Source organism: Odocoileus virginianus, chromosome 18 (genome assembly GCF_023699985.2).
Source record: "Odocoileus virginianus isolate 20LAN1187 ecotype Illinois chromosome 18, Ovbor_1.2, whole genome shotgun sequence".
Taxonomy (NCBI): domain Eukaryota; kingdom Metazoa; phylum Chordata; class Mammalia; order Artiodactyla; family Cervidae; genus Odocoileus; species Odocoileus virginianus.
In genome coordinates, this window is record NC_069691.1 from 42,505,210 (window position 1) to 43,658,642 (window position 1,153,433).

The 1,153,433-nt window shown below is 37.4% G+C and overlaps 1 protein-coding gene, 4 long non-coding RNA genes and 3 pseudogenes across 8 annotated transcripts; 3 read left to right on the forward strand and 5 right to left on the reverse strand.

Annotated features, from left to right (window-relative positions):
- Positions 1–179,756: 179,756 nt before the first annotated feature.
- Positions 179,757–185,305, reverse strand: LOC110147116 (uncharacterized). 3 transcript variants are annotated; one of them, XR_011492823.1, is made up of 4 exons: positions 184,733–185,303; positions 184,275–184,601; positions 181,670–183,576; positions 179,757–179,943 (listed from the first exon to the last, which is right to left on the reverse strand). It is a non-coding gene; the product is annotated as an uncharacterized lncRNA (long non-coding RNA). The 3 variants fall into 3 exon arrangements; XR_002316748.2 differs by having other exon boundaries at positions 181,670–181,802; positions 183,076–184,601; positions 184,733–185,297; XR_011492822.1 differs by having other exon boundaries at positions 181,670–184,601; positions 184,733–185,305.
- A 29,677-nt stretch (positions 185,306–214,982) lies between these two features.
- On the reverse strand, positions 214,983–776,904 carry LOC139039436 (uncharacterized). Of its 2 annotated transcripts, none has more exons than XR_011492700.1 (6): positions 776,750–776,904; positions 653,521–653,616; positions 651,467–651,562; positions 643,834–644,024; positions 278,611–278,717; positions 214,983–217,072 (listed from the first exon to the last, which is right to left on the reverse strand). It is a non-coding gene; the product is annotated as an uncharacterized lncRNA (long non-coding RNA). The 2 variants fall into 2 exon arrangements; XR_011492699.1 differs by having other exon boundaries at positions 651,467–651,589.
- LOC110149705 (abl interactor 1 pseudogene) lies at positions 441,127–442,084 on the reverse strand (annotated as a pseudogene).
- On the reverse strand, positions 462,902–464,367 carry LOC139039435 (SIN3-HDAC complex-associated factor pseudogene; annotated as a pseudogene).
- Positions 776,905–780,504: 3,600 nt separating the features above from the next.
- On the reverse strand, positions 780,505–883,351 carry LOC139039439 (uncharacterized). Its single transcript, XR_011492701.1, has 3 exons — positions 883,239–883,351; positions 873,881–875,277; positions 780,505–781,460 (listed from the first exon to the last, which is right to left on the reverse strand). It is a non-coding gene; the product is annotated as an uncharacterized lncRNA (long non-coding RNA).
- Positions 816,738–818,121, forward strand: LOC139039437 (small integral membrane protein 15-like). Its single transcript, XM_070480175.1, has one exon. It carries the CDS (start codon positions 816,758–816,760, stop codon positions 816,980–816,982), a length of 225 nt encoding a protein of 74 aa, XP_070336276.1. The 5' UTR covers positions 816,738–816,757; the 3' UTR covers positions 816,983–818,121.
- Positions 842,099–842,787, forward strand: LOC139039438 (transcription initiation factor TFIID subunit 11-like; annotated as a pseudogene).
- A 136,395-nt stretch (positions 883,352–1,019,746) lies between the features above and the next one.
- On the forward strand, positions 1,019,747–1,020,228 carry LOC139039440 (uncharacterized). Its single transcript, XR_011492702.1, has 3 exons — positions 1,019,747–1,019,827; positions 1,019,932–1,019,973; positions 1,020,084–1,020,228. It is a non-coding gene; the product is annotated as an uncharacterized lncRNA (long non-coding RNA).
- The last annotated feature ends 133,205 nt before the right edge of the window (positions 1,020,229–1,153,433 follow it).

Consider the following 1,153,433-nt stretch of genomic DNA (forward strand, 5'->3'; position numbering starts at 1 on the left):
AAGATGAAGTAGAAATTACTTCCCAGGCTGAAAGATCTTAGACCCTCTTGAAGTAAAACAAAATAAGATAAACCATATACATGTGCACACACACAAACACACACAAACATACATATTTTCTTCAGTATAACTGAAAAAAATGTGTATGACATTGCATATTTTATTTAACATCTCCAAGTCTGTGTGTTCTCAGCTATATTATGAAGGTAATAATAATAATAATAGCAGTCTGGATCATTATGGGGTACTTATCAGTCACTAGCTATTATTACTTAGCAACCATTGAATAAGAAGGGAAGCAATGAAACAGTAATGCAGTGTTTGAAGAAGATAAAGGTGATAGTTTAGAAAATACATTTATTTCATTTATTTCCAGTTATCAAGTTCCTCAACTGTAACTGAATCACATATGAATCATTGATCATGGGACTCATTTCACAGGAAGTTTTTCAAGGGTAGAAACACTGTATATTAGAGAGAAACTAGACTTAGACATTCTAAAAATGTCTTCAAATCTAAGATCATTCATTTATTTGTGTGGCTTCCCAAGTGGTACAGAGGTAAAAATCTGTCTGCCAATGTAGGAGACGCAAGAGACACAGGTTTGATCTCTCAGTTGGGAAGATTCCCTAGAGTAGGAAATGGCAACATATTCCAGTATTCTTACCTTGAAAATCCCATGGACAAAGGAACCTGGTGGGCTACAGCTCATAGGGTCACAAAAAGTTGGGACATAACTGAAGAAGCAAGCTAGCATAAAATATTTAATATATTTGAACTTTATAAAATGGTTATATTAATGATACCTTCTTGAAAGAGATATAAGAAAAAATGAGCTAAAGGATTAAATAGCCATATATATTAAAACAACATTATATCTTTTAATTTCATCCTCTTTCTCTCCCTTAAAAAGTTACAGTAGAAAATGTTATACCATAGACTGTTTCTATTAGTACCATAAAGAACATAAACTACTGGAAGTAGGGTAAACCCTGGATGGCATACAATATTAGATATCCTTTCTCTCTCTCTCTCTCTCTCTCACACACACACACACACACACACACACACACTCTATTTAAAAATACAGGTTAATAAACAGAAGGAGAATTGAAAAGTCAGCTCAGCAGCAAATACACCCACCAGATCATCTTTCAAGAAACTGATTTTGAATGCATTTTCCTGATATACAATAGAATATTATTCAACCATGAAAAAGGATATTCTGCCATTTGCAACAACTCTGATGAATCTTGAAGGCATTGTGTGAAGTGAAATATCTCAAAGAAGACAAATGGCTTATTATTTCATCTGTGGAATCCAAAACTGTCAAGCTCATAGTAAAAGAAAGTAGAATTATGCTTGCTGGGGGACTAGGAGTGGGAAATGGGGCAATACTGACTAAAAGGTACAAACTTGCACTTATGAAATGAATAAATTCTGGGAGCAACCAATTATCAAGTTCCCCAATTATAGAATCACTTATGAATCACAGGGAATGGGAGTCTTTTTACCAAGAAGCTTTTTAAGGATATAAGCATTTTATATTAGAAATAAATGGATAGTCAGGAATGTCTTCAAGTCTAAGATCTATTATTTATTAAGTGGTTCTGTACCAACTCTTAATCTGAACAATACATTGCACAGTAGTATTTTGAACTAAAATACAGTGTTATAACTATAGCTAACAATTTGTTGCTGGTGGTTTAGTCGCTAAGTTGTGCCCAACTCTTGTGTCTCCATGGACTATAGCCCAACAGGCTCCTCTGTCCATGGGATTTCCCAGGCAATATTGCCTTGAAAAAAAAGAGAAAAGAACCTACCTGGCCCATAATTCAACCAATGTGAACATTTAATCTGATGTCCAATGAATATTAATGCAGACTGAAATTATTCTTAAAGAATTTAGTAGACCTCACTAGAGAAAACTGTTTTCCCTTATTCAAGCAGAAAAGAAGAGAAAAATATCTGCATCAGGTTTTCAGTTCAGTTCAGTTCAGTCACTCAGTCATGTCCGACTCTTTGAAACCCCATGAACCGCAACACGCCAGGCCTCCCTGTCCATTACCAACTCCTGGAGTTCACCCAAATTCATGTCCATCGAGTTGGTGATGCCATCCAACCATCTCATCCTCTGTCATCCCCTTCTCCTCCTGCCCTCAATCTTTCCCAGCATCAGGGTCTTTTCAAATGAGTCAGATTTTTGCATCAGGTGGCCTAAGTACTGGAGTTTCAGCTTCAACATCAGTCCTTCCAATGAACACCCAGGACTGATCTGCTTTAGGATGGACTGGTTGGATCTCCTTGCAGTCCAAGGGACTCTCAAGAGTCTTCCTCTACACCACAGTTCAAAAGCATCAATTCTTCAGTGCTCAGCTGTCTTTATAAAAAATTTTGGTTCTTTTAATATTTGGCAACATTTCTAAACATTACTTTCCTGAATTCTGCCCTTAGTATAGGAGGTTTCTGGGAGGGAGATAGTAAACAATATAGAAAATATTATTTTACATGAGATCTTTGTTCACTTCTGTCTCTGGCACTATTCAATATTGTTTTCAAGAAAAGCGAAGTTTGTCATGCTCTACACAGGACATAGAAAATTATTCTTAAAAAGCTATTAGATGATGACTTAGAATATTTAATTAAAGTCATTTATTGTTTATGGTAACAACACTTCATAATTCAGGATTAACTTTTCACAAAAAATATCAAATTAACTGGGGTGAAAGATGAAGGGTTATCATATAATAAGCAATTCCTGAATATTACAGTCAAAAAGGTGCTGAAAGTTATTGCATGTACTTCAAAATAAAGCTTTGTGTCTTTAAGACTCAATGTCTTGTCCAGGTGTGATGTTAGGCTCAGTACTACACATAACTAAACCTTTAATTTTTACTTTATTTTATTTTAGTTTATTTATTTCCATTTATTGTTTATTAAATATTATGTTGTTATTTATCACACAATTAGTTCAATCCAAATTCTTAGTCTCTTAACTCATTAGACTGTATGTTCCTTAAGAAACACACTCTGGGGACATCCTTGGTGGTCCAATGGCTAAGACTCTATTCTCCAAATGCATGGGCCTGGGTTTGATCCCTGATCAAGGAACTAGATCCCACATGCCCCAACTGAAACAGCCAAATAAATTTAAAAAAATACTTTATAAAAGGAAACACACACTGCCTTACACAGCATTGAGTTAACCCTCTGTGTTTAGTGAATGAGTGAACCAACCAATGCATAGGAAGTGACTACTTTTTGAATTCTGAGGATTAAGAAATTCATTTCTAAGCATGTCAGGAAATGATGAACACATGTGGAGGATAGGAACATGTGTATGATAAGAAACAAGGAAGAGACAGACACTGAAACTAAACATGTAGTGCTCTGGTAGCAAAAGAATGCATGTTAATTAATTAGTGGATGTTTTCACATGTGAAATCCTGAATTAGACACTAGATTTTGCCTTCAGGTTTCACACACACATACACACATAGTGTCAGTCATTTAGTCGTGTCTCACTGTTTGTGACCCCCATGGACTGTCGCCCACCCAACACCTCTGTCCATGGAATTCTCCAGGCAAGAATACTGGAGAGGGTTGCCATTTCAGTGTATCTTCCTGACCCAGGGATTGAACCTTGATCTCCTGCATTGTGGGCAGATTCTTTACTATCTGAGCCACCAGGGAAACCTTATATACACACATACACACACACACACACACACACATATATGGTAGTTGAAACTGAGGCATGTTCTATTATATTAAGAATCAACCTTCAGATCAAGTACAGAATAGATCTTGATTCATGCATTAACCTAATTTTTTAAATTTAATAATACTGTGACATGTAGGTAAGTTCCCTGGGATCAAATGTTAGAAAAGAGAAAGATTTATAGCAAAAATTTATAACTGATTCACCAGCATATTTCTCTTCATTAGGTTCCATATTATGAAGGATTATGGCACTCTTTAGCACTGACTTAATAATAAATAATTTATTTCCCCATGTATTTCAGTGTAAAATTCATGTGTTTACCTGGCAGTCCCATGTGCCATTAGCTCCATGTGACCTTTGCCATCACAGCCAGTGGAGGTAATTTCTGCTCACATATTTCAGCTCTTAAGTCAGTCATAGCAGGTTTTCTATTGCTAAGCATACTCAATGTATATCCTATGTCTTACAGGCTTCTTGTGAGAGCAGATACTAGTGTACCAGCTCCCCACCCCACTCCATTAGTGGCCTCCAAGTAGCCTAAGAATGCATGAACTCACATTGGGTTGGGGGGAAGCACTGACTCATAGATTTATAGACAGAACAAGGGCATATTTGTAAAAAAGAATCCAGAAATAGGCTTTAAAAGGGATATTGCAACACTGGCACTTCTAAATCCTAAGGCATAGGATTGTGAATAAATGGAATACATGTATAACATATCTTCAAAAGATGATATTTTATGTAATGTACAAAATGATTAATTAACATAGTTATAGGGTATAGATGAAAGTTGTTAGGAAAGTAAATCCTAAGAGTTCCCATCATGAGTAATTTTTTAATTTATTTTATTGTGTATCTATGAGATGGATATTCACTAAACTCACTGTGATAATCATTTCATGATGTATGTGTGTGTTAGTCACTTAGTTCTGACTTTTTTGTAACCCTGTGGATTATAGCCCACCAGGCTCCCCTGTCCATGGAATTCTCCAGGCAAGAATACTGGAGAGGGTAGCCATTTCCTTCTCCAGGGAATGTTCCTGACCCAGAGATCAAACCTGGGTCTCCTGCACTGCCGGCAGATTCTTTACCATCTGATCCACAAATCAAATAATGATGCTACACACCCTAAACTTACACAGTGCTGTGTGTCAATCACATCTCAATAAAACTGGGAAAAAAGATGACATCTTCTGAATTTGATTATATTTTAGAAATTAATGCCACATTTTTTTTCTACTATATCGCACATGGAGTTCCTCAAAAATCCTTCATTTCATTCACCTACTGAAAGTAAGGCAATGACCATTTATTTGGGTGAAAAATAAGGTTATGATGCCTGTGATGAAACCACTGTAATGTACCCTTTAATGTAACACTAGATAGTATTCAGACTATGATGCAGTCTTTAAGAAATCATAACCAGGCATTTCTGGTTATATTTCCAGGGAGAAATATCAACAATCTCAGTTATGCAAATAATACCATTCTAATTGCAGAAAGTGAAGAAGAACTAAAGAGCCTCTTGATGAAGGTGAAAAATAAGAAAGATAAAGCTGGCTTAAAACTCAACATTCAAAAAACTAAGACTATGACATCCAGTTACATCATTTCATGGCAATTAGATGGGGGGAAAGTGGAAACAGTGACAGATTTTATTTTCTTCACCTTCAAAATCATTGCAGATGGTGACTGTAGCCATTTAATTAAAAGGCACTTGCTCCTTGGAAGAAAAACTATGACAAACCTAGATAATGTATTAGCAAGTAAGAGACATCACTTTGCCTACAAAGGTCTGTATAGTCAAAGATATAGTTTTACCAGTAGTCATGTCCAGATGTGAGAGTTAGACCATAAAGAAGACTGAGTGCCAAAGAACTGTTGCCTTTGAATTGTGATGCTGGAGAAGACTCTTGACAGTCATTTGGACAGCAAGGAGATCAAACCAGTCAATCTTAAAGAAAATCAACTTTGAATATTCATTGGAAGGACTGATGCTGAAGTGACAGTACTTGGGCACTTGATGTGGAGAGCCAAAGCATTGGAAATAATGTTGATGCTAAGAAAGATGGAGGGCAGGGAGAGAAACGGTCAACAGAGGATGAGAGGGTTGGAAAACCTCACCAATGCAACGGACATGAGTTTGAGCAAACTCTGGGAGATAGTGAAGGACAAGGAAGCCTGGCATGCTGCAGTCCATTGGGTAGCAAAGAGTCAGACATGACTTAGTGACTGAACAATAAAACAACAAAGCAAGCATTCAGTTAGCTATGAAATGATAATCTATATCCACCACATTTTTATATTAAAATTCTTATTTTAAAACAAGAATGCTATTTTAGTTTTTAAGGCTGATCCCCAAGCTAAGTATTTATGAGTATAAATTACATCATTATACCTCAACCCTATTTTAATATCTAGTTGTAGCACATTGGTGTAAATGTGGGATTTAGGAACCAAAAAACACATGTTAGATGTGTTACTACTTTTATTCAATCTGTTCTAAGTAAATAGAATACATTGCATGTGATAAAGGGGTTTATGCTCATAAAAAAAAAAAAGTGAAAGAAAGAAAGTTCTCTCAACCCCACAGCCTCCTTTTGCTAATATAACTACAACATAAGTTCCAACGGAATGGTCTTACTCTGTAATGGATTCTTCTAATATTCTTCTAAAGTAGAAACTGAACATTGGATCAAGGATGAAAACTGACTTTTCCTAGAGAAAGTAAAATGTAGTAGATATTATTTATGGTTTTTCCAGTATGTCTGCTAAGTCACTTCAGTCTTGTCCAACTCTTTGCGACCCTATGGACCGTAACCCATCAGGTTCCTCTGTTCATTGGATTCTCCAAACAAGAATACTGAAGTGGGTAGCCATGCCCTCCTCCAGGGGATCTTCCCAAACCAGGGAATGAACCCACATTTCTTATATCTCCTTGCATTGGCAAACAGGCTATTTACCACTACCACAAACAGAAGCCCTTTTCCAGAAGAGATTTCATGAAAATGAAGGTTATATTGGGTAATACAAAGGATGAGACCAGTAGCCTAGAATTCTATCAAAGTAAGATCCGTGGTTTTGTGGATAACACAATGCCAGCTCAACCCAACTGTCTCAATGCCCTGGAGCAAAACACTTGAACACTCTGCGCCTTTGTTTATTCATCTTCATAATTAAGAGTTGGGTGAGTTGGCCTTTTAGTGCCCTTCCAGATCTAACCTTCTATGCTGGCCTTTTATCACAATATAAACACCTATTTTCACTCTCCCTTCTCTTTGGCATTTATGATGTAGCAGAACATTTTCTTCTTAAACAATGTGTCACCAGGTATGTTAGAGAAAGAGATGGTTCATCATCACAGAAGAAAATGAACTCCATACTGAAAGCAGCTCTTTTAACCCTTTCCTATTTGCCCCTTTCTGTATTTCTTCTCCTCTCTGACCTGAAAAGAACCTGATTATAGGAGTGAGATGACTAAGCAACTGAAACTGACCCCCGACATGCTCTCCTGAATGCACATCATGCCGAACCTGTTGCTCCTTTTTCTAGATTAGAATGAAGAATTGAGCAGCTAAAAAATGACTATGGGAGAAGGCAAAGGTGGGATGTTTTGAGAGAATACCATTGAAACATGTATATTACCATATGTGAAATAGATCACCAGTCCAAGTTTGATGCATGAAACAGGGCACTCAAAGCCAGTGCACTGGGACAACCCAGAGGGATGGGATGGGGAGGGAGGTGGGAGGAGGGTTCAGGATGGGGAACACATGTACACCCATGGCTGATTCATGTCAGTGTATGGCAAAAACCATCACAATACTGAAAAGTAATTAGCCTCCAAGTAAAATAAGTTAATTTAAAAAATGACTAGCTCTCTACCTGAAAAAGCCCCTTAGCAATCCTGCAGACCAATTAAACAGGCAAGATAACACTGAAGAGACAGTCCTTCTGTATTCAGTGCAGAATGATACAGAAAATAACCTTCTGCTTCAGTGACCCACTGAGACAGTTCCTCCCTCATTTTCTTTTCTTTAAAAACCTGTCCCTTAAAAAACTGGAAATAAAACTATTAGTGAGACCCAGCAATCCCACTACTGGGCATACATCCTCAGAAAACCACAATTCAAAAAGCACATGTAGCCCAGTGTTCATTGCAGCACTATTTGCAATAACCAGGCTATGGAAGCAACCTAGATGTCCATTGACAGATGAGTAGATAAAGAAGTAGTGGCACATGTTTATAATGGAACATTACTAGGCCCATAAAAAGAAACAAATTTGAGTCAGTTGAACTGAGGAAGATGAACCTGGAGCCTGTTTTACAGAGTGAAGTAAGTCAGAAAGAGAAAACCAAATATTGTATAGTAACCCATGTATATGTAATCTAGAAAAAAAATGTTATTAATGAACCTACTTGCAGTGCGGGACTAGAGACACAGACATAGAGGATGGAGCTGTGGACATGGCAGGGGAATGAGAGAGTGGGGAAAACTGAGAGAGTAGCACCTAAATATATACACTGCCATGTGTAAAACAGATAACTAGTGGGAAGTTGCGATATAAAACAAGGAGCTCAGCCTGGTGCGCCGTGACAACATAGAGGGTAAGACGGGAAGGGGTAGTGGTGGTGGTGAGGAGGAGGCGCAAGAGGGAAAGGATACATGTATACTCATAGCTGACTTGGGGCTCTCCTGGTGACTCAGCAGTGAAGAATCTGCCTGGAAGTCAGTGGACCACCTGCAGTGTAGGAAACGCACGTTCAGTTCCTGAGTGGGGAAGATCTGCTGGAGAAGGAAACAGCAAGTCACTCCAGTATTCTTGCCTGGTGGGCTGAAGTTCATGGGGAGGCGAAGAGTTGGAAATGACTTAGCGACTAAACCACAACAACAACATGGTTGATTCACACCACTGTACACCAGAAACCAACACAGCACTGTAAAGCAATGATCCTCCAATTTAAAAAAAATTAAAAAGACTGTCACAGCTGAGAAGAAACTTTTGAGTTGGATTCTGGACACAAGTTCACCTTCTCTGCAGATTGCCAACTTTTCTGATTAAAGCACCTCTTTTTCTACTGGCACTTGCCTCTTGAATTACTGGCTTATGAGTGACAATTGGCCAAACCTGGATACAGTTCCAATACTAGCATATTTCTGCCTAGAGAGACTCATATTTCTGCCTAAAGAAAGAAAGAAAGAAACAAAGTTCTGCTACTGAACTATCTTCCAATTTATTAATTAAATACCTGTTTTAGCAACGATATAATCAGATCCTATTCTTTTTCTCCAGTAGCTTTTTTTTTGTAAGTGCCTTAAGTCACACCATAATGAATTAATAATGGCCATTTATAGAATCTTTTTGATCAAAGTCAAAACTACTGTTGACTCATCCAGTGGCTCACAAGTCACAGGAAGCAAAACAGGAAGTAAACGGAGGACACACCTTTGCCTCTGGGTCCTGACTCTAGCCAGTAGAAGAAAGTTGTATTTTCTTTCTTTGCAAGGTTGATATACTGGGTAAAAGAAAAGCTCTTTGACAGACAGCCTCTCTCCCTGTTTATCCTAGCTATGTAAATAGAGAGAAGCTGTGAAAGTGAGGTTAGAAATAAAGTCCAAATCTATCCTTCTTTCTGCTTCTCAAGCACAATTGCTCCCCTGGTGGGAGCTACTTAGGTTTTCTTTTCCAGACTCCCATTCCCCTAAGAAAATGTGCACATGATCCAACCCAGGAAATATTACTATTATGGAAACAAATGTGGTAAGCGGTATTTCTAGAATGATTCAGGGAGAAGTTGCAAAGATATTAAAATCATCTTTCTCACTGTGATTGTTGTGATGTTAGCAGCCTTTTCCCTCAAGCTGTTGAAAATGTAAACAGGAAAGTATTCATTACACCCAGGCAAGGAACTGGCCTTCAGTATAGAAAAGTAATGAACTCAGGACATGCTCCAAGCAAGGGTATTTTGTAGCTTTGGCAGCACAAGAATTTGACTTGCTTTTTGAGAGCAAACAAAGTTAGTTAGAGGCTTGCTTTCTTTGTCTATTTTTATGATATAGGCACAAGTGATTTCACCCAAAGGATGAATTTTCACTGTGTAGCAAAAACACTGTTTTTTCAAGGATGTATGTCTCTCAAAAAACATTGATTTCATTTGAAAAAATACGGAAGATCACAACTAAAAGTGAAAAAGCTGTGGTTTTAATAAAATTTTAATAAAGCTATAATTGATACCTATGGGCCAGATGTGTTTTAATGATGAAAGGATGATTAACTCTGTTTGATAAACTTCATAAAAATTGCAAAGTTTGGGCATTGTTGGTAGGCTTTAGGAATTTAATAGACATGGCTGTCTTTTCAATTAAGTTTCTATGCATGTAAATGATTTAATCTTCATGTTAGGATAAAAATTAAGAGATATGAACATCATCATCAATATCCTAGAAGCAGGTCTTTATTGTCTAGATATCATATCACAGGTTAAGTCTCTAGCTGATTTTTAGTTTATCTTCCAAAGATAAAATGACCTTTAAAATTACTTACTATTAAAAAAGAAAGAAGAAAAAGGTGACACTGCAAACAAGTTGATGCCAGCAATGAGGAAAATACATTAGTATAAATCAGAAATGAAAAGAACCCTTTACCGGAAAAAGTTCAAATCAGGGAAGGGCTACACATTCCCCAGGGCTTCAGTGAGAACTTGACAAAATAATTAGCTTGGCAAAGTCACAGAAACAGCATCACATATTGAAATCAAGCACTTGACTAATTTAATTTCAAAATTGACCTTTTTACCTTCAGGCAAAGGAATGACTTGTTTTCTTAGGAGAGTAGAAAGCCTGAGGCTACCAGGCAAAATTCAGCCCCAAATCCCCTTATTGTCTCTGCCAACTGCATTCCATGCCTTTCTTCCTGTAACCTCTTGTCATTTTCACTGCACAGAGAATTCCACTACAGTCTCACTCGTCTCCAATGCTGCTTCACTGAAATCCTCATTTCTCATCAATGGGCTACTGCCAAGCCCACTACATAAGCTCTCCGTATCGTGATCTGTTGATTTTATTGGGGGAGAATGGATACATGGATATGTATGGCTGAGTCCCTTTGCTGTCCACCGAAACCATCACAACATTGTTAATTGTCTATACTCTAATACAAAAGAAAAAAGTTTTTCTAAAATATTAAGTATTTAAATGTATAAAAGGCATCATCCAAAGAGCCAATATCCACCAAAATCCACTCTGAATGTTTTATCACATTTCTTTAGGAAAAAAAAAATATTTTTTAATGTTTACATGGCCACTGATATGTACTTTTCTAGTCTTTTCTCACTTAAGTTTTCCTATATTTGCCATAGTCATCTCAGTCTTATGTCTAATGGTTTCTATGTGATATTAATAGTAATATTGTATGACTTTAGAAGAGGTCTATTATCCTATTAAAAATATACTACCTAAGGCACCCACTTTAAAACTGTTGACTATGTAGGTTGTTTTCAGTCTTTCTCTTTTGTAAGTAACATTGAATGATTTTTTTTAATTTATTAATTTTTAATTGAAGGATAATTGCTTTATAGAATTTTGTTGTTTTCTGTCAGACATTTTTGTATTGTGACAGTATGAACTTTCACATACAGAAGATACAAGCTTCTCTCACCATGTCAGACATGTCCAAGTTTAAAAAAGTATTTATAAATACATATGTGAGATTATATGTTATTTTTACAAATTTTATTTCTAATTAATTAAACTAAGTAGCATATCTCAAGGTTATTCATCACATATTCCACTTTTTTAATTATTTTTATTTTTTCCACTTAATTAGAATTAAAGTACCAACTATTTTGCTTTATAAAGTGATCTGTTTCAAAGCTGTCAGTCTTTTTTATTAAAGTATAGCTGACATACAATGTTGTGTTAACCTCTGCTGTACAACAAAGTGATACAATTATACATATATACATTATTTTTAATATTGCTTTCCATTTAACTTATCAAAGGATATTGAATATAGCTCCCCATACTATACAGTAGGACCTTGTTTTTTATCCATTTTATGTAGAAAAGCTTATATCTACTAACCCCAACCTCCCACTCCATCCTTTCCTAATGTCCTCCCCCCTTGGCAACCACCAGTCTGGCCTCTTTGTCAGAGACTGTGTTTCATAGATAGGTTCATCTGTGTCATATTCACATTCCACATGGAAGTCACATTATATGGTACTTGTGTTTCTCTTTCTGACTCACTTCACCTAGTATGATAATCTCTAGTTGGATAAAGCTATTAATCTTCATGTAAATATGCCCTTAGTATCCATTTTGGATTTTCATTTTGTTCAACAATATTTCCAGTTACCCCTTCTCTACTATGAATCTTCTCATATCAGAAAAAAAAGGATGAAAATAGAAAATTATTTTTATTCTCAGGCTCATAAAACAATGATATGTTCATAACCCTTTACATATTCTTATTCATAAGCTAATAAGGTGAATCCCATGTTGCTAGAAAGATGCTTGTAGCCATTTCAGTAAGAGGTAGGCTGTGATTCAGATCTTGTAGTAGAAAAAGCATCACATCTCCCAGGCAACAACAGACTGACCTTCTGTCGTATCACTTTCTATCATCTACTTCCAGTTAGTCTTCAAATTTCTAACTAAATGCCAGCTTTCATGGCAATTAGAATGTTCTAGTTATTTTATAATGAGACAAACATATATGCATCTTTTAGAACATTTAAAAATTGAACCTACAATTATTTATTTATAGGTAGTTCTTCCCAACAGGCCATGAACTAAGGAGGAATTTCTATTTTTTTCTCTCTGATATTATGCCTGGTACAAAATGGGTGCACAATGAATATTAAATGGATAGCATAACTACCTAATTAATTAAATGACATCCAAGTGGAGAGGGAAATATAGAGGGACAGGTGTAGACAGGAAATACATAATTATTGGTTTTATGTCGTGTCATGAAAGGACTAACCAATCATGAAACTTACAGGCACCAAAGAAAGAGATTTTGTACTATATCACTCAATCACCTCTTCAGACAGGAAGAGAGACAGGGTTTCAAACTACCTATGCATTTACCTAAGCCTCTGATGTCTTGTGTGAGTTATTATCTTCATAATAGTTCTGCTGCTCTCAGCAGCATCATAGCTCTGTGTAGGCCTTGCCCTCTTTGGGGCCATGCTCACTTTCAAATTTCTTCTATTTTTACTATGATGATCATGCCAAAACAGAGCCATGATCTTGGGTGGAATACTATTCCATTTCCTATGAAAAGATCCATAGATGCCTCATGTACCACCTGACCTCTCATAACCTCTCCCATGAATAGTGGGCTACCGTTAGATCAGCCTGTCCTGAAGAGGATCAGGGTAACTGAATGATATGGATGCTTTTACAAGAAAATACAGAAAAGGCAGATTAAATTAAGGGATACAAGAGACAATTTTTTTAAAATATTGCAATATTAAGCAAATTGAAAGAAAAATGCTCTTCGTGGGAGAAGCCTATTAAGTCCTAAAAAGATCAAATGGCAGAATTTCAGTGAAGGGGAATTCCCTAAAGAACTGGGTACATAAATTGTCATTCATAAGATGATTCTGACACTCACATAGTAACATTGAACTTGAAAATCTGAAGAAATCATGCCCTATATGTAAAGAGCCTGTCATTAATCAATTAACTGTGATCTAGGAAGATTAGACAAAAATGTTTCCTTAGATAAGACAGAGCTTTCTGAGCATTTTTAATCATTGAGCATTTTTAATCATTGCATCTTTTACTGATCATATATTCATTAATCATAATATGATAGGAACTAAAAATTTATAGAATTCAAATGATCAGCAAAATTATAAGAGTGACCACTGCAAATGGATATTACTTGTTTATATCACCTGCACAGCCATTTTCAAAAGGAAAACAAGGATTTAACGTAAGGCATTTAGCCATGTTTGAGTTCAAACTTAGTCTCATTGTTCCAATTTTTAAACAGCATGGTAGAAGAAACAACATGATTTACCTGATTTCCTCCTGGATTTTACACAAAATCAATAAAGAAAATTAGTGACCGAAAAGCAGCACCCTCAACGAAACTGGTATTTCCAGAAGACTCAATCTAATAATAAACAATGAAGGACTGACAAATTTAATGAAGATAAAAAGAAACTGATGATTATTTTGGAAAGTCAGGATTCCCAAAGGAATAGTCAGTACCATGGGACAAACCAACAATGCCTTGTTTTTGACTATGGGACCCAAGGCCAGGGCTGTAGCGAAGACTCCAAGAGGCCCCATTCAGCATGTCTGGGGAAGCAGTTAAGATGGAGCTGAACTGAACTAGAAAAAACACAGACCATTTTTGCAGAAAGGAAACTATGTGTGACCTTTTCAGTTTACTAGGAGACAAAAAATAAAAAACAAAACAAAACAAAACCAATAAATAGATCATTAGGTAAAATTCTGCAACTACAGAACCTTCCTCAAATAGGTGGTTGGGAAAAATCCCACTACTTCTCAAGATGAGGAATACTACATAATGGAAACATTAATAGATCTATTCAAACATGCTACCTGTATAATAGAATAAGAAGACAGGAAAGAAAAAAGGGGGAAAAATGAAATTAATATAGGAATGTTGAAATATGTTGCCAATGAGAAATGAAAAATTATAATCAAATGTGTGTGTTGTGCTCAATCCCATCCAACTCTTTGCAACCCCATAGACTGTAGCCCATCAGGCTCCTCTGTCCATAGGATTTCCCAGGCAAGAATACTGGAGTGGGTAGCCATTTCCTCCTCCAGGGGATCTTCCTGAGCCAGGGATCCAATCTGCATCTCCTGCATCAACAGGTGGGTTCTTTACCACTAAGCCACCTGGGAAGTCCCAAACAAATGTGTGTGTATATATAGATGTGTGTGCTCAGTAGCTCAGTCATGTTCTGACTCTTTGTGACCCCTTGAACTGTAGCCTGCCAGGCTCCTCTGTCCACGAGATTCTCCAGGCAAGAATACTGGAGTGAGTTGCCAGTTCCTTCTCCAGGGGACCTTCCTGACCCAGGGATTGAACCCAGTGTTTCCTGCATTGACAGGCGGATTCTTTATCCACACAGAGCCTCCACAGAAACCCCAAAGTCATAGTACTGAGCTTTTATAGTCACTTTAGCTCTCATGTCTCCAATGTTCCCATCTATAATCTGTCTCTTAACAAGCATAAATATGTAGAAGTGTTGCCTGTCTCTTAACAAGCCTAAAAATATAGAAATGTTGTCAATCATAAGGATAGTAGGAAGAAGTTGTCATTTTACTTCAACTTAAATGAAAGACAAACTAGCTCAATTTAGATCACAAGCATATTTCTGACCTTTTATATGTCTTTCTACCAGAAAGGGTAGAGAGAATGGTCACTGTTACTAACATAAATAAAAAAGTCATAAAACTAAACTACCATTTCAAAACACCTCTCCATGGGTATGACTATTAAATTTTGATTTAAATACCAATAAAAGTATAGCAGTAAACTCAATGGCTTAGCAAACTTAAAATAGAGTACTTCTTTGCATCTTTTCTAGTGTTGAACATACAAAGTAACCTGTGCAGTGAAACAGTCTAGAATAACCAAAGCAATGTTCACCTATTTTTCCTGGTATTTCTCTACGTATTTTAATTAAGAATTTCCATATATATTTTAGCAAAAAATTTGTGTTATTTTAAACAGGATACGCCCTCTTTCCCTACACCCATTCCCCAAATCTGTTTATTTTAAAATATAAAGGAATTATATAAATAGTAAAAAGTACATACAAAGAAAAATAATTCTCCCTACCTACTCAGGACTAAAGGTCATTTGACAGATATTACCCATATCACCAAAATAACATACAAAGTTCCATACACTGTTCAAGAATATGCATATGTAGTATATATCTGTGTGTATGCAGTGTGTTTCTTCACATATCTTTTTCCCTCAAATGAGAATATCTCTCACACACTATTATTTAATTGGCTTTATGTTCACTCAAGTTCAACTTGCACTTCCCCTTCAAATGGTACTCTCAGTTCTGCTTCATTGTTTTCGATAGTTGAAGGCTATTCCGTTTTATAGTTGCTATAATAATATACGTAGCTTTTATTTTCATGAGCAATGCTGACAGGCATTCAGCATGTTTTAAGGAAGACTTCTATTGCCAGCCTGAAATAATATCTTGTGCATATATTTTTGCCATCATATGCTAGTGTATGGGGATCATTTGTAGAGCTGATGTGATAATTTACAGTTTTCATTTTGTTTTATATAGCATGTTGTAGTGAAAAATGAAAGAGATCTGCAATATTCAGGATGAGGTTCTCATTGCTGAAGTAGACAGTTAATGGAACTGTGCTAACAATCTTTATATCTTCTATGGCGATATATAGTCTTACCTCCTAGGTAGCTATTATAATGAAAATAGCAGCTATTTGACATCTAAGTTTTATTTGATTTTGGAAAGTCCTTTGATTAAAGAATGTTTAACTCAATGTTAAGTAAGAATATGATCCTATTAAATTGTATTTAAGTTTGATTTCCTCTCTCAAGAAATCAAAACATGAAGCAAATGGTATCCTCCATACATCCTTGATTACAATTTCCAAGAGGGCAAGTATAGTAATAATTGTCACATTATTTCATGTAACACTGTGAGTGGTAGGCTCAGTAATCCTTTTTTTCAGTAATTCTTTCCCAAGTTAAAAACAGTACATTATCTTTTCAAAGAGATCTTAATGTAAGAAATAGAAAAATAACAGGTTTTATAAAAATGAGCATTCACTGTACATTTTTTAACTACTATGCTTTGCACATATTTAACTAGTAGAGAATACATGGCCTGAAAACTATGTATGAATTTCTGGTTTCCTCTTTTAAGATTCAGAAAAATAATATTAAGTTTAATTAGCAATGAAACATCTTACTATATCGTAACTTTATCATGTTTTCTAAGTTTGGGGGCACGATCTGTGCTTAGGTATAAATCAATGGCCCAGAGGAATGCAAGTAGAAGAGTTCATGACAAATTAAATAATAGTAATAACATTAATCTTACAGTAATTGTTTCAAACATCATTTTTAAAAGTTGTATCTGTAATATGTGTTTAAGTACAAAGAAAGATAGATCTTTCAATGGCATGTACAAAGTAATTAATTGCCTGAGTAAGCAAAACTCCATTCTTAATGCTTTTGAAAATTAAACAAGTAAAAGATGAGTGTTATTATTTAAAAGTGAGCCATTTTTAATAAGAATTTTACATGAAGGTTGGGTGATGGACTCAGTAAAATTCTTGGATGTATTATATCTAGTATGCCAAGAGATTAACTGAGTTATTGCCATCTGTTGAAGAAAAAAGGCGAAAAATCTTGGAGTATGACAAATAAAAACTAGATACTATAAGACATTCAAGAATATTTGTGCCATCATCTGGTGTCACTGACAACAGTGGGACAGCCTGTTTCAGAACAACTCTTACCTAAGACTCAACCAGAAAAATTTGAAAAAATTAAAATATGAGAAAAAATAACAACAAGAACTGTTTGAAGAAGCTGGAAGGCTCCAAGGCAGTCAAGGAATTGGAGGGCTAGATCGCAGAAATAAGAGAGACCCAAAGAAGAGAATCTAACATTTGATGTAGCTTTTGCTCTTGAGAAACTGACAAACTGTGAGGTTGGAAAGAAAGTGGAAGTTTAAAAATTAAGACTATAAACAGAGCTTTAGATTCAGGAAAGTATTTTGATTTCAGGGTCCACTGAGGAAAAGAACTGCTGGTAAAGATTCCAGGTTGTCAGCTGAAACTTAAGGGTGCTAAAATCCCAGGTATTTAAGGAAACTTAACATAGAAGAAGGAAATGACAACCCACTCCAGTATTCTTGCCTGGAGAATCCCATGGACAGAGGAGCCTGGTGGGCTACAGTCCATGGGGTCGCAAAGAGTCAGACGCGACTGAGTGACTTAACTAACTTAACATAGACCAACCCCTCAAACAATGGTAGAAAAATCACTGTCAGCTTCCAAATGTACAATTGAAAATAGTCCTTAAAGATGGGCACCAGACAAAAATATATTTAGACAAAATTGAGAGAATTCCTTATCCATAAGCCACTCTAATGGCAGAATGTGAAGAACTAAAGAACCTCTTGATGAGCGTGAAGCAGTAGAATGAAAAAGCCAGCTTAAAACTAAATATATATATATATATATATATATATATACACACACACACACACACACACATATACAACTAATATCATGGTACGTGGCCTCATCACTTCATGGCAAATAGAAGGGGTAAAGGTGGAAGCAGTGACAGATTTCCTCTTCTCAGGCTCTAAAATTACTGCAGATGGTGACTGCAGCTGTGAAATCAGAAGATGACTGCTTCTTGGCAGGAAAGCAGTGACAGACCTAGGCATTGTGTTGACAAGGAAAGATCACTCTGCCAACTAAGGTCCATATAGTCAATCTACAGTTTTCCCAGTGGTCAGGTACGGTTGTGAGAACTGGACCATAAAGAAGGCAAAGCACCAAAGAATTGATGCCTTTGAACTGTGGTGCTGGAGAAGACTCCTGAGAGTCCCTTGGACAGCAAGGAGATCCAATCAGTCCATCCTAAAGGAAATCAACCCTGAATACTCATTGGAAGGACTGATACTGAAGCTGAAGCTCCAGTATTTTGGTCATCTGATGCCAACAGCTGACTCACTGGAAAAGTCCCTGATGCTGCGAAGGACAGAGGACAGAAGAAGAAGGCCTCAAAGGATAAGATTGCTGATGGCATCATCAATGTCATGGACATAAACTTGGGCAAAATTAGGGAGATGGTGAGGGACAGGAGGCCTGGCGTGCTAAAGTCCATGGGGTTGCAAAGAGTTGGATCTGAATGGGTGACTGAACAACAACAATAACAAAGCTAACAAGCATTTTTAGGCAGAACGAAAACAATCCAAGATGGAAACATGGTGTTTGTTATATGAGGAATGACGATCAAAGGAAAGAGTAAATACTTGAAGAATCTAAATGAATAGTGAATTCACACACTAACTAATAACATGTATTTCTGAAAATATTGATATATAGCAGTATTAACTTAAATGACAAGACATACTAAATAAATGTGAAATGTTCATAAATTCATAAAGTATTAAATTTGATAGACTTTAGTTGTTGATGCATGTTGTAATTTCTATAATACTAACTAAAATTCTAAAGGAATGGATAATGAAAAATAGAGAAAAAAATAATCAATATAGTTTAAGGAAGTGAAAATAATACAGTAGAAATAGCACAAACCTTAAATCAAAGTGGCAAATTTAAACTTGATTTTTTTAGTAATTACATTAAGTGTAAATGGCTTAAAAACAAAATGTTGCCTAAAATTAAACAAAATAATTTAATTAGATTCCTTGCAATCTACTCTTACAAATATAAAGGAAAAGGGGAATTAAAATTCAGTGAAAACTATAACAAAGAGAATGCAAAGGGATATTACTATGCAAAAAAGAAAAAGAAAATCACAAGAAGAGAATATAAGGAATACTGAGAGGTAAGAAAATGGGAGAAGATAATAAACTATGCGATGTGGATCAGAAAAGAGGAGACTACATATAAAAGGAAATAAAATAAACCAATTTTCCTATTTACATTTATAGATATTCTTTGCAAATATCTGGTAGTATCGACTTTAAAGTTTTCATTTGACTTGCATTTAGAAGTAATAGAAGCAAGTCTCCTAGAGAGATGAAACAGATATCCCTCCATTCCAAAAAAGTATTTCTTTTTTAATATGGTGCATAACATTCTGTAACATTCAAGGTATTAGAGTAAAGCTCTATAGCATGCCCCAACATTTTGAGAGACAGTTCAAATTATCTGCTCGGAAAGGACAATGCATCTCTCTATTCTTGGATTTACTCTAATGTCCCACTTTTTTTAGCTTCATCAGTCATCTGGTACATGAAGAAATGTGAATTCCACATTTAGAATAAAGGATAAACGTCTTCTAGTTACTACTTACACTGACTAGGTGCAAAAGACCTTGAAAAGATCAATTTAGGATTCCACTTTTTTAACTGGCCTAAACAGTCTGGGACATAGTGAATTAGAGTAAGAGAGAGAATAAGATCTGAGGAAGCAAACAGGTAGTTAATGTAGTATCCTGCTGTATTAAGGATGGTCTTAGATTCCAAATATCTAAATTCATAGAATTTCAGAAATAGGAAGGACTTAGTACTCATCCATGGTAACTCAGTTTAGTTACCTGTCAAGCGGTTTATTTAATGCTTACTTTTTCATTATCTTTTTTATGATTTGGAAACTGAAAATGAGAATATACCTATTGATCCTCAGATATCTGTATGAAATAAAATATTCTAAGTAAAATATCATAGGAATGCATAGACAGTTCAGTAGAATCACAGTGAATCTGGTGATTAAATTTAATGGGATGAAAGGAGTCAGAAAACTTACAAAGAAGTCAGCTTGACTGAATTTTATAAATTAGCAGATATGACCAGTTGAGAATAAAGTAAAGGGAATTCAGTTAAGAGTGAATGTCATGAGGAAGGGGTGTGAAAATGAGAGGTATCAGAGAGGTGAAAAGACACACAGGATCCTTGGCATGTTACCTTAGGCAATTTAGATACTTCATGGTCCCACAGACAATCCAGAGCATCTGAATTATTAACATGGGGAATGAAGTACATGATTACCTTTGTATTTTATCCAAATGAATATGGGGAAAAGATTTAGGGTGAATTTGAAAAGTTTGAGATTTCAGGAAAGGAGACCAATTAGGAGATTAAGGACTATCAAAATAATCCAAAATGATATATTTAGGGGATAAAGTATATTGGGAATGAGAAGACTGGAGATGGAGAAGATACATACTTGAGACTGTACAAAGAAATCTTAAACATCATTAGGATGTATTTTAAATAAAAAATATTATCAAGTGAGATATATTTTTGATTAAATCAGTGATCTCCAGGTTTCGTATATCTTTAAGTGTGAAGTCAGTCTCTTTCAAACCTGATCATCTGTTTCTTAGAAATACTGTAAGATGCATCATTATCTGGGTTAGTGAACAAATTTGTGCTTTAAATCTCATCTGTCATTAAGCAAATTATTTCCATCATGGGATACCTACTATACTAGTAAGGAAAAAAAAAAGAAATAGATTAAAGTTGAGATAAATATTATCATCATTCTCATTTGACATATAATCCTAGAATAATATGTATATGTATAAAAGTTATGTGTGTGTGTGTTTGCGTGTGTGCACTTTCAGGTATTACATTTTTGTTAACATGAAAACTGAATCAAATTTCAGCAAATGTGGAAAAATACTGGGAAGCTATTTTTACACCAATAGCAAACATTCAACATTAGACTAAAGAGATGATTAACAGAAAACATGATAAAACAAGCTTTAATCTATAGAATACTGTGAAAACTGAAACCCCTACCAACTCCCAAGCCTTTTAAATGTATCTTGTGTTAAATTCTCATAGTCAGTAGCAAGAGGGAGTGGGTGATGGTGTGTTTTATGTCTATTGTACTGGTGTAATTATTAAAAGTATCCTTTTACAGTTTCTCAAGTGACTGATTTGGATAATAAATCACATGTTCATCCCAATTTTAGACTTCTCTGACTTGTCCTGTATTTTATCAGTTCATAATATTTATGTCCTGACTCTCTCTTGTCTCTGCTTTATATGTCAAAATTAGCAATACCTTATGACTTACTTTATATCAGCAGAAGTAGTGTGTGGGCAGCAGAAGGCTCAGGTAGCTTTTTAAAAGAGGGAAGGCATATTATGTCACTTTCATTTATGCACAGACACCTTCTGCATCTTAGAGGAGAAGAAAATCTGCTGAGTAATCAACCTCCAGAAGGGAGCACAATAAAAGACAGTAACATAAAAAATCATTCTTTGTCAAATTAACACTGGCTGAATATTTAATAACATATAGTTATCCCAATTCACTTTGAGAGAGGATAGATTTTATTTGTGAAATGAAATTAACAGGCAATTTAAAACTTAAAGATTTATGTATAATTAGGTTTTGACAGTGAAAGTCACTCAGTTGTATCTAATTCTTTGCAACCCCATGGACTTAATCCATGGAATTCTCTAGGTCAGAATACTGGAGTGGGTAGTCTTTCCTTTCTTCAGGGGATCTTCTGACCCCAGGGATCAAACCCAGGTCTCCCACATTGCAGGTGGATTCTTTACCAGCTAAGCCACAAAGGAAGCCCAATTAGGGTTTGAATATATGCAAAAATGTATTGCTTTATAATGAAATCAGTTTCTTAAAAAGAGAAATGTGAATATCCCTTGATCATCTCTCATGGAATGCTAAGCACATTAACAGTGAAAGAAAGTTCCAGAGCCGAGTTTTCAAGGGCCTTTCAACATAAATTGTATTATTTGTCAAGTCTTTTCACAACTGTTCTTTAAAACACTTTCCACTGTGATTGAAACATATAGGATTTTCTGAAGGGTTTATTAATTTTAGGTTAGAAACTATGTCAATATATTTACTGCAAAAATCTTACTGCAGAGTATTGGCTCAATAGAAGTTTGCAGGATGATTAAACCAAAGAACAAATTTTAGTAACACAAGAATGTGTAGAATGGTAGTGTTAGAAACTAAGATGGTACAATGATTTTCTTATACAAATCATTACCAATTGTGATATAATACAACAGAAAATAAATTTAATGAAATATACACAGCCAAATGAACTGGGTATTACTTATATGTACAGTTAAAAGGCATCATGTACATATTGAGGAAAAGAAAAAACAATTTGAGAGCAAATTCAATGCACTGAATGTTTTGCTAAAGACTAGGGGCTCAACATTTCTCTAAAGTAGTCATACTCTACCAGCAGCTGCTTGGCCAAAGTTTTTTCAAAACTAAATATTTGATGTCTGCTAAGGTATAACTCTCACATCCATACATGACCACTGGAAAAACCATAACCTTGACAAGATGGACCTTTTTTGACAAAGTAATGTCTCTGCTTTTTAATACACTATCTAGGTTGGTCATAACTTTTCTTCCAAGGAGCAAGCATCTTTTAATTTCATGGCTGCAATCACTATCTGCAGTGATTTTGGAGCCCAAAACAATAAAGTCTGAGCACCAAAAAATTGATGCTTTTGAACTGTGGTGTTGGAGAAGACTCTTAGGAGTCCCTTGGACGGCAAGGAGATCCAACCAGTCCATCCTAAAGGAGATCAGTCCTGGGTGTTTATTGGAAACACTGATGCTGAAGCTAAACTCCAATCAATAGTTTGGCCACCTCATGCAAAGAGTTGACTCATTGGAAAAGACTATGATGCTGGGAGGGATTGGGGGAGGGAGGAGAAGGGGATGACAGAGGATGAGATGGCTGGATGGTATCACTGACTAGATGGGCATGAGTTTGGGTGAACTCCGGGAGTTGGTGATGGACAGAGAGGCCTGACATGCTGCGATTCATGGGGTCACAGAGAGTCGGACTAGACTGAGTGACTGAACTGAACCGAACTGACCTGAAGGTATAACTCACTCTTACCGTCTGATCTTGTAGACTAAAAGCACTGCAAGACACTTCTGAGTCACTTTGAAATTTCTCAAAATACTTCCCCAGGTGAGCAACAAATACTGAAAGCTTATTTTTTCTATGGAGACTGAAGAAAAAAATTTCTAAGTGAAGTATTTGTTTAAAGTTAAGTAGCAACTGGACAGTGTGGTAATGTTCTGACTTCTGAGGTCTGGGGTACTTTTTGTAGGTAAAACACTACGTACTTTTGGAGATGCAGTCAATGATAGACCCTGAAAAATGATTCAAATGTAAGTAAAGCTCATATAAATATTGTAATTAAGATTACATTGATGATGCAATACATTTGGGTGCTTATTAACTCCATCTATATAAATGAATATTTACCTTTAAATTATTAAATTAATCTAGGAAAGTATGTGAAACAATAACTTCCCCATGTACAAACTGGATTTAGAAAAGGCAGAGGAACCAGAGATCAAATTGCCAAATACACTGGATCATAGAAAAAGCAAGGGAATTCCACTCAAAAAAAAATCTGCTTCTGCTTCATTGACTATGCTAAAGCCTTTAACTGTGTGCCTCATAACAAATTGTGGAATATTCTTAATGAGATGTGAATAACATACCACATTACCTATCTCCTGAGAAAATTTTATGCAGGACAAGAAGCAACAGTTAGAACTGGACATGGAAAAATGGACTGGCTCAAAATTGTGAAAGGAGTATGTCAAGGCTGTATATTGTCATCCTGCTTATTTAACTTATATACAGATTACATCAAGTGAAATGCCAGGCCAGATGAATCACAAGCTGGAATCAATTGCTGGGAGAAATATCAACAACCTTTTTTGCAGAGATGATACCACTTTAATGGCAGGAAGTCAAGAGGAACAAAAGAGCCTTTGATGAGGGTGAAAGAGAAGAGTGAAAAGCTGGCTTAAAACTCAACATTCAAAAAAAGAAAAAAAAAGAAGATCATAACATACGGTCCTATCACTTCATGGCAAATAGATGGAGAAAATGTGGAAACTGTTAGATTTCATTTTCTTGGGCTCCAAAATCAATATAGATGGTGGCTGCAGGCACAAAATGAAAAGATGCTTGCTCCTTGGAAGAAAAGCTAAGACAAACCTAGACAGTGTATTAAAAAGCAGAGACATCACTTTGCCAACAAAATTCCATATAGTCAAAGCTATGGTTTTTCCAGTAGTCATGTATGGATGTGAGAATTGGACCTTAAAGAAGGCTGAGCACTGAAAAATTTGTTTTTGAGCTGTGCTGCTGGAGAAAACTCTTGAGAGTCCCTTGGATAGCAAGGAGAGCAAAACAGTCAATCCTAGAGGAAATCAACTCTGAGTATTCATTGGAAGAACTAGTGCTTATTCTCCAATACTTTGGTCACCTGATGTAAAGAGCTGACTCAGTGGAAAGGACCCTGATGATGGGAAAGATGGAGGGCAAGAGGAGAAGGGCAGAGGATAAGATGATTGGATGGCATCACTGACTCCGTGGATGGTAACAAAGGATGAGACAGTTGGTTGAACAAACTTGGGAAGATAGTACAGGGCAAGAAAGCCAGGTGTGCTGCAGTTTATGGGGTAACAAAGAGTCGGACATGACTTAGAGACTGAACAACAACAACAAAGGTAAGGTAGTCTGAAAAAACAAAAGCCCAATCTTTTAAAATCTATAGTTATTCTTCCTTTGTCAAGTGAATCACCCTTCTGATCCTGATAGAATGCATATATTTTAAAAAAAATCCAAAGAGAAACTTCAGTGTTAGCCTTTGACTCGTGCATGACTGAAGTATCAGACCATGGTAGGTACAAATACACAAAGAATATTCAATTCTGTGGTAAATGCATCCATAAAATTAGAGGGGTCGATTCTGTGATATGAATGCTCAGTTGTGTCCTCTTCTTTGTGACCCCATGGACTGTAGCCCACCAGGCTCCTCTGTCCATGGGATTATTCCAGGCAAGAATACTGGAGTGGACTGCCATTTCCTCCTCCAGGGGATCTTCCCAACCCAGGGATCAAACCTGTGGCTCCTGCATCTCCTGCATTGGCAGGCAGATTCCTTATCACTGAGCCACCAGGTAAGCCCCTGTGATTCGAGACAACAGTCAAAAGCAGTGATTCTTAGCTGTGAGTAAATTTTACTCATAGGGATATTTGACAATGTCTGGGCAAAAAGAGTCAATCCAATGTCAAGACAGTGGATAGGGCATGCAAAGAGCATCTAGATCATGTGAGAAGAGGACGGGGTGCCGCTAAATATTCTACAGTGCACAAGAACACCCCCACAACAAAGGTTTATCCAGGCCAAAGGGACAACTATGTTGAGGTTTAAAAACTCCGGGGACTTCCCCGGCAGTCCAGTGGTTAAGACACTATTATGACACTAGTTAGGGAACTACAAATCCCACATGCTTTGTGGTATGGCAAAAACACAGTCAGACAAATTTTTAAAAAGCAAAGTAAAACTCTGGTCAGGTAAGAGTTCTAAGAATCAATGGCTACTAAAATAAATGAGAATACGCAAGCAACTGGGTCCCCAAAACATTATGTAATATTAAACTTTCATGAGGGTCATGCAGGAAAAATAGTAAAATGAAAATCATGCTAAACTATTACTGAAGTAATTTTCAGTAGAGCACAATATGCCTATCATAGGAAGCACGTGATAAAATTCTTACAGTTACTGAAGGGAAATATTTTTCTCTTCCTTAAGCAATTTATTTCATTTTATTTGAGAGTTATTTCCCCTTTAATTTTAACTTGACAAAACTAAGAAAAGCTTATAGTATCATATAATAGAGTCTCAATGACCACTTTAAATGAATTAATGTCTCTGCTTATGTCCTCTATATTATTCTCTTTTCACTTCAGCACTCTCACCCCATTTCCCCTTTCATATTACTTTTTACATAAGCTAGAGGAATCAATTGTATCTAGACATAGGATAAATAATACAATTCAAAGAGTTCTTAGTAATGGAATCCTAAATTAATCAACTCAACATTTAACACAAATTTGAAACTGTTATGAAATTATTAAGGTCTAGAGAATTGTGTGGCTCAGATGGTAAAGAATCTGCCTGCAATGAAGGAGACCCATGTTCGATCCCTGGGTCAGGAAGATCCTGTAGAGTTAGGAATGGCTACCCACTCGAGTGTTCTTGCCTGGAGAATTCCATGGACAAAGGAGCCTGGTGGGTTACAGTCCATAGTGTTGTAAAGAGTCAGACACGCCTGAGCAACTAACACACAAAGAACTGTAATACATTTATTATTGATCAAAAAACACTGCTAATTTGCAATAATGTCAAAGTGCTAATTGTTCAATGTTAGTAACAGAAAAAAAAAAAAACAGAAGGGAGAAATTGATTAGAAAATTTATATGGAACATGTAAAGACTGAAGAGAGATTGAGAAAATCCTACTTCAAATTTATGATTTTCACATAGATGAAGCCAAATAAGTATGTCCTCTCTTTTGACACTAACAGCTAAAATGTTACTAGTATTACACGTTAGGAGGTAATCTGAAATCCCTAAGTTATTTTTAAAGATAAAAATAAAAATAACTGTTTGCAATGGCAACCCACTCCAGTACTCTTGCCTGGGAAATCGCATGGATGGAGAAGCCTGGTGGGCTGCAGTCCATGGGGTCGCGAAGAGTCGGACACGATTGAGGGACTTCACTTTCACTTTTCACTTTCATGCATTGAAGGAAATGGCAACCCACTCCAGTGTTCTAGCCTGGAGAATCTCAGGGATGGCGGAGCCTGGTGGGGTCTATGGGGTTGCAGAGTCAGACACGAGTGAAGCGACTTAGCAGCGGCAGCACCATATATTAAAGTACACATGAGTATGTCCCATTTATTAGAACCACCAACTTGAAAGAGAGGGATAGATATAGATAGATGGATAAATGAGAGAAGTATCTATATTACTATTGGTGGTTCTAATGTATGGAAATTTTAATTAAAAAATTAAAAATACAGTGTAGAAATATTGTTCAAGGTGGGACTTACTTATCGGATCTGCCTTTCTATGAGAACTCCTCCTGCTTCTAGTTAGGAAGGGAAGGAAAAGGAAGAAAAGGAATTAATGCCTCCAATAATTTACTTAAGAACCTGATGAAAAGGTGAGGGGCAGAAGTTTCTAGAAATCTCAGGCAGCCTCACCCTGTCCCCAGCTGACTGGAGCACTGGAACAGCGAGACTGGTTTTCAGATGCTCACTAGAGCTGTGAGCCTGCCTTTAAATCACAACTTCCATTTTCCTTTTGCAAAAAATGCTTGAGAGGGAGAAACCTAACCTGAACCTGATCGCAGTGGATCAGAAAAGTACAATGCAACCCTTCCAGTCCTGTGGCCACAGAAGAGCATACACATAGGTAGATGGGAGGGATATCGATACCAATAGGTTATCCAGCACTCTGATCATTAATACAATAAAAGAGTAGAGATTATTGCTTCTCAAGCTGGTAAGGTCCCCCACGTCCACTTAGAACATAGAGCAACTACTGTTTAAGTGGATCTCAGCTTCCATCTCTCAGGTCTGCTGTGACAAAGGAAAAAGAACATTTACCTTTTACTAGGCTTGGCTCAAGCTCAGATCCTGGATTACAAACGTTCAAAGCACACAGAAATTTAAAACATTCTCCACAAATTTCAAAGATAATGATGCATTAGAAAAATAAAACAACACTCCTTTTCCATCTGTCTGTAATGTAATCGTTTCTAAAATATTTTATTTTGGGGGGGTTGTTTAACCAGATATCATAACCTACAGGACAAAACCAAGAATTCACTGTTGCTGCCAGAAGTACTGTTTTGGATCTGCAAGTCCCAAGTAAACAAGGTATCAATCTGTTTCCTTGTGAGAGTTACTACCCTAGTCTTGTGTCAATGACCCTGGAATATTCCTTCTAGTTAGATCTCAGTCTCATTGTTGGTTTTTTTTCCAATTATTTTTATTAGTTGGAGGCTAATTACTTTACAATATTGTAGTGGTTTTTGCCATACATTGACATGAATCAGCCATGGATTTACATGTGTTCCCCATCCCAATCCCCCCTCCCACCTCCTTCCCCATTCCATCCCTCTGGGTCATCCCAGTGCACCAGCCCTGAGCACTTGTCTCATGCATCCAGCCTGGACTGGCGATCGATCTGTTTCACACTTGATAATATACATGTTTCAATGCTGTTCTCTCAGATCATCCCACCCTCACCTTCTCCCATAGAGTCCAAAAGTCTGTTCTATACATCTGCGTCTCTTTTTCTGTCTTGCATATAGGGTTATCGTTACCCTCTTTCTAAATTCCATATACATGTGTTAGTATACTGTATTGGTGTTTATCTTTCTGGCTTACTTCGCTCTGCATAATGGGCTCCAGTTTTATCCATCTCATTAGAACTGATTCAAATATATTCTTTTTAATGGCTGAGTAATATTCCATTGTGTATATGTACCACAGCTTTCTTATCCATTAGATCTCAGTCTCATTGTTTAATGCTAGTGTATCTAAATGCCTTTCTATTGATCTTTTTGGGAACCAAATGTTTTATCCCTGAGCTGGAGTGTTCCTGAGATCAGGTATCTTTTGATTCTTTCAAATTTTTCACACTTTGCTCCAATTTCTTTGAAACCCTGAAGTTTGCCAGTTACTTGGAGTATTACTGACTGCCTTTACAAGACTGGGTTATCATCCTCAAATGGGTGATGTTGATTTCTGATCTAGAATTCTGACAGAGTATAAGAATGGAAATGTGCAGGCTGACCTGAGCTATAAGGCTCAGTTCGAAGGGGAAATAGAGGCCACTTCCCATGGGAAGAGGGCTCAGGAAGAAAGAGCTTGTGCACATAGTCAGTAGATGAGGGTGTGTGTGAAAAAAGAGATGGATTTGGGAGGTAGAATGTTGAAGAATTACCTGAGTTAGTAGGAGCCAGAGAAGAGACTCTTGTGAAACATGTTTCAGTAAACCCCAGGGAGAGAAAGATACATTCGTAGGGCATACCTGGTTAGGGCCCTTTGCATGATATTAATTGTTGTTTAATATCATGTAAAATCCCCATGCTTTGAAGAAAATCTAGAGGATTCTGTAGAATGGAAACAGATTTGCAAGTATGCTGACCTGCTGCTGTGTATTTTATCTCTAATGCCTGCATGTAACTCAGGGTTTTGCTTTGATCCTATCTGTAGCCTGACCAGTCATATCCAGATGATCACATTTTTTCTCTAGCTCATCCTATAGTATCTCAAATTCCAGTTATAGCATATGACTAGAAACATATTTTAACAGAATTAAAATGCAGCTTTTTCTGATTTATTTTAGTATTCTTTTCAATTATCCTAAAGGCAAAATAAATAAATCAAAGGCAAATAAGTAGATTTCACAAGTACCTGATCCAAAAGTGAAGATAAAAACATGGCATCCCTTTGTTATGATTAGAGTAGAAAATACATGTAATAGACTGATTGGAGACTCTCAAACTACCAAGTAGTAAAATGTTGATCAATTTAAGAAATAAAATTTCTTTAAAAAATCCCTTTAAAAAGCTTAAACAAATAAATCAGTAGAATATAACCTTATTACTTGTTTACCTGCTTGTACTGTAAAATGATACTTCCTAGCAGCAGTTTTTTAATACCTATTTTTTACAGTTCTGCTTATTCTTTGAATTCTGTATATTTGAAGCTCATTGTGTTCTTAATCATACTCATTACAGTCACCTCTCCAGCTTGTTTGCTACTTCTTGCTATTTCAAATTTCTTCTTTGAATTTAAATATTTAATATTCAGATCCATTCCTGGACAGTTAAAAAAAAACTCCTTGGTTCTGGTTTTCTCTCTTTCCAGGAGTTCTTAATTCAATGCTAAAGCAGTGCTTTACTAATCTTCTTTATTTTCCTTGTGGGAGTTAAGGCACACTTCTCTGTGAAGAACTGCTTTAAATATACAGTTTGAAAGAGATTTTTATCTTCCTGTCTTTGACCCTTTCACTCAGAAAGATGCTGTTTTGAAGATTTTTTTTTTTCCTCACCATCAGATGATGTGCATCAACAGTACTGTTTAATTTATCTGTGTTCACAAAAATAGACAATCATTTGATGTGGGTCTGCCTTTTTGAGGTAAATAATTTAGGAGTTAGATTTTCAGGTAAATTCTCAGGTATAGACAAAATTACCTGAGAGTTTCCGCCATAGCTACTCCCTCTCAGATTAGAGAAGGCTGATACAATGTCTTGTCTCTGTTTCTGCTCTGCAAATAGGTTCATCAGTACCATCTTTTTAGGTTTTTTATATATATAATATATATATAAAATATATATAATATATATTATAATATATAATATATTATTTATATATATATAATATAATATTATAATAGAGGGTGGGAGGTTGGAGAGAGTAACATGGAGACATACATTACCACATGTAAAACAGCCAATGGGAATTAGCCATGTGACTCAGGGAACTCACCAGGGCTCTGAAACAACCTAGAGGGGTGGGATGGGGAGGGAGGTGGGAGGGGTGTTCAAATGGGAGGGGACATGGGTAAACCTATGGTTGATTCATGTTGTGACTAGCTGATTCATGTAGTAGAAACCAACACAATACTGTGAAGCAATTATCCTTCAGTTAAAAATAATTTTTTTAAAATGTTGATACAATGAAGTGCTATAGAGAATTATACATACTGGAAATACTAAGGTCTTAATGCTGCTTCTTCCAAGGGGAAAAAAAAAGTGAAGGTCAAGATACTTAGAAGACAAAAATAGCATTAATAAAAAATATACTTTGACTTTCCTACCAGCTGAAACTTCATGTATCCAGTAGATGTCAGAGCAATTGTAAAAAGGGAATTAGAGAAAAACATTCTCAAAGATTGTAACATCTTTAGGCCCAACAAACATGAACTGTAATAGAAGCAATGTGTTACTAAGATATAGATATAGCATTCAAATGCCATATTTAATCTTAATATACAATCTGTTTGCCTATCATAAAACACATACGGTTCATGAATCAGGTAACTGAGAAAAATGATAATGACGTATTTGCTCCAAGATGAAGGAAGTGTTACACATCGTGAAAGATACAGTGTTTGACAGATAATTCTGTTATTAAAATGAGAAAACAAGACCCTTCATCTTGCCCTGGAGAGAAATGTGGTCACAGCACTCTCCCGTTCCTCTTTACTTGCTGATTTGATGAAGGAACTCCTTGAATCTCCCTGACAACTTGGAATTTCTTGATTACTCTGGACTCTTATTAAGACATATCCAAACTCAGTCTACTTTACCACACCAAACCCTTAATGATTGGAATTGAATATGCGTCCATAACCTATAAGGTGTGTGTGCGGGGGATGGTCACTGGGTAGGGAAGAGACACAGGGTGGGGGAACATGAATACAGTAATACAGAAAGAGAATTGCTAGCTCAAAGCCTCCTGTATCAGTTGCAAGAAGTTATTGGTAGACCATCATGACTTTGCAAAGCTTTATCCTCCAGTTGGGTTGCCAGGGTCAAAGAAACACAGTACCTTTTGGAGCGAGAACAAGAGATTTTACAATACCTTTTAAATTTCTATGAATAGAATTCCAAATTATAATATATAATTTTAATTGATTTATTTTCAAGTACGTTTTTAATAACCCATTGCAGATGAAAGTATGGGTTCACCACAACCAACAAATTTGTTGACATTGTGAGCCTAGAAATTAGAAGGCAACTTTCTTTCTAACTTTTCATAATAAGAGGATCATCTTAAACACTGAATTGGATTTTATGAAGAAAGGGAATTTTCAACTTTAAGTCTTTTACATGAAATATTCTATCACTTAAACTTCTTAATGTAATTTTCTGCTGAAGAATGATGGCTAGATAAGATATTCATCAAAAACAATCTAGACACTTAAGTAGCATATTGAACTAAAAAATGACTAGAGACAGTTATCCCACATATTACAAGATTAAAAACATATATTTTAAGAATGTTCACCTTTTATTTTAAATATATTTGTATATATTACACATCCATATATATTTACATATATTCAATGCATGTACATACACACATATACAATCTGAATTGATTTCACTATATGCAATCATTTTTTTTTGCAATTATTTGACTAAAGAATCAATTACCAGCTATTCCTAAGTACTGTTTGAAAATTTATACAACTTTATATTTTAAAGTTTAAATATGAATCCTTACAGAAAAATCCATTGAATTCTTTAAATCTTTGGAATATTTTCATGACCTTCACCAGAACTAAACATGATAAATTATGACCAACCAAACAGCCAGGTCAGAACTAAATAAGGTACCTTAATTATTGCTGGATGTCTTCAATTTCCAAGACTAAATATCATCCTAAATTTCCATGTTTTAGATGTGTCTACAATTTTTAAATGTCAGCAGAATTATTTGAGTTTCTGATTAAAATTAAAGTACTTGCTACCAGTTACATAGGAACAGTAAATGGTACTAAAAGCAGAAGGAAAGTGCATATTACTGAACACTATACTTCAGTAGATCGGAGAAGGAAATAACAGCCCACTCTAGTATTCCTGCCTGGGAAGTCCCATAGACAGAGGAGATTGGTGGGCTATAATAGGATCGCAGAAGAGTCGGACTCGACTGAGCAACTAAACAACAGTATTTCAATAGGCTGTGCTTAGTTGCTCAGTTGTGTCCAAATCTTTGCAACTCCATGCACTGTAGCCCGCCAGGATTCCCTGTCCATGGAGTTTCTCCAAGCAAGAATACTGGAGTGGGTTGCCATGCCCTCCTCCAGGGGATCTTTCCAACCCAGGAATCAAATCCAGGTTCCCTGCATTGCAGGAGGATTCTTTATCATCTGAGCCAACAAATATTTCAATAGAAAAGTACAAATGAAAGTCAGCCTCCCACTGAAGGCCAAATCTTCAATAGATTAGCTTCCCAAGCTCACATTGACTCGTCATGTTTACTTAAAGATGAGTAAATAGACCAACACATATTGAATATAGCTGACTGATTTGTATTTTATTGAAATGGAAAAATAGAATTATGATTAATAATGTTAACAGCTATCTTTTTACTGGATACAGGAGTTAGCCAAATACAAACTTCATACTTTTCATAAACATGGAGCTCACTGAGTAAAAAAAGCAGGGAAACATTACATAATAGAAAATTATAAGACACACTGGAGAAGGTAGTTCATTTTAAAAAAGGACATTAGGTTACTGAGGTGATAATCCTGAACCTCTGAACTCATTATAATGGAAAGTTGTTTTCAATCTCTCCCACAGGAAATACTTTCATATTATGGTCAGGATACATAAAACTCTACTGGATGATTTTATAAATGATTGCTATTGGCTGTTATCAGGATTGCCTTATTATCTATAAAATTCCTAAATCCAAAATATCAAAAAATTGTTTTCACTTTTTTAGTATAATGGGAAGTTACTTTAGAAATAAATGTAAGGAATCATGTTACAATTTCTGTTTAAGTTAATATAGTAAAATAAAATGATAAACAATATTGATAAGATGAAAAGTTAACAAAAAATACCATATCAAATATTTCACTTCAAGAATTTACACTCACAAACACACCTTGCATAATTGACTAGGTGTTCATGGTTTCCATAACTCATGAATGCGGGAATTTTAGTTAAAGTGATGCAAAAAAAAAAAGATTAAGTAGAAATCGCATCATTTCCAGTGATCTTTTGGACAAACCAAAGCAACTGACTGAACTTTTGCCTTTTTTTTCAATCTGTGGTCTGCAGGGTCAGAATTTATACATCTTAAGACAAATATTTTTTGAACTGTGGTGTTGGAGAAGACTCTTGAGAGTTTCTTGGACTGCAAGGAGATCCAACCAGTCCTTCCTAAAGGAGATCAATCCTGGGTGTTCATTGGAAGGACTGATGCTGAGCTGAAACTCCAATACTTTGGCCACCTCATGTGATGAGTTGACTCATTGGAAAAGACCCTGATGCTGGGAGGGATTGGGGGCAGGAGGAGAAGGGCACGACAGAGGATGAGATGGCTGGATGGCATCACCGACTCGATGGACATGAGTCTGAATAAACTCAGGGAGTTGGTGATGGACAGGGAGGCCTGGCATGCTGTGATTCATGGGGTCGCATAGAGTTGGACACGACTGAGTGATGGAACTGAACTGAAGACAAATATTTATTTTTTTCATCTTGTCATCTTTGCCATTTTGGTTTTGGAGAAATAAGCCAAAGATGTCTTTTGTCATGAAGGTCTGTTTGATCTGAGGGGAATGCACTTATCAGGTTTATTTTGTAGTTGTTGCTATTTTTATTTATTTTTTATTTTATAAATTTATTTATTTTAATTGGAGGTTAATTACTTTACAGTATTGTAGTGGTTTTGCCATACATTCACATGAATCAGCCATGGGTGTAGATGCGTTCCCCATCCTGAACCCTCCTCCTACCTCCATCCCCACTCCAGCCCTCCAGGTCATCCCAGTGCACCAGCCCCGAGCACCCTGTCTCATGCATTGAACCTGGACTGATGATTCATTTCACATATAATAATATACATGTTTCAACGTCATTCTCCCAAATCATTCCACCCTCACCCTCTCCCATGGAGTCAAGACTGTTCTATACATCTGTGTCTCTTTTGCTGTCTCACATATAGGGTCATCATTACCATCTTTCTAAATTCCACATATATGCATTAGTATACTATGTTGGTGTTTTTCTTTCTGACTTACTTACTCTGTATAATAGGCTCCAGTTTCACCAACCTCATTAGAACTGATTCAAATGTATTCTTTTCAATGGCTGAGTAATATTCCATTGTGTATATGTACCACAGCTTTCTTATCCATTCATTTGCTGATGGACATCTAGGTTGCTTCCATGTCCTGGCTATTATAAACAGGGCTGTGATGAACACTGGGGGACATGTGTCTCTGTCTATTCTGGTTTCCTCAGTGTGTATGCCCAGCAGTGGGGTTGCTGGGTCATATGGCAGTTCTATTTCCAGTTTTTAAGGAATCTCCACACTGTTCTCCATAGTGGCTGTATTAGTTTGCATTTCCACCAACAGTATAAGAGGGTTCCCTTTTCTCCACACCCTCTCCAGCATTTATTGCTTGTAGACTTTCGGATAGCAGCCATTCTGACTGGCATGTAATGGTATCTCATTGTGGTTTTGATTTGCATTTCTCTGATAATGAGTGATATTGAGCAGCTTTTCATATGTTTGTTAGCCATCTGTATGTCTTCTTTGGAGAAATGTCTGTTTAGTTCTTTGGCCCATTTTTTGATTGGGTCATTTATTTTTCTGGAACTGAGCTGCAGGAGTTGCTTCTATATTTTTTAGAGTAATTATTTGTTAGTTGCTTCATTTGCTATTATTTTCTCCCATTCTGAAGGCTGTCGTTTCACCTTGTTTATTGTTTCCTTTGTTGCGCAAAAGCTTTTAAGTTTTATTAGGTCTCATTTATTTTTGCTTTTATTTCCAATATTCTGGGAGATGGATCAGAGAGGCTCCTGCTGTGATTTACGCCAGAGAGTGTTTTGCCTGTGTTTTCCTCTAGGAGTTTTCTAGGTCTTACATTTCTGGTCTTACATTTAGATCTTTAATCCATTTTGAGTTTATTTTTGCGTACGGTGTTAGAAAGTGTTCTAGTTTCATTCTTTTACAAGTGGTTGACCAGTTTTCCCAGCACCACTTGTTAAACAGATTGTATATTCTTGCCTCCTTTGTTGAAGATAACGTGTCCATAGGCCTGTGGATTTATCTCTGGGCTTTCTATTTTGTTCCATTGATTTATATTTCTGTCTTTGTACCAGTACCATACTGTCTTGATGACTGTGGCTTTGTAGTATAGTCTGAAGTCAGGCAGGTTGATTCCTCCAGTTCCATTCTTCTTTCTCAAGATTGCTTTAGCTATTCGAGGTTTTTTTGTATTTCCATACAAATTGTGAAATTATTTTTTCTAGATCTGTGAAAAATACCATTGGTAGCTTGATAGGGATTGCATTGAATCTATAGATTGCTTTGGACAGTATACTCATTTTCACTATATTGATTTTTCTGATCCATGAACACGGTATATTTCTCCATCTATTTGTGTCCTCTTTGATTTCTTTCACGAGTGTTTTATAGTTTTCTATATATATGTCTTTTGTTTCTTTAGGTAGATATACTCCTAAGTATTTTATTTTGTTGCAGTGGTGAATGGAATTGTTTCCTTAATTTCTCTTTCTGTTTTCTCATTGTTAGTGTATAGGAATGCAAGGGACTTCTGTGTGTTTATTTTATATCCTGCAACTTTACTATATTCATTGATTAGCTCTAGTAATTTTCTGGTAGAGTCTTTAGGGTTTCCTATGTAGTGGATCATGTCTTCTGCAAACAGTGAGAGTTTTAATCTTATTTTCCAATCTGGATTCCTTTTATTTCTTTTTCTGTTCTGATTGCTGTGGCCAAAACTTCCAAAACTATGCTGAATAATAGTGGTGAGAGTGGGCACCCTTGTCTTGTTCCTGACTTTAGGGGAAATGCTTTAATTTTTCACTTTTGAGGATAATGTTTGCTGTGGGTTTGTCATATATAGCTTTTATTATGTTGAAGTTTGTTATTTATATTCCTGCTTTCTGGAGGGTTTTTATCATAAGTGGATGTTGAATTTAGTCAAAGACTTTCTCTGCATCTATTGAGATAATCATATGGCTTTTATTTTTCAATTTGTTAATGAGGTGTATTACATTGATCGATTTGTGGATATTGAAAGAATCCTTGCATCCCTGGATAAAGCCCACTTGGTCATGATGTATGATCTTTTTAATATGTTGTTGGATTCTGTTTGCTAGGATTTTGTTAAGGATTTTTGCATCTATGTTCATCAGTGATACTGGCCTGTAGTTTTCTTTTTTTGTGACGTTTTGTCAGGTTTTGGTATTAGGGTGATGGTGGCCTCATAGAATGAGTTCGGAAGTTTACCGTCCTCTGAAATTTTCTGGAAGACTTTGAGTATAATAGTTGTTAGCTCGTCTCTAAATTTTTGGTAGAATTCAGCCATGAAGCCGTCTGGTCCTGGGCTTTTGTTTGCTGGAAGATTTCTGATTACAGTTTCAATTTCCGTGCTTGTGATAGGTCTGTTAAGATTTTCTATTTCTTTCTGATTCAGTTTTGGAAAGTTGTACTTTTCTAAGAATTTGTCCATTTCTTTAAAGTTGTCCATTTTATTTCCATATAGTTGCTGATAGTAGTCTCTTATGATCCTTTGTATTTCTATGTTGTCTGTTGGGATTTCTCCATTTTGTGGTTTGATTCTTCTCCCTTTGTTTCTTAATGCGTCTGGATAATGGTTTGTCAATTTTATTTATCTTCTCAAAGAACCAGCCTTTGGCTTTGTTGATTTTAGCTATGGTCTCTTTTGTTCCTTTTGCATTTATTTCTGGCCTAATTTTTAAGATTTCTTTCCTTCTACTAACCTTGGGGTTCTTCATTTCTTCCTTTTCTAGTTGCTTTAGGTGTAGAGTTAAGTTATTTATTTGACTTTTTTCTTGTTTCTTGAGGTAAGCCTGCATTGTTATGAACTTTCCCCTTAGCACTGCTTTTATAGTGTCCCATAGGTTTTGGGTTGTGTTTTCCTTTTCATTCATTTCTATGCATATTTTGATTTATTTTTTTATTTCCTCTGTGATTTGTTAGTCATTCAGCAGTGTGTTGTTCAGCCTCCATATGTTGGACTTTTTAATAGTTTTTCTCCTGCAATTGACATCTAATCTTACTGCATTATGGTCAGAAAAGATGCTTGGAATGACTTCAATTTTTTTGAATTTACCAAGGCTAGACTTATGGCCCAGGATGTCATCTATCCTGGAGAAGGTTCCATGTGCACTTGATAAAAAGTGAAATTCATTGTTTTGGGGTGAAATCTCCTATGGATATCAATTAGGTCTAACTGGTCTATAGTATCATTTAAAGTTTGTGTTTCTTTGTTTATTTTCTGTTTAGTTGATCTATCCATTTGTGTGAGTGGGGTTAATATTCTTCAGAGAGGACTTCCTTCTAGTCAAGCAATTAAAGTGTAAGCTTCAGGAATCCTCCAAAAACCTTTCATTCATTCTACCTTTTGCTTTGTTCCCTGATAAAGAAAACCACAATTTCTATTATACCTAATCATTCCTCAGTCATCTCTTGTTTGTTATTGTCTTTTATATAATAAGTTTGATGAGTCTTAGTATCCTGGAATATAAAATATGTACTAATTTTCTCCCATGATTGATGTTGTTCAGTCACTAACTGGGGTCTGACTGTTTGCAACCCCATGGACTGCAGCACATCAGGCTTCCCTGTCCTTCACTATCTCCTGGAGTTTGCTCAAACTCATGTCCATTGTGTCCATGATGTCATCCAACCATCTCATCCTCTGTTGCTCCCTTCTCCTGCCCTCAATCTTTCCCAGCATCAGGGTCTTTTCCAGTGATTCGGCTCTTTGCATCAGGTGGCCGAAGTATTGGAACTTCAGGACCAGTCCTTCTAATGAATATTTAGAGTTGATCTCCCATTATTATATTTAATAACTATCTTCTGTCAAATGTCTTTCCTATTTCTTAACAACAGTTTGAGTAGGTCTTGCAACTTGTGGGTCAGTTATAACTACTAAAACTAGCAAACTTTAACCATCATTTTCAAGGGAAATTTAAAGTTGTCCTCTCCCTCAGTACAGGCTTAACATGTAGGGTAAGGGTTTGGGATCAGGTGCTAGGGCATGTTCTCTTTATATATTATATATTACCTCACCTGGGTCTTCTAGGCTCTAGAGAGATTCCACTATTGAATGGAGAGGAGGAAGAAAACAGAGAAAATGGTCTTTTAACAAACTGGGTGGAGAAGTTGTAAATTTGTTTTTGGTTTGTCTTATTGTATTTTGGCTTGTACTTCTCTAAGACAGTGTTCCTAGCCATGGAAGCCATAGTTAGGAAAGATATATTGTAGGTGTTCAAGTACTGGCTGTCCTTTGTATGTGTGTGTGTGTGTGTGTGTGTGTGTGTGTGTGTGTGTGTGTGTGTGTGTGTATAATTTTTTCACAGTGCCTTGAAAGACCTCCTCACTGCACAACTCTCTGCCATGAGAAGTTTATCTTAAAATCAGTCTCTTAAATCCCATCCCATAAATTATGATTGATAGTTCATCATGCAACATTTACTGCTGAAATCCTCTATGGAATGATTACTTATTTAATTGGACTATAATTTCTTTACCATGTTGTATTAGTTTCTGCTGTACAATGAAGTGAGTCAGCCATATGCAGGCATATATTCTCTCCCTCATGGACCTCCCTCCCCACCATCCCACCCCTCTAGGTCATCAGAGAGCATGGAGATGAGCTTACTGTGCTATATAGTGAGTTCCAGCTGGCTATCTATTTTACATATGGTAGTATATATACCTTCCATGATGAACAGTCCTACAAGAATTTGTACAAATTCTTGATAAGGCTACTTCAGGCTATTACACTGCCTAATCCAAACTTTTTCTCAACCTACCTCTCTCCAATTATCCTACATTTTTTCAGGTTACACAAAAAAATTATGAGCATATATAATGTCTGATTAGATGCTCAATCCAGGAAAAAAATGCCAACTCACTCCTCTTTCAGAGTCTCCCTCCATTAAGTTTTTGTGAGTATTTCCTCTCACTTGGCTTTTAGGATGGGATCTCATCCTTTGTTTCCCTGGAGAACCATTCACAAGATGAACATTAAATTATCTCTCAATCTATCTCCACCTTCAATGCATACAGAAAGGAGATGTGTAGGGTAGTCAAGTTGAAGTAGACACCTGCAAAATCCTGAAGTTAATTTGGTGCTTTCTTTAAAATCTGAGGATATTTCCCCCTTATTGGGACTCAGTCACAATTTCAGGACACTAGGAAAAATTTGTATAAATAAATATCCCTCAATTACATTATTCTCCAAAACCATTGGTTCAAAATGTATTCCTACAATTGATATTGGAATTTCTGTCTACTGGATTTTCCAACTGTCACAATTACTAGATTGCTTCTTGGTATATGGCTTTACTTGAATCACTGTCAGTTTAAGTATCAATATCCAACTTAAAATGTTGCCCCTTATCATAGAAAACAATTGTATATGATTCAAACTAATATTTAAGATAAATAAAATGGCCAAATAAAAACAAAGAGAAAAAATTATATTGATGTAGTAGGTAAATCTAGTAGGTTTCCCTGATAGTTCAGTTGGAAAAGAATCCACCTGCAATGCAGAAGACCCCAATTCGATTCCTGGGTTGGGAAGACACACTGGATATAAGGGAAAGGCTTCCCACTCCAGTATTCTAGCCTAGAGAATTTCATGGACTGTATAGCCCACAGGGTCACTTGACATGACTGAGAAACTTTGAATTTCACTTTCTTTCTTTTCAGGTAAATTCTATGTGTATTAAATCATTTGTGGTTAAACCATGTTTGGCTACCAAACCATGTCTTTTGTCCTTCATATGAAATCCTTTGCTTACTTTTTTCCCCTTATTTTAAGAAAAATACACTTTATATCTATTATAACCAAACACACACACACACACACACACACACACACACACACATAAAACACACACGTGACTACTGTATCAATCCTTTGTAAATTCAGAAAGACATTAGTAAATGAACTAACTTATCTACAAAATGGAAACAGACAGACAGATGTAGAAAACAAACTTATGGTTCCCACAGGGTAAGTGGCAGGGAGATAAATTGAGAAGCTGGTATTGACATATACACACTACTATATATAAAACAAATAGCTAATAAGGACCTACTGTATAGCACAGGGAACTCTATTGAATACTTTGTACTGACACATATGGGAAAAGAATATAAAGAAGAGTGGATATACATATATGTATAGCTGATTCACTTTGTTGTACACTTGAAACTAACACAACATTGTAAGTCAACTATACTCCAATATAATTTTTAAAAATAAAAGTAGGAAATTCAGAAAGGCTATAAATTAAGGGCTCAAGATGTGTGAGGAAACAGGTCTGCTTTGTCTTTGGTTTTGTGGAGCCCATTCATCATCCATATTCACGTCTCAATTTTATTCCTATACCCTTTCCTCATATCCTTACCCATCCAGCCAGATATGCAGAACTATTATTGCCAAAATACACTTGACAACCCAGGAATTTTGAATGTATATATTTTTAGATCCCAGAACATGTAAAGTCTATTTTACCTTATCCAAAATAATTCTGACCTTTGGATTAACTACTCCTTAAATCTTAACTGCTCTCAGATTCATGCTTTTAGCTTAATAGATTATCTTTTTTCCATGTCAAACCTATTTCTAATAAAAGTAGCTTTAATGTCCAAATTCCTTTCTGAAATATCAGAAATGAGTTTTTCCAGAGTGGAATGTGTACCCCCAGAGTATTGCCAAATGCACTAAGGTAGCATATATAATTCAAGTGAATGTATACTGATTGCTTTTACAGTATCTTTCTTTGCTATTTTGTATTGTCCATTTATCATTCAAGACTCTGAGCTCTGTGCTACAAAAATGTACTGGAGTTGATTCATGTAAGAAAAGATTTTACCAAAAATCACTGGGAATGTCATTGAATTATTAGAATTTTGAGGAAATCATCTCAGGAAAAAAAAAATTACAGGGATACAGGTAGGCTTTTTGTTTGTTTTTTAGTCACCACGTACACTAGTCAGCCAAAATTACCAACAAAGACATCCCAGAAAATGAATGTATTGCTAGGATTTAGTTTCTGCTGCTGCAGCTGCTAAACCACTTACTACAGTATACACCCCTCCCCCCAATTCCATTCCAACTCCTATTGTGAGCAGCTTTGCTACTGATGACCCAAGAAACTGGCTGTGACTGATGTCACTGATTCAAACAAAGTAAGTTCTCCTATAAAGAATGAGCTCCAGATTAGAAGTCCAATCAGCAAGAGGCTTGAGGGCTGAGTAAGTACATCCAATTTCTATGGCACAAGGTAACTTCTGTCTACCAAGACTCACTCAGAAGAATTCCCTCAAAATAGGAAGGGAATATACATAATGGATAGGGCTTCCCAGGTGACTCAGTGGTAAAGAATCCACCTGTCAATGTGGGAGGGGTGGCTTCAAAACCTGGGTCAGGAAGATCCCTTGGAGAAGGAAATGGCAACCAACTCCAGTATTCTTGGGTGGAAAGTCCCATGGACAGAGGAGCTTGGTGGGCTGCAGTCCAGGGGTTCACAAGAGTTGGACACAATCCAGTGACTAAACAACAGCAACAACAATGCATATAATCACAAATAGTATTTATGCACATTACCAGTTACAGAAGATTTTGGAAACACACAAAGGTGTCAAACAGGTGGGGGCTGGTTACCAGCTTTACTCCTAAAAGGGTTCTTGGACATCTGACTATATTTAGATTTTAACTTATTACATCCTAACACCTCTTATCCCAAATACCAAATGGGGACAGTCTCCCAGATGACCCTCATCCAAACAGTTGCCAGAAGTGCTAATATGCCCTATACTTTCCCAGGTAGTGAATCAGCTATAGTCAGTCTCCTGAGCTGTGTATGGAAATCCATCCTACATCAAATGTGTGAAATGCATGGAAACCAGAGAAAGAGGGAGGAGAGTATTTTTATCCTACAGGCAGTCTATCCTAAAAAGAAATGTAAATAATTTTATGTTCACAGACCTTGTTTCAAATATAATTGATAAGATCAGTATAACTGCTTCTAATAAGGTGAGATGAAGAGAAGGACCATAAACCTAACTCTAACATTTTTCTCTGAAAGCAGATAACCCCTCCCAAAATTAGGAGGACAAGAGGATAGCATTCTTAATACTGACCAAATTTGGTTCTCTAAACCCATCAGGCCTAACAATTCAGGATATTTTTAGCCTTGAAGTTATCCCCTTGGAAGAAGAAAGCAAAGATATTTAATGTAAGCATTCTCTCATTTTCATGAGACTACCCCCAAAAGTCAACCACAAGTTCTTCACGCATCTTCCAGAAACCATTGTTGAGCAGAAGAACTTTTGCTCTAGAAGGCTCTGATCTATTATATCAATTCAATTAACTTTAAGGCCAAGCTGCCCCATGGGCTGGAGCTTCATTTTCTCTTCTATTACTCACTTCAGATTATGCCCAGCCAAATCATCCCATACAGCTCTCCAGATACTATGTAATGACAAAAATCAGCAATATAACATGATAGAGTTTATTCAATAAACTCCCCTTTTCTATTATCAAATATCAAGGGAGACACTGAAGTACAACCATAATTAGCCTTTTCCTTGTAAGATAAAACCAATATAAATAAGTGGTATTCCTCTCCAACCAACTTTCTTAATTCTAATCAATCTTGGCCTTTGGATCTCAGTTAGATACTTGGGTAGAATAAAGCTTAGTCAGTAGTTTGGCTGGGTTTTTTGTTGTCTTAAGATTTTTGAAATTAATTCAGAATCCTTAATACGTTCTCAATTTAAATAGGTCAAAACACTGATAATGCATTTAGGATTATTAGAGTTCACAAGATATCAATATACAAGAAATGTCCATGTCTGACAACATTTAACCTAGGAAAAAGTAGTGCTTTCATTTTTAATACATAGTATACTCTAGACTTGCATTGCTTATTCTTATCAAAAGTTAAAGATAAAACCATTGGAATCAGAAGTTTCTAGGGGAGAAAAGGGAGTAGTGAAAACTTTAGAGAAAAAAAAATTTTTTTTTCTTGCATTCAGCCTAAGATTTTAGTCTAGTACCATCATAAATAAAAATCCGTGAACCTAAACACTATTCTGAGAAATCACCACTTATCAAGTGATTGATTATGGAGCCCAAATTACCATATCCGAAGGAAATTCTGTCTTTGCTTCCTGTTTTCTTCCATAGAGCTTAATATATGACCTACTCCTGCCTTCTCACAAAAGTTGAGAAAACTGCAGTGATGAGTCTTATCAACTGCTTAGGGTCCAATCTTCCCCATGAAACATACTTAAAATCTTTTCACTCATCTTCTTCCTTTGAACCCATTTCTGGACATTCCAATTCTCCATGAAATGTAGGCTTTCTCTGAAGCCATTTCCTCTATCTAATGAGCAATTTTGTGTGTCTGTTTTTAATGTTAGCTTAGGGCTTGCCAGGTAGTGCTAGTAGTAAGGAACACACATGCCAATGCAGGAGACTCAAGAAATGCAGGTTTGATCTCTGAATAGGGAAGATCCCCTGGAGAAGGACATGGCAACCCACTCCAGTATTCTTGCCTGGAGAATCTCACAGACAGAAGAGTCTGGCAGGCTATGGTCCATAGGGTTGCAAAGAGTTGCACATAACTGAAGCAACTTAGCACAGTACAGCTACCATCTGCCTCTCGTCTTTAAATATTTTAAAACTCAAAGTATCTTTGGTATAATTTTCTCATTGTGCTCACACTTCCTTCTGGTGGATAATTACCCATCACAGAATCCTGAGCTATTGTAGTAAATAAATAAATGTAATAAATATAATGTAATCAAAGCTTCTATTACAAATTTTGAAGATGGTTTCCTTTGGTTTCTGGTGAGGATGAACACCTCTACTGTGTGCTTCAAGTTTCCCTAAAATTTTCAGTTTTCCCAGAAATCAGAAATGGTTGCTAACTTCAATGGCAGCAGAAACATTTTGCTGTCCAAAATGTATAGTTCTCCAGGGTCCCATATAATTTTTTTAACCCTTCTATCCATATCCCTTTCTAGGAAACTCAGTTGAGTTTGTTAATTATATAAACTTCTTAATTCACTCTTGTTTTCTCCTAAGTGAAGGGCTTGTACTGCACTTATTGGGTCTGAATGCTTGCTTCTACTTTTCCTTTTATTTACAATCTAGATTTTTCCCTAGTATACTTCTCTAAAAGTCAGAGAGTATAGAGTTTACCAAAATTAGCCATTTTTTCCAATGCATTAAACTCCTCTATCCCATCAAGGAAACAACAAATCCAGGATCACAGACAGACCTGGATTTAATGTGTCAGTATTATCTCTGGAGCCTTTGTAGAGTTCCTCACTGGGCCAGCACTTCCCCTCAACCATTCTAATACCATTTGGTTTCTAGTCCTGGTCTCTTTGTACCATCATCACCTCCCACAATAACTTTTATTTTGAAACCCAGTTAATAATGTTGTCCTGTGTGCGTGTGTGCTCAATCATTTCTCCTGCATCTCCAGCACTGCAGGTGTATTCTGTCTAAAATATGTCTCTGCATGTCACATAGCTTTCAAATTTTTCAAGGGTGAATTTCCAAACTGTGCATAGTAGCAAAAAAAAAAAAAAATCAAAATTTAAAAAGAGATCTGCAATTCTATTTTCCTTTTCTGAGTTTTCTGAGTCTTTTAAATTTGAAACCATGATCAGAAAACCTATCACGTGCTAGTTGGATGAGTGGGTGATCATTGACTTTAAGACAAATGGCTTCTATATACTTCCCTTAAGGTATCCCATATTCTCTAGGTCTCACATAGAGTTTGAAATAATATAAAGATGAAGAAAATCCACAAATGCCTACTGCTAGAAAATTATAGCTAAATCTATTATACACTCTTAATCTATACTTGTTGGCCTGCAATACAAGTGGGGAAGCACAATTCAACATGCATAATAATTAGGGATTAAAAACCAACTCCTTGTAGACTAATTCAGTGCTACTCCTAGGTAGTCCAATGACCACAGTCAAGGCTCAAACAGCATAGTTAGGTACCAAGGGCTGGAAACATCATAACCAGTTAAAAAAGAATCACGTGATGATAGAGAATAGCCACAAAGTGGCTTTATCTTGCCAAGTAAAGGTTTGAGCTTACTAATGTTTCCTTCACTAATGGCTTCACTTTGATCTATATACACAACTCTTATTTGCTCTGGTTACTAAATGTAAGTCTCTATTTCTTATTGTTTTCCAGTCAGAACACCATTTGTGGTGAATAATTGATCATACACTTTCAGCAATTGATGCTGTTTATACTAATGGAGGAAATGCACGCACACACACACACACACACACACACACAATAAAGCATCATAAAAGGTAAACATATTGGTTTCAGTATGAATAAACTTGAATTGAACAAAAATTAAATATATGATTGCAATTGGTTTTCATAATATTGTCTCTATTCTTCTTGGGTGGGTGTCTCATCACATTACCTGAAAGAGATAATTATCCCTCCATCTAAAGTGATGAGAGCATAATCTAAAGAGCTTGTGGCTTACTCCCACCATGTTTTAGTAATCAATAACACAGACAGACCTCAATCCCAACTAGATGAGTTTATCACATGGACACAGGGAAGGGAGGGCAATTTCCTCCATCTTGTGCTCAGCCTTGACTGATAGAAAATGAGCTTAGGACAGGCAGACATGGATAAGGCCTTTTTCTTTGGAAAAAAAATAAAAGAAATGTGTGAATGTGTAGGTCAGAGGAATGTGTGACTGCGTAGGCCAGAAGTGTACATTCACAGATGACAAGGGAATGGTTTGTGTATTTGATTTCTTCCAAAGCAATGACAGAAAAGACTGGCCTTCACTTCCTTTGGTATTTCATACATGCTGCTTAAAATAAAACTCAGGAGTGTGACAACCTCAAAATCATCAGGGAAGGGAACTCCAAGCTACTGTCCCTCGATGAAAGAAACTAATGGGCTGGTGAAGACCAAGAGAGTCAATTCTGGTATGAGCAAAAAACGGAAGCCAAACAGGGAAAGCATGACAAAAGAAGCTGCTGCTTGTGGTTCTGCCATTCTCCATCCCCATTTTGGCAGCAGCCACAAGCATGCAGCCCATATGACCCTTGGTACACTCTGCTAGTACTGAGCTATCAAGCCAGACTCTACTTCAAGGAAATAAAATCAAAATGAACAGCCTAGTGGCCACCTAAGGGACAGATGCAAGGGCTGGCCTTTGTCTATCCCATCTGAGAGTGTCCTCAGAGCTGATGTTGCTTTCCAGGTGTCATTTGCCAAAAGTGTTGAAGGCACAAGAACTGATCCCTGGAGACAAGTAACAACATTAAAGATGAGCACGAGACAGGATGTAACGAGAAATCTGAAGTAAATTCAGAAAAGGGATACAAATGACTCAAAAAAGTGGCCTTATTGAATATATTCTGTGATCAGAATGTAGAGACTAGTGTATTATACTAGTTGTAATTTCGAGTGGGATAGTCTCCCAATAAATTGTTGTCTGAATGATTGATGTTTGGATCCATGCAAGGATGGCTGAGTACATGGAGGCAACAGAAATGGTCTACATTTAACTAATATTTACATATTATAAACTTATTCTTGTTTATCTTTTGTCCATATTTCTGTTTTTAATGCATATTTCTATAATAGAACAATAAGACCCTCTTCTATTTCTTTTAGAATAATCAATCAGTATGGTGGTATATACATATATATATATTTATACACACATATAATATTTATATATTAATACATAAATTATTTAAGTTGTGATTTTATACTGCTGGTTTTCTAAGTAATAGTTTAAGTAATGAAAATATGCAATTGAATACCTATCATTACCAAGATATAAGTAGCAACTATAAATAGGACTTTATTAAATCTTAATAATGATCTATACTGTATGTATTGGACATATGTCACAGATGAGAAACTGAAGTTCAGAACGACAAGGAAAAACAAAGAAAAAAGCAAACAACCAAGATCACGCACGAAGTAGCTCTATACCAGTTTAAAAGTAGCTCTATCAGAAATTTAAAACCAGATCTGTATTTTTTTTGGTCAGGATATTTTATACACTATCTCCATGTAGAAAATAATAACTAAGAAACTTATGAACAAAAGATACAGTATTGGTATTAATTGACATTCCTTGAAGTTTGAAGCAAATATTTTTTATTATATTATATTTTCATGCCAGTTTTACACATTCAAGATTTATAGATTAAATAAAATTAGAAAAACACTTGGAATAAAAATACAAATAAATTTAGGAAGTTTAAATATCTTGTGTAACAAGTAAAGGAAACCACCTGATTGTGAAAAATAAACAAATAGTATTTATTCTGAGGATTCTATGATTATTTTTCATACTCAGTTCATTATTTTAGATTAAAATCTATAGATATCCAAACTCATAACTGAGAAAGCTGAAGCCCAGAGAATATAAATCAAGAGGCAAAGATGATGACATTCAAACTCAGAACACTTTCAAGCCACAGTCTTTTAATGTAAATACTGAACCTGCTCCAAGTGTTAAGTAACATGATTTTTATAATGTATTAATGACAATTTAAAGTGAACTTGATGTTGCTCCTAAATATAAAAAACATTAACCAACACCAAAGTGTCACAAGATTATGTCCTGTAATTTTAAAATAGATTAAATCCTATTTTCAAATGGAAACCTTGACATTTCTTTTCACTTTGACCATATCATCATCTACTTGATGATGCAGATTTTGTTTTACAACTATGTCAACATATTTTACAAGACATTATTTATTCCCAAATAGTTTGAGTGTACTTGCTCCCAAAGTATGTGATACAAGCCAGGGGGAAAGGACAGGCTAGTAACATCCACCATGAATGAGTCAGGTTCTATATTTGAACCTGTTTATCCTCATTTGAACCCAATGTTGCTAATCTTTTAAATTATATTTAACTAAGAAGTATTTTGGAGAAGGCAATGGCACCCCACTCCAGGACTCTTGCCTGGAAAATCCCATGGATGGAGGAGCCTGGTAGGCTGCAGTCCATGGGGTCACTAAGAGTAGGACAGGACTGAGCAACTTCACTTTCACTTTCATGCATTGGAGAAGAAAATGGCAATCTGCTCCAGTGTTCTTGCCTGGAGAATCCCAGGGATGGGGGAGCCTGGTGGGCTGATGTCTATGGGGTCGCACAGAGTCGGACACACCTGAAGTGACTTAGCAGCAGCAGCAGCAAGAAGTATTTACAACTGATAGAGAAGTTATACATCTACTGGTACACATCACAGCTTTATAAAGTGATCCACTACACACACATACACACACTGTATTGTAAAGTATCACAAGTTCTCTTTCTGTCACCAGTCTCTGCCTAACCAATTCTCCATAACACCCAAAGGGCCAGACGGATTTTGGAGCTGTGAAACCTGATGGTGCTATAGACATTCCATGTCAAGAGTTAGCAAGAGGAAGATAAAAACTTCAATTATACCAATTCCCATGCTCTGAAAAGGAAATCATATCAATGTTTCCACTTGTTTCTATGCCCATTTTGACAAGCAATCTTTGCAAAAACAACAAAAATCCTTTATGCCCATCTTAATAAATAATATTTGTTAAAAATAATCATTTCAAAATAATCTGTGAGGAAATACTAGAAATATATATTGTCAGGGGCTCATCTACAAAATTTTTATAAATGATTTCCTTTCTATAAAAGTTTGATATTGCCCTTTTCTCTGCTACTGGATGGCTTCACAAATATAGTAAATCTTTCGAGTCACTGTTAGCTAGGTTGCTACTGGTCTTCATTATATTATTCCAAGGCTCTACAGAGATCTGACTAAAAAAATGTATGGTAATACATTGTATCTTATGAATCTTATAAATTATCAAATTGAACTAAATCTGCATGTTTGCATGTCTCCTACATACTTTCTAGATTTTAAGTTCCTTAAAAGCAGGAGATATTTCTTATTTGATTTATTTCATAACACTTAACCCAGTTCTTGTTACACAGAACTTATTCAAATAGAGCTTATTGACCTAAACTACACAGAATTCTTCAGTGAGAAAATAACTTTGTCGTAGAAATAATGAACCAATTTTCTTTTAAACTACTTTGATGCTTTAATATTCCCTCAGGAGGCTGATTTACAGATGAGGACTAATTCTGACTACATAGAGGACAGATGCTGACACACACCCCCTAATGGAGGTCAGTCCTTTGACTTTCCCCAAATAGAACTCAATTTCTTTCTTGCCAAGGGGAGCTATTCCACTTATCATCAGAACTGTGGGAAATCCAGAAGGTGGTAATAATTTTACAAAGTATCAACTTTAAATTTAAGCATACATGGAAAGTATCAGAGTCTTATTTGAGAAGCTTACTTATAATCACTAAGACATTTTTTCTGGGATAGATACAGAGATATAAAGAGAGTCTTTGGATAGAAGGCCTCTATATATGCTTTCATATATTAGAAATATTTTCCTCCAGAAGGGGAATTATTGTACAGACATGAGGCCTTGTTAGACAGAATGTGTTAGTGTTTTAACAATAAATAACTCAAGATCGGTCAAGTAGTTAAGATTTAATAAGTTAATAAATGATCTACTAGATCCACACCAGTCTAAATTCTAGATAAATATTAAAAATGGTGAATGATTTAAATACTGTCACATATCATAATTGGTAGTTTTCTATGCAGGAGACATAGGAGAAACAGGTTCAATCCCTGGGTCAGGAAGATACCCTGGAGGAGGAAATGGCGACCTACTCCAGTATTCTTGCCTGTAGAATCCCATGGACAGAGGAGCCTGGTGGGCTATAGCTTACAGGGTGGCAAGGAGTCAGACATAGCTGAAGTGACTTAGTACATGCACAGCATATACAATAATGTAAGAGTAGAATGTCCATTTTGATGGAGAAGGCAAGAATTTAAGAAAGGTCAATTATATATTCAAATTCTCTTATCCTATTTTTGAACAAATAATTGTCAGAGAGTTATGTTTCTCAATAATGCTTCTTTGCATTTGGTTACTTCCTGTGAATTTTTTTTAAATGAGTACTTGATTTCCAGTATTATTTCATAAATGAGGCAGTTCATAGAATCAGCTCTGCATAGAGAAATATAGCAAACCAAGAAAATCTGGAAGTGTTTACTCTGTGTTTTCAAAGGCTTCTTCCTAAACACTTAATTCACCTTGGATCAGATAACTGGGCAAATTTATGGTAAAGGTTCATTTAGTCACCAAATATTTATCAAATACTTTTCTATTTAGGAAGCTCCATCCTAGAATCTGGGGATAAAAACATTAACAAGCCCAGGACTGACCTAACCATTATGGAGTCTAAATTGCAGTGAGGGTGGGAGATAAATCTAGAAATTAGATTGATGATCCATGAGTGTAATTTCTAGTGATGATAAATTCTATGGAAAAAGGGTCAGTGAGATAGGGAAGAGTAACAAGTTTTACACAAGATAATTAGCAAAGGCCTATGTAAGGAGATAACATCTGAAGGGAGCGGAAGCTTATGAAACTCCTAGTGGCTAGAGAACTATGAGAACAATTGTGACAATAGAAACCAAAATAGCAGAGATGTAGTGACAAGAACTGGCTGGCAGCCTTAAGAATAGCAAGAAAGTCAAGCCAATGAGCAGAAAGGAGATAATTAGGACCTGAGGTCGTCAAGATAGTCAGTCAGGTTTTGGATCATGAAAATTCCCCCAGATTATGGTAAAGGTCTTAGAGTTCAAACAGGGAAATAGAGCGATCAGATTTCCTTTGATGATCTCTTTGTCTAGATGGAATGTGGGTTAAGCACAGAATGGATGTCAGAGTGGTAGCTGGGAAATTAATCAGGAGGATATTAGAGTTTTATGGGAAACTGATGATGATTTGAAGTAGGCCTAGAGCAGTCATATTTGAGAAATATTTTACAGGTAGAGAAGTATAAACTATTGATGAATTGGATGTGAGTTGGGGAAGAAAGAAAAAATGGAGGATGATGCTATGAGACATCTAAGTATAGATGCTTAAAGAGCAGCTAATAGCGGTTTGGAACTCAGTTAGGAAGCTTAAAGACCCCAAATCTAAAATTTGGCTGTATGTGTTATTTTTAAAATCCCATGCCTTGATGAAATTATCGAGTGAATGATGTAGATAGAGAGGAAGAGGGCAGAGAGATGTTCCTAAGAATATCCCAAATATTTTGAACAAGAAAGTCCAGAAAAAGAGATTAAGAAAGAGTAGCCATGAAATAAGATGAAACTATGAAGCTCTATGGGAATTCAAAACCAAAAGAAAAGAGTTAAGAGGCACAGAGTGCTAAGCAGGCAAAAAAAAAAAAAAAAAAAATAGAGAGAGATTGACTTTTGTAGGTGTCAAGAGGGAGATTTTTCATGACATTGGTCAAAATAATTTCAGTGGTCAAAATTATAGCCTATTAGTTTAAGTTAAAGAAAGAACTGTGAAATGATGGAAGTAGATACATTTGGTATAGACATTACTTTTTTTTAAATTGGAATATAATTGCTTTGGGGCTTCCCAGGTGGCACAGTGGTAACAAATCCACCTGCCAATTCAAGGGATGCAAAAGACACAGGTTCAGTCCCTGGGTCAGGAAGATACCCGGAAGAGGAAATGGCAACCCACTCCAGTATTCTTGCCTGGAAAGTTCCATGGATGGAGGAGCCTGGTGAGTTTCAGTGCTGGGGGTTGCAAAGAGTCAGACATGACTGAGTGACAGAACACACACACACAAATTGCTTTATGATGCTGTGCTAGTTTCTGCTGTAAACAACATGGATCAGCTATGCATATGCAAATATCCCCTTCCTATTGGAGACCTCCCCCCACCGCCCATCCCACAAGTTTGTTCTCTTGCCCTTCAAATACCCATCTTGCCCTTCAAATACCCTTCAAATGCCCATCTGTACCATTTGTCTAGATTCCATGTATATATGTTAATGTATGATATTTGTTTTTCTCTTTCTGACTTACTTTACTCTGTATGATAGACTCTAGGTCCAAACCATCTTTTAAAATTTATCAGAGAATTGAGAAGTAGTGAGAGGAGAACTTGATGGCAAAATAATTTTTAGCTTTATTGTGGGAGATGTAATACATTTTTATCATGATGGTAATTAATCAAAAGAGAGAAAATACTTGCTATATACACCACTACAGAGGCAAAGTCCCAAGAGAAAGAAGAGAGGCTGGAATCTAGTGCACAGATAAGGAGGTCAGGCTGCAATAGGAACAGAAATTGATACTTCACTGTAGAATTTCAGAATTCATTTACAAAACCCTGAAGGAGGAGATAATGGTAAGGAAGTGAGATGTTTCAAAATCAAGGTTTCTGACGGCATTATTTGTGAGAAGTGAATTAAAGCTATAAAAGAAAGTAATTAAATGAAAGGAAGAGTTTTTGAATACCAAGTGATGAAGGTCAACGGACAAAGATATGGAAAATCTTTGTTATCAGAACTACCACAATGATATCAGGAAGAGGAAGACAGTTTATGAAGGGTTAAAATGTTCACAAAATAGCCCTGTAACTGTGAGGTCAATAAAGACTGCAACAAAGATGGGCAGTGAATTCAGAAACATAATGCATACATTTCAGATAGGGTATTTGAGAGAGAAACTATGATGTATGGCTTAGAACCCACAGTAAGGAGCAAAGCAGAAGCCTCTGAACACCACTGAATGAAAGCCTAGGGGCAAAAACTCACACACTTTGAGAAGACTACAACCAATCAAATCCCGTAAGGAAAACACATTTATAACCCTTTTTTAAATCAGAAAAAGTTAAATAAATTACAAATCAGAATGACTTCATCTTGAACTCTTAAATTTCGAAGTTGTATTACTGCTATGCATGTAAAAAACATTTGTTGGGAGTCAATTTCCTGACCCTCAACCATGTAAAACTGCTGATCTGCTTTTTCTGAGCAGCCTTGAAAGATGAATGTGTGACACCTATTCATGAGATGCTGCAAGCTCTATTTCTCAATTTCATAACATTTTCTAAGATTCCTAAGATTTTCTGTTAAGTCCTAATCTGTGGTATATGTGAGGAGACCTATCAGTTATGCTATCAACATTACACTGACTTGTTGGAAGAATGAAAATGCATTCTAAATTTCTAAGCTGACATGAATGTTTAAATACAGTTAATGTGGATGTCAGAAAGATGAACTTGATCTGCTCTCTGAAAAGGCAAAAGCTGATTAGAAAAAGAAAATCCATATAACGTAAATCAAAAAACAATCCAAACTCTGTGGGCTTTGAGATAACTATAAATGAAGTCCCCAAAGGCCTTGATATAACCAGAAATCAAAAACAAGACATAGAGAACAGTGAACTATCACACACACACACACACACACACACACACACACACACAATCTTTTAGTCTCCTCTATAATCTTTTGATTTCGGTCAAGCATCCAGATTGCCTTTCCTTAGACTAGGAATAAGTTTGATCTTCTAAAGTATTAGATGTGTAGCTCAAGAAAAAGTAAAAGTTATACCCTGGGGCTCAAAAATAAGCTTGTACAGCTAAGGAACTTAAAAGAATTCAATATCAGTTCTAATTAGGCCCCTGCAGGCTGTTGAATTCTGACTTCTGAACAACATTGCCATAATAGTGAATATGTTCTAGTTCCTAGAATTAAGAGATAATAAAAAATGGCAATAGGACACTTATTTCACTCAAAATTCTCTCTGCTGAGTAAGGAAGATAATATATAGATAAATAAAAATGGGCTTCTGTGAGTGAATTTTGCTTGAATCACTATTTCATTTGCCATTTTCTATACAAAGTATTGATAGAAAGAATTACTGAATGGTTTCATGATGATTTTATTTTTATTACATTAAAAATTTAAAATTAGATTGCAAATAAAGCAAGGGGAAAAGGAGAGATATAAGTACAAGATATCAAGCTGGTCCCTACAAGCTGGTGTTTAATTCATTTGAGGATATACATGATTTTGCAAGTGGGTTTCCTATTAAATATTTGATTTTATTCAAAGTAATACACTGAAAGTAGTTTTCTGCCATGCATTTCAAAGTACAGCTAGAATCCTTGGAAATTTACAAACTTAGTTAAAAGAAAAAAAACTGAAATAATATGAATTGAAGTCAAAGAACATGTGATTCAAAGCATGAGAGGAATGCTACATCGGCCCACCACTAGAATTTAGATTTGACATGACTTGTCATGGAAATGTTCAATACTTTATCAGCCTAAAATGTATGAAAGAAACCACTAGAGTAGGCAACACTTTCAACAATGAAGTGATTACTTTAACCTTGATTACCATAATTTTCGTACCTGATATTAGAAGAACTTATGAAATGCTTCTCTCTTCCTAACTTAAAATAATTATTCTGCTTAGGCAAACAACTTAGAATTTTAGAATTTTGCATGTCTTATCTAAATAACATATTCATGCTTCTCATGGGAATTTTTATCTGTTTGCTTCCAAAGTCTTGGTTTCTAGCAGTTTTGAATGTTATAGATGGTTTATTTACTTTCCTTTTTGATTTTAGTTTTAAATTTTAATTTTTTAAATTTTATTTGTATTTACTTGATTAACAAAATTTTAAAGGAAGAAAAAACAACACAGGCCATGCTGTAGAGTGAAATCATTCATTCGCAAATCAGCCCCCATCTAACCTATTCCTATCCCCTGTCCATTGGCAGCTATTTCATTAATTTTTAAATATTTCATAATTTATATATGCAAACATGTATAAACAAACCTAACTGCTATGGTGTGAACACTTCCACCAACATCACAACTCAGATCAAGCAACCAGCATAACATTGTAAATGGAATTAAAACGAGTTAAGCAGTTGTATACCATGCACCATACTACAGAAAAAAACATAGACAACATAGATACTATAGAAAAACACAAATAACTTTAAGAGCATAGATTACAGGAAATGGTAGAGTAATAATTAGGTATTCATGAATTGAGTAATTACTTTTGCTTAAAACATGATTTAAATCTAAGTTCATGTAATTTAATTATTAAAAATGAACTGGTCAGGGAGAAGGAGAGGAAAAATAAAAGTAAAAATGACTTGGTTTATGAACTACCTCACAAAATTCCTGAAAGTGTAAAACTGACTTTTGTGAGCTGGTATAATGGCCATAGCCATTGGTAATGAAACTATTGCCAGAATATATGATCATTTCAAATTTTGATAGATATTGTAGACAAAGAATATCACCTGCCATATCATGGCCATATGTTTCAGCCATCAAGCCATCAGCCACTGCAGCTGCCCACTGTGCGCCCGAGGGGATTCAGGATGCTGAAAAACAAGATGCTGGCTCTAGATAGCTAAAGTGCATATTGAAGGAAGGATTTCAATGAGCCCAGATTCTTGCATCTTCCCATACAAACAAACAAACAAAAAAAAGCTAAATGAATTAACATGAGATATTTAACTACCTGTTTTTTGTTTGTTAGTTTGTTTCTTTGGGGTTTTATTTTGCTTGTTGTTGTTGCTGTTTTTGGCAAAAATTCCTACATGTCCTGGCTCCTCCCTTACTTTTTGGACTAAGTCCTAAGAACATCCACCAAATAAAACATAATTCTCAACTTTTAAATTGTGCGCTTTTTTCAGTCAGCACTACTGACAAATTGTCTCAAAAAGTTTACTGTTACTTTACTAATCCATAGACATGTGAATATTTACTAGTCATTTATGTTTCTACTTCTGAAATATCAGATGATACCCTTTAATTTTTTTTCTTAAGAACTGCTTTATTTTCACATGAAATGTATGTCACATAAATGCTCTGTCTTTTAAATCAATGTGTGAAGAATTGTTTGGTAATAAGATACAATCTGTCCACATTCACCTTTAAGGCTTCATGGTTTCATGCCAGGTGTGAAACCCATCTACTAGATTCCACAATCATTCTTTGCTATATAATTTTACATTTAGTAATCTATTGTATTGACATTGACATGTTTGTACTATGAAAATGGATATAATTTTACTTTCTTAAGTGATCGTTTTTGTATTTTTTCCCTTATTTTCTACATCTAGACTGTGACCAGAAACTACCTTCTGATAAGAAAGTTAGTCTCTCTCTCCATGTAGTGTATCCAACCCATGGTTGGAGTCAAACCATGGGTTTCTTACATGATTACAGGAATGTTTCAAATGAAAAATCCCCAGTGCTCAGGTGCTATTAAACTTCTGCTTGTGTCGTCTTCTCAGATGGCCCATTGGCCAAAATCAAGATGCATAACAAAGACTAGAATCATGTAAAAAACCTCCAAAGAGCTTGGCTATTGGAAGCTATGATTCATTTGATACCATTAAAGCAACATTCTAGTCTACCGTTCTTCATAGTTCATATTATAACAGCAAAGAATACAGAGGAAGTAAAAACTACTTAGCTATCCTTCTGAGTGTTTCTTTCTATATGTGAAAATAATTTCATTACTAGTTATTAGTGTCAATTCATTGTATAAATACTATCTTTTGCATACAATACAATTTAACATTTGCCTGATTTGAGGGAAATTCTGTCATCTATAATTGTAGGGAAGGCTGGAGCTATGCTCAAATATTTTATACCAAGTGAGTTTCCACAGTTATTCACTACAGCACCCGTTTGAAGATCTCAGTGAACATTAAGATTCAAACCATAATAGTATATAGGTCAAAATATAATTATCTATTAAAATTAGTCCAAGTCTTTAGATCTAAAAGTGAATAGCTAACACATTTCACAGATTTTGTCATGCATAAAAATAACTCAAATGCTTCTATAGTGTTTGCAGAGACATTGCAAGGAACAATTGATAAAGACAAGAAGAACAGAAACAACCATGTGGTTTTTCATACATTCAACAGCATTTGGAATCATGAGACTGAACTTAGCCCCTACCGACTATGTGTGTTAAGACACCTGCTCTACGACTAAACAGGAGTTAATGATTTGTGACATTTAATGGTTCAAAGTGAATCATAGAGCTAAATCAAACTGTGGCAAGAATTGCTGTACTCTCGAGGCTCCAGGGAAAAACGCTTTCTTCTTCCAGATTCTAGCAGCTGCCAACTTTCTTTGGCTTATACCCACATCACTACAATATATGGTTCATATTGCCTTCTCTTCTATCATCAAATCTTCCACCACTTCCCTCTTATAAAAACTTCTGACTACATTTAGGACTCATTCAAATAGTATAATCCCTCATTTCAAACCTTTAACTTAATTACATCTGACAAGTTTCTATTGTAACATCAAGTAATATGCACAGGGTGTGGGCATTAGAACATGCATTGATTTGGGAACCTTACTTAGCTTACTCTATAATCATGTCAAAATGCAAATGTTGCACAGATCACAAACATGCCCAAACAGCCCCCTACATTGGATAATACAAATGACTGCTGCCTCTTACCAGTTAGAGCTTCACCATCACATTTATCTTCCCTCCTTCTAGATAAGATTTATCAAGTTACCCAGTCATAAAATAAATCAAACTTCCCAATAGAATTCAATCCAACACAACATTCACTTCTTTAAACTCTCTCCAGAATTAACAAACAAAAGCCAAAATCCTGGAATAAGACTTTTATATCACTCTCTGGCATATCCATGATTCCCATGCTGTGGATTCTCCTTCACAGAAGTAAGCAACAAATAGAAAACATATTTAACTACTATTGAGTTCCTGGTGGTCTCTGGCTGGTGGGTTTTGATGTGTAAAAAGTTACAAAGTATCAGAACATATCTGAAATCCATATAATTAAAAATATTATCATTAGAATACTCCACACATTTTTTAAATGCTACAACACAGCAAGAAAACATTAGGGAAGCAACCTAATGTAAATATTGAGAAAGAACCTACACTTACCAAGGGGGAAAAAAAAAAACTGTAATGATTAAAATAATATGAAGAGAGACTTGACTTCATTAGCAAATAAGAAAATATGTTAATAAATTAAGACCACAAAACAAATTTCAAATTCCCTAGCACTTGACTCAAGGAATTAATGAAGTATGACCTAATCAAATTTTTTTGTTGTTCTTCCTCTTTTTATTTATTTTTTTCCATTTATTTTTATTAGTTGGAGGCTAATTACTTTATAATTTTGTAGTGGTTTTTGCCATACATTGACATGAATCAGCCACGGATTTACATGTGTTCCCCATCCCGATCCTCCCTCCCGCCTCCCTCCCCATCCCATCCCTCTGGGTCTTCCCAGTGCACCGGCCCTGAACACTTGTCTCATGCATCCAACCTGGGCTGGTGATCTGTTTCACCCTTGATAGTATACTTGTTTCAATGCTGTTCTCTCAGAACATCCCACCCTTGCCTTCTCCCACAGAGTCTAAAAGTCTGTTCTGTACATCTGTGTCTCTTTTTCTGATTTTTAAATTTATATAAATTAAAAGAAACTCACATTGCTAGTGTGAACATAAATTGGTCAATCACATCACATCACATTAAAATTATCTTGTAAAGTTGGATAGCAATGTTCCTGATAAAAATTTTAAAATGAAAAAATAAAATCTCAAAAGTCCACTGGGATAGAAACATTTTTTGTAAATTTCAGTCTTTCCATTCTACAGGATAATACTGTAGTGAAAATGAATGAACAATAGCTACAATATGGATGGATATGAGTGAAGAAAAAATAATGAACAGGAAACTAGGTATATGTACAAAACTCAAAACAGAAAAATTAACAATACAGTATTTTGAAGGCCTTATATGCATAGTAACTATAGATAAAATTTCAGAAAACAGCAGAGCATATGACCACATTTTTATAAACTCCAAATAGCAAAATAAGCATGTGATATTTTTAATTACTCTTGTATGTGACAAAAGTACATCTACAGAAAAGAAGGAAGGGAATTATAAACAAAACTTATAGTAAGGAGGAACACACTGATCTTTGTAATGGCCTTCACTATATTCTATTCTGTGGTGGGGGTAGGGCAGGCTTACCTCATTATGTTGTGCTGTACACATGTGTATATATATGTATGTATATGCATACACAATAGACAGTTATATAGATTAATGTTATACATTTTAAAATAAATACGAATTTTAAAAAAACTGTTTAAATATAATACTAAGTATATACAATGGAATATTACTCAGACATAAAAAGGAACACATTTAAGTGAGTTCTAATAAGGTGGATGAACCTAGAACCTATTATACAGAGTGAAGTAAGTCAGAAAGAGAAGGATAAATATTGTATTCTAATGTATATATACGGAATCTAGCAAAATGATACTGAAGAATTTACTTACAGGGCAGCAATGGAGAAACAGACATAGAGAATAGACTTATGGACATGGGGAGAGGGGAGGAGAGGGTGAGATGTACAGAAAGAGTAACATGGAAGCTTACTTTACCATATGTAAAATAGACAGCCAATGGGAATTTGCTGTGTGGCTCAGGAAACTCAAACAGGGGCTCTGTATCAGCCTGGAGGGGTGGGATGGGGAGGGAGATGGGAGGGAGGTTCAAATGGGAGGGGACATATGTATACCTATGGCTGATTTATGTTGAGGTTTGATAGAAAACAGCAAAACTCTGTAAAGCAATTATCCTTCAATAATAAAATAAATTTTAAAAAATACTAATTTGGAGCCAGACTTCTCCTTGGCTAATATTCTAAGCAATAGCAGTAGTGAGAACCATTCTGTAACTAATTCTTTCCTCTTCAAAATTTAAAATCACTGACATTAATTCAGTAATGCTTTTTCCTGATCCCGGTGTTTCTACTTGCAGAGGTCTCTCTGAATTTTCCCTGTAGGCAGATTCACTTGCAAAAGTGCCACATCATTTGTCTAGCTGCTCTTAAATTTGCTTTAGCCTGCCTAGTCTCCTTGACCTATTTGATTGAGGAATTGTGTCCTCGAACATAAGCAATGTGACTAAGATTATCTGCCAGATATTCTAACCCTCAGGCCTGTGAATTATTTTACTCTTATGGAAACTGTTTTATTTCCTGGCTCACAACATTTACCTTTAGATATTTTATTTTTTCTTTCCCACATTGCCAAGGGTCCTTGTGTTTTAGCATGGGTATTTTTTAAATGGAGAAAGACACTATGGCCCTTGCCCTCTCCCCACGTCCTCTGCCTGCCTTTTACCTGTGAGAAAAGTTTAGCCAAAGTTTAATTGAAGAAGTGAAAAAATGCAGAAACAAAGAAAAACAACCAAAGGAGACCAAATAATTATAATTTAGTCATTGGCAGAATCAAGGACGTTTAGTTCCTTCTCAAAGGCTATAGATAATATTCTGAGCCACATTTTGTGAGCTGTCTTACAGATACTGAGATCCCTACCAGGTGGAAGGTGTTAGCTACGTGACCTTTGTTTAGTCACTAAGGCATGTTCAGCTCTTTTGTGACCCCATGGACTGTAGCCCGCCAGGCTTCTCTCTGTCCATAGGACTTTTCAGGCAAGAATACTGGAGTGGGTTGCCATTTCCTTCTCCAAGGAATCTTCCTGACCCAGGGATCAAACCCATGTCTCCTGCATTGGCAGGCAGATGATATAAGCTGCCATAATTCCAAGAACTGACCACAAAGAAATGGAAACAAACCAAACACAGAACTGAAGATTAACTGTACTTGAAACAATCAAAATGATGCTGGTCAGACCACTGATGACCAATTTTAAGCGACTGTCAGAGCTGACTATACTGGGTCTGTCTGTAGCCCCCTGCCTCAGCCTGTAGAAGTCCTAGCTCACCGACTGTCAGTGGGGGGAGTCAGCCTTTGGACAGGGGTACCCACCCAGGAGTACCAAGGGAGTACCTCCTTGGATGCCAGCATCCCAAATAAAGCAAACTCTCCTTTCCACCAACCTGGTCTCTTCACTGGCTTTTGAGTGGTGAGCAGCCAGATCCCGCTTTTTGGTTACATTTTAATCCTTAAAAAAACAGTCTTCTGTTCTGATGGGTATCTTCTACTTGAGTTTTATCTCTCTGATAACACATGACCCCTTGTGATGTGACTTCAGGTTATTAAAAAACAATCAAAATTGATGCATGTTATCAGCATGTAATGACACTCTGCTTAATTCAGGCAAAAACCATTTTCATTTCAATGTGAACATCTCCTTAAATGAAGAATATTACTGACCTTATTTTTAAAGTTACTAAGATTTAAATGAAGTTACTGTACTGGACCAATACAACTGACCATGAATGTACATATTAAATACTTTTTCAATATATTGAGAGGTTTCCACAGAAATTGCATCTTTCAAATACGAAACATACATTGCCTGAGGGTAAGAGTAAATTAGAAAAAATCAAAATAGTGGCCTTCATTTAAATTATCCTCCTGGCCCATAACAGCTGATGTATGTCTATTAAAATAATGATTTTCCAACTTTCATAATAAAAAGACCTCTTAACCTTATCATTATTTGTTTGACAATTGAATCATTTTAGTGAGAAGAAAATGAACAGCCTTAATAAGCTTAATGGGATGCTGTATTAATCAGAAGTAATTATAACACCCAATTCAGAATCTTCCATTTCAAAAGGTCTTACAGAGACATATAAAGAGGAAAACAAGCAGAGAAAAATATAAAAGCAAAGAAACTGAAGAGGAAATGGCAAAAAAAAGTAATATTCTTGCAGTTTTGCCTTTCTCCAAACTTTAGACTTTAGAGATTTGTTGTATTTTGCTCTGACACAGTGCTATTCAAATTAAAGAGATAAGCAAAAAAAAAAAAAAAAAAAAGGAAATGAAATGGACCGAGTATTTAGAAAAAATTAAAACAAAGTCACGCATGATTCTGAGAATTTTCAGGTAATCAACAGAAATCAAGACCCAACATATAGGAGTACAGCATGAAGGGAAACCATACACTATAATGTTCCTCCAGTAAAAAAAAAAGAAAAAGCAAAAACTACCCTACCAGATCAGTCTTACAATGCTCTTCCTTCCAAACTACTTCAGCTGTTTCATGGTTCTGTTTTGTATTTTCGTTTATCAACTATCTATTCTTTTGTAGAGAATTAAATGATATCTTTAAGAAATGGTATTCCCTTCTGTCCCATAATTGACTATGAAGAAAACATGTGAGTAAAATAAAAAAAAATATTTTACATATCTCTGCAATTTAAAAGTAAGTAACACCAAATGAAGCTGTGTTAGCTTGTCATTTTTGGACACTCTTTTCTCCCTCTAAACATTATCCCAGGGTAATTTGATTCATTATACAAGGGCAATTATATCTGCATATTGATGAAACTCAAATCTTTTTCTTACTTCTCTCTTATCATACCTCTCAGACCCAGGTATCAGAGTAGCTATTGTAATTTTTCACAAGGACATTTAACAGGTATTTTGATTTTAAATCTGTCCAAAATTAAACTAGTCAGTTTTCTCCATATACCTGATATTCCTGATGATGAACTTAGCGTTTGGAAAGGCCAGTCTGGATCCTGCTGACTCCATTAACCAGGGTCATCTGCTAGCCATGCTGTTCAGAGACTGCTCCTAGCCGAAGAGATCTTCTGAGTTCACCCCACTCCTGGACTCAGCCTGCGGAGATACAGAGGCCAGACTCTCTCACTCCAGCCCAGGACAACTCTAAATGCGCAACTGTTACTCTAACTCATGTCTTGACGTTGCACTGCAGCCTAATTTCGCGCTGTGCTTCATTGCCTTCTTTCTGTTACCCCACAGGTGTTGTTAAATCTCCAGAGCACTCCCTAATTATGTTCCTGAATATTCCTTGCCATCTCAGAGCCAGTTCGTGTGAAAGCCAGTCCACAATCCAACTACAATTCAGGTGTAGACAATTAACTCCAATTCAGTTTCATCACACACATATGTTACCTTTTCCCTCTCACCTGGATCTCTACCTTGCCTTGCTTCCCCACCCCTCTGCAATCAATGCGCGTTTCCTCAGAAAAAAAGGACCTTGTGTACACCTGAAACTAATGCAATATTATAAATCAGCTATACTTCTATAAGGAGAAGGCAGTGGCACCCCACTCCAGTACTCTTGCCTGGAAAATCCATGGATGGAGGAGCCTGGTGGGCTGCAGTCCATGGGGTCGCTAAGAGTAGGACGACTGAGCGACTTCACTTTCACTTTCACTTTCATGCATTGGAGAAGGAAATGGCAACCCACTCCAGTGTTCTTGCCTGGAGAATCCCAGGGATGGGGGAGCCTGGTGGGCTGCCGTCTATGGGGTTGCACAGAGTCGGACACGACTGACGTGTCAATAGTTAGACCTAGTTAGAAAGTACAGCGACAAGATGTGAATCCCATATTGACAACTCTTTGAAGTAGCTTTTACTATTGTCATTTTAGAAACATAGCCTGGTATAGAAAGGTAAATAAGATGTGCATTAATTTGTTCCGTTAGATGCGAATCCCATATCTGACAGCCTCATGAGTCAAGGTCCTTATAAATTATCCTATATTATTTATGTTTCTATATCACTTTATAAAAGAGCCAAATAAATTTATATTATCTGTAACAGGGCAGTGAATTGAACCAAGGGGATGAGGGTCTGTGGTGGAAGGAGAAAATTCAGAATAGCCTTAAATTTTTATTGAGGACTAGATTTTGAAAAGCCATGTGAGAGGATGGATATTGTCTTACATGCAGGGGGAAGCTGTAACCCACTGCAATGTTGTGAAGTAATTAGCCCCCAACTAATAAAAATAAAAAAAAAAAAAAAAAAAAAGACTTTACTTTCCCATGCAGGGAATATGGGTTTGAGCTGCATAGATGATTTGAACTAAATGCCTCACAGTTAAAAAGCCAAAATATAAAACAGAGGCAATATTGTAACAAACTTAATAAAGACTTAAAAATGATCCATATTAAAAAAAATCTTAAAAAAAGTACAAAGATTAGATCTAAAGCCAGTTCAGTTCTCAACAAACTATCCAGCATAAATTCAATAATAGAAGTATCTTCAGTTCATCATCATCATCTCCCAGCACTGACATTCCCAACTCAGAAAGGCTCACACTTCTTGATTGCTAGATTCTTATCATCTGTTTAATCTCAGCTCAGGTTATATGGCACTTCGCTGGGAACACTTTCTTGGCACACAGGGTAATTATACGTAGTATGTGGTCACATTTTTTACATTATAGTTTCCTTATATCAATATTTACATTTTCTCATTAAATAATCTTAATTAGATAATAAACCACATTTTTTTTTTTGCTTTGTATATAAAAGCCTAGCATAGTACCTGCTACAAAGATGACACTGGATACATATGTCAGTGACTCCCTAAGACAATACATTATTTTATTCCATGTACATTTTCCTTTTAAAGGCCTTTCAGAATTAGAATCCAATAACATTTTGAATATTTTGATATGAACATCAGTTAATGATATAATGTCTTAGCAGGAAATGATACAAAAATAGCAACATTCACAATATGTAACAAATGCTATTCATTATAAAATCACAATGCTAGTTTTTAAACTGAAAATAAAATGCAAATTGAAGAATCACAGGTACAAAGAACACGTATCAGTTGAGTTAGATAAGTAGAGAAATCCTTTCCAATCCAGATCACTACTGTGACCGTGGTTCTCTGCTGGGGGTGGTGGAGGCTGCCCAGCTAGGGGACACTTTACAATGTCTGGAGCTATTTTTGATTCTCATAACTTTAGGGGGAGCAGGTGCTACTGGCAATCTAGAGGAAGAGGCCAGGGATACTGCTTAAGGAACAGTCTATGATGTGCAGGACAGCTCCTTACCTGGCTCAAAATACCAATAGTATTAAACTAAATAACTGCACAAGTGTAAAGAAGACAGCATTTTAAGAAAGACCAGATACATATTTAAAATGTACAGAGTATGTTTTAAAGTGACAGACTTTAGAATGAGATATTTTTAGAAACAAGAATGATGACCCTTTTTCAACGTGTTTGGAATAAAGGACGATGTGTACCTTGATTAAGGACATTGCTTACGGATTTTGGAAAAGGTCTCCTGACAGGTAATTTTAAAATGAAATTAAATGTAAAAGTTAATGTGTATGCATGTATTTCAAAGAAAAAAAGAAGAGATCAGATAAAGTTATTAAATTATAACAGCTGACAAGGTGAGTAAATGTGGTCATGTTACATATTACACATTACTATCCTCACAAGATGCACTCCTGTGAACCATCTCTTATCCAGGCTTAGACTTAAAGATTAAGTCAGACTGTTGCCACTACATCATCTCAGAGAAAGTCCTCCAAAGTAATACAACTGCATGACACTTTTCCCAATTATAAAAGAAATTTTAAAATATACAGAGGTGGGCTAATTTTAGTTTTTAGAAAACTCTAATAAAAATGGCTATCACCAAATTGAACCAATGCCTGTGTAGGTGGACAGCTGACATGAAATCCTATATTAGGTAGCAGAAGCACTGATTCAGGAGTGGAATGTTATCACCATTCATCCTAATGAATAATTCACATAAAGCTCTTCTCTAATTCTTGACAGCTAACATGGCTTAGCTAGGTCCAAATGAAATGGAGAGTTAATGAAAGGGTAGAGCTGTTATAACTGAGCTAAACAAGAATTTCACTATCAAAGCTAAGTTGAAATGTGAAGAAATCAGGAGAAATAAACACACACACACACACACACACACACACACATATATATATATATATATATAACCATGAACTTCCAGATGTTCAAGCTGGATTTAGAAAAGACAGAGGAACCAGATATTAAATTGCTAACATCTGTCAGATCATTGAAAAAGCAAGAGAGTTCCAGAAAAATATCTACTTCTGCTTTATTGACTATGCCAAAGCCTTTGACTGTGTGGATCAAAACAAACAGTGGAAAATTCTTAGAGATGGGAATACCAGATCACGTGACCTGCCTTCTGAGAAATCTGTATGCAGGTCAGGAAGCAACAGTTAGAACTAGACTCTTTGCAACCTCATAGACTGCAGCACACCAGGCTTCCCTGTCCACTATCTCCTGGAGTTTGCTCAAATTCATTTTCACTGAGTCAGTGATGCCATTCAACCATCTCATTCTCTGTTGCCCCCTTCTTTTCTTGCCCTCAATCTTTCTCAGCATCAGCATCTTTTCCAACGAGTCGGCTGTTCGTATCAGGTGGCCAAAGTGTTGGAGGTTCAGCTTAAGCCTCAGTCGCTCCAATGAATATTCAGGACGATTTTCTTTAGGATGGACTGGTTGGATCTCCTTGCAGTCCAAGGGACTCTCAGGTGTCTTCTCCAACACCACAGTTCAAAAACATCAATTCTTCAGCACTAAACCATCTGTATGGTCCAACTCTCACATCTGTACATGACTACTGGAGAAACCATAGCTTTGACTAAATGGACCTTTGTCAGCAAAGTGATATCTGTTTTTCAAAATGCTATCTTGGTTAGTCATAGCTTTTCCTCCAAAGAGCAAGCATCTTTTAATTTCATGGCTGCAGTCACCATCCACAGTGATTTTAGAGTCCAAGAAAAGAAAATCTGTCACTGTTGCCCCATCTATTTGCCATCAAGTGATAGGACCGCATGCCATGATCTTTGTTTTTTTGAATGTTGAGCTTTAAGCCAGCTTTTTCACTCTCCTCTTTCACCTTCACCAAGAGGCTCTTTAGCTTCTCTTCACTTTCTGCCATTAGGGTGGTGTCTTTTGTATATCTGAGGTTATTGGTATTTCTCCTGGCAGTCGTGATTCCAGCTTGTGATTCATCCAACCTGGCATTTCCCATGATGTGTTCTGCATAGAATTTAAATAAGCTGGTGACAATGTACAGCTTTTACATACTTCTTTCCCAATTTTGAACCAGTCCATTGTTCCATGTCTGGTTCTAATTGTTGTTTCTTGACCTGGATACAGATTTCTCAGAAGGCAGGTAGGGTGTTCTGGTATTCCCATCTCTTTAAGAATTTTCCATGGTTTGTTGTGAACCATATAGTCAAAGGCTTTAGTATAGTCCAAAAGGCTATAAATATCCACAAGTAGATATTTTCTGGAATTCTCTTGCTTTTCCTATGATCCTATGGATGTTGTCAATTTGATCTCTGGTTCTGTGTCTTTTCTAAATCCAGCTTGTACATTTAAAAATTCTCAGTTCATGTACTGATGAAGCCTAGATTGAAGGATTTTTCCATTTTACTTTAGAAGGATTCAACCGAGAAAGTGATTGACTTTAAGGCAGCAATCAAAATCAAAGTGTTGTGGAACCTCTGTCCCATGAACATTTTCAGAGTCTCCTGATCTAGTGTTGCTGTTGTATGTTCTTCCCACCATAATTTTCTCCCTCAGTTGGCTGTCGCTTTTCAGACTACACACACCACCACACTCCCTAGATACCACCACCACTGTTGGAAAACTTTGTTCCTTTTCACTAGATCCTATAGCTCTTGAAAGACACCAATATTTTTGCCAAGTACCATTACTGTTTCTCCTCAGTTCAGCTCACTCATTTGCTGCCTCTGTCAAGCACTTTCCTGATATAGTCTTGCTTGTCCTTAGCTTCCACCAATGACTCCTTGTAAATTCTTCAGTCCTGTGGCTCTGCTGTGTACTGTAGTGAAGCGTTGCAATAGGTCTGTCTCACCCAACCACTGTTTTGATTTTGTTTTACTTCCCGTTAGGGAGTAACATAATAGAACTCCCTGGTATCCAAAATAAGTGAAACTACATTTCCTCTATTTTCAAATAAATCCTTCCAATCCTAGCTGCTTCTCAAGACACAGACAAAGGTTCATTGGAAGTTAAATAAGAGCAAATCACTGTTAAATCTTAAGAGGTGATGTAATTTACATAATAGCATATAGCATTTGCAAAGGCAAAGCATACTTCTGTTGCCCTCCCATGAAGGACTATTTGCCATAAAGGCATAAAAGCATAAAGGCAGGACCTTTCTGCAGAATTTTTCTTTCCTGTGTCTTCAGAAATTAATCACTCCAGTCTTACGGTTTTAGTAAAATACCATTCTTGCTTTTTAAAAAAACATTGCAGAAGCTGGTGCAGAGAAAGAAAATAGGATATTACCTTGACTCTGAAATTTTCAATATTCAAAACCAAAAACCATGATAAACTTACCTTCTGAGCTCCATCAGGTGACAGAGTCCTGTTTTCTTACCAGTCCCAGGAAAGAAGCAGAACTGGAAAAATCCTATCTAGCCTTAGTTATTTTGATATCTATCATTCTAACTCTGTACTAATACATATTGTCAGCGGGATGAATAAAACAGACAACTAGGCTTTGGAGATTTTACACACCAGTTTGGGGGTTACCAGGATTTAGGCAGGATCTCAATGGTAGATTGTTTTCATATCTTCAATTGTCCTAGTATTAGCAAAAATTCTTATGTCTCCTTTAGAAGCAGAGCTTGATCACTGGGTCAGGTTTATAGCAGGCCTCTTCCTTTAGGAAGCATTTTCTTCAGTTTTTTAAGGGCATTTTTTTCCAAGTTCAAAGTCAATTTCTAAGATCTACTGAAGTTGGAATCTTTCTTGACATTACTAAGGAAATCAGTCCTGAATATTCATTGGAAGGGCTGATGCTGAAGCTGAAGTTCCAATACTTTGGCCACCTGAAGTGAAGAACTGACTAATTAGAAAAGACCCTAATGCTGGAAAAGTTTGAAGGCAGGAGGAGAAGGGGATGACAGAGGATGAGATGGTTGGATGGCATCACCAACTCAACGGACATGAGTTTGAGCAAGCTTCAGGAATTGGTGATGGACAGGGAGGCCTGACGTGCTGCAGTCCATGGGGTCGCAAAGAATTGGACATGACTGAGCGACTGAGCTGGGTTGAACTGATGCCCTCTAAACTAAAGATGACTGTTCTAGTGCTGTTTATGTGCACCTATTTATATAATAGAAAAAAAAAAAAGCCTGAGAAAAATTCAATTCAGAACTTTTCAAACTAGATTAGAAGATAGAATTCTCCAGAGTGACTATAATCTCTTTAGCAAGCCAGTTTGGAAAGATCATGGACTGTTAGCCACTCAGTTGTGTCCAATTCTTTGTGATCCCATGGACTGTAACACTGCCAGTCTCCTCTGTCTATATAATTCTCCAAGCAAGAATACTAGAATGGGTAGCCATTCCCTTCTCCAGGGGATCCTCCCGAAATAGGGATCAAACCCCGGGTCTCCTGCATTGCAGGCAGATTCTTTACCATCTGAACCACCTGAGAAGCTCCTAGAAAGATCATAGAAGCCCTGAAATGTCCATTCAATTGAGATACATAACAGAGAACTATAATTGGGGTGAGATTAACTATATATTCCAATAGAAAAACTAAGCTGCAGAATATCATATACTGTTTTTAGCAATCTAGAGAAACCTCTACAACCTACAACTTATACATTTTTTAAAAACACTTAATTGGCTCATTTCACATCAGGAAGTCAGTATTTGTTGAATTATTAAGAGAAGATAACATACAATGATACAGGTCAAGTTTTTGTATAACGTGTCTTTACAATGCAAAGTTTACTGCAATGTGTATACTTTCAAGGTACACATTAATGAACTACAATGCTTTGCAATCTTAAAAATAATAAAAATCAAGAAACTGGTAGTTTCATATGACAAATACCTTTTAAAAGACTGCTAAAAATTCTCATATTTCATTTCACTCTCTTCTTTATTAACCTTTATTCAAATGTTAAAGTATGGTATGAGAAATAGACCTTAATTGGAACACCCTAACCTTTCTGAAGAATTACACTAATCATATTCTCTTATTGTCCAATTAAGTAAATCATCTTTTCTGATAGTAGTATAATGACATTATCACCTCTTTAAGACCCCAGGAGCAAAATCCACAACTGAAAAACTTCCTCTAAACCAAGCAATATCAGCCTAAGCTCCAGTATATCTATCCCAGTACCTCTCTAATATTCTGCAAATAACCTTGAATTTGAGATATTAAGCACATTAAAAGCTGTTACTTTAAATCAAATTGAGAATATTTACTTGATGTTCATGTGTAACTTTGAGATGGCCTATATTTCATGTGCATGTATCCATTTAAAATTTTTGATAGAGTTCTTAACTTTTATCAAATTATCAAAGCAGTAAAGTAATACAAAATGCTTAAGAATAATTTCCTCAATCATTTCAAGACTGAGGCACTACAATGCTCACTTTGATCAAACATCAGCTGAGGTATTGAAACATGATAAAACTCAGGACATAAAAAATTTCAAGAAGCATCAGGTTTACTCAACATAGCATTGATAATAGCTGTGTAGCAATGAGTTCATGACTCCTGGAGACAGTTTCTGGCATTCCAGCCCCTCTGTACTCAGGATAATAATGGTCATGGGACATGAGACTGAATGAGGATGGATCACCTCAGCTCAGAAGAGCCATAAGATCAGGGGCTCCTCAGGAAGATATAACCAGCTTCTATTCTCTGCCGAAGCTCTATTAAAGCCACCCTGCTTACTCAACACTTGACACATAACACCTACAATAAGGCAAGTCTGCCTAACTCACTATCTGGCCCTTAGCCAGATTCTCATTTATCTTGAAATCCATGTATTCTCATAAACTGTGAGAGAGAGTTGCAAGCAGAATTCACCAACTTTTTGACCCATTTGCCAGGAGGAGATGGAAAAAGATCTTGAAAGGCTCACATTGCCTTGTTTGCAATAAACTCTAGCATTGTCTTCAAACTAAGGAGATTACTCACCTTACCAAGGAGGAAGGACCACTTTTGCATTCTTAGAGATATCACAGGTTCTAGAGATTGAGTATGTTCAGGTGCATAAACCCAGATAACCTTGCCTCCTTAGAGAGTTCCTTTCAGTTTCAAAAACCATCACAAGGAACAAACTACTAGATTTGTTTCTTAGTACAGCATTCATTTTACCACAAATAAAAGCTTGAGCTCTCACATTGCTACCTTGGGATAGTGTCTAGTCACGGTCAAAACAACCACTATCAGTTATTGGAGCCTCTTTGTCAGAATCTGGTGGCACAGTTCTAAAATCCCACTTTCCTATTCCATTTTCCTGTGGGATCATATTCACAACAAGCTGTGAACAAATGGAAACAGGTGGGGTTTCCCACTATGCAGACTCCAAGGTAGAGATTTGGGTAGAGTGAGTTTGCTGGAGTGGGCTCTCAAGGAGAAATGGGAAAAAAAATGATGGGGAAGAGAGAGAAAATAGACTGTAGTGATGTCATACAAGGCTTCTTCCATTCCCACAAGAAGCTATGAAGCCAGAATGGCCCATAGAGATGTCCCACACTGAGTTATGGGGTCAGTTAGTACACTCTCACAATAACCAGTCACAGATTTCAGACTACCTCTGGGAAGCGGGCATGGCCCAAGAAAGGTGGCTCACTTATACTGAAGACAATTCCCAGAGAACTGGTAGATGGGGCAGCATTGTGATCTCAATGTTGGTGCCTCCTTAAACTTCATTTGGTTGAAATCCTAACCCCTAAAAGTGGTATAATTAAGAGGTAGGGCTTTTGGGAAGTGGTTTGGTTATAAGGGTGAGGTCCTCATAATTGGGATCAGTGCCCTTAAGAAAGGGGTCCAATCAGTTCAGTTCAGTCACTCAGTCGTGTCCGACTCTTTGCGACCCCATGAATCACAGCACGCCAGGCCTCCCTGTCCATCACCAACTCCTGGAGTTTACTCAGACTCATGTCCATTGAGTCAGTGATGCCATCCAGTCATCTCATTCTCTGTCGTCCCCTTCTCCTCCTCCCCCAATCCCTCCCAGCATCAGGGTATTTTCCAATGAGTCAAGTCTTTGCATGAGGTGGCCAAAGTACTGGAGTTTCAGCTTCAGCATCAGTCCTTCCAATGAACACCCAGGACTGATCTCCTTTAGGATGGACTGGTTGGATCTCCTTGCAGTCCAAGGGACTCTCAAGAGTCTTCAACACCACAGTTCAAAAGCATCAATTCCTTGGCGCTCAGCTTTCCTCACAGTCCAACTCTCACATACATACATGACCACTGGAGAAACTATAGCCTTGACTAGACGGATCTTTGTTGGCAAAGTAATGTCTCTGCTTTTTAATATGCTATCTAAGGTGGTCATAACTTTCCTTCCAAGGAGTAAGCATCTTTTAATTTCATGGCTGCAATCACCATCACATAGAGCTAGCTTATCCCTTCTACCCTGTGAGGACATAGTCTCGTCTATGAACCTAAAAGTGAGCTCTCACTAGCCACCACACTGAATGTTCTGGTCCCATGACCTTGAAAGCCCCAGCCTGGAGAACTGTAAGAAGTAAAGATCTGTTTTTAGACTTATGCTAATTTTGTTACATTAATAGCAAGACTTATGCTAATTTTGTTATATTAATAGCAGCCCTGAAAGACTGAGAATTCACTCTGCAGAATTCTAACCACCAGTGGAATAATTCCTTCAGTTCTGATGAGGTGCAACACATATGAAAATGATTAGATTAAACTGAATGGTAAGGAAAGTTGTCTGTGATCATAGGTTTACTTGTTCAGTTATTTGATGCTTGACAAAATCAGATCTAAGGGTCCCTTTATTTCTCTATGGTTAGAAGAAACTATTTACTCAAGAAAATTAAGAAGTTCTTTAAACTTGTACAGTGCTGTATGTCCATTATATTTCAACAAAACTGGAAGAAAAAATACAAAAAAAATAAAAAAAATGTAACAAGTCATTCAGCTAGTAAGAAGGTGAACTAGCATATATGTGAAAAATAAATGAAAACAAATAAAAATAAAATGACTATTAAGAGCCTAGTTAGAGAGTAGATATTCATGCTTCAGGCATTATGAAATCTGAGGGCACAGCTAACTAACAGTTAAATTACATCACATTTATAAATATTCAAGTGTACCGTTTCCACTTTTTTCCTACTATTCCTCTACCCCAGGGCAAGTGGGAGGGATGAGGGCAGTGAGTAGCTGAGGGAAGCTTCAGGGAGGGTCCTAGGAGGGGAAGAGACACAGCAGAAGGGGAGGAGCAATTCTGAATTTGAACTATGGCAGGCATAGGTGACAGAGAGTGCACGAATGATGGAAGGGAAGGGGTTAGGTTTGGACACGCCCACGAGGTGCAGGAGGTTAGTGTCAGCTCATCAACTTCATACCTACAAGGCCAGTATGATACTGGATGAGAAAGGTATCAGAGAGAATTCAAATGGACATTTGTTCTGAATTTCTTGCTATAACTTTAAAAAAAAAATAAAGTTTATTTTCTAGAACAATTTTAGATTCATAGGAAGAGAGTGAAAATAATGAAGGGAATTCCTCTATACCCCACATCTATTTTCCCCTATTATCATCATCTTACATTACTCAGGTAGCTTTGTTACAATGAATCAATCAATACTGAAGCATTATTATATAATTATATACATTATAGTCTATTATTATTCAGATTGTCTTTGATTGGCCTAATATGTTCTTTCTCTTCACAAATCCCAAGTAAAGTACCACTTTCCACTGAGTTGTCCCTTAGGCTCGTCTCCACTGTCTCAGTTTCTATGCATTTCTTGTCTTTGACAACCTTGACAGTTTTGAGGAGTACAGATATTTTGAAGATGTCTCTCTACTGATATTTTTCTGTTGTTATTCTCATTATTAGAATGGGGTTCTGGGATTTGGGGAGAAAGACCACAGAGGAAAAGTACCATTCTCATCACATCATATCAAGAATAAATAATAACATGACTTCTCACTCTTGATATTAGCCTTGATCATGGATCTGAGGTAGTGCTTTTCAAATCTCTTTGTGATAAAGCAACCCTTCCCCCATGCCGCCTTCTACACCGTGTTCTTTGGAAGTCACTGCAAAGCCCACACTTACAGCGTGGCAGCAATACTCAACCTCTTCATGGGCAGAGTGTCTATGTAAATTATCTTTAATTCTTCTGCATGGCAATGTTATCTCTTTTCTACATTTATTCATATATTCATTCATTTACTTATTTATTTATATCAGCACGGACTCACAGGTAAATATTTTATACTTTTGGTTACAACCTAGTACTTCTTTATTCTTTTGTGTTGCTCAAATTATTACTGCTTTGGCCATTGGGAGCGCTCCCTGTTGGTTCCTGTTCCATTGGCATATGCTTCTTACTGTGTTTTTGCTTTGTTTTGAGCACATCCTTATTTTCTGGACTAAATGATTCTGCAAGTTTATCTCATATACTTCTTGCCTCAGTCCTAGAATCAGCCGTGTATCCAAGGAACTCCAAAGCATTTGACTGGAAAATGCTATCAGAAACCAAAATTTAGATGCTAGGTATGTTCATAGCAACTGAACTGTCATCTGTTAGGTCACTTCAGGTGACAGAACAAATATATATGTATGTATCCTAAATTGGGTACATATGTAAATATAACCATCAGTATTGTATCTTCACCTAAACTTGAGTTCTATGAGATCTCTAAGTCTAATCCATTGCCACATGGATCATTTCAGCTTCCTTTGTTTGTTTATCTCCAAAACCTCACTTCGAAAGTTAGAAAAATGGTACTTTGTTGTTGTTCAGTAATCCAGTCATGTCTGACTGTTTGCAACCCCATGGACTGTTGCATGCCAGGCCTCTGTTTCCCTTACCATCTCCAGAAGTCTGCCCAGGTTCATGTCCATTGCATTAGTGATGCCATCCAGCCACCTCATCCTCTGATGTCCTCTTCTCTTCTGCCCTCAGTCTTTCCCAGAACCAGGAACTTTTCAAATGAGTAAGCTCTTTGCATCAGATTACCAAAATACTGGAACTTCAGCTTCAGCATCAGTACTTCTGGCAAGTATTCAGGGTTGATTTCCTTTAGGATTGACTGGTTTGATCTCCTTGCTGTCCAAGGGACTCTCAGGAGTCTTCCAGCTCCATATTTCAAAGGCATCAATTCTTGAGTGTTCCATCTTCTTTACTGACAAGCTCTCACAATGGAAAATGACACTGGGAAGACTATGGCCTTGACTATACAGACCTTTGCCAGCAGAGTAATGTCTCTTATTTTCAACACTCCATCTAGTTTTTTCATAGCTTTCCTGCCAAGAAGCAAACACCTTCTGATTTCATGGCTGCAGTCACAATCTGAAGTGATTTTTTCAGCCCAAGAAGAGCCCAAATAGGTCACTATTTCGACCTTTTCCCCCTCTATTTGCAATAAGGTCATGGGGCCAAATTCAGATTTAAATCTAAGAAAGTAGGGAAAACCACTAGACCATTCAGGTATAACCTAAATCAAATCTCTTATGATTATACACTGGAAGGGATTAGACCTGATAGAGTGCCTGAAGAACTATGGACAGAGGTTTGTGACATTGTACAGCAGGCAGTGATCAAGACCATCCCCAAGAAAAAGAAATGCAAAAAGGCAAAATGGTTGTCTGAGGAGGATGTACAAAGAGCTGAGAAAAGAAGAAAAGCTAAACCCAAAGGAGGAAAGGAAAGATATATCCATCTGAATGCAGAGTTCCAAAGAACAGCAAGGAGAGCTGTTCTCAGCAATCAATGCAAAGAAACAGAGAAAAACAATAGAATGGGAAAGACTAGAGATCTCTTTAAGAAAATTAGAGATACCAAAGAAACATTTCATGCAAAGATGGGCTCGATAAAGGACAAAAATGGTATGGACCTAACAGAAGAAGAATATATTAAGAAGAGGTGGCAACAATACACAGAAGAACTGTACAATAAAGATCTTCATGATGCAGATAACCATGATGGTGTGATCACCAATCTAGAGCCAGACATCCTGGAATGTGATGTCAAGTGGGCCGTAGGAAGCATCACTACAAACAAGATAGTGGAGGTGATGGAATTCCAGTTGAGCTATATCAAATCCTAAAAGCTGATGCTGTGAAAGGGTTACACTCAATATGCCAGCAAATTTGAAAAACTCAACAGTGACCACAGGACTGGAAAAGGTCAGTTTTCAATCCAATCTCAAAGAAAGGCAATGCCAAAGAATGTTCAACCTACTGCACAATTGCACTCATCCCACACACTAGCAAAGTAATGCTCAAAACCCTCCAAGTCAGGCTTCAACAGTATGTGAACCATGAACTTTCAGATGTTCAAGCTGGATTTAGAAAAGGTGGAAGCACCAGAGATCAAATTGCCAACATCCATTGGATCATAGGAAAAGCAAGAGAGTGCCAGAAAAACATCTACCTCTGCTTTATTGATTATGCCAAAGCCTTTGACTGTGTGGATCACAACAAATGGTGGAAAATTCTTAAAGAGATGGGAATACAAGAAGACCTGACCCGCATCCTGAGCAATCTGTATGGAGGTCAAGAAGCAAAAGTTAGAACTGGACATGGAACAACAGACTGGTTCCACATTGGGTAAGTCATCAAGGCTGTATATTGTCACCCTGCTTATTTAACTTACATGCAGAGTATATCATGGGAAATGCCAGGCTGGATGAAGCACAAGCTGGAATCAATATTGTGGGGAGAAATATCAATAACCTCAGATATTCAGATGACACCACCCTTATCGCAGGAAGTGAAGAAGAACTAAAGAGCCTCCTGATGAAAGTAAAAGAGGAGATTGAAAAAGTTGGCTTAAAACTCAACACTTGAAAAACAAAGATCATGGTATCTGGACCCATCACTGCATGGCAAATAGATGGGGAAACACTGGAAACAGTGACAAACTAGTTTTTTGGACTCCAAAATCACTGCAGATGGTGACTGCAACCATGAAATTAAAAGACACTTGCTCCTTGGAAGAAAAGCTATGATGAACCTAGAGAGCATATTAATAAGCAAAGACATTACTTTGTCAAAAAAGGTAGTAGTCATGTATGGGTGTGAGAGTTAGACTATAAAAAAAGCTGAGCACCAAAGAACTGATGCTTTTGAACTGTGGTGTTGGAGAAGAATGTTGAGACACTCCCTTGGACTGAAAGGATATCAAACCAGTTGATCCTAAATGAAATCAGTCCTGAATATTCATTGGAAGGACTGATGGTGAAGCTGAAGCTACAATACTTTGGCCACCTGATGTGAATAGCTGACTCATTTGAAAAGATCCTGATGCTGGGAAAGATTGAAGACAGGAGGAGAAAGAGACAACAGAGGATGACATGGTTGGATGGCATCACTGACTTGATGAACATGAGTTTGAGTAATTCTGGGTGTTGGTGATGGAAAGGGAAGCCTGGTATGCTGCAGTCCATGGGGTCACAGAGTCAGACATGCCTGAGTGACTGAACTGAACTGAATGGGACCAGATGCCGTGATCTAGTTTTGTTTTGCTTTGTCTTTTTTTTTTTTTTTTAATATTTAGTTTTTAGCTGGCTCTTTCACTTTCCTCCTTCACCCTCATCAAGAGGCTCTTTAGTTCCTCTTCACTTTCTGCCATTAGAGTGGTATCATCCACATCTGAGTTTGTTGATGTTTCTCCCACCTATCTTGATTCTAGCTTGTAACTCATCCAGTTGGCATTTCTCATGATGTGCTCAGCATATAGATTAAACAAACAGGGCGACAGCGGACAGTGCTGTCATATTCCTCTCTCAATCTTGAACCAATTAGTTGTTCCATACAGGGTTCTAACTTTTGCTTCTTGATCCCCATACAAGTTTCTCAGGAGACAGGTAAGATGGTCCGATGTTCCCATCTCTTTAAGAGCTTTCCACAGTTTATATGATCCACACAGTCAAAGGCTTTGGCATAGGTAATGAAACAGAGGTAGGAGATTTTTTTTCTGGAATTCCTTGCTTTCTCTATGACCTGGTGAATGTTGGCAATTTGATCTCTGGTTCCTCTTCCTTCTCTGAATCTAGCTTGAATATCTGGAAGTTCTTGTATATTGCTGAAGTCTAGCATGCAAGATTTTAAGCATGACCTTACTAGGATGGAAGATGCATGCAATTTTCCAATGATTAGAACATTCTTTAGTACCACTCTTCTTGGGAATCAGGATGAAGATTGACCTTTTCTAGTCCTGTGGTCACTGCTGGGTCTTCCAGATTTGCTGACATGTTGAATCAACACCTTGATGGCATCATGCTCTAGGGCTGTGAATAATGCTACTGGAATTCCTTTGCATCCACTAGCTTTATTAACTGCAGTGCTACCTGAGTCCCACTTGACTTCATTCTCCAGAAGGTCTGGCTCTGGGTGGCTGACCATATCATCACAGTCATCCAGTTTATTCGGATCTTTTCTATACAGTTCTTTCATATATTCTTTCTATCTCTTCTTGTCTCTTCAGCGTCTACTAGGTCTCTGCTGTTTATGTCCTTTATCGTGCCGATCTTTGGCACACTGTTTATGTATTAGCTCAATGCTAGTATGCATGTATAGCAGGGTCAGAGTTGCTATTTGTTACATTAAATTTTTTTTTCACTAACTAGAGTATAGTTTATGTTCACTTTCTTGTTCTTCAGACTCAATTCACTTTCAAATTTTAAGATCAATACCTTTATCATATTTTTAACTGTACATGAAATAGGTACAATTTCACATATTTGTAATACAGTTAGATTGTTCTGCCTTATGTACTACATTCTGTGATTCCCATAAGCTTCTAAATTATTTTTATAACAGTTTCATGCAATAAGGTTTACTCTTTGTGTTCCAAGTTCAATAGGTTTAGACAAACTAATAGAGTCCTGTATCTGAAATTATATCATAGAGAGTAGTTATTATCACCCCCAAAACTGCCCTCTGCTTCACCTATTCAACCTTTGACTTCCCCTTTGTCAACCACTGATATTTTTACTGTCTCTATAGTTGTATCTTTCCAGGATGTCATACATTGGAATCATTCATTATCAAGCCTATTCAAGCTGATTTATTACACTTAGCATTATGCAATTACAATTCATTTATATAGTTTCATCATTCACTATTTTAAAAAATTCTAATATATTATTGAACACAATATGCTTATTAATACACTTTTTGAAAGATATATTGATGCTTTTTTCTTTGAGTGATTTTGAATAAAGCTGTTATAAACATTCATGTATATATTTTTGTGTGTGTATAATCAATCAGTTATATATATAACTGTGTGTATATATTTCAATCAGTTGGGCATATATTGCTAGTTAGGAACATGATTGCTTTATTGTATTATAAGTGAACATTTAGCTTTATAAGTAACTGCCACACTGTCTTCCAAAGAAGCTGTAGCAATTTGCATTCCCACCAGTATTGTAGGAGCATTCCTAGTGCTCTACAACATATCACAAAAACTGACATTGCTATACATGTACTTTTAAATGTTAGTCTATCTAACGTGTATTGGTAACTCATTTTAATTTTATATTTGCTAATTATCAAAAATGCTTAATATATTTTCATACATTTATTTGTCATCTATATATCTTCTTTGGTGAGATGCCTGTCAGATCTTTTTCCTCTTTTTTTTTTTCTTAAATCAGGTGGCTTCTTATTTTTTTAAGATTCATTTGAATATTTTGTATTTTCCTACACTACTATGCAATTTTAACTTTGAATTCTGTGGAAAGCATGCTATGACAAATTTTAATTTCCAGAGAAACTAAGTTGCTGAGAATTTCATTAAGCTAAAAACTATATTTAGAGTTTTCTCTTACTAGAGAGGTCACAAGAAGAAAAATGATTAAACTCCTAAAAACAGAATTATTTTAACTTACAATCATGCTATCTGCACTATAGAAGCTGGCAAAACAAAGGAGCACCTTAACTTAATGACCGAAACAGTTCCCACCCATTGTGTGGAAATGTAAGTGACATAAATGGCATTAAATATTTCAGTTCACAGCATCACCTCTTCCTCCTTTTTCTCCATATATTTCTCCCTAAGCCTCATTATCTTTTCACATAATTAATAAAACATATAATTGCAATTGTAACATTTTAACAAGTCTTCCTTATTCTTTCTGAGGTGTCTTATGCCTGGTTTCCCACTTTCTGTTTCATTATGGTAGCATTTTTCCTCATTATATCAGTAGGCATAGCAGAGACTTAAATTCTAAGGAAATTTTTTGATTACCATAGATCCCCAGAGGCTTCCTTGGTTTGATTTTATGAATAAGCATTCTAGTCAGAATTACCAATAAACATCAACTGCAGCTTAGAATAGAGGTCAAGCTGGCAAGACACAGAAAACTTAGAAATATTTCTAATGAGCCTAAATAGTATTTTAGGAGATGTGTAAAAGAAACTGAATTTCTTATACAATTGGATTTCAAGACTAGTTGTTATTTTTACAAAGACCTTCTGGTGGACTTATGATTGAAAATGTATACTTGGAATTAAGCCAAAATTAAATTCCACCTGTTAATTATGCAAAATTTTGTTTAGTAAGTTTGAGACTCTCATACAGAAAAAGTGACAGAGTATTAGTTTATCAAGAGGTAATGGATATAGTCCAAAAGTGTTTCAATTTATCATTAAGTTATGGCTCAGTTGGTAACGAATCTGCCTATAATGTAAGAGACTGCTTGCAATGCAAGAGACCTGGGTTCAATTCTTTGGTCAGAAAGATCCCCTGGAGCAGGAAATGGCAACCCACTCTAGTATTTTTCTCTGGGAAATCCCATGAACAGAGGAGCCTGGCAGGCTACGGGCTACATGGAGTCACAAAGAGTTGGACATGACTGAGTGACTAAACCACCACCAAAGTAAGAACAACCGTAATATTAAATGAATATAAGTACACTACTTAATTAGAATATAATTTAATATTTTGAGACTTATGGATAAATCAAATGATTTTGAAAAATAAATTTCAAAAATCACTACATGAAACAGTCTATTTAGTTTAATTCAGTATTTAGTTGTATATAGCTTATTATTCTTACAATGACAAACTAGAGAATAAGTACACATGATTTATGAAAACATTTCATTGAATCAGAGATTTACTCAACATTAAAAATTGCTAAGAGATTGAGTACTGATTTAACTTTTAAAATATGTTAATACATAAAACATTATTTTGGAGAAACATAAAATTATTGAATGCATTTTGTTATATTAGATATTGAAAAACACTTATGATTGTATGATACTACAAAGTACAATTAAAATATAAAATAGGCTTCTCCTTCCAAGGACAAAAATTTTTTCTATTCTTCCACTAATACAACTAAAAACCCGTGCCTAATATATAGAATATTCATAAGTGGATTCTAAAATGTGAAGAGAAGAAGACCTTGGAACCCAAGGAACAACAAAGTGGTGAATTCTCCAGGTCTTCTTTTGCCTTCATGTATCTCAGACATTAGACTGAAAAAGATAGTAACCTGGAACCAACAAATGGCACAGTCTAAAAAACCCTAACAAATACTCCTCTTTCTAGCAAAAGGATCAGGTAAAAGGCTGTGCAGTTTTAGGACGAAAAAGTTTTAGACAGTTACTGGTGGATTTTAATGAAACACTAAAGAAAATCTGTGGTTTCAACCCATCCATGTCAGCAAAGGCTTAGCAAGACTTCCACAATTGCCAGATTTTCTCTGGGTATCATAATCTCAAACTTCCCCATTAAGGTGGTCAGAGAAGGCTAAGGAGAGAGTCAGAATATAGAGTTGGTCAGTTGCTAATAAGCCCTCTCCCATTTGTGGTGTTCATGAAGACAGCATGGGGAGCCTGAACATCCAGCCCCAACTGGCAGGAATGGGGCCATAAATGATGCATATGAATGTAAAATATAAAACAACAAAAACTTTAGAAAAAGAACCATAGGAGAGATTCTTTGGGATCTCAGACTATGCAAATCCTTCCTAGACTTGACAACAAAAGCACAATCTATTAAATGAAAAAATATAAATTCTGCTTTATCAAAATTAAAAACTTTAGCTCTGAAATATGCTCTATCAAAGACAGAAGAGAAGCTAAACACTGGGAGACAACAGTTTTAAACTGCATGTCTGAAACAGAATTTCTCTCTAGAATACATATATAATTCTTCAAACTCAACAACAAAAATATAAATAAATAAAAAATAAAAACAAAACAGTCCAATTAGAAAATTGGCATAAGATATTTCAAGAAGAAGACATCCAGGTGTCAAATAATCAAAAGATGTCCAAAAGCATTTGCCGCTAGGGAAATGTGAATTAAAATGGAAATAAAATATCAGTATACATCTATCAGAATGACTAAAAACTTAAAACAGGGACAAAACAAAATTCTGGCAATGATACAGAGAAAGTGGATTACTTATGCTCTGCAGGTAGAAATGTTAAATGGTGCAGATACTCTGGATAAGAGCAGAGTCTTAAAAAACTGAATGAGTGCTTATCAAGTGACTCAGTAATTGTACTCTTGGACATTTATTTTAAATTAAGAAATTATTCTCACAGAATCTTGTACATGAATGTCTGTGGTAGCTTTATTTGCAGTAACCCCAAACTGGAAACCCTCTTGTCTACAGCAAAGAGTAAATGCTTAAACAAACTGTAATATAGTCATAACACGGAATACTACTCAATAAGATGAACCAGCTCTTGGTTCACACAACAACTGGACAGACACTCTAGAGAACTATGTTTAAGACAAAAGCCGATCTCCAAAGATTACATACTATAGGGTTCAATTTATATAGCATTTCTGAGATGACAAAATTAAAGAGTGAAGAATAAATTCATGATTGACAGGGTTTAAGAATTTAGAAGGGGTGGTCCAGTTTCCAATAGCATATTAGGAGCCTGAATTCACCTCTTCCCACTCACATACTGAATCTGTAGCTACATATGGACCAGACTTTCTCTGAAAAACTGGCTGACTCTAATGCACCAGGTGAAGAGGGAAGCCCACAAGAGAGCAGGCAGGTGAAGCCAAGACACAACCTAGTCATAAACCCCACCCCTCATGTAGTGACCCACAGTTGGGAGGGAACTCAAAACCCAGTGCCTGTCTCTGAGGAGCCAAGGGATTGAGCTGCACATCGGGCACCCCAACCTTTAAGGCCTGCACCTGATAGATGGACCCTGAAAAATCTAGATTTGGAAAGCAATGGGGCTGGCAGTCATCACACCCATGTAAGCTTTTATGGAACCTGAGAAATGGATCTTAAAGGGCTCAGGCATGGACTCACCCATCCCAGGGTTCAGCAAACAGGCAGCAGATAATAGAGGTGTTCTATAGAGTTTTCCTCATGCTTTCCCTCTGCCTTGCTCCAGCCTGCCAGTACCAGTTATTTTATTTTAATTCCAGGTGTTTGAGTTTTAGTTTTATTCTCTTTTTCCTGGTGAGGGCCATCTTTGTGCTTTCATGCTACCTCCCTAGAGACAATTAGCATCTCCTAGGTTAGAGCTCTTACATGTGCCTGGTATCCCATATTTTTTACGTCTGATGCCCCAATATTTGAGGCTGCTATCCAGGAGTCACACCTTGATTGTCAGACTCTAGAGACCCACACTATGTTGTCTGGTAACTTTTAGCTATTTTGGGCTTTCCTGGTGATTTAGACGGTAAAGAATATGTTGGCAAATACAGAAGATCCCTGGGAGGGGAAAATCCTCTGGAGGAGGAAATGGCAACCCATTCCAGTATTCTTGCCTGAAGAATTCCGTGGTCAGAGGATCCTGGTGGGTTATAGTCTATGGGGTCCCGAAGAGTTGGACACAACTGAACATGTAATACTTTCACTTTCAGCAATAGGCTAAATTAATTCAATTTAGTAGCTGGGGGCAGGTTACACAGAGTTACTAAGGTTACAGAGGTTACTAAGTTACAGAGTTACTAAGGTTACTAAGGTTACAGAGTTACTAAGTCTTAAACATCTATTTTTATGAAAGTGTCTCTCAACTATAAAGTGGACATTAACACATGGTTTTAATTGCATTTTCATCATTTAATTAATTGATAAAACACCTCAATGTGGAACAAGAAAGAAATATATATGACACAAAATTTAATTACAAAAAAAGTTAGCATTTTTACTATACCTGTGGCTTCATTCTGCATATAAGTTTAATAAGCAGGATGACAATATACAGCCTTGACATACTCCTTTTCCTATTTGGAACCAGTCTGTTGTTCTATATCCAGTTCTAATTGTTGCTTCCTGACCTGCATATAGGGTTTCTCAAGAGGCAGGTCAGGTGGTCTGGTATTCCCATTTCTTTCAGAATTTCCAGGGTTTATTGTGATCCACACAGTCAAAGGCTTTGGCACAGTCAATAAAGCAGAAATAAATGCTTTTCTGGAACTCTCTTGCTTTTTCGATGATCCAGCAGATGTTGGCAATTTGATCTCTGGTTCTTCTGCCTTTTCTAAAACCAGCTTAAACATCTGGAAGTTCATGGTTCACGTATTGCTGAAGCCTGGCTTGGAGAATTTTAAGCATTACTTTACTAGCATGTGAGATGAATGTAATTGTGCGGTAGTTTGAGCATTCTTTGGGATTGCCTTTCTTTGGGATTGGAATGAAAACTGACCTTTCCTGGTCCATATGCAGAGTACATCATGAGAAACGCTGGGCTGGAAGAAGCACAAGCTGGAGTCAAGATTTCTGGGAGAAATGTCAATAACATCTGATATGCAGATGACACCACCTTTATGGCAGAAAGTTAAGAGGAACTAAAAAGTCTCTTGATGAAAGTGAAAGAGGAAAGTGAAACAGTTGGCTTAAAGCTCAACATTCAGAAAACTAAGATCATGGTATCTGGTCCTATCACTTCAAGGGAAATAGATGGAGAAACAGTGAAAACAGTGTCAGACTTTATTTTTGGGGCTCCAAGATGACTTGGATGGCGATTGCAGCCATGAAATCAAAAGACGCTTACTCCTTGGAAGGAAAATTATGACCAACCTAGATAGCATATTAAAAAGCAGAGACATTACTTTGCCAACAAAGGTTCGTCTAGTCAAGGCTATGGTTTTTCCAGTGGTCACGTATGAATATGAGAGTTGGATGGTGAAGATAGCTGAGTGCCAAGGAATTGATGCTTTTCAACTGTGGTGTTGGAGAAGACTCTTGAGAGTCCCTTGGACTGCAAGGAGATCCAACCAGTCCATCCTAAAGGAGATCAGTCCTGGGTGTTCACTGGAAGGACTGATGCTGAAACTGAAACTCCAATACTTTGGCTACCTCATGCCAAGAGTTGACTCATTGGAAAAAACCCAGATTCTGGGAAGGATTGGGGCAGGAGAAGAAGGGGACAACAGAGGATGAGATGGTTGGATGGCATCACTGACTCGATGGACATGAGTTTGAGTAATCTCCGGGAGTTGGTGATGGACAGGGAGGCCTGGAGTGCTGCGATTCATGGGGTCACAAAGAGTTGGACACGACTCAGCGACTGAACTGAACTGAACTGACTGACTGATGGCTTCATTCACAGATAAAGAACTTGCATCTGTGATTTTATGAATACATGATGGACTATTTTTTTTTCTTTTAATAAGCAGAGAGATGTTCATGGAAAGAAAATTCTTTCATTATTTCATAGAAGTCAGAAGGAAGTAACTACTGCGAAGGAGGAGAGAAGGCTATCTTTCATCTGCTTCACAGTACAGGGGCTTTTAATCTCTGTCTCGTGTGATATGTTTACCAGAATGATGAATCAATAGGAGGGTGATTACTATTCTTCCAATTCATTTGAACTAATCTTGTGAGCTGACTATGAAGTAAAGAAACAATTGAGTGAAATCAGATAGTCTTGTGAGCAGAAGTTTCAGGATTATCCAAAGCAGAACCTATAGACATATAGATCCTAAACTGAACAAACAAAAACCAAACAAAAAAAAAAAAAAAAAACAGGGCCCCTCATACTCTCAGAAACACACATACTTAAAATTATGATCCTTTTTAACTGTGATGTAAAATATCAGAAATGAGTGGATTCAAAACTGTAATGGAGAATCCCTGTAGACACATCAAAAATTAATCTGATCATCCTTTTGCCTATTGTGATTTTTTAATTGGAATTGATCAAACTTGGAAAAATGAAATTAGAGTGCTGAATTTCAAAACATCATTGGCAGGCATGTTGTTAGACTGAAATATCATCCAAATTAAATAACCATATTTTTTCTAAAAACGACCCAGCAATCCCACTTCTGGGCATACACACCAAGGAAACCAGATCTGAAAGAGACACGTGCACCCCAATGTTCATCACAGCACTGTTTATAATAGCCAGGACATGGAAGCAACCCAGATGCCCATCAGCAGACGAATGGATGAGGAAGCTGTGGTACATATATACCATGGAATATTACTCAGCCATTAAAAAGAATTCATTTGAATCAGTTCTAATGAGATGGATGAAACTGGAGCCCATTATACAGAGTGAAGTAAGCCAGAAAGATAAAGACCATTACAGTATACTAACACATATATATGGACTTTAGAAAGATGGTAATGATAACCCTATATGCAAAACAGAAAAAGAGACTCAGATGTATAGAACAGACTTGTGGACTCTGGGAGAAGGCGAGGGTGGGATGTTTCAAGAGAACAGCATTGAAACATGTATATTATCTAGGGTGAAACAGATCACCAGCCCAGGTTGGGTACATGAGACAAGTGCTCGGGCCTGGTGCACTGGGAAGATCCAGAGGGAGCGGGTGGAGAGGGAGGTGGGAGGGGGGACTGGGATGGGGAATACATGTAAATCCATGGCTAATTCATTTCAATGTATGACAAAAACTACTGTAATGATGTAAAGTAATTAGCCTCCAACTAATAAAAATAAATGGAAAAAAAAATTAAAAAAAATAAAAAAATAAAAACAATAGGATTTTACAACCTGTGCACCATTGTACCATTTAAAAAATCAGTTTCCAATACAGTATACTAATGTGTATATATGGAATTTAGAAAGATGGTAACGATAACCCTATATGCAAAACAGAAAAAGAGACACAGATGTACAGAACAGAAGTTTGGACTCTGTGGGAGAAGGCGAGGGTGGGATGTTTCAAGAGAACAGCATCGAAACATGTATATTACCTAGGGTGAAACAGATCACCAGCCCAGGCTGGATGCATGAGACAAGTGATCGGGCCTGGTGCACTGGGAAGACCCAGAGGAATCGGGTGGAGAGGGAGGTGGGAGAGGGGATCGGGATGGGGAATACATGTAAATCCATGGCTGATTCTTGTTAATGTATGACAAAAACCACTACAATATTGTAAAGTAATTAGCCTCCAACTAATAAAAATAAATGGAAAAAAAAATAATAGAAATCAGTTTCCCTTTATCTTTTTTGATTCCTTTAAATAGCATGTCCTTGTTCTCTCCAACTGGCCTATCAAGTAGAACAGTCTACACTTCTGTTTTTTTTCCCCCTAGAATTCCATATATTATTTTAAAATTTTTAATTTAAATAAATTTTAATAACTGCACACAACTCATCCTTATATTTAAAACATAATATTTATGATTTAAAATATTATATTTTATATAAATCCCCTATGGGCAACGACAGAGGATGACATGGCTGTATGGCATTACCGACTCAATGGACATGAGTTTGAGCAAGCTCTAGGAGTTGGTGATGGACAGGGAAGCCTGACGTGCTGCAGTCCCTGGGGTCACAAAGAGTTGGACACAAATGTGCAACTGAACTGAACTGAAAATATAATATTATATTTAAAATATATATACATAAATATGTATATGTTATATATATATAACATATACATTCATGTATAATAAAGGTAACAGAATTATTTTTTTTTTAATTTTTACAGTGTTGTGCTGGTCTCTGCATACAACAAGGCAAATCAGCCATAGTACATGTATATTCCCTCCCTCCCCAGCCTTCCCCCACTCTGCCCACCCCATCCCTCCAGGTCACCACAGAGCACCATATCAGGCTCCCAGTGCTACAGAGCAACTTCTCACCAGCCAGCCATCTTATGTTGGCTCGTGGATATATGTCGATGCTACTTCCTTCACGTGTCCCACTGTCTCCTCCCCCCACTGTTCACAAGTCCATTCTCTACTTCTGTGTCTCCACTCCTTCCCTGCAAATAGGTTCACTAATACCATTCTTCTGGATGCAGTTTCTAAGTCTGTCCTCCAAGGTCCCAAATACCCAACTGTATTTTCTAAGTTGAAATCACAGAAATGGCATCTGGAAATCTGAATTGTAAAATATATACCTCCCAGGTTAATAGCAACAGTAACATTACAGATCAAAGGCTCCATTTTCAATAGAAGACAGCTCTGTTCCCCGCTACTCTGCTTATGGAAAGAAGAAATGGAAGGGGGGATGCATATCACTGGGCTCAACTCTCCAGTCTCCATGGAAACTCTTTTTTATACCCCTTTAAGTGGAAATAATAAGTGTGTGGTAATGGTGTTTTTCCTTTTCCTGAGAACACATCTCTTTTATTCTTTTCTTCGAGGATTTCGTTTAGAAAAAAAAAAAAAAACAGACCATAGACAAAAATACCCTGTAGACATATGGTGAGAGTTCTGGGTGTATCTGAGCGTGAGTACTCATGAACATGCAGACAGCAGTGTATAGATCAGAATTTGCTAAATAGTGACTTTGGTTATATTTCTCTTAAGTTACCTGGGTATTTAGCTGTATCTTTAACTTAATTTCACCTCCAAAGTGAAACTTTGAAGTACTTCAAAGTCTTATGCACATATGAATAAGATTTGTAGACATGCATACAGACATTCCCATTCAAAAACCTGTCTCCTTCTAGACATCGTGTGTGAGTAGGGTTTCAGATACTACCATTAATAGAAACGTCAACCTTTGGTCTCCAAAAAATCTATCCAACACCCAAATCCACTTCCTGTCAAAGATACACTCATACACAGCTCTACAACCCTCAGACACACGGACCTATGCTCTCCGAGATTTCAGGCAATGCTATCCACTCCCTATGATAAGCTCAAAATTCAAATCCCCAGATACCTTCTCCGGGTGGTGCCCTCTGTTAACCTTTTCCATCCCCAATTGGCCAAATTCTCCTCAACCTTTATGAAGCCCACACATTCCCACACAGACACAGAGACTTACTATATCCTGTGGGGATGAAAAGTATGGAGAATAAAAATTATTAGGGGGAAAGGATATGTACTCATTTCCCCTCATAAGTCAACAGCAGAATCCACAAGTACCCAAGCATGTATGTATAGATAGTTTCTCATCATAGTTACTCCTCAATAATGCTAGCTACTCCTGCACTCTATTATGCTTCTATATGCCAAGTGCAATCGTGGTACAAATCAAAAACTGGAAATCTAAGATAAGATGATCATAACCCACAACCCATAAGTGAAAATATAACATGGCAGAATCTAGCAAGCTATGAACTGGGCAGTTGATTATGGACATAATTCCACATTCTGTCAGCACCATCTTCTGTCCTCATGCTGCCTCAAAGACTAGTCGTATATTGGTATGCCTTCACCCCTCCGTATCAGTACCCGTTTCAGCTGCCTCTCTGTTGGCTATTAACTTACTTCCTTCTAGGAGGAAAGACATTACTGTTAACCTTCTAGAATATATGCATTTTGAATGACAACACTTTGGAATATGGCGGTATTAGAAGGAAGTAAAACCAGACAACTTCTCAGGCAAGGCACTTAGCTCAGCCACTTTATTTTTTTTGTTTTTATGATAATAAAATAAAACACACTATTTTAATGATATTTAACTGTACACTTCAGTGGCACTAAATACATCCGCATTGATGTGCAACTCTCACCATCATCCAGCTTCCAATTTTTTTGTTTTCCTAAACTGAAACCCTGTCCACATTAAATACTAGGTCTCCCTCTTCCCTCTCTCCCAACCCCCACTCCTCTACTCTTGGCCCCTGGCATTTACCAGTGTACTTTCTGACCCTATGAATTTGACTAATCTAGGTACCCCCTGTGAATTTCACTAAACTAGGTACCCTAGGTACCTTATATAAGTGAAATCAAACAGTATTTGCTTGCACTTACTATATATTGGAATGCCTTTTTAGGTTAACTTAATATATGTCCCACAAACAGACTGCACTGTCCCCGCCCATCCCCCACCACTGTGCTATACAGTAGGTTTTCATTAGTTATCTATTTCATTCATAGTAGCATTATATGTTAATCTCAGTCTCACAATTTATTTTCTCCCTTCCCCCACTGGTGTCCATTCATTTGTTCTCTATGTCTGTGTATCTATTTCTGATTTGCAAATAGGTTTACCTGTACTATTTTTTCTATATTCTACATATATGCATTGATATACAATATTTATTTTTGATAGTATTTCCCTCTAAGCATGAATGTGTTGTCTTGTGTATCTGTCCCCTAACTTCACACCCCAAATGCCAAAAGAATGTTTGTGAGATTATGAATATATACACCTATGAAACTTTGCATGGTCTGGTGCATACACAGGCTACCGTTAAAGCAACTTCTATCAGGTATGTAATGAACTCAAACACCAGTACAGGATGCTGGTTGTGATCAAACAGATAAAGACATGTCAGTTATATTAAGACTGTGACTTGCAAATGATGGGAGATTCAACCCAAAGTGACCCATATCAAATAAAATTTATTAATTCAAATAACTGAGATTTATATCGGTGTTCCACCTTACTGTTTAACATATTCTGATGAAGGTAATTAGGAATTAGCTTTGTTCCATTTTTCATTCCTCTTACCACTTGGCTTTATTCTAGGATTCTATGGATCATTTTTTTATAGTGATAGGCTCACATTCTAACAAATTCACTTTAGCCAAAAGATAAAAAACCTCTCTTTTAAAAGACCTAGCCAAATTCCAAGTAGATCTTACTATCATCAAGTCAAATGTTCATTCCTGAACCCAATTTCTAGAGACAGAGAAAATAATTATTTGTCACATCAAGTCCATGGTCTGTCTATTCCTGGAATTTGGAAGTGAAGTCAATCCTATTTCGAACTCATGAATTAAAATGGAAAGATGAGCTGGGAGACACAAAAGAAGTTGCATACTACTTACCAGGGAAAGAGTAGCTGAGAGCGAAATAGACAAGTTAATAGTATACCTGCAGGCGCAAAAACTGGCATTCATACTACCACTGGCCAACATCTATCCATCCATGGCAGACATTTTTCTTAATCTTGGACCTATTCCTATTGCAGTCTCAATCTGTCTCAAATTCCCTTCAACTTACTCTCCAGCAGTTCATCAGAGCAAATTACACTACACCTTTTGTTATGTTGCACATGATAATATCCTTGATGACTGTGGATAAATCCTTGAATATGTGTTGATAACATTATTAATCATTCACTTGCAAATGTATGTCAGTACTTCTTGAATCTACTTATATATTTGACTTCTCCACCTCTCATGATAATTACCTTCATGTCTGTATTTCTAAAGAGCTTCCCTGTGGCTCAGAGGGTAAAGCATCTGCTTGTAGTGTGGGAGACCTGGGTTCGATCCCTGGGTCAGGAAGATCCCCTGGAGAAGGAAATGGCAACCCACTCTAGTAACTTGCCTGGAAAATCCCATGGACAGAGGAGACTGGGAGGCTGCAGTGCATGGGGTCTCAAAGAGTCGGACATGAATGAGTGACTTCACTTTTTACTTTCTCTATTTGTAAAGGCATATCAAACAGTTCAATCTATTGCCTTTTACTACTGCCTTCACATCTTCAATTCAGGTTTGAATTTTTCTGTTAAAGATTAGAAACATTCAGATGTTAAAGAGCCAAGTATCAGTAAGATACAGAGAAAAACTGGAAACAATCTGATCTCCAATGATATGTGACTAAATGACAACAAAAAAACCCACAAGGTGTTGATGTGTATTTTGCTGAGCATATAACAGAAGAAAAGTTCATCTCATGTGATAGAAAAATGATTTGTGGACAATATTTGAGTTGTTGCAGAATTCTTAAAACTGAATAAATACTTGCATTATCATGTACACCAGTATAATTTAGTTCCCTGATTTTAACATGTAAAATGGCTATTAGTGATATAACCAAAAAGAAGCAGACTCATGGACATAGAGAAAATACTAGTAGTTACCAGTGGGGAAAGGAGAGGATTATTACTTTTATATGCAATTATTGCATATAAGATAGGTTCAAGGATGTATTGTACAACATGGGAATACAGTCAATATTTTGTGATAACTGTAAGTTGAAAGGAACCTTTTAAAAATGTGAAAAGTAATCAAAATTATTTGAAATGGAAAAAAGTTCACAAAAATAACTTAAAAAGAAAAAAAAAGACTCAAAAAATATAATTCACTGATTTAGAAGAATGTATTTGTGAATTAAAATGTTTACACTTTATTCCAACTTCAACACCTGAAGATATAACAAGTAAAACATCCTAATTGCCCTAAATTTACACAAACTGCTTTATTAGAGTACATTCCAACTAAAATGCAAATCAAAAAGTTCTGATATGAATAACATAATTAATTAAATGATTCCATTTACAAGTTTCATATTTTTTTCAAATACAGAAATATAGATATAAGAGGTTACCCAGTTCTTAAGTTTCTGTCTTGGGTTCTCTGTGTATGTATTTATATATACTCTGCATGTGTAAATATATGTGTGTATATGTATATGTATATACATATATATGCATATATAGACATATATATATACATATACATATAAATGTCAACCCATGCAAGTATTCTTGCCTGAGAAACAGCATGGACAGAGGAGCCTGGCAGGCTACAGTTCCTGAGATTGCAAAGATTCAGACATGAATGAGCAACTAACACCTTCATTGTCATATACATATATATGCATTGTATATATACACAGCATGCAAGAGAAAAACTTAAGAGCTAAATTTCCTATTTAAGTCTATAAGTGACATATGAAAATGGTAATTCTGTTGTAAAGGTGACAAGAATTGTTTCATGGTAATATTTGGCATTATAATAATACTAGTCACAGCTATGAATATACTGTAAATCTCTAATAAAGTATTGTGACTTGTCTTTGAAGGTTATAGATAGTTTATTTCCATATACCTTTAAATTGGACCTTGTTAAACAGGTTATCTAATTAATTGACTATGCTTCAGTACATATATGATCATATGCCTCTACAATATCACTTGTTTTTCAAAAGCACCTATCATTTCCAAGGTCATGACCCACATTTTTGCTATGACAGGGAGAGTAAAGAGTTAATATAGAAAACAGTATTCCTTGAGGCAAGTAGCAATTATTATTTTTAATCATTTTTTCCTAAAGTAGTAAATATTCAAATAACAAATATATGAAGGGTTTGAATTCTATATACAAAAACCAGCTTTTTTCTGACACTCTCAGACAGAATCAATAGCTCTAACATTTGCATTCCTAATATAGCAAATCAGTTCAGTTTAGTCACTCAGTCCTCTCCAAATTTTTCTGACCCCATGGACTGCAGCACGCCAGGCCTCCCTGTCCATCACCAGCTCCAAGAATTTACTCAGACTCATGTTCATTGAATCAGTGATCCTGTCCAACCATCTCATCCTCTGTCGTCCCCTACTCCTCCCACCTTCAACCTTTCCCAGCATCAGAGTCTTTTCCAATGAGTCAGTTCTTCACATCAGGTAGCCAAAGTATTGGAACTTCAGCTTCAGCATCAGTCCTTCTAATGAATATTCAGGACTGATTTTCTTTAGGATTGACTGGTTTGATCTCCTCGCAGTCCAAAGGACTCTCAAGAGTCTTCTCCAACACCACAGTTCAAAAGCATCAATTCTTCGGTGCTCAGCTATCCTTACGGTCCAACTCTCCCATCCATACATGACTACTGGAAAAACCATAGCTTTGACTAGATGGACGTTTCTCGGCAAAATAATGTCTCTGGTTTTTAATATGCTGTCTAGGTTGGTCATAACTTTCCTTCCAAGGAGTAAGTGTCTTTTAATTTCATGGCTGAAAGCACCATCTTCAGTGATTTTGGAGTTCCCAAGAATAATGTCTGTCACTGTTTCCATTGTTTAACCATCTATTTGCATGAAGTGATGGGACTGGAGGCCATGATCTTAGTTTTCTGAATGTTGAGTTTTAAGCCAACTTTTTCACTCTCCTCTTTCACTGTCATCAACAGGCTCTTTAGTTCTTCTTCACTTTCTGGCATAAGGGGGTATCATTTGCACCTCTGAGGTTATTGTTATTTCTCCTGGCAATCTTGATTCCAGCTTGTGCTTCATCCAGCCCAGCATTTCTCATGATGTAATCTGCATGCAAGTTATATAAGCAAGGTGACCATATACCACCTTGATGTACTCCTTTCCCGATTTGGAACCAGTCTGTTTATTTCCAGTTCTAACTGTTGCTTCTTGATCTGCATACAGATTTCTCAAGAGGCAGTCAGATGGTCTGGTATTCCCATCTTTTTAAGAATTTACCACAGTATGCTGTGATCCACATAGTCAAAGGCTTTGGCGTAGTCAATAAAACAGAAGTAGATATTTTTCTGGCACTCTCTTACTTTTTCGATGATCCAGCAGATGTTGGCAATTTGATCTCGGGTTCCTCTGCCTTTTTTAATACAGATTGAACATCTGTAAGTTCACAGTTCACGTACTGTTGAAGCCTGGCTTAAAGGATTTTGAGGATTACTTTTTACTATATGTATATGTGTGTGTGTGTGTGTGTATACATATATATATATAGCAAATATATGACATTAAACAGGTCATGTAGCAAATATACATATTTATGTGTGTATTCACCCAATATTGGGAGAATTTTACGGTTCAGACACATTTTATTTTTTCTTCTTCTGTAGTCTCAGCACCATTCAGCATAAAATAGGTGTCAAATAACATTTGTTAAAGAATAATATAAAACAAAACAGAAAGGTAGGGTATTTTACACACATTTGACAATAAATAGGGTGGTGAACAATAAACACTGTAAATCAAACTGACCATTGAAAATCAGAAGTATCCCCTCAAAATTCTCAATTTTGGTATATGACATCATTATCTTAGTTCTCCAGGCATAAAATTTTAGCATTAGCTTTCACCATGTCATTCTCTTTCAGTCAGTCAGTTTAGTCGCTCCGTCATGTCCAACTCTTTGTGACTGCATGTATTGTAGCCTACCAGGCTTCTCTGTCCATAGAATTTTCCAGGCATGAGTACTGGAGTGGGTTGCCATTTCCTTCTCCAGTCATTCTCTTTACCCAGTCCCAATATAGCACTAAACTCTTTTGTATTTTCTTTTATGATATTTGTTAAATTTGGCCTTTCTAAACTCCTGATCTTATTTTCTAACTCCTTAACTCAGTATCAATTCTACCAGATTAGCCTGGCTTCAGTAGCCACACCATCCTTATTAAATACTTAATCAACCAATCATTTTGTATATGCATAGTTCAGTTAAGTTCAGTCACTCAGTTGTGTCCAACTCTTCCCAACCCCATGGACCACAGCATGCCAGGCCTCCCTGTCCATCACCGACACCTGGAGTCTGCTCAACTCATCTCCATTGAGTCGGTGATGCCATCAAACCATCTCATCCTCTGTCGTCCCCTTCTCCTCCTGCCTTCAATCCTTCCCAGCATCAGGGTCTTTTCAAATGAGTCAGCTCTTCACATCAGGTGGCCAAAGTATTGGAATTATAGCTTCAGCATCAGTCCTTCCAATGAACACTCAGGACTGACCTTCTTTAGGATGGACTGGTTTGGATCTCCTTGCAGTCCAAGGGATCTCAAGAGTCTTCTCCAACACCACAGTTCAAAAGCATCAGTTCTTCGGCGCTCAGCTTTCTTTATAGTCCAACTCTCACATCCATGCATGACTACTAGAAAAACTACAACCTTGACCAGACGGATCTTTGTTGGCAAAGTAATGTCTTTGCTTTTAAATATGCTATCTAGGTTGGTCATAACTTTCCTTCCAAGGAGTAAGCATCTTTTAATTTCATGGCTGCAATTACCATTTGCAGTGATTTTGGAGCCCCCAAAAACATAAAGTCTGTCATGTTTCCACTGTTTCCCCATTTATTTGCCATGAAGTGATGGGTCCAGATAGTGATACGATGACCTTAGTTTTCTGAATGTTGAGCTTTAAGCCAACTTTTTCACTCTCCTCTTTCACTTTCATCAAGAGACTCTTTAGTTCTTCACTTTCTGCCATAAGGGTGGTGTCATCTGCATATCTGAGGTTACTGATATTTTCCCCAGCAATCTTGATTCTAGCTAGTGCTTCATCCAGCCCAGCCTTTCTCATGATGTTCTCTGCATATAAGTTAAATAAGCAGGGTGACAATACACAACCTTGACATACTCCTTTTCCTGATTTGGAATCAGTGTGTTGTTCCATGACCAGTTCTAACTGTTGCTTCCTGACCTGTATACAGCTTTCTCAGGAGGCAGGTCAGGTGGTCTGGTATTCCCATCTCTTTCAAAATTTTTCACAGTTTATTGTGATTCACATAGTCAAAGGCTTTGGCACAGTCAATAAAGCAGAAATAGATGTTTTTCTGGAACTCTCTTGCTTTTTCAATGATCCAGCAAATGTTGGCAATTTGATCTCTGGTTCCTCTGCCTTTTCTAAAACCAGCTTGAACATCTGGAAGTTCACGGTTCACATATTGCTAAAGCCTGGGTTTGGAGAATTTTGAGCATTATTTTACAAGCATGTGAGATGAGTGCAATTTTGTGGTATTTTGTGCATTCTTTGCATATTTATTTATAAAATATGAACAGGTGCTAATTAAGTATAATAGCATTCCAAATAAAGGTAATTAGTAACAGTAAGAGAATTTTTAAAAATTAAAGTTCTTTCTGTATGCTAGTGAACTGAAATATATATCTTATAGGAATGAATCTTATTTTAAAAGACAACTGATTTAAAGGATTGACTTCTTGTTTTTCATTTCTATTGGTCTCCTACACATCCTGCACTAAATATCTTAATATATTACTTTCTGATGCTAATTTCATGGACAAAAATGTATAATGTTTAAGCTTAGATTCCTCTGTGTGGCCATTTAAACATCTCTATAGGTCCTTCTTTGCTAATCCAAGCTTATTTCTTGCTGCATACTCCTCAGAAACAAATATTAATTCCTCTATGTTATCCAAATAATACCACTTTTTATTATTTTCTTTCTCATGAGGTGTATGCATTATCTCCACACTGCTTTTACCTGTAACGTTTCTCTTGCCTGTATGACAGTGCTTACACCAGCATTACCCCCATCCCTGTATCATGCTCACATTTGATCCATGTTGACCCATGGATTGATGCTCATTGAAGGTTTTCTCAAGTATGATGATGCAATTCAACTGCTCTTTTAAAATAAGGTGACCTTAGGGATGTACCCCTTCACAGAATAAGTTCTTGATTCTTTTACATAAATATATCCACCAGAGGCAAACACTTCCCTAGCACTATACAATACACACACACACACACACACACACACACACACACAGAATTTAACTTATAAGCATCAGAGAGTGGTAGTATCTGAGTGGGTTTATTTTTGTTATAATTAGATCTTAAATCAATAAAACAATGCACAGTAGATTCACCATAAATGCCTATTGTTTAGTTTAATAATTAAATTACCTAGGATATACTCCTGTTTCCAGCTTCATTATAACTGTAGCAGGGTCTTAAATAGCACCAGAAACTAGTATAAGTGTTCCCACTATATATAAGTGCCAGTGGAATTTTCCATTGTGGAATAATCTAAATCACTGCATATCTGACCATTTTTATGCAGATAAATGTAGTTGTAAGGAAACATTTTGATGCTTTTGGGGGCTCTAGCCTTTCTGGAATACTCTTAATTGTGTTTTGTTACCTGAAGGAAACCCATTACTCATTTTTGTGGTCAAATAGACTTAACCAAAATCTTCTTCTAAATGTCATTTACAGTTAGCAAAGGCCTGATCTCTCTGGTATCAAAACACACTAATCCTCTTCTGGAGTTTAATGAATAATTTTATGGCAAGTTAAAACAGATGGGTAAAAAGCAGAGCAAACAGATTTCTCTGGCTAATAATTACATGCAAAAAGGTAAACTTTTCTTCATTTTCCTGAATTCTCTTCTTACAGAGACTATCATGCCAGTTGGCATGACATTCCAGTTTTATTTTAAAGGAGTGGTGTTGTTGGCGAATGTAATTATTAGCACACCTGCTTTCAAATATATAAAAAGAAATTTCTAAATTATTTTTTTTAATAATCCCTTTTGTTATTTTCACCAACAGATCTATTTAAGTGCTAACATGTAAGAGCTATCCCTGCTATTCTAGCACTTTTGGTGAATTTTCCAGGATCTTTGCCTCCTACCAATGCTCTTATGCACACTTGCCCAACACAGACATCCTTCTAGGAGCTACTCTGAATTGTAGCTCACCTTGTAGCTGCCTTGATTTCCACCTTCACTTAGCCTCTCTGGTTGAAATTATCACTGGCTTCCAGTTGGAATCTCAGACTTGACCTTTTTACTGGACATTATAATTTTTGGTCATAAAATGACTTACTTAATTTAAAAATTTTTGGCCAATGTCATGAAATTATGATCTTCTTGAATCTTTGCTCACAAAGAGATCCTCAGGTACCTGTTCAAGATGGGAGTTGGGACTTTAATCCAGAGAGTTTTGCATTCAGTAAACTAAACTTAGTAACAATAATGTGTTTCATTTGGCTTTCTATCATTCTTTTCTTCATTTTAAAACTTCCTTTCCTGTATTATAAACAAACATGCAGTATATTCTATGTTTAATAGTTCTCAAGTTTTAGTCAATGACATTATAGTCTATTAGTCCTCAAACCATAGCTTGGATCACTTTCAAGGTGTTAATGAGGTTATGTTTATTTTCATTACTGTAATAACACAATATTCTTTATTTTTACTCTCGTTCTTTCCCAACTGTTTCCCAACAAATTCATTTCCCAACAATTTTTTCAAGGCTAGATGACTTATCATATCACAACAGACAATGCACAAGCAGAAACAATAATGCAAGAAAACTGAAGACATATCAAATGGTGCCAAACATTCTGTTTACTAATTTTCTGATTTGGAAAACATATGTTGTAGAAATGTTTTTTTCCTGGCAAAATATAATAAGGTTATCATGCCATTTAAAATAAAGTATTACAGATATCTATGTTTTCTAGTGTTCCAGTTTTAATTTTGACTACAGCAGATAGACATACACATATAAACAACAACTCTTGGTTTTCTAGATAATTTTTAAAATTGTAAAAATATTCTTAGAACAAAATTTGGGCCCTGTTATTCTTGTCCACAAACAATCTAAAGTGCACCCCAACTGGATAAGTACATCTAATAAGTAATATTTATTTCTTGCAATGGAAATAACAAAGGCAAGAGTTTTTAAGTTCTCAAAACTGACTGGTATTCAGGTGACAGTAGAACCTAGAAATCTTAATTCTAACTGAGCTCTTCGCCCCTACAAATTACAATGGATTATTCTAGAGTATACATTATAGTTTATTAAAGAGAAACATGAAAAATTAGGCTAATTATATAATCATGGAAAATTCCATTGGCAAACAAGTGATAAAGAAGAGCTAGAATCAATAAATTGTCTTCAGTGTCATCTGTGTGAGGACATGAAGTCAGTATATAAGAGCACGCCCAATTCTTTAAGAAATAAATAGCTAGAGATTCAAGCAGTCTAGGACTACATAGTTTTCCACAAGTAAGTCTCTTCTATTTTGCCCCAATACACTGTTGTTGGTTTTTTTCTTTTTCTTTTTCCTGAATATTCTCTTTTAGAAGGGGTCTGCTAACTCAGGTGTAACTCATGTTTTCTTGCAAGTTATTTATCCATAACATAACAAAATTACTATTCTGAATTCAATTAAGCAAATTTCATTTATTTTATTTCTGTGTCAGGTACTGGACAATGCAGGAAATAAATCAACTTCTGAATTGGTTAGTCTGAAATTCCTGATAGTCTCATCCTGAAACTCAGCTCCTGAAAGGGGAGAAACCTAGGCCAGTATAACCTGCCACTCTTACAAATGACATTATTAGGCTAGGAAGAGCCTCTTGCAAACCTAAGATAAAATTTCTAGATGTGTAACGTCTGGATTTCTTGTGTAAGCCAAGCTATTTAGAAAGAAAATGCCTGAATCCTGGAGAATGGCAGGGAGCATATTTATTTAAAATTATAGCAGTTGTAGAAAGAAATAAAGAAAATATCCTGTCTTTGTCTTTTCATAAAAAAAGAAAACTGTCATTTTGTCTCTTAGTTCTCATGTAAATAATGCACTAGACATTCTGTGAGAGTCTGCCTGCGTCATTTATTTTTTTTTTAGAAAATCTCAGATATGAAGCAAGAGTAGACCACATTATTGTAAAGTTTTTAAATTAAAGCTTAACTAAAAATAGCTCAGTTGGTAAAGAATCTCCCTGCAATACAGGAAACCCTGGTTCCATTCCTGGCTCAGGAAGATCCCCTGGAGAAGGGCTAGGCTGCCCACTCCAGCATCCTTGGGCTCCCCTTGTGACTCAGCTGGCAAAGAATCTGCCTGCAATGCAGGAGACCTGGGTTCGATTCCTGGGTTGGGAAGATTCCCTGAAGAATGGAGGCTGCCCACTCCAGTGTTCTGTCCTGGAGGAATCCATGCACTACAGTCCGTGGGGTCACAAAGAGTCAGACACGACTGAGCAACTTTCACTTTCAGAAAAATACATACATATATATATATATATATATACATATATATATATATATATATATGTATATATGTATATAACATTGCTGACATTAAATATGATTAATATGGAAGGGAAAATGAAAGCAGTCATAGGAGTTGTTTGGAAAACCAAGCAGAGTCTGAAATTTTGCTGAAAATTGAAAATTGAACTATTTTTAAAGAATTGTAGTTCTGGAAGGACTTCATCAAGCCAAGAGCTTGATGCTTTGGATTGAATATATATTTTAGAGTTAGACTGTCTTAAGTGAAACTCATGTTTACAGTTGGACAACCAATTTATTATTACTTATTCTGGCTATTTTTCTTCCTTCCTTTCTTCCTCAATCCACCTCTCTTTTATTGGTACACTGGAATTTCAGAATTTAATTAAAATAATTTTTTTTCTAAATACTTTCATTACTGGTTCATGCAAAGCTCCTTTCCCTTTTTCTTGTTGCCTTTCCACATTACTTCCTTCCACTGTTTTTCTAATATGTAATGTTACACTATTCAACTCTTCTTACAATAATCTTGGTTTGTTAAAATCAAAATACTAACATCTACCTTACTGAAATGCTATGAATACTGCAATAGCTAAGTAGAAATTTGCTTCCTGCCTTGATGTGAATTGGCTGATGTGATGGCAACAAGTGTCAGAGTTGGCAGAGTTGGGTGGCCTGAAAGTGATTACAGTCCACTAAGCCACCTTGGCCATGGGTCACTGGGTGCTCATTGATCAAGCCCTAATAGCCTATTTAGTCCCTTCCAAGTCAATTGCAAAACACCTACCTTTGAAAAATAGGAGGCCAAGATAAAATCTGGGCTGAAAATTTATACTATTAGCCCAGCTAGACATCTGTTTCCCATTAGTCACTGACATGCATGATATAGATATTTGCTTGGTATCATTCTCTAAATTATCACAAAATCCAACTTATATGGTTCCTGTTACTCTCACTACAGCTACACATACTATCTGTGTGTATAAAGGGAAAATTGCCATGGAGATACAAAGAATAGTGTATAATTTGCGATGTGAATTGATCATAGGCAAATAAACCTTTTGATCAGTTCTTTGTTGCTTAAAAATATCTAAATATAGCTTTTCTTCATGTTTAATTTTCTGAGAAGTCTAATATATTAACCTCAGAATTTATGAGCATACAGGTTGCAAGTGAATGTGACTAACACTTTCCATCCTGTTTCCTGGCTGTGGCTCTGAATGCTGGTGTATAAGCATCATTACCAGGCTCTCCAGGTGCCAGCATCATGTCTCTTTCCCACTCTCTATGGCAGCAGCAAGCTATGTGAGCAATGAAGCTGAGAACAGCCATTCACATCCTCAAGAACCATGGAAATCCGAACAGGATGGGATACCTTACCTGAGCACAAATGCCCTCATCCCCCCTCCTATTTGCTTATTTTTCAATTCTTATATGTAATTAAGAATGAAATTTGAAATGTAAAGACACATGATAAATGTTTGAGTATATATTCACTTAGAAATTATTTATCAACATCTATTAATTAGAGAACTCGTTGAAAAAACTTTTTTGTTTAAATCCATTAGGATTAAAGTGACAAACTGATAATATCATTTCCTGCCATTTTATTTTGCTACTGTCCTTTAAAACAAGTCCTTGAGATACATTAATTCAATTCCAAAAAACGTGCTCTAAGTCATCTGAACATCTTTTGCCAAGAATTGATTCTAATAGTCATCCCTTTTGTAAGCATATATGTTACTTTTCATACATTAAAAAAAAAACCAGACAATACATGATTAAATGTATAATTACCCTGCATTTCCTTATTGTTTTTCATTTGAATTTTGTATCCCCATTTCTAAAAAGAACATATGTTTTGTAATGTCCACCTATTCAACATTATACTAACATTTCAATTAGGTTAAAGAGTAAAGTGAAACAAAATAAATAAAAAGAAAGGCATACCATTTGAAAAGGAAGCTATAAGCCTACTTTTATACACAAAGATATGATTCAGTATTTAGCAAATCCTAAGAAATTCACATTTGAGCAGATATATGCACATGTACACACAGAATTTCTAGACCAAATAAGTGAGAGGATCAAGGTTGAAGGAAAAAATTAACATACAAAGAAGAAATAAAAAAATACTTTGATGAAAATTCAAAATCACATTACAGTAAAAATTACTTAAGAATAAATTTAACAAGAGGAGTAAAAGACATACATTAAAAACTACAAAATATTGCAGAGAGAACTTGAAGATGATTTAAATTAATGGAGAGATTTATTTTTTCATGCTCTCAAAACTTTATTAGGTGGAGTTTGGGCAAAGGAGAAAACCTCTGAAATAGTCAACCACTTGGTTCAGGACGATCCAAATAAAGGAGGCTTTGCTTGGAGACACGCTGTCACCAAGATGAAAGCATGTCTTTGATTTCTTTTAAGGGAGCTTACTGGCTGAATATCCCTGAACACAAATTCAGATTATTTTTAAAATGGTCAGCCAGAGGAGAGAGTGGAAGACTAAGCTTTATCATGCTAACAATTCTTGCCAACTGCTCACTACATTCAAGTTTTCTAAAAACCACAGCAGGCCTTTTTGTTGTTGTTGTTGCTGTTATTGAAACTGACAAGCCAAATCAAAAATGTATATGGTTTAAAACATCAGTGTGATATCACTACTCATCTATTCATAAGGGCCAATATCAAGAACATTGACAATGTCAAGTGCTGGTAAGGATGTGTAGCACTCTCATTCATTGCTGGTGGAAATGGAAGATGATAAAGCTACTTTGGTAGAGATTTTGGTGGTTTCTTGCAAAACTAAATATATCCTTACCATATGATGTAGCAAATGTACTTGGTATTTACTCAAAGGAACTGAAAATGTATGTCCATACGAACTCTGTACACAGCTGTCCCTAGTAGCTTTTTTCATTATTGACAACATTTGGAAGTGACCAAGATGTCCTTTAGTTGATGAATGGATAAACTGTGAATACAACCAGACAATGGATTACTATATAGCATGACACTACCACGTGTAAACTAGATAGCTAGTGGAAACCTGCTGTGTAACACAAGGAGCTCAGCTTGGGGCTCTGGTGATGATCAGAGGAATGGGATGAGGGGGATGGAGGGCATATAATTATACATACAGCTGATTCATTTTGTTGTGCAACAGAAACTACCAAAAAACTGTAAAGGAATTGTACCCTCCCAAAAAAAAGAGTCAGAAAAAAAATCAAAAGAAATGAGCTATCAGGCCATGAAATGACATGGAGGAACCTTAAACAAGTATTACTAACTGAAAGGAGAGAGTCTGAAAAGACTACATAGTGTATGATCCCAAATCCATGGCATTCTGGAAAAAGCAAAATTATAGAGACAATTTAAAGGTCAGAGGTTTCCAGGGGTTAGTGGGGAGGGAGAAATGAACAGGCAGAGCACAAGGGATTTTGAGGGCACTGATACTACTCTGTATGAAACGAAAATGGCAGATACATTTGGCTAAACAACAGGATATAAATAGCACAAGTGAATCCCACTTTGGACTCTGGATTCCAGGTGATATTTATGTGTCAATATAGGTTGTCAATTACAACACATGTTCCACTTTGGTGGGGACTTCGATAATGTCTATAAGTGTATGGGAGCAGGAGCTACACCAGAAAACTCTGTACTTTCTGCTCAGATTTATTGTAATCGAAAACTGCTCTAAAAATAAAATCTAATAAAAATTATTAGAAAGGCAAAGGACCTGTAACAGCCAAAATAATTTTGGGACAAACACACAAATACCATGTTATTTCCAAACTTAATAGCATAAAAATAATTACATAAATCAATAAAACAGACTTAGTATATTTCAGTTCAGTTGCATTTAACAAAGGCAGCAATGTAAATCAATGGGAAAGGATGTCTTTACAATAAATGGAACTGAGATAATTAAATATACATACACAGTAAATGAAATCAGAGCATACATAAACATTAACTCAAAATGGATCACACAACCTAATTGTAAGAGTGAAAACTATGGAATTTTTAGCAGAAAACATAAAAAAAATCTTTTGACCCTGGATAAGGCAGCATCTTTGACATGATTCAAAAACAAAAAAAGAAAAAAAGCCCAATCCATAAAAAAAAATTGGAACCATTTAAAAAAATATTAAGTGCTCTTCAAAAGAAACATTCATAAAAAAGAGAAGACAAGCCAAATATTAGTATAAATATTCTCAGATAATATACTGGATAAAGAGCAATATATAGATTATATGAAGAGCAGCTACAACTCAATAATAAATAGACAATTCAATTTAAAAGAGGCTAAGTAATTGAATAGATATTTCACTTGTCAATTAAAAAATAAAAATATTCCTAACATTCCTAATCATTAGAAAAATGATAATTGAGCCACAATGAGATATTAGAATGGCTATAATGAAATGACAGATAACACCAAGTGTCAGCAAAAATGTGGTGAAAACAGAAAACCTCACAGATTGCTTTGGAAATGTAAACAGTACTTTCATTTTGGAAATAACTTTGGCAGCTTCTTTAAAAGCGAAATATAAACTTACCCTAGGAGTTAGCAATTCCACTTTTAACTATCTACCAAAGAAACGTGGCAACCTATGTTCACACAATGATGTATTCATGAATTTTCATAGCATAATGTCTTCATTATAACTACAAGCTGAAAACACTCCAGTTACTAATGGAGATGAGAACATATTTTACATACATACAATGGAATGCTACTCAGCACTATAAATGAATGAAATATTGATGCACACTACTGCATGGGTGTTAAGTGAAAGTATCTACACTCAATATATTGGATTGGCCAAGACATTCACTCAGGGTTTTCTACAATACCTCAGGGAAAAACCCAAATGAAACTTTTGGCCCATTCCAGTACATGGAATATCCAGTAACTGCAAATCCATGAGACAGGCATCAGATCTGCAATTGTTTATGCCTGGGAATGGGAAAGAAAACCATCTGTAAATGGGTACAAGTGAACTTTTGAGAGTAAAGGAAAAGTTCTGGAACTTTCTATGGTGACAGAAATTTCTAAAGTTTTCTACAGTGATAGTTGCACAACTAATACATTTACTAAAAATAACTGTCACACATTTCCAATAGATAAATTTAATGGCTAATACATTATATCTCAAAAAAGTTGCTAAATATCAAAGTTTGAAGTACAAATAAATTTAAGAACCTATAAAACAAAGAGTAAGATGAGTGTGGATTTTTAAAAAATAGCATCTGTGAAAAATACTTAAAACATGAGATAAACAAATGCTAAGTATTCTTAATGCACATAAAGTCTACAAAGCATATATGACAGCTGAAACATAAATCATGTGCAGAGATAACAGCAAAATAGAGTCACCTTAGAACTCCAAGGAGGCAGCAAACTTTCAAACTTTGCTTCCTTTTACCAAACCCTCCTCTCCATTTCTCTTCTAAGAAAACATGAAGTTAGTCAGCTACATTTATCAAATCTCCTTATACATGAGACCTTACTCTAAATACCTAAGAGCAAACTATAAAGAGGCCATTCTCTAAAATGTTTACATTCATGTTTCATTTATTGTCAACAGAAATAATAAATAGATGTATAAAGATTATTTCAGGTCTTAATGCTGTGAAAATAAAAACAAGACATTATGGAAAACACTGGATGCGTTGCTTTTTAACATGTGGGCATGAAAGACCTCAGTGAAAGGAAATATTAGAATTGATGATGAATGGACAAAGATGTGGTACATATGTACAATGGAATATTAGTCAAAAATGAATGAAATAATTTTATTTGTAGCAACATAGATGTACCTAGAGATTGTCATACTGTATTAAGCAAGTCAGACATAGAAAGGCAAATATCATATGATATAGCCTGTATGTGGAATAAAAAAGATGGTACCAATAAATTTATTTACAGACAGAAATAGAGTCAGAGTCGTAGAAAACAGACTTATGGCTACCACAGGGTAAAGCGGGGGGAGGGGGGGGCAATAAAATTGAGAGATTGGAATTAACATATACACAGTACTATATGTAAAATAGGTAACTAATAATAACCTATTATATAGCACAGGGAACTCTACTCAACACTATAATGATAGACATGAGAAAAGAATCTAAAAAACAGTGGATCTATGTATAGCAAAACTGATTCACTTCGCTCTATACCTGAAACTAATACAATATTGTAAATCAACTATATTCCAATAAAAATTAATTTTAAAATAATTGAGGGACAGCCTTAAAAGAGGGGGTGAGCTTCCCTGGTGGTTCAGCAGTAATGAATTCCCTTGCTCATGCAGGAAAGGTGAGTTTGATCCCTGGGTTGGGAAGATGCTCAAGAGAAGGAAATGGCTACCCACTCCAGTATTGTTGCCTGGGAAATCCTATGGACAGAGGAATGTGGCAGGCTACAGTCTCAAAGGGTTGGACAAAACTTAGCAACTAAACAACAACAACAACTTAAAAGAAGGAAAAGACTTTCAAATAGAAGAAAACTGAATGCAAAGTTTCTTAGAAAAGGCTAAATTTAGTGTGTTTTGAGTATCTCTGAGGTGAGTGAATGAGGGGGAGAATGAAGCAGGATGATTAGGGACCAGCAAATGAAGAGCAGCACTCCATTCATAAGGAGGGAGATGGTGAGACAGGCTTTATTCTGATTTCTATTAGGAAATCAAAGAAAATTATCAGAATATTGAAGGACCTTTTGACTCCATGAATTCTTCTCTTCTTTAACTGAGATGTCATTATGTAAACTCATTTCAGTTTAGCTCAGTTGTTCAGTCATGTACGACTCTTTGCGATCCCAGAGACTGCAGCACACCAGGCTTCCCCGGCTATCACCAACTCCTGAAACTTGCTCCAGTTCATGTCCATCGAGCTGGTGATGTCATCCAACCTCATCCTCTGTCGTCCCCTTCTTCTCCTGCCTTCAGCCTTTCCCAGCATCAGGGTCTTTTCCAATGAGTCAGTTCTTCGCATCAAGTGGCCTAAGTATTGGATCTTCAGCTTCAGCATCAGTCCTTCCAGTGAATATTTAGGATTGATTTCCTTTAGGATGGACTGGTTTGATTTCCTTGCAGTCCAAGGGACTCTCAAGAGTCTTCTCCAACACCACACTTCAAAAGCATCAATTCTTCAGTGCTCAGCTTTCTTTATGGTCCGACTCACATTTATACATGACTACTGGAAAAAACCATGCTATGTAAACTAAGATCAGGAAAAAATATTTAATGTTCTGTTTAGTTCCCATAGTCATCAGTAGCGTTGACTGGAAAAATTTAGGCTTTTGGATGTTGGCTTTGTGATGCAACATATATAAAGATAAATAAAATATAAATATTCAGGATAGATATATGTGCAAGATATATATGTATACATAAGGTGAGTGTGTGTGTGTGTGTTCAGTCATTCCATTGTGTCTCACTCTTTGCAACCCTGAGGACTGTAGTCCACCAGGCTCTCTGTCCATGGGATTTCTCAAACAAGAATACTGGAATGGGTGGACATTTCCTATTTCAATATATAAAACATATATATATATATATATATATATATATTCATGCCATGTATATGCAAGATATATAGATAGATAGATATCACTTTTTACACAGAGGATAGTCCTTTTTATAGATAGAAATACAGATTCTGGATCAGGTCAAATAAGATTCGTGACAAACCAGTTTCTACTTACTTTCTAGCTAATTGTTGCCCTATCTGTTTCTTGTACTTTATACTGCACTAATAATGGATTTAAACTAATTTCTAGTATGCACACACCATTCTATTATGGACTTATATGGCCTTTATCTTCTCATGGTGAATGTTACACAGACTGGCTCTCCCACCTTCTGCTGCTTTAAGCATCCTTTTGTTGTCGTTCAGCCACTAAGGTGTGTCCGACTCTGCGACACCATGGACTACAGCATGACAGCTGTCTAGGTTTGTCATAGCTTTTCTTCCAAGGAACAAACGTCTTTTAATTTCACGGCTCCAGTACAGTTTACTTTTTTGAGCATCCACTTTATCACAGTTTTTAGGAAATCATGATTATAAGTGTTTTCTGAGATGTATAAAAGCAACACCCCTTTTAACTTAATCAATAAGCATTTCCATCAAGTTCAATATTTGAAGCAAATTATTCATAGAATATTATCCATGGAATGAAATCATTATTTTTTTTCTAAAAACTTCAATATTTTCATCATTTGGGCTTAATGTTGCATGGTGCATTAAGAGCTAAAATTGTGATGCCACAATTACATAAGCAATAAATTTACACACACATGTGGATACATTATTTTATATGATTTGTGGCTTTGCTTTTTATCTCACCAAGTACTTTGATTTTTCTATGCTTATGAATTTGAATGCTGAGTCAAATTCCTAACACATTAAATGAGAACTATTTAATACAAGAATTAGAAAATCTGTATTTCTCACACAAAGCATCTGCTTCAAAACTTGCTTTTGATAATGGACTATAGTTATGTCCTAGACCATAACATCAGATAAAAATAGTCCTGAAATACCTGAGATTCAAAACAGACTGAAAGCAAAGTTGTTCTATTCAAAACCTACTGATATTTCCCATTTTAATAAGACCTATGATATATTTTTTTAATGTAAAAGGTTGAAAGAAATAGGATTTAAGTGATAAACAGAAATGTATCTGTTTCATGTTCCTAAAAACCTGGTTATTCTTAAAAGTATGTCATTGATTAATCAATATTTATTGTTTCAGAGTGATATATTTTATAAATCCAGAAAAATATGACTTCATCAAACAAAGCAACAATTTGAATGGACATTTGAGAAGCAAGTTCATTTAATTTATTATCCTTTTCTCCTTGACCTGTTGGAAACACAGGTCTAATATTAACTGTGAGAATCAGGACTAGCTCTTGGAAGTAAAACCTACTGAAGTGTGGATTGGGTTTCCTGAAGTTTTAAACTCACAGACATGTTCACACTGAGATTCTAGCAATCCCTCCATGCAGCTGAGAGTTCCTCTACATAGTACTGATTTCTGTGGAGTTGATGGGTCATTACTTCTGGAAGCTGTGATTCTCAGTATTCGCCTGTGGTTCTTTCCAAGTTGGAGGCAGCCGTTTGCTTCATGACTTCACTTCTCTTCTGAATCCAAAAGATGCTCATCATTCATTTTGTTCAGCTTCCTACTTCTTATTAGGACAGAGTGGAATTTCTAAGGTTCTTTCATGCCAGACCAGAAACTGGAAATCCCTTTGCCTGATTTTGAGTTTTAAATAGTTTACTAAAAATGTTCAAGATGGTGCCCCATTTACCCATTGTCATCTATTTTGTTGAGTTTCTTCTGAGATGTTTTAATTCTGCCTGTTTATGTATTCAACATTTGCCTCTTGCATCGTTTTGTGTTTTAAGCACATTCTGTCTCTCTCTCTCTCTCTCTCTCACACACACACACACACACACACACACACACACACAATTCTCTTTATCTCTCTCTAAATACTTGAGGAAAAATATATATTGTTTAATTTTCAGTCAAGGAAGAAACTATATAGAATGAAGATATTTTCTATTATGTTTTCAAAGAATATACTTAAACTGTAACTTATTTGAGGATGCTATTTAGTGAATATGCTCCATCAATATGATAAAGTAATCAGGAAAGAAGAGAAAGACTCCAGAAGCGATAATGCAACATGTACTGCAGCCTGATTAAACATCCATATTACAACTATGGAGTCATCAAAGCAAAATAGGGAAGAAGCAAACAGGAAAACAAGGAATCGGTAAATTATCTAGCACATTTCTCCGTGTGGAAAATTACATTGAGAAACATTGTTAGACAAAGAAGGAAACTAGAGACAAAAAAAAAAAAAAAAAGAAAAATGGGCACTAATGAAATACATAAAAACTAAAATCTAGAATCAAAAGCAAGTATAATCATTAGAAACATTTTTCTTTTAGAAGTGATCAAAATTTGGGATGGACATGTTCACACTGCTATATTTAAAATGGATAGCCAGTAAGGACCTACTATATAGCACATGGAACTCTGCTCAATGTTATGTGGCAGCCTGGCTGGGATGGGAGTCTGGAGGAGAATGGCATCTGCCTGCAATGCGGGAGACCCGGGTTTGATCCCTGGGTCTAGAAGATCCCCTGGAGAAGGAAATGGCAACCCACTCCAGTACTCTTGACTGGAAAATTCCATGGACGAAGGAGCCTGGTAGGCTACAGCCCATGGGGTCGCAAAGAGTCGGACATGACTGAGCAACTTCATTAAGTATACGTATGGCTGAATCCCTTCTCTGTTCTCCTGAAATTATCACAACATTGTTTGTTAATCAACATTGTTTGCTATACCCGAATACAAAAAGTTTTTTCTTTTTTTTAAATTTAACAAATTATTATATTTACTTATAAGAGTCATGATGTCATATTGGGAAGATAAAAGTGGGAAAAGAGAAGGGCAAAGAAATGTAAGAAAAATAGGTTTAAGGAAGTTAAAATTCTTAACTACTGTAAGATAAATGAAAAATATAATGTCTAAAACTGGGAACGAAATTTTCAGTATATGCACTTAAAATGTGGAGAAAACTATAAAAAATAATAGCTATTATTATAAAGATTGCCTCTGGGAAGCAGGGTAGAAGGGACACTCTTAGAAGCTTGCTCAATTTAGTTTAGCCTCCTTGCAGTAGTACCATATAAAATTTAAGTATATATGTGTAAATTAAAATAATAATTAAAAATACTTCTCAGATAGCCAGGTAAGGAATCTCTCATTCAGAATAGATAGTGGCATACCTCTCCTGTTGAAACTTGATATCATAACTTCTCCATTCCAATCATCATTTTTACTTTTATTTGGATTTCTGAAACTAGATTAGTCTTGGGCTTTCACCCCCTGCTTCCTTGATTTTGGGCAGACAATGAGTGTGTCTGTGTAAGTAAAAACAATACAATTCATGGTTATACATTTTGCTAAGTGTTTGTGTTCATATAACTGACCAATATATATAATCGATGCATATAAACAAAGAGTCATTCCTTTTCTTTATCAAGAGTAACTAGACATTTGATTGTAAATATATCTTAATTGATTATATATTACTTCACTTACAGATGGCTTTTGTCCCTTATAAAATCTTTTCAGAGTGCTTAACAACTTTATTCATATCTGTAGGTATGCCTCACAAATATGCTCAAATATTAAAATTTCTAGAAGTATAATTATTAGTCAAGGACATGAATTTTTAAATTAAATTTTAAATGACTTTTATAACTTATTGTAACAATCCATTTCAAATCAACAAAGGCAGATTAGGCAAGTTGGTTGCCTCTTTCCACATACTCTTGCTGTTACTACAAAACATGTAAACATAAGCCCATTTGAGTGTTGAAAATAGCATCTAATTTATTTTATATTTTCTTAATGATGAGTGAAGCTGAGATCCATTTAATATATTGAAGAGCTATCCTTATTTCTATGAACATTGATTTATATCACTTATCAGGTTGTATGAGTTCCACTAATTTCAATGCCAGCCTCACTGTATAACAAAGTAGCTTGTATAATGTTTGTTTTTTTCCTTGTAGTTCCATTCCATTCATTTATGTTCATTTTGATCTTGATGCCTATTTTTGTTCCACTTCCACCCAGCTTTAATCTATGTTTTTTTGTGCTATATTGTCTAGTGGGGCAAATTTCCTTTCATTTTTCCTCTTTGTTGTCATTGCATGGAAGTGCTTCAGGAAATCATTAATATTGTGATTAAACTTATTATTCAAACTTAGGTTATTCAGTATATTGTATAAGCAGAGATTTTCCTCTATACTTTATTGAGTTGCCTGTATTAGTACATTACTACCTGCATATCTCAGGAACAGTAAAGAGAAGTTGGGAAAAATCTAACAATAACTTTATAACTGAACAAACATAAATATCTCAGATCAGCTATCAAACCAGCAGTTAGAGCCCTGCTGTCCAGTTTAAAGCAGACAAACCTGACTTTAAATTCTAATTGGACCATTTAATAACTCAGCATCAAAGGGGAAATGGTATCATTTCTTAGGATTCAAGTTTTCTTGCCTATAAAAGGGAGATAAAATATGTTGCTCAAAAAGCATGGTATATATATGAAGATAGTATCAAATACAGATAAAGAACTGATATTTGAAGATAGACATCTTAGGTCAACTTCTGGTTCTAGCTTCCATTACTCTGAGCTTATATAAGCCACTAGGTCAAAATCTTGTCTGCAACAACTTTTAACTCTGTGATCAAGGTAAAGAGTGTGTTCTCTAGTAACTTAATGTCCTCACTTATAAATGTGCAAATAACTAAAAAATACTTAGATTAGGGCATAAAGCTAAGTATTCAATAAATAACTCTATTCTGACTTGACACTCTTTTGACATTTATGTTTGTTTTTCTTAAACAGACAAAAAATCAACAAGTTAACAAAGGATTTGCCCTGTTGTGATATTTACCTGTGAGTCCATAGGAAAACACTTCCTGCTCCTAATACCTGGAAGAAAAGCGCATCTGTGACCTATAGTTTGTCTGATCCTATGTGAGAAAATCCGACAGCAGAGCTCCTCTTATTATGAACCTTAGGACTTCAAGTGAAACTCACTTATTGCATTTTCTTTCTTATATAGAGGAATGAAAATGAGCATGGTATTAAAAATAAATAGATAGATAGAGATAGTACTTTCCTCTGCCTCTTTCCAAAGTCATTTAAAGAGAATTATGTGTGTATTTGTGTGTATGTAACTGGGGAACAAAAAGCATATTGACTGATCCCCTACATTTGGCCAGATTTACAGAATTGGTATGTTATAAAAGATTAGAAAAGAATGATAATGTGAGTCGGTTTCCAATCTGTTTTCATATCGGCTGACTCTGAAAGCAGGCAATAAGAAATGCACAGTTACAAGCAGCAGGCAGCCTGTTTGTGCCTGCTTGCCATTTCCTCCCTTGTCTCTGATGCTGCTGTTGCTAAGTCGCTTCAGTCGTGTCTGACTCTGTGCAGTCCCATAGACGGCAGCCCACCAGGCTCCCCATCCCTGGGATTCTCCAGGCAAGAACACTGGGGTGGGTTGCCATTTCCTTCTCCACTGCATGAAAGTGAAAAGTGAAAGTGAAGTCAGTCATGTTCGACTCTTAGCGACCCCATGGACTGCAGCCCACCAGGCCCCTCTGTCCATGGACTTTCCAGACAAGAGTATTGGAGTGGGGTGCCATTGCCTTCTCCATGTCTCTCATGAAGACATGCCAAATGCAGCTCTGTCCACAGCTCAGCTCCATTAAGTCAGAAAATCTGTGGACTTGCACCACATACAAATTACTCACACAATAACTGGAAACAAACCTTCTACCAGGCCACGTACACCAAACTTAATGTCCAGGTTATATGCCTTGAATGTCTTGTTTTGCCTGCACAGGGTTCTTCTCTCCCTATCTGCATTCATGGCACAGTGACAAGAAGTTTCTTCTTCCTATTCACCTCGAGGTTTTCTGTGGTCAGGCCTGACCACAGCTCAACAACCTCAGGCTCAGGGTTTCCATCCCAGCACAGTTAGGCCATGTATTACTTCACAGCAAGAATCCAAATCAAATAAGGATGGACAAAGTCTGTCGTGTAGGTGACTCCTATACTTTCTTTTGAACACTGAGAGAGGAAAAGAAGAAAACATTGCTAAATGTGCCTCCTAGAGCTTTTCAGAGGGCTGACCTCCAAACCTGACCCATCTGAAATGAAACATCCATTACCTCTACTCTAAATGTTTCTGAACCCTATGTGACAGAACCGGGAGCTTTGTGAGAATTGATTTTTGCCATAGTGCTTACACCCGCGTACCTACTTGCTTATTATTTTGAACTCACTTGAGGTTTGAATCAATCAATCGGGATAACTGAATAGTTGAACAAAGAACTTATATACACAGTTAAAGCAAACCTATTCTTTTTCTTTTACCTTGCTAATGACTTGTCAATAAAATGTCCACATTAAATCTGATATTCATTTTGGGATTTCAGAAATTTTATACTTTAAAATATTGTACACAGATATATTACTAATAGCCTATCATCAAAGTCCAAAGGCTTCCTCATAGATCACTTGGTAAAGAATCTGCCTGCAAAGGAGGAGACCCGGGTTCGATCCCTGGGTTGGGAAGATCCCCTGGAGAAGGAAATGGCAACCCACTCCAGTATCCTTGCCTGGAAAATCCCATGAACAGAGAAGCCTGGCAGGCTACGGTCCATGGAGTCACAAGAGTTGAACATGATTGAGCAACTAAACCACCACCAAAGTCCAAAAGAAAAACTATCATCAGATGAACCAAAATACCCACCCTAAACTTAGAATAAATTATGGCCTACAAGTGTTATCACAAGCTCACCTTATGATCTGAACACACACACACACACACACACACACACACATATAGATATATAGGACAGATATGAAGGGCTATAAAAAAACACACAACATATTTGGAAAGAAATAGAAAAGTTAAAATCCTGGGAAATAATGTGAATATAGCATTTAAAATCTTAAGAAAAACACAGTTGAAGTGGAATATGAAAGACGTGAAATTTGTAAAAGGATGTTAAAATGCCTTATGGAAATCAAAGTCCAGGATTCAGACAGCTAGGCCTGAGAAATGACTCCAAATCTAACGAAAGCTTGCTTTCTATCACCTGACTCCTTCCCTAAGTACATTTCTACTTCAGTCCTTTCTCCTTCACCTGATTTACTTTTCCAGAAAACATGGTCAAAGAAATAGTCACTGATAGCTTTAAATTATCCCAGCTATAAAAACAGAAACCAAGAGAAAAAATAATTGGTTAAATTTGAGTCTGAAACATGCCCACCCCACCAATCCATATGTGAATGAATTGGAAGTAAAGGAAGAAGAAGAAAAAAAAAAAAAACAGGAGTCAGAACAGTAAATGATTCATGAAAGACAAAAACAGACATACCCCTTTTCATTATTATGAACCTCTTATTGCCATGACAACCTTGTCTCTTCTTCTACTATCCTCCAGGCTACCAGTGACCCATAACCCCAAAACCTATCTTGTGTATTTTAAAAGACAAAAAAAAAAAAAGTATGACTGAATCTGTGCATTGTGTTTGATCCTACTTGTGGAATATAAGTTTCTTCTTCAGAAGTCTCCTTTTATTCAGGCAGAGTGTCTTGGAAGATATCAAAAGGTCACTGGCATTGTTTTAGGTCTTAAATCAGTGACTCATGGCACAAAGGTCAATGTTATCTTTTAAACAAAACATGGCAGACTTTCTAGATTTCATGTTGAGTTCCTACCTACTGAGATCCTCATTCAAATACACTAGAAAGGGAACCATAGCAAAGATTTCTTCCTATATAAACCCTTATGTACATTTACAGAGTCCCGTCTGGTGGCTTCACCACTGCTCTGAATATCTTCTTCATGGAAGACCCAGAATTGTCCTTTCCTTCAGAAAATCCCTTCACATACATATGCATCTTTAAAACAGGAAGGTGATTGTTTTCCAGGTTTGCAGACATATCATTCAGTGTATAGCTGGAGCATATAAGCAACATTTAGGTGGAAGAGTTCAACACTCGTCAGGAGGGTCAGAAGATATTTTTAAAGCACTGACCAATGAAGAATCAGAAGGTAATCTAGTTGGGTAGGTTGGTGTTTATCAAGATCAAATCTATTTATTCTCCAGTAATCATGTTTACATAAATAAAAATAGTACTTTAGCACTTCCATTAGGAATCCATGAAGAATTAATAGAATGTCAAATCTCTAGAAAATTGAAGACTATTTAGATAGGGTATACAAGCCAAAAACCTCTCAGAAGTGACCAATGCTATCCATCCATGTAAATTCAGTAAGACTAGTTATTAGGTCTGTTCTGGCTCATCACTACAACCCCAGTACTTAGTGTATTCTCTGGGAAATGGTAGATATTTAATAAAATGTATAGATAAGCAAACACAAGAAATAAGACAGTTAAAAGTAATGAAGGAGAGAGTGACATTGAAGAATCCATTCATTATAACTGAAACTTTACTTATAATTACAGTTCCTAGACGAAGCTTGTGAAGGAAGTTTCCTGAGCCTGAAAGCAGAAGCAAATATGACTTACTTGACAAAGCAAATGTATTTTTTTTTTTTTGCAATTTTCTGAGGCTCACAGTGTAACACAGAGAACATTCTAGTGTGGGATCTCAGCAACTATCTTTTGGCTCCCCCTAGGGTATGAACTAGGGATGAAATACTGAGGTCTTGAGTTCTGAAGTACAAAATAAAATGTATGAACATAGTAGTGTTGCAAAGAGTTGGAGACACTATAGCAACTTAACATTCACACACACACACACACACACACACACTGTGATAGTTGAGGCATAAATGAGTTATTAATAAATTAGTGCTGCTGTAATGATTAAGGGTATTTCATGATGTTATAAAGGCAGTGTTATACATCATAGCCTGAAATTCTCTACACAGGGAGATTACTAAGCCTGACTCAGCTGGGAATGTTACTTGCTCTCTCTCAACCACATAGTAGATGAGGATGAAGACTCAGAGACAAAAGAAGCATCTTTGTAAGAATCAGGATTAAAAACAAAGGAGCAGTATAGAGACAGTGAATTAATTAAGTGCCACTAGAACTATTTATATCTAATTCTAACAAAATAGTATTTACCAAAACTAAGTAACTGAATTACTTCTAGTTTCTGAGGACCCACCTACAACTTCCCAGGTAGCACTAGTGGTGAAGAACCTGCTTGCCAACGCAGCAGGTGTAAGAGACGTGGGTTCGATCCTTGGGTTGGGAAGATCCCCTGGAGGAGGGCATGGTGACCTACTCCACTATTCTTGCCTGGAAAATCCCAAGCCTGGCAGCCTAAGGCCCGCAGGGTGGCAAGGACCGGGCATGGCGGAAATGACTTAGCACACATACTAAGTCAATATACATTATGTTGTTTGCTAAGTTAATTCACTTATATTTTATCAGTTCACCTTCACAACAACTCTGCTGGCCAAGTGTTGATACCTACAATAGCATAATGCAGTATGTTTCAACCCATACGTGCTTCTGCATTACAAAATAATGGTTGAGGGTTTTGAACCCGGATTTCTTATTTCAGAGTCATTGCTTTCTTCCCTATGTGTTGTGGAGATTTATAGTTGGAGCTTTGACAATTCAGTGCCCTCTTTAAGGATAACCATCTTTTTACAAATAGCTCTGTAAATGGGTCTTTGAAAGTGAAACTGAAAAGTGAAAGTGGAGTCACACAATCGTGTCCAACTCTTTGTGACCCCATGGACTGTAGCCTACCAGGCTCCTCTGTCCATGGGATTTTCCAGGCAAGAGTGCTGGAGTGGGTTGCCATTTCCTTCTCCAGGGTATCTTCCCAACCCAGGGATTGAACCCGGGTCTTCTGCATTGCAGGAAGACACTTTACCATCTTAGCCACCAGGGAAGTCTTTAGGCACTGTCAAAGCTCATTTAGTCAAAGATTTTGTATTTTGCCTTGTTTATGTTGCAAATATATATAATTTAACAGTTCAAAGATCATATGCAAAAGACAAAGAAAACAAACTAATCGCTGATTTAATTTGCATGGCCTCTAGGTAATGTCTTTTTTAAATTTTGTATTATAGTAGCTACATAATATTTACAAATTGTTCTTTCCAGAGATACTTACTGTTACTTTAGTTTCCATAGGGAGTTAATTTTTAATTTAAAAGATATGAAATACCATCTGGTCTGCTTCTAAGGGAGAGAGTTAAATACTATATAAAAACACCTATAAGATTCACAGTGATTTACAGAGATGGTGTATCTATCTTGAATTCTGAGCTTCCAACTCCTTTTCCTTCTCAAACTGTTGCTAATTGAAACTTGGGACTTTACTTAAAGCCTGACTATACTCCATCTCCAAATTCTAGCCCACGTGAATTAAGTTTGCTAGCAAATTCCTGGCCAAAGTGATTTAGTTAGGGCTGGAAATGTGACTTTCCCAAGTGCAACAGGGGTTTGCCAGGTGGCACTAGTGGTAAAGAACCCTCCTGTTTAGGAGAGTTAAGAGACACAGGTTTGATCCCTGGATTGGGAAGATGCCCTGGAGGAGGAAACGGCAATCAACTCCAATATTCTTGCCTGGAAAATCCCAAGGACAGAGGGGCCAGGTGAGTTATGGTCCATAAGGTTGCAAAAAAATCAGATGTGACCAAAGTGACTTAGCATACATGTAACTAAGAACAATAGGAGTGAATATCTGGGCTTTTTGTAGGAATTATAAATCTATAAGGCTTGTCTTATTTATGTGAGCTGTCCATTATTTGCAAGCAAAAGCATCTGAGCTGATTTAGAAATTGGTACAGGGAAATAAGGATTGAGTGTAACAGATCCTGCATATTTGAATTAATTGAACAAGGAGATAGAACAAAAAAATTGTAAGGACTCTTCCTTCCTTTTCTCAACAATGGAAGCTGACTATCTTTATGCATTAGTAAAACAGCTGTGAATCTGTGATCATTGTCCACTGGAACTCAGGAGTTGTGTCTACTGAACTTGCAGAATAAGAAGTGAAGCAGGAAAAATGTTGCAAGATCTGAATGTGTCGGCTAATACCACGGCCTTATCTAAGGTCTTGAAAAATGCAAGCCTTTTCTGAAGTCAGCTCATCTCAAAGCAAAAAAATAAAAAACAAATAAATAAAACTTTGCGAAAAGTAACTCATTTGGCCTGGGGGTTGAAATAAAGAATGACCAAAATTCTGATCTGGAGCTTCATTGGTTTGGAAAAAGCAAATTCTACACATCTAACAAAAGTTACGGCAAAGCTGTGTTACATAGATTCTGATAGGTAGAAGACTTGGCAGATAATAAGATAAGAGCCTCAGGGAAGCCTGACACTACCTCATACCTACAAACTCACAGCCTTATATAAACCAAAAAAAAAAAAAAAAAAAACAAGAGAGAGAGAGAAAGAAAGGAAAAAGAAGCAAGGAGAGTAGAAAAGAGGAAAGAATAAGAAGAGAAAGAAAATTATTTGGGGGAATGTATATACTGAATACATGAACTGTGAACTTCCAGATGTTTAAGCTGGCTTTAGAAAAGGCAGAGGAACCAGAGATCAAATTGCCAATATCCGCTGGATCATTGAAAAAGCAAGAGAGTTCCAGAAAAACATCTATTTCTGCTTTATTGACTATGCCAAAGCCTTTGACTGAATGGATCACAATAAACTGTGGAAAATTCTGAAAGAGATGGGAATACCAGATCACCTGACCCACCTCTTGAGAAACCTATACGCAGGTCAGGAAGCAACAGTTAGAACTGGACATGGAACAACAGACTGGTTCCAAATAGGAAAAGGAGTACATCAAGGCTGTATATTTCACACTGCTTATTTAACTTATATGCAGAGTACATCATGAGAAATGCTGGGCTGGATGAAGCACAAGCTGGAATCAAGATTGCCGGGAGAAACATCAATAACCTCAGATATGCAGATGACACTACCCTTATGGCAGAAAGTGAAGAGGAACTAAAAAGCCTCTTGATGAAAGTGAAAGAGGAGAGTGAAAAAGTTGGCTTAAAGTGCAACATTCAGAAAACTAAGATCATGGCATCTGGTCCCATCACTTCATGGGAAAGAGATGGGGAGACACGGAAACAGGGTCAGACTTTATTTTTTGGAGCTCCAAAATCACTGCAGATGGTGATTGCAGTCATGAAATTAAAAGATGCTTACTCCTTGGAAGGAAAGTTATGATCAAACTAGATAGCATATTAAAAACCAGAGACATCACTTTGCAACAAAGGTCTGTCTAGTCAAGGCTATGGTTTTTCCAGTGGTCATGTATGGATGTGAGTGTTGGACTGTGAAGAAAGCTGAGTGCCAAAAAATCGATGCTTTTGAACTGTGGTGTTGGAAAAAACTCTTGAGAGTCCCTTGGACCACAAGGAGATCCAACCAGTCTATCCTAAAGAAGATCAGTCCTGGGTGTTCATTGGAAGGACTGATGCTGAAGCTGAAACTCCAATACTTTGGCCACCTCATGTGAAGAGTTGACTCATTGGAAAAGACCCTGATGCTGGGAGGGATTGGGGGCAGGAGGAAAAGGGGACAACAGAGGTTGAGATGGCTGGATGGCATCACCAACTCGATGGACATGAGTTTGAGTAATCTCCGGGAGTTTATGATGGGCAGGGAGGCCTGGCGTGCTGCGATTCATGGGCTTGCAAAGAGTTGGCCATGACTGAGCGACTGAACTGAACTGATATACTGAAGGCAGGGATAATTTTAGTGGTATCTTATCACCCAATGAGGAATTAAGAATTAAAATAATTGAATTAAGAGAGATGGAGGATTAAAGTGCAGGTACAGGTTGGGTTTTGAGACTGAGGTTGCTTATTTGCTTACAAAGTTCACAGGCCTGAATCCAGGTTCATTTGTTATAACTGAGTGACTTCTTTCTAGCTTTAGTTTTTAGAACATATAAGTGTCTTAAATTGAACAGCTGTGAAGCTTATTAAAGTTTTAAGGGTGTGATTTTGAAAGTGTTAGTCACTCAGTCGTGTACGACTTTTCGCAGCCCCATGGACTGTAGCCTGCCAAATCCTCTGTCCATGGAATTATCCAGGAAGAATACTGCAGTGGGCAGCCATTCTCTTCTCCAGGGGATCCTCCTGACCCAACGTTTAAACCCAAGTCTCTGGCATTGCAGGCAGATTCTTTACTTTTATGAGTCATCAAAGAAGTCCTGGTTTTGAAAAGGAGGCTCCATTTCTGGCAAATAAATACCTATGATTATTCACCTTCTCAAGAGATGCTCACACACCGGAATTTCCACCAAAAGGAAGAGGGTGGTTAGGGTAGGGTAGTCCATAATAGGTGTGGTCTCTCTTCAATGCACCTCCCAGACACAATCATGAAGGAGGATACATACGGAGAGATTCCTAGGACAAATTAAATCTCTGCAGCTAGGAAACTGTCTCCACAGCAGGTAAGAGATAATCTGTTATTCCTAATAAACATGACATTAGGAGGTCCATTGGAGAAGGAAATGGCAACCCACTCCAGGACTCTTGCCTGGAAAATCCCATGGACAGAGGAGTTCATGGGGACGCAAAGAGTCGGACATGACTGAGCAACTTCACTTTCCAGGAGGTCCATGAATGAGAAATTTGAGTATTTCTATCCTCTTATTTCAAATGGAGTTATCTTTTGATAACTGCAGTTATTTTTCTTCAATCTGTGACTACTAAACGTGCCCAATGCTTCTAGGCTGCATATTTGCTCAGTCACCTCAGTTGTGTCTGACTCTTTGCAACCCCATGGACTGTAACCCTCAGGCTCCTCTGTCCATGGGGTCCTCCAGGCAAGAATACTGGAGTGGGTTGCCATTTCCTCCTGCAGGGGATCTTCCTGACCCAGGGATCGAACCCATTTTTCAAGTCTCCTGCATTGGCATGAGGTTTCTTTACTTCTAGTGCCACTGGGAAGCCCATCTTGACTAAATATAAAATTCCAAAGACTATATAACATAAAATAATTTTCAGGTTCTTAAACTGTGGTTTTTTTCTCTGTGTTAAAGCCATTATCAAAGTAATATAAAAGATTTTCTTTGATTATCTGTGCTTTATAAAATATAAAAAGGTGAAAATCTATACTTTACTTGGCATTTATTTTTCCAGGGAATTATTACTCAATATATATTCTGAGGACCACTAATATACGATCCATTCTTTAAAGATGAGAGTTCATTTATCAAAGAAATTTGAGTACCTTTGCATATACTTCATTATTTTTGTGGAGTATGACTATACTAAGTAACCTATTAAATAGTATGAGATATAATTTTTTTAAAAATTGTCAAATTTTAATAAGCCATAAATGCTTGAAATTTTCATTAATCTTTTTGACCTTTGCATTACCTGAAAACATTTTTTTTTTAATTTCCAGATTATAGACTATAGACTCAGAGGTGTAGATGTAGATGGGAAATGAAAAAGGATTTCTAATTCCAGGTTCTCATAAAAATTCCCATTTTTAAAAATACAAGTGTTATAAGAAGATAAATATAACAAATTATCTAATTCAAAATATAAGATGATAATAAAACAGTTAAAAATTAAAATGCCTCACAAATTAAAATTGTAAAAATGCAAATTAAATATATGAATGATGTAATCTAACATAAATTAATAAATTACAACTAATTACTAATGTTTATTTCATTTAGACTTTTGAAACATTTATATATTGCATTGACCAAAAAATTCCTTTGTGTTAAAAGTAGAAATAAAGACACATTTTTCATTTTCACTAAGAAAATGAAACAATATATTCATTTTGTTTCTGACATTGAACAACATATTCACCATTTTGTTCCACTACCTTCTGCTATTTTTCAGGCAATTTTGTGATTCGATCTTTCCAAAACATTTTATCTTCTTGAGGAAAGAACAGTTCCCAGTGCATCTTACAGTCATCCAGAGAACTTTTTTTTTCTTCCATTAAGAGAATTTTGTAAAGACCAAAATAAATGAAAATCTGAAGGTGCAGTGTCTGATGAATATAGTGCATGAATCAGAACTACCAAGACAATCTGTAATAGTTTTTGCCTGATCATCAAAGAAACATGTGGTCTTGCATTATCCCGATGGAAGATTATGTGTTTTCTCGTGATTAATTCTAGACACTTTTCATCAAGTGCTGCTGTTAGTTGGTCTAATTGGGAGCGGCACTTGTTAGAATTAACTGTTTGGTTTTCCAGAAGTGGCTTGTAATAGAGGACTCCCAATCTCACCATATATACAGCATCCCTTGTAGCTCAGTTGGTAAATAATCTGCATGCAATGCAGGAGACCTGGATTCAATTCCTGGGTCAGGAAGAGCCCCTAGAGAAGGAGATGGTAACCCACTTCAGTATTCTTGCCTGGAGAATCCCATGGGCAGAGGAGTCTGGAGGGCCATAGTCCATGGGGCCGCAAGAGTTAGACACGACTTAGCGACTAAACCACCACCACCATACAGCATCACCTTCTTTGGATTAAGACCTGTCTTTGCTGTGGCCAGTGATGATTCATTTTCGCTGGCCCCATGGGCTCCTCTCTTCCTCATTATTGTACAGTATCCAGTCTTCATCACCCATAATTATATGTTTTTAAAAGAGAACACTTTCATCATGTTTAAGTAGAGAATTTCAGGTGGAAATACAGCCAAGGTTTATTTTTCACTCATCTTATGTGGAACCCAAACATCAAACCAGTTAACATAATCAAACTGGTACAAATGATCTTCATGCTTGATTTGGATATTTTGAGTATGCTGGCTATTCCCATGCTGTATAATGTTGATAGTTTTCAGTGGATGTCTCCGTTTGATCGCTAGCAACTTCAGTTGGCCTACCTGACTGGAGCATCTTCCAGTGAGAAATCTCCAGCATGAAATTTAACAAACCACTTCTGACACATTGGATCAGTCATAGCACCTTCTCCAAACACTACATAAATTTTTTTTTTTTTTTTTTGCATTTTAGTTGTGCTTTTACCTTTCTTGAAATAATAAAGAATAAAATGCTTAAATGGTGATTTTTTCCCTCCATCCTTCATATTAAAATGGCTGTCCCGCAATTCACCAATTTATAAGATTTTTAAAATGCATGGTAATATGACAGCTGTCACAGTACAATCTATCAAAACTGTTTTCTTTTATTTATGCTTAATTGGAGGATAATTGCTTGATAATATTGTGTTGGTTTCTGCCATATATGAAGACGAATCAGCCATAGGTATATGTACGTCCCCTCCTGCCTTGCACCGCATCCCACTCCTCTCGGTTGTCAGAGAGCCCCCTGTGTCATACCGCAGATTCCTGTGGGTTATCTCTTTTCCTGTGGCACTGTGTATGTCTCAGTAATACTCTCTCAATTCATCCCACCCTCTCCCGTATGAAGCTAAAGGCAACTAAGCATCACTAAAGCCATCGTACATAAAAACTCAACGAACTTAGAGTAAAAAGACTACATTTATCTCCAAATGTAAATACTGAAACACTTCTTACTTTTTAATATTTTGTAGTAAACTACGAAATCTACTATATCAAACAACTAGGATCATAGGGAAAGGCAATGCTTCACAATAAAATTATTACTTTCCTATGTAAGCTATTGTGGCATTAAGGAAGACATTTTAAAGCAGGAATTTGGTAGAAGATATTTACTTTGGGAAAGTCTTGTCTTTTGTAATCCCTAATTTCACATATTTAGGAATCATTAAGTAGCAATATAAAGATACTTAACCACAGAGACACCAGTGGTTATCACTATAAAGTTCTAACTATGAAAAATCTTGGCTTGAAGAGCTGAAAGTGATCTTCTTAAATGCATGTACATTCTTATATATGTAAACACATGTATAAGCTGATCCATGATTAACATAGAACCACAGTGACCATGGTAGATAATCATTCATAATACAAATCTAAATTAGGTCCCAAAGATAAACCTAGGCAAAGAAATTTTTATGCCAGACTTTGCTGAATCTGATCTTATCTGGTTATCATCTGAAAACACCTCTCGTTGTTTTTCTATTTATATTGAGTACTTGTGACTGAAATTAAATAATATTAAGATAATTTATTATAAAAGGTTAGCATGTACTGGAAAACATTCAAAAAATTATGTAACTTAGTATTCCTAGCACTAAATGAGTATAGAGAAAGCTAGAAAATAAAAATGAATATTTTATACTGAAAAAATGGGAGATTTGGGGTACTATGTGAACTAATGTCTATTATGAGGTCAAATATCAAATGTGGAGAATAAGAAACTTGTATAAACATAAAAAGAAGCAAAAATAGCAAGCTAGAGAATCTCAGGATAAATAGTAGAATACTATTAATTGACTAGTGTGTGAACTTTGCATATGGCGAGGAGCTGATGAAATTTTGATTTCAAGAAAGTACAGAAGGTATAACACTCTAATACAAAGCCAGTTTGCTGAGACCAAAATTGTTGACCCCTGATTTCTCCATGAGTGCAATTATGTGGTAGTTTGAGCATTCTTTGGCATTGCCTTTCTTAGGGATTGGAATGAAAACTGACCTTTTCCAGTCCTGTGGCCACTGCTGAGTTTTCCAAATTCACTGGCATATTGAGTGCAGCACTTTCACAGCATCATCTTTCAGGATTTGAAATAGCTCAACTGGAATTCCATCACCTCCACTAGCTTTGTTCGTAGTGATTCTTTCTAAGGCCCACTTGACTTTACATTCCAGGATGTCTGGCTCTAGGTGAGTGATCACACCATTGTGATTATCTGGGTCTTGAAGATCTTTTTTGTACAGTTCTTCTGTGTATTCTTGCCACCTCTTCTTAATATCTTCTGCTTCTGTTAGGTCCTTACCATTTCTGTCCTTTATCAAACCCATCTTTGCATCAAATGTTCCCTTGATATCTAATTTTCTTGAAGAGGTCTCTAGTCTTTCCCATTCTGTTGTTTTCCTCTATTTCTTTGCATTGATCACTGAGGAATGCTTTCTTATCTCTTCTGGCTATTTTTTGGAACTCTGCATTCAAATGGGAATATCTTTCCTTTTCTCCTTTGCTTTTCGCTTCTCTTCTTTTCACAGCTATTTGTAAGGCCTCCTCAGACAACCCTTTTGCCTTTTTGCATTTCTTTTCCTTGGGGATGGTCTTGATCCCTGTCTCCTGTACAATGTCACGAACCTCCATCCATATTTCATCAAGCTCTCTGTCTATCAGATCTAGTCCCTTAAATCTATTTCTCACTTCCACTGTATAGTCATAAAGGATTTGATTTAGGTTATACCTGAATGGTCTAGTGGTTATCCCTACTCTCTTCAGTTTAAGTCTGAATTTGGCAATAAGGAGTTCATGATCTGAGCCACAGTCAGCTCCTGGTCTTGTTTTTGCTGACTGTATAGAGCTTCTCCATCTTTGGCTGCAAAGAATATAATCAATCTGATTTTGGTGTTGACCATCTGGTGATGCCCATGTATAGAGTCTTCTCTGTTTGTTATGACCAGTGCGTTCTCTTGGCAGAACTCTATTAGCCTTTGCCCTGCTTCATTCCATACTCCAAGGTCAAATTTGCCTGTTACTCCAGGTGTTTCTTGACTTAAAGGTCCGTCTAGTAAAGGCTATGGTTTTTCAAGTGGTCATGTATGGATGTGAGAGTTGGACTGTAAAGAAAGTTGAGCACTGAAAAACTGATGCTTTTGAACTGTGGTGTTGGAGAAGACTCTTGAGAGTCCCTTGGACTGCAAGGAGATCCAACCAGTCTATCCTAAAGGAGATCAGTCCTGAATATTCATTGGAAGGACTGATGCTGAAGCTAAAACTCCAGTACTCTGGCCACCTCATGTGAAGTGTTGACTCATTGGAAAAGACCCTGATGCTTGGAGGGATTGGGGGCAGGAGGAGAAGGGGATGACAGAGGTTGAGATGGCTGGATGGCATCACTGACTCGATGGGCATGAGTTTGAGTAAACTTTGGGAGTTGGTGATGGACAGGGAGGCCTGGCATGCTGCAATTCATGGGGTCGCAAAGAGTTGGACACGACTGAGTGACTGAACTGAACTGACTGATTTCTCCATGCATGGTGTGCATGCTAAGTTGCTTCAGTTGTGTCCAACTCTTTGTGACCCTATGGACTGTGTAAACTCATCAGGCTCCTCTGTCCATGAGCTTGTCCAGGCAAGAATACTGGAGTGGGTTGCCATCCCCTTCTCCAGGGGATCTTCCCAAGGCAGGAATCGAACTTGCGTTTCTTATGCCTCTTGCATTGGCAAGTGAGTTCTTTACCACTAGCACCATCTAGGAAGTATTCCAAATAAATTAGATTCAGATCTGCCTCTAGACTTTCATTCCTTCCCTATGTAAAATCATATTGCCTCAGAAGTAATTTCTTTTTAAAAACTAAGACTGGTATTAGAGATAGATGCTTATTTTATTTCTATTGGCTGTTTCCTGGATCAAATGCACCACAAGCCTATTAGTCCCTGGCAATTAGAAGGGTCATGCCTCTCAGTAGGACTGAGGAAAATAGAAAGTTAATTGGAAAAGTCTTTTATAATATCTCTTCTGACTTCTTCACTCCAATTAATACTCCTTTGCATTAGTTGCCCAGAGTATTTCTCATATTAACCTTCCTTGTGTGAAAATACCAAACTGAGCAAAGTATCAGAGCATTCAAGTCCTGAGCCATCAATATACAAATACCTGTTATCTTGTACAGTGCTTCTTCTTATTGCAAATAGTGCACTTCAGATTCTGTATCAGTCACTCTCAATGAATCTTATAGAGCTTTGGGATAAAATAATTTTGCTGAGAAGAGGAAGTGACTCCTTCTCATAGACACTATTAGTTAATATCCTGGACACCTCTTGTCCCCTGCCTCTTGTTTATCAAAACCCACTTTTTACCTTGGTCATTGCTGTATCAACCACCTTCACACAACCAGAAGAGGCCTGCGTCTGTTGCAGTTGGTTCACATAACTCTGCTGTCTGCTGCCTTACTTTCCCAATTCAGCAGAACAGAATGCCACGGGAATGCACCCTAAACTCACACAGGAAAGAGGAGGGGAAGAAAGGAGGCAAGCGGGCTCTTCCTCACATTAATAACAGGAGAGCCACCTTTCAGTTCCTCACACACATCATTTGAATGATCTTCTCTCTGGGTCCCTAAAAGATCCTCACAAGAATGGCACTGCTGTCCACAATCACAACCTTTGAAAACGTATCCTTAAACTGTCTTTTCCTCTTTCCTTGTTTAATCATTCCCAGCCCTTCTCTTTCAGTTGAGATTACTTTCCAAAATAAGTGTACTTGTATTTAAGCTTGTGTCATATTCTGCTTTCTCAAGAGAAGCTAAGACGGTTAGTATCCTGGGGGACAGGGTGAGGCAATTAAGTGAACAGTTCCACTTATAAAATGTTAGCTGGACAGGATTTCTTTTCCTCTGAGGATCTACCTGTTTCAAAAATATTGCAGGACACTCCCAGCAATGTAACAAAATTAAAAAAGCAGGATGGTTGCCTCTGGCTATTAGTAACTCCAAGTTAGTAATTTTTAGTTACTTTTTTAACTCAATGCTTACAGAAAAGGCATCATGAGGCAGGGTAGAAGCTCAGACACATGCAGAAACAGTCTGAGGAGGCAGGGTATGGATTAAGTTACTGAGTCGTTGGATTCCTCACCATTTCATTAATATATCCTTGATAATACTTTGTCTTGCTCTTTGTATAACATTTTTACAAAAGAACCAAAATAAAACCACAAACAGTTATAAAGACATCTGTGCACAGACAGCACTCCATCTGTTGTGAATAAAAAGGAAAAAAAGAAAAAGAAAATCAAGCACATGGACAGCTCACTTCAAAAGTAAGCATCTTGCTTGAAGAAAACTGTATTTGCCAGAAAGCAAGCACCTTTGTGTCCTTATTGACTTAAGATCTCCCATGAAATATATTTACTAGACAGAAAATTTGACTACAAGACATGGCCATCAACTTGTTGTCCAGCTTAACAATGTGAAATGGATATACTAGCTGGCTAATGAACAGTTCAAGGTATTAACCTAGTGGCTAACTCTACAAGGTTCATTGGTGTAGCTAGACATTTCTGCTGACTCCACTGGAGGGTAAAACATGGTTTAGAAATAATTCAGCTAGTCAAGAATGATAAAAAATAATAATAATTTAAAAAATAGTATAAAACCTATAAAAGTGGTCTATGGTATGACAAGATTTATTGGCCTAACTATACTGTGGTATCACTGGTCTCCTCTGAGATAAGCATTCTTAATATTGACTTCTGAGTGCTTCTGGGTCCTGTCATTCACTGTGGTGCAGTTCATCCTTCTGGTCTCTGGGCATAATACACTGATTCCCATTGTTCCTCGATGTTCAGTCGCTAACTCTTTGCCACCCCACGCCAGGCTTCCCTGTCCATGACCAACTCCCAGAGTTTGCTCAAACTCATATGTATTGAATTGGTGATGCCATCCAACCATCTCATCCTCTGTCGTCCCCTTCTCCACCTGTTTTCAATCTTTCCCAGCATCAGAGTCTTTTCCAATGAGTCGGTTCTTTGCATCAGCTGGTCAAAATATTGGAGCTTCAGCTTCAGCATCAGTCCTTCCAATGTATACTCAGGACTGATTTCCTTTAGGATTGACTGGTTTGATCTCCTTGCAGTCCAAAGGACTCTCAAGATTCTTCTCCAACATCACAGTTCAAAAGCATCAATTCTTCATTGCTCAGCTTTCTTTATGGTCCAATTCACATCTGTACATGACTACTGGAAAAACCATAGCTTTGACTAAATGGACCATTGTCAGCAAAGTGATAACTCTGCTTTTTAATATGCTGTCTAGGTTAGTCATAGCTTTTCCTCCAAAGAGCCAGCATCTTTTAATTTTGTGGCTGCAGTCACCACCCACAGTGATTTTGGAGCCCAAGAAAATTAAGTCTGTCACTGTTTCCATTGTTTCTCCCATCTATTTGCCATGAAGTGATGAGACCAAATGCCATGGCCTTTGTTTTCTGAATGTTGAGTTTTAATCCAGGTTTTTCACTCTCCTCTTTCACTTTCATCAAGAGGATCTTTTGTGCCTCTTTACTTTCTGTCATAAGGGTTGTGTCATCTGGATGTTTTGTAAAGGAAAATAATTATAATGCGCAAGGGGAATCTTTCAGATTATTCTGATACAAGTGCTAGTAAATATATTCAAGATGGGAAAACAATAATTCACAAGATAAGCAAGTTTTCTCATAAAGATTCATATTTATATCATGTGTTACCTCTTATTCTCAGAGAAAGGAAAGTCCTTCCATTGCACATTGAAAACTAATGGAGAGCATCCATATGATATAACTGGTATGATACTGATCATGACACGTGATTAAAGATGAATTTGTGTTTAACAGGAGAAGGAAAGTGAAGGTATCTTTTGTTTTCATAAGTATTTATACTTGACAGAAAAGTGCTTGATTTAAAAATATGTTCATCCATGTATTTATGATATATGTGTGTTATATAATTATATAGTGTACAAGAGTAGAATGAAAGAATCAATATATTTGCTTCTTGATCTTTATACCCACATCTTTGATATTTATACACCATTGATTTCAAGGACAATAGAACAATGAGTAATGTAAATAGCAGTGACTTCAAATAGTTTTTTCTAAAAATACCAATCAACAGCAATGACTTCCATTTGATGATGTGACTCCAAGAAGTACATTAATATTTCTTTCCAATGTTAGTAAAAGTGTGGGCCAATTTAAATGTTAAGAGATTTATTTCTACAAGTACAATGTTCTCCAGCTTTTCAATATAGTTACTATGTAATCATAGAAAATTGGACAGGTCATAAACTGGATACATAAGTTATAGTACAATATTCAGTGTGATAGTATGCAGCTGTTATAAGAATAAATCTGAGTTATACCTTCAAGTCATTCAGGGAAAGATATTCAACATCAAATGCAGGCAGATTTAGGAAGGTAGCTGGAGATACATGACATCATGAAAATTTGATATTCACATGTCAGTGCTAAAAGTTTCATAAATCTTTACCCCTTTCTGAAATGTGAAAAATTTCAACAGAAATATAGAAGCCCAGATATTCAAACTGTCCCCTTTTAGATGACTGTCTACTGCCTTAGATGTGTACAATCATTATTATTATTATCATTGTTACAATTATTGTAATTATTATGATACTTATTCTTTCTCTGAATTCTTCCCTCTGTTACTCTCATGAAACAACATGGCATCATGAACACCAACATTTTTTTTCACCCTTCAAATTTTTAAAATGAATTTGTGGCAAAAACAAAATTGCTTACAGAAGCAGTTTTTTGGGAAGTACTCATCCTCATCAAGTTGCAACCCCAAAGATCTATGGTGCTTTCCCATGTGACACCATGAGTGATCAAATGACAACTGTAGTCAACCCAGTCTATTCGCTATTTTACTGAAACTCATCCTGTCTGTTACAAAGCCACTGGTTTTTTTTTGTTGTTGTTGTTGTTGTTTTTCTGATAAACTAAGTCTACATAATCCCAGTCCTTTCTATGTGGGCAACTTAAAAACTTACAATGAGATTTAGAGAAAAACACTTCTCTAAGATGGATGTTGAGGTCTACAATCAAAAACCATTAAAGTTCCCCGCAGGCTTATAGAGGATGAAGGCAATTTGGATATGGTCCTAATACTTTTGCCCGAGTAGCTTTCAGCAAAATGATTCTACTGTTGTCTCTCAAGGGAATGAGAAAGGGAGAATGAAACAGGAAAACAAACATCTATGTGCACACACACACACAATTTGATGTTTCTCCTAGTAAACTATGAATTATATCCTCCTGGGAGCATTTCTCAAGGGTATGACTCATAACTGCTAAGAGAAAACACTTCTCTGACAATAATTACTCAAGAAGTATGTATATAAAGGAAATTATGGTAGAGGTACATAATTTCATTACTATAAGAGAAGCCCTCTTTGTGTTTTTGGTATGGGGATCCATGAGAAGTCAAGCAAGATATTTTTAAATTTTTTAACATTTATATCTGTCCAACTAGATTTTTAAACATATTTTAACTCTTACCTTCTTATAAAAAGCAAAAGTAAGTCAAGGAAATGTTGCTCAGAACAGGACATCTTGTTTTTTTTAAAGGCTTGATGTAGATTACATAACTTCAAGCTTTTTTAATTTCTTAGTTTGTTTTACTGAATGGCTAAATCAAAAGCATCAGTCTCTTGGTGTCTGTACCATATAATCAAACATTAGCATTTTTACTAATGGAGCTAAATGAACTGTGATGCTGGTCATCGCATGAGCTCTCTCTTATGCAAACAGATCTTTGGCCAATCTCAGCAGGTCTCACATCTTTCCAGCTGGGACCAGATCCCCTGCAGATTAATTGGTAAACTACAAGAAATCTATTTTGATCCCCAGCAATGCTTCGGGTGAATGAACTCTCTATCAAAATAGCTCTCTGCCTTCCTCAGCATTGGCAAGGAACATACAGGGTACGGAGTGATAGTAAAGAGTAATTTCTTCACATATATAAAAACTTAGGAAATATCCACCAATGTAAGTTTTGATTTGACTATAAGAAGGTCAAAAACTTAATGTAAAAAAATAAAAAATATTACAGTTGAAATAACTTTTGCTGTGAGTTTAAAACATTACCATCAACATGATTTCTTAGATATGTATGTACCTGCAGACAGGTGGTGTCTTTCCTTAGAAGATCTACATGTAGTCAAATGTCTCCTTCTTCTGTGTTTTCTTCGCAAACTTCTGATGTAGCAATTACCTATTTTGGAAAGAGTGTTTGCAAATCACTTTTAGTTCCTGGAAATATAATAAAAATACAGAGTAATTTTAGACCTAGGAATAATAATAGGAATTCAGATTAAAGAAATCATTATAAGAAATTGCACTGTTCCTTAAACTGTTCCTTATACTGTTCCTTAAAAGTTTTTGCACAACAAAGGAAACTATAAGCAAGGTGAAAAGATAGCCTTGAGAATGGGAGAAAATAATAGCAAATGAAGAAATAGACAAAGGATTAATCTCAAAAATATACAAGCAACTCCTGAAGCTCAATTCCAGAAAAATAAATGACCCAATCAAAAATTGGGCCAAAGATCTAAACAGACATTTCTCCAAAGAAGACATACAGATGGCTAACAAACACATGAAAAGATGCTCAACATCACTCATTAACAGAGAAATGCAAATCAAAACCTCAACGAGGTACCATTACACGCCAGTCAGAATGGCTGCTATCCAAAAGTCTACAAGCATTAAATGCTGGAGAGGGTGTGGAGAAAAGGGAACCCTCTTACACTGTTGGTGGGAATGCAAACTAGTACAGCCGCTATGGAGAAGAGTGTGGAGATTCCCTAAAAAACTGGAAATAGAACTGCCATATGACCTAGCAATCCCACTCCTGGGCATACACACCAGGGAAACCAGATCTGAAAGAGACACGGGCACCTCAATGTTCATCGCAGCACTGTTTATAATAGCCAGGACATGGAAGCAACCTAGATGCCCATCAGCAGACGAATGGATAAGGAAGTTGTGGTACATATACACCATGGAATATTACATATACACTATGGAATATTACTCAGCCATTAAAAAGAATTCATTTGAATCAGTTCTAATGAGATGGATGAAACTGGAGCCCATTATACAGAGTGAAGTAAGCCAGAAAGATAGAGACCAATACAGTATACTAATGCATATATATGGAATTTAAAAAGATATAAACGATAACCCTATATGTGAAACAGAAAAAGAGACACAGATGGACAGAACAGACTTTTGGACTCTGTGGGAGAAGGCGAGGGTGGGATGTTCAGAGAGAACAGCATTGAAACAAGTATACTATCAAGGGTGAAACAGACCACCAGCCCAGGTTGGATGCATGAGACAAGTACTCAGGGCTGGTGCACTGGGAAGACCCAGAGGGACGGGATGGGGAGGGAGATGGGAGGGGGGATAGGGATGGGAAACACATGTAAATCCATGGCTGATTCATGTCAATGTATGGCAAAAACCACTACAATATTATAAAGTAATTAGCCTCCAACTAATAAAAATAAATGGAAAAAAATTTAAAAATAAAATGAAATGAGGATAAAAAAAAAGAAATTTCACTGTTCTTTATTTTATTCATCCTATTAAATAATCCACAAAAATGATTTCACAATATCTTGATAAAATGCAATGGCTGCTAATAGGTAATTTAAGTATTTGAAGATTTATTCATTTTCATTCAAGAGATTGATATATGAGCACATTTTTTCAAAATAGATGAAAAATATTCCATATATAATTTGTTATATTAGAGGTTGAATGTTGGAATATAACTTTGTCTCAGGCTTTTATTATTCTGGATTTTCACAAAATAAAAATGTCACATTCTTGAAGAAAGCAGAAAGGGCTTTCTAAGCAATGATTGATGTCGAATGGCCTATTGGGAAGAATGATTAGGACATAGTATTATTTCCCAAAAGCAAAATAAAACCTCATCAGAGTTCCTGAAAAATAACATCAAAATTCAGTTACAATTACTTGACTGTTCTGTTGCTTGCTTGTTTCTGAATTTTTACCTCATATTGAACATTATTATAGTTATTCTTGTTGTGTATATTATATGATAACATTAAATATGTAAATTTGTAAAATTAATATCTCAGTTAATCTATAAACTTTCCTAATTCACAAATCATAATCTTAAATTCATCACTTCACAATTAAAGTCCATTTTTATTTGGCTTTTGTGTTTTTGTCTTTACCATAACTAAAATCACTAAATTATAGATGGATAAATGGATATAATTCTAGTTGATAAAAAAATTAAGTACTTTGGGGATAAGTAAAAGCCATCACTACTAGTAAGAGTATGCTCAAATAATATGTGGTTTGATAAATGACAAGCAAAATTTAATTTTGTTTGTTGTTTTTATTTATGCCATTTTAGGATTAAGTAATTTATTTTGATTTGATTTTTAAAAATCAAGGTTAACAAATTACAAATTGTTTTGATTGATTTACAATCTTTTAAGTATTTGAGACTTGGCAATGGATTTTGTCACCAAAGAATATCACAGTCAAATGTGATCTACACAATCTATTTAAAAATAATTTGCTTATAATATAACTTGGGTTCAATTACATCAAACATCTTTCCTTTATATTAAGTACAAATAGTTCTTCCTTAACTGGGGTTATTATAAATGCAGCAAAAGCACTAGACAGTAAGTACTAATAATGCATACTAGAGTGAACTATGTAGGATTTGTTGAAATTAAGGATATTCATCCATCAGAACCAGATAATATACTATTTAAATAAAGAGTTGTTCTGCGATTCATCTTAAACCTGTTCTTACAATCAAGATTTCAAAATTAATGACCAAAGGAAATATTTCTGTTCTGATGAAATTCTTTTTTTCACCTCATTTACCATTATCTTATGACATGATTCTGAAGCATTTATTGGTATGTCCAGACATGACCACTTTATTGATGTACTAGTTGTAACAACTAAAACTGGTCAAAACTCAGATTTCATATATTTATTTTTGTTATCAATTCTAACTTTTATCATTGTTACAGTTCTTTTTGCTCCTGTCAAAATCCATGTAAGTGCTGTAGCCTCAAACACCAGAGTTCTCCAAACACACTTAGGAAATATATGGTCTTTTAAAGTACTGTAAAGTGTGGTTAATACTTCTCTAGGGAACTGTCTTATAAAGTTCCTAGCTCTTAGAGCATGATCTTTAGGTGATATGATTTTTGGACAAATTATTTTTTAGACTTCATTGGATTATAAACTACATATAAGCAGCTAAATATGCTTGGGATTTTTGTTTGTTCTTTTATTTTTGGGGTATATGAGGACATCAAAGTGTGATGGACATGTATATATTGGACACAAAATATATTTTTCAATGACGGAATTTAGAATTTGTTCTGTTTATAAACTGAATTTAGCTGTAAATATGCCCCCTGCTCCGCTGCATAAATAAATGTTTCCTGGCTTATTTACTCAATGCTGTTTGACTGTTAAAGTCTATTATCTTCACAATATCTGGGTTGCTCACTCTATAATGTGAATGATCTCTTAGTCCTCAATGCTTCCCGTATGTTCTCTAAATCATCAAAAGTATATTCAGTTTTATAAAGAATATCGATAGGCTTCCCTGACAGCTCAATTGGTAAAGAATCCGCCTGCAATGCAGGAGACCCTGGTTCAATTCCTGGGTTGGGAAAATCCCCTGGAGAAGGGCTAGGCTACTCCCACCAACATTCTTGGACTTCCCTTCTGACTCAGCTGGTGAAGAATCCTCCTGCAATGTGGGAGACCTGGGTCGATCCCTCTGTTGGGAAGATCTCCTGGAGAAGGGAAAGGCTACCCACTCCAGTATTCTGGTCTGGAGAATTCCATGGACTGGATAGCGCATGGGGTTGCAAAGAGTCGGACACGACTGAGCGACTTTCACTTTCAAAGTATATAGATAAATAAAGCTGCTGCTGCTAAGTCGCTTCAGTCGTATCCGACTCTGTGCCACCCCACAGACGGCAGCCCACCAGGGTCCTCTGTCTCTGGGATTCTCCACCTCTAAATTGACTTCTAACCTAATTGGTTAAGTAAAATTACAAATTAAGTCATGAAAATCAGTATTTTAGTAAATTAGGTGCAGTAGCATTTTAGTAAAGTAAGAGATGTGTGGGTTGGCATAGATGCATCCATTTTCACAGAGCACCCCAGGCTTCAGGGAAGCTTATATTTGCAGAAAATGATGGAAAAGAGCATTTGCTGAGCAGTACAGAGCAGTTGCTGTGTACAAGGTTCCAAAAATGGCATCTTTGACTCAGTCTCTAGAATTCTGGTCTTAAATACTGGCAACTGTATGTTGCTCTTATTTTTACAGATTTTATACCTATATTATGAAATACTGTTTACCTCCATTCTCTAAACCCATTCCTCAGTAATAAGACAAATGTGAAAGAATATTTCAGCATGGTTATTTTATCAACACATCCCTTTGAAAAGGGTAATGGATCCACAACTTAATCAGTCTGATAATTAAGTTTTCTTAGTGAATAACATCATATTAAGTGTAATATGTCATCAGCCTACATTATGTACCATAGATGCACTGAAAAATGAAAACTCTATATAAACATGAGTATTACTACAATCATTACTTAAATAATGTGTTTAAAAATTTTAAAAAGTGGCATATCTGATTTGGTCTTAAGGGCTAATAGAGAAGTTTTGTATAAACCATGTTATTTGTGGAGCAAAAAAGAAGAAATGAAATAGAATGGTAACCTAGACAGTACTGACCAGATGCTAAAAGCAGATGGAAAATTTAAAGTGAAGTATTAAAAGAGGAGGGTTATAATGCTACAGCTGGTGATTAAAATATCTTGGTATCTAATCAGGCAACAACATCTGGCCCACTGCTATTCAGAGGTTTTCAAACAGTAAGAACCACAAAATAATTTAATAATCAAAATTTAATTTGTAAAGCTAGCTGATGACTGTAAACTCAGAAGACCATGTACAGTCTCTACCAACTTTTCAAAGTAAGACAAAGAAAATGTTAAAACTTGCCTTTTGATAATTAAACTCTATATGTTTTAAAACTGAAGTTGGATAAAAGTTTAATCAAACAGAGCTGGGACCATTAAAAAGGCAATAAACAAATGATTGCATAAATATCAAAAAAATTTTGAGCTCCTTTGTACATATTCCAGGACAAAATAAGCAAAGACAAAATGGCACTGGAGGAACTGACAACACACAGTAGTAAAAAATATTCATATTTAATTGTAAAAGGTTTAAAAAGAAGTTATGTGGGCCATAGTTTCTTCTAACTTCATTTTCATTTCTAATTTATTTTCCATTTGAATAAAAAATATAAAGAAAAATGGAGTTAATTAATGACTGAGTGATATTTAACATGAGGGAGTTCAACATGTAAATATTTTTATTCTGGAAAGTCAAAACTGTTTCACTAATTAATATTTTATCCTTAACTAACAGAAAATAATATACTATAAATTATGGTACTTCTCTTCAGAAATCTTGCTATAGCTCTCAATGAATTCAAAGCTTCTAACCAAATAATTATCATGTAGAAACCTTTTTTCTGCTTGGTCCCAGCCTAACTATCTAAACTCATCAACCACAGGTCCTCCCATGGATGGTAAATTTTGCATGCATTAAATTAGTTTTAACTGTATAAGAATAACATCATTTTCCACTTCTTCATTCTACTATTCATAATGCCTATGCTGTTTTTTTTAATATTACCATATCTGAGATATCTGTTATCTGATCACATAGAAAAATAACTCTGAAAAAAATAGTGAAAGTTCACAATTATCTTACTTTTCAAAATTTTTGTTTAAATATAAAACTAAAACCTGATTTTGCCAGAGAGAGTATTTTAGAAGGCTGTGGGGGCTGAATTTCTTACATATATTTCAATGAAATGTAGCCAACAATACAGTAAGTCACTCACTTTGAAAAATAATCATTATTTCTCCTCCATCAAAAATTTGCCTGACTTAGTAACTGACTTATTTGATAGTCAGTTCTACATCCCTATCAGATGATGAAAGAGAAACATATCACTGATTTCCAAAGATGATAGTGATAAAATTTATTGCAATGTTTTGGACACTAAAAGTGATTTCAAGCTATTTTTAAAAATAAAACTTTAGTCTCTCTGCCTATCTACCTGCTTAGTCATTTCAGTTATGTTCAATTCTTTGTGACCCAATGGAACATAGCCTGCCAGGCTCCTCTGTCCATGGGATTCTCCAGGCGTGGGTTGCCATGCCCTCCTCCAGGGGATCTGCCATAAGAACCCACATCTTATGTCTCTGGCACTGAAAGGCAGATTCTTTACCACCACTTGGGAAGCCCAGCCTCTATGTCTACATTAATCTAAATAATGTTAGAATATTTCAAGAGTGATCAGAATTATCTCTGTTCCAAGGTAAACCATTCAATATCACGGTAATTCAAGCCTATGCCCTGACCAGTAACGCTGAAGAAGCTGAAGTTGAACAGTTCTATGAAGACCTACAATACCTTCTAGAACTAACAACCAAAAAAGATGTCCTTTCCATTGTAGGGGATTGGCATGCGAAAGTCCCAAGTCAAGAAACATCTGGAGTAACAGGTAAATTTGACCTTGGAGTACAGAATGAAGCAGAGCAGAGAGTTCTGCTAACAGAAAGCACTGGTCATAGCAAATACCCTCTTCCAACAACACAAGAGAAGACTCTACACATGGACATCAACAGATGGTCAACACCAAAATCAGATTGATTATATTCTTTGCAGCCAAAGATGGAGAAGCTCTATAAAGTCAGCAAAAACAAAACAGGGACCTGACTGTGGCTCGGATCATGAACTTTTTATTGCCAAATTCAGACTGAAATTGAAGAAAGTGGAGAAAACCACTAGACCATTCAGGTATGATCTAAATCAAATCCCTTATGACTATAAAGTGGAAGTGAGAAATAGATTTAAGGGACTAGATCTGATAGACAGAGTGCCTGATGAACTATGGATGGAGGTTCATGACATTGTACAGGAGACAGGAATCAAGATCATCTCAAAGGAAAAGAAATGCAAAAAAGCAAAATGGCTGTCTGAGGAGGCCTTACAAATAGCTGGGAAAGACGGGAAGTGAAAAACAAAGGAGAAAAGGAAAGATATACCCATTTGAATGCAGAGTTCCAAATAGCAAGGAGAGGTAAGAAAGCCTTCCTCAGTGATCAGTGCAAAGAAATAGAGGAAAACAATAGAATGGGAAAGACTAGAGATCTCTTCAACAAAATTAGAGATACCAAGGGAACATTTAATGCAAAGATGGGTTTGATAAAGGACAGAAATGATAGGGACCTAACAGAAGCAGAAGATATTAAGAAGAGGTGGCAAGAATACACAGAACTGTACAAAAAAGATCTTCATGACCCAGATAATCATGATGGTGTGATCACTCACTTAGAGCCAGACATCCTGGAATGTGAAGTCAAGTGGGCCTTAGGAGGCATCATTATGAACAAAGCTAGCGGAGGTGATGGAATTCCAGTTGAGCTATTTCAAATCCTGAAAGATGATGCTGTAAAAGTGCTGCATTCAATATGCCAGCAAATTTGGAAAACTCAGCAGTGGCCACAGGACTGGAAAAGGTCAGTTTTCATCCCAATCCCTAAGAAAGGCAATGCTAAAGAATGCTCAAACTACCACACAATTGCACTCATCTCACATGCTAGTAAAGTAATGTTCAAAATTCTCCAAGCCAGGCTTCAGCAATATGTGAGCCGTGAACTTCCAGATGTTCAAGCTGGTTTTAGAAAAGGCAGAGGAACCAGAGATCAAATTGCCAACTTCTGCTGGATCATCAAAGAAACAAGAGAGTTCAAAAAAAAAAAAATCTACTTATGCTTTATTGACTATGCCAAAGCCTTTGACTGAATGGATCACAATAAACTGTGGGAAATTCTGAAAGAGATGGGAATACCAGACCACCTGACCTGCCTCTTGAGAAACCTGTATGCAGGTCAGGAAGCAACAATTAGAATTGGACATGGAACAACAGACTGGAAAAGGAGTACATCAAGGTTGTGTATTGTCACCCTGCTTATTTAACTTATATACAGAGTACATCATGATAAACGCTGGACTGGAGGAAGCACAGCTGGAATCAAGACTGCCGGGAGAAATATCAATAACCTCAGATATGCAGATGACACCAACTTTTTGGCAGAAAGTGAAGAAGAACTAAAGAGCCTCTTGATGAAAGTGAAAGAAGAGAGTGAAAAAGTTGGCTTAAAGCTCAACATTCAGAAAATTAATATCATGGCATCCAGTCCCATCACTTCATGGCAGATAGATGGGGAAACAGTGGAAACACTGGCTAATTTTATTTTTCTGGGCTCCAGAATTACTGCAGATGGTGACTGTAGCCATGAAATTAAAACTCTTACTACTTGGAAGGAAAGTTATGACCAACCTAGATAGCATGTTAAAAAGCAGAGACATTACTTTGTCAACAAAGGTCTATCTGTCAAGGCTATGGTTTTTCCAGTGGTCATGTATGAATGTGAGAGTTGGACTATAAAGAAAGCTGAGCACCAAAGAATTGATGCTTTTGAACTGTGGTGTTGGAGAAGACTCTTGAGAGTCCCTTAGACTGCAAGGACATCCATCCAGTCCATCTTAAAGGAGACCAGTCCTGGGTGTTCATTGGAAGAACTGATGTTAAAGCTGAAACTCCAATACTTTGGCCACCTGATGCAAAGAGCTGACTCATTTGAAAAGACCCTAATGCTGGGAAAGATTGAGGGCAGGAGGAGAAAGGGAGAACAGAGGTTGAAATTGTTGGGTGGCATCATCAACTCGAGGACATGAGTTTGGGTTGACTCTGGGAGTTGGTGATGGGCAGGGAGGCCTGGCATGCTGTGGTTCATGGAGTCACAAAGAGTCGGACACGACTGAGTGACTGAACTGAACTGATTTCCACAGTGCTGCTAGATAGTTGCTATTTTACCATAATACATGTAGGTGTTATTTGCCCTTATGTGTCTCAGAAAATAAGAAAAGAAAAATAAAGTTTGCAGATATGGATGATGTAAATTAAAACTGATGAAGAAATGACAAGTCAAAGGAAAAAAATCAGAAAGACTATAACACTAATGAAAACTTCTCTGAGTGTCATAATGATCTATGTCCAAGAAACTTAAAACTGGAGTCTCGAGATGTAATCATACTTCAAAGAAAAGATGTCTGTTCTGTAAAAGCAGTATTTAATTTTGACAATGGAATCAAAACTTAAATGATCCACACATAGTCCACTGGGAATCTTATTTTCTTGAAAACAAATAAAAATTTTTTCCATATACCAACTGGAGGAATATTGCAGTATTTTTGTTATATGACTACTGGTATGACATTATTAACTTTTAAAGCACAGTGGTAGGGCAGTCTAAACAGCAACCTTTTTTCCTGATTGTAGTCTCTACTCACCCACCCTCAGCTCCCCAAACACACATAGTGATGCTCAAACAGCCTTCCTACTATCATTAAAGAAGCTAGTGTGGAAAAGTGAATGAGGCAGGGACAATGTGTATCTCCATAGAAAGCATCAAAACACTTCCTCTTTAATAGTAATAGACACAGACGTAAACCACAGGGTTCCTTGCAACCAAGTTGCCTATGATGAGGAGATGCAGCTCACAATGAGTAATGAGAAGCAGAAATTGTAAAAAGTAGAGAGAAACTATTCAAAGTTCGAGTGTTCTTGATGTCCAGGAGCACTTGCATCCTTACCTGAAGCTGGGTTCAATAGCTTTTTGAATTTTATGAATTAATTCATTTTCCTCATAAGTTAAATGTGTTTGAGTGAAATTCCTGTCTCTCATGTTCAGGGTAATTCTGATCCTACTACTGATAATCTGTTCTCTGTCAAGAAGGAGAAACAGAGACTTATCTTTTAATATGGAATACCCCAAAAAATAAAAGGAAAAAAATTAAACAAAAATTTTCAAGACACTGGATATCAGGCTACTCACTAAAATATTGGGGGGGTGGTGGTTAATGATGTGATAACTCAGATTGACTCCAGAAAACTGTCTAGAGAGCGATTCCAGGCCAAGGCAAACAGGCAGACCCTGTGAATTGCAGAGACAGATCAGAGGCTGAGGACCACAGGTGTTTAGAGTTTACAGGAACTCCGGAATACCAGAGGAAACTCTGAAATCATGTAGAAGTTTCCCCCTGGTTTATTCTGAGTACTGATCAATACACAAATAGTATAAGGAAACTATACGAGGCCTAGGAAGTAGCAGCTGAAGGGGATCAGAATGAAAAATCATCAGAGCCCACACAGGGAAGACAGCCATGCTTTATCCCACAAGCTCAGGAGGAAAACTTCATCTGCAAGAGTAGTCCATAATGGAGAGAAACTAACACCCAGTCTAAAGACTATGGTAACCCCACTTACATGGTTTAAAAATCAGCATCCAAAAGATAAGATTGCTTTCAAGTAACATAACCTCAGAATAAATCTGAAGAGTATTAATCACAACTTAGAAATACCCGGCATTCAAGAAGAGAAACATCCCAATGACTAGTTTTTTAAACAAATAAAATATGACATAAACAGCAATTTAAAAAAAAAAGCACAGCAAAACAAAAATAATGACAAAATACAAACCTACTGAAAATGAAACAAAAGAGAGAAGGTATAAATTACTAGTACCAGAAATGACAGAGGACTTATCACTGTTGATTCTGCACACACTAAAAGGATAATAAAGGAATATTATGAATGATTCTATCTCCAAAAATTTAATAACATAGACAACATGGACCAGTTTCTTTAAAGACACACCTACCAAAGTTTATACAGGTAGAATAAATTATATATTATTTATTTATATGAAATAAATTGAATTAATAAGCTTTTAAAACAGAAAGTACCAGTGCTTACTGGCAAATTCTAATGAATATTTAAGGAAGAAATTAATATGATACAATCTTTTCCAGAAAATAGAGGCAGAGGGAATACTTCCTAACTCACTGTATGAGTAAACATTACCTTAATACCCAAACCAAACAGAGACATCACAAGAGGGAAAAACTACAGACATATTTTTATGAATACAAATGTATATATCCTTAATAAAATAACAGCAAACAAACTCCAATAATGTATAACAAATTCTAAGCCACAGTCAACTGAGATGTATTCCAGGTATGTAAGATTGATTCAACATTCAAAAATTAATTTATCTTATCCATCATCAGCAGTTTAAGGAAGAAAAGTTACATGAACATATGTGTAAATGAAAAAAAAAAAAAGCATTTGAGAAGAGCATATGCCTGTTAGTAATAAAAACTCTAGCGAACAGGGAACAGAAGAGAAATTTCTCAACTTTACAAGGACATCCATAAAGCACATAACAGCTAGCATCACATTTAACATGAGAAACTAGATGGTTTCCCAATAAAATCAGGAGAAAGGTAAGGATGTGTACTTTTAAACATAATGTTCAACATTGTACTAGAAGTCTTAGGTAATGCATAAGAGATATACAGACTGGGAAGGAAGAAATAAAATGGTCTTTGTGCCCAGATGACACTACTGTCTATAGAAAATACTAAGGAGTCAACAACAGAAAAAAAAAAAAAATCCTGAAGTCAATAAGCAATTACATCAAGGTTGCTTACTTAACTTATATGCAGAGTATATCATGGGAAATGCTGGGCTGGATGAAGGACAAGCTGGAATCAAGATTGTAAGGAGAAATATCCATAATCTCTGATATGCAGGTGACACTACCCTTATGGCAGAAAGTGAAGAGGAACTAAAGAGCCTCTTGATGAAAGTGAAAGAGGAGAGTGAAAAAGTTGACTTAAAGCTCAACATTCAGAAAACGAAGATCATGGCATCCGGTCCCATCACTTCATGGGAAATAGATGGGAAAACAATAGAAACAGTGACAGACCATTGTCTTGAGCTCTAAAATCACTGTAGATGGTGACTACAGCTATGAAATTAAAAGACACTAGCTTCTTGGAGGAAAAACTATGATCAACCTAGATGGTATATTACAAAGCAGAGACAGTACTTTGCCAACAAAGGTCAATCTAGACAAAGCTATGGTTTTTCCAGTAATCATGTATGGATGTGAGAGTTGGACTATAGAGAAAGCTGAGTGTCAAATAATTGCTGCTTTTGTACTGTGGTGTTGGAGGAGATATTAGGAAGAGGTGGCAAGAATACAAAGAAGAACTGTACAAAAAAGATCTTCATGACCCAGATAATCATGATGGTGTGATCACTCACCTAGAGCCAGACATCCTGGAATGTGAAGTCAAGTGGGCCTTAGGAAGCATCACTATGAACAAAGCTAGTGGAGGTGATGGAATTCCAGTTGAGCTATTTCAAATCCCTAAGGATGACACGGTGAAAGTGCTGGACTCAATACGCCAGCAAATCTGGAAAACTTAGCAGTGGCCACAGGACTGGAAAAGGTCCTTTTTCATTCCAATCCCTAAGAAAGGCAATCCAAAAGAATGCTCAAACTACCACACAATTGCAGTCATCTCACATGCTAGTAAAGTAATGCTTAAAATTCTCCAAGCCAGGCTTCAGCAATATGTAAACTAAAAACTTCCAGATGTTAAAGCTGGTTTTAGAAAAGGCAGAGGAACCAGAGATCAAATTGCCAACTTCTGCTGGATCATCAAAAAAGCAGGAAAGTTCCTGAAAAAAACATGTATTTCTGCTTTATTGACTATGGAAAAGCCTTTGACTGTGTGGATCACAACAAACTGTGGAAAATTCTGAAAGAGATGGGAATACCAGACCACCTGACCTGCCTCTTGAGAAACCTGTATGCAGGTCAGGAACAACAGTTAGAACTGGACATGGAACAACAGACTGGTTCCAAATAGGAAAAGGAGTACCTCAAGGCTGTATATTGTCACCTTGCTTATTTAAATTATATGCAGAGAACATCATGAGAAATGCTGGGCTGGAGGAAGCACAAGCTGGAATCAAGACTGCCGGGAGAAATAACAATAACCTCAGATATGCAGATGACACCACCCTTATGGCAGAAAGTGAAGAGAACTAAAAAGCCTTTCATCATTTGATGAAAGTGAAAGAGGAGAGTGAAAAAGTTGGCTTAAAGTGCAACATTCAGAAAACTAAGATCATGGCATCTGGTTCCATCACTTCATGGCAGATAGATGGGGAAACAGTGGAAACAGTGTGAGACATTATTTTTCTGGGCTCCAAAATCACTGCAGATGGTGATTGTAGCCATGAAATTAAATGACGCTTGCTCCTTGGAAGGGAAGTTATGACCAACCTAGATAGCATATTAAAAAGCAGAGACATTACTTTGCCAACAAAGGTCCATCTAGTCAAGGCTATGGTTTTTCCAGTGGTCATGTATGGATGTGAGAGTTGGACTTGAAGAAAGCTGAGCACCAAAGAATTGATGCTTTTGAACTGTGGTGTTGGAGAAGATCTTGAGAGTCATTTGGACTGCAAGTAGGTTCGACCAGTTCACCTTAAAAGGGATCAGTCCTGGGTGTTCATTGGAAGGACTGATGTTGAAGCTGAAACTCCAATACTTTGGCCACTTTATGCGAAGAGTTGACTCACTGGAAAAGACCCTGATGCTGGGAGGGATTGGGGGAGGAGGAAAAGGGGATGACAGAGGATGAGATGGCTGGTTGGCATCACCAACTCAATGGACATGAGTTTGAGTAAACTCCAGGAGTTGGTGATGGACAGGGAGGCCTGGCGTGCTGAGATTCATGGGGTTGCAAAAGAGTCAGACACGACTGAGCGAGTGAACTGAACTGAACTATTGAAGAAGAATCTTTAGAGTCTGTTGAACTGCAAGGAGATCAAACCAGTCAATCCTAAAGAAAATCAGTCCTGAATATTCATTGGAAGGACTGATGCTGAAGCTAATGCTTCAATACTTCGGCTACCTCATGAGAAGAACTGACTCATTGGACAAGACACTGCTGCTCGGAAAGACTGGAAGCAGGAGCAGAAGAGGATGACAGAGGATGAGATGATTGGATTGCATCACCAACTCAATGGAATGAATTTGAGCAAGCTCTGGGATTTGATGCTGGACAAGGAAGCCTGGTGTGCTGAAGTCCATGACGTCAAAAATTGTCGGACATGACTTAGCAACTGAACTGATAGCAAGGTTGTGGGATGTGAGATTAATAGACAAAAGTCAATTGCTTTTTTTATATAGCAACAAGGAAAGTTGTGGTACATATATACAATGGAATATTACTCAGCCATTAAAAAGAATACATTTGAGTCTGTTCTAATGAGGTGGATGAAACTGGAGCCTATTATACAGAGTGAAGGAAGTCAGAAAGAAAAACACCAATACAGTATGTTAATGCATATATATGGAATTTAGAAAGATGGTAATGATGACCCTATGTGCAAGATAGCAAAAGAGACACAGATGTATAGAACAGTCTTTTGGACTCTGTGGGAGAAGGTGAGAGTGGGATGATTTGAGAAAATAGCATTGAATGATGTACATTATCATATGTGAAAAAGATCGCCAGTCCAGGTTCAATGCATGGGACAGGGTGCTCAGGGCTGGTGCACTGGGATGACCCAGAGGGATGGGATGGGGAGGGTGTTGGGAGGGGGGTTCAGGATGGGGGACACATGTATACCTATGGCTGATTCATGTCAATGTATGGCAAAAACCACCACAATATTGTAAAGTAATTAGCCTCCAATTAAAATAAATTAAATTTTAAAAAATAAAATAAAATAATAATATACAGTCTTCATACTATGTGCTGCAGTATATATATATATATATATGAATATAAGTTGTTGTTGTTCAGTAGCTAAATTGTGTCCAACTCTTTGTGAACCCATGAACTGTAGCCAGCTAGCCAACTCTGTCCATGGGATTTCCCAGGCAAGATTGATGGATTTGCTTGCCATTTCCTGTTCCAGGGTATATTCTGGATCAGGAATTAAACCATATAAATACCAGGGAATGCTAGATCAACTACAAATTAACATTCAATATGTTTGTCCAACCAGGATTCCTATTCTCTTTCATTGGCTGTCCTATTTCATTAGGCATCCATATTAATGTGTGTGTGTGTGTGTGTGTGTATAGCAGGAGATTTTATATATATATATATATATATATATTATACATATTTTATAAATATACATGCATCTATATAGAAATAGATATTTGTTTTTTTTAATTATAAAATAGATCACAATAGTAGGTTGCTCTCCTCTCTCGACTATGACTAGTTTTTTTTCTAAATAGTCTTCTTTTTCAGAACCATTCTGAACTTTATAATTAGATTATCCACCAATGGAACCATATTAAGTTTAAATCTATTTCTTAGAGTAGTGAAATACTTTTTACTGAATCTTTCTAGCCAAAATTTAGGTATGACAGTCCATATTTACATGATTTACAATTAGGACTCGAAGTTACATGCTTTATACCACAGATCTCACTGTTTTTTTTTTCCCTTATAAAAACATATTTTTTCTGTTTAGTAAAAATGAAATTTAGTCCTTAGTAATAATAATATATTGCTTTGCTTATCTCCCCATTGATCATGTGAAAATTTTGCTAATAAAATTTATTATTATCATATTATATTCAATATTTTACAGAGAGACTAATGAATATTAATAAATAGAACTCATTTGTTACTCATGTGCCATTATCCCAACTGCTAAGGCTGCAAATTTGACTTCTTTTGCAAAGGTAAATGCTTTTGGAATATGGAATGACAAGTATTGAAAGATTATCATCTCTATTCAAAGCTTAAACTGCAGCCCTTAAAATATTATCTGGATTTTTATGATTGCTCTTTTGTTATCTTTCCTGTCTTCTTCATAGCCTTTCATTAGACCAGCACCAGAGGTGATCTCTACTGATTAAAAATTATGACACCATTTTCATAATAGAGACTCATTTCAACTCTACAACTAGAAGAATTTGAATGAATAGAAAAATTCTCAGTAAAAATCATATCATCAAAGAAGAATGCTTTACAAATGTGACAGTCAAACCACAAACAAAGGAATTTTGAAAAGGTTCATATTCTGACCACAGCTTTGAAATTTAATTATCTATTATGTAAAAATGCTGTTTTCAGATTTCTTCATGTCCTGAAGACCTTGGCTTATACACTTTTTCATTCACAAATGAGACAAAATTATCTCCCATTTTCTCTTAAACCCCTAGGACTGCATCCTCAAATGTAAGATAAATGAGAAAGACTGATAATCCATGCAAATCCTAGTTTTACTCAGCTATAGGTATGAAAGGCTTGATGCCAAAGTCAGGATCAGATCTGTCTCTTTGTTGACCAATGAAAAGCAAGTTTGTATGAATACTAGAAGAGCCATTCTCCTTAATTAAATTATGAATAATCTTGAACTTTCTAAACTTTACAACCAGTGTATAGAGTAATTGTCTGTGACCGCATGCAGGTGAAGCTGTAGCCTTCATTCCTTTGATATCACATGTCCAGCTGTGTGTAGATAATCATGTACAGAGACATTCTTAGCAGTATTATTGCCTTAGAAGGCAAACTTGGTGATGCTACTTTTGAGAGGTTCAGTAGTCTCATGTGAATACACAGGGTCAGGTACTAGATTGCCTGGGGTAACAATTTGATGTTACTTTGTGACTTTGAAAATTATGCATATTCTATTCTCATAAGACACCCCACTTGAAAAAAATAAGGGTAGTTTTAACATAAAATTATAGGATCTTTGTGAAAATTAAATGAGTAGCTATAGGGTAAGATGTTGACAATTGTGACTGACTCATAGCAGGTGCTTAATATAGGAGTTGTGTTTTAAAAATAAGTACCGTAATTATTTGATAATCTTTTGACAGTTGAGTAGAACCTAACTCCCTAACACTTGAGTGTAGCCAGAGTCAGTGACTTGCTTCCAGTGAGTGGTTTTGTAGAAATAACAAATCCTGATTTCTTAGGTTAGGTCATGAGACACTGTTGTTTTCATCTCTGTCTTTTTGGATCACTTGCTCTGAGGGGAAGTCAGCTGCTGTTTTAAGAGGACAATAAGACAACTGCACAGCAGGACTCAAATGATTAGGATCTAAAGCTTCATGTAGGTACCCATTAGGGACCTGAGGCATGCCGTCAATATTCTGATTGGAGGGAGCTATGCACATACCCAGTCAAGCTGTTTTTAAATTCTCGGTTGATCGAAAATGTGAGACCATGAAAGTTTACTTTTTTAAGCAACCAGGTGTTGGAGTCAACTGGCTATGTAGCAATAGATAATTAATACAATGCCTTAGCTACTACTGGTATTATTTCCCTGCTAACATTTCTCAGTTTAGGCCCAGAGAACTACTGTTTAGCAACTGGTTCATACTTATGTGTACAAAGGAAACCCAGATGGCTTAATCAGTGGATTCTACCAAATTCTGAATAAGAATTAACATCAATTCATCACAAACTATTCAAAAAACTCTTTGTGTGAGACCGTTACTATTCTGATACCAGAAAACAAGGTATCACAAGGGTAAAACTAAACAAAACTATAGACCAACACTCCTTAAGAAAAGACTAGAAATTATAAAAAAAAAAAAACCAAAAAAATAAATTAAACAAAACAGAAAATGAGAAAGTTAAACCTAAAGAAGTATAAAAAATGATTATGTAACCTTACCAAGTTATGATTATCTCAGGAAAAAAAGGTTGTGTTAAGATTTCCAAATCATAGATGTAATAAAAGAATAACAAAACATTATATTATGATAAAATAAAGCACATAAAAAACACATAATCATCTCAAAAGATAAAGAAATAACACTAGAGAAAAATAACATCCTTTGAAAATAGTCATGCTAAAAAATTAGGAATGGAAAAGAACTTCCTCAACCTGATAACAAGCATCTACAAAAACAAATAAAAAAAGAAAAAACAACTAATACGTTACTTAATGTGTAACAAGATTTAGGAGATAAACATGAAGACTTTCTTGCCATTTCAGTTCAACATTGTACTGAATGTTGTAGGGAAGGAATCAGGAAAAAACAAGAAATAAAAAGCATTAAGATAAAAGGAAAATTTGAAAATATCTCTTTTCATTGAGGATAATATCTTGCCTAGAGAAAAATGCAAAGGATACACAGACACACACACACACACACACACACACACAAACCCCTACTAATTCTAATGAACAAGTTCTACAACACTGCAATATACAAGATCAACACATAAAAATCAATGATATTTATACACACTCAGTATAATAACATGAAAATGAAGGTAAACTGATTCCACTTAAAATAGCACCTAAAGTAAAACAGAACAATTATGAAATTTAACCCAAAAAGTGCATGGTTTTTACTATGTAAACCACAAGACACTGTAGCAATATGTTAATGGAAATCTAAATAAATGATTAAACTGTCTGTGTTTATGGCTCAGATACTTTAATACTGTTAAGACTGCAACCTTTCAAAATGTATCTATAGAATTCATGTGATCCCTATTAAAATCCTTGGTTTTATTTTGCAGCAACTGACAAGCTGATGCTGAAATTGATCTAGAAATGTAGGTGCACCAGAGTAGCCAAAAAAGAACTTAAATAAGAACACATTTGGATGACTCACACTTTACTATACCAAAATTATTTAGATATAAAACTTAGTTGCAATTTACTGTAATCAAGATTACATGATCCTAACATAGGGAAAGACTTTTGTAGAATTCAGAATCCTAGCTGAATCACTAACTGTATTATCAAGTGATATTAAGCATGGAGGGCAAGACAATGCCATGATAGAAAGAATATTAATTTCAGCAATATAATCCTACCTCAAGAAACAAGAAAATGATCAAATAGACAACCTAACTTTACACCTAAAACAACTGGAATAAAGAACAACAACAACAAAAACAAAAATAAAGTTAGCAGAAGGAAAGAAATCATAAAGATCAGAGCAGAAATAACTGAAAAAGAAATGAAAAAAACAAGAGCAAACATTAATAAAACTAAAAGCTGGTTCTTTGAAAAGATAAGTAAAATTGACGAACCTTCAGCCAAACTCATCAAGAAAAAAAGAAGAATCAAACAAAATTAAAAATGAAAAAGGAGAGGTTACAACAGACAATGCAGAAATACAAAGGATCATAAGAGACTATTATGAGTAGCTATATGACAATAAAATGGACAACCTAGAAAAAATGGACACATTCTTAGAAAAGTTCAATCTTGCAAGACTGAACCAGGAAGAAATAGAAATTATGAATGACCCAACTACAAACAGTGAAATCAAAACTGTGATTAAAAAAATCTCCATTTTAAAAAAAAAGTTTCACAGCTGAATTTTAGAAGAGCTAATGCCTATCATTCTAAAGCTCTTTCAAAAAACTGCAAAGGAAGGAACACTCCCAAACTCATTCTGGGAGGCGACATCATTCTGATTCCAAAACTAGACAAAGACAAGGGAGAGAAGGAGCCTCAGGAGGGAGGGGATATATGTATATAAGTACGGCTGTATAAACAGATATGTAGAACTATGGCTGATTCGTGTTGTTATGTTGGCATAAAGCAATGTATCAGTGAAAAGATCAAAAAACAAAAAAACTAGATTTTAAAAATGGTGTTTGAGGAAATTGGATAAAAATGATCAAAAGGTACAAACTTCCAGTTATAAGATAAATAAGTATGTGGGATGAAATGTAAAATATGCTTATATAATTAACACTGTTTACATTATATATGAAAATTGTTGAGAGAGTAAATCTCAAGAGTTCTTATCACAAGGAAATTCTTTATCTTTTTAAAATTTTGTATCTATATGAGATGATGACTATTCACTAAACTTATTGTGGTAATGATTATATGATGTATATAAGCTAAATCATTATGCTGCATGCTTTAAACTATTGCACACTTAAGTAAACTATATCTCAGTAAACTGGGAGAAAAAAATGCTGTTTCCTTACTAGATACCTACATGATAAAGAATGAAATTGGACCCTAACCTCATACCATAGACAAATGAATCAAAAACCTAAATGTAGGTGATAAAACTATACCACTCTTAGAACAAAACATGAGTTAATATTTGCGATATTTCATTGGAAAATGTCTTAGCTATGACACCAAAACACAAATGATAAAAGAAATAGAAAATATTGTACTTTGTGAAAAATAAAAATATTTTCACTTGAAAAGATATTATTAAGAAAGTGCAAAGTTAACAAAGGAATAAGATAAAATATTTGCAAATATTATGTTTAGAAAAACACATATCAAGAATATTTAAACAACACTTAGAACTCAAAAGTACAGAGAATTTTTTAATGTAAACACAGTACATAATTTTTAAAGTGAACAAAGTATGGGTATACATTTATTTAGACAAAATATATAAAATGAAAATAGGTACATTAAAAGATGCTCAACATCATAATTCATTACAGAATTGCAAATCAAAATGACCATGGGATGTCACTTTTTATGCAGTAAGATGGTTATTTTTTAAATAAAATAAAATAAAATATTTTGTAGAGTGAAAGTGCTAGTCACTCAGTCATGTTCAACTCTTTGTGACCCCATGGACTGTAGCCTGCCAGGGTTCTCCATCTATGGGATTCTCCAGATGAGAATACTAGAGTGGATTGCCATTTCCCTCTCCAGGAGATCTTTCCCACCCAGGGATCAAACCCCCATCTCCTGCCTTGCAAGCAGACTTTTTACCATCTGAGCTACCAGGAAAGCCCTTTGGTGAGTATCCAGAGTAATTTAAATTCTCAGAAATAGCCAATCAGTCTATAAAATGGTACAACTACTCTGGGAAATAATTTGGCCGGTCCTCAAAATATTAAATGCAGAATTTCCATGTGACTCAGCAATAACACTTGTAGGTATCTACCCAAGAGAAATGAAAGAAAAATAGTGACACAAAAAGTTGCATGCAAATGACCATTCATAATAGATAGTAAACAAAAGAAATGACCCTCAATTGATTAAAGGATAAACAAAATGCATTTGTTCTTATAAAGAAATATTATTTAGCGACAAAAAAGAAAGACACACTACTGCTGCTGCTGTTAAGTCACTTCAGTTGTGTCCAACTCTGTGTGATCCCATAGACAGCAGCCCACCAGGCTCCCCCGTCCCTGGGATTCTCCAGGCAAGAACACTGGAGTGGGTTGCCATTTCCTTCTCCAGTGTGTGAAAGTGAAAAGTGAAAGTGAAGTCGCTCAGTCGTGTCCGACTCTTAGCGACCCCATGGACTGCAGCCCACCAGGCTCCTCCATCCATGGGATTTTCCAGACAAGAGTACTGGAGTGGGGTGCCATTGCCTTCTCCTGTTACATGTTACAGCATAGCTAAACCTTGAAAACTTAATGCAATGTGAAAGAAGTCAGTCACAAAAGCTATATATTGTATGACTCAATTTATATTAAATATTCAGACTAGACAAAAACATAGAAAAGAAATAAAGGTGTTAGTTATCCGGGACTGGAGGAAAGGCAAAATACAGGGTAAATGTACATGGATATGAGGTTCCTTTTTGGAGTGATGTAATTAGATGGACAGGGAGGCCTGGCATGCTGCGGTTCATGGGGTCGCAAAGAGTCAGACACGACTGAGCGACTGAACTGAACTGAACTGACTGAATTAGATAACAGCGATTATTTCACAAATTTGTAAATATACTTAAAAAACACTGAGATTTACTTGTTAAATGTTTGAATTTTATGGTATCTGAGTTATATCTTAATAAGTTGTTATTTCAAGGAAAAAAATATGGACCCCAGCAGGTAATGCCCTAAAAGCTATTTGTGTATCTATGTAGATACACATACATACATCTCAGTTCCTGTACTAAAATTGTTCACTTACTTGTCTAATTTAAAGACAGTTTTCATACTCATTCATACAGTCACATAGTTCTGTTATGGAGCTGTAAATAGGGTACTTGTGAGAGTGGCAGAAAGGCTGAAGAGATGGTTTGCAGACTTGGTATTTTGTAAGTTAATTTTTACTGGAATATTACAATGCTGTGTTAGTTTCTACTGTACAGCAAAATGGATCACACATGTTCTCTTTTTGGAGGATTTCTTTCCCATTTAGGTCACCACAGAGCACTGGGTAGGGTCTCCTGAGTAGATCCTCATTAGTTATCTACCTTATACACAGTATCAACAGTATATAGATATGTCAATCCCAATCTCCCAATTCATCCAGCCCCCATAAATTCGGTATTAAAGAATGAGTTATTGCTAGTTAAAAGAAGAAATGGAGCAGTGGTATCAGGGGAGCATAGAATGGGCATGAGAAATGAATAAGTTGGCAAAGAGGTAGAGAAAATTATAAAGAAAGTAAGAATTCTATCCTGAGAAATGAGAAGAAAATTTAATAAAGTATTCAGATGGAATGGGATAACCCAGAGTTGCTTATTTAAAAAAAAAAATTATACTTGAAGTATGATAACCACTAAAAACAAAAGCAATAAAGCAAACAACAAAACTATAGGAATTACCATTAGAGATAGAGAAAAAAAAAGGACTGCTTATAAATCCTGCCTTTATATTTATGCCTTCTTCCAATGACTTGTAGTTAGTGTTGACTTTTCTTAATGTTGATTTATTGATTTCTGTCTCAGGTTTCCCAACTCCAGGCACAAATGCAGAACAAATAACTCAAATAAATAATTCACAATAAATTTATTCAAATGGTACTACTGAGAGTCTATTAAAATTATTTTAGAAATCCCTGGTTTAGAAATCTGCTCACATTATCCTCTCCCCAAACAAAGTTATTTCTATATAACTGAGTATAACGGTTAAATTCCATTAAACAATAATTGCTCATCTGATTAAAATGGCATTTAAATTGTCTTTTCTTTACCATAAATTTATGTAGCAATATCTGACATCATTTCTACAGTTTAAAGAGGAACATTTAAACAGAGTATAAATAGTCAGTAAAGATGAAAATAAATCATTATAACATCTGAATATGTCTTAAAGAGAATTTATGTCTGCTTCTGAATTGTTATTCCACTTCAAATTTTGTTCACTCATAATATTCAGAAAATGTGTTTCAGTTTTTTGATGGTGACATGCTATAATTTACAAAATTATTAAATTGTGTATTTAGAGAGGAAATGAATAGGGGCTGGTTAAAGTGTTTTTAGGATAATTGTCAAATTATATTTCTAAAATATTTTCAATTCTCTGCTTATTCTGTCACTTGTTTATGATATAATGCTAATTGGCCCAAAGGAAATTCTTTTCAAAGTTTGCTGATATTTTTATAAATTTATTTTAAGAAATGTTTCACACTTTTAATCTATTTTATATTAAGCAAGCTTTTTGTTTGTTAAGTTCTCTCATCCTTCAGATCACTGCCAATACAATTTAATTGAATTTAGAAGTTAAAATACATTATTTAAAAGCATGTTAAATAATGTTTTTTAGAAGATTTTTTTAAGAAATAAGCAGGAATAAAATCTTCAAATTACAAATAATTTCTTAAGTACTATACGTATGCTGATAAAACACATTTAAAACACTAAAATTCAGGGACATAACCTCCCATCCAGTGAAAATATTTCCTTCAAACATGAAGGTAAATAAAGATAATCTCAAGAAAACAAAGTTGAGAAAACTTGTTGTGAGCAAATTGAACTACAAGAAATACCAAAAGCAACTCATTAGATTGAGAACAACTAATTCTGGATTGGAGTTCAGAGTGCAAGAAGAAAGGAACACCTCAAGAATGGACAAGTGAATACATATAAAAGACAATAGAAAGTATTAAGCAATCATATTAATAATAACAATATCTGAGAGGTTTCTAGCATGCTCAGAACTAAAATATATGACAACAGGAGAAAATCACTAAAAAGGTAAAGCAATTTAAATTGTTGCACGTTTCTTGAATTATTTGTTATGAGATAAAATAGTAAGTCAAATGTTATTAAATTTTGAAATAATAAGAAAAATTATTCAAGAGTGGTAGAAAAATAATACAATATTTGTCTAATCCAAAAGACTAGGGCAAAGAAGGAATCAGGAATGAAGACCAGATATGACAAATAGAAAACAAATGGTGAGATGGTAGGCTTCAAATGAACTATATCAATAATAAACATTAAATATTAATGGACTGAATGTTCTAATTTAAAAAATGAAGATAGGAAAAGAGAGAAAGGGAGAAAGAAGGAAACCTATTAATATGCTTTTTATGAGAAACAAGTTTAAAACAATAAGTTGAAAGTGAAAAAAAATGAAAAAAACTAACCCAAGGGAAGGTAGTGAAGTTAATACTAAATAAATTTTAAAGCATGGCCAAAATTTGATCAGGCCTCAGTTGTCTTAACGATTAAACACAAATTCAAAAATGACAAAGAAAGTAAAATGGTGAAAAAGTGTGTGTGTGTGTGTATAAAAGAAACTGGATTGTAACCTCATTTGTATCACTTTTTTTAGATTCTACATATAAGGAATGTCATATGACACTTCTCTAACTTACTCCACTCAGTATGACAATCTCTAGGCCCATCCATGTTGCTACAAATAGCATTATTTCTTTTCTTTCTTTTTTTTTTTTTAATGGCAAAACAGAAAGAAACTCACAGACCTAGAGAACGAACTTATGGTTGATAAGGGGAAAGAATCAGGGGAAGGGATAGTTAGGGAGTTTGGGATTGATATGTACACACTGCTATATTTAAAATGGATATCCAACAACGATCTATTGTAGAGTACATGAGACTGCTTAAGGTTATGTGGCAGCTGGGATGGGAAAAGAGTTTGGGGGAGCATGGATATATGCATATGTACAGCTGAGTCCTGCTCACCTGAAACCATCACAACATTATTAATCAGCTGTACCCCAATACAAAATAAAAAGTTTTTTAAAAAAAGAAACAGGAGTGTCTCTATTGATGTCACATAGGGAGATTAGGGCAACAAGCATTATGAATGATAAGGCAGAATATTTTACAATAATAAAATAGTCAACAGGTTAATATGACTCAAATTTGGAAGTACATAATGTAGCTTTAAGTTATATAAAGTAAAATTAACAGAGATAAAGACAGAAAAGCACAAAATAAAAATCACATTTAGAGATTTTAATATGCTTCTTGTTTGGGAGAGAGAGAATTTAAAATACTTTAACAACATTGTTAAGCAAATTGGTTTATTTCATATGTATAGAATGTCATACACATAACTGTAAAATGTATTCTTAAGTATAATTCAAAGACACATGTATACTAATGTTCACTGAAGCACTATTTACAATAGCCAGGCCATGGAAGAAGCCTAATTGTCCACTGACTGATGAATGGATAAAGACGTGTGGTACACATATACAATGGAATGCTTCTCAGCCATAAAAATGGATTTAAATCAGTTGAACTGAGGTGGATGAACCTAGAGTTCATTATACAGACTGAAGAAAGTCAGAAATAGAAAAATAAATATAATATATTCACACATATATATGGAATCTAGAAAAATGGTACTGATGAACCTATTTTCAGGGCAGGAATAGAGACACAGACATAGAGAATGGATTTATGGACAAAGTGGGGGAAAAACTGTATATGACCTACAATGGCACAGTAATGACAACACCATAGCAATAATACTATTCATCCATAGTACAGGTCAATGGAACATAATTTAGTCTGGAAGAGCTTATCTTTCCTATAAATCATGCTGGAGCAACTGGATACACACTTGGGAAAAAATAAATGAATCTTTAATCTTACCTTATACCATACAGAGATAACACATACATAACACATAAGGGAATTAATTTAGTACCTTCAATGATAGAATGTCTGCTCATAAAAAGAAATTATCCTTAAAGTGGACAGGTGATTCACAAAAAGACAGATGATATTCTGGGTACATATACCTGAAAATGATTTCTATCCATAGTATGTGAATTATGCTAGACATTGACAAAAACGACAAAGAACAAAATTTTAAATGGAGCAAGATTTTATAAAAGCACTCTACTCATGAGAGTATATAATTAATCAATAAGCATGAGAGAAGAGATTCAATACAATTAATCATCAGGGAAAGAAAGAGTAAACTACAGTGAGATTGTAGAACACACCCATTAGAATGATTAAAATTAAGACTGATAATATGATGTATTGACAAAAAAGCAGTGCCACTAGAATCTTCATATATTTTTAAAATTTTTATACAATACAGAATACAATAGGTCTTCATTGGTTATCTATCTTATATATAGTAGTGTGTGTATGTTAATTCCAAACTCCTGTTTGATCTCTCCCTGCCCACATTTACCTTTTGATAACCATAATTTTATTTTTGATATCTTTAAGTCCATTTCTGTTTTGTAAATAGGTTCATTCATATCATCTTTGAAATTAGATTCCACATATGAGTGATCATTCCTGAGCATACGTCTGACTACATCTGGAGAAAACTATAATTAGAAAAGATACACGCTCCCTAATGATCACTGTAGCACTATTCACAGAAGCCAAGACAAGGAAGACACCTAAATGTCCATCAACAGAGGAATGGATAACGATGCTGCACAGTCATGCAACAGACTATTACCCAACCATAAAGGAAGAAAATAAAACCATATGCAGAAACATGGATGATGCAACAGATTATCATACCAAGTGAAGTAAGTCAGACAGAGAAAGAAACTTCACATGTTGTTGAAGGGATTACTAACTGAAAAAAAATATTCTTAGCAGTACTTACTGAAACTAAATGCATATATCCCCTAAACCCATACCACTCCCGTGAAAAATTAGTGCAAAACTACAACAAAAGATAGTTTCACAAATATTTATAGCAAATTTATTCACATTAAAAAATAATGGAAAAAACGCAAAGTACCAGTAAGGGATAGACAACAATATTTATAATGACCTACACAGGAATTAAATGAAAGATCAGTCTTTCAAAATATAATATTGGTGAATCCCAGAAGTATCATGTTTAGTAAGAGGAAATCAGAAAATAATACATAGCATATTCATACTCTTACTTGAATTTCAACCACAGCCAAACTAATAAATAACAATAAAAGCCAGGATGGTAATTATAGTAATTACTTCTGCAGTTTACTGATAGTATAAAGGAATCTTCTGGGATAGAGGAATTATTATCTTTCATACTTTAGTCCAAAACAAACAATAATGCAAAATAAAATAGATGACTTATCTATAGATCAATATTAGAAAGTCTGTCAACATTAAGATCTAAAAGCAAATCAAATACATAATTTTCAATGTAATCAAAACAATTTCTTATACTAGAAAAAATAAAGGGCCTTGTCCACCATGACTCTAAGGCAGCTGTCTCCAACCTTTTTGACACCTGGAACCAGTTTCACGGAAGACGATTTTTCCGTGGACCAGGGCATGGGAGGGGATGATGGTTTTGCTTTTTGCCTGCCACACACCACCTGCTGTGTGGCCCAGTTCCTAACAGACCACTCAGATGTACAATGGTTGAGTGCAGGGGGAGCCCCTGCTCTAAGGTATCTAGAAATACTTTTTTTTAAAAAGGCCTCTAGGTTTTCTGGAAAAAAATACAGAACATTATTAAAAGACAAAACAAAAACATAAAGGAGGCTAATGAATAAGTAGATGTCACATGTTTACGGGTGGCAAATACAATACCTAGAAGATAATAAGGACTTCCCTGATGGCTCAGAGGGTAAAGTGTCTGCCTGCAATGAAGGAGACCCAGGTTTGATCCCTTTGTCAGGAAGATCCCCTGGAGAAGGAAATGACAACCCACTTCAGTATTTTTGCCTGGAAAATCCCATGGACGGATGAGCCTGGTAGGCTGTAGTCCATGGGGTCGCAAAGAGTCGGACAAAAGTGAGCAACTTAAAATTGATAACTTGCTTTCTTAAATAATATAGACACAAGTATAAACAGAAAATAATGCCATAAGGCAAATGAGTAAGAAATGCTGAGCATTTGAAATATATATTTAAAAGACAAAATCACTATAAAATATTAAGGAATCAGCCCAAGGACATGAATTATAATTACAAAGAGAAAGCCTACGTAGTCAATACATACGATTTTTTTTTTCATTTTCTGTAGTCATATGTGAAAGCAAAAATACAGTGAAATAACATTTCACACATAAGATCAGCTAATGATACTCTTAGAATATACAATGCTGATTAAGATATGAAAAACAAGAAATGTGCACTCATTTGGATAATGATTTTGATAATCAACAAATTTGGAAATGACCTGTTTCAAAAAAGAAACCATAGAGACTTACCCATAGGAAATGTCATTTGTGTTGGGCCTGGATATCAGATTTTGAAGAGTCAGGGGAATGATGAGAGAGAGTTTCACAAAGAGATTTTTAGAAAACTGTCAAAATATTGTAGGAATGAGTACTCCTGCACCAGGTATTTTTTGGGTGTTGACTCCTACTTTGTGGAGTGTCTTAAGTGGAGGATATGATATACATTACAATTAATTTTATAACCTTGGTTATATGAATTCCCCTTATCACAAAACAAGTGAAACAGTGATATCTAAGGTCTTTTGTAGAGACAGCACATGCTATCCAAATCTCATCTCTCTGCAATACTGTTTGAACAGAGATGTTGGTTTTTATTTTTCTACATATACAATTTCAGTGTTCTATATTAATATTGGACCACAATGCAAAAAAACAACTTTAATAACCACTTCATATTTATAATGCCAAAAGGAAGACTTTTCCTAACATCTCCCAGGCAGGTGATTGAATGGCTGGAATGAGATATATGATATTCTGATTTTCATCCCTATGTTTATTACCAAAAAAAAAAAAAAAAAAAAACCAACCCCCCGAAAAACCAAATAACACCAGTGAGCACTAAAAAGTGAAATGAAACAATGCATCCAATGTTTTACATCTCTGTCCTACATGGATTTGACCATATTAATAAAAATGTAGGTGTAGGTAGAAGGTGCTGAAGAGGAAACATCATAAGTTTCTTTGGTTATGGCTTGATTAACCAAGGAAGACTTTCTTGGTTAAGGCTTGCAGAATAATCCTGTGTATTGGGTGAGGCTAAAAATTCCAGTTAACATGGAAATTTTGAAAAACATTTGACTGAAATGATGCCAAACAAATGTGGTCAAGTATTTTTACTTCAATGATTTCAACCCACAACTTTCACAGTGCTACCAGGTCCAGGCAACATTTTTCTCCTTATTGTCCACACCACACTCCAGAGTGCTGTACTTTAGTTCTCAAACATGTCATTTTGTTTGAGATATTTTTTCTTCCATAAGCTATATTGTATCTGTAATTATTTCACTAGTTTGACTTCCCCATAAAGTTACCACTTATCCTTCAAGATACACTACCACCTTCAAGATATAAGTCAAGCTAATTTTATTCAACAAAGGGTATTAATAACCAGAGTAGTTAGTCAAGAAAAAGAAAGAAAAGGCATCCAAATTGGAAAGAAATAAACCTATCTCTGTGTGTGGATGACATGACTTCACATAGAGAAAATTCTGAAGACTACACCAACATTGTTAATGGTGGTGGTGGTGGTTTAGTTGCTAAGTGGTGTTCAACTCTTGTGACCCCGTGGACCATAGCTCACCAGGCTCCTCTGTCCATGGGATTTCCCAGGTAAGAATACTAAAGTGGGTTGCCATTTCCTTCTCCAGGGTATCTTCCCAATCCAGGGTTCAAATCTGCCTCTTCTGCATTGCAGGTGGTCTCTTGCATTGCAGGAAATTCTTTACCACTAAGTCACTAGGGAAGCCTTACAATGTTAATACTAATAAACAAATTCACTGAAGTTGCAGGGTACAATCAATATGCAAAAATATACTGTTTTTAGATACTAACAAATTATCAAAAAGAGAATCTAAGAAAAAATTCCATTTACAAATGCATTAGAAATAATAAAATTCCTATGAATAAGTTTAAGAAAGTGACAACCTGCTACACTGAAAACTATAAGAAGCTGATGACAGAAATTGAGGAAGACACAAATAAATGTAGAGATAGTCCATGCTCATGGATTACAAGAATTTGTATTGTTAAAATGTTTAGTATATCCAAAGCAATCTACAGATTCAATTCGATCTCTTATCAAAAACCCATTGACCTTTTTCAGAGGGAAAAATAAAAAAGCAAATTTTGCATGGAATCATAAAAGATCCCAAATACCAAAGCAATCTTGAGAACGAATAATAAAGCTGCAGGCATCATGCTAATTTAAAACTGTATTATAAAGCAATAGTAACCAAAACAGCATGGCACTGATACAAAAGCAGATGCATAAAAACATGAAACAGAATGGAGAACTCCCAAATAAACCCATGCAAATATGGTACAAATATGGCCAATTGATTTACAACAAAGTAGATAAGAATATATTGGCGACGGAAATGGCAACCCACTCCAGTGTTTTTGCCTGGAGAATCCCAGGGACGGGGGTCCTGGTGGGCTGCTGTCTGTGGGGTTGCACAGAGTTGGACACGACTGAAGTGACTTAGCAGCAGCAGCAGCAGCAAAGAATATACAATGAGGAAAAGACAGTCTCTTCAATATATACTGTGTTGGGAAAATTGGACAACCACATGTAAAAGAATGAAATTAGACTACTACCTTACACCATGCACAAACTGAATCAAAATGGATTAAACGCTTGCTCCCATGTTAGTGCATCAGCTCAGTTCAGTTCAGTCGCTCAGTCGTGTCTGACTCTTTGTGACCCCATGGACTGCAGCATGTCAGGCCTCCCTGTCCTTCACCAACTCCTGGAGTTTACTCAAACTCATGTCCATTGAGTCGGTGATACCATCCAACAATCTCATCCTCTGTTGTCCCCTTCTCTTCCCGCCTTCAATATTTCCCAGCAGCAGGGTCTTTTCCAACGAGTCTATTCTTCGCACTAGGTGGCCAAAAGTATTGGAGTTTCAGCGTCAACATTAGTCCTTCCAATGAATATTCAGGACTGTACATATATTTGTAATTGCTATATCTTTTTCTTGGATAGATCCCATTATGTAATGTCCTTCCTTATCTCTTGTAGCAGTCTTTATTTTATAAAGTCTATTTTATATGACATGAATATCACTACTCCCACTCTCTAGTGATTTCTATTTGCATGGGATATTTTCTTCCAGCCCTCACTTTCAGTCTGTTTGTGTCCCTAGGCCTTAAGTGGGTCTCAACTAGACAGTATATATAGGGATCTTGCTTTTGTATCCATTCAATCAGTCTGTGTCTTTTGGTTGGAGCACTTAATCCATTTATTTTAAGGTAATCCTTAATATATACGATCCTATTAGTATTGCTATTAATGATTTGGGTTTATTTTCGTAGGTCTTTTCTTTCTCTTGTATTTCCTGTCTAGACAAGCTCCTTTAGCATGTGTTGGAGAGCTAGTTTTGAGGTGGTAAATCCTCTTAACTTTTGCTTATCTGTAAACTTTTGATTTCTCAATCAAGTCTGATTAAGATCCTTACTGGGTAATATTGGTTGTAGGTTTTTTCCTTTCATCACTTTAAGTATATCCTGCCACTCCCTTCTCACCTGTAAAGTTTCTAGTGGGAAAAAAAAAAAATTGCAGAGGGAGGAAAAATCCCAAACTCATACCATAGTGAGGCTATCATCACTATGGTACCAAAACCAGACAAAGATGCCACAAAAAAAAGAAAATTACAGGTCAATATCACTGAGAACATAGATGCAAAAATACGCAACAAAGTTTTAGCAAACTGAATCCAATAACACATTAAGGAATCAAATACCATGATCAAGTGGGGTTTATCCCAGGGATGCAAGAATTCTTCAATATATGCAAATCAATCAATTTGATACACCATATTAACAAACTGAAAGATTAAAAGCCATATGATCATCTCATAAGATGCAGAGAAAGCTTTTGATAAAATTTAGTATCTGATCTATGATAAAAACTCCCCAGAAAACTGGCATAAAAGGAACCTACCTCAACATAACAAAGGCCATATATAACAAACCCACAGCAAGAATTATTCTCAACGGTTGAAAACTGAAAGCATTTCCTCTAAAGTCAGTAACAAGAAAAGGGTGCCAACTCAAAGCACTATTATTCAACATAGTTTCAGAAGTCCTAGCCACAGCAATCAGAGAAAAAGTTAAAAAATCAGAGAAAATGAAAAGGAATTCAGATTGGAAAAGATAGTAAAACACTGTTTCCAGAATACATACTATACATATTAATAGAAAACCCTAAAAATGCCACCAAAAAGCTAGAGCTAATAAAAAAAATTTGCAAAACCGTAGGATATAACAATTAATACACAGAAATCCCTTTCATTCTCATACACTAACATGGAAAAATCAGAAAGATAAATTTTAAGGAAACAATCCCATTTGCCATTGCAAAAAAAAAGAATAAAATACCTAGGAATGTTGCTGTTGTTTAGTCAGTAACTCATGTCTAACCCTTGAGACCCCATAGACTTTAGGCTGCCAGGTTCCTCTGTCTATGGGATTTCCCATCAAGAATACTAGAGTGTGTTTCCATTTCCTTCTCCAGAGGATCTTCACAATCCAGGGATAGAACCCATGTCTCCTGCATTAGCAGGTGGATTCTTTACTGCTGAGCCACCGGAGAAGCCCCCAAACCTAGGAATAAATCTACTTAAAGAGACAAAAGGCACATATGCAGAAAACTATAACATACTGATGAAAGAAATCAAAGGTAACACAAATAAATGGAGAAATATACCATGTTCTTAGACTGGAGGAAGCAATATTGTCAAAATGACTATACTACCCAAAGCAATCTATGGATTGAAAGCAATCTCTAAAAGAAATCTTAAAAATTAGGGCAGAAATAAATGCAAAAGAAACTAAAGAGACCATAGCAAAAATCAACAAAGCTAAAAGCTGTTTTTTTGAAAAAAATAAACAAAATTGACAAACCATTAGCAAGACTCATTAAGAAACAAAGGGAGAAGAACCAAATTAACAAAATTAGAAACGAAAATGGAGAGATTACAACAGACAACACTGAAATACAAAGAATCATAAGAGACTACTACCAGCAGCTCTATGCCAATAAAATGGACAACTTGGAAGAAATGGACAAGTTCTTAGAGAAGTATAACTTTCCAAAACTGAACCAGGAAGAAATAGAAGATCTTAACAAACCCATCACAAGCAAGGAAATCGAAACTGTAATCAGAAATATTCCAGCAAACAAAAGCCCAGGACCAGATGGCTTCACAGCTGAATTCTACCAAAAATTTAGAGAAGAGCTAACACCTATCTTACTCAAACTCTTCCAGAAAATTGCAGAAGAAGGTAAACTTCCAAACTCATTCTATGAGGCCACCATCACCCTAATTCCAAAACCAGACAAAGATGCCACAAAAAAAGAGAACTACAGGCCAATATCACTGATGAACATAGACGCAAAAATCCTTAACAAAATTCTAGCAAACAGAATCCAACAACATATTAAAAAAGTCATACACCATGACCAAGTGGGCTTTATCCCAGGAATGCAAGGATTCTTTAATATCCGCAAATCAATCAATGTAATACACTACATTAACAAATTGAAAGATAAAAACCATATGATTATCTCAATAGATGCAGAAAAAGCCTTTGACAAAATTCAACATCCATTTATGATTAAAACTCTCCAGAAAGCAGGAATAGAAGGAACATACCTCAACATAATAAAAGCTATATATGACAAACCCATAGCAAGCATCACCCTCAATGGTGAAAAATTGAAAGTATTTCCCCTGAAATCAGGAACAAAACAAGGGTGCCCACTCTCACCACTACTATTCAACATAGTTTTGGAAGTGTTGGCCACAGCAATCAGGGCAGAAAAAGAAGTAAAAGGAATCCAGATAGGAAAAGAAGAAGTGAAACTCTCTCTGTTTGCAGATGACATGATCCTCTACATAGAAAACCCTAAAGACTCTACCAGAAAATTACTAGAGCTAATCAATGAATACAGTAAAGTTGCAGGATATAAAATTAACGCACAGAAATCTCTTGCATTCCTATACACTAACAATGAGAAAACAGAAAGAGAAATTAAGGAAACGATATCATTCACCATTGCAACAAAAAGAATAAAATACTTAGGAGTATATCTACCTAAAGAAACAAAAGACCTATACATAGAAAACTATAAAACACTGATGAAAGAAATCAAAGAGGACACAAACAGATGGAGAAATATACCGTGTTCATGGATTGGAAGAATCAATATTGTCAAAATGGCTATACTACCCAAAGCAATCTATAGATTCAATGCAATCCCTATCAAGCTACCAACAGTATTTTTCACAGAACTAGAACAAATAATCTCACAATTTGTATGGAAATACAAGAAACCTCGAATAGCCAAAGTAACCTTGAGAAAGAAGAATGGAACTGGAGGAATCAATCTGCCTGACTTCAGACTATACTACAAAGCCACAGTCATCAAGACAGTATGGTACTGGCACAAAGACAGAAGTATAGATCAATGGAACAGAATAGAAAGCCCAGAGATAAATCCACGAACCTATGGTCACCTTATCTTCGACAAAGGAGGCAAGGATATACAATGGAAAAAAGACAACCTCTTTAACAAGTGGTGCTGGGAAAACTGGTCAACCACCTGTAAAAGAATGAAACTAGAACACTTTCTAACACCATACACAAAAATAAACTCAAAATGGATTAAAGATCTAAATGTAAGACCAGAAACTAGAAAACTCCTAGAGGAGAACATAGGCAAAACACTCTCCGACATAAATCACAGCAGGATCCTCTATGACCCACATCCCAGAATTTTAGAAACAAAAGCAAAAATAAACAAATGGGACCTAATGAAACTTAAAAGCTTTTGTACAACAAAGGAAACTCTAAGCAAGGTGAAAAGACAGCCCTCAGATTGGGAGAAAATAATAGCAAATGAAGCAACAGACAAAGGATTAGTTTCAAAAATATACAAGCAACTCCTCCAGCTCAACTCCAGAAAAATAAATGACCCAATCAAAAAATGGGCCAAAGAACTAAACAGACATTTCTCCAAGGAAGACATACGGATGGCTAAAAAACACATGAAAAGATGCTCAACATCACTCATTATCAGAGAAATGCAAATCAAAACCACAATGAGGTACCATTACACACCAGTCAGGATGGCTGCTATCCAAAAGTCTACAAGCAATAAATGCTGGAGAGGGTGTGGAGAAAAGGGAACCCTCTCACACTGTTGGTGGGAATGCAAACTAGTACAGCCGCTATGGAAAACAGTGTGGAGATTTCTTAAAAAACTGGAAATAGAACTGCCATATGACCCAGCAATACCACTTCTAGGCATATACACCAAGGAAACCAGATCTGAAAGAGACACGTGCACCCCAATGTTCATCGCAGCACTGTTTATAATTGCCAGGACATGGAAGCAACCTAGATGCCCATCAGCAGATGAATGGATGAGGAAGCTGTGGTACATATACACCATGGAATATTACTCGGCCGTTAAAAAGAATTCATTTGAATCAGTTCTAATGAGATGGGGGAATCTGGAGCCCATTATACAGAGCGAAGTAAGCCAGAAAGATAAAGACCATTACAATATACTAACACATATATATGGAATTTAGAAAGATGGTAATGATAACCCTATATGCAAAAAAAGAAAAAGAGACTCAGATGTATAGAACAGACTTGTGGACTCTATGGGAGATCCCGGGGGTGGGATGTTTCAAGAGAACAGCATCGAAACATGTATATCTAGGGTGAAACAGATCACCAGCCCAGGTTGGATGCATGAGACAAGTGCTCAGGCCTGGTGCACTGGGAGGACCCAGAGGGATGGGGTGGAGAGGGAGGTGGGAGGGGGGACCGGGATGGGGAATACATGTAAATCCATGGCTAATTCAATGTATGACAAAAACCACTGCAATGCTGTAAAGTAATTAACCTCCAACTAATAAAAATAAATGGAAAAAAAAGAAAAAAAAAAAAAGAAGATATGGTACATACAAAATACAATGGAATATTACTCAGACATAAAAAAAAAAAAAAAGAAAGCAATTTCTATCAAATTACCAATGGTATTTTTCACAGAATTAGAACAAACAATTTCACAATTTGTATGGAAACTCAAAAGATCCCAAATAACTAAATCAATCTTGAGAAAGAAAAACAGATCTGGAAGAATTAACCTCACTGATAACAAATTATTCTACTAAGCTACAGTCATCAAGACAGTAAGTACTGGCATAAAAACAGAAGTATAGATCAACGGAACAAGATAGAAAGCCCAAGGATAAACCCAGGCTCCTAAGGGCACCTTATTTTGACAAAGGAGCAAAGAATTTACAATATACACCACTCTTCAAAGTGGTGCTGGGAAAACTGGACAGCTAATGGGCCTCCCTTATAGCTCAGTTGGGAAAGAATCTGCTTGTGATGCAGGAGACCCCAGTTTGATTCCTGGGTCAGGAAGAGCCCCTGGAGAAGGAAATGGCAACACACTCCAGTATTCTTGCCTGGAGAACCTCATGGACAGAGGACTCTGGCAGGCTACAGACCATGGGGTCACAAGAGTCGGACATGACTTATCGACTAAACCATCACCACCATGTATAAAATAATGAAATCAGAGCACTTTCTAACACCATACACAAAAATAAACTCAAAATGGATTAAAGACTTAAATGTAAGACCAGAAACTATAAAGCTCTTAGAGGAAAACATAGGCAGCATACTCTGTGACACAAACTGCAGCTAGATTCTCTCTGATCCACTGCCTAGGTTAATGCAATTAAAAACAAAAATAAACAAATGAGATCTAGTTAAACTTAAAGGTTTTTGTATAAGAAAGTAAACTATAAACAAGATGAAAAGATAACCCTCAGAATGGGAGAAAATAACTGCAAATGAAGCAACTGACAAAGGGTTAATCTTCAAAATATATAAGCAGCTCATAAATTCAATATCAAAGAACCCAATCAAAACATCGAAGACTTATCTGAAAGAGACACGTGTACCCCAATGTTCATCGTGGCACTGTTTATAATAGCCAGGACATGGAAGCAACCTAGATGCCCATCAGCAGACGAATGGATAAGGAAGCTGTGGTACATATACACATGGAATATTACTCAGCCATTAAAAAGAATTCATTGGAATCAGTTCTAATGAGATTGATGAAACTGGAGCCCATAATACAGAGTGAAGTAAGCCAGAAAGATAAAGACCAATACAGTATACTGACACATATATATGGAATTTTAAAAGATGGTAATGATAACCCTATATACAAAACAGAAAAAGAGACACAGATGGACAGAACAGACTTTTGGACTCTGTGGGAGAAGGCGAGGGTGGGATGTTCTGAGAGAATAGCACTGTAACAAGTATACTATCAAGGGTGAAACAGATCACCAGCCCAGGTTGGATGCATGAGACAAGTGCTCAGGGCTGGTGCACTGGGAAGACCCAGAGGGATGGGATGGAGAGGGAAACGGGAGGGGGGATCAGAATGGGGAACACATGTAACTCCATGGCTGATTCATGTCAATGTATGGCAAAAACCACTACAATATTGTAAAGTAATTAGCCTCCAACTAATTAAAATAAATGGAAAAAAAAATAGAAGACTTAAACAGATATTTCTCCAAAGAAAACATACAGATGGCCAATAAACACATGAAAAAGATTTTCAGCATCATTCATTATTTGAGAAATGTCTGAGGTATCACCTCATACTAGTCAGAAGGGCCATCATAAAAATGTATGCAAGCAATATATGCTGGAGAGGATTTGGAGGAAAGGGAATCCTCCTGCACTGTTGGTGGGAGTGTAAACTGTTACAGTCATTATGAAAAACAGTTTGGATTCCTTAAAATCTAGGAATAAATATATCATATGATCCAGCAATCCCACTACTTGGCACATACCCTGAGAAAACCACAAAGACACATGTACCTCAATGTCCATTGCAGTAAAATTTACAATAGCCAGGACATGGGAGCAACCTAGATGTCCATGGACAAATGAAGGAAATGGAATACTGGGGCTTCCTCAATGGTACAGCAAGTATAGAATCTTCCTGCGATGCAGGAGACAGAGGTTCAATCCCTGGGTCGGGAAGATCCCCTGGAGAAGGAAATGGCAATCCACCCCAGTATTCTTGCCTGAAAAATTCCATGGACAGAGGAGCCTGGCAGGATAGAGTTCATGGGGTTGACTCAGCCATTAAAATGAACAAATTTCAGTCAGTTGCAGTGAGGTGGATGAACCTAGAGCCTCTTATACAGAATGAAGTAAGTCAGAAAGAGAAAAACAAGTATTGCATATTAGCACATATATATGCAATCTAGAGAAATGCTATTGACGAACCTAGTAGAGAACAGACTTGTGGATACAGCTGGGGAAGGTGAGGGTAGGATGAACTGAGAAAAGTAGCATTGACATATATACACTATCATCTGTAAAACAGTTAGTAGGAAGTCACTATATAACACAGGAATCCCAGCGTGGTGCTCTGTGATGGCCTATAGGAGGGGGATGACTGGAGGGGAGGGAGGGAAGGGAGACTTATATAATTATGTCTGATTTTCATTGTTGCACAGCAGAAACCAACACAAATTTGCATAGCAACTTTCCACCAATTAAAAGTTTAGAAGAAAAAAAAAACCTCAATGAGACATCATCTCATGTCTCTTAGAAATGTTATTATCAAAAAGACAATGAACAGCAAGTGTTGACCAAGATACAGAGAAAAGAACCCTTGTATATTTGTGGTAGGAATATGAATTGTTGCAGCCACTATGGAAAGCAATATGGAGGTTCCTAAAAACTAAAATGGAATGACTATACATTCCTGTTTCTGGGTATTATTCAAAAAAATATTAAAATACCAACTCATGAAGATCCATGCACCCTGACATTTATTACAGCATTGTTTACAACAGGCAAGATATGGAAGCAACCTAAGTGCCTACTGAGAGATAAATAGATAAAGAAGACGTGAAACACACACACAGGAATAATATTCAGACAAAAGAATAGAATCTTCCTATTTGCAATATTATGGATAGGTTCTGAGGGTATTATATGCTAAGTGAAATCAATCAGACAAAGAAAAACACCATGTGATCTCACATATATTTAGAGTCTTAAAACGCAAAACAAATGAACACACAAAACAAAGAAGATATAGACAGAGAACAGATTGCCTGGTGGTTGCCAGAGGTGGGTGAAATGGGTGAAGAAGGTTCATACACACAAATTTCTGTCTGTAGAAAAAATGATACAACTTACTGTTTTCTTTCTAGAAAAGTTTACCTACACTTCTTCAGATATCCATCTATTTGCTCCCACAGCACTATGTGCAAATAATTTTTATGCCATTTATCATACTATAAAATAAATATTTATGAATATTTTCATGTCTCCTGTTAGGCAGAGAGTTGATTAATGTAAATGCACAGTACCATATAGTAATTTTTGTGCATGTGATTTTTTTTTTACTTCACAACTATTTTGAAAAAAACGTAAAAAGTACTGTGTGGTTGATGGTATGGGTAATCAGTGAACAGAATTATTAATTGTGTAGTGACAAATTTAGACAGGGTACTGACTTAAATTTAAAAGATAATGTAAGATCAGTTTTAGGATTGTTATAAAGAGTGATAAAGTAGTACAGACTTAAAAACATACATTTATATAAGACAAGTTTTCTGTTATTTGAAGTAATCACCCAGAATGTACCACATCAGACTATTGATTTCATACAAGGACATTATATATGTACATATATATATATATATATATGAATGTTAGTATTAGTATGATTATGACTATATGGGTATATGTAAATTATGAAGAAATATTGAATCAAAGCACATGGAGATGAGCCAGAAATTAGACTCACCCAGTTCAAATCAATTTCTGACCACAATGATCTTATCTATGGATGGTATATGGTTAACACCAGAACATTCAGAACAAATTAAGAAAACAATGTATGGATTTTTTATTATAAAAATGCTAAGAAATGGTTTGGTCCATAACAGTATTTTGGATACTTTCTACCTTCAATGTTTCTCTACTCCAGACCCTTGTTGGTGTTTCCACTGGATTAAATATTTGTGGCTGAGAGCAATTATAGGACAACTTCACTTTCTTCTTTTCCTTAGAATCAGCATATTTCTCTTGCACCATTATTTCCAAAGTTGACTTACTTAAACAACATTACTGTCTAAGCAATTTTGTCTTGAACCTTTCTGTAGTTTAGGTAAATTTAATTATTTTCCTAAAATCAATTATTTGTATTTCTCTCCCAAACACAGTGAGAAAGACCTCCTGTGTATTTCATTTATCTTTCTGTAAATTAGGCTCTACTGTAGTTGAGGTTTGCTTTAGTCATGTTTGATAGTATGATCAAGTCACCTCATATGCAGGCACATATAATTTTATTTTATGGGTGATTTGTTACAAATTCAATAACATTTACATGAATGTTTTGTATAGGTATAGTCCCCCAGATCATTACCTATCAACTGCCCAGAAGAAATACATCTAGGCTGCCATGCACTGCTACATTTATTTTTTCATGGAAATCAATAAATCCCTCTATGGGATTCTGGATTACAGTTGCATATATTTTGGCAATAAATGTTTGGGTAGTAGAATCACCCAAAGAGCTAAATAGTTTCTGACTCAATCAGCTTCTAGATTGCTTATCTGGTTGTTCATTGATTTTGAGTCATTTTTCCTACTGCCAAAACAAAAGTATACAAAGGTAATAGTTATTCTGATAATGCTCCCTAGACAGATATACTCTTGTGTCAATGATTTATGAAAATCATATATGTTTGAGAGATGTAACTGCCTTTTCCTTCTTTTATAGGTTTTCATATGGAGGAACCTAAGTGTACCATACATATTTCAAATGACACTAAATTTTCTACCCTTTTTCTATCCTAAATACATAAAACCCATGTATTTAGGAAAATACCTTACTAAAAGCTATATAAATATCACCACATGTTTCCCTTTTGGCACAGAAGATAAAGGGGAAAGTGACTTGTAGATCATATGCGGTATCTAATATATTGACATTAATTGGATGCATAGGATGCATTAATAAGTGCATAATAATTTAAGGAATGTTAAATGTTTAGTGTCTCAATGTTACATAATAACTTTATTAGTCAAAGCAAAGCATGTAAATAAGTATAATCATAAAAACAGACATATGTGTATGTATTTTTAAAGAACTAATTCTAACATCCTCTAACCCATGCAGCAATGTTATCATGGTTAACCCTGAGCATATTTCAAGGTATTGCCAGTAAGGAGAGCAGAAATAGAAGTCTATGAAACAGTATTTTTCCCCCAAACTGAACAACAGTTACTTTTCTATGGTCAAATATTCCTTGTGAAGATGGGTAAAATGTTAATTATTTACTACACAAAATCACTGCAGATGGTGACTATAGCCATGAAATTAAAAGACGCTTACTCCTTGGAAGAAAAGCTATGACCAACCTAGACAGCATATTAAAAAGCAGAGACATTATGTTGCCAACAAATGTCCATCTAGGCAAGGCTATGGTTTTTCCAGTAGTCATGTACGGATGTGAGAGTTGGACTATAAAGAAAGCTGAGCACCGAAGAATTGATGCTTTGGAACTGTGGTGTTGGAGAAGATTCTTGAGAGTCCCTTGGACTACAAGGAGATCCAACCAGTCAATCCTAAAGGAAATTAGTCCTGGGTGTTCACTGGAAGGACTGATGTTGAAGCTGAAACTCCAAAACTTTGGCTACCTGATGCGAAGAACTGACTCATTTGAAAAGACCTTGTTGCTGGGAAAGATTGAGGGCAGGAAGAGAAGGGGACAACAGAGGATGAGATGGTTGGAGGCATCACCTACTCAATGCACATGAGTCTGAGTAAACTCCAGGATTTGGTGATGGACAGGGAAGCCTGGTGTACTGCAGTACATGGGGTCGTAAGGAGTTGGACATGACTGAGCGACTGAACTGAACTGATACAGTATCTATGGTAACTTCATATACTGTTTATTGGGAGTAATCTAGCATGAGAAAAGGCTTCCCAGGTGGTGCTAATGGTAAAGAACCCACCTGCCAATGTGGGAGGCGTAAAGAGATGTGGATTCTATCCCTCAGTTAGAGGAAAGGCATAAAGCGACAGATCTGCAGATCTCCTGCTATACTCTCCCATTTGCTTTAATGTTTTTTCCTGGGATGATTTTCCACCTTTCGTTTTACCCTTCTGTACTATTCAATATTGATTTGAATCTAATAGGCAGAATTGGACATATTCAGAAATCAAAACTATTTTTTTTAATTAGAGGTGATTAACATTCATTTGTTTTAAACATCACCAATGAAGCTCTTGAACTTCAAGGGAGAATGTTACCCTATTGGTCTCCGTTTTTTAAATCCATAAAGATGCTCTTAAAACATGATGAAAAGTCAATACATGGCTTAAAACTCTGGTGATCTCCTATTAGATAAAAAGTAAAACACTCCCCATGGCCAAGCCAGCCCCTAACACATTTTCCTTTCCTCTCCTCCTCATGCCTGCACTGCAGCTACATCTCCCTCTTATTATTGAGGTCTATTTCCATAAAAATGATTTTCCTAAAACCAACAATACAACTTTTTCCCCTATGTTGTTCCAGTATCCTATATTTAGCTGTCAAGATATGTATCACAGTATGTAACTGTTTTTGAGATTCCTTGAATGACTACAGAATTCTAATAAAACAAAAGATCCATAATGGTAAACAGTGACACTTAACAGTCAATAACATAGTTTAGGATGAAAGAACATGCCATAATTTTACAATATTGATAACTGGCCAAATCCATTATACCATCAAAAACTATAGAAATTTTCCTATATTAAAAAGAGGTACAATAAAGACAAATATCTTTAACTTGTCATTGTAAATAAATCATAAACTGAGCCTAATTTTTCACAGTTTTGTACTTCTGGTCTTTTTGCCTCATGTACTGGAGGTTCTGATTCCATTAAAACTGAGAGAAAATTTAAGACTTATTCAATTTCATTTTGACACCAATGAATAAAAAGAGACCATCAAGGAGGGCTTCTCAAAACTACTAAGGATCTGACCTTTGATTATATAAAAAAGAGTTTCACTTTCATCTCAAGGTCTCCAAGTCTTGACAGGAATTTTCTCTACCTGTCACTTATCTTTCTCTCCTAAGTAAATTAAGTTATTGCCATGACTGCTGAGGACTGTCATCTCTTCTTCTATATAAGCATACATCAGATCAAGATTTCTTTAAAAAAACTGGTTTTGTTTGACCTTCCAGGCAGGCAACATACTTGAAGACGTCCTTGTGAGCCGGGGCACAGCATTCTCCTCACTAGTGGGTTCACATAAAATACCAATGGTGGCTCTCTTGCTTTATATAAAAATATATTTTACTAATAAATTTTTAAGTTTTATGAACTACTTTCAAGAGTGTGAATATAGGTAAACTTACATGTTTTCATGTTAAAATATTATCTTTTATCTGACCATTTATAATGAATCATGACACTTATTCAACACTGAAAAATATTTCTGAAAATAAAATAGAAATCAAGTGAAATCGAAGGAAAGTTTTTCATTTGTGTCAACTACACACACACACTCATGAGTTGTTTATATTAATGTCTATATAATAAAAAGTATAATTATATATAATATACAACTATGCATACTCCTTAGTAATCTAAAATATATCTATATATACACATTTTATATCCATATATGTTTGTATGTGTGTATATACATATATACACAATCAACTTTCTGTTAAAAATATTTAGAAGTATACTAAAGAAAGAGTTAAGAAAAAAGTAACATATCAATTGCTTGTCTGAGAGTGCGTAATGATGGAAAGGAGAGAAAGGAAGAATGAGGGTGGGAGGCCAGCACATATCTGAGTAGGGAAGGGGCCACCAAGGACAGAGGAAGTGATTGAAAATACACCTGGAACACAAAATATGTGTTTCCTCCGTTCATAATTCTACTTCAGGCTACATATTTATGAAAGCACCATGAAGACTTGTTAGCTACATCAAACTGCATTCACTCATCTTCAAAGTTATGTCTAACCTATTAGAAGGTCTAATGCATTAGCAACTGGTGATTTTATACTCTAATTATCACTGACTCATCTTTTTTTGTCCCTTTCCTGCTGCTAAATTATCTCAAAAAGCATAAAGTGGCCCTCTTGGTGACTTACAGAAAAAAGAACCACAGAGAACCCAGGAGCTGAAGGAGATAACGCCCTGCAACATAATCACTCATCTGCACTTTCTTTTCCAATATTTTCTCTGGAGGGTCAGACCCTCTTTCCACTTCAGGAGTGAAACCTTCCAGGAGGAAACTACACACGGGGCTTCACTAAACTGTCTATGTACCTCTGGTCACTAAAGAAATTATCCAAATACCAAGCCATCCTTGTCTCTGGAAGATTTAGTCAGTCATTCATTCAATGAACATCTAATTAAAAGTGTAAAACAAGGGACTTCCCTGGTGGTCCAGTGGCTAAGATTCCTCACTCCCAATGCAGGGGGCCCAGGTACGATCCCTGGTCAGAAAACGAGATCCCACATGCCACAACTAGGAGTTCTCAAGGCACAACCAAAGATCCCATGCCACAGTTAAGACCCAGGGCAACCGAACGGATATATTTTTTTAAAGTGTGTAAAACATTATTGTCAATAATTTTGGGACTAAAAAGATGAATGAGATTAGCCCCTACCCTTATAGGGCAAAACTGAATTTTTGTTAGATGGTGTATTAATATTCTTTCCAGTCTCCGTATACTTAGCTATGTGACTAAGCATTTCCTGATGTGTCAAGAGGTATCAAACACCTAAAAGTATGTATTTTTAATGAACTTTAGTATTATCTTTATGAATTTATCTTGAGGAAAGAATCAGGCATATGTGCATAGGTTTAACCACAAAAATACTCATTGAAGTATCATAAATCTCCTGGCCAGCAATCTATAACTGGTTAATAACAGTTAACTTATTTGTTCATTTGCCAGAAAATGAACATTATTTTTGTCTGTATAACAGTATGCATTAGTCTCTCTTCAGAGGCACATAACATGGTAGGTACCTTCTTCAAGATCACACAGCTGAGAGATACACGGCAGGATTGTGGTCCAGATACCTATGTGGTTGCCCAGTGAGCTGTTAGCTCAGTTCACACAAAGCTGCCTCTTACCTTCTGAACTGGAGCTCAGCCTCAGCTAAGGCCACCTGCTTATTTTATTAGCAAGGCAGTCTTTCTGAGAACTGTATCTAACTGTCCCCTTACCTTTGTTCTTGATCACAATAGCCAATTTATTTCCTTCATTGCATTTACCTGAGTGATTTTCTTCTTTAAATCAGTTTTAACAGCTTTATAGGGATGTACCAGAAAATTACTGGGAGAGTGTAATTCAATATTTTTAAGTAAATTTGCAGAATTGGACAGTCATTACCATGAAACAGTTTTAAAATGTTAATCCCATAAAATTCCACTGAGCCCATTTGCAACCAATCCCAGCTCACATCCCCAGCTCCAGGAAACCAACTATCTCTATAAACTTGTTTTTTTCTAGATGGTTCATGTTAATAGAGTCATACATCAGTCATCCCAAAAAACAGTATTAGGACAAATAACAAAACTGCCATTTTGGAAATATACTATATACAGTACATGATGCCAAGTGTTTTGGGTACATATGTGATATGTTTTACAACAACTGATTGTATCTAACATTATCCCCATTTTACAAAAGTACACATTGAAGTCTGGAGAAGTAAGACAATCACGTGAGGTCTAATATCTCATGAAAGCATTTGAATTTTTATTCAGGTGTGACTGATTCCAAAGCTCTTGGCCTGAACACTGGGCTTGTGTTCTCTTCTGAACCTTTATGAGTTCAAGATGGTGACCTCAGTTGGACTAAGGCAGGGTAGCCTCTTTAGAGATGAGGATCTTAGGTTGAGTGGTCAGATTGCCATTCTTGACCCTGTATCCAAAATATGCAAAAATAAAACGTGTTACTAAGGAAATACATTTTAGAGCAAGTGGGTTAATGGAAGAACTCTTAACAAATTTGGTCCTTTCTCAACCTGGTTACTCTGGCATCTCTAACATTTAAAAGGGCTGGTTCCTGCAGAGCTCAATAACAGAGAATTTTCTTGTTGAGAGATATCCCTTATTCTGACTGCATACTCACCTATCTAAAAAATGTCTCGGCCCTAATTTCAAATTCTTGGGCCTGAAAAGATGAGGGATACCCTGTGGACTTCTAACCTTGAGAGGGCATGGCTGTTCTCTTCCCATTCGGGACATTATTTTTTTAAGCTTTGTGTTTTGAATTGGAGCATGGCCGATTAACAGTGTTGTGACAGTTTCAGGTGGACAGCAAAGGGACACAGCCATACATATCCACATATCCACTGCCCCCTGCAAAGCCCCCTCCCATCCAGGCTGCCACATAACATCGAGCAGAGTTCCCTGTGCTATGCAGTAGGTCCTTGTTGGTTATCCATTTTAAACATAGCCTGTGTACATGTCCATCCCAAATTCCCTAACTATCCCTTCCCTCCATCCTTCCCCCCCATGATAACCATAAGTTTGTTCTCTGAAATCTGTTTCTGTACTGTATCATTTCTTTTTAGATTCTTGGGGATATTATTGCTCCCTTGCCAAGGAAGGCAATATGTCTTTCTTCCTGGACCCAGGCAACTGGGAAATATTAAACCCAAGCCCTTCTGTTCCCGGTTACACAGAGGGCTCTCTGCTATCTGAGGGCTACTGCAATGGGACACCGCAAGTCGGGATCCTTCAGCCTTTGCAAGCCTGAGGGCTCAGGGGTCTGAAACTCACGGCTGCCTTTCCTGCACTCGGGTTCTGGTTCTATTCTGGTCTCTGGGCCTCCAATAATTTGTGTGCATAGAGTAGTCACACCTCCAAGTGACAAATCTCTAAGAAGTTCTCAAAGAGTCCTTTAAAGAGGCAAAATGAGATTTTTTTTTTTCCTTTCATGGGGTATTCAAGATTGCTTCAGAGGAAAGTACTCACAGAAAAGACAAAAGACTGTCAAGGCTGCTAACTTCTGTTCTTGGTAACTGTTGTTCACAGCCCTTGGACTGTGAGAGCTGGGAAAAAAGCTCATGCATTTTCATATGGAATTAGAGTTCCACATGGTAATCAGTTACTCAACGAAGAGAACTCTCCACTCAGTGACACAGCTGAAATTCCCAGGGAACCTCCTTTAATTTTGAGTGTCTAAGAAATACCTGGGCTTCCCTGGTGTCTCAGACAGTAAAGAATCTGCCTGCAGTGCAGGAAACCTGGGTCTAACCCCTGGGTCGGGAAGATCCCCTGGAGGAGGACAAGGCAACCCACTCCAGTGCTCCTGCCTGAAGAATTCCATGGACAGAGGAGCCTGGCAGGCTACAGTCCACAGACCACGAAGAGTCAGACACATCTGAGCAACTGACACTTTCACTTCACAGGGAACACTCGGACCAAACATTCTTAGAAATAATTACCTTGAGCAGCTATAAATATATTGGTCATGAATTCCACATTTATCCTGCATATGGGAATGTCCATAAGGAAGCCAGTGTCTCTCCTTTACCAGGAATGTCTGAACAGGGACCATTAGCATCAGTGGCAGGAGCCACAGTCTGGGCTGAAATCAGATTTCTAGATGGACTTAGATGTCCCACCTAGGAAGCACTTACTAATTGTCCAGCAAGGTGGGCGTCTCCCAGGCACTGGTTTAGCACCTGGGCTTCTCTTGGCTTCTCTACAGCTGCTTCTTCGAGGCTTCACATTACTCATTCACTACCATTTAATTTCCTATGCCTGTATCATCTGAGGAGAGAGAGAACATGTCTTTTACTTTCATTTTTCCTTCCCCAGAAATGTTCAATCCCCAGATTGAACAGAAGTGCTCTTTCCTTCCTGCTACCAAGACATGAGAGGCCAATCCTGGTCCACTCTGCACACTAGACTCACAGGAGGTTGTGTGACCATCACCCTCTGTTTCAGTGTGTGTTTACAGCTCAGCTCCGCCCTGACCCAGAAGCCTACTTCTCCTCCAGCGGTCTCTGCTCCTTCTCTCTCCTAAAATCACTGCTTGCCACATTTTCCCTTCTTTCTGCTTTGTCCTCTCTTTCTCCTCTGACCATTAGTCATCTTAATTATTTCTGTTATTGTTCCCTTAAAAGACACTGATTCCTGGGTATCTGTACATGAATGTTACTATTTTAAATCCTTGTTAATTTGACACCTCTTTCTCCTCTTTAAGAACCTAGCAGCCCTGGGCTAATGAGAGTAGAAACAAATGGGGAAAAAGTCGCAACATACACCTAAAAGAAATTCTTAGGTTAAATTTCAGATAGGTAATCCTTAGCTTCCAGTACTATGACTGAAACATGGGTGAGAACATGTTATATACTATGTATCATAAAGCCTAAGTAGCAAGTTTTCCTGTTTTATTGCACCTTCTACCTTCTTTTTTTTTTTTGCTAGAAAATTATTTAGTACTTAACCTAACCAGACACTGGTCCCAAACCCTCTAGCCATTCTGTGGATAAACCAAGGCCCTGCTAAAATACTGTTCTGAGAGCAAGAGGGCTACACACTCCACTCGTGGGGTTACCCTGTGTTTATTACAGCAGATAAACAGATCAATCTGTAGAGTCTATGTGACACTCAGATCAATCTGTAGAGTCTATCTTTCCAGAGTTCCATTTGTAAATCACAGCCATACCCCCTGGCTCCCATATAATCTATTGGCTTCTGCATTCCCTTTGTCAAAAGTTGCACTATCTTTCTCTCCATAGCTGATTTTAAAAATATCTCCTGCTTATTAGCACTTTTGCACTCATGGTACTAATGAAAATTAAGAAATAATAAGATTCAGCTTCAAGATAACCTTGATGTATCCTGGAAATATTTTTCCCCCTTAGGTAAAATTGGACAATCCTTAGTAATTCACATAAAAACTCCAATATCTGAGGATGCCAGAGAAACCCAAGCTGAGACTTTTACTTGGCCTCTCAAATATGGGAGCATCACTGTTGGAATGACAGAGTTTGCTGAGTCCAGTTCAAAATGAGACCATTGGTCCTCAAGCTCTTACCATGTTTCCCCTAGAAAGCCACCTGCCTTCCTCCTTCCCCTACACCTCTGTCTGAATCTGACAGGTGGATTCTGAGAGTGGTGCCAGCCATTGGAAGCAAGTCTTCTTTCTCCCTTTAAGCTTTGGTGTCAAAAGCAGCTGAGGATGTGTTGTGGGGAGAACAAGTTTCCACCTATGCTCTTTGCTCGATGTCATCCTTTTCCACATGGGTATCACGGGTATCACGTTGGGGTTGATGATGGACAGTGCCCACAGGTAAGCAGGGGGCAGGCAAGTGTCCCCCAGAACACCAAGAATTCTTCCTGCCTCTAACTCATCTGTGTATTCTTTAGCATCTGGACTTGCATATCATACATCTTTAGGCAACTGCTCCCTTTAATGGTTGGACAGAGGAAAGGTAAGGGATTACAGGAGATAAGAAGAATCATCTCCACAACAGTAGTGTTTTTGATCAGGCTATCTCCAGCAGATAACATGGGTGTCATCTTGTGGTCAGGTTAGCTAAGAAGAAAAAAGCAGAAAACAAGTGAATCTTTATGTCTGTACACCGCCCCCTGCCCCCCACACACACAACACAGATACTGAATATTTATACAATCTTGAGACAAAACTGAGTGACTTCACTTTCTTTTCTTTTTCTTTTTTAGGCACCATGATGGAGACTTCCATGTGTAGACTTAATTTCTGGTGAAAGCCTGGTAGGAGGCACGGGAGAGAAATGTTTCCTTCTTTTCTTCTAACCTTCTTTATTCCCAGACACTACTGCTAGGGGACTCACCAGCAGAGCACAGAGCCTTATTGACCAGACATGCTTCAGACTAGGTTGAGAACAGAAGGGTTTCTCCCTGAGAGCAGCCAGTGCCTGTGGAACTCTTACACGGGCTCTATTCTGTGCCCCTCCCAATACTCTCAAGTACCATCTGGCAGTTATTTCTGCCTCTGACAGTTAACCTCTCAGTCTTTTCTGCTTTCAGCTAAAACCTCTGGCTCCCAAAGCTTCATTCACTGCCCCAGTGTGGCTTATCCTATTCTTCACACCCCTCACCCAGCAGAGTGTCTTAAGACATTTTTGTTCCCTTTGAGAAAATGGCCTCATGCTCTTAATATGACATAAAACCAGAAGAAATCTATCTATCCACCTACTTATCTATAATTTATTTTCCACAATGCATAATTTCAGGTTTCATCATAATGGTTACCACTAAAGAGAACTTCTACTGATATCCATGTTTGCTTTAGTCCAGTCTTTTAAAAGTTGAAGGGAATCCTATCTTCCTGTTTGGCAATAACTTTCTGGGCTGCATTCCTTCCTTCTTCAGGGTTAGATGATTTCTCATTCTACCCTCCACTTCCTGAATCATTCCAGGTGAGAAAGAAACCAACATAGAAGGCAGAAGCCATTGGTCAGGTAGACAGAAAATTTATGCCATAATTACCTCATGAATATTGTGGTGAGCCTGAGGCTCCTAGAGATGAGTCATTTGGTTCTTTGCAGGATCTGTTTCCTCAGGCATAACTGGTCTCCTCTAGAAGAAAAATGGTAACTTTAGCCTTTCTCCACTCAGTGACTCGAGTTTTCTATACCCCCTTCCTCCTCATAGAAAGCTTATCTCAATCAGCCCAATCTCTGTCCAAGTAGGGATACCCCAAAACTCACCTCTGCACCAGCAAGCAGCTTCTCTGATAGTCTCAATTTCCAGATGCTTGTCAATTCAAAAGTATTTCATTGCAGTTGGTTTTCTAAGGCAGGGCGTACTGATCCTGCAGGTGCATGGTCTGTCCATGGTGCTCAGATGTGACTGAGTACAATCCACTTGTAAACCTCTAAGACATCATGGGTACTCCTTTACTCTCGTTGACTGTTGGGGTAGGAATGTTGCCCAGGTCTGGAGCTTTCTTTACCTCGTCAGTTACTCCCCAGAATTCTGCAGTCTCATATAAAGTTTACCTAAACCAACTGTCTCTCAGCAGTAGTTTATTTTTCTCAAAGGAAATGCCCTAACATACCCACTTTATATCACACTCTTTGAACTATACCTCTATTTGGACATGCATGAATATTTGGTTTGGGGAAAAGTTATCCTCCTAGTCAAAAATACCCTAAATCACTATGTCCTCCTGCACATCACCTTCAGGAAACAACTCTTTAGCCACTGAGATGGCTTCCTTATATATTTACATATTTTGTCTTGCTTTCATCTTAAAAAAGAGATATGTATATAGTTTTTTTTTTTTTTGATGTGAAACAGCAATCATTTTTATTAAGTTTATAAGTTTTGGGGTAGGAAATTTGGACAGGATGCAGCAAGGATGACCTGTATCTGCCCTGTGATGACTAGAGCCTAAGGCTGGCTGAAATAGCTGGATTTGGCTCAGCTGGGTTTTGGTTTTTTTTTTTACACTTTTTTTTTAAAATTTTTTTTTTCCATTTATTTTTATTAGTTGGAGGCTAATTACTTTACATCATTACAGTAGTTTTTGTCATACATTGAAATGAATTAGCCATGGATTTACATGTATTCCCCATCCCAGTCCCCCCTCCCACCTCCCTCTCCACCCGATCCCTCTGGGTCTTCCCAGCGCACCAGGCCTGAGCACTTGTCTCATGTATCCAACCTGGGCTGGTGATCTGTTTCACCCTAGATAATATACATGTTTCAATGCTGTTCACTTGAAACATCCCACCCTCGCCTTCTCCCAGAGTCCACAAGTCTGTTCTATAGTTTTAAGTAGCATGTGAAAAATTTTAGTGGCTTCATATGTCATGTTTTCATATATCATAATATTCTCAATTTCAATTAATTTGAATGAAAATACTTTAATATGAAAAACATAACACTTATGTCACATGTTCTTTTCCCTCTCACTGTAATCTTTTGCTCCATTCTTACAAGTTAGATCATGCAATGAGACTTTGAAGATTTTAGTAGCCCTTGAAACATATTTACCCACTACCCTTCCAAAACTGTATTAATTGTTTCCCCTACAACCAAAAGTACAAAGGTATGATTATGACCTTTGTGCAGTGCAGTCAGGAAAAACCTTAATAAGGATCCTGAGGTATGATTGAGAAAAATTAGGTCTCAAATTCCCAGTCTAAGTTTCAAAAATTCTCTAAAGCATGACAGGTGATCATTTAACCAAATTCTTCCTTGAACTGTATATATGCCAATTTCCCCTGTTCATTTATTTTACATTATTAACAATTCTCAAACTCATATCTAAATGACAGTTTGAAAATACAATCCTCTTTTTCTCCCTCATATCCTACCCTTGATCTAAAGAAGAAACCAAAACTTGAAAAACAGTTTTTCAACAGTAAAACAATTTTCTCTTTCAGAAACCACTGGGCAATTTTACAACTATATGTCAAAATACATTTGAAAACAATTAAATTTCTAAAAGCAAATATGTATTATTTTTCAGTATGTGCGTGTGTGTGTGTGTGTGTATCCCATGTTTACAATATGTGAAGATTCAAACATATGTAGACAGTGTCTGAGATGATGTTGCAGAAAGCCAACCTTCTTGACATCTTTCAATGAAGTACTTTCTGACCTCTAGAGTAGAGGAGATTGACCAGATTAAGTCTGGCTCAATAGCAAAGCCTCTATATCACAAGGCTAAATTAATTTTAATACATTTATCAACGTCTTAGCCTTCTAAATCTATCAGCCAGCCATGTTCGCATTTTAGAAACTGCAGTCTTAAGAAAACAGAGTGAAACTTTCAAAAGTGATGTTTCACTTAAACTTTAAAGTCGTATGTGCAAATGCAACACTGCTTTCATTCCCTAGCGATGAACAGACATACAAGATTTAGGAGAAATAGGAGTAAAAATAGAGAAGGAGAAAATAGACTTTATCATTTCGCAATTAAAAATGGATTGATGTAAAGTAATTGCACCAGGAAAAGTAATGGACTAAGTTATGGTGTTTTCTACTTACATGATTAATGTGTGTGTACACACACACACACACACACACACATGTGCATACATATATGTATACAGATACATATATATTTAGACACATAGATACATATATACATATACATAAAAACATGTATCTAAAATTCCTCCAAGTGAAACCGTTTGTTCAGATGCAACAGTATGAAATACTAGAGATAAATGTCTAGACAGACACATCAGTGCCCATGCTGAATGGAATGAGGACTAAAACTATGGAGATAAAACCCTTTAACTTTTACAAACTGAATTTCAAAGATGAGAGAAGGGTTGAAACCTAATTGGTTATATTCAATTCTCTGCTTCTGAATATTGATCTTGTCATTTGAACTTGCTTCACTCCTATTTATGGGAAATACGGTAAATAAGAATAAACTTCCCTTTTAAATTTAATTTACAAATTTTGAAATTCATTATAATTTAGCAAGGACATCATTTTGGAGGAAACTGCAGTAAGTCAGAGAGAGCAAATTTTATGTTAATGAATTTTCTAGTAAGTGAATTCAAGTCACTCATGGAATAAGGGCCATATATGTAAACATAAACAGAGAAGGAAAAAATAAAGAATCAAGGAGAAAAAAGAAAATTGATTTTTTTTCTTTAGATTATTTTCATCATAGAATAAGGTAATGTGCCCAGGATTTTTAATTTCATATAATTATAAAACAAAGTATCTTCCTGCTTCTTATCAACTACTTCTTTGCATAAAGGCTTTATAAAATGCACATTACTGTCAGTATCTTCTTCCTTTTTTCAAAACACTAATAAGTCTTTGAAGTTACCTAGGTTCATCTCATGTATGATTTCTCTGGATATCTCCAGAAGTATTTACAGGCTCTGTATAATTCATCAGTTTCTCACATCACTCATATCTATTTTCTATTATTTTGTTATTACCATTCTCTTCCTTGCACAAAATAGAAATAACTAAATTACTTTTAGAACTTTGTTTTTTTTATCTTTCAAGAAAGAAGGACTTACCAACTTATTGGGCAAGGTAATGATTATAATTTTTCTCTTCAATTGAAACTTACTTTTTAAATTAAAATAAATAAATAAAGGAGATAGAAAGTAAACAAACCACTTGGGTAAATGGTAATTCAGACTTAATAATCAGTAACAACAATTGATTGGTCAGGATTGTACCTGGTCACTACTAGAGAGATCAAACTGAGTGTATTGTACTTATCTCCACAGGGGCAGGATGGATCCCCAAATTGGTTTAGATGTTGAGATTGTTGATGCCACACATGTATCAAGAGGCTAATAACATATTTTCTTCTAAGTATTTCCGAATATGGTTTGAGAGAGAAGGAAGGGCTGACTGACTTAGAGTGTTATGGTGATTGGGGGTATAAAGGCTGAAGTTTCTGGGGTGAGGTTGAGCATTCTGAACTTCTCACTGCAGTCAGGGGAGGGAACACTTAGTTTTTCTTATCAGATTGTCCAGATAGAGAGGAAGGAGAAGGATGAAGCTTGAAAGTTGTCAGCATTTAAACGTAAAAAAAGGAATCAGAATCTTTATCTAAAGTGACTTCTGGAATGGAAAAAAAAAAACACACTATAGAAACTTATGAACAAATTAAGCAAATTAGCTTTGGGTTCAATACTTGCATGTGATTACATCTTGCCTCTTAAATGTTTCATAATTTTCTTTTTTCCATAGTTAAAATATGGATGGATGTTAAGGTGGATGTTAAGATATGGATGTTAAGATGGTTAAACTGCTCTGGCATCTCTACCGTATTAACTATCAGGGCTTATTAACTCATCTAGTTGATTAGACAGTTATCTTTTTACTCACTTATCACTCTGTGATCAATGAGAATAAAATATGCAGAGGAAAAACTTAGCTGAAATATATGTGCAATAGTAAAATATAAATTATATCTACTTAAAAATGGCTCCCCTTATTCTAGATAATAATTCTGTAAAACTCAGAGGTTATATGAATCAATGATTTAACAAGAATTAGTTAATTCAAAGTGCTGGGGAACTTTCCTTGCAGTCCAGTGACTAAGACACAACACTGCTACTGCAGGCCTGGGTTTGCCCTCTGGCTGGGGAGTTAAGATCCCATGTGCAGCTCAGCGCTTCCACATGGGGCTTCCCTGGTGGGTCAGATGGTAAAGCGTCTGCCAGCAATGCAGGAGACTGGGGTTCTATCCCGGGGTCGGAAATGGAAACTCACTCTGGTCCTCTCGCCTGGAAAATCCCACGGACAGAGGAGCCTGGTAGGCTACAGTACATGAGGTCCCAAAGAGCTGGACTGAGCAGTTTCACTTTCACTTTTACTTTCATGCAGCTCAGCACAGTCACAAAATAAAAATAAATAAAAGTAAACTTTTAAAGATTTATTTTGTAAAGTGCTGGGAGAATCAGAATTTAAAAGAGGAAAAAACCTTGGATTCTTACCCCATAACAACACATACAGTGATTTCAGATTTAATGCGAATACAATAAGTTTTTAAAACTCCTAAACTGAGAAGATTCAGCTAACATCCACAGAAAATATGACTCTCTATGTTAGAAATCAGCATACTGGAAGACTGACAGACTCAACAACATAAAAACAGTTCTTGTGATGCTAGCAGCACTGGTAATAACAATAACAAGAGTAGTAATGCCTCTGAGACAATCATAATTAAAAGAACACATTGGAAAAATATGTACAACCAACATCTTATGTATAGAACTTAAATATTTTAATAAGAAGCCTTCAGTGGCTAATTAGACAAAGAAATATTATAAAGAGATAATTTTAAATGAAGAAAACAAAAACAGAAGATGTGATCTTCACACAGAAAATACACATGAAAAGAGAAAGAAAGAAAGGGAAAGAACTCTGGGATAGCCATTTTTAACTAAGATTAGAGAATAATTATATAATACTCTATCCAGATCTGTATAAGGCAAGATGGACACTCAGAGGTGTTGCTATTAGAAGCACAGGGGCTCCAATTAAGATGTCAAGCTAAAAGGATGCAGAGCTGACCTCCTCCCACAAACATAGCAGAAATACATCTATATGTGGTAAAAATTAAAAAAAAAAAAAAGCTACTGAATGCTGGCAGAAGATCTCAGATATCCAAAACTGCAGAAGGATCCATGTATCGGTGGGAAATTCTTAAAGAAATGGGAATACAAGACCACCTAACCTGCCTCCTGAGAAATGTGTATGCCAGTCAAGAAGCAACAGTTAGAACCAAACATGGAACAACAGACTGGTTATAATTGTGAAAGGAGTACATCAAGGCTGTATATTGTCACATTGTTTTTTTAACTTATATGCAAAGTACATCATGCAAAATGTTGGGTTGGATGAAGCACCAGCTACAATCAAGATTCCTAGGAGAAATATCAATAACCTCAGTTATGTAGATGATACCACCCTTGGGCAGAAAGCAAAGAGGAACTAAAGAGCTTCTTGAAAGTGAAAAAGGAGAGTGAAAAAGTTAGCTTGAAACTCAGTGTTCAAAAACTAAGATCATGGCATCTGGTCCCATCATTTCACAGCAAATAGATGGGGAAACAATGGAAACCATGACAGACTTTATTTTTTTGGTCTCCAAAATCACTGCAGATGGTGACTGTAGCCATGAAATTAAAAGACACATGCTCCTTGGAAGAAAAGCTATGACCAAACTAGATAGCATATTAAAAAGCAGAGACAAAACCTTGCCAACAAAGGTCCATCTAGTCAAAGTTATGGTTTTTCCAATAGTCATGTGAGGATGTGAAAATTGGACTATACAGAAAGTTGAGTGCCAAAGAATTGATGCTTTTGAACTGTGGTGTTGGAGAAGACTCTTGAGACTCCCTTGGATTGCACAGAGATCCAACCAGTCCATCCTAAAGGAAATCAGTCCTGAATGCTCATTGGATGGACTGATGCTGAAGCTGAACCTCCAATACTTTTGGCCACTTGATACAAAGAACAGACTCATTAGAAAAGACCCTGATGCTGGGAAAGATTGAAGGCTGGAGGAGAAGAGGACAACAGAGGATGAGATGGGCGGATGGCATCACCAACTCAATGGACATTAGGTTTGAGTAAGCTCTGGGAGTTTGTGATGGACAGGGAAGCCTGGTGTGCTGCAGTCTATGGGGTCACAAAGAGTTGGACATGACTCAATAACTTAGCAGAACTGAACTCCATGTAACTGGGTAGAACAAAAGAGAGAAATGTTAGGGGATCAGAACCATATGTATATCCCGGAGGGGGAGCTGTGGAAGAGGAAAAGTTGCCACACCTTGGAAAGCCCCTTAACCCACAGGAAGAGCAGCTCAGGCTGAAAGTGAGCTTCAGAGTCTCAAGAGGAGAGTGTAGAAGCCAGTTTGCAGCAGGCAGAAGAGAGAGACCAGCGCAGACGGCCCGTGCCACCGTCCTGCACTCCCCGGCCTGAGACACCGTCAGCTGGTGCACTCAGGGTCAGGGTGCTGGAACCCAGGCTTCGGAGGACAGACCCAGGCAGAGAACTGTGGCTGGATGCATGAAGAAAGCCTGAAGGGGCTGGAGTGGAATGGAGGCAACCAGGAGTGCAGACTAGGTCAGTTCCACCATGGGATCGAAGGGTCATTATTAAAGAGTATAGGAAGGAAGGGGTGGGGCCCACCAAACAGCCTCTCTGAGCGCGCTCGGCCAGTGCAGCGCTGTCTCTAAGAGCCCAGGGTGGGGCGCAAATGCGGGGGTTGGGGGGAGTGGGGGTGTGCCCACATGCTGCGGCAGGGCTGAAGTCAGATGTGATTTAGGAAGCAGGGCTGAAATCTGAGCCCTCTCCACATGGCTGTAGGAACTGTGGACTTACGCCACTGCTGCCGGCTTTGCAAACTCAGTGCCTGCAGGACACCAAGGTGGACCACAGGTGTCCTGTGGTGGGGACACGCCCAGCCTTAGCAGCTGCGGATTTGGTGGATGTGTGTACACGGAGGCTGGGTGGGGCCCCTCTGCTTTCATTGCAATGAGGATACAGTCATAGAGAATCTTTGGGATGCAGCAAAAGCAGTTAGTTCCTAGAGTGAAGTTCATGGTGATACAGGTCTCCCTTAAAAAAAAAGAAAAAGAAAAGTCTCAAATAAACAACCTAAGCTACCAACTAAAAGAATTAGAAGAAGAAAAACAAAACCTAAAGTCAGAGAAAGGAAAGAAATAATAAAGATCAGAGGAAATAAATAAGGTAGAGGTTGAACAACAATAGACAAAATCTGTTGATTTTGTTAAACCAGTATCTGGTTCTTTGAAAGGATAAATAAAATTGACAAACTGCTGGCTAGGCTCACCAAGAAGAAAAGAGAGACGATTTAAATAAAATAAGAAATAATAATTGATACTACAGAAATAGGCAAAAGGCCCTTGGAGAGTTCTATGAACAATTAGATGTCAAAAAATCTGACAACCTAGAATAAATGGACACGTTTCCAGGAAGCTATAGCCCACCAACACTGAATCGTGAAGAAATAGATAATTTGAACAGATCAATTACTAGAAGTGAAATAAAATCTGTAATAAAGTTCCAACAAACAGAAGTCCAGGGCCAGATGGCTCCACAGGTGAATTCCACTGAACATAGAGAGAAGAACATAAACCAACCTTTCTAAAAAACTCATCCAAAAAATTGAAGAGGAAGGAACATTCCCAAAGACATTCTATAAAGCTACTATCACCCTGGTACCAAAACCAAAGACACTACTAAAAAAGAAAATTACAGGTAGAAGACCTAAATAGACATTTCTCCAAAGAAGAACATACAGATGGCCAACAGGCACACAAAAAGATGTCCAGCATCACTAATTATTACAGAAATGCAAATCAAAACTACAATGAGATGTCACCTCACATCAGCCAGAATGGCTATCATCAAAAAATCCACAAACAATATTAAATTACCCAGGTCTTTTGTCACAGAACTAAAGTTTATATTGAATCACAAAAGACAGCATTGCCAAAGCAATTCTGAGGAAAAAGTTGGAAAACCACATGAAAATCAATGCAATTTAAAGACAGCCTATTTCCATACACAAAAATTAACTCAAAATTGTTTAAAGATTTAAATATAAGACACACCATAAAACCTCTAGAAGAGAACATAAATCATACTAATGATTTCTGACACAAATCATACCAATGTTTCCTTAGGTCAGGTCCCAAGACAATAGAAATAAAATAAAAATAAGCAAATAAACCTAATCAAATGTACAAGGTTTTGTATGGCAAAGGAAACCATAAACAATATGAAAAGATAACCAATGGACTGGGAGAAAATAATTGCAAATGATACAACAAACTAGGATTTAATTAGTTCCTTGTGTCTGACTCTTTTGTAACCCCATAGACTGCCAGGCTCTTTTGTCCATGGAATTCTCCAGGCAAGAATACTAGAGTGGGTAGACATTCCCTTCTCCAGGGGATTTTTCCCAACCCAGGGACTGAACCTGGGTCTCCTTCATTGCAGGTGGATTCTTCACTGTCTGAGCCACCAGGGAAACCCACAAAATGTATATAAATAGCCCATGCAACTAAATAATAATAATAATAATAATAATAATAATAATAATTTAAATGGGAAAAACAGCCACTTAACCAAAGAAGACATACAGATGGACAATAAGCATATGAGAAGATGTTCATCATCACTAATTAATAGAGAAATGTAAATCCAAACTGTTATGAAGTAGCACCTCATACAGAATGGCCATCACTAAAAAATCTACAAATAATAAATGATAGATAGGGTGTGGAGAGAATGGAACCCTCCTACACTGCTGGTGGAAACATAAATTAGCACAGCCACTACAGAAAACAGTATAGAGGTTGCTTAACACACTAAAAGCAGAGTTATTATATGACCCAGCACTTCCACTCCTGGGCATACATCAAAACAAAACTATAATCTGAAAATATACACGTACCCCTATGTTCACAGCAGCACTGTTCACAATACCCAGGATACAGAAACAGCCTAAAGGTCCACGGCAGATAAATGTCAATGATAAGTGGATAACGAAGTGATGTGTGTGTGTGTGTGTGTGTGTGTGTGTTTACACACATAAATACACACACACAGTGGAATACTACACAGCCACAAAAACAAGAATCAAATAATGCCACTTGCAGCAACATGGATAGACACAGACATTATAATATTAAGTGAAATAATTTAAAAAGAGAAAGGTATATTTTTGAGATTAATCCTTTGTCTGTTGCTTCGTTTGCTGTTATTTTCTCCCATTCTGAGGGCTGTCTTTTCACCTTGCTTATAATTTCCTTTGTTGTGCAAAAGCTTTTAAGTTTAATTAGGTCCCATTTGTCTATTTTTGCTTTTATTTCCAATATTCTGGGAGGTGGGTCATAGAGGATCCTGCTGTGATTTATGTTGGAGAGTGTTTTGCCTATGTTCTCCTTAGGAGTTTGATAGTTTCTGGTCTTACATTTAGATCTTTAATCCATTTTTGAGTTTATTTTTGTGTATGGTGTTAGAAAGTGTTCTAGTTTCATTCTTTTACAAGTGGTTGACCAGTTTTCCCAGCACCACTTGTTAAAGAGGTTGTCTTTTTTCCATTGTATATCCTTGCCTCCTTTGTCTAAGATAAAGTGTCCATAGGTTTGTGGATTTATCTCAGGGTTTCTATTCTGTTCCAAAATATACAAGCAACTCCTGCAGCTAAATTCCAGAAAAATAAATGACCCAATCAAAAAATGGGCCAAAGAACTAAACAGACATTTCTCCAAAGAAGACATACAGATGGCTAACAAACACATGAAAAGATGCTCAACATCACTCATTATCAGAGAAATGCAAATCAAAACCTCAATGAGGTACCATTACATGCCAGTCAGGATGGCTGCTATCCAAAAGTCTACAAGCAATAAATGCTGGAGAGGGTGTGGAGAAAAGGGAACCCTCTTGCACTGTTGGTGGGAATGCGAACTAGTACAGCCGCTATGGAAAACAGTGTGGAGATTCCTTAAAAAACTGGAAATAGAACTGCCATATGACCCAGCAATCCCACTTCTGGGCATACACACCAAGGAAACCAGATCTGAGAGAGACACGTGCACCCCAATGTTCATCATAGCACTGTTTATAATAGCCAGGACATGGAAGCAACCTAGATGCCCATCAGCAGACGAATGGATAAGGAAGCTGTGGTACATATATATACCATGGAATATTACTCAGCCATTAAAAAGAATTCATTTGAATCAGTTCTAATGAGATGGATGAAACTGGAGCCCAATATACAGAGTGAAGTAAGCCAGAAAGATAAAGACCATTACAGTATACTAACACATATATATGGAATTTAGAAAGATGGTAATGATAACCCTATATGCAAAACAGAAAAAGAGATACAGATATACAGAACAGACTTTTGGACTCTATGGGAGAAGGCGAGGGTGGGATGTTTCAAGAGAACAGTATCAAAACATGTATATTATCTAGGGTGAAACAGAACACCCACTCAGGTTGGATGCATGAGACAAGTGCTCGGGCCTGGTGCACTGGGAAGAGCCAGAGGAATCGGATGGAGAGGGAGGTGGGAGGGGAGACCGGGATGGGGAACACATGTAACTCCATGGCTAATTCATGTCAATGTATGACAAAAGCCACTACAATATTGTAAAGTAATTAGCCTCCAACTAATAAAGATAAATGGAAAAAAAAAGAAAAACACTCATATAATACAAAAAAAAAAAAAAAATAAAAAAATAAAAAGAGAAAGGTAAATACCATATGATATTACTTTTATGTGGAATCTAATATATGATACAAATAAACTTACCCATGAAACAGAGACAGACTCATAGACATAGAAAACAGCATTACGGTTGCCAAACAGGAGGTGGGTTGGGAAAGAGATGGAATGGAAGTTTGGGATTAGCAGATGCAAACTACTATATATAGCATGGATGCACAAAAAGGTATAGTATAGGGAACAGTTTTCAGTATCCTGTGATAAATTGTAAAGGAAAAGAAAATTAAAAAGTGCATATATGTATAAATGAATCACTTTGTTACATAGCAGAAACTAATGGAACATTGTAAATCAACTATACCTCAATAAATGCATATTTTTTAAAAAAAGAAAAAGCTTATACATGCATCTACATATTCATAGCAGCACTGTTTACAATTGCCAAGATATGGACGCAACCTAAGTGTCCATCAACAGATGAATGGATAAAGAAGGTGTGAAATGCATGTATATAATGAAATACTACTTAGCCAAAAAGGAATGATTTTGCTGACATAGATGGACTTGGAGGGCATTATGCTAAGTGAAATAAGTCAGATCAATATTTATATGTGGAATCTAAAAAATGCAATAAATTAGTGAATATAACACAAAAGAAGCAGATTCACAGATATAGAGAACAAACTAGTGGTTACCAGTGGACAGAGGGGAAGAGGAGGGGCAATACAGGGGTAGGTGATTAAGAGTTATAAACTATTATGCTATAAAATAAATACAGGGATATAATGTACAACACAGGGAATATGGCAAGTATTTTACAATGACTACAAATCTACCATCACCTTTAAAAAGTGTGAATCATAGCAGTGTACATCTATATACTACTATATATATACATATATATATAATACTGCACATCAATAATATTTCAATTTTGAAAGATCCCTGCTTTCACTGAAAACAAAACAAACAAAAAGAAAGCATGAATACGGATACTTGGATGAGTAATTTATCAAAGCTACAACAGAGTCTCAAAATATACGCTCATTATCTTAGTAACTGAATTTCTGGTATATCTTATGGTTAAATAAGACACAAATCTAGAAGAAAATAACTTTATGGATGAATACTCAAGTTATTTATATAATATTTTATTATTAAAAATTACAGAACATCCAGTCTTTGATAACAGTCAAAAAGCTTTTTTAAAATTCTGTATCCACTGTATGATACACAATGCCTGTGTTAAAATATAGTACCTTTAAAACAGCAGGAAAATACACGAAAATTCTTGATCAGATATATTGTAAAGCAAAGCAAACATCTGAACATTAAAGATAATCACCAGAATGTAAGCTCCACAAGGGATGAAGGGTTTTGTTATTCATACTGTCACTGTAGATTACTGCTATATCCCAACCACGTAAACTAGAGCCTGGTAACAAAGCTGGAATTCAACAAATTTATTTAATTAATGAGAAAGATGTCTTATATTCCTTTCACATAGAGAAAGAGACTAAAATATTAACTATAATTATGAATATTGATGAGATTATGGACATTTCTGTTCTCCACATAACATGTCAAGAACTTTTAAATTTGACTTGTGAATATAAAATCACTTTCAAAAATACTGATTTCATTACAAAATCTATACAACCATATTTTGTTTTAAAAATAAAATAATTAAAATTTTGCCATATAATTTCAGTTATTCTTATCACTTTAAACTATTGCTTTTAAATCAGATTTGTGGGCATATATTGTCAAGTGTTAGGCATAGATCATGCCATTTTACCTTTCAGTACATTTATTACTCTTCAGTTAGCAGCTGTCCTTGTGTCTGTATTGTATTCATAACCATCCGTGTTAATGGACGTTGAACACTTCTTTGAATGAATTATTATTAACTAATCTTCTTTGTTGAGTGTGATGGTTAAGTTTCTGCGTCAGTTCCAATGAACCATGAGGTGCCCAGATACTTAGTCAAATATTATCATGGATGTTTCTGTGAGGGTTTTCTCCAGATGAGATTAATGTTTAAATTGGTAGACTCAGTAAAGGAGATCACCCTGTCTAATGCTGGTAAGCCTCATTCAATCAGCTGAAACCTGATTAGAACAAAAAGGCCGACCTTCTCCAGAATAAAAGAATTTCCAGCCTGAACGCCTTCGAACTGGCACACAGGCTCTTCCTGGATCTCAAACCTACTGGCCTCTGAACTAGAACCACACCACTGGCTAACCAAGCTCTCAGGCTTGCATGCACAATACACACATACACACACGTTTCAAGATCTATAGCCAGCAAAAACATCATTCATGATGACGGAGAGCTTAGATAACCTCATTCGTGCCTGCTCAGCCGCTTCAGTTGTGTCTGACTCTTTGCTACCCTATGGACTATAGCCCGCCAGGCTCCTCTGTCCATGAGATTCTACAGTCAAAACTACTGGAGTGGACTGCCATGCCTTCCTTGAAGGGATCCAACCCAGGGATCAAACCAGTGTTCAGTTCAGTTCAGTCACTCAGTTGTGTCTGACTCTTTGTGACACCCTAGCCTGCAGTATGCCAGGCTTCACTGTCCATTACCAACTCCCAGAGCCTGCTCAAACTCATGTCCATCGAGTCGGTGATGTCATCCAACCATCTCACTCTCTGTCATCCCCTTCTCCTCCCACCTTTGATCTTTCCCAGTGTCAGAGTCTTTTCCAATAAGTCAGTTCTTCAAATCAGGTGGCCAAAGTACTGGAGTTTCAGTTTCACCATCAGTCCTTCCAATGAACATTCAGGACTGATTTCCTTTAGGGTGGACTGGTTGGATCTCCTTGCTGTCTGAGGGACTCTCAATAGTCTTCTCCAACACCACAGTTCAAAAGCATCAATTCTTCAGCGCTCAGCTTTCCTTATGGCCCAACTCTCACATCCATACATGACTACTGGAAAACCATAGCTTTGACTAGAAAGACCTTTGCTGGCAAAGTAATGTCTCTTCTTTTTAATATGCTGTCTAGGTTGGTCATAGCTTTTCTTCCAAGGAACAGGGGTCTTAATTTCATGGCTGCAGTCACCATCTTCAATGATTTTGGAGCCCAAGAAAAATGTGTCTACTGCATTATAGGTGGATTCTTCACCCACTGAGTCACCTGGGAAGCCCAAGATAACCTCAAACTTCAATCCCTGGGTTGGGAAGATCCCCTGGAGGAGGACATAGCAACCCACTCCAGTAGTCTTGCCAGGAGAATCCCCATGGATAGAGGAGCCTGGCGGGCTACAGTCCGTGAGTTGTAAAGGGTCGGACATGACTGAGCTACTAAGCACAGCTCAGCACAAGGTAAGAAATGGAGCTCTTTTCACCATGATGCTGACCTTAAAAGAAAGTCTAACGGAGTTCTTGAAAGAGAGGCAAACAATGAAAGGAACAATCTTAGGATACCAGGAAAAATATAACTTGGTAAACATAATATGAAAAATGGAATAGGCATGCCTCTTACTCTTGAGCTTTTAAAATTTTGTTTTATGGTTGAAACAAAAGATATAATGCTTTCTGATGTGATTTTTCTATACAAAGAGAGAATATTTAAGACAATTAGCTTATAAATAGGGAGAACAAAGGAACACAAAGAGAAGTAAGATTTCTACTTGTCCCTCAACACTTGTAGACTGTGTTAAGCTACATATATGTAACATAATACCTAGAGAAAACAACAAAAATGCTACACATAGATATATGCTCAAAGACACTATAGATAAATCAAGTAAGAGTTCTCAATTTGATAAAGAAATATGCAAGAAAGAACAAAGAAATAACTGAGAAATAACAGAAAAAAAGAAAATGGCATGCTTAAGCCCTAAAATATCTATATTTGTTATAATATGTCTAGATTCACAAAAAGAGAGATTAGCAAAGTGGAATTAAAAAACATGACCCAATTATATTCTGTCTATAATAAACTCACTTCAAATATAACAATACAAGCAGGCTGAAAGAAAAAAGTAGAAAATACTTACAATGCAAATATCAATCAAAAAAACCAAAAGTGTCTCTATGAGTATAAAATAAATGTGATTTAAAACCAAAGAACATCACCAGAGATGGAGAAGGATATTATACAGTGATTGAAAAGAGCCATTCCACCAATAGTACACATAATCCTAAATGTGCATATGTCAAACAATACCCTAAAAATCACTGAAAAATAAAAAAGACAATCTCTAAAATATGTGGAAATTAAAAAAGCACACTTCTAAATAATCCAGCTATCAAAGAGGAAGTCTCAGGAAAACAAAAATTTCATTGAACTATATGAAAATGAATATAAAACATATCAACATTTGTGAGATATAGCTATTTTAGAAACAAGAGTGATATTTTTATGTATTTACACACATTATGAAAGAGGAAATAATTCAAATCTTGAGCTCCCATGGTGATTATCAACCAAGAAGAGTAAAATAAACCCCAATACTGAATGGGTTGCCATTTTCTACTCCATATATCTTCCTGCCCCAGGGATCAAACCCACATCTTCTGCGTCTCCTGCATTGACAGGCAGATTCTTTACTACTGAGCCACCAGGGAAGCCCATATAGTTTATAAGTGTTAATTAAGTGTTCAGTAGAATTATTCAGTGAGAATATTGGTATTGGGAATTTATTGAGAGTGAGTTTTCATGATTGCAGATTAAATGTCTTTGTTAGTTGTAGAGCTATTCAGACTATCTGTTTTATATTAGGTAAGTTGTGAAAGCCTTTGTTTTTGAGGAAGTGGCTCATTTCATCTAGTTTATAATATGTGTGTAGAGGTATTGGTAGCATTTCTTTGTCATCCTTTTAGTATCTTCGGGGTCCTTTATAGTGATAATCCTCTATTTAATTGTTGATATTGGTAATTTTAGTAATTTGAATCTTTTTTTCTTTGTCATTCTTGCTAGAGATTTATCTATTTTATTGATCTCTTCAAAGTACCAGCTGTTTTGCTGATTTTTCTTTATTGCTGTTATTTTAAATATTATTGATTTATATTCTTATGTTTAGTACTTTTTTTTTTTTTTTTTTTTTTTTGCTTTCAGAATTAGGAACTATATCAGTTTCCTATTGCTACTAAATAAATCACCACAAACTCATTACCATAGTAAAACACCATGTTTCTTTTAGTTTTGGAAGTCAAAATCCAGAATCAGCCTCACTGAGCTAAAGTCTTGGCAAGAAATGGTTCCTTTGGAGACTGAGAAGAGACACTGTTTCTTTAACTTCTTCAACTTCTAGAAGTCACCTTGAACATTGCTTGGCTCATGCTCCCTGCCTTTTGCTGTTTTTGGTCACATTTCTGACTTCTACTCATTCTGATTCTTCTGCCTCCCTAAGAACACTGTGGTAACACCTAAATAATCCAGCACTGGCTTCCCAGATGGCACAGTGCTAGAGAATCTGCCTGCCAATGCAGGAGACACCAAGTTTGATCCCTGGGTTGGGAAGATTCCTTGGAGTAGGAAATGGCAACTCACTCCAGTATTCTTGCCTGGAAAATTCTATGGACAGAGGAGCCTGGCAGGCTACAGTCCATAGGGTCAAAAAGAGTAGGATACAACTGAATTACTGCCCTCAGATTGTTACCACGCCAAATAATCCAGGATACTCTTCCCGTTTCAAGATTCTGAACCTAGTCACATCTGCAAATTCCTTTTTGCCCTATCAAGTAACATAATCATAGATTCTTAGAATTAGGACATGGAGCCATTATTTAGCCTATCCAAGATATGGATGTTGTGCTTGGGGGAGAGGGAGGGTTTGAGATAAATATTTGAGAGTTATTAACTTGGTCTGAGAGTTGATATTCTACATGCAAATAAAATCAACAGACTTGAACTTTAAAGAAAACAGGAGGAGGAAAAGGGCATTGGAGAGACTAAAATTAGTAGGAAGATGAGGAGGTGGAGTAATGGAAACATCAAAGTGGAGCCTGAAGCCTGATACCATTCAAGTGAATTTTCTGAAATTAGTTGATCAACTTTGCCAGGCAGTGAGAGATTAAGAGAAAGCTGATTAAATCTTACTGAATTTAGCCTAAAAAGTGCTATTTCAAAGCACAGTTTTAAGGATGGGAATCAGACAACTTGTTGACAAACAATAAGTTATAAAGTGGAGAATGTGAATTCTAACATGATCTTGAACTATAGTGGACGACTGGCTTCCCGTGGTTAAGAACCTGCCTTCCAATACAGGAGATGTAGCAGACCCAGGTTGGATCCCTGAGTGGGGGAGAAGGAAATGGCTACCTACTCCAGGAATCTTGCCTGAAGAATCCCATGGACAGAGGAGCCTGGTGGGGTACAGCCCATGGGATCACACAGAGTCGGACACAACTGAAGCAACTTAGCAGGCATGCACACAGCTCTTTTAGTTGTTTGTTGTATAATTGGTGGTAACTTCTCTGAATCTCACATTTATCACATTTAAACAGAAATAATGATACCTGTCTTGCAGGGTTGTTATGGTATTTAAAGGTGATAATAATTATGAAAGTGTTCAGTACATTTTCATCAAATGGAGTCTTGTCACTAGAAGAACACAATTATAGATTCAAAAAAAAAGTTTCCACCTTTATCTCTGAAATGGAAAATTACAGATGGCAGATTCAGAGACAGGACTGTTTTACCAAATATGGAAAACATTAACAGAGGGAATGACACAGGAGAGTACATCATGAAGATAAGTTCAGCAGAAAATCTGGTGTGGGTTTGTGGTAGATATCATCGAAGCCATGCATTTTCTATACAGAGGTCAAGATGTTGAGTATGGTTATGATACCTATTGGGAGAACTTACTAACTAGAAGTCCTAGTAAAACATTCTCCTGCTTCGATCTTAAGAAGAGTGAAACTGGAAGAATCAACCTGCCTGACTTCAGGCTCTACTACAAAGCCACAGTCATCAAGACAGTATGGTACTGGCACAAAGACAGAAATATAGATCAATGGAACAGAATAGAAAGCCCAGAGATAAATCCACGTACCTACGGACACATTATCTGTGACAAAGGAGGCAAGAAAATAAAATGGAAAAAAGACAACCTCTTTAACAAGTGGTGCTGGGAAAACTGGTCAACCACTTGTAAAAGAATGAAACTAGAACACTTTCTAACACCATACACAAAAATAAACTCAAAATGGATTAAAGATCTAAATGTAAGACCAGAAACTATAAAACTCCTAGAGAGCATAGGCAAAACACTCTCTGACATAAATCACAGCAAGATCCTCTATGATCCACCTCCCAGAATATTGGAAATAAAAGCAAAAATAAACAAATGGGACCTAATGAAACTTAAAAGCTTTTGCACAACAAAGGAAACTATATGCAAGCTGAAAAGACAGCCTTCAGAATGGGAGAAAATAATAGTAAATGAAGAAACAGACAAAGGATTAATCTCAAAATTATACAACCAACTCCTGCAACTCAATTCCAGAAAAATAAATGACCCAATCAAAAAATGGGCCAAAGAACTAAACAGACATTTCTCCAAAAAAGACATACAAATGGCTAACAAACACATGAAAAGATGCTCAACATCACTTATTATCAGAGAAATGCAAATCAAAACCACAATGAGGTACCATTACACGCCAGTCAGAATGGCTGCTATCCAAAAGTCTACAAGCAATAAATGCTGGAGAGGGTGTGGAGAAAAGGGAACCCTCTTACACTGTTGGTGGGAATGCAACCTAGTACAGCCGCTATGGAGAACTGTGTGGAGATTCCTTAAAAAAGTGGAAATAGAGCTGCCATATGACCCAGCAATCCCACTCCTGTGCATACACACCAAGGAAACCAGATCTGAAAGAGACACGTGCACCTCAATGTTCATCACAGCACTGTTTATAATAGCCAGGACATAGAAGCAATCTGCCCATCAGCAGATGAATGGATAAGGAAGCTGTGGTACATATACACCATGGATTATTACTCAGCCATTGAAAAGAATTCATTTGAATCAGTTCTAATGAGATGAATGAAACTGGAGCCCATTATACACAGTGAAGTAAGCCAGAAAGATAAAGACCATTACAGTATACTAACACATATATATGGAATTTAGAAACATGGTAACGATAACCCTATATGCAAAATAGAAAAAGAGACACAGATGTACAGAACAGACTTTTGGACTCTGTGGGAGAAGGTGAGGGTGGGATGTTCTGAGAGAACAGCACTGAAACAAGTATACTATCAAGGGTGAAACAGATCACCAGCCCAGGTTGGATGCATGAGACAAGTGCTCAGGGCTGGTGCACTGGGAAGACCCGGAGGGATGGGGTGGAGAGGGAGGCAGGAGGGGGATCACGATGGGGAACACATGTAAATCTGTGGCTGATTCACGTCAATGTATGGCAAAAACCACTACAATATCGTAAAGTAATTAGCCTCCAACTAATAAAAATAAATGGATAAAATTAAGAAAAAAAGAACAAAAAAAAAAAAAAACCATTCTCCTGCTTCTAGAAGAACTGAAAGATGGACTGATGGTTTCTGTGATTTTTTTTTTTTTTTTTTTTTTTTTTTTTGGTTTCTGTGATTTTTAACTGAAGAAAAAAATCTGAGGATGGGATCTGGAATCCTGGCACTAACTATGAATGTTAAGATTTATGAAAATAATGATTATCCTTGAACTTTAAGTTAAAGGGTCCACATGGATGGCATGTGTAGATTGAGATGGCAAAGAAAGTAAACAGATGGTAAATAGACATGGCAGTGTAGACTGGATGTAAAAGGAAAGAAAGCCAGATATATCACAGAAGGGTCACATTTATCAAAGGCCTACCCTGTGCTGAACACTCTGGTAGTGTTCAGTTCAGTTCAGTCACTCAGTCATGTCTGACTCTTTGCAACATCACAGACTGCAGCATGCCAGGCTTCCCTGTCCATCACCAACTCCTGGAGTTTACTAAAACTCATGTCCATTGAGTCCAGGATGCCATCCAACCATCTCACCCTCTGTCGTTCCCTTCCTCTCCCACCTTCAATTTTTTCCAGCATCAGGGTCTTTTCAAAAGTCAGTTCTTTGCATCCGGAGGCCAAAGTACTGGAGTTTCAGCTTCAGCATCAGTCCTTCCAATGAATATTCAGGCCCGATTTCCTTTAGGATGGACTAATTGGATGTCCCTGTTGTCCAAGGGACCCTGAAGAGTCTTCTCCAACACCATTCTGGTGTTGGAGCATCAATGCAAATCAGTGTTGGAGCAACCGTGCAAAATCATCAATTCTTCAGGGTTCAGCCTTCTTTATACTCCAATTTTCACATTCATACATGACTACTGGAAAAACCACAGCTTTGACTAGATGGGCCTTTATTGGCAAAGTAATGTCTTTGCTTTTTAATATGCTATGTAAGTTGGTCGTAACTTTTCTTCCAAGGAACAAGCATCTTTTAATTTTGTGGCTCCAGTCACCCTCTGCAGTGATTTTGGAGCCCCCCAAAATAGTCTGTCACTGTTTCCATTGTTTCCCCATCTATTTGTAATGAAGCAGTGGGGCCAGATGCCATGACCTTAATTTTTGGAACGATAAGTTTTAAGCCAAATTTTTCACTCTCTTCTTTCACTTTCATCAATAGGCTCCTTAGTTCTTCTTTGCTTTCTGCCATAAGGGTGGTGTCATCTGCATATCTGAGGTTATTTATATTTCTCCCAGCAATACTGATTCCAGCCTGTGCTTCATCCAGCCCAGCATTTTTCATGATGTACTCTGCATATAAGTTAAATAAGCAGGGTGACAATATACAGCCTTGACGTACTCCTTTCCCCATTTGGAACCAGTCTGTTGTTCCACAGCCAGTTCTGACTGTTGCTTCCTGACCTGTATACAGATTTCTCAGGAGGCAGGTTAGGTGGTCGGGCCTTCCCACCTGTTTAAGAATTTTCCATAGCTTGTTGTGATCCACACAGTCAAAGGCTTTGGCATAGTCAATATAGCAGATTAGATGCTTTTCTCTAGAATTCTCTTGCTTTTTTGACGATCCAGCAGATGTTGGCATTTTTTTCTCTGGTTCCTCTGCCTTTTCTAAATCCAGCTTGAGTATCTGGAAGTTCACAGTTCACGTGCTATTGAAGCCTGGCTTGGAGAATTTTTAGCATTACTTTACTAGTGTGTGAGATGAGTGCTATTGTGCAGTAGTTTGAGCATTCTTTGGCATTGCCTTTCTTAGGGATTGGAATGAAAATGGACCTTTTCCAGTCTTGTGGCCACTGCTGAGTTTTCCAAATTTGCTGGCATATTGAGTGCAGCACTTTCACAGCATCATCTTTCAGGATTTGAAATAGCTCAGCTGGAATTCCATCACCTCCACTATCTTTGTTCATAGTGAGGCTTCCTAAGGCCCACTTGACTTTGCATTTCAGGATGCCTGCCTCTAGATGAGTGATCACACCATTGTGATTATCTGGCTCATCTTTTTTGTATAGTTCTTCTCTGTATTCTTGCCACCTCTTCTTGATATCTTATTCTTTTCTTAGGTCCATACCATTTCTGTCCTTTATTGTGCCCATCTTTGCATGAAATGTTCTTGTGATATCTCTAATTTTCTGAAGAGATCTCTACTCTTTCTCATTCTATTGTTTTTCTCTGTTTCTTTGCATTGATTGTTGAGGAAGGCTTTCTTTTCTCTGCTTGCTATTCTTTGGAACTCTGCATTCAAATGGGTATATCTTTTCTTTTCTTCTTTTCCTTTTGCTTCTCTTCTTTTCACAGCTATTTGTAAGATCTCCTCAGACAAGCATTTTGCCTTTTTGTATTTCTTTTTCTTGGGAATGATCTTGATCACTGCCTCCTGTACAATGTCACGAACCTCCATCCATAGTTTTTCAGGCACTCTGTCTTTCAGATTTAATCCCTTGAATCTACTTGTCACTTCAACTGTATAATCATAAGGGATTTGATTTAGGTCATACCTGAATGGTCTAGTGGTTTTCCCTACTTTCTTCAATTTAAGTCTGAATTTGGCAACAAGGAGTTCATGATCTGAGCCACAGTCAGTTCCCGGTCTTGTTTTTGCTGGCTGTATAGAGCTTCTCCATCTTTGGCTGCAAAGAATATAATCAATCTGATTTCATTGTCGACCATCTGGTGATATCCACGTGTACAGTCTTTTCTTGTGTTGTTGGAAAAGGGTGTTTGCTATGACCAGTGTGTTCTCTTGGCAAAACTCTATTAGCCTTTGCCCTGCTTCATTCTGTACTCCAAGGCCAAATTTGCCTGTTACTCCAGATGTTTCTTGGCTTCCTACTTTTGTATTCCAGTCCCCTATAATGAAAAGGACATCTTTTTTGGGTGTTAGTTCTAGAAGGTATTGTAGGTCTTCATAGAACTGTTCAACTTCAGCTTCTTCAGCATTACTGGTCAGGGCACAGACTTGGTTTACTGTGACATTGAATGGTTTGCCCTGGAAATGAATGGAGATCATTCTATCATTTTTGAGATTCCATTCAAGTACTGCATTTCAGACTATTTTGTTGACTATGAGGGCTACTCCATTTCTCCTAAGGGATTCTTGCCCACAGTAGTAGATATGATGGTCATCTGATTAAATTCACACATTCCAATCCATTTTATTTCAATGATTCCTAAAATGTCGAGGTTCACTCTTGCCATCTCCTGTTTGACCACTTCCAACTTGCTTGATTCATGGACCTAACATTCCAGATTCCTAGGCAATATTGCTCTTTACAGCATCGGACTTTACTTCTATCACCAGTCACACCCACAACTTTACTTCCATCACTAGTCACATCCAAAAATTGATTTTGCTTTAGCTCCACCTCTTCATTCTTTCTGCAGTTAGTTCCACTGATCTCCAGTAGCATATTGGGCACCTACCGACCTGGGGAGTTCATCTTTCAGTGTCCTATCTTTTTGCCTTTTCATACCATTCATGGGGTTCTCCAAGCAAGAATACTGAAGTAGTTTCCCATTCCCTTCTCCTGTGGACCACGTTTTGTCAGAACTTTCCACCATGACCTGTCTGTCTTGGGTGGCCCTGACATGGCTCATAGTTTTATTGAGTTAGACAAAGTTGTGGTCCATGTAATCAAATTGGTTAGTTTTCAGTCTGTCTGCCCTCTGATGGAGAAGGATAAGAGTCTTATGGAAGCTTCCTGATAGGAGAGACTGACTGAGGGGGAAACTGGGTTTTGTTCTGATGGGCGGGGCTGTGCTCAGTAAATCTTTAATCCAATTTTCTATTGAAGGGCAGGGCTGTGTTCTCTGTTATTTGACCTGAGGCCAAACTATGGTGGAGGTAATGAAGATAACAGGGACCTCCTTTAGAAGGTCCAATGCAGGCACTGCCTCACTCAGTGCCCCCGACCTTGCAGTAGGGCACCTACCACCCACACCTCTGCCAGAGACTCCTGGACACTCACAGGCAAGTCTGGATCAGTCTCTTTGAGGTCACTGCTCCTTTCTCCTGGGTCCTGGTGCACAACGTTCTGTTTGTGCCCTCCAAGAGTCTATTTCCCCCGTCCTGTGTAAATTCTGGCAGCTCTATGGTGGGGTTAGTGGTGACCTCCTCCAAGAGGGCTTATGCCATACCCATGTCTGCTGCACCCATACCCATGTCTGCTGCCCCTTGCGGCAGGCCACTGCTGACCCGCACCTCCACAGGAGACACTCAACACAGTTCTATCTCAGTCTCTGTGGGGTCTCTGGGTCCTGGTATGCACAAGGTTTGTTTGAGCCCTCTGAGTGTCTGCTAGTTTTAGGAATATATAATTTAATTATCAAAAATTTCTTTGAATTATACAGTATTACTCCCATTTATTGCACATAGTGTTATGGGGTGAAGAAATACACCCAAAGCCACAGGCTAAATGGAATAACCAAAATTTATGTGGCCTGAATACATTCCATGTTTCCACTCACATTTTCAATCAAGTGCTGAAACCATATAGACAATCAGAGCTGTAAACAAAGGAGAATTTTCTTTGATTGAGGGCCTTGGGATTTCATAAAAAACTGTAAAAAGACTAGAGGTGAAAATGTGGGTTTTCATTCCCTAAAGTCAGATATTATCTCAGTTATCCAAGAGATATTTGGCCTTTGTATGATAATTATTTTTAATTGCTTTATTTATGATTAAGTATGGTTAGGGGAGCTTCCCTGGTAGTTTAGCAATGCAGAAGACAAGTGCTTGATCCCTGGGTCAGGAAAATCTCCTGGAAGAGGAAATGGCAACACACTCCAGTATTCTTGCCTGGAGAATGCCACGGACTGAGAAGCCTGATGGGTTAGAGAGTCAGACATGGCTGAAGCAACTAAGCACGCTTGCATGTGCAGTAAGTACTGAGTTAGAAGAGCATGTTTCCCAGAATTTCTGTGAGTCAACAGCAATGCCGTTAAGTTAGTAGTTAGGAATGCTATCTTCTTTAATCTTTGCATATGCTTTCAATGAAACACAGACTGATTGTGATTTTACATCAAAACCAATTTTAAAGGATTATGTGATATATATTTCTTTATTTATCAACAAGGCAATTCATTAGCAAATGTGTAAAGCTACTTTTCCAGAGAAACGAGCTATGAGGTTAGCTTGGGAAGATAAGATATAAGAAATCATCTCACAGGGCTGCAGGGAACAGTTAAAAATCAAAGTAACCAGATAGGCAAAATCAAATGAAAACCAGGTGCATGCCAGAAGAGATCTTAAAAGATCATAAACACCAAAGACTCTCATAGAGAAAGAACTGGATTTGGAAAAAGAGATCAGAGACACAGCAAGTAAGCAGGAAGTACAAAGCCTTGAGCAATGCCTCTCAAACCTGGCCTCACATTAAAGTAACCTGGAATGTTTTCAAAAGCAGCCAATGCTTAGGCCTCACCCAGAAATATTTAAATCTGAGTATCTGCTGGGGAGGGCTTAGAGGGCACATTTAAAAAATCTCCCTAGGTGATACTAATGTGCAGGTAGGGTGACAAATCACTGGGAAGAGCAAGTGCAGAGTTTTCATGGGCAGTTATCTGGAAAAGACAGTACCATCATATGCCTGATGACTTCTTAGTTGATGTGCTAGCAGTAAAAATCTGAGATCACTGGACACCTTTCAAAGTATTTGGCAAGGTGCAGTCTTTGACTTTAATACTCATGTTAATGAACCTACAGATTTTTTACTTTCAAAGTTAATCGACCTCTATTATTTATGTGTAGAAAATTGCTCTACTTAATGAATCAAAAAGAACGTAATTGTACAGATAACCCTGAATGTAATCAATTTTAATTCTTACTATTAAGTTTTCTGTCGTCTACTATCACTGTTCTTTTTTTCAGTTATAAAATATTTAAGTGTGAGTAATAATAGAAATACAATGAAACCCTCTATAGCCACAATCATTTTTAAGAATTAAGAACATTACTAACACAAGTGAAGATTCCTTTGTACCCTGTCTCAGTCTCTTTCACAAAATACTAAAATTAAAATCATTAGTGTGTGTTGAGTGTTTTTTCCCATGTTTTAAATTTTCCCTATCCACGTAACATTGTTTTTTAATCCAGTGCTGTTAGTATTCACAACTCCAGCATATTCAGTGTGTAAACACTGCATCAAGTACTTATAACATGATTATTATTCATTCTCCCACTGAAAGTATTTAGGTTGTTTCCAGTTGTATTTTTTTAAGCAGGCTTAATAAAGTAGAATACACATATAATCTAGCTTTTAAAAGTGTGCAGTTTTTATTTAGTTTATTCTTACAGCTATAAAATCATCACTACTATATAATTTTAGGGCATTTTCATCACCCAAACCATAATTTAGTAGAAGTCACATCAAGTGTTTTCATTCTTAAGTACCTAGGAACTACTAGGCTGTGTTTCTGTGAACTTGTCTATTCTGGACATTTCATATAAATGAAATCATTTCTTTCATTTAGTATAATGAAAAAAATTATAACTAATTTCTTTCATTCAGTATAATGTTTTCAAGGTTTATCCATGTCTCAGCATGTGCCAATACTTAATTTTATTCTTTTTGATCATCAATTAATATTCCATTCTGCAGCTATGCCACATTTAGTTTATGAACATTTGGCTTCTTCCCACCTTTCCAACTATTTTGAATAATGCTGCTATAAACATTCATAGACAAAATTTTTGTGGAACATGCGCTTTCAGTTCCCTTAGGTAGTACCTAGCAATGGGAATCCTGAGTCAATTGGTAACTCTATGCTTATTATCATGAGGAAAAGCAAAATCGTTTTTCAAAGCATTTCACTTAACATCACCAGCAATATATGGATGGCTATTCTGTTTCCTCAGCATCCTTAACAACATTTATTATTAACTCTCAATTTTATTTAGCCTTCCAAGAGGGGATAAAGTGGTATCTCATTTTTGTTTTGATTTTCACTTCCATAATGATTACTGATGTTGAATAATCTTTATGTGCCTATTGGCCATTTGTGCCCCTTCTTTAGAGAAATAACTATTCATATAGTTTGTCTAGTCTTTGATGGCTTATTTGTCATTTTAGATAGAAAAAGCTAGACATTGGAGATACAATATATGGCTGACCCTTGAACAACATGGGTTTGAACTACATTGGTCAACTTATACACAAAATTTTTTCAGTAAATACTACTAAAATATCACATGATCAACTGTTGGTTGAATTTGTGGATGTAGAAATGAAGGTTCAGAGAACTGTATATGATGTAATGCTCAGATTTCATTGTTCAAGGGTCAACTGTACATACTGCAGAAGACTCATATTCACAGTGTATAACATTCTTACCAACCTATATATATATCAAGTGCTTCAGTAGAGAGCTATAGCTAACTCAAACTATTCAGCTGATAGCTAAATAGAGAAAAAAATGCCAACTACTACAACAGATACTTAGTAAAGGTGAAAATTCTAATTCTTAATAAACTAAGAAAAAATAATCAAATATATTCCTCAAAGGAAAATAAAAATTAGAGCCGCAATGAGACACCAATACACAGTGAGGTACTAATACACATTCATGAGAATGGCTAACAAAAAGGTGTAAAATACCTAAAGTTTTTAAAATTTTCTGTTGAAACACAGTTGATCTACAATGTTTCATGTGCACAGCAAACTAATTTGGTTTATATGTAGATATACAAAACTATAACTGATATATGCATATTTTTTCAGATTCCTTTCCATTATAGATTATCACTAGATGTTGAATATAATCCCCTGTGTTTTACCTAGTATATTTGAAGATGAAGTTTGAACTCTCTTGTACTGCCACTGCAACCATTTTGGAAAATTGGCATATTTCCAAAATGGAATGCCTAATGATCTAAGCATTCCACTCAAGTAAATATATGCCCAATAGAAATAGGGGCAAATTTCTCCTCCGAAAATATAAGTTTTCACAGTAGAATTATTAGAAATATCCAAGAACTGTAAATAACCCAAGAATGTCCATCAACAGTAAATTAAATGTGGCATATTTGTCCAACAATATACTACTCAGAAATTAAATAAATTTCAACTTCACACAGAAATACTGACAAATCTCACAAATTTTCAGCAGAAAGAGCCAGAAACAAAACAATACATTCTTCATAAACATATATTATAGGTTGACATAGTTTCAAAAGTCATACTAGTAATTATCTTGCAAGGTGTTGGAGATATGGCTGTGTTTACTTTCTAAAAATCCACTAAGCTGGGCTTTTCTGATTTGATTTGTGCATTTTATGTAGGTATATATGCATATGTGCATGTATATATACATATATTTTACTTTGTAAAATATTTGCCCCCTCTTACTTTTTAATAATTTTTCTTCAAATGCATCCTCTCTATCCTATTTTAAAATATAAATATTCTGAAGACATGATCCTTCCCCTTCTGCTCTTCAATATTGAAATTAGAGCCAAGAATGACTACTAGGGAGTTATTTTGGTGTAAAAGGCATAACCAGATATGGTTCAAGACCAAGGGAGGTAGCAGGGGACTTTTAAAGGAAAACAATCATGAAAGAAAACAAAATTACACTAAAATACAATGAAATCAGTAAAGGATAAAGGAAGAAACTAAATCAAAACAAAGTGTCTCCACTACAAAACCCCTAATGAATTAACACAAATTGCATTGAACACACAATAAACTCAGGCATGGGTGAATGCCTATAAACTTCTACAATATTCAGAAGCTCTGTGTAAATAGTTGATATGGAAGAAATTTTCATCAGGTTCACTCATGATTCTTGGGTATGTTTCATAAAATGCACTTACTGTTAAAGGTTTACTAACTGAAAAGAATACTAATGGAGTCAGGAACAAACACATCAAGGTTCCATCTTTGGGACTCTGTGGGCGAAGGCGAGGGTGGGATGTTCTGAGAGAATAGCACTGAAACAAGTATACTATCAAGGGTGAAACAGATCACCAGCCCAGGTTGGATGCATGAGACAAGTGCTCAGGGCTGGTGCACTGGGAAGACCCAGAGGGATGGGATGGGGAGGGAGGTGGGAGGAGGGATCGGGATGGGGAACACATGTAAATCCATGGCTGATTCATGTCAATGTGTGGCAAAAAACACTACAATATTGTAAAGCAATTAGCCTCCAACTAATAAAAATAAATGAAAAAAAAAAGAAAATAACATAAGTCAAAAAAATAAAAAGTTTTTTTGAGAATATATGTGACTCTAAGCATCAAAACGGTATCTGTGTTAAAGTGTTACTGTATTATACGTGAAGTTCTTCCTAACCATTTGTGATTACAGAGATTATATATTTCAGTTAAGTTCAGTCACTCAGTCATGTCTGATTCTTTGTGACCCCATGGACTGCAGTGTGCCAGGCTTCCCTGTCCATCACCAACTCCTGGAACTTGCTCAAACTCATATCCATCGAGTCAGTGATATCATCTAACCATCTCATCCTCTGTCATCCCCTTCTCCTCCTGCCTTCAATCTTTCCCAGCATTAAGGTCTTTTCCAATGAGTCAGTCCTTTGCATCAGGTAGCCAAAGTATTGGAGCTCCAGCTTCAGCCTCAGTGCTTCCAATGAATATTCACGACTGACTTCCTTTAGGATTGACTGGTTGGATCTCCTTGCAGTCTAAGGGACTCTCAAGGATTATATATTTAGATATTGGCTACCATAAAGCAAGGAGAATGTACCACTAAAGTGGCTCTTTCAACAATGATCTATTTTATCATGCACTTACATATCTATCCTACAAAACAGGACAGTAGAATTAAGGCTAACAGACAGAGGAAGATTGCATAGGAGACACATCCCAATCATCTTTTATTGCTGAACTCTGCTCTGTCTGATTTGATTTTTAGCAAAGAATGTTTTGTAGTCTCAATGATGCACTTAGATGTTTGAAGCAAATGACATTAGTTACACTACTTAAAACTGCAATGCAACCTCAGAACAGTGTTATTTCAAGAGCCATCTTTTTTTATATACAAATGCACAAAGGTTCATCAGATTCCTTCACCTCTCTCATCATTTTGCTTTTTGTTTTGTTAAGGAAGCCATGTGTCATAATCACCAGAATGGCCATGGAGGTTTCACATATTGCAGATAATGAGGCAATTATGAAATTCATTTAGGGTTTCTGAAAAGGGTAAACAACAATATATTTACAAAACACCAGATGGCAAATGGATATCATGTTTATTTTATATTTTCAAGCTAAAATCTTCTGTGTAATATGCATTCCACTCATCAAGGTGGTTTTGGAAAAAAAAAAATCACAGTACACTTGTTTTTAAAGGTACCTCTGTCAGATTTTGTAGAAATTTTTTTTTTTTTTTTTTTACTTTACAAAATCTGAAAGAGACACATGCACCCCAATGTTCATTGCAGCACTGTTTATAATAGCCAGGACATGGAAGCAACCCAGATGCCCATCAGCAGACGAATGGATGAGGAAGCTGTGGTACTTATACACCATGGAATATTACTCAGCCATTAAAAAGAATTCATTTGAATCAGTTCTAATGAGATGGATGAAACTGGAGCCCATTATACAGAGCGAAGTAAGCCAGAAAGATAAAGACCATTACAGTATACTAACACATATATATGGACTTTAGAAAGATGGTAACGATAACCCTATATGCAAAACAGAAAAAGAGACTCAGATGTATGGAACAGACTTGTGGACTTGAACACATTCATATAGTCACCATTTGGATCAATAAATAGTTCATTATACACAGGGAAAAAAAAAAAAAAAAAAATAAAGGTACCTCTGCAATTTCTGAAAAAGCATGTAGCCTTATCTTTAGAATACATCAAAGATATTTAAGCAAATATATGTAAGCTGTAATATGTAATATTATTTGGTAATAATATATTCAACAGATATTTTAGCAAATCTTTCATATGTACCTACTGGCACATTTAGTCTCCAATTATGGGTACTATTGTTTTTCATAGTAAGGATCAGGAATAAATATACTTGTAAGGTCACTCTGTGCTCAACAAAGGGCTTGGTTCTTGTTCCACCAGAGACATTTCATTATGTCTCCTAGGTCCATGGTCTCTGATATTTTTGACACCAGAAACTGGTTTCACAGAAGGCAAGTTTTCCATGAACCAGAGGCGAGGGGATAGTTTTGGAATGATTCAAGCACATTACATTTATTGCTCACTTTATTTCTATTATTATTATTACATCAGCTCCAACCGAGATCATCAGGCATTAGATCCTGGAGGCTGGGGACCCAGTGTCTTCCTAGGCTGGGCTTTTCAAAAATTGTTTAAGAATAGCCTTAACAAATGTTGCTGGGATAATGGAATATCCACATGCAGAAGAATGAAGCTGGACCCCTACTTGACACAATACAATACAATTTTGCCTCCAAATGGATAACAGATGCAAACATAGGAGTTAAATCTATAAAACTCTCTAAAGAAACTGAAAAGAAAACTCATAGAATGAAAGAAAATATTTTCAATAAACTAACAAGGGACTTTTATCCAGAATACATAAAGAAATCTTAAAACTCAATGATAAAAGATAAATAACTCCCTTTAAAATGATCAAAAGATCTGAATAAACATTTTTAAAGAATATATACGAATGGGCAACAGGAATATGAAACTATGTTCATCATCATTAAATATTAGCTGAATTAACCACAAGAGGGAAGGGATATATACATGTATATCCCACATATGTGGGATATGTGTGTGTGTGTATATATGGTTAATATATGTGTTGTATATATGGTAAATATATATGTGGTTAATATATAGGTCTTCAATATATATGTGTGGTTTACATACATATATGCATGCATACACACACACACACACACATATATATATGTGTGTGTGTGTGTGTGTGTGTGTGTGTGTGTGTGTATACCTTCCCTCTTTTGGTTAACTACTGCTGCTGTTGCTAAGTCGCTTCAGTTGTGTCCGACTCTGTGAGACCACATAGAAGGCAGCCCACCAGGCTCCCCCATCCCTGGGATTCTCCAGGTGGGAACACTGGAGTGGGTTGCCATTTCCTTCTCCAATGCATGAAAGTGAAAAGTGAAAGTGAAGTTGCTTAGTCATGTCCGACTGTTAGCGACCCCATGGACTGCAGCCCACCTGGCTCCTCCATCCATGGGATTTTCCAGGCAAGAGTACTGGAGTGGGGTGCCATTGCCTTCTTCGTGGTTAACTACTACATATATATAAAACTATACACACACACACACACACACACACACACACACACACACACACACATATATTTAAAGATAACACAACATTGGAAAAAATTATCCTCCAATTAAAAACATAAATTAATTTTAAAAAAGAAACTGAGGAACCACTTCACACTAATTCAGTTCAGTTGCTCAGTTGGGTCCAACTCTTTGTGAACCCATGGACTGCAGCACACCAGGCTTCCCCATCCATCACAAACTCCCGGAGCCTACTCAAACTCGTATCCTTCGAGTCAGTGATGCCATCCAACCATCTCATCCTCTGTCATCCCCTTCTCCTGCCTTCAATCTTTCCCAGCATTAGGGTCTTTTCCAATGAGTCAGTTCTTCGCATCAGGTAGCCAAATGGAGCTTTAGCCTCAGCATCAGTCCTTCTGATGAATATTCAGGGTTGATTTCCTTTAGGATGGACTGGTTTGATCTCCTTGCAGTCCAAGGGACTCACAAGAGTCTTCTCCAACAAGACAGCTCGAAATCACCAATTCTTTGGCAGTCAGCTTTCTTTATGATCCAACTCTCACCTCCATACATGGCTACTGGAAAAACCATAGATACTGGTCCATAGTGGTCCATCTTTGACTAGATGGACCTTTGTTGGCAAAGTAACGTCTCTGATTTTTAGGATGGCTATAATTAAAAAGATAAAACAATGAATGTGCTATTGTAAAATGGTACAGCTAAATTAGAAAACTTTAGCAGTTGATCAAAATGCTAAACATAGGGATACAGTACCATCAAGGAGTGTACTTAGAAAACTGAAACACAGGTGTATACATATTCGTACATGAATGTCATAGCAACATTAGTCAGAATAACCAAAAACTGAAAACACTTATAAATGGCCATTGAGGGAAGAATGAAAAACAAAATATGGTATAGTCATAAAATGGGAAGTTAAAGATGAGTAAGGTTCTGACACAACATAGATGAACCTCAAAAAGATTATGTCAAATTAAAGAAGTGAGTCACAAAATCACAAATCATTCAATACATGTTAAAAGCTCAAAACCAACAAATTCATAGAGACTGAAAATGAATTAGTGGTCTTGAAGTGCCGGGGCAATGAGGGAAGGGGAAGTGACTGCTAATGGATATGGTGTTACTTTTGGGGGTGATAAAAATATTCTTAGATAGAGGTGTAGTGATGGCTGCACAACTCTGTTAATATACTAAAAGCCACTGACGTGCAGATTATAGAATAATTTTATAAAATGTGAATTATATCTTCAGAAAAACTGTTATTGGGCTTTCCAGGTGGTGCTAGTGCAAAGAACCTGCCTGCCAATGCAGGAGACAAAAGAGACACAGATTTGATCCCTGGGTCTGGAAGATCCCCTGGAGGAGGGCATGGCAACCCACTCTATACTATTCTTGCCTGAAGAATCCCATGGATAGAGGATCTTGTCAGGCTATAGTCCATGGAGTTGCAAAGAGTTGGACACAACTGAAGCAACAGCAAGTGTGCACACAAAGCTGTTATTAAGCAACAACAAAAAAGTCAGATTTATCAGTACCATCTTTCTAGATTCCATATATATGTGTTAATAGAAAATACATGTTTTTCTCTTTCTGCCTTATTTCCCTCTGTGTAATAGACTGTAGGTTCATCCACTTCATTAGGACTAACTCAAATGTGTTCCTTTTGATGGCTGAGTAATATTCCATTATATATAAAGAAGTGAGGGAGGGATGTATGGAGAGAGTAACATGGAAACATACATTATCATATGTAAAAAAAGATAGCCGATGGCAATTTGCTATATGACTCAGGGAAATCAAACCAGGGCTTGGTAACAACCTAGAGGGATGGGACGTGGAGGGAGGGGGAGGGATGTTCAAGTGGGATGGTACATGAGTAAACCTATAGCTAGTTCATGTTGAAGTTTGGTAGAAACCAACATAATACTGTAAAGCAATTATCCTTCAATTAAAAATAAATTTAAAAAAAAATCCAGAAATCAGTCTATATACTTCCATTGAATGGGTACACTAGAATATATTAAATTAAAAACAAGTGTATATAATAAGCAACAGTCACTCTAAAGGAGAAAAAAATGATATGATTACACATACATACTATTTTTTAATACAGGCATAAACCAAAGTTTTAATTTAAAAATAATGGTTACCTAGAGCAGAGAAAAGAACCAGTCTTGGGAGGACAGAGAAAGAAACTGACACTTCTAAATGTAATTTGTTTTGTAGATTTGACTTCAGAATCTTGTCAATGTCTTACATAGTTATCCAACAAAACTGAATTAAAAACAGCAGTCCCTAAATATAAACAAATGAACCTGTGTATTAAATTAAAGGCATAACCAGATAGAGTTACTCAATCATGTCAGCCTAAGAGTTTAAGATGCAGCTCCTAGGCGGTGTCAATGGTAAAGCACCCATCTGCCCATGCAGGAGGCCCAGGGGACCTGGGTTCGATCCCTGGGTTGGGAAGATCCCCTGGAGGAGGGTATGGCAACCCACTCTGGTATTCATGCTGGGGAATCCATGGACAGAGGAACCTGGTGAGCTCCAGTCCATGGGGTCACAAAGAGTCAGACATGACTGAAGTGACTTAGCACACGTGCACAATTTCATTATACCTCCCTAGGATATGTTTTAAGGATAAAAAATAATAAAAGAAAAAATAATAAAAGAAAAATATTCAACTCTTTATGGTAATTCTTTTGTTGGTGGTAATGGTGTTATTTTTACACTGGCACTGCTCTATTGTTTTCTGAGATAAATAATTACACTGAGTTCATTGAAAACTGGAATTTTTGGAGTTAAAATAAAGGAAAACACAGATAATACGATTATGGAGGTTAAATGAAATCTCTGTAGTTCTGAGTAGAGGTACTAATGTACTCGTGGTATATTTTATCAAACTAAAATTCTGCCTCTATTCCCTGGTGGCTCAGTGGTAAAGTATATACATGCAATGTAGGAGACCTGGGTTTGCACCCCCAGGTTGGGAAGATCCTTTGCAGAAGGAAATGGCAACTCACTCCAGTATTCCTGCCTGGAGAATTCCATGGACAGAGGAGCCTGGCAGGCTACAGTACATGGGATTGCCAAGTGTCAGACATGACTGAGCAACTAACACAGACACAGAATTCACCAACTAGAAAATTGCCAAGTTCCCATTGTTAAACTATTTTCAGTTGATCTCAAACTTCACTCTGACCAGATTATCTGGGTGACCAGTACATCGTCCACTGGTATTCAACAATGGTGATCATCCAAATATATACTGATATTCCTCTACACATGAGACAAAAAAATTAAATAAATATCAAATGCATCTGTAACTGCAGTTTCCTGCTTATTATGCTTATTGGTGAAGCAATGGTGTTACATGCAAGAGATGTAGAGGACTTCCTCTTGTTCCTACTTTTTAAAGACTGTTTACACTTGAGATGCCATTGCTTAGATGGCACTATTTCCCAGAAATGATAGCAAAAATACACTTAAGCTCAGTAGCCAATCATTGGCTTCCCTGATTTATCATTAAAAGAATATAAAAAAAATGTTTTTGTTCTATCTTACTTTGATTGCTTGAAATATTTAAAGAGATTTGATTTCTAAATAATCAATTCACAATTATTCACTCATGAGCTTGAATTCATTACTCTTTCATGTAAAAAGCAACAAAACATATTTTGCATAAAAACATTCTTAAAATGAGTTGATCTTCAGAGGTATTTCCGTAAGAGATGACAATTCTGAAAGAAATGTCAAAGAATTTCACTTTTTTTTTTGTTATTTTTAACTTGCTCTAAAATGAATTTGTTTGCAATTTAGAGATAATGCAAACTTTAAAGAGAATAATCGTAAGGAAGAAAACACTGTGTATTTAGCAATATTATGGCAAAAATGTAACTTGCTAATGTATATATGATTATATTTTATGCAGAAAAACCAAACATGCAGAAATTGATCAAGCATGCAGTTTATTTACTGAAGACTCTTCTTAAAGATTATTTGAATTTATTCATATGCAAGTGTTTTCTTAGATCCTAAAAAAAAAAAAAAAAACTGAATTTAAGTCTGGTTAATTTCTTTCTGTTGTTCAGTAGCTAAGTTGTGTCCAACTCTTTGTGATCCTATGGAAAACAGCACACCAGGTTCCTCTGTTCTCCAATGTCTCTCAGAGTTTGCTTAACTTCATGTCCATTGAGTAGGTGATGCTGTCTATTATCTAGTTGGTTAATTTCTAGTATATGGCATAAACCTGTTTATAATTAATTATTTAATCAAATTCAAGTATAAAAATCACATGTAAAGTGTAACTTTTCAACCATGCAACAGTGGGGAATTACAGACTTTTATTAATACATACTTTATCAAGAAACAATTAGCTTGAAAATACAGAAACATTGCCTTATAAACATTAGTAAGGCAGTTAACTACTGATTTAGTTTAGTGCAAGGTTTAAAGAAATTATTTTTTTTTGCAGTCTCTAAAACATAAATCTCTTGCTTTATCATTATTAATATAAAATATGGCTATACTTTTAATGTCTTAAAAATTTAAGTTTATGGTATAATGAGACATAACCTCTATTATTACATAAAGAAAATCTAGCTTCATGAAATATCATACATTTTATAGGATAATTATTTGCAATTCTCTATTTTGTCTACATAATTTCCCTATTTTATAGTTTTCAATCTGCAAATGTAAATTTTACTTACTATAACATCAAATGTGCTAGCATATTGTTTTCAATATTTTTTAATCACAGACATGCCTCATCTTGGTGGGGAGTGAAGTCTTCTCTGGAGGTAACAGCTCTTTTTCCCTCTATATCTTTGAACATTCTTAATTAAGAACAATTTGGAAGAAAAAAAGAGAGGTCAAAGTAGAGAACCAAAGAGAATAAATAAAACAGAAGAGAAGAAAGAGGAGGAAAGACAATTCTAATGACTAAGAATAAGAGCAGCCTCCTGTTTGTACGTGAAAGTTGATGAGTGATTAGGATTATGTGTGATTGGGATTATGTGTATTACCTCAAATGCAACACATAATTTCACTCAGTCCTAATGGCAACCACGTAATATAGGTGTTGCTCTTCCAATTTTATAAAGAGAAAGATAAGGATTAGAGGGTTTGAAGTATTTCTCTGAGTTAAAAGAGAGATTCATCTGTTTTCATGATATTTTATAAATATTTTGAGGCTTATACTATTTCCAATCTCCCCTTATGGTAGATGGTCTGATTATTTGGGGTGGGTGTTGAAGGGAATTTAGATTCTAAAATTAGTAAGTATAAAAATCACATGCACAAAAAAAAGTCAGCAATAATTTAATAACCTAGTACTTTCAGCAAGATAATCTTGACAGATAGAACCCTTTCTGTCATATCAACAGCATTAAAATAGGGATGGTGCCTTTTAGGAAATCTGCAACTTACATTAAAGATGTGATACTGATAAAAAACTGGTATGTCTACATGCTCTAAAATGTTTTCATGTGTACATCAAACTAAAAGGAAATAGAAAATTTTCCTAAACAATCTGAATAAAGTAGAATCACATATTATTGATGATTAAGATGGCAATTATTATGTCACCTTGGATTGATTTCCTTACTCTTTATTTGAAAAAAAGAAGGTTCAAAATGTATACCTCTTGGGCACATGAAAAGATGCTCAATATTGCAAATTATTAAAGAAAGGCAAATCAAAACTACAGTGAGATACCACCTCACAACAGTAAGAATGGCCATCATCAAGAAGTCAACAAAAGATATAGTGCAGAGGATGTGGCGAAGAGGAAATCCTACTACACTTTTGCAGGAAATATAAAATTTAGGAAGTCACTGTAGAAAACAGTATGGACATTATTTTAGAAACTAAAAATAGAGCTATCATATGACCCAACAGTCCCATTCCTGGGCACTTATCTAGAGAAAGCCATAATTTGAAAAGATGCATGCACCCCAGAGTTCACTGCAGCACTACTTACAGCAGCCAAGGCATGAAAGCAGCCCGGATCCCCACGGGCAGAAGAATGGATGGAGACGGTACATATACAAAATGAAATATTAGCCATTGAAAAGAATGAAATAATTTCATTTGCAGCAACATGGATAGACTTGGATATTATCATACTAAATGAAGTAAATCACAGAGAGAGACGAATACCATATGATATCGCTTATATCTGGAATCTAAAAAAAAATGAAACAAATGAACTTACTTCAAAAAGAGGAACAGACTCACAGATATAGAAACCAGATTTTTGGTTACCAAAGGGGAAAGTTCAGATGAGGGATACACTGGGAGCTTGGATCTGACATATATACACTGCTAGATTTAAAACAGATACGCATAAGGACCTACTGAATAGCACAGGGAAATCTATTTAATATTTTGTAATAACCTAGATGAAAAAATAATCTTAAAAAGGATAGATACATGTAAAAGTATAAATGAATCACTGTGTTGTACACCTGAAACTAAGATAACACTGTTAATCAACCAACTATACTCCAATAGAATTTTAAAAAATGTATACTTCTGGGAATATGGTGTTTAAAAACATACCTATTAAATGCATTGGATATCAGACATCATTAAATTCATATGGGTATCTTCAGATGGCCCCAAATACATAGCATATAGCATAAACCTATGCTAAAAATACGTAGTTTTGGTCTCTAGTATTTCCTCCTTTCTCCACTGAAACAAAATTATGGACACTGTCAGGAAATCATCATTTTCCATATTAACTATCTTCAGGCAATACTGCACATAAATGTTTTAACAAACAGACCTGTGACTCCTTTTAGTTTTCCAGCTAAATTGGGGAAACCAGGTGGTAAAGGATGTGGCAATTAAAAAAGCAAACCTCCTTCTGTGAACTGCTTCCTTTCAGGGGAATGTTCCCTCTCTGAGAATGTTTTTCCCTTATATTTAAATAGTGTGAGGGTGACATTTTGTAGCTCATTAATCACAGGTGACTATTTGCCAGTTTCCCCACAGGATGTCATTGAGGCTCTGTTTACATATAAAAAGCCTTAGTCTAAATCCATGCAAGTGATCAGAAGCAGGGCAAGAGGGTGTCAGCAGGTCTCCAGGGTTTTTTGTTTTTGCTTTAAAACTTAAATACCTTCGCATTCAAGTAGCAATAATGTTCCCAACACCTCACTCTTGATTAAAAATGTATATTCCCTGGGGCTCATGGTCAAGATTTTAGATCCTTCCATTTTCCCTTAGGCATTAGAGTCAACTTGAGAGACTCTTCCTGGAGAGTTCAAAGACATCATGCTGGAGGTCCTGTTTAAAGGAAAATAGTAAAAAGCATTTTGACACATTCATACAGTTCTTTCTCTGTTTCATCAGTCAGAAGATTTTTCTCCATAGCTTTCTTTTTCCAGAATCTTCTCTCACTTCAATGTACACTGTTATCTATCCAGTGTGAATATTATCATAGGAGGTGGCTCAGTGGTAACGAATCTGCCTGCCAATGCATCCTGCATTGACACAGGCTCAATCGCTGGGTAGGGAAAATGGCAATCCACTCCAGTACTCTTACCTGGAAAACCCCACGGACTGAGCAGCCTGGTGGGCTACGGTCCATAGCAGCTTCAAAGAGCTGGACACAACTTAGTGACTGAAAAATAACATATTATAGGTTAGGTGCTTTATGTTTCTTCCACATGATTTATATTACCTGTGCTGGATCTGGGGCTCGACCTCATAGAATGTTACAGTCTAGAGAAATATTTTATAGTTTTAAGGGAACATATTTACTTTCAGATTTAAAAAATGAGGCTAAGGAAAGTTAGGAATGATGTGTATGACTCAAGAGTACAAATATCAGCTACTATACTTCTTCCTAGATCACTGAGGTGAAAACCTTCCTAGGCTACTGCTGTGGTTCCTAGTTTTGCCACATTAACTAGTCATCTTGGATCCTCAAATTCAAGTTGCAAAGTATATTCTGGTCTGCATAAAGGTCCCCATGAGCACCTGGTTTACATGCCTACCATGAACAGAGAAGCTTAGTCTTAACATCTCTCAAAGCAGAGACATAAATGTTCTGAAATTTCTTTGGCTCCATAAAGGGTAGAGATGGAACTCTACCAAACTACCTAGAACCTGTGGCTCTTAACCCTGGAAGTAATCACAGAATTGAGACAAGCAAAAATCATAGCCATGTTCTGCACCCAAAGCAGTTTTATTCTATGCTAGTTCTACGCCTGGTCAGGGGCTGTAATATGACAAGTTCCTCAAGGTCTTGTCTGTCTCAGCAATTCTACATCTCTTCCAAATCATTTCTATTATAAATGGTTTAGAAAATGAAACTAAGAAGGTGTCTAAGATATATGGTGAATATATTCATGAGGTGGACAATACCACTATTAATGATAATAAATATTTATGAAAGCAGCTATGTGTCACTGTTCTAAATGCTTCTCATATATTGCTATTATTCAGTCACTAAGTCATGTCTGACTCTTTGCGACCCTCTGCACACAGCACGTAGGACTTCCCTTTCCCTCATTATCTACTGGAGTTTGCCCAAGTTCATGTCTCATGTATTAGTTACTTTAATAATTAAGATACCTATGAATTTTGCCTATTATCTTTTTTAATACTCCAAACAATCCCAGAATTATACCCACTATAAGATGAGAGGAGTCAACTTTTAAGGGCACACAGCTAGTATGTAACATGTTGATTTCCCACTATTGGTCTCTCTGACCCCAGCCTCTTTACCATCATCATTCGTGGTTGCTGTGGTTTGGTGGCTAAGTTGTCTTCAATTCTTTGTGATCCCATGAACTGCAGGACATCAGGCTTCCCCATCCTTCACTATCTCCTGGAGTGTGTTCAAATTCGTGCCCATTGAGTCAGTGATACTATCTAAAAATCACACCCTCTTATCACCTTCTCCTTTTGCTTTCAGTCTTTTCCAGCATCCAGGTCTTTTCCAAAGAGTTGGATCTTTGCATCAGGTGGTCAATATACTGGAGCTTCAGCTTCAGCATCAGTCCTTACAATGAATATTGATGGTTGATTTCCTTTAGGGTTGACAGGTTCTCCTTATAGTCCAAGAGACTCTCAAGTGTTTTCTCCAGCACCACAGCTCAAAAGCACCAATTCTTCAGTGCTCAGCCTCCTTTACGATCCAACTCTCATATCCATACATAATTATTAGAAAAAAACCATAGCTTTGACTATACCAATCTTTGTTGGCAAAGTAATGTCTCTGTTTTTTAATTCAATATGTTGTATAGGTTTGTTATTGCTTTCCTTCCAGTGAGCAAGTGTCTTTTAATATTATGGCAGGAGTCAGCATCCACATTGATTTTGGGGACCAAGAAAATAAAATCTGCCTGTTTCCTCTTTTTCTCCTTCAATTTTCCATAAATTGATGAGACCAGATGCCATGATCTTAATTTTTTGAATGTTGAGCTTTAAGCCAGCTTTTTCACTCTCCTTCTTCACCCTCATCAAGAGGCTCTTTAGTTCCTTTTTGGTTTCTGTCATTAGAGTGTTATAATCTGCATATCTGAGGTTGCTGAAATTTCTCCCAGCAATCTTGATTCCAGCTTGTGAGTCAACCAGTCCAGCATTTTGCATGATGTACCCTGCATAGGAGTTAAATAAGCAGGGTGACAATATACAGCCTTGATGAAATTCTTTCTCAAATTTGAGCCAGTCAGTTCTTCCATGTAAGGTTCTAACTGTTGCTTTTGACCAGCCCACAGGTGTCTCAGGAGACAAGTAAGGTGGTCTAGTATTCCTATCTCTCTAAGAATATTCCCTAGTTTGTTGTAATCCACACAAAGGCTTTGAAGTAGACACTTTTTCTGGAATCCACTTGCTTTCACTATGATCCAATGAATGTTGGCAATTTGATTTCTGGTTTCTCTGCCTTTTTAAACCCAGCTTGTACGTGTAGAAGTTATCAGTTCACATACTGTTGAAGCCTAGCTTGAAGTATTTTGAATACAACCTTACTAGCATGTGAAATGAACACAACTGTCTGATAATTTGAACATTCTTTGGCACTGTCTTTAGGAGTGGAATGAAAACGGACCTTTTCCAGTCTTGTGGCCATGGCTGAGTTTTCCAAATATGCTGACATATTGAGTGCAGTACTTTAACATCATTTGCCCTCATTCACAAAATTTACTGAACACATACTTGTTAAGCATCTGCTCTCCTAATGAGGGAATGAAACACCTGTTGCAAGGGCCTCAGTAGCTTCTAGATATATGTAAATTATCCTTCTAAGGGTACATGGGTTGAGTCAAATACTTTAGTTACCCTGATAAAATTAGAAGAGACAAACAGGTATTGGACATGAGAGGAATGCCCCCGAAAAGAGCTAGTAACCACCAAATGAAATGACTGAATTACATTAAGAGACATCCATATTTAAATATATGTGGAATATTGCAATTTGCATACATGTTCAGTCACTCTTTCATGCCCTACTCTTTGCAACACCATGGATTGCAACCCATCTGGCTCCTCTGTTCATGGAATTTTCCAGGCAAGAATACTGGGGTGGGTTGCCACTTCCTATCTTTATATGGGATCTTTATATTGTAATTTAACCTATGGTAAAACACATTTCACAGTCAAAAAGAGTATTTTATTATTGGATTTTGCTGGACCTTTTCTTTAAAGTAGAGTAAAATGAACAGTAAATGTTAGAATCTAATTACAAAATGGTGTCTTTTTCCAGAAGGAACAAAGGAATTTGCAGGGAGTAATTTCCTATGATTGGCTATAATAAAAGGCAGGGAGGATAATTAGAACACTATGTGACTTCAGGACGATATATATCTGGAGAATACCATTTTATATCAAAAATATATTATGTTTTTCATCCATCATTATAAGGCACATGCTATATAATATTTTTATATTTAGAATAGCAAATGCAATCTCTTCATTAATTTATTTTTAATCATATGTTTGACAAGGTAGAATAAGTACTTTGAAACTGATATTAAAAAAGCATACTGACTTTTAGCTGGCATTTGTCTATATATTTAATGTTTACATTTTGCCCATTAGAGATGTGCATAAAATCAACCTGAGAAGAGGAAAATTAACAATTAGGCAGTCTTTACATAACACAGTGAGAATTCTATTAACATAAATTAAAGTCCGAATTATATACTGACCTAGAATTTTTGGCATTAATTTTATATATTCACTCATTCAACATATTTTTATGGGCGATCTCCAATGATCAGGCATTTTATTAAGGTGAGCAGAGACAGGTACCTATCCACAGAGTGTCCAGCCTATACAAATATAAAACATTAGACTAATTTTCTTTCCTTAACAATATATATGCTTGTCTGTGTATGCATATGTAAGTATTAGTACTTTTAATTTGTTTTATGTTTGTAGTGGATGTTTTAAGCTGAAACTGCAATCAAACCTTGGTTGACAGAGAACTATTCTTTCTTCACCTCTAGTGCAGTGTGCATTTGCATAAGTTGATGTATAAAGGGTTTTAGTTTCCTAACTAAGGTAAAATAGAAGACAGTTCCAAATACCTTGAGCTAGAGTATAAGGTGAGAGATGAGCCTGGACAGATACAGATGAGAAATATCTTGAATAACCATATGAAAGCAAGTAAACCATGGTGAGGACTGCAAGGAGATCCAACCAGTCCATCCTAAAGGAGATCAGTCCTGGGTGTCCATTGGAAGGACTGATGTTGAAGCTAAAACCCCAATACTTTGGCCACCTGATGCAAAGAGCTGACTCATTGGAAAAGACCCTGATGCTGGGAAAGATTGAGGGCAGGAGGAGAAGGGGATGACAGAGGATGAGATGGTTGGATGGCATCACCAACTCAATGGACATGAGTTTGGGTAGGTTCCAGGAGTTGGTGGTGGACAGAGAGGCCTGGCATGCTGCAGTTCATGGGGTCGCAAAGAGTCGGACATGACTGAGTGACTTAACTGAACTGAACTCAACCCTTGGTGAACAGGTGAGACTTGATCTGAAAGCAATAGTGAACTACCTGGATTTTTAATGGGGGATTTTCTCTATTAGAGTTGAATTTTTAGAAAGACTATACTGCAGATTAAGCATACAATAGAAAAAAAAAAGTCTTTGAGACATGGAAAGGCAGCTTTAGAAAAATCTTTTGAGGCAATGGGGAAACCCAAATATTTACAACACCTAGTAATAGACATCTTTGGATACACAACCTTATATTCAAAAAATGCTAAACTACTTAATATATCTCTACTTTCTAATGGTTTACAACAGCATACTCAATGAATTAATTTTTGTTATTATAGAAAAAAATGTTCATATAAGCACATTTTCCTGGTTTTGTAGATGGTCTTATAGGTCATCTTAGAATTGCTCAACTTCAGTTTCTTCAGCAGTAGAGATTGGGGCATAGACTTGGATTACTGTGATACTGAATGGTTTGCCTTGGAAACAGAGACCATCCTGTCATTTTGAGACTGCACCCAAGTACTGCATTTTGGACTCTGTTGTTGACTATGAGGGCTATTCCAATTCTTGAAAGGAACTGTTGCCAACAGTAGTAGATATAATAGTCATCCAAATTAAACTCGCCCATTCCAGTCCAGTTTAGTTCACTGATTCCTAAAATATCAGTGTTAACTCTGGCCATTTGCCATCTCCTGCTTGACCACTTCCAATTTACCTTGCTTCATGGACCTAACATTTCATGTTCCTATGCAATACTGTTCTTTACAGCATCGGACTTTACTTTCATCACCAGTCACATCCACAGCTGGGTGTTGTTTTCGCTTTGGCTCTGTCTCTTCATTCTTCCTGGAGTTTCTTCTCCAGTAGTGTATTCGGCACCTACTGACCTAGGGAATTCATCTTTAGGTGTCATATATTTTGCCTTTTCATACTGTTCATGGGGTTCTCAAGGTAAGAATCCTGAAGTGGTTTGCCATTCCCTTTTTCAGTGAACCACATGTTGTCAGAAGAGTTTTGCCAAGAGAACTCACTGGTCATAGCAAACACCCTCTTCCAACAACAAAAGAGATGACTCAACACATGGACATTAACAGATGGTCAATTCCAAAATCAGATTGATTATATTCCTTGTAGCCTAATATGGAGAAGTTCTACACAGTCAGCAAAACAAAAAAAAAAAAAGACTGGGTGCTGACTGTAGCTCAGATCAAGAAGTCCTTATTGCAAAATCCAGACTTAAATTGAAGAAAGTATGGAAAACCACTAGACCATTTGGGTATGACCTAAGTCAAATCCATTATGATTATATAGTAGAAGTGACAAACAAATTCAAATGATTAGAGCTGACAAAGTGTCTAAAGAACTATGGATGGAGGTTCATGATATGGTACAAGAGGCAGTGATCAAGACCATCTGCAAGAAAAATAAATACAAAAAGGCAAAATTACTGTCTGAGGAAGCTTTACAAATACCTGAGAAAAGAAGATAGGCCAAAGGCAAAGGAGAAAAGGAAAGATATGCCTATCTGAATGCAGAGTTCCAAAGAATAGCAAGGAGAGATAAGAAAGCTTTCCACAATGGTCAATGCAAATAAAAAGGGAAAACAATTGAATGGGAAGAACTAGAGATCTCTTTAAGAAAATTAGAGATACCAAGGGAACATTTCATGCAAAGATGGGCACAATAAAGGACAGAAATGGGATGGACCTAATAGAAGTAGAAGATACTAAGAAAAGGTGGCAAGAACATACAGAAGAACTATACAAAAAAGATCTTCATGGCCCACATAACCACGATGGTGTGATCACTCACCTAGAGCCAGACATCCAGGAGTCTGAGGTGTGCTTTAGGAAGCATCACAATGAACAAAGCTAGTGGAGGTGATGGAATTCCAGTTGAGCTATTTCAAGTCCTAAAAGATGATGCTGTGAAAGTACTGCACTCAATATGCTAGCAAATTTGGAAAACACAGCAGTGGCCACAGGACTGGAAAAGGTCAGTTTTCATTCCAATCTCAAAGAAAGGCAATGCCAAACAAAGTTCAAACTACCACACAATTGCACTCATCTCACGTGCTAGTAAAGTAATGCTCAAAATTCTCCAAGCCTGGCTACAATACTACATGAATCTAGAACTTCCAGATGTTCAAGGTGGATTTAGAAAAGGCATATGAACCAGAGATCAAATTGCCAACATCCATTGGATCACAGAAGAAGCAAGAGAATTCCAGAAAAACATCTATTTCTCCTTTATTGACTATGCCAAAGCCTTTGACTGTGTGGATCACAGAAAACTGTGGAAAATTCTTCAAGAAATGGGAATGCCCAACCACCTGACCTGCCTCCTGAGAAATCTGTATGCAGGTCAAGAAGCAACAGTTAGAACTGGACACGGAACAACGGACTGGTTCCAAATGGGGAAAGGAGTACGTCAAGGCTGTATATTGTCACCCTGCTCATTTAACTTATATGCAGAGTACATCATAATAAACAGTGGGCTGAAGGAAGCACAAACTGGAATCAAGATGGCTGGGAGAAATATCAATAACCTCAGATATGCAGATGACACCACCCTTATGGCAGAGTGTGAAGAGGAACTAAAGAGCTTCTTGATGAAATTGAAAGAGTAGAGTGAAAAAGTTGGCTTAAAACTCAACATTCAAAAAACTAATATCACGACATCCGGTCCCATCACTTCATGGCAAATAGATGGGGAAGAAAGGAAACAGTGAGGTTTGATATTTTCTTGGACTCCAAAATCACTGCAGATGGTGACTGCAGCCATGAAATTAAAAATTGTTTGCTCTTTGGAAGAAAAGTTATGACCAATCTAGACAGCATATTTAAAAGCAGGGACATTACTTTGCCAACAAAGTTCTGTCTAGTCAAAGCTACGATTTTTCCAGTTGTCATGTATGGATGTGAGAGTTGGACCATAAAGAAAGCTGAATGCCAAAGAATTGATGCTTTTGAACCGTGGTGCTGGAGAAGACATTTGAGAGTCCCCCAGACTGCAAGGAGATAAAAATCAGGCCTGAATATTCATTGGAAGGACTGATGATAAAGCTGAAGCTCCAATACTTTATCCACCTGATGCAAAGAACTGACTCATCGAAAAGACCCTGATGCTGGGAAAGATTGAAGGCAGCAGGAGAAGGGAATGACAGAAGATGAGATGGTTGGATGGCATCACTGAATCAATGGACGTCAGTTTGAGTAATCTCTGGCTGTGGGTGATGGACAGGGAGGCCTGTCATGCTGCAGTCCATGGGGTCACAAAGAGTTGGACATGACTGAGCGACTGAACTGAAGTGATGGTTTTGTAGGTTCTTTAATGGCTGGGTTCTTTTTACTATTAGATAGAGACATTGATTCAGAGATCTGCATACTTATAACACCATCATTGCTTGATTACTTTCAAATGGTTTTTTCAACTAAGATTTACTTTGTTGTAACTGCAACATCTTAGAGTAGATTCTTACGTTTGAGGTATACCTGATTATCAGTAGAGTTGGAGTGATATTGAAATAACATTTTTTGCAACCAGATCATTGATTGGATATTATCCCATTTGTTCAAGCCACACTACTTCACAACAGATAAAACAGAATGCCAAGCAACATTTTTAATAGTTTACTTTTTCATATCAAATATATTATTATTAAAACTGCACCCCCAGTCTTCTGAAGGTTCACTCTATTAATTAACATTTAGATAAGAGTGTCACTTATGCTGGAACGATTATGAGCTATATCTTAAAATGAATTAATAACATGGTTTTCGTTTTCCTTGTTTAAGCATCATAAAAGTTCTGCTACTTCTATCTGATTATACAAAAGAGCACAATGACCTACATTTAAAGAACTTTCTCTGTTCTAAGGATTGCAGCCTTCAATGATACAATTCAGCAAGTTCTACATGACACTTTATAAGATATGTCACAGCCAATATATCATACTGAAGATTTTTCATGGTTATTATTAAATCGCCTAAAACCATTGACTCATGCTGTCCTTGATGCAATAAACTTCTTGTTCCTTAAAAATTCGCTACATGTGCGCAGTAAAACAGAATTATGCTTGCAACTTACATTTCAATCTTTAAGACAGAAAAGCATTTTTCCTACAAGTTCAGTGCATCTGTTTATTATTCAACTCCTCTCTTCCAAAGCTCAAAAAAAAAAAAAGAAAAGAAAAGAAAAGAAAACCAGTAGGTAAAAATGTAAAGTTGATCATTTTCTCTAACTTGTCTATAAAAATTTTTAGTCATAGTATAAATATGTGCTATTATTTTCATAGGAAATGAATTGGAAGGAAACAAACCTTGGGGTAACTCAGCAAAGCTTGGAGTAACCTAACCCCAAAACAAACTAAAAAAAAAAAAAAATCTTGCCTGTCCTAAATATTTAATTACTGCCCATGAGAAATACTTCTGAGGAAACAAGAAATGGACAAAGCATGAGGTAGAGTTACTTGTTTTGCTAGTGGCCTTAAGAAGAGACTAGTCCTATAGATTTGAATATCAGAAAAAGAGAGAGCTTATTTTTCAAGCAGTAGCAGTCACATCTTCTAATCCCTAAATTCATTTTTAACACATATGTGTTAGGTATCTAAAATATTGGTCATCTATTAGTTTATCCAAATTGTTTCGACCTTATGGCTTCTCCATGCAACCCAGAGTTTTAAATATCCCTTAACAAGGATCCTCACATGTGTAGAAATGGCAAAATTCGATTTTTCCTATCTGTTTCCAATTCTGGCTCTGACATTATGTAATAGAGCCTACTTAAACTTTGAGCCTTAGATTTCTCAGGTATGTGAAAATGGTTTTTGCTGAATAATATTAGATAGCATCAGGAAAATATGTATGAGCATAAAGTATATGGATCTAATAACAATTACACTGTCAACAATTCACCTTCCCACTGATTTCTAGTGTACAATAAACAAAATGAATCACTGCTTAATTTTACAACCCTGGAGCTCCACTGATTCTTCCTAATGAGTTTTAAAAAATATTTAACAAGTTGATTGATAATGTGAATGAATATTACAAGGGAATGACGTTATATTTAAAAATAAAAAGTTTTCACCATCGCAAATGAAGACTAATCAAAAATGGAAATAAGTCATTCTTGCAAGTGTGATCTAACTATGCAACTATCATCTGATTTACAAAACAACTTGATTTGTCACAATACAAAGATAAAAACTAAAATTGATCAGTGCCATCTTTACCTGCAAATTGACTAAATACTTGCACTTCCATTAACTCACTTAATCTTAACAAGAAATATTTGAATATCAATTATTACTTCTACTGTAAAACAAGATGAAAGGTTAGGAAGATTTAGCAGTTTGAGGAATAAACACATTTTAATTAATACAAATGGAACAATAATCATGATATATTTGAATCTGAAAGCCCATGTACTCTCACAAGTTTATGCTCCTATTCAAAAATAGCAGAGATATGAAAACATACAGTCTATTACAAATATACTAGATAAAAGCTATAACCCTCTTTTTTGAGTAAGAATACCAAGTGAATATGAAAGTCATCACTACAGCCCAAAATACAGTAGTCTTAAAAAGTAAGTAGGACATATTCATTTCACATCCTTTTTTTATTATTCAGGTATCATTAATTTGGAGAAGGAAATGGCAACCTATTACAGCCTTCTTGCCTGGAGAATCTCACAGACAGAGGAACCTGGTGGGCTACAGTCTATGAGGTCGTAAGAGTCAGGCACGACTAAGTGACTAACTCACACAGAATATCATTAATTAGAAACTATGTGAACGCTTCACTTCTAAAAATTTTCACATGAGATACAGTGTTAATTCAAACATCATTGGTTCCAAACCAACCCTTCAACTGCAATAACTATAACCTTAACAAAGTAAATAAGGCAATTCTTTTGCTTTCAATCATTAGCCAGAAGGCTGCTCCCCATGATTATGATTTAAGGCAGAAGGGTAACACACCAGGTGAGTCTCCTGCTCATCCTGGCTTTCTGCATGAAGCTACTTTCTGGATCACAGATAAGGACTGCAAAGCACAAGCAGAACTCAGTGAATGCACTGAGTTGAGGAGGGTGGAGTTAAGATACTGCTACTAAAGCAACAGCCCACACAGCAACGAAGACCTCGCACAACCAAAAATAATAGAAACAAGAGAGAGAAAGAAGAAGAAGGAAAAAAACGGAAGGAGGGAGGAAGAAAAGAAGGAAGGGAAGGGGAGAAAGGAAGAATCCAGGGGAAAAGGACAAATGTACATGCAAAGACAATGATGGAAATAATTCATGGATTCTTATAAGTAAAGATAAAGGCCAGATGACAATGACAACACTTTAAAGTGCTGAGTAAAGATTTTCTTCTAGAGAGACTGCTGGGTATGGCTTCTGTCTAAAGGGTTGTTTTATAACCAAAGAGTAAAAGCCCGCAAATTTTTTAATCAAGTTATATGAGCTTGTGCTAAAAGGGACAAGGCAAAACGAAGCCATAAAAACAAAAAGAAGCAGTTGAACCCATGAACTATCATAGGGAGGAAATAGGCTGAACACCACCTATTTGCAAACATAAATATTTTTGTATAGGTGAGGGAGAATGACTCAACTCACAGGTAAAAACAAAATCTCAGAGGGGAGAATAAAAAGCCATGGAGAGTCATTTCCCAGAATTAGGAGTAAATTGTGTTTAGGGAATCAAGCAGCTCACAGCCAGCACTCAGCTGGGTTTCAGAATGTCCAGGACCCATGACTACTGTAGGTCTCCCTTTTCCTCCTTGTTATGTCTATTGCAATTATCTCAAGCCTGTCTCTCTACTACATGCTGAATACAAGGAACAAATAATTTGCCTTGTTAGTTCACAGATTTTCAGATTGAGAAAAAAAAAAAAATCAATGGATCTGCAACTGATGTACCACTATCAACAAAGCTCATTCACATATAGTCCTGATGCAATGATAAGATGCTGGACCTCAACCTGAGCCTGATGATCTGAGTGATGTCTTAGAACAAGTTAGAAAGACAATGAAGCTTCCATTTGGCTTTCTCTTTTGGGATGCTTGCCTTTTGGAACCCCGATGCCATGGGTTAAGAAGCCTAGGCCACATGGAGAGGTCATGCCGAGAGGTCATGCTGAGGTCATACTAAGGGATGATATACAGTATCAATTGCTAGAGAAATCAGCAAACAAAGTTTGAGGTGATTTAAATTCAAGCCTTTGGGAAACCAGGTAATGCTGATTAAAGCAATGACAAGGTATTCCCACTAAGCTCTTTCAAACAGAAAACTGATGAGGACAAAATTCTTGTGGTTTTCGACCGCTAATCTTGGAGATGATTTATTTCACTAATAGCATATTGTTATGCATATAAGCATACTAAACATTCTCAAGTTGATATCACATTCATAAAATAAATATCTTAATATAAAATATAAGCAATATATATTTTGTAAAAAATATAAATTATGTAAAATGTAAAATGTTTTACATATATATAAATGTGTATAAACATGGACAGGACTTAAAAAGGTATTTCTAAATAAAATGGTCATTTGCTGAAGAAAATATACATATGTAAATATACATATTATAAATTAATATGTAATATAATGAATTAGCTATGAAACAGAATGAGTAAAATATAAAACTACTAAGTGGAAGAATGTCTATCAAATTTAGCAGAATAGTTTGCCTTTGAGCATAAAGTGAGGAAGATGGGAAAGGAACTTTAAATTTCTCTAATGTGCTACTTAACATCTATAAAAATTATGGGAAGAAAAAGGAAGTACATGGACTTTTAGTAATGAGATTGAGAGTTTTCATTTCAGGATCTTTCCTGTTTTTTTAACAGATAAATATTTATGAAAAAAACTCAAAACCAGGAAAAAGAGCAGAATTCACATGGCTAATCAGCCCTGGGATCATCTCAGAAGGCACAGAAAAGACACAAGAACATGAAGAACTACGTGTTCCAAAAGATGAAAACAGAGGTAGTAATGATGAAGAAATAAAGTGTATCAGGTGATTACCTCGAGGCAATAAACATACATGATGATGTCAACTTAAAAAAAAAAACACTGCTCGTGTCTCAGATGAAATTGATTTTAATTATATCCTTAGAGTATAACTTTCCTATTTAAAGCCCACTCCAAACCTATTTGGAAAAGAAAATCCAAAAAGAAAGCAGGAATTTTATAAAAAACAAAAGTTATAGCATAACTTAAACTGTATGTGTGTGTGTGTGTGTCTGTGTGCATGCTCAGTCGTGTCCAACCCTTTGCAATCCCATGGACTGTAGCTCACCAGGCTCCTCTGTCATGGGATTATCCTGGCAAAAATACTAGACTGGGTTGTGGTTTCATCTTTCAGGGGATCTTCCCAACCCAAGGATTAAACCTGCATCTTCTCTGTTTCCTCCATTGAAAAGTGGATTTTTTTTACCACTGAGCCACCTGGGAAGCCCCAAGTTAAATTATAGACAGCTGCGTAAATTGTCAATACTCTTCTGTACAATGCCACCAAAAAAAAAAAACAAAAGGTTAAAGGTAATTTGAAAATAAAATTGAAAGAATAAAGAGTCTGCTATGTATGGAATTTTTCTGCTTTATATTCACACTGGATAGTATCTAAAAAGAATTCTAAGGGGGCATTACTCTACATGCACACCTGCATTGCTAAAATTGCTCAAGCGCTATGTCTGGTGGCAATTTGACTGCAACATCAGGTGGTTTATTTTTTACTGCATTTGGTGTTCTAAATGCTCTCAGTGACACAGAATGTGCTGTGTGAGCCATTCCATGCAGAAACTATGCAATATGAATATTTAAAACTTAACTACTTTTTTGCAGCCACTGGGTCTTACACAGAATTACCGCTTTGTTATGGTGAATGCAGATGTTTGTAAATTCATATTCTGAATAAATGATTCCCTTATTTTTTCAATTTAGCAAACATCCACCAAGCACAGCTGGTACAAAGAGAACTGAGATAATCAAAGGAAAATTGAATATAATGATTATCACAGCAAAGTTTCTAAACCCACTGCCCAATAAAAATAGTAGATATATATATACTCACACTAACAATTATCAAAAGATACATAATGAAAATAACCACAAGAAACTAACTTCTCTATCCATTCATATCATTTCTGGATTCATGCATAAATTATTAATTAATCAAGTATTAATTACATTGTAAATATTACAGTATTTATATTACTTACATTATACATTACTTACATTGTAAATAAAATTGTAATGACTATAATATTCACTAAAACACACTTAAATTATAATAAAGTGTTTTTGGATTTCGTTTGATAAAATATTGAATGTGATAGATTAAGGAAATCTCTGGGTTGGAAATACACTTTACTATTATTACAAGTTTATATCTCATTGTTGAGAAATTCAAAACTTTATTGAGGTTGATAATTATTCAGCATCCTCAAGATAGAAACAATTTATGAGCTATAATGATAACTCATTATTTTGCCTCTGAAACTACTTTTGATAAATTTATATGATAGAAACAGCACAAATCCTAGAGATTATGTAATAAAAATTATGGAGGTATGAGAGAACAAGATGGCACAGGGGTAGGTGGACATGGAGTATATCTCTATCCACAGATACATCAAGAATACACCTTCAGACAGAAGTGCATGCAGAACACCAGCTTAGAGTGGACAGGGATACCACCAGTGGAAAAGAATATATAGACCCACACAGAACTCCATACGATGAAGGAACTAGAGGGAAAACAGGAGTGTTAGTAGAACTAGACCTGCCCTCAGTGGGTGGGGAAACTGAAGCATGGTCTGATCCCATATCGGGGCAACTGTCTGAGTCAGAGGAGAAACATTTAAGGCTGAGAGTGATACAGCTGACCTGTGGCAGCCTAAATGGAATGAGAATCAGAAAGTCCTTGCCGCAGCCATACATATCCAAACAGTGCAGTGGCTAGGATGGAGTTTAGGCATTGTGGCGCAATCCCCAGGCCAGGGCTGCTGTTGACTGTGGACAGACAGCTTGAGGGGATATGAGGGAGGAGATTATGGTAGGAAATACCTGTGGAGAAAAGCCGGTCAGCCTTGAAAGGAAGGCGATACTGCTGAGTCATGTGTAGGGGGTGGAGCCATCACCAGTTCAGTTCAGTTGTTCAGTTGATCGTATCTGACTCTTTGCAACCCCATGAATCGCAGCACTCCAGGCCTCCCTGTCCATCACCAACTCCCAGAGTTTACTCAAACTCATGTCCATTGAGTCGGTGATGCCATCCAGCCATCTCATCCTCTGTCGTCCCCTTCTCCTCCTGCCCCCAATCCCTCCCAGCATCAGGGTCTTTTCCAATGAGTCACCTCTTCACATGAAGTGGCCAAAGTATTGGAGTTTCAGCTTCAGCATCAGTCCTTCCAATGAACACCCAAGACTGATCTCCTTGAGGATGGACTGGTTGGATCTCCTTGCAGTCCAAGGGACTCTCAAGAGTCTTCTCCAACACCACAGTTCAAAAGCATCAATTTTTCGGCACTCAGCTTTCTTCACAGTCCAACTCTCACATCCATACATGACCACTGGAAAAACCATAGCCTTGACCAGGCAGACCTTTGTTGGCAAAGTAATGTCTCTGCTTTTTAACATGCTATCTAGGTTGGTCAGAACCTTCCTTTCAAGGAGTAAGCGTCTTTTAATTTCATGGCTGCAGTCACCATCTGCAGTGATTTTAGAGCCCAAAATAATAAAGTCTGACACTGTTTCTACTGTCCCCCCATCTATTTCCCATGAGGTGATGGGACCAGATGCCATGATCTTAGTTTTCTGAATGTTAAGCTTTAATTCAACTTTTTCACTCTCCTCTTTCATTTTCATCAAGAGGCTTTTCAGTTCCTCTTCACTTTCTGCCATAAGGGTGGTGTCATCTGTATATCTGAGGTTATTGATATTTCTCCCGGCAATCTTGATTCCAGCTTGTGCTTTCTCCAGCCCAGCGTTTCTCATGATGTACTCTGCATATAAGTTAAATAAGCAGGGTGACTATGTACAGCCTTGACGTACTCCTTTTCCTATTTGGAACCAGTCTGTTGTTCCATGTCCAGTTCTAACTGTTGCTTCCTGACTAGCATACAGGTTTCTCAAGAGGCAGGTCAGGTGGTCTGGTATTCCCATCTCCTTCAGAATTTTCCACAGTTTATTGTGATCCACACAGTTGACGGCTTTGGTGTAGTCAAGAAAGCAGAAATAGATGTTTTTCTGGAACTCTCTTGCTTTTTCCATGATCCAGTAGATACTGGCAACTTGAACTCTGGGTCCTCTGCCTTTTCTAAAACCAGCTTGAACATCTGGAAGTTCTCAGTTCACGTATTGCTGAAGCCTGGCTTGGAGAATTTTGAGCATTACTTTACTAGCGTGAGAGATGAGTGCTATTGTGTGATAGTTTGAGCATTCTTTGGGATTGCCTTTCTTAGGGAATGAAAACTGACCTTTTTCGCAGCACTCTATAATAGCCAGGACATGGAAGCAACATAGATGCCCATCAGCAGATGAATGGATAAAGAAGCTGTGGTACATATACATCATGGAATATTACTCAGCCATTAAAAAGAATTCATTTGAATTAGTTCTAATGAGATAGATGAAACTGGAGCCCATCATACAGAGTGAAGTAAGCCAGAAAGATAAAGGCCAATACAGTATACTAAAGCATATACATGGAATTTAGAAAGATGGTAATGATAACCCTATATGCAAAACAGAAAGAGAGACACAGATGTACAGAACAGACTTTTGAACTCTATGGGAGAAGGCGAGGGTGGGATGTTTCGAGAGAACAGCATCGAAACATGTATATTATCTAGGGTGAGTCAGATCACCAGCCTAGGCTGCCGTGAGACAAGTGCTCGGGCCTGGTGCACTGGGAAGACCCAGAGGAATCGGGTGGAGAGGGAGGTGGGAGGGGGGATCGGGATGGGGAATACATGCAAATCCATGGCTGATTTATGTCAGTGTATGACAAAAACCACTACAATACTGTAAAGTAACTAGCCTCCAACTAATAAAAATAAATGGGAAAAAAAAAGAAAAGAAAACTGACCTTTTCCAGTCCTGTGGCCACTGCTAAGTTTTCCAAATTTGCTGGCATATTGAGTGCAGCACTTTCACATCATCATCTTTCAGGATTTGAAATAGCTCAACTGGAATTCCATCACATCCACTAGCTTTGTTCGTAGTGAGGCTTCCTAAGGCCCACTTGACTTCACATTCCAGGATGTCTGGCTCTAGGTGAGTGATCACACCATTGTGATTATCTGGCTCATGAAGATCTTTTTTGTACAGTCCTTCTGTGTATTCTTGCCACCTCTTCTTAATATCTTCTGCTTCTGTTAGGTCCATATCATTTCTGTCCTTTATCGAACCCATCTTTGCCTGAAATGTTCCCTTGATATCTCTAATTTTCTTGAAGAGATCTCTAGTCTTTCCCATTCTGTTGTTTTCCTCTATTTCTTTGCATTGATCACTGAGGAAGGCTTTTTTATCTCTCCTGGCTATTCTTTGAACTCTGCATTCAAATGGGAATATCTTTCCTTTTCTCCTTTGCTTTTTGCTTCTCTTCTTTTCACAGATATTTGTCAGGCCTCCTGAGACAACCATGTTGCCTTTTTGCATTTCTTTTCCATGGGGATGGTCTTGATCCCTGTCTCCTGTACAGTGTCATGAACCTCCATCCATAGTTCATCAGGCTTTCTGCCTATCAGATTCAGACTTAAACTGAAGAAAGTAGGGGAAACCACTAGACCCTTCAGGTATGGCCTAAGTCAAATCCCTTATGACTATACAGTGAAGCCATCACCAGGTGCTCACAAATCTCACCCTATCAACCTTAGGAAGGCAAAAACCAAAAGGAAGAAAGAATTCAACCCTGAAACCTGGGAAAAGGAAACCTCAAACACAGTAAGGTTAAAAAAAAAAAATGAAAAGGCAGAGAAATACTACACAAATGAAAGAAACTAGAAACACAGAAGCCCAAATAAATGAAGAGGAAATAGGCAAACTACCTGAAAAAGAATTCAGAATAATGATAGTAAAGATGATCAAAAACCTTGAAAACAAAATGGAGAAAATGCAAGAATCAATTAACAAAGACCTAGAAAAATTAAAGAATAAACATGCAGTGACAAACAACACAGTTACTAAAATGAAAAATACTCTAGAAGGAATCAATAGAAGAATATCGAAAGCATATGAATCACCAAGCTGGAAGGTAAAATGGTGGAAATAACTTCTGAGGAGTGGAATAATGTGAAAGGAGTGAAAAGAACTGAGGATAGTCTCAGACACCTCTGGGACAATATCAAACACACCAACATTCAAATTATAGAGATCCCGGAAGAAGAAGAGAAAAAGAAAAGGTATGAGGAAATTTTTGAAAAGATTATCATTGAAAATTTTCCCAACATAGAAAAGGAAATAGTCAATCATGTCCAAGAGGCACAAACAGTCCCATACAGGATAAACCCAAGGAGAAACACACCAAGACACATACTAATCAAACTACCAAAGACTAAACACAAAGAAAGAATATTAAAAAAAAAAAAAAAGCAAGGGAGAAGCAACAAGTAACCTACAAGGGAAAACACATATGCTTAACAGCTGAAAACTCTGAAGGCCAGAAGGGAATGGCAGGATATATTCAGAGTACTGAAAGGGAAAAATCTACAACCAAGATTACAGTACCCAGCAAGGATCTCATTCAAAATTGCTGTAGAAATAAAAAGCTTTTCAGACAAGCAAAAGTTAAGAGAATTCAGTACCACCAAACCAGCTTTACAATAAATGTTAAATGGATTATATAGTCAAGAAATACAAAGAAGAAAAAAATCTATAAAATAAACCCAAACAATTAAGAAGATGGCAATAGATACATATATATCAATAATTACTTTAAATGTAAATGGATTAAATGCTCCAACCAAAAGACACAGACTGGCTGAATGGATACAAAAACAAGATCCAGATACATGCTGTCTACAAGAAACTCACTACTTCAAACATAAAGAAACATACAGACTGAAACTGAGAGGATGGAAAAATACATTCCATGCAAATGGGAAGCAAAATAAAGCTGGAGTAACAATTCTCATATCAGACAAAATAGACTTTAAATAAAGAAGATCACAAGAACTAAGGAAGGACACTATATAATGATCAAAGGATCAATCCAAGAGGAAGACATAACAATTGTAAATATCTATGTACCCAACATAGGAGCACCTCAGTACATAAGACAAATACTAACAGACATAAAATGAGAAATTGACAGTAACACAATAATAGTAGGAGACTTTAACACCCCACTCACACTAGTGGACACATCATCAAAACAGAAAATTAATAAGGAAACACAAGTCTTAAATAATACATTATATGAGATGGATCTCATTGATATCTTGAGGACATTCCATCCAAATGCAGAAGAATACACCTTCTTCTCAAGGGCACCAGAAACATTCTCCAGGCTAGACCACACTTGGATCACAAATCAAACATCAGTAAATTTAAGAAAGTTGACATTGTATCAAGCATCTTCTCTGACCACAATGCTATGAGACTAGATATCAATTACAAGAAAAAAGTATAAGAAACACAAACACATGGAGATTAAACAACACCTTTCTAAATAACCAACAGGATACTGAAGAAGTAAAAAGGGAAATAAAAAAATTCCTAGAAGCAAATGACAATAAAAACATAACAACTCAAAATGTATGGGAGGCAGCAAAGCACTCCTAAGAGGGAAATTTATAGCAATACAATCCTACCTCAAAAAACAAGAAAAACATCTAATAGACAACCTAACTTTACACCTAAAACAGCTGGAGAAAGAAGAACAAAAAATGCCCCAAAAATAGAAGAAGGAAAAAAATCATAAAGATGTGAGCAGAAATAAGTGAAAAGGAAATGAAAGAAACAACAGTAAAGATTAATGAAACTAAAAGCTGGTTCTTTGAGAAGATAAACAAAACTGACAACCATTTAGCCAGACTTTCCAAGGAAAAAAGAGAAGAATCAAATCAACAAAATTAGAAATGAAAAAAGGAGAGGTTACAACAGACTATGAAGAAATACAAAGGATTATAAGAGATTATTATGAACAACTATATGGCAATATAACGGATAACCTGGAAGAAATGGACAGATTCTTAGAAAAGAATTTTCCAGTACTGAACCAGAAAGAAATAGAAATTATGAACAATCCAATTACAAGCACTGAAATTGAAACTGTGATCAAACACTCCCAAGAAACAGAAGCCCAGGACCAAATGGCTTCACAGGAGAATTCTATCAAACATTTAGAGAAGAACTAATGCCTATTCTAAAACTCTTTCAAATAATTACAGTGGAAGGAACACTTCCAAATTCCTTTTACTAGGCCACCATCATCCTGATATGAAAACCAAACAAAGGCAATACAAAAAAAGAAAACTACAGGCCAATGTCACTGATGAACATAGATGCAAAATCCTCAACAAAATTTTAGCAAACAGAATTCAGCAACACATCAAAAAGCTCATACACCATGATCAAGTTGGGTTTATTCCAGAAATGCAAGGATTCTTCAATATATTCAAATCAATCAATGTGATACATCATATTCACAAATTGAAAAGTTGAAAACCATATGATAATCTCAATAGAAGCAGAAAAAGGTTTTAAGAAATTCAGCACTCATTTAGGATTAAAACTGTTCAAAAAACTGGGCATAGAAGGAACCTACCTCAACACAGTAAAGGCCATATATGCCAAGTCTATGGCAAACATTATGGTCAATGGTGAAAAATTGAAAGCATTCCCCCTATGATCAGGAACAAGACAAGCGTGTTCACTTTCACCACTATTATCCAATGTAGTTCTGGAAGTCCTAGCTATAGCAATCAGAGAAGAAAAAGAAATAAAAAGAATCCAGATTGGAAAAGAAGAAGTAAAGCTCTCACTGTTTGCAGATGACATGATACTGCACTTAGAAAACCCTAAAGATAGTATCAGAAAATTACTAGAGCTAAGCAGTGAATTTTAGCAAAGTTGCAGGATACAAAAATCAATACACAGAAATCACTTGCATTTCTATATACCAACTATTAAAAATCAGAAAGAGAAATTAAGGAATCAATCCCATTCACCATTGTAACAAAAAAATTAAATATCTAGGAATAAACTTACCTAAAGAGACAAAAGAACTGTACACAGAAAATTATAAGACACTGATGAAAGAAATCAAAGATGACATAAACAGATGGTGAGTTATTCCATATTCCTGCATAGGAAGAATCAAAATTGTGAAAGTGATTATACTACCAAGTGCAATCTACAGATTCAATGTGATCCCTATCAAATTACCAAACATATTTTTCACAGAACTAAAACAAAAAATTTCACAATTTATATGGAAACATAAAAGACCCCGAATAGCCAAAGAGGTCTTGAGAAAGAAGTATGGAGCTGGAGGAATCAACCTTCCTGACTTCAGATTATACTATAAAGCTACAGTCATCCAGACGCAAAAAAAAACCACAGAAATACAGACCAATGGAACAAGACAGAAAGCCCAGAAATAAACCCATGCACCTATGGGTACCTTATTTTTGACAAAGGAGGCAAGAATATACAATGGGGCAAAGACAGCTTTTTCAATAAATGATGCTGGGGAAACTGGACAGCTACATGTAAAATAATGAATTTAGAACACTTCCTAACACCATACACAAAGATAAACTCAAAATGGATTAAAGACCTAAATGTAAGACCAGAAACCATAAAACTCTTGGAGGAAAGCATAGGCAGAACACTCGATGACATAAATCAAAGCAAGATTCCCTATGACCCACCTCCTAGAGTAATGGAAATAAAAACAAAGGTAAACAAGTGGGACCTGATTAAACTTAAAAGTTTTTGCATAGCAAAGGAAACTATAAGCATGGTGAAAAGACAACCCTCAGAATGGGAGAAAATAATAGCAAATGAAACAACTGACAAAGGATTAATTTCAAAAGTATATAAGCAGCTCATACAACTCAATGCTAGAAAAACAATCTAATCAAAAAGTGGGGAAAAGACCTAAACAGACACTTCGTCAAAGAAGACATACAGATGGCTAACAAACACATGAAAAGATGCTCAACATCACTCATTATTAGAGAAATGCAAATCAAGACCACAATGAGATATCACCTCACACCGGTCAGAATGGCCATCCTCAAAAAGTCTACAAAAAATAAAAGGTTGAGACGGTGTGAAGAAAAAATGCTCTCGCGCTGTTGGTGGGAATGTAAATTGATACAGCCACTATGGAAGATGGTATGGAGATTCCTAAACACTAGGGGAAAAAAAAACCACCATATGACCCAGAAATCCCACTCCTAGGCATATACCCTGAGGAAACCAAAATTGAAAAAGACACATGTATCCCATTGTTCATTGCAGCACTATTTACAATAGCTAGAACATGGGAGCAACCTAGATGTCCATCTACAGATGAACGGATAAAGAATTAGTGGTACATATATACAATGTAATATTACTCACCCATAAAAGGGAATGCATTTGAGTCAGTTCTGATGAGGTATATTAACCTAGAATCTATTATACAGGATGAAGTAAGTCAGAAAGAGAAAGATAAATATTGCATCCTACCACACATATATGGAATCTAGAAAAATGGTACTAAAGAATTTGCTTATAGGGCAACAGTGGAGAAACAGACATAAAGAATAGACTTATGGACATGGGGAGAAGGGAGGAGAGGGTTAGATGTATGAAAAGAGTAATATGGAAACTTACATTACCATATGTAAAATAGACAGCCAAGGGGAATTTGCTGTGTGGCTCAGGAAACTCAAACAGGGCTCTGTATCAACCTAGAGGGGTGGGATGGGGAGGGAGATGGGAGATAGGTTCAAAAGGGATGTGATATATATATACCTATGGATGATTCATGTTGAAATTTGACAGAAACTTCTATAAAGAAATTATCCTCTGTAAAGCAATTATCCAATTATCTTTCAATAAAAAAATTATGGAGGTATAAATTATCTTACATACATCTTTATTTGCATGTCTTTTCCCATTACTTTATCATTAAAAATTATACAGACCTATATCAGAACTACATTTTTAGAACTTCCATGTTCTTCCTTGATGTCATCTAAAATATTAAAGTAAAATTCACGTCAGAAAACTTAAGAGGAAAATTAAATCACTTGACTGTATCTTGTGACCAGGCTCTTTTATATCTTTCCTCTTATTTCAAAATCGCCTTCCATAATTTTTAGCTGTATTTTGGATAATAATCACCTTTCACCTGTCTAGTTACTTCAGCATACTAACTTCCCAGGTCAGTTACTTCCTTATAAAAATAATTACATCTTGTATTTATTTTCCTTGCTTCAGTGGAGTTTGAATGAACCTCATATTAACCCTTCTATCAGAATGATTTGTGAGTTTATCTTTTGCCAAATAACCTTATTTTCCTCATTTTATGTAATACATAACCATAATAGAAAATATTGGAAATCCCATTGCATTGCCCAGCCATACGAAACCATCCCTGTGCATACAGTTCTGTACATATGGTGCCAGTTTTTTCATACGTGGATGCATGCATTTAATTTTCTACTTTGTTGTGTTTTAAATGAGGTCTACATAATGCCCAAGATAATAATCTTCATTTAAACATAAAATTGGTTATAGTAGCTAAGATACAGTCTTTGTAAAAAATGAGAAAAAGATAGAAATGTCTAAAATTATTAGTAACCTTCTAAACAGAGAAAATACACAATCTTTCTACATAGAGTTGCATCAAAGAGTGTAATAAATATTTTCATTGCTAAACAATATGGATACAAAACATATATATGTATGCATAATACTATACAATATGTATAACAATATGTATAATACTATATAATATGTATATATGTATAACATACATGTATAACATATATGTTATACACACATATATATGTACATATACAATAAGATATATAAAATATCATACTGAGTCACCAAAGTCATTTTTTTATTTCTATTTGCTTTCCTTTTATTATTTTTTAATGGTGAAGATTAATAAATTAGGTATCAGCCAACACTACTGGTCACCTAAAAATTCTGACATATCCCTCTCATTATCACTCATCAAAGTTCCTTTCTGAAATACATTTAAAAATCAGTATGTGCATAATTAGACCTTAACTAATGATACAAGAATGAAGGTATACGGAACACCTGAAAATCTGTTATAAAATAAATTGTCTTTTTTCTGATTTTCCCCCAAATATCCCCCTCCTCCAAATGCAGGTAAGAACTCTAGCTGGGTTCTTATTTGTAACGGTAAGTGGCATTCTGGTGGCCATGTGGCTACACAGCATGAGGTAACGATCATGAACCATGATAAAAAAACCGACAGGTGCAAAATGAGAAAAGTTTGCGCACAAAACCCTCAGCTTTATGAGGGTTTCAAGTTTACCCATCATCCATCCCAGAACCTTGATCTGCTTGCTGTAGCTCAAAACAAAGAAGGGAGTCCACCTGTTCTGCCCGAAGCAATAATTAAGATCAAACAAAACATGTTTTGCAACAGTAAGACATGACAAGTACTAGAGAAAAAAGCTTTTTCAGCCATGGCATTAGAAGACACTTTCTCAAAAAAAAAAAAAAGTCCAGGTTATTATCAAGTAAAGCCCAGTGGTAATAACCCAGCAGCAAATCAGATTAAAGAAAAGCAGGTATCAGCGGATGGTAGAACAATATTTGCATTTCCACAGAATAAATAATTTTAAACATTCAGGTCAAATGAAGGGATGGAGATCTAAGAAATCTTTTGAGATATTTCCTGTGGCCATTACATCTTCTCAGTTTCCATGGCACTTTCTAAGCTTTAGAAGAAGAATGTTGTGAAGCTGTAACTATCAACATCAGACAGGTTAGCTAGTTTTAATGGGCTAATAACTTATCAAACATGATATATATACACATTTATAAAATATCTACAAAGACCTGGCATGCTATGGATGAGACAGTTCCTTGTAAAAAGAGCAATAATTAAGCTGCATTCTTTCCGCATAAGTTTAGAAAGCTGACGCAGTGACTGGAGTGCAGAGTGAATGACTTCATTCCACCTTTCCTGCTGAGTGAAAGTGTGTTTAAAATGACTGACCCATGTCCTCTCCTTGACAAATCTTGTTCATCTTGGGGCTAGAGAAACACGGATGGCAATATTTTGCAGCTGTGAGACATAGCAAACTGCCACAGAAAGACATCAATCTCAAAACCCAATCGTTTTTACAGATTCTAAACAACTCTGCTAATTGGGCCTAAAAAATAAAAGATGCCTGTGCACACAGATAAAGACCATGAAAAATAACAGCATAATCAAGTCTAAGTAGAACCGAAAACTTGATGACTTCAAACTCCAACATTTAAAAATAAATCCCCAATGAAAAGTCATCACCACACTCTTCCACTTTTCTGGAAAACAGAAATCATAAAATGTCTGTACAAGTCAAAGATACCCATTATCTATTCACATTAAGTATAAGAGTAAATTAACTCTTCTTAAAATGTTAGGTAATTTGAATTTTAATAATAAATGTAATTTTAAAGTATAGAAAACAAAATAATTTGTCCACAATTCCATATATGCATGTATGATTGATATTCTGAGTATTTGAGGCTTGTTTCTTTTCAATATTTTTATACTAATATGAGTTAAAATACAAAGTATAAAGCACCCATTAGAGTTCCTGGGATATCCTAAGGGCTCTCTAAGAATTTAAGTAAGAATGTTCATTAAAAATGAAATTTATTTACAGTTAAAATCATGAGGTACATGGAATGTTGTGGCATGCACTTTATTAAAATCTTATCTTGTTATAATCATTTTTAAGAAAAAATAAAGGACTATGTATAACACGAACACAAACAAAAAGGTTGAGAATAAAAAACTCAGTGTTATTCTAAGATTTTTTTTTAATCCCACTTAAGAGACATAAACTATTTTCTTCTATACCGTTCCACATATATTCCTTATATACCCTACATTCATATTCATATGTTTTGTACATGAATGTGCATATCATATTTAAGCAGAAAAAATTATGTATATTATAATCATTTATTTTTAAAAACCAATGTTTTGGAAAACTTTCCAGGTTTTATTATATATATATATATATATATATATATATATATATATATATATATATAAATTATCTATCTATCTATATATAAATATAGATGACCTTCCCAGGTGGTGCTATTGGTAAAGAATCCACCTGCCGGTGCAGGAGATGCAATTCAAGCTTGATCCCTGAGTCAGGAAGATCCTATGGAGAAGGAAATGATAACCTACTTCAGTACTCTTGCCTAGAAAATCCCATGCACAGAGGATCTAGTAGTCTACAGTCCACAGAATCACAGAAAATTGGACACAACTGAGCACACACACACAAATATATACATATATATATATATATATATATATATATATATAGTGAAGTACAAACAAAAGAAAAATTCTTACTCTGAGAAAAGGTATCTTTAAAATAAAACTAAATATATTAATAACTTTACTTACAGGCCAAATCCTGAATTATCCACCCCTGAATAATCACATTCAGTTCACTACTTCTAACCAGCTGGGGGAACTACACAATACAGTGAGAAAGAGAATTAAAAGTATGAAGGCTGGAACACAAAGATTAAAGCTGTCATTATTACAAGATGATACCATAGCATACATGAAAATCTAAAATGCTCTAGAAAAAACACATGAATATTGATTAACAAATCTAGCAAAATTCTTGGATACAAGGTAAATGTATAAAAATGAACTTAATCCTCTATGTAGCTGACATACTTTCTTTTAAGGACAAGACAGTAAATATTTTAAACCCTTTGTGGACCACACAGTCCATCAGAAGTACTCAATTCTGTCACTGTGGCATTCTTTGGGTGTGGGCTTCACACACTACTCCATAGCTCTGAGATTGCCACAGGCCTCTTCTGTGCTGAATCTATGGTACTACTGTGTACTGTGTTCCATTTGCATGTCTCAGCTGTTTCCTCTCCCGATCTTTATTTTATTTCAATCAATATTGTCTCATAATATAATTCAATCTACAACATACTTTCAGATATCCATTAATATTTCTAGCCAAGAGATAGTACTTTCCCATTTGCTGGTAATAATTTAGTGGGTTTTTATTCCCCTTGGCTACACATACATTTACTTCAATAGATGTCAGGGACTCAAAGCACGTGGGATTCAACTATCATTGTGAAACCATTAGTCTGGCCCATCAATTACTCACTAAGGAAAACACTTATGTTTATTTTCAGCAACGAGAAATATGGTAAGAGAGCCTCATTATCGGAGGCTGAAACAGCAAAGAACAAATCCACTTGACATCAGGCTCCTTTCTGATTTTAGAAGCATATTTTGAGAAACTGATCTAATAATTCCTACATTGAATAACAATATCAACCCAGTTTTCAATGCTAGAGTCTGCTTGTTCTTGAGACTGCTGAAACACTCATAGGAAACTGACTGCAGAAAGTACAGTCAGGTAACATTTTATTTGCAATACTTTGTGACACTGACACCCTAGCTCTTTTAGATGTGTCTATCTCAGTGCCACAGTCATCTCAGAGAAGAATCGAGGTCATACAGAGCAGGTTCTCCCTAACTTCTATCTTTATGTACTTTTTGACTTGAGAAAATATCAGCAAAAAGCATGATAAGCCTGCTAGTAAACTCAAAAGTTCCATCTTACTTAAAAGAATGACATTGAAACAGTGACAGAAATCCACTCTATTAATAGGAAACATGGAAAATTTTGGTTACCATCAAGGCATACATGGTCCAATAAACTATTAACAACTATATTAGCAGTGACAATCCACCCCGCATGTTGAATATGGAGATTTTATAATTTTTCCACATAAAACATAAGACTAAATGCTTAAATTTCCAGTCACAGCTAAACTAGGATGTACTGAGAGGGCTTCGTCTGACCCTCTAGTCTCAGCAGCACCCTTCTCCACATGGCTGAACCCACCTGATCTAAACTGTAGATTCAACGTCTCTAAATTTCTAGGTTAATCCTCAACTGAGAGAAAAGATGAAAAAGGCTGTGACCTATCATTCTGCAACATTTCCTTTTCATACTCAGAACACTCTGCAGAAAGAATATTCTTCTTAATTCTTAAAATATAGTTTCTATTAGATACCTTCATCTTGTTAAAATTGGTCCTAGTGCTAAAGTCAGTATTCTAGCTACTTTGATGGTCCTCAATCAGCCTGTATCTAGGACTTTGTCTTCCTCTTGACAATCTGATCTGCAAAGAGGCCTCCTGGGAAATGGAAGCCTTTGCTGACAGATCTCTCCAAAGACCTTGCTATGTTCTGGGTCAGCTCTTCAAGACTTTAAAATTTGCCCTCTCTTCCCTAATAAAAAGTGTCTAATGGTTTTAGAAAAGGCAGAGGAACCAGAGATCAAATTGCCAACATCCGCTGATCATCGAAAAAGCAAGAGAGTTCCAGAAAAACATCTATTTCTGCTTTCTTGACCATGGCAAAGCCTTTGACTGTGTGGATTACAATAAACTGAAAAATTCTGAAAGAGACTGGACTACCAGACCACCTGACCTGCCTCTTGAGAAACCTGTATGCAGGTCAGGAAGCAACAGTTAGAACTGGACATGGAACAACAGACTGGTTCCAAATAGGAAAAGGAGTACATCGAGGCTGTATATTGTCACCCTGCTTATTTAACTTATATGCAGAGTACATCATGAGAAACGCTGGGCTGGAAGTAGCACAAGCTGGAATCAAGATTGCCGGGATAAAAATCAATAACCTCAGATATGCAGATGACACCACCCTTATGGCTGAAAGTGAAGAGGAACTAAAGAGCCTCTTGATAAAAGTGAAAGAGGAGAGTGAAAAAGTTGGGTTAAAATTCAACATTCAGATCATGGCATCTGGTCCCATCACTTCATGGCAAATAGATGGGGAAACAGTGGAAGCAGTGTCAGACTTTATTTTTTTGGGGCTCCAAAATTACTGCAGATGGTGATTGCAGCCATGAAATTAAAAGACACTTACTCCTTGGAAGGAAAGTTATGACCAACCTAGACAGTATATTAAAAACCAGAGACATTACTTTGCCAACAAAGGTCCATCTAGTCAAGGCTATGGTTTTTCCAGTGGTCATATATGGATGTGAGAGTTGGACTGTGAAGAAAGCTGAGTGCTGAAAAATTGATGCTTTTGAACTGTGGTGTTGGAGAAGACTCTTGAGAGTCCCTTGGACTGCAAGGAGATCCAACCAGTCCATCCTAAAGGAGATCAGTCCTGGGTGTTCATTGGAAGGACTGACGCTGAAGCTGAAACTCCAATACTTTGGCCACCTCATGTGAAGAGTTGACTCACTGGAAAAGACCCTGATGCCGGGAGGGATTGGGGGCAGGAGGAGAAGGGGGAGACAGAGGATGAGATGGTTGGATGGCATCACCGACTCGATGGACATGAGTTTGAGTAAACTTCGGGAGTTGGTGATGGACAGGGAGGCCTGGCGTGCTGCAATTCATGGAGTCGCAAAGAGTTCGACGTGACTGAACTGAACTGAACTGAATGTTAGTCCTGGCTTCAAAGTAGGCATTATATAATGGTGTCTTCGCATAATAAATATCTTAGCCTAGATAAGTAAATAACATCCTGGAAACATCCTTTTCATGATGATATGAAACACTTCATATAAATAATGTTAACAAAATCATTTGTATCAATAAGAATGAATTCTTACTAAGCACACTCTACTTATACAATCCAAAGCTCACACTCTGATATTTACCCAAAGGGGCTGAAAATATATCAGCAAAAATACCTATATACAGATGTTTATATAGCAGCTTTATTCATAACTGCCCAAACTTGGAAGCAACCCAGACGTTCTTCACTGGGTGAATGGATAAATAAGCTGTGATAAATCTGGATAATAAAATATTCAACAGTAAAAACAACTGAACTATCAAACAATGAAAGGACAGGGAAGAACCTTAAATGCATATCACTAAGTGAAGGAAGCCAATCTGAATACGCTATATGCAATATGATTCCAACTCTATGGCATTCTAGAACAGGCAAAACTATGGAGACAGGGAAAATGTCAGTATTTGCCAGGGGTTAGTTGCCACCTCTGGGGTCGCGCAGAGTCGGACATGACTGAAGCGATTCGGCGGCAGTAGCAGCAGTTGGAAGAGAAGGGGTAGTGATAAATGGACAGAACACAGGATTTTTAGAGCAGTGAAAATGTTCCATGTAATAGAGACATGTCATAATAAATGGGATCAAATCCATAGAATGCACAACACCAAGAATGAACCCTAATGGAAACCACTGACTTTGTATGATAATGATGTGTCAGTGTAAATTCAGTGTAGATGTTGATGATGAGGGATGCTCTGCATGTGAGGGCAGAGAGTATATGGGAAATCATAACTTCTGCTCAATTTTGCTGTAATCTTAAAACTTGTCTGAAGTGTGTAAAAAAAGAAAACACTCTATGTCATAATCCACCCATTTTCCTGACATGAAAAATCATACATCATTTATAAATTCTCTTTTCCATCCCACTAGAATGTAATATTACCCTGATGCTAAATATAATAGTTTTAGTAACTATCATTTGAGAGAAGGCCATTTTATATGATCAGAACCTAATTATTAATAATATAATCAAATTTCTATATGTGAAGGTGTCTAGTAACTCAATAATAATAACACTACATTTCTAACTTCAGATACTACAAAGGTTATGTTTTATTGAATAAAAGATTATCTCCTTGTCTGTCAGACATTTGCATGTCAATTGATAACTTCAAGATACCTTAAAATATTTATAAATTAATCATCACTCCCTTTTAGCCTTACTAATATTATTGACTGTTACATCTTAAACCCTTTTTACTAAATGACAATTAAAGCTTGTTATTTCCTATTTGAATAATAGAGAATTCTTAAATTTCTAGCATGTAGAAAAATAAGATTGTTTTAAATTATGATCTCCTAAGCATAATGGGGTTTTCTGAGTGTGGCACAAAATTTATTTAGCTTTTAGAGAAGCAGTTTTTAAATTAAGAGATACGGTGATAATGAAGATCATTATTATAAAGTTTAAGTATTGATTTAATTAAGCATAAATTTATCAAGTTAATTATTTTATTTAGTTATGTAATACTTATTAGATATGTTAACCATATCATATAATTATGTTATTAACTTAATTAGTATATAATTATTATGATCACCACTAAACTTCAGAAGAAGTAGCCAGAGATAAGTACACTGTTCAAGAAATAATAGGTCAAAAGTAACTGTAGATACAATAGACAGTATGTTTGTAGAGCCTGGAAGCCCTGGTAAGAGCTTTCCTATGTTAAGAGCAGCCTGTATGAGCCTGTACTAATCAGTGACAGCTTAGACTTAACATTACCAATTAAGACTATGGCTAGAAACCTTGTAAATGTTAAAGAATATTCACCAGAAATTAAATGGAACCTATCCTTTGAACTAGGAGATCACCAAGTGTGTCTGCCTTGATTAGGAAAAAACTCTACCACCTCACACTTCCAGTGATTTTATTCATCTTTATAATATAGATCTAAAGTGTACTTTACAACTGCAATTATTTTCTTCATTTTAACCCATTAATTCCCACTCATGTGTTGTATTAATACCACCTTTAGGTTATGTCTTTGCTGGTTTTAGATGCTGGATTTAATTATGTTTTAACTTATTCTCAATTGTTCTTTATAATAACAACAACAAAAAAAAAAACATTTATAGCTTTGAAGATTTATCCAAATAAAGATTTACTCACATTTCATATATTTAATTTAACGGGTTTTTTTTTTGTTTTTTTTTTTTTTTACTTTTCCTAAATTTCTTCTAGTGGTACTTTTTATTCTATTTATGACCACAAAATTATTGAGGAAAAAACATTTAAATTAAAGCTTAAAGTGTTTGGGTTATTCTTTTTCTTGGCTTCTCTATGTCTTATTTTTTCAATTTTTAACTGGTATAAAATTGCTTTACAATGTTTTGTTAGTTTCTGCCATATGACGACACGAGTCAGTCATAATTATATATATATCCTTTGCCTCCTGAGCCTCCCCCCACCCCACCCCTTTAAGTCCTCACAGAGCACCAGGTTGGGATCCTTGTGTTATTTAGCAACTTCCCACTCTCTAGTATACACATGAGAGTGTATATTTGTCAGTGCTACTCTCTCGATCTGTCCCATCCTCACCGTCCACCACTGTGTCTACAAGTCCATTCTCTACTAGGTTCCTCAGTATCATTATTCTAGATTCCACATATATGCACTGATCCATGATACTTGCTTTTCTCTTTCTGTCCAAAGAAGAGCTAACACCTATCCTGTTCACAGTTTGTGTGGAAACACAAAAGACCCTGAAGAGCCAAAGCAATCTTGAAAAAAATGGAGCTGTGGGAGTCAATATCCCTGACTTCAAATTATACTACAAAACTACAGTCATCAAGACAGTATGGTACTGGCACAAAAACAGGAATATAGACCAATGGAACAAGACAGAAAGCCCAGAGACAAATCCACACAGCTATGGGCACCTTTTCCAGTAGTCATGTATGGATGTGAGAGCTGGACCATAAAGAAAGCTGAGTACTGAAGAAATCGAAGCTTTTGAAATGTGGTGTTGGAGAAGACTCTTCAGAGTCTCTTGGACTGCAAGGAGATCCAACCAGTATATCCTAAAGGAAATCAGGACTGAATATTCATTGGAAGGACTGATGCTGAAGCTGAAACTCCAATACTTTGGCCACCTGATGAGAAGAACTGACTCACTGGAAAAGACCCTGATGCTGGGAGGGACTGGGGGCAGGAGGAGATGGGGACAACAGGGGATGAGATGGCTGGATGGCATCACTGACTCGATGGACATGATTCTGAGCAAACTCCAGGAGTTGGTGATGGACAGGGAAGACTGGCATGCTGCAGTCTGTGGGGCTGCAAAGAGTTGGACATGACTGAGCAACTGAACTGACTGATGGGCACCTTATCTTTGACAAAGGAGGCAAGAATATGCAATAGTGAAAAGACAGTGGTACTGGGAAACTGGACAGCTACATATAAAGGAATGAAATTAGAACACTTCCTAATGCCATTCACAAAAATTCATTCAAAATGGATTAAAAACTTACATGTAAGGCCAGAAAACATAGGCAATACATTCTTTGACACAGATCATAGCAAAATTCTGACCCACTTCCTAGATTTATGGAAATAAACAGGAAAATAAACAAATGGGACTTAATTAAACTTAAAAGCTTTTGCACAGCAAAGGAACCTGTGTGAACAAGATGAAAAGACAAAGCTCAGGATGAGAGAAAATAATTACCAATGAAGCAACTGACAAAGGGTTAGGTTAATCTCCAAAATATAAAAGCAGCTCATACAGCTCAATAATCAGAAAAACAAACAGCCCAGTCAACAAATGAGCAGACATTTCTCTAAAGAAGACATACAGATGGTCAATAAACATATGAAAGGACACTCAATATTACTCATTATTAGAGAAATGCAAATAAAAACTAGAATAAGGTATCACCTCACACCAGTCAGAATGGCCATCATCAAAAATCTATGTCTTATTAAAGTTTAATTGTATTATGTTCAGAGAATGCATACAATTGTACCTTTTAGAATCAATTAAGGTTTTATTTAAAATGTAAGATATTAATTTTCTAGGTATTCTGGGTACATCTGAAAACAAGTATCCTGTAGTTCGTTGACTAGGTCACCATAAGAATACAGTGTGATGGTGAATAGTTTATGCCAATCGTTCCCAATATAACTTTATGGATTAATTACTGCTTCAATGAAAGGCTTCCCAAGGCTGTTCAGCAAAAACTTCAACTAGCATATATATTCAATGAACTTATAACTTATATAACTTCAACTAGCATATAACTCAACAAGTATATAATGGACTTCCCCAGTGGCTCAGAGGTAAATATCTGCCTACAATGCAGGAGACACAGGAGATGCTGGTTTGAACTCTGGGTCAGAAACATCCCCTGGAGGAGGAAATGGCAACCCACTCGAGTATTCTTGCCTGGAAAATCCCATGGACAGAGGAGCCTGGTGAGCTACAGTCCATGGGGTTGAAAAGAGTAGGCACAACTGAGCACATACACATACAAACAGAGCATATATATTAGGAGATAAAGGGGGCTAATTGTTATTAGGTCAAATACTCATCTTTCACTGGGGTATACCATGACAATGACTTTCTAGTAGTAAAAGATATCATTGAAGAATAGAATATGAATCTCAGTTATAATCATAAGGCAGTTCTTAAGATATTACATCACATTTAGTATTTGCATGTGTCTTTAGTTGTAGGAAATAAAATCTAGCAGCTCACTTGGCAATACTGTTAAAAAATTAAGAACCCTGGAGTGATCTGTATGGCCCATCTCCAGGAATAACCCTAGTCATTTGTACTCACATTTCTTACCAATATGTGCACTCATCAATGATATATCTTTAACATGCATTCTATTATGGGACTGAGAAGAAATCAAGATAATTTGGTAAATAGTTACTAACCTGCCCCACCTCTTCCCTAAGGAGTTGGTTTATGATGTTCTCACTTCAACACTTCAAAACTCTTACTGCCTTGTAATTCTGGAAGTTTCAGATCAACAGAGACACACAATTCAAAATTATAGACCCAGGGCTCAGTTCTTTACTGTGTTATTGTTATGCTTCATTTGCAGCTTTTTCTTCACAAATTTCCCACCGAAAAAATGACAACAAACTCATCAAAATCTCATAACATGCATGGCTTTCCCATTCATTAACCCCCCTAACTAAATATAAATGACTGTACCTAAGGTACACATAAGGTGGGCATCAGAAAAATTACACCCAGGAACAAACAGAAAGCAGTGAGAATGTGTTTTTCTCCACTGAAATGAAAAAAACATGCCAATGATAACACAGGTAAAAACTATCATTATTGCTGAAATAAAATATTAAGCTGCTTCTTTCTTTGGTCACTTACCATGGTAAAGAAAATGGTCTACAAGTTAAAAATAAGATGACCAAGTAGGAACACTTGTGAGGAGAGGGTAGAAAGTTAATCACTATTTTTTTTTTCATTCTTTCTTTCCATTCTTCCTTCTCTCATTTTTTCTTCCTCTATTCTTCCTTTATTTAATTATTTTAATAAGTTGTTACATTAAAAACTAATGAATGGCTATAACTTGTAAGAAAGTTTAACACAGATTTGTTATTGTATTCTGGACAACAGCAATAAGCAGGCAGATATGTTCTATAGTTTGATCTTTGGCAATCTACTAGAAAAACATAAACTTAAAAATTACATTATAGTGGATAAATATAGTAAACAAAAACTCTTCATGCTAAAATCTAACTACAGAGAAAAGACATGGTTCAGTGGGAATTATAAGTAAATGCATGGCACTTTATTCAAGAAGACAGAGGCCTGCTAGGTTATTTGGCCATGTTACTGAAAAATAAAATTCCCTGAACAGTTTCCTCTGTATGGCTTGTATCTAAACCACAGATGATGTCATGAAGGAGACTTAAATAAACCAGAGAGAGGAGAGGAGAGAAGAAAAGAGAGAAACAAAGCAATGATAAGACGCCAACCCAGAGAAAGGGAAATGCACCAAAGCTGCAGACTCAAGATCAAATTCTCGTTTTACTACTTATTTGCAATGCGATTGTATGTGTGATCACCATCCTAAACCATAGTTTTTATTGATTTATTTAAATAAAATATAGATAATATCTTTCTCTCAGGGTTGTTTTTAAAAACAGATAAAATACTAATCTATGTTAAGCACCTTGCAGCATGCAGTAAAGAACAGTTGATTCATTTTTTAAAGAGAAAATAGAGAAAGAGCAGTTTCTGTGTAAAAACACACAGAGTGGTCTCCGATGTAGTAAAGAGGAAAACCAGAGAAGTGTTATGACCTCGGAAACTGAAGAGCATAATTCCAACGAATAGAAAATCATTGGGGCAGTGGGGGCGGGGGGTCATGATCTTCTCATCTGCTAGAGGGCTTTTAATGCCTGTCCTAGAACCTCTGTGTCTCTCAACTTAGCATATATTTCTTTTTCTTCCAGTTATTCTCCCATTAATTCATTCATCCATTCAGTATATTCATCAAGCACTCACTATATGATCTCATCTCTCATTGAATCAGAGAAGGTAGGAAGAGATGCATATCCCTCTCTTTCTCAAAGCGTAGCTTCTGGAATAGGCACACAGAATTCCCCACGTACATTAAACTTACTGCCTGCCAGATGTCACACAGAATATTTAGGGGACTAAGGAATTAACTTCTGTTTTGTTAAAGCCTTTATCCATCTTGGGGTGATCTGTAAAATCAGGTAACACTAATGATCAATGCAACAAACAATTTGTAAAAGTAAAATAAAAATGCCTACCAGACAATTAAGCTGTTTGAGCATCTTTATCTATCCAAAGAATGTCTTTCAAGATACCAGAAAAAAAAATGCATACTTATTAGCTGTTTCACCATTTACAATCACGGAAAATGAAAATAAACAATAACAGGAGGCCAACATAATAAATTAAGGAAAACCTATTAAAGGTAACAGTTTGCAGTACTAAATAAGCATTTCTAACAATACTGGAGAATTCAAGCCAATATGAATAAGAACTACCGTGAAGCAAACTGTTCAGCTAAAAGAAGACTGGAAGCAGAGATACAATCATGTTCCAAATTTGAAGTGTCCTCTTTAAGAAAAAAATGGACATGAATTTGTGCAAACTCCAGGAGATGGTGAAGGACAGGGAAGCTGGCGTGCTGCAGTAAATAGGGTCACAAAGAAATGGACATGACTGAATAGTAACAACAATATGCAGACGAGGGACAGGTCATTTTCTATATTATTTCACAGGATAAATCCTGAAACTGTGGATGGAATTACAAGCAAATATCCAACAGGTGAAACAGAAAGAATTATCTTTCAAACAATGAGTCTGGAAATGCTTCATCCAAAGCAAATTAATCAATACTAAGGGGATCAGAGAGTTGCTCCTTCTGTTGGTTCTAATACTCTTCCTGAGATTCTAAAATCTTGTGAAATGTATGAACAAGAGCTGAGAAACTCCTAATCTGAAAACAGCCTAAGATTTGTTTGTTATGAGGCACAATTCATAAAAGACCGTAAACTATTTAACTTAAAAAAGGAGGTAGAATCATAGTCTTCTTTCCTCCTCTTAGATGAAGGATCACAGAGCATCATGTTTGTTGTTTGTTAGTTTTTTAAGATTTTCTTAAAATGTAAACCATTTTTAATGTCTTTACTGGATTTGTTATAGCATTGTTTCTATTTTATATTTTGCTTTTTGGCTGTGAGGCATGTGGGATCTTAGCTCCCAACCAGAGATGGCACCCACATCCTCTAGACTGGAAGGCAAAGTCTTAACCACTGGACTACCTGGGAAGTCCCTAGAGCATGACATTCAAGAAGGACATTTTTCAGGGATATGCTTCTTTGAGGAGAAAGGAGTTGGAAGGCACAGATGTTAATGGGGTATAAGACAGAATCTGTGAATGTTTGCAGTGAGAAGCAACAGAAAAACGCTGAGTTCCCCCTTCCTTCTCCTTTCCCCTTTTGCCTCCCCTTCCCTCTATCCTTCCCCTTCTTTCTTTCTTTCTAGATAACAGAGATCTTGAATTTACAAATGTAACCTGACTCTTCCATGTGCTCAACTATATTTGTGGTCTCACATTTCTTGAGACACATAAATCAGAAAACTTCAGAACTTAATATCTGTCTGTCATAAGACATATCTTTCATTGCCACATTATCAGTTGCATTTATAATGCTTAGTAAGACTTGTAAGTTTTTTGTCAATGCCTTAGCAATAAAAACAAAAGCAATCACTCCCAGGTCATTGAATAGCATTCCTTTTCCCTGTGACATTTCCCAGTTTAAAAGTTCTACTATCCATAAAATCTCATGATTCACATTTTTGAATGTGTAGTTGACACATAAGGAACTTGAAATATTTAAGTGAAAATTTGTTTGACTACAATCTATATTGCTAATCTTTTTCTTCTGTAACTTAACCCATACTCATTTACTGACAATTTAAGCTTTGAATCATGTGACTTATAAAACGTAACTTAGGTTACATTTTCCCTTTGAGGCTATGGGTTCTAAGTAAGAAACTAATTTATTTTTACTTTGACTAATAGAGGGTCACTGACATTTGTGAAGATTGTTCTCTTCAATAAGTATTATGGTGAAAAAGACTGGAACAGAAAGCAAAGAACATATGTCTAACTGGCTTTATCAGTAGACTCAATTTTGAGACATGTTTTTACTGTATTACATAATATAATTAGGCAATTAGATAAGAGGGCTTCCCTGGTGGCTCAGTGGTAAAGAATCCGCCTGCCAATACAGGAGACACAGATTTGATCCCTGGGTTTGGAAGATCACTGGGAATTCCATGGACAGAGGACCCTGGTGGGCTACAGTTAATGGATGTCAAAAGAGTTGAATACAGCTCAGTGACTAAACAACAATTAGGTCAGAGTCTCCTTTGGGGGTCAAGACAGAAAACTTGATTCTTAAAAGAAAGAGTTATGTGAATAAACTGCTGCCTTCCCATTTCACACCATTGAACAACACAAACAGAAAACATATTTATGTGAGAGAAATAAAAATCACACTAAATAATGCAGATAAGAATAATTTCTCTCACAGGTTTTTCTGTTGGATATCCATTATGTTTTAATCTCCATGGTATCTTTCTTTCAGGTATCCATATATCACTTCTCTCCTCGGACAATCCATACATCATGAAAGTGAAAGCTGCACAATCGTGAGATCCCATGGACTGTAGCCTACCTGGCCCCTCTGTCCATGGAATACTCCAGGCAAGAGAGGTGGAGTGGGTTGCCATTTACTTCTCCAGGGGATCTTCCCCACTGGGTGATTGAACCCAGGTCTCCTGCATTGCAGGCAGACTCTTTACCAACTGAGCCCCTAGGAAAGCCCTACAGAAGAAAGTGTTAGTTGCTCAGTCATGTCCAACTCATTGCGATCCCATGGGCTGTAGCTTCTCTGGCTCTTCTCTCCATGGGATTTTCCCGGCAAGTATTCTGGAGTGGGTTGCCATTCCCTTCTCCAGAGGATTTTTCTGACCCAGGGACTGAACCTGAGTCTCATGCATTGCAGGCTGATTCTATACCATCTGAGCCATAGAAGATATTATACATCATGAAAAGAAATCAAATTATATCTATTAGTAATTTTTTCCACTGGGCAACTGCATATATACGCATGAAGGTTTTAACAGGATACAATTGATTACAAAGATTACTTTTAAAAAGTGAACATATAAACAAAATTCTCCAATTCTTTTGCCTTATTTCACACTTTTCCCCACTTCTCTATATGCTACCATTACCATGACTCCTTCACAATCAGATCTCTCTGTGACACACACACCACTTTGTTGTTGCAGTTATTTTCTTCAGAGCAGTAACATTATCTATTTGGAGACAGACTTGAAAGGAAAAGACCACAGATAATCAAAATCTTTGCTTAGGAAAAGTGTTTGCTTAGTATAACAACTCACAATATCATTACTGATAACTGCTGCTTTCAGTTTAAAATAGCACTCATTGAAGTGGGTTTTTGCTTCCTGCTGTCATAAAAAAACTTCAAAGATATCTCTAATAGACACCGATGAGGTGAGGTTTCAAAGAGCAGCTTTCAAGTAGAACTTATACCAAGCTGAAGGTCTATATATTTTAGGATTTAATGATGACTCAAACACCTTGTAAATAATAAATAGGACTATGTTTTCAAAATAATAGATTTTTGTATACAACTAACTAAATTAAAAAGTTCCCAAGTTTAATTTTTCTTTGTCGGAACTGGAGTCAATAATTCACTATTAAGATTACTACTTTGACCAATGTTTATTAAGGCAAAGTTAATTAAATTGATAGGTTAGAAGACATATATATATATATATATATATATATATACACATACATACATACATACACACATATTCTAATTGAAGCAGAAGATATTAAGAAGAGGTGGCAAGAATATACAGAAGAACTGTACAAAAAATCTTCACAAACCAGATAATCACAATGGTGTGATCACTCACCTAGAGCCAGAAATCCTTGAATGTGAAGTCAAGTGGGCCTTAGAAAGCATCACTATGAACAAAGCTAGTGGAGGTGATGGAATTCCAGTTGAGCTATTTCAAATCCTGAAAGATGATGCTGTGAGAGTGCTGCACTCAGTATGTCAGCAAATTTGGAAAACTCAGCAGTGGGCACAGGACTGGAAAAGGTCAGTTTTCATTCCATTCCCAAAGAAAGGCAATCCCAAAGAATGCTCAAACTGCTGCAAACTTGCACTCATCTCACACGCTAGTAAAGTAACGCTCAAAATTCTCCAAGCCAGGCTTCAGCAATACGTGAACCATGAACTTACAGATGTTCAATCTGGCTTTAGAAAAGGTAGAGGAACCAGAAATCAAATTGCCAACATCTGCTGGATCCTTGAAAAAGCAAGAGAGTTCCAGAAAAACATCTATTTCTGTTTTCTTGACTATGCCAAAGCCTTTGACTGTGTGGATCACAATAAACTCTGGAAAATTCTGAAAGAGATGGGAATACCAGCCCACCTGACCTGCCTCTTGAGAAACCTATATGCAGGTCAGGAAGCAACAGTCAGAACTGGCTGTGGAACAACAGACTGGTTCCAAATGGGGAAAGGAGTACGTCAAGGCTGTATATTGTCACCCTGCTTATTTAACTTACATGCAGAGTACATCATGAGAAATGCTGGGCTGGATGAAGCACAAGCTGGAATCAAGATTGCTGGGAGAAACATCAATAACCTCAAATATGCAGATGACACCACCCTTATGGCAGAAAGTGAAGAGAAACTAAAAAGCCTCTTGATAAAAGTGAAAGAGGAGAGTGAAAAAGTTGGCTTAAAGCTCAACATTCAGAAAACTAAGATCATGGCATCTGGTCCCATCACTTCATGGCAAACAGATGGGGAAAGAGTGGAAACAGTGTCAGCCTTTATTTTTGGGGGCTCCAAAATCACTGCAGATGGTGACTGCTCCATGAAATTAAGAGATGCTTACTCCTTGGGAGGAAAGTTATGACCAACCTAGATAGCATATTAAAAAGCAGAGACATTACTTTGCCAACAAAGGTCCATCCAAGTCAAGGCTATGGTTTTTCCAGTGGTCATGTATGGATGTGAGAGTTGGACTGTGAAGAAAGCTGAGTGCCGAAGAATTGATGCTTTTGAACTGTGGTGTTGGAGAAGACTCTTGAGAGTCCCTTGGACTGCAAGGAGATCCAACCAGTCCATCCTAAAGGAGATCAGTCCTAGGTGTTCATTGGAAGGACTGATGCTGAAGCTGAAACTCCAATACTTTGGCCACCTCATGTGAAGAGTTGACTCATTGGAAAAAACCCTGATGCTGGGAGGGACTGGGGGTAGGAGGAGAAGGGGACAATAGAGGGTGAGATAGCTGGACGGCATCACCGACTCCATGGACAAGAGTTTGAGTAAACTCCAGGAGTTGGTGATGGATAGGGAGGCCTGGAGTGCTGCGATTCATGGGGTTGCAAAGAGTCGGACATGACTGAGTGACTAAACTGACTGACTGAACTGATACATATTGCAGTAAAAAATATTAAAGAGAGGAAACCTTAAACTAGAAAAAAATATATTGAATATGAACATTATTTGGTCATAAAATTATGGCTGTATCCTACAATGCATGTTCATTGACTAATGTAAGGGTGGATTTTAAAGAAAACTTAAAACATGCCATGGAAAAGCTCAGTTAAAATAGTTAAGGAAGATAAAATAATATATTCTAAGGAAGCAGGCAATGTATATTTTTAATATACATTTAATATTTGCAAGGCATCATATTTTGTATTGTAGGGGTAGAAAATTACTGTTTTTTTTTTTATTCTTTGTCCTGTGTTTCAGTTTGTTTCATTTGTTTTTCTTTACAATCCTCATAAACACCAAGAGGATAAAAATTAAATATTCATATTGAGTATTAAAGACTCAATTTTCTACCCTAAGACTATATATTTCTGAAGCCAGAAATAAATTGGTTATTTGGCTATATATATTTGGTTATTTTGTTAAATAATTGGTTAAATAAATTGGTTATTTTCATTGGTTTATAGAATCCAATGAAAAAAGAAAAACCTATCTAATTACATGCCTTTAAGTTTTAATATTGGATTTTGCTTATTTTTCAATTGAATCAAAACATTTCTAAAATTCTAATTTTAGTTCTTTTACTTTTCAGCTCTAGAATTCCTATTTAGGTACTTTATATGTGTGTATATTTATATTTCTCCTCACAAACATTTATATTTAGTTCATGCATTGCTTTCTTAGTTTCCTTTTCCTTTTTAAGAATACTAGATCCAGTTGATTTAAAGGTTTTGTCTACAAATCCAAACACTGGGCTTCCTCAATGATGTTTTCAATCATTTACTTTTTCCTTTGGTGGGTCATATTTTTCTGTTTTCTGAGGATATGTATTCACATAGCCAAATTGTGTGAGTATTGTATTCATACAATAAGTATTCAATGATAGGGCTACTATTTGCTTTGTATTTTTTGCTTTGGTTTTATAAGAAGATGGTAGCTAAATTAACAAGAAAAAAAAAAGACTAAAAATGCAGAGACAAGATTTCAATTCACAAGTTGATGTTAAACAGATATGAGCTGGAAAATATTTAAGGGCTAATACAAACTCATATATTCAGAATTTTTAAATATTAACTAGTCTTAGAATTTCCAGGATTGACACTTCAGAACAATTTAGAATCCATCACTAATTAGCTAAAAGAGCAAAGCCAGCTTTCACTTTTGTATGTACAAAAGATCATCCATCCTGGTGTAGTTTCAAGTGGGGAAGGTGAATATTAGGCATTATATCACCAACTTGTCACAAAGATCATTGTGGGTTCTTTGTGAGGCTCTTATGAAAGAAAGTAACTACTGAACGTGATCTTCATGGAATTTCTAGATCACTGATCACCACTCAAATCAGGAAGAGGACTCTCACTCTGTAATCCTTTCCTTTTCCCCTTATGTTGTCACATTTTGAAAGTCAATAGTTTCAGTTATGTTGGCATATACATAGTCATATAATCCCACTTTTTCCCCAATGATGTGATGTAAAAATGGGTGTCTATTATTGTAACCATTCTCAATCTTCCAAGAAAGTCAGTGTTTGTGCAAAATTAATTACAAATCAGTCTTGTAGAAAATATGATGGCATGATATACTTTGGAGGGTCTCTTCAAATCAAAGTTCTTTTATTAAGCCAGTTATTGAGAGATACCACACTGAGTCAGTAGATGAATATTCTTGGCTCTGTGTTGTATGAATGGCAAAAAGTCCAATGAAATCCTTCCAGTACATTTCGATAGACATGCCTTCTTTTTAGCCCATTTACATTCAGCAGTTTTCATTGTAGGTATTACTGAAATTTTAGATGTCCTAATTTTTTACTGTGTAGAGCAATTCTAGGTATGGATATATACAAAGCTTGCATGTCAGGACCCTGCTTATTAAATGTCAATAGTTAACACCCACCTCATGTTATGCCCCAACTCTGCCCATTCACTGAGAACATGCAGATGTCCCCAGTACATTTTCAGTTCTGCTTTCACATGAAAACTACTGGTGGGTTAACATTAAATACTTAATGTTTACCATATTCTCTCTTTCTTCCCCCCTACTCCTCTCCCCTTCCTTCCTCCTTCTTGCTTTTCCTCTCTCTCCCTCTCTCTCTCTCTGTGCCCCATCCCTCTCTCCACATTTCTTCTTTACAATTTATTTATCTACTCTATGCATATATACCATGGCATTAAATCTTTACAGTTGAGCATCAATTGTTAAATATATCTTGAAAGACATAAATTGTAAGAATTTACCAGATGGTCGACACTTGAACTGAAAAATTCCTGTTCCACTGTTTTTAAGGAGTCAACAAATATTTGGAATATATCATTATACTACATGCAACATAAAACTGTCCCTATTAATTTTGTCTGTTTGAAAAGTGGCCAAATTCTTTGTAGTTGGTGATTCGATGGCCAAAATTCCTCATGGTTATTAGTTGTATTAACCTCTGTTTAGAAATTTATAAACCGAAATTAATGCCTATATACATACTAACAATGGCTTACATACTGTGTATACGTGTGTGCCAAATAATATTTTGAGAGTGAAAGTCCCTCAGTCAAGTCCAAGTCTTTGCAATCCCCATAGATTATAGCCTGCCAGGCTCCTCTGCCCATGAAATCCTCCAGGCCAGAATACTGGAGTGGGTAGCTGTTTCCTCATCCAGGGGATCTTCCCAACCCATGGATCGAACCCAGGTTTTCAGTATTGCTGGCAGATTCTTTACCATTTGAGCCACAAAAGCATTGTAAGTAATATTAATATATTTGTATCAGTTAGATATTGTTTCATGACACATCATCTTAATCTCAGTGGTCAGCTGGGTGGTTCTTCTCTGGGGTCTGTTTGATCTCAGTCCTTCTTAATTAGGATTCTGCACTCAGCTGTCTGTTCAGCTGTAGCTGATGTAGGATTGTCTGACTACAGTTGGCTGGCTGTTCATTTGAGCAATTTGTGGCTGGTCGGCTGTTCATTTGGGCAATTGTAATGACTGGGCCAAGTTTCTTACAATGTTCATTAGACTAGCGTAGGCTATTTCATAGAATAGCTAGACTCCAGACTAAATATTAAAAATTAAAAACTAAGATCATTGCATCAGTGTTAATAATAGCCAGGACATGGAAGCAACCTAGATATCCATCAGCAGATGAATGGATAAGAAAGCTGTGGTACATATACATAATGGAATATTATTCAGCCATTAAAAAGAATGCATTTGAATCAGTTCTAATGAGGTGGATGAAACTGGAGCCTATTATACAGAGTGAAGTAAGTCAGAAAAAAAAAAAAAACCACCAATACAGTTTACTAATGCACATATATGGAATTTAGAAAGATGGTAATGATGACCCTCTATGCGAGACAGCAAAAGAGATACAGATGTATAGAACAGACTTTTGGACTCTGTAGGAGAAGGCGAGGGTGGATGATTTGAGAGAATAGCATTGAAACATGTATATTATCATATGTGAAACAGATTGCCAGTCCAGGTTTAATGCATGAGACAGGGTGCTCAGGACCAGTAATGACCCTGCGGGATGGGATGGGGAGGGAAGTGGGAAGGGGGTTCAGGATGGGGGACACATGTACACCCATGGCTGATTCATGTCAATGTATGGAGAAAACCACTACAATATTGTAAAGTAATTAGCCTCCAATTAAAATAAGTAAATGTTTTTTTAAAAGACTGAATAAAATCTCAAAAAAAAAAAAAATAAAAACAACTAAGATCATGGCAACCAGCCCCATTATTGCACGGCAAATAGAAGGGGAAAAGGTGGAAATAGTAACAGATTCCATCTTCTCAGGCTTCAAAATCACTGTGGACAATGACTACAGCCCTGAATTAAGAAGACAATTTATTCTTGGCAAGAAAGCAATGACAAACTGAGACAAGGTGTTGAAAAGCAGAGACATTACTCTGCCGACAAAGGTCCTTATTCAAGGCTATGGTCTTCCCAGTGGTCATGCACGGTTGTGAGAGTTGAGCCGTAAAGAAAGCAGAATGCCAAAGAATTGATACCTTCAAACCTCAATTGTAGTACTGAAGAAGACTCCTGAAATTCCCCTGGACAGCAAGGAGATCAAGCCAGTCAATCTGAAGGGAGATCAACTCTGAATACTCACTGGAAGTATTGATGCTGAAGCTAAAGCTCCGGTATTTTGGTCATCTGATGCAAAGAGACAACTCATTTGAAAAGTCCTTGATGCTGGGAAAGATTGAGGGCAAAAGGAGAAGAGGGTGTCAGAGGATGAGATGGTTGGGTGGCATCACTGATGCAATGAACATGAACTTGGGAAAACTTCAGGAGATGGTGAGAGACAGGTAGGCCTGGTGTGCTGCAGTCCATGGGGTTGCAAAGAGTTGGACACTCCTGGGCAGCTGAACAACAAGACTCCAGAAGATGTGTTAAAGCAAGCAAGTGTTTCTGAAGAATAAGTTTAGAACTGGAACACCATCAAAGTGGGTAATAAAGCCAGCTCATATTTAAGAGCTGGAAAAATAGGTGCAGAGTAGAGTGTTAGTCACTCATTTGTGTCTGACTCTTTACGAACCCATGGAGTATAGCCCACCAGGCACCTCTGTCCATGGAATTCTCCAGGTAAGAATACTGGAGTGGGTAGCCATTTCCTTCTCCAGGGGATCCTCCCAATCTAGGGATTGAACTCTGGTCTTCAGCATTGCGGACAGATATCTTTACCATCTGAGCCACCAAGGGAGCCTGGAAAAATAGAGCCTGCCTCTTAATGGGAGAAAATACAGTACAATAAATGGATACAGAGTTGGATTAAAAAAAACACAATGCAACTCTTTTAAAATCAATATGCCACAATATAGCTGTCCTTATGAGTATTTGGAAAGTGTTACAGTAAACATTTGACATTTTCTAGGAGGTATATGAGCACTTTGCCAATCTCTAAATTGGTAAGCATCAGAACAGCATATTTAAAAAAAAAAAAAGCTTCAAATGACTTTCATACTGTAACATGTCATTTCTAATATACACAGTTCATAGAAAATAGTTATTTTTTATCATTCCATGCCTAAATTTATCACAAATGTACATGTAACACTAAGACAAAGTGATTCATAAGGGCTAGTAATATTATATTGGCATCAGATCTCTTCCACATCTTGAAGTAAGTTTCAAGGCCATCTGGGATATGATAAAGAATTTCTCCAGCACTAGTGATCACCATCTTTGGGCCAAGTTATTAATTGGCATATCCAGTAAGAATGAAACTGAACAGGATATATCTTTATATATACATTTGAATATATTTTTATATATCCTAGACAAAGGTGACCATGATGAATGGTGGGCAGAGGGGCATGATGTGGGGGGGTCTTCTTTACTTTAAGCCAACTAGGAAAGGTTTCAAGAAATCTTATTGAAAATATCTGTTACCTGGAGTTGTGCAAGAAAGAAACAGTCTAGATGGAGAAAAGAGAGAGGTGAGGAAACTAAACATCCCACTATGAACTTCTACACCTAAAATAAAGCTGAACTAGGATAGGAGAGGAGCCTTAACTGAAAAGCAGCTTGATCTTGGACTTCTAGCTTCTAGAACTGTGAGAAAGTAAATTTCTGTGATTTAAGGCATCATGTCTGTGATATTTAGTTATGGCAGACTGAGTAGGCTACCACAGGTTCCTCTTGGGGGTTAAAATCCATAAAGAATGAAAATTGATTTTTATACTATAAGGATAATTGTAAGTATGATATACTCTATGTTAGCTGAGTCTCCTTTCTAAGTAAACTACTTCTACAGAAAAGATTAGTCATGCAAATGACTTAATAACTCAGGTGAAAATGAGAGAAGTGGCATAGCAAGAGACAGAGACAGACAGAGAGAGAGGGAGGTGTAGACTTAAGCTGTTGAGTAGCTCCATGGACGTTTGTGCACTGTATATGAATGATAAATATGAAAATATTGATGTGCTGATATATGTTTATCCAACTAAGGGAATCCTGTTTCTTTGTCTTCTACATAATTACACATGATTTAAAGTCTGAATTTTCTTGACTATTAAACTACATGGCTTAGAATATATTTCAATATTTTACATGATATGACATGATAACCAAATTAAACTGGTGATTCTCTATCTGGCTGCACATATTACTTGCCAGTTTATGCAGTTGAAATTTCCAGGAGTACTAAAATATAGTCTGGTATATCTGGAAAATTATAGAAAGGACTTTAAATTCCATTGCAAAATATGATGAGTACACCCATGGCTGATTCATGTGAATGTATGGCAAAAAGCACCATAACATTGTAAAGTAATTAGCCTCCAATTAAAATAAATTTTAAAAAATGAAAAAGGAAAAAAATAAAGTTAGCAGCAATACTTGATAGTTTATTATTTCCATCATTATGTATATCACAAATATTTACCAGCTATAGAAATCACCTGGCCAAACTATACTTACATATATTACATTTTATTATTATTTCCAAATAACTAAAAATCACTTTAACATTTATTAGATATGTATATAAATAGAGGCTATGTGAAATAGTAATAAAATTCATAATTCCTTTATGTCAAATTTAGCATCATATAATTATCTGTATATTTACAATTTATATTCTGCATACCATATAACAACTCAAGTTGAGTAAAATTCTAATGAAATTTTAAACATATGGCAAACCCTTTAATATATATTTGATTGTTATGATATTCTTATAGTATTATCATAACATATTCTTATGATATGGGAATCATTCACATATTCTTGTGATCCATTCTTGTGGATCAATCAGACTGACTGCACAATTTGTCACATCGTCTAACAGTAACTATGCAACTTATCACCAGTCTAGAGTACTGAGATTTACCTATCATTGCCAATAGTATAGTGTGCCCCAAGTTAATGATGTGAATGATATATATATATATATATATATATATATATAGCTTTACACCCTCTCGAATTTACAATTAATTTCATCTCTAAATAAATTTCTGAATCACTACTTTCTCCTAAAGTCCTAATGGCTCTCTCCTGAATCACTCACCTGCCCTACTCTCAAAACTAGCATTACACATTATGATAAAACTAAATATTCCATTGATTCCATTAACAGGAAGGATTTTATTTTATTGGACACAAAAGATACTTAGGGAAACACACTTTTTAATATGGGAAAATACAAAATCATATATTTATAACTTCTATCACATTGAGTAGTTGATTCAGTATAAGAAGCACCACAAACTCTTAGAACTGAATAATAGTAATCAGGTTTTTCACTTGAAAAGTAATAAAATTAAAGATACTACATTATTAAAAGTTTAACTTACTATGTTATAAAATATTACTTTGTCCCTGATTTGAATGGTTCTAAGATAAGGATGACTAATTTTACATTTTAAAATATGTTATTTCTGGGATATATATATATATATATGTATAGAAAGAAATTTGATACTGAAAATACTAATCCAATATTATTATTTTCCCCAATATGTATATAATAAAATGGACCTCAGAGAATGTATCCATTCCTAATTTTAGTAGACTGAAACAGCAACACGAAATCTGTGTGTGGGAGGATGTTCAGCATAAGCGTAGGTTAAACTCTAATTAAGCTATGACACACAAATTGTGGCTACCTTTCAAAATCTCACTATAACCATCCTATTCCACATCACCATGATTTCTTGCTTGAATTATTGCAAAGCTTCCTGCTTATACTTCTCATTTCTGCTCTTTCCCTCAATAAATTCCATTCTGAAACCATATTTATCCTTTAAAAACAAAAAGCTATCTGTATGTCTTCTTTGGAGAAATGTCTGTTTAGTTCCTTGGCCCACTTTTTGATTGGGCCTTTTATTTTTCTGGAATTGAGCTGCAGGAGTTGCTTATATATTTTTGAGATTAATTCTTTGTCCGTTGCTTCATTTGCTATTATTTTCTCCCATTCTGAAGGCTGTCTTTTCATTTTGCTTATAGCTTCCTTTGTTGTGCAGAAGCTTTTAATTTTAAGTAGGTCCCATTTGTATATTTTTGCTTTTATTTCCAATATTCTGGGGGGTGGGTCATGGAGGATCCTGCTGTGGTTTATGTTGGAGAGCGTTTTGCCTATGTTTTCCTCTAGGAGTTTTATAGTTTCTGGTGTTACATTTAGATCCTTAATCCATTTTGAGTTTATTTTTGTCTATGGTGTTAGAAAATGTTCTAGTTTCACTCTTTTACTAGTACTTGATCAGTTTTTCCCAGCACCACTTGTTAAAGAGATTGTCTTTTCTCCATTGTATATTCTTGCCTCCTTTGTTGAAGATAAGGTGTCCATAGGTGCGTGGATTTATCTCTGGGCTTTTGATTTTGTTCCATTGATCTATAGTTATGTCTTTGTGCCAGTACCACACCGTCTTGATGACTGTGGCTTTGTAGTAGAGCCTGAAGTCGGACAGGTTGATTCCTCCAGTTCCATTCTTCTTTCTCAAGATTGCTTTGGCTATTTGAGGTTTTTTGTATTTCAATACAAATTGTGAATTTGTTCTAATTCTCTGAAAAATACCATTGGTAGCTTGATAGAGATTGCATTGAATCTATAGATTGCTTTGGATTGTATACTCATTTTCACTATATTGATTCTTCCAATCCATGAGCACGGTATATTTCTCCATCTATTTTTATGTCTTCTTTGATTTGTTTCATCAGTGTTCTACAGTTTTCTAGATATAGGTCTTTTGTTTCTTTAGGTAGATTTATTCCTAAGTATTTTATTCTTTTTGTTGCAATGGTGAATGGAATTTTTCCTTAATTTCTCTGTTTTCTCATTGTTAGTGTATAGGAATGCAAGGGATTTCTCTGTGTTAATTTTATATCCTGCAACTTTACTATATTCACTGATTAACTCTAGTAATCTTCTGGTGTAGTCTTTAGGGTTTTCTATCATGTCATCTGCAAACAGTGAGAGTTTTACTTCTTCTTTTCCAATATGGATTCCTTTTATTTCTTTTTCCACTCTGTTTGCTGTGGCCAAAGCTTCCAAAACTATATTGAATAGTAGTGGTGAGAGTGGGCACACTTGTCTTGTTCCTGATTTTAGGGGAAATGCTTTCAATTTTTCACCGCTGAGGATAATGTTTGCTGAGGGTTTGTCATATATAGCTTTTATTATGTTGAGGTATGGTCCTTCTATTCCTGTTTTCTGGAGGATTTTTATCATAAACGGATGCTGAATTTTGTCAAAGACTTTCTCTGCATCTATTGAGATAATCATTTGGTTTTTATTTTTCAATTTGTTAATGTGGTGATTGATTTGTGGATATTGAAGAATCCTTGCATCCCCGGGATAAAGCCCACTTGGTCATGATGTATGATCTTTTTAATATGTTTTTGGATTCTGTTTGCTAGAATTTTGTTAAGGATTTTTGCATCTATGTTCATCAGTGATATTGGCCTACAGCTTTCTTTTTTTGTGGCATCTTTTTCAGGTTTGTTATTAAGGTGATGGTGGCCTCATAGAATGAGTTTGGAAGTTTACCTTTCTCTGCAATTTTCTGGAAGAGTTTGAGTAGGATAGGTGTTAGTTCTTCTCTAAACACATGAAAAGATACCCAACATCACTCATTATCAGAGAAATGCAAATCAAAACCACAATGAGGTGCCATTACATGCCAGTCAGAATGGCTGCTATCCAAAAGTCTACAAGCATTAAAAGCTGGAGAGGGTGTGGAGAAAAGGGAACCCTCTTACACTGTTGGTGGGAATGCAAACTAGCACAGCCGCTATGGAGAACAGTGTGGAGATTCCTTAAAAAACTGGAAATAGAACTGCCATATGACCCAGCAATCCCACTTCTGGGCATACACACTGAGGAAACCAGAATTGAAAGAGACACTTGTACCCCAATATTCATCGCAGCACTGTTTATAATAGCCAGGACATGGAAGCGACCTAGATGCCCATCAGCAGACGAATGGATAAGAAAGCTGTGCAATGGAATATTACTCAGCCATTAAAAAGAATACATTTGAATCAGTTCTAGTGAGGTGGATGAAACTGGAGCCTATTATACAGAGTGAAGTAAGCCAGAAAGAAAAACACCAATACAGTATACTAATGCATATATATGGAATTTAGAAAGATGTTAATGATAACCCTGTGTGCAAGATAGCAAGAGAGACACAGATGTATTGAACAGTCTTTTGGACTCTGTGGGAGAGGGTGAGGGTGGGATGATATGGGAGAATGGCATTGGAACATGTAAATTATCATAGGTGAAACGAATTACCAGTCCAGGTTCGATGCATGAGACAGGATGCTCGGGGCTGGTGCACTGGGATGACCCAGAGGGATGGGATGGGGAGGGTGTTGGGAGGGGGGCTCAGGATAGGGAACACATGTACACCCATGGCAGATTTAAGTCAATGTATGGTAAAACCAATACAATGTTGTAAAGTAAAATAAATAAATAATTTAAATTAAAATAAAAGAAAAATGAAAAAAAATTAAAAACAAAAAGCTAATCATTGAACTCTATTCTTCAAAATAGTCTAATGAACATACTACTACAGTCATGTTATTCCTGGTAATCTTAACTACTTGACTTTCTGAGAGCTAGAAATAAAGCCAGACAAACAGTTTTACTAAAAAGTTCTTTGAAACAATCAGAATCTATTAAGGATATTAAGGGTTCTAGAACAAGATCTGAGAGAAAAAAGGAATTCAAAGGAATGATATTAATATTTGAAGTCACTCTATGAGGTCACATGTATAATCCAAAAATGACATAACACACTCTAAAACAAATGAAAGCTTATGGAAGATTCATGTGCCCACATGGATAAAATTAGATTTCAAAACCCACCAATAAGTAGTAGCCTAGGTAAAACTCCCAGCTTCCAAGTTGGAGACTGGATGAAGATATCATAGGAACAAGAATAACCTGAAAAATTTCAGGCCCTCAAATGGCCCAAAGAAACTCCCTAATATTACTGTGACAAGATAATATCATTGTTACTAGCACAGTTTCTACTCACTAGGGGGAAAAAACTGCTGACCAGAGATCAAATTATTCAGATTTTTACACTTCTTCTAAATTGTTTTATGTACAATCTCTGCCACTCATACAAAAATAACTAGTCATAAAGGGGAAAAAGACAATTGTGAACAAACTTGAACAGAAAGTAAAGATACTAAAAATAGACATGGAAGCTATCTAGGTAATGGAGTTATATAACACATATACCAAAGAAAATCCTCTTCTATTAAGTATTTTTCAAGCACTAAAATACAACTAAAAAATTCTTTAAAGATAAAAGAATTCAGCAAATTGGAATTTTTAATAAGCAGCTTGGAAATTATAGAAAAATATAATAAGTGAAATTAAGAAGTCTATTGATGGTTTCAACAGAAAATTTTACACATGTGAAGTAACAACTGTATTATAGACTATAAAACACACAAAGAGGGGAAAAAAAGCATTCAGAATTTAAAATATCTAAGAAAATATAGGAGCTGCTATGAAGGCATAGCATGTGCATAACTAAGTCTGAAAGACAAAATTTGTAGAAATAACATCTAAAATGATGATGAGGAATCCATAAAGAATAACACTTACAAAAAGACACACAACATTGCCAAGCAATTAAACACCAAATTCGTAGAAAATTTGTAAAGAAATGCATTTTTTAAAACAATCAAAATTAAATCTTTTCACATAGCATAACAATGCAAACCTCTCAGGAATGAAATAGGATCTTCAAAGTTGAAAACTAGAATTCTACACCTAGCAAACATCTCCCTCAAAATAAAAAGTAAAGCAAAGACATTATCAGAGAAACAAAAGAAAAATTTGTGAGATCAACATTAAAAGAAATATCAAAATCCGTCTTTTAGGATAAAGGAAAAGAGTATCTGGAGCTTCAGAAAGAAAGAACAAAAGATGACGAATATCTGGTTAAACCTAAATCCACATAACTATAATTATGTGATAAAAATTTACCATATAAAACAATAATGCTATGAATACATAGCTTAAAATTGCTATGACTTTTTAAAAAAATTATGACTATTGACTAAACACTGATAATTATGCTGGTAAAATACTATAAAATTTGCAATTGGGGAAAGTGGATTTAAGTGTTGTAAGAACCATAAGTTGTACAGGGAGTGATGAAAGTACTAATTTGCATTCAATACTAGGAATTAAACCATCAATGACAAAATTTATAGAAAATTCACTAAAACAGTATTAAGTAATGTATAATTATTGTTAATAGATGGTAATAATTCAAAAATAACACCAATCAAATCAAAAGTAAGAAGAAAAATAAAACAGTAACTTAGAACAGGCTGAAAAAAGAGAAGCAAAAAATAACATCATAGGCTAAAAATAAATATACTAGGAGACTTTTCACTTATCTGCCCCTGCCCCACAAGTATAGAGCCTCTGTTGAAATCTGAAGGGTGAAAAGAACTAAGGGAATCCTTAGCAGAAGTCAAGTTACTGATTTATCACTAGGTAGCAATTCCCCTATGTTGGGGAGAGACAAGAGAGCTTAGATACACCATGTCCAAATGAACAAGGCCCACTGTGTCCAAGGTGCATTAATCCTGGAGAAGGTTCAAAGGCAGGGTGAGAAACCAGAAACAACAGTGGCATGTTCTTAAATCATAAACCTGCTAAAGGAAGTCTGTGATTTTGTCTTCAGATAGTTTTAAGATCATGATAAACTGATAAAAACAAAGCAAAAGGAAAGTCTTCCCCAGTGAAAAGACATTTGATAGCCTCAAATCACCACCCCAGTCTACTAATAACCTGGAAGAAAACACAGACTCAAAGTCCTTTGTGGGGAATAAAACATATTTCCTTCAGTCTTCAGTGTATGTGTATGTGTGTGTGTGTTTGGTTTGGGGTTTTATTTGTTTGCTTTTACACATAATGGCAACAGTTCAATCAAAATATAATACATGGGTCAAGTGAGAATATATTACCCACTGACGAGAACCAAAAAACAAACACAACCTAAAAATGGTTCAAATGCTTGAAAGATTAATTATGAGACTTAAAGTAGGTCTAATAAATTGGATAAACAATCTTGTAAGAAAAGTGGAAAATATGTTTAAGAGATGGAAAATTTAAGCCAGAAGAAATTATTTTAAAAAATCAGAATAAAAGAAATGAAAAATGAGATGACAGAAGAAATATTTTAATCAATTTCTCAGTAGACTATACTCACCAGAGGAAAGAATTAGTATGCTAAAGACAAGTCAAGAGAAAACTTCCAAACTAAAATACAAATTAGGAAAAGAACAGCAAGAGGGAAAAGAGCATATAAAGTTGTGAAATATTACCAGATATTTCAACATATGTGTATCTGGAGTCTACAAGGAGTTCAGTTCAGTCTCTCAGTCGTGTTGGACTCTTTGTGATCCCATGGACTGCAGCATGCCAGGCTTCCCTGTGGAATAAAATAAACGGTTGGAGACATAACAGTAAATAACTTTTCAAAAGCAAGGAAAAACATTAATCTACAGGTCCACAAAACTTAGCCAAAATTAAAAACCTTTAGCATTACCCATAAAATTCATGGGCCTAAGACATTTAAATCCAATTACTCACTTCCTGACCTATTCAGCATTGTATCAGTATTATTATTTTTCTATATAATTAATATTCATATAATAATTACAGTAAATATTAAATAATATATGGTTTTATATAGTCATAATCATACCAGTCTTATAGTCAGTATTCTTTTACAGTCAATAATAATATTTATATCATGAAATAATATAAATTTAGATTTACCACATATTTGCCTTCTGTGTCTTACATTTCTTCTTAAAACTGGATAACATTTGAAATACTATTTTTTCATCCTTAAACACAGCTTTAAGTATTTTCTTTGATTCTGTATTGCTTTTGACAACCTCACAGCACTTTTTCTTGCTTCTTTGTTTATTTTCTGCTAGCATCATTATTAGATCATTATTTTTGAAGGGTATCACTGTTGAGTAGAGAATTTTAGGTTGGCATCTTGAAGTTATTTCAAGTAGAAACATTAGGTTCTAATAGTAAGTGTTGCTATAGTTATTAACAATATTTATTGCACCTGAATTTTTGCCTGAATTTACTTACTGGCCTATTTGGAGTTTAGGTTTCTCACAAGGCACTTTTCAATCCTCTTCCTTAGTATGTATGCATTCTCCTTAGTATGTATGCATTCATTTTTGTGTGTACTCAAAAATACATAAACTACACCATCCCAACAATTTTAAATGTAAAATACAATTCTATTACCCATATGTACAAAGTTGTGTAACAGATGTCTAGAATATTTTAATCATGCTAAATTGAAACTCCATACCCATTGAATAGCAACTCTTCTTTTTCTCCTTACTCCTTACCCTAACTTTCTACTTTCAGTCTATAAGAGTTTGACTACTTTAGATACATCATATAAGTGTAATCGTACAATATGTGTCTTTTTGTGCATGGCTTTTGTGGGCTTCCCTAGGAGAAAAGGCAGAGGAACCAGAAATCAAATTGCCAACATCCATTGGATCATCAAAAAGCAAGAGAATACTAGAAAAACATCTACTTCTGCTTTATTCAATATGCCAACGCCATTGACTGTGTAGATCACAACAAACAGTGGAAAATTCTTCAAGAGATGGGAATACCAGACTACCTGACCTGCCTCCTGAGAAATGCAGGTAAAGAAGCAACAGTTAGAACTGGACATGGAACAACAGACGGGTTCCAAATTAGGAAGGGAGTACGCCAAGGCTGTATATTATCACCCTGCTTATTTCACTTATAAGCGGAGTACGTCATGTGAAATACCAGGATGGATGAAGCACAAACTGGGATCAAGATTTCCAGAAGAAATATCAATAACCTCAGATATGCAGATGACACCACCCTAATGGCAGAAAGTGAAGAAGAACTAAAGAACCTCTTGATGAAAGTGAAAGAGGAGAGTGAAAAAGCAGGATTAAAACTCAACATTCAAAAAATGATCATGGCATCCAGTCTCATCACTTCATGGCAAACAGATGGGAAAGCAATGGAAACAGTGACGGACTTTATTTATTTATTCATTTATTTATTGGCTCCAAAATCACTGCAGATAGTGACTGCTGCCATGAAATTAAAAGATGCTTGCTCCTTGGGAGAAAAGCTACGACCAACCTAGATAGCATATTAAAAAGCAGAGATGTTACATTACTTTGCTAACAAAGGTACATCTAGTCAAAGCTATGGTTTTTCCCATAGTCAAGTATGGATATGAGAGTTAGATGATAAAGAAAGCTAAAAGCACAGAAGAACTGATGCTTTTGAACTGTGGTGCTGGAGAAGACTCTTGAGAGTCCCTTGGACAGCAAGGAGATCCAACCAGTCCATCCTAAAGGAAATCAGTCCTGAACATTCACTGGAAGTATTGATGCTGAAGCTGAAACTCCAATATCCTGATCACCTGATGTGAAGAACTGACTCATTGAAAAAGACCCTGATGCTGGGAAAGATTGAAGGCAGGAGAAGAAGCTGTCAACAGAGGATGAGATGGTCAGTTGGCACCATTGACTCAATGGACATGAGTTTGAGCAAACTCCAGGAGTTGGTGATGGATAGTGAGGCCTGGCATGCAGCAGTCCATGGGGTCACAAATGGTCAGACACTACTGAGAGACTGACCAGAATTGAACTGGTAGCTCAACTTGTAAAGAATTCACCTGTAATGCAGGAAACCCCTAGTTCGGTTCCTGGTTGGGATGATCTGCTCGAGAAGGGATAGGCTACCCACTCTAGTATTCTTCGGCTTTTCTGGTGACTCAGATTTTCAGGTGACTCAGCCTGCAATGCAGGAGACCTGAGTTCGATATCTGGGTTGTGAAGATCCCCCAGAGAATGGAAAGGCTACGCACTCCAGAATTCTGGCCTGGAGAATTCCATGGGTTCACAAAGAGTTGGATACAACTGAGCGACTTTCACTATTACACTTACCATAGTGTCCTCCAAGATAATCCATGTTGTAGCATATAGGGAGATTAAATTCCTTTTTGAAGACTGTATTATATTTCACTCTATGTATATATCACATTTTCTTTATCCATTCATCTGTTAATGAATAATTTAGGTTGCTTCTAACTCTTGGCTACTGTGAACAATAAGGCAATAATCATGAATTTGCAAATATCTCGTTGAGGTCCTATTTTCAATTATTTTGAATATATACCCAAAGAAGCCTGCTAATTTAACTTATATGCAGAGTACATACAGTAAAATGTCGGGCTGTATGAATCACAAGCTGGAATCAATAGTGCCAGGAAAAATATAACAACCTCAGATATGCACGTGTTATCAATCTAATGGCAGAAAGAGAAGTCAAACTACAGAGTTTCTTGATGAGAGTGAAAAGGGAAAGTGAAAAAGCTGGCTTAAACTCAACATTCAAAAAACAAAGATCATGGCATGCTGTCCCATCAGTTCATGGCAAATAGAAGGGGAAAAAGTGGAAACAGGGACAGATTTTATTTTCTTGGGCTCTAAAATCACTGTGGATACTGACTGCAGCAATGAAATTAAAAGAGGTTTGTTCCTTGGAAGGGAAGCTATGAAAAACTTAGTGTATTAAAAAGCAGAGACATCACTTTGCCAAAAAATGTCATTATAGTCAAAGCTATGTTTTTGCTTTTGTTTTTCACTAGTCACATATGGATGTGAAAGCTGGACCATAAAGAACGCTGAGTGCCACTGAATTGATGTTTTTGAATTGTGGTACTGGAGTACCACCAAGTAGATTCTTGGGAATCCCTTGGACTGCAAGATCAAACCTGCCAATCCTAAGGGAAATCAACTCTGAATATTCATTGGAAGGATTGATGCTGAAGCTGAAACTCCAATACTTTGGCCACATGATGCAAAGGGTCAACTCGTTGGGAAAGACCCTGCTGCTGGGAAAGATTGAGGGCCAGAGGAGAAGAGGGCGACAGAGGATGAGATGGTCAGATGGCATCCATGACTCAGTGGACATGAGTTTGAGCCAACGCCAGGACATGGTGAAGGACAGGGAAGCCTGGCGAGCTGCAGTCCATGAGGTCCAAAGAGTCAGACACGACTGAGCAACTGAATTGAAAGCCACAGATTATGATGATTCTTTGTTTATCAGCTTCCTTGGATTCCTATGATAAATTTATCACAGTGATCATTTTTCTTTAGCTCCATGGAAATCCTACTCTCCTCATGAAATAAAATTTTAAGTCAGTAAAAGTCTTTGTTTTTCTTTCAAAAACATTGTCTTTTGCAGATCATTTCTCCAGAACCATCTATTCCATTGAAAATCCAATAGTGAGCAAGTCTAAATTCCCTGTGAGGACAGTACAATATCACACACATTTCTTTTTTGGCCAAGAATTCTAATTCCATCTCATTGCCTACAGCTATTCTTCCCTGTTTTTCACTATTTACTTTCTCTAACTTGCAGAGAATTTTGTTTAAAACCATATGTGCTAATTTGTAGGGATTCTATCTCTGTAACTGCAATTATCCCAAAGCATCATGCTTTGTAAGAAAAGTGCACATTATATTTACTTGGGAATATATTTTCCCAGAAGTTATATAGTCTGTGTGACTTAAAGGGAAAGAAATCTGCACAATACACAGCCCTAAATTTATACCAAGGAACTGCCTCATGTTAATTATGTGCCTTGAACAAATCAATTTCCTTAGTGGATATGCTTGTCTAGACAGCATATATAAAATGTTTAGCAGTAGCAACTATCATTAGATTGGTTAAGGCTATCTTTCTGGTTCAACTTCATTTTAATATCCTTAGCTCCAAGCCACTCAGCCTTTTGGAGACTCAGTTTCTAAACTGTGGGACAGGAGTAACCCTTGCCTGTTCAATAGCCACAGAGTTGATGTCCAGGTTAAATGATATAAAAATGTTTGAGGTCAGTTTGTAAACTGAAAAACTACCATATTAATTGATGAGCAACAAATTATGTGTGTGTTAGTTGTTCAGTCAGGTCCGACTCTTTGTGACTCTATGGACTATAGATTGCCGGGCTCCTCTATCCATGGGATTCTCCAGTAAAGAATACTGGAGTGGGTTGCCATTCCCTTCTCCAGGGGATCTTCCCAACATAGGAATCGAATCCAGATCTCCCATATGGTGGGCAGATTCTTTACCATCTGAGCCAGCAAGGAAGCCCTGTAATATGTTATAATGAGATGATAATAATTATGTTATTGATCATAATATTGATATAGATCAAAGTATCCAGAGGAAAATTTGGTTCAGTTGTTCAGTCACTCAGTCGTGTCTGACTCCTTGCAGCCCCATGGACTGCAGCTTACCAGGCTTCCCTGTCCATCACCAACTCCAAGAGTTTACTCAAACTCATGTCCATTGAGTCCATGATGCCACCCAACCATCTCATCCTCTGTCATCCCCTTCTCCTCCTACCTTCAGTCTTTCCCAGCATCAGAGTCTTTTCAAATGAGTCAGTTCTTCACATCAGGTGGCCATAATATGGGAGTTTCAGCTTCAGCCTCAGTCCTTCCCATGAATATTCAGGACTGTTTTCCTTTAGGATGGACCATTTGGATTGCCTTGCTGTCCAAGGGACTCTCAAGAGTCTTCTCCAACACCACAGTTCAAAAGCATCAATTCTTCAGTGTTCTGCTTTCTTTATAGTCCAACTCTCACATCCATACATGACTACTGGAAAAACCACAGAGGAAAATTGCTGATAGCCAATTCTCTGTTGTACTTGAAAGAAATGTTATTGCAGATATAGTTCACATATTATAATTATCATTATCAGGGTGAGTATAAGTGCAAATTATTGCAATTAGTATTCACTTTCTTGTTATTGATTAAGGCCAGAAATGCTTTCGCCTTGGAAGTTATGAAAACCTAGCCAGCAACAAAGGTCCATCTAATCAAAGCTATGGTTTTTCCAGTAGTCATGTATGGATATGAGAGTTGGACCATAACAAAAGTTGAGCACCGAAGAATTGAAACTTTTCACTCTGGTGCTGGAGAAGAGTCCTGAGAGTCCCATGGACTGCAAGGAGATCAAATCAGTTAATCCTAAAGGAAATCAGTCCTGAATATTCATTGGAAGGACTGATGATGAAACTGAAGCTCCAATACTTTGGCCACCTGATGCAAAGAACCAACTCACTGGAAAAGACCTTGATGCTGGGAAATATTGAAGGCTGGAGGAGAACAGAACAGAGGATGAGATGATTTGATGGCATCACCTACTCAATGAACATGAGTTTGAGCAAGCTCCAAGAGACGGTGAAGTGCAGGGAAGGACAGGGAAGCCTGGTGTGCTGCAGTTCATGGGGTCACAGTTGGATATGACTGAGTGACTGAACAACAAAACTGCAACTAAGTTTATTTAACCGGACAAAGGGAAAAATACTCTGAGGCAAACACCCCCTTAAACAATTACCAATTTGAAAATTAAATTATAACATAGTCAAGAAACTGTAAAGACTATATCAAATTAATTGATAAACATTAAGCACAAAGTAGATGGCATTTGAAAAAATCTCATTTTTTTCAGAATAATCAGTATAATGTCATAAAGTTAGTTTCTTAGTTAAATGTGACAAACCCAGAGTAAAATAATTCATATAGGTCCTTCCCATGCCTCAAGTTGGATATTTTTAAAAAAGAGTCTTAAAATATGTAGAATCAGAAAATTGTAAATCCTATATTACGTGAGCATTTATGAAAAGCTAGAATTAAAATGGAGATATAAGCTGCTTTTAGCAGTTAACAGTGATAATATTTAACAAGTATGGGAAGCAGATGACCCAGGTTCTTTACAAAGATGGGCTTTGAGCTACAATTTATATTCTGTTAGGCAATGAAAAAATTGGTAGCCAAGATTTATAAATTAATTCTGAATCTTGACAACATAAATTTAAATTTCTGTTTAAAATGTTTTACTGAGAAGGACTGAGTTTTCTCATCATACTGAATTTTGGGGGCTGAGTAAAAATCTAAACAAACACTGAATTTATTAGAGGAATGTATATTGCTTAGAATTTTATATAGCTGGGTCGTAAACTACAACTATCAGAGCATTATTGTATCCAACAACCCTGGTGATCATCAACTCAATAAATAATTACTGATTAAACTCTAAGCAAACAAGCTTCTACAAAATGATGACAAAGATGCTCAGAAAACTACAAAAAGCATGGCTATTTTCTCCTTTTTGTGAATGTGTTTTCAAAGTAAAAATAGTGTCTTAAGAGATTAACCTTAATAAGGAGGTAGAGTACATTTATCTCAACAATGCTACGTTACCTTTTCCCAGAAAACCTGTTATAATTGGTTTAAAAATGTCAGCCATCATGCTGAAGAAAAGATGGAATTCTCTACAGATGATCTTAAGCTTTTGTGGTAGCACTATTCATTGTTTTTCCCCCACATAGAAAAAATACAACAAAATCCAGTTGAACTCATGAAGTTAGGGATACTCTAAAAGTTTTTTAACAAAAATCTTTAAAATCAGTATAAAGAAAATAAAAAACAGTGTACTAAACTCTAATGGAAAGTGCAGAACCCTAGAACATAGGGAATGTATGAAACCAAATGTCTATTCCCTTTATTTCCTGAGTATAAATGTTAGCATTTACTATACTACCATGGTCATAAAGATATGTGATCTGTTAAAGTGATCCAGATTGATTTAAACTCTTCTCAGTTAAGTATGAGAACTGATACACCCATATAAATACTATCTGAATATGCATATGCTTTTTGTTTGTTTACACAGCATTTCCTTTTTCTATAGGTCATATTTTATTTTTTGAAATGAAAACTAGACAAAAAAGCAATTCAAATACACTGTAAATGCAATACTGTATGACTACAAAGACTATTAGAATCTTACTTTTAACCTAATGATCATAAAAAAAGATTCAGAAAATATCCATAACAATGATGTAGTCATCACAAGGAATTGAGTCATAGTTACTTTTGTTGTCTCACAGGGGGAAAAAAAAGTTTTAGAAAGCAGCTTCCTATGCTCCATTAAGAACACTATCTATGAAATTAGCCATACCCTGCTTTAAAACACAGATTCACCATTTGTTGTGTGACTTAGGGAAAATTAACAAAATATTTTGATCTTTGGTTTCTTATCTAATAAATGAGGACATAAATGCCATATTGCATGTAAAAGACTTTGAAAACTGCCTGTAATACAGTAAATAATAATTGTTGCTATTTTTATGATCAGTATTACATAATAATTACCATTATAATTTTCATATCTTGACAGTACTTAGGTTTTTCTTTCAAAGTACTATGAAAAATATAACCTGATGCAAATTAAATGCTCTGCTAGTCTCATCATTATGCCATATGCATGAGAAGACTAATATATGCTGAAAATAGCTACAAATTATTATATTAAAAATATCTTACTCATTAGACAAATGATACACTAAAATGAAGGTGCTTATTTTTCCCTGGATGTTAATGTTCTGTGAGATGTCTGTTGCGAATTTTAAAAAATTAAATATATTTTATAGCCTAAAGAGAAATAGTTTTTTTTTTTTTAACAACCATAAATACCTTTTATGTTACAAACAAAAAAATATAACTTGGATTATCAAGTACTCTAGCTCACATCAAAGAAGTTATCACATGAAAAATGCTGAGAACTCTGAATATCATTATAACTCATAACTTTTAGCTACTTTTCATGCATTCATATCAATGAGATGATCATACAAGTATGTAATTTAATAGTAAGGGGCAGTATTGCATATTAGGCAAAGCAAAAAAGAATAACAAAGTAATATACTTCTTATTTGGAATACATCCAGAAAGCATTTAAAATTTATTTTTAACAGTGAAACTATAAATGACTAAGTCTACACAGTAAAATGTATAGAATTTTATTATATGAACATTAATTGGCCTTCATTCAGAGACTGTTTATTCTTATCATAAAAAGATTACATTTGACTAGGGTATTACAACTACTGAACAAATTGTCATAATTTACTTCAATATTATGTGCTACATTCAAAATGGCTTCAAATGCCTAAACAGCTGTAAAAATAAGCAACTGCCTCAAAGTGCATAGACTTGGTTATGAAAAAGGTAATATGGCACATAATAGGAATTGCTATTTATAATAATGACTTCAACTTATTTAAAGGGTCAAGTTACATTTAGTATGCTAGGTTGAAAAATTCCAAGAAATGTACAATGTATTATCAATCTGGCATAGTCAAAACCCAGTAGGTTTTTACTTAAAGATATCACATACTTCATGATTTGGAAATACCATCAAGAATGATTTGTTAACTAAGAATTTTGGAAGAATAAAATGTAGCCATATCTGAATATGAAATGCAATATTTAAGAATATATACAGTAAGAATCTAAAGATGAAGGACGGTAAATAGGTGTGGTAAATGGAACTACTTTTATCAATATTTGCTTCCCTTTAGTTGTATAATATATCTCCAACTGTGCCATAGACTTAAATTTTGTAGACTTATATAGACTTGTATAATCCTACCACCTGACTTTACTCTCCCTCATGTGTTTGCTTTGGTCGGTGGAATACTAGAAGATATGAGACAAACAAGAGACCTGAAATATACATGCGCAGTTGGGCTTTCCAGCTTTTGGCTTTGCAACTGACATGAAAATATACTGTGTAAAAAGGCTGTTCTACCAGCCTGGGTCTCAGAGTTGTAACATGTAGTAAAGTTGCTGCCAACACACAACTCTGGAGCCTGAGGTAGAGCTGTTTCAGCTGACCCACAGGCACACAAACATTAAATAAAGCTCTCTCAGCTGACTTAAAGATCAATCAATGAGTATAAGAATAAATACTTCAATACTGGATACAAATTAGTATTTTGGTATTGTTAAGCAAAAGATAACAGAAAAGAATGGCAAAAATCAATGATACCCCTTAAATGAATTATTTCATTTTGTCATGGAAATTTTTCTGCAGGCAAATGCATAATTCTGAATAAAATATTTCTAAGTACTATAAAGACCACCTATAGCTTTTAAAAAGTTATTATTTCCTTTGTTGTCATTCAATCCATAAGTTCTGTCTGACTTTTGAGATCCCATGGACTATAGCCCACTAATCTCCTCTGTCAATGGGATTTCCCGGGCAAGAACACTGGAGTGGGTTGCCATTTACTTCTCCAAGGGATCATCTCGACCCAGGGATTGAAGCTGCGGCTCCTGCATTGGGAGGCAGATTCTTTACCACTGAATCACCAGGGAAGCCCTTGTTATCACCTTAGACGGTGAAAGTGAAGGCGTTTAGTCATGTCCGACTCTCTGTGACCCCACGGACTGTAGCCTACCAGGCTTCTCCATCCATGGGACTTTACAGGCAAGTCTACTGGAGTGGGTTGCCATTTCCTTCTCCAGGAGATCTTCCCAAACCAGGGATTGAATCCAGGTCTCCCGTGTTATAGGCAGACACTTTACTGTCTGAACCACCAGGGAAGTCCAAGTTATCACCTTAGCACTAAATAAATCTATACCTGACATTAAAATGAGAAAAGAAATCAGATAACCTATTATAACATTTTAACTTTCAAATAACTATTTACTTGAAATGATTTTTATGGAGGAAAATAAAATGATTATATGACAGCACATTAGGAATGTCCATTTGTACCAAGTCTTTTCTATTCACACAGCCAAAGGTGTGATGTCTTATCAAGGAATCAAATATTCTTCAGGTCATGTTGTTTTTCAAGTGAGCTGGTATTATTTTACTTACTAAGGGGAATGTTCAAATTCTTCAGGTGGGCTTCACACATATATTTTAAGTGATATTTGAAATTCATGTTTTAAGTAGAAAAAAAAACTCAGTTCCATGGAATGTACACTAAATTAAAGAAATGTGGATTCTCACTTCAAATCTGTCTTTAACTGTGTCTGCTTATGCCAATATCTTAACTATCCTTAACATATCTCTTTTCTTATATTTAAAAGTGATTTTATTGGCAGATTACTCTCTATGGTAAATTTTTACAGTAAGATTCTTTTGTTCTCTGCCTCTATAGGGTTTGCCTTTTTGTTTATCACCTGAGGATATCAATTTTACTCTAAGACAATCATATACATTTTAACAGATACGGAGAAGTGGGACATGGGTCTAATATAGCCATGAAACATTACAATAAAAAAGCCAGTTTCTAGAGAATTGAGCACCCGTAGGAAAGATGCCAGAGAGGCAACATAGCACATTTTTATTATGAGCCAAACACGTGAGTAAACATTTCATTATACCTCAGCTGCTTCATTTACTACACAATAGTTTAATAGATGCTATTCGGAATAAAACAGTGCTTGAGTAAGCATGACATTTTTTGTCCCAGAATATATAGTCAGACAATTTTGAAGAAATATGAGTAAAATTAACATTTGCCTTTAGGGATTTCTATGCAGAGGATCATGTCATCTGCAAACAGTGAGGGTTTCACTTCTTCTTTTCCTATCTGGATTCCTTTTATTTCTTTTTCTGCTCTGATTACTGTGGCCAAAACTTTCAAAACAATGTTGAATAGTAGTGGTGAGAGTGGGCACCCTTGTCTTGTTCCTGACTTTAGGGGAAATGCTTTCCATTTTTTGCCATTGAGGATAATGTTTGCTGTGGGTTTTTCATATATAGCTTTTATTATGTTGAGGTATGTTCCTTCTATTCCTGCTTTCTGGAGAGTTTTTATCATAAATGGATGTTGAATTTTGTCAAAGGCTTTTTCTGCATCTATTGTGATAATCATATGGTTTTTAATCTTTCAATTTGTTAATGTGGTGTATTACATTGATTGATTTTGGATATTAAAGAATCCTTTCATTCCTGGGATAAAGCCCACTTGGTCATGATGTATGATCTTTTTATTTTGTTTTGTTTTGTTTTGTTTTATTTATTTTTTTCTAATTTTTATTTTTTATTAGTTGGAGGCTAACTACTTTACAATACTGTAGTAGTCTTTGTCATACATTGACATGAATCAGCCATGGATATATGTTGTTGGATTATGTTTGCTAGAATTTTGTTAAGGATTTTTGCATCTATATTCAGTAATATTGGCCTGTAGTTTTCTTTTTTTGTGGCATCTTTGTCTGGTTTTGGAATTAGGGTGATGGTGGCTTCATAGAATGAGTTTGGAAGTTTACCTTCTGCAATTTTCTGGAAGAGTTTGAGTAAGATAGGTGTTAGCTCTTCTCTAAATTTTTGGTAGAATTCAGCTGTGAAGCCATCTGGTCCTGGGCTTTTGTTTGCTGGAAGATTTCTGATTACAGTTTCGATTTCCTTGCTTGTGATGGGTCTGTGAAGATCTTCTATTTCTTCCTGGTTCAGTTTTGGAAAGTTATACTTTTCTAAGAATTTGTCAATTTCTTCCAAGTTGTCCATTTTATCGGCATAGAGCTGCCGATCCTCTACATAGAAAACCCTAAACACTCTACCAGAAAATTACTAGAGCTAATCAATGAATATAGTAAAGTTGCAGGATATATAATTAACACACAGAAATCCCTTGCATTCCTATACACTAACAATGAGAAAACAGAAAGAGAAATTAAGGAAACAACACCATTCACCATTGCAACAAAAAAGAATAAAATACTTAGGAGTATATCTACCTAAAGAAACAAAAGACCTATACATAGAAAACTATAAAACACTGATGAAAGAAATCAAAGAGGACACAAATAGATGGAGAAATATACCATGTTCATGGATTGGAAGAATCAATATTGTGGAAAATGAGTATACTATGCAAAGTAATCTATAGATTCAATGCAATCCCTATCAAGCTACCAACGGTATTCTTTACAGAACAAGAAGAAATAATTTCACAATTTCTATGGAAATACAAAAAACGTCGAACAGCCAAAGTAATATTGAGATAGAAGAATGGAACTGGAGGAATCAACCTTCCTGGCCTCAGACTCTACCACAAAGCCACCATCATCAAGACAGCATGGTACTGGCACAAACACAGAAACATAGATCAATGGAACAAAATAGAAAGCCCAGAGATAAATCCATGAACCTATGGACACCTTATCTTCAACAAAGGAGGTAAGAATATACAATGGAAAAAAGATAACCTCTTTAACAAGTGATGCTGGGAAAACTGGTCAACCACTTGTAAAAGAATGAAACTAGAACACTTTCTAACACCATACACAAAAATAAACTCAAAATGGATTAAAGATCTAAATATAAGACCAGAAACTATAAAAGTCCTAGAGGAGAACATAGCCAAAACACTCTCTGACATAAATCACAACAGGATCCTCTATGACCCACCTCCAAGAATACTGGAAATAAAAGCAAAAATAAACAAATGGGACCTAATTAAACTTAAAAGCTTTTGCACAGCAAAGGAAACTATATGCAAGGTGAAAAGGTAGCCTTCAGAATGGGAGAAAATAATAGCAAATGAAGAAACAGAAAAAAGATTAATCTCAAAAATACACAAGCAACTCTCCTGCAGCTCAATTCCAGAAAAATAAATGACCCAATCAAAAAATGGGCCAAAGAACTAAACAGACATTTCTCCAAAGAAGACATACAGATGGCTAACAAACACATGAAAAGATGCTCAACATCACTCATTATCAGAGAAATGCAAATCAAAACCTCAATGAGGTACCATTACACGCCAGTCAGAATGGCTGCTATCCAAAAGTCTACAAGCAATAAATGCTGGAGAGGGTGTGGAGAAAAGGGAACCCTCTTACACTGTTGGTGGGAATGCAAACTAGTACAGCCGCTATGGAGAACAGTGTGGAGATTCCTTAAAAATCTGGAATTAGAACTGCCATATGACCCAGCAATCCCATTTCTGGGCATACACACCAGGGAAACCAGATCTGAAAGAGACATGTGTACCGCAAAGTACATCACAGCACTGTTTATAATAGCCAGGACATGGAAGCAACCTAGATGCCCATCAGCAGATGAATGGATAAGGAAGCTGTGGTACATATACACAATGGAATATTACTCAGCCATTAAAAAGAATACATTTGAATCAGTCCTAATGAGACGGATAAAACTGGAGCCCATTATACAGAGTAGAGTAAGCCAGAAAGATAAAGACCAATACAGTATACTAATGCATATATATGGGATTTAGAAAGATGGTAACAATAACCCTATATGCAAAACAGAAAAAGAGACACAGATGTATAGAACAGAATTTTGGACTCTATGGGAGAAGGCGAGGGTGGGATGATCTGAGAGAACAGCATCAAAACATGTACATTATCAAGTGTGAAACAGATCGCCAGTCCAGGTTGGATGCATGAGACAAGTGCTCGGGGCTGGTGCACTGGGGTGACCCAGAGGGATGGGATGGGGAGGGTGTTGGGAGGGGGGTTCAGGATGGGGAACACATGTAAATCCATGGCTGATTCATGTCAATGTATGGCAAAAACCACTACAATATTATTAAGTAATTAGCCTCCAACTAATAAAAATAATTGGAAAAGAAAAAGAAAAAAAATTTAAAAAAATTAACATTTGCCATAAATCAAACATGTATTTTATAACTGCCAGAGAAGAAACTTCATAAAAAATATTATTCACCCATTGCTAGATTTAAAAAAAAAAAAAAAGCCCAAACTAATCAGAAGAATCACATTGTAACTATGAAAACATAATATTGAAGACAAATAAGTTTCAAGTTTTTATGCTAAATTGTATACATAGGGTGAAATACAAATGTAGATTTAAGATAGTAATTGTAGTTACTAACACAGTGAATCCTCAAGTGCTTAAAAATATAAAAATAATCATATACAAAAAACAGCGAGAAATTTTTAAGTTATCTCCATTAGGTCTCTAGGAAAACACCTAATATTTATTAATGCACCAAAGAGTTTCAAAGTACTTTGCCTGTATCATCTCATTTAATCATTATAGGACTTTTATGTGGTAAATCAAATTATTGTTCTAAATATAGAAATGAGAGCACTGAAGCACAGGAAGGTTAAGATATTTGCCTAAGTTCACAAAGCAAGTAGTTACAGAAATGGAATTCAGGTAGATTGGGCAAAAACAAATTTGTTACATTGTTGGTTGGATAGTAAATAAATAGTTTTGCTAAAAATAATCAACTAAGAAACTTAAAATATTTTTGCCTGAAGAATCCCATGGACAGAGAAGCCTGGCAGGTTGCAAAGAGCCAGTCCATAGGCTTGCAAAGAGCCTGACATGACTAAAGCGACTTTTCATGCATACATTACTTGAGAAACTACTTACAAAATAGTTGTGTGCTAAAATTGCCAACAACCAATCTCCTTTTCCTTTGATGTATTCTTGCCTCTAATGTTTTAGTAGCTTATGTTCTAAGTCATGTTGTATGAAAGTTTAGGAAAGAATTCTTTTTGCTTGTCATAAGTATAAAATTTGCCTTATAAATCTATCCAGTTTTAACAGGTTATTGACTAAACAGAAGGTGGTGCAGTGTTCAAAGTTAGCTGTTGTTGTTTAGTTGTCAAGTCTTTTTTGACTCTTTTGTGATCCTATGAACTGTAGCCTGCCAGGATCCTCTGTCCATGGGATTTCCAAGACAAGAATACTGGAGTGGGCTGCCATTTTCTTCTCCAGTGAATTTTCCTGACCTAGGAATCCAACTAGTATCTCCTGCATTGACAGGTGGATCCTTTATCACTGAGCCACCGGGAAGCCCAGTGTTCAAAGAGTGCTAAGCAACCTAAGAAAGGCAATAAAGAGAGGTAAGTATAACAAAACATCCTCTAGAAGTACTTGAAAAACTAAAAATTCAAGACCTCAAAGATTAAGTTTCTAAAGCAGGACACATTTTTTTAATAGTGGAGGAGAAACTGATCAACTTCAAGGTGTTTCAATCATTTCTTCCACTGATATAAGTAAGGAAGCCAGGCTGATTCATTCAAAAGCTAAAGATCTTTACATACATTCTGTAAAAAGGTAGTAACCAATCAGATTCCCAAATGAGAATGAGGTGAGGTCACGACTGACTGATTAAAGGATCATTCCTCTCATTTAAAAAAAAAAAAAAAAAAAGCACTGAAATAAATAACAAATTCTTTTTTTTCCATTTATTTTTATTAATTGGAAGCTAATTACTTTTCAATATTGAACAGAATTTTGGACTCTGTGGGAGAAGGTGAGGGTGGGATGTTTCGAGAGAACAGCATCGAAACATGTATATTATCTAGGGTGAAACAGATCACCAGCCCAGGCTGGATGCATGAGACAAGTGCTCAGGCCTGCTGCACTGGGAAGACCCAGAGGGATAGGGTGGAGAGGGAGGTGGGAGGGGGGATCGGGATGGGGAACACATGTAAATCCATGGCTGATTCATGTCAATGCATGACAAAAACAAATTTTTAAGTCATGAAATCAACTGTGCATTTTGTTCTTGACTTCCTGAATATGCTCCCCTTGAATTTTTACACATGTAATGTATATATAAAAATGATACAGTCTATAAAATTCAAAGGAAAATAAACATGACTCAAAAAGAAAATATTCAATTAAGGATTGGTTAAACTTTAAAAGAGTTTCAGACAGACGTTCCTAAATAGGAAATAACATCCCTGAGTCCTTCTTCAAAAACAATAGGGAGACAAAAATAAAACAAAGACCTTTATATCAATACCCAGACAATCCAGTGTTCAATTACAACACATAAATCTATATAAAGTGAGAATCTATGACTAAGTGATATGACAAGTCCACATCTAGAATGAATTCCAATGACTCAGAGGAAAAGTGTTAACCACTTTTATCATGAAATTAAAAAGTTATCATTCAAACATGAGAGGGTAGGAATGAATAAGTGTAAGAGGAGTAATTGTTTAAATTTCACAGAAGGGGATAAAATAGCACAATACATTCTAAATTTGAAACATAATGCTTAAAAATGACTAAAATACATAAGTGTGTTCTATAATATTTTGAATTTGCCTTAGAGGAATAGTCAAATAAATACCATCTATTAAGATGAATAAATAATTGAAACTTAGCATTTAATTTGGTTTCATTTGTGTTGCTTTCTTCTTATAAACTTAAGCAAAACTGAATTTGATGGTTTGTATAAACATGGTCTTTACAGCATAAAATCTTCATTTGGATGTCTGCCTATCTGTCCAGTTTTCTCACTGTGTTTCATCTATACAGATGCAAAGAAGTATTTGAAATCATATTCAACTGAGCTAATGATGCTTATTTCTCAATGGAGGAATTTCAAGTAATAGTTACCACTACTATATTCTGTATCATTTGAGTTACTGAAATTGAACATAAATAATATCCATATCATCATGGAATCACTTTTCATCAAATAAAATATATAGTCTGATGGAAGGTCTATGTATAAGTCTTAATATAAAAATATTAAAAAAGAAGTCTTTTACTACATCTCTGAAATATGTGTTAGTCTGAAATATTCCACTTTTCTCATTTTTTTTTTTTTTTGAATGTGCTTTTGGGAAATTTTTCATACCTTCACAAACATGAGCTATTTCTGTCAGTATAGAATAAACAACTTACACTTAAATGTATATGACTTCACATAAATTACTACTTTTCCATTTGTCAACTAATCTTCTAAAGCATACAGTGATACATTTTTTCATCACACTTTCTCTTTACCACTAAAAAAGGAGGAGTATAGAAAAGTTATCATTCAATCATGAAAGGAAAAGAAAAGAAAAAGAAAGAGGGGGAAAAGGGAGAGAAAAAAGGTAAAAAGAAAACTCTATTAGTACTAAGATTAGCATAATAGTAATTCTAAGTAGTAACTCATTTTTCTATAACTTATTCAATATTTTACAAAAAATTTTTCCTTTGTATTTGCATGAATGCCTCCTACGTGCACACACATACACACTCACACACAGAATGCCATAAGATGAATTAACTCATTATAATTAAATGTGAACTTCAATGTAATAGGTTTTATTTAACTTGAGCAGAATACTATACAATAAATTAAAAATAATACAGTACTCATACAAACTAATATTTCTTTCTAAGGAATTAGTGAACATAAATATTTATCAGTTGTAACATTAGTGCATTCTGCAACTCTGTTTCCTAAGTCACTGCATTTTTTTACCCATGTTCCTTTTATTTTTAAAATAACATTTTTTTCCTAATAATCCATTGAAGCCAATCTAACAAGCATAAAAACATTTTAGTCACAATGTCATATTCATCTAGTCCCGTTTTTTTTCATGTGTTACAATCTCTGAGTTTGAGATGCAGTTTACAGTTTATGGCTTCAGAGTGTTTTGCCAAATAGAGGATGACTAGTAAAAAATTTATTTTCTGTAGTATTTACATAGCATAACATAATAGTACATCATAGAAATAATGGCCTCCATGTTTTGATGAAATACAGTATTTGATAGCACATTTTAATTGGCAACTGGTTGTTGGGATATGTTTGTAATATCTATTAGGGTTAGTTACTTCCTCTGTTTTTAAAAACTGGAATTGCATTTTGTTATTAATTTGAAAGATGCATTATATAATAAAGTAAAATCCATTTATGCTGCAGGGTTTCTGGGTGTATTTCTCCCACATACTTTTTGAATGGGCTTTCAAATTTTGACAAAAAATATGCCTCATTCAGTTGTTCCATGGCATGTTCCAACTCTATGTAACAGAATGTAAGATCTGTCTGTCTGGTGTTTCTCCCCTCAGAATTCCGGCTCTCTTATATTTGTAATTTATCTTTTTCAGCTGGTTAGGACTCAGGTCAGAGTATATTCAAAGCATTTCCTCCCACTTGAATCTGTTGTTAAGGAAGCAGGTTTACTGCAGGTCCTAAAACACTTGTCATCTTCTTTTTCAACCAGGCTTTCCAACTGTGTCCCTTACCTCAAAGGAGGCTTAGACTCAGTGGTAAAGAATCGCCTGCCAATATAGGAGACATGGGCTCAGTCCCTAGGTTGGGAAGATTACCTGGAGAATAAAATGGCAACCCATTCCAGTATTCTTGGCTGGAAAATCCCATGGACAGAGGAGCCTGGTGGGCTAAAGTCCATGGGGTCACAAAGAGTTGGACATGGCTGAGGGACTGAGCACAGACAAAGCCTCTGGGGCGTTAATCAATGCATAGTTTTGGGCCTTAATCCATGCCTAGGTTTCGGGCCTTAGGGGTAAAAAGTATTGGTTTCCTAACTCAATCATTCAGGCATTTCATGGCTATGGAAAACAGAGACAATTCAAAGGAACTGCTGATAGCCATCCTTAAGAGGGATCACAGAGAATCTGGATCAAGCATTCCCTGAAACCAGCCCTCAGTTTTAATTCTGAACACATTGATGTCAATTTAAGATGCTAGTGCAGAACACAAGAAAAAGATTCCAGCTCCCTGCTAGAACTTAAGTAGCACCTAAGACTTCATTTGCAATCCACTCTTTGTTGCACAACTATTTGCCCTGGACAGATAATTCCAACTTGATATTGCAAGAGGTAATGAGTCAAATTGTTTATAATTTCTCTAGAATTTTCTGCATGCAAAGTAAAGAGAGTCTACTAATTCAAGGATATAAGAAACATTCACCTCATATCTGTGTTTCTCCCAATATTGAAATGCTTTCATTTTGCTCAATTTATCTCTTCAGTCCATCTGCTATGTTTTAAACATGCTGGATGTAGAACTTTTTTCTATAAATGTATTTTACATTATTTCTATTTTCTCCAAGTTTTACTTTATCAATACCATATTTAAAAACAATCATTACCCTAATTGATTTGTAACTTTTTAATGTGTTAAACTGTTTTTGGAAAACATATTAAGATATCTGCAATGAAAGGTATTCCTTGTTTTATTTTCAGTATGTTCTTGACTGTCCTTGCCCCATTATTTATGTGATTATCTGAAGAATTACTTCTTAAACCCCAAATTCTCAAATTAATAAATTAAAGTTAACTGCATAAAGTTATAAACTAATATATGAGAAATTTTGAAATCTTTCTTTTCCATCCAGTAACTGATGTATTATAGGACTCTTCTCTCAGTGTGTTTTCAAGATTTTCTTAAGCTACAGCTAATATTAGTTTTCATTTTTTCAATTTATTTTTGAAAGCTATGACTAAATTGTGAACAAACGTATGTATGTATATATGAATATATGTATACATATTATATAAAACTTAGGTGAACTTGGCTAACAGAATGCCTCCCATCCCCTTCAAAAATTTTCCTTATATATTTAATGAAGGGACTATGTAAAAGACTAATGGTATGTTCATTTCTTATTTTTTAAATTCAGTTTATGTAATAATATTCTAATTCAGATCATTAAGGGATGGTTTTTGTCTCTCTTATGTTAAAATATATTCTTATATACAAATAAAGTTGGATTCATCCATTCCCTAAGTCATATATGATTTTTATAGGCTTACTATAGTTCAGAAAAATCAAGACAGTAAAGAAAAACATGTATGTATGATTATATATTGAATGTATATATTCACTATAAATTATACTGTGCTAATTTTAATAGATGTATATATTTTACATTCAGAGTAACCATAAATCCAGAAATGGTCATAATATGGGTATTCCATAAGAAAATAAATATAGATTTCTAATATCATTTTTGGCATTGTCTTTCTTTGGGATTGGAATGAAAAAGCTTTTCCAGTCCTGTGGCCACTGCTGAGTTTTCCAAATTTGCTGGCACATTGAACACAGCACTTTCATAGCATCATCTTTCAGGATTTGAAATAGCTCAGCTGGAATTCCTTCACCTCTACTAGCTTGGTGCATAGTGATGCTTTCTAAGGCCCACACGACTTCACATTCCAGGATGTCTGGCTCTAGGTGACTGATCACACCATCATGATTATCTGGATCATGAAGATATTTTTTGAACAGTTCTGTGTATTTTTGCCACCTCTTCTTAATATCTTCTACTTCTGTTAGATCTATGCCATTTTTGTCCTTTATCAAGCCCATGTTTGCATGAAATGTTCCCTTTGTATCTCTAATTTTCATGAAGAGATCTCTAGTCTTTCCCATTCTGTTGTTTTCCTCTATTTCTTTGCATTGATCACTGAGGAAGTCTTTCTTAGCTCTCCTTGCTATTCTTTGGAACTATGCATTCAAATGGGAATATCTTTAGTTTTCTCCTTTGCTTTTTGCTTCTTGTCTTTTCACAGCTGTTTGCAAGGCCTCCTCAGACAGCCATTTTGCTTTTTTGCATTTGTTTTCCATAGGGATGGTCTTGATCCCTGTCTCCTGTACAATGTCATGAACCTCCATCCATAGTTCGTCAGGCACTCTGTCTATCAGATCTAGTCCCTTAAATCTATTTCTCACTTCCAATGTATAATCATAAGGGATTTGATTTAGGTCATACCTGAATGGTCTAGTGGTTTTCCCTACTTTCTTCAACTTAAGTCTGAATTTGGCAATAAGGAGTTCATGATCTGAGCCACCATCAGCTTCCAGTCTTGTTTTTGCTGACTGTGTAGAGCTTCTCCATCTTTGGCTGCAAAGAATATAATCAATCTGATTTCAGTGTTGACCATTTGGTGATGTCCATGTGTAGAGTCTTCTCTTGTTTTGTTGGAATAGGGTGTACAGGACTGGAAAAAGTCAGTTTTCATTCCAATCCCAAAGAAAGGAAATGCCAAAGAATGCTCAAACTACCACACAATTGCACTCATCTCACGCTAGTAAAGTAATGCTCAAAATTCTCCAAGCCAGGCTTCAGCAATCCATGAACTGTGAGCTTCCAGATGTTCAAGCTGGTTTTAGAAAAGGCAAAGGAACCAGAGATCAAATTGCCAACATCCGCTGGATCATCGAAATAGCAAGAGAGTTCCAGAAAAACATCTATTTCTGCATTCTTGACTATGCTAAAGCCTTTGACTGTGTGGATCACAATAAACTGTGGAAAATTCTGAAAGAGAAGGGAATACCAGACCACCTGACCTGCCTCTTGAGAAACCTATATGCAAATCAGGAAGCAACAGTTAGAACTGGACATGGAACAACAGACTGGTTCCAAATAGGAAAAGGAGTACGTCAAGGCTGTATATTGTCATCCTGCTTATTTAACTTATATGCAGAGTACATCATGAGAAACGCTGGGCTGGAAGAAGCACAAGTTGGAATCCAGATTGCTGGGAGAAATATCAATAACCTCAGATATACGGATGACACCACCCTTATGGCAGAAAGTGAAGAGGAACTAAAAAGCCTCTTGATGAAAGTGAAAGAGGAGAGTGAAAAAGTTGGCTTAAAGCTCAACATTCAGAAAACTAAAATCATGGCATCTGGTCCCATCACTTCATGGGAAATAGATGGAAAAATAGTGAATATAGTGTCAGACTTTATTTTTTGGGGCTCCAAAATTATTGCAGATGATGATTGCAGCCATGAAATTAAAAGACACTTACTCCTTGGAAGGAAAGTTATGACCAACCTAGATAGCATATTGAGACATTACTTTGCCAACAAAGGTCCATCTAGTCAAGGCTATGGTTTTTCCAGTGGTCATGTATGGATGTGAGAGTTGGACTGTGAAGAAAGCTGAGCACCAAAGAATTGATGCTTTTGAACTGTGGTGTTGAAGAAGACTCTTGAGAGTCTCTTGGACTATGAGGTGATGCAACTAGTCCATCCTGAAGCAGATCAGTCCTGGGTGTTCATTGGAAAGACTGATGCTGAAGCTGAAACTCCAATAATTTGGGCACCTCATTCGAAGAGTTGACTCATTGGAAAAAACCCTGATGCTGGGAGGAATTGGGGGCAGGAAGAGAAGGGGATGACAGAGGATGAGATGGCTGGATGGCATCACCGACTCAATGAGCATGAGTTTGAGTAAACTCTGGGAGCTGGTGATGGATGGGAGGCTTGGCTTGCTGTGGTTCATGGGGTCGCAAAGAGTCGGACACGACTGATCTACTGAACTAAACTGAAAGTGATATTACATTTTAGTAACCTTATGTTTACAATGAATTTTATTTATAAACACCATTAAATGATATTCAGTTCATTGGTTTCCAGTTCAGTTCAGTCGCTCAGTCATGTCCGACTCTTTGCAACCCCATGAACCACAGCACACCAGGCCTCCCTGTCCATCACCAACTCCCAGAGTTTACTCAAACTCATGCCCATTGAGTCGGTGATGTCATCCAGCCATCTCATCCTCTGACGTCCCCTTCTCCTCCTGCCCCCCACCCCTCCCAGAATCAGGGTGTTTTCCAATGAGTCAACTCTTTGCATGAGGTGGCCAAAGTACTGGAGCTTCAGCTTCAGCATCAGTTCTTCCACTGAACACCCAGGACTGATCTCCTCGAGGATGGACTGGTTGGATCTCCTTGCAGTTCAAGGGACTCTAAAGAGTCTTCTTCAACACCATAGTTTCAAAGCATCAATTCTTCGGTGATTAGCTTTCTTCACAGTCCAACTGTCACATCCATACATGACCAATGGAAAAACCATAGCCTTGACTAGACAGACCTTTGTTGGCAAAGTAATGTCTCTGCTTTTTAATATGCTATCTAGGTTGGTCATAACTTTCCTTACAATACCACATAAATGCATAGTTTTTTCTTTAATGAGATTTAGATTCTTTTTATTCTTCTGCAAGACAAAAACGTTTGGTTAAAACAAAATTTTCTAATATAAAGCAAAATAAAATTTATACAGTGTCCATAATTAAATCTCTATTAATGTACATTATATGTGGATAACTGCTTCTACTGTACCAAGAAAAGCCTGTGAAGATAATAGTGTGCTAAGTCCATGCTAGGTCCTATCTTTCATTCACTGTCTAGCTCCTCTCCTAATTATTAGACTTTGTTCACCCCATACTGCTTTTGACCTATCTTGTAGAGATCTGTCTGCCCATTTGTTCTGTTTCATGATTCACTGACCTCAACCTCACCAACCTACTTTTTTGTTTTCCTCTCTTTTTTCTTTAGGTCAGAGTACATCTCTGAGTTTACAATAAAATTAACTTTTTATTCTGAAAGAGCAGAGACATAGGTTGTGTCTAGGTATCTGTCTGTGTGAGTGGGATACCTTAAGATGCATAAAATGGATACATAATAAAAATGATAGAAAAACAAAAAGAAGCTTTTAAATATCTATCTAAAAAAGGAATAGCATCTTCTTGACAAATGCTATCCTGGACCTTCCATCTACAGTGTAACTTTTATCCCCAAAGTATCACTCCTTGGGAGGCAAAGTCCACGATGGTGGCATATGAAGAATCTGAAGCCACCTCCTCCCATGGACACACCCAATACACAGCTACATACAGATCATTTCCCTTTGAAAATCTCTGAAAAATAGATGAGCAGAAAAATATATGTTCTCCACAACAAAGAATAAAAGGACCACATCAAAATGGGTAAGAGAGACAAAGACAGTTATGCAAAATACCCACTCCCAGTGCAGAAACACACTGTGGGGAAGGATCTCATTAGAAGGTGATTCTCCCTCAAGGAGTGAGGGACTGCTGCCCCGCATTAGGCATCCTAATCCTTGGGAATGGCGCCAAAGAGAAGAGCCTGCAAAACATCTGGTTTAGAAAACCAGCAGGGCTGACATCAGAGAGTCCCAAAGTGCTATAGAAAACTGAGATCCCTCTCTTAACAGACTTGCATGCAGTCTCACTAATCCTGAGATAAAGAGAGAAAAAAGCACCAGTCTGGAAAGTGCCTAGACTGTGCATGATGGTAATACATTGGCTACTCTAGCAGCTTCAGTTGGAGAGGCAGAGCACAGCTGAAACACTCCTTGGAGACAGAGCCAATGACCTGGCAGTCAAGATATTTTTGCACTCTCCACCTAGCCTGCTACCATAGGGGGTAAGTTCTGAGGCTTCACTCGCCCGCCACCGAGCTAAGACAGCTGCGGGCAAGTGGCTGCAGCACTAGCCTGCCATCCTTCTGAAGCTGCAGAGCAGGGGTGGTTGCAACATTCTGCTACCTCCCAGCTGGGGCTGGAGAGTACAAGTGGGCACAGGTGTAGACAGACAAGGCCCTCTCATGTTGCAATGCTCAAGCCAGAGCAAGCCGTGCCCTACCCTCATCCAGCTGCCTCGCTAGAGCCAGTGAGAATGCTCAAGCTACACAAGGAATAATTCTTGACCATCCCTGGGAGTCGGGGGCACTGGCATTCCAGACTTCCACGGGACGGTAACCATCAGAAAGATAGCTCTTTCTTGCCCACCATCTGAGTACCACCAAGGCATACACAGCCAGATGGGTTTCTTTCTCTTAACGGCTTCTTCATTTATTATTTCTTTATTTTTCTTTCTTTCTTTATTGAAGTATAGTTGATTTAAAATGCTGTGCTAATTTTTATTCAGCAATCCCACACCTGGGCATATATCTGGATAAATCTACAATTCACAATAGCCAAGACATGGAAACAATCTAAAGGTCCATTAACAGATGAAAGGATAAAGAAGATGTGGTATGAACGTGTGTGTGTGTGTGTGTGTGTGTGTGTGTGTGTGTGTGTACAATGGGCTACTACTTAACCATAAAAAGAAGGAAATAATGCCATTTGCAGCAATGTAAATAAAACTAGAGAAGATCATATACTAAGAGAAGTAAGCCAGAAAGAGAAGACAAATATAATATGATATCACTTATATTGGAATTTAAAATATCACACACAGCTTTCTTTCTATGAAAAAGATCAATATATTTATCCTGGGGCATTAACTTGAAGGACAGGCTTTAGGTTTGTGTCCATCTAGCGGCTAAGGAGGCACTCCCAGTGAACTGGTAAGCAGGGAGACACCATCCTTAGTACCTCACTACTGCTCAATAAAACTTTCAAGAAAGGAACTCATACATTTCATCTAGATCCCCAATTTTCACAAGTGTCACCCAGAGGACAACTTCAGATCTCCTAGACTCAAGGTCCACAAGGGTGGACCTACACTGCTATAAATATTTCATACTTTAAAAGCTGCTGTCAGAGGGTTTGCTATCTAATAAACCTGAAAATAAGTGTTAAGTAAGACCCATCCTCTTGGAATACTGACAGTTCCAGTACATCCTCCACAATGGGGGTATATCAAGAATAAATCAGGCAGTTTATACAATAATAAAAGTTTTAGAGACAACCAAGAGTTAGAGCAGGAGGATGAACAAGGAGGATCACAAGCTACATAAGGCCACTCCTTCAGAAGTGAGGGAGGTGTTGCTTAATACACAGAAACTGGAGATCTGAACAAAATGAGGAAACAGAAATATATTTCAAACAAAAAAAATGATTAAAACCTCAAAAAATAGTTTAGTGATATAAAGATAAGTAATATATCTGATAAAGTTTTCAAAGTAATGATAATAAAGATGTTCATGAAACTCAGGAGAAGAATGGATGAACACTGAGAACCTCAACAAAGAGAAAATGACAAAGCTGAAGAATCCAGTGACTGAAAAATACACTTAAGGGGTTCAACAGCAGAGTGGATCAAGCAGAAGGATAGATCAGCAAGCACTATGCAAATAAATTAAACTGCATCATTATCTTACACTGTATAAAGTAATTAACTCAAAATGGACTTAAGACCTGAAACTCAGGTGGTAAGCTCCTTCTCATCACACTTAGTGGTTTTTTTTTTTTTTTGGGGGGGGGGGTCTAACTCTGAAGGCAAAGGAAACAACACCAAAAACAAAACATCTGGGACTGTATCAAACTAAAAGGCTTCTGCTCAGTGAAGGAAACAATCAACAAAATGAAAAGGCAACCTACGGAATGGGAGAAGATATTTGCAAAGTATGTATCTGATAAGGAAGCAGTATTGAAAGTATATAAAGCACTCATACAACTCATTAACAACAACAAAAACCAATCTGGTGGAAATGGGAAGAGGATCTGAAGAGACAGTTTCCAAAGAAGACATATAGATGGCCAGCAGGCACATTCAAAGATGCTCAACATCACTAACCATCAAGGAAATGCAAATCCAAACCACAGTGAGATATCATCCCAAACCTATCAAACTGGCTATTATCAAAAAGACAACAAATAACCAGTGTTGGCTGGAGAAGGAAATAGCAACCCACTCCAGTATTCTTGCCTGGAGACTTCCATGGACAAAGGGGCCTGGCAGGCTATAGTCCATGGGGTCGCAAAGAGTCAGCCACGAAGAAGTGATGATCACTCACCCACTCACTCACCCAGTGTTGGTAAGTGTAGAGGAGAGAGAGGCTTTATGCACTGTGGGTAGTAATGCACACTGCTACAGTGACTGTGGCAAACAGTATGAAGGTCCCTCAAAAATTAAAAATAGAGCTAGCGTCTCTTTCAGAAATTCTATACTACTGAGTGTTTAGCTAAAGAAAATGAAAAGACTAATTTGAAATGGTATCTGTACCCCTTCAGTAACTGTAGCATTACTTACAAGAGTCAAGATGTGAAAACAACCCAAGTGCCCATCCAGGGATGAATGGACAAAGAGGAGGTAGAACGCATACAGACACAGAAATATTACTCAGCCTAAAAAAGGATTTACCTTGCCATTTGCAATAACATGGATGGACCTTGAAAGGATTATGGTGAGTGAACTAAATCAGACAGAGTAAGACAAATACTGCCTGCCACTCATATATGAACTCTACAAACAAAGCAAAGTACAACTCAGATTCCCAGATGCAGAGTAGACTGGTGGTTGCAAGAGGAGAGGCAAGGTGGTGAGTACCTGGATTAAAGGGATTAAGAAGAACAAACCTCCAGTTATAAAATGAAGAAGCACTGGGGATGTATAATAATATACAGCATGGGAAACATAGCCAATAATATTGTAACTAGATAACACTGGCAACTATACCTATTGTGGTGATGATTTTGTGATGTGTACAAATGTTGAATCACTATGTTCTACACCAGAATCTAATATAATAAGATAGCTAAGTATAATTCAATTATACGTCAATTAAAAAAAAAAAAGAGTATCACTCCTCTCCTAACTCTCCCAACTTTCCTTATTGTCTATAAGGACAAATGTCTATTCAAATATTCCAGTTTAAAGCAATCTCAGTAAAAATGATTCTCCATCACCACCACTTCTGCACACCTAAAGAGGAATGTTCAACAGCTCAATCTGCTGGGAAGTCAACTGTATACATTTTATCCTGACCACAAAGGCACAAAGCCCTCAGCAAACCAAAAGCTCATGAAGACAACAGTGCAGGAAGTGCGAGAAATCCCACAGGACATTGTAGACTCAAGACTTCCCCAAAACCGCCTTGTTGTTGTAGTTCAGTTGTTCAGTCATGTCTGACTCTTCGCGATCCCATGGACTGTAGCCAGCCTGTCTCCTCTGTCCGTGGGATTTTTCAAGGCTAGAATACTGGAGTGGGTTGCCATTTCCTTCTCCAGGGGATCTTCCTGATCCAGGGATCAAACTCACATCTCCTGCAAGTCTCCTGCATTGCAAGTGGATTCTTTTTTTTTAACCAGGGAGCCACCGGGGAAGCCCCCCAAATTCCTAACTGTGCTATTTCCCGTGTCACTGCAATATAAAGGCCAAGACACGGTTGGTGCTATCCCCCAGTCTTGTTTTTCGGTTCGCTTGTTTGTTTCACACATCACTCAGCTTTTATGGCATCTCAGTTTGTTCACATGTTCCCTCCTGCCATTTCTCTGTTTTACTTTTCCATTACACTGATCTCTTCTTCCTCTCTCTTTTATACTTACTGCCCCTAAGCCTGCTTTCACTGTGCTAATAGAGAGCATTCTTTCATCTGGGAAAGCGATACCCTCAGTCAGTACAGCAGCTTCGTTTCCTGGCAGCACCCATACCCCACGGTAGAGCAGAGTGGTTCCCCGCACACAGGGAGGCAAGCCAGCTACTCTGGGATGAATCCTCTAGCCTGCCACAAACTGTTTTATTTGGCAAATTACTTAATCTCTATGTGTCTCAGCTTCTTCATATTTTAAAAGGAGGTGATGATAGTATCTACTTCACAGTATTGCTGTGAGCATGAAATAAATTATATATGCACACACTAGGAACAGTACCTGGCATATGACAATATCCACTTCTATCATTCTTACCACTGAGAAGGAATACACACCAGAAATCAAACCATTTCTCTCTAGGAGCTCCTGTGTCTATGAAACAAAACCAACAAGACAACAAACAAAGAGAAATTCTCAGTTTCACAGTACCCATGAGCACAGCCCAATGTCCAGAACTAATAGGAAAAAGCCAACCGGTCAATTTGAAAGCATCCTTGAAGGATGCCATAGGGAAAAATTGAAAATTTAAAATTCCAGGACATGTCATCTATTACACACGAGTAACTGTCTTTAAACATCAATTTTGCTACTCATTTTTCCTAAATGCCCAAGTATTTGATGCATAGATTTTGAATTGTGAAATAATTTGTGTGTTGTCACTCAGTCGTGTCTGACTCTTTGTGACTCCATGGACTGTAGCTGATCAGGCTCCTCCGTCCATGGGATTTTCCAGGCAAGAGTACTGGAGTGAGTTGCCATTTCCTTTTCCAGGGGATCTTCCTGACCCAGGGATCAAACCCGGGTTTCCCACATTGCAGGCAGACACTTTACCCTCTAAGCCTCCAGTCCCCAAATCATCTCTTCAAATACTAAATCTCCTACTTCCTTAAAGAGAAGTTTTGAAAAGATTTGCTTCACCTATGGTGTAATTATAGCTCTTACCTATGTATACAAGTTACTTTTGTGATTTTGTTAGTACTCATTTTTTATCCACACAAGTTTAGATTCTATAATGGTAACACATCATGAGCAAACAAAAAGGAATATTTCATGCAATCTAAAACTGAGAAATAACACTTTTTTTTTTTTTTCTGAATCTGGCTGTGTTTATTGGCAAAGGAAAATTACAACAAAATGCTTTGGCAAGATTTTATCAATCCATGCTGCTAGAATATGTCACACTTGAGAACAAAAGCAGCATGCAGGAAAAAACCCATGAATTAAATGTTTTTTTTTCCTAAATAGGTTTGAATGTAAGACATTTTGCCAAATATTTTAATTGTGTTCTGAAATTAAAACACAAATCCAAATTCCAATCCCCATAAGCACTTCTCTGTATTGATATGAACTATGCTGTGTTCCATGTTTCCAAAGTGGCTCAGTGGTAAACAATCTGTCTGCCAATGTAGGACGCACACTAGATGTGGGTTTGATCCCTGGGTGGGGATGATCCCCTGGAAGAGGAAGTGGCAATCCCCTCTAGTACTCTTGCCTGGGAAATCCCATGGACAGAGGAACCTGGCAGAGTACAGTCCATGCAGTTGCAAAGAGTCAGAAATGACTGAGCATGCACACACACATACACATGCTGTACTGCTATTGAAGTTTCTTATTATTCAGGGTATTTAACTTCATATTTTTTGCCACAACTGGACAGCTTGGTTTGAGGCAGAGCAGCATCAAATTGATGACAGTTTGCATCATGGTAAATGTTTATTAACTAATTGGAGCTACAATTGATGGGGCAGATGCTGAGACCCTTTGCTCTAAGACACATTTCGGTAGCTCAGCATCATTAGTCAAGCACGCATGTTTTGATATCATCCACACATGAGCACAATCTGTGCCCCTGCATCCTCCAATCAGTCCCACATATACTGAAGTGTAAGGATTGACAGTCATCAAATTAAAGCAGAAATTCCAATGATACATTCACAGTGTATAGTATATAGTTATAATTTCATATGTGAAAATATTATGCAAAAGTAATTTTTATGAATCTCCTAAATCAAGTACATAAATATACAGAAATAAATATATGTATCTGTAGATAGATTTGACTAGAATGCCTTTACAATTAAGTACTGGATAAAAACACAATGAAGTTTGATACTGTACTCAATAGTGTGCATGTTTCAACAGGGGTAAGACATGAGTTGGTTTGTCAATGCTCAATACTGAAATCAGATTGATTATATTCTTTGTAGCCAAATTCTTTATATTCTTTGTGGAGAAGGTCTATATAGTCAGCAAAAAAACAAGACTGGGATCTAACTGTGGCTCAGATCATGAACTCCTTATTGCAAAATTCAGACTTAAACTAAAGAACTTAAAAAAACCCTAGGCCATTCAGGTATGACCTAAATCAAATCCCTTGTGATCATACAGTGGAAGGGACAAATAGATTCACAGTATTAGATCTGATAGAGAGCCTGAAGAACCATGGATGGAGGTTCATAACATCATAGGGGAGGCAGTGGTCAAAACCTTACAGCAAGTCTTAGAGATAGCTAAGAAGAGAAGTGAAAGGAAAAGTATAAAAGGAAAGATATACCCATCAGAATGCAGAGTCGCAGAGAGTAGCAAGATGAGAAAAGAAAGCCTTTTTTAGTGAACAATGAAAGGAAATAGAGGAAAACAACAGAATGGGAAAGACTAGAGATCTCTTCAAGAAAATTAGAGATACCAAGGGAACATTTTATGCAAATAAAGGCACAGTAAAGAACATAAACAGTATGGACCTGACAGAAGCAGAATATGTTAAGACAAGGTGGCAAGAATACACAGTAGAACTATGCAAAAATGATTCTAATGACCCAGATAACCATGATGGTGTGATCACTCACCTAGTCAGACATGCTGGAGTGTGAAGTCAAGTGGGCTATCACTATGAACAAAGATAGTTGAGGTGATGAAATTTCAGCTGAACTATTTCAAACCATAAAAGATGATACTATTAAAGTGTGGCTCTCAATATGCCAGTGAATTTGGAAAACTCAGCAGTGGCCACAAGACTGGAAAAGGTCATGCTTCATTCCAATCCCAAAGAAAGGCAATGCCAAAGAATGTTCAAACTACCACACAATTGCATTCATTTCATCTGCTAACAAAATGATGCTTGTAATCCTTCAAGTAAGGCTTCAATAATATATGAACCAAGAACTTTGAGATATACAAGCTGAATTTAGAAAAGGCAGAGAAACCAGAGATCAAATTGCCAACAACCACTGGATACAGAAAAAGCTAGAGAATTCCAGAAAAAAAAACATCTACTTCTGCTTCATAGATTATGCTAAAGCCTTTTACTGTGTAGATCACATCAAACTGGAAAATTCTTAAAGAGATGGGAATACCAGACTACCTTACCTGCCTCCTGAGAAACCTGTATGCAGGTCAAGAAGCAACAGTTAGAATTGGACATGGAGCAATGGACTGTTTCAAAATTGGGAAAGGAGTATGTCAAGGCTGTATATTGCTACCCTGCTGATTTAACTCATATGCAGATGAAAATATTTAACTTATATTCATCATATGAAATGTCAGGCTAGATGAAGCACAAGCTGGAATCAAGACTGCAGGGAGAAATATCCATAACCTCGGATACATAGATGAAACCATCCTTATGGCAGAAAGTGAAGAGGAACTAAAATCGTCTTGATGAGGATAAAAGAAGAGAGTGAAAAAGCTGGCTTTAAAACACAACATTCAAAAAACTAAGATCACGCCATCTGGTCTGATCACTTCATGGTAAATAGATGGGGAAACAATGGAAAGTGACAGATTGTCTTTTCTTAGGTTCCAAAATCACTGTGGACAGTGACTGCAGCCATGAAATTAAAAGATGCTTCTCAAGAAAAGCAATGACAAACCTAGACAGCATATTTAAAAGCGGGGACATTACTTTGCCTAAAAAGATTCCTATAGTCAAAGCTATGGTTTTCCACTAGTCAAGTATGGATGTGAAAGCTGGATCATAAAGAATGCTGAGTGCTGAAGAATTGCTGCTTTTGAACTGTGATGTTGGAGAAGACTCTTGAGAGTCTCTTGGACTGCAAGGAGATCAAACCAGTCAATCTTAAAAGAAACCAACCTTAAATATTCATTGGAATGAATGATGCTGAAGCTGAAGCTCCAATACTTTGCCTACCTGCTGCAAAGAGAAGACACACTGGGGAAAAAAAAAAAACAAAACCTGATGCTGGGAAAGATTGAAGGCAGGAGGACAGGGGAGAGCATGAGATGTTTGGATGGCATCACCAACTCAATGGACCTGAGTATGAGCAAACTCTAAGAGATGGTGAAGGACCGGAAAGCCTGGCATGCTGCGGTCCATGGGCTGCAGGGGTTGGACACGACTGAGCAACTGAGCAACAACAAAATAATCAATAATTTTAGTAAAGCAGATGACTTAAGAGCCAGCTAAGCCCATGGAACTATCCTTGTCAAACTGTTCAATATATTCTATTTGGAGACATTTTTGTGCACAAAAAGTTCATTTGTAAAATTCCTTTAAGTGAATGATTGATATTGAGTGGAAATCATCTCCATGAATTTTTCTTTAAATATAAATCAATAATTTCATAAGTCCAAGGCTCTCAATTAAATTTGAATAACTAGAAAAACATGTATTTTTGACTGGAAAAAGTATCAAGCTTTGGCCTAGTAAGGTTACTCAAGGAAATAATTATATTCAATTACAATTAGGTTTATTTACTTATTAGACATTGTAGTTGTTAATGCTTTAAAATGTATTAACACATGTAATTCTCCAGACAATCCTGTAAAGTGATCACATCTCCCACCCTCCAGTCAAAGAAACTGAGGAAGGGAGAGCTTATGTAACTTGGCCAAGACCCAATAGCTATTAAATAGTAGAATGGGGTTTGGACCCAATCAGTTGAGGTACCACTTCTCCATCACTTTGCCTTGTTGTTCCTTGTATTATAGAAGACCAATCAAGGGTTTTTATAAAACCATTGCCAATTTTTAACAGAGCAGTGTATTTCATAAATACTTTAAATTTTAGTTTCCATAATTTATAAAATGGGAATATTATTATTATCAGAAGGATAAGATAGAATTTGAATGAAATGATCTATATGAATAGCTAACTGCAAAACCTGTTTCTTTTGTTATAAATATTTTTAATAAAAAAAGAAGGAAAGAGCACTTCAGAGCTTCTTTTAAGACACAGAACACGCATGCATACACACACACTCTTTATAGGAAATTTGCTCCTTAAACAATTTATCCCATTTTCTTATTTAAATTTTCTTTTAGCCTTCCCCCATTATACTCAGTAATATTTTTCAAAATAATCACTGGCTACACAATTTCTGTATAACTACTATTTTTATAACAATCATTTCATAGAAAATGCAAGTCTGTAAAGTATGTGATTAACAACATTGTAAATAAATCTTACTCCACATCTTTACAGAGTTTTCAAAATACATTTCTAGATGCATAATTACTAAAGCAAATGACATAAAATTGCTTGTGACTCTTGAAATGTATCACAAGATTGCCTCCAAAATAAAATAATGCTTAAATTTATAACAGTGTATAATTTTATCAACACTAAATATACATTTCAACAATTTTTTTTTGCTAATTTAGAAGATAAAAAATATCTGATCAATATTTTAATTTATATTTGTTTCTTTCCAGAGGGTGTACATATTTTCCCAAGTTTTTATCTATTTACATTTCATTTTTCAGTGCCCTTTTATTCAAAATGTCAAGTTGATTTGAAAGTTTAGTTTTTATGCTAAAGATAGCAACTGCCTGGTGTGTCACATTTTCTTGTTGTGAGTTTTTTTCATTTTGTTTATGAATAAAAATACAAAATTAAATAAAAAATAAATAAAATAAAAAATAAAATCCTTTTTTAGGATTTCAAAATCCTAAAAGATAAAAAAATCCTTTTTTAGAAGGAAATGGCAACTCACTCCAGTATTCTTGCCTGGAGAATCCCATGGACTAGAGGAGTCTGGCTTACAGTCTGGTTACAGTCCATGGGGTTACAAAGCATCAGACACGACTAAATGACTGACACAAAAATACATTACATTTTATCATAAAAAAAATGCATCTACTTCATAGAATTGTCAAATTTCACTGTATCATTTAAAGGTAAAAAGTAAAGTACCTGTTTTGCAAATCCACTGATACTATTTCAGTCCATCCACATACAGATTCTATCTGTTTCTCTATTTCTTTTAACGGCACCCACTTGGCCTTGCTCCACTCACCCTCTGTCCTCTCCTCTCATCTCCCCTCCGGTATCTTCCCTCTCTGAGTTCCTTCCTTCCTCACTGTGACTACCTCCCCGACTGCCCTTGCTCCAGCCCTCCTTCTCTCCCCATCCTCTTGTTCTCTCTGAGAACATCTACATGTTCACCAGCACATTTTAATAACAAAATGGGATCACTGGTGATCATACTAGTTAACTGTTCTACAATTCACTTTTCCTCCCCCCATTCAGCCATGGGCATTGTTTTGTGACCACACATACAGTACCACGTCATTAATTCTGGAAGTTGAGTAGTAAATCATTGAATACATATATCATAAATTTCTTATCCAGTCTCATAATTATGGACATTTGGATTATTTCTAATGTCTAAGCTTTCATAATCAATGCTAGTAATGAACATAAACATATATCCTTGTATTTGTTATTATTTTGTTTGTGATTCTTAGATGTAGAAAAGTAAAGCTTTATGTCACAAAGTTTGATAATCTGAAAAAGAATATAGACACAGATATATGAATCACTTAAGTGTACACATTAAACTAATATAACACTGTAAGTCAATTGTATTTCAATAAAAAGAAAAAAACCTCAGGGAGAAAAGAAATTTGATTTCACAAATTTTTCTGTTAACAAACAATACTTAATAGAAATCTTTACATCTTTTATATTTGCTAAATGAAGCATTTTACAAATTTTGAGGTGTAAAACTCTTAAATTTATAAAAATTTGTTTTTATTTGTTTTTTAACATTTAACAAAAATAGAACTACAAAATTTAGATGAAAACAATCCCTGAATAATAGGAAAAGGTCAATGCCTATTTGCCTCCATGATATTTTGAGAAAACATAAAATTGATCCCAAATCACAATTCAAATTCAGAATTTAGGATAGAAACAAGCTACCTATATGACTTTAGACTTTTAATTTTAAAAGCTGATTACTTTTAAACCATTTTTTCATACGGAAGTATTACATGTTCATTTTCAGGAATTTTGAAAAATACCAAAACATTTAAAGAAAAAAATTAACTTCACCCATAATCATGACACTCATAAATAATCCTGCTCACACCCGAATATCTCCTTTCCGATGCTTGTTTATACATATATACATGTATATGCAAACACACTTCTCACACACAATATATATACACACATACCCAAACATTATACTATACAGTTGACCCCTGAACAACATAGGAATTAGGGGCGCTAATCCTATCACAGCTGAAAAACCATTCTGGTCCTCGTTATACTCTGGTTCCTCCCTATCCTCAATTCCATGTCCTTAGATGTATTATAGTATTAGCTACTGAAAAAAAAAAAAATCTGTGTATAAATAGACCCTCACAGTTCAAACCCACATTTTTCAAGGTCGGTTATACTATATACATATTATATTGTATCTTAAGAGTTTTATTCTTATTAATATACAATTTTATTTTTTAAATATACTTTAAGGTTATGAAGGGCTTCCATGGTAGCTCCTCTGGTAAAGAATACTCCTGTAATGCAGGAGACCCCGGTTCAATTCCTGGGTGGGGAAAATACCCCAGAGAATGGATAGGCTGCCCACTCCAGTTTTCATGGGTTTCCCTGGTGGCTCAGAGGGTAAAGAATTCACCTGTGGGAGACCTGGGTGCGATCCCTGGGTTGGGAAGATCCCCTGGAGGAAGACACGGCAACCCACTCTAGTATTCTGGCCTAGAGAATTCCCATGGACAGAAGAGCCTAGAGGGCTACAGTCCATGGGGTCACGAAGAGTGGGACACAACTGAGTGACTAAACATAGCACATAGATTATGAAAATATTTAAGGGAAAAGTCATGATATTCTATTGGGTCACTAATGGGAAAAAAGTGTCTATTTAGTCCAAATACAGCATGTTCAAGACAACCTTGTTGCAATGTACATGTTTGCTAACTGCATCCAAATCCTGAAAATGAGAACACTCATTTTCTCAAAATGATGCTTAAATATCAGACTTATAGCAGTGACAAGACTAAGGTACTTAAAAGCTTCAGAAAACTGAAAGCAGAGTTAAGTTTTATTAGAACACCATTATCATTACACTGTCAAATTCTATTAAACAAATGAAAACCTATTTTGTCTGAATGAGAAAATATTGTAAACAATAGAGATGTATTTAAGAAAAACAAATTAACCAAGAGAATTAATCAGTAGATTGTCTCAATGTATTTTATTTATATGAGCAAAAAAATACTTGTGAATTTATGTGTATAAAGAACTTCTTGTTTCTTCAAAGACTACAGCTAGCAAAGGTTTGAAAAATATTAATATACTTATTCCATAATATAAAAATTCCAAATGATTCTGAGAAATAGAAAAGTGAAAGGCCTCATCAAAAAATACAACTGACCTTTGGAATTAAGAGTTGCAGGGACAGGAAAATTGGAAGAGAACTGAGGAGATATGAAGCAGCAAGAACTTCAGTATAAATAAAGGGAAGGAGAAGAAATCCACCATAAGAAGTAAACTATGGGTCCCAATTTAAATAAACTAAAAAAGATATTATAAGACAATTGAAAAAAAGTAAACGAGAGAAATTCAGAAGAGCTATGAGGGTCACACTATACCTAAAGTACAATAAGCTGAAAACAGGGCTTCCCTGGTGGCTCAGATGGTAAAGAATCCACCTGCAATGTGGGAGACCTGAGTTCAATCCCTGGGTTGGGAAGATCCCCTGGAGAAGGAAATGGCAACCCACTCCAGTAGTCTTGCCTGGAGAATCCCCATGGACAGAAGAGCCTGGCGGGCTACAGTCCATGGAGTCGCAAAGAGTTACACAAAACTAAGCAAGTAAACTTAGTTGTTTAAGCTTGTCCCAGATGTTCAAGCTGGTTTTAGAAAAGGCAAAGGAACCAGAGATCAAATTGCCAACATCCGCTGGATCATCGAAAAACCAAGAGAATTCCAGAAAAACATCTATTTCTGCTTTCTTGACTATGCCAAAGCCTTTGACTGTGTGGATCACAGTAAACTGTGGAAAATTTTGAAAGAGATGGGAATACCAGACCACCTGACCTGCCTCTTGAGAAACCTGTATGCAGGTCAGGAAGCAACAGTTAGAACTGGACATGGACCAACAGACTGGTTCCAAATAGGAAAAGGAGTACGTCAAGGCTGTATATTGTCATCCTGCTTATTTAACTTCTATGCAGAGTACATCATGAGAAATGCTGGGCTGGAGGAAGCACAAGCTGGAATCAAGATTGCTGGGAGAAATATCAATAACTTCAGATATGCAAATGACACCACCATTATGGCAGAAAGTGAAGAACTAAAGAGTCTCTTGATGAAAGTGAAAGAGGAGAGGAGGGTGAAAAAGTTGGCTTAAAGCTCAACATTCAGAAAACTAAGATCATGGCATCCGGTCCCACCTCTTCATGGTAAATAGATGGGGAAACAGTGGAGACAGAGGCTGACTGCATTTTTCTGGGCTCCAAAATCACTAGATGATGACTGCAGCCATTAAATCAAAAGATGCTTACTCCTTGGAAGGAAAGTTATGACCAACCTAGACAGCATATTAAAAAGCAGAGACATTACTTTTCTAACAAAGGTCCATCTAGTCAAGGCTATGGTTTTTCCAGTAGTCATGTATGGATGTGAGAGTTGGACTGTAAAGAAAGCTAAGTGCAGAAGAATTGATGCTTTTGAACTGTGGTGTTGAAGTCTCTTGATAGTCCCTTGGACTGTGAGGAGATCCAACCAGTCCATCCTAAAGGATATCAGTCCTGGGTGTTCATAGGAAGGACTGATGTTGAGGCTGAAACTCCAATACTTTGGCCACCTCATGCAAAGAAGTGACTCATTGGAAAAGACCCTGATGCTGGGAAGGATTGAGGGCAGGAGGAGAAGGGGACGACAGAGGATGAGATGGTTGGATGGCATCACCGACTCAATGGACATGAGTTTGAGTAAAGTCCAGCAGTTGTTGATGGACAGGGAGGCCTGGAGTGCTGCAGTCCATGGGGTCACAAAGAGTCAGACAGGACTGAGCAACTGAACTGAACTGAAGCAACTAAACACAGCACACACAAGCTGAAAACATCAGACTAAATATCAAAAGAAGAGGTTGACAGTTAAATATTCAAGAAAATGACTGTATAATGCTTATATACTGTTGAATTTAAGCTAAAAGTTGAGAGACTATGTTATTCAATTCTAAGTGATAAAATGTATAGTTTATAGCGGGTTGAAAGTAAACTGATGCTAAGTATTTACCTTTTATCATCTTAGTAGCAGGATCCAAAGTATCTAGGAAAATTTGGGCTAGCATTTAATAGAAAAGATGAAAGTGCAAGAAAAGAGATTGCTGAAGTAAACATACAGCATTAGGAGGTACTGACATTGATGAAGTTAATTCATTTTTATCCTATGAGTCCCAGGGAAATTAAATTACAAATCTTCAGTATGAAACGTATGGTGAAGGTCAAAGCAGAAACTGAGGGTAACAGACAAACAATTCTGCATTGTGAACTCTGGATTAGTGGTTATTTACTTAAAATGGCATTATGAAGTTTCCTGATTTTGTCAAGATGGTGAATGGACAAGGGCACATTGATCCCTACCTCCATTAAGCATGAAAAAAATCACAGAGACAAAATAAGTTCTTTCTAATACAGCATTCTAGCTCAAATGGTTTGTTAGCCATTCCACTGGCTTCTTATTATACCAGCAGAGTCTCTTTACATTTGTCAGGCTTGATACTATACCCACCTGCATCCCAAGACTGAGTATATGCCCAAAGAAATTGAATCAATGCGGTCTGGTTTTCTGGAAAATTCTGATACTTCTCTGGAATTTAATCTTTAGTTGTTTTTTTTTTTTTTAATCCCCAGTTTTTGCTAGCTTTAAAAATTCACGTCTTTTAATTGCTTCAGTTATTTTATAAATTTTCAAGGAATAACATTCCATGTTGGGAATTCAATATTCTAAATGGAAGCTATCTGGAGGGTGAAGGGAACCACACGTGCCTCCCCCAAATGCATTTGACATTTAAATTATTTTGAGCTGAAAACAATAATGGCCCCAAAGACTCCAGAATAAACTTGGGCCTTCCCCTTTGCTGCCTAAAAAATTTAGATAGAGTGCCTGTCCCATAATAGAGCTGTCACCAGAGACATCTGCGAAAAATACAGGTGAGGTGTGGTGGGGGAATTCTATGTAGGGTTTATCGGTAACAGTCCATTCTGTGTCCACTGTCTCTGCATGGCACAGTCAACATTCATTTACCAAATCTTTGCTTGTCCATCTCCATGTTAATTGCCTTCTTTCCCTTTGAAGTCCCAAACTACTACCTCCAACATCCACTTTTGTCTTGAGCTGAAAATTATATTCAGTTGAGTATTTTGGTCATGTTGCCAAGTTACTCAATTTTTCTGGGTCTCTCCTACATATACATTTACTCAACTTTGTTTGATTTTCTCCTGTTAATGTCTCATGTCAATTTAATTCTTAGACCAGCCAGGAACACCTTGAAAGGCAGAGGAAAAGTTCTTCCTCCCCAACAAAGAGCTGTAATTCATTGTAATAGAAATAACTGCTAGATTTTTCACTACAATTATGGATCAAATACTACATTAATCACTTTATATACAATATCTCAATTAATGCTTGCAAACAGGTAGCTATCCCAATTTAAATCAAGGAAGAAGAGAATAACAGGTATTAATAGCTTTATAACTATTAAATATCAAAAAAAGGTATGCCACAACCTTAACTTTGAACCCAGATGGAATGTGCTCCAAAGATAAAACACAATACTGGCTTTATGGTAGATAGACAACATGTAATACAGTGTTACCAGCCTGAAAATCATCAAAAAGGTTTTTGTATAGAATCAGCAGGACCTGGAGGAGCTAGAGCAGTTGCTTGGTGTTTATGTAGACACAAATGGACTACCTCCTGGCACGTTCAGGATGGGGCAACCATTTGTCTTAAACTATTGATAATGCTGAAGATACCCTTAGTATGCTGACCAATGTTGTATTCTCCAAATCAGAAAATAGGAAGAGTGAACCTTACATGTTACACCCTTTTATATCCTGTAGTTAGTCAGGACAGGAACAGGCAGTGATGGACAAAAGCTGCTTAAAATTAACCACTGATTCTAGCACTCCATGTGTGTGCTCACTCAGCCATGTCCAACTCTTAGCGACCCCAGGGATTACAACCCACCAGGCTCCTTTCTCCATGGGATTTTCCAGGCAAGAATACAAGAGTGGGTTGCCATTTCTTCCTCCAGGGGTTCTTCTTGACCCAGGGATCAAACCTAGGTCTCATTTATCTCCTGCATTGGCAGGCAGATTCTTTACCACAATGCCACCTGGAAAGCCCCCTAGCCTTCTATAGGTGGTTATTAATATGGGAGCATTAGTGAAGTACACTGATTTGCATTTTAGGATAGGTATCAGAACAGTAGGGGAATACTTTGTGTAAAATGGATCCAATCCAAACAACTGTGCTTTTAGTTGAAATAATGTAATAATCTGAAAGAATGAAAGGGCTCTGTTTAAAAAAAAAAAAAGTATCCAAAGAGGAATGAAACTGTAAGAAGAAAAACAGAAATTGAAATATTTTTCTCTGAATCACTATCTTAGAGTGGGAGAATTATACTTCCCCAAAATGACATTCAGATTTTCAAATGAAAATGTAGATCTTAATCCTTCTGGCATTCATTTTTTTTTCCTTCCTGAGACAATGTTCATAAAGAAAAACGCAACATCTGTTAGAAATGGAAATGATCATTTTGGCAATGTCTGCAACATCCTGAAGCTTTAGCAACTTTTATCAGTTTTACTTGATTATTCTCATGCTGGTGTAAATTCTCCAGTGGGGAGAGAATATTCCTTCAAAATATGAAGAAGTTTGCTTCAGAAAATTTTCACACATTTGTCTTTCTATAAACTTGATGTAAATGCCATTACATTTTAACATTCTCTTTATTATAAAACAACTCCAAGCATAGTCTTCCTGAATTTTCTGTTAATATTTAATTAGCCAGTATGACAGACTGATACATAAACATTATACACTAAAAATTATACAAGATGACTACTATGTCATTAAAGTTTCCCCTCTCCAGCCTTCTATTCCACTATCTCTGGTTCAGTTATCCCAAGATTTCTCCATATGTATTCCCTCATTCCTCCCAGAAGAGATGAGTTATGTATAAAAAATCAACTCTTTTGGTGAGCAGTTTTTTAAATTAGGACTGTATTCTCCACTTGCAAAATACCCTGTGTGGGTGGCAGTTGCTCAGACATGTCCGACTGTTTTGGTGAGGAAACGATCTCTTAAAACAGTAAGGACTGTACTTCTCACCTTTAAAATACACTGGAAAGCAATCCAACTTATTGATCAACAGGCAAAGATTAGAGAAGTTACAGTATCTCATGGAAAACAAGCATTGACTGTGAGCTAGTATATGCCAGTGAGATACCCATCATCTCTAAGCCAAGGATGCTCATCTCGTCTAAACAGAGTAGGAAATTACAACTTATGGCTGTAAAGTCCAGGAGAAACTAGGGTTGAAAGATCATCAAGCATTTGTACCAAAATATCTACATTCCAAGTTACAGAGTCACATTCTTAAGTTGGACACTAAATTTGACCTGGAAGACTAGAGAGCCCAAGCCTTCAGTCTCTATTGTATGCTGTAGTTGTATGCTATGCTGACCGCTAACTGGGCCAGATTTTCATCAAAGACTTCTTTGCAGTTGTAGAAATCAAGTGCTCTTTATACACTGCCTTGGAGGTTTTCTGATTTTCACCAGGTGCCTTGAGCTAACAGTTGACTAGTATGATATACTGGCCTTTTTCTTTTCTTATTTTTCAAGGCTACTAACAAAAACCAGCCAATTCCACAGTCCGTCTACCCAATAATGTTTAAGTGACCATCACCACTACATAAACCAGTTTCAAACTTTACATGCACAGGATTCCACTCTACCACAAATGATTCTTCGTAATACCTTTTACATTTCTTTTTTTTTTTTTAACAATATATTTTAGTTAATCACTTCTAATGAGACTTTTGATACAGGAACAAGTCTGGGACTGTCCCCCTCCCACTTTTCAGAAGGAGTCCTTTTTACTGACATTTGAAAGACCAGATCCAGAGGCCCAGTCTGAGAAGCTGCTGTCTGTGACCATTCTCCCCACTCTTAGGCTGGGCTCTCCCCAAAAGGTAAGTCTTAGACAAATGTTTGTATGCATATTGTTTATTTTGGGAACTGATCCCCATGAACAAAATTAATGAGGACTAAAATAGTGAATCAAAGGAAGGAAAGCAAACCCAGAGTGTGTTATGGAGTGGGCAAACATTGTGAGAAAATGAGACACGATTCCTCTTAGGACACTTAAGAACTTGGAGAGTGCACACCCCAGAATTCTAATTCTGAGACAAGAAAGAGGAATATATTTTATCTACTAGCTTTCGTATCTCATAAATCAACTTCTACTTTGGAAAATTCCAAGTTTGTGAGTATGTCAGAATTATTTGGTAGATTCTTACAACAGTTATCACAGCAGCAAAACCCAGAAAATCTCCAGTGCAGAAGAAAGATAAAGCCTTGCTGAAATGAGGTGATGTCAGGTCACACCTGGGAAAAGCTAGGTGCTGCATCCATGGTTTAAGCAAAAGCAAGCCAAAAATTTTCAAAAATGGTTTAAGGGGACAATGTGTACAATAGGTACACACTTTCTACCCCATCAATCCATGAAAAGATTCAAGGCCTAAATTACAAAGATCTCACCTGCTTTGTCACCAATAATGATAGCAGCTTTTAATTTTCATTCATGTTATGAAACATCATCTTGCCCTCTCTGGGTCAGTATACCAAATTCCTCAGATTTGTTAACACCAATAAACATAATAGAATCAAGAAATATGTGAGTTCCTTAGAAGATTCACAGTCAATGCAAAAAGGGAAATAATATATCTTTCAAATTACAATGCTGTAGAACTCTATTTACAAAGCAATTTTTGCACTCATCAGTTTCAACACTGAATGTGTAGCCTTTTTTTCGTCTTAGAATGTTATTTTTACCCTGGTCAAAGATTGCCTCTATTCATAAGCCAGTGCCCAGAGAGGATTTTCTCATGACTTCAGGTATGTACAAGCTAACTAGGCCATCAACCTGATGATAAGACACATAAATTAGTTGCTCTCAAAAGCAGAGGCATAAATACTTCACATCTAATTTTCATGCAGATATAATATCTTTCACATTGACTATATTTCCTACAGTATCTAAGCTTTCTCTCAATTATTTCCTGGGAATGTATTTAGTCTTTGTGTCATTTCCTAGGAATTCATGTTCATGTTTGTAAAACAGCACCTTCAGGTTGTGCTGCCTACACATCTCCACTTTTCTATTAATAATAGTTAGCCTGTTATTCCTGATTCTTAAACTCAACTAGAAAAATAAGCACCTTCTATTTTCCAGGTGTCAAGTATTAGGAATGATAAAAATACTACACCCAGCTTCTTCCCTGGAGGATACCACCATTCAGTTAGGAGAAATACATATACTTGAAAAATAAATTGTGAAAAAGGGTACAGGTATGATGTCATTTATGCTTAAAAATGTCAAAGTCTGTATTTAGATCTGCACATAATGACTTAAAAGTTTATGTAAGAATTTTTAATGAAGAATTTTTTTTCGTGAAAATAAAATCCTTTGTTTTTAAGGAAACAAATTTTTTGGGAATTATTTTAAGGAAACAAATTGAAGAAAAACTATTTTCTCATACCAAGTGTCTAGAACTGTACTGGATGCCTGTCATATACTATGATACTTCACACTTATATGAGAATATCACACTGTCAAAAGTATATTATACTTCTGGTCTTATAGAAAAGGAAACAGGTAAACATCATGTCCTCAGATTATTCAAGGCCACACATCTATTATGTGGCATCTCAGATTTTTTTTAAACATTATTGCATTTCCAACTAAAATACCATGAAACAATCTATTACTTTTCTGGTATTGGTTTTTATCAACTACCGGAAACCTTAATTGATTTAGACTCTGGTGTGATTATTAATTTTGCGACTCTTACAAGCACTTCCTTGTGACCTTCTATTTTTCATCTACCACTGTCACTGATACTGCCATTATTACCACTATGAACACTACCACCAACAAAAAATAAACAACCACAGCTACTTACTGAGCACTTAATGAATTTTAGGCAAATCCTGTTTATACTCATCTCCCACTATCCATATGATACTGTTGTACAAAGTACATATTAATAAACATGACCCAGACATACCTAGATTTGAATCCCAGTTGTGCTGTGCTTTCTGCCTTTGTAAGTTATTACTTAAAAATAAAATATGACCATAAAGTTACATAAGAAAATTTGCTTATGAAAATGTATATCATTTCATCATTCAGAAATATTAATGCTAACATTTTCATGTATTTATTCATTTTTTTCAAAGGGAGTTTGTTTTTAAAAATGGGACCCTGCTGTAAACATGTAAATAAAACTCTTGTATTTCGGCATATTTCTGATTGTTTTCTCAGGATAAACTCTTAGAAGTATTGGATCAATGCTGATAGAAATTAAAGAAATTCCTTTTACTATTTCCCAGTTGCCTTCTAGCAAGATTTTACCTGAATTCATTTCTCAGTAATGATTTTCCTTATATTCTTTCCTACATTATCATTTGTTTTCATGTTATTAATTTTATTGTGTTTAATATTTCTTCAAATATTATTTTGAATATGTTTTAGTAACCATTAGTAGCTTTTTCCTTTGAAAAGTTTGTTTTCATATTTTGTTCAGTGTTATCAGTATATCATTATTTTCTAATTTTCAAATCTTATTCTTGACTTGTAAAACCATTAATATCTTTATGACATTAACCTTTATGTTTCTAGTATCTTGAAGACATTTATCCTAATTCATCATTTGAAAATTTACCATTTTCTTTTTTATGAAATTATTTTTACATCAGTTTTCCTTTATCACTTCTTACATAATTTCTATGCACTTATAAACCCTTGCCTTTTATTTTAGATTCGTGTTCACTGATATTTTCTTCTATTTGTCATCAGTCTTTATTATTTAAAAAACAATTCTTGGAGCCTTCAGATTTAATTTTAACTTGGCACTTGTGAGAATGGAACATAACATTGTTTTTTAATTATTCTGAAATCAAAAGGATATTCCTCCTTTACTATATGAAAAAAGACCATATTTATATATATGGATTTACATCTATGTCTGAGATTTCTATTATTTTGTATACTTTGAGATACAACTAATATATTAATATTTATTTTAATTACTTAAAGTGTATGATTATCTTTTCCCCATTCATTGCTCTTTATAATTTTTTCAAAATGTTCCTAGATGTCAATATTTAAAATTACATGAAAACCACTCATCAAGGTAGCCATCACCAATTTATTAGTTTTTCTCCTCCAATTTAAGGAGATCTGAGACCCTCTGAGCACAGATCACTAATTAACCCTTTAGCCATGGGCAATTTATAAAGCCTTTCTGATTCTTTTCCAACTGCAAAGGGAAATATACTGTATATTTCTTCCATGGAGTTGATAATATTAAATGAGATAAAACATGTATTTCAATCATGCTTGGGATAAACTTGGAGTTCAGTAACTATTACCTCTTTTATAATTGTTGATGATGAAGAGACCCCAGTTTGCACATGCTAGCAAAGCCCCATTACCTTGCAGTTTTCCTTGTCAACTCCCCTGCCAACAACTGTGCAATGACTACTTCAGGTTTCTTGCTTCTCAAAGTCTTCAAACTGGAACCACTCAATAAATTTAACTTAAACTTGCTCATTATCTTCTCCCAGCTAGCCAGTATTGTCCCTGTAACAAGACTGTGTCCACTTGTTTTCCTCTCTAATAGGAAAAGACAAAAGACTTTTCTTCAGCATTCATTAAACCCAGATTCTAACTGATTCCCACAACAAGAAACTCCCATGTGTACATTAGCCCTTTATTTCTGCATTGTTTATAGTTTTTCAAGACACATTTAATGCTTATGCACATATTGTTTCCTATTAGTCACTGAATTATGTCTATTATTTCTCTAAACTTATAATATCTTTGAGAAGAAAATCTCATGATTGCTTATGACAGAATATACACATTACTCAGTAGATAATAATAAGAGTAGATAATAATAAGTTAATACAAACAAATTTCAATCCATGAATGATGAAGGAACTGCGTGAGCTCTGAGGGATGAATGGTAAAAGTTAAGATGAGCTAATTCGTCATCTTTTCATCATGCCTCCTTGCTATCTCATAATTTCCACAGATTAGTATAGGCCACTAAGTGTTTTGATTTAAAAAATAAGCATTAAGTTATAGATTGGAGTTTCCATGTGGTAGAAAAGATATAAGAAGGAAATAGTAAAAGTAAAGGATTTAATTATAGCTGATTTACTTAAATTTAAATAACTCTCAAGATTGATTTGTATTGGCTATTCCACACTGTGGACAAAACACTTAAATATCTGTTATTTAAAAAAGATTTCTGGAACAGAAAGGTAGTTCACTGGGGCAGTGAAGAAAATAATAAAATAATTCAAAAAACCCAAGAGAATATATACTATAAAAAGAGTGTCACATTAATATCTATTTTTTCACATTATTAGCTTTGTACTAATAATCAAAACAAAAGAAAAATGACTATTCAACCCACAGAAAGAACATTTACATTCTTTATTTATGCTCTGCATTAATAGGTCATGTTTCATCATTATTGCCCTTGACCATGGATGTAAAATTAGATGACTCTCACTGTGTTTTTACAAGTGATAGAGAGTTATGTCTGCAAATATTATTTTATTAGGAAAAGAATAAAGAAAGAAAATGAAGTGTCCTGTGAAGGTCACTCTTTACACAGATGTATTCATTTACAAGAACACACATAACAAACCTGTTCCTTTATGTATTAACAAAGTAATTTCATGGTTGAATAAAGTTATGTAATTAGCTATCATGTTTTAGCATATTAGTGCCTTTATCCATAGTTGGTGAGTGACATTTAAACTGGGAACCTTGATATGAACCCTGTGAGTAAAACAGTAGGAAGAATTTCTTAATAATGTTAAAATGCATGTATAGCACACTGCTATTTAGAAGGCATGTTCATATGCATTATTGAATTTAATTTTCAAAATAATTAAAACAGTTGGTTACTTAGGGTAGGAGTTTAATTTCTAGTGAACAGGCATATAAAATGAAGCACAGGAATATTAAAGACAAGTTTGTTACAAAGTTAAAACTAAAACATACCTCTCCTGGTTCCTAACTGTATGGTATTTCCCTTACAATTACTATCCTTATTTTTGCTCTTCCATTATGTGCCCTAGACCTTATTAACTAAAATACTTAGTCTAGAAATAGGGCTCTGACTTACTATCTGTCTTGGCACAAGAATAATTAGCCTCCCACAGCTTTTTGGATTCTGACATTTAAATTGTCCACTGTTTGGAGTTCTATCCAGCGTTGCTGTTGTTCAGTCACTAGTCATACCCAATCCTTTGTGACCCCATGGTCTGCAGCATACCAGGCTCCCCTGTTCTTCACCATCTCCCGGAGCTTGCTCAAACTCATGTCCGTTGAGTCATTAAGTCAACCATCCTGTCCTCCAACATCCCCTTCTCCTGCTTTCAATCTTTCCCAGCATCAGGGTCTTTTCCAATGAGTTGACTCTTCACATCAGGTGGCCCAAGAATTGGAGCTTCACCCTCAGCATCAGTTCCATAAATGAATATTCTGGATTGGTTTCCTTTAGAATTTTGGCTGGTTTTATATCCTTGCAGTCCAAAGGACTCTACACAGTCTTCTCCCACACCACAATTCAAAAGCATCAATTGTTCGGCACTCAGCCTTCTTTACGGTCCAACTCTCACATCCATACATGACTACTAGAAAAATCATAGCTTTGACTATACAGACCTTGGGCAGGAAACTAATGTCTCTGTTTTTCAGTACACTGTCTATGTTTGTCATAGCTTTTCTTCCAAGATCAAGCATCTTTTACTTTCATGGCTGCAGTTACCATCTGCAGTGATTTTGGAGCCCAAGAAAATAAAGTCTGTCACTGTTTCCACTGTTTCCCCATCTATTTGCCATGAGCTGATGGGACCAGATGACATGATCTTAGTTTTTTTAAAGTTGACTTTTAAGCCAGTTTTTTCACTCTCCTCTTTCACCTTCATCAAGAGGCTTTTTAGTTCCTCTTCACTTTCAGCCATAAGGGTCATCTGCATATCTGAAGTTATTTCTATTTCTCCCTGCAGTCATGATTCCAGCTTGTGCTTCATCCAGCCTGGCATTTTGCATGATTCACTCTGCATATAAGTTAAATAAGCAGGGTGACAATATACAACCTTGATGTACTCCTTTCCCCATTTGAAATCAATCCATTGTTCCATGTCCTGTTCTAACTGTTGCTTCTTGACCTGCATACAGACTTCGCAGGAGGCAGGTGAGGTGGTCTGGTATTCTCATCTCTTGAAGAATTTTCCACAGTTTCTTGTTTCCCCACAGTCAAAGGCTTTAGCATAGTCAAGGAAGCAGAAGTAGATTTTTTTTTTTTTAACTCTCTTGCTTTTTCTATGATCCAACGGATGTTGGCAATGTGCTCTGGTTTCTCTGCCTTTTCTAAATCCAGCTTGAATATCTGGAAGTTCTCAGTTCATAAACTGTTGAAGCCTAGCTTGGAGAATTTTGAGTACTACTTTGCTGGCATATAAGATGAGTACAATTGTGTGGTAATTTGAACATTCTTTGGCATTGCTCTTCTTTGGGATTGGAATGAAAACTTACCTTTTCCGGTCTTGTGGCCACTGCTGAGTTTTCCAAATTTGCTGGCATATTGAGTGCAGCACTTTAACATTTGACAGCAACATCTAATTTGTTTGATTACTTTCATTTTAATCAATTAACAAAAATATAAAGTAACAGCCTTGAATATAAAAAGCATGACTATTTTCAAAATCTAAGTAGATTATTTATTTATGTATGCTCATATTAAGAACATGCTGATCACTATTATATAGTGTATGAAATGATATTATACTTTATTTTTTTTCTTTTTTTTTCATTTATTTTTATCAGTTGGAGGCTAATTTACAGCATTGCAGTGGTTTTTGTCATACATTGAAATGAATTAGCCTATACTTATACTTTAAATGATATTATACTTTAAAACAAATTAGAAACCATCTTGGAAAAAAGTAGCCTATCCTTGAATATATCAAGGCCTTGAATGACATGAGGTATGAATAATTTTTGCTACTAAATATAGTAGATTCCCTATTAGTTGGTGTTTTAATAAAATGGTCTTTGAAACTGGTTTAGATAAGCAAAAATTAGCTTTATTTGCTTTACATTTTCATATACTGTTCTCTAAAAGCATCGTAAATGAGTAAAAATTCATGGGTGCATATATGTTAAAACATCTCCACAGCATGAAATAGAAGTAACTGGAAAGCCACATACAAAAAAAAGAAACAGGACCCCCACCTTAAATGACATACAGAAAATCAACTTACAATGAATTAAAGATTTAAGCATAAAGCCTAAAACCATAAAATTCCTGGGAAAAAAATATAAACTTTTGTCTTGGCACTGAATTTTAGATTTGACACCAAAAATTAAAAAAAAATAAATGCAACTAGAGCAAAAAGTTTCCATTCAGCAAAGGAAACAATGAAGAAAATGAAAATGCAACCTATGGAATTGGAGAAAATATTTAAAAACCTTATATCCAATAGTGCTTAATATTTAAAATATACAGGGAACTCATAACTTAACATCAAAATAACAATAATAATAAACTGATTAAAAATGATCAAAGGACCTAAATAGATACTTTTCCAAAGAAAAACTTACACATGACTAACAGGGACATAAAAAGTTGCTCATCATCACTAATCAGGGAAATGCAAATCAAAACCATAAAGACTTACCACCTCACACATAGGATGACTATTATTAAAAAGACAACCAAGAGTAAATGCTGTCACCAACGTGAAGACAAGCTTCGTACTTTGCTAGTTGGAATATAAAGTGGAACATTTGCTGTGGAAAGCATAATGGAGGTTCCTCAAGAAATTAAAACTACAACTGCAATATGTCCTGATCTTCTCACATTTGGATATACAGGTGACCCTTGAACAATGTGGAGGTTGGGGGTGGAGACCTCCATGTAGTTGAAAATCTGCATACACTTTACAGTCAGCCTCCGTATCTGTAGTTCATCCATGATTGAGTAGGCCACAGATCATGCAGTACTGTAGCATGTATTTATTGAAAATAAAAGCCATGTATAAGTTCAGTTCAGTTCAGTTACTCAGTCATGTCCATATCTTTGCGAGCCCATGAACCACAGCACGCCAGGCCTCTCTAACCATCATCAACTCCCGGAGTCCACCCAAACCCATGTCCATCGAGTCGGTGATGCCATCCAACCATCTCATCCTCTGTCGTCCCCTTCTCCTCCCGCCCTCAATCTTTCCCAGCATCAGGGTCTTTTCAAATGAGGCAGCTCTTCCCATCAGGTGGCCAATGTACTGGATTTTCAGCTTTAGCATCAGTCCTTCCAATGTACACCCAGGACTGATCTCCTTTAGGATGGACTGGTTGGATCTCCTTGCAATCCAAGGGACTCTCAAGAGTCTTCTCCAACACCACAGTTCAAAAGCATCAATTCTTCAGTGCTCAGCTTTCTTTATAGTTCAACTTTCACATCCATACATGACCACTGGAAAAACCATAGCCTTGACTAGAGGGACCTTTGTTGACAAAGTAACATCTCTGCTTTTCATACACTGTCTAGGTTGATCATAACTTTCCTTCCAAGGAGTAAGTGTCTTAATTTCATGGCTGCAATCACAATCTGCAGTGATTTTGGAGCCCAGAAAAATAAAGTCAGCCACTGTTTCCACTGTTTCCCCATCTATTCACCATGAAGTGATGGGACTGGATGCCATTTCTGAATGTTGAGATTTAAGCCAACTTTTTCACTCTCCTCTTTCACTTTCATCAAGAAGCTCTTTACTTCTTCTTCTCTTTCTGCCATAAGGGTGGTGTCATCTGCATATCTGAGGCTATTGATATCTCTCCTGGCAATATTGATTCCAGCTTGTGTTTCATCCAGCCCAGCATTTCTCATGATGTACTCTGCATATAAGTTAAATAAGCAGGGTGACCAAATACAGCCTTGACATACTCCTTTTCCTATTTGGAACCAGTCTGTTGTTCCATGTCCAGTTCTAACTGTTGCTTCCTGACCTGCATACAGTTTTCTCAAGAGGCAGGCCAGGTGGTCTGGTATTCCCATCTCTTTCAGAATTTTCCACAGTTCACTGTGGTCCACACAGTCGAATACTTTGGCATAGTCAATAAAGCAGAAATAGATGTTTTTCTGGAACTCTCTTGCTTTTTTGATGATCCAGGGAATGTTGGCAATTTGATCTCTGGTTCCTCTGCCTTTTCTAAAACCAGCTTGAACATCTGGAAGTTCACAGTTTACATATTGCTGAAGCCCAACTTGGAGAATTTTAAGCATCACTTTATTAGTATGTGAGATGAGTGCAAGTTTGCAGTAGTTTGAGCATTCTTTGGCATTGCTTTTCTTTGGGATTGGAATGAAAACTGACCTTTTCCAGTCCTGTGGCCACTGCTGAGTTTTCCAAATTTGCTGGCATATTGAATGCAGCACTTTCACAGCATCATCTTTCAGGATTTGAAATAGCTCAACTGGAATTCTCAGTGGACATACACAATTCAAACCTATGCTATTTAAGGTTCAACAGTATATCCAAAGGAAAGTAAACCATTATCTCAAAGGTATACCTGTATTCCCATGTCAGCATTATTCATAATGGCTGAAGTATGAAAACTCTATAAGTGCCCATCAGTTAATGAGTGGATTAAGAAAATGTGTTTTATATAAAAGTAACAGAATATTACTCAACATTTAAAAAGGAGGAAATCATATCACTTGCAGCAACATAAATACAACTGGAAGGCTTTATACTATGTGAAATACCCTGGCAGAAAATAAAATGACAAATACTGCATGGTATCACTTATATAGAATCTGATAATATAAAAAGAAAAAAAAACAGTCATAAAAACAGAGTGTAGAAAAGTGGTTGCCAGGGTAGATGAAATACAGAAAGTATGCTAAAAAAGGTACAAACTTCAGTCATAAGATATATAAGGTTTGAGGATTTAATGTATAACATTGTGAGTCCAGTTGATTATCATTTTCTTATGTAGTTGAAATTTGCTCTGAAAGTGGTAGTCTCATCAAAAAAAAAGGGGGGTGGGTAATTATCTTAAACCTTCCCCAGTATCTGATTCTCTACTCACTCCTTGCATTGATAGGATTGACAGCTCAATGTCTGAAATTCTCTCTTTATGTATTTCTAGAAAGTTACAAACTGTCATCTCACACTATAATTATTATAATCACTATTGTTGAGAGAGCTACAGGTTATCACAGCCACAATATCCTACAATGTCTTAACTTTCACAGTCAGTCCATCTCATGACACAGTTGATAATTTGGTAGGAAAAAAAAGTATTGTAACTGCATTTGCAAATTACAAGGGTTCTCTTTGTAGCCAAAAGGTTACTGGTATACTTTTCAACTATTAAGTAGCCCCCTGTGAAAATCCACCTTTTAGGCTAGTCTTGACACCAATGACAATATAATTTAGGATTCAGTAGAAAGAAAATGGTACAGTAAAGTGTTTAACTAAGGAGAGTTTGAGAAAGAGACTGTTTACAGGTGTGCTTGTTTGGCACAGAGACAGTAAAATGCCCAAGACTAAAAGCAAAATATCATAACCAAACTGGCCTCACAGGGCAACAGCAAAGGACAGTGTTGTCAGAGCATAAAAATAACTTGAGGTCTAGAATAGAAGTCATTTGATAGGTAGTGTAACCATAAAATACTGACAATGTGAATGGGGAAAAACAACTATCCTAATTTCTTTTTCCAAAATCACTTCTGGTTTCTAATTAAGTCTATTATTAGCAGAATCCAACCAGAAATTTAAATACAAGAATAAAGAGTTGCAGTCCAGAGAAGTCAAACTCCTAGCAGCCTAGAGAGAACAGAAAAAGGTAGAGAACTGATTAAATGAGGCAACACAAAGAGATAATACTACACACCAATCAGAAGGCTGAACATGAAAGAGGTCATTGCATTTGCATATATATTCACTCAGTTCAGGTGTTCAGTCCTATCTGACTCTTTGCGACCCCATGGACTGCAGCACACCAGGATTCCCTGTCCATCACCAACACCTGGAGCCTACTTAAACTCATGTCCATCGAGTCGGTGATGCCATCCAACCATCTCATCCTGTCGTCCCCTTCTCCTCCTGCTTTCAGTCTTTCCCAGCATCAGAGTCTTTTCAAATGAGTCAGTTCTTCACATCAGGTGGCCAAAGTATTGGAGTTTCACCTTAAGCATCAGTCCTTCCAATGAATATTCAGGAGTGATTTCCTTTAGGATGGACTGGCTGGATCTCCTTGCAGTCCAAGGGACTCTCAAGAGTCTTCTCCAACACCACAGTTCAAAAGCATCAATTCTTTGGTGCTCAGCTGTCTTTATAGTCCAAGTTTCACATCCACACATGACTACTGGAAAAACCATAGCTTTGACTAGATGGACCTTAATTGGCAAAGTAATGCCTCTGCTTTTTAATATGTTGTCTAGGTTGGACATAACTTTCCTTCCAAGGAGAAAGCTTCTATTAATCTCATGACTTCAGCCACCATCTGTGGTGATTCTGGAGCCCAAGAAAATAAAGTCTGTCACTCTTTCCATTGCTTTCCCATCTATTTGCCATGAAGGGATGGGATCAGATGCCATGATCTTAGTTTTCTAAATGTTGAGATTTAAGCCAACTTTTCCACTCTTCTCTTTCACTTTGATCAGGAGGCTCTTTAGTAATTCTACTCTTTCTGCCATAAGGGTGGTGTCATATGCATATCGAACATTATTGATATTTCTTCCTGCAACCTGGAATCCAGCTTGTGCTTCATCTGGCCCGGCATTTTGCATGATGTACTTTGCATATAAGTTAAATAAGCAGGGTGGCAAAATATAGCCTTGATGTATTCCTTTCCCGATACCAGTTTGTTTCTCAGAACCAGTTTGCTGCTCCATGTCCAGTTCTAACTGTTGCTTCTTGACCTGCACACAGATTTCTCAGGGGGCAGGTCAGGTGGTCTGGTATTCCCATCTCTTTAAGAATTTTCCACACTTTGTTGTGAACCACACAGTCAAAGCCTTTGGCATAGTCAAAAAAGAAAAAAGTAGATGTTTTTCTGAAACTCTCTTGCTTTTTCAATGATCCAGCAAATGTTGGCAATTTGATCTCTGGTTCCTTTGCTTTTCTAAATCCAGCTTGAACATCTAGAATTCACTGTTAACATACTGTTGAAGCCTGGTTTGGAGAATTTTGAGCATTAGTTTGCTAGTATGTGAGATGACTGCAATTGTGCAGTAGCTTGAGCATTGCTTGGCCTTTTCTTTCTTTAGGATTGGAATGAAAACTGTCCATTTTCAGTCCTGTGGCCACTGCTGAGTTTTCCAAATTTGCTGGCATATTGAGTGCAGCACTTTCACAGCATCATCTTTTAGGATTTGAAATAGCTCAACTGGAATTTCATCACCTCCACTAGCTTTGTTTGTAGTGATGCTTCTTAAGACCCACTTGACTTTGCATTCCAGGATGTATGGCTCTAGGTGAGTGATCACACCATCATGGTTATCTGGGTCATGAAGATCTTTTTTGTGTAATTCTTCTGTGTATTCTTGCCACCTCTTCTTAATATCTTCTGCTTCTGTTAGGTCCATATCATTTCTGTGCTTTTTGTGCCCATCTTTGCATGAAAAATTCCCTTGTATCTCTAGTTTTCTTGAAGAGATCTCCAGTCTTTCTCATTCTATTGTTTTCCTCTGTTTCTTCGCAATGATCACTGAGAAAGGCTTTCTTATCTCTCCTTGTTATTCTTTGGAACTCTGCATTCAAAGGGTATATCTTTTCTTTTGTCCTTTGCTTTTCACTTCTCTTCTTTTCTCAACTATTTGTAAGGCCTCCTCAGCCAACCATTTTGCCTTTTAGCCTTTATTTTTCTTGGGGATGGTCTTGATCACTGCCTCCTGTACAATGTCACGAACGCCCATCCACAGTTCTTCAGGCACTCTGTTTATCAGATCTAACCCCTTGAATCTATTTGTCACTTCCACTGCATAATCATAAGGGATTCGATTTAGGTCATACCTGATTGATCTAGTGGTTTTTCCTACTTTCTTCAATTTAAGTTTGAATTTTGTAATAAGGAGTTCATGATCTGAGCCACAGTCAGCGCCCAATCTTGTTTTTGCTGACTGTATAGAGCTTCTCCATCTTTGGCTGCAAAGAATATAATCAATCTGCTTTTGGTATTGATCATCTGGTGATACATTCACTATGAACATCTATTTTCTCTTGCATAGAAATTTAAATTTATTTATTCTCTCATTTACTGCTAGATTTCTTCCACCCTCAGTAACTGTAAAAAATACATAAGTGAAACCAGCCCCCATTTATTTTTGTATATCAAAAGTGAATATGTAACTTACTAAAGCTAAAGATTTTCTGGATCTCATCCTATGTTTTAATTTTATTTAACTAAAAAAAAACATGACTTGTCAGACAATTAGAGTGAACAAAGGCTTTGAAGAGCTGCAGTAATTAAGGTATGGTTTTGAATTTAGCCACAACAGATAGATAGATACACAGATAATGCTTTTTACTATGAAAAAAAAAAAAGTGAAAAATACTGGTCACTCAGTTGTGTCCAACTCTTTGCTACCCCATGAACTGTAGCCCACCAGTCTCCTCTGTCCATGGAATTTCCAGGCAAGAATACTGGAGTGGGTTGCCATTTCCTTCAAGGGGATCTTCTTGACCCAGGGATCAAACCACTTCTCCTACATTGCAGGGATTTCTTTATTGCTGAACCACCAGGAAAGCCCATGGGAATGCTTATAACCCCATGAAGTTACCTGTTTTCTTGGTCTGGGAAAATCATTAAGGATGAAGGCATTGCTTGGTGTATTAACAACAGATAATTACTAAGTTATACTTCATTTAAAACACAAGGAAATTGACATGACATCTGGAGTTCATTATAAAGGACTTGTCAGAGATTGTTTTCTTTACAATTTGCTATCCTAATTAATTATGCACTTATTTTTCAGTAAATTGCCACCTATTATAACATCAAGATATTCCTAGAAAATTAATAATTGCTGTGATAAATTTCATTTATGGAGGACAAAATTTATTCATCCACTTCTAATTTTTCAGGGAATATCTCAGTATTATTTCTGACCTGTGCATATACTACAAATGGGTAAATGTCAGTCCAACACTGGATGCACTATTATAGACTTTCTTTCTCATCACCACAATGCTCTGGATAGTACACACTGTCATCCTTGTATTGAAATTAAGTAAAACAAAGTAGCCAATATTAAAGTAAACTCAATAGAGTTCATTTTTTTCTAATTTGGAATATGCATTTTTAAAATTATACACAGGAGAAATGATGACTCACAGTTAATATTCCTTAAAGTAAAGCCTTGGTCTGAAGTTAGAATTAAACTATTATCTACTTTGTTAATACCACAGTTTTACTTTCCAAATCAGTTTTGCTTTTTCCATAGCAAAAAAAAAAAAAAAAAAGCTTGTTTTTGTATGTGATATATCAGTCATTCTATATATATATATATATTATTTTTTTTTTTTTAGGTTGGGTCTTTTTATTCCTGGCTTTTATTTATTTATTTATTTTCATTTATTTTTATTAGTTGGAGGCTAATTACTTTACAATATTGTAGTGGTTTTTGCCATACATTGACATGAATCAGCCATGGATTTACATGTGTTCCCCATCCCGATCCCCTCTCCTGCCTCCCTCTCCACCTGATCCCTCTGGGTCTTCCCAGTGCACCAGCCCCAAGCACTTGTCTCATGCATCCAACCTGGGCAGGTGATCTCTTTCACCCTTGATAATATACATGTTCCTATGCCGTTCTCTCACATCCGACCCTCGCCTTCTCCCACAGAGTCCAAAAGTCTGTTCTGTACATCTGCGTCTCTTTTTCTGTTTTGCATATAAGGTTATTGTTACCATCTTTCTAAATTCCATATATATGCATTAGTATACTGTATTGGTCTTTATCTTTCTGGCTTACTACACTCTGTATAATGGGCTCCAGTTTCATCCATCTCATTAGAACTGATTCAAATGAATTCTTTTTAATGGCTGAGTAATATTCCATGGTGTATATGTACCACAGCTTCCTTATCCATTCATCTGCTGATGGGCATCTAGGTTGCTTCCATGACCTGGCTATTATAAACAGTGCTGCGACGAACATTGGGGTGCATGTGTCTCTTTCAGATCTGGTTTCCTCGGTGTGTATGCCCAGAAGTGGGATTGCTGGGTCATATGGCAGTTCTATTTCCAGATTTTTGAGAAATCTCCACACTATTCATAGTGGCTGTACTAGTTTGCTTCCCACCAACAGTGTAAGAGGGTTCCCTTTTCTCCACACCCTCTCCAGCATTTATTGTTTGTAGACTTTTAGATAGTAGCCATCCTGACTGGCGTGTAATGGTACCTCATTGAGGTTTTGATTTGCATTTCTCTGATAATGAGTGATGTTGAGCATCTTTTCATGCATTTGTTAGCCATCTGTATGTCTTCTTTGGAGAAATGTCTGTTGAGTTCTTTGGCCCATTTTTTGATTGGGTCATTTATTTTTCTGGAAATGAGCTACAGGAGTTGCTTGTATATTTTTGAGATTAATCCTTTGTCTGTTTCTTCACTTGCTATTATTTTCTCCCATTCTGAGGGCTGTCTTTTCACCTTGCTGATAGTTTCCTTTGTTGTGCAAAAGCTTTTAAGTTTAATTAGGTCCCATTCCCATTTGTTTAGTTTTGCTTTTATTTCCAGTATTCTGGGAGGTGGCTCATAGAGGATCCTGCTGTGATTTATGTCAATGCAATCCCTATCAAGCTACCAGTGATATTTTTCACAGAACTAGAACAAATAATTTCACAATTTGCATGGAAATACAAAAAACCTTGAATAGCCAAAGTAATATTGAGATAGAAGAATGGAACTGGAGGGATCAACCTGCCTGACTTCAGACTCTACTACAAAGCCACAGTCATCAAGACAGTATGGTACTGGCACAAAGACAGAAATATAGATCAGTGGAACAGAATAGAAAGCCCAGAGATAAATTCGCACACCTATGGACACCTTATCTTCGACAAAGGAGGCAAGGATATACATTGGAAAAAAGACAACCTCTTTAACAAGTGGTGCTGGGAAAACTGGTCAACCACTTGTAAAAGAATGAAACTAGAACACTTTCTAACACCATACACAAAAATAAACTCAAAATGGATTAAAGATCTAAATGCAAGACGAGAAACTATAAAACTCCTAGAGGAGAACATAGACAAAACACTCTCTTTAGTATTTTTTTAAAAACACATAAATTCTATCTTCAGAAAAGCCATAGATTATGACTATCTATGATAAAGGCCTGCAATAAAATCTGCTTTGTTTGTGGAAGACTGATCAAAAGTCATTTTTCTTCAATATCTGATTTCTTCCCTATACAACTTTTAGTTATGACATATTAGAAACTTGTAAAAATATAGTGATATCACTTAATAACCACAACCTTGGGTTGAGTTATTACTATGTTTTTCCATTTCCATCTTTGTACAATAATTCAGTAAAATAATTTTACAGCATTGCCTGGTATGTAACAATATTTTTGCCTAATGACAGTATGTGATTATGGTCATCACTATGTAAGCCAGGTTCCATTCACACATAAATATCCACATGTATGTAAGCATGAACATTCATAAATATTATATCAACTACTACTGACTGAGATCTTAATATACTGTGTCTTCTTTAAAGGTACATTATGAATTCACTAAGGAATCTTATACATCTTTTTATTAAAATATGACTCTATATAGATAGATAATTGCACAAGACCAAAATGCCATAATTATGTGAGAAAGCAAAATAAAGCAGTTCTAATTATTTAGTATTAAAATCTTAACTAGAAGTATTTTTGACCCATTAAATCAACCTTGAGTGCTTTTATAATACAGAAGTAAAAGGTATGTGCACAAACCATTTACTGAGGCATTGTTTATAATATTACAAATTTTAAAAAAATCAATCCATTCCATAAGAGTCTGTTAAACAAGTTATGGTACAACCATCCATTTAATGATGTAGTTATTAAAAAATGCTTCAGAAAAAAAAAATCATGTTATTGATTCAAAATATCCAAATACACAACCAAGTATCCACATGTGATTGCTTCTTTCTTCTTTCTCTTTCCTTTCTCTCCCTTCTCTCTTTTTCATACACACACACAATACACACTGTATCAAGGCATATATCAAAATAAGTATGTTTGGAAGACTGCTCAAATAACATGAGTTGTTAACTTTACAGATGCAATTTCAAGTGATTTTCAACTTCTTTTCCCATTCAATTGGGATACTATTTCCTAAATGAGCCTACTCCATTTTGATTCTCACAATAAGTATAGTTTTGCTTATTTAGAGACAGAGTAGAAAATTCTGCCATTAATGAGCAATTAGATAGCATTTAACCAGAAAAAAATGCAAAAAAAAAAAAAAAAAAGAAAGAAAATGATAGACAAACTGATGCTGTCTCAAAACACAGGAACTAAACTGAAGGGATCCATATGGGTCAGAGTGAACTACATTTTAGAGCAGAAATGCAAAAAGAGACTCCCCAAAAGGAAAAATATCAACAATTAACAATTAAAAAACACATGAGGAAGTGATGATACAAGTTTAAGAAATCAGAATGCTACTTTAATTTACACAAAAGAAATGAATTTAAGAAGAACCACACTACATAAATGTAATTTCTCATATATTTGGTTTAGCTTGGAATTCTGAAAAAGATTACAGATACCTATATGGAATGGAAAGCAAGAAATATTCAGTGAAAGGACAATAAGATATATTTTAATATAGCAGACCATAGCCAAGGCAGGTTCTATTTTTGGTGTCTGATGGGAGAGGAAAATTCAGAGATAAAGAAATGTTCTGACAGAGATCAAACAATTGCCAAAGTCAAATCAACATAGATAAACACAGAATTTGTTTATAGAAGGTGACTAGTTTAACTACAATTGAGAATACACACTGAGCAATAGTAGAAATGAGATTGGAAATTTAAGATGGGTTAATATGAGGAGAAACCTAAAAAACTTACTTCAAGCTTAATTTGCCAGACAATAATATAGTTACCATAGTGTGTTAATGCTGAATGGGTTTTCGATCATTCACTCCAATATTTTGGAATTTTTAGTGAGAAAACTGGTGCTATTCAAGGTTTAAATGGCTTGATCATAAAGATGGTGCAAACATCTAACTCAAATCATATTTTCATGGACATAAACAATGAGATCTTGTTATGGTTATTTGGGGAACAGCAGATGGTGATTGCAGTCATGAAATTAAAAGACACTTACTCCTTGGAAGGAAAGTTATGACCAATCTAGACAGCATATTAAAAAGCAGAGACATTACTTTGACAACAAAGATCCATCTAGTCAAGGCTATGGTTTTTCCAGTGGTCATGTATGGATGTGAGAGTAGGATTATAAAGAAAGCTGAGTGCTGAAGAATTGATGCTTTTGAACTGTGGTGTTGGAGAAGACTCTTGAGAGTCCCTTGGACGGCAAGGAGTTCCAACCAGTCCATCCTCAAGGAGAGAAGTCTTGAGTGTTCATTGGAAGGACTGATGCTGAAGCTGAAGCTCCAGTACTTTGGCCACCTCATGTAAAGAGCTGACTCATTGGAAAAGACCCTGATGTTGGGAGGGATTGGGGGCAGGAGGAGAAGGGGATGACAGAGGATGAGATGGTTGGATGGCATCACCGACTCGATGGACTTGAGTTTGAGTAAACTCCAGGAGTTGGTGATGGACAGGGAGGCCTGGCGTGCTGCAATTCATGGGGTCGCAAAGAGTCAGACACAACTGAGAGACTGAACTGAACTGAACTGAATCTCTAAACTATATAGAGGAAATATTTACTAGGATTCAACAGAAGTAAAAATGAATTAAAAAGACCAAAAAGCACTTCCAAAGGAATGTGTAAACATAAAAATTGAATATATTGTTTGTAAACGAGAGGAAAGTGTGAGTCTCAAGAATTTTCAACTGAAGCTGTAAGAAACTGTAGTGAATATAAGAATTGTAAAGAAAAAGTCATCAATGCTAGATTTTAAGGAAGTAATAGTATCAATTTAATTCTTAAGAGACATCTATGGAATCAAAATAGTTTGGTTTTGCACTATTTCTAATAACACAATCCTTTAAAAAAAAATATTTTCCAGAAAATCTTTCCCCCTGCACATCATCAAAAAGAAACGTGGACTTCAAGGAATTCATTTTCCAGTATTTAACTTGTTTATTTCTTGGGATTAGCAAAATTCCTGGGGGGGGGGGGGATTAAATGAAATGACAATTATATTGTCATTGGGGTTTTCATTCCAATATGGAAACCAAAGACCAATTTCGGATTTTCAAAAGATATAAAACTCTGTCTTTCTCATGTATTTCCATCCTTCCTTCCCCTACATTCCCCTCAATTCTTCCCTCCCCTCCCCTCCTTTGCTCTTCTTCATTCCCTTTCTTCCTTCTCCTATCTCACACATATACAATACTGCCAGGAGTTTGGTAGAAAGTAAATATATTACACTGTGAATAACATATTGGTTTGACATGGGTAAGTAATTTACACAACATAATTTATTAAACTCAAATTACCAGTATGCTCAGGCTTTTACCCTTTATTTTCTTCTTCATCAACTTTCAATTCATCCTTGCTCCTCTAAACACCCAAGACATAAAATTATCTACCTCCACCTCTGGGGAAATCAAGTGCTCTTATTCTGACTTCTTGAGGTGCTGTCCTTTGTTTAGACTAAACTACATGCAAAACAGCCCTTGACATTTCATGACGCTAGCTCTTGTAAATATTTCTTGTGGCCGGTCTCTCCTTTTTCTGACTTTGTTATAATGTTCACAGTTTATCTTAGAACTTTTATTACTAATCTGCTTCAATTTCTCCTTTCTTAGACAAAGATCTATTTAAGAACAATTGCATCACCTTCTTTGACAGCAGAGAGTGTAACTATACCTATGAAGGTGTGTGTATGCTTAGTCACTCAGCCGCGTCCTTTGGGGCCCCAAGGACTGTGGCCTTCCAGGCTTTACTGCCCATGGGGATTCTCCAGGCAAGAATACTAGAGTGGGTTGCCATGCCCTCCTCCAGGGAATCTTTCCAACCCAGGGATCGAACCCAGGTCTCCTGCATTGCTGGTGGATTCTTTACTGTCTTAGCCACCAGGGAAGCCCAAGAATGCTGGAGTGGGTAACCTACCCCTTCCCCAGGGGATCTTCCTGACCCAGTAATCAAACTGTGGTCTCCTGCATTCCAGGCAGATTCTTCACCAGCTGAGCTACCAGGGAAGCAAGTTGGAAGGTACAGACATTCAAATTATGATGTATAATCTGAAACATACAAAATAAAAATCAGATGACATGAAGAAACAAGAAGGCAACAGATAGTCTATCAATGAAATGTACTCAAAGAGAACTCAAAACTTTAAAAACTGAGTGGAACATATGAATACATCATTAAGACCCAGAATATATACTTGTATCTGTTAAGTTTTCCATTTATTTCTTCTTTATTCATGTTAAAATGCTTCATTCATTATATATTTTTACAAAATCATTAATAATAGAAAATTGTCACATCTATGGAAATATAAAATATTTCACATTCATCACAGTGACTTTCTATAGGGCCAATAAAACTCTAAGTATAAATATAAAAACTGCATTATAATAAGCAATTGGAAAGGTTTAAAATAAATTAAAATTCACTTGATCTTGCAGAAAGCCAGAACAAGAAAGTAATGCTTTGACATGTAAAACTGTTACTTTCTACGTGGGAGCTAAAATATACTTGTCATCAACTAAAACGATGCATGAAATACTTTTTTCACAACTCACTGAAATATCCATAAAGTCTCAATTTTTAAACAGAATTATTTTATTAGTAGATAATATATAACAGCTCATATCTTTTCTAAATCATTGATTAAAATCGGAGAGGATGAATCCAAGGAAAATCTCCTCCTTCCATGTGACAACTGATCATCTAGCCATTTTTTTATGGATAATACAGTCCAGGCAAAACTTTTTAGAATTATATACATCTGTATTATATACTTCATTGTTTTCAGCCCCTCACCCAAATAAAATAAATTTAATATTTTGTTAAAATCAATGTATCTTTTATATATTAATCCTACTAGAAATTATAACAGAGTGTCTTCCTTTGTTGTTAAAACTAGCAGAGTGCATATGCTAGATGATAGATGTTGGCGCTTCTATTAGACGTAATAGTGTGTAGCAAAAATCCCTTGGAATATGGGGATAAAACTTTTATTTTGTTAAGCCACTGAGATTGTGGGATTGTCTGCTATCAACTCATATCCTAGCCTAACACATATGTACTTTAATAATATTACTACTTTCTACACACCACGTGCCAGACACTTTTTCACAAATCTGTGTTGTTATGTCTGGAGTATCTTACTTATAGTATGTCTTATCTAATCATTTCCTTTATTCCGTTTTTAATTATTTAAATTTACAGAATCAAAATAACATTCCTACTTTTACTTCTCTGTCCTGCCAAAACCTAGAAAATAAACTTTTACTATATCTATACCAGTAAACTGAATCTAAAAAAGACATAAAGTTATATGAAAGTAGAGGCATCATTTTGCTAAAATTCTTGGGGTTACATTGGACTAACTTCTAGATAAAAGATATAGCAGAGTCAATGAGATGTTCACAGTGCTAAAGAGTAAGATAGTTCCATGTGATTTTTTGGAAAGTTTTCTAATGCAGAATAATGTAAAGACCATGTACATCTGACCACGTGAATTTTCATAATAGGGATATGCTTTGTTTTTAAAAGATGTAATCTTAATTTCTAGTACTTTGAATAAACCACGAATACATTTTCTAGAAAAACAGTCACAGAGACAAAAACATTTGACAGAAGAGATGTGAATAACTGCAAACCTGTGAACAATGTTCAACTTACCACACACAAAATAAAACAGTGTATTTGACTCTTTTATTGACAAACACTGAAAATAACTCTAGAAAATAGAGTCGGTATGGTACGAAGCAAATCACTATTTAATGATAGTTTTTTGGAATGAAGAGTGGTATAAATATTCCCTCAATTTATGTCAAAATAGTGTAAATATTTTCCAGAAAAATCTAATTATAATGAAAACAAATGGAAGCAGCTATAAAGTCCAGATTAGGAGACTCAGGAAAATATAAGAGGAATTCATGTGGAATACAAGGAACTTAACTTATGGATGGAGTAGAAATATATTTAAAAACAAGCAAATTTATTAGTTTTTACAAACATCTATTCATCCTTTACTATTTATCTTATAACTGTGTCACAGATGTTGTAGTCAGCTGGGAGGAAACATATCTCTGTTCAAAGGTATAGCATCCATTCAAACAGTAATAAAATTAACAAAAATGGAAATCAGAAGATATGACAGGGAATTATGAGGTAAGGGTGGGACCCCAGGCGGACATTTAGATGGACAGTGCATTGAGACCTTACTCATAAGTGCCATTTAACTTGAGATTTAAAAGACAGGAAAGAGCCTGACATAGCTGAAGGAAAGTCATCTAGACAAACAGAATGCAGATGTGCCCAATGGAAATGAGCTCAGTGTTCAAAGAACAGAAAGCAAGCAAGGGTCAGAGCCTCGCAGTCCACATGAAGAGTGCTGGGGAGCACATTCCGAATTAGAAGGCCAAATTACGAGGTACTCACAGGCCGTGGTAAGGAGAATAGACTTTATTTCAGGTGCTGTGATTAAAACACAGAGGATTTTTACTAAGGGAAGTAATCTAGACTTGCTGGCATTTTGGAGAACATTCTGGAAGCCCTGCAGAAAGTAGATTGTAGAGGGAACTAAAGACAGAAGAGTAACCAGTAAAGGAAAGACATAAAAGTGGTTTGGACCAGAAGAGTAGCTATAAAAATGAAGAGAAGTGAAGTAACTCAATATGTATGTGGTTGCTGAAGTCTTATACGTGGGGTTTAATAGAAAGGAGGATTCGGTGGGTTTTGGTTAGAGTTACTAGATGGTTGACTTTTTGCACTGGGGAAGACTGGGAGGAGAAAACATTAGGGGCCTGCAGAGGGGAGAAATTATGAGTTCTGCCTCATTCACTCAATATAAAATAGAACTTTATTAGGCCACTGCACATATAAATTTGGGGCTCAGGGGTAAGTCAGAGAATTGGGGAGCCCTTTGTACAGAAATGGTTTTATCAATCAATGTAACTAACAGATGAGAACACAGTGTAGAGAGAGGAGACTTCATTTAGAAGTCTTAAGTTCTCCCTTTAAATCCAAGCTCCTTAACATCCACCATAAAAGTCAATCATGTTTTTTTTCTCTTTTCAGAAAAATATGAAATTGACATGGCCATTTCATTTAATAAGTTGTAGAAAAGTCCCACAATGTCACATTTCATAGGAGGACCACTCATCAATATTTCTGTTTTTCTTTAATTAGTAATTCGGAAGTGAATGCTTACTCTGCTTTCTACCAGGGTGGAAGAAATCTAATAGAATTCTTTTCAGGTTTCATTTTTCAAGCACCATGCAACATAAAGCTTACTTTTTTTCCCACTAAAACTAAACTGGCTAAACCATGGATGACTATAGCCCCTCTGTGAGCAGAAATAACCCTCTTCTTGATTAATTTGAAAAATTCAGTGGTAGATTAGATGGTACTATTTATTTGGATGCAAAGATTATGTGAATTTTTATTGTCAGAACTACTTTGATCAGTGGTCATTCTTTACAAATGTCATGTTTTCTATTGACAGCTTTCCTTGTAAGAACCCAGACAGGTCCGGCACTGATATATTTTGAGAAAAAATAATTTTCCTCTGCTGAAGGGAACAGAAAACTAATATTTAGAAAATTATGTGGTGGGGTTGTAGTGCCTCAGAACTTGACTCACGTGTCTCCCCTCACTTCGTCTTCTGCCTCAACAGAACCTACATATTTTACTTTTCTTCCTACAGTCTGGTTGAATCATTAGGTTGTAATAAAATCCTCTGCAAATCATTCAAAAATATATATGTAAGGACATCACCAAGGCAGAAAGTATATTACCTGATACCACAAAGTCAGAAATGACTTTGAGATGGTTAATGTGTTTGCCTGTTGTTGATCCTATGGTTTTCTGTTTGTTTTGTACATATGTGTATTTTTTTTTTTTTTTTCCCTTTTGGTATCTGACCTAATTTCTAAGAGCCATTGTCTTCCAGGCCTGAGATTTCTAAAGAAGAAAAAGCAACAGTTTCATTGTAGGGACTAACCTGGAGGTAAGTGACTTCATCTTTTTCCTTGCCATTACTACACTTAAATATGATTTATAGCTTAATATACAGAGAAATAAACTAAGTGAAATTACAGGAAAAGTAAAAGTGACAAAAAACATTGCACTGAAACACGATGCCTTCTGATGTAATTACAGCCAAAAACTGAACTCACAGTTCTATATTTTTATTAAGTCTATCAACATGGAGATAAGCAAATGGTTAATTTTTTTTAAGGCATGATATCCTTACATGCGGAACTCTGAGAACATAAACTATTCATTCTCTTTTTCTTTCTTGTGTTGCCAGAACCTAAACTCCTGTGTTTTAGCTTATTTAGGCAGTACATGAAACTCTAAATATTATCAGATACCACTGGAACAAACATAAAATAAACAAGGTAGAATACTACTGATTATTTCATTCATACAGTAAATTCTAAAATCACTCTCTGTACTCACACATATTGTATACTGGCATTAATAATCATATATCTTTAAGAATGATTTCAAAGTCAGCCAGAACCTTCTTAATATAAACATAACTTTTTAATTAATTATTTTATGATGGACATCAAAACATTCTCTTGTTACTCTAAAGCCTAATCTTCTTTAAAGAAGATTCCACTGAATGAAGTCAGACATTCCAACTTCTCTCCAAGTTTACATAAAATGAAAGATGAAGAACACTAGTAGTCACATGATCTTTGGAGTGCTGAGTCTGTTATGAAACATGCTCTCTGCAGTGACTGGATATGGTTTAGTAACTCCCTTCCACTCCGTTGCCTGGTCAGACAATTGAGGGCAGTCAGGGCAGTCTAAGATGCTGACTGTGTCATGCTATAAATTCCACAATCAATGCACTTATCAGGATGGACACCTAATTGTAGAAAGGAGCAAAAATAACTGTGGAGGCTGCTCCCTGAAATAAATTTCTCATTACTGGCACTTAGAAAGGACTTGAAGCATTCCCCTATGATCTCTAGAAGAATTTTTTTTTAGTTCTCTGTCTTATCATGTCTTTCCCATATATTCAGAAATATCTAGAAACTAAGACTGACTCAAATGATGGGATTGTTTAGCAAATTCCAATTTTATCCAGTTTGCGGTGCCTTCTGGAATCTCCCTAATTATAAATGACCAGGTCATTGCCAAAAGACCACTTAAGGTATTTCAATCAGCACAACTCATACCCAGGAAAGTGACAAATGAAGGGTGGTTCAGTTACTCCCCTGGTCTATCAAAATCGGAAACTCCAAATGTTTCTCTTAGAAGATCAACTTGGACCCCCTCTAAAAAATCTATTTGCAAGTCAGAGCATGGAGGTGATCATGTTCTACTCTTAAAAAGTGTCTAGTGATGCCACAAGAACAAGTGAACTCTTATTGACTTACGACAGTGCCTCTTGCTAAGTCACAGGGCAGATTAGAATCTTCCTGGTATCTTCTATTATTACCTGGGTTTTAACAGACCTTCTGTTTATTGATTTCTCTACCCAAGTAATCATTCTTGAATTGACGTAAAATGCTGCTTGTGCTAAATAATGGATAGTGTAGAGTTGTACTGGGAAAACTTTGACAAATCAGAGGATGTGGCATAAAAGAGGCTTGGCAGCAGAGTTACTGTACTGTCAGGATACGAATATCACATGATTAATTGCTCTATTACTTCTCCTTGGTCTACAGAAAGACAGGAGGAGATTAAAAAGAGAGTAGAAAATAAAGCAGCCTGTTGAAGATGGCTTCCTCTTATTTATTCATTGGAGTAGAGAGTGAGGGCAAATGCCTTAGTTTCTATCTTTACTTATCAAAGGCAGATGCAAAAACTGATTCTGTTGACATTTTATAGGGGAAAGCTTGTTGCATAATTACAGATTCATTATATGGTTACAAGGCTATTCAGAAAGAATGTCATTTTCCAACAACAGCCGTCATTTTGAATGGGTTACTGAGAAAAAGTTATATCAAAACTGCTAATACAGTGACCTTGAACTGCATCAGAAAACAATCACAGTATCAAATAAAATGAGATTTTGTAGTCAAAATGTGTGCTAATTTTGTTTTCAGTTACTGATAAGTTACATTGAAATTTGCCATATGTATTTGGGTGATTATAAAGTATACTCTATCACACACACACACACACACATCTTGATAACTTTAAAAGAGGGAAAGGGAAAAATCAGTTTTATAGTATATTAAAGCATATCATTTCAGTATCATCATGAATTCAATATCATCAAGAATTCAGACTTAATCTTTAGGTAATGATACAATTAGTCACCATTATCTTTACTGAGAAAGAAAACAATTCATATTTTCTATAGTAATTTAATTTCTCAGAAAGTCAATTCTAAATTATGTTTAAGCTTGTATCAATGTTATTAAGCTTTCAGAACTCTTCACCAGAGGGATAGGTCTGTTCATATGTTTAGCATGGAACTCAGACAAAAAGATACATATTAAAAGCACATATGCAGCTGCTGCTGCTAGGTCATGTAAGTCATGTCCGACTCTGTGTGACCCCATAGATGGCAGTCCACCAGGCTCCCTTCCCTGGGATTCTCCAGGCAAGAACACTGGAGTGGGTTGCCATTTCCTTCTCCAGTGCATGAAAGTGAAAAGTGAAAGTGAAGTCACTCAGTCATGTCCGACTCTTCGTGACCCAATGGACTGCAGCCTACCTGGCTCCTCCCTCCATGGGATTTCCCAGGCAAGAGTACTGGAGTGGGTTGCCATTGCCTTCTTCGAAAAGCACATATAAGTGAGTATATTTTAGAACACTTCCTTGCCAAAATAAGAAATCGGTACCTTGGTTTTGATAGGATAGGCAGGAACAGAATAGAGCTTCATATACAACTTCCAATGTCACTTTATTTTATTAGTTTGTTTTCTGGTTTCCCTTCTAGCTGTCATCTTCTAATACATGCACATTTTACCACCTAAATGATCCAATTACTTTCCTGCTCACAGAATGTTCTTTTAAGCAGATTATATCACAAGAGAAAACAATAGAACTCATCTCTTTAGCACAGTGCAGACCATAAATATGAATCATTTTTCCCCATTCATCAAAATAGTAGGGCTTCCCTGGTAGCTCAGTTAGTAAAGAATCCACCAGCAATGCAGGAGACCATGGTTCAATCCCTGGGTTGGGAAGATCTGCTGGAGAAGGGATAGGCTATCCACTCCAGTACTCTGGCCTAGGGAATTTCATGGACTGTATAGTCCATGGGGTCACAAAGAGTCGGACACAACTGAGCAACTTTCACCTCAAAATAGTACTAATTTCTGATAAGATAGTATTTCTTTCATCCATCTCTTGCCAATTCTATAAATTTTTACTTACATATTTAGGAAGAAAGCCTTGTGAAATGGTTAATGTCTATCCACAAATTTAAACAATAGCACCAGTGTTGAACATTTCCATGCAGTATGACTGATTGATTTCCTTCTGCTTTATTAACTATGCCAAAACCTTTGACCGTGTGTATCACAATAAACTGTGGAAAATTCTGAAAGAGATGGGAATACCAGACCACCTGACCTGCCTCTTGAGAAACCTGTATGCAGGTCAGGAAGCAAGAGTTAGAACTGGACATGGAAAAACAGACTGGTTCCAGATAAGAAAAGGAGTATGTCAAGGCTGTATATTGTCACCCTGCTTATTTAACTTATATGCAGAGTACATCATGAGAAATGCTGGGCTAGAGGAAGCACAAGCTGGAATCAAGATTGCCAGGAGAAATATCAATAACCTCAGATATGCAGATGATACCACCCTTATGGCAGAAAGAGAAGAAAAGCTAAAGAGCCTCTTGATGAAAGTGAAAGAGGAGAGTGAAAAAGTTGGCTTAAAGCTCAACATTCAGAAAACTAAGATAATGGTATCTAGTCCCATCACTTCATGGCAAATAGATGGGGAAACAGTGGAAACAGTGGCTGACTTTATTTTTCTGGGCTCCAAAATCACTGCAGATGGTGATTGCAGCCATGAAATTAAAAGACACTTACTCCTTGGGAGGAAAGTTATGACCAACCTGGACAGCATATTAAAAAGCAGAGACATTACTTTGTCACACAAAGGTCCGTCTGGTCAAGGCTATGGTTTTTCCAGTGGTCATGTATGGATGTGAGAGTTGGACTGTGAAGAAAGCTGAGCCCTGAAGAATTGATGCTTTTGAACTGTGGTGTTGGAGAAGACTCTTGAGAGTCCCTTGGACTGCAAGGAGATCCAACCAGTCCATCCTAAAGGAGATCAGTCCTGGATGTTCATTGGAAGGACTGATGTTGAAGCAGAAACTCCAGTATTTTAGCCACCTGACGTGAAGAGCTGTCTCATTTGAAAAGACCCTGATGCTGGGAAAGATTGGGGGCAGGAGGAAAAGGGGACAACAGAGGATGAGATGGTTGGATGGCATCACCGACTCGATGGACATGGGTTTGGGTGGACTATGGGAGTTGGTGATGGACAGGGAATCCTGGCTTGCTGCGGTTCATGGGGTCACACAGAGTCAGACATGACTGAGCGACTGAACTGAACTGAATCCAATTTTACTTATCCATTCCAAATCTCATATGGGTCCTTTGGATCCTTCTCCAAACCTAGTATTAATTAGTAAAGAAGGTATGTTTTGCTAAATAGTGGAAGTTTGTGAGTTTACTAATTTAGGATGTAACAATTAAAGCTAGAACAGACAAAGGATTAATCTCAAAAATATACAAGAAACTCCTCCAGCTCAACTTCAGAAAATAAATGACCCAATCCAAAAATGGGCCAAAGAACTAAACAGACATTTCTCCAAGGAAGACATACTGATGGCTAACAAACACATGAAAAGATGCTCAACATCACTCATTATCAGAGAAATGCAAATCAAAACCACAATGAAGTACCATTACATGCCAGTCAGGATGGCTGCTATCCAAAAGTCTACAAGCAATAAATGCTGGAGAGGGTGTGGAGAAAAGGGAACCCTCTTACACTGTTGGTGGGAATGCAAATTAGTACAGCTGCTATGGAAAACAGTGTGGAGATTTCTTAAAAAGCTGGAAATAGAACTGCCATATGACCCAGCAATCCCACTTCTGGGCATACACACTGAGGAAACCAGATCTGAAAGAGACACGTGCACCCCAATGTTCATCGCAGCACTGTTTATAATAGCCAGGACATGGAAGCAACCTAGATGCCTATCAGCAGACGAATGGATGAGGAAGCTGTGGTACATATACACCATGGAATATTACTCAGCCGTTAAAAAGAATTCATATCCAGTTCTAATGAGATGGATGAAACTGGAGCCCATTATACAGAGCGAAGTAAGCCAGAAAGATAAAGACCATTACAGTATACTAATGCATATATATGGAATTTAGAAAGATGGTAATGATAACCCTATATGCAAAACAGAAAAAGAGACACAGATGTATAGAACAGACTTTTGGACTCTGTGGGAGAAGGCGAGGGTGGGATGTTTCAGGAGAACAGCATCAAAACATGTATATTATCTAGGGTGAAACAGATCACCAGCCCAGGTTGGATGCATGAGACAAGTGCTCGGGCCTGGTGCACTAGGAAGACCCAGAGGGATCGGGTGGAGAGGGAGGTGGGAAGGGGGACCGGGATGGGGAATACATGTAAATCCATGGCTAATTCATTTCAATATATGACAAAAACCACTGTAATACTGTAAAGTAATTAGCCTCCAACTAATAAAAATAAATGAAAAAAAAAAATTAAAGCTAGAAATGTGTTCTGTGGAGAACAGACAGCTACATTTTATTATTCACAAACAAGCCAGATAAGATTGTCTTTTCTCCCCTTAAAGTCCCCTGTTGGCTTTTCTTTACAACCGATTTAGAATGAGTAAAGCAGAGTAACTCAGACTCTGTTCAAGCCAAGAAACCTGGACCCTAACTAAGACCCCGGGTCAGGAGATACTACTTCACCCTCATTCTGTTCCTCCATTTGGGGCATTTACATTAGCTTTGTCTTTACCAGAGATGATATGCCTACAGAACTTTGCAAAATAAACTCCACGTATCACAAAAGTTATGTGTTACTTCCTTAGTGATGTCTTCTCTGTAACAAAAGTTGCCAGTAACTGTCTACTGTACCACTATTTTATTGATTCTTATAAGTACATATAGTGTCTGAAAGTATCTATCCTGCTTATTTTTTTTTAATTTTCTTTTCTCCCACCATTTAGCTATTATGGTAGGCAGAATAACGGCCCTCCAAAGATATCCACATCCTAAACCTTTCAACCTGAGAACAGGTTACCTAACATGGAAAAAGAAACTTTCTAGAATTAGAGTTAAAGACTTTGAGATGGGAATCCTTAAAAATGGATAACACTTTCCTGGCTGTAGTCAGTCACAGGGAGATGTAACTACAGAAGATAAGTACAGTATAGAACAGACTTGTGGACTCTGTGGGAGAAGGCGAGGGTGGGATGTTTCAAGAGAACAGTATCAAAACATGTATATTATCTAGGGTGAAACAGATCACCAGCCCAGGTTGGATGCATGAGACAAGTGCTCGGGCCTGGTGCACTGGGAAGACCCAGAGGGATCAGGTGGAGAGGGAGGTGGGAGGGGGGACCGAGATGGGGAATACATGTAAATCCATTGCTAATTCATTTCAATGTATGACAAAAACCACTACAATGTTGTAAAGTAATTAGCCTCCAACTAATAAAAATAAATGGGAAAAAAAAAATAAAAAAATTTAAAAAAAAAGAAGTATGTACCATTGACAGCTCCGAAGACAGAGAAAAGGAGTCATAAGCCAAGAAACATAGGGGAGTCTCTAGAGGATGAAAAATACAAGCAAAGAGATTATCCCCTCTGGCTGTCAGAAAGACATGCATTCCTGACAATAGCTTGATTTAAGTCCAGTGAGAGCCATGTTTGAGGTCTGACCTACAGAATTGTAAGATTTTATATTTGTGTTGTTTAAGTCACCACAATTGTGGTACTCTATTACAGCTATAATAGAAAATCAACACAACTATAAGCCTCAAGATCAGAAATCTCACACACGTGTTTTCCCCGACGGCCAGAGCTTGGACGTGCGCTTGGCAAACAGATGGGCTCAATGAATAGATTAGCCAGAATTAAACCCCATCCTTCAATATATAAAATCAATATAAAACATTTGCTTTTTAATAGTTAACATTTTATTAGGTAACATCTATCGTCCATTTTTCTCTAGCCATCATATATCAATATTATATGGAAAAATATAATTACTATATTGAAAATAAATTTATGCTAAAAGTAGTCCCTTTTAGTGCAATGAAAGCCTAGTAAAGGCTCTTTGTCCTTCAAAGTTCTGCAAAAGTACAGAATGATTCAACAAATACTATATACTCATCTCCCAGCCTCAACAATGATCAGCTCATGATTTGTCTTGCTCCATCTCATTCCTACCATTTCTCTATTTTCATATTCTTTTGAAGCAAATCTAAAAACTCAAATAATTTCAACTGCAAATATCTCAGTTTGAATCTTTAAGAGGAAGGACTGAATAATCTGATGAGCATTTTCCAACGTGACAATTTCTGCACCCTTGATTCTGGTTAGGTTATCCCCATGACTTGACTTAGTCAATAAGTTAGTTTATGAGGTGCACAAACATTTCTGTTTTTCCTCTCACTATGCTTTCCTGCATAGAACATGCACAGATTAGCTCATTACAGGATGAAAGAGATGTATAACAGAGGCAAGTCACCCCAGCTATCTAAGCTAAAACCATCCCCGCTCAGCTTCTAGCCAACTGACCCCAGACTTGTGAGCCCAGTTAAGACTAGTTGAAATCACTTTCCTACAGACTCATGAGCTAAATAAGTGTTTGTTTTAAATCACTAAGATTTGAGAACGGGTGGCATTATGATGGCAGCAGGTAAGTTATCCAGGGCTCTAGCTTATAAATCAGTGATGGGGGTAGCAGATATGCCCAAACTCATCTTCTCTGGGGAGAAGATCCAGGCTTGGAAAGACCAAAATATTATGAAAGTGGGAGAGACTCATTTAAGAAAAAAATAACAAATTATTCTTTTTATAATAAATTACAACATAAAATTTTGTATGAAAGTGAATATAATTTTAGAATAAGAAAATAATTAGCAAAAGTCTACGAAATATAAATAATTTGCTTCTAAGAGTTGTTCAGCAATCCTACCAGAAATGGTTGCATAGAAATGCTTTTTTTTATGTAATAATATAATTTTATATATGCAAAATGTTTTTAACTATGCAATCAATATCAACTTATTACAGAGAAAATTTAAAATTTTTATACTGTCTTTGAAATCTGATATGCATTTCTTTCTTTTTTTCATTTAATTTTATTAGTTGGAGGCTAATTAGTTTACAATATTGTAGTAGTTTTTGTCATATATTGACATGAATTAGCCATGGATTTACATGTATTCCCCATCCCGGTCCCCCCTCCCGCCTCCCTCTCGACCTGATCCCTTAACTGCAATTTGATTTTTCCTCTCCACCTAGAATACTTTAATACTTTAAGTTCCAGCTCACACTGAAGCCAATGTATATAACCTAAGCTTAAATTCATTAGTTTCATAGTAAATCTGGACTCCCTCTTCATTTTATAATTTATCTAATGAGAAGGTTAAAGAAGATACTATTAAAATAAGATAGTGATTGTAGTAATTGCTATCCTGATGTTTTCCACTGGGCAATTTTGGGGTGAGGAGCAAAATTCCTGGGCATTTGTAGAATTGTCAGGTTCATGATGGAAGCTGTGTTGTTCATGTTTTAGAAGGGCTGCAGAAAACCAAGTCAAGTGAAGAAAGCTGTTTTGCTCTCCTGTTAGTCCTTTCATCTTCTTCCAGACTTTTGATACTTCTATAAATTTTACTTATTTAGGCTGATTCATGTCAATGTATGACAAAAACCACTACAATATTGTCAAGTAATTAGCCTCCAACTAATAAAAATAAATGGAAAAAAATAATAAGTAAATTTCACTTATTTAAGGATGACCTCCACTGTGGTGTCAAGTTGTGCTGTGATACTCCTGAAGACCTGCCAGGACCACTGAGGCAAACAGCTTATGGGAAACATATTCTACCAAAGTACATTAATTTTCGCTCTTTGATTCAATAAATCCCATGAATAACTGTGTTGCTGTATAAAACATATCTCAAAAAATTGTTTACATAATTAAGACTGTGGGAAAATGATCTATTGATAATAAAATGGGGAAAGGTGGTATCAAGTTGAAGACTTCACAACTGAACATTAACAATTATCCTATACATATTACAGTTAAAGATTCCTTATGTATAAAAGCTAATCAAATCTGTTTAATAATACAGTCTTTTCTAATGGAATCTTACCTTGTTTCCTTCTCAGAACCGAATCACATTGTGTCTGCTGTTTCAAGGTTTAGGAAATTGATGATAGGGCAGCTGAATGAAGACACAAATTTTCTGCACCAAGTAACATAAATAGGTTTTTTTTAAGACAATGACAACCATTCTCTCATATAACATTTTGTCTCTTGATGAGCTAAATAAGTTCATCGTATTTTGCCAACTTTTTTTTTTTAAAGGATGTGGGTTTCAATAATTTGATCGGTCTGGGTTCAAATAGCATAAAATGTTTTGTGGTGGTGGTGGTTTTGCTGCTAAGCTGCATCTGACTATTGCAACAATTTGAACTGTAGGCCACCAGGCTCCTCCGTCCATGGGGTTTCCAAGGCAAGAATACTGGAGTGGGTTGCCACTTCTTTCTCCAGGGATCTTGCAAACCCAGGGATTGAACCCACGCTGCCTGCATTACAGGCAGTCTCCTGCATTGCAGGTGATGTCTTTACCACTGAGCCACCAGGGAAGCTCTGTCTTAGGCTCTGTCTATAGGAAAACAGAAACCAAAAAAAAATCTGGGATCCAAGATTGAAACAGAGGATTTGATCACTAAAATCTTAAGTATTATTAATCTGTCTTCCATTTGGTAACATGTATATCAGCTCATTTTGCAGCATCAAATTAAAACTAAGACCATGAAAGCAATGAGGTTATTACCCCTTGTTCCCTGGCCAACTTCCATTTAGTTAATTGCACTGTGCAGCAGAGCTAAATTCTTCCAGTAATTTTGTTTCAAAAAATAAAATTAGACAGCAGATCCCGGCACCCTTTTGCAAATTGTACTGTAGTTCTATAAGTGTACTGTTCAACAGCTGCTATGTTCCACCCCTTAAGTGGTTATGTTCCCAGTTTTCCAAAATAATTCATTTTTGTAAAAATAATACATCTTATTTATATACAGCACTTCATCTCATGATGTCAATGTTATTTCCATTCAACCCACATAAACAGAGTCAGTATGAGACTGATAATAATTTCACAGATAATGACATACATGCTTTAAAAAGAGAAAGCAGTTTGACAGAAAAGAACAAAACTCTGTGAAGCAATTATCCTTCAATTAAAAAATAAATTTTCAAAAAAGAGAAAGCAAAGGGCATATGGTGAACTATGTCTCTACTTCTTTCAAAAACCATCTCCTAAAACTTATCTAGGATGTTAACATATGCCCACAGTGTTTCTGTTTATTATATCTCTACATAGAATGGTAGGAGACTCAACTAAATCTCAGGGCAGATGAAATTAGGAATACAGGGTGCATGGATAATGAAAACAAACATGCACAGAAGTCCAAGGCTATTAACCGGTCTTCTAACACACCTAATATCCACGATTAATTTGGTAATTCTACAAGATGCAAATTACATGCTTTTCAATTTAATGATAGAAAGTAAGTAAAATCTACTTAAAAGGGCCAAGGAAACTATGCAGTTGCATCAGTTCTGTTCAGTTCAGTCACTCAGTCATGTACAACTCTTTGCGACCCCATGAATCGCAGCACGCCAGGCCTCCTTGTCCATCACCAACTCCCAGAGTTGACTCAAACTCATGTCTATCAAGTTGGTGATGCCGTCCAGCCATCTCATCCTCTGTCGTCCCCTTCTCTTCCTGCCCCCAATCCCTCCCAGCATCAGGGTCTTTTCCAATGAGTCAACTCTTTGCATGAGGTGGCAAAAGTACTGGAGTTTCAGCTTCAGCATCAGTCCTTCCAATGAACACCCAGGACAGATTTCCTTTAGGATGAACTGGCTGGATCTCCTTGCAGTCCAAGGGACTCTCAAGAGTCTTCTCCAACACCACAGTTCAAAAGCATCAATTCTTCAGGGCTCAGCTTTCTTCACAGTCCAACTCTCACATCCATACATGACCACTGGAAAAACCATAGCCTTGACCAGACAGACCTTTGTTGTCAAAGTAGTGTCTCTGCTTTTTAATATGCTGTCCAGGTTGGTCATAACTTTCCTTCCAAGGAGTAAGCATCTCTTAATTTCATGGCTGCAGTCACCATCTGCAGTGATTTTGGAGCCCAAAAAAAATAGTCTGACACTATTTCCATTGTCTCCCCATCTATTTCCCATGAGGTGATGGGACCATATGCCATGATCTTAGTTTTCTGAATGTTGAGCTTTAAGCCAACTTTTTCACTCTCCTCTTTCACTTTCATCAAAAGGCCCTTTAGTTCCTCTTCATTCTCTGCCATAAGGGTGGTGTCATCTGCATATCTGAGGTTATTGATATTCTCCTGGCAATCTTGATTCCGGTTTGTGTCCTTCCAGCCCAGTGTTTCTCATGATGTACTCTGAATATAAGTTAAATAAGCAGGGTGAAATATACAGCCTTGACATACTCCTTTTCCTATTTGGAACCAGTCTGTTGTTCCATGTCCAGTTCTAACTGTTGCTTCCTGACCTGCATACAGGTCTCTCAAGAGGCAGGTCAGGTGGTCTGGTATTCCCATCTCTTTCAGAATTTTCCACAGTTTACTGTGATCCACACAGTCGAAGGCTTTGGCGTAGTCAATAAAGCAGAAATAGATGTTTTTCTGGAACTCTCTTGCTTTTTCGATGATCCAGGGAATGTTGGCAATTTGATCTCTGGTTCCTCTGCCTTTTCTAAAACCAGCTTGAACATCTGGAAGTTCTTGGTTCACGTACTGCTGAAGCCTGGCTTGGGGAATTTTTAGCATTACTTTACTAGCGCGAGAGATCAGTGCAATTGTGCGGTAGTTTTAGCATTCTTTGGGATTGCCTTTCTTAGGGATTGGAATGAAAACTGACCTTTTCCAGTCCTTTGGCCACTGCTGAGTTCCCCAAATTTGCTGGCATATTGAGTGCAGCACTTTCACAGCAGCATCTTTCAGGATTTGAAACAGCTCAACTGGAATTCTACCATATCCACTAGCTTTGTTCGTAGTGATGCTTTCTAAGGCCCACTTGACTTCACATTCCAGGATGTCTGGCTCTAAGTGAGTGATCATACCATCGTGATTATCTGGGTCATGAAGATATTTTTTGTACAGTTCTTCTGTGTATTCTTGCCACCTCTTCTTGATATCTTCTGCTTCTGTTAGGTCCATACCATTTCTGTCCTTTATTGAGCCCATGTTTGCATGAAATGTTCCCTTGGTATCTAATTTTCTTGAAGAGATCTCTAGTCTTTCCCATTCTGTTGTTTTCCTCTATTTCTTTGCATTGATCACTGAGGAAGGCTTTCTCATCTCTCCTGGCTATTCTTTGGAACTCTGCATTCAAATGGGAATATCTTTCCTTTTCTCCTTTGCTTTTTGCTTCTCTTCTTTTCACAGCTATTTGTAAGGCCGCCTCAGACAAGCATTTTGCCTTTTTGCATTTCTTTCCCATGGGGATGGTCTTGATCCCTGTCTCCTGTACAATGTCACAAACCTCCGTCCATAGTTCATCAGGCACTCTGTCTATCAGATCTAGTCCCTTAAATCTATTTCTCACTTCCACTGTGTAGTCATAAGGGATTTGATTTAGGTCATACCTGAATGGTCTAGTGGTTTTCCCTACTTTCTTCAACTTAAGTCTGAATTTGGCAATAAGGAGTTCATGATCTGAGCCGCAGTCAGCTCCCGGTCTTGTTTTTGCTGACTGTATAGAACTCCATCTTTTGCTGAAAAGAATATAATCAATCTGATTTTGGTGTTGACCATCTGGTGATGTCCATGTGTAGAGTCTTCTCTTGTGTTGTTGGAAGAGGGTGTTTGCTGACCAGTGCGTTCTCTTGGCAAAACTCTATTAGCCTTTGCCCTGCTTCATTCAGTACTCCAAGGCCAAATTTGCCTGTTACTCCAGGTGTTTCTTGACTTCCTACTTTTGCATTCCAGTCCCCTATAATGAAAAGGACATCTTTTTTGGGTGGTAGTTCTAAAAGGTCTTGTAGGTCTTCATAGAACTGTTCAACTTCAGCTTCTTCAGCGTTACTGGTTGGGGGCATAGGCTTGGATTACCATGATATTGAATGGTTTGCCTTGGAAATGAACAGAGATCATTCTGTCGTTTTTGAGATTGCATCCAAGTACTATATTTCGGAGAGGAGCTACCACACGCCTGAGGATAGGGGTGAGGCTGAGAGGAGCAACCCCAGTTCCAAGGAGCAGCTGCTGCGGGGCGCAGGAGGGCTGAGAGGAACTACTCCAAGTTCAAGGTCAGGAGGGGTGGCCGTGAGAAGATACCCCTCCTCCAAGGTAGGGAGCAGTGGCTGTGCCTTGCTGCAGCAGCCCACGTCCAAGGTAAGAGAAACCCAAGTAAGACGGTAGGTGTTGCCAGAGGGCATCAGAGGGCAGACACGCTAAAACCATAACCACAGAAAACTAGCCAATCTGATCACAGGACCACAGTCGTGTCTAACTCAATGAAACTAAGCCATGCCGTGTGGGGCCACCCAAGACGGGTGGGTCATGGTGGAGAGATATGACAGAATGTTGTTCACTGGAGAAGGGAATGGCAAACCACTTCAGTATTCTTGCCTTGAGAACCCCATCAACAGTATGAAAAGGCAAAATGATAGGATACTGAAAGAGGAACTCCCCAGGTCGGTAGGTGCCCAATATGCTAATGGAGATAAGTGGAGAAATAACTCCAGAAAGAATGAAGGGATGGAGCCAGAGCAAAAACAATACCCAGTTATGGATGTGACTGGTGATAGAAGCAAGGTCTGATGCTGTAAAGAGCAATTATGCATAGGAACCTGGAATGTTAGGTCCATGAATCAAGGCAAATTGGAAGTGGTCAAACAGGAGATGGCAAGAGTGAATGTCAACATTCTAGAAATCAGTGAACTAAAATGGACTGGAATGGGTGAATTTAACTCAGATGACCCTTATATCTACTACTGTGGGCAGGAATCCCTTAGAAGAAATGGAGTAGCCATCATGGTCAACAAGAGTCCCAAATGCAGTTGAATAGTTAAGTCCAATAATGGTCAGAGGGACATGACTGCTAGAACAATAAAGTATTAATATGTGCCTTAAGTGTGATGTTGTCTTATTTTCTCTCCTCTTCAACTCCCTCAAGGCACCTTACCCAAATGTTATCAAGATTAATACCAACCTTATCAAAGAGAAAAATGACTATAGTATTCTATGTCATCTCTTTCTCCAAAATTAAGTACACGTTTGCTCTCTTTCTTCACAACTTTTATGACTTTAATAGTTTTATCCCCTTGCTTATTTAACTGGCTAATACTTCCAAAAGCACATTAAATAGTAGCAAAACATAGGTCATCCATTCCTTGGAATTTTGAACAAGCATCCAATAATTTTGATAAAATATGAGCTTTTGAGCAATCATTTGTATTTTGCCATGTAAAAATTCATATGTTCCTATTTCTTGAGTATTTTTTAAAGAAATAAATTTCAGGTTCTAGCAAGACGATCAAATGATTTTTTTTTCTATCAGATCACTTAACAAAAGATAAATAGATTTAATAGTGGATTACCACTATTACCACAAATGCTGGATTACCCTATCATTTCCAGAATAAATCCCACTTGGCCATAATGTATTATACTTTTAATATACTCTTGGATCTTTTTGTTCAAATGGCAGCTCAGATTTTTGCTTTGCTCTTCAAATAGTTTAGTACCATTTGAATAAAAAAAAATTAAGTATTTGAGTATCCCCTATGTAAAAAATTTGGAACCCAGTACTTTTGTACAGTAGAGCTATTTTCCCCATTTTTCTACACTGTAAATTATTTTCTGTTTGAATATTCTGTCTCTATGAGCATATGTCACAGAGGGCATATTTTCCTTAAAAGTTAAGCATTTGATCTAGATTTTCAAGTTGATTTGCATACAACTGTACATGGAAATATCTTGTGATTTCTGTAATGTTCTCTCTTTTTTTATTTTATTTTTTAATTTTTTAATTTTTCATTTATTTTTATTATTTGGAGGCTAATTACGATATTGTAGTGGTTTTTGCCATATATTGACATGAATCAGCCAAGGATTTACATGTGTTCCCCTTCCCGATCCCCCCCTCCCACCTCCCTCCCCATCCCATCCCTCTGGGTCTTCCTAGCGCACCAGCCCTGAGCACTTGTCTCATGCATCCAACCTGGGCTGGTGATCTGTTTCACCCTTGATAGTACACTTGTTTCAATGCTATTCTCTCAGATCATCCCACCCTTGCCTTCTCCCACAGAGTCCAAAAGTCTGTTCTGTACATCTACGTCTCTTTTTCTATTTTGCATATAGGGTTATCGTTACCATCTTTTTAAATTCCACATATATGCGTTAGTATATTGTATTGGTCTTTATCTTTTTGGCTTACTTCACTCTGTATAATGGGCTCCAGTTTCACCCATCTCATTAGAACTGATTCAAATGTATTTTTTTTAATGTCTGAGTAATATTCCATTGTGTATATGTACCACAGCTTCCTCATCCATTTGTCTGCTGATGGGCATCTAGGTTGATTCCATGTCCTGGCAATTAATAAACAATGCTGTGATGAACACTGGGGTGCACATGTCTCTTTCAGATCTGGTTTCCTCAGTGTGTATGCCCAGCAGTGGGGTTGCTGGGTCATATGGCAGTTCTATTTCCAGTTTTTTAAGGAATCTCCACACTGTTTCATAGTCTGTACTAGTTGGCATTCCCACCAACAGTGTAAGAGGGTTCCCTTTTCTCCACACCCTCTTAGCATTTATTGCTTGTAGACTTTTGGATAGCAGCCATCCTGACTGGAGTGTAATGGTACCTCATTGTGGTTTTGATTTGCATTTCTCTGATAATGAGTGATGTTGAGCATCTTTTCATGAGTTTGTTAGCCATCGGTATGTCTTCTTCGGAGAAATGTCTGTTTAGCTCTTTAGCCCATTTTTTGATTGGGTCATTTATGTTTCTGGAGTTGAGCTGCAGGAGTTGCTTGTATATTTTTGAGATTAATCTTTAGTCTGTTGCTTCATTTGCTATTATTTTCAATGTTCTCTCTTGACGGTTGTTTCTTCTTTTTCATGACTTAACTCTGTATACTTCTGTTTCTCTCCTTTGTTCTGTATAATTGGCTCCTTGATGTTTTTGTGTGTGTGAGTGTGTTTTTATTTAATAGCATCATTGCTGCTTTATTGTGTTTAAAAATTGTCATCTGGTTGTTAGTTCTATCTTTTGTCAATAATAACACATTAAATTCTGCTTTTGGAATTATTGTTTCTTCTACTATTTTGATTCAAACTTTTTTTTAATTTTTAGAATATTTATTTATTTACATGGTATCTTCATTGCATCATGCAGGATCCTTTATTGTGACACATGAACTCTCTATTTGAGGTGCGTGGGCTCAGTAGTTGAGGTGCTCAGGGTTCAGTTGCTCTGTGACATATAAGACCTTAGTTCCCCGACCAGGGATCGAACCTGTGTGCCCTTGTGTCTGGACTTACTGAGGCTCAGGTTTTTTATGTCTCATTGCAGGAACAATTTAGTGAGAGACAAAGTGATAGGTAAGAAGTGGATTTATTCAGAGACAAACACACTCCATAGACAGAGTGAGAGCCACTGCAGAAGGTGAGTGCTTTTTTGATTCAAACTTTTGAGTCTCTTGATCTCTTCGTGTTTTTAAATTCTTACTGCATAAGTATGCCCTTTGATGTTGACAGTGAAAAGTGAAAGTTTGTTAGTCATGTCTCTGACTCTTTGAGACCCCATGGACTATATAATCCATGGAATTCTCCAGGCCAGAATACTGGAGTGGGTAGCCTTTCCCTTCTCCAGGGGATCTTCCCAACCCAGGTCTCCCACATCTCAGGTGGATTCTTTACCAGCTGAGCCACAAAGGAAGCCCAAGAATACTTGAGTGGGTAGCCTATCCCTTCTCCAGTGGATCTTCCCAACCCAGGAATCGAACTGGGGTCTCCTTCATTGCAGGCGGATTTTTTACCAGCTGAGCTACCAGGAAAGATTATAGTTTCATTAACGTGTATTCAGAGAATACTTATTTTTTCTTTATTTTTAAGTTTATGGAGATTTTCCCTATGACTTACTATATTGCCAGTGTGTTTGTAAATGTTCAGTGGGCACCTGCATCCTTTATTGTCGGGGCTTGGAGTTCACTATGTATCTCTAAGACCCACTATGTTGATTTTGCTGTCATTGTCTTTCATTTCTAACATTCTTTTTCTATTAATTCTATCTTAGACTGAAAGATATATGTTAAATTCTTCTCTAATTGATATCTTCTGATTCTTCCTGCATCTTATTACTTTCATCTTTATGCAAATATTTTGCATGACAATACTCAGATATTAACAAATTTCTTCATTGTAAATTTTTTCCTTTAGCATTATAAGGCCTTCTTTATGTTTTATAATACATTTTAAGCTTGATGTACATCATGTTTGGTTAAATTTATGGTCACTATTTATTTTAGGTGTGCCTTTTATTTTTAACCTTTCTGAATGTCTCTATTTTACATATGCTCTTTTGTATGAAGCACAGAGATGGTTTCTGCTATAAAGTCTTTCACTGTGTTTTTATTTTATCATTTTTCACTTAGGAAATTTTATATATTTGTTTCTAAAATTTATTTCTGTACTTATAAATTCACTTTCCTATGAGGGTTGTACTCAAAATAAATACTGAGTTCCATACATATTAATTAAGTTAATTTATAAATTAGTTGAATGACTTAAGGGACATCATCTCCACATTAGAAAGCTAACTTTTTAAAATAGGACCTAAAGTCTGTATTTCTCTAATTTAATGAATATTAACAGTTCCCTAGTAAAAGAGAGCAATATACTAAAATCCTGAGGGTCCTGTGCCACTTTTTCTATTTCACAAATTAAAATTCCGAGTATGCTTTCATTTTAAGATTAGTTATTTATATTTATAACACACTTGAAAACTATTGCTCTAGAGAATCTTCTAAACACTGTAAAATGTAAATAATATATATGCAGTTACATATATTACGTACATATACATATACTTACTTATTTATAGATTTTCACGGTTTTAAAAAGTCAGAAATAAAACAGGAACATGCAATGAGTAGCTAAGTGTGATGCATTTACAAATTCACCATGAATAATGGAAAACAGAACAGCAAAGATATGACTTAAAACATATTATAAGAAAGTAAAAATCCCCTATCATTTGTCATCTGTTCCACATACATGATATCATGTGTTTTCTCCTCAGAAGGTGACAGAAGTTAGTGCCATATTTAAAGTTGAAATACCTGAGTGACCAGGTGCATGCATGAACTTACAACTATGTGCTTTATGTGCTATTTTTCTCTGCATCCTTTAAATCAATTTTCTGGGCTAATTCATTTCAATGTACAACAAAAACCACTGCAATGTTATAAAGTAATTAGCCTCCAACAAATAAAAATAAATGGAAGAAAAAAAAAAGATCAAGTTAACAACAACAACAAAAAAAAAATCAATTTTCTGGGCTGTATTTTACACTTCCATCCACTAAAACAGCAAAAGAAGGAGCCAATGGCTGTCCTGAAGTTGCGCTTATATAATCAGAGGGTGATGACCTCCCTCCCCACTCCTGGGAACATAGATACTGCTTCAGTTAGTCTAGGTCCCCCCACAGGTGAACGATAAAAAGCTACACAGGAGAACTGCACGCATTTTTGCTATAAGAATAAATATCATCTAATTACTGCTTCTGTTGAAATTTTTACTGTTATACACTCAAAAAAGAAAAAATATCTTCTTGTTCAACCTGTTATCTCTAGCAGGGAACTTATTTTAATGACTAATATATATTATAAAGAAAATCTCTGTCTAGAAATATTCATTTTTACATTATTAATCATTTTGGTGTATTTATTATTTCAACCAATTTGTTTTTAAATGATTTACATATAGTCATACTTAGCTACCTTGCCAGATGTGGTGAACAAAGAGGAAAATAGATGTCTGCAAAGTGACTGTATGAAAACACACTTAAAGCATAGTTCTCCACCTACTTTGAGGTGTGAAAATCTTGATGGCATGTCAAAAAATGTATAACAAAAGAGTGTAACAAATTGAAACAAACTTTAGGATTTGAAAAAAAAAATGAAATAAGGTAATATGGTTATAAATTATCCTAAATTCACTTCCTAAAGTATGCTTAAATAGAGATATAATTTAGCTCTAAAGACATATTTAGATTAATTTGATTTCATACGCTTAGGAACAGAAAACAATTGAGCATCATTTAAGCCTCAAAATTTATTCCATTTCTATTACGTCCTCTGCCAGACCTTATTCCAGTCTTCTTCATCTTTGTGTTCTGCATGCCTTTAAACACAATTTCTTGAAATCAAAATAGGACTTTAAATATATACTACAAAAATGCTTTACCTTGACCATTCAGAACTAGTTCAATTTTCAGTACTGATTAGAGGAAAAAGATTCAAAAACCTATTAATCTCCAAAGTTCCCCAGTGCTTGCTTGGCATGATTCTTTATCATTTTATATGTAAGTCACGCATCTGTTAGGCAGATTCTGACAAGGCCTGAATCTGGTATCTGTGGACTTCTCTCCTTTCAAGAGGAAAGGAAATTCACTGGAGAAAATTTTTGTGTTACTTCTGAGTGGAGCAGCAGTTATTCTCTCACAGGGCAGAAGAAATTGGTCCATATCCAAAGAATTGAACTGAAGGGTAAAGAGCTCTCTCTCCACTTCCACTGTGTCTACTGCATCACTCTGCCATGTTTGTGGATACCTTGTTTTTTAACAAAAGTAATCTTTTTGGTGATAAGTTCCTCCAATCAGCCAACTGAGCTGAGCACAAAACTCTTAAAAACAGATTCTAAAATTGACCATTTTAATAGGAATATTTCCACTTTAAATTGCATGCTTTTTTAAAAAAGAAAGCCGAATAGAATATTACTTGATTTACCAAATATTTTCCAACAAGTATTTTTGCTTATCAATATGTGTCAGGGCCATTTGGGGCACTGCGTTTAAAAAGTGGAGATAAGTAATAACCCTTGCCCTATTGAACTTACATGCGAGTGGGGCATGACCTGGTATAAGAACTGAGAGCTCGCCTCAAAAGTCACCGCTCAGAAAAAGTCAATCAACTTAGATAAATTATCATCAACCTCCAGTATCTTATCCTCTTAATTTTCTTCATGATAATTATCATTTTCTGATATATATATATAATGTTTTTAAATGTTTTTGCTTGTTTAAAGGTTGGATTTCTCAGAGAGAAGGTATTTACAGATACTGCATGTGAACTATTCAGTTAGAAGATGAAAAGATAGCTCACCCTGAGCCTAGAGCTCCTGCCTCATTCTGAATTTATAAGGAGTTGAGGAAAAAGCATACAAAACCTGCCACACTCATAGATTGTACATTCACAGGAGAGGGAGACACACTATCAAAGTAGTTCATGGGACCTACAGAGCAAAAAGGGCTCAAAAAACTGATCTACAAATTCAGAAAAATATTTCCAGTGCAAGACTGTCCCAGCAGGTGCTTTGCCAGTGACAGCAAACCAAAGGCCACATAGAAGTAGGGCGGGCAGAGTGGCATCTGCTGAGAGGCCTGGGGCTCCGAGTCGGGTAATGGCAACAAAGCTGACAACCAGAGAGACAGGTCTCTTGAGTCTCATGGCTGGTAAATCCTCAGAGTGTTGAGACTCATGACCTTCCACACAGAATGTAGTAATTTATATCAAAAGTCTGGACCATCTTCCGGCCACTTGTGTACTTGATAACGGAAATCTAGTTTCCTGTGGTTTTCTGTAAAATGTCCATGGCCTTCTGTCAACTATCTATCACTCCGAGACAGTTCTCTGGCTGCTTGCCAATTCTTGCTCTTAATGCATTCATCCTCCTAAACAATTTTCCTTTTGTGTTTCCAAGGCCCTGCTAAGAGCAGAGAGAGATGAGAACATCAAGAATCGGGTAAATGCATGTGATAGAAAGTGAAATATCCTGAGCTGGAGGCAGAAAGCAGAAGGTGGAAGAGATTAAAAAAAAAAAAACCACCACAGTAAAAGAAGAGCTCTAACCACAATAAAAAATACATGGTATCTGGCCCACTCTCTCATTTTATTCTCTGTTGGTTCAAGTACATTCACAGCATCTCTGAAATGCAGTATTCTAGATAAAGGAGGAAAAAACAAGAGCTTGGATATTCAGGAAAAATGCAGCTACTTTCTGAAGTCAATAATGGGCTTTTTCATTCTAGCAATCTCTCCCTGTTTCTGTGGTTCCAATTCTCACTTATCGCTGAGAGTTTAGTGTTTAATACAAATCAAATATCTCCCTATATTCCCTCCTGCTGTTTTTTTAGTTACAATTTTATTGTTTAATAATAGAATGCAAAAAGTATTCAATATGATTGCTAATTTATGGTTATTAATATAATATTTGCCATCTTTGCATGAGGCTTTATTGTACTGAAGTTACTGTAAAGGCTGATATATTTCAATTTAGCAGCTGTTCATAAAATGCTTACATACTATACCATCTGCTTACCTTAATCTTTTAATATTAACATTCAAAGATGTAAGAAAACAGAAAAAAAAGCCTCTTTTCTGAAATGGAACTATCAAAATGAAATGGTTGTACTGATTATATAGGTAAAAACAATGTAGGCATTATATTTAATAATAGATATGTATCACTCTGACTGGTTCAAAATGGGAAAGGAGTACAATATTGTCACCCTGCTTATTTAACTTATTTGCAAACTACATCATGTGAAATGCCTGCCAGGCTGAATGAATCACAAGCTGGACTGCCAGCAAAAATATCAACAACCTCAGATATGCAGATGATCACATGCTATTGGCAGAAAGTGAAGAGGAACTAAAGTGCCTATTGATGAGGGTGAAAGAGGAGAATGAAAAGGCTGGCTTAAAACTCAACATTCATAAAATTATCAATGAGATTATGGAATCTAGTCCACTTCATAGCAAACAGAAGGGGACAAAGTGGAAAAAGTGACAGATTTTATTTTCTTGGGCTCCAATCACTGCAAGTGGTAACTGCAGCCATGAAATTAAAAATGTTTGTTCCTTGGAAGGAAAACTATGACAAACCTAGACAGCATGTTAAAAAGCAGAGATGATATTTTGCCGACAAAGATCCCTGTAGTCAAAGCTATGGTTTTTCCAGGAGTCATGTATAGATGTGAGAGTTGGACCATAAAGCTGAATGCCGAAGAATTAATTCTGCTGGATTGTGGTGCTGGAGCAGACCCTTGAGGGTCCCTTAGATGGCAAGGAGATCAAACCAATCATTCCTAAAGGAAATCAACCCTGAATATTCATTGGAAGGATTGATGCTGAAGCTGAAGCTCCAATACTTTGGCCACCTGACCCAAAGAGCCAACTCACTAGAAGAGACTCTGATGCTAGGAAAGGCTGTAGACACAGGAAAAAGGAGGGGCAGAGGATGCCATGTTTAGAGAGCATCACTGATTCAGTCGCATTAATTTGAGCAAACTCTGGGAGACAGTGGTGGACGGAGGAGCCTGGTATGCTCCAGTTCACAGACTCATTAAGAGTCAGACACGACTTAGCAACTAACAACACAACAAATGTATTAGGCACATTAACAAGGAGACAACTATCATAGGCACTGGAAACACAGCAGTGAACCAACATAAAGATATCTGTATTCATAAGACTTACCTCCTAGTTGGAGCGGGAGTGCCCACCAAAAAGATAAAATAAGAAATAAGAACAATGTAGAATATGCCAGATGCTCATGAGAAATAATTAGAAAACTCAAGTAGGGGAGGGAATCTGGAATTAGAAAAAAAAGTGATTTGAGAGGTCTCCCCTACGGAGGAGACATTTGAGTTCAGGCCTGAAGAAAGTGAAGAAAATCATGATGCCATGTTGAAAGAAGAGCTCCTTAGAAGAGCTATAAATAAGCTCATGTAAACAGCAAGTAGGCCAGGGGCCAGAGCAGAGTAACAGTGAGCCGAAGTAGCAGGAGAGAAGGTACAGAAGCAGAGGGGGCCAGAATGTCCAGGCGTTTATAGGTCATTTAAGATACTCTTTGTTAGAAATAGTTTGTCATGTTGATACCGACCAGTGTTCCTGGCCTTCCCTAATCAATAGAAATTGACTATAGACTAGATAGGAAATTCAGAAAAGGCTTTATTGGGGCTACTATGCTGGCTGCAGGACGCCGCAAAAACAAGTGACAAGGTTCTTTACCAGCTCCCTGGGGGAGGAGGGATGAGCTTGCTCCTTATACGGAGTAGGGGTGTGATCAGGGGTCAGTCAGGCTAGAGTGATGGTTTAGATGGTTTACCCACCTCTTTGTGCTGCTGAGGGCACAGGGACATGATCAGTGACCTGCTTTTGCTCCAGTCAGTCACCCAGTTTTTGCTCCCACTCTTCACAAATGGCAGTTTTTAGGGTTTTTTTTTTTTTCCTTCTTTTTGTATCTTTTGGTCCAGAATGTGGCCTGTGCATGCACTTATTCTTAGTCCCAGATAGTCTCTTTGTATGTAGCTAGAGGAGAGGTATATCTAGATGTAAGCACTGCAGTAGGTCCCAGTCTGTCTTAATATTAGCCGGTAATTTTTTTCTAAGATAAATGTCCTCATTTCCAGAGTGAAGAGGATGTCAGAGGAGGTATTAATACCTTTAAAATGCATTAAAATGGTTTTGTGTGTTAAAATTTGTTTTGTTTTTCTTTTCAGTCACATCAGCTAGCATTTTCTTTTCCAAAAAATATCTTCCTCAAATTTCCTAAGATGGTAGTTTTTCAGTAACTCCAATTTTACATAGGCAGTCTTCTTAATTTATGTTTTCTAAATGGAGTTCTAGATCCTGGTCAAAACTGACTGGGATGGGCAAGTACCATGTAAAGGCCAACACTGACTTCTTTCCATAAGGACTCATTTCCTTAAGAAGATCCAGTGTCGTGATCCCACTGAATCACCTACACTGAATGGCTTTATTGTGATAATGCCCTTGCATCATCTGAATTGTTTAAAACTCATCTAACATCCTTGACATAAGGAAAACAGGCCTAATGTAACCCACCACTTCTAAAAGGTGGAAAGAGCAATGGATGACAAGGAGGAATCTTGTCTTCTTGCAATATTTTATTTCCTAACACAATGATGCTCCAAACAGGAAGTAAAGAAATGCATTAAAACATACTTAATCATTACCGGCTACTTTATTATTAAAATCATCATAAATATTATGCTTCATTATGTTAAGGCAGTCTATGAAAGTGGTAGATAAAGTGGTAGATAGTGCTTTGCTGCCAGATTTCACTTGGCCTGATTATAAACTTGTAGTCAACTGCATTCCCAGTTTGCTGATTCTTTACCTCTGGAGACTTTAAAATATAAAGGCAATTCTTCATAGTCATCTTAATAAGTCTGATCTAATTAACTTGGCTCCACTCTTTCATCCCTCTGGTACTATTTTAGATCCCCCTCTGACGCTATTTTAGATCCTGAGTATCTCAATCCATGTGAGATAGTCATAATCAAAACCATCACTCTAGTTGCCTGCCATCAGATAATTTCCAGTGTCATCTACGACCTCACTCATAGTAACAACAAAAGGGTTTTAACACAATAAAACTAACAACAAAATCCTGCCATTTAAGGGCTTCCCTGTTGGTCCAGTGGTTAAGAATCTGCCTGCCATCACAGTGGGCATGGGTTTGATTCCTGGTCTGGGAAGAGTCCACATGCCACAGTGCAACCAAGCTGCTGAGCCACAACTATTGAAGCCTGCATGCCCAAGAGTACATGTTCTGCAACAAGAGAAGGCAAGGCAATGTGAATCCCCCCACCCCGCAATGGAGAGTAGCCCCACTAGCTGCAACTAGAGACAGCCCTCACATAGCAACAAAGATCGAGTATAGCCAAAAATAAAATTAATTATATATATATATATATGTGTGTGTGTGTGTGTGTGTGTGTGTGTGTATTTTTTTTTTAAACCCTGCCATTTAAACCTAGATTTTCCCCTGCCCATTAAGTTTGCCTTACACCCTTAATAGTACACCAGATAAGAATACTTAACTAGTTTTAACATTCTCTACAAGTCATCCTATGAGTCTCAAATTCACTTTTATCACTTATACAAATGATATAAGTAGCTGTCTGTTGGGGACTGCTCTTTCCTTTGTATACAAAGACCATCAAATATGCTTTTTCTGATATATATCAATAACTGATGGTTATTTTTAGTTTGCCCTTCACATCACTTCCTGATTATGATTGGTACTTCTTGAGCCATAATTTTATTGTTCACAAATGGGGAAATTATCTTTGTTACTTACTCATCTCAGAGGCCCAACAGTATTAACTAAGCTCTTTGTGAGGCCTATGGGAAAAAGGCATTGTTGTAATGACCTGCTATTATTGTTATAGCCTCTTAATAACTCATTTCCTCAAAGAGTATATGATTTGGATATTCCCCAGATCCTTAAATACCTATAACAGCAGTATAACCAGATCTAATAAATGTACTAAGAACTTAAAAGCCATTACAAGCTTAGTCTGCAGTCCTTAGTCTAGAGGTATTCTGCTGACGTAGTACAAAATTATGTCAAGTAGCCAATTTCAAGGGGTTCCCAGGAGAGTTCCAAGTGACTTCATTTAGAAACCCTTGGGGTTATCAAGTACACTGACCTGGACTTTTGTCAAATTTTTCAAAAGCATGGCTCTGTCCCAGTTTCAGGGCATATGTGTTAGATATAACACATTATAAACTCTGCTAATAGCCCCTGCATTGGTTAAGAGACTATCATCATGAGTTGCAGAGGACTGTATTAATAACACTTAAGACATCAAAACAAATATGCATATTTGGAAACAAAGCTTGGTTATAATCACTTTACAATTCTGATACCTTTTGGGATCAATACACATTTTATATTCACAACAATTTTTAGATCACAAAATTTGAAGGAAAATATCATTTCTGACTTTACCTACTTCAAAAAGAAATTTAAGATGAAAGAAAAATTCAGTTTCCTAGTGACAAAAGAAAAGCAATTATCATCAATTATATATACATTTGAGCTATTAAAATATTTTATATAAAATTAGCATCATGATCTATACATAATTTTAAATTGCATCTTTTTGCTTAACATTACATGACAATCTCTCACCAGTAGAAGACAGTCTACAGCAGCATGACTTTAATGGTTATACTGCACTTTAACATGCTCCTATATCAAAATTAACTTGATATTGCTAATGATTAGATACTTGAATTGTTGCCCATTTTTAAATATTGTAACAACTTTAATAGAGAAAATGTGAAAACCTAAGACATTCTGTGTGTGTCTAACATTTTTTACATGAAAAATTCTCAGAAGAAAATTTATTTAAACAAGGGAGGCTATATTTTTTAAAGGTCTCAATATAAAACCACCAGATTTTCTTACCAAAGTGTTTTCACTGTTAGGCTTTTACTGATAGCAGTAGTAAGTAATCAGGTGTTTTACCACCAAGACTAACCACAGTAATAATGTTTTCCTTCATTTGAATATTATTGATTACTGACAAGATAAAAACAATTCTGCAGTTTACTTAGCAATTTATATTTCTCTTTAAGTTTTCTAAATTATACTGAAATTCTTTGCTTCCTTGCTGAAGATTTTTTGTTATTAATAATAAAAACTGCAAAAAACTCAAAACACATAGAAGCTAAAGAATACACTAGCGAACGATCAATGTATCACTGAAGAAATAAAAGAAGAAATTAAACTATTCTTGGGAGACAAAAGAAAATTAAAACACCACAATCCAATGTTGGGACACAGGAAAAGCAGTTCTAAGATGGAAATTTATAGTGATACTTATGTCAGGAAATAAGAAAACTCTCCAATAAACAATCTAACCTTACACCTATAGGAACTAGAAAAAGGACAAACCAAACCCAAAGAGAGTTTAAGGACAGACACTGTAAACATCAAAGCAGACATAAAAGAAATAGACACTCAAAAAAAAAAAAATAGAAAAGATCAATGAAACTAAAAGCTGGTTCTTTGAAAAGATACACAAAATTGACAAACCTTTAGCCAAACATAACAAGAAAAGAGAAAGATGGTCCAAATCAATACACTCAAAAATGAAAAAAGAAGTTACAATTGACATCACAGAAATACAAAAGAGAGTAAGGGATCACTATGAACATTTATACATCAATAAAGTGGGCAACCTATCAGAAATGGACAAATTATCAGAAATTTACAATCTCTGAAGACTGATGAGGAAGAAATAGAAAATTATGAATAGACCAATGACCACAAATGAAACTGAATTAGGAATAAGAAAACAACTTCCAATAAAAAAAAGTCCAAGACTAGAAAACTTCACAAGTGAATTCCACTAAACCTTTAAAGAAGGTTTAAAATAGGTTCTCAACCTATTTTGAAAGATTTCAGAAGAAGGAATACTTTCAAACTCATTCTATGATGCCAGCATCACCCAATACTAAAACCAAAGATATCACATGAAAGAAAATTATTGATGAACATTGTAAAATTCCTTAACAAAATTTTAGCAAACTCAATTTAACAATACATCAAAAGGATCATATACCATGATCAAGTGGGGTTTATCACAGGGATGCAAGGATGGTTCAAGATCTATAAAATTAATATGAAAGGCCACCTACTGAATGAGAGAGAGATTTGTAAGCTTTGTATCTGGCAAGGGGTTAACATACAAAATATACAAAGAATTTGTACAACACAATATCAAAAACCAAACAATCCAAGTAAAACATGGGCAGAGGATCTGAACAGGCATTTTTCCAAAGACATAAATGACCATCAGGCACACGAGAATGTCCTCAACATCACTCATCATCAGGCAAATGCAAATCAAAGCCACAACGAGGTATCACCTCATGCCTGCTGGAATGGCTCATATAAAAAAGGACAACAAATAACAACTACTGGTGAGTATGTAGAGAAAAGGAAACCCTTGTGTACTCAGGAGAAATGTAAATTTGTGCAGTCGCTATGGAAAACCATATGGAGATTCCTTAAATCATTAAAAAGAGAACTGCTACATGATTCAGCAATTCCAACACCTGGGTATTTATCTGAAGAAAACAAAATCTCTAATTCAAAAAGACACGTGCACCGCAATATTCACTGCAGGACTATCACAACAGCCAAGATACAGAAGCAACCCAAGTACCATCAGCAGATGAATGGATAACAATCTCTCTCTCTCTCACACACACACACACACACACACACACACACACGGAATACTACTCAGCCATAAGTAGTATCAAATTTAACCATCTGTGACAACATGGATGGAATTAGAGGGTATTAAGCTAAGAGAAATAAGTCAGAAAAGGACAAATACTAAGTAATTTCACTAATATGTGGAGTCTAAAAAGCAAAATAAATGAACACAATAAAACAGAGTTGGAAGCTATAGAGAACAAACAAGTGGTCGCCAGAAAGGAGGGAGTTGAGAAGAAATAGGGGAGGGAGGGTAAGAGGCACAAACTTGTAGCCGCAAAATAAATGAGTCACACATACTTTTATATGGTGAAAGAATGTAACTAGACTTATCTTGGTGATCATTTTGAAATGTTAGAAACATCACTATGTTCTATAACAGGAATTAACATAGCAATGTAAGTGAATTATACTTCAAAATATAACAAACACATGGAAAATAACACCAGATATGTTGATTCCAGAAATTGGGTGTGGAGGGAGGGAAAATTAGAAAAAGGTAGTCAGAAGGTCCCAACTCTTAGTTACAAGATAAGTACTAGGTATGCAATTTATAACATGGTAACACTTCTGTATATTATTTGTGAAAATTGTTAAGAATAAATTCTGAGTGCTCATCACAAGGAAAGGTATTTTTTCTATTTTTTAATTTTTGTATCTATAGAAAATGACAGTATTTGCTAAATTTAAAGTGTGATAATCATTTCATGATGCATTTGAGTCAAGTCACTATGTCATATAATGTTATTTACCTTAAACTGGGGCTTCCCGGTTGATGCTAGTGGTAAAGAAGCCACCTGCCAATGCAGAAGATGCAAGAGTTGCGGGTTCGATCCCTGGGCTGGGAAGATCTCCTGGAAAAGGAAATGGCAACCCACTCCAGCATTCTGGACTGGAGAATCCTATGGACAGAGAAGCCTAGTGGGCTACAGTCCATGGAGTCACAAGAGGTCAGAAACAACTGAAGTGACCTAGCTTCTGTGACTAAACTTATACAGTGTGTGTTTCCCCAATCACTAAGTCATGTCTAACACTTTGTGACCCTATGGGCCAAATATGTCTATTTTATCTCAATAAAACTGGAGAAAAAAAATGAATCAAATCTTTTAACATGAGAATTTTAGCATTTTATGATTACATACTTCCTTCTGTCTCATCTTACCTCTCACTGTTTCCCAGCACTAGATGGTCTTTTATTTTCACGGTTTTGTTAATTTTAGTTCAAGTAGTCTTTCAATTATTTTTGATATTCACTTTGAATCCCATATTCATATTATAGCCAAAAGGAAAAAAAAATCTGTTTTCATAGTATTGGCATTTATTTTATGTCATCTCTTTCCCGTTCTTGTTTCTTACATTGTATTTCTTTCTGAGTTGCCTGTTCTATTTTCTCATCAGTTCACTCACTCAGTTGTGTATGATTCTTTGCAACCCCATGGACTACAGCACGCCAGGCCTCTCTGTCCATCACCAACTCCTGGAGCTTGCTCAAACTCCTGTCCATCGAGTCAGTGATGCATCATTGAGTCGGTGATGATTTTCTCAGCAGTGTTCATAAAAGGCAATGCGGAGGCATGTTCTCAGTGTCCTTCCATGCCTTAGCTATATTCCTACTACAAAGATAGTAGGAGTAACTAATATAATAAACAATTATTTTTCTGTCTGAAATCTTCCCCAACCTCACCCTTTTAGAAATCATTGTGAACATATCCCATTCTATTTTGACATTTCATGAAGTGAGGTCTAATGTACTGCTTTTCCTTCCTGAATAATTTTTCTTCTTGCTTTCATGTTTTTTGAGTCAACATAAAGGCTGTAAACAGGACTATGCTCATAGTCAGACTCTAGAATAAGATATACATGAGTTTGACTATTGCCTTTGTCTCTTGCTAGTTGTGCCACTATGGGAAGCAGACCCAAATTCTTTAAGTTTCAGTTTCCTCTCAGGTAAAGTAAGATGAGAGCTGAGCTCTGCCGTAAGACAGCTAAAAGAAACAAAAGAAAAGAAAGAATGGAATGGAGTGAAGGAGACAGGGGGAGCAGGGAGGGAAGAAATAGGGGAAAGGATCAAGGGAAAGATGGGGGAGGGAGAAATAACATACTGAACACAGAACTTTACACTCTGCTCAGCAAATAGTACACAGGAAACATAAATAGTACACATAATAAATATGAGCTATCACCATATCTTGAGGTGAGGTTTTTTCATTAATTACATTTATAGTTAGTGAGCCCACTTCATCCACACGTGTGTGCATACTAAGTTGCTTCAGTCATGTCCAACTCTTTGCGACCCCATGGATGGTAGCCCACCAGGCTCCTCTATCCATGGGATTCTCCAGGCAAGAATATTGGAGTGGATTGCGTTTCTCTCTTCCTCTTCCATGCCTTCCTCCAGGGGACCTTCCCAGAGCAGGGATCAAACCAGCGTCCCTTATGTCTTCTGCATTGGCAGGTGGGTTCTTTATCACTAGCGCCACCTAGGAAGCCCCTCACTTCATTCATATACTCAACGTTATCTTCAACTGAGCAATATTTTTTACATTTTCTCCTTGGATTCAGTTCATGTAGATCATCTATCTTTCTTTCTCTCTCACACACAATCCCCACATTAAATTATCTCAGACATTTTATTAACTCATTAGTCTTGTTTTGTTTGTTTACTATCTTATCTGCAGTTAACACCCTCTTTTCTCTTTTAAATTTAGCAGTTTTGTATTTCACAAAAATCAAACTATTATGTATACAGTAAACAAGCTACAAGAATATACTGTACCGCACAGGGAATACAGCCAATATTTTATGATAACTAAAAATGGAGTATGTTTACAAATCTTAATTATTATGCTGTATATCTGAAATGATATAACATTGTAAATCAACTAAATCTCCATAAAAAATAAATCAAGATTCCCTTAATTATATCTTTACATATAGAGTCCCTACTTTCACTCCTTACCTTCTTTTTTTTTTTTTTTGAAAGGTAGTACCAGGACCATTTTATTTAGTGTTGTAGGAAATTTTTAGGTTACTTCTCAAAAACAAAAGCAAAGAAATTCAAAATTCCCAAAGTAACAAGGCAGGAAATAAGAATTCTATAATCCAAAAAAGCTGGGTGGTGAGCTTTCAGAGGGAGGAAGAGGTCACGTCAGTAGCTCACACAACAGCTACGGAGGAAACCACAGGGTTGAGATTGGTGTAGAAATTGGAGGTTAAGCTCTCCACGCCCCCGAAGGCAACAGACCCTTCAGCCTGGAGGAACCGTTCGTCAGTGAATGGGTCTTAAAGAGAAGGGGCACAGGGGGTGAAAATTGTGCCTAATTTTACATCAAGTTGCCTCTGGCCTTCAATCTGGCAGGTGGCTGAGGGTCATGGACGCTCCCCACTCCGTGCCCTTCTGAACCCCTGCCGTCAGCAGAGCTGGAAACCACACACGTGGGCCACTCACTGCCCACACACCCTTCACTCCAGGTCAATGGCTGTTCATGTGGCGAAGGGCAGATTTTCTTGCTCTTCCTTTCTGCTACCTGGGGAGACTGACCCACAGGAAATAAAAGGGGTGGGCAGGACATATGTCAAAACCCAACGACAGAGATGATATGAAACAACTGAGCAAAGGACTGACTTTTTTTTTTCCAGATGCTGACCTCCAGTGGAAGGTCATCACACACTGTTTGGTATTTTATTGGATGCTTCTCTGAAGTACTTACTGGTCTTCTGGGGGCAGGGGGGCAGCCAGGGAGGGCCAAGAAAGAGCTGCTCCTGCTTCTGCAGGGCATGGCCTCCTCCCAGGACCCATCAGTTCAGTAAGCATTCTCAGCAGCCAGAGGCTAAATCAGACTCTCCTGGTTTACACCCAGACAGCTGGGTGTAAGCCCTCAGACCCACACCCGCTGCAGGAGCTCCAGCCCTCCAGTCCACCTGCCCCTGTGAACAGCTCAGAGCTGGCTCCAGCTTTCCCAACTGAGTTCTCCCTCACAGTAGAATCCTCAAGGACAGGTGTTAACCGGCGTCCTTGAGCGGTGCAGGAATGCTACCTGGGGAATTTTTTTTCCAGCAGTTGGTAGAAACCAGACACTCTTGAAGTTGATTGTCCTACATTCTCCAGAGTTCTCGAGTGGCATCTCAGAGCAGAGGAATTTGCTCTCTTAAACACGGACCGGGTCCCATCCCCGAGGTCCTAGCAGCAGATCTCCCACACTGAAAAGTTCTCGGGAAGAACTCGGGTCTCCACGTGAGCTCTTCCCGGGAGAAACCACTCAGAGCCCTCGCCACCCAGTGCACGAGGGTTATCACAGTCCAAGTACACTGATATCAAGTAAAAAAACATTGCATAACAAATATATACACGTGTATCTCCGGAGTTCAAGCGAACATCCAGTTCTCTTTATAGGGATGTAAATAAATCTCGTAGCACTACAAAAATAACAAGTCATCTGAGAGGTTTACAGTGGTCCCCAGTATGTAGGAGGGTATTAAATAAAACAGCTATCGATAATTAAAAGTGAATTAGTTCAATCAAGTTACAGTATCATCCTTCAGATTAAAGTGCTCTGATATTAACTAATGTGGCAGCAAACGTGATCCTGAGAAGGAATCCCACTGCCAGTCATCTTGCTTCTTAACTTCAATACAACAAGAATGAACACAGAGAGAGTTCTGTTTAATAACTGCTCTCTCCTCAAGCCCTGCCCACGCCCTTGGCCTATGACATTCTCTCCCGAGGAGAGATGTCAGGATTTGATGAGATTCAGTCTCAACTGGAACAAAAGGAAAAAAGAGTAATATAGAAAACATTCTAATATCGGGTTACTAACAATGAAATTACCTGGAGAGTCTGAGTTGTTTAGTCGCTAAGTCATGTCCAACTCTTTGCGACCCCGTGGACTGTAGCTCATCAGGCTCCTCTGTCCATGGGATTCTCTAGGCAAGAATACTGGAGTGGGTTGCCATTTCCTTCTCCAGGCACTCCTTACCTTCTTACTCTGTTTTTAACTTACTCTGTAGCACTCAAAATCACTTACATATTATGAACTTAACTGTCTAACGTCTACTGACACTCTAGAGCAGAATTCCACGGCTCTGTTCATTGCTATAGCCTCAGTATCTAGAATCGTTTCTGGCATCAAGTGACCATTCAATAAATATTTGCAAACTAATAAAAATCAACAGATGTTAATAGTCAACACTTGATTTATAACCATTCATTAGTACCCTATTGATTGTTTCATTGAAATAATTTGCTTTAACTCCTGAATTTTATCCATTTCTTGAGCCTTCACATAGCTTCAATGTGGCAGTTTTTTCATATATAAGCCTCTTATATAAGGAAGCTAACTTCACTGATACACACAGATCTTTGTTTATTTCAAGGGCACCTTGAATGTAGCTGGAGAACTTCTCTACTTCTTGAATTGACATGATTATCCTCAGGAGGAGCACACTGTGAAAATGTTCTTGTTTTATGTAGAACCCAACTTGCCAAGAGGCAGCATTTTACATTCTCTCTGTCCTAGATGCAAGTATACCTTCCTCAGTCACATACATACACAGCCTTCAGGCAGCCAAAACATAAATCACATAATGCCCCATGGACTCACTTAAGCTGTAGCTCTTAGCACACGATACACAATGGTCACAGAGTGCTTTGTTTCTTCACGTGGTATTCCATTTGTTATGATGATAAATCATAGTTCATTATCATCCTCCCAAATATAAACTTATTTCAACAAGTCTTGCAAAGGAAAATGTCAGAAAATACAATTCCACTGGCACATGAAGGGTACCCTTCCTTATTTCAACTATGAAAGCACATTTTCTCTTTTCTGATATTTTTTACTGATTTCATTTGAAATGGCATAGTGATTGGTTATAAGACTTAGAACTAAGCACTCAAGACTAATCAAGACCTAGTAACACATAGCTACATTGTTCTTAATGACTCTTACCAGTTATTACAACTGTTCTAACGATTTAGTGATACCCACAATTTTATTGTGATCGCAATATATCCACAAGTCCTATTTTTTAAGAAACCATATCCATTTCAAAAGTCTTGCTAATGAATACATCATTAATTTAGTTATTGAATATACAATACAGCAGCTGCTGCCAATAGAAAGAAAAGGAGGATGTTAACAGTTATCATACTGGGTAGAGCAATAAGAAGCTGTTGTTCAGATGAACATTATCCATTAAGTGTTTCCAGGATCAAATGCTTGACCACTTTAAAAAAATGTAGTAAAAACAAGGTATTTTATAGCAGTATGTGTTAAATTTGATAAAGATTAATCAAATATTTGGCAAGTTAAAGCTACTGAATGTAACCAATTTAAATTCCTATGTAGGTAGTCTGATACAACATAGTAACATAATGAATATGCTGTTTACTTGAAAATGAATTAAAAAAACAAAGACACTCCAGCTGTATGTATCAATACTAATGGACATTTGAGCAGAAATGGAAAATAAAAGTACAGGATATATATTATCTATACAGAGTTCACAAGCACAATGAAACTAGTATCATATTTGAGTATGTGAAAAATACAGGGAGAATAAGATGGGAAACAAAATTCAGAGTCATTATTTTCTCAGACTCTATGCCCATTTGTGGAAAGTGCCCCAGAATTTGGAGTTGAGGGTTTTCATAATATTCTTCTCCTACTTACAAATAGGAAACATTTTCTATCATGAAAAGTTTATAAATAAGGGAAATAGAAAAACCTTTGCATCAGTTAAATAATGTTATTTATCAAAAAATTTAATCTAAATGAATTGATAAAATAATTAATAATTTCCTATAACTATTTATGCCATTTCTTTGCTTTTACATTATCTCTTTTCTCAGTCTCTGCATTTCCAGTATATGTCACCTTCCAAATGATACAGGGAAAATTTATCCTCAAAGCATTCATAACTAGACTTGGAGGTAGTAAATCACTGACATTTAACAATTTATCTTATGCATAAAATGTTTTAATACCTTATTTCCTTATAAATTTTCCATGTTTTAAAACGCTAATGTTGAGGGGAGGAGCCAAGATGGCGGAGGAATAGGATGGGGAGACACTTTCTCTCCTACAAATTCATCGAAAGAACAATTGAACGCTGAACAAAGTTCACAAAACAACTTCTGATCTTTTAGCAGCAGACATCAGGCGCCCAGAAAAGCAACCCACTGTCTTCGAAGGGAGGTAGGACAAAAGATAAAAGACAAAAAGGGAGACAAAAGAGCTAGGGACGGAGACCCGTCCTGGGAAGGGAGTCTTAATAGAGGAAGTTTCCAATCACCAGGAAACCCTCGCGCTGGCGGGTCTGAGGGAAGTTTTCAAATCTCGGAGGGCAACCTAACTAGGAGGAAAAATTAAATAAGGCCCACAGATTACATGCCTAAAAGCAACTCCCAGCAGAAAAGTACTCCAGACGCCCACACCCGCCACAGCAAGTGGGGGCAAAACAGAGAGGAGCGGGCGGCATTGCTTAGGGCAAGGACTGGCCCAAAGACCCTGAGAGCAGTCGGAGGGAGCTTTTTTAAACTGTGGGATAGCAAGAGAAAATTAACCAGCCCGAACACACTGCCAGCGGTTCGCAAAACAAAGGGACTGAAAAACCCCAGAGAAGAGCCGGCCCATCCCCGCCTGAGGTAGGAGGCAGGGGGGAGGGGAAAGGGGCAAACTCAGCCCCAGAGAAGTCACCCCCTCCCACACTGCAAACAGGCCTCCGATTCCTATCTAAAGACTTCCTGAGACCCGACCAGCGGCGCGCGCTGGGGCCGCGGAGGGAAAAGGCGCGCCGTACCCGGGGAGAGTGCGCCCAAGCCTCTGGCTGCTTGGGCTGCTCGATCTGGAGGGAAAAGGTGAGCCGCATCCGGGGAGAGAGCGCCCAAGCGACGCGGAGGGAAAAGGCGCGCCGCATCCGAGGAGAGTGCGCCCAAGCCTCTGGCTGCCTGAACCGCTCAGGCCAGGGAAGGCACAAAAAGAAGGTGCAACTGAATCCGCGCCTTTGTGGAGTACCCAAAAACTGGAACTGCACTCAACGTAGGGCCCGCTCCATATAGAGCAGCCGGGAGCCTGAGCAGTGTAGACGGGGAAAGCACAGACACCCCTGTACGGGCAAACCCAGAGTGGCCAGAACACTGTGAGCGCTATCCACACACAGCGGTATTTGTCTGCAGCGCCCCGCCCTCCCCGTAGCAGGACTAAACTGAACTAGTGAACCTAAGTAAGAGATCACCTCCACCAGCCTGTGTCAGGGCGGAAATTAGACACTGAAGAGACGGCAAACAGAAGCCAAATAAACAAAGGGAACCACTTCAGAAAGGACCGGTGCAACAGATTAAAATCCCTGAAGGTAACACCAACTACACTGGAAGGGGCCTATAGATATTGAGAAGTGTAAGCTGGAAAGAGGCGCTATCTGAAATTGAACTGAACCTACACTGACTGCAACAGCTCCAGAGAAATTCCTAGATATATATGTATATTTTTGTTAAATTTAAAAAAAAAATTTTTTTCTTTCCTTTTTTTAAAATTTTTTTCTTTTATTTTCTTTTAAAATTCCCTACTACTCCCCCATTATTCCTCAACTTTCATTTTCAGATATTTTTATAATTTTTTTTAATTAGGGAAAAAAATTTTTTTCTTTTTTTTTTCCTTCTTTCTTTTTTTTTTTCTTGTTTTTCTCTCCTATTTCCTTTTAAAGTCCTCGAATACTCCTCTACTATTCCTTAGTTTTCATTTTCATTTCACTATAACCTTGCAAAAAAAAAAAAAGGAGAGAAGCCCTATTTTTAAACTGAACTTCATATATATTTCTAAATTTTGTGTTTTTGTTTTTGTTTTTAAATATTGTATTTCAAAGAATCTAACCTCTATGCTAGATTTTTAATCTTTGTTTTTCAGTATGTGATATAAATTTTGGACATTTAAGAATCCAATATTCAGTTCCCATTTCTATTCAGGAGTGTGTTGATTACTCTCTCCCACTTTCGGCTCTGTGTTTTCTACCTCAGAACACCTCTATTTCCTCCTTTCCCCTTCTCTTCCCAATCCAATTCTGTGAATCTTTGTGGGTGTCTGGGCTACAGAGAACACTTTGGGAACAGATAACTGCGTAGATCTGTCTCTCTCCTCTTGAGTCCCCCTTTCTCTCCTCCTGCTCACCTCTATCTCCTTCCTCCCTCTCCTATTCTTCCTGTAACTCTGTGAACCTCTCTAGTTGTCCCTCACGGTGGAGAATATTTTCACCATTAACCTAGAAGTTTTATTATCAGTGCTGTATAGTTGGAGAAGTCTTGAGACTATTGGAAGCATAAAACTGAAATTCAGAGGCAGGAGACTTAAGCCCAAAACCTGAGAAAACCAGAAAACTCCTGACTACGTGGAACATTAAGGAATAAGAGACCATCCAAAAGCCTCCATACCTACACCAAAACCAACCACCACCCAAGAGCCAAGAAGCTCCAGAACAAGACATACCATGCAAATTCTATAGCAACGCAGGAACATAGACCTAAGTGTCAACATACAGGCTGCCCAAAGTCACACCTAACACAGAGACCCATCACAAAACTCATTACTGGACACTCCATTGCACTCCAGAGAGAAGAAATCCATTTCCATGCACCAGAACACTGACACAAGCTTCCCTAACCAGGAAACCTTGACAAGCCAATCATCCAACCCCACCCACTGGGTAAAATCTCCACAATAAAAAGGAACCACAGACCACCAGAATACAGAAAGCCCACTCCAGACACAGCAATCTAAACAAGATGAAAAGGCAGAGAAATACCCAACAAGTAAAGGAACATGAAAAACGCCCACCAAATCAAACAAAAGAGGAGGAGATAGGGAATCTACTGGAAAAAGAATTTAGAATAATGATAATAAACATGATCCAAAATCTTGAAAACAAAATGGAGTTACAAATAAATAGCCTGGAGACAAAGATTGAGAAGATGCAAGAAATGTTTAACAAGGACCTAGAAGAAATAAAAAAGAGACAATTAAAAATGAATACTGCAATAAATGAGATCAAAAACACTCTGGAGGGAACCATGAGTAGAATAACAGAGACAGAAGATAGGATAAGTGAAGTAGAAGATAAAATGGTGGAAATAAATGAAGCAGAGAGGAAAAGAAAAAGAATTAAAAGAAATGAGGACAACCTCAGAGACCTCTGGGACAATGTGAAATGCCCCAACATTCGAATCATAGGAGTCCCAGAAGAAGAAGACAAAAAGAAAGGCCATGAGAAGTTACTTGAAAAGACAATAGCTGAAAACATCCCTAAAATGGGGAAGGAAATAGCCACCCAAGTCCAAGAAACCCAGAGAGTTCCAAACAGGATAAACCCAAGGCGAAATACCCCAAGATACATATTAATCAAATTAACAAAGATCAAACACAAAGAACAAATATTAAAAGCAGCAAGGGAGAAACAACAAATGACACACAAAGGGATTCCCATAAGGATAACAGATGATCTATCAATAGAAACCCTTCAGGCCAGAAGGGAATGGCAGGACATACTTAAAGTAATGAAAGAGAATAACCTACAACCTAGATTACTCTACCAGCAAGGATCTCATTCAGATATGAAGGAGAACTCAAAAGCTTTACAGACAAGCAAAAGCTGAGAGAATTCAGCACCACCAAACCAGCTCTTCAACAAATGCTAAAGGATCTTCTCTAGACAGGAAACACAGAAAGGTTGTATAAACGCGAACCCCAAACAACAAAGTAAATGGCAGCAGGACCATACCTATCAATAATTACCTTAAATGTAAATGGGTTGAATGCCCCAACCAAAAGACAAAGACTGGCTGAATGGATACAAAACAAGACCCCTATATATGCTGTCTACAAGAGACCCACCTCAAAACAAGGGAAACACACAGACTAAAAGTGAAAGGCTGGAAAAAAATATTTCACGCAAACGGAGACCAAAAGAAAGCAGGAGTCGCAATACTCATCTCAGATAAAATAGACTTTCAAATAAAGGCTGTGAAAAGAGACAAAGAAGGACACTACATAATGATCAAAGGATCAATCCAAGAAGAAGATATAACAATTATAAATATATATGCACCCAACATAGGAGCACCGCAATATGTACGGCAAACGCTAACGAGTATGAAAGAGGAAATTAATAGTAACACAATAATAGTGGGAGACTTTAATACCCCACTCACAACTATGGATAGATCAACTAAACAGAAAATGAACAAGGAAACACAAACCTTAAAGAACACAATGGACCAGCTAGACCTAATTGATATCTATAGGACGTTTCACCCCAAAACAATCAACTTCACCTTTTTCTCAAGTGCACACGGAACCTTCTCCAGAATAGATCACATCCTGGACCATAAATCTAGTCTTGGTAAATTCAAAAAAATTGAAATCATTCCAGTCATCTTTTCTGACCACAGTGCAGTAAGATTAGATCTCAATTACAGGAAAAAACTATTAAAAATTCAAACATATCGAAGCTAAACAACACGCTTTTGAATAACCAACAAATCATAGAAGAAATAAAAAAAGAAATCAAAATATGCATAGAAATGAATGAAAATGAAAATACAACAACCCAAAACCTATGGGACACTGTAAAAGCAGTGCTAAGGGGAAGATTCATAGCATTACAGGCCTACCTCAAGAAAGAAGAAAAAAGTCAAATAAATAACCTAACTCTACACCTAAAGCAACTAGAGAAGGAAGAAATGAAGAACCCCAGGGTTAGTAGAAGGAAAGAAATCTTAAAAATTAGGGCAGAAATAAATGCAAAAGAAACTAAAGAGATCATAGCAAAAATTAACAAAGCTAAAAGCTGGTTTTTTTAAAAAATAAACAAAATTGACAAACCATTAGCAAGACTCATTAAGAAACAAAGGGAGAAGAACCAAATTAAGAAAATTAGAAATGAAAATGGAGAGATCACAACAGACAACACTGAAATACAAAGGATCATAAGAGACTACTACCAGCAGCTCTATGCCAATAAAATGGACAACTTGGAAGAAATGGACAAGTTCTTAGAGAAGTATAACTTTCCAAACTGAACCAGGAAGAAATAGAAGATCTTAACAAACCCATCACAAGCAAGGAAATCGAAACTTTAATCAGAAATCTCCCAGCAAACAAAAGCCCAGGACCAGATGGCTTCACAGCTGAATTCTACCAAAAATTTAGAGAAGAGCTAACACCTATCTTACTCAAACTCTTTTCAGAAAATTGCAGAAGAAGGTAAACTTCCAAACTCATTCTATGAGGCCACCATCACCCTAATTCCAAAACCAGACAAAGATGCCACAAAAAAAGAAAACTACAGGCCAATATCACTAATGAACATAGATGCAAAAATCCTTAACAAAATTCTAGCAAACAGAATCCAACAACATATTAAAAAAATCATACACCATGACCAAGTGGGCTTTATCCCAGGAATGCAAGGATTCTTTAATATCCACAAATCAGTCAATGTAATACACCACATTAACAAATTGAAAGATAAAAACCATATGATTATCTCAATAGACGCAGAAAAAGCCTTTGACAAAATTCAACATCCATTTGTGACTAAAACTCTCCAGAAAGCAGGAATAGAAGGAACATACCTCAACATAATAAAAGCTATATATGACAAACCCACAGCAAGCATCACCCCCAATGGTGAAAAATTGAAAGCATTTACCCTAAAATCAGGAACAAGACAAGGGTGCCCACTCTCACCACTACTATTCAACATAGTTTTGGGAGTGTTGGCCACACCAATCAGGGCAGAAAAAGAAGTAAAAGGAATCCAGATAAGAAAAGAAGAAGTGAAACTCTCGCTGTTTGCAGATGACATGATCCTCTACATAGAAAACCCTAAAAACTCTACCAGAAAATTACTAGAGCTAATCAATGAATATAGTAAAGTTGTAGGATATAAAATTAACACACAGAAATCTCTTGCATTCTTATACACTAACAATGAGAAAACAGAAAGAGAAATTGAGGAAACAATACCATTCACCATTGCAACAAAAAGAATAAAATACTTAGGAGCATATCTACCTAAAGAAACAAAAGACTTATACATAGAAAACTATAAATCACTGATGAAAAAACTCAAAGAGGACACAAACAGATGGAGAAATATACCGTGTTCATGGATTGGAAGAATCAATATTGTCAAAATGGCTATACTACCCAAAGCAATCTATAGATTCAGTGCAATCCCTATCAAGCTATCAATGGTATTTTTCACAGAACTAGAACAAATAATTTCACAATTTATATGGAAATACAAAAAACCTCGAATAGCCAAAGTAATCGTAAGAAGAATGGAACTGGAGGAATCAACCTGCCTGACTTCAGACTATACTACAAAGCCACAGTCATCAAGACAGTATGGTATTGGCACAAAGACAGAAATATAGATCAATGGAACAGAATAGAAAGCCCAGAGATAAATCAACGAACCTATGGTCACCTTATCTTCGACAAAGGAGGCAAGGATATACAATGGAAAAAAGACAACCTCTTTAACAAGTGGTGTTGGGAAAACTGGTCAACCACTTGTAAAAGAATGAAACTAGAACACTTTCTAACACCATACAGAAAAATAAACTCCAAATGGATTAAAGATCTATATGTAAGACCAGAAACTATAAAACTCCTAGAGGAGAACATAGGCAAAACAGTCTCCAACATAAATCACAGCAGGATCCTCTATGACCCACATCCCAGAATAGTAGAAACAAAAGCAAAAAGAAACAAATGGGACCTAACGAAACTTAAAAGCTTTTGCACAACAAAGGAAACTGTAAGCAAGGTGAAAATACAGCCCTCAGATTGGGAGAAAATAATAGTGAACGAAGCAACAGACAAAGGATTAATCTCAAAAATATACAAGCAACTCCTGCAGCTCAACTCCAGAAAAATAAATGACCCAATCAAAAAATGGGCCAAAGAACTCAACAGACATTTCTCTAAGGAAGACATACAGATGGCTAACAAACACATGAAAAGATGCTCAACATCACTCATTATCAGAGAAATGCAAATCAAAACCACAATGAGGTACCATTATACGCCAGTCAGGATGGCTGCTATCCAAAAGTCTACAAGCAATAAATGCTGGAGAGGGTGTGGAGAAAAGGGAACCCTCTTACACTGTTGGTGGGAATGCAAACTAGTACAGTTGCTATGGAAAACAGTGTGGAGATTTCTTAAAAAGCTGGAAATAGAACTGCCATATGACCCAGCAATCCCACTTCTGGGCATACACACAAAGGAAACGAGATCTGAAAGAGACACATGCACCCCAATGTTCATCGCAGCACTGTTTATCATAGCCAGGACATGGAAGCAACCTAGATGCCCATCAGCAGACAAATGGATAAGGAAGCTGTGGTACATATACACCATGGAATATCACTCAGCCATTAAAAAGAATTCATTTGAATCAGTTCTAATGAGATGGATGAAACTGGAGCCCATTATACAGAGCGAAGTAAGCCAGAAAGATAAAGACCATTACAGTATACTAACACATATATATGGACTTTAGAAAGATGGTAACGATAACCCTATATGCAAAACAGAAAAAGAGACTCAGATGTATGGAACAGACTTGTGGACTCTGGGAGAAGGCGAGGGTGGGATGTTTCAGGAGAACAGCATTGAAACATGTATATTATCTCGGGTGAAACGGATAACCAGCTCAGGTTGGGTACATGAGACAAGTGCTCGGGCCTGGTGCACTGGGAAGACCCAGAGGGATCGGGTGGAGAGGGAGGTGGGAGGGGGGACTGGGATGGGGAGTACATGTAAATCCATGGCTAATTCATATCAATGTATAACAAAAACTACTGTAATGATGTAATTAGCCTCCAACTAATAAAAATTAAAAAAAAAAAAAAAAGAAAGTTAAAGACCATTACAGTATACTAACACATATATATGGAATTTAGAAAGATGGTAACGATAACCCTATATGCAAAACAGAAAAAGAGACACAGATGTATAGAACAGACTTTTGGACTCTGTGGGAGAAGGCGAGGGAGGGGTGTTTCAAGAGAACAGCATCAAAACATGTATATTATCTAGGGTGAAACAGATCACCAGCCCAGGTTGGATGCATGAGACAAGTGCTCGGGCCTGGTGCACTGGGAAGACTCAGAGGGATTGGGTAGAGAGGGAGGTGGGAGGGGGGATTGGGATGGGGAACACATGTTAATCCATGGCTGATTCATGTCAATGTATGACAAAACCCACTACAATATTGTAAAGTAATTAGCCTCCAACTAATAAAAAATAAATAAATAAAATGGTAATGTTCTTCCTCAAACATGGACTTCTTCACAGAAGCTAATATAAAATCTCACATATGAGGCCAATCATAAAATTTTTATTTCAATGACTATCAAACAATCTGAAATATACCCCTTGTTTTTATCAAAGAGCATTTTTAAATGAAATACTACTTATCAATTCTAAGATTACTTTTTCCACATATTAATATCTTTAAAATCAAAGGCAGTATAGATTTAATAAAACATTGTATGTAGAATCATGTGATCTTTCATATTCCAAACAGAAATTTCCATTTTCCTGTTTCTGTGGAACTTTCAAGACCATTTTACTAGAGAGTTTTTAAAATAAGTTTATGTTGATGGTTTTTGTTTGTGCAGTGATTGAAATTAAAGCAAAACATCTCTCCATGGAAAAGGAGAAGAATCTGCAGGAAAGAATTAACTGGGCATTTCCTACCACCTTAGATTTTTTTAGATAATTAATCCTGATAAAATCTTTGTCTATAAAAATAGATAAGCTGCCTACTCTGTCAATAGTTTTATTGCCAAGGGTGTCATTCCATACTCTTTACTAGTACTACTTCTCCAAATGTATGTTCTAGATATGATTGCCTGTGACACCTAAGTATATGCAGAGAGCAACTTTCAAGGCAGCTGATTATCATGCATTTACTCATCTTAATTTACAACTGCAATAGCAGTAGTCTCAACTCAGGAGATGAAAACCATATTTATCTTGGTAACAATTATTTTGATTTAGGAATTCAGCACATACTGCAATACAAACCCACATAAGAAATGACCAGAGGGAACCTGGCCAGCTTTGAGGTCACTGTCTTGAACTCTGCCCAACACAGGTATTCCTTGCTGAGCTGTGCCAGTATTACCCATTCAAGTCTCTACCTTGGCCAATAAAGAGACAGAAACAGTCAATTGTAAATGCATAATCTCCCAAGGTTACCTTCTTGAGTGACACTGGGACATATTCCCAGCATTTCATCATTCTATACAGAGATTAACCACAAGTTTGGGAATCAGATAATCACTCTGATGCAGAACAAAGGTTTTCTACTATCTCATGGTTTGGTTCTTCCTTCTACGTTGTGGTTTCATATAAAGTGGTTAATCTGATTATTAAGAATGACCATCTAGTTTTATTTTTTCACTGGCATGCTGACTCATTTCCCCAGGAAAACAGAAAAAAAAAAAAAAAAGTTAACAAATTACCTGACTTATACATGCACAAAAGATTTCATATTTTTGCAAAACCAGGTTCTCATTCTCTATGGAAGATGAAGCAGGGACTCTGGGAAAGGAGGAGAAAGATCCAAGGGGTTAATGCACAAGAGGAGAAAGATAAAATAAGTAAGAACGAGAATATTTGCATTGAACAAAAGAGTATTTCCCAACTTGTGCGTGCATGCTAAGCTGCTTCAGTCATGTCTGACTCTTTGTGACCCCATAGACTGTAGCCCGCCAGGTTCCTCTGTCCGTGGGATTCTACAGGCAAGAATACTGGAGTGGGTTGCCATGCCTTCCTCCATGGGATCTTCCTGACCCATGGATTGAACTCGTACCTCTTACATCTCCACCATTGGCAGGCAGGTTCTTTACCACTAGTGCCACCTGGGAAGGCCACTCTGAACTTGATGATCAGTCAACAGAATGAAAGGGATTCAGGAAAAGAAGTTTCCTCAAATGCTTTTCCTATGTTCAATATTAAATACTCTTATTCCCACATCATGTTTCATCACTAGTTCTTAAAGTAGGCAGGTGTCTTCTTTCTCTTGAATGCTATTGGTTTGGTGAAAAATTGGGATGCCTTTTCGTACAACCTAAACTTTCAGACCAGTTTCTCTTCTTTGTCTCTAAAAGTAACTAGGTTTGAAATTCATGCCATGTGATTAATACAATCAAAACTTCAAATTTTGGTCAACAAACCTAAAAGTCACTCTCCTCACTTCTCATATATATGAACTCTTGAATTACTGTCACTCTCTTCTATATAATACCAATTCTACTTCTTGTAATATAAATATCTAGGTGATCTATCCCATCTGTTATCTCTGATCCTTGAACTTTTCTCCTCCAGTGATCTTATTCTCTAGTTGACTTCAGCCCTTTTATTTTCATAACCATACATGGGAAACTGTCATTTTCAACATCTTCAATGACACTAATTTCAAATTCTAACATTCCATTCTGTCACTTTCTTTCTATCTCAGTCCTTCTATTTCCACATATCCAGAAAATACTCAACCCCACTGCAATTGAAAATCTCTATCACCACCCTTTCTCTCCACCAACACCTACTCGTTTTCTCTTCCTTTCTCTATTGAAGTCAATAGTTAAACTTTACAAACTTTCCGCACTTACCCTTAATCTTCTTGCTCCTCCATTTCTTCATCTAAACCACACTGACAAAACTATCTTAGTTTAAATCCAAGCCTCTGCTTTCCATGTCAGCACCACTGCAGCCAAATATGACCAGATAAAAGCAATGTCATATTGACTGTTCTTGCTTTTTAGACAGGACATCAGGTTTTGCGCATCAAGACTACAGCCCTTAATGATGGTATTATAGATAATATGACCACTTATTTTATTGTCACAGCTGGAAAACATCTGAAAGTGAAAATCAGTGTCATTGTTGAACATGACAGGAATAAACCAGGACTGTCTAAAGTAAACTGGGACTGTCATGGGCAAACTGTGACATAAGATCACTCAGATTTTTGGTGAATCACCGGCACTATTGTATTGGCCAACTGAGTTTATTTTGCATAACTGCCCTCACTCAAAGGCTGAAGTGCAATAACCCCAGCCCCCATCCCATATAGTTTGCTTTGTATAAAAGACAGTTATTCTCAATGACCTTCATATTGATAAATCCAATGGCCAATGACCAGGGCTTTTATGACTATACTTCCCAGCAGCACCTGGCAGATATGGCCACTCTCCTTGAAACACTTTCTTACCATCTAGAACATGCCACACTTCCATTGTCTTCTTACTCTACCTACTTTTTTTCAGAATCATTTCCTAGTTCCTCTTCATTTCCCAGACTTCTTAAGGCTGGGTGCCCCAAGGCACAGACTTTAATCCCTTTACTTTCCCTAACAATGCTCACTCTCTTGGTTACTGAATCTTGGTTCTTGGAGTTAAGTTCTATCTAAATAGACATAACTTCACATCTGTGTCTCCATAGAAACTCTCTCTGTAATACAAGATGCTCATATTCAACTGCTTGTTCTCTCTACTTGGAGGTCTAAAAGTTATCTAGGTCCAGAGGTTAAGACACTGTGCTTCCAATGCAGCAGGTGAAGGTTCAAGCCCTGGCTGGGGAACTAAGATGCCACATGCCTCAGGGTATGACCAAAAAAAATTTAAAAATAAATAAAATTTATCTAAATTTAACAAAGCTGAAAATTTCAAAATCTAAATTATTGACCTTCTTATAAAGCTACTATTCTCAGTCATCTCTTATCTTTGTTAAAATCTTCCAGTTGTTCAAACCAAAAATTTAGAGTTAGTTTTAACTTTTATTGTGCACTTCACTTCAAATCCACCAAGTTACCTTCAAATATTTCCAAAGTCTGACCACATACTACCATCTCCACTGTTATTCCTCTGACCTAACTCGAAATCATTTCTCACCTGAATTATAGATTACAGATTATCTTGCTTCCTTCCATTTTCCTCTACATTTTATTCAAGATAAAACCTAGAGTGGCTTTATGAAATCTGGAATTTTGTAACTAGCCTGCTCAAAATTTCTGTAGACCACTAATTTTATTAGAGTAAAAATTGAAATTTTCAGATACGCCAACAAGCTCATTCCATTGTCTCACTACCACTCCCCACTATCTCTCAGACATAACTCCTGTCCTCAGATTATTTTACTTCAGTCACAGTCATTTCTTAAACACCCAGAAAGCTTCTCCCTCTGAGTGCTGGCATATGCTATTTCCTTTATCAGGAAAACTTTCTTCCAGATACCCACATACCTTATTTTCTCATCTCTTGGCTTATATTTTACTATTTCAGAAGACTCATTTATTATATTTCCAACCATTAAAGATGCAATTTCCCTAAGAACATGACTTTTATCAATTTCCCCACTGTTCTATTTCTAGTGACCAGTGGGGTCTCAATAAATATTCATCAAATAAAGGATGAATTCAACATTTCGCTGCATTTTAGTAGAGTCTGAGTTGCATGATTTTATAATATATTATAAACAGCATCTGACCTTCATAATAGCTGATGACATATTTAAACTTAACCCCATCCCCCCAACTAGAGGAGGAGTATTCTAGAGGAATTGTAACACCAAGGTCTTTATTGGAGTTCAGGCTCTTCATGTGGCTCTCTCCTGGTCTTTCCTACCTTCAGACAGATATGCAATCAAGAGTCAAATTCCAAACATAAGGCCTAGACCCAAAGCAAATGGGATCTTGGAGGGTATTTATCCTATTTTAAGATCTGAACCTAAGTTTAATGAACAAGATATTTACTTGTATTTCATAAATGCCTGAGTAGGAAAACACAGTGATAGTTGTTCTTACTATTAATGTGCATAAGAATTCCTTTGTTGCTTATTTAAAATGCAGATTATCTGACCCCATTCCTAGAAATTTTACTCATCAGTTGTGGGTGGAGGCCCGGGAATCTGCATTTCTAACAAGCAATCAACTCTTGCCTCTGATGTCAACCAAACAACACAACACATTGAAAAAGACTGACATAAGGCTTTGAAAATAAATCTCTGACACTTTTGTCTTCCTGAAGAACCTGTAGTGAAAGCAGCCCCCAGTTAAAGATGCAAAAATTCATATCTCAGCAAATACTTTCCATTTGAAACATGTATAACAAAAACACAATGCCTGCCTACTATGCAAAATGTTATCTTCATGATCACCCATTTTTTAAGAATTGGACATAAATTTGAAATTAAAAGTACCCCACCCTCTCAAAATTGATAATTCTAAATACCAACTCTACATGAAATGACTAACTTAAAGTACAGCAAATCTTATTATATCCAATCATCCCTGGAGATTACACTGAACTCAAAGAGAAGATAGAATATTATCGATAGTCAAAGAAATTGTTCTGGGTTAAGTATTGGTTAAACTACTGGGAATCAACATGAAATATCAAAAAAAAAAAATAGGGAATCTCATTAAGGTGTTCATTCCACCACTGAAAGGCTTTATTTCCTCTAACTGTAAAATCAACGAGCTTGAACAAATATTTGCTGAAGTTTCTGACATGCTAAAGTTTTATCTTTAATATAATATGCTTGCAAAACAAGAAATTAAATTCACAAATTTTTAATCAAAATTATAAAATAAATACTGGTATTTAGATGAAATAGTGACCAAGAATTAATTCCTTACTTAATTCCCTATAATGATGAGTACAGGGCATTTGACTGTAAGTTTATGCAAACTAACCAAACATAAGTTTATGTTCAGGATCTTCATAATTATGAACATTTATCAGAGGAATACAATAGAGAATAAATGACTTCTTTTATACTGTCAGCAACCTAACATTGATTCTCAGAGACCACAAATTCTTTGAACTAAGACATGTGAACCTTTTTACTTCAAAACCAAACCAACCTCAGTTTATTTTAGAAGGTCTAAATTTGTATAATGACCTAAAGTCAAGAAGTTATAAAAATTTGTTCAGTTGGTTACATTAAAATAGCAAAACAAAAACATTAAAAACTCCTAGAGAAAAATCACTAAGTCTTAGTCTATCAAACCCAAAGTGGTGGTAGTTGATGCTAACATGAGTCCTATCTGTATAGTGAAAATTGCATTTAAGAAAAAAGAAATTTATACAAACATCCTTGAAATCACACATCTTTATTATTCACTGATAAATTTCTAGTGACCATATTAGATTATTAATGATGATTATAAATATACCCAATAACTGTGTAGGATCATTATTTTACTTTTTATGAGACATAGGATTCTGTGTGGAATTATCAGAATTTGTACAAGTATTTGATTTTTTCCTTCTCTCAGAAAGTGCTGGCATACCAGTTGGCAAGGTAATTTGGAAAGATTTATAACTTGGAATCCAAGAGAATTTTAAAGTACCACATAGTCTCCAATTGCCTCCAAAGTATGCAATTTGTAGCAATCTGTAAAAGTAGTACTGAGCTAACCCAGGTGGCCCCTATTGTTTCATAATTTCCTCTAGGATCTCCTGAAAGAGTTGAAAACTATGTTGAATTTATACAACCTACCTTCCCTGAGCTCTTTGGACCTTTACTACCAGTCCAAATGCCAGGAGTGACTCCTGGAGTCATTAAAGCAATGTACTTCACTGTTCATGAGTGCTCATAATTTTTGTTGCAGAGATTCACAATAAATAAGCAGATATTGATCTTATTGCAACTGAGATGCTCAGTGTAAGGTATATAAGGATTAATTTGCCCTGATACAATCAAGGAGGAAGTGATTAAATTTTCTCATAAATCATGCAATACAGTATTAAGTGCCAAACAGTTACTTCAGATAAATTTATTGTTAGCTCTGAGACAATAATCACATATTTCTCTGGAGATATCTGCCAAAGGGGTAAAAGAAAAACCTTGACTTAGACCTCAAAGGAAGTGTAGATTTTAGACATATCAGAACTGAGCAGAAAGAGGCATCAAAGAGACAAAGGAGAACAGCGGGAAATAATGTAAGTCATTGACATGTAGGAGAATAACAAATTGATTTTAAAAAAAGAAAATTAGTGGAAATGTATTTTAAATTGAATAATTTGAAAATTATGAAAAGTCATATTAGGGCAATATCATAGATCCTCTTTGAAGGATAGAGTAAGAAGAAGCTTAAGAGTTGTACCATTTCAGACCTGGCAGTTAACAACTTGTAGTTAACTTCTGGCGGCCTGTTTATCTTGTATGTTCCTGATGTTTGTATCTTGTCATTATGAAGAATCAAACCAAGATATGTCAGCTTGGTGTGATTATAACCGCCTGTTTTCTTTGACCTTCATGTCAAAACTTAAAAAAAAACATGGACTTGTTTTGTAAATGGATGCTGAAAAATGGAAGGAGTGAAAAAGATGAAATTTATAGTTTTCACTTTGTCATACTTCTTGTGCTCAACAGCAGTTTATTTTTTCAAACACTTGTGTCATGCTGTGAACTGACAGCCAGGTATCAAAGTGAAATTCTTCTGAAATAAGGACAGTTCAACATCTTTCTCCTTCTGGCAAGGAATCAATAGTGCATTAAATTCCAGAATGTGCACTTTGTTAGAAAAGCATCATATCTCAGTGTATTAATTTGTTTATAAGGTAACACATGATGAGGAGATGACTTGTCTAGAATTAGGCAAAGCTAAGATATCTGATCCGGCTTTATAAATGAGCGATTCTGTTCCCAGTTTTCCCTATTCTTGAAACGCCTAGAAAACCCAAAGGTAGTGAAGATGCCATATCAGGATTTGTGTCTTTTCACTTCATCTAGGAAGAAAAAATTGACTAATACAATAAACAAGACAGAAAAAAATGAGATACTGATTTGTGTTCTGTTTTTTTTTTTTTTTTGCTAAATTTAGTACTTAGGGGAAAGGGCAGAGTACAGTCAGACCTTTGTTATCCAGTCTCTTGTTATCAGTAACAAAGGCTGCGGGGAAGGTCAACAGACTGTTTTAGGAGTCCTCTCCAAATAAAACCCCATTCAGATCACTATTAGTTAAGAGAAATCATTGAGAGAAGAACCTAGAGCATGACTCTTCGAGGTCACACCTAACATAGACCAAAGGTGGGTAAAAACAGCAACACACTAGGATGTGGTATGGACCATTACAGAATTTGGAACATGAGGGAAAATAAACAAAGAACAATAATTACATGTTTAGCTTACTGCAGACATGGAAAAAGAAGGGCTACTGCTATATCCATCTTAGATACCCTGCTTATGGACCTGGAATTATAGATGGATTATGAGCTAGTGTTGGACTGATCAGGTTATTAAATAATCAGGAACATTACACCTGCATACTACTTTCATTCTCCTACCTGTAAGAATGATGAGGAGAGGCTGGTATGATCTATATATGGAAAAACAGACTGGTTCCAAATAGGAAAAGGAGTACGTCAAGGCTGTATGTTGTCACCCTGCTTATTTAACTTATATGCAGAGTACATCATGAGAAACACTGGGATGGATGAAGCACAAGCTGGAATCAAGATTGCCAGGAGAAACATCAATAGCCTCAGATATGCAGATGATACCACCCTTACGGCAGAAAGCAAAGAAGAACTAAAGAGCCTCTTGATGAAAGTGAAAGAGGAGAGTGAAAAAGTTGGCTTAAAGCTCAACATTCAGAAAACTAAGATCATGGCATCTGGTCCCATCACTTCATGGCAAATAGATGGGGAACAGTGGCAACAGTGGCTGACTTTATTTTGGGGGCTCCAAAATCACTGCAGACAGTGACTGCAGCCATGAAATTATAAGATGCTTACTCTTTGAAAGGAAAGTTATGACCAGCCTAGACAGCATATTAATAAGCAGAGATATTACTTTACCAACAAAGGTATGTATAGTCAAAGCTATGGTTTTTCCAGTGGTCTTGTATGGATGTGAGGGTTGGCCCATAAAGAAGGCTGAGCACAGAAGAATTGATGCTTCTGAACTGTGGTGTTGGAGAAGACTCTTGAGAGTCCCTTGGACTGCAAGAAGATCAAACCAGTCAATCCTAAAGGAAATCAGCTCTGTATATTTAAAGGAAAGACTGATACTGAAGCTGAAACTCCAATACTTTGGCCACCTGATGTGAAGAAACTGACTCATTGGAAAAGACCCTGATGCTGAGAAAGATTGAAGGTAGGAGGAGAAGAGTACGACAGAGGACAGGATGGATGGATGGCATCACCGACTCAATGGACATGAATTTGAGAAAGCTCTGGGAGTTGGTGATGGACAGGGAAGCCTTGTGTGTTGCAAGACTTGGGGTCACAAAGAGTTGGACATGACTGAGCAACTGAACTGAGCATATATTTTAATACATTTATATATTAAATACAGTTATATATTTTATAATTGAAAAATCCATATATATTTACTCTTTCTCCAATTTATTTACCACATTTTTAAAAGACATATGTTTGGTTTCTACCTTTTTCCTTTCGATCTGTTTTGAGAATCTATTTTTAAAACTCTGACTTCTTACGTAATATACCTAACTGATATTTCAAACCAAGCAAGAACATTCTATTTAGTGACTGGATTTCAAAGGAAATAAAAGACCTATGTATTTATACACAAGTATGACTGAGTGACTGAACTGAACTGATGTATGTATGTACTTTATATATATTTGTTATATATAACATGAGAATGTGGGTTAGTAGAACTGGATTCCATATTATTTAGATAAAACAATTATATCACTGTCGTAACTAACACTGAAAATTGTGATATTTATTAAAAATATTTAATATTAAATTGGGCTTTCCTGATAGCTCAGTTGGTAAAGAATCAACCTGCAATTCAGGAGACCCCAGTTCAATTGCTGTGTCGGAAAGATCCTCTGGAGAAGGGAGAGGCTGCCCACTCCAGTATTCTTGGGCTTCCCTTGTGACTCAGCTGGTAAATAATCCACCTGCAATGTGGGAGACTTGGGTTCGATTCCTGGGTTGGGAGGATCCCCTGGAGATGGGAAAGTCTACACACTTCAGTATTATTAATATTAATATTTGATCAATATATTAATATTATATAGTTAATATAATATTAACTTATATCATGATATATTAATATTATATAATGTAGCATTAATTACATAATATTAAGATTATACAATATAATGTTAACTGATATATTAATGTTAAATATTAATATTAAATCAATATATACTAAATGTCAATCTAACCATCACACAATTTGTCACAATTTTTATGAAAAAGTGAACTACCAACATTCAGAGCAGAGGTGGACACATGATGTTCTGTGGCCAAAGCTACCAGCGCAGTCCAAAAAATAAAAGCCATGTTATCATGAACTTCTGAATCCATATTCTCTCCTGACAAACTCATTTGAGAATATGGAATACATCTCTTAATTTGCTCAGCAGTTTCTCCTAGTATTAGAATATACTGGCCCATCATGGGAAAAAGTCAGCTTATTTACACATTCACTTAAATAGCAATTCAGAAGTGGCAGAACAGAGTACCTATAACTGTTATATGCTGCTTTGTAGGAGATACTCACTTCTAAAACTCCTGTGAACAAATCCGATATAGTCTTTCACATACTATTTCTGTAACACATGATAAGGGAAAACAAAGCTTCCCAATTCCAACAACAAGTAAAATCTTTAGTACCCTAAATAGAAAAGTTTCCTAACTGGCTAACAAATTTTAAAACTCAGACTTGACTTGTCTATTCAGTAAAGAAAACAAGTTTCAACTTAACAAGTCAGTAAATTAAAAAAAAAAATCATACTGTGAAGCAAAAATGTGATTCCCATTCTATATTTCAGAAGTCCATCTTATACTATTGAACTGTTTGCTCCCAATTTACAAATGATTTCTCATTTACTTTCTACAGAAACATAGTTGAGAAATTATGGGATGGTCTTAAACTCTCCTAAGTAAACATTATTTTCTAACAGCCCATTTAAAGCATTAAGAGGTTTCAGAGTCAGCTCAAAGTTATGCTCTTTTATTGACATGTAAGTTTGCTGAAATGCAATTTCAATTTGGGTTAAACTGAAAAGAACGGGCATAAGTAAGTCACCTTTAGATAGAATGAAGGGATCTGCGCTAACTTAACATATATAAGTGTTTATGGTACAGTTCAGTTCAGTCACTCAGTCGAGTCCGACTCTTTGTGACCCCATGGACTGCAGCACACTAGGCTTCCCTGTCCATCACCAACTCCCTGCTCAAACTCATGTCCATCGAGTCAGTGATGCCATCCAACCATCTCATCCTCTGTCATCCCCTTCTTCTCCCACCTTCAATCTTTCCCAGCATCAGGGTCTTTTCCAATGAGTCAGTTCTTCGCATCAGGAGGCCAAAGTATTGGAGATTCAGCTTGAGCATCAGTCCTTCCAATGAATATTCAGGACTGATGTCCTTTAAGGATTGACTCGTTTGATCTCCTTGCAATCCAAGGGACTCTCAAGAATCTTCTCCAACACTGGAGAATTTGTGATAATTGGAGAAAATAACAAAAATTAAAATAGGATCATTTAAAGATCCTCAGCAACAAGGCATTTTCTTTTGAAAGTGAAGTGACTGTTTAGTTTATATTTAACTAGTGGGTCCCACGTCACTTGGAGATTATTTGCTTTTAATGAATCTTGGAGATGCTTTATCTTAGAAGACTGTGTGTTATAAAGTAAAGCAGAAGTAACATTAACAAGAACAGTTGATATGGAGTGTTTCCAGGAAACTGATGAAAAGAAAGGAAATGATTGCCACAGTGAACAGAAAACATGATTGAGCTCTCCGGTGATGACTGTCTTTGCCCTCTGTTGTAGTAAGCTCTAATTGATTCAGTGAGCAACTGCCAGGTAACATTTGGCCTAAGGATAGTAAGAAGAGAGTGAAATGGTACTCCCTATATTGCTACAAGCTCTACAAGCTACTGGGGTGATAGAGAAAAATGACTATTACATCCATAATTACAGATCATTCTAATACAACCAGAATATATCAAAGTATGAAGGTGCTACTGAATACATTTGAGAACTGGGTGGAGTTTATATACAGTGAAATATTTCATCTTAAAGACATGAGCACAACTTATGTTACCTGAATAAAGTATACCTTCAGATTGATCACAGTCCTGTTTTAAAATATGTGCTCCTAAAATTTTTGGAACTTGTTGAGGTTAGTAAACATGCTGCATGGTAGGTTATCCATCTTCTGAGGCTACCCCGTAAGTAATGACACCCCGACTTGGGGTTACAAAAGGCTTATTGTCACAGGGCAAGACAGATATGTGAAACCTTTTATGTTCCAGGGAGTCCCAGGGGTTCAGGCTGAGTTAGATTCCAGGTAAGACCACATCCTTACTTAGTTTCTTTCCCTGATCCATCCTGATTCCCTCGCTCATTTTTTTCCCTAAAAACCTTACTTCAATACATCACATGCACTTGGACCCTATATCAGGTAAGGCTTCTCCAAAAACAAACCTAACTTATTCTCCATAAGAGGATGAACAAAGATCAGGAAACCATGCTGAGATGTGTGCTGATATTAGACAGACAGCAGTCTCCAACATTTTTGGCACTAGGGACTAGTTTCATGGAAGACAATTTTTCCATAGACCTGGGAGAGGGTGAGTATGGTTTCAGGATAATTCAAGTGCATCATATTTATCATGCAATTTATTTTATTATTACATCAATTCCACCTAAGATCATCAGGCATAAGATCATGGAGGTTGGGGAACCCTGATCTAGATGAGAGTAAGATAGGAAACTGAAATTCATCCCGGTGCGGGGCAGGCTATCACCCTTGTCAGTTCCTGATCATCATGGGGGAGTGTTCTCTGCTGGGTGTCTTTAGCTCAGCTGCATCTAAAACTCTTCATTCATTCCTCATCCTATGCACTTTTCTTCATGTAGACCTGAGAGTCTCGTGTATATATTCTACATTACTTACTTCTTCCCTAAAGATTTTCATTTGAGTTTTTTTCCAAGGCAAGTGCTCTGGCAAAAAAAAAAAAAGTGGTTTTTGTGAGAAAGTCTTATTTCTCCTTCACTATTGAAGGATAACTTCTCAAGGCATATTTTTTCATACTGAATTCAAATATCACTCCATTCTTTAAGTTCAAACAAGAAACATACTTATTAATATATTGACTTTGAAATGAAAAAAGATACAGACACATAAGACTACTATTCAGCCATTGTAAAGAATAAAATTTTGCCATTTGCAGTAACATGGATGGACGTGGAGGGTATTATGTAAATAAAACAAGTAGGACAAAACTACTGTATGATTTCATTTACATGTTGAGTCTAAACAGTACAACCTAATGAATATAACAAAAAAAAGAAACAGGCTTATATATAGAGAACAAACTAGTGGTTACCAGTGGGGTGAGGGAAGGGGGAGGGACACGGTAGGGGTAGAGAATTAAGAGGCACAAATTATTAAGTATAAAGTAGCTACAAGGAGATACTGCACAGCACAGGGAGTATAGCTAATATTTTACAATAACTATAAATTGAGTGTAACCTTTAAAAGTTGTAAAGTACTATACTGTACATCTGTAACTTATACTATACTTCAACTATATATATATATGTGTGTATATATGTATATATCTCAACTATACTTCAATAAAAATCTTAACTATTAGAAACCAAATCTGATTTTAAAAATAAAGATCAACACCTCAGAGAAAATATACAGGTGGAAAACAGGCATACAAAAAGATGTTCCATACCATGTCAGAGAAATGAACATTAAAGCACTAATAAGATACCACTACACACCTACGGAGCTGATGATGGACAGGGAGGCCTGGCGTGCTGCGATTCATGGGGTTGCAAAGAGTCAGATACGACTGAGTCACTGGACTGAACTGAACTGAACACACCTACAAGAATGGCCAAAATCCAGAACACTCACAACACCAATACTGATATGAACATGGACATAGCTCTCATTCATTGCTGAAAGGAATCAAAACGGTATAGTCTCTTTGAAAGACAGCCCACAAGTTTCTTACAAAAACAAACATACACTTATTTTAAGACCCAGCAATCATACTCAATGGTATTTATCTAAAATAGCTGAAAATATGTCAACACAAGAACTTGTATGTGAATATTTATTGCAGCGTTATTCACAACTACCAAACTTGCAAGCAACCAAGATGTCCTTCGGTAGGAGAAGGAATAGGAATAAATAAATTGTGGTACATCCAGACAATAGAATATTACTTAGTATTAAATGATCTATTAAGCCATGAAATGACATGTAGGAACCTTAAATGCATTATTACTAAGTAAAAAAAAAAAAGAGGCAATCTGAAAAGGCTACATTCTGTATGATTCCAAATATAAGACAAGACACTCTGGTAAAAGCAAAACTGTGAAGACAATAAGAAGATCAGTGGCTGCCAGTGGCTTTGGGGACCGGTATGAATCAGTGAAGCACAGAGGATATTTAGGACTGAGAAAATACTCTTTATGGTACTATATACAATATATATAGTGATATATAGTGAGATATATATGTATATATATATAAATATATATATATTATATATTATATATATATATATATTTGTCCAAAGCCAAGAATGCAAATCACTAAGAGGAGCCATAATGTGAACTGCAGAGCTTGAGTGATGATGTGTGAGCCTAGGTTCATCCTTGGTAAAGCACGAACCATTCTAATCAGTGATGTGGATATGGGGGAGGTTGTGCATATGTGTGAACAAGAGGCATGTGGGAAGCCTCTGTATCTGCCTTTCCATTTTATTTTCAACCAAAAACTACTCTAAAAATTAATACAGTTTTTTTTAAAAAAAGAAGCGTAATTAATGAACTAAGAGAGGAGAGAAAATGGAATCATATAAAATGCTCAATTAACCTAAGGCAAATAAAAAGGGAAAACAGAAAAAAAAGTGCAGAACAAGTTCAATAAGTAGGAAACCATTGTCAACATGTAACTATCCTATGTCAATATCCATATGAAATATTACTGATCTAGATACAGCAATTACAAAGAAGTTTTCAGAGTGAATGAAACTCAAGATCCAATCATATGTTAACTATAAGAAACCCACTTTAAATGTAGATACAGATAGGCCAAAAGTAATGTGATGGAGAATAATATATCATGTTAACATTAATAAATATTCAGACTAAATTAAATTAAAATACAACTTAACATTTATGGGATGCGGTGAAAGCAGTGAACAGAACAAAATTTATAGCAATAAACACTTCAATTAGAAAGAAGATGGAACTCTAATAATCCAAGCTTGTACTTTATGAAACTAAAGAAAAGTAAATTAAGCATCACTACGAACAAAGCTAGTGGAGGTGATGGAATTCCAGTTGAGCTATTTCAAATCCTAAAAGATGATGCTGTGAAAGTGCTGCACTCAATATGCCGGCAAATTCGCAATACTCAGCAGTAGCCACATGACTGGAAAAGTTGAGTTTTCATTCCAATCCCAAAGAAAGGCAATGCCAAAGAATGCTCAAACTACCACACAAATGTACTCATCTCACACACTAGTAAAGTAATGCTCAAAGTTCTCTAAGCCAGGCTTCAACAGTATGTGAACCATGAACTTCCAGATGTTCAAGCTGGTTTTAGGAAAGACAGAGGAACGAGGGATCAAATAGCCAACATCCATTGGATCATTGAAAAAGCAAGAGTTCCAGAAAAACATCTACTTCTGCTTTATTGACCATGCAAAAGCCTTTGACTGTGTAGATCACAATAAACTATGGAAAATTCTGAAGGAGATGGAATACCAGACCACCTGACCTGCCTCTTGAGAAATCTGTATGCAGGTCAGGAAGCAACGGTTAGAACCGGACATGGAACAACAGACTGGGTTCCAAACAAGAAAAGGAGTATGTCAAGGCTGTATGTTGTCACCCTGCTTATGCAGAGTACATCATGAGAAACGCTGCGCTGGAAGAAGCACAAGCTGGAATCATGATTGCAGGAGAAATATCAATAACCTCAGATATGCAGATGATACCAACTTTATGGCAGAAAGTGAAAAAGAACTAAAGAGCCTCTTGATGAATGTGAAAGAGGAGAGTAAAAATGTTAGCTTAAAGCTCAACATTCAGAAAACTAAGATCATGGCATCTGGTCCCATCACTTCATGGCAAATAGGGAAACTGTGGAAACAGTGGCAGTCTTTACTTTTGGGGGCTCCAAATCACTGCAGATGGTGATTGCAGCCATGAAATTAAAAGAGGCTTGCTCCTTGGAAGAAAAGTTATGACCAACCTAGACAGCATATAATAAGCAGAGACATTAGTTTGCCAACAAAGGTACACCTAGTCAAAGCTATGGTTTTTCCAGTAGTCATGTATGGATGTGAGAGTAGGATTATAAAGAAAGCTGAGTGCTGAAGAATTGATGCTTTTGAACTGTGGTGTTGGAGAAGACTCTTGAGAGTCCCTTGGACTGCAAGGAGATCCAACCAGTCCATCCTAAAGGAGATCAGTCCTGAGTGTTTCCTGAAAGGACTGATGTTGAAGCTGATCCAATACTTTGGCCACCTGATGCGAAGAACTGACTCATCTGAAAAGACTGTGATGCTGGGAAAGATTAAAGGGAGGAGGAGAAGGGGACAACAGAGGATGAGATGGTTGGATGGCATCACCGACTCAATGGACATGAGCTTAAGTAAAGTCCAGGAGTTGGTGATGGACAGGGAGGCCTGGCGTGCTGCGGTCCATGGGGTCACAAAGAGCCGGATATGATTGAGTGACTGAAGTTGCTAGAAGCAAATAATGTTTAATCAAATCAGTGCTTGACATGTTTCAGATTTTTTTCTGAGACTATAAAATGTCAAAGTGAGGCACAGCAACAGAGTGAGGTACTTTCAGAAAAGAGCAACACTAGTATGTATTAGAATCTATTGTTTGACATGTAAATGTGATATGTGATCAGCAAATACTTTTCATGGAACCTCTAATGGTGTCTTCGATTATATTTATTGGCATAGCTCTGAAAGGAAGGTATAGTCATTTCAGAGAAGAGAAAACTCAAGATTCAGAGAGATTACATAACTTTTTCCAGGCCATTCAGCAAGTGGGAAAGGTAATGTCAGAGTTTATTTCTTTGTAATTTACTAGTATGAGCTCTTTATACAGAATAACTTTACCACCATGTAAAGCTTTCTGTTCACTGGTATTTTTTGTAGTTTATTCCTCCTACATAGATAGTTGGTAACATATAAATTAATCTTTGAGGCAAAAATTCCTATTTAGAGTTTAAAGCCATGAAATTTCTGGTATAAAATTCTATCTTTAGTTCAATATTCCATTGTTTTTCTAATGCATGTCACTGAAATAATTGAGACACTATCAATATATATTAAGGGCATTATTTTAGTCAGCATAGTTTCAAGTTGAACACCCTTAAATAACAATTTAAAGTAATTTTGTAAATGGACGTTTAAGGCTAGATTATATATTTACTTAAGTTTTGTTTATTATAAATTCAAGTTTCTGTTTCCAACTGAGTGCAAGTAGGATGGTTAAATATTTACCCAGAGGGAAAATGTCTCTTCCTTCCACTTCAACCTTTAACACTGAGAAACACTCTTTCCTTCTTTGTACAGAACTATGTTTGCCAAGAAAAGCCACTGGCCATACATGAGTGCTGAATACTTAGAAATGTGCATTGTCGACATAGAAATTTGTGGTGAAAAAAGTCACAGAAAGACAAATATTGTATATTTTCACTCATATGTGGAATCTAAAACATACAAAAGAATGAATATAACAAACAGACTCAGATATAGTAAATTAGTGGTTAACAGTGCGGAGAGGTAGAGAGGGGGAGGGCCAATACTGAGATGGGGGATTAAGAGGTACAAACTTATACATAAGATAAAAAAATATATAAGGATATTGCACAGCACAGGAAATAGAGCCACTATTTTATAATAACTTTAAATGGAGGACAATCTATAAAAAGTTCTGAATCACTATGTTGTACACCTGAAACTAGTATAATATTGTAAGTCAACTGTACTTTAATAATTAAACTGAAATGTATGATCACTACAAAATACACCCCAAATTCCAAAGGCCTAGTATGGAAACAATCTCAATATTTTTACATCCCTTACAATTAAAGTAATATTTTAGTAGACTGCTAATGCATTTAAATGCATTATTGAAACTCATTATACTTAGATTTTCTACTTTTAATCTCTCAACTAGAATTTTCAAATTAAACACCTAATTCACATATATATTATGCTGAGGTACATAGTATGTTCTGTGATATGTTCTAATGAATTATTTTATACACACACCTCTTGTTCTCATAACATTTATGCATAAACATGGTATCTTATATAATTCTTCCATCTTTGATAATATACATTGATTTATTAAAAGTTCAGTTTTAACTTGCATAGTTTCAGGACTGCTTCCAAAGAAACAAAAAAAAAATGGCATTTTAAGTAATTTTCCTTGCTTACATTGTCATGGTAAAACTAAGCTAAAAATTATAGTTATATATTTTCATGAACTTAAATTTAGGTATGGTAACAAGTGATTGGGCATGTTAAGAAGGAAAATCACTTCAGTTTCCCATTTCAAATATAAAGTAAAAAAATCTAAAACACCCGCAATCTAGTAAAGTAGGAATTACCAATTGTATTTTACATACTTTCTATTAATTTGCTCTTAACCTCATAGCATAAAATGTAAAATTTTATGATGCATATTTCTAAAGAACTGATCTTGAAAATAACCAAGCAAAATTCCAATTTGTTTTTAACAACTGATTTTACTTGAAATAAACCAAGTGCCTATTGTAATGTTTATTAACTGAAAACTTTCTTTCTTTGAAGTACTGCACTTGAAATAACACTATTACTAGGTACTCTTTAATTGAAGTATGTTTCTGTAGAGTTACAAAGGAAGTTATAGAATTAAATTTGACTAGAAAACATTCACTTTAAAGGAGTATCTTTACAATCCCACCCTTTGAAAAACTTTTGCTATTTCTGAAATCCTGCTTAGGGTCCCAGTTTGGTCCATATCCAATTTTTGTTGTCTTAAAGCCCAATCATGTTGCTAACAACCCAAATTCAGCCTTTGCAAACTTTAATACAGCATCATAGGTCTAGCTGAAATAGAATTATTCATTTATATGGACAGCATGTGACCATTAACCCATATATACTTTAAATATCTTCCTGTCCTCTATGAAGATTACAACAGCTCTATGCAATCATGTGAAGAGTATTGATATTGGTAATTAGTTGAACTGTATGATTGCTAGCTCACCTGCCTTCATATGATTTTCTGTTTACTATAGACTAAAACAGAGAGGGGGGAAAAAAGAAAGCACTGAATAGTCTTCTAGCCAAAATGTTATTTTGTATTTTAAAAATAAGTGCCATGATATTCTGGGACTACTAATCCACTATTCATCAAGGAAAGTCACGTTTATTTTTCTAACCATTGAACATACTGAATTAGTAAAGTTTGTGGTATCAACAGACAATCATGTTCTTGGAAACCACTAGGATTACTAATGTATTTTTTATTTTCAAAGAACTAGTGATATGTATGGAGAAGGCAATGGCAATCTACTCCAGTATTCTTGCCTGGAAAAATCCCAAGGACAGAAGAGCCTGGAAGGCTGCAGTCCATGGGGTCGCTAAGATTCGGACACGACTGAGCGACTTCACTTTCATTTTTCACTTTTATGCATTGGAGAAGGAAATGGCAACCCACTCCACTGTTCTTGCCTGGAGAATCCCAGGGACGGGGGAGCCTGGTGGACTGCCATCTATGCAGTCACACAGAGTCGGACACAACTGAAGCAACTTAGCAGAAGCAGCAGTGATACGTAAGAAGTTTCACCTTTATTTACAAATGCATGTTCCAATCATGAACAAGTGGAAGAGACTTAAAAAGCATCACCTTATTTTATAAACCTCATTTCAAATAAAACAAACTGAAAATGACCTGACAGAAGAAGATAGTGGCATAAATAATGAACAAACTAGTATTGAATAGCCACTAATTTTGATTTCATTAAAGCTAATATGACGCCTTTTAAAGTGCTTTATTTCACACAAAAAAGAATGTTTAGTCTAATGCAAGTTTCTTGAATCTTTTTTTGAAAATACAATTTTACATTAATATGGATGCCCTTTACTGGCTGCCCCTAAAATCACATGGATAAATGCCAGAGAATTTGGAATTGAATTGCATCATTTTGCAAAGTGCACAGAGTTCAAAGCGATTTCTTTTCAAAGCCCTTCTCTGCCTCCTTGAAGTTCTTTCCAATTCTGATCCTTCGGAGCTTCAATGCTTTCTTATAGCTGACCCCTTTTACATCAATTTTATATCATAAAATTTATCTATTACCTCACATCAGTCACAAATCTTCTACACATTGTTCCTATTTGTATCACTGTTATGTCCCATACTCCACAATAATATTTCATTCCACCCTCACAAATCAAATTCAAGCCTGTATGAGTCAGCTTGCCCTTTCCTTCATCTTTCAATTCTGCTTTCTTCTTTAGTAAGTTAGGTGCCTGAACATTTCAAATTTTCCTACTCCACAGCTTCCCTGACTATTATCAACAAAGAATCCTACAAATGTAAAGAAATTGTATTTGCATATGAGTTAAAACATTCAAAATGAATTTGTAGTATATGACCTCAAGGATTTGGTTTATTTGATAATATTGGTCAGATAGTAGCAAGTGGCAGTATTTTGCCTGACCAAATAATTAGTTACTTGGGTCACAGTAAGATCTGGAGAAGGAAATGGCGACCCACTCCAGTATTCTTTCTTGCCTGGGAAATCCCATGGACAGAGGAGCCAGGCCGGCTACAGTCCACGGGACCACAGAGTCAGAAAAGACTTTACTCACTCACTCAAGATTTGGTCACTATGAAGTAATTCAGGTGTAATTCATGACCATTGCTATTATTTTTCAAAATGTATAAATTTACACATAGGAAAAGACCTTAGAACACAAACACTAATTCTCACCTGTTGTTCCAGTTACTTCTACATCTGCATCAGTTGTATGTCAAATATCTGCTTGAATACCCCCACAGAGAGTGCATGCAGAACCTCTTCCGCCCATTTTAGACAGCACAAATCTCTCAAAAATCCCTGATCATTCAAAGGCCTAGCACAACTAAAATTTTGAAAGAATGTCTTTTCTTCACTAGCCAGTTTCTTTATTCAGGAATATTAAATAACAAACCCCCCAAATGGTTTTTTGAGTATTTAAAGTACAAAGCCTCTGGTCTGGGACTTTCCCAGTGATCTAGTGGTAAAGACTCTGCACTCCCAATGTAGGGGGACCAGGTTCAAACCCTAGTCAGGGAACTAGATCTCACATGCCAAAACTGAGAGTTTGCATGCCGCAACTAAGACCCAGAACAGCCAAATAAATATTTTAAAAATAATAACAATAAGTACAAAGCCTAGAGGAAAAGATCACCATGTCTTCAGGTGAGGTCACTTGATCTTAGGTTATAAGCATAGAAGAGACGAGAAAAAAAAATTTTTTTTGAGAGCTGCCATTCACTGTTGAAGTTGAGAGGAAGGCTGGGCTACATGTTCGCCAAATGGGATGGGTAGACGTATGAACCATGACGCTTTCTAATCTGCCTGTTCGCATGTGAAAATACTCTCGTGAGAAAGTTCCTAAAAGTTAATGTTTCCAGGTCCGCAAGTAAGAAGCTTTAGAAGTCTCCACTCCATCCTAACAGGTAAAAAGCTGAAGAACTTTTCTTAGCCGGGAAAAGAGAGGAGAATTCAGGGCAAACCGCTGCCCCCAAAATAAGAGAGAAAGGAGAAAAGAAGGTGTGATAGCTTACCGGAGGAGATAGATAACCACGGGTAGAAACTGCCGCAGAAGCCAGTCCGTGTAGGAAAACCCAAACCTTGGTTGGGGAACTGCTAGACGCTAAGTGTAGACGAGAGAGTTAAAATAGTCCAGAGGAACCCAGTCATTTGAGCATCCCCACAATCTGCAGAGAGTTGCCTGCCCGGAGCTCAACCAGGTCCTCAAGTGAAATCAGAGAAAAATCCCCTAATGCATCTCCCAGGGGGAGGGGAAATGTAGCATCCTTGAAATAGACCAGAGCACTCTGTTCCTAACAAGAATGCCTTCAGGAGAAACTAATTAAGGCGAATCCAAACTTCTGGGATAGTTCCTAAATAAGCTGGGGGAAGGGCAATAGCCAACTCCAGCCAGCTGTAGCCTTTACTTGCGGGGGTGCTCCGTAGCTCACTCCTGTCCAACTCTCTGCGACCCTGTGGAGTGTAGCCAGCCAGTCTCCTCCATCCATGGGATTTCTCAGGCAGGAATGCTGGAGCGAATTGCCATGCCCTCCTCCCTGGGATCTTCCTGACCCAGGGTTCGAACCTGCGTCCCCTGCATCTCCTGCACTGGCAGGCAAATTCTTTACCACTGAGCCACCTGGGAAGCCCTAGCTTTCTACTTTGGAGAAGGGAAATACTCAATTCTAGCCACCCCATTTTAACTAAAGGAGAAATAAAAAACTAAGAACACTTATTAAATTCACCATCCAGAGGCATAACGTATTAAAAGACTGAAACCAAATCACAGAATGTGTTCCATTGCCCCTAACCGCAGCACCACATTACTAAAGCCGTGCTACAGCAGTTCATTTTACCCATAGATCATGTCTGGCTATAAAGATGAAGTTACAAAGCACAACAAAACGCTGAAAGTACAATTTGAAGACACAAACCAAGCATCAGTACCAGAGTCAGATACAACAGAGATATTGGAATTATTGGACCAGAATTTTAAAAACTGTGATGAATATGCTGAGGGCTCTAGTAGGTAAAGTAGATTGCATGCAAGAACAGATGAGAGATGTAACCCAGAGAGAGGGAAATTCTAAAGAAATAAAAAATGGTAGAGCTCAAAGACACTATTACAGCAATGATGAATTTGGAAGAAATACTTTGATGGGCTTATTAGTAGACTAGACAGAGCTGAGGAAAGAATCTCTGAGCTCCGGGATATATCAATAGAAACTTCCAAATTGAAGGAGTTTGCTGCTAATAAGGATGCCTTGCAAAATATGTTAAAAGACAATCTTTGGAGAGAGGGAAATAGCTCAGACTCCAATCTACACGAAGTATAGAAAAGCATCAAAGAACAAATAAGTGAGGTAAAATAAAACATTTGATTTTCTTATTCATAACTGGACAGGTTATTCAAAGGAATAAAAGCAACAATGTATTTAATTCTCTACAATATACATCATATATTATTGTATCTTGATTACAGTAGCTTTATAGTAAATTTCGAAGTTGGCTAATTTCTGTCCTCGAACTCCATTCTGTACTTTCATTTCTGTGATGGCTATTCTGGTCTTCCACCTCTCTATATAGACTTTAGAGTTAGATCATCAAGCATGAACTATAATGTAAAATGTGGGCTTTGGGTGATCCTAATATGCCAATACAAATTCATCAGTTGTAACAAATGTACCATCTTAGTGAGAGATGTTGATAATGAAAGAAGCTATACATGCATGGTGGTTGAGCACATATGGGAAATCTCTACACCATACAATCTCTAGGAACCTAAAACTGGTCTAAATAAGTGAAGTCCCTGAAAAAAAAGTGATTTAAGTTAAAATGATGCTGTTAGGGTGGGCCCTAATCCAATCTGACCAGGGACCTTCTAAGAAGAAATCTGAACACAGAGGAGACACCACCATAGAGGAAAGATTACATGAAGGAAAAAGGCAAAGACAACCATCTGCAAACTATCGGCTGACGCCTTGATCTTAGATCCAGCCTCCAGAACTGTAAGAAAAATAAATTTCTGTCTTTAAACTACACAGTCTGAGATATTCTGTTATGGCAGCCATAGCAAACCAATACAAAACCCAAGAATTATGTATGGTATGATGAAATAACACTTTATTTTTGCAGTCCTCTTCCAAACACTGATAATCATAGTACAATTAGAAGAAAAAATATCAGGCAATTTCCAATCAACATAAATTCTATAAACTATCTGGTCAGTTATCCTAAAAATTATGAAGGCTGTCCAAAAAAAGAAAAGCCTGTGAACTTTCACAGCCAAGACAAGCCTAACAAAATGTAACTAACTTTATTCCAGATGCGATTCTGGAACATAAAAGAGGACCTTGGTTTAAAAAACAGTCTATGGGAATATGAATAAACATAGATTTAATTAATAAATGTATCAGTATTGGTTCACCAGCTGTAACAAATGTACCACACTAATATAGATGTATATAATAGAGAAAATATGGTGCAGAGTATATGAGAACTCTATGTTCTATGTTCATAGTTGTCTTTGCAAATCTAAAACCATTCTAAAATAAAAATTTTATTAAAAAGAAGCCACAGGGACTGGTCTAAAGAGTCTGAACAGATGAAGCATCCAAATACAATGAATGAAACGTGATTGGATCATGAATTGAAAAGAAGCTCTAAAACCCAGGAGTTTTTTATTATTATTATTTTTCATTTAAAAAGGTGAAATTTAAATATGGTTCCTATAGCAAATGACACTTTTAAACTATTACTATTTTTCCTAAGGTGAGATGCAGAAGACATATTATGTGATTATAAAGAGGAATGCCCTTATTAGAAGAAGCACTTTGCAGTATTTAGGGCAAAAATAACATGATGCCTCCAACTTTCAAATGGCTTGAAAATATTTTCAAGAACATATACTGAATTATATGTATATACTAAAATGTAAACAATTGCTAAATCTGGGTGAAGAATAAATGGGTATTTGCTGTACTATATTCTTGGAGATTTCCTATGGATTACAAAACTTTTTTTTTTAATCAAACAGGTTGATACTGAAAAGTTTAGGATCCTTCAGCATTATTTTTAACTAAATGATATTATGTGTTCGTGTCTAAATAAAGGTTAAGACTCCATACTTACATTATTTAAGTAACATGGTTATATAATTATACCTACACTTAAGTCTCTATGGTTACCCTCGCTGAGGCAGGCAAGGTGTCTGTTATCCACAGTGTCCTAGTTAAAGATGTAACACTGAATAATATTTAATTTAATGTTCCTTGTATATTTGAAAGACTTCTCTAAACAAGCATTAGAGCAACTGGAATCTACTCTGGGGACCTGGGTAGTGGGAATTTGGCACTGGAAGAAGATGGTGTTATCTTCCCTGCTTTCTGTGTGTGGTAAAAACAGTTTGCAAAAACAAGTTCTAAATAAGCATTTTTATCATTTATGAAATAGCCTCCCTTTTGACTTCATTTGCTTCATAAGCCCTTGCTATATATTCTTTTCATTTTCAAAAATGTTAATTTACAGTTAAATATCCAAAGAGATGAAATGGAAGTTTCAAAATATCTTTAAACTTATTGCTCTGTAGAGATTGTTTCTCTTTTAGAAATGTTCATATGAAAATTCACTGCTATTTAAAAAAAAAAACAGTATAATAATAGAGAGACTCTGTTTTAGTTCCAAGTGCCCAGGATTCAGTACTTCTAATGAAGAGTATGGTTTTTTGCAAGCTTCACTTAAGAATGTATCATTAATATCTTTCCAGATTAAAAAAGACAAAAAAAAATTACAGTCAGTGATTGCATTGCATAGAAATGCCTTCTGGACCTTTCTCTTATTGAAAGGGAACGTGAAGTCATTCAGTCATGTCCAACTCTTTGGGACCCCATGGACTGTAGCCCGCCAGGCTCAGTTTCCTGAGCTCCTCCATCCATGGGATTTTCCAGGCAAGAATACTGGAGTGGGTTGTCATTTCCTTCTCCAGGAGATCTTCCCAACCCAGGGATCGGACTCTGGTATCCCACATAGTAGGCAGACTCTTTACCATCTGAGCCACCAGGGAAACTTAAACTAAATTATCTTGAGTCTTATATATTTAAAACCTACCCAAGAAATATACCAAATACGACCAGTACTAGTTGAGTGCAGGCAATAAGTAATCATAATATGACTTATTTAGGCTAAAGTTTCAAAGTTAAATCTCCCTGTATAAATCTTACTGGAGACAAATCCTGTTTTCTGTAACCATTTAGACCTTATTGCCTAATTTCCAAGAAACCCCCAAAACATTAGAACTAAAGCTAACATTGCAATTGAATTTACCACTTTTCCTGGTTGTTTTTTCCCATTCCACACCAAAAGGCTATTCAGCCTCCACTCCACTACAAGTCTTGACAAAGCAGGTAATCTGCTACAAGATGTTTCCCCTTTCAGTTTCCTTATTTCAGTACATTTCAAGATTTCTCAATATCTCGTGAAATATGACAACTTTCTAAGTGTTTTAAAATTTCTGCATAATACCATTCTAGGATGACCTTACATACAGGAGACTCTTCAATCTTAGTTCTAGATACCACATCCCTTTGAAAGTTTTCTATGTTGGCTTAATCCTAAAATGGCATATTTTGTTAGTTTTAAAGTTTTCTATCGTGTTTTCTTATTTTGCATTAATAATATGATTCTAATGCTCTTTCAAGCAACTAAAGCCACTCAAGTTTTCTTGACATGAATTCTGTTTTTAAATTTTGAACTCATCTGACAGCTTGCTGTCTGGTTCATTGGTATATTTAGACATTTTTCCCTATTTCTTTCTCAACACATTTGTATGTATTTTCATAATTCCTTTTTTATACTCTCCTATCCCAGAACTACTTTTTTTTTCTCATAAGAATGTAAATAGGCTATATCTATCTGTGGCAGGCTGGTGGGACATTCACAGCTTCACTTCCTTTTCTTGGTATCACTTGAACATTATATTTCTTAGCCTTGCACACAGTAGGTTTGGACCATGAATCAAGTATTTTCTTTTGCATCGCCAAGGAAAAGTGTAAAGAAGAAATGATTTCAAGAGAGAAGATCTGAGTGGGAGTTCAGTTCTGACACTTGTGAATTTGGTTGACTATTCACTTTTTATGGTGTTTATTTTTTTTTAACACATCTTACATTGTTTGACCTAAAGATGGGACAGGTTACTTTCCTATCCCTTGTTCACATGTCCAGGACATTTCCTTTTTTCTTTCCTAAAATTCTTGAGCTTTGATTTGCACTTTATCAGATTATACCAGATGCTTATTTTCTCTGCTCTGACCTTCCATATACCCCAAGAGCACTTGATTTTATTCCTTGAAAATTAGCACCTTAGTCGCAGCCAGCCTCTCCATCATTACTGTCATCTTCAACCTTCATGATTTTAATATCCATGGGCCCCACATGGTAAAGAATCTGCCCACAATTCGGGAGAACTGTGTTCGATCCCTGGGACAGGAAAATCCCCTGAAGAAGGAAATGGCAACCCACTCCAGTGTTCTTGCCTGGAGAATTCCATGGAGAGAGGAGCCTGGCAGGCTACAGTCCAAGGGGTCACAATGAGGCAGACATGACTGAGCAAGTAGCAACAACATTTGATGAGTCTGCCAGTATCTAACTTTTTGAAATCTCTTCTTCCAACGACTTGGTCTTCCACCCTTGCCTTATTGGCCACTCTTACCTATGGTCACAGCCCACCTTTTCATCACTAGCAAAACCAATAGTTTGTCAATATACTCACTCAAGCATTATATTCTCTTGCTAATATCTGTCTTCCTAGCTTACTTTCTCTATTACTCTAGCATAAATAGCTTATCTACATTTAGACTTATTCTACATCATTTATCTTCATTCTTTGCCTTTACTTCCCTCCTCAAACTTTTAAAAAATCCAATGTTCAAAAGTAAAATTATTTTCTTGTATTAATGCTCCACCTTTCATGCCTTGCTATTACTATTTCACATTCAATCTTGTTAAGAACAGCTCCCCACATCTTCTTCATATACCTTAACAGCTTGAAGATAAGTAGAAATAAGACAAAATCATGTTGATTGGTTCTATTTTCAACAGATGACCAAAAAACCCAATGGGCCTTAATTCTGCAAGACATTCGTAATGCATTTCCCACTAGTGGAAGGAAATGATAATTTCAGCCATGGAAGACTATATAACTATTTCATAGAGGCACAGTATTTCTTAGAGGCTGTATAATGTAGTTCATAATATCCCAGATGTCTATTTGACATCCTCTCTTGAATCTCTAATATTCAGTTTGAACTTATCATTCTATAAAAATGAACTCATCTTTCCTCAAAATTGGTCCCTTTCTTCACATCTTATGTAAGGCCTACAGTATTCCCACCGTGCTGATATTGAGCACATTTCCTGCACATGTTCCTGCACTCTCCTCCAACCACACCAGGCTCCTCAATTTTCACAAATACTTTACTGATTTTTTGCCTGCTTGATTAACTCAATTTATCAAACAGGTATGTTAAATCATTCAACTATAAAAGTGGAATTAATTATTTCTTATTTCAATTCTATCAGATTTTACCTGAGCATCACCATCAGTCAAGTTGATCTGATTAACATTCATAGAATGCTTAATCAAACAACAGTAAAACATATACTATATATACTGTTTTCAGATCACAAAAGAACAGTCACCAATACAGACCGCATCTCTAGGCCATAAGTACACCTTAACAAAATTCAGTGCAAAGAAATCAAACAAAGTGTATTCTAATAAAATTTGTTTAGTGAAAAATTAGAAATCAATAACAGGAATGTAACTAGAAAATCCCTAAATATTTTGAGGCTAAAAAAAGTACTTATAACATTTGGGTCAATAAATAACTTTCAACATAAATCTGTTATTTTAAATTAATACGAAAACACAACTTGTCAAAATTTGTGGATATTGCAGAAGTAGTGCACAGATGGGAGTTTATAGCATTTAATAACTAAATTAGAAAAGAAGGTGATCTAAAAGCAATAATCTAAGATTACATCTTATGCAACTAAAAACGAAGACTAATTTAAGCTTAAAAGAAGCAGAAGAAAGGAAATAAAAATTATTTTATAAAAAACAATGAAATCGTATGCAGGGAAGCAACATGAACAGATTATTAAATGAACAGATTATTAAAAATGCTCAACATCCACCCATGCTAACCAAGAAAAATGATAGAGAGAAGGTACAAATTACTAATCTCAGATAAAAGAAGGATTATCACTGCTAAACTAATGAGTATCAAATGGATAAATAAGGGATATTAGTAATCAAAATAGTGTTGTCAGTGAAAGAACAGACAGATGAATCAATGGGACATAAATACACTAGCATAAAAATAGCTGATCTGAGACAAGTGGAGCAAAGACAGTCTTTTCAATGAGTGGTGCCAGGACAACGGGACATCCACACACAAAAATAAATCCAGACACAGACCTTATACACGTCACAAAACTGTAAAACTCTTAAAGATAACATAGGTGAAATTTGAGATGACCTGGGGTATGGTGATGACTATTTAAATATAATACCAAAGGCATAGTACATGAAAGATAAAATGAGCTCCATTAAAATGAAAAATTTCGGCTCTATGAAATACAGTGTTGAGAGAATGAGAAGACAAGTCACAGACTGAGAGAAAAATTGCAAAGACACATTTGATAAGGGACTATTATCCAAAATGTACAAATAACTCAGGAATAAGATAGTGGTGTAGGCTCTGCATGTGTTGGGACAGGAAATATATGTGAAATCGCTGTACCTTACTCTCAATTTTGGTTTCAATCTAAAAGTGATCTTTTAAAAACCTTTTTTTTTAAACAAAGAAACATGAACTTTATATGGCTGCAAACTTCATAATTTGACACAAACTACCAAAATTCATGCAAAGTGAAATAGATAATCTGAATAGACCTATATCCCTTTAAAATTTTGAATCAATAATTAACAACATTTAAAAAAAAAAGAAAGTAGAGAAGATCTAAAAGACTAGCAATGAGCACACCTAGTACCCAGATTGTGGTTTCTAACACCATTCTTCAATAAAAGGAGGTAGAATACCATAAAGAAATGTGATTCTAGGAGTGAGGCAGTAAATATACAAAATGACCCATCTTATAGTGTCAAAAAGTAATGAACTATTTTAAAAATGTAGATAAGTAGATTTATGATAGATAGATGGTAAATAGATAGGGATATGTCAAAGAGGTATAAGATCAAACTGAAAGAACTCTTAATAGTCAAACTGGGGCAAATGAGCAGCAAAGCGAATAACCCCAAGTATAAAATACATACCTATGAGTCTATACTAATATAATAAACGTCGCTAAAGAGAAATATCTTAGCTGCAGAAGAATTCAAAATAATTGATACAGACACTCTGTGCTATACATAGTGACTTCTTTCCAAAGACTTCAGCCTGGAAAGGAAGGTGTTTTTTCAGTGGAGAACTCCGGCAAACACTACCTCAGTCAAATGATCAGGTTAACATCAACAGTTATAAATCATATTAATAGTATGTGATAAAATATGTTACCTCTATGAACTTCCTCACTCAAACCCACAAACCCCATCAAACCACGAGAAAAACATCAAATTATCAATAGAGGGGACATCCTATAATATGTCTGATCAGGATTCCTCAAAATTGTCAAGGTTATCAAAGAGGAACTTAAAGAGACCTATAACTAACTATAAGAAGATATTACAGATAGGACGCTAGAACAGAAAAAAAGGACACTAGGTAAAAACTAAGGAAGTAAAAATAAACTGTGCATTTTAATTAATAACATATCAATACTGGTTAATTAATGGTAAGAATGTACCATACGAATGGAAGATACTAATAATAGAAGATATTGAGTATGGGGTATATGGGAATTTTCTATACTATTTTTATCACTGTTGTATAAGTCCAAACAGTTTTTAAAAAATAAAGCTTATTTTACAAGTTGCATACCTACAGAATCCAATAAACAGTACACAGCATCACCAGACTTGTATCTGTCAATAGCTACCACTCACAACTGATAGTTTCTCTATCTTCTTAATAAACTTTGGTAGTGAATATAGGTTGCCTCCAAACTTAAAACAATAGTGGCCTGGAGTAAAATCTTAACAGTCTCAGCCAATATTTAATTAGTTTAAATTAGAATATGAAAAGTGAAAAGAAAGTGTTAGTTGTTCAAACCTGTCTGACTCCTTGAGATCCCATGGACCGTAGTCCACCAGACTCCTCTGTCCATGGAATTCTCCAGGTAAGAATACTGGAGTGGGTTGCTATTCCCTTCTCCAGGGGATCTTCCTGACCCAGGAATTGAACCCAGGTCTCCTGCATTGCAGGCAGATTCTTTACTGCCTGAGCCACTAAGGAAGCCCAAATTAGAATATATTGCCCTGTTATTATAACCACAGGAATCTACAGAACTTTGCCATTGATATAAATATGACTTAATTTTCAAACCCCAAGTCATATTTTCCCTATACATACAATACAGGGCTTTTAAATAGTTTCTGAAAAAATAGTGCCCAGGACTACAACTCACCGTTAGTGATATTATTGTGAAAATGTGTTAGGGAAAGCTAACTAAAAATTGGGGTCAAGAAGTCTCAAAGGGAGGACTTTTAATAATGTGCCATTCTTCACAGCTTGTATACTGCTTCAGGAAGAAGACTTCCTTTACAGTAAGTTGCCCTCATCTGTAGTCAGAAAGCCACCACCATTATGAACTCTCATTTTTCTTCAATGAACTTTTGTTCAGGACAACCCTTTCCCACCTCCTCCTTTCTTTTATAAAAGAATGCTGCTCGCTTGTTCTCTGGACTTGCTTATGGTTTGCCATAGTTTCCTCATACCAAATTGCAATTCCTTTGCTAATCCAAAAAATAAATTTATTTTTCTTTAAATAAAATTACTCTTTGCCCTAATGTTGACATTAACATTATATTTACTACATGCCAGTGCATATACTGGTCTTCCCTGGTGACTCACTGGTAAAGAATTCATCTGCCAGTACAGGAGATACAGGTTCAGTCTTCCTGGGTCAGGAAGATTGCTTGGAGAAGGAAATGGCAACCTACTCCAATATTCATGCCTGGGAAATCCCAAGGACAGAGGAGCCTGGTGGGCCACAGTCCACAGGGTTGCAAAGAGTTGGACACAATTTAGCAACTAAACAACAACAAGTGCATATACTACTAGGGAGCAAAATATGTGATACGCAAGATGTCTACCAAAAAATATCCTCTAGGCAAGAAACGTGAAAACCATTGTCAAGAGAGAATTCAAGGCCAGAGGAATAAAAACCAAAAGAGGATTCATGAAAAAGAATCAGTTCAAGAGAGACAATAAAGGAGGAAGTACATGCATGCGTGCTGAGTAGCTTTGATCAGGTCCAACTTTTTGTGTCCCCGTGGACTGTAGCCTGCCAGGCTTCCCTGTCCATGGGATTCTCCAAGTGAGAATACTGGAGTGGGTTTCTGTGCCCTCCTCCAGGGGATCTTCCAAACCCAGGGATCTAACCCTACTCTCTTGCATCTCCTGCATTGGCAGGTAGGTTCTTTACCACTAGTGCCAAAGGAAGTAGAGAGAATTTAAACACAACATCATAGGGAGGTTGAAATTAGATTATTCAGCATAGGATCTAAAGTCAGAAAAAATATGGCATCCAGTAGGTGTTACTTTTGTAAAGGACTGGGCATACCTAGCTATTATTGACAGAGAATCTGAAGAAACAAACTAAACTACTTTTATTATAGAGAAATAAAACAAAGAAAGTTTCCAGGACATGATCTGATCTAGACAAAGTACAATCAATAATAGAGGGACAGCTATTCATTTAAGATAATATTAGGTATCATGGAGGTAGAAGGGGTCATTTATTTTATAGTTTCAGAAAAATTGCTGAAAAGTAAAAATCTGACAGATGATCATATATGAAGCTAGGGAAGGGCCGATGAATTTAGATATGAGAATAGTCTTCCTGAATGCTCTCAAGTTCTGCATTTCTTTATAGAATCACACAACGATCAAAACATGATCAAAAACATACATGGCAGCTATGCAGACAACATTAGCACTAAAATAAATAAAACAATAGTCATAACCTAAAGTTTGAATGACAAAAATTTGAATTACACTAGCAATAAATCATCTTCATAACTTCTTATTAAATTCCAGGAAAAAAATCCAACACAAATGGTTTGATGAGTCAATACATTTACTGAAGGCTTATACTCAAATTTAATCAATGTTCTAAGAATATTACTCCAATGTGATGTGTAGAGAAGTAGATATAAATACAGACATAAATTAATATCCTGTAAATTTTCAGACCTTAAAGTTTATAATGTAATTTGCAGAAACTTCTGTTACCATTGCTCATATCCATATGTGGAGGTGAAAATGTCCAAATATAGCTCTTAATGCTCTAATCTGATCATTTTTTACACACCTCTTCCCTCAATTTGTTTTTGCACTGTCTCCTGTACCACTTTTTTTTTTCTCGGTATGACTTAGATGTTTTATTATTCTTTTTAAAAAATTTTTATTGAAGTATGTTTGATTTATAATGTTGTGTTACTTTCAGGTGTATAAAAAACTGAGAACAGTATGGAAGTTCCTTAAAAAACTAAATATAAAACTACCATATGACTCAACAATCCCACTCTTGGACGTATATGCAGAGAAAACTATAATTCAAAAAGATACATGTATCCCAATGTCCACTGCAGCACTGTTTATAATAGCCAAGACACGGAAGCAACCTAAATGCCCACCAAAAGAGGAACAAAGAATATGTGGTCTGTATGTGTGTGTGTATATATATATATATAATGGAATATTGCTTAGCCATAAAAAAGAACAAAATAATGCCACTTGCAGCAACAGGGATATAATTAGAGATTTAGTGGTTATCATCCCACTTAATTTTCTTGACAACCTAGCATCTACTGTGGATGTTCAGGTCCTTATGTTATGAATAAGTGGATGCAAAAGCCTCTCAACTGGTCTTCTCTTGACAAGCCTAGTCTTTTGTAACTATTTTATGAATCTGAAAAATTTATGAGTGTCATGAAATTAATGTACCTAGAGCATGTACTCTGAGAAATATACCTCCCACCCCTGTTATTTAAACATTGTTTCCTCAATTTCTGTTAAAAATTAAAGTCCACTTTTTCTAACCAACTCTTCCAAAATAATATAGAATATTCCTTCCAGAAACATGTTATCTATGAATATTAATCTTCTACATATTACTGAAAAATTATGTATCATCTTTATGCCGTATAGTCATTTATAATAAGAAAACCTGTGTCACAGGCTGGTTAGTAAATAAAGACAAAACAGGAAACACTTAAAAGAGTGTTTAGCTCTTAATAATTATTAGCTATGTCATCATTTTTAGTCATGTATTAACATAGACCGGTCTTTGTTTTAGTTTTCACATCTTGATCCACATAACGCTACAAGAGGGAATACTCACAATTCCTTTCTGTCAGTCCAATTTTTACACCTCTTTAAAAACTGGTGAAATTCTCATCAGCATTCCTGCCAATAGTTCTCCAACTCCTATTAATTAAAACTTGGACTATTCTTATGTCAGTTATCTTCCTATTACTTTCCTGTTGCGACTGCCTTGGGTGAAGACTGTAATTTTAATGGACTTATTGTGTATATTTTTTTATTATTAGACTTCAAGCTTATTCGTTCCATTTTTCTTATCTCTATTCTCCCTTGCTTTCCCAAGGTTGAACTAACTTCTCTTCTCATCCAGGCTTCACTATTAGTAACTGGCCAAAGATGACAGTAAAAATCAGGCAATATTAAATAATCCCCTTGCCCATCACTGCTCCCAAATATGCATATATTTACATACACAAATACTATCTGTACATGAATCCTGTCTGTATTTGTGGAGGATGTTTCTTGGTGTGGGTTCCTCAGAAGCAGGCAAGCAGGAGTAAATCTCTGTGTATCAGAGGTGTGTTAAATGTGCTCTGAGGAGAAACCTGTGAAAGAGTGAGGGAAGTAGCAGAGAAAGAAGAGCAAATCAAGCAAGGACATAAATTTAGCAAGTCTCTTAGAGAGTGGTGTCAGTCTGATCTTGAAGGGAGACCTGGGATGTGCACCATGCATCAGTGTTTCCCCAACTGGATATAAGGGAGTTGGCCTTTTATACTTCTTCCTCCATCAGTCACTGGTTAAATCTGACAACAGGCTCACAGGCATTTTCCAGAAAGAGCAGGTGGCTTCCGCAGATGGACAGAAGTTCTCTGAGTTGCAGGTGAATACTATTAAGCCTAAACACACAAAAGCCTGGAAAACAACCTATAAAAATAGCTAATGGGACAGGAAGTTTCTCACTTTGCAATGAGTACCAACCGTGTCCATTCCAGGAGGGAAGTGGAAATTCTCTCAGCCTTGGGATCTTCTCCTTCAGCAATGACTTTAGCAGTACTCAAAACTCAGACCAAACACACCTTTCTCACCCATGCTAAAAACTTCTCACTATTGAAATAATGCCTAGTAGCACGTTGTACATTTTCATTATCTTCATATTCTTCATTGCTCACTGAAATGATCATTTCTAGGAAAAAAATTGTAAACTTGAATTAATCATAAAACATATCCTTTCCAATATCATTTAAATTCACCCTAAAATACATTAGGCATAGATGTCTTTCCAATGTTTTAAGAAACCTTCAGATGAAGATGTTTCCTTTTCAGATAATTTCTATGGTTCCGAATGCTTTTCTATGTAACAGCTATTCCCTCATTTAATCTCCTGTTGATAGAGCCAAGATTTTATCTGTTCAAAACTCTCTCTCATTCAGGAATAATTCTTTATTTTTCTAAGCCAATAATTATTTTCCCCATGTTTACATATCATAATATTAATACATCTGAAGATGTGCAATTGTTTCCCAAGGGTAAAGCAAAACTACAGATTAAATTTAATATGTTATCTTAGAGAATAGCTTTTACTCAAAGGTGTGATTCATAAATTCCTATTATGTATTGAAATAATACAATATTGTTATAGGGAATATATATTAGTAAATCTAATATAAAAGAATTATAAAGAGTGACTATGCCAAATTGCCATAAAGGTTAACACCTCAAAATCAATTAATGTAATACATTATACTAATACAATAAAGGACAAAACCTGAATAGATAGAGAAAAAGACATTTAACCAAACCCAGTATCCATCCATGAAAAAAGCTCAAAAACACAAATTTAGAAGGAACTTCTTCTACCTGATAAAAGACACCTATCAGAAACTGACAGTTAACATATATCACAGCAAAAAAACAGTATACTCTCATAGAGCAGAAACAAAACAAAGGTATCTACTCTCAAAATCAGGCAAAGAAAAAAAAATAAAACAGAATGCACTCAGATTAGAAAAGAAGAATAAAAGCACCTTTATTTACAGACAACATGATCCAGGTTACACAGATTCCTAAGAAATATCCAGTAGTCACATATGGATGTGAGAATTGGGCCACGAAGGAAGCTGAGCGCCGAAGAGTTAATGCCTTTGACCTATGGTGTTGAAGACTCTTGAGAGTCCCCTGGACAGCAAAGAGATCAAACCACTCAGTCCTAAAGGAAATCAGTCCTGAATATTCACTGGAAGGACTGATGCTGAAGCTGAAGCTCCAGTACCTCAGCCACCTGATGCCAAGAACTGGCTCTTTAAAAGAGACCCTGATGCTGGGAAAGATTGAAGGCAGGATGAGGAGGGGATGACAGAGGATGAGATGGTTAGATGGAATCACTGACTCGATGGAATGAGTTTGAGCAAGTTCCAGGAGTTGGTGATGGACAGGGAAGCCTGGCAGGCTGCAGTCCATGGGGTCACAAAGAGTCAGACACGACTGAGTAACTCAACTGAACTGAAGAAATATGTAAAAACAACCACTAAAATTAAAAAATAAATTCAGTCAGTTCACGGGACAAAAATCAATAGAAAGTCAAATGTATTTAGACTAACAGTGAGCAATTAAATATGAAAGTAAAAATACTTTGCATCAAATAAAGCAGGGAAAAATATCAAAATAATTATGAGAACTGTACAATGAAAATTGAAAAATACTGCTGAGAGAAATAAAATATGACCTAAATAAATGGAGGGACCTTTCCTTTCCTTTTCATGGATTATCATGAAATCATATTGAGATGATTAAAATTCTTCTAAAATTGATTGGTTGTGCATTCAATGCAATCCTCATCAAAATTCCAGCAGATTTCTTCCCTTTAGAAATTTAGAAGTTAATCTTAACATTTATATGGAAAGGCAAAAGCCACAAAACAGCAAAAGTAATTTTTAAAAAAGAACAACACAATTGGAGGACTTAATGCTTTCCAATTTCAGACTTACTACAGAGCTAGAGTAATCAAGAGAGTGTGGTACTGAGAAAATGATAAACATATACACAGATTAATAAGGCAAAATTAAGAGTCCAGATATAACCTTTATATTTATGTAAGATAAACACAATTTTCAACAAAGACTCAAAGGCAATTAATTTAATGGAGAAACAATAGTCTTCTTGACAATGTCCAAATACTAAAAGATGATTATAAACTATTCTTTCACATTATACTTAAAAATGAGCTCAAAATGAATCTGAGACATAAGTGCAACAGTTAACATTATAAAGCATTTGAAGAAAATAAAGAGAAAATAGTATGGTTTGGGGTTAGAAAAATATTTCTTAGACACTAGAAGAGAATATCATCCATAAAAGAAAAAATTAATAAAACTAGTTTGGTCAAAACTGAAATCAAAGGTACTTACAAAGCATTTTTTTAAAAGCAGAAAGACAAGATGCAGTCCGAGAGAAAATATTTACTAAGCCTTTATCTAGTAAATGTCTTCTATCTAAAATTTATAAACTAAACTGGTAACTGAATAGCTGGAAGACAAATGATTCTCTCTAAAAATGAACAAAAGTTTCAAATAGACATTCCATGAAAGAACTACGATATCAGACAAATGACAGAAGGAAAGATATTCAGCAGCATACTAAGGAAAATGCAGGTTAAAGCACAGTGACATAGCACTTAACATCTACTTTACAATGATTCAAAAAGGCAGATCTAGTATCTATTGGCAGAGATGTGGAAGAACTGCTGTCTTCATACACCACAGGTGAGAAAGTAAAATGGTATAGTACCTTTTTAAAACAGTTTGGCATTTTCTTAAAAACATAAGTGTAAATTTACCACATGACCCAGCAATATCACTCCTGGGAATCTAACCAGAAGAAATGAAAACACATGCCTACACAAAAAATCCTATGTTTATAGCAACACAATCCATAATACTCCCTAACTAAAAACAATCAAATGTCTATCCACCAGTAAATAAATAGTACAATATGGTATATTCATACAGTGGATTATCATTCAGCAATAAAAAGGAGGAAAATACCAATACCTGCCATATGGATGATTTTCAATAACGTTATACAGTGAAAAATAATTCAGCCACAAGAAACCCTTCCACATATTTTATGACTCAATGTATATGAATTTGCCATTAAAAGGATAGAAAGTAGGTTAGTGATTGGCTAGGACTAGGGTTAGGAATGTGGGATGACTAGGAAAAATATGAGATCTTTTTGGAGTGCTGAAAATATTCCAAAATTGGATTGTAGTGGTGGTTGTATAACTCCATAAACTTACCAAAAATTAAACTGTATACTAAAATCAAGTAAATTTTTATCAATGTAAATTACACGTGAAGAAAAGCTATTAAAAAATCCTGACATTTTTGAAGGCCTCTCCCTATTTCACTGGTTATTAGCAGAGTTACTGATAAGGGGTCCTCTCAACTCACAAGTGCATAACCATTGGCAAGTCTGTGCTCCTGTACGTGGTGAAGCTCTTCTTTTTCTTCACTCTGCCACCTCTGACCTGCTGGTAACCTCGGGCTGTTCCCTGGTGAGATCAAGTTCTACATGGTTTTACCCTATCCATTCATTTTATGGTTCATGGAGATTCCTTATCAATTTTTTTGTATTAATGATGTCACAGATGTAAAATTTATTTATTTGCTATCCTTGTTTGTTTTTCCTAAATAATTTGGAGGACTGAGTAGTATAAAACTACATTGTTATCATTATCTTTTACTGTAAGGAAATTTGAACTGCTTTTTAAGTCTTAGGGCAAAAAAATAAAAATAAAAAAGGGATCCCAAACAAGAGACAATAGACATGATAATGCTAGACACATATGTAGCAGAGAGATGAAAGTCACAATATTGTTACAAATGTCAAGTGAAGAAATCAGAAAATACAGAAATATTTAGGACACAGTACCACAGTGACTTTATAGATAAATAGATATGCTTGTATAGAAGTACACACACACGCAACCCTACTTCAACTGGACGATTCCTATTCATTTTCATAGGCCAATAAATATGGAATCTTCCCTGGTAGTTCAGCTAGTAAAGAATCTGCCTACAATGAAGGAGTGAAAGTAAAAGTCGCTCAGTCAAGTCCAACTCTTTGTGCCCCCAAGGACCCATGGAATTCTCCAGGCCAGAATGCTGGAGTGAGTAGCCATTCTCTTCTCCAGTTGATCTTCCCAAACCAGGGATTGAACTCAGGTCTCTCACACTGCAGGCAGATTCTTTAGCAGCTGAGCCACAAGGGAAGCCCAAGAATACTGGAGTGGGTAGCCTATCCCTTCTCCAGAGGACCTTCCTGACCCAGGAATTGCAATGCAGGAGACCCTGGTTCAATTCCTGGGTTGGGAAGTTCCCCTGGAGAAGGGATAGGCTACCCACTCCAGTATTCTTGGGCTTCCCTGGTGGTTCAGCTGGTAAAGAATCCACCAGCAGTGTGAGAGACCTGAGTTCAATCCCTGGGTTGGGAAGATCCCCTGGAAGAGGGCATGGCAACCCACTCCAGTATTCTTGCCTGGAGAATCCATGGACAGAGGAGCCTGGTGGGCTGCAGTCCATCCATGGAGTCACAAAGAGTCAGATACAACTGAGCCACTAAGTGCAGCACAGCATATATAGAATCTACTTATTTTTTGCCAGAAAAACATTCCCTGATCCATGATATCTGAGTTAGCTGCACCAATATTTATAGTATTCTTGTTTAAATGTATCAAATTTATTAAAAGTGGTTGTTTACTTATTTATTTCTTCCTCTAAAGTATGAGTGATTAGAAGTTGCTGGCACTGTTAATCTTATTTATCTTAAAACCAGCAGCTGAACATATGTTTATTGAATTAATTAGCCATCTAATCATTCCTTCATTTCTGAGTCTCACTACATGTAAACCAGCATATTTCTTCATTTTAGCTAGAATTTCTTTATTATTTGGCTCAACATTTTTGCAGGTCACATTCTTGCCTTATACTTCTGGTTTTTATTTTCTCACTTATGCATTTCTGTTTTCTTCCATTTTTGAATGTCCATGGCATGGTGTCTATATCTGTCTTGTGATATTTATTTCTTTCCATCTTGCATAATACTTGTCTTTTTTTCTCATCCCAGCTACTAAAATTTAAACCATCTGCAGAAACAATTGGGACTTTCTTTTTATTCCCTACTAGGTTTTGCATAGAATAAGTATACAATATGCAATGGGTTTAGAATAACTTAGATTTATTGAGGATATAATGTGTGTTAAGCTTTTGTCCCCATGGACAGAGGAGCCTGACAGGCACAGTCCATGGGGTAACAAACAGTCAGACATGACTGAGTGACTAAGCACACAGGCTTATGTTAAACTTGGAGACATAGATTAGGTGTTCTATCAATTGCTTGATCTGATTGACAAGAGATTCAGAAGCCACTGAACAATAATTTACTGACTGTTTTCCTCTACTTACGTTAACCAGAAAACACTATGAAATGAACCTATGTAAGAACTGATATCTCATGGCTATTTATTTGTAATGCAGGGATCTCTTACCTATGTGCTATGTTTTTGAAAAACAGTATACAGTTGGTAAGGCTCCAGGTAAGAATACTAGAGTGAGTAGCCATTCCCTTCTCCAGGGGATCTTCCTGAGCCAGGAGTCCAACTTGGGTCTCCCTCACTCCAGGCAGATTCTTTACCATCTGAGCCACCAGGTGAAGCCCAGGGGAGGAAAAGTGAAGCCTTTAATTGTTGTTTAGTCACTAAGTCATGCCCAATTCTTTTGCAACCCCATGGACTGTAGCCTGCCAGACTCCTCTGTCCATGGGATTTCCCAGACAAGAATATTGGAGTGGGTTGCCATTTCCTTCTCCAGGGGATCTTTGCAACCCAGGGGTTGAACCCGGGTCTCCTGCACTGACAGGTGGGTTTTTACCACTGAACTACCAGGGAGGTCCGTAAGCCTTTGTTCACTGACTTGTGATCGAAGATTTTGAAAAAAGTGATTTGCACTGATTTCTTTATCTACTGTTATTCAAAGAAGAGTGAGTCTCCATTGTCCTTAAATGTTTAAGTTCCTGTCCAGTGATTGAACTATGAAATTGGAGCAAATAAACAGCTTCTCATTTGGAACAAACATGTTCTTACAAGGTTATTGCCAGTCTAAAACTTACAGATTTGGGAGACTACCCCAAGAAGACCAAGGTCATGCTCCATGCCAGCTCTAAGCCAGATTACTTCAGTAGAACCCTATGACGGAAAATGCTGCTGTGGGTATGTGTAGCAAACTGAACTAATAATGGACGTTAGAAAGTTTGCAAAACATTTTCTCTCTTTCTTAGAGTAACCAGTAAAGAAAGCAAAAAAAAAAAAAAAGTAAAGAGGGATCTAAATATATTATTCCTTCAAGCTTGCTGAGAGTATGCTCAACCAGCAAAGGGAAAATATTTGATATTAAAACAAGTTCAGAGTTTGTATTTTTAACTTTTTTTTATCTGAGCATTCCATTTACAGAATTGACATTGTTTGTGACTTTAAAGTGATTGCAAGCATACCAGTTATCCCAAAGTAAGCAGATATCACAGTGAACTAGAGTAGTGATCCAAGGAAATATGATTTTTCTCCACTCAGTAAAATTATATGTAAGAGTGGGACTAGAATATATTTTGGCCTTTGAATGTAATAAACACTGAAACTTATTAAAATACCAATTACATTTTATTGGTATGGGAAAGGAGGCTATAGGGAAGGGCTCCAATTCTCCAGCATCATCTATGCTTGAATGGGCTAACTCTATCTCGAGGACTAATATTGAAGAATAAAAAACCTGACATTTCAGAGCCATGCCCTACAAGCTAGTTTAGTTGTGACAGAGCTATTTTTTCCATTCTGCTTACTTCTTGCCTTAACAGCAAAAAAAAAAAAGTAAAAGATACTCATAATTCTCCTTCAATTGCAAAAAATATTTATGTATGTAAATGTTTAATCTAATATCTAGTTTATATATGCTCAACCTCAGGGAGATTCAACGTTGAGCATATTCTCAATCAGGAGGAATTTGCCTTACCAACTAACCTTATTAAGTGATTTCCATCATATAAATAATGACCGACATGTCTTGACAAACTTATCAAAAATGATACCCCTTTTTTCTATTTGTTTTATTCAAAGCATTCATCAGTACTTTCTGATATGTATACACACAGACATATATGTGTGTATATGTACAGTTGTTGTTTCATTGCTAAGTTGTATCCAACTCTTTGTGACCCCATGGACTATAGCCTGCAAGGCTCCTTTCTCTGTCCATGGGATTTTCCAGGCAAGAATGCTGGAGTGGGTTGCCATTTCCTCCTTCAAGAGATCTTCTCAACCCAGGAATAGAATCCACATCTCCTGCATTGGCAGGCAGATTCTTTATCACTGAGTCACCTAGGAAGCCCGTGTATGTATTATATATGTGTATGACTATCATCTACTTTTTCCAGAAATGAAGCTTCATGAAAGTAGTAACTGTCTAGTTTTTCAGCATTATAATACCCAGTGCTAAATCATGTGAGATTCATGATGGAAATTCTATACATATGCAAGAAGTAAATATGCAAAATATATGTATTCAAACCAGTAATGTTGATCAAAAAAAAAAAACAAGATATGCTGTTAACCTGTGAGAAACAAAGCTTTCAGTCTTAGATGTTGGAATCTTACCTATTCTTATACATTGTTAATCTCTAACTTCTTTAATAAATAACAGTTTATCCAATATCTGTAATTTTATGTGGCAATATGGCAGAATAAAATGTTGTCCACTTTTTAATGGTTTCTCAGAGAATACTGTTACAAAATGATCAGTGGTTCTAATTCTAATCATTGATCTACTGGTGATACAATTTTAAAGAATAAAAGAGAAAGACATGTGAATTATTGCTAAGACATTGGGGTTCAAAATAGCCACTGAAATTTGAAGTTCAAAGAGCCATAAAAAGTTCTCTCTAGTTACTTTTGTCACTTTTAAGGTGAAAATACCTTATTTCACCAAATTTTAAGGGTGAAATTGTGATTTTCAGCACAATTCTACTATGGTCATTTCTATTAGGGTAATCACCTAAGTTACTATCATCATATTTGCACAGAGAGCAGGCAAAAAGCAGTTAAATCAGCTACTCTTTATGGTAAAAGTTCACTTCCATAAATGCTACAGGTAATACATTTAATCAATATTTTTAATTTAAATACTTTTGCTCTGATAAAGGTTTGGTATTAGACATTTCACAAACAGTTAACCAGTTCACAAACAAATCTAAAAAGAAACAGATGTTGACATATAGCTCTTTCTTGTCACATCTACTTGTTTTCCTTTAATTGGCTTTAGTCTCTAAATCAATATGAATCTGAATCAGTTTTTAAATAACTTTCTACATTGCTTTTATCCTACCTACTTCTATATTGCACATTATTTAGATATGTGTTTGCAAAATTCAGTCATCATCCTTAGACAAAAATAGTCTTAAAATTAATTGCAAAAAAAAATTAATTGCAAAGTTGAATTTGTTGCATACTCTAAAAGTGATGAGTCACTATAACATAAAAAATAATAACTTAAAAAGGACTTTATAAAGAATTGTGGGACAACATCCTATTATAAATGTTCTGATTTTTATACAAATATATTGAAGCCTGTCTCTCTCAGGGAATCACAAAGAAGCAAAGTCTTGCTCACTTTGACCATGATGAAAGATGACACAGACAAGAAGAATTTAGCTTTGAATATAGCCTTCCCTTGGATTATAACACCCTTAAAAGAAGATTTTAGTAATATTCCATTCTTGTAATAAGTTTCAAGTAAATAAAGTTTATTTCCAGTGTATTTTTTACAAATAATTATTTGAAAATATTATTTCCAAATAAAGACACTATTGATAAGAAAGTTTTAATGTTTAGTTTGAATTCAGAAATGAATTTAAATAAGCACTTTAAAAGACTCTTAGTTATTTCATGATGATAGTATCACTGTATTTTGTCTACTGTTCTTCAAACAGAACAAAATAGCAGGACACATATATACAAGGGTAAAGTATAGTCATGTTGAGTTTTGTTGAAATACTCAAAAAGAGTAAAGAAGGTGAATGGCTTTATTGTATAAGAAGGTAAACCAAAAAAAGTAAATGAAACAAAGGGATATTCTATTATTTTGATCTGTGATCACTGTCCTTATATTCCTCAGTTCAGTTCAGTTCAGTAGCTCAGTCGTGTCCAACTCTTTGCGACCCCATGAATTGCAGCATGCCAGGCCTCCTTGTCCATCACCAACTCCTGGTGTTCACTCAAACTCATGTCCATCGAGTCGGTGATGCCATCCAGCCATCTCATCCTCTGTCGTCCCCTTCTCCTCCTGCCCCCAACCCCTCCCAGCATCAGGGTCTTTTCCAGTGAGTCAACTCTTCACATGAGGTGGCCAAAGTATTGGAGTTTCAGCTTCAGCATCAGTCCTTCCAATGAACACCCAGGATTGATCTCTTTTAGGGTGGACTGGTTGGATCTCCTTGCAGTCCAAGGGACTCTCAAGAGTCTTCTCCAACACCTTATATGCTTAAACTACTTTAATTATTTGGAGACCAGAAGGTGATGAGAGGACAAATGCATCAATTGGGATATCACTTTAAAGATTTTAACAAAGCCCCCCTAGTAGAGTGTAAATACCACTGAAGTCAGAGAGTTTGCTGTCCTCCTTTTGGCCTTCATATCAAGCTTTCCTCATTTCTTGAATTTCCTAATTTTTTCCTTTAAAAAAAATCTTTCTAGCTTTACTGAGATGCAGTGGACATAAGACATTGGGTAAATTTAAGGTGTATGACATGTTGATTGTATACATTTACATATTGCAAAATGATTATCACTATAACATTAGCTAACATCTGCATCCTGTCACATAATTACCATTTCTTTTTGTGGTAAGAACGTTTAAGATTTACTCCTTTAGCAACTTCCGAGTATGGAATTTAGAATTATTAACTATGATCACTATGCTGTATATTAGATCTCCAGAACTTATTCATCTTATAACTGGAAGTTTGTACTCCTTGATCAACATCTTCCCCAGCCTCTTGCCCTTGGTAACCACCAGGCTAGTTTCTTGGAAAAGATCAACTCTATTAAGAAATTTGCAAATATATAAGACAATGTTACTCTTCTCACTACTTTTTTTTTCCCCTTTTGGAAAATGTAACTTTTTTATGAGATATTCAGATTATCTTCAGCTGTACTTTAAAGTGTATAGTATCAAGATTTCAGTAAAACTAGGAAACCTACTAAATATTTTACTTAAAAAGCTACCCTTAAGGAAAAAGTGGGGTGTTTACCAAAGACAATGGGACCCTCCTTTTTCACTAGTATCTATATTAAACATGCACAGATTTCTAGAAATTCCTATGAACACTTTTGGTGAGAAACATTTTGTATTGTCCTAATTTATTATGTCTCCTGTGAATTAGTCAATAATTTAATAATGAGAGTTCATTCTATTTTCTCTTTCAAATTTCACAGACTGAAAAAAGCTAAAGGAAAGCTTGCTATGGAGATTACTGGACTTTCAAGGTGTTTTTTTGTTTTTTTTTTTCCTACTTTTGAATATGTATCTGTTTGATTGGGGGCTTTCCTGGTGGCAAAGAATCTGCCAGCAATGCAAGAGATACAGGAGATGCAGATTCGATCCCTGAGTCAGGAAGATCTCCTAGAGGAGTAAATTGTATCCCACTCCAGTATTCTTTCCTGGAAAATCCCATGGACAGAGGAGGCTGGTGGGTTGCAGTCTGTCCATGGGGGTTGCAAAGAGCCCATGGGGGACACAGCTGAGCCCACACACACAGGAAAAGTGCACGCCTCTGTGCACTTCACTTGTTCACACTTGTTCTGCTTGGTTTTCTAACACCCTACCACCTCTTCCTTTCATTAAAAGTTAAGGGACAATTACAACAGAATACATCAAAGTTAAAAATTACCTGTCAGTAGTATCTTTTGGATGCTCTTTCTCTATGATCGATATCAAACTGCTCTGTGAAGAGGGGGTATGTCATCACATCAGGGACATCTAGCCCTAACCACGCTCCACATTCTGAACTTGGGTGCTGAATATTGGTTCTGCCCTGGGAAAATGTGTGCACCTACCACATGTTCGGTAGTATTTCTGGGACACTTGAAAACCAAGCGATGCTTGTAAATGTTACAGGCCTATGGGTTATACATAATGCAGTGTTGACAAGTACAAAAGAAGAAACAAAATGCAACTTCTGCAAAAAAAAAAAAATTAAATATGTTTATCAAAAGTCTGTTTTTTTTTTTTAATTGAAGTATATTCTTCCTGGGATAATCCCATGGACAGAGAGCCTGGCAGGCTACAGTCCATGGGGTCACAAAGAGTTGGTAACCACTGAGCACACACACATAGGTGATTTACAGTGTTTTGCTAGTTTCAAGTATCAAACTGAGGCAGTTATGTATATATTTTCTTTTCATATTCTTTCTCCCTCTAGCTTATTACAAAATACTAAGTATAGTTCCCTGTCCTCTCCAGTAGGTCCTTGTCGGTTTTCTATTTTATATATAGTAGTGTGTTTATGTTAATCCCAAACTCCTAATTTATCCCTCCACCCCCTTTCCCCTTTGGTAACCATAAATTTGTTTTCTGTGTCTCTGACTCTATTGCTATTTTGTTATAAGTTTTTTTGTTCAAAAGTCTGTTGATATCATTGAATTCTATCATTTTTGGAAATTTTCTTTCAGAAAGTACAAGAGGTATTAAAGGTAACTTACTCCTAAGAATGTGTGATGTAGTACCAGGAAGTTATCTTAAAAACATAAATATGTGCTCTAGGCAATCATATAAGTAATTTTCACATTTCCATGAGAGGAGGCAGCAAGATCAGAACTGTGGGAAGGGTTAAGACAGTCAATTAAATGGTTGAAAATACAGTTAAACCACTAAAAAGTTCTAGTTCCCCAAATGGCTCAGTTTGTTAACTAAAGGTCATCTGTGGGCTTCCCAGGTGGCATGGGTAGTAAAAAAAAAAACCCACCTGCCGATCCAGGAGACTTAAGAGACATGGGCTTGATCCCTCTGTTGGGAGGATCCTCTAGAAAAGAATATGGCAACTCAACCCAGTATTCTTGCCCGGAAATCCCATGGACAGAGGAGCCAGGCGAACTATGGTCCATAGGATTGCAAAGAGTTGGATAACTGAAGCATCTTAGCATGAACTCACACAAAGGTAATCTAGCAAATCTTTTCAGGTAACATTCCTATAATTTGCAATCATCTTGTATTTGTATTTCTGCATGTGTTTTAAATTTGCTTACTTTCTTTTTTAATAGATACACATTTTATTTTTTTTCTCATCCCACCTTTTAATTAATTATTCAATTGACTGATTTTTTCTTGTTTTATTTGTTGAATTTTTTTGGCTATTTACTCTCCTTCTTTCATTTCCCCCCACAAGAGATATTTTATCAGAGATTAAGCTTGTAACTCATTTAAACTTTAATAATAAGTTAAGTCTGGCACCAAGACTTCTAATCATTTGCTTTACTGGATAAAACTACAGAGGTTAAAAAAAAAAAAAAAAAAAAACTACAGAGGTGAGTGTGCCAGAGCTCCATCTATCCTGCAGGAACCTTCAGAGGGAAGCAGCTATTACATGGTTCAATTTGTCTTTTGTTCCAACACCCAAATCAGATGACCAGTTTGCACACCAGGACCACTGAGGGCCCCATCATTTTCCTCTGGCTTCCCACTGTTCAGGCACAGTTGTTGACAAGAGTCCAAGAATACACAAAGGGGAAAGGCTAGTTTCTTCAACAAATAGCACTGGAAAATCTGGATATCTACAGGTAAAAGAATAAATTGGACACCTATCTTATACCATATATAAAAATCAACTTGAAATATCTTAAGCACTCAAGTGTAAGACATGAAACTCTAAAAATCATAGAAAAAAATTAAGAAAATACTTCCTGGCATTAGTCTTAGCAATTTTTGGATATGAAACCAAATGCATAGGCAACAAAAACAAAAATAAATATCAGAGACTATATAAAAAAACAACTTTTGTATAACAGAAGAAACAAGAGTGAAAAGGCAACCTAGAGAGAGAGAGAGAAAAAATATTTGTAAACAACTTATCTGATAAGTGGTTAACTTCAAAAATATACAAGAAACTACTACAACTCAATAGCAATAAAAATAATAACAACCTGATTAAAAAATGGGCATAAGACTTGAATAGATAGTTCTTCAAACAACACATGGAAATAACCACCAGGTATATGAAAAGGTGTTCAACGTCACTAATCATCAGGAAATTGCAAATCAAAACCACCAAAATGAGAAATCATCTCACACATATAGATAGGTATCACCAAAAAATAATTATTATTACCAAGGATATGCAGAGTTTGTAAACTGTGTACACTGCTGATGGGACTGTAAAAGGGTGCATTTGGTACATGGAGCTTTCTCCAAAAATTAGAATTATATATACCATATGATTTAGCAATTCTACTTTTGGGCATATATCCAAGAGAAATGAAATCAGGATCTTAAAGAGATAGTTGCACCCCTATGTTCACTGTGGCATTATTCACTAAAGCAAGAATATAGAAACAACCCAAATATCCCCTGACAGAAGAATGGATGAAGAAAATGTGGTATATACATATAATGGATTACCATTCAGTCTTAAAAAAGGAAATTCCTCTATTTACAAAAACATAGATGAACCTAATATGTTATGCTAAATGAAATAAGCCAGTTGCAAAAGGCAAATATTGTGTGATTCATTTAAATAAGGTATCTAAAATTTCAAAATCTTAGAAGAGCAAATAGATGATGGTGGTTGCCAGGGTTTAGGAAGAGGCGGATATGGAGATTTGTCCATTGTACACAACAGGGTTGGGGACAGCAGTCTCGTTGCAGTAAAAATGGACTATGGAATCAGACTGCCATTCCTCAAATCATCAAAAGCAAAACCATGCTTAGCAAAGTGCCCCCAAGCCTACCTTAATAATCAGTTAGAATTAGTCTGAATGATGAGACTTATCACATCCTCACTCATATATCATTTTGCCTCCCTTTCTGGAAGGATCAATTCAGCATTTATGAGGCAAGTGACATTTTCCTTTTTTCTAAAGCTACTCTATTTGAAAGTAAGGAGTCACTTTAAGTATATAACAATTTCTGCCATGAATAAACATTTTAAAATCACAAAGACTACTGCAAATCAAAACTAGAAAAAAATAGTGATTAAAAAATGTCTTTCTATGTTTCTTAACCCATATACTTTTAAATGCATTGGTATATATTTGAGTCTTTGACATCTAAGCTGACAAATGATATCCAAAAAGAAAGTAATATTTTTATTTCTTAAATTATTTTAATATTATTCAACAAGTTGTTTAAATATTTGTTTCTATGCTTTTCACAGAAAAACAGAATTTCAAATATGCTTCTCTAAAGGCAAACACCTTTATATTTTCAAAGATCAATTTAAATTCCATACATGTAGCTGATACTCTGTTCAAGATAGTTTAGGTTTGTGTAGTGAAAAGTGCCAATAGACACATAAAAGGAAATAGGCCTGATGTGAAGTTTTCAGAACTAGTTATCTTGCCTCGTGAGATACACAGGAAGCATCTAAAAAGTCTGAAACAGATTTTCCTTTCACCTGCTATGATGATGAATACCAACACCTCCACTGTTATGTTTCATTCATCAAGGCACATTTTCTAAAACTTCTTATTTGGACTTAATCCTCCTACATTAGAATTACTTCCATAACAGTTCTAAGAAAACAAACCTAAAACATACTGTAGAATGTATGTTAGTTCTTCTACAAAAGGGCTCTTAGAATGCATTTCTCCTATTTTATGCATAATCTCAGGGGAAATTTCTGTTTTATAAGGAATTATGGAAGTAAACCCAATCCATCACTTATAATAACATAGGAATGAAGTAAAACCCACTCCAGTATTCTTGCCTGGAAAAATCCCAAGGACGGAGGAGCCCAGGATCACAAAGAGTCAGACACGATTGAGCTTAGTTTCATGAAGTAAAACCGCTGTTGTTAAAAAATGATTTTTAGGGACTTCCCTGAGGGTCCAGTGGTTAAGAATCCTTTGCCAGTGCAGGAGACATGGGTTCGATCCCTGGTCCCAAAAGATCTCCCATGCCACTGCAACAACTAAGCTTGCATGCCCTGGAGCCCAGGCTCTGCAACAAGAGAAACCACCATAGAAAGAAGCCTGTGCACCTAAGCAAAGAGTAGCCCCCACCCGCCGGAACTAGTGAAAGCCCACACACAGAACAGAGACCCAGTGCAGCCAAAAATAAAAATAAATAAATCTCTTTAAAATATGTGAAAAATGATCTTTATAATTTACATTTGTGACCATAACCATACATTTCTAGATACACATATTTGATGGCATTAATATGCATAGGATAAACAATATATGTCAATATTAATTTAATAGTAAAATATCTTACAAAATGTTACTTAAAAAAAATCACAAAGGAGCTTATTTTTTGTCCTTCTTGTTGAGATACATTTGAAATTGGGATAGACAAATTTTTTATGCTTTTGAAATAGGAATAGATCAATTTTTTTTTTTACTATGTGATATCACGTATGTATGGAATCTAAAAATATATACAAATGAGCCCACCTACAAAACAGAAAGAGATCCAAAAACATAGAAGACAAACCCATACTTACCAAAGGGGAAGAGAGAGTAGGGTGGGAATAAATTGGGACTTTGGGATTAGCAGACACAAACTACTATATATAAAATAGATAAGTAGCAAGGACCTACTGTACGGCATGAGGCTTTCCTGGTGGCTCATGGATAACAAATCTGCCGGCCAATGCAGGAGATGTGGGTTTGACCCCTGAGTAGGGAAGATTTCACGGAGAAGGAAATGACAACCCACTCCAGTATTTTTGCCTAGGAAATCTCATGGACAGAGGAGTCTGATGGATTAACAGTCCATGGGGTCACAAAGAGTCAGAGGTGACTGAGCATGCACACACATTAACTGAATCACTTTGCTGTATACCAGAAACTAACACAACATTGTCAATCAACTATACTCCAATTAAAAATTAATAAAAAATAAAGAATGCTCACTTCATGTTAGGAATGTATGGGAACTAAATCATCTTGGCTTGAAAGACTATTTAAAAGGTGGAGAATATTGGACCAGCTCTAAAATACTATAATGAGTTCTTTCCCTTTGCAGCAGTTCAACGATGCCTGTACATCACCTTTCTCAATATAATTCTTGGGCACCCAAGCAGGATCTCCAACTGCATACGGGTCATTATACGAACTGCAACAGCCTTCTCAACTTCATAATTCAGTGGTGGTGGAGTCATCAAACATGGGAATGTCATCCAGCGGAGTATCAGTGGTGGAGTTGTACCATCAGTAACTGGTCCAATAGTGGGTGGTGAGGGTATAGGCATGGCGATGGGAATGCCAATAATGTTGCTGCCACTGTGTGTCCCTAGTCTCTGACTTATAAAGAAACTCTCCTGCTGGACTAGGTTGACTTCCAAACCTAGCAGGACTTGTCATGTAGTCATTAGGAACTGTTGGAGACTGAACAGGTTCCAGGGTTTTGTAAGGAATATTTCATCCCGACGTTCCGCAGCCTGACATGGGAGGGTGCGGTGGTTTCTGAGTAGTAGGATTTGTTCTTGACAGTGCACCAGTTCTTGCAAGCTGGTTATTTCCTTGCTCGACACCATGGCTCACATTATCCAGAACTGTATGGTCGGTAGGTTTCCGAACATAACTTACAGGATGCTCCATACTTGCATGAGCTATTATTTTGTAAGTACTTGATATATTCTTATTTGTGGTCAAAATACTAATCTCTCTTTGAGCCACTTTCTCTTTACAAATGCCCAGTCTGATGGAAAACTCCATTATCTAGAGCTGAGAGGCTTGGATATCTAGCAATTGGAGCATTGTTAACTGATGCATTTATTTGATAAGCAAGACTAGCTAGGGATAGGATTGTGTAGGCTTTGGTCTCTCCTAAAGCTTTTCTCTTGTCTAGTAGCTGTATGTAGTTGTTTTCGCAGTAGCCTGCCACCCAGGTCAGGTTCTGGTAACCTTCTATCAGGGCCAAAGGGGATTTCCCTTTCTCTAGCCAAAGGGGATTTCCTCCTCTAGTAACATCTGCAGTTCTGCCATTTTCCACCCCTCTGCAATGCTTCCTCTCCTGTTAAACAGAGACAGAGGCAGCAGCAAGGTCCATGGAGGCTACCATCACATCACAAACTGGATACTAACTGCCTGCCCACGCTCCAACTGGGTATCGTGGGACCTCACCTTCTCCTCTTCCTCCTCACTCTCTCCACCTTCCTCCATCGACTGTGCTGATGCCTCCAGGATAACTTTTTACAGGAATACTGTTGGTCTCAACTTTTAGTAGCTGTTGTTGCTGTTGTTTAGTACCTAAATCCTGTCCAACTCTCTGTGACCCCAGTGACTGTAGCCCGCCAGGCTCTTCTGTCCATGGGATTCTCCAGGCAAGAGTGGGTTACCATTTCCTACTCTAGGGGATCTTCCTGACCTAGGGATCAACCGGAGTCTCCTGCATTGGCAGGTAGATTCTTTACCACTAGTCACCAGGGAAGCCCTTTAATATATAAAATGCCTCAGGCACTGGAGAACTTTTTCATGAGAGTGTAGAACAGTTTGTAACAAAGTAACAAAATCATTAGAATGTATATTTGCCCCAATTCAAAATAGTATCTTGAGACATATTCAACTCGCCTACCAATTTGCCAATCAAAAAGAAGAAAACTAAAACTATCACCAATTGAAAATATATTTATGAAGTCAAGTTCTCCTGAATTACTACTTTTGGTCTGTGGTTTGAAGGAAAGAAAAGAAACTTAAAACAGTGCCTTAACAAAATAATGTTTTAAATATGTTATATTTGATATGACAAGTGATGCCCTTTCTCTTCAGCATACAATTGGAAAAACACCTGTCATCTCAGTGCAACCAGCTTGTGTTCTTTTTTTATACTTTGTATTTGCCAATGTCATAAAAAAAGAGCTTTTACATGAACCTCTTTGGGATACCATATAAGGTTTGACTAGAGTCACCAGGTAATGTTACTTTATGGAGTCATCTAACACACAACTATGTTTGACAGCCTCACAATAGGAAATGCTTCCTTAATTATCAAAACTTTAATTAGTTGAATAACCCAGGAGATGTGTAGAATTATTGAGTATCTGTGATATATGGCAGGCAAGACATTACAAATCAATGTGACTTAAGATATAACTCATTGTTTCCCAAATTTGCATGAATGTGACAAAGACTTTGCCTGCTATCCTGGAATATTATACTACATTGAGTGAACCAGGGATTTTCATATACTGAATAAGGAAGTAAAATGAGTACATGAAAGCTCTTGTCTGTAATAGTCAAATGAGTTTAAAATTGAAAAACTTTAACAGGGTTAATTTGTAGTTTGAGAATAAGTTTAAAAATTTTTAGTAAAAATTGAATACCAGAAACTAAAAAAAAAAAAAAAAAAAACTACAAGAAGGAAATTCAGCTGTGATTTACTTAATTCAGCAAGAAAGTTTTGGGCATTTTGAAGAGGGCAGAGGGCATATCTTTCAATTCTAGGTCCTGCAGTCACCCTTCCAGACACTTCTGAATTCTTTATTCAAGTATATATACGATATTTTCATTGAAAGAGGAAATAGTTTAGAATCTTAGTATCAAAAGTATAAACATTTATAGCTAACTTTATCCAGTTGACACCTATGGAATACACAATCCAATAAAAGCAAAATAAATATTTTTAAGCTTGAATAGAATATTACCCCAAATAGACAACATCCTCAGTCAAAAAACACATATTAATACATTTAAGACCAAAGAAATAATACAAATTGTGATCTCAAAGTACTAATAATCAGTATAAAGAAGTATCTGGAAGATACTTTTTTTTCCAAATACTTGAGATACCTCAAAATATTTGGAAATTAAAAAACACACTTTTAATTAAAATGAAAATTTTGGTGTCAATTCCAATATGTAAAGAGCTTAAAAGGCATCACTCTCATCCCTACAAGAAGAAAAATTGAAGCAAAAAGAAACTCAAAAATGAGTTTTCTTGTACCTATCAGAAAAGTCGCATGTGCAAGACAAACCACCATCCCAAAATTGAGTGAGAAAGGAGAATCCAAAGGGTTACAACTAAGCTCTTACCTGGAACAGTAACCACTGGACCTGCAAACTGTAAGACTAGCTTGAGAGTGAGATACTCCTGCTGACCCACCACCAGGGGTGGCTATGGGAGGGGCTAGGCACGCTCTCATAGGTTATATATCCAGGAAATCTACTAGGCTGTCAAAGTGAAGGTTGAATTAACTATCCCATGTGAAGTAGGAAACTAAAAGGGAGAGTAAACCATTTAAGTCTCACCCAGAGCCTTCTCCATACAAAGCTCTCCTCGGCTTTCCTGGAGCCTTATCCTGGAGCCTGACCATCGAGGCTTCCTGTCTCACATACAGTGTGGAAATGCTCTCCAAGAAAAAACATTCATGAAAGGCATATGCCAGAAATACAAACCCAACGAAATTGGGAGACTTAATTGAAATATTACACAATGTACACTCACCCTCATACATTACCAGACAACCAACACAGTTCTAGTATCGTGAACTACAGGTGAAAATGCTGCAAGACACAGCTTCTCCCTGAGGAAGACTACACAGCGTAACGCAAAGTCAAGAGGGGAAAAAAGGGGGCCCTGCAAGAATTTGCGTCTCTGAAATCTACAGCTATCGTGAGCATTAAGCAAAGCCCAACTCCTAGCCTGATTAGCATAAAGCTTCACATTTGAACATTACTTACCTCAATTGACATTATGTAACATGTCTGGGTTTTGACAAAAAATATATATATATAAGGCACACAAAAATTCAACAAAAATTATAGTCACAGCTTTATCAGATATTACACAGATATTGAAATTAGAGAGAAAACTTTAAATAATTATGATTACTATGTTAAGGGGTCTAGTGGGAAAAAAGATAACATGAAAAACAGAAGAGAACTGTAAAGAAAGGTGGAAGTTCTAAGAAAGGATAAAAGTTAACGGCTACAAATCCAAAACATAATAAAAATAATGAAAAACGCCTTATGTAGTTCATCAGATTCACCAGGGCTAAAGAAATAATCAGTGAGTTTAAAGATTTGTTAACAAAAATATCCCAAAGTGAAATGCAAAAAGAATGAAAAAGATATAAGATCCAAAAACCATAGGAAATTTTCAAAAGATACAATATTCACACTATTAGAATAATAGCAAAGAAAGAAAGAAAAACAAATATATGCACACTTTATATATATAGAATATTTGAATAATTATAAAAATTTTTCCAAATTTAATGGCATACCAATTCCAAAACCTGCATCTAGGTATATCATAATCAACCAGCAGAAAACCAAAGACAAAGAAAAATGGTTAAAAGAGCCAGAAATTAAATTGCCTAGAGAGAAATAAGAATAACAATTATGATGGACTTATCAGAAATCATGTAACATTCTACAAAGTTCCTCAAATGAAATGTGGGCTGCATTTCTAATGGCCACCACAGTTACAGGGCAATTTAAAATGCCACAGTGTTTCTTTCTGTAAAGCAGAAGTCTATTTCTTCAATAAGCTTTCCTTTAGTAGTTGCAAGTATTTGACTAGATTCCAGAATTGTATAAAAGTTGATTTTGACAATTTTTCCAGCTCATTAACAGCCCTAAAATTCCTTACTTCTCCATTTTGGTTGCCATCCTTATCTGAAAAAATGTGCCTATGCATGAATGTATTTGCAAAATGAATGAATGAATTAATAATTTCTCAAGGTGCAAGTGTAAATAAATTGCCACAATTACCAAGGGTTACACAAAATGTACAGGAATAATAAAAACCTCAAAACATGAAATTAAAAGTCTTAGTGGCAAATGTGGGTTTCCCTGGTGGCTTAGTGGTAAAGAATCCCTCTGCCAATGCAGGAGACTCAGGTTTGATCCCTGAATTGGGAAGATCCCCTGGAGAAGGAAATGGCAACCCCTCCAATATTCTTGACTGGGAAATCCCGTGGACAGAGGAGCCTGGTGGGCTACAGTCCATGGGGTCACAAAGAGTAGGACGTGATTGGGCACACATGCACGGTTACACAGGAAGAGAGTTACGTGAAAGAGAAAAAAATATATATATATATATTTTTTAAAACAATGATTTGGCAACTGAGCCTATCTAACACAAAAGATGTTTCAGTTGAAAAAATATGTGACCAGAGGTTTGCAGGAATTTGTAATCCTATACTTCCCCCTTAGAGCAAAAGCTCAGTATTCAGAGTCAGTGTGCATGGTCTCTATTCTGAGTAGTGTTTAAATCTTTGCAATATTTTATGATAAAATAACCTTTGTCCTTTAATTAGAGGCCTAATGTTTTCATGATTAAATCTACTGGATTATTGTAACTGAAGCATATTTTACACCTAAATGATTTGCTATTTTTGCTATTGGATTCTCTCTTGTCCAAAAAAGGAGAAAAGAAGGAGAAAAATGGAGATTCCCTGGTGGCCTCGTGCTTAGGACTCTGGGCTTTCACTGCCATGTCCCAGGTTCAGTCCCTGGTGGGAAACAGAGATCTGAGATTGGAAAACAGACCGTGCAAGTCAACCGAAAAGAAAAGAAATGGTTACATGATTTTTCAGGGCTAAACCATCTGTATCGTAACAATATATTTCCCATGTGGATCTAGACAATAACGGAGGATTCATCTGACTTTACATGGAATATAATATCCTAGATATTTATTACTATTTAAATGTTCTCAATTATATTGAGGTAGCCCTGTGATGAGGTCAGTCAATAAAATTTGGAACAAAGCAAGAAGGTGTAAGGCTGTTTTTGTGAATAGCAAAGCAAACTCAGCCATAGTTCAGCTCTTCTAAAAGCTGACACTTTAATATTTCAGAATCCTATAGAAATGGATGATCAACCATGATTTTTATATGCATGTTTCTCTTGTTTCAAATTTTTAAAAATAAACAGATTTGTGTCTTCTAACAGGGGGCTGGTTGTTACTGATTTCCTGATTCAGAACATTCATTTTACATTATATCTTCAAGACCTTTCTAATTCTTACTATTTATGGACCCATGTCTAAACTAAAGCAATTAATCTAAAAAATGTTTTCCTTGAGACAAGTTAATCATGTCTCCAGAAAGAAATATCATATATACAAAGACCTCCTTTTCTTCTTTCTTCACGCCTCCAGAGATTCAAAGAGTTGTCCAAACTGAGAAGAATGAAGATAAATGTGTAGTGAGAAAAACAATTGTAAGCTATTGCCCTCCTGCAATTCAGATTTTTTCAGGAAACTCATGGACATCAGAAGGAAACACATCTGAGAATATTTCCCTTCAGGACAGTGTTTGCTTGAATAAAATCCAAAGTCATAAGAGCATACTTCCTACTCTTCAAGAAGTGATAAAATTAGAAGTTAAGATGAATATATCTAGGTCAGGCTTCAAACAGAACATCAATGATTCCCAGGAATAGTTTCCCAAGGAAAGAGGGGAAAGAATAGAATTGATGTCAGAAACCACTTTTTCAGCCCACTGTGGATAAGTGTTTCTAATTCTTCAAGTATGTCAGAAAAGGCAGAAAACTCTCCCCAAGAATATAGATGTTTGTGGGAAGGTGACAGAAAAATCTAGTAGGAGGGAGGCAATGGTATCCTTTCACATTACTTTTCATAAATGTGATTTTTATACTCTTTATATAACAGTGGCCTTTTTACACCAAGTCCTCCTTCACTGAAAATACGATACTGTAGTTACAATTTTCTCTTGCTAAATGAGCATATATATATTATAACATTAGTGATAACTGATTAGTATACTGAACATGATAAGTTTGAACACTGACAAATGGGAAGATCAAGCCGGGCTAACACATTTAGCTGTATTTTTTTTAGGATTCACCCAGAGATGCAGAACTACTGAGATCCAATAGATTGGAGGGTTAGATTAGACCTTTCCTGACCTGAGGGAGTTCATTTAAACAAGTTGGTGTCAATCAATCTGTTGCATCTGAGTCTGGTCACAGGTAAGCAGGGCTGGCAGCTGGGAAGAAGAGATGGACATGGTTTGAAAGAAACAAACTAGAACCCATGAGAATAAGTGACCCATGAGGATGAGTGAACCCATGAGTATAAACTTAAAACCTGAATCTGTCTTTCTCTGGAACATACACTGGTCTCTATTTGCCTCCAGATCTTCAATTCATACAGTGCAAGTGGCCAGCAGAAAAGCTGGTGTGCTGCATCATGGAAACATACAGGAAACTAGCTCAACATTTTATAAAACTGAAGGAGAGAACCTCAGCAGCTGCAGGAACAGTGGGTCCAGCTGAGGATTGGGTAACCTTACACTGACCTGTGTGAGAGCAAAGATTTACAAAGTGGAATGGATGGTTGGGAAATATGCCCATGATTTACAATGTGGAATGGATGCAGCAAATTTCCCAACCTTCATCCAGATTCAACTTAAGGAAGGGGATTCTGGTAAATGCATTTGTAGTTGACCTAAACCGACATTTAAAAAGCTACCACAATAGCTGTTTGGTGTCAAATTCTATACCAGGTCATGTTAAGCCTAATTTTCCCTATCTTGCTCCAATATTCTGAAGAGATTTTGAGTTTTTGTATTTCTGACTTAATAAAATGTTTGCAGCTATTAACTAAATAAAAAGAGGACCCTGGTTACTCTTGCTTAGCCATGTAGAAATAAATCTTTTCTAGATATAAGTTTTCATCAAATGCCACATATTTATATACATTGACAAAATTAAAAGTATTTGAATATATAGTTTAGGGATCTCTTTTTTCATTTTAACATCATATTATAATGAATATTTTCCCATGGAAATAAAATTATTTGAAAATGTGGCTTAATTCTCCCAACATTATTTCATAATTATATAGCATAATTTTCTTTACTAATTCTGTAAATTAAGAGCATTCCAAAGTTTAATATTGTAATCAATGATATCATACATCTATGTGTACACAAATTTTCATAATAATTTTTTATTATTTCCTTAAAATACATTACTGAATGTTGAATTACTGTTATTCAGCCTTGAAAATATTGTTTTGGGCACACTTAAGTGTTTTAGAGGGTTATAAGTATTTCAATTGATAAAGATTACTATGTTGCCAAATATTGACCAAGTTTAATGCCTTATATTACCTTTGACTTGCATAAATGTATGTTAAACCTTTTTTAAAAATTAGATATAGAATCCTTCAACTTTTCCACAGAGCACCTGTATCTTTTTTAATGTAAATTTATTTTTTGATGTGTCAAATTTGTCTGTTCTCTGGATCCTGATATTATTTACAGCGGTCCTTAATATTTTAAAATTAGTTTATTTCTTCTTTCAATTTTACTGAATATGTCCAAGACTTTTCTAAGTTTTTTCCTAATATTAGCTTTCCATAGTTTAAATTGAAAGAGAATTTCAGTCACAAGCAACTAATGAAATGCCATATAAATATGTTTAGCTTCTTCCATGGTAAGACCTCACAAATGTGTCTACAATGTTCTTACACTGACAGGCCATAGGAAATCTCTAAACAATGGCTTCACACACCACATAATGTAAAGGAAAAGAATAAAGCAATAAAACACAAATTTAGATGCTATAATTACCGCTCTTAAGAGTAATGCATTTTTTAGTATAGAAGTAGTATACATTTATTGTAAAAAACCTCTAAAAAGACAAAAGTAAAAAAAAAAAATCCACAGTTCTACTTACCAACTAAACTATATTTGACATATTTCTTCCAAGTGTTTTTATTTACAAATTTTATCTAGCTATGCTTATACATATATCTGGAGAAGGAAATGGCAACCCACTCCAGTATTCTTGCCTGGAGAATCCCATGGACGGAGGAGCCTGATAGGCTACAGTTCACGGGGTTGCAAAGAGTTGGACACAACTGAGCGACTTCACTCACTTATACATATATACATAAACACAAATTATTATATGTTATATATTAATAAATTATAAAATCAGAAATGCACACAGTAAAATTTTTGAAAATACCAGTAAAAAAAGTATTCTTAATTTAATTAACATTTTTCATATATATATATAAAGCCACCAGCTTCCGAGGTGGCTCGGTGGTAAAGAATCTGCCTGCCAGTGAGGGAGATGCAGGAGATGTGGGTTCGATCCCTGGGTTGGGAAGATCCCGCGGAGGAGGAAATGGCAACCCACTCCAGTATTCCTGTCTGGGAAATCCCATGGACAGAGGAGCCTGGCAGGCCACAGTCCATAGTGTTGCAGAGATTTAGACAGGACTGGGGACAGCACACACACACACAGGGCTATTAATGACACATTTGAAATATAAGTTATATGCTGCCATGCATGCTCAGTCATCCTACTCTTTGCGACCCTATGCAGCCTGCCAAGCTCCTCTGTCCAAGCGAGTTTCCAGGCACAAATACTTGAGTTGGTTGCCATTTGCTCCTCCAGGGATCTTCCCTACCCAGGGGTTGAACCTGCATCTCCCACATTGCTGGAGGTTTCTTTACTGGTAAACAACCAAGGAAGCTCTCACTATAGCACTATTCTTTCTTGTATATTTTCTTCTTAATTGAATTCAATTTCATAATTACATAACCTGTTTTTCTGATAGTCTAAAATTGTCATCCCTCTGTTTTTTGAGGCTGCTGTTACACATATTAAATATTTGCATCTCTCTAGTATCTTTTAAAAATGCCCTCTTTTAACCACCCCTCCTCTCCAGTTCCCAGCTTATCTTGGGTCTCCCCATATCCAAATTTCTGGAACTCTTTTACTTACACCATTATCTCTCCCTCATTCTTCCTCTACCCATGGTGGTTTATTTTTACCTCCCCAACAGATCACCAGAACTTCATTCACAAGACCCACCAGAATTTCAGGTTGCCAAAGGTAACTGGATATTTCTCTGTATAATCTTGCAGTCACTTTCAGTGGCCTTTACCACTGCCTAGCGAACACACCCTCCTTTGTTAAATATCAGCAGCCTTTAGTAGTAGGCTTCCTTCATAGTTCCGTTGGTTAAGAATCCAAGAATCCATCTGCAATGCAGAAGACCCCGGTTCAATTCCTGGGCTGGGAAGGTCCCCTGGAGAAGGGATAGGCTACTCAGTCCAGTTTTCTTGGGTTTCCCTTGTGGCTCAGCTGGTAAAGAATCTGCCTGCAATGTGGGAGACCTGGGGTTCGAACCCTGGGTTGGGAAGATCCCCTGGAGAAGAGAAAGGCTACCCACTCCAGTATTCTGGCCTGGAGAATTCCCAGGATTACAATCCATGGAGGCACAAAGTGCCAGTCAGACACGAGTGAGGGACTTTCACTTTCACCTTCTTTCTTCAGTAGTCAGTCAAGCTCTCCCTGAAACACTGGTCTGCCTCGGCTTCTGAAGGAACCCCAGCTCTTGCTATTCTCCTTCTTTCTAACCAGATCTTCTCACGCTGCTCTGCTAACTTACCTGCTTGACTTTCTGTACTGAATGTTGGCAATTCTCAAGGCTCAGCCCTGAGTTCTTTTCTCTTTGCACTCTTTCTTTCCTCCCAAGTCAATCTCAGCTACACATTCATTTGGAAATTCTAATTATACACCAATGATTTCTACATATTTATTGCTTACTCAAACCGTTCATCTCTGTTTATTATATTATATCCACCTAATTGCATTCTTTACTAGGAGAAGAGTGAGGAATTAGGCTGCAAAAGATTTACTTTATAATTCAGAAAGCTTACTGATATTCTGTTCCCGAAGAAATAGCAGCTCTGCTCATCCCTGATTCCTTAGTTTTTTAAGCTTTCCTATCTTTTATCCTGGAGAACATGTCTTTAAACTTTTTAGGTTGGGTTCTTTTTTTTCCCCAGAAGCATATAAATCTTTATAGTTCTAAGTACTTACAAATGCATTTCTCTTGCCTTCAAAAATGAAAGACTATTTTAATCAGCTTTTTTCTTTCCCCCGAGGGGCTCAAATAAGTTTTCTTAATCTTATCATTCAATATTTTTGCATCATTTGTGCTATACATAGTGCATCGTACCAGTATGATGTTGCTGAAAATGAGTGACACTCTTAGGGTCCAGGAAAACTTGCCTCTCCCTGTGTGTACACGTGGGCTTCCCTGGTGGCTCAGATGGTGAAGAATTTGCCTGCAATGCAGGAGACCTGCATTCAATCCCTGAGCTGGGAAGATCCCCTGGAGAAGGGAATGGCAACCCACTCCTGCATTTTTACCTGAAGAATTCTATGGGCAGAGGAGCCTGGCAGCCTACAGTCCATAGGGCCACAAAGAGTGGGGCACGTCTGAGCAACAAACACTTCCACTTGCACATGTACATAATTATGCAACATGCATATCTGTAAGTAATAAAGGGGTCACAGAAAACTCAACTGATGAGTAACTTCACATGGTGCTGCAAGGAAGGCTTCACTATGACAATTTAAAAGTCTTCAGTGGCGGGACACAGATATTCACAAGACATGGTTTCTTTTATATATCAAATATTTTTAAATGATTTACTACTAATAAATGCTAGATAAGATTTCAACCTCAATGAAGCAGTGTTTCTAAGGTCAAAAAAAAAAAAAGAAAAACCACAAAAGCTCTGATAATTCGTTAGTCCTAGGCAGTGTCAACAAGTATAAAGAATTTAAATGAACAATCAGTTAGCTGCTGAACTCAACCTTAGCTTCCTCCCACCTACCTTATGGCACAATAACTGAACTAATATAAAATTATAAATTTCCCCACCCATATTTGCAGATTAAGATCTTAGAGGTGAACTCTAATTGTATCCTGATTAAGAGCAAATTCTCCTGAGAATATCTTGCAAAAAGCTTTGGAGAATATACCAGAAAAAGACCAGTTTTTCTTCTCAAGAAAGAATGTGTTAGTAGAAAACCCCAATATAAGAACATGTGAAAATGATTCACATGTAGAATTAAACTGTGAAAGTGATAAATTAGGCAAGAAGAAAAGTAGGACTAGATTATTGAGAGCTATTTAATATAGGAAAGAAATGTCAATCTTTATATTCTTTTCCAAAAAACATAAAATTTAAGTAAATACCTCTACATGAAATCAAGAGAGAGTGACAGATATGTTTCACATCCATCTCTTTCTATTTCTATACTCGTATCTATACCTTCCTTCTCCTTTCTCTTTATTATCCTAAAGAATTAAGAATGTAAGGAAACAAAAACAATAACTTAAAGTTATTAACTTCAAAAATATTATAGATAAGGAGTGTACTATAGAAAATATATAAAATAATAATGAAGTAAATATGAGAAATTTTAAACAAAGGACAAAGAGGCAAATTCATTTAAGTAAGTTATAAAGTTTTGACAATGTAGGTGCCATACTTGGTTAAAAAGTGTAGAGATACAGAATAAATAGGAAGCAGATTGGAAACTGTACTAGTAAAACACTGTCTTAACTGAAGAAAAGCTTCTTTGTGAAATCTAGACATCATATTGACTTGATATTTTTATAGAAGATATGTTGACATGTGGCGGAATTTTTATTCTTTTTCCTTTCAGTTTGTTTTGTTTTTTAAACAAAACAAATTTATATTTTGAAAATAAAGAACCCTATGTACCCTAAAGTAAAAAATTAATAATTAAAGTTATTTACTAAAAGGAATAGAATTAGGCCATTTATGGATTATCTAAAATATTGAATCCCAGAAGATAAACAACAATTATAAAATTTTATAGTAAATGAAATGGACCTGCAATTTCTTTAATTATCTAGCTTGTCTTTTACTTACCAAGAAAACTGAAAGCCAATCCCAGACATGCAAGGGCTCAAAGGAATGTCAACTATGATTTTTTCCTAAAACACTTATTCAAAATATATTCTAAATAATAAGCTAAGTTCCATAGAGACAGTGCCAGGAGAACTAGGTCAGGTAGTTAGTGGAAAAATAACAACAACAGATAGATAGACACACAGACAAACAGACAGAAAGTGGACAAAGAGACATTAAGTAACCAAAGGCCATAATATTCATTCTGAAAGACCAGATCTGCTTAAAAAAACAAAAAAAAGTTACCTGAATATTTAAGAGTGACTAAGGATTGTCACAAAAAGGAGTCTCTAGTTGAACAAACAAAAGGAAAATTATATGAAACCTAGTACACCCAATAAGCATTCTCCAGTTGGTTTCTTGGTTTGTTCTTAGCATCAGCTCTGAGTCAAAGGAAAACATCTGAGCCCTGCCAATGACTATGTTTCAAAGACTGGGAAACATAAAAATGTGACTGTAGATGACAAGTAGCCTTATTGTAAAATGAGGCTAATAAAATGAAGGGAAAACATGATAAAGGTTTTACTGCATACTGGATTAGAAGAAAATCTGATATGGAATTAAAAGATATTGCCAAGGCTGAAAAATACAAGGAAAAATAGTAGGTGGAAGATGTGATAGGTGAGGAAAATAGTAAGAAGAAGATAAAGATTATGACACAAACGCAGTTGGTTCTAGTGCATTCTTTTTCCTATTTATAACCTCATCCTGTTAAAATAAAATGAAACATGGAAATGCAAATCTGTCTAAGATATACATATTTAACACATCATTGAATGTGTCTTTGAATAGTTCCAGTCTGGTGGTATGTTAAACAGCTTCTTATCTTGCCTTGTAGAGTATATGGGTGTGAAATGGTGTGGACATTTGCAACATCTCCTGTTGATGAACAGTAAACAGCACAAATCATATGTGGGGATTTTTGTTTTTCATTTTAAGTTGTGCTTGAAGCAATTTATTCAGTTAATGCTGTTTTGCTACCTGAATACTCTTCTGTGTTTGTGATGGAGCTATTATGTTGACATTCTGAATTATTTAAGTGAGTACAGTTTTATAGGAGAGGACACAATCTATGAAATGTTAGGAATGAAAGATAATAGGGATAAAAATGACTATTTACAATAGCAAGGACATGGAAGCAACCTAGATGTCCATCGGCAGATGAATGGGTAAGAAAGCGTGGTACAGATACACAGTGGAATATTACTCAGCTATTAAAAAGGACACATTTAAATCAGTTCTAATGAGGTGGATGAAACTGGAGCCTATATACAGAGTGAAGTAATTCAGAAAGAAAAACCCCAATACAGTATATTAATGCATATATATGGAATTTAGAAGGATGGTAATGGCAACCCCATATGCAAGACAGCAAAAGAGATACAGACATAAAGAACAAACTTTTGGACTCTCTTGGAGAAGGTGAGATAATTTGACTCTCTTGGGATGATTTGACAGAATAGCATTGAAACCTGTATATTACCATATGTGAAACAGATGACCAGTCCAAGTTCGATGCATGAAATAGGGCACTCAAAGCTGTTGCGCTGAGACGACCCAGAGGGATGGGATGGGGAGGGCGGTGGGAAGGGGGCTCTGGATGGGGAACACATGTACACCCATGGCTGATTCATGTCAGTGTATGGCAAAAACCACCACAATATTATAAAGCAATTAGCCTCCAATTAAAATAAATAAATGAATTTTAAAAAATGATAGGAGTATGCATGAAGTCTATGGACAAGGTTCTAATACAAATTGTGCTTCTCTTTTGCTGTAGGTAATTACTTCAACTCTCTAAGCCAAAGAACATTACTTGTACACCACCAGGGAAGCCCATTACTTGTAAAACAGGACTAATAATTTTATCATCTAAAAAAATACTTAAATGACATAACACATACAAAGATTTTAAACAGAGCAAATTACAAGCAATCAATGAGTGTAGTTATTATAATATCACAGTTAATTATTTCTAATATAATTGTGTTTCTATAATAGCTTGTTTAAAAAATTAAATATCATTAAACATTAGAATAAAGAGAACATATATATGCTTTAATTATTAGTTCAGAGATGACTTTCAAAGCATAAAATTATTAGCATTGTCATCATTAACAATATAAATTATTAACATACTAAGCATCATATGTCAAAAAGCTTCTTAACCAAGAATGGTTACAAAACATATCATCAGAGCAGCATCTGAAATATCAATTCATAAAATAAAAGTTCATCCAACAACTTGGAGGAAAATGAGTTATTTCCCTCCAAGTGCAATGTAAATACACATCATCAATTCTGGAAAGTGTACTGTTTGCCTCAAAGATCTAAGGAACTCATATTTCCTGAAAGATTTACAGTGTTATTTACTTAAAGTATTCATTTACATTCTAGCCACTGTAGAGTCTGTGACATTTGGATGGAGAAATAAAAATAAATATTACTTTTTTTCTTCTGAAAGATTAAATATACTTTTCCATTACATTAATTCTTCCAAAATTCATGCAAATTGAAATGTGGAAAAGGTGTCAAGCTATAATATAAAAATACACAACTTGCATAACTAGGAATTATTCAACCTCCCACTGATTTTTCACCCTGCTGCCCAGTCAACCTTATTTCTACTCAGTTCTAGCTTTCGCTCATCATGCAAAACTTCCATTTTAGTTTAATTAGGAGGCAGCTTTGCTTTAGTAGGAAAAAAAAAAAACAGGTAATATGAAATCCTGTCTGTGTTACTTTTAATAGCACTTCTTTCTCATAAAAGTTTTGTGCACTGAGAATGTTACTTAATCCTGGCTTGAGTTCCCTCACTGTGTTTCTCATACTCAAGTCTCAGATTGCACAAAGTAGTTACTAAGGGCACACCCCTGGGATCAGTCTGCCTCTAAAAGCTGTGTAAATTTAGAAAGTCAGCTAAACTCTCTGAGCCTCAGGGCAAAATTCTAGAAATGGGAGATAAGGATCATCCTTATTTCATGTGATCTTCTGTGGTTTAAATGAAATTAGTTCATTTAATGCTTTTAACTGAGCCCCTGGCACCCACTGAACAAGATATAAACATTAGTTAGCATTATGGTAAGGTTTTTATACTCAATAAATGAAATTATGTGTTTTATTTCCCACTTTCTATCATTCATCCCAGACTATGTGGAAGAAATATTTCCATTACAGTTTCCCATGTTAACCTCATTTCATTTTAGTTTTTTTACTTATTCCAGAACCCAGAATCTTGCACTTCCCATTCACCTTTACATACCCAACACCTGGTACAAAACATCACGCCCAGTAGGCACGAAACACGCATTAACTGTAATCGTTCCATTACACTATCTGGCACTTTTGAGTAACTCTGCTTACATATGGCAGCTCTTATAATTCCAGTATTTCTGTTTGTAATTTTCATGAGAGTTGGTATATATTCAAAATTTGTTAATTCTCCATGGTCTCTAGACAACTCTACCAAAATGATGGTGAATACATTTTGATGATTAACTGGTTAGCAAATGAATATTTATTTTTAATAATTCTTAGGAGTACTTTAAAAAATCCTTTTTGTTTTTAAACGTATTTTGTAATTTTATGCCTTTGAATGATTAAATTTATCTCCTGGGAGCTACATTGCATCAAAACCCTGAAATAACTGGATTGTTCATCTCAAACAAAAATAGAGTTATTTATTGTGTTATCTAAGATACTAAACTTTTAGCAGTGGGATAATCATTTAAAGAAATGAGTAAGCATTAGACAATAGGATTTAGTTTGGTGATTTGACTCAGATTTGAACTTGAACACAGTGAAAGGTAAGAAGTAGGGAATGTGCTGTCCAATAGGATACGCTGAGGATCATTTACAGCCTTTGTCTCTCATTATCCCCATGAAAGCACTTTTTGTTTTTATTCTCCCTTCTCACTCCCTTCATTTTTCTAGTTCACTATCCTTACTCATGCACACTTACTTCCTCACAGCAAGTCAGATGTGAAAATACCAACAATCGGTGCTGTGCAGAAAGGACCTCTGCAGAAAGGGGATCCAAATGAAATAGCATAATAAGTTGTCTTGAAGTCTAAAGTAAAATCTATTTATTGTCTCATTATAGAATGTCCTACTCCCAGGATATTTGGATTTGAGCTATGTTGACTAGGGGAGGAGAAAGCTAGCAGGACAATTTGTGAGCACATTTTTTTTCATTAAAATGAGGCATTTTAGGAGAATGTTTCCATGTTCTGCAGAGTTGATTAGGCTTCCTAGGATTTTGATTAAGAAATTCTGACTCCTATAATAACTTTAAGGAGTTATATTTTCTGTAATAACTGGATAAAAATAGTTATCATACCAATTATAATTTAGAAATATACTGTTTGAATAATGATATACTTTCTTTAAAATGTAAAGCTATTTCCTGAAAACTGATTTACCTTTTGAAGGCCTGTAGTAGGGATGCTATCCAATTTATTTTCAATTTATAACTAATTTAAAACTCAACTAATAAATTATCATCCCCATAAAAGGAATCTGGCATATGACATACACTGCTATAAAATAAAGACATACAAGAATACTCTGAGAGAGAGAGACAGCATCTAGGGACTTGCTGGGAGGGAGAAAGCCTAACCTTGAAGCTTGGAAAGAATAAAGAGAATTGGCCAGAGACCAGCTGGACCTCTGTAGAATCCAGGCAAAGAATGACCATATCTTAATACGTGTGTGTATGTGCCAAGTCTCTCAGGTCATGTCCAACTCTTTGAGACACTATGGGCAGTAACCTGCCAGTCTCCTCTGCCGTGTGATTCTCCAGGCAAGAATACTGGAGTGGGTTGTCATGTCCTCCTCCAGGGATCTTCTTCACCCAGGGATGGAAACCATGTCTCCTGCAGCTACCTGCATTGCAGGCAGATTTTTTTTTTTTCTTTTTTACCACTGAGCCACCAGGGAAGCCCATTGTTGTTCAGTTGCTAAGTCATGTCTGACTCTTTACAACCCCATGGACTGCAGCACACCAGGCTCCCCATCCTTCACAATCCCCTGGAGTTTGCTCAAACTCCTGTTCATTGAGTTGGTGATGCCATCCAACCGTCTCATCCTCTGTCCTGCCTTCTTCTCCTTCCTCTTTCCCAGCATCAGAGTCTTTTCCAGTGAGCAGGCCCTTTACATCAGGTGGCCAAAGTATTGGAGCTTCAGCTTAAGCATCAGTTCTTCCAATGAATATTCAGGGTTAATTTCCTTTAGGATTGACTGGTTTGATCTCCTTGCTGTCCAAGGAGAAGTTCATATCTTAATATAATTTAGTAAAAGTAGGAGGGAGATGTTGATGGTTATAAAATGGAGATGTTTAAAAATAGAGCCTGTAATACTGAGTCACTTTCTGGATCTGATTGTAGAGGGGACTCAGCTCCACTGAGTCACTCACCAAATGCACTGTGATCATGCCAGTCCAAGGCAGAAACTGCCATTGACACAATCTGCCCAAGATTTCAGGGGCAGATGTCAACAGGGAGCAACTTGGCAGAATTAAGGGACCTCAAGATCAGGGGAACAGGTAGCTGAGAACTTGTCAGAGGAGGCAGAGAGGTGGCAGAAGACAGACCCTTGGAGCTCAGGCTTTAAGCCCCAGGTGCTTATTCCATCATATAATTGGATTTCACTTACAATAAAAATTCAAAGAGAAAATCATTAGGAATTACACTCAGGAACAACATTTCAAGATGACAACTACAGAGCATTAAACCCTAATTGAGGGGACCCTTCTGAGTTTGGGAGCCTGTGTGACCATTCCAGGCACATTGATGTGAAACCGTGGTGCTGAACAGTGTTTCAGGCAATATAATATCGATGAAAAAAAAAAGCAAAAATGCCCAACACGAAGTTTATATTTTATTCATGAGAACAAAATTGATATGTTTTATGTTAGAGGATGGAAAGTTCTATAAAGAAAAATAAATTAAGGAACGAAGGCTATGGAAAGATGCGGGTAGCAATGTTAAATAGGTTGGTAAAGTAGAAGCTTCCCCTGAGCAGTTGACAATCATGCAAAACTTAAAGGCTGTCAAGGAGGTGAGATTTTGGCTATCTTGAGAAAGAACGTTCCAGGTAATGGGAAGAATAAATCAATGGCTAGAGCAGGCATGAATCGCTTGAGTGAGTTTTATCACAAGAAGACACAGAGGAGTAAATCATGATGAGGTGATTAGTAGTGAAACCTTTCCCTAGACTTTACAAGAAAGGTCTGCTTAGCTTCTACAACCAATGGGATATGAGATCATACCATTGTTTTAACTCACATGAAGTACAGTGACTGATCAGGGAATAGACTTGGAGATATCCAAGCAACTGATATCTGTCCATACTTCCATGTCCCTCAAGAAGGGCTTCCTAGTTCCTTTCTCAGATGACTCTGAAAAGTTCTTGCTTTTCAGATTAAGAAGGGGTATCAAATTTCAGAGCATAAATTGGAAGCTTCTTATTTAGCTACACATGTGTGATTTAAATGGGAAATTAAAGAGAGTTAGACTTCTTAATGAAATACAGTTCTCAGACCATGACCTGCAAACTTATTCTGAACAAATGTCCTTCTCTATAGCAACACTTGCCAAGTTGTCACAAGCAGAAAACCATTAATCAATATTCCAGTCTAGAAATGTTAGTCAGTATCTGATAATCCTGTTTCCTTATAAAAAATGTTTTCTTGACCATCTCTATATTTATATCCACACTGTTAAGATAATTTAACATTTTAATATTTATTTTACAATAAGCAAATTCAGACTTAATAATAGCTGCACCAACATCTAACAAACAGATTGTCACATGGGATTGTCAAACACAGCTACATCTATCTAAGTCTGTAGCTAAAGTAAATATTGAACTTTACTAAAATCATAGTCTTTCTGACAATCTCACAACAGGGAGGAGAGGAACATCCTAATTTTACTTGGATATTTTCTCTGTTATCTTCATTAACAGCCTTCAGAGATGAAGTCTCATTATCTCCTAAAGTAACATGATAGATAAGTTTAATTTAATATATTATCCCATATAATAACTATTTCCCAGACTGTCCTTTATTCCCAGAGACACACTGTTCCCTCAAATCCCAAACTGAAAATCCAAAACCCCAAAATGAACTAGGGGACTTCCTAATGTATAGGATGAATTTGTACAATTTTAATTCCCCCTCACTTTCCAGCTTTGCAATCTTGAGAAAAAACTTAATTGTTTTGTCATTAAAGAAAGCATGTATAATTATGTTTGCTTTTTCTTTAATATAATGGTAATGTATGATCGTTATCAGAAAGTTAAAAGAATACAATAAAGATGAAAAAAATTAAATTGTCCCTTTAACTATTATTAACATTTGGGTTATTTCCAGTCTTTTTTTTTAATGCATTTTTTTTTATTTTCTAATAAGACTAAATTTATTCAATACCCTAGTAAAAGTTTTGACTATAAGTATCCAAGAGTACAAAAAGTACAAAACAGATTTGTAGATTTCTAATATATTAATACAAAGTGCATGACTACATACAGTACATCCTACAGGCAAAGAGAGGTGGAAGGGGGAAAGAAGACTGTGGTTGAGGTCTAGTAATAAATAAATAAATACAGAAGTAGAGATGATCCATATTATAGTATATTCTACCACCAATACTGCAGCCAAAATATACAAAAAAAATTTCAAAATAACTCAGGAGGAAGATGATAATGGCTGGGGTTCTTGTAATACACCTCAAAGTCTGTGGGAGCACTGACCCAACTCACTGTGTAGTCTGTGCATATGGTGGCTTGTAGTTTTTTCCAAAGGAAGAAATATAAAATTTTAAGTTGCGATTAAAAACTATAAAACTATAGGGTGCCCATAAAAAGTGGCTCACTATCTTGTTACGTATACTATCCAATCTTTAAAATCCAGTTTTAAAAATAAGCACTGAGTCATGTTTTACCAGGGAGGCTAACGATCATTCCTCATTATGAAAACGGGTGATATATTTTTCCTGTACTTTTAGAAAAGAGGCAATAGATTGTACTTTGGTTTGGGTTCAAGTAAAAGGCTTTTAATGAAGGTTTTAGAATGGAAGAGCTCCACATTTAGGATGTATCATCTAACACCTCAATGTTCAGAAAGCCTGACTAAAAGAAGCTAAACCAAAACCAACCCACTCAGCATTAACACACACCTCTTTTCTTTTAGTAGAATTTTAATATAGAATGAAAAAAAAAATAAACCCAAAACCCTAACAGGTTAAAACAAGTCAAACAACCATTCTACACAGATAAAACCTTCACAAAGATCAACTGAAGTAATCCAGAGCTAAAACTGAATTGTGCAGATTTTCAGTGAAGTCACCAGTCACGTAACATAAATTATTTACACACTTGCAAGCCCTCTAAAAAACGTGCCCCAAGAAGCATTAACCTTTTTTTTTCTCATGTGCCATCCTAAAGACTTGCACATTGTTATTTTTCAGATAATCTAACATTTTCAAGTGGTAATGCTTTGGTACTATTCATATAGGATTGCTTATTCTAAAGACTTGACATTTCCCCAAGAGGAACTTTGATTCTGCTTTAAGTTTTGATTCTGCTTTTTAAGTTTCATATAAATTAAAATCTGTATCAAATATCAATATGGAGTGAGGTGACACAGGATGCAACATATACAGTCAAGTTACCTTTGCCTATTTAGAAATTACTCCTTCAAGATATTTGCACCAGAGAGCTGTCTGTCCTGCTTAATATTCAGTAGTACAGGTTTGAATCACCAGAACCTTGGCAAGACCTTAATATTTCAGTTATTAACAACTACCTCTAGGGGCAAGTCCATGTTTACTGAGTTATGACAAATTTATTATAACGAAGGAAAACAAGTGTAGCCAGCCATCTTAAAAAAATGCCCCAACCACTGCTTCTCAAAATAGAAAGACTAAAACTACATACGTTTATCATACAGCAAATCCCATCTCTGTCCCCTGAAAATTCCCCTAATTTCATTCATTAGAAGGGGATTTTTAAAAAAGACTTAAAGAGCACTTTACAGCAGCATTCAGCTTTCCTATGAAATACTCAGCATCTTAAATATTATGTACACTTCTTTTTTATCTCTTAGTAAGCTTCACTGGCTTCAGAGTTTGTGGAACTGGAGGAAAAATAACCCATTCAAAACTATTCTACAAATCCATCTTTTGGCAGAATAGCAGGTATCCAAATTAAAAATAGGAGGGTCATTTTGTTGCTTTGTTTTCCAAAATTTCAATCATTTTTGCTCCCCTTCTACATAAAGCTTAGTCACCACTCCTGAGTGGAGATGGGCAGAGGCTCTGGCCCCTGCTCCTCCGGCTTCTCAGCAGCTGCTTTCTTATTGCTGCAGCAAGGTTTGAATAGATGTGTGTCGATGAGGACTTCCCCAAAATGGCCTTTATAGATAATGCCACAGCATATTTTCTGTCTTTTCCAGTATGTGAGATCTAAAAAGGAAAACACTGGCGTTCTGTTGGAGCCAGAAGCCATCTCTGTATCTGAGCCATCATCTGACTGGTTACTGTAACAGGGAGACTGAGCTGGAGAGGCACTTGATGTTGTACTGTGAGCATCAGAATTGTGGCCTTTCAATTCCTTCTGCAGTTTACTGATCTGGTTACTTTTTATCCTGTTTCCAGATAGAGTTTTCACTTTCTTTGGTTTCAGTGTAGTCTTTAGACTGGGTCCTGCCCTTGCATGTACCACATGATTCCAGTTTTTTTTTTGATCCTGCTGGCAATTTCTTCCATCTTTTCACAAGCAGGACACAGGCATTACAGATATCTCCTGAACGAGTCTCATGCAACCCAAAGCAGCTCTGGAAATCCTTTTCATAGCGCTTACTGTCAGTGAATCGAGAACTGGAGGATTTAGCTCTGCAAATACAGTAGCCCTCTATCCTTCGGTACATCTTTGGCTTCTGAAAACCAAACATCTTTTCTTCTGGGCAATAGCCTTCCAAAAGCAGCCGTTTCACGCGCAATAACGATCCCGAGGGGCGCAGTGCACGCCAAGTCAACCCCCCCTTCAATCGCTCCCTCCTCCTCAACAGCCTTGTCTAGCTTCATGCATTATTAGTGATAAAATTATTTTTTCCTGAAGTTCTCTGGCAATTAAATATGGGCCTCTGTGTCTGAAGTTTCATTGGCTCCCTCATGACACATGTGACTCAATATCTTGTTTGAGAAAAAGCTTTGAACTATGTGTTCCCTGAGACATTCATAAGCGGTTCTGAAAGTGAAATGAAGCTTGAAAAAATAAACCGAAAGCCTAAAAGATGAATTTGTATTTCAAAAGGAGAGGCAAGAGCTCAAAACTCAGGAACAAACTAAAGCAATGATTTTTTTCCTGGTTTCCTGTGCTTTAAATGTGTATCTCTAGGGAAGATCTACCTTCAGCCATTGAGGCTGTGGTTTATGTAGTAACGACTTTAAAACTGTGACTGGAACTAATTAGCCCAATTACTACTCAGGGTTTATACAATTAAGTAGACACAAAGGCTGTGTTAAAGACAAAAATAATCTCAGTCTAAGCAGGTAGTTTGAAACATCTCAACTGCTATCTGGCGAAGGCAATGGCACCCCAACTCCAGTCCTCTTGCCTGGAAAGTCCCATGGATGGAGGAGCCTGGTGGGCTGCCGTCCACGGGGTCGCTAGGAGTTGGACACGACTGAGCAGCTTCCCTTTGACTTTTCACTTTCATGCATTGGAGGAGGAAACGGCAACCCACTCCAGTGCTCTTGCCTGGAGAATCCCAGGGATGGCAGATCCTGGTGGGCTGCCATCTATGGGGTCGCACAGAGTCGGACACGACTGAAGCGACTTCGCAGCAGCGGCAACTGTCATCTACTGGCTACCAGAACACACTGGAAAAGTTGAGGTCTTACAGTTGTGGGATAAGTTCTAAATCTATTTTAAATATGAACCTCCAGGAGGTTCTGATACAGCTAGTATACAGGTCCACTTTAGGTAGCTACTGATTTAATCTAACTAGATTTTCTTTATAGTTCTTTTTATACTTTCAAATCCATTCATAGTACAGTGAGTTGAGTCAAAATTTTAGATGCTGACTGTTATGTTCATGGTAAAGGATAATTTTTCAGATGGAGAAATATATAGCAAATGTAAGAAAAGACCCAGGACTGGCTCAGTAATTCTCAAAAAATTTTATAGAGAAACTAACACTTTTAAAGTGCACATTTTGGGCTCTATTTTCAGAGATGGAAATTTTGTAGACATTGATTCGATAATCTGCAACTTTAATAAATATCCAGGGCATTCATATATAGTACTTCTTTGAGAAACACTGGATTAAAGAATGATGTTTGCTTTGGGTGATTAAAGACTGTTAGGAGTCATGCTCCATATGTATTCATATTTAGCTCAGAATTATGTGGAAAATAAGAGTCAGACATGGCTGAGAAACACTTTCTTCTATGTGAAAAATAACAATAAAGTAATAAATTACACACTTTTTACAATATATGTTGCCATGTCAATTCCATACACTTTTGTACATGCAGTTATACACAGATAGGGTGGTGAGAGAGAGGCTACTTACATTAACATGTCTATGCATGTGTAGGTACATGTGGGCGTCCCAGGTGGTGCTAGTGGTAAAGAAGCCACCTGCCAATGCAGGAGACATTAGAGAAGTGGGTTTGCTCCTTGGGTCAGTTAGTAGATCTCTGGGTCAGGAAGATCCCATGGAGGAGGGCATGGCAATCTACTCTTAGTATTCTTGCCTGGAGAATCCCATGGACAGAGGGACTTGGTGGGCTACAGTGCATAGGGTCACAAAGAGTTGGACATGACTAAAGTGACTTAGCATGCATGTGTATGTACAGAAAGAAGGAGAGAGGTGGTGACAGAGAGAGGGAAAAGGCCTGTTTTAACACAATATTAAGGTTTTTCTGCTTTATAAAATGAGGCTATAAGCGAATTTTTTCTTAAAAGATTTTTACAAGTTTGTTTGACTTCATTAATCTCTCCACTCAATCACACCAGATAAGAGAGTCCAGGGGAAGACTTTTAACTTTATAAACAGGTCTCTGGAGGCAACCCTTGAAAAAAATAACTCTCAGATTGATTTTCCTATCAGGTTTTGAATTAGCATTAATACTGAGTGCCAAAGGAAGGTGGAATAAGAATAGTAACATAGAATAGGCATGATTTTTTTCCCATTTATCTTTATTAGTTGGAGGTTAATTACTTTACAACATTGCAGTGGTTTTTGCCATACATTGACATGAATCAGCCATGGATTTACATGTATTCCCCATCCCAATCCCCCCTCCCACCTCCCTCGCCACCCCATCCCTCTGGGTCTTCCCAGTGCACCAGCCCCAAGCACTTGTCTCATGCATCCAACCTGGGCTGGTGATCTGTTTCACCCTTGATAACATACATGTTTCGATGCTGTTCTCTCAAAACACCCACCCTTGCCTTCTCCCACAGAGTCCAAAAGTCTGCTCTGTACATCTATGTCTCTTTTTCTGTTTTGCATATAGGGTTATCGTTACCATCTTTCTAAATTCCATATATATGCATTAGTATACTGTATTGGTCTTTATCCTTCTGGCTTACTTCACTCTGTATAATGGGCTCCAGTTTCATCCATCTCATTAGCACTGATTCAAATGAATTCTTTTTAATGGCTGAGTGATATTCCATGGTGTATATGTACCATGGCTTCCTTATCCATTCATCTGCTGATGGGCATCTAGGTTGCTTCCATGTCCTGGCTATTATAAACAGTGCTGCGATGAACATTGGGGTGCATGTGTCTCTTTCAGATCTGGTATCCTCGATATGTATGCCCAGAAGTGGGATTGCTGGGTCATATGGCAGTTCTATTTCCAGTTTTTTAAGAAAAGCCTTGATGATAATAAATAAATTATTCTGCCCTAGTGCAGAATAATTTGAAGTAACTGTGAAAGCTAGAATCCTACTTTGGGTCACTTTGTATAGTGTGCAAAGGTCAAATGAAAGAAAAGCATATTGCCTAATAATACAATTATATATGTGTGTATATATATATATACATATATATATATTTAAGCTTTTAGAGAGATTACAGTGTTTTCTGGTATTTTGCAATTTCCCTAAAATGGCTTAGTATTTTTAATTTAGTGGATTATACTTGGTCTTTTACTCAACTTCAATACTTTGGCCACCTGATGTAAAGAGCTGACTCATTTGAAAAGACCCTGATGCTGGGAAAGATTGAGGACAGGAGGAGAAGGGGACGACAGAGGATCAGATGGTTGGATGGCATCACCGACTCGACAGACGTGGGTTTGGGTGAACTCCGGGAGTTGGTGATGGACAGGGAAGCCTGGCATGCTGCGGATCATGGGGTCGCAAAGAGTTCGACATGCCTGAGTGACTGAACTGACTGACTGACTGAATAAATCAGAATCCTAAGCAATACAAGGGTAAACTAGAAAATATAAAACCTGCGTGGCTGTGTCTTCTTCTTTCAATCTCCTCCAGAGACAGTTTTCTGTGCTTCCTTGCTCCCACTTCTCTGAACAAAGCAATGTTAGAAAGTAGCTCATAATACTGAGCACTCCAAAAGTCAAAGGCTTGACAGGCTTAAAATGGAATCACAAAAGGAGTGTTTACATCTTTTTCTTTAATACTTGTGATTGTATTTAGAATTGTAAATGAAAATACTATAGATTAAGATGTTAAGTAAAATTACAAGACATTTTTATGAAAACCATTTACTCTTTCTCACTATTTATTTCTCTTCCTCAGAGGCCACCCCTTTCAACTCCTTTCACTGATCATTTGTTATATAGCTATATATTTCTAAATAACATATTTAACCTGTTATTTCTTGTTTTTCAGTTTTTAAAAATATCCAGTGTGGCTTTAACTGGTCTCTTACATGACAAACCCCACAATACACTTCCCATTCCTCTATCTTCCCAGTAGAATAACATAATATTTGCTAAAGTCAATGAGTGATGATGTCAATGTCATTATACTGTAAATAAAGCAACTGCTGAAGTACACCATGATTTCACTTTCTTTTGTATATAGAAATAATAGTTTCCTTGAAGTAATAGTTACTTTTATTCTGTTTCCTTTGTTCTTTGTATCTTAATGTATCAATAACTGATTCCCAAATTGTGTAGAGACTGTCATGCAGAATGAAGTAAGTTAGAAAGAGAAAAACAAATATCATATAATATTGCTTATGTATGGAATTTTAGAAAAATGATACAGATGAATTTATTTGCAAAGTAGAAATAGAGACACAGTAGAGAAGAAACAAATGGATACCAAGGAGGGAAGTGAGGTGGGATGAATTGGGACTAACATATATACTCTACTATGTATAAAATAGATAACTAATGAGAAGGTACTGTATAGTACAGGAAACTCAATGCTCTGTGATGACCTAAATGGGAAGGGAATCCAAAAAAGAGGTTATGTGTGTATATGTATAACTCATTCACTTTGTAGCAGAAACTAACACAGCATTGTAAAGCAACTATAGTCCAATAAAAATTAATTTAAAAAAAAGGATTGGGAGCTTTATTTAACTGCTTTGGGGCCTTTCCTCATTGCTTTTTCCTGAAATAGCATTCTCAGAATGTAAGAGATCATGGTCAGATTAGTAAGGGTAAACTATAAAAAAGCAGCTTGAAAAGTACAATGAAGAAAAGTAGGACCTATACCAGTGGGATTTTGTCTGGGATCCTCAAGCAACTATGTATTGGATACGAGTTAGCACTGGTTTGTTGTGGGAATTAAAGCTATTAATCAAGAATATTATTAGTGACATTAAATGGAAGAACTAAATTAGGAAGCAGAAGCTCTAAAGTATCACCCTTCTTCAAGTCTTTTCATAGACTCTCCAAAGTAGAGTAACTTTCCCTAAATACAAGTCTGTAACATGTCTTTCCCCTACTACTAGAATTGCCAAACAACTGAATTTAAAGCCAAAGTTCTGGTTAGGATTTTGGTTTCAGTAAGATAAGTTGTAGCACCCTTATGAAGAGATGGGGAAAATTAAAATGAAAATTGCGTATTTACTCTTTGTAGTCTACTTTTTGTTTGGCTCAAATTGTTTCAGCTTTGTCTAACTAATAAGCCACAAAAGCTACAAAGGCCAAATAAAGACAAAATTTCTCTTTCATATAAAATCTCTGATATGGGCAGTGCAGGGTGGATGTGAGCATCACCAAAGATGTGGAATTCTTCCTATCATGCTGCTGCCACAGCCTTGTTTGGTATCTGTGCTCAAGTGTACTTCATGGTACAAAAGAGCTTCTGGAGCTGTGTCCACCACACCCAGACTCAGGCAACAGGATAGAGGAAGGACAGACGAATAAACAGTGCTTCTCCAAACCCGGGAGGCACCATTAGTCAACATCTGTGGCTTCCTTATATCATACTGGCTCAGATTTTACCTCAATATTATATCCAGATACAAGAGAATGGGAAGTGTTGTCATTTAGCTGAGAATATTGAGTGAATGCATGCATGCATGTGTAAGAAACTGCTTCAGTTGTGTCTGACTCTTTGCAACCCTTCTGACTATAGCCCACCAGACACCTCTGTCCATGGGATTCTCTAGGGAAGAATATTGGAGTACATCACCATGCCTGCCTCCAGGGGATCCTACCCAGGGATCAAACCCATATCTCTAACGTCTCCTGCATTGGTAGGCAGGTTCTTTACCACTGGCACCACCAGGGAAGCCCACCAGAATACTGAGAGTACTCAAGTAATTCTCAGGATCTGCTCCTGAAGAAGAGGGAGGAAATAGGTCTTGTCCAGCAATTATGCAGTCTCTGAAAATGTTTGCTGTTTTTCCCCTTGCTTACACATAGGTTGGACATGAATTTGAGCAAACTCCAGGAAATAGTGTAGGACAGAGGAGACTGATGGGCTACAATCCATGGGGTCTCAAGGAGTTGGACATCACTTAGCTATTGAACAACAACAAAACACATAAGCCTCCCTATCTTTGTCCTGCTGTTTTCTCTCTCTATGGCTTCCCTTTCCTGCTTGTTAACTACATGCCCTTTTCATTTCATTTCCTTACCTAAATACAATATAAAACCAAAACTGCCATTTCCTCCTCCAGGGGATCTTCCTGAACCCAGGGATTGAAACTGTATCTCCTATGTCCACTGCATTAGCAGGAGGGTTCTCTACCTCTAGCATCACCTGGGAAGCCCTGTGAAAAAATACATTCTTTATATTCATTTTATTCAATATAAATAATTTTTTATACTAGTTTTGAAAGTGGCAAGACTAATTATTTATTTTCTTCTAAAGAAATTGACAAATACCTTTAATTTATCTAATCAACCTCCCACTCACCTTTTGGTTGGGCTAGCTCTGAAATAAAGAAAAATTCTTTTTTTTTTATTCTTTTCTGATAATATGGTAAGAAATACCTGGTATCATCTCCTTCATCCTTTCAACATAGAACTTATTCCCTGTGTCCATGGCTAGCTGTCTTGTTTGTTCTTTAAAAGTGTTAGTTCATGTTAATGACTTCCAACAGTGAATCATATGTTGCATAAAGTGCATCTTTTCATACTTGAGCTTTAAATGTATGATTATATTCATGTACTAATTATGTGCTACCAAAAATATCTTGTAATAATTATAAGGACTGTGGAGAAATAATGTATTATTTGCAATTTCAGAGGGAAGAAAAACAAATGTTATGTTATTTTCATCATAACAGTTAAAGATTCACAGCTGAGAAACTCATCTTTCCCTAGAGCTGTGGTCATCAACTAGAGTGTACATAAAACTTACTTAGAATACTGATAAAATTCCAGATTCACTGGCTTCATCCCTAGAGACTCTGATTCAATAATGTGGAGTCCAGGAAACTGAGTTTTAAAAACAAGCCATCATAGGCAAAACGCCAAATGTGACCTAAGGATAAGTAGAGGTTATAGATGAGAGGGAACCTTCCTCAGGCTATAAAAAGATAAAGCCCAAATAAACAGTAGAAAATGAAAAGGTTAATACATCCATATCAAAGCTTTCTGTTGTTCAAGAGTATATCTCTGAAAGGGAGACTAATTATAATAGATAATACAAGGATTTTCCAGTTTTAAGATGTGATAATCAGAGAGGATGGATTCATTATGAGACTGCATTCAATGAGAAATGGAAACCACAATACTATGTAAAATGTCAGCAATTCTATATGAAATTCGGCAATGATTATAGTTTTAAACCAATCAAAACCTTGAAGCAAACTATAATAAATGCTACTATAAAGTAAGAATAATATAATGACTAGGTTGGTGACATTTTTTCCTTATCAGAACACTGAGAACTAACTTTTATACTATGTCAATGAAAATGTACTACTTAAGCATTTTACCACTGGAGACATTATAGGTATTGGACCTACTATGCCTATATCATAATGAACAATTCCTCAAAACCACAGTTGTGCCAACACCCTAATCAGGATGAAATTGTTAACTAATTCAATGAGATTGAGATAACAATTAAATAGGACAATGTATGTAAAGTATGTAGTATAGTATCTACTGCAGGGAAGTCCAATATTTTTTTATACCTATAACATACACTCATGTTGTTCAAAGCTGTGACTGAAAAAAACGAGGCAATTCAAACAATAAATGTTCCTTGTTTATAGCTACTGGAGACAAACACATCAACAACAACAACAAAACCCTGGTATAGAAAGGCTTTGCCTGTCTACGGCCATACCACCCTGAACGTGCCCGATCTCGTCTGATCTTGGGAGCTAAGCAGGGTCGGGCCTGGTTAGTACTTGGATGGGAGAAAGGCTTTGCCTAATCATGGACTAAGAATGTTTTATTCTGGAAGAATCTATATGCCCTTCAAGATACAAGCTATCTTTAAACAATCTTTTGGAGTGACAAGGATGTGGAAATGAATAATTACTGAAAATCCTCTAACAAGGAATTACCAACATTCTCCTCCCTACAGCTATCCTTTGGGAATAATCAACTATTCCTCTTTCATAGAGGCTTCCCAGGTGGCACTAGTGGTAAAGAAAGAAAAGAAAGTGAAAGTGAAGTCGCTTAGTCCTGTCCACCTCTTTGCGACCCCATGGACTATAGCCTACCACGCTCCCCCGTCCATGGGATTTTCCAGGCAAGAGTACTGGAGTGGGTTGCCATTTCCTTCTCCAAAGAATCTTCCCGACCCAGGGATAGAACCTGGGTCTCCCGCATTGTAAGCAGACCCTTTACCGTCTGAGACACCAGGGAAGTCGACCTGGTAATGAACATGCCTGCAATGAAGGAGAGGTAAGAGATGTGGGTTTGATCCCTAGTTGGGAAGATCCCCTGGAGGAGAGAATGGAAACCTACTCCAGTATTCTTGCTGGAGAATCCCATGGATAGAGGAGCCTGGTGGGATACCATACATAGGGTCACATAGAGTTGGACATGATTGAAGCGACTATACATGCCCACACTTAACGCACTCATTCATATGTCGTCACCCTGCAGAACAGCAAGAGGGATTAAACTCTTTTCACGGGGTAATCCTCCACTTATGCATCTATTCATCTGATCCCTACCATGACCATGGGCTTGGTTGGACCTGAGAAATTAGTTGAGTAACTCTACTCCTGAGGGCATTCCTGCCTGGCAACCTGGATTCATGAATAGGAGAGAGTGTCTATTATCTTACTTCATAGCTGAGCTGCATTTATAAATTGTCTAAATCTAGTTTATTTGCCTTCTTAAGGCAGGTAAATATTATCCTATTAACATTCACATGGTGTTTTACAATTGAATGCATCAATCAGTTAGTTGATAGAGGAGACAGCAAAAACTAGAATAGCAGAGCCTTCTGGGTTCATTCAGCGTATAACTAAATGTCACATAAAAATGAAATGGCTGTAATTGGCCTCTCTCTGCTGGTAGCAACCAAATCTGTTTTCCAACCCAAATATCTCTCCTGAGTTTCAGATCAGTGGACTGAGTTGCCTCTTGGACTACCTAACTCTGGTCTCACAAGTAACTCCTACTCAGTTAATCAACCAATCCTCCCCAAAATTGTTCCTTACACATTGTGAAAGTCGCTCAGTCACTTCTGACTCTTTGTGTCCCCATGGACTGTAGCCTGCCAGGCTTCTCTGTCCATGTAATTCTCCAGGCCAGAATAATGGAGTGGGTAGCCATTCCCTTCTCCAGGGGATCGTCCCAACTCAAGGATCGAACCCGGGTCTCCCACATTGCGGACAGATTCTTTATCATCTGAGCCACCAGGAAAGCCCAAGGCACCATTACCATCAGTTACAAGCCCCGTGCTCCTCCTGTCTGTCGACTTTACATTCATACTAGCAGTCTTTAACTATGCAATGCAGGAGACCACTGGAGACACTAGTTCCATCCCTGGGTGGGGACGATCCCCTGGAGAAGGAAATGGCAGCCCACTCCAGTATTCTTACCTGGAAAATCCCATAGACAGAGTAGCCTGACAGCTTACAGTCCAAAGGGTTGCAAAGAGTCGGATGTAACTGAGTGACTAAGCACAGCACATCAGCACTTCTTGTCCAGACTGCTAAAATTGTCTCCCCAATTATTTCATTTTAATCTTTCCCCTACACAAATTTATATTCCAAGCTACCACCAAAATGATTGCTTAAACAATTCTGTTATGTTCCTTCCTGTGTGTTACACCGTCCAATGACCATCCATAGCAGAAAAGACAAAAGGCCATTTCCTTGACAATATACATCCTAGTATCCCTTTATGGTCTTACTCTATCCTAAAAACACAGGACCATTTCCTGCCACTACTATCAAAGCTTGCCAACCAATGACCACCAGACATCTGTAATCAAACAAATTTAGGTTTATTTAACTTCTTACAACAAGGGAGAACACACATCAGAAGATCACTGAAGTGCCTCTGTAAAAAGAGTTAGGAGCAGGTTTTTGTAATATTTGCATTCATGCTGAGAGATTTTAAGCAGGGTTTGGAGACCTGTGGATTATTAGGTGTAGAATGCTGTCAGGTAGCAGGGACAAGTCACTGGGTATCTTCATAGTTCTTATGTAGGAAGCAGAATGCCAAAATACCTGTCCATGGTGGCTCAGATGGTGAAGAATCTGCCTGCAATGCAGCAGAGCCAGGTTTGATCCCTGCATCAGGAAGATCCCCTGGACAAGAGAATAGTAACTCACCCCAGTATTCTTGCCTGGAGAATTCCATGGACAGAGGAGTCTGGTGAGTGACAGTCCATGGGGTCTCAAAGAGTCAGACACGACTGAGTAACTAACACTAGATCCTAGATGGTTATGAAGTGTCCTTTTCTCTGTCTTACTCTATTGTGGTCATGGAGTGACCTCGTCTGAGTAGTGATTGTACTCTAAGTTGTTTATGGTTAGTTGGAAACACTACCACTACGCTATCAGCTTCTAGCCATGAGCTGCTAGCATCATTTTCACTTTCTCACTGTCCGTGTCAAGTTCTACATCCTGGTTTACCAAACAGTATGCGGCCCCATGAAAGATGTATACTCTTCCTGCTTTATGAATCTTGGCAGGAACAGTTCTCAGAGCTTGAAAAACCTCAATTACACTTTTCCCAAGACTACTTCCTACTCATTCTTTAGAATTCTTTCTTTCCTCCTATGTGCAAGCACATGTGAATTAAAATATCAAAGAATTAAATGAATGTATTAATACTGATTTTTTAAAAGAAAAAAAACCATATAACAAATAAGCAGAATAAAGTGTATTTTCACTAATCCATTCACAAGCTATCTTATTCTTTCTCCAAGTTTCAAAAGGAGAATAAGATTGTTCTACTCAAGATTAACACCTTGAAAAAATTATAATACGCCAACAGCATAGAGATTATTTCTCATTTTATTAGGAATGGATATTCAACCAAAGGACCTAAAAGTTATTTATTTGAATTTCAGAGAGTTTTACAATATATTTAACAACATTAAGTTATGTTTATACCTATATCTTTTCTAAAGACATATTTTAAAGGAAAATAATTTTCTCAATTTACTTTATAGATAAGATTTTAAGAGAACTTATTTTGACTTTGAAATAAAATTCTCTAAAAATGTTAAAAAAATATTTTGTCATTGTATATTGAAAGCATTCTCATAAATTGTAATAGTTGACCTATAAGCATTAGGACACACACTGTTACATATTTTAAAAAATCACCAAAGTACTACTAGCTATAGCTCAAAACTGAAAATGTTGTGCAATGCATTAAACTCTTCTACAGAACCCTGTTCTATAATCAGTAAATCTTCATTACCACTTGCTGATTTAACCAGGATAATGCCATTTCAGCAAACACTATGAAGGGTTTTGAAATAATAACAAAAATTATCATAACAATGCTACATATAGAGAATGAGCTACATTCTCTGAGTCCATTAACAGAACTGTTAGGAAACTAAGAGGCTAAAAGCAAATTAACAATAAAAAGGCAACTGAATCAGGCCTTGAAGAGTGCACATAGCTCATTGTCCTCATATAAAAATCCAAACATAACATGAATAAAAAAATCATATTTATCTAAAAATTTATACAATAACAAGTACACTAGAAAGTCACTTGGGCAGACTAAAGTGCAATTTACACTTAAAAACACCAAGCTTGCATTTAGGGAATTTAAACTAAACTTGAAACCACTTTGAACCAATCCTAGTTCAAATTAAAAATTATAATTACTAATAATAAAGCAAATATAACTATTACTAATAATTATACCAATTATCTAAAAGTATAGCATGGAAGAAAAAGTCTAATTTAAATGTTAAAGACAGTATCACAAAGTTAAAGAAAAAAAAAGATAAACTTAATATTAAAAAGAGGAAACAGTTTCAGCAAGTCACCCACTTCTACTCCTACCAACCATCCTACAGGATATAGCAAGTGGAACATCCTGGAAGGGAGGAAGGTGGAGTTCCAACCTCCTTCCTGTTCAGCCTGACAAGATGGCTTGGTTGCCAAAGTAAACTTGTAATCCTCAGAGGTCACAGATGAGAGGAGAGTTGGGAGTGGTGCCCAAGGCTTCCCTCTGCATCTCCAGGCCAACAAGTTCTGCATCAACCCAAACTTAGTGCATGATACTCAAGGTGGAGTGAGCAGTGCTTCTGGAGGCAGCAGATACACCGCATCTGGTAAAGTACCAAAGGGCTGATTCACGAGCAGTAACCTGATGAGGCAGATCTGAGGAAGATTCACCACGTGCTGCTGGAGGTGGATGTGTTGGAGGGCACCCTGCAGTACCCAGCGAGCAGATGCCTATTCCCAGTGCCTGCAGGACTCCCATCATGAGTGATAAGAAACTGAGACATAAGCACCAGGCACCAGCTTTCATTCCATGATCACGTGTATCTATATGTATAACCTATTTGCTAGTTCTAGCTCAGTCCCCAACTCTTGACCCAGTGACATTCAAACACAGTATTCCTGAGTTCAGCAGTACATTTTTCCTCATTATAGGTCAAAAACCAGGAAAGGAATGAAAGAGTAACTCTTACACTTAGGTATTAATGAATTAACTAGAACGTAAAAAACAGAGAACTTTAACTCAAAACACAAACGGAAAACATACAAGCTACTAGTAAGCAATTAATATGGCAAAATTTTTCTCTGAGACAAAATAAGAAGAATAATTAACAGGCAGAGGTTAAAAAAAAAAAAAAATCAAAACTGAACCAGCTGATGGCTGGTTATCCAAAGCAGAATTTAAGTTCAACTTTGAATTTACCTAAAGAAGAATCAATCCCGTGTCAATTTAAACATTATTCAGAAGATGTACAAATCATTTGAAACAGAATAAAACCTTCCTTGGACAGTAATCACTCGTAAAATTATAATTGGTTTAAGAGAAGCACAATCAAATATGCACACCAGCCCAACCATACTAACTACCTACAAGCAAAACCACCTCCTAACACCATATTGGGTTAACTACATATGTAGGAACAAAAGATTAACATAAGTAATAAGAAATACTTTTTGCATAACCCTTTGCCAAAATAAATAAGCTATTGCTAAAGAATAGATCGAGAAAAAGTTTGAATGTGTCTGTCTCATATACTGTGAACCTAAAAAGTCGGAGAAGGAAATGGCAACCCATTCCAGTATTCTTGCCTGGCAAATCCCATGGACAAAGGAACCTGGCAGACCATAGCCCATGGGCTCACAAAGGGTCAGACGTGACTTAGCAACTAAACAAAAACCTAAAAGGTAAATGCAGTAAAGCTTAAAAGAAGTTAAAGTAACTTCATAAACATTCAGTCCCCTCTACTTGCTAAAACAACCCATAAAACTTAATGTTATTAATTGAATATGAAAATTAGTTGTCAAGGTAACTAATAAATTGAATTCATTATTTTGGTTGAGGTGACCTCAGTATAGCAAGGCCAACAGATGATCAAATCTAGACTAATTATTTTAAATATGTAACTATTATTAATTTACTCAAAATTTTTACCAATGGAACAGATTCCTCAAATAGAAACAATAAGGTCCCATTTTAAAGGTCAAATCAATGTTAAAGTTTGTGGTTTTATTGTTATATCCAGACATTCTAAAGATGTAACCTCTATTTAAAAAGTTCTTTCATTCCATCATTAAAAATTCTATGTGAGCTGAGTTCAAGTCAGAACACTTCTATTTAGTTCCTCTCTAAACAAAGATGTCTCACAGTATGAAAGGACTTAAGAAATGAGGTCAATTCCACAAGAGAGACAGATATCAGATATTATATAAGTCAAGAATTGGGCTCATCAAGTTAATAGGATCCAGTAATGTAAATTTAAAACTGTTTTCAGGAGATCAACTTTTTTATTTTAACAAACAAGTTCTTAGTTAATTAATACTTATCAATTTTCTCTATTATACTTGCTTGGTCTTCTTAATGCTTCAACAAAAAATTTAGGTCACATTATATTTCAGAAAGAATCAAATATTGCAGGTCCTTCTGGACTTCAACCAACTGCAAATGTCATAAAATGATACATCAAAGAACAACTTTGACCTCTAACTTTATCAATATTTGTATAACGTAGTATTGTCCTGACCTTGCATATGTAATCTGAATGTCCACACTAAGACCATATCTACTAACTCAGTTAAACCTCAAAATACTAATTTGTCCATATCAAGCTTAGCTATATAATCAGTTAAGTTCAGAATACACCCTAGTCACAACACGCTATGTGTAACATAATTTCCACACATGGTCACATTAGTAATTATTCTGTTATATGTAATAATAATTACAAATATATGCATGTGTGTTATTTACAACTATCTTCCCTAAATACTGGCTTTGATCTGCAATTAATTTTTAGAGACAGAAGCAGGAGAAGCCAAGACAAGGTTTTATTTAACTGCTTCTTGGAATTTTCAATTTAGTATATGTTAAACATTCCAACTTGGTAAAATGAAGAATTAGTTTCTGCCCTTATATCTGTTATAAAGTTTATAATTAGCAATTTTACATAAATTTATTCACTTGGCTATTCTCAGTAAATCACAAAGTAGTCACCTCTGTATATTGACTACTTGGTTTTTAAACTAGAATAGAATAGTAGAGATGACTAATCAAGACAGCTAATTTAGGCTGCTTATAATAAATGAGGGTTTTATTAGGAACTACTTAAATTTATCATTGATTATTATTGTTCAGGTCTTAGTAATAATTCTTCATAGCAATGCCACCATGGTTGGAAGATTTTGAAACTCATTAATAGTAATGATAAGTGAATCAGATATAGCATCATAATAAATAAATAAGCTATAGATTATTACTCACATGTTTCCTTTTACTACTTGCATCATCAACAGCAGAAGTCAAAGCAAGAACAAAGTGAACTATGTGCCCTTTCATTAGCTGACAATCTAACACCTGTAGGTGCAATAGATTTAACTATCTATTCCCTTTATCTAAAGAAGGAGGTGTCATCAATGTTAGAATGTTAGGCACCATTAATATACTATTGCAACTAATTAACATAATGCCACCTTTTACATAATAATACCAGAAACTACCTTTGATTTCTATTGATTATTGCTATTTTATTAGTAGTAATACTTTCCATAATTGCAGCAGAGATTATGTTAGCCAAATGGAATTTTTTTATTCTGCAGGAGGTAGAGAACTTAGCTTAATATAAACATTTATTCTGATTAATTACACATTCTGAAGAACATATTTTTGGAATAATTTCAAGTATTGTAACATATTTTTCAGTAAAATTTTCTTTAGTTGCATAAAAATAGTCTGAGGCACTGGGAAATTCCAATTGGAATTTTAGCATTTATTATATATACTATATGCCCAACATTATAATTATGCCCTAAGTATTGAAATAGATATGCAAGCATGTATCATTTCTGCTACTATAATTATTGCCATAATTATTATTATCCTAATAGAGGTAAAAGTCTTTGACTAGCTATAAGAATGAAGTAATTAATAATTACCAACTATACTCTGAGTCATGGGCTTTATTTTCCTACTTATTGTGAATAGCCATGAAAAGAATTATCTAATTCATTATTATATATTATTCTAAAAGATACATATTATGTTGTTGCTCATTTCTACCACATCTATCTATAGAAGCAGTATTTATTATCATAGGTGCTTTTGTTTACTTATTCCCATGATTTTCAACATATATGCTACACCCTATATGAGGCAAAGCCCAACAATTATCTCAGTTTTAACAGTTTAACTTTCTTTCCTGGCCTTTTTCTGGCCTTTCTGATACGCAGTGGTGATAATCAGCCTGTGCAGGTGCTAGCACAACATGAAACACGCATCTATGAAGCCATTAGTCCACTAAGTAGCAATGATAATAAAATATGAATAATCTGACAGGGTTTTACCTTAAAACAAAAATAGCATAAGAGCTTACTACAACAGACATTGAGTGACTTCACAGATGCTTCCCACCACATCATGCTTTCAAATAACCCATCAGAAAAAACCATAAAGATCAAGAAAGGAAGGAATAAAACCCACTCTAATTAGTTTCAAGCCAACATTCATAGCCTTTCTTAGCAAGTAAGAGACAATAAATATTACCAATTATGAATAAAAAATAAATATTACCTAACTCTATCAGAATTAATTTATAGATTAAAACTATGTGTGTTTTTGCAGAAAAAATTGTGTCTCATCATATCCATTCCAGATTTGCAAGGAATATATGTTCCATTGTAGAACAATGCTATCATTGCCATGTCTTATAATATTAGCTCTTTAGTATTACAAAATAATTAAACAAGGAAGCTACTAGACTCATGTGACAAATAAATAATGCTGTTCTTGTGAGAGACAGCCTACAAATTAAAATGCAAAGAATTCATAAGATGAAAATCATGATAGCTTAATAACAATACAATTTTGATACCTCAGATGATGAGTTATAACATAATTACCTAATAACCCTATTAATATATACTTCTCACTAGCATTTATAACTGGAGAACGAAATGGCAACCCACTCCACTGTTCTTGCCTGGAGAATCCCATGGACAGAGGAGCCTGGTGGGCTATAGTCCATGAGGTTTCAAGAGTCAGACACGAAGCCACTAAACCACCACCAGCATTTACAATAGTCCTCCTAAGTCTTTTAATTTATTACAAATACTAGCTTCAGTAAAATGTTTAGCAGGAATAGTATCATATTTATTTATTATAATGCTTTTAAAAAAGTAATTGTTAACCTAGGTATAAAAAAACCTAACTTTTTATATTTGCACCCCAGAAAATTGCTATAGGCTTAATACTTCTTGTCAGAATAGTTTGTATATGTATGGTGCTTTACATCAAAATCTCTATCCATTTCAATTTTAAAAATTACTTTCCTACCTATACTTTTATTATTTTAACTCTAGCTTCTTCAGTTTAAATGCAGTAGGATTCAGGTCTCTGCTATGGGAACACCACTGTCAATGAGGGTCATGGATTCATGCTTTAACTAAATAGCTTGATTTCCATAGCCTGAGCATCCCTAGTATCTTCAGACATGCCTACACATATCTGAACAGCAAAAATAAGAAGATTCCCTCTTGTTTGGGCTTGTTCCTGTTATGATTTTCCAGGTGTACCTAATCAAGTAATCATCATGCAGGCAAATTCTCTAATGAATTCATTGACTTTAAATAGGAAGGAATGTTTTCCTAATAATAATGATGATCCTAATCCTCTTCTAAGCAGAATGGGACCCAATTATGAATTAGGGATAAAAATGAAGAATGAGAGAGTACATCATAATGCAAATACTTAATGCAAATGTCACAGAGGATTTGCATTGCTAAAGATAATGGACAGTCTACAAGCAAAATGGTCAGATGTTTTTCACAAGAACTGCTATTATGCCTTTACATCTAATAATACAACACTGGTACTTACTCATCTTTGAAATAACAATGAAACCTAACCAAGGGCTATAAAGTAAGTAACTAGCAGAGAGTCACATCATTCTTGCTAAGGCAAGTCTTTATCTGTGTGCTATAAAACTCTTGGTTTTTTTTTTATTTGATCAAGAGTTTTACTCTTATACTCACATTCCCCACATAGAAAAATTATAGAATATTCTTAATTCTTTACTACTGGCATTGTCTAACATATTAAAATGATTAACAGTAAATACATTTTAAACATTGAAGTGTATATGCCATTTATTGACAGTCAGAATTTCTGGCAAACCCCAAACATAAATTTTCACACATCTTACCTACAACCAAAAACTTTGTTAGTGAGTTTGTTTTTCTCTCCTAGCCCACAGTTGTCCAGTAATTTCACCTAAAAGGCTAGATCCTACATCATCATGACCTACTGTTAATCTCTTTCTCCTTCAGTTTTCCTCACTCATAGTACATATCTGACACTGAAGGCCCACAGGGAAATCTTTAAACACTAGTGGCAGCAGAAATGTTTTCTCTTCTTGTTTTTTCCTATTATTTTCTTCTAACAGAAACAAACAATGAAAACAAAATAATGCAAACAAATCCACAAGATCCTGTCTATGAGTAAGGTTGTAAGGGATGTGAACAGTTATACATCTGGTAGAAAGATGGCTCTTTTAGAGCATGGATGTGGCAACTCATCAGTTTTATGTCCCAGCATGGGAATCTGGAGATCTTTCTCAGTAAATGTCAGCCAGGGCTTGTTTTTAGCTATATTATTTGAGATTATAATCGTGTTACCCATATATTTTGGATACCCTTTTTTTCCTTGTCATGAAATGAGAGCATATTAAATTCTCCAATTTTGAAGTTTTTCTTTCTATATAGACTTCAATTCTATAAACTCTTGAGACTGTAATTGTTTTTGTTATATACTGTTGTGAAGAAATCAGATAGATGAGAAAGAAGGAACAACACAAACTGAAGATAAGCAGCCTTTGTGACAGGTAGAAAATGTGGGAGTGTATTTGGTGCCTGGGAGCTAAATGGATAAAATATTTTGAGGAGGAGGATGTGATTGGTTGTGTCAAATGTTACTGATTAGTCAAGTAAAAAGAGGACTTAGAACTGACCTTTAAACATAGCAATATGATGGTCATTACTGGCCTTACCAAAAGCTGTTTCAGTGAAACCATAAGAATAAAAAACTTGAAAGAAGTTAGTTCAAGAGAGAATGTAACAGGAGTAATTGGAGATGTCAAGTATTAATATACTCTTGGAGAGCTTTCTTAAAAAGGAAAAGAAAAAAGGGCAACATCTGGAGATGAGTGTGAGGTCAAGTAAAATGTAATAAAATGGGAAAATTAATGGTATGTTCTTAAACTGAGAAGAATGACCCCAAAAAGAAAAACTTGAAAATGGAGGAAAGAAAGAAACCAGATTATAGAGAAGATTTCATGAGTAAAAGACTATGCATTCTAGTACATGAGGGGAAGGGCTGACAGTAGCTAAAGCACAGACCTTTTTTTTTTTCCTTCTAATAATGGGAGTATAATACTCAACACCTAATATGCCATAAAACACAGCACCAATATGCCGTTAATTTTCTAATAATGAGTGCAGATGTAGGAAAATTAATTTAAAAGTGGGTTTCATTGTTAAGGAACTAAGAGACAAGGTCATTATCTGATAGTGAGAAGATAAGAGGCTTAGAGATTTGAGGAAAGTTAAGACAGAAAATAATAATTTAAGAGAGAAAAAGAAAAAATTAACTAAGAAAATGTGGTACAATTATTGCTCTATTATTTCTCCCCTTTACAATATTAAATGAGAACAGGTGAATTTTACCAATATTGATATTTGACAAAAAAAAATTTAAAGGGAGAAATAAAGAAAAAGTACTTTAGTGTTTTATATTTAGGTCTCCTTCATGTCTACTTGAATATCATTTGAATTCTCTCAAGGTATCATATGGTTAGATATTGTAGATTTTGATTAGCAGTTCAGAGAGCAGAAAAATACCATTAAGACTAATAAAGTGGGCTAAGTTTCTGCTTCCTCTCTCCTTAATTCTGCCCAGAGACAGTTTTAGTTATGAAAATTGTAGAAGTCAGTCCACAAGATGGACTCTAATATTTACTGTCTCCTTGTAATAATATTTTGTCTACTTTCTTTCCACATTGAAACAGAAGGGGCCGAGAAACATAGTAAAAGTGTGATTTCCAAGGCTATACCATAAATGGCATTGCAGTTTCTGCTTAGGTTTTTTGGTTTTTGTGGTTTTTTTTTTTTTTTTTTTTTTTATCACTTAGCTCTGGAAAACTCAGCATGATGTCAGGATTTCAAGCAGCCCCACAGAGAGGCCTGTGCAAAAAGGAACCAAAGCTTCTTCATAATGCCCAGCACCAATATGCCAGCTTTCTAACAGAATCTCCTCCTAAAAGTGGATCCTTCAGCTCTAATGAAACTTTCAGGTGGCTGTAGCCTAGCTGGTGTCTGGCTGCATTTAACTCATGGGAGACCCTGAGCCAAAAATTCCCAGCCAAGTCACCTTCACATTCCTGACCTAGAGAAAATGTGAAAGATATCAAATTATTATAGTTGGATTAAGACATTCATACTTGGAAGATTTGTTACTACACACTGGATACCTAGGGGCTCCCCTGACGGCTCAGTAATAAAGAACCCACCTGCCAATGAAGGAGACATAAGAGACGCGGGTTTGATCCCTGGGTCGGGAAGATCTCCTGGAGGAGGGCATAGCAGCTCACTCTGGTATTCTTGCCTGGAGAATCCCTTGGACAGAGGATCCTGGCAGGCTATAATTCAAAGGGTCACAAAGAGTTGGACATGACTGAAGTAACGACATGACTGAAGTAAGAGCATGCATGCACTCAATAACAAAAGAAGGAGAATATATCCCATTTGAGAGACATATGACCTGGTGAGATTTCATGGTAAAGAAAAGTTATACAGCTCAATGATTTTCTCTTTTCTTTAGACAGTATGCATTGCTGGGAAGAATCTGGTGGAATCTGGCTCCAGATATGTTGAACTCTCCTTCTCTTAAATTCTCACAATTTTCTCACACCTCACATTTTTTTTTATTCTGAACAAATAAAGAGAGCTGTCTTAATCCCTTTAGCATGAATTCTATGCTTCAAAGTACATTAAAAATGCCATGTTGATATCAATGTAAATACATCACATAGACTATAGATGTAAAGAATATTAAATATCTACCACAAATATCTCTCTTGGTAAAAGTCACATTGTACCTGAAAATACATGGATTATGTTCAAATATCTTTTGGTATTGATTTCTAACATGATTCTACAGTGATAAAAATAATAGATTGTATGATTTCAATACCTTTAGACCATTAAATTTTTGCACCTTATTTTACATTCCTGGATATGTTCCAGTGTCTCCAAGTTTACAGTCTATGGGATCTTGAAGAGAACTGTTGTCCTACTGTAGTGTAAAAATTGTATGAATCTTAATTATGGTGAATTGGTCCATAGTGCTTTTCAGATCTCCTATCCTGCTACTTTTCTGTATATTTATTCTATTAATTTTTGAGAGTTTGCTGTTGAAACTGCCAACTAAAAATCTTAATTTAGCTACTTAAAAATAATTTTAATGTATAGCAGAACTATATGTAACTTGGCCTGTATATTCCAAGTCTCCTGTAAGTGTGTTATCATACTTTCATGATTTAAAAAATTTAAAAAAGGAAAAGCAAACAAACAAAAATGATCTATTATTACTTTGGAAAATCAGAAATAGGGAGGATAAAAAGTATTTACATCAAGATATACTAAAAATAGCAAGGTATATTAGCAGTATGGAAAGAGGTACATAAACAAGATCACTTCAGGCTGACTAGAAGTCTAAGATTGTAAAAGAAGTAAACTGATAAAATCATACACCTTCCTAGCTGCTGATACACTTCAGAAGGGTCATCTCTGAACAAAGATAAGCCGGTAGAGGAAAGCAAAGGTATTAAATAAATTGAAGAGAATATTAAAGCAAAATATAAAATGACCATATAGCACTATTTTGAAGAAATCCAGGAAATTATTTTTTATTTCAAAGAGAGCTACATCTTGCCAAAAATTTCAATACTAAATATTTTGTCATCATGACTATTTCTATCTACTTACTATGAGAATTTCTGAATACTGTTCATTCAATCATTAAGTGTTTATTCTGTGCCAGTGATATGCCAGGCACTATTTTAAATATGGGGTATAGAGAACAACAGAGGATGACATGGTTGGATGGAATCACTGATTCAATGGACATGAACTTGGGCAAACGCTGGGAGATGGTGAGGGACCAGGAAGCCTGGTATGCTGCAGTCCATAGGGTCTCAAAGAGTCAGACACGACTTGGTGACTGAACAAAAACAAATACAGCAGTGAATAAGAAAGAAAAAGCTTCTTCCTTCATGGAGCTTAAAACTAGTAAGAGAGAAAAGCAGTAAAGAAACATACGACTGGCATTACATCAGATAGTATTAAGTGTCATGAAGAAAAATAAAAAAGATAAAGTGATATAAAGTCAAGATGGATGGTCTATCTCCATAAGAGCACATGGTCAAAATCTAACAGAGTCAACACTGTAAAATGTAAAGTGAAGTGAGTGTTGGTTGTTCGGTTGTGCCCAACTCCTTGTGACCCCATGGACTGTAGCCCACTAGGCTCCTCTCCATGGAATTATCCAGGCAAGAGTAATGGAGTTATTAGCCATTTCCTTCTCCAGGGGATCTTCCTGACCCAGGGATCAAATCTTGATCTCCTGCATTGCAGGCAGACTCTTTACCATCTGAGCTACCAGGGAAGGCTGATTCTCAACACTTGAGTGCATGAACTCTCTCCCTCTATGTTCCAAATTGAGTTCAGTTTGACTTTGGACTTCCTTATCTCTGACCTCTCCTTAAATGTTTAATGAGAAATTCAGTCAGTCATTTTACAGAAGATCCTTTCCCTTCCTTAGAGTTATGCAGGATTCCATACTTAATAACTTAGGAAAGCCTGAAGAAAAACCATAGATCTCTATGCTGTGGTCGCCACAAAGATGTTCACTGCCTGAGACTGCATGGACCATTCAAAGGCCTTATTGTTAATTCTCTGAACCAACACCTAGAATTTTCATTGCTATGATTCCCACAGTTCTACAACTTACATTTTAGTCTCCAGTCTAAATATTTATTTAAATGCTCCTACCACCTCTGGGTCAATGTGGAAATTGGGGTGCAGGTTCGTTTCAAAACTCAAAGCACCCAATTTACAAGATTTAGGGAATAGATATGTTCTCAGAGTCATCTCTATTTTTTTCAAAACCTAGAATTCAATCAGTCTCAGTCCATCATTTATTTCCCTAAGATTCTTATCTATTCACTGAGAGTAAGGGGAAAAGAGTCCTTAGGGAAAAGGAGGCAACAAATTAAAATACTTGTCATCCTTTCCTGTTAAGTCCATGGGAAGGTACGAGAGCAAATTTCTCAAACAGGTTATCTACCACAAATAAGATAAAGGGTTAAATCAGCTTCTTCTATTTTTTTTTTAATAGAACTGTGCATGCATGCATGCTAAGTTGCTTCATTCGTGTCTGACTCTTTGCAATCCTATGGACTGTAACCTGCCAGGCTCTTCTGTCCATTGGGACTTTCCAGGCAAGAATACTGGAGTGGGTTGCTATTCCCTTTTCCAGGGGATCTTCCCAACCCAGGGACAAAACCTGGATCTCTTACATCTCCTGTATTGGCAAGCAGATTCTTTATTACTAGTGCCACCTGGGTAGCCCTTTCATAGATTCACTCTTGTCAAAATTGAGGAATTAACTACTAGACATTGCAGTATATTTCCATCAAGACAGAGTAGACTGGAGGAAGGTGGGGACATGGCATAGACACATATTTGGTGTCAAGGAAAGTCATTTGTGTAAGAAAAGGTCCTCCTGTTAAGAAAAGCATCCTTGCTTGTAGTCTACCTGTAATGAGGCAACCCGAGTTTCTAGGGTCAGGCATATGACACTCCTGCTTTTCGTTCTCTATTAAAAGTTCAACACTCAGTCTCAAACATTTAGAAATAAAAGTCAATTAGTTGATTTGTGTTTTTACAGGGATTTGAACTCTTATTTCCTGTCCAAAGTGGTCATAAAATATTTTAACTGTCCTTACAATACTGATGTTGCAATTCCTCATGAATTTAAACAAACACTGATCTACAACACAGCAATTCCATTTTTAGGTATGTTCCTGTGCAAGAACTGTCAAGCCAATTTTACTCATAGCAGTCCCAAACCGAAAACAGTCCAAATATCTATCAATAGAAGAATTAACTGTAGTATATTCATAGAATAGAAGGCCATTCATCCATTAGCAAAATTCAGATATTAATGAGTGTAAAGATATGGATAAATGTCAAAAACATTATAATGAGCAATATAAGCTAGGCACAAAAGATTCATAATGCATGTATGATGTATTAACAATGTATGATACATTATTCCATTCATATGAAGTTCAAACTCAGGCAACACCAATCAATGTGATAAAATTAGAATAGTGATTGCCTGGGGAAGGGGATGGGTTGATAGCAAAGGGAATAAGGGACCTACATTAGGTGGTGAAAAAATTCTATATCTTGAAGTCAACATTTGTCAAGCTGTGAACTTAAGATATGTACATTTTACTGTATATAAATTGACCTCACAGATAAAAAGATACTGCTGCCAAAGCAATGTTGTCAGCAAGTGTCATGGCAGTTTTCATGGCAGAATCTATTTTTAGTTAAAATGTAACTTTTTCTGCCAAGAGGAAAATACTCTATAATTGTTACTGCCACAGAAAATTAGAGGAGGATGCTGATGGAGGAGGCAAGCATGCTCCAGAAAGAGAGAAAGCAGCCAAGCCAAGCAGATTGACAAAATTACCCAGCAGAGAAGGCACCTGTTTTGTGTACAATATAAGGAGATCAGACAAACCACTCCAAAGACTGAACACAGAGTGAACCCTGAATATGTAGAGAAACTGCATAAATGACCTAAGTGAAATCACAATTCAAGTCATGAAATGAGGCAACAGTATCCTAATCGCAAACGACAGATGATCAGATTTCACAGGACTCAGAAAAAAAAGGTCAGTTTAGTGGATGCAGCCTAAGAAAAATGTATGTCCAACTCATCAAGAGCAAAGATTATGACTTAACCTAATGGGTTAAGGGGGCTTGTCTGATGGCTCAGATGCTAAAGAATCTGCCTTCAATGTGGGAGACCCAGGTTCAATGCTGGGGCCGGGAAGATGCTCTGTGGAAGGGAATGGCTACCCATTTTAGTATTTTTGCCTGGAGAATCTCATGGAGAGAGAAGCCAAGCAGGCTGTGGAGAAGACTCTTGAGAGTCCCTGGGGCAGCAAGGATATCAAACCAATCAATCCTAAAGAAAATCAACCCTGAATATTCATTGGAAGGACTGATGTTGAAGGTGAAGCTCCAGTACTTAGGCCATCTGATGCAAAGAGCCGATGCTAAGAGCTGACTCACTGGAAAAGACCCTGATGCTGGGAAAGATGCAGGGCAGGAGGAGAAGGGGATGCTAGAAGATGAGATTGTTTGATGGCATCATAGACACAATGGACATGAGTTCGAGGAAACTCCAGGAGATGGTGAAGGACAGGGAAGCCTGGAGTGCTGCAGTCTATGGAATGGCAAAGACTTGGACATGACTTGGTGTCTGAACAACAACAGCAGGTTAAGGAGAATCCTTGTGTCTTTAATAACAATGGGCCATGTATTCATGGATAGATTTATGTTCATGTGAATAAAACCATAATTTTATATAATGAAATATATTTCAATATAATGAAATTATTATATAATGAAACATTCTCTTTGTATTCTTTTGAATGGCTTCATTTTATTCCAATTAATATTTTGGATAACACCTACAATTAAAGAACCCTTCTAGTCATTGTTGCAGTACCTATACTGGGATTATCTGACCTATTGATTCTATCTGATTGTGCTAAAGATTACTCTTCAGATCACCAAACACGTTCTTCCTCCCAGCAATCTATTCTGACTTGAGAACGAGAGTAAGACTGAATCTAAAGGCAGTAAGATAGAGCAGTGAACAAGAAGAAAGTAATTTGAGGACAGATTTATAATTTAGCAACAACCTTGGTCACCTCTACACCTGATTTTATAAGATATACACCTGATTTTATAAGATATAAGTAACAAAATCAGATTTAAGTTAGAATGTATTTTGTTAGCATGTTACAAGTGAAATACAAGGATGGGGAAGAGAAACAGTGTATTTTTCTTTCAAATTAAGTGAAAACAGGAAACCATTTGTGTCACAAATGCATTCAAGAATATTAGAGATACCAAGGGAACATTTCATGCAACGATGGGCTCAATAAAAGACAGAAATGGTAGGGCCCTAACAGAAGCAGAAGATATTAAGAAGAGGTGACAAGAATACACAGAAGAACTGTACAAAAAATCTTCATGACCCAGATGACCACGATGGTGTGATCACTCACCTAGAGCCAGACATCCTGGAATGTGAAGTCAAATGGGCCTTAGGAAGCATCACTATGAACAAAGCTAGTGGAGGTGATGGAATTCCAGTTGAGCTATTTCAAATCCTGAAAGATGATGCTGTGAAAGTGCAGCACTCAATATGCCAGCAAATATGGAAAACTCAGCAGTGGCCACAGGACTGGAAAAGGTCAGTTTTCATTCCAATCCCAAAGAAAAGCAATGCCAAAGAATGCTCAAACAACCACACAATTGCACTCATCTCACATGTTAGTAAAGTAATGCTTAAAATTCTCCAAGCCAGGCTTCACCGACACATAAACCATGAACTTTCAAATGATCAAGCTGGTTTCAGAAAAAGTAGAGGAACCAGAGATCAAATTGCCAACATCCACTGGATCACCAAAAAAGCAAGAGAATTCCAGAAAAAAAAAAAAAAAAAAAAAAGATTTCTGCTTTATTGGCTATGCCAAAGGCTTTGACTGTGTGGATCACAATAAACTGTGGAAAATTCTGAAAGAGATGGGAATACCAGACCACCTGACCTGCCTCTTGAGAAACCTGTATGCAGGTCAGGAAGCAAGAGTTAGAACTGGACATGGAACAACAGACTGGTTTCAAATAGGAAAAGGAATACATCAGGGCTATATATTATCACCCTGCTTATTTAACTTATATGCAGAGTACATCATGAGAAATGCTGGGCTAGAGGAAGCACTAGCTGGAATCAAGATTGCCAGGAGAAATATCAATAACCTCAGATATGCAGATGACACCACCCTTATGGCAGAAAGAGAAGAAGAGCTAAAGAGCCTCTTGATGAAAGTGAAAGAGGAGAGTGAAAAAGTTGGCTTAAATCTCAACATTCAGAAAACTAAGATTATGGCATCTGGTCCCATCACTTCATGACAAATAGATGGGGAAACTGTGGAAACAGTGGCTGACTTTATTTTTCTGGGCTCCAAAATCACTGCAGATAGTGATTGCAGCCATGAAATTAAAAGACACTTACTCCTTGGAAGGAAAGTTATGACCAACCAAGACAGAATATTAAAAAGCAGAGACATTACTTTGCCAACAAAGGTCCATCTAGTCAAAGCTATGGTTTTTGCAGTAGTCATGTATGGATGTGAGAGTTGGACTATAAAGAAAGCTGAACACTGAAGAATTGATGCTTTTGAACTGTGGTGTTAGAGAAGACTCTTGAGAGTCCCTTGGACTGCAAGGAGATCCACCAGTCCATCCTAAAGATCAGTCCTGGGTGTTTATTGGAAGGACTGATGCTGAAGCTGAAACTCCAATATTTTGGCCACCTGATGCGAAGAGCTGACTCATTTGAAAAGACCCTAATGTGGGAAAGATTGAGGGTGGGAGGAGAAGGAGATGACAGAGGATGAGATGGTTGGATGGCATCACCAACTCAATGGGCATGGGTTTGGATGGTCTCCAGGAGTTGGTGATGGACAGGGAGGCCTGGAGTGCTTTGGTTCATGGGGTCACAAAGAGTCAGACATGACCCAGTGACTGAACTGATTGAAGTGAAAACAGGAAGCCATTTGTGTCATAAATGCATTCATGTAGTCACTTTTTAACAAACACATTTAATGTGTTCATGTTACTTATCACTTTCCCTCTGATTTTATTCTTTTCTTTGGTAACATAAATGAAAATCTATCATTTTCTTGAGTAACAGGCTACACCCCACATGCCACAACTAACAAGTCTGCATGCTGCAACTAAAGATCACACATGCTGCAATAAAGATCAAAGATCCTCATGCCTCAAATAAGACACAGCTCAGCCAAATAAAGATATACTAAAAAAAAAAAAAAAAAAAGACAATGGCTGTCTCTTCTTTTCATTACTACCCACCTAAGCAACATTTAAATGAGACACCATCAGTGTTTAGGGTGGTATTTAAAGGAATGATACATTAGTGTGCAAACATGAGTAGGTAAATGCACCATAAGTTTTGGGATCACTTAGATGAATTATTGCATGTTTCCATGCTGCACTGCAATTGTGGGACACTGGGTAAATTCCCTCATTTTCCTCCTCTGTACAATTAAGATAAATCTGTGTGTTAAGATGCTTCAGTCATGTCCAACTCTTTGCTACCCTACGGACTATAGCCTGCCAGGCTCCTCTGTCCATGGGATTCTCTAGGCAAGAATACTGGAGTGGATTGCCATTTCCTTCTCAAGGGGATCTTACCGACCCAGGGTTTGAACCCATATCTCTTATGTCTCCTGCATTGGCAGGCAGATTCTTTACCACTGGTGCCACCTGGGAAGCCCTGGAATAAATATAATCTTCCAAAAACTGAAACCTAACAAAACTCTGTGGGGTTTCTGGGCACAGAAGCCTTTCCGCCCCTTGCCAGTTTTCTTGTAGAATACAGACTTTGGCTTCCATGAATTTTCCTGAATCCCAAAGGTCCAATTCAAACAGTTGTAAAAGAAGGGATGCAAAGACTAGACAGGGGCAGCCAAGAATCAATAGTGCAGCCTTGGAGAAGGGTTCTGATTCCACCTCAAGGGATATATATATAATAATGTCTTTAAGATCTATAAGTTGTCAGCATTCTTCATAGCAATGAAAGACCTCTTGAGGCTACACTAAAGGAACCAGAACACATCAAGCACATTAAGAAGATTACTTGAGACCACATTTGAGGAATACAGGACCTGCACACACCCTAATCTTGTCAGTAACACCCACCCTTGAACTATTGCTATAAAAGCTCCTCACCATATCCTCCCTGGTTGGGACACACGGTTTTGGGGGAGTGGGAGCCCACTGTGTTCCCCTTTGCCTAGCAAAGCAATAAAGCTATTCTTTTCTACTTAACCCAAAACTCAGTCTCCAAAAGAGTCAATTTGGCACTAGTGCACAGAGGCAGAGCTTTTGGCATCAAAACTATAGATAATCCTGAAGAATAAGTAGGATAACATAATAAGAACACCAGGAGATTCACCAGTCCATCTTAAAGGAGATCATTGGAAGGACTGATGCTGAAGCTGAAACTCCAATATTTTGGCCACCTCATGCGAAGAGGTGACTCATTGGAAAAGACCCTGATGCTGGGGAGGATTGGGGGCTGGAGGAGAAGGGGACGACAGAGGATGAGATGGCTGGATGGCATCACCGATTCAATGGACATAAGTTTGAGTAAGCTCCAGGAGTTGGTGATGGACAGGGAGGCCTGGTGTGCTGCGAATCATGGGGTCACAAAGAGTCGGACACGACTGAGCGACTGAACTGAACTGAACCATATATGTAGGCCTTGACCATAGTGGGCTGGTATATTAGTTTCTTGTGGTTGCCTTAACATATCACCACAAATTTGATGGCTTAAAATGAGAAGTTTATTTTCTCACATTTCTGGAGGTCAAAAGTACAACATTTCCAATGAGCCAAAATCAAGAATATGCTCCTTGCCTCTTCCAGCTCTGGTGGATCCCAACCTTCTTCTGCTGGCATCCACATCATTCTGATCTCTGCCCTTTTCTTCACAAAGCCTTCTTTTATGTGTGTGTGTGTCTACTCCTTTCTCTATGACACTTTTGATAGCATTCAAGGCTCACCCAGGTAATTCAGGATGACCTCCTCATCTCAACATCCTTTGTCATATCTGAAAAGACCCTTTGACCAAATAAGGTGACATTTATATGTGCTAGGGATTAGGACATGGGCATATCTTTCGTTGACTGGGGGCATTTTTCAGCCTACTGCTGTGCTCAGTAAACATTAGCAAGCTTTCTTTGTCATATATATGATCCATTGAACATGGGTTATTCTATTCATGTCTACCATGTGGACATAAAGAACTAGAACTTTATCCTCTTCACTGCTTGAAGCCATATCTGTGGGACTGGTCTACCAGCAATGGGTGCAGAAAAAATTATTTTTTCACTAAGTCTGAGGATTACCAAAAGTCAAGCAAATTTTGAAGGCTTTTTTCTTTTCCAGCCATCAGAAAAGTGTTCTTTTAACCAAAAGAGAAATGTTCAGATTACTTTATTGAGAAGTAAGCACTTAACTAAATACAGTTTAACAAGAAATATTTCTCAAGTAATAATAGTATGTATATTTTCTGTGGTGCTTATATTTGTATAGAAATGTGGAACATTCACACATTCAGTTATTTGAATTTGGTGTCTGTTGAAAACAAAGCCAGACAAATGTTGAAATTTTCAAAGTAGGCCACTTGTATAAAATAAAACGTGGTTAAAGTACCTAGCTTGGCAGATGGCTGAGGAGTAAAATTACAAAGTGGTGTGGTGAGACATTTGATTAAAAAAAAGCAATGATAACTTGTCAGTTAATGCATTATTAATTGCTCTAAAAACTTGTTCTCACCAAAATATACTAAGAGGCAAAATCTTCTGCTAACGAATACACACTAAAACACTTTCCTATCACATCAAAGAAAATGAATTTTTTTTCAAAGAAGTAGAAATATTAAATATTAGACTTTCATAACAAAACTACACGATAATTTGTAAAAGTTTTACATAAACAATCCTTCCTAATGTGTTTGAAGTAATGCTTTCATAATTAACATAAAATGAATAAAGCAATAGGGATTCTCAAGCTAGATTTTCCTTTACCCAAATGGAAAATGTTGATGATAAAAAGTAGAATGGGAATGTTCTTCCATTTTTTCATAATGTGTTTTTTTTTTTTTCAATTAACAAATGAACATTCTAATCATGTGTTATCAGTTCCTCTCACAGGTAATCTTGAATATGAATAGTTCTTTTACTGTTCAAATCTTCAGTTACATAAAACTAGCTTAGGCTCAGTATATTAGATGTGACCCTTTTACAAACCTTGTGGAACTCTCTGAAAGGCAAGTGCATATGTATCTTCCTGATGGCACTTAGGGCTGCTTTTCCCACATGCACTCCAGATTCGTGTACCTCTCATGTGAGATCCCAAGTGTTGACAAATTCTAGCCCCAGTTTCCAGGGCATTTTCGAATCCTAAAGTTGCACAGGTTTCTGGGACATCCCTAGTAGTCCAGTGGCTAAGACTCCACACTCCCAATGCAAGGGGTCTGGGTTCAAACCCTGGTCAGGGAATTAGATCTCACATACCACAGCCAAAGATCTCACACACTGCAATAAGGATTGAAGATCCCGTGTGCCTCAGACCTGGCAACTGCCAAATCAATATTTTTTTTTTTAAAGAGTTGGATAGCTTTATAAATTTGAAAAATTATTCCTCTCATACCTTGGTCTCTTCAGGTGAAGTGAATCAATGATTGCCTTGAAAAAGTTGATTTGAAAGACTATTCCAAGACTGTTCCAAAGACTATAGCTAGTCTTGCTATACTACATTTAAAGTACCTCCTGTTCCATCATTTCCTCTGTATTTTATGCTGAGTCCTTGTGATGCCATCTAGCTATCCTCCAAAACATCTCTGCTCAAGTTTTTCTCTTTTTCTTTTATCTGTTTTTTTTTTAAACCCTAATTAGCTCTTGAGTAAAGAAAGATCTAGACTGTATTGGTGGTTCACTCTGTTCCCTCTTCTGATAGCCTAGGGATAAGATAACTCTGCAAATCTGAGAGAGCTTCATTGCCTCAGCAAAGATAAGGGATGTAAGTTTTGCAATTACTGAACACTTGTGAAGCCTTCACAGATAGAATTCAAAATGTCCAGTTAAATTTTTGTTTCATAAAAGCAATGAAAACTAGTTGAGTATTTATACTCAATTATTACTCAAATATCATATAGGGTATTTGCTGCTATAAAGACACTAAAAAATTACATTCATTTTTTTATCTAAAATTCAAATGTAACTGCATGTTCTTATATTTTCTTTCTAAATCTGACCCAGGATCACTCACTCCTTCTCTTCTTTTGGCACCTTTTATACTAGCTCAGTAGGAACATGGAAGATGTTTCCATAGAAGTATTCTGTGGTTCAATAGAGGTACCAAGTATAACTTGAAAAAAAGTTATGCATAAGAAAGTACTTCTCTCTCCTCCATTTAACATAAGCCAGATAAATTTTCATTGCTTTTGATTCTGAAACATACTTGCTTTCTTTCATACAGTTAGTTTTCCTTTTACAGGAATGTTTTTATACTTAAGTTTATATTTTTCTGTTATATATATAATTCATGTTCATTACAGAAAAGCTGAAAATTCAGAAATGAATGAAGGCAGTCACCTTTGGTGCTCCTGCTCAATGATGAAAATAATGCTTTCATAGTTTATAGTTATTTAATTCATGATCTCAGTTGACTCACAGCAGAAGTGTTAGGTTATATTTTATTAGGTTCTTCTATAGTGTTAGGTTCTTCTCATGAGGAAACGAGCTCAGCGAATAAAGAGCATGAAGTTGATAAACAGCAGAGAAAGAGTCTAAATGATCTACTCTGTAACTCTAGCCCCTCACCGTGCTCCTTCTATGCTATTAACTTGGTGTACTTCACCTAAGGCTTCTTTTCAAGGGACACTTTGCATATTACTATTCATGATGAATATGCATTTTTCCTAAACAAAAGACTTCCTAAAAACATTTCCTCAAGGAGATATAATTTGTAAGTTACACAGTAAAATGCCCTAGCCTCTGCCATGAAACTTTATTCTCCTGGCCACCCTGATCCTTTCCTAATCAATATGGTTCATGTGCACATTATCTTTTCCACAAATAATTCATAATCTCCCAGGAGACATTATACAAGGCATAAAATTGTTCATACATAGAGCTAAGCACAAAGCAATAGTCCTATTATTCTAACAGCCTCTAATCAGGTGCCTGTACTGTGGGAGATGCTCCATGTACATTCTCTGTAGTGGTCACAAGCCCATAAGTTAAATAGCATATGTACGTGTTTAAGATGAAGAAACTGAGTCTCAGAGATGTTAACAAGCATCCTCAGGACACAAAATGCCTTGTGGCAATGAGAAAAAGGCTTCCTTACTTCCAGGTAGAAACAGTTCTAAGTGTCCCCTGGCAATCATTGACTAAATCTCCTGGTTGGGAGAACTTGGGCAGTATATAACTTGCACAACCAATACAGCAGCTCTGTTCAATATGACACTAGCAAATAACAAATGAGTTCTAGAGTCAAGTTATCTGACACCAAAACATATATGCATCCACCATGCTGTGCAATCTTTGAATCCCCAGTTCCTTCCATTTCAGTAGGAAGCTGAAGCGAAGTCACTTCAGTTGTGTCCAACTCCTTGAGACCCCAAGGACTGTAGCCTGCTAGGCTCCTCTGTCCATAGGATTCTCCAGGAAAGAAAATTGGAGTGGGTTGCTATTTCCTTTTCCAGGAGATCTTTCCAACCCACGGATCAAACCCGCTTCTCATGTCTCTTGTACTAGCAGGCAGATTCTTAACCACTTTCACTTCTTTATCCATTTCAGTATGAAAGTTGGCAAATAAGTTATATCTTTGGAGCTCCTTTATCAGCTTTTCTCCCCCAAGCATCTTACAGTTCCCCAGATTCTGTTCTAGCCTTTTTTTTTTTTTTTTTGCTCTAGACTTAATAACAACACTCATGGCCACTTCTGTCCTTGAACCACATTATGCTCAATCTTTCAAGGATAAAGACATTATGGTATCAAGAGTCCTCACATTAAATACTAATCAAATCCATCATTCCCTGATTGAAGATGTGGATATAACTTGTTTCATATGTTTACAAAGCCCTAAAAATCTGAGCAGTTTGAATTTTTTACCTATACCTTGATTTTAATTGTTCTTCTTTTTTTTTTTTTAATGTAAGGGACACTTATTTTGAATAGAGAGTAGCCTATAGCCAGACCTGCCTGAGAAACCAGCCAGTGTGTTGAATTGTGCACCAGTAAATCAACTGACTGTGTGAGTTTGGTTATGGTAATGAGGAAAGCCCTTCAGCAAAGACATTCTTTCCTTCCCAGACTCTAGGTTAAAGTGTATAAAATAAGCACTCCCAGAATCACGGGGTCAGCTAACATAGTAAATTACCAGGTAATTTATTTCACTATTGGTCATAATCGTTTTCCACCCTAAACCTGCAGTGGAAGGATAGACAAAAAGTCCATGAGCAGAGTCATAGGTGGTTTCATTCACACAAGGAATGTCTGTTCTTTATCCAGGGTGGCTTACTGACCTGGGGAAGCACAAGGTCACTGCATTGATTGGATCCAGAGAAGACATCAGATAAAAGACCTCACTGTTTTAGAGGAGCAAAAGTCCTGAGAAGAAATAGGGTCTGCTCCTACCAGAGACTATGTCACAGAGAAGGTATAGGTGACCACTATGAGTGTTGATGGCAGGAAGTGTACAAGGTAAAGTTTCTCTAGTGTTTGTCCTGCTGCCCTCAGTTACTAAACACCAGAGACTTAATTAAGATTTGAACACAGATGAATAAAAACTTACGTATGAAACTACATACATGGCTTCAGTCCAGAGTTTAACAGTGGAGCACTGGTCATCCTGAATTTATCCTGTGACTAACATGAGCAAAGATCAGTCAAATTCAGCATGTTAAACCAGTCTCACGCAATCTGGAAAGAAATGCCATGCTGGTCAGTGGGAGCAATTAAGTCGCCAGGCTTGGACTGAAAGATGGAACCCTTCAGTTCAGTTCAGTTCAGGCGCTCAGTCGTGTCCAACTCTTTGTGATCCCATGGATCACAGCACGCCAGGCCTTCCTGTCCATCACCAAGAACCCTTAGATGCTGTCAATTCTGGAGATTACTGAGGCATCTGGTCAACCCCTTGAACACAGCAGAGTTAGGAGTATCCAGAAGGATATTGGAAGGTGGGACTCACACAGGTCCTGGCACTGGTTTTGGGCAGTCTGCTGAACACCGTCAACCCTGACTGTTTCCAGGTAATTGAGAAAGACTTAAAATTTTCAACAAAGGTGCTCCAAAGTACAGTTCCATCTGAGCACTTGGCTGGACATAAAAGAGTTACTAAATATATTAAAACTGTGCTTAATTGATGTAGCCAAAAGTCAGTGAGAGAACCAGTTATACATCTCAGGACTTTTGACATCTAGGTTTTGATCTTGCCAATAAATTTTCATTCCTCAAACACACAGGACTTGAAAAAATTATGAAGTTTATTTTGTCAATCTGAAAAATCGGTTTTCACCTATAACATCTTCAGTCAACAGTCATCTATCACAGTTATGGAAAACTCATCACCTACTAATACAACACTTGCTTTCGAAAGAGTGGTTCAAAGAATGTGTTATTAACAATATGTGTTCCCATGGCTCTTCAATACATGTTTCTTCCAATATTTGATAGCAATAATAAGTCTTTTTGCAATCTCCCCTTTCCTAGGTTGAAAATATCCTATTTCCTTTGTGATGTATGACATACTTTTGAGCTTGCTCAGCATTCTGATTTTTCTACTTTGCCAGTACTCCTTTCAAAGTTTGTTACATAAGGCCTAAATATTTCATTTTCAAAGATATTTATCAGGATTCTCCTATAATGCAATTTTTCTCATTTCATTAGTTACCATATTTGACCAAATGTAAACTTTAAAACATTTGAATTTTTTTAGTGTTTAACTCCTCTAATATATATATCATCATTGTTTTCTCGATGGAATATCAGTAATTCAGAGTTATATCTCCCGGGCAAACTATACAAAGAAACTTATGAAGAGGACAAAATATAAGTTTGCTCTAAGTCTAAAAGAAATACTTACTCAACATTACATAAGAACTATAGAGACAAATCAAATGAGCATAAAATGACACTGACAGAATAAAAGGAAAAAACTCATACTCACATACTGTCCTGTTTATATCATGAAAAAGGCTCTAGGACTGGCACTCGTATAAGCAAGTTATATAAAAAATATTTTAAGGTTAAAAAAAAACCCTCAATTTTGTCAAGCAATGCCTGAAACAATTATAAAATAAGCACATATGGCTTTGCTTAAGTCATTTTCTTTCTAACAGCTGTGAATTAAATCCTGAGAGTTCACACCAGGCAAATATGTTTTAATACTGAAATCAGACTCAATATAGACTTGCTTCTCTCTGGAGGTCATGCAAAAGTGGGTTGAAAGTTACCAACTTCATGAAGCTACTTCCCTGCTACTCTTTTCACCAATGAGCCCTTACTTGGCATGTCCTTAGTCATTTCAAGGTAAGGTAAAAAGGGAAGAATAGTTCACTGTGGCAACCAACTGTGGCAATCCCAACCAGCTACGGCAATCCCAACCAGCTACGGCAATCCCAACCAGCTATGGCAATCCCAACCAGCTATGGCAATCCCAACCAGCTACAGCAATCCCAACCAGCTATGGCAATCCCAACCAGCTATGGCAATCCAAGAGATCTTAGACATTAACAAAAAATTAAATGGTCCATACCAAGTTCCTAACATGAGTTACAAAGTTTCCCAACTCATGTTGGACTCTACTGGAAGCCCTGATTTATTGAAATGTTTTGAGCTTATAAAGAAAGAATCGTTTGGTTTGCAGTAGTTGGCCATCACCATCTTGCCTAGTTTCTGTAGCTGCATGTGTGTGACTGCTGGTAAATGACCACAATTATAGGCCTTTGAGTCAGACTGTCTGGGTTCAGTGTCTAGTTTTACATAATAGCTCTTATAACTTGGGGAAAGTCACATAAAAGTGCTAAGATCTAACCAATAATAGTAATTTGCCATGTACTTTACAGTTCAGGAGATGTGTTCATCTCTGTTACCTTATTTGTTGCAGAATGATATGGTAGTAATTTTTTCTTTCTATTAAAGCTATGTTTATTGACTATCTACTTTGTGTCAGGATATAAGGCTGACTAAAGCTACAATACTTTGGCCACCTGATGTGAAGAACTTACTCACTGGAAAAGATCCTGATGCTGGGAAAGATTGAAGGCAGGAGGAGAAGGGGACGACAGTGGATGAAGTGGTTGGAGGGCATCACTGACTTGATAGGCATGAGTTTGAGCAAGTTCTGGGAGTTGGTGATGGACAGGGAAGCCTGGCATGCTGCAGTCATGGGGTCACAAAGAATCAGACATGACTGAGTGACTGAACTGAACTGATGACTGAGAAACACTTCCTTTTATGTGAAAAAGAACAGTAAAGTAATATGTTACACACTTGTTCCAATATCTGAAATAAACTGATAATGCATTGAAAAAGGTGGACAAGTCCTGTGCTTTCATAGAAATATCATTTTGTCAGGGATAAACAGACAACAGCATGCAAACAAAGTGTAACAAAAAGATAATTTCAGATAATAATGATTGTTAAGAAGACAGTAAGGTTGCGGGCTGAGTCAGGTTTACACAGGGTAACCAGTGAAAACTTCCTATGAAAAGGAGTTATTTAAGATGAGAACCAGAATGGAGAGAAGTCAAGCAGAAGATCTGGGTGGGTATGTTTAAGGGGATTTTCCCAGATATATGCCCTAAAAATATAATGTACTAAATAGGTTTCAGAACAGACAAGTCACCCAAGTAAATATGTATAGTTTTTCTTTTATTAACTACTCCTTAACAAAGCTTTTTTTTTTTAAGTAGGCTGAAGAGTAGTGAGGACAAGGAGAAGAGAGAAAGAGGGTGTTAGGGGACTAGCCAGGATCAGAACCCTTCTGCAATGTGCAGGGTCATAATCTAGAAAAGACCTCTCCAAGGTCACTCAAAAGCCAGGACAAGAGTCTAGGTTTTCTCAGTCCAAGTATATTGCTCTTTAGATGTAAAACTATTTAGAATCTAAAATAAAGTAACATGTTTAGCAAATGGCGAGATTAATACAGGAATGCAGGATCTGTGATAGACATTTTGATGTAAGTTACCTTAAGTGGGAGGATGGGAGACTACAAATACATATTCATTAGACATCACTCAAGCTCCTCATTCTAACATCCTTCTTAAATATTTAAGAGTTTCTAGGGTTATAAGTTTATGATATAAGGTTTGTTGTAGAAAAGCTCAGAGTGCAGCCAGTGCATGATTAACACAAAAGTTAGTTAGGCAACACTCTAACTACCAGAAGGCTTATGTTTATTTCTGTTGACAATAAAAATGATTGAGTAGGGATCTTATTTTTCAAGCTAGAACAGATATGTTTAAAGATGGTTCTGAATGTTAATATTATATGGATCAGATTATTTGTAGTGAGAGTATGGGCGGAGGGTTAGGGAGTATACACAATAGTGGCAAGGTTTATCTTATAGTGAGTAGCTGAAATTGATTTGGATCGACCACTTAAAAGGATATTTGTCAATTTCTTTGTTGTCTTTTTTAGAATTAGATGCAAACTGTAAGACAAACACAAGTGCATTCTGCTGCTTTCACCATTTTACAATATAATGATTATAGTTATAGACCCTGAAGTCAGATTGCATGGGTTCAAATTCTAGTTCTTCTGTGTAAGAGTAGCATAGTAGTAATAGTAGAGAAAGTCAGTCAGTTGTGTCTGACCCTTTTGTGACCCCATGGACTGTAGCCCTCCAGGTTCCTCTGTCCATGGAATTCTCCAGGCAAGAATACTGGAGTAGGTAGCAGTTCCCTTCTCCAGGGGATCTTCCCAACCCAGGGACTGAACCCGGGTCTCCTGCATTGCAGGCAGGCTCTATACTGTCTGTGTCACCAGGGAAGCCTGTAAGGGCAGCAAAACTTCGGACCAAGTACCAAACTTCCAAGTACTTTGGTTTCCTCACCTTTAATTGAAAATAACAATACAGGTATTTATTGAAATATTTACATATACATAATAATAATATATATGTAAATATATTAAATAGTACCTGATACATAATAATGGATTCACTCTAGAAATAAAATCATTATAATTATCATTGTTATTGTATTTTAGGTATTTTACCAACATTATATTGTATTTTCTAGTATCCATAATGTTAGCTCATAATAATTACCTATCATTATAGTATGCTTTTTTGTTCCACTTAAACATTATTTCTCTGAATTCTGGTTTCCTTTCTGTGTTATTTAAAGAGCGGAACAAATTGAAGTTACTTTGAGCAGTTTGACATTTGATATCAGCTATGGTTCCTGAAGTTTTTTCCATCATCCACAAAATAAAGTATATTTATGTATACTATAGCTATTCAAGTAGAAGCATCAGGTATTTTTGCTTATTTTAATTTAAACAAAGTTTTATTGTGAACTATGTGCAAAACACTGTTTTGACTTTGAATCACAGAAATAATTTGTGTAGAGTTCCTTTGCTTTATAAAAACTCCAATTCCCCCCGCCCCATTTCTGATAATTACATTTTTCTGTTACTCTCTTTTAGTCTATCCTAAAATTAACAAAGGGGAGAAAAAGAATTCAAAAATCAACTTTGTTAGGAATTAGTCCAGCAGCCACTAGAATAGTAGAGAGGATGGTAAAAACAGCTTAAAAGTTGCTTTGAGAGGCAAGTTATTAGTTTCTCTTTAAACACAGTTCTTAGTTCCTCTTCTCTTTTGATTTATGTGGCAATGATGGTATCCAATTATGATTTCTGCTAATTTTAATAAAGGCAAAATATATGCCAAATGTTTGACCCTCTATATCACTTGCTATTGTTCCAAAAATTAAAATAAGCTCTTCCCATTGTGAAAAACTGAGGACGTCATGATCTAGAGATTTTAGTGACTTATCTAAATTCATTGCATGCAAGGGCAAGGCTAGTCAGAAAGTCTTTCTTTTTCTTCTTTAGAAGTATCATTGATTTGCCATGTTCTTAGTTTCTGGTGTAAAGCAAACTGATTCAATTTTACAGTAAGCCCCCTACATACGAATGAGTTCCATTCCAAGAGCAGTTCATAAGTCCAATTTGTTCATAAGTCCAACAAATTTAGCCCAGGTACCCAACTAACACAGTCAGCTAAATAGTACTACTGTACTATAATAGGTTTATAATAATTTTCACATAAATAACACATAAAATCAAACATAAAAAAATAAAGAAAACATTTTAATTTGACAGTAAGTGCCTTGAAACTATAGCAGTTCAATACAACAGCAGGCATATAGGCATGCACACTCATATCTTTGAAAGTTCACAACTTCAAGATTTGTATATAGGGGACATACGTTACACATACACATATTCTTTTCCATTCTATTTTATCATGGAAATTGAGTATCATTCCCTGTGCTATACACAGGACCTTTTTATATATCTATTTTACATATAGTAGTTTGTATCTGCTAATCCCAGACTCCTAATTTATCCCTCCTCATACTCTTCCCTCTTTGCTAACTGTAAGTTTGTTTTCTATACCTGTGAGTCTGTTTTTGTTTTGTAAGTAACTTCATTTGCTTCATATTTTAGATTCTAGTGATATCACATGATATTTGTCTTTCTCTTCCTGACTCATTTCACTTAGTGTGATAATCTCTAGGTCCATCCATGTTACTGCAAATGGCATTATATCATTTTTTAATGGCGAGTAGTATTCTATTGTATATATGTACCACATCTTCTTTATCCATTCATCTGACCATGAACACTTAGGTTGCTTCCAGGTCTTGGCTACTGTAAATAGTGCTGCTATGAACTTTGGGATACAGGTTATCTTTTCAAAATAGAGTTTTAATCATTTCCAGTACATATGCTCAGGAGTGGGGTTGCTGGATAATATGGCAATTCTATTTTTAGTTTTTTAAGGAACCTCTATACTGTTCTCCTGGAGAAGGAAATGGCAACCCACTCCAGTGTTCTTGCCTGCAGAATCCCAGGGACGGGGGAGCCCTGTGGGCTGCCGTCTATGGGGTCGCACAGAGTCGGACACGACTGAAGCGACTTGGCCGCAGCAGCAGCATACTGTTCTCCATAGTGGCTACGCCAATCTACATCCCACCAAGGGTATAGAAGGGTGCCCTTTTCTCCACACCCTCTCCAGCTTTAATTTTTAATCATGGCCATTTTGATCAGTGTGAGGTGATACCTCACTGCAGTTTTGATTTGAAAGAAATCCTGTCTTGATTTCAATACCATCACTTTTCCTATCAGTTTATGTCTCCTTTGTGAAACATCAACCTATATATTTCCCAGTATCTTCTCCCTTGATGCCATAGTCACGCCGATGCGGTCATGGGGATTGAGAATACGTTCACGGAGACTTTAGACCCCGTAGTTTAATGAAGTCCTGAAGGACAATGAATACGCCTCACCACGTAGCACACTCCTGCCGAACGGCACCAATAGTGAGCCAATAAATAGGAGAGAAGAGCTGAGTTTACAAGGCATCTAACCCTCGATGGTGAGGAACACATCATTTTAATATACTTTAAAGGGCTTTATTTGATTTTATAAGGCACACAGAACACAGAGAGCTTCCCTGGTGGTTCAGTAGTAAAGAATCCACCTGCAATGCAGGAGATGCGGTTTGATCCCTGGGTCAGGAATATCCCCTGGAGAAGAAAATGGTAACTCACCCCACTATTCTTGCCTGGGAAAGCCCAGGGACAGAGTAAGTGGCGGGCTAGAGTCCAGGGGGTTGTAAAAGAGTTGGATGCAACTTAGTCACTAAACAACAACAACAAAGACCACACAGCCTCTGCTCAGTGTATTTGTGGACATTTTATAGGAGCGAATTTTATCAAAAACTTTTGATATCATAACATGGGAGAAAACAACATAGAATTCTATGATTGTCTCAAATATTTAAAATAACTTGAACTTGACTGCAAATTTCTCATGTATGATGAGCAGAATGTGTAACAAATGGTAAAGCAGGAATCATCAGCAAGACTAGCAAACACAGATTGAATCTTGGCATAATGAAATCTCTTCTCCTTAGTAAGTAATGAATTTCTACCAGACAAGTAAACACACAGAGATTAAATGTGAAAATACAGTGACAATTATCTTTACATGAAAATTCATTTACTAAGGAGTTGGTGATGGACAGGGAGGCCTGGCGTGCTGCAGTTCATGGGGTCACAAAGAATCGGACACAAATGAGTGACTGAACTGACTGAACCAAATGACAAATAGATGCATTTTCTCTTTCTATATCCTACTGGTTTTCAGCTAGTAATAAAACACAAACTCTATAAAATTATCAGCACGGACTTGACCCTTATAAAGAAAATGAAACTGCTTTGTGACGTTTGGTTTCTATGTTGGGCCAATGCCATTTCTGAGCTGTTTGAATTCAATAGGCAAAAACATGCATAGATGACTGACAGCTCACCCTGGCTTTCCCAATACAGCAGAAAGTCTGTAATATGTAAAAGCTACCCCTGATAAATATAAATATAGCCTTCTATGAGAACGCTGACAAGTTCACTCCCTCATTTAATGAAAAGCTGTTGAGTGAGATAATATTTCTAGGAGTGGTGCAAATGACCCACAGTGAGGATGAAAAAAACAAAGGTCTAGGACATACATTTTCTATCTAAAAACAGAAAGCTTCACATTTGTAGAGCTGTTAGGCGAGCTGTTAGATGAGCTCCTCTCAGATGTAATGCAATCCTGTTTTTAGCAAGATACTGAAAGTATCCATTCAAAAACATCAATCAAGTACACTGCTTAAAAATCAGGTACTTAAAAAACACAGTTCTCCCTTTGATAAACTGGAAAAAGCTCCATTCATCTTGAGCTATTGTGAAGATCACAAAGATGTAGCATGGCACCAGTATTTTTCATTGAAACACTTTGATAACTTGGCTGGGGAAAAGAAATATGAATGCTCATAATTATATGGGGAGGAATGCTAGGAATTTTAGGAGCAGAATTTAAAAGCACCCCTTCTTCTTGCAAACAAGAAATGAAGGTCCAAGAGTCTAGATGCAATGACCCATGTCATAAACAGAGAGGATACCAGTGTTGTCTAAACTAAAACTCATTTAGATATTGATTTGGGGGGTTCCTTTTAGCACTTCAATAAACTATTTGGCAATGTGGATCATTTAACAAAGGTTGAAAACTGGCTATGGGTATAGTCCCCAGTCTGGTCATAAGATTTGCTTTTCTCATGAAATATTCAAATGTGAGGCTCCCCTCGCAGGCTGTCAGAAAAGGCAAGAGCCATCTTCTGGTGTTCCAGACTATTCCAAGGTAGTTGATAAAGCCTGAAACTCCAGCTGTTTTGCAAATAAGTGTGGTTTGCAAGAAAGATAGTGGCCCAAAGATACATGGATCATCACACACTTTTCACTGTTGATAGAAAACCATTTTGAAATGACTCTGTATGAAGAACACATGAAGAAATAATATTTCTCTTTACTCAATGGGAAGTTCTTTGAAGTAAAAGCCTCCATGGAGCTTATCTAAAACAATTATGAGTTTCATAGACTGATTTAAGAACTTCTGTTTTCCAGAGAATAAACACAACATGAACAAATAGAGAAACAAAAATCACAACTCTATCCTACATCAAACAAATATATTATACCAGTTCTCTGACTTACTAAAAACAAGAGGACCTCACAGGAGCCTGGATTTAGAAAGATTTTCTTTGTAGTTTGACAAGAAGTGTTTTCCTACTGATAATCAGATTTAAGGGAAAAGTGCTGCTGGGAAGCTGAGCTCAAGATTAAATGGATCAGGAGCAGATAAACATTTCAAAATTATTTCTTTCTGTTCCATTTGATCTTTTCCCTGAAAAGATTGGACTTAAGAACAAGAATATTGCAAATATTCTATTTTTAAGAAATAGGTAGACAAGAGATAATCTCAGGGTTTGCAACATCTGTTTACATTCAAACACACACACATGCACACACACACAGTGAAAGTATGCTCTGACTCCAATTTTTACTATGCTTTATCAAATATGTTATCAGGGTTATGATTTTTTTTCTCATTTATAAAATTAGACTCCTGGAAATATTTTTTTATGTTTGTATCTTTCACCAACGTTTCCGAAAAATAGCATTGCTCCTACTTTTGCAGAAATAAGCAAGGGTGAAGATTTTAGATGATAATTTAAAAACTTTTGATTACACTGTCACCATTAAATGAAAATTATAATACCTGTAAAGGTAATGATGGCATTTGCACTTTAGAAGCAAATTAAGTTAGTAAACAAAATGGTTTTAAACAATCTTGAAGAAAATATGAGAAACTTGAACATTTATAAAATATGTTATTTCACTTTTGTCTACAACAGACAGACATTTTGCAAGAGATGCATTCCTCCATTTAACAAAAGACAACCACAATAACCTGTGACACTGACTCCAGGAACAAAACACAGTTGGCACACTTCCTGAGTGAATGTGCTGATGAATTTAAGACTATATTTCATGTGTCAACTTAAGGGTTTTGAGATCATAAAAAAAATCAGTCAATACATAAAACTTAGCAGACCAAAGAACTTGAAAAGTGAAGGTGAAAGTTGTTCAGTCGTGTCCGACTCTTTGTGACCCTGTGGACTGTAGCCTAACCAGCCTTTGTCTCTCCATGGGATTCTCCAGGCAAGAATACTGGCGTGGATTGCCATTTCCTTCTCCACTTGCTCAAGGTAGCTGTGTATAATTGGAGGTGGAGAATCAAATAAAGAAAAGTAGTCCGTCCTTTCTGGTTTTTTCTTTTGGCTGCTAGAACAATAGTCTAAAGCCAACTTTCAGTTATAGAGGAAGCCAGGTCAGCTTTCTTGACACCTCTTACCTCAAGGCTCATAGTGCAGACCACAGAATAGCACAACCATGATGCTAAGTAGCTAAGAAAGGCGGAAGAGAAACCCTGTATGTTTACAACTCCAGTTCAGAAGAAGCATCTGCATTGATATTTGAGGGAAAAAACAGGCATATATCTATATTATCTATTTCTATATCATCTATATCTATATCTATCTATATTTATATCAACTATGGCTTCCCTGATGGGCTCAGTGGTCAAGAATCCACCTGCAGTGCAGGAAACACAGGAGAGGAGAGTTTGATTCATGAAGAGCCTGGTGGGCTACAGTCTGTCCATGCTGTTGCAAAGCACACACATTTCAACTCTATCTATATAATTTTTAACTGTTACTTGGATTTCTGCAGCATTATCTCCTGCTCATGTCCTTCCCACAGAGATATCATAGAGACACTTACTGGGATTAAGTAAGGACAAACAAAGGCATCTCTTGCTTAATATCAGTAAACTGCTCATAACAAACAGTCTTCCAAAAAACACAAACTGGGAGCTTGCTGTGTTGTGTCACTCAGTCATGTTCGGCTCTTTGTGACCACTTGGAGTATAGCCCATCAGGCTCCTCTGTCCATGGGGATTCTCCAGCCAAGACTACTGGAGTGGGTTGCCATGCCCTCTTCCAGGGGATCTTCCCAAACCAGGGATCAAACCCAGGTCTCCAGCATTGCAGGCAGATTCTTTACTGTCTAGGCCACCAGGCAAGGTCATTTCCATTATATTAAAGGAAAAAATTATACTATGTTGTATTATTGCTTCAAATCTCCACTTAATTTCCTAAAATATAACCAAAGTAAGCTGCCTATAATTTCTCATTAAGAGGTAAAATGATTAAAATATCACTTTCTGATCACCAAACAGTACGGTTAAAAAACAGATTCGTATTTTTGTCATAACAAGCAGATATGTCCTACATTTACAATTCAACATGGGAAAAAACTACATAGTAACAAATATATCTGATAGAATAATATCAAGAAAGTTTGCAATAAAATACAAGGTAATCTACTTATCTAATTCTTTCACTTCATGAAAGATGGAAATCTAATCAAGGTGGAGGTTGAAGAGTGTTCTTTTGTTTTGTTTTGTTCTATTCTGTTTTGTTTTGCAAGTCATTCATGCTGTTTCATGTATAGATTCCTTTTTATTTGCTCCTGTCAATTGCTGAATATAATGACATTTTAAGATTATATCACAGTCTTTTACTCATTCTTTAGCTGATAAACATAGGAAAGTTCCCAGGTTTTTTCCATAATGGATAGAATATGACCAATATTTTGTACATGTCATTTTGTACATGTACATTTATGCATCATACCTTTTAAGTAAATACCAGAAATGGAAATAGTAGATAAGATAAAGGTGTGTGTTTAATTGTGTAAGAGACTACAAGCATTTTCCCACAGAGGTTGTACTTTTATACATTCCTCCCAGCAATACATGAGATACATTTTTAAAAAGACTGGTTAGTCTTTTTAAAATATTAACCACTTTAGTGAGTGGTGGCATCTTATTTTGATTTAATGTGCATGTCCCTGATGAGAGATAATGCTGAGATACTTTGCATGTGTTTATTTTACATATTTGTACATTCTGTTTTAGGAAGTGCCTGAGAAAGTATTTGCCCACTTTTTACTGAGATGTTGTCCTTTTTGTTATTGATTTATAAGAGCTCCTTACATAATGTATTATTCCTTCAGTAAATATATGTACTGAGAATCTGATTACCCAGTCTGTGGTTTGCTTGTCATTTGCTGTGTATTTTGATGAGTAAAAGTTTTTAACTTTGCTGAAATGCAGTTAATGCTTTATGTATTCTCTCTGAGAAATCCAAAACCTCATTCATATTGCAATTGCTTTCTTCTATGAACTTTTAAATTTAGCTTTTACATCAAATCTGTAATCTACTTTGAGTTATTTTTTGCATTGTAATTGTGTGTATAATGTGAGGTATAAATCATAATTCAATTCATCCCATACAGATATTCAACTGGTCCAATATCAGTTGTTTAAAAGCTTTCTCTTCCCCATTGAATTATACTGGTGACTTTGTTAAAAATTATTTGTACTGGGTTGGCCAAAAAGTTTTTTCAGGTTTCTCCACAGCAGGGTATGGAAAAACTCGAATGAACTGTTTGACCATCCCAATACATGTGTAAGTCTATATCCTGGGTACCTTCACTTCATTCTTTGTTCATCTATCTTTAATCTTGTTATGATTTTTGTACATCTTTGCTTATGACTCAACATGTCATTTGTTTCTGTGCCTTATATACCTCCCACAATAGTATCCACAACCTCACCTATATCCTTAAGCAGAACTTAAAAGGTTTCCTTTACCTTGTCTTAGCATATTCCTCAAAGACAAAGCCAGCTGTCTCATAACAGATATCACTTTATTGTTATCTAGCTTGCACTGCAGAATAAAAATTCAATTGTTTTTCCTTGTATTAAATACATAACTTCTAACCTGGGATAGTGTTAGAATCTACTTTTTTGTCTTTAGTATATTGTAGTTTGAAAGTGATATGCCTAGATGTGAATTTCTGAACATTTATTGTTTGTGGTCCTTAGATCAGTAGATTAAAGTTTTTACCAAATTGAGTAGGTTTGTCCCATATTTCTTCTAATGTATTTTTTGCCCTATTCTGTCTTCTCTGAGATTCAAACTCTACATCTATTAGAATGCTCGATATTGCCCTGGGATCACTGGTTCAATTCAGGATTTTCTTTAGGTACTTTTGTCCTCTCACTTTCAGTCTAGATGTGCCTTGAGGTATAACGTGGGTTTTTTGAAGAAAGCATATATATGTGTCTTGTTTTTGTATCCATTCAGCCAGTCTGTGCCTTTTGGTTGGAACATTTAATCCACTTACATTTGAAGTAATTATTGACCTTACAGAGAGATAAAGAACAACACAGATGAAACTTCCACCCATTTCTCCTGTTTTCTACAGAACTAGTCTAGTTGTAAAACAGTATTGTAATTACAACACAGAAATACAAAGGATCATAAAAGACTACTATCAGCAACTATATGCCAATGAAATGGACAACTTGAAAGAAATGGACAAATTCTTAGAAAAGTATAACCTTCCAAAATTGAACCAGGAAGAAATAGAAAATCTTAACAGACACATCACAAACATGGAAATTGAAATTGTAATAAAAAATATTCCAACAAACAAAAGCCCAGGACCAGATGGCTTCACAGGTGAATTCTATCAAATATTTAGACAAGAGCTAACACCTATCCTATTCAAACTCTTCCAGAAAATTGCAGAGAAAGGTAAATTGCCAAACTCATTCTATGAGGCCATCATCACCCTAATACAAAAGCCAGACAAAGATGCCACAAAAAAAGAAAATTACACGCCAATATTACTGATGAACATAGATGCAAAAATCCTTAACAAAATTCTAGCAACCAGAATCCAACAACATATTAAAAAGATCATACATCATGACCAAGTGGGCTTTATCCCAGGGATGCAAGGATTCTTCAATATTTGCAAATCAATCAATGTGATGCACAATATTAAGAAATTGAAAGATAAAAACCACATGATTATCTCAATAGATGCAGAGAAAGCCTTTGACAAAATTCAGCATACATTTATGATAAAAATCCTCCAGAAAGCAGGCATAGAAGGAACATACCTCAACATAATAAAAGCCATATATGATAAACCCACAGCAAACATCATCCTCAATGGTGAAAAATTGGAAGCATTTCCCCTAAAGTCAGGAACAAAACAAGGGTGCCCACTCTCACCATGACCATTCAGCATAGTTTTGGAAGTTTCAGGCAGAGCAATCAGAGAAGAAAAAGAAATAAAAGGAATGGAGATTGGGAAAGAAGAAGTAAAACTCTCACTGTTTGCAGATGACATTATCCTCTACATAGAAAACCCTAAAGACTCCACCAGAAAATTACTAGAGCTAATCAATGAATATAGTAAAGTTGCAGGATATAAAATTAACTCACAGTAATCCCTTGCATTCCTATACACTAACAATGAGAAAACAGAAGGAGAAATTAAGGAAACAATTCCATTCACCATTGCAGTGAAAAGAATAAAATACTTAGGAATTTATCTACCTAAAGAAAAAAAAAAGACCTATATATAGAAAACTATAAAACACTGGTGAAAGAAATCAAAGAGGACACAAATAGATGGAGAAATACACCATGTTCATGGATCAAAAGCATCAATATAGAGAAAATGAGTATACTACCCAAAGCAATCTATAGATTCAATGCAATTCCTATCAAGCTACCAACTGTATTTTTCAGAGAACTAGAACAAATAATTTCACAATTTGTATTGAAATATAAAAAACCTTGAATAGTCAAAGCAATCTTGAGAAAGAAGAATGAAACTGGAAGAATCAACCTGCCTGACTTCACGCTATACTACAAATCTACAGTCATCAAGACAGTATGGTATTGGCACAAAGACAGAAATATAGATCAATGGAACAAAATAGAAAGTCCAGAGATAAATCCATGCACCTTTGGACAGCTTATTTTTGACAAAGGAGGCAAGAATATACAATGGAAAAAAGACAACCTCTTTTAAAAGTGGTGCTGGGAAAACTGGTCAACCACTTGTAAAAGAATGAAATTAGAACAGTTTCTAACACCATACACAAAAATAAACTCAAAATAGATTAAAGATCTAAATGTAAGACCAGAAACTATAAAACTCCTAGAGGAAAACATAGGCAAAACACTCTCTGACATAAATCACAGCAGGATCCTCTATGACCCACCTTCCAGAATATTGGAAATAAAAGCAAAAATAAACAAATGGGACCCAATTAAACTTAGAAGCTTTTGCACAATGAAGGAAACTATAAGCAAGGTGAAAAGACAGCCTTCAGAATGGGAGAAAATAATAGCAAATGAAGCAACTGACAAAGAATTAACCTCAAAAATATACATGCAGCTCAATTCCAGAAAAATAAATGACCCAATCAAAAAATGGGCCAAAGAACTAAACAGACATTTCTCCAAAGAAGACATACAGATTGCTAACAAGCACATGAAAAGATGCTCAACATCCCTCATTATCAGAGAAATGCAAATCAAAACCACAATGAGCTACCATCTCACACCAGTCAGAATGGCTGCTGTCAAAAAGTTTACAAACAATAAGCACTGGAGAGGGTGCAGAGAAAAGGGAACCCTCTTACACTGTTGGTGGGAATGCAAACTAGTACAGCAACTATGGAGAATAGTGTGGAGATTCCCTAAAAAACTGGAAATAGAACTGCCATACAACCCAGCAATCCCACTGCTGGGCATACACACTAAGAAAACCAGAACTGAAAGAGACATGTTTACCCCAATGTTCATCGCAGCACTGTTTACAATAGCTCAGACATGGAAGCAACCTAGATGTCCATTGGCAGAGGAATGGATAAGAAAGCTGTGGCACATATACACAATGGAGTATTACTCAGCTATTAACAAGAATGCATTTGAATCAGTTCTAAGGAGGTGGATGAAACTGGAGCCTATTATACAGAGTTAAGTAAGTCAGAAAGAAGAACACCAATACAGTATACTCATGCATATATATGGAATTTAGAAAGATGGTAACGATGACCCTATATGAAAGACAGCAAAAGAGACACAGATATAAAGAACAGACTTTTGGACTCTGTGAGAGAAGTCAAGGGTGGGATGATTTGAGAGACTAGCATTGAAATATGTATATTACCATATGTGAATTAGATCGCCAGTCCAGGTTCGATGCATGAGATAGGGTGCTCAGGGCCAGTGCACTGGGATAACCCTGAGGGATGGGATGGGATGGGAAGGGAGGTGGGAGGGAGGGTCAGGATAGGGGACACGTGTACACCTATGGCTGATACATGTCAATGTATGACAAAAAGCACTACAATATTGTAAAGTAATTAGCCTCCAACTAAAATAAATAAATTTAAATAACAAAAACAGTATTGTTATTGAGAGACCCTTTAACAGGCCAGTGTTCCCTGTCTTCCAAAGGATACTGTGGCCATTCAGTATCACAGAAGAAGATCAGGCATGTCTTCTTAAATTCTGGGGATCAATCTTGTCCCAGCTTGTTTTTTAAATACATTTTAAAGGAGTGATTCTGGAATTTCTAGCTCCCATCCGTAAGAGAGAGAAAAATGGCATTCAGAGCCATGGCTTCTTTCCACTGGAGGCATCTCTCCCTGCTCTAGATGTGTGTGTAGACAGGCCTTCCACCGAAGCTTTCTTTCCCCGGTTGGACTTTGTCTGTCCCTTACCAACGAAGGCAACTTACTTATCCCTCCTGGTTCTACCACTGAGGTGAGGTGGAGATACACCAGGGATAGACTTGATGGCATCCCAGGTTGACTTAGTTCCATACCACCAAGACCTTTGTTTGATTTGCTGTTTTCTCTGATGCTACCCGGGGTGGAGTGAAGTAGCTTTTTGGAATGTTTCCCAAGCTAAGACTATTGGGAAAGCATCTCTTACATGTGCCCATGCACATTCCTGAGTACAGTCCTGACCACGGTACGAATGGTGAGTCATAAAGGGATGAACAACAACCAAGATGTCCCTCCTGCGTGTCACCACGCAAGTATAAGTGATATCAAAAGAAGTTGTGGAGGGCTGGCCGGTGAGGAAAAAGTGATTTTTGTCCTCAAGCTACTAGGACCAATCCTTCCAGTTCATTTCCACAGATTCCACAGAAAGAAATATCTAAGGAGTTGAGTCAAAAGTCACCAGAGACCCTCCTCTGGTCCGCTAAGAGCTAGTACTACCAAAAGAAGCCCATATCACTTCCAATATGACCACATCTTAAAATTCCCAATCTGTGTCCTCAAAAACCTCATGGTCACCAGCAGTGCTTCTACCCATATAGATAGGAGACACAGCCATGACAAAGACTCACTTTCATGTTGCTGACTCCTGAGGCAGCCAGCCAAGCCCACTAGCCTGAGAGACGTTTCTGGAACTAGAGTTCCACCTCGCTCCATACGTGCTCCTAGTCTAGCAAGGCTAAGCGCTTCCATACAGGGGGTCTAAATAAAAATACACAATAACAGCATGGATCACAAGTCCCTTGAAAGTCTGTGATCCAACCGATTAGGTTAGTAGTTCTAATTCCCCACAAATTACGAAATGGTCAAAGAGACCAGGAAAAGGTGATGAGAAAGGAAAGTTTGTTCCACACGCTTTGCCCATTTCTGGGCATTCCCCTTGCAGGGACATTGGGTGTCTCTTGGCATTGGCAGGTTGGTATAATCCCTCTACAGGGTTTCTGCCATAAGCCTTATGGGGTCACCTCAGAACCGCAAATTAGGACACAGCACTTGGTTTGTGCAGGTGTCTCTTTTAATCAACCACACACACAAGCATGCCATAGAGTTAGTCAAGTACAGCAGAAAATGTGTATTCTGAGAAAGCAGAGAGGCTAGAGCTCTGAGTGTTCTTACTTTGTCCTGAAGATCCCAGACGAGCCCCCAAGATGATAGCTTACAGTGAACGATGTCAGATTCGTGATCTCTGAAGAAGATTTAGCTTCGGGACCAGGGACCAGGTTTGATCAAACAAGAGCTTTTGTGTAGCAGAGTTTTATTAAAGTATAAAAGTGACAGAGAAAGCTTCTGACATAGACATCAGAAGGGGAATGGAGAGTGGCCCCCCTTGCCTGAATTTTGTGCATTACTTTGGCCTGTCTTCACACTAATTATTTCTTCAGTAGTAGTCATTATCCTGCCAAATCTTCCATAGTTTTACATTTCAGTTATTCTATATTTTTCAGATCTAAAATTTCTATGGTTTCTGTTTTATGATTTACATGTTCATATTCATTAACTCATTTTGCCATATTTCCTGTAATAATTTGAACATATTAATAATAATTATTATAATGTTGCTTTCTACATCTAATATCCAGGTCATCTCTGAGTTGGTTCTGTTGAGTAAATTTTGCTAAAACATAGGTTCTAGATTCTTGCTTCTCTGTATAATTTGTATTCTTTCAGTATATTCTACATATGGTATAGACAGGAGTAGTGCTGATTGAATAATAATAATATATATTTTCCTTAGAGAATAGAAGTTCTTTCTTAAGTTTCCCAGATAAGGTGAAAAATACTAGGGATAGTTGAATTGACCTGTGATCGCATTTTAGTTTACAAGTTTGAGCACAGGGGTACAATTCTAGATGATTCAAACCTAAGATTTCTAGCTGCAGTTGTCAGTCTCTACTGTTTGGTCTGCTCAGGGATTATTCCACTTAAAAAGTGTTTGAGCATGGAGTCAGGATGATATTAGGACAGACTACTGTAATATTCAGATATTTTAGGCATCACTTTGCCAGCAAATTGTAAACATCCATTGGATCACTGAAAAAGCAAGAGAATTAAAAACAAAAAACAAACAAACAAAAAACCTATTTCTGCCTTATTGACTATGCCAAAGCCTTTGATGGTTTGGATCACAAAAAACTGGAAAATTCTGAAAGAGATGGGAATACCAGACCACCTGATCTGCCTCCTGAGAAATCTGTATGCAGGTCAAGAAACAACAGCTAGAACTGGACGTGGAACAACAGACTGGTTCCAAATCATGAAAGGAGCATGTGAAGGTTGCCTATTATTACCCTGCTTATTTAACTTATATGCAGAGTACATCAAGAAAAATGCCAGACTGGATGAAGCACAAGCTAGAATAAAGATTGCCCAGCAGAACTATCAATAACCTCAGATACGCAGATGACACCACCCTTATGGCAGAAAGCAAAGAAGAACTAAAGAGCCTCTTGATGAAACTGAAAGAGAAGAGTGAAAATATGGCTTAAAACTCAACATTCAAAAATCAAGATCATGTCATCCAGTCCCATCACTTCATGGCAAATAGATGGGGACACAATGAAAGCAGTGACAGACTTTATTTTTCTGGGCTCCAAAATCACTGCAGATGGTGATTGCAGCCATGAAATTAAAAGGCACTTGCTCCTTCAAAGAAAAGCTATGACCAACCTAGACAGCATATTAAAAAGCAGAGACACTACTTTGCCAACAAAGGTCCATCTAATCAAAGCTATGGTTTTTCCAGTAGTCATGTATGGATGTGAGAGTTGGACTATAAAGAAAGCTGAACACTGAAGAATTGATGCTTTTGAACTGTGGTGTTAGAGAAGACTCTTGAGAGTCCCTTGGACTGCAAGGAGATCCACCGGTCCATCCTAAAGGAGATCAGTCCTGGAGTATTCATTGGCAAGGACTGATGTTGAAGCTGAAACTCCAATACTTAGGACCACCTGATGCGAAGAGCTGACTCATTTGAAAAGACCCTGATGCTGGGAAAGATTGAAGGTGGGAGGAGAAGGGGATGACAGAGGATGAGATGGTTGGATGGCATCACTGACTCAATGGACATGAGTTTGAGCAAGCTTCAACAGTTTGTGGTGGACAGGGAAGGCTGGCGTGCTGCAGTCCATGGGGTTACAAAGAGTTGGACACGACTAAGTGACTGAACTGAACTTGTCCTATGGCTTCTGATTCAACTTCAGCAAAAGATAGCAATGGTAGAAAGTCAAGGTGAGGGATAAAAGATATACTGGAGTATTTAATCAGTTTCCATCCTTAGAAAGAAAGAAGGTAATAGCAGGCAGGCTGTATCCTTCCATCAAACTCTTAATGAAAGGCCCTAGCTACTGTTCAGTGTCACTCTCCACATAAAACTCTATCTTGAGTTCACCACACTGCTCCTCTGTTATTCTGTCTATGGAAGTGATGATACACTATAGTTACTATCCTTCATATCTGAGGCTTTTTTACACTCTGCTCTTATTTTTGTAAATAGCCCTCTAACATCATTCCAAATTACCCAATTTAACTCTGCATCTATTTACTGCCTAGATCTGGATAAAAATAGAGTGAAATAAATTGATAAATACTACTGCATACTATAACAGTTGACAATAGGCTGAAAAAGGGAAATGTGTGCAGGGCAAATACTACCTTTTGTCTGCTCAAGTAGTACACAGATTTGATGAGCAAATTTATCTTTGTATGATGAAAACTCTGTCCCTTCTTCATGGTAGGTAAAACTTACACCAAGGTACACTGCCTGGTGAGCTAAGCACAGGCGTATTTTTTTCAGCCTCCAAATTTTAAAATTTCTGATGTTTACAATTTGGTGTGTGGTAACACCATTCAAAATGGAAGAAAATGATCAAATTTGTTTATCTAGTTCCAATTTTACTAAATTTACTATACTTTTGTGACCACCCACTAAAGGAAGAGAAAAATCAGGGAAGAGTGATATCAAAAAGCCAAAGGAGGTTGCAGTTCCAGAAAGGAAAGAGTCTTCCCAGTTTAAAGCTTGAGATCAGGTAAGGTAAAGACCACTGGGTACTCACTTATTTTAGCAACTCTGAAATCAGTGAGGATCTTATCAATACTGCTTTCTTCTGCTTACAAGGAAATCTAGTCTTGACTGTTTTAAAGAGTGAAAAATGGTGCTCTCATAAAAAGGGCAAATAACTTTTCTTTCAAAAACTTAAGGAGATAGAAAGAAATTTTATCAGAACGATTACAGAAAAATCTTGAGGGCAGATCATGCTTTCACACAATCATAAACAAGTAGAAATTCGAAGATCAGTCAGAGATGATAAAGTTCAATGCCTACATTTTACAGAGGGAAGCTGAGCATCTCCCCCAATCCAAGCAAACCTCCCCAAACCAAGCAAACAATGGGGGTTAGTTTGCTTAAGATCACACACTCCATCAGGAATTCTGATTCTCAGAGCAATGACCCACCATCAACATTATATTTTCAAGTCATTGGAATTTCACTTTTTAACTGTTTGTTACTTAAAGTGTGTGTTTGTATTTATCTTAATTTAAATGTCAGTTTGAATGGATCAAAATGGTGAATTGTAGATACAATTTAATACTCTATATATGTTAAAACAAACAAGCACTTGAACTAACTGCAAAATAAAGACTGTCTTATATAAGCTCCCCAGGTGGTTCAGCAGTAAAGAATCTGCCTGTCAATGCAGGAGAGGGGTTCAATCCTGGCGTCAGGAAGATCCCTCTGGAAAAGAAATGCAACCCACTCCAAGTATTCTTGCTGGGGAAATCCCATGGGCAGAGGAGCCTGGCAAACTACTGTCCATGGGGTCACCAAAGAGTAAGACACGAATGAATGGCTAAACAATAACAACTGTTACAGTAGGAATTTTATGAATTTCTCTTGCTTTCAGGGCAAATGTTTTGTTTACAAATAGAAACATAAGGAATCAATGATGTTCTTTATGAAAATCTTAGGAAATCATTCTACATTTCAAAATTTTTATTTTTCTTAATTTTTTAATGGTTGGCAACATTTTTATTTTTAATATATTTGACAAATATTATATAAACTTGAAGTGTATCATATGTTGATTTGATAGATCTATATATTTTAACATGACTGCCATTGTAGCTATTGTCAGCACCTCTGTCACATAACTATCATTTCTTATCTGTTGTGGGAATAACCAAGACTTAATCATTTACCAAGTTTGATGATTATAAAAACAATACTGTTGTTTGTATTCACTCTCTTGTGCATTTAGGGCTTCCCTTGTAGCTCAGTTGGTAAAGAATCTGCCTGCAGTACAGACCCAGGTTCAGTCCTTGGGTTGGGAAGATCCCCTGCAGAAGGAAATGGTAATATACTCCAGTATCCTTGCCTGGAATATCTCATGGACAGAGGAGCCTAGTGGGCTGCAGTCCATGGGGTCGCAAAGAGTCGGGCACGACTGAGCAACTAACACTTACACTATTGTGCATTAGACCTCTAGGCTTTGTCTACTAGTTATAAGTCACATGGAATAAAATATTCTTAATTTATTTATATCTATATTTCATAAATGTAAATGAGCCAACTAATGGCATGTGTCATAAGATATTCAGCTAGCTATTCCATGAGATCCTAAAATATAAGAATCTATAAACAATCTTCATCAGAAATCTTGCCTTTTTTTCTTTGATTTTAAAATGGCAATAAAGCTGCCATTTGATAATTCTTTTTCTTTTAAGGATTAAATTAATTATACTCATGATAAATTTAAGTATTGGGATGGTCATATTTGTGTAAGCTATTTGACCTCATAGCATAGTTGCTTCATAGCAATCCACAAATCAAAATATATGCATAATTTAAAAATGGGATTTTAAACCCTTAATGAAATGGGAATACAGCAAAATAAAATCTGCTTCTGTTTGTTCTGATCCCATGAGTAGGAACTAGTTCTGAGAAAGAATTTGGTAAAACAATGTAAAACCCCATTCTGTTTTCACTGCAGAGGGGTTACTTGTCTATACACGGTGTTACAAAATTCCAAAACTTTATTTTTCAACAGAATTGAGTATAAAAGTCTAAATGCATGCTACCATCATTTAACTTCAGTATTTCAAACTCTAAGTGGACAATTATCATTTTAACCAAGTGATTGAATTGCAGTTCAGTTTCTGTTTAATGGAAATTCTATTAAGCTGTCATCATAGACTCTATATCCTCTTCCATAAAATAACCCAATATCTTTTCTCAATTACTTATCTAAAATTCCAGCTAGATAGAAATGTATTAGGATACAACTGACTACTGGAAAATTGGTGCTTTTTTTTTTTTAACCAAAAATCAGACGTTTGAAGCAAATGATTAATATTTAAAGTGTGAGAAGAACTAAGGCTTTGGAGTTAAACTATACTTTAGGTATATAATTTGCATAATGTACTTTGCCTAACTCATCATGAATCATTTTTTAATATATTTTAAAATGGGCTGAGTGCACAGCACAATTATGAGCACCTGAAACTGTCTCATAGCAAGGAAAAATACACTTTTTCATACTTCACTGACATACTAAATGCTATCTCCACAGAGCTATAGAAATTCTTAAGACATGCTAATTTGCAGCAGCAAGGGATGTTTTGGCAGGAGCACCATAGTGTGACACACAAACCTATGTCACAGATCCTGAGATATTTATTTTCTCACTCAACAACTGTTATTATTACCACTTCCTTCTATGTGCCCAGCCGTGTGCTAGGCCCTGGGGTGGAAGGGTGGTCACCATTTGCACCAAGATTGGTAGTGGAGAATGCGATGAGGTGAGCATAAGACACAGAAAGCAAGGCCACTGGTGGAAAACTAAATATGAGAACAGGCCAGTAGTAAAGAGGAAAATCTCCTGCTCTCTCCTCCCTCTTTACTTCCACTTCCAGTGAGAGCAGTATCAGAAGTCATTAAAAATCGCAGCACTGTTTATAATAGCCAGGACATGGAAGCAACCTAGATGCCCATCAGCAGACGAGTGGATGAGGAAGCTGTGGTACATATACACCATGGAATATTACTCAGCCATTAAAAAGAATTCATTTGAATCAGTTCTAATGAGATGGATGAAACTGGAGCCCATTATACAGAGCGAAGTAAGCCAGAAAGATAAAGACCATTACAGTATACTAACACATATATATGGAATTTAGAAAGATGGTAACAATAACCCTATATGCAAAACAGAAAAAGAGACACAGATGTATAGAACAGACTTGTGGACTCTGTGGGAGAAGGCGAGGGTGGGATGTTTCAAGAGAACAGCATCGAAACATGTATATTATCTAGTGTGAAACAGGTCACCAGCCCAGGTTGGATTATTGAGACAAGTGCTCCGGCCTGGTGCACTGGAAAGACCCAGAGGGATCGGGTGGAGAGGGAGGTGGGAGGGGGGACCAGGATGGGGAATACATGTAAATCCATGGCTAATTTATTGCAATGTATGACAAAAACCACTGCAATGTTGTAAGGTGATTAGCCTCCAACTAATGAAAATAAATGGAAAAAAAAAAAAAAACCCTTAACAGGACACTGTATACAGTATGTTATTTTTTACATAAGAAGGGTGTACTTGAACATTTGTTGTTTAGTCTCTAAGTCATGTCTACTTTTTTGCAACCCCATGGACTGTAGCCCACCAGGCTCTTCTATCCATGAGATTCTCCAGGAAAGAACACTGGAGTGGGTTGCCATTTCTTTCTCCAGAGGATCTTCCCAACCCAGGGATCAAACCCACATTGGCATGCAGATTCTTCACTATTGAGCCATCTGGCATATATAGATATAATAGTTTGCATTTGCCTTCAAAACACTGGAAGTATAATAACATACTAGAGATATTAAAAAAATAGTTCTCTTTCCTGGAAAATGGGGACAAGATAGGAGTTGAGCTCCTCTGCATAAGCATTCTTTTAAATATGGTTTTGACTCTCGGGCCAAGTAAACTAGCAGTTTGTAAGGACCCATCTATAAAGGAAGCAATTTAGGATCTTAATGAAAAGGCAAGTGTGCTAGAAGTTACTTAGAGATAAAATCTATTATTTATATTATAATATGCTTTAATATATACCCCAGTGCTGTTCAACTTCTGAGTGATTGCGTCTGGTATGCAATAATAGCTACCATTATACTTAGGACAATCTCTATGCCAAACCACATAATAAGGTTTTAACTTAAGACATTCAGCAAGTTTAAGACATGGTTTTAATTAACTCTTATTTTTTAGGTGATGAAACCAAGTGGAATAGGATGTATAAGCTTCTAATAGCTTACTCTGGGTTGCTAGAGTTGCTGGAAATTTAGGCAGCCATTCTCCAAATAGAATGAACTGCTCCAAGAAAAATCCTCTGGCAGAAAATGAGGTTTTCTCTCTGAAAAGCATCCCCCAGGACTCTGAGTACATTTCTCAGATAACCCCTGTAAACAGCTGGGTCCCAGCTTCTGACTTCTAGTAGTCAAAATCATCTGAATACTCCCCCATGGACAAGGTTGTTTTTTTTTTTTTTTAACTCTAATTCCTACCCCACCTCTCCAAAAGAAAAGAAAATGGAACTCATGGGGATAAAGGATTCTTCTTCCAGAATATAGATTCAAATTTGAGATAGAGAATGGTGCCCTCACCCCCACTGTGCCATTAAGTCGGATAACAAGAGATGCGGAATGTATGCCTTATTTTATTTTCTTACTGACTCAGACTTAAATACATTTTCCATTCTACCTGAGCCTTCTTTAATCCATGCTATGTGATGTGAACTTTGGCTCTAACTGAAAGCGCAGCAGGTAGGGAACAAGATGGGATCTACCTTGCAGGATACTGACAAGTAGGTTTGTACACCCAGTCTTGTCCAATATCCAATCTGAGCACCAAGACTCTGCTGGTTTACCAATACCATCAGGGGTGGGTCCATAACCAAAATCTCTGTGCCTGAACCAGGCAGGAAGTGTTAAATGGGTTCTACAGGGATGAGACCTGCAGTCCATGTGCCTTTTAGATCTCTACCTTTCAAAACAGCATACTATAAATACTTATCATACTAAAACTATAGATATTAGTATAAAATGATTATAGCACAGTTCATTTAATATCAAGATAGAAGAGGCATGGGCACTTTAAATCCATGTAAGTTATAAAAATGAAAACAATTTAATAGATACTTTGCAAATGCCAGATTCTATCCTTTACAAATGTTATTTATCTTCACTATCATGCCAAGAGAACACAACTGCATCGACCCCTTTTACAGATGAGGAAAGCAAATCTCTCCCCACTTACACTGCTTTTCCCAAGTGACCCATCCATTACTATGTGATAAAACCAGAAACCAATTCATGGTGTTTCAGATTTCAAAGCCTGTGTTTTCTTTTTTCTATATTTTCAGGCTGCTACTGATTTATAAGAGGAATAAATAAAACAAGGGTTATTAAACAGTAAATTTGGAATCAGTAATAAGGCAGAGCAGCCAATGGCAGCTACTCTGAGCATCACTTGCAAATAAGCTAAACAAAAACTGATTCCATGAAAACAGAGCTTTTATCTCATATATTCCGAATCTCAGCTAGGAGGCTAATAATCTCCAAAAGGTTCACAGAAACCCCTTGCTGAGAATGCCGCATTTAACGCAGGTTCTGATCAGCTAATGGGAGCCCCAGAGGAAGTCAAACTGCATGGTGCACATTCTAGAGAAGCAGCCATAATGATATGAGTTATAAATACAGTGTTTCATTCGGGAAAGAGATAAGGAAATATGAAAAATGTCTTCAGAATATTAGAGTGGTGTTGTAAGGAAAGGGAAGGAGTTCTATATGATTCTGCAGCAACGTTTGCTCACCCCGGTTAAGGACTAGAGTCATCTGAGGAGCCCCTTAAAAACTCTCATGCTAAGTTGCCTCAGTCGTCTCCAACTCTTTGTGACCTTACGGACTGTAGCCTGCCAGGCTCCTCTGTCCATAGGCTTCTGCAGGCAAGAATACTGGAGTGGGTTGCCATTTCCTCCTCCAGGGCATCTTCCCCACCCAGGAACTGAACCCACTTCTCTAAGTCTACTGCATTAGCAAACATGTTCTTTACTACTAGAACCACCTGGGAAGCCCCCAAACCCTCATCAGTTCTGTTCCGTTCAGTTCAGTCGTTCAGTCGTGTCTAACTCTTTGTGACCCCATGAATTGCAGCACGCCAGGCCTCCTTGTTCATCACCAACTCCCGGAGTTTACAAATCAAATCATGTCCATTGAGTTGGTGATGCCATCCAGCCATCTCATCCTTTGTCGTCCCCTTCTCCTCCTGCCCCCGATCTCTCACAGCATCAGGGTCTTTTCCAGTGAGTCAACTCTTCGCATGAGGTGGCCAAAGTATTGGAGTTTCAGCTTCAGCATCAGTCCTTCCAATGAACACCCAGGACTGATCTCCTTTAGGATGGACTGGTTGGATCTCCTTGCGGCCTTAGAAAGCATCACTACGAAGAAAGCTAGTGGAGGTGATGGAATTCCAGTTGAGCTATTTCAAATCCTGAAAGATGATGCTGTGAAAGTGCTGCACTCAATATGCCAGCAAATTTGGAAAACTCAGCAGTGGCCACAGGACTGGAAAAGGTCAGTGTTCATTCCAATCCCAAAGAAAGGCAATCCCAAAGAATGCTCAAACTACTGCACAATTGCACTCATCTCACACGCTAGTAAAGTAATGCTTAATATTCTCCAAGTCAGGCTTCAGCAATACGTGAACCATGAACTTCTGGATTTTCAAGATGGTTTTAGAAAAGGCAGAGGAACCAGAGATCAAATTGCCAACATCCGCTGGATCATCGAAATAGCAAGAGAGTTCCAGAAAAACATCTATTTCTGCTTTATTGACTATGCCAAAGCCTTTGACTGTGTGGATCACAATAAACTGTGGAAAATTCTGAAAGAGATGGGAATATCAGGCCACCTGACCTGCCTTTTGAGAAACCTGTATGCAGGTCAGGAAGCAACAGTTAGAACTGGACATGGAACAACAGACTGGTTCCAAATAGGAAAAGGAGTACGTGAAGGCTGTATATTGTCACCCTGCTTATTAAACTTACATGCAGAGTACATCATGAGAAACACTGGGCTAGAGGAAGCACTAGCTGGAATCAAGATTCCCAGGAGAAATATCAATAACCTCAGATATGCAGATGACACCACCCTTGTGGCAGAGAGTGAAGAGGAACTAAAAAGCCTCTTGATGAAAGTGAAAGAGGAGAGTGAAAATGTTGGCTTAAAGCTCAACATTCAGAAACCTAAGATCATGGCATCTGGTCCCATCACTTCATGCAAATAGATGGGGAAACAGTGACTGACTTTATTTTTTTGGGCTCCAAAATCACTGCAGATGGTGATTGCAGCCATGAAATTGAAAGACGCTTACTCCTTGGAAGGAAAGTTAAGACCAAACCCTCATACCTGGGCCCAATCCTAGAGAGATTATTTTAAATGTTTTTTGAGTACTTTTGAAAGATATTCTGACCTGAAGCCAGGAGTGATAGCCAATGCAGTAGGAAGAAAAGAGAAGGCTAACAGGTATGAGTAATGGTGAGGCAGATTTCACTGATCCCAAGATTCACACCAAATTCAACAGTGATTTTGAATACCTAAGAGAGGCACAAGGATAATCATATGAACATGGTATAGCCCTTCACAGTTTTTGTCCACCAGGTACTTATACATTAGGAGGAAAATGTATTTACAGGGAAGGTTAATACACTATATACTATATATAAGGAGTTGTGCTAATTCATCCAATGGACATCATGAAATCTAATGAACAAAAAAATACCCTAAGCATATTTAAATAAATTTTAAAGATCACAAGAAAATTAAGCTGGAGTAATGATTTTAGTATAAAGTTTTATTATGAAGCTTAAAACATAGAATATTGAAATAATCCAATCAATATAACAATGCAAAATAAATAAATATATTCAATAAATGGAGGAATTTTGTCATATATGTAAAATAAATGTTGGCATTAGGTAAGAAATCAGACTAGACAGTAATAACAGTCAGGCTTTTCCAGAGGAAATAAAATCAGAAGAATCAGTAAGATTCTAGTGATAAGTAATAGATGATAGATAGATAGATAGGTATAGACATTTAGATCCATAGATCTACCTGTAAAAATACATATAGATAGGTAGATCCATAGGTAGATTATTTAGGGGCATGGATGGATAGACAGAGAAATAGATTTATTTTAAGGAATTTGCTTATGCAATTGTGGGAATGAGCAAGTCTGAAATCTACAGGACAGGCTAACAGCTTTTAAAGTCTCAGGCAAAGGCAGAAACTAATGCCTCAGTCTTGAGACAGAATGTCTTTTTTGTGGAAACTCCAGTTTCACTCTTAAGGCCTTTCATATGAGCAGATGAGGCCTACCCACACTATCAAGGATAATCCCCTATACTTAAAGTTGGTTTAATATGGATGTTAACCACATTTACAAACTACCTTTACAGTAACACCAAGAATAGTGTTTGATTGACTAGTAAGCATGATAACCTAACAAGTTGACACATAAAATGAACCATCATCAAAACTAGTAACTATTTTTCCTGCTCTAGGATTTTATGACTCCAATTAGAAAAACAAGTAGAAAACAAAACAAAACTTATTCTTCTCACTTTTAAGCCAGCTGTCCAGAGGTAGAACACGCAGCTGCCACTATGTTCTAAGTGGCTGTCATTCTTCACCATTATTGCCATGCATCTCATTTAGTCGGTGTCATTAGATTGAGATAGGAAATTGTCAGAAAGGTCCACATCTATCCAAACTCTACCCTACCCGTATTGTTGTATCTCTCCACTTACTATGTTGACAATATGGATAGGTGTAAGGAAAAAATAGTCACCCTTGAAAATAAAATACCAAGTTATTTTTAAAAACCAAATTATCATTATCCCAATATAGAGCTCTCTAAAAATGGGTTTTAAATCCCAGAAAGGAAATCTAAGCAGAGCTTCGACCCTTTGGTTGTTTGTGCAGAATAAGAACTTGATCCACACAGCCATCATTGAGCCCCGCGTGCATGGTGCTAGCCAGTGGAGCCCCCAGCAGGTAGGGGGAGAGTGAAAGAGAGTGAGTCAGGTATGAATTAATGATTTTTTTTCTCAAACTGATATAAACTGGGAGCTTGGCCCAGAAGGGAACTGGATTTCTGCTCATTCAGATTAGCAGTGTCTCCTTTATAGCACAGATAAAGTATGAAAGAAGAGATAGCAATTTTTTTTTAATGAGGTACTGTGATATCCTCACAGCAATAGAAAAAAAAAATAAGAAAATCTATTACTAGTGTTCTGAATAACAGGGAAAAACATGACAGGTATGTATTTGGGTTTGGCTTTGGGCACAGCTATGAGATAAGACTTTATATAATTTTTCTTGTTTAAAATTTATTTTTAACTGAAGGATAATTGTTTTACCATGTTGTATTGATTCTGCCATATAACCATGTGACTCAGCCACAAGTACACATCTATCCCCTCCCTCCTGACCCTCTCTCCCGCCCCCCTTATCTCCTCGGTTGTCACAAAGTACCAAGCTGAGCCCCCGGTGTTAGTGTGTACAGCAGCTTCCCATCACTACCTATTTTACAAATGATAGTGCATCTGTCTCAATGCTACTCTCTCAAGTTGCCCCACCCACCCCCTCCTCCCCTGTGTCCACAAGTATGTGCTCTATGTCTCTGTCTCCATTCCTTCCCTGCAAAGAGGCTCATCAGTACCATTTTTCTACATTCTATACACATATATTAATATATGATATTTGATACCATACATTTGATTAACATATGATATCTGTTTTTTTCCCCCCTTTCTGACTTACTTCACTCTGTAAAACAGGCTCTAGGTTCATCCACTCCAGTTGAACTGACTCAAATCCATTCCTTATTATGGCTGAGTAATATTTCATTGTATATATGTAACCCAATCTAATTATCCATTCATCTGATGATGGGCATCTAGGCTGCTTCCACATACTAGCTATTATAAATAGTGCTGGAATGAACATTGGGGTACATGTGTCTTTTTGAATGATAGTTTTCTCAGGGTATATGCCCATTTATGGGGTTACTGAGTCATATGATAGTTTTTTGTTTTTCACAGTGGCTATATCAATCTTCATTCCCACCAACAGTGCAAGGGGGTTCCTTTTTCTACACATCCTCTCCAGTATTTATTGTTTGTAGATATTTTGATGAGGACCATTCTACCTCATGGTAGTTTTGATTTGCATTTCTCTAACAAAGAGGGATTGGGGGCAGGATGAGAAGGGCACAACAGAGGATGAAATGGCTGGATGGCATCACCGACTCGATGGACATGAGTTTGAGTAAACTCCGGGAGTTGGTGATGGACAGGGAGGCCTGGCGTGCTGTGATTCACAGGGTCGCAAAGAGTCGGACACGGCTGAGTGACTGAACTGAACTGAACAGAACAATGAGGGATGCTGAGCATCCAAGAAGACATAACATTTGTAAATATTTATGCACCCAACATAGGGGCATCTCAATATGTAAGGCAAACACTAACAGACATAAAAGGGGAAATCAACAGTAATATACTAATAGTGAGAGAATTTAACACCTCACTTTCACCAATGGACAGGTCATCCAGATTAGAAAATTAATAAGGAAACACAGGCTTTAAACAACACATTGGACCAGTTGTACCTAACTGATATCTACAGGGCATTTCATCCAAAAACAATAGATTTCATTTTTTTCCCAAGTGTACATGGAATATTCTCCAGGATAGATCATATCTTGGGCCACAAATTAAGACTTGGTAAATTTTAAAAAACTGAAATCAGTTCAAGCATCTTCTCTGACCACAATGCTATGTAATTTTCTAAATCATGACATTTTAAAGATGGTTGGGTTAGGACATGTTGAATGTGTTAAATAGCCAACAAACTAGGTTACAGTGAATCAGCGAATAATAGACCACATTTCCATACATGAAAAGTAAGTGAGCCCTTTTTTCATATTTGTACCCTTTAAAAATTTGACTACAATTATGAAAAATTCAAAAAGTGACACTATTTACATAAACATGGCTGATTTTGAAAAGAGATGATGCAAATATAAAACTCTGAGGAGAGGAGTAAAAAGAAGAGGCAATTTTTAATAGAATGATCCAAGTCTGGGGCAAGTCTCTGAGCATCTGGGGCCTTTTGTTTCTTCCTATATAAGTAGAGGAAATGAACAGCATTTCTAAAATCCTCCTATTTCTAAAATATCACAAATCTTCAGTATTTAAATAGGTAAGTAAATGGAGATGGGAAGCAATCTTTCTGTAACTTCTGAACTTCAACCCTCCTCTAAAAGTTGTTCAAAGAACCCCCATTGTTTCTACAGCAAAGCCTTAAAGAACATGAGATAATATCCTCTCTGCTATATAGTTCTCCACTCTTCCTAGTTCATTCTCCATTGCAGTAATTTCCAGGCATTGTGAACTGCTCACCTATCCTCTAATGCCCATGTTCCTTTGTCTAGATTTGCCCTCAACAAACATTAAGAGGTTGAATTAAATTTTTATACTGAATGGGACAGCTTTCAATGGTAAAAAGAACGGATCTGAATTTGCAGTTCCAATCTGAGGGAGTATTTGTGTTGTTCTCATATCCAAATCCTTGAACTTGTCCTCTAGGGAAGAAAAGTAGCACCCACTACAGATTTCCTGAATCCAGTCTACGGGCTAAGAATCATGAAGGACTTTAGGAAAAGCGATCATCCTTAGGATAACTGAATCTATTTGAAATGTCTTTTATTTTTATTAGTTGGAGGCTAATTACTTCACAACATTTCAGTGGGTTTTGTCATACATTGACATGAATCAGCCATGGAGTTACATGTATTCCCCATCCCGATCCCCCCTCCCACCTCTCTCCACCTGATTCCTCTGGGTCTTCCCAGTGCACCAGGCCAGAGCACTTGTCTCATGCATCCCACCTGGGCTGGTGATCTGTTTCACTATAGATAATATACATGCTGTTCTTTCAAAACATCCCACCCTCGCCTTCTCCCACAGAGTCCACAAGTCTGTTCTATACATCTGTGTCTCTTTTTCTGTTTTGCATATAGGGTTATCGTTACCATCTTTCTAAATTCCATATATATGTGTTAGTATACTGTAATGGTCTTTATCTTTCTGGCTTACTTCACTCTGTATGATGGGCTCCAGTTTCATCCATCTCATTAGAACTGGATATGAATTCTTTTTAATGGCTGAGTAATATTCCATGGTGTATATGTACCACAGCTTCCTTATCCATTCATCTGCGGATGGGCATCTAGGTTGCTTCCATCTCCTGGCTATTATAAACAGTGCTGCGATGAACATTGGGGTGCACGTGTCTCTTTCAGATCTGGTTTCCTCGGTGTGTATGACCAGAAGTGGGATTGCTGGGTCATATGGCAGTCCTAATTCCAGATTTTTAAGAAATCTCCACATTGTTTTCCATAGTGGCTGTACTAGTTTGCATTCCCACCAACAGTGTAAGAGGGTTCCCTTTTCTCCACACACTCTCCAGCATTTATTGCTTGTAGACTTTTGGATAGCAGCCATCCTGACTGGTGTGTAAGGGTACCTCATTGTGGTTTTGATTTGCATGAAATGTCTTTAAACTGCTGTCTATGTACATGTTCAGTTCAGTTCAGTCACACTCAGTCGTGTCCGACTCTTTGCGACCCCATGAATCGCAGCACACCAGGCCTCCCTGTCCATCACCAACTCCCGGAGTTTACTCAAACTCATGCCCATTGAGTCAGTGATGCCATCCAGCCATCTCATCCTCTGTTGTCCCCTTCTCCTCCTGCCCCCAATCCCTCCCAGCATCAGGGTCTTTTCCAACAAGTCAACTCTTCGCATCAGGTGGCCAAAGTATTGGAGTTTCAGCTTTAGCATCAGTCCTTCTAATGAACACCCATAACTGATCTCCTTTAGGATGGACTGGTTGGATTTCCTTGCAGTCCAAGGGACTCTCAAGAGTCTTCTCCAACACCACACTTCAAAAGCATTAATTTTTCAACACTCAGCTTCCTCACAGTCCAACTCTCACATCCATACATGACCACTGGAAAAACCATAACCTATGTACACACGACTATATTTAAAATGGATAACAAACAAGCAGAGGGAACTCTGTTCAATTTTATGTAACAACTTAATTGTGAAAAGAATATGCATAATTTAACTTTTGCTGTACACCTGAAACTGACACGTTGTTAATCAGCTACACTCCAACATAAAATTAAAGGTTACGAAGTATATCTCACTGTTATCTGCAAATATCAGAGGTGAGATGTCCTGTTAAAGGGGTTCTTTACTCTGCATTCAAGAATTGTGGGTGATACAAGAAGAGTGAATATGATCATCTTGGTAACATTGGGAAGGCACGGGGTTTTACATGCTGCACTGACATAATTACAGGGAGGGGGAGGCCTGAGAATGCCCTGAATGACCGGGAGAAGCACCAGGTCATGGACACTGAACAATGGTCTTCTTCACCATCTAAAAACCTAAAATTCCCTGAGGCCTGAGAGATGGGCAACAAAGCCCCAGGTAAAGAAAGTAACAGAAAAAAAAAAAAAAAGTAACAGAGATTTAGAGGGAAATCCAAAGTTTTATTGTAGTAATCAGGAATAAAGTGGAGAAATGTTCTCTGTAAACTTAAGATGGAGCATGACCTTAATGAACAGCAGTTCTTACAGAAAAAGATTTCTAAAAGCTTAGCTTTACCAAATTCTACTATTTATTAGACACTATACTAAATAGCGTGTATTGCGCAACACTTAAACCTGTGAAGTAGCTATTATTATCTTCATGTTACAGACAAAGGGATTGAGATGCAGAAAGATTCATCAATTAACCACACAATTAAAAGGAAAGCTGGAGTATGGATTCAGATATATCTCACACAAAATGTGTGCTCTTAGCCACTAACCATGTCTGTATTTCACCTGGAGTAATACTATTGTTCAGGGCAGACTTATTGCTCTAACATCCCAAGTCGCCATGACTTAATACAGAAACATCATTGCCTGTTCACGTCACAGTCTAACGTCCAGGGTGTGTGTGTGTGTGTGTATATATGTGCACAAGTACTGGGAGAAGAGGTGAGAAGTCCAGTTGCCAGTTTCAATTGAAGACTCACCCTCTATATACCCACATTTCATTGGCCTAAGTTCAGTCCTATGACCTCACCTAACATCAAGGGGTTGAGGAAGCATGTAGCTCTGAGCACAAGAGCAAGAGATACACACTTTGGTCATCAAAAACAGAGGCTACATATCCAAGAAGTGAAAGATCTAGAGAATTGACACCATCACACAGCATTATTATTCACCAAGAATATCTCTTTCCTATGAAAAATCCATTTCATGCTTGTCTACTTTGGTAAATCGCAAAATTGAGTTTAAAATTGGTTAAAAATGAGAGTGATCACAAGAAAATGAAAAAGCATTTGATACTGATAATCAGAGGCTGGCATGTGTCCAGATGTTAACATAATCTAATTCTAGTTCATGATCATATCAGTGCTATTTCTCTTCTAAAAAGAAAAACGAGTGCTCATTTCTTGCATGTTTTTCTACTCCTTATAAATGTTGCTTTTTTCCAAACATGGGAAAAGTTTCACAATAAATACTACTATAAATTATATCATTAAATATTAATCCAAACTAGACAGCATTTAGAATATGTCATAAAATACCAGAGCAAAAAAAAAAAAAAAGAAGAAGAAAATAAATTAAAAACAAACAAAATTACCAAAAATCAGGCCTTTCACAATTGCTATGTTACCACTGAATCCTAACACTTAAGTAACTATTAAACAAATGAAGATTTACCCAGATAGTTGCTTTTATACTGAACACAGAGCAAATCATATGATTTGAAAGGGAGCTGAATATAAAGCTTATTGAGTTTCACAATTGTCATACTGTGATAATTTTTTTCATTCATAATAATTTATATTCAACAGTGAAAGAAAATATCTTGCTGCTGATGATCAGTACATGATAATTAATGAACTATCAGATACTTTATTTTTCATAAAATCCCATATTCATATTTAATGGCATCACTTAAAGATAACTGTAGTGTATTAATGATAAACACCATTTTAAATTTAAACTGGGGAAGTGTGATTTTGCAAAACTGTCAATATAGAAATAAAAAAGCCACAAAGTGAAGAGTATATTAAGAAATAAATATAAAAACTGGAAAAAGGAGCAAATATTGGGACCAATATGTAAACTGTTGCTTTTTTTCTTCTTCTAGTAGGGTCCAAAGACTGAAAACTATATAAAAGCCATTGTTTCTTTTTATTGTTTATTTCCCCCCACTATAAGGGTGGGTAGGTAGTGATTTTGAGTTTTGTATTTTATTTTTTTATAAACATATAGTAACAATAAACAATCCAATGAAAGAAGAACAGCATGATGATTTCTCATTTACTGGCTCTGTGATCTTTCAGAAGTTACTGAAACTTTCAGAAGCTCAATTTACCTGTCTGTAAAAAGAGGGATGAGAAGAGTCACTAACTTATGGAAGTATTGTGAGCCTGAACTGAAGTAATACGTATAAAGCACCCGTTATGACCTCAATGCATGCATTTATCGGTATCAATATTAGCTACTGTGATCACCCCAAAACATCTACATCTTTATTTCCATCTATTACTTTTCATTCAACATCTGTTCACATAGCATTAAACCAGAAACTTGAACTATCCAAAACCCTTAAGGAAAAAACAGTGATGGTAATTAAAAGATTGTACACTCAGGAGACCTCTGAATAAAGCCTGCAGGTTGCATTCCCTTTGGTCCTGTGTCATAGCTCTAATGATTTGTAGGAGGGAATACGTGGTATATGTTGGTGTTTTCAACAATATTAAGTCAGAAACTGTTGAAAAATCTGTAATTGAGAGAAATACAATTGAAATATATGCAAAAGTCTCAGAACTCTGAGCCCAAAATAAAAAGATATAATTCTGTCTGGAAGGATGCAAACGAATATCTCCAGGGATGCATAAATAGTAATAGATATTCAATGAGCAGAGAAGATAGAAAACATTACCATTGAATGATTCCTGGGAGTGTTAATGGGAAACAAATTAAATGTGAATTTATATTGAAACATAAGCGCTATGGAAGTGAAATGCTAAAGGCTTAATAGCAGCAAAATATTCATTTCAGTTGAAACAACTGATGGGATCCATCATGATGCGATTATATATGGGCAACTCTGTTTTCTGAGATGGATAGTCACCTAGAAAAAAATCTCATAAGTACAATTCTTTTTGTGGAGGATGGCAAGAATAATTGGCAAATGGCATATTCTGATTTACCAGTAGTTTCACTGGGAGAACATTAGGAACCACTTTTGCGGGGAGATAAGAGAGCATAAGAGAATCAAACAAGATGATGAAGGGAAAGTAAATTTAGAATGAGTTAGGTAAAAGACTTTTTTTTTTTAAAGACAACTTCTTAACAAGAGTCACTATGTCCAATTTCCCAAGGAATGAAATACAAATTAATCCACTGAATTGATTATAAATTTGGATGAAATACTACCTGGGAAAGTATGGGAACAATTTTTTTATTAGGAAATTAAGGGTCTCTTTTTCTTGAAGGTGAAACACCTTACAGAATATACAAATGACCAAAGTAAGAAAATCCTATATATCATTATAATCTACTACACAATGATAGTTTTCATTATAAAAATAACATTATCAAACTTTTGGGTGAAGGTAGTGGTAAGTGAGAAGCATTGGCTTTGTCTTATTTCATTTCATTATTTCATATCTTGTTTTCCATCCATCTTTGGTACCACCAGGACCAAAACCTAACCTAAGCAGCTATTATTGTACTGCTGTACTCTTCTCTGCTTTCATGTCTCTTGACTCCAAAGTAGGTTATAAATCATAGCCCATTTTTTTTTTTTACTTTAATTACCACTAATTTGCTCAAATCAGTTAATGGCTTTAATTTGCAGACAAAGGTCATATACCTCACAGTGAAAAAACAACATTTCAACTCAGGTAATTCTGATTTTAAACTCTATATTCCTATCACTATCATGCCTTGATATTTGCATTTATATATTATCTTCATAGTTCTGGAACAATCAATATTCTTAATAGTAAGAATCAACACTTACAGAACTCTTAGAATTTGATATGGAATGCTTTATATACACTTTCTTCCCATCCTTTTAATCAAACCTTTATCTTAGCTTAAGGTCCACTTAAAATCCCAGCCTATATTTAGTACAGACGGAAGCAAGCAAGAAACTGGATTTATGATATAATAAAATATAATATAACATAATATAATGTAATCTGTCTTGTATCTTCTCTGGATGATGGCAGGAAATAGCATACTGGGTTCCATGAGTCTTCCTCACACTGCTTAGCTACTCTTTAAAGTAGAGTGGACTTCAGATAATTACCTGGTCATAATCAGGAAAAGGATACATAGAGCAAAGTTGGGCTTCCCCATAAGATGCTTATTAAACTTCCAGTGCTTCATTAATTTTACTTGAACTTCCCATTTAAACATTCCTTAAAAAGTAAGAAATTGAACGTTTCATCAGTGCAGAAATATCCATAAAACCTCAGGAGCCTTTTCTACTAATGGAAGTACCAGTGGTTAATTTCAGAACAATAAGGCCAGAGAGGCAGGAAGTGAGAGACATTCACATACTCGTTCACCTCGCTATCTCAAAACCAGGGACCCCATCACTAAAAGGCAGAGGGAAAATATGCTTCTACACAATGGAAAGAACAGAGTATTTTAGCTCCCCTAAACTCCTATTGGGCCTGCCTTTTCTGAATTAGTTATCCATTTGATGCATTATAATTTCCAATAAGAAACACAGGAAGCTGCAAAAGTGAATAAGTAGTAAAAAGCAAAACAAAGCATACACATCACTGGCTTGAAGGATTTTACATGAAGAGAAACAAGAAAGGGAATATCTGTGGGTCAGTATATTAAAGCTATGTCGTTGTCTTCATTTTTTTTTTTTTTTTTTTTGGTTTGTTTTTTGTTTGTCTGTTTTCCCCAAGCTTTATTTCCTGCAAAGAAAGAGCTACAGAATTCTTATAATTATAGTAGAATAAATTTCTCTTTACATCCTCAGATAATCTGGAAGAAAAATAGGGGAAGTAAAATCTCTTCTCTACCATGAAGAATCACATTATAAATATAAAAGTATTTGGTTAGCATTTATACACACACACAGATTTTCTGAGTTTTGATCTGAGAGAAAAATGAAGAATTCTTACCAAAAATGGATAGAAAGTAAGAGAAATAAAAGGTAGCAAATTCACTGTGGTTATTAGAAGAACTGGGATAGGAGGTGAGGAATGTTATATCACCTAGGTAGACAGAATTTTATAGACGGGTCATGGTTTCCTAAAAAATAAAATATATATGTTCAATTTTTTGAACATATCTATAGTTTTGTAACTTTATTTCACCATTGGTAAATGATCCTCCCCAAATTGGCCTCAGAGTACTATCTCCTTAAGAAACATAAGCAAATAGCCTGGGTACTATAAAAAAATTAATAAACAGAAGTATCAATTGAATAGAGTTGGGAGACCATATGTGGGTAGGGAGTTCTCATTCCCTAGGCCATAGCAAAACCCAGCAGGAAAAAGAAAGACTCTTCTTCCTTTCTGGCAAGGATCAGTCAATAAACAGTCATGGACTTGGTTTATTTTGGCCTTCCCAACTTCCTTTTACCCTTTATAAAAGAGTTATCCTTCCCTTGCTGTATAGGGGATCTGCCCTTAGCCTGACATGGCTGCAGACCCCAAAAAGCAATACTCTGCTGATCCTAAATAAACTCATCTTTGCTGGAAAAATATCAGATAGTCTGTTCAGGTCAACAGTGTCTAATGGGGTTTCTATCTCTTTCTTTCCTAAATTTCCACAAGTAATCTCTGGGATCTCATTTCCCAAACTCCCTTAAACCTCATTCCACATGAAGGCATTAACCAGTACCTTTTCACCTGCAAATCATGATTCACTGCAAAAATATTCAGCCCCCCTTCCATATATATAATGGAATATTATTCCATAATGAAAAAGAACATCCTGCATTTGCAACAACAGGGGTGTGTATCTTGCTAAGTGTGCACAATGCTAAGTGAGATAAATCAGACAGCAAATGACAAGTACTGTATGATATTACTTGTACATGAAATCTAAAAGAGCCAAACTTGTAAAACAGTTAGCAGGTGGTTAGCAGGGGTTGGGGTTCAGGTGACAGGATAGATGTTATTTCAATGAATAGTAAATAAGCCCTAGAGATCTAATGCATGGTATAATGAACATGGACAACAACATTACACTCTAATCAAACTTGATAAGAAACTAGAATTGAATTATTCCAACCACTAAAAAGAAAAGATAACAATGATGGAGGCTAATTATGGCTGCAATGCAATCATGTCTTCCTCAAAGGGAGATGACCTCATCTGAAGTCATTTTTTTGGTTTGTTTATGACATCCTTATCTTGTCTTAGAAAAGTTCTCCCTTTCTGTAGCCTTTGGAGCTCTCTTCTGCTTGTTAGACGGGATGGTGTCTGATCTATGAATCACTGAATAAAAGCCAATTAGATCTTTAAAATATACTTGGTTAAGTTACTGTTATTAACAGGACTTCTTAAGAACCTGTGGAATGTGTTATAGATTTATATATCACTTCCTGTCACCTGTGGTTTAAGAGTTGATCCATGAGGCAGTAGTTCCCTGAAATTTAGAGTCACATATTCGTGAGTGCATCAGCACTTCTTCAGAGAAACTTCTGGAAGGGCAACAAGAGGCTTTCTGCATATTTGAGGCAAGGTGCCAGTATTCTTGCCTGGAGAATCCCAGGGACAGAGGAGCCTGGTGGGCTGCCATCAATGGGGTCAGAGGGTCGGACATGACTGAAGTGATTTAGCAGCAGCAGCAGCTTAGATTAAAGATGTTGAAGCCTATAGGGAACATTGTAGCTTTGACTGGGCTCAGTGACCCGGCCAGTAGGTTGTGTCTAGTAAGTATCCAATACAAAAACAGAGCCATGAACATGTGGTAGATACTTGACCGTTCATACCGTCACAGACCAAAGACTACTTTCATAACAAAATGGGGAAAGAGAATGTACAGGTCCCTATCCCCACACCCCCCTCCCATATCACTGTCACATGGACACTGACCAGCAAAACAAGACAAAAATGTTGATGCATCTCTCTAAACTTTCTCTTAGAAATGTGTCCTCTTCTTGTCTGAATTATTCAGTCCCTGATAAACACATTTCCTAGAAATACATAGACTATGTGAAGAAAGGAGTTGATAGAATTTGGTAAAATCAGAAAAGCAAATTAAACATCAATTTGATGACTAAATTAACCCAATAATTACTAACCCTCTGCTTCCTCTCATATTATGTGAACTTGGCTAGGAATTGTCCTGGGCATCTATGCATATGGATGCCAACCACTGTAAGAAGCTTCATAATAAACTATATGTAAAACACATGTAAATTAATTCTGTTGAATTGCATATGGTTCAGAACATCCATAGTGTATATGTAAGTGGCATAGCGATGTTTTATAAATTACTAAATGCCAGAGAAATTCCTGGCAACCCAAGTTGTTACTGTATTCTATGCCTAATGCTTGCAAAGATTCTGATTCATCCAGGGAACATTTACATGCAGACTGTAAAAGCAAGCAAAGCTTTGTCACTCCTCTGATTAAAGGAATTGATTTGACTTTAGGAAGAGTGACTTTAATTAGCTGTGCAAATGCCATTAATTCCAATTAATCTTCTCACACTGTCAAGACAAAAATCCTGGGAGAAGATAAATTGCAGCAAATCAATATAGCCCTTGTTTTTACCAGGAACAGGTGCTTGAGGAAAGAGGAATGTCATTAATGAGTGTCTATATCAAGAAGTATTTAAACAAGACAGTAATTCAATGTGAAAAGCTTATAGATGATTTCTTATATCCTATTTATATATCCCTTAATTGCTTTCAATTGGATAGGAAGTATGTACCATAGAGATTTTGAGAAATATTATTATAATTCTGTGGAAAACTGTATTACAAATTCAAATCATCTTTGCTACACTACAGAATATAAAGATTAAGACATGTGTCCAAAGCATTATACTCTCCATGTGTTTTTGGTTCAAATGCAAACACAATTGGTTAACATGGTATCAATGATTAATGATTACTTTATCAAATCAAGTAGTTTGCTATATCAAAACATCAAGTAAAATGCATATGAAAATAAAGACAAAGTTAAAGTAAAAAATTTCCATATGTCAAAGTCAGAGAGATCATCCATGTGAACACAGAATATCAAGAAAAAATATTTTTAGATAATATATCATATCCTCCAAGCTCTGATTTCAATTCTTTCCAACTTTTTTCTTGTTCATTTATTCTACAGTCAATGTAGATTTTTTATTCAAAAGAAAATGCTCAACTCATTCCCACCCCAAGGCCTTTACATTTGCTTTTCTTCTACCTGTATCCCTTTATATTCCTTCCAGAAAGCATCTCTTCCTATGAACACCACACCATCTACATTGCCCACCACTCTCGCTCTCCCAGTCAGTCTGTCTCTTGGTGAATTTGTTTGTATTTAATGATTAGCACTTGTCATCCCTGGAATTGTTAGTTTGCTTTTTAGTTCTTCTGAGCTCTATGAGGCTACCCTGTAAACGAGGCTCACCATTTCATGTTCTCTGCCTAGTACAGTACCTGGACCACAGTGGGCACCCCATGCCTAAATAAATAGTAAACAAACAAATGACTAAACTATAAGGGCAGACACTTTCTAAAGCGTAGTAAATAACACTGACCTGTGGGACAGGATCCCCAAGTCATCTTCGGGTTCGATGATTTGCTAGAAGAACTCATGGGCCTCAGGATAGCTATTGTACTAATGGCCACAGTTTTGTTACAGTGAAAGGAAAGAGATTAAAATCAGCAAAGCAAAAAGGTGCATGGAGTGACGTCCATGAGGTGCCAGGAGCAAATTTCCAGGTGACCTCTCTCAGTGGAATCACATGAGAGCATATTTGCTTTTTCCAGAAGGGGTGTGTGGCAACATGGTTGACAAGTTACCACAGAAAGGAAGCTACTCAGGCCTCCATGTCTAGGATTTTTATTGGGGGTGCAGATGGCCCCCACGTGACTGGCCTCAGATTCTCAAGCCTCGTTCCTGAGAACAAAAACAGGTGTGATCCATAGATCACATTGTTAGGATAAACTCATCTGGTCACATAAAAACACTCTTCTTAGACAGCATATTCTGAGGGCTCAAAGCTTATCTCCCAGGAGAGACACAGGGGCTAGTTTTAGAGAAAGGCCTTTCTTTGTAATGGGAAAGTTTTCACCAAACCAGAACTATTGGTTAACCTTTTCTGGCATAACTTGCTTGCCATGTGTGCACCTAACTAACTTGGAATTTTCCCTGATTATCTGAAATATCCTGCTGCAGAGCCTGTAATATCCTCATTTGCTGAAGGTCTGATCAAATTCATCAGGAGTTTTCTTGGTGGCTCAGACAGTAAAGAATCTGCCGGCAGTACGGGAGACGTGGGTTTGATCCTTGGGTTGGGAAGATCCCCTGGAGAAGGGAAATGGCTACCCGCTCCAGTGTTCTTGCCTGGAAAATTCCATGGACAGAGAAGCCTGGTTGGCTACAGTCCACAGGATCATAAAGAGTCAGACATGACTGAGTGACTGGTCAGATTCATCAGACTCTAAGCCTTGGGGTCATGGGGTTCCAGGGGAGAGGGCCTTCTGCTTTGTCCCTAAGAGAAGGTGGCTTTGCAATTTACCCTCGACTCACTTTCTAAAATAGTTGCCTTGGTCTTCCCCTGACAGTCAATCCTTTGCTTGTTACTCCTGGCTGAAATTGAGCCCTGCATCTGGGCTTTGGCGCCTTCCCATCACCTTAGTGTCCCTCTCCATCATCACGCCTACTTAGCGGGTTTTCAGTTTGCTCCCTCTTCTTGGTTCCTGCTTGTAATCATCTTCTATGTTTTTTTAGTCAGTATCACTTTTTAAATTAACAACAACAAAAAAAGAGCAAAATAACAGCAATCACAATGAAAATGAAAACCCTCTCGAGATACTTTCTTGAGCAATTATTCTGTCCATGTCTTCCCTTTGCATCAAGTTTTCCCAGATGATGCCCATTTTCTGGCCAGCTTCTCACCTCCCATTCATTCTACCTCAAGCACTCTGGTCCCCTTTCTCTGCCTTTGCACTAAAGTTTTACCAAGTCCACCAGAACTCTCTAACTCCCAAATCTAATTACCACTTCGCCATCTCAACTTACATAATTCTCTCTGATACTTAACTTAATGGACCAGTTCTCTCAAAAAACTCTTTAATCCAACATCCCTGAAACCACTTTACTCTGGCTCTCCTCTCTTTCCCACTAGCATCACTACCTACACACTCTCCCTTGGCTCTTTTCATTCTTTCTCAGACTCCTTGTGTGGTTTCCTCACTTCCAAAACAAGGATAATAATACCTTTCATTGACTTATTGTTAGGAATCAGTGGAGAAAAACCTGAGAAATCACTTAGCATATCCTTGTCACCAAACTGATAAAATCCCTTGAGTTCATAATTTACTAGAGTCAGATCATCTTAAATCATAGAATTTATTTATCAATATAATTTCTCTATTTCCTAGAAATGTAGGTCTTAATGTAGTCTTTGTAATATCAGTTAAGGCTTTATCTTCAAAGAGCAAGAACAAGACACACAAACATGAAGTCACTGTTAAATCACAGATCAGTAATGCAAAGGGAAGATGTTGGGGAATGTTGACTTTACATTGTCAACTCAACTGCACTAACTGATCTTTGAATGATTGATTGATTATAGCTGTAAGTTCTTTCAGGAAAAGTAATTTTCATAAACCACAGAACAGCTGAATAATGAACTGCAGTTCTGAGAACTTCTTAGGAACATGTGACATGGTCTTCAGGGCCACACAGAACTCTCTTGCTGAATTTTATAAACGATGATGAAAACTTTTCTGTTTATGAAGAGATGCCTTTCCTTAAAATTTACACTTAGCATTAATACCTTTATACTTGGTAATTCAAACAGGAAAATAGAGCAGCTGCTTTTGCATTTTATAAGAATTTAAGACATTCATTCATTTAATATGTATCAACTACCACCTAAATCCTTAACATCAGAAGGATGTGTACATGTTGCAGACGTAAAAAGACAAATCAGACACAAAGACAAATCAGAAATAATTATTTCTTAAGTTAAAATTTTAAGGACTTCTCAACATATGTAAAGCTCAACTTGTATTTCCAGGACACGCTCACATTGGTTTCTGTTCCAGTTGAGACTGAAGACATCTATTTCACAGTTACCAGCAGAGAAATGGTATTTAAATTTGGGGAGGTAGATGAAGTCATTGAAGTTATTATGATAAGGGAAGGGATAATAAAAATGGAAGTGAACAGAATACTTTGTTAGGCAGATGAAGTTTCAAATAAGATAAAATGTGTAGCCAGAGAACCCTACCAACGAGAATGGCCAGCTGTGCTTAAAGACACCAAAAGTATGAGTAAATGAGTAAACAGCTCATTGTTTTAACTGTGTGGTGGCTATCCCTTCATTACAGCTAAAATCAGTTACTGAAATGATTAGCCAGTGCGGTTCAGATATTAATGCTGTCTGAGCTGTCTTGTTTCATAGTTTAATAAAAAGAGCCCTAAAGAAAGAAGCCAAATTGCAGGAAAATGGGTGGCGAACAAGGAATGATGAAGGAAGCACAGTGGCTTGTATGTGAAGAAATGAAAGTTTATAGGAATACATGATTAGAGGCATTTTATTATTATCTTTATTATTAAATGATACATGAAAATGAGATTCCATTCACATTTCCCTGGAAATTCACCAGTTGTTTTAATCCATGTCTTACAGAGACAGTCACATAACAGGCAGCTGCTATAGTCCTGTGCTATTAAGCATTTTACTGGTTCCTCAGAGCAGAATCACACTGCAGCCACTCTGGAGGGCTATTTGTGTTTACCAGATATTTCTTTAACTTGGGCTGACTACTTGAAAAACTCCATTTTGTTCATATTCTTGTATCATAAATGTCATACTCAACCCTACAACTTGTTTGCTTTAATAAACTCCATGAACGTGGGTGTGGAGAAAGGTACCTCCCTTACCCTCAGTGGGAATGTAAATTGCTGCAGCCACTATGGAAAACAGTATGGAGTTTCCTCAGAAAACTAAAAATAGTTACCACATGATCCCACTCCTAGATGGTCAAAACTGTCATTTGAAAAGATATACGCAGCCCTATGTTCATAGCAGTTCTATTTACAAAAGCCGAGACAGAAGCGATCTAAATGTCCACTGACAGGTGAATGGATAAAGAAGATGTACTCTGTGTGTGTGTGTGTATAATGGAATACTACTTAGCCATAAAAGGAATGAAATAATGTCATTTGCAGTAACACAGATAGACCTAGAGATTGATTATCATAGTAGGTGAAGTAAGCCAGACAAAGACAAATACCATATAATATCACTTATATGTGGATTCTAAAATATGACATAAATGAAAGTATCTATAAAACAGAAAGAGACCCAAAGACATAGAGAATAGACTTGTGATTACTAAATGGTAAGGATTGGGAGCTTGGAATTAGCAGATTCAAACTAGTATAGATGGATAAACAAGAAGTTCCTATTATACAGTACAGGGAACTATATGCAATAATTGAGTTACTTTGTTGGACTGGAAATTAACAACTTGTTGCAAATCAACTATACTTCAATAAAATCTTTAAAAATGTCCATGAAAAAGAAGCTTTTGGGAAAGACTTGACAGCTCTTTTATAAACATGATCCTGGTGTACTGACTAAAGAGGGCAGAAAAACATCACCTCCTGGGGAACCTAATGTTGAATATGCACAAATTACTGTATTCCCAAGTTGGAATAATAGTAATATTAAACAAACATATGGGCTTCTCAGGTGGCTCAGGTGTAAAGAATCAGCCTGCCAATGCAGGAGACACAGAAAGCATCAGTTTGATTCCTGGGTCAGAAGGAAATGGCAGTCCACCCTGGTTTTATTGTCTGGGAAACCCCATGGACAGAGGAGACTGGTGGGTTACAGTCCATGGGAGCACAAAGAGTCAGACATCACACACACACATACACATACACACACAAGAATCTAATGCCTCCTACAAGACAGGTACTTTCCCCTGGCACTCTGTGACCTATTTAATCATCACAATACTGTGAATTGAGTGCTATTACAATCCCCATTTTATAGATGAGGAATTAAGTAATTAATTAAAATTAAATTAATAAATAAATAATAAATAAACAAATTAATTAATTAAAATTAAGTAATTTGTGTGTGATCACATTAATAATAATGGCAGAGCTCATAACTGAATCTGGAGCCTGGATTCCACACTGTATTGTCTCTAGATAGGCTGTAACATGGCTGTTTTTTTTTTTTTTTTTTAACATGGCTGTTTTTAACTCCTGTCTCAGCAACATGACTTTCCCTAAGAAGAACAGAAAATAAGGAAGATGACAAAATTAGAGTTCCAGCTGAATCCCATTCCAGGGTCAAAATTGCTGACATAATATTAGAAACTGGAGGGAAAACTGAAGATCCTATTTATGTTCTCAGTGAACATCAACAAGTTTTGTTGTCACATAATTCTCAAAAAATAAATGCTGCCAAGCTATATTAAGCTGTAAATATCAGGCGTGAATTCACTGAACCAGGAACCAAGTTCTCTGGTCTTAGATAAATGATCTAATTTCTATGAGCCTCAGTCTTCTCATCTGCAAAACAGGAGAAATAACTAACGACTAACCCTTTAGATGTAGTAGTTATCACCACATCATAGCTGTTTGCTATTTTAAGGATAATGCTTCAGAAACATTAAGTGATGAATTGTTTTAAAATAAAATTTTTTTAAAGGATCCATAAATTATTTTTGTGAGGTTTTCAAAGAATAAACATAAAAAATAACCCTAGAAAGGTGGAAATATGAATACGATACAACCTAGCAAAGCCACATTTGCCACGGGAAAACTGTTCAGGTATATAGCAGGCACAAAATTCAAATAGCACTGTTTTGAGTAACAATCAAATAGGAATACAACATAACTGTGTACCTTACTTAGGAAATGTTATGAAACACTCAGCATCTAATATACCGCCCAAACATAAATTAGATGTAAAAGTGTTAGAAGAATAAATCTAAAACAAAAAAATGTCAAGTGAAACAAATTATCAGCAAATAGACACAGACAGTGTGATAATGCTCATGTGTGTATGGCCTCTACATATAATATAGCAAAATTATACACAAAAAAGCTAAGGACTAATACATGACTTCTTCAGACACTGGTTCTTTCCAGAGGCAAAGTAATTACTGGGAATACTGGTGAAAATGGAGTCTGACACTCTAGGTGAATATATAACATTTTTCTTTTTTGATACAGAAAACAGCTCAACCAATATTAATCTAATATTATTGTGTACCTAAACTAATAATGAGAGAATGGGTATCTGTTATTTCCTGTTCTTTCCATATGTTTGAAAAATTTTTCAAGTTAAATAACCATTAGAAAAATAACGTACAAGATACTAACAAAGACACCTGCTATAACTGTTGTATTAGTGATTTATTTAACATCTTGAAGTTAACATTTTAACTTATTTAGATGCTATCTAGGTATTTGCAGGTGGGAAAACCAACCAGTGTGAGGTTGTCCATAGTCACCAAGGTTCCTTCAGCTTCAAAAAATAGATGATTTGATGAAATAAATCTTAGAAAATTCTTTAGGTCAAGTTTAGTTTGCCAAAGAACAAAAATGATCTTTTGAACTCTAATGCATGTGAAATTCTGACAGTTCTAGGCCTCTTCAACTCTATTAGTCCCAGAACAATTTTGTTCTCATACTAGGCAGTTAAGACAGCATAGTGGTATCACTGTATCCTGCTGCCATGATGCCCATGGGTACCGCTAACCCTGTCTGTCCACACCTGCCTTGAATTTTATGTGCCTTGGGATTTTCTGCTTCTAATGACCAGCATCAATGCTGCTCTCAAATGGCTTCCCCGGTTGCTGGAGCCACTTTATCTATTCCGGCAGCTCAAAGTGCCTAGGCGTTAACTCTATCATGCCCACCTAGGGTAGCCTCAGCCAATGACTAACAGGAAGTATGAGAGCCCAGCTCCTCTGAGAAGAAATGCTGATGAAACCTAATTTGCACATCAGAGCTCCCCACCGGATCAGACTGGGGCTGAGATTTTACCTAATCACACCTTTGGCCTCTCCCCTGTCTAGGTTCTGCTTCTGCCTTCCCTTATTGCTTTTTCCCATGTACATTTAATTAATTCACTATTTGCTCAGAAATCCTTGTTTCAGGGTCTCTGAGGAAAATGGACCCGAAGTAGCATTAATGAATTTATTCACTTGTTTTTCATGACACTTCATACAACAAATCACCATCGACAGTTATGGTATTCAAATCTGAGCATCTCCAAACTCCCAAGGACTCTTTTGTAGGACTTAGGCAAAACAGGGCTTTGAGTAAGAAATGAACACACTTCAGTAAATCTCAGTGAGAAACAGAAGGGTTCTTTAAGATCCCTTTTCAGAGTATCATATGAAGAGATGGAGTGGGGTCCTTGTTCCCCAGTGTTATCACAGACCACTTGATAGGTTTCAATTTTGAGCCTTCTTTTCCAGCAGCTCTTGGAAAGAGATGGCGGAAGCCACAGGGCCAGGTGGTCCTCTGTTATGCCTGGCAGGTGATGTCAGCAAGGCTTGGCAGACGTGGTGGTGTTGAATGAAAGCAGGAAAAATGACTGGCGATCATGCTGACACATTGCCAAAATAACAGTGCACTAGTGGCTATGATACTGGTGCCCAGAAGAGGCAGGGTTGCCTGGTGGGAAGACATTTCCCTGCATAGGCAACAAAAGCCATGTCTGACAGAAGCCATATGGTCCCTGACAGGGGCAGTCTGAGAGCACATGTGAGTGATTCCTTGGGTGAAGATTTGGCATGGGGCTGCAGGATGAGTGGCAGACAAGAGCGAGTGGAGTGGGAAACTGTTACTGAAGCCCATGCTCAGGGCAACACAGAGAAACAGTTTAGGCTTGGAAAGCCGTCACAGGGAAGGTGAGAAAAATGGGATTCAAAGCCCATAATCACAATTTTTTTTAAGCATAAGAGATGACAGTGCTTCTGAGAAGAACTCACACTTCAAGAATGAATGATAAAAAGGTGACTTACTTATGAAACAGGAAGGAAGAGGGAAGTTCTTTTAAACAACTTTCGAAAGAATGGCATGGCTGTAGGCCATGATAAAAACTAACCAGAACCAACGAGGGGCAAGATGGTGGAAGATTCGACTTCCACTAGACCTTGAGCCTTATCAGATGCTCATTGTAATACACTGTTGTGGTTCACTTGCTCAGTCGTGTCCAACTCTGTGCCACAAGGGACTGCAGCATGCCAGGCTTCCCTGTCCTTCACTATCTCCCTGAGTTTGCTCAGGCTCATGTCCATCGAATCAATGATGGTATCCAACCATCTCATCCTCGGTCATCCCCTCCCCCTCCTGCCCTCAATCTTCCCCGGCATCAGGGTCTTTTCCAATGAGTTGGCTCTTTGCATCAGGTGGAAAAGTATTGGAGCTGCAGCTTCAGCATCAGTCCTTCCAATGAATACTCAGGGTTGATTTTGTTTCATGATGTTTGGTGTTGGCTACAAATTCATGATCTCCACAGGAAAGAATTCACTCTGGGACCAAAGGAATGTAATTGCTCAGGTAAATTACAGCTTTATTTAAAGTCAGAAAGTAACAGAGACAGCTTCTGGCACAGACACCAGAGGAGGGTGGGGAGAGACCCAACTGCAGTCTTCAAGACATCTGATTATATACCTTTTGACCTGTTACTAAAAACAGCTTTTGTATAGGACTGGGCAGTAACATTAGGTCAGTTTGTTTCCTTTAGTTATTGTAATGAAGCTTGGTCTCCTGACAACATCATTCCTATGGCTCCTTTATTATAAACTAACCAGTTTCCCAGCTCTCACTTCTGTTGTGGGCAACGAGCCATAGATTCCAAATGACCAAAATTCCAAGACATAGGTGACTACATGACTGGGCCCAATGGATTTCCTGTCAAACTGTATAAGGAATGCTATCAATTTCCTTTAGGATTGACTGGTTTAATCTCCTTGCTATCCAAGGGATTCTCAAGAGTCTTCTTCAGTGCCACAGCTCAAATCATCAATTCTTTGGCATAATACATTAGCATATGCAAATTACACAGTGACCAATGCCATGACAGTTCTGAGGCCAATCATAAAAGGCCAAAAAGTGGGAGGTGGCCTAGTTTGTAGAAATCCCCGCTCCTTCCCCCATATAACTGGAATAATCCTCCCACTCGTTGTCGTGTGTTTAGTCGCTCAGTCGTCCAACTCTTCACAACCCCATGGACTGTAGCCCACTAGGCTCCTCTGTCCATGTAATTCTCCAAGCAAGAATATTGGACTGGGTTGCCATTTTCTTCTCCAGGGGATCTTCCTGACCCAGGGATCAAACTTGGGTCTCCTGCATTGCAGGCGGACGCTGTACTGTCTGAGCTACAAGGGAAGGCTATAAAATTACCCAACCCATAAAAACTAATCATGCCATATTTCAGGACTTTCTCTCTCACTTTCTGAGATGGTCCATACTCTGTCTGTGAAGTGTGTTTCTCTATAAATATATTCACTTCTTACCTATCATTTCAACTTTGAATTTTGCAACCTTAAATGTGCTTGCAACACTGAATGATCAAACAATAGAAAAGAAGATGGAAAAAGGGAGTTGGGTGCTGAAAGGATAGATATAGAGATCACATACACTGAAGGCCAGTTTGGGATCAAAGTCATAAATGTGAGCAAAATAATATGATTTTCTTTTTTAATGTTAATTGTACGTAAAAGGTGAGTTGGAATTTCTTGAAGCTTAGGAATGAATAGGTGAGTGATTCACAAGGATTCTAGATGGTACAAAGCTTCTTTTGGGCTAAAGAAGACACAGCTGTAACTCAACACACTCTTCTACTTCCTCTTCTTCTAGCATAAATGGCATTTTTGGATCATTTCAAATAACAGAACAAAGTACACTAGACATACTGCAGCCTGAATAGATGACCACAACTTTCTATTGCCCTAGTGTAACGTTACCTCACTCTTTTGAACTAACAGCTATATTATAAAAACCATGCTTTGAAAAACACTGGTTGTTACTTTTTTAACATCAAATTTCATTTGGCTTCTGATACTTCTATACAGAAAATATAATTCACAAAAGCATCTGTTACTCTTAATATAAATTTCATTGAAATGAGTATATAAACAGATGGTGAGTAAAGCCATGCCTGCTCTAATTTCCATCCTATATCCTTCTTTTATTAATAATTACTAAAGATCCTCTATGTTTTAACATATATCTCCCTTATTTTGGAATTATTTCTGTAACATCAGCAATTTCAGAAGTTGCATGTGGTCTTATGCAAAATCATTTAAAATATAGTGCTTCCTTATGGTCTCTCTTAACAAGGAACTTTTGTTACCCAATTGGAATATGCCTTCTGGAGATGTGTTCTGTTGGGAAATTATGAAAATAGAAATTTTTCAGTCATCAACTAAAATTCTTATACCTAGGCTCCAAGTGTCCATATATTCTGAGAAAATATTCACTAGATTTTCAATAGTACCCTGGCAACAAAACTTTAATAATACTGTTTTATACTGGATATTAAACACTGTCCTAGGGAGGTGGGGGGGGTGGACCGGGATGGGGAATACATGTAAATCCATGGCTAATTCATTTCAATGTATGACAAAAACTACTGTAATGATGTAAAGTAATTAGCCTCCAACTAATAAAAAAAAAAATAAAAAAATAAAAAAAAATAAACACTGTCCTTTCAGACATCAAAACAGAGTGAAAATTCCATTGTAAAATGTGTATTTCAGCATAATTATGATCAGATCTTCACAATGACAAATAAGAGTAAATACCTTTCAGAATTCTGTCAAATATTTATTCTAATATTAGTACATTAAGTACAGATTTCTTTGTGAGTTTTTGGCTTTAAAAATGAAAGCATGACTATGTTGACTATATAGCATGAGCCCATTAAAAATAATATTAACATGCATATTAAATATATGTACCTTTTCATGTATCTAAAAGGGTAATCTTAGAAATCCTACAAACCAGTGAAGACATCAAAACCTATCATCATTTTAAACAATAAAATGATGGTAATTTTTCCTTTATCAGCTTGCTCTCTCTTAACATTTTCCATGATTCCATATGCCTTAAAAATTATCCATCTTCCCCACTTGTCATGGATGGGAGGGTTCCTTCCTAGTCATTATCTCAGGAACTTCTGCACATTTCCAGAGCACCCAGTTTAGTTTCCGGCTCTCAGGATCTCCCAACATAAGTCAAAACCTTGTTTAGTAGGGAGAGAGGGAGAGATGCTAGAAAAACTTAAAATATTAGATGTCTGTGCCCCTTGGGAGACAGAACAGTGTGGTATTTTTATATTAGACATTTTCCATGTGACAGGCACCCTGCTAAATCTGGACCCAGGCTTGATCAGAGAAGCCTCACCAAGCTTTGTGAGTTTTCTACTGGCATCTACTTCTCTCTCCATATGTCTCTAGAATTCTGCCTCACTGAAGCTGAAGGGTCAGAAGAGATACTGTGCAGCCTAGTAGCCTGTATCTTCCTTTGATATTTACAAAGATGGGCAAGTTTAACTTTACTAAGTGCAATAGTGAATTGTTTGAAGTGATGTGATGTGAGAGACAAGTCATCCTGTGGTTACAGAATGAGTGTGGCTGTCACAGGGATGAGGTGTAACTTCTTATTCTTCTATACGGTAACTTTAAATTTGAAAATCACACAAATCAATGACTGCCTTACCAGATATACCAACCTTCAGCGATCATTCCATTTTGCAGTTCCCCATATCACCAATGACCATATACATAATCACATACAATCTGGAGTCAGTTGTGATGGATAATGGAAAGCAGACAAATTTTGATGGCTAGTTTACGTGTCAGCTTAGTTGGGACCCAGTGCCCAGATATACGGTTAAATGTTCTGGATGTTTCAGTCTATTGCAGAAGTGTAAAATAAACTTGTGCTGAATTATATTAAAGAAGCAATGCTGTAATAATTAATTTTTTTAAAGTTCTATGAATTCAAGTGATTATGTTATACTACAAAATGTCAGGATTGCCCAATCTATTACAGTATGTTGATGTGCTTATCATTTTTATATTACTTAAATGATTAAGTGTTTGATACATAAGATTCTCTTTAAGTAAGAACAAGAAGTACAGAAATAATAATGAGAGCAGTATTAAGACACAAGTTTAAAAAAATTAGATAAATGTTTGTGCTTTCAAATTAAAATTTTCATTTGAGTGGTGGTATTAGCAAGTAAGTTAATTTTGGTTTCTAGCATAAAATAAATGTTTCAATCAGTAAGTAAACTTGGAAATGGGGCTTCCCAGGTGGAGCACTGGTAAAGAACCTGCCTGCCAATGCAGGAGACTCAAGAGATGAGGGTTTGATCCTTTAGTCAGAAAGATCCCCTGAAGGAGGAAACCCACTCCAGGATTCCCACCTGGAAAATTTCATGGACAGAGGAGCCAGGCCAGCACCAGTCCATGGGATTGTAGAGCAGGACGTGACTGAGCATATATATCATAATTGGCACCATCAAAATATTTTTTGCAATGAGCACTTGTTTAATATTAAAATAACATTTAAAAGAAAAAAAATTATCTACTTAAAAATCACATTAAATGTGACTTGTGAGAAAGTGAATGCAAAACAGATAAAACAATCAAAATTTCACTATCTTAGGCATTGACTTTTATGAGATTTCTGTGATGACTCAGTGGTGAAGAACCTGCCTGCAATGCAGGAGACTCAGGGGATGTGAGTTTGGTCCCTGGGTGGGAAAGATCTCCTGGGGGTGGAAGTGGCAACCCACTCCAGTATTCTTGCCTGGAGAATCCCATGGACAGAGGAGTTTGGTAGGCTAGAGTCCATAGGGTCACAAAGAGTTGGACATGAGTGAGCATAAGTATGTATTTAATGGCAAAGTATATTTAATAAGGACATCAATATATCATATGTAAAAATTATTAAAGGTAAAATGTGCCAATGTATCTATGCATTTAAATGCTTTACTTAGAACTAGAATTTGAAAATTATGTAAAACTACATAACCTGTGAAGGTATTGGGTACTGGAGTATCTGTGTGGATTACCATATTATGGCAATTACCATTTAATGGCTTAAGCAACAGAAACTTACTTTCTCACAGCTCTGAAGACTGAAGTCTGATTTCAGGTGCCAGCATGATCAAGTTCTAGTGAAGATCCACTTCCTGGCTTACAGACACCTGTTTCTCACAGTGTTCACATAACATTTCCTCAGTGTGTCCATGTGGAAAGAGAGAGAGCAAGCACTCTGATGTCTCTCCTTAGAGGGCACTAATCCCATCATAAGGGCCCACCCTTATGACCTTATGAAGTTGAATTAACTCCCAAAGGTACATCTGCAAATACTATACTGTTGAATGTTAAGGCTTCAACATATACATTTGGGCAATGGGTGTCACACAGTTTAGTCCACAAAATGTGTTTTCTCATAATCAAGTTCAGTTCAGTCACTCGCTTGTGTCCAACTCTTTGCAACTCCATGGACTGCAGCACACCAAGCTTCCCTGTCCATCACCAACTCCTGGCGCTTGCTCAAACTCATGTCCATCAAGTCGGTAATACCATTCAACCATGTCATCTTCTGTCATCCCCTTCTCTTCTTGCCTTCAAGCTTTTCCAGCATCAAGGTCTTTTCCAATGAATCAGTTCTCATCAGGTGGCCAAAGTATTAAAGCTTCAGCTTCAGCATCAGTCTTTCCAATGAATATCCTGGACTGATTTCCTTTAGGATTGACAGGTTCGATCTCCTTGCAGTCCAAGGGACTCTCAAGAGTCTTCTCCAACCCCACAGTTCAAAAGCATCAATTCTTTAGCACTCAGATTTCTTTATAGTCCAACTCTCACATCCATACAGGACTACTGGAAAAACTGTAGCTTTAACTAGATAGACCTTTGTCTCATCAGCAAAGTAATATCTCTGCTTTTTATTATGCTTTCTAGTTTGGTCATAGATTTTCTTCAAAGGAGCAAACATCTTTTAATTTCATGGTTGTAGTCAGAATCTGAGTGATTTTGGAGTCTAAAAAAAGGAAGTCTCTCACTGTTTCCACTGTTTCCCCATCTATTTGCCATGAAGTGATGGGACCAGATGCTATGATCTTGGTTTTTTAAATGAGTTTTAAACCAGCTTTTGCACTCTCCTCTTTCACTTTCATCAAGAGGCTCTTTGGTTCTTCTTTGCTTTCTGCAATAAGGGTGGTGTCATCTGTGTATCTGAGGTTATTGATGTTTTTCTTGGCAATTTTGATTTCAGCTTGCACTTCATCCAGCCTGGCATTTCACATAATGTACTCTGCATATAAGTTAAATAAGCAGGGTGACAATATAACACCCTTGATATACTCCTATCCCAATTTGGTACCAGTCCCTTGTTCCATGTATGGTTCTAACTGTTGCTTTTGACCTGCCTACAGATTTCTCAGGAGGCAGGTAAGGTGGTCTGGTATTCCCATCTCTTAGAGAATTTTCCACATTTTGTTGTGATCCATACAGTCAAAGGCATTGGCATAGTCCATAAAGCAGAAGTAGATGTTTTTCTAGAACTCTCTTGCTTTTTCAATGATCCAGTGGATGTTGGCAATTTGATCTCTGGTTCCTCTGCCTTTTCTAAATCCAGCTTGAACATCTGGAAGTTCACAGTTCATGTACTGTTGAAGCCTGGCTTGGATAATTTTGAGCACTATTTTGCTAGCATGTGAGATGAGTGCAATCATGCAATAGTTTGAACATTATTTGGCAGTTTGAGCATTTGGTAGTTTGAATATTCTCATAATTGAGGTCAGGGTAAAAAATGCAGGCATGGGCCCCATGAATAGAGGGAATATTAGACCATGCCTTTTGTAGTGACTCCATTAGGATAGACTGTTTTCCTAAATGTAATGGAATTTCCAGTCTGGTAAGAAATATGTAGTTTCTCCCCATACTAAGGAGGATGTAGAAAAGAATGAAAGGATTACCTGGAGGAGAAGGGCTAGCAGACCAATTCTTGAACTAAAAGGGGTGATTGTTAAGGGACTAAAGAGCCTCTTGATGAAATTGAAAGAGAAGAGTAAAAAAGCTGGCTTAAAACTCAACATTCCAAAAACCAAGATCATGGCATTCGGTCCCATTCCTTCATGACAAATAGATGGAGAAACAATGGAAACAGTGACAGACTTTATGTTTTTGGGCTCCAAAATCACTGCAGATGGTGACTGCAGCCATGAACATAAAAGATGCTTAATCCTTGGAAGAAAATCTATGACCAACCTAGATAGCATAATAAAAAGCAGAGACATTACTTTGCTGATAAATATTCATCTAGTCGAAGCTCTGGTTTTTCCATTAGTCATGTATGGATGTGAGAGTTGTACTATAAAAAAAGCTGAGTGCCAAAGAATTGATGCTTTTGAGCTGTGGTGTTGGAGAAGACTCTAGAGAGTTCCTTAGACTGCAAGATGATCAAACCAATCAATCCTAAAGGAAATCAGTTCAGAATATTCATTGGAAGGACTGATGCTGAAGCTGAAGCTCCAATACTTTGGCCACCTGATGAAAAGAACTAACTCATTGGAAAAGACCCTGATGCTGGGAAAGATTGAAGGCAGGAGGAGGAGGGGACGACAGAGGATGAGATGGTTGGATGGCATTACTGACTGATCGACATGAGTTTGAGCAAGGGCCAGGAGTTGGTGATGGACAGGGAAGCCTGGCACGCTTCAGTCCATATAGTTGCAAAGAGTTGGACGTGACTGAACTGAACTGAACTGAAAAAGGTAAATCATCAGTTCATTTTTTTTCAAAATAGAAAAGATAGAAGAGAAAATTCTAGTGAGAAACATAAAGAAGGGATTATTTCTGAGAGCAGTGCACAGTGCCCATTTATCAATCTCTTCACTGCATCATTTACAGAGGGAAAGTGTTGCACACATGGATAAGATTTTCTCCTTTTCCGTTCTGCATACTTCCAGCTAGCAAACAGATTTGCTTGAGTGTGGTGTTGTAATGTTTTGGACTGGAGAAGGGATGGTAGGTATGGGATTATCACAGAATGAATGCAAAAGGAAAAGGAGTTAATATGAAACTTCATGATTTATTTATATTTTTTGACCACCCTATGTGGTATGCAGGATCTTAGTTCCCTGACCAGGGGTGGAAACCACCTTCAGTGGAAGCACATAGTCTTAATCATTGCACCACCAGAGAAGTCCCTAACATTTGTGATTTTGCAACAAGCCTATAGACGTGAACCCATAGACTGAGTAGCAGGACCTTGTGGGGCTCCTGGGCATAGAAGCCTGTGTGCTCCCATTTCTTCTTTGTTGGAAACAGACTCCAGCCTCACTCTAGTATTCCTGTCTGGAGAATTCCATGGGCAAAGGAGCCTGGTGGGTTACAGTCCGTGTGGTTGCAAATTAAACAAAAGTGGACAAAACATGCAAATGTATCTAACAGTGAATTTGTAGGTGTGGCTATGGGTTTAAATTTAGCTGTGCAGTAACAGTATTTATGTTGGCTTATTGTCAAAGGTCCTTCTAGTCAAAGCTATGGTCTTTGCAGTAGTCATATATTGATGTGAGATTTGGACCATAAGGAAGGCTGCAGGCCAAAGAATTGATGCTTTTGAACTGCAGTGTTGGAGAAGACTCTTGAGAGCCCCTTGGGCTGGAAGGAGATCCAACCAGTCAATCCCAAAGGAAATCAGTCCTGAATATTCACTGAGAGGCCTGACACTAAAGCTGAAACTTCAATACTTTGGCAACCTAATGCAAAGAACTGACTCATTGGAAGAGACCCTGATGCTGGGAAAGATTGAGGGCAGGAGGAGAAGAGGATGACAGAGGATGAGATGGTTGGATGGCATCACCAACTCGATGGACATGAGTTTGAGTAAGGTCCAGGTGTTGGTGGTGGACAGGGAAGCCTGGCGTACTGCAGTCCATGGGATCACAAAGAGTTGGACACAACTGAGCAACTGAACTGAATTGATTGTCAGTAACACTGTCTTGGTATTGGGCTTGTCTTGTGGAGATTTACAGATTACCTATAGGTGATTCATCTGAAATAATTTTATATTTAAGGAATTAATAACCTAGAATGAATGAACAATTCCTTCTGCATTTAAAAGAGTATCTACTTCCTCAGATACTCATTACTGATGAGAACTGTATAGGCAACATTGTATTTTAAAAGCAGATTCACATATAGTGTCATAAGGAATAAATCATGACATCCCCTTTCTCTCTTCTCCATCTCACTCACAATATTACATAGATACAAACAGAAACACACATTACAGTTGACCCCCATACATATAAATATGAGCAATCATAGTTAATATGTGTGTACACACTAATATATTTGCCTCCAAAATCGATTTATAAACAGAACACAAATAAAGACACTGAATAGTCCTATGAATAAAGATGATGTACAATGGTTGGCTCCCCTGAGACAGAGTAAGAACTTCCAAGTCATCAGTCAACAAGTGTTTATTGAGTTCCCAGAGTTCTCTGACAAATGTAAGAAACAGACAAGATCAATAATGCTGTTTACCCAATCCCACTACAGTAGCAAAAGAAAAAAAATCTTAAAAATACATACTTCTGCTACATGGATATTTTTCCTAGTAAGTCATTCCTGTTTTCCCCCAAAGATCAGTTTCATTTGAACACTCTCCAAATTGAGCACATGTTTATTCATAGCAACAGTGAGATCTGGCAAATAATCTCGATTATATGAATATTTTGTTTCAAGTAAAATAAGAAAAGGTGGAATTAAAGACAATTATTAGAAAAGATTCTGGAAAACATGAATGAACTCTCCATTAGTAGAAGTGGAAATGAAGGTGAGGCAGAGAAATGAACTGCCTGCCAGAGCATTAAACGTTTCTCCCAAGATACACACACAGCCCCTTAGCAAGGGTGAGCGGCCAACAGAAACAAGGCATTTAATGAAATCTCTGTCTAGTCATTAGTTGACTACTAAGCCAACCAAGTGAGGATTTCATTGGCCATACATTACCAAGAATAGAGACTTAATGGATTTGGTTCAGGAAAGTCATTTAACAAACAGCATTATTAATAACAACAACAAATATCAGCTACACAAAAACCTGAGGCTTGGAGAGTCTGATTTAAAGGGTAGCCACATTATGTAAGTGTCCAGTATTCAACAACAAAAAAAATTCATGAGAAATTTAAAAATCCCAGGCAAGTGCATGAATGCTTCTTTCAAGAAAAACTAGGCTATCCACCAATGGAAAGGTGAATGACAGAAACTTTAAGCAGAATGGAGAGAATCCTTTTATGTTAGGTAAGATTTGAACATGCTTTAGATTCTTCATTTTTATAGAAAACTGATACAGGGTCTGTTGAAACATGGCCAAAATGAAAACCCCAAGCAATTGTTGACTTTAAATTATCATGATATTTATTAGTCTGGAAATATTCATTTAAAAGGGACACCTTGGAAGTAAAGATTATGGAAAGAGAAAAATTAACCTGCTGTCAGAATGCACTGTACAACATTGTATATAACCTATTTTTGAAGCTAGTTTTGGTACTTCTTTATATTTTATTTTACCTGCTGTTACCTCTTATCAAAGACAAATTGTATGTAAAATTGGCCTGAATCAGCATTTAGGGAATACAATAATTGAGCAAAAGACAATTCACCAAATTGACACACTGTGACATATAAAAACATAAATTCCCAAACAGATTAAATAAAGATGGAAAGGAACCTCCTTTATCTTAATTTTAATATATTTTAAGGAAAATATATGAGAAAAGTGTTTTATAAGAAGTGAAAATTTCAAAAAACAAAGATTTCATTATAATGCATCACACATGTGTGAAGTATGTATGATGTACTTTCTTTTTTCACTTGGAATTCCAGTTGGGAAGAGAAAAGAGCTTCATATAAATTGTCTGATGATGAGTGAAGAATATGGTTAACTCTAATTGTTCCAGATCTGTTAACTCCTGAGTGCTTTTCAGTCTCATAAAGTCTGAGTCTGTGTGTGTACGTGTGTGTGTGTGTGTGTGTATGTGTGTACTAGATGTGATGCTGCTGCTCCTGAAGTTAAACCTCTTTTGATTAGAAATGTGACTATATTTTAGCATAGCCTTAAAAAATTTTCAATAAGTGTAATGGAATTTTGAAGCTAAATATGAATAAATATCCTTGTCCAAATATTTCACATCAAGTAGAGGGGTCCTAAATTATTTAAACCATTTGATCCTAGTCATCTTCAGATACTGGGTTACTTAACACTAAAATCCATATGTTTTGAGGCTCAGAGTTAAGAGATAAAATCTTGATTCTATTACAGATCTGTCTTGCTTGTGTGTGTGTGTGTGTGTGTTAGTTGCTTAGTCATGTCCGACTCTTAGCAACCCCATAAACGGCAGCCCACCAGGCCCCTCCATCCATGGGATTCTCCAGGCAAAAACACTGGAGTGGGTTGCCATTTCCTTCTCCATCTGTCTTGGTTACAAGTCTTGAAAGTCTTGGTTCACATGATTCCTCTAGGCGGTCCCTCTGATTTTTAACTCTCTGCAGATTATTGTTATAGCAGAAAAGAAACTATACCAGTTATTTTAAAGAAAAAAATTAATATAGGAAGCTGCTTAAACATATGCTGGATATTCAACTGGGAAAAGTGGGTTACAGAAGTAAGAGCAAGAAAAATTAACCACTCCTTAGGCTAAAAGAACAAAGCTAGGGTCCAGACTCCTGAGAAAGAAGCCTGAATCTCACCTCAGAAGGTCAGAACCTGGCTCTCAGACCTGTAAGGCTGGATGCTATCTGACTAGTAATCATATGTTTGAAAGTGTATCATGAGGCTCTCTGGCAGAGTCTAAAAGAATATTGGAAATTGGAGTGATCTGCTGCTATAGGAGCTGACTGTAGCTGCGAAAATAAAGGAACACTGCTGGGGTGATGCTGACAGTAACAACAGGCAAGTGGGTGCAAGTCCATTCTTCCCCTATAGTCTTCTGGTCTCTTTCTAGTACACTCTGTGGGCAGAATCCAACAGGAGACTAGCCAGCAAAGGAGAAATGTGATTTGCAGTGTCCCTAAAGCACAACATAGAACATTCAATGATGAGTTTGGAAGACGACTGTTTTTATGATACCGATCATTTTTCTTTAATATTGATGTTAGCAACACTCAATAAAACTACTAAAATTATGTATTTCTTTTATCTTTTGGAATTTTTGTAGGGTTTATTTGTAGAGTTAGTAATCCAGTATTGTCCTTTAAGGTTTAAAACTTTACTTTGATGAATCTGTTTTATGTAGGTAAAATCTTTCATTTATAAGCTCCCATATTGTGCTGATTATAAAATTATACATGAACAATCATATTTATAAGTACTAATTCTTTTCAAGAAAAAATCCTTTGTTTAATTGTGTGTGGAGAAATGAAACCTCCTGGGATTTCTCAGTGGTCATGGTAGACCCTAGCCTCAAGAGACAATTTTTGAGAATCAGATCTATAGCCTTGGTTAATTTCTCTGATCTGAAAGTATGTGGCAACCTCTCTTATCTACTAGAGCAGGCCAAACGGCTACAGAGCAGGCAAGGTCCCTAGATGAAACCACAAGAAAGGCTTTTGTCCCCAGCTCCAGTGTGTGTGGGAGGAGGGTTCCCTGCTTTACCAAGCCTTTCTCTGTTATTAGCTGAGTGTCCTACAATTTAAATCAATTGTGACAGTATTTACTCAGGTGGTTCAGACCCTGAAGAACCTGCCTGCAATGTGGGAGACCCCGGTTCAGTCCCTGTGTTGGGGAGATCCCCTGGAGTAGGAAATGGCAAACCACTCCTGTATTCTTGCCTGGGAAATCACATGGACAGAGGAAACTTGCAGGCTACAGTCCACACAATCACAGAGAGTTGGACACAACTTAGTGACTAAACAACAAAAATAATTTATTATTTTAGCAAAATAGGCACCATGCTTGAGTTGATAGGTTGACATAAGATCATCATTAAACTCTCATTGTGTAATACAGCAGAACAATACTTAACATCTCTGGCTTCATCAATAGGTTATTTTTCCTCTTTCTATTACCAAGGTGGTTTAGTAACTTAAACAGAAGCTGACCTTGAGTAATCCTGTGAACCACTAGCTTGTTTGTTTTGGTAAAAAAGACAAATACTGCTATCTATATTTTCCAGATGAAAAATTGTAGCTAAAACATTCTGACTTTCTCTGCCAAGTAAAACTCAAACAATTTCAAATAGCTTAGCTCCAAGACACCTTTTTCCAGAAAGTGACTCATTCTCTAAAGATGGAATCCATCACCCTGTGATGTTTTTTCTAGAACCACTGCTTACTCATTGCAAAATTAACAGTATTCAGTATTCTGCCCTATATTACTAAATGCATGCATGTCTATCTTGCTCCACTAGATGATAAGTTTAATGAAGACAGGACTCATATTTCTTTTCACTTTGATATCTCTCAAACATCTATTGATGCTGTTTGACTTGGCCTCTGTACACTGGTGCCAAATTGAATCTTGGAGACAGAGTTTTAGGTGAAGTAGAAAAGAATAGCTTTATTGCTTTGCCAGGCAAAGGGTGACACAGCGGGCTCCTGCCCTCAAAAGCTGTGTATCCGAATCTAGGAGGATTTGGTGAGGGGTTTTATAGAAGTAGTTCAAGGATGGGGCTGCTGTTGAGATTAGGGTGTGTGCAGGGTCTGGCCTCAGATGGCCCGCTAATCTTGATGACCTCTGGTTCCTAGAAACTGGCCTCAGGTGGTTTTGTGACACCTTCTTCCTTCTTGTTGCAACCCCTCCTTGTCCCAATTAGCCTTTATTCATATCTGTGCTTTGGAACTCAAGAACTGATGCTTTTGAACTGTGGTGTTGGAGAAGACTCTTGAGAGTCCCTTGGACTGCAAGGAGATCCAACCAGTCCATCCTAAAGGAAATCAGTCCTGGGTGTACATTGGAAGGAACTCCAATACTTTGGCCACCTGATGTGAAGAACTGACTCATTGGAAAAGACCCTGATGCTGGGGAAGATTGAGAGCAGGAGGAGAAGGGGACGACAGAGGATGAGATGGCTGGATGGCATCAATGACTCAATGGACATGAGTTTGAGCAGGTTCCAGGAGTTGGTGATAGACAGGGAAGACTGGTGTGCTCAAAGAGTCAGACACAACTGAGTGATGATTTGACCCTCATAACTTATTTACCTTTTAAATGAAAATTTGTATCCTTTGACCAACATCACCTCATTTCTCCCGTCCCCAGCCCTTGGCAACCAAAGAGATTTTGAGAGGAGTCTCTATAGACCAACTTCATTTTAAAATTAACAGTGATTTTTTTTCAAAGTTGCAAACAAACATTTCTGTTTTATTTTTAATTGGAGGATAGTTGTTTTACAATGTTGAATTGCTTTCTGCCATACAACAACATAAATCAGTCATAATTGTATGCAGGATACAGGTATATTCCACCATATACATATATTACAGCTTCTTTATCCCTTCATCTACTGATGGACATCTAAGTCACTTCCTTGTCTTGGCTATTGTAAATAGTGCTTCAGCGAACATTGGGGTACATGTGTCTTTTTGATTGTGGTTTTCTCAGGGCATATGCCAACTAGGGGGATCACTGTGTTATATGGTAGTTTTTTCCCTAATATTTTAAGGAATCTCCATCCTGTACTCCACAGTGGCTGTATAAATTTATATTCACACCCACAGTGCAAGAAGGTTCCCTCTTTCTAAATCCTCTCCAGCATTTATTGTGTGTAGAATTTTTGATGATGGCCATTCTGGCTGGTGTGAAGTAATACCTCATTGTAGTTTTGATTTGCATTTCTCTAATTATGAATTATGTTGAACATCTTTTCACATGTTTATTGGCTATCTGTATGTCTTCTTTCAGAAACTTTCTAAACTTCATTTTTCTTAAGACTTCAATCTATAAATCTTGTCTACTTCTAAAATTTAGCAATTTCTGTACAGAAAGTGCATTTAGCTTATTCTTTAAACAATGCTAAATGTCTCACATTACAAAGACTAAATTTCCTCAAATGTTTAGCTCCATTCATAAAATTGGGCAAATTTCCTTAATTTTTCTTCCTTTAAATTATTTTAATTATAGATTTAATATATTTTCTATTTGAGTGCCTGCCAATACATAACCCAAAGGAGCAAAATATTTGTGACCCTTTAATAGAATAAATCTAATAAATTAAACATATAGTAAATCAATTGATTTTAAACATTCAAATAATTTATATATAATCAGGATTTCTTTATCTTTTCTAACTTAACATCACAAGTTTAATATCAATGATGACCTGCAAACTGAAACTCCAAAGTTAAAATGCTGAATTCTCTAAACAGTAGAATTCTAACTTTAAAGACAGATTATTCCAAATTTACACAAATTTAATATTTACTTTTGTAAGATATAAGAATGTGAGAATTGGACTATAAAGAAAGCTGAGCACCAAAGAATTGATGCTTTTGAACTGTGGTGTTGGAGAAGGCTCTTGTGAGTCTCTTGGACTGCAAGGAGATCCAAACAGTCAATCTTAAAAGATATCAGTCCTGAATATTCATTGGAAGGGCTGATGCTGAAGCTGAAACTCCAACACTTTGGCCACCTGATGCGAAGAACTGACTCATTGAAAAAGACCCTAATCCTGGGAAAGACTGAAGGCGGGAGGAGAAGGGGATGACAGAGGATAAGATGGTTGGATGGCATCACTGACTCGATGGACATAAGTTTGAGTAAGCTTCGGGAGTTGGTGATGGACAAGGAAGCCTGGTGTGTGGCAGTCCATGGCGTTGCAAAGAGTCAGATGTGACTGAGTGACTGAACTGAACTGAATATTTACTTTAGTTATCGTTCCAGCTCTATACTCAAATCTTTACCCCTTATGCACTTAAGAGGGCTTCCCTGATGTCTCAGATGGTAAAGAATATGCCTGCAATGAGGGAGACCTGGGTCTGATACCTAGGTCAGGAAGATCCACTGGAGAAAGAAATGGCTACTCACTCTAGTGTTCTTGCCTGGAGAAAGCCACAGAGGAGCCTGGTGGGCTACAGTCCGTAGGGTCGCAAAGAGTTGGACATGACTGAGTGACTAACATTTTTACTTTCTTTCATACACTTAACACAATTACTCTCTCAGATGGTCTAAAATTATTTTAACCTCTAAGCAACAATTTTCAGTCCCTACCCGGCCCTCAGGTCGACATACTGAGTTGATTTTATATCTCCACATCTCAGAAAACCCCAAGTATCCAATTCCTCAGAGTCCAAATTAAGTACATGATTTACTTGGACTTTATTTACAGTTCCATCCACATTGAGTTCAACTCATTTCTTTGCTAATGGATTGAATTCTGAATTCCTTCTACATTCTTCTTGGCTTCTCAGCCACAATCTGTGACATTTTAATAACTTCTTCTTTTTTTAAATCAAGTTTTGCCCATATCCTTGGCTCTTACTTTAATACTCTGTACTCATGTATAGTGGCTTTAGCTAGATATTTCTAATATTTCCAATTTTTCATTACTAGGAAAGCACATTTGTATCTGTATATTCAGTTCGGTTCAGTCGCTCAGTCATGTTTGACTCTTTGCGACTCCATGGACCACAGCACACCAGGTTTCCCTGTCCATCACCAACTCCTGGAGCTTACTCAAACTCATGTCCATCAAGTTGGTGACTGACAAATTTAATTTAAATATAATTATTAAATATAATCTGTCTATTGCTATTATATTTGTTAAGTATAATCTGTATATTGCCTCCTTTTAAATCATTTATTTTGATTAGAGGGCTGCCCTCTAATTGTTCTTTATTGTTCAGACAACAAAGAATCTGCCTACAATGCAGAAGACCCAGGTTCAATCCTTGGGTCAGGAAGATCCCCTGGGGATGAAATAGCAACTCACTCCAGGATTCTTGCCTGGAGAATCCATGGACAGAGAAGCCTGGCGAGCTTCAGTCCATGGGTCACAAAGAGTTAGACCTGACTGAGCAACTAACACTTTCAATCAGTAATATTTATTCATAAAATCATACTTAATATAAATATGCATTATAGCAAATTGTGTTACAGAGATACATTCACACCATCACTGAAGAAGTTACTCAATTTAAAATTAATGCTTAAGAGTAGGCCTGGTTTATTCCTGAAGAATTTTGAAGCTTTGCAAACTTCATGTAACCTATAATTGCACCAAGTACTATTATGAACTAATACATAATGCTTCCTAGATAATTTATGCCTTTTAAAAATATATCTAGATAATACAACTGATTAAATATAATGGGTTTTAACTATTTCTAAATTCATAGCTTTTTATTATTAGGTATTCTTCAGTGAATACTAAAATGCAATTTTATGTATCTGAGATTCCATAGAACATTTTGATATTAAAATATGGCCTTTATATTTTGAAGTTTTGAAACAAATGTGAATAATATATAATCCTTGATTTAAAGGCGTTCACATTTTAGTGAAGGGAAAGTACCTGTATGAAATGACACCAGTAAAAAACACACAGTTGAATAGGATGCATGAGATGACTGGGGAAAACGAGGGGAGACTATTTTATTCTGGAAAGTTTTAAAAAGCTTCATGAAGTTTTAGTAAGAGTTGAAATTAATGAAATATACAATTGCTTAAGTTGAATATGATCAATTTCTAACTAAAACTTAGTATCTATCAACTTGTTTAAATCTATTCTTTCATATAGACCTGCTAAAAATATTATAAGTGTTTACATATACACCATCCAGGGCATAGCAAAATATAGACCAAAGGCCAAATTTGGCCACCCCATTTATTTACTATTGAAGTATATTTTAGGATAGTGACATATTTGAATAACATGACTGAAACCATGTGGCCAGCAAATCTAAAAATATTTACTCCTGGTCCTTTCTGGCAACATTTGCTGACTCCTGTTCCATTTATACTAATATTAGGCATTTCTGAGACATTCACCCAAGACTTCTAGTTTTCCTCACCTTTCAGTGCTTCTGGTTGATTATCACAGCAGCTGGCCATGGGATTGGTCTAATTCTCCTCAACCCCACTCCTCTGAAACATCTAATCCAGAAAGGCAATTGTCCAATTGTCTATATTATTCATTTTTTTAATGGTAAAGCTGCTCCCTCTTTCCCTTTTAGACTTTAGCTAACTGAATTAATTTATACCCGAAGGTTAATTAGTTCCCTAACTGGATCTCCTATATGTTGTTTTTGCTACACTTGGGAAATGGCTACATTTAATTGCCTTTGAAAAAGGCTTTCTCAGACAAGAATAAAACATATCATATGGAAATATGTAGGAGTCTTAAATGGAGCCGAAATAGTCCTGTACTCTGGGAACTTACTATCTAAATATATTGAAGAGTTTGGTTATAAATTATTCTTCTCTAATAAACCACAGATTCTTCATCATAAAAAAATACCAACATATATGGAGTGGATGTAATTTTTATACTCTCAAAGTCTATTCAGAGAATAGTAAATATGAGTAGTTCAAGATTTCTGTCTTTATGTGTCTTTTTTTTTAGGTAAAAGGATCACTTTATGAACATTCATTAAAGGCTTTCTCTTCATTCTGCCTTAAGGAAAATGAATGGGCTTCCCAGGTGGTGCTAGTGGTAAAGAATCCACCTGCCAGTTCAGGAGACGTAAGAGATGTGGGTTGGATCTCTGGGTCAGGAAGATCCCTGGATTAGGAAATGGCAACCTGCTCCAGGATTCTTGCCTGGAAAATTCCATGGACAGAGGAGCCAGGAAGGCTACAGTCCATGGGGTCTCAAAGAGTCGGACACGACTGAATGACTGAGTAAACAAGGACAATGAATAAAACAGGGAGCAAAATATTTTTGCTCCAAATGTTTATGTGTATAGAGAAGATGCATATCCCCCAAGATAATTGTGACAAAACAGGCTGCTCTTAAGTTCTGCAAGAAGTAAATTTTGCATGATGAGAGCATGAGATATTAACTCAGACCAAAAGATCCAAATGCGTTCACTGGGAAAGCGACATTAACAGGACTTTGTATGTAAATCCATGGCTAATTCATTTCAATGTATGACAAAAACTACTGTAATGATGTAAAGTAATTAGCCTCCAACTAATAAAAATAAATGGAAAAAAAAAAAAGAAATATGGGCAGATAGTTTTTGAGCAGAAAAGAAAACGAGTTTTCTTGATAAAGAGAACAAACAAGTAAGCCAAGTATCCAGACTAAATATTATCATTTGGTTGTTACTAACTTCTGGATATATTGTTATTGCAAATGTTATTACAGTTATCTAGGTCAGTAATAAAATTATTTGGTCAGTCATGCATTCAAATGTTGGCACTATATTTAAATAATAGTTGATCATTTTAAGAAAAAAATTCTAATTTGAAGACCTAACTACATTTAAAAAAAAAGAAATAAATGGATAATAGATCTTTCCATGGTATTATCTCAGAGACAGATTAACCTGCTTCAGTAGCATTTAAACATAACAACAATAGGCAGCATACTGTCTTTTCTCCTTTGCCCTACCAGGTTCCTTCTTTATTATATTCTCAATAGTATTTTACTGACAAAATACAAATTTAGTTATTTCAGAATATGCACTGTGCATGTCACAAACCTATTTTGTTTATGTTTAAAACTAGAAAGGCGATTGGTCCTGTATTTCTTAAACCATCTTTTATAGACAAAGAGTGATTATTTTTTCTAGGAGGCACTGATCTCACATTAAATACATACACAGCACACCAATCACAGAGGACAGAAAGTGCCTCTCACTCAAGAAGCCATTTGAATTGAAGGAGCCACAATACCACCTAGTGTCAGCTAAGCACAGTCTCTACTAATGTGGAGAAGAATCTAGACTAAATTAAAATGAAGAAAATAGTGGAAAACAAAACCTGCACCCTCTTTATAAAATAATCTGAGAAATATTAATAAAAGTGTTGTCTAGCATGAGCACTCTCTGCCTCTCCTCTTTTATTAACTTTTGAACCAAACTTGTCCAAAAAATTTTACCAGTCACCTCAGTACATTTTATGTCAGTATCTAATAGTTTTCCATTTTGCTGTTGAGGCTGAGCCCACAAATAATAACCCATCACATTACTAAAGTGGTATTTCTTAACAGTGTGACTGTTGGATTGAGGCTATCTTGGACCATAGTAATAGCACTCAACAAAATTATCAGTGGTAAATTCAGCAGTTACTCATCCTTGTTTGTATCATCTGTGCTGTTTTTTTCACTGATTCTGGCTTTCTGTCCTTCACAGCAGTCTAAAAGTTGATATTTCTCCAAATCGGGATGAGCTGCTCTAGGAAGTCATGTATATCTGGAAGTATTTCATCTAAACTTCAATGAAGTCACCTATATGGAACTTGTAACAGGGAGTCATGTTTATATCATAGGATTCCTGAATGTCAGAGACCTTTTTTTATAATTTATCTCTTCTAACAATGAAAGCTCTAGCAATTGCTTACATTGATTGGGCACCCAGTAAATATTTTGGACAGATTTATGATAACACGGCTTATGTCATCTTTTTACATATCATGGAATGTCTTCAGAATCAGATCATGAGATCTCTGATTCGAGAAAGGGATTTGTATTCCTTCAACAGACAAAGGTTTGCCCAAAAAAGTCACCCCCAAAATAGCTGATATCTGGCATCCAGCTTGGAATATATCCTGCTATGTTAAAATGGTACAGATAGAATTTACTCTTGTGCTATAACACATTTTACATTGCCTAAGTCAGATCTCTTCTAACATATTTTCACAGCTTTATTAAGATATAGTTGACACAATAAGCTGCATATATTTAAAATGCACAATGTAATCATTTTTAAAACACACACACACACACACACACACATATATATATGCTACCATGAATCCATCACTATAACCAAGACAATGAACGTATCTGTTGTCCCCCCAAATTTCCTCCCGTCCTTGTGAAGTCTTGCTCTCTGCTTTCCATCCCAGATGTTACAGGATGAATTGTGGCCTCCTTCCAACTCTTTGAAACTCCATGGACTGTAACCCATCAGGCTCCTCTGTCTGTGGGATTTTCTAGGCAAGTGGGTTGCCATTCCCTTCTCCAGCGGATCTTCCTGACCCAAAGATCAAACCCAAGTCTCTTGCATTGGCAGCAGATTCTTCACCTTCTGAATCACCAGGGAAGCCCACTCCTCAAACCTGTATGTTGACGCTCTAACTCGCAGTACCACAGAATATAACTCCACTTGGACACAAGGTCTTTAAAGAGGTAATTAAGTTAAGATCATTAAGGTGGACCCTAATCCACCTGACTGGTGTTCTTACAATAAGGAGAAATTCAGACACATAAGGAGACAGGAAGGCCACATGTGCACAGAGGAAAGACCACATGGGGACACAGAAGAAGCAGGCCTCTGCGAACAAAAGACAGACGCCTCAGAATGAAATGAACCTTGCCGGAAACCTGACCTCAGACTTCCGGTCCTCAGAACGGTGAGAAAATGAATTTGTATTGTTTAAACCGCCCAGTCTGTGGTATTTTGTTAGGACAGCCCTAGCAAACAAGGCCACAACTATCTTTCTGTCACTACAGATTAGGTTGAATTTTCTGCGAGCATGTGTGCGCTCAGTCGCTGAGTCGTGTCTGACCCTCTGTGACTCTATAATAGGCCGTAGACCCCTAGGCTCCTCTGTCCATGGGATTTCCCAGGCAAGAATACTGGAGTGGGCTGCCATTCCCTTCTCCAGGGCATCTTCCCAACCCAGGGATCAAACCTGTGTCTCCTGCATTGCCAGGTGGCTTCTTTGCCAGTGAACAACCAGGGAAGCCCCAGGTTCAATTTTCTAGAGTTCTATAGAAATGTACTCTCTTTGGTCTGGCTTTTTTCACTCAGCATTACTTCTTTGAGACACATCCATGTTGTGCTGTATCAACACATTCTTTTTCATTCCTGAGCAATATTCCATTGAGTGTGTATACCACAATTTATTCATCCATTCACCTAATGCTAGACGTTTGTGTGTCCTCTGGGTGGGACTACTACAAATGAAGCTTATGTGGACATTTATTTACAAGTCTTTTCATGGAGATGTGTGTGTGTGTGTGTGTGTGTGTGTGTGTGTGAATCTTCTGTGAATATCTAGGACTAGAAAGGCCGGGTAATATTATCTGTGTATGTTTATCTTTTCAAGAAACTGCTAAACTGTTTCCCAAGACTATTGCATTTTAAATTCCCACCAGAAGTCTTTGAGAGTTCCTGTTGCCTCATATTCAAAAATTGGTATTGTCAATCTTGAAAAATTTTAGTTTTCATAATAGATATACAGTAGCATGTCACAGTGTTTTTTAATCTGCATTATATTAAGACTGCAGCATTGAGCATATTCTCATGTGCTTATTTGCCAAAAGTGTATCTTCTTGGGTGAAGTGTCTACTCAGTTTGTTTTTTTTGTTTTGTTTTTTGCACTTTGTATTGGGCTGCTTGTTTTCTTTTTACTGAATTTTGAGAGCTCTTTTTACATTCTGAGTATGAGTCTTTTTTTTAATCAAATTGGTGATTTGCAAATGTGTCCTCCTGGTCTGTGTCTTATCTTTTTATTCTCTTCTTAGTGTCATTCACAAAGCAGAAAATCGTGATTTCAGAAATGTCAGTTTATCAATTTATTCTTTTATGGATCATGCAGTTGGTGCAGCTGTGAAATCTTTGCTTAACCTCAAGTCAAAAAGACTTTCTCCAGCATTCTAGAATTTGTATAATTTTCAGATATAAATTTAGGTCTGAATACAATTGGAGTTAATATTAGTCTATGACTTTTTTTTTTTTTGCTTTTATAGATTAAATCACTGAAGGTAATAATGCTTTCATTCTTAAATTTTCTGTCACCACCATTACCTGTTTCCATCTACATTCTACGTCTTTCTCTATCTTCACATTCTTTTATCTAAGTTATAGATCCTATCCCCTCCTAAGTCAGCATTTTTCTTGCTGTACCAACAACACTAACATGGTCCAAATACTTCCCTGGTTTCTTTCTTTCACATATATGCAAGCTTAAGTCCTTTCTATTAAAAATAAAATATAAAATAACACTGTTGAAACTCATAGCTTTCCAATGACTTAACATTAACTTGCCTTAATTCTTTCCCTGTCTGTATAACCCTCCTCATTCTTCTATATCATCTTTCTCTTTATATTGCTTGAAATATGTTTTCCCCATATTTTCCCTTCTCATTGTACTGGTGACCATATGCAAATTCAGGGATTCTTCTACCACCTGTAAAACAATGAATCTCCTATGTACTCTCCAGACTATTATAATCTGACCTATATTATAACCAAACCTGTGTTAACTTCACACTATTTCCAGCAGGAATGTCAATTGTGATATATGTCAAATTTAACTCATTCTTCTTTGACCCAACATGTGATTTGTTCTGTATTTCCTGTTCTGGTAGATGGCTTAACACTTACCTTATCTCCTAAATCAGAAAGCTGTGATTCCTCTTTAACCTCTCCTTCATTCTCCATGAAAAAAATATGAATTTCTTTCAATTATATTTCTTACCTATGTCTCCAGTTCACATTTCTTCTCTATATTCTCTGGTCTACCCTCATTATATCTCTTCTGAAGTTTTGGAACAGTATTCAAATGGTCCCACAGAATCTGGTCCTTATTCTCTACAAATCCAACTTTCATACTGATGATCAGGTAAAGTTTCTGAAAGATAAATCTGTTCATAGGAACAATGTGTAAAAGCATGAATACCCACTGAGTGTAGGAAGAATTGCATCCATTCAGATTTAACAGAATATGCCTTCCATGATCTGAGTACCTTATATTTGCCAGTCACTCTCTTAAATATTTTTCACTTACAATAAGTCCTCTAAATGAATTCTAAGAGCCATCTACAACTACTTCTTAGATTTCCTTGAACGTGGCATTTTAATATACCACCAATCCTTAATCCACGATGCACACCTCTTCCTGAACGGCCTTCCTTTTCATGTCCATTGGCAACCAACATAATTGCTGAAAAGGGTGGCTCATGCTTTCTTTTTCATAGAGCTTCCCATGACTCAGTAAAGCCTAGGTGCATATACCTGTTTTCCCTAAGCATGTACTTCCATGGGGCCCTTAAGACAGTATAACTGTGATAACTATAATTTGGCCTATTATTCCCCACTACTACACTTCAGGGCACAAGCCAGTTCATACTTTTGTTTACACATTGAGTATCTAGGACAATCTTTGGCACACAGAAGGCTCTTGACATGTTTGTTAAATGAGTAACCATTTTTCTCTTTTCGTGGAGAATGTTGTTCAAGGAGAGATACCTTTGCAATAAAAGGTATAAAAATTTCCCTCTTTCTTTAAGGACATAGGCATCAGATATGTTCTACAAACTTTGATTGAAACTAGAAAATATGTTCCGAATCAGATATGACAAAAGGTAGTTTGATTGAGAATACAGTCAACATTCAACCCCTTAAAAGATAGCAAGGTATTCAAACCCAGTAAATGCTCCTATTCATCTGAAAAGGTAAACATATATTCTATTTGCATAGAAAATAAATCCTGCTTTTGCTATTTTCTCCCTGGCCTTTATGATTATAGAAGTAGTGGTGGTTTAGTCACTAAGTTGTGTCTGACTCTTGCAGCCCCATGGACTGCAGTGGCAGGCAGATTCTTTACCACTGAGCCACCAAGGAAGATGATTATAGAAGTAACACTTGATTATTTAGACGTAGTGGGAATTTTTTTAGTTCTATAATTTATTTGAACATAATAGTTAATGTTTGGACATAACTTAAAAATAATAGGTGTAAACTTAAGAAAATATTTTATTTGACATAACGCATTAATATGATATTCTCAAAGCACTTTGTGAAAGCCTATTAAGAACTAGAGCCCTTAATTTTTAGGTAAGAAAATATAGAAAAAGTCTAAAGAAAATTATTGTAAAATACCATAAATCCTAAGCTGACTTATTTCTCATTATTTTTATCTTACTGTTCAATAGAAAAGGTCCTTGTCATCATAAAATTGTCAGTGACAAAATGAAACATTGAGTCCATGACTGATAAAAATCCTGATAAAAGGCTACAAAGTAAGAATTCATATACTAAAGCCATCTCTTCCATTTCAATTACTGTCCTGAAGCCAGCCAGCAGTGCTCACCAGAATGACCTATGAAAACATGAAAACTAGAGTACAATTCTGGATTCTATTGCTTGCTAGTTATGTGATTCATCGCAGATCATTAACCTCTGACTCTGTAAACCCACTTGCAGTTGACAAAAACAGCAAGGCCTATTTAGCAGAAGAATTTAATGAAATATGTGTCAATCAAAACATTCCAAGCTATGCTATGGCCAATTAACAACTCCAAAACATTTGTGGCCTAAAACTGCACACTTGATTTCCCAGTCAAGCTTCAGGTTTGGCTGGCCGACTGCCCACTCTGCTCCACCATAACGCTCCAGGACCCAGGCTCACATACCCACCTGGAACACTGCCAGTCTGCCAAGGAAGGAGATGGAAACCTGGCGAGTTACATATTGACTTTAAAGCAACACTGACATATATACATACTCCCAAGTGTAAGACTAGATAGCTAGTGGGAAGCTGCTGAATAGCACAGGGAACTTGGTGCTCTGTGATGACCTAGTGTGGTGGGAGGGAGGTTCAAGAGGGAAGGAATATATGTATACATGAAGCTGATTCACTTTGTTGTATGGCAGAAACTAATACAGCATTGTAAAGCAATTATCCTCCAATTAAAAAAAAGTAAAAAATAAAGCTTCAATCTAGACATAGCACAAGTTACTTCTGCTCATATTTCATTGATCATATTGCAAGAGGACAGGGAAGTATAATCCTATCATGTGCTACAAGGGATACTTAGAAGCTTGTATTAAAAAAAAAAAGAAGCTTGTATTTTATATTAATATTTTATATTAACACATAATATTTAGACACACAGCATTTTGATGAGCTCAGTGATCCTGGATAGATCACAATACCTAATAGCTTGCTGTGCTGTTAGATTACTCTGTTCAGGGCACTCCGGTGAGGGCTTTGATCTCGCCATCTCAGCGAATTCTCATATTGGTCTATGTGGCTGGTACCCTGCTCTATCAGACACTGCTACTTGCCTTTCCAACATCCATTCCCTCAATATCGATGTGATTTATAGAACTGAGATTTCATCTGGGATAACAGTATATAAAGTTTACATTATCCTTATATAATAACTATTTGGAGTCAGGTGAAAAACTTCAGGCTAAACTATGGTATGTGGAATTCTCTGAAAATAGCATCCCTTAAAAAAATATATAAATAAATAAGGCAAAGCCATTCACTCTCCTCTCATCTTTCTATGGAAGGTAGAAATAACATCAAGTGATACAATGGTTATCAGGGGTTATTCACTCAGTCATGTTGAACTATTTGCAACCCCATGGGCTGCAGCACTCCAGGCTTCCTTGTCCTTCACCATCTCCCAGAGGTTGCTCAAACTCATGTCCGTTGAGTCAGTGATGCCATCCAACCACCTCATCCTCTGCTGTCCCCTTCTTCTCCTGCCTTCAATCTTTCCCAGCATCAGGGTCTTTTCTAGTGAGTCGACTCTTTGCATCAGGTGGCCAAAGTACTGGATCATGGGGGTAGGAAGATAATGAGGGACATGCTGGCCATAACATCACTGCTGGTGATGCAGATCTGATGCCAGCCATCAGTTACCTCGACCTTCCTGTATGTGAGCTAAATAAATAGGCCTCCTCTTCCTTGAGCTGACTTCTAAAGTTCTCTATTTTCATCTGAATCATTTCTAATGGATACAATTTATATCTGCCTAGATTATTAATAAAATAAAACTAGTCAGAGAGAAGTTATCTATATTGGCTAAAATAACAAGACCAATTAATGCCAGATCTATATCGGCCTGATGATAAAGCCAGTTGGTTAACAAGGGACTATCCAATCAATTCTAACAACTATGAGTCAAATCCCACATATTTGATATTTCAATAGATATGTTATAACCAAGTTTTTAATAAAATTTAGGTATTATTAAGGAACAGAGAAATTCTCAATGTTAATAAAATAGAGTTCAAATAAAATACATGCTTCAATTAAGCATATCCAAGTTTTCCTATTGATGTAACTTTGGCAGTGTGATTTCATTGTATAAATATAGTTTTCAGTGAAAGATTAACAATATAAGTGAATATAGGGTAATCAGTACCTTTATTAGGCTGCAGTTCCCTCACTTATGAATTACAGTAGTTGATTAGATAATATGTATTACTTTCCAGTCTGTGTAACCTATGATTTTATTGTGGTGAGAGCAGGTACTTTTAGAAACCTAACCATTCTTTGTGTATGATTCCTATAGAACAAATAGGAATTACCTGCTTAATATCTTTCTCCTACAGGGATGCAAACCTTATCATAGAGGTGTGCTTGCCTTGGTCATCTGTGCTTCTAGCACTTAGTAAAAAACCTGCTCAAAGTAGATTAATTGATGGGGAAAGAGTTAAATACTGTTCTGTCTGAAAACAGGGCTAGATAGACAAGGAAAAGAATCACTTTGAATTAATCACACCAATTCGTATTGATTGTTTCACTTGGAACCAATGTGACTATTACAAATAGGCAAATCTAGGCTTAACTAAATAAAAAGTTCCTCATCATTTAGAGCTGCTTTTTGATTACTGATCTTGGGATCTTGTGAAGACTCCGTCTCAGGATATAATAGAAATAATAAATATTGACCTCAAAAAAGAGACACTTTTCTGGATTGAGTGATGGTAGTCTATTTTGTCATATTCCATTGACAGCAAATAGACTCAAAAACTTCAGTGGTTTAAAAAACAAATAAAATCGTTATTTTGCCCATGTAACAATTTTGCGTGTATTTTCTTCCGTAGGGGGGCCTTTCTCCCTAAAATAATTCAGGGATCCAACTTTCTTCTATCTCTGGCTGTGCCATCTCCTTGGCCCCATCTCCCTCTGGATCCAGTTGGCAGAGGAGGAAAAGTATGAGGGAGAGTCCATCACAGTGTTTTATGGTCCAGGCAGGAGAGAGATTCAGATTACTAGCATTCACCCTCACTGATGAGAACTTAGACATATGGCCACACCTAACAGCAAAGGAGCCTTGGAAGTATACATTGTCTTTTCAAATAAGGGAATAAAGAATTTCAGTAGACAATTGGTCTTTGCTAATCTTGCATTACAATTCTGTAATCTGCAATTCTACATAGATTCAATGAAAGGATATGTATTTATTTTAGGTCCTTCAAATGTTCCCAATCCATCTCCAAGTATGAGTTATTTTCCCTTCTTGACATTAAAACTTGAGAAAATAATGTGAATTTACCCTCAGAATTTCAGTATTGGAACTGAAAATGATATTCTTAAAGCTGTTTGTGTCACATTCTCTTTTTTTTTCTTAGAAAGCTCATCAGTGGAAAATCTTATGATGCTAATTCAATCTAAGCTTCTGTACTAATTCACATTATTTTCGTTAGAAGTTCTATTCATCATAGAGACTAGATAAACATAGAAGGCACAGAACTGGAAGGACTTGTAGATGGACTGTAATGAACTAGTCGCTTTTATATTCTCATTCAGTCAGATTCTCATTATTATCTCCCAATACCAAATGAAACTTTCAGTAACGGGCACAGACCATTGTTGGGTTTCATCACCATTGCACATTTGTTCAAAAGTAAATTGAAATAATTGCCTTGGTTTAAATAATTGAAGGTCATCTGTAAATGGAGTTATTTCATGTGTGTGCATGCATGCATGTGTGTGTGTGTGTGTGTGTGTGTGTGTGTGTGTATCCTCCCTATAAACAAGCACCTACAAAGAATTTTAGACTTTCTTCTTACATTTAAGGGAAAATAAAAGGCAACTAAACAATAAAAATGAAGGGGAAGAACACTGTGAAGCTATTTTTTATAAGCTATAATGCTCATTTTATAAACTTTCACATACACATCCTTCCCCAGGTTTGTTTATTTTTTAAACCAGTTTTTGCCCAGTTAAAATTTAATTCTTAAAGGTCAGGATTATGTCTCCCTTTCAAAATGATTTCCCCTACACCCATACACTGAGTGCATTTTGGATACTTGATAACTTATCTTAAATGTTGAATATGTATGTAATTTGATTTCAAATATTAGGTTCACCTTCACACACACACACACACACACACACACACACACCTGTCTCTCACAGGTTATTTTCTATGTAACTTACAAAAAGAATGGGCTCAATTTCAATTACTTATGTTATTTCTACAAACTGGCCCTTTTGAATGGTTGTTTCACAATACTGACATCATTACTAGAAATCTTAAATAACAGTAACAAATTTTGTGAACACATGAAAATTATTTTTAATCTTGAATATTACTGCTTTAAAAGGAGAAAGAATAGTCACAGAGCTAAAGATATACTTTAAATGAAACTGCATTTAGCATCCATGTTTTCCTCGACACAAGAGCTAGTATCATTTTAAACTATAAAATACAGAAGATTATTTTATGTGAGACTAACATAAAAATATTAAAAAGCATCAACCACATACTGCTTTGAACCACTAAATAAATAACTATACAATTTAAATAACTTATGCATTATAATTAAGTGGTTTATCCAAAATATTTTCCATTTCTAATATCCTAATATTTCATTACATATAGATTCTAATACATACACACACAAACAGCATGAATATCCTCCTTCCCTTTCACTCTCATTGATTATCACCACTGCCCCTTCCACCACCCCAATGTACCCTCAAATATAAGTTTACAGAAAAGATAAGTCAGAATCTGACTTATCAAGGATGTCAAGATGACTCATATGACCAGACATACAATATTTTGAACAGTTTGAGATCATTTTCAGCAGAACTGGGGTAATGACCCTCCTAACCTCTGACTCTAAAGTAGAGGAATATCTGAGATATTATGTCAAATATCTTCTCCAATGATTCAGGATACTTTTCTTGCATTCCCCAAATATTCTTCAGTTCAATTCAAATAAAATTTCTCTTGGAAAACTTTTGGAACAATAAGACTCAGTCTGAGTCAGATATCACTTTACAGCAAATTGCATTTCCACTATTTATTCATTCTCTTTTAATTTTTTGAAAGTTGACTCACTGTTATGTGCTTCTCACTAATATTATTGAGAACAAAATAAAATAAAAGACAAGTTTGTTTTGACAACTCCATTATTGGTGTACTTGTTACAAGGAAACACAAGTGTACCTCTAAGATACTTGCTGATGACTGAACAATGGCAATGAAAACAGACTGCTTCTCACTTCTCATTGTTACCTGCACTTTTGTAGGCTATAAATTGAACTATTGTCTCAAAACAAAACTTCAGAAGTGTCATAGAGAAAAGGTAGGTGGTAGACAGAAGTTTGATGTCCTTCCAAGATTCTGATGCCCTGATTATTTAATCAAATAGTAAGCTAGATACTGCTGTAAGGGACTCTGTAGATGAGATTAAGGCACTAATCAGTTGACCTTTAAAAAGACCATCCTGCATCCAGATGTGTTAATATAATCATGTGATGATGGCTAAGTTGCTTCAGTTGCATCCAACTCTGCAACCCTATGGACTGTAGCTCCCCAGGCTTCTCTGTCCATGGGATTCCGCAGCAGAGAATACTGGAGGGGGCTTCCATGCCTCCTCCAGGGGATCTTCCGGACCCAGGGACCCAGTCTACCTGCACTGGCAGGTGGGTTCTTTACCACTAGCGCCACCTGGGAAGCTCTAATATGATCACACGAGCCCTCAAATGTAGAAGAAAAAGGGTAAAGAGTCAGAGAGACAGCAGAACAAGGTAGGAGGTAAAGTTAGAAATCTGATTCTCTGCCTTTTTTGGCTTTGAGGAGGACCATGAACCAAGGAATGCAGCAGTTCCCAGAAGATGAGATCAGCATGGAATCAAGTTCGGTCAACAATCTGAATGAGCTTGGAAAGAAGATTCTCCCACAGAACCCCAGGTAGGAAAGTACTCTAGCTGACATCTTAAATTGACCTTGAAAAATTCTAAGAACCAACTGATCCACTCCATATCCTTGCTCAAACAAACTGTGAGATAATGAATGTATTTTAAGCCACAAAGTTTGTGGTAATTTGTTAGTGTAGCAATAAGAACAGGCAGCTCAACAGTGAGTGAGTGTGTGTGTTTATGTGCGTGTGCCACTTACATAGTATCTCTAATGCTTAGAGCAGAGACTGGCACATATATGGAAGTGCATAAATATTTGACTAATGAAATTTGCTAATTACATTAAAGCCTAAAAGTTAGGAAAAATTATTCTAAGCATAATCAGATTGTTAATATATATTTTGTGTATGTGATTGAACCATCCTGAAGTGAAAATATTGGTACTTTTATGTTAGACTCAAGTAATGCATAGCTCATGCATTCCCAGTCATGTCTGACTCTTTGAGATGCTTTGGATTATAGCCCATCAGGCTCCTACATCCACGGGATTTTTCAGGCAACAATACTGGACTGGATTGCCATTTCCTCCTCCAGGGGATCTTCCCAACTTGGGGATCGAACTTGCATCTTATGCATCTCTCCTATGTCTCCTGCATTGCAGGTGGACTCTTTACTGCTGAGCTATTGCATAAGCCCAATACATAGTTCAGGAAAGATAAAAGCTAGCTAGATCTTAGTAGAAGGCAGTGGCACCCCACTCCAGTACTCTTACCTGGGAAATCCCATGGGCAGAGGAGCCTGGTGGGCTGCAGCCCATGGGGTCGCTAACAGTCGGACATGGCTGACTGACTTCACTTTCACTTTTCACTTTCATGCATTGGAGGAGGAAATGGCAACCCACTCCAGTGCTCTTGCCTGGAGAATCCCAGGGACGGGAGCCTGGTGGGCTGCCATCTATGGGGTCACACAGAGTCGAACACCACTGATGTGACTTTGCAGCAGCAGCAAGATCTTATCAGGGTTGGATATTTCCAGGAGAGCCAAGCTATCTTATTTCTCTGTCTTTGAAGGAGCAGGTAACATTATTTAGTCATGATAGTGAAGAACAGAGATTTTAAAAGATACCCAGTTTCTCTGAAAATGGTAAATGAATACAGTCATTCACAAAATTATAAAAGTTACAGAAGAAGTCAATATATCTATGTTCATAATTAATGTAAACTAAAGCAGAAAGTCATAATCATGATTCCCTCCCATTAAACAGCCCAAATATAACAGAACCTGCTGAGCCTCTAAGAACAAAGATACCCAACAGGAAGCCAGATGGGTTAGGTAAAGACTGTATGAAACACATGCACATATACAGTTGACCTTTGAACAACATGGGTTTAAGCTGCGTGGGTCCACCTATATGTGAAGATCTTTCAGTAGTACATACAACAGTACTAAACTATCCCCACTTGGCTTAATCCACAGAGGGAACCGGAGATACAGAGGAGCCTTGGATACAAAGGACTGATTATTAAGTAACAAGCAGATTTTTGACTGTGTGGAGAGTTGACACTTTAGCCCCCTGTGTTGCTCAAGGGTCAATTTTACACTTAGGCACACGCATTTCTTGGCTTCAGGGCCAACTTACTTCATCAAGCTCATAAGTGAAGAGCTAAAATTAATAGTTCTAATAAGGGCTATGAACCAATGCTCCCAAAGTCAGCGAATGATAATTTATCCACCTATGTACCTCTGGTTATGTTAAACCACTAAAGACATGCAAGGACATCTAGTCCCCAAATAGTTTTTGGAAATAAAATACTAGTTTGAAGAAAAGGCAATACCTTCTTCTCCTAAGATATTTGAGGTCTAGAATGTGACCTTTTCCATCTAGCCCATGAACATTCACCCAAAGAACTTAATGTCCCTTAAAAAAGTCACATCTGAGAAAGGAAGGTCAAACTGGTTCTCAGGCACACCAGGGCAAGGAGATGGCAAACGGGGTATTGGGTTCTGAGGGGCATCAGCTATGTGAGCACTTCTGGAGGATGCTGAGAAATGTAGTTCAGTCTCAGCCCATCTACATCAGCAGTCCTCCCAGGACTCTGGGAGCTGCACATGGCTAATCATAGCACCAAGAAGTGCCCTGCAATATTGAGAGTACTCTGATGCGCTCAGTTGTGTCTGACTCTTTGCGGCCCCATAGTCTGTAGCCCACCAGGCTCCTCTATCTACGGGATTTCCCAGACAAGAATACTGGAGTGGGTTGCCATTTCCTTCCCATGGGGATCTTCCCAACCCAAGGATCCAACCTGGGTCCCCTGCATTGCAGGAAGTCTTTACCACTGAGCCACTGGGAAGACTGATGCCTATTTTAGGGCCAGTCTGGACCTGGAGACAAATGAAATGAAATCCCCTACAAGTATTTACACAGGAGTGTTTTTGTCTGAGTCTTTCTCTAGGACAATCTCTGCTCAGGTATAATGGGTCAGGGATTTGGGATAGGACAGCATCTAGAGAAACAAATTAGGGGGACAGGGGACTTCCCTGGTGGTCCAGTGGTTAAGGTGATGAGGGTTCGATCCTTGGTCCAGGAAGTAGATCTCACATGTTGTGGAGCAGCTCAGCCTGTGTGCCCTAACTGCTGAATCTGCTTGCTCTGGAGTCCATGCCCCACAACTCGAGAGCCCATGTGCCACAGACTGAGAGCCCATGCACACTACTGAAACCTATGTGCTCTGGAGCCAGCCAACGGGCAGCAACTTTGAGCCTGTGTGCCGCAACTAGAGAGTCCATGAGCCACAACCAAAGACTCCGCATGACCCAGTAAAGATTTCGTGTGCTGCACCTAAGACCCCATGCAGCCAAATAAATGATTTAAAAAAAAATTAGGGGAAGGGGGGTGTTAAAGAGTTTACATATGCTGAGAATATAAAAAGAAAAGCAAAATAATTTTAACCTGTCATATTATGCTTTGGTGCTGCTGATATTTTACCTACTAATTCCCATGAAAGTTCTAGACTTATGGTGCAAGTAATTACTCTGATATAAAATTGAGAATTTTTGCACTTTTATGGTACATAAAATTTGCTTGGTACCCAAGCAAAGTTAGCTGTTATGTGCCTTTTTTTTCTTTCTTCTTCCATCCTACAATTAGACTTAAACATGAACTATTAAAACCCAGTGATCATATCTTATTTCACATAGCAGCAGTGTTTGACAATGAACAAAAGCTTAAATGCGGAATTTCATTCTAAATATACAGTTGTAGAATTAGAAAACCTGACAATAGGAAAAGGGAACCCTTATCTCTTGCCTCTTAGGTTCCATTATGTACTAACCTAGGGAAAGCCAACATGGAGTATCCATGGTGACTCTAAAGAACTAAGTATTTGCTGACTTCATGAATTCATCACAATAGTTTCCTATTGAAATGGCAACAGCATCCATTAGCCATTCTTAATTGACTGCATGTTGTTGTTTATCAATCATTCAGTCATGTCCAACTATTTGCAATACAATAGACTGTAGCATGCCAGGCCTCCCTGTCCCTTACCATCTCCTGGAATTTGTCCAAATTCGTGTCCATTGCATTAGTGAAGCCATCAAGCCATCTCATCCTCTGATACCCTCTTCTTCTTCTTCTGCCCTCCATCATTCCCAGCATCAGGGACTTTTCCAATGAGTAGGTTGTTCACATCAGGTGACCAAAATATTGGAGCTTCAGCTTCAGCATTAGTCCTTCCAGTGAGTATTCAGGGTTGATTTCCTTTAAGATTGACTGGTTTGATCTCCTCTCTGTCCAAGGGGCTCTCAGGATTCTTCTCCAGCACCACATTTCCAAGGTATTAATTCTTTGCCCCTCCGCCTTCTTTACCATCCAGCCGTCAAAACTATATGTGACCACTGGGAAGACCATAGCCTTGACTATACAGACTTTTGTCAGCAGAGTGACATCTCTGCTTTTCAACACACTGTCTAGATTTGTCATTGCTTTCCTGCCAAGAAGTAATAGTCTTCTGATTTTATGGCTTCAGTCACCATCTGCAGTGACTTTAGAGCCCAAGAAGAGGAAATCTGTCACTAGTTTCACTTTTTCCCCTTCTCTGTGCCATGAAGCAATGGGGCTGGATACCATGATCTTAGATATTTTTTAATATTTAGTTTTTAAGACAGCTTTTTTATTCTCCTCCTTTACCCTCATCAAGAGGTTCTTTAGTTCCTCACTTTCTGCCATTAAAGTGGTAACATTCGCATATCTGAGGTTGTTGATGTTTCTCCCACCTATCTTGATTCCAGCTTATAACTCATCCAGCCCAGCATTTCTCATGGTATGCTCAGCATGTAAGTTAAATAAACAGGGTAACAACAGACAGCCTTGTTGTACTCCTTTCTCAATCCTGATCTAATCAGTTGTTCCATACAGGTTCTAACTGTTGCTTATGGACCCGCCTAGGCGGGTCTCTCAGGAGACAGGTAAAATGGTCTGGTATTCCCATCTCTGTGCATGCCATGTGAAATAAAAAATATAAATATACACTCATCATGAAATGTTTTATTTCCTCTTTGAGAAATAAGGAAGCCAAAGTATAAAGAGTAAATACTTTAGACATAGACAAAAAATTAGTAAATGACTGGAATGGAATTTGAATTCAGTTCTGTGTGGCTCCTTAGGCTTTGCTCTGGCTGGCCTACCAGATTATGTTTCTAGGCAAAAGGTTTTAAAACCTATTAGAATATTTTATGATGTGTTCCAACAGAGAAAGATCTGTGGTTTAAGAAATAATTGGTCCATCCACTATCTTTGCAATCTATTGTTTCTGTGACTGGACATGATTACTTCAGCTCTCTGAATTCAACTTCTTCATATGTAACATAAAATAATCACAATACCTACTTAATTGTGCTTTTATGAGGAGTATGTAATATATGTAGAGTAAGATACATAAAGTATTTAGTCCAGCACCGGACACCAAGGAAACGCCCTCAGAAGTTAGCAGGCACCACCATCATCATCACGGACTACACGGGTGGAGGAAAACCAGGCCTGTAATGCAATATTAAGATGGAAACTACAGCTGTCCACTAGCATAATCAACTGCCATTATCTCAAAGAATAGAGCCAGTTACGCATTATGAACACTTCTCTGCATTGATTGCAAACAGGGATAAGTACTCAAGGACCACTGAAATAGTATGCAAACACCCTGTATTCCTTGAAGAACTTAAGTAAATATACAAGCGGTCAATGTAAAACAATGGATGATTCACATCCATTTTGTTTGAAGAGCTTAAGAGGTTTGTTGTTGTTTAACAGGAATTGCTATAAGCTGACAAAGAATGAAGATGGAAGTGAATTCCTTCTTCTTTTGCTTTGGGCAGTCAGGATGACTGGCAGCACTGCGTAAATTCAAGAAAGGCTGTTGACAATGCATTGGTGAGTGCCACGGGGGAGTGGTAGCCCTGAAGAGAAAAGCAGAGGTGGTGCTGATAAATTAGTATGGGAAAATAAGCATTATGAATCCTCAGGAGTTAGGTGGTAGTCATGCAATGCGAAAGCAGGAGATCAGACATTCATAGCACCGGACTCTGTACCACCATGCTGTGCACCACTCTTTTGAAGGAGCCTGTTAAATGACAAGGGCAAAACGGAAAAATACTAAAATCTCTCCAAATGCCTGTCATCCAGTGTTGAAATATAGCCTTGTGGACATGAGCTACTACCATCTAAAGGAGCCACAGGAGCAGATTACAAGTCAGGAGGCTATCTAAAGCGCCCTGGGAATGCTCTGCATCATGAGGCTCTTTAGAAGGGGAGAGTTAAGCTATACTTTTTTCATCTTTGTGACATTATCCTATCTTAAACTTTGAGGAAATTATCACTGTTGTCAGTGCACAGCAAAATGGACAAGTTTAGACAAAATGCAAAAGAAAGGAAAGCTGCTAAGCAGAACAAAAAGGTAATTCTTGCCTCCTAAAAATTAACGTATCAGGTCAGGACTTCCATGGAGGTGCAGTGGTTAAGATCTGCCTGCCAATTCAGGAGACACAGGCTCAATTCCTTGTCCAGGATAATTCTGCATGCCATGGGGCAATTAAGCCCATAGGCCACAACTCTAAAACCCTCAATCTAGAGCCCATGCTCCACAGTGAGAGAGGCCACGGCAGTGAGAAGCCTGCACGCGGCAACAAAGACCAAAAATAAATAGAAAAAAAAAAAAAACCCAACATATCAAGTCAAATTAAAACAACAAGGGTCATTAGTCTCTTTTTTCAGGCAAGAAAACTAAAGCCCAGAGAGGTAACATGACTTTCCCAGTCAGTCAGTAGCAGGGCTAATATTCACTGTCCAGTCTACCCCTAGTCTTAAAATGTCACTCCAGGGACTTCCCTGGTGGTACAGTGGATAAGAATCTGCCTGCCAATGCAGAGGACACAGGTTCGATCCCTGGTCCAGGAAGATTCCATATGCCATGGAGCAACTAACCCCATGTGCAACAACTCCTGAGTATGCACTTGAAAGCCTGCCAACCACAACTACGGAGCCCACATGCTGTGACGATTAAAGCCTGTGAACCTAGAGCCCAGGCTCAGCAACAAGAGAAGCCGCCACAATGAGAAGTCCCAGCACCGCCAGCAAAGTGTAACCCTGGCTCACCGCAACTAGAGATAGCCTGTCCACAGCAACAAAAGACCCAGTGCAACCAAAAATAAATAAATTTTAAAAATAAATAAAATACTACACCAGTGCTATATGGCAATATTCATCATATCCTTTGACTCATGTGGGGCTGGCCCATTCTAAGATGGACCTCAAGATTCTCACCCCCAGTATGACACACCTTTTCGATTCACCCCATGAACTTTGCATTATTCTGTTTAAAACTAAAGTCTAGGCAGTGCTCTGAAGGAGTATTCCAGAAGTAAATAAGGTCCCAAATCAACTGACTTTCAGAGACAGAGATTATCGTGGATCTGATATGACCATCAGTTCAGTTCAGTTCAATTCAGTCGCTCAGTCATGCCTAACTCTTTGCAACCCCATGAATCGCAGCATGCCAGGCCTCCCTGTCCATCACCAAACTCCTGGAGTTTACTCAAACCCATGTCCATTGAGTCGGTGATGCCATCCAGCCATCTCATCCTCTGTCGTCCCCTTCTCCTCCTGCCCCCAATCCCTCCCAGCATCAGGGTCTTTTCCAGTGAGTCAACTCTTCTCATGAGGTGGCCAAAGTATTGGAGTTTCAGCTTCAGCATCAGTCCTTCCAATGAACACCCAGGACTGATCTCCTTCAGGATGGACTGGTTGGACCATATGAGCCCTTAGAAGATGCAAGACTTTCCCTGGTGAGAAAGTTTCAACCATGAGAGAATTTGATAGGAGGAAGTATCACAGACTGAATTGTTTCCCACCAAAATGTGTATGGTGAGACCCTAACCCCCAGTGTGACCGTACTTAGAGACAAGGCCTGTAAGAAGGCAGTGAATGTTAGGTGAGGTCATAGCGAGGGGGCTTAATGCGATGTAGCTAGCATCTTTGTAAGAGGCAGAGATACCAGGGTCCAGCCGCTTTTCTGCACACACATAGAGGCCACAATAAGAGGGCAGACATCTGCGAATCAGGAAGAGAGGCTGTCACCAGAAACCAACCAGAAAGCACCTTGATCTTGGACCTACAGCCTCCAGAGCTGTGAGAAAATGAATTTCTGTTGTTTAAGTGACCTAGCCTGTGGTGCTTTCGTTGTGGCATCCCAAGCAGAGTCAAAAGATTTTCCGTGGAATGCTTTGAAGACTGGGAGGGTCACATGGTAGGGGAACATGGACAGTGGCCTACAGCTGACAGCCACCAAGGAAACAGGAATGGTAGTTCTATAACTGCAAGGAAGTAAATTCTGACCCAACCCAACGTAGAGCCTTGGAATCTGAATGAGAGCACACAGGTTTCAGCCTTACAAGCACCTGAGCAGGGAACGAACCCAGCCATCTCAGCCCAGGTGTCTGCCCAACAGCACTGTGAGTTAATGAAGGAGTTTGGTCCTAAGGTGCCAAACTTGTGGTAATGTATTCAAAAGGACAGCAAATGAAAAGCCACTTCAAGACTAATTCTATTTTTTAAACAGCTGTATCAAGGTATAAACTGGCCTACAGAAAACTGTCCATATTTAAATATATACTAGTTTGAAGATATGCATAAACCTGTGAATATTACCAGAATATTACCACAATCAAGGTAACATATTTTATATATCTATGCTGCTGCTGCTGCTAAGTCACTGCAGTCATGTCTGACCCTATGCAACCCCATAGACGGCAGCCCACCAGGCTCCTCCATCCATGGGATTTCCCAGGCAAGAGTACTGGAGTGGGGTGCCATTGCCTTCTCCTTATATATCTATACCCTTCCAAAAATGAGATTCAGAGATATTTTTAGTGGGTTGCCCCAAAGTTTTCTGACGAGAAGTTCCTTTTTTTACTTCTCAGTTGTATACCTCAACATGAGATAGGAGGTGCAGGCTGCAGGTATAGCTCCCACCTACAGTATAAAATGGATGCTCACATATTTTTGCAGCAGGACATATTTTTCTTACCAGGGCCTAAGCATCAGGGACATAGTTACTTATTTCACAGGGATTAGACAGATCAATGTTGACATTATTTTTTGCAGCTCCTACTAGAGTATTTTTAAATACATTTCTGAGAGCTTACAGATTTAAGAAATGAACTCAGATGGGACATTCTGATTACATTAATAAATTAGACATATAACTACAGGCAGTGATAGAATTGGATGGAATAGTGTGGGTAGGAGAGCACTGAATTCTCTAATGTAGTAAATGCCCTCAGTACCCAAGTACCAACTGATAGATAGCACAGAAGAAGTTCAATGATGATTTAATTTAAAAGTTCCCTGTGCTTTATCATTCATGTTTAATTAGAGTTAGTCCATTAATTACCTTCTTGAGAAGTGAGACTGGAAAGAAAATTAAATGGTACTTTCAAAAGCTAATTTTGCAAACAATTAAATGAAGCCAAATGTAATTGATAATTGCTGTAACAACTGACCCTGAGGCATTCCTCTTTAGAAAAATTGTTGTTTGGACTTTGATAATATGAGAGAATAAAAAAATCTCTTCATAAATTTAAATAAGCATGGAAAAGTCAAAACAAAGACAATTAAGCTTTTCATAAAATTTTACTCAAGCTAAAGGTGACAATTTTAGCAGCACAAATTTTAACGTAGTCGCTGAAAAACATACAGTTGATGATGACCAGGTCTGAAAGTTGGGGAAAAATTGAAATATATTTCAATTATCACAAAAACTTGAAAAAGGCAATGAATCATGTGCTACTCTTGTGTCTTTTTGAGGGAAGCTAAATCTTTTGACCCTTTCTTTTCCAGTGCTCACATTAGAGTTTTTAAACAGGAACTACATAGCAAACTGAGTATATCATTTTAAAATACCTTTATCAATGGTAAAAAACTGGAAGTTCTTCCTATAAAATTAGGAAGGATTCCCACTCTCATCATTTATATTTAACAGTGTTGGAAGTCCGAGCCACAGCAATCACAGAAGAAAAAGAAATAAAAGCCATCCAAATTAGAATGGAAGAAGTGAAACTGTCACTATTTCCAGATGACATAATATTGAGCAAGAAAACAACCCCACTTACAATCATATCAAACATCAAAAAGAATACTTAGGAATAAACTTAATCAAGGTGAAAGATTTGAAAACTCTAAGACATTGATAAGGGAAGTTGAAGACAAAACAAATAAATGGAAAGATAGCTCATGTTCAAGGATTAGAAGAATCTGTATTGTTAAATGTCCATACTGCTCAAAGCAATCTACAGAGTCAATGTAATTCCTATCAAAATACCCAGACTTTTTTTTTTAATAGAACTAGGACAAACAATCCTAAAGTTTGTATGGAACCACAAAAGACTCCTAATAGTCAAAGCAATCTTGAGAAAAAGAACAAAGCTGGAGGTATCACATTTCCTGACTTCAGACTATACTACAAAGCTACATGAATCAAAACAGCACAGTGCTGGTACAAAAACAGACACATAGCTGAGTGGAACAGAATAGAAAGCCCAGAAATAAACCTACACACATATGGTCAATCAATCTATAACAAAGGAGGCAAAAGTATACAATGGAGAAATGACAGGTTCTTCAATAAGTGACTGGAAAAACAAGACATCTATATGCAAAAGAATGAGATTAGAACATTTTCTCCTACCACATACAAAAATAAACTCAAAATGGATTACAGACCTAAATGTAAGACCAGAAACCTTAGAACTCCTAAAAGAAAGCATAGGCAGTACCCTCTTTGACATCAGTCTTATTCATGCTTTTCTGGATTTGTTTCCTCAGGCAAGGGACACAAAAATAAATAAATAAACAAATGGGATATAATTAAAGTTAAAAGCTTTTGCACAGTGAAGGAAACCAACAAAATAGACAGACAGCCTACTGAATGGGAGAAGATATTTGCAAATGATATGTCTGACAAGGGATTAATATTCAAAATATATAAAGAGCTCATACAACTAAATATCAAACAATAAAAACAATAACCTAAAAAAATGGGCAGAAGACTTGACTAGACTTTTTCCAAAGACATACAGATGGTCAACATGCACATGAAAATATGGTCAATGTCACTAATCATCAGGAAAATGAAAATCAAAACCATGATGAAATGTCACCTCGCCAATGCCAGATGGCTTTCACCAAAAAGACAAAATAATAACTGTTACTGAGAATGTGGAGTAAAGGAAACCCTGTATACTGTTGGTAGAAATGTAAATTGGTACAGACATTATGGAAAACAGTATGGAGAGGTTCCTCCAAAATTTAAAAATATAATATGATCCAGCAATTCCACTCCTGGGTACATATCTGAAGAAACAAAAAAATACTAATTCAAAAAAAATATAGGCATGCCAATATTCTTAGTAGCTTTATTTATAATAATCAAGATAAGAAAACCACCTAAGTGTTCATCAACAGGTAAAAGGATAAAGGGGATGTGAGAAATAATATATATATGTCCAAACTAAAGTTATTTTGCTAAAGAGAAACTGTTGAACTGTAACAAAAATAAGTGTAGACTAGATTAGATTTTGTGTATATGTAGAGAAAACCCCTGAGATTATCAATTGTGTGTCACAGTTCTCTTCTGTAGATATATGTGTGCATGTGTATCAGTTCAGTTCAGTTCAGTTGCTCAGTTGTGTCTGACTCTTTGCAACCCCATGGACTGCAGCACGCCAGACCTCCCTGTCTATCATCAACTCCTGGAGTTTACCAAAACTCATGTCCATTGACTCAGTGATGCCACCCAACCATCTTATCCTCTATCATCCCCTTCCCCTGATTTCAGTCTTTCCCGGCATCAGGGTCTTTTCAAATGAGTCAGTTCTTCACATCAGGTGGCCAAAGTATTGGAGTTTCAGCTTCAGTATCAGTTCTTCCAATGAATATTCAGGACTGATTTCCTTTAGGATGGACTGGTTGGATCTCCTTGCAGTCCAAGGAACTCTCAAGAGTCTTCTCCAACACTGCAGTTCAAAAGCATCAATTCTTCAGCTCTCAGTTTTCTTTATAGTCCAGCTCTCACATCCATACATGACTACTGCAAAAACCATAGCTTTGACTAGATGGACCTTTGTTGGCAAAGTAATGTCTCTGATTTTTAATATTCTGTCTTGGTTGGTCATAACTTTTCTTCCAAGGAGCAAGGGTCTTTTTAATTTCATGGCTGCAGTCACCATCTGCATGATTTGGGAGCCCAAAAAGACAAAGTCTGTCATTGTTTCAATTGCTTCCTCATCTGTTTTCCATGAAGTGATGGGCCCAGATGCCATGATCTTAGTTTTCTGGATGTTGAGTTTTAAGCCAAATTTTTCACTCTCACTTTCATAAAGAACTATGTCAGTACCTTTTAATAATAGTGTCTCTCAGGGATAGAACCTACTAGACCATAGAGGAACTACTTGATCCCTTGGTAGTAAGTAATAGTCCTTAGGTTCACTTAAAATGATCTAACTCACTGAACTGAGATTGACTGAAAAACAGTCACTGACTTTTAATGATACCAAGTTTGCATACAAACCTCATCATAATAATCAATAATGCTTTTATCTTTGATACAATTTAGAGATTGTCAAAATTACATCTTCCCCTCTGCTATTAACAGTTAGATCCATCTTTATCACAAGATAGTTTCCTGAAAAGCATTCAGAGAAATGTACTCTTTGTTTCTAAATACCATTACTGTGTTCCTCTGTATTTATATTACTCTGCATATGAGATCAGATCATAATATAGTATCAGCCAAGGATACTCTGGGACCTCCCTCAGTAAATGTGCTGGATTTGATTACTCCTCTTTACCTTGGATTATTTATTGCTAGTCCTCAGGGGTCTGCTAGATTCTCTTTCCATGAAGTATTGAATATCCTTCTTTCTGCAGGTGCTCGCAAGCACAGAAGGATTCTGACCAATAATAGTACAGCAAAGTCTTAGAGCAGACGACTCCTTCTAACCCCCATTCTCTGTAAGGACTTCCTAACATGAAGATGGAGGTTCAGGTACCAGATGTAGAAGGACCAAGTCACACAGGAAATAACTTCAGCCTAAACCTGGGACCAAGTATGGTAATGTCAGTGTCTCATCTTTGAAGCACCAAAATGGCCTAGGGCTGGAGATAAGAAAAGACTTTCTCCCACTGAAATCTAATCTAACCATGGTAAAGAGTAGCAGAAATATATGAATGATATACATAGGAAATAGACTCCAAGTACATCATTTGGTATATAAAGAGATAATACAAGATATACTCTGAATATGCTCCAAATGATGGAGATCCATAATATCCTGTTATGAGGAAAGCTGCTCCAGCAGCAAAAGTTTTGTTTGGGTTTTTGGGCTTTTTTTGTATATACAATATATATTGTAGTGGGTCAGGCCCAAAATATGTTTTTTCATAAGATGTTATGGAAAAACCTGAACAACCTCTTTGGCCCATCCAATAATATATTACGTATGTGTGCTAAGTTGCTTCAGTCATGCCTGACTCTTGGCAACCCTATGGACTGTAGCCTGCCAGGCTCCTCTGTCCAAGGTATTCTCTAGGCAAGAACACTGGAATGGGTTGCATTATCTTCCTCCAAGCAAACATTATTTAATGTACTCTGTCCTACATGGATAAATAAGGCATTTGTCAACCCTTTGGCCACTGAAAGAAGCAAGGCAGGCAGAATAGCAAGGATGAGAGACCTGAGAAGACAGCACAAGGAAAAAAAGCCTTTTATGGTAGGTACCCAGTGGTAGAGTGGGTGGAAGTTCCACCTTAACATGAAAGCCACTGTCAAATTGCTCTGAAAAAAAAAAAAAAAGAAAACTTGTATAAATTTGCAAATGAGTTAACAATTCTCCTATCTTCACGTAAACTGGATATAAGTGTTTTAAATGTTCACTAAAATGTTTATAATCTCATTTTGCTTTATTTTTTTATTTAAGGGCTACAGAAAAATTTCATGCATTTATTGCTAATGTATAGTTGTTTCTCTGTAAATTGGTAAAAAGAATTGACAGTAAATATTGCAATAATCATAATTGATATTAAATGAGATTCCACTATGCTCCCTTGAGGCAGGTTTTAAATGGGCATGCTGTTAAGTCAATAAGTCACCCATGAAGCACACTCTTCTAACGTTTATGACTAAGGTGATGGATAGTCCAATATTTGGATGGGTGAAGTGGGAATTGCCTGCTTCATATACCAGCTACCAAATTAAGTTTAACGTGCTTATTGTTTTGTGTCAACAAATCTGTGTACGTCAAGATACCATATTAGATGAAAGGAGAAGGAATGGGACCTGATCCAGAATATGGGGATATTTATGATGCTTTAAATCTAATTGTTTTCCGGTAACAAAGGCAGGCACAGGCATTATAATTGTCTTGCATTTTCTCTGTAATTGCTTCAAATCCTTTTTGGATGTAGGTGCAATGAGATCTTCTTAACTGTGAGTTTCTCTGGAGCCAATTAAATTTGTATTCCCAAGGTTAAGAACAGTGCCTGGCACAGGCAGTTATTTAATAAGTATCACTAAATGGTTTCTGATTATATGAATGCGCTTAAAAGAATTAGTATAGTAAAATAATAGCAATATATAAGTGACATCTAAGACTATAAATTCTTAACAACATGACCAAAAAAAATTCACCCTGACATCTCTTTTTTCATGCAGTTGAAATTCTAAAAATGTCACTTTATTGACATAGTGCTTTCCTCCCCTCATCATTCATGACACTGCATCCTTCTCTCTCTGTTTATGGGGAGAAGCTATTGGCATTTTTCTATAGAAGCATTTGCAAGGATTATACATCCTCACAGTTTGGCATGTTCTTTGATAGAAAAATGTGCTGAATTGACCTGATCGTTGTAAAATACTAGAGATTTACTGTCCTTCTCTTCTATGGATGGTGAGAAATAGTTCCTCTTTGCTAAATAGTAAAGAAAAATTATTTTTCTACATAAATATTATTACTCACAGCATTCATCTTCTTGATAAATATGAAAAATAATATCTATCTTTAAGAACTGCCGGAAACTCAAGGCCAATAAACAACTTAGAAAGCCTCATTAATCTTTATGAATTGAAAATAAATCCTATAGGAAATATAATTTCCCCTTTTAAAACATATTCTTCTCTCATTTCATTTTTGATGACAAAGGAAATGCAATCTCATTTTCTTCAATTAGAGAGTATACATTTCTTTTCAAGCAAAATTAAAATCCATATACAAGGCCTCATCACCCAGGGATAGATCAAGTAGCAATTTATTATATATTCTTATTTTCCTATATATGAGTATATATTTATAAAATGTAACATTTTGTGAATTCCATTTGCAAGTTTGTGAAAAACAAAATTGCTATATCATGACCACATTCCTATATTAAGAAATATTGGTTTAAAAGACATTGTGAGCACTTAGCTACAATTTATTTAACCATATACCTGCTGCAGGAAATTTTGATTGTTTACACCTTTGGTTATAATAAATAATACTAGAGGAACTATTTATGACTCTTCTGAATTTAAATCCTAGCATTCACACCAACTACATATATGTTTGGGGAACTTTCTAATTAGTCTCCTCAGAAGGAGGATCTAGAATAATTAAAAAAATTTTAAGTGTTTAATATTTAACATCAAACTATTTTCCCAGAACCCTATACATGCTTACATTGCTGTCAATAGTATATGAATGCTTCCATAAGATTTAATATTTCATTTTAATAATATTTCTCCCTGAAAACTCAGCTACTGAGTATCTTTTCAAGTATTAAAAATGCATTTAATAAATTTGTGCTTTCACTTGTCATAGCACAAATTTATTACATACACTTTTCCTCCATAATAATGAAATAAAGGCACTTTTTAAAGATAAGTTAAAACCATACAGTTATAAATTAATCATGAAATCATCTCTTGCCCCCAGTAGTACTATCTTATTTCCCAGAGGAAATAGATTTATGTCAGTTTTGTACATACATACACACATATGTATGTGTGTATGCACACTCATTCTCTCTCTCTCTACACAGACACAGACACACACACACACACACACACACACACACACACACACACACACACACAAGATATGTTTGTAGAGGTAGCTTTTCCTCTTTCCAAAATTGGTATCATATCCAATACACTGTTCTGTACTTTTTCCTAAACACTGAATACTTCTATACTTCTTTTATTCTCCAAAGCGCCCTTTTGAATATGAACACATTTCACTTTTCCCAACACACCCAGACCACATCTCCTACCTCAGCAATCTCAACTTACCAGAAAACAAGTATTTTGAATTTTCTATAGACTTTCCATTTCTGTTATTGTTAGCATCATCAGAAAAGGCCAAGAATTGAATACAAGGCAAAGTTTTCTTGTGGAACTATCTCTAAATGGAGTTTTAAAAAATAATTATGTTATCCACAAAATTATAATAAAAATAATTTTTCATTTGATTTCTTTTAAAAGGAAGAGAAAGGAATTATGCCTTTTAGTTGTTTGTCTTTGGATGGTGATTTGGAACAGTGTAAAAAGGTGAACTTCTTCAATCTGTTCCATCAGCTACACTGAGGGCCAGAAGAATTGAGAAGTCAACCAACTGAAGAAGTTCTCAGATAAGAGTGAGTCTTTGTTTTCATCAATGAGGATACTGCAAGAATGAGGAAACGAGTGTGCCTCCTTGCTACCTGTAGATAAACTTTGAAAGCTTTATGCAGAGTGAAATAAATCACTCATAAACGGACACCCAGATTGCCCTCTTGCTCTTCTAGTTGTGACGTCACTTCCTCTTATTACTCAAATATTGCAGGTTAAATGTGATTATGTAGAATCTAGGAAAAATGGTACTGATGAACCTATTTGCAAAGCAGAAGTAGAGACACAGATGTAGAGAGCATACGTATGGATACAAAGGGGGGAGAAGAGGTGAGATGAATCAGGAGGTTGGGACTGACGCATTTACGCTCATGCTCGTTTGCGCTCATGCTCAACAGTGTCCAACTCCTTGCAATCCCATGGACTGTAGCCCGCCAGGCCCCTTTGTCCGTGGGATTCTCCAGGCAAGAATACTGGAGTGGATTGCCAGTTCTTCCTCCAGGAGATCTTCCCCACCCAGGAATCGAAGCCAGGTCTCTTGTGTCTCACACATTGGCATGTGGGTTCTTTACCACTCTGCCACCTGGGAAGCCTACACACACACACAGACACAGACACAGACACACACACACACACACACACACACACAGTACTATGTATGAGATAGATACATAAGAACCTACTGTATAGCACAGGAATCTCTGCTCAATCCTCTGTAGTGACCTAAATAGAAAGGAAACCAAAGAAACAGAGGATATATGTATACATATGGCTGATTTGCTCTTCTGTACCCCAGAAACTAACACTACATTGTGAAGCTACTATACTTCAATAACAATTTAAAAAAAAAAAAGTGAAGAACATAACTGAACATTCTTCAGATGTGAGGAATTCAACAACAGCAACCAGCACCCAATGAGCCTACAGGAGACACCTCAATCCCTGAGTCACACCATGATTTACCTCCTCTAACCCACCCTCCACCCCCAATTACAGCTCTAACCCCATCTGCTGCCATCACTGCCCACCCACATCCTCTACTTGCCACATGCATTTCAGTAGCATTTGCATTCTCTTGCCCACAGGGTTTTGCAGGACACACCCTCCAGTTGTGAATACCTTTTCTAACCCCTTATTCTTGTAATCTAGATACTGGTCCATGTGACCGATATTCCAATGGAAGTATGCTGACCCCAGAACACCCCAGTCTTGTGGCCTCTGATCAGTGATGTCTAAAACCCATCAGGGTGAACAGACACATGGTCACTGTCTTTTCTCACATCTGAATATTTCCACCCCCATTCTCACCCATTTCTGCTGGAAATCTTCTGCAGGGTCAAGCAAATCTCTGGGTTCTTGATCTAGGGCCAATAAATATTTTCTTTATTTTAAGATATCCATGCTTGGAGTAAGTGTGCAATAGGAAAACAGGAAATAAAAACTGAATCCCCACAAAATGCTTACAGATAAGCACATTCCCTGAGGAATCACATGAATAGATAGAACATTTTTCCATATAGATTGTTTTCTTCTTTATAAATTATTAAAATAGAAAAAGAGTAAATAGACCAAAAAAATGTAGAGAGGGTGACAAGACTTCAGCCTGAAAGCGCATTTTATTGCAAAATAATGCAAATGATTTGCTAAAAACATGCAAGTGTAGGAAGTAAAAGTCAAATATTTCTGTTTCTCTTTGCATAATTCTTGAGAATCATTTTGTCTGTACCTTTCCAATTTTTCCTTTTACAGATAACATCAGTGTTTATAGACAATATTAGCCCTTTTCAAATGTCTTGCAAATATATTTTCCCTTATTGCTTTATTTATTGTGTGCATGTGCATGTGTTATAAAGTGCATTTGCTTTTTATCCCTTTATAGTCCATAGGCTTTGTGTCATGCTTTGAAACAAAATTCCTACTCCCAAGATGATATGATTTTTTGTAATTTGTGTGTGGTAGTAGAGTAAAGCATTATAGAAAAACTTCCTTTTTTTAATATAGCAACCTTTTACTGACACTGAAATCAACTGGCTCCTGGGAAAAGAGTGACATTGCATTTAATGGAGCTGAACATGTTTGGAATCATCAAATACAAGATCAATTAACCAGAAAATTGATAGCCCCATAAATTTATACAGAAGCCTCTCAGTGAACCTACACACAATTTATGAGCACTTGGCAAGGACACTTGCAGAAATAATCCACACATCTCACTGCTAAGTCACATTGAGACTCAGAAATGTAAACACACACACAACATGAACTGTGTAGACTTAAAATGGGCTCCTAACCATTCTCAGAAAAACTCATACTCAAGACATGTCAGGTTTTATATATTTTATGTCCATGTAAACATGATTTGTTGACTTTGTCCTATACATCAAGTTTTCTGACATCACCTCCTTAGTATCTTTATAAGCAACTAACTGTCCTAGACTTGAAGCCAACAACTTTTTTGTTGGGCAACAACTTTTAATACTCATGTCTACAAATTCAGAGAAATACAATCACTTTTCAACTTCTTGCTCTATCTAAAACCACATAATGCTTGTTAGATATCAGACCTTGTCTTCTTTGGTCTGATGTCAGCTGGTTGGGTACCTTATTATTTAAATTATGATAATCATGTAATCTGTTTTCACTAATGAAATTGTTAAATAAAATATAGTCAGATTTAGAACTCTGCCACAGAACCTCCCTTGGGGTGACATTAAACATCAATCTACCTACTTTCTGGTGATCACTTAAAAACTATGACTCCAGCTAAACACACTGAAATCCTGCCAACACTTCCCAATCAAGTCTTTAGGGATATTGTCAGAAATAATCTGCTGAAAGATATGCTGTACGCACTGCATTCCATATTCCAAATAACCCTATCAATCTAAATGAGTGAAATTAACCTTGAAATTATCATTCTGTTTCTAGTCAAAGTTATGGAATGCTACTGTATCAAGGGAGTTTTCTGAGAGTGGGATTAAGTCTTCCAGTTAATCTGTTTTTTCTTATCAACTATGTAAATGTCTCATTAGTATAAACAATTTTTCATACTATATGTTTATATGAATTATACATGCTGACTGTAGAAACTAGAATAACACAAGAAACACAGACAAATGAAAACTAATTCATAATTTCAATATCTGGAGATAACCTATATTAATATTTTATTGAATATCTCACTAAATGTACAATTATGTTTTAACTATATATATTCTCTTTTATTTCAAATATAGTCCTAGCTCTACTATTAATTAACATGTTGAAAATAAACAAATGTACCACCAAAAGGCAAAAGCAAACCAAAGCATAATGATATATATACAGAGATCTTAATGAATATGTACATCTCAGGTATCTGCAGAGGCTACTGAAGAAATCTCATCTTTGCCACCCATATATAGATCATGAGCTGAGCTATACACACTGGTTCTTGGAAAGTATAGTTTGATATCAGCTCCAGGGGCATCTCGCAAAAGAGTATCGTGCTTTCCTCCCAGGTAATCTGGCCACTCAAGAAATTAAATTCGGTCTCTTAAGAAAATTAAATTACTTTCTCTTTGAGACCTTAATTCCATTTCTTTTGGATATATATTCAGAAGTGGATGGCTAGATCATAGGTAGTCCTCCTTTTAATTTTTTGAGAAACCTCTATACTGTTTTCCACAGCAGCTTCGACATTTTACATTCCCACCAACAGTGCTGTGCTGTGCTTAGCTGCTCAATCGTGTCTGACTCTTTGCAACTATGTGGACTGTAGCCAGCAAAGCTCCTCTGTCCATAGGGATTCTCCACGCAAGTAAACTGGAGTGGGTTTCCATGTCCTCCTCCAAGGAACCTTCTCAACCCAGGGATTGAACTCAGGTCTCCCCCATTGCAGGCAGATTCTTTACTGTCTGAGTCACCAGTGCACACGGTTTCAATTTCTCCAATCATCACCAATGTGTATTTTTACTTTTTAATCTTTGAGACTAGCTAACTTAATACGTCGGAGAAGGCAATGGCACCCCACTCCAGTACTCTTGCCTGGAAAATCCCATGGATGGAGGAGCCTGGTGGGCTGCTGTCCACGGGGTCGCTAAGAGTCAGACACGACTGAGCGACTTCACTTTCACTTTTCACTTTCATGCATTGGAGAAGGAAATGGCAACCCACTCCAGTGTTCTTGCCTGGAGAATCCCAGGGATGGCAGGTCCTGGTGGGCTGCCGTCTATGGGGTCGGACAGAGTCGGACACGACTGAAGCAACTTAGCAGCAGCAGGAGCAACCTAATATATATCAGGTGATATCTCATTGTGGATTTGATTTGTATTTTCCATGTACATGTTGGTCATTTGTATATTTTCTTCAGAGAAGTACTATTCAAGTCCTTTGTCTATTTTCTTAATCAGGTCTTTTGCTTTTGTTACTAACTTATAGGAGTTTCTTATGTATTTTGTACATTAATCTCTATATAAGACATATGGGTTAGACATATTTTCTCCTGTTCTATAGGTTGCCTCTTAGTTTTGTGGATAGGGTTTCCAGTTTTGTTTTGTTTCTTTTGTTTTGTTTGCTGGGCAGAAGCTTTTATTTTTTTTTATTTTTTTTAGTTGGATGTAGCTCTACTTACCTGTTTCTTGTGCCATTGATGTCATACCCAAAATGTCACTGCAATGCCAAAATCTGAAATCCCATATTTACTTCAGCACTGTTCACAATAACCAAGATAAAGAAACAATCTAAATATTCATCAATAAATGAATGAATAAAGAAAATGTGATATATGCATAATGGTTCTCAATCTCTGTTATGTCCTACTCTTTGCGACACCACAGATGGCAGCCCACCAGGCCCCTCTGTCCATGGGATTTCCCAGGCAAGAATACTAAAATGGGTAGTCATTCCCTTCTTCAGGGGATTTTCCCAACCCAGGGATTGAACCTGTGTCTCCTGCATTGGCAGGCAGATTCTTTACCACTGAGCTACCTAGGTAGCCCAACTCATGATATTGGGTACTTAAAATTGTCAAACTTATAGAAGCAGAGAGTATAATGGTGGTTTCCAGGGGCCCAGGGGAAGAGAAAATGGAGAGCTATTGCCGAAAAGGCACAAAGTTTGTTATGCCAGATGAATAAGTTCTAGAGATGTACTGTACAATATAGGGTGTATAGATTTCCCTCCCTCCCTTCTCCATTCCTAGAAATGAGAAGTTATGCATGTCAGCCAATCTAACTATAAAAATCTTTCAACATCTAATATAAATAAATTTTGAGCCATAAACAAGAGAAAGATTCTTAGGCAACAATCATTTGTCCACCACTACTAATGCATTTGAATTTCAATTAATAAATAGTCAGTTGGATGTGTTAACCTCAAGGGGGATAGTTCCCTAAAAATAAGGTAGTACTTTTGATGATTTGCACTTTGAGAAATGAGTATATGATTAGGGGCTGGTTAGGATGGTGAACAAACGGTATGTAACACACAAAATGAGGTGACTAAACCCTGGCCACTCGGTGGGATCACAAGTACATTCTTCTTGCTAAGAGGCACTGAGGCATATTCCATTCTGGAGGAATAAGTGGTTTTGATGCAATTAAATTCTTATCTCAAAGGGGTAATTATAAAACTTTCATCAATAGCTGAACTCATCCTAAGAATGCTATACTTTGAGTTTAGGGATAAGTGATGAGGGAAGAGGTAACTGGTTCTTCCTTTGGTAAGAATCTGTTGTTATCGATATTTACAAATTCCTGCTCAACTGGGTTAGTAATGATTGACCAAACCATATGTTTTCCACCATCTCATCACACCTGCCCTGGGCTTAATTATTCTTTCTAACTCAGGGACTATATGAAACTGCATATCTTCCCACGTTCCACAGACATGTCTACTGCTGTGGTATTAGACATTTCAGTGGAGGTGTTGAACAGGAAGATTCACGTATGTGTGCATGTGTTTGCAAGCATATACATACAAACACACACATATGTATGGAGTTTGGGAGAGATGTCTAAGCTGGAGATATAAATTAAGAAATTATCTACATGGAGCTGATATGCAAGTACTTAAAGCATGAAACTGAATAATATCACCAATGTGGTCTGTGCAGAGAAAGATGTGAAAAGGCTAAGTAAGGGACCACTGGCATCCTAACATGATGAAACCAAGGATTTGTGAGGGAGCCAGGAGAAGAGACAAAGAAATAACCAGCAACCATAAGAAAACTGAGAGTGCTATGTAATATAAACCAAGTGAGTAAATTACATAAAATAGAAATGAGTGATAAACTTTTTTAAAACACTTCTGATAGGTTAAGTAATGTTAAAGCCAAAAATAGACATTGGGTTTTGCATGACAGTATTCATTACATGTGAATGGAAACATTCTGGGGGATTTAGGGGGCCAAGTATTGATAGGAAAAGTATGAACAAGTGGAATAGGATTTCAAGTGTTGAAAATGTTTACAGGAATTTTTCCACAAATGATAGAACAGACTTGTAGGCATTGGAATTGGGTCAAGATAGATTTTTTGAAATTTTTTTAGGAAGATGAGATTGTTAATGGCCCACATGAATGCAGTAGAACCACACAGGAGAGAAAAGGCTTTCTGGAATAGCACCCTTGTACAGGAAAGCAGGGAAGTATCTACTATATGAATGCTGTAATTGGCTTTGGATAGAGCCATCAACAACCTGTCTCTGGTAATAGGCAGGAAAACAGAAAAAATGTCGTGGTCAGACATTGATAGGTCTGTATGTGGATGTTTTCTGCTGATTTCATACATTTTTCTCAGTTAAGTAGAAATACAGATCAACCATCAAGTGGAAGAAAAATGGAAGAAAAAGCAGTGTGAACTTAGGGATACATGGAAATTAATCAGCCAGTCAAATGGAAGGGGGAATGTATGAATACTTGATAGCACTAAATCTATCTTGTGAATGATTAGTCAGTTTGATGGTATGTTCTTTTCTAGCAATATTTAGCTACACAAGTATAAAGGTAGACTAAAAGTGGATGGTTGTCTTTAACCAGATAATTCAAGAAATTAAATTCAGTCTCTTAAGAAAATTAAATTCTCTTTGAGACTTTGATTTCAGTTCTTTTGTATATATATTCAGAAGTGGATGGCTAGATCATATGACAGTTCTATTTTTAATTTTTTGAGGAACCTCCATACTGTTTTTCCAAGAGCAAATATAATGAAGGATCATGGGAAAAGAGAGTTGAGGTATACATAGATTGCTTTTATGATGATTAATCATGAGATTTACTCTGGGCCTAGAGGGAAAGAAAGACATCTTGGTTGCGAGGAAAAGCAAAAAGGTGTTAGGACCAGTGCACTGGAAATCCTGGAAAAAGCCAATGGACTATAAGAGCTAGGACACTAAACAGAGTAAGCTAGAAGTCAGGAGGTGGCATTCAGAGTAGTATGTAGGCAGGAGGTAGGGTAGAAAGCAAGATCACTCAAGAGATGATCGCTGGAGAGAGTGACGGGGAACCAGGAGCTACTACAATAGACAGCTGATGGAACACAGGGGTTGATGGAACACAGTGTGTGATCAAATCTGATGCTTGAGATTCAAAGCCAGGGATGCAAGAGACGAGAAAGAGAATGTTCTGAAAGAGTCAGGGAAGACACTGAAATAAGGACAGAGCCATCACGAGAGAGTGCTAGGGGAAGTGATGTCTTCAAAGGAGAGCCAAGGCTGTAAGGGAACTTCCCTAGAAGGAAAGAGAAGGTAAATTCCAGACATAGGTTGAAGATACAGAGTATTTTTTGGTAACAAATAATTTCAGAGGACAGTGCAGGGAGTTAGTGGGACGTGTAGAAAGAATAGGAGATCTATAGTACTTTATGGAGACTAGGCCACAGTAAGAGAAGGGTGACCAGAAAATCCAGGTATCCTTTACTGTCAGATATGACATAGTGGCATTTATTCTGGTAAGTTCAAGGCAGTAGGTATTGAAGGGTAGAGAAAAAAATGAGTTTCTGGAACTTTCTCTGCAACTCAGAGAATGGAGTAGAAAGCAAACACATTGCATTTTAAACACTTTATTGTGACAGAAAGCTGCTCTGAAGTTAACATCATGTAATTTTTTTTCTTGTGTTTATTTTCTTCTCCATACCAAGTTGTATCCTCACCAGCTTTTTTAACAGTTACTCTTTTTTTAATTGAAGTATAATGGCTGTACAGTGTTATGTTATTTTCTCCTGTGTGATGAAGTAAATCAGTTATTTGGATTCATATACCCCTCCCTCCTGGACCTCCTTCCACCTGCCCCATCTTCTTTTATTAGAAAAATTCCATGAAACGTATAAGCATATGAAATTCTTTCACTATAAAAAATTTCCCTTTAATCCACTATTATAGACAAATACAGATATATATTTAATTTCAAAGTATTTAATATACATTAAAATAGACAGTTTACTAGATGAATAGGCAAAAGAAATCTATGATGAAGCAAACCAAATATTCAATGAACCTGTGAAAAGACTTTTAATTTCAATAAATTCAATAAGACTTTGGATCTCTTAGATTAAAACAAAAAGAGGACAATATTAGCCTCAATGTTTTTCATAAAATGTGAATTTTTGGAGCTACTGTACAAAGAAAATTGTAATAATTAATGTAACTAAATATAGTTATATCCCTTAACCCAGCAATCCTGCTTTTAGAATTCTAACCCACAGAAATAAAAGCAGTAGTCTACAAGAACATGCACACACTGAGGCCCTGCTGGGACAGCAGAGTGAAGATGTCCAAAATTCACTTCACCTATAAAAGTAATGAGAATGCTGGCAGAAATGATTAAAATCAACTTTTTCAAAATGCTGTAAATTAACCAAAGGCAGCAATCCAAGGAACAATCTGTTCAAACTCTTACACCCATAGTCTCCCATTGAACACATCAGAAAAATGACTGAGTTTTACAAGAACAGAGAGCTTCATGGCATTTAATCTGCACCATTCTCATCCCTGCTCCCCAGTTCCACGTGTGTGCATGTTAAGTCGCTTCAACTGAATCCAACTGTTTGTAACCCTATGGACTATAGCCCGCCAGCCTCCTCTTCCATGGACTTTTCCAGGCAAGAATACCAGAGTGGGTAGCCGTTTCCACCTTCAGGGGATCTTCCCAACCCAGGGATAGAACACAGGTCTTTTATATCTCCTGTATTGGCAAGCAGGTTCTTTATCACTAGTGCTATCTGGGAAGCCCCAGCTTCACAGAAGCCTTGAAAACTAACCTCACAACTATAATAGTTACATACCAGCTACCCAGGAGCCACCATAAGAGACAGAACAGGCTTGGGGCTTCCCCCAAAAGCCCACCGCCTGAAAATTTACTATGTTTTTTATTGAGTAAAACTGGTTTATGACATTATATAAACTTCCTGTGTATAACCCTATATTTCTACTTCTGTATATACTACAGGGTGCGCATCACCAAAAATTTAATTTCCATTCATGACTGCACAGTTAGTAATGTTGATAACTTTTTACCCATGGAGTGTTTGTCCTGTTCCTCCCCCCTCTGATAATTTACACTGCTCTGTTCTCTGTATCTACATATTTTTGTTTGGTTTGTTCCTTTATTTGAGGTTTTTGTTTGCTTCCTTGGTTGCTTTTTATAGACCACATGAGTGAAAGCATATAGTATTTGTCTTCCTCCACCTGACTTATTCCACTTAGGACAGTACTCTCAAGTTTCATCCACATTGTTGCAAATGACAAGATTTTATCTTCTTAATGGCTAAGTAGTATTCCAATGTGTGTGTGTGTTTATCACATCATTTTTATCCATTCATATTGTTTCAGGTTGTTTTCATATCTTGGCTATTATTAACAATGCTGCAATGATCATAGGGGTGCATATATGCTTTTGAATTAGTGTTTTCATATTCTTTGGATTAATACCCAGAAGTGGAATTGCTAGATCATATGGTAGTTTTATTTTTATTTTCTTGAGGAATCTCCATGCTATTTTCTGTAGTGGTTGCACCAATTTACATATCCATAAATAGTGGAAAAATGTTCTTTTTTCTCCACATCCTCACCTTATTATTTCTTGCATTTCTGATAATAGCCAATCTAACAGGCATGAGGTAATATCTAATTGTGGTTTTGATCTGCATTTCACAGATGGTTACTGATGTTGAACATATTTTCATGTATCTACTGTCCATCTGTATTTCTTTGGAAAAATGTCTATTTAGCCTCTCTGCCCATTTTTTAACCAGGTTGTTTGGTTTTTGTTGTGTTGAATTGTATGAGCTGTTTATATATTTTGTATATTAAATCACAGGATATATGATTTGTAAATATCTTCTCCCAGAGACTGTTTTCTATTGCCTGGAAGATTCCTGAAAAGGTACCATTCATAGAATTTATTTTTATTTAACCTGACTCAGAACTTGCCTACTAACAGTCTAATCTCCAAGGCATTTGTTGAAATCAATCTGGGGCATCTGCTAACCAAACAATTGCCTGAGGTAGTGAGACCAGTTGGGTCAACCAAATGTCTTATCAAACAATCAAAAAAGAAAACTTGTGAATGAGAACAGGGAATTTGAAAAGCTCTGACGTATTCCAGGGGATGTGGAAATCCACGTGCATAGGGCTATATGCGTGCCCAGGAAACACAGGCAAAGGCCCGAAGCTCTTCCCTCTGACTGAATTCAAGGACATGTTCAAGCAGGAGGTGAAAACTAAGACAGTTTGCAAATCACAGGAGAAGGAATATCGATCTTTAAGAACCAGTTCAGCAAATTCACTAAATGAATGTTAATGACGATAAACTATAACAAAAAGAAACTCTAAGTAGATGGGAATCAGATTTCTAAAACTGAAACATTATACTATTCAAAATGTCATTTCATAAAAATCGATATATATAAAAAGATAAATGTATATATGTTCATATATATATATATATACACATGAGAAACACCAAGCAACAGGAAAGCATGACACACACAGACAAAAAGGTAATTAATCAAAACTATCTCTGAGGAAACTTATTAGTGAAATTATAAAAAAAATTTAACCATCTATTTTTAACAATTTTCAAATAACTGAAGGAAATAATATTTAAAGAATCAAAAGGGATTTCTAGTTCCTAACTCTGTATGTCAGAAGTTTGGAAGAATTATAGCTACTTCATCCTAACAAATAAAACTCAGCATTTTGGAGAATCATATATATATATATATATATAACCAACCCCAAGAAGAAGAGATGCAAAAAGGCAAAAGGGTTGTCTGAGGAGTCCTTACAAATAGATGTGAAAAGAAGAGAAGTGAAGGTAAAGGAGAAAAGGAAATATATACCCATCTGAATGCAGAGTTCCAAAGAATAGCAAGGAGAGATAAGAAAGCCTTCCTCAGTGATCAGTGCAAATAAATAGAGGAAAACAATAGAATGGGAAAGACTAGAGATCTCTTCAAGAAAATTAGAGATACCAAGGGAACATCTCATGCAAAGATGGGCACAATAAAGGACAGAAATGGTATGGACTTAATAGAAGCAGAAGATATTAACAAGAGGTGGCAAGAATACACAGAACTATACAAAAAATATCTTCATGACCCAGATAACCACAATGGTGTAATTACTCACTTAGAGCCAGACATCCTGGAATGTGAAGTCAAAGCTTAGAAAGCATCACTAGGAACAAAGCTAGTGGAGGCAATGGAATTGCAGTTGAGCTATTTCAAAGCCTAAAAGATGATGCTGTGAAAGTGCTGCACTCAATATGCTAGCAAATTTGGAAAACTCAGCAGTGGCCACAGGCTGGAAAAGGTCAGTTTTCATTCCACTCCTAAAGAAAGGCAATGCTAAAGAATGTTCAAACAATCAGACAGTTGTGTTCATTTCATGTGCTAGTAAGGTTGTGCTCAAAATTCTCCAAGCTAGGCTTCAAGAGTATGTGAATTGAGAACTTCCAGATGTACAAGCTGGGTTTAGAAAAGGCAGAGGAACCAGAGATCAAATTGCCAACATCCATTGGATCATAGAAAAAGCAAGAGAGTTCCAAAAGAACATTTACTTCTGCTTCATTGACTACACTAAAGCCTTTGACTGTGTGGATCACAACAAACTCTGGAAAATTCTTCAAGGGATGGGAATAACAGAGCACCTTATCTGCCTCCTGAAAAACCTGTATACATGTTTGTATGCAGGTCAAGAAGCAACAGTTAGAACCGGACATGGAACAACGGACTGGTCCCAAAATGGGAAAGAAGTATGTCAGGGCTGTATATTGTCATCTTGTTTAACTTATATTCAGAGTATATCATGTGAAATGCCAGGCTGGATGAAGCACAAGCCGGAATCAAGATGGCTGGGAGAAACATCAATAACCTCAGATATGCAGATGATACCACCTTTATGGCAGAAAGCAAAAAAAATTTAAAAAAGCAAGAGCCTCTTGATAAAAGTGAAAGAGAAGAGTGAAAAAGCTGGCTTAAAGCTCAACATTCAAAAAACAAAGATCATGGCATCTGGTCCCATCACTTCATGGAAAACATATGGGGAAACAATGGAAACAGTTATAGACTTTATTTTCTTGGGTCCAAAATCACTGCAGATGGTGACTGCAGCCATGAAATTAAAAGATACTTGCTCCTTGGAAGAAAAATTATGACAAACCTAAACAGCATATTAAAAAGCAGAGACATTACTTTACTGACAAAGGTCTGTCTAGTTAAAGCTATAGTTTTTCCAGTAGTCATGTATGGATGTGAGAGTTGGACCATAAAGAAAGCTGAGCACCAAAGAATTGATGCTTTCAGACTGTGGTGTTGGAAAAGACTCACTGAGTCCCTTGGACAGCAAGGAGATCAAACCAGTCAATCCTAAAGGAAATCAGGCCTGAATATTCATTGGAAGGACTGATGCTGAAACTGAAACTCCAATACTTTGGCCACCTGATGAGAACAGCTGACTCATTGGAAACGACCCTGATGCTGAGAAAAACTGAAGGTAGGATGAGAAGGGGATGACAGAGGATGAGATGGTTGTATGGCATCACTGACTCAATGGACCTGAGTTTGAACAAGCTCTGTGAGTTGGTGATGGACAGAGAAGCCTGCTGCGTTGCAGTCTATGAGGTCACAGAGAGTCGGACGCAACTGAGTGACTGAACTGAACTGAAGGTCTAAAAATAATAAAATATTCTCCAAATGAAAACTCTCCATACATATTTGTGGTGTTGGAATAGGCAACTGATTCTGAGATGTAACACTAAAAGTCTAGTGGTGAAGGAAACAGTTATGTTAGGATTCCAAAAAAAAAAAAATTATTGTGTTTAAAGGACAGCATCAAGAAAGTGAAAAGACAATCCACAGAAGGAAGAAAATATCTACAAATAATTTTCTGATAAGACACTTAGATTCTGAATATATGAACAGCACATATCACTCTACAATACACAATTTTTAAAGGACAGAATACTTGGTTAGACTTTATACCAAAAAAGAGATGTATAAATGACTAATAAACACATTAAAGATGGTCAGCATCATTAGTGATGAAGGAAAATGCCAATCAAAGCCACAATAATAGCTTAACCTCACACCCACTCAGAATTAACATTCAGAAGACAGGAAATAAAAACTGGAGGTAAGGGTGTAGAGAAATCATTCTTACATACTGGTGGAATTGGAAGAATGTAATCACTTAGGAAAACAGATTGGCTATCTTTCAAATTTTATACACAGACTTATGGATCCAAGAATTCCACCCCAATGTATATACCCAAGAATATTGAAGGAAAATTTCCCTAAAAAATATTGTATACCAGTCTTCAAAGTAGCATTGTATATTTTAACCAAAAGTGGAAGCAATTCAAATGTTCATCAGCTGATGAATGGATAAAAAATATGGTGTATCCTTAGAACGTAATCTTACTCATCAGTAAAAGGGAATGAAGTATCTACACATGCTGACAACATGGATGAAGTCTGAAAACTTGTGAACTGAACAAAGCCAATCACAATAGGTCATATGTATGATTCCATCTATATGAAACTTTCAGAATACACACATTCATAGAAACAGATTAATTGGGGGAAGGGAAGTAGGAGTGACTGCTAATAGATGATAGTATTTCTTTCTCGGGTGTTGACAAGGTTTTAAATTTAGATAATGGTGATGTCTGCACATACCCATGAGTATACTAAAATCCATCAAACTATACACTTTAAAATGGTGAATTTTATGCTAAATGAATTGCATCTCAATGAAGCTGTCATTAAAAAGCATGCACATATCTATACACACTCAGTCCATAAGAATACATACTCATTCATTGCAGTCCATTAGATTGTACACATCACAAACACCAGGATATTTATTATAATGTAGTTTGTTATGACAAAAAAAATCTTCAAAAAAGGGGGCACTGCAGGAATAGAAAAATTATGGAATAAGTTATAATGATAAATAAATTCTATGAGAATTAAGTACCTATAAAAGAACAATACTGTAGAGGATCTGACTGCAATGTGGGAGACCTAGGTTTGATCTCTGTGTTGGCAAGATTGCCTGGAAAAGCGAATGGCTACCCACTCCAGTATTCTGGCCTGGAGAATTCCATGGACAGAGGAGCCTGGCTACAATCCATGGGGTTGCAAAGAGTCTAACACGACTGACCAACTCTCAAAAGAACAATATGCTATAATATCACTTTAGTATTTGTCATCAGAGGAAACTGAATAAAGCTACAGATAGAAAAATATATACAGTGTAACCCCAGTTTTATAAATGAATAATAATAATTACCAAATCTGTGTCTGAATATATATGTGTGTGTGTGTGTGTGTGTGTGTGTGTGTGTGTATACACGTATAGGTGTGTGTGTGTGTATATATATATATATATATATATATATAGGCATGTGTGTATGGCCTAATTGCATTGAACAAAGCTTGTGGAATACTAATTGCCTGCTAAACAGGAAGAAACAGGTTAGATATGTCAAGAAAGAAGAGGCCCTAAAATGTTACCCTTTGTATAATCCTATGCTTGATATGAGTCTGTGCAAATATGTAACATAATGTGTAGGTTATTTAATATATATATATATGCTCATATTTCTAAAGATATTTATTAGAGAACAACCCGCAAAATACCAGTGTGCTGTGTTTAAACATTGAGACTTCAGGTTATTTTGACTTTTGTGTTATTCAATTCATTTTTATGATCCTGATTTATTACACACAGTCAGAATTAAAAGGATTCAACTATTTTATCAGTGAAATTAAGTAAAAATTATCCACTTGAATATGTCTGCAGTGCATTAGTGTGGGATTTAGTCTATTTTTCTCTTTGCCTTTGTCTATGGAAAGTACTTTAACAAAAGTAGTAAGAATAGAAAACTGTGTGTTATTTTCAGTATTTAGTATTAAATAGGCCATAGTCTTCATCCTTCATATTGTCACACTGGGCATTTAATTTAACCTCTTACCATCTGTTTCCTCATTGATAATTGAATATAACTGTAAGACAGTCAAGTTGCCATGATATAGAATATTCCAAGTGGGCACTATTATATGCCAGGTGCTTTACAAAAGATATATTGAAATGAGTTTTTATGAGTAACTTCATGTTAAAAGTCAAAATCTCTAGCATGTTAATTTAGTATTTTCTGTTTCTTTTGAGTCAAATAAGTCAGAATCTTGACCTCAAGTTTTTAGTGTGATTAAATTATCCTAGTCACATACAAACTAATGAGTCATATCAAAATGTTTGTTGCATTAAGGAAAAAAAACCTGGCTTCTAAAAACTTTTATTACAGAAATACGTGTATCGTCAGTTTGCTTTTAGGCTGTTAAGCAATACACTCCTTTTACACTGGAGTCCAACCCCTCATAATGGATGCAAGGTCTGCATTTGCCCTTAATAGGGTGATGTAGGTTTCTGGAGAATCAGTTTAATTTTATTATGTTTCCAGGGAAATCAATGGGCTATAGGTTGTATTAGAAAGAAATAGAGGCTATTATAAAAATAAAGGCTATTATAAAAGTAATTAGCCTCCAACTCATAAAAATAAATGGAAAAAAAAAAGAAACAATAGAGGTCAACACAGCCTAAAGCAGTCAATGTGTGTCATCTCTTTTTTAGGTACCCAAAGGCTATTCATGTACAGGAATGAGATTCTAAAAGAGACAGGATTTATTATCCTAAATGTGTGTTAAAATTCTATTCTCTTTAAAGCTGGGACTGTGATTTTTAAAGATCAACAACTTTAACTTTTAGTCAAGTCCAGGACAGGCAGCCTGATGATATATTTTTCCAGTACTCAGGGCTGTTACCTGGGCCTTTAAGATTCAGCTAAATAACACTTTACCTCAGTCCTCTGGGTATCTCTCTTTGCTACTTTATACTCTGCATAAACCTCCCTAACCATGCATGGCATCTTTTCATTGCAAAGACTTAAAACAAAGGGCCAATTGGTTTTATACCTTACTGGAAGATCTTTAAGGGCAGAAGCTTATTTCTGTTTTAATTTGTGAGATCCATTTACTTATTATAGTACCTGCATCATATATTTTTTTAAAAAGCAATAAAATGAATCTAGAGATTATCATATTAAATGAAATAAGTCAGAGAAAGACAAATATCACATGATATTACTTACACGTGGAATTTAAAAAAGAAGGTGAGGGTGAGATGTTTCAGGAGAACAGCATCGAAACGTGTATATTATCTAGGGTGAAACAGATCACCAGCCCAGGCTGGATGCATGAGACAAGTACTCGGGTCTGATGCACTGGGAAGACCCAGAGGAATCGGGTGGAGAGGGAGGCGGGAGAGGGGATCGGGATGGGGAATACATGTAAATCCATGGCTGATTCATGTCAATGTACGACAAAAACCACTACAATATTGTAAAGTAATTAGCCTCCAACTAATAAAAATAAATGAAAAAAATAAATAAAAAGGTTATATAAATGAACTGCTTTATAAAACAGAAGAAACAGATTCACAGAGAAAACAAACTTATAGTTATCAAAGGGGAAACTGGGGACAGAGTGAGGGATGAATCAGAAGTTTGGGATTAACAGATATACACTACTATATATAAAATAGATGAACAACAAGGACCTACTGTATAGCACAAGGAACTATATTCAATATCTTGTTATAATCTATATGGAAAAAATCTGAAAAATTATATCTATATATTAACATATATAATATATAAACTGAATCACTCTGCTATACACTTGGAAATAATACAACATTGCAAATCAACTATAAAAGCAATAAGTATTAGCCAAATTTATGAATTCATTAATTACATGTGTATGAATGAATGAATTTATACATGTAAAATAAAAAATGTAGGGCTGCATAAATTAAAATGTACTTAAGCTATAAATTGGGGGCTTCCCTGGTTGCTCAATGACAAAGAATCTGCCTGCCAATGCAAGAGATGTAGGCACGATCCCTGGTTCAGGAAGATTCCTTGGGGAAGGAAATGGCAACCCACTCCAGCATTCTTGCCTGGGAAATCCCATAGACAGAGGAGCCTGGCAGGCTACAGTCCATGGGGTCACAGAGAATCAGACACAACGTCGTGACTAAACAATAACAAGGAACAACTATAAATTAGGACACAACTCAAACCCATTATATGGGAAAGATAGAAGAACGGCCAGAGAGTGAACAACAAAATATCTCCATCTCTGTGCATTGCTAAGGAGACTTTGGGAATGCATATAGGAAACCATGTGAGAAAGGCTCTATCACTCTGAAAAGAGAAAGGAATATTTGAAAACTTACTACTTGATTGGTAAGTTAGAACATAATTGCCTGAATACAAACATCCCTTTCCACAAAACACACATACACACACAGAGTCATCATCTTCATTTTTGCCCAAGTTGGAGGAACATAGAAAAACAGGCATTCTGTCTCTAATATTAATGGATATAGGGCTGAGAGGGAGAAAGAGAAATTCTACTAGATATAAAAATATTTACTAGATATAAATGTCTTTTCTGTATTTACATATCTTTGAATAAAGTAAGAAACATTCTTAGTTATAAAATATTGCTTTGACAACCACCTGTTTAGACACGATATATCTCTTCTATTTAATATAATTGAAACTATACTGACATCAATTCATGTATAGAAAATGAGAAAAAAGAATAGGAGACTTGAAAAAATATACTGTTTTGAGAAGGCTTTTATATTATAATAATAATTTTCTTTTGCATTTTAATTATAGTCCTAAGACCTTCAACATTCAGAGTCACTTGGACTGCAAGGAGGTCAAACCAGTCCATCCTAAAGGAAATCAGTCCTGAATATTCATTGGAAGGACTGATGTTGAAGCTTAAACTCCAATACTTTGGCCACCTGATGTGAAGAACTGACTCACTGAAAAAGACCCTGATGCTGGAAATGATTGAAGGCAGGAGGAGAAGGGGACGACAGAGGATGAGACAGTTGGATAGCATCAACAACTCAATGGACATGAGTTTGAGTAAACTCCAGGAATTGATGATGGACAGGGAAGCCTGGCAAGCTGCAGTCCATGGGGTTACAAAGAGTCGGACACAACTGAGTGACTGAGCTGAACTGAAACAAAAGTCTTCCACATTTAGCCTAGAGAAAGTAAAAGGAGATATTTTTCTGACATCGTAGATTGTAATTAAGATGATAAGAATTTTATAGTAATAGACAAAGACATACTTGATGTGTAAAATCAATGGTTGCTCATTTGTTTTGAGCTTGTTGGGAGAAAGTCAATTTGATAGATATAGAGGAGCAAAATATCAATATTAAGTCACGAGCATACATGTGACTATCAGGACTGCTACTGTGAGTGAATCTATCCTAAATTATATAGGAACTTGCTTTTTATACTGTTCCTGTGAGTCAATAACTTGGGTTCAGACTGAAGCTATTTGATATACAAAATTAAAAGTTTTAGCATTAATAATCTTTCATAAGAACAGTAAATATGAGATTTTCCTGGGGGTCCAGTGGTTAAGAATCTGCCTTCCAATGGGGCAATGTGGGTTCAATCCCTGGTTAGGGAACTGAAATCCCACATGACCTGGAGCAGCTAAGCTGGCCTGTCACAGCTAGAGAGCTCCGTGCAACTTGATGAAAGATCCCACGTGCTGCAACTAAGATCTGACACAGCCAAATAAATAAATAATAATAAAAAGAAGAAGACCAGTAAATGCATGTTGAAGGTCCAAGGGGTAATTTTCAAGCTCAAAAGAAAAGAAAAGTGAATTCAGGGGAGAGAATAGCCCTGCCCTCATCTCTGCACTCAGTAAAGTTCCAAGGACCAGAATAAGAGGCAGCAAAGCTTTTCCAGGAACAGTCATGAAATAGCTCTGAAGGCAGTGGAAACATGACCCCTCCAGCATGGCAGCACCAACTGCTATTTCACTTATGTAGTGCCTACAATGTCTCATTGGTGTCTGGTGACCATGTGTCCTCTTAGGAGGCCAACTAGGGAAATCAGGATACAGACCTAGAACTCGGCCAGATTTGCTCACTGAGGAAACCTTTGACTGCTTCATAAACAGTTCTTTTCTCCCCAATCTAGGAACAAATAAAATGCATCTTTCTAGTTACTGGTTTGTGGTTAGAATCTTAAGGTCTTCTCAGAGAAGCACAAGGACATCCTATCACTTATCCAAGTAGATACCTACACACAAAGTGAAAACAGTCAATCCTAAAGGAAGTGAAAGTGAATTCGCTAAGGCATGTCCAACTTTTTGTGATCCCATGGACTGTAGCCTCCCAGGTTCCTCCATCCATGGGATTTTCCAGGCAAGAATACTGGAGGGGGTTGCCATTTCCTTCTCCAGGAGATCTTCCTGACCCAGGGATTGAATCCGGGTCTCCTGCAATGCAAGCAGACAGTTTACCATCTGAGCCACCAGGGAAGTCATCCTAAAGGAAATCAACTCTAAATATTCATGGGAAGGACTGATGCTCAAGCTGAAACTCCAATACTTTGGCCATCTGGTGCAAAGAGTTGATTTTTTGTAAAAGACCTTGATGCTGGGAAAGATTAAAGGCAAAAGAAGAAGAGGATGGCAGAGGATGAGATGGTTAAATAGCATAACCAACTCAAAGGACATGAATTTGAGCAAACTCTGGGACATAGTGAAGGACAAGTCACAAAGAGTCAGATACAACTTAGCAACTGAACAGCAACAACCTTCACACATTCAAATGCTGTGAAACCTGTTCGCAGTTGTTTTGTTATCAATCATAACATTGAACTATCTTTTTTTTTTTTTTTCCTGCAAAATCTTTATTTCCATTTGGTTCATGATTTGGGAGGGGGCTCCAAGGTGGTTAAAAAGCTGCTTGGGGACAGCAAGGAGAGACTCAAGAAGAACTGTACAGAAATCTGACTCTGCTACTTTCCAACATGTGGCTTTGGGTAACAAACTTCCTCAGCCTGTAGGTCATCATCCAGACAATGGTGATGATAAGATTTACCTCAGACATTTCTCAAGCATACTGCCCATCTTCCCAGCCCCAACTCTTATCCTAAACCAGCGCTGAAGTGGCAAGTCAGTTCACTAACTGTCTAGTTCCATGTACGTGCAACTTAACAGTATATTGAATTATATTAACATGTATGTCTCCTGATATCTGGCCTGGGGCTTTTCCACTGGGCAACTTGGAGCATTCAGAGCAACCCTCTGGGCAATCCTGTATACTCAACTCATATGTGAGGGGAATTAATGCCCCAAGGAGTCACCTTTGATCAATAGTGGATAGGATTCAATTAACAAATGTTTCCTCCTTTATTCCTTGGGTAAAAAGTTGTGCAATGTATTTCATAAGCTCTTCTTAATGACCTATTGTGATCACACAACTATTCAACCTTAGTAGAGGCTGGCCAACTAATACATCTTTGTATCAGCCCTCCAGGTAAAGATACATATATATATTTTCTTCATTTGGGTATATGCGACCTATTACAGGAACAAAGACTTAATGTTGTGAATGTCAGATTAACCAAGGGTATACATATATACACGTATAATCAATTCATTTTACTGAACAGCAGAAAATAATACATTATAAAGCAACTATATATAACACAAATATAATCCAATAAAAATTTAAAAAAAAATAAATTCTCCTATTTAAAATAATATGTAGAGAACAGCATTGAAACATGTATATTATCAAGGATGAAACAGACCACCAGCCCAGGTTGGATGCATGAGACAAGTGCTTGGGGCTGGTGCACTGGGAAGACCCAGAGGGGTGGGGTGGGGAGGGAGGTGGGAGGGGGATCGGGATGGGGAATACATGTAAATCCATGGCTGATTCATGTCAATGTATGGCAAAAACCACTACAATATTGTAAAGTAATTAGCTTCCAACTAACAAAAATAAATGGAAAAAAATATATAAAAAATAAAAATAAATAATAAAATAATATGTATACATGTTTATATAAAATAAATTATTAGAAATATTTTAGAATTAGAATATAATTATAAATTAGATTATTCAAATTAAAATAACCCTACATTATGTACACATTTAGTTGGTATATAATTGGGGATAAAAAGAAAATCAATGTCATAATTATTTCAATGGGCTATTTTTGATTAATCCCTCTTGAGAGACAGTGAGGTTAGATCTTGCTTGGAACCATGGTTTGGATCTGTCTCCCTTTAATTAGTTTACTTACAACCTTAGTATTTGGCCTCAAAATCTTTTCATTGTGAGGGAGAGGATGGAAGTATGTGTGTGACCTGGGCAAGCTCTACTCATTTCTCTTAGGAGCCAGTATCTATGCATCCAGACTCCAGTGACCTTCTTAACTGCATGTCAGCTTGCCTCTGACAATCTGACCAAGTGCTTTACTTCTCATTTACCCATGACTGTGCTTGAATCAATTTAAAACTAAATTGTATCCTGTCATAAATGTTTGCACCAAAAGTGGTGTGTTTGTGATTGATAGGGTGAGTTAAAAAAGATTTTTACAATGATAAATTTATAATGATAAAATTTTACAATTTTACAATGATAAAAGTTGATTTTGGTAAATATTTTGCCTTTGCAAAGGTGTATATCATTTGCCTGTTTTGTTTTGATATCTGTTAGATCTCTGATTGCTAATCAAATTACTAAAAACACATTTCTCCTCTACACTCTTTTTCACTGATTCTGTTTTCCCTCATGAAAAACTATCTAAAATTATCATTTGCCTTACAGTTAATACCAAATATGCCCCACAAAGGTATTATTAATTTAACCAGCTGTCTTTCAATCTTTACTGTTTAAGTTAGAGGAAGTCTAATTTAAAAAGTAGGGAAAGATGAAATATCTATTCCACATACCTAATAAGATGGTAATTGCAAAGTGCCTTGCTTCCTGTAATATTTTCTGATCATGTAAAATATTAATCTATAAAATAATTTATCTGGTGCTAAAATCTTGTCTTATTTATTAAAAATACTTCCTTACTTATAAATAATATATACAGATATACATCTATCTCTCTTCCCTGGGCTTCCCTGGTGGTTCAGACAGTAGAGAATCTACCTGCAATGCAGGAGACATGAGTTTGATCCCTGGGCCAGGAAGGTTCCCTGGAGAAGAGAATGGCTACCCACTCCAGTATTCCTGCCTGGAGAATTCCATGTGCAGGGAAGCCTGGTAGGCTACAGTCCACGGGGTCACAAAGAGTTGGACCAACTGACTGACTAACTATCTATCTATCTACTGATTCTACTAAAATAAGGTCTTCATTAATCACAGGCAGAGTAGGCAAATAAAACACAGACAGAATGGAATGAAGACTGTTTAAATATCAAATTTTATTTGATATTATTAAGCCTCTCTAAACATCTTGAAATTATTGCTTCAGTAAGAGAAACAGAAGCAAATGCCACAAAGTCTTCAGTAGACAATATTTTATTTCAAGGTATAGCTTAGGATTAAATGTTAAAAAAAGAAATAAGTTTCCAGGGCATTTATGATTAGATCTTCTTTTGTAATGTGAAGGACTCATAAGGGACTTCCCAAGAAAATCACATTTCTTGAGTTTTACGTAAAGAAGTTGAGTTATTTGGAGCATGGACCTCACTATATGAAGTACTATCAGGCCAGCCTAAGTCACCATGTTCCATCACTCAGATAAATGAAATGACCTCCTATTTCTCTTCCCTTACATCTACACACTCCATCATAGCCCAAATTATTCTCCATTTCACATGTAAGAAATACATAGTCTATCCAAAATTACATTTTTAACTCTACTATTCATATGTTTAATGCCCTTTAATAAGTTCTCACAAGCTTCAGGATAAAATTCAACCTTGGTAAAATTGTTTTTAAGACAGACTCTCAACTTAAAAGTCTCAAGTACCTCAAATTTCATTTGTCCTGAGATATACTCTATCTTGGCCTTCCCTGGTGGCTCAGATAGTAAAGGATCCACCTGCAATGCAGGAGACCTCAACTCAATCCCTGGGTTGAGAAGATCCCCTGGAGGAGGGTATGGCAATCCACTCCAGTATTCTTGCCTGGAGAATTCCCAAGGACTGAAGAGCATGGCGGACTATAGTCCATGGGGTCGCAAAGAGTCAAACATGACTGAGTGATGAAGCACACACATGCACATATCCTATCTTGCCTTCAAAGAATTTGTACAGAATTCTTTCTGAAATCTTACCTTGTAATTCTATCAATCACCTGAATCCAACTCCCATAAGACAAAGGTGAATCTTTACGACAGATGCTCCAACAACGCCCTGAATTTCTGTTTTATAACATAAATGACTACAGAAAGAGCTTGTTTATGATTAGTTTTTCTTGCTGAAACAGACACTCATGGGATTATGAAGGAAGACCATCTCTATGTTATTCACAGATACAGCATCACTGATGAGCACACTGCTGGTAGATAGGAAGTGAATGATAAAAACACATTTAGTAAATGAGTGAAAGAGAGTTTACATTGAGATTTTCCTGCCAAAAAACATCCTGCAAAGAAGTATCTGAATTAATAAAAAAAAAAATCCAAATAAAGTAGAAAAAGCCCAGCATTCAAATTTCTCCAAAAGATCAATATGGTTCACTCTGAAAATGGCATTTACACCAGAGAATAACTGAAACAAGACAGAGGAACAATGATTCAAGTCAAATCAAATAATACAAATGAAATTAGTTGCTCTGTATATTTAATATATATTAAAGACTAATGAACAGTATGAAAGGCAAAAAGATAGGACACTGAAAGATGAACTCCCCAGGATGGTAGGTGCCCAATATGCTGTTGGAGATCAGTGGAGAAATAACTCCAGAAAGAATGAAGAGATGGAGCCAAAGCAAAAACAACACCCAGCTGTGGATGTAAGCAAGGTCCAATGCTGTAAAGAACAATATTGCATAGGAAATAGGAATGTTAGGTCCATGAATCAAGGCAAATTGGAAATGGTCAAACAGAAGATGGCAAGAGTGAACGTTGACATTTTAGGAATCAGCGAACTAAAATGGACTAGAATTGGTGAATTTAACTCAGATGACCACTATATCTACTACCGTCAGCAAGAATCCTTTAGAGGAAATGGAGTGGCCATCATAGTCAACAAAAGAGTCCAAAATGCAGTACTTGGATGAAATCTCAAAAACGACAGAATGATTTCTGTTCATTTCCAAGGCAAACCATTCAATATCATGGTACTCCAACTCTAGGTCCCAACCAGTGAAGAAGCTTAAGTTGAATGGTTCTATGATGACCTACAAAACCTTCTAGAACTAACACCCAAAAAGAGTCCTTTTCATTATAGGGGACTGGTATGCAAAAGAGGAAGTCAAGAAACACCTGGAGCAACAGGCAAATTTGGCCTTGGAGTACAGAATGAAGCAGGGCAGATGCTAATAGAGTTTTGCCAAAAGAATGTACTGGTCATAGCAAACACCCTCTTCCACAACACAAGAGAAGACTCTACACATGGACATCACCAGATGGTCGACATTGAAATCAGATTGATTATATTCTTTGCAGCCAAAAAATGAAGAAGATCTTTACTGTCAGCAAAAACCACTAGACCATTCAGGTATGACCTAAATCAAATGCCTTATGATTATACAGTGGAAGTGAGAAATATATTTAAGGGACTATATCTGATAAATAGAGTGCCTGAAGAACTATGGACAGAGGTTCATGACATTGTACAGCAGACAGGGAGCAAAAACATCCCCAAGAAAAAGAAAAGCAAAAAGGTAAAATGGCTGTCTGAGGAGGCCTCACAAATAGCTGTGAGAAGAAGAAAAGCTAAAGGCAAAGAAGGAAAAGAAAGATATACCCATTTGAATGCAGAGTTCCAAAGAACAGCAAGGAGCGATAAGAAAGCCTTCCTCAGTGATCAGTGCAAAGAAACAGAGGGAAACAATAGAATGGGAAAGAACTAGAGATCTCAAGAAAATTAGAGATACCAAGGGAACATTCCATGCAAAGATGGGCTCAATAAAGGACAGAAATGGTAGGGACCTAACAGAAGCAGATAAGAAGAGGTGGCAAGAATACACAGAAGAACTGTACAAAAAATTTTTTCACAACCCAGATAATCATAATGGTGTGATCACTCACCAAGAGTCAGACATCCCGGAATGTGAAGTCAAGTGGGCCTTAGGAAGCATCACTGCAAACAAAGCTCGTGGAGGTGATGGAATTCCAGTTGAGCTATTTCAAATCCTAAAAGATGATGCTGTGAAAGTGCTGCACTCAATTTGTCAGCAAATTTGGAAATCTCAGCAGTGGCCACAGGATTGGAAAAGGTCAGTTTTCATTCCAATCCTTAAGAAATGCAATGCCAAAGAAGGCTCAACTACCACACAATTGCACTCATCTCACAGGCTAGTAAAGTAAGGCTCAAAATTCTCCAAGCCAAGCTTCAGCAGTATGTGAACCATGAATTTCCAGATGTTCAAGCTGGTTTTAGAAAAGGCAGAGGAACCAGAGATCAAATGGCCAACATCCACTGGCTCATCGAAAAAGCAAATGAGTTCCAGAAAAACATCTCTTTTCTGCTTTATTGACTATGCCAAAGCCTTTGACTGGGAGATCACAAAAAAACTGGAAAATTCTGAAAGAGATGGGAATACCAGACCACCTGACCTACCTCTTGAGAAATCTCCATGCAGGTCAGGAAGCAACAGTTAGAACTGGACATGGAACAACAGACTGGTTCCAAATAGGAAAAGGAGTACATCAAGGCTGTATATTGTCACCCTGCTTATTTAACTTATATGCAGAGTGAAGTGAAGTGAAGTCGCTCAGTCATGTCCAACTCTTTGCGACCCCTTGGACTGTAGCCCACCAGGCTCCTCCATCCATGGGATTCTCCAGGCAAGAATACTGGAGTGGGTTGCCATTTCCTCCTCCAGAGTACATGTGAAATGCCAGGCTGGATGAAGAACAAGCTGGAATCAAGATTGCCAGGAGAAATATCAATAAACTCAGATATGCAGATGATACCACCCTTATGGCAGAAAGAGGAGAGTGAAAAATTTGGCTTAAAGCTCAACATTCAGAAAACTAAGATCATGGCATCCGGTCCCATCACTTCAAGGCAAATAGATGAAGAAACAGTGGAAACAGTGACAGACTATTTTTTAGGGCTCCAAAATCACTGCAGATAGTGACTGCAGCCATGAAATTAAAGGAAACTTACTCCTTGGAAGGAAAGTTAGGACTAACCTGGACAGCATATTAAAAAGCAGAGACATTACTTTCCCAAAAAAAGTCCACCTAGTCAAGGCTCTGGTTTTTCCAGTAGTCATGTATGGATATGAGAGTTGGACTATAAAGAAAGCTGAGCACCGAAGAATTGATGGTTTTGAACCGTGGTGTTGCAAAAGACTCTTGAGAGTCCCTTGGACTACAAGGAAATCCAACCAGTCCATCCTAAAGGATATCAGTTCTGAATATTCATTGGAAGGCCTGATGCTGAAGCTGAAGCTCCAATTCTTTGGCCACCTGATGAGAAGAACTGACTCATTTGAAAAACCCTGATGCTGGGAAAGATAGAGGGCAGGAGGAGAAGTAGATGACAGATGATGAGATTGTTGAATGGCATCACAGAGTCAATGGACATGAGTTTGAGTAAACTCCAGGAGTTGGCGATGGACAGGGAGGCCTGGCATGCTGCAGTCCATGGGGTCTCAAAGAGTTGGACATGATTGAGCAACTGAAGCGAACTGAACTGAACTGAAAGGCTAACAGGTAACATTATTTAGCAGTATTCTATTTTCCCAAATGGCAAAGAATTGATCTTATTTTGAACTGACCACTTTGAATCTTGTTGAAAGACTTAAAAAAAATGGAAATTGTTGGTTCATTTCTTTTATTTAGCTGACTTTCTAAAGGAGCTGTGTAATTTATTTCAAATTCTGATTAACCTTGACTCCTAGCTGCATTTCTGAAAATGAGTGTTTTGAGTTCTCTGAGCCTTAATAAAAGTAGTTCACATATTTTTATATACTATGGATTTAGAAGACTTTGCAAATAATGGAAAATATTGATTTGGTAATTTCAAATTTGATTATTTACTGAAAGACAAGTCTCTGTGTATGGTTTTTCTAAAATACGATATTGTGATCTGGCAAACTGGGTATTCTACTTGAATTTAATGCTTCTTTATTGACATAGGATGCTGTTGTCACTCCAAGACACATTTTATTGTCTGTTTTTGTCTGAAGCTTTATATTTTTCTCTGGTATAAATCCTGTTCATTGCTACCCTGTAAGAAGCATGAACATGAAATTTTGTCAGAACCTCCTCAACTTGTCCAAAATGTGAAATTAGTAAGACTGCATTTTCCTCAGAAGTCAGTCACTTAAAAAAAAAAAAAATGATCCTCCATTCTTGTGCAACAGAATTTCAATTCATTCCTGAGAACAAGCACAATTTTAAATGTGCTATTTTCTACTCACATGTAATTGTGTTAAAAAATGCATGCAATTTAAACATGTATATTACCATATGTGAAATAGATAGCTAGTCCAGGTTTGATGCATGAGACAGGGCGCTCAGGGCCAGTGCACTGGGATGACCCTGAGGGATGGGATGGGAAGGGAGGTGGGAGGGGGCTTCAGGATGGGGGACACATGTACACCCATGGCTGATTCATGTGAATGTATGGCTAAAACCACTACAATATTGTAAAGTGATTAGACTCCAATTAAAATAAATAATTTTTAAAATAAAAAGTGCATGCAACATATACATAAACTTAAGTATTTCATATTACTCAAAAACCCTGCTTATTACATTTTAAAAAATTGAAATCATTTTGATTATATTCTGGATTTTAATTAATTCTACCCCATTAAAAATTTAAGGGTAGGGTATGAGGATTTGATGAATGAAATTGAAACATTTTGACTAGACTCCCCCTTCTGCTGCCTTAATTTTCACATATGTATTTCAGATGATCTTCCATGATAGAAGCAGATTCATAAGTATTATCAACACACACAGGAAGATAGGTGCACCAAAGAGGTCTATTTCTTAGCCCCATTAAGCAGCAGCTGTGTGTTTTTAGGAAACACACAGTTTAATAAGAGACATACTGTCTATTCAATGTTCCAATTTAGCCATCTATAAATGAAGATAGTAATAACCCTTTGCAAAGTTCGAGGATTAAATGAGACAATGTTTAAAGTGTTCTGCACAGTATTTGAAGCTCAGAAAGTCATCAGTGGGTTTCCCAGGTGGCGGTCATGGCAATGAACCCACCTACCAATGAAGGTTAGCAGCAAGAGACCTGGGATCGATTCCCTGAAGGAGATCATGGCAACCCACTCCAGTATTCTTGCCTGGAGATTCCCAAGGACAGAGGAGTCTGGCGGGCTACAGTCCTTAGGGTCACGCAGAATCAGACATGACAAGAGTGACTTAGCACGCATGGCATCAATAAATGGTAATAGTATTGCAATTAATATTGTCATTAACACTACTATATGTAGAGCAGTAATTGAAATTTATGCCCAATGTGTTCCTTCCGACCTGGAGGGTACTAGTCCTGCTGCCTCCTGATAGTTTATTTTATTTCTCAGTTACCTTTCCTCATTACAGTCCCAGTCTCTGCAGCTTAACCTCTGACCACCAGGAAGACTCAGGAGCTACTAACAATCTTCCCTGATGTGAGAACTCTTTGCTTCTGGGTTCCCTGTTACCGGACTCTCCTGATCCATAGATACTCCATGTTTGGACTTCCCTGCCACCTGGGGATTGCTGAAATAGCTGTCAGACACAACAATTTGCTGGACCAGGTTTCTTGAAGACAGGTCTGTGTCATACTTCCAAACTGCTCAAACTACCCACCTCAGACCCTCTTCTGAATATTAGCGCCACATACTGGGAGTAGTGTGTGAGTGCTGTTCATAAAAAGGGAAGGAAATATTTCTCATTTGTTTTCCTCATGTAGCCAAGGGGCAGGATTAATCAGAATATCCAAAATGAATTATTTCACTGCCTTCAAAGAACCAACCCATCCTTGACTTTTAATGTAATCATAACAAATCTATGGAAGAGAAATAATAACTTTTTTCCATGTAAAAGAATAACTGACAATATATCCTAAAGATTTTTGAATTGTGTTTACAAGTGATATTGGTTGGAAATTTTATTATCTTAGCCTGGTTTTGTAATCATCAATATGAATGCCTCAAAAAAGGGAACTGTTTGCTCCTGTTCTATTTTCTGAAAACCTTTTAAAACATGGTTATATTGTTCTTAAAAAATTGAGAGGATTCCCTAATGAAACTGGACATAAGAGTTCTCATTTTAGGAATATGTTGATAATGAATTTAGTTTCTTTAATAAATGTAGAGCTAATCAGATTTTCTATTTATCTTGTGTCATTTTTTTAGGCAAATTTTGTTTTACAAGAAATTCATTTTATTGCCATATTTCATTTCATTCTTAATATTTGTAATTTTTATTTTCTTACCTTCTACAACAGTCTTGTAACTTGTTAATGTTCTTTTTAAATTGTGGTTAAAAGCACATAATGTAAAAACCATCTTAACCATTTTGAAGTATACAGTTCAGCAGTGTTGAGTACCTCCACAAGTAACCAATCCCCAGAGCTCTTTAGATCTTGCAAAAGCCAAAATTCTATAGGTAATGAACTTATCCTTTCCTCCTATCCCCACATCCTGACCACCACATTCTAATTTTTCTCTATATAAGTTTGATTACTCATATATGTAGAATCATATACTATTTGTCCTTTGTTGACTGGCTCGTTTTACTTAGGAAGTTCCTCAAGGTTCATTCATGTTGTAGCATGTGTCAAAATTTCCTTCCTTTTTAAGCCTGTGTGATATTCCATTGTATACACAGCAAATCTGTTTAACCATTCCTAATGATGGACACTTGGGTTGCCTCCATTTTTTGGCTATTGTGAATAATGTTGCTAAGAACATGGATGTCCCAGAATGCCTTTGAGACTCTGCTTTCACTTGTTTTGGCTGTATACCTAGCACTAGAATTGCTGGATCATATGGTCATCCTAATTTTAATTTTTTGAGGAACTGCCTTATGTTTTCCATAGCACTTACACCATTTTACATTTTCCTAGGACAGAAGAACCTGGAGGGCTACAGTCCGTGGAGTCACAAAGAGCTGGACATGACTTAGCAACTAAAGAACAACAACAACAAACAGTATATCAAGGTTCCGATTTCTCCACATCTTTGCAACAATTATTTTCTGTGTATTTTTACAGTAGCCATCCTAGTGAGTGTGAAGCAGTGAGCATTTTATTTTTCCTTTCCTGTACCAGGCACTATTCTGAGTACATTACACATATTCCTTAGCTCATTTTATACTCACTATAGTACTATGAGCTAAATATCAGCGTTAGGCCTATTGACAGAATGTTTCCAGATGCAGCTAAGACACTCGACAGCAGTGTTATTTTTCAAGGCTGGATTTTGAGCTTTGTTAGTTATATGAGAGCACATTTCAGTCAAGGCCTAATGGGCTGTCTTCTCAGGGAGCAGCCTTCTGAATACTCTTCCAAATGTCTTACGTATCAAGAGGTTGCTCCACTCTGGTTGTTGGATAAGTAATCTATTCCCAGCCCTGTGCAAGGACCAGAAATTGTTCTTTAGCCTTTAGAATTGTTATTTCTCAAGTTTTACATGCTAATACTCAACTGAGACCATGAGGGAACCCTCCACCCATCTCCGGAGACTTAACTCTGTACAGCTGTCCTCTCTGATACTCTACCTTGCACACGCTAGCCAAATAGGTTTCCTTAAACTTGCAAATCTACCTCTTCACCCCATAAGACCACTGGCCTCCCTCGCTCCAGGGAAAAGTAGGGCATTCATCGGTCTCTCTCTCTCAGAGATCGCATCTAGCATGTTCAATATCTGGAAATGTTTCATACATTTCACTTTGCTTTTTAATGGTTAAGACAAGAAAGTTAGATACCATTCCTCTTATTCTATCCGGGACAGAAGCAGAAATCTCCAGCCTTCCCAGGACTTTTATCAGTTTTCTAAGGCAGCTGTGTCAATTTTCAAAGCCACTTATTTTTATGATGTGTGTGTATCTTTAGTTGCTCAGTCATGTCCAGTTTGTGACTCCGTGGACTGTAGCCCACCAGGCTCCTAATAGAGGATAGTCTGGGGATTCTCTGAGCAAGAATACTGGAGTGAGTTGCCATTTCCTTCTCCAGGGGATCTTCCCAATCTAGGACCCAGGTCTCCTGCATTGGAGGCAGATTCTTTACCATCTGAGACACCAGGGAAGCCTTTATGATATGCCAAGATTGAATTATTAAAAACAAAGACAAAAACACAGCTTTTGTACTGAAACTCTTATCTCACACTGGGGGATGTAGATTAAAGGAGTGAGATAGTTACTGAAAATTCCTAATTCTTATCTATAAAATAAAGGAAAATCTGTAATATGAGGAAAATAAGTTTCTATCATATGCACTTCCTGCAAAGATAACATGCAATAATGTCTGCGAAGGTTTCATATATTTTCTAGTACAGTGGGTCCCCAAGTGTCGTCCACAGAGCTCTATGGGTCCCCAAAGATACTTTCAACTGAATCCAACAAAGCTAAACTCTTCTCATAATAATACTAAGATATGGTTTACTCTGTTGGCATTTGCACTGATCGCGCACAATTCATGATATGACCAAATGAGAAATATGCATAAAGTGAGAACTTCTGCTTTCTGAAGTATGATGTCTCAAAGAAAAATATTTGTGCAATAGTTTGAGCTGAAAAGTACACTAATACCTTTTTTTCCCCTGTGGAAAATTAGTTTTATTTAAAAGAATAACAGATGAATATGATTTTCAAAGCTTGAGTATTTAATTCTTGGGAAATGAACAAGAGGAACTTATCACTTCAAGAAAAGCAATTGATGAGTATTTGTTACCAAAATTATAATTGAAGATTTCAAACAAAAGTTAGGATTTTGGAAAACTTGTGTCTGTCACAGTGAACTGAACAAGACAATACTTCAGAACTTTCTGATGAGATCAGTGGTGATATTAATACATGACTTTTTGGATACTATAAAATGAAATGTATCAATATTTGGATGAGCTGTATAATTCAGTGAATCAGTAATTTCCAAATGGTGAAAATCATGCACAGGTAAAAGATTTATTAAAAAGAAAAGGGATATGGAGGGATTTTCATGTAACAGTATATGAAAAGTCCATTGATATGGTTTCAGATTCCATATTGTGACTAACCTTCAACAAATACCACTAGTCAAGTTTTGGTATAACATGAGGGAAGGATATTCTCAATTATATGAATGATTTTTTAGTATTTCTCTTTTTCTTTTATTCATATCTGAGTGAGGCTGCATTTTTTCACACATTGAAATAATACATTGAAGCATAAAGAACACAGAAAAGTTGATGTAAGTATTCAGCTGTCTTTTATTGACAGGCATTATAGATATTTGCAATATATAAAACAAGATCATTTCTAACTAACTTTTTCTTTTAAAAAGATATTTTAAAATGTATATATATATATATATATATATATATATATATGTATGTGTGTGTATATATATATATCTGAATCACTTTGCTGTACCCTTGAAACTAACACAGCATTGTAAATGAACTATATTTTAGTAAAAAAATTTTTAAAGATGGCATTTTTCATGAAATTCGCTATTTAGGGTAACTTTTAAGGATGACTATGTATACATTGTTTTACATATAGCTGACTTACAATATTACATTCATTTCAGGTGTACAACATAGTTTTGTAATATCTTTATAGATTATATTCCATATAAAGTTATTAGAAGACAATGGCTATAATCCTCATGCTGTAAATTATATCATTGCAACTTAGCTATTTTACACTTAGCAGTTTATACCAGTCCATCCTAAAGGAAATCAGTCCTGAATATTTATTGAAATGACGGATGCTGAAGCTGAAGCTCCAATACTTTGGCCACCTGATGTGAAGAACTAACTCATTTGAAAAGACCCTGATGCCAGGAAAGATTGAAGGTGGGAGGAGAAGGGGATAACAAGAAGATGAGATGGTTGGATGGCATCACCAACTCAAAACATTAGTTTGAATAAACTCCGGGAGTTGGTGATGGACAGGGAGGCCTGGCGTGCTGCAGTCCATTGGGTCGCAAAGAGTCGGAAATGGCTGAGCAACTGAACTGACAGACTGATTGAGTTTGTACCCCTTAATCCTCCTAATCCATCTAGGGTGACTTTTAATAGATTTAATACAGATATTTAAAAATAAATCAATTCATACATAAAATGCATATTTCATGATATTATATATATATATATATATATATATATATATATATTTGAGTCTCAGCTCATGTTCCACCATCATTTTTCTAGTCAAAATAATTGACCCTAACTACAGACAGGAAACTTTCTTATAATGAGGAAACACAACTTAGGAGAATCTTTAGAATACTCCACCAAGTTCTTTCTTTTCTCACTATAGACTCCTGATACTCATCTTTTGAGCTTTCATAGCTCCCCAACTTGAGAGATTCAGATATGGCAGCTAAATTGTTGCAGACTTCTAAGTGTGATACCACCAGTAATACTTTCCATTGCTCTTTCAATTTCATACTCCAAAAAATATTTCTTGGGACTTCCCTGGTGATCCAATGGTTAAGACTCGGTGCTGTCAGTGTAGGGGTGCATGGGTTCAATCCCTGGATGGGGAACTAAGATAACACATGCCATGCAATACAGTCAAAAGACTTAAAAAAAAAAATTTCCTAAGCAAAATAAAAATAAACACATAGTGAAGCAATCAAAAAAGAGAAACCAAGAAAGTTATCTTCACATGTCTTATTGAATAAATTAACTGACTGCTGAGAAAAAAAAAATCAGCAAAGCAACTACCAGAAAATTAGCCTAAGATGGAAATAAAAACAATCACAGGCTACCACTTCATCATACCATATGTTAAGTAGGCTCCAAAAAATCTTGCTGTTTCTAAAATAAGCCACTGAAAATCTTAAATAATGCACAGAGTGAGAAATGAACATTTTGTGGTGTTATACATTTTTGATGCTGTTGTTAAGTGTGGGGTAGAAAATGAATATTCACAACCACTGAACTGATAGCATTTTATTTACAATATACTGTGTTTACCCCAGCAGGTTACAGTCATAATCTTTTGCTGCTGACATTCAGGAAGAAAAATTTTCAGTACCAGAAAGAAAACAGTGATGAAAGAATCTACGTGGTTATATTTTTCAAGTTTGTGTGAGTATTTCTTTAACAAAACCTTAAAAGCAAATCTATAGAATTCTAAAATAGAAAAATACAATGAAAACGCATTTGGGGAAAGTTAAATTATGTTTTCAACTTAATTTCTGCAATGTTTTTTCTTTTAGCCTAAGGAAAATGTAACAAATCCTCTGGTCAAATAAGTTTCCAGTCCCCTTTTTTCCTTGAAGATGTCCTTGGAGATGTTGGTTTTTAATATTTTCCATGAATGTAGTTAGTTAGAATTCAATGTAGTTAAAAACTACTGGGTTTCCTTGGTGGCTCAGTGGTAAAGAATCCATCTAGCAGTGCAGGAGACAAGTGTTCAATCCCTTGTCCAGGAAGATCCCACATGCCATGGAGCAGCAAAGCCCATGCACCAAAACTATTGAGTCTGCGCTCTAGAGCCTGGGAGCTGCCTGCACACCGAGAGCTCATGCTCCACAAGATAAGCCACTGCAATAAGAAGCCCGCTCGCTGCAGCTAGACAGTAGCCGCTGATCACCACAAACAGAGGAAAGTCCATGCAGCCATGAAGACCCGGCACAGCCAAAAATAAGTAAACATTTGAAAAAGAAACTATTAGTTGATTGTCATTTTCATGTTTGTGAACAGATAAATTAGATGAACTAAGACTAGGATAATGAAAGGAAATAAGTGCTTTCCACTTTTATTTGGCATTTTGGGGTTTTTTTAAGTTCCATCTATAAGACAGATTTTACTACGAAATTTAATCTCATAATAAACATATTTATAAAAATTTATAGCATTTTGTGGGGCACTTAGTGCATTTTTAAATAGAATGAATAATCTTTCTGCTTGCTGATGTGTTATTCAAAGCGCTTCATTTCTGAACCACTCACTGGTGATTCAGTTAAACAAGTGTGTATTTTTGACAGATGTTTAGCCTAGATCAACTTCAGATTTATATTGCCACTGGAGAAATACAGAACATCTGGCATTTTTGAAAATGAACCTTTCTTGATTTATTTAAGCATAACAAATGTATTTACGTGACTACATGACGGTGATTCTGAACTTTATAGTAATAGATACTAAGACTAATGAATCTGAGAGTAACTTAAATATCCATTCACTCCCCAGCTTCACTGGAATGACTCTATAATATGTATTTTCTCCTTTTAGCTCTTCTTCTAATCCATTAACTAATTGCCTAAGATATAAAGAGGCATTTGGCATAAATGAAGCAACATCAGTAAAACAAATGAGGCTAGACTCTGTCTATGATGTCCATTCTAGTGCTTAATCACTTATCTAAAGAAGATTATCTCTGAAAGGCTCTATTCCCTCTTCTATTTCTCTCCAACAACACTCCTGTACTTAATCTAGTAGCATTTTATTTGATTTGCATTGTAGCAAAAGTAAGCTCATGTATGGAAGAATCTGCAAAGGAAAAATCATGTGGCAGGTAATTTCTTTTTAAGTATTAAAATATTACCTAAGCCTCCTACCCTCCATTTCTCTTCCAACAATATTTGGAAAATAGTTTTGCATAACTAAATAAAATTAATTGCTTTTCTATAAAAGAGAAAAACATGTATCTACAGGCTTCCAGGAGAATAATCAGGAACTACTGTCAGGTTTTATCGGAAAGTCTATAGCAAGGGCCTCACAGAATGAAGATAAAATAAGCAAATGTAGCTATACTTCCCCAGGTCTGTTTCTACTGCCTATCACTCATTAGCTGGTTAATAGAAACTTCAATGCTCTGATTCCATTCCTGACTTGTGTTACTGCATTCATTAGATTCCTGCTAGAAAATGCAAGGTAACTAAGGTGAGGTTTTAAAAATTATTTAGTGAAGAAAGAAATTACAAAGATGAGGAAAGAAACCAATAAGGAATACTGAAGCATGCTAAGAAAGCACAAGTGGAAGGTGTAGACTAGAACCAAGAGAACCAAATTTCAGCCTGAGTGCCTGCCTAGGTGAGGCTGTGAAAGCAGCAATGCAATGCATTATTATTATAATAATATTATAATTATATAATAATAATAATGCAATAATGCAATGTATTATATTTGGGGGGCCACTTGATATGCAAGGCAGATTTCATGCAGCTCATTTGTTATATTAGAGACAATATGGAAATCTTAAAGTGCCCATTCAGTCAGAAGGGAAGTTATCTTCTTGCCCAACCACTGAGAATCCCCATGTTAGGAGTCACATGTAGGGGCAGATCATGCAGGGGACACCAACCAAAAACATGGGTGCTTTCATGTCTGCAGTGAAGACCCATCAAGCTTTCTTCCATACTAGATTTCACAAAATTTTCTCATCAAGTCTGCAGAGAGCTGATACCGGAAAGTAATACAAGTCTTTGGTCCTATTAAATCTGTTGCCATTAAGGCAAAATGTAAGATGCTTTTAAATTCTTAACCTTGTATACTAGGCTTCTAATCTCTTTTAGACTCTCTTTCTCTCTCTCTCTTTGCAATAAATATACATTTTTGAATGGGAAAAAAAAATAAAAAAAAAAGATCTGGGCCTGAAAAAGCAGGCGAGGAAACAGTAGGAGTCTGATGAAAATTGGAGCCACAGAAGTTCCTGAAAGGAACTATAATTTTAGAGGGAGAATAAGACCAAAATCAGAGAGCCAGGGCCTTGAGGGGGTAGGAGAAGAAATAACCCATCCTTTCTCCTCCTTACTCTGATCTGCCACTGGCCAAACTTAGCTAGAAGTGTAAATTCAAAGAAGCCCTGGTGATGCATCTGTAGGGCCAGCCCTGGGGGCAGAGAGGCAGAACAGAGAACATATGGGGGAGGGGGTGGGTGTGGAGGCAGACAGAGAGAAATCAATTAAATTCTGAAAACTACTGTCATTTTGTAAACTCAGATCACATTATAAAGTCAAAAGGGTATTTGCCTGCTTGAGAAATTGTGAAGTAATTCCTCATCATAGGCAAATTTTCAATTATTTTAAAAATATTTTATATCAATATGCAAAATCTTTGAATTTATAAACATCTTACACAGGAAAACTAATTTCTGTTAAGAAAAGGACCTCTATTTCTCCTTTTAGAAAAAGACTTTTTGAAAAACAATGGCTTCAATTTCTTCATCTGAAAATTATTTAAGGTTATTAAGTGACTTCTCAATGCTATTACAGAGCTAATTTATAATATTGAATGATCCCTATGTTAGCAAATCTCCAGATTCAAAGTGGAGCATATTTTCCTAAGTTTTATACAATATATGAAGCCATATATAATGCTATGTAACTAAGCAACTGGGATTTCCCAGGTGGTATTAGCAGTAAAGAACCTGCCTGACAATGCAGGATACATAAGAGACCAGGGTTTGATCCCTGGGTCAGCAAGATGCCCTGGAGGAGGGCATGGCAGCCCACTCCAGTATTCTTGCCTGGAGAATCCCACGGACAGAGGAGCCTGGCGGGCTACAGTCCATGGGGTCGCAAAGAGTCGGACACAATTGAAGCAACTTAGCACACAATTAAGCAGCTAAATTAGATGTTTGTTTCTTTCCTTTTTGCCCTCTTGCTCTTCTATTAATTACTTAGTAATTAGTACTTAGTAATATTAATTACTAAGTATAAATGGTTTATGGTAAAAAATAAAAATTAAACACCATAAAAGTGTGTGTGTGTGTGTGTGTATGCATATCCCTATATTATACCTATTGATATATCTATAGCTACATCCATGTAACACCACCAGATAAAGGTATAGAACATCAGTTAAAATTTGACTCAGGATCCATCAGCCTTGTTTATAACAGAATTTTGACAATGAACTGCTCATTTTCAGCTCAGGACAACGTCCCCTTTGGCATTGGTAGTGTAACAACAAAGAGGAATCACCATTTGGAAACCATCATATAAAAATTCATTCAAACAATAGATGTTTTTTAACATCAATAGATGTTAAAAAGTGAAAGTGCAATGGGAAATAAGATATTTATCATCTCAAAGTATTTATTAAGTATACTATGTGTGTGTGTGTATATATATATATATATATATATATATATATATATATATATTACAAAAGAAAATAGTAACTTCAAACGCAGTAACTTGGCAGAAAACCCAACTGAGAAGCGCTAATGTTATCAGTAATTCTTCCTAACATGATGAACTGAGAATGTAAGTGATTTCCTGTCAAAGCTAAATATATGAATTCGATCAGGATGAAACATTAGACAAACCTAAATGGACAGTCATTCCAGAAAATATCAGGCCAGCACTCTTCGAATATGCCAATGCCATTAAAGACACAGGAAAACAAGAAACTGTTCCAGAATAAAGGATGTTAAAAAGACCTGATTCCTGAATACAAGGCATGGTTTGGAATTGTCTTTCTCTGAAAGGATACTGGGACAAATGAAAAAACTCTAAATATGTATCAATATTAATTCTCCAATTTTGATTATTATGTGGTTATATAAGGGAATGTCCCTGCTTTTAGAAATGCACAACGGACTGTATCACATAAGGAAACATGAACTGTTCTGCATAAAATGGTATGAATTGAATAACACGGATGACACAGAAAAAGAGTGACGAGCAAATCTTGACACTTAGAGAATCTTGATGAAGTAGTGTAGAACTGGTCCATACTACTATTGACATTTTTCTGAAGTCATGTCAAAACAGAAAGGGAAACCAAGGGTAATGAAAAGGAGGAGACGGTTGGGCAAAGGAGAACTATGGCAGAACAACAATAATAACAAAAACTAGTTCTTGACCTGAAGTAAACCAAAGATTATGAAATGAAAGTATTCAATCAACAGCCAATGATGCTCACTCCTATCAGAGGTTATTTTCTATTCTAGAAAAAGCCAGGAGTGGAAAGCTCTCAGGATAGGGTAGAGTAACTGGAGAGTACTACCCCAGGGTAGAGTAAGTGTGGGAGGCTGCAAGGAAAGCAGGGTCCAGGTCTGAGCATGTCCATTGACACATGGTCCCCCAGCCCCAGGTCCACCCCTCCAAAAGCGAAAGACTCTGAAACAGCTGCCCCGAGGGACCAGACTTGTTGCCACAATGGGTACTCTCTCTGTCAACAGTGAGGACTGCCTGATGCTGATCAGAGATACCCTCAGTGCCTCACCCCTAACACTCAACCATGCTAGTGAGATCCCCGAGTATGGCTGGTATTCATGCTTTCAGCAGCATGGAAAACGAGGGCTCTGAGTCAGGCTTAGGGTTTTCCTAAGTAAATAAGGAGTTCCAATTATTTCAATCTTTGCCAACACTTGACTTTTTTTTTGTTTTTGTTTTTGATAATAGCCATCCTTGAGCAAACTCAGGAAGATAGTGAAGGACAGGGAGAAATGGTGTGCTGCAGTTCATGGGGTTGGCAAAGAGTCAGACATGACTTAGCAACAGAACAACAACAGTGGTTAGTAATGTTGAGCATCTTTCATATCCCTGTTGACTATTTGCATGTCTTCTTTGGAGAACTGTATATTCAAGTCCTTAGTCCATGTTTGTTTTTATTAAACTTTTTATTTTGTATTGGAGTATAGTCGATTAACAATGTTGTGATAGTTTTAGGTGGACAGCAAAGGGACTCAGCTTTACATATACATGTATCCATTCTCCCCCAAACTCTCCTCCCATCCAGGCTGTCAAATAACATTCAGCAGAGTTCCCTGTGCTGTATAATAGGTCCTTGTTGGTTATCCATTTTAAATATAGCAGAATAAACATAGGGATCCCAAGTTCCCTAGCTACTTCTTCCCCCCATTCTTCCCCCCTGGCAACCATAAGTTCATTCTCTAAGCCTGTGAGTCTGTTTCTGTTCCATAAATAAGTTCATTTGATCATTTTTTTTTTCAGATTCTGCATATTAGGAATTCCATACAGCATTTTTCCTTCTCTGTTTGGCTTAATTTACTCAGCATGACAATCTCTAGGGCCATCCATGTTGCTGCAAATGACATTAATTAATTCTTTTAAATCCAAGCCCATGTTTCAGTTGGGTACTTAATTTAATTTTTTGCTACTGAATTATAGGAGTTCCTTATTTATTTCACATATTAACCTCTTATCAGATACATGGTTAGGAAACATTTTCTCCCATTCTGTAGGGTGCCTTTTCACTCTTGATTGTTTCCTTTTCCAAGTGATGATGAGGATGTCAAGAAATTGGGCCCTCCTACACTGTTGGTGGGAATGCAAAATGGTGTAGGTACTATGAAAAATAGTGTGAAGGTTGCTAAAAGTTTTAAAAATAAATTACCAAAAGATCCAGCAATCCCAATTCTAGATACTTATCTAAAAATGCTATCAAGATCTAGAGAGATATTTCAAACTCCATGTTCTTGCAGCACTATTTACAACAGCCAAGATGTGGAAACAACATAAATGTTCATCGATGAATGAATGGATCAAGAATATGTGGCATACACAATGATGGGGTGTTATTCCACCTTAAAGAAGAATAAAATCCTACAATATTTGACAATATGGATGAATCTTTAGGACACTATGGTAAGTGAAATAAACCAGTTTCAGAAGGACAAATACTACATGACTACATTTATATGAAGTTTCTGAAATAGTCAAAGTCATAGAAACAGAGAGTACAATGTTAGTTTCCAGAGCCTGGGGGGAGAGGGAGGGGAAAGTGTGAGGTTGTTAATTAATGGGTATAAAGTTTCAGTTACACAAGATAAATAAGTTATAGAAGTTGCAGTACAATGTTGTGCCTATACTAACAATACTATATTTTACACTAAAAAAATCTGTTAAGAGGGTAGACCTCTTGTTAAGCATTCTTACCACAATAAAATGGAAACTAAAATAAAGAGATCCTTTGAGCTGACCCTCCCCTGCATCCCAAAAAAGAAAAGAAATGTTTTACATTTAACCACATTTTTGGTTAAATTTCTATGATGGATTAAGGATAGTCTCAAATTCTTTATGCTTCTACCATAAAGAAGGGACATTTTCTTTTAGTTTTCATATTTTTCTCAACAATTATGGAACAGGCCTGTGACTTCTGTGACTAATAAAATATGGCAAAAGTGGCACTGGACCAACTTTCCATCCAGCCTTTAAGAGACCTGGCAGCTTCTGCCTCTCCCTTGGAATGCTTGTTTTGGAAGCCCTGAGCTACTAAGAAATCCAGCTTCCTGCTGGAGAGACCAAGTGCAGAGGCTGTGTGGAAAGGAAAGAACCTTAGACTACATGGGAGAGAAGTCAAGTTGCCCTAACAATCCAGCTGAAACCAGCTCTCCAATCCCACCCTCCCAGGACACTGGCCACGGGAGGCGGCCACCTTGAATATTCCCACCCACCTGCTCCTCCAGATGGCTGCAGTCCCAGTTGATGTCATGCGAAATAGACGATACACCCAGGTGAGCCCACTCAACCCTCAGGATCACAAGAGGTCAACAAATAGTTATTGCTTTAAGCCACCAAGTTTTAGGATAGTTTGTTATGCAGCAAAAAACAACCATGATATCCTTTTATATACTCAAATTCATAATGATTCCATTCATTCACTGAGTGTTTTATTAGGCATTAAGGAGCCCAGTGTAGACTTCTTGCTGGTGATTTCTGTCTAGTTGGAATAGAATATCAAACACATAAAAATGTATCAACACATAGATAATAATATGTGCAACTAGAGGGGGGTGTATGGTATGATGAAGAGATGAGACCAGGGATGATAGTCAAGGCAGTGAGTGTTAAACTGAGATCACAAGAGGCGGAAGTGAGTAACTCAACACGGATGAAGCAGCCACCTGTGAGAAATGGTTCTAGAAGTACAGAGCAGGGCACACTCACGACTCAAGGGAGGTTACTGTGGCTGGGTTCAGCACAGTGGGGGATAAGTGGGCAGGTGAGGCCAGAGTCAAAGACAGAGGCCAGAACTAACGTAATAAACAACTGAACAGGGGCTGTTCTGTGGGCCTTGTATTTTTACTGCCTGGCACATTTTCTGACACATAGTCAACATCCAGTAAATGTTAAAAGTGTCCAGGAAAGATGGAAATGAGTGCAGGGCAAGTCAGCTGTTCTTGGATCCCTTGCTTACATAGGAGTACACTATTTCAGTGGTTTTCAAATTTGGCTGCTTATTAAAATAATCTGGGATTTAAAACTGAACCTTCATACCTAAGCTGGACCCCACATCCAGGTTGGACCATGTACCTGATAAACTAGACTCTCTTAAGAGGGACCCAGACATCACAGGTGATCCCAACGTGCAGTTACGCTTGCACCAAGGAGTAGTGCTTCCATCAGTCTAGACTTCTGTGTGGTAAAGTGGGGAACGGTACTTCCTGACTGATTTTTTTACATAGACCTTGAAGTTCTAAAGGTCAGCAAGTTAATATAGGTCCTTAATGCAACCCAACACTGCTAAGAAATGGAAAGCAGAAGACCAGCATTATTGATCATTGGCTATTACTGAAAATATAAAATCTAATCTAAAAAATGTCTCCATATTAATGAATTATGTAAGTAGACTATGTAATAGTTATTTACTGAAACATTCACTCAGTGGAATATATTGAATAAATAATGCAGAAAAACTGACCAAATCTAGTTAAACAACTATTGTATCATGGACTGTTCAATGAAAAAATATCTTTGCTCATAGATCTCAGAAACAACCCAGCGCAAAAACATAATTAGTGTTCCAATTGATGGCCCCACTGTTGCAGATAAATTAGCAATGCTAATTCAATTACTAAATCAGTAATGATTGTGGAAAATACCCATAAATGAACACTAATTTCAATTATTCATAAAAGATAGTTTTGATGTATATGCTGAATAATCTTCATTTTCTCACTCCTTACTGCCTATTCCGACGTGTTCTATGAAAAGTGACTTCAGTATAACTTCAGTAACTTCATGGGGAACTTTTTCACTGGGGATTTGAATATAAGAATTTCTCAGCATGTAGAGTTATATAGATATGGATGCTTTGAAGACATAAAAATGTCCATCATTAAAAAACAAAAAAAAAATTACATTATTTTATCAATAATATACTTGTGATATTAGTTACCTCTTACACTGAAGCCCACTATTCTAATACAGAGACATTTTCATAGAAAGAATTTATCTGCTTCTTAGAGCTCTAGCACTTTCAGAGTGAAACAGGTCCTTGGCTGACAATGGACACCTTCATTTTTCCTTAAATCCAGGAAGCCACATTTCCTTCATGGTGCAATTGTATAGAATTAACTATTTGACAATCTTCAGTTGAGTTTCATATCTGTGTACATTTAAGCCTGAAGTTGTGGCTACCTCTTTACTACTGATTAGTGTATGTCTATATTCTTCCCCTCTGTGTGTCTTGAGTTGAAAAGTGAACATTTCCATGACATTAATTGCCTGCAATTTCAGCACCATTCCAATATGACCCTTCCTAACATCTTGGTGATGCCCTGCTCTTCACATACATTTTCCATGTGATCATTATATTCACCTGCTAACAGGTGTATTTCTATGCCATGGCGTTGGCTGGATGCTGACATGCATGGTTAATTACTTTTCATGACAAATATGTGAGATGGACACTATTTTTCTGGTTCTAAAAGTGAGGAGATAGACACACAGGGATTCTCAGTGACATGTACAAGCTCACTGAGTCAGAAAAGAACAGAAGTGTGATGAACCAGAATTTCCAAACAGTAGCCGTGTGCTGTTTAATTGCATTCCCAATGGAGGGAATCTGATTTTACTAACTTAAGGAGACATTGTTTCCAACATTTATTTTAATAAATTAAAAACTTAGCTTCAAAAGATCCCATCACTTGAAATGATACTGTAAATGGAATTCTTGTTTCTAGACATTTGTTTTTATCTTTAAAAGAAGATAAACATTTAAAAAGGAGGTTGACACCTTAAACCAAAAAAATGGAATGTCTTTTTCCCCCCTTGCTAGTCTACTACTGCTTTATGGCAACTGTTTTTCTGAATATTTGCTTTATTAGGTCTTTTGTTTGACATTATTAACTCCCTAAAATTATAGACTCAAAACTCAGGCAGATTAAATTCAAGAGTCACTATATCCTGTCCAAGGGACTTTACTCAAGCTCTTTAACCTCTTGGTGTCTCAATTTTCTCATTTGGAAAACAGTGTTAAATATAGAGCCTGAAGTCCTATTTATTGGGTGGTAAAGAGAACTAATTAAGATAATGTATATAAAAACTTAGCACAGTGCTCAAAAGATACTAATAATGATGAAAGTGATAATACTTAGAATAATTGATCCTTCATTGGATGGGATTTGGGTGAACTTGTTTTCTGCAAATTGATCACTTTGCCTCACCAACTGTAACCCAAGGAATGTCACCCTGCAATCTCAGTCTCCCTCCCTCCCTCCCTTTCTCTGTCTTTCCCTCTGTCTGTCTCTGTCCCTCCCTTCTCCTCTTCTCTCACTCTTTCCCCCCTTCTCAGCTAATGAGTCCTATTATTACCCACGCAATACAAAAGTTAGCTGACTCTGAAATGTGTGAATCATAAGTGGAATTTTCTTTGTTAACTTCCATTTTGATAGATGAATCTCAGAAGATAATTCTTCATAGCCCCTAACTTTGATCAGGGTCTAGTGTAAAAAAAATAAAATACAAGGCCCTTTGTTAAAAAAACAGGAAAATATGGTTTTAAAGCTACTAAGTTATCAAACATCTTCCTTTTCTCTGCAATCAGTCCCCCTCTCCCTCTCCCTCCTGGTTTCCCTGGAGCAAAAATTATGCCTTTCTCCTTTTTGTGTCTACTACCACAACTCGGACTGTGCATAAAAGCATTTAGTTAAATAGGACATGATGGATGAAAACCAAATCCCTGAATCCATGGTCTCTGTGCTTCGGGGCCCCACCTGCAGCCAATAGCATCCTTCCTTAACGCACCAGCAGTAGTTCCCAAACAGTCACCCTTTCTCTAACTTTTCCCCACCACCGATCTATACACTGCCCCATTGCCTAACAACTTTGTGAAACGTATGTTCTGTTGTATTATATAAGATTGAAAAATGGTGTGACATCACATCAAGCTACTATATGCATTATCTTCCCTATAAAATCTTCTATTACACAGCATTTTTAGTAATAGGGTGGGTTTTTGTTTATTTGTCTCTTTGAATTTATTATTTTAGGTATTTAAACTTGTTATTCTCTCTTTTTGGAACATTATCCTGAGCCCATGCTCCCCTCATTTGATCCCACTTATCCAACTGACACAAATATTTTATTTTACAATGTAATTTACATAAATTTTCCTACCTCTCCTTTCAGTTTAGATAGCCCCTCCTACATGTCTCCATGACACGTCTCCTTGTTCTTTCATCTCCCTCATCACACTTTCATCACAAGTTCAAGGTCTTTCTTCTCTATCACTCTTCTGAGCTTCACAGGGACAAAGTCAAATTTTGTCCTATATGTCACAATTTTTCCGACCTCCAGCAAAACACCCCACATGGGTTTTGTTGTTGTTGTTCAGTTACTAAGTCATGTCCCACTCTTTGCGACGCCACGGACTGTAGCACGCCAGGCTTCCCTGCCCTTCACCATCTCCCAATGGGAAACCAGTCTTTAGGCTTGAAAAATTTACATTCTACAACCTGTGATGATCTTGATATATATGTGTGATGCATATTTGATTAGTATTTCTTTTGCCCTTGTGATAAATAAATTTATATCAGACATTAAGGATACCTGACTTCCCTGTTCTTATATATAAGTATAACCTTGGTGATTTCACATCTCAGGCAGTGGCTTTACACCACAAATAGAAATAAGAATAAGGAAAGGAAAAATGAGAGGTAACCAAAGAAATAATTTTCCTAATGATAATATTAATGGTAGTAGAGGTATTAACACTGTTTGGAAAAGGAACTTACATTTTTAAAGCATATACTATGTTATTCATTTTGCTAAGTGTTTTATGTATATTATATTTAATTTACAAGACATCCCTATAAAGAATATTCTATTATTTCCCTACTCTGTAGATAAGCAAATAGATTTAAAGGATTAAGATACCACCAGCCAACAGATCATTACTTATGGCTAATAAGGACACAGACTAAGATCTCTTTGCTTGAATATAAGGCCAACACATCAAAGCTGATTGGGAATAATGGCTCTAGGTCCAAATCCTAATTATCTGGGGCATGTATGTAGCTGCATTTTTGGCAAATAATTACTTCATTTGCTTTGTCTCCTTTGGATGCCTGCAGGCAAGTTAATGAAATGCCATTTCATACTGACTTCCTTTCCAAAAATTGGCTCAGTGAGGATCTATGACATGCACTCCAAATTGGATGGATAACAGTATCATTTTACACAAGAACACTTGGTATGTTTACAAATAACTGCCTATTATCAACCAAGAAAATAGCATCTTATCTCCACAAACCCACAGAAAACAGTTATATTCATCTAGATATAAGTGCTTTACATTAACACAAAGGCAATAGTTCTTTAAAAGTATCCCTAGATACATATTTTAAGTGACTGTCAATATCCCTGGTATCTTGTAGCTTCAATGCTGCACTTAGGTTCTAAGTCATTAAATAAAAGTAGAGATCAAATCATTATAATGAGATTTTTCTGATTTATTTCTTCAATAAAAACAAAGCCAAAAAACTAATCAAAATATCAAAACACTATCTTAGCTACAATACAAGAGGTGTCTTATATTTTTATATTTTCAGAAGTAATATAGCACTTGCTTTTGGCTAACAGCAATTTCTGAAATCTTGAATGCTAATGCATTTTTCTAAGATTTTTGAAGAATCACTTTCATCACTTGTATTGGTGAGTTTCAAAGCGTGGAAGAACAATTTTTAGTTTTCCCAAAGAAAACACAGTCACCATCATGCCAAATTATGAGAATGAGTGGCTCTAACTTTCACTTTCTTTGAAGGACTTGAAGATCATAGATGGGTCTGAACTGGGATCCTGCCCAGGATAAAAGGTTCTGCCCATTTCAGTACTGGCATAGAGGTTTTTAGGAAGTTAGACGGTTTTCAGGGATCCTCAAAAGGCATTGTTTTCAAATTAAAACTGTACCAAAGTGGTATTTATGCAGTTTTTTATTTTTCTTTCACATTTTTAAAAAAATTCTTAACATATACCAAGAAATGTGATAATTGCTTTAAATAGCTCTTTTAATTTTTCTCTTTCACAAGGACTACATGAGATAAAATAATTTGAGAGAATGGTGGGTAAGGGATTTACTATAAACTCTCTTTCTATGGCTGTGTGTCCCCTGCTTTTAGTGGTTAAGTCATTTCTTTCATCATTATGGTTGCTTTCGAAATTGGACTTGTGATACTTAGGGGTGTTATATTTCCTTCTTGAACTTCATGCATCTTGACTGGGGACACTGACCTGACCTGAAACCAATCTGTTCCCAATTGTTCATTCATTTGTTAACATAAATATCCATCACCAGGCATCCACTGACCATGATAACAGAGACATCCTGAGGTATATTGTTTCCAAACAGAACTAGCTGGGGTATCCAGCAGAATGTAATGAACTTCCTTTGGCTGTACGGAAGTATCTGATAGAAGCAAAGCCAGATCCCAACCAGCTAGGTCCAAATCACAGAAGCAGGTAGCCTGCCCTATTTTCAGAATAATGATAGTCTCAATGTGGTTCAGATATTTAGGAAAAAGTGGTAAAAAATGAGGCAGCACACTGAGCCATCATTATTGCAGCAGTGATACAGACAAAACAAAGATGCACAAGAAATAGAAACATTCCAGGAAACTTACCTGCAGAAAAGTGAACACTGGAAACTGTGGGGTGTGTTCAGTGCGAAGAGAGCCAGACCTCAGGCACAAAGTGACCAGAGATGGTGAGTCCTCAGTGAATCTATGAACCTGATTTCTGATGGACTCGGTCCATGCAGCTACTTGCTCAGGCCACAGAGTCACACGTGATGCTCCTGATAAGAAGCAAAAATCTGTGAAAGCAATGAAATTTCAGGAATTTTGTTCAAATTCAGAACAAAAGCTCTCACAAGATTCCTAAATAGAAAATAATAAATAAATATGTACATATTAATACATACATGAAAACAAACTTTCCATATATATATATATGTATAAATATGTGTGTGTGTGTGTGTGTGTGTGTATTGAGGAGAATAAAACTAAATCCAAATTTTAAAAAATGTTCTTCCAATACTCTTCATGTACACATTTTTAAAATCACTTCATAAGCAATTTTCTCATGAAATATTCTTTATGAAAACTTTCTTCATGACTGCAGATATATTCAATGGTTACACCATTAATACATACTTCTTGATTATGAATATTTTAATACATTCATAAGAATCTGCTTATAAGAATAACTATGACAGTGTTTTTGTTTTTAAAGAAATTAAAAACAAGGCATATACAGACTGGATAAACAAGGTCCTGCTAACACAGGGAGCTATATTCAATATCTTGTGATAAATCATAATGGATAAGAATATGAAAAAGAATACATATACATATATATGTATAACTGAGTCACTTTTTTGTACAGCAGATATTAACACAATATTGTACATCAAATATACTTCACTAATTTTTTAAAAAACAACCTATTTCTGAAGATAAACACTAGATGTGTTCATATTCATAAAAAACAAGGTTATATTTAAATTGTCCCTTTTAACTAGCCTAAAATAAAGAAACATTTATCTTCAGTAGGGAATGACAGAAAGGTTGACTGCACAGCTTGTTCAATTTGGTTCTACTTTCTAGAAACACTGACAATGGAAGGTTAATAAGCTCCCCTAGTGGTAGCCGGGGCATGCACACTAGAGAGGAGGAAGAATGAATTCTTGTTTCCATCCAATCTGTGTTTCTTTTCACTCTAATGCAACATGCCAAGTGCTCCTATTATAGTAATTTACTATAATATATATGCTGAGATGACCCTGACGCTGAGCAAAGCAAGGGATGTGTCTATTTCTCAAATAATTGAAAAACAGACACTGCAACATTTTCTTTAGAAATGGACCATTAGATTGTCTACACAGCGTGGTGACTAGTGGAATACTTAAGGAACAACGCCACCTGTATTTATATATTTCTGGACAGGTACAGCTGACGATATAAACTCATTTTATGGGACTGCTAAAACAGCTGCAGGAAAGAGATAAAGACATTTTATCATTTTAATTTGCTATCACCTAAACATAATGGCAGTGTAACAAAATTGCTTGGGATTATTGCAAATAATCTGTCATCAGAATTGATGGTATTTACCAAAGCTGTTTCACTAGCAAACTTAAGTCTATTCTTAGGTTTGAAAAATAAAAATCTACTTCACACCATATGAAAATGCCCTTGGTTCTACCTGTACTAATAAATAATAACAACATTAACTGCAACAAAACTGATTTGGGGTAAAGAACATTATTCTGCTGAAAAACAAGTAATTATCCTGAAAAGGTTTATCAAAAGAAAGTATATCCAGACTGTCTGACTTAATAGAATTACTACCTAAAATCACATTTATACCTAGGTTTTAAAAGTGTCTTAATTCTTATTCACTGAACTGCAACTATGTTTATGTAACTCTTTGCATTTGCTAAAAGCCAACAATCTTGATAAACTCAATGAAGAAATTTATTCCCAGAGCCTTATAATCAGTTCCAGCCAAACTGTTTTGATGTTGAATTTTGTACTGTACAAATACCATAAGGTCAAAGACAGACTATCTGTCATGATGGCAACATAAAAATTAGGATAACTCCATCAGGGCTTTACACTGGGTATAGGGTGGGGAGGTTGTTGGTTTCTCTTTTCTATTAAGAGAAGAATCTTTGCTGACCAAGACCAAAGGACCAAAGATACACCAGCCCTATTTTGTACCCATTTGAGCACCTGCAGCTCTCCTAGAAGAATATTCCCCCCACTCTTGCATTGCTTCTTCCTTGAAATACAAATATCACTATTGTTTGTATAATTCAGTTAAACATAGGTCATATCTGTTCTCACAGTCACAGAACTGAGACAGTTTTGGAGCAGAAGGGCAGCTGAAAATCACATTGTTGGGTATTATGTACCAGACACATCTCACGGACAGAGCGCTAATGTTGGAGGAAAGCTGGGAGTTGAGAACATTTTCCTCTGACTCCAAAACATCTCCATAATTATATTGTTGTTGTTTCTGTCAAATGTCAAGATAGGTTTGTAAGTAACCTGAAATCAGCGATAAGGTCTTAAATATTTCTGTGCATCCAGGACTACCTGCTCAATCATGCTTATAAAATCATTCATTAGAGATTTGTAAACTATAAGTTACAACTAAATGTTGCTTAAAAAAAAAAAAGACTTAAATAGACATTTCTCCAAACAAGATGTACAGATGGCCCACAGGCACCTGAAAAGATTTTCAACAGAGTTAATTATGAGAGAAATGCAAATCAAAAGTACAATGAGATATCATCTCACACCAGTCAGAACAGCCATCAGCAAAAAGTCTACAAATAATGAATTCTGGAGAAAAACAAACCCTCCTACACTGCTACTGGGAATGTAAATTTGTACAGCCACTTTGGAGAACAATATGGAAGTTCCTAAAGAAAGAAAAAAAAACCAAACAACTAAAAATAGAGTTATCATACAAGCCAGCAACCCCATTTCTAGGCATACACTCAGAGAAAATTAAAATCTGAAATGATATGTGCACCCCAGTCTTTGTAAAGCACTGTTTACCAGGACATGAAAGTGACCTAAATGTCCATCCACAGATGAATGGATAAAGATGAGGTATATATATACAATGTAATATTACTCAACCATTAAAAAGTATGAAATTATGCCCTTTGAAGCAACATAAATGGACCTAGAGATAATCATACTAAGTGAAAGAAATATCATCATACAGAGAAAAAAAATCATCATACAGAGAAAGAAAAATAGACATTTTTGGTTGTCACTATTTAGATTGGCTTCTCTCTATTTCTGTTGCATGACCATTATCTGAGGATTACCTCTGCTTGGATATTCACAGTTCCTTTTGTATTCCTCTTGGTTTGAATGCCTATTTTCTGAAGTCCATAGCTTCATCTTTCCTGTATTACTCTCTTGTTTTGATGGAGCCTATCTATCCTTCAATAGTTATGTCAAGTTCAAAAGTCAAGGCAATGTCAGAAGCCTTGGTTATTTTTCCGCTCAACAGGCCAGAACTTGATCACACTTCTCCAATCCAAACTGAGAGTCTCTCAACACATTAGAATTACTTGGGTACCAATTAATTCAGAATCTCTAGGTGTGGGACTCAGGGGTTGAAGTCTCTAAAACCCATTAGGTCCACGAATGACTGAAGCCACCAGAAATGGAAAAACTTCTTTCCTGATTCCTTTAAGAGAGGGTGGTCCTGCTGACACTTTTTAGATAATAAATTTTAATTATCATTCAAAAAAATAAATAAATAAAACCCATTAGGTGATTCCAAGCCTGACATACTGTTGTGATTAAGAACCACTGACCTATTTGCTTTTTTTAAGTTATTCATTGTTAATTGGAGAATAACTGCTTTACAACATTGTATTGGTTTCTGCCATATATCAACATGACTCGGTCACATATACATGTCACCTCCCTTTTTGAACCTCCCTCCCACCTCCCACCCCATCCCACCCTTCCAGGTGGTCACAGAGCACCATGCTAGAGCTCCTTGCATCACACAGCAAATTCTCACTGGCTATCTATTTTGCATATGGTAATACATATGTTTCAATTCCACTTTCTCTATTTATCCCAACCTATCCTTCCCTTACTGTGTCCACAAATCTATTTTCTATATCTGCATCTCCATTGCTGCCTTGCAAATAGGTTCACCAGTACCATCTTTCTAGAGTCCATATATTTGCATTAATATACGATATTTGTCTTTCTGACTTACTTCACTCTGTACAAGAGGCTCTAGGTTCATCCATCTCATTAGCACTGACTCAAATGTGTTCCTTTTACAGCTGAGAGACATTACTTTGCCAACAAAGGTCCATCTAGTCAAGGCTATGGTTATTCCAGTGGTCATGTATGGATGTGAGAGTTGGACTATAAAGAAAGCTGAGTGCCGAAGAATTGATGCTTTTGAACTGTGGTGTTGGAGAAGACTCTTGAGAGTCCCTTGGACTGCAAGGAGATCCAACAAGTCCATCCTAAAGGAGATCAGTCCTGGGTGTTCATTGGAAGGACTGATGCTGAAGCTGAAACTCCAATACTTTGGCCACTTCATGTGAAGAGTTGACTCATTGGAAAAGACTCTGATACTGGGAGGGATTGGGGGCAGGAGGAGAAGGGGACGACAGAGGATGAGATGACTGGATGGCATCACCAACTCGATGGACATGAGTTCGAGTAAACTCTAGGAGTTGGTGATGGACAGGGAGGCCTGGCCTGCTGCGATTCATGGGGTCGCAGAGTCGGACACGACTGAGCAACTGAACTGAACTGAACTGAATATTCCATTATATATATGTACCATAATTTATTTATCCATTCATCAATTTGCTTTTTAAATATTTTTAAATTTCTACCTATCACCACTAGGTCCAGAAACAGATGAATCTGCCTCTTCTTGCACATTTTTTTTTTTTTTATGCAGTGTAGGTCTGGAAGTGTCTGTTTCCCCCACTAATAATGTAGTGTTTGTTTTTGTAGAGTCTGATAGTTAGTCAACACTTTTCTGTTTTACATCTTCCAATATTGTTTTCTTGTTTTCTTCTTTGTTGGTCTTCCCCCTCCCATGTCCACAAGTCCATTCTCTCTGCCTGCACCTCTACTCCTGCCCTGCAAGTAGGTTCATGAATACCATTTTCTAGGTTCCATATATATGTGTTAATATGCTCATTTTTCATTTTCTGACTTGTTTCACCCTGTAATACAGGCTCTAGTGTCATTCACATCACTTCAACTGGCTTGATTTTGTTCCTTTTTATGGCTTAGTAATATTCCATGGTATATGTGTACCACATCTTCTTTACTCATTCATCTGTTGATGGACATCTAGGTTGATACCAAGTCCTGGCAATTGTTAATAGTGCTGCAATGAACATTGGGGTACATGTGTCTCTTTGAGCTATGGCTTTCTCAGGATAAATGCCCAGGAGTGGGATTGCTGGGTCATGTGATAACTCTATGTTTAGTTTTTTAAGGAATTTCCATACTGTTCTCCACAGTGGCTGTATCTGACTTCTTAATTATGTTGTTCAATTTTAACATGTTGAACATGTTAAAAATATTGTTCCGATCATTTACTGATATAGGCTGAGTTCTTTGGGAAAAAGACTCTGAAATCTGATATTTTAGCACAGGAAGATTTTTGAGGGTATTTTCAAGGACAACTCCATGGAGTAAAGGAAGCATGATTAGGGGAATGGAGAATCTGAACTGGGATTCTGTTGCAAGAATGGACTCAACCTAATCTACTAGGAGCTCTGGAGCTGCCCCACACTTCCAGGAAAGGGCTAGTTCTTTAAAACCACTTTATTACTCATTGGTTGCAGATTATCTCTGCAGAACCACCTAATAATTAATTAAATACAGACCCACTTGTACTTAATTTTTGTATATGGTGTAAAGGATGGATTTTTTTTTTCTTTTTTGGCTATGAGATTTCAGTTGTTTTGGCACCATTTGATTAAAAAAAAATCCTCCACTGAATTACCTTTGTACATTTTGTGGAACTCTATTTCTGTATAAGAGGGGAGCATATTTTTGGCCTATTCTGTTGTATATTCCATTGATATATTAGTCTGCTTTTACACTGATACCATTTTCTCTTGGTCAGTATGAAAGTGAGTGAAAGTGAAAGTTGCTCAGTCGTGTCCAACTCTTTGTAACCCCATGGACTGTCCATGGAATTCTCCAGACTAGAATACTGGAGTGGGTAGCCTTTCCCTTCTCCAGGGGGTCTTCCAAACCCAACGATCGAACCCAGGTCTCCCTCATTGCAGGCAGATTCTTTACCAACTGAGCTATGTGGGAAGCTCATATACTTGGTCAGTATAGGTTTATAATAAGTCTTGAAATCAGATAGCATTAGTTCCCCAACTCTGTTCTTCTTTGAAGCTATTTTGGCCATTTAGTAGTTTAGATTTTCTTAAAAAATTACTTTACATTTTAGAATAAGCTAAAATTCTACTGGAATTTATTTGCTAAGTCTCTACTGGAATTTATTTGCATTTTATAAATCAATTTGGAGAGAACTGACATCTTAGTAATTTTGGGTCATCATGTTCATGAACACAGTATGTCTCTATTTAGGTCTTCTTAATGCCTCTCAGTATGTGAAAATTTGTCATTTTCAGTGTACAAGTTTGTGACATTTTTTAAATTCAAGTTTGTGATTTTTTTGGCAGATTTATTCTTATGTATTTCATATATGTTGCCTCTACTTTTGTTGTTAGTATAGAAATATAACTTTTCATATTAATAACCCATCATAAAACATTGTTAAACATACTCATTAGCCTTTTTAAGAATCTATGAGATTTTCCATATAGATCATCATGTCTGCTGCAAAAGACATTTTTATTTGTTTTATTCCTTGCTTCATTCTATGAGCTAGCACTTTCAAACCATGTGGAGTAGAAGTAGCAAAAGTAGACATTCTTCATTTGCTTCTAATCTTAAAGTGAAAGCATTCAATTTGTCAGCATTAAAAATGTTAGTTGCACAGTTTGTTATTAAGATGCTTTTTAATTGGTTTGAGGAAAATCTCTTTCATGCTCAGTTTTCTGAGTGGTTTATTTAAAAAAAAGGTCTTGGATTTTGTCAAATGTTTTTCTGCATTTAGTGTGATAATCATATGGCTTTTCTTTTTAGCTATTTTTATGATAATTAATTATATTGATTAATTTTGAGATATGAAACCAACTGTATTTTTGTAATATATTTTCCTTGGTCATGATATAGTATCATTTGTATTTGTTATATTATTCTATTTGATGTACTAAAATATTCTTTCTGGAGTTTTTTGCATATGTGTTTATGATGGTAATTTGTCCATAGATTTCTTTTCTTAATCTGTAATGCTGGTCTTATTAAGTAATTTGGGAAAGGGTCCCTCTTCTTTAATTTTGCCTAAGAGTTGGCACAGAATTGGTATTTCTTCCTTAAGTATTTGGTAGAATTCACTACTGAAGATATCTGTGCAGAAATACTTTCCTTTCATGAAGATATTTACCTACAAATTCATTTTATTTAAGGATATAGGGCTATCTATTTCTTCTTGAATGAGCTTTGGCTATGATGGCCTTTCAAGGAATTTCAGCTGGGTTGATTCCCCAGCCCCTCATTTTAACCTGCCCTCAGTAATCCACCATAGCGTAGAACTTTTCTCAAGGCAGTAAACTTGGGCAGCTGTAATACAGTGTCCACTGTCCTTCATTACCTGATCTCGGTGTCATGAAAACTGGTATTTCATATGTTGGCTCTGCTTTTCTTTTGGTGGTATTGTTTCAGGTAGATAGGTAAACTCAATCCTTTGCTGCAAATGGGAAATTCACAATTAAATCTAAAATCTAAAAAAAACCCACAAACATTGATGGGCATATGACAAATCAAGTTAGTAACAGAATACAGATAGCAAATATTCAAGTATTCACTTAAAAAATTTTTCTATATGTTTGCTAATTTTCATATAAAATATTAAAGTTACCAAGTAAGATAACCAGAATTATATTAATCATATAAGCCAAACTGACAGAATTATTATTTATTCTTTCTACTAAAGTGTATGATATTTATCCTAATCTTAAAAAAGCCCATTATTTAAATTTGATAAAATTTATGCTAGCAAAACTTTTTTCTTCTATTTACTTTCATTTCATTTTGACCTACAGAATTCTTAGTGATAGTACTCATTTGCCTAGGTTTCAGAGTTTCAGTGAGTTTCATTAGAGTTTCAAAAATTATTGTAATGAATCTCAGATACAAAATGTAATTCAAAACATGGCAGTAAATGTAATGTTGCATGGAAGTTGGTTCCCACGCCAAGAGTCAAGTTCAAGTTTGCAGGGCTTAAATTAATGGAATCAACATTTGACCAATACTCCAAAGTAGGAAATTAGAGTCATCCTTGATTTTCTTATTTAGTCAACAACTACTATAGACTATAATTTACAAATAATACACAAAATCTGTTGTTTCACATCTATATCCATCAGAGATACCTTGACTTGGACTTTCATTGCCTCTTATCAGAGTGATTTCAATGGGATCTGAAATGTTCTCTCTGTTCTCTCTCAGGTAAATACAAGGTTTTTCATGGCTCCAGTCTTTTCATCTTGACGTTCTTTACTCAGTGCTTTGACGATCAGTTCAGTGTCATGGTATGGCAGTGCATCTGATCTGCTCACCAAGCCCATGAAGAGTTGGTTATTCTGGTCACCTGCACTTCCATACCAGCGCTGTTGCTATTCAGTCACTAAGTTGTGTCTCATTCTGTGACCCCCGGCAGCACACCAGGCTTCCTGTCTTTCACTACACCAATACAAATACCATAGCAATGAATACTCCTTCATTATAGTCCTTGTATTACTGTATTATTTATATTGTGATGATCTCTTCTGAAGGGCAACCATAAGGTTTATCACCTCTTTGAATTCAAAGGATTTGGTCAATGCACAGAGCAGGCAGGCAGTCAATCAATAATTGATTAACTGAATTGAATTCGGGCTGTCAGCAGTATTTTAAGTGTCTCAGTTCACCCAATTCAACAGGAGAACATGACTGGAACTGACATGCTTGCTACTGTCACTCACTTCCACCTCCACCCCAGGAGACACAGTGCAAAGCTGTGTGAAATTAAAAAAAAAAAATCACAGTCCAGAGGTTTCAGGTGTATGAACCATTTGATTATTTTCATCCCAACAACCTTATCAACATGGTTTATAACAAGGAAGCTATTCGGCCAAATGAAAAAGAATAGAAAAAAGAAATGTATTAGGGAATACTTTCAGGAATAGAAAACTGGAAGATATACTATGTCAGTTTTCTTGAAATATATTCTCCAGGCTCTCAGTGACTGAAAATACTAAGAATTTTGATAATTATACCAAAATATTTGCCATGGTTGCAACTCTCTGCAACCATGTTTATAAACATGTTTATAAACATCTCTGACACTAAAAGATTTTATCCAGTATATATGATTCTTTAGAAATATTGCTTTTTTAAACCAATTGCTACACCCCAAATGAAGACTTAGTCACTATGCATCTTTTACAGCATCAAAATATCATTAATATATTAAGGCTAAAAATTTATTTTTAAAGATAGTCTTTAAAATTACTTGTGCATTGTTCAAGTAGTTTATTCATATCTCAGATCCAACTTTGAAGCAGTTTTTTCACATAATACTATTTAATATGAATTTTAATTTCTTCCCTGTGTTAGTCACTCAGTTGTGTCTGACTCTTTGTGACCCCATGTACTGTAGCTTACCATGCTCCTCTGTCCATGGAATTCTCAGGCAAAAATACTGGAGAGGGTTGCCACTTCCAGGGGGTCTTCCTGACACAGGGCTTGAACCAAGGTCTCCTGCATCAAAGGCAGATTCTTTACCGCTTGAGATACTCGTTTTTTCCTATATAATTTCTTCCCTAGTTTCCATATAATCCCCTGAATGGCTGAACACAATCCAAGTTGACACCTTCTGTTGTTAGCCTTAGTTATTTGATTATGTAATGACATTACTTCATTCATATAATAAAGCTCCGATATTTTTTCTTTTAAAATTATTTGAATTTTTCCCTAAGAATATATTCTTACAAAATAATAATGACATCAAAGAATCAAAGAATATGATCATTTGCCTGGCTTCTGACTTTTTTTTCCAAGTATTTTGAAAAGAGCTGTGTTGATTTATTCTGACTTTAAAGAAGTTGAGCAGATCATGTTCCCAGGGCCCCCTCTCCTAATGCTCTACTAAAGAACAGAATCTTCGACTCCTGGTACATTCTGGACCACATCTATCTATAGATAAACTCACAGGAGACAAGAGCCTGAGAAGGCCTCCATGGCCACCATCACTCCCACCCCCACCCCCCATTTTGATGCTCATACCACCACTTTTGCAATAGGGCTGAAGTTCCATTACTGAAATTCTTCCTGGATGCAGGCAAGGAAAGTCTTAAGAGCCCTCTCCTGCAGCGTACCCCCTTCCTAGTCCTCTGACTAATGAGCCTTTTCAGCCTGTGACTATTCACAACTCCAGAAGATACGGATGTCTCAGCAAAGAGGTTCTTGTCGTTTTTCAGTCAATAAGTCATGTTCAACTCTTTGCCACCCCATCAACTGCAGCACACCAGGCTCCTCTGTCCTCCACTATCTTCTGGTATTTGCCCAAATTCATGTAAATTGAGTTGGTGATGTTATCTAAACATCTCATGCTCTATTACCCCCTTCTCCTTTTGCCTTCAATCTTCACCAGCAAAGAGGAATGGAAGACAAAATAAGTAAGTAATTACAATTTAAAACAAGTCTCCAAAATGTGATCCTTATTCAGGCTTTGGGATCTCCACCCAATCCACCTGCTCTTATTTAATTTTTAGAGATCTCCAAAAGTTGATTTATGGAGTTTGTCTAAAGTTTTAGATGCAGTCAATGGGAGAGATAGAATGGAGTGTACTAATTCCTTCTTTACTAGAAGTTGAACCTATGAATAAGTTTTTAATTGGGGAAATGTGAAAATGGATTTATCCTTTGTGTCACTAACTGATTTCAAAGTTAGTGGGCTGGTAACAACATATATCTGGTTTTGAGTTGGTTTGATCCAGTGATTATAAAATTTAACACCAATTCATTTCTTGCATATGTGTTATACTAAAATTATACCAGTTGGACAATTAACTCTATGTTAAATAGTGCAAGGTAAGAAATATACAAGCAGTTCCCCCCATCCCTAATGCAGGAGCCCCAATCTGGGGTCAGTAAACTTTTTTCTGTGAAGGGTCAGAAAGTAATTTAGGATTTGTGAGACATTTAGTCTCTTTTGCAACTATTCAGCTCTGTTGTAATATACAAGCAGTTGTAGGTAACACGCAGATGAATGGGCATGGCTACATTAGGCAACAAGCTGTTATTTGCCAACTCCTGGCTTAGAACATTGAACATCTTTGTGCCTTTTTATTGGTCCACTACTAAAGCTGTTACAGAAACTCTTCATTAACACTTCATGAAGATTCAGGAGTAAAATGTGCGTCTTTTGTTATTTTGAGGTAAGCAATGCCTGGCATGAAATTGGACCATTAGAGAAAGCATGGGTCCAGGTTCTGAGGTTTGTAGAAGTCAGTCACTAATTACTTCAACTTACATTTGCTTGATTATTTATGTGTATCCTTCCTGTTAATCAGGAATTAGATGGTCTAAATTAAGATTGCCAACAAAGGTCCATCTAGTCAAAGTTATGGTTTTTCCAGCAGTCATGTATGGAGAGTTGGACTATAAAGAAAGCTGAGTGCCGAAGAAATGATGCTCTTGAACTATGGTGTTGGAGAAGATTCTTGAGAGTCCCTTGGACTGCAAGGAGATCCAACCAGTCCATCCTAAAGGAAATCAGTCCTGAATATTCATTGGAAGTACTGATGCTGAAGCTGAAACACCAATACTTTGGCCTCCTGATGCAAAGAACTGACTCATTGGAAAGGACCCTGATGCTGGGAAAGATTGAAGGTGGGAAGAGAAGGGGACAATAGAGGATGAGATGGTTGGATGGCATCACCGACTCAGTGGACATGAGTTTGAGTAAACTCTGGGAGTTGTTGATGGACAGAGAGGCTTTGTATGTTGCAGTCCCTGGGGTCGCAAAGAGTTGGACACGACTGAGCAACTGAACTGAACTGAAATTAAGATTCTTATATATGAACCTATGTAATCTGGAAAGAAAAGACTTCCCAATTTCATTCCACAGGTTAAAGATCTAGAAAAATATTTCATCAGTTTCCCCATCCCTCTCCCCTCTGGCAACCACCTAGTTTTCTCTGTATCTATGAGTCCATTTCTGTTATGTTTCCCTTGCTTGTTTCTTAGATTTCACAAATGAGTGAGATCATATGATAACTGTTTTTCTCTGACTTATTCACTTAACATAATAAACTCTGGGTTCATCCATATTGTCATAAATGGCAAGACTGCATTTTTTATGGGTGAGCCATATGATGCGAAGAACTGACTCACTGGAAAAGACCCCAATGCTGGGAAAGGTTGAAGACAAAAGGAGAAGGGCAGCAACAGAGGACGAGATGGTTAGATAGCATCACCAACTCAATGGACGTGAATTTGAGCAAACTCCAGGAGACAGTGAAGGAAACTGGCATGCTGCAGTCTATGGGATCACAAAAAGTCAGACACTATTTAGTGACCGAACAACAAATATCCCATTATGTATATATTACATCTTTATTCATTCATCTCTTGGTGAACACTTAGTGTGCTTCCATATCTTGGTTATACAATAAATAGTGCTGCGATGAACATTGGGGTACATGTATCTTTTTTAACTAGTGTTTTTCAGTTATTCAGATAAAAAACAGAAGTGGAATAGCTGGACCATATGTTAATTCTAGTTTTAGTTTCTTGAGGAAACTTCCTACTGTGTTTCATAGCACCTGCACCAACTTACAATAGTGAACAGGTGTTCCCTTCTCTCTATATCTTCCCCAACACTTGTTTCTTATATTTTTGATAACAGCCATTCTGACAGGTATGATCAGTTTTTATTTTCAGTTTTGATTTAAATTTTCCTAATGATTAGTTAGGTTGAGCACTTTTTCATGTGCCTGCTGGTCACCTGTATCGCTTCTCTGGAAAAATTGCTATTCAGGTCATCTGCTCACTTTCAATAGAGCTTATTCTCTTTTTTGGAGGTTGAGCTATATGAGTTATGTGTATGTTTTCAATATCAGTCCCCGACGGTTATATCACTTGCAAACATCTCCCATTCAGTAGGTTGCCTGCTCAATTTATTTATGGATTCCATTTCCCTGAGGAAGATTTTGAGTCTTATGTAATTACATTGGCTTATTTTTGCTCAAGGAGACATATCCAAAAAAAAATATTGCTAAGATCCATGCCGAAAAGGTTACTGCTTATGTTTTCTTCTAGGAGTTTTATGGTTTCAGAAACTATTACTGTATGACAACTATAACTAAAAAAGTGATATAGGAAAATAGCACTTAAGTTGGTTTGAAAAAGAATTCCTGGATTTCAAGTCGAAGCATCACCTTACTAAAGACAGAATTTTCAGAGGTTAAAATACTTACAAGGATTTGGTAAGAAATTATTTAAGCTCCCATTCTTAATATAACATTTCAAACAAGAAACAAACTATATTTGGCCCTTTGACCATGAAAAATGAAAGTGTTAGTCACTCAGTCTTATCTGACTCTTTGTGACCCCATGGACTGTAGCCTGCCAGGCTCCTCTCTCCATGGGATTTCCCAGGCAAGAATACTGGAGTGGGTTGCCATTTCCTTCTCCAGGGAATCTTGCTGACCCAGGGATCAAACCCGGGTCTCCTGCATTGTGGACAGTTTCTTTACCATGTGAGCCACATAAGCCTTTCTTCTTTCCATGTGGAAACCAACTGTAAGATAGGAGTTTGAAATTATCCTCACAGAGTACTCAATTTTAGTTGACCTAAATTGAGGGGCTTCTTTATAAAGAAGAAAAGTGCTCTCAATTTTCCAAATTCACAATTCAAAATTATCTAGTTCTAATAACATCATGTTATTTACCATGTTCCTATCACTCATACTTCAGAAAACAGATATGACAGGACCAGAAAAAATTATAAAACAAAACATAAATTTTGGAGTAAGAAAGACCTCAACAAGATGAAATAAGCAGTTCCATAAAGCAATATATATCTTACTATAAAAATATAAGTGACAATTCATGTATCTAGATGGCAATTCATGCCATAAACTAAATCACCCCTCAAACACTCAGTAGACAGTTCCCTTTGAATAATCACAATTCAGAAGAAAAGAACCCATTATAAAATTGTGCCAAGCACTTAATAGGGGATTAATAAGAAACCTAACTGCGTGAAACATGAATGTAAAAATGTTCAAACAGAGGAGAGGGCTCTGTGAAAGGCAAGATTTGACTTAAAGGTATGTAGCATGAGAGCACCTGAAAGAAAATAAAGGGATCAGAATACCTCCTGAAGTGACGGAGGAGCTGGGCCCATTGTTTCGTTTCGCAGATTATAGTCATCCATTTTCTTGCCCCTGAAGTTATTTCAAATCATTATTTGCCACTCCTTAGAATAGCAAAATCACATACTCATTAAGCCTCACTTTCTTAAAAAAGATCTAAGAATATAAATGTAAGCCACACTGAGAAGCAGTTTACTGGCTATATAAAATTATAGGACACTGTAAGAGAATGGCAATTCAGTATTAAACTGATTTTTATGGAATTTAGAAAGATGGGAACGATAACCCTATATGCAAAACAGAAAAAGAGACACAGATGTATAGAACAGAATTTTGGACTCTGTGGGAGAAGGCGAGGGTGGGATGTTTCAAGAGAACAGCATCAAAACATGTATATTATCTAGGATGAAACCCCAGGCTGGATGCATGAGACAAGTGCTCGGGCCTAGTGCACATGGAAGACCCAGAGGAATCGGGTGGAGAGGGAGGTGGAAGGGGGGATCGGGATGGGGAATACAGGTAAATCCATGGCTGATTCATGTCAATGTATGACAAAAACCACTACAGTATTGTAAAGTAATTAGCCTCCAACTAATAAAAATAAATGAAAAATAAAATAAATGACTACAAAAGCAATATTAATTACCATGAGTGAGAAATCATATGATGCTGTCAATAATAATGGTGATAATAATATTAATAAAAATCTCATTGCAGGATAAAATATTACTACTCCATGCACAATACAGTCTTTTAGGACTGTCTTTTAGGGCTTTTAGGAGGGTGGAGAGAGTCTTATAGATTGACTTGCTCTGGGAACTTATTCATTTTTTAATTAATTTAGTTTTTATTGGCGTATAGCCAATTTACAATGCTTTATTAGATTCAGGTGTACAGCACAGTGATTCAATGTGTATATATTCTTTTGTATATATGTATATAATGGCAACCCACTCCAGTATTCTTGCCTGGGCAATCCCGTGGACGGAAAAGCCTGGTAGGCTATGGTCCATGGGGTCACAAAGAGTCGGACACGACTGAACGACTTCACTTCACTTCATATATTCTTCAGATTGTTTTCTCATGCAGGTTATTACAAGATATTGAGTATTTTTCCCTGTGCTGTACAATAGGACCTTGTTGTTTTCTACTTTATATATCATATCATGGATATGTTACTCCCATATTCCTAATTTATCCCTACCCCTCCTTTTCCCTTTGATAGCCAAGTTTGCTTTCTATCTCTGAGTCTGTTTCTGTTTTATAAATAAGTCTATTTGAATCATTTGTTCTTTCATAAAATTCCAGGTGTCACAATACGAATCATATTTCTTAAACTCATTCACCTTGTTATCATTTATGACATCCTCATTACAAGGACGAAATGGAGAAGATTCAGTCACTATACCTGTTAACCTCTCCCAAACGTCAAGGCATCCCTCACGCTTGTCTAATCGGGGCCCACTGAGAGGGAACCCTGCATAGATACAGGGCTTCAGGAATGAAGACCATGCCTAATCCCTCCTCTCTAACTTCATTTAATATGATTTGAGTATCAGGACAGATTTTCACTTTGTCTGGAGCAAACCTCACAAAGAGCTTTCTTTACAACTCTGGCAGTGTTCTTTGGTTCCTTTCTCATAACGTTTTAGGAAAATACCAATGTTCTTGAAACGATGTTGAGTGCTGGGAAATCTGCTATCATAAACTATTAGGGAAGAGTATGTCCAATGAGTCTCCATGTTCATTTAAATGTTGGTGCATTAATTATTGAAAAATTTAACTCTGGTTTTAATTTTTCTCATCTACAAAATGAGCATACTAATAATATCTATTTCATTGAGAATAGAATCTAAGAAGTATTAGAATAGGTTCAAGAACAGCTGAGGGAGTGATAAATTTGCCTTGGGAATATTGGATTAGGGGGTACAAGGGGTGAATATGAAGAATGTTTGATTCTTTGTCTGGATATGGGGAATGTTTGCTTCTTTGTTTGTTTCTGGGCCAGGAAACAATAGGGTTTTACACAATAGAGAAGAGTAAATGCAATACAGAGAGAAACACAGACTAATACACTAATACAGAGATAGAAAGGACATGGCTAATTCACTGTGGAAGAACATAGGGTTACAGGTCGTGATGCTTGAAAATTAATGTGGAGTACAATTGTGAATTGTTTCATACCCTTACTAATGAGTTTGAAATTTGTGGTTTCCATGGAACCCATAAAATATTTTCCACAAGCAGACTGATATGAATATACAGAGTTTTGTAATGACCTACACAAAAGCACCGCAGTTTTAGCAGAACAATGATGGAAATATGTCATTTGGCTCTGTTGAACTAAATCAGACCATACAAAAATCAATTCCAGATAGATTGTAGATCTAAATGTAAAGAGTAAATAAATTTTTTAGAGAAAAACATAAGATATATTTGGGTAGGCAAATATTTCTTACAGAGGCACAAAAGAATGCTTATTATAAGGGGAATTTTTGAAAAATAAGGCTATTAAAACTAAAAACTATTATTCACCAAAAACACTTATTCATGTCAATATATGGCCAAAACCATTACAATATTGTAATTAGCCTCCAATTAAAATAAATTAATACATTTTAAAAAAGAGAAGTTATAGAAAAAAAAATCTCCAATACTTATGTCTGAAAAAGTACATATATCCAAAAAATATAAAGAATTCTGCAAGTCAGTAAAATGCAGACAACTCAGTAGAAAGTAGGATAAAAGCATGCACATAAACAATACAGAAATTGTACTGAGAGATACACACAATAAAAACTGTGTACATATGTTCACCAAAAGACATGTCCAAGGATGTTTAGAGTATGCATATCAACCAAATGTTTATCAAAAGGGTAAATTCTCATGCACATATATAATAGAATGCTATGCAGCCATAAGAATAAACAGTTGCACCCATATATGTAATATGGGCACTTCTCATGAACATAACATGGAGTATGAGAAGTGTGATACAAAGAGCACAATTTACTTGATTCCACTTCTACAAAACACAGAGAAAAGTACCCTACAGTGTCGGAAGCCAACACGGCAGTTATCCTTGTGGGGACTGGCACGAGGACAGAGAGGAAGCAGGCTGAGGCTCCAAAGATGCTGGTGGTATTGTCTCTTGGTCTGCTGTTAGTTACATGTTGTGTCCACTTTGAAATTCATAAAATTGAATTTAGGATTTTTGTACTTCTCCATATGTCTACTTGAATAACAGTGACCAAAAAAGAAATCGGAATGACTTCTACTTCCACCTTTATGGCTAATTAAACTTTCTGAAAAAGCCTCCAATGCAAACACTAAGATAGTGGATAAAGTACAAAGATCATTTAAAACAGCATAGCTGAGTTCACAAGAAAGCAGTGGAAATATGCACAGAACAGATAAAAACAAGGAGGCAGCTGAAACCAGAGATGTATTATTTGATCTCTGCTGTCTGTGCTGACTTGAGGGCATGCATTTCCTAAGAATCCAAAATGTAGTGATTAAATTATCTTCAGGGTTCTCTGTGTGGGACGTGACTCTTATCTCCCCCTCCTGCTCACCTCTCCCCTTCTGTCTCTCTTTAATAGGACTTTGGGATAACAAAGTAGTTAAAACCAAACTGATGAATGCAAAGAATTCTCTATAAGAAACATGTGTGTGACTCTCAGTTGACTGCTTTCCTCATCCGAGTTTCTTCCAAATACATCGACAATTCCTTTGCTTTCCTTGTTTTCTGGTAGTGAATGATTTGGACTCAGTGATCTTCTGATTTATATTTAACCCATCAATTACATTCTTTCTCTCTAACACCATTTAAGGTACCTGATGACATTCTGTTTGAGAGACATCTCGTGTACATCTAATTCTGAAAGATAAAAATATTAAAATTTAAGAGTTCTACACTGGAACTCAGGAGAGAATGAAGCACCAGGCATGGGTCCAGTACTCCCACTAATTCTGGTATGCTGCTGCTGCTGCTAAGTCACTTCAGTCGTGTCTGACTCTGTGTGACCCCATAAATGGCAGCCCACTAGGCTCCCCCGTCCCTGGGATTCTCCAGGCAAGAGCACTGGAGTGGGTTGCCGTTTCCTTCTCCAATGCATGAGAGTGAAAAGTGAAAGTGAAGTCACTCAGTAGTGTCCAACTCTTAGCAACCCCATGGACTGCAGCCTACCAGGCTCCTCCGTCCATGGGATTTTCCAGGCAAGAGTACTGGAGTGGGGTGCCACTGCCTTCTCCAATTCTGGCATGACCTCAGGCTAGTTACCTGATCTGTTTCCGGCCTCATTACTTCATCTGTCAAATTCAGTGAGTGGACTCTGATTTTCTAGCCATTGTGCTGGAGGAAGAGCATCAACTTTAGAGTCAGGGACACTGAGAATCTGTCTCTGCTCTGAACCAGGTAAATAAATTAACATAATTATGCACTGAAACCCCAGGCAGCCCTTAAAGAGATGAAGTAGATCTGTATGCCTCAAATGGAAAGAAGATGAGGTATTATTATGTAATAAAGAGCAGAGCAATATGAATGGCATTTTACTTACTAAATATTACTATGAATAAAAAATATATCATCAATAAATTCCTGCAAGGAGCTATATAAATCAAGTTTGCTCCATGGATTTTAAAGAAGGAATTCAACTTTTTGGTGACTGAATAATTAACATGTGGATTATAACATGTCATACATGTTATAAATTATAAATGTAGTTAAAATTTCTTTCAATGGGCTGGTACAAAGTTGTAATTAAATAAAATTTAGTTTACTTTTCCAGAGCAAACTGTCTACAAAGCTACTGATTTGGGGAGTTAAAAAAAAAGCTAAGAGAAAGGGGGGAGCATGGGATGATGAATGGGGAGACGGAGATGGACATCTATTAACACACACTCCTGATGCTGTGTATAAAACAGATGACTAATGAGAACCTGCTGAATAGTTCAGGGAACGCTACTCAGTGCTTGACTTCACCTAAATGGGTTGGAAATCCAGAAAAGAGGGGATATATGTGCATGTGCAGGTGATTCACTTTGCCATGTAAAGCAACTAGACTAACATAAAAATTAATTTAAAAAAATAAAAGCCAAGAATGAAAATACTTGAAATTAGTAGATTATCTGACAGTATCATAGTAATTTCTTAAAAAGTCAAATGAACTTTACACTGAGATCTATTTCTTGAGGGTCGGGTAGAGCTTTGACGTGCAATCAAGCTCGATCAAGTAGAGTCTGAAATCGGACAGAGGAAAAGGGTAAAGGATTTAGCCAAATCCTTTTCTTTGGAAAAGAAGATCAAGACAGATTAGGTGATGAACAGGCTAGAGACAGAGCAGGATGAAGCAGGAGGCTGTTACGGCATCTTCTGGAGATGACAGAGACAGACAAGCAAACATCCTGGGTGGAAGGATACAGAAGCTACAAAAAGGAATTGTGAATTTCTAATAGAGGCTCTCTAAGTGATTGCAGTGATGACAGGGAAGCAGCAGCATTATGTAACCTAGTGTAAGGTTTTTAATCTAATTTTAAAGTCAATTTAGGGTATAAAATCCTAAAATTTTATACCTGCTGGATATAAAGCCATAAGGTGTACTGGAGAGAAAAAATTCTCAGATCTGAGTTCTACTGACCGCTGAGAAGCTATTTAATAGAACCCCATTTTTAGAGGTAAGCAGTCAATTTTCCTGGCTCTGAGACTGAATCAGATAAACACCCTGTGCTCTGAGGGACAAAACTGTGAGATGAACCTTATTTCTCTTAAGCGTCCCCTTGGCCAACAGCACACAAATAGTAGGTTGTCTTATTGAAGGACTCGTGTGTCAATGATGCTGTGACTTTTGTCTTTCGGCCTTTCATAAAACCAGTCATTTTAACTCTTTTAAAAGAATGTTCTTCTTTTCTCAGATTTATCAGTTCTCTAATAATCATCAGATTGTCATTAATTCCTATGATTTTTTTTTCTTTTTCTTCAACCCCAGTTGTTGTAGAGAAATACAGAGAACCTCTTCATGATGTTCAAGTAAGGAAGGCCTTCCTTAGTCTGACAGGAAATTAAATAACCACAAAAAGATGAAATATGGCAAATACAAATGGTGACATATCCCACACCACAACTAACTCCAAAACCCTCTATCAGTCAAAAACAATTTTTTTTCTAAACAGTCATTTCAGGAAAAACTAAATATCTTCAGAAATGGTAAAAGTCTTTACCAAAAAAAGATAGACAAAGGAAATGCCTCAGAAAGTTAGATTAAGAACAAGGCTGAAAAGCTCAGAAACAAAGTCATCAGAATATGTAAAAATTCTCTAAGAATTTAACTGAGATTCAAACTAAGGTGACAAATAATTTTTAATAATGTGAGAATTAAAATTAATTTACATTTTAAATGTAAAATTAAATGTAAATTAAAATGTATTAATGTAAAATTAAATGTAAATTAGAAATTTTACAATTTTTTAATAATGTGAGAATTAAAATTAAATTACATTTTTAAGCACAGTTAAAGGGTAATTGGTTAACACTATGTATCAAAAAGATGCAAATTATTTTAATCAGAATTAAACCTTAGATATCCTCAAGTCTAGCAAGGAGCAAATATGGGTCAGCATCAAATCTGCATGAGGAGGTAACACATTTACTGTAAGAAGTAAGGAAGAAGGAACAGAGTGAACCAATCAAAGACTAATCAGTTGGTGCATAAACTGTCCATGCTCATAAATCCCATCTTTCTCTAATTTTCCAGACTCCTTTGCAGTTCAGTTGGTGCATTGTGATTGAGTTCTAGCCTATGACCCATGGGCATAAATGATATATGCTATTTTGAAGCTTTATCTTGAAAAACCCGTTCAATCATTCATTTTCTATTTACATTGATCATTGAGATGACATGTTTATGAAAAAAAAATGAAAGGTGTTTGGATCTTTGAACTTGGGGAACAGCCCCTAAGTGAAGTCACCTGATCTGCATTGACGAGCTACTGCCAAGAATAAACATTTATTCTGTTAAGGCATTGGGATTTCAAGACTTATTTGAAATATTATAGGAAGACCTAGAACAATGCTTCTGAAATTTTGGAGAACATAAAAATTTTCTGAAGATCTTGTTAAAACATAGGTTTCTGGGTGACCTTCACAGAGATTCTGAAAAGTGAGAAAAGATATTTTGTATTTCTAAAAAACTTCTCGTTTTTGTTGATGCTGTTTGTTCAAAAAGTATATTGATCTAAATATCCTGAATGGGATACTAGTAGAATTAGATAATAAAGTCAGTGTGAAAGATGTCATTTCCTGAGACAGAAAGGAGCCTCAATCTTACATGTACAAGGATCTGAAGGTAGATGAGTGTGGAAGAATTATAATAGGCAAAGATTATGAATCAAGAATGATACTGAAAGTTTGACCCAGGAACCTTGAGATCAAATGGGAAGAAAGTCAGAATTTCCAGAGCAAGCTTGTGACACTAATCACTTCTAATTGACCCCCCAACATTTTAAGGTATTGATAGGGTACAAGATTTAGTCACAAATAGAATACACGTGAATGCCAACATACCCATTTCCTACAGGTCTGCAGGACAAATCGAATAGGTTCTGAAAAACCAAACATTTTCTATCAGGTGTGAAAGTTTTAATGTGAATGGGCATTTTGTCATAGAGCCCTTCTATATGAACAGTGCTACTCAGGTTTATGAATTATGGCTGGGAAAGGAGGCAGGGGCCAGAGTGGCATTAGCTTGGAGTCACCGAGACCTCATGTAGCAGCAGTGATGAATTCATTGATGATGAAGATCCCAGTGGGTAGAAGATTAATACCCGAAGTACTGTTTCTCAATACCAGGTGCTCACTAGAATCCTATGGGGAGTTTTCAAAGTTACTTTGTCTGGACCACTCCTAGAGATTCTAATTCTGGGTTAGGGGCATCCAATATGTCTTGCCATACCTTAAAAAACATTCAGTTGCTTTTCATAAATATCTAAATTCGTTTAGTCATCAAAATGTTCATCTCATTGCTAATTTAAATCTCAATGCTAATTTAAAGAGTCAGTGTCCCTAAGCACTTACTTGCCTCTCCTCCCCAGCACAGGTTAAGACAGAGTAGTAGCAGCTTAGAGAGGAGACAGATGGGCAGGCGAGAGGAGAATGTCTTTGTACTTTCACCTTTCTACGTTTTTTTCCTTTCTGCTTCTCTGGCCATCACTCACTTCTATGTGGCATGTGGGTAGGGATGGGCTCTTCAAAAAGCTTTATGAGATTATCCTTTGCTAGGGGCTGAATAGTGTCCCCTGAAAACTCATATACTGAAGTCATAACCCTCAGTACCTCAGAAAGTGACTACATTTACAGATAGTGTAAGTTTAAAGATTAAAGAGGTGTTTAAGGTGACTTCCCTGGTGGTCCAGTGGTTAAGACTTTGAGCTTCCACTGCATGGGGTATGGGTTCAACCCCTGGTAGAGGGACTAAGACCTCACATGTCTAAGGGCATGGCAATAATAATAATAATAATAATAATAATGAAGAGGTAATGAAGTTAAAACACAAATGGGTTGGCCCTAATCTGATATGACTTGTGTCCTTTTAAGAGGAAGAGATTAGGAGACACACAACACAGTGACCAAGGGCAACCATAAGAGTACCCAACAAGAATGCAGCCAGCTACAAACCAAGGTGAGAGGCCTCAGAAGAAACCAAATTGCCAACACCTTGATCTTGAACTTCTATTCTCTGAAACTGTGAGAAAATAAATTCCTGTTGTTGAAGCCACCCAGTCTGTGTCTTTTTCCTTATGAAAGCCCTAGCAAACTAATATACCTTCTGTACAGGCACTCTATCTTCTCAGGAGCAGTCCCGTTATGCCTCCTAGCCTTCACTCAATGTGGACTATCTAGTTGTCCCTTGTTCAAAAATCCTTTGTCCATTGATACCTTGGGGAAAATGTAAAGATATTTGCTCCAGGGAAGAAAAGCTATGACAAACCTAGACAGCATACTGAAAAGCAGAAAGAATACTTCGCTGACAAACGTCCAACTAGTCAAAGCTATGGTTTTTCCAGTAGTCACATATGGATGTGAGAGTTGGACCATAAAGAAGACTGAGCACCAAAGTACTGATGCTTTCAAACTGGGGTGTTGGCGATGACTCTTAAGAGTCCCTAGGACTGCAAGGAAAGCAAACCAGTCAATCCTAAAGGAAATCAACCATGAATATTCATTGGAAGGACTGATGCTGAATTTCTAATACTTTGGCTACCTGATGTGAAGAGCTGACTCATTGGAAAAGACCCTGATGCTGGGAAAGACAGAAGGTATGAGGAGAAGGGGATGAAAGAGGACAAGATGGCTGGATGGCATCAACGACTCAATGGACATGAGTTTGAGCAAGCTACAGGAGATGGTGAAGGACAGGGAAGCCTGGCAGGCTGCAGTTCACAGGGTCATAAATAGTTGAACAAATAGTTCAACAAATAGTTGAACCGAACAACAACAATCCTGGAGAAGGACTGGCAAAAGTACTCTTTACACTTCATTGTCAAAAACCTCCATTCAGCCCATAGAGAGTCTGCAAGCCAGAAAAAAAGAAAAGAATGTACCGCCACCACTCGTCTCTGCCTCTCCTCACTCAGCATTTACTCCTTTCCCAATAATCCTGGGGAATTAAAGACTCTAGAGCAGGGGCTCAGCAATCTTAGGCAGGAGTTTACTAAAGGATGCTAAGTCAGTGAACAGAGAGAATGGTGTCGACCACCCCAAATTTTATGTGCTCTTCTATAAGGGTTACCTTACCTCACCCCTGGTAAGAGGGAATCATACCTTCTTATGAATTTTCTGCTCTTTTATGAAAGAGAGTTCCTATAGAGCTCGGCCTCAATTCCAAACCCTGAAGTGGCCTCAGGGTTCAACATGGGTGAATCTTAAAAACTATAATCTTGAGTAGGTACACATGATTTCATTTACACAAATAAAACAAATAGATATGGAATACAGTCAAAACAGCCGTTAACTTGGAGGGATTACTGACTAGAAGAGAAAAAGATAAAGGTTTTTGTTCTTCTGTGAAACATTTTTATAATTTGATCTTTGTAGTAGCTGATGATTAGAAGATGGTAAGAAGGTGATACTAGGCAACTCAGTTTAAGTCTGGATCAAGATGCACCAAATTGAAGTATTAATAAAAGTGTAATAGATAAGTTGATTATAAAATTTGCTTAGAAGTTAGTTTTCCTGAGCACTCAAGAAATTTTATTAGCACTTGAAATGCTATAATAAATTATTAATTAATTTATTCAATTCAACTGATAGTTGTATTAGCACTAACAGGCTCTACATTTCTCTTCCTTTCAAGGAAGGAAGAAAGCATTGTTAGCTGTGAGATCTTCAACAAATCACTTTCATAATATGAGTCACTTACAAATTGCATAAGTTATTTCTACAAGTGCTATGCTTGTCAAATGCTCATTAAGGACAGTAACCTGAGGTGCTTTTGTATAAATCAACAGCCTAATTTCTAGTCATGTACCTGATTTAACTTAAATAAGTTATCACTTTCTGTATAATAATCCTTCTTTCCCACATTTTTGTACCAATCTTAATTCATTCCCAGGCATTCTTAAAGCACTGAAAGATGAGACTGTCATATTTCTTGAATGGTCTAATCCAGCAGTGGGAAAGCACTTCAATAATAGAACTGACTGTGTAGGAACCATAAAGGGTTTATAAATTTGATCATGTAAAGTAAACTTTTAAATTTGATGAAGTAAGTTCAACCACAAAGTAAGTAAATAAACAAAAAATTCTACCATTAACAATATCAGAGGATCATCTGTAATTAATTTCAGAGACATACATTAAGCAAGGAAAGGAAATGGCAACCTAGTTCAGTATTCTTGCCGGGAATCCCAGGGACAGAGAAGCCTGGTAGGCTATAGTCCATGGGGGTTGCAAACAGTTGAACATGAGTGAGCAACTGAACAGCAGCAACAAAATTCAATAAAACTTTCAACCTAGTAGAAAACTGGGTAAAAATATGAGGCTAACTCATTTGAGAATGAATATAAATGCTCAATAAGACTATAAAATTCTCAACAATCTTAATCATTAAAGAATTTAGTAGCTATTTTTTCAACTTTTAAGTCTGGTGAAACCTTAATAAAATCATAAAATTCAGTATCAGAGGGCATGTAAACTAGTATTCTTTTCAAGAGGAATTTTTAAATACCTGCAACACCTTTTGCTTGCTTTCAATCGTCAATTTCAATCTTAAGTGTTTTCTGGGTTTCAGAATTGCAGATAAGATACTTTAGACCTGTTAGAAAAACATCTGGCAACTAAACAAATGTTCATCAGATAATTAAATTATGATCCATTTTAACATGAATACTAAGCACTATTTTAAAAAAAGTAAGATAATCAGTGTTTAAAATATAAATGCCCAAGATATATGATAAAATAAAACCAACAAGTTTCAGAGTTAAAGCAGTATTCATTTATTTCATATGGTAGGATTTCTGGGAATATTTCTTCTGCCTTTAGAGAAATAATTGGAATGCAAGACCTAACTACTGAGAGGAGACATACAGATTTTATATGTTTTCCAGAGTTTTCTTCCAGAGTCTTAATTCCTTCTCCCAATATATATCATCTGTTCTACCTAGAGGTAATAAAACATTAGAATGGATCAAGGTGAACTGGAATGACCAAAGACGAGTGATGGCAGGGACAAGAGGAACCCAGGATACATCTCCATGAAGGCAGAAAGAGTCAGGTATCAAGACTAAATGTAAACTTAGTAACACCTGAAAACCAAATTTTCATGTTTTTTTGGGTAAGTTTACATTGATTTTTTAAAATCATATGAATGATATTTTGTTGCTTATTTGCATATCTAGTAATTTTGAATTGGATGCCTAATTTAGTGAATTTTACTTTGTTGGGTGCAAGATACTTTTTCATTCCTATAAATACTCTTGAGTTTTATTCTGAAATGTGGTTGTCACTTGAAAGGCAGTTTATTTTGGGTCTTGCTTTTAAGACATGTTAAATAATACCAGAGCAGTTCTCAGACTAGGGTTAATTACTTCCCATTGACGACAAAGATCCTTCTGTGTCCTTTACTGAATGCCCCATGAGTATATTAGGTTGGTGCAAAAGTAATTGTGATTTTTGCCTTGTTGAAATTTGCCATTTGTTGTTAGGATACATTCTAAATAAATGTTATGTTATATCATTTTAATGCTATATGTTATATCATTTTAATACTTTATTATTTTGCTAATAATTTATTACTTGCTGTGTATTTTATATTTATTTTAGACTAGGGAAATTATGTTAGACAAAAAGCAAATTCAAGTGACTTTCTTATTTGAGTTCAAAATGAGTCATAAAGCAGTAGAGACAACTTACAACATCAACAACTCATTGGACTCAGGAATGGCTAATGAACATACAGTGCAGTGGTGATTCAAGAAGTTGTGCAAAGGAGACAAGAACCTTGACAACGAGGAGGATAACAGCCAGCCATCAGAAGGTAACAGCAACTGAGAGCAGCCATCAAAGCCGATCCTCCTGCAGCTACACAAGAAGTTGCCAAAGAACTCAGTGTTGACCATTATATAGTAGCTTGGCAATTAAAACAAATTGGAAAGATGAAAAAGCTTGATAAGTGGGTGCCTCATGAGTTGATTGGAAATAAAAAAAACCAAATCATTGTTTTGAAGCATCATCTTCTCTTATTTTGTGCAACAAGAAAGAATTATTTCTTGATCAGACTATGGTGAGTGATGAAAATTGGATTTTATACAACAACCAGGGATGACCAGCTCAGTGGTTTGACTGAGAAGCAGCTCCAAAGCACTTGCCAAAAGCCAAACTTGCACCAAAAAAGGGTAGTGGTCACTGTTTGGTGATCTGATCCACTACAGCTTTCTGAATCCCAGCAATACAATTACATATGAGAAGTATGTACAGAAAACCAATAAAATGCACTGAAAACTGCAATGCCTGCAGCCAGCATTAATCAACAGAAAGGGCCCAATCACTCTCTACTACAGTGCCTGACCACACATCGCATAGTCAATGCTTCAAAAGTTTAACAATTTGGGCTACAAAAGCTTGCTTCATCTACCATATTCACCTGGCCTCTTATGAACTGACTACCACTTCTTCAAGCATCTCAACATTTTTTGCAGAGAAAACGCTTCCACAACCAGCAGGAGGCAGAAGATGCTTTCCAAGGGTTCGTTGAATTCTAAAACACAGACTTTTATGCTATAAGAATTAGCAAACCTAGTAGTGCTTGCTGTGGGTTTGTCATATATAGCTTTTATTATGTTGAGGTATGTTCCAGAAAATTACTAGAGCTAATCAACAAATATAGAAAAGTTGCAGGATACAAAATTAACACACAAAAATCCCTTGCATTCCTATACACTAACAATGAGAAAACAGAAAGAGAAATTAAGGAAACAATACCATTCACCATTGCAACAAATAGAATAAAATACTTAGGAGTATATCTACCTAAAGAAACAAAAGACCTATACATAGAAAACTATAAAACACTAAACAGGACACAAATAGATGGAGAAATATACCATGTTCATGGATTGGAAGAATCAATATTGTCAAAATGGCTATACTACCCAAAGCAATCTATAGATTCAATGCAATCCCTATCAAACTGTATTTTTCACAGAACTAGAACAAATAATTTCACACTTTGTATGGAAATACAAAAAACCTCTAATAGCCAAAGCAATCTTGAGAAAGAAGAATGGAACTGGAGGAATCAATCTGCCTGACTTCAGACTCTACTACAAAGCCACAGTCATCAAGACAGTATGGTACTGGCACAAAGACAGAAATATAGAGCAATGAAACAGAATAGAAAGCCCAGAGATAAATCCATGAACCTATGGACACCTTATCTTCCACAAAGGAGGCAAGAATATACAATGGAAAAAACACAACCTCTTTAACAAGTGGTGCTGGGAAAACTGGCCAACCACTTGTAAAAGAATGAAACTAGAACACTTTCTAACACCATACACAAAAATAAACTCAAAATGCATTAAAGATCTAAATAGAAGACCAGAAACTACAAAATTCCTAGAGGAGAACATAGACAAAACACTCTCTGACATGAATCACAACAGGATCCTCTATGACCCACATCCCAGAATATTGGAAATAAAAGCAAAAATAAACAAATGGGACCTAATGAAACTTAAAAGCTTTTGCACAATGAAGGAAACTATAAGCAAGGTGAAAAAACAGCCCTCAGATTGGGAGAAAATAATAGCAAACAAAGCAACAGACAAAGGATTAATCTCAAAAATATACAACCAACACCTGCAGCTCAATTCCAGAAAAATAAATGACCCAATTAAAAAATGGGCCAAAAAACTAAACAGACATTTCTCCAAAGAAAACATACAGATGGCTAACAAACACATGAAAAGATGCTCAACATCACTCATTATCAGAGAAATGCAAATCAAAACCACAATGAGGTACCATTACACGCCAGTCAGGATGACTGCTATCCAAAAGTCTACAAGCAATAAATGCTGGAGAGGGTGTGGAGAAAAGAGAACCCTCTTACACTGTTGGTGGGAATGCAAACTAGTACAGCCATTATGGAAAACAGTGTGGAGATTCCTTAAAAAACTGGAATTAGGACTGCCATATGACCCAGCAATCCCATTTCTGGGCATACACACCGAGGAAACCAGATCTGAAAGAGACATGTGCACCCCAATGTTCATCGCAGCACCGTTTATAATAGCCAGGACATGGAAGCAACCTAGATGCCCATCAGCAGAGGAATGGATAAGGAAGCTGTGGTACATATACACCATGGAATATTACTCAGCTGTTAAAAAGAATTCATTTGAATCAGTTCTAATGAGATGGATGAAACTGGAGCCCTTTATACAGAGTGAAGTAAGCCAGAAAGATAAAGACCAATACAGTATACTAACGCATATATATGGAATTTAGAAAGATGGTAACGATAACCCTATATGCAAAACAGAAAAAGAGACACAGATGTACAGAATAGAATTTTGGACTCTGTGGGAGAAGACGAGGGTGGGATGTTTCGAGAGAACAGCATTGAAACATGTATATTATCTAGGATGAAACAGATCACCAGCCCAGGCTGGATGCATGAGTCAAGTGCTCGGGTCTGGTGCACTGGGAAGACCCAGAGGGATCGGGTGGAGAGGGAGGTGGGAGGGGGACTGGGATGGGGAATACATGTAAATCCATGGCTGATTCATGTCAATGTATGACAAAAACCACTACAACATTGTAAAGTAATTAGCCTCCAATTAATAAAAATAAATGGAAAAAAAAAAAAGAATTAGCAAACCTATTTCTCGTTGGCAAAACTGTGTTGATTTTAATGGTTCCTATTTTGATTTATTAAGATGTGTTTGAGCCTAGTTATAATTATTTAAAATTCATGGTCTGAAACTGTAATTACATTTGCACCAATCTGACACATTTTCAAGGCTGAGGGGAACAGACACTATTCCTGGTGCTGTGTGTCAGCAATTGTTTCCTCTTACTCTGTGGAATGGATTTTTCCTGGCCTTGGATATTCCTCACGTGAACTTAAAAGTCCTGAAGGGAAAACAAGAATTGATAACCTAGAATTCTGTGATAAGCAAAAATATCTGTGAAAAACAAAAATGAAATACTTTTTCATAAATACAAAAGCTGAAAAGATTCATCAGCAAAGACTCTCATAAAAGAAATGAAGAGCATCAGAAAGGGCAACTACACGTACAAATATATAAAAAGTTTCTCATTCAAAGAATCTAATTAAAATATAACTCTTTTAAAAAATGAACAATGTAATGTGATGTTTTAACCTACATAAATGTAATAAATCTACAATAGCATGAAGCTTGGGAGGAGAGAAATGGAAGTTTAGTATCACAGGGTTCTATGACTACATGTAGAGTGTTATAATATCAGATATATATATATAATATCAGTTATAATATGCAAGTAGATGCATATAGTTTACAATTATGTAAACAATAAACCTTAAAGCAGTCACAAACAAAATAGAGTTCTAGGTAATAAGCAAATAAAGGAGATAAAGTCATTAAAGTATTTGGTTAACATGTCTCATCTGGTAAAGAACCTGCCTGCAATGCGGGAGACCTGCCTGGGTTGGGAAGATCCCCTGGAGAAGGGAAAGGCTACCCACTCCAGTATTCTGGCCTGGAGAATTCCATGGACTGTATGGGGTCGCAAAGAGTCAGACATGATTGAGGGACTTTCACTTTCACTTTTTCACTTTCAAAGAATGCAGAAAATATGAAGGATGAAAATAAGAAGTGCTGGAGCAAATAAAAACTAACTATAGCACAGATTTAAAGCAAATCATGTTAATATTTACATTAAATTTGGCCTAAAAACCCCAATTGAAAAATAGAGGTTGTCAGATTAATTAAAATGTAGAGTGCAAATATATGCAACCTGCAGGAAAAGAACTTTAAATACAAGGTTCAAAAGGGTTAAAGAATAAAAACGTTAAACAATAAAAAAAATTGTATATCATCCTCACACTAATGGAGAGAAATATGGAATGGATATATTAACATCAGAAAACATATTTCAGAGTAATAAATGTTATCAAGGACTTTTTAAAAGGTAATTTTATAATGTAAGTTGGTAATTTTATTAAGAGAACATAGCAATACTATTTATGTACTCAATAACTGAAGCTCAAAATACACAACAGAATTCCACAGGGAATCAGAAAATCCACAATTATGATTCGAGATTTGTATCAATAATTGGCAGAAAAATAGATACAAGATCAGTAAAGGTAGAGATTTAAATACTACAACTAGCCAACATGATGCAATTATTATTTACACAACATTAGATACACAAGAAACATGTAACAATTTAGACTATATTTTGGACCATAAAACAAGTTTCAAGAAATCTCTGAAAAATCTGCCTGCAATGCGAGAGACTTGGGTTCGATCCCTGGGTTGGGAAGATCCCCTGGAGAAGGGAAAGGCTACCCACTCCCGTATTCTGGCCTGGAGAATTCCATGGACTATACAGTCCATGGGGTCACAAAGAGTCAGACAAAACTGAGAGACTTTCACTTTCCACTTCCACTTTTAAAGGATGTAAGCCACACACAGTATGTCCTATAACCACAAAAGGAGCTAAATTAGAAGTCAATAACAGGAGAATCCCTCAATATTTTGAAACTAAATAACACATTTATAAACAGATCAAGAATAAATCAAAAAGGATTTTTAAAATAACTTTGAATTAACTAAAAAATTTTTAAATATCAAATTTTACACAATGCTTTAAAGTAGTATTTAAAAGGAAATTTATAGTATTGAACCCCATTAATTAAAAAAGAACAAAGTTCTCAAGTTAATGGACTTAGTCTCTACCCTAAGAAAGTGGGAAAACATGGGAAAACTAACTGCAAAGTAATTAGAAGAAAAGAAATGTTAAAAAATTAAGACATAAATGAATTAAACAGAAAATATAAAACAACAAAAAATCAATAAAATGGAAAAAAGCAACAAACTATTATTAATAAATACAACACAAATGAATCTCAAAATAATAATGCTGACTAAAAGAAAGTGGGAAACAAAGGACAAACTTCATGATTCCATTTTTAAACAATTACGGAAAATGAGAAACAATCCATAATGACAGACAGCAGGTCAGTGGCTGCTTGAGGGTGGGGGAAGGAAGAGAACAGAGAGAAAAGGATTACAAAGAGGCCTAAGGAGACCTCACGGTGATGGTTTCATGGTCGTGTACATATGTTGTGTGCTCAGTCGCTCAGTCGTGTCCGATTCGTTGTGACCCTATGGACTGTAGCCCGCCAGGCTCCTCTGTCCATGGGGATCTCCAGGCAAGAATACTGGAGTGGGTTGCCATGCCCTCCTCCAGGAGATCTTCTCAGCCCAGGGATTGAACCCAGGTCTCCCGCATTGCAGGTGGATTCTTTACCATCTGAGCCACCAGGGAAGCCCAGTCATTAGCCTATACATATGTTACAAGGCATCAAATGATGGCTTAAATATGGGCAGTTTATTGTATGTCAGTTATTTCTCAAGAAAGTTGTTACCAATCAACACAACTACACTGAAAATCAAATGCCAGATGACATGTGTACAAGGTTACTGTGCATAAGGAATAAAAGCAATAAATTCAATGCAACCTAAGTGTCTAGAAAAAGGAATTTGTTAAATTATGCTCCTCCAGCTCTGTGGACAGAAAACAAGGTATTTTTATGCATGAATGAGAAACAATCTCCGTGACTGATTATTAAGAATACACAAAAGCACAGGTAGATACACACATCTCAAAACACAATATGAAGAAATCAGAGCAGTATATATTTTATGTCTCTGCTTTTGTTATTAAAAAAAAGGACTAACATATATACACTGCTATGTATAAAACAGATAACTAATGAGAACCTACTGTGTAGCTCTGGAGACTGCTTACTGCTCTGTGGTGACCTAAATGGGGAGAAACTCCAAAGGCGTGTATATATGTACATGTATAGCTGATTCACTTTGGTGTACAGCAGGAACTAACATAACATTGTAAAGTAACTATACTCCCATCACAGTTGAGTTAAAACATTGCTATACCTGGAAAGTATACATTATAAAGTAAAAAAGCAACAGCAAGGTGACTTGTGTCTGGAAGACAGGAGAGTGAGAGCAATTGTTTTTCTTATACAGTTGACTCCTGGAGGATATTTCAGTAGTAAATGTTACATTCCTACACAATTGGAGGTTAATTAAATTGGTGAATGTGAAACCACAAATAAGGAAGAACCACATATACACAGAGGCCCATAAATTATAAAGCATATTTGAATGTGCAGATGGTCAGGGTCCCTAACCCACACTGTTCAAAGGTCATTCAATCTTTGGTCATCTTGATCAAGAAATAGGTAAATCTCTTATCTATTTAAGGATAATTTTTAAGAGTCCTAGCAATAAAGTATCATAATATTGAAAAGTCAGTCAAGTTATAAAATCAGATAGCTTGTACTAACTATGTGACTTGGGCAACTTAAACTCTTTATTTTCTTAAAAAGATACCACAGATAATGATAGTATCTTTATAAAAAAATTTAGTTGCTCAGTCACGTCTGACTCTGCGACCCCCTGGTCTGTAGCCTGCCAGGCTTCTCTGTCCATGGGATTCTCCAGACAAGAATACTGGAGTGGGTTGCCATTTCCTTCTCCAGGGGGATCTTCCCAACCCAAGGATTGAAGTCTGCATCTCCTGCATTGCAGGCAGATTCTTGACTCTGAGCCACCTCAGAAACCCAAATAAATAAGTGCTTGGAACAGTACCTGTCACTATAGTAAACAAGCAATATTTTTATTAAAATACAGTTGAAGTACAATATTATGTTAGTTTTTGGAGTACTACATGATGATTTGATACTTGTGCAAATTATGAAATGATCACCAGCATAGTGCAGCAACCATTTGTCACCATACAAAGTTATTACAATATTACTGATCATATTGTTTATGCTATATATTAATCCCCATGACTTATTTAATACATAAGTTGAGGTTTCTTTTTCTTAGTCCCTTTTACCTATTTTGCCCACTCTCCCATCCCCCATTTTTTCTGACAACCACCTATTTGTTTTCTACATCAATGAGTCTGATTTCATTTGAGTTTGTTTTGTTTCTTAGATTTCGCATATAGATGATTTCAGGCAGCCTTTTTCTCTATCTGGCTTATTTCACTAAGCATGGCACCCTCTAGATCCACCCATATTGTCTCAGATGACAATATCTCATTTGTGTTTTATGGCTGAATAACATTCCACTGTATATGTATACCACATCTTCTTTTTCCATTCATCCATCAACGGACATTTAGGCTGCTTCCATACCTTAGCTGTTGATAACAATGCAGCAGTGAACACAGGAGTGCATATATTTTTTTGAATTAGTGCTTCATTTTCTTCAGGTTTACATTCAGAAGTGGAAATGCTGAATATTATGGTAGTTCTATTTTTAATTTTTTGAGGAACCTCCATACTGTTCATTATGATGGTTGCACCAATTTACAACCACACCAGGAGTCCACAAGGATTTCTTTTCCTCCACAGCCTCAGCAATATTTGTTAATTTTTGTCATTTTGATGATAGCCATTCTGGCAGGTGTGAGGTGGTGTCCCACAGTGGGTTTTTTCTTCATGAAAGAAGTTGTTTACATAAAAAAAGTTTCAGAGGAAAAAGGCAATACATTAAAAATACAGATTTTATAGTCATAATTTGTTAAAGCACATCTGATTTAAAAAGAGAGGCAATTTATCATAATTTTATTCTACTATATAAATAGTTTTACTCTTTAACACTGTTTTTAGTTGTTTATTAAACTATAATATACTTAAAATATTAGTTTTAGGTGTACAACAGAGTGATTCAGTATTTTTATAGATTACAAAAGGATCACCATGAAAAGTCTAGCTCTCAATTAATAATATTATTGAAAATATTCCTCTGTTGTACATTCCATCCCTGTGACTTACCTATTTTATAACTGCAAGTATGTACCCCTTAATCTCCCTCAGCTAACTCAGCCTTCCCCACACAATCCTCCCCTCTAGCAAACACCAGTTTATACTCCGCATCTATGCATCAGTTTTTGTATTTTCACATCTGTTCATTTGTTTTGTTTATTCCATATATACTTGAAACTGTAGGGTGTTTGTCTTGCTCTGTCTGACTTCATTCAGTTAGCATAGTAAATACCCTCTAGTACATCTACATGATTACAAATGGCAAGACTGTATTCTTTTTATGGCTAAGTAATATTCCATGATGTGTCTACTTGTGTATATTGTATGTATTACATATTTATCCATACATGTATCAGTTCACATTTAGATTGCTTATCTTGGGTATTGTAAATAATGGTGCAATTAACATAGGGTTGCATGTTTCTTTTTCTAATTAATGTTTTTATTTTCTTCAGAAAAAATACACAGAAATGGAATTTCTGAATATTATGATAACTCCATTTTTAAGTTTTTGAGGAATCTCCATACTGTTTTCCAGAGTGGCTTCAACAATTTACATTCCCACCAACAGTACACAAGCATTCCCTTTTCTCTACACCCTTGTGTTGAATCTATATATTGCCTAGGATAGTGTAGTCAGTTTAACAATATTAATTATTTTAATCCATAAGCACAATGTATCTTTCCATTTGTTTGTGTCATCTTTAGTTTCTTTCATCAGTGTCTTATAGTTTTCTGAGTACAGGTGTTTAACCTCTTTGGTTGGGTTTATTCCTAAGCATTTTATTCTTTTTAAAACAATTGTTTATTGGATTGTCTTCCTTATTTGTCTTTCTGATAGTTTGCTGTCAATTTATAAAAGTGCAACAGATTTCTGTATTAATTGTATATCCCCCAACTTTACTAAATTTATTATTTTAACAGCCTTTTGATGGTAGCTTTAGGATTTTCTATATATAATATTCTGTCATATGCGAAGAGTGAGATCTATCTCCCTTTCCAATTTGAATTCTTTTTATTTTTCTTGTCTGATTCCTGTGACTTTCTATACTATGTTGAAAGAAAGTGGCAATAGTGGGCATCCTTGTCTTGTTCCTGATCTTAGAAGAAATGTTTCTAGATCTTCACTATTGAGAATACTGTTAACTGTGAGTTTCTCACATATGGTCTATATTATGTGGATGTATATTCCCTTTATGCTCATTTTGTTGAGAGGTTTTTTTATCATAAGTGGATAATGAATTTTGTCACAATTTATTCTGCATCTATTGAGATGATCAGATGATTTTTATTCTTTATTTTTGAATGTGGTAGATCATGTTGATTAATTTGAAGATATCAAATCCTTCATCTCAAAAATAAATCATGAAATCATATTTATCTTTGGGGTAAATCACACAATCATGTGGTATGATCCTTTTAATATATTGTTAAATTTAGTTTGGTAATATGTTTTTGAAGAGCTTTGCATCTGTGTTTCTAAGAAAATTGGCCTGTAATTTTCTTTCATATGGTGTCTTTGTCTGGCTTTGGTGTCAAGGTGATGTCAGTCCTGTAAGATGACTGAAAATGCTTATTCCTCTTCAAGTTTTTAGAATATTTTGAGAAATATTTGGGCTAACTCTTCTTTAAATATTTAGTAGAATTTACCTGCAAAGTCATCTGGCCTTAGACTTTTGCTTTTGGGGAGTTTTATTATTACTTATTCAATTGCATCACTGGTAATTGGTCTGTTCATATTTTTATTTATTTCTAATTCATTCTTGTGAGAACATACAGTTCTAGAAATTTGTCTCTAGGTTGTCCATTAAATTGGTGTATATTGTTCAAAGTAATCTCTTATGATCTTTTGCTTTTCTGTGGTGTCAGTTGTAACTTCTCTTTCCTTTCTGATACTGTTGATTTGGACCTACTCTTTTTTTCTTGATGAGATTGGCTAAAGGTTTATCAATTTATCTTTTCAAAGAACAAGCTTTTAATTTCTTTGATCTTATTAAGGGATTAACTTTTTATTCTTCATTTCATTTATTTCTACTCTGCTCTTTACAATTTCTTTTCTTCTACTAATATGTTGTGGTCCTTTAATGGACTGGAACCTGGTGGTACGGAGTCGACGATAAAGTAAAAGAGAGAAAGAGGCTGATCTTCCCTGGTTTATGCAGAGGACCCATAAAGCCCTTGACACAGGACTTGCATTGCTCACGAAGGCACCAGGCACCCTCTCGAGGGGGTCTTAGAAGCCCGGGCAGAAAGTGAGCATGACGGGTCTCCATGCTCCAGAAAGTCAGGCCAGAAAAAGATAGAGAGAGAGAGAGAGAGAGAGAGAAACAAAAAAGACCGGGGACCTAAGCTCTAATGGAGCAAAGGTGCTTTAATGATTTTTCTATGAGTGTATATATAGGCTGTGGTACAAGAAACTTCTTTCCAGAATGATAGAGATCAGAAAACCAAACGTATAGCAACCGTTACCAAGGGAGCAAGGGGTAATGTTAGTCACGAGGTCAGGAGACAATCCATATCTCAAGAAAGGGGAGCGACACCAAGCAGTTTTGTCCTAAAGAGAATGTTTGCTAAAGGAGACCAAGCCCGCCTCACACAGTGACCTCAGTCCCTGGGAGCAGCGTGCTGTTCCGCTTGAAGAGGGACAAAGGACTCACGAGAGGCCACACATAGGCATCCTCCCATCAAACACTCCCTGACACTAATAGTGGGTTTTGTTTGTTATTTTCCAAGTTCCTTTAGGTGTAAGGTTAGACTGTTTGAGACTTTTCTTGTTTCCTATGGTAAAATTGAATTTCTGTAAACTTCCCTTTTAGGACCACTTTTGTCATGTCCCACAAATGTTAGAACGTTGTGCTTGTTCTCATTTGTCTCCAGATATTTTTAAATTTTGTCCTTGATTTCTTCAGTGATCTTTGGTCATTTAATAGCATATCATTTAGCCTCCACATATTTGTGTTTTTTGAACGTTTTTTGCTTGTAGTTGATTCCCAGTCTCACAGTGTTGTGGTCATGAAAGATGCTTGATATAATTTCCATCTTCTTAAATTTTTTTCTCCTCTCTGCCCACATTTAAAGTTTTTGACATAGTTTACATCTTTTTTGTGCATATATCCCTTAACTACTTATTGTGGATATAGATAATTTTACTACTTTTGTCTTCTAACCTTCTTATTAGCTTTAATACCTTCCTATTATTTATTAGCTAATAAATGAGCATCTACTATCTTTACTGTATGTTTGCCTTTACCAAGGAGATGTTTCCTTGTATAATTTTCTTATTTCTACTTGTAATCTTTTCTTTTCCATTTAGAGAAATTTCTTTAACACTTTTTGTAAAACATTTTATTGGTGTTGAACTCTTTTAGCTTTTGCTTATCTGTACAACTTTTTAACTCCCCTTCAAATTTGAGAAATAACCTTATCAGGTAGAATATCATTGTTTGAAGATACTTCTTATTTCATTTTGAACATATCATGTCATTCCCTTCTGGCCTCAAAGTTTTTGCAGAAAAGTTAGGTGATGGTCTCATGGGTAGTTTCTTGAACACAATTATTTACCTTTCTCTGCCACTGTTAAGGCTCTTTACCTTGAACTTTTGCCATTATAATTATAAGGTGTCTTGGTGTGAACCTCCTTGAGCTGATTTGCTTGGGACTCTTGGTAATGTGAATGTTAGTATCCTTGATGTTACCCCCAGAGATCTCAAACTATCTTTGTTTCTTTATTATTATTTTTCTATTTGGCTTGGTTGATTTCCATATCTCAGTCTTCCAGGTAGCTGATTCATTCTTCTGTATTCTCTAATCTACTGTTGATTTCCTTCCTGTGTATTTTTTTTTATTTCAGTTATTATTCCTCAGCCTTATTTCATTCTTCTTTGTATTTCCTTAATTCTTTGAAAAAATTCTCACTTTGCTCATCCATTCATCTCCCAAGTTTATAGAATATCTTTATAATATTTACCTTGAACTATTTATTTGGTAGATTGCTTATCTCTTCTTTGTTCAGTTCTCTTTCTGAGATTTTTGTATTGCTCCTTTGTTTGTAACATATTCCTTTGCCTTCTCGGTTTTTAGAATTCTCTGCATTTATTTCTATGAGTTAGGTAGGTTGGTTATGTCTCTTAATCTTGGCAAAGTTATATTATGTAGGAGACATCCTTTGGGGTCCAGCAGTGAATTCCCCTTGGTCTCCCGAGGTATATGCTCTAGGGCTGTCCCCTAGGTAGTCTGCATGAGCCCTTCTAACAGGGAGGGGCTAACTGCCGTCACACTGGTAGGTGAGTCTAGCTTCAGGCCTAGTTGGCGGCCATGCCTTACCTCATCCAATGACTGCTGGCCCACTGATGGGTCGGACTGGGTACCAGTATGGTTGGCTGCATGGCTGGTGGGGTCCAAGGGCTGCTGGCAGCCCACTGGTGGACTGGGCTAGGTTTCAGGATGGCTTGCTGTGGGTCCCAGACGATGTACTTTAGATATTATTATTGTTATAAGTTCAGTTAAACATGGGTAGTTATTGAAGAGGGCTACTTGATTTGGTTAACATTTATAAGTTGCAAATATCTCCAAATATTTCAGATTAATTAAATTTATTCTATCTCTTTTTTCACATTAGACTGACTTGCTAACTCTACAAATCAAGCTTAGTATTTATAGAAGCACATCCATTATTTCCAATAGAAGATGCCTTCAAAAGTAGGTGAGGGCTCTTGGAAACGATCATCTTAGTTATTCTGAAGAACCATACAATGTGTTATCATTAGTGATCTTGAAATCTATTAAGGTTAACTTCAGCCCAACCAGAGTATTCAAACCTCTGAAGTGTGAAGTCTGAATAAGATTATATAGATATTCATATAAAAATACATAAGTAATTATATATGTATATAATATATTGTACACACACCTGCACACACAGAGAACCAAACCTGAGTACTACTTCACAGCATACAACCTCTATTTATCATCCCTTCTCTTTCCTAATATGTAACATACATGCAAGAGTTCAAATCTATGTTACCCTTCCTAAGAAGGGTGAACTGACCTCATCTATTGTTTATAAAACCAAACCAACCAAACAAACAATGACAACAAATAAAACTGAGGAGCCTGGAGAGTAGACCAATGTTACAAAGTAAGTGACTGGAAGAGGTGGAACAAGATCCCAGGTTTCCTGACAACATTTTTATTTGTTTAGACCATATTGTCTTCTCTTTCTTCCTCTTAACCCTGAACAGGCCAAGTGAAGTCACTGAATCATAGAATCTCAGAAAGGCCTGAGCTCTTGCACTTTCCATTTCTGAAGACGTTCCTGCGATATATTTCCTAGCTGGTTAGTAATGTACTGATCTTTCTAAACTTTTAAAGCAAGAGATTTATGACAAGAAAAGAAGACTAAAGAGAAGGAAGAAGAGGACAGATTTAAAGCAACATCACATTTATCACCTGTTGCTCTATTACATTGTATATTATTTTATGTCCATTACAATATATTACAATGTGATCATCATTGCTAAGTCACCAATGAAAGAAGCTTATACATCAAGTTTGGGGATCTGGGTCATTAACAGGTTACTTTATTTTTGATTCCTGTGTTGCATGTTACAATGATTAATTGTGAAGACATATGGATAATTGTCATCTTCTCAGAAGACATTGACTGAAAAATGGATGGATCTAGACAATGTCATTATGAGTGAAGTAAGTCAGAGAGAGAAGGAGAAAATTCATATGGCATCCCTTATATGTGAAATTTTAAAAGAAATGATGTAAATGAACTTACTACCAAAAGAGAAAGAGACTCACAGACATAAAATCAACTTATGGTTGCCAGGGGAAGGAATAGTTACGGATTTCGGGAAGGTTATGTACAGACTGCTATATTTAAAATGGATAACCAACAAGGACCTATTATATAGCACACAGAACTCTTCTCAATGTCATGTGCCAGCCTTGAAGGGAGAGGGGCTTGGGGAATATTGTATACATGTATATGTAAGGCCAAGTCTCTTGGCTCTTCACCTAAAACTATCACAACATTGTTGATTGACTATATCCCAATACAAAACAAAAAGTTTAAACTTAACAAACAAAGACATTGGCTGAAAGGCTCTCACTCTTTGTACTCACAGCATCCCCAAACCTAGTGTAAATGGGGTGTTCTCTAACAACAGTGTGAATATTGATATGCCCTTGACTTAGCACAATGATTTTATAAGCAGAGATTCTTAGATTCTACACTTTCTCTAGAATAAGAGTTGACCTGTATCCATATTGAGTCTTTTAAGCCTCAGAGACTTGCAAACTACTTTGCATGCATTGTTTCACTTAATCCTCAAAACAGTGCTCTGATGTGGACATTATTTTCATCTCTGTGTAGTGGATGAAATTATTAGGCACAGAGCAGTAAATTACCTTTCCCCAGGTCACACAGCTAGTATATGGCAAATTCTATGATTTATACCAAAGTATTCTGATAAATGGCAACCCACGCCAGTACCCTTGCCTGGGAAACCCCATCGACAGGGGAGCCTGGCAGGCTATAGTCCATGGGGTCGCAAAGAATTGGAGACGATTAAGCAACTAACACACACACACACATATTCTGATTTTCTAGATTTTCTAGATATTCTGATTTTCTGTTTTTCTTCTTTGTCTAGGATTAGATATTAGTGTGCCTTTCCTAAACAATGACTATATCTATAGACATGCTAGGATCTGTGAGATTTACCAAGACCTCATTTTAATTCATGGATGTGACAAAGCTTGCTTGCCTAGAGTTTTAATTTAAGATCTCTGCATTAGTTATTTATTCACTTCACTTCCTGGATTTCTCTTTTTTGTTGTTGTTGTCCACCTCTCATTGCTGCTTTCTTACTATACCTTACGTGTTTCCTGCTCACTCTCTTATAACCCTTCTATAGTAAATAAATATATACATAAAAAATATATATAAATATACACAAACATATTCATTTCAGAAAGAGAATGGTGGATAGTGCCTTATGAGTCATAAACCTGCAATTAGCAAGTAATTGCTTCATTATCTTTTCTTCATTTCCTTTAATTAAAACTTCATTATCTATAGAGATGTCTGTAAAATTATTACCAACTTTTCATAAATTAAGGATTTAAATCCTTGAATTTTGAATAAAGGCTTTAGAGCAATATAAATAAATAAATTTGTGGTAAAGCCAATGAAGCAGCCAGAATCAACCCTGAAAAAGCAAGTGTCTTCATAAAAATCCTTGACAAGCATATCACAACTTAAAAGTAAAGAACTGGCTCACAAGACTTCATATGAATAGTTTATAATTGTTTAATTTGTCTTCAAGTTCCAGATTCAAACAACCTTCCCCATCCCTTTTCTTAAGATAGATCTCCATCTCACATGCCAAGTGCTACATATATGGCCTCTACTATATTGAGGTTGGGTCCTTCTATGTCCATTTTTTGAAGAGTTTTAATCATAAATGGGTGCTGAATTTTTTCAAAGGCTTTTTCTGCATCTAATGAAATTATTATATTGTTTTTACTGTTCAATTTTTTAATATGGTATATCACATTGATTGATTTGTATATATTGAAGAATCCTTGCATCCCTGGGATAAACCTAACTTGATCATAGTGTATGAGCTTTTTGATGTGTTGCTGAATTATGTTTGCTAAATTTCTGTTGAAGATTTTTGCATCTATATTCATCACTGATATTGACTGGTAGTCTTTTTTGTGTTGTCTTTGTCTGGTTTTGGAATCAGGGTGATGGTGGCCTCATAGAATGAGTTTGGAAGTGTTTCTTCCTCTGCAATTTTTTGAAAGAGTTTTAGAAGGATAGCCATTAGCTCCTCTCTAAATGTTTGATAGAATTCTCCTGTGAAGCCGTCTGGTCCTGGGCTTCTGTTTTTTGGGCGATTTTTGATAACAGCTTCAATTTCAGTGCTTGCAGTTGGGTTGTTCATAATTTCGATTTCTTCCTGGTTCAGTCTTGGAAGACCAAACTTTTCTAAGAACCTGTCCATTTCTTTCAGGTTATCCATTTTATTGCCATATAGTGGTTCATAATAGTCTCTTATAATCCTTTGTATTTCTGTATTGTCTATTATAACCTCTCCTTTTTCATTTCTAGTTTTGTTGATTTGATTCTTCTCTCTTTTTTTCTTGATGAGTCTGGCTAAATGTTTGTCAATTTTGTTTATCTTCTCAAATAACCAGATTTAAGTTTTATTCATCTTTACTATTGTTTCTTTCACTTCCTTTTCAGTTATTTCTGCTTGGTTCTTTATGATTGCTTTTCTTCTACTAATTTTGGGGTTTTTTGTTCTTCCTTTTCCAGTTGTTTCAGGTGTAAAGTTAGGTTGTCTATTTTATGTTTTTCCTGTTTCTTGAGGTAGGATTGTATTGCTATAAACTTCCCTCTTAGGACTGCTTTTGCAGCATCCCATAGGTTTTGACTTGTTATGTTCGCATTGTCATTTGTTTCTAGAAATTTTTTGAATTCCCTTTTGACTTCTTCAGTAACTTGTTGGTTATTTAGAAACATGTTGTTTAATCTCCATGTGTTTGTGTTTCTTACAGTTTTTTTTTCTTGTAATTGATATCTAGTCTCATAGTGTTGTGGTCAGAGAAGATGCTTGACATGGTTTCAATTTTCTCAAATTTACTGAGGTTTGATTTGTGACCCAAGATGTGGTCTATCCTGGTGAATGTTCCATGTGCCCCTGAGAAGGTGTATTCTTCTGCATTTGGATGGAATGTCCTGAAGATATCAATGATCCATCTCATCTAATGTATCGTTTAAGACTTGTGTTTCCTTATTAATTTTCTTTTTTTTTTTTTTGATGTATACATTAGTGTGAGTGGGGAGTTAAAGTCTCCTACTATTATTGTGTTACTGTCAATTTCTCCATTTATGTCTGTTACTGTTTGTCTTATGTATTGAGGTGCTCCTATGTTGGGCGCATAGATATTTACAATTGTTATGTCTTCCTCTTTATTGATCCCTTGATCATTATGTAGTGTCCTTCCTTATCTCTTGTAATCTTCTTTATTTTAAGGTCTATTTTGTCTGATATGAGGGTTCCTATTCCAGCTTTCTTTTGCTTCCCACATGCATGGAATATATTTTTCCATCCTCTCACTTGTAGTCTATATTTGTCTGAGGTCTGAAGTGGGTTTCTTGTAGACAGCATGTATATGGGTCTTGTTTTTGTATCCATTCAGCCAGTCTGTGTCTTTTGGTTGGAGCATTTAATCCATTTACATTTAAAGTAATTAGAGATATATATATGTTTCTATTGTCATTTTCTTAATTGTTTGGGGTTGATTTGGGAGGTCTTTTTCCTTCTTTTGTATTTCTTGACTATATAAGTCCGTTTAATACTTGCTGTAGATCTTGTTTGGTGGTACTGGATTCTCTTAACTTTTGCTTGTCTGAAAAGCTTTTTATTTCTCCATCAATTTTGAATGAGATCCTTTAGGGTACTGTACTCTTGGTTGTAGATTTTTACCTTTCAGTACCCTAAATATATCCTGCCATCCCTTTTGGCCTGCGGTTTCTGCTGAAAGTTCGGCTCTTAAGCATATGGGGTTTCCCTTGTATGTTATCTGTTGCTTCTCCCTTGCTGCTTTTAATATTCTTTCTTCGTGTTTAGTCTTTGTTAATTTGATTAGTATGAGTCTTGGCATGTTTATCCTTGGGTTTATCCTGTACAAAACTCTTTGTGCCTCTTGGACTTGATTAACTATTTCCTTTTCCATGTTGGGGAAATTTCCAACTACAATCTCTTCATTGTAGAGAAGATATTTTCTCATACCTTCATTTTCTCATACCTTTTCTTTTTCTCTTCTTCTTAAGGGACTCCTAGAATTCAAAAGTTGGTGCATTTGATATAGTCACAGAGGTCTCTGAGACTATCCTCAGTCTTTTTCATTCTTTTCACTTCATTCTCCTCTTCAGAAGTTACTTCCACCATTTTATCTTCCAGCTCACTGATTCATCTGCTTCAGATATTCTGCTATGATCACTTCTAGAGTATTTTTAATTTCAGCAATTGTGTTGTTTGTCTCTGTATGTTTATTCTTTAATTCTTCTAGGTCTTTGCTAATTGATTCTTGCATTTTCACCATTTTATTTTCAAGGTTTTTGATCATTTTTACTATCATTATTCTGAATTATTTTTCAGGTAGTTTGCCTATTTCCTCTTCATTTATTTGGGCTTGTTTTTCTAGTTTGTTCCTTCATTGTGTAGTATTTTTCTACCTTTTCATCATTTTTTAAAAAATTATTGTGTTTGAGGTCTCCCTTTCCCAGGCTTCAAGGTTGAATTCTTTTTCTTTTCAGTTTCTGCCCTTCGAAGGTTGATCCAGTGGTTTGTGTAAGATTTGTGAGTTTTGTGCTGAGTTTTTGTTTGTCTGTTTGTCTTTCCTCTGATGGGCAAGTCTGAGTGAGGTGGTAGTCCTGTCTGCTGGTGATTGGGTTTGTATTTGTTTTGTTTGTTGTTTAGATGAGGCATCCTGCACAGGGTGCTACTGGTGGTTGGGTGATGCTAGGTCTTGTATCAAGAGGTGTCCTTTTTGTGAGTTCTCACTATATGATACTCCCTAGGGTTAGTTGTCTGGTAGTCTAGGGTCTTGGAGTCAGTGCTCCTACACCAAAGGCTCAGGGCTTTATCTCACAGAGGATGTTTTCTCACCCTTGCAACATGATTGTCAGAGTCAGCTGTGGCTCTCCTCTCCATCATCTTCATTCTGTGACCCAGGTGGATGAAGAAACATCATGGGACCCTGGCTGAAAAGGTTCTTACAAGGTGGCTGGCACTCTGCCTGAGCCAGACATGGAGGCCTGGGCTCCAGTGCCCCAGAACAAGGGATAGAAGCCAAGGAAGACAGCAGCCTTCCTTCTGTGGAACTCACCCTTAGAAACGTGGCAACAGCAGGGATGCTTGCTGCCCCAGAGGCAGAGGGTATAGCAGAGCACACGATACAGTGGTGAGAGGCCTTGTGTTCCAGGTGCCAAAGCCACAGCACCCCAAAAACGCCAACCTGGTGCTGCAGGTAGTGGGGAGAAATCTCCTTGTCCAGACCACATGAGACGAGCCTCAATTATGGTTTTCTCAAGTTAAAAAACTACTATGCCCAGTGGTGGCATTGTTGGGTCATATGGTAATTTTATTAATGGATGAAGGACACAGGTTAAAGGATCCCAGTTTTGTATACCAATTCATCTGTAAACTATCTTAATATTTAGGTTTTTTCTCATATATGTCAAGCACAGTGTGTTATAAGCTGTCTCCTTTTCTCCCCTAAGGAATTAATGATAAATTAAAGATGTTTACCTCTTCCTGTAGGTCAAATTTTCTGCCCTTACGTTGTACTCAACATATCATATCATTGATAGTGAAATGTTGACACTGGCCTCTACAACCCTGGGATCCGTTAAGCCCAAAAATTCAAAAACCTCATTTCTAGTATAGCATCACCCATATCGTCTCAAGCCTACTGACTACATACTATTTGGCAGATTTTCAAAGATGTTGATGCTCTTCACCAGCACTTATCCTTATGCTGAGTGAAGGGAGTTTCTTTTGGGCCCTTCCAAACTTGGGCATAATTAGAAAAATGCAGAGGAAGTAGATGATAGATTCAATATTCCCATTTTCCTGGAACATTCAGATTCTTTCCTGTGTTCTACCAGGGAGGTTTCAGGATTTCATCCACACTGACTTTAGGCCACTTCTAAGGTCAACCTCAATGTTTTTCAAACTAGCAGATGTTACCACCACTACTAGGTACTGTGGACAACACAAGAGAGCCCATTATCTAAAATTGTAGAAGGAGCAATGGGATGGAAACTCCTAGTGTGGAAACTGAGTGCTGTGATTTGGCAGTTCCCAATGACATGAAGCAGTGCCTGTAATTGCAGTTTTAATGTTATGTAGCCGCTTATACTAGGTTGCTCACCTAGAGCCTGACATCCTGGAGTGTGACATCAAGTAGGCCTTAGGAAGCATTACTACAAACAAAGCTGCTCAAGGTGACAGAATTTCAGCTGAGCTATTTCAAATCCCCCAAAATGATGCTGTTAAAGTACTGCTTTAAATACGCAGCAAATTTGGAAAACTAAGCAGTGGCCATAGGACTGGAAGAGGTCAGTTTTCATTTCAATCCCAAAGAAGAGCAATGCCAAAGAAAGTTCAAACTATCCTACAATTGCACTCATTTCACATGCTAGCAAGGTAATGCTCAAAATCCTTTGTTAGGCTTTAACAGTACATGAACTGAGGACTTCCAGATGAACAAGCTGGGATTAGAAAAGGCAGAAAAACCAGAGGTCAAATTGCCAACATTCCCTGGATCATAGAGAAAGCAAGGTAATTCCAGAAAATCATCTATGTCTGCTTCATTGACTACACTAAAGCCTTTGACTATGTGGATCACAATAAACTATGGAAAATTCTTCAGGAGATGGGAGTACCAGACAACCTTACCTGCCTCCTAAGAAATCTGTATGCAGGTCAAGAAGCAACAAATAGAACCAAACATGGAAGAACTGATTGATTTAAAATTGGGAAAGGAGTATGTCAAAGCTGTATACTGTCACTTTTATCATTTAATTTCTATGCAGAGTACATTATTTGAAATTCCAGCTGGATGAATCATAGGTTAGAATCAAGACTGCTGAGAGAAACATTTATAACCTCAGATATGTGAATGATACCACTCTAATGGTAGAAAGTGAAAAGGAACAAAAGAGCCTTTTGATGAAGGGGAAAGAGGAGAGTGAGCTGGCTTAAAACTCAACATTCAGAAAACTAAGGTCATGGCATCCAGTCCCCTAATTTCATGACAAAAAGATGGGGGAAAAGTGGAAACAGTCTTTTTTTCCCCCTTGGGCTCCAAAATCAGTGCAAATGTTTACCACAGTCATGAAATTAAAAGGTGCTTGCTCCTTGGAAAGAAAGCAATGGCAAGCCTAGATGGCCTATTAAAAAACAAAGACATCACTTTGCTGACAGAGGTCTGTCTAGTCAAAGCTATGGATTTTAGATTAGTCATATATGGATGTGAGAATTGGACCATAAAGAAGGGAAAGGCTGCAGTCATCCAGAAAGTGTGGTACTGGCATAAAGACAGAAATATAAATCAATGGAACAAAATAGAAAGCCCAGAAATAAACTCATGCACCTATGGACACCTTGTCTTTCACAAAGGAGGCAAGAATATACAATGGAGAAAAGACAATCTCTTTAACAAGTGGTGCTGGGAAAACTGGTCAACCACTTGTAAAAGAATGAAACTAGAACACTTTCTAACACCATACACAAAAATAAACTCAAAATGGCTTAAAGATCTAAATGTAAGACCAAAAACTATAAAACTCCTAGAGGAAAACATAGGCAAAACACTCTCCGACATGAATCACAACAGGATCCTCTATGACCCACCTCCCAGAGTAATGGAAATAAAAACAAATGGGACCTAATTAAACCTGAAAGCTTTTGTACAAGAAAGGAAACTATAAGCAAGGTGAAAAGACAGCCTTCATAATTGGATGCCGAATTTTGTCAAAGGCGTTCTCTGCATCTATTGAGATAATCATATGGTTTTTATCTTTCAATTTGTTAATGTGATGTATCACATTGATTGATTTGCAAATATTAAAGAATCCTTGCATTCCTGGGATAAAGCCCGCTTGGTCATGATATATGATCTTTTTAATATGTTGTTGGTTCTGTTTGCTAGAATTTTGTTAACGATTTTTGCATCTATGCTCATCAGTGATATTGGCCTGTAGTTTTCTTTTTTTGTGTGGCATCATTTTCTGGTTTTGGTATTAGGGTGATGGTGGCCTTATAGAATGAGTTTGGCAGTTTACCTTCCTCTGCAATTTTCTGGAAGAGTTTGAGTAGGATTAAGTGTTAGCTCTTCTCTAAGTTTTTGGTAGAATTCACCTGTGAAGCCATCTGGTCCTGGGTTTTGTCTGTTGGAAGATTTTTTGTTACAGTTTCAATCTCTGTGTTTGTGATGGGTCAGTTAAGATTTTCTATTTCTCCCTGGTTCAGTTTTGGAAGGTTATACTTTTCTAAGAATTTGTCCATTTCCTCCAAGTTGTCCATTTTGGCATATAGTTGCTGATAGTAGTCTCTTATGATCCTTTGTATTTCTGTGTTGTCTGTTTGATTTCTCCATTTCATTCCTAATTCTGTTGATTTGATTCATCTCCCTTTTTTTCCAAATGAGTCTGGCTAATGGTTTGTCTTTCATTTATCTTCTCAAAAACCAGCTTTTAGTTTTGTTGATTTTTGCTATAGTCTCCTTTGTTTCTCTTCCATTTATTTCTGCCCTAATTTTTATGATTTCTTTCCTTCTACTAACCCTGGAGTTCATTTCTTCTTTTTCTAGTCGCTTTAGGTGTAAAGTTAGGTTATTTATTTGATTTTTTTCTTGTTTCTTGAGGTAAGCTTGTATTGCTATGAACCTCCCCCTTAGCACTGCTTTTACTGAATCCCATAGGTTTTGGGTGGTTGTGATTTTACTGTCATTTGTTTCTATGCATGTTTTGCCTTTTAATTTCTTCTGTGATTTGTTGGTTAATCAGAAGCATGTTGTCTAGTCTTCATATGTTTGCATTTTTAATAGCTTTTTTTCCTGTAGTTGACCTCTAATCTTACTGCATTGTGATCAGAAAAGATGCTTGAAATGATTTCAATTTTTTTGAATTTACCAAGGCTAGATTTATAGCCCAGGATGTGATCTATCCTGGAGAATGTTCCATGTGTACTTGAGAAAAAGGTGAAATTGATTGTTTTGGGGTGAAATGTCCTATAGATATCAATTAGGTCTAACTGGTCCATTGTATCATTTAAAGTTTGTGTTTCCTTGCTAATTTTCTGTTTAGTTGATCTATCCACAGGTGTGAGTGGGGTATTAAAGTCTCCCACTATTATTGTGTTGCTGTTAATTTCCCCTTTCATACTTGTTAGCATTTGCCTTACATATTGCAGTGCTCCTATGTTGGGTGCATATATATTCATAATTGTTTTATCTTCTTTTTGGATTGATCCTTTGATCATTATGTAGTATCCCTCTTTGTCTCTTTTTATGGCCTTTATTTCAAAGTCTATTCTATCTGATATGAATATTGCTACTCCTGCTTTCTTTTGGCCTCCATTTGCATGAAATATCTTTTTCTAGCCCTTCATTTTCAGTCTGTATATGTCCCATGTTTTGAGGTGGGTCTCTTGTAGACAGCATATATAGGGGTCTTGTTTTTGTATCCATTCAATCAGTCTTTGTCTTTTGGTTGGGGCATTCAACCAATTTACATTTAAGGTAATTATTGATAAGTATGATCCCATTGCCATTTACTTTGTTGTTTTGGGTTTGAGTTTATAAACATTTTCTGTGTTTCCAGTGGAGAGAAATTCCTTTAGAATTTGTTAAAGAGCTGGTTTGGTGGTGCTGAATTCTCTCAGCTTTTGCTTTTCTGTAAAACTTTTGATTTCACCTTCATATTTGAATGAGATCCTTGCTGGGTATAGTAATCTGGGTTGTTATTATCTTTCATCACTTTAAGTATGTCCTGCCATTCCCTTCTGGCCTGAAGAGTTTCTATTGAAATATCAGCTGTTATCCTTATGGGAATCCCCTTGTGTGTTATTTGTTGCTTTTCCCTTGCTGCTTTTAATATTTCCTCTTTGTTTTGAGCTTCATTAATTTGATTAATATGTGTCTTGAAGTGTTTTGCCTTGGGTTTATCCTGTTTGGGACTTTCTGGGTTTCTTGGACTTCGGTGGCTATTTCAACTATTATCACCTCAAATATTTTCTCATGGCCTTTCTTTTTGTCTTCTTCTTCTGGGACTCTGCCATATGACCCAGCAATCCCACTGCTGGGCATACACACCAAGGAAACCAGAATTGAAAGAGACACGTGTACCCCAATGTTCATCACAGTACTGTTTACAATAGCTAGGACATGGAAGCAACCTAGATGTCCATTGGCAGACGAATGGATAAGAAAGCTGTGGTACACATACACAATGGAATATTACTCAGCTATTTAAAAGAATGAATTTGAATCAGTTCTAATGAGGTGCATAAAACTGGAGCCTATTATACAGAATGAAGTGAGTCAGAAAGAAAAACACCGAAACAGCATATAAATGCATATATATGAAATTTGGAAAGATGGTAACAAGGACCCTATATGTGAGACAGTGAAAGAGACACAGATGTAAAGAACAGACTTTTGGACTCTGTGGGAGAAGGCAAGTGTGGGATGACTTAAGAAAATAGCATTGAAATATATGTATATTACCATATGTGAAATAGACCACCAGTCCAGGTTTGATGCATGAGACAGGGCACTCAGGGCCAGTGCACTGGGATGACCCTGAGGGATGGGATGGGGAGGGAGGTGGGAGGGGGTTCAGGATGGGGGACACATGTACACCCATGACTGATTCATGTTAATTTATGGCAAAAACCACTACAATATTGTAAGGTAATTAGCCTCCAATTAAAATAAATTACTTAATTTTAAAAAATGAAGGCTGAGTGCTAAAGAATTTTATGCTTTCGAATTGTGCTAGAGAAGACTCTTGAGAGTCCCCTGGACAGCAAGGAGATCAAACCTGTCAGTCTCAAAGGAAATCAACCCTGAATATTCATTGGGAGGACTGATGCTGAAACTGAAACTCCAAGAAGTGAGAAGAAGAAATGAAGTCACTCGGTCATGTCCAACTCTTTGAGACTCCATGGACTGTAGCCTACCAGGCTCCTCTCTCCATGGAATTTTCCAGGCAAGAGTACTGGTTGCCATTTCCTTCTCCAGGGGATCTTCCCAACCCAGGGATTGAACCCAGGTCTCCTGCATTGCAGGCAGATGCTTTATCATCTGAGCCACCAGGGAAACTCCAATACTTTGGCCAACTGATATGAAGAGCTGACTCACTGTTAAAGACCCTGATGCTAGGAAAGACTGAGGGCAGGAGAAGTGGGTGACAGAGGATGAGATGGTTGGATGATATCACTGAAACAACATGAGCTGGACTTGAGTTGGAACAAACTCTGGGAGATAGTGAAGCACAGGGAAGCCTGGAAGCTGCAGTCCATGGGGCCACAATTTTCAGACATGACTTAGGGACTGAATGACAACAAAGCTGCTTATACTATGATCCTGCACACATCACTTGGCCCATTTTATCTGCATAAGATGAAATAACTTCTAAATCTTTGGCAGTAAATATTTGCAGCTTATTCTCTTTGTCTAAACAACATCAACAGCAACAACAAAATTTATCAATTCCTTTAGTAATGGATTCTTTGCTGTGCGAAACTATTGGCTATTTATGTTTTCCCTCATTCCACTGAATCTAGACTTCTTAGTAAATTCTACGTTTTTCTGCTTTGTGTCAGTTTTTATGGGAGTGTCTTAGTGACTCTACTAATGACTTTTATGAATTCTCTCTCCATTTCTTTGTCCTACTTTTTTTTTTTTCTTCTAATATGTGGGTGGGAGGGGTTATGCCTTTAAAAGTTTAATTTTCTCCTCAGGTGACTTTCATAGCAGACATTTTCACTTAATAAGGAAGGGAAAGGAAATCAAGGATGTGAATATGTTTAACAAGGTGTGGTTATATAGGGAAGGAATCTGAGGCAGACGGTGGTATACAACTTAAACGCTTTGGCTAGTCTGGCTTGTGCATTTGTTATAGCAGGTCATTTATTCAGAAAGTGAAATAATTCTGTGAGCCCTCATGTTGAAGATTCAGAGAGCAAAAAATACCGGTAATTAGGAGACTCTGGGACAAAAATCTCTGAACTCTACTGTTGGAGTTAATACATAACTACTTATAGTCTCATTTGATATGCTAGGCTCTTTAACAAGGGATCTCAACCCTGTTCACTTCTCTCTCTTCCCACTCCACAACTAATAAAAATTATTTTAAGACATGTCAGAACATCAAATTCATTAAATCACATCTGAAGCATGAAAATAAGCTTAACTTCTAAGAGTGAATACAGGTAATTTAAAAATAGCACATTTCCCCATACATGTATTTAACTTATTGCTTGTCTATAAATATAAGGCTGAGAAAATTCAGGAATTCCCTATCCAATCAAAATCACCAAAGCTCCTCAGCAGAAGTAGGATTTAAATATAATACTAGCTAAAAGAGAAAAATCTAATACATTGTATAATTGAGTTCATATAGACTACTAACAAAGAAAAGATGGAATATGTGAAGATTAGAAGTGCAAGGGGTTCAGAAGAATATACCAATATTTATTTAGCCTATCTAAATAACAGTGGAACTGGAAACAAGAATATTCTGATCCTTAAATGTCTAAGGTCTCCTCTGAAACAGAAAAATGTCCTTTTTTAATGAATCATGGAAAGAGCCCCTTGAACTGCTCTGATTTTCTGTTCAGTAAGCAATCACTTACTGATCACCAAGCCCTTACTCCAGGAATGCCCTGCAAACCTCCCACTATTGCCACCTGATTGGTTTCTCCTGACTAGGATTACTGGAGGTAGTAGAGAAAATGCCCTTCTCATAGCACCTGGCACTCACTGCTATAATTAGGAATACTTTAGTCCAGAGTTTGTAGGTTAACTTGGCAGCAAGACAATTTTACCCCAAATAAGGTAAAAGATGACACAATTGAGATCTCAACTGGACTTATTCGATACAATTCTGTCCTGTTGATAGCTTACAGTGAACACTATCAGATTCGTGATCTGTGAAGAAGATTTAGCTTTGGGGCCAGGCACTAGGCTTGATCACTCAAGAGCTTTTGGGTAGCAGAGCTTTTAAGTCCCCTTAAGGGTACTTAAGGGTACCCTTAAAGTATGAAAAGGGTCAGAGAAAGCTTCTGACAGAGACATCTGAAGGAGGCAGAGAGTGCCCCCCACTAGCTAGTCTTATCATGACCTTATATCCTTTTACCAGGCCCATCCCCACCATATGCATCTTAAATTAATAAGATTAGAACAGTAGAAAAATATTACCAGACCCTCTCCCACAATATACATCTTAAGATGACAAGATTAGTCAGAAGGTTCTAATCTTAAGGAGAAACATGTCCTCGAGCAAGATATGTTGTTATATTGACTAAGACAAAGCAATGCAGAAAAAAAAAGTTTGTCCTTTTCTCCTCCTTGAGAGCCCCAGACCCCTGTCTTCTCCACAAGGTCCCTGGAACTCCGTATCACCCTAACTAAGGATTAGCTCTCTCAGTATGAAGTGAAATAAAAAAAGGTTGGAAGAGCTTTACTCCTTTTCATCTAAAATTAGGTCTGAAGGTGGAGGCTACACATACAACTTCCATCTTAATTCTTTGCCATGACAGAACAATGCCACTTTGGGGACCAAGATTACACGAACAACCAAATATCCGTATTGTTCAGGGCTTATCCCCCCTCCCTACTTTCTCCTTACTTAAGGATCTCTGACTCACTCACGGAAGCAGCAGTAGGTGCTTTAGACTGAGGGAAAGTATGTCCCTTCACTGGTTCCAGTAAATAAACCAAGATTAGTCAAAGCCAGTCATGATAACAGTACTCCTCTTTTCCATGTATTTTCCCAGCCTCTTGATAGTATGGGCTTCATGATAACAGTACTCCTCTTTTCCATGTATTTTCCCAGCCTCTTGATAGTATAGGCTTCCATAAATCGTCTGCCTGCAATGTGGGAGACCCAGGTTTGATCCTTGGGTTGGGAAGATCCCCTGGAGAAGGAAATGGCAACCCACTCCAGTACTCTTGCCTTGAAAATCCCATGGATGGAGGAGCCTTGTAGGCTACAGTCCATGGGGTCGCAAAGAGTCAGACACGACTGAGCAACTTCACTTCACTTTGATAGTATGTGTACCCATGGAACTTAGGTTCCAGGTAAAATGACATAACAAGAACTTCCTTGTTCTATTGGGGAAATTTGAGGTGAGATTATCTCTGCTGATAAACAGCCATAACTTTCAGAAAGAAAACTCATTTTAACTAGATCTTTCTTTTTAGCTTAAAATGTCAGGATGGAGAAGTGATGCCTGGAGCTGTGGTAACTATTTTGCAACATTGAGGCAATAAAGCATAAGAATGAAAAGTCAACACTTTGAGTATTGTAGAGCAGAACCATGGAAATCCTGCATTCTTGACATTGTTGAACCTCTGAAATAAAACTGAATATACATGACATGAGCAAACTCTGGAAGACAGTGAAGGACAGGGAAGTCTGGTGTGCTGCAGTTCATGCGATTGCAGAGAGTCAGACACGACTTAGCAGCTGAACAACAACAACACTTTTTTTTTTTTACTATATTAAATATCCTTAGAACTATGATATTTGGCAGGTTTCTGGTTATTTGCAGCCAAATTAATCCTAATACACTCAACTTCAAGCAAAGAACAGGAGGAAATGAAGATGATAGTCAAATATTTGGACATAATTGTTAAAGGTAAATGGATTTCTCTGATAGCCCTTCCATTCTCTGACTATATAAATTTGTTTCACTTTCTTTCAAATAATATAAATTACATTCATAGACAAAGAAGAGCATCCCAAAGACTTGTGATTCCTAGAATAAAGAGGTTTTATGGGCTTCCCAGTATGCGCCAGTGGTAAGGAACCTGCATGCCAGTGAGGAGACAAAAGAGATTCAGGTTTGATCCCTGGGGCCAGAAGATCCCCTGGAGGAGGAAATGGCAACCCACTTCAGTATTCTTGCCTGGAAAATCCCATGGACAGAGGTACGTGGCAGGTTACAGTCCATAGGATTGCAAAGAGCTGGACACGACTGAGACAACTTAATGCACACGCACACATACACACACACTTTGAACTTATTGTAAATGGAAGTCTCTGTGGACACAGTTTTATTAACACAAAGCGCTAACTCTGGCTATAATAAACAGACATTTTAATCTTAGGTTCCAAAATCTAAGCCTCTATTCTGCCATATAAACTCAGTATAGGAGAGAATGGCAATTTTAGTCTAGACATCTTAACAAATCCATCTGGTTAAGTTTTTGGACTGTCATTTTGTTTGTTTTGAACTCCACTGGTCCTCCTTTTCAAATCCAACACCTGCATCTAAAAAATAATTCATAAGGAAAATAGTATTGGTTAGAAATGTAGACTAGACTTATTTTCAAAGTGAATGTTTGTATTTTTAGGTAGCCAAATAATGTATCAGTGCTTTCACATAGTTAAAAATTCAAGTAATACAAATAAAGTGTCTGTTGGTATTCTTACCAGAGGTGACCTCCACTGTATGTGATTCTTTCAGATCTTTCCTACTTATGTGTTTACAAAAGCTTTACCTAAATAAATAATAATGTTATATATTCATATATCTGTATGTATGCATATATATGTATACTTATAATAGTTTTGTATGTTTTCTATTTATATAAAAGATTTGTACTATGTGCATCATTTTTTTTTCCACCCTATATGTCTCTTCTTTAACCCAGATCTTCTGCATTGCAGGCAGATTCTTCACCATCTGAGCCACCGTACATAAAAAAATAAATCTCAGCCAGGTTGAAAACCTGAAGGTAATATTTATAACAAGACAGTGAGACTGTAGCTGTATCAATAGGTATCACTCACATATACCCAGCACAAAGATGACCTAGCTAAGGACTTAGAGCAGTGCCCTCACCTGAAATTCTAGGAAATCCACATTGGAATCTCTAATACAATCACATGAGACTCTGATTATGTGCAAATATAATAATCCCATTATATGGATACCTGAGGCCTAATGTATTATGACCTTGTTCCAAAAACATGATTAGTAGCATAATACTTTATGCTCATATTTTTGTGAACATAAGCTAGTTTTGACAGAAGAAAGGTCACACATTCCACTGAGAAAAATGAATCCTGTAATAAGATCATTTTGTTAAAAGAAATTTCTAGAGTCAAGAAATAAAATAGTAATTGAATTTTTTTTTAATGAAAGGAAAGAGTTGGCTTCATGCCATATCAGATGACTGTAAGTTTTATAGATCACAATTTATTTAATTATTGGCACTGGGTTTCACAGAATATGGTCAACAGAAAGTGGATATGTTGCTGGAACACGGAAACTAGAATAGGTTAAAAATGTTGTGACAGGTTTTTGGTTAATGACTTCATATCCTGTAAAAGGCATTAATTTTCTTCAAGAGAGTGCTTATGGTTTGCCTTTTATGTACCATTATGTCTAATTTGTTTTATGTTCTAGCAGTGGAAATTATTTTCTTCCTTCCAATTTATATGGCAAACACAAATGAATACTCAAGTTTAAAAAAAAATTGGTTTAATTTGACCATTCTCTGCTTCACCATAAAAATACATACTTTATTTTGAACTAAGTGGGTAGAAATAATAACTGGTCTTCAAATCACTGAAATTCATTAAGCTTACAAAAAAATTACTTTTGGAAAATAGTTGTCATTCTCATTCCAGGAAGACTTAAAAGTATCAATGTACCTGGGAGAAACTGAAGCAATAGTAATATTTTAAATCTAGTGGCTGGATGGGACCTTGCTTTAGTTAATTATTTCCCATTGAGAAAGAGTCAGGGAACCTGGATTACTAGGAAAACTTAGCCAATTATGTCTAATAAAATTAAGTCTGAAAAATTCTTGTTTATATATTAAAACAATTGTGTATACATTTATTCATTTTTGAAAATTAAGCAAGTTCAGATTCATTATTGTGAGAAGCTGAAGGAATTTTGGGTGTCAGAAGTTGGAAGAGTTTAAAATTTTTGCTGCAAGTTTCCTTTTTTACCTCATGAGTGAGTAAAACTTGGTAAAACATGAGATTAATATCTTCATTTTTAAAATGAGTTCCAGAAAAACAAGAGAGTTCCAGAAAAACAACTATTTCTGCTTTATTGACTACGTCAAAGCCTTTGACTATGTGGATCACAACAAAATGTGGAAAATTCTGAAAGAGATGGGAATACCAGACCACCTTACCTGCCTCCTGAGAAATCTGTATGCAGGTGAGGAAGCAACAATTAGAACTGGACATGGAACAACAGACTGGTTCCCAAATAGGAAAAGGAGTACATCAAGGCTATATATTGTCAACCTGCTTATTTAACTTATATGCAGAGTAAATCATGAGAAATGCCAGGCTGGATGATTCACAAGCTGAAATTAAGATTGCCAGGAGAAATATCAATAACCTCAGATATGCTGATGACAGCAACCTTATGGCAAAAAGCAAAGAAGAACTAAAGAGCCTCTTGATGAAAGTGAAAGAGGAGAGTGAAAAAGTTGGCTTAAAACTCAACATTCAGAAAACTAAGATCACGGCATCTAGTCCCATCACTTCATGGCAAATAGATGGGGAAACAATGAAAACAGTGACAGACTTTATTTGGGGGGGCTTCAAAATCACTGCAGATGGTGACTGTAGCCAAGAAATTAAAAGATTGTTGCTCAGGATTCTTTAATTTCTGCAAATCAATCAATGTAATACACCACATTAACAAATTGAAAGATAAAAACCATATTATTATCTCAATAGATGCAGAAAAAGCCTTTGACAAAATTCAACATCCATTTATGATTAAAACTCTCCAGAAAGCAGGAATAGAAGGAACATACCTCAACATAATAAAAGCTATATATGACAAACCCACAGCAAGCATCACAGCAAGCATGATAAATTGAAAGCATTTCCCCTGAAATCAGGAACAAGACAAGGGTGCCCACTCTCACCACTCCTATTCAACATAGTTTTGGAAGTTTTGGCCACAGCAATCAGGGCAGAAAAAGAAGTAAAAGGAATCCAGATAGGAAAAGAAGAAGTGAAACTCTCTCTGTTTGCAGATGACATGATCCTCTACATAGAAAACCCTAAAGACTCTACCAGAAAATTACTAGAGCTAATCAATGAATACAGTAAAGTTGCAGAATATAAAATTAACACACAGAAATCTCTTGCATTCCTATATACTAACAATGAGAAAACAGAAAGAGAAATTAAGGAAATAATACCATTCACCATTGCAACAAAAAGAATAAAATACTTAGGAGTATATCTACCTAAAGAAACAAAAGACCTATACATAGAAAACTATAAAACACTGATGAAAGAAATCAAAGAGGACACAAACAGATGGAGAAATATACCGTGTTCATGGATTGGAAGAATCAATATTGTCAAAATGGCTATACTACCCAAAGCAATCTATAGATTCAATGCAATCCCTATCAAACTACCAATGGTATTTTTCACAGAACTAGAACAAATAATTTCATAATTTGTATGGAAATACAAAAAATCTCGAATAGCCAAAGTAACCTTGAGAAAGAAGAATGGAACTGGAGGAATCAATCTGCCTGACTTCAGACTATACTACAAAGCCACAGTCATCAAGACAGTATGGTACTGGCACAAAGACAGAAATATAGATCAATGGAACAGAATAGAAAGCCCAGAGATAAATCCACGAACCTATGGTCACCTTATCTTCGACCAAGGAGGCAAGGATATACAATGGAAAAAAGATAACCTCTTTAAAGTGGTGCTGGGAAAACTGGTCAACCACTTGTAAAAGAATGAAATTAGAACACTTTCTAACACCATACACAAAAATAAACTCAAAATGGATTAAAGATCTAAATGTAAGACCAGAAAGTATCAAACTCCTAGAGGAGAACATAGGCAAAACACTCTCCGACATAAATCACAGCAGGATCCTCTATGATCCACATCCCAGAATTTTAGAAACAAAAGCAAAAATAAACAAATGGGACCTAATGAAACTTAAAAGCTTTTGCACAACAAAGGAAACTATAAGCAAGGTGAAAAGACAGCCCTCAGATTGGGAGAAAATAATAGCAAATGAAGCAATAGACAAAGGATTAATCTCAAAAATATACAAGCAACTCCTCCAGCTCAACTCCAGAAAAATAAATGACCCAATCCAAAAATGGGCCAAAGAACTAAACAGACATTTCTCCAAGGAAGACATACAGATGGCAAAAAAAAAAAAACACATGAAAAGATGCTCAACATCACTCATTATCAGAGAAATACAAATCAAAACCACAATGAGGTACCATTATACGCCAGTCAGGATGGCTGCTATCCAAAAGTCTACAAGCAATAAATGCTGGAGAGGGTGTGGAGAAAAGGGAACCCTCTTACACTGTTGGTGGGAATGCCAATTAGTACAGCCACTATGGAAAACAATGTGGAGATTTCTTAAAAAGCTGGAAATAGAACTGCCATATGACCCAGCAATCCCACTTCTGGTCATACACACCGAGGAAACCAGATCTGAAAGACACACGTGCACCCCAATGTTCATCGCAGCACTGTTTATAATAGCCAGGACATGGAAACAACCTAGATGCCCATCAGCAGACGAATGGATGAGGAAGCTGTGGTACATATACACCATGGAATATTATTCAGCCATTAAAAAGAATTCATTTGAATCAGTTCTAATGAGATGGATGAAACTGGAGCCCATTATACAGAGCGAAGTAAGCCAGAAATATAAAGACCATTACAGTATACTAACACATATATATCGAATTTAGAAAGATGGTAACGATAACCCTATATGTAAAACAGAAAAAGAGACTCAGATGTATAGAACAGACTTGTGGACTCTGGGAGAAGGCAAGGGTGGGATGTTTCAAGAGAACAGCATTGAAACATGTATATTATCTAGGGTGAAACAGATCACCAGCCCAGGTTGGGTGCATGAGACAAGTGCTCGGGCCTGGTGCACTGGGAAGACCCAGAGGGATCGGGTGGAGAGGGAGGTGGGAGGGGGGACCGGGATGGGGAATACATGTAAACCATGGCTAATTCATTTCAATTTATGACAAAAACCACTGCAATGATGTAAAGTAATTAGCCTCCAACTAATAAAAATAAATGGGAAAAAAAAAAGATTGTTGCTCCTTAGACGAAAATCTATGACCAATCTAGACAGCATATTAAAAAGCAGAGACATTACTTTTCAACAAAGGTCTGTTTAGTCAATGCTATGGTTTTTCCAATAGCCATGTATGTATGTGAGAGTTGGACAATAAAGAAAAATGATCACTGAAGAATTGATGCTTTTGAACTGTGGTGTTGGAGGAGACTCTTGAGAGCCCCTTGGACTGCAAGGAGATCCAACCAGTCCATCCTAAGGAGATCAGTCCTGAGTGTTCATTGGAGGGACTGATGCTGAAGCTGAAACTCTAATAGTTGGGCATCACATCATCTGATGTGAAGAACTGACTCATTGGAAAAGACCCTGATGCTGGGCAAGATTGAAGGCAGGAGGAGAAGGGGATGACAGAGGATGAGATGGTTGAATGGTATCACTGATTCTATGGAGATGAGTTTGAGCAAGCTCTGGGAGTTGTTGATGGACAGGGAAGCCTGATATGCTGCAGTCCATGAGGTTGCGAAGTCAGACACAACTGAACAATTGAACTGAACTGACAAATTCAGCTGCAGTGACCCTTCACATATGAGTCTTTATATGGACATGTACTTTCATTTCTCTTGGACAGACAACTAAGAATGAAATCTTGGTCATATGATTGTTGTTGCTATTATTGTTTAGTATTTCTTTCATGTCCAACTCCTTGCAACCCCGTGGACTGCAGCACACCAGGCTTCCCTGTCCTTCACCATCTCCCAGAGCATGCTCAATGTCCACTGATTTGGCAATGACATCCAACCATGTCGTCCTCTGTCATCCCTTTCTCCTCCTGCCTTCAATCTTTCTCAGCATCAAGGTTTCAGTGTGTTTAATTTTCTAAGAAACTGCCAAGCTATGTTTCAAAGGGGTTGTGCTAGTTTATATTTTACATCCCCACAAGCAGAACATGAGACCTATGATATATGTTTAAGATTAGGTATTTTTATATTAAACAATTATTGATCACTTGCAGTTAACTTAAATGTTGTTTCCAAAACATATCACTTAAAAGTCAAGTTTTTCTTGTTTACTTTTGTTGTTGTTGTTCGTTCTCTAAGTTGTGTCCGACTCTTTGAGATCCCATGGACTGCAGCACCCTGGGCCCCTCTGTCCTTCAGTGTCTCCCGAAGATTGCTCAGTTTCATGTACACTGAGTCAGTGAAGCTATCTAACCATCTCATCCTCTGCCTCCTCCTTCTCATTTTGTCTTAAGGAAGGATAAACACACAGTGCTTGCCAAGCATACTTTGATGTTTAAACTCCTGAGTTTTTGTGACCTCTTTCTGGACTCCCTGCTTTTGGGACTATCTGAGAAATTAGATGATCTCCTTATGACTGTTTTGATGTGACCTATCCCTTTTGCCATGTACACCTAAGAGAGTAGGATATCAGTAGAAATCCAGACTCTGGAGTTCAACAAACCTCACTCCAAGTAGGAGAATTAAATACAAATTAGGCACAGCAAATGCAAGAGAGATTAGTGTCACCCTATTTAGAATTTTATGATCCAAGAGTCTGAAGGAAATGTACACTAAGTTTATTCCAATCACTCATGGAATGCATAAAGGTAGACTATACCATCCCATTGAGTGGTCTCGCTGATCACTACTGTTATTTATTTATTTTTTGGTGGATTTTTAAATTTAGTTATAGTTGACAAATATTTTAGTCTGTATCAAGATGATTAGATGTATGCATGCATTGTGAAACAATTCCTCCCTATCAAGTGAATAAACACATCCAGGCCCTCACATGTGTATCAATTTTTGGTGACAACATTTAAGCCTACTCCTCTTTCATTTATAGAAAACAGTGTTATTAATTGTAGTCATGTCACCATGTTATATGGTAGATTCTCAGGAGTTCCTTATAACTGAAAGTTTTTACTCTTTTACAAACTTCTACCTATTTTCCCCACCATGAAGCCCTTGGCAACGACTTTCTACTGTGTTTTTATTGGTTCAACCTTTTTTTTTTTTTTAAGGTTCACCTATGTGTGATACCATATTCATTTCACTTCATTTGAGGTTTTAAACTGGGGAGGTAATTCTTGCTTATTCAGGCAAGGCAAATAATTCAAAATATAAACTTAATAATTTGCATAAGTCCATACTTCCTTATGAAATCAATACCTTGGAGTAATATTATTAATAGTCACATATTATTTCACATTCTTTTTTATGCATATACAAACATTACAGGCATACTCAAAATTACTTTCAAGCTTAAGTCATTCTGACCTTAAATGACTGACTTTCAGAAACTTTTTAAAATTTTGTGTTATTTTAGAAACTGAGATCAATTAATGCAATAATTATTTTTAAAGAATTGTGCCCTCTGACTTTATTTATGCATAACCATACTAAACATAAGAGAAATGCAACTTAACTTATACAAAATGCTAATTAACACAATTCTTTAAAGCAAAGTTATGAAAAAGATAATAAGTAAAAGATATACTTCAAGTACTTACTATAGAACTGTACAGTTTTACACCTCTATCCAATTCAATTTAGCATCAAGACAAGGATGTTTCCCTCACTGTTCCAATTCAACATTTTTTATATCAGAACAAGAGGTACAAAACAACACTAGAATGGAAAGAAAAATCATCAACTTTATTTACTATTTTATGATTCCATAAAAATTCAAGTGAGTCTACAGTTACATATTTGGAACAATAAAAGCTTAGCAATTATTTAAAAATGGAAAAATCATTTTTCTGTATCTAGCAACAATTGATTAGAACTCCTAATTAAAATAGATTGAAGTAAATAGTATTTTTGGCTTCCCAGGTGACACAGTGTTAAAGAGTTTGCCTGCCAATGCAGGAGACACAAGAGACACAGGTTCAATCCCTGGATTGAGAAGATCCCCTGGAGTAGGAAATGTAAACCCACTCTAGTATTCTTGCCTGAGAATTCCCATGGACAGAAGAGTCTAGTGGGCTAAAGTCTATGGGGTCGCAAAGAGTTGGACATGACTGAGTGACTGAGTGCACACACACACACAAACAGTACTATTAAGAACAACAACAAAAGGTATTTAGAGATACACTAAACCAAATATATGCAGAGTTTACATGAAGAAGAAAAAGATATGAAATAATTTTCATTTTATTTTACTAAAAGATACAAAATAATTCACGAACAAATAAAGATTTTCTATGTTCTTGGGTAGAAAAAGTTAAATCTTGCTAATGTTAATTATCCAATAATTAATTTATAAAATCAATTGAACAAAGAAACCTGTATAATACTATGCACTGTAGCATTGCTTGCAATGGTGAAAGACTGAAAATTAAAACTCGGTTCATTTATACAAGACTGGGTATATAAATTGCAACTTCTATACGTAACGTGATGCCATAAAGTAAATGAATGAATTTTATTTCAATGTTCAATATGGTAAGTGTCAAAAAAAAAATGTTGAATGAAAAATCAAGTTGTAGAAGTATGTATGTAGTATGGTACAATATTCATAATTACATGGAAAAAAGACATTATTTATGTTTCTTTACAGATAATAGATAACTTCATAGGATAACTTCAAAGTGTTAAAATGGGCACATGAAACACTAAATGTAAGGCAGAGATTTCTTTGGATGTAGGAAAAAGGAGCGTGGTATGTGGAAATGTTTAAATTTCATAGAGCCATGGGTGTTTAATGGGTGTGGTTAATCTGTATGTTTGAATTTTTCCTTTAAAAAAAAATTCAATACAGCAAAATTGTCCTCCATCTTTATTTTTTTTTTTTTTTGTCCTCCATCTTTAAAACAGGTAATGCCTCTTGTTCAAGTTTCAGCAGTAAATATTTGGTTTGTATTTAAGAACTCTATTGTGCAATATCACTATATTCTCAATCATATTCAGCATCACTCGATTTCCAGAATACGAGAGACTCTAAAACCAAGATTCCACTGTGAGGTTGATACATTTATATCTCTTAACCTATACTCACCCCAATGAATCTCTCTCAGTCTCCTCCCAAACAGAGTTGGCAAAGAGTTTGAATCATAAACACGGCTCATTTATGGGTTTATGTATAAACACTGGAAGCATTTATATATTCTTCAATTTAGTGGTATTCCCAAATTTAATCATTCATGTACTCAAGCTCAGAAACCTAAGCAAGGGTATTTAGATGCCTTCTGCTGTAATTTCCTTCCCCTCCTAAATATCTATCTTGGATACAGCATTATTAAAACCAATAGCATTTTGCAGTAGTCCTTCACCATTTATGTGTCTGAGGCTAATGAATACTGGTGGCAAAGGCAATAGAATTCATATTTAACATAATTTTTTTTACTTTATGGCCTTTACCATCATTTAAGTAGAGTTCTTGACAAATACTGTATAATATCATTTATATGTGGAATCTAAAAATACAAAAAAAAAAAAAACAAAACCGCTGAATATAAGAAGTAGACTCACAGATATAGAGAACACACTAGTGGTAACCAGTGGTTGGGAGGGGGCAATATGTGGGAAGGGGAGTGGGAGGTATAAATGACTCGGTGTAAGTTAGGCTCAAGGATGTATTGTACAACACAAGGAATACAGCAAATATTTCAGAATAATGCAAATTGAAAGTAACCATAAAAAACTGTATAAAAATTAAAAATAAAAAATTTTAGTTAGAAGATAGTTTTTAATAAATAGACCTCTTGAGTACCCTACTCACACTAGCTTACATACTCAAAAGCTCTTATGTATCTTCATGAAACCTACAGATTTTCTGAATTGTTGTCCTGACATTGCATCATTACATTTGCCCATTCTGCTTTGACAGGCTTTGCTGTGTGTGTGTGTGTGTGTGTGTGTGTGTGTGACTTCCCTGGTGGCTCAGATGGGTAAAGAGTCTGCCTGCAGTGCAGGAGACCCAGGTTCAGTCCCTGAGTTGGGCAGATCCCCTGGAGAAGGGAATGGCTACCCACTCCAGAACTCTTTCTTGGAGAATCCCACGGACAGAGGAGTCTGGTGGGCTACAGTCTGTGGGGTCCCAAAGGGTCAGACACAACAGAGTGACTAACACATTGACTTTCATATACATATACATATATATGTGTGTGTATATATATATATATATGGTTTATGTGTGGGTGTGTGTATTACATTGAAGCAATAAAATTAGTAGGATATAAGATGTTTATTATAACAACATGTAAAGGTAGAGATAAAAGTTATGAGAAACATTAATCTAACCCAAAGATACCCATCTAATTGGACAGATAGCCATAACACTATGTCAAAATCTATTTTAACTGGGCACTGAGGGCATACTGATTAATTCAAAGGGGCTTTAATGCACAATATTTTGCACAGGACACATTCTTCTTTAATTTATCAAGACTTTAATATTTTAAGACATTTTTCCACTCTATACCTAGTCCCAATCCAATTCCAACTTCCACCAAAGCAAAACAAGGTGTCAAAGACACTTGAATTTTCTAGTCTTTAACTTCTAAGGGTTTCTGTTCATCCAGCTCCAACCAGAGTCTTTCCCTTCTAAAACATTTTTTAATTTCTGCATTGAACTTCCTAACATTAAACTTGCTTCTGGTGTTGAAGACTGTACATTCTGGAGTCAGACTACCTGATTTGGTTGGAGTTTCTGCATTTTTCTCTGGTGGCTCAGCTGGTAAAGAATTCACCTGCAACGCAGGCCTGGGTTTGATCCCTAGGTTGGGAAGATCTCTTGGAGAAGGGAACAGCTACCCATTCTAGTATTCTGGCCTGGAGAATTCCATGGACTGTATAGTCCATGGGGTCGCAAAGAATGGGACACAACTGAGCGACTTTCAATTTCACTTTCACTTTCTGCATTTTTCTGCCTATGAAGTCATACCTTGTTAAATCTCAATTTCCTTAACCAGAATATGGTGATAATCGTGATACCCATTTCAATGGATTGGCATGGGAATTACGCAATACCCTTATAATTTTCAGAACTATGTTCAGTATTTAATCAACTGCTCAACAAATTTTAGGTATGACTGTTATCATGGTCACAGTCTCCCCCATTATCACTGAAAAAAGCAAGTTACTCTTACAATCTGCAATCAAAGCTATATTCCTTGGTTGTCAATATAACAATACAGCTCTTATACCAAGTATCTAGCAAAATCATCTCCCTCTATGCTTAACAGTCCTTCTCTTTTGTCCATATACCCAAGTTACCCCTCAACATTCTGTTGCTGGTCAAGTTCTCAGAATGCTGTCTATCGACTAAAGTCTACAAAAGTACTCTCTTTGTCCTGTTGTGCTCACCAGAATTTAAAGTCACAGGATCAGGAACCATGTCTTTACATTCACCAGAACCTGGAAAATTCACCAATATCACAGGAAGGCCTTGTATGTAAATTCAAACAAGAGAGTTTATGTGTACTATTCACTGCAGAATCTCTAGTGTTGAGAACAAATCTGAAATAAACAAATAAAATATGGAAACTATAAAATAATACGGTTAAGAGATTCAGGTTATCTGGTTCTGCTAAGCTCAGTTTTCTCACATGCAAAATAGAAATTATAATATTGCTTATCTCACAGGGTGCTGTAGTAAATGAGCTAACACATATAAAGCACTTTAAACTAGCTTTGACATGAGAACTCAATAATAATAACCAACACCACCATTATGATTTTATTAAATACTGAAGCTTCATCTTCAATATAAATGGGACGGCTCCAAAGATAGGATTATAAAAATCCTAGCCCTATCTCTAATGAACTATGAAGCTCATTTTTTTAAAGCAAGGAAAAAAAAACAAAAGGTCCATTGAAATAAAAAATATGTTAAACCTTCAAAACCCATTTCAAGACTTCAGCTTGCTGCCATGATGTAGTAACAAGGACTGAATTTACCTTTCCACCTTAAACAACTAAAGGACCAGATGAAATATATGAAATCATGCTTTTCAGACATTAAACATCAAGAGAGCAATTCCTGAAAGAAAGAAACTGAGTTGAACCACGAAATTGTCTGAGTCTACTCCTGAAGTGTCCCCAGGCCTCAGGGCAGGAGGGAAGAAACACTAACAGACTTTGGTCTCTTGAGGTCAGAATACAGAATTCAGAGACAGAGGAGGCCAAGGAAGCTAGATCACCTATAGATAAAATTATGGGATGTCTATGAGAAAACATGAGAACATTTTAATTACAATCAGGTAGGCAAAGAGTTCATAAAAAGGCATGAAATTCAAGTTTAATTAAAAATGATAAATTGACCAGCATCATTAAAATGTCTTATTTTTCAAATGACACTTAAAAAAATAGAAAGGCAAGATATAGACTAAAGAGAAATATATACAAAATAGATATCCACAAAAGAGTTTATATTCAGATTTTACCCAAGAGTTCAAATCTATTGCCATTTTTAGTGGATGTCTTCTTGTGGATTTTAAATATATGTACATATATCTAATTATCTAAATCATGTATTTAATATATAATATATTTACTGTAATAATTATTATATAGGTATATATTTAATATACAAAAAATAAATATTAAAATACATATTTGAAATCCATAAAAGAAGACAGCCAAGAAATAGGGCAAAAGATAAGGAAACTTCTGCAAAGATGATGTATGAATGGCTAATATACACATGAAAAGATGTTCAATATTCTTAGTTATTACAGAAATGCAAATTACATTCAAAATGGGATACCACTACATCCTATCCACTAGAATGGTCGAAAAAACAAAGAAACAAACAAGGACCTCCAAGGGATCAAGGGTGTTAGGTTACAGGGAAACTCTTCATTCTGCCAGAGGGAATGTCAGATGGTACAAAAACTTTGGAAAGCATTTTGGTATTTTCTTAAAAAGTTAAACAAACATACCATATGACCTCACTCCATTCCTAGATATTCATTCCTAAGGAAAGAAAAAGCATGTATTCACCAAAAGTCTTGTATGTGAATATCTATAGCTACTTTGTGGAAACAGTGACAGACTTTATTTTCCTGGGCTCCAAAATCACTGCAGCCATGAAAATAAAAGATGCTTGCTCCTTGGAAGAAAAGCTTTGACCAATCTAGACAGCATATTAAAAAGCAGAGACATTACTTTGCCAACAAAGGTCCATCTAGTTGAAGTTACGGTTTTTCCAGCAGTCAGGTATGGATGTGAGAATCGGCCTATAAAGAAAGCTGAGTGCCGAAGAAGTGGTGCTTTTGAACTGTGGTGTTGGAGAAGACTCTTGAGGGTCCCTTGGACTGCAAGGAGATCAAACCAGTCAGTCCTAAAGGAAATCAATCCTGAATATTCATTGAAAAGACATACTGAAGCTGAAGCTCCAATACTTTGGCCACCTGATGCCAAGAACTGACTCACTGGAAAAGATCCTGATGCTGAGAAAGACTGAAGGCAGGAAGACAAGGGGACAACAGAGACAAGATGGTTGGATGGCATCCCCGACTCAATGGACATGAGTCTGAGCAAGCTCTGGGAAATGGTGAAGGAGAGGGCAGCCTGGCATGCTGCAGTCTACAGAGTTGCAAAGAGTTGGACACGACTGAGTGGCTGTACAACAACAAAAGTAGAAACAATCCAAATGTCCATTATATGGAATACTAAAATGAAATACTACTAATCAATAAAAAGGAATGCACTATTGATACATTCAACAACTTGATTAAATCTCAAAACCATTATGCTGAAAGAAGCGACTAAAAAGCATATTTATGATTCTATCTATGTAAATCTGTAGAAAATTAAAACAAATCTGCAGTAACAGAAAGCAGCATGGTGGATGTGAAAGGACAGTGAGAGAGGAAGGGGAGGATTGCAAATGGGCACCAGGAAACTGGGGACAGGGAAATGTTTGCTGTTTCTTTTGTGATAATGGTTTATGAATGCACATGTATGGCAAAACTCATCAAATGGCAAACTTTATATGAATTTACTGTGCATCAGTCATCACTCACCTGAAAAATAAATTTAAATTTGATTTTCTATGAAAATATTTGTTGTTTAGGTTGTAAAATACAGATAATGCAGATAAGGCAAATAGCCTTCATGACAACCACTCTCAAATTTTACTTGCTTCCACCAAGTTAGCTACTATTATCAGTTAGGTACATATGGCTCCCAGACCTTGTTCAAAGTATTTTCCTGTATTAGTCTATGTATATTGGAAGATTATTTATAGGCACACATCCACTTGTGTAGCTTAGGATTTCATAATTACATGTGCATGTGTATGTGTTTAGAAGCAAATGATAGTTGTTGTAGGGCAAACACCAACACAACATTGTAAAGCAATTATCCTCCCATTAAAAAAGTAAAAAAAGATAGAAATGATATTATAAAGTACTTTGGGATGTCACCACACAAGTACACATATATTCTCACATTTTTAATTGCTGTAAGATATTCCATGTATGGCTTTATCATATTTTGATTGCTCCCATTGATATGAGTATTTTCAATTATATAATTTTTAAAATAGATATAATATATACCATTATAAATCTAAGTATATGTATGAAAGTTTTTCCAGAACCATATCAAGATGTAGAGGAACTATGTTCAAGAATGCATTCCTCACTTAAATGGGACAGATACAACCAGACCGCTCTTTGATCTATTATTAACTCCCTCAGTTGCTAAATAAATAATGTAGTAATGCAACTCTGAATATTCATTGGAAGGACTGATGCTGAAGCTAAAATTCCAATACTTTGACCACCTGATAAGTGCCAACTTATTGGAAAAGACCCTGATGCTGGGAAAGACTGAGGGCAGGAGAAGAGGGCAACAGGGGATAAGATGGTTGGATGGCATCACAGACTCGATGGATATGAGTTTAAGCAAACTCCAAGGGGCAATGAAGGACAGGAAAGCCTGGCCTGGTACAGTTCATGAGGTCACGGAGAGTTGGACATGACTTAGCGACTGAACAAAAACATGTCTTTGTCTCATTTAAAAATACATTCTAGGGGCTTTAATTTTATATAGAGCTATGCATCTCAGGAGACAAATCAATAAAACTAACATTTCTTCTGTGTGATACTAAATTTGATCTTTAAACAAGTATCTATACTAATGCTAACCAACTTAGAAGTGACTAGAAAAAATAGAAATAATTTGGCTAATGAATTGCTGTTTCAAATGACTATCACCCAGACAAATCCACAGTTGACTAAGCAGTCAAACTTCATTAATGCTTGATGAGTAACACAGAAGATGAACTGTCAACATAAAAATTGTTAGTGTCCTCCAAACAACTGGCTACAGAGAGGCAGAAATCATATGTGAAAACATTATCTAATTATATATAGAAAGGGAAATATTAAGGGTTATGAGCAGAATTTGTTCAAATCCAATGAATGAAAACCTCTCTTTTTCTATTAGACAAAACAATCAAACATTCTGACACTTGCTACTCTGTACACCAAGAGAAATTAATAATCTTTAAGATTATTTTCATTTTTTTTACTTGATTGAAATAATCATTTGACCTATCTTAAGGGACTATTGGTAATGAACTTACAACCAAGAAGAAATAGAATTCAATAATTTCTGAAGATTTTTTTTTCTCCTTTAAATGCAGAAATGCAATGGTGAAACTGTACTTTACATTTTTTTATAAAGCCTTCTCTGGGAAAAGAACACACATTCATAAGAGGATACATACTTTATGGAACATCTATATTTCCCCTAATATAATCCATTTTTTGAAGTTTGCAACACATTTCTTTTGTTATTTTGGACAATGTGAAGTGCAAGGCCAAATGTGTCTTTCTTTCAACATTTGCATAAAATCATATCTTATACATATTATATTTGAATGTCACCATCATTTTTATTTTCTACTTGTATTTTTTATCTCCACAGTCAGTTATCTCATTATCACCACCATTTAAAATTCTTGACTATCTCTGAAGAATTGCAAATCATTTCTGGAATATATTTAGAATTATATAATACAATAGACTGCATTATTGTCCTCAATTCTTTACTCTTTCCTGCATCCATAACTTTTGACATGTGACGTTGGGGTTCTTCCCCTTGACTTTGGGTTCAGCCATGTGACTGACTTTGGCAACTGACTGAGGCAGATATGAAGTGTGTCGGTTCTGAAAGTGAAAGTCTTAGTTGCTCACTCATGTCTGACTCTTTGTGACCCCATGGACTCACCAGGCTTTTCTGTCCATGGGATTCTCTAGACAAGAATACTGGAGTGGGTAGCCTTTCCCTTCTCGAGGGGATCTTCTTGACCCAGGGATTAAACGTGGGTCTCTTGTACTGCTGGAAGATTCTTTACCATATGAGCACCAAGGAAGCCCATACCTAGCTCTTAATAGGTTTTATCCATTTTGACATTCATTCTTATATTTTTGTCATTGCTACTGGAAGAATATACTTGGATAATTTGCTGTTCCTAGATTAAGGATACACACAACAGACTCAAAGTGCTGGGTCATGAAACAAAACCTCTCTGGCTGTGGTAACTTAAGTTAGCTAAGCCAGATACATGCAAGAGAGCCTAACTGAGATAAGCAGAGGCACACCAGTTGCTCTCCAAATAAAGTGAAAGTGAAGTCGCTCAGTTGTGTCTGACTCTATGTGACCCCATGGACATAGACCACCAGGCTCCTCCATCCATGGGATTTTCCAGGCAAGAGTACTGGAGTGGGTTTCCATTTCCTTCTCCAGGGGATCTTCCCAACCCAGGGATTGAACCTGGGTCTCCTGCATTGTGGACAGACGCTTTACTGTCTGAGCCACTAGAGAATCCCACTCTCTAAATAAGATCCCCCCTTTTGATCACTTACATGTGTGAATATCGCTGAGAATTTTTTGCTACTGTTTATTACATGGCATTACAGTGTCAATAGCTAACTGATACATATCATGTGATTTTGCTTGTGTGTATGTATGTGTGTTTTCTCTTAAGTTTACTTGTTATTTTACATTCTGTTGCCTGGTTTTGTGTCACCCACTGCCACCTAAAATAGGGTGAAAATATTGGTAAATATTAAATCCACAAGTAAATGGATTTTACTTGTTAAACATGAAAATTCTAATAACCTTAGCTCAAGGCTTAGCTCCAGAATCCAGAAACTTAAAAAAACTTAAATCACTCTGAACTTTGGTTTTATCATCTATAGGCAGGGGATGTTTGAGTATTTAGCCTCAAGCCCAGCCTTGAGATACTCAACAGAATCATACTGTAAAATCAATTAATGATATTTATCATTCCCACAAGGCTGAAAAGGGGAAGTGGGTTATCTGCCAGGTATTTTGCTTCCCTCCTCTAAATCTAACATGAGCAATTACCTGTTTACTTATTCATTTTGTGCTGTGTGTTGTGTGTTCAGTCACTCGGTCATGTACTATTCTTTGCGATGCTATGGACTGTGGCCAACCAGGTTGCTCTGTCCATGGGATTTTCCCAGCAAGAATACTGTACTGGGTTCCCATTCCTGCTCCAAGGGATCTTCCTGACCCAGGGATCAAACCCACATCTGCTGTGTCTCCTGCATTGCAGGCAGATTCTTTACTACTGAGCCATGTGCTAACAACTTATTACTCCCATATTACTTAAATAAAAAGTTTCATAAAAATAAAATATGATATTACAAATAATCATAGTCAATAACATTTATACAACCCCCAGATTTAGAATCCTAGTCTCATTTATGGCTGGTAGAATCATTTCTTCCATTGCTCTTATTTTATATGTAAGAACATGGAGAACTCTAAAAATAAAAGATATCCCATGTAACAAAACTCAAACTAGAAATCTCCTCTTTATCACTAGTTCAACATTGTAACCAGGAGGCCTCTCTAAACCTCTTGTGGCTGTTAAGTCATCTCCATGATTTTACTAACTGCCACTTTATGAAGTCTCTGTCTTAATTTATAGCATTTTTTCAATGGACTAATGGTAATGAAAATGAGAGAATTTTACACATGTGGGAAATAAATCCACAATTAACCAATAAACCCCTATTTTCTACTTTACTGAATATGAAAAAGCAAAGACTAAAAGTTAAAATATCTTCCAATGTTTAATTAAAAGTCCAAGTATCTCATCATCTTTTTTTCTTGCTTGCTTTAACTAATTCTCTGATTAATGCATATGTAAATTTTACTTCAAATGTAACTCTTGATTTTTTTTTAGGAAAAAAGACTATGTAAGAATTCCATGTAAGTTTAAATTTGTAATTCCCCCATAAGGAAAAAAAATAGAATCTGAAGTGTGTTTTTAGAGGTGCAGAACAAGAGAGCCTCTTAGAATTATTCTTACTCTGAAAGGATTAAGAAAAGAAAAAGAAAATGGTACAGGTTTGGGAATAAAGAATAAAGAAAAAGAAGGATGAATTAAAAGTATCACTGTGTACCTCATCTAGCATAAGGCTTCTGATCTTGGTTAATTGAAGAATAAGGTTCATATCTACATTTGATCCAATGTTGATTTAATGGGAGAAATAAATTTGTTGTTAATGAGATGTGGACATAACCCCCAGGAGGTTAAGCAATGTAACAACCAACCTGTCAAGTAGCTTCATTGACTTCAAGATACAGAAAGACAATTCAGACAGAAAGGATGCACAATCAGAAGTGATACCTAGTTTCAGGAGGTAATGATGCATCAAACAAGGGGTCAAAGGAACACTGTAAGTCAGCTTCCTCTGTGTAAGAAAACTTGTTTTCTGGTTTAAGACTTCCAATTTCCAATAATGTTTTGGCTCACCAGCTAAAGCTTTCTAATTATATTTGTATCAGACCATTGTTTTCTGATTAATTATAACAGATTTTGCACCCCTCTTTGCAAAACCTATGCTTGGGCACAAGTGGATGCATGTGTATTCATGCCCATGCATGTGCAGCACAAATAAATAGGCACCAATCACACATCTCCTCTTCACTTCTATAACGCATCATCTGCTGATATGACACTAACTGTGTACATCTGATGCTCAGAACACCCATCCTTTTGCTCCACGGCCACCATCTGGAACTACCACCAAAGCCAGCTAGTCTAGATTTACTCTTGATAGTCTTGGAATCCAAACTAGAAAATAAAGAAGGGCCTAGTAATTCAGGGCCAATACTACAAAAACAGTGCAAGTAAAATCCACAGGGTCTTTCAAAAACGCTCAGTATTTGCCTAACCCTGGTTGTCAGAAATTGAAAGGTGAGTAAGACACAACATCTAATTTCAAAGTATTTATGTCTAGTAAGGAAATGTCATAGGCTGTCTGGATGGTGTACAGCAGGCTGGACTTGATATGTGAAGAATGGAAAGCTATTAATTCAATAGTTAAAGAGGTTTTTAGGGTGGAGTGAAGCAAGATTTTCATTCTCCCCAGCATTTATTGGCAGTCATAGGATAAGTAGTGGATGTAAGATAACCACCTACCTCCCACAACCAGTTCTGCAAAGGATTTGAGACAGCTTTGCATATAATCAACCCATAAATTGCACTCATATTTTTCCTGCCTTCTTAATCTTGAAGAGAGCAAAATTATGCCTACTTTGACCTGTTCTGGAGATATCTCTTAAATTGATCTTCTGTGGTTGTTCTCTTCTTAAATATATTTTAAACCAAATTTTTAAAAGTATAAAATATCACAGATATATTAAATGTTATGAAAAGTCTGGACTATCAAGTAGGAAGAAGACAATTTTAAATGACTCATAATTCAAATACTCAAAGAAAATGACTATTGACATATCCTTACTTCATTTGGTCATTCATTTACACTTTCAACAAATCTCACTAAAAGCTTACTATGTACTCTACATGCTGGCCTTCTGGAGGTCTTCCTTGCATAAGTAAATACTGTCGTTCACAAAACTGGGGTCATGGATGTAGATAAATAAGTTTGTATTTTTACTTGTTGATATGTAGTGAATATTTTCAGGTATCATTAAACATTTTTGTTACATTTATCAAGAAATTTAGGGTTTTATTTTACCACACCCCTTCACAGTATATTGCCCACAGTCATGTGTCTACTGGGAATGACTGACTATATGCATTGTTTTCAACACCTAAAATCTACAAATGACCAAAGCTAAAAATGCCTTTGTGAAATTAGTGGAAGCTCCTCGAGAGCAAAGATTATATTTCCTATCTTCCTTTGTCTCCTATAGCATAATACATAAAATTAAAAATTGATAAGTGAAACTCCGAGTGACTACCAATTTGTCATTTTATTTAATCTTCCTAACTTTTAATCTTGTATCTATCATGTACCTTTATCACAGAAAATATTACTTCAATACACTCAATGATTAACCTGTTTATTTTCCCCTCTTCTTTTTGCCTATTCCCAGACAAGACAGAATGCTCCAGATTTCAGCTGATTTCATTATTTAAAAAGTAAGGTACCCTCAGATGAACTTATTTGAAAAGCAGAAATTTCAAAAACAGATGTAGAGAACAAACATGGACTCCAAGGGGGTGAGAGTGGATGGGATCAATTGAGAGATTGGGATCGACATATATACGCTATTCCTCGTTTAGTCACTAAATCGTGTCTGATTCTTTTGCGATCCCATGGACTGTAGCCCACCAGGCTCCTGTGTCCATGAGATTTCCCAGGCAAGAATACAGGAGTGGGTGGCCATTTCCTTCACCAGGGTTCTTCCCAACCCAAGGATCAAACCCATATCTCTTGCAGGTGGATTGACAGGAGGTAATCAACAGACAATTGCCAACAGACAATCCTCCTGTTGGCAGGTGGGTTCCTTACCACTGAGCCACCAGGGAAGACCATACACTATTGATACTATATATATAAAATAGGTAACTGATAAGAACCTATTGTATAGCAGGGAACTCTACTCAACTCTCTCTGGTGACCTAAATGGGAAGGAAATCCAAAAGAAGATTTCAGCGTGCTGAAGTTCATTAGGTCGTGAAGAGTTGGAGAAGACTGGGGTGAGTGAACAACAATAGCTGATTCACTTTGCTGTACAGTGGAAACTAACACTGAATTGTAAAGCAACTATTCTCCAATAAAAATTAATTTACAAAGTAAGTTACCCTATTTTAACATTCACTTGCCCACTGTACCATCCATCCCTGAATAGACTGTAAATTCCATGAGGGCAGGCACCATGTCCATGCAGATTATTACTACATCACCAGTGTCTGACATATAATAGGTATGTAATAATTAGTTGAGAGAGGAAGGAATAAATTGTTCAGGAGGAAAGTTGGAATATTCTGGATCATGGGGTTAGTAGTTGGGTTAGGAAGCTAATATGGGAAGTGCCGGGGTTTACAAAATAATTGGATGTGTGATGATGACCTGTCCATTGGGATCTACCTACCTTGAGAAACTTCCTCAGCAACTATCTTCCTCACCTCCATCTCCAGTACTGCAGACAATCCCATTTGGGGAACTGGTTCTTCCACTGAAAGGAGGTCTTGGAGACAATTTTAAAGAACACTATTCGGTTTCTTGACTTACACAGTCATCTCTGATTCCTGACCTGTTGCCTGCTCTGAAGGAAAGACACTGAGCATTCTACACATTAGTTCCTTGCCACGTCCCCACGTCCTGTGGCTGCAAGCACTCCCTCCCCGGACCGCTGTGTGAGGGACGTGAGCACAGAGCATGGGCTGCAGTGTCATTAAGCTCTACCTATGTAATTGACTTGACCATTGTTCAACATACGAGACACGTTTACCAGCTTTTCCGGTTCTAGCATTACCATCAATCAGAAGGTAATAGGAATTTGACATATTTGTGTCATATTTTGACATGTTTGGTTCTGAAAATGAAAATAATTTGCATCTGATATATAACAGGAAACAAAAACTATTAATCCACTTTCTAAGTCATGATTCTTTACCAACTGAGCTAACAGAAGCAGAAGATATTACAAAAAGGTGGCAAGAATACACAAAAGAACTGTACAAAAAAAATCTTCATGATGCAGACAATCACAATGGTGTGATCATCAACCTAGAGCCAGACATCATGGAAAGCGAAGTCAAGTGGGCTTTAAGAAGCATCACTATGAACAAAGCTAGTAGAGGTGATGGAATTCCAGTTGAGCCATTTCAAATCCTAAGAGATGATGCTGTGAAAGTGCTTCACTCAATATGCCAGCAAGTTGGGAAAACTCAGTAGTGGCCACAGGATTGGAAAAGGTCAGTTTTAATTCCAATCTCAAAGAAAGGCAATGCCAAAGAATGCTCAAACTACCATGCCGGGGTCCAGCCTCAGCAGGATCCAGGGGGTACCCTCAGGATGAACGGCATTGGCAAGAGAGACAGAGACAGAGAGAGAGAGACCAGACTGGGGGTGTGCAGCAGAGTCTGGCAAATCTTTATTTTTTACCGTAGCTTTTATATTCTAAGTTAGTACATTTTTAAGGGGAAGATAGTTTAATATTACAACGGCTTATCCTTCACAAAACCAGGGTGTTTTCTGCATACTTCTTTGTGAGAGTCTTGTACATTATCTTCTGGCCTTGGGGCCTATTGACATTTTATGACCTAGGTGAATGCAAAGCTGTTTTCCATAATCTATTCTTTAATGAACACAAAGGTCAGTCCTTTTGCAGAAGTTATCAGTTAAATTTTTCTAAAAGGTTTACCACACAAAGACTCTGCAGCTCCTGTGAGGCAGCCCCTGTTTAGCATTCCTGGTTAAAATTAACAATTCTAAACTCTTATTTTTCTAAATCTTTAACTCTAACCACTTTTAGAATAATATTTTTATGTTCTCTAATAGGGCTTCCTCACCCCCCGAAGGGCTCTGTGCCTATTAGGGCCTTTTGTGTGATCAGATTCTTTATGCTGTTTATGATTAAGGTGTTGTGAGCAGTCATTTGCATTAGTACGCATTTGCCAAGCAGGCTAGAATGCCAGCAAAGGAGTCTAAATTGAAACACTCCTTTCATCCTGGATAATCTTACAGGATACCACCGTCCAGGGGACACATTCTAAGTTGATTCTGTTTGGAGAGAGAGAGGAGAAGGCCGTCTACCTGTGTCACAGAAACTAGGGAGTAGTCTAATATAGCAAGCATCAGAAAGACAGAGATCATCTTTAAGGTGCGCGCCGGGGCAGCTTTTTGAAATCCCTTAAGTCCTGATCTGCCTTGCTTGTCAGGTCTTCTCCTCACGACCTTGTCATGGGTGGGATCTCGTGTGCTGGCTCCCGGCACTACCGCACAACTGCACTCATCTCACATGCTAGTAAAGTAATGCTCAAAATTCTCCAAGCCAGGCTTCAATAGTACATGAACCATGAACTTTCAGATGTTCAAACTGGATTTAGAAAAGGCAGAGGAACCAGAGATGAAATGGCCAACATCCACTGGATCATTGAAAAAGTAAGAGAGTTCCAGAAAAACATCTTTTTCTGCTTTATTGACTATGCCAAAGCCTTTGACTGTGTGGACCACAACAAACTCTGGAAAATTCTTAAAGAGATGGGAATGCCATACCACCTGACCTGCCTCTTGAGAAATCTGTATGGAGGTCAGGAAGCAACAGTTAGAACTGGACATGGAACAACAGACTGGTTCCAAACAGGAAAAGGAGTATGTCAAGGCTGTATATTGTCACCCTGCTTATTTAACTTATATGCAGAGTACATCATGAGAAACACTGGGCTGGAGGAAACACAAGCTGGAATCAAGATTGCCAGGAGAAATATCAATAACCTCAGATATGCAGATGACACCACACGTATGGCAGAAAGTGAAGAAGAACTAAAGAGCCTCTTGATGAAAGTGAAAGAGGAGAGTGAAAAAGTTATCTTAAAGCTCAACATTCAGAAAACTAAGATCGTGGCATCCGGTCCCATCACTTCATGGCAAATAGATGGGGAAACAGTGGAAACAGTGGCTGACTTTATTTTTCTGGGCTCCAAAATCACTGCAGATGGTGATTGCAACCATGAAATTAAAAGACGCTTGCTCCTTGGAAGAAAAGTTATGACCAACCTAGACAGCATATTAAAAAGCAGAGACAAGGGAGGAGCCAAGATGGCAGAGGAATAGGACGGAGAGACCACTCTCTCTCCTACAAATTCATTGAAAGAACATTTGAATGCTGAGCAAGTTTCACAAAACAACTTCTGATCGCTAGCAGAGGACATCAGGCGCCCAGAAAAGCAGCCCATTGTCTTCGAAGGGAGGTAGGACAAAATATAAACGATAATAAGGGAGTCAAAAGAGCTACGGACGGAGACCCATCCCGGGAAGGGAGTCTTAATAGAGGAAGTTTCCAATCACCAGGAAACCCTCTCACTGGCGGGACTGGGGGAAGTTTTCTGCATTCTAACTGGGAGGAAAAATTAAACAAGGCCCACAGATTACGTGCCTAAAAGCAACTCCCAGCAGAAAAGTACCCCAGACACCCGTATCCGCCAGCAACAAGCGGGGGCGGAACGGAGAGGAGCGGGCGGCATTGCTTAGGGTAAGGACCGGCCCGAAGACCCTAGAGCAATCAGAGGGAGCTTTTTTAAACTGTGGGATAGCAAGGGACAAAATTAACTGGCCCGAACACACTGCCGGTGGTTCGCAAAACAAAGGGACTGAGAATCTCCAGAGAAGAGCCGGCCAGTCCCCGCTGGAGGTAGGAGGCAGGGGGGAGGGGAAAAGGGCAAACTTAGCCCCTGAGAAGCCACCCCCTCCCACACTGCAAACAGGCCTCCGGGTTCTAGCTAAAGACTTCCTGAGACCCGACTGGCGGTGCGTGCTGGGGCCGCGGAGGGAAAAAGCGCGCCGTACCCGGGGAGATTGCGCCCAAGCCTCTGGCTGCCTGGGCCGCTCGCCGCGGAGGGAAAAGGCGTGCTGCACCCGGGAGAGTACGCCCAAGCCTCTGGCTGCCTGAACCGCTCAGGCTGGGGAAGGCACAAAACGCAGGAGCAACCGAATCTGCGCTTTTGTGGAGTACCCGAAGACTGGAACCGCACTCAACGCAGGGCCCGCTCCATATAGAGCAGCCGGGAGCCTGAGCAGTGCAGACGGGGAAAGCACAGACACCCGTGAGCGGGGCAAACCCAGTGTGGCCGGAACACGGTGAGCGCTATCCACGGGGAGCGGTATCTGTCTGCGGCGCCCCGCCCTCCCCGTAGCAGGACTGAACTGAACTAGAGAACCTAAATAAGAGATCACCTCCACCCGCCTGTGTCAGGGCGGAAATTAGACACCAAAGAGACGGCAAACAGAAGCCAAATAAACAAAGGGAACCGCTTCAGAAAGGACCGGTGCAACAGATTAAAATCCCTGAAGGTAACACCAACTACACGGGAAGGGGCCTACAGATATCGAGAAGTGTAAGCTGGAAAGAGGAGCTATCTGAAATTGAACTGAACCTACGCTGACCGCAACAATCTCAGAGAAATTCCTAGATATATATGTACATTTTTTTTTAATTAAAAAAAAAAAATTTTTTTTCTTTCCTTTTTTTTTAAATTTTTTATTTTTTTCTCTTTTATTTTCTTTTATAATTCCCTATTACTCCCCCATTACTCCTCAACTTTCATTTTCATATATTTTTACGATTTTTTTAATTAGGAAAAAAAATTTTTTTTTTCTTTTTCTTGTTTTTCTCTCCTATTTCCTTTTAGAGTCCTCTAATACTCCTCTATTATTCCTTAACTTTCATTTTCATTTCACTATAACCTTGCCAAAAAAAAAAAAAAAGAGAGAGAGAAACCCTATTTTTAAACTGAACTTCATATACAGTTCTAAATTTTTTGTGTGTTTTTGTTTTTAAATATTGTATTTCAAAGAGTCTAACCTCTACACTAGATTTTCAATCTTTGTTTTTCAGTAGTATGTGATATAAATTTTGGTCATTTAAGGATCCAATATTCAGTTCCCATTTCTATTCAGGAGTGTGGTGATACTCTCCCACTTTTGACTCTCTGTTTTCTACCTCAGAACACCTCTATTTCCTCCTTTCCCCTTCTCTTCCCAATCCAACTCTGTGAATCTTTGTGGGTGTCTGGGCTACGGAGAACACTTTGGGAACAGATAACTGCATAGATCTGTCTCTCTCCTCTTGAGTCCCCTTTTTCTCCTCCTGCTCACCTCTATCTCCTTCCTCCCTCTCCTATTCTTCATGTAACTCTGTGAACCTCTCTGGTTGTCTCTCACGGTGGAGAATCTTTTCACCATTAACCTAGAAGTTTTATTATCAGTACTGTATAGTTGGAGAAGCCTTGAGACTATTGGAAGAATAAAACTGAAATCCAGAGGCAGGAGACTTGAGCCCAAATCCTGAGAAAACCAGAAAACTCCTGACTACACGGAACATTAAGGAATAAGAGACCATCCAAAAGCTTCCATACCTACACCAAAACAAACCACCACCCAAGAGCCAATAAGCTCCAGTACAAGACATACCACGCAAATTCTTTAGCAACGCAGGAACATAGACCTGAGTGTCAACATACAGGCTCTCCAAAGTCACACCTAACACAGAGACCCATCGCAGAACTCATTACTGGACACTCCATTGCACTCCAGAGAGAAGAAATCCAATTCCACGCACCAGAACGCTGACACAAGCTTCCCTAACCAGGAAACCTTGACAAACCAATCGTCCAACCCCACCCACTGGGTAAAACCTCCACAATAAAAAGGAACCTCAGACCACAAGAATACAGAAAGCCCACTCCAGACACAGCAATCTAAACAAGATGAATAGGCAGAGAAATACCCAACAGCTAAAGGAACATGAAAAAAGCCCACCAAGTCAAACAAAAGAGGAGGAAATAGGGAATCTACCTGAAAAAGAATTTAGAATAATGATAATAAAAATGATCCAAAATCTTGAAAACAAAATGGAGTTACAAATAAATAGCCTGGAGACAAAGATTGAGAAGATGCAAGAAATGTTTAACAAGGACCTAGAAGAAATTTTAAAAAATCAATTAAAAATTAATAATGAAATAAATGAGATCAAAAACACTCTGGAGGGAACCATGAGTAGAATAACAGAGACAGAAGATAGGATAAGTGAGTTAGAAGATAAAATGGTGGAAATAAATGAAGCAGAGAGGAAAAAAGAATCAAAAAAAAATGAGGACAACCTCAGGGACCTCTGGGACAATGTGAAACGGCCCAACATTCGAATCATAGGAGTCCCAGAAGAAGAAGACAAAAAGAAAGGCCATGATAAGATACTCGAGGAGATAATAGCTGAAAACTTCCCTAAAATGGGGAAGGAAATAGCCAACCAAGTCCAAGAAACCCAGAGAGTCCCAAACAGGATAAACCCAAGGCGAAACACCCCAAGACACATATTAATCAAATTAACAAAGATCAAACACAAAGAACAAATATTAAAAGCAGCAAGGGAGAAACAACAAATAACACACAAAGGGATTCCCATAAGGATAACAGCGGATCTATCAATAGAAACCCTTCAGGCCAGAAGGGAATGGCAGGACATACTTAAAATAATGAAAGAGAATAACCTACAACCTAGATTACTCTACCCAGCAAGGATCTAATTCAGATATGAAGGAGAACTCAAAAGCTTTACAGACAAGCAAAAGCTGAGAGAATTCAGCACCACCAAACCAGTTCTTCAACAAATACTAAAGGATCTTCTCTAGACAGGAAATGCATAAAGGTGGTATAAACGTGAACCCCAAACAACAAAATAAATGGCAACGGGACCATACCTATCAATAATTACCTTAAATGTAAATGGGTTGAATGCCCCAACCAAAAGACAAAGGCTGGCTGAATGGATACAAAAGCAAGACCCCTATATATGCTGTCTACAAGAGACCCACCTCAAAGCAAGGGACACATACAGACTAAAAGTGAAGGGCTGGAAAAAAAAAATATTCCACGCAAACGGAGACCAAAAGAAAGCAGGAGTCGCAATACTCATCAGATAAAATAGACTTTCAAATTAAGTCTGTGAAAAGAGACAAAGATGGACACTACATAATGATCAAAGGATCAATCCAAGAAGAAGATATAACAATTATAAATATATATGCATCCAACATACGAGCACTGCAATATGTAAGGCAAACGCTAATGAGTACGAAAGAGGAAATTAATAGTAACACAATAATAGTAGGAGACTTTAATACCCCACTCACAACTATGGATAGATCAACTAAACAGAAAATGAACAAGGAAACACAAACTTTAACGGACACAATGGACCAGCTAGACCTAATTGACATCTATAGGACGTTTCACCCCAAAACAATCAACTTCACCTTTTTCTCAAGTGCACACAGAACCTTCTCCAGAATAGATCACATCCTGGGCCATAAATCTAGTCTTGGTAAATTCAAAAAGATTGAAATCATTCCAGTCATCTTTTCTGACCACAGTGCAGTAAGATTAGATCTCAATTACAGGAAAAAAAATATTAAAAATTCAAACATATGGAGGCTAAACAACACGCTCCTGAATAACCAACAAATCAAAGAAGAAATCAAAAAAGAAATCAAAATATGCATAGAAATGAATGAAAATGAAAACACAACAACCCAAAACCTATGGGACACTGTAAAAGCAGTGCTAAGGGGAAGATTCATAGCACTACAGGCCTACCTCAAGAAACAAGAAAAAAGTCAAGTAAATAACCTAACTCTACACCTAAAGCAACTAGAGGAAGAAGAAATGAAGAACCCCAGGGTTAGTAGAAGGAAAGAAATCTTAAAAATTAGGGCAGAAATAAATGCAAAAGAAACTAAAGAGATCATAGCAAAAATTAACAAAGCTAAAAGCTGGTTTTTTGAAAAAATAAACAAAATTGACAAACCATTAGCAAGACTCATTAAGAAACAAAGGGAGAAGAACCAAATTAACAAAATTAGAAATGAAAATGGAGAGATTACAACAGACAACACTGAAATACAAAGGATCATAAGAGACTACTACCAGCAGCTCTATGCCAATAAAATGGACAACTTGGAAGAAATGGACAAGTTCTTAGAGAAGTATAACTTTCCAAAACTGAACCAGGAAGAAATAGAAGATCTTAACAAAATGATCACAAGCAAGGAAATCGAAACTGTAATCAGAAATCTTCCAGCAAACAAAAGCCCAGGACCAGATGGCTTCACAGCTGAATTCTACCAAAAATTTAGAAAAGAGCTAACACCTATCTTACTCAAACTCTTCCAGAAAATTGCAGAAGAAGGTAAACTTCCAAACTCATTCTATGAGGCCACCATCACCCTAATTCCAAAACCAGACAAAGATGCCACAAAAAAAGAAAACTACAGGCCAATATCACTGATGAACATAGATGCAAAAATCCTTAACAAAATTCTAGCAAACAGAATCCAACAACATATTAAAAAAATCATTCATCATGACCAAGTGGGCTTTATCCCAGGAATGCAAGGATTCTTTAATATCCGCAAGTCAATCAATGTAATACACCACATTAACAAATTGAAAGATAAAAATCATATGATTATCTCAATAGATGCAGAAAAAGCCTTTGACAAAATTCAACATCCATTTATGATTAAAACTCTCCAGAAAGCAGGAATAGAAGGAACATACCTCAACATAATAAAAGCTATATATGACAAACCCACAGCAAGCATCACCCTCAATGGTGAAAAATTGAAAGCATTTCCCCTGAAATCAGGAAAAAGACAAGGGTGCCCACTCTCACCACTCCTATTCAACATAGTTTTGGAAGTGTTGGCCACAGCAATCAGGGCAGAAAAAGAAGTAAAAGGAATCCAGATAGGAAAAGAAGAAGTGAAACTCTCTCTGTTTGCAGATGACATGATCCTCTACATAGAAAACCCTAAAGACTCTACCAGAAAATTACTAGAGCTAATCAACAAATACAGTAAAGTTGCAGAATATAAAATTAACACAGAAATCTCTTGCATTCCTATACACTAACAATGAGAAAACAGAAAGAGAAATTAAGGAAACAATACCATTCACCATTGCAACAAAAAGAATAAAATACTTAGGAGTATATCTACCTAAAGAAACAAAAGACCTATACATAGAAAACTATAAAACACTGATGAAAGAAATCAAAGAGGACACAAACAGATGGAGAAATATACCGTGTTCATGGATTGGAAGAATCAATATTGTCAAAATGGCTATACTACCCAAAGTAATCTATAGATTCAATGCAATCCCTATCAAACTACCAACGGTATTTTTCACAGAACTAGGACAAATAATTTCACAATTTGTATGGAAATACAAAAAACCTCGAATAGCCAAAGTAATCCTGAGAAAGAAGAATGGAACTGGAGGAATCAATCTGCCTGACTTCAGACTATACTACAAAGCCACAGTCATCAAGACAGTATGGTACTGGCACAAAGACAGAAATATAGATCAATGGAACAGAATAGAAAGCCCAGAGATAAATCCACGAACCTTTGGTCACCTTATCTTCGACAAAGGAGGCAAGGATATACAATGGAAAAAAGATAACCTCTTTAACAAGTGGTGCTGGGAAAACTGGTCAACCACCTGTAAAAGAATGAAACTAGAACACTTTCTAACACCATACACAAAAATAAACTCAAAATGGCTTAAAGATCTAAATGTAAGACCAGAAACTATCAAACTCCTAGAGGAGAACATAGGCAAAACACTCTCCGACATAAATCACAGCATGATCCTCTATGACCCACATCCCAGAATTTCAGAAATAAAAGCAAAAATAAACAAATGGGACCTAATGAAACTTAAAAGCTTTTCCACAACAAAGGAAACTATAAGCAAGGTGAAAAGACAGCCCTCAGATTGGGAGAAAATAATAGCAAACAAAGCAACAGACAAAGGATTAATCTCAAAAATATACAAGCAACTCCTCCAGCTCAACTCCAGAAAAATAAATGACCCAATCAAAAAATGGGCCAAAGAACTCAACAGACATTTCTCCAAGGAAGACATACAGATGGCTAACAAACACATGAAAAGATGCTCAACATCACTCATTAGCAGAGAAATGCAAATCAAAACCACAATGAGTTACCATTATATGCCAGTCAGGATGGCTGCTATCCAAAAGTCTATAAGCAATAAATGCTGGAGAAAAGGGAACCCTCTTACACTATTGGTGGGAATGCAAATTAGTTCAGCCACTATGGAAAACAGTGTGGAGATTTCTTAAAAAGCTGGAAATAGAACTGCCATATGACCCAGCAATCCCACTTCTGGGCATACACACCGAGGAAACCAGATCTGAAAGAGACACGTGCACCCCAATGTTCATAGCAGCACTGTTTATAATAGCCAGGACATGGAAGCAACCCAGATGCCCATCAGCAGACGAATGGATGAGGAAGCTGTGGTACATATACACCATGGAATATTACTCACCCATTAAAAAGAATTCATCTGAATCAGTTCTAATGAGATGGATGAAACTGGAGCCCATTATACAGAGCGAAGTAAGCCAGAAAGATAAAGACCATTACAGTATACTAACACATATATATGGACTTTAGAAAGATGGTAACGATAACCCTATATGCAAAACAGAAAAAGAGACTCAGATGTATAGAACAGACTTGTGGACTCTGGGAGAAGGCGAGGGTGGGATGTTTCAAGAGAACAGCATTGAAACATGTATATTATCTAGGGTGAAACAGATAACCAGCCCAGGTTGGGTACATGAGACAAGTGCTCGGGCCTGGTGCACTGAGAAGACCCAGAGGGATCAGGTGGAGAGGGAGGTGGGAGGGGGGACTGGGATGGGGAATACATGTAAATCCATGGCTAATTCATTTCAATGTATAACAAAAACTACTGCAATGATGTAATTAGCCTCCAACTAATAAAAATAAATGGAAAAAAAAAGTTTAAAATAAAATAAAATAAAAAGCAGAGACATTACTTTGCCAACAAAGATCTATCTAATCAAAGCTATGGTTTTTCCAGTAGTCATGTATGGATGTGGGTTGGACTATAAAGAAAGCTGAGCGCCAAAGAATTGATGCTTTTGAACTGTGGTGTTGGAGAAGACTCTTGAGAGTCCCTTGGACTGCAAGGAGATCCAACCAGTCCATCCTAAAGGAGATCAGTCCTGGGTGTACATTGGAAGGACTGATGCTGATGCTGAAACTCCAATACTTTGGCCACCTGATGCGAAGAACTGACTCCTTGGAAAGACCCTGATGCTGGGCAAGATTGAAGGCAGGAGGAGAAGGAGATGACACTGACTCAATGGACATGAGTTTGAGTAAGCTCCAGGAGTTGGTGATGGACAGGGAGGCCTGGCGTACTGCAGTCCCTGGGGTCGCAAAGAGTTGGACACGACTGAGCAACTGAACTGACTGATGTCACGATGATCAGCAATGTCTGGGGCCATTTCCAAGCCTGCCAGATTTGTCCTCACAGTAATTCTTCAGATTTAGTCTTATGTCACTCTCCACAAATCTGTTACCTACTACTCCACACACTCCCATCTCAACAATAACATTGCAGAACTGATTCACTGTAGCTATGTGACATGCTACAAAATTACCTTAAAACAGAAGAAAACTAAACTCAAAACACTGAAATACCAAAGAAACAAGTATATTTTCAAGAGTGCTTATACAGAATCAAATAAATCAACAATTTTTAAGCATGTTTCAGTTAATGCTGTAACTTTGTATTAGCATTCTTGTTTTATTTTGGAATGGTCAAGAGAAGACAATGATTAATGCTATCATGTCTGAAAAAGCTCTTTACAGTTTTATTGTTTCTGTCAATTTTATACTACTAGGACAATGTTTTTTACCATCTTAACCATTTTTAAGTATTAAGTATATTCAAATTGATATTCAGAATCATATTTGTTCATGATCTCAGAGGATAATACATGTAACATTTTGATTTTGTCTGTTTGCATTTTCTCTAAGAATATGGAAAATATAAGAGAGTGAATTTGTTTGATAATTTTTAATTTGATTTTAAAAATAATGATGACAATTAAAAGAAGCCTTATAGATCTAATTGTCAAAACACCTATAATTCCCTTATTAGACATATCTTGAATTTGGAAAATACATATTTTGAAGGGGAAAAATGATCTCATATCAAAATAAAAAAGCAAAGATCTCATATAAAAATAATGATCTCATATCAAAATAATTAAGAAATTTATGAGAGTTGTGCCAATATTTTGTGTCTTCTCTAAACTTCCTAAAATGTCTTTAATTGGCTTTTTAAAAAATTAACATAAGGATAACACTTCTATAACTGAAAAAGCACTTCATCTTTTACTTTTCCAAAAGGCTGAGCCTTGTTTAGGTTAAGCAGCTAATTAGTGAATAAGACCATATGTAGATAGACATAAATGTATGAATATCAATACATGTACATCATTTCTATTCTTATAAAATCATGGTAACAATCTGAGGGAGAATAGGCTAGTTTACCAGAGAATATCTTCACTTTCTGACATGGGCAGGCTCAAATTAACCTTTCTATGGTTACATCAAATTCTTCCTCATTCTTGACCTCATTCTTAGTGTCCTTAGAAATTCTTTCCAAATCGCCCTGACCCCCAACACACTCCCTGCAAGTTTACCCCAGAATGGAGCTAATTGAGATTTCCTGCCCTTAATTGCCGAAGAACTCATTTCCACTTCCATTTTTTGTTCGTTTTCCTCTAATGCCGTTATCATAAAGCCAATTCAATTGACAAGACATATGTATGCAGCTTGCGCCATGAAACTTTGGTTTGAGCCCTTTCATCTACCTGACTATTTCCTTCTATACAAATTGAGCTACCTTCACTTTTGTGGTTAAAATTGGGCAAATATCCCACTGTTTTGTTTTCTCTCTTTATTTTTTGTTTACAATTTTTTTCCTCTCCCAGAGTCTGCCTCTTTATATAGTTTCCAAATTCATTAGTTTAGCTAACCTACCTAACCATGTCTTTTCCTCCTTCTACCTAACCATCCTACCTAACCATCACATCTTTTCCTTCTTCTATATAATAGATCGTTCTAATTAATGCCTCCCCAAGATATTAAAGAAAAGTTGTCATTCAAAGATTAATATTAGCAACTAACATGCAATTTTAGTTCAAGTTTTAATACTCAGGATCCACAGAATATCCAAGTTCAACACAGAGAACATTTTGGGGAGCATCCATATTAATGCATTTATAAAAGGTGTTGATTCCAGTCTGCAAAACTAAAACTATTATTGAGTCTTATTGGCAGCATATGGACAGCCAAAGCTTGGCCATAAATTAGGAACTTTTTCTTTGTCACCCTGACATCATTATAGTAAGCCAACATCACATATTTCTTAGTATTCACTTTATTTTAATGGACCAGTAGGGGATTAGGAGATGGGAAAGTGAACATTAACCTTTACTTAGAGAATATTGGTTTCCTTTGGAAACTGATTTATCTTGTTTCATCGAGCAAGGTAATAAGTATTTTGTCTTTATGGTTAAGGGTTGGTGCTTATTTTACTGAGCAGCCCTTTTCTCATGATTAGATATTTCAGCAAATTTTAAAACAGTTTAAAGATGCTTAATTTGTTTTTTCTACTTCCTGGACTAAGTGATATATTTGAAAATAATAACCATCATGTCTGTTATTTGTATCAATAATCGATCATTAACAATATTTTAACAGTTTAACTATCTTAATCCTGCCAGTTCCACATCTGTATTTGAAGAACCACTTGATTGATGGGTTGTCTAATTTTACTCTAATTACCAAAAGTCCTTTGGAATTCTCAGACTCACAGTGAAGATAGAGCTTATTGTGCTCAAAATTGAGATCACTGCATTTTAAAACTAAGGCCCCGAGCAAATGTGAATGCAGTAGAGATACTTATATTAGTCTTAGCTATGAAAAGATCCTTACTTGTAACAATTAAACAAATCAATGTTATCATCACAAGGGACAAATTTGGTTCTAGGACAGTTTGCAGCAAGTGTCCTGAGAGTTCCAAGCAAGCCTCTGGATTCAAGCTGCCTGGGTGTTACTCCTTCTAGAGCAGGGTACTTACTTGCCCTCAGCCTCACTATTCTCAACTGTGAAATGAATAATAATAATACTTATAGGATAGGCTTGTTTCAAGGATTATAGATGTACACCAGTGCCTAGAATTGAAAATTCACTGACATACTGATAAAAGTTACACACGGTATCATCAAAAGGGATGGAAGTGGAATATATTCACCCCATTAGATAACCCTTATCCTTCAATACCTGTGTTTTACCAATGATCGGTTCAGCTTACCTTAACTATTTGTCTGCCCCATTACCAGGGACTTGGTAAGGCACCCATTCCCATGGATTTGGGATTAGGGGACATACACCCCTACCAGGCTCATTAGGAGTTTACTAAATCATAAGTGAGTCTTTTGTCTTGACAAGGCCCAATTTTTGTCTTGACTAGGCCTAATTGCTTCCCTGGTGGCTCAGATGGAAAAGAGTCTGCCTACAATGCTGGAGACCTGGGTTTGATCCCTGGGTTGGGGAGATCCCTTGGAGGAGGGCATGGCAACCCACTCCAGTATTCTTGCCTGGAGAATCCTCATGGACAGAGGAGGCTGACTATGGTCTATGGGGTCACAAAGAACATGATTGAAGAACTAAGCAGACACACACAAGCAAAGCATTACAGACAAGTGGATATGTAGGCTTAAGGCTCACTATGAAAATCCAACCATGCTTAACACAGAATAGCATTTACATCCGTGGCAATGACAGCTACAGTGAGCCTTTGAAGAACGCCTTTGTGTATATATGCTAACACCAACCTGGTCTGGCTTCCACTGCTTCTTCCTTGGTCAGCTGAGAGTAAGAGAGTGTTAGTTGCTCAATCGTGTCCGCCTCTTTACAACTCCAGGGACTGTAGCCCACCAGGCTCCTATGTCCATGGGATTTTCCAGGCAAGAACACTGGAGTGCATTGCTATTTCTTTCTCCAGGGGGTCTTCCCAACCCAGGGAATGAACTCTTATCTCCTGCCTTATCAGGTGGACTCAACCACTGAGCCATGTGGGAAGCCAAGTAGCCTCTAAATTGGTTTTACCCAATCCATTCTCAGTTCACTTTAGAAAGCATAGCCAGGGAGATCCTTTAGAAATACACATTTGATCATTCCACACTTCTGCTTCAAGAAGATAATTGCTCTTAGCATAAAGATCTGGCAAGGACCTGAATCAGCCACCTCAATCTATTTCATTAGTTTGATTTTATGCTACTCACATTGTATTTTCTGACAACCAACCTGACATTTATATTTCTGTTCTCATAACACAACCTTAGTTTCCCCATCTCAGAACATTTGAATATTGCCTTTCCCCTGCATGGAGCTGGTTCCCTCTGTGTCTAATGACTTCTAATTTGATCTTCAGAGTTCATGAAGTGTTACTTTCTCAAGGTAACCTTCTTCTGCTTCTGCTGCCAGTAAGTCACTTCAGTCGTGTCCAACTCTGTGTGACCCCATAGATGGCAGCCCACCAGGCTCCCCCATCCCTGGGATTCTCCAGGCAGGAACACTGGAGTGGGTTGCCATTTCTTTCTCCAGTGTATGAAAGTGAAAAGTGAAAGTGAAGTCGCTCAGTCTATCCAGCTCCTTGCAAGCCATGGACTGTAGCCTACCAGGCTCCTCTGTCCTTGGGATTTTCCAGGCAATAGCACTGGAGTGGGGTGCCATTTTCTTCTCCACAAGGTAACCTTCACTGCCTGCCTAATCCAGATCAGAGTTTCTTAGCAATACCACAATTATAAAGAATTGATGGCAAAATTTGGTGTTAGTATGTTTCCTCCAAAAGAATGTATGTTCCACAGATGCTAGAATTTCACCTTGGTTATTACTGTGTTCCTATTCCTAGTACAGAGAAGTAATCAGTAATGGTGTGAGTGGAATTTATTAAATGAAAGCTGAAGAGTCCACAAAATATTTTCACATAGTTTATCATATTTACTCCTCTACCAAAATATTTATTTAGTAAATAACAACATTCCCACCTGATAAATGAGCAAACTTAATCCTAGTATGAAGGTAAAGAAATGTCTTTCTTAGTGAGACAAGCAATTCACACTGCTAAGTTTCTCCCTGACAGTAACATTAAGGAAAGTTTTATGAATAAATCTGACTGTCTTCCCCCAAAGGTGTATAACACTTGGATAAACTTATTTTCCTTAGTAACAGGATATAGAATTATCATCAGTTTATTGGTCTAGGCCTTATTAAATTAACTTTATATTTTAGCTTATATAATTTCTTGGGCCTTAAATTTAGACCTACTGATTTAAAATAGAACTTTCTTTTATTTACCCAAAAACATCATCTTGTTCCATGAGTGCTGTGTTTAGTTGCTCAGTCATGTCTGACTCTTTGTGACTCCATGAACTGTAGCCCACTAGACTTCGCTGTCCATGGAATTCTCCAGGCAAGAATACTAGAGTGGGTTGCCATTTCCTTCTCCAGAGGATCTTCCCAACCCAGGGATCAAACTCAGGTCTCCCACTTTGCAGGCAGATTCTTTACCATCTGAGCCACCAGGGAAGTTGAAAGTAAATCTATCCGAATCCCTCTTTGAATGTTTTTGTAGTCAATAGGAAACTTCCATTAATTTAGTAACATCAAAATGTTTTTCATATGTAACAGAAATGATGGATCCATAGTATAAATATCAGTCTATAGGCCAAAGTACTCAAGAAGTCAGGGTGGTTTGTTAGGAGGCTGCGTGTTTGAGTGTGTGTTTGTGTACGTGTACAAATTTAATTTTCTTTTTCAATCTACATGTCATTTTTAAGCATTTACTGTATTTCCCCCTTATTCCCTAGAGAATTTAAGGCAATTTCTCCTTTGGTACTTTTATTAGTATGCCTTAAGTAATAACTTCTGGAGGAGGAAATGGCAACCCACTCCAGTGTTCTTGCCTGGAGAATCCCAGGGATGGGGGAGCCTGGTGGGCTGCCATCTGTGGGGTCGCACAGAACGGACACGACTGAAGCGACTTAGCAGCAGCAAGAAATAACCTCAGTGTGTTCAATCATGAAATTCCTCTTCCAGTTTGCTCTCAAACCTATAAAATGGACAAGTCTGAAACTTCAAATGTTTACCTTCTCAACATAAGTTCTGACATTTGGAAAGCATGCCACGTGCCCTTCTGCTGGTCTGACACACATCAGTACAGCGTGTGTCCTAAACAACCTCAGCCACTAGGCACTAGAGAAGGAACCTTTAAGTCTGTTTCTTATACTCTTTACATGTTTTTCTACTAAAGCGCAGAGAGCTTTACATAATATTGAGCATGAAATTAATTTTAAAAGCTCACACCATCACCTCATGTCAATACTTTTAATGAACTCTTTTGTCAATCTTGTTGGCATTTCAACAAGGAGAGAACAGATACCAGAATTAGAGTTCTGGTTCTCCTTTATTGATTTGCAGCATGTTAGTAATCTTTTTTGTGAGTTAATTTGTACATTAAAAAGATCACAATAATTACAGCAAGATGTCCAAAGATCCAAAATACAATGATGCAAGCCATTCCACAGTTTCAAAAGCAAGCACTGAGGTTTTGAACTATAAAATTATATTGATGGGAATAGGTCACTTATGATTGTCTTACAAAGTAAAGCAATAGAAAAACTGACTGTATATCACCTCTTCTATAACTTTTACACACACAACCACTCTCCCCGACTATTTCTAGCTCATCTCTTCCCAAGTGCAGCGTTTTCTTTCTCTTACTCATATTTTCTCAATCAAGTCAATGGCATTCCTGTGGTAATTATTTGAACCTATATCTGTAATACTATCACTTTTCCTATAGACACCAACCTGTTACATTTCCTTCAGATAACTTTCTAAGATTATCTATTTATTCCAGCTGGTTTCATAATCCCTGAATCAAAGAATTTTCCTATTGTTGCTTTGCTTTTCTAAGATCATTTGTCTACTTTATGTAATAATTAAAACCTCTTATGCAATTTTATTTAAAATATTTGAAGTGAGGGAATACTTGGGTCTTTTTAAAATTTGAGATCAAGGTTATGCAGAAGTTGAGAAAAAACATAAAAATCCTTTTCTTAAAAGATGCAGCAAAAATTAAACAAACATAATCGTGTCACTTGAAAATAATGACAGCTTTGTGCCCTCTTTTACTAATGCATTCTCTGGTTGTATTCTGTGTGGTGGATGGGTGGATGGCTTTTTTTCTTTCACTGTTACACTGGCTGGGAGTTCCAAAAAATATTGAACAGAAGTATTTGGAGTGGATATCTTTGCCTTACTCCAATACAATTTGTACATAGAAAATTCCCAAAGCAATCTTCAAATAGTCTGTTGCAATAAAAAGTAATTCAACAAATTCACTAGATACAAAGTCAAAATATTTGCACACCCAAGCAATGAAAACTTAGAAAAGGAATTTTAGAATAATATTATTTAAAATAGCATCAGGAGACATGAAACACTTGAGAATAAATCTAACAAAAGGTTTGCAAGACCTCTACACTAAAAATCATGAAACATGGGTAAAAAAACATTCAAGAAAATCTACGTAAGCAAGGAATACTATGTTCACTTAAATACTCAATATCGTTAAGAGGTTCATGCTCTTCAGATTAATACATAGATTAAATGAAACTCTATCAAAATTTTAACACCTTAATCATCAAAAAGTCTACAAATAATAAATGTTGGAGAGGATATGGAGAAAAAGGAACCCCTCATACACTGTGGTGAAGCAAGCTCTATGGAAAATAGTTTGGAGGTTCTTTAAAAAACTAAAAAGAAAACAACCTAAAAATAGAACTATGACATGACCCAGCAAATCTACTCCTTTGGCACATCCAGAAAAAAATGAAAACATTCATTCAAAAAGATACAAGCACTCCAATGTTTATAGCAGCACTATTTACAATACCCCAGATGTAAAAGTAACCCAAAAGCCCATCCACGGGTGACTGGATTAAGAACACATGGATGGATATGTGTGTGTGTCTGTGTGGTGGGGGGCGTGTATGGGTGTGTGTGTCTGTGTGTGTACTGGAGTGATGTGTGTGTGTTGGTCAATCTCTCAGTCGTGTCCAACTCTCTGTGACTCCTTGGACTGTAGCCCACTAGGCACCTCTGCCCGTGGAATTTTCCAGGCAAGGAGACTGGAGCGGGTTGCCATGTCCTATTCCAGAGGATCTTCCTAACCCAGAGATTGAACCCCTGTCTCTTCCATCTCCTACACTGGCAGGCGGATTCTTCACCACTGCACCACCTGAGAAGGCTAACATTGGAGTAACACTTAGTCATAACAAAAGAATGAGGTATTGCCATTTGCAGCAATGTAGATGGACCTAGAGAATATTATGATCAGTAAAATAAGTCAGACAGAGAAAGACAAGTGCTATATATCACCTATTTGTGGAATAAAAAAAATAATACAAATGAATGTATATAAAACAGAAAGACTCACAGACATAAAAAAAGGCTTGTTGCTTCCAAAGGAGAGAGAGACAAGGGGATGGGTATGAGATTAAAAGATGTAAATTCCTATATGTAAATGATTTCCTGTATAGCACAGGAAACTGTACCCAATATCTTATGATAACCTATAGTAGAATATAATCTGCAAAGACACTGATCACGATCCTGTACATCTAAACCTGACACAATGTTATAAAACAAATATACATCAATAAAAAAAAATGAGCCATCTATTTAGAAGAAATAGACAAAGTAAATCTAAAATTTATATGAAAATACAAAAAGACATGGAAAAGTCAAATACACTTTTAAGTGAGGTAAATATCGGAGAATTTATCACTGAAGGGATAAAGTGACAACATATGCCCATAAAAATATATTAAAGTACATTCTTATTCCCAACAGCCAAGAAATGAAAATAACATGAATATCCATCAAGAGGATTAAATAAAACAATATATCCAGGTGTTCATACAATGAAACAATAATCAACAATAAAATGAATAACTCTTGACCCATGCAGTAATATAAATAAATCCCCCAAATATCAGATAAATATAAAAGCAAACAATAAAGAGTTCAAACTGTATGATTCCAATTCCAATTATATCAAATCAAAATATAAGCTACCTAACATTTTGATAGTGTTTGGTGAGGAAGAGATTATGAAGGGCTGGGAAGTTATAAATTGCAACATTTGGGGGCATAAAATTGTCTATATCTGGCTTAATGCAGATGTTACAAGGATTCATACAATTGTCAAAAACCCCAACTAAACAGTAAGATCATGCATTTTTCCAAATAATAATTTCATTTCAATAAAGCAATATTAATCAATTAAACATATAAAGCATGCAGAATGGGTCTTGGAACACAGTATTTTGTAATCTTTTCTATTGAATAAGCTGCATATTGCCTATGACCAGGAGTAGAAATATGCACACTTCTGCCCACTACATCTTAGTACCAGAGTTACCAAGTAAAGCATAGCACAGTCAAGCGCTGGATGGAACAATGATTTACTCACAAAGCAAACAGGCAGAGAAAGATCAGCTCCAATAGTGGGTACTGGTTCCCCACAGCCAGTTAGCCCCTCCTACTGCTGATGTGGGGCCATTGGCCTTCTTATACCAAAGAATAACAGTCATGTCTCCTCCCTGTGGGGGCCTTCCCTCATCGCTCAGATGGTAAAGAATCTGTCTGCAATGCTGGGTTTGATCCCTGGGTTGGGAAGATCACCTGGAAGATGAAATGGCAACCCACTCCAGTATTCTCGCCTAGCAAATCCCATGGACAGAGGAGCCTGGCAGGTTACAGTCCATGGGGTCGCAAAGAGTCGGACAGGACTGAGCGACTCACACTAACTCCTCCCTGTGGAGGGCAGATTTAACAGTGAGGTTGACCGGATGCTGTATGATACATACACGCACTTAAATAGAACAGGGAGTAGACACTGCGTCTAAAACAATAGAGGAGATCTTCTCACAAAGTGGTCAGTCCAGCACAGACTATGAGGATTGCCTCTTAGTAAGGAAGTCTTCCAGGCCCAAGCTTGATTCTTATTCAGCCAACTGGGGATCACAAGACTGCCCATATGAGACTGCCTTTCCCAACACGTTCCTTTTCTCCAAAACCCAAATGCTGGGTTCAATCTGTACTTACTGTATGGATATACAGGGCATGGTCCTTGACCAAATGAAATCCATGACCTGAACTTTGCAGGGATCCCACAGTTTGATAGCATAATGCAGAAGAACATTCAAAACTGCTGGAAGCAGTTTGCTTTTCCTGTCGACCAGTGTGAAAATTATCCGTTTCCATAACCCCAAGGAATATTCTCACACGCTACTCTAACATCCATCAAATGAGCATTTTCTATTTGTAAGCACAAACACTTTGACTAAGGAATTTTGGTTATTATGGACATCTGCAGCTATACTTGGTGTGGAAGGATGGCTATGAGATACCATGACTACAGCAGTCACCATCACTGTATATCTTTGCAAGTCCTCACACAAATAAGAAGTTTCAACATAACTTTTTTATAACAGGTGCTTTATGCAAATAATCAGCAAGTTAACCTTATAGAGCGTGGTTAGTCATCATTATTGTTTCCACTTTGAATTTGCAAAGTGTTTTCTACATGTAGGCCTACTGCTAGTCTAAGCCCATGGGAGAGTGAATATGAAAAATGGAAGATTTGAATATAGGGAAATCCAAGGAATCCCAAGGGGGAAGTCCAACTGTGCCATTAGGAAATCTGTAGTGAAGAATGGAGCTTGCTCCAGATCCCCTCATATTCCTCTTTTGATTTTTATGTACACTCCCACCACTACTCAGTTTCACTGTACTTCTTCCAAAGGCCAGAACCCAAGGTTCTTTTTATAAACTCAGCTCCTTAGGTGAGAATTGCTCTATGTACTTCTGTCCTCAACTGAGAAGAGAGGTGAGTTTGGGAGCATGCAAGTCCAGCTCCCTGGCCTCAAGTCCCTCTATGGGATCAGACTGAAGCTGCCTTTCTTGGAATTCACCTGAGATCTGCCTTTTGCTCCCCTGTTTCTCCTTTCCCAGTTTCCTCTGAGATCATTTCCTTAATATTAATAATTCAGGCAGGAGTCCTCACCCCAGGGTCTCATTTTGGGGAACTCAACCTAAGACAGGACCCAAAAGCCCTCCGGACATACGGATGTGAACAGACTAAAGAAAGAGCTAGACACAACTCCTGTTCTTAGAAAAGTATGCATCATCCAGCTGACACTTGCCTCCTAAAGCCAAGAAGCAGAGACATTTCACTCTTAAACCAGTAACTTAAAGGAAAAGACAGAAAGGGCTTTCCATCCCAAATTTACCACCTTATTAAGTTTACCTCTGTGAACTGTAATTCATATCCCTAAATTGCTAAAATATAGACTAAAAGAGCAACTTTAGTGCAAGTCCATTAAAATCTCAAGATACAGGAAGGGCTACTGGGGCTCATTCTTTGCCAAGGTGCTAGGACAACTTGGGAGAATGAGTCATAGTCCATGGGTATAGAGGCATTCCTGGTTTGGTAAAATAATTCCTAATGCAAAACATGTAGAGACACCTCAAATGAGAAAGGGACTTTCCTGCTGACGCTAGTGGTAAAGAACCAGCCTGCCAATGCAGGAGACATAAGAGACATGAGTCCAACCCCTGGATCGAGACGATCCCTTGGAGGAGGGCACGGCAACCCATTCCAGTATTCTTGCCTGGAGAATCCCATAGATAGAGGAGCCTGGTAGGTTCTAGTCCACAGGGTCACAAAGAGTTAGACACAGCTGAAGTGATTTAGTACGCATGCACACAAACAAGAAAGAATCAGGCTTATAAACAAGGGTTACCCACAGCCCCAGAAGAGCTATGTCCCCCACAGATCTGATTTCCTAGATTAAAGGTCAATAAAAAGTGTATCTATCAATTTATCTGGGGACTGACTCAAGCTATAAGTTGGTCCCCAGATAAACTACAGGGCATTCAAGGGAAATTAATCTATAACACATCATAATAATTAGAAAGCATGAAGATGAGTATTAACCAATGGAAAAGAAATGGCATGTGAACTATGCAAACATACAAGACACAGCAGAAATGCAATGAACAATAAAAAACAAAGCCTGTAATAAAAAAGAATCCAAATGACTTTTATACCTCTTGCTATTTGTTTGGTACGAACAGCCCTATGAGGGAGGTACTACTATTACAGATTAAAGAAAAGTGTAGGTAAGCAACAAGCCCAGGACCTCAAAGTAAGTGGAAGATCTGGTACTATAACAAGCATCAGAAACAGACATAGGTTAATAAAATGTCAGATGGTGAAAATAGAAAAAAAAATTGACACTGAACAATGATGAGAATTTTGTTTACAGAACAGTGCACAACATCATTTGCCTCAACAAACAAACTAAAAATATAACAAACAAAATTCAAGAGGTGAGAAAACTCCCGGAGGGCTAATGTTCTCATCCTTCATAGCAGTGAGTAAATTGATGCTCTCTATAACTGAATTGTAGTTGACATTTCAGGATGTCAATTTCTTAACACAGAGTAAGTGGAATCATATAGGGTTCTAATATCTTCTACTATGAAAAATACTTGTTGAAATTTAGCCATTTCTTTAGTTTCACGTCAGGTTTTTCCTAATGTCAAGTTCAGTTAGAATGACATTTAATACATTTTAGCATGAGATTACATTTTTATATCATCATTGTTATCTGTTTTTTTATGTATCAAGAGAAGACTAGAATGATATTATCAAGTGCTAACACTGTTAAGAATTCTCAGCGGTGGTATATTGCAAAATTGGTGTCATTCTTCTTAGAAATTTTTGGCTTATTTATATAAAGAATATGAACTCTTTAAAAATATAAACAAAGTAATATGTTATATTTTCATTACTGATTGAATTGTCTAATACTTAATTGAACAGGGGGACAATATCCTAAGTTCCAAAAGGTCCACTTGTATATACAGTTTCATCCTGACTTGAAATCCTTTAAGTCAAGAGTGCTGGATTCATTCCTTTTTCCCCTATTGATGTGTGAAAAACAGAATTAAACAAATAAATAAAATGTAGACAAAGCAATCAATGGTGCTAGAGAGAATGTCAGTAAAATAATTCACCATGAGACACAGGCTGACTGAAGGGTGAAGGACAATGCAACCAGAAAGGGGATGACTTCATCCAAACATCCTCTTCACTGAACTTCCCCATATCTTATCAAGCAGTATGTTAAGTGGAAGTGAAAGGAGGAAGTACTTGAGGGAGGCAGGGTTTGAAATATGGTCTGAGCATTTAAGAGATCAACATTTCAGTGAGAACAGCTCTGCCTGGTAAAACATAAAAAGATTTTAAACATAGTTAGATAAGTGAATAGCTAAAGATGAAAACCATTGCATCAGATAGAATCCTAGAGTTGTGTGGCTATGTTGGGATCATAAACATTAACTACGAACTAAATCAGGAACTTTGGTGGCTCAGTAGTAAAGAATCTGCTTGCCAATGCAGGAGACACAGGTTCAATCCCTGGATCAGGAAGATCCCCTGGAGAAGGAAATGGCAACCCACTCCAGTATTCTTGCTGGAAAAATCCCATGGTCAGAGGAACCTGGCAGGCTACAGATCATGGGGTTGCAAAAGAGTTGGACATAACTTAGCAACTAAATAGTAAGACCAGGAACTCAGGTGCCAAAGAACTTGATTTCAGTCAGACTAAATTCATCTGTTTAAATGTATGAAATACTATAGAAAAAAAGATGGACAATATTGATCTTCACAGGAGCCAGAGAAATGCTGACTATACATGATGCTTCAAAGCAGTTAGTTATGAATGTGGGATGTGAGTGTGAGTATGCGTGTGTGTATAAATGAGAGTCTCTAATTGAATGGTTGTTCAGACTAGTATGGTAAATGAAAGATAATTAAGGTCCAGAGGGAAAACCAATAGTCAAGGGGAAAGTTTGAGTGTATAAAAATCCTTCATTAGCAGTGCATCCGGGTTATTAGAAGGCACTCTGGAAGGGAAGGGCACTCCACAGGGATCTGCAAGAGATTGTCACATCAGGTAGGAAGGCAAAAGCAGGATGTGGGGACAAGAACTTGAGGACGGTGCTGACTGAGTTGAAACCCATTCAGTTGGTGGACTTATGACAGAGGGAGGAACTATTACAAGGCACACTGGAGGTACTTTGTAAACATTATTTAAAGAGTAAATAAATGAACATGTTAGATACCAGCCTCAGGTTTGCACATGAGAATTTGGTACAAAGTTTTAATTTACTTTCCAGAGGCAAGTATGGGTGCTGAAAGAGACTAAAAACTACCATCAGCTATACACTTCCTGTTAAAAAGGAATGCCAAGAAATTGGAAGGTGTCAAAGAGAAAGATTCCCAAAATGACAACTAGGAGAAAGAAAAACCTTCTCTCTAGAAGGTTTACATGAGGTGTGAGCACAAAAATAGGGGTGGGTCAAGAGGAAAGAAGTGAAATGGGTTATTGTCACCTTAATGGACATTAATGTGCAATAGGGGTGTTCATAGGTGGCAGAAGCTTGGTCCTGGCTTATCTGGTGATTCCTGGTAGAGGATGAAGTCTTAATCTTACACATAACACTTTAAGCTTAGAAAAACGTGGATGTTTGAATTCTAGACTGTTAAAATGGATGAAACTAGTAAAGCTATCTTGGAATTAAAACCAAGTCAAGTTCCTTTTTGGTTAATAGCCAGATGATGTTGCAATTCTATCAGATACTTAGAAGCTATCAAGGATACTCAATAGGAGAAAAAGCTTGCATGATAACATTCCTAACTCATCAGTTTAATATATTTTGGATTTAGTTGCACTGGGTATTATGTTTTTAATTTAAAATTTAATCACTATAAAAATAATGAAAGTGAAAGATATACCAACGAAATTTCACTGCCACCCAATCAAGCGACTTTATTTCCATGATTCCTTCCTTTCTTCTTTCTCTCTTTCATCATAATTTTCTGTGGTGGCTTGATTTTCCATTGAATGTTTAAAATTGATTAAAATATTCCCCCACTAGTAAGTGTTTCTTTCCTCCTTTCTCCTTTATATGTAATTAAAAACAAATATCTTTATCCATTTTCCTCATTTTAGGTAATTTCAAAGCTTATAAATAATGGCATTATTTATATTATATAAACATTTTTATGGCCCTTGGAATCCACTGTCAAACTTGGAACAATCCTCTGGAAAACAGTCACAAGTGACAGTGATAAATAATGGTCTTTTTTTTTTTTTCCAACTTTAGGAACTCTGAGTGTTATAAATGATGCATTCATATTTGGCAGTTAAGTGTAAAATAGTTATCTGTATTTCTTTGGTAACTAGTAAAATTTAATTCATTCTCTCTTTCCAAGTATGTATTACTTGAATCCTGATACATAGCATGCCAACGAAATTAACATGAATGTTTATATTAAGAGACCTGGCCTTGAAATCTATTTTGCCTTCTTTTGTGACTATTATCTAGACTCCTCCACTAAACTATATGCAAGACCAGAGGAAAGAAAATTGTCTTATCTGGTTTTGACATGTCTAGCATTTAGTTTAGCATTCAGTCTCTATTACTATCAGGAGGTCAAAAATGTCTACTTATTTGAATTCAGGTGTCTTACATAATCTCTCTGCAATGGAAAGGAACCTAAAAGGTAACAGGTGGGATCTCAATCCTTCCTGTTCATTCCTTTTCTATATTCCTATATTTTATATATTTCTATATTTTCTTGGGCTCCAAAATCACTGTGAATGGTGACTGCAGCCGTGAAATTAAAAGATGTTTGCTCCTTGGAAGAAAAGCTCTGACAAACCTAGACAGCATATTAAAAAGCAGAGACATTAAATTGCCAACAAAGGTCCATCTAGTCAAGGCTATGGTTTTTCCAGAAGACATATATGGATGTGAGAGTTGGACCATAAGAAGGCTGAGCACCAAAGAATTGATGTTTTTGAACTGTGGTGTTGGAGAATATTCTTGAGAGTCCCTTGGACAGCATGGAAATCAAACCAGTCAATCCTAAGCAAAATCAACCAGTTTGGAAGTACTGGTGCTGAAGCTGAAGCTCCAGTACTTTGGCCACCTGATGCAAAGACCCAACTCATTGGAATGGACTCTGATGCTGGAAAAGATTGAAGACAGGAGGAGAAGGAGATGACAGAGGATAAGATGGTTGGATGGCATCACCAACTCAATGGACATGAGTTTGAGCATGCTCCGGGAGTTGGGGGTGGAACTGGCATGCTGCAGTCCATGGGGTCTCAAAGAGTAAGACAAGACTGAGCAACTGAATAAAAAGGGACCTCAATCCTTCCTGCTCATTCCTTTTCTATGGGTTATCTGTTTATATCAATGGTAGGTTTTCCCTGCGTTTCTCATATGGACTGTTTTCTAGTTTCCTTTGTATAAGACCTTCATGTAGTATAGTTATCAAAACGTTGTATCACTGACAAATGCTACATTTTTTATATGCCTGTTCAGTAATATTTCTAGTAACATTATAAGCCAAAGAAAACTTAAGTTTGAATGCTGGTACATATAATATTCCAACTGCAAATTAACTTGGACAGAATGCCCATTTTCACAGCATTTAGTGAAACTGAAAACATGATTCAACTCTCCAGTTATCTTTTATTTATTTAGTTTTAAACCTCAGGAACAAGGAGATGAATTAAACATACTCCTCTGTTCATCATGTGTTATTATTTTGGTCAAGGTTCTATTCTTACTTCATTCTTTTTCTATTCATAGCAAATCTCTCCTCCATGCTCACCCATTGACACCACCTATGATGAATAAGATATATGCCCTTGAGCATGTCCTCATTTTGTCATTTTCATCTGAATTGCTGATTACTTATTCCCCCAAATATTTATATCTCCATTATACCGTAAGTAGTATTTATCAATTATATAATTTTTAAGTTACTGCTATAATGCAAGAGCAGTTGTATTTTAGTTATTTGACATTACCTAGCCTCTTAAGTGAATTTTTCATAATGACTAATATTTTTGAGTGGACTATACAAAATTTTCTATGTATGCAATCATGAAATCTACAATTACTTTTTCTATTTGATAGTATTTTATTATTTCATCAACAAAAGTCTCTACAATCATAAAAATAGCATTATGATTATATTAGCCATTGCCATCTCATTTTTTTATTTTAAAGCAGTATATTGAATCATCTACAATAGTTTAATAATAACTAATAGTTTAGAATAAGAAGCTTTTTCCAGCTTTCTCTGCTGGAAAATGTGCTTCCTACTCCTGCTTACTGAATTTTAGCCAATATCTTTACTGTTTCCTACACAATTATCATTATTTTCATTCAACTAATTATAAATTATAAATCATATATATATATAATATTTTTTAACGTCTACAGATTTTTTATTAGGGCAAATGGGCTTATGATACAATGATCTTTGAAAGGTGACACATCTGTGAATTCCCCCAGATTTTCAACCAGAACATGAAACCAGAGAAAAACCACAGCCTATTTCACCTTTCAAAAATATTATCATCCGCTGATGCCAGAGCCACAAAGAAATGATTCCATAACAGCTTTCTGTTCAGAACATGCTTAAGATGTTAACCAAATCAGGGACACAAGCGTCTGAAAGATGGGACTTCAGGGAGACTGCAAGCATCTTCATTAGCTAGTGACCATTCTCCAGGAAGCTTAGAAGTGATCACTCTGTGATATATTAATTGCAAATGGGCAAGTACCTTAGGTGGTGACTGGATCGTCTCTTAGGGATGTTAAGAACAAATTTTAAAGCAATATAGTCGCTAGTCATCACTAATTATAATAACACATCAAATGTCTACTGTAAAGTTTGATTCGCCATTCTATAAATTTTAACTACATACCTATGAAATGGGATCTCACCAACTAGACATTAAGATACCAGGCAGAAAACTGATTTTTATCCCCCATCTCAGTTTTTTTTTCAGTTTTATTGAGATATAATTCACAAGTAAAAATTATATATATTTAGTTACACAGTGTGATGTTTAAAGATGCATGTGATTTAACATGGGCTTCCCTGGTGGTTCAGAAAGTAAAGAATCCTCCTGCAATGCAGGAGACCTGGGTTCAATAGGGCATATCAACCCACTCCAGTATTCTTGCCTGAGAAATCCCATGGACAGAGAACAGAGAAGCCTGGTGAGCTACAGAGTCGGATATGGCTGAGCGACTAAACACAGCACATTCTTTAATATGCATTCCTTATGAGAGAAAACTGCTTTTAAGTCTTGTGATGTTGCTTGACACTGGCTACCACTATTAGTGGCAGTGTAGTAGCAATCTCGTTTACTTGAATCTCTGTGACATGCAGTTCCCAAAATGAGAAACCAAGATAGAATGATTATATAACTTACTTCGTTCCATATATCACACATTTAAATTGTTTTTAAAAACTTAGTATTTTCCTTAGATAAGGTTTTCTAATTTGGCCTGACAAGAATGTTTTTTCTTTCTTTTATAGTTACATATTAAAATTACTGAAAAGTGATACCTCTCTTTTTTTAAGACCTACAGATTATTAAAACTCACTAGTCCTCCAACACAAATTTAGTGTCAAACTTTAAATAAGATCGAGTCAGCATAATTAAACACAATACTGAGTTGTTTTAAAATCTCCCATCAGGTAATATTGTGCTCCTAATATTGTTTTAAAACATGCAAATTGAGAATTCAACTAGAATTTTATGATCTATCTATAAAAATTCTAACAGGAGATATTCAATTTCAAAAAACCAAAACTGATTATTTGGTGGGGATTCCTATGGCCAGATTCATTCCTACATGAGGATTTTTAAATAAGTTAATTGATATTACTTGCAAAAATATTAACTTGTAACATTATGGTTGGACAATTTCCCTCATATCCCAGATTATTTTCCTCTTTACTATTTTCATGTGCAAAATAAAAAGGAACACAAATGGACTTAGGAATATTAATGCCTCTATATTCTCTCCAGAGAAGAGATAGGTTAGTAAGAGGTTTCACCACTATGAACCATGAGTCATGCTGGGGGAACTACCTAGCACACAGAAGAACCCTGCTCTAGGACAATGGGGATGGAGCAGTTGTTATTTGGCTTATTTTTGGTTGGACCTCGATCCAGCCCAGCTTGGATCCAAGGTAACCCATCATCCTCATATCCACATCCAGCCTGCACAATCAGTTTGAAAGATTCCTTTGCTCTGTATTATTTATTGGGACATATGTTGAGAGGAAAGAATATGGGCATTGTCTCCTTCTGGATCCATCAAATCCCCAATGAAGGACTTACGGGATATAGATGCTGCTTCTACCACTGAACTAATTAGACCTTGTTTGAGGCCTGGTACCTAATCAAGCCAGAGCTTAGTTATGTTTATATGCCACAAGTTCAGTTCAGTTGCTCAGTCGTGTCTGACTCTGCGACCCCATGAGCTGCAGCATGCCAGGCCTCCCTGTCCATCACCAACTCCCATAGTTCACCCAAACCCAAGTCCATTGAGTCAGCGAAGCCATCCAACCAACTCATCCTCTGTCGGACCCTTCTCCTCCTGGTTTCTATCTTTCCCAGCATCAGGGTCTTTTCAAATGAGTCAGTTCTTCACATCAGGTGGTCAAAGTATTGGAGTTTCAGCTTCAACATCAGTCCTTCCAATGAACACCCAGGACTGATCTTTTAGGATCGACTGGTTGCATCTCCTTGCAGTCCAAGGGACTCTCAAGAGTCTTCTCCAACACCACAGTTCAAAAGCATCAATTCTTCTGCACTCAGCTTTCTTTACAGTCCAACTCTCACATCCATACATGACCACCGGAAAAACCATAGCCTTGACTAGATGGACCTTTGTTGACAAAGCAATGTCTCTGCTTTTCAATATGTTGTCTAGGTTGGTCATAACGTTCCTTCCAAGGAGTAAGTGCCTTTTAATTTCATGGCTGCAATCACCATCTGCAGTGATTTGGAGCCCAGAATAATAAAGTCAGCCACTGTTTCCATGGTTTCCCTATCTATTTGCCATGAAGTGATGGGACCAGATACCATGATCTTAGTTTTCTGAATGTTGAGCTTTAAGCCAACTTTTTCACTCTCCTTTTTCACTTTCATCAAGAGGCTCTTTAGTTCTTCTTCACTTTCTGCCATAAGGGTAGTGTCATCTGCATATCTGAGGTTATTGATATTTCTCCCAGCAATCTTGATTCCAGCTTGTGCTTCTTCAAGCCCAGCATTTCTCATGATGTACTCTGCATATAAGTTAAATAAGCAGGATGACAATATACAGCCTTGAAATACTCCTTTTCCTATTTGGAACCAGTCTGTTGTTCCATGTCCAGTTCTAAATGTTGCTTCCTGACCTGCATACAGGTCTCTCAAGAGGCAGGTCAGGTGGTCTGGTATGCCCATCTCTTTCAGAATTTTCCACAGTTTATTGTGATCCACACAGTCAAAGGCTTTGGTGTAGTCAATAAAGCAGAAATAGATGTTTTTCTGGAACTCTCTTGCTTTTTCAATGATCCAGTGGATGTTGGCAATTTGATCTCTGGTTCCTCTGCCTTTTCTAAAACCAGCTTGAACATCTGTAAGTTCATGGTTCACGTATTGCTGAAGCCTGGCTTGGAGAATTTTGAGGATTACTTTACTAACGTGTGAAATGAGTGCAATTGTGCGGTAGTTTGAGCATTCTCTGGCATTGCCTTTCTTTGGGACTGGAATGAAAACTGACCTTTTCCAGTCCTGTGGTCACTGCTGAGTTTTCCAAATATGCTGACGTATTTAGTGCAGCACTTTCACAGCATCATCTTTTAGGATTTGAAATAGCTGAACGGGAATTCCATGACTTCTACTAGCTTTGTTCATAGAAGCTTCCTAAGGCCCACTTGACTTCACATTCCAGGATGTCTGGCTCTAGGTGAGTGATCACAATACGTCAAAAGAAACCAGCAGTTGTGTCTTGCAACCAATAGAAAGTAACTGACCATTATATAGCTCCTTGTGTTAATGCATGCCACCCTCAAGGTGAAAATATATCATTAAAAAAGGGATACACAGACAGAAATAAGAGATAACATTTCCCGTGGCTGGTCAAGCCCCTTTCAGGAGGTGAGCAGTATCACTTACACCCTAAGTGACTTTTGCATCGTTTAACTACAGAGTTCTCCTAGGTCTCTAGTTGAAACATTTAACAATACACAGCTCTAGGAGCTCATCTTTAACAGTGCCTTAGCTGACTGCCTGAGAAGATTAACTCCTTTATCTGTACGTGAGGTTATTTAATATCCTCCTTATCAGAATCACACTGACCTATGCAATTATTGATGCTGAGATTTGATTCTTGCCTCCCATTAATTTACTTTCATGATGATAACAGAGTAATGAAATGTGTATCCATATAGAATAATCAAATAGAGAACCCAGAGCCTTTTCATATTCATGGTTTAAACAGAACAAGTAAGTGTATTCATTTACAAATCCTGCTCTAGGTTGCCACAAACACAGTGACTTAAAACAACACAAATTTATTATGTTACAGCACTAGTGGAATGAAGTCTAAAATGAGTCAGCAAGGCTGCATCCTTTCTGGAAGCTCCAGGGAGAATGTTTTCTGAATTTTTCCAGCATTCAGAGGCTGCCCACATTCCTTGGCTCATGGCCCGTTCTTAATGTGTCAGTCTGACCTCTGCTTTTATCACCACATCTATCTCTCTCTGATTCTGATCCTCCCACCTCCCCTGTGATTAGATCAGGCCACTGAAATAAGCCAGGATAATCTCCTCATCTGAAAGTCCTTAACATTATAATATCTGAAAAGTCACTTTAGTCAGAGAAGGTAATGTATTCACAGGGTCCTGGAATTAGATTCTGGACATCTCTGGAGGCTACTCTTCTGCCTACTATATATAGTAATCAGTGCCAAATCTAGTATTTCGTGTGTGTGCATGACAGCAAAAAAACCCACAAAAATCTATTGCCACTTCTCATCTCAACTGTAGATGGATCATTCAACACCTTAACTATCCAAGGTGCAGATAATAAAATAGTGTTTTATTATATAGAACAGTGGGAAGTACATCAACTTCCAAATCAGAAAGTCTTCTTTTAATATCCTGGATTTTCCACTCAACTGTAATCATAGACAAGTTATTTAACTTCCCTGATCTTTAGTTCTATAATCTGGAAGAGCAATAATGTTCATCTTGTAAATAGTTTTACCTTATCATTTATGAAGACTAAATAAATGAGTGTGTTTAAACTTCCTGACACTTTGAATGTGGCATGGTACTCGATAAATGTGTGTCTGCTTTTATTAAAACTATAATTATCATCAAGTCAGAAGCTCCAGTATCCCAACTTTTCCTCCTTGTCTTTATTTCCTCAAAGGGGGTCCCTTTTTTCTTAGTTCCAGAAATACTGTCAAGAATGCTAGCATGCTTTTCCCAAGTGAGAAATCTGTAACCTAACCACACTAGATGCTGGATAGCACACCGGGACTCCTGCTTCTCATCACAGCACAAAGGCTGTGGAGAGCTCACCCTCCAGCCAGGATTACCTGGCCACCACTTCCCTGCTTTACACAAGGCTTCCTGCTCCCCAATTGCTAAATGAGGATATGATTCCATTTTTAGCTCATAAAAATACTGAATTGTAATTGCATGTAGTAGTTTATCCCAGTTAATAATGGGATGTGTCATATGTATTTGTTAATGCATTTATTTCTATCAATTCTATAGATATAGACACACAGTGATGTGTTCGGGGCAGAGTCTATCTAAATTTCAAATGGGAATTATTCATTCCTCAATAATTAACCCATTGATTTATTAGGAAATCTGTTAAAAAAATCTATCCTAGTTTATTTCTTAGCAAATTGTAATCTAAACTATTAATTGCAAAGAGCAAATATTTAGGCAAAAATATTCTACAAATAGCTATGATAAAAAATGACTTTATAGTCAAGAACCAATTGATAAGCAAACCATACAAGTTTTAAAATGCCATCTTTTTTTAAACTTTTTATTTTATATCAGAATATAGCCAATTTGGGCTGCCCAAGTGGCACTAGTGGTAAAGAACCCACCTGTCAAAGGAGGAGACATAAGAGATGCAGGTTCAATCCCTGGGTTAGGAATGATGCCTTGGAGGAGAGCATGGCAATCCACTCCTGTATTCTTGCCTGGAGAACCCCATGGACCGGGGAGCTTGGCAGGCTACAGTCTATGGGGTGGCAGAGTCAGACATGACTGAAGCAACTTGGTAGGCATGTGCATAGCCATTAGCAATGTTGTGATAGTTTCAGGTGGGCGGTAAAGGGACTCAGCCATACACATACATGTACTCATTCTCCAAGTCCCCTCCCATCTACGCTGCCACCTAATACAACATTTAACAGTTCTCTGTTAAAACACCATCTTTTAGTTGATAGTCTCACCAAATCCGTATCAGAGTTTCACTGTAATGATGAAATCAAAAGAAAAGGTTCTTGTGGTGTATATATATATATATATAAAACATCATCACATTTGGTTAAAACAGATTTATTTCATCCACCCAGCTCCTTCCTTTCAACTTTTTTCTCACTTTTTAATGAGTTGGCTGTACTGCACATGTTAGTTGATGACTGTCAAGTCTGTATCCAGGCCAGAAAGCAGAACCACATTAGGGACTTTAATTCAGCAAACTAGTCACCGAGTTTTCAGAAAAACTGAAAACTTGGGAAGATGAGGTACCCAGAGTTATCTTGTCTGCAAGAAATGGCTGCACTCCCTAAAACTAGAGGTATGAAATAAAGAAGAGATGATGACGTTAGCGTCCAGGAGGCACGCTCAGTAGGGAGCTGAAACCCCAGTGAATGTACGTCCAGAGAGACCACCAGATGAGCCAGAGGGGCGACCAGCTGCAAGCTGGAACTCTCGAGGAGGGCCCACCAGCAGGAGCTAGACCCAGGATATGGGGCTGCAGGGGGACTGAGACCATAAATAAAGAACTGGTGGCAAACTAGGGCTGTCTATTATAGAAAGGACTTGAATCATGGATAAGAGCCACCGCTGAAGATTCATCCTGAAGCAGAGAGATGGAGAATCAGACTTACTGCCCTTCCCTCGCTTTGGAACAACAGAACTTAGATTGACTGAACATACCAAATATAAGATGGGCAATGGGACCCAAGAAGTATAGTTTTCAGATATCCCTCTCTGCTGTAGAGAGAAGAACACAGAAAGAAGAAAGGAGGTGTGGGGGTAGAAAGTACACCTGAAAAGAAATGTGTGTGTACTCAGTCATGTCCAACTCTTTGTGACTGCATGAACTGTAGCCCACCAAGCTCCTCCGTCCATGGCATCCCAGGCAAGGATACTGGAATGGATTGCTTGCTATTTCCTTCTCTGGAGGATCTTCCCAGCCCAAGGATCAAACCCGTGTCTCCTGCACTGGTGTGGATTCTTTACCACTAGCACCACTTGGGAAGTGCTGAAAGTAAATAGTCATGGGCAAAATAGTTAGAACTAGGATTCAGAGAAGATAAAAGTAGGTATTAACCTTTTGGGGGCTTCAACCCACTCCAGTATTCTTGTCTGGGAAATCCCAAGGACAGAGGAATCTGGTGGGCTACAGTCCATGCGATCACAAAGAGTTGAACACAACCGAGTGCACACATACCCGTTAACTTTTTTTTTAAGGAGTCATCTTAAATTGTTGTGATTTGGTCTATTGTTTATTATTTGCCACTGTCTTATGGAAGTGATCGCTAATGTGCTCTAACATGCATTGGCATCATGATTATTAAGTTATCTCAGTATTGGACATAAACCTTTAACCGTTCTGAGACGTATTCAGGTGCCAGCCACAAAAATTCACCGAGGCCACTTTCACGCACTGGGGCAGTGACCATTCAAGCCTAGACTATTGGTTAACTGCCCCATCTTGATATGCAGACCTTCACATTATCCATCCTCTTCTCAACTCTCAGAAAACATGCACGTGACCATCATCACCAAAATTAATAGCTACATTCACATATCCTGTAACAGACTCACAACAACTGTGAAGAATCAGGAACTGGATTTTGTGCCATTTTTCTAGGAAGGAAAAGCAAAAATCAGAGATTTTGACTAACTTTATTCAAGTCAAACAACTAAAAGCAAGTAGTAGATATAAAATTTGATACTATGGACTAAAATATTTTGTCCTCTTTGTCTGTGCCCCCATGTAAAAATATGTAATTAACTCCAGTTATAGTCTAGTAACCTCAAGATCCAGAAGTTGGTTACAAAGTTAATTAAATAAGTGACAGTGGTTGGGGAACTTCAGTGACATTATGAAGAGGCATCTACCATCATGAACAGTTTTGGCTTTTGAGAAAACACGGGGTGGTTTCTTTACAGACAAAAGATAGAACACCAACTTTAACAAACGTACTGATAATATACCGATTATATGAATTCAATCTGAGAAACAAATGATTGCTATAGAAAAAATAATAACCTTGTTAGAAGAAAATATTTGCCTTCTAGTTAAGCATGGTAAAATAACTGACGTAGCACTTATTAGCCTTTATTCATTCTTCCCTTCCTTAGATTACCACATCAATATCTTTAATTTTGTGAGTCACAGGATTTATTAAATGCCATTTGTGTTCTTTAGATATCTTTAGTATATTTTTCTTTACCATCTGAGCCACCAGGGAAGCAAAGTAAATTTTTCTCAATAACCGCAAAAGAGAGAAAAGTCATTATTTTTGCTTCTCCAAAGTTAATTTGATCTCCTCTTTTATCTTGCAGAAAAATGCATTCTTTTATCCATATGATAATTCTGTTTACCCTAGCATATGATGTCACAATTCAATCTGAAAAGACAGCATTGTATTTAAACATAACTATTATTTCTTCTGCATTTTCCTCTCCTTGGTATTAGAATAAAAGTGTCATTTGAACCATGCAGCCTCATTTTTGTAGTAATGAAATAAAACTCATATTTTAAGGCAAGACAAGAAAAATTTAAATATAAAATTTTTCTCTGCCCATGTGGGCCTCCTCCCTCCTCTCAAGTGTGCACTTTGCATCTGCATTATGTGTTAACCAAACCCTTCCAACAGCAGAGCACCAGTTCAGCCAACATCACCCACTTTTCTTCTTCTGGAGCCAGCTATGTAATCTCCTAAAAGATAAGTTTACCTACTTATGACTGTATTAATGTAACTATCAATACTACTTGTATTCTGCCTATTTTATAAGATTAAGTCTTACACTACCAAGTGTGTGACTCTGCCTCTGATAAAAATGATAACTAGGCAACTTGAAATGATTAATGAAATATGGTTCTGTAAGGTGAATGGCTATAATAGTGTAGCTCCAGATACTGGAAGAATCAGCAAGAGGAAACAAACCATTTCCTGGGCCATAACTGATTAGCAAGACAGGCATTCCAGAGGCTTTTGGCTACTGTTAACAGGGCTTAGTCCTGGGATGCTGTACCCCAGGGGATTTCCCTGACCCAGGGATCAAAACCCAGGTTTCTTACATTTCCTGCATTGGCAGGTGAGTTCTTTACTACTAGCGCCACCTGGGAAGTCCAACAGCAAATTAAAAGGACTACCAAAGAAATCCATGCTCAACCTGGTGATGAGCTTTCTTAGCACCATGGAACAAATCAGTCACAAAATGCCTCCAAAACCTCAACCAAAATTAAGACTGGAAGGAAAGGAATTGGAAAATAAAGAATACTGCCTACTGTCCAGTTCTAGAAGAATCAAGTCATTAACCTCTGCAGTCACTGACTTACATCTTGCACCAGCCTGAAAGGAATTTGGAGCAAAGATCAGGATGAGACACTGCATTCTGGGGAAAATGGCAGAATTGGCCTTTAGATAATTAGATATTTGTAGGAGAAAATCTTATGAACCCAATTTCTTACATCTTCTCATACTTAAAAAAGCACTATAACTCTGAACTAAGATACTTGCCCCTCCCAATGAGTAGTCACTCTCTACCAAGATATGACCTTTGACCTTGCTTGCATGTACCCCTTCAACAAAGTCACATAAATACTGACCTCACACTCATGTGGACTCAAAATTTTCCATTTCTTTCTTAGATTGACTATAGATTAATTTTTTGTCAATAGCACCTATCATAAAGCTAAAATAATTATATGGATATAGTGAACACACAAACTGATGTACATGTATTTGTGTGTGTATATACATATATGTATATTTAGTCAGTAAATCATGTCTGACTCTTTTGCGACCCCATGGACTGTAGCGTGTCAGGCTCCTTTATCCATGGGATTTCCCAGGCAAGAGTACTGGACTGGGTTGCCATTTCCTTCTCCAGGGTGGTCTTCCCGACCCAGGGATTCAACCTGCATCTCCTACATCACAGGCATATTCTTTACTGCTGAGCCACTAGGAAAGTCTGTATATACACATATACACATGTATAATTGTGTGCATGTGTATCTTTCAGCTGGATATACATACTTATGTTTATCATTGCCTATAAATAAGTACAAATAGCAGAGAACAGACATGCTGGAAAGTAGCTATGTCATAGATGTATAAACAGAAATGTGAAGACAAAAGGATATTCATTAATACTTGTGTATCCCTGTGTGTATATAAACAAACCATAGGGTCTATATTCTGATATATGATTTCTCATATTAGATTCACCTTTCATTGGCTCTGAGACTGCAGAACAGTGTGTGTGTGAGGGAGACAGAGAAATAGAGAAACACCTTAGCACTGTTATCACAGCAGATCGAAATTGGGAATTTATTATAGAAAATGGGAAGTTTTTACCTGAGACATTTTGACTCAGAATACCAAGGAAAAAAAATGCATGAAAAATTCAAAGACAACCACACTGAGGACCAAATTATCAAACTTTGGGGCCAAAGTCCAGAGGCTCGGCTCACCTGAGGTCTGTAATTGCTCACTCAAACAGAAACCACCATGTATTGGCCCAGAAGAAGAGTGACTACATCTTTCCTCTCTTAACCTTTTGGCCCCAATTTCATTCTTCTTCCCTTTGGATCTCCTTTTGAAGTGTGAAGAGTGCTCATTTATTTGTTGTCAGTGTGGTCTCACAAGAAATAGTGGATGCAGAGAAGTAGCCAGACAGCAAAACATGAAGTACTGTTGATGAAAACATGGAGTCCGCCTCTCAAGGTGGTGGCGGAGGCAGGCAGCGGGAGGATGAGAAGTTGAAAACTAGCATTAAAATAGTGCATAGCACAGAGAACTCGGCTCCGTGCTATGTGGCAGCCAGACAGGAGGGAAGTTGAGGGGACAGTGGATGTGTATGTGCATGGCTGAGGCCCTTTATTGTTCATCGGCAACTATCACAACATGGTTAATTGGTTATGCCCCAATAAAAAATTAAAAGGTTCTTAAAAAATAAAATGATGCATAGCTACCAGGTTCCAAATATAATATGGAAATGCAGGTCTTCATGATAAATTCAAGGACCAATAAAAATAACTATATTCTATATTCTTGGGCCTTTCCTCTCTTGTTTCATGGTTTAATTTTTTTCTTACCTTCTTACATTTTTAAATTATAGTAGTGTTTTAATGTAAACCAGGGTAATTCATTTTCAAAGGGCAATGGTTACAAAGATACTAATACAATTTAATACTCCCCACAATCCCTACCGTATTTATTTTTGAACCAAAGATCCCCCCAGAAAAAAATTTTCTTCCATTGGTCTCTTATGGGTTTTTCCCTTCTCTAGCTTCACTAATAACTGCAATTAGAAGAATAAAAGCAAACAGTTATTTCTTATTCACCAAATAAGGGTCATAAATGGGCATTCATCCAAAGTTTGGGGCAAAAGTCCAGAGACTTGGTTCACCAGAGACCTGTAATTGCTCAAACAGAAACCACCATGTACTGGCCCAGAAATAGAGTGGGCCAATTATGGTAGCTCACTTGGTAAAGAATTTGCCTGTAATGCAGGAGACCTGGGTTCAATCCCTAGGTCAGGAAGATCCCCTGGAGAAGAGAATGGCAACCCAGTCCAGTATTCTTGCTTGGAGAATCCCATGGACAGAGGAGCCTGGTGGGCTACAGTCCCTGAGGTTGCGAAGAATCAGACACGACTGAGTAACTAACATACACATACACACACACACACAGGCAATCACATATTTCTCTAAACCTCACACAACTCTGTAAGAGGAAATTACTGCCTATTCTCAGCTTTATAACAAAACACTGGTAAAGGAATGGTAGGTGTTGGAATCTGTAAACAGTACAGGCAACGAAGTTAAGGCTATACCAAAGTCTGTGAAGGACATGTTCATCCAGATTTCCTAAGGGAAAAAAATATAATACAAATCTTACAACTCAATTCAGTGAAGAATCACTACTCAGAGACCTTCTGACCCCAGAATTCCCCTGCTGCTTTATATGTGTGAAATTTTAAGAAATGGGGAACCTTGCTTGTAGCATCCTTACTTGTGTATGTGTTGAAAAAAAAAGTGAGGAATTAAACTAAAATATCCACCAAACAACAAATGATCAAATAAATTATGATTGATCTATACCTGGAAAACTCTGAAGCTTAAAATTAAATAGGTACATTATTGTGGGAAGGATATCAAGATGGCAGAGTAGGACACTCAGCTCACCTCCCCCCATGAACACATCAAAAATACATCTATGTATGGAGCAACTCTCATTGAAAACAAACTGGCAGACGGACTCATACAACCAAGGTGGTAAAGAAAGATCCAAATGGAGTTAGGTAGGAAGACAAGAGCATCAGTCATGGAGATCTGCACCCCGAGGAGAAGGACACAGACAAAGAAGGGGATTATAGCAGCCTGGAGATCCTCCCTAGAGAGTGAGCTGTCCAAACCACACAGTAGACACCCCAGCCCTGGAGTCCAACACTGAGAAGACAAGTCCCCTTGGCTAGCTTGAAAACCAGTACGACCAACAGAAATCTAGACTTTTGCTCATGAAGAAGACACACGTGCTTGCTTTCTCCTGGGAACAAGGCAGAGGAAGCAGAATTAAACTGCCTGGGACGCTGGCTGGTTTCCATGACTACCCTGGGCACCCTGGACCACACTGAGTGCCCACTCTGGTCCCTGTGGCTCTGCTGCTGCTCCACACTAGGGCAAAGGCTGCCAGGGCCAAGGAGGGAGCACGGATGGGTGGGAAGAGCCAGCCTGGACCCTGCACAGCTTCCGAACAGAGTGAGAGTGGTCATTACTGGCATTCATGGAGGTATTACATCAGAAACAGTCTGGATCTCAAACTGATGTGCCAACACTGTCTCGCCATGAACACCAGACCTCACTGGATGCCTATCCGGGCCCCGCTCATTCCAGTGCTGCTCCTCTTTGGGTTGAAAGTGCTATTGCTCAGAGGAGGAAGAGTGCATACTTAGAGGGAATGGAACCCATTTGGATCCAACCATCAGGTTTCTGCTCCAGAACACGAAGACATGAACCCACCTCAGCAGGGCAGTGTTAGCCAGTGAGCGTAGGAGAAGCCTTAGCTCATGCCTGGTTCCAGCTCTAGCCCCTCCATCTCCATTCCCACCTCCCACCAATGTGAGAGCTGCCAACTCACCCTCATGGGAGACGTGAGTCCTGATCATGTCAGATACAGATCTTCCACCAAAGCCACTGGGCACACGCAGACTACCTAGGAATGCTCCCACAAAAGGACACTCCTTCAAGACCAGGGTAGGTAACTATTTCACCTAATTGCACAGCGACAAAGAAAGTCAAGCAAATGATAAGACAGAGGAATCTGTTCCAAACAAAAGAACAAGAAAAAAATCCTGAAAAAAAAAAACTAATGAAAAAGAGAGAAATACTTTATCAGATAAAGAGTTAAAAGCATTAGTAATAATAACACTAACTGAAATTGGGAAAAGAACAAATGAACACAGAATTTTAACAAGGAACTAAAAAATATTTTTTAAGAAATAGAATTGAAGAGTACAATAACAACAACAAAAAACGCTAGAAGGAATTAATACCAGACTAGGTGACACAAAAGAACTCATAAGTAATCTTAAACATAGAATAATAGAAATCATTTTGGACAGCAAAAATGAAAACAAAAAATGAGAACAGTTTAGGAGACAACAGTAACAGTACTAACATTTATATTATAGGGGTCCCAAAAGGAGAAGGAGCTTCCCTGATAGCTGAGTTGATAAAGAATCTGCCTGCAATGCAGGAGACCCTGGTTTGATTCCTGGGTCCGGAAGATCCACTGGAGAAGGGATAGGCTACCCACCCCAGTATTCTCAGGCTTCCCTTGGGGCTTAGCTGGTAAAGAATCCACCTGCAACGTGGGAGACCTGGGTTCAATCCCTGGGTTTGGAAGATCCCCTGGAGAAGGGAAAGGCTATCTACTCCAGTATTCTGGCCTGGAGAATTCCATGGAATCTCATCAGGAAGCTTTCATGAGCTTTACAGACTGAAAACCACCATCACGGAAAATTAACCAATCTAATCACATGGACCACAGCCTTGTCTAACTTGATGAAACTATGAGCCATGCCATGTAGGGCCATCCAAGACAGACTGGTCATTGTGGAGAGTTCTGACAAAATGTGGTCCACTGTAACAGGGAATGGCAACCACTTCAGTATTCCTGCCTTGAGAACCCCATGAACAGTATGATGAACTCCCCAAGTCTGTAGGTGCCCAGTATGCTACTGGAAATCAGTGGAGAAATAACTCCAGAAAGACTGAAGAGATGGAGTTGTTCTCTCTCTTCTCAAAGCAAAAATAACACCCAGTTCTGGATGTGACTGATGATATAAGCAAGGTCCAATGCTGTAAAGAGCTGAAGAAGTTGAAGTTGAATGGTTCTATGAAGACCTACAAGAGCTTTTAGAACTAACACCCAAAAAAGATGCCATTTTCATTATAGGTGACTGGAATGCAAAAGTAGGAAGTCAAGAAACACCTGGAGTAACAGGCAAATTTGGCCTTGGAGTACGGAATGAAGCAGGGCAAAGGCTAATAGAGTTTTGCCAAGAGAATGCACTGGTCATAGCAAACACCCTCTTCCAACAACACAAGAGAAGACTCTACACGTGGACATTACCAGATGGTTGACACAGAAATCAGATTGATTATATTCTTTGCAGCCAAAGATGGAGAAGCTCTATAAAATAAGCAAAAACAAAGGCAGGAGCTGACTGTGTCTCAGATCATGAACTCCTTATTGCCAAATTCAGACTTAAATTGAAGAAAGTAGGGGAAACCACTAGACCATTCAGGTATGACCTAAATCATATCCCTAACAATTATACAGTGAAAGTGAGGAATAGATTTAAGGGACTAGATCTGATAGACAGAGTGCCTGATGAACTATGGACAGAGGTTCATGACATTGTACAGGAGACAGAGAGCAAGACTATCCCCAAGAAAAAGAAATGCAAAAAAGCAAAATGACTGTCTGAGGAGGCCTTATAAATAGCTATGAAATGAATAGAAGCCAAAAGCAAAGGAGAAAAGGAAAGTTATACCCACTTGAATGCAGAGTTTCAAAGAACAGCAGAGAGCAGCGTTGGTGGTATAGTGGTGAGCATAGCTGCCTTCCAGAGAACAGCAGAGAGAGATAAGAAAGCCTTCCTTAGTGATCAGTGCAAAAGAATAGAGGAAAACAACAGAATGGGAAAGACTACAGATCTCTTTTAGAAAATGAGAGATACCAAGGGAACATTTCATGCAAAGATGGGCTCAATAAAGGACAGATACGGTATGGAGCTAACAGAAGCAGAAGATATAAAGAAGAGGTGGCAGGAATACACAGAACTATACAAAAAGATCTTCATGACCCAGATAATCACAACAGTGTGGTCACTCACCTAGAGCCAGATATCCAGGAATTTGAAGTCAAGTGGGTCTTAGAAAGCATCACTACAAACAAAGCTAGTGGAGGTGATGGAATTCCAGTTGAACTATCTCAAATCCTAAAAGATGATGCTGTTAAAGTGCTGCACTCAATATGCCAGCAAATTTGGAAAACTCAGCAGTGGCCACAAGACTGGAAAAGGTCAGTTTTCATTCCAATCCCAAAGAAAGGAAATGCCAAAGAATTCTCAAACTACTGCACAATTATACTCATTGCACACACTAGCAAAGTAACGCTCAAAATTCTCCAAGCCAGGCTTCAACAATACATGAACTGTGAACTAACAGATGTTCAAGCTGGTTTTAGAAAAGGCAGAGGAACCAGAGATCAAATGGCCAACATCCGCTGGATCATCGAAAAAGTAAGTGAGTTCCAGAAAAACATCTATGTCTGCTTTATTGACTATGTCAAAGCCTTTGACTCTGTGGATCACAATAAACTGTGGAAAATTCTGAAAGAGATGGGAATACCAGACCACCTGCCTGCCTCTTGAGAAACCTGTATGCAGGTCAGGTTAGAACTGGACATGGAACAACAGACTGGTTCCAAATAGGAAAAGGAGTACATCAAGACTGTATATTGTCACCCTGCTTATTTAACGTATAGGCAGAGTAAATCATAAGAAATGTTGGGCTGGAAGAAACACAAGCTGGAATCAAGATTGCCGGGAGAAACAGCAATAATCTCAGATATGCAGAGGACACCACCCTTATGGAAGAAAGTGAAGAGGAACTAAAGAGCTTCTTGATGAAAGTGAAACAGAAGAGTGAAAAAGTTGGCTTAAAGTTCAACATTCAGAAAACTGAGATCATGGCATCTGGTCCCATCACTTCATGGCAAATAGATGGGGAAACAGTGGAAATAGTGTCAGACTTTATTTTTGGGGGGCTCCAAAATCACTGGAGGTGGTGATTGCAGCCATGACATTAAGACACTTACTCCTTGGAAGGAGAGTTATGACCAATCTAGACAGCATATTAAAAAGCAGAGACATTACTTTGCCAACAAAGGTCCGTCTAGTCAAAACCATGGTTTCTCCAATAGTCATGTATGAATGTGAGAGTTGGATTATAAAAAAAGCTGAGTGTCAAAGAATTGATGCTTTTGAACTCAGTGTTGGAAAAGACTCTTGAGAGTCCCTTAGACTGCAAGGCGATCCAACCAGTCCATCCTAAAGGAAATCAGTCCTGAATATACATTGGAAGGACTGATGCTGAAGCTGAAACTCCAATACTTTGGCCACCTGATGGGAAGAATTAACTCACTGGGAAAGACCCTGATGCTGGGAAAGATTGGGGGCAGGAGGAGAAGGGGCTGACAGAGGATGAGATGGTTGGATGGTATCACCGATTCAATGGAGATGAGTTTGAGTAAACCCCGGGAGTTGGTGATGGACAGGAAGGCCTGGCGTGCTGCAGTACATGGTGTCACAAAGAGTCAGACATGACTGAGCCACTAAATTGAACTGAAAAGGAGAAGAAAAAGGAGCATAAAATGTATTTCATGAAATTATGAAGGAAAATGTCTCAAACCTGAAAAATGTAACAGATATCCAGGTACAGGAAGCATAAAGAGTCAATCAACAGACGAATAGATAGAGAAGTGGTATATGAATGCAATGGAATGTTACTCTGCTACAAAAAGGAAAAACTTTTGCTACTTGCAAGAACATGGATGGTCCTAGAGTGAATTATATTCAGTGAAATAATGCAGACAGAGAAAGCCAAATATTATATGGTATCACCTAAATGTGAAATCTATAAAATATACTAATGAATGTAACAAAATGGTAAAAGATTTATAGATAGAGAGAATAACTAGTAGTTACCAGTGGGCAGAGGAATGGAGGGGAGAAAATACAGGGTTAATGTATTAAAAGGTATGAAGTATTAAACACAAAATAAAGAAAGTAATGAGGATATACTGTACAGTGCATGGCATTTAGCTAATATTTGTAATAACTTTACATGGAGCATAATCTATAAAAAATATTGTATTACTATGCTGTACACATGAAATATAGTAAGTCAACTTATACTTGAATAAAAATAAAGTTAAATAGGACATTGTTATAAGTTAATGTGGAAAATCTCTAAGGTACATTAACCCAAAAAAAGTAAAGAACAGAAGAGTGTACAAAATGTGATCTCTTTGATATGATAATCATACTTTTTATAATACAGATAATATTTAATGTAATATTAGAGGTCATTTTGGCATCTTTTCATAATATCTACTATTATACATACCTTATTTTATACACATGCACATACTTTGAATGGAAAGAAGGTTGTAATATATGGAAGTGTATTTTATAACTTTCAGAGTAATTTGAATTTTTTATACTCATATAGTATTTTTATGTTAGTCACTCATTCCTCACTTTATGACCCCATGAACTGTAATCTACCAGTCTCTCTGTCCATGGGATTTCCCAGGCAAGGATACTGGAGTGGGTTGTCATTCCCTTACTCCAGGGGATTTTCCCAGCCCAGGAATCGAACTTTAGCGTCTGAGCCACCAAGGAAATCCATGAATGGGAAATTGTGAATTATTACTCAATCTGTCATACTTTTCTGTATTAAAGGTTCATAAAATAAATATTCTATTCTGAAATGTCCTTTCTCTACTAAACACTTAAATACTCCTTAAATTAGATCTCACATACTTGGGAGAGCATTACAAAGTTTACAAAAGTATAAGTGATGTCTTCCATGAGCCATAACACCAAAACCAAAAACCCTCACAAAACACAAAGCAGTACAAAAAACATTGAGCTAAATATGGTGTTGAAAATCCACACAGAAACCAGGGCTTCCGTGGAGGTGTTGTTTAATCCAGAAACCTTGAACTTTGCTGGTTTTCAGTACCACAGTGGGACGAGTTGGTCTGACAAGTCTAGGAGCAAAACCTGAGATGTTACACATTAAGACAGGTACCCAAAATACCTATGTTGATGGAAAGGGGCACATAGAAAAATTTGCACTGTGGCCAAATGAAGCAAAAAAGAAAGACAAGCTGTGTCTGTTAGACTTGGGTTGGCTTAATAATTCTATACCTAGCACTTCTCTCATAGAGTTCTGGGATTTGACTTATACAACTCTCATGAAGTGAAATCTACATTCAAGAGACAAAATTTTATAAAATTTTGTTTCCAGATTAGTAGAGCTCCCTAGTACTGGCAGAAACAAAGGTTAATCATCTCAGTGCAGGTTCTGAAGATGAAAGTTCCAACAAACAGCTTGTAGTTACATCTAAAAATGTGAGGAAACACAATAAGCTAATCAAGAATACAGACTGCAGAATAAGATACATGCAGAGTATAGATACTGAAAATATAAGAAACAATGTATAAAACAAGCAGAGTTACAATGTTTAAAGAAATAATAGGAGATACAGAAAATATTATAAAGAAATGAAACAGCTGAAAGTGATCAGGACTATATTTAAAGGGATACAAAATATAATCACTGAAATTTAAACTTCATTTGATGTGTTTAAATGATAAAGCAGAGCTGTTGAGAACATCAACAAACTGGAAGGGAAATATGAGGAGATTATTCAAAATTCAACTCAGAGTTGAAATCATGACATGAAACTATGAAAGAGAGATTAGGTGAAATCAATGACCAACAAGAAGTCCTAGCAGCCTTTAACTGGAAATCCACACAGCATAAAAAGAAGGGGGCAAAACCAACATTCTGATGCTGCAAATTTTTCAGAATTGGTTTAAAAAACAATTTTTAGATATAAGAATCACTATGAGTTAAAAAAAAGAAAAACCTTCTTTTAGTCACAGCACAATAAACTGCAGATTATGAAAGCAAATGAGAATATATAAAGCACCTGAGACTTTTCACTGTCAGTCATGGAAGCCGGTCCCACTGGATGACCTCTTTACTCTATGGTATATCTACAAGGAAGATGAACCACTCTCATCTAGATCTCATCATCTAGTCTATTGGATCCCTCCAACATCCTTTCTCCTGCCTCTAAGTCTCTCCAACCTTCCCTGTGCTTTCCTATTTCCAACTCCATCCTTTTTATCATACCACAGTGTTAGCTGCTCAGTCATGTCCATCTCTCTGTGACCCCATGGACTGTAGCCTGCCAGGCTCCTTTGTCCATCAGATTCTCCAGGCAAGAATATTGGAGAGGGTGACCATTCTCTCCTCCAAGGGATCTCCCTCGCCCAGGGCCCAAAGTCTCCTGCCCTTTCAGGCAGATTCTTTACCAGCTGAGCCACCAGGGAAGTCCCCCATGGTATGGTCAGTCATACCATAGATATGACGTAAAGTCATTTTCTGCTTATTTCACAGCTTATGCAGATTGTCTCTGGTTGCTCCTCTATTCCTTGGATCTTTGCCTTGAATCCAGTAATTTCCACAGCCTTTGAACAGCTAACTTTCTTTAAAGAGTTTTTGCTAATCCCTCAGTATTTACCTTCAGAGGTCTTATCTTTTGCTTCCTGTGTATGAGTGTATGCCCTTTATCAACTTATAGACTGCCTGTCCCCATTCAATTTCCCCCCCAAATTACCACTTTTTTAAAAAGTAATTAATAGGAATTAGTTTTGATATGACAATATTTTATAGAGTAGATAATATTGAAGAACTTTTGATTAGTAACTGGTCAGAAGTCATATTCCAGCAAAAGAAGCCAGGTGGCCTGAATTATCACTGATTGGTTCTGGGCAAGCCTCTGTAGGAAAGTCTGAAATGAAAGCAGGGGCCATGAATGTTGTCATCTAATAAAAGCAGTATAGTAGCGTCAGACCTGGAAATGCTGCCCCCTGGTGTGTATGCCACGGCCCCTCTCCTGAAAGCATAAAGAATGAAACACAGAGGAATGATACAGACATAAACCAGAAAAAAAGCATTACTGAAGTTCTAGTGACTATATCTTTGGTCAAAGTATAAAATTTTGTAGAGCAGAACACATCTGATTCCATATTACATCTGTTTCTTTTGCTTTTATCTTGGCAGTCTATTGTTCTTGCTACAAGTCAATCATTAAAGGGATGTTGCCTATACCTTTGGAGAAGGAAATGGCAACCCCCTCCAGTCTTCTTATCTGGAAAATCAAATGGACAGAGGAACCTGGTGGGCTATAGTCCATACGGTCACAAAGAGTCGAACACGACTGAAGCAACTTAGCACGGCACAGCTTAAAGTATACATAGTGACCCATCTCTGGAATTCCTGCCTCCCCATGTCTTAGTATTAAGCAGAAATACCTTTGTTTAAGCTCAGCAAACATTCAGATCAAGCCCACCTATGAATGGATGCAGGAAGGAAGAAATTGGAACCAGGAAATATTTGCAACAACTTAGCCTTTTAAACTTTACCTCCTTACCCCCTTCCCCTTTTGCTCTATAAAAGAAACTAGCATCCAAACCCCAGCAAGATGGTCCTTTGGGACACTAGTCCACCATCTGCTTAGAAAACTGGCTTTAAAAAAAAAAAAAAAAACTTTTATTTCTTGCCCCAGCAATTTGTCTCTCCATATATTGGCCTGTCATTTGGCAAGCAGTATGAGCTTGGATCAGTAACAAAATCTTCTGCTTCCCAGAAAGCAGGGTGGTGTAGGAATAATGACAAATTTAACTTATAAACCATGTGCTGTGCTAAGTCACTTCAGTCATGTCCAACTCTTTGCAACCCTGTGGACTATAGCCCTCCAGACTCCTCTGTATGGGATTCTCCAGGCAAGAATACTGGAGCGGGTTGCCATGCCCTCCTCCAGGGGATCTTCCCAACCCAGGGATGGAACCTGCATCTCTCATGTCTCCTGCACTGGCAGGCGGCTTCTCTACCACTAGTGCCATGTGGGAAGCCCTTACTTGCTATCTGAGATCCTCATTCTATTCTTCAACTTCTCTGAACTCAATTCTCTCATCTGTAAAATTGTGTATGAGGAGATTTTATGAAGAGAAGTGATATAAGACATAAAAAATATCTGACATACTCTCTCCTCGGCAAACTGATTATCAACTCTTGTTCATCCTCCAATGTTTCTCTGCCAGTTTGTAAGTTTGATACCCCAATCTACTACCTTATCAGTTACTTATATTCAGCTTTATTTCCTGGACCTTGATATTCTTTAGAGATTCATTCAAGAGTTTTCTTACCTGAGTATTTTAAATGCAAGTAATTAATCCTTGAAGTGACAGAGTCCCTTGCATGACACCAGAGAGTAGATTTTGAAAAGATGTTGTAAATTGGATATTGCATTAAATAGGCTAAAAATTTTGTTGAAATCAGTAAAAGATGGAATCTCTATTTTATGGAACACAATAGGATGAAAGAAAATAAATATCAAAGGTATCTAGAACCCAAAAAAGTAAAGAGATGGAGGAGAGGAATACCCATTACATCTCTCTATTCAAACTATGACTTCTTGTGTTTCACCAAGATGAAGGCAATTAGGAATATTATTTAGCTCCCTACAGAAAAGACAATGGATCTGAAGAACTAATCTCAGAGACCTGAGCTATGACTAGGTATTATCAGAGGAGAAGACTAACTAGCACAAGATTGATAATCCTGTATATAGTCAAGGATATTTCCTCTTGACTAAATAGGAGAAAATATCCAAAATAGATAGGACTCACTGGGGCTATATCTACAATAACAAAGAGGTATGATCATAAAGACATAGGTCAAATAGACCAATTATGCTAAAGTAGCAATTCTCAATTTGAGATAGAAAGAATGAAATTCTTTCTCACAGGACAAGGACCGTGAAAACTGGGTGAGTGGAGGACTCTGCTTCTTGCTCGGGGACTCTGGCTAGTGAAGTTTCCATCCACCATCTGGTGATTTGCACACACCTTTGCAGCTCGTGAACACGGAAAGCTGTTCCATGTATTCATCTTCACATATTATTCACCTGGATATTTGTTAACTTGATGACTTAAAACTGAAGTGTTACTGCTATCTTTTTTTTAATGCCCTAAGAAATATTTTATTTTATTTTTTTAATTAATTTATTTATTTATTTTACTTTACAACATTGTATTGGTTTTGCCATACATTGACTTGACTCCGCCATGGGTGTACATGTGTTAAAGTCACATACCACATGTCACTTCTACTTTTTCTTAACCAAAGCAAATTATCTGAGCATATTTAAATTACAAAGGGGCAGAAAATAAGCTGAAGCTCCAATACTTTGGAGTATTTATTGGAGCTCTATTATTTGCCTTAAAAAAGTCATAAAGCAGGGTATTTATGAGAGCCCTCATAACTAACTTGCAATCTCATAAAACAATAAATGTAATATAAGTAAATGCATAAGCTATTAAGGACAAAATCATTCTACTTGGAAATAAAATGAGTTACATGAAAAATTCTGGGAGAAAAAGGCATATTTCAGGAACTGCCTGTGCAACCATATTGATCTTCATATATGGAAGGAAAAGAATTATTCACTATATCTTTGGATAGTTAGGAAATATTCCCTTTCAAAAAAATGTTTCTTAAGGAAATACCTCCAGATACTGAAGGCTGAATTTCAGAAACAGTTTTTGAGCAGGGATGTTGTTGATGAAAATGGGTGCTGACAGATCCATTAACTGAAGAGGTCAGTAAACAAAAACCCTGATAGCAATGCCTGCAGCACCTTAGAATTATCTAAGTGTTAAAACAAACATACTACATGAAATACGCAATATAAAAATCCATAGCAATGTTTTCATGGGTCTATTTAGATTAATAGGATACTGAGGACTGAAAAGATAAAATCATAAAATACAGTACTTCTCTTTCCCATAGTCCATAGTCATCATGGGCTATTTGAAGCATACAAAAGATTAATAACAGCCTGAAAAGTTTTAAGATAAGCAATACTACACACACACACACACACACACACACACACACACATGCTACAAATTCACTTAATTTTTTAATTTAAAACAATCATGATTAATTCAATGAAAGATAAAAAGCTGAATAAAATCAGGTACCAGTACATTTTATACAGATAAAAGGAGAGATGCAGTCTACCATATTCTTCTCCTTCTCTGTATATTCATTCTATTAATTTTTGAGTTTGACATTGAAACTCCAACTAAAAATCTTAATTTATCTACTTAAAAAATAATTGTAATATATAGTGGAACTATATGTAATCTTGTTCTGTATTTTCCAAGTCTCCTGCAAATACATTATCATACTTTAATAATTAAAATTTTTTCTTTTTAAAAAGAGAGATATAAAAGCTGAAAGGTAGGATGTAGAATCAAGAGTATGATTCCAAAATTAAAGTAAAATATCTAAGTTTTTCCATATGCAAAAGACATGTTTAAAGTAAAATTCAAAGGCTAAAATTTAAAAAGTGGACAAAACTATCTGCTTGATATAAGTATTGCCACCATTCTTTTCCTCCTGTTTTGTAAGTAGGTAAAATTTATAGTAAATATTTTAAGGTGAAATAAGAAAGAAGACTTAAATAATGATGAAAGGCACAGACATACTGAATCTATATATATCTCTCTATATATAGATAAATCCAACAAACAGCAAGGCATTCCAATATATAAAGAGAAAATTCTGTTACTACTACTAGGAATAATGAAAAAACACAACGGTAGTGACATTTTAATCACTGACATTTTAATTCACTGTTATTATTATGTGGCAGTTAAATAAGAATGGAGATACAGAACCTCTGTAGCTCAAACAGTAAACAATCTGTCTGCAACACAAGAAACCCACGTTCGATCCCTGCGTTGGGAAGATCCTCTGGAGAAGGGAATGTCAACCCACTCCAATATTCTTGCCTGGAGAATCCCATGGGCAGAGGAGCCTGGCGGACTACGGTCCATGGGATCTCAAACAGTCGGACACAACCAAGCAAGTAACACTACTGCGACTACTAGAGATATGGGAAATAAGCAATATATAACTTATGAGATTTGGTTCCTTTTATATGTTTTTTCTACTTTTATTATTTTTCTTTGCATCAGTTAATAAGCTTAAGTTAGCTAAGAGTTTTGAGCCATAGCAGAGCTTTTGCAGGCATAATGACTTACAATTTAGCTAATAATAGTACCAGCACCCTTTTCGTGCATGGCAGAAATCTCTGAAGCCACAGTCTTAAAAATTATCTCATAATTCAAAATGTATGTAATTTCAACATTGTTTAATCAACATTCTACTCTTTTCCCTGTCCACATATTAACCAACTGTCTTTTTTCTTTATTCTGATTTTTTTTTCTTTTACAATTTGTTTACTACATCATTTGGTTATAATCTTGGACTGAACTGATTCCTTAGAAAATAGTTTCTAAAAGCATGGAGAAATAGCATCCTATCCTTCAAGAAGATAATCCAAGTTCATCTTCAGGAAAACTAGACAGCCAAAAGCATTAATGGACTTGATGTCCTGCTGTCTTAAACAGAATTGTTGTTTTGTGATGAAAAAGTCAAATATACTGCATTTAGTCTCAGTAAATTTGCTCTAGTCTAAATACGTTAGATTCAAACTTCTCATGTGTGGAAAAAGGCAATTAATGTACTGTAAATGAATGAATATAAACTAAGTTGTTGGAATTCATAATGAAGGATGAAATTAAGGACTTAATTCTGCCTCTTAGCAGTGAAATGAATATTAGTCAGTTGGATTATTTTTCAGTTGAAGTTTTACAAAACTGCAAACTAGGAGAAACTAAACCAAATTATAAATCATGTGAAAAATATAAATGCAAATTTTGTTTGAGAAAGTAAACTAATATTTGATTGACTGGAACATGAGCATGGAAGATTGTGATTTTTAATTCCTTAAGTGTCATAAGTTGAATGGCAATACATGTTTTTATTTCAGTGAAATATCAACCCTACCTTAGCAGTTATAAAACCTAATCCCTCATTTTTCACATACACACAGTCGCCTGGAGAAGTACCTCCTTCAAGGCCATACTACCAGCACAGAGACTGGGACCTGGGCATCAGTCCTTTTCTTTTCAGATATCTAAAGATCACTGTCATCTCTTATATCTGACTTGTCAGACATATTTGGGGCTAGTAAATTTTAAAAAGACCTTTGGAAATATCAGAACAGTATTTTATCAGAAACATGCAATGGGGACTATTCATGAAGAAATGCAGAAAGGGTGTTAGTTTTGGAATTTCCAAAGATGGAAAAAAGAATAGGAAAGGAAGAATACAAGTTTGACCTGGAGAAGTAGCTCAGCATGCTCAGTCACTCGTGTTTGAGTCTTTGCAACCCCATGGACTGGAGCCCACTAGGCTCCTCCGCCCCTGGGATTTTCCAGGGAAGAATACTGGAGTGGGTTGTCATTTCCTCCTCCAGGGGATCTTTCCCACCCAGGTATTAAGGGCCAGACTGGGAGTGCTCCTATGAGGACCTAAGGAGGAAAAACCATGTAACATCTGGATCAGTACATGACAGGTCTCAGAGTCAGGAATTAATGAAGGAAAAGGCAGACAGTATCTTCTATTTGATGGTGCAGGCAGGAAATGAGGCAGAAAGGGGTGCTGCCAAACTGCTAAGTTAGGGTTGCACAAAAGTGCTCTGCAGAGGAAGGAAGTGGCAGGTGTTCTTTGATGGATGTGGTGAGGCTGCTAGCTAGATGGCCACGTCCTAGAAAGGTAGCACAAGAGCCGGTAAGGAGTTAGAAGTGACATGACGGTGTGATGGTATTTTCATGCAAGGAGGAATAAATAACATCAACTTGGGCTTCTCTGGTGAATCAGATGGTAAAGAATCCACCTGCAATGGGTTTGATCCCTAGGTCGGGAAGATCCCCTGGAAAAGGGAATGGCAACCCATTCCAATATTCTTGCCTGAAGAATGCCATGGGCGGGGAGCCATGGGTGTTACAGTCCCTGGGGTCACAAAGACTTAACACCTAGTCCTTAACACTTAACACTTTCAGGATTATTTTAGGATTAGGATCATTGAAATGAATAACAATACTGCCTTCAGTGTTGGGAGTTTTCTGTCTTCTTACGTGAATTTGAGACAAGGCCTGAAGAAGTGAGTCTGATACTGTGGATTCATGGTAAGGCACTCAAAGACACAGATCAGATCCCCCCACCCCCACCACACGCCCTGTGATTTCATTGCTCTGAAGGGTGGGGGAAGTGGTGGAGGAGGGGCAGGATTCCTATTGGCTGACCAAGCCACTTTAAGGAGTATCAGTCACTTAAGTCCGCAGGAAAGTCCCTGGCTTTTCCATCTTTTATTTTAGGCACAGACTGAGTTCATGTTGGGTCTCAATTAAGTGTCAGGAAAAGAGATTCATATGAGAAGGATTCACACAGACAAACATACAAATAACTCACAAAAGAGGCCACATAGAGATTCAGACGCCCAAAGAGTAAACATCCTGAGACATAGACAGACAGGCAAAGAGATGTACACTCACAGACGTAAACACACAGATATGCTTCACATATAGACACGGGGACATAGAAGAGATAGAGATAAGCAGAGATGAGAGACAACAAGAAACAGGGAGACTTGGAGACACACAGAGACATGAAAACTTACATGACAAGACAGAAATATGCACGGAGAGACAGGGATGCAGGCAATTCACGCATAGAGGCACACACGGAAAGATACAACAGGAAGAGATACAGACAGAGAGAATCACATCAAGACCCATAATGCACATGCCAGGACTTCAGTCACACCTGCCTTCTCAGAATTGCCAGGGCTGAAGTCAGAAATAGGTGGTTTTAAAGGCCTGCAAAGAAATTTCTCTGGAAATCTTTTGTATTAAATCTCCATCACTCCCAAAGTAATGTGTCTATCAGCTGTTTCTTTCAATCTAAAAAGGCCCTACCAGTATGCTAAAAATTTGTTACGGTTTTTTGACAATTTAGTTTGTCACTTCTGCCCCATTTTAGGATTTCTTTTTCTAACAAACTGATTTGTAACTTAATTATTTTTCACTTAGGCTTTTTTATTCTCATTTATTTTACCTTTGTAATATTTTAGGTTCTCAGGTTTTACCTTCACCTACTTTTATGATTTTTGTTTCCATTCTTTTAAAGTGTTGTAGCATTACATTTACCTCAATTCATAGGCTAGCTCTTTTTATTCTCAGCTGTGAATTATTAAATTAAGTGGAACAATTTTGATGGCAAGCACTAGAAAGTCATGTCAAACTGTCTTAAACAGTAAAAACACTTATAGACTCTCATACCTGGAAATCCATAGGTCAGGCAGGTTTTAAGACCTACTTAATTCAATGGCTCTGTCTCCATTCCCCTGTGATTCCTGGAGAGGCACGAAGGAGTGAGAATATTTCTGTGGTCCTCTTCAGGCTGGTAATCAGATGGCTACAGCATCCCTTGCATTTCTGCCAATAGCCAGCAAGAGACAGCACTTAAGGTTTCCTTTTAAGTAGAAGGGAAAATTTCCCAGAATCCCCTTTTTCAAAATTTCCCTACATTTCATTGGCCCAGACCTAGTTGTGTGCTCTTTCCTGAGCCTATCTCTGCGACCAAGTAATACTTACTCTGTCTATTACAGGTGTAGTGGCTTCAACCAATCACTGGTGGGCAAATGGGATTTTAACTGACTTAGACTAATTATAGCTCACACCTAATTATAGCACCTTCAAAACAAGGGTGCTACAATTCAGAAGAGAGAGAGACACCAGCAGGAAAAACTAAGGTGTCAGCAGGAAAAGGCGAAAGGTTCCCAGCCAGCTGCTGGGTGAGCAATCAATCATATCCATTATCATCATCATGCATACTAAGTCACTTCAGTTGTCCCTGACTCTTTGTGACCCTATGGCAGGCGGGTTCTTTACCACTACCGTCACCTGGAAAGTCCCATTATTATCATCATAGTCACCTTTATTTTTCCACAGATCTTAACACAAATAAAATTCCCAGGTGCTTCACATTTATTCTGCTTTCCAAAAAAAAAAAAAAAAAAAGTGATAGTTCTGACCACCCTCTGATTTTTAATGTTGTTTTTTTTTTTTCAACTAGGAAATTGAGAAATCTGGTAAATTCTTGCCTCCTCCATGAAATCTGCCCTGACTTTTAACTCCCAGGCAGCATTAAGGATACTCTTTCACGATACCTCATTTATCTTTTTGTCAGAGTGTCCACTCATTTATATTATGTTTATAGAGTGTGCTAGGCTGGGACTGCATGGGGGAGGGACAAGACATTCATCATGGAAGGCCCCATTAGGGTCCTAGAATATATTAAGTACACAATGAACATTTACTGAGTTAATTTAAATAGCAGACAATTAGACTGTTTTTCGAGCATATTCACTGACATAAAAAATATTGTAAAGGATGACTTCAGCTCATGATGATTTTGAGGAAAACTCATTACTTTAAGATACTTGGGGAGACTGTCGAGATTTTAACAACTTATAATAAAAGCCTACCCAAAAACCCTCCTAAAATTGAGAAACAACTTTATAATATAAGAATGATAATCTGGGGAAGACTGTATTGTTATAGTATATTATACATCCTTAGGTCAATAAATCATGATTTTCAATATTCATAGTTCTCTCAGATGCACTTTTTAACATTTCATTAAAACACCTAAGAAAAAATTCAAAACACAAATAATAGTCCACTTTATATTTTGTATCTATTTATGAAACAATGCAATATTATATATGCACATAAATATATAATGATAAATATAATTTTAAAAATATATTTTAAATAACTCTTTGACATTTGCTTTATCAGTTGATAGGCTGGTTATGAGAGTCATCTTCCGCTGTATTATTTATGTTTTGAATTTTTTTCATAGGTGTTTTAATGAAATGTTAAGAAGTGCATCTGAGAGAACTGCTGGTTAGAAAACAATAACTTGTATATAAACAAAGTCTTAGGGCTTCCCTGTGGCTCAGCTGGTAAAGAATCCTCTTGCAATGCAGGAGACCTGTGTTCAATCCCTGGGTTGGGGAGATTCCCTGGAAAAAGGAAAGGCTACCCACTTCATATTTTGACCTGGAGAATTCCATGGACTGTACAGGCCATGGGGTCACAAAGTGTCAGACACGACTGAATGACTTTCACTTTACTTTCAAACAAAGTTTTAAGAATCACCATTTAACTGTCACAACTCTAGAAATAGAGTTTAATGCTAATTTTGTAGAACAAGAATGTTAAATAATTCAAATAAGATTCAAATAGGACTATAGACTATGGCTATTTAATGGTAGATACTGTGGATGGGTGACCTTCCTTCCTATCCCACTTTCCTTCTATGGGACTTTCCTATACAGAGACCAGAGGGCATTTCCAGACTCCTTCACAGCTAAAGGGGCTTCCCTGCGGCTCAGACAGTAAAGAATCTGCCTGCCATGCAGGAAACCCAGGTTTGATCCCTGGGTCAGGAAGATCCTCTGGAGAAGCAATAGGTTACCCACTTCAGCATCCTTGTGCTTCCTGGTGACTCAGATGGTAAAGAATCTGCCTGCAATGCAGGAAACCCCAGACTGACTCCTGGGTCAGGAAGATCCTCTGGAGAAGGGATAGGCAACCCACTCCAGTATTCTTGCCTGGAGAATTCCATGGACAGAGGAGCCTGGTGGGCTACAGTCCATGGGGTCACAAAAGAGTCAGACACGACTAAGTGACTATTAACTACTCACAGCTAAAGGATAAAAATCAGCTCTTACCCAGCAAATAAGAGTACTGAAATTTCGGAAAGTGGAAGTGAATTAGAGGTTCTCTCTAGCCTCCTTTTCAGTTTTAGCTACTGGCAAATAGGGTTGTGGACATGTAGGACTTTCCTGCATCAGGACCCCAGCATCCCATCCCTAGTTTCCAAGGCGATGTGGAGGCAGCCGTAGCAGCTGGGACAGCAGTAGGTTCCTGATCCCATCTTCCTACACGCTGAATATCAGCTCAGCCACCATATTTTCAAACTACTTCCAAGGTTATTTCAGAGATAGCAGGTCCTCTGTTGGATCAGTTCTCCAGTGTTCAGAAACTCATTCCCAGGTGGAAGCTGGCTTCTCTAGAAATTCTCACCATTTTACATCAAAAGCTGTGTTACTTTCTATAGCCTATATAAGATGTTGACAGAGTATACCTATCAGAAACAAGAAGATTAAAGCAAAGAAAATGTGGGAAACATATAAAATAAGAATGCATAGAATCAGAAAATATTAGGTGAAATAACAGAAATAAGACCAAATATAGGAACGATGGCAATTATTCCCTCCTTTAAAACACACTCCTATAATGCGTGAAATTAATTTGTAAATGTTGATGATTGCAAGAAACCTATCTATAACTGGGAATATAACAAAAATGTCAAGGGTAGAATGATAAGCAAAAATGTCCTTGATAAAAAGAGAAAAAAGCCAAAGTTTCTTTGCATTCATTCTAGTGGTTTCAGTGTTGATATCAAAGAAAATGGAATTCAATTTCAAAAGTGTTAAATAGAAAAAATAATATTATATATTTAATGGAAATAGGACTCATGAACATTGAGATGCAAATAACTGATTCTAACAAAATGGAGGTCAGTCATGTTTTGTGAAAATTCAGTTCCTTAAAACTCTACAATAGTTTTGTTAAATAGTTCAAATAGTTCTATGTCAAATAGTTTACATAAATATATAAACAGTTTATGTCAAATAGTTAGAAAGTTGCCATAGATGAAAAGTTTCAATGTGAACTAATTATGTACAAAGCCAGTTTCCTCTCTAACCTCCTTCACTTAATACAAGCAGTCCTAACCACTGATTCAATGATGTTGATTAAACATGTTAATCAACACGCTCAAATGCAAAATGAAATTCTTAAACCTTGAAAACAAATGTAGCATTTCATGAAGTACACAACAGTAATTTGACAATGTTTATTTTAGACTATATTGTATTTTTATATAAATGTTCTGTGAGGAATTCTGAATGCCTTTATAATCAGCCAGCAATAATTTTTTAAAAAAAGCCATTGGGAAACAACGTTAATTGCTTATTTCTGAATTTTAATTCTTATTTCAATCTTTGTATCCTTTCCAAAATTTCCACAGTATTTTTATTACTTTTATGTCAGAAAATTTATGTTTTAAAGACCACATAGGTTTAGCATACCACACATTATCATTATGCATCATAGTGACCTTAGTAACAATTTTTAGCATCCTTTGAATAATTTAAATAATACAGATTTCTCTGTTACGTTACTACTGTCTTTGCCACTTAATTTATTCCAACTGATCTCATATGCCTTTAGGACATCATTTCTGTACCTTTTTCCTCAGAGAAAGAAGGATGAAGTACCTCAGTGGTCTTTATAAATACAATTTAAATAATATAATTCTGCAGCTACATTTATCCTCCACTCTTTGAGTTACCATTCTGCCAGGTTGAAAGATGACAAAACTACATTTCATAAAATTAAATTCCCCACTGACCACCTGAACAATTCAGATGGAATGTTTAGTATCCATCCCCTCTCTGCATTCTAACCAGGCAATGAATTTTCTGTAACACCGACTTTATTTTTCTCTCAACAAGATCTGTGCTGCTCTGCCTTAATGTCCTGGGAGTCATTAAAGCCTCTTTAAAAAATTCAAGACTCTCCTTCTGGCATTTTGTAATTATCATCCACAGGCCATGCAGGCTCACAGTTTCCCCTTTCTCACCAACTCCTGCCTAACTGCCAATGTTGAGAACAAACAGAACAATGTAACAATTACTTACAGTCAAGTTTCTCTCACACTAGCTTGGCATTTTAAATTTTTCATGACTGATGGTAGTAAATGGGCTGTATTTAGGGGTAATTAATATTTATGTGTGGAACGGGGAGAACAGGAATAGGCTAATCCTTGGAGAACTTTCACAGTGAAGAATCTTGGCAGTCTCAGGGCTGCAAATATGTTGAGCTGAAAAGTTCCCAGGTGTTTACTTTCCATCTGTTTAAAAAAAAAAAAAAATCTTTTAACACTTCACACCTGTTTTAAGATTACTTTTCAATCAAAGCAAGATTGATCAAGTAAAAGATTTCATGGAATCTCTTTATTTCCTTTATTTTATGTTAGATATAGGGTAGCAAATAGGATTTAATGCATCCCCAAATCAAAATAAAGTGAAGTGAAGTGTTAGTCACTTGGTCATGCTTGACTCTTGGCAACCCCATGGTCAGTTGCCCACCAGGCTCCCCTATCCATGGCGTTTCCCAGGCAAGAATACTGGAGTACGTTGCTGCTTATTTCTCCAGGGGATCTTCCTGACCCAGGAATCAAACCCAGGTGTCCTGCATTGCAGACAGTTTCTTTACTAGCTGAGCCACCACGGATAACTCCAAAATACGTGGGTGCTGTTCACATCATAAGCAGAATTCCCACGGATTCAATCAAATGTGGTAAGTATAGATGCCATCATGTAGGCAGATCTGACCCCCCATGTCAGTTGGCACCTCAGCCACCTGGCATGAGTGGAGAGAGCCAGATTCTGTTAACCAGCCCAAGTACCTTAGGGAGTAGAGGCATGTAGCATGACTGAGATCTCAAAGGAGTACAGACTATTTTGATATTATATTGTTAGGGAAAACACTGACTGAGACCTCCCGCCCTAGCCAGGAACTATAACTATTGGCATTAGTTATTTTCTGTCAGGAGGTCTTGGTAAGAAACATAAAATTAACAAGCCACGGCCGAGCAGAAGAATTTGGGAAAGGTCCAAAGGAGGCGTCACATGTCATCCCAACCTCCCAGAATCCTCCTCGCTGGCATCCATCTTGGCTGAGCACTGTGTGCGCCCCGCCATCAGGAAGGACCCTGAATCAGAATGACTGGCCAGACCTTATCACCATAAAACCTGAGACTTTGAGCCACATGTCAGAGCAGTTGTCCTGGGTTCTTTACCCTCCCTCTCTGCCCAAGTGCCCCTTCCCAATAAATTCGCTTGTTTAGTCAGCATGTGTGTCTCCTCAGACAATTCCTTTCTGAGTGTTAGACCACAGCCCACTCTTGGGCCCTGGAAGGGCGCCTCCTTTCTGCAACAATATCAGACTGATTGCTGAGTCACTATCAGTTAATATTTTTCTGGGAATTCAGGACATGCCGTTTGAAACTGGGGAATAAATTGCCTAAAACAAAGCTCTCCAAAACAACTTTTCAGCAGACTTCCAATAGGACGCTTCAGCCTGTCTAACCCCAGTCAGTCCTCTTCTCTACAATCCACATTAGACACACAGCAAAAGGCAAGCACCTCTGATTCCTTCTCCTCATTCTACTTGGTACATCTTTCTTCATGCTCTCCTCACTGCTGAATCGCCTTTGAACTGTACTAAATTGCCCTTGTCCTTCCTTATATATCAAGAATTTAAAAAACCCCATTCCACATACTACAGTTGCCACAGTTTTATGAGGCAGGACACATCCCATGAGAATCCACCTAAGTCCAAGCAATGCCTGGAGTCCTCAGATGCTGTTCCATATGAACTTTTTAGAAAGACAAGTTATATGTGTCACACTATTGTGTTCATGTCTAATTTGTCCCATTAAAGGGGAAAGGGGTTTTTCCCAGCTCTCCTGGGCATATCACCACCATTCACAATGAGGTTTCTATGGAGTAATCTCTTCTCTCAAACAGCCAATTTACACTAGGACATTTGGAACTGTACCTACTGATAAATTGGTGTTTGTCTTTACTACAGGGCCAGACATACTTCAAAACCCTCCTCCATTTGGTCCTCTCTCCAATTCAATATGCAATTTATCTTTAGAGACTATCATAATGCCCAGAACAGAGAAGGGACTTAATAAATGTTAAATGAAAGAACAAACCCTATAGTGCTTTTAAAATTGAAATGAAGTAACTGACAACTAGCTCTGACTTTTTAATACTGTTAATAGTCAGGATTCCTTCAGTTACAAATTATAGCAATTCTCTCTGAACTAGCTTAGGCAAAAGGATAAATTTATTATAAGGCTCTGATAACTACGGAATGAGAGGCAGTTGTTTCTTAGGGGCTCAAGGGCCACCAAGATTGTGTCTTCATTTCTCCCAGTGTGTTGGCTTCATTATCTCAGACCAGCTTGCTTCACATTGCAGGGAATGTGGCTGCCTGCCAAGCAAGATTGGCATCCCTCCCTTTCTTTTGTTCCTCAGAAAGGAATCTGATTCACCCATCTTGGGTCATCTGCTCATCCAAGATCAGTCATTCTAATTGGTCCTTAATGGGTGTAATTGCTTTTTCTCTCCTACTTTCCAAGCCTTCAATTGCCTACTTAGCAAATAAATGAATGAAAACTGATAGATTAAAAGCAGTACATTCAAACTCACTTCTTTTCTGATATCATTTCCCTCTTCTGAATTCACTGTCCATTAATAACAGCATACTTTTAATAGTCTCCTGGGCACTTGGACTTGAAATCTATCTGTTTGTCCCAAATTGAATTAGGTTCTAAGTCATTAGTTTTTGTTTCTACCAGGACTTTCTGTATCTCATTCCTCATTTTTCTTCTCATTCCTGCCTCCCTATTTCATGTATATTTTACCCCCTTCCTAGACTAATGGAATAATAGCCTTCTCATTAGGTATCATACTCCTATTCTTTATTGTATCCTAGACTTCACATGGCTGTCAGAATTTCACTTCATAATAAAACTTAGCATCAAAACTTTTCCTTATTTAGGGGCTCTCAGGGGCTCCCAGTGGCTACTGAATGAAACACAATCTCTCTCAACATTTAACATATGTTGAGAGAAGCTGCCCCCCTCAGATATAACCTTTGCTCAGGCACACTTTCTTCAGTTTGATTGTTGCCTCCTCTCCCCAAATCAGGCCTTTGTTCTACTAGTGCAAACCGTGCCCATCCTTTTATGTTTATTTCAAATGTATGTTATTTGTGAAGCTCTGCCCATTTCTGTAAGATTATAAATTTTCTTTTCTGATGATTCATACATCTTTTCATTCCTTTATTTGTGCCAAATCTAGTGGCACTTGGCTTACAGTCATGTCCATACTTTAGTCATGCTGACATCTGTTTTACCTCTTTAACTGATTAAATGGGCTACTTGAAAGCAAAGTGTAGGTCTTATTCATCTTCATAAATCATTCTGTAAGAAAACTGTATCTTCCATAAAATGTTTGTGCTCATAATATTTCTGAAGTAAATTAAGGGACTTCAAGAATTCTTTCCAGGTTTTCATGGCAGAAGACCATATATGCTTGGTATGCCTATCCCAACTTTTATGAAGATGCATAAAATCACTGATAATAGCAGTAGCCTTAATATCAAGTATAAGGAAGACCTGCCAAAGTTTGGGTAGCATTTCTCCATTATTAATGAGGAAATAATGAGTAACACCCTCTTAAACTCTTCCTGGACTAGAGCAACTTTGAACTCACTAAAGAAGGTTTGAGAAACACTGACTCTCTCCCCCTCCCTGCACCTAATTTCCAGACTCACGGATCTACATAGTTCATTCTCATGGTCATGGCCCCCAGCAGTATGAGGCTGTCTTGTGAACCAAACCAAATCTGATACTTGTCTTTTTATTGACTCTCTGCCCTCTTGGCCCTCTGACACTTTCTCTATCTCTGCATTTATTCAGAGGAGCTCAACATAAAAGGGCTGAAAGCATAGGAGCAGCTTACTGAAGGGAGAATTTTAAGGGGATTAACTGTATGAGAAAAACCACTATGCTATTAATCTCACCTAGGAAATTATCAAATATTATAGAGCCATCATTCTATATTGCTGTGGGTACAGTAAGGTGGGCATTCTGATATACTGCAAGTAGGAATGCAAACAAGGATAATCTTCCTAGAAAGTAATTCACAACATGAAGCAAGATATTTAAATATAGACATAATCTTGGACCTAGTAACTTGTCTTCTATGAATTATTTGTAGGAAATAGTCAGATATTGGGATGAAGATTTAAGGCTCCTCTCTCTCAGACAGTAAAGGAGAAGATAAAGAGGGGTGTGTAGAATATGCAGGTCCAGAATGCACAAGAGAAATGAAGAGTCAGGGAAAGGGTGGGATAGAGGGCCTCAAATAATGCAAGTGTATCAGAAACCAGAGGAGGAGAAGGTTTCCATAAATCATGGTGGTCAGATGGTCAACACTGGAGTGAGATGAAGACTCAATTCAGACCATTGCCGTTGTTCAGTCACTAAGCTGTGCCCAACTCTTTGGGTCCTATGGACTGCAGCACACCAGGCTTCCCTGTCCTTCCCTATCTCCCAAAGTTCACTCAAAGTCATGTCCACTGAGTTGGTGATGGCATTCAACCATATCATTCTCTGTTGCCCCTTTCTCCTCCTGCCCTCAATCTTTTCCAGCACCAGGGTCTTTTCCAAAGAGTCAGTTGTTTGCATCAGGTAGCCAGAGTACTGGAGCTTCAGCTTCAGCATCAGTCCTTCCAATGAATATCCAGGGTTGATTTCCTAGATTGACTGGTTTGATCTCCTTTCAGTCCAAGATAGTCTCAAAGGTTTTCTCCAGCACCACAATTCGAAAGCATCAACTCTTCAGCAGTCAGCCTTCTTTATGGTCTAACTGTATGGCCACATCTGTACATGACTACTGGAAAAACCAGAACTTTGGTCATAAGGACCTTTGTCGGCAAAGTGATCTCTCTGCTTTTTAATACACTGGCTAGGTTTGTCAAAGCTTTTCTTCCAAAGAGCAAGCATCTTTTAACTTCATGGCTAAAGTCACCATCCTCAGGGATTATGAAGCCGAAGAACAGAAAATGTCACTGTTTTCACTTTTCCCCTTCTATTTGCCATGAAGTGATGGGACTAGATGGTTGAATACTAAGTTTCAAGCCAGCTTTTCACTCTCCTTTTTCACCTTCATCAAGAGGCTTTTTAGTTTCTCTTCAGTTTATGTGAAGAGGTATCACCTGCCTATCTGAGGCTATTGGTATTTCTCCCAGAAATCTTGTTTTCAGCTTGTGATTCATCCAAGCATGGCATTTCCCATGATATACTCTTCATAGAAGTTAAATAAGCAGGGTAACAGTATACAGCCTTGACGTACTCCTTTCTCAGTTTGGAACCAGTCTGTTGTTCCATGTCTGGTTCTAACTGCTACTTCTTGACCTGTATACAGTTTTCTCAAGAAACAGGTAATGTGGTCTAGTATTCCCATCGCTTTAAGAATTTTCCACAGGTTTTTGTGATCTACACAAAGGCTTTCACATAGTCAATGAAGCTACAAAAGCAGATGTTTTCTGGAATTCCCTGGCTTTTTCTATGATCCAATGAATGTTGGCAACTAGATATTGGTTCCTCTGCCTTTTCTAAATCCAGCTTGGGCTAGATTTAGAAATCTGGAAATTCTTGGTTCACATATTATTGAAGGCTAGCTTGAAGGATTTTGAGCATAACCTTACTAGCATGTGAAATGAGTGCAACTGTAAGGTAGTCTGAATAGTCTCTGGCATTGCCCTTCTTTCACATTGGAATGAAAACTGACCTTTTCCAGTCCTATGACCAGTCATGTGGCCACTGCTTAGTTTTCCAAATTTGCTGACATAAGTGCAGCCCTTTAAGAGCATCATCTTTTAGGACGAGTAGCTCAGCTGGAGTTCCATCACCTCCACCAGCTTTGTTCATAGTGATGCTTCCTAAGGCCCTACTTGATTTCATACTCCAAGTTGTTTGGCTTTAGGGGAGTGACAACACCATCAGGGTTATCTGGGTCATTAAGACCTTTTTTGTATAGTTCTTCTGTGTAATCTTGCCACCTGTTCTTAATCTCTTCTGCTTCTGTTAGGTCCTTACAATTTATGCCTTTTGTTGTGTCCATTCTTGAATGAAATATTCCCTTGATATCTCCAGTGTTCTTCAAGATATCTAATCTTTCCCCTTCTGTTTTCCTCTGTCTCTTTGCATTGTTCATTTAAGAAGAACTTCTTATCTCTCCTTGCTATTCTCTGGAACTCTGCACTCAGTTGAGTATATCTAAACCTTTCTCCCTTACTTTTCACTTTTCTTTCCTCAGTTATTTGTAAAGCCTCCTCACACAACCACTTTGCCTTCTTGCATTTCTTTTTCTTTAGGATGCTTTTGATCACTGCCTCCCATAGAAGTTTATGAACCTCCATCCATAGTTCTTCAGGCACTCTGGCTACCAAATCTAATTCTTTGAATGTATTCATCACCTCCACTGTATATTCATAAGGGGTTTGATTTAAGTCATACCTGAATCGTCCAGTGGTTTTCCCTACTTTCTTCAATTTAAGCCTGAATTTTTAATGAGGAGCTGATGATCTGAGTCACAGTCAGGTCCAGGTCTTGCTTTTGCTGACTGTATAGACTGTCTCCATTTTCAGCTGCAAAGAATATAATCTGATTTCCGCATTGACCAAAAATTATGTTTTCAGTCAATGAGAGGCCAGTTTTCAATAATGGCTGGTGGATTTACTAATTTCTGATTATGCTTTTGTCCTTATTATTTATCTACAGAGCTTAGCAAGCAGTCAGATACCCTAAGCAGGGCTGTTTCTTTGCCATTCAAGGTCTAATGTCACCATCATTAGAAAAGTAAAACTTTAAAAGCAGAGTCCTGGGTCCTTCTAATGACTGTAGTCATCACAGCTTTCAACAAATAACTTTTGGACCAAATCTCATCCTTAGTTTCTCTCTTTTGTACTTTCCTCCCTTCCTCCCTTCTTTCCTTCCTTCTACAATGTTTATTGAGCACTTGGGAGGGTGCTAAATGCTGAAGACACAGGCAATCAAAAAAGCTTTGTTACTTAGCCAAGAGGACTTCATATCTGCACAAGAAGAAGCCATTCCACAAGAACTAGCCTAGTTCAAAGCTGAGTGTTTCAAAACAATGAGCACCATGAGAGTGTGAAATAGAAGCTGCTAAACCAGTCTGTGGATAAATGAAAGCCTTCATTAAAGAAATGACATTTAAACTGAGACTTGAAATTAAATGTTCCTTGTTTATATGTGATTTGGGCCAAGGCTAACACTGTACCCATAACAACTTTATTAATTCTCTTGGCATCTCCATTTCTCCCCTCTGAAAAGAAAGCCTTCACTCTTTACCATCTCAGGAGCTTGCTAAAATGCTTTGGGACTAAGCAAGTGTTTAAGGGTTTGGAAAGGACACCACTAACAAATTTTTTTAAAAACAACATCCATGAAACCAGATGTATTTAGTTTAAACTGAGTGTCCAGAGATTGCTTATAACAAGATTTCACTGGCTCATAAACTCTGAGGAATTTCTGAGACTGACAGCAGAAAAGTCACAATGGACTTAAAGACAGAAAGAATTGATCAGCAAGTGGATAAATGCAGGTAAACACAAGGTAATTCCCTTAAAAAAAAAATAATGCCAAATGCCATACTGTACAAGTTCTTCATAGAAGTAAATGGTTCTGAATTTTTAGGGAAACAATTTTAGACAATCATTGGTGGTACATGAGGGTAGGGCCTTTGATCAAAGCCTAGAATCTCTGTGGGGAAAGGCTGGGGACCATGTTTTAGATGAACTGAATTATCTCTGTTGGGCAGCCCCAGGACAAGTGGGGATCATGGTTCTGAACAAAATGATGGATTGAGATCAGAGCATTCTCTGAAGCAGCAATTCTTTGTCCATTCCCAAATTATGGCTCCAAACAGCACCCAATTTCTTTTTTCATAATTAGTTTCCCTATAACAAACACTATTTTAATAAATGTTTGAAAAATGAAAATCTGTGTAAGACTGGTAATAGCCACTGAAAGATACGTCATTTTATTGACTAGTAAACCCTGTGTTTCTCTGCATCTTTTTGCTTTCAGAAAAAAATTTAAAGCAAATCAGAGAGCACATACATTCAATGAGGATGAAGATGTGCTTTGGGGAAAGGAGAAAAGCCTAAATTTTAGGGCAATGGATTGAATTTTAAGATGACATCAATAAAATTCAAATTTATTTTACTTCTATCCTATAGCCCAGAGGTCCTCAAACTTCCTCACTTTATGACATCCTTAATAGCAAGTAATTTTTTTAATAGGAACCCTGAACCCAACAGATCCATTTGCTGGATAGTTTCAGACTGCTTAATAGGTATCTGTATGCTGACAAATTGGTAGCTTTTTGAAAAACTAATACATAGATTCAAAGAAAGGAATTTTTATTTTATTCTTACATAATCATAACAACTCATTGACAGAATGTGTGTGACTCTTAGTGACCACAAATTTTCCAAACTGAACTCCATCAACCACCTCATCATTTCTTGTTGCACGCTGGTTTTTGAGTGGTACATCCTTCCCTTGCCTCCCCCTTCCCCCAACCCAGTGAACCTAAGAGAGTTCCTGGCACAAAGTGAATGCTCAAAAAATATTTGTTAAATGAATCAACAGAAGCACTGGAGATAGAAAGACCTGGGTTTCCATCTGGCTTTGCTATAAACCAACTGTATCACCTTGGACTAAACCTCTATGAGTGTCAGTTTTTATTCTTGTACCAGAGATAATAAAAACGAATGACTCCCTGGATTGTTTTAATGATTAAATCAGTGATTAAAATAGCACAGTATCTGACACTTGTAACCACTTAACAAGTGGAAACTTTTAAAATTACTACTGCAGTTTTTTTTTCTTTCACAGTTGGAAAGTATTCTAGAAGGAATATTTTTTTAATCTGATAAAATAAATAACTGTAGTCAAAATGCCAAAAGGAAATATAGGATTAGAATTAGATTTAAGGGATTCCTGGAAGCTGAGTTCTAGATGAGAATTCAGAAGCATGGTGAAAATAGCACAGAAAACCTAGTTCAAATCAGACTTCTGCCTCTTTGCACCTTTTCTGCTACTGAAACTCTCTGACTCTCGGTCTCCTTTTCTATTAAGTAAAGGAAAATAATACTTCTGGGAGGGATGCTATTAGGAAAACTGAAAGAAATAGTTTCCTTCATCTCCCTGGAAAGAAAAGGCTGAACATGCTTGCCCGGTAGAATTCCAAGTCCCCATAAACTACAGTATGAGGAGATAACTGCTAATGTGAATGTCCACTGAAGGTCCCTATTTATTCCTGACCTAGGTTATATAAAACTTGGCTACTGTATCTATCACAGTTTGGTTTGAAAAATATCAAGCACTAAGCATAATTTTTATATAGTAAATAATTTAATATCAAGTATCAGAAAGATTCTTAACTGAATGCAGAGTTCCAGAGAACAGCAAGGTTAGCTAAGAAGGCCTTCTTAAGTGGCCAACGCAAAGAAACAGAGGAAAACAACAGAATAGGAAAGACTAGAGATCAAGTCAAGAAAATTGGAGAGATCAAGGAAATATTTCATGCAAGGATGGGCAGGATAAATAATGGAAACAATAAGGACATAACAGAGGCAGAAGAGATTAAGGGGAGATGGCAAGAATACACAGAAAAACTATGAAAAAAGGGCTTAATGAACCAGATAACCACAATGGAGTAGTCACTCACCTAGAGCCAGACATCCCTGAATGTAAAGCCCGGTGGGACTTAGGAAGCATTACTATGAACAAAGCTAGTGGAGGTGATGAAATTCCAGCTGAGCTATTTAAAATCCTAAAAGATGATGCTGTGAAAGTGCTGCACTCAACATGCTAGCAAATTTGGAAAACTCAGCAGTGGCCACAGGAGTGGAAAAGATCAGTTTTCATTCTAATCCCAAACAATCCCAAAGAAGGGCAATGCCAGAGACTGTTCAAACTACCATGTGATTGCATTCATTTCACATGGTAGTAAGGTTATGTTCAAAATTCTTCAAGCTAAGCTTCAGCAGTACATGAACCAAGAACTTCCAGATGTACAAGCTGAACTAAGAAAAGACAGAGGAACCAGAGATTAAATTGCTAACATTTGTTGAATCGTGGAGAAAAAGTAAAAGTTAGCCTTACTGTCATGTCAGACCCTTGGAAATCCCATGGACTGTGGCCTGCCCAGCTCCTCTGTCCATGGAATTCTCCAGGCCAGAATTCTGGAGTGGGTTGCCATTTCCTTCTCCAGGGGATCTTCCCAACCCAGTGATGGAACCCAGGTCTCCTGCACTGCAGGCAGATTCTTTACCAACTGAGCCATAATGGAACTTAGCTAAGACAAAGGAACCAGAGATTAAATTGCCAACAATCATTGGATCATGGAGAAATCAAGGAAGGGAATTTCAGAAAAACATCTACTTCTGCTTCATTGACTACATGAAAACCTTTGGCTGTGTGGATCACAACAAACTGAGGAAAATTCTTAAAGAGATGTGAATACCAGACCACCTTATCTGTCTCTTGAGAAACCTGTATTCAGGTCAAGAAGCAACAGTTAGAAGTGGACATGGAATAGCTGACTGGTTCAAAACTGGGAAAGGAGAACAACAAGGCTGTGTATTGTCACCCTGCTTATTTAACTTCTATGCAGAGTATGTCATGTGAAATGCTGGGCTGAAATGCACAGCTGGAATCAACAGTGCCAGGAGAAATATCAATAAACTCAGATATGCAGATTATACCACTCTAATGGCAGAAAGTAAAAAAGAACTAAAGAGCCTCTTGATGAGGGTGAAAGAGGAAAGTGAAAAAGTTAACTTGGAACTCAACACTAAAAAAACTAAGATCATTATATCTGGTCCCATCACTTCATGGCAAACAGAATGGGAAAAAGTGGAAGCAGTGACAGATTTTATTTTCTTGGTCTCCAAAATCACTGCAGATGGGGACTGCAGCCATGAAATTAAAAGATGCTTGCTCCTTGGAAGGAAAGCTATTGAAAGGATGTTGCTGAATCACGCAAAGACGCCGGGGTTCTTGGCCCCCAGAGGAGAAGAATTCAATCCGGGGCCAGAGACGAGGCTGGATCACTCAGAGCTTTTGTGTGATAAAGTTTTATTAAAGTGTAAAGGAGATAGAGAAAGCTTCTGACATAGACATCAGAAGAGGGTAGAAAGAGTAACAAGGGTAGACCCCCTTGCTAGTCTTAGCACTGGAATTATATACTCTCAAATTAGCTATTACAGTAAATCAAAAGAATGTCTGGAGGTTGTAAAGACCTCACCAGACCTACTCCCATAATTTACATTTTGAGATAACAGAATTAGCCAGAAGGTTTTTTTTCCAGAGACTGTCCTCAAGCAGGATACATTATTGCTATATAATCCTAAGGAATGTAGAGGGGGAAAAAAAGTTTGTCCTTTCTTCCTCCTTCAGAATTCCAGACCCCTCTCTCCATGGGGACCCCTAGACTTCTTATCAACCTGCCTAGGAATTGACTCTCTCACTATGACTAACGTAGACAGTGTATTAAAAAGCAGACACATCACTGTGCTGACGAAGTTTAGTGTAGTCAAAGCTATGATTTTTCCAGTAGTCTTACGGATGTAAGAAGGCTAAGTGCCAAACTGATGCTTTTGAACTGTGGTGCTGAAGAAGACTCTTGAGAGCCCCTTGGACTGCAAGGAGATCAAACCAGCAAATCCTATAGGAAATCAACCCTGAATATTCATTAGAAGGACTGATGCTGAAGCTGAAGTTACAATACTTTGGCCACCTGATGGGAAGAGCCAACTCACTGGAAAAGACCCTAATTCTGGGAAAGACTGAAGCAAAAGGAGAAGGGGGCAGCAGAGGATGAGATGGTTAGATAGCATCACCGACTCAATGGACATGAATCTGAGCAAACTCCAGGAGACAGTGAAGGACAGATGAGCCTGGCTTGCTGCAGTCCATGAGATCACAGAGTTGGACAGGACCCAGCAACTGAACAACAACAACAATCAGAGACTCACACAACAATGGCAGGTTGTTGAAAGCAGGAGAATAAAAGTCATGATCACATTTGCTAGCTTTAAAATAGTTGAATATATAAGAAATGCAGGGAACCACCATTGTGGAGTACAGGTGGTCACCCCAAAACTATTGTAGAAACCCCAGAGCCATTGCCACTGAAGCCCAGGCACCTACTCATCACCATTTGGTAAGTGCTGGCTCTTTCCCATTCACCTTCCAAACATCATGTGAGAACTTCTTATCAATGAGAAACCAGAATCTTGCTGGCAAGAAAGTAGAGAAAAGTCATTTCCAGGCTTCTAGCCTCTGCAATACTTCAGAAAATGTAGAAGGGAAGTAATGCTAATGAGAAACCGATACTAAAGGTTAACAGGGCAAGATACAATCAGATATGAAGACAGGAGGGGCAAACAACGAGACTCAAGGGCAGAGAAATGGTGGAAAACAGAGCTAAGACTACGCCTCCAGGAATTCTGTTCTGACCATCAGCCATTTCTTCCCTTTAGGAAAAAAACTGGGGCATAGCCAGGGTGCTCTCATGGTGTGTGGTACAGTTAGGTGACGGACTTCCCAGATGATAAGTCTAGTCCTTGTCAGCCTTCCCAGGATCCCTCACCTCCAGGCAGCCCCTGGGTAAACCTGATCTCTGAGACCTTAATTCTGAGTTCATAGCAGGCTGGTGGAAGGTAGCTGGGGCAGGAGCTAAAACGCATTCAACTACGAGCATTTATCAAATAGGGCCATTTCTACTGATGCCTGATGTATCAGTATTATGTAAAAGAAGGGAAAAATTAACCTTGCTTCATCTTATGCATATCCACAGGTATTCTATTATGACAACGTTTCATTACAATCTAAAATTCCATTTTATAGTCCTGCAGGTACTCTTAACTTTCACCAAATAAAGTTCTTTTCCCTTTTTTCAAGGAAACAATCAATTGTGACAGCTTGCAGTCTCAAAAAACAGCATACCAAGGTTTGTATACACCTGTTCTCAGATAAATTTTCCATTGTTGTAGCAAACAAAATGTTTGCAAAATTCCTCTGAGGATCTTAGCTTAAAAATCTTGCCAAGTTATTTTTTAATGCTAACCTCGGAAAATGTAGCTGCTTATTGAACTCAACATATGTCTGTCCTCGGGGATAATGAAAGGATCCAGAAAGCAGTTCACTTAGAATGATCCTTATGGTAGACAAGTTCACCGTGGGTGTTCTTTAACAAATATGGGAGAAAAACCTGCTAGCACTTTCGGAAGAATTCATCGCACATGAAGTGGGCTAAAACTAAATGTGATGATATTTGAGTGTTGTGTGAAACTATTTTGAACAGAGAATAAAAAAGACAGCAGAATCATTCTTTAAATGGCTTCTAGACTTTTTGATGTCTTGAAACTTCTGTCCCATTGCTTATCTGAAATAACCAAAATTAGGCCTGTGCTTAGTCGCTCAGTCATGTCCAACTCTTTGTGACCCCATGGACTGTACCCTGCCGGCCAGGCTCCTCTGTCCATGGGGATTCTCCAGGCAAGAATATTGGAGAATACCCTCCTCCAGGGGATCGCCCCAACCCAGGGATCAAACCCAGGTCTCCTGCATTGCAGGCAGATTCTTTACCATCTGAGCCACCAGGGAAGCAACTATTAGGCCTAGTCAAGACAAAAATTAGGCCTATTCAAGATAAAAGACTCACCCATGATTGAGTAAACTCCTAATGAGCTTCGTAGGGTTGTATGTCCCCTATCCCCAAATCCATGGGAATGGGTGCCTTACCAAGGCCCTGTAATAGGGCAGAAAAATAGTTAAGGTAAGCTGTACAAAGTGTTGGTAAAACACAGGTGTTGAAGGATGAGGGTTATCTAATGGGGTAAGGCTATTCCACTTCTGCCCCTTTTGATGATCTGAGGGTGTAGATAGTGTGAGTAACCTTTATCGGTAACAGCAAATTTTCATTTCCAGGCACTGGTCTACATCTATAATCCTTGAAACAAGCCTACCCTGTAAGTATTATTACTGTTCATCTCACAGTTGAGAATAGTGAGGCCCAGGGCAATTAAGTGCCCTGCTCTAGAAGGAGTAACACCCAGGCAGCCTGAGTCCAGAGGCATGCTTGGAACTCTCAGGACACTTGCCACAAACTGCTAAAGCAAAATGTGCCCACCCACATACTAACAGAAAGTCCTGTATAAATCACTTCCCAACAGAAAATTCCAACTCCTATGAAAGGTACTTGGTAGGAGCTGGTGGGAGGCCAGGAAATCAGGAAATCATAAGTTCTTACCCCAGAGGAAATGAAGAAGACTTCTGATAAAATCCATTAGCTTTGAAAGACTTGAGGCTTGGACCTAGATCTACTCATTACTCAGATCACCCTTATTTTTTGATGCACTCAAACTGTTCTCACCTATTTGATCACAAGTAGAATCAGAATATATCAAAGTGAAGGGGCTAGTAATTCTGCCAGACCTTGTAACATCATTTTCTATGCAGTACTTTCGGGGCCAGCCTAACCTGTTTTGGGGCTTCCCTGGTGGCTCAGTGGTAAAGAATCCTCCTGCAAGGCAAGAGACTCAGGTTCAATCCCTGGGTCAAGAAGATCCCCTGGAGAAGGAAATGGCAATCCACTTCAGTACTCTTGACTGGGAAATCCCACGGACAGAAGAGCCTGGTAGGCTACAGTCCATGACGTCACAAAGAGTTGGACATGATTAGTGACTAAACAACAGCAACCTGTTTTCTGCAGAAGTCAGTAGACCTTAAAACTACTGAAATTTCAAGCTACCCTTTGAGTATTTAGATGTAACTCTGGATATCATCCACCTCTCTTTAGCCAGGCAGGATCCCAATTCCATGGCACCTTAGGGTGATGAAATGCTACCTGTATTCTCTTGAAAGCAAGGACTCGACAGTCCTGTGGATGCTCACATACAAGCAGAAGGGCTGAGGACTACAAGAAGAAATAGAATTATGTAACCATTTTCCTTCTAAATTTTTTCATAGAATTTCAAGAAGTGTGAACCTGTCAAGAAAAATTTTCTCTGTATCAATTTTCTCCCATCACATATGCAAAGCTGTTCTTTTAAAAACTCACTCCCAAAGCTCTTATTTTCAAAACTAACATATCACTGTTGGTTCCTCTCCTTTCCAAGAATTCTCCATGTGCATAACAGGAAGGGCACACAGTCAGACTATACTTTCACGTGAAAAATACATCACCCGATGAAATTAGGGAACAATTGGATTGACAGGGATAAAAATAAGACTGAACCATGATACCAGCTCATCTGTCACAAGTTCTGGTAGCCATCAAGATGAGGGAAGTGGGCAAGGAACCAGGTATAGACCCCTCCGTGGCATGTTCATTGTTTTTGGCTCATTCACTTTCAACACCAACTCGTGTCCATCTAGAAATCTCTTGAGGGAAATCTCCAAGTGTACCTGACTGACATCTCTAAAAAGCCTTGAGGCTTAAATCATTAAAAAGCAGAGACATTACTTTGCCCACAAAGGTCCGTCTAGTCAAAGCTATGGTTTTTCCAGTAGTCATGTATGGATGTGAGCCACAAAGAAGGCTGAGTGCTGAAGGATTGATGCTTTTGAACTGTGGTGTTGGAGAAGACTCTTGAGAGTCCCTTGGACTGCAAGGAGATCAAACCAGTTGATCATAAAGGAAATGAATCCTGAATATTCATGGGAAGGACTGATGCTGAAGCTGAAGTTCCAATACTTTGGCCATCTGATGTGAAGAGCTAACTCACTAGAAAAGATGCTGCTGATGCTGGGAATGATTGAAGGCAGGAGAAGGGGATGACAGAGGATGAGATGGTTTGATGGCATCACTGACTCAATGGACATGAGTTTGAGCAAGCTCCAGGAGATGGTGAAGGACAAGGAAGCCTGGCGTGCTGCAATCCATGGGATGGCAGAGTCAGACACAACTGAGTGACTGAACAACAACAACAAATAGGACTCAAACAGTGGGAGTCCTCATCACAGGAGGGGTTCTGTACAAGGGACGACCATTCTTTGTAAACATGAAAATCAAAAATATAAATATTTTGCTCCAGTATTCAATAAGGAAATAGTTACACATTACAAATAATTTTTCATAAAAACATACAGTTGATTCGAATAGGTTTCTATGAACACAATATTTAATTTGAGATAGAGTCTTAAAGAGGCAGTGTTCCCTTTTGTGGCAAGAGATAATTTTGCTTAGCATTTGCTTAGAATAATAAGAAGCAGTAAAAAGTACCATACAATTCACTTAGTGTTTATGAATATACCAGAGAAGATGACTTTTGAATATAGAGTATACTTTCCAAAGTTTTAGCCATTAATACAGCTGTCACCCTCTGTCTCGCTTCTATTAAGACTATGAAGATCAGGTTTCTATTATAAATATTGATTCAGTGAAACTTCATAATTTATGAAACCTAAGTATTTACAATTCTATCAGCAAAACTGTATATCTTCGACCTGGTGCCTGTGGGGCTGCTGGGGCTGGCAGGCGGCCCGGACCTGGGTTTCGGTTTCCCGTGAAATGGTGGGATTCTCCGCCCCCATCAGGTAACCTGGAGCCAGCCAATCAATATGCGCCCAGTAAGAAACAAAGGGAGAGCTAAAAAGCCCGCGGACGCCTAAGTTTGAACAAAAGCCCGCGAAAGTTTGTACCAATAAAATTGCTTTGCAAACATGTAACCAATCCGCTTAAGCCAGCTACTAACTGCTTATGCATACCTTATAAATTTGGGTAACCGCCTCTGCTCAGGGCTCTCTGACCCCGTACCACTGTGTTGGACGCGCGGCAGGAGCCCTGATCCGAGTCAATAATAAATTTCCCTTTTTTGCGAGTTGCATTTGTCTTGGGAGCCTTCTCTCTTCCCGCTCCGGGATTCGGACATCAGGCAAAACAGTGCCTATTAGCAAAGAGATGGATGAGCTGGAAACCAAGGGAGGGAAACCCAGATCACCCTATTTTCTTACCAGATAAAGAATGCTGTTCCTAGACTTTTTGAACAGAAAACAATCTTCCAGATTCTTCTCATTGAAATATAACAGCTAGGTATCATTTCATATCTTTATTACTATGGAAGGGTGATATAGAGGCAAAAACATTTAGGTAAGAAAAGTCATTTATTCACACAGACAGTTTATAAGCAGGCCAGATTTCAGAAAAACTGGCTCATTAAAAAAATGTTTTCTTTTTTAATCTGAAGAATTACCATGTAATTAAATTTCCAGTTAGTCTGCTCATGGCAGAAAAAAGAGCAATGTTCTCACATAATTATCATATCCAAGAAGATCCTGGCCTAGTTTCTGGTATCTGATAGGGCCCACATGGGGTCTCATTGATAAGATGGACCTCGAAAACAAAGAATAAAATCACAGTGATCTGTGAGACTGACCAAATTGCCCAAATGGCATCCTGTTATCTCACTGGAGCCTATCTTCTCAAAGCTGTGAGACCACCAGATTCCAGACTTCCAGCTACGTGACCATCCCTTCAGAGAATTTTTCACTGGTGGGTGTAAGAAGGAATCCGTCAGAAAGGGAGGACGCTGGTTCTCCTTAAGAGCCAGTCACCTTCTCTTTTCCCTCTAATAAATTTCCCTTTTCTAGTCTGACTGCGCGGCTCGTTCTCTTGCTCTGCACTCGCCTGGCACTCTGGTGCCGAAACCCGGGAGGGAAGATCCACCGCAGCTGGGTGGGCTCCTCTCCCGAGCCCACCTCCCGTGGTCTCCTCCCTGGGACCCTGCCGAGAACCTGAGACGAGCTCCGGGCCGGGACTCTCCACTTGCCTTGCTGGACTGACACCCACACCCCGGCCCACTTTTCATCCATCGGTTACAAGGGTGAGTGAAATCCCATTCCCTCGGATCCTCTCTCTCTCTCTCTGCGTCATTTCAAAGTCCTAGGGCCCTCGGCCTTGTGCCCTGTCCGACTTTGAATAGGGGACGCCCATTTCAAAACAGACTATTACTTTGTGAGAAAGTCCTGAGAACAGGGATGCCTTTTCTCTCTGACCTTTCTCCTCACTTTCTCTCGCCCTTGCCTAACCTCCCTATTCAGCCTCAATGGGAAAGTCTCAATCCCAGCCCTCAATATCTACTCCTCTAGGATGCCTTCTCTGAAACCTGAAAGCTTTGGGCTTCCAAGGGGAGATAAGACCAGAAAGACCTATTTATGTTTATGCCTGCTGTCCGAATCCCCCAACAGGAAAAGACAAGACCTCCATGACAATGCAACACGCAAAGGAAGGGAAATTTATTGCTGACTCGAGCCAGGGCCCCTGCTGCAACCAATGCAGTGGTGCAAAGCCAGAGAGCCCCGAGCCCCAGTTTCCACGCACATTTGTAGGGTGCTCCATTTCAAACATAAGCAGTGGGCAGTGGGCGCAAGCGGATTGGTTACACGTTTGCAAAGCAATTTTATTGGTACAAACTTTCGCGCGCACGGGACTTTCCAGGGGACCTTCTCGGAGGTTTACTGGGCGCGTACTGATTAGCTGGTCTCTGGTGGCCTGTTGAGGGCAGATAATTACCCTACCCTCAGCAGAAACTGAAACTTAGGCCTACTCTTAGTTCAGGGTGCCTGTCATGGTGCTAGTCTTGACAGTCTCACAATTTACTACTCTAACACTGTCTGCCCACGATACAGACTTGATAACAGGTCCCCATGGCCAGAAAACGGAACTCCCCATTATAATACTCTAGGTGACCCCGATAACTTCTGCTACTGCAACGGCAAGTGGTTAGAAATCCCTTATTTTCGGGTTTTCTTCGCTCTCCGCTCTCAACCTTCCCTCTGTGAATCCTATTCTACTTCTCAAATACTTTTAACCCACTCTGGGCCACATCCTCCTAATATAATGTCTCCTGATCCCTGTTCAGGCTTTTCTTCTTCTTCCTTCGACCCTTCTGACCACGGCCCACCCCCTATCGCTCCCAGTCCCATTTGCAGCCACTCCAGATCCCGTTCCACAACCTCCACCCCAGGTCCGCCCCCGCCTCCTCCTTCTCAAGCCTGGCCTCGGCAGCCCCAGCTCCCCACCCCTCGCCCAGGCCGTGCCTGAGGTTAGCTCTGAGACCCCAGCCCCACCCGCCCTCCCTGGGTCCCCTCCCTAGGTCCCCTCGCGGTACCCAGTCCCGAGCAAATTTAAAACAGGAAACTTCACCGCAGGGCCCCGCTCCTTTCCCTGCCCCTCTCCTCCCTTCAGGGGAAATAGCTGGAGCAGAAGGCATTGTCTGGGTTCAAGTCCCATTCTCCCTCACAGACCTGTCTCAGACTGAAAAACTCAGATCCGTCTCAGATTGAAAAGCTCACAGATCTGTCTCAGTTTGAAAAGCGTCTTCGCTCCTTCTCCTCAGACCCTGATAATTATCTAAAAGAATTCAAGTATCTTACCCAGTCTTACAAAGTAACCTGGCATGATATTTACATCATCCGCTCCCCCACTCTTCTCCCGGAAGAGAAGGAACAGTGTGGCCAGCCGCTCAGGCGCCTGCAGAGGAGATACTCAGAACAGAGGACACGAAGGTGCAGGGGCCACGGCTGTCCCCCGAGAGACCCCAGCTGGGGTGATCAGGCAGAGAGGGAGGCCTGGATGGGCAGCTTGTCATATGGTTTACTTGCCTCATTGCGATCCGTCAAAATGCAGGGCATAAAGCCATCAACGTTGTTAAGCTCCAGGAGATAACTCAAAGACTAGAGGAAAACCGTCACAATTTCTAGCCAGGTTAACAGAAGTGCTACAAAGATATACAAAATGAGACCTCATGGGGCCCTATCAGTATCAACATTACAAAATTCAGCGATAAAGGTGCTTTTGTTAGGAAGTCAGTATAACTTAGGAGAACACTTTACACTTTTGATTTCATTTATTTGGAGGCTGGAATTAAACATAGTGACTGTTAATTGTTTTGCCTGGGGGTGGGGGTTGGGAAGTTTGTTGCTTTCTTTTTGTTGGTTCCTTTGTTTTCCTAACTGTGGGATGTGATATGAACTTTTACCTATAATGAAGACCTAAAAGGGTCAATTTGGCTTTCATACTCCAACCTATTGATAGAAGCTATGAAAGCTTGAAGAATTCTGAGAAACCTCTCCTAGGCTCAGTACAAGATGCCATATTTGAACAGTAATTTCTCCCACATGCATGGGAACAGCGCATGCAGTGTCAGACACTTTTTATTTTTTTAAACTTCCATGTAATTTGAATGCCCTGCCTTTAGACAGAAATAAACTATGACAAGAGAGAAGCAACCCAGTAAAATTCACCAAAAAAACACCTAGTATAACTCCGACTGGAAATCAAGTCTTTTAAAGAAGAGTCTAGCAAACAGGATGGGAGGAGGGGGTGCAGGACAAGCATGAATATTTGTTGTGAATGAATTCTCTTTCCATTTCACCAAGGTGTATACACTCTAAGAATTAAAATCACCATATTGCCCTCTAGAACTTATCCATTCAGGGTAATTATACCTTCTCTACAGTAATGGTTTCTTTTTCAATGTGGAGAGAATTAATTATTTTAACTATCAAGTTGAATAATCCTTGTATGCAGAATAATCACTGAGTGTTCTTTATATGGATGGAACTCAATTGGCTTGCCAGAAATCTCAGTGTGACCCTCTGGCACAATGGTAACTAGCACCATGCATTAATTATGTAGGGTGAAAATTGTTTGTTAATTACATGGTTCCAAAGAATGAAGGCTGCCTTTTCTGCCCAACTTCTTTTGTGAAGGGTCAATTCTTGACTTCAAAATTTTGATTTTTTACTCTCTGTTTGGTTCCCTAATAGTTCTTTTCCACATAATGAATACTTAGCTTAACCAAGATTTTTTTTTTCCTAGTTTTGCTTTAGAGTGCACTGGTTTTCAGGAAAATTCACTTCAAAAATGTTTTCCTTGCAAATTTTCCTCAGGGATGCATTGCCTTTTTCAGACTGAACCTGACAAACCTAGGGCTTCTTACTCAGCCCCAGTCCCATCACTTAGCAGTGGAAAGGGGCCAAAATCAAGGTTTTGTAAATTCCTGCCAAATAGGCTGCTGTCACTCACTGCTTTCTCAGGAAGGCACATCTGCAGATGGCGCATCCCACAGCCACGCTGGCCTTGAGACCCGAGGGCCCATAGCAAGTGGCAGTTATTGCCATGTGGACCCCAAACATCCTCTGCATGAGGTAACTCCACTTTAAAATATTATACTATGAGACTTAATGACTGTCAAGCCTAATCCCTTTTGTACATTAATATGTAAACATTAAACAACAATTGGATTCCAAAGAAAGTCATTCAAAAAAACACACACTTGGTCTCAAGAGGGGCAAAGAGTCTTATCAGAAATATAATAAGCAGAATCTGAGTGGAATTGAGATGCGAGGGGTGGGGGGAAGTAGCTTGGAAAGTAGTTTTATTGATTGTGAAAGAGAATAGAACTCAGTGGAGTTTCTTCTTGTCTTGTGTGTTAGCTGCTCAGTCATGTCTGACTCCTTGGAACTTGGTGGACTGTAGCCCACCAGGCTTCTCTGTCCATGTGATTCTCCAGGCAAGAATACTGGAGTGGGTAGCCATCCCCTCCTTCAGGGGATCTTCCTGACCCCAGGATTGGAACCCAGGTCTCCCGCATTGCAGGCAGATTCTTTAGTCTGATCTACTGAAGAGGAAACGTTAAAATTTTACATCACCTCCTGCTCCTTCTGCCTCTGTAACTCAAGCTTGCTCCTTGCAATGTCTGGATCACATAGGTCATGCAGTCTCAGAAAGTGAGGACTTACAGTACTTAGAACTGGACCTTATCTCACTGGCCCTTGTCCTGCTCTTTGCAGTTGCCCGGCCCCTACAAACTTGCTTAATCATGCTTGTCCACAAAAAGGTCAGGCATCCTCCTCCCCATCTTGACTGCTGTTCCCGCGCGCAAGAAACCCCTTAGTTTAAACCAGCGTATTAACAGCTAGTGTTGCCCACTATAGTCTGTCTATAAAAACTCTGTAACCCCTTTGTTCCGGGCTCAGAGCTTGGAGTGTTAACTCCTCTGGGCCCGCGGGCATAGTAAACCTGAGTTCTCCAGCTCTCTGAGTATGGTGCTTGGTTTCTTGAGTATTGGTTTCTGCAACACTACCAGGGAGTTTCTTTATAGATGGCTCATTACAGTCCATTAACAACACTGCTGATATTGAAGTGAACACTCAAAGAAGAAATTATAAAACAGACTTAAAAGTTTGCTACTTTTTCCCTTTAAATATGCATAAGAAATTAAGGTAGCTTTTAACTGTGTTTTTAAATTACTCACAGTAATTTAAAAAAAAAATGCAGTATAACATTGGGAGAAAATTTTGTCTCAGTCTTAACATTTGAGATATATACTTGAACGTTTCTCTAAAAAGTCTAGCATTTTAGTGAGTTTTGTGAGATCTTAGAAGAATATATTTAAAAAAAAAAAAAAACCTGTCAGTACCCTAATTATAAAGCCATTGAAAAATACACTGTTCATTGAGCTTTTCTTTTATTTTAAAATACAGATATGTTAGTCTATGGAAAGATGGCATCCCTCCCCTACATATGAATAAAATGAACAAAGGAATATTAAGATGAAAATTATCTCCTTGTTCACAACAATGAAAACGTTCTGTGATATTTATGTCAAAAAGATGGAGGATGAATTCTGCTACACAAAATTGAGTTAAGTAGTTTAACACAGATCAAAAATGAAAGTGTCTTAATCAATGTCAAAATCATCCTATTAAATGTAATCCCCATTCTTTATAGAATACAAATAGAATATTCCTTAACACAACAAAAATTGCCTGTCATCATACTTAATGATTTCTTAAAGAATTATAACAAAATTAATGAAAGCAAAACAAAAATCATAATTATTAGTAAAACAATTATTAGTAAATTTTGCTGATAATATTAACTTAAATACAAAAATGAAAAAAATAAAAAGATAAATTTTGGGGGAAATGGGATATGTTTATTTGCACAAGATGTGATTATCTATAAAATCTAAGTGAAATTACAAAAAAAGAAAAAAAAAAACTATTAGAACTAAAGAGTATATCATAAATACCTGGTTCCAAAGAAATTTATGGAACAAGTAGCTCTGATGTATGAGTCATTCCTATTTGTTTCATCCCCACTCTATCAAACAGTCCTGCACTGGGAACTACAGAGAACTCCTGTATAGCAGTGAGTAATAGAATTACAAAACCTACTATGTTGGGGAGAAGACTAGAAAATAAGAATTTATGGGGAGAGAGGATATTTATACCTCACATATGCTTTTCTATTACAGTTGACCATTGAAGAGCATGAGTTTGAATTGCACAGGTCCACTTATACATGGATTTTTTTTCAACAGTCGATGTTACATTATCACATAATCCAAAGTTGGTTAAAGTCATGGATATGGAGAGGAAAGCCAGCGATAAATTATACCCAGATATTCCACTGCTTATATGGTTGATAGCAATAACCCCCGAGTTTCTCAAAGATCAAATGTACTTGATTACTTACTATGTGTAAAGGCTGAGAAATTTTTCATTCAAGTTTTGTTTTCTATTCCAAATACAAATATATTTTACATAAAAAAAATACTTATTACTAGCTAGATGCATTACTGAATTCCCAGTTGCCTACTCTCACTCCCCTTTCACTCCTACTATGCTTCTGAACATAACTGACACTGTAAGAAGCTATTCCACAATATTGTGGCTTAACATATCCCTTGGTATAGTATCATACTTCCCTGGGGAATAAAAATCATAATTTGAAAAACACAGCTCTAGTTCTATTAAATTTCAACATGACAGTTCCCTAATTCAAGGGCATTTATTGAAATATATAATTGAATCTTTATAGAATTCCAAGTTTAATTGAAATGGACATGGTTCTAGTTGTTTGCATGCTAGTCTTCATTTGAGAGAGAAAATAAAGGTATTTTTATTCATTGTAGAAGCCAGTTTAGGAACTCTGAACCAGCCCATGGAACAAAAGAGATAAAGCTTCTTTTTAAAAACCCAGACAATTATTTCTTCAATTAATATCTGTCAGTATTACAGCATCTTCTAATGCATAATTTAATTTCATGGACTGATGGCTTTCTTGGAAGCACAGCCTTGTGCAGTTTATAATTTGTAATAGTCAACTTCTCTACAGGGCTAAAGATTAAATTTTTTTTTAAAGTTTAAACATCTTCTTGTTGCTCTACAATGGAGTAAAACATTATAAAATGATAACCTTTTGGTCTACAACAGGATTTGGAAGCCCAGGGTTCAGAATTCTCATAACCAGAATGAAACGTTGTATGGCTATAAAGTGGCTATATAATGGCAAGGATAATATAAATTAAAAACCAAAATATGTATACTTTTCTACAATAATAGTCAGAGGATTTAATATGCCTTTCTAACTCTTTGAGGGATAAAGCATTAAGGCTGTGAGGATATGGGTGATACATACAAATTTAGCTAATAAACTCTGTGAAACATTATAAATCACAAAGAGATTTGGAAAGTAAGCTATTTTCTAAAGCCCATGGAACCTTTATACAAAGCAATCACATATTAGGCAAGCACAATATAAGGTACATAATACCTCCAGTGGTTCTTCCAAAGCAGGTATTAAATACTGAGGTTAACTGAGGCAATGACATTAACCTATTTATTTACTTTTATAATTAAAAAATACTCAACCATTTGTGTAAGAATCATTCTACTACAAAACTCTTTCTAAAGAAAGATTTCTTTCTAAAAGAAATCAAAAGGACAATCATAGAATTCTTAGAAACAGGATAAGGGTAATACTACATATCAAAAAGTATGGGTCTAATAAAGGCAAACATTAGTGGGGAAAAAACAAATCATTAAGTGCATTATTACAAAAATTAATATTATTATAAATTAAAGAAAATTTTAAGTAGGAAAAAAGTCTTAAAGATAAAGCAAGGCTGATGAATTAAAAAGCAGAAAATTAATATAGTTGATTAATATAGTTGATTTATATATTCAACAAATAGCTGTACCTAAGTGATTTCAAGGACCATACTTTTAACTGTTTCATTATACCTCCTTGAGTGCAGTCAACTAAAAAAAAAAAAAGCCTTATGTACACAAAAACACTCCTGAAAACACTAATGATTTTTGTTTGTTTGTTTTTTGTTTGGTTTTTTTTCCCATTTATTTTTATTAGTTGGAGGCTAATTACTTTCCAACATTGCAGTGGTTTTTGTCATACATTGAAATGAATTAGCCATGGATTTACATGTATTCCCCATCCCGGTCCCCCCTCCCACCTCCCTCTCCACCCCATCCCTCTGGGTCTTCCCAGTGCACCAGGCCCGAGCACTTGTCTCATGCATCCAACCTGGGCTGGTGATCTGTTTCACCCTAGATATACATGTTTCGATGCTGTTCTCTTGAAACATCCCACCCTCGCCTTCTCCCACAGAGTCCACAAGTCTGTTCTATACATCTGAGTAGAATATACCTTCTATCACAACATAAAGAGAAATAAATGCCAGATATAGATACAGACACAGACACAGTAGAAATAGAAATCAGCATGCTTTAAAATAAGCAAAACTTTCCTAAGAAAGAAAAAAATCTGAAGTCTTAAATGAAAAACTAGAAATATTTTATAAAATAAAAAATCTTCTATGGCAAAAGATATCAAACATAACATTTAAAAATAAAGAACTGATATGATGGGGAAATTTTCTGTATTGAATAACATGTATATAGAGAAAGAGTTAATATTCCTGCTCACCAAACTTCAAATACATTGTAAAAAGAAAAATAAATCAAGAAGAAAAATAGGTAAAACAAATTCATGTAAGGGGAGAGGTTAATGGTATAAATGAATAACAAATATGTGGGGAAAAAAAGGAGTTTTAGGCATGCTGACAATTAGGAAAATTAAAATGACAGAATGATAATTCAATTTTTACCTATCAAATTGGCAAAATTAAAATGTGTGGTAACCTTAAGATTCAATAAGAATGTAGGAAAATGGATGCTCTCATATATTAACAGTCATAATGTGAAGTGAAATATTTGCAAAACATACAGAAATGAAGAGATAAGTAGATGAATATATATGTGCAAATATGCTTCTCACAATTAACGTTTGTAGTAGCAAAAATTGGAAATGTCTATCAAGAGAGGGAATGTTAGATATGTAAGTAGTAACACTGAGGAATGGCCAAAAGACAGCAATCACACACCCATATATAAAATCCAAAATAGATGAGCACTGCTGCACTTTATGGCAATACAATTGAAAAACCACCCCCCAAAATAACTGTCTTGGAAAATGCAAATCATTGTTGCAAGAAGTATGCACCTAAACCGATAAATACACATGAAGGAAAAAAGGTGACGTTATCAAATAATTGCTTTTAAAAGAAAGTCTTAAGTCCAGAGGTTGGCGTGAATGAATTTATCAAATCTTCAAGGAATAAATACTTCTCCTGGGATTTAAACTGTTCCAGGAATTAGTAAGCAATAAAACATTTTCCTATTTTATTTTCTCTCTTTAAAAAACAAAAATTGGGGTGAAATATATACAGGAGAGTACATGAAGGTTAAATGATGAATATTTATTAAGTGAGTCCCTGAGTAACCACCATGTAGTCACAGAGGGAACATTTACTGTACTCTTGATGTTCTCTGCATGTGTCTTCCCATAACTGCCTCCCACCTTGGTTTTCTTTTTGTTTGTAACCCATATAAGCATCCTCAAATGATACTGTTTAATTTTTCATGTTTTAAATTTTATATAAATGTATGTATTCTTTAGTGGCTGGGTATTATTTGTAAAATTCATTTGTGTTATTGAGTGTTGCTTTAGAGTGTTCACTTCTATTGTTTACTCCATTACATAAATGCCATTATATGAAAAGTGTGCAAGTTAGTTATCCAGTTTACTGTTGATGGAATTCAATAGCTCAGTTGGTAAAGTATCCGCCTGCAATACAGGAGACCTGGGTTTGATCCCTAGGTTGGGAAGATCTCCTGGAGAAGGGAAAGGCTACCTACTCCAATATCCTGGCCTGGAAAATTCCGTGGACTGTATAGTCCATGGAGTTGTAGAGTTGGACATGACTGAGTGATTTCACTCTCATTTTAATTGGTGGAATTGAGTTGTTTTGAGTTTTAATCTATTGCAAAAAATGCTGCAGGAAACATCTCCATACATGTCTCCTGAAACATGATATATTTCTCTAGAATGCATTTCCAGGAATAAAATTGCTAAGTTGTAAGGTATGCATGTCATTAGATTTACTAGAGGATGCTAAACTGTTTATCAAAGTTTTTAATACCAATTTACACATTATATAGCAGCATATGAAAGTTCCTATCGCTCTACATTGTCATTTTTAATGTTTGACAGTCTGGTGGTTGTGGTTTTAACTTGATACACTGTTGAAGTTGAGTGTGTGTGCGCATGCTAAGTCACTTGTGTCTAACTCCTCTGTCCATGGGGTTCTCCAGGCAATACTGAAGTGGCTTGTCATGCCCGCCTCTTGAAGTTGAGTACTTTAACCTATTTTATTCATCACTTAGATTTTACTTTATTTGTGAAGTACACATTCAAATATTTAGCCCAGATTTCTATTGGTTTTTCTTTTTAAAAAGCATTGACCTGTAAACATTCCATTTTTTAAGTCTTTTATTGATTATATGTATTGTAAAATAGTCTCTCCCATTCGTTGGCTTTTATCTCTTGATGATTTTTCCTGATGATCAGAAACACTGAATTTTACTGTAGTTGGATTTATCATTTTCCTTAATATATAGACATTTTTGTCTTGTCTAAGATATCTTTCTGTATCTCCAAGTTAGAGAAAGATTTCTTCTATAGTATCTTCTAAAAACATTATATCTCCCCTTTAGGTCTATGATGCTGCTGCTAAGTCACTTCAGTCGTATCCGGCTCTGTGTGACCCTATGGACAGCAGCCCACCAGGCTCCTCTGTCCACGGGATTCTCTAGGCAAGAATGGGCTGCCATTTCCTTCTCCCTTTAGATCTATATGCACCCACTATTTTGCATAGTCCAGTATCATTTTTTCCATACAGTTATCAACCGCCCTAGCATCATTTATTAGACTCTTATATTTATTAATTATGCATATATGCATGGATCTATTTCTTGTTCCTTTACTCTCAGATGTCTAACTCCGTGCTAATAGTTTTTGTAGTTTAGTCACTAAGCAGTGTCTGACTCATTTGCGACCCCAAGGACTGTAGTCCACCAGGCTTATCTGTCCCTAGGATTTCCCAGGCAAGAATTCTGGAGTGGGTTGCCATTTCCTTCTCCAGGGGATCTCCCTGATCCAGGGATCAAACCCATGTCTCCTGCATTGGCAGGGCTGTTCTTTACCACTGAGTCACCTGGGAAGCCCTCATGCTAATAGTACAACAGTCTTAATTACTATAACATTATAACACATTTTGAAAATTAATACGGAAAGCCCTCCTACCTTGTCTAGGCTTTTCTGAACCTTTACATTGCCATATAAATTGGAATTTTGATTAGGATAGCAATAAACTTATAAATCAACTTGTGAAATGAGACACTTATTAATAACTTGCATATAAGGTATCTACCTCTTCATTGAAGAATCACTTTCTGGGGGAAAAAAATTGCCATCTATTTAATCTTATAGTTTAAAGATACTCCATCAAAATGATATATCAATTTCCTTCTTGATATATTGCAAGTCGATGTTTTTAAGATTCATGATCCATCAAACAAACAGGTGGGAGTTTACACAGCTATTCTAATATTGGCACTTCAATATTCATCATGTTTAAAATAAATTGTTTTTAATGCAATAAGGCTTTAAGTGAAGTTTCCTTGATGGTTGATTTTGTGAAATGAAACTGTTTATGTGCCAAGTTATGCAGAATAGGTTTAGTGCTATGCTTCATATGTGTGTGTGTGTGTGTGTGTGCGCTAACTCATTTCAGTTGTGTCCAACTCTATGTGACCCTATGGACCAGTAGCCCACCAGGCTCCTCTGTCCATGGGATTCTCCAGGCAAGAAAGCTGGAGTGGGTTGCCATGCCCTCCTCCAGGGGATCTTCCCAACCCAAGAATCGAACCCGGGTATCGTGCTGTTCCTGCATTGCAGGTAGGTTCTTTACCGCTGAGACACCAGGGAAGCCCATACATCTATATATGTGTGTATTTGTGTATGCATATATGTGTGTGTGTGTATGTGTGCACAAATATATGTATACACACACATATATATATTTGTATTAATGAACATGAAAATAGACACTTTGAAGGCTCAAAAAGCACATCTGAGCTAAGCATTAATACAGGAAACTATTAGCTTTGTTAACATATTTTAACTTTTTGTTATAACTATAACATGCTCATAATATATAATTTGGAAAGCATAGAGAAATAAGAACAAATCAAAAATGACTCAAAATGATTTCAACAAAACTGGCAACTTAATATTATTAGGAACTGAATTTCTTTCTTGATTTTACTTGCAATCATATATCTCTGTCTCCTCCATGTCTATATACCTTAAAATCATATAAAAAGAGTCATTTCAATATTGGCACCAGAGATCCTTTGATCATTTTTAGGACAATTTATTTCATATTTTCAAAAAACAGGCAATTTCAATTCTGTATAATTTTCTTTGGTGTACAGGAAAAGATAAAAGACTATTCAATTCATTTTCTGAAACTACAAAAACCTTGAAGCCAAAATATGACAATCAGCAGAAATAAATAAAGACAAAACTCATTTAAGAATGAAGAAGGAAAATGTGTAAATAAAATACTAGAAAATAGATTTAAATGGCATATTAAACGACCTATGTACCATGATCAAGTAAGTTTCAACTCAGGGATGTGAGGATGGCTTAAAATTGGAAAGCTTATAAATATATTTTTCAACACTACCAAGTCAAATGGGAAAACAGGGGGACTGAGAAGAGAGGTCAGATATGCTACACTCGAGTTCTAAACTGGGCTTTGGAATAATGAACAGAAAGTCAGCCCCTTGTCCCAGACGCGTCAAGAAATAGCTGGGAAGTCACCAGACAAATGGATCTTCCTTGCTGAATTGCTTATGGCCCAGACTCCTCTGCATTTCCTATACAGATTGCTTTATTTCGAGAGCTGATAACATCAATGATTATAAAGCCAGCTGAACAAAGACAGAATGCAAAGAGAATATTTTTAGGTAAATACCATATATAAGTTACCTCTTCTTATTTAAGAATGGGTAAACAGAAAATGCAAAATATTATACTCTGTGAAAAGAAATGAATGCATCAAGCATTAGCGGAAGAACATAGTTTTAGAATTTCAAAAAATACAAACTGTATGAAATAAGGGATCACAATGATGTTACAAGGTAAAAGTGAAATAAACACTGAAGCTGAGAGAAATGCCACATGGAGAGAGCAAGATGGCGGAGGAGTAGGTGGATATGGAGTATATCTCTCTCCAAGGACACATCAGGAATACACCTTCATAAACAGAAGAGAATGCAGAACACCAGCTAACAGCAGACAGGAGGATCTGACCAATGGAAAAGAATGTATACAACCACAGAGAAGTCGGTAGAACAAAAGAACTAGGGGGAAAAACAGGTGTTAGTAGAACTGGGCCTGGCCTCAGCAGGTCGGGGAACTGAAGCAGGGGTCCTATCCCCACATCAGGGCAATTGTCTGAGTCAGAGGAGAAACATTTAAGGCTGAGGGTGAAACAGCTGATCTGTGGCAGCCGAAATGGAATGAGAATCAGACAGTCCTTGCCGCAGCCATACACACCCCAGACAGGAACGCTGGTGCCCCCGGAAGGCGCAGCAGCTGGGAGCTGGAGTTTTGGGATTGTGGAGCAACCCCAGGGTGAGGGCTGCTGTTAACTGTGGGGAGACAGAGAGAAGGGATGTGTGGGCAATGCCGGTGGAGGAAAGCCAGGCAACCATGGAAGCAAGGCAATACAGCTGAGTCACACGTAGGGGATGAAGCCATCACCATAGCCTCTCTTCCCCCACACGCCAGCATCAGCAACTGGACAATAGAGAGGCTGGCCCATCGAATGCCTGACACAGTGAGCTACAGAGCAGGCCCACCCAAGGCGCCACTTTCAGGACCTGACACGCAGATCCACAGAGTAGGACCCCAGTCGGGGGGGCCCTCTGAGTGCCTGAATGGGCGGAGCTATGGAGAAAGACTGGCCAAAGAGGCCTTCTGATGGCCTTGGAGAAAAGACTCTGATGGGGCCATAACTCCTGCAGCAGAGGCAGTCCGTGTCCTTGCACACTTGGCGCTGCCACGGTCCCTGCCAGCCGAGCAGCTGCGCCACCTTCCTGCTCAACTCTCACTGCGGCACAGCTGCCACAGGCAAAGAAGTCTTGCGTCTATGCGCTCAGGGTCGCTTCAGTCACATCCGACTCTTTGCGACCCTGTAGACTGTGGCCTGCCAGGCTTCTCTGTCAGAGAGGCGGTTCTCCAAGAAAGAATATTGGAGCGTATTGGCCAACACTGGTTGCCATACCCTTCTAGAGCACTGTATTTCTAGCTACCCTAGCTGCCAACCCCCTGAGTAGCTGGTGCTAGCAGAACCCCTGGTCCTCACGGGGGCAAATCCAAACCCTCCAGAGCAGCCTCAGGAGCTAAACCCCAGTGGATGATCCACATGTAGAGGTGGAAATAAAACCACAATGGAAACCCAGGGGCAGTGTTGCTAAGGAAGAAGACCCAAAACCTTCCCACAACCTGTACAAGCTGCAGATTAAAACAACACGACCGACTAAGCAGACTCTGTCTATGGAATATATGAAAGGCCATTGAGAGCGCCCACAAAAGAAGACGCACTAGCTCTGACAGCTGTGGACATTGGAGGCAAGAACACACAGGAGGAGGGCCAGATCAGAATCTGAGCTGCCCCACGGCAGGTCCAGAGATCAGCACAGCGTTGGAGGGCAGCCTAGGGAGGTGAGGTGGACTGTGACTCCCAGCGCAGGAAAGGACTCTGACAGCAGTGACTCAAAAAGACATTTATTTTTCTTACTATTTGACTTGCTCTGTAGATTCTTTTGGAATTTTTTTTTTTTCTCCTTTTTCCCCCCTGTTTTAGCTGTTGATTTTATTGGCCCTAAGAAATCCAATTAAGCTTTTGAGCTTTTCTTTCTTCCTCAGCCACATTTTTTTTATTGTTGTCATAAACCTCTGCCTCTATGTTAGGCTTTTGCAGTTCTGTAGAGCTTTTTTCTTTTTTCTTTTCTCTTTTTTAACTTTAATTTTTAATTTTTTAAATCTATTATTATTTTTCTACATTTATTCCTTTGTTTGCTTTTCCTACTGTTCTTTCCCCCTTGCACTAGATCTTTAACGTATATAAATCTTTACTACCTCTATTTAACTTTTCATATCTATTCTTTCTTTCTTTTCCTTCTCTCCTTTCCTCTCAACAAATCTGTTAGTTTTATTTTCATTGCTTTATTCCCCAACTGTCATCTTGCTTTAGTTTTATTTTCCAGTTTGTGCTTGAATTAGTTTTGTTCTAGATATAATTTTTGGTTTCCTGTGTTTGCCAGGTCAATCTATTGTACTTTATTTTTGTTGGACTGTTTTGATTTTGCTTATGGGTGTATATGTGTATATTCAGTTACACTTTCTATTGTTAGAAAACTTTGCCTCTACATTGGGCTTTTGCAGTTCTGTGGATTTTTTTTTTCTTCCTTTCAGTTTTTTTTTTTCTTTTCTCTATTTATAATTTTAATTTTTTAAAACAAATTCTATTTTTTCTACATTTATTCCTTTGTTTGAGTTTCTAACTGTTATTTCCCTGTTGCAGTTAATCTTTCATGTATATAAATCTTTTTCATCTATCTCTATTTAACTTTGCATATCTATTCTTTCTTTCTTTCCTTTCCTCTCAACATATTTGTTTTGTTTTCATTGTTTTATTCCCTACTTGTAACCTTGTTTTCTAGTTTGTGTTTAAGTTAGTTTTGTTCTTAACTGGTAAATATAAGTTTTTATTTCATTTGTTCACTGGGTCAGTCTACTGGACTTTATTTTTGTTCGATTGTTTTGACCTTGCTCATGGGTGTATATGTATACGTGTATATTCCATTATTTTAATTATTATTGGCCTGATTTTGTAACTGCCATTTGTCTAGGGTTCATTTTTGGTTTCTCTTTGTTGGATATTTATTTTAATCTCACTTAATGCCATAACAAACCACTTGTGGAATCTTCATTCCTGAACAGAAATCAAGCTCTGAGGCTTTGGAGTCGGAGCACTGGTTCAAAGAACCTAAACTACCAGAGAACTAACCCTAGGGAGTATTAAATAGTGAGAACTCACACCCTTTGTTTTTAAACCGCTTGAATACAAGACCCGACATCACCCAACCACCTTTAGCACCCTGTGAGGGCGCCTCAACTAAACAACAAGCAAAACAAAAATACAAACCCAATCGTCAGCAGACAGGACTACCTCTCTCAGCCTTGTCCATCAGAGGAAAAACAAACAAAAACTCAGCAGAAATCTCACCCTATATGAATTTCACACAGACCACTGGACCAAACTCAGGAGGGCAAAAACCAAAAGCAAGAAAGAATTCAACCTTCTTCAAGGAAAGAATTCAACTTTCCTTGAAGCCTGGGAAAAGGAGACCTCAAACACAATAACTTAAAAAAAAAATAATAATAATAATGAAAAGGTAGAGAAATACTACACAAATGAAGGAACAAACTAGAAACACAGAAGTTGAAATAAATGAAGAGGAAATAGGCAATTCTGAATAATTATCAGAAAAAGAATTCAGAATAATGATAATAAAGATGATCAAAAGACCTTGAAAACAATGTGGAGAAAATGCAAACATCAATTAACAAAGACCTAGAGAATTAAAGAACACACATACAGAGACAAACAAAACAATTACTGAAATTAAAAATACTCTAGAAGGAATCGATAGCAGAATATCTGAAGCAGAAGAACGAATCAGTGAGCTGGAAGATAAAATGGTGGAAATAACTTCAGAAGAGAAGAATAAAGTAGAAAGAATGAAAAGAACTGAGGACAGTCTCAGAGATCTCTGGGACCATATCAAATGCACCAACATTTGAATTCCAGGAGTACCAGAAGAAGAGAAAAAGAAAGGGTATGAGGAAATGTTTGAAGAAATTATAGTTGAAAATTTCCCCAACACGGAAAAGGAAATAGTCAATCAATTTCAAGAGGCACAGAGAGTCCCATACAGGATAAAAGCCAAGGAGAAACACACCAAGACACATACTAATCAAACTAACAAAGACTAAACAAGAAAAAAGAATATTAAAAGCAGCAAGGGAAAAGTAACAAGTAACATACAAGGGAAACCCCATACGTTTCACAGCTGATCTATCAGCAGAAACTCTGCAGGCCAGAAGGGAATGGCAGGGTACATTTAAAGTAGTGAAAGGGGAAAATCTGCAACCAAAATTACTGTACCCAGCAAGGATCTCTTTCAAAATCGATGGAGAAATAAAAAGCTTTTCAGACGAGCAAAAGTTAAGAGAAGTCAGTATCACCAAACCAGTTTTACAACAAATGTTAAATGGACTTATATAGTCAAGAAATACAAGAGGAGAAAAAATATCTACAAACTCAACCCCAAACAGTTAGAAAATGGCAATAGGAACATATGTATCAATAATTACTTTAAATGTAAATGGATTAAATGTTCCAACCAAAAGACACAGACTGGCTAAATGGATACAAAAACAAGACCCATATATATGCTGTCTACAAGAAACCCACTTCAGACCTCAAGACACATATAGACTACAAGTGAGAGGATGGAAAAATATATTCCTTGCAAATGGGAAGCAAAAGAAAGCTGGAGTACCAATCCTCATATTGGACAAAATAGACCTTAAAATAAAGAAGATTACAAGAGATAAGGAAGGACACTACATAATGATCAAGGGATCAATTCAAGAGGAAGACATAACAATTGTAAATATCTATGCACCCAACATAGGAGCTCCTCAATACATAAGACAAACACTAACAGACATAAAAGGAGAAATTGACAGCAACACAATAATAGTAGGAGACTTAAACACCCCCCTCACACCAATGGACAGATCATCAAAACAGAAAATTAATAAGGAAATACAAGTCTTAAAGGATACATTAGATGAGATGGATCTCATTGATATCTTCAGGACATTCCATCCAAGTGCAGAAGAATACACCATCTTCTCAAGTGCACATGGAACATTCTCTAGGATAGACCACATCTTGGGTCACAAATCAAACCTCAGTAAATTTAAGAGAATTGAAATCATATAAGCATCTTCTCCAACCACAATGCTATGAGACCAGATATCAATTACAAGAAAAAACTGTAAGAAACACAAACACATTGAGATTAAACAACACGTTTCTAAATAACCAACAGGAGAGAGTCGCGGCTTCCGCCTTGCTGCTTCCGGCCTGGAGGCCTCCAGGAAGATGTTTGACCTAAAGGCCTGGGCTGAGTATGTCGTGGAGTGGGCGGCAAAGGACTCGTACGGCTTCCTTACGACAGTTTTTCTGGCTCTGACTCCATTGTTCCTAGCAAGCGCTGTGCTGTCTTGGAAACTGGCCAAGATGATTGAGGCCAGGGAAAAGGAGCAAAAGAAGAAACAAAAACGTCAAGAAAATATTGCAAAAGCTAAACGACTAAAAAAGGATTGACGGAATGAACAGGCTGTGTGTCCAGAGGAAAATTGTTCGGAAAATTATGCATCTTTGAAAGGACCCGTTAAGGTTTCTTTTTGGATCTTATGACAGTATTACTAAACGAAGTCTGAGTCTATGGAAGAATCATGTCACTTCTCACCTGTACTGTAGCAGCTTTTCGGCTTCGGTATAGAAGTCTGTTGACAGTTACTGTAAATGGGCATTTATTATGCTACAGATTCTTTTAACTGACTTTCATTTGCCTTTTTGCGGCTTATGTATGAATACTAAAATGAAAACATCCTGTGAAGAAAAGTGACTTTAGATTATGAACTCTGTTCAAATAATGGCTTAAAATGTGGTCCTCTTCTGGACAGAGGAGATTAAGAATGTAAAAATCAAGAGTTGTTCTGAGCAGAAAAGCGTGGTTTGGCTTAAAAGATATATGGTGTATTAATTACATCTCTTATCGTTATTATTTCTTGGAATAGAATCATTTCTGGTTTCCTCAAAGCAAAATAATATCATTCAATGAGTACTTCTCTATTTTCTGTATTTTTCTTACTTTAGCTTTTGAGATACTGGTAATTACCAGATAGTCTGCATTTTAAAAAATCTAATTTTATAAAGAATTTTCTTGTTATCTTGATTATGTAGAATACCACCTACTGGATATAATCATTTTTCTACTTATGAACACTGCCATTTTCTTAGAGATGACTTGAGTAGAGTAACACTATGATTTAAAGCTTAAGAGCAAAAATGCCAAACCTGTAGTACCTTGGAAGCAGTTTATTCTCACTTGTGCTAAGTAGAAATGTGAAGTAGTTAACATGTCTTATCAGATAATTTGCTGATTATATAGATACCACTTTTGTTTTTTATTCTATTCTTTGTTTTAATTCATGTGGTGGTGATGTCCTTTACTTTTTGATCAGACAGGTTCATGGTGAAAATTAAAATTTCAACTTTCTTTTAAGGAACTTTTAAAAAGAGTTACAGTTATGTCATGTGTCATAAAGGGTAACAAAAGTCTTAACATTTGGAAAAATTTTGTTTGCATTGTATTAACTGTGTGAAAAAGGTGTAAATTATGTCAAAATGAGAATGTTCAAAATAAAGAGGTAAAGGATATTTCCTTCAGTTAAATAGTATAGTTGGAACTTTTTCCTCTTTAACATGGCTTTTTTAAATGCATGGTTGATAATTTTGTTTTCAATAATTAATAGTTTATTAATGTTTTCCTCACCTCTAATAATGAATTTTAAATTGCAAAAAATTGTCCAATAGCTTTAATTTAAAAATGAAACTAGGTATTGAAATAAATTTGATACTTTTTTATAAATAAATAAATAAATAAATAACCATCAGGTTACTGAAGAAATCAAAAGGGGAATCAAAAAATTTCTAGAAACAAATGACAATGAAAACATGACAACTCAAAGCCTATGGGATGCAGCAAAAGCAGTTCTAAGAGGGAGGTTTATAGCAATACAATCCTATCTCAAGAAACAAACAAACAAAAAAAAAAAACATTGAACAGACAATCTAACTTTACACCTAAAACAACTGGAAAAAGAAGAAAAACAACAACTACAACAACAACAACAAAATTAGTAGGGGAAAGAAATCATAAAGGTCTGAGCAGAAATAAATGAAAAAGAAATGAAAGAAACAATAGTAAAGATGAATAACACTAAAAGCTTGTTCTTTGAGCAGATAAACAAAATTGACAAACTGTTAGCCAGACTCATCAAGGGAAAAAGAGAGAAGAATCAAATCAACAAAATTAGAAATGAAAAAGGAGAGGTTACAACAGACAATGCAGAAATACGAAGGTTTATAACAGGCTATTATGAACAACTATATGGCAATAAAATGGATAACCTGTAAGAAATGGACAGATTCTTAGAAAGTTCAGTCTTCCAAGACTGAACCAGCAAGAAACAGAAATAATGAACAACCCAAATACTAAAGCACTGGGTTTGTTTTGAAACAACCCAAAGCACTGAAGTTGAAGCTATGATCAAAAATTTCCCAAACAACAAAAGCCCAGGACCAGATGGCTTCACAGGAGAATTCTATCAAACATTTAGAGAAGAGCTAATACTTATCCTTCTAAAACTCTGTCCAAAAATTTCAGAGGAAGAAACACATCCAAGTTCATTCTATGTGGCCACCATCACCCTGGTACCAAAACCAGACAAAGGCAACACATTAAAAGAAAACTATAGGCCAATATCACTGATGAACATAGATGGAAAAATCCTCAACAAAATTAGCAACAGAATTCAGCAACACATCAAAAAGCTCATACACCATGATCAAGTTGGGTTATTCCAGGGATGCAAGGATTCTTCAACATATGAAAATCAATCAATGTGATACACCATATTAACAAATTGAAAGGTAAAAACCATATGATGGATTTTACCACCTATCATAGATGCATAAAATCCTTTGACAAAATTCAGCACCCATTTATGATTAAAACTCTTCAAAAAATGAGCATAGAAGGAACCTACTTCAACATAGTAAAGACCATATCATAAGCCTACAGCAAACATTATTCTCAATGGTGAATAACTGAAAGCATTCCGCCTATGATTAGAAACAAGACAAGGGTGTCCACTTTCACCACTATTATTCAACATAGTTCTGGAAGTCCTACTACAGCAATCAGAGGAAAAAAAGAAATAAAAGGAATTCATATCAGAAAAGAAGTAAAGCTCTCACTGTTTGCAGATTACATGATACTGTACATAGAAAACCCTAAAGATAGTATCAGAAAATTACTAGAGCTAATCAGTGAATTTAGCAAAGTTTCAGGATACAAAATCAACACAGAAAACACCTGCATTTCTATACTAACAATGAAAAATCAGAAAGAGAAATCAATGAATCAATCCCATTCACCAGTGCAACAAAGAATTAAATATCTAGGAGTAAACTTACCTAAGGGGAGAAAAGAACTGTACACAGAAAATTATAAGACACTGATGAAAGAAATCAAAGATGACATAAACAGATGGAGAGATATTCCATGTTCTTGCGTAGGAAGAATCGATATTGTGAAAACGCCTATATTACCAAACACAGTCTACAATTTCAATGCAATCCCTATTGTATCACCAATGGCATTTTTCACAGAACTAGAGCAAAAATTTCACAATTCATATGGAAATACAAAAGACCCTGAATAGCCAAAGCAGTCTCGAGAAAGGAGAATGGAGCTGGAGGAACCAACCTTCCTGACTTCAGATTATATTACAAAGCTACAGTCATCAAGACAGTACAGTACTGGGACAAAAACAGAAATACAGAACAGTGGAACAAGATAGAAAGCCCATAAATAATCCCATGAACCTATGGTTACCTTATTTTTGACAAAGGAGGCAAGAATATACAAAGGGGCAAAGACAGTCTCTTCAATAAATGGTGCTGTGAAAACTGGACAGCTACATATAAAAGAATGAAATTAGAACACTCCCTAATACCATACACAAAGATAAACTCAAAATGGTAAAGACCTAAATGTTAGACCAGAAACCATGAAAGCCTTAGAGGAAAACATAGGCAGAACACTTGAGGACATAAATCAAATCTACAATAAATAAATCTACAATGACCCACCTCGTAGAGTAACGGAAATAAAAACAAAAGTAAACAAGTGGGACCTGAATAAACTTAAAAACTTTCACACAGCAAAGGAAACTATAAGCATGGTGAAAAGACAACCCTCAGAATGGGAGAAAATAATAGCAAATGAAACAATTGACAAAGGTTTAACTTCCAAAACATACAAGCAATTCATACAACTCAATGCCAGAAAAGCAAACAACCCAATCAAAAAGTGGGAAAAAGACCTAAACGGACATTTCTCAAAAGAAGACATACAGATGGCTAAAAAACACATGAAAAAATGCTCAACATCACTCATTATTAGAGAAATGTAAATCAAAACTACAATGAGATATCACTTCACACCAGTCAGAATGGCCATCATTAAAAAGTCTACAAACAATAAATGCTGGAGATGGTGTGGAAAAAAGGGAATGCTCTTGCACTGCTGGTTGGAATGTAAATTGATAAAGCCACTATGGAAGATGATATGGAGATTCCTTAAAAAACTAGGAATAAAACCACCATATGATCCCGCAATTCCACTGCTGGGCATATACCCTGAGGAAACCATAACTGGAAGAGACACATGTATTCCATTGTTCATTGCAGCACTACTTACAGTAGCGAAAGCAGCAAAGCAACCTAGATGTCCATCAACAGATGAATAGATAAGTTTTGGTACATATAAACAATGGAATATTACTCAGCCCTCAAAAGGAACACATTTGAGCCAGTACTGATGAGGTGGATAAACCTAGAACCTATTATACAGTGTGAAGTGAGTCAGAAAGAGAAAGGTAAATACCGTATTCTAATGCATATACACAGAATCTAGAAAAATGGCACTGAAGAATTTATTTACAGGGCAGCAATGGAGAAACAGACATAGAGAATAGACTTATGGACATGGGGGGAGGGGAGGAGAGGGTGAGATGTAAGGAAAGAGTAACATGGAAACCTACATTACCATGTGTAAAATAGATAGCCAACGGGAATTTGCTGTGTGGCTCAGGAAACTCAAACAGGGGCTCTGTATCAACCTAGAGGGGTGGGATGGGGAGGGAGGTGGGGGGGATGTTCAAAAGGGAGGGGATATATGTAATACTTATGGCTGATTCATGTTGAGGTTTGACAGGAAACAAGCAGAATTCTGTAAAGCAATTATCCTTCAATAAAAAAATAAATAAATAAACTAAAGTTGGTTTACAGGAGAATATAAATTCTAAAAGAAATTAGATAAATAGTTTGAATAACTCCTTAAGTAAAAGTAACTTAGAACAGTATGAAGAAGAAAAGGAAGAACTGAAAAACCAAGTTAAATTTTATTTATGAGATAATCATGTTTTGATATATGATATAATATTTTAGCTATGTGGGTGTGAAGAAAGTATATCTGTATATGGGATGAATATAACATAATATGTATCATAATTTCTTAATTCTCACATCTATTTCTAATATGTCATTTTATGTAACACCACTTAAAAATTCAACAACAGTTTTTTGAGAATCAAGAAACTATATTTAATTCAGAGAAAATATTTTTGGTAAGAAAAACATTCACATTAATACATATTATAACATTTTCTTCTTTTATATCACAAAGTTTGAATCTAAACCTCCTTTACCCTCAGAGACTAAACTGTGCGAATCACTTTGGCCACAGACCTTGATGTAAGTATCTTGAAAGCACACTGCTTTTCTTAATTCTGGGTCAGGTGTTTGATCTTTTGAGGTCCTTTATGATCACAAATCAAACTGCAAGGGAAATCAAAGGATATTGGGGTTTCAACTCTGTTTCCAAATTCATTAAAGGCCTGGTTTTGCTTTATTTTGTTTAAATTGAGTAAGTATTAAAAAAAAAATCTTTCCTTGCAAGTCTGATGGAAGATTTTGACAGATGATGTTTGGCACTTGCATGACATCCTTGAAATTTCTAAGACCCTTCTTTTCCTTCGCTTTACTGAGGTAGAGTTAACAAAACTGTATGTAAAGTCTGCAAAGTGACTATTTGATATACATAAACATCACAAAATGATTACCACAATCAGAATCAGGTTAACTAGCTTCACCTCACATAGTTACCTTTTTGTGTGTGTATGTGTGTGTGTCTGTGAATGCACATGTATGTGGTAACACCTAAGATAAACTCTTATAGCAAATTTCAAAGATCAGTTTTGAAGTAATGGTGTCTGTCTTTAATCGCATGACTTTGTGCATGACAGGCTGTCTGCTGTATGAAAAATAACTATTAACTTCAACATTTCATCTTATTGTAATATTTTGGAAGTTATTTTTTAACCATAATTAAAACTCCATATTTAACATATAAATACTTGAGATGCTACCAATGAACATAACTGAAGTGATAATCAATCAACAAGCACCCCCTAGAGACTATGAGGCTCCCACGTGGGGAGATAATGATAACCATGTCTCAACATTCTCCTTTGCTTAGTTTCTGGCAAAAATGTATTGACATCAATTGTAAGATACAACATGATTTCAGAAATTACAAATCATGCATCTTTAAATGGAGAACTTTCAGAGTATATATGTACTATATAATTTTTTAAAAAGGAATATTAAAATAGGACATGCTTTTTCACTTTAAGGCTACTTATTGGGAGTGTTTTTCCATGCTATTATCTATTCTTTATAAGTATTATTGAAAATAATAGAATAATATACATTTTATGGTGACATCATATTAAAAACATTTTGGGTCATATTACTTAATTATAATTCTATGCTACTATAAATAACAGTGAAGTATAGCTAAATCTTTGTGAATATCCAAGACTATTTCCTCAGTATAAATTCCTTAAGGCACAGTTTCTGAGTCAAAGGATATGCATATCCTTGTAAAGGATCTGAATGCATCAGGCCTAAGTGCTCTCTGGAATATACATACCCTATGTTCCCATTTCTGTCTCCCTCTTCTTCCTCCCTCTCCTTCCTCCCTAGCCATGCCTTCCTCCTTCTTCATAAGAAGCCTTCCTTCTCTTCCCCCAATACTTGTGATCCTACTTCTGCTCTTCTGTATTGTAAATTTTTTCTCACTGTGTGTATATGTATGTGTTTATAATCTCCCTCATTCTAAACAAAAATTGAGGCTACATTTTATGTCAAATTACTAGTTTGCAGTTCTGTGTCTTTATCTGGACTCTGAGTTCCTACCTAACAAGGTCAGTGAAGCATTCATCTTTGTATCCCTAGAACCTAATACACTAAATTTTCAGTAAACACTTGTTGAATTGTTTCAGGAGGGAACAAATGACTGCTCTTGTTTTTCAACTATCATGTAATTTTTGTTTTCTTTTCAAGTTTCTGGGATTTTAACTGACCTGAGCACATTAATTTCAAAAACAAAGGAAAACACTTATATACCTTCAAGTTTCTAAACTCAGATGCCCTCAATTCAATACTTCAATATGCTTTAATATTAATTTAGCAACTACTGTCTAGCTCAAACAATGAGAAAGGAAAAACAAAGAGATTTTATACACTTTATTCTGAGAAATTTTAGCATTTATTCTCAAGGAAGATAATGTTTTCCCCAAACAAGGACCATGGATAAGAAATGCACACAGGATTGAAACTCACATGCCTAGCCCTTCTGAGAGAAAGCAGAATTAGTCATCACACTTAAAGTGTTACAAATAAGAATACAGTAGCTCTGTAGAAGAGAGAAGCACTTTTCTTCCTCTTGTGGTTGTGAGCATGCCAGATTGCTGGCCCATTATTTTGGCAGGTGTCTCTTGGAATGAACTGCTGAGAGGCCTGGCATGGTTTGACAGCACTTTGACAAGGCACTGCCTCCTATGCGCACTTCCTGAGCAAATTGACTTCAGAGTCTCCTTCATGAATTCCAAGTCAGAGCAATCTGAGGCAGGCATGTCAGTTTGGATTACTCTCCTCTAGCCTCCAAAGACAACATGGGTTTTCTGTCAGTTGGCTTCAGACAGGCGGCACCATCAGCCTCAAGTTTAAAAATGTGAAGGAAGTGAATTTACTAAATTTCCAACAGGGAAAGAGTTTTTGTAAGCCTTCCTCATGGGGGCATCAGGAAATCCAACCTTTCCAGGCACTAGCTAACTATAACAGTGCATTTGTGTCCACAGTTCTCCATTTGAAAAATGGGCATGGGAATAAGATCTACCTCTTAGACCTGTTTTGTGGCTGCAATGTGATAACTCATGTAATGTTCCTAGGATGTTGCCTAATTCTGGCTCAGAAATATGAAATTTACTATTCCAAAGATGACATCTTTTTTATTTTTCAATTGAAGTATAATTGGAACATAAAGAAGGCTGAGCACCAAAGAATTGATGCCTTCAAATTGTGGTGCTAGAGAAGAGGCTTGAGAGGCCCCCGGACAGTAAGGAGATCAAACCAGTCAATCCTAAAGGAAATCGACCCTGAATATTCACTGGAAGGACTGATGCTGAAGCTGAAGCTCCAATATTTTGGCCATCTAATGCAAAGAGCCAACTCATTGGAAAAGACCCTGATGCTGGGAAAGATTGAGAGCAGGAGGAGAAGGGAGCAACAGGTTGAGATGGTTGGATGGCATCACCGACTCAATGAACTTCTGTTTGAACAAACTCTGGGAAACAGTGAGGACAGGGAAGCCTGGCGTGCTGCACTCCGTGGGGCCTCAGAGAATTGGAAACAACTTAGTGACTGAACAATAGCTGCTTTACAATGTTGTGTGTGCTTCTGCTGTACAACAAAGTGAATCAGCCACACACACACATATATACCCCCTCTTCCCTGGATTTCTCTCCCGTTCAGGTCACCACAGGGCACTGAGCGGTTTCCTGTGCTATACAAAGGTGACTTTACTTTGCAGAAATTAGGTATCATGACCCATATTGGCATTTGAAGAAATCATTTTAAACACAAATTCATCACCACTTAGACATAAAACATAACGTGTTCACCTCTTAGCAGAGACCTAGGCAATCCTCAAGAGTAAAAACAAATGTGCATTGAAATTCTGTCCACCTCACCATCTCTGTTTTATTTTGTTATAGATTTATAATATTTATAGAACTATATTTTTATGGGCTTCCCAGGTGGCACTTGTGGTAAAGAAGCTGCTTGCCAATGCAGGAGACATAAGAGATGTGGGTTTGATCCCTGGGTGGGGAAGATCCCCTGGAGGAGGAAATGGCACACCACTCCAGTATTCTTGCATGGAAAAAAATATATAAAATATATATATTCATGATGAAAATATGAATTCATTAGTAAAATATATTCATTATGAAAATCTGGAAGACACACAGAACTTTGAGTGGGCATACAATCAAGAGTAATGTCATGATGTAGATGGAAACACAGATAACATGAAGATAAATGGAAGATCCTTTAGTTTTTTATGAATCCATGTGATATATGCAAATAAATTGTAATTAAGAATATGCTATCTTTATTTTTATTTCTCTTTTAATATTACCTTGTGAAAATATTTAAACATCTTTAAATATCCTTCTAAACTACTGACTACACAGGAGTTTGTTTAAATAATTTGTTTGACATATAAGTTCTTCCCAAATTTAATCTAAGAATTATCTTCAGCTGAATATGTTTGCACAGAGATCTTTATAAAATAAATGGAATTAATGGTTCCTAAAGGTGTATATAATTTGCATAAATATATGGAAATTTATCTCTATAGTATTTTTAATAGATTATATTCTCAATAGTAAACTCTGAGGATATCAGATTTTTCTCTTTTGCTCACACTGAATATTGACTCGTGAACTTTTTTTTTTTGTCTTGAGATACCAAAAAGGCAAAACTTCATTTACTGCTTTATTCCACATTCTTTAGATCTACTGTCAGTATATAATTCATTTATGATTTTTTCACTTAAAATATTTATTTAATGCCTATTTTGTGCTAAATTTATTATCAATAAAATATTTCATTTATGCATCCATTTATTTAATAACATTATTGAGAGCTTGTTATTTAACTGCTACTTGTATTTTTCCTGTTATGATTTCCAATTTTTATTACAAAATTTTCTTACTAATATGTTTGTTTTTCCCTGAATGCTTTGTAAAATTCATAATATAGAACACCAGCCATAACCCATCATGTAGCCTGCCATTAGTTTTTCAGTTTTTGTGCCTTGTAAGAATATTTACTTATACATTAGTACTTTATTTTACAAAGAAAATACACACATCTTTTTATGAAGTTAACATAATAAATTGTCTGAAGATTACCTAGCATTTCTCCTGTAATAAAACTTTCAGGGGGTGAGGGGAGAATAGGGCGCTGAGTACTATTGCATATTCATAAGTTTAGGGTTTTTTAAAGAAAATAATAATAATAATTATTTTTTCAGCATACATGCAGGTATCAGCCTTGTTTCTTTAACTTTGCTGGGTGCACTGTAAGTCACTTTGGTTTTACAAATTTTATCTTCACAACAAAGGAGACTTCCCAAACTTCTACTCAACGTCTCAGCGTCTAGATTTGTCACTTAAAAATTGGCAGATTTTGTAAAGGAAAACAGGTGAATATCAGGTTTGACTTAATGCACACTTGAGGTGCTTTCATATATATGCTTTTAAAAATATTCTATCCAACTTTTCCAGTTCTTAGTGGCAGCATGTGAGTATTAGAAGTCATAATCTTTTCCCCCTTAAAGATTTTAATTGAGATTAGTTCAATTAATTAAATATTAACCTGTTGTCTTTCTATGTAAGGCACTCCACAGTAGAAATCCAGGACTCATTTTGTTTGTTCAGATTGCTGATTTGAAATCTGCCACATTTATCTCTCTACAGATCTGGATGGCAGTGTGATAAAAGGCCAAATAGTGAATGAATGGCAATAGTCTTGTTTTGTATTTATTCTGGTCTTTGAGCTCAAACTTATAGCAATGCACCGCTATTTTCTGTGCCTTCATGATGCAAGGTCTACTCTTGCCAAGCCCTAAAGTTGTTAAGAATAATTTATGTTATCAGAAAATAGAAAAATTTAAATGACTGTGCTTTTCCATTAAATAATACATATTTGACTAAGGCTGTTTTTTTCCACTGTGGTTTTTCCAGCACCTATTACAGAACTGATATAGAGAGTCTATCAATAAACAGGTGTTGGGTGAATAAATGAATAATAATTGAATGTGATGAACTATTGCTACGGTATGCTAATTTACTCTGCCCATAAAATATACATTAATTAGTTTTTGCACTGATGGTTACTCCTACAGTAGAAAAATATGGTGTCACTTTCATCGCTTTCCACTTGGGAACACTATCAAAACAGGAATGCCATTCAAACAGTGTGGTGTATTTGAGCAGGGGTTTTATGTGAAACTTTGCTCCACGTTAAAATGCTGATCAGTTTTTGTTATAGCATAATTTCTCTACTCAACTCCACAGGGAATAACTCCCTCCTATTTGGAATTCTACTTAATCAAATGTCAAGCAATGAATGGGTCACTGGACAGGAATGAAGGGAGCTGGTTTGATTCTCAGCTCTGTTATTTACAGGCTGTGAGTCACAGAAGAACATGACTTACCTCTCTGTTCTGTTATTTCCACTCTGGGCATCATACAAGAATGGAATTGTGATAATTCACTAAGATTAGAATGTAATCATTCTTTCCCTAGAGTGTGTCACACCACAGGTACTCATCAAACATTCATTCTCTTTCTTAGTGCAAGAAAATGAATTTTTTTAGACTTTATTTTTTAATGTGACGAGCAAATTAATCTATGTTAGGCTGGGTATGGAGTGAAGCTCTATGAAAGAAAACAGGGGTGGATTACCTTTAACATAGAAAAGCATGTATTTAATTCTTTAAATATCCAAAGATGTACTTTCTCCACTTAGAAGATATCTTTATGACAGCCCAGCCTGTTTCACAGTCTCTTGCATTATAGACTATACTCTTATTTGTTCCAGAAATTCTATCAAGTTTCCAACATCAATAGACATGTTCTTTTACCCTGTAGGAAAAGTGAACTGCCCCCTTTCCCAAAGGAAAAAAAAAGATCTCCATGAAAAACAAACCATTTGCAGATAGGGGATTCTTAGGTCTTGGGGCTTCCGAGTAGCCCAGTGGTAAAGAATCCACCTGCCAGTACCAGAGACTCAGGGGACACAGGTTCAACCCCTGGGTCTGGAAGATCCCCTGAAGGAAGAACCTGCTCCAGTGGCAACCCGCTCCAGTGCTCGTGCCTGGAAAACTCCATGGACAGAGGAGCCTCCTGGGCTACAGTCTGTGGGGTCGCAAAGCATCGGACACGACCGAGAGACTGATCACATTAGGTCAAGATATGAGCAGTTATTTTCTGCAGACAGCTCCAGAACTTGAGGAGGTTAGCCACATCCCCAGCCCTGAGCAGGGCGGCGACACTGCCAATGATTTTACCTCCCCTTGGCAACATGCACAGTTGTCACTTCCATCCCCTCTCCCACATCCCACCGTCCACCTCACTCTTCCAAAGGCAATCATGCTTACATCAGAAAAGGATGAAATATGACAGAATCTGCTCTACTTTATCAATGTCCTAATTAAATTCTGCTACCTCCTGCAGAGCTTCCTCTTTTTGCATACATCCTTTCTCGCTATTCCCCATAAATCCTTAATATTTAATATTCAATCCTTAATGAACATTCATATACGTGTGACCTTGAAAAAGGATGTTGCTAGAATGATAGTGAGCTGGCCAGTGTTTCAGGATGGACTCCAAAACTCCAAATGAATGCTTATTTAGGGCATGTTCTTCAAATGTCAGGGTCCTTAGGTACAAACACCCAAACAAGGCCCTACAAGAGAGTATTGGACCTACTTCTTCCCTGTTCAGTCATAAGTCATTCACTATTTGAGGTAGGGAGATATTTTAGATTACAAGGAACTGGTTTTTAACATTTCATACAAGGACTCATATGAAACTCTAAAGATATTTATAACTGACAATTTAATAAGGAAATTAGACATATTCAAAATTTTACAATCTAGAGCTAAATAAACATTTCTCCAAAGAAGACATACAGATGGTCAACAAACACATGAAAAGATGCTCAACATCACTAATTATTAGAGAACTGCAAATCAAAACTACAATGAGGTACCACCTCACACCAGCAGAATGTGTATTGTATGTTAAGTCCAGCAGGCTTCTCTGTCCATGGGATTCTCTAGGCAAGAATACTGAAGTGGATTGCTATGCCCTTCTCCAGGGGATCTTCCCCACCCAGGGATCAAACCCATGTCTCTTATGTCTCCTGGATTGGCAGGTGGGTTCTTTACCACTAGCACCACCTGGGAAGCCCTCCAGTCAGAATGGCCATCATTAAAAAATTTACAAATAACAAATACTGGAAAGGGTGTGGGGAAAAGAGAACCCTCCTACACTGTTAGTGAGAATGTGAACTGGTAGAGCCAATATGGAGAACAGAATGAAGATTCCTTAAAAAAAAAAGAAAGAAAGATATAGAGTTGCCATATGTTTACAACAATGCCATGGCTGGGCATGTACCCAGACAAGACTATAATTCTAAAAGATGCATGCACTCCTATGCTCATAATAGCACTATTTACAATATCCAAGACATGGAAGCAACCTAAATGTCCTTCAGCAGATGAATGGATAATGAAGATGTGGTATCTAGGTAGAATGGAATACTACTCAGCCATAAAAAAGAAAGGAATAATGCTATTTGCAGCACTATGAATGGACCTAGTGATTATCATACTAAGTGAAGTAGTTCATAAAGAGAAAGACAAATACCATGTCATATTCCTTAATATGGAATCTAAAATATGACACAAATGAACATACCTATGAAACAGAAATAGGCTCTCAGACATAGAGCACAAAGTTGTGGTTGCCAAAGGGGTAGGTGTGGAGGAGGGATGGATTGTGAGTTTGGGGTTAGCAAATGCAAACTATTATACATAGGGTGGATAAACAGCAAGGTCCTACTGTATGGCACAAGGAACTACATTCAGTATCCTGTGATAACGCATCATGGCAAAGAACATGAAAAAGAATGTGTATTATATATAGATAGATAGATATAACTTAATAGCTTTGTTGTACAGCAGAAACATTAACACAACATTGTCAATCAACTATATTTCAATAAAACAATTTACATTTAAAACAATTTACAATTTAAAACAAAAAACATTCTACATCAAGAATTATAGTTTCTCATCTCATAAAAGGGGTATGAAAAAAAGGGGGGTATTACTGTTAGGGCAAGGGCTGTGACAAACTCTGAGTTGCCACTTCATAACTTTCCTTTCTTGTTTTTGTTGTTGTTGTTGTTGTTGTTGTTGTTGTTTTTGCCCCACTGCACAGCTTGCTGGATCTTAGTTCCCCGACCAGGGATTGAACCCAGGTCCCAGAAATGAAAGTGCCGAGTCCTAACCACTGAACTGCCAGAGAATTCCCATAACTTTCTTTTTGGAAATTAGCTTACAAGAACCAGAGAGAGATCCCAGGAGGCAGCATGGTCTAGAGGACTGAACATCAGCTCAGAAGTGAAATAAACAAGGATTCAATTTCTAGAATAGTAACTTATGATCTGAGTGACTTTTTGTTTTTGTTTTTGTTTTTTACAATGGATGGAGAAGACTGAGGTCAGAGCAAGCATTTTGAAGACTCACATCTGAGTAAAGTTAAGTCCAGGACTCTGGAGTAAGAAGCCCCAGGTGGAGATTTAGAGCAAATAATTCTTTTCCAAGCATATGAAAGAATGTTAGGCTTACATTAAATACTAGTTGATCAGAGTATTCTGATGTTATTTCTTTAAATATGTCTCTATCAATACAAACCACTATATTTTATACTGAATGAATGTCGATAATTTTCTGATTCAGCCAGGCAGTCTGCTTGTTAAAAAAAGTTATCTTAAAATTATCTAACAGAAAATCAGGCAACTGTATTTCTTACATATAAAATATTATTTTAGTTATGACCAAAGAAAAAAATGGGCTTCTGTATTTTTGAAGAATAAATGCTAAATTTAGCACAACCAAGGCCAGGCCCAAACTCTCTCAATTATTCGTTGGATGGCCTTAAGCCATGTAACTGAAACATGCTTCAACTTCCTCAAGTATAAATAGTGATGATACCATTTCCCTCACATAATATTTATTTGGCAATTAGCTGACATTATGTAAAAGGGTAATGGATGAATTGGAGCAGGAAAATTATGCTAGAGATTTCTACATATGAAAGTCAAATTGAATGTCAACTTGCAGCCCACTTCCAATGTCTTAGTAAAGCAGTACTTTCACCACCTCTTGTCAAGTGGATATCTGGGCAGGAGGGACACCATTTGCATTTGGTGCCCAGGAGAACCTGGAAGGGAGGACACTGAGATCCTAAGATTCAAAGTTAAGAAAACCATACTGGAGGATATCAGGATGATGTGAACCAGTATTCAGGGGCAGGTAAGGGTCACGGGGGCCCTGAGCTAAAATGACATCAGCATCAATAGAGAGAGAGTGCAGACGGGCTCCAGCACTCAGAGAGGGGGCGGGGGTACAGAAAGGAGAGAGGAAAAGGGAGGCCAGCCAATCCAGCTCCCCGGGCACGGACTTGCACTCGGAGGAAGTGACTGTGTGAGTGACTGTAGCTTTAACTCCGGAGACCCAGCCATCTTGGCAGTGATTTTCTCTGCTGATGATCAGACTGCCCTCTCCCCAAGAGCCCCTGTGTCAGGACAGAAATGTGGACTAGCCCTGTGGAGGGGAAGGCCAGGGAGCTCAGTTCCTAATACAATCAGACCTCCACAGCCACTAGTTCTACATCCAGACTCAACCAACCTACCGAGCATCTGTGGGTTCTGGTATCGTGGTGAGCTCTGGAACCAATACCCTGCAGATATTGGGGGATGACTGCATATGACTTTGAGTATGACCTTAACCCTTAGGAACGATGTTTCCTCTTGGTAACACTCCTCTGCCACAGAGACGATTATGCAGATAACACCTTTTCAATATAGAGAAAAATCCCAGTCAGAAGATGATACCTGCTAACACAGGAGGCGTAAGAGATGCGGGTTTGATCCCTGGGTTGGGAAGATCCCCTGGAGGAGGAAATGACAACCTACTCCATTATTCTTGCCTGGAAAAGGAGACTGGGGGGGTGGGGTGGGCATAATGTTGCAAAGAGTCAGACACGGCTGAAGTGACTTTGCATGCATACATGCATAGCCCTCAAGAGAACCCTGGTCTTCCCAAGTGGCACTAGTGGTAAAGAATCTGCCTGCCACTGCAGGAGATGCAAGAGACACAGGTTTGATCCCTGGGTCAGGAAGATGCCCTGGAATAGGAAGTGGCAACCTGCTCCAGTATTCTTGCCTGGAAAATTTCATGGACAGAGGAGCCTGGCAGGCTGGAATCCATGAGGTTGCAAAGAGGCAGACATTACTGGGCACACATACACATAGCCTTCAAGAGAACCATGGTAGTTTACTCACAACAACCATTTGCAGCAGGAATATCTACTCAGCACAGAGCTTATCTATGTTTTTCTTCTTTCATCTTTAATTATGAGATTATGAGATTGGCACTAGTATTTCCATTTTACATATGAGAACACATAGCAAAGTTAAAAAAATGGTAAGTGGTGATTCCCAGATTGGAAACTGGGCTGTCCCATTTCAAGCTTCATGCTTAACTCTCACACTGTTACTTCAAAAATCATTTCTATACATAGATTTTTACTTTTTCACAGGTCAACATGTGGTCTGCAGCTCTTCCTATGGAAGATTTCTGCCATAGAAAATTTGTTGTGATGGGCAAGTATAGCAGAACTCCCATCCCTAAAGGGTTGAGCTTCAAATTATATTCAAGGTTCTCCAAGTCTATTAGGTTTAAAAATAGCCTGGGCTTCTTCTCCCATCCATGCATAGGATAGCATACATTAACTGAAGACTCTAACACATTTGCAAATGCTGTCACCCAGAAGGTAAATCATTGGAGCAGCCGACACTGGCAGCTATGCAAATGAAAAATAACTTTGCTCTTAAATAACTAACTGACCTGGAATGACTGGTATCAAATTAGCATTGATATGTCCATGGGCTTTTCTAGAAAGATCCCAACACTCCAGAATTGTAAAACTAAACTTGAAGTCTTCAGTTGTAATATAAAGAGTGTGGTGATTACAATCAATGCAGATTTATTTGGCTGCCTCATACTTAATTTTTAAATTTTTCTTCATGCTAAAGAGCAAAATACGATGTATCTTGTAACATCATTTGAATTCAACTTGGTTGAACCCTGTCCTTTCAAGCCTAGCCGCCCTCTCTTTAAAAGATGCACATGCATATAAACTATCTAAGTCTTTGTAACAATTCCTGGGAGCTACTTCATTTTGAGAAAATATGAATTTTGCAACAAGTGAGAGATTCCATCTCAATGGATTATGCTGTGAAAATCCAAAGAGATAAATCATTGCATTTTAAGTACTAGATTATGAATTTTACTTTACTTGAACTTTACTTAAACTCCTAGAGGGTGAGGCCTTTTGAATTCTTTAGTTAAGAAGATTGCTAGAGGAACATAGACATAGATGTAGAGCATAGACTTATGGGCACAGTGGGGGAAGGAGAGGGTGGGATGAATTGAGAGTAGCATTGACACGCACATGCTATCGTGTGTGAAACAGATAGCTAGCAGGAAGTTCCTGTATAGCAGACAGCTCAGGTCAGAGCTGATGACCTGGAGGGGTGGGATGGGAGGGAGGCTCATGAAGGAGGGAGCTTATGCATACACACAGCTGATTCATGTTGTACAGCGGAAACCAGCTCAACATCATAAAGCAGTTCTCTTCCAACTAAAAAGAAATTAAACACTAGAAGACTGTTAGAGCAATTTGCAGATACTGAAAAAGAATGGTGTTTGCTATTTAAGATATATTAGCATAACTAATGCAACATGCTTTAAAGTGTTATCTGCAGAAAGGAAACATCAGAATAGAAAGCAAGGATGAGTACCATATACTGTAATCATCTGTATCCACCCGTATTCAGGGAGGGAACATTTGAAGGAGGTAGGAAGGCTGCCCTAGTGACCTCAATGACCTGTACCAGGGCACCCTCCATTTCTCTGAGAACTGTTCAGGACAGGAATATTTGAATGCAATAACTTTTAACACAGCAGTCATTCTGACCCCACAGGATTCACAGCAGTAAACTACAGAGTAGTGTCTTGGCAAGTCAGAAAAAAACCAAAGAAGGTCCTTTGAGATGAAAACTTCTTTGAGGATAAACTCCTATGAGTACAGTGGAAACAAAAACAAGTCTAAAAAGACTGGTGAATAGACCAAGAGAGCAAGGCATTAAAGATTCCAGAAATACCTTCACTGTAACGGTTTCTGGAAATTGAGTATTCTTATTCTGAAAGTGTTAGTCACCCAGTCGTGTCTGACTCTGTGACCCCATGGACTGTAGCCCACCAGGCTTCTCTGTACATGTAATTCTCCAGGCAAGAATACTAGAGTGAGTTGCCATTCCCTTCTCCTGGGGAGCTTCCCAACTCAGGGATTGAACCCTGGATTGAATCAGGGATTGCAGAACTCCTGCAATTCAGGAGTGAATTGCAAGTGGATTCTTTATGGTGTGAGCCACGAGGGAAACCCAAATATCAGACAAGTATTTTAAATAATGCTATTTATTCTTATTTTACTTGAATATAAATCATTATATGTTAAAAGAGAAAAGTATTTTAATTAATGCTATTTATCACTGATAGAAACATCTGTAACTCTGTGGTGCTGTGAATGATTGAGGTGTCCTTGTAAATGATTATCATTAAACATGTTTTCTAGTATAAACTAGAGAGGCAGAAAGTTTTCATGAGAAATGTAGTCATCACTTTTTGACACGAGTCAACAGTCTTTCAACCTGGGACAGAATTTTTGAGGATGTGTCCCTGACTAGTAAATGTGAATATGAAACTCCCAGAGAAGAGCATGATGGGACACTTTATGGGCATTTCTACCTTCTCTTTCTTTTCCTAGGCAGGCAAAACATTTAGAGGTGTACCTAGGGACAGAAAGAAAAATTAAAATGAGGTAGAGATTGGGATCACTTTCCTTGTGTGATTTTATATAACCCTTTCTGACAGTTAGCTGCCCTGGTGGCTCAGAGGTTAAAGCGTCTGCCTGCAATGTGGGAGACCTGGGTTTGATCCCTGGGTCGGGAAAATCCCCTGGAGGAGGAAATGGCAACCCACTCCAGTACTCTTGCCTGGAAGATTCCATAGACGGAGGAGCGTGGTAGGTTACAGTCCATGGGGTTGCAAAGAGACGGACACAACTGAGCGACTTCACTTCACTTTCACTTTCTGACAGTTGGTCCCTCGTCAAACGATAAGAGTGAGGTAGTGGGATGTGCTGGGAGGCTCCTGCCATAGTTCAAGCAAGAGATAACACAGCTTTGAACTATGATTTTAGTAGCGGCTATAGGAGACATGGTCTGGTTTGGGATATTGTGTTTTAAGAACTAAGAGGATTTACTGATAGAATAAATAGGAGAATGAGCAGCAGAGAGAGGTGGTGAGAAGCTTGTGGGAAGATTTTCAAGAGAAAGTCAATGGCCCTGTTTTGACCAGGTTGGGTATTGTTGATCTCAGTGGATGATTGTCATCCTATTCAGCTGCCCAGTCTTCTTTTGGTTACACTGGGTCTTCGCTGCCGTGTGCAGGCCATCTCTAGTTGTGGTGAATGGGAGCTGCTCTTCACTGCAGTGCATGGGCTTCTCATTGCAGTGGCTTCTCTTCTGCAAAGCACAGGCTCTAGGCACATGGGCTTCAGTAGCTGTGGTTTGTGGGCCCTAGAGCTTGCAGGCTCAGTAGTTGTGGCACATGGGCTTAGTTTCTCCTTGGCATGTGGAATCGTCCCAGACCAGGGATTGAACCTATGTCCCCTGTCTTGGCAGGTGGATTCTTATCCACAGGGAAGTCCCAAGACAGCCAATGTAGACTCTTTTCTCATGTTTCTGTGTTCTTATCTTCTTAGAGTCTCATCTCCAGAAGCTGAAACCAGAAAGCTCCCTTTCCCAGGCTCCTATGTAGCTAAGGTCAGGCATGTGTTGACTAAGTTGCTTCAGTGGACGATGGACTGTGGCCCATCAGGCTCTTCAGTCCATGGGATCCTCTAGGCAAGAATACTTGAATGGATTGCCATGCTCTCCTCCAGGAAATCTTCCCAGGTCAGGCATTTGACCTTCAATCTGGCCACCACATGCACTCATCAAGATTTTGATGAGGAATTCAGCTACTTGAGGAAGCAAAGGACAAGTGGAATCCATTTGTCTGTATCTCTCTTTGTGAAGGAGCAATATCAGCTGTTCTGGAGTCCAGTGTCCAGACTCAGCAGAATGAGCTTACATGCCTGCATTCAATTGTAGTGCAGTCTTTGGAGCAGCACCAGGGCAGTGCAGTTTCGGTATTATTGCAGGATAAAGTGTCCCAAACCTGACTTTCCACTGTTCCCAGAAAGTCTGTGAGCTACCTGATATCCTCTGCTTAATCAGGTAGTGTAGGCGCTGTTGTTTGCAGCAAGAACACACACATACACACACATCTGGGAACAGCCACCCAGGGATGTCAAGCAGGAGTGTGAAACTCAGAGGAGACAGCAAGTCTGGAGAAATAAACTTGAACGCCACCAGGATACAGACAATATTTAGAGTCTTCAAGTTAGAACAATTCACCAAGTGAGAGACCATATTTAGAGAAAATGAGAGGTATGTAAAGGGCAGACCGCTCAGAGAACTTACAGAAGAGGAGCAGCCAGGAAAGGATTCTTTGAAGAAGGAGCCACTGAGACAGAAAACAAAACAAACTGAATATTGAGACATCCAAGGAGTATTTTAAGAAGGACTGTCATGATTCTGAGCCTATGAGGTCAGAAGGAAGAACTGATGAATTAAGAGAGAGTGATGGTCCCTAAAAAAATGTATGTTCTACACAATAGCCTTGTGTTTGAATGGCTAAGAATGAAGGGTCTAGGGATGAAACTGTTGAGGCTTAGTGTCACGTCTTAGGGACAATGACTGATAGCACGTAAATGAACTAAAAGAGCCAGAACTGTGGAGCTCATACCTGTGGTTCTAATGAGGTATTGTGGATCTGAACTTCATGGCATCAATGGACATATATGTTCTGTCCTGTCCTTCAACGGTGTTCAGTAGCAATGCTGGTAGGTGTGATGAAAACCATGGTGTGGGTATCTAGCCAGACTGCCCAGTTCTCTACCTTCTTGTTAGTACAAGCAAGGACCAACCCCTTTAAAGTGAGGTTGCCCCAGATTCCCAGATGATTCTTGATGTAAATAAGGAGATGGAAGTTCTTACAGTCTTAAGAAGGAGATGCTGAATATTCTGACAATTAGGGCTGAAAGGAATTGGCAAATAATGTAAAATAGTAATATCATTATTTAACAATAGCAAAAACAGCAATTAGTTTAAAAACAATTGTAGATTATAAGAGGTGTCATCATATCTATATCCCAAGTTGGTGAATTAGATGAAACTAGTTTTATTCAGTTTGAAACTTCTTAAAAAAATTTTGAAAAGTATATGGTTACTAAGATCAAAATGGAAATGCACTAGTATTTATCTGCCTCTGTCGTGTCTTAAATTCAACATTTAAAAAATGCACTAGTATTTATCTGCCTCTGTCGTGTCTTAAATTCAACATTTAAAAAACTAAGATCATGGCATGCAGTCCCATCACTTCATGGCAAAGAGATGGGGAAACAAAGGAAACAGTAAGAGACTATTTTCTTGAGCTCTAGAATCACTGCAGATGGTGACTGAAGCCATTAATTTAAAAGACACTTACTCTGTGACAAACCTACACAGCATTTTAAAAAGCAGAGACATTACTTTACCAACAAAGGTCCGTCTAGTCAAAGCCATGGTTTTTCTAGTAGTCATGCATGGATGTGAGAGCTAGACCATAAAGAAAGCTGATCACTGAAGGAATTGATGCTTTTGAACTGTGGTATTGGAGAAGACTCTTGAGAGTCTCTTGGACTGCAAGGAGATCAAACCAGTCAATCCTAAAGGAAATCAATGCTGAATATCCATTGGAAGGACTGATGCTGAAGCTGAAGCTCCAATACTTTGGCCATCTGATGTGAAGAACCGATTCATTGGAAAAGATCCTAATGTTGGGAAAGATTGAAGGCAGGAGAAGAGAATAACAGAGGATATGATGGTTGGATGGCATCATGGACTCAATGGACATGAGTTTGAACAAGCTCCAGGAATTGGTGATGGACAGGGAAGCCTGGTGTGCTGCAGTCCATGGGGTCTCAGAGTCAGACAATATGACTGAGCAACTGAACTGAACTGTCATGTCTTAAATACAGTCAGTTTTTCCATGCTAGTGATGATGTAAAAGCAGAATTTATGGAATGATTGATGCTACTGCCAGGAATATGCACGTGTTAACTAAGAGCCCCTGTATGTTTTAGTGTATATATGCTGATGTTTCTTGTAAATTCTGTTTCTATTTCATGCAGGAGCACAGGTTATCAAATGTCCCAGGAGCTATGTTAGAGATGATACAGTCAGTTTTTGCTCAAAGAAAATGTGCTTGTTTTATTACTATAATCTAAGTATGCAAATACTACCAAGGAATTCATATACATTTATGCACCAACGTAGTATCTGGCTTAAAGAGACCTAATTTCTTGCCATTATAAGAAGTTGAGGTTCCTCATTGCTTTAATCTTAGGTGAAATTTGAATGTATCTTCAAGATAGGGTAATGATCAAGCTATTGTGCTCCCCAGATGAAAAAAATATTTCAGTATACCCCATCTTGTTTGGAAAGGCAACTTTCTGCTACCTCTAAGAGTGGAAAATTACTTAAAATTCTCTGTTACAAGCTGTATATAGAATCTCTCTACTTATTATTAGTAGTTTGAACCATATGAAATTGCTATACTATTGGGTCAAGAAAAGGTTGAATATCAGCAATTCATATGGTTTAATGAAATGCTCTTTCTACATATGGTATTGATTGCACACTTCATTCATCTCTAACATAGCTACTGGGACATTTGATAACCTGTGCTCCTGCATGAAATAGAAACAGAATTTACAAGAAACATCAGCATATATACACTAAAACATATAGGTGCTCTTAGTTAACATACGCATATTCCTAGCAGTAGCATCAATCATTCCATAAATTCTGCTTTTATATCATCATTAGCATGGAAGCCCAAATATTTAATTCAATAACTATCTTATTAGATATATTCAAATCCTGATTCCAAAAGAAATTCAATTTGTGTCTATAATAATGAATTTCCTTGAAGGAAAGGTGGTGAGACCAACTCACTGGAGCCAACCTACAAATCAGAAGAGTGACAGGATATCTTATATTCACTTCTACTATAATATTATAGAGCAAGTTTGTTACTTTTTAATAGGTGTGTAATTGAATATTAACAGTAGGTGTCATGTACCTCCAGATAAGGTGTTAAAGTACCCATGAAGGACTTGCAAAGGGATAAAATAGCATTTATCTGTCCTTAGCCTAACAAGTGACTTGGAAGTAAGTAGTAAGGGTGAGATTTTAAGAGGAGAGTAATTTCTCTATAAAATTTGTTTGCATGATATGTATTACTTTTTTGTCTGTGAAGGCTTTGCATGTTTTTCTCTCTCTCTGAAATTATTTGTATTACTCCAAGCCATGTTGCTCACAGCCTAACTTAGTACTATAACTAGATTACTTGTTTTAAAAGAGCTTTGTGATAGCACTTATCTCAATTTATTTTCATTAATTGTATTTATTTCCTCTAGTAGGACAAGCTCCATGATGTCAGAAACTTTCTTATCCACTGAGCATCAATCCACCGTAGATTCTTCTGCACCGAGCACCATATACAAGGCATCAATAGGCAGCAGGTAGAAGCCAATGGCTCAAAATGAGAAAATCTATCAAGTCAAATATGTTGAGTCAATCCACATAATCATCTTGATCAATAAAATTGGCAGTTCGCATGTGAGAAATACAAAAAGACTATAAAGAAATGAAAGGAGTCAAACTCATTAGCAGGTGACACAAATTTAATTATCACTCATCAAGTAGAAAAAAAAAAAGACTTTTGTTTTTCAGATAAGTGTTGGCTAGAGTGTAGAGAAATTTTTTCCTTGTCTTTTAAAAATCTGTCCTTGATCTTAATTTCTCTACACTGGTCAAATATAATGGTCAAACATAATCTCTTTAATAAAAATGAAGTTATTTTTGAAATGATGACCAAATAATACTGGTACTGAACTTTTGTAAAGTTCAAAATATCCGGATCTGTCAAGTTTTCATTTAAATGTTTACAGGTATGGACACTCCATTTCCACGAAGTAGTAGATAGGGTCATACAATTTTAGAATGTGCACGTGTACTTTCTCTTCTCTCTGCTGCTTCATCCCCGCTCTGAACCTCATCATTTTCCCAAACTTTATAATTTTATTTGACACTTTAATTTTTTATCTCTTTAGAGTTCTTGGATAATCGTACGGCTAAAACCTGGATAGACAGTAGCATGGAAGCATATACACTACCATATGTAAAATAGATTGCCAAAGGAAATTTGTTGTAAGACTAGGGAATTCAAACAGAGGCTCTGTAACAACCTAGAGGAGTGAGGAAGCGTGGGATGTGGGAGGGAGCCTCAAGAGGGAAAGAATATATGTATACCTATGGCTGATTCATGCTATTGTATGTCAGAAATGAAACCAATATTGTAAAGCAATTATCCTTTAATTTAAAATAAATAAATTTTTTAGAAAGAGTTTGTCTTTATGGATGATTGAGTTTTCCAAACGTTAAAAAAAGGAGGAAGATAATTTAATACCTTTTCTTTTTTCTTTTTCTGATTGTGAAATAGTAAGTTTATGAACATGCTCCTGTTTGTGAGAGGCACAGGTGGAGATATGGAGTGTGAATCAGATCAGGAAGATCAGTTCTAGCTCTTTGTTCCACCTTTTCTTTTACCAAATTTATCACCTTTCTCAGTGCAGGTAGCATGTGACCCAAGAGGACAGAGAACATCCCCTTCTTCTAGAAGGCTTTCAGCTGCTGCATCCACATTGCTGTGACTTATTGGTTCACAGCCAAAAAACGCCCACCTTTATGTTCGGACATTTTTTTTCCCTGAGTTACCAGAACCAGGAAAGCCCCTTATGGGAAGAATAATTTCTGCTGGCAGGGCTCAAATTTCAGCATACTCCAGACTTTCACTAAACTCATGTATCTGTTCAACTTCTGCCCCAGTTAAGAACAGCCTTTAACCCTGAAGCCTTTGGTCAGCAGGCTCAGGTATCACGTCCAAAAGAGAAAATTCGAGTTCCCTTATCAGGTAACTTTAACTTCTTCCTTGTGTAACAACACAGCAGGAATGTCAATACTGAGGAAAACTACAAGTGATGCGCAGTACAGGTCACAGAGTGGACCCTCCATAAACGTGGTTTTAAAAACCAATGACTGGAGCTCGGGAGTCTTGACTGAGGCGCGATCTCGTCTCCCGGGTTCTAGCCGCGATGGATAATGCCTGCGAATCGCCCACGGAGAAAGGCGGAGAGACCGGGGAATCAGACGAGCCGACGGCGGCTCCTGGGGGCTCCAGGGTTACAGATACGGACGGAATCCCGGAGGAAACGGACGGTGACGGCGACGGGGAATTGAAAGAGGCCGCCGCTGAAGAAGGCGAGCTCAAGAGTCAGGATATCGCGGATTTAACAGCAGTTGAAAGGGAAGACTCATTACTTACTCCTGCAGCCAAAAAACTCAAAATAGATACCAAAGAGAAGAAAGAGAAGAAGCAGAAAGTGGATGAAGATGAGATTCAAAAGATGCAAATCCTGGTTTCTTCTTTTTCTGAGGAGCAGCTGAACTGTTATGAAATGTATCGCCGGTCAGCTTTCCAGGCAGCCATTAAAAGGCTGATCCAGTCCATCACAGGCACCTCTGTGTCTCAGAATGTTGTTATTGCTATGTCTGGTATTTCCAAAGTTTTCGTCGGGGAGGTGGTAGAAGAAGCACTGGATGTGTGTGAGAAGTGGGGAGAAATGCCACCGCTACAACCCAAACACATGAGGGAGGCTGTTCGGAGGTTAAAGTCGAAGGGGCAAATTCCCAACTCAAAGCACAAAAAAATCATCTTCTTCTAGACCAAAGTCTAGCAGGGCCCAGTACTGAAGGAAGAAGTCCAGGCTTCCTGTTGCACGAGATTCTCCGCACTGGTGCTTTGGTATCTTAGTCCTCCAAGGATTCCATGATTTTAATGTCTTTCTCAAAACTGATAATTCATTACACCTAGAAGAAGGCATGTACCCTGTTTCATACTTGCCTTGACTAAATATCGGGACCTCTGAGGCATTTAACTGTTACTGGCTAGTTGTAAGAAAGGTTGGTGCACCCTAAGCATCTTCTGGACACGGATGCTGCTTTCAAAAAGAAAACCTGTTCAAGACGGCTTGACGGTTTCACATTGAAGCCTGAAGTTTATGACTTAGGTTGTTTCTTTACATCTGGTTTTAAGTAAATGAAACAACCAGAAACTTGACTTGTGATACTCTACCATGAAGGACACGGTGACATCAGAAGCAGTGGAACAGTTTGTCCCTGTAAATGTTTAAGATTCTTCTATGAATTTTGGTGAATGATTAATAAAACTGTTTTCAAAAAAAAAAAAAAAACAATGACTACATGCACAAGACTATGACCTTCATGAAACACATACAACACATAAAACACATACAACCACGCGTGCACAGCGCCCCCAAGGAAACTTCTATAGGAAATAGCAGATCTAGAGCCTTGGTTCAGGAGCGGGGTAATCCTGAGATTTAAGTCAACAGCATGATCCTAGTTAGCTGCCTATCTTTCTCTAGCACTCAATTCCCACATATTTAAAATAGATTCAGGAACTTCTCTGGTGATCCCATGGGTTTGACCCCTGATTGAGGAACTAAGATACCACACCCTGCAGGGCAACTAAGCCCATGCTCCACAACTAAAGAAAGGCTCAAGCTGCAGCAGAGAGCCCGTGCACCACAATGAAGACCCAGAGCATCTCAAAAAAAAAAAAAGACTAAAAATTAGTAGTCATTCAAAAAGTAATTAAATAGACTTACAGTGTTTTTGTAGATTTAAATGGAATAATGTGCTAACCTCAGCATAATACCAGATTTACAGCATACATTCAGTAAATTATAATAAGTGTCTTGCTTAAATAATTAAATCTTTTAAAAACTTTCCAATGATTTATTGATGGCTTATGAGTGATATAATCAATTAAATCAGGAAGAAAACAGAAACACTTTGGGACATTTTCTCTCAAAATTATAACCACATTAGTAACGGAATGCCTCACTCTTACTTTCACCTGCAGACTCCTGGTACAAAGTTAACAGATTTTCTGAATTGTAATCAGATGACTAATGGGGGGAGTGGATAAAATAAGTTCATTTGAATTCTGTGTAATGATATGCAAATTAGTTATCTGAGCCTGGTGGCTGCATTGAAGCTTGATGTTACTGAAGAATATTATGAAACATGATTTGTAACCAGCCTTTTGGCCTCTTCTGTATAAGGTGGTCATGATTGTAATTAAAGTTAATCACCAGTTATACTGCAGAGCAGGAAATATTGTGATAGAGATGGACTGCGAGAGGAATTCCAGGATTTAATCACTGAATGCTAAAGGATCTATATCAGAGAATGGAGAAAGCTAGCTTCAAAATAAGTGAAAATTAAGGGATTACATGACTCTAACTCCTAGAAGAAGAAATGTATAATGAATTTTGCTTATACGCATAAGTGGAGATTAAGCTGAATAGTATCCGTCACAGTGGATAAAAAGTGGCATTATCTCAGAGGAAATACAGGAAGAGATTTATACAAAATAAATACTCATCAAAGTATCATGGTAGAAGAGGAAAACTAGACACATCTAACAATCTAAAAATAACAAAATGATTAATGAATTCAGGTATAACCTCACCTGGCAAATTATTCAACCATAGAGTGATGCTCTTGGAGACTTAGGTACATGAGTAAGTACTTATGTTTAAATTTCAGATGAAAATCATAATTAGTTTTGCAGATACAGACCTTCCTCAGCTCACATTGGGGTTATATCCCAATAAACTCACTGTAAATTGAGAATACAAGTCAAAATGCATTTAATACACCTCACCTAGTGAGCATTAATACTTAGCCTAGCCTACCTCAAATGTGCCCATAACAATTACATTAGCCTACAGATGGGCAAAACCATCTCCCACGATGTCTATTTTATGACAAAGTGCTGAATATTTTAAGTAATCTATTTATTACTGTACTCAAAGTGAAAAACAGAATGGCTCTATGGGGAAAGAATGATTGTACTTGTATTGGTTGTTTACCATAGTGATTGCATGGCTAATTGGGAACTCATGAGACAGGATTATACTACTTATTGCTAGTCCAGAAAAAGATCAAAATTTGAAGGACATTCCCTACTGAATGCATATCACTTTTGCAGCATCCTAAAGTCAAAAAATCTAAGTTGAGCCATCATAAGTCAGAGTCTGTCTGTACTATGACTGTAATTCTATAAATAATTCATATCTTAGAAATTAAAAATATGTTAGTATATTAGTATACTCAAAGAAAGTATACCTTCTTTGAGTCAGGACTCAGAGTAATATTTTCTCCTTAATTATTTGTATTTCATATTTTTAATAAGCACATACTACTTGATTCACTCTTTATAAATGCAGAATTTTAAATCCTCCATCTAATGTAGTGGGAAATGTTCTACAATGTTGAATTCAATTGAATGCTTCTTTTCAGAGTATCAACTAGAGCTCTTCTGGTGTGGAAAAAAAAATAATTCAACACAGAAAATATTCAATTTACAAAGAAAGATTAATTTGGCCATGTGGACCATGAAAATTGAATTAAGCATTCATATGATACATCTGAAAGTTGTCTCAAATTATTTATACTAAACGCCTAATTCTTTAAAGCTGTTTCTTTTTTTTATTCTTAAAAGAAAATCATAGAAATTCACTTAATATATATGAGACAAAAGTAGGATTCCTAGAGCATTATGTTTTATTTGTAAATGAAATCAAATACTAGAAACAAAACAACATTACTATATGAAAATCTATAAAGATATCTGCTGAATTTTAATTCGACTGAGATGATATCTTTGGGTTATATTTAATGCTTGCAGGGATTGTTATCAGTCAATTAATTATGCCTATGCCCTGGTGATCAAATAGAAGATTTAACAGATGAAGCTGATTACTCTCAAGTGAACTAGGCTAGGCTTTCCTCTGAAAAATTACATTTTTAAAAGTATATGAATTTTATGTGGTGTAAGAAGTTGGAGCTTATTTCCCTTTTGTTGGTGATTGTAAGGAGGGGTAAGGAGGGGTGGGAAGGGACCTGGCGGGTCCTGTAACTACAAATAGGCTGTCAGCTGGAATTAGTACTATTTTGTATGAAAGTGAAAAGTGAGTGTCAGTTGCTCAGTTGCGTCTGACTCTTTGAGATCCCATGGATTGCAGCCAGCAAAGCTCCTCTGTCCATGAATTCTCCAGGCAAAAATACTGGAGTGGGTAGCCATTCCCTTCTTCAGGAGACTTTTCCTGACCCGGGGATCAAACCCAGATCTCCCACATGCTGGTGGATTCTTTACCATTTGAGCCACCAGGGAAACCACTATTCTGTACAGATAAAGCAAAATATGAGGTACCTAAAGATAAGTCCTTGCAGAAGACAAAAATGTAACTCCACATAAATAAAGCAATGCAGTGCTCCTAATACATGATTCAGAAATGGAATACTGAGATGAAGAAGAAGTCACATTTATGACCACCACTAAAAAGTCTGCAAACAATAAATGTTGGAGGAGGTGTGGGAAAAGGGAAGCCTCTTATACTGTTGGTGGGAATACAGATTGGGGCAGTCACTAAGGAAAACAATATAGAGTTTCCCCAAAACCTAAAACTGGAGTTATTGCATGACCCAGCAATCCCACTCCTGGGCACATACCCAGATAAAACTATAATTTGAAAAGATATAAGCACCCCTGTGTTCACAGTAACACTATTTACAATAGCCAAGACATGGAAACAAACTGAATGTCCACTGACAGATGAATGGATAAAGAAGATGTGGTATATACTTATATAATGGAAAACTACTCAGTCATGAAAAAGAATGAAACAATGCCATTTACAGCAACATGGATGGATCTAGAGATTACCATACTAAGTGAAAGTATATTAGAAAGAGGAAGACAAATACCACATCATATTACTTATACATGGAATCTAAAATATGACAAAAATGAACATATCTATGAAGCAGACATAGAGAACAGACTTGCAGTTGCCAAGAAGGAGGTGGGGAAGAAAAGGATTTGGAGTTTAAGATTAGTAGATGCAAACTAGTATATATAGGGTGGATAAACAACAAGGTCCTACTGTATAGCACAGGGAATTATATTCAATAGCCTGTGATAAAACCATAATGGAAAAAAATATGACAAAGAATAAGCATATATATGTATATATGTATATTGATATCAATCACTTTGCTATACAGAAGAAATTAACACAACATTGTAAATCAATTATACATCAATAAAATATTTTTAGTTTAATAAAAAAAGTCATGTTATGGTAAAAAAAACAGAGAGGAATCACAGAAAATTAATCATTTTAGCCTTTATTATTACAGAAAAGTTCAGGGGAAAATATATTCCTTTGGGACAGTCATCTGGAGTGACTTTCCCAGAAGGATGGTATCTTTGCTAGCTATTCCAGCAGCTTCTGAGAATAGGATAATGAAAGCTGCTTGCACTGATACAGACAGCCAATGACTCATAATGTGGGATCTGTCACTTACAAACAATGAGACCTTGGACAAGTCATACGAACAATCTGAGCCTGTTTCTCATCTGTATAATAGGTACAAGGAATTGTGTCTTACAGGATTGCCATAATTAAATTAAATGCTATGTAGAAAACACTTAACACTGGCTACTAGCTAGGCATCGGTATAAGTTTTCTATTATCATGTGACAAATTACCACAAACTTAATGGCTTAAAACAACATTCACTATTAACACACAGTTTTGTAGGTCAGAAGTTCAGGTGAGCTCAGCTGGGTTCTCTGCTTAGGGTTTTGCAAGATTGAAATCAAAGTGTCAGCCAGATATGTTCTCATCTGGAGTTCTGAGTCCTCTTTCGAGCATGTTCCTATTATTGACAGAATGCGATTGCTTACAGTCATCCTAGTTGCCTTTCTGGCTGTTGGCTGGAGGACAACCAGCTCCTGGGAGTCCTTGCATGAGGCCATCTCTCCAGGACCTTAATTCTCTGACTTGAATGGCTATCCACTCCAGTATTCTTGCCTGGAGAATTACATGGACAGAGGAGCCTGACAGGCTACAGTCTAGGGGTCACAAAGAATCTGACACAACTGGGCAACTAACACTTTCACTTTCACATTTTCCCTTCTGGATCAATGGAGAAAATGTGGTGTTATCAGCTTGAGTGATTAGATGAGGCCTGACCTGATCAGTTCAGTTCAGTTCAGTCACTCAGTTGTATCTGACACTTTGTGACCCCATGAATCGCAGCACACCAGACCTCTCTGTCCATCACCAACTCCCGGAGTTTACTCAAACTCATGTCCATCAAGTCGGTGATGCCATCCAGCCATCTCATCCTCTGTTGTCCCCTTCTCCTCCTGCCCCCAATCCCTCCCAGCATCAGGGTCTTTTCCAATGAGTCAACTCTTCGCACGTGGTGGCCAGAGTATTGGAGTTTCAGCTTCAGCATCAATCCTTCCAGTGTACACCCAGGACTGATCTCCTTTAGGATGGTTGGATCTCCTTGCAGTCCAAGGGACTCTCAAGAGTCTTCTCCAACACCACAGTTCAAAAGCATCAATTCTTTGGCACTCGGCTTTCTTCACAGTCCAACTCTCACATCCATATATGACCCCTGGAAAAACCATAGCCTTGACCAGACGGACCTCTGTTGGCAAAGTCATGTCTCTGCTTTTTAATATGCTATCTAGGTTGGTCATAACTTTCCTTCCAAGGAGTAAATGTCTTTTAATTTCATGGCTGCAGTCACCATCTGAAGTGATTTTGGAGCCCAAAAAACTGACACTGTTTCCACTGTTTCCCCATCTATTTCCCATGAAATAATGGGACCAGATGCCATGATCTTAGTTTTCTGAATGTTGAGCTTTAAGCCAACTTTTTCACTCTCCTCTTTCACTTTCATCAAAAGGCTCTTTAGTTCTTCATCACTTTCTGCCATAAGGGTGGTGTCATCTGCATATCTGAGGTTATTGATATTTCTCCCGGCAATCTTGATTCCAGCTTGTGCTTCTTCCAGCCCAGTGTTTCTCATGATGTACTCTGCATATAAGTTAAATAAACAAGGTGACAATATACAGCTTTGACGTACTCCTTTTCATATATATATATATATATATATATATATATATATATATATATATATATATCTCAACTCTAAATCAACTGATTTGTAACCATAATGATCTTTGCAAAATCCCTTTTGCCATATGAGGTAACAGAATAACAATTGTGATTTCTCATCATAGCCACAGTTCCAGATATGAAGTTGGGAAAACTTTGAGGAAAATTTTAGAACTCTGTAAACCATACCCTCAGTAGATGTTAGTTTCTTTGTCTTCTCCTGTGGCTATTTCCAAGAGAAGCAGAGCCCTGTGCTGATTTTTTTCATCTAAATTTTATTCATGAAAATAACACCTCTCCACATAGTTTCTTAAAAATCTGGGAAATTAAGAGCCGGTATCCCAAAAATTCAGGCTGCAGAGTCAAGTGACAGAAATGCTAAACCAATGAGAGCCACTCACAGAGTGATATCAGAAATTCTGAAAAATCTGTAAAATATCTGTTGTAGTCTCTTCAGTTAAATCCACTCATAGGTGTTCACTCCTGAGCTGAAAGCTAAACAAGCCAGTGTCTACATGAGCAAAATATAAAATGCAAAGAAGATAAGGAGTCCAAACAACATAGACACTCCCTAAAAACCACCCTTATTTCTATTCAGTGATGAAATCCATACTCAAGTAAAACCATTCACCTCAGATTGGGCTTCTCTGGTGGCTCAGATGATAAAGAATCTGCTTGCAATGCAGAAAACCTGGGTTCGCACCCTGGGTTGGGAAGATCCCCTGAAGAAGGGAATGCGTATCCACTCCAATGTTCTTGCCTGGAGAATTCTCATGGCAGAGAAGCCTGGTGGGCTACAGTCCATGAGGTTGCAAAGAGTCAGACATGACTGAACAACTAACACACATACACACGTACCAGGACTCAAACATGCAAAATCCTGATTGTGACTTGAACCCACAGTCTTCCAGCTATGATCACACACCTCATCTCAGGACTTAACTAACCTTAGGTTCTTGATGTCTCATCTCAGAAAGAATTCAGTGAGAGACAAAGTGATAGGTGAAAAGTGGAAAAAGTCAGAGAGAAACACACTCCTTAGACAGAGTGTAGGCCATCTCAGAAGGTGAGAGTGACTTGAAATGTGGTGTGGGTTTTTTTATGGGCTTGGGTAATGTCATAGGCTAATGAGTGGAAATACACATGAGTCCAGGAGTTGGTGATGGACAGGGATGCCTGGCATGTTGCAGTCCATGGGTTGAAAAGAGTCGGACACGACTGAGTGTCTGAACTGAACTGACTGAATGAGTGGAAGGATTATTCCAACTATTTAGGGGAAGAGGCAGAGAGGTCCAGGAAATGGGCCACTGCCCACTTTTAGGTCTTTGATGGTCGGCCTTGGAACTGTCACGGTGCCTGTAGGTGTATCATTTAGCTTGTTGATGTGTTTCAACGAGCTATAGAGAGGCTCAAGATCTAGTGAAAGTTGACTTGTCTGACATCTTAGACTGATTTAGTTCTAATCTGTTTATGTTGTGTCCTCAGGGTATGTCATTCTTTCAAAGGTTGTGTCCTGTCCCCTTCCTTTCTGTTTTATAAGTAATAATTGCTTTGGGATTAGTTGAAGTACTAACTCAAGTATCAAAGATCGAATACTTAGTGGAATTAGGGATGCAGACCTCCACTAAGTCAAGAGACCAAGTTAAAATGCACTCCTGTAACTATGAGAAATCAATAAAAGGAATAAGAACCCCTCTTCCAACCAAGGTGCTCTAAATGTGGAAGGTCAGAACCACTGGTAGTGGCTTCCTTGGTGGCTCAGTGGTAAAGAATCTGCCTGTCAATGCAGGAGACATGAGTTTGATCCCTGGTCCAGGAGGATCCCACATACTGTGGAGCAACTAACCCCGTGTGTCACAACTACTAAGCCTGTGCTCTAGAGCCCAGAAACCACAACTACAGAGCCCATGTGCTGTGACCACTGAAGCCTGTGTGCCCTAGAGCCCGTGCTCCACAACAAGAGAAGCCACCACCATGAAAAGCCCATGTACTGCAACTGGAAAGTAGGCCCCACTCTCTGCAACTAGAGAAAAGAGGACCCAGGATGGCTTAAGATAAATAATAAATAAATAACTTATTTTTTAAAAAATCACTGGTAGCCATCTTTCCTACCACATGGAGGAGCCTTAGGGTATGAAATTTATACATGCTTTACGTAGACGTTCTCTATTAATGCTACTCATCTTCATATTAAATCTGGGAATATAATTGGAAAATGTTTCTAATATCTTTCTAATAATACTGGGAATATCTTCAAAGATCTGCTTTTTCTTCAGTTTTATAGACTACTCTCCAGATAGTCACCAGATTATTGACTTAAATTATAGAAGCTTTTAAACTTCCTACTGCAAACAATCTTTTCCTGGTGGTATAACTGTTGGTTTACGTTTTGAATTTGTGCTCAATTCTTTGCTGTGATTAGAGAGTAAGTCATCTGGGCACATCCGATGGTCAGTTGCTTCCCTTGTAGCTCAGTTGGTAAAGAATCTGCCTGCAATGCAGGAGACCTGGGTTCAATTCCTGGGTTAGGAAGATCCCCTGGAGAAGGAAATGGCAACCCACTCCAGTATTCTTGCCTGCAGAATCCCATGGACAGAGGAGCCTGACAGGCTACAGTTCACGAAGTCACAAGAGTCAGACATGACTTAGCAACAAAACCACTACCACCAAACATTTAAGAATTCTTTTAAGATTGAATCCTTCTAAATCCTTTTAAGAAATCTTGTCGGGGTGATGTCTTATGGCAGGTAAAGCAGACCTTCCTAGAAAAGGATGAGGTGCCTTTAGGTGACCCACCAGCTGCCATAATAAATTTCTCCCATCTTTTGCCCTTATCTTTGTGCCTCCAAAACCACCGAGGTTACAGGACACAGCACCTGATAGGGATGTCCACTCAGTGCTGCCTTCCAGGTCAAGTGGTGGAAGGAAGTGATATTGATTAAGTGTCGTTACCACTAGGCACTATCAGAGGTAAGAACACCAGAAAGTTCTGCAATCTGAGGAGCAGTCATAAGGACCACAAAGGTGTATTCACAAGAGATACCCTCAGAAAAGCTCATGCAGTAACGAAGACCCAGGGTGGCTAAAAATAAACAAATAAATAAATAATTAAAAAGTCGCTGGTAGCCAAATCACTTCCTAACTCAGAAGTGAGTCAGCTTCTGAACACAGTCAGATAATGTCCCAACACGTCAGTGTTGGAACACAGAGAAGAAGCAGGAGGAGGTGGCCACCAACCGAGAGAATCTACTAGAGCAAACAATGATTAGCAAGTGGCACTTAAAGAACATATTAGGTGATGGGGAGATTCTCTTTAGAAATATTATTAGTGAGGTCTCCATATTTAAAGTGATGTTAGGATAGTTACAGATTACTGAGACTGAGAAAATGCCAAACTCTGATTAGGGACATGTCATAAAAATGACCTCCTGTAACAGACTGGTGTGTGGCAAAAACACCTAGGTGCCCACAAAAGGATTGGAAGAACTGGGCAACAGGAGCAGGGGGTTCAAAGTCAAAGATGACCATTCTCAAAGCCACACCTGACTCCAAGTCCTCACTGCCCACTTACAGAGGAGTAATTTGTATTTCACACGAGGTACGCTACAAGTCATATGCAACTTGTCTTTAATTACGCTTATTAACCACATAATAGACACTACGTGATTCACATTCTACAGCTAGTGTCTGTCATTTCTAAAAATCCTCAGGAGATCTTGTCTAAGACAAATGACCTGGAAAGATTGTATCTGACTACTATGGGCAAAATTTTGTGCCCAGAAAGGTAAACAGGTCCCTCCTGGAATGTTACCTCTACCATACCCATTTCTGTAGTTAAGCACAGCACAATATTCTTTATCAGCAGATCCTCTAATTTATGTATTGAACTGGGCACCGTTGTGTTGGTCTATGAAAGCACAATTGCAGAATTGAGCTAGTGAAAATTACTTTTGGATCAGTTGGCCTCTGAAAGTACAACAGAAATTGGTCGAATAACTGCTGAGAGTACCTAACTCTTGACTAAATGCACCCAATACCTTGCCTAACCTGTTGGTTCTTTTCTTATATTAAAAGAAGTAGAAATGAAGAATCAAGTAATTAAAGAATGACTAGCTCTCTACACCCATCAATCTTCTTAGCAATTATGCAGCAGACCAAAGGGTAAGATAACATCTAGAGAAAGATCATAAAGAGTCAGACAGCCTGCATGCAATAGAAAATGATGGAGAATCTGTCTCAGTGATTAATTGAGATTACTTCCCCATTTTTCCCTTAAAAAACTGTCATGCCTGAGAAAAATCTTTGGAGCTGGTCTCAGGACATGAGTCCACCTTCTTCCCAGATTGCTGGCTCTTCTTTTTTTTTTTTTTTTTCCATTTATTTTTATTAGTTGGAGGCTAATTACTTTACATCATTGCAGTAGTTTTTGTCATACATTGAAATGAATTAGCCATGGATTTACATGTATTCCCCATCCCGGTCCCCCCTCCCACCTCCCTCTCCACCCGATCCCTCTTGGTCTTCCCAGTGCACCAGGCCTGAGCACTTGTCTCATGCACCCAACCTGGGCTGGTGATCTGTTTCACCCTAGATAATATACATGTTTCGATGCTGTTCTCTTGAAACATCCCACCCTCGCCTTCTCCCAGAGTCCACAAGTCTGTTCTATACATCTGAGTCTCTTTTTCTGTTTTGCATATAGGGTTATCATTACCATCTTTCTAAATTCCATATATATGTGTTAGTATACTGTAATGGTCTTTATCTTTCTGGCTTACTTCGCTCTGTATAATGGGCTCCAGTTTCATCCATCTCATTAGAACTGATTCAAATGAATTCTTTTTAATGGCTGAGTAATATTCCATGGTGTATATGTACCACAGCTTCCTCATCCATTCGTCTGCTGATGGGCATCTGGGTTGCTTCCATGTCCTGGCTATTATAAACAGTGCTGCGATGAACATTGGGGTGCACGTGTCTCTTTCAAATCTGGTTTCCTTGGTGTGTATGCCCAGAAGTGGGATTGCTGGGTCATATGGCAGTTCTATTTCCAGCTTTTTAAGAAATCTCCACACTGTTTTCCATAGTGGCTGTACTAATTTGCATTCCCACCAACAGTGTAAGAGGGTTCCCTTTTCTCCACACCCTCTCCAGCATTTATTGCTTGTAGACTTTTGGTGCTGGGAAAACTGGTCAACCACCTGTAAAAGAATGAAACTAGAACACTTTCTAACACCATACACAAAAATAAACTCAAAATGGATTAAAGATCTAAACGTAAGACCAGAAACTATCAAACTCCTAGAGGAAAACATAGGCAAAACACTCTCCGACATAAATCACAGCAGGATCCTCTATGACCCACATCCCAGAATTTTAGAAATAAAAGCAAAAATAAACAAATGGGACCTAATGAAACTTAAAAGCTTTTGCACAACAAAGGAAACTATAAGCAAGGTGAAAAGATAGCCCTCAGATTGGGAGAAAATAATAGCAAACGAAGCAACAGACAAAGGATTAATCTCAAAAATATACAAGCAACTCCTGCAGCTCAATCCCAGAAAAATAAATGACCCAATCAAAAAATGGGCCAAAGAACTAAACAGACATTTCTCCAAGGAAGACATACAGATGGCTAACAAACACATGAAAAGATGCTGGCTCTTCTAATTAAAGCAACTTTCCTTTCTACCAACACTTACCTCTTGATTATTGACTTTTGAGCAGCAAGTAGCCAAACCTGAGTTCAGTAACAGCAAGAAAACTTAATCTTTAAAAGATGAGATAAAGACATATTTATAGTCTCCTATCCCTAGTGTTTTATTAAACTATAAACTGAAACTACCAAGGGAAAAAATGCAATGAAATTCTAAATGTATTCTTGACAAGCTCTAGGTTAGTAATGTGTCACTTGTTTGGGCAAAAATAATCTACACTGTATTTAGATAACTTTATGGTGGAACTATTTTAGTTAAAGCTTTTTTTGGGAGATGGGGATGCCAAATAAATTTTATAAGATGATATTCAGCATATATGAATATAATCATAAGCTTTTTCTTATTTAATCCACCTACTTGATTTATTGTATGATAATGAACCATCCTTATATCTCCTGAATAACCTTACATATTTTTCTTTTGATATATTACTAGATTTACTTTCTAATATGAAAATGAATTTTACTGGGATATTTGTATCTTTTTTTTTAACAAAGTAGCTATTCACTTAAAAAAAAAACACATTCTGGCATTAGAATTATGCTGGCCTCATGAATAAGTAAGGGTCTTCTATTATTTCTAGTCAGGTACAATTTAAACATAATGAAATTATCTGTTATATATCTGTGAATTCATTGGTTATTGGTGCTTTTTAAAGGGAAAGTCTAGAGATCAGGTTTCTCTTAATTTTGGGTATATTGACTAAAGTTTTTAATTTTCACATAGGTTAATTTTAGTAAATAATTTTCTCCTACATTATAAAATTTGCTATCTAATGTTACAGGTGCTTTTTTTAATTGTCATGTTACTTTTTTTACATATATGGTTTCCTTTCTCATTTTTAATCTTATATGGGATTGACCTTTCTTTTTTCTTAATCATGCTCACAGTAGTTTTTTCTATTTTATATATTTTCAAGAGTTTTATAGTATATCATTTCTACGATTTTTATTTCCTTTCCATTAATTTTAGGTTTTACCATTATCCCTTCTCTCTTCTACATTTCCTTTGATTTATCTTTTTGTTCTTTTTATTAACTTTAAAATGACTGCTAATTTTCTTGTATTTTTCTTCTTTTATGTTTTAAGCTATATGTTTCTTCTGAATATAACTTTTGCTATATCTGTTTCTACATATTTTTAAATTTCCTCCTTGTTTCATGAATGTTGAAGAATGCTAACCATTTTAGGAATTTAGAAATTTATGTTTTAATTCAATTATTATCAAAGAATAAGACCTATACAATCTCTACTTTTTAAATATAAAGTGTTCTTTTCAAGGAAGTACATTATATTCTTTTTAAATGGACATAAGAAAAGTGGGTAATATATACAGTGAGCAAAGAGCATTGCCTGCCATATCAGTAAGTAAAGTATGTCACAGCCATTAAGCCACCAGCCACTTCAGCTGCCACAGGGATGCGCCCTGAGCGTTTAGGATGAAGAAAACAGGATACTGGCTGTACATAAAGGTACACATCAAAGAAATAATTTCAATGAGCCCAGACTCTTGCATCTTCCCATACATAGAAGAGCACTAAATTCATTAACTTAAGGTATCTAATTTTCTTTAATTAACAGTGATTTTTGGATGCTCCAACTACCTGGGTTTTTGCTTTTTGGTTTTTCTTTTTTTTTTTTTGGAAAAACTTCTGTATTTCCTGGTTCCTCTCTTACCTCTTCAGAACAATCCCTCAGTTATCTGTGAGATTATCTTTTGGACTTCAGTCTTCAACATGTCCACTGAATAAAACATAATTCTCAACTTTCAGGTTCTCTATTTTTTTTCAGTTGACAATGAATATGTGCTTTTGCATGCACAAACACACACATGTTATATAGTTCATCAGTGCTGCTTAGTTTTTCAATTTCCTTATCTGTTTTGACATTTAACCCTCAAGTAATTGTACTTAATTTATACTACAATTTGATTTTTTATCACTATCTCTTTACATTTTTAATATATCTTCTTCACACATCCATCCTTTGCTACTAGATGCATACTGGGTTATGACTGTTACATCAATAGGAATTGTGCCTATTATAATTTTAAGACATCTTGGTGCTTTTAAACTTAGAGCTAAGCTTTTCTGATGGAATACTGACATTCTTGCCTTTTCTATAATTTACATCTGCCTTGTATCTCTTAATTAATCTCATTATTTTCCAAATTCTTTATCACTTGGTCTTACAGGGGAGCAGAATTTGCTATGTCAAATCTTGTCTCTTTGGCATACTGATAATCTTAGATTGAGTATTTTTAAGAAACTGCAGACATAGGAGAAACTTTGAGCACTGAGTTGAAGTGACCCTGTAAGAGAAATTTACTTGTCTAAGGGAAATCTCCATTTGTAGGGTGTCTCCCTGCTACACTGTGAAGAGGGAGATGACCTTATCTCTAGAGACTATTATCAGTGGAGAAGGCAATGACTTAAATTTGCTTAAAGATCTTATCCTTGGTTTACTGTGCTTTTCCCTATAACTTCCTATAACTGACAACCCACTCCCAGCATCATTTTTTGTCTTAGTTGAAAATAGTATTTAAGGTGAGGGCTTCTATTTTACTTGAGAGTTGCTCAGTTTTCCCTGGTTTCTCGCATGCATCTGTTACATGAACCACTGACCAAAACCACCTGTCCTGGCCAGACGTGATAGTAACCGCTTGCATGAGTTATCTCACAACAGGAGGTTCTAGTAAGGAACTTGCAACTAATAAGCTACTATCCCCTGGAAGAATTCAGGAAAGGTCAAAAGGAAAGAGAAGACACTAGTTCATAAATCCTATCAACCTCCAGAATCTTTCTCTCTAGAATACACCTCAGCTAAGCAATGCATCACAGAAGGCAATGGCACCCCACTCCAGTACTCTTGCCTAGAAAATCCCAAGGACAGAGGAGCCTGGTAGGCTGCAGTCCATGGGGTTGCACAGAGTCGGACACGACTGAAGCAACTTAGCAGCAGCAGCAGCAAGCAATGCATGTGCCACCAGGAAGGACCCTGAATCAGAATGACTGGCCAGAGACACTCAGCAACTAACCTCATTACCATAAAACCCAGGACTGCAGAAGTTCTCCTGGGTTCCCTAACCCTACTGCTCTCTGCCCTGGCACCCTTTACCAATAGTCTCTTTCTTTGTCAGCACATGTGTCTCCTCGGAAAACTCATTTCCAAGTGTTAGCCAAGAGCCCACTCCTAGGTCCTGGGTGAAGAGGTCCCACTTCCTGCAACATATACATGTTATTAAACTTTTGTTTGTCTTTCTTCTATTAATCTGTTTTGTGTCAATTAAATTATTAAGCCAAAGAACTAGAGTGGAGAAGAAAATTTTCCTTCCCTATAACCTGAACCAAGTTTCCTGTGAACAACACATCACCTGATTTTGTTTTTTAAACTAATATGACAGCCTTTGTCTTTTTATGGAAGAATTTAGTCAGAGAAGTCAGTTTTCAGGATGAACCAGGGCACAGGAGGGAGACTTCCTTTGCATATTTAAGTAGACTGTGTTCCAAAGATATGGAAATTGTTGAGGCTGGAGAACTACCTTCTTATATAAAAAGGTGCTTCTACAGGGAATGCTCCATGAATTCCAATTGCTTTGCAGATTCTTAGAGTCACCATGATTCCCTAGTAAGACTTCTCATCAAAGAATGTTCTTTGGGGAAGAAATTAAAAGCTGAACAGTCTAAGAAGCTGAGACAAAAAGCAGAAGAAAAAAGAAAGTGAGGGATTAGATAATATAAGTCACCACTGAGCCAATTAAGGAGAAAGGGGTGCAGCAGGCTGTCCCAGACAAAACCTATTGGAGGTCAAGTGTAGACAACTAGTACAAGTTCTTGCACAGCTAATGTATCCCCGAGTGTGAAGTGAGTAACCTGAAGAGAGGTAGCCTCCTACCATGCACTTGCCAGTTAACAAGGTAAGAACACTGCAGGCTGCAAAAATAGCAGGTGATGCCAAGAGCAGGGGTTGATCCAGGTTGTGTGGGGCCGGCCTGAAGCTTCACCTATTTGGAGAAGGGGGATTCTTTAAGCAAAAGAACACAAAATTAGGTACAAATGAATATTTATTGAGATAAGAAAAGAAATAATAAGAAATGACTGGGTTCTAAGAGATCCAGGTCTTTCCTCTTAGGTCTTTTTGGGAAAGAAGCCAGAAATTCTTCTGTAGATGCTGCTTGATTATATTCAAGTGTTCTTTCTTCAGGTAGGACAATTACAATTCTCAGTCCTGGCAGGGACTATGTAAGGGAGAGACCCAAAGTTAAGCTCAACTAGTCTCCTGGTAAATCGACCTCTAGCCAAAGTGTTGACTTCTATAAGGAATAAAGGATATATCCATTCAACACAGACTAACCCAGGCAGCCAGGCCCAGAGATATATAAGGCAACAAAGGGATACTAACAGGATGTAAACTTAATTGACCCTTCCAAAAGTTCAGGTGATTTGAGGACTCAGGTGTCAATGCACAATTTCTGAATTTTTAAAGTTGGTTAAGGCACACCCTATTGATTAGAGAAACACAGTGGAAGAAGCTGAATTCCTGGGAAAAATACATTGGGGAGCAAGATTTTGTAAATGCTGAGCATTTGGCAGCACCACTCACTTTCCCCCACAAAAAGATGGGAGTAGATTTCATAAAATTGGAGAAGCTGAGTTAAAAGACAATTTGGTGGATGTACAGTAGAACAAATATAAACTTAAGCAACTATATATTTTTTAATTTGTATTTTATATTATATTTTATATAATAGATTACTGGACCATAAAAAAAACCTGAGCACTGAAGAATTGATGCTTTTGAACTGTGGTGCTGGAGAAGACTCTTGAGAGTCCCTTAGACTGCAAGGAGATCCAACCAGTCCATCCTAAAGGAAATCAGTCATGAATATTCACGGGAAGAACTGATGCTGAAGCTGAAACTCTAATATTTTGACCATCTGATGCGAAGAACTGACTAATTGGAAAAGACACTGATGATGCTGGAAAAGATTGAAAGCAGGAGGAGAAGGGGACAATAGAGGATGAGAAGGTCGTATGGCATCACTGACTCAAGGGACATGAGTTTGAGTAAGCTCTGGGAATTGGTGATGGACAGGGAAGCCTGGGATGCTGCAGTCCATGGAGTCACAAAGAGTCAGACACAACTGAGCTACTGAATTGAACTGATAGTAGATTAACAATGTTGTGTTAGTTTCAAGTGCACAGCCAAGTGATTCAGTAATACATATATATGTGTCTATTATTTCTCAAATTCTTTTCCCATTTAGCTGAAGTAATCAGATACATACTTTAAAATTTGTAGTTAATTAGCTATAAATTGATTATCGAAGTTCTGAAGGAGACAGAGTGAACGACTGCAAGCCCCAGAGGAATGGACTAGCCACCAACCTCCTACCAATGAGGCTGGTATAAGGAGCATGGTCCATTTGAGAGATCATATCAAGTTCTCCAAAGTTCAGTGTTCAAGAGGATAATGTGAAGTCATCTTAAGGAAGCTAATTCAGTGAAATTTCTTATTCTGAAAGAGGTGGAGGAGTCAAAAACTTTTGATGGATTTAACCTGGATTTAAGGCCATGAAACCAAACTTGGACTTTTCTGGTAAGACAAATAAATACTCCCCACTCTTCAGGCTTGTCAGTCATGCTGCTGAGAGCAAAGTACCTGTCAACCCCTTTCTTTAGTCAGTGGGGAGATTAGAGAACTTCAAGTACAGGTGTGTCCTGGATTAGCTCAGGGATGGGGTGAGTTTGAATGTGGTTATATATTAAGACCTTAACCGCTTCCTGGGTAGTGGTATAAATAATGGGATTTCCCAGTGATTCATTAGTAAAGAATCCACCTGCAATGCAGGAGACTAAGGTTCCATCTCTGGGTCAGGGAGATCCCCTGGAGAAGGAAATGACAACCCACTCCAGTATTCTTGCCTGGAGAATCACATGGACAGTGAACCTGGTGGGCTCCAAAGGACCACAAAAGAGTTGGACAAAATGGAAGGGGCTTAGCACACATAAATGATGTCAATTGTATTGGCAGGACCCAGAATTAGGCTCCTTGACTTAAGTTCACATCCTGTGTATCTGGCATGAGTCCTTTGGAAGCTTATCATATGTATGCATAGTCTTTTCCACACATGCCTGATCTATATATAAATAAGGCTCTCCCTCCACTCATGATTTACAGCAGATCTTCCACTAGGATAATCTCAATTCTTACTTGGGAAGGGAACTGACAACACACTGAGTCTGCCAGAACCTTCTTTCTATAGAATGTAAGAGCATATAGCATTTTATGAGACAAATTCCAAAGCAACACCAAATAAAATTATCAATGAGTAATGAAATAGAAAAAAAAAAAAAAAAAAGAATAGATCTCATGTCCTTCAGTTTTATCTTTGTCCTGCTTCATACTCAATGGACCCCGTGTTTCAAAGAGACCACTATACCTCTTGAGAAAAGAGTTTAAAAATTTGCAAATACATGTTGAGCCCTGTTATTATGCCAGTAATATTCTCTCTCAAACCAAAACTTATTACTTAGGTCACATGGTTTGTAGTCACTGGTACAGAAACAGACTCTCTAACGTTTTATAAAGGAAGCATCAGATACAGGTAACTTAAAGCAGTTGAAAGAATATTATGTTTTAGGTTCAACATAATACTCCCAGATAAAATCCTCAACAGAGCCTTTTATGTTTCCCACTGAAACAGGATGGTCAATGATAAATGGACTAATGTTTAAGAAAATCTGAGGGAGTGGAGATAATGATGCCCTCATTTTACTGTATCCCAAATTCAATTTGACTTTGGTCTTAGGGACTTAACTAAGTCTGACAAGTATGAATCATTCTATCAGCACTTTTGTATGTGAGTTTTGTGGGAATAGAGCATCTAATAAATCTTTCATTAGTTTTTGTCCCAATTAACATTAATTGTAAACTTTCTGTGTAAGAATCTCACGTTAACAAAACTTACCTTTGATTTAACATTTACCTAGTGGAGAATGTAAAAAGAAAATGCTAAGGCAAAACTGTGTTCTAAAACACAGTTCACCATACACATTTCCTTGAAAAAAAAATTTTTGTTTACTCATGTGATATAGTTGTAGTATATTTAATTGGTGACTTTCTGTAAGTTTTATTTTTATTTATGGGGCACAGTTACCAAATTGTAGTTATAGAGAATATTTGGGATTGATACAGCATTCACCACATTTGTAAATGTGGAGGAAATATTTACTAGGATGAAAGATCTAATCCCAGACTTTTAAATGAAGATTAAAAGCTTGATCTAAGTATAGGAATGTCAAATAAGTGCCAAAAGGATTTAAGAGTAGAATATAAAACCACATTCAATTCTAACTGTAACTGTCAGCCTAACTGCATGTTATATTGTTAACAGTATAATAAATGCAATTTATTCAGTGTTTACTATGCTTCAGGCAGTCTTAAGCATTTTGCATGAACTAATCAAGGAAATATTATAACAACCCTATCAGGTAGGTACTATTATTAACTCTATTTTCCAATAACACTTTAAATATAAAATTAATAGGTAAAGCCAATTTAATTTCAACTATACTTTGAATCTCAGCTGTAAATATTACATTTTGAGCATAGTATTTGTCAAAATTATTTGTGATAAACTACATTATTGATTTATTATTTTTATAATCACTGCTATAAAAAGATATCAAGTGAAGTAGACATTGAGATATTTTCCTGTGTTTGCTTTTGTCATAGATACTTGTAAAAGAAAATAAATTGACAATTTTATAAGTTTGCCATCACATTTTAAATTGTGTCACTTTTGCCTGGAAATTTATTTTTAAAATTTAAGTAATGTATGAGATATGATGTGCATATGAATGTGATGATCAAAATTTATACATGCTCAGGCACTACTGATGTCATAGACAGAATACTGTTCTAAATTAACAAAGTGGGTGTAGGATCTAATACTCATTTATGCCCAATGGATGCATCAGAGGGGAAAAAAAAGTATCTCCAAACCAAATATATACACCAGCATTCATATATTTCAATGAACACTATATCCAAACTCTGATTATAGGGACATTTTTAAAAGAACATTTTCTCCTCCATTAATTATGTCAATTGCTTCCCCAGCAATTTACATTCATGAACCTTGGTTTCCAAGACATTTTATAATGACAACATAAATGAATGAACAGAGACTTTTCAGCCTTCCCTTTATATGAAAATGGTTAAGGGCACCTTTTAAGTGTTCCCATTGTTCTATCACTGTGTACTTCCTCTGAGAATAATTGCATTACCTTTGCCTACTCTAAGATATCCTTGAAAATAAAAACCAAGGTTTTATCTCAGAGGTAAATGTTCTGCAAACCAGAGACAGTCATTGCTGTACTTCCTAATTCCCTTGCTGCCCATGACCTTCACTGTCATCAGTCTTGGAGAACAGCTTTCAAGCAGTTCCATTTTGGTGACTAAAAGTGAAGTGCTTTGTTCAAACCATCACAAACAAGTCACAGAGCAACTCTATTTACATGTTAATAGAATAGTAGAACAGAGATGCTTACAGCAACCAGAAGTTACCATCAAGATCCCTCACAGAGATTGTATAACTTTAGGTGGTATTTTACAGATGGCTCCTAACACAACCAAAAGATGCCCTATTTTAACCTTACCTAAGTCACTTATATAATGTGGATACAAGAATATTACACATCAGCCCTGCTCCCTGGTCCTGGGCCAGAATTCTTTCACAGTCAGTATATTCTCTTGGAATGAGGTAGAAGATGATGGATGTGATATAAATTACCACTCTCAGGCCATAAATTACTTAGGCTGGGTCCCTGCCAAGGCTCTTATCCAAGGAAACCCCAGTGGGTCAGGTTGAGTACCAAGATACCCTTCAAACAGAAAGGATATGCAAATTTTAGCAATCTTATCTATAACCATAATTCATTCCTTTCATGGATTCACTTTCACATTTCACATTTTCCATTAGAACAGAGCCACTTTCCCACAAGACCATCTCACCCAAAATAATGCATAAGATGTAAGGACTTATCTCTCATTAACTAATTCATCCCTTGAACCTCCTTGGAGAACTAGGGGAAGGTGGTTTCATCATTATTCTCCTAATTGCATTATCTAATTTGGACAGATACAGTTTAATACCGAGGATCAAGGCATTCTTTGGCCTTTATCAGTTCTAAGTTATCTCTGATTTATTTAAATAAAACAATACATTAAGCCTCTAGTTAAACATACCATATTAAAAAACCTTGTTTATCACCTTTCTCTTCAAGAACACAGTAAGTGATATTACAGGAATGAAAACAAAGTTTTAAGTTAATACAGACAAATATAGGAGAAAAAAAAGATAGTAGCATAGAATACTTTTATAGGGGATGACACAGAGAGAAATAACTAATTTATCAAGGCAGAAGGAACCCAACCAAGGCACCTGTAGAGAGAAATGCTAATGATAAGTGAGAATATGCACCCTTGGCCATTGTGCCTAGGACTTGGAGACACAAAGTTCTTCAGTGGGCAAGGATCAAACTGGTTAAATATATATATACGTGTGTGTGTGTGTGTGTGTGTGTGTGTATGTAGGAAGCAATTAGAACCCATGATCCTCCCTCTTACTTCTAAAAACCAACTGTACCCTGTTCTTAGGCAGGGGGCTCCAATTTTTACTCTGTGGAGAATTGACCTAGAGAGATTTTGGACAACCAACATCAAAGAGGCAGGAACAAATTTCCTTATCTTAAAAAAAAAAGAGAGAGAAGTAGAGACTATAACTATATAAATGCTTGCAGGGCCACTGCATGATGCATAGTAGAATTCCAGGATGTCTTCACACTAAATGGTAGGGCCTTTAACTCCTCTCATCCACCCAGCTCACAGAAGATCAGAATATTTTACTACCACTTTCCCTCCACGCCTGAAGAGAAGAGTGGAAGGTTTAAAAGATTTTCACATATTTATGCTTGGAAGTCCCCACAATGAACCAGCTAACTCAACTACTAATCACCCTATAATATTAATAAAACAATGTGAGGTAGGGGCCCAATTTTATTCTTTTGCATGTGGATATCCAGCTGCCAAACCTCATTTGTTGAAAATACTCGTAATGCTTTTTGTTTCTCTTTATCTCCCTACTGCTTGGTTCTGGAGGCATATTCTCTGTGGCTGCTAAGTCACTTCAGTCGTGTCCAACTCTGTGTGATCCCACAGACAGCAGCCCACCAGGCTCCCCCATCCCTGGGATTCTCCAGGCAAGAACACTGGAGTGGGTTGCCATTTCCTTCTCCAATGTGTGAAAGTGAAAGTGAAATCACTCAGTCGTGTCCGACTCTTAGCGACCCCATGGACTGCAGCCTACCAGGCTCCTCCATCCGTGGGATTTTCCAGGCAAGAGTACTGGAGTGGGTGCCATTGCCTTTTCCATCAGCTGTGGCAGTACATGGCAAAAAGAGAAACTAAAGCTCTAGGCTTTCGGCCATCAGACCTAGAAGAGGGCCCTATAGGAATGAGAGAGTGTCATAGATATTGAGGAGAGGGCTCAATGTGTATGAATCTGACATGAACAAATACCAAAGCTTTGGTAACCCAAAACAACAGAGCAGAAATCTGTGTAGTTTTCAAACTGGGCAATCAAAGCAGGTCTAAAGAATAGAGCAAACTGAGAAATGAATTGAGCTGGAGCCACAGACCACAAAACATGGGTTAGAACTTGTGGTCTGAATTTAATTTAATTGTCTGCTAAAATAAAGGAAAATATTCACAATTTTTCTAGGATTTAAATGAGATGTAAGAATCTATTAATATAATATCCAGAATCTCCAGGATATAATATAAAATTACTTGCTATATGAAGAATGAAGAAAATCTCAATAACACAAAGTAAGAGACAAGCAACAGATACCAATCCAAAGGTTACCAAAATGTTGAAATTGTGATACAAAGACTTTCAAAGCAGCCATGATAACCATGCTCTGAGACCTAAGGACCAACACTCTTCATACAAATGAAAGGATGGATCATCTCAGCATGGCAATATGAGGTATAAATTGAATAAAATGGAAATTTTGAACAGGAAAACACAAAAAACAAAATTTAAAGTACAGCTGATGTACCCAACAGCAGAATAGAGATGGCTAAAGAGTCAGTGAACTTAAACCTAGGTAAACAGAAATGATTCAATTTGTACAACAAAGGAAAAAAAAATTGAAATAAAATGATCATACACTCTCTCATGGAACTGTATAAAATGCTAAAAGGTTTAACTTTCATGTCCCCAAAATCTCAGAAGGGGAAAACCAGGAGGGTAGTTTAGGAAAAAAAAAAAAAAACACTACAGAAGTAATACATTGAAAGTTTGAAAATCTATAAACTTACAGGTTCATAAAGCTTAGTAAAACCCAAACATGATATATAAACTTTGACAATATATACACTTACAGGTTCATAAAGCTTAGTAAAACCCAAACATGAATAACTCAAAGAAGTTCATGCCCAGACATGCCATAATCAAACTGATGAAAACCAAATTCTACCACCCTTTCCACTTGCATGAAAGCAGTCAGAGGAAAAAAGCATATTATATGTAGGGAATATATAATTGGAATGACAATCATCAGAAATCAAGGAGGCCATTAAGCAGTTGGACAACACGTTTAAAGAGTCTACCAAAATTAGATATCAATCTAGAATTCTATATCCAGTGAAAATACCCTTTAGGAATGAAGGTGAAATAAAGATGTTCTCAGATAAATAAAAACAGAGAATTCATCAATGGTACGCCTGCTCTAGAACAAATTAAAGTATTTGAAATTGATCAAAATTGAAAGTACAGCATATCAAAATTTGTGGAATACAGCTAAATAGTGCTTAGAGTAAAATATATAGCATTAAATGCTTATATTAGTAAATAAGAAAGGTCTCAAATCAATCACCCAACTGTCTACCCACAGAAATCAGAGGAAAAGAAGAGCAAAATAATCCCAAAGCAAGCAGAAAGGAGGAAATAGTAAGAGCAGATCAATGACACTAAGCACAGAAAAAAATTGAAAAAAAAAATCTATGAATGTAAGAGCTCATTTAAAAAATTTTAAAAAGACCAATTATATTGACTAATCTCCAGTAAAATTGACAGGTTAAAAAATGATGTACAAATGACCAGTTTGAGAAGCCAAATTGGAGATATCACTACATACCACAGAAACATTCAAAGGACAGTAAGGTATTAGTACGAACAACTCTATGCACATGATGTTGACAACTTTGATGAAATGGGCCAATTCCTCAAAAGCTACAATCTATCAAAACTCCCCAAGGTAAAACAGAAAAATGACCAAAACTCTGGAAGAGGCAGATGTTTCAAACAGACAAAGCTGAAGCAAATAGACCAGTTTATTGTGCTTGTTTACGAGACTGTGCGCATGAAGTATATCAAGATGAACAAAACTTTTCCTAAGCAGGGAACCACGTTATTTAGTATGGAGCTTGAAAGGAAGGCTTAACAACTTTGGAATCATTGGAGACAACTTTAAATTCTAGATTTTTTGCATGTGTAAATAGAGCATTCCCTGATATTAAAAAGATATTCTAATTATGTATAATCTAGTATCTGGGCTTCCCTGGTAGCTCAGATGGTAAAGAGTCTGCCTACAATGCAAGAGACCCAGGTTCAATCCCTGGGTTGGGAAGATCCCCTGGAGAAGGAAATGGCAACCCACTCCAGTATTCTTGCCCGGAGAATTCCGTCGACAAAGAAGCCTGGCAGGCTACAGTCCATGGGGTTGCAAAGAGTAGGACATGACTGAGCAACTGACACTTATGGTATTATCTATATAATAAGAATAATAATATATAATATTAAAATTAGATATTAATAGTAATATATAATCAATAAGAATATAGAACTGATAATATTATTAATATCAATATATTGTATAATATCTAATATATACATTAGATTATATAATTAGAATATCTTTCCAACCCATGACATGTGGGTAAACCCAAGGGATCTAAACCTCTGCTCAGAGACATGCTTGGTACTTGAATGGGATAGATGAGAAGTTCCTGCCAACCCATCACACTGCTATACTGATGCACCCTGAGATATCACAGGACGCTCTCAACCCTAACCTTCCCCACATGCATATCCCAGTCTCCACAGGGGAGGAGGATGCTGGAGGGACATGAGCCTTCTCTCCCCAGTTCAACCTGATCACCACTCCAGGTGGAAGATGGCAGAGGTCGAGGGCAGAGCTGGGGTAAGGGAGGCCAAGCAAAGCCTGGGGCATCAGGGGTTGGCAGCAGGGGGGCAATCGTCTATCCTAGGGGGGTAAGGAGGCTGCAGGAGGCAAGACCTCATGTGGAGCCAAGGCTCCAAGCCCTCCCTCTACATGTGCTCCATGTCCCATTGGACGTCAATTCTAAATCATAAATTCAAAGATAAAATAATTACAAGTTTCAAGATGTCAACCATAGAACATTAGCCCCCAATCAGGGTAGCCTTCAGAGCATGGAGCCTTACGCAGCTGCACAGGCGGCACATCCTAAATGCAAATGTTGTAAGTTTCCATAATACAGGAGATGTTGTTGTGTAAGTAAAACAGCAATGGGCTGAGGATGAGGCGTCCTTTGATCTACTGTTGGTTTGACCTCTATTTTGTTACATGTCACTATATTTCTTTGAGCCTCAGTTTGCACATCTATAAAATAAGAAACTTCACAAGGTCTATTGTACTAAGTATGACTCTCTAGAAGTGAGACCCCAGAATATGTATCTTTATGCAGGTCTCTAGGCTTTTGCTATCCAAAGAATGGTGCATAGACCAGCAACGTGAGCATTATCTGAGAATGTGTTACAAATGCACAATATCAGGCCTCACCCCAGACCTGTTGAGTCAGAATACTTATTTTTATCAAGATCCACAGGTAACAGGAACATTAAAGTTTGAAAGCGTTACTGTATATGATTCACAATCAGCCAAGTAATAGGAACCACCAACATACAGTACCACAAAGGCCTCATTCAGCAACCAACATGACAACTTCATACAACAGCTAAATGCCAACAGTGGTTAATCCACATGTTAGAAAAGTTGGTAAATTCATTAAGCAGGGACTTGCTTTCACTTACGTTGTAAGTAAAAAATGTGTGCTTAAACAGTTTCATTCCATCTTCATTCTGTTCTCATTTCATGTTTCTCAGTAATAGCCTGTTCATAAAACAATTCACTTAACTTTCCACTATGTTTAGGAAAAAGAGGAAGAGTTCTTACATCAGTATTTTCACCAACCAGTCTCTGAAACTTAAATATATAGCTTCCCTTAAAATAAACTTGTTTATTAAAATACTTACTACTAACAATTTTATGATAGCTTTTTTTCTAACTTCAGCTTTACTTTCTCTTTAACTTCAACATCTATATTACATTTCTAAAAGCAAAGGGATTGAGTTAGATGAAATTTATCCTGAAATTTTATCCTGTATTCTTAGGGAGAGCATACTGACTGAGACCGCCACCCTGGCCAGGTACCGTAGTAACCATTTGTATGAGTTATTTTATGACAGGAGGTCATGGTAAGGAACACAGAACTAAAAAGCCACCACTCACCAGAAGAGTTTGGGAAAGGTCAAAAGGAGACACCACGTGTCCAACCACCTCCCAGAATCCTGGCTGACATCCATCTCGGCTGAGGAATGCCTACACTGCCAGGAAGGACTCAGTCAGAATGATCAGCCAAAGACCACCCGGAAACTAATCCCATTCCGTAAAACCCAAGACCGTGAGCCACGTGGCAGAGCAGTTCTCCTGGGTTCCCTTACCCTCCTGCTTCCGCCTGGGTGCCCTTTCCAATAAAATCTCTTTGTCAGCATGTGTGTCTCCCTGGACAACTCATTTCTGAGTGTTAGCCAAGAGTGCACTTTTGGGCCCTGGAAGGGGTCCCCTTTCCTGTAACAGTATCACTCTTTAGGCAAATATGCTAATTTCCACAGAAACTAGAGATAAGTCTTTGATTAACTTCCCATATTATGTGCTTCATACTCAACAGTCTCTTCAGACCACCAGTGAGTACAGACTACAGGAATCTACACATTCTTCCTGGCAGAGTCTGCACTGTATATGTTTCAACGTGAAAAACATCAGGAAGTAACTTTTCCTCTCAAATAATTTATGTTGCTATACATTGATAAAAAGCATAAGGGGATGAGTTTTCAGAGTGCTCAGTCCTAGAATCTTAATTCTTTAATTCTGAAGCTTCCTGGGGCCTTGCACATTTCTCATGATGGATATAGAGGCAAGGACAGAGAACAATTTGGTAAGTAGCATCATGAGTTATTGGCTCAGATTCCAGCGAGAACATTGGTGGGCTAGCTTATAGAGAAGCGGATTTTTGCTCTTTCCTGGTCCATTTTTCAAGCATTTGCTGAGAGGATTTCAGACTGGCCTTGTAGCTAACATAGACCAGAATTGTTTTGAAAATTTGAGAGTATGTCAAATGGGTTGAACTGATATGTTTTGCACTTGCTTTCTCTTTCTTTACCTCAATTCCTGAGTAGAGAGGAGTAGTAGGTGAAGATTAGAGAGAAGGTTAGAAAGATCCTCAACCACTGCTTTCTGAGATGAATGAAAAGAGTGCTGACCTATGAACAGGTAATGAACAATTGGTTATTTCAAGTTATGGGAACCATTTCTGTACCTGCTACTACAAACTACAAGTGTGAGCAGAACCATCCTTAGACCCAACATCAGGGGCCTCTACCCCTCCTTGCCCCTCCTCTGATTATGCCCCTCTTTGTGGACTATGAAATCCACAGGAGCAAATGCATGTAGCTAATTCAGAGTGCACACCCCCACACCCCCTACTTCTAGACCAGACTTTGGATACATGGGAAACTGAAATTTATACCCAGACTGTCCTGAACACACTTGCAGAGCCTGTGTGGGTCAGCTTTTTTGAGGGGGACTGCAGTGCTCATGTGTGTGTCGCCAGGCCAAAGGGAAGCCAGCTGTTGGTGGGGAGGTGTTGGATAGGGTGTGGCTACTGGGCCTGGAGTATCTACACAGTTATGCGGAAGGCCCTTCAGGACACAAGACATAGCCTAGGGTGTGAAGAGAAGGGAGATGGGATATGAATCACATCTTGGAAATACAAGGAGACCAAGAGTTCTCAATTCAAAGCTAGCCTTGTTCATCAGTACCATTTTTCCAGATTCCACAAATAGGCATTAGTATATGATTTTTTTTTTCTTTCTGACTTATTTCACTCTGTATAACAGGCCCTAGGTTTGTCCACCCCAGTTCAACTGACTCACACTCATTCCTTTTCATGACTGTGTAATATTCCATTATATATATGTACCCCAACTTCTTCATCCATCCATCTGTCAATGGGAATAGAGATGCAAAAGTAGCGCACAGCCTTGTGGACACAATGGGGGAAGGAGAGGGTGGGATGAATTCAGAGAGTAGCTCTGAAATGCACACATTAGCATGTGTGAAATATATAGGTGGTAGGAAGCTGCTGTTATACAAGAACCTCAGGCTGGTGCTCTGTGTTGACCTAGAGGGTGGGATGGGGGGTGGGGTTGGAGGAAAACTCAAGAGGGAGGGGATATGTGTATACTTGAGGCTGATTCATGTTGTTGTACAACAGAAACTCACACAACATTGTAAAATAATTATCCTCCAATTAAATTTTTAAAAAAACTGGCTTGATAAAGGTAACTTTCTCAGGATACAAGGATAAAAATATATTTTAACAGCTTATTGGCTTGATTTAAAACTTTTAAACACTTGGATTTATGGAACTACAGTGATATCTGTGTCCTAAGACCCACAAACATGCCATGATGACGAGACACATTTGCCAAAAGGCACATATTTTCATAAGTCCAGGTTTACACTATAGCTAAAGCACAAGGAATATGAAAACGTTGCCCCTCTTTGAATTTCAGCTCTGCAACTTATTAGCTGAATGACTCTGTTCTTGTTCTTAAACCTCTCTGAATCTGTTGCCTCATGTCTAAAATGAAAATAGTAATGCTGAGTACAACAGATTTTATTTTGAATGACAGATAAATCAGTAAGAGGTTTGAAATATATAAACACATACAGGATGCTCTGCCATAGACTCTATCTCTGTCTGTCTAGAGAGAAAGAGATACGAGTCTCAAAAGAGTACGGGTAATATTATTAAGACATATATCCTGTGCCAGCAGCTAATCTGTCCCTTTAAGAACTTTCTTGTGGAGTTTATCTATGCAGAGGCACAAAGTTTCTCCTGACTAATGCATATTAACTCTTCATAAATTTCAGTTTTAGCATGCTGAACTCATTCTCTGACACATGAAGAAGTCGTCACTGATAGACACAGAAAGTCTTCTGGCTCAGATGTCAGAAAATTTTTGAAGTAGAAGAACATTTATAGTTCTTTCACTCCTTTCTTCACCTTTGTCCCCTCAAATTTTTAGTTGCTTTTTTTTTAAAGTAACTTATTCATGAGAGAAATAAATGTTATGAATATAAATTTTTTTCAGCTTTAGAACATCAAGTAACTGCTCCCATTTTAGTGGTCATGGGAATCTATCTTTCCTCTCTTGAGCATACTCTGTGATGGATTTTACATACTCATTTAAACTGCTTATTGATGCTTCATAGAGAAATCCCAAATAACATTTACACAGATTTTCACATCTTCTCTTAGTGTAAATTATAACACTCTTTCTTGAATGCAAATAGAAAAACCACACTTTTAAAAAAATATACTGAAATATTAACTAGCAATTTTATTTCACTTACATTAACTTTAATAAAGCATTAACTTTATTTAGTGTTCTCATCTTTTCTCCCCTCCTCTATCTCTGTCACATGAATCATCTATATTTTCAATATTACTTATAGCCCCACCTATTTCTGCTCCACACTCTTAAAAGACTGAGCAAATTCTATCTCCCCTTCTTCTTTAATTACTCTCTCAAATCATTGATCTTAAGAGGCATATACTTTTCTAGCCAGACATTTTTCTATAAACTTCACTCTATCTTTCAGGTTAGTTGAAGTATACTAAGACCTACATTTCAGAATCCCATCACCATCTGATTTGGTTAGATCTGGCCAAAAGAGGAACCTATCAGAGGTTTAGAAGGTAGAACTTCTAAATGATAATAAAATAATTGGAACCATTGTTATTATTACCAATTTGTATTACTGATACAGATAGTCCAAACAACCCAGTGGATTTAATAGGGAGGGTGATTGAATATCTACAATATCTACATTTAATGCAAGAATAAATCAGAGTTCTCAGAAGATATGACTTTCCCAAATCATATATTTACCAAACAGAAGTTACTAGCCTTTATATACTCTCCATCAATTTATGGTCCACCTAGGGTTCTACAGAAATAGCTGACATGTAAGAATCCATTTAGGGAAATAGAAGAGATGGAAATAGTACATATACTAAAGGTAGTCTTAGTAGAAAGCTTGCAATTTGTGATTCAATGAAAGGCAAATACCAGAGATTTCTGCATATGTTCATGCCTCTAATATATGAGTAGGCATTAAAAATCATCTTGAATACTGAAACTATTAAGGCTGAGAGAGTTAGCAACTATTCTTTATGCTACATAAGCAAAATCAAATAACCTTATATGAAATTAAGTGTATTGAATATTAGTATGTCTTTGCCTGACCTGAATCCTGTTGTTTACAGAGATGAGAATGAAAAGGAATGAAAAGGTCTCCATATTAATGTCTGGTTATTAAAATTGCCTGTTAAAATAAGACAACTTTCCACATTAATAAATACCATCACTTTATGCTATAAACTTACAATTGACTGTAGAAGGCCCCTGATAGTAAATTAATTAAACCTCTGTTCCATTATGGTATCAGTTAATTTGGAAGCTCATTATTTATTTGGCACCAATTTAGCCTTGCAAATTAATTAGGAAGAGCATGGGAAAATAGATGATTCAACATAAAGTCCAAATCAAGACAAAGAGGCAAGATCAAGGGAACTTACTGAGAGACAAGGGGCAGTTTCATCATCTTCAGGAGAGCCTTCTGTTTTCCCGAAGACAGCCAACACAGTGCAGAGAAGCTGCTCAGAAGTGGAATTAGGAAACCAGAATCAGGAACGATCTTGAAGAAAAACATTTCCTCCTGTACAGGGGTTGTCTACAAAAGGCTTCATTCCATAGCCTGTTCACAGAGCTCTTCCTGACTTCATCCTTCTTCACAACTCAGACTAAGACCCAAGGTACCACTGGCCACTGATCAGCAATCTCTGACCTTGGGCATGTTGGGATAGTGGAAACATGGTCTCTGCAAGGGTTTGAAAAGAAAGAGCCTATTTGTGGCTGGAGAAGTTACTCTTGCAGGTACCAAAAGATGTGGTCCAGTGGTACCTGATGGCTACCTGTATTTCCAGATGGTGTCACCCGAAGAAAATAATGCTTGAGGCAAAGACTTTTTCTGCCTTCCTCAGAGGTTCAGGGAAGTCCAGGAAAATTAAAGAAAAAGTTTTTTTCAGTTCATCTTCTTGGTCACTAGAATGTGATATCTTGTCTTCTCATTGATGAAGTTTGCCAGACTTTACCTTATTAAGAGTCTTCATGAGAAAGGGGAGTTACACACTCCCCTTTACACATTCAGTGGCATGATCATCTGAAAGTCTATTAATCAAAGGTTTAGTCAATCAAAAAGGACATGTTCATGATCCAAAAGAATACATGCACCCCAGTGTTCACTCCAGCACTGTTTACAATAATAGCCAGGACATGGAAGCAACCTTAATGTCCATTGACAGAGGAATGAATAAAGAAGATGTGGTACGTATATACAATGGACTATTACTCAGTCATTACAAAGAATGAAATAATACCATTTGCAGCAACATCAATTGATCTAGAGATTGTCATACTGAATGAAGTAAGTCGGACAGAGGAGAAATATTGTATGACATCCCTTATATGTGAAATCCAAAAAGAAATGATACAAATGAAATTACTTACAAACAAAAAGAGACTCATAGATTTAGAGAATGAATTTATGGTTGCTGAGTATGGGATGGTTAGGTCGTTTGGGGTGGACATGTACACACCGCTGTATTTAAAATGGATAGCCAACAAGGACCTACTGTGTAGCACATGAAACTCTGCTTGGTGTTGTGTGGCGGCCCGGATGGGAGGGGAGTTTGAGGGAGAATGGATACATATATATGTATATATGGCTGAGTCCCTCCACTACTCACCTGAAGCTATCACAACATTGTTAATTAGTTATATTCCAATACAAAATAAAAAGTTTTTAAAAAGGGACATGCCCGGTACTTAACAGACATCAGTCACTGGCCTGCATACTCCTCTCCCTCAATGGAGAACTGGTAAACATCTTCCTTTTCTTCAGGGAGCTTTTGATCTGGAGGGGAAACACAATTAAATGCGTCAATAAATATATAATTAAAAAGTTTGAGAAATAGTATAAAAGAACCTAAAGATATGACAAAACTTGGGGGACCTAATTTAGATTGAGGGATCAGGGAATCCTTCTCTCAAGAACTTCCATTTAAGCTGAGACTTGAAGAACAAATAGGAATCATCCCACATGTAGGAGATAGAGAAGAGACTGTTGAGTTTAAATGAGAACTGTAACTGGAGCCATGAATCAGGTTGGATGAGGGAGGGTTGGGGCCATGTTAACATTGTGTATGTGTCCTCAGGGCAATGGAAAATGATTAATGAAATGGCATGATATTAACTGGCCTATAAGGTCATAATGGCTTTTGCTGAGAGGGAAAAAAAAAAAGTAGAGAAAAGGCAAATAGAAGCTTTCAATTCAGTAGTCACCTCAGGCCTCAGGCAGCAATGATCAGCTTTTCTGTCAGAGGCTTTTCTTGCTATTTATATTTCAATTTTCTTCATATTTTTACATATTTCTAAAATTTGTGATACATGGTTTTTTATAGCAAGAAATTATCTCAAAGAGCTATTCAGCTGTAGCTAATACACCTAAGTCTTGGTGATTCCATAAGCACCACATGCATGTGAAGAAATATTTCAAGGGAAAAGCTGTATTTTTTTCTCTGAGAGAACAAAGACCTATTGACAACATGCTATGCAGCTTTGCCTGTTCTCTCTCCATGATGAAACACCAGAACAAGCACATAAATCAGATATTAATAGATCAGATTTATATCAAGCAAATAACTTTTTATTCTACTGAAAAAATAATGCAGCAAAGTGTTGGAGGCCAAGAAATAATTTACTGTAGTGATGGATTAACTTTTACTAGTTACTGTGATCCTACAATCTACTCAAATGTTTGCATATAATTGAGGAAATTAACGAGAAATTTTATGTTTTCACTGAATTAAAACCATACCACCTGGATTTTCTACTGAAATTTCTTTCATGAGGAGCTTAGTTTTGTTTTTGTTTGTTTTTAACTAAAACTCAAATGCAGGTCATGCAAAGAATTTAATAATTACTTTAAATAAAGGAAGGCGGAATTAAATTATTTTGTAAGAATGCACTTAGATTAACACCTTTAAATTGTCTCTTTACTGTTCATTGATGCCCATAGTTTTTCATTTAATCATATCTATGATCCCTTAATAAAGGGTCAATAAGAATCCCTGATTAATGAGAACTTAATTAATCATCATTAAGAATGTGAATGTAGGCTTCCCTGTTGGCTCAGATGGCAGAGAATGTGAATGCAAGAAGCAAAAATTACACAATTTTCAATCGATGAGATTGCCTTTCTCCCTTTTCTTTGTAACGCTCTCTCTTATACCATCAATAGTGACTAACATGATAGAATACTGGGATATTTATTGGCTTATTTCCCAGAGACTTTTGGGCACTGATGCTTTTTCTTCTGATTAATTGGAGAAAAAATATCTGATACTAGTACTATATAGAATCTGTTTTTTTTTTTTTTTTTTTCAGAAGAAAAACATAGGACAGAAGAAAGAGTAAGATATACCTGCAATCTGAATTTGGGTCTGGTAATAAAATGTAGTCAAGAAGCATGATTCAAATACCAAATACGAGTGGTCTTGGCGATGGAAGTTTTTGTGTGCTCATTTTATGTGTTGTGTTCACCAAACTAGTATTTATTTAGTGCTACAACTGTGATAGATACAGTGGGGGCAGAAAGATAAATTACATATAAATCCTACCATCATGAAGCTTACATTCTAATAAGAAATTTAATACATGGTTAAAGAGGCCAGGGGCTTCCCTGGTGGCTCAGTGGTAAAGAACCCTCCTGCCAATGCAGGAGACCTGGGTTTGATCCCTGGACCAGGAAGATCCTTTGGAGAAGGGAAAGGCTAGAGTCAGACACAATTTAGCGACTAAACGACCACAAAAAGAAGCCATAATAAGTTGTAATAAATGATACTGTACAAATAAGGTGCTAACAGGATTTAAGAGAAAGGAAGTATTTGTTTCTGGCTTAGGGAAACTGGTGAACATAAATAAAACGCTTGAATAAAATGTAAGATTTCAATCACCTGGTTGTTCTAGCACAAGAGTTCTCAATTTTTGCTTTTGTTCTTGTTCTAAGAACTGCTTTACACTCTTAAAAATTATTGAGGACCCTCAAAGGGAGTTTTTGTATAGGCTATACCTACTGATGCTTTCTGTATTCAAGATTGAAACAGATAGACCACTCATATGCTAATATAAATAATAAGTTATTGAAAATATGTCTTCTGAAACAAAACATTTCAAGGAAAAGCATGTGTTCATTCTACATCTTTTGCAAATCTTTTTCATATCTGACTTGAGAAAAACAGGTGAATTGTCATATATGCTCTGCCTTCAATATGTCATGATGGATGCATTGTTTTTGTTAAGTAAATGATTTTTTTAAATCCAGGTTCAAAAATATATGTGATTGGCAAAGGGAGGAATATTTTAACAGCCTTGTAGATAATTCTGTGTGCTCTTCTTTAATACTACAAAAAACCTCAACAAGTTACTATGGATATGTAAATTATACAAATACCACTTATGCCCCAGTCACAGGAGATTATTAGGTATGCTTAGCATGAAAGAGAATGCAGGATGTTACTCGATGGTATGCCCAGAGAGAAAACAAAAGAGACGTAAGGTGGAACACTGGCCATCAATGACCAGAGGTGATCACAGGGGAGTCTGCCTCAGAGTTGAGTGCGCAGTCTATTTCACTCCCATGGTATATAAATATCCTTCTCCTTTTAGCTTACTACATCATGAGATACGAATATAATTAAATGTAATCAGGTATTAACTCTGCCTAAAACTCTTAAATGTCCAGCCACGGCTTCAATAAAGTTTAAAAGACAAAGGCTACATATCTCAACATGAAATGCAAGTCAGATTGTTGCCTAAATTCTTCCTCTTTCTGCATATTTGTCTCCCAACACTCTTGGCCTTGCAACATATGTAATAGCAAACTCCTTCCAGTGGCCTCTTCTCCTCTCTGTTCAAATTCCATGCTATTTCTCAGCTATGTATTTGCTCACGCCATCGGGAAGATCCCTTGGAGAAGGGCATGACAACCCACCCCAGTACTCTTGCCTGGAGAATCCCATGGAGAGAGGAGCCTGGTGGGCTACAGTCCATGGGGTCACACAGAGTCGGACATGACTGAGGTGATCTGGCGTGCATCCTCAGATCTCTCCTACATGTAGAAGTAATTCTTAATCAACCTTTAACATTCAAGGGACACTGTCTGCCATGGTTCTTCAAGTGTGTGTTAAGATTCACTCCTCTGAGTTCCCATCTTATTCAACCTGTCATCTGTCATTAAACTTACTATTTACCATCTTGCCTTCCAATTCATCATTAATTTGGCTCCATCTGTGACTGTTGCACAAATGTCTTCATGACAGGGAATGTGTGACATGAATGTCTGTATTCTGATGCCTAGAACAAAGTTCAGCACACAGTGGACACCAAAAATGTCTGTAGACATAATGCTCAATTTTCCATTTTAAAATGTACTTTCAGTGCCCATATTTGATTGACTTATGTACTCCCCTTCTAACATGACAGGTGTTTTTTCCCAAACAGAACCAAATAATTCCAGAGACAAATCACCTAATGTGGCTAGCTGCAAATTAAAAGCACTTGTCAGTTAGGGCCATAGCACTGTGCAGGTTGTTTTTCTTCCAGGGCTGACTTTCTGACATTAAATGATCAACATCTCGGTCTGCAGCTTCTTGCAGTCCAGAAGCAAATGATTCATACTTCTTGTTATTATATTAATGCATGAGGAATGCAATAAAAATTCCAAGAAGCCATAATACATCCACAACATCATAACTTTATCTCATTACCTAGAAGTCAATGGATCATTACCTCTGATATGTATTGATTCAGGCTGTCAGCAGTGGAGTTTACACTCACTGTCACTCATAGTCTTTAGGTCAAATAACTGTCATAATCACCTTACTGCATTCACATATGAAACTACACTTGGCTCCATGCTCCATGCAAACACCATATATTCTTCTCCCTGGTGATGAGAACTTACTCTGTCCAGGGTACTGAGGATGGGAAGAAAAGAGGCTCTTGTCTAAGGCCCAACAGCTTTCCACCAACTGTGCTAAGACCCTTACACTTAAACATGGTGTTGTTTAATCTTCACAGCAAAAATGTGAGGGAGTTGGTGTTATTATCTTCATTTTATAGATAAGAAAATCAAGGCTCTGCATGACTGATGATAAACACTACTTCTGTGTTGAGGACACAAATGTCCCTAATTTGAATTTCAACCCTTTTCTGCCCTTACTTGTCCCTGGGAGACCACTCCTGACCTTCTGCCACCTGTCAATCCCTCTGCAGAGTTCCCCAGCACTACTGCTGTGCTGCCAGAGACTTGCCTGATCCCCCGCTCTCATCTGTAAGCTGTCTAGTAAGAGCTCAGCAGAACCATCACCAAGCTTCTGTGCTGGTGCTATAGGCAGAATGCTTCCATTTATTCAGTTCATATTTTTGGTATATCCCAGGGACTAAAGAGAAGCAAAGCACCTGCCCCCCACAGAGTTTTCATGCTCATAGATACAGCTTTGACCTTGGTCTTCAACTGATTGGCTCTGGAGCTTCTGGACCTAAATGGGCCCCAGAAGAGAGACGGGGCCCACCTCCTCCCTCACTGGGTATACAACCCAGACTCCTTATAGCATTGTCTAGAGCAGGAGTCCCCAACCTCTGAAACCTAATGCCTGATGATCTAAGGTGGAGCTGATACAATAATAATAGAAATAAAAATAATTAAAGTTTCAATAATAATAGAAACGCAATTAATGTAATGTGCTTGAATCATTCTGAAACCATCCCCTCCGTATCAGTCCATGGAAAAATTGTCCTCCATGAAATCAATCCCTGGTGCCAAAAAGGTTGGGGACCTCTGGTCAAGAGGAGTTTTCTACTGGCCCGGTCTTAGGAGTTCTTGTCAATAATTCTCTATGATCCTGGGTCCACAGAGTTGGCCACAGGGACTTTGAACACAGTAATGGGATTCAAGGGGGATGGTTTGTTCAACCTCAATTAGGAACATTCACTGCTGTATTTTTAAGTGAAGTGTTGATCCTAGAACCTTCTAAATCCCTTTGAGTTGGGTTGTCTCCAGATGCTTAAGAGCCAGCATGCAAATGGTCCCATGAGTGTTCAGGATATCCAGATATATGTAAGGGTTCTGAACTAAACATGCATGAAAATAATACAACACCTCCTTAAGGACTGAAGGTGCTTAAGCTGAGGTAGAGGCCATAGGATGTAAATTAAAAAGTTAGTTCTCCCTCCCTTCTCTGTAAATAATACCTTCTTTCTTTTTTTTTTTGTAGCATGTTTTTTTTAAAAAAATTTTTCCATTTATTTTTATTAGTTGGAGGCTAATTACTTTACAATATTGTAGTGGTTTTTGCCATACATTGACATGAATCAAACAATGTCTTCTTTCCAAGGCCAGTTCTCCTGTGGTTGAGGCTGTCACACTTAGCCACCTTACCGTACCACTAACTGGAGATAGGGGTCAGTCTCTCATTACTGTTCATTTCCATGAAGCGTTCAACATCCTCTCATCTACAAAATGAAGCAAATCCGCTCTTGACACGTTTAGCCATTCATATTCCTTATTTCCTTCACAGTCGTGCTTCTTTTAAGGTTTGCCTGCACTCAATGTCTCCACTTCAACTCTCATCCAGCTTGCAAATCCTAAAAGTCCATTCCTGCCCCACCCTGCCCTGACTCTGCTCTGAAGGTCCCCAATCACCCATGGCTGCTGAATGAAAGGATTCTAGTAGGTCCTTATTTTTCTCATATCTTATGCAGCCCTGACACTACTGATGAATTTTTCATTGAAACACTCGCTTTGTCTGGTTCCTCATCTCATTCACAATCTCTTGCCAACATGCTTGTTCATGGTCTTCTCATTTGCTAGGGGACTGTGCAGCTTAACGTTCGGAACATGCGTGTATTCTTTTATTAAAATTGACATGTAACTGATTTACAATGTTGTAACAATCTCTATGTACAATGAAGTGACTCAGTTTCACACATACATACATTCCTTTTAAAATATTCTTTTCCATTATGGTCTATCTCAGGAGATTGTATATAGTTCCCTGTACTATACAGTAGGACCTTGTTTATGCATTCTAAATGTGACAGTTTGCATCTACCACCCTTAAATTTCCAGTCCATCCCTCTCCCCCGGCCTCTCCTTGGCGACCACAAGTCTGACCTCTAGGTCTGTGAGTCTGTTTCTGTTTTGTAGATAGGTCAATTTGTGCCATATTTTAGATTCCACATATAAGCAATATCATATGTATTTCTTTTTCCAACTTACTTTACTTCATATGATAATCTTTAGCTGAATCCATGATGCCGCACATGGCAACGTTCTGTTCTTTTTTATAGCTGAGTCATTTTCCATTGAACATGATGTGTGTTCTCTCCTGCCTCTTCCTCCAGCCTCTTCTCCCAGGTCTTTGCTAGGCTGACTCTGCCTGCTTTTCATCGTCCGGACAATTCATTTCCCCCAGAACATATACTTATTTGGGCTTTACCTAGGTCTCCCTCATTCATCTCTGAATGTTCCCAGGCGTTATGTGCCTGGCATTCCTTCTCCTCTTGTTCATTCAATAGCAATTTCTCTTCTCCAAGAAAACCTTCCATAGTAACTGGAGAGAAGTGGATTTCCCATAATACTGCCAAGATTTACCATGCTTAACCTTCTTGAGTTAATACTCCTCAGTATATATTTACTCTTTGTCCTATACAGATTACTATGTTAACATTATTTTAAGTATCATTATGTGCTATCTGGGTTGGACCACATATTTCCAGCAGTGGCTTTTAAGATTTGGTGTGATTTCAGCATTTTCAAAAAATGCATCAGTGTGAAACTAGAAATGATTTTTGATAGCAGTTATTTATTATGAATAACCAAATATGTTGTTAAGTGACCAGCAGATTGTTTATATATAATTCCCATTTGATTATGGGCCCAATTTTTCAGTCATGGTCATACTTAAAATAAAATATTCTTTTAAAGAAGAATAGGGACATTGATACCTTGTTACACCTTCACTTTTAAATTCATGATGGAAATAGCAAAGATGACCCATACTTGCTGGCCTTAGAAACATTCATGAATTTACCAACTAAAAATAAACCATGAAGAAAATGGTCTCTTATTCCCCATTTATATTTGACTTCTCTTTTCTTCCCTACCCTTTTGTCCCCACTCTTTGTGGAGGCAGTTTTGTGTTTTTTTTTTTTTAATTTTACTTAATTTTCTTTAAAAATTTGATTTTAAAACTTAACTTTAGATTTTAAAATTAAAATTTAATTTTCAATTTAAACACTGTAATTTTTTATTTTAAAATTAAAATTTAACTTTAAATTTTAAAACTTAACTTTAAAAAATTAATTTTCTTTAAAAGACACAACTTCTGTTTAGTGTATTTATGTAGCTCAGAATTAAAACAAAACAAAACACAACCAGAATACAGTGAAAACTCTTCTTCTTTCTGGAGAAGATGTCACACAGCCTCCTTCCTCAGAGATAACCAATTCTACTAGTCTCCAGGTCTCTTCCTAAATATTTTATGCACAGGCAAATGATCAACCTCCCTGATATCTTTCCATAGACAGGATCTCTTTGGAAGCCAGTGATCTTTGTTCTCTTTACACATGTGAGTGCTCTGTGCTCTTCTTAGCCTCTCCCTCCAGGCCTAATGGGACACCCATGAAGTCACCCTCCATATCCTTAGGAACTCCCTCCAGACTCTGTCTCTTAAATCTCTGGTCCCATCTGCTTAGCCTGGGTGACTTCAGTTTTCCTTCCTATGAGTTCAGCCCCTTTAGAGAAATGCTTACTCTGAATCTGGGGGTTGACTGTTGATTTCGGCTTTGATCCCTTGGTTGTGGCCTTTTGCATCTCTCTTGGCTTCAGGCTCTACAGGTCACAGGCAGATCTGACTCCTGAAACCCCCTCCAAATCTGAAAAGTGTGAAAGTGTTAGTCACTCAGTTGTGTCTTACTCTTTGCAACCCCATGGACTGTAGCCCACCAGGCTCTTCTGTCCATGGAATTCTCCAGGCAAGAATACTGGAGTGGGTAGCCATTCTCTTCTCCAGGGGACCTTGGGAACCATCACACACCCCACCTTTCTTTTCTTGAGAACACAGGCTGTCTTGTCTTCCCCTCATGCCTTTGTTTCATCTTGTTTCCTTTTTTTTTTTTTCCCTTGCTTGTAAATGTCCAGTCATCATCAGAAATTTCAACCCATCTGGGCTAATGAACTTGGTGCCCTTTACATTTTCAGATATAACAAAGCAGAGACCATGGTCTTCATGTTATAGTTCCTTCCCTCTATGAGGAGGAACCCCTATCTCTACCCAATCATTGGCTAGCACACCCCTGTGACCTCTATCAGAACCAGAAGCTTCTCCAGTTACATCAACAGTCTGCCATGTCAGAAGCACTTATAACATCTTATAACTTATAACACTTAACATCTCATAACTGGAAGAAAGAAATACACCAATGACCATGTTACTCCAAGTGGCTGATGAAACGTGCAGGGCCACACTAGCAGAAATCTGGTTTTATAAAGAGTAAATTCTGGCTGCAGCCTTTCAGGTTGAACTTATTTGTGCCAGCCAAGAGTCTGTTGTGTACCAGGGCTTTCACAAGATAGGATCACAAACTCACATGGTTGGAGATTTTCCCAATATTAAAAAATCGATGATAGTAAAGCAGTGCCTTCCAAGCAATAATGAATTTCAAGAAGGTGATTAGGAAGTAAAACTGATTATGTCCTCTTTGTGAAGTGAATTAAGCTGACTAAAGTAAAATACCCCTAGAATATAATCAGACATTATTACTTGTCTTTCTACTACTCTCTGGCAAAAATATAATTCACTTTTATAAGTCAGTCACTAAAATATCCTTCTTTGGGGACTTCCCTGGCAGTCCAGTAGGTAAGACCCCACACTTCCAGTACAAGGGGTGACTGTTCAATGCTTGGTCAAGGAACTAAGATCCCACAGGCCATGTGGCTGAAAACTAAAACTTAAAAAAATAAATTTCTGATTATTCTTAGTCTTAATTTTCTTTAAAAAAAATTATCTTTTATCTGTTAGGACAGAAGCGTGGGCACTTTGAATTTTCCCGTTCCTATTGCCACACACCATGGAGACACCAGGCTTCCCAGGAGGCACTAGTGGTAAAGAACCTGTCTGCCAACGCAGGAGACATAGAGACATGGGTTCAATCCCTGAGTCAGGAAGATCCCCTAAAGGAGGATATGGCAACCCACTCCAGTATTCTTGCCTGGAGAATCCCATGGACAGAGGAGCCTGGCGGGCTATAGTACATAGGGTCACAAGAAGTCCAACACAACTGAAATGACTTAGCATGCATGCACACATGGAGACACCTTGGAAGTAGGATGTCCAGCCATTAAACTATGTAATATCATTAGAAAATGGCTTCATCTTAATCTGTAGGACCATGGAACTGGTAACTTATATTTATGAGTTAATTCTTAAGGCTTATTAGGAAGCTAAAACTGGACCAATGAACTTATTATTATATGCACATGATATCTGGACTGAATGACTGAGAAAAGCTTGTGATTCTACAGAATACATTCTATAGTATAAACTTTGTCTCTGACCTGAGTTTTCAAGATAATTGCCAATGATAACTCAAAGTATAAGAGTTCATTCAAAGCAATACATTCACTATATATTTACTTATCATTTTCTGTTGAAGCCATCCTAGAGCCTCTGACATTAATATTTCCATGTACAGAGATCTTGGCATGTAAAATTAATCTCTTATAAGCTGCTATGTATGAATATATGACTAAAGCTGCATCTAGGTGGGTTGGGACTAGTAATTGAAATGTTTAATCCTGTCTGTTATGATTTACTCACTAATTTCAGGATAAAAGTTTTCGGCCAGGAGTCAAACAAGATAATAGGAAACAAAGAGGTCAGCTCGACTGGGCACTTCACTTTCTGTCTCCTTCATTCCTACCCAGTCTCATGTTTGTCTCGTCTCATACTCAACAAATCTTCTAACAAATAGAAACCTGTAGATAAAGGGTGAGTATGGCTGTCACCCAGAGAGGAAGAAGTCAGGGTAATGATTACACATGTCCTTCTCACTTCCAGCTCTGCAAGAAGCCCTGGAACATTTAGCTTGTGTTGGACACATTCTCAGATCCTCAAACGCTCTCCATTTTCAAAGTTAAGTTTAAGGTCAAAGGTAGTCATTTCTTTACCTAGCAAACCAAAACCAATAAGGAAAATATGAAACTAAACTGGGCCATGAACCATCAGATCCCTTTCAGTTTTAATAGGAAAAACATCAGGATCAGTTCCAGTGCTAGACTGGGTGTAAGTATAGCTACAAGGAAAGAAAGGGATAAAGTTAGACAATTAATGTACTAAGGTTCTCTTTATAAATTATTACCAATATTAAATACTATAAAATATTCAGCCTCAGTTAATGTCTATCCCTTAATACAATATATAAACATTTTGGTAATTCTTTCAACATACTGACATATATAATGAAGACATCATCTATATTAAATGCCTGATAAATTGCAAATAAAAGCCTTCTTGCAAAGGGTTTGATTGTGGTCTCTTTTAACTAAACAGGCAGGAAGGTCATCAGAATAACTGTCATCAGAAAATCTCTACTGAATACCCTCAATGTAAGTCACTCCAGTAGACACCAACAGTGAAAAATACACGAGGTGATCTTTGCACTAAAAAGCTTGGAATCTAGCTGGAGACATCAGATGTGACATCCCAAGGCCCCTGACAGCTTCTGACTCCCTAAAGTAGAGATTGACCAGGAACACGACAACTGCAGGATGGTCTTGAGGTCTCAACTGAGGTTATAAACCTGAATGTGGTATATGGCATACCGTTTGGTAATTCTGTCTAGACTCACTCAGCAGCCCAAGTGTCAGAGTATAGACATGAGGATCCACATATATCCATGAAAAAGAAAACTGAATTTGCTATATAAGTAGCTTGATCTTATAAAGCTATCTTTGTTACCAGCTTATAAAAACTTCTACAGCTGTAGGAACACAATAATACCCTAATAAAGCAGCAGCTAGAATTTTGGAAAAAACATACAAACAATGGTTATTCTTCTTTCTCTCCCATTTGACTGATAAGTGATTTAAACTCAAGTTTCTCAGCACAACCTATTTCCTTGTCTGTAAAATGGGAATTATCTTTGCTTGCTTCTTCAGAACACAGTGGTAGAAACAGCTGAGAAAAATATTTGAAGATATATTGTCACCTTCAGGAAGGTTTTTCTTGTGCTGATCTTTCTATGCAGCATAAAGTTCCTTGAGTTTACTCCTTTATAAAAATATTCAAGTCATATTAATACAGCCAAAAAATGCATATAAATTCCACTTTTAGATATATATGCAAGCAAAACACACACACACACACACACACCAAGAAAATGTCCACAAATGATCATAGCATCATTGCTTATAACAGTGCAACAGTGGAAACACTCTTTCCTTCAACTGGTGGACAGATCAACAAAATGTGGCATATCCAAGTAATGGGTGGCTACCCGGCTATAACAAGGAATGAAATCCTAATGCATGATACAACATGGAGGAACCTTGAGAACATTATGCTAAGTTAAAGAAAGCAGCTATAAAGACCACATATTATTTTGTTCCATTTATATACAAATCTAGAATAGACAGATTCTTAGAGACAGAAAGGTGAGAGATTGCCCAGGATTGAGGAGGGAGGGAGGAAAGGAGAAGAAAAGGGAGGGACTGTTAATGTCTTTTTGGGGTGATGGAAATATCCTGGAATTAGTTGTGATGGTTGCACAAGTTTGTTGAAATACTAAAATCCATTGAAATATACACTCTAAATCTAGACTGCATTTTATGATATATAAATTGTTTCTCAATAAAGATGTTCTTAAAATGCACATAAACCATACTCTCAAAAGAAAAACCCACAGAAAGAGCACTTGTCGTTTCAGTAACCTGAAGGATAATGCTTTCAGCAGTGCACCCAAAAGTATTTTATCTAAGCAAGTTTAGCTGCTACATATGCATTTGAATTGTAATACCCATCATCTCAGATGCAGCAGCAAGCCTAGAGAACTCAAATAAATTTGCTCTGACATAAGGTGACAAAGAAGAAACCATTCCTGCTCTACTGAATCCACATTTTCTTAATCTAACCTTCCCTGTCATTCTGAGAATTCCTTACTTTAACATACAATCTCTAATGCTGAGTAGCCTCTAAGGATCCATATAACCCCGGTTTGTTTGCTACCAAGGGTTAATTTTGACAGGACTAAAGTTTAGTTGCTTTGGTACAAAGTTCAAAATAGTTTAAACCATTTCAATAGAGACAATATAATATGTAGAATGAGATGCTCACATGGACAGGATAAGTCCTTGTGAATGGGAGAACTAGAATAATGAGTACTTCAAGCATGCCAGGGGTTCTTCTAAGTGTTTTCCTTAAAGTAATTCACTTAATCTTCACAACAGCTCAACAATACAGGTAATTATTTTACACACATTTTTAAAAATCAGGGCATCAATTCAAAGAGAAGATAAATGGCTTGTCCAAGTTCATGCATCTAGTAAGTGACTAGGCTGGGCTTCAAGTTCAGGCCGCTTGACCCTTGAAATCTGAACTCTATATCTTCACTCAACATGCCTCTTAAATATAGTAGAGTATGTAGAATAGAGGACAGTTCCTGCCCTCAAATAACTCCTATTTTCTTAAGGACAGATAACATATCTAGTAGGAGAGAGGAGAAGAATTCAAAGAAGAGACATATTAGGAGTTTGAATGACCAACTTCCCAGCACACCCAGAGAAAAGGACATGTGAGGGTGCAGTGAGAAGGTAACCATCTGCATGCCAAGGAGAGAAGCCTTAGGAGAATCCACTTCTGCCAACCTTGATCTTGAACTTCCAACCTCCAGAACCATGAGAAAGTAAGCTTCTGTTGTTAAGTTCTAGGGTATTTCGCTATAGCAGCCCTGGCAGACTAATACATAATTCTCCCCGTCTCTTCTCACAACATAATCTAACTCATCCAGTAGAATTTCCATCATATAACATTATAACGATCTGTTTTATTTTCTATGTCCCCTTCCAGCATAGAATATACCCCAAGAGGGGACTTCCCTGATAGCTCAGCTAGTAAAGAATCTGCCTGCAGTGCAGGAGACCCCAGTTCGATCCCTGGGTTTGGAAGATGCCCTGGAGAAGGGATGGGCTCCCCACTCCAGTATTTGGGGGCTACCCTGGTGGCTCAGATGGTAAAAAATTCACCTGCAATGTGAAAGACCTGGGTTCGAACCTTGGGTTGGGAAGATCCCCTGGAGAAGGGCATGGCAACCCACTCCAGTATTTTTGCCTGGAGAATCCCCATGGACAGAGAAGGATGGCAGACTACAGTCCATGGGGTCACAAAGAATTGGACACCACTGAGCAATTAAGCACAACATAGCACACCCCAAGAGCAAGGATTTATATTTTGTGTTCACCAAGGTAGCCCTGGCTCCACACATAGTAGCTAGTACCTTGTAGGCACTCAATAAATACTTTTGAATGAATAAATTAACTAGTTAACATTTTAAAGATGACCAGCATCTTAAAAGCCTTTTTACCCATCCCTTTTGAAGGGCTTACAGATAGATGGCCTTATTTTATGTATTTTAAGGCTTGTTCTACAAGCTCCAAGAGGACTTAAGAATCATTCACTGCCGCAAAACAGTTAACCTCTGCAACACTAAACAGCATGATCAGTATCTTTATCGTAACATCATGTTCTTTGGGAATATGAGCACAACACTACTGAAAATGGCATAAGGGAGTTCTACTCTACCTTGCATTTCAGTTCTCAGAAATCTGAGCACTCCATCTGCACTGTCATCCACATATGGAATTGGGGGCAGCTGCAAGTATCTTGGGAGGGAGGTATCGTGAGCTTTGGAAGAGTAAGTAAATAGAGTAGTTGAGAGGAGAACCAAAGTAAGAAGACAGTATGTCTAATATGCCTCTAGTAGATCTCACAGATGTTGTTTACCCTTTCTGAGCCTCAGTTTCCTCAGTTTTAAGATAGACATAATAATTCATCATTTACATGGAGTTGTGGTAAGTATCTATGATAGTTCCTGGTACAAGCAACACTCAATAAATGATAGCTGTTGTAATATTATGTAACTAAGTCAGTGCTTTGGTGATCCATTCAAGCAAGCTTTTTACTCAGGTAGTAGACACCAGAAGAATGTTTCAAATATATTTAAGGTCTACTTATTACTGCATATATAATCTATTATTTTAGGTCACTTTAATTCAGCAAGCAATTAAATGATGATCTCTTGCATGTCAGCCCTATGGTACCACAGATGAATTTGTACATTTGTATAAATGGTACAAATAGAAATAAAATAACTGTTTCAGGTGTAGAAAACAAACTTATGGTTACAGAGGGGGAAATGGAAGAGGGATAAATTGGGAGATTAGGACTGAAATATACACAGTCCTGTATGCAAAGCAGACACCCAGTAGGAACTTACTGGGCAGCAGAGGGAACTCTGCTCAGTACTTTGTAATGGCCTATATGGGAGAAGAATTGAAAAAAAAGAGTTGAGTACAGGGTACATGTATAATTGGTTCACTTTACTGTACAACTGAAGCTAACACAGTATTGTAAATCAACTATACTCCAATAAAAATTAAATTGAAAAAAATTAAGTAACTGGGTCATCATAGACTAGCAAACAGGGCATAGACACAAACTAACACATCTTTATTAGAGTTATACATACAATCCTGAGAGAGAAAGATGGTCAAACGTATTTGCTCACTAGCTTAGAGGACGGTGGAGAAAGGACAAGGTATTATGAAAAACCATAGGAAAAGCACCATCTGAGCTGGGCCTTAAAAGAAGTTAAGGAATTCCCTGGTGGTACAGTGGTTAGGACTATGCTCTCTAACTGCCAAGGGCCCCAGGTTCAATCCCCGGTTGGGAAGTAAGATCCTACAAGTCACACAGTATGGCCAAAAGTGTGACCATGGCTGGGGGAGGCAAGGGCCGTTAGTGTTGGACAACACTCTTCTTCACTTACTGTTCATGGAAAACAGGCCTCAACAGCCCCAGTGACAGCACGGCTTCATTCCTTCCAACTTGCTAATTAAAAGCCTATCTTGTGTTCATATTACAGGCATGCCGACAGGAAGAGAACAGGCAAGAAAGGGCCTAAACACCCAGGGTATTCACAGGTGGAGGAGAGCGAAAATTTTACCTTTTATCTGGTTCAAGTTGTTGGGCTGAAGCACCTGTAAGGTTGAATTTGTGTTGACATGTGGACAAACAAGGGACCGAATTGCCAGCAATCACCGATATTCCCCTTCGTGGACACAGGGAGAGACAGCAGGTTGCCGTGTTGGGAAAGACCCACGTAAAAGCATGAGGTGTTATTAAGCTTCCCCAGAAGACAGTTTAAAACAGTCTAATGCATTTCAAAGCTTCTGGAACAGAAAAGAATGAAAATAAAGAGTGCTGTAATTTAGATGCTAATATCTCATCAAGTTTTATGTGTTGGGAAAGGGAGGAGGGGTGGGGACAGCTTTTGTAGTCTCTTTTTCAGAAGCAGATAATGTGGCAATAAATGGTTGGCTGCCCTCAAATCAGATGTTTTATGCTACTTTTGTGATCCATATTCCCCACTATATGATAACATCAAATCAGAAGAGGTAGGCGTGGGGGCTCTTTATTCTGAGGCCAGATCACAGCATGTGAGGAAACATGGTTCCATAAGGAAAAGGAGTGCTTCTCCCACACTCTGGGCTGCAGGACAGACACCTAGGCACTTCCTGGCAACATGTAACACAATGAAGCTGTTACTCAGGAGAGAACCAGTGCCATGCCTAAATTTTCAGGCAACTAAAGCAACTCTAGAGGCACACAGATGTGCTTCTCATAGAGCATTTTAAAGAGAATCATTGATAATAGAGCTATTAGAATGCTACTGTGCAGGTAGAAAGTACTAAACTTCCATCAGGGTTTGACCACACCATATCAGAACCACTAGTAGGATGTCACTCGTGTTCTGGAGTGTATGTCAAACGTGAAGGAGCAGGGGATTACTACTATCGTTAGTGTGGTGTGTGTGCAATGGCACTTTATTAGCATAACTAGTGCTGTCCCCAGATTACTATATAATCCTTCAGCTCAGTTCAACTCAGTCACTCAGTCATGTCTGATCTTTGCAACCCCATGGACTGCAGCACCCCAGGCCTCCCTGTCCATCACCAACTCCTGGAGTTTACTCAGACTCATGTCCATTGAATCAGTGATGCCATCCTGCCTTCCATCTTTCCCAGCATCAGGGTCTTTTCTAATGAGTCAGTTCTTCACATCAGGAGGCCAAAGTATTGGAGTTTCAACTTCAGCATCAGTCCTTCCAATGAATATTCAGGACTGATTTCCTTTAGGATGGACTAGTTGGATCTCCTTGCTATCCAAGGGACTCTCAAGAGTCTTCTCCAACACCACAGTTCAAAAGCATCAATTCTATGGCACTCAGCTTTCTTTATAATCCAACTATCACATTCATACATGACTACTGGAGAAACCATGGCTTTGACTAGATGGACCGCTGTTGGCAAAGTAAAGTCTCTGCTTTTTAATATGCTCTCTAGGTTGGTCATGACTTTTCTTCCAAGGAGCAAGTGTTTTTTAATTTCATGGCTGCAGTCACCATCTGCAGTGATTTGGGAGCCCTAAAAAATAAAATGTGTCAGGAGTTCTGGAATTCTCCAGGCCAGAATACTGGAGTGGATAGCCTTTCTCTTCTCCAGGGGATCGTCCCAGTCCAGGGATCGAACCCAGGTCTCCCGCATTGCAGGTGGATTCTTTACCAGCTGAGCTATCAGGGAAGCATTTAACCCTTGGTAAGGGCATATTGCCTGCCAGAAGTGCTAAGCATTTTACATGGATGACATCACTGAACCTGCATAGGGTGGAAATGTAAACTATATCACAGATATAGTTATTTATATATGCTGTATATATATACACAACACTTTTCTGATGAGGAAGCTAAGACACAAAGATGTGAAGAAGGCCCCAGGTCACACAAATAATTATCAACAGAGTCAGAATTCCAACCTAGGCCATCTGGCTCCCTGTCTACGCTGTTACTACTCATATCTGTGTCCTTGCTTGCAGGAGAGCAGGGGAACAAGGGCCAAGTGCATAAAGATAGAAATGTCTACCCTTATAGTTCTTCTAAATATTTCCCAAAACGTATGTCCTATCTAATTTCTGATGTAAAATTTCTGACATTAATGTGGCTTTAGTAAGGGACAAAATCTTGCATTTCCTAAGGGTAACTAAACTAAACCTCACGGCACATTTACATAATGACTAAGTTTAAACTAATGTATCAACAACCAGTGGAGAATTGGATATTTGAGAGGTTTTCCCTGGACATTACATGGCCAGTATTTGCAAAAATACCGTCATTGCTTAATTCACAATATTGTCAGGGGTCACTGGAACACACTTTTAAAATCGTCTGCTCTTCTAATTTTTTCATAGTTTATGCTATGAAACAAAGCTTCAGATATGTATTCACAGCAAAGTAGTTTAGGCATAAAGTGCTGCATTTTTTTCCAAATGTGGATTATTAAAGTAGGCAATATGAAAATTTTTGAGTCATATTTTTAGGGAGAGATGTCTAATACTCCAGCCTAAATTACCTTTAGAGCTATATCAGTCTCCTCTGTTTCTGAGTTCTTATTATATGTATTTAGTGGTGGTGTTCAGTTGCTCAATCATGTCCAACTCTTTGCAACCCCATGGTTCGCACCATACCAGGCTTCCCTATCCCTTCACTATCTCCTTCACACATCCACTGAGTTGGTCCAAACTCATGTCCATTGAGTCAAAACCATCCAACCATCTCATCCTCTGTCACCCCCTTCTCCTCCTGCCTTCAGTCTTTTCCAGCATCATGTCTTTTCCAATGTGTTGGGTCTTCGCAACACGTAGCCAAAGTATTGGAGCTTTAGTTTCAGCATCAGTCCTTCCAATGAATATTCAGGGTTGATTTCCTTGTGGATTGACTAGTTTGATCTCCTTGCTGTCCAGAGGACTCTCAAGAGTCTTCTCCAGCACCACATTTCAAAAGCATCAATTCTTCAAAAGCATCAATGAATCACATTGGTGTTAAATTATTTACTGTTTTGAACTACAATATTATTTTGTAATAATATTACAACTGTGTCTTCCCATCTGGGAGGCCTGAGTGTTGATTATACTTTTTATTATCTCTTTCAGCAAAAGTCTATAGTCAATATTATCACTCAATAAATATTTGTTAAGATGATATTATAAATTCTCTTACTTAATCTATTCAGGTAGTCTGTTTTATTAGATTTCCACATATTGAACTCTTCTGGCATATTCAGAATCATATTTTCTGGAAAAGCTAAGAGAAAAGGGGATGTTTCCCCCCAAATTTTAAAAAATTCACCAATAAATCTACATATTTCAAGTATTTTGGAGTCAAGGGAGTAGACTTCAAAGAATATTTTTTTTTCTCCAAAATGATAAATCTACTGAGATTTTCTACTTCTTAAGTTAATGTGGTACTTTATATTTTTGTGTTATCTAGGCTTTCAAATTTATGAAACTACATTTTTAATTTTATACATTTGTGTTTGTCTCTTACTAGCCAAAGTTTCAGAAGTGGAAACCTGATTGAAATAAAGAGGCATTTACTTGGGATTCATTAGAACTGAACTTATTTGCAAAGCAGAAATGGGGACACAGATGTAGAGAACAAACTTAAGGTTACCATGAGGGAAAGGGGGAGTGGTGGGATGGATTGGGAGACTGGGACTGACATATATATACAAATATGTATAGAACAGTTAACTATACAGCCTGCTGGATAGCACAGGGAATGCTGTGTGGGGACCCAAGTGGGAAGAAAATCCAAAAAACAGGAGATATATGTATACACACAGCTGGTTCACTTTGCTGTACTGCAGAAACTAACATTGTAAAGCAACTATACTCCAGTTAAAAAAAAAAATGCAGCCAGAGAGACACAGCTTCGAGAAGGACTTGAATTGTGTTCCACCAGACTACAAAGTGGAGGAAACTTATAAAGGCAAAAGCTACAAGGCCACAGCTAGACCTAAGCTGTGTGTCAAAAATTATAACTGGAGCTGGCAAGATGTGATGGTGTTAGTCAAACAAGGATTGGTTGGGGTCTGAAGTGGTCACACAGTTACCAGGGAGATCTTGAGACCCTAAAGTTGCAGCTGACGGGTGTTTCAAATACAGCTGGTGGTTTCCTTGGGACTGGTACAGCTCAAAGCTCAAGTCCTCAGTGGTACCGGGATGTGTCTGAGACCAGATCCTCAATGGCCATCTGATTTCCCTTTTGCGTGCCCGAGCTGTGATTACTCCATTATAATTTCAACTTGTCACTACCTTCCATGGATTCAGTGATTTTATAAAACATTGATCTTTGCTTCACCTGCATTCTCAGTAACTTTCAGGAATATACTGGGCTGTTTGAGACTAGCTAAATACACCCAGTGCACAGTTAGGCATCTCTTCAGTATCTCCAGAATGGCTAGTAATGAGTATCAGCAACCTGTTAGAAGCCTGGCAGGCTACAGCTCGTGGGGTCACAAAGAGTCTGATATGACTGAGTGAGCGTGCACACACACCACCTCTTATCATGTGAGAGCAAGTCTCTCACACCTGGGGGAACCTCACTCCCTGCAGACCATGGAGCAATAGCTGTTAGGGAGCGGAGAGCAATTAGCAGCCCTAAGAATCCTGCAAGTACTGTACATTGCATTGCATTTTTCTTTATGAAATTCTCTCTGCCAGTTTCCATATCCTACATTTTTACAGAAACTTTACACTTTTTAATGACTTAGTGACTAAACCTGGAGAGGGAAATGGCAACCCACTCCAGTATTCTTGCCTACAGAGTCCTGTGGATGGAGGAGCCTGGTGGGCTGCTGTCTATGGGGTCGCACAGAGTCGGACACAACTGAAGTGACTTAGCATGCATGCGTGCATTGGAGAAGGAAGTGGCAACCCACTCCAGTGTCTTGCCTGGAGAATCCCAGGGACGGAAGAGTCTGGTGGGCTGCCGAATATGGGGTCACACAGAGTTGGACATGACTGAAGCAACTTAGCAGCAGCAGCAGTAGCAGCAGCAACTAAACCGCCACCACTGGCATCTTTCTGTCAATCAAATCACAGCTGTATAGAGCTGCCCGCTCAGTATCCCAGGCACTCATCTTTGCTCACGCTCTCTCTCTCTCACACACACATGCACACACAAACACACACACATACACATATATGTTGTATTAGCTCAGGTTGCTTCAGCAGCATACCACAGACTGGGGAGCTTAAAAACAGAAATTACTTTTATCACAGTCTGGAGGCTAGCAGTCCAAGCTCAGGCGTCAGCAGTGTGGGTTTCTATTGAGAGCTCTCTTTCAGCTTGCAGACGAGGCCTCTCATAGGGCCCTTATTATCTTACGGCCTTTATTTCTGTGTGCGTGTGGGTCTCTGGTTTCTCCTCCTCTTCTCTAAGGGCACCAGTCCCATCAGGTTAGAGATATAACTTTATGACTTAATTAAACTTAATTACCTCCTTAAAAATCTCATCTCCAAATACAGCCACACTGGGGGTTAGGCGCCAACATTTGAATGTTGGCAGGGACATGAGTCAGTCCATAACACACTTCCATGCACACACACAAAGCATCTTGGTGTGCTGTGGTGTGAAATCACCATTGACTCCAGCCATGGCAGAGAGGTCAGCGAAGCTCCACTGCTACAGGAATACATTTCAATATGATCTCCCTGCATGAATTACCGAAGATTTCCTTTCAGAGCTAGAAAGAGACATACCCTGAAATCCCTGGATCACACAATATTCATGAACCACCTGTTTACTTTTAAAGAGGATTTCTGAATATTGCTTTGGCTCATGATTGTACGAAAGCTTTCTTAAGACAACTTGGGGGGTTTCAGGTGTAATTGTTACTACCACAAACTGCCACTTTAGGTCTTAACTTGTATCATCTGTTCCTTAGGAATTACTTTCATCATAATTATAATGTCTACATAGAGACAGTGCAAAAGAAATTGTACTGACTCTCAGGGGCTGGGTCAAAATCAATGCAATTTTATCTTGCTATCGACTAATTAAAAAGAGGATTGAAGGGTTAATGCCTTTAAAGAATTCAGCTTAATAATTTTCCAGTGTGGAACCATGAGAATATGTGCCTAGCAAACCAACATCTGAGCACAGCAGGAGATAAAGAATTTAAGCAAGAAGGAGATAAGTTTTATCAATCTAATGTTACAAGCTTTCTGGATGAAAATGCCCTTTTGACATAATAACATCTCCCCAGATGAAAATTTCTTCTCAGACAAAAAATGAATGCTATTTCATTAAAAGTGGCATGTATGACTTGGAGATTTATGTAAACTGCATTGGAAATGAGCTGTACCCCTATTTCCTAGATATATTAATTGTGACAAATACAAAGCGGTCATTTATGGCTTTTAACCAGCTAAAACGAGAAAAAGGAAAACTGTGGAATATTTGCAAATCACTTCAAACTCACTTGTGAAATAAGTCATTCAAATATTCAGCTTATCAGTGAAAGTCCTGAAGTTGATGGCATTTGGCTCACTGAATGTGGTAAACAGACATTTTAACATGTTGCTGAAGTACACTTTTTCTCTGACTCAGTTAGTCTTTTAGATTTAACACTTAATTATAAAATATAAACAAGACTATCTCTGCAGATAAATTATTTTGTAAACTATGTATGCATAAACAAAATTCCACAATCATTATAATCCATTTATCTATTCATTTACTCACCTCTCATACAATTTTGAGCATTTTGATGCCCTGATAAATAATTTCTCCCATCAGATAATTTAACTTGAAGCATAGATACAATGGATAGTTGGGAAGAGAGAAAATAAAAAGATCAGCAAAGGCAGGATTTACCATGCTCTGCAGTATTCTTGCCTGGAAAATTCCATGGACAGAGGAGCCCAGCAGGCTACAGTTCTTGGGGGTCACAAAGAGTTGGACACAACTGAGCATGCATGCATACACTAAGTTGTTTAGACATTACCCCTAGGGCAGTGGGAAGCCATTGAAATACATTAAGCAAGAGGAAGCTACAATCAGAAATCACATTTATGGAAACTCACCCTGGGTGCTCTGTGGACTGGGAGGGAGCAAGAGTGGAATGGCAGACAAAACCAGTGCAATGTCATGTGATACAAGCTGGAAAAGTGTGACGGGAGATATGAAGAGAATTGGACAGAATTTAGAAGCAGAATCCAGAGGACTGGGTAGGGGGTTAAATGCACTGGATGACTCAGAAGAGTCAAAAGCAGATTAAAGTGAATAAGCTTAAATAGGAAAAAATGCACTTCCTCCATTTTAGCAGGAAAAAAGTAGGAAAAAGTCACAGCAGAGGTGGTTACTTTGTAGTTACAGTAAAAAATTATGAGGTGTCTTGTGATTACTTCAGTTACATTTATCTGATGGAGACAAGGTCTTCTCTGAGGAGGGATGAGAGGGAGAGAGGTTGGAAGTTTAGGATGGAGAATCAAGGAGATTCCAATCACAGAAAACTAGGAAGAGTGCTAGCTAGCCCCAAGGGTCCAACTGAGGTTAAAGATGAGACTAAAACACTCAAAATAAAATAGAGGGACTTTCCTGGTGGGCCAGTGACTGAGAATCCACCTTCCAAGGTAGGTGATGCAGGTTCAATCCCTAGTCTGGGAAGATCCCACACGCCACAGGGCAACTAACCCCATATACTGCAACCAATGAAACCCAGCCCTAGAGCCTCCACAACGGGAGGCCGGACCACCACCACTGGAGAATAGCCCCCACTTAGCACAACCAGAGAAAGCCCGCAGAGCAACAAAGACCCAAACAGCCAATAATTAATTGAATAAATAGTTTATAGAGGTAAAAGGTAAAATAAGTAGGGTCAATATATGTAATGTGGATGCAAAGAAAAAGGAGGTGAAGAAGAAAATAGCCCCATCACCTGTGCACAGCCCACACCCAAAAATCCTGGACAACGGTAGGATGCACATTTCAAGTTAAATCCCCACCTTTATGACACAATAGAAAACATGGAAAAGATAATAAATCCAGAAGTAATAGTAGAATTGCATGATTTAATAAATGGAGACAACTAGAAAATTTTAATACTGAAACCATTAAAGGGTATTTCTGTGGAGATTAGAAGTGGAGAAAAGCTTAAAAAAAAAACTTTAAAAAGTTTATCATGTATTTGTTTTACTTTGATAAAAATAACAAAACAACCAAAAGCTAAAAATAAGAATGAAGTGGGGATGTAAACTGATACAACCACTATGGAGAACAATACGGAGGTTTCTCAAAAAACTAAAAACAGAGCTGCCACATGACCCAACAATTCCACTACTGTGCATGTACCTTGAGGAAATCATAATTCAAAATGACATATGCATCCCAATGTTAACTTAAGCACTATTTACACTAGCTAGGACATGCAAACAACCTAAATATCCATCAACAGATGAGTGCATAAAGAAGTTGCGAGAGATATATATACACGATGGAATATTACTCAGCCATAAAAAGGAATGAAATTGGGTCATTTGCAGTGACGTGGATGAACCAGAGTCTGTCATACAAATGAAGTCCGAAAGAGAAAAACAAATATCATATATTAACCCATATATATATTTGTATATATATATATATATATATATATATATATATACTAAGCCACCAGGGAAGATTCTATATCTAGAATCTTCCCTGGTGGCTTAGTCTGTAAAGAATCTGCCTGCAATACAGGAGACCTGGGTTCGACTGCTGGGCTGAGAAGATCCCCTGGAGGAGGGCATGGCAACCCACTCCATATTCTTGCCTGGAGAATCCCCATGGACAGAGGAGCCTGGTGGGCTGCAGTCCATGGGGTCACAAAGAGTCAGACACGACTGAGCAGAGCACACAGCTCATGGAATCTAAAAGAATGGTATTGATGAGCCTGTTTGCAGGGCAGGAATAGAACAGGCTTGTGGATACAAAGTGAGGGGCGGGAAGGAAAGGGTGGGACAGAGGGAGTAGTACTGACATGCCTACACTCCCATGCATAAAGCGCATAGCTGGTGAGAAGCTGCCACATACCACAGGGAGCTCAGCGTGGTATTCTGGGATGACCTAGAGGGGGAGCGTGAGAGGAAGGGACGAGAGGGAGACTTAAGAGGGAGGAGACAGATGTACACGCACCGCTGATTTACATTACTGTACAGCAGAATCTGACCCAACACTGTAAAGCAATTATACTCCAATTTAAAAATATTTGTAAAATGAGAGGAAAAAATAAGAACTAGCAAATATCTGAGCACTTATCACTCAGCTTCCAAACCGTGCTTTCTAGGAACTACAAGAAGCTTCTCAATTTTTTTCAGGAAGATTAGGACCACTTATTACATAATCAGAAAATAAAATAGTATTATGAACTTAATAGTGAATTCTAGCATGAGTAACCTCAGGTTCTCAAGTTTTGAAAAGGCTGTATGATGATTTTGTGTTTTCTTCTCTAGGTCATGGTCTCATTTATACTTTTTAAAACAAAAAATAAATGGGAATTGGAATTGGGAAGCATGGATCATCAGAGACTGCCAAGAAAAACCCAATTGCTAATGTAGGAGAGAAAGTCATATAAAAGAGAGAAAGAATATGCCATATAAACGACTATGAAAATGACATTTAAGAAATAATTGTTCTTAGAAAAAAAAATTTTAGTGTTTTTGCAGTTACACTTGTCTTTTTCCTGCAAATATGTAGCCAATGGTTTATAACAATGACTTGTGGTCACTGATAACAATCCTTACTTTATGAGCCAGGTATTACTTTCCTGTGGAGCAGTAACAAATTACCACAAACTGGGCAGCTCAAACCAAACTAACAAAAGTTCTTCTCCCACAGTTCTCTGTAGGCTTGTCAGAAACCAAGGTGTCAGGAGGGTGGTGCTCCCTCCAGAGGCTCTAGGGGATCATCTGCTCACACTTGCCTGTTCCAGCTCCTGGTGGTTGCCAGCACTGCTTGGCTTGTGTCTGCATCCCTCTAATCTGTCTCCACGGTCACACTGCCTTCTCTTCTGGTGCTTGGCTTCTATCTGCATCACCCTAATTTCTGTCTCTCCATGGTTACACTGCCTTCTCTTCTGGGTAAATGTCAATGCTCTCCCTGCCTTTCTCTTACAAGGATATGGGAATTATTGCTCCAGTGTATATCTGATGGCATTTAAGGCCTACCTGGATAATCAAGCTGGATTTAGAAAAGGCGGAGGAACAAGAGATCAAATTGCCAACATCCATTGGATAATTGAAAAAAGCAAGAAAGTTCCAGAAATACACCTATTTCTGCTTTATTGACTATGCCAAAGCCTTTGACTGTGTGGATCACAACAAATATGTGGAAAATTCTTAAAAAGATGGGAATACTAGACCACCTGACCTGCCTCTTGAGAAATCTGTATGCAGGTCAGGAAGCAACAGTTAGAACTGGACATGGAACAGACTGGCACCAAATTGGGAAAGGCATACATCAAGGCTGTACATTGTTACCTTGCTTATTTAACTTAAATGCAGAGTACATCATGAGAAATGCTGGGCTGGATGAAGCACAGGCTGGAATCAAGATTGTCGGGAGAAATATCAATAACCTCAGTATGCAGATGACACCACCCTTTGGCAAAAAGCAAAGAATTAAAGAGCCTCTTGATGAAAGTGAAAGAGGTAAGTGAAAAAGTTGGCTTAAAACTCAACATTCAGAAAATGAAGATCATGGCATCTGGTCCCATCACTTCATGGAAAATAGATAGGGAAATAGGGGAAACAGTGACAGACTTTATTTTGGGGGGCTCCAAAATCACTGCAGATAGTGACTGCAACCATGAAATTAAAAAATGATTGCTCCTTGGAAGAAAAGTTATGAACAACCTAGACAGCATATTAAAAAGCAGACATTACTTTGCCAACAAAGGTCTGTCTAGTCAAAGCTATGGTTTTTCCAGTGGCCATGTATGGATGTGAGAGTTGGACTATAAAGAAAGCTGAGTGCCAAAGAACTGATGCTTTTGAACTGTGGTGTTGGAGATGACTCTTGAGAGTCCCTTGGACAGCAAGAAGATCCAACCAGTCTATCCTAAAGGAAATTAGTCCTGAATATTCATTGGAAGGACTGATGCTGAAGTTGAAACTCCAATATTTTGGCCACCTGATGCAAAGAGCTGACTCATTTGAAAAGATCCTGATGCTGGGAAAGATTGAAATGGGAGGAGAAGGGGACAACAGAGGATGACATGGTTGGATGGCATCATCGACCCAATGGACATGAGTTTGCATAAACTCTGAGAGTTGGTGACAGACAGGGAAGCCTGGCGTGCTGCAGTCCATGGGGTCACAAAGAGTCAGACATAACTGAGTGAACTGAACTGAACTGGATAATCAAGGATAACTTTCCCATCTCAAGATCCTTAGTTTAGTCACATCTGAAAAAAAAAAATCTTTTTCCAAATTAGGTAATATTTATCGGTTCTAGGAATTAGGACCACCATTCAGCCCACTACCAAACAATTAAATACATTTATTCAGAATGATACATTTGCTGGGTTATATTTTAAATGTATAATAAAAATCCAGCTTTACCCCAATGCCAATGAACTATAAGTAGCTGTTTCTTTAGAATTTTATCTCCTAATGCATACATGAAAGAATTGAGCTGTATTTGTTTTGGTGGCAGAAATAAAGGCACATTTGCTGTATTAACTCATACTACAGCAAATATTGAGTAAGAGGCTTGTGTCTAGAACTTAATGGCCATATCATTTATTGCTCTGGTTAATTTCAAAACTGTTGAATAAACTGAATTAATGCAGAAGTGGACCATCTTATTTGGATGCTATTCCTGATGCACAAGGAACTCCTTATATTTTAGGCAATTGTGGGCATTTTTTATTACAGAATATTTAATCATAATCTTGATCCTCTTCAATACATAATTGTTTATAAATGAGATAAAACTCACTGAAAATGTATTTTGGAAAGAATTGAAGAGTGTTTTCATGATGCAAGGAAATCAAGAATAAATTGTATATATAATGTAGAACTAAGACTCAAATAAAACATACTTGCAAATATTAAATTTTGAGAAAGCAAAGATACACTATTAGAGATGCTGTTATGGTGAATAATTATGATATTGATTTTCCTACATTTTAAATCTAATCTCTATATATGAAAAATCATACATTGCTGAAATATGGAAAATAATAAAGAGAATGTACTGTCTAATTGCCTGTTACCTTACCACATAAACATTTTACCATTTTTATGCATGTATGTAACATTTAAATAGCATTGGGTTATGCTATAAACACTTTTGTTCTCTAACAAATTTGTATCATGTGACATTCTGTGCTGAGAATTTCTTCATAATGCTAACTATACAGCATGGTTCACAGTTTGGATAGGCTAAATTAAGTCTCCCCTTTTACTGTACATTTTGAAAATCTGAAAGTTGTTTTGCTATTCAAAAATGATCTTCAGTGATCATCCTTGCATGGCAATCCCTGTGCCTGATTATTGTTATTTCCTAGATTAAAAGGCCCAATTATGAGGCCAAAAGTGAGGGACGTTTTTGTGTTAATTGCCAAACCATATTCTAGAAAGGTTGCACCCATTAATACTCTCATATGAAGTCTATGACAACACTTTACAGCAAAAAGGTAAAGCTTGATGCTATTTCTATTTTTATTCTTTACAAATTTTAGAAGTGAAATGATATCTTAATTTACATTTATTTACTAATGATGTTGAACATTTGTTTTATATTTATTTCTTGGCCATTGATATTCCATTTTTATTAATTTTATTAATATTATTATGATCTGACATAATTTTCTTTTAAGTTGTTCAGGTATTTTTATGTTTGCATTTTGTATCAGGGCTCACCAGGTGGACAGGGCTTCCTAGGTGGCTCAGTGGTAAAGAATCTGCCTGAAAATGCAGGAGATGCAGGAGACACAAGTTCGACCCCTGTGTCTGGAAGATCTCCAGGAGGAGGAAACGACAATCCATCCCAGCATTCTTGCCTGGAGAATCCCATAAACAGAGGAGCCTCATGGGCTACAGTCCATGGGGTCACAAAGAATCAGATATGACTGAGCAACTGAGTATACATACACACATCAGCTGGAAGAATATTTTCCACTTTACTAGATAGCGTCAAACTCTTTTGTTTTCTAAAGTTTCATATTCTCACCCAAACTTGATGTTTGCAGACTTTTCTATTGGGTTGGCTATTTTTTCTCATTTTTTATATTTATATTATTAGATTTACATGTTATTTATCCCATGGGTAATTATGTATTTTCAAGATACTTCCTTTATTGCTGGTATGTGGAAATACAATTAGTTATTTTACACTTAGTTTATATCTCTAATTTTGTCAAAGTCCCTTATTAATTCAAATAATGCTTCTGATATTTTGAATTGTCTACATACACAAGAGTGACTTTAATTCTTCTCTCCAATCTTTCAATCTCTCAAGTATTTATTCATGCATTCATTCTTTATTTCCTTCTTTGATCACATAACCCTGGTTAGGACATCCAGGTAAATGAAGAAAAGTGGCATTATTGGGTATTGACTATTTTCAGCATCTGAGAAAAGTCTTAACCATTTCATCCTTAATAATGATGTTCCCTTAAAGTCCTTTGTGCTACCATCTGAGTACATTTTTTCAGACTTAAATTGTAGTTCACTTATTCCCTCTTTCATTGTGTCTACTATGATGTTTATCCCCTGCTCTGAGTTTCTAAATCCAATTTTTTTTTTAAATTTCTAAAAACCTCACTGGCTGTGTTCACTAAAATATTCTTGGTTACTTCTGAATGGTCTCTTTTTCCTTACATATATTCTTGGTTCCATTTATTTTTTTTTCCCTTAAATACACCAAATATACTAATCTAAAATTCTAAACATGATACGCAGTACCACCAGTCTCTGTGGATAAATCAGGTATTTGTTGTTTCCAATGACTCTCATTCATGGTGACTTGCTTTCTTGTATATTTTAAGATGTCTGATTGTAAGTTCATTTTCCTCTGGAAAATTTTGTCTGTGGAATTCTTTGATGCCTAAATTTAAAGCTTTCCTCCAGATGATGTATGCATCTGTTTTTATCAGATGTCTTCAGCACTACCAATGAAATCTGAATTTAAACATTCTCAGGCTTCCTTCTTCAGGTTTTCTTTGGGCTAAGATAATTGTAAGAGTTTTGTTCCCACCCATATGACAACTGCCTTGAGATTATAGTCAGGAGATATACATATATGTATAACTGAATCACTTAGCTGTACACCTAAAACAGACACAACTTGGCTAATCAACTATAATCCAATATAAAATAAGCATTAAATTTTTAAAAAATAAATTTAAAAAAAATTTTTAAAGAATCAGGAAAGTCTTTTTTCACTTTCTTCCAAAAAACAAAGTTGAGGAAAGCAAATTGTTTTATATGTTTTTCTTTTTGTAATTCTTCCCCTTTGGGGTTTCATCTCTTGAATTTCTGGCTTTATATATTTGTTATCATCATTACAGTCATTATATATGATTATCAGAGTTCTTACTAATCTAAATAAGGTTGCCTTCAGCAAAGTTGTTTTTCAGACTTCCATTCACTGAGTTTGATCAAACTATTTACATGCAGTGTTCAAAACAATGCATTTCACTATAAAGGACTGATTATTTGATCTAATTATTTTTAGAATTTTAATAGTTTTATACTTATAATTTTAAGAATTTAGTATTAGTTTTGTAGAACTTTAAGATCTTGAAAAGTGTTATAACAAGGAATAATAACAGAAATAAATGAATATGGTTGCATAGTAATAGGTATTTTGAATTGATGCTTCTTAGATGATGTATCCTATATACAAAAGTTTCTATTCTAATTCTCTGTGTAAATAAAATCATTCTTGAGAGTACGAATCATCATATAAGGAGGATTACAATTATCTTCTTGTCTTAAAAGACACTTATGAGCCAATTGATGACACCAATATTACTAAATTGTATAATGATTATTTGGGGCTTCCCAGGTGGCGCTAGTCATGAAGAACCCAACTGCCAATACAGGAGACATAAGAGACACTGGCTCGATCCCTAGGTTGAAAAGATCCCCTGGAGGAGGAAATGGCAACCCACTCCAGTATACTTGCCTGGAGAATCCCATGGACAGAGAAGCCTGGTGGGTTACAGCCCATAGGGTTGCACAGAGTTGGATGCAACTGAAGTGACTTAGCACACATGCATAATAATTATTTGTAATTATTATACTTTAAAAACTTAGAAAATTATATTTTTTCATATTAGATATGTTATTAGATTGCATAATTCTATTTCCTGTCTTCAACTATTGAGGCTCAACACTTCCATAATTTATCAAATACTTTTAAAAGGAACACAAACATGAATTTAGTTCTAAGCATTAAGAACAAGATAAAGATTCATAATAAATGGATAAATAAATAACCTTAGATTAAAATGCTATCATGATTGATATCCAATATTAAGCCTACTAAAGTTCAATCGAAATGGGAAACAAATGGATCCTGATATAGATATTCTTTTAATATACTTTACATTTTCTTTTATCTCAAAGTCAGTCAGAAAAATCATCACCCTTGGTTGCTGATCACATTATTTTCGTCTACTATGAACACTGATATAGTGTAGTTCTACAAATAGAAATGCATCAGATTTTTCATGTTACAATACATATTTAAATTAATATTTTTCTTTAACTTACAATAAATGTTATTCAATAAAATATGAAGCATCCAGCATTATACTTTTGTTAGCATAACTCACACTAAGTGATGCTTTCTCATACTTAATAACTATACATATAAGCAAGATAATCCAATAAATAAGACATAATTCAAATATGAACAAACACACCATCCTATCACATAATTAATATTGCTGGATGGCTCTTTCTTCAGATCTTAGTAGAAAGGACAATGACATGATTCACATATTTAAGAGGGTAATTAAACTGCCACATGTGCAAATCAAATTTAAGACAAAACTGATTAAAAGTGATGATTTCCAGCAAAACTGACTGATTGGCTTAATGCCGAATGCACTGAAATATTCAGAAAGGCAAGTTTCATAGGAAAAGGATGGTGCATTTTTTTCCCTATTGCTACTGCAGCACATTATCACTGTAAGCCTTTATTATGGTTTAAAATAATCCAAAATTATTGTCTTCTAACTTTGGAGTTCAGAAATCTGGCATAGGTCTTACAAGGCTACTGTTAAATCGTTTTGTTTATTTCTGTCTGCACAGTGCCTACCTCAGTTCATTGACCCTAAAAGGAGAGACTAAATGAAGGAACCAATGAACTATAAACCTGTAGGATACTGTGAATCACGAGAAAACCAGGGATGGAAGGTTCTGATGCCATCTGTCTTGGCTAAAAAGCAGGCTGTTCTAGAAGAAAATAGAAACCAGAGTATGAACCATTTGAAATCAGAACTGAGAGACATGAGTTGAGTGATTTCACGCACACATTCTCAGCAGCATTCCTGAGCCAGTCATAAGGCAGCTTCATCTACCAGGAGGCGAAAGAGCAGAAGGTTAACCACAAAATATCACAGAATGCTCTTTCACACTCGTCAAGCTTGATAGGTGTTGCCCCTGTGTGAATCCAGCCTCTTTGCTTGAGGCACATCTTGTTTCTTAGAATATCAAGATAGCCAAGGGTACACAGCACCCTCAACTAATGATGTAGTTTTCTCTTACATGTGGAAACTCCAAAGCATTTCCAGACAGCTGGTGCTTTCTGCTAGGAAGCATGACTTTCTTGCCATGAAAATAGTAAAGCATAAGGACAGCATTTGGGGGGCTGACTAGACCAAACCACTGACAGCCAATCAATTAATATACACCAAATGACCCAGGATCCCATACAGAAAAGGCACTGTGGTGTCATGATTAAATTTAAAAATTATTTCTGTCTGCACATATTTTATTGGAAATAAATGATGATATATACTGTAGCAGAGGTAACAAAGAAATCTGCATGGGAAGTTAAAGTCTTGCTATAGCCTGATGATTTACAAGTTTCTTCAGGAAGAAACTTACAATATCATCTCCTTGGGTGGCGAGAATATCTATGCACTTACACGATGCACTCAGCAAGTGAACTGGACTATTTTCCTAGCAGAAGTTTTTAAAATCACACTTGATTTACTGCGGTCCAAAGCAGAATCTGGGTAAATGTAAGCGTGATTTTACTGGATTTATTTTTCTCTTTAGGGAAGACACAGCAAGGACCTAACAAGAGCAGAAGAGATTAAGAAGAGGTGGCAAGAATACACAGAAGAACTGTACAAAAAAGGTCTTAATGACTCAAATAACCACAATGGTGTTGTCACTCACCTAGAGCCAGATATCCTGGAGTGCGAATTCAAGTGGGCCTCAGGAAGTATTATTACAAACAAAGCTAGTGGAGATGATAGAATTCCAGGTAAGGTATTTCAAATCCTAAAAGATGATGCGTTAAAGTACTGCATTCAATATGCCAGCAAATTTGGAAACCTCAGCAGTGGCCACAGGACTGGAAAAGATTGGTTTTTATTCCAATTCTAAAGAAGGGCAATGCCAGAGTATGTTCAAACTACTGTACAATTGCATTCATTTCACATTCTAGCAAGGTGATGCTCAAAATCCTTCAAGCTAGACTTCAGCAGTACATGAACTGAGAACTTCCAGATGTACAAGCTGGATTTAGAAAAGGCAGAAGAACCAGAGATCAAATTGCCAGCATTCATTGGATCATAGAGAAAGCAAGGGAATTCCAGAAAAACATCTACTTCTGCTTTATTGACTATGCTAAAGCCTTTGACTATGTGGATCACATCAAACTGAAAAATTCTTAAAGAGATGGGAATATCAGACCACCTTATCTGTCTCTTGAGAAACCTGTATGCAGGTCAAGAAGAAACAGAACCAGACATGGAACAACGGACTGGTTCCAAGTTGGGTAAGAAGTACATAAGGCTGTGTACAGTCACCCTGCTACCCTATACATCATGCGGAATGCTGGGCTGGATGAAGCACAAGCTGGAGTCAAGCTGGCTGGAGGAAATATCAACACCCTCAGATATGCAGATGATACCACTCTAACGGCAGAAAGTGAAGAGGAGCTAAAGAGCCTCTTGATGAGGGTGGAAGAAGAGAGTGAATAGAAGGGGCAAAAGTGGAAAGAGTAACAGATTTTATTGTCAGGGGCTCCAAAATCACTGCAGACAGTGACTGCGGCCATGAAATTAAAAGACATTTGCTTCTTGGAAAGAAAGCTATGACAAACCTAGACAGCATATTAAAAAGAAGAAACATCACTTTTCCAAAAAAGGTCTGTATAGTCAAAGCTAGTTTTTCCAGTGGTCATGTACAGATGTGAAAGTTAAGACTGTAAAGAATGAGCACCGAAGAATTGATGGTTTTGAACTGTGGTTCTGGAGAAGACTCTTGAAAGTCCCCTGGATAGCAAGGAGATCAAACCAGTCAATCCTATAGGAAATCAACCCTGAATATTCATTAGAAGGACTGATGCTGAAGCTGAAGCTCCAATACTCCGGCCACCTGATGCAAAGAGCCGACTCATTGGAAATTCTGATGCTGGGAAAGATGAAGGCAAAAGGAGAAGGGGACGGCAGAGAATGAGATGATTAGATAGTATCACTGATTCCATGGACATGAATCTGAGCAAACTCCAGGAGATAGTGGAGGACAGAGGAGCCTGGCATGCTACAGTTCACGGGGTCACAAAGTCTCAGCCACTACTTAATGACTGTACAACAACAACGAGGGAAGACAGGGTTAACAGAGTTAACAATAAAATTTTAGTGAACTCTCATTGCACGATACTTGGCAGTAACAATAATCATCATTTTATATCTTCTTGGAAACATTTTAAAAGTTTTACACTAATAGACCCCTAAAAATTAATAGAGTATATCAGCGCATATAAATACATGATTTTAACTAACAGTTGCTCCAAATTTTAGGATCAGCTAGATTAGTAGATTTTTAAAAATACACTCACTTTTCACATGAATGCCAGTGTATTATAGAAGAAAGAACGTGGTCTTTTGAAACAAATGGGCTTTGACAAAACCTCACTATTGCTGCTATCCAGCTAGATGAGCGTGGGCAAGCATTTTGACATGTCTAACTCCTAGATACATTGTTTGTAAAGGGGAATATTATACCTGCCTTGTGAAATGTTTTGAGAATTAAAAGATATAACAGACAGAAAGTACTAAACACAATGGCTGGTCATAGCAGGTCCATTTTACATGTTAATTCCCTCTCCCTTGAACAGGGACAGACACACCATCCTACGGCAGCATCTTCTCTCTGACTGTACCCCTCCTCAAAGTCCATTTTCATCCCCTCCTCCTAAGACCTTAATGTAAATATGAACATGAGTGTCTTCTATCAGGTCATTCCTTTTATCTACATATTGTCTACCTCTCAATTGAAAATAACAATAAAGGGACAGAACACACGGACCCAGGCAGCTCAGGATGACACGGGGGAGAACTAGAAAGGGAGAGCAAGAGAGGAATGAAGGGTCAGCAATATCAAGGTCAGAGTTGCTTCTCAACAGAGGTCTTCCTGATGCTATCCCACCAGTGAGTGAATCCTGCTGTTACCTCTCCGGGGCAAAGGGAGTCTCTCCTTCAAAAACTTTCTTCCTGGGACTCCCGTGGTGGTCCAGTGGATGAGAATCACCTCACCATTCTGGGGACATGGGTTCAGTCCCTGGTGTGGGAAGATACTGAATGCCGAGGAGCTCCTAAGCCCGTGTGCCATGACCGCTGAAGTCCGAGCACTCCAGGGCCCCTGGGCCATAAGTCCTGAGCCTGTGAGCTGCAACTCCCGAAGCCTGCCTGCTCCAGAGCCTGTACTCCACAGCAAAAGAACCAAAGAAGCCGCTGCAACGAGAATCCTGAGCACCGCAACTAGAGAGCTGCACTAGAGAAAGCAACGCCCCACTCGCCACAACTAGAGAGAGCCTGCACGCAGCAACAAAGACCAACCACAGCCAAAAATAATTAACTACTTAGACTGTTTCATTCCTGAAACCTAGGACTAGGCTACATGTTTCCTCCAGGTCCATTTCCTCATGGTGTCCTGGATGATTCAGCACAGCCACAGGGTTCCCGTGGTTCTCCCCACCCACCCCTCCCAATTCTGAATTTCAAAAGATTGCTTGATGTATTTCTACATCACATTGAGATAGCAGTGTATTTTAGCACACTCCAAAGCAAATCACATTTCGATTAAATGTTACAGCTGTTTTCCTCCAAACCACTCCTGGAAACCTTTAAACTTAACGTCTTAACCGATTTGCGCGTTGGCTGCTTCATTAAAAATGCTGAGGGCCCCTAATGTGCTCCCCCCATATTTCCCTATCTAGATGGATCTTCTCCTCAACTCTTCACATCTCAGGGAAAGAAGCTGGCTTCTTTATGCTGCCTTTGAATCCCAGCTCCTATTCTTTACACTATCTGATAGCCTGACAGCTAATCTCTCAGCCTTTGATATATTAATATTAAAGAGAATCTTCCTGATTAGGCAAATCAGAACAAACCACTCCTTCCTTTAAAACACCTCAATAGCTTCTTATGGCCTAGGAACTAGTCCCCAATCCTTGTGACTACATGTGGAAATCACCACACACGTTCCATCTCCACCATCAACGCCTGCTCCACTTTCTTCTCTTCCCAGGTTACCAGATCACTTTCTGGACCCTAACCATTCTGTAGGACTTATACACCTCCACGCTTTGGCTCATAAGCTTTTCCTTTCAGCTTTACACAGCTCCACACCTCTTTTCCACCAATTACTTCTCAAGGCATACTTCACAATTACCTCTTTCAGATCTTCTGTCTCATTTCCCAAGCCGAACTTGATTCTCCGTACATTTTCCACTTCTTCTTTCTCAGTTATAAAGCCTATCACACTGTCTTATGTATCGACTTGTCTGCCTGTCTCTCTGTGTCTCCATGAGACTGTAGTTCCTTGATGTTTGACAACAAGTATTAGCAACCTGCTTTCACAGACTACATGGGATAGTGCTGTGATTATAGCAAGTGCCAATAAAGGCTTGGTGCACGCATGAGTCAAGGCAAAAGGAGGTGTTATGTATTGATTGATTGATCTGTTTATATTCCTTTTGTTATGATTGACTTTCAAAGCAAGGATTAAAATAGAAAGACTGCTGAACCACCAAGTGGGTATTTCTTCCTTACAGTTCATAGAGATAACCTTTTGGGACTTTGAGGGATAAACAATGCCCTACCAGACATTCTCAGTCTGAAAAATTCAGGTCTTGGGACTGGATTGAAGGGAATTCTCCTCAGGTCCTGAATACCAGAAGTATGTTAGAACCATAATCCTTGTAAAGAACCAAGTATGTTCTTCTTTGAAGAAAATTCCCAGAACTGTGCATAGTTCGGTCATTTTCAATTCTGAGTTAAAGCTTAGAACTCTAGAAAACACAAGGGCCATGGGCCTCTTGCCAGGTAAACCCTAAAACCAGCAAGCAGAGTGAATGATTGTGGAAGACATTTATACCTATCTTATTTGACCCACAAGGGACAGAATTTATTGTTTGAAAGCCAGGGACATCCGAAGACAGCTTATTTAGAGGACCCAGGTGGTATGAAGTCCTTTAGAATCTGTATTTCCCACCTAGCATGTGACTGATTAACTCCATCACCACCTCCACATGCACACAAGTTAGGCATTTCCTGAGCAGAAGGTTCCCATGGGAAGTGGGGAGTGGAGGCTGTCTTGCTGCCTCAGCACCCATTTGGTGTGATAAATAAACACACTTGAAGGGTCCACCAGTTTCTCCTCTAACAAGACAAACAGCACCAATTCTACCAGCATTCTGCTTGAAACTACATCAACATGAAAACGGGGGAAACAATTCCCCCAGGTCAGTTTTTTCAGATATCACACAACCTCCAAAAGTGTTTGCTCAAGACCTTGGAGAATTTATCATTTTGGAGCATTATAAATATATGTTTAGGGCTCATTTGCTTTCTGACTTCACCAAAATTTCCAGTAATAAGTGATTAAACTTTACTAAAGTGATTTGAACTTTCTAGGAGAAAAGAGCTATATGTTTGCATTAAAACTACTAAACCATTGCTGACAGCGAACAATCACTACTTTGGGTGCAAGAAATATTACTACTGAGTTTATTCTCCAAACTACAAAGAAGAATAGATGTGTTAATTTTCCAAGGATTCCTCCTACTATAACAGGAACTGATAGGTGGTTTTACCGGTTCAGTGGCTAATAGAATTGTGATTATCATTACTAAAATGAAACATTTTTATTTACTCAATGTAGAACATGTTTCTCATCTCTTCTGAATTACTGATTTCAAAGAGAAGTTTCTCACCTAACACTTGACTGTGCTGGGAATCCTTAAAACCAAAAACAGGCAATGCCTTTGTTATAAAGTTGACTTATGAGCCTTTTAAAACATGGAGATGCTTATATGCAGACTTTTCCACTTACCATAACTTCAAATTGCTACCAAGTCATTCTGGGACAATGGCTAATATTTCTCAACTATAATCTCATTTCTTCTCTAGGAAATTCTCTATAATCTATGATTACCTTGTTCTCCTGTTTTTCTACTCCTGGGTTGTCCCAAAATCTTACTGTATCTATAATGTTTGATTTTTTTCCATTAAAAAATTAATATGTAAAAAGTTGGGAAAAGTTATATTATTTTTAAAGTACTTTGAAAATATAAAAGATGCCTTACAGTTCCTGTAGCATAAAATCTTTAATGTTTTTTATCATAAAATTGTATGTAGTCTATAAATATGTTTTTAGCTGCATATTTTTTTTTTTACCAGCTCAAGTATATTATTTAAGACAGAAAGTACGTCTGATTTTAGTTTGTGAAAACAAGCTCTTTTCATTGACAATTATTTGTGTTATCACAATATATAATTATGAAAAAATGTTTAATCTCAATATTTTTATTATCTTTAATTAAATTGTGTGTCATAAAGCTTGAACTCTTTCTGTTTTCTTGTCATTATGCATCTTGTCAAATGGTTTCATTTTTATACCTACAGTAAAAAGAAGTACAAATTGTAAAATGCAACATCTTTCTTGGTGAGCTGGAAGAAAATAGCTAGTAATTTGCTTGGTAAGTGAAGCAAAATATTAAATGATTTATTATCATATTTTACATTGTACTGAGAACCTGTGATATAAATCCTACTATATTTGAATAATAATGGTGGACAAATCACTTTCTATGATTTCTGTATCATAGTAAAGGAACCACAATTATCCTTCATTGATTCAAGAATGGTATCTATTTGTCACTTTTGACATGACAGAACTAAGTGATATGTGGATATAATAAGCTTCCACTAACCATTTTCAATGTCTGTATCAGGGAGGAGAAAGGTGGGAAAAAATGCCAACCAATAGTAAGAACAGCAAAGAGAAGTCTGAAGGACTTAAAAAAAAATGAACGGTAATGTACAAGGCACATGCATTTAAGTGTATATTTATAATATTCATGGGAAATGCCAAGGTTTTAGATGAAGAAAACTACAAACAGTACTCCAAAGTGTGAACAGATGTACATACACAGAGAAGACACACCTTGTTAGTGTATGAGAAAGTTAAATATTGTAAAGATGCCCATTTATGACAAAACAGTTTAAAAACTTAACTGGAAGCTTATTTATCTTCTAAAATTTTTAAAATATTTTGGAAAAAGTAAACCTTTGGATTAGCTAAAATAATTTTGAAAAAGGTGATGAGTTGAATTTCTCTATCAGGTAATGAATATACTATAAAGCCTTAGTTACAATAGTTGAGTTTGGAAATAAGGACAAAGCAACAGATCACCTGAGCAGAGTAAAAGAACTCCAATTTATCAAACCAGAATCTATCCATATCTATATCTTATATTTACATAAGCATCTGCTATCAATTTTATATAGAATGAAGGAAAGAATACCATGTTAAATATTTAGAATAAAGTATTATTCAGTAAGTCTAGCACTGATTAACTCTATAAAAGCAAAAATGTTTAGCTCTTCATTAAGAGTTATTTGTAGAAAAATAAATCATAAGAATGGGCTTCCCAGGTAGTGCTAGTGGTAAAGAATCTGCCTGCCAATGCAGGAGACAGAAGAGAGGCGGATTCAGTCCCTGGGTCGGGAAGATCCCCTGGAGAAGGAAATGGCAACCCACTCCAGTATTCTTGCCCGACAAATTCCATGGACAAGAGGAGCCTGGTGAGCTACCATCCATGGGTTTGCAAAGAGTTGGACACAACTGAATGGCTGAACACACACACACACAAACAGTAAGGGTAGCGGAAGACACTACAGCTGGGAAGGAACAGAGAGGAAGTAAATGTGTAGAAAGAAAAGTGGGCCCTCTACAGGGAACTCTGCTCAAAGTTAGGTGGCAGCCTGGATGGGAGGGGAGTTTGATGGGGAATGGATGCATATAAGTGTGGAAAAGTCCCTTTTCTGTCCACCTGAAACTATCACAACATTGTTAATCAACTATACTTCAACATAAAACAAAAAGTTAAGAAAAAAAGTGGGTTCTTAATTGCCTCCTTTGCCACAATTCAATGGGCTCTTAATGAACTGGTCTGGATAGAAGTTTTAGAAACTTCTTTGAAGACCTAAGCTAAAACTAGACATTCCACTTTCTGTTTAGACTCAGAATTTGAAACATGGGTCGGGGTAAGGCACAATGAATTTTAGTAAAGCCTTCAAGTTAAGCCTTTCCTCTAGCTATAGTGCCTTAAGGAAGGTAATGGCAACAATGTGATCCTTTGTTAATAGCCTATTTCACTACCTAATTAGAAAAGTCACATATAAAAAATAGTCCTATCTCCATACTATTTCAATTGCATGTGTATTACACTAATTTCATTTAATTTATTTAAATCCATAATATCAAAGATCATAGAGCATTTTTTAATCTATCTTGCAGTTCAGCCATAAAATAAATTATTGAAAGGTCAGCCTGGTGCTAGGTTTCATTAATTTAATTAAGAATTGCTTTTCCATTTACTATTGAGTGACTGAAATAATGCAACACTGGATGATGTTTTATAATAATGGAATGCATTATAAGAGCCATAATTCAATAACTAATGCTTATTCTACTATTCTCATTCTGGCCAGCTTCATTTCACTCCAAAGTTATGAAAATAATAGCCGGCATTATTTTCATGACCCTCCATATATCAGCAGGTACACAAAACACAAGGATGAGGAAAAATTTTTCATTACCTTGAAAATCCAGTTAAACATATTTGAATCTCAAATCAAAAGTTGTCCAATTCTTCTGGATTATCTAACTACAATACCTACTTAGCCCAAAGACCCTATATAAGACAAGCTATTACAGCTATAATAGCTGTTCTCCTTAGAAATATGAGTGTAAATGAGTATGCAAGTAATATAAGTACTTATAGGACTTATAGAATTTTATCATTTTATGTTGATTCTATTTTTATGATTCCTTTAGGGTTGTTTCGTCTCTTTGTTGTTCAAAATGTATGACTGAAAAATGATTTGAGTTTCTGTTTTGTCATGCTGTCTTCCAGTTTAGAGGGACATTTGGGGAAGATTCTCTGTTCTTCTTCACCACAAATCTCAAAGCAGAAGTATATACTTTCTCACTCCAAGTCCTCTTCCGTACTCCATAAGCACTGTCCAATCAGGCTAATATGCCTATAATCTCCCAAAGCCACTCTTTTCAAGGTCATTAGTAAGATTTCTGTTGTTAACCTAACAATCACATCTCAGTTCTCATATTACTTGAAGCTCAACAATATTTAAAAGAGTTCTTCTCTTCTCCTCCCTGATCCAATTTCTTATGTGACCTGCAGTCCTCTTCAGTGCCCTGTGAGGAACTCGATGTGAAGACCAGCCCCTACCATGATGGAGGTGCCAGCGGAAGAACACAGGCAGACATTACACAGATTCAGCACACCTTATGGGCTCCACTGCTAGATCTCAGGATTTTGGCAGAATCTATATACAGTGGGTTGAATTTCCTTTCTACTCTGAGTCATCCTTCTTAAGAGCAGGATTCCAAGATCAAATTATTTATTATCGCCCATATACACATAAGCTAAGTAATGCTCAAAATTCTCCATGCCAGGCTTCAACAGTATGTGAACCATGAACTTCCAGATGTTCAAGCCAGACTTTGAAAAGGCAGAGGAACCAGAGACCAAATTGCCAACATCTGTTGGATCATTGAAAAAGCAAGAGAGTTCCAGAAAAACATCTACTTCTGCTTTATTGACTATGCTAAAGCCTTTGACTGTGTGGACCACAACAAACTGGAAAATTCTTCAAGAGATGGGAATACCAGACCACCTGACCTGCATCCTGAGAAATCTACATGCAGGTCAAAAAGCAATAGTTAGAACTGGATACGGAACAATGGACTGGTTCCAAATTGGGAAAGGAGTATGACAAGGCTATATGTTGTCACCCTGCTTATTTAACTTCTATGCAGTGTACATCATGTAAAATGCCGGGCTGGATGAAGCACAAGCTGGAATCAAGATTGGTGGGAGAAATATCAATAATCTCAGATACGCAGATGACACCACCCTTATGACAGGCAGGGAAGAAGAACTAAGGAGCCTCTTGATGAAAGTGAAAGAGGAGAGTGAGAAAGTTGGCTTAAAACTCAACATTCAAAAAACTAAGATCATGGCATCTGGTCCCATCACTTCATTGCAAATAGATAAGAAAACAATGGCAACAGTGACAGATTTTATTTTCGGGGGCTCCAAAATCACTGCAGATGGTGACTGCAGCCATGAAATTAAGACACTTGCTGCTTGGAAGAAAAGTTATGACCAACCTAGACAGCATATTAAAAAGCAGAGATATTACGTTGCCAACAAAGGTCCATCTAGTCAAGGCTATGGTTTTTCCAGTAGTCATGTATGGATATGAGAGTTGGACTATAAAGAAAGCTGAGGGCTGAAGAATTGATGCTTTTGAACGGTGGTGTTGAGAAGACTCTTGAGAGTCCCTTGGACAGCAAGGAGGTCCAATCAGTCAATCCTAAAGGACATCGGTCCTGAACATTCATTGGAAGGACTGATGCTGAAGCTGAAGCTCCAATACTTTGGCCACCTGATGCTAAGAACTGACTCATTTCAAAAGACTCTGATGCTGGGCAAGATTGAAGGCAGGAGGAGAAGGGGACAACACAGGATGAGATGGTTGGATGGCATCACCAACTCGATGGACATGAGTTTGAGCAAACTCCAAGAGTTGGTGGTGGACAGGTAAGCCTGGAGTGCTGCAGTCCATGGGATCATAAAGAGTCAGACATGACTGAGCGACTGAACTGAACAGATAATCAATGTTCCCTAAATTGTGCAAATGAGATCCAGAAGGGAAACCCAGAGTGAAGAGGGGATGGGGAATAAACACAATACAAGGGACCTTGTAAGCCATTACAATGAGAATATTCCAATAACTGAGGAAAGTGAGTGGCTTCTCCTTGCAACTCAGATTCTCAAAGGGTTAAAAGATGTCAAGTTTTCTCCAGAGATAAAGTGTCGGGATTTTTCAAAGACAAGAATAAAAACCACCAACTACTGGTGTCAGAAAAGTCTTGGTGAAGGAGATAGGTGCTTCATCAGGGCATCACAGTCATTCATGCCTTGAAAGCTTTGAGGAGAGGGACTACCAGAAAAGATATTGAAGATACAGAGAAAAAAAATAAAGACAAAACCCAGAGAAACAGAATGATAGAGAAGCCATGAGAATTTTGCTTTCCATGAGTCATAGGGCCCATGGAAGTCATTATTTTATGTAGCAGCCTCCTAAGCAATGCTGTTGGTTCCATCTTGTATCATTCCTCATACAAACTATTTAAGAAAAAGTATTGCATATGCTGCTTTTACTGTGTCCTCTTAAAACATTATACTCACCTTTAATGACTTATGCAATGAAATGCAAATATTCTGACACAGTATCTAGCACCCTCCAGAACTACATTTTTCCTTGTTTGTTACTGCAGGAAATATACCCATCCACTCCTCTAGTATGGCAGGCATATTATGGCATAATATATTGCCACATTATGACAAGCAATCTGTAAGTCACCAAAAATAGGTCAACCATGGACTTTGCTGGGGAGAGAACTCTTCCACTACCCTCCTCACATAAATTTGAAGCTCAAGCAAAATCTAAGGCAGCTTTTGATTAAATGCCAATTATTGAGACTGCCAAGAGTATATAGAAATTAAGCTAATGGATAACCAGTCTGTGTTGTAGTAGAAAAGTGAAATTTCCTGAAAAGAAATAACTCACTTTAACTTCATCATTTATAGTTAATAACAATTGATATGGTTTTCCCGAAGCCCAATGAGCAGCTCAATTACTCCCCTCTGCTCATGAGCAAATGAGTCATACTTAAAAATTCACTTGGTCTCTGTATAAACAGAAAACTAAGATACAAGGTTCTAATTCCTAGATGTTACAAATTCCCTGGGCCTTAGAGAATCCAACTAATTGTTGACTACTATTTAATTTCTGGTGATCATCACAGAAGACATAATGATTTTTGTCTACTTGGCAAGTTTTATTAAGAAATTAAATCAAAACTTATATTCAACAGCACAATTATTTTAAAAAATAGCCATTTATATTAAAGATAAGAGTAGGTTTAAGTACAGAAAAGGTTTTAAAAACACATTTTGTTTTCATTGATCAAAGTATAAATGTGCACAATAGATAAAGAAACACTCCTGGTAATTTCCCTGAAAGGGGAAAGGAAAGTCTTTACAAGTGGGGAGGAACAACTGAAAACTCATATGGAAAAAAAATTAATCTTAACCATGGCCTCATACCAAAAATTATAATTATTCCAAGAAGGATCACAGACCTGAATGTAAGAGCTTAAACTATGTAGCTTTTAAAGAAATCATAGAATACCTTTGTGACCATGGAAAGGAAAACATTTCTTACCCCACAGAAAGGAAACACTAAAAATAATATTTTGATCAAAATTTAAAACTTTTATCAAACAAAAAGATTGCTTATAGATGGAAGATAAGACACATATTGGAGGGAAATGCTTGTGAAATATAAATTTGGCAAGTGACTTCTATCCTGAAGGTATAAATAACTCTTACAAATAAATAAGAACAATAATCCATTTTTTAAATGGGCAAAACACTAAACTGTAAGTCCACATGTGAAGATATCTGAATAGGCAATTAGGGAACAGAGAGGTGCATAACATTAGTCATGTGGGTGCATGCTTGGTCACTTCAGTCATGTCCAACTCTTTGCAACCCTGCAGACAGTAGTCCTCAGGCGCCTCTGTTCATTCTCCAGGCAAGAATACTAGAGTGGGATGCTTGCCTCCCTCCTGGGGATCTTCCCAACCCAGTGATCAAACCCCCATCTACTGTCTCTTGCTTTGCAGGCAGATTCTTTACTGCTGAGCCACCTGGGGAGCCCTTAGTCATATGAAGGAAATGCAAATTCAAGTCATAACAAGATGTCCCTACACATCCCCTTGAATGGCTAAAATTAAATACACTGACCAAACTAAATATTGGCAAGGATGTACAGCCAGTGGAGCCCCCCGTGCTTTTCTGTTGGGAATGTGAAATGATACAGCCACTTTTGGGCTTCCCTGATAGCTCAATTGGTAAAGAATCCACCTGCAATGCAGGAGACCCCAGTTCGATTCCTGGGTTGGGAAGATCTGCTGGAGAAGCGATAGGCTACCCACTCAGTATTCTTGGGCTTCCCTTGTGGCTCAGCTGGTAAAGAATCTGCCAGTAATGCAGGAGACCTGGGTTAAATCCCTGGGTTTGGAAGATCCCCTGCAGAAGGGAAAGGCTACCCACTCCAGTATTCTGGCCTGGAGAATTCAATGGGCTGCATAGTTCATGAAGTAGCAAAGAGTCAGACACAACTGAGAGACTTTCACTTCACTTCAGTTTACAACCACTTTTAGGAAAAGTCTTGCAATTTCTTATCCCATTAAACACGCTCTTACCTTTTGACCCTCAACTCTACTTCAGGCATATAAATAAAATAAATTAAAACATATGCTCATGAAAATATTTATACAAGAGTGCTTATAGCAGATTAATTCATCATAACCGAAACTGGAAATATCATCAGCAGAAGAGTGAATAAACAAACAGTGGTATATTCTTATCATGTAATATTACTCAACTGAAAAAGCAACAAACCACTCAAACACTCACAACACAGATGGATCTCGGAAGATACACATCTGTACCTTTCAATGTATGTAAATTTTGCCTAAAAAAAAACTGTAAGAAAAATACAGAGGCAACAATGATAAGAGACAAAACAAGCAAGACCAAAGATGTAGATAATTCCTTTAATCAATCTTAGTTTTGATTTCTCTACTGAACTATACTGAAACTTCAAACAATGTAATTAAATCTCAATTTACAGTTTCATCCACTTTTAAAAAGGGGGAAAAAAAAAACAAAACTCTAGATTCCTTATTTGGTCAGAATAGGAATAAACCACCTTAAAAATTAAAAATAGCAAAATTTGAATCATTGCTTCTACATATAGAATTAAAAGTGAAGGAGGATGTTTAAGTAGGAGGGAATGATTAATTTTCACAATGAAGGCTTTTATATTACTGCATATATTTTGTACTTAGGCATAAAGGAGGAAAAATGATAAAACAAAGCTGAAACAGAAGGATCATTTTCCTAACTTGAATTACCAGTCAATACACAGATACTTTCTGTATTATGGCATCTGTAGCTTTATTTGGTCACCTGATAATTGTCATGAAACAGCCCTCCTTGCTTGACCTGACATGCACATCCCAACCTCTTTTAATTATAACTGTATTTATGTATTAACATAAGGAATGTTGAATTTGTGGTATTCAAAGTCTTTCATAGATTCTAAAGTTCAAATCTGAAATCCTAGCATTATAGTTAGGAAATATTATTTACTGCAGATCAAGTAGCACATTTCCATTATATTTCTTTTAATTTGTGCCATGTTTTGATTTGCTTCATATTAATACCATGCCTTTCTTGTAAAATTTTTATTGATCCCTACTCCCCATTCACTATTGATGATTGATCTTTTTTATGGGGCAGAAGAATCACATGTCTTCCCACCGTATCTTTGATGTCACCCAATCTCTTGCTTTCCTGTACTAGTTTAAACTTTTCCCTTCTTATTTGGAATAACACTTTGGGATACAATTTTTTTTGTCCCTCCTGGAGGTTGTCATCCTATACTTCTTGCCCTCCATTTATTTACTGCATTATCCAGATGTCAAATCTCTCAGTTGTCTCCTCCATAGTTAAAAACATCCTCCTCTCCCCTGGCCCCAGAGGCCTCCACTCTCGGCTTCAGGCTGGGCTCCCAGGTCAGGTGCACAGCCGCTATTCTGAGGCTCCTTCTCAAACAGCTGTGTTTGGTTGATCCACTATTTACCATAGCTCATGTCTTTCTCATCTGGAGAGTCTTCCCTTATTTTCAGTTCAGTTCAGTTTAGTCAAACAATTGTGTTTGACTCTTTGTGACCCCATGGACTGTGGCACGCCAGGCTTCCCGTCCATCCCCAACTCCTGGAGCCTGCTCAAACTCATGTCCATCGAATTGGTGATGCCATCCAACCATCTCATCCTCTGTTGTCCCCTTATCTTCCTGCCTTCAATCTTACCCTGAGGGTCTTTTCAAAAGAGTCAGTTCTTTGCATCAGGTGGCCATAGTATTGGGGTTTCAGTTTCAGCATCAGTCCTTCCAATGAACATTCAGGACTGATGTCCTTTAGGATTGAATGGTTGGATCTCCTTGCAGTGAAACGGACTCTCAAGAGTCTTCTCCAACACCATAGTTCAAAAGCATCAGTTCTTCAGCACTCAACTTTCACATGCATACATGACTACTGGAAAAACGACAGGTTTGACTAGATGGACTTTTTAATATGCTGTCTAAGTTGGTCATAACTTTCCTTTCAAGGAGTAAGTGTCTTTTAATTTCATGACTGCAGTCACCAACTGCAGTGATTTCAGAGCCCCCAAAAATAAAAGTCTGTCACTGTTTACATTGTTTCCCCATCTATTTGCCATGAAGTGATAGGACCAGATGCCATGATCTTTGTTTTCTGAGAGTTGAGCTTTAAGTCAACTTTTTCACTCTCCTCTTTCACTTTGAACAAAAGGCCCTTTAGTTCTTCTTCACTTTCTGCCATAAGGGTGGTGTCATCTGCATTTCTGAGGTTATGGATATTTCTCCTGGCAATCTTGATTCCAGCTTGTGCTTCATCCAGCCTGGCATTTCACATGATGTACTCTGCATATAAGTTAAATGAGCAGGGTGACAATATACAGCCTTGATGTACTCCTTTTCCTATTTGGAAACACTCTGTTGTTCCATGTCCAGTTCTAACTGTTGCTTCCTGACCTGCATACAGATTTCTCAAAAGGCAGGGCAGGTGATCAATATTCCCATCTCTTGAATAATTTTCCACAGTTTGTTGTTATCTACACAGTCAAAGGCTTTGGCACAGTCAACAAAGCTGAAGTAAATGCATTTCTGGAACTCTCTTGCTTTTTCTATGATCCAATGGATGCTGTCAATTTGATCTCTGGTTCCTCTGGCTTTTCTAAATTCACCTTGAACATCTGAAAGTTCACAGTTCATGTACTGTGAACTGTGTTGAAGCCTGGCTTGAAGAATTTTGAGCTTTACTTTGCTAGCGTGTGAGATGAGTGCAACTGTACAGTAGTTTGAACATTCTTTGGCATTGCCTTTCTTTGGGATTGGAATAAAAGAAACCATTTCATTTCAATGGTCCTTCCATTACTGGACCTTTTCCAGTCCTGTGGCCACTGCTAAATTTTCCAAATTTGCCGGCATATTGAGCGCAGCACTTTCACAGCATCATCTTTTAGGTTCTGAAATAGCTCAACTGGAATTCCATCACCTCCACTCGCTTTGTTTGAAGTGATGCTTCCTAAGGCCCATTTGACTTCGCATTCCAGGATGTCTGGCTCTAGTCCAGTGATCACACCATCATGGTTATTTGGGTCATGAAGATCTTTTTTGTATAGTTCTTCTGTGTATTCGTGCCACCTCTTCTTAATATCTCCTGCTTCTGTTAGGTCCATATGATTTCTGGCCTTTATTGTGCCTCATTTTACTAAAACTCAAAACCCAAGGAAGAGTGTATAGGAGGTAAACATTCTGAGTACTTTAACACGTGTGTATCTTTAATTTTACATTCATTCATAATTAATAATTTGACTGGCCTAGGTACTCTATGTTTAAAATTATTTAAACCTACATCTTTAAAAGTGTTTCTACTTCATCAGCTGCTAGTGGTACTGATGACATGCCCAAACCAGATGAGTCTTGTTAGGCATATTATTTTCTCTTATGAAAGCTTTTTAGTGTTCTTGATTTCCTAAATTTAAATAGTTGATTTCCAAAAAAACTTCTCACAGATATCGATGTTTACATCTTTTTTCATGAAGAGGCCTTCCCTCATGTGGAGGGAAACACGTGTTTCCCTCAGTTCTAGAAATTTAGTTTAAAATTCCATCCTCTGAGGCATGTTTCCACACCACTTTGTCAGCACTCTCCTGGAAATCTGATCAGTTGAAAGCTAAACAAAGTCCTGCTGACATCTTGATGTTGTCACGCTGAGACCCATGTTGGATTTGTAACCACAGAACTGTAAGATAATACATTTATATTATTTTAAATCTCTAACGTTGTGGTCATTTGATACAGCAGTAGGAGAAAACTAATACAGATTTTAGTACTGAGAGTAGAGTGCTACTGTAATAAATACCTTAAAATATGGAAGCTGCTTTAGAATTGGGCAGTGGGCAGAGGCTAGAAGAATTTTGAGGAGCATGATAGGAAAAGTCTAGAGCATTTTGAATATACCAAGAGTACAAAAATGGGTAAAAATGCTGCTGCTACACTGAGAGCAGCACTGTCATATATACACAACCATGTGCAAAATATACAGCTAGTGGGAAGCTGCCGTATAGCACAGGGAGCTCACTCGGTGCTCTGTGATGACCCAGAGAGGGAGGGATGGAGGTAAGCGCGTGGGAGGGAGGCACGAGAGGGAGGAGATAATATACATACAACTCATTCACGTTCTTGTACAGCGGGAACTAACACAACATCGCAAAGCACTTGAACTCCAGTTTAAAAAAAGAATTTAAAAATAAAAATGATGCTGCCAGTAAGGGCTCAGGAGGAAGTGAGGAGCAGGGTAGAAGAAACACCCCTTTAGAGAACATGCAAATCATGAGCATATTGCCAGTAGAAATATTACAGATATCAAAGGTGCCTCTAGTGAGAACTTAGAAGGAAATTAGAATCATATTAATCAGTTCTTTCATTATTTCTTTTCATGAGTAGAATTTAATGCATATAATGGTATTCTATGGGTAGAATATTCATGCATTCCTGAATTTTTCTAAGTTATTAATTGAAAGGTATTAGGAGAAAGCCTTGGAGGAGAGCATGGCAACCCATTCCAGTAATCTTGCCTGGAGAAGCCCATGGAAAGAGGAACCTGGCGAGCTATAACCTATGGGGTCACAAAGACTCAGACATGACAGAGAATGTAGGGGAGAAAGAGAAATCTTTTAATTCTGCTTCCTCTAGGGCACTTTTTATGTTTACCTTGTTCGTCTATTATTTTCCAGACCTTCCTCAAATGTCTGGGAAAGGGAATTCTTGTTATACAGTGGCAGATAGTTTAGGAGAACTGTGTTCTATCATCATATAGAAAGCACAAGCTGTAAGTCATAAACTTGGATATTTCACTGAGGAGATTCCAAGCAAGGCATTGAAGGTATGAATGGTTTTTCTCTTGCTAGTCCTCATAAAACATGGGAGGAAAGATTTAAGTTCAAGGTAGAACTTTTAAACAAAAAGAACCAGGATTTTGATACTTTGGGAAATTATTATCCTATCTCAGATTGTAAAAGATGTGAAAATAAAGAGATCATTCTCAGGAAATTATGCTCTAAAGAAGAAAGAAAAAAAAACCGAGGGTGTCACTGAATATAGTTTCACTAATAACTTAGAAAAAAATTAGTCAGGGTATTGAGACACTTAAAAGATTAAGTATGCGACTCATAGATGCCTTCAGCAAGCTAAGCAGAAGCTGGAAATAGAGAAGGGAATAACCAGGCAAGATGTGTGAAGCAGGAAGCTCTTGCCCAGTGAGGTGAATCCCAAGATACATATGAGACATCTACAAAGCTCTTGAGAATGTTAACCCTCAGGACACTGCCAGCTTTGACTGAAAGGGACAGATGGGATGAAAGATGCTTTTTATTATCATTCAAAATAATACAGAACCATTTGTTCCAAAACCTGTTTATTAATTGACCTGTATCTTCAGATCCAGGTTCAGTAATTTTGGCACAGCTGCTCTCACGGTGGTATTGTGTATTTCCATCATAAGGAACATATCATTTAATTATCTCTTCTGTGTGCTACATCATTAGCAATTGATGATTTTTGCCTAATCCATTAATTCTGCAGGAGTTGCAAAGCAGTATGAGAATCCAAGTCTATCATTTCTTCCTCATTTACTAGTTTTATTACTTATTGCTGCTAAAATATAACTTTCAAAAACATAAAATAATGACTGTCATCAAATTTAGCATAAACACACATCTAGGATTTTACTCAACTCATTAATGAGGAAAACAGTAAGATAAAAAGAGCAGTTCAAAGTACACTTTTGAGGGGCTATAGATTTATTTTCAGTTTAATAAAGAAATGTTAGAGTCAGTTTGCTAGATTATATACCAAACTGGTTGGTATCTTACTTTAGGGGTTATCTTTTCCACTGGACAGAAACAATTTGTTTATCTACTAGACATAAATCTATAGAACAACATGTAACTTCAGTAAGCCTGAGATCTTTAATCAAAACATTAACATTGCTCAGCTTCATTTATCTTTTGAAAAGATAAACTTCCCCTCAGCAACTCTGGTCACTGAGAGACATGCACATGAGTGCATGCTAAGTCGTTTCAGTCATGTCTGACTCTTCGCGACCCCATGGACTGTAGTCTGCCAGGTTCCTCTGTCCGTGGGATTCTCTAGGCAAGAACACTGGAGTGGGTTGCTATGACCTCCTCCAGGGGATCTTCCTGACCCAAGGATCGAACCTTCATCTCTTATGTCTCTTGCATTTGTAGGAAGGTTCTTTACCACCAGTGCCACTTAGGAAGCCCACCGAGAGACACACTATATTAAAAGGCAGGGCAAAGATCTATATATAGAAAACTATAAAACACCGATGAAAGATCAAAGAGGACATAAATAGATGGAGAAACATAATGTGTTCATGGATTAGAGGAATCAATATTGTGAAAATGACTATACTACCCAAAGCAATCTATAGATTCAATGCAATCCCTATCAAGCTACCAATGGAACTAGAACAAATAATTTCACAATTTGTATGACAAAAAACCTCAAATAGCCAAAGCAATCTTGAGAAAGAAGAATGGAACTGGAAGAATCAACCTGCCTGACTTCAGGCTCTACTACAAAGCCACAGTCATCAAGACAGTATGGTATGGGCACAAAGACAGAAATATAGATCAATGGAACAGAATAGAAAGCCCAGAGATAAGTCCATGTACCTATGGACACCTTATCTTAGACAAAGGAGGCAAGGATACACAATGGAAAAAGACAACCTCTTTAACAAGTGATGCTGGGAAATCTGGTCAACCACTTGTAAAAGAATGAAACTAGAACACTTTCTAACACCATACACAAAAATAAACTCCAAATGGATTAAAGATCTAAATGTAAGACCAGAAACTATAAAACTCCTAGAGGACAACATAGACAAAACATTCTCTGACATAAATCACAGCAGGATCCTCTATGACCCACATCCCAGAATACTGGAAATAAAAGCAAAAATAAACAAATGGGACCTAATGAAACTTAAAAGCTTTTGCACAACAAAGGGAACTATAAGCAAGGTGAAAAGACAGCCTTCAGATTGGGAGAAAATAATAGCAAACAAAGCAACAGACAAAGGATTAATCTCAAAAATATACAAGCAACTCCTGCAGCTCAATTCCAGAAAAATAAATGACCCAATCAAAAAATGGGCCAAAGATCTAAACAGACATTTCTCCAAAGAAGACATGCAGATGGCTAACAAAAACGTGAAAAGATGCTCAACATCACTCATTATCAGAGAAATGCAAATCAAAACCACAACGAGGTACCATTACATGCCAGTCAGGATGGCTGCTATCCAAAAGTCTACAAGCAATAAATGCTGGAGAGGGTGTGGAGAAAAGGGAACCCTCTTACACTGCTGGTGGGAATGCAAACTAGTACAGCCACTATGGAGAACAGTGTGGAGGTTCTTTAAAAAACTGGAAATAGAACTGCCACATGACCCAGCAATCCCACTCCTGGGCATACACACTGAGGAAATCAGATCTGAAAGAGACACGTGCACCCCAATGTTCATCACAGCACTGTTTATAATAGCCAGGACATGGAAGCAACCTAGATGCCCATCAGCAGACGAATGGATAAGAAAGCTGTGGTACATATACATCATGGAATATTACTCAGCCATTAAAAAGAATTCATTTGAATCAGTTCTAATGAGATGGATGAAACTGGACCCCATCATACAGAGTGAAGTAAGCCAGGAAGATAAACACCAATACAGTATACTAACGCGCATATATGGAATTTAGAAAGATGGTAATGATAACCCTATATGTAAGACAGAAAAAGAGACACAGATGTACAGAACAGACTTTTGGACTCTGTGGGAGAAGGCGAGGGTGGGCTGTTCTGAGAGAATAGCATTGAAACAAGTATACTATCAAGGGTGAAACAGATCACCAGCCCATGTTGGGTGCATGAGACAAGTGCTCAGGGCTGGTGCACTGGGAAGACCCAGAGGGATGGGGAACACATGTAAATCCATGGCTGATTCATGTCAATGTATGGCAAAAATCACTACAATACTGTAAAGTAATTAGCCTCCAACTAATAAAAATAAATGAAAATAAATAAATAAATAAATAAAAGGCAGGGCAAATCCTGGGTTATTTCACTCTTTTCACCTGTGTTCAGAACAATGAGCTTTTCAAAATATATATCATCATGAACTCATGGATTATAGCATTTGACAGGTTTCAGCCCATTGTAATATTATCCCTATTTATTTTCTATTTTATGTTTTAACTGGTGGAAAATCGCTTTATAATTTTGTGTTGGTTTCTGCTATACAATGACACGAGAGGGTCATGCTTATACACACACACACACACGCACATATATATATCCCTTTCCACCTGAGCCTCCCTCTCCTCCCCCAACTCCACCCCTCTATGTCATTACAGAGCACCAAGGTGGGCTCCTTGTGTTATTTAGCAAATTCCCACTGTTTTACATATGATAGTGTATATATGTCAGTGCTACTGAAAGGTGTTGCTATGAGCCATGAAAGATGCCGGGATTCTTGGCCTCTGGAGGAGAGGATTTCAATCCAGGGCCAGTGATGAGGTTTGATTGCTCAGAGCTTTTGTGTAATAAAGTTTTATTAAAGTCAAAGAGAGAGAGAAAGTTTCTGACATAGACATCAGAAGGGGACAGAAAGAGTGTCCTCTTGCTAGTTTTTAGCAATGAGTTATATACCTATTAGCAAGCTGCTAAACAGAGAAAAGAAATGCTTCAAAACAGAGTGGCAACAGGCCCCTCACCCACAACATGCATTTTGAGATATCATCGGCACAAGGTGAGTCATTCCAGGCCATAAAACAATTGATATGAATCTTGAAGAAAGGCAGATTTCCAAGCAAATACATAGTTTCATTAATATAGCTTAAGAAAAACATTTCCATAAGAAAAACGCATTGGTTAGCTCAAGGTTTGAGAAAACTTAAGTTCAGGTGGAACCAGGTGTCTTCATGGCAACACAGGATTTTAAAAGAAATCTCCTTTTAATTTTGTACAGAAAAGGAAAAAAAAAGTCTGACACTTGCAGTCTATTTCCTCTGCTTGCGGTCCCCTAGCCTTCCTGCCTGTTACCCTCTCACGACTTTCTCAATTTGTCACACCATCACCTTCCCTTAGTGTGTCCACAGTCCATTCTTTACTAGGTTCATCAGCACCATTCTTCTAGATTCCATTTGTATGCATTAATACATGATATTTGTTTTTCTCTTCCTGACTTCATTCTGTATAAGAAGTTCTAGGTTCATCCACCTCCCCCTACTTATTTAACTCTCTACTTTCTGAAATAAAGGGAAGCATGCTAGATATATTTTTGAAAGATTAAAAAAGAAAAATTTTGCTGGTAAGAGAGATCATCTAAATCTTTAGCATGCTTGTGAAAAATATAATTCTAGGGAAAAATGAGTATCATGTAGAACATAAAGGTTTATGAAAAGGATAATCAGAAAATCTCAGGTCTCCTCTCAAATTTCACAGTAAAATGAAATGCAATTCAAGTGTGGTCCTAGAAAATTGTATCCTTAATGCCTGAAATGAACTGAATCAAAACCTTCACATAGGACTATTAATATGGATTTTTTGATTAGTCACCTTGGCATATGTGTACAGATTAAGACTGGTATCAGTCAGTAAATATAAATCTCCTTTTATATATTACATGATCCCTGTGAGCTTTCTGATTCAAATCCCCTTGGGAAGAAATTTGCTAATCTAGTATTGAATTAGGTTTTGAAGCCAATCTTTTACACAGCAATAGCTCATTCTGCAGAATAATCTAATTATAAAAGTGAGACACACATGAGCATTTTTGTAATGATTAATGAGTAACTTCATAAAAAGTGAGATTTTTCCAATGAACTGAAATATTGGAATTATAATAATGTATCATATCAAAAAATAATGTATCAATTAAAACTCAAGAAAATAAGTTCATTGAATTATTTTTACTTAATCACTAAATTAATCACTGGCTATTTTTTAAAGATAAAAGATAAGGAGAGTTAAGAATTTTAAGACATAACAAAGTAGTCTACGGCTGCCCTCCTTACCTGAAAGTCTCCCTTAAATGATTTATGGTAGCCATAAATATGTTTCCCAACAGATGAGCTCCAAGTTCTCTTCCTATTCTTTACTATTTAGGTTATTGAGGATGGGCTGAAAAGCAGCCTCCTCCCCCATTATACCATTAAGTTCATGAACTTGTCTTGTAAAAGTCACTGAATATTGTCTTCCCCCCTAATTCCAACGCTTCTACTTCTTCAGGGTAAAAACTTTTTTAAATTGGAGGATAATTGTTTTACAATGCTGTGTTGGTTTCTGCCATTCAACAACGTGAACCAGCCATAAGCACACATATATGTCCCCTCCCTCTTGAGAGTTCCTCCCACTTCCAATCCCACTCAACCCCTCTACACTCACAGGGCACTGCATTGAGCTTCCTGTGTTACATAGCAACTTTAGGGTAAATAACTTTTAACTTTCTGACACTAGAATCCGTCAGGGCTTATAATATAGATGGACACTGTAGGATGCTAAGAAGTAGTCACATTTGTATCTTCACATCTTAAATACAAGCTGTCTTGTGAAGCTGCCATGACTAGACAAATATCTCTTTGTGTAATTTATGTATCAAAAATATTTAAGTATATATACATATGCGTATATTTTTAGATTTAATACTCCACACTGAAAGTCAGCAAGCATCAGGTTCCCAAAACCTTACAAGCAGTCTTTCTTACTGACTCTCACTGCATAGTTTCTTTACTTAGACTCCAGAATTTAACAATCTTTTGGAATGCCTTTTATGTACTGTGTAATAGCATTTCACTCTCCTTTTCAGATTTTTCCTCATTTACTCTAATTATCAGACTGCTCCAGGACCCAGATTCTTACTAGATCTCAGACCCTTACTGATCTCACCCTTTATCAAGGTGTAATAACCATCTCTCCACATATGACTTCCACTTTTCTATCTCTAGTTCAGTTTTCTCCCTTGAACTTCAACAGAGTATATCCAAAGTCAACCCCATTATTTGAGTTCCTCAGGTCAAAAATCTAGGCATCACGTAGATGTTTTTACACTTCACCATGCATTGCATTCATTAGTAAATCCAGGAGGTTCTGATGTCTACACATGTCCATAATTCAACCACATTTCACCACCTCCACTGCTATCACCCTAGATCAAGGCACCATGCTATGTCCTTAGAGTATGACATGTCCCCCATCTGGTGCATCAGGCAATTCCAGGCAGAAAACAAAAGGCAAATATGAACAGTTAAGGAGGATATAACAAAGGAGCTATTTACAGAGGTATGAGCAGACACTGGGGCTTCCCTGGTGGCTCAGCGGTGAAGAATCTGCCTGTAGTGCAGGAGATGCGAGTTCAATCCCTGGGTTGGAAAGATCCCCTGGAGGAGTAAATAATAACCCACTCCAGTATTCTTGCCTGGGAAATCCCAAGGACAGAGGAGCCCGATGGGCTACAGCCTATGAGGTTGCAAAGAGTCAGCCACAACTAAAGTGACTGAGCATACACGCAGGCATGAGCAGATATTAGAAAATCAACAAGGGGTAATGTGATATCCCCATGTCCGCTCTGGCAGGAAGATATCACAGCCTTCAGGCTTAGAAGTTGTTACAGGAAGTCATAGACATAGCTAATGCAGAGGACCACTGGAAAGAAGCATGTCCTGAGGGATGGACACAGACAACCACTGGGGACCTGAAACAGCAGGAGAGGGGGGTAGTAAAGATGTAAATGTTACTCACCTCCCACTCTCCCCTGTAGATGTCTCTCTTTAGTTGACCCCAATGCAAGACAGGCTCAGAGAAGCCACTTAGGAGTTAATATATGCCATACATGTCACTCTCGTGAGGCACAGAGCAGGAAGAGAGGGGAGCATGATCTCTAGCATTATTCTTCCTCACTCCTGCCCTTGTTCCATTATTATTATTATTATTGCCCCAAGAACACAGCCAGAGAATTTTTATTAAAACATAACACAGACCTTGTCGGATGACTGCCCCAAGGTCCCGGTGATTTTCTCTTTCCATCACACCATAAAAATCTATAAGGCCCCACCTCCAAAACCCTTACTTTGAAGGCCACCTCTTATTCTGCTTTGAGGCAATTTTCTGGAGCAATACCATACTCCTGCTGGTTTCTTGATCATTTCTGCCACACACACACTTTAGGGACTTCACTGTTTTCTTCCTTCTGCTTGAGCTCTTTTCCTTCAATATTCTGTGTGTCTCACTTCAGGTTTTACTCACACGTCTCCCTCTTTGCAAGATCTCTCCTGGCCATTTGTCTAACTTACACTGGCCATCTCAAGTCCCAGCTCACTTTTCTTCATATAAAAATTCTATTTTGTATTCTATTTCTACATTTAGTATATTTTATGTATATTTTATTTCCACCTTTAGTATATTTTATGTTATATGTAAACTTAAATATTTTTTTTAGTGTGAGATCCATGAGGATGGGGACTGTTTTCTTCTCTGCTTCCCTGATGTTCTCCCAGTGCCTAGATCAGTGCTAACAAAAAACAGATTCTCAATAAATACTAATTTAATGAACAAATAAAAACAGTGACGAATATAACCCTTATTTTCCCAAGTATTTTCTTATCATAAAATATTTGAAATCCTGTGAATGCTGCAGGGTGTTCCCTTTACAATTGGTTTTATACCTGTACTTAAAAACTAACAACCCATGCATTGTCTACTCTGCTTGGCTGTTTGTGATTACTAGGGAAGGCAGCACATGCAACAGTGCAGCCTATTTCTTAATCATAGTCAGATATTTAAGCACAAAGTAGCATGAGAAGGAATGATTGCCCTTTACAGTTTCAATTAGTAGTCATGACATTTGTTGTACACTTAGGAAGGGGAACAGTCCTATAGCTATTTAAATGCAGAGCATACAGCTAACAGTAAACTGCAGGAAAGCCTATTTGATGTGGGCAGTAATATAAAGAATTAGAGGGGAAAAATGTGTTCTAGAACTTCAAACATTATCATATGCTCTGGGGACTTTCACACTCTTTCCACAGCAAAATCAAAAGCAAGTTGCAATGACTGGCACTTTGCTCTGTCCCTGTTTAGCAAACTGCTTTGTCTCTTCTTTGGAAGACAATCATGGCATTTGTTTATCTTCAAAATGCTATATAATAAATTCTACTTAAAGTTATTTCAATTTAAAAATATAAGAGTGATGATGACCTAAACATGGTATTTAGGCAAAGATAAAATCCCTTCTGCTTTGCTTTTACCATATGCACAATATTAAAAAAAAAAAAACATGAAAATAGAGATCAGATTAGATATCCTCAAATACTATCAGGGTAGAAGAGTAGAATATTTTGGCAAATAATCTCATTTTGAAAATACACCTCAGTTTGAAAATACAATTGTAATTAAAAATAAAATGTGCTTAGATATTGAAAATAACCAAGTTTTAAATATATTTGTCAATTATTAAAACAAAAAGTTTAGAAGAGACATTTCATCTACAGAAAAAGCTACATGACTTAGTATTCCTTTATCAAGTAATCAAACACAGGCTTCTAAAACTAACAGGGTTTATACTTACTTGTTTCTGATAAATCCACCTTAATTATTCATTTCCTATCTCCTCTCCTTCTGCTTATTAGTGTAGTCCACCTCTTTGATCTTTAAGTAGAGCTTCTTAAGCCCTGAAAGTGGAGAAACAGAAAACACTTCATACATTTCTAAATTGCTGAAGGTAAAAGTTGAAATGAAAAACTCTAAATGAATCTGCTATGTAACATAGAGAAAATACCAGGCAGTAGTTAAGATTAGACTACCTATTTGAATATATATACTAATTAACTGAGAAACACCAAAGCTAAAGGACGTACCAGTCATTTCAAGGTCAAATGCACAACACCTTAGAGAATGCAAAAACTGAAGATCTTCACGAGAACTAAATCACAATCTTACCGTGAAACACGTGCATGAAAATATTTGTTTGGTGATCAGAGTATCAAAGTTTCATAAGTTAAAATAAATTCAAGACATATGAACTTTAACCTGAGAAGAATAAGCTGAATAAAGAAAATCTACTCAGAGTTCAAATGTTCAATGACGTTCAACTCTTCTTAAGATTACTGTTGTCTTTCTCTTTTCCTGGGGCAGCTGTTCAGTTGTTAGAACTCTGTCTAAGTTCTTTTCTCACTTCACCTCACTAACTTCCAGCAGAGAGGAAACAATGTCATTTCAAGAATGTTCCCAAGTTTCTTCCTTTTTGGCTACTAATTCAAGTTGATCTTGATCTCTCCCTTAAGTGTTTCAGTGCAGTAATTTTAGGTTAGGAATGCTGGTTTGCACCCCACTTTTATCACTTATAGCTTCCTACCCAGTTTCTTCATCTGACAGAAGAGAGCTGTTGTCAGTTTTCAATGCAGGACATGTGTACTGAATCTGACACATAGTTTGTGCTCTTATTAGTTCAAAGATTTGAGCTGCGGAAGAAGAATCCCATGAATCTTAGGTCTCAGCCGACAATCTTCACTCAAGGTTAGTGAAGTACACATGTGCCATGCCTCTGGGCAACCTCAGGCAATGAGTTGCTACTTCCCACGAGTTCCATTTTCACACTGGGACATGCCTTAGTTTCAGTTAACAGTTCAGCATCACCTATGTACATGATCAATTCAGCTTAGAGAAGGCTGTCTAGTTTGGGAATTTATTAGGTTTTATACCAGGCTCATCATTCAGGTGACTTGCATTCTCCTGTCTGCTGTGCCCTGAAGGAATGAGCTGCAACCCAATGTGTACCCCTAGCCAGCCTCCTGGGTGCCCGCGGCTCTTCCAAGTGCACCCCGTCACCTGAGACTCTCTGTGCTTCTTTTCCTACCTAAGTTCCCAAACTCAATACCCACACCTCGTGGCAAATCCTCTGATTACTGCCCCTTGACTCAAGGGAGAGAGGCCTGGAGGAGGTGTTGACCCATCTGGATGTTCTATGGCAGGATAGCAGCCCAAAGGCACTGGCTCCAGGTTTCTGCCATCACCACATCTCAATCACTTGGGGATGACTCCCCCATTTTGAACCAGCCTTCCCCTTGCCACATATTCACAGTTGTTTCCCTCTTCAAACAACGTTACATGTGTTTCAGAAATTTCTCACAGCTTTATCACAATCAAAGGCAATCTTGATTTTTCAGTTTGATTATTTATTTATAGATACAGCTTTGGGTGGCACCCCACAGGCCTGTAAACCTTATAACTGCTTCAGCCGCAAGAATGAACTGTGAGCCTGGAGATGGCGACAGACATCGACAGTGTATTGGAGAAGGAATCTCACTAGTCTTAAGCGAAGTATTGGCACAACATCCCACTGAGGATGGCAGTTGGCTCACAACAGCAATCACTGCTACTGGGAGAGAAGAAGGCTACCATTTTCAGGGGAAATTGATGCCAGATTCTCTCATCAGTTACCAGGAAAACCAGGGGCTGGGCAAGGGGCAAGCATGTTGGTGGTGGTGGAGGTTTTGTCGCTTTTTGCAATGCCATGTAGCCTGCCAGGCTTCTCTGTCCATGGGATTTCCCAGGCAGGAATACTAGAGTGGGTTGCCATGTCCTTCTCCAAGGGATCTTCCCAACCCAGGGATCAAACCCAGGCCTCTTGCGTTGCAGACAGATTCTTTACTGACTGAGCCACCAGGAAGCATGAAGCATGTAGGCAGTTACCAATTAAGCCCTAAAATTAAGAGGTTGGCCAGTCACATGAATGAAGCAGGAACTACTCAAGCAGGTGAGGTACAGAGAGCAAGAGAACAGCCATCTTGGTTGGCCCGACCATATCTGCAGATACATATATAGATATAGGTTAGAGGGGAAAACATATGGACACATATCTATATCTATGTGTTTGCATTTTCTATGATTTTTATTGCTGGCAGGAAGACTATACTATAAAAATATTTTAATCTACTGGGCTTAACAAGATGCCAAGCCTATGGAAAGATCTTATATATAGTTAACTGAGAATAAGTGAAACAATCTTAAATGTAACCCAAATAATAAAACAGAAAATATTTTTAAGGGTAGTTTAGAATATGGATTTTAATTTCAGTAGAATGTTAAATACTGATCAAAGCTCCTGTATCTCTAGACTATAACCAGTTTTTTCTCCAAGCAGGACAGACTTTAAAGGGCCATGATAACACAAAGAATTTTTAGTGATGTATTGTGATAAAGAAATTATATCAGAGAAAGTAAGAATATCATTGGAAGCAATCTGACAGAGCACAGACATTTACAGGCATGGCTAGCCCACTCTACACTTAATCATGTAAACTTAGGCTCCATACTAAGATAGGCAGCAGAGAGTTCAAAACAAATATCGCTCCAAATGTTGGATCACATTAATTGTTGCAGGTTTTTAAGATAGACAACCGATCAACATAAATCTGAAACTACTCCTTTTAGTAAGGATATCATCTTAAAACAAACAAACACCGCCTTTTAGTTCACCTGAAAGCTTTAATCAAAGTATTTGAAGGAACTCAACTCAATAGCAAAAAACCCACAAATAACCCTGTTTAAAAATGGGCAAAGGAACAGACTCACAAACTTAGAAAACAAACTTATAATTCAGTTCAGTTCAGTCCAGTTGCTCAGTCATGTCCGACTCTGCGACCCCACGAACTGCAGCACGCCAGGCCTCCCTGTCCATGACCAAATCCTGGAGTCCACCCAAACCCATGTCCATTGAGTCAGTGATGCCATCCAACCATCTCATCCTCTGTTGTCCCCTTATCCTCCTGCCTTCAATCTTTCCCAGCATTAGGGTCTTTTCAAATGAGTCAGCTCTTCAAATCAGGTGGCCAAAGTACTGGAGTTTCAGCTTCAACATCAGTCCTTCCAGTGAACACCCAGGACTGATCTCCTTTAGGATAGACTGGTTGGATCTCCTCGCAGTCCAGGGGACTCTCAAAAGTCTTCTCCAACACCATAGTTCAAAAGCATCAATTCTTCAGCACTCAGCTTTCTTTATAGTCCAACTCTCACATCCATACATGACTACTGGAAAAACCATAGCCTTGACTAGACAGACCTTTGTTGGCAAAGTAATGTCTCTGCTTTTTAATATGCTCTCTATGTTGGTCATGACTTTCCTTCCAAGGAGTAAGCACCTTTTAATTTCATGGCTGCAATCACCATCTGAGGTGATTTTGGAGTCCAGAAAAATTAAGTCAGCCAATGTTTCCAGTTTCCCCATCTATTTGCCATGAAGTGATGGGACCAGATGCCATGATCTTGGCTTTCTGAATGTTGAGCTTTAAGCCAACTTTTTTACTCTCCTCTTTCACTTTCATCAAGAGGCTTTTTAGTTCCTCTTCACTTTCTGCCATAAGGGTGGTGTCATCTGCATATCTGAGGTTATCGATATTTCTCCCAGCAACGCTGATTCCAGCTTGTGCCTCCTCCAGCCCAGTGTTTCTCATGATGTACTCTGCATTTAAGTTAAATAAGTAGGGTGACAATATAGGAACCAGTAGTTACCAACAGGGAAAGATGGAGAAGTGTATAAACTAGGAGTTTGAGACTGATCTATACATACTACTAAATTTAAAATAGGTAATCAACAAGGACCTACTGTATATCACAGGGAACGCTATTCAGTATTCTATAAAAACCTAAATGAGAAAAGAATTTGAAAAAGAATAGATATATGTGTATACATAACTGAATCATTTTGCTACACATCTGAAACCAATATAACATTGTTAATCAACTATAATCCATTAAAAAATAAAATTTTTAAAAAGTAAAGAAAGTAAAAATGGACAAAGGACTTGAATAGACATTTTTCCAAAGAAGATATACAAATGGTCAATAGGTGTATGAAAAAGTGTTGGATATCAGTAATCATCAGGGGAAGGCAAACCAAAACCATGATCAGGTATCACCTCACACATGTTAGGGTGGCTAGTCTCAAAAAGACAAGAGATAACAAGGGCTCATGAGGATGTGGAGAAAAAGGAACCCTTGTGCATCTTTGGTGGGAATATAAACTGCTAAGGCACCATGGAAAACAGTATGCACATTCTTCAAGAAATTAAAAATAGAACTGCCACATGAACCAGGAATGCCACTTCTGGATATATATCAAAAAGGAAACAAAACCATTGTCTTGAAGAAGTATCTGTATTCTCACATTCATAGCAACATTATACACAATAGCCAAGAGGTAGAAACAACCCAAATATCCCCTGATGGGTGAATGGATCAAGAAAATGTGGCTATACACACACACACCCACACACACACACACACACACACACATGAAATTCAACCTTAAAAAAGAAGGAAATCCTGTCACTTGAAACAATTGAAACTTGGGCGAATTATGCTAAGTGAAATAAGCCAGACAAAGACAAATATTACATGGTATCACTTACATGAGGAATCTTTAAGAAAGTTGAATTCATGAACAAAGAGAGTAGAAAAGTGTTTGCCAGAAGTAAAGGAGGAATGTGGCTGGCAGGGGTGATGGGATAGTGGAACACAGGGAAACAGAGGTTGATAAAAGGATACAAAATTTTAGTTATTAGATAAATAAGGTCTGAAGATCTAAAACATAGTTGTATATAGCTTCAATTAATTGCCATTAATTTTTAAAATACATAATTATAAGCTAGTCAAGTATAAGGCTTCTAATTTCTGTCCTCCAAAACAAAAACAGATATAGCACATGTTAATTATTCATATAGCCTTCTTATTCCAATATAACTTATTCTTGTCCAGAGTTCCAGTTCTATCCATTTTAAGCTCTCAAAATTATTATTAACTTTTGTAATTAATATTTACTATAATTAATTGATATTTTAAAAATAATTTTTGTGTTCAGGACTGCTCTATATACCCCACACTCTTCCTCTCTCTCATGTTTCCGCTAGTGAAAATCTTTGAGTTACGGTAAGCTCCTAATTTTCAGATGTCTAGAAATGCCTATATTTTAACTTAATTCTTAAATTCTAATTTATATAAATATAAAATGATAGACTGTTTGAGACATGTTCAATATGGTTCTCCATTTTCTTTTGACATTCATTTTATTGAGACCTGTCCTAATTGTCATTTCTTTGTAGATAATCTGCCTTTTCTATGTGATATCTTTGAAGATTTCTTCTTCATCATCCTTGATATTAAATGTCTACTTTTATGTTCCAAGCATTTTTCAGAATTTTTATCTTAACCCGTGTAAGAAACCTCTGTACTTTTATGATATTCTGCAGCTGCATTAAAATCTGTTGAACATTTATTCTGCTTGTAACTTGAAGGGCACTTTTTCCCTAAGAACTTGGATCTTTCTTGAACTATTGAAAAACCTCTTATTCTCTTCCCTTAATGTTTTCATTTTTACCAAATTTACACCATTACCTACTCTAAAAGTCATGTGATTACACAAATTCTCCTGTAAGAAGCAGCAGTTATCATCATTGCCCTCCCATATCCATCTTATCAAACAAACTGTCTTCCCCTTTTTTAGCACATCATTTTAACATGTTCCACTATGTCTCTTAATACTGATAATTCATTTCTCTCATTTTAAGAATTATAGATATGGACTTATCACCATAGAGAGTGAGACACCTCCTTTCTCCCTTTGCCTTCATCACATAACCATGCACATACTCCTTTGTGGCAGACACACCCTAAAGTAACACCCTATGACTCTTAGTATAATCCCCTCCCAAGTGCAGGCTGAACTTATGACTTGCTTCAAATCCAGAGACCCTTGCAAAGGGGAAGGACTTTTACAATCTGATTAAGGGCCCAAATTAGTAGAATTTGAGTTGATCAAGATGAAGAACATCCTGAATAGGCTTGACTTAATTGGTAAAAATCCCTCGAAAGAGGGACTGGGGCACTCCCAAAGGTCAGAGATGTTTTCTCATTGACCTTGAAGAAGCAAGCCACCATGAGATCTACAGGCACAAGAAATGAACTTTTCCAACAACCTGAGGGTGCTTAGACACCAGTATTTTCTCAGATTGCCATACAGGCTGGCTTTGATTGCCATACAGCCAAACTTGACAGAAGCCTTGTGAGAGCCCAATTAAAGAATGCAGCTAAGCTCTGCCTGCACTCCCGTTGCCTACTTTTTCCTTCCCTGGAAGTTAAGAAACTTCACAGTCTAAAGTGTTTGGAATTTCAAATCAATGTGCCTTGAAAAGTTTATACCAAGATGATCTGTTTTTTCAAATTATTCCATTCATGGTTGTTTCTAGTTTAATATTTTGTCTATCATTGTCATCTACATTCATCCCTCAGTATCCAAGGGGGATTCATTTCAGGACCCACCATGGATACCAAAATCTGCAAATGTTCAAGACCCAAAGTCAGCCCTCTGCATCTGCAGTTCTATAGCTGCAGATTCAACCAACCACAGATCATGAAGTACTACAGTATTTAATGAAAAAAATCTGAATATAAGAGGACTTGTGTTGTTCAAGGGTCAACTTGAGTAGAAGGAGCTGCAGCAAAGTTTGAACTCACAGCACCATCTTGACTGAAATAAACTTTACAATCTCAAAAACATAAATAAAACACTAAGTTAAATAATTTCATATTTAAGTATTGAAGTATATTCTCTTAAGAAAGTTATACTGGGGCAAATGAGACATAAAAACATTAAACATTTATAATTGGAATTTGCACAAAATATTTTCTTTTACACAAAAAATCCTGCTTACTTCCTATTGAAATTTATTTTTATTTGGATTTTCAATTTCTTTAAATATGAGTGAAGAATTGGACTATACATTTCTAACTTATTACCAGACGAGATCTAAAAGTACTTAATAGAATTTGGGGGATATAATTGAAGTATAGCTGATTTACAATGTTGTATTAGTTTCACCTATACCGCAAAGTGATTCAATTATATACATATGTCCAGTTTTTTATATATAGTAAATTACATATGAGCTTCCCTCATACCTCAGTTGGTAAAGAATCCACCTTCATGCAGGTGATCTGGGTTCCATCCCTGGGTTGGGAAGATCCTCTGGAGAAGGGAGACGCTACCCACTCTAGTATTCCTGCCTTGAGGCTTCCATGAACAGTATGAAAAGGCAAAAAGATATGACACTGAAAGATGGACTCCCCAGGTCGATAGGTGCCCAATATGCTACTGGAGAAAAGTGGAGAAATAACTCCAGAAAGAATGAAAAGACAGAGCCAAAGAAAAAAACAAAATACCCAGTTGTAGAAGTGACTGGAGATGGAAACAAAGTTGGATGCTGTAAAGAACAATATTGCATTGGAACCTGGAATGTTAGGTCCATGAATCAAGGTAAATTGGAAGTGGTCAAACAGAAGATGGCAAGAGTGAACATGAACATTTTAGGAATCAGTGAACTAAAATGGACTGGAATGTGCAAATTTAATTCAGATGACCATTATATCTACTACTGTGGGCAAGAATCCTTTAGAAGAAATGGTGTAACTCTCATAGTCAAAAAGAGAGTTCTAAATGCAGTACTTGGATGCAATCTCAAAAACGACAGAATGATCTCTGTTCATTTCCAAGGTGAACCATTCAATATCACAGTAATCCAAGTCTATAATGCAGAAGAAGCTGAAGTCGAACGGTTCTATGAAGATCTACAAGACCTTCTAAATAACACCAAAATAAGATATCCTTTCATCATATGGGACTTGAATGCAAAAGTAGGAAGTCAAGAGATAGCAGGAGTAACAGAAAAATTTGGCCTTGGGGTACAAAATGAAGCAGGTCAAAGGCTAACAGAGTTTTGCCAAGAGAACACACTGGTCATAGAAAATACCCTCTTTCCAGCAACACAAGAGAAGACTCTACACATGGACATCACCAGATGGTCATTCCAAAATCAGATTGATTATATTCTTTGCAGCCAACGATGGAGAAGCTCTATACAGTCAGCAAAAACAAGACTTGGAGCTGACTGTGGCTCAGATCATGAACTCCTTATTGCCAAATTCAGATGTAAATTGAAGAAAGTAGGGGAAAACACTAGACCATTCAGGTTATGACCTAAATCAAATCCCTTATGATTATACAGTAGAAGTTACAAACAGATTCAAGGGATTAGATCTGATAGACAGAGTGCCTGAAGAACTATGGACAGAGGTTTGTAACTGTGTACATTGTACAATAGACAGTGATCAAGACCATCCCCAAGAAAAAGAAATGCAATAAGGCAAAATTGTTGTCTGAGGAGACTTTACAAATAGCTGAGAAAAGATGAGAAGCTAAAGGCAAAGGAGAAAAGGAAAGACATACCCATCTGAATGCAGAGTTCCAAAGAATAGCAAGGAGAGATAAGAAAGCTTCCTCAGTGATAATGCAAAGAAATAGAGGAAAACAATAGAATGGGAAAGACTCGAGATCTCTTCAAGAGACACCAAGGGAGTATTTCACACATAGATGGGCACAATAAAGGACAGAAATGGTATGGACCTGACAGAAAAAGAAGATATTAAGAAGAAGTGGCAAGAATACACAGAAGAACTATACAAAAAAGATCTCCATGACCCAGATAACCACAAAGGTGTGATCACTCACCTCCAGCCAGACATCCTGGAATGTAAAGTCAAGTGGGCCTCAGGAAACCTCACTATGAACAAAGCTAGTGGAGGTGATGGAATTCCAGTTGGGCTATTTCAAATCCTGAAAGATGATGGTGTGAAAATGCTGCATTCAATGTATGTCAGTAAATCTGGAAAACTCACCAGTGGCCACAGGACTGGAAAATGTCAGTTTTCATTCCGATCCCAAAGAAAGGCAATATCAAATAATACTCAAGCTACTGCACAGTTGCACTTATCTCACATGCTAGCAAAGTACTGCTCAAAATTCTCCAAGTCAGGCTTCAACAGTACGTGAACCATGAACTTGCAGATGTTCAAGGTGGATTTAGAAAAGCCAGAGGAACCAGAGATCAAATTGCCAACATCCATTGGGTCATAGAATAAAAGAGAGTTCCAGAAATACATCTACCTTTCTTTACTGACTATGCCAAAGCCTTTGACTGTTTGGAGCACAATAAACTGTGGAAAATTCTGAAAGAGATGGGAATACCAGACCACCTTAAATGCCTCTTGAGAAATCTGTATGCAGGTCAGGAAGCAACAGTTAAAACTGGACTTGGAACAACAGACTGGTTCCAAATAGGGAGAGGAGTACACCAAGGCTATATATAGTCACCCTGCTTATTTAACTTCTATGCAATGTACATCATGTGAAATGCCAGGCTGGATGAAGCACAGGCTGGAATCAAGATTTCCAGGAGAACTATCAATAACCTCAGATATGCAGATGACACCACCCTTAGGGCAGAAAGGGAAGAAGAAGTAAAGAGCCTCTTGATGAAAGTGAAAGAGGAGAGTGAAAAAGTTGGCTTAAAACCCAACATTCAGAAACTAAGATCATGGCATCTGGTCCCATCACTTCATTGCAAATTGATGGGGAAACAATGGAAACAGTGACAGACTTTCTTTTCTTGGGCTACAAAATCACTGCAGATGGTGACTGCAGCCATGAAATTAAAAGACATTTGCTCCTTGGAAGAAAAACTATGACCAACCTAGACATCATATTAAAAAGCAGAGACATTATTTTGCCAACAAAGTTCCATCTAGTCAAAGCTATGGTTTTTCCAGTAGTCATGTATGGATGTGAGAGTTGGACCATAAAGACAGCTGAGCCCTGAAGAATTGATGCTTTTGAACTGTGGTGTTGGAGATGACTCTTGAGAGTCCCTTGGACTGCAAGGAGATCCAACCAGTCCATCCTAAAGGAAATCAGTCCTGATTATTCATTGGAAGGACTGATGCTGAAGTTGAAACTCCAATATTTTGCCACCTGATGTGAAGAACTGATTCATTGGAAAAGATCCTGATGCTGGGAAAGATTGAAGGAGGAGAAGGGGATGACAGAGGATGAGATGGTTGGATGGTCTCACCAATTCAATGCACATTAATTTGAACAAGCTCTGGGAGTTGCTGATTGACAGGGAGGCCTAGCATGCTGCAGTCCATGGGGTTTTAAAGAGTCAGACACAACTGAGCAACTGAACTGAACTAAATTAAACACACATATATATATGTATATATATATATAGCATATGTATATAAAAGTAAGATAGTGAGAGGAAAATCTGTTATGCAGTTAACATCATCCTAAAAACAATGAGAACTGGTAAAATATGAATGTTTAATATTTAGCCTCCCTCTAAAACAAAGCATTATAGGAGACAAAAAAGAACATGTTTTAGTCCTAGTAGACAAAGAACAAAAGTATTATTCACTTAGAATAAGAACATTGCCAAAATGATGCCTGAAAGTATCATGGCTCCTTTCTGTTATTAACACAGACTTGTTAAATATTTTTATGTAAAACTGTCACTATGGATTGATTAATTGTATCAAGGCCATAAGACTGAATGGAAACTTTAGGAAACAAAAATAAACTGTTGGTACAATCTGTAACAAGTTTCTTTGAGGCATTAAAGAATTTTGCTCAGAATGGCTTCAACTATTAAGGTTAACAGTTATATCTATATCCAGAATAGTTATCCAACTCTGTAATTATTTCCAAAAATCAATACAAAAACATTTGTGTCTGAAATAATAATGCAAGTAATATGCATTATTAAATTTCTATTATTATGAGCCACACTTTTCATACTTCTAATTTTAGTCCATATTACAAACCTCTGTGATTTTTACAGAAAAATAAGTGAAGGGTTTTGGAGGTTAAGTACATTGCTGAGGGCTATACAATTAGTATAGGGCTTCTTTGTGGCTCAGATGGTTAAGAATCTGCCCACAATGTGGGAAACCTGAGTTCGATCCCTGGGTCTAGAAGATCCCCTGAGGAAGGGAATGGCAACTCACTCCAATATTCTCGCCTGGAAAATCCCATGGACAGAGGAGCCCGGCGGGCTACAGTCCATGGATCACCAAGAGCTGGACACAACTGAGCCACACACAGACATACATTTAATATGTGGTATATTAGAATTCCAACATAAGTCTGTCCAATATACAAGACTTTCCTCTTACTGCACACATCTCAGTTTTGAGCAGATATCTTCTTAGATTAATTTCAATAAATAAATATTCAATGCTATTGACCAAAGAGACAAAAGAATAATGGCTGCATATGATTTATATGAATATGAAAGCTGACATAGAAAGCATGCCCCATGCCCTGTCCCTCCCCATGTTAAGGCTCAAGGATAAACAGGCATTTCCTCTACCAAGTAAAACAGAGTTCCCACAAAGTTTTGTTTCTTTAGGCGTTTGCATAATCCTGCTAAGTATCAGTCTCTGTTATAAGAGGGAAAACTCGAGACAAGTGCTCTAAGAGGGCATGGGTTTTCCTAAGCTTCTCCATCTCTATCTCAAAGGTGAGGGCACAGCCCGCTTAGTATGACTGAGCAGTGATCACAGGGGCATGCTCCTGGCCCTGTCATGTGTCCTTCCCTAAGACTTCTCCAGAATAAGTCAGGTCTCCACCTCATTCCCAGAAGTCACCAGAGCTTTACCTTAGAAAGCACTTGACCTTGTCGTTCTAACCTGAGGTTTGTATGAAAATTTTAGGCAGTTTTATTAATTTTTTGCCTGTATTAATTGCTTCACCTTTCAGAACTAAGTGAAACTGGAGCCTCACAGAGACAGCAGTCTGTTTGCTTGTGCTTTCTTATCAAGTGATAATTAGTATTGCAAAAAAACCTTGTAAGTTCTTAAAGGAGTCATTACCTATTAATTTAGAAAGGGAACAGAATAATGTGTTTTCTCTTTTGGACACAAAAGGGAAACGAGACTTTTTGTCACTTTGTAGTAACATCACTGTGAATAAGACAGAGGACTCTGGGTCTTCTCCTCTCTTGTAAAGCAGTCACAGAGGAAGGAAAGAATAGCTCTTCAGGATGTGTTTCTGGTCCTGCAGACTCTTTCAGCCGCCCACTCCAAAGTTCAACAGCTCTTCCTATCAGAACATCTTCACTCATGTGAAGTTTAACTGCACTTTCCTGTTTCCTGTTTTATGTGTCTTGTGAAGAAGTCAAAGGTTGCTACTTCGGTAGAATCTTTTCCTATTTAGGGAAAAATATTTTTAAAATACAATAACATATTTTTAACATTATACTATATATAATACAATTTTACTTATTATAATGTTCTCCTCTTTAAACTACATATGGCTAAAATCTGCTTTTAATTCTAGGACCAAAAAGAGCACTCAATAGATTGGAGTGCCTAAAGCTTTCTAAAACATAAAGGTATTTTAAATATAGCCCATCTCTCATCTCATATTCTTTTCTACGTACTTTGCCATTCATCCCATTGAAAAGCACTTTCTATGTCCTCTACAGTTGAATCTAGAAAACTTGTCACTGCTTTGACTTCTTATGTTGTGTCATAAAATGTGTTGTGGCTTCTGTCTTATTCCCTCTGAGCTCACACTTAGAGCTCTCAGCCACTGTGAAAAGTGTGACTAGCTTGAACTTCCATACTACAAGGAAGCCCAGCTACGCAGAGAGGCCATGTGTAGACATTCACACTGGCAACACTAATCTTCATCCCAGACCAAGAACTGGACAAGTGAGCGAATGAGCCTTCTGATGATTCCAGCCTCCAGCCTTTGAGACCCCAGGCATTATGGAGCAGAAAAACAGTTATCCCCCTGTGCCTGTCAAAGTTTACATAATCTGTGAATAATAAAATGGTGATTGTCATACACTACTTGTTTTTGGAGTAATTTGTTACACAGAAATAGTAACCAGAATATTCTTCCCTCAACTAACACAACATGCTATTTTTCATTTTTTTGTTCATTTTTGAATGCTTTTTGGTCATTGATTTCTGCTCAGGTTACAACATAATAGAAATTTACTCCTATATTTCTGTACACTTTCCTTCTAAGTGCCATAATCCTTATAGAAATGTACATGACGGAAACAAGTGTCCTTAAGATTTCTACAGAAAAATTAGCTATTCAATTTTTTATTTTTCATAATCATCAAAACTCTTAAGTATACCAAGGTCCTTTCTCACAAAAGTTTTTTTCCCAGCTCACAGAAAGGCTTAGAAGATCACCTCCACACAAACGTTGTGTAATATTTGGCATATGCCTAATTCCAAGTCAAGTTTTCTCGTTTCTAAGACACATTCTCACCTTATCTCTCAATATAAGGATGTTTCCTCAGTCAACAAAGTAAGCTGTATTTCAAACACTCATTTTTTATTAGTAGTTCATAGGAGAAATTACTAATTTAGCATACCTTTGAGTCATCTCGTTTCTCTCAATGCTTTGGAAGACAAACAATTTATAACTTTAAAGCACCTAAAAAGTTTGTCTAACAAGCTTTTTGGTTTCTGAATTAATTCAATTTTGTCTTTAAAATTTGAATCTCTCCTCACACAGTACTAGCTACCACAGACTATGTCTTGTGTTATATTAGTATTTACCAGGTGGCATTAGTGGTAAAGAACCCACCTGCCAATGCAGAAGACCTAAGAGATGCAAGTTCAATCCCTGGATCGGGAGGACTCCCCTGGGAGGAAGTGGCAACCCACTCCAGTATTCTTGCCTGGAGAATCCCATAGATAGAGGAGACTGGTGGGATGCAGTTCACAGGATCACAACTGAAGTGTCTTAGCACACAGAACACGTGTTAGTACTAGTTCCACTGAAATTTTTTGTTTGAGCATATCATTTATTTACTAGGGAGAAATGTAGTAAAAAATCAGCAAATAGCAAAGAAAGTCCTAAGCTGTGAAAACAGAAGAAAATTAAGACAATTGTTTTACATAGAGGTCCAATAACTTATTGTTGTGAAATTTACTAATCAAAAATACAAGACAGAAGCACGTATACTGTGTTTAGGTCTGTGAAAACTACTAGAAGAAAAACTTATTGATTATTCAGAGTCATTGCACCCATACATACATTATAGGATAAAGAAATAATTTGTTTTTAATGGTGCAATGTTTACATTATTTGGGGTTTGTAACAAGTATCCATAGGAATGACCAGCTTTAACAAAATATGCATATAGGTAGAAAACTTATTTGGTACATTTTCAAGTACCAAAGGTGCAGATGACACCACCCTTATGGCAGAAAGCAAAGGAGAACTAAAGAGCTTCTTGATGAAGGTGAAAGAGGAGAGTGAAAAAGCTGGCTTAAAACTCAACTTTCAAAAAACTAAGATCATGGTATTCGATCCCATCACTTCATGACAAATAGATGGGGAAACAATAGAAACAATGACAGACTTCATTTTCTTGGGCTCCAAAATCACCACAGATGGTGACTGCAGCCATGAAATTAAAAGATGCCTGCTCCTTGGAAGAAAAGCTATGACAAACCTAGACAGCATATGAAAAAGCAGAGACATTACTTTGCCGACCAAGGTCCATCTAGTCAAAGTTATGGTTTTTCCAGTAGTCATTAGTCATTAATCCAGTAGTATGGATTAGCTCATCAAGCAAGTGGTAGAGACCTCATGACAAAAACTCACCCAAGTATTTGACTCTAAAACCCTTTGTTTCCTCTCTACATCACAGTGCCTGCCTATATTTTGGAAACACATAGTACATTTCCTGATATTCCGAAGGATTTATAATCTCAAACAAACAAAAACAAAACAAAACAAAACATGCATTGTTCATGCTAAGTTGCTTCAGTCATGTCCAACTCCTTGCCACCCTATAGACCGTAGCCCGTCAGGCTTCTCTGACCACGCAGATTCTCTAGGCAAGAATCCTGGAGTGAGTTGCCATGCCCTACTTGAGGGGATCTTCCCAACCCAGGGATCGAAACCACATCTCTTATGTCTCCTACATTGGCAGGCAGGTTCTTTACCACTAGTGCCACAAAACTATATGATATATTATTTCTTTATTAAGACAAAAGGTCTTTTTTTCAGTAAGATTTAACTTATTAAAGCAAAAGCAAATGAATACCAAGTATATACACCATAACTTGGAAAATTATTTAATTTTAGAGAACATGCAATAACAGTGTTGTAAGATGACAAGGATATATATACATACACTTTTGTATAATTTTTTAACTATGAAGGAGAGAAATTAAGATATATTTTCTTTTTCTTCACAATTTTGACATTTAACTGACCCAAGAAAGTCTTTGCAGGATTAGTTAGTACTCATAACTGTGGACCAAAAGTGCTGACAGAAATTGGTATAGGAGAGAGCTACACCAATTGGTAAACTGGTAAATTGCTAAATTGGTATAGGAGAATTGGTATAGGAAAGAACATATTCTTTCCATGTTTAATGATCTTAAGCCTAACCTCAAGGAACTGTTTATATTACTTAGAAAGACAGTCTTCATAAACTATCTTGAGAACTTTGAATAACAAATTTAATTTTAAATTTAATTTTGAATGCATGCTTGATGAAAGCAATGACTACGTTGGTTTATACTTCATTGTTAGGGGCTTCTCTGGTAGCTCAGTGGTAGAGAATCTGCCTGGCAATGCAGGAGACCGGAGTTCGATCCCAGCCCCGGGAAGATCCCACATGCCACCAAGCAAGTAAGCCCATGAACCACAACCGTTGAGCCTGTGCTCCAGAGCCCAGAGCACAACTACTGAGCCCATGTGCTGAACTACAAAGGCCTGCGTGTCCTGGAGCCTGTGCTTCACAAGGGAAGGCTCTGCAACGAGAAACCCGAGGATCAAAACTAGAGAGCCGCCCCTGCCTGCCACAAGTAGAGAAGTGCCTGTGCAGCAGAGAAGATCTGGTACAGGGAAAAGTAAATTTTTAAAAAGTATTGTAACAAATTCATAAAGGCTAAAAATGGCCCACATCAACAACGTTGTCCAAAAAAAATCATTGCTTAGCATATAATTGAAGCACAATTAATATTTCTGTGATAAATCACTTAGTAACATTAGTACATGGACCTGACAGAGTTAACTTTCAAGTTTAGCTAGAATAACATCAAGACAAGGGTCATATAGGGAATTTTTTTTAACCAACTTCTACCTGACCTTAAAACTATTGTATGAAAAAATAATATCTTTAACACAGAAGAACAAATCTATTATAAAAATAGAAAATGAACAGCAAACTGAGAAAATGTTTGTAATAAAATGATAAAGCTTATATATCAAAATAAAAGAGCTATAAAAATAGCAGGGTAAAGATGGCTATCCTAGTATCAAAATGCACACAAACAAGGAACACATAATTCAAAAAAGAAAAATGAAACAATAACAAAAATTGTTTAGAATTATTGTTAATCAAATAAATTCAATTTTATAATATTTTTTATATATACCTACTACAAAGATGAAAAAAAAAATCCCTAGTGGGCAAGTAGCAAAGAAGAGGCAACGTTATGCACTGGTCTTAGGCGAATGAACTTATGTATGTTTGTGGGTAAACTATGGGTAAATTTGGAAATAATTTTAAATACACCAAATAAGGAACTTAATTAAGAAACTGGCTTAAAAATTAGTGACATAATGAAAAAAGTATTTCTATTTTTATTTCTTTTTTCCCCCCCTTTTTTTGGCTGCACTACACAGTGTGTGAGATCTTAGTTCTCTGACCAGGGATCAAACCTGTGACCCTTACATTGGAAGCATGGAATCTTAACGCCTGAACCACTAGAGAAGTCTCAAAGAAAGCATTTTTAAATGATGACAATAGAAAGAAAATCTTCAGAAAAAAATAGGAAAGAAAGCCCAAAGATGACACAAATCAAATGAAACATGATTTAGTGAATTTCAAGACTATGTTTGACAGTAATTCAAGATTCTTCTTTTGAGCTACTCAGGTTTTGTGGCTTATGATTATATTTTTTTCTCTGAGTCCAATCACAATATGAGTTTCTAATTGTGACTGATATTTACATAATTATATTGCTGTTCATTATTTATCAAATTTTAGATTAACTCTGAAGGCAAATCCTAGGAGGATTAATTACCATAATAGAACAGCATGTAAGAGTTATAAACTCTGATAGCAAAATAATGATATAGCTGAGAGAAATTGGCAGAGGAGAAGGCAGGAGAGTAATATAGGAACAATTTTTTTCTCATTTTGCATAATGGGGTGTCAAGAATTATGACTCAAAGTTGACAAAACAATTTATCAGCAGTAAGGTATTCAACTATAAGTTACAGGGCAGCAAGGATTAAGAGAAAGGAGAATACAGATAAGTGCATCTACATCAGCACTGGACTGGCACATCTTATCAACAGTTCCATCAGACCTGGGATCTGTCTCTCTTCTTCAACAGGGTCACAGGATGGCTGCCACCCCTCCCATATATATATTCATATCCCAAACAGGGTGAAGGTGACACAGCCAAAGCTTAAGAGAAAGTGGGTATTGAGTGAGTCACTTAATAACATCAGCCATAATGAGGAAAATAAGTTTTAGTACATAATATGAAGTCTCCAAGTAGCATTACTAAAAACACTCAGGAGGGTGCACAGCTCAACTGAGCTAAAATTCTTCATTATTTAGAGGAAGAAGTCAAAATAATTCCCTAAGCTGATACATTGAGAAATATATATAATAATCAGAAAAATTAAAAACAGAGTTAGAGGTAATTTTCCCTTAAGAATGGTGATGAAATATAGGTAAGTAGTAGGGTTTTGGTTTTTATTCCATTCGTTTATTTCACAAACACTGCTTGACTCTTATGTCCAAGGAGTTTCTCTCACCTTTGGGGATGCAGCAAGGATAAGACAATAATGTCCTTACCTTCCTTTGTATTCTAGTAACAAGTAAGACAAAAAAAAGACACACATATAGTCTTAGACAATGATATGTGATAAAAAGAAAGTGATGTGTTAAGGATGATTTGAGATGGAGACAGGAAACCATAAGAATGAAGTACAGAAATGTATCCTGTGAAAAGACCCAATATAGGGAAAAGTTGACTACAGGTCTACCGTATCTCCAAGCATGGGACAATAATTGATGTTTTGAAAAGTTAGAGGAAAGGTTCCCACCTCTCTTCCAGGCATTAACGGGGTTCTAGTTTTTCTGTTCGGAGAAGGCAATGGCAACCCACTCTAGTACTCTTGCCTGGAAAATCCCATGGATGGAGGAGCCTGGTGGGCTGCAGTCCACAGGGTCGCTAAGAGTTGGACATGACTGAGCGACTTCACTTTCACGTGCTGGAGAAGGAAATGGCAGCCCACTCCAGTGTTCTTGCCTGGAGAATCCCAGGGATGGGGGAGCCCGGTGGGCTACCATCTATGGGGTCGCACAGAGTTGGACTCGATTGAAGCAACTTAGCAGCAGCAGCAGCTTTTCTGTTATTGATCAAGTCTGTCAGAGTAGCACTGACCAACTTTATCAAAGGCCACGAAACACAACTGTGGCAGGGCTAACCTTGAATGCATTGCATTTATGTTAATACAGCTGTTGAGACCCTAAAGCAATGTCCATTCCCATGAGATATATTCTAGGCTATAGTTGCTAACAGAATCCAAAGTTTACTGAGGTATAAAGAAACTCTAGCTAAGAATGAGCAGAATAACAGACTGGAGAGAAGGATATAGGATTTGCATCTAAGCTAAGAATTTTGGACTTTAGATTTATACTTGAGGGCAATACAACTTTATTTCAGATTTGATCCTTTTGGAATTATAATCTTTGACCTTATTTATAAAGGGATTCTATCTTCGAATTTTATTTTCTCCTAGAGAATTTAGCAAAAGCAAAGGACAAGTCTGGGGTCACTGGGTGTCACTGGAATGTTGTTGGTAGAAGGTTATTTATGTGTTTGTGTATAATTACAGCACTCATTCTCACCACAGAACTTCTTTATTTTGGACAATGTGGCCACATATACTTTGGATGAGATATAGAAGAGGGTATGAAATTTCAGCCTGTAAATCATGGAAATGATATAATAGTATATCCTTCTGAACCACTGCAGAGAGTTTTGGGAGCCACTGCTGAGAGGCTGGAATCACTGCAGACAGAGTGTAATGCTCAATGGTCCCAAGAAGAATGACTCAAGGGAGGTGTGGTGGGTATTGAAGGAGCAATCTCTTGAAGGTGGAAGACAACTGTCATGGGACTAAGGATTGCCCACCCCCAGGATGAAGTTTGTCCAAGACTATACACTGCTTAATCATACTGTTGTGTGATTAAGTCTAATAGATTAACAGAATACCAAGTTGGGGAGTGTTGGAATAGAAATTTGCCAAGGGAGCAATATTATGGTTACACTCCTGATCTCTTATGCCCCCTCTATTTTAATTGGTAATAGTAAGAAATAGAATAGGCAAACTAGCCTCAGCATCTCTTTTATTTCCAAAGAGTTTCTTGCCAATAAAGAGGATTTCTGCTCCACAATTCTGTCCATCACTATGGAAAAGGGTGCATATTTCTGGGGAAATGGATAGTACAGATTGCTAGTTCAATAGTGTCTGAATCCATCAAACAACTTCTACCCTGTCAGTTCTCTCTGGCCTTCCAAACACCTTAACCCAGTGATTCTGTGATATGATTTTTGTTTTGATCTGCAGCATTCAGTACTGATAAATAATTACATTTGATAAATTTGATATTGATAAATTATTTTATATAAATTTGATATTGATAAATTATTACAATGCTGAGTGCTCTACAACAATACCTATTGTTTAGACCTCAGAGATTAAGCAACTTTCCCAAGCTCACAAAATGGTAGAGCGGAGATTTAAATCTGGATCTGTCACCTACTGCACTGACACAAAAAGAGTTCTGCAGGAACCTGGCTGCCGCAAGTCATTTGATCCAGAATTCTCTTCTGCAATAATCTATCTACCACCAGTAGAACAAAGTTTTATCTCTTGTTTTAAATTAGGAGTAGAACTCTCTTAAGCAATGTATATGAAATATCAGATCTACAAGAAAGTTAGGGTGGGTTTGTATTAATAATTCTTAGGGATTCATAAGGAATTTTGCAGGACTCAGGGTCAGATTCTGAGCTCAAACCCTGCAATATCATGTTGGCTCAAGGAGTAACTCTTTCTAAACCAACTGATGAGAGATAGACTAGGTTATCCAACAAACATGCTTCAGTTGCTTCCCTGAGCTTTTGGGTTCCACACACAAATGAACTCCTCTCTGCCCACTAAGAATAAGCAATATCTGGCACTTCCATGACCCTTACTCACTTTCATATGGACATCCTCGGTCCTCTGCTATATTTCAAACATGCATACTTCAAATATATCATAATCTTAACTCCAGAAAAATTTCTAGATATAACTGTACTCTTTTCCATAGTGCTTAAAAAGTAGGCATATACTTCTGCAAAAATTCAATTTCAGTTAAATATTGTGATTCTATTTTGTGTACTTAAGCAGAAATCTGAAACTAGGTGCTTCAGAGAAGATTCATGGAAATAATTTAGATGAAATATATCTTTGACTCTTCAAGGAGCTTACTGTCTACAGGAAATTTAGGGCAAGTCCAAAGTAAAATAAGCGGTAAAATTTATAAAATATTATGAAAAATATACAAATCAAAAGCTATAGGAAGTCAAACGAGTAGAACTTACATACTATTCAAGAATTAAAGACTTTTTTAGAGATGTGGTATTTTTCATTGACTTTATTAGACAAATAAAATTTCAATAAGCAATAGCTGAAAATGACAACACTAGGTGGAAAAAGCACATACAAAATAGTACAAAATAGGAAAAGCAAGAGATGTGTAAAACATTATTGAATTTAATATGGCTGAGATGTGTGTGTGTGTGTAAGAGCAATGCAAAATAAATGTGGAAGAATATATTTGGGTTTATTATAAAGAGTTTAAACACCAAGCTAAGGGATTGCTAAATTGATTAATCATTAATGGAAAGTCTATAAGAAGATTACATATAGCAAAACAACATGATGATTCTGGCTGTAGTTTAAGGAGATACAGTCACACACCTAAAAGACAATATTTCCACCTTCTTTTGCAGCCAGATGTGACATGTGCCCAAGCTCTGGCCAAGGAAATTTAAGCAGAAATGTGGATATTTCCCAAGCATCTCCTTAAAAGGAAGAGAAGTCCTATCTCTTCCCCTCCTGTATGGTCAGGACACTCAAGACAGCTGTGTTTGAATTTCCCTAGTGGTCCACTGGTTAAGAATCCTCCAGCCAATGCAGTGGACACAGGTTTGATCCCCAGTCTGGGAAGATTCCACACGTCACAGGCAACTAAGCCTGTGTACCACAACTTCTGAAGCCCGCACACCTGAGCGCCCACACTCCACAACCAGAGAAGTCGCTGTAATGAGAAGCCTATGCACCGCAACTAGAGAGTAGCTCCTACTCACCTCAACTAGAGACAGTCCATGCACAGCAACAAAGACCTGGCACAGCCATAAATGATTTTTTTTTTAATAGTTATTCTCTTGTTCTGTGGACACCCTCTGCTTGACCAGTACCTGCTTCACCTACACCCCACTCACATGACTGACCTTTCTATATTCTTGCCCCTGATCTCAGCTAGTGATTGTTCTCATCAAAGGGATGGTGAGGGGCATGCTCCTCTACTGGTTTCCCTGGTAACCAGTGAGCCAGTTTCTTATCTTAAAGCCGGGCAAGCACAGGGCTTGTGGGTACAATCCAGCACCCTTCTTCCTTTCTGCTGCCAGGAATACTAATATAATGACACTCAAGCAGCCATAGCGTCCTATGAAATGACTTGAGAATACAAGCCATTAAATTAGGAAATAAAATAGAAAGATCTTAGTTTTCTGATATTGTGGTCCTTGTACAACCTGATCTTCACTTCCCACTTCTGAACTGTTCTCATAGAGACATCAATTTCTACTTTGTTTATACCATTGTATTGGGAGGTCTTGTTATTGGTGTCAGGAGCAAATCCAAGCTAATCAGAGTACAGGAAGGTCAAGGGGGAGAATATAGCCCTTTTACCTAGGGAGGCCTGGTGTGCTGCAATCCACGGAGTTGCAAAGAGTCAGACATGGCTTAGTGACTGAACCACAACACCTTCGATCTCAAGTTCGGAAAACTCAGAAGGGCAGAATTCCACTTCAGGTGTGTCAAAAGCTAACAGAAGCGAAAATACTTAAGTTGTAAATCACAAAGAACATAATTAGAGACTAGAAAATTTGAAAAAATTCATGGTATTTATTATTTTAGGTCAAAACTTGTGAAACTTATTTTCAATGTTGTATACAATTTGATCAACTTTGTTCTTTGCTAAATGTACCTGATTTCCACTTCTTTACCCCTATTTTGTGTAACTTTGTGCCACTATTGATGGTGAAATGTAAAATTATGAAAAATAGCTATCCTAAAAGGGTCAATTTTGTTAACATAAAGAGTGTTGTGCTCAGTACTTTCATTTGCAAATACTACAATTCTTAGCTTCTTAGCTTGAGAAAGAACACAGAGAAGGGAATGAAAAGAGGAGACTATGCCCAAACCAATAAAGCTATCCACCCCTGCACTCACCTACATGTCCAAGATACCACACCATTCGCTCTCCCTGCCAAAGCACTGGATGTTTACCCCAAGCATTCCATTCAGCCACACAAACCACAGATCTAGGAATGAGTCTGAGAGTCACAACATGATCCAAAAGCAAAGGTAAATATATTTCACATCCTCTGCCCAAACAGCCACTATTCTTTCTATGAGTGGAATAGGGATCATCACACTTCTAGAGTAATGTATTTTAACATCTGTAAGTAGAGTTTGTGTGTAATTCATTAGTAAAAATCTTTACCTGTACAAGCTCATATATAAATATTGCCGTAGTTCTTCACCTTGCCCTCTTGGATGCATTTGACAGTGTTATCTCATTTTTCATCACCTTTTTTTTTCTTACCTTCAATAGTATGATACACTTGTACTTCTCTAACACCGCAACTAGTTTCCCCTGGCTTTGTTTCCTGGGTTTGTTTTTCTTCTTCCATCTTCCAATTGTGGATTATTATTTTATTCCCCTCCCACTTCAGGATTTTACCCTAGACATTTTCATCTTCCCTATCTAAACTCACTTTGCTCTTTGGAAGACTTATCTAGTTTCATGATTCATCACTAACATCTATGTTAACGACAGTGACTCTAACACTTACTGCCAAAGCTCCTACCTCACTTCCTAATTCTGGTATTGCATCTCCACCTGTCTGAATAGAACATTCCCAGAAAGACTCACCAGAACCCATCCTGAACACATACACAGTTTCCCAAATGGGTACATCCCTTGTACCCACTATTTCAGGAAACAGCAGCAATCTTTCTTTAGTCATTTAGGCTAAAGATGTTGTTATTTGAAAATCTTCATTAGTTTCCCATTTAAAACAAACAAAAAACATCTTGAGATATTTTTAAGGCCTTCCGATGTGTCCCCAGTTACACCAGTCTTATCTCTAATATATGCTGTTAAAAGATTCCATGCATGACAAAACTGAATGCTGTTTCCCTTGGTACCCTTTGTTTGGTTTTCACTGTTCTCTCTACATGGAAGTTTCTCCACCTCCTCCCCACTTGCCAAAATAGTAACTAGTATTCAGGTATTATGTCAAACGTCCCCTTTGCTGAAGTTGCATGAACAGAAATAAAACTACTCATTCTTCTTTTATGGCACTTAACCCTTATTTTCATAATCACATCTTAAGTACATGCTTTCTCTTTTTTTATTACATGACTTGTCAATAAGGTTCATGAGACTGGATTTATGTTTTATTAATGTCTGATTGCTTTTCATATGCAGCTCCTATTAAGGAGCCATACACATGCCAATCAATCAATCTGTATTGAATGAGTAAGTTAGTGATTGAGTGAAGTGAATTAAACAATTTAGAAGGAAAACAGCATGAAATGTTCCAACGAAAGAGCTTGAAAATATTGTCTCATCCAATATGCATCAGACAAAAGATAAATGGAGACTCATGGGACTTATGTATCACTTATGTATATGAGTATTTACTACATCATGAATCATACTGAAAAATTATTCCTAAAATATTTCTTAGAAACTAGATATCTCTCACTAGAGCTGACTTTCCACATTTTTATGTCTAAATAGTTCCAAGAAAATCTAAATGGTTTTAGTGTTGATATCATCATAAAAGCAAAAGATAGATAGCATACAATTAGGATCACAGCAGGCAGTAAAACCACCTCATGGTTTAATGTAATTAGTTACTATCTCAGCCCCATGATGTCATAAAGCATGACTGTCATCTTTACCATTGACTCTCAAGGTACCCAGCATAGTGCCTCACATACAGTAAATGATAAATACATACACACCATTTAGTATTATTTTAAGTAAAGAGTAGGAGACCACTCTGATTCTCTACTCCTGTTCCACAACAAAACAACCATTATGAAAATTTTCATTAGCAATTCATCACATTTTGTAGGCTTATACACCTCACATCCTATAGACATGTTTTATGTACAGAAAATAATGATATTTGGGTAGGAAACAAATGTTTGTTGAATAGAAGAATGAAATTATGTGAATTTGAGTCTGGCTTTCCTTTTTCATTAGACTGATATATCTGAGATGGATTTTAACACTCTAATGTTTGCCTTTCCCAAAAAGACTTTGATTTCAAGTATTTCAATGAAATTTCTCTGGGGAAAACATATAGAATTCATTACATAAGCATGTAAAATGTAACAGACTTTCAAAGTATCTGTTCTCCAGGCATGGATATAAGCTCAATTTCTATAAGTGTCACTCACTTGGGACTGAGTACAACAAAGGTTCTTATACTTCATTTCTTCTTCTCCTTTACATTCCCCAACTCAGAACAATTTTAATTACAGAAGCTGTGGGGACTTCTCTGAGGAGAAATATAGGTTTCAAAATGTCAACTTCTCTAGCAGAAACATGGTTGTTTTCTCTGTTTTCTCATTTCTTCTTTGACACTTCTGGTTCCCCACCATATCTTTTCAAAGAATTTGACAGTCTTATTACTTCTAGCTGATCTGCAGTGTTGCAGTTTATATTTCTTTCGATTCAGAATATCCAAGAATTCGGGACAAACAATGGCTCTAATGTAGTAACTCCCTGTAGCACACCAATTTAAAGGTTTTGAAATAGCAATATACTTTCACTTTCAATTTCCAGCTGGAATGATAATTTGAAATATCAGAATATGGCCATCCATAACATTTTATGTAACCTTCCTGCAGCAGGTACAAAATGGGGAAATGACAAATTCTTATGATGGTTAATTTTATGTGTCAGCTTGACTTGACATGGAATGTTCAAACATCCCAAACATGGGATGCCATTTAAACATTTTCTTGGGTATGTCGTTGAATGAGATTAATATTCTGAATCAATAGACTGAGTAAAGTACATGGCCCTCCCTAATGTGAGGGGCCCTCATCACATTGATTGAAGGGCCAAATACTAACAGAAGAAAAAGGCTACCTCCTTCCACAGGTAAGAGAAATCCTTCTTGCCTGTTGGCTTCAGCTAGGGCACTGGCCTTTTCCTGCCTTTGGACTTGAACTGAAATATTCACTCTTCTTGGATCTTGAGACTGTTGGCTTTTGGACTAGAACTACACCATTAGCTCTTCTCCAGTCTGCCAATATCAAATCTTGGAATTCTCAGCCTCCGTAATTATATTAGCCAATTCCAACTAAGCGCTTCTCTCTCTCCCATTAGTTCTGAAGCACTTGTGAAAAATAGTGACGCCCAGCCCCCAGCTCCAGTGGTTTAACTGTTCTGGGACATGGCACCGTCACAGTTCCGGTGAGTCGAATGGACAAACAGGGTTCATAATTACTGATCTAAGGTATATAGAAACAATATGCATATTACTATCAGGTAGATTATTTTTGAACGTGTTCTTTTAAATAGTAAAGGCAAAAAAATAGTAGTCCAAGGAAGATAATTTTTTTAGAAGATCAAATTGACTTGTCTGAATAGACATATATATATTATTTCTATTAATATAGAAGGGTGACATGATCTGATCACCAGAGGGTGATAGGAATACAAACATTTTTGACCAAGGCAAATTTATTTAAGGTATTACACATAAAATGCCATTTTAATGGAGACACCTAAGAGAGGGAAAAGTTATAAGTTATAATTAATACCTGGTTCCTTCTAGCCCATGTCTAGTCAAGTAATAAGACAGTAAATTAAAAATTCTTCTAGAAAATCCCCCGTATTCAATATGAAGGTATTTTTAAATTTCTCTTCAACTTTCTATGAGCTTGACAGCTCTAAAACTAAAAGGATAGGACACATCCAAGTTTAGAAAGATCATGAACATACCATAGAAACTCCTGCCACAAGAACACTAGCAATAGCCCTGACCATCCCTCCCATGTTCCTATAAGAGTATTTCCCAAGTGAGAAGGCAAAGGATAAACCTGGTATGTAAATGGGGAAGCAATAATAAATAAAATAATACAAGGAAGTGGACCTGAATTTGGATCTTTAGATAGAAAGAGCTCCTTCTGAGGAAAGAACATGAATATTGATAGAAAATGCACACATAGACACAGCCTAGGGAAAATTCTGAATTGCAACAGCAAAAGAAATCCCACAAGTTTGCATAAAAAAATTGAACCAAAATAGGTTGTCTACGAAGGAAAGAAAATTAGGCTATCTTTATTATCTTCTATATAAAACTAATGCCAGCAAACAATGGAGCAATGTTATGGAGTTCTGGATAAAAGGACTGTGACTATCGGTTGTACCCAGACAGATTTATCCCTGGCCATGGGCACAAAATAGGCATATTCAGACATCAGCATTCAGAATATATAGTTCCACTTCACTTTTTGAAAATACTCCTTAAGGAATTACCCTGGGGAAGTAAATCAAAATATCAGCATGGTTCTCAGTAGAATATTTTAATACTCTTAGAAAAATAAACTAATTGATTTTAATGGGGAACAGTCTAGAGTTTATTAAGAGACTGATATTAAAATAGAAAATCCATTATGATTCATTATGATAAGATTTTGAACAAGATATGGATATGGATAGATAGATACTACTTGAATTCCAAAGAGTAGTAATTAGTGCTTCCATTTTTTCAAAGGGAAAGGAAAATAACAGACAAAAAGTCCTGACATTGGCAGATCCTTGCTTTATTTTTTAATCTGATTCATATTCAGTTCAGTTCAGTTGTTCAGTCATGTCTGACTCTTCGCAACCCCATGAACCGCAGCATGCCAGGCCTCCCTGTCCACCACAAACTCCCAGAGTCCACCCAAACCCACGTCCATTGAGTCAGTGATGCCATCCAAACATCTTATCCTCTGTCGTCCCCTTCTCCTCCTGCCCTCATTCTTTCCCAGCATCAGGGTATTTTCAAATGAGTCAACTCTTCACATTAGGTTGCCAAAGAATTGGAGTTTCAGCTTCAACATCAGTCTTTCCAACGAACACCCAGGACTGATCTCCTTTAGGATGGACTGGTTGGATCTCCTTGCAGTCCAAGAGACTCTCAAGAGTCTTCTCCAACATCACAGTTCAAAAGTATCAATTCTTCAGCGCTCAGATTTCTTTATAGTCCAACTCTCACATCCATACTTGACCACTGGAAAAACTAGAGCCTTGACTAGACAGAACTTTGTTGACAAAGTACTGTCTCTGCTTTTCAATATGCTGTCTAGGTTAGTCATAACTTTCCTTCCAAGGAGTAAGTGTCTTTTAGTTTCATGGCTTCAGTCACCATCTGCAGTTATTTTGGAACCCAGAAAAATAAAGTCAGCCACTCCATGGTTTTCCCATCTATTGGCCATGAAGTGATGGGACCAGATACCATGATCTTAGGTTTCTGAATGTTGAGCTTTATGCCAACTTTTTCACCCTCCTCTTTCACTTTCATTCTTCTTCACTTTCTATCATAAGGGTGGTATTATCTGCATATCTGAGGTTATTTCTCCCAGCAATCTTGATTTAAGCTTGTGCTTCCTCCAGCCCAGCGTTTCCCATGATGTACTCTGCATATAAGTTAAATAAGCAGGGTGGCAATATAAAGCCTTGACGTACTCCTTTTCCAATTTGGAACCAGTCTGTTGTTCCATGTCCAGTTCTAACTGTTGCTTCTTGACCTGCATACAAGTTTCTCAAGAGGCAGGTCAGGTGGTCTGGTATTCCCATCTCTTTCAGAATTTTCCAGTTTCTTGTGATCCACACAGTCACAGGCTTTGGCATAGTCAATAAAGCAGAAGTAGATGTTTTTCTGGAACTCTTGCTTTTTCCATGATCCAGCAGATGTTGGCAATTTGATTTCTGGTTCCTCTGCCTTTTCTAAAACCAGCTTGAACATCTGGAAGTTCACAGTTCACATATTGCTGAAGCCAGGCTTGCAGAACTTTAAGCATTACTAGCATGTGAGATGAGTGCAATTGTGCAGTAGTTTGAGCATTCTTTGGCATTGCCTCTCTCTGGGATTAGAATGAAAACTGACCTTTTCCAGTCCTGTGGCCACTGCTAAAGTTTTCCAAATTTGCTGGCATATTGAGTGCAGCACTTTCACAGCATCATCTTTCAGGATTTGAAATAGCTCAACTGGAATTCCATCGCTTCCACTAGCTTTGTTCGTAGTAATGCTCCCTAAGGCCCACTTGACACATTCCAGGATGTCTGGCTCTAAGTGAGTGATCATACCATCGTGATTATCTGGGTCATGAAGATCTTTTTTGTACAGTTTTTCTGTGTATTCTTGCCACCTATTCTGATTTTTTTTTCATTTATTTTTATTAGTTGGAGGCTAATTACTTTACAATATTATAGTGGGTTTTGCCATACATTGACTTGAATCAGCCATGGATTTACATGTGTTCCCCATCCTGAACCCCCCTCCTACCTCCCTCCCTATTCCATCCCTCTGGGTCATCCCAGTGCACCAGCCCTAGCACTTGTCTCATGCATCCAACCTGTACTGGTGATCTGTTTCACCCTTGATAATATACATGTTTTGATGCTGCTCTCTCAGATTATCCCACCCTCGCCTTCTCCCACAGAGTCCACAAGTCTGTTCTATACATCTGTGTCTCTCTTTCTGTCCTGCATATAGGGTTATTGTTACCATCTTTCTAAATTTGATATATATGCATTAGCATACTGTAATTGTCTTTATCTTTCTGGCTTACTTCGCTCTGTATAATGGGCTCCAGTTTCATCCATCTCATTAGAACTGATTCAAATGAATTCTTTTTAATGGCTGAGTAATATTCCATTGGGTATATGTACCACAGCTTTCTTATCCATTCATCTGCTGATGGCCATCTAGGTTGCTTCCATGTCATGGCAATTATAAACAGTGCTTCGATGAATGTTGGGGTGCACGTGTCTCTTTCAGATCTGGTCTCCTCAGTGTGTATGACCAGAAGTGGGATTGCTGGGTCATATGGCAGTTCTATTTCCAGCTTTTTAAGAAATCTCCACACTGTTCTCCATAACAGCTGTACTAGTTTGCATTCCCACCAACAGTGTAAGAGGGTTCCCTTTTCTCCACACCCTCTCCAGCATTTATTGCTTGTAGACTTTTGGATAGCAGCCATCCTGACTGGCGTATAATGGTACCTCATTGTGGTTTTGATTTGCATTTCTCTGATAATGAGTGAGGTTGAGCATCTTTTCATGTGTTTTTTTGCCATCTGTATGTCTTCCTTGGAGAAATGTCTGTTGAGTTCTTTGGCCCATTTTTGGATTGGGTCATTTATTTTTCTAGAGTTGAGCTGGAGGAGTTGCTTGTATATTTTTGAGATTAATCCTTTGTCTATTGCTTCGTTTGCTATTATTTTCTCCCAATCTGAGGGCTGTCTTTTCACCTTGCTTATAGTTTCCTTTGTTGTGCAAAAGCTTTTAAGTTTCATTAGGTCCCATTTGTTTATTTTTGCTTTTATTTCCAGTATTCTGGGATGTGGGTCATAGAGGATCCTGCTGTGATTTATGTCGGAGAGTTTTTTGCCTATGTTCTCCTCTAGGAGTTTGATAGTTTCTGGTCTTACATTTAGATCTTTAATCCATTTTGAGTTTATTTTTGTGTATAGTGTTAGAAAGTGTTCTAGTTTCATTCTTTTACAGGTGGTTGACCAGTTTTCCCAGCACCACTTGTTAAAGAGGTTGTCTTTTTTTCATTGTATATCCTTGCCTCCTTTGTCAAAGATAAGGTGACCATAGGTTCATGGATTTATCTCTGGGCTTTCTATTCTGTTCCATTGATCTATATTTCTGTCTTTGTGCCAGTACCATACTGTCTTGATGACTGTGGCTTTGTAGTAGAGCCTGAAGTCAGGCAGGTTGATTCCTCCAGTTCCATTCTTCTTTCTCAAGGTTACTTTGGCTATTCGAGGTTTTTTGTATTTTCATACAAATTGTGAAATTATTTGTTCTAGTTCTGTGAAAAATACCGTTGGTAGTTTGATAGGGATTGCATTGAATCTATAGATTGCTTTGGGTAGTATAGCCATTTTGACAATATTGATTCTTCCAATCCATGAACACGGTATATTTCTCCATCTATTTGTGTCCTCTTTGATTTCTTTCATCAGTGTTTTATAGTTTTCTATGTATAGGTCTTTTGTTTCTTTAGGTAGATATACTCCTAAGTATTTTATTCTTTTTGTTGCAATAGTGAATGGTATTGTTTCCTTAATTTCTCTTTCTGTTTTCTCATTGTTAGTGTATAGGAATGCAAGGGATTTCTGTGTGTTCCACCTATTCTTAATATCTTCTGCTTCTGTTAGGTCCCTACCATTTCTGTCCTTTATCGAGCACATCTTTGCATGAAATGTTCCCTTGGGGAAAAAAAAAAAAGAAGTGTTCCCTTGGTATCTCTAATTTTCTTGAAGAGATCTAGTCTTTCCCATTGTATTGTTTTCCTCTATTTCTTTGCATTGATCGCTGAGGAAGGCTTTCTTATCTCTCCTTGCTATTCTTTGGAACTCTTCTTTCAAATGGGTATATTTTCCCTTTTCTCCTTTGCTTTTTGCTTCCCTTTTTTCACAGCTATTTCTAAGGTCTCCTCAGACAGCCATTTTGCTTTTTTGCATTTCTTTTTCTTGGGGATGGTCTTGATTCCCGTCTCCTGTACAATGTCATGAACCTCCATCCATAGTTCATCAGGCAGTCTGCCTATCAGATAGAGTCCCTTAAATCTATTTCTCACTTCCACTGTATAGTCATAAGGGATTTTATTTCAGATTAGGTAATAATAAATAGGACTTCATGTCTGCTCGGACTGGAGAAGCAGCTCTAAAATTTCTTATGGAGTTTAGGTCAGGGAAGACTTTTGCTGGCCCCACCAGGATTACCAAAGCTCTGATTTGGGGTCTAGAGACAAATCTCCTTCTGCACGCTGCTTTCTTTACACAACTCTTTTCCCCTCTTAGAGAACTTATGGGAAGGGTTGTTGTTGTTTAGTTGCTAAATCATGTCTGACTCTTTTTCAGTCCATGGACTGTAGCTCGCCAGGCTCCTCTGTCCATGGGATTTCCCAGGCAGGAGTACTGGAGTGGGTTTACATTTCCTCTTCCAGGGGATCTTCCTGACCCAGGGATAGAACCCACATCTCCTACATTGGCAGGCAGATTCTTTATCACTGATCCACCTAGGAAGCCCTGTGGGAAGGGTAACTGACTATGAATAAAGTATTCAAGTCTCCAAACAACATTACAAAGTCATCCTGATGTCATTATAGAATGGCACCATGAGCTGAACCAGGCATGCAGCCTGTTCTACTGTTAAGACTGGTGGGAAAGATGTCTTAGCCTCCCTCAAGTTGTGTTCACCTTGATTTATATTCAAACCAGCACATACATGGTATTAAAAAAAAAAAAAGATACAAGTGAGAGATTCCATGTAGATTTCTTGCCTTTGTGTTTTTTCATACAAAAAAGACTAAAGTTTGATGGTCAAAAGTTATCTTCATAGAGCTAGGAACCAGCCAGTCAGAGGCCTCACTGGATTTAACCTAAGCTGTTAAAGGCTTCCCTGGTGGCTCACTGGTAAAGAATCTGCCTGCCTGTGCAGGATACACAGGAGATGTGGGTTTGATCCCTGAGTCGGGAAGATCCCCTGGAGTTGGAAATGGCAACCCACTCAGTATTCTTGCTTGGAAAATCCCATGGACAGAGAAGCCTGATGGGCTGCAGTCCATGAAGTCAGAGAAGAGTTGGACACGACTTGGCAAAACAACAACAGCAATAACTCCCAGAACTAAGAAAGAAATATTTAAAACCCATTCTTTTTTTTTTTCCATTTATTTTTATTAGTTGGAGGCTAATTACTTTACATCATTGCAGTGGTTTTTGTCATACATTGAAATGAATTAGCCATGGATTTACATGTATTCCCCATCCCGGTCCCCCCTCCCACCTCCCTCTCCACCCGATCCCTCTGGGTCTTCCCAGTGCACCAGGCCCGAGCACTTGTCTCATACACCCAACCTGGGCTGGTGATCTGTTAATATACATGTTTCGATGCTGTTCTCTTGAAACATCCCACCCTCGCCTTCTCCCAGAGTCCACAAGTCTGTTCTATACATCTGAGTCTCTTTTTTCTGTTTTGCATATAGGGTTGTCGTTACCATCTTTCTAAATTCCATATATATGTGTTAGTATACTGTAATGGTCTTTATCTTTCTGGCTTACTTCTCTCTGTATAATGGGCTCCAGTTTCATCCATCTCATTAGAACTGATTCAAATGAATTCTTTTTAATGGCTGAGTAATATTCCATGGTGTATATGTACCACAGCTTCCTCATCCATTCGTCTGCTGATGGGCATCTAGGTTGCTTCCATGTCCTGGCTATTATAAACAGTGCTATGATGAACATTGGGGTGCACGTGTCTTTTTCAGATCTGGCTTCCTCGGTGTGTATGCCCAGAAGTGGGATTGCTGGGTCATATGGCAGTTCTATTTCCAGCTTTTTAAGAAATCTCCACACTGTTTTCCATAGTGGCTGTACTAATTTGCATTCCCACCAACAGTGTAAGAGGGTTCCCTTCTCTCCAGCATTTATTGCTTGTACACTTTTGGATAACAGCCATCCTGACTGGTGTGTAATGGTACCTCATTGTGGTTTTGATTTGCCTTTCTCTGATAATGAGTGATGTTGAGCATCTTTTCATGTGTTTTTTTGCCATCTGTATGTCTTCCTTGGAGAAATGTCTGTTGAGTTCTTTGGCCCATTTTTTGATTGGGTCATTTATTTTTCTGGACTTGAGCTACAGGAGTTGCTTGTATATTTTTGAGATTAATCCTTTGTCTGTTGCTTCATTTGCTATTATTTTCTCCCAATCTGAGGGCTGTCTTTTCACCTTGCTTATAGTTTCCTTTGTTGTGCAAAAGCTTGGAAGAAATAGAAGATCTTAACAAACCCATCACAAGCAAGGAAATCGAAACTGTAATCAGAAATCTTCCAGCAAACAAAAGCCCAGGACCAGATGGCTTCACAGCTGAATTCTACCAAAAATTTAGAGAAGAGCTAACACCTATCTTACTCAAACTCTTCCAGAAAATTGCAGAAGAAGGTAAACTTCCAAACTCATTCTATGAGGCCAGCATCACCCTAATTCCAAAACCAGACAAAGATGCCACAAAAAAAGAAAACTACAGGCCAATATCACTGATGAACATAGATGCAAAAATCCTTAACAAAATTCTAGCAAACAGAATCCAACAACATATTAAAAAAATCATACACCATGACCAAGTGGGCTTTATCCCAGGAATGCAAGGATTCTTTAATATCTGCAAATCAATCAATGTAATACACCACATTAACAAATTGAAAGATAAAAACCATATGATTATCTCAATAGATGCAGAAAAAGCCTTTGATAAAATTCAACATCCATTTATGATTAAAACTCTCCAGAAAGCAGGAATAGAAGGAACATACCTCAACATAATAAAAGCTATATATGACAAACCCACAGCAAGCATCACCCTCAATGGTGAAAAATTGAAAGCATTTCCCCTGAAATCAGGAACAAGACAAGGGTGCCCTCTCTCATCACTACTATTCAACATAGTTTTGGAAGTGTTGGCCACAGCGATCAGGGCAAAACCCATTCTTTAGAGAGATCACCCACAAGTAGAAGTCACCACCAAACAACATTTCTATACTTAATATAGAAAAAGCAGGACTTAATTCCAGTTGAATGTTTTAAAATTAATTTAACAAAAGGAAAAGTATCTAAAGAAGGAAGAAATCAACAAAAAGTATTTATTTAGTAAGAAGTCATGAGAAAATGAGATCAGTGAGGCAGAATTTGGTAATACCCATCCAGTACTGCCCTAGAGGAGAGAAACTATTCCAGCAAGGGGAAGAATGACATCCTACCTCAGGTCCAGTGCCACAGTGGAGGTAGGCACACTCAGTTATCATTACATGGTGTCATTAGCTACCACGGTTTTTAACTCATTGCCAAAAAGCATCTGCTTAGAGCCTTTGGAACCTTAATAGAGGGAGAAGTGTGCCCTTGAGGTTGTCAAACATTCTGATCTAGATGGCTTTCTGTTAGTTTACACCGAGAAATAATGAATTAGCATTGTGCTCCATGTGACTGTCTGGTTACCAGAAGCCACCTATGAGGGACATAGGTCAGAAAATCTTGGAAGAAGTCAACATCAGTGCTGTGCTTAGTCACTCAGTCATGTCCAACTCTTTGCAACCCCATGGACTGCAGCCCGCCAGGCTTCTCTGTCCATGGGGATTCTCCAGGCAAGAATACTGGAGTGGGTAGCCATGCCCTTCTCCAGAGGATCTTCCTGACCCAGGGATTGAACGCAGGTCTCCCGGAATGCAGGCGAATTCTTCACTGACTGAGTCACCAGGGAAGCCCTACCATCAGTGAGAAACCCTTAAAGATAAATGAGCTTTTGCTATACTGACAGGAAACAGATTTTCATTTTCCTCAAGGCTTGGGATTCAAGTGATTGTAGGAGAGTAGATTCTAATTGAATGTGCAGTGAATTATGAGAAAGGACCCTATTTCATGGCATTGCCACCATCACCACCATGCCTGGGAATCCAGTCTAAGCTGTAGAGACCAACAGGGTGAATTATGAAGTATGGCTGCAGAAAGACACTTAAAAGTATACAAATGAAATTTCAAAACCTAAAGTGGGTTGCAATCTAATGTTTTGGAACCTCTAAATTAAAAGGAATATAATAAACTGCTCCTCTCAACCACAGCAAACAGGAGTTACAATGATGTGCTTTGTACAAATTTTGGCAAATCTCCCAGTGTAACATGCACCAGAAAGCAGCTTAGTATTTTGAGAATTTTACACCCAATGGAGGTGATGAAAAAGAGATACAATGTTGGTCTCTGGGGAGTTCTGGCTTACAAAACAAGATGATCTTATCACTGTTAAAACTACTCTCATAAATAGTTCAGTCAATATATATCTAAATAGAAATTAAAATATGCCTAATTCATTAGAAGGAATGTATTATATAATAAATATTTTATGTCTTTTTTGGTAGCACTCTTTTTAGTAATATATTTTTTATTAAATATTTTTGGAAAGAATTAGAAGTTTCAAAAAAGTTATTAGTAGAAATAATTATTCTCCTTAACCATTTGAGAGTAGATTACTAACCTGATTCCCTGTTACCCTGAAAACTTTGATGGGTAGTTCCCATAAATAAAGACATTCTTATTTATGCCAATAATGCAAGCAACAAAATCAGAAAAATTAACCTTAATACATTACTGCCATCAGATGCCACTCAAAGCTTGTCATGTTGAGATAAGATAGTTTTAATTGAGGTATAATTGACATATAATATTATATGAGCTTTGGGAATACAGCATAATGGTTCATCAATATTTGTATATATTGTAAAACCATCTCCACAATAACTCTGGTTAACATCCATCACCACACATAGTTACAATATTTTTTCTTGTGATGAGAACTATTAACATCTAGCTGTTAGCAAATTTCAAATATATGGTACAGTATTATTAGCTATAGTCATCATGCATCATTATATCCTCATGACATCTATTTTATAACTGAAAGTTTGTACATTTTGACCCCCTTCACCCATTTCACCTACCCCAAGCTCAGCAACCTCTGGCAACCACAAATCTGTTCTCTGTATCTATGAGTTCATATTTTTTTTCTTTGTTTATTGTTTTTTTAGATATCACATATAACTGAGATCATTTGGTGTTTGTCTTTGTCTGACTTATGTCACTTAGCATTATGTCCTCAAGGTTATTTATGTGGTCACAAATGGCAATTTCCTTCTTTGGGGCTATATAATATTAATTCGCCATATAATACTGCATACTTAAACCACCTTTCCTGTATCCATTCATCCATCAACTGGGCACTTGAGTTGCTTCCATGTCTTGGCTGTTTCAAATAATGCTGCCCTGAACATGAGGGTGCATGTATCTTTTCGAGTTAACATTGTCCTTTCCTGTATTATTCATACATTCACTGGAGTATTTCAGGTAAATGCTCAGAAGTGAAATTGCCAGATTATATGCTACTGCTATTTTTAATTTTCTGAGGAGCCTCTACAGTATCTGCACCAGTGTGCACATTCCCATCAACGGTGCACAGGGGTTCTCTCCCCTCCACATCTGACCAAGGCACCTACTAAGGAGCTTTATGAGTGAAATTCCCACTTAGTGTTGCTATTTATGAGATCCCTCAACTTCTAAAAATAAAGCTTTTGGTGTTTATCTTTCTGGCTTACTTCACTCTATATAATGGGCTCCAGTTTCATCTGTCTCATTAGAACTGATTCAAATGTATTCTTTTTAATGACTGTGTAATATTCCATTGTGTATATGTACCATAGCTTTCTTGTCCATTCATCTGCTGCTGGGGAACACCAATACAGTATACTAACGCATATATATGGAATTTAAAAAGATGGTAACGATAACCCTGTATGCAGGACAGAAAAAGAGACACAGATGTATAGAACAGACTTTTGGACTCTGTGGGAGAAGGCGAGGGTGGGATGATCTGAGAGAATAGCACTGAAACATGTATATTATCAAGTGTGAAACAGATCACCAGCCCAGGTTGGATGCATGAGACAAGTGCTCAGGGCTGGTACACTGGGAAGACCCAAAGGGATGGGCTGGGGAGGGAGGTGGGAGGGGGGATCAGGATGGGGAACATATGTAAATCCATGGCTGATTCATGTCAATGTATGGCAAAAACCACTACAATATTATAAAGTAATCAGCCTCCAACTAATAAAAATAAATGAAAAAATTTTAAAAATTTAAAAATTAAAATAAAGCTTTTACGTAGAGTATTTTTAAATGCCGATGCTTGTTTTTTATAACAGCCATTTTAACAGGTGTGAGGTGATAATATTATCGATTTGAGTTGCATTTTCCTGATAATTAGTGATGTTGAATACCTTTTCATTTATCTGCTGGCCATCTGTAGATCTTCTTTGGAAAAAATTTCTCTCCAGAACCTCTGCCCATTTTTAACTCAGGCTTTTTGTGTTTTGCTATTGAGCTCTAGATTATACATATTCTATATATTGAGCTAAACATAGAGCTCATGTAACTGCCAATTATACCCTCTAACTCATAACAGGAAGACTTAGACCTAAATTTAGGGCTTACACTGAAGTTATTCAGAATGTCAAGTTAGCAGAAGATAAATTACACATTATCAATTTTTTCATTACAGATTTCATAAATAAATTACATGCCTCATCTACATGACATAAAATAATACTCCTGGTATTTTTCCTTCATCTGACAAAATATATGCATATGTGCATATACATAGAAATAGGCATATGAATATATACATATATGTATATGCCTATATATTATACCACAAAGACTGAAGCATCAATTTATGGAATAAATTTCATAAATAACTCTTTTCTAATGTATTCTTCCTTCTCAGTGGCTGAATGTACAAAAATCAATCTACTGAAATACATTTCATATTGAGAACATCTTGCTACTGTGTGGCAACTAAGAGTTCACATGCCACAACCAAAGATCCCACATGCCCCAACTAAGACCCGGTGCAGCTAAATAAATGAATGAGTATTTTTTTATAAAAAGAATATCTTGCTACTAATTACATATTTCTGACACATAAGGTATGAGTTCTCCCCCAGGCATGCATGCTCAGTCACTTCAGTCATGTCAGACTCTTTGCAACCTTACGGACTGTAGCCTGCCAAGCTCCTCTGTCCATGAGATTCTCCAGGCAAGAATACTGGAGTGGGTTGCCATGCCTGGATCTCCTGCATTACAGCAGATTCCTTACCGTCTGAGCCACCAGGGAAGCCCCGAGTTCTCCCCCAGGTGTCTATAAATTTTAACTGCTTAACTGTAAGCAACAGGAAGATTTTGGTGTCTCAGTATGTCACATATCATAACTCACTTCTCTTTGCATTTAACCAGTGCATAGCATGTTTATAGACTCACGGTGATGCCATGAGCAGAGTATTTTTATAATTAAGTATGGATGTACATCAATATTTTAAAATACAGATATTTCTTACAATATATACAAAACCAATTCATCTCAAACAAAACTATACATGAATTTTATCTCTCTTGGATAATTTTAAGTCTATTGGAAAAATTAGAATAGATGTTGTTTGCCAAGTATATAAAACAATGGGAACATTTATGCAGTGCTAATTAATGTGGAAATTGGTAGAAGCCAATTGAGAGGACAATTGGACGTTACAGAGTAAAGATGAACAAGCATACACCCAGTGACCCAGAAGTTCCCCTCCTAGCTACTGAACACCCGGTTCTGGAAAACCCATATGTATGTACCAGGAATGTGCATAAGATCAATTTTTGTGATTACAGTTGCACTGTTCTAAATGTGGAAAACGAGAAACAACTCATGTGTAGCAACAGTTAAATGGATAAATAAATTGTTGTATATTCATATGATGAAATGCGTGCAATGGAATTTGAACAATTCACACAACAGAATTTGGTATATTCATTTAATGAGTTGTAGTGAAATGAAATAAAATAAGCTACACACATCAGGATGAATAAATCTCAAAAATACGACACTGAGTGAAAAAAAAGCAGACTGCTGTACACACATTGCACACACATTCTTTCATAGTTCAAAAACATCAAACTTTAACAATATATCTGTCCTACATTTCCAGAGAACAGATAAAGAAAAGTAAATGAATCCTAGGTGATAATTACTCAGAGAGCAGAGGAGGTTGAAAAGGATGATGGAGGGCTTCAGAAGCACTGGGTGATGCTTTCATGGGTCTTTATTTTCAGGATCATCCTTGACACTGTGTGTATATATTGTATATACCCTCTCTATAGCTTATGTTTCCCAGTAGGAAAAATCAAAAGATATACATCATTCTATCTGATGTTGTTTTGGATATTTTAGGAAAAGAAAGATGATAAACAGTTTTTCTCTGACTTCTCTGAATCAACACTATTCAGACAAATAAATGTTGTAAAAATACCTCAAGAATTCAAAGAAAGCCTCAATTTGCCCTTCTCTGAAAGGTCTTTGAATGATCCTAAGTTGTCGTATTTCCATGCTGTGCCTACAACACTAGCAGATGCCCTAAAGTCTTTTCAGCTTCCAAGACTCCCAAATGCCAGAGAGCAGCAGTTTGAGTGGTAACATGATCTGCACTTAGTAACAAATGTGTGGACTTTCATTTTAAACTATGCTTCTCTCAATCCAAGACAAGCCAACCATAATAGGAATTGGTTGAAAATTACATGAGGGAAATATAGCATGGTGTTACTTTGATAGTTCCTGTGCTTTTTAAAAAATAATAAATATCATACTTTTTTATATCTATTGTTGTAATTCTGCCTTCCAAAGCCTTATCACTATCCAGAAATGACCTGTATAGAGAGGATAGCTAACTCCTACTACAAATATGTAACTAATACATATCTCTTTGTATTTTATCTACTCTTGAAATTATGAAAATGTATATTAAAGGTGCCTTTTTTTCTGTAAGTCTATGATTTTAATAGAGTTTATATGTAGTACTGATGGGATAGATTTTATGAATCTGTAAATATTTTAACTTAAATGCTATAATTCTTAATTGTGCTTTATCCAGTTTCACATTAGGAGTTCTAAAAACTATCATTTTAAAAACTTAAAAAAAAAAAAAACTTACAAATCAGGACCAGTTTTTCTGTCATATTGAAAAGTTATAGTAAACAAAGCTAAAACTCAAAAATAACTTCCCTCCCTCTCAGTTGATATTAAAAGACATCACTGAAAAAAAAAAAAAGACATCACTGCTTTTAGTCAGGATGATTTTAGTGTCTTAATTACAGTAAATTAGAATAATTAAAGAGAAATTTTATGAACCCTACAATTCCCCCAAAGCCTTTATCCTGCCTTTTACTCAAATAATGAATGTCAACATAACTAATTGATAATTCTTAGTGCCCCCAAATTGTCACACCTTACATTTTTCTTTTTAATTTGGCTCCAGATAGATGATGAACCATGTCAGACATTATTTCTTTCCTCTAAAGAGTGCTAATAAAGCTTTTGGTGAGCCCGATCACAAATTTAACAAAACAACTCCATAGCAACAGAGAGGCTAATGCATTTCTTTTTATCTTCCTGGATTCAAGTAAGTGCAAGCCTTTCCAACACATGTAGATAAAGCTTTCTGGTTCTGTTTGTTTTCACAAACATACTGCTTCACGCTTAAAGTTTTTAGAAAATGTTTTGTTACACTTTAGACGTGAAGGCACTGTCAGAATAACTGGAAATTATTAATATATTCAAGCAGGTAGAATGCCAGTGTTTAATATCAGCTTGCATATGTGCGGATACAATGCGCTAGGGTCTGTGCTGAGTACTAGAAAAATGGCGGCATTGTGTACACATCATATCACCTTTGCCATAGTAACTCTTACAAGCAAGTGCAGGTATGATGCACCTTACCAAAAAGGAAATACTGTGCCATAACCTGCTCGGTTGCTTCCGTCGTGTCTGACTCCTTGCGACCCTATGGCCGGTGGCCTGCCAGGCTCCTCTTATCCATGGGATTCTCCAGGCAAGAATACTGGAGTGGGTTGCCCTGCCCTCCTCCAAGGGATCTTCCCGACCCAGGGATTGAACCCACGTCTCCTGTATCTCCTGCATTGCAGGTGGTTTCTTTAGTGCCGAGTCACCAGGGAAGCCCCATGTGCTATGAAGCAGGGTGTGACAAAAGGACTAACTCAGGTTTGAAAAGCCAGAGGAGACACTGCAGATGCAATAATGCAGGGATGGTCTGGCAGAAACAGGGGCTATGGTGGCAGAAGAGACATTCTCATGAAGGGAACACTGGGCACAATTCTATGGATCAGAAAGATCATGTGTGATTCTGGGAACAAAGAGACTTTTAGTGTGGCTGGAACACAGAGTGAGGGGTGTGTCTGGAGTGAGATCAGTCTGGAAGGGGAGGGGGTGGGGCAGGTAAAGCCTCAGAGATCATATTATGCCTCTTAGGAAAAAAATGCTCATTCTCAGGGGAATTAATAGAAATTCAAATATAAGTAAGATTGAAGTACCATTTTGTGCCGAGCTCACTTAGTTTTGATGGGAAGTGAAGTGAAAGCCTCCCAGTCGTGTCCGACTCTTCGCAACCCCTTGGGCTATACAGTGCATGGAATTCTCCAGGCCAGAATATTGAAGTGGGTAACCTTTCTCTCCTCCAGGGGATCTTCCCAACTCAAGGGTCGAACCCAGTCTCCCGCATTGCAGGTAGATTCTTTACTAGCTGAGCCACGAGAGAAGCCCAGGAATACTGGAGTGGGTAGTCCATTCCTTCTCCAGGGTATCTTCCTGACCCAGGAATCAAACCAGGGTCTCCTGAATTGTAGGCAGATTCTTTACCAACTGAGCTATCAGGGAAGCCCTTTGATGGAAAGAAGCTTGGCAAATACCTTCACACATGATAACTTACACACTAGTACCCCTCCCATCTTCTCTCCACCTGCAGGACTAGGGTGATAAAACATGTGTTCAAATACCAGCTTACTAATGTGTCTGGATGTTGGAAATCGTCTCACTTGTCTAAGCTTCAGTTTCCTCATCTGTAAATCTGACATGAACATATCTATCTCAGAGAGCTATTGGGAAAACTGAACAAGGTAATGAAAGTGAAAGGCCAAGCCCAGGGTGAATCTTTGGCACACAGTATATTAGGCCCTCAGTGAAAGCTGTTTCCTCCCAGCTTCCCTCACACCACTGCTACATGTGCAAGATGCCAGAGGTGTGCTGTGTGAGACCGTGGTCACTTACCCTCCAGTCCAGACAGACAGGCAAAGCCTAGAGCAAACCACCAGTCCTCTTGTCCATCCCAGCCTCTCCCTAAAGCACTTAAGGCATCAGGGGACTCACAGCATTAGCAGGGTGAGATACTGATCAGCCAGCTCTGCTGCTAACACACCCACCCCTCTCTATCATCAAAGGATAAGGTAGGAAGAATACAAGATCAGTAAATCAGACATTCTTTTAGTTCTGATTCTGTAACTGGAATAACTATGTAGTTTGGCTTCCTGGATGGCTTAGTGGTAAAGAATTCTCCTGCAATGCAGGAGACATGGGTTTGATCTCTGAGTTGGGAGGATCCCCTGGAGGAGGACATGGAAACCCACTCCAGTATTCTTGCCTGGAGAATTCCATGGACAGAAGAACTTGGCGACCTATGGTTAATAGGGTCCCACAAAGTCGGACACGACTGAAGTGGCTTCGCACACATGTAAGATCCTCCTGTGTAGCACAGGGAACTCTGCTCAACACTGCCTTAAGCCTGGATGTGGAGAAGAATTTGGGGGAGAATGGATACATGTGTATTATGGCTGAGACCCTTTACCATCCACATGAAACTGTCACAACATTGTTAAATCTGCTATACTCCAACATAAAATAAAGTTAAATAAATAAAAACTACAAAATAAAGAAAATACAAATAATTAGTCCAGGACAATAGGGAAAGACTGGAATAAATGGTCCCTGTAGCTAAAACACACATCACAGACAACAAAAGAGGAGATAGTAAGGTCCACCCTGTACCAATCAATTGTGGCTGAGAGTGAAGAAGTGATTATTAAAATTCTACGGAATTGCTTTTCAGATTTTTCTCTAGGTATTGAAAGGTTATTGCTGAACGATAAAACGCCGGGATTCTTGGCCTCCGGAGGAGACGAATTCAATCCGGGGCCAGAGACGAGGCTGGATCTCTCAGAGCTTTTGTGTAATAAAGTTTTATTAAAGTATAAAGGAGATAGAGAAAGCTTCTGACATAGGCATCAGAAGGGGGCATAGTACCCCCCTGCTAGACTTGAGCTGGATGTTATATAGCCACTCACAGTCTGTTAATGAAAAGAAAGGAATGTCTTAGAATTTAGAATGGCACCAGATAATTCATCTCTGGCCATAAATGATTGACTTGAATCTTGTAGAAGGGCAGATTACCAAACAAATAGTTTCGTTTACATAGATTAGGGAAACAATATCTGAGTATAGTTTGAGCCATTTTGGCAGAACTTAGAGTCTGGGGTAAATGCATAGCACATTAACATAGCTTAAGACAAAAATTTCCATAAGAAAAAAATGTATTGGTTAACTCAAGATTTGGGAATAGTTAGCTTCAGGTGAAACCAGGTGTCATAGCAACACAGCATTTTAACAGAAACCTCCTTTTAAATTTGTATAGAGAAGAAAAAAATATCGCTGGTTTGTTTCCTCCTGCCGCTTAAGAGAGATAAAAATGTCTGGCACTTGAAGCCCATTTCCTCTGTTTGGAGACCCCTGGCCTTCCTGCCTGTTACCCTCTCAGTATTATTAATAGTGAGGGAACATAAAATTAAAGAATATCAGACTGATGCAAATCTAAAAATAATTTCTACCTTGGTCTCATACTTCTATCAGTCTGATCTAAAAGAAAATACTTTACCTTAACTTGTGATTTTAGATTGACTTTGGTATCAAATATAAATCCTATGAGTCACTAAGTCCTAACAAGACATGTTAGTGAATATTATTATGGCTGCTGCCCTCTTATCATTATTTGAAAAAGAATGCCTACTTCATGCTCATCTGCAGGATATTCACTTCTATAAGATGTAGGATAAGTTTTGGTATTCTCGCATGTTCTTTTTAAATTATGCTGTTAAGTGGCAACTTCTTTAGGCAACAAATGTTTATTAAGAAACGTAAGAGATACTGTGCTAAGCACTGGGTGGGCAACAGACCCAGACCAGGTCCACAGTAAAACTCTAACGTCTCATGGCAAGCAGAAAAGTGACTGGCATCAAAGAACGCTTTGATAAGACTATGATGATGACAGTAAGAAAGTTCTGAGAATGTACTTGAGGAGTGGCTAACCCAGCGTCACAGTAATCAGCGCCATAAGCTCTGACCCAGAGCGTGAGTAAGATTTAGCTCCGAAAAACGGAGTAGATGAAGATGATACTCAGAGTAGAAGAAGCAAGTGCACGGGTGTAGGGAGAGCATGAGATGTTATCGGGTGTTTTATTCAGGAAAAAGCCACATGTTCTAAATGATGCTGAGATTAGGCACTATCCCTTCAGCTAGAAAACAGGGAGGAACCCAAGTCTAGATCAACCTCTCCTCCAGACACTCTCACGTGAGCAACCCAGCGTTTCAGGGACAATCCTAGTCTTTGCACAGAAACTCAGAAGTTCTACAATGAAAATGATACATTTTAAAGGAAATGCACGAACACTACCTACTTATTAGGGAAATTAGAAAAAGGTATAATCTAAATATCAATCAAAGACACCTTGGGAAACACCTGGAAAGAAGCTGTCTTATTTAATTGACAATGTGAACCATGAATTAATGAAAATAGAAATTACGGCTAAAAGCCTTGATATGTATGATCTGGGAAAGTATTTGCATTCTAAAAATTTTGTCTCTTGTAAAACACAATTTATAAGGCAATATGCTTTGTTTTAGGTCAGAATATGCTGAAGTCAATCTGTTCCCTGAATATATTGCATTCTATGGAACAAATATCAGGCTATAATAGGGAACACTAATACTGCAATTGCCCTTATCTTGCACAAAAATTCAAGTTGGGACCCAATGGATAAATTACCTAATAAATTTCATAAAAATATTTTTCATAGGAGAGGCTCAAGTAAGTCTGTGTCTCCCTTGTCTATAAAATGGGAAATTTAAATTCAACAATATTTATCTTCCTCCTACATTCAAAATTCTAAGCTATAGGAGTTAATGGAGAAGAAACAGGAGGGAATTTTCTTTAATATTAGAAACAAATCTGAATCAAAGCCTAAATTAATAGATAAGATAAAACTAGTAATTTGTTTTCTGATTGATATTTTTATATCAGGTTTGTTCATTTATATAACTATTTATTTATTCATTTAACCTACTAAACACTGTTTATATGCCAGGCATTATATTGGCCACCATAAATGTATGGAAAACCCAAACAATCATACTCCTCTCCTTCACAGAATACGCATTCTAGAGGGATGGGGAGATTTAAAGTGAATAAACACAGAAATGCATACAATCTGAGTTCTAATAAAAAAGTAAAGGTTGCAGAGAGACTTGATTTATTTTGGTGGATGAGAAAAGAACAGGAGGTAGATTGTCCCAAGCATGAGCAGGATCTCTGGGGCCAGAATGAGTTGGGAGTGTATAAAAATGGGGAAAAGGTGTCTGTGGCTGGAGCAGCATTAGGAGGAGCTCTGTGAGATGATGCTGGAGGGACTCCATCACCCAGGTCTGGGGAGGATGTGTCTTGAATGTGGTTTTCATCCTCAATGCAATGTGACATCAATCAAGAAGGTTAAACAAAGGAATCCCACAATACCCTTTGGCATTAAAATGATTACTTAGTCTCTAGAATGGAGAAAGGATTTAGGAAGGGGCAAACCACAAATGGGCAAAATTTTAAAAAGATTCTACCAAGATCTCAAGTGGAAACTGATGGTGGCTTACCAGAAGGGTGGCAGTGAAAGGTGGCGGGAAGTGGGAAGATTTGACAGGCAGAGTAAAAGGAAAATATAGGCAAGTCATCAAACAAACTGACTTGGACCTTCCCTGGTGGTCCACTGGTTAAGACTCTATGCTCCCAAAGCAGGAGGCCCAGATTCCATCTCTGGTCAGGGAACTAGATTCCACATGCTGCAACTAAGAGCCCTCATGCTGTGTTAACACCCAATGCAGTCAAATAATTTTTTTTTAAATGACCTTCACTTTCAGTTCAGTTCAGTCACTCAGTTATGCCTGACTATTTGCAACCCCATGGACTGCAGCACGTCAGGCCTCCCTGTCTACCACCAACACCTGGAGTTTACTCAGACTCATGTCCATTGAGCCAGTGATGCCATCCAACCATCTCATCCTCTGTCGTCCCCTTTTCCTCCTGCCTTCAATCTTTCCCAGCATCAGGGTCTTTTCAAATGAGTCAGTTCTTCGCATCAGGTGGCCAAAGTATTGGAGTTTTCAGCTTTAGCATCAGTCCTTCCAGTGAATATTCAGGACTGATTTCCTTTAGGATGGACCGGTTGGATCTCCTTGCAGTCCAAGGGATTGAGTAAAGTAATGCTCAAAATTCTCTAAGTCAGGCTTCAACAGCACATGACCCTCACTTTACATAATCTGAAAAGATTTTTTATCTCATCCTTCTCTTGTTATTTTTAGAGCCAGTCAAATTAGAGTAGAAAATAATTGCCTTTGCATCTATCTCCTCGAAATAAAAAAGAAAGTACATATACACAAATGAACATCATTTTACCAAAATATGGAGGCAAATAAGATGCTCCCTGCTGTCCATATTAAACTCTTCCATGGGATAGATACTTTCTACCTCCTTCTCTCTCTCTCTCTTCCTCTCTCCCTTCCTTCTTCAGAAATGAGTAGATGTGCTTAAAAGCTTCTCATAATCACAAATCCAGCAAAGGTCTATCTAGTCAAAGCTATGGTTTTTCCAGTAGTCATGTATGGATGTGAGGGCTGGACCATAAAGAAAGCTGAGTACTGAAGAACTGATGCTTTTGAACTGTGGTGTTGGAGAAGACTCTTGAGAGTCCCTTGGACTGCAAGGAGGTCAAACTCCAATACTTTGGCCACCTGATGTGAAGAACTGACTCACTGGAAAAGATCCTGATGCTGGGAAAGATTGAAAGCAAGAGGAGAAGAGGACAACAGAGGATGAGATGATTGGATGGCATCACTGACTCGATGGCCATGAGTTTGAGCAAGATCCAGGAGTTGGTGATGGACAGGGAAGCCAGCATGCTGCAGTCCATGGGACTGCAAAGAGTCGGACATGACTGAGCGACTGAACTGAACTGAACCACCACGACCAAAACACTGAATATTACTAGCACACAAGAAGCTCACATTCTTAGCATCCAAGTCATTAACACACGTGTTGCCAGAAATAATCATTATCTTGACTTCCATCATCATAGATTAATTTTGTGTATTATTAATCCCTTATAAATATCATTGTATAATATATTATATTCACTAGGTTTCTTCTTTCAACATTAATCTTGTGGAGTCAGTCATGTTATGCAGCAGTAACTCATTTGTTCTCAGTGCTATATATTATCCCACTGTATGACACAACTTTTACATGCATGTTTTGTTAAATGACCTTTACGCATTACCGGCTTGAGGCTATTAATATGTGCTGCTTTGAAAATTTTTGTACACATTTTTGTCTCACATTTGTGTGCATTTCTTCCTCTTGGGAGTATACCTAGGAGTGAAACTGTTGGGTCAAATGCTGAGTATATTCATTTTTATTAGATACTGCTAAAACAATTTTCCAAGTGGTTCTACCATCCTAAATTCCCACCAGCAGGGGATGAGAGCTCCAGTGGCTCTGCATCCCCACCAACTATTGGGATGATTAGTCTTTATTTTAGGCATTCTTGTTATTACAATAGCATCTAATTTTGACATTGAAGTTTTAACTCATTTCCGTGAGCAAAAAAAAAGATTGAGTACATTACTGTTTGCTCATTGGCCATGTGGATATCTTTGTTGGGGGTGAAAGAGACAGCTCATTTTGTTAACTGGGTTGTCTGTTGTTTTTCTCCCATTATATATTCTGGATATAAGACATTCCTCAGATAGATTATTGCAAATGTCTTCTGCAAGCCCATGCTTTGTATTTATATATTCTTAATATCGTCCTTAAATGAATAATAGTTTTTTAAATAGGTGAAATCTGATATTTACATTTTTTCCTTTATCATTAATGCCTTTAATATTCTACAAAGAAATTTTCATCTACCACAAGGTAATAAGCATATTCTTTCATCTTCTGTTCTGCTTTTAGCAGTTAGGCCTATAATCCATCAGAAATACATTTTTATGTATTTTACAAAGCAAGGGCCAGTTTTTCTTCAGATGAGAATTCAAAAACCCAGCACAGTTTATTGAAAAGGCTATCCTTTTCCCACCAAACTGCAGTGGCATTTCTTTAAATGCATATACTCCCAAGATTGCTCAAACTCATGTCCATTAAGTCAGTGATGCCATCCCCCCATCTCATCCTTTGCCATCCCCTTCCCCTCCTGCCTTCAATCTTTCCCAGCATCAGGGTCTTTTCCAATAGGTCAGTTCTTCACATCAGGTAGACAAAGTATTGGAGTTTCAGCTTCAGCATCAGTCCTTCCAATGAATATTCAGGTCTGATTCCTTTAGGATTGACCTATTTGACCTCCTTGCAGTCCAGGGGACTCTCAAGAGTCTTCTCCAACACCACAGTTCAAAAGCATCAATTCTTTGGTGCTCAGCTTTCTTTATGATCCAACTCTCACATCCATACATGACTGCTGGAAAAACCATAGCTTTGACTGTATGGACCTTTGTTGGCAAACTAATATCTCTGCTTTTTAATATACTCTCTAGGTTGGTCATAGCTTTTCTTCCAAGGAGCAAGCATATTTTAATTTCGTGGCTGCAGTCACCATCTGCAGTGATTTTGGAGCCCCCCAAAATAGTCTCTTACTGTTTCCATTGTTTCCCCATCTATTTGCCGTGAATTGATGGGACTGGATGCCATGATCTTAGTTTTTTGAATGTTGAGTTTTAAGGGCAAAAAAAGATATATAGATAGATAGATAGGCATACCTAGATATAGATATATCTAGATATAGATAAAGATATACAGATATATCTATATAGAATATATATAGAATATAGAATATATAGAATAACTATTTTATAAAAATAGTGGTTACCAGTGAGGTGAAGGAAAGGGGCAGGGCAATATAGGGATAAATTTTTAAAAGGAGGTCATTAGAGGATTGGGTTGGGAAGACCCCCTGGAGCAGGAAATGGCACCCCACTCCAGTATTCTTCCCTGGGTAATCACATGAACAGAGGAGCCTGGCAGGCTACAGTCCATGGGGCCGCAAAGAGTCAGACATGACTGAGTGAGCACATTAGGGGATTATGTGAAATCATGTGTGAAACTAGAAAATATAAAGCACTGTAGAATTTAAGAATCTTTCAGTCAATTAAAAAATAAAAACACCTATCCATTATCTTCAAGTTTCCTCCCACCCTTTTTTAATGTAGTAAGGACACTTGAGATCTCCTAAGATTTTTCAGAGGACAGTGCAGTACTGTTAACTATAGACATTATACTGTACATCAGATCACTAGAATTTGTTCATCCTGCATAGCTGAAACTTTAGACTCAATGAATAATCACTACCTATTTCCTTCTTCCCCCAACCTTTGGGTACCACCATTCTACTCTCTGCTTCTATGAGTTTGATGATTTTAGACACCTCTTATAAGTGGAATCATGCAGTATTTGTCCTTCTGGGACTGGTTTATTTTACTTAGCATAATGTCTTCCAGACTCATGTCACAGTTAGCAGGATTTCCTTCTTTATTAAGGCTCAATAATATTCCATGATATGTATATGACATTTCTTTATCTGTCAATAGACATTCAGATTGTTTCTGTATCTTGGCTATTGTTAACAATGATGCAATGAACACGGGAGTGTGAATATATCTTTGAGATCCTGACTTCAATTATGTTGGATGTATATCCAGAAGTAAGACTGCTGGATCATAAAGTAATTCTGTTGTTAACCTTTTGAAGAACTGCACACTGTTTTCCACAGTGGCTGTGCCATTTTACATCCCCACCAGCAGTATATAAAAGTTCCAGTTGCTCTACATCCTGACAACACAGAATTTGCATTGTATATAGTTCTTCATACTTTTAGCTTTTCCTGTTTGCTCATAGTTAAGCTGTATGTTTTGTAAGAAAATTACAGGTATTTTTTTTCTTTTCATTCACTTGTAATCTTTGTCTTTCAACTGGAATATTTATCTTCTGGCATTTAACATAATTATCATAATATTTGGATTTAAATTTACCATGTAGTTATTTTACAGGTTGTTTCTTTTTACTCTTTTCTGGTCTTTTCTGAAAAGAATTGATTTTTATATTCACAAATTCTCCTTGATTAGCGTCTTTATTTATTACTCTTTAAATAATGTCTTTGAGTTAAATTGTAGTTCTTTGACTTATTATGACCTAATATACATATTTTTATATTCTTACATATACACATTATTACTTACGCCACTTTCCTGATAGTGCTATGACCTTAGAATTACAACTCCATGTTTCTCATGTCTTGGGTTATTGTTGTCATATATTTTATTCATTAATTTCTATCAGAATGCAATTGCTTTACAATGTTGTTAGTTTCTGCTGTATAATGAAGTGAATCAGCCATAGGCGCATATATATATGTGTATGTGTGTGTGCATGTGTGGTGTGTGTGTGCATATACCCTCCCTCTTGGACCTCCCTCCCACCCCATCTCACCCCTCTAGATCATCACAAAGCAACAAATTGAGCTTCCTGTGCTTTCTAGCAGCTTCCTATTAGCTATCTATTTCATACATGGTATATATATATATACATCAATTCCAATCTCCCAATACGTCCTACCATCCCCTTCCCCACCATGTCCACATGCTCGTTCGCTACATCTGCATTTCTATTTATGCCCTGCAAATAGGTTTATCTGTATCATTTTTCTAGATAGCATCACATTTATTTATATATATATTTGTTTTTCTCTTTCTGACTTACTTTACTCTGTATGACAGACTTTAAGTCCATAAACATCTCTACAAATTACCCAGTTTCTTTTCTTTTTATGACTGAGTAATATTCCATTATATATGGACCACATCTTCTAATCCATTCATCTTTTGATGGACACATAGGTTGTTTTCATGTCTTAGCTATTGGAAATAGTGCTGCAATAAACACTGGGGTACATGCATCTTTTTAAATTATGGTTTTCTCAGGGAATATGCCCAGTAGTGGGAATGCTGGGTTATGTGATAGTTTTATTTTTCATTTTTTAAGGAACTTCCAGATGGTTCTCCATAATTAAAAGTTAATATGGAAATGCTTAAAAGAAGAAGAAGAAGCAAACAAAGATCATGGCATCCAGTCCCATCAGTTCATGGCAAATAGATGGGGAAACAATGGAAACAGTGATAGACTTTATTTTCTTGGAGTCCAAAATCATTGCAGATGGTGTAGATTTAACATAGCAGATCTACAACTGGAACATCCGTCTTGAGATTCAATTCCTCTGAGATTCATACTGAAATCAAACAGGACTCTGTGGGGCTCCTGGGCATGGAAGCCTTTTCTTGTCCCCCATTTCCTGTTTGTGGGATAGAATCCATTCTAGGCTGGAAATAGAATCCAGCCTCTATGACCTTCCTGAATTTTCAAAGAGTGGATTCAGATAGTTGCTAATCAGGGAAGGGAGGAGATACAGAGACAAGAGAAGGGCAGCCAAGAAACAAGAGTATAACTTTGGCAGGGTCCAGGTTCTGCCTTAGGGGATACACATAACATTATCTTTGAGCTCCTTACAGACCTAAAATCCCCAATAAATGTAAGATGTCAGCATTCTACATTCCAGAGAAGACCTCCTGAGGTCAGGTTAAAGGAACCAGAGAAGCCCATCAAGAGATTACCTGAGTACATATACACAATGGAATATTACTCAGTTATTAAAAAGAAGGCATTTGAATCAGTTCTAATGAGGTGGATGAAACTGGAGCCTATTATACAGAGTTAAGTAAATCATAAAGAAAAAAACCAATACAGTATATTAACACATATATATGGAATTTAGAAAGGTGGTAATGATGACCCTATATGCGAGACAGCAAAAGAGACACAGATGTAAAGAACAGACTTTTGGACTCTGTGGGAGAACGAGAGGGTGGGATGATTTGAGAGAATAGCCTTGAAACATGTATATTATCATATGTGAAACAGATGGCCAGTCCAGGTTCGATGCATGAGGCAGGGTGCTCAGGGCTGGTGCACGGGGATGACCCTGAGGGATGGGATGGGGAGGGAGGTGGGAGGGGGGGTTCAGGATGGGGAACACATGTACACCCATGGCTGATTCATGTCAATGTATGGCTAAAACCACCACAATATTGTGAAGTAACTAGCCTCCAATTAAATTTAAATTTTTTTTTAAAAGAGAGATTACCTGAGACCAGATTAAAGGAGTACAGGCCCTGCACAGAGCCTAATCTTTTCAGCAACCCCAACTCTGAACCACTGCTATAAGACTCCTCACCAAATCCTCTCAGGTGGGGACACAAAGCTTTTGAGGGGCATGAACCTGCTGTGTCTCCCTTTGTCTGGAAAAGCAATAAAACTATTCTTTTCTACTCTAGCCAAAACTCTTCAAGATTCGGTTAGGCACTGGTACACAGAGGCCAAGTTTTCAGCATCAATACTTTTAATACTTTACCATTTCTGAACTCAAGATGCATGTTACAATTACTAGCTTGCCTTCTTTAATTGACAGCATTTGTAAAAAAAAAAATTGATGATGCATAAAACAACGGTGTATCTTATATTCACTATAGTATCATGCAGTGGATTACTTTCAATATTAACAAAACACTATAGAGTTCTATAAAAGCAGTCAGATGTAATAAATATATGTTTCAACTAAATGATCTTTACCTACTTGGGTTTAGGTTTCTTTTTTCTGTAATCTGTTGAAAACAAACTCACAAGTATGTTTTTCTGTTATGTTTCTATTCCCCCAGAAACCACGTATTGATTTTGAATTCCAGATGGTGTTTCTTCTCTTGCTCCTCAGTCCCCTGGTTGTCAATTACCTCTGTATCTTTTCACATACCTCTCCCTCATATTCTTGCAATAACAAAATCCTATTACCTTCCATTTCAGTGACCATAAAGCTGCTTTCCATCCTTGTCTCTCTCATGCATGTCATGTGTCCGACTATTTTCTTGGCTATGAAATAGGACGGGAAGGCATGTTATCATAAGAAATATGTGTACCCAACAATGTTCTTCTGAAGATTATTTATGTGAAACTGATCAACAGATACTAAATTTGATACAAAAATAATTAATTTGACTTTTTAAATTTTTGCTATATTTGCTGTAAATAGCATTTACTATGCTGTAAAGAGCACAGAATTCAGTTTGAGACACTCCTGCTCACTGGTGGAACTCAGACAGGTTCAGGCATGTTTAGCAAACTGATAAGACAGAACTGTCAGAAGCCTATTTACAGGTCTTAGGACCCCTGAGAAAGCCTTGAGCTATACCATTTCCTGAAGTTCAGACATATCTGGGCAGGTCTGGCAAGTTGAGGGTCTGTAAGCAGGAACCTGAAAACTCTTTATAGAAAAAACTTTCCTTTGTTAAAGTTTTTTTTTTTTACATATATATATATATATATATATATATATATATATATGTAATTTTACTTTACAATGCTGTATTAGTTTCTGCTCTATGACATCATGAAATAGCCATATGTATAAACATATCCACTTCCTCTGGAGCCTCCCTCCCAGCACTTCCGCATTCCACCCGTCTATATCATCAAACTCTTCCTCCATAAGAAGGAGCACAGCGCAAGGAGTTTAACCCAGAGCAAGGTTCCAGTTGTCAATCACGAATAATAATGTTGAACTCAACATGGTGGCAGTCACTCAAATCTCTTCCTTAGGGTCAGACCTGACCTCTGGGAGGTCTGTCACCAGGACAGCAAAGATTTTAAGTAAAAATCATTCCTCTCAGAAAGGTAACGGCAATTTGAAGACAAAAGAACAAGGAGGAGGAGATGGAGGAGGAGAAGGTCAAACATTACCCAGCAGTTTAGTAACTACATTAAAATAGAGAAAAACAACACCTGATTTCAAATGTCAGTCCCCTGCTACAAATCTCCCTCCCTACCACCTGGCTGCCTCTTATTAATCTTCTTTATTGTCACAGAGAAATCTTTTTTGAAGACAAGCTCTCACTATTTCACTCCTCTGTACTCTTAAATGGCCCACCATTTCTTTTCATGAGCTTTCCTGGTGGCTCAGATGGTAAAGTATCTGCCTGCAATGTGGGAGACCTGGATTTAATCCCTGGGTTGGGACAATCCCCTGGAAAAGGGCATGGCAACCCACTCCAGTATTCTCGCTTGGAGAATCGCAGTGGACAGAGGAGCCTGGTGGGCTACAGTCCATGGTGTCGCAAAGAGTCAGACATGACTAAGCAACTCAGCACACACATTTCCTTTCAAAAAAGTTCCCAATTATTTAGCCTATCACACAAGGCCCGTCTGTCTCAGACTGATTGTTTTTGAATTGGAGGAAAATTGCTTTACAATGCTGTGTTGTTTCTGCCATATAACACAAATCAGCCATAACTATACGTGTGTGTGTGTGTGTATTCCCTCCCTCTCGAGCCTCCTTCCCAACTCCCAATCCCAATCCCGCCCCTCTAGACCATCACAGAGCATTATAGCTCTCACACTGTGCTATATAGCAGCTTCCCACCAGCTATCTATATAAGGTAATATACATGTCCATGCTACGTTCTCAGTTCATCCCACCCTCTCCTTCCCACGCTGTGTCCACAAGTACATTCTCTACATGACTCATTTTTAACTCATAAAATAAGAATGAAATTAAGTAAGGGAAGAAGCATATAAATGGATCTTGTGATGTATTAGAATTTGGTTAAATATACTTCAACTTAAATGGAATGCACTTTTCTTTTTTTTTTTTCAAGATTTCTAGATTCAAATATTGATACTATACTGTCATGGCCACCCACACATTTAGTCACAAATATTGCTACTTCAGACAACTTCAGCAAAATAAGACAGCATTATTGTTCACTTTTCATCCTTGGCATGATTTGTTGTGAAAGTGACCTTTTCACATTGCAATTTTTTAACACGAGACTCAAAGTAAAATGCAAAATTGCTTTCACCTCAGGCAAAGCCAACCAAATCTTACTATGATAATAACACGATAAAGCCTTGATAGTTAAAATGCCCTTTGTCTTTGTCATTTTTTTTCCTGCTCAAGTTGATATCATCATTTTCAGAAGACTCTGTTTTTTCTTGTTTTGTTTGCTTCATTCCTTTTAAGGATCATTGCTCACTCCTGTTAGTAATATTATTATTTTAGGTATGTAAAGCCCTCAAAGAAAAATTGCTTTTCATAATGCAGGTGAGGAAAATTAGTTTTCCCTCTACCTTTCTAGGTTCTTGCCCGAATCCTCCCTGTAATAAAAATAAACAGAAGTTTAATGATGTGTAAATTTCTTGTACACACTGGAAATACCCAGAAGACTGAGGAACTCCTTGAAAAGAACCAAGCCACCACCTTAAAATACCATCTCCAGTTAAAGAAAAAAGAAGTATTTTCTTGATGGAGGCCTAAACCATGGGTAAGGTTGTCATGAAAATTTAGGTTGTTGAAAATTTAGCCAGTAAAAAAGCTGGCTTAAAATTCATTCAGAAAACTAAGATCATGGCATCTGGTCCCATCACTTCATGGCAAAAGGATGGGGAAAAAGTGGAAACGGATGGATTTTTTTTTCCCCTTGGGCTCCAAAGTTGCTGTGGTTGGTGATTGCAGCCATGAAATTAAAAGATGCTTTCTCCTTGGAATAAAAGCTATGACAAACCAAGACAGTGTGTTAAAAAGCAGAGACATCACTTTGCTAACAAAGGTCTGCCTAATCAAAGCTATGGTTTTTCCAGTAGTCATGTACAGATGTGAGAGTTGGACCATAAAGAAGGCTGAGTGCTGAAGAATTGATGCTATCAAATTGTGTGCTGGAGCAGACTCTTAAGATAAATCCCCTGGACAGCAAGGAGACCAAACCAGTCAATCCTAAAGGAAATTTCAACCCTAAATATTCATTGGAAGGACTGATGCTGAAGCAGAAGCTCCAATACTTTGGTCCTTTGCAACAAAGAGCCAACTTATTGGAAAAGATCCTGATGCTGGAAGGATTGAGCACGGGAGGAGACAGGGATGACAGAGGATGAGATGGTTGGATGGCATCATTGACTCAATGAACATGAGTGAGCAAACTCTGAGAGATAAGTGAGGACAGGGAAGCCTGGTGTGCTGCAGTCCATGGGCTTGCAAAGAGTCAGACATGACTTAGTGACTGAACAACAAAGGTTGTTTCTTAAAAATAATCACCTAAAAAAAAAATAATAATAATCACCTAAAATAATCCTATGTGAAAGAAATAAATTTTGGGGTTAACAACTCTGTACCCTTTTAATAACTTCCAAATGTGACTTCTTTATGTAGTGTTTATGTGATTAGTGTTATAGAAAATGAGTTTTTCCACCAAAAATTTTATTTTCAATAGAAAATATTTATAATATTCAATGCCATTCATTTTTAATCCTTTTAGTATACCTACAAGGTTTAAATCAAGGAGTATTTTTCCTATTAATTTAAGCCTAACTTTCATCAGAAATCCATGTTTCTTTCAACATTCCAGAAATGTTTGCTTATAAATTGTTTACATGTAAACTGAGCTATCTGTAATTCCAAAAACAAGTTTCAAGACTCTTCTCTGAGGGATGTGTCAGGATTTTCTGTTTGTTTGAAAGAGAGAATTATAACAGAAAGTATGTTCAGCAGAATGGTGCTTTTATGAAGAACCCGAGCATCTCAGGGAATGGAAGGAGAGACCACAGGACCCAGTCAGCTTGAGGGTTCCCAGAAACACACCTGGGTGTCTCCCCCACTTCTTCCCTGTAAGAGTACCTAGGGAATACCCCAAAGGACCACCTTGATTTCCTTAGACAGTTCCCACCTCTGGGCTCCTCCTCTTGAAAAATTCAAAATTCCTCAACTATTCCTGCCTCATCCTCATCAACACTTCCCTACCTTGAACTTCCCTCTCCTCCCACCTAGAGTAATAGAATAACCTTCTTATCTTCATCCTCCTGAAAAAGTCCCCCCAGTGATAGATGGGCATGGCTGACTGAGAACTGTGTCATCGATAAAAACAATTATTTACCTACATAGATAGTGAGTGATAAAATAATCATTTAACTCTACAGTCATTGAGTAACTACTACATGATGGCATTATTCTAGGGCTCAAGGATAGAAAGGAAAGAAAAATCACCAGTGTTTAAGAGTTCGGTGGGAGAGAGGAACATTCATTAAATTATTACACAAAAGGATTGCAGCAGGGCCTGCTCCTTGTCCTCCAATATCATTTCTTTCACCTTCTGATAAGTGAGTTTTTATATGAGCAGAATAAACACTCTATTTTCCAGAATCCCTTCCAACTGGAAATTATCACACTATAACAGGAAAGGAGGGTTTGCCCCTTTCCTTTCCTCCATTCAGCTGGCAGGCATGCGTACATGATGATTACCTGTATGCACACAAGAGGGCTATGACCCTGGATGGTCGAGTAATAGGATAGAAGGAGTTGTATCCCTGGATGGCCTCAAGGACCAAAGATGCTTTGCCAGTCTACCTATACACTACTACACCTAGGAGAAATAAGCTTCCCTCTTGCTTAAACTACTTACTTGAAATCTCTGTTTACACAGAATGAAGGAAGAGAGAGAATGTGTGTGTGTGTGTACATTTGTGCTTGCTGCATGCTAAGTCACTTCAGTGCTGTCTGACTCTTTGCAACCCTATGAACTGTATTCTGCCAGGCTCCTCTGTCCATAGGATTCTCCAGGCAAGAATACTAGAGTAGGTTGCCATGCCCTCCTCCAGGGGATCTTCCCAATCCAGGGATCGACCCCAAGTCTCTTATGGCTCCTGCATTGGCAGGTGGGTTCTTTACCACTAGTGCCGAAGCCTATGGTTTTCTCTCTATATATATACATATATATATAGAGAGAGAGAGATTAATATTAGTGTGTGTTTTCTAATTGTAATAAATTCCATGAGATGTGGAAATGAGGACGCTGCCTAGTTAGAAAGATCAAGAAAAATGTCATTCATTCAGTTATCATTAAAAAAAAAAAAATTACCCACTGCCTGTGAAGTGTCAGGCACTATTCTAGGTGTGAGGCCTGCACAGTGAACAAAAGAAAGTTCTTGTTCTCATAGAACTTATTGTATAAAACAGTGAGTGCATAAACTCCTAGTACATAAACAAGCAATCAATCTATCAATAAATGGGCAAAAATATAGGCAGTAATAATGCTGCAAAGAAAAACAAGGCCACGTAAGAGGAAAGAAAGATGGGGTGTAATTTGAAACAGGACTGTCAAGGAATACCTCTCAGAGGTAGTGGTGCTGAAATTGAGGGCTAATCTGATTAGGTCCCCTGTATCTAACTTGCCTTGACTGCTTTTAGTTGCTTGGGGTTTTTTATTGTTGTTATTCTTGTTTTTTAGGTGCTCATTTTTATACTTAGGAGTATATCTAACTAAAAAAACAAAAGACCTATACATAGAAAACTATAAAACACTGATGAAAGAAATCAAAAAGGACACAAACAGATGGAGAAACATACGGTGTTCATGGATTGGAAGAATCAATATTGTCAAAATGACTATACTACCCAAAGCAATCTATAGATTCAATGCAATCCCTATCAAACTACCAATGGTATTTTTCACAGAACTAGAACAAATAATTTCACAATTTCTATGGAAATACAAAAAACCTCGAATAGCCAAAGTAATCTTGAGAAAGAACGGAACTGGAGGAATCAACCTGCCTGACTTCAGGTGCTACTACAAAGCCACAGTCATCAAGACAGTATGGTACTGCCACAAAGACAGAAATATAGATCAATGGAACAAAATAGAAAGCCCAGAGATAAGTCCACGAACCTATGGACACCTTATCTTCAACAAAGGAGGCAAGGATATACAATGGAAAAAAGACAACCTCTTTAACAAGTGGTGTTGGGAAAACTGGTCAACCACTTATAAAAGAATGAAACTAGAACACTTTCTAACACCATACACAAAAATAAACTCAAAATGGATTAAAGATCTAAATGTAAGACCAGAAACTATAAAACTCCTAGAGGAGAACACAGGCGAAACACTCTCCGACATAAATCACAGCAGGATCCTCTATGACCCACCTTCCAGAATATTGGAAATAAAAGCAAAAACTACACAAATGGGACCTAATGAAACTTCAAAGCTTTTGCACAACAAAGGAAACTATAAGCAAGGTGAAAAGACAGCCTTCAGATTGGGAGAAAATAATAGCAAACAAAGCAACAGACAAAGGATTAATCTCAAAAATAGACAAGCAACTCCTCCAGCTCAATTCCAGAAAAATAAATGACCCAATCAAAAAATGGGCCAAAGAACTAAACAGACATTTCCCCAAAGAAGACATACAGATGGCTAACAAACACATGAAAAGATGCTCAACCTCACTCATTATCAGAGAAATGCAAATCAAAACCACAATGAGGTACCGTTACACACCAGTCAGGATGGCTGCTATCCAAAAGTCTACAAGCAATAAATGCTGGAGAGGGTGTGGAGAAAAGGGAACCCTCTTACACTGTTGGTGGGAATGCAAACTAGTACAGCTGTTATGGAGAACAGTGTGGAGATTTCTTTAATTGATTTTAAACTAAACTTCCACTAGCTTGGGGCTTCCCACGTGGCGCAGTGGTAATCTGCCTGCCATTGCAAGAGATGCAGGATACATGAATATGATCCCTGGGTGAGGAAGATCCCCTGGAGAAGGAAATGGCAACCCACTCCAGTATTCTTGCCTGGAAGATTCCATGGTCCATCTAGGTCATGGAGAACACAGAAGGTTTTCAGTGTGGCTCACTAACTTACTTAGATATAATGCCTCCAACATATGGTTTACTGTAGTAACAGTTGCTTAAATTGTTTTTCAGGAACTTGGAGCTTGTTCTTACCTAGTTCAGACCAGCTGAGACCACCAAACATTCAACCAGACCTGTATGAGTGTTCAATGGATGACCTTCTGACTTCAAAGGGCCAAACCTTCCACCCACAAAACATGCTAAAGCTATCATTTTCTGAACATGTGTCCTCTGAAGAGCCATGAAGCTCAACTAGACTTGCACAGACCATGGGTTTCCTCACTTTTCTTACCTGCAATCATCTTTCCTCATGCCTCGGACCACCCTGCCTTTTTATCCCATAAATATATCTAAACTATCTTTGGGGAGGTGGACTTGAGATGTGTTCTCCCATCTCCTCGCTTGACTGCCTCATGATAAACTTTTTCCCTGCTGCAACCCTTGGCTTGCAGGTAAATCAAGCTGGTTCGGTAACAGCGCCATTGGGGCAGAAATCTAGAGGAAGAGAGAGAGTGGTCATTCTGGTGATGAAACCATGTCCAGGAAGAAGGAACAGGCAGTGCACAGACTTCATTGTAGACAGGCAGCTTGAAATGTGAGAGGAGCACCAAGAGGGTCTGTGCGATGGAGCTGCAGGAGCAGATCGACTCTCAATAACCTAACAAATGAACATTCCCTGAGCACATGATCTGTGGGTGCAGCTCATGGTAACTAAAGATTTGCTACTATAGAAATACTTAGAGAAGCAGAAGAATACTTTACAAAGAATAAAAGTATAAAAGAATACTTTTTAACGAACACTTTATAAAGTATAAAAGAATATAAAACAGAAGAATACTGAGCTTAAACCAATCAGAAATTATATACGATGATTGCTAAATAATGACATGCGGCCATTACGATTAGGCTTTACACATGACATTGTGTCATGGGCTAAATGTAGGGTGCCATTCAACATCTAAGTGCCTTGAGGATCAACTGCATTTCCCTCCTCCAGATCTTTCCAGTTTGGGATGGGTAGGAATAAAAACAAGAAGCACATTCCTTCTAAATCACATAGAAGATAATCATCTATTTCTAAGAGATAATGATGGGGCAATGCATGCTTGCATGTCAAGTCACTTCAGTCATGTCCAACTCTTTGGAACCCCATGGACTATAGCCCGCCAGGCTCCTCTTCCATGGGATTCTCCAGGCAAGAATACTGGAGTGGGTTCCCATGCCCTCCTCCAGATGATCTTCCTGACCCAGGGATTGAACCCAGGTCTCTTATGTCTCCTGCACTAGCAGGCAGGTTCTTTACTACTAGCGTCATGAAACCCACAGGGGCAGTATTTAGGAGAAAATATACCCATAAAAACATGCAGTTTCAAGGGTTCTTGAACACTCGGTTTCTTGGGACGCCAAGCCCCAGCTGAGACCGTGGAAGAGCCAAAGCCCAAGGCTGACATGATTCCAGAAGAGTCTGGGAGCAGGAACACTCACACTTGCTCCTCTTTCTGGTCTCCTACTCTCTCATTCACCTCAGCTCCCTGCTGTCAGTCAACTGCAGTACATTAGAGAATTTCCATAGGACAAAAAAAGAGCTTAGCAGAATTCTCTGGCTTCAAATGACATTCACAAAATTAAGACTGCTACATGAACTTTTTAATTACATTTGTAACATAATCTTATAAGTGTTTTCAAGAGCTCTCTGTAATATACAGTTCCTGAAATATTCTGCCCAGAGCAAGCTGTGAAGACACAGTAACTACATACAATACTGCTGCCACCATTCTCCACCCTTCCTCCACCCGGAAGCCCCTTAGGAATTTATGGCAGACTCTTATGCAATATATGGGTAATTCACTTGATCTTAGCCAAAAGGCTGAGAAGTGATTATATGGGTAATTCAAACCTCAGCTCATATGAGACCATGGAAGTGCTTTCTATAAGAAGCACAATTATAACAAATAATAAATTAAAGGCTGTCAGGGAGGGAGAAATTTCCATCTCTACAGTTCATGAGTTCTTGTGGTTTGACTACTAATAAAGTTGACATAAGGCAGACTAATAGGAGGAAAAGATACAAATTTTAATTCATATGAATGGAAGTCTCAGAAAAGGGACCTAAGAAGTGGCCAAAGGAGGCAGCTTTTATACTTTTTAGACCAAAAAATAAATACATTTATGAGGAATTGACAGAACAAAGAAACTTGGGCTTTGGATGCTTAATTAGTGAGGAATCTAAACAGAGTTTGGCTTGGGGTAGTAAATTAAAGAATAACAAGGGTGTTTTAATCAGGCTTCTTGACCCAAACTCCCCGTCTCTGGAGATAAGATTGTCTATCTACCTCCATATATGCAGATGGCACCTTGCACGTGACAGATTTATTTCCTGCTTTCAGGGAGACCAAGAGTAGGGTCTTGAATTTGCTGTTTCTTAAATAACTTTCATTTGAAATAATTAATATGCCAATGAGGCATATTTGGGGGCTGCCTGCCCTGGGCCCTGACAAAGTGCTTAGTCCTTTAACAATAGGAAAATTTTTAGGACTAAAATTTTTTATGCAAAAAGTAATATTGTCTCATCCTAAAACATAAATGGATCAAAACATATTGATGAATTCATTGGCCTTGGGAATTTAGTTTCCAGTAAAATGTAGTAGCATTTCCAGTCCATTCTGGAAACGGGCTCAGCAACCTTCTTTCAGCTTCTCACCAAAATACTCAAAGACAGAAAAAGATAAATGCCCCAAACCACAAAGAAAAACATAACTATCAGACAGTCTCACACTATAATCTTGGAGGGATTGACAACAACTGCAAGGCTTATGGGGCTAGGCTTAGAAAAACAATTCGGAATTCAGCAAATGACATACACTGGCTTCAATTTATGGGAAAATAAAAAGACAACCTAAAAATATAGGCAGGAAAATATTTGTTCTTTCACACTCTCTATGCTTCTGACCCAGAAAACTAGGGATTGTGTCAATCAGAAAATCATCTAACTGTTCTTCTATGCCTGCCAGGTGCCAAAGGAATATAAATCCACTTATGCCCTGTTTCCATTTTCCTAAATTCAGAATGAGATTACAAATCCCAGAGAACAATCATATTAAAATATTAGTAGGGAATTTGGGGGTTTGTGAAAACTCGTAGAATTCTGAAAATTATATCCATGTATATACTACTATACTCTTTAATAAAGATCAGAAAGAAGTAATATCTTAATTCATAGATTACAGTGCCATGTAAATAAAAACTTTTTACAGATTCTAAGAAGAAAATTACTAAGCTAATAAGTTAATTTTCCACTGTTGCTGGACAAAAATGAATAAACAAAATTAACTATTTCTATACATTATCAGAAAACAATTTAAAATGAAATTTTTAAATACCTCCTATAACATTAACAACATCTCCAAAATACAAATTTTAACAAAAGATGACAGCAGGAACCCTGCTCTGAAAACTATACATTACCACATTCCTGAGAGAAATTAAGGAAGATCAAATAAATGGAAAGTCATACCATTTTAATGAATGAGAAGACTCAATATTGTTAAGATATCAGTTCTTCCTAAATTAGTCAATAGATGCAATGCAATCCCAATCAAAATACTGCAAACACACACACAGACACACACACCAAAATTACAAGGCTTTTTGTTGAAACCAGCAAGCTGCTAAAACTTACATGAAAATGCAAAGAACCTGGAATAGCCAATCAGATGAGGGAAAAAATATAATTTTATTAAATGTTACTAAAACTTGGTGCTTGTCATGCAGTATTCTTGTAGAAATGGTTAATTATACAGAAATTCATAATAAAAGGAAATAAAGCCATGTAGTTATGCCTTTGGGGCTGAGTGGAAATTAACAAACATGTCAAAGGAGAATGAAGAATAATGAGAAAACCATTATAGGAAGCTAGAAAATGACAAAGCATGTTATATAGAGGCAAAAATTTGTTTCAACGTATTACCTATAATAATTAGGAAGATAGAAAACATACCTAATGAATTCATGACCTTGAGCAAGGAGGTATTTAGGTAAAACGCTAAAAGCATCAGCTGCTCATAGTGGCTGCTTGTGATAGGATACATACAACAAGCGAGACTGTCGCTTCAATATAATTAGACACATTACCAACATAATGAGAAAACTCTGAAGGCTCAAAAATTCCCTTGCTGAGTTGGGAAGTAAAACTATGTCCTCTACACTCTATATCTATGTAAACACATGATCTCTGTCTTTTCCTTTGTTCCTTTCTTTCATGTACATAATGCTTATTACATACAGTTTTTGCTTGAATTTCCATAGTATAACCAGCCTTTGAGCCATTATAACTAACCGAGCTAAAGTATACTCATTGACTGGAAAATGTTTGACAATAAATTAACTGACAGACAAAAGATGTCCAATAAGTTAATACGTGAAGATCCAGTTTTTGTTAAAAAGAAGTACTTTCCCTAAAAGACATTACCAGATGACAAACACAGCATTTCAGTGGTCACCTCTGAATGGTTTGTAGTAAATGAAGGCATTTATTTTTACACTTACTGTTAGTTTTTCTTCATTTTTAAATTTTAAAATATAAATGTACTTTGATTCTATATTAAGAAAAACAATAACCAAAAAGAAAGTCAGGTTTTGACTGAGAAAAGAAGAAATTATGAAGATTGAAATCTTCAATGATGCCCATGTTATTTTCTACAGCCCAGCTATACGATGAGAAAATTACATTTCTAGGCAAAAACAACAAAAGCTAGTAATAAAGAAAGTAATACCTGGCATATACTAATTAGATTGTAATTGCAGATTGTATACAGGGACCATTAAATATAAATATTGTTTCTCACTTAAATAACTAATGTGCTTTTAAGATGACACCTGATTAATGATTCTCCTGTCCCAGAATGAAGATGGTCAGTTAACTTATAACCACATTTATCTTCATATTTTATTCCTCCAAATTGCCAACAGCTTTTATTGCAAAGGAAAGACCTCTTGATTATATACTGTGGATCGCATGGCAAATCCTTTAAGATCTGTGAGTTTCAGTTTGCTGATCATTAAAATATGGATGATTTTAAAAATCCTATTTAATATACCAAGTTTTAGAAAGAATCCAACTAAAATAAAAAGCACATCATAAATTACATTTTAAAATTTATTTTATCTCTTATCATGAATAATATTTCTAATAACAACTGTCTAATTGCCATGTAATGAGGAATCACATTTATCTGGGGCCATGATATTTCCACAAAAACTGATGTTCACACACAAAAACAGACATACTCTACTAACATTATTAGTAATGCAGAAAACTTATTGTTTCTATCTTTGCATGTGTTTTCTTGAAAAGCATGCCACAGATGTAATTTTATACTGACATCAATTTTACAATGGCAAACTAGTGGGAAGACCTTTTCATATAAATAATTTTCTTGGTCTCAATATCAGTCAGGCTATCCATTTACATTTAGGTATGCCTTCAATGCCTTTCACTAGAATTTTATATTTTATTACTTTTAGTCCTGTGCCATCTGGTAGCATGCCTGAGTGTATGGAAGATTTGTGGAAAGTAAATTTTATGAATTGATTTAGGTTGTAAGTGCTCTAGATTATCTCATAACTCACTTCATAAATTTATTTCTTAATTCATCTATTTGCAGACTCACTGTTACATTGGTTTTCTTAAAGGGGACGTTTAAGGGGATGTTGCAAAGGCAACATTGATAGGAAGAACACATTAGTGCATGGTACTCTTTGGACAATACATTCTTTTTACAGAAAGACTCACACACATGTAAAAAGCATGTTCTCAGTACTAACCACAGAGGAAAAAACAACCTACTATTTTACTCAGAAATGTCAACAATACAGGCTTTTACAATAGTTACTGAAATTTCAAATTTAACATTACTTTTTGCTGTGAAAATTTGTGTAATACTCACCTCTTTGTTTCTGTGCAAAGAAAGTAGGATTCATTTAATCTGTGTAATACTCATCTCTAAGCTTCTGTGCAAAGAAAGCAGGATTCATTTTTGCAGATGTCACACCATAAAACATTAGCTACTTCCATAGATTAACTGCTTCCATAGCACAGTGTGATCCATTAAAACGTGAGTCAGCAAAGATTGACAAGTGAGCATTTTCAAGACAGATGGGGTGCTGCATGCCTTGCTTTGCTAATATTCTTTGTTAAATTTATTATTGATTTCATGGTGATATTTAATACAGCAAGTAAAAAGTAGACTAAGCAGAATAAAGGGCCAAAGAATCTTTTCAAATAAACATAATATTCAGTCCACAAGATTCTTAGATTATGGGCGAGAGGGGTGAATGAGTGAGCTTTAGACAACACTTCATGCTTTCATAGCTCCTTTTAATTTAATCTTTCATTAGATGACAAGGTTTCTGTACACATATGGGACTATCCATAAGAAACTATCTTCCCATTAAAAAAAACCTCATTAAAATATGACTTGTAAATATAATGATGATAGGGTTATACTGACTCCTAATTCAGTGGGGAAATTGCCAATTTAAAATGCAATTAATGAAACATAAGCTATAAGACTGGATGTGACAATGCCAATAATTTGGGTAATTAAAAGAATCTTTACATGTGGATACTAAAGAATGTGCTCCAATAATAGTGATAAAGGGAGACGTCCTCTGGCTGATAAGGCAATTCTAGTTCACCATAACTATATGAGTTATATAATTGATAATATATAAAGTGATATAAAACCATCCTGCTATTTTGACCCTATACTTATCAAATACTATCATCCAAAATTGATTCTTTCTTAAATAATTGTCCTAAGGCAAAGAGAATGCACTGATCAACAGATATTCTAGGCTGTCTCTTCTCTAAATAATAATCAATCTATTTATATTCTGTTCTATAAAGACACCTATTATCAATTTGCTTGACACAGATTAACTACTCTCTCAAGACAAAATGTCACCCTGATGAGCTAAGGAAATCAAATCAATGAGATATTAAACCCAAGACTGTTTAGGACCTTAACAAGAACTGGCTTTCCCACTACAGCATTTCCCAGATCCTGCAGAAAACAGCAAATGACTTTTACTTATGTATTGAAATATACTTTCCTAGAGGAGAGTGAAAAAGTTGGCTTAAAGCTCAACATTCAGAAAACTAAGATCATGGTATCTGGTCCCATCACTTCATGGCAAATAGATGGGAAACAGTGGAAGCAGTGTCAGACTTTATTTTGGAGGGCTCCAAAGTCACTGCAGATGGTGATTGCAGCCATGAAATTAAAAGACGCTTACTCCTTGGAAGGAAAGTTATGACCAACCTAGATAGCATATTAAAAAGCAGAGACGTTACTTTGCCAACAAAGGTCTGTCTAGTCAAGGCTATGGTTTTTCTAGTGGTCATGTATGGATGTGAGAGGTGGACTGTGAAGAACACTGAGCGCCAAAGAAGTGATGCTTTTGAACTGTGATGTTGGAGAAGACTCTTGAGAGTCCCTTGGACTGCAAGGAGATCCAACCAGTCTATCCTAAAAGAGATCAGTCCTGGGTGTTCATTGGAAGGACTGATGTTGAAGCTGAAACTCCAATACTTTGGCCACCTCATGCAAAGAGTTGACTCACTGGAAAAGACCCTGATGCTGGGAGGGATTAGGGGCAGGAGGAGAAGGGGACGACAGAGGATGAGATGGCTGGATGGCATCACCGACTCGATGGTCATGAGTTTGAGTAGACTCTGGGAGTTTGTGATGGACATGGAGGCCTGGCGTGCTGCGATTCATGGGGCCGCAAAGAGTCAGACACGCCTGAGCAACTGAACTGAACTGATACATAAATGGGGCTTCCCTCGTAGCTCAGTCGGTAAAGAGTCTGCCTGCAATGCAGGAGACCCAGTTTCAATTCTCAGGTCGGGAAGATCCCCTGGAGAAGGAAATGGCAACCCACCTGCCTGGAGAATCCCATGGACAGAGGAGCCTGGCAGTCTACAGTCTACGGGGTTGCAAGAGTTGGACAAAACTAAGCACATATGGTACAGTATATAAATAACACAAAGGATTAAATAATAATCAAGGAAACCTCAGCCATTTCAACTTACTTTCTTTAGCCACTTTGTTTTTTTACTTCCTTTATTATTTTAAGGAATATATACGTCACTTAACATCACTTAACCTCACTCTGTCTTAGTTTCTACGTCTATAAAATGGGAATAATTCCACCTGCCTTCCAGTGTCATTCTCAGGATTGTGGTGTACACATCACAGTATATGTATTAAATATATTACAATATGTATTTATATAAGAAGCATAGCACAAATCCTGGCATACAGTTACCAATTCCATCTGGGGAAGAAAGTCCCCAGATCTCAGCACTGATTTTTTCCAGCCAGTATCAGTATCACATGCTATTGTCTGTAACACCACATCATCTTTGAATAGATGTAGTCTGGCAGCCCCAATGCCCCACTGCTGGCCCAGGCCAGCACCCAGACTTCCTCCAGGCTCATCACCTACTACCTGACTAAGACACACACCATGCCTGGCATGTTCTTCCACACAGTCCAGCCACCAACGCCACAGCTGCTTCACTGGGGACTGCTGCTTGTCACTACTCTAAAATGGACCAACCTGTACCAACTAGCAAGAAGCAATTATGTGTATCTCTTCCCAAGTCTGTTCAATGATGCCAAGTTGATAGTTGAAAATTGGCCACAGTGGAAATCTATGTCTCAGAAATTGGCAAATGCAACAAGTAAGGGTGTTCCCCACACACACACTGGGAGATGCCATTGTTAAACAGTTACCAGCATACCACTGTCTGAAAGAGAGGAAGAAAAGACAGGACTGGGCAGAGGAAGAAGCGGATCCTACCAACCACAATAACTGTTACTCCACAGGCCAAGAAATTAAAATTGCTGTTGTGTCAAATCATAAGTACGTACACTGTAGTTAGACTCAGAAACAGAGGCTGGGTAATGACTACTGGTCCATGGCCCCTAGTGGACTTGCTCTTTGATAGACTTGGAGCAGAACTTTACCACCTGGTTAACCTATTCTAATCAAGGGATTATGATGACAGTTTGGGAGCTAGGTATCAACATCAGCTGAGACTCTATGTCCAATAGTCCTTGAAATATCTGAGACTTCCCTTTTCCCTAGCGTAAGAGTTACCCAAGTAAATGACTTTATATATGATACAAAAATAACATCAACACAACTCCACATTAGGTACAGCAATGATGTACCTACTTCAGGTCCAGAGATTTGGTGCAGAATGTCTGTAGCAACTGTGATCTCCTGATCCCTCTCACTGATAAGGATTAAACAAAGAGAGAAAATGAACTAAGATGTATAGCAACAGAATCAGTCAATCTCACAGGAACCAAAGTACAACCTTGGCCAAGGTAGCTCCCTCTGCTGAGAGCAATTTCCATAGAGGGACTTAACCCAAGACATGTGATGCCAAGAGTGGTTCTAAGAAGCAGACTCAGCTCTGAGTCCTGGGCAGTTAGTTTATCAGCTGGGAGATTGTCCTGAAGTATGGAGTCTCAGCAGCATACTACAGTGTCCGTTACACCGGGTCAGGTGAAAATAAGAGCCCCTACACTACATGCAGAACCATATTCTCCAACAATCTTAAGGATTTTAGTTTAGCTTGGAACACCAATTTCCTTCTCTCAGCCTACATTCTCTCTCTTCAACTGTTCAGGTTCTTTCTTAAAATTCTGCATACCCAAAGGCTTTCAGAGATGTTTATACATTGATCAATTTCACTTGGGTTTGTTTGTTTTCCAGAGGTTTTTTCAACTACCATATAAAATGAGTTAATTCCGTAATATACCAAAGATGAGGGAGATTTTCCAGCCTCACACAATCTATACAAATGATGCTTTTGTAGGACTATCTATTACAATTATTGTCATGGTTCATTACTGGTAATCTTTAGTTATAGTGAAGATATTTTTATAGTTGATATATTTAGCTTACAAACTGAATGAGGTGCAGTCAGCAAGAGGTAGAAAAAATAACTCTCTCATTAGGACAACCAGGCAGTTAGGGAAAGACCTTGACATATGGGTAATGTTTTTAGAAAGTTTCAGAGACACAGTTATATGGCAGTTACAATTAATATCTAACAAGGAATTAGATTTGTTTATACACACTTCAGGGGGAAGAAAGATTATGGAGGATATTTTGAAGGTACCAATTGTGCTGGGAATTGATGAAATATTGAATAATATCTTTAAAAAATAATTTATCTAGAACTGATACTCAGGTCTGTATAAAGGGCCATGCTGAGAGAGGAGTGAATTAATAGGTTTCTGGGTGATTTTCTATCCAAACAGGTTTGGAGTAGCTTAAGAAGTAAGTACCAATGCTGTAAAAAGCAATATTGCATAGGAACCTGGAATGTTAGGTCCATGATTCAAGGCAAATTGGAAGTGGTCAAAGAGGAGATGGCAAGAGTGAATGTCAACATTCTAGGAATCAGCCAACTAAAATGGACTAGAAAGGGTGAATTTAACTCAGATGACCATTATATCTACTGCTGTGGGCAGGAATCCGTTAAAAGAAATGGAGTAGCCATCATGGTCAACAATAGAGTACAAAATATGGCACTTGGATGCAATCTCAGAAACGACAGAATGATCTCTGTTCATTTCCAAGGCAAACCATTCAGTATCACAGTAATCCAAGTCTATGCCCTGACCAGTAATGCTGAAGAAGCTGAAGCTGAACGGTTCTATGAAGACCTACAAGACATTTTAGAACTAACACCCAAAAAAGATGTCCTTTTCATTATAGTGGACTGGAATGCAAAAGTAGGGAGTCAAGAACCACCTGGAGTAACAAGCAAATTTGGCCTTGGAGTACGGAATGAAGCAGGGCAAAGGCTAGTAGAGTCTTGCCAAGAGAATGCACTGGCCATAGCAAACACCCTCTTCCAACAGCACGAGAGAAGACTCTACACATGGACATCACCAAATGATCAACACCGAAATCAGATTGATTATATTCTTTGCAGCCAAAGATGGAGAAGCTCTATACAGTCAGCAAAAACAAGACCAGGAGCTGACTGTGGCTCAAATCATGAACTCTTTATTGCCAAACTCAGACTTAAACTGAAGAAGGTAGGGAAAACCACTAGACCATTCAGGTATGACCTAAATCAAATCCCTTATGAATATACAGTGGAAGTGAGAAATAGATTTAAGGGACTAGATCTGATAGACAGAGAGCCTGATGAACTATGGATGGAGGTTCATGACATTGTACAGGAGACAGGGATCGAGACCATCCCCATGGGAAAGAAATGCAAAAAGGCAAAATGGTTGTCCAAGGAGGCCTTACAAATAGCTGTGAAATGAAGAAAAGTGAAAAGCAAAGGAGAAAAGGAAAGATATTCCCATTTGAATGCATAGTTCCAAAGAATAGCAAGGAGAGATAAGAAAGCCTTCCTCAGCTATCAATGCAAAGAAATAGAGGAAAACAACAGAATGGGAAAGACTAGAGATCTCTTCAACAAAATTAGAGATACCAAGGGAACATTTCATGCAAAAATGGGTTCAATAAAGGACAGAAATGGTATGGACCTAACAGAAGCAGAAGATATTAATTAGAGGTGGCAAGAATACACAGAAGAACTGTACAAAAAAGATCTTCACGACCCAGATAATCACAATGGTGTGATCACTCACCTAGAGCCAGACATCCTGGAATGTGAAGTCAAGTGGGCCTTAGGAATCATCACTACTAACAAAGCTAGTGGAGGTGATGGAATTCCAGTTGAGCTATTTCAAATCCTAAAAGATGATGCTGTGAAAGTGCTGCATTCAATATGCCAGCAAATTTGGAAAACTCAGCAGTGGCCACAAGACTGGAAAAGGTCCGTTTTCATTCCAATCCCTAAGAAAGGCAATCCCAAAGAATGCTCAAACTACCGCACGATTGCACTCATCTCACACGCTAGTAAAGTAATGCTCAAAATTCTCCAAGCCAGGCTTCAGCAATACATAAACCGAGAACTTCGAGATGTTCAAACTGGTTTTAGAAAAGGCAGAGGAACCAGAGATCAAATTGCCAATATCCACTGGATCATCGCAAAAGCAAGAGAGTTCCAGAAAAACATCTATTTCTGCTTTATTGACTACGCCAAAGCCGTCGACTGTGTGGATCACAATAAACTGTGGAAAATTCTGAAGGAGATGGGAATACCAGACCACCTGAACTGCCTCTTGAGAAACCTATATGCAGGTCAGGAAGCAACAGTTAGAACTGGACATGGGACAACAGACTGGTTCCAAATAGGAAAAGGAGTACGTCAAGGCTGTATATTGTCACCCTGTTTATTTAACTTATATGCAGAGTACATCATGAGAAACACTGGTCTGGAAGAAGCACAAGCTGGAATCAAGATTGCCGAGGAGAAATATCAATAACCTCAGATATGCAGACACCACCCTTATGGCAGAAAGTGAAGAGGAACTAAGAAGCCTCTTGATGAAAGAGAAAGAGGAGAGTGAAAAATTTGGCTTAAGGCTTAACATTCAGAAAACTAAGATCATGGCATCTGGTCCCATCACCTCATGGGAAATAGATGGGGATAGAGTGGAAACAGTGGCTGACTTTATTTTGGGGGACTCCAAAATCACTGCAGATGGTGATTGCAGCCATGAAATTAAAAGACAGTTACTCATTGGGAGGAAAGTTATGACCAACCTAGATAGCAAATTAAAAGGCAGAGACATACATTGCCAACAAAGGTCTGTCTAGTCAAGGCTATGGGTTTTCCAGTGGTCATGTATGGATGTGAGAGGTGGACTGTGAAGAAAGCTGAGCGCCAAAGAATTGATGCTTTTGAACTGTGGTGTTGGAGAAGACTCTTGAGAGTCCCTTGGACTGCAAGGAGATCCAACCAGTCCATCCTAAAAGAGATCAGTCCTGGGTGTTCATTGGAAGGACTGATGTTGAAGCTGAAACTCCAATACTTTGGCCACCTCATGCAAAGAGCTGACTCACTGGAAAAGACCCTGATGCTGGGAGGGATTGGGGGCAGGAGGAGAAGGGGATGACAGAGAATGAGATGGCTGGATGGCATCACTGACTCGATGAGCATGAGTTTGAGTAGACTCTGGGAGTTTGTGATGGACAGGGAGGCCTGGTGTGCTCTGATTCATGGGGCCACAAAGAGTCAGACATGCCTGAGCGACTGAACTGAACTGAACTGAACTGAAGCAATTAACAAGCTTTCTAAGCTGATTCAAGATTACAGGAAAAAACTGTAATGTGCAATATTCTCTTGGGGGTTTCTTAAAAACTGTCTCTGTGATTGTTAAGTGATGACACAATAATCACAATGCTGGCATCTGTAGACCTGACTCAGAGATTTCTGTGAATGCAGTACACTCATTAATTTTATTCCTTTTAGAGATCTGCATCAAGATCTAGAAATAAAATGGGTTTTTATGCTTTCTTGCAAGATATGATGTCTTAATGTGAATCTATATAGATTCTTGACTTCATATATGGGTTGACATTTTGTGATTGGATCTGTAAGGGGGAGATAGTGACTTACTCCCACCAAACGGGTGGTAGATGAGGAAGACAAAACCCAGGAAAACCTAATTCCTGAAAGAGCTTATTGAGTACAAGACCAGTGCTGGGTCAGGCCACTTGTAAAACCACAGAGCCAATGACATAACGTGTTGTGTGAAAACCATCTGTGCTGAAGATATATGTGATACTACCTTATATAGATTTGATTATATTCAGGACAACATAGAAGATTCTTTGCTTACTAGAGACAACAGAAAGCTGTGTACGCACTTCTGCTCATGAACAACAGCTTTAAATTAGGTGGGGAAAGTATGAGTTAAAGAGAATTTAGAAATGCAATTATTTATTCATCCTAGTATTAAAAATAGCTCTGTTTTCTGTTTCCCACCTTCTGTCATAAATATTTCCATTTTTTAAAAAAAAATACAGAATTCGGTTTTCCTTTGGTGCTTTGGCTCTAAGCAACAAAGAATGAAATATGGATATGGATTGGACTCAGATTAGTCTATGGTATGCACCCCCTCTTTTTGCTCTCTGCCTCCATCCAGGTTGTGATATGAGTGCTATAAAGCCCCTAGCACATGGAGTCTATGTACTATGACAGAAAGCCAGTCCTAGAATATCTTTTTGTATTAAGGTGGGGCAGAGGTTGAGTTGGGAGATAAACTTTCATGAGCATATTTCAGGAGACTTCAACCGATAAAATGTGAAGAGCTGTGTTATTACCCTAAGGGGTATATAAGTCACACTGTATCAAGTTCCTCTATCAAGATATTATTTTTAATTGCTACTACTGCAATACTTCAGATTGAGTCTTCATACAGAACATAGTAACACATATATAATAGTGCGGATAATCACATTGACTCTCTCATTTTACAAATGGCCTGGTCCAGAACTAGTCTCCTTGTGCACAATCAGCTATTTCAGGAGTTAGGTTCGCCTGTGCTTCATCTTCTCCAGGCACTACCTGTCTGGGGATTTCTCTAAACATTTGAGATGTCTGACAATGACACCAGCGCAAGGTACGTTCATTTCTCATTTTATCTCTAGTACTTCTGCATTGTCTTTGTGATCTAAGCAGCTAGAAGTATTTTGGATTCCCAAGAATCTGAGGGTAAGGGCAGCCAGTAAACCATAGTAACACCCCCAAGAAGAACAGTATTATCTTTTCTAAAAATTTTAGGAGTCCTCTGGGGCAGGGGGAGGCAGGGGTACATCAATATTTAACACTGGTTTCTGTACTAATAAATTATTAGGCCTTCTGGAATGACAGTCTCAGTTGCCCAATTTTGCACTGTGTCAAAATCCACAAAGGTGGACCCAGGATCCATGAAAAGAAAAGCTATTTGTCCTCCTCTTCACATGGATGACCAATCATTCAATGTTTTATTTTCTTTTCTTCAGGCCCTTTGTTACATCCACTTCTGACTTAATCCAGCTCAGATTCTTTACTCTGTTGTGTATGACATGATCTTATCAGTATCTTCAACTCTTCAACTATTCTTCTGTCACAACTAGTTGAAAAGCTCATGGCCTGAATAAGCAGAGCTGTTAGTTTTCTCCAGGATTATATCTAAAATCCTGAATGATACTCAAGATAATCATACACATTTACAGATTGGCATCAGGTTGAGTTCATGGTTTTAAATTTAGATCATCTGTGTATGAAGTCCAGCAATTCAGACATTTAGGACCTTGTAAGTTTGAAAAGTCAAATCTTCCTGTGTTGCAAGCAATAAAGTGAAAGATTTTTTTAAAGCACTAAAGAAAAATATCCCATAAAACTTTTCAACTGGATAAAATAACTCAGAATAAAGGTGAGAATAAAGGATTTATCCACTCTTCAGGAGCCTGACATCTGCATTGTAGCTCTCATTAAGTTGAGAGAAAAAAAATAATATGCAGAGAAGAAAAAAAAGATATAGAGCATGTCTGGAGGATATTACTTTGAAAAGAACTCTAGAAGTAATTACTGGCATATGGAACTGACTTCAACCAAATAAAAATGAAGCCTAACAAATTTTGATGGAGATTTACTAAAAAGCTTGAACTAAAAAATTCATGTGACTGTTTAAGCTTTAAAATAAACTTGAGCATCCAAATTTCTATAAGCAGGTAGTATAATGAGAAAGCAATATATTTCCCAAGGAGGACATATTTCACGACAGCACTTCAGATGTGGCTAAGAGGAATATGTAACAAAAAGGAAGCACTTTGCCATAAGGTGGAGACATAAAATAGAGAAAGCAATGGTAAGAAAGCGCCTTCCAAGATCAGAACGGGGCCTGATTAAGGAACATTCTCTGCCACTAAGTTAGCATGTCCTCATAATGTCTGCCATCAGGATTTCAGTTATTACAGACAAGTAGCTACTGTGCATTTTGTATCAGCCCCATTTCTAAATGGACGTACTTATTGTACACAAGCAAAACTCATTCCACCATCGTCAGTTGTGTCTTAAGAGAGAAGAACTTGGTATCAGAATTCCCTCAGTCCAAGAAGAGCTATGTGCATGCATGCTAAGTCACTTCAAACAATTCTTTGCAACCCCATAGACTGTAGCCCTCCAGGCTCTTCATGTCCATGGGATTCTACAAGCAAGAACACTGGAGTGGTTGCTGTGCTCTCCTCCAGAACATCTTCCTGATGCAGGAATAAAACCCACATCTCTTATGTCTCCTGCACTGGCAGGCGGGTTCTTTACTACCAGTGCCTTCTGCTATACCTGGATCTAACTGAGGGAAGACTTTGCATCTTGCAGAGATCGTGGACCTAGAACATAATCTTGTGACCGAATAAGACATTTGGGTTTTCTCAGTTAAGAAGGGGATGAGTGGGGCTTCTCTGGTGGTTCAGTGGTAAAGAATCGCCTGCCAATGCAGGGGACACAGTGCGAACTCTGATCCAGTAAGATCCCACAGGCTGCAGAGCGACTAAGACCATGTGCCACAGTTATTGGGCGTCTGCTCCGCAGCCCGGGAGCTGCAACTACCGAGCCCACATGCCACAACTCCTGAAGCTCACCCGCCCTAGAACCTGTGCTCCACAAGAGAAGCCATCACAATGAGAAGCCTGCACAATGAAATGAGAGAGTCGTCCCCGCCTGCTGCAACTAGAGAAAAACCCATGCAGCCACAAAGACTCAAAACACGAAAATACATAAATAAAAAACTAAAAATAAATGGCCAAAAACTAAAAATAAATTAATTTATTATTTTTTTTAAGGAGAAGGGGATTAGTAAGCTCTGCGTTTGGGTAGAAGGGTGAACTGAAGATCTGATGACAAGAGAGCTGAATGGTAGACATTGTTACTGCTCACAATGCCCAGTCTGTCTCTTTCTCCAGGCAAGTGAAAGACAACACTTTCCCAATGTTCAGTTCAGTCGCTCAGTCGTGTCCGACTCTTTGCGACCCCATGAATCGCAGCACGCCAGGCCTCCCTGTCCACCACCAACTCCCAGAGTTTACTCAAACTCATGTCCACTGAGTCGGTGATGCCATCCAGCCATCTCATCCTCTGTCATCCCCTTCTTCTCCTGCCCCCAACGCCTCCCAGCTAATTTCCCTAAGTGGGCTAAATGCCTGGTTTTGGCCAATGGACCGTGAGTAGAAGTGGCATATGTCAATTCTGAGCTGAAGCAGAAAAGACACAGAAAACCTCTCTGTGTCCCTTCCTCTTCTGCAAAAAAAAAAAAAAAAAAAAAAGGTGGCCTCATAATGAGTTCCTAGAAACGAGAGATAGGAAGAGATAGGAAGATGCCATCCAACCATCTCATCCTCTGTCGTCCCCTTTTGCTCTAGCCTTCAATCTTTCCCAGCATCAGAGTCATTCCAAGTGAGTCAGTTCCTCACATCAGGTGGCCAAAGTATTGGAGTTTCAGCTTCAGCATCAGTCCTTCCCATGAATGTGCAGGACTGATTTCCTTTAAGATGGACTGGGTAGATCTCCTTGCAGTCCAAGAGACTCAAGAGTCTACTCCAATGTCACAGTTCAAAAGCATCAATTCTTCAGTGCTCAGCTTTCTTTATAGTCCAAATCTCACGTCCACACATCACTACTGGGAAAACCAAAGCTTTGACTAGACGGACTTTTATTGGCAAGGTAATGTCTCTGCTTTTTAATATGCTGTCTAGGTTGGTCACAGCTTTTCCTCCAAGGAGCAAGCATCTTTTAATTTCATGGCTGCAGTCACCATCTGCAGTGATTTTGGAGCCCCCCCAAAATAAAGCCTGCCACTGTTTCCATTGTTTTCCCACCTATTTGTCATGAAGTGATGGGACCGAATGCCATGATCTTAGCTTTCTGAATGTTGAGCTTTAAGCCACCTTTTTCACTCTTCTCTTTCACTTTCAAGAGGCTCTTTAGTTTTTCTTCATTTTCTACCATAAGTGTGGTATTATCTGCATGTCTGAGGCTATTGATATTTTCCCGGCAATCCTGATTCCAGTTTGTGCTTCATCCAGTCCAGCATTTCTCATGATATACTCTGCATAGATGTTAAATAAGCAGGGTGACAATATACAGCCTTGATGTACTCCTTTCCCGACTTGGAACCAGTTTGTTGTTCCATGTCAGTTCTAACTGTTGCTTGTTGACCTATCTGCAGATTTCTCAGGAGGCAGGTCAGGTGGTCTGGTATTCCCATCTCTTGAAGAATTTTCCACAGTTTGTTGTGATCCTCACAGTCAAAGGCTTTGGCATTGTCAAGAAAGCAGAAGTAGATGTTTTTATGGAACTCTCTTACTTTTTTGATGATCCAGTGGATGTTGGCAATTTGATCTCTGGCTCCTCTGCCTTTTCTAAAACCAGCTTGAACATCTGGAAGTTCTCGGTTCACATATTGTTGAAGCCTGGATTGAAGAATTTTAAGCATTACTTTGCTAGCATGTGAGATGAGTGCAATTGTGTCGTAGCTTGAGCATTCTTTGGCATTGCCTTTCTTTGGGATTGGAATGAAAACTGACATTTTCCAATCCTGTGGCCATTGCTGAGTTTTCCAAATTTGCTGGCATATTGAATGCAGCACTTTCACGCATCATCTTTCAGGATTTGAAATAGCTCAAATGGAATTCCATCACCTCCACCAGCTTTGTTTGTAGTGATGATTCCTAAGGCCCACTTGACTTTGCATTCCAAGATGTCTGGCTGGGGTGAGTGATCATACCACTGTGATTATCTGGGTTGTGAAGATCTTTTTTGTATGGTTCTTCTGTGTATTCTTGCCACCTCTTCTTAATATCTTCTGCTTCTGTTAATTCCATACCATTTTTGCCCTTTACTGAGCCCATCTTTGCACAAAGTATTCCCTTGGTATCTCTAATTTTCTTGAAGAGATCTCTAGTCTTTCCCATTCTATTATTTTCCTCTATTTCACTGCACTGATCTCTGAGGAAGGCTTTCTTATCTCTCCTTGCTATTCTTTGGAACTCTGCATTCAAATGGGTATATCTTTCCTTTCTCCTTTGCCTTTCTCGTCTTTTCTTTTCTCAGCTATTTGTAAGACCTCCTCAGACAACCATTTTGCCTTTCTGCATTTCTTTTTCTTGGGGATGGTCTTGATCACTGCCTCCTGTAAAATGTCACGAACCTCTGTCCATCATACTTCAGGCACTCTGTCTATCAGATCTAATTCCTTGAATCTATTTGTCACTTCTACTATATAATCATAAGGGATTTGATTTAGGTCATACCTGAATGGTCTAGTGGTTTTCCCTACTTTCTTCAACTTAAGTCTGAATTTGGCAATAAGGACTTCATGATCTGAGCCACAGTCAGCTCTTGGTCTTGTTTTTGCTGACTATAGAGCTTCTCCATCTTTGGCTGCAAAGAATATAATCAATCTGATTTCAGTACTGACCATCTGGTGATGTCCATGTGTAGAGTCTTCTCTTGTGTTTTTGGAAGAGGGTGTTTGCTATGACCAGTATGTCCTGTTGGCAAAACTGTGTTAGCCTTTGACCTGCTTCATTTTGTACTCCAAGGCCAAATTTGCCTGTTACTCCAGGTATCTCTTGACTTCCTACTTTTGCAATTCAGTCCCCTATAACGAAAAGGACATCTTTTGGGGGGTGTTAGTTCTAGAAGGTCTTGTAGGTCTCCATAGAACTGTTCAACTTCAGCTTCTTCAGCATTACTAGTCAGGGCATAGACTTGGATTACTGTGATGTTGAATGGTTTGCCTTGGAAATGAACAGAGATCATTGTGTCATTTTTGAGACTGCATCCAAGTACTGCATTTCAGACTCTTGTTGACTATGATGGCTACTCCATTTCTTCTAAGAGATTCTTGCCCACAGTAGTAGATATAATGGTCATCTGAGTTAAATTCACCCATTCCAGTCCATTTTAGTTCACTGATTCCTAAAATGTCAGCCTTCACTCTTGCCATCTCCTCTTTGACCACTTCCAATTTGCCTTGATTCATGGATCTGACATTTCAGGTTCCTATGCAATATTGCTCTTTACAACATCGGACTTTACTTCCATCACCAGTTACATCTAAGACTGAGTGTTGTTTTTGCTTTGGCTCTGTCTCTTCATTCTTTCTGGAGTTATTTCTCCACTAATCTCCAGTAGCATATTGGGCACCTACCAACTTGGGGAGTTTGTCTTTTGGTGTCCTATCTTTTTGATCATTCATACTGTTATGGGGTTCTCAAGGCAAGAATACTGAAGTGGTTTGCCATTCCCTTGTCCAGCAGATCGTGTTTTGTCAGAACTCTCCACCAGGACCTGTCCGTCCTGGGTGGCCCTACAGGGCATGTCATAGTTTCACTGAATTAGACAAGGCTGCGGTCCATGTGATCAGTTTGGTTAGTTTTCTGTGATTATGGTTTTCATTCTCTCTGCCCTCTGATGGAGAAGGATAGGAGGCTTATGGACGCTTCCTGATGGGAGAGAGTAACTGAGGGAAATTGGGTCTTGTTCTGATGGGCGGGGCCATGCTCAGTAAATCTTTAATCCAACTTTCTGTTGATGGGCGAGGCTGTTCCCTCCCTATTATTTGACCTGAGGCCAAACTATGGTGGAGGTGATGAAGATAACGGGGACCTCCTTCAAAAGGGCCCATGCCCACACTGCTGCACTCAGTGCCCCCACCCTGCGGCAGGCCACCGCTGACCCACGCCTCCACCGGAGGCTCCCGGACACTCACGGACAAGTCAGCTTTATAAAATTCTTCTTCAACTTCATAAAACTCTTATCTATTACTAATTAAAATACTGACTATTAGACACATATTGTCTTTCATACTGGCTTCCATGTTCCTTAAATAATATTTTGATGTTTTCCATCATTTTCCCTCCTGATGGTGCAGTTGAAGTCATTTCCTCAGACTCACTGTCCAGTTCATGAATTCTCTTTTCAGTTGTTGAACTTACTGTTCACTCTCTGGACTCAGAATTTTTTTTTTTAACTTTTTGTGTATCTTACTGTGTTGAGTCTTAGTTGGGGCATATGGGATCTTTAGTTGCATCATGCAAACTCTTAGTTGTGGTATGCAGGATATAGTTCCCTGGCCAGGGATGGAACCTAGGTCTCCTACATTGAGGGCACAGAGTCTTAGCCACTGGATCATCAGGAAAGTCCCCAGAATATGTTTTATACAGAGACCTTTAAAAAACTTTCTAATTCCTTTAATCAGTTTTGGTTCTTGTCTTATGATTTATGTGTTTTGATCACTTTGAATAATTTAAATAAGTTTTGTACACTTTTTTCAGATTGTTATTTCAGTTATTTCTAGCTCTAAGCATCTAAATTCTCCACTTACTGGATCTGTGACTCTCTTCCATAATGGTTCATTCTGTGTGATTTGAACACTTTCTCTAAGAGCTCATCTTTATCTTATTATGTATCCCTTTTTAGGGAAGGCAAATGTGCTCTGGACGGTTACTTGCTCAACATAGCAAGTCCCAGGTATTTCACTGACTCTTAATTTCTTGACCCTTCACATTCATCTGACATAACCCTGAAGTTCTCATTTTTCAAGGGCATTTTGTGCCCATTGACAAACTAATGGAACATAAACTTTCTTGCTATTTCCTACAGGCTAAGGCTAAAGCCTTTCTGGTGTTCATTTCTGGGATGGGGCAACCCTTGATTATTCTGACTTCTGGCAAGATACTTAGTACTAGTACCATAGGCATTTCATATCTATGGTTAAAAAATTTCTCTTTTTGTGATTATCTAAAACACAGAACAAAACTGCTAAGATACCCATATATTTTTAATAACCTATGGAGACATTGGCAGAAGCCCCTGCTCACAGCTTTGATGTCACATGTTTTCTACATTTTTATCTTGTGGAGATTTCTCTCTCTTGGTGTTGAACTTGGCTATGCTTCCAAAATTCTTTGTTTTATTTTAGAAAGCATTTGCGTGTATGCAGTGCTATTTGTATCCTATTTGATGTATTTTTTGTGAAATATAAAACTCAATCTTCATGACACTTTAATTGGGATTGAACTAGAAATATGAAATAGAGAGAGAATAGGTATCTATCACATCTAAGAGCATGTCATGGGTCCGCATTTACTCAATATGTCTAATATCACTTTCAACATTCTAATAAAGCTCTGAGGTTTAATTTATGCCAAAACATGAACATCTGTCATTGTTTATTCCTGAGAATTTTTTAAATTATATTTTCCGCCTACTTACTGGTGCTGCATTGTGTTAGGAAACTCTACATCTAGTAGAAATAGCTATTAACCCTTTCGGAGGCCACTCTATTGGTCCAGTTGGAAGAAAACATGTCTTGAAATAAAGTAGCAACCAGGAAATGTAGGAAAGCTCAAATTTAAGAGATATTTTAAAATTATGATTAACAGGATTTGATGGTCAGATGTAAGAAGTGAAAATGATAGAGGTATCGAGGATAATGTCTGTTTTAGTGCTTTGATGGTGGCTAGAGATCCCATTGAAGACTAGTAAAGGGACAGATGTGGGGTGAGAGTGGAAGATTAGAATATGAAGATGGAAAGTTGGTAATACATTTATACTAAGCTATTTTTTACTGAATAATTTATTATGCCATTGAAGGAAAATATTTTGGAGTAAGTTACAGCTTCAAGGAAACATAAGAGCCACCAGGAAAGTTTTGAGTTATTAGAAAGGACAGGAATCTCCACACTGTTCTCCATAGTGGCTGTACTAGTTTGCATTCCCACCAACAGTGTAAGAGGGTTCCCTTTTCTCCACACCCTCTCGCATTTATTGCTTGTAGACTTTTGGATAGCAGCCATTCTGACTGGCGTCTAATGGTACCTCATTGAGGTTTTGATTTGCATTTCTCCGATAATGAGTGATGTTGAGCATCTTTTCATGTGTTTGTTAGCCATCTGTATGTCTTCTTTGGAGAAATGTCTGTTTAGATCTTTGGCCCATTTTTTGATTGGGTCATTTAGCAAACTAGTACAGCCACTATGGAGAACAGTGTGGAGATTTTTTAAAAAACTGGAAGTAGAACTGCCATATGACCCAGCAATCCCACTCCTGGGCATATACACCGAGGAAACCAGATCTGAAAGAGACACGTGCACCCCAATGTTCATCGCAGCACTGTTTATAATAGCCAGGACATGGAAGCAACCTAGATGCCCATCAGCAGACGAATGGATGAGGAAGCTGTGGTACATATACACAATGGAATATTACTCAGCCATTAAAAAGAATTCATTTGAATCAGTTCTAATGAGATGGATGAAATTGGAGCCCATTATACAGAGTGAAATAAGCCAGAAAGATAAAGACCAATACAGTATACTAACGCATATATATGGAATTTAGAAAGATGGTAATGATAACCCTATATGCAAAACAGAAAAAGAGACACAGATGTACAGAACAGACTTTTAGACTCTGTGGGAGAAGGCGAGGGTGGGATGTTCTGAGAGAATAGCATCAAAACAAGTATACTATCAAGGGTGAAAGAGATCACCAGCCCAGGTTGAATGCATGAGACAAGTGTTCAGGGCTGGTGCACTGGGATGACCCAGAGGGATGGGATGGGGAGGGAAGAGGGAGGGGGGACCGGGATGGGGAATACATGCAAATCCATGGCTGACTCATGTCAATGTATGGCAAAAACCACTACAATACTGTAAAGTAATTAGCCTCCAACTAATAAAAATAAGTGGAAAAAAAAACAATTAAAAAATAAAATTAAATTTAAAAAATTTTTAAAAAAAGAAAGGACAGGAATGCAGGGCTAATAAGAAGTCAGGGTCTAGACAGGATATCTGAATGTCTTTCCCAAAGGAGTTACTGTAATGAGGTCAGGAGGTCATGAGCAGGTTTTTTTTTCATGCAGTTGAAAAAAATATTGAGATGACATTCAGAACATTCTATTTCCATATCTGACCCATCACAACTATTACAGTCTTCAGTGATGAAAAAATAAAATGTATCTTCCTATACTGAAAACATACAGAGCCAGAGACTTTTCACAAAAATAAAATGTTCAATTGCTTGAAATTGAAATTCTAAATAAGTATGGCAGTGGAGAAACATTTCCTTCTCAGTAGCACTTCAGCCAGCATCTTTAGCTGGAGCTATCAGCATCTTAATTTGGCTGTGGGGACTTCATGTGTGAAGTAGATGGAGTGTGTTTTTTAAAGGTTTTTGCTGGATGGTCAGGCTGTGATGGAGAGTTGAAATGTAGCCTATGGCACTTCTTGTCCAATATCGTGCACGTCCCTAACAAGAGACAAACGATTTCATTGTGAGATAAATACGTGTGCGGGACTAATAAACCAGTTAAAGCAATTACCAGAGTAAAGGAGCTGCCTGCGTGACAGCATGACTGAAACTCAGACCCCGTTCTCCTCTGCATTTCCCGAAAATGTGGATTCATATGCAAGCATGCACTTCGGAGGTCTTAAGGACATCAGCATGAAATTTAAGCATTTCAAACTTTAGAGTTGGCTTTTATCTAGGCAAAGAGAGTCACACCAAAATGAACTCACAGAAACAATCAATTCCATCACAAGAAAAGGTAAAGATCATGTTGCTATATTAATTGCTTTATTGCCCTCCCAACCAAAATCCCTCGGTCAGGAAGATGCCCTGGAGAAGGGAATGGCTATCCACTCCAGTATTCTTGCCTGGAGAATCCCTTGGACAGAGGAGCCTGGCAGGCTACAGTCTCAGTTCAGTTCAGTCACTCAGTCGTGTCCGACTCTTTGCGACCCCATGGACTGCAGCTCGGCAGGCTTCTCTGTCTAGCACCAACTCTGGGGCTACAGTCTACGCGGTCGCAAAGAGTAGGGCACAAGTGAGTGACTAACACTTTCACTTTCACCAAAAACAAAGGACAAGGTCCACAGCACTATAAACTTCGTAATTACCTCTGCCCTAATGGAGAGAGAAGTCAGGGGAAAGGCAAAGAAGAAAAATCTCCCCAATATAGCTTCCTTTATGGAGTGTAAGGATTTTTGGAAAAAATTAAGAATGTCTTAATTAATTAGTTAGTTATTTCTACAAACATACATTAATGTCCTACTACTAATGATGCTTTTGTATGCCTAGGTGAATCAAAACAAGAAAGACTTCATCTCCAGTCAAGTTCAGGTATGTAAGGCCAGCCATTAACAAACTTATAAAACAATACTTTCAGTGCCTTCAGCCTCTTTTTTTCCCCCCACCATTTCTTATTTTCTCTTACTGTTTTTTCCTTTCAGTCATTTACCTTCAAAGCTCCTTTCAGAATAATCCTGGCAATATTCAGTGACCTGTTTAAATGGCATATTTCAAACAACCACAAAAGGAGAAGACTGAATCTTCCTTATGGCAATGAAAAGTATAAATTTAAACAAAAAGACTGCAATGTTATACACATTAGTGATAATCTTAACAAGAATGGTTGATCACAATATTTTTAATAAATTGTTTCAATTTCTCACTTGTTTCTTTCTAATTGACTTCACAGCTTCCCTGGTGGCTCAGTAGTAAAGAATCCGCCTGTTAATGCAGGAGATGCAGGTTCGATGCCTGAGTTGGGGACAGATGCCCTGGAGAAGGAAATGACAGTCCACTCCCATATTCTTGCCTGGGAAATCCCACAGACAGATGAGCCTGGTGGGCTACAGTGAGTCCATGGGGTCACAAAAGAGCTGAACACATCTTAGCAACTGAACAACAATAACAAATCTACTTCACAGAGAGCTGAGAGAGTAAACATAATAAAATGCAATTTCACTCATGTCACCTCTCCCACGAAATTCTTTCAACAGCTCTTTATGAACTTAAAATAAAAATCAAATCCTTAAAGGAGACTTTCAAGCCTTGCATGACCTCCTATGCCATCTGGTGCCCTTCTCCTTTTAGCTCAATAAGCATCAGCCAACTGGGCTTTCTTTTAGTTGTTACAGAGTAGATCTTTCCACATCAAGAGTTTTTATACTTCCTTTGCCTGCACTGGTTCACTGGGTCCTCCACGCTCCCAATTCTCAAGCCACTTCCCACATACACACACCTTCTCTCTCACCATCTGCATAATTCATCTTTCAGGTCTCCATTCAAACTATCAATTCCTTGAAGGAAGAAATCAGTCTTCCTTCTTCTCTATTAATTTCTTCCCAGTACCATGCCTCCCTTAGCCCTATAAGACTATTCACACGTGGTAACTACACTTCTAATGTAATACTATTTAATTTCTTTCTCCCCTCTGTACGGTAACCTCTACAGGGGTAAGGACCATGTTTGTTTTAATACCATATGCCTAATACTGTATATATTTGCAGCTTGGTACACAGCAGGTATTCAATAAGTATTTATGGATTGAAGAAGTGAATAACTAGAATATTAAGATCAATAAAAATGGATAAATCATAATTTATGAAATTAGACTCAAATTAGGTCTGAGTTTCTTGGCAAATAGAATAAAAAGAATAAAACTGATCCATTTTAATCAATTGTATGTCTATGTGTTCAGCCATTCAGTTATGTTCGACTCTTCTGCGGCCCCATGGACTGTAGCCCGCCAGGCTCTTCTGTCCATGGAACTTTTCAGGCAAGAATACTGGAGTGGGTTGCCATTTCCTCCTCCAGGAGATCTTCCTGACCCAGAGATCAAACCCATGTCTCTTGCATCTCCTGCATTGGCAGGCGAATCCATTATGACTGCACCACCCAGGAAAATCAAACCATTTTTTCCAAAGCAACAAAACTTTTCCTGTTTCTACAGAATGTAGAAAACTTTCTCAAGGAGATAATTTCCCTTCATAGTTCTAATGACAGTTTATATATGTGTATGATCATGAACGAGTCTGTCCTCCATTAGACTCCAAACTTCCGAAAGGTACAGACCTTGTCTGTCTGACTCACCAAAACATCCCAGCATCTGAAATAGTAAAGGCCCTGCTAGTAACCCATTTATTCTTTCATTTAGCAAATACCTACCAGACAATTACTATGTATTTAGCACCAAGATAATAAAAACCATGAATAACTGATGTAAATAGTATACCTTATCATTTTATAGCAACGGTAGTCATAAATTTCACATGGCTGTTTTAGGCTTTTGTTGTTTATGCTGACATTGTTGGCACTTGATAAAGTCTGAGGGAAAACGTTAAAATGTGGTAAAACTACATAATGAGAAGTGTAACAAAAGTTTTCCACATACTTTGCTTTTTAAAGGCTCAACCTGTTTTAGGATAGAATTTGGAGTAACTGGAGGAAGTAGGAAAGACCCTTAGTACCACTTCTTTGAGTTTACTCCAGAACCAGGAGAAGAAACAGCACTCCAGTCTGAGCTTGCTGATGACAGCTGGAGTTCCTCTGTGCTCACTTTTGTGCTAAAATATCCTGCAGATTGAGGCTGTTTCATCAAATTTTCTTTTCCTCGTAGCAGCAGTCAATAGACAGTCAAACTACTTTTCTTTCTTCTCTCAAGCCAATATTGTGCTTTTAAATTTTATGGTTACCAAAGGGGGGGAGGGCTAAATTAAAAGTCTGGAGTTAAAATATACATATAGCTAATACTCTATATAAAATAGATAACCAACAAAGACCTACAGTATAGCACAGGGAACTATATTCAAACTTCTAACAATCTATAATGGAAGAGGACATAAAAAAAGAATATATTTATTTGTATATATGTATAACTGAATCACTTTACACCTGAAACCGGCACAACATTGTAAATCAACCATATTTCAATTAAAAAATTTTAATCTAGTGTTTTCAGCATCCCAGCACCAGGTAGTTATTTGCATTTGAAGAGCTTTACAGCAGTGGAGCCTGGAGGGCTATGAGGGTCCATGAGGGTCATCAAAGGGTCAGACACAACTTAGTGACTAAACAACAACAAGTTAGTTATTCAGAAATGTGTAGGAGGAGAATGGGACACGAAAAACAAGATCATGATTCTTGGGCTACTGTTCCTGATATCACACTAAATTTATGCCATTCTATTTTAACTTCCTAAAGCAGAATACACAAATCATCAAAAAAAAAAAAAGAGTCATCTGACCTCTTCTGCAAGGACACATGTTGAAGCATGAAGTTTGGAAGAAGCAACCAAAGATAACTCACTCATGTTTCCAGTGCATTTCTGCACTTGTCAGGACATCCTTCACAGCGATCCATTTCATAATTCCTCTGAACCTCATGAAATCTGATGATGAACATCAATGAGCCTCCTGAGGGCTCTGCAGAGATCACACCACTTTACATGAAGTGAGTCGGGCAATAGGTGAACTCAGCATTCCTCATAGAGTGAGACTGAATGGCTGAGTTCCACTGAATGGATGCCTCCGTACCAGAATCACAGCTTTAGTGGGGTCATTTAGTCACTCCAGACATCATTACCCTTTACTGTAAGATGGGGACAAAAATATGTCTTGTCTATTTCACAGGATACTCTAAGGATTAAGAGATATCAGGCACGTGAAATTACTCTCTGACATTGCCAGGGGAGGAAAGGATATGAAGTTAGCTCCAGAGTCTTGGTTAGCAACTACTCTGTATCTTTTCCAGGTCTGTTTTATCCCTCTCACACTCAGCTTTCCCACAGAACATGTGTGAAATTTTAGGGTTGAGGGTTAAAGGAAAGCTTGCACCTTTTCCTCCCATCAATGTTTATCACCAGAAATATATTTTACATACACAGTAGATTCCACTTTTGCCTGAAAATATGCATACTGAGATCTCTCTAGATAAAGATATTAGAAAACTTTCAATGTGATTTTAAATTGAAATTTAATTTTAGTTCCAGTTATTACCAAAACACTAAATCTCTTTGGACACTTGAAAAAATAATGCAAGATGGGCAAGCTTCACTTATTTCTTTCCTTATTTTTGCAAAGCAGGAGAAAGTGTCAAGCCAGAAAAACCAGAAGAACTTCAAATATATATAAAATTGCACATCCCACTTTTGGTGAAATAGTCCAAATGTGAGAATCAAATTGCTCTTACTCTCACTTAAATAGCTCAGCAATATCTAAAACAAATGAGTCACAAGCTTGTTTTTGTATCACTTACCTCAGATTTCTTTTCTTGGGAAAATTTTTGAGAGGAGAAATAATGTCACTGATAGTTTCATCTCATGTCCTGGAAAAAAATAGAGCAGAAAATTACCCACCCCTAGTGCATTAGATGTAGACATGCCTAAACTATTCAAATAACCCATAGCACCTATGTCTGCACAGACTTTTGAATGATTCTCTTTGATAGGAGTTACTTCCCTATAGTGGACATTCAGCCCTAATCTTCACTGCCCTTCATTTCTCAGATTTTTTCCCTCTATAGTTCTGTTTATTTATCCTAGGACTATCAAAGCCCTAGTTGATTTCTTGACTACCAAATGGGGAGGAATGTATCAAACCTGTTTTCAGTGGTTTTACCTAGCCAGGAAAATAAGTGCCATTCAGTCACTCCATCACTCAGAAACACTTTTTCATATTTTCATACATTTGTGTACTAGAACAATGCTAAACACATGAGAATCAGAGATTAAAAGCCACAGTTCTTACTTTCAAGGATGTCACCATTTGGTTGTTATAGACAGTTGAGGAGATAATTACTATATAGATACATACAAAACAATCACACACACACACACACACACACACACACACACACACACAGACACAAATAGGGGGAGATACACACAAACTACTATCAAAGCACAGAAAAAGGAGCGCCAACTCAGATTGAGGGTAAAATCAGTCAAACCTTAATGGAGATCATATTTGAGCTGAGTCTCAATTAGGTGTAAATTTAGTCCCCAGTGGATATTTGACAATATCCAGAGATATTTTCACTCATCGCAACTGGGAGCTTGACCCTGACTCTACTGAGTAGAGGGAAGGATGTTACTAAACATCTTACAAAGCACAAGGCAGCCCCCCACAACAAGGAATTACACGGCCCCAAATGCCAGAAGTGCCAAGTTCAAGAAACAGTGTTGTAGAGTATGCAAATGCAATGTAGATTGCTTTATATCAAGAAAAAGATAATTGGTATACTCAGTCACTGAACAAGTGAACATCAAGTGCCTATGAGGTTTGGGTAATGTCACAGGTACAGGACACAAAGTGTGACCAAAATAGGAAAAGTCCAGGCCTCCATGGAACATGTATTTCACTGAAAAGAGATAAGCCAGAAAGCTAAGTGCAAATAGGTAAATAAATAATATACCAAATAGTAGACATTCTAAGATGCAAAATTACTGTACAAAAGTTCTCTGGGAGAAAAGTGACAGGAATAGCAGTGATAGTCACTCAGTCGTGTACGACTTTGACCCCATAGACTGTAACCTGCCAGGCTCCTCTGTCCATGGGGTTTTCCAGCAAGAACACTGGAGTGGGCTGCCAATCCCTTCTCCAGAAGGTCTTTCCGACCCAGGAATCAAACCCAGGTCTCGTGCATTGTGGGCAGATTCTTTACTTTCCCTGGTAGTCTGAGCTACCAGGGAAGAAGGAACTGAAATAAGACCCGTTTGACAGGAGTGCAAATGGATGACAGGGAGGCTGAGAGGAGATGATATGAGGGTGGAGAGGAGAGCTGGGCTGCCTTCCCTGCCCATGGTACCCAGGCAACTGCATTTCCTGTGGGTGAGATGGGAAGGTTGTGAGTAGCGGCTAACAAGACCGGTAAGTTTGAGTCAGAGGATGATGAAACTGGAGACACACATAACAGACTGACTCTACCATTCTGTCGATTAGACTGTAGAGCGGTACAACAGTAATCACGGCAAAAGAGGATGAAGGCTTGGATAAGGATATTAGGGCAGAAGGTGTAAGAAGTGGTCAGAGGCTGAACATATCGTGCAAGCATAGCTGACCAACTTTATGGATAGAATGGACATAAGATATGGTGGGAAGAGAAAAGTCAATGATGATCTTGAGGATTTTGCTTTCTGAGCAAGTATAAGTATTTGTTGGGGAGGTGAGGTGGAGACTGACATGTTTAAGAAACAGAATGGAAAGTAAGGCTTTGGTCTATCATGTGAAGCAGAAGACAGAATAAAGGGAGACCAGAGAGGCCAGAGGAAGCATCCCTAAGTACGTTATTCTAAGTGGAAAGGGAAACCATGGGAGGGTTTTAAACAGGACTGACATGAATTGACTCACATTTTTCAGATTCCTCTAGCTTCTCTGTGGAGATAAGAATACATAAGGCAACAGAATGAGGAACATCTAACTGAGAGGTGATTGCTTTAGTCCAGGCAAGACAGGCTGGTGAGCTGGACTGGAGAGTAATGGTGAGGGGTGAAAATAACTGGAAGAAACTGAGCTGTTTTACAGGAAGATCCAAGAGGTTTTAGTGATGTTTTGGTTAATGAAGATAAGGGAAACAAAGGAATTAAGATGGTTAAGAAAATCAACTTCCTGGATCAATTCACACTCTCCATTTCATCAGAAAGGTCAAGGACTTCCCCAGTGGCCCAGTGGTTAGGACTCTGAGCTTCCACTGCTGAGGGCCTCAGTTTGATCCCTGGCTGGGGAACTAAGATCCTGAAAGCAGCATGGTGTGGTCAAAACAAAGAAAAAAAAGAAAAGAGATGCCATGTTTTTTTCTTTATTTTGTTGAAGTGTAGCTGATTTACAGGGTCTTCCCAGGTGGCTCAGTGGTAAAGGATCTGCCTACCACTGCAGGAGACACAGGAGATACGAGTTCAATCCCTGGGTCAAAGAGCCCCTGAAATAGGAAATGGCAACCCACTCCTGTATTTCTGGCCTGGGGAAAATTCCATGGTCAGAGGAGCCTTGCGGGCTAGAGTCCATGTGGTCACAAAGAGTCGGACATGACTGAGCAGCAGTAGCAGCTAATTTACAGTATGGTGCTCATTTCTGCTGTAAGCAAAGTGATTCAGTTATATATATATATATATATATATATATATATACATACACGCATTTTATACATTCTTTTTCATTATGGTTTATTACAGGATATTAAATATATATAATTCCCTGTGCTATGCAGTAGGACCTTGTTGTTTTTCCATCTTATATATAATAGCCTGCATCTGCTAACCCCAAACTCCCAATCCATCCCTCCCCAACCCCTGCTTGGCAACCACAAGTCTCTTTTCTGTGTCTGTGACTGTCTGTTTCTGCTTCATAGATAAGTTAATTTATGTCATGTTTCAGATTCCACTTACAGTGATATCATAGAGTATTTATCTTTCTCCTTCTTACTTCCCTTAGTATGATAATCTCTAGGTCCATTCACGTTACCACAAATGGCATTATTTCAATCTTTTTATGACTGAGTAATATTGCATTGTATACATATTCCATATGTTCTTTATCCAGTCATCTGTCAGTGGACATTTAGATTGTTTCCACGTCTTTGCTCTTGTGAATGGTGCTGCTATAAACACAGGGATACATGTATCTTTTGAAATTACAGTTCTGTCCAAGTATATGATCAGGAGAAGGATTTATCAATCATATGGCAAATCTATTTTTAGTTTTCTGAGGAAATTCCATGTTGTTTCCCATAGTGACTGCACCAATTTACATCCCTTCCAACAATGTAGGAAGGGTCTCTTTTCTTCACACCCTGTCTAGCATTTGTTATTTGTAGATTTTTAATAATGAGAAAGGCCACATTCTAAAACATAACTATACTTCAGTTCAGTTCAGTTCAGTCACTCAGTCGTGTCTGACTCTTTGTGACCCCATGGACCACAGCACACCAGGCCTCCCTGTCCATCACAAGTCCTGGAGTTTACTCTAACTCATGTCCATTGAGTCGGTGATGCCATCCAGCCATCTCATCCTCTATCGTCCCTTTCTTTTCCCTCCCTCAGTCCCTCCCAGCATCAGGGTCTTTTCAAATGAGTCAGTTCTCTGCATCAGGTGGCCAAAGTATTGGAGTTTCAGCTTCAGCATCAGTCCTTCCAATGAACACCCAGGACTGATCTCCTTTAGAATGGACTGGTTGGATCTCCTTGCAGTCCAAGGAACTCTCAAGAGTCATCTCCAACACCACAATTCAAAAGCATCAATTCTTTGGCACTCAGCTTTCTTTATAGTCCAACTCTCACATCCATACATCACTACTGGAAAAACCAAAGATTTGACGAGATGGACCTTTGTTGGTAAAGTAATGTCTCTGCTACTCAATATGCTTTCTAGGCTGGTCATAACTTTCCTGCCAAGGAGTAAGCATCTTTTAATTTTATGGCTGCAGTCACCATCTGCAGTGATTTTGGAGCCCAAAAAAATAAAGTCTGCCACTGTTTCCACTGTTTCCCCATCTATTTGCCTGAAGTGATGGGACCAGATGCCATGATCTTAGTTTTCTGAATGCTGAGCTTTAAGCCAACTTTTTCATTCTCCTCTTTCACTTTCATCAAGAGTCTCTTTAGTTTTTCCTCCCAATCTGCCATAAGGATGGTGTTATCTGCATATCTTAGGTTATTGATATTTCTCCCAGCAATCTTGATTCCAGCTTGAGCTTCATCCAGCCCAGCATTTCTCATGATGTACTCTGCATATAAGTTAAATAAGCAGGGTGACAATATACAGCCTTGACGTACTCCTTTTCCTATTTGGAACCAGTCTGGAACTGTTTTTCCATGTCCAGTTCTAACTGTTGCTTCCTGACCTGCATACAGATTTCTCAAGAGGCAGTTCAGGTGGTCTGGTAATCCCATCTCTTTCAGAATTTTCCACAGTTTGTTGTGATCCATACTGTCAAAGGCTTTGGCATAGTCAATAAAGCAGAAATAGATGTTTTTCTGGAACTCTTTAATTGGATTAAAGACTTATTGAGCATGGCCCCACCCATCAGAACAAAACCCAGTTTCCCCCTCAGTCAGTCTCTCCCATCAGGAAGCTTCCATGAGGCTCTTTCCTTCTCCATCAGAGGGCAGACAGACTGAAAACCATAATCACAGAAAACTAACCAATCTGATCACATGGACCACAGCCTTGTCTAACAAATACCTCAGTCATCTTTATTTCCTGCTATACTAGAATCTAGGTCAATTGGCTTAATGAATGTCAGAAAAGTTTCCATTGACAATATTAGTAGCTCATAAACAGTAAAGTAGATACTATAAATGGTTTCTCATGGGTGTATGGAAGTAAATAAAAATCACCCAAATGAGACCAAGTAACAGGTATTTATTCATAGCTTGATATAAGAAGGGATCCAGTCACCATCACTCACATGTGGCAGAGAATCAAAGGCAGACAGGGGAGTGAGAAACCTTCATAGGGGAGAAATGGGAATGCTTTGATTAGAGGCTGTTGGCATGGGGAACATGTAGGTAGACTAACCAGAAACATGCTCAGTTCAGTTCAGTCGCTCAGCCATGTCCGACTCTTTGCAATCCCATGGCCTGCAGCAAACCAGGCTTCTCTGTCCATCACCAACTCCTGGATCTTACTCAAACTCATGTCCATTGAGTCGGTGATGCCATTCAACCATCTCATCCTCTGTCATCCCCTTCTCCTCCCTCCTTCAATCTTTCCCACCATCAGGGTCTTTTCCAAGGAGTCAGTTCTTCACATTAGGTGGCCAAAGTATTGGACATTCAGCTTCAGTCCTTCCAGAAGCACGTATCTTATATAATTGGTTTACTTCAATAATAATTACATTTTATAATGACTACTTAAAAATAGTTTCCAAAATCCTTTTGGTGACACACCATCTTAGACTTATGCTAAATTAACTAACAGCTATTCACTAAATGTCTAGATCATTTCTAAATAAGGTTAAATACTGAAACATTAATTGCTAAGCATAATTAAATTTCATGTACTTTAGCTTCTTATTTTATATGGTACAGAAAGGTAGATATTTGAGAAACTATAAGGAAGCAAATCCTGGTAAAACTATGGGATGGTATACTCGTAACTTTTGCCAGTCTGTTAGAAAATGCTAGCATATGATATATAAGTCACAATTATCTATTTCTTAGTTCTCGCTAGAAAAGTTAGTACTTAAAATTTATAATCAATGTGTATAAACTATTAGAAACAATAGAGCAAATGGAAACAACATTGTGTTAAAAGTATGCAAAGTGTGTAGGATGGAACAGTTGTTCCAGAACAAGAAAGAGGAAAATGTAGGAACAGCCAGAATGCACATGAAATGTAGAAGTTTTACAGAAAAAAAATTTAATTTCTAGTGGTCAAAACTGGCTAAAACTTTACAAGTTTCTACAAATGAACTTGCCTTTCATACTGTTTACCTTAAAAATAGCTGAGAAAAGAAGAGAAGTGAAAGGCAAAGGAGAAAAGGAAAGATATACCCATCTGAATGCAGAGCCCCAAAGAATAGCAAAGAGAGACAAGAAAGGCTTTTTAAGTGAACAATGAAAGGAAATAGAGGAAAACAATAGAATGGGAAAGACTAGAGATCTCTTCAAGAAAATTAGAGATACCAAGGGAATATTTCATTCAAAGATGGGCACAATAAAGGACAGAAATGCTATGGATCTAACAGAAGCAAAAGATAGTAAGAACAGATGGCAAGAAAACACAGAAGAATGATACAAAAAAGATCTCAATGACCCAGATAATCACGATGGTGTGATCACTCACCTAGAGCCAGACATCCTGGAATGCAAAGTCAAGCGGGCCTTAGGAAGCATCACTATGAACAAAGCTAGTGGAGGTGATGGAATCCCAAGTGAGCTATTTCAAATCCTAAAAGATGATGCTATTAAAGTATTGCACTCAATACACCAGCAAATTTGGAAAACAGCAGTGGCCACAGGACTGGAAATGGTCAGTTTTTATTCCAATCCCAAAGAAAGGCAATGTCAAAGAATGTTCAAACTACCACACAATTGCACTCATCTCACACACTAACAAATTAATGCTTAAAATTCTCCGAGCTAAACTTCAATATTATGTGAACTGAGAACTTCCAGATGTTCAAGCTGGATTTAGAAAAGGCAGAGGAACCACAGATCAAGTTGCCAACATCTGTGGATCACAGAGAAAGCAAGAGAATTTCAGAGAAACATCTACTTCTGCTTCATTCACTATGCAAAAGCCTTTGACGGTGTGGACCACAACAAACTGTGGAAATTCTTTAAGAGATGGGAATACCAGACCACCTCACCTGCCTACTGAGAAATTTGTATGCAGATCAAAAAGCAACAGTTAGAACTGGACATGGAACAATGGATGGGTTCCAAATTGTGAAAAGAGTACATTAAGGATGTATATTGTCACCCTGCTTATTTAACTTCTATGCAAAGTACATCACACGAAATGCCGGGCTGGATGAAGCACAACCTGGAATCAAGATTGCCACCAGAAATATCAATAACCTCAGACACACAGATGACACCACCCTTATGGCAGAAAGTGAAGAGGAACTAAAGAGCCTCTTGATGAAAGTGAAAAAGCTGGCTTACAACTCAACATTCAGAAAACAAAGATCATGTCATCCAGTCCCATCACTTCATGGCAAATAGATGGGGAAAACAATGGAAACAGTAGCAGATTTTATTTTCTTAGGCTCAAAAATCACTGCAGCCATGCAGTCAAAAAGTGACTGCAGTCAAAATTAAAAGACATTTCCTCCTTGGAAGAAAAGGTATGACAAACCTAGACAGCATATTAAAAAGCAGAGACATTACTTTATCAACAAAGGTCTGTCTAGCCAAAGCTATGGTTTTTCCAGTAGTCATGTACGGATGTGAGAGCTGGACCATAAAGAAAGCCGAGCACCGAAGAATTGATGCTTTTGAACTGTGGTGTTGTAGAAGATTCTTGAGAGTCCCTTGGATGGCAAGGAGATCAAACCAGTCCATCCTAAAGGAAATCAGTCCTGAATATCATTGGAAGGACTGATGCTGAAGCTGAAGCTGAAGTTCCTATACTTTGGTGACCTGAGGTGAAGAACTGACTCATTGGAAAAGACTCTGATGCTGGGAAAGATTGAAGGCCAGAGGAGAAGGGAGGAGAAGGGAATGACAGAGGATGAGATGGTTGGATGGCATCACCGACTCCATAGATGTGAGTTTGAGCAAGCTCCATGAGATGGCGAAGGACAGGGAAGCCTGGCGTGCTGCAGTCCATGGGTAGCAAAGAGTTGAATACAACTGAGTGAACAACAACAATATATGAACTCATCAACAGTATACTGTTGGAAAACTAGTTTGGTTTTCTCTCTGAAAAAATGACAAAAGTTTCTTAGGTTACTGGTTTGTTGCTCCGTCACTAAGTCGCGTCCTGACTCTTCACAGTCCCATGAGCTGCAGCACAGTAGGCTTCCCTTTCACTCTCTCTCACAGTTTGCTCTTAAGAGGCTATAACAGGTTTTCTTTACCTTCTGACTAATCTACCTAGGAAGTAAAGACTCTGTCTAGAATAATCTCTCTGCTTTATGTTGACTATATCATGTTCTTGATTATTTAAAAGAACCAAGTTTTATCACTTTTGATAAAGCTAAGAATTTTATTTTTACAATTATGTTACCTCCTATATTTACTTTTGAAATCTTTTATTGTCATTTTAATTAAATAGGCAGCCAAGCATGGTTTCTCAATGACTCATGATTCAACATAACCAGGTGTTCAGACCTTCTAACAACATTTGATATTTTGCTTTTTCCAAAACTAATCCTAAATTATATCTTTTACATCTAAAACTGTATGTGAGATTTCCAAGAGGGCCCCAGAAAAGGTCACAAAGGATTTATTATCTTGTAAAACAAAGATTTAAAAAAAAAAAGACTAGGATTTTTTAATATGTTAAATTGCTTGGGAATCACTGTCAAATAAAAAAAAGATATCTAATCTTCCCTAGGTTGTGTTTGTATAGGTAAATGGGTAAATATGTGTGTGTGTGTGTGTGTGTGTGTGTGTGTGTGTGTGTCTGTATTTCAAAAATTACATGAATTCCTAGAAATGTGTCGATGTCCCGATGTCCATAATAAGTCCTGGTGCTGCTATGGCTGATTTCAAACAACAGTATGGTTTTGTCAAATTCTAATTAAAAGATTTTCTTTAATGTATGTCACAGAAACAGCAGAATATCCTTGTCAGTTGCACTATTTTTGCAACTAATTCTCATTATATCTTTATACACAGCCATTTTTAAGTCTTTTGTCATTCACAGAGAAATGATGCTTTCCTAAAAGCTTTTACAATCCTCTGTCCCGTACCTGACCTTTCAGGTACAGGACATAGTGCATCATCTTCAACCAAAAGGGACTGTCTCAGAGACCCAGGAAAGAACTCTGTTGGATTCTGATGACGCTGGGCACAGCAAGCTACCAAACTGAGTCAGGATTTCCAGACTCTGGTAGAGAAACTGCTGGGTTCGTGAGATTGCTAACCCAAGATCAAGAAGGACAAGAATTAGTTCACAGGACTGTATAAATTGATAAAGGAGGATTATGGGTTTTGTTTGGAACATTACTGATACTTTAATATCTTTCCTTGAGATAAAGAACCCCTTTCTCTTTTCTTCTAAGCTATAACTCATAAAAATTTATTAAATAATCTTTTATAAGCAAAAATGAAACATTTATCCTTTCTCCCTGCCTGATTTCCCTAGAATTCAGAAATTTTTGAGTATTCCTATTTCATAGCAATATAATTATTTGCTTACATTCACCAAAAATCTGTCCTCCTTTTAACAGAATGTAATTAGAAATATTAATTATATAACCTAGGCTTTGACTATGCTGTCACAATTGAGAACAATTTGCATAAAATCAGATATGACTGGATAATTTTAAGGAATTTTAAGACTGAGTTTATGGAACCAATTCCAAAATCCTCTTGGGAAAACTAGCCTGGAACCCAGGTTATATGTTCCCAGCCTTATAGATGAGTAAGAAAAGTCACTCCTGGCAGGCCAAGAAAATAGGACATATTGGGGATCCCCAAAAGAGAGGAATTTATCCAAATCTATAAGTACTGCACACAAAATCTGGTGACAAGTTCGGCTTCCTGGGCTCAAGAGATTTTTAAAGTTCCAATCTGAAATTCCCTGTGAAAGCTTTCGTCAAAGCAAATTTTAAAAGGTATATGTGATTAATTGTCATTCTTACTGCACCTCTGTAAATAATCAGGTCAAACGTAATGAGGCCAGATTTCTTTTATGATGGAAAATAGTTACTTTGATTATCACTGATCAGAAGTGAGGTGACTGTGGAGAGAAATTTTTGTTTCAGTAGAAAACTACATCACAGCCTCGTGCGTTGTCAGATCCTGGTCCTATTCATTGTCTTCCAGCTATTTTTTTTTTACCTTTTGTAAACTGCATGGAATTGATACCTATCTGTAAATTATACTAGATCCTATCATCTTGCACAAATTGTCAGTTCCTATCAAATTTTAAATTTTTACAGTTTCCTTCAACATCTAACTTCAACCCTCCAAACTTACATTTTTAATTCTTCTCCCACCCTTCTGACTTGGAGTCACTGAAAACTAAAACTCGACACTGCCATCGCCACCCCCCAAATCCTTGCTGGACCCTAGATTGCCTTGTAGCTAGCCTTTCCCCCAGGCTATGAAGAAGCCCTGTGAGCTGAAGCCAGATGGCTTCGTACAGACTTTGAGGTCTCATCATTCAGCAGATCATGGCTGAACAACCTTCATGCCTGAAGCTGCTGCAGTGTGGGCCACTTAGGAAGTTCATTGCAACTCCCACATCTTCCATGCTCTGCTCTGGAAAATAATCATGATTATGAACAATCTCACCAAAACATCTGTAACGTCTAAAGTGAAAGTGTGAGTCACTCAGTCATATTTGACTCTTTGCAACCACATGGACTATAGTCCATCAGATACCTCAGTCCATGGGATTCCCCAGGCAAGAATACTGGAATGGGTTGCCATTACCTTCTCCAGGGGATCTTCCCGATTCAGAGATCGAACCCAAGTCTCCTGCATTGCAGGCAAAATCTTTGCCGCCTGAGCCAGGGAAGCTCTCTAAGTCATTATCACCAAAAATGTTCCAACTGCCAACTGGGAAATCTGTTCAGAATGCCACACCACCCTCATTACACCATCTAGAGATGCCTCAAGCATCTAGAAATCTTCTCAGTTGGTTGAATGCAGATTTAGAGCTGGCCCCAACTGTTAATCTGCTCTTTTTTTCATAATCTTATTTGTTCATTTATGGCCGTGGTAGGTCTCCGTTGCTGTGCGGGCTCTTCCCTAGCTGCAGCAAGGGGGGACTACTCTCTAGCTTTGCTGCGTGGACTGCTCGTTTTGGTAGCTTCTCTTGTTGTGTAACATGGGCTCGAGAGTACGGGGCCTTCAGTGGGTGTGGCACGTGGGCTCAGTAGCAGTAGCTCCTGGGCTCTAGAGTACAGGCTCGGTAGTCGTGGCACACAGGCTTAGGTGCTCTGAGGCATGTGGGATCTTCCCAGACCAGGAATCAAACTCAAGTCTCCTGCATTGGCAGGCAGATTCTTAACCATTAGACCACCAGGGAAGCCCTGGTCTTCTTCTAATTTCCTCCTCATTAAATGTCTGATTGCTTACACCATCCAGCAAATATCCTTTACTGCCAAGACTCAGCAGATGTTTCAACTAGTCCTTCAGTCACAGAAATGTGCTGAGCAAACTACATGGGACTCATTTTTTTAAGCTTTTTGATGGATGCCCGGCTTCTCTGGAACAAAAGGAAAGACTGGCTGAGGCCCGGCGCCTCAGCATTTCCCTCACCCTGACTAAATTTCAGACATGCTCCTTCCTGCTTCCAGATGCCTGACCTCTTTCTTAGAGCATTTACTCCCAAAAATCGGTAATTGTAAATATAAATCTTTTCAAAAGCTTCTTGCTAGTCTTACAACCCAGGAATATCCTTCTCAGAGACCTGAGAGCCATCCTCCTGCAATGCAATCACTGAGGTAGATAAAGACCCTGTCTCTCAGAACATCCCACCCTCTCCTTCTCCCACAGAATCCAAAAGTCTGTTCTGTACATCTGTGTCTCTTTTTCTGTTTTGCATATAGGGTTATCGTTACCATCTTTTTAAATTCCATATATATGCATTAGTATACTGTATTGGTCTTTATCTTTCTGGCTTACTTCACTCTGTATAATGGGCTCCAGTTTCATCCATCTCATTAGAACTGATAGCATTGAAACAAGTATGCTATCAAGGGTGAAACAGATCACCAGCCCAGGTTGGATGCATGAGACGGGTGCTCAGGGCTGGTGCTCTGGGAAGACTCAGAGGGATGGGATGGGGAGGGAGGCGGGAGGGGGGATCGGGATGGGGAACACATGTAAATCCATGACTGATTCATGTCAATGTATGGCAAAAAACATACTTTTAAGTAATTAGCCCCCAACTAATAAAATTAAATGACAAAAAAAAAAAAGACCCTGTCCCCCAGTTTCCATGGGAGATAGGAACCTAACTCTGAAGGGCATCTTACTCCAGGATGTAAAATTATCTCCTTCCATAAACATAGAAAAAAGTTTATTTTTCCTTTGAATAAAGCCAATTAGCAAGCGAAGATGACCTAAGGTCCTCCTAACTCAGCTCTTGTTACAGCAGAGTTGAGCTCAGACACAATTGCTGTCTCCTTCAACTACTGCCACAATCTTGAATACTATCTTCCCCACTGTTTAGCAATATCCCACCCAATTTTTTGCTTTGACAGTGGCTATCATGATTTATCAAAAAAAAGAACCAAATAGTTAAGACAGAGCAAACAGACTAAGCCCATTTACAGCAATCTGAACAACCTCGGACCAAGTGTCCTCATTAAGTAGTCTGCTCACACTTTCAATCATGGATATTATCATAGGATTTTTGTACAGATTAAAATCACTAATATTTATAAAACCTAGCACACTGCCCAAAGAACCTGACCACCTGCTGCTGCTGCTAAGTCGCTTCCGTCGTGTCCGACTCTGTGTGACCCCATAGACGGCAGCCCACCAGGCTCTGCCATCCCTGGGATTTTTCAGGCAAGAGTACTTGACCATCTAAAGCACTGTTAATGCCTCTTCTTCCTAACTCATCTCCTTAGTCACTTAATACACTGCCAGGTGATTGATTGGTTTTATATGTTCTATGTCAGAAACTGATACTTCTTTTAAGAGACTGCATGTGATCTGCAGCTATTGTTTTTCTTTTAATGGATACATTTCAGATATAAACTCCCTGGAGAGATCATGGCTCCCATTACTTACGGCAGGCTCGCCTAGAGGTACCATTTTGGTGGTCTATGTGTGTGTGTGTGTTTAGCCACTTAGTCGCGTCTGACTCTTCTCCAACTCCAGGACCAGTAGCCCACCAGGCTTCTCTGTCTGTGGAATTCTCCAGGCAAGAATACTGAAGTGGGTTTCCATTCCCTTCTCCAAGGGGATCTTCCCACCCAAGGGATTGAACCTGGGTCTCCTGCACTGCAGGCAGCTTCTTTACCACCTGAACCGCCAGGGAAGCCCTTGGTAGTCAACAGGTAGACAAAAGTCTGTAGCAGCTGAAAACACTGTAAACTGGAAATGTGGAGAGTGAACAGAACAGAAGTGAATAGAAGACCTAAAATTGGGAAGCAGATATTTGCACACTTCTGCAACTCTACAAAAGTCTTTCCCTAGCTTCGAAGCTCTCTCAGGACCCAATTCTGCTTCATGTGGCTGACATCTCTCTCCACAGCAGTATCTGGAGGCATTCTCCCTGGAAGCTGCTCTGACCTCATTCTCTTTTAAGCTGAATTAAAAGAGATGTATTGTTTTAGGTTAATAACCTACAACCCTATTTTACAAAACATTTTCAATAAATGCAATCTTTTGGGGGCAAGTATAATTTTCTAAAATTAACTCTCACCCTTTATTAATACTTGTTGTCTCACATTGGGAAATGTGAACAGTAAGTGCCCTTTTCAGGGGTTTCATTCATCTGTTAAGTATCTAGAGGCCAGTACTTCAATCAATATGTGCAATCTTTCAGAATTAAATTGCCTTCTGTTAAGAAGCTAGAGAAAATGTCTTCAAATGATGAAATACTTTGAGTTTATCTCCATTTCCTTTGTTCAGTTGTTTTGGAACAAATACACATTTTTGCCTAATTTCAATATCACCTGTGAATGTTTGTAATCATCCTCAGGTAGCATTATGCAAAGGAGTAGGAGTGGGGAGCATTTCCCACTTCTAAAAATAATACTATGCTTCTGAAAGCTGCTTTTTTTTTTCAATTATTTTGGTAAATTGAATCATATTTAAGATGATTAAGTGTGGAAGCGGCACAGACTGTTTAAATAACACCTATAAGGATTGACTGGATTAAGGAAATGATTTGTCTCCTCAAAACTCAGATCAGTGTTTACCCAGAAAAAGAGGGGACACTCTCAATGGAGGATGGCTATGAAACTATTCACATCTCTCACACAACCAGGTTGGAAGTGTTGACCTGAAACAAATAGACCACCAAATATTTCTCCAGCAAACACAGGCTCATTTGGAGTCAGCAGAGAACTGCAATTTGGGGTCTGCAATCATGACAGCCATGTGTAGGTGCCCTCATCACAAGGGAGGAGAATTCTTTTACAGAGGGTAAAGGAGGCTGGGAGGGCTTAGTAAACAAAGAGGCCTCAGCTTTTCATTGGCTGAGTCCTTGCCAGGAAAAAGAGGAGTCTGTTCTTCCTGTGTGCTCTGCTACGGTCAGAGGGTGTAAGAGCTCCCCCTTCTGGTTTTTTATTTAATTGGGGTTTCTGTTTGTTAATTTTTAACATGTGTTTGATTTTCCCCACTCAGTGAAACAGAATGCTGTTTGCATTGATTGGCGCATATTGTATTATTTGTGTAGGAAGGAAAAAGACAATGACTCTTAATGAAGTACAACATTGGGCACTGTCAAAGGGCAGCCAGTTATCCCAGTTTTCCTGGACTGTCCCAACTTCAGCACTGAAAATCACGCATCCCAGACATTCTCTGTACTGTGTGGATAGTCACTCAGTTGTATCTGACTCTTTGTGACTACCCATGGACTGTAGCCCACCAGGTTCCTCTGTCCATGGGATTCTCCAGGAAAGAATACTGGAGTGGGTTGTCATGCCCTCCTCCAGGGGATCTTCCCATCCCAGGGAGCAAACCCAGGTCTCCCGCATTGCAGGCGACTTTTCTCTTCTTCCCATCTGAACCACCAAAGCAAGTCTGAGCTGGCCACTGCCAGGGAGGGAGAAATTGTTCTCTGCCCTCTAGGTCCTTCTGGCTGGTCAGAGAATTCAATTAGCATGAGACAGATTAACAGGAGAAAAACCAACAAATTCAATGGTATGGGTGCACACAAGAGACCCAGGAAAACTGAGTAACTTGCCAAAGTAGCTGAAGCTCTCACCTTAAATGCCATTTACAGTTAAAGACAGAAGAGGATGTTGGGTAGGGGGAGTGGTTTGGGACTTCAAAGGTGAAGAAGGCAATTTATTTCAAGATGGAAAAGCAAATATCTGGTAAATAAATGTTTACTGTGTCATGCAGAATCAATGGACACAGAACAAACTCTGATCCCTAGGCCCTGCCAAGTCTCCCTGACCCTACCTAGACCATGTACTTTGTTGTTATCTCTGGTGATAGCTCTAGTCCTAGAGCAAGCCCTTTTCCTAAATTCTTTTAGGCAGTAAAGAGGGAGGTAACAAGAAAAACTTCCTGATGCCTCTGTTTCTTAAAAATAATCAGCCTAAATCAACCCTCATGCCAAACAAACAGATTTGGAGGTAGGAAATTTTGTTCTTCTATATCATCCTACCACTGTACCTTCTTTCATCCTTTCTAAGTAGTTCATCTTTATGCAGAACTTTACAGTGGCTTTTGATCATTTAAATACCCACCCAATAGTTTACTCAATTATTTTTCTATATTATAAGAAACTATTTAAAGTCAGCTATATTAGCCATAAGCTTTTAAAGGTTAACTATATTAACCATTAACTTCTTAAGGTTAACTATATTAACTAGTTGGGGCAGCTTGGGGCTCCCCTGGTAGCTCAGTTGGTAGAGAATCTGCCTGCAATGCAGGAGACCTGGGTTCGATCGTTCGGTTGGGAAGATCCCCTGGAGAAGGGAACGGCTACCCACTCCAGTATTCTGGCCTGGAGAATTCCATGGACAGAGGAGCCTGGCAGGCTACAGTCCATGGGGTCAGAAAGAGTCAAATAAGACTAAGTGACTTTAAAGAAAAAAAAATGGGCACATAGCTTAGTGATTTTATCAGAGTCCCCCTAGGCAACAGTGAACACACCAGTTAGTTTAACAGAGAGAACTTAATATAAAGAACTGTTGGGGTTCCCTGGTGGTCCAGTGGTTAAGAATCTGCCTTGCAATGCAGAGGATAACAGTTCAGTCCCTGGTTGGGAAGATCCCACATGCTGCAGAACAACTATGTAAGCCAAGGCATCACGACCACTGATCCCACACTCCAGAGACTTCAGCCACGACTACTAAAGCCTGAGTTCCCAGAGCCGGCGCACTACAATGGGAGAAGCCACCACACCAAGAAGCTGGCAAATCGCCACTAGAGAAGAGCCCCTACCCGCCACAACTAGCGAAAAGCCCCTGCACAGCAAAACCGAAAACAACATAAATTAATAAATTATCTTACATGGTTAAAATATATTAGAAATATTTTTAAAAATAAATAAAAGGAACTGTTAACCAGTGAGAGATTGAATTCACAAACAGGCAATGGTTAGACCATATGTGACAATGGAACTCCAACCCCACAGCTACTACAGCGATCAACCCAAGTTTGGTCAGGAGTTGGTTGGTGACAACCAGCTTCCATATTTTTGCCCCTGCTTCCAACTCAGAACCAATCAGAGAAAGCCAAAGCCAGATATGCCTTCAGGACTCTGCCAAATGCAGGTGACGGTGGATGACCTTGAACAAACAGAGTAAACAGCCTGCATTTGTTCTTATCCAGGTGATCTTTGCTTATTTCTACACCAGGTTTTGGTTACCCAAAAAGGCACAAAGGGAGCACTTTGGTTATCAAAGGAAGCAGCTGCTAGTACTTGGTCTGGGGGAATGAAGGGAAGAGATTAAAATTATTAATAGGTAGAAACTTGGAGAGAGGGCCTTTCACACAGACCCAGGCTGATAACGTACCATGAACTCAATCCTCCACACCATAGGTTGAAACATGAGCTACATACACATACATGATAAAATACTTACATTCTAATCATGGAATTGATGTTCCTTACTCAGGGCCCACTGTGACCTAGGTCAGGTAATATCTAACGCTACTCAAAGTATGGTTCAAGAACCCCTGGGACCCTAAAGACCCTTTCAAGGACTCTATAAAGTCAAAACTAATTTTAGAATAATGCTAAGAAGTAATACGTCTGTCTTCATTAGGCTGGCATTTGTATTGATAATGTAAAAATAACCAAGGGAAAAACAGATGGCACCTCGCTATGAATCAACACACCAAAATTAAAATGTATAGTGATAATTGTGCTCTTCATAGCAATGCACTTGCAAGAAAAAATTAAAGACTTTAATGGACATGAACTTGCAGAAACTCCGGGAGATGGTAAGGAACAGGGAGTGCTGAAATGCTGCAGTCCACGGGGTTACAAAGAGTTGGATATGACTGAGCAACTGAACAACAAAGACTTTAATTTTGAAAATTAAAAAACTAAAAAAAAAAATTAAAAACTACAAGCCAGCTTCATTTAAGATTGTTTTTAATGAAGCAGTAGGAATTAATTTTGTTAAATTTTACCTCGAGTGCCCATTTTTTAATATACTACATGATTAAATGAAAAGTACACATAAAGCTCACCTGCTACATACTGAAGGACATGTTATGGTTGCTTCAAGGAGAGGGACTTGTGTAATTATTTGAGCTGCAAGCTGCACTTGCCACTTCTTTCATGGGATCCCACTGGTACTTGAATGAACAGCTAAAACACAAAATGATGGTTTTCAAACTTCGGTATTTGGTAGATACTTTCTTGAAAATGAAACAGTAAACCTGTCACTTCAAGAAAAACAACTAATGATATTTGTGGCCACTGATAAAATTTGAACTTTCAAGTAAATTTAGAAAGTTGAAGACTTGTATTTACCACCATGAGCTTGACAGGTTTCCAATACTTCAAGACTTTTTAGATCCAATGGATGGTGAGTTTAACAAATGTGATCTTTTTTTTTTTTATATATCCTAGGACAAAATATGTCAACATTTGGATGACCTGCACAACTCAGTAAACCAATATTTTCCAACTGACCCATGCACAATGCATTAAACCATATTTAAATGAAGGATCCATTCAAAGTGCAAGCCAAATCAACAGATTTGAATATTACAAAGTATGAATACTCTTTGATACAATTTAAGATTCCAGAATGCAACTAACCTTTTTATAAACCATCATTTGTTGAGTTTGGGTAGAATATCTGTAATAGATCATATCTATGATTATCTAAAAAGACTATAAGAGCAATTTTCTCTCGTCTAGCAACAAATCTATATGAAGCCACATTATTTTCATGTACGTCAACCAAAACAATATATTTCAAAAGATCAAATACAGAGGAATATACAAAAATCCAGCTTTCTTCAAAACATTAAAGAGATTGACAAAATATAAAATAATGCCACTCATTAAAGTTCTGTTAAAATATAGTTATTTTAATTTCATTTATGTTAACATGTTATGGGTTTATTATTGCTTTATGTAAATAAATTAACAAATAAGTGTTTTAAGAAATACTTCTCAGTTTTAATTTTTAAGTGTAAGTATAAACAGAACTCATGTAAATAAGTTTTTTGAGATCCTCAATACTTTTCAAGAATGAAAGGAGCTTTCAGTCAAAAATGTTTGAAAACTGCTGCTTAGATATATCCCCTCAGTTTATCTTCAATCATTCTTTGAGATTATTATTGGATTTTCAGATGAACTGCCTGAGATTCAGAGAGAATAAGTAAGTTGCTTAAGTTCATTCAGCCAGTTAGTAGGTGCCAGAGTTTCTATAATTAGCTACTGGGTGTGTATACAGTTGACTAAAATAGTACAAAATATCCAGGTAAGGAAAATCAGGAAAAAAAGAGTGGGTTAGTAGGCATCTGATAGTAGTTGATCAAGAGATAAAAATGTAGGAAACTGAGGTTTATAGAGCATATATTTTTGTGACTAGTATTAGAAATTTTTGCATTCTCTTAAATTCTACTGGGGAATCTTGTTATCATTCAGAGGGACAATCCAACATCATGCTAACTTTTGGGAGGGTTATAGTGCATTTGGCTGGGATGTGTGTGCCCAGTATTGGTTATATATTTGGAGCTTCCAAATGCTATAGCAGATGGCTGAACAGATTTGTCATCAAATGACTTCAATCGTTGGAATGATAAGCACAACATTTGGCCTTCAATAAATGCCTAGAAAGAGCAGGAAGGACAGTGGGGACTTACGGTGTGTTAGAGTACCTGTGGTCTAGGTGGTTCACGCGTATTACATCTTATTTCATCCTCACAACAGCCCCTAAAAGGTAAGAGCTTCTCTCATATCTAAAATAGGACCAATGAGAGACTTCTATAGTGGTCCAGTGGTTAAGAATCTGCCTTCCAAAATAGAGGATGCATGTTTGATCCCTGGTCAGGGAACGAAGATACCACACACTGCAGGGCAACTAAGCCTTCAGCCACAAGTAGAGAAGCCCATGTGCCTCAGCCAGAGCAAACCGCACACTGCCAGGAAGAGCCCACCCACTGCAGTGACGAACACCCGGCACAGCTACACAAAACAGGGCAAATGGTAAGACTCCAAAGGTATTGTGAGATGCTCTCAGGGGGGAAACTAGTAAGGGCAAAGAAGACCCATCCTTGGAAGTCTGGGTCCTATGTGTAAGCCAAAAGCTGAGAATGAGGGGCAAAAGCTCAGTTATCAGAACTGGAATAATCAAGACCTGATTACCCACATGGCTGCCTCCATTTTAAATCACAAAGGCTTGATTTAAGTGATAACCTGAAGTGCACAGCCAGATATTTCTAGTTATGGGAAGTGAAAGGGCAGTAGAGATCAAGACCCAGGCAAGACTTAACAATGAGAATCATTATCTAAAGTTATCACCTTTGAAGATTATTAGCATTCAACTGTGCTCACCTCCCTACTCTCACTTGAGATGAATTTTTAATGTATTAAATTGGAATAATATATAAGCCTAGATTTCTTTATTTTCCTGACAACTAGCTAAGTAAAGATTGTAAGGAGAGCTAAAATTCTACTATATTTGAACGTGCATTGTCTAAAAGATTTTCACAACATTGAAGAGTCACATCATGATGATGTTTCTCCTAATTATGTTTACAAGGTATAACATGTCTACATTAAAAATAATGTGTGCTTCCTTTCTTGGATGTGTGGGGAAGACAAAGATGGATGTGTTTCCATGAATGGAAGCCCATCAAGTCATTTTTTCTCTATGCCCAGGCAGGAGAGAGCTTTACCTGATTTTAAACTTGTAGTGCTACTCAAAGAAACTACCTTCTTCGGGTTGCTCCTCAAGTCATCACTACCTGCTTCACGGTCCCACAGGAAGGCTGGATGATCCAGCAGATCACCTGCCTTGTGGCCTATGACAATGTCCAGAATGCATTTCTTTGAGACCACAGCTTGCCAAGATATGATTCTTAATTAGAAGATGAACCAGAAAAGTATGTTGGATTAGAAGTACTAAGATCCAGTTCTGACCACTTGTGCACTTTAAGAGACTTAGAAAAGATTTCAGAAGAGATGTCTTATAAAATAACAACTAGGATTAACTTGATAATCAGGGTGAGATGAGCTAACCAAGAGTGGATGAAGGCAGTGGGGCTTAGATTGTGATGACAAAATTGAGAAGATCCACATCACCATCAGCTTTTCTTTCTTGCTCCCTTGCAATATTTATGCCAAGGATGCCTCTATAGTTTCCCTGCTTTGAGCTGTGTCTCCTGTCCTCTAAGGTCTAATGTTTATATTTATTCCTACTTATTTTAAGGTCCTGGTCAATGGTTTCCCCCCCCTCTCATATTTCCCCTTATATCATGTGTTCTTATTAATACTTTTTATTTTCTAAATAACTGGCTACTTCATCAAAGTTTCTTGAGTTGTTAAAAAGATCTAATGTAAGAGCCATCTTCCCCATGACAATAATCATAAGTGAATCCTTCTTTCTTCCTTAGAACTAAGGAACTAAGGCAGCTGAGTTTGTCTTTAAGAGCTCCTTCACCCTTGCTGGTGTAAAGGATATCTGGGTTCATGTCTTACCCACTTTGTTGAAGGGAACCTCCTCCTTGCTGGCCTCCTATTCTCATATTGAGGGACTTCTATTACTGGAACACTCTTAGGAAAGTGACAAGATGATTGATAAATTTTGGATAAAACCTAAGAAATGCCAGCCAGACTTTAGGAAGCATGTGCTGTGGTGTGCTCTTTCAAAGCTTCTGTTTCATAGAAGCTGGCCACTTCACTTTTCAAGAATTGCCTATACTTTCTAAGGTTGTCTTGATAAACCTACCTAATTCTGGGATATGGCATTAAAAAATATCACAGTTCTCATACAACTAAGTCATATTTTCCAAACACCTATTAGTAATGAGTTGGTGTTTTAATCTCTAATTCCTTTGTCTAATTCTTCTGTCTTTAATTGAATGGGCAAAGGAACAGTTAGATACTGTCCTTCTAATGTCCCAGTTCAAGGACCAGGAGACAAAGACGAAGACTGGAACTTGGGTAGTAAAATAATGACTGGAGGCTGAGGTAGCTGGTATGGCCCAAGAAAAGATTGCTTCTAGACATTGGTTTCAGCAGTCTACACTGTGCCATGTAACGTGGAAGGGTTTTTGTTTGCTTACTTTGTTTTGCTCATTGTTTTTAGTTGACAGTTTGTGAATGGATAACTTTAAAATTTGAGCTTTAGCAAGTGATTACCATGTGGCACTTGAACCTTGTCAGGTCATCAAAGTTTATGACAGCTTCAACCACAGGTAAGTGGCTCTTTCGTAAAGGCTCAGCTATAGGCACCAGACAACAGCAACATTTCCAGAGATCTGCCATGTGGGCCTCACATGGGACGGCTGATGTCTGGCACTGAATTCCAGACCTGTGGCTTGGCTTCATGTTGAGTGCAATGTTGTAGTAGGGGGAGCTTTCCTAAAGCATCAGTGGATAGGCAAATTATTTTATTTTACCATTTTGCAGACAGATCTGTTCTGCAACAGAGTTCTACAGAACCACAGTAAGGGTCTAGCTATAATGTTAGTATCGTGTCTGGTTGATCCACAGTCCTGCAGGAATCAGAAGACTATGAAGAAAATAACCTTAAATTCATGCAATTTTCCCATAGGTATAAGAACCACGCCAACATTTAGGTTGAAACTGGCTTTAAATTTTAGATTCAAATCAGGCTTTACCCAAAGGAGAGATTCCTGAGTCAGGAACATCCCCTGGAGAAGGGACAGGCCACCCACTCCAGTATTCCTGGACTTCCCTGGTGGCTCAATTAGCTGGTAAAGAATCTGCCTGCAATGCAGAATATCCGGCTTTGATCCCTGGGTTGGGAAGATCCCCTGGAGAAGGGAATGGCTACCCACTCCAGTATTCGGGCCTGGAGAATTCCATGGACTGTAGAGTCCATGGGGTCACAAAGAGTCAGACATGACTGAGTGACTTTCAGTTTCAAAGGAGAGAATATTTCATTAACTACCAAATAAAGAAACATGTGACCTTCCAGATGTTCAACCTGGATTTAGAAAAGGCAGAGGAACCAGAGATCAAATTGCCAACATCAGTTGAATCATGGAAAAAGCATGTTTTCTGGAACAAAAAGAGTTCCAGAAAAACATCTACTTCCACTTTACTGACTATGCCAAAACCTTTGACTGCATTGATCACAATAAATTGTGGAAAATTCTTCAAGAGATGGGAATATCAGACCACCTGACATGCCTCTTGAGAAATCTGTACGTAGGCCAACAAGCAAGTTAGAACTGGTAATGGAACAACAGACTGGTTCCAAATCAGGAAATGAGTACATCAAGGCTGTATACTGTCACCTTGTTTAACTTCTATGCAGAGTGCATCATGAGAAATGCTGGACTGGATGAAGCACAAGCTGGAATCAAGATTGTTGGGAGAAATATCAATAACCTCAGATATGCAGATAACACCACCCTTATGGCAGAAAGCAAAGAATTAAAGGGCTTCTTGATGAAAGTGAAAGAGGAAAGTGAAAAAGTTGGCTTAAAGCTCAACATTCAGAAAACTAAGATCATGGCATTCTGTCCCATCACTTCATGGCAAACAGACAGGGAAACAGTGGAAACAGTGACAGACTTTATTTTTTTAGGCTCCAAAATCACTGCAGATGGTGACTGCAGCGATGGAATAAAGACGCTTGCTCCTTGGAAGAAAAGCTATGACCAACCTAGACAGCATATTAAAAAGCAGAGACATTACTGACAGAGGTTCATCTAGTCAACACTATGGTTTTTCCAGTAGTGCGTATGGATGTGAGAGTTGGACTATGAAGAAAGCTGAGCACCAAAGAGTTGATGCTTTTGAACTGTGGTGTTGGAGAAGACTCTTGAAAGTCCCTTTCACTGCAAGGAGACCAAACCAGTCCATCCTAAAAGAAATTGGTCCTAAATATTCATTGGAAGGACTGATGCTAAAGCTGAGATTCCAATACTTTGGCCACCTGCTGTGAAGAATTGACTCATTTGAAAATACCCTGATGCTGGGAAAGATTGAAGGCAGGAGGAGAAGGGGATGACAGCAGATGAGATGGTTGGATGGGCATCACTGACTCGATAGACATGAGTTTAAGTAAGCTCCGGGAGTTGGTGATGGACAGGGAAGCCTGATGTGCTGCAGTCCATGGGGTCACAAAAAGTTGTACACGACTGAGCAACTGAACTATGATGAAGAAAATATGGCAACTTCTTGCATTGTTTCAGTCCTCCTATTAGAATAGGAATGATTGAAGAATGAAAATCAAATTAAAAAAAGCATACTGGTTAAGCAGAAGTGAGAGAGAGATGTCTTAGGGGGTGACTGAGATATTAGCAGACAGACTAAACAGATATGCAAGAAGTCAGACATAAAAGTTTAAAAAGATGAACATAGAGTTCAAAACTTATAACTAATCCTAAGGAAAGGATTAGGAAAGGAGGACATATTTTGGTTCTCAAATGTTGTTGACCTTAGAATTATTGGAGGACTGCACCCCATAAAAATACATCAGAATCAGTAGGGTTGGGATCTGGCATCAGCGTTTTAAACCTCCTAGGTCATGCCAACACGCAGAGAAATTTCAGAAACAATGTTTAAATGAGGAAATATTTCATTGTTTTAGTTGTTACTCAGTTAGAAAGAGTGTCTAGCACCAAACAAAAGTTAGTAGAGGAAGAGAGGAAAAACGTCAGAGCGCAGACTGGAATGATTCTTTTGGCGTGGGGCAGGGGGCTGTGGGGGAGAATGATCTAGATAACTCTTGAGCAGCACCCCTTGAAAGCTAATAGAAAGAGAATTAATAAGATCAACTGTGTAAAACACTCAAAGTATTCCAGGGTGAATGGCAATTAAAGATTGTAATTGGAAGTGGAGTGATAAAATTGAGACCATGCCCCAAAGTTTATGGAAATAGACAATAAATATAAAGCCAAACCTGAGTTTGGTAACAGTATCTCACGACCTTCCTTAACCTCATTTTTAAAAAGATGGGTATTGTGAGAGAAATATAAGAGAGGGAAAGAGATTTTATATGTAAATCCCTTAAGACTCAACGTGTAATTAAATTCTGCTTGCTCAGGATTGTTGTATAAATCATTTTTCCAGGCACTGGACAAGAACATTAAAGGGCATTCAGTATGTAAATTCTGGCTACTCCAATCCTAATTCAAGAGAAAGCACTCTTAAGGAGGAAGGAATTTTCCTCTACCCTTCTAGGTTCTTCTGACTGGTCTAAGAATTAAATTGACATGAGGCAAATTAATAGGGGCAAATAAAAAAAAAAGTTTAATAACATGTATCCATGGGAGAGACCCAGAAGAAACGAGCAACTTGCCAAAATGGCCAAAGCCCTCATCTTGAACATCATCCTCAGCTAAAGATAAAAGAGAATGTTTGGAACAATGGTTTCGGACTTCAAAGGGGAAGAAGGCAATTAATGAAGAGATGGAAGAGCAAATGTTTGGCAAACACAAGTTTTCTGGGTCATACAGAGACAATGGGGGCACAGACAGGACTTTTAACAGGCTCTGCCGGGTTCCTCCCTGTCTACACGCCTGGTTCATGCTATAGTTATCTACGGTGATCACTCCCTTCCCAGGACAGGTCTTCTATCTACATTCTTTTAGGTAGCTAGGCTTCCCTGGTACCTCTGTAAAGAATCCACCTGCAGTGCAAGAGATGCAGTTCAGTCCCTGGGTTGGGAAGATCTCCTGGAGAAGGAAATGGCAGCCCACTCCAGTATTCTCACCTGGGAAATCCCATGGACAGAGGAGCCTGGCAGGCTACAGTCCATGGGGTTGCAAAAGGGTTAGAGACGACTTGGTGAGTAAACAACAAAAGGGGACAGGTCAAAGGTTCTTCCTGAATTTGGGGGGCCCTAAAAATAGCCTCTCTTCTCCTAGAGTGGCTTCAAAAGCGGTATAACAGACCTCAAATGCAAGCTTAGTAGTTGTGGCACGCGTCATCAATACGGCAGGCACTTAGGGGTGGGTCTTGAGATCCAGAATTCAAGCTCATTAGTAATGGCATGCCTGCTGTAGAGTGTGGCCTCAGTAGTGATGAGACGTGTCCTCTACAACTCTGGCTCAGTAGTGGAAAGATGCATGGCAAATTTTGTTCCTCCACTGCACCAGCCACTCCTCCATTTTACTCTGCTTGGAACACCTTCATTGTACAACACCCACCACCGAATGAAACAGAAATTTTGTTCTATGCATATATGCCCAAATTATCTCTTTTCGTTATATGTACTCTATTCTTTATTCTGAGGCCCAAGTACTTTTTTTCCTTTCTTCACATTCATTGGATCAACCTGAATTTCAAAAGACGTTTAAAGAAAAAACTGCCTCACTCTATTTCTTATATATGCTAACTAGTTTCCCTGTGACTTTCTAAAATTGTGACTTAATTCATGTTTCAGTCACAAAAGCCTCATTACTCTGCCTTAGCTCAGGCTCAGAGTCATCAACCTAGAACTGCTAAGTCCTTTGGTATTCAGCACACAGACGACTTCATTTAATGAGAAGTTTTACTCCTGAATTTTAATAGGGCCTACCTACCTTTTAATTGCTTTGAAAAACATGGTATTTTTTAAAGAAATCTACACATATTTGGCACAATCACAAATATTTCAAAAAGAAAAGTCTCATGTGGAGACCCATGAAAGACTTATCAGTTAAAGTAAATAGAGAAGAACAGTTGCAGGATTAAATTTGCTTCATTTCACACCCAGTTGGGGCAATTAAAATGTTAAACTATAGTTAACATTAAATGCAAAGGACATGTTAAACTTGTCTCTTAAATTATTAATTGCCTAAAATGATTTAATTACCAATTCTCTGTTTTCTATTTGTATAGAAACATACTTCCTGGCTTTGGTCACTGAATTGTGGAGCTGGAGGCTTTGGGAGGTTTCCCTGGTGGCCCAGTGGTTAAGAATCCACCTGGCAATGCAGGGGATGCCAGTTCAGTCCCTGGTCCAGGAAGATCCCACACGCCGCGGGGCAGCTGAGCCTGGGCACCACGACCACTGAAGCCCGAGGGCCCTGGCACCCGAGCCTGGTAACAAGAGAAGTCGCCACAGTGAGAAGCCTGTGCGCCGCAGCTAGTGAGTAGCCCCCACTCACAGCAACTAGAGAAAGCCCATGCTCAGCAACAGAGAACCAACACAGTCAGAAACAAATATTTTTTAATTAAATATTTTTTCCCTAATGATACTGATTAGATTCTTCAAATGGCTTCACTCTACTATGATCAAAGTTCATACAGCTCTATGCAGATGAGCCTTGCCTTTCACCTGCCGTCATAAAGCACCTTGTACCAAAAGCAAGAGGTCAAGAGAAAGACTTCTTTGTTCTGAGAACTAAAAGAACTTCAGAGGAGTACTCTGCCTCTCAGACGTTACCACTTCTATTTTTCTTTCACTTGCACTTCTATTTATGTTGGAAAAGACTTGTCAACAAGACTAACAAAGGTGAGGGGATGACAGGATAAATATAGAAACATTGCATTTAAAAGGTAATCTCTTCTCAGATCGCATTGGTGATTACCATAGATGGGGAGGGTAGGTGAGGGAATTGTATGAAGGTGCTCAGAGGTACCGACTCCGAGTTGTAAGATGTACAGTTACTAGGGATATAATATACAACATGATAAATATAATTAACATGGCTGTGTGTTATGTATGAAAAGTGTTGAGAGTAATCCTAAGAGTTTTCATCACAAGGAAAAAATTTTTCTCTATTTCTTTAATTTTGTATCTATATGAGATGATGGCTGTTCACTAACCTTATTGTGATACCATCTCACGATGTATTTAAGTCACATCATTAAGCTGTATACCTTAAACTTATAAAGTGCTGAATGTCAATTATATCTCAAATAAAACTAGAAGAAAAAGTAAAAAATAATCTCACCTTTCCACATACTCGGGTTGCATGAATTCACACAGAAAACTTTTACTTCTCTTTGGCCACTGTACTACAAAAATGAGCCTCCCACGGCAGAGTCACTCCTATGTGTGGGGAAAGCACAGACTATGAGTTGTGATAAACTCCATGTTCACCTGAAAGTTGTTCTGTCTGGTTTTCATATTTTTCATATTTTCCTATATTTTAAATTGTGAAAATTTTTAAACACACCCAAAAATAAAGTACAATAAAAATTATCTCTCTTCTAGGAATATAAACTGTTATTTTTGCTTCAGTTTTTTAATATAAGTAAATAAAATATTACAGATGCACTAGAAAATCCAGCTGAAAATGGCCCAAGTTTAATTTTTCTCCACCTCTCCCCAGGAGCAACTGTTAACACTGTTTAAAGTTTGCGCTATTCTCTCTCTCCATGTTTTTACATTTTAATTATTTATTATCTATCCAAGAGCATATTGTATTGTATTATGGGTTTATCAAGTGGATGTGAATGTTATCATGCAATATGCAGTAGTTTGCTTTCATTTTCAAAGCTTCTCTTTTAAATAAAAAAATTCTATTACTACTTACTGATCTTATTCATTTTCAACTACACTATTTAAGTACACCATTGTATAAATATGACAGACTCTGCTCTTTCATCCAGTTGTTGAATTTGTTTCCAATTGTTCATTTATGCCTCACTGTGATTATGAGAGATTAGGACTTAATATTAGTAACTAAATATTCTTTTAGTGTCACCTTGCTTTTAAACTCCTAAATATGTTGTTGGTGTTGCTGTTGCTTTCAAATTTAAAGTCCTATTCATTTATCTTTTATTTTGAAAATTCCCACTTGGTTCTTTTATATAAACTTTTCCTTTTTTTATAATGTCCTGTTTTTATATTATGGTTTTCATTGCTGATCATCCATTAAAAATAAGAGTCCTCTCTGATTGCTCTTTATTGGAAATTGTTGGTCTGTTAACACATCCACTTGTTACTGCATTTTCATAGAAAGACTTGTTTCCTTCCTCAAAAAAATTCTTGATACTTTTTGACATCTTCAGCAGGAATTCTTTTCATCATGAGAGATAACCTCATGGGGAAGTTCCACCCACATTGACCTGGCCTGAGTCTTCAGCTTTAGTGCATTAGACTTTAGTTTTACCTCACTGTTCTGGTTTGAATTCCTTGCAGTGTACGAAAATGGGATTTCTCTTCCTTATCTTTGAGATCGACACTCTTCTAAGGTTTCCTGTGGTTGTATATTTCATCCAGCATTTCTGGGTTTGGAAGAGCTGTGGGGGACTTCTACTTTCTAATGATTCCTTTCAAATCCTTTCTCCAAGCTCTACGGCCCCTGTGCCCTGGGCACAATCAACCCCTGTGCCCACAGAACACTCCTGTGACTATAATGTAAAAGGAAGAGACTTTCTATTTGTAACTTGTGATTTCTAGAAATTTCACTTACCCATTTTATCTGTTTGAATATCATTTTCCTTATTTATGCAATTTACTTTTCCTCTGAAATTTGAAATCCTTTTCCACATCTCATCCTTTGGATAAGAATCATTGAAAGGAAAACCTAAGGCTTCCAGAAAATGTGCATGGTTTTGTTCATAAATTTAATTTATAGGGACATTTTGTTTGAAAGCAACTATAGACATATTGCTTTCTAAACTTTTTCATGTATATATTTGTTGTTATTCTTTTCCTAAGATTGCATCCTTTAAAAACAATCAAAATAGTCTTTGTAAACACCTTCTAGAAGTAAAAACCTTGTAACAATTTTCAAGCTAAGAGTTGAAGTGAAATATTTAACAAGGGGGATTATTCTTGAGACTTTTTACTTGAGAGTTATACTCCCAATTGGAGCTTAATAGGAAAGAACACAACTTTACTAACCTTAGGTATTATGTCTTAATAACTGCCTTAAAATTGGGCAAGAGGAAAAATACACTGTGTGGTATTTTTTCCCTAACATTCAATAACATTCAGGAAATTATCTCATTACATTCCAAGGACTGATAGTATCAGCTATTTGCCAGTACTGACATAAGGATTTCAAAAACTGTGAGATTTAAAAAAATCTAAATCTACTTTAAATTAAGATAAAATTTAAGCCTCCAGGATAAGCTGGCATATATTATACTGTTTTTCTGAAGCTGAAGAAAAGTTGCATCTTTTGGACCCACCTGAAAAATTAACTGCACAGAATTAGAAAACAGCACTCATCTAAAGATATTCAATGGCCTCACTGAGGAAAAGAAACTCACTGACATCAATTCACTGACAGAGCCAGGATTTGCTCCTGATTTTATCAAATTCCAAATTCTGCATACTGTCCACTTTGTTGGTTTCCTCACATTACAGATGTCTGTGGACTGGCATGCATTAATGAAAAGACCTCTGTCCTAGAAATCAAGAGATTTATGTTCAAGCCTGGACACTACCACCCCTAGTCTTCCCATTTTGGGTGTCTTAATGAGAAACAGTACAGAAGTCTTGAAAGCTGTAAGCTGGGAGCTGGCCTGGTACAGCTAGAATATGGTTTTCGATTGGACACAAACGGTGTTACAGAGAACTAACGCCATCTGATCTTACTCTAGCGTGGTGATGGAGTGAGTGCCAGATGCTTTTTTGGAAAAATCAGTTACAGCTTTATCCCCACTTTGCTCCTCTTGCTTCCTAAATACAATTCAAATAGAATTATTCCTTTTCCTGATAATACCTATGCATAGCAAACTTCTGCTCCTTGAACCCTCCTTCAGATCTTCTAACTTAAAGCCAAACTCTGTAACAAATCTTCCTGCAGCCTCTTATTTTGATGCCCATAGCTGCCCATCAGGTTAATCTCCCCTGTTGCATCAAGTAATAAACCCAACTTCTCATGACCTGAACTGTCTCTGGTGACCCTTTGACTGGTGGGCATCAACACAGTTCCCTGCAATTTTACAGTTTATCCATCTACAAAAGGAGGAAGTTGGACTAATAGCATCAGTCTAATACTCTCTAGGGCCTTTCCAGTTCTGCCATGCCTCAGCCACCAAATAGTTTGCTATTTCTACCCCTTCTGATTTTGTATGATATTCACCAAACTCCTGAGAAACTACAATAATGATTGTTCCTATTTTTCATGAGAGAAGACTTACAGTCATTAATTAGCACAAGCACTGAGCTAAAAGACAAGTCTCCAGTGGTATCAGAGAGAATGATTAAGAGTACTGTTGTTATATAACCTCTACAACTTTGAAGTCAGAAGTACCAAATTCACACTATAAATAATCCTGTAATCATATATGCAGGCTTTATCATCTCTTCCTTCCTCTGGGGTTTTAACCATTTTATGGAAATTGAAGCTTGGAAGTAAAATTTTTTGGCATGACAGTTTATAAATTAAATGTGGTTAAAAGCAACTGAGTGATTAAGCTTCATTCATGCAGCTGTAATGATGAAGTAAGTAAATAACATGCAATTTAATTATATTTCTGATACACATGATATGTAAGTTATGCATCATAATAATCATTTGAATTAGAAACCTTTTTCTATCTCTCACTGAAACTTGGTTGAATGGATCATTTGGAGTTAATAAGTTTTGATTAGAGAATGAAGATTACTCTCTCTGTAATTGGGATACATTTATTTAAATTCCAAAGAAGAAAGATACGACAGGAAATGGTGCTAGTGAAGGGAAGAGATCCATATAGAATAATCAGAGGCAGATTGACAGCCAGACCAAAGAAGAATATGAACAAGGAGAGAGCAGCAGCATTGGCAAAAGGAGACACCTGCAAAGATAACCTGTAGAGAGGCAGATCTTACTAATAATAAGAGGGCTATGAATTAAGATGGCCCTTTTGAACTATGGAAGCAAAGACATTCTTTGGAAAAGTTCTAAGCATCCAGGAAGAAATCTGGATAAAACAGTGGCAATGGAATAACTCAAGTGTTTCTAAGAAATATATATTTCCTCATATCAAAGGATATTTTAAAATGAAAATTTCAATCATTCTGCCAAATACACTTGCTGCTGATGGTCTGAAAAGTGACTTCCTTTATTTTATCAAATAGGTGCATTTTTTTAGGCAGCTGTAGGACAGTAGAGTCAGACCTGGGTAATAATTCCAGATCTACTTGATGCTAAACAGATCATTCCTCTTCCATGTCCTCAATAAAGTAAGTTTTGTGCAGCCCACTGCCACCCAACATCCACCTAAAGGATTATTCAAGAAGCAGTATTTGAGAGAGACCACCCAGGACCAAAAGATTACCTAGAGGACATATGAACTCCTCACCATGGGGATTTTCTAAGTTCTGCAACTTTACCAGTTTGGAGTTCCAGAAATAATATATATTACTTTAAGCTCCTAAAAAGGAGCTGGGTGGCTTATAGTCACTATCACACCTTCATCTTTTCTTTCTGAATATTTGGAAGAATACATACTGAGAAGTTTCCTTACTCAATATCCCTGACACGAGAATCAATATAGCAAATTCCTCTGGGAATTGAGCATTTTGGATCATTTCTATAGCTACATTTTCAAATTCACTGATCTTTTCTTCTGTAATGCCTGCGTGCGTACATGCTAAGTCACTTCAGCTGTGTCTGACTCTGTGATCCTATGGACTGTAGCCCACCAGGATCCTCCACCCATGGGATGCTCCAGGCAAGAATACTGAAGTGGGTTGCTATGCCTCCTCTAGGGGATCTTCCAGACCCAGGGACCAAACCCGAGGGTCTTATGTCTCCTACACTGGCAAGTGTGTTCTTTACCACAAGCACCACCTGGGAAGCCCCCTGTAATGTATAATCAGCAGCTAATCTATCCAGTGTAATTTTCTTGTTAGATAATGTATATTTCATTTTTAGAAGTTCAATTTGTCTTTTTTATATCTTACTTATCTCCCTTTTACTTGCTCATATTTCTCTCTTCTTTCTTGAGCATATACATTTATAACAAATATTTTAACATCCTTCTCTACTAATTCTGCCATTCTTCATTCTTGTCATTTATATATACACTTCTATTAAATACTTTTTCTCCTGTTTATGGATGAAATTATACTGCTTCTTTGAACAAGTGGTAGCTTACATTGGATTCTAGACATTGTGAATTACACACTGTTGGGTTGAATGGTGTTTTTTTAAATTGTAGTTTCTATTACTTTAAATATTTTGGGGGCTTTGTTCAGGAGTGCAGTAACATTACTTGGAATTAGTTTGATTCTTTGAATTTTTATTTTCTTAGACTGAATCCAAAATGCCTTCAGTATAAATATTGCCATACTACTGAGCCAATACCTTTCTGAGGACTCTACTCAAAAATTGATGTGTTTCAGTTGTAAAGAACAGACTTTTGGACTACATGGGAGAAGGCGAGGGTGGGATGATTTGAGAGAATAGCCTTAAAACATGTATATTACCACATGTAAAATAGATGACGAGTCCAAGTTTGATATACAAAGCAGGACACTCAAAGCCAGTGCTCTGGAACAACCCAGAGGGAAGCAGTGGGGAGAGAGATGGGAGGGGGGTTCAGGATTGGGGGACACATGTGCACCCATGGCTGATTCATGTTGATGTATGGCAAAAACCATCACAATATTGTAAAATAATTATCTCCCAATTAAAATAAATCAATTGCTTAAAAAATTCATGTGCTTGATCATTTTTCACTTTAACTGATACCTAATGGCAAGACGGACTGTGCACATATTACATGTATTAGCTCATTTACTCCTTTAGTTTTCGGAGGTAGGTAGACTGTCACTATTTCACAGATGATGAAACTGAGGCACCAAGATATCGAGGTCAGATAGCAGCTAAGAAGCAAAGCTATAATGGAACAAAAGCAATCTGGTTGCAAAGCTTGTATTTTTAATCACTATGTTATCTATTGTTGCTGTTTTCTTGCCACTATTATTAATGGCAGGCAGAGACTACAAAAACAAACTTTTAAGTTGATATCAAAGTGTACAAATTAGTATGGCCTACTAAGGGAAATGAGACAGGACTTACCCTCTAAGAAGGCAACATATGGAGATATAAACAAGTAGACAAATTAACATGCACCCATGAAAGTGTGAAATGAAAATGTTGGTGGCTCAGTCGTGTCTGACTCTGTGTGACCCTATGGACCGTAGCCCGCCAGGCGCCTCTGTCCATGGGATTCTCCAGGCAACAATACTGGAGTGGGCTGCAATTTCCTTCTCCAGGGGATCTTTCCAGCCCAGGAATCAAACTCATATCTCCTGTGTCTCCTGCATTGACAGGCAGACTTTTTACCACTGAGCCACCTGGGAATCCTTCTCAGAACTGGACATTGTCACAAACCAAGGGATGGGGAAGGAAGCCATACCCTCTGGGGAGATGTTCTGCAAAGTCACACAACAGAGGCTGTAGATGTGTAATAGTAACACAGGAAGGGAGTGAATAAATGAGAATTTTCATCCAATCTACCATACTATTGCCTATTTTATTCTGTAAAGCAAGCTTGCATTTATAATGGTTATCAGGGACAAAAAACAAGAGTGGGCCCTTGGGAACACAGAAATACTGACTTGACTTCTGCTGCTACTTAGAAATGGTAAGAATCCACTTTAAAGCCTGCAGAGCCCACTCACTGGGACTGGGTATCATATGTACTGTGATTGTGTCATTTCATAACTTAAGAGTTACTTTGTACTAAAATCTCTCCTGGAATCTTAAGGAAGATTACACAGTTCAAATAGAGGTGAATTTCTGGTGAAAGTCTGCTGGAGACACATCTAGCAAAATTTTACACTCATACTAAAACAAAGTTGCCTATAAAATCTGAGCCTGCGCGCAAAATGCTCTGCTATAAACGAAGAGCACACTCAGCATTACAGAATCCATACTCACATCCATCAACTCCTCTGCTTTTCAGAACAACCACTACATCATCTACCCCCACGTAGCCACCACCTAGAGAACGGACACCCCCAAAATCACATACACCTGCACAGGAATACAAACACAGAAGAGAAAGAATGGAAGAATTCTTGAATCCCAACTCCTTCCAGTTAAAGGGGCACACCAAGTTGGATCAATCTCACCCTCAGCTTAAAAATAACTAAAAATTGAAAATTGACTTTTTATTTCTATATCGTAAAGTGTGAGATCTTATTATCTTGCTTACTCTAGGATACTGATGCTAAAGATCACTTTTCCGCATTGGGTATCAGGATTATAGATATGGTGAGCATGTGCTATGTTGTGCTTAGTCACTCAGTTGTGTCCGCCTCTTTGTGACCCCACAGACTATAGCCCACCAGGCTCCTCTGTCCATGGGGATTCTCCAGGCAAGAATACTGGAGTGGGTTGCTATGCCTGAGCATACATCTTTCTAATTCCTGTAATTCATGCCTATGTGTCCTGTGTTAACTGTGCCTCTGGGAAGAAATCTGCCAAACAAGCCTCACTGAGGAACAATGTTGTCATATAAAGCATCTAACATTTGTCCCCTGAAAATTATTTCTACAGACATGGCCCTGCTGCAGGGTCTCATCATCTTCTGTCTATATTATTACAATAGTTTCCTTCTTTCTCCTCCTCCTCCTCTTTCCTCTCCTTCTAACACCAGCTTCTCTCTAAAGCAGAGGTCTGATGGTGTGTGTACCCTACTTCATCAGAGTAGCTGACAGTTAACTGGAATGCTGCCCTTGCCTGTCCCGAATTACCTTCAGTCATTGATTAAAAGCCTTCCATGCTTCACCGTTTTCCTCCAACCTGCATTTCCAGTCTCCTCTCCCATTAATTCCTGGATAGACCTGGGCCTCACGCACACTGACCTGCTTGCTCTGGAGAAGGGAATGGCAACCCACTCCAGCACTCTTCCCTGAAGAATTTCATGGACATAGGAGCCTGGTGGGCTACAGTCCATGGGGTCACAAAGAATCAGACCCGACTGAGCAACTAACACAACACTCCCATTACTTCCTTGATAGACCCAGGTCTCCTGCACACAGGCTGCCCTTTGAGCACATTGCCTCCCCAGCCTGGGAACTCCCCCATCAGAACCTAGCACAAGAGCACTGGTCCTGCAGTAGCTTTGCAGCCCACCAAAATCCTAGAGGGTTGCAGCAGCTCCTGCAACAGTCTCCAGCAGTTTCCTGCCCTCAGTAGCCTGTCCCCAAGATCTTTCCAAAAGTCCAGACCACCTGACTTGCCTCTTGAGAAGATCTGTATGCAGGTAAGGAAGCAACAGGTAGAACTGGACATGGGACAACAGACTGGTTCCAAACTAGGAAAGGAGTACGTCAAGTCTGTATGTTGTCACCCTGCTTATTTAACTTATATGCAGAGTACATCATGAGAAACGCTGGGCTGGAGGAAGCACAAGCTGGAATCAAGATTGCTGGGAGAAATATCAATAACCTCAGATATGCAGATGACACCACCCTTATGGCAGAAAGTGAAGAAGAGCTAAAGAACCTCTTGATGAAAATGAAAGAGGAGAGTGAAAAAACTGGCTTAAAGCTCAACATTCAGAAAACTAAGATCATGGCATCTGGTCCCATCACTTCATGGCAAATAGATGGGGAAACAGTGGAAACAGTGACAGACTTTATTTTGGGGGGCTCAAAAATCACTGCAGATGGTGACTGCAGCCATTAAATTAAAAGATGCTTACTCCTCGGAAGAAAAGTTATGACCAACCTAGACAGCATATTAAAAAGCAGACATTAGTTTGCCAACAAAGGTCTGTCTAGTCAAAGTTAAGGTTTGTCCAATAGTGATGTATTGATGAGAGTTGGACTTATAGAAAGCTGAGCACCAAAGAATTGATGCTTTTGAACTGCGGTGTTGGAGAAGACTCTTGAGAGTCCCTTGGACTGCAAGGAGATCCAACCAGTCCATCCTAAAGGATATCAGTCCTGAATATTCATTGGAAGGACTGATGCTGAAGCTGAAACTCCAAAACTTTGGCCACCTAATGAGAAGAACATACTCATTTGAAAAGACCCTGATGCTGGGAAAGATTGAAGGCCAGAGGAAAAGGGGATGACCAAGGATGAGATGGTTGGATGGCATCACCGACTCACGGACATGAGTTTGAGTAGGCTCCAGGAGTTGGTGCTGGACAGGGAAGCCTGGTGTGCTACAGTCCATGGAATCACAAAGAATCGGACACGACTGAGAGACTGAACTGAACTAAACTGAACTGAATTTTACTCTGCTTAAAGTTCTTCAGTGGCTCTTCAGCCTTAAGGAATTAAGTGCCAATCCCTAAACACGATGGCTAAAACCCCTCCTCATCTGGTCTGCTTGCACCTTGCCTATCCGGCCGCCCCCTTCCATGCAGCCTACAACTCTGTTATTTTGAACTCCCTGCAGTTTCCACAGCAGGACCCACGGTCTCCCTACTCAGTGACCTTACATGTGCACACCTTGTTCCTAGCGCCTTTGGTCTTGCAGTTAGCAGGTCACTCCTACTCCTTCCAAGACAAGCTCAAACAAGCTCTTTCTCAAGATGCTAACCCTAAGCTTCCACCCAGGAGAAGTCAGTTACTGTCCCAGTCCTGCTCCCACAACCATTTCCCTCTGCACAGCCCTCCTTTCTAATGAGCTGTGTACTTGCTTTGCTCTCCAGGTTGAGCTCTGAGCCCGTTTAGGGCTCTGCAGTATATCACAAAGCCAGCAAACACAGTAGATTACAGAAAGTACTGTAAGAGACGAAATGAATAAAATGCTCTGGAGTCCCTAGGGCAGAAGAGCAATCTTCCAGAGGGACGGACTCATTCATCCACTCTCTCATCCCTGTGTCCACTCATTGCCTAAATATAAGCCTTGTAGGTCTACCCATCTTTTTTTTTCCATTTATTTTTATTAGTTGGAGGCTAATTACTTTACAATATTGTAGTGGTTTTTGCCATACACTGACATGAATCAGCCATGGATTTACATGTATTCCCCCTCCCGATCCCCCCTCCCACCTCCCTCTCCACCCCATCTCTCTGGGTCTTCCCAGTGCACCAGCCCCGAGCTTCAGCCATTAAAAAGAATTCATCTGAATCAGTTCTAATGAGATGGATGAAACTGGAGCCCATTAAACAGAGTGAAGTACCCATCTCTTAAATCAAGAAACATTATTATTCCTCACAGGGTCCATACTGGGACGCCATACAGTTCTGTCCACCTTGCCTAAGATATGACTGTTCCCCAACATTCTCTTAGTGGATCAGGGCTTAGCAGCAACCCCCAGTTTTTGATACCTTCTAGTTTTTTCCCACAGTCAACAGCACACTGAAGCCTCTCACAGTCGTAGCCAAACTTGGTGTTAGGATGTTCTGTGTTAAAGGCAGCTCCTGCTTCCCTCCTATAGATGGACTTGTAGGTTCAGTTCAGTTCAGTCGCTCAGTTGTGTCCAACTCTTTGCGATCCCATGAATCGCAGCATGCCAGGCCTCCCTGCCCATACAGACCTAAATTCAGGGCCCTGCCCATCCTCAGGACAGAAAAATTGGAAGTCAAGCTAAGTCTGATGGAACTTGAGTTTGACTCTCTTCCTGTGACAGCCAGGCCAATGGGTCCACGAGAGACGGCCACCAGTGCATACAGCCTGCTCTGCATCATGGCCTCCCAGCAGGGCACTAACCCCAGAGCATCAGATGAGGGTGAGCAGCTCTGCACAGCTTTCTTTTTCACATCCAGTTCTCTTTTCTAGAATCACAAGGTGATTTCCAATACCTCAGTTCCAGGCATTACTATCAAAAACAGTTATAGATAAGGCACTTAATCCCGAATCATTCAGTCAACAAATGCCATGTGCAAAGCTAAAAATAATCCCCGGGTTTTCAAAGGCAGCTTGCTCAAGACACTTGCAAATGACACGCTCATGGGAGGCAGAGGGGAGTGCAGCAGACAAGAGAACGTGCATGGAATCCAGTGAGCTGGCGTCCGATCCCGGCCTGGCCACTTTTTCACTGACAGTGAGGAGCTGCTCAACCTCGTGGGCCTCCCTTTGCTCATCTACAAAAGGAAGTATTATTCGTTTTTATACATGAAGTATTTTATAAGGACTAAACAAGGTCATTCCCATAAAGTGCTTTTGAGCACATGATAAATGTGCATGTGAAAAATGCCAACAGATGCTTCTTGTTACATTGTTGCTGCTGTTGTTGTATGCAAATTATCTGCAGAAAAATATTCATAAAATTATTCTGTGGTTTCCTCCTACAGACAGACACATTGCATGTCAAAGCATGTGGAAAGAGGGCCTGAAATGCAGACCGCTGCCAATCATATAGTGAGTATTCAACAAATGACGCCTCAATCATTGATCCATCTTTTCCTTCCTATGTATCTAATTCTCAAATTTCCACACCAATAAACAGGGAATGAGACACTAACAATTCAAAATGTTTGATAATCTAAAAATAATACATACTTCGCTTAGTAGAAGAGCATTTTATACCCTTTAGCAGAAGAATATGCTCAATGTTCATAAAATTTGTCAGAGATCCCTTCATTCAATCAACAAATGCTAATTGAGACTACGGCCACACCTGGCACTGTGTTGATCATCCATAATATCCAAGGAACCACTGATCTGGGACCGCCTGAAGTTTAAATCCTAATGGTGGCATCGAGAACCACTTTATGGCTTTCCGGGGCCATAGGCACTTTTCTGTGCCTCTTCCTCAATAAACATAGATTTTAAACTCTATTTTATGGCTGTGTTGGCATAAAGGTGAATTATGAATACTATAAGTTAAAATATTTGACCTAGAAATTCATTTTTTGTCTTTTAATTTTAGAAAGATGTTTAAAAACATTTTTGTAGACCCTCCAGAGTATCTGGGCCCTAGGCACTGTGCCAAGGGAGAAGGTGGCAACAAAGTAAAGTGAACATGGGAATAAAATATTCCAAGTGTTTTTTTTTTTTTTTTGACTGAACAATTTGAAGGTCAGGTGCAGACATCATGACATTTGACATCAAAACAGTTTGGCAGGCATCTCCTAAATAAGGACATTCTCCTATGAAGCCACAATATCACTGTCACACCTCAGAAAACAATTCATGAAACTACTGTACTTTAGCCTATGTTACTGAACCCCACATCATACAATTTTTGTGTTTTACATTGACATTGAAGGCAGGAGGAGAAGGGGATGACAGAGGATGAGATGGTTAGATGGCATCACCAACTCTATGAACATGAGTTTGAGCAAGCTCCAGGAGGTGGAGATGGACATGGAGGTCTGGAGTACTGTAGTCCATGGGGTCTCAAAGAGTCAGACACAAATGAGTGACTGAACTGAACAGATTAATACTTTTCTGAACCAAAATTCTATTGCCTAATTTATATTATTTGCCACAATTTTATGTTTGGGTGACACTTGACTATGTGAAAATACTCTCATTTTTAATGCTTAAAATGCTTCTTCTGCTGGACTGCCAGTGATGCTTTACTGAGACACACAGCTCTCTAGCCTATATTCTTTTGCTGTCATCCTTTGATAATTTTTTTCTTTCTCCCCAAAATCCTTATCCCATACTCCTATTCCGAAGTTTTTTCATGAATCCAATTGCCTAGGCTGAAATATTAGGAAAGATAACTGTCGTATTCCATTGGCTGGGTATCATTTCATAAAGTGCAAGATAGTCACTGAAGCCAGCGCAGGACGAGGTAATCATAGATCTTATCTCCACTGTCTTATCTACAGTATATCCTCTAGAATAAACAGGGCATAAACTGAGGGCAAAACTTCAACATAAATATGTGATGATTTCATGACCTGGTGAAAGCAGCTTGGGAGAACAACTAAAGCTGTTTTCAATATACAGGCTTAAAAACCAACTTGGACACATCTACTTAAATCATCCTAACCTCTCTAAGCCAAGGTCCCAGCTGAAAACCAGAGATGGTAACAATACTTCTGTAAGATTAAATGAGATAACCTGTGTGAGGCACCCAACATATAGACTCTACACAATGTCTGTTCTCCCTACCCCTTCCCTATCTTTTCCCTAGTGTTTCCCTAAGACCATCCCCAAGGACAATTCCCACAAAAAGAGTTATGCCTCCCCTAAAACTTTCATTCTTTCCACACAGAAGTCTCCAGTTGGAGTCCTGTTGACAAATAACAAAATAATAACTAATAAGAGAGAATTCTGGAAACCGATATTAGGCTTAAGTGAAATGCGTAAGACAAAATATTCAACATTTTCAGTAATGTAAAACATTTAATCAAGATTTCATTTGCTAAAGCAGGCAGATAATACTTCAATCATGCAGAATGATGAGGAAGGAAATTTGCCATATGTAAATAAATGTCTTATCCTGACTAGTTCAATCTAGCGCATCCAACGTGGCCACAACTAAAATTACATGCTTCCACTTATGAGAATATGGAGTAGAAATACTTTCTCCTATTCCTCCTCCTAAGTACAACAAAAAACTCTGGACATGGGATTTTCCAGGCAGTCCAGGGATTAAGACTTCTCCTTCCAATGCAGGGTGTGCAATTCGACCCCTAGTTGAGGAATCAAGATCCCACATGCCTCAAGGCCAAAAACCAAAACATAAAACAGAAGCAAAGCTGTAAGAAGTTCAATTTAAAAAAAAAAAAAATGAAAATGGTCCACATCAATAAAAAAATAAATCTTAAAATAAAATAATAAAAAATAAAATCTCTGGCCATTATACATAAAGACAAGGAAACCCTGAAAGATGGAGAGAAGACCAATTAGGCTCAACAGAACCAGGGCAAGGACACAGTAGTAAGTTCCTTGAATCTTCTTTTTGCCTCAAATATCCCAAGCCAAACAACCAGAAACATCCACAAGTAAAAGAATAAATAAATTAAACTTATTCTCTCTCAATCAAAGAACCAAATCAGGGGCAGCCTAAGAAGAGTTTTACATAATAACTGCTCTGTTGTAGCCAAACACCAGAAAAACAATACAAAACGGTGGCTCCAACCCCCGTCACCAAAAGCCCAGAAAAGACTCAGTGGAGAATTTCTATTTCTATGTTTGGGAGGCTACTGTACCACACCAACGCGTTGTTAGAGAAGGCCAAGTAGAGAGCTGGGAATTTCACCCCCTCTGCCTGCCTGGCAGACTACATACAGTCCATGCGGTCGCAAAAGTTAGACATGACTGAGCAACTGAATAACAAAAAACAACCACCACCCCCATCAGCACTGCAACCCAAGAGTTTTAAAAACTCAATGTGATCTGCCATATTAACACACTAAAGAAGAAAAAAACCATCATGTGATTAATTCAACGATGCAGAAAAAGCAACTGACAAAATTCAACACCCATTCATAGTTTAAAAAAAATAATTTCAGAATAGTAGCAATAGAGGAGAACTTCCTCAACTTGATGAAGAGTATCTACAAAGAAAATAAACTTGCAGCTAACATTATGCTTAATGGTCAATGACCGAATGCTTTCTTTCTAAGGCTGAGAACAATTCAAGGATGTCTACCCATACCACTATTATCCAACATAGTACTGAAAAAGGTAGCCAGTGCAAGAAGAAAAAGAAGCAAAACCCATGCAGATCAGAAACCAAAAATTAAAATGTTTGCAGATGACATTATTGTCTACAGAGAAAATGCCCAGGAATCAGAAAAAAAAAAAAAAAAAAACCACTATGGGATAAATAAGTTCAGCAAGGTCATGAAATACAAGAAAACATACAAAAATCAGTTATATTTTTATATAACAGCCATGAGTATGTAGACCCCAGAAGTAAAAATTCAATGCCATTTCCAATTGCTCAAAAAAATGAAAAACTTATATGTAAATCTAACAAAACATGTACAGGATATGCATGCTGAAAACTATATAATACTGAGAAAAGAAGGAAGGAATGAAGGAAAGAAAGAATGAATGAAGGGGGAGGAAAGAGGGAATAGGAAAATGAAGAAAAATCTAAATAAATGGAGAGATATACTGCATTTATGAATTGGAAGACTAAACACAGTAAAGACACCAATTCTCCCCAAACTAATGTACAGGTTTAACAAAATTTCTACCAAAACCCAGCAATATCTTTTGTAGATATAGACAAAATTATTCTAAAATTTATGCAGAGACATAAAGGAACCATAAGAGTAAAATGATTTCAAAAATAAAAAATTAAGTATGAAGAGTCAATCTACCCAATTTTAACATTTACTATTTAGCTACAGTAATCATTACAATGATATTACCAGAGGAATAAACAGATCAACTGGACAAAGCAGAGAGCCCAGAAACATACTCATACAAACATGCCCAACTGACTTTTGACAAAGGTACAAAAACATTCAATGGAGGAAAGATTGCCTTTCCAATAAATTGTGCTCAAGCAATTGAACATCTATCAACAAAAAAATAAGAAAAAATAAACATATAAAGTTAAACCAAAATGGACCATAGACTTAAATGTAAACTAAAAAACTTTTAGAAAAAAAGGAAACATGAGAAACATCTTTGGAATACAAGTCTAGGTAAAGAGCCCTTAGGCTTGACACCAAAGTAGAAAGGAAAATTTGATAAACTGAACTTCATTTTAAAAATTTTGCTCTACAAAAGACCCTGTTAAGAAAATGAAACAACAAGCTACAGACTGAGAGAAGATACTTGCAAACCACATATCTCACAAAGAACAAGTATATAATGAACACTCAAATATCAACAGTAAAAAAAACAAAACAACCCAACAGTCCAATCACAAAATGGGCAAAAGGCATAAACAGATATTTCACCGAAGAAGATACACAGACTGCAGATTAGCACATAAAAAGATGTTCAACATCAACAGCCACGAGGGAAACAAAGTTAAAATCATAATGCGTCAGACACGACTGAAGCGACTTAGCAGCAGCAGCAGCAGCGTTATCACTACATGTCTATCAGAAGAGCTAATTTTTTTTTAAATGACAACATCAAATGCAGGTGAGGATGTAGGAGAAGTTAATTACTCATACATTACTGGTGTGAATGTAAAATGATACAGTCACTCTGGAAAACTGTATGGCAGTTTTGAAAAAAAAAAAAACTAAACCTTCAAAGCATCCAGCAAGAGCACTCTTATCCCAAAGAAATGGATATCTGCTAACACACACACACACACAAATATGGAAATATATACATGTATGTAAACACACAAATATGTAAATATATGTGTGTGTGTACACACACAAATATGTAAATATATATATGTATGTACACACACAAATATGTAAATATATATGTATACACACACAAATATGTAAATATATATATGTATGTATGTACACACACAAATATGTAAATATATATGTATACACACACAAATATAAATATATATGTATGTATACACACAAAAAATATGTAAATATATATATGTATGTATACACACATGCACAAGTATGTAAATATATATATGTATACACACACATATATATATGCATATATACACACACACACAAATATATATATTTATGTATACACACACACAAATATTTAAATATATATGTATGTATACACACACACAAATATGTAAATATAAATATGTATACACACACACAAATATATATATATGCATATATACCCACACACACAAATATATATATATGTATAAACATACACACAAATAGTAAATATATATATGTATTATACACACAAATATGCAAATATATATATGTATGTATACACACACACAAATATGTAAATATATATATTGTGTATACACACACAAATATAAATATATATATATGTATGTATACACACACAAATATGTAAATATATATATGTATACACACACAAATATATATATATGCATATATATCCACACACAAAAAAATATATATGTATAAACACACACACAAATAGTAAATATATATATGTATTATACACACAAATATGTAAATACACACAAATATGTAAATATATATATGTATATATATATACACACACACATAAATGTTTATTGAAACTTTCTATGCAAAAACTGGAAACAACCCAGATGTTCTTTCAGTGAGTGAATGCTTAAACTATATATCCTTACTACAGAATACTACTCAGAAATAAAAAGGAATATTGATAAATAAAAAGGAATATCAATAAACAGATAAACAAATATTGATAAATAATGAATAAATAAATAAAATGCACTAAATAAATCACAAGATAATTGTGCAGAGTGGTAAAAAAATCCTCAAAGGTTGTATCTTGTATGATTCTACTTACATAATGCTCTTGAAAGGTCAGGTGTATAGAAATGGAGACCAGCTTCATGGTGGCTAACAGTTAAGGAAGGAGTTGCCTTAGAAGGGAAGTGGGTGTGGCTAAATAAAAGCAACATGGGAGATTCCTTGTGGTGATGGGAATGTTCTGCTCCTTGACTGTGAGTGCCCATATCCTACTTGCAATATTGTCCTATAGTTTGGGATAAAGGGTATATGAGATCTCTCGATACTGTTTCCTACAACTGCATGGGAATCTACAAATATCTCAAAATAAAAAGCTTAATCACACACACAATATGCATTGTTTGTTAGGAAGCCATGCTTCTATTCTTGATAACTCAGATGTTCATTAAACTTGGGACTCTAAGCAGGGACTCAGGACTTCATGCCCAGGCTGTATTGGCCAAACTCACCAGTTCTCCAACAAACACTGCTTTGAAATGATGTCACTGGAAAAAAAAAAAAAAGAAATGATGTCACTGGGAACAGAGTGAGCCTTGATTATCTGCAAAGCTCATTAAATAATATTTGTCAGCTGGTCTGGCTATTTGGGTGGTTGCTCTGACTTGATGTCATATTGTACCATGAGCTCCTGAACCAAATCAATACCTCAGCAGTTTGTGCCTCCATCAACTCCCATCCTAGCCCCAAAGAGTGGCTGTCAACCATGGCTGAACATCAGAACTGCCTGAGGAGTGCATAATTTTATCAGCTGGGGCTGACTCAAGCATTATTTAGAAGTTCACCAGGAGATCCACAAGCTGCCAGAGTTGAAAGCCACTGGTCCAAAACAAATAGACAAAAACCTACCAGCACATTATAAAGAAAATGGCCAATGATCATAGATTTTTTAAAAAGTAACAGTCAGAGGACTTCCCTATAAGTCCAGTGGTTAAGACTTCACCTTCCAATACTGGGGTTGTGGATTCTAGGACCCCAATGCCTCACAGCCAAAAAACAAAACACAAAACAGAGGCAATATTGTAACAAATTCAATAAAGACTGTAAAAATGGTCCATATCAAAAACAACAACAATAAAAACACCAAACATTTTAAAAAAATAAATAACAGCCAATATTTGCAAGAATGAGGAGAAACCTCCATTCTCATGCATTACTAAAGAGAGAATAAAATCATTTCCAAACCTTTATGAAAGGCAGTTTGACATCTCTGTGGGACTATTACAGAAAATACAGTGGAGATCCCGGCGTCCTGGAGCAGGCTGGAGAGAGAGCTCGGAGATAGTCCTCACCCGCTGGCCTCCTCAGGCACAGGGGAGGAACTCAGTCAGCCCCCACAGGTGTGCCGCATTAGGAACCTGACCCTCAGGCAGCAGCTTGTGATGTATGAAGAGGCCTCTTTCAGAGAAAGGTAGAGAGAGGCTTTTCAATCTGCTTCATCTGTGCTGAGCTGGGGGTGAGGGCCAGGGGTTGTCACAGCCAGTCCTTTTCAAAAACCGTCTCTTACGATGGAAATATTACTCAGACATAAAAAGGAACACATCTGAGTCAGTTCTAATAAGATGGATGAACCTAGAGCCTATTATACAGTGAATTCAGTTCGGTTCAGTCGCTCAGTCGTGTCGAGTGATCTTTGTCACGAGTCGACTCTTTGTGACCCCATGGACTGCAGCACACCAGACTTCCCTGTCCATCACCAACTCCTGGAGCTTACTCAAACTCATGTCCATTGAGCTGGTGATGCCATCCAACCATCTTATCCTCTATTGTCCCCTTCTCCTCCTGCCTTCAATCTTGCCCGGCATCAGAGTCTTTTCAAATGAGTCAGTTCTTCATATTAGGTGGCGAAAGTATTGAAGTTTCAGCTTCAGCACTGTCCTTCCAGTATTATTCAGGACTGATCTCCTTTAGGATGAACTGGTTGGATCTCCTTGCAGTCCAAGGGACTTTCAAGAGTCTTCTCCAACACTGCAGTTCAAAAGCATCAATTCTTCAGTGCTCAGCTTTCTTTATAGTCCAACTCTCACATCCATAAATGACTACTGAAAAAACCATAACTTTGACTAGACAGACCTTTGTTGGCAAAGTAATGTCTCTGCTTTTTAATACACTGTCTAGGTTGGTCATAACAGAGTGAAGTAATTCAGAAAGAAAAATATCATGTATTAACGTATATATATGGAATCTAGAAAAATGGTACTGATGAACCTATTTTCAGGGCTGCAATGGAGATGCAGATGTAGAGAATGGACTTGCAGAGAGAGAAGGAGAAGGAGAGAGTGGGGGGAACAGAGAGAGTAACATGGAAACATATCCACTGTAATATGTAAAATAGATAGCCAGTGGGAATTTGCTGTATGTCTCAGGGAGCTCAAACCAGGGTTCTGTGACAACCTAGAGGGGTGGGATGGGAAGGGAGGTGGAAGGAAGGTTCAAGAAGGAGGGGACATAACATATGTGAGTGAGTGAAGTCCACTCAGTCGTGTCCGACTCTTTGCGACCCCGTGGACTGCAGCCTGCCAGGCTCCTCCGTCCATGAGATTCTTCAGGCAAGAGTACTGGAACGTATACCTATGGCTAATTCATGCTGATGAATGGAAGAAACCAACACAATATTGTAGAGCAATTATCCTTCAATTAAAAATAAATACATTTAAATAAAACTGATTCTTGGCTTGCCATAGCCTTGGGAGTCTCTGAGATGCCAAGTCCCATTGGCTTTCTGAACTGAGGGACCTGTCTCCCAGGTGGCAGTTTTAAAAGCTGGGTTGCTTAATGTTGAGTCCAAGTCCTTCACTCCTCAAGGAGAAACTGGGAGTTGTAAGATGCCACTCAAGTGTAGGTGACTGAGCCAGGGGAAGGGTTTAGAGTAACAGTGTATCTCAGCCTGTCCAACCCTTCCTGATGTGGGTTTTTTGCCATTCATGATGTGTGGAGTCATTCAGTTCGTTTCTGGATTTCTTTTGGAGGGAGCTGCTCCATGTGTAACTGTAGGCTTCATGTGCATAGGGGGATGTGAGTTCAGGAGCCCCCTATGATGTTATCTTACACTGGAACTGTCCTACTTTCATTTCTTAAAATCAACAGTGTGGCTCTCTGCCCTTAAAGATAGGTGGCATGTGACCAGTCCTGCTGACATTAGAGCTCCCAGGATCTTTCTTTATTAATCCTTACAAATGCATGTGAATCTGTTATTATCTCAATAAAAATTTCAATAAAAAGCACAGGACTAGTCACAGGGTTCATTGATCACCTAACAGAATCATATATACCAATTGTATGATGAAATGTATGCCATGGTTCTTACATAGTTCACTTCACCTAACTTAGTTTCGTGGTATACTTATATTTAGGCTGCTCATTTCTGTGACATTTTATTTCTTCAGCTGTTAATTTTTGGTGTTTCTTTCACCACTGTGACCAGCTTCCCTGTTTTTTATTGCTAATAGTACTTTTATCTCTTTGTTATTATTGTTTCTTCATAAAAGAACTTTAAAATCTGTAATAAAATAGCTTTCCACACAAGGAAATAAAAAGTGAATATAGCATACTAGAAATAAACACAAAAATTCCTGCCCAGGGTACTTGGTCATTCATTTTTAATAGTGACAAACACTATTTTAGGTACTAAAGATTCAGTAGTAACTTAAACCAAGTTCCTGCCTTCATGAAGGTCACAGTCACCCAGGCTAGAAAGAAAAATAAGTATGCGGTATAACATCATGAGTGAGTGTCACTCAGTCATGTCCGACTCTTCACGACCCCATGGACTAGAGCTCACCAGGCTCCTCTACCCATGAAATTCTCCAGGCAAGAACACCCATGGAGTGGGTTGTCATGCCCTCCTCCTCCAGGGGATCTTCCCGACCCAGAGACTGAACCTAGGTCTCCTGCATTGCTGGCAGATTCTTTAACACTGAGCCACAGAAAAGCTCAATATAATATCATACTAAACACCAAAAAAAAAAAGCATCAGGGTAATTATTGATAGAAAATGTTGGCGCTGTCCTATACAACTTGTCTGAAGAGATGACATTTGAGCAGAGATCTGAATAACATAGTGGAAAACGTATGGTATGTAGCTCATACTCATCAAGAGAAAAATCAATACCGGCTTTTCTCAACAGATGCTTGTTATTTCTTGATTTCCAGAAGAATTAATAGAGAAATGGGTCCTCAACTGAACAAAATTATCTTTCATTCCAAAGGCTGAAGACATTTTGTTAGATGCTGCTGCTGCTGCTGCTGAGTCACTTCAGTCGTGTCCGACTCTGTGAGACCCAATAGACGGCAGCCCCCCAGGCTCCTCTGTCCCTGGGATTCTCCAGGCAAGAACACTGGAGTAGGTTGCCATTTCCTTCTCCAATTCATGAGAGTGAAAAGTGAAAGTGAAGGCGCTCAGTCGTGTCCGACTCTTCGAGACCCCATGGACTATAGCCTACCAACTCCTCAGTCCATGGGATTTTCCGGGCAAGAGTACTGGAGTGGGTTGTCATTGCCTTCTCCATTTGTTAGGTGATGAAGGGTCAAATACTTAACTCCCCACTCTTTCATTCTCATTGCCTGTGATATTTTTTTAAAAGCTTGTCTAACTCTAAAATTTTTTTTAAAAAGGCACCACTTTAATGAACATTGCAATTAAGAGATGCATCCCCAGGAAGCTAACACCCTTTGAGCTGCTGTGATGCTGGTCTTTTCCTGATTTGAGGTCAATCGAGTTACGGTGTCTGCATCTCCCAGGGAAATCCCCGCATGTAAAATTGTTTGACTCATTCTGGCTCCCCTGAATCCTCCTAAGGAGCTCAATCTGCAGATCAGAGCAAGCTACTCCTTTTCAATTAACTCTCTTTCAGACTCAATCATTGTCCTTGTCTTCATTTATGTCAAATGGTGCTCCCTGTGGAGACAAGCAGCTGGTTATTCTGAGCTAACCCAGATAATCCTTATTAAAATAACCTCCTCCCTTGTGCAAATCCATCCATCACCTTCACCTTGATAGGCCCCTGTCAGCCTAGAGCTGGGTGCCACCTCTGAGTCCCAAATAGTAGGCCTCCTCCCTACCCACCCCACAACACCATCAGCATGGGGACTGTCTGCAAGGTGTAAGCTGCATGTGGAGATTTCGAGCCATTCACATCTTTGAAAGTTTAATTCAATTCAGGAAATGTTAGCTGAACAAATATTATAGGTTCTGGGGAAACAAGTGTGGGACCCCAGGATGGCTTTGCCTAAAAGGTTTCCTTGGAGACAACAGGGCATATCCTGGGCTTGTTTCTGGTATCTAGGTGGATAAATGCCGGATCTGTGTATCTGTGAGACAATAACCTTAGTGAATTGCATGGAGGGGGATACGAACTTTGAGATCTGATCAGCTCTAGGGTCAGTGTGAACACCTATGTTGGAAGGTAGGAGTTAACACTTTCTGTTCAATACAGGAAATTGTCTGAAATAAAAGAAGGGGAGTCATGAGAAAAGGAGGTCCTGGCAGCTCCAAAGACCTTCTTCAGCCCTCCTATCCCCCGCTCCTTCTCAGGTTACTCTCTAAACTCCTCCTGGAATATATATGTCACCATCTTTCTTTCTCTCTCTTTTTTTTTGGGGGGGGGGGGGTTGCTGCATCAGGTCTTAGTTGAGGCACACAGGATCTTCGTTGCATCATGTGAAATATTTTCAGTGTAGCACACTCTCTCTTGTTGCAGCCTGCAGGCTCAATAGTTGCAGGGCTCAGGTTTAGGTGCTACATGGCATACAGGATCTTAGTTCCCTGGCCAGGGATCATGTTCCCGGATTGCAAGGTGGAGTCTTTACCACTGGACCTCCAAGAAAGTCCCAAGCCACCATCTCTTGACTTTAGAAGTGATCCATCTTGGCCTCTAAATTCAAACTCACATTAGCACTGAAAGTGAATGGGGACAACATTTGCAGCAATATGGGTGCAACTAGAGATTATTATACTAAGTGAAGTATGTCAGAAAGAGAAAGAAAAATACTATATGCTATCACTTGTATGTGGACTCTAAAACATGGCACAAATGAACCTGCCTACAGAACAGAAACAGACTCACAAACATAGAGCAGACTTGTGGTTGCCAAGGGGGAAGGAGAAGGACGGACTGGGAGTCTGGGGCTGGCAGACGCAAACCATTACATTTAGGATGGATAAACAACAAGGTCCTGCTGTATGGCACAGGGAACTATATTCAATATCCTGTGATAAACCATGATGAAAAGATATAAATAAATAAATTAAAATGTTTGCAGAAAAGAAAGAAAGAAAGTGAATAGGGCCAAAACAAATCATCCCTTGACGTGACCTGCATGAGATCTGCATTGTTCCTGAGAGCAGTGTTGGTCTGTACAAAATGGCATGGTGGCCTGTCATGGGCAGCGAGGAGTTAGTGAAGTAGGCAATATGATTGGAGACTATTTACTTCTCATATATGTTCACTGAGCATAATGCATCTTCAGGTGGATCCCACTGTACAGAGAAAGGATTGGGGAAAGGATGACCAATCTGCAATTTGGGAATGATGAGTGACTTAGCAGCAGCAGCAGAGCAATCTTTGAAAAGTCACTGGAGGGCCCACAGGCCTGGGATTGCATAAAGCCTCCTTCCTTAAAGTAGATAATGAATTGAAGTCAAGGACCATGAGTAAGCGACATATAATAGGGAATGTCAAAATAGGGAAAAGAGCTGTGAGTATTGCTACCAGAACAGTAATCACCAGCCAGAACGTAGTGGGGATTGAAGACAGGATGAGCTGAAGATTCTCTGACATAAGACAGGAAATATCCACTGGCACAACCTTGCCCTCCTGGGGAAGGTAACACTGGAAAATTCTACTCTGGGAGCCCAGAAAGACTATGAAGCGTGGTTACCAAATCAATAGAAATTTCAACATTTTCTCATTTCCTAAATAAGTTTCCTTCTGATCAATTGTGACAAAAGACTTTGTAGGGAGACAATCCAGGCTGTGATGGGGGTGTCTGATTTCCTTGATTTTGTCTAATCTATCACCCATCAGTTCAGTTCACTTGCTCAGTCGTGTCTGACTCTTTGCAATCCCATGAACCACAGCACGCCAGGCCTCCCTGTCCATCAACAACTCCTGGAGTCCACCCAAACTCATGTCCATCGAGTCAATGATGCCATCCAACCATCTCATCCTCTGTTGTCCCCTTCTCCTCCAGCCCTCAATCTTTCCCAGCATCAGGGTCTTTTCCAACGAGTCAGCTCTTCGCATGAGGTGGCCAAAGTATTGGAGTTTCAGCTTCAACATCAGTCCTTCCAATGAATATTCAGGACCGATTTCCTTTAGGATGGACTGGTTGGATCTCCTTGCAGTCCAAGGGACTCTCAAGAGGCTTCTCCAACGCCACAGTTCAAAAGCATCAATTCTTCGGTGCTCAGCTTTCTTTATAATCCAACTCTCACATCCATACATGACTACTAGAAAAACCATAGGTTTGATTAGACAGACCTTTGTTGGCAAAGTAACATCTCTGCTTTTTAATGTGCTATCTAGGTTGGTCATAACTTTCCTTCCAAGGAGCAAGCGTCTTTTAATTTCATGGCTGCAATCACCATCCGCAGTGATTTTGGAGCCCAGAAAAAAAAGTCAGCCACTGTTTCCACTGTTTCCCCATCTATTTGCAATGAAGTGATGGGACTAGATGCCATGATCTTAGTTTTCTGAATGTTGAGCTTTAAGCCAACTTTTTCACTCTCCTCTTTCACTTTCATCAAGAGGCTCTTTAGTTCTTCTTCACTTTCTGCCATAAGGGTGGTGTCATTTGCATATGTGAGGTTATTGATATTTCTCCCGGCAATCTTGATTCCAGCCTGTGCTTCCTCCAGCCCAGTGTTTCTCATATCCTAGCCCAAATAACTGTTCTGTGTGTTAGTTGCTCAGTCGTGTCTGGCTCTTTGCGACTCCATGGGCTATAGCCCACCAGGCTCCTCTGTCCATGGAATTCTCCAGGCAAGAATGCTAGAGTGGGTAGTCATGCGCTTCTCCAGAGGATCTTCCCAACTCAGGGATCAAACATGGGTTTCTTGTACTGCAGGCAGATTCTTTACCCTCTGAGACACAAGGGAATTTTTCTGTTCCATTCAGTTCTGTTCAGTTGCTCAGTGGTGTCCGACTTTTTGCAACCCCATGGATTGCAGCATGCCAGGCCTCCCTGTCCATCACCAACCCCTGGAGTCTACCCAAACCCATGTTCGTCGAGTTGGTGATGCCATCCAGCCATCTCATACTCTGTCATCCCCTTCTCCTCCTGCCTTCAATCTTTCCCAGCATTAGGGTCTTTTCCAATGAGTCAACTCTTCACATGAGGTGGCCAAAGTATTGCAGTTTCAGCTTCAGCATCAGTCCTTCCAAAGAACACCCAGGACTGATCTTCTTTAGGATGGACTGGGTGGATCTCCTTGTAGTCCACAGGACTCTCAAGAGTCTTCTCCAACACCACAGTTCAAAAGCATCAATTCTTCGGTGCTCAGCTTTCTTCACCATCCAATTCTCACATCCATACATGACTACTGGAAAAACCATAGCCTTGACTAGACGGACCTTTGTTGGCACAGTAACGTCTCTGCTTTTAAATATGCTATCCAGGTTGGTCATAACTTTCCTTCCAAGGAGTAAGCGTCTTTTAATTTCATTGTTCTGTAGCCTAAAGGTAATTTTGTCATTCATGTTCCAGTAATCATTCAATATCTTCCCACTGCAGTACATAGCAAGTTCAAAATCTTTAACATGGCTTATGGAGCCTAAACAATTTCTCTTTCCAACTTATCTCATCCTTGTCCATATATAGTCATCCTGTACATAAATGGCACATTTCCCCATGAATGAGCCAGACTTTCTCACCTCAGATGATTCCCTCTGCCTGGTTTCCCCACTGCATTATGAAGCTAACTCCAGTCCAGCCTTCAGGTTGCAATTTAGATTTTACTCTTTCTGGAACTCTTTCCTTAAACTGAATTATGGGAGGATTAAGGAAATTAATAATTTCCCTAAATCCCCCAAATAGCATTCTGAATCTCTCCTACATGCTCCCACAGAACCTCACATTTATTCCACAATGGTGTTTATCATACCATATTATTAGTGTTAATTTATCTATAATACCTCCCCCGTCTGTAAATTTCTTGTGGGAAGATACTACATCTTGTTTATATTCCCAGCACAATAAGATCTCTTAAATGAATAAATAAATGAATGAAAACAGCTTTGTCATTAAGAGGCAGGAGACCTGCATTCAAGTCAACACATCACTGTTTAACCTTGTTTTCAAGCAAATGATAAACTCCCTGTAGAAAAGAAAATACAGGTAGAAATATCATCCCCTTCATAAAACTAGCAACTGGATTGGGCATGGCTTGTCGTCCTGTCAACACTACAGTCAACAGCTCCATTTGCATAAGACTGCAAAAGATACATTGGGTTGTTCTAAAATACGTACAAGGCAAGCATTCCTGGGAACTGTGAAGAAGAGGAAAGATGAATGGTCTCTATAAATGCATAGATTCATAAAAATCTCTGTTCTCATCATTATGGGAAGGAGCAAATGAACTGAAACAACCTGTATTGTAACAGGAAGTCTTGGCCAGATTATGCCCCGGACCAGTTTTCTAAGATTCAAGTATTATCAAAAAACAACTAGCCATGGGGATGCCCTGGCAGTCCAAAGGTTAGGACTTGGCCTTTTCACTACCTGAGGGCCTGGGTTCAATCCCTGGTCCAGGAACTAAGGTCCCATAAGCCACATGGAGCAGCCAAAACAAACCAAAAAGTGCCCTTACTTGTTGATGGTCAGTCTCTAAGTCATGTCCAACTCTTTGTGACCCCCCTATGGACTGTAGCCAACCATGCTCCTCTGTCCCTGAGGCCCTCTAGGCAAGAATACTGGACTGGGGTGCCATTTCCTTCTTCAGGGGATCTTCAAGGACCAGGGATTGAACCTGTGTCCTCTGTCCTAGCAGGTGGACTCTTTACCACTGAGCCACCAGGGAAGCCCAGCCTTAATTAGGTAGGACTATGATCTTTGTTTCTGGTCACAAAGAGTCTTTCTATGGGGTTGCCAAGTGTGGGACATGACTGAGCAACTGAACAACATGATCTTCGTTGATGAGAATTTATTAATTTTTAGCACAGTTTACAGCTTTCATTCTGGCTGTTAATTGGGCCACTTTCCTTGAGTGAAGAAAACTCACATGGGCAGAATTTGAGCATTTCCCAGCCCTAACCTCCATTTTACCTCTGTCAGGTTTAGGCAAAGGTAGGATCCTATCTGTTTTAGCAGCATGCTGTCCCTGTTTCAGCTGGCATGCAAATATAGAGTGTGATCCATCATGTTTTGTTTAATAGAGTCTCTGAGAGAAAGGAAAAAGGAAATTGCTGTGAATTAAATGTCCTTGTCTCTTCAGGCAAGAAGATAAAAGTTCTGATTGATTGCTGAGATAGCTGGAAATGGAAGTATTAACGCAAAACAATGATTTTGTTATGTTCCTATTCTCTGGAGTGTTGCAAATGGCAGAGAAAATTTTATTTCAGAAACAGATTAAGAGAGATTCTCTCCCTTGCCAGAACAAGCAATTTTGGTGGAAACAAGATGCAGAAGGTGAAGAACTGAGGGATATGACCTGGAGATCAACATACCAGTCCTGGCCATGCTTTGTGGCCTTGGTGGCTTTGGACAAGCCATTTATTGCCCCGAGCTCAATTTCCTTTATACTTGAAGGTCTGTTAGATATGAGACAAAGTCTCTTCACTGTCTGTAATGCCATACAATTCTTTCTCCTAGGTTAACCCAAGTAACAGGCCTTAAATGGGCTTCCCAGGTGGCACTAGTAGTAAAGAACCCGCCTACCAATATAAGAGACTCAGGAGATGTGCGTTCAACTCCTCAGGAAGATCCCCTGGAGGAGGGCATGGCAACCCACTCCAGTATTCTTGCCTGGAAAATCCTATGAACAGAGAAGCCTGGCAGGCTACAGTCCATGGTATCACTAAGAGTCAGACACGACTGAAGTAACTTAGCATGCTCACATAGGCTTTAAGTAACAAACCATCCTCTCTGGAATGCAAATCTGCTCCACCCTCTAGAATCCTGCATAAAGCTATCAGCAGAAATTCAATAAAGTTCTGGCACTTCTCTTCACAGTATATGAAGTTATTCTACTAGAAATTTTAGAGTAACAAAGGAAACTATAAGGTGTTAAGTGACCCCCTCATGATGGATTAAACTTGACAATTTAGCAGAGTTAACTTAAGCATAGTTAACAACACATAATATGTGGTGTGGTTTTAGTGTTAGCTTCGACTTCCTTCTCACTCAGAAAAAATGGGGGGGGAAAGTGGATTGCCATCTCCTCCTCCAGTGGACCATGTTTTGTTAGAACTCTTCACTATGACCCGTTCATCTTGAGTAGCCCTATGCAGCATGGCTCGTAGCTTCACTGGGTTAGGCAACCCCTTCACCATGACAAGGCTGTGATGTGTGAAAGGAGTTAAGTATAAACAATGAAAATAGTGCTGTTCTGATCCAGTCCCAATCCTTCCGATTTTTTTTCTGCTTCCTGAATCTGTAACTCTCTCTGATTCCATGAATCTCTGAGTTCATATTCTTCCATTTCTCATGCTTGTAGACAGAGATGTCAGCTCTTCAATATACCCAGACTTCCTAAGTCCTCACAGAGAATTGCCAGTTCAGTTCAGTTCAGTTGTTCAGTTGTATCTGACTCTTTGTGACCCATGGACTGCAGCATGCCAGGCTTCTCTGTCCTTCACCATCTCACGGAGCTTGCTCAAACTCATGCCCATTGAGTCGGTGATGCCATCCAACCATGTCATTCTCTGTTGTTCCCTTCTCCTCCTGCTTTCAATCTTTCCCAGCATCAGGGTCTTTTCCAATGAGTCAGTTCTTCACATCAGGTGGCCAAAGTATCGGAGCTTCAGCATCAGTCCTTCCAGTGAATATTCCAGTGAATATCCAGTGAATAATCAGGAAATATCCTGATTTCCTTTTGGATGGACTGGTTGAATTTCCTTGCAGTCCAAGGAACTCTCAAGAGTCTTCTCCAACACCACAGTTCAAAAGCATCAATTCTTTAGCACTCAGCTTTCTTTATGGTCCAACTCTCACATCCATATATAACTATTGGAAAAACCATAGCTTTAACTAGATGGACTTTTGTTGACAAAGTAATGTCTCTGCTTTTTAATATGCTGTCTAGGTTGGTCACAGCTTTTCTTCCAAGGAGCAAGCATCTTTTAATTTCATGGCTGCAGTCACCTCTGCAGTGATTTTGGAGCCCAAGAAAATAAAGTCTGTCACTGTTTCCACTGTTTCTCCATCTATTCGACATGAAGTGATGGGACCAGATGTCATGATCTTTGTTTTTCAAATGTTGAGTCTTAAGCGAGCTTTTTCACTCTCTTCTTTCACTTTCATCAAGAGGCTCTTTGCTTTCTGCCAAAAGGATAGCATCATCTGCGTATCTGAGGTTATTGATATTTCTCCCGGTAATCTTGATTCCAGCTTGTGCTTCATCCAGCCCAGCGTTTCTCATGATGTACTCTGCTAAGTCACTTCAGTCATGTCCGACTCTGTGTGACCCCACAGATGGCAGCCCACCAGACTCCCCTGTCCCTGGGATTCTCCAGGCAAGAACACTGGAGTGGGTTGCCATTTCCTTCTCCAATGCATGAAAGTGAAAAGTGAAAGCGAAGGCGCTCAGTTGTGTTCGACTCTTAGTAACCCCATGGACTTCTGCCTACCAGTCTCCTCCATCCATGAGATTTTCCAGGCAAGAGTACTGGAGTGGGGTGCCACTGCCTTCTCCAATGATGTACTCTGCATATAAGTTAAATAAGCAGCATGACAATATACAGCCTTGACGTACTCCTTTCCCAGTTTGGAACCAGTCTGTTGTCCCATGTCCGGTTCTAACTGTTGCTTCTTGACCTGCATACAGATTTCTCAGGTGGCCTGGTATGCCCATCTCTTAAATAATTTTCCACAGCTTCTTGTGATCACACAGTCAAAGGCTTTGCCATAGTTAATAAAGCAGAATTGCCAGTGCTTGGCTACCACTGGGCAAGGTTCAGAATTCCAGTTGAATGTCTTTATCTACTGTGCTTCTTTCTCTTCCTCAAACACTATTCAGACTTGGGCACTGCTGAAAACTAAAGAATGTTTGATTTTCTGCAGAGTGGACCTCATCTGCAGAACATCCAGAACAGTTACCTCAGAAATGGGTCCTGTTATTTCATCCTGTGACTCCTGGTCTAGGGCATGTGTGTGTGTGTGTGTGTGTGTGTGTGTGTGTGTGTGTGTTGAGGAAGAGACAAGGACAGATTCTACAGCTCAAAACAAAATTTGTATGGTCTCAGGCCATGCCCAATATTACCCACCGAATCAGAGCTCAAGTTCAATATGAGACCAGATTTTCAAATGCAGTTTAAATACTGGTCTTCAAACAAAAGCCAATCCGCGTTCAGAACTCAGTCCAACAAAAGCATGCATTCTTGAAGTGGCTGTGAAATATTCTTTTATATCTGTTTTGGCTTCTTCTTTGTTACATATCTGATTCTTAAAACACTAGCAGTTTGCATCCTGCAAAACTTGAAAGATAGTTCTGTTTGAATCACAAGAGATGTTGACTTGACTACTGCTTTTGTTCAAAACTGTTACTCCATAATTTATATGCTGTAATAGCCACATCTTAACACCAACTCCCCTGAGTGCACAGGTTCTCTCTACTGCTTTGATGGTTTTATTTTATTCAAAAAGTTGCTTCCAGATGGAGGAAGTGAAGTATAGAAAGATGAAATCTGGGGTATTAGGTAAAAGTGAAGAAGTCAAATCTTCTCCCTTGGTGAAATGACTCTCAAATAATAAACAATGATCATTCTCCCAGGCCACCAGGGCAAAGTAACACACATGGTGTGAGCAATTCCCTAGCAGAGTAAATTAACAAATGTAACTCAAATGAACTTAACTTGTTAGAATATAGAGTTAATGAGCCTGAAACATGTGAGATTAGTTTAGGAGAGGGAGCTTGGGCAGGCTCTGAAGCAACACACAGCATCCCAATCACTAGGAAATGTAGCCCATTTATCACAGAAAGAGTGAGAGCAAGAAAGTTGGCAGTCAGTATCCACTGAAAAGTCGGCAGTCAGTATCCTCAGAGGAAAGGCCTGGACAGGTGAGCATCAAAGGATAATACAGCTGATGCTGTACGGAAATGGGTGAAGCATTTTCAGATGTATTGAGGGAATCTGGAAGGCACATAGAGATATACATGTGTAAATTTATATTTATATTATAATCTTTAAGTTTTTTATTTAGTCTTTAATACTTTTATTATTTCATAATTCAGTCTGTAAGTACATTATTTTATCCTATTTTTAAAGGTTTAAAAGGGAAAATAAAAATATAATTAAGAAAAAAAATGTTATCCTACTTAAATCTCTTGGACTAAACTTCTTCACTTTTGTTTATTTATGTTCGGCTGCACTGGGTCTTCGTTGCTGCGCACGGACTTTCTCCGGGTGCAGTGAGCAGGGGTCCCCTTGGCTGCAGTGTGCAGGCTTCTCACTGAGATGGTTTCTCTTGTTGCAGAGCACGGGCTCGAGGGGACGTGGGTTTAGTAGCTGTGGCTCGCGGGCTTAGTTGCTCTGCAGCCTGTGGGATCTTCCCAGATCAGGGATTGAATCCATGTCCCCTGCATTGGCAGGCAGACTGCTAACCACTGGACAACCAAGGAAGACCTATGCTCAACTTTTAAATCTTTGACCCCCAAGAGACAGAGAGAGACTGCTCAAAGAGACTCACTTTTAGGATTGCTAGAGCCAAATATTATTGATTAGACTTGGGTAAATAACATAACCTTTCCGTGACTTTCTGTGCTTCACTTTCCTCTGATGATAAGTGGGAATAAAAATAGAACCTACATCACAGAGTCAGTTTATGTGCCTGGTACTTAATGCATTTATGTTTATTACATCAAACAATGTATTATTCTCAAAATGGAATGAAGTTAGATTTCCTCTTTACCCCATACCAGAAGATAGTAATAATTGGATTAAATATTTTAAAGTTAAGTAAGGAAAAACTCCCTAGCAAAGGATACAAAGTTTCAGTTACACAAGATGACTTGGTCCTAGAGATGTACTGCACAGTAAAGCTTCTGTAGTAAATAATACTGTACTATATATTTTAAAACTTTCTAAGAGGATAGATCTTATAGTGTGTTCTCATCACAAAATGTTATGAAAATAACAAAGAAAAAAGGCAAGAGAAAAGTCATGGAGGTACTGGATATGTTTACAACAGAAATTAAGATGATAGTTTCACATATAAATTTTTCTCTAGAAATTCATTCTTTCAAGTCATTCTTTTAATTTACGATGGTTTTGTTTACTTTTTTTTAATCAAAGTATAGTTGCTTTACAATGTGTTCATTTCTGTTGTACAGCAAAGTGAATCAGCTATACGTATACATATATCCCCTTTTTTGGTTTCCCTTCCCATTTAGGTGACCAGAGAGCTTTGAGAAGAGTTCCTTGTGCTACACAGTAGGTTCTCATTAGTTACCTATTTCATACATAGTAGTGTATATATGTCAATGTCAATCTCCCAATTTATCCCTCTCCCCACTCCCCCCAACCCCTTGCCACCCATGTCCACACGTTTGTTCTCTACGTCTGTGTCTCTATCTCTGCTTTGCCATTAGGTTCATCTGTACCATTTTTCTAGATGCCACATGTACGTGTTAAATACAATATTATTTTTTTCTTTCTGACAGACTTTACTCCGTGTAACAGTCTCTAGGTCCATCCACGTCTCTGCAGATGGCACAATTTTGTTCCTTTCTATGGCCGAGCAATATTTAGAAACTCATTAAGTTTAATATATTAAAAATGTGCATCTTTTGTATGTCAATGATAACTCAATGGTTTTGAAAAGAAAAGAAAAAATGTACAAAAATAGATTTTACAATATTGAGGTTTGAAAAGAAGATAACAAAGCTAAGAATCACAGCAGAAATAATAGATTCAAATTTATAAAGATTTAAGTCTTCTACACAGAAAAATAGTTTCCATAAACAAACTAGAAAAGGAAAATGAAAACTGTTTTTAAAAATACTTGAAACACATGACAAAGAAGTAATGTACATAATATATTAAAAAAACTTATAGAAACTAACAAAGAAAAGATGACTTCCCAATGGAAAAAAAATACAGTACATGAACAAGCTACTCACAAAGGAAGTAATGTGTGTTTGCTTTTTATATACTCAACTCACTAATAACCAAAGTTATGAAAATTAAAACAACACGGAGATTGATAATATCCAGGGTTATATCAGTGGTGAAATGGGAACCTGGTAAAGATCTGCTGCTGCTGCTAAATCGCTTCAGTCGTGTCCAACTCTGTGCGACCCCATAGATGGCAGCCCACCAGGCTCCCCCGTCCCTGGGATTCTCCAGGCAAGAACACTGGAGTGGGCTGCCATTTCCTTCTCCAATGCATGAAAGTGAAGTGAAAGTAAAGTCACTCAGTCATGTCCAACTCTTAGCGACCCCATGGACTGCAGCCTACCAGGGGACAGGAAACTGAATTTAAGACCAAAGAAATGAGATGGAAAATGTAGAGAACAGGATTAATGGGAGGAAAGAAAAGGAATCAGGAAGAAAACGTGGTGCAGTTTAACTGGAGGCAGCCTAGAGGGCCTCTGGATCTTGGCAATGAAACAGTCTGAAGCTGTGGCTCTGCTGATCAAACGTTATGTAGCATCCTGGCACTCATGAGGCGTCTATAATTTAAAGTACAGTTAGGATGACTGAGTAGAACAATACATGGGGCCAGGTTAACCCTGTCCCACATGCATCTGGCCTCCAGGATTAATAAAACCATGATTACTGACCCCCACCCCGACCCCTACCCTTAGTCATGCAGAGACCAATCAGTCCTGGAAGCGCAGAGCAGGCCTCCTTCATCCTCAAGCCCCATTGATCAAACTGTCAGCCAGGCAAAAAATGGCAGCGTCCTCTGAGGTTAACAGCGAAATGGCCAAGAGGAGGTTTTCAGATCTCAGCCTGAGCTGTCTGCACCACCAGCCAGGAAACATTTCTGTCCTTACCCGCCAGGGAAGCACGTGCAGTCGGTCTCCCCAATCACTTTTTTCCTACAGAGTGCAGGATGGCTTACAATCACATTTGGTCTTTAGTTATTTTATGTAACTTTCTTTTTGGTGAGGCTTTGTGTTTGATTTTTTTATCATTTTATGTACATTTATTAAATGTAAGAAAATGGTCCCTCGTATGTCACTCAGGAATCTCCCATTATTCCAGAGATGGAAAGGTATGTAAACAATACATATGTTCATAAAGACATAAATAAAATGCTTCTTGGGAATAAGAGGTTAAAAACTAGCATGAAAAAGAGAAAGAAAGAGGGAAAGAGAAGAGGAAATGAGAGAAAGAGGGATATCAGCTTGTGATTACACTGGCCAGTGGGGGTTTACCCGTCAAACACCGCCACCTCGAGGCACTGTAAATGCGCCCGTCCCTTCCGCCTCCCCGGAAGGCAGCCGGAGCAGAGGCGGCTGACCTGCAAGCCTTTGAAGCTAAATAAAAAGCAGATGAATAAATGTTGGTGCATCAGTAGATTCTAAATCTTGACAACACAGAGCCTTATTTAATTTGATCTCTGTGCACTGGAGACTTTAACCGGCCATTAGTCAGGCACACTGCCACTGCTCTTCTCGGCTGCAGAAGGCTGTGCTGTTTATGGGGCATCAACCAGCCATATTTCATGTGAGCAAGTGAAAGGAAACAAAATCTCTTGTGATAAATTGAAGAATAAATACAAACACAATTGCTTTATCCTGCATCAACCTTCATGGACCTCTTTTTAAGCCATTTAGATAGTTTTCTTTTTTAAAAGTATCTATATATTTGAAATTCTGGAACAAACGAAAAGACTATTGACAATTTTTTTAAATGACCAAAGTGGTTTAAATTAGACTAGACTTTTAAGAGGTTCATTCTATCCAACAAGAGTATAATAATACTGATGGAAAAAATACATTCAGAGTTAATGTTTTCTTTCTGTTCTATCAAACACAGCAGTAAAATCATATATATAAAGAATGGATATATGTATATGTACAACTGATTCACTTTGCTGTTCTCCTGAAACTAACACAGCATTGTAAAGCAACTGTACCCCAATACAATTTTTTTAAAAAAAGAGTAAAAGTAAAAGCAGTTAGCAGAATTTACCATAAAAGGTCAGAAACAAACAAACAAAAAAATCTTACGTATAAAGAATTTATCATTAACTTTGTGCCTTTACACTCCTTTGCTGACTAAAACAAGGATTACTGTACTATATGGCAAAAATCTATTTAAATGCCAAAAGTAACTTTGTATTTCTAAGCCTTTGTGTTGCCTTTTTATGTGGTGGAGAAAAAAAGCAAATAAGACTTGTCTTTTATTTTTTACTCCTGCCCAGAAAAAAAAAAAAATCTCAGAAGCTATCATATTCTCTTTAATCACATTTTCTACCTCTAGGCTCCAAATTCAATTCTCATTTACAGATTCCTAAGGTTTGCATAATTTTAAAGCACAGCATTATATATTTCAGTCCTATGAGTGGGACACTCTGAATTCAGCTAGTTCAGGGCACAGATTAATGCCCATCCAGATTCTTGCAAAGAGAGAAGGTAAACAGATTCAGATGGACATTTTCTCTGCTAGGCTAAATGTTAAGTAAAAAGTTAATTGACTAGAATTAGAACGTATGACCTACTAAACTGAAAAACAAAAGTTAACAGTGAGATTTTCATTTGAGTACCCAACCTAAAAAGCTTGACAAAGAAACAAAAAAATGCATATATTTATGACTCTTTTAGATGCGTCACTTACCTTCAAAAAAAAATTCACTGAGCACACAAAAAAATAGTCTGAGAAGCAGAAGAGGAACCTACAGAGCACAATTTCATGGTACCCAAGGGTGTAGAGCTTCAAAAAAGAAGTAAATACACCTGAGAAGTCTGGCAAAATAGTCTTAAAAATGTCCATTAGATGTGGCAATTAAGGGGTTTTTGAACCTGAGGGAGAGCATCTCAATAGAGTGGTAGGGGCAGAGCCCAGGATGCAACAGGTGGAAGAGGAAGCTGGAATAGGAGAAGCAGCGCAAGAATGTTACTCTTTCAAAAAACATGGATAAGATAGGAAGCAAAAAAAAATTAAGGAAAATCTGGAGTCCAAGGGAGAAATACTTTTAGGATAAGAGAGCGATGATCACATTTATTGATCACATTTATTTACTGCAAGAATAGCCCAGTGGAAAAGCAGCATTGTGGATATGGGAAACACTCGGAATAACAAAGGAAGGTCATCTTGGAATCAGGGAAAGGGGTGTCGGGGACAAAGGGAGGTGGGGAGTGACCTGCAATGAGAAGGAGAACCCTTCATTGTTTCTGGACTGGAGGAAAAGATGGAGGGATAGCTGCGGATATAGATACATGCTCAGGTAGATACAAGTTTAGATGCAGGGGACGGCAGAGCATTTGAGAGCTTCCATGAGGTACAAGATGAGGCAGCTGTCGGAACCAAGGAGATGTGTGAATTGGCCAGAGAGCCTAGGGAAAGTAGCAATGATTTGAACAGGAAAAGCTACTGACCAGGGATAGTCCCCTGCTCTTAGCAAGTGGAAGGAAGGTAAATTGTCCCATGAGTCCCAAACTGGGTATTTGCTAGGCAGGTGTAGAAAAAGGAATGTGAGTGTTTTATTTTCTGTACACAAAATGAATGAAGTGAGTGAAAGTCGCTCAGTCGTGTCTGACTCTTTGCGACCCCATGGACTATACAGTCCATGGAATTCTCCAGGCCAGAATACTAGAGTAGGTAGTCTCACTTCTCCAGAGGATCATCACAACCCAGGGATCAAACCCAGGTCTCCGGCGTTGCAGGTGGATTTTTTACAAGCTGAGCCACAAGGGAAGTCCAATACTGGAGTGAGTAACCTATCCCTTCTCCAGGGGATCTTCCAGACCCAGGGATTGAAGCAGGGTCTCCTGCCTTACAGGCGGATTCTTTACCAACTGAGCTATCAGAGAAGCCCATACCCAAAATGATTCCCAGTAATTGTTCACATGATAAGATGATAGTCACTAATACTTTATGGTTGATCTTTCACTTTAAGTCCAAATATACACACCACCTATTTAGCACTGATACTAAACTTTATCCCATCTCCACTATTGTTCTTCTGTTCTCAAAGAAAAACAAAAAAAGATCCCTGGCAATTTTTTTCTTCTTTTCTTCCCATGAAAGTTTCAAAATACCTTTTGTCACTCATTTGCCACATATAGTTGCCCTGACCGCTCTTAAATTTCTGAAACAATACATATATTCTTCATAATATTTATATATTACATACACTAAAAATACTTCATCCATATTTGCATATTTGTATATTTGCTTATCACACAGTGGAGAGATAACTAAAAGATGGAAATTCGATCCTAGCCCAGAAATTTTTAAGCAGCAATGATTTTTTAAACATGACTCTGAAATTACTAACCATAAAAGACAAAATTGGCAGATGTGACTACATCAAAATTAACAACTATTATACTGAAAAATATAATATTAAGAGAAAAAAGGACAAGCTGCATATGGAAAGAAAAATTTGAAACCACATATGTGGCAAAGGACTAACTTTTCAACAAGTGATATGACTGGATATCCCTAAGCTATACTTTACATCATAGAAAAGAAAATAATTGAAATGGATCACAGATCTAAAGGCAAAGCCTAGGGCTTCCCTGGTGGTCTTGTGGTTAAGAATCCACCTTGCAATGTTGGAAACACAAGCTCAATCTCTGGTCCAGGAAGATCCCACATGCCATAGAACAACTGCCCGTGCACCACAATTATTGAGTCCCCAGTCTAGAGCCCAAGAGCTGCAACTACGGAGGCTGTGTGCCCCAACTACTAAAGCCTGCGCACCCTAGAGCCTGTGCTCCACAAGAGAAGCCACCGCAATGAAAAGTCCACACACTGCAACTAAAGAGTAGCCCTCACTCTCCACAACTAGAGAAACCCTGTGTGCAGCAATGAAAACCCAACACAGCCAAAAAATTCATTAATTAATTAATCCTTTAAAAAAAAAAAAGGTAAAGCCTAAAATCTATAAAACTTGTAGAAAAAGACACAAGAAAAAAATCGCTAAGACCTTTTAGGTTTTGGCAAAGATTTTTTAGCAGCAACACCAAAATCATGATACATAAAAGAACAAATCGATAACCTGGACTTTATATCTAAAATATCTACCCTTCATGTGCATTTCCCTGGTAATTAGCACTGTTGAGCAGCATTTCATGTGACCCATTGGCTCTCTGTACGTCTTCTTTGGAAAATGTCTATTCAGCCTTTCTATGAACTTTTTAATTGGGTCATGGGGAGTTTTGGTATTGAGTTGTATGAGCTGTTTATATATTTTGGATATTAACCCCTTACCCTTCCTATTATTTGCAAACATTTTCTCCCTCTCAATAGGCTGTCTTTTCATTTTATCAATGGTTTCCTTTGCTGGGCAAAGTTTTTAAGTTTAATTAGGTCCCAATAGTTTATTTTTAATTAGGTTAATTAGATCCCAATAGTTTATTCAAGCTGGATTTAGAAAAGGCAGAGAAACCAGAGATCAAATTGCCAACATCCGTTGGATCATAGAAAAAGCAAGAGAGTTCCAGAAAAACATCTACTTCTGCTTTATTGATTATGCCAAAGCCTTTGACTGTGTGGATCACAATAAACTGTAGAAAATTCTTCAAGAGATGGGGATACCAGATCATCTGACCTGCATCCTGAGAAATCTGTATGCAAGTCAAAGCAACAGTTAGAACTGGACATGAAACAACAGACTGGTTCCAAATGGGGAAAGGAGTACATCAAGGCTGTATATTGTCACCCTCTTATTTAACTTATATGCAGAGTACATCATAAGAAACGCTGGGCTGGATGAAGCAAAAGCTGGAATCAAGATTGCCGGGAGAAATATCAATAACCTCAGATATGCAGGTGACACCACCCTTATGGCAGAAAGCAAAGAAGAACTAAAGAGCCTCTTGATGAAAGTGAAAGGGGAGAGTGAAAAAGTTGGTTTAAAACTAAACATTCAGAAAACTAATATCATGGTACCCAGTCCCATCACTTCACGGCAAATAGATGGGGAAACAATGGAAACAATGACAGACTATTTTCTTGGGCTCCAAAATCACTGCAGATGGTGACTACAGCCATGAAATTAAAAGACATTTACTCCTTGGAAGGAAAGTTATGACCAACCTAGACAGCATATTAAAAAGCAGAGACATTACTTTGCCAAAAAAGGTCCACCTAGTCAACACTATGGTTTTTCCAGTAGTCATGTATGGATGTGAGAGTTGCACTATAAAGAAAGCTGAGCACTGAATTATCGATGCTTTTGAACTGTGGTGTTGGAGAAGACTCTTGAGAGCCCCTTGGACTGCAAGGAGATCCAACAAGTCCATCCTAAAGGAAATCAGTCTGAGTATTCATTGGAAGGACTGATGCTGAAGCTGAAACTCCAACACTTGGGTCACCTGATGTGAAGAACTGACTCATTGGAAAAGACCATGATGCTGGGAAAGATTGAAGGCAAGAGGAGAAGGGGACGACAGAGGATGAGATGGTTAGATGGCATCATCGGCTCAATTGACATGAGTTTTAGTAGGCTCCTGGAGTTGGTGATGGACAGGGAAGCCTGGCATGCTGCAGTCCATGGGGTTGTAAAGAATTGGACATGACTGAGCGAGTGAACTAAACTGAACTGAGTTTATTTTTGCCTTTGTTTCCTTTGCCTGAGGAGACAGATCCAAAAAAATCTTGCTATGATTCATGCCAACAGTATCTGCCGATGTTTTCTTCAAGGAGTTTTATGGTTTCTGCTCTTACACTTACATATACATATACACCATGGAATATTACTCAGCCGTTAAAAAGAATTCATTTGAATCAGTACAAGTCCCAATATTATCTTAGCGACTGATTCTCTACTGTTTTGCAACAATACAAGAAGAAAAGCCTTTATCCACAATGATATGACCCCAACCATCAAAGAATCATGTCAGGTTGAAATGGGAAGAATAGAGCCTGACTGGAAATAATCTCTGGAAGTAAAATAAACAAGCAGACTTCTCAGTCTGAACTTTCAGAAAAGCTCAGAATGTGAAACTCTGGAGCCTCAGAGCCCACCATGTTCAAGACTATTACTTCACAAACAAGAAACCAAGGTATTGCTTTATTGTGTTCCATGTCAAAAACCTCTAAATCTCTAAAAGACCACTGGAGTATGCCCATATTTATTGTCTTTTAGTATCTATTTTGCTAATGGCTTTCTCAAAACTTTTCAACCTCAGGGACTTTCCTGGTGGTCCATTGGCTAAGACTCCACACTCCCAATTCAGGGGACCCAGGTTTGATCCCTGGTCAGGGAACTAGACCCCCACATGCTGCAACTAAGAGTTAAGTGTGTGCTAAGTCAATTCAGTCATGTCTGATTCTTTGCAACTCTATGGACTGTACCCTGCCAGGCTCCTCTTTCCATGGGACTCTCCAGGCAAGAATAATGGAGTGGGTTGCAGTGTCTTCCTCCAGGGGATCTTCCTGACCCAGGGATCGAACCTGAGTCTCTTAAGTCTCCTGCATTGGCAGGTGGGTTCTTTACCACTGGTGCTACCTAGGAAGCCCCCAAAATGGGGAGGTGCTCATGAGCAATGCAGCTCCTGCCATGACGCCACAGCTAAAGATTCCTCATGCTGCAACAAAGACCAAGTGCAGGCAAATAAGTAAATAAACTTTCCAACTTCAGAAAACTAAGCTTCAAGACAGGGAAAGGGGGATGGCTCTCAATCAGAGGGGCTAAAATGAACAATCTGTAGAGCTAATTCCATTTTATCCCACTAAGGGATGGACAAGCAACTGCTCCTAATGTAAGTTTAGCCAGTTTTCCTGGGGAAGAAAAACAGGTCAGTTGCCCATCCTTCTGCCATTTCACCACCAGCACCATACACAGGCCCCCGTAACCTAGAGACAGGTAATTGAGGCTCCTTGTACAGCCCCAAAACACCTTGCTTCTACAGACCAAAGAAGCTAGCATGCATATTGATTATGAGAATCTAATGGAGACAACTGTAGGTAGAATAAATAACCCCTGTATCAACAATAGGACTTCCCAGGTGACTTTGTGATAAAAGATCCATCTCCCAATGCAGGAGACATGGGTTTGATCACTGGGTCGGGAAAATCCCCTGGAGAAGGAAATGGCAACCCACTCTAGTATTCCTGCCTGGAAGATCTCATGGACAGAGAAGCCCCGGGGGGCTACAGTCATAGGGTCACACAGATTCAGACATACTGAGTGAATGAGCGTACACACACACACACACACACACACACACACACCACACACGTGAATAATGCCAAGAGTGACCTTTTGACAGTAAATACATAATCATGATTTTCCTTAAAAAACCTTATTGGTTCTTCAGCACCTTGAGAAAAAGTTCAGTTTTCTCTATTTCTCTACATGAAGCCCTTTGTAAACTGAATTTTCCCTACCTTTGTAACCTCACTTTCAATCACTGCTATCACACTCATAACTCTCCATCCTACCCCTGCCTCCTGAACTCCAGTCAAATGTTGAAATTCTCCATTGTATATTCTTGCCTTCTTTGTCAAAGATAAGATATCCATACATGCATGGATTTATCTCTGGCCTTTCTATTTTGTTCCATCGATCTATATTTCTGCCTTTGTGCCAGTACCATACTGTCTTAATGACTGTACATTGTAGTATAAAGTCAGGCAGGTTGATTCCTCCAGTTCCACTCTTTCTCAAGATTGCTTTGGCTATTTGAGGCTTTCTGTATTTCCATACAACTTGTGAAATTATTTGTTCTAGATCTCTGAAAAATACCATTGGTAGCTTGATAGGGATTGCACTGAATCTATAGATTGCTTTGGGTAGTATACTCATTTTCACTATATTGATTCTTCTGATCCATGAACATGTATATTTCTCCATCTATCTGTGTCATCTTTGATTTCTTTCATCAGTGTTTTATAGTTTTCTATATATAGGTCTTTTGTTTCTTTAGGTAGATTTATTCCTAAGTATTTTATTCTTTTCATTGTAAAGGTGAATGGAATTGTTTCCTTAATTTCTCTTTCTGTTATCTCATTGTTAGTGTATAGGAATGCAAGGGGTTTCTGTGTGTTAATTTTATATCCTGCAACTTGACTGTATTCATTGATTAGCTCTAGTAATTTTATGGTAGTGTCTTTAGGGTTTTCTATGTAGAGGATCATGTCATCTGCAAACAGTGAGAGTTTTACTTCTTCTTTTCCAATCTGGATTCCTTTTATTTCTTTTTCTTCTCTGATTGTTGTGGCTAAAACTTCCAAAACTATGTTGAATAGTAGTGGTGACACTACTTGTCTTGTTCCTGACTTTAGGGGAAATGCTTTCAATTTTTCACCATTGAGGATAATGTTTACTGTGGGTTTATCATATATGGCTTTTATTATGTTGAGGTATGTTCCTTCTATGCCTGCTTTCTGAAGGGTTTTTATCATAAATGGATGTTGAATATTGTCAAAGGCTTTCTCTGCATCTATTGAGATAATCATATGGTTTTTATCTTTCAATTTAATGTGGTGTATCACATTGTTTGATTTGCAAATATTAAAGAATCCTTGCATCCCTGGGATAAAGTCCACTTGGTCATGATGTATGATCTTTTTAATATGTTGTTGGATTCTGTTTGCTAGAATTTTGATGAGTATTTTTGCATCTATGTCCATCAGTGATATTGACCTGTGGTTTTCTTTTTTTGTGGCACCTTTGGTTTTGGTGGTTATGGTGGCCTCATAGAATGAGTTTGGGAGTTTACCTTCCTCTGCAATTTTCTGGAAGAGTTTGAGTAGGATAGGTGTTAGCTTTTCTGTAAATTTTTAATAGAACTCACCTGTGAAGCCAATCTCTGTAACACGTGGTGCTGGGAAAACTGGTCAACCACTTGTAAAAGAATGAAACTAGAACACTTTCTAACACCATACACAAAAATAAACTCAAAATAGATTAAAGATCTCAATGTAAGAGCAGAAACTATAAAACTCCTAGAAGAAAACAAAGGCAAAACACTCTCTGACATAAATCACCACAGGATCATCTATGACCCACCTCCCAGAGTAATGGAAATAAAAGCAAAAATAAACAAATGGGACCTAATGAAACTTAAAAGCTCTTGCAAAACAAAGGAAACTATAAGCAAGGTGAAAAGACAGCTGTCAGAATGGGAGAAAATAATAGCAAATGAAGCAATTGGCAAAGAATTAATCTCAAAAATATACAAGCAACTCCTGCAGCTCAATTCCAGAAAAGTAAATGACCCAATCAAAAAATGGGTCAAAGAACTAAACAGACATTTCTCCAAAGAAGACATACAGATGGCTAACAAACACATGAAAAGATGCTCAACATCACTCATTATCAGAGAAATCAAAACCACAATGAGGTACCATCTCATGCCGGTCAGAATGGCTGCTATCAAAAAAGTCTACAAGCAATGCTGGAGAGGGTGTGGAGAAAAGGGAACCCTCTTACACTGTTGGTGGGAATGCAAACTAGTACAGCCACTATGGAGTACAGTGTGGAGATTCCTTAAAAAACTGGAAATAGAACTGCCATACGACCCAGCAATCCCACTGCTGGGCATACACACCGAGGAAACCAGAATTGAAAGAGACATGTATATCCCAATGTTCAGCACAGCACTGTTTACAATAGCCAGGACATGGAAGCAACCTAGATGTCCATCAGCAAACGAATGGATAAGAAAGCTGTGGTACATATACATAATGGACTATTACTCAGCTATTAAAAAGAATGCATTTGAATCAGTTCTAATGAGGTGGATGAAACTGGAGCCAATTATACAGAGTGAAGTAAGTCAGAAAAACACCAATACAGTATATTAACACATACATATGGAATTTAGAAAGATGGTAATGATGACCGTATATGCGAGACAGCAAAAGAGATACAGGTGTAAAGAACAGATTTTGGACTCTGTGGGAGTAGGAGAGAGTGAGATGATTTGAGAGAATAGCAAGGAAACATGTATATTACCATATGTGAAATAGATCTCCAGTTCAGGTTCAATGCATGAGACAGGGCACTCAGGGCCGGTGCACTGGGACGACCCTGAGGGATGGGATGGGGAGGGAGGTAGGAGGGGGGTTCAGGATGGGGGACACATGTACACCCATGGCTGATTCATGTCAATGTATGGCAAAAACCACTACAATACTGTAAAGTAATTAGCCTCCAATTAAAATAAATAAATTATTTTTTTTAATGTTGACATTCTCAAGTCAGGCTGTGCTCATGCTTTCAAGCTTCAGCTCATGTGGGTCCCTCTTCCATGAATGCACTTCTTCTCTTCCACCATCTTAAGTCTGCCTTGATGAAGACCTCAGTCCAACAGCCTGAGTGAGCTTGGGAACAGATCTTGCCCCAGCCAAGCACTCAGGATGGCTGACATGTTGATTGCAGCCTTGTGGAAAACTCAGCAAGAACCATGCAGGTGGACTTCCCTGTACTTTACCCAGCAGCTAAGAATCTGCCTTGCAATGCCGGGGACGCAGGTACGATCTCTGGCCTAGGAACTAAGATCCCACATGATACTGAGCAACTGAGCCCATGTGCCACAACTAGAGATCCCATGCACCAACAACAAATGATCCTGCACAACACCACAAAGACCCTGCATGCCACAACTAAGACTTGATGAAGCCAAATAAACAAATTTTTAAAAAAGAACAATGTGGGTACATCATTCCAGGCTCCTACCCACAAAAACTATGATAAATTTTGCTTGAAGTCACAAATTTGGAGAGTAAATAATGAATTTAATACTCAAGTTCCTAGCACCTGCCAAGCCAGGAAGAAATAACTCCTCTCCCCTTTCTAACTGCACCCTCTCCCCTGCCTCTATCACAGAATTGTCTTCTATGTGCTTGTCTCTCCCATTCTAGTTGAAGCTCCTTGGAGATTGAGAATGTGTCTTTCCATCTTTTAAATTCTGAGATCCTAGCACAATACCCAGCATATGGAATGACTCAACAAATGTTTATGACTTAGTGAATTGAGTGAGTAAATTCAATTACAACCTAGTTTCAGAACTGAGATTTAAAGCAAAATCTTTACAAGTCAAGTTTTCTTTCAGGTATATAGGAATTTGCTGGGAATTATCATGGTAGTTTGAAAACCTATTCAGTTCAGTTCAGTTCAGTCACTCAGTCATGTCCAACTCTTTGCAACCCCATAAATCACAGCATGCCAGGCTTCCCTGTCCATCACCAACTCCCGGAGTTTATCCAAACTCATGTCCATCGAGTCGGTGATGCCATTCAGCCATCCCATCCTCTGTCATCCCCTTCTCCTCCTGCCCCCAATCCTTCCCAGCATCAGGGTTTTTTCCAATGAGTCAACTCTTCACATGAGGTGGCCAAAGTATTGGAGTTTCAGCTTCAACATCAGTCCTTCTCTGCAAACCACATCACTATTCAGTGTGAGGTATGTTTGAGATGACTATTCCTGGGTGAGGCATAGATTCCATTAAAATGAAAATCACTCAGGCTAAAGATCCTCAGAGATATAAAATGTTCACTTGAAACAAGGAAGAAGCACCTACAAATCTACTTTGTCTCTTCATAACTGCTTGAAGAGATCCCTTCTTCCTAAGGAAAAGTTGGAAGGCTAGCAGGCTTGATGACCCCTTTCACAAGAACAAGGGCATAGAGTTAGGAGTCCAACTGGGATTCTAGTTAGTTTTTCAGAAGCAAATTACAAAATATTTATCAGTGACTGTGTTTATTATATGAACCATCTCCTATTTGTGTTTCACACTTTAAATAATATTAAAATGCATACAGGGACTTCCCTGGTGGTCCAGGGTTAAGAATCCATCTTCCAATGTAGGGGACACAGGTTCAATTCCTGATTAGGGAACTAAGATCCCATATACTGTGGAGCAACCAAGCCTGCAAGCCACAACTACAGAGCCCATGTGCCTCAAGGAAAGATTCTACGTATGCAACAAAGATCCTGTACACTGCAACTAAGACCCAAAACAGCCAAATAAATAATTTTTTTAGAGACATACAATCAAAAGCCCCTGGATTTCTCTTCTAGGAAACAAGAGTATGTAGAGACTGTGGGCCATCCTATTGCTTGTGGGTCTCCTCTGGCTGTAGAAGGCTGAAAAGATTAGAAAAGAAGGAAAAGCAAATTAATTTTCTGAGGCCATCTGCAAGGGAGAGAAGTAAAAACAATCAACTGCATTCAGCTAGCTACCTTTTCTCCAAGTTTTTACCACACCAGTCTTACAGAATTAACAGTGCTTTCCCACATTACGGTTTCCAAACCCAACCTTGGGGGAATTAAATAATTTGCCTAAGGTTACACAGCTAGTAAACAACAGGATAGTGACTTGAACCAGTATATACTCAAAGGTTTTGATCTCATATTTTTTCTGCTCAGGCTATGCAGAAGGCGAGGGCCTAGACTTTAATTCACTTTTCCATTATCTTAACAAACATTTATGAGCATTGTCCATGCACCAGGCTCTTTGCCAAGGGAGGCAGGGTGAGATGCACCTCTGGGCTGCTACACTGGGAGATCCCACACCCAGAATAAATTTCCTGACAGTAACGTCACTTTACCAACAAAGATCCATATAATCAAAGCTATGGTTTTTCCAGTAGTCATCTACAGATGTGAGAGCTGGGCCAGAAAGAAGACTGAGCATCAAAGAATTGATGCTTTCAAACTATGGTGCTGGAGTCCCTTGGGCATCAAGGAGATCAAACCAGTCATTCCAAAAGGAAATCAACCCTGAATATTCACTGGAAGGACTGATGCTGAAGCTGAAGCTCCAATACTCTGGCTACCTGATGTGAAGAGCCGACTCACTGGAAAAGACTCTGATATTGGGGAATACTGAGGGCAGGAGGAGGAGGGAATGACAAAGGATGAGATGGTTGGATGGCATCACTGACTCAATGGACATGAGCATGAGCAAACTCCAGGAGATGGTGAAGGACAGGGAAGGCTGGAGTGCTGCATTCCCTGGGGTTGCAAAGAGTTGGATATGACTGAGCAACTGAACAACAACAAAGCAGCCTTTATATTTGAAGAATCTTTCTTTCAGCTGATAGTTTTTCTGATTTTACCTAAAAATAGTTTCATCTATATCCCTATTACAGGAGGACAAATTTTCTAGTACAAACAAGATTGATTCTGTCAAGTGTAGGAAGGGCAAGTTAATGGAATACTTGAGTTAATGATGCTTCCAACAATAAGATCTATTTAATAACTTGCTTCATAGAACAAACTGTGCCGAGAACAATATGCTCACTTGTCTTATACTTCCCTACATTTAATATAACATTTGGCCACTTAGGATTTTAAAATCTGAATAATATTAGTGTGAATGCTTGAAAATTCAGCTAAATATCTATGGGCTCCCTAATAAATGGCCAAATGCCAACCCTTCTTCATCCCCATTGAGAAGTGAAGTGAAAGTTGCTCATCATGTCTGACTCTTTGCGACCAAATGGACTAGAAACCCCATGGAATTTTGCAGGCCAGAATATTGGAATGGGTAGCCATTCCTTTTTCCAGGGGATCTTCCCAACCCAGGGATTGAACCCAGGTCCCCTGCATTGTAGGCGGATTCTTTACCAGTTGAGCCACCAGGGAAGCCCAAGAATACTGGAGTGGGTAGCCTATCCTTTTTCCAGAAGATCTTCCTAACCAAGGAATCAAACCAAGATCTCCTGCATTGCAGGTGGGTTCTTTACCAGCTGAGCTACAAGGGGATCCCCCATCCCAATTACATGAATGCAACTCTAAGCATTCCATAAGTGGTACCTGAAGTTAGTGTCTTTCATGTTTCATCCCAGCTAATCACTTCACCAGCCCTGTGAAGTAGTTGTTAAAATAACTTAAAATATAATTGTCTAATATATACTGGTGGCTTCCCCAGTGACTCAGCAGTAAAGAACCAACTGCCAATGCAGGACATGTGGAAATTCAAGTACAAGCCCTGGGTTGGGAAGATCCCCTGGAAAAGGAAATGGCAACCAACTCCAGTATTCTTGCCTAGAAAATCCTACGGACAGAGAAGGCTGGTGGGCTACAGTACATGGGGTCACAAAAGAGTCGGACATGACTGAGCAACTAAACAACAATAGAATATACTGGCACATGTCATGTGCCAGGGGCTACATGGCACTGGAGCCCTCATCTAGAGCCAGACATCCTGGAATGTGAAGTCAAGTGGGCCATAGGAAGCATCACTATGAACAAAGCTAGTGGAGGTGATGGAATTCCAATTGAACTATTTCAAATCCTAAAAGATGATGCTGTGAAAGTGCTGCAGTCAATATGCCAGCAAATTTGGAAAACAGCAGTGGCCACAGGACTGGAAAAAGTCAGTTTTCATTCCAACCCTAAAGAAAGGCAATGCCAAAGAATGTTCAAACTACTGCACAATTGCACTCATCTCACATGCTAGTAATGCTTAAAATTCTCCAAGCCAGGCTTCAACAATACATGCACTGTGAACTTCCAGATGTTCCTACTGGTTTTAGAAAAGGCAGAGAAACAAGAGATCAATTTCCAACATCCTCTGGATCATCAAAAAAGCAATAGAGTTCCAGAAAAAACATCTATTTCTGCTTTATTGACTATGCCAAAGGCTTTGACTATGTGGATCACAAGAAACTGGAAAATTCTGAAAGAGATGGAAATACCAGACCACCTGACCTGCCTCTTGAGAAATCTGTATGCAGGTCAAGAAGCAACAGTTAGAACTGGACATGAAACAACAGACTGGTTCCAAATCAGGAAAGGAGTATGTCAAGGCTGCATATTATCACCCTGCTTATTTAACTTATATGCAGAGTACATCATGAGAAACGCTGGGCTGGATGAAGCACAAGCTGGAATCAAGATTGCTGGGAGAAATGTCAATAATCTCAGATATGCAGATGATACCACCTCTATGGCAGAAAGTGAAGAAGAACTAAAGAGCCTCTTGATGAAAGTGAAAGAGCAGAGTGAAATAGTTGGCTTAAAGATCAACATTCAGAAAACTAAGATCATGATATCCGGTTCCGTCACTTCATGGCAAATAGATGGGGAAACAGTGGAAACAGTAGCAGGCTTTATTTTGGAGGGCTCCAAAATTACTGCAGATGGTGACTACAGCCAAGCAATTAAAAGACGCTTACTTCTTGGAAGGAAAGTTATGACCAACCTAGACAACAAATTAAAAAGCAGAGACATTACTTTGCCAACCAAGGTCCCCCTAGTCAACACTATGGTTTTTCCAGTAGTCATGTATGGATGTGAGAGTTGGGACTATAAGGAAAGCTGAGCACCAAAGAGTTGATGCTTTTGAACTGTGGTGTTGGAGAAGATTCTTGAGAGTCCCTTGGACAGCAAGGAGATCCAACCAGTCCATCCTAAAGGAGATCAGTCCTGAGTGTTCATTGGAAGGACCGATATTGAAGTTGAAACTCCAATACTTTGGTCATCTGATGCGAAGAGCTGACTTACTGGAAAAGACCCTGATGCTGGGAAAGATTGAAGGCAGGAGAAGACCAGCATGACAGAGGATGAGATGGTTGGATGGCATCACCGACTCAATGGACATGAATTTGGGTAAACTCCAGGAGTTGGTGATGGACAGGGAGGCCTGGTGTGCTCCAGTCCATGGGGTCTCAAAGAGTTGGACACGACTGAGTGACTAAACTGAACTGAACTGATTATGTGCCAGGCAGTATGCTAAACATTTAACATGTCTTTTCACTCATTCACTTATTCAATAGCTATTTATTGAGTATATTAATTTCCAAGAATGGGGATTAATCCCTAAGGATACAACAAGCAAACCAAATAGGACACTGACCTCAGGGTGGCTGCTTTCCAGGTGGGTGGAGACAGCAATAAAAAAGAAAACAAAGTAATAATTAGATGATTACAGATGATGATAGTACTAGAAAGCAAAATAATTAAATGAAGATATAAAAAATACCCAGAGAGGGGATGTCTACTTCAGGAAGCATGATCAGGGAAGACTCTCTGGGATAGTGACACCCAAGCTGAGGAAGAACACAAAGGAGACAGCCATGCATAGACCTGGAGGAAGAGATCCCGGACAGAGAGAACACGTGCAAAGGCCCTGAGGTGGGAAACAGCCTGCTTGCTAGATGAGCAGAAAAGATGCCAGAGGTAGGGCAGTCCAAGGTGAGTCTAGAAAGGTAGGTGGGAGTCAGATGATGCAGAGCCTTGTGGTCCAAGGTGAGGAATTGTGATCCTGTTTTAAAGCCACATGAAAGCACTTAATGTTTTAAGCAGAGGTATGGCGTGATCTGATTTGTACTTTTTAAAGATGATACTGGTTGCTGTGTGGGGAATGAACTCTAGATAAGCAAGTGAGAGTGAAAGTGGGGACACTAAGGAGGTGGCCATTGCTGTGACCCAGATCAGAGACGGTGGGGCCCTGGCCCAGGAAGCTAATGGGGGGAGTGCAAGAAAGTGGGCAGAACTGAGATGTGCTGTCGCCACGGAACTAAAGGGGCTCGCAGAAGAATTTAATATGAGAAATGACCTCATGGGGTTGACAAACTTATTGCCCACTTATTATCCCTTTATAAAATTTTTTTTAAAAACCTGAAACTTAAGATGTTAAATTATTGTCAGTTATATCTGAATAAAATGGGAGGGAGGGAGGAAATAACAGGTAAAAGCCAGAGAGTGGAAGCGCTGAGAATCACATCAGGTATGCTTGATTCGAAGCCTTTAGCCACTGTGCTCCACTGCTTCACACGCTTCCCTGCTCCTTATTCAGAGTTTCTCCGGGTAATCGATCTCAGGTGTTTCTTATCTTCTACCTCTGGTCCCTGACCTTTCAGTTTTCAGCCAGGACTGTTATGGGCAGCTGTGTGCACTGTACACTGTACAACTAGGGGCTGGAGGAAACATAGACTAATGTGGAGGCTTTAAAGACAGATTTAGGGACTTCCCTGGTGGTCCTGTGGTTAAGAATTCACCTTGCGATGCAGGAGACAAGGGTTCCATCCCTGGGTCAGGAAATTAAGATTCCACATGCCACAGAGCAGCTAAACCCATGTACCAGGACTAGAGAGTCAGCATACAACTAAAGATTCAGCATGACTCAATAAAGGACCCAAGTGTACAGAGAAGGGAATGGCCACCCACGAGAATTCCATGGACAGAGGAGCCTGGTGGGCTATAGTCCATGCCCAGGTCATGAAGAGTCAGACACAACTGAATGACTAACACTTCTTCTTCAGGTAGTTTTCAGGCGTGGCCAGGTTTTGCAAAGTCTGCCTTCGTGTTTGTCCCTGACTTGCTGCAGAAGAAAGACCAATGTTGGAACTAGAAGTTAGGTTCCTGTGTCTTCTTCAGGAAATGTCTCTCACACACACAACATAAAGTTTACATTTTTCCTCTGTGCATTTTCTGGTAGGCAATAACTAAATGATATTTTCTGGATGTCTGCAAAATACAGCAATAAGTAGATACTGAATGTGCATATAAGACATTTTGTAATCTTAGGAAACTGGGATTCAACATGATGGAAGTGAGTACTGTGAACATATACATTTATTTTCTGTGGTTTCACATTTGCAGTAACAAACTTAATTGGCATCTTCTCTGATTCTGTGGAGAATGTAAAGAACATCCCAATAAATTAATAAATGATAGCTTTAGATTTATCAGCGATCAAGGCTGCAAAATTAATAGCTAAAGAAAATATAGCAGAGCAAAAATAGAGCCATTTATTGTGCTGGAGTTCAATTCAGGGAAACAAGGCAGTCAGCAAAATACCAGCATCAAAGATGCTACTGGAGAGGGTTTCTGGGAAGAATAAAGGAAACTGCAGTTTTCTAATTAACACTGCAACGAATACTAAAAATGACCTTAAAGGAGAGCTTAAAAGGTATTTTAATGAGTTTTTGCCAGGGACTGCTGATGAGCCCTTTTTTGTAAGTGAAGAGAAATGTCTTAAAATTAACAAGACTTATGATCATCATATTGGAATCATATTTCAGGGAAATAAAACCCTTTGCTGGAAGTTAAGCAAAAGGCCCAGTAGGAATACTAATCAAGCTTGTATCTTATTCTAATAACTCTAAGAAGAGGCAGATTCCTGAAGTCTAATTATTATGGCATTGTCTCCTTTTAACCTTCTTTCAGAGAAACTGTCACTGATTTTCAACACACACCCAATACAGACACAGACACCCCACTTCATCATTATTACCTGTCTACCTCACTGTCTTTAGCTTCCTCTCCAGTGGTTCTTCAGATTCTTTCCTAATCCCAGCATCTCTCATGTTTTGTAATGCCTTCATTTGCACTAGACTTCTAGTGTAACATAGTATTTGCTACCAATTTTCTATGAAAATATCTCTGTAGATGGACAAAAACAGCCAACATTCTAGCCTGTAACCCTGTGCCCACAACAAACTGGCCCAACATGCACAGTCACTTCTGAGCTTGAGATTAGAGTCAGCTGGTCATTTCTGCAGTGGATCCTTTGTTTTACAGGACAGATCCTTTACTTGTTTCTCTTCAGCTTTCTTCCATATGCTTTATATGTTTCAGAAAGTATTTAAAGCTTTCTTTACATTCTTCCCTCCCCTGCAGCTGTTGCTGTTAGTTGCTTAGTCATGTCCGACTCTTCTGTGACCCCATAGACAGTAGCCTTCGAGGTTCCTCTGTCCATGGGATTTCCCAGGCAAGAATACTGGAGTGGGTTGCCATTTCCTCCTCCAGGGGGTCTTCCCAACCCAGGGATTGAGCCTGCATCTCCTTCATTAGCAGGAGGGTTCTCTACCTCTGAGCCACCAGGGAAGCCCTTTCAGTACTAACATGGAATTCTTCCTATCATTTTACTTAGCCTGACATTTCAGGGAGAAAAGTAAAAACAACTTGTGGGCTCAGAATTGATGTGTTTATTTTAAAAAGGACTGACTTTTTACCCATTTCCCTAAAACCACAATATTGGCTTGGGGTTCCCCCAGGACCAGTTAGTGGTTGGTCAGGGAAATCTACATGGAGCCCTTGGAGGGAAAAAGATTTTTTGAAGGGCAAAACTAGGTCTTGACCATCTGTAATATCTGTAATAACTGTTGTGTCTTCTGGGAAAACTTTTTAATAGCAAAAATCCAAGTAGAAATTTTCATTTTATTAACAGAGCTAGATAAATGCTATGTAAATTATTTCAGAACAAAAATAAGTGATTTGTCATCAAGAAATGGAATATTTCTTGACACTTCATCCACAGCATAACCCATGAACCTCAGGCAAAACCCTGTCTAGCTCAACAGCTTTTCCAAGAGGGGAGTAAAAGGGTCTAGGAAAATCTCTCAAGTAGGATTCCCTGAAGAATCCCGTCAGTCTGGGGAATCCTGTCTAGACTTTAGATTGAAGCAGAGATGAAGTGTGAAGGCAGCGACCAAGCCAGAACCATGTAACTCAGAGTGCGGTCCTTGGAACAGCAGCATCCTGGGAGCTTGTTGAAAAGCAGAACCACACACTGTATTCTGGAATTAGTGAACCATAGTCTCCCAGTTTAACAAAAGCCTCAGGTCATTTGTACATCTCTTAAAGTCAGAGAGGCTCTGCCCTGCAGGTATCTTCTCTAAGTGGGAGCTGAAGACAAGTGACACAGCTGGATCATTAACTTCAGCTTCCCATCCCTCTAGTTCCTCCTCCCCCTCGTCACTTTCCTGGGCCATAAGGGTTACCCTTCAAGGTAGGGGCCTGGGGTGATTCCAAAGACCAAAGCAAGTGCTGCAACCTCCCCAAATTCCAGCAGCCAACACACAAATTTGTCAGGGGAAGGTGACCTGAATTCTATTAAGATAAAACTAGAGAAAAGGCACAGACTTCTAAGAATCCCATATTCTTCGATACTTTTTAAATTGCAATAGCAAAAATTCCAGTTCAAATAAGAGTAAACAACAAAAAGAATTTATCAGTTCATTTAACTGAAAAGTGAGGGTGTGGAGCAACTGCAGGCACAGCTGGGTCTGTCTATCTAAATCAGCCAGGAAAGACGGAGGGCAAAAGAAGAAGGCAGCAGAGTGTGAGATGGTTAGATAGCAACATGGGTTGCAGTCCATGGGGTCGTGTTATAGAAAGCTACCGATGCCTTTTCAGCATCTGTTTTTCTCTGTGTTGGCTTCTTTCTCTGGAAGGTTTGTGTCTTAGCACAGCTCCAAGTTCCAGGTCTTCCTCTTCTCAGTTCTAAGTCCACAAAAAGAGAGAAGGTTTCTCTCCCTGAAGTTTCCTAAAATTCTAGATCTGAGTTTCATTGCCTCTATTCCAATTTGGGTCACATGCTCATTCCTAAACCAATCACCCAGTGGCCTGGTGGATGTGATCCTCTGCATCTCAAGCCTTTCCTTGGAGCCAAGGAAAAGGTCAATCTCTCATGAAGCACTTGAATTGAGAGTGTGGGAGAAGTGGTACCCCCGCCCCAAAGAAACTGGGGAGCAGATGGCAGAGGAAGGAGAGATTGATACTGAGTATTTAAAAAAACAAAAAGCAACAGCTATTCACTAATGCATTTTCCTGTTGGCTCAGTGATAAATAATCTGCCTGCCAATGCAGGAGGCCAGGGTTCAATGCCCGGGTGAGGAAGATCCCCTGGAGAAGGAAATGGCAACCCGCTCCAGTATTCTTGCCTGGGAAATCCCATGGACAGAGGAGCCAGGTGGGCTACAGTCCGTGGGGTGGCAAAAGAGTCAGACAGGACTGAGCAACTAAACAGCAACAACAACAAAGGCTATAGCTGCTGTCTGCTATCAGATGAAGTCCATGGCTGTTATCGCCCCTCACAGAGGTGCTCTCTCCAAAAACAACAATTCAGACATTTACTAAAGCAACCGCAGTAGAGCTGCAGGGCAAGGAATTGGACCCCCAGTCTACTTCCCTGTCATTTGTGGGGGCAGGGGGGTGTCCATTTTATCACTGTAATATTACAATAGAATAAGTTCAAAGCTATGTTGATTGGCAGCACTACTTGCTTACTTTTCCTGAATGACAAGATTTGAACCAATGACCTGCCTTAAGAAAGGTGAAAATCATTAGCCAGTGAAATTATAGAAAAAAGTCCTCATGAGGGTGTCAGAGGTCTGACCAAGGCTGTGACATGTGCCGATTTTGTCCTAATTGGTGTCCAGTGCCACCTCCAAGGAGCTAACATGGGAGGTTTTAGCCTTGGTCAAAGTTCTCCACCATCTCTAATGCCTCCGGGAAGTGTGAGTTTGCCTCAAGGAAACACTGATTTCTCTGTCTGAAAAATGTGAATACATAGCTGTTGGTCGCCTTTGGAGATGTTCAATTTTGTTCTCCACTACTCAACTCTCAAGTGAACTATTCTGTACAAATCTACTTTAATTATGTATTAATTTCAATATTATTACATGCAGAACACGACTGCTGCTCTTTAAAAATTAATCTGGAATCTATTGGTTTTATTTAGTATGCATTATAAGGCAGCATTCACTTTTTTTAAAAAAAAAAAAGGCCTCCAGATAAATTTGTTGCTCTACATAATGTAGAGCAATCACAAGTAGCAATTTGCTCAAAACAGAAATACTTTAATAAGAATTCTGCATGCCTTTTCCCTTCCTTCCTTTCTTTGGCAGCTTCATTCATAACCGTCAATAATGAAAGGGCAGAAGGAAGAACTGACAAGGACTGAGCACTGCACTGGAGGGCCCCGCTGTTCTAGGCTGTTGTTGGAGTTGGATACCAAAACCCTACTCTCGTTTTGCTACCAGAAGGAATTATGTTGTGCCCTCACCTTTAAAAGCACTGCTCTGGAAGTTCTGCAGCAGGAATGCCTTGGTTTAGATGTTGACAGGAAGCCCAGTGATTTACTTCACATCCATTTGGGTACTTTTCCAGGCAGACAGGTGCAGAGCCAAAACACACCACCTAGGGACTTCCCTGGTGTTTCAGCAGTTGCTGAAGCTGAAGCTCCAATACTTTAGCCACCTGATGTGAAGAGCGGTCTCACTGGAAAAGACCCTGATGCTAGAAAAGATTGAGGGCAAAAGGAGAAGAGAGCGGCAAAGTGTGAGATGGTTAGATAGCAACACCAACTCAATGGACATGAACTTGAGCAAACTCCAGGAGATACTGGAGGACAGAGAAGCCTGGTGTGCTGCAGTACATGGGGTCGCAAAGAGTCGGACACAACTGAGCGACTATAAACAACAACAACCAGTAGTTAAGAATCCGCCTCACGAGGCAGAGGACTGTGGTTCAATTCCTGGTCTGGGAACGAAGATTCCACATGTCACAGAGAAACAAAACCAACACGCCACAACTACTAAGCCCTCGAGCCACAGTCAGAGAGTCCACGCACCACAGTGGAAGATCCTGCATGATGCAACAAAGAACCCACGTGCCACAACTAAGACAGGATGCAACTGAATAACTTTTTTCCTTTCTTAATTTCTTTTTTAATTGAAGGATAATTGCTTTACAGAATTTTGTTGTTTTCTGTCAAACATCAACATGAATCAGCCATAGATATACATATGTCCCCTCCCTCTTGAAACTCCTTCCCACCTCCTTCCCTATCCCACTCCTCTAGGTTGATACAGAGCCCCTGTTTGAGTTTCCCGAGACATACAGCACATTCCCATTGGCTACCTACTGTGAGATGTATGGAGAGAGTAGAAAATATTTTTTTAAAAAATACTGCTTAAATTATGTGTGGGAAGAATCGCATGGGATTGCAAAGATAAGTAAAACTTTAAACTGTTTTAGTCTAAATCTGAAAATAACAGTTAACACTTACATAGACCTTGCTACATATCAGGCACCGAACACATTTCTTATTTAATCCCCAGGTGAGTAATGCAGGTACTACTCACAGTGAATTTTGCATTGTTCTCATAATGCCTTAGAAGGATTCCATCTACATGTTCACAGTTAATGAGCAATAGTCTAACAGAAGAACCAGAACCTTAACACTGAATTCACAATGCTAAATAATTTTTAGGAAAAACTCATCCTTGCAGTACAGGTATAGTCTTTTCTGACAGTACCAAGTCAGCATTTCAAAAATAAGTTAAGTCATACTTATACTACTGATTTGTGCATTGTTTTCTTAATACAAAAACTGACGATGCACTTTGGAAAATTCCATGAAGATGTTGGCTTACAACCAGAACTGATTTTGGGCTGCTTCTCAGTGAGCTACACCTGAGCTCAGGTTCCCACCCTACTTTTTCTTCGATTTCCTCATCGGCCCTAGTTAACAAACAAATAGAAGAAGTAAAAATGGACCAGGCCAGTGCATTAGGTAGGCAGTTAGAAGGAAAGTTATGACCAACCTACACAGCATATTAAAAAGCAGAGACATTACTTTGCCAACAAAGGTCTGTCTGGTCAAGGCTATGGTTTTTCCAGTGGTCATGTATGGATGTAAGAGTTGGACTATAAAGAAAGCTGAGTGCCAAAGAATTGATGCTTTTGAACTGTGGTGTTAGAGAAGATGCTTGAGAGTCCCTTGGACTGCAAGGAGATCCAACCAGTCCATCCTAAAGGAGATCAGGCCTGAGTGTTCATTGGAGGGCCGAATGTTGAAGCTGAAACTCCAATACTTTGGCCACCTGATGCGAAGAGCTGACTCATTTGAAAAGACCCTGATGTTGGGAAAGATTGAGGGCAGGAGGAGAAGGGGACGACAGATGATGAGATGGTTAGATGGCATCACCAACTCAATGGACGTGAGTTCGGGTAAACTCTGGGAATTGGTGATGGACAGGGAGGCCTGGCGAGCTGTGGTTCATGGGGTCACAAAGAGTTGGACACGACCGAGTGACTAAACTGTACTGTACTGTAGGCTTCTGATGCAAACACAGACTCCAACCTCAGCCAACTTAAGTAAAAAGTAAACTACACGGTGGAGGGGAAGGGTTATGAAACAGGAGGATTACAAGAAACCAAAGGCAAAAAGCATCCTGCCTTGAGGAAGTGACAGGAACAGAAATGAGAAGTGGGTCAGCAGCCCCTTCTTGGTTTTCCACCAGTGACACTGACTATTCTCTTTGCAGAGAAGCATTCTCTGCTTCTCACCCACAGGACAGAAAACAGCTACCCACAGCTCCCAAGTTTCAGTGTTACAAGCTGGCCAGGTAGGAAACTATGTTTTCTCCCTCTTCTCAGGCCCAGTTTCAAATTCTTGAGACAAATAACCTGAAAGGCCCACTTGGAGCCAGATGTTCATCTCTAAACTATTCAACTGTGACTGGAAGGTAGAGACAAATACGATAAAATGACTATAGAATCCATCAATGAAGGTTGGAAAGCAAATACCAAAGAGGGGGAGTGACTATGAGATGGGCAGGTACCCTATAGAATATTTTGCTAATTCGAGTTTTAGATAACCAGACAGAAAGTGAGAGATTTTTAAGGAATTGGTTCACACAATTATGGAGACTGACCAGCCCCCAAGATCTGCAGTGAGAAAGCTGGAAACCCAAAAGAACCAATGGTGCAGTTCCAGTCTAAGTCCAAAGGTTTGAGAACCAGGAGAACTGATAGTACAAGTTCCGATTCAAGGGCAGGAGAATACCAAGGTCCCAGCTCAACAGTCAGGAGGTAAATTTCCCTCTTACTCAGCTTTTATGTTCTATTCAAGTCTTCAATTGGACGAGACCCACCAACATCAGGGAAGCCAGTCTGCTTTAGTCAGTCTACCAATTCAGATATTCACCTCGCCAGAAACATGCTCATAAACACACTCAGAATAGCATCTGGCCAAATGTCTGGGCACCCCATGGTCCAGTCAAGTTAACACACAAAATTAATCACTGCAGATATCTCCACCATAAGTAGCACAGTGTCTTCTAGAATCTGACCACATAGACATGACTAAAATATTCATCTAATGATACTTTAATTTCTTCGGACAATATAAATTATGTCAACAATAATTTTTTTTAATAAAAGCTAATTGTGCTCTAATTGGAAGGAAAGTGGAATGCCAAGCAGCTGCCTTGACCCAGAAAGTATTTCTACAATGCACCTGATTACAAATTCCTCTCAAAAAAAAAGACACTGACACAAGCAAACCAGCCCATTTTTCCTTATCCAATATGATGAAGTAATGACAAGGGGCTCCTTTTAATTCAGATGCTTTCAGATTTACTTTAAGATTTTAGACATTTTACGTCATGATATTCTTTCTTTTTTTTTCTATTTTTGGCTGTACCATGCAGCATATGAGATCTTGTTTCTCTGACCAGTGATCAAACCTGTGCCCCCTGCACTGGGAGCATGAAGCCTTAACCACTGGACCGTCAGGGAAGTCCCTGATAGTCTTCTTTCCTAAAGATAAGCATATTCCTTGATTCCAAATCCAAACTTGCAGTAATTAACTTAAGATTTACTACAGTGGTGAATATGATGACTTTCTGCAGTATTAAGCTTAAATAGAAGCTGATAAAAACACAAAGTTTTAATTTCTATAATGTAAAGATAACTTGTTGTCTATGACTTCATTATTAAGCAAGTTTGAAAGGTTAAACACTCACATTCTAAATTACAGGATAAAGGTTACTCTTATTCATCTCCTTGTTGCAGAAAGAAAGAGTATTAAGCAGAAGAAATAAAAACAATTTTGGAATATTTATGCATTTAAATAACTTATGATCATTTATTCACTGGACACTTGAATACCTATTGTGTGGCAGAGCTAGCCCTCAGTGTAAGAGATTTACCTTAAATTCAAAATGTATGTCTTTTATTCTTGAGTTATTTAACTCTATTAAATATTACTGTTAGCTGAAGTCTTGTCTTTAAAACAAATTAATATTATTTTAAGGATAAACCTTTCAAATACTGAATACCTGCATACTCAGAATTATGAGAAAATCAGATTATACCATATCCATTTTGGATATGAGAGGAGAATATGATAAAACAAATGGGGTAAAAGCACAACAATTGGCACAATTGAAGTACAGAATCTAGAGGAGTTGTTTACAATACTCTTGCAAATTTTCCATGTATATTTAAAGTTATATCAAAATGAAAAGCTACCAAGAAATGAGAAAAATAAAAATAGGACCACCATATGATCCAGCAATTCCACTTCTGGACATAGGTCCAAAAGAAATGAAAACAAGATCTCAAAAAGATATCTGCACTCACATGTTCATTGCAGCATTATTTACAACAGTCAAGACATGGGAACAACCAAAATATCCACTAACAGATGAATGGATAAAGAAAATGTGATCCTCACAGAGAGAGATATTATGCAGCCATTACAAAGAATGAAATTCTGCTATTTGCAATAATATGAATGGACTTTAAGGTCATTATACTAAGTGAAATAAGTCAGGCAGATAAATAGTATATGATCTCACCTACATGTTAAGTCTTAAAAAAAATGCATCATAGAAACAGAGAATAGATTAATGGTTACCATGGCTGCCAAGACTAGGAGTTGGGGAAGATGTGGATGAGGGTAGTCAAAAGGTACAAACTTCTAAGAGTCCTGGAGACATAATGGACAGTATGCTAACTATTATAACAATAGTTGCACATCTGAAAGTTGTTAATAGAGTAAATCTTAAAAGTTCTCATCACAGGAAAGAAATGTAATTATGTGAGGTTGTTATTGTACAGTTGCTAAATCATGTCCAACTCTTTGTGACCCTATGTGTGCATGCATGCTAAGTTGCTTCAATTGTGTCAGACCTTTGTGACGCTATGGATTGTAGCCCACCAGGCTCCTCTGTCCATGGGATTCTCTAGGCAAGAATACTGGAGTGGGTTGCCATGCCCTCCTCCAGGGGATCTTCCCAACCCAGAGATCAAACCCACGTCTCCTACACCTCCTGCATTAGCCAGTGGGTACCTTACCACTAGCACCACCTGGGAATCCCTTGTAACCCCATGGACTGCAGAAACCGAGGCTTCCCTGTCCTTCACTATCTCCCTGAGTTTGCTCAAACTCATGTCCATTGAGTCAATGATGTCATCCAACCATCTCATCCTCTGTCATCCCCTTCTCCTCCTGCTCTCAATCTTTGCCAGCCTCAGGGTCTTTTCCAATGAATTGGCTCTTCACATTAGGTGGCCAAAGTATTGGAGCTTGAACATCAGTCCTTCCAATGAATATTCAGGGTTGATTTCCTTTAGGATTGACTGGTTTGATCTCCTTGCTGTCCAAAGGACTCTGAAGAGTCTTCTTCAGAATCACAATTCAAAAACATCAATTATTCAGCGCTCAGCTCTCGTTATGGTCCAACTCTCAGATCCATATATCCGTACATGACTACTGGAAAAACCATAGCTTTGACTATACGGACTTTTGTTGGCAAAGTGATATCTCTGCTTTTTAGTACACTGTATAGGTTTGTCATAGCTTTTCTTCCAGGGAGAAAGCATCTTTTAATTTCATGGCTGCAATCACCATTGTTAACTAAGCCTTGTTGTTTAGTCACTAGGTCATGGCTGACACTTTTGCGACCCCATGGACTGTAGCTCGCCAGGCTCCTCTCTCCATGGAATTCTCCAGGCAAGAAAACTGGAGTGGGTTGCCAACTAACCCTTATTCATTTTAAATATATACATATATCAAACCACCCTATTGTATACCTTAAGCTAATACAATGTTATATGTCAACCTTATTGACATATCTCAACATATTGAGTTATCTTAACAATACTGGGAGAAAAAGTTGATAAAATTGGTAAGTGAGAAACCGACCACAAAATCAGTTTCTGTAAAATTGCTGCGCAATCAGCAGAATGATGGTCACTGGTTTAGTGCAATCTGGATCCCTGGGAAGATCTGGATCTGGATCTCCAGGAAGATCTCCTGGAGAAGAGAAAGGTCCTTCCCCTCCAGTATTCTGGCCTGGAAAATTCCAGGGACTGTACAGTCCATGGGGTCCCAAAGAGCCGGACGCAACTGAGTGACTTTCACTTTCACAACAAACATGTGCCTGTTTTGAAAATCTAACTTTTACCTTTTCCTGTCAGTGAGAAATGTATGGTAGGAATCTGTTTACCTATCTGGACCCATGGCCCTCTGAGAAGCTCCAATTTATTTACAACTTCAGAAAGTCATAAGTGAGTTCTGGAGCAGTGATTGGTCAGCTCAGTTTGATTTATTCTCTTCTCTGAGAGTGTCACATCATCAGATGGGTCTCCCAGGGTACAACAATAGATCACAGAGGAAGACATCAAGTAGGATCCAAAACACATTCAAACTAAAAGTTATTCAAACACAACTAGGTTGATGAACAACCAAAGAAAGGAAGGGTAACAATATTTTCACTTTGTCATACAGAGGGTGGGAGGATTAATTAGCTTGTTCTTATAAAGTGCTTTAAAGATAAATTGTGCTGTTAACTTGCCGAAACTCATTCTTATTATGCTTATTTGCTGTGTCCTACATAAATATTTAATGGTCACCCTGGGAAAGAAACTCTTGTTTAATCTATCATCCTTTTCTTATTAGTAGACAGTGTAAAACAGCCAAATTTTTCCCCTGAATGTATTATTTTTAAAAATGCCTCCAAGATATTTTCCTATCAACCAAGTAACAATCCACAAATGAATCATTAATGTTTGATGCCTCAAAGCAATGGGAATCACATAATATGGTAGAACCTATATGCTGGAGCTCTTTCAAGGTAAAATAGCAGTTAATTTTCATTTGGATTACTGCATTCATACTCACATTGGTCATGGCCAAGGTAAACTTTATAATAAAGAAGAAACAATGCAGGTTTGATTCTTTCAGCTATTTCTAAGCAACTGACCACAAGAAACAAAAAAACAACAACAACAATAAAACTCCACCCTATTTCTGGAAATCTGGGTTTCACAAACTAAGGGAAAACCCTCCTGATGTCACCCAAAATGATAATTTTCAACCAGCATGGGTCATGCTCTACTGGTGAGAAGGGTGAGGAAGGTGTTCCAACACCTCTTCTCATTGGATTTTTAATGCTTAAGTGAGATAAACACAGATCCCAGGCTCTAACCAGGGTGTTTATCTGTGCTGCATGAAGGACCCCTGGCTGGCTTGCTTCTCGATGTGCATATCCCTGGACCTCTTCATATAGCCTTGGCAGAGAAGCAGCTTGGTCTCCCACTGCAGCAGGAGTAGATCCCCATGCATACACAGCACCTGGCATGGGAAGGCAGTAGGGCAGAAAGCCAGCAGATAATCCACAACAAGCAAGGTTAGCAGAAAAACAGCAGGAAGTAAGTAAAGGGGCAATTATTAGGAGAAATACTGTGTACACAGTTACCCCTCTCAGGCCACAGGATTACAGAATGTCTGTCATACCTACAGGTGAACAGGTGAACAGAGAATTGGCACTCTTAATATGTTTTCAAGTGTTGCCAGGAAAACTCTGTGTCTCTAATACATGAAATCTAAGTCCAAATAGTTCAGCACCACTGACCCAAGGGACATAGTTAATTAAAAAATACTGGATAATTTCCTTCCCCGCTGCAGCTTTAATGACCTGGCAAGCTCTGCCTTCATGGGTGGAAAGGCCCTCACTGGGAGGCCAGGCTCCAAACACGGAAATGAAGAGAGCTACCCTTTGTCCCTATTAATAGTTGACTCTATTGCCTCAACCAAACCAGAAAGTCTGACCCAACTTTTCCCTGGAGCATTTCTTACAGCCCGGGTGGCAGAATTGAGGTTACCATCACTGCTTTACCCACCCAGGGACTTGTCTTGGGTGACCTCTGCCTTGAGCTCATGTTCAGCGAAGTAGATGTCTTTGGGTAGGGTGAAGAGCCAACTCTGTGTCCTTGAAAGAGTCAAGTTTCCTCAAAGGGTTGTAGAGTTTCTAGGGTAAGCCCATAGCTTGCAGACCAAGCTGAATTAGAACCTTGCCTTAGGAGATGCATGACTTCCAAGTTAATCACCATTTCTGAGGCTCCATTTACTCCCCTGCAAGCTGAAGAAATAGGGCTTCCCTTTGGCTCAGTGGTAAAGTCACCTGCCAATGCAGGAGATAGGGGTTCAATCACCTATCTGAGAAAATCCCACATGCTGCAGAGCAACTAACCCCATTGGCCATAATTATCGAGCCTGTGTTCTAAAGCCTTGGAGTCACAACTACTGAATCCCGTGTGCCCTAGAGCTGGTGCTCTGCAACAAAAGAACCCACTTCAATGAGAAGCCCATGCATCAAAACCAGAGAAAAGTCCATGCAGCCATGAAGACCCAACACAACCAAAAATAAAATAAATTATTTTTTAAATGAAGAAATAATATTCTAATGATTAATGCCAGGTAATTACCATTTTTTCATCACAAAATGCAATCAATTTTACCTTCATGTAAAACAGTGAACTTAATGTAAATGAAAAAAATGCTAACCTTTAAGAATATATGTTTATTCATATAACTATACATCTCTCTATCCTTCAGTATCATAGCCAAAATTTAAGTGATGTCTTTCTCCATTGAGAATTTCAAGATGTTTCTAACTCATTTATAGCCATTTTTAGTTACATGTTTTTCTTCATTTTAAACGTGCCTTTATGAGCTTAACTTTGTTGTCCATTTCAACAATGAAATTTGGGAGCATTCAGGGCTGCTCCAACAGGTTATGTATCAACAGCATCAATATGTCATTCACATAGTCCATGAGGCTATGTCTAAAAGCACCACATTTCCTTAAATGAATCACATATTGCTGCAAACAAACCTGCTCTTCACAAAAGCTACCAGAACCTGATACAGACAGATGCTCAGCCCCTGAGGAATCAATGTCTGTATGATGCATAACTTAATTAAACCAACATCTCTTCATGTTAAAGATCTTGATTTATTCAAGAATATAAGGCTGGCTGATATTTTAATGAAACAATTGCTTGTAATCATAAATATAATTATCTTACACTGCTGAACAAGACAACAAGAAAGATACATGGACTTTATTACAGCTTCAGAGACACATTTGTTCTGTTTGATGCTCTATTGTTGAGTGACCAAAAAATAATTCAAAGCAATTTAAAAATCTCATCTTGGCTTTCTAAATTATACACACCATTATTCAAAGTTCAGTGGGCCTGGAAGAAATATTTTCTACGCAGTAACATTAGTTATTATTCTTACAAAGCTATTTTTTAATATAACACATTTAAGTAATCATGAAATATTACATACTCATTGCAAACAATTTTGGAGGGAATAGTGAGCATATTAAAAATAAACACTAAAATTATACCTACTATTTCCACCCAGAGATAACCTCCTTAAATATTCCACTACATTTCTACTCAACTTTATTCAAATAATATACATGTGTATATATAACTTTTCTACAAACTCAAAATTATCCCAATTATATATATAGTTTTCATTTTAATATCATTGATATTTTATTAAAGATCTTCAAAAATATCACTTTAATAATTGCATGTTATCCTATATCAGATGTTTCAGTTGCTTCTAACTTTTAACTATTATAAATAATATGATGAATGTCTTATGTCAAAGATAACAAATCTTTGATAAAATATCTGATGCTTTTCATAGGATAAATCCTTACAATTCTCAAGGAAACTGTTAAGGACTTTCTCACATATTGTCAGTTTCCCTCCACAAAGTCATGCCTATATACATTCCCACCATCTCCTCACATTCTTGCCAACACTGACTTTATTAAAAATACTTCTATCAGTAAATCCAATATCTTGAAGAGATATTTGTACTCCCATATTTAATTACAGTATTAGTCATAACAGCCAAGACATGGAAATAATCTAAATGTCCTTCAATGGATGAATGGATAAAGAAAATGTAATTAAATACACATCACATATGCACACAAAGAAACACAGAAATATTATTCAACCATTAAATAGATATACAGGGCTTCTTAGGTGGTCTGGTGGTTAAAAATCCACCCTGTAATGCAGGGGACACCGGTTTGGTGCCTGGCCTGGGAAAATCCCACATGCTGTGGGGCAACTAAGCCCATGTGCCACAACTACTGAACCTGTGTTCTGGAGCCCAGAAGCTGCAACTACTGAGCCCATGTGCAGCAACTATTGAAGCCTGCATGTACATCTAGAGCCCATTCTCAGTAACAAGAGAAGCCACAGCAATGAGAAGCTCACACACTGCAGCATAGTCCCCACTCTCCGCAACTAGAGGAAGCTTCCACACAACAACAAAGGACCAGTGCAGCCAAAAATAAATAAATGAGTAAATATTTTTAAAAGCTAAATAATTCATTATAATATATATAATATATACATAATATATACATACATAAAATATACACATATTATATATATACACATACACACCCATCCAAAAACAGCAGAATACACATTGTTTTCAAGTGCATATGCCATATTCTTCAGGTGAGATCGCAGGCTAGGACACAAAACAAGCCCTGGTAAATTTAAGTAAACTGACCCCCTGGAGGAGGGCATGGCAACCCACTCCAGTATTTTTGTCTGGAGAATCCCCACAGTCAGAGGAGTCTGGCAGACTAAAGTCCATGGGGTCGCAAAGAGTCAGACACAACTGAGTGACTAAGCACATAGCACAGAAATCAAATCAACCATCTTTTCCAACCACAGTACTATAAGACTAGAAACCAACAACAAGAAAAAAAAAAACTGCAAAAAAGCCCACAAATAAGTGGAGGCTAAACGATATACTGTGCAACTACTGAGCCTGCACACTCTGGAGCCCACACACTATAACAAAGACCCAGCACAGCCAAAATTGAAAAAAACAAAAATCAGAAACAGAAATTATGGAAATAATCCCATTTACCACCACATCAAAAATATGTATATACCTGGCAATAAACATGCAAAGGTTTTCTCAGAAAATTGTAAGACAGATGAAAGAGATTAAAGATGACATAAACAAATGGAAATATACACTGTGTTAAAATGACCATACCACCTCCGACAACCTACAGATTCTATGCAATCCCTATCAAAATACCCAGGACATTTTTTACAGAACTAGAACAAATACCTTAAAAAATTTTATGGAAACACAATAGATCCTGAATAGCCAAAACAATCTTGAGAGTTTCCCTCGTGATCCAGTGGTTAAGAATCCACCTTGCTACACAAGGAACACCAGCTTGACCTCTGGGCCACAAAGATTCCACATGCCACAGGACAACTAAACCCAGGCACTGCAACTACTTGCCTGCTCTCTAGAGCCTACAAGCTGTAACAAGAGAAGCCACCACCACAAGAAGCCCAAGTGCCACAACTAGAGACTAGCCCCTGCGTGCCACAACTAGAGAAAGCCTGAGTGCAGCAACAAAGATCCAGCACAGCCAAAAAATAAATGAATCAATCTTAAAAATAAAAAGCTTGAGAAAAAACAGAGCTGGAAGACCCATGCTCCCTGATTATACTCCAGAGCAACATTAATCAAAATAATGTGATACAGTGCAAAAACAGATACATAGATCAGTGGAACAGAATAGAGAGCCCAGAAATAAATTCACCCACTCATCAATTAATCTAAGACAAAGGAGGCAAGAATAGACAATGGAGAAGACAATATCTCTTCAACCAGTGGTGCTTGGAAAACTGGACAGCTATGTGTAAAAGAATGAAATTAGAATAATTTCTCACACCATATACAAAATAAACTCAAAATGGATTAAAGGACAGAAACCATAAAACTCCTACATAAAAAAAAATAGGCAGCATACTCTTTGACATAAATCACAGGAATTTTTTTTTTTAAATCTTATCTACTAAAGCAAAAGAAACAAAAGCAAAAATAAACAAGTGGGACCTTTTGCACAGGAAAGAAAACCATTGACAAAACAAAACAAAACAAAAAAATGACCTACTGAATGGAAGAAAATATTTGCAAATGATATGACTCATAAGGAGTTAATATGCAATATATATATAAACAATTCATACAACTTAACATCAAAAGACAGACAACCTGATTAAACAGTGAGTAGAAGGCCTGAATTTTCAAAAAAGACATACATATGGAAATACATACAGCAAATACATACATATGGATATACATACAGGAAAAGATACTCAACACTGCTAATCATCATAGAAATGCAAATCAAAACCATAATGAGTTATCACCTCAAACCTGTCAGAATGGCTACCATCAAAAGACCAGAAACGACAAGCATCGGCAAGAATGTGGAGAAAAGGGAACGCTTGCACACTATTGGTAGGAATATAAATTGGCACAGCCGTTGTGGAAAACAGTATGGAAAGTTCTCCAAAAACTAAAACTAGAACTACCATATGATCCAGCAATTTTATTCCTGCACATATATCAGAAGAAAACAAAAACACTAATTTGAAAAGATACATGTACCCCAATGTTCACAGCAGCATTATTTACAATAGCCAAAACATGAAGGAAAACTAAGTGTCCATCAAAAAATAAATGGATAAAATGATGTGGTATATACAAACATGGAATGGTACTCAGTCATGAAAAGAATGAAATTTTGCCATTTGGAACAACATGGATGGACCTGGAGGATATTATGCTTAGTGAGGTAAGTGAGACAGAGAAAGACAAATACTAAATATTATCATTTATATGTGGAATCTGAAAAATTAAAACTAGTGAATATAACAAAAAATATATATATGTATGTATATACACACACACATATACATACATACATACAACAGAATATTATTCAGCCAAAGAAAAAAGGAAATTCCACCATGTGCTACAACATGGATAAACTGAAGGACATTCTGCTAAGTGATATAAGCCAGGGAGAAAGACAAATAATGTATGGTATCATTTCTATGCGGAACCTAAAAGAAAACAAAAGTCAATTTCATAAAAACAGGGAATAGAATGGTGATTGCCAGCGGCTAGGGGGAGAGGGAAATAAGAAGATATAGGTCAAAGAAGGCTGAGCACCCAAAAATTGATGCTTTCAAACTGTGGTGGTAGAGAAGTCCCTTTGACAGCAAGGAGATCAAACCAGTCAATCTTAAATGAAATAAATCCACCCTGAATATTCATTGGAAGAACTGATGCTGCAGCTGCAGCTCCAATATCTTGGCCACCTGATGTGAAGAGCCTACTCATTGGAAAAGACTCTGATGCTGGGAAAGACTGAAGGCAGGAGGAGAAGGAGACAACAAAGGATGAGATGGTTGGATGGCATCATTGACTCAATGGACATGAGTTTGAACAAACTCCAGCAGATAGTGAAGGACTGGAAAGTCTGGTGTGCTGCAGTTAATGGGGTTGCAAAGAGTTAGACATGACTGAGCAACTGAACAACAAAAACAAGGTCAAGAAGTACAAACTTTGGTGACTGCAGTTATAATACAATATCGTGGACCTGAAAGTCGCTGTGAGTGATCTTCAGTGTTCTTACCACACACCCCAAAACACTTAACTATGTAAGATGATGGATGTATGAATTATTTTGATCTTGGTAATCATCCCACAGAGTATTGTACATGTGCATACAAGTACTGTACATATGTGTATGTAAAATCATTTTTGTACACTTAAATATATGCAATTATACTTAACTATTCCTCAATAAAGTTGGGAAAAATACTTCTATTATTCAGTTAATATTTATATTTATTGTATACCTACTTTGGGCCAGATCCTGGGTATGGCTTTAAGAAATGAAGAATGGTAGAAGAAACAAAATCACAAATGAGTGCCAAAACTGATGAACAAACAAGCTAATAAATATATTATGTTAAAATAAGGAAGTAAAATGAGTTCTGGCTATGAAAAGATGAGGCAATTTTCTGAGGGGGAAAAACCTCTGCTTTAAAGCAAGTAGTTGTGTCATTCAGGTAGGAATACCTGATCTTCTTTTTTAAAAATACCCTCTAGGTATTATTGGAGAAGAAATTGGCAACCCACCCCAGTATTGTTGCCTAGAGAATCCCATGGACAGAGAAGTTGGTAGGAAACAGTCCATGGGGTCACAAAGAGTTGGACACGACTGAGTGACTAGGCCCCAGCCCAGATAAATGTTGTCATACAGAGGACAGTATTCCTATGAATACTGCTTGCAAAAGTTGGCTAACCACTGAGTATAAGCCAAACAGAACTTTAATCAACACTTTGTGCCAGTCAAGGAAAAGCATCGCAACCACCCTGGGCTGGATCTAAACCTTGTGATGAGTGTATGGATGGCAAATTCAAATATGATCCAGTGAAAGACCTTCTGCTTTTCAGAAGCAACCTTTAGTGATTTAGGATAACTTGCTGAACGTTTTTTAGTAAATGGTACTACTATTTTTGTAAACCATCTAAAACCAGGAAAAAGCAAACTTAACTTGAAAATAATGCAGGCATATTAATATCCCAAATTTCAGTGCACCTCAAGAATTTAACTACAAACTTTTACTGTAAATTAAGGAAAGGCGTGAAGCTACAATCAGTCAGCCTCTCAAGGATAGAGCAGTAAATGCAGCCAAAAATGTTCAAAGAAAACAAAGCAGAACTAAATTGAATGAAAAGGGATTTAAAACACTGCCAAAATGCAAAATTAAGCTTTCTTGTTCTCGCATTTTGCAGTTAATTTATCCCATTATCATCCTTTGACCTAATATTTACCATCAATTTTACTGTCAGGACTTTAGCTGTTCTGTTAACATGCCCTCAGTTGTAGAGATATAAACCTCAGGGTATAAATGAACTTTTGAGCAAAGAAAAAGAACCCACTTAACCCAAAGCAATGCATGCCAGGCATCCTCTGCAATTCCTCCAGCATCTGGAAGTACTTGTGTGTGAATAATCCTGCCCTGGGCCACTGTTCAAGCAACAAATCTCAAAATGTAGATGTTATGGGATATTTTATGAGACTCGGAGATGTCTTGGCTTCAAGTTTGAACATTGTGTGACTTTGGCAAATCACTTAACTTTTTTTAAAGCCTATAAAATGTATATTACCAAAATGATACTTAGTCTTAAGAGCTGTGAAAATTAAGTGAGATAATACATGTTCAGAAATCTTAACATATAGCACGATATTATTAGTGGTAGTGCAAAATAATTATTGTTGTTGCTGTGATAGTTATTTACACATTATGCTTACAAAACAATTTCTAGTCTTCTTATGTCACAGCAACTTCTTGTTGAAATATCCAGGGAAATACCATCCCTCAGACCTTGCTTTGAGCAAATTCAAACCTGAATAAATTTAATTCTGCCCTTATTTGCAGTTTCCAGTAGTACATAATATTCAAAGCTTACCCAATATTTTTTATTCTCATTCTTAAATGTATTAACCTCAATTAGGTTCATGAAATCCAAGCAAAAACATAGATTTATAGCCTGTAGAAATATATATTTTTATATAATGTAAATGTATTTATGTACATATTAAAATGTGTTCTTCATAAATAACTTTTTTCTCTGATGAATTAAGAAAATAAAACATAAGGGGGAAAAAGTACCAAAAGCAGAGTTACCACACCATCTCTGAGAAGGAGGGTAACTGTCTGCTTGGACACATACCGACACTGCCCTCCCTCCAGGACAGTAGGACAGAGTGTTCTGGAAGGATGGGGACCTCTAGCTACAGATTCTGTCTCAGTTGATGGCTTCCTATTATAGGTAGAGGATAATGATAGCAGGGCAAGTAATAGAGAACTCTGTTCTAACTCATAAAGATGGTGACACCCAGCCTGGTTCTTCCCTGCAGCTTTCTATAATATGGAATATAGAAGAATGTCTGTGATTCCAGACCACCAAAATGAGTGAGGGAAGGAAGGACCCTGCAGAGAGCATCCACTTGCTGAATCAAAGTTTACAGAAGGAACCTTATGGCAAAGAAGGCATAAGCATCTTAGTTTACAAAAAGAAGAGGTAATATTCCAGACTTCCTTAGTGGCTCAGTGGTGAAGAGTCTGCCTGCCAATGCAGAACAGAAGACATAGGTTCAATCCCTGATCCAGGAGGATCAGCGTATGCTCCAGAGCAACTATGCCTGAATGCCACAACTATTGAGCCTGCTCTAGAGCCCAGGAGCCACAACTACTGAGCCCGTGCATCCTAGAGCCCGTGCTCCACAACAAGAGAAGCCAATGCAATCAACTAGAGAGTAGCCCTTGCTGACCATAACTGGAGAAAGCCCACGTAGCAATGAAGATCCAGTGCAGCCAAGAATAAATAAGTAAACAAAATTAATTTAAAAACAAGAGGTAATATTCCAAAGCAAACCAGATAACTAAATTTGTCTCAACAGTGTTTCTGAGGAATGATCAAAATACAACATATATTTGGGAAATAATTAAAATTCCTGAACCAGGGCTCTACAAACTTCACTTTTCACTGTATTTTTCTATCTAGTTTCTCAATGCAGAGAAGACAGGGGAAGACCAAAAAGACAAAGTGCAAGCAACTCTGCTTAATTCCAGGTCCTTTACTCACTGGAAGTTTGGAAGCCTGAGTCATTACTGGAAGTATAATCTCTATCTCCATCACCACAGCACAGTTCCACTGCAGCCAGGTTTCTTTCTGTTTTATCAAATGAATTTAACCAACAGAAATGCCATTTGCTTATTACGCTCTTGGACCAACAGACTGTTGGCATTCCGGAATAGTAACCCTCATTATTTTCTCTGTTGTTATTCACCAACGTTGACATCTTCCTGTCAGTAGCATTATACACGTAATTCATCAAAGCTTCAGTTTCAACATAAACTCCTCAAACACACCTCTCTTGTGAAGTATCCTTGCTGGTTTACTTCTGTTATATCCCTTTGCATTAACTTCCAGCTGACAGACCAAGATTTTTTTTTTCTCTCCTGTAACCATTAATCTTCACCGAAAAGTTGTTCAAATGCCTTCCAACAGCTTCAGGGGCAGAGCCTCCTGCTGGCACTAGTAGCTCTCATAAATATTATTGGGATTGTGCAGGTACATCAGGGAGAGATTTTTAACCCCAGAGAACATGAAAGGAACACCAGCAGTCTCATTCTTATTGAGTCTGAAGCGTGCAACTGAACACAAGTGAGAATGCAGGCAGGAAATTAGTTAGCAATTGAAAGGGCACACAGGTATTCCACACAGTCTCTGCTTCTAGGAAGCAGTAACATCACCCTTTTATTGTATATTACTGCTCCTTATTAATACATCTTATCTCCTCCTATAAATGATAAACTCCCTGCAAGAAGCATCTTTGTATTATTCATGAAGTATCTGGCAGATAGGCACTTAGGAGATGTTTGTGAAATAAAGGAATGGATGAGTGGATAAATGGGTGGAGACCTGGGTAGACAGGTGAACAGCTTGTGAAGTAAATTTTACATTATTCACATGTCAAAAAAGTCCCTGGTAAGAACATAGACCCCAATATCAAGATGAGCAAAAAAATTCCAAGTATTTTTTTAAAAGAACTATCACATTATTTGTGTGTGTATGTTTATGCCTCAAAGCCACCCACATGATTTTTGCAGCTATTTCAGAAACTAAAATCACCACTGTATTTTGAAAAAATATTGATGTTAGTAGTCTGGCCATGTGCTGAAGACTTTGGAGCATTTTCTAGAGACATATTGCCTGTAGAAATTAGTGACAGAAGATTATGACAGATAAAAAGAAATATTCTTAACAAATTAGGTCAAAAAGAACCTGTAATATACTCTTTTCAAAATTATACTTAAACTTAAGCTCAGAACACTTGCTATGAGCTAAAGGAGAGATAAAGCCCTTGTGATGAAGAGATTGTGAATTTAGAGCTATGGAACTAAGTTTACCACATTTAAGTGTTCTGGTGAGAATAAAATTCTAAAGTGTGCCAGACATTTCTTCTGTTTTAATACGTCAACTTTATTCCCAACAAGCTGGCTAGCTTTCTGGTCTGGAATGGTTCTCTATAAACTTACACAGTGATAAGCAACTCTGAGCGTGGCTTAAAATCCTATGCAAAATCTAGCTTCTCCCCCAGACACTGAAACTATTTGGCAGAGAATTTAAAATAATTTTGATTAATAGGTTAAAGTTTAAAATTTAAAAGGTAGAAGACATCCAAGATCAAAGGGGTAATTTCATCAGAGGCACACTAGAAATAAATAAAACAGTAACAGAGATAAAGAATGCCTTCAACTGCTCATCAACAGACTTGACATTTGAAAGAACAAATAGACTTCAAGAAAAGTCAATAGCAATTACTCAAATCTTAAATCTAACCAAAAAAAAAAAAAGGAATGAAAAAAAATGTTAATAGAACATCAAGAGCCATTGAACAATATGCCAGAGGACAGAAAGAAAACAAAGGGCCAAAAGAACATACTTGAAGAAATAAAAGACAAAAGCTTTTGAAATTAATGACAGTTATGAAGCAATAAATCCAAGAAGTCCAGAAAAGAATAAACATATTTCTAACACCATACACAAAAATAAACTCAAAATGGATTAAAGATCTAAATGTAAGACCAGAAACTATCAAACTCCTAGAGGAGAACATAGGCAAAACACTCTCCGACATAAATCACAGCAGGATCCTCTATGACCCACATCCCAGAATTTCAGAAATAAAAGCAAAAATAAACAAATGGGATCTAATGAAACTTAAAAGCTTTTGCACAACAAAGGAAACTATAAGCAAGGTGAAAAGACAGCCCTCAGATTGGGAGAAAATAATAGCAAATGAAGCAACAGACAAAGGATTAATCTCAAAAATATACAAGCAACTCCTCCAGCTCAACTCCAGAAAAATAAATGACCCAATCAAAAAATGGGCCAAAGAACTCAACAGACATTTCTCCAAGGAAGACATACAGATGGCTAACAAACACATGAAAAGATGCTCAACATCACTCATTATCAGAGAAATGCAAATCAAAACCACAATGAGGTACCATTATACGCCAGTCAGGATGGCTGCTATCCAAAAGTCTACAAGCAATAAATGCTGGAGAGGGTGTGGAGAAAAGGGAACCCTCTTACACTGTTGGTGGGAATGCAAATTAGTACAGCCACTATGGAAAACAGTGTGGAGATTTCTTAAAAAGCTGGAAATAGAACTGCCATATGACCCAGCAATCCCACTTCTGGGCATACACACCAAGGAAACCAGATCTGAAAGAGCCACATGCACCCCAATGTTCATCGCAGCACTGTTTATAATAGCCAGGACATGGAAGCAACCCAGATGCCCATCAGCAGACGAATGGATGAGGAAGCTGTGGTACATATACACCATGGAATATTACTCAGCCATTAAAAAGAATTCATTTGAATCACTTCTAATGAGATGGATGAAACTGGAGCCCATTATACAGAGCGAAGTAAGCCAGAAAGATAAAGACCATTACAGTATACTAACACATATATATGGACTTTAGAAAGATGGTAACGATAACCCTATATGCAAAACAGAAAAAGAGACTCAGATGTATGGAACAGACTTGTGGACTCTGGGAGAAGGCGAGGGTGGGATGTTTCAGGAGAACAGCATTGAAACATGTGTATTATCTAGGGTGAAACGGATAACCAGCTCAGGTTGGGTACATGAGACAAGTGCTCGGGCCTGGTGCACTGGGAAGACCCAGAGGGATCGAGTGGAGAGGGAGGTGGGAGCGGGGACTGGGATGGGGAATACATGTAAATCCATGGCTAATTCATATCAATGTATAACAAAAACTACTGTAATGATGTAAAGTAATTAGCCTCCAAACTAATAAAAATTAAAAAAAAAAAAAGAATAAACATAATACATTTAAAAATATATATATAGATCTATCATACTCAAAGTGCTAAGAACAAAGACAATGAGAAATTTTTGAAAAAAAAGCATTATATACAGAGGAATGAAGATGATAATAGCAGCAAACTTCTTACCAAAAAACTTCTAAGCTAGAAGACAATGCCATTTAAATGTTGAAAGACACACTGTTAACCCAGAATTCTTTTTTTTAAATATTAAATTCATTTATTGATTCAGCAAATACTCTTCATGGTAATAAGCTTCCCTTCTTTTGAAGTAGATTCACTTTATTTTTTTTTTCAATAGAATGAAACATTATTTAAATTATTTAGTGCTTTAAATTTTCACAACTTTCACACATACATGTGTGAAATGATACCATACAGCATTCATCTTTGTCTGACTTATTTAACTTAGCATAAAGCTCTCCAAGTCCATCCATGTTGGACAAATGGCAAACTTTCATTCTTTTTCATGGCTTAGTAGTATTCCTGTGTGTGTGTGTGTGTGTGTGTGTGTGTGTGTGTGTGTGTAATGTATCTTTTCAAATTAGTGTTTTTGTTTTTTCAGAAATATACAGGTGGAACTGCTATCAACCCAGAATTCTTTATCCTGCAAAAGTAACTTTCAGAGCCTTCCCTGGTGTCCAGTGCTTAAGAATCCATTTTCCAAAGCAGGGGACAGGAGTTCAATCTCTGGTGGGGGAATAAAGATCCCACATGCTGTGGGGCAATTAAGCCTACTACAATTACTGAACCTGTGCACTCTAGAGCCCACATGGGGCAACTAAAGACCTAACATAGCCAAATAAACAAATAAATAGTTTAAAATAATTTTCAAAAATGAAGGAAAAACAAATACCTTCACACAAGACTAAGGAAATTTATTGCTAACAGACCTACCCTTTGAGAACTGTTAAATTTCTTCAGGCAAAAATAATACATCAGACTGAAAAAGCTGGACATACAAAAAAACAAGAATAAATGAAATGGAATAAATGAAGATAAAATTAACATTTTCTTATTTTCAATTACTCTGATACAAAAACAATAGTAACACATTGTATGTTTATAGCATATAAAAAAGCAAAAAGTATGTCAATAGCACAAAGGATAGGAAGGAGCAATTGAGAATATACAGTTGAAGCTCCTTATAGTACAAATGAAGTAGTATAATATCATTTGAAGATGCTATTAGTTATATATGCATATGATGAGCCCTACCTTAACCACTAAGACAAGTTTTAAAAGAGGTATAAATAATAAATTAATAGAGGAGATAAAATAGAAACACTGAAAATGCTCTAGGCAGAAAAAGGAAAGGGGAGCAAAGAACAGATAAAAGAAATGGAAAATAGCTAGGGGTAAAAAGCGTTAATCCAATCATACAAATAATTACATTAAATGTGAATTTAATTTCAAATTGGATTTTTAAAAACAAGAGTCAAATATGCACTATCAACAACAAATCTACTCCAAGTTTAAGTAAAAGTGAAAGTTGCTCAGTCCTGTCTGACTCTTTGTGACTCCATGGACTATACAGTCCATGGAATTCTCCAGGCCAGAATACTGGAGTGGGTAGCCATTCCCTCCTCTAGGGGATCTTCTCAACCCAGGGATCAATATAAATAAAAAGGAAAAGAATGAAGAAAGATAAATCATGCTAATATTATACAAATGGAAAGTGGAGTAACTATATTAAAATCAAAGTAAGCTTCAGAAAGAAAAACAATACTGGGGGTAAAAAGGGACAATGCACAATGATAAGAACATCAATCCTCCAATAAAACATGCATCTAACAGCAGAGCTTCAAATATATGAGCCAAAAATTGAAAGAAATTAGCAAATTCATGATTATGGTTGAAAACTTCAGTACTCCCTGCAGGACCTGATAAAACAAGTAAACATAAAATCATTAAGTATTATCGAGAAACTAAACAACACTATCAATCAACAAAACCTGAATGACATATAGAACATTCCACCTAACAGCAAAATTTATTTTTAAGTGCACATGGAACAACTGCCAAGATAATTATACTCTGAATCATGAAACAGACTTAACACATTTAGAATAAAAAAATCATATTATAGTATAAATTTGATATAAAAAATTTTATTTAAAGTCTTATTATTACCAAGTGCGAGTGGAAATGTAGGCTCTCTACTCAGGCTTTGCTGACTGAAGTAGCAGAGTATCTGTGTTTTTCCATGATGTTTGGTTGGTATAGGTGGTTATTGTTCCCAGTCTTGCTAAGTTGCTTTTTTCCCATGTAGAGAGAGAAGGATTTTCTTCGGGCTTTAAACCTGGTTATTGATCTTCCCTGGGTGCAAATTTCTCCAACACTCAAACTGGAATATATGGGAGGCAACCCCTTCATGGGTCACAGCCTTGTTGTGACGAAGGGACTTGTGTAACTCACTAAAGCTATAAGCCATGTTGTGCAAGGCCACCCAAGACAGAGAGGTTACAGAGAAGAGTTCTGACAGAATGTGGTCCACCAGGGAAGGGAATGGCAAACTACAGTATTCAAGACACGAGAACTCCAAGAACAGTATGAAAAGGCAAGAAGTATGACAACAGAAGGTGAGCCCCCCAGGACAGAAGGTGTCCAACATGCTGCTGAGAAAGATCGGTGGGCAATTACTAATAGCTCCAGAAAGAATGAACTGGCTGAGGCCAAAGCAAAAATGATGCTCAGCTCTGGATGTGTCTGGTGGTGAAAGTAAAGTTCGATACTGTAAAGAACAATCCTGCATAGAAACCTGGAATGTTAGGTTCACGAATCAAGGTAAATTGGACATGGTCAAGCAGATGGCAAGAGTGAACACTGACATCATAGGAATCAGTGAACTAAAATGGACAGGAATGGGCAAATTTAATTCAGGTGACCCTTATATCTACCACTGTGCTCAAGAATCCCTTTGAAGAAATGGAGTAGCCTTCATAGTCAACAAAAGAGTCCAAAATGTAGTATTTGTGAGCAATCTCAAAAAAGACAGAATGATCTTGATTTGTTTCCAAGGCAAAACATTCAACATCTCAGTAATCTAAGTCTATGCCCTGATTACTGATGCCAAAGAAGCTGAAGCTGATCAGTCCTATGGAGACCTACAAGACCTTCTAGAACTAAACCCAAAAAAGATGTCCTTTTCATCATAGGGGACTGGAATGCAAAAGTATGAAGTCAAGAAATATCTGGAGTAACAGGCAAGTTTGGCCTTGGAGAATAAAATGAAGCAGGAAAAAAGCTAACAGAGTTTTGTCAAGAGAATGCACTGGTCATAGTAAATACCCTTTTCCAACAACACAGGAGGTGAGTCTACACATGGCCATCACCAAATGCTCAACACCAAAATCAGACTGATTATATTCTTTGTAGCCAAAGATGGAGAAGTTCTATTCACTCAGCAAAAACAAGACCTGGGGCTAACTGTGGCTCAGATCATCAGCTCCTTATTGCAAAACTCACACTTAAATTGAGGAAAGTAGGGAAAACCACTAGACACAAATCAAATCCCTTATAATTATACAGTGGAGGTAATGAATAAATTCAAGGGATTACATCTGGTAGAGAGAGTGCCTGAAGAACTATGGACAGAGGTTTGTAACACTGAGCAGGAGGCGGTGAACAAACCATCCCAAAGAAAAAGAAATGCAAGAAGTAAAAGGGTTGTCTGAGGAGGCTTTACAAATAGCTGAGGAAAGAAGAGACGCAAAAGACAAGGGAGAAAGGGAAAGATATATCCAACTGAATGCAGAGTTCCAGACAATAGCCAGGAGAGAGAAGAAAGCCTTCTTTAATGAACACTGCAAAGAAATAGAGGAAAACAACAGAATGGGAAAGACTAAAGATCTGTTCAAGAAAATTAGATCAAGGGAACATTTCATGCAAGGATGGGCACAATAAAGGACACAAACAGCAACAACCTAAAAGAAGCAAGCTTCGGGAGTTGGTGATGGACAGGGAGGCCTGCTGCAGTCCATGGGGTCGAAAAGAGTTGGACATGACTGAGCGACTGAACTGAACTGAACAGAAGCAGAAAAGATTAAGAAGATTTGGCAGGATACACAGAAGAACTATACAAAAAAAGGTCTTAATGACCCAGATAACCATAATAGTGTAGTCACTCACCTAGAGCCAGATATCCTGGAGTGTGAGGTCAAGTGGGCCTTAGGAAACATTACTATGAAAAAGCTAGTGGTGATGGAATTCCAGCTGAGTTATTTCAAACCCTAAAAGATGATGCTGTTAAAGTGATGCACTCAGTATGCCAGCAAATTTGGAAAACTTAGCAGTGGTCACAGGACTGGAAAAGGTCCGTTTTCATTCCAATCCCAAAGAAGGACAATGCCAAAAAATGTTCACTCTACAACATAACTGCACTCATTTCACATGCTAGCAAGGTTATACTCAAAATCCTTCAAGATAGGCTTTAGCAGTATTTTAATCTAGACCTTCCAGATGTTCAAGTTGGATTTAGAAAAGGCAGAGGAACCAGAGATCAAATTGCCAACATACATTGGATCATGGAGAAAGCAAGGGAATTTCAGAAAAACATCTACTTCTGCTTCACTGACTATGCTAAAGCCTTTCACTGTGCAAATCACAGCAAACTATGGAAAATCCTTAAAGAGATGGGAATACCAGACCACCTTACCCTCCTCCTGAGAAATCTATGTGTGGGTCAAGAAGAAACAGTTAGAACCAAACATGGAACAACTGACTGGTTCAAAACTGGGAGAGGGGTTATGGTAACACTGGATATTGTCACCCTGCTTATTTAACTTCTATGCAGAATACATCATGTGAAATGCTGGGCTGGATGAATCACAGGCTAGAATCAAGATTGCCAGGAGAAATATCAACAACCTCAGATATGCAGATGATACCACCTTAATGGCAAAAAGTGAAGAGGAACTAAAAAGTCTCTTGATGATAGTGAAAAAGAAGAGTGAAAAAGTTGGCGTAAAACTAAACATTCAAAATACTAAGATTGTGACATACAGTCCCATCACTTCATGGCAAATAGAAGGGGAAAAAGTAGAAGCAGTGACAGATTCTATTTTCTCAGGCTCCAAAATCATTGCTGACGATGACTGCAGCCATGAAATTAAAAGACGCTTGCTCCTTCAAAGAAAAGCTATGACAAACCTAGATGAGGTACTAAAAAGCAGAGACATCACTTTGCTGACAAAGGTCCATATAGTCAAAGCTATGGTTTTTCCAGTAGTCATGTAAGACCAGAAAGAAGACTAAGCACCAAGAATTTAAGCTTTCAAATTGTGGTGCTGGAGAAGATTCTTGAGAGTCCCTCGGACAGAAAGGAGATCAAACCAGTCAATCCTAAAGGAAATCAACCCTGAATATTCATTAGAAGGACTGATGCTAAAGCTGAAGCTCCAATACCTTGGCCACCTGATGTGAAGAGCCGACTCACTGGAAAAGATCCTGATGCTGAGAAAGATTGAAGGCAAAAGGAGAAAAGAGCAGGAGAGGATGCTGCTGCTGCTGCTAAGTCGCTTCAGTCATGTCTGATTCTGTGTGACCCCTTAGACGGCAGCCCACCAGGCTCCCCCATCTCTGGGATTCTCCAGGCAAGAACACTGGAGTGGGTTGCCATTTCCTTGTCCAATGCATGAAAGTGAAAAGGGAAAGTGAAGTTGCTGAGTCGTGTCCAACTCTTCGCAATCCCATGGACTGCAGCCTACCAGGCTCCTCCGTCCATGGGATTTTCCAGCAAGAGCACTGGAGTGGGGTGCCACTGTCTTCTCTGAGGAGAGTATGAGATGGTTAGATAGTATCACCAACTCAATGGACATGAATTTGAGCAAACTCTGGGAGATAGTGAAGGACACGGAGGCCTAGCATTATACAACCCAAGGAGTCACAAAGATTTATACACAACTTAGCAACTGAACAAGAACAACAAATGAGAGGCAAAAGGAATCTCAGGTAATTCATCATGGTCTTGTTTCTTGGATCCAAGATCCCTAAGTAGTGTGCCTTTTCCACTCTGCATTTCAGTCTTTTTCTTATTTTTAAGATAATATTATATAATCTTATGTTATATGAATGGAGATTAAAGGGATCTAAATGGAGGTAAAATTTCTATACTTCACCTGAGCTACAAAAACATTGACACCAGTAGATTGTGATAATTTATGTCTGCATAACTGCAATCACTAAAAGAATCTATACAAAAATACACACTCAAAAATACTATACCTGAATCAAAATGGAATTAAAGTCAAAAATTCTAAAATATGTTCAAGTTACAAAAAATTGGGGAAGAGAAAATAAAGAAATGAGAAAAAGCTAACAAATCCTTAGATGGTAATCTTAAACACAAACATATCAAAAATTACATTAAGTGGAAATAGTCTAATTTATATATAATAAGTACATTTTTTTATATGTATATAATTTATAAATATAATTAAAAGACAAAGATTGACAAAACAGATAAAAACAAATGACTGAATTCCTGTGCTATCATAATAAAAACTCAATTTAGTATACCTATGGTTGATTCATGTTGATGTTTTGCAGAAAGCAACAAGTTTCTGTAAAGCAATTATCCTTCAATTAAAAAACAAATTTTAAAAAAGAAATAAAAAATACAAAAAAATCACTTTAATTATAACTAATTGAACATTAAATGATGAGAAAAGACATATAAAGTATTAATCAAAAGAAGGCAATACTGCTTATAGTAATATCATAAAAAGTAGACTTTAGAACAAAGAAAATTATCAAGGATAAAGAGGAACATTACTCAATGGTAAAACAGTCAATCCATCAAAGAGAACAATACTAAATATGTATGCTGAAAAAAAAAAAGAGTGCAAAATAAATGAAACAAGAACTGACAGAACTAAAAGGAGAAATAGATAAATCCAGAATTAGAGTTGCACGCTTTTAACACTCCTCTCAATAACTAAAAAATTACTGAACACAATCAGTAAGAGCATTGAGGGACCTAATAGCACCATCAACTAACAGGATCTAATTGAAACTTAAAAAACACTCCACGCATCTATAGCAGAACACATATTTTTTCAAGCAAAGATACGGACGTGCACTGAAGCAACGACTACATACACTACACTTCCTTTAATCGATATTTCTCAAACAGAAAAATTAATAAATACTTGTTCATTATAACCAGTGAAACACAATGATAAAGATAAATCTAGTCACGTCAGCCTCACTCCTCTACAGTTCCCACCCAGACAGTAACTGTTGTCATGAGAGACTATCAATCCAAAGACTTACTGGCTGCCTCTGATATCTGCAAATTCTCTGTCCCTTTTATTCATTCGTATAATGGCAATATGAATTACAGCTACCTTACAAACAGCTTTTTCTCACTCTCAGGACCTGCACAGGCTGTCCCATCTGCTTCTCTCTAAACCTGTTCTTTTTTTCTCTTTGAAGATTAGAAAAAATGAAATGGGGAGATACTTTCCCATACATATGGCAAAGTTTTAATGTTTTTATTACATAAATTTTGATTAAAAATGAATATAGCAATGAATAACTTGATAAAGAACATGCAGTTAACATGCAATTCAGAAACAAGGACATTTAAAGGGTCAAAAAAGGAATGAAAATCTCTATTTTATTCAGGTAACTAAAATAAAAACAAAAATGAACAAAACATATTCACCCTAGTTTTAAAAATGGCAGAGGAACCAGAGATCAAATTGCCAACATCCACTGGATCATGGAAAAAGTAAGAGAGCTCCAGAAAAACATCTATTTCTGCTTTATTGACTATGCCAAAGCCTTTGACTGTGTGGATCACAATAAACTGTGAAAAATTCTTCAAGAGATGGGAATACCATACCACCTGACCTGCCTCTTGAGAAATCTGTATGCAGGTCAAGAAGCAACAGTTAGAACTGGACATGGAACAACAGACTGGTTCCAAATCAGAAAAGGAGTACATCAAGGCTGTATACTGTCACCCTGCTTATTTAACTTATATGAGGAGTATGTCATGAGAAACGCTGGACTGCAAAAAGCACAAACTGTAATCAAGATTGCCGGGAGAAATACCAATAACCTCAGAGATGAAGATGACAGCACCCTTATGGCAGAAAGGGAATAGGAACTAAAGAGCCTCTTGATGAAAGTGAAAGAGGAGAGTGAAAAAGTTGGCTTAAAGCTCAACATTCAGAAAACTAAGATCATGGCATCTGGTCCCATCACTTCATGGCAAATAGATGGGGAAACAGTGGAAACAGTGGCTGACTTTATTTTCTTGGGCTCCAAAATCACTGCAGATGGTGATTGCAGCCATGAAATTAAAAGATACTTACTCCTTGGAAGGAAAGTTATGACCAACCTAGATAGCATGTTAAAAAGCAGAGACATTACTTTGCCAACAAAGGTCCATCTGGTCAAGGCTGTGGTTTTTCCAGTAGTCATGTATGGATGTGAGAGTTGGACTATAAAGAAAGCTGAGCACCGAATAATTGATGCTTTTGAACTGTGGGGTTGGAGAAGACTCCTGAGAGTCCCTTGGACTGCAAGGAGACCCAACCAGTCCATCCTAAAGGAGATAAGTCCTGGGTGTTCATTGGAAGGACTGATGTTGAAGCAGAAACTCCAATACTTTGACCATCTGATGCAAACAGCTGACTCATTTGAAATGAGCCTGATGCTGGGAAAGATTGAAGGTGGAAGGAGAAGGGAATGACAGAGGATGAGATGGTTGGATGGCATCACCGACTCAATGGACATGAGTTTGAGTAAACTCCAGGAGTTAGTGATGGACAGGGAGGCCTGGCGTGCTGAGGTCCATGGAGTCGCAAAGAATCAGACACGACTGAACAACTGAACTGAACTGAACTGAGTGACCAAAGAAATGAAAATTAAAACTATGATATATTATTTCTTTACATATATATTGACAAATATAAAATGAAACCTGTATTATTGAGAATGCAGCATAATTTACCTTTGCTTACACTTCTCATAGAACACAATTCTTTTTTGGCTGTACTGGGTCTTTGGCTGTACTGTACTAGGCTCTCTGTAGTTGCAGCAAGCAAGGGCTGTTCTCTAGTTGTGGTGCTCAGGTTTCTCACTGTGGTGGCTTCTCTTGCCAAACATGGGTTCTAGGGCACTCAGGCTTCAGTAATTGTGACACACGGGTTTAGTTGCCCCGGGTCATGTGAACTCTTCCCAGACCAGGGATTGAACCCACCACCCCCTCCCTGCATTGGCAGGCAGACTCTTAACCACTGGACCAACAGGGAAGTCCTGATAGTGTAACTTGATATGAACTTTCTACAAGGAACTTGGTAGCATCTATTTCAAATTTTTTAACTAGCCATTCCACTCAATATGTATGCATTATCTGTATTCATTTTAAGGAGTTATTATGCTGCAGAAAACATCAGAGATTCACACAAAGACTTGTACAGAAGATATTTCTCATGTTTTAGCTATAGTCAAGTGAAAAACTAGAAACCTAAATTTACAATAAAAAGAGTGATGTTGAGATTACTTGTGATATGTGCATGTAAGATAATACCAGCCATTAAAATCATGTTTCCTAAAATTATTTAATGATATGAGTAAATGAACACAATATAATGTCAAGAAAAAAGCAGGATACTTTTATACATATATACTGTATATAGTATATATGTTAAAATGCATACATAAGGCTGAAAAAGATCAAAATTATAAAGAGTGAGTTATTACATGTGATTTTTTCTTCTTTATGTTTTCACATCTCATAATTTTCGTATTTTAAAACTACTAATATGTTCACCTCAGTATTTTCTACTAGATTAGGTTCCTTGCAAAGGGGTTACATTATCTTCACAGGGGTGCTCTGCCTAGAAACCAGCACAGTTCTGATACAAAATAGGAATTTCCAAATGTCAAATCAATAAAGCAATGCTTCTGTAAGCAAAGAAAATGCAATTGATTTTATTCTCAAATTAGCTGTAATTTATTCAGGAAATAATTATTTTATGTAAATGGCATTAACAATCCATTGCACCTAAATGAACATTTATCAGTTATTCCTGGAATTTCATGTGAGTCAAAAATCATAAAGAAGAAGATAGTATTAACATTACATTATAACAAATTAAATGATGTTATGTTTTTAAAATATTCCTATTTTATATATTATTTCTCACTCCAAAAAAGACTTTTAAGTGGCCTAAATAAGAACACATATTTATAATAATAGTTTATATTTATTAGATGCTTACTAAATGTCAACTTTTCTTCTAAGTGCTTCAACTCGTTAGTTATTTAATCTTTGTAACAACCCTATTATTATCCAAATTTCATAAATGAAGAAACCAGGGCACCATGTTTAGGAAAATGGTCCAGGGACTAAGACTCCAAGCTCCCAATGCACGGAGCCTGCGTTCTATCCTTGGCTAGGGAACAAGATGCAACATGCCACAGCTAAGAGTTTGCATGCCACAACTAAAGAATCTGTACACCGCAACAAACAGAGAAGATCCCATGTGCCACAACTAAGACCTGGCACGCCAAATACACACACACATACACACACACACACACACACACACACACACACACACAAGATCAAACCCTTGAGAATTTAATAAGGTAGGATTAAACTCAGATCCTCTGGCTCTGAGACCTACACTATTGGGGCTACAAAACTGCTTCTGTAGAGATTTGGAACAAAATCAGCTATATGCACTGATTTTCAAGTTCTGGTATGTTCTTCACGTACAAAATCCAGCCATTACATACAACAAGCTGAAGCATGCAAACTGCCCAAATACTGTGGTGGACAGTGCTCCTATTTCCAGCCTTCTTTCAGTCCTTGACCACTCTCCTTGGGTTAGCCTTTCCTTCCCAAAACACCTACAGCTTTACATTCTGTCTGCCCTCCATTCCATCCACACTTACAAACATGAGAGTCTTTTCAGCTTGCTCATTTTAAAGTATACAGTGACTGATGGGACACTGTTATTCCTTCCAAAAAAACTGGATTTTTAACAAGAAATAGATTCTTAAATCAGAAGACTCACTCTCTAATGGTGATACAGAAAATTTCTGGTGCTGCTAAATTTACATCCACAAAAGAGACAGTCTAGATTTCTAAAAATAGTATGACCTTTGGAGGCTACCATTTTCAGCTGTGTGAACATAGGCTATGTAGTTAACTGGACCTCTTTTTTTAATTTTTAAAGGAGAACATGGTGCCTACTGTCCAGGGATATGACAGGATTAAGTGATAATGAATATAAATTAGCACCCACAGTCTCTGGTGTAGGCTTAATGCTCTATAAATTATTGGTGTTGGTATTTACTATTCATTTTTGTGTAAGTATTAACATTAGAGACATTAATATTAAGAAAAAACACCCCCACTACAGGGCATTTACACAGAGAAAACCATAATTCAAAAAGATACATGTACTCCAGTGTTCACTGAGCACAATTTACAATAGCCAGGACATGGAAGCAACCTAAATGTCCATTAACAGAGGAATGGATAAAGAAGATGTGGTACCTATATACAATTGGACATTACTTAGCCATAAACAGAAACGAAACTGGGTCATTTGCATAGATATGAATCTACAGACTGTCAAACAGAGTGAAGTAAGTCAAAAAGAAAAAACAAATATATATTAACACATATACGTAGAATCTAAAAAAATGGTATAGATGATCTTATCTGCAAAACAGAGACACAGACATAGAGAACAAATAAAATGTCACCAAAGGGGGAAAAAAGAGGGTGGGATGAATTGGGAGATTGGGATTGACATTATATATATATATATATATTCAAGACACACTATTGATACTATGTATAAAATAGATAACTAGTGAGAACCTACTGTATAGTTCAGGGAACTCTACACAGTGTTTTGTGATGACATAATGGGAAGGAAATCCAAAAAAGAGGGGATATATTTATATGTAGAGCTGATTCACTTTGGTGTACAATAGAAGCTAATGCAACATTGTAAAGCAACTATACTCCAATAAAGACTAACTAAAAAAAAACTTAAGTACTGAATCTGGCATCAGAAAATCTAAATTTGAGCATTAGCTCTACTGTGACTCTGTTGAGAAAGATAATCCCTGTGGGCCCTGAACACCCTTGCACGTTCTTTCTAGGTGTGCCAAGAGTGCAAAGCCCTGGGGGTTCTTTATCTGGGCCATTTCTCAGCGTAGTTTTTGCAGCAAGCAGTTCTGCAGGATAAGGTAATGTCTCCGCCCAAACAGAAAGCAGGCTTGCTTTGCACTCAGTATAAAAGCAGCAGTAGACTCCTCTCCTCTAACACAACCCACTGCATGTGCAGTGTCCATGTAGGTCCATCTATGTCATCCCGTGGGATCTGGAGGACAGAGAAATAGAGCTGACATCAGTCTCAAGCTGTTCACTGTGCTACCCTTGTCTCTTGCCTAGGAATTCTATGTCTGCTACCAGTAGCAAGAGAATACAGCAGGCTAGCTCATCAGCTTACAGATAAGATAAAATCTCACAGCCTTCATAGGCAATGATAGACCCTTAATTTACCATGGAAGAATAATACCATCTGCCCTCTCTCCCTCATAGAACTATTGGAATGGCTAAACAAAATACATATTCATGCAGACTGGCAATTTTTAAGTATGATGAGAGACAACATAAATGACTGCAGGTCATAAAGAGAGCCTTGTGTCATAGCCTTGAGAGACTCTAAAATAAAATAATGCTTTACTGTTAATTACAGGTCAGCTAGTGTCTATATTCTTTAGATTCCATCTTAAAAGCATTCTCTGTGGTTTTGGCATCAAGAGATACCAGAGTGAGAGAACAGCAGCATGTGAGTGATACAATCCTGTGTGTTCATGCCAATGAACCTTCTGAGAACTCAAATTGAAACAAAAACAAAAGTTTCTAAAACATCAACTTCCCTCTGCTGAGAATTATGTCATACTTTTTTATTGTAGTTTTCATGTAATAGCTTACATATTCATTTTTCCCTTACTTAAAAATGAACTTCATCCCGTGGGAATTATACACTGCTTTCTACAAGCACTTGGTCTTTTTCTTCTGGACTAAAGACCATGACAATTCACATGGAAAAGTAGATTTATCCTGCTCCTCCTACCTCACATGATCAAGGCCAAGAAAAAAACATCTGCTCTGAGCCTTACTGCCAATTACAAAGAACTAACAGAAAACCAGGGCCTTTGAGTGGTGTGAATGCTGGCTACAGCTTAAATCTATCAAATGATCACTGAATATGCAATGACTGATATTCTGAAATCTTCAAATGGCCAGATGGGTCTTGCCCACATTCAGAGAGCCATTGAGGGTCATTCAAAACCACCATAACTAGTACCCTCAACATTTACCAAACCACAAACCAAACCTTGCCAACAGGAAAAGTGATTTAGTGAAAAGCCATTAACACAGTTTTACCATTTCATACGAAACTTCTAATTAAAATGCAGACTTTTGTTTCAATAGTAAATCAAAATGATAAGAAGTTCATATGCATGTGAGTGTGAGGAATGTTTTATTAAAAACAAACAGGACCAGGACTTCCCTGGTAGTCCAGTGACTGACTCCAAGCTCCTAATGCAGGGGTCACGGGTTCAATCCCTGGTCAGGGAAATAAGATCCTGTATGTCACATGGTACAACCAAAAAAAAATTTTTTTTATAAAAAAATAACAAATAGGCCCATAATAGAGAGCCAAATGTCTGATGAAATAATTGAAGGTCAAAAAGGTAGTTTGCCTGAATCCGTTTACAAGTAAGTTGTTTGCTGTTGTTTTATTTTGACTGATGAAAGAAGGAAGTTTTGTGTGACATCTGGAAAAAAAAAATCCGAGACATGGACAAGAGAATATAGAGCACATACCTCCTGTTTGCCGCTGGACTCATAAGCATAAGGAGGAAGCTGCCTGTGAGGCTCTGGGAAATATCAGGGTATAGACTGTAGCATTGATTCCAAGTGACAGAATGAAACCTGGGAATACACAGCCTCCTTGGCAATCAGAAATTGTGTTCGATAGCTTTTGTTGCTCTTACACTAACACTTTAACCATGTGTCTGCTCTATTTGCTCTGGTTCAGTGATCCTAGACAATAGACTTTCATGTGAAAAACAGGTAAACAGCTCAGTATTACTAACTGAACACTACAATAATTTCTTCAGGGTTTGAGGGGATCCTTTGCAGCCTGTATTTGCTCATAAAAGCAGCCAATCAAGACAGTATAGAAGATGAAGGAAGAAAGAAGAGAGAACAAGACAGAGTAGTAGCTAAGAAATTAAATTCTCAGATGTACTGTTTTTCAATTAGTCTTCATTAAAAGAGCCTTATTTTTCATTTACTTTTTTTTTTTTTTTTTATAGCTATAAAGCTATTTATTGTATAAAATACTGATCTGTGATTCACTTATTTTTTTTAATTACAATTTGCATTAAAAACATTTCTTTGGTTAAAATTTTGTAATAGTACATACCTCCATAGGGTAAATACAGGTCTGTGCAGTTGCACCAGCCAATGAACCAGATATAAATCTTTCAATAATTCCTATTTTATTTCCTATTTATTTACTTTTAATTTAAAAATTTTTTAAAATATTGCTATTATCCTCCATAATTGTATTTTTATGTAACTGACCTCATGGCAGCTATAACAGTGCATGTGCTGATCTCACGTGTATCACTACTTCTCAGATAAATGTAGTCACTTCCTTTTCTTGGTCTTTTCAGGCCTCTAGCACTGACCTGAGACCCCTCTGTTGCCCAGGAGACATTCAGATACTCAGGAGGTAAACTGCTCAAACGTGAGGAGGGCAAGGTCATGCCACTCAGCCTCCTGGGCCCTGGACACTCTACAGCAAGCTGCATTTTGATCAGGAGGCTCAGTCCTTCTAAAGCAGAGCCAGGAGCTCCTGGAGACTATTGCTCAGTTCCATAGGAGGTAAGCTTGGAATAAAGGGATCAAAGACATTTAATAACAAGCTGCAGAGAAGGAGACAATTGGCTACCATTAAAACAAGTACACGAATGACGACAAATGGAAACACATACACTACGGCATGTAAAATAGATAGCCAGTGGAATTTGCTCTATGACTCAGGGAGTTCAGACTCTGCTCTGTGATGACCTGGAGGGGAGGGTTGGGTGAGAGGTGGGAGGGAGGTTCAAGGAGAAGGGGGATATATGTATACCTACGGCTGATTCATGTTGATGAATGGCAGGAATGAACACAACAGTGTAAAGCAATTATCCTCTAATTAAAAATAAATAATTTTTTAATTACACACATTTAAGTAGGAAAAATACAAGTATCATTCTGTTCTCAATTGGAGCTATAGTTGCCTGTCATATACACTACACTTACGTCATTCATGAGTCTTACAGTACGGCTGCCTTAGTGAGTGAGCAGAAATTTACAGTCAAGGACTTGATGCTGTTTTTTGCCTGTTTGTTTTTGTGGGATATTTTTTAGTTTGAAAATTTTTTTAATTTAATTTTTATTTTGGAATATAGTTGATGTACAACATTGTGTGAGTTTCAGGTACACAGCAAAGTGATTCAGTTATCCATATGCATTTAACTACTCTTTTTCAGACTCTTTTCCAATACAGGTTATTACAGACAATTGAGTAGAGTTCCCTGGCTCTACACTAGTGAACTTCATGCTTTAATTATATTTTGACCCTTATGTCACTCATATATCACACACTAACACAACCCCCAACTATACAGTAAACCACCATCCCCAGGCCACATTCACCCGAACATTCAATTAAGACCATGAGGTCTGGTAAGAAATTTTCAGGATCAGCGTCCATCAGCAGAGCTACTTCCTGACCGAAGTTACTCGTCTCTTCTTAGAGATTTTGTGACTGTCCCCAGTGTGCTTCTGAACTGTGCTCCTCCTGAGCACCTCCATGAATCCTCCACTCAGAGAGCGTGATGCTGCCAGATGTGCGACGTCTTTCCCACCAAATTTAAGTAAAAGTGGTCGGTATTCTCCCTACCTTGTTCCTGCCATGATTCCTTGTGTTCCGCTTGATCTGCTTTAATACCATCCTCTAATAAATCTCTAAATAGGATATTTGTTATCTTTTTTTAAAATAAGTGTTCCTCCTGCCCCCCATATTTTAGAAATATGAAGAAATCTTAAGAATAATATACATACTACAATGCATGCATGCATGCTCAGTCACTTCAGTCACGTCCAACTCTTTGGCACCCTATGAAATATAGCCCACCAGGCTCCTCTGTCCATTCCAAACCATATTGGAATGGGTTGCCATGACCTCCTTCAGGGGATCTTCCCGACCCAGGGATGAAGCCTGCATCTCTTAAGTTTCCTGCAATGACAGGCGGGTTCTTTACCCCTAGTGCCACCTGGGAAGCTGATACACTATAGTAAGCAAAACAACAGCCTCCAAAAGACGTCCAGATCCTAACTCCCAGAACTCAAGACTATGCCATTTTATATTGGCAAAAAAGAATTAAGATTGCAGCTGGAATTAAGATTATTAATCAGATGATCTTAACATGGGATTTTCTTTAATTATCCTGGAGGGCCCAATGCAATCACAAGGGTCATCAAAAATGGGAGAGGCAAGAGAAAAACAAACAGAGGTGCCAGCATAAGAAGGATTCAGCCTGAGGCTTTGAAGATGGTAGAATGGAGCCACAAGTCAAGGATAGTTAGAGTCCTCTAAGAGCGGGCTCCCCAACTTCCAGGATCTAATGCCTGATGATCTGAGATGGAGCCAATATAACAATAATAGAAATAAAGTGCAAAATAAAAGCAATGTGCGTGAATCATCACAAAACCATACCTGGCCCAATATGTAGAAAACCTGTCTTCCATGAAACCAGTCCCTGGTGCCAAAAAGGTTGAGGACCGCTGCCCTAAAAGATGAAAAAGGGAAGGAATTGGATTCTCTCCAAGAGCCTCCAAAAGGAAAGTGTTCCTGCTAACACTTTGATTTTAGCCCAGTAAGACCCATTTTGGACTAGTGGACTACGGAACTTGTAAGATAATAAATTTGTGTGTTTCGGTAATCTGTCACAGAGTAACAGGAAATGGATGCAAAAGTAGGAAGTCAAGAAACACCTAGAGTAACAGGCAAATTTGGCTTTGGAGTACAGAATGAAGCAGGGCAAAGGCTAATAGAGTTTTGCCAAGAGAACGTACTGGTCATAGAAAACACCCTCTTCCAACAACACAAGAGAAGACTCTACACATGGACATCACCAGATGGTCAACACCAAAATCAGATTGATTATATTCTTTGCAGCCAAAGATGGAGAAGATCTATACAGTCAGCAAAAACAAGACTGGGAGCTGACTGTGGCTCAGATCATGAACTCCTTATTGCCAAATTCAGACTTAAATTGAAGAAAGGGGAAAACCACTAGACCATTCAGGTATGACCTAAATCAAATCCCTTATGACTATACACTGGAAGTGAGAAATAAATTTAAGGGCCTAGATCTGATAGACAGAGTGCCTGATGAACTATGGATGGAGGTTCATGACATTGTACAGAAGACAGGGATCAAGACCATCCCCAAGAAAAAGAAATGCAAAAAAAGCAAAATGGCTGTCTGAGGAAGCCTTACAAATAGCTGTGAAAAGAAGAGAAGCAAAAAGCAAAGGAGAAAAGGAAAGATATTCCCATTTGAATGCAGAGTTGCAAAGAATAGCCAAGAGAGATAAGAAAGCCTTCCTCAGTGATCAGTGCAAAGAAATAGAGGAAATATTGAGGAAATAGAAATAGAGGAAAATAATAGAATGGGAAAAACTAGAGATCTCTTCAAGATGATTAGAGATACCAAGGGAACATTTCATGCAAAGATGGGCTCAATAAAGGACAGAAATGGTAGGGACCTAACAGAAGCAGAGATATAAAGAAAAGCTGGTAAGAATACACAGAAGAACTATACAAAAAAGATCTTCATGACCCAGTAATCATGATGGTGTGATCACTCACCTAGAGCCAGACATCCTGGAATGTGAAGTCAAGTGGGCCTTAGGAAGCATCACTATGAACAAAGCTAATGGAGGTGATAGAATTCCAGTTGAGCTATTTCAAATCCTGAAAGATGATGCTGTGAAAGTGCTGCACTCAATATGCCAGCAAATTTGGAAAACTCAGCAGTGGCCACAGGACTGGAAAAGGTCAGTTTTCATTCCAATCCCAAAGAAAGGCAATGCCAAAGAACGTTCAAACTACTGCACAATTGCACTCATCTCACACAATAGCAAAGTAATGCTCAAAATTCTCCAAACTGGGCTTCAGCAATACGTGCACTGTGAACTTCCAGATGTTCCAGCTGGTTTTAGAAAAGGCAGAGGAACCAGAGATCAAATTGCCAACATCCATTGGATCATCGAAAAAGCGAGAGAGTTCCAGAAAAACATCTATTTCTGCTTTACTGACTATGCCAAAGCCTTTGACTATGTGGATCACAACAAACTGTGGAAAATCCTGAAAGAGATGGGCATACCAGACCACCTGACCTACCTCTTGAGAAACCTGTATGCAAGTCAGGAAGCAATAGTTAGAACTGGACATGGACCAACAGACTGGTTCCAAATCGGGAAAGGAGTATGTCAATGCTGCATATTGTCACCCTGCTTATTTAACTTAAATGCAGAGTACATCATGAGAAATGCTGGGCAAATGAAGCACAAGCTGGAATCAAGATTGCTGGGAAAAAGAGCAATAACCTCAGATATGCAGGTAACACCGCTCTTATGGCAGAAAGTGTAGAAGAACTAAAGAGCCTCTTGATGAAAGTGAAAGAGGAGAGTGAAAAAGTTAGCTTAAAGCTCAACATTCAGAAAACTAAGATCATAGCATCTGGTCCCATCACCTCATGGCAAATAGATGGGGAAACGATGGAAACAGTGGCTGACTTTATTTTGGGGGGCTCCACAATCACTGCAGATGGTGACTGCAGCCATGAAATTAAAAGACACATACTCCTTGGAAGGAAAGTTATGACCAAACTAGACAGCATATTAAAAAGCAGAGATATTACTTTGCCAACAAAGGTCCATCTAGTCAAACCTATGGTTTATCCAGTAGTTATGTATGGATGTGAAGGCTGAGAGCTGAAGAACTGATGCTTTTGAACTGTGGTGTTGGAGAAGCCTCTTGAGAGTCCCTTGGACTGCAAAGAGGTCCAACCAGTCCATCCTAAAGGTGATCAGTCCTGGGTGTTCACTGGAAGGACTGATGTTGAAGCTGAAACTCCCATACTTTGGCCACCTGATGCGAAGAGCTGACTCATTGGAAAAGACCCTGATGCTGGGAAAGATTGAGGGCAGGAGGAGAAAGGGGACAACAGAGGATGAGATGGTTGGATGGCATCACTGACTCAATGGACATGAGTTTGGGTAAACTCCGGGAGGTGGTGATGGACAGGGAGGCCTGGTGTGCTGTGGTCCATGGGGTTGGAAAGAGTCGGACATGAGTGACCAACTGAACTGAACTGAACTGAACTGAACTGAATAGGAAATGAATACAAATATATTAAGCATTTCAGGTTAAAACACACAACTGCTTATTCACCTGCCAACCCTTTTATGTATATCATAGTTTGGAGTTACATAAGTCCTTTTTCAGTAAATCACACCCATATATTGAATCTCCGATACCTTAAAGTGAAACAAATATCTGTTCAGAGATTGTATATAAATATAACTTTTTTTGGGGGGGGGAACATATCTTTATTTTTTTTATTTCTTTTTTTTCCAATTTATTTTTATTAGTTGGAGGCTAATTACTTTACAATATTTTAGTGGTTTTTGCCATACATTGACATGAATCAGCCATGGATTTACATATATTCCCCATCCCGATCCCCTCTCCCACCTCCCTCTCCACCCAATTCCTCTGGGTCTTCCCAGTGCACCAGCCCCAAGCACTTGTCTCATGCATCCAACTTGGGCTGGTGATCTGTTTCACCCTAAATATAACTTTTTTTTCTTGTTTTTTTTAGCTATGATTCTCAATTATGCTTCATTTTGGTTTTTTTCCATTTATTTTTATTAGTTGGAGGCTAATTACTTTACAATATTGTATAACTTTTAAATCAATGAGAGGAAGAAAAACAAACCAACAAAAAATTGACAAAGCAGATGAGACATCTCAAAAGAAAAGTTAAAGAAATGGTCAATAAGCATGAGAAGATGTTCAGCATCATGAGTCAGCAGGAAAACACAAATCAAAATCACAGTGAGATATGACTATGTACCCATAAGAATGGCTAAAATTTAAAACACTGCCAAGTGTTAAAAAGGATTAGACATTTAGCTATGCAACATTTGAAGTAATATGTTTTGCTGTCTTTCCTTGGAAGTTTCATCAATATTTCAACTGACTCTACAAATTACTCAAGAAGCAAGCGGATGGATTTTCAAAGAGAGTTTTTACATATTTTTAAGATTAAAATTATTAAGATATTCATCCTAAGAAAAAAGTCTTTCTTTCCCCAAAATAGTAATTCAGAAGACAAAGAAGCAACATGGACAAAGATTCAATACAAAAATATTGTGACCCAGAATTGCTGCTCATGATAACAAATGTTGGTAACCATGTAACAAAAAGTAAGAGGAGGGGGAGAGAGGAAGGAGGAAGTAAGGGAGGAAGAAAAGAAAAGAGATAAATACCACGTGATTTCACTTAGACATGGACTCTAAAAAACAAATAAACCAACATAACAAAATAGGAACACACATAGATACAGAGAACAAACAGATGGTTGCCAGAGGAGAGGCAGGCTGGGGAGGAGTGAAATGGGGGAGGGATAATAAGAGGTACAAATTTCTACTTACAAAATAAATTAGTCTCAGGGATGAAATGTACAGTGCAGGGAATATAGTCAATGATATTGTAATCTTTTTTTTGGGGGGGGGGGGGCAGCCCATGGTACATGGATTGCAGGATTGATCCTAGTTCCCTGACTAGAGATTGAACACAGGCCCTCGGCAGTGAAAGTGCAAAGTCTTAACCACTGGACTGCCAAGGAATTCCCAATATTGTACTATCTTTGTACAGTGACATATGTTAACTAGACATACCACGGTGATCATTTTGTAATATATAAAAATACCGAATCATTATGTTGTGCAACTGGAACTAACGTAATGATGTAGGTCAACGATATTTCAATTAAAAAATACATAGACCCTGGGAGGAAATACATCAAAATGCTAATGATAGTTACCTCTGGTGAGTAGAGATTATGGGTGACTGTTAATTTTTACTTTATGCTTTTATGGATTTCTCATTATCAGCCATGAACATATATTGCTTATAAAATTTAAAATAATAAATGTCATTAAATTTTTTACTATGTATTTCTGATAAAAGCACAATAAACCCATTTCCCCTCAGGCCACATTGACCAGGTTTGGTTCCCATGCGCATCCTTAGACCTAACACCTGCAAAGACCAATCGTGAGGCATCTTGGGTTGGGAGTGAGACTGAATTTCCTGGAGAACAAGAGAGTGTTGCTCGCTAAACATCATGGTTCTGTTTCCAGGAAAGAAGGGATGAAAGGACTGGCTGTTGAGAAACCAGTGAACAGTAATAGAATCTATGTCCTCTAGCCGAAGATCACCAGAAACAACGCACCTATAGTTGAACTCACTGGGCTCATTGCAATGAGGGGGCACACACCACAGGGACCTGTGGGGCTGCTCAGCAAGAGAGTGTTCAGGAGCCTCCCTGGTGGTCCAGTGGCTAAGTCTCTGGGCTCCCAGTGCAGAGGGCCGGGGGTTCAATCCCTGGCCAGGGGACGAGATCCCACATGCTGCAACTAAGGATTCTGTATGCTGCAACTAAGACCTGGAGGAGCCAAATAGTTAAATAAAAATTATTTTTTTCAAAGTGTGCAAAACGATTACTTCTAGAAGGTGGGCATCGGTTAGGTGATCTGAGACAGGGTTGAGGGACTTTGCTATAGATTGGATGCCATTAGGAGACAAGAGCAATTTTAGCCTAGATTCTTAGTAAATCTGGATCTACAAGGTAGGAAGTAGGCCAGGGCTGTGACAGTCACTCATATTAGCCAGGACAGGAAAGCTTCCCGTTTGTGGTTTGTTTCTGCCTGCAGCTGGACAAGACTATCAGGCTCCCTCATTTGTTTTTTCTCGCACTTCAGCACAGTTCCAGGACGCCCTGCTGTGGATGCTCTATGTGGACATGCGCTCTATGTCCATTTGGCCTAGTGGTCAGTGTCCTCCCAGTTCTCAAAGGTCAGGAACTGCTTTCCTCCTGTTCAGGAGTTCTATACAGATGGTGGAGATGAGGTGAGAGTCCAGAATAATGTTGTTACTCGTATCTAATATTTTTGATGTTTTAAATACCTAGTAAGAGGCACAAATTTGACAAGGTTTCACTACTTACTATTTTTACAGAAAATAATATGTTTGTATTGAAACTGATGAAATAGTTCATTCTCTGTGCAGGAAATGATGACCCCCCCCCACCACCACCACCACACTCCTCAATTCCCCTAGGAAACCTCAACAGTGGTTCTGTTTGCAATAAACATGGATGGCTTTGTTTGTCTTCCCTAATACTCACAAATACTGATTTCTATCAGTGGATTTATTTAAATGGCAAGCAAAAAAGAGCTTTCCCAAATGAGCATTTCTAAGCCGAGTTTCTGGCCAGAAGGAGTATGTTTCCTTTTCAGTTATAATTCTCTCCCAAGTACTTCAGGGGAAGCCTAAGACACGCACGTGTCACTCAGCCCATTGTGGCTTTGTGTCGCGTTTCAGCTCCAGCCAGGGCTGAGTCACACAACACAGAAACCAACGGAAACAGAAGGTCCCGCTCCCTCTGGAAAGAGTACCGTTCAGGTCTCAGTGGACGACGAAAAGGAAAGAACACTTCTGAGAAACAGAAAAGGAGGCTTTCTCTATGCCTAATTTACCACCTGAGCTTCCCTGGTGGTTCAGACAGTAAAGAGTCTGCCTGCAACGTGGGAGACCCGGGCTCCACCCCCGCGCCAGGAAGATCCCCTGGAGCAGGGCATGGCTACTCCAGTGCTCTTGCCTGGAGAATTCCGTGGACAGAGCAGCCTGGCGGGCTACAGCCTGTGGGATCACAGAGTCAGATGAGACTGAGCGGCTAACACTTTCACACTTTTACTTTCAATTTACCTTCAGGGTGCTGTCCTTCTGAGCTTTCTCACCATTTTTAACACTCTCAGCTCAAGGAAACCAAAGAAGAGGCATAAACTGACAATCACTGTCTGCTAGATAAACAAATCGTCCCAAATCACCTGTTTGGTAACTGCCTTCTACACACTCCTGACTCGGACACAGAAGACAGTCTGGAGAGCCAGAGAGCCCAGGAATCAGACAGAGCAGGCTCTCAGCCATGCCAATGTCACGCGAGATACGGTGGCATCCAGTAGGCAGAGCTTACCTATCTAAGAATGTGTCCTGTGGTACGATCGCTCGATAGGGTTGAGAATTCACTCTCTGCAATTCCCTAGCCTTTCCCATCCCCTGCTGCCAATACTGTCAATCACTTCTTTTTTAATATTTATATATTTGGCAGCACCAGGTCTTCCTTGTGACACATGGGATCTTTAGTCAGGGCATGTGAACTTTTAGTTAACAGCATATGGAGCCTAGTTCCCTGACCAGGGATCAAACCCAGGTCCTCCACATTGAGAGCTCAAAATCTTAGCCACTGGACCACCAGGAAAGTCCTACTATCATGCATTTCTTTAATCCATGGCCAGTTGGTCAGAGTAACACTTCCTTCTGATTTCTGGCGAATTATTCCTTGATAGGGGCTTCCCAGGTGGTGCTAGTGGTAAAGAACCCGCCTGCCAAAGCAGGAGACAGGACATAAGAGACATAGGTTTGGTCCTTGAGTCCGGAAGATCCCCTGGAGGAGGGCTTGCCAACCCATTCCAGTATTCGTGCCTGGAAAAAACTCATGGACAGAGAAGCCTGATGGGCTACGGTCCATAGGATCGCAAAGAGTCGGACATGACTGAAGTGACTTAGCATGCATGCACACGTTCCTGGATAAAGCCTTTCAAACAAAACTTCACAAGAGGTCATTCCCTGCCTTCGAACAGGGAACACATATATTTAAAATCAAATGCCTGCCTGAAAATCTCTACATGGCCACTTGTATGATGAATCAGCTCCACATAATGGTCACATTATAAATATTACTATAGACATACAAGTTCAAACGTTGTGGCCCCTTCTAGTGCAGAGGCTCTCTCCTCTGCTGAGCTGGTAAATCATGGTCCCCAGGAACCTGCACTCCCCTCCCTTCCCCTCTCCCAAGGACTGTTTGGAGGGTTACTCTATGCCCTTTGGCAGTGATGGATGGAGTGTTGTGCTAATGCTGGGCACCTCCATTATTCATGTCCCCATTCTCTGTCCTGGTCTATAATTGCAGCACCCTGGAAGTAGAAGCAAAAATGGTATTACAGAGGAAACTTTCATCTTCCTGATTATAATCCCTGACAAAGGGCAGGCTTTTCTATTCATCTAGGGTAACTTCCACCAGAGGGACACTCATTCAGGGCCCACATCCAGACAGCGTCCCACAAAAACAGGATACACGGCTCCTGGGATCTATAACCTCAGACTGAAGAATCTGAGGTGATAATCACATTACTCCACTGATATGATGATAACCGTATCAATCCTTAACTGGTCTACTACAGGCATAAATTCAAAGTTCCACTGAAGAGAGTCTGTGTCCCGGAATTCCTGACTGTCAGGGCCCAGATGAGCTCTGCTGAATATAAAGTATTCCAGTGTATTCTCACTCTCTCACTGAGCCTATTATAATCCAATTCATGCTTATTCAGAAATGCCCTGGATTTGTCAGAGTCATCTCTTTCCTCCTTTTCAGTTCTTAAAGTGATACTCAAAAGAGAGTATTCAGTAACACAAATTAAATCTAAAGGATACTGGCCAAAGATTTATTGTTCCAAATGTGTAATTATAGGGATTTTTGTCCTAATTAACAAAGGGGCAGAACAAGTGACGAGCCCATCAGAGCACAATAAAAGCATCAATTTGGGCTCCAAGACAGTCCATTACTGTAGCTGATCGTGGTTTCTATTAAGTCCTAGAGCTACAAAGGTTGTAACTTTGCCATCTGCTACTTCATCAAATGGTTTATAGGAAAGTTTCTGGCCTGGAGAAAAACTATATTGCAGCCATAGGCTGCTTGCCTCTCTTCTTTTTAAATTAAGACTTTTCATGAAAGTCTAGGATCCAAGCCCAATTGCAGGGGAAAAGTAAATTTATGTAGTGTAGTAGCCACAAGCCCTGGTGCTCATAACTGCAAAAGTTCTGTGCTCAGTCACTCAGTCATGTCAGATTCTTTGCAATCCCATGGACTGTAGCCCGCCAGGCTCCTCTGTTCATGGGGATTCTCCAGGCAAGAATACTGGAGTGGGTTGCCACACCCTCCTCCAGGGGCTCTTTCCAACCCAGGGATCAAACCCAGGTTTCCCACCTTGCAGGCAGATTCTATACCATCTGAGCACCCACAAACTCTGGTATTCATAACTGTAAAAGTTCAGCCCTGATTTATTTCAAATTTGCTATACTTTGGGCACTGTTCTGGGGGCTTCCCAGGTAGAGCTAGTGGTAAAGAAAAAATCTGTCCACCAATGCAGGAGACGCACTGGGTGGAGAAGATCCCCTGGAGGAGGGCATGGCAACCCTTTCTTGCCTGGAAAATCCCATAGACAGAGGGGCCTGGTGGGCTACAGTCCAAAGGGGTGCAAAGAGTCAGACTTAGCACACATGCACACAGGCACTGTCTGGTCAATGGGTATATCTAGATGAAGGACACAGAGTGGGACCTGGCCCATTAGCCACTGGTAAGTCTTTGCATTCACCACATATCTGAAATA

Coding starts and splice junctions, on each gene's coding strand:
- LOC139039437 (XM_070480175.1), top strand. CDS start 816,758: ATGTTTGACCTAAAGGCCTGGGCTGAGTATGTCGTGGAGTGGGCGGCA.